Source organism: Balaenoptera physalus, assembly GCF_965194825.1.
Source record: "Balaenoptera physalus genome assembly, chromosome: 9".
Taxonomy (NCBI): Eukaryota; Metazoa; Chordata; class Mammalia; order Artiodactyla; family Balaenopteridae; genus Balaenoptera; species Balaenoptera physalus.
This window is the reverse complement of record NC_138888.1, coordinates 32,937,025-34,090,457: the sequence shown is the minus strand read 5'-3', so window position 1 is coordinate 34,090,457 and position 1,153,433 is coordinate 32,937,025. Positions and strand designations below refer to the sequence as shown.

Genomic DNA, 1,153,433 nt, shown 5'->3' with positions numbered 1-1,153,433 from the left:
CAAATGTTCACAGTAACAATATGCTGAGTGCTTTATGAAATAGAAAATTAACCGTTGTAGTTTCTCAGTGGACAAGGTTTAGATAAAGTAGAAAGTTATTCATTGAAGGATACCAAACCAAGTAGAACACTTCTCATTTGGATGTGAATATATGTGCCATCTGTTCAGTTCTGGGTATCAGGTCAGTTTGCCTTATCTCCAAATTTCACAAAATGTAAACTACGTACAGCATGGCACTAATGGATGTGGTTTAGAGAGGGGCTGCCTGAACATTGGAACATTTCTGAATGTTCAGTTTAGAGAGATTGAGAAATAGCAAGTGCCACACCTGAAACCAGTACAGAACCTGGGGGTAGGCAGTTGGTGTTGGTGGGTGATCAAAGCTTGGGATCCATCCTCAAAATTCAAAGGGGATTCAGAGATATTTTTCAAACAGAATTCTAGTTAAAGGGGGATGACAATAGGAAATAAATTGGTGGCAAGTTATTATTTTTAAATGGCAAGCTATTATTAAAAATTAGCTAGCATTAATTAGTACTTTCTATATGCCAGGGACTATACTAAGTTATTTATATATAAGCTTTTATTTAATATGTGTCAGGAGTCTTAAAAGTGTTAATTTTCTTGATCCAGTATTTCTACATCTAGGTACTTATACTATAGTAATAATCAATGATCCATGTAAAGAATTATGCACTAAGATGTTTGCTGCAGCATTTTTTATATAGCACAGAATCTAAAACAAATGTCCAAGAATAAAGAATGCTTAGGTAAAGTTACGTGATAGGGTAATATGCACTCATTGGGCTCATGTTTGCAAAGACTACCCCATAAAATTGGAAAAAGATCTCCATGCAATATTAAGCAAAAATACAAAATAGTATGCAAAATAATGTATATAAAATAACTTTAATATTACAATAAACAATAAACATGTATTTTTATAAAAAGACTTAGAGGAAATACAGCAAAACATTAATTATGGTTTTATCTGGGTGATGGGCATTATGAATAATTTTTGTAAGTCTTTTAAAATGCATACCTCTACTTTTCAAATTTTCCACAAGTTTACATTAAGTTTATAATTACAAAAACAAGCTTAGAAAAATTTCTGACAATATAATTCCTGATTTCTCTACAGGAAGATTCCTTTCATCTGGTTCCCTGACCAACTACCTTTTCAGTGGGATCTCCTGCTCATATGACAATTCCTTGCTTGGGCTAACTTTTGGATCTCCAGGTTAGAGTTACTTTCTTCTGGACTTTGAGTACTTAGTTTTTCTCCCTCTTAAGAAACCACTCCCCATGGCAGGCTGTTGATTGTGGCACCTCCCTTGGGTGAAGGGATCTTCAGGTTGAAATGGTAAACTATTCCATTCTACCTTTAGTTATTCACCGACATGCTGGCAGGCTTCATGCTTTACTGAAGGTACTCTGTTAGAACTTCTGTGGGTATAATGAGTGTCTCAAAAAGTATTTGAAATTTTGGTATGTCAGCGGGGGATATCTTGCAGTCCTCAGAGTCTTGGCCATACCTTTCTACACACCTGCCTGCCTAGTTTGAAGACTTTACTGTCAAGACAGGCTACAAGAATGTTTTCATGGAAGCCTTTATTAGGACTCCTGGGTAAATTAAGAGTAGGGGACTTTGGGATTAAAAACAGTGTCTCTCATAGACCTTGGAAACTGATGGAGACTCAAAAAATAAGTGATTAAAAAAAGGAATACAGAATACAGAGGGAGATAAAGGTAGCCTTTAATATAATAAATATTTTTATTAATCAAAAGAATAAACCTTGTTTTTCAGAGAATTGATAAAAAGTAGAGAAGACATTTGAAGGAGGTAGAGAAATCATTCTGAGGTAGGGACAGTTTAGGGACAACTGCCCCATCTGGGGACAAATATTCAAGGTTGATAAGGAAAATTAAGAGGACAATGTAGGTTGATATCATATAAATGAACATCAAGATACTTGATATCAACTCTTTAACAAGATAAATTGTGAATATTTCTTCTAAGGATCCAAAGAAGTAAAATTACTTATGGCCCAGGCCCTCTATGGCAGATATCATTGAAATATATCAAATCCTAATCTCTCAAATTTGTAAATGTTACTTTGTTTGGAAAAAAAGGTCTTTGCAGATGTGACTAAATTAAGGATATTGAGATGAGGAGATTACCGTGGCCTGTTGCCTGGGCTCTAAATACCATCACAAGTGTCCTTATAAGTTAGAGGCAGAGGGGAACTCCACATAGACACACATGTGACTGTGGAGGCAAAGATTGGAGTGATGTGTACATAAGCCAAGAAAGTGCTTGGAGCCACCAGAAGGTGGAAGAGGCAAGGAAGGATACTCCCCTAGAACCTTGGAGGGAATAAAGTTCTGCTGACACTTTGAGTTTCGACCTCTGGCCTTCAGAATATGAGGGAATAAATTCCTATTGTTTTAGTCCACTAAATTTGTAGTAATTTCTTTTTTTTAATATAAATTTATTTATTTATTTTTGGCTGCATTGGGTCTTCTTTGCTGCGTGCGGGCTTCCTCTAGTTGCGGCGAGGGGGGGCTACTCTTTGTTGTGGTGCGCGGGCTTCTCATCGTGGTGGCTTCTCTTGTTACAGAGCACAGGCTCTAGGCACGTGGGCTTCAGTAGTTGTGGCACGTGGGCTCAGTAGTTGTGGCACGTGGGCTCAGTAGTTGTGGCACGTGGGCTCAGTAGTTGTGGCACAAGGGCTTAGCTGCTCCGCGGCATGTGGGATCTTCCTGGACCAGGGCTCAAACCTGTATCCTCTGCATTGGCAAGTGGATTCTTAACCACTGTGCCACCAGGGAAGTCCTGAAGTAATTTCTTACTGCAACCCAAGAAATGAATACAGTAACTAAAATAACTCCTACCTTGGAGAACATCTTCATTGCAATTTGTTGGGGAGAAATGTGATTCTAAATGTGCTTTTAATATGGTGAAAGGTAAAATTTGAAAAGCAGGTAGGCAGTGTGGGAGATATCTAGCAGTACAGTGGCAACAATAACATTTGCTATTGTAATAGAACTGGAAAGTGAAAGGGGAGAATAAGAGGGAAAAGGGCTCTTTTTGAGTGCCCCAATCTCCCTTTTAGTTGAGATATTAAATCTAACCACCTAGATGGGATGAAGTTGTGTTAGTTACAACACTGGATGAGAATGGGTGCCAGATACTCTGTTTTTTTTCTTTTTTTTAATCCAAGTCCTGGATTATCCTTCAAAATTGCGTGGCTGAGTAAATAGGGTCTATGCTATAGTTTATCAATAAGGAAACCAATAGAAGGAAAATTGTCTGAGTCATTTTTCTGGACCTGAAGAACAGTTCTTTTTAAAGAAATGGTTTAAATCACCAGGTTAAAAAAAAAAAGGGCAAAAACAACTGCTGCTTCAAAACTCAAACTAGATCCACTCCAAAGCATTCTTTCCTCAAAATGACCTTGTGGATGCCAGACCTAGTAAATTTACATCTGACAGACAAAAGAAAAGTTTTTCATGTTACACAAAGGCAACATTATAATCTAGCTGTCAGGCTTTAGCTCCATTGATGCACAGAGATGTGGGACAGATAATTCAGGGAATCCAGCTGTAGCCCCAGTCTCAGGGAGCCTTCCCTCAGTTAGTTGAAATCCCAAACGCTTATCACAAAAGCAAGAGAAATTTGATAACGACCTGGCAGTGGCGACCAGACTTATTCTTGCTAGAACAAGAGAGTGATATTCAGAGATTGACATACCCTTAAAACGATCAAAAGGGAAATGCAAAGGTTTTCTTTTCAGAGTTCAAGTCACACTGAGTTTGGTCAGATAGTGTGAGGGGCCCAGTCAAGTCACTTGTTAGAGTATGTAAAATAAAGTTGGGAAAGAAAAGACGAAATTGAAAAGAATGGGGTATTTAGTTACTGAAAGGACCAATGAAATCAATCCCCTCTGAGTGTAAAAGGAGGAAGGGAGGGTACTCTGCTAGATATTTAACATGTGTATGCAGAGGATTACTTCTAAAAAACACTTAGTGGATATTTGCTGTGGTATGCACCAAAGATAATAGAATTCTGTTAGGCCAGTTATCACAAAATAATGGATTGAAAAATCTATAGTGATGTTTGTTTACAAAAGTACTACATATTATTAGAAAAGAAAAAAACAAGAGCTGTAATAAAGGCAGACATTCCTATGGGTGTCCACTCCTTGGAGTCAGCCACAGTTAACAGCTTGGTGTACAAAACTGTAGAATTTAGAGCTGATAAATTTGTTAGATGTCATCCAGTCCAATTCCCTTACTTCATAGTGGAGGAAAATGAGGCACAAACAAAGCTACTGAGTTGCTGAAGTTTGCACAGCTAATTAGAAAAAGTTGTTGGTTTGCTAGTACATCACCTGAGTATACAGATGCTTTTATTCACCTGATTTTTCTCTTAAACTACTAGGGAAACACATCATAGATATTCTGAACTTTCTGCTAGGCTGACTCAAACAAAGTAAGAAAGGAAATTTTAAAAAGTAGCTGAAGACAGCTAAAGAGAGCTACCTAAGGTAATTATAGGAAGAGGTAGCATATGACTGAATCATCAGTCTCTATAAATTGAAGAGGACTCCATTCTTATTTTCAAACTTGAGGAAAAAACATGATCACAATACAGTATTTACAATCTCCAGAACTTTTTTTGTTTAATGCAGGAGTATATTTTTTAGCACTTTCTCCAGAAAATCAACCTCCAGTTTCTGAATCATTTGGGCCAGTTTCTACATCCTCCTAATCTATCCTACACGTCACTTTTACTTGCTAGCTGTGTGATCTTGGGCAAGTTGCTTAGCTTCTGAACCTTACTTTCCTCATTTATAAAATTCACATGATGACTATCTTGAAGTGTTATCACCAGGATTAAATAAGATAAAGAAATAGAAGCCCTGATACAATGCCTGGCATCTAGTAGGTATCAACAAATGACAATTATTATCATTATTTTCTCATAAATAACATTACATTGTCAGAGGACTAAACAATATTGCCTAAAAATAATCAGCTCTTGTCTTTTCTCTACCGATTTCTGCCCATTAGAAAATGCTGCTTCTTTGGAGGTCATTTGCAGATTGTAGCTTTATTCAGTCTTTCTCAAACTTATATTTTCTCTTCTGCTCCATCTCTGACAGCTGTAGCTGCTCTGTTGTTATCACTTTCTGGCTCTTGTCCTGTTCATGCATTGTTTCAGATTGGATTGTAACATGTTCTGGAACCATTTCAGGTATTCTGCCCTCTGTGCAACTGCCTTAGAATCAACTTGTTCCACAACTGGTTGTCACTTGTTACATTTTTATCAGTTGACCAAAATGCTTAGTTGAACGTAGATTTGGTTGTCATGCCCCTGGAGTGCCTGGAGTTCAGAACTTTTTAATGGACACGTTTCTCTTGTCACTTGATGCTAAGAGGAATATGTCAACAGTGAAACTTATCTGGAAGCTGAATATGATGTTACTGATAGATTTAGGTGTCACATTGTATAGTAGACAGTAGTGTTGCTTCATAGAACATTGTTTGACTTCTTGCCAAAAGCTCATTGGGTTCACTGTAGCTGTTTAGCTCTTCGTACGTCAGTACATCATTTGCTAGCATGCTAAAAATGTAGCAAGAGGCCACGATTATTTTTAGTTGGAAAAGCTTCATTTAGTTCTTATAGGATAAATAGATATTTAATGAATAACGTCTTTAATTTAGCCTTGTTCTTAACACATGAAAAGTGAATAAATATTCAGTGATTTGAATGATGAGTTTTCTGTAACAATGAAATATCTAAATGCTCTTACCAGCACCATTAATCGACCATAACGTTTCTTTTGACAACCACAAGTATTTTCTATTAAATGAGAGTAATCTTTTTTAAGCTAAACGTAAAATCACAAACAGAGAGAGCTTTCATTTTGAACTTTTAATACTTAGAAGTGAGACTTTGTTCAGATTAACTTAACTGCTGCATGCTTAAAGATCTCTTCTAAATCAGCATTAGTTTTATGATTAATTTTGAAACAAACCCCCCAGTTTCAGTCACTGGCATGAAATGTTTCTTGGAGCAGGAAACTGGAATTTGTTTTCCTTGAGCACTAACTCACTCATCATTTGATGCCCTCTGATATTAAATGACATATTTTCAGTGATCTAAAATGTTGCATAATTTACAAAATACTTCAATTCTATTGTTATAACCTTAAATGTGGTAGGTTATATACAGTAATACGAGCTCACCTATAATAAATTTGCTGAGATTAACTGAAATCTGGCTGAGAGATATGCCTGTGAAGGATTATCCTGCCTTGAGAGTAAGAACCAAAAAGACGGTTCATTCCTTCGACTAAAGCTTTGAGTTCACAGTCATGTAGTGAACTACTTTTCCTCCTTTTCCCATCAAAAAATGCATAACCAGAAAAAAGTTTTTGAATAATTTCTTACAATAAATGAGGATAACAATAGCCCTTCTATTTCCCATACAAGTAGCCCTTGAGGTGGACTATTATATAGCAAAATCCCCTGATCTATGGTTTCATCAGAACTGATATCAAGGGTGGTTTTTGGTTGTAATTTGTTTCTTTTTTTCTTTTTATTTCTCAATTACTTTTTGGCCATTTCAAACTTGTGATATTTTCCTGTATTGGAAGGTTTCAGTTTAAAACGCAGGAGCCTCTCTGACTATTCAACAGGAAAGGGTTGGACACAAGAATTACAGATGTAACCATAGTTATGGCTGGTGATTGAGGGTAGGGAAGCCAAGACTCAGAGGCCAGCAGACCTAGAGTGGATTTTCAAGAGTTCCTCTGGAAGCTGTGAATCTTAAGAATCTTCAAGAAGTGGCTACTAATGTTCATGTTGCCTCAGGCACCCAAAGTGGATGATTTGGAAGCCCTCATCTCAGAATCTCATGTCTACCTATGCATATTTCTTTAACTGCTGCCAGAAAATAATGCTTCTTTTCTTTGCTACTTTCTGCATGTTATTATTGCTTGTTTGCCCTTTGCTGACTAACTTGGAACCATCTAAACGGGGTCTGGGAAATGGAGTTTCAAGTTCTTCTCCTTTAAGCAGACCAAAAGATAAAATGCTGTCTTAGTCAGTTGGGGCTGCTATAACAAAAATACCTTAGACTTGGTGACAGCAACTATTTATTTCTCACAGTTTTGGAGGCTGGTAAGTCCTAGATTAAGGTGCCAGCAGATCCAGTGTCTAGTGAGGGAGCTCTTCCTGGTTTGCAGATTGCCATCTTAACACTCTGTCCTCGCATGGCAATGAGAGAGATCTCATGTCTCTTACTCTTTTTTTTTTTAAATTTCTTTATTTTATTTATTTATTTTTGGCTGCATTGGGTCTTCGTTGCTGTGCGCGGGCTTTCTCTAGTTGCAGCAAGTGGAGGCTACTCTTCGTTGTGGTGCATGGACTTCTCATTGCAGTGGCTTCTCTTGTTGCGGAGCACAGGCTCTAGGCACGCGGGCTTCAGTAGTTGTGGCACACGGGCTCTAGAGCGCAGGCTCAGTAGTTGTGGTGCACGGGCTTAGTTGCTCCGTGGCATGTGGGATCTTCCTGGACCAGGGCTCGAACCCGTGTCCCCTGCATTGGCAGGCAGGTTCTTAACCACTGCGCCACCAGGGAAGCCCTCTTACTCTTTTTATAAAGGCTTCAGTCCCTTCATGAGGGCCCCACCCATGACCTAACCTAACCCTGATTACTTCCCAAAGGCCCCATCTCCAAATATCATCACATTGTGGATTAGGGCTTCAACATACAAATTTTAGGTGCACACAAACATTCAGTCCAGAGCAAGTGGGAACAGGACTGATGCCAAGTTGAGCACAGTCTGGCAGAGTTCACACTTTGTCAACTCAAAGTCTATAAATGCCTTTCTACTCATATTTTAACTTCAAAAACAACAACCATTCAACTTCATGCTTCTATATAATATGATATAACTCTGCTTTATATAGCCATATATACATCTGGCCACATATAGCTCACCTTTTCTCCAAAAAGGTTGACACATAATTCCACGAGTCACTGTCTATCCCTAGGTGATGTCCATTCCTTTTCTAACTTAATTCCAATTCTCCTTTGATAGCTTATAACTTACAGACTGAACTATAAGGTTAACCTCTACTAATACACTTTATATTAGATAGAAGAATAGGAAGGTTAGAAAACAAACTGATTGATATATGCAAATATGTATATCATAAGTCAGAAAAGGAAATAGGCTTAGCTTCTACCTGCCTCATTTTCACAAGTAAATAAGAGGCCATAGTCAGTGTTTATAATTTCCTTTTCTCACTACCCATTCCATTTGCCCTCAGTTAGCACCTTAGCTGGTTATGGTTCTTTACCTGATTGGGTGATGCAAAACTTCATTTTTGAATGGCTGGAGTTATTACTGGCCCTTCTTTTTTAGCTTGCTCCACTACTTTATTAAGCTATTTTTCATGGGACATATGTGTACTAAGAGACAACCCAGAGAGTCCCTTGAATCCTCTCTGCCTTAATTATGTAGCAGTAACTATATTTCTCCTTGATAATCAGCAAACCCTTCTTTGCCTATTGGCTTAGTGGCATGAAGAGTTCAAGCTTTAAACTTCAAGTTTGGTGGAATCATGTTTAGGTCTACTAGTGGAAACATTTATTCTTCAGGAATTAAGTCCTGTAAACCTGTAAAGCCAAAAGGTGGGGAATGGGAACAAAAGCTTTTGTGATTTGGTGCTAAGAATAACAGGGAGAGGAAACACTCCCATTCCCAATTCTTGGTTCCTTAATCAATATCTTCTGGCTATGAGAAAAATATCATAATATTGGTTGCTGGTTCCAAACATACACAAAATATTGTAGGCTAGCACCTAGCTGAACAAGGTATTGTTACTTGTCTTTAATAGGGTATTCCACTTTTTCTATCAAGCAAGGAAATTCGAAGTGATGTGACACATAACGAAACTGATAAATTCCATGGGTGTGAACATTTTCCTCATTTTTTTCTTTGCTGGTAAATGTGTTCTTTGGCCAGAAGCAAAGTTTTGTGGCTATCACAATAGAAAATCAGGAATTTCATTAGCTTATGGGTAGTGGTGCTTACAAAACGGTGCAGACAGGGAAGGCATATGCATATCTATCGTGTTTATTCTCATGACATGTTGCTGCCTCCTCTATGATGGGGTGACCATCCTGGCTAACTAATCCCCTTGGGTACGGTGCCACAAAAGGGGATTAGCATCAGGCTCAGCTGATGGCATGGCTCAGCTGATATTTAGCAATAATAACAGTCAGAATTGTTCTTGTTGAAGAGAAGACCATGTTTTTTAACCCATGCGTAGCCTCTATCACTGATGCCTTGAGTACTTTGTTCACGAGCCCATTCATTGGTCAAGCTGGAGTGGCTAGGGAAAGAGGGTGGCTAATATCCACAGAAAGTGTTATTTTCTCCACTTTATTATTGAGGACATTCTTTGCAGTTGGTGCCTGTTTGTGAGCACTTACTTGGGCACAAATAATTTCAAACTCTTACTCATTCCCAGAAGTTTACCACTTCTTACTCAAATCTTCTTGTTATCAATCCTTTATTTTTTTTCTTTCAAAATTCCGAGCAACGGGAAAACTGTTATCCATTTTCCATGGTGTAGGTCTGCCATCTCTTTTAAGAAGAAGTAAACAATTGATGGCATTAATTTATATACACAGAAGCATTCATTTCTGGATAATTTGATGAATTTTGGCAAATATGTACACTGTAACCTCCACAAAACCACAAATATAGAACATTTCCTTCATCCAAAAAGTACCCTTGTGCCTCTTTGCAGTCAAAACCCCCACTTACCTCCCTCCCAAACAAACACTGACTTGTTATAGATTAGTTTTGCCTATTCTAGTATTTCATATAAGTGGAATCAAGCAGTATAGAGTCTTTCATGTCTGGCTTCATTTAACTGTCTAATATATATTTTTTAAATTGAAATACAGTTGACATAAAATATTAGATTAGTTTCAGGTATAAAACATAGTGATTTGACATTTATATATATCACTGTGTAATTTTTCTGAGATCCATTACTGTTGCAGCATGTTTCAATAGTTCATTCTGTTTCACAGTATTTATTGTGTGAATATACCACAATTTGTTTACCCATCACCAATTTGTTTACCCATCATCTGAATCAAGATGGATGTTCATGGGATTTTAAATCTGGGCTCTAAAATTTAAATTGAAAATTAGGGGAGCCACTTGAATGGATAAGATGCAACGTTAGGATGCTGTAGGATGGACATCTTTGTTCACTGTATCTCTGTAACCTTCAGAGAGAGATGAATAGGTGAAGTCAGTACTCAGCAAGAAGCAGAGGGGAGGAGAAAGTTTCCAGGTTTTTGATGTGTTCCACTTTTCTAGTTCCAGCGTTTCTCAAAAGCCAGCCTACATTCCTGTCCTTAGGCATTAATGAAATGTAACTATTACCTTATAATAAATTCTTTCTTTCTCTTGCTTAACCTAGCTAAATTAGTTTATAATGCTTATAAGGCAGGAGTTCCAACTAATAAAGTATTCAACTTATTTTAGTAAAATTTTGGTATAAACCATCAGATATGTTATCCAGCATCTACCCTAAACTGTATAAACTGTATGTCATCTCCTGGGAAGCAGATGAAGTCAGTTTGCAGAAGAAAGATGCTAAGGTCAAGTCAGAGGCTGGTAATGCAGATTTATATCAGATTCTATAATTTCTAAGAAGAAGGTTAGACTTGAGCCAGTCTTAAAAAAATTCTGTGTGGGAAGTTTAAGTATCAGGTACTCTAGAGCTGGAGATGGGACTGAAGCAGGTTGGAAGGGTGATAGGAAAAGGCTGGAAGTAACATTTAGGAAAATGAGGTAATCCATGCAGAATTAATCTAGGGTGAATCTCAAGGATAAGGAGTTTAGTTATTCATTTAATTTTTTCATTGGACAGCTATAGAAGCATAAGTCACTGAACATATAACAGAAACCAAGGCAGACACTGCCCTTTCCTTATGGAATGCATATTCTTGTGGGGAGGGAAGAGGAAGATATTAAATGATTAGTTACACATTTATTTACTTCATTGTTAACTGTAATGAGTACTATTCAGGAGAACCATTAAGAGAAGGAACTTCTCTTGAACTTCTTGAACTTCTATTCAAGTCTGAATGACATGGAATGATTCTTTGAGAAACTGAAATAAAGTGTTTTTGTATATATTTTCTAAGCCAGATGTTAAAGTGGCAGACTTGTTCCAATAGGCCTGTGGAATAAAAAAAGAAAATCAGTTTATAATTACTTGTAATAAAAAAGTGGAGAAATGTAAAAGTGTATGGGTTTAAATTTCCGAGTTCTTTTTTTATGCCTTTGACATTAATTTTCTTCTTGAAATAAGTGTTAGTCTTGTGATTTAAAATGCATAGAATAATACATATTGTCTAGTTTTGTCAGTGGGATGCAGTGAATGCAAAGAATTATCCTGCCTAAGAAATCTACCATTCTAAGTGGAAAGGCTTTAACTATCAAGTAAACTTAGCTGGTTATATATATTTCCTTACACTGTTTCAGTAAGACTTGTTTTCTTTCTGCTATCCAACTCATATTGCTCAGACTTTTCTCCAGACCTTCAGTCACTGGGAGGAGAAAGAATGTAGGAGAACTTACAGATTTTAAGCATGAATTATGTGCCAGGTTGTATAGGAGGTGCTTGGGCATTTTTGGATGCTTCCTTGTCCTTAGAAACTTATTCTTTTCCTTATCAGTCTAATCATATCTAATTCTCTAACAGAACAGACCTTTTTCACCAAGCCTGTAGACACATTTGGAGTTTGTGCACAGGCTTCAGGGGGTCAGTGAACACTTAGAATTGTATTTCAGAGTCAAGATTGGACAAGAGAAGTGAGTCCATAATATTTACCAGCTTTAAGAGAAAACAATGAGTCACAATTGTAGGTAGCTGCTCAGAAATCCTGCCTTGTCCCTGAGGACTCTAGTCCACATTTGTCTCACTCTGGAAGTAGTTCTGAAAGACTTAATGTACTTAAATATAAACCGGCTCACATGCTACTTACTGGCTTGGGAAATGAATGGCTTCTCTTAGAGATCAGATAGAAAATTCCAAGAGGCATAGTTCTTTTATGACTTTTGTATCTCCCCTTCATTTCTAGCACAAAGGTTTAATCTTAAAGGTTAGTTAAAAATTTTGTTCACAAGTAACCTGTATTATTGCTTCTTAAAATTATAAAAAATTGAATTTTCTAGTGAAAATTCATCTACCATCACATATTTCTACATTTCTGTAGTTTACAATTGGATTTGATTAGTGTTCACAGAAATTCTTTTATTTGTAAAATTAATAATAAAATATGTTTAGTTTAATGAACAGTACATATACAGTTTGCTGACTTTGTTGTTATCTAATATCACTGGGTTATTTTGAAAAGGGATCTTGTAAATATCAATCTTTTCCTATTATGCCTAACTTTTTTAAATGTTATGGTTAGTAAATTAAATAATATTATTTAACTACTCAGTATGTGGTAAGCAGAAGAATGGCCCCACCCCAATGGTATCTACCTGCTAATCTTCAAATCTGTGAATAAATTAAGTTGGCATAATTTCATGGCAAGGGGGTGTTAGAATTAAGGCTACTAACCAACTGACTTTAGAATAAGGAAATTATCCTGTATTTTCGGGGTGGGTACAAAGTAACCCCAAAGGCCCTTAAATGTGGAAGAGGAAAGCAAAAGGATTAGAGTCAGAGTGATTTGATGTGAGAAACTAGCCAGACTATTACTGGCTATGAAAAGGAAAGAGGGCTATGGGCCAAGGAATGTAGGCAGCCTCTAGAAGCTGGCAAAGGCAAGAAAACAGGCTCTCCACTAGAGCCTCAGGTGTAATGCAGTCCTGCTGACACCTTGATTTTAGGCTACTGAGACCCATTTCGAACTTCTGACTTCCAGAACTCTAAGATAATAAATCAGCTTGGCTTTAAGTCACTAAATTTGTGGTAGTTTGTTACAGTGATAACAGGAAACTTAATATGACTGTCAGGTAGAAATAATAACATTAGATTACATTATTGTCCACATACTGTGCACAAAATAGTTGGTTAAATACTCTATATTCTTTTTGTTGTTGTTGTTCTCACACAACTTTATGCATTAGACTTTTACAGCAGAAGGCTGAAGGCAGTTTTGAATCAAACTCTGTCTGACTCCAAAGCCTATAGTCTTAACCACTGTGTTATGCAACCTCCTCTTTTATAAATCAGTGAATGAATAATTGAGATATGTAACACCAAGGTGGGTACATATGGAGCGTAAATGAAGTGGTCAGGAAATGCTTATGAATAATTCATATTATAATTTAAAATTGCCTTTTCTATTAGAAGCCAATTCTTAATTTTCTAAAGGGCAGCATTTTGGTCAATAGGAATATTCAGGAGGCTGGAGTTATTCTACCTCCCTGGATAGAGGTGTCAGTGGCTGGAGCAACTTAGAACTTGGCTTTTTCTATTTTAGCTGTTCATTACATCTGTCTTTTGAGAGCTACTCAAGCCTTTGAGAGTTCATTTCTTAGAATTCTGAGAATAAGAAGATACATGAACCTCCTAGCACACCCTGGTGAATCATCTTAATCTGGGTGTTTCCCTCAAGGTGTTCCAAACAGACATTTTTTATAGGATGAGAGAGTGAAAGCATATTGAACCTAAGGCCAAGTTATAGATTCCCTAAAGGTAAGCATCATATAAAACAAGTGATCCATTTTTTCTTCAACTTTCCAAACTTGTTTTTATCCATTTGCTTGAAATGTTTTCTCTCTTGCTCTATGAGTACATTAAGTATAGTGCCTGATTCTCCCTATGATATTTGCTTTCCATTAACTTCCTATTGATTTTTGGTTACGTGTACACAGTACTGCACCAACATAAACTGCAAACACCAGACTTAAAGAAGTTGTGAACTATAACTTTTATCTTGGTGACAGAGCACTACAACATGATACATGAATATTATCTGTGGCTTCTTAAAAATTGTGACAAATAGGGTCAAGTCTAACCAAGTGATAATATATATAAATTATAATGGGAAGAAATTTGGCATTTGGGGATGAAAGATGTTCAAGTAGAAAGGACAGATTAGAATGGATAAAGATGAGTTTTTGAAAATATAGCATTACAGAAGGTGAAGCAAAGTATAAATCATTATGAAAAGAAAGGTACCAAGAGATGAGAAAAGTGGGGAGGAGTGGTAAGGAAAAGACACAGCAAGTTGAGATGACACCTAAAAGGGGATGCAGTTTTTGAGACAAGTGAAATTTTAACAGTTATTTTAACTTAATGTGGTTAGTAATGCCTCTCACATTTTAAAAGCATTCAAATTTTTTATTGTTTTGCTTTAGAATCTCAAACAAAGTAGCAATACTTTGAAACTATAGAGAGTTGGATATAGATTGGACAAAATAATTTCTTTAATAGTCTCCGTTATGTCATCTGTAAAATGGAGACAATAAATATTAGCTCACAGAGTTATTGAATGGCTTTTCTACTAGTAAAGAAACTAGTAAAGTGCCTGTGTAGATTTTATATTTTTTAAAGTAATATAAGTAACTCAATATCCGTACTTATATTGAAGCTGATTGAAATGAAAAAGTAAATGTAACAGAAAAGACTAGCCACAAATAAAATGGATTGAAATAATCAAGTAAAAAGCACATATGCTTTAATTTCTTTCAATTATTTTAAAGATTTTGATTGAAGTTCCCAATGCTGATTAAATGTCTATCTCCATTAATAGCTGTTAATAGGACAGAAGAAACAAACAAGCTAAGGAGATTGATGGCAAAGGCAGGATTTTTTTAAGCCGATATGTTGTGGAAATGATCTCAAATTAAAAGAATGTAGTGAGATTCCTTTACATTATAATCTGAGCTAAAACTGAAATTGAGGGTTTTTTTTTTTCCCCGCCTATATCAAACCAGTAACAAGTAATTCTCTTGAATTTTGAGATTGGATTCCACTTTCAGACAGTATTTTTAGAAACAGAGCTAAGTTAAATTTCTTGTAAGAAAACTTTTAGCACATTTCCGAAAAACGTTTACATAAAAGACCTGTATTGCATGAAAAACATTTAAACAACATTCAAACAACATTCATCTAGTTGAACACAATGTCTCCCCTAAAGCTTCTTTCTTATCAGAAGAAGGGAATAAAAAAAGGTGTAGCTTTGGAGGAATGATAAACTGCCTGTTATGACTAGCTTTATGCATTCTTTCGTATGTATCATTTGTACAAATAAGAATTTTCTATTTTCACTAGTTAATTGCTGGCAATACTGTTTTGTTATTTTTGTTTTTACCATATTTTGTTTGAAGAGTTCAAGATTCTAAAGCAAGAAGCTTACTTACAGAATATTTTATATTGATTTTTGTTTTTTCTTTCCATCAAAAAGTTCTTACAAATATATCAAGTTCAGGGAATAACATTCTGATGTTTTTCTCCATTGGTCTGGTTGAGTTGGGCTGAGTGGATTACTGGAATATAGTGACAAATGACTTTTTCTTGCAGAATGACTTCTTGGACCATTAAGTAATTTGTAAAAAAATAATTAAATTTTCTGTAGCCCAACTACAAGCTTCAACCAAATTAAGCATTCCTTACACAAATTATTAAAAAAAAGAAAAAGAGTGCCTACTGAGTGCCTACTCTCCCATTCTCACCCTCTCCCAGGAATACCCTCCTGGTTGGTTATCTAGGTAAATTCATTTAAATTGCTGTAGTGTTAAAGGTTCCTTCTGGACCATGGTTCAGTCTTGCAGGTTGCCATGTTTCCTAACCCAGGAGGAGGAAGGCTAGACTTTTGAGTGTCTTGGAAAAGAATGGATGCACCGCCACCTGTGGTAGTCCTGTTATGTAATCAGGGTTTAGATCTTTTAAAAGGAACTTCCTTTAATATTGCTTCTCAGTGCAGCCTCCCCTGATGACTGATTTCCTTTCCCCAGTACAATTACATCAAAGAAGGACATAGAGGAATTGGGGTGAGTTTTGTGTCACTGGTAAGTTTTAAGTTGGAAGAAGGAAGAAAAAAGCAGAGATGATGCAAAAAGAATATTGAGAAAGTTAATTGCAGAGTCACAAAGTTATTTATGTTCAATAAATACTTGGAATGTTAACAATCCAAACTTCATTACTAGCTTCAAAAATTAGACTCCATTTTCTTTTATGGTAAAAAGGAGATGACACAGAGACTTGATCTCAGAGAAGGATGTTCTGGCTGTTGACCCAGAGGGCAGCATTTTATCACTGTGTCATGCATTCCTCACCATATCAGGTCTGTCCTGAAGCATTTCAGGCAAGGATGTCTGATTCATCACACATCAAGAACAGATCACTGTCTAGCAGTGAACTCACATTGAAACACATTGAAAACACACAGGAAACACACATTTTCAAACACACAGGACATGTGTATAAAATTAGACTCCTCAAGGCCACATCTGGTCAGAGTACTCATTGAAGACTCTGAAAAGCATGGAATGGCTACCCCTTAACTGTTCTTTCCCTTTTATCTGACTCTGCAGACATCATTTGTAAAGTTGGCTACACTTTCCAGCTAAGGATGTTCCTCCAGATACTCCACTTTCAACTCTCCACCTGAATTTCTTTTTCAACCTGTTTTCTCTCCTCTGGTTCTACTCTTTTGCCTCTTCTAATTCTTCCTTTTTGCTTAATCCCGTTATATTGATAGTTCAGTCAGATGTCTGATTTGACATTCTTTTCAACTTTTCCCTGAAGTGTTTCCTCTCAAATGACTTATTTTGTTTTAAAAAACTGCAGCTCAATCCCTGTACCCATCTTGGGCTCTCTGGATAGCATATCCTAGTGTGGGATGGGAAATGCAAGAACTCACTTGACTGGACAGGATAGTAAGTTATGTAATGTGATGTTCAATGGCATCTGACAAGGAGACCCTGATACATTCATCTGCACAATAGGGATATACCTACCAGAATGGGTCAGGTCACATCTTTGGCCATGATTTTCTTTCTAAACAATACCTAGATGAACACTCCCAGTATTTGTCTCTGAGACACTTCTTTTTCTAGGATTACATTCCTAACTATCCTCACTTATGATGATGACCCAAGCAGATGAAGTAGGAAATTAAAATATTAGCTAATAGTAAAAAATATTAAATAGCTTAAATCATTTGATGGCAATTGCTGGGCTGGGAATTTTTACCAAGTCCTTTTGAATGAAAGGAGGAAAAATCCCCCTTAATCTAGGTTTGTTTTCTAAGAAAAGGAAAATCAAAATCCAACAGCAATCTGAGAAAGAAATTAGTCAAGAATGAGGCTAAAAATTATTTTATAATATTGATAAGTAAAAGTGAAATCAACAGAAATTTGGCAGAAAGATGAATATAAAAATTGTAACCTTCAAGAGGAAAAAGGAAGTCTAGATCTTCATGAAGCAGTCAGTCTTAAAGGGTTAGAAAACCATTTATGTTAGAAAACCACACTAAAGCCTGAAAGCTTAGAATGTTCAGATACCTAAAGAAATAAGGATACCATCATACAGATTTTATGGGGCATTTATTTTCACAATACTTGATACTGGACGTTATTTTTTTCTCAGAGAGAATCTACCATATAACAACTAGTAAAATAGCGAGAACAACAGGTAAAATTGGGTAAAAGACTCCATCTTCTAGCGGTCCAGGATTTTACCCTGCAGTTTGTCTTTAAGTTTTTTACTTAGCCTGTTCCTGAATGTCTCATATAACAACTGATTTGTAGATTATCCTATCATTGAGTGGTTTGACCGTCCCTGAATTTATAGCCTGGGAAGCCTTATATATAGTCTGTTTTCCTGACTCCAGGCCCAATAGCATTCAAACTAACCTAAAACATCTCTCTTGGTTCTTAAAAATCTGTGAAGAAGAGGCCACAATCTTTCCTTTGTAAGTTCTGTGGAAAGCATCTAATTGGCAGGCTATTTTTAGATACATTTTCAAAGATTTTCCTTTTTCCAAGTCTCTTCTTAATATAGTACTAGCACAGGATGTCAACAGCCCATCTTATTATCATGTCATTCTAGTATCTTAACTAATAGACCCCTGGGAGGAATGAGTTTATTCTTTTGAAATTATATATATACTTCCTTTCTTAATTTTATCTAAAGTGTAAACTTGTATATAGATCTTGTCTTGTCTTTTGTATTCTACGTAGCACTCCTTTGGCTTTATACAAAGTTTAGAAGAAATAGTGATGGAAGATATTTTAAATGGTAGTAGAATTAAAGTTGGATGAAAGATACAGGCTGAGTGTGAAAGGGCTTAAGTAGGTAGTTTAATAAGAGGGAAAGATAGGACTTTGTCTTCAGAGGAGACTTCTTGGAGAGGCAGACTAGTGTCTTTGTCAGAGACAGTGTGAACTAGGAACATTAATTCATACTGGCACAAGACACTGAACAAAGCTGTGATTACTTTATTTGTAAATTGACATACTGTGTTTTTTTCCACTGTCCTTAGGAAGTTGACATTTTATTTTAAAATACTCATCTGAATATATCTACTACTGAATATCTACTTTTGCTCACCTAGAACCCATTACCTTTCTCTCTTACATTGTTTTTTTTTTTTTCACCCTGCTCCCAGTTTTAGGGTTTATATTTTGAAAGATTTGAGCACCTACCTAGACCCTTACATGGCTATGATCCAGGCCTAGACAATGACTTTATTCAATTCCTGTGCCTACAGAGCATGGTTTGCGGGGGAGGGTGGGAATCACACCTTGCAGAACAATCCTAGGGTTGAACTATTGAAAAGGAGGAGCTCTTTCCACTGTGGTTGCTGAAAGTAGAAAATGTAACCTGGAGCTGCTAGCAGCTATTTTGTTACTCCCTGGGTAAGCTTGACTGAATGAAGCCCACTCAGAGAAAAGCAGACCTGAGAGAAGAAAAGAGACCAAGTCCTTATCAATATAGTTTGAGGCACTGGATCTAGAGCCTTTTGAATGTTCAGTTTCTTAAGCCGATAGATTACCCTACCCCCTTTGTTTCCCACAAGCCACCATGACTTGCCTTTTTCTGTTACTCATAACTGAAACAGTCCTAGGTAATAAAATATGTTTTACTTCCTTACCCATAGAGGAGCTTGGGTGCTTCTATATTTCAAATACTGAGTATTCTATCCAGAATCCACTTCCTTTCTGTCTTGCTTTACCCTGAAAAGAGAGCAGTGGAGGCAGGCATGAGCGGCCAGCCAACCAGGCATGCTATACAAATAGCTGCCATGGGTCATCTCTCTTATGCTGATAGCATAATAATAGATACTTCCTTCCCTTGTTAGGGAACAAGGTGGACTTATCTTAAACTAGAATTTCTTCTGTAGTGAATAGCTATGAAAAACTGGTATTTTAAAGAGAGATCACTAACAATACACTTTAGTAGAGCCCAGGATGCTGCAAAGGGAAAGGAACAAAATCACACTTCTACTTTCTAGGCTGGAATCCTAGTGTAGAAATTGTTCCCTTATTGCCTTCTTCTTTCCATGTAGCATGGCTAGTGTTGCAGAGGATCATGGATGCTAAACACTGGTTCTTGCTAAACTTCAAAGAAGTGAATAAGAGAAACAGCCCCCAGTGAAAAGTCATGGTCTATGATATCCAAAGTTGAGTTCTGTCCCTGGAGGGGAATTTTTTATGAGATACTGGGATATTATAGTACTATTCTGGTGGTTTAAAGAAAAATAAATAGATTCATAACTGTAGACATTAATTATATTAGATGATATACATCATTTGTAATACTAGGACAGAAAGTATCATATTTTCTTTATTAATTTTCAAGTTGTTGCATCATTTTTTCTTCTCAGGACTTAACATGAAGGCCATTTCTGTACTGGCAAATAAAATGTGAAATTGAGAAGGCTCGAAGTCATTTGACAGTAGGGAAAGTGTTAGATGTTTAACTTGGTAGCAGATTTAATTTTATTATTTTTAGAAAATTTAAAAATATATATCATGTAAATTGCACAAATCATAAGTGAAAAGCTTGATGAATTCCCACAAAGTGAACATGCTGGTGTAACAAACACCCAAATCAAGAAACACAACATGACTGGCACCCCAAACTTCTCTGCTCAGTTACTGTGTACCTCCTTCCTCACCAAAGGTAACTGCCATCCGATTTCTTACACACGCTGACTGTAGATTAGTTGTTGGCAGAGATTTGGAATGGCAGAATGGCCTACTGAAATGTGAGGGAAGTTCCATGGATGGACTTAAGCCTAAAACTGCATGGATATTTTTTACAACAGTACCTATTTTTCCTCCAACCCACACAGGAACCCACCCATACCTACTCCACTGTCCCTCTAGAATATTTTTTATATTAAATTTTCAATCTTGCAGTTGGGTGATTTAAGAGACTTTGTCATAAGAGTTATACAACATTGTGTAAGGTTGCCATGGGGGAGTCTGGGTCAAGTAAACACCTGAAGCAGCCATGGGAAAAAGGGCTAAGGTGGAGGCAGCCTTGTCCTTTTCTCTCTTGCCTTGCTCCATAACTTCCATGGATTACTCTTTTGATAAGAGAACAAAGGAAAAGAAATATGTCTTTTAAAGAGTTTCATTTAAACTCTCTTGCTTCATTCTTAAACCCTGCTTAATCTCTCCTGATTTTGACTTTAAGGAGTACAGATCTCTGTTGGCATTCTCTATTTGCCTTCTGAGGCCCAGAAATTGGACACAAGTAAGGAGGGTAAGAGATAGTTCAGGAGCACTGGCCAGTGTGTGCTCTGTACAGATGGGTTAACTTGCTTTGGAAGAATAATGGTCATTCCAATGTACTGCTGGGTTCCAGAGTGTGGTATTCTGTGTCCAGATAAACTAATCTCTTGGTCATTTGTCAAAGAGAATACTGAATGTTTAACAGAACCTACTACACATGCAGGTGTATCCTCTCCAAACTAATAGATGTTACTTATCATGCTGCGATATTGGACAGATTTGACTTTTAGAAGCATAGAGAAATGATTTGGCTTAAAACTAAAGATGCTGGATTATATAATTACTCATAGCATTAAGCAAATTTAGAATTTTAAAAATATGCCTTGAAGAATATTTTACTCTTTTCAATAAACAATAATCTATGAACACTGACAGTGAGAATCTATGAATTTTGCAATTTTCAGAGCAGTTATTTCAATTGGATTTAAAGGAGATATTATATTGCTTCTCTGTCTTTTGGCTAAGATCAAGTGAAGTATCTCTTATTATCAGTTTAATAAAAGGGATATTATGCTGCATAAAACCCTCAAAATATTTTTATGTAGTAGTGCCATGGTTTATTATGTACAGCTTATTTAAAGGCACCCATGCAACATATTAAATTAGCTTCTTATAATCTTATATATTACAGGTATTTCTTCTTCCAATAAGTAATTATTGAGAAATAATGAGAACTGTTGAGAGAGTGATTTTAAGAGTTTAACAAAGAAAGTCTCTACCCTTAGAAGCTTGCAGTCTTCTTGAAGATAGGGATTCTGAGTCTGTGTGTTTTGGCTTAGTGTCATCCTTGCCTAAAATGGTGTGTGGAAAACAGCAATAATGGGAAGGAATAGAGTGTATTTGAGGAAGGAGTAGGCAGGTCAGTCCAGTTGAGTGCTATGTGTATGTGTGTGTGTGTGTGTGTGTGTGTGTGTGTGTGTGTGTGTGTTTATGAACCAGGTGTAAAATAAAGTAGGAGTCATAAAATTGGATATATTGTAGATAGTCTTACATTGTAACAGATGCAATTGTACTCAATATAAATGTTGAATGAATGAATGAAAAAGAGTCTTGAATACCTAGCAGAGGATTTGAGTCTTCACCCTGTAGGTACCAAGGAAGTATCATGAGTATAAATTGTTTCCCACTCTGTGACCAGAAATGCTAGAGTTTCTTTGATGGACAGAGCAAAGTTGCAAGTTCTTAGATGGATGAGAACTGAAACAAATTTTCAGCTTTAAAGAGAGAATCCTACTCAACATTGTGCATATTTAAATTTAGGTGAAGTTGCCCACAGGCAATGGAAGGAGTTAGCCAAATAAATGATAAAGAAACTTCAAAGCATCTTGTACTTGGATATAAATTTGGTGGTTCCGTATCCTATGGACTATAACCTATCCGTCTTTCCCGAAGCCTAATAGCACTTTTTTTCCTGTAAACGTTAAAGACTTCAAATTATACCAGCAAGTGTTGTGACAATATCAATGTTGCTAGAGTGATAAAACCAAAATGCCATCTAAAAAATATATATGTAAATATATACACCAAAATAATATATATAGCTATATATATAAGTGCTATGCACACACACTTATTAACTAGATTTTTAAAAATTCCATGAGACGAAATTTTGAAAACTTAAAAAAATTACTTCCTTAGAGTTTCTGGTTTTTTTCTTTTTTAAAAATTCAATTTATTTAAACAAAAAAAAAATTCAAAAACCGGTCACCCATTTTTTCTACCCCCAACAATCAGAGTTTCTGATAGGAATCCAGATTTTATAAGTATTTCCTTGAAGTCAGATCTATGACTTTTAAAATATAAACCAATTTATTTTATTTAGTTTCTTTTGATTTGTTTTATTTTAATTTTATTTTTAGTAATGAATTCTAACAAAATGATCCACTTGGTTGTGCTTGTGGCACAGCTGATGTCAGCATATTACTAGCCAGCTGTAGATGGCATATCTTGATATCCAGTTCTGTCACTACATTGTTCCCATCAACACTGTTACCAAACATGAGATAGTCAATGGGAGTCATTTATTTTCTGATCGTTATCATCTGCATAATTTATTTATCCCCTAGATGCCATCTTTGTAAATAGTGTTGGGTTCTGTGAACTAGAGTGGGCAGGTGGTATATTGGGAAACATTCACCAGTCTTACTTAAGTATATTACAAGTCCTGGTGTAAGAGAATTTAGATGTTTCTGTGGTCAGCATGAAATTTTGCTCACAAATTTCCAACATAATATAAAACTTAACATAAAATAGTTGAGAAAAATAAAGCTTTAGAAATGTTTTCAGCTTATTTTGGGTCATCAAATGAAAGAATCGGGTCCTCATTTCATTTGGCATCTTTGGATTATTTTAATGGATTATGTCCCAGATGGGTATTAGCATATTGGTAGGGCATGGTCAAATTTTTTAAGAAAGCAACAGCTACTGGATTGGCTCGAACTGTTTCCTTAAAATGGCAGATTAGTTTTATGAGCAGTGTTTTTTAATACAGCTTCACAGCAAAGCAGATTTGTGTAATTTGACCACCTGCTGTAAACATCGATTTTAATCAATCACATATATCTTTGCCATGATAGTTTATCAGTGGTAAAATGTATGAAGATTTTGAAATAAATTTCATGATAAAATTAAGCAGCCATCTGGAATTATACTATAGTTTTTCTCTAAATGATTTGCAAGGCATACATTTGAAATGTTGTATATAGAGAATATACACATATAAGTGCACATCTGTTTTGTCCTTGTTTATAACGCTGTTTGTGAGGACATTTTATGGTGAATAATACAGAAAATTTACCTACTTAACAAGGCCCGTAGAGCTCCAAGGGCAGAAAGATGCTTGAGCTCTGCTGGTCTAGCCTGTGCGCTTAGATAATGATCCATCTGCTCCACTCCGGGTCTCAGTGATTATGATCCAACCTTTGTAGCTTTTCAGTCAGTGTAAAATTATTGCAAAACACAAAATCTGCTTTCTGATATTTGTTTCAAGTGATGTTGCTTTAATAATGTACCCCCATACAAATATAATTTATGGGAAAAGTATGTATTTATCCTGTATATGCAAGTTAGATTTGCCTCCCCCGCCACCCCCCAATTCTCTGTGTAGAAACTTCCCAAACTGTTCATGAAAGACACATTCAAAGAATCTGCATGAAGATTATATTACAGTCTGGATCTGTGAAACCAAAAATATTGAATATTTAAATTAGTAATTCTTTCTGCTTGTAACCCTTCAGTGCACTTATTTCGGGGGCATGGCTTATTTTAGATTTTCTTACCTTGGTCTTATTTTAGGTTTAGTTATTTATTCATCGCTAGTGATAGGGGATGTAGGGGTTGGTTTCATATCCTCTGTTTTGTCCCTCTTTTTAAACTCCTTTTATTACTCATTTTAAAGTGCCACCTGTGGGGTTTCTCCTTGAAGTAACAACTATTCCTCCAGCTAAGAACATATTTTATTAGTTTTATAACTTATCATGCCTTTTATGCAAAACCACAGATTTTGAAAAAGACGGGATTCAAAATTAAAAATGTAAAATCTGAACAAAAATATGTTTAAAAAGAGACTTGAGATCACCAATGAAAGACTCATTATTAGCACTTAAAAATAAACTTTTTAAAAGTCATTAGGGATGACGTTATACTTTTAAATTCTATGACATTACTGTCAGTATATGGGATATGGAATCCCTACTTTATAGAGATTAACATTGAACATGTAAATAAACCAAGACATATAATTACCCTTGTGCTTTCTTTTTTTCTTTCATTTCATTTAAAAGTAAATTATTTTATATATTTGAAGGATATCCTTCAGTTATCAACTCATGTAGAGGAAAGTGAAAGTTTTTATCGCTTGTTTATTTAGCAAAACACATATAAAGGACTGAGTACTTACCTACATCATCTAATATAAAAACCCGGTGAGGTAACTTAGGCTGACTCTAGATGGCAAACTGTTGTCAATATACTACAATATCTCTCATGTAAACAAATAATTTAATGCATGATATAATAATTATGAATAAATGTCCATTTGGAAAACAGAGGCGAAAGCAACCCCCTCTTCCTTGAATAGTAGGTAATGATTTCACAGAGGAAATTACATTTATACTGGGCCTTGAGAGATGCATAAGAGTTTCCGAGGCAGTGAAGAGCATTCCAACAGAAAAAATGGTATGAAAGAGTATAGTGAATTAAGAGAAGCCAGAGTGATTGTGGCCTATCTAGTTGGGTAAGGGAACAAGATGGTGGAGAAGTAAAAAAAAGGGCTTAGAACTCATTTAAGGTCAAATTATTGAGTATTATTGCCATGATAAAGAATTATTCTGTAGGCATGGAGAACTAACCAGCATTTTAAAGCACAGGACTGACATGAATGGATGGATTTTTGTAAAAAAATTAAAAAGTGACAATGTGGAGGCAGTTCCAAACAGAAACAGATGCAGCAGAGCCAATTATGCAGAAATGATAGTGATACATGTTGCCTGAGAGGTCCATCAGGCTGATGAATTAACTCCATTGTAGCCCTCAAAACTGTTTGTTTTTTTTTTTAAACAGTAAATATAGGTCTCCTTTATCAATATTTTGCAGTTATCCAAGAGCATAAGGAACTGGTTTGTGTTTTGTCTCCTTTACTTGACTCTTCTTCAAAAGCAGACATAATGTAAATTATTAGATAAATATCTAATAGGTATCTGGCTAAAGAGAAAAGAAGAAGTATGTGAATAAGGAATATATCAAAAGTTTAATTCTTGTATAGTTGAAAGATGAAAAGATAATATGTCATGGGTTTTGAAAAGTAGCAACTCTTGTTGTGAAAATTATTATTGTTATTGCTATATAAGATGTCTTTTCTTAAAAAAAAAATCTACTCTCTTATTTATGCTGTTCAAAATCCCTACTATAATGGGTTATGAAATGGGATTCACATGCCTGGGATTGTTTGTCCATATCAAGTATTATTTGATGGCTTTGACTTGATTTGACAAGTCAGGTCAATCAAAATAATGAAATAAGCCTCTACATTTTATCTAGTCTAATTATACTAACACTTAGATGTTTTATAGTAGTGAAGCATATTAATTGTTTGCTTCAAGGAGTTTAGCGTCCTTAGCTGCCCTTCTAGCAATTAAAGTGTTGTTCGCTTTAGCAAATATGTAAAAAAATAGTTGGTATAAATTTTGAGCAAAGCAATTTATTTCCTTTCTTAATGCAAGACTAGTACTAATGATTCTTTTAACAATTGTCATAAAGATGATTCATATCTTCTATGTGGCTTTATAAATGCACCATCTAGCATAAGATAGAAGATTCTACTTTAATTGCTAACATTTATCTTTTTGGGTCTCATTTTCCCCCTGCAGTAATATTTTTAGAAATGATAAAAAAATAAATCATTACTTAAAAGATTGGGCTTTAAAAATGGAATTCAAGGTTATTAGATAAAGTTTTATGGGTGGGGTTGGTGGTACATGTATTATCCTTGTTTGCATTTTTTGGTCTGTTAGGCCATAGATATAATTAAAGAGTTAATTGTTATAATTGTCTTTTGGAAGTCAAAGTTTAGATTAAAAATTTAAGAGAACAAGAAATTTGCTTTAAAATTATCCTTTTAAACAATACCTTAAATGAGCAACTTTTTTTTTTTTTAATATTTATTTATTTATTTATTTGGTTGCACCAGGTCTTATTTTATTTATTTATTTTTATATTTATTTTTGGCTGTGTTGGGTCTTCGTTTCTGTGCGAGGGCTTTCTCCAGTTGCGGCAAGCGGGGGCCACTCTTCATCGCGGTGCGCGGGCCTCTTCACTATCGCGGCCTCTCCTGTTGCGGAGCACAGGCTCCAGACGCGCAGGCTCAGTAGCTGTGGCTCACGGGCCCAGTTGCTCCGCGGCATGTGGGATCTTCCCAGACCAGGGCTCGAACCCGTGTGCCCTGCATTAGCAGGCAGATTCTCAACCACTGCGCCACCAGGGAAGCCCCAAATGAGCAACTCTTTTCATGTCATTCTCCATCTCTTGCCCTCTGCCTCCCCCCCACCTCCATTACTTCTTCCTCCTAACTTCTTTTCCTTCCACAAATGTATATTGAGTGCTCACTGAGTATAAAATGTGTTAATGTAATGACAGATATGTTGCCATACAAACAAATGCATATATTTCTTAGATTAAAAGTACTGTTAAGATTAGTCTTGAGCAATATTTGAAGCAGGAAAGAACCATACTTTTTGGAGGGCTGATATCATGAGTGAGCAATGACCGTTTCAGGGCAAAATTGGCTATTTAGGACCAAGTCCAAAAGTCTAGTTATGTAGAAAGAATCTTGTAGGCACTGTAGATCTAGCAGGCAAGAGGTCATGTTCCAGCTAGCAGGGGGAGGTTCTATTAGACGATGATTCTGGTAAGGAAATTACAAACAAATTGCAGTTCCACGTGGCCTTTTAGGAGAACCTTATGAGGGAAGGTGCATGGTGCAGAAAAAGCATGGACTGTAAGGAGGAAGAAGGTACAAGTAGTGACTTGTGCTGTCAAGGAAGACAAATTCATTATAAGACAAAGCAAATCCCTTTGTCTTCATTGGTGAGCATTAGCTGGATCATGGTGGAGTTGGCCAAAACGAGTGGACCCTTGTCAAGAGTATTAATTTAAATTGATTGGCTAGCTGTTTTTTTTTCCTTTTGTTTTTTTCTTGAGGAAGAAATATGGCAATTGTAGAATCAAAATGGTTATCTAAGGAGAATATTTCAGAGAACCTAGTGACTAAGAGCATGCACTTTAGAGTCAGACTGCCTGGATTCAAATCTCAGCTTCATTACTTACAAATAATGTGGCTTTGGGCAAATTATTTAACCTCTTTGTGGCATTTTTATCTTTAAAATGAGAAAAGTAATAGTACACACCTCGTAGAATTGTAATGAGATTAATTGAAATAATACTTGTAAAGTGTTAGAATCATGACTGGCCAAAGTAAATGGTTGTTAAAATATATTTTATTAAAGTTATTTTATGAAATTAAAATAAAATATTTAAAAATCAAATAAAGGCTGTATGCATGAATAGCTCATAACAGAAATTGTAAATAATATACCATTACAGGAAAAAAAAGGCAAATATGAGGTAATTAGGGTTTGAACTAGGAGTGTGACCTGTGGTATGCAGAGGGAGGAGTGGATCTAGACTTTTTTTCCTCTAGTTTTACAAAGACAGTCCAGGTCTTGACCAGACATGCCAAGTTAGCCTGGATGTATCATAAGCTCAGTCATATAAGTATAAGAAGAATCTGAGATTTCAAATTCTTACTTGAAGGGACAAGAGCTGTTGAGACTCCCAAATTCACTCCTGAGTTAGCAAAATTTGGATCAAACTTCTCTTTCCATGTGACTTAATCATCTTCAGGGCTAGAAACCTTGGGGCTTCTGATAAAAATATCATACCACAGAGTCTACATGAATCTGCAGACTGAACAAACAGGCCAAACACAGAAGCTGAAAGGATTTTAGAGCTGGTTCAGAGGCTGTTTGTTATACCTGTCTAGCCCATTAATAAATAGCTGTTTTTTGTGATTTGCATAGTTTTTTTTCTGTGGGTAGAACCTGGAACTTTCTGACATTTGAAAGTCTCATTCCATCTTTGAATCTGTGATATATCCATTTGGAGAGTCCTAAAAATGTGAAGATATTTTGCAGAAGCTGGAGAATGACGCAGATTAAGGAATGATTAATTGTCCTGTTGAAAGGTTGATTCATATTTTCAGTTATTCTAGAGGGAGAGTTTTATTGGATGAAAAAAAATGTGAATTTCTCTCTATGTCACTTTGTTCAGTCTGTGAAGAGCAAAGGATTATTTTTTACAGTATGTTTTCTAATAATTTGTCTAAACTAATTTTGCATTCCAGAGTCACATAGTGCTCTTGGGTTATTTTTCCCCCACATTTCCCCCTAGTGGATTATTTATACTTTTAACAGAATGATGAATGGTACTTTGTATATTCGAAATGTGTTTATTTCCTCTGGAGAATCTGAGTGAAACAAGTACATTCTTGCAGAAGAATCCTAATGTGGTTACCTATTCCTTTGAAATTGGCTTTATCTTTGATTGTGAGAATTCTCTACAAATTGAATGCAGTATATTAAAAAGCTATAGTATTTCATATTTTTAATAGCAGAGGTAAGATTGCAGAAACAAGTTATAATAGAGAAGGGATTTTAGTTTCTTCTAGAGAGGATTAATTTCATAACATAAAATAACTCCATTTAGGGATTTAAAAATATTTTTTCCTGCATGTTACTATGAAATTTTTAAAGATGTGAAATTATTTTTCTCCTTCATGGAGATACTTTTTCTCTCTCTGATTCTCTTCTCTGGCCTCCATCACATTTTTGCACTTTGGCACTTAAGCATTTGACTACAGTTTTGACTTAAGGGAGGTATCCATTTGTTTTCATAATATATGTGTATGTTATATATTATGAAATATATATATGATGGTTGATTTTGGAGCAGAAAGTATAGGGCAAAGTGAAGCTATGGGGCAACAAAGGCACAAAATTCTCCAGAAAGTTGCTTTTTTTTCTTCCTATATAAACAAAGTGTTATAAAAAATATATTTAGATTTTTGGAATTTCTCAAATTGGAATAGTATTAAATGATTTTGGAGTTTTTTTTAAAGTGTAGTTATGAGCACATGCAAAAGTAATTATGCAGTAGGTAGCATAAGTAGACAATTTATGCAAGCTCAGTTGTCATTAATTCTATTACAATTGTTTATAAGATGGACTTCAATAAACTACAGATTTTTAAGTTTAAAAAAATGTTTAGCTCTAATTAAGACACTGTGGCACTTACATAAGAATGTATACATGTTCATGACATGGTCCATACTCTCCAAGGATTTATAATTTAGTTGGAGAGAAAAATGTTGACACCATGAAGATACAAGCTAGCTTGTGAGTGGCACAGGATACCAAAGGCATTTTTGACTCCTTAGGAGAATATTGGGCAGATGTGTATATTCATATTTCTCTGAAGAAAGGATTTGTACATTCCATTAGTTTCTCCTCAAACTTTAAAACCGTAATTGCTTTCATTGTTGGGGATCTTTTGGACTAATCAGTGATGGTTTCTTGGAGGAAGTAAGATAAACGTAGCACCTAAAAGTTGCATAAGATGCCTGTGGGTGGAGACACATACAGATAAAGGGAGAGCATTCTATGAGAGATCAAGAGTACAAATGATGATATAAGACAGGAAAATATAAAGTAAATTGGTTCAGAAATGATGAGTAAGCAGCCAAATTGAATTAGAGCTGAATTAAGTTGGGCCAAATCATAGAAGTCTTTGGATTCCAGTTAAGATATTATTGGTAGAATGGGGTCTTTAAATGCTTTTGAAAGTTAAAATTGATTGTGGTGTATAAAAGACTGGGAAGTGAAAAGAGATGAAGTTGGTGTAAGATTTTTTTTCTTTTTCTTTTTGCATAGCATATATAAGTTCATATAAGATTTAATATGAGGAAGAAAAAGAAGAAATTAGGATGAGAGAAAATAAGAAAAAACCCTGAAAGCTCTTTTTAACTATATGTGCATGGATATAGGAGCTATAAATACATTCACTCTCCCCAACAAAAATGACTGAGGGCCTATGCTATGAGCCAGGCACTGTTCCAGGCATTTGAAAGACATCAGTGAACAAAGCAACGTTACTACTGCTCCTAAGGTGTTTACATTCTAGGGGATGATACAGAAGTCCTAAGTGAACAGGACAGTTATGGCACCACAAAGTGCTAGTTGTGAAAGGGTAAAATGTTACAAAACTATGGAGGTATTTCTAAATTTTTGTGCCAAAATAGTAGGCAAGAAATTTGCTCCTTGGAGTCTGGAAGAGATGATATTACTTGTCATTAATATTCCATTTGAACTAAAGAATAAAGTAACTGAAGAGTATTTAAATTAAACATTTCAGAATCATCTTATACTTTATCAGTCTGAAAGTTCTACAGTGACCTGATAGAAAAGGAAAAAGAAAAGAAAAAAGAAAGATAAGGAAAAACAATTGGAAAAAAATCTGAAGTGCTTTGGATAGCTGGAGAGAGTCATTGAATCGCCTGGGTATTAAACATGTTATAAAACAAAAAGTCTTCAACATATGGCAGTTTTCATTCATGTTTGTAATAGTGAGATTTAAGTCAGAGAAGTACATTTCCCTCAAGAGTATTTCTGTCTGTGAGACTGACTAGTTATAGTCTTACTAAGCACTGAGAAAGGATTGGCAGTAAGTTACTACAAGTCACACAGGACCCCAGTCCTATAATGATACTAGAAATTTTCTTTGATTGTTTTAGATTTTTGTGAAATGCAAAATTTTAATTTAGCAAATATTTAATAAGTACCTTCTATGTTCAAGGTACTGTAAAAGGCAATGGAAATTTTATAAAAAAGAATAAAAGACAGAATTTGTCTTCAAGAAATTCACCATCTAAATAGGGAAACAAGCATGTTAAAAGTTAAAACAAACCAAAACAAAGCTATAATAAAACATGGTTAAAGGAACTTAGAAAAAGGATGTCTAATTCTGCTTGAGGTTATCTGGTAAGCTATGCCCAAAGAATGAATCTCAAGATAAGTCTCAAAGGTAGACCAAGTAGGATAGGAAACTCTACAGGCAAATGCACTGAAGAGGTGTAAAGTAGAGAATGCTGAGGAAATTGAAAACTGAATGGTAGAATATTGGTGGGGTTGTCAAAAGGCATGACATGACCCTGGACCGTGACAAAGGCCGACTGATGAAAGGCCTTGCCCACTAGCACGTGCTAGAGCATTCTGAAGTGGACTCCTTTGAACTCTGTAATGTGAGAAGAAATAATGCTGTCATTATAACCCCCAAACATACATTTGTGTCAAGCAATAACACAAATCTATGGAGTGTTGTGAAGTAGGATGGTGTAGTCTAATGCAGCAGTCCCCAACCTTTTTGGAACCAGGGACCAGTTTCGTAGAAGACAGTTTTTCGATGGACAGGGGTTGGGGGGTGGGGGGGATGGATCAGGCGGTAATGCGAGCAATGGGGAACGGCAGATGAAGCTTCCCTCGCTCCCCTGCTGCTCACCTTCTGCTCTGTGGCCCGATTCCTAACGGGCTGTGGGACGGTACCAGGGGTTGGGGACCCCTGGTCTAATGTACAGCAAGTGGTCATTTTTGCAAGATGAATCTAGATTCTCTGGGGGGAAGGAGAGTCAGACCATAAATAGATAGAGGAGGTTTAATGAGCTTCCAAAAGGCAATCTTCATCTAGTCAGACTGTAGAAGAGAGTCACAAAAAGAATAATTCTAATTTATTAATTAATCCAATAAATCCTTATTAACTGCCCATAACATATCACTGTGGGAGATGACAGTCTTGCTCTTGAGGTATTTATAAGTTACCACAAACATCACGATCTTTGAGTCTGAAGAACTAAAGTAATAGAATCTGCTGAGTGATGTTGTGGCTACTTCCTGCCCCCCAGGTATCCTGAGTGAATTATGTTGGTGATCATCAAAGATCAGGAAGGTTAATGGACAATTGCATTTCTTAATGTGCTTGTAAGTGCTTCTTTTGTGAACTGAATGTTAGCCTATTTATAAGACATGCCACAAAGTGGTCTAGTGGGAACTCTTTAAGCTGGTGCTACAAACTTGGGGTGGTGGAAAATAAAACAAGTAAGTCTGTATTTTAAGTATATAACAAAAGTAAAAGAGAAGAAATGCATGAGCAGAACAAAGAGATAGCATTAGAAACCATGACAGATAGTGTTGATTGGGGGACTACATGCAAACATTCACGGATTTTATTCATGCTCTGCCCAGGGATGTTGAGCATCAGGAGAATTTGGCTTCCTCCCCAACTCCAGGGGTGAAGCTTGATTAGTCCAAGCCAATTATGGTAATTCCATACCCCTGCCAAGTGATTCATTCTGGCATGGGCATGTGACAGAATTTTGGCAAGTGAGATGTAAAGGGAAGTCATTTGGACAGCTTCTGGGACACTTTTAGCCATTCTTATTTAAGGATGTGAAGAAGGAGAATATGTCCTCTCTTCATTCTGGCTTTTGAATATTGTTGTGTGAGGATGTAATGTTTGAAGCTACTGTAGCCATCTTGCTATCAGGAAAAGACAAGCCTAAGGATATATGTCTACATTCTGATGATGGCAGAATGGAAGAGATGGAAAGAACCTGAGTTCTTCATGGTATAATGGACTGACAAATTAACCAAGTAACCATTCCTGCCCTGCCATACCTATGAACTCCTATATGACCTAACAAACGTCTTTACTGAAGCCAATTTTGTTTTAATGGCTTTTTCCTTTCTTGCAGCCAAAAGCATTTCTGGGATGGAAAAACTTTTCCTCTTCCCTTAGGATCAAAGTTTGGGAGACTGCAAATTAAATTGACAAAAGACAGATCAATGGGAGAAAGGCATATGTTTCTTTATTGATACAAATATTTTTATGTGTATGCAGACCACACAGATAAAAAATGAAAACACAAAGAGAGAGTTAGATTTGGGGCATGTATACCATTTTAACAAAGGGTCATACATTGCAGAGAAATGATTAGACAAAGGAAAAGGGGGTTTGGGCTACTAGGGGCAGTAAATTATGGGAAGATGACTAGGAAATATATAGTAGATAAGGGTTATTGAGTGCGGTTTGTTATGCAGATAAGAGTTGTTTTCCTCTTCCTGGAGAGGGGAACACATTTACAAATGGAAATTTATGCTCTCCTTTTAGGAAAAATGGGGGAGTGCAGAAAGTTCTTCCTGTATCTGCTGCTTCTCTATTGCCTTCGGCTCAAAATAGTCCTTATGCCAAGTGACATATGTTGAAGTAGTATATTCTACTCCCCTTCAGCATTCTACATGATATAGCAATTATTTCATATTATGACTGAATGTTTTGTCCCCTCAAAATTCATGTGTTGAAACCCTACCCCCCAAAATGATGTATTAGGAGGTGGGGACTTTGGGAGGTATTTAGGATTAGATGAGCTGTCATGAGTGGGATTATTTCCCTTACAAGGGTCACAAAAGAGCTTGCTTTCCCTTTCTGCTCTCCACTATGTGACGATACAAGAAGTTGACAGTGTGCAGCCCAGGAGAGGGCTCTCATCAGAACTCAGTCATGCTGGCATGCTCACCTTGGACTTCCAGTCTCCAGAACTGTGAGAAATAAAATTTTGTTGTTTATAAGCTACTTAACTTATGGTCTTTCGTTAGTGGCCTGAGCTAACTAAGATACCCACTCTTGTATTCCCAGAGGCTCAACTGGAGCCTTTTGTTCAAGCTGATGTGTTCTCTAGGAGCTAAAGCAGATTGGAGGGGGTTTTGTTTTCATGTTAGACATATTTATAAATTATAATTTTTATGTCTATAGTAAAACCAAATCTTAAGCATCATTAGAGCAAGACTGGAGGTGATAAATAAGTTGAGAAATAAAGAACAAAATTAAAATGATTTACAAAAAAATCCACAGGCAGGTTTTAAACTAAGGCTTTAATAGTTTACAATTAAGACCCTTTTCTTATTTTTATCATTACTAAGAGTAAAAACAGAAAGACCGAAACCAAGTGATTAAGAACTAGTGATGGATCGGGCAGACAGCTATTTTTCAGGTATAAAAATAAATGCAGCTCTGTAGGGAACTTAAGCAAGTGGATGGCCTTTAGCTGTCCCTTAAAAAGACATATAAGTGAGACAAAATTTAACCGTTAAATAAAGATTGGGAATAAGGAAATTCAGAGATTTGAATCATATGATCAATAAACTGTCTCTATGTCATTGTGGATACCATTTGTGTAGGGATCTGAATGACATTTAAGAACCTCTTGCTTATATGAAATTGAATTTCAGTGAAACTAGGCTGTTATTTTGTAAAGTATCTGACTTAGCATTTTTTCTTTAGGAAGATATCATTTTAATTAGTGTATCTGAAGGTTGAGTGGATAGTTTTATCCTTTCAAAGTAGTGGTTTTCTTCACAGACTTCAGTTCTGTGTCATATATTACTGGACTTTAAAATGTCTCTGAATTACTGCTGTTTTCCCTTCTTACGTTGGGAGATCTTTATTCCTGATTGAGAAGCAAGAACTGAAAATGTCATTTCTCCCTTTGAGGTGTGAGGTGTGGACGAAATCTTTTTAAAATGTTCAGTTTTCTAGTTTCATGAAGTGCAACTTCTACTTGTATAGAATGTTAGGTCAGAATTTTTTACCACTGGGATTTCTCACATTGAAGGGTAAGGGCTTGATGCCCATGTAAAAACAAGAAAAAAATCGCCACCTGTTTTAGGGAATTCAGTCCCCAACCAAGAGCAATTACCGGCAGTATTAACATGTTAGTAAGAAATGTCAGAATTCAAATGGCCAGTCTGAATGTTCAGTTTTTACCTGCTCTCTGATACTGGCTTAAGAAGGGTTTCTTTTGAAAGAAGAAGGTGATCTCACATGGATTGACAGGCAGCAGTCATGGCTCATGTAATATGTGTCATGGCTCTAGACCAAGAGAGAATTATTCACTCACTTGGAATATGTTGTATGTCCTGAAATTCATCAAGGGCTTACTGTGTAGGTGGCTTGTCTCTAATCAGTGATCATAGCACTTAAAAAATCATTCTAGTAAACTTCCTAGACTGCATGGAGAAAAATTAAATTTTCTCAACCATTTATTGGATACCACATCAGGATGGAGACCTGTATTAGGTCTTGATGGTCATAGATAATTAAGAATCTACACTCTAGCAGAAGGAAATAGATGTATACATGCAGAGATAACCAAGTGTAACAAAAAGCTGCAAGTGATATAGTTGAAGTACAATTAGATGAAGGGACAAAGATTATGTACCATTTGATGAAAAAAAATCATGCATCCATTCATGCAACAAGTATCTATTGACCATCTCTAGTGTGCCAGGGACCATGCTTTGTGCGAGAGTTATGATGAAGAAAAAAAAAACACTTATGGAGCTTATTTTTGGAAGGTAAGATATTAATTAAAATATCTCACTAATATTTAATTACAAACTAGGTTAAGTATGTGGTTGAAATGTACAGCTGGATGGGGGTTGGGGTAAATATAGGGCAAAGAATTTAACTTTTCCATTTTCTCAATGAGCTGGGAATTGTGAGGTGTGTTCCATACTTTGATTTAGCCCTGTGACCTTTTGATGCTCTGTTTTCTTCATCTTCAAAACCAGGAGAAGTTATATTTATCTTATCTCACAGAGCAAATTAACAAAAATGAAAGAACCTTGAAAAATAAAAAGCATTATACAGATTTAAGTTGTACAGTGTTACAAGATAATAGTTAAAAGTACTAAATCCAGGAACATCCTTTGCAGAACAAGGTTGTTATATAAAATTAATTCCGGTGCGTAATTGTGACTTCTCTGTGAGCCAAATAGGCTGAAAAACCCCTAAGGCCTATGTCTGGGGTCCTTGTTGACTTAGATTTTCCTCCTTCTTCCTTTTTTAAATAGACTATTCTATATTGTTATCTACTCCTTAATGGCTTTCCTCATATTTTCCTAGTTTATGTTATCCACGCATTGTTCTTCTAAATGTAAAGATTAAATTCTGTAGATCTTGCATTTCCTTTAACCTAACTCTATGGCACACTGAGACCCGACTGGATATTGCATATTTCTGACTTTTTCCAGGTAGTCATCAGAGGTACGTGACAACAAAAGCATAACAAATCAACAGAAGAGGTAGCTCATGACTTTTTGTCATTTCTCAAGCCACTCAAAATTATAATCTATTTCAGGAAGAAAAAAAATGTCTAGAGCTCCCTGTTATCTTCCTTCATGTCTGATCAGCAAGTGCTCTGATATTCTAGGTCTTTAAGAAACATATCATTTGGAATTGGTAGGTTCTTTTGATAGAATTACAAACTCTGATATTTATTCCATGCCTACGCATCACTCTCATCAGGTCAAAAGTCATTGTATTATGAACATCTAAATTGGTTCTTTAGTAATACTTAGAGTAAGTATTAGTCCAAGAAGTAGAGTAATACTGAGAAGTAACACTTAGAGTCTATAGATACAAGGGTGATTTGGCATTGACATCTGTCAATCCATTAATCACTAAGGAAGGTTTGGCTGAATTAATTTGTTTTCTGGTTATCCTCTTTCTTCTCTACTGCTCCATTTGTGTCCTTTACCAGTTTGCAGTCTTGGACAGTTTAAAGATACCTTCCGAGATAGAGAAGGGTTTTCATCGAAGGTATGAAAATCAAGTACATAAGTGTAACATCAGTTCAGTGCAGTTTCCAACATATAAAACATCATTGGGCATAAGGAAAGCTTTTTGTACCCCTCTATAGAAGAACACTTTGAATTCATGAACATTTCCTCAGACATTTAATGACAGTTCACTCTGTGCCAGACACTCTCTATAAGGTGGGAGCTCAGGCTGGGGACTGGGGATGAGGACATGAAAGTGAACACAAAGGCAGACACTCACAAAGAAGGCACTTGGAGACCTTTTTAATTCCTTAGTATCTGACTGTATTTCTATTTAAACATGAAATATTTTTAAAATCATTTTTTTGGGGGGGCATTGGGGAGAGTGGTCTGTTACCAAATGAGTCAGGTTATTTTCTCCTTTATACTTGCAACAGTCTTCTTCCACAGTTGATACTGTCCTTGTACTCCACATGCTTGTTTCCTAATGGTTTCCCACCTGCGATAACCCTGTCTCTTTTCTGTTTTCATGACCGTTTTTCTTTTCAGGGAAAACTGGAATAAAGTAGAATAGGATAAACCTGTATTATTTTGTGCTCTTTGTTATATCTCATAATTTTTTTCTGTCTCTTTTCTGCAGTACTTAAAAAAACAAAAAACAAACTTTTGTCCATGCTTTTCTTTCTCTTTTGAATACCCCTTTTCCCCTTTCTTCTCTTTTGTCTTTCTTGTCATAGTTAACAGTACAAGTTTTTACTGAAGTTTTTCTAAAGCTCCTTTAACAGGGGCCCTATTATATTTGTAAAAGTTTCTCTTCATTCCTCTCGTCATACATCTTCCATTTGACTTCAATGTGACCTCTGCTCAAACAACTAGAATAAATATCACCATTATTTCTGCACAGCTTACACAGCATGAAAAAGACTCTGTCCTTGTACTTTTCATCTAAAAACACTTATATATATTGCAATTCATGTTTAAGTGTTCAAAAACTGTAGATGGAGCAGTATTGCTTATTTACTCAAATTCTTCCTTATTTGGGTAGAGAATCCTTCTTGTGACTTCTTTCAGGTGTGGAGACATTGGAAGAATAATTAGTCACATGTCAGCAGGGAAAAAAGTGAGGTGGCAAGTATTGACTTTTGTTTTTAATGAAAGGTGAGGATGCCAATTAGGATTTAAATGTACTGATTCATTTACACAAATACACATTTAGAAGAAAGCTCAAAAGTGAAAAATTTTGAGAAAGTGATCATATGATTAAACTTGGTACATATACAAGAGGTGAGGCAACCAAAAATTAAAGGGAAAAAAGAAAAAAAAAGAAAAATTAAATAAAGGGGGAATAGCTTTAAACTATTCCACCTCCAAACTCATTATTTGAAAGTATTTATTATATATTTACTAATCTTGATAAAATGACACCAATGTACAGTTTTACTTCAACTCTATTAATACTATCATTATCACTGTCATCTTCATCAACATTATCATCATTATCATTGAACACTCATTCCATACAAAGTAAGATACTATGTATTTGTGCGGAAACAGAAATTAGACAACAGCTCTGATCACAAGGAGTAGGGACAGTAGATATACATAGCACTGAAGGAATGCTAATCAAAATCATTAGACTTACTTGAAGAGTTCCCAGAATTTGCCCTAATTGATTGTGATGTTTCCCCTTTATGCTATTATATATAATTCCTCTAACCTTCATAATTTGATTAACATTGGATTTCAGTCTATCTAGTTGATATCAACAAAACTTGTAATTCTAAACATGGTTTGTCCACCTAACAAAACTAATCTGGTATGAACTATATTTGAGTCACTAGAACATAAATGAACCTTTAAATTATTGATACCTGTTTATGTTCATCAGTGTAACTAATGCTTTATGGAACAAATAACCTTGCAAATCTCATAATTTTAACAGGAAGTCTGATAGGGGTTTGTGTAATGGTTTTTCCTGGATTGCTCATCTCTAAGCAGTGACTCACACCTGTAGACTCCTTCAGTTCTTTAGCTCTGCCATCTTGGAGTCCATCACCCCTGCCTCAGATATAGCAGAAAGAGTGAACTATCAAATGGGACCTTTTAAGAATATATCACTTCTTCCAGTGTTCCACTGGCCTGAATCTAGTCATATGGTTTCAGTTTATAGTAAGGGAGGTTGGTAAATGTAGTCTTCTTGTGTGCACCATCCCCCTCTCTGCCAAAAAAAAATAGAATGATATGGTGAGTGCATAGCAGTATGTCTGTCACACTGTAGAAAATCCAAGTAGAGATGACAATAGGCATTTTGAAATTAGGAAGTTAGGAGACAGGACTGAATAATAAATATAGCTTTGAAGATAATGACAATTACATTGGGTTGATAAGTTGGATATTGGATAATGAAAGCCATTACCCAAAGAAAGAATATAACAAATGATTTAAAAAGTATTTAAAGAATGCTTTTAAAAATGAGGGACAAGGAGGGAACACTCTCGTGTCATGGATTTTTAATTGCCCCCTAATGTCCATTTCTTCTTTTGTGACAAAATTCTGATTTTTTGCCCAGCTAAAAGACTATTTCCTGTCTTGCTGTTGGGTGTGATCATGTGACTAACTTATTTCCATTGATATAAGTGGAAATGTTGTGTGGGATTTATGCAAAGCCTTCTTTAAAAAGAGGAAGTATGCTCTTTGTCTTCCTTTCCTCTTTTTTGAACCATGATTGACCTTTAGAATGGGAAGCATGTACTAGGATTGCAGAGTAGAAAGAGAGAAAAAGTCTGGGTCTCTGAAAGCTCTGACTGCCTTCCCCCAAAATTATTTTACATGAGAGAAAAGTATACTACTGTTTTGTTCAGGCCACTAGTAATTTTTGTTTTCTGTCTCATGCAGCTGGTCCAAATCCTAAATCCTAAATAGTATATCAAGGGATACCAACATTTAACGTAAATGACTCCATGGCACACTGAACCTAGATTTGATACTTTATATTTCTGATTCTTTCCAGATGGACATCAGAGTTTCATGATAGCAAAATCACCACAAAAAAAAAAAAATCAAAATCAATAAAAGATGTAACCTCTGACTTTCTGCCATTTTTAAACCACTCAAAATTATAATCTATTTTATCAAGAAAAAAAAATCTAGGGCTCTCTGTTATTTTCCTTTCTGTAAAATAAGTAACCTCTTTGACTTTCTGGATGTTTAAGGAACCAATATTTTTAGAAAATAACCATTCAAGAAAACAGAAAATACTCTATTTTTAGATCTTCATATCTATATGAAATATATAGATACTGTGGAAGGTGAAATAGAAAATTATGTGATCATAAAAAATTTTTAATTGATTTTGGTAAACCTGTTTTTCCTATAAGCTGTTATATATATGTCATCTTGGAAAATTTAGAGGGCACTGGGATCAATTAACAATAACATGGTCTTATAAAGGATAAATTATGTTAAGATTGACAGCTTCATGTCAAATTACAAACTTTGAGAATAGAAGAAAGATAGTAGATGCAGTATGTAGTTCCTGGAATTTAATAAACCATTAAAAGTACCTGAAGAAATATGTGAAAAATTAATTTTAATTGGCACTGTCATTGTAGCTGAAAAATGAGTGGCATTGAATGAATTGAAAACTGTCTGATGGTGATAAATACATGTTAAGATTAATGGCATTGCATTAATTTTTGGCACAGCTGTCCAGAAATAAGTCAGTGCTATGAAGGTCTCTCTTTCTTTTCTCTCTCTCTCTCTCTGTCTTTCTCAGCACATTTATATTAGTCTTATTGAAGGATCATATTATATAGTTTTATAACCAATTAATAAATAAATATTTATCACATATTGGACTGTTGTACTCCCTAAGAATTTTGATTAATTATGATTTACTGATGAATTGATCATAAATTGGTTTTGTTTAATTTTAATGTCATTGCTTTTCACAAAGCTGCATTTCATAGATACAGTGTTTGCAAGCTTCTTTTGTAGTCTCCTGATCTATATGGTTTCCTTTATTCTTAAAGTTCTTTGGAGAGGGCACAACTTTCTTCTAGAACTTTTTTCTTGCCCTATTTTCTTGAATGGTCTTCTCTCCCTCCCCCACTGTTTTCTCTTTGCCATTTTTTTTTTTTTTTGGCCCCAATGCTCTAAGATTTTAGATTTTTAAGTGTTCACTTAAGTATAAATTAGTAAAAAGGTATTAGAATTGTGAAGTACAAAAAGGTTGTTCTTCAGAATTAGATCTGGTTTAAAATTACTACTCATATTAATTGAGTAATCTTGGGCAGATTGCCTAATAGCTTTGAGCATTTTTTTATTTATAAAAATTAGTATATAAATCCATGTTATAGGCATACTGTGAGAATTAAACATGATGTATATAAAATGGTTAACAGGTGCATCTTATAGAGTAGGTAGGTAGGTAGTCAAGGAAGATTTTCTTTCTGTCCCCTTTTCTTATGTCCATCCATCTTTCCATCCCTCCCTTTTTGCCTCCATCTTTCCAAATGTTTGTACTTTAATAAAGACAACAATATCCTAATCTAAGGTTTAACATTAATATACCTCTTAAGTCACTTTTTGCTAAATTTTTATTCAATCACTGGAGACTCAGATAACTTCTGCAAGAAAACAAAGGAACAAACGAAATATTTCTGACCATAGTTTTACACTGGCATATTCCATGTGAATTTCGGGGAAATGTTAGCATTGGCTGCTTTCTGTTTCCTCTCAGGGGTATTTTCTCATTCTACTTTTGATTTCACTCACCCACACATTCTGATTAATGTCATAGTGGTGGCAAGCATGCGGATGCCTAAAAATGTATACATAGTAAGAAAAAGGCTGTTTTGGGGCAGCACTCTGAAGTGGCTGTTCTGTGGGGGGTTAGCCACGTCTCCCTCCTGCCAAGAGTTCAAGACTTCATGAGAGTTAGCAGTCAAGTCATTCCACTGGTGAAGAAATAATAGCGCTGACCATGGTTCTTCTAAAACCTCTCCTCTCTGCTACTATGGAAACTCCTAGTACTTCTCCATCACATCCCTTCCTCTCTCACCTTCCTTTACACTGAGTGGACAACCTTTATTTGAAATGTTAAGCACTGACACGTATCCTCTCACCATCCACTCTCTTGGCTTCCTTCCTTTCTTAAATGTTTCCGGCATTGCAATCCTAAACTATTAAGCAGCTAATGGATACAATTTTAAAACTGGTGAATTAGTTTGTATTTTTTTAAGAAGTGAAATTGTAGATTGACCTATTACGTACAAGTTAATATGCTCAGCAGAAGACAAGGTATGATTGTAGAAACTGGGTGTTTAGTGAGAAGCTGCTACTTAAGTGACCACTTTGGAAAAGAGGCACAGAAATGTTTAACAGTCTCAAGGAAAAGATCCATTTATGTTGACTGGGTGGATGTAGACATCATTTTGAATATATATATTTTAAGTAAGTGGTGCAAATACAAAGACGCATCCATATTCTATGGAATTAATAGGACAAGAAATTTGTTTTCCTAAATCTGTGAACATATCCTATAATGCATCTGAAACTGCAAATTCACAAACACAAAATTGACAGAAATATGCAAAACTTTTCCAACATTTTATTTCCAAAAACATTATAAAATATGACAACATAGTATATTTCATGTCATTTATTTCCCAAGGGAAGTTCTAGGTTTGTAAATCCTGGAATATCATCAGACTATGTTTTGAACTTTATTCCTCTTTGAGCTAGAATTTTTAAAAGATTACATATTTTCTTGAAGAAAATGTTCATCCAGTTACTACTAATGATGCTGAAGGAATGGAAAAGTAATTTCTAGAAATCACTTATCACTTTTTAAAATTTTATAGTTTAAACTGGAACACTGAAGGTTGAAGTTTGATTTAATATTTAGTGGAAGAGGAGAGTTTGTTATTTATATCTCTGATATTAAAAATTATTTGAGGTTTCTGTTAACAAACTTCATAAAATATATTTTGTAAAAATCATTCTTAAATCAGGTTTTAGAGTGAAAAAAAAAGGTGTGCTGAAAGGAATTAGATATTTAACACTGTAGCTGACCTAAGTAAGCTGGAGAAAGTTCTCAAACAATTTTGTTTCATTTTCCCATCAATGAAGAGAGAGATAATAATAATTATTTATTGCACAGGAGTCTTGCAATAACTAATGTCTTAGAGCATTTTGAAGATGAAAACAACTTTATAGGCCTCATCTCATTATTAAAGGTAAATTGTTATGGTAAATGTCAACCAACGAAAACCACGCACTTGGTCTCCTCAATTTCTCTTCAAATGTTTAATTTGGATCCCTATGTTAATTAGGAATCTTAAAAAAAAAACAACTATTATAAAGAGGATGTGAAATCCTGCTTTGAATTTTGATGTTTAGGCTGTGAAATCATGGATAGCTTGTTTTTCTGAATTTTGTTTTTCTCATGGTCGTAAGCCTCTTTTATATCCCAGGGAGTGAGCAAAATCGCTCCCACCTCCTTATTGTAAAAAGAAATTTGTCATACCAGAGCCTCAAAGATTCACCTTTCTCTAAAGCCCTTTACTTAATGCAAAGAGCACCCATGACTATATTATGGCAATTCTGCATATGGAAAAAGCAAAATTATTAATTTATTTAAAAAATATTTATTGAGCATATACTAAAACATACAAAAGATAAATCACCAATTACATTGAGAAATATAGAAATGTTCTCATTTTCATGGCAAGTGCATCTAATAGAAGAATTCAAGCAATTCAATTCAAGGTGGAAAGAGATAGGTTCTCTATAGAAGGTTAAAAGTCATTATTACAATGGCTGAGAAAAGGGAGATACAGTTTCAAGAAATACAAAATTTCTGTAAAGGTAGCATCTTAGAGGTGGATTTACTAGGAAGAAAAGGAGGAGTGGTATTGTAGAACAGTGGTTCTCAATGGGGGACAATCCTCCCCTTTCCTGCCTCCTCCTCCCATCCCAGGGGGACATTTAGCAATGTCTGGAGACATTTTTGATTTTTGGTCATCACAACTTGGGAAGTGCTACTGACATCTAGTGGGATGCTGCTAAACATCCTACAATGTACAGGACAGCTCCGCACAACAAAGAATAATCAGACCTTAATGTCAACAGAGAAATTCCGTTCTTGAAGAGAACACAGGGCTATCAAAGTTACCAAATGGAGAAAGTATAGGATGCTTGGAATTAGTTTGACAGGAGCAGAGAAATACAGGTAGGTAATACTGAAAATGTTATTAATACTATAATAATTTTGTATGGTGACAAATGGTTACTAGACTTATTGTGGTGATCATTTCATAATGTATTTGACTGTCAAATCACTATGTTGTACACCTGAAACTAACATAATATTGTACATCAACTATACTTGAATTTAAAAAATTTAAAAAGAAAATGTTATTAGGTGGGCCTTGAGTATTAGGTTAGACTATAGAGTTGATTCATTCTTTTCACTCACTTACTTATTCATTCAGTAAATGTATCTCAGGCAATGGGGACAGAGAGATGAGAAACATAGTTTCTGCTCTCAAGTTTACAACGTAGCTGGAGAGAGTCAGGTAAACCAGCCATTGTATTGGTAGTGAATCCTTGCATTTGATTTCTGTGAAACACCGATTCTACTAAGTGTCTTTAAAATTAGTTCAATTAAAAATGAAGTTTTGAAAAGAGTACACACTATATCCTTCCTCATGCCTTAGGATTTGGCTTTATGTTAGCCAACAGTTATTTTGCCAACATACCTTTTCTTTCCTTTTGTGTAGCTGTTAGCAACCTGTGATGTGTTGGATAGCATCCATTGTTGACCCTTCCAGATTTACTCTCTACTCTTCTTCACATTGTTCCCAGGATGCTGATGTTTATGGATTTCATGCTCGAGTGCCCCCGTGTTTGTTTTTGGTTGTGTTTAGCCTAATTGGGACACTTGTACTTTCAGAAGGTAATAGTGGGAGGAGAGAGTATTTAGGATATTTATTCCTCTTCCAAGTAACCAGGTCACCCACAGATTAGCTGCTCCCTCAGCTGAAGTCCACAACTCCTTTCAGATGGCCTTTCTCATAAAGCTACCCTCTCTTGAGTTCCTATAACTTCTCCTTCTCCTAACCCCTTTAGACCTAAGGCTGGCAGTACTCCTCACCTGTTGCAAGCCTTTTGAATTTACCCTGTCCCTCTTTATGAACCTGTCTACATGTTTATAAAAAGTCCTTTCTAAGCTTTCCTCACATTACCCATCTAGGACCTCATTTTTATGTATGGAAAACATGACTTGGGTAATGCTCATATGGTAGCTGCTTATAAAAAGAGTTCTGCAAAGGAAAGAGTCCAGAAAAGTTTAAATTTCATATTATGACCTGTGAGGATCTACTGAAGAATTTATCTGTTAGCTTATTTATTGATTTTTTTATTTTTAAGTATGACACACCTCAAATTTCCATTGTTTCACAGAACCATTTTGATATTCTCTATGTCAGTGGTCCACAACATTTTTGGCACCAGAGACCAGTTTCGTGGAAGATAGTTTTTCCACGAACTGGAGCGGGGTGGGGAGGGGATGGTTTTGGGATGATTCAAGCGCATTACATTTATTGTGCACTTTATTTCTATTATTATTATATTGTAATATATAATGAAATAATTATACAGCTCACCATAATGCAGAATCAATGGGAGCCCTGGGCTTGTTTTCCTGCAACTAGCTGGTCCCATCTGGGGGTGATGGGAGACAGTGACACGTGAAGTGTGTTGCTATGTCCAGTCTACTCCGTAATCTCGTTTTGGTTGCTGTCACTGCAGAAAACCCTGCTTCACAAGGCCGCCATCATTTGCGATCTCAAGTAACTGATCCTCTTCTAGCACGGACAAGTCGATTCACCTGGCTTATTCACAAATGGGTCGCGGATCCATTCCTTCCCAGTTCGGGGGTCTTTTGTGGTTGGGAAGTAATGCTCAAGCTCTTTTGAAAGCTGAGATGGGTGATCATGCGCCAGCTGGGAGAAAGATGGCCCTGGCTCAGTCTCTTTCAAAATCTCTGCTAATGTTTGAAACATGTCAAAAATCCCAATGTTCACTCGTCGCCCCCGTAATTCCAGTTTAGCTTTGAATGCAGCCACTTTATCTGCCGACTTGAACACAGTTGTCATTCTCCCCTGAAGCGACAGATTGAGTTGGTTGAGCAGGTTGTCACACAAGTAAGCAAGTTTTGCGACCCATTCTGTGTCACTGAAATGTGCTACCAGTGGTGAGTGTTTTTCTAAAAGAAATCTCTGGAGCGGCTCTCATAACTCAAAAACTCTGGCCAGTGATCTACCTCTAGAAAGCCATCTCACTTCTGTGTATAAGAGAAGAGGTGTGTGCTCTGCGTCCATCTCCTCACAGAGCTGCATGAGCAGATGTGAGTTAAGGGCACGTACTTTAACGTGGCTGATAATTTTAATCACATCCTGCAAAATGTTGTTAAGTTCCGGTGACATTTTTCAGCTAGCCAGCATTTCTCTGTGGATGACATAGTGCGTAGACTCACATTCAGAAGCGAGGACACAAGATGTTTATCAGATATAACTTGCATATATTTTCTCTCAGCCTGTGTCTTGTCTTTCCATTTTCTTTATGGTGTCTTTTAAAGCCTTGGATATATAACCATATGTATCCATACACATGTACATATGTTAGAGATTTTATTTGGTCTTTTGGTTTTATTAAAATAAAATCTAACTCCGCATACCTTTTAGCACTTTGATTTTCTCACTCAGCATTACCTCATGGAAATTCTTCCACTGGCTCTAATTAATTATTTTTAATGACTGCATACTATTCCATGGTGTTTATTTCCCCGTTGATGAGTGTTCAGTTTGTTTCTAGGTTTATTTTTTCCCTTCGCAACAACCAGTGAAACAACAGGCACACACATATCCATACCTATATGTTCTAAGTATTGGTGAATTTGTTTCTATAGCTTGAAGCATAGGAGTAAGATTTTTGGCTCAAAGGCTGTATTTACTTTTTACTTTGATAGATGTTGCTGGATTGCTTTCTGAAATGGATGTGATAGCTCACTTTTCTCCCAAATGTCTGAGCTTCTTTTCTCCCATATCCACACAAATCAGAGAGATGTCCATTTAAACATGCTTGCCAGTGAGGAAGGTAAAATGTGACTGGGCATGTGCATTTCTATGATGACTAGCAAATCTCGGCATTTTTCACACGTTTGGTAGTTGATTGGATTTGCTCATCTATTAACTCCCATTTAAACTTTCATACATTTTTTTCCATTGGTTATTTGCATTTTTCTTTTCAGAATATGTCTATTTGGATATTATATTATAGATGTTAGCTTTTGCAATTTGGATTGCAAATATTTCCCCCAGTCATATTGTTTGATTATTGGTTTTGCTTTTGGTATTCTTTGCTGTAAGAATTTTTTCCTAGTATTGGTTAAGAAAGTCTTCTTCATCTCCAGACTCATGTAGTTTTTTGAAATACTTGTGTTGTCTTTTTTATATATTTTTAAATTATTTTCTGTTTTTTAAGGTAGTTACTAAGTTTCTTTGTTTTTGTCTTTCTTCGTTAATAATAAGGTACTGTCATGAAAGTAGTGACATCCCACTGGCAGACACCTAGGGCACAGATCTTGGTTTCTGAATACCATTAACTTCTAAAGGAACCAAGCCTCTTTGGAGAAATGACTGAGATTACAGGTTGTGGCCAGGAAAATACAATCAAGCCAGATCATCTTGTGGTGCTAGAAATAAAGGAAGTGGTCAGAGACTAATGGGGTCATGTCAAAAGGACTCAGAGATCACATTGAAGGGTCTCTGACTGGTCTAATTTGGGAAAATTTGAACATTAAAAAAAAATAACAATGATGGTAAGTGATCACAAAAATTTGAATAAACAAACCAAAAATTCATGAGTCAACAGAGATATCCCAAAAAAGAAAAAGAGAGAGAGACTAAAAAATTATAGGAAAAAAGATACATTTAAAAAAATCACTGTTGCAGCATCAATGTTGTATCTGATTCAGGCAGGAATGTCAATGGAGGCTAAAATTTTTGGCCAATGGATTGTTGGGTAACACGATAGTCTCACAGTGATAAGTCATCAAGCAATCTATGGAGATAATTATCAGTTATGTAGGGGGAAAAAAACTCAAAAGAAGAAATTTCTGGAAGAGGACTAAAGAAGTATAAAGGTGATCATTCAGAATTGATCCACCCATTGATGGGTTAATCAAACTGTCTACACAAGACTGCAAGGTGAAGTATATATTCTTCCTGACCGTTAGTTACCTAGACACTTTCTCTAGTTAATGACAACTACAATAGGCAACAGGAAAATATCATTTAGCCAGCATACCCAGCTGGATCTTCCTTGACTTTCATGGTGAAAGCTTTGTCTATGTAGAGACTACATATTTTATCCCAGATACCTGACTGACAATAGAGATAAGACACGCAATGTGCTTTGGAGCTTGTAGTTTCCTTTTTTTTTGGTTGGTACTATGTAGATGTGGAGAGAAAAGTTTGGTGAGAGAAACATTAGTGTTAAAATATATTATGATTCAGCTGCTACCTTTTTTCTGCAAAAATAATTGTGCTTTTGAAGTATTTTCCTTTAGGTGTGATCTGTTGTACCTATAGCATCATTAGTGGTATTTAAAAGTTTCTACACCTGACAGTTTACTTGGACAAATGCAAAGAAAAATGAACACTGATTTTTAAGGAGCTAATAAGTAGTCATTTAAATAACAAATTAGCTTAATTTTAGTTTACAATAATCTAAATTTTGGAAAAATTTATTTATTTGTATATCGCAATGACATTTCTTAGCATAAATATGCTTATTTTCAGAGGCTTAAAAGGATACAATAGACATGATTCTGTTTAATATACATAACTGTGGATAGATTTAACATTGAAAGTTTAAACTCTTTCTTTTAGGATTTGGATTTTTGTTTTCACTCTCCCTAGCAAGATAACTTTGAGATAGATATGTGTGAGAAATATAGAGTGGATGGTGAAATAGAATGCTAGGATATGAAGGGAAAGTTGATAAAAGTATAATTGATTCAGAGATTTTTGTTGAACAAATGAAACCAAAGATTTTTCCCCCAACATCACAAACTAATTGCATTCTTTTTGATTTCCTTGGAGACACATGTGGAATAAAATGTAATAAATACTGTACTTGTGTGTTTGCTTACCAGAATATTCTCCTCAGAAAAAGTAATGATACCCTTTCATTGACATCATCCAAGTGATAATATACTTCTGTTTCTGTCGTTGGAGTAATAATAACCTTTCAACCATATCACTGCACAGGGCTTCTTTTATTGTACATAATGCATAAAAATAAAAAGGCTATATTATTTCTTAAGGAAAAAGGTTGTTATTTAAATAAATTCACAGACATCTGAAAACTATAGTTCCTTGTTAATGTGTACTAAAATTTCTATAGATGCTTGTAACTTTTTACAAAAATTTAATTTTAATATTCTTTCAATTGTCACATTATACTTAACTCTACAGATCTCTGCTAGTTCACATCTCAAAAATATGACTTCAAATTGGTTTTAGTTGCTTATATCACAATATAAGAAATCTTATAAAATCTAAGAAATTAGATTTTTTTTTGGCCAAATACTTCTCAGAGTCTTTCAAAGTCTGGTTTGCATAAAATATTACTGGTAGATAAATTGTTTGTTACTAAAGGGCAGATATGTCCAAGCTAATGTTGATGGGTGATTTTAATATAATTCAATAAGAGTTGACACTACTCAGAGTGAAAATTTCAACTTTTTCTTTCAAATTACTTTAATCACTTAAATATAAATGTAATATATTTAATATAAAACATTGATATGTATTTAATAGAGTCCTTTATGAATTGCTTCCTATTATAATAAATTGTAAACTGTATGAAATAAATGGTGACATTGGTCTCTTTACTTAGTATCTCTTAAGAACAGTGAAGGTAAGTCCTTTGTGTTTTTGCTTATTAAGTTTGCTTTACTTCCTCATAAATTGTAAAACTGTGTTTTTGCTGAATGAAGGAAATTCAAACAGCATCACTCTATGTAATAAGAAAAGTGAATGATATATTGAATATTTAAAATAAAGAACTAATCTTAATAGTAATAAACTAAGCATAAAGTGTCTTCATGCAGACATGAGTTCTGGGAAGTAGGCTAGAGGAGTTTTATAACAATTAATTATAAAATTTTATATCTTTTCAGTATATGTTTATTAAATAAATGTCTGTTTCTGGTCTTGTTCCATGTCACAAAGTACTTTATCAGAGATGGATAACGTCGGTTTGAAGTCACACTTACAAATGCAAGGCGGAAATGTTACTATCATTTACAGATTTCTACTACTACAAATAATCTCTAAGTTAAAGCCTAAATTGTCCATTGGATGCCTAGTTAAAGTTTTTGTTAAAAAAAATTCTTATTTATTAAGCAGAGCAAGAAAACAACTTCAAGACTAACTTTTAGTTGTTCTAAACATCATCTTTTGGTTTTCCTATTGGAAGGAGGGGGATTGTTCACCAAATTGGTAATAATAAGAGTGCTAGATGACTCTTATTTAGTTAGTGTGATTTAACAAGCCAGGTCCCTTTCCGTGAATATTAAGTGATGTGTTATTCTCAACAGCTATTGTTCTAATAAGTTTTTTGTTACAAGTGTTATTGATATATATTTCACATACCTCACAATTCACCCACTTAAAGTATACAATTCAGTGGTTTTTAATCTATTCAGAGTTATGCAAGCATTGGCACAGTTAATTTTAGAACATTTTCATGATCCCCAAAAGAAATCCCATACCCATTTACAATCACTCCCCATTTCCTCCCAATCATCCTCCTACCACCCTAACCCTAGGCAACAGCTAATTTAACTTCTGTCTTTATATAGATTTGCCTTTTCTGGACATTTCACATAACTGGAATCATGCAATATGTGGTTTTTTTATGACTGGTATCTTTCACTTAGCATAATGTTTTCAAGGCTCATCCATGTTGCAGCATGTATCAGTATGTCATAGCATTTTAATGCCAAATAATACCCTATTATATGGTATACCTCATTTTATTTATCCGTTCATTGATTGAAGGACATTGGGGTGGTTTCTATCCTTTGGCTATTATAAATAATGCTGCTATGAACATTCCTGTACACGTTTTTAAGTGGATATTTCACTTCTCTTGGGTATATGCTTAGCAGTGGAATTGTTGGATCATATGGTAACTCTATGAATAGTCATTTGAGGAATTGCTGGGCTGTTTTCTAGAGTTTGTGCCATTTTACATTCCTACCAGTGATGTATGAGGTTTTGATTTCTCTACATCCTTGCCAGCATCTGTTGTTATCTGTCTTTTTGATTATAGCCATCCTAGCGAGAATAAAGCAATATCTCATTGTGATTTTGATTTGCATTTCCCTGATGATTTTGAACATCTTTTCAGGTGCTTATTGGCCGTTTGTATATCTTCTGGGAAAAATATCTATTCCGATCCTTTGTCCATTTTAACAATTGTTATATGTCTTTCATTACTGTCATGAGTTGTTTATATATTATTTTATCAATTTTGTTTTGTGTGGTTTACTAAGATGAAAACCTAAAATGTATGTGTGTGTGTCTATAATAAATTCAATTATTAACAAAACATTAAATCAATTAAATATAAATTTTGGTCAGTCTGATATAGGGACATTAATTTGATTCAATTTTTCTTTTAATTATTCTGAAACCTACCAAACTGTGTGGATTTTAATAAGTTACCGAGGGCATAGCTTATAAAATAATAGGATGTATTGATTGGAAGTTAAGTTTAGAGAAGTAAATTATTTGTTGTGGGATTTCAGAAAGAATCCTCTTTTTAGGAAGATATAATATGAAGAAAAAAGTAAATTTTTGTTGACCAATATTTTCATTATAATGCATTTAAGTTATTTTTTAAGTGTTTAAAATTTTAGCATTAGAGCAACCATCTTTCCTTCTTTCAAATTTTTTCATAATCCTTTCCTCATACATATTATTACTTTTGGGCTATAAATTAAACCCAAAAGAACATAAATGTTTTTATATTTCAACAAAAACAATCACCTCCACTCCCCACTCCCTTACTTTCAGCTGAACAAGTGAGGGAAAGAGTAAAAATCATGGTTGGTCCTTTGATGTTGCTGGTCTGGCCCATTTTCCAAGCACAGTGGGGCAGAGGTACAAGCCTACTTTACATGGAAGAACATTTAAGAACAATCAAAACTTAGAGAGGAAATCAGCTGCCACTAAAATGCCAAAGTATTAAGTATTTCTGCATATGTAACTGAAGGAAATGGAGAAAACAGCTGAGTGTTCAGGATGAGGTCCAGGTTCACTGGCATTTGAAAGAAGTTATTAATGACCCTTCCTTTAGGTCTCTTTCTTTGGGTCAGGGATGTAGTATGAACATCTCCTTACATACACTGGACAGAAAGAATGTGCAGCTCAACACATACATGACTGCCTTTTCATGAGAAAAAGAAATTATGGGAATATAACTGAAAATTATCATACCAGTTTGCAAACTCATTGGGCAATATGAATTTTTTTTTAGGGTTCCTTATATATTTTGGTCGGACAATAAGTCTTCACCATAAAACAAAAATGAATGGACTAGAAAACCGAACAGACTAAGCTTAATTATAAATTTGAAAGTCTGGACATGTACAGGGAGTCAGCACTTAAAATATAATGCTTATTTTAAGTGATCTTTGAAGTAAAGCAGTGTATGAATGTATGGTATAACTTTAAGATAAAATAAGTTTACATATATATGAATTTATAAATATATATAAATAATTGTTTTAGAGTTCATGCAATTCTCTCAAACAGATGCAATTCTAAATATCAGCAAGTTACTACTAACAAGAAGATGCTGAATGTAAATCATGATCCAAGACCTGGACACAGTGATAACACTGCTATCTCATTTGAGTAACAGCTCCTTATACCAGGTGTCAGCAACATCATCTTCTGAGCTTCTCATTCTTATGCCTAGCCTTTATTTTAGCTCATAGGTATGTCACTGGAATTTTGCCATTTAACAACCAAGCCCTGTGACAGGATAATAGGTTAAGAACAGTTCAATAATGTGAATGCGGAGAAGAGCATGTTTTCGGCCAGGAAAGATGGAAATTGTCCATATAGAAGAAAAGAAAGTAAGAGGAAAAGAAACAATAAGAGAAATAAAACCTTAAGGGCAAGAATTAGCACTAGGTTTTGCAAGTGAGTGCCTATATTTTGTAGTCTTAGTAAATCATGGCTGCTTAACCACAAGTTTAAAGCTGTTAAATTACCAACAATCAGTCCCCCAAAACATATGCATGAAAAGATGTAAAATAAAATAAAACAATAAAGAAAATTTCCTGTTTAAAATTTAATGCTGATATGATTAAAAACATATATCAACCGCTTAAAGGCAATCAGACGTCATAATCAACGAGTAAGCTTGTTATAATAAAAAGAAGCTTCATTGTCATTTCTGGGTGCCAGATTAATTTATTATTGTTTCTTAAAAAGCTGAAAATGGTAAGAGGTGATTCATTTATTTGGATTGAAAACTACATCTGAGTCAGAGTTAACAGCCATCTGGAAGGAAAGTATCGTTTGAGAAGGCTTCGGGTTATGCCTGAAGCTTTTTACTTTTGTATCGTTTGCTAATAAGCTAGTTATCTGGAAGCTGTTAAATTAAAATATTTGATTTTGCTGAGATTAAAAAGAAATATTGGACTCATAGTTAATATTTTGTACATAAGTCTTCCATTACATTCTGTAACTTTAAAATCCAATGCTATGGCCTGTTATTTCTTCTTCCTTCCTGTCTTCCTCCTTCCCTCCTTCTTTGTGCTTTAGGAAATATTTTTCTATTTGTTGTATGTGAAATAAGTATAAGAATTGAAGTAAGATAATGTTTTGAGCTTATGTTTTACAAAGCTTCAAACTTTAGAACTATGTTTTGTTTAAAGAACTTTGTACTTAATATTTGTGCTGTATAAGCTCACTGGTTTTTACTAGTATAGGTACTAAATTCCCAAAAGCCTGTATCTGTAGGGTAATTAGTTATACTCTAAGCATTTTTCCCCTCTGACTCTCCTGAGAAAATAGGTATAGTACAGCAAAATGTGAGAAAGTTTGTGAACCACTTGGGAACAAACTAAAATTGAGAAAAAATAAAGATGAGAGAAATGTTATGACCAACATTGAACTTAATGTGTATTTGACAAATGTTATACATTTTTTTAGACTGTAATTTTTTATATTTGGTTTTCCCTCCATTAATTTTCCTGTCTCTTTTATTCTTTTCTCCTCTCCTTTCTCATTCCTTTGTTTCTTTTCTCTCCTTTTCCCACCAAATTTTTTTTCTGCCATGAACAAGAAATGGTTCCACTTTGAGGAGAATTGTAGAATGCCAGTGTCCTTACATTTAGTTCTGCAGGTTCAAGGCGTGTGTGTGTGTGTGTTGACGTTTTTCTTCTAAGAAAATTTAAAATATAAATTTGAATGTATTATCTTTCTCTTTTGCCTAACGTTTTATACAAATTCTACATAGTTTTGGAAACAAACTTCAGTAAACAGTTCAGAATCCCTGTGGTATAGACTTTCCTTAAAACTTCTTGCTTACTAGAAATGTCTATATTGACTTATTTTAACTTGAAATATAGCCACAAGTAGATCTTCCTATGATATTTTTCTCAATGTTCCAGCTATGGAACTGCAAATATGAAAACATCGTAACTAATTTCTTCAACTACTTATTAAACACAGTCTTCTGTTAAAAATCAACTTCTTTAACACAGGCAATTAATAACTAATGAATGAAATTTTAAAATTTTCACGTATAATATCGTTGTTTACAAATTTTGGAAAAATTTTCCCACTGCAGCAATATTAAGGAGTAGGACTTGGTCCAAGAATGATCCCCAAACTTGTTTGTTTATCTCATAATGAAGCTGAAGTGTAGAAATCTAGATTCTGACTTCAATGCATTGTTTGCAGGAAAAAAAAAAATGGGCTGAAGCACTCTTGATTTTCTGATTTACCAGGGTTTTGCTTTGCCTATGTAATCTGATTCTTATCCCTGGCTTCACAACTGTATAGGAAAAAAACAAAAACAAACAAAAAAAACCAAGGAATTGTTCAGCTCTTGCTCACCACAATTTCACACCAATTTTAACTGAGCTCATGCCTTCTCTTTTAAAAAAATTATCTCAATGGTTCTCTAACAAAATATTCAAAAGAGTAGCTGCTGTGGGTTTTTTTTCATCTTTCGCCTGATCTTTCCAATTCCATATTCCCTTCTTCCTCAAGTTCCATCCTTAGTCCTCATCAAATGATTATTCTTGCTATTTATTTGGAAAGATTCAGGGCACTTTCCCTCCTTCCCAGCTTGTCAATTTGTGATTCCCTTCAATTTTAAAGAAGAGATGATTATACTATAAAACCAAACTGTCTCTTTGTCCTTGACCCAGTTCTTCCTGTTTCATAAGCAGTATTATTCTCACAGATATTCTTTTCCAGACTAGAATCTCCTTCTTAACATTCACAGTTGTTCCAACATCCCCCTCTAGCTACAGTCCTCTTTCCTTCTTTTCCTCTATTGCTAAACATCTTCAATGTCCCTTTCAGGTCTATTCACATGACCTTAAATTCATGTAATTGTTTTTTCTTCTGTCTCATTCTACTGGGATTACCCTCTCAAGATCTACTCATTGTCAACTTTAGTATTCACTCTCAATCTACTTAATTCTTTTTTTAAAATTAATTAATTAATTTTTAAAAATTTATTTATTTATTTATTTATTTTTGGCTGTGTTGGGTCTTCGTTGCTGCGCGTGGGCTTTCTCTAGTTGTGGTGAGTGGGGGCTACTGTTCGTTGCCGTGCATGGGCTTCTCATTGCGGTGGCTTCTCTTGTTGCAGAGCACAGGCTCTAGGCACATGGGCTTCAATAGTTGTGGCCCACGGGCTTAGTTATTCCATGGCATGTGGGATCTTCCCGGACCAGGGCTTGATCCCATGTCTCCTGCATTGGCAGGCAGATTATTAACCACTGTGCCACCAGAGAAGTCCTCAATCTACTTAATTCTTTAATGCATTTCACTCCTTAAAATTGTGTTTCTTTGACTTCTGGGAAAGCACATTAAATTGCTCTGCAGTTCTCAAATTCTTCTCTTCCTATCTCTTAAATGCTCAGTCTTTTTCAAATATTTCTTTTCACTCCTCTGTTGTGCTCTCTATTAAATAATACACCTCAGAGATCTCATCTCCCCCAGAACTGCAACTCTCCCTTTTGTGTGAAAAATTATTTTTAAAAAATGGCTTCCCATTTTTAAAGAGTTTTTGTTTGTATGGTTATATTTAATCTTCAGTATGAACCCGTGAGGTCGATATTATTGTACTCATTTTATAGACTCCTGAATTCATATTTTTCAGTTTCCAACTATCTGGCCACTTTCCAAAAGTCAACTGGACATACATTGTACTTAGGCATTCAACATAGTGCAGTAACATATTCAGGATTAAATTTATAATCTTTTTTTTCTGTCCCATCCAGTGTCTTCTAACTTTCCTATGGGCGTTAATAATACAACTACTAGCCAAGTCATTTAGTTCAAAATCTTCACTTAAGTTTGATTTTAACCAATAGAGACTTCTAACCCGATTAACCTGGATTATCATCTCGTGGTGGCTACAATGATCTGTTTCTACCCACATCACTTCTGATATCAAGTGTGTGGGTTCTTCACACCAAGAAATTTTCCAGTTCTCTGTGGATACCAGCTGGCTTGCCTACAATTTAATTCAATTCTGATACCAACTACTGGGAGCCACAGGTTAAGGACTCAGTCCCGCAAGACTGCCCCCATTTCAGATACCAATCGCATGTAGAGGGCCCCCAGGTTATCCACACTTTTGTCCAGTTTGGCTATAAATCAGAGGTCCCCATGACCTCCTCTTTACGTTGTTACAATGACCCACAGTACTCAGGGAAACATTTCACTTGCTAATACCAATTTATTATAAAGGATATTGTAAAAGATACAAATGAACAGCCAGATGAAGAGGCACATGGATTAAGGTCTGGAAGGAAAGGAGCTTCTGTCCCCGTGGAGTGCACCACCCTCCCAGTGCAAGGATGCATTCACCAACCTGTAATCTCTCCAAACACTTTCGTTTAAGGTTTTTATGAAGGTTCCATTATGTAGGAGTAATTGATTAAGTCATTGGCCACTGTGATTATTAACTCAACCTCCAGCCCCTTCATTCCTCCTCAGAGGGAGGTTAGGGAGTGGCACTGAAAGTTCCAACCCTCTAATCACATGGTTGATTCCTCTGGCAACCATCGCCAATCCTGAAGCTATCTAAGGACCTATCAAGAATCGCCTTCTCAACATAAACTCAGATACAGTTGAAAGGGACTCACTATGAATAATAAAAGACCATACTCATCCCTATCACTCAGGAAGTTTCAAGGATTTTAGGAGCTCTGTGCCAGGAATTGGGGATGAAGAACAAATATATATTTCTTATTATATCACAATATCACAGTGGTCCTCTTCATCACCTGTCAACTCATTCTTCAGAAGCCCACTAAAATGCTATTTCACCTGATCCCAGGGTTCTTAGGAACTTTTTCACAACTCTTTGTTCCTGTGGCACTTTTTTATTCCCATCCTGATACTGCTGAATACTGTGGTTTTCAGAGCTCAGGTTCTTGGGTTAGACAGGCCTGTATTCTGATCCTCGTGCCGTCACTTAGAAGCCAGATGACTTGTTGCAAGCCACTTAACTTTTCTGAAGCTTCATTTTTCCATAGCAGTAAACAATATTAATAATGCCTAGTTTGTGGGATGCTTAAAAAGATTAAATGAGAAAATAATGCACATAGCTGGAACATAGTAAATACTCAAAAGATCACCTCCTAAAGCATAATATTGTGAAAATATACAGAACCTAGAGTTTGAATATTCAGTTCCCAGTTTCATGCCGCTTGGCTTAACAGTGCTGTGACCTGGTCATAACACCTAAACCCATAGTACTTTTATTATCTCCGCTCTACAATGGGATGGATTATAATTCAAGTGAGTATTTGTGGGATATGATGAGAAATTTTTCTATGAGATGTTCATAAACTATAAGATTTGTGGTAAAATGTAAATAATGACTAAAATCAAGTGCTTGAACAGAGGAGTCAGATTTTGTACATCTTTGCATTTTGTTCATTACATGAACAAACATGAATTACATGAACAAACATGAATAATAGAGTGGCTTATATATAAAAAGCCTGTGGTTATTTGTGGATTGAATTTACTTTGATATCACTTCTCCATTTCTCATATACAGACACTTTCCAAATCCTGTTGATTAAAAAAAAATTTCTTATCTTTATTACTTTCTTCTGTAAGCCAAAGCCACTTTCCTAATCAGGTCCCAATATCCTTTGAGAATAACTATAAGTGTCATCTACTTGGACATCTTGCCTCCAGGTTTTAGCTCTATTAATCCTTTCATTACAATGATTTAGAATAATCCTCCTTAGACACTCATTTGACCATACGATATCCTTGTTCAAGAACCTTCAATGGCTTCCTTTTTCCTAGCACAACAAAGCTAACCTTCTCCGTTGAATTTTAAAATCTCCATCTGTTCCTACTCTTCCTAGGCAATATTATTTTCCATTATTCCTTAACAAGCTTCCACTGCCCTACCAAGACAGGTATACTTTTTGTCTCTAGTAAACTAGGCCCTGAAGATACAAATTTGCGTAAAATATTCAGTAGCATGTTCCTTATTTTTCTCTCGCCTTCTATGCTTTCACACATGCTGTTTAAGTCTCCTGGAATGCCTTCTTCTCTCCCATCACTTTACATAAATCTACGGAAACTCCATGACCCAACAAATGTTTTTTATTCCCCTATCAATTTTTTCCTCTTATTCTTGTTAATCTTTCCCCTTTCTTGATGTCATTACATAGTCTTTTAAAATAGATGATTTACTTGCTTAGTATAAGATTCAGAAGGTACCATGGGACATATACAGTCTCTGTCCCTTAGCAGCTCCCCATTTAACTCCTCCCAGAGATGTTCTGTATATAAACAAATATAATATATATATTCTATCCTCATCCCTTCCCCTCTCCCCACTTTTAATACAAATAATGAAGGGAGTGATGAAGCTGTCCCTAAGGAGGTCTCATTTGAGCATTAGCCTTAATGAAGTGACTGAGCGTATCCAGTGAAGATTTGGGAAAAGAAAATTCCAGGCAAAGTAAACAGCAATTGCAAGGTCCTTTATGTGGGAACAAGCTTGTTGTACTCCAGGAAAAGCAAACTGGCCAGTGTAGACAGATTGGGAGAGTGAGGATGAAATCATAGCAGGTGAGGATGGTGTGGTATAGGGCCAAATCAAGGAGGTGACCTAAGCCATGGTAAGGAGTCTGGAATTTATTTGAAACTTGATGAACATCCATTGTAGGATTTTGAGAAGAGCATGCCATGAACTACTTATATTTTAAATATAAAATATTTAAAACATGACCGCTACAGATACTCTATTGAAATTTGACAATAGGCAAGTACAGAATAAGATATTGTGTCTTGACATTGCAAATCAACTGAAATTATAGATTACTTAGAAGTTAATGACATTACTACATATTGAAACTTAAAGGATATAGGTAGAGTGATACTGGGAGAAATTTATAACAGTAAAAGGATCTATTTAAATTGTTGAAAATAAATAAACATTTAGCTAAACAAAAGTGTAATTAAGAAAGTAAGGTAAAATAGGTGGAAAGGATGAAGAAAGCTATAAACAGGAATTGAATATAAATAAAATAAATAATATAAATAAAATAAAATAAATAAAATAAGACTAAGTTCTTACTGGTTCTTTTTTTTTTTTTTTTTTTTAAGCAAGTGATTTTGTAAATTTATTTATTTAATTTATTTATTTTTGGCTGTGTTGGGTCTTCATTTCTGTGCGAGGGCTTTCTCTAGTTGCGGCGAGTGGGGGCCACTCTTCATCGCGGTGCGTGGGCCTTTCACTGCCGCGGCCTCTCTTGTTGCCGGGCACAAGCTCCAGACACGCAGGCTCAGTAGTTGTGGTGCACGGGCCTAGTTGCTCCGCGGCATGTGGGATCTTCCCAGACCAGGGCTGGAACCCACGTCCCCTGCGTTGGCAGGCAGATTCTCAACCACTGCGCCACCAGGGAAGCCCTCTTACTGGTTCTTTGAGAAAACAAATGAAAAGGAGAAAATTGGCAAGTTGAAGAATAAGAAAAAAAAAAAGAAAACACATTAAAACCTGTTGTAGGTAACTTTTGTGAGGGTGGTACAGCTCACAATTTCAATTTCAATTCCAATCCTTTTCTAGGATTGGCCTCCAATAAATAGTGATTGATTCGTTTTTTTTTTAATTTAATTTTTATTTTATATTAGATTATAGTTGATTTGCAATGTTGTGTTGTTTCAGGTATACAGCAAAGTGATTCAGTTATACATATACATATATCCATTCTTTTTCAGATTCTTTTCCCATATAAGTTATTACATAATATTGAGTAGAAATCAACAAGGACCTACTGTATAGCGCAGTGATCGATTCTTAGTGGCCCTGTCTATAGTATGTGATCCTCTCCCAGTAGCCATCATTTGCTGAGTAAGCTGGAGAACTCACCCAAGCTGGACCAATTATGATTTGCCCCCTGAAATTTTGACATTTAAAATTGTAAGAAACCAAGATCCAGAGTGGTTAGAGCATAGAGAAGTAGACTTCATCTGGGGTTCACTGTGCTTCTGCACATATGTGCAGACTCTCTAAAAGTTACTGGAACTCATGGATAGGTTAAAGGAATCAATTTCCACAACCTTATCGTCCATTCATACTCTAGTTATGCTTTTCTCGTTTTAATTTTCACAATATCCCTTTTCTCCTTTACAAAAAAAGACATACATCTCACTCAGGCTTCTTGAATATTACAATGGTTAATTGCACCAGTATGTAAAAAACACCAGGGTGCCAAAGAAAGAATATTTGGAAATATTGATGTCAGTATTGGAGAAGCGAAGGCCTAATGACTGGGTAACAAATCCTCTTGCAAGTCAGGAGATTTCTTGTCATAGAATTAAATAAAATTTCAGGAGAACTTAATAGAATTTACATTGATTAATCATTAATAATAATTTTAAAAGAAATATCACTAAGTAATTTTTGTCATGTAAACGATAATGAGTTAAAAGAATCCAAAGCATTACCATATCAAAACTCCTTCTAGGACCAGTTATTAATTTATATGAACAAACTTTCTCAGCACTTAAATCTATGAAAATGAAAATACAGATAATATGAATGTTGAGCCCTATCTCATTCAAGCAATATTAACATTCACCAATAAATATATGAATTCATAATAAAAAATAAATGGAAAAACAGAAAATCTTTAGTCCCTTCCATTTCACTAAGAAATGCATTTTTAGTTAAAGTTTACATTTTATGATTGGTAATTGTTAAAATTTGTGAACTTGTTTAACTCAACAGAGAAAAGCTAGTAATAATAATTCAATCCAAAAGAAAAAAAATAATTTAACACTTGGAAACTTATAATCAAAGAAAATTAAACATTAAATTTATATGCATAGTTTTTTTGAAGAAAAATATTAAAGGTTAATAAATAAAAGATGCTCAAACATAAAAATATGTATCACCTTGGTATAAAGTTTTATGGGGTCAAGTGAAACATAAAAAAGGAAACAAGGAATGATGGAAATTCTTGACTTTTTAAAGCTTTTTAGAAATGGATTGTTAAAAAAAAAAAATGGATTGTGGTGGGTGTCAAATCATTATGGTATTTAGAGTCCACTGGATACATTTTAAAATGATAGAGGAGTTTCATTTTTAAAGTCATATATTTATAACATACAGAAAATTATCTTTTTGCAACTACTTAAATTTACAATACAAAATTTTAATTTTCAACTTAAAAATTCTTTACAAGTATCAAATCAATATACTGTACACCCGAAACATAAAATGTTATATGTCAATTATATCTCAATAAAAGAATTCTTATGAAGATACATAAGCAAAATGTTTGATGACCTCTGTTTTAAAGAGAAGACCAACTCCTGAAACTTGTGCTGCAGGGGTCTGGTGAAAGCTTCTTCCTTGCACAAAAATAAGTTCAATTTGCAACCTAAAGAACCTAACAATTGCCAGATTTTTATGGTGTACATGTTAAGAACATAGGGTTTGAGTTTGAACCCTTGATAGGCCACTTGCTCTCTGTATGATGTTGGATAAGTAACACTGATTTATTCCTCAATTTCTTCATTTGAAAAAATATGGTACCTGTCTCAAGAGTTGTTGTAAGAATTACATTTATACAGTGCTTGGCATACATATTAGTTATTGTTGGTATAATGAAGAAATGGGCTCTAATTAAAATATGGGAAGGAATATGAGAATATTTAAAACAAGTATTTGACAAAATAACTGTGAAAAACTGGATTAATTGAATTTATCTCTAAGAAAATATAAATTGCTAAATTCTAATCATATAAAGTAGGAAACCTGAACAGAGCAACAATTACAGAAAAAAATGGTACCTAAGAAAGGTAATAGGATTAGATGATTTTATGAACAAATTCTTCTAACTTGTGTAAGATTTTTAGGTTGTTTAAAACTGCTTCCCAAAACAGGACAAGGTGAAAATTCCTATATTTATAGTAGCATTATACTGCTAACAAAACCTGTCACATAAAGGACTCATTTATACACACACACACACACACACACACACACACACACACACACACAGAGAAACGTTAAATCTCACTTCGAAAATATGATTTAAAAGTTAAAGTTTACTCTAGGAGTATAACCTTGCTTAAACGTTAGAGAAACTATCATTATAACAGGACTAAGAAGAAAACCATACCACTTACTTATATTCAGAATTGGTGACCTGAGAAATACCAACATATAGGATGTTCTTAGATAGGAAAACTCAGCATGGAATAATATCACTTGTCCCTAAATTAATCTATAAATTGAGTGTAATTCAAATAAAAATTTTAATAGTCATGATTCTAAATTTCATCTGAATTAAATTAATCAATGTTTGCAAAGAAATGAACATATTCAGTTATGCTTGGTGGGAGTGTTATTTGCTACAGTATCTTGGGGGGCTAATATGGCATTGCATATCTAGATGAGGAATGTGCATATTCTTTGACCTAGCAATGAGGTGGATATTGATTGATTGATGAGGATATTAGTAAGGGAAAAAAGCAAGTTGAAAAACTATGTTTAATATAATTTCATTTTGCTAAAAATCCATATTTATACATTAGATATATTTGAATATATAGAGGAAAATGCTCAAAAGATGCACATCCAAATGTTAACTTATGAGGCACTGGAGACACTTTACTACTTATTGCATACAGTTCTATAACACTGGGGTTTTTTTTTAAACGACAAGAACACAATTTTTTATGATTAAAATAAAAGTCGAGTCTTAGGAAAAGTCATGAGATTGGCAGAGATATTGGATAAACATGTTGCTTAGCTTGGAATTACAGTCAGAGACATAGACTTTTGGGACAAAGTTAGGCTCAGAAAATTTCTTTCCATATAGCTTCTTCTCCATTTAATAATTTTGGGCAGATCTGTGTTAGAAACCAGATTCACTGTCACTTCATCTAAATCACACTCTCGCTTTTGCAATCAAGTTTAGATCTAAGCACAAGACCTTACATTGATCTCATTTAATCTTTTTTTGTTAATTTAGCCTATTTTCTGCACCTAATCCAAATGGTATGGGAACTTTTGAAAGACCAAAAAAACCCCATATTTTCTTCCTAGTTTTATGACATACTACACATATATCTAAATTATAGCTTAAATGTTTTTATTGTATAGAAGCAAAGAGAGGATATAAGTCTGAGTTTTAGTATCAAAAGTCTCCTTGTTTCAAGGATATAGATGGTAAAAGAAAAGTAGACTTTCACAAAACTGTGATGTCAGCTATTTATCCTTGGGATGTTCCCACATTTCTGTCTTTCCTTTTGTTACCTTGTCTCCAACCTGATCCCACCCAGAAGCATTGTATGGTCATTCTTCCCCAATTTTTCCTCATAGCCATCCCTGCTTCCCTACATAGCCCTTAAATATGGACCTCACCCTCTGTCAAATTGCTCTCCTATCTATCATCTATCTATCTATCTATCTATCTATCTATCTATCTATCTATCTATCTATCCATCTATCACTTATTTTTTTCTGTATAGGCAGCTGCCCTTGATTTTCACATGGATATGATACATACACTTTCCCTTTAACAGCTTTATTTGTTACCCCTCCCAGGAGAGTCTAAATTTGAACAGAGAACTTGACCACACGCCTTTCCATAGAAATATTCCAAATAGAAAAATAAAATCTCTATAAACCCAAAGGAGTTGGGAAAAATAGCTTAAAGCACCCAGCAAATACTAAATTTCTTTGAAGTCCCATGTTTTATCTCTATAATTCAAGTCTGGCTGAATTCCACTTCGTAATATGTTTACTTTAATATGAAATTGTGGCTTCAAATATGAGATAGAATGAATCATTTATTCCACCAAATCTTGAATAAAGTTGATTCTCCATCTCCAAGAAGATGTGTTCTTGTTAATATCATCACTCTCATGCTTCCTTGAATAGCACCTTGCCAAAGCACTGTATTTACTACTTAACTTTCATATGCATTTGGGTTTAGGAGTGTGTGTGTGTATGTGTGTGTGTGTGTGTGTGTGTGTGTGTGTTTGAATAGGGCATTATTTGGTACTATTATTTGACAAGGAAAGATTGTCTTCCCAACCTTTCTTAGGAGCTTTCTATGCTTACTGGTGGGAGTTATATATAAAAGAAAGCAAAATGTGTGCATAAGCTTTTTTCTAGGATTCTGTGCATTTTTGAAAGCTGAAATTCAGAGAAACCATTTCACTGTCTTATGAAATTAGTCACTGGAAGGAATTGATGCAGCTTTTACAAGAAACGAAAGTTCCCAGAGAGTGCTAAGTCTCTGCTAGAACGAGCATCAGTAGGCAGGTGAATCAGTCATACAAAATGAAATTATGTATGCAGCTATTAAGGGTTACCTTCTTGCTAAGTAAATGAAATTTTTTTATGAGACGTATTTCTTGTAGTTGAAAGTCCTTGGTTGTGGGTGTATAATGACAACAGAAACTTGAGGCCACCTGTTTGCATAAATTCTTTTTACAAAATATGGAAAATGCAGATTAAAAAAGGGTATTTTACTTTCTCCCAAATGTTTGAAATCAGAAACATAAAAGGAATAAAATAAATCTTTTAGTACTAAATCATCTTAGAGAGTAAAATTGTGTTTTTTGTTAATATAAATACAATTCTTTCAAAGCATTATTTTAATTTAGCATGTGTTATCTAAATAATTTACAGTTACAAGTTAGATAAAAGATGTTTATTAGGAACCATTTATGTGAAACATAAAGGTACTTCTTTCTTGATAAAGGTGAAGGGGACCTACAGAGTAAAATCAGAGGGTATAAGAGAAAAATAAAAAGAAAAATCCACTTTGAACAAAATTTAGGGACTTAAGGAAGGTTTAGATTTTAAATGACCAATAGAAATTGTTTGCTGATAGAACTGGCATTTGGAAAGGTTAAGGTCCCAGTTGTGAAGCACTCACCAAGCAAAAGGTTCTCTTTTCATGGACACATTAGAACAAAGCAAGAAAATGAATCCATATCCCAAGAACCAATGTGTTGTATGAGTAATGGGTGATGTGTCAGCAGTCATTGTTAATAGCAGAAGCTCTGCTATCCTTTTAAGTTCTACCTCCCATATTAAATCAAGAATTTCATCACCACATTCAATTTCCTTCTTATTCCTTATTTTCCCCATCAGTCTGTACTGTTCCTTGTTGATTTCATATGAGTAAAAGGAAGTAGCAGTGCTGTCCTCAGCACAAACTTTGCCTAGGCAACTCTTATGTCACTTTGGCACCTGAAATTCAAAAGGAGAGCATTAAATATCTAATTTTTGCTTAGCTCTGTGCTGGTGTCAAGTCAGCTTCAGTCAAGAACCTTAGTAAATAATGGCAATAAAACTTAATAGGAAAGAACTGCAGGACTTTCCCACATACTATAATTTTTTCTCCAGGAAGAACTCCCCTTCACATGTAAGGTTTCTCTGTCCCAGCATGTCTTCTTTTTGCCAAAGTCTCTCTTGTTGAGTGACAATGAGTTCAAAGGACGCAGTAAGTCACTTTTGACCTCTCATTTCATTTTGTCACAAGTGACAGGTGTTTAAGCTGAATTATTTTCCTTTTTCTGCAGAACTGGTGACTTTGCATTTGTTGAAGGTGAACATTTCTATGCAAAAGCTAGTAAGGAAGTAAATGATTCTCTCAAGACTTCCTTACTAAATACTTTACACAAGTCTAATGCTGTGGCTTATATAATTTGTCATCTACAGTGCAATGTGGAGTTAATGTTTGGACATTATTTTTTCCTTAGCTAGAGTTCTCTTTGCTCATTCAAGCAAATCTTGTGCCTTTTCCTCTTATTTTATTCTTTTTCAATTTGTACATTTTCAGTGAGTGAAAGGGAGTTTATGTAGGAGGAACTGTGTTGTTTGAAAGATTTTCTTTAAACATTTTAGTAATATCTTAAATAATAATGATTTATGTGTCAATAGACAATTAAGGCAAGTAAATTAGGTGTTTTGACTTGTCTTATAACGCATGCTACTGAATTTTCCCCCACATTTTTGGAGCTTTGTGGTTTTACATGAATTTGGTTTCTAAAGGCCAACACTAGGGGTCACCCTTCCTTATTTTAAAATTTTAGTCATTGCCGAGAACCCACTGACAGTCCATTAATCTCAGAAGGAAGTAAGCAACTTTGTAAAGAAAAGCAAAAGACTTTTGGCACTAAGTGCTAGTAATTTTGCTTCTTGTCCTTGTCCTGTCGTAAAGACCAAATTTGTAACAGAGTTTTATGAATGAGGGAATGTTGTTGAGCTTTCTTGGGCAAAAACTATTTTGAGAATAAAAATCAGCTTTAGTTGCTTTGAAGCAGGGCTCTTAAGACAGTAGGCATTTTAGGATATAATATATAGGGCATTACTTAAAACCATTAAATTTTAAGATGAGATTTTCAGTTAATAATTTACTTATAGATAAGATAATGATGTTGCTTAATAAAATCGTACAAATATCTTCATAAAATGAAATGGGAGGAGTTAGGTAATTAATGATTATGCATATCATAACTATGGGTTTATAAAAATTATCTTAGAATGAAATTGTAGATAAAGGATATGCTGAACTATATAATGTTGTTCACTCTCTAGTGTGTGTGTGTGTGTGTGTGTGTGTGTCTGCTTGAAAGAATATTTCTATTTGTAATAATGCAAAAAAGAAGTTGCAGACTAGCAATCATTACCTCAAGATTTATTCCACAGTTCAACTTTGAGGATAGGTTTTACAGTTTTATTAGGAAGCATGTTTCTCTCTGGAATATTTCAAACATAATGTGGCACTAAGAGAGATCACTCAGAATGCCGAAGAGTGCTCTTCTTCCAAGAATTTTGTTTAACAGTCTTAAGTTTTTTTTTCTTTCCTTTAGAAACTCTTACTTTTGGCCTCTTCTTCCTTTTTCCTTGTTTTAAATGGGTTTCCAGATAATAAAGACAATACTTTTAGTTTAAAAATGCTTATTATGTGCTAGGCATTAAGTATTCATAACATCTTCATTTTGTAGATGAAGAAACCGAAGCACAGTGGTTTATGCAGGGTGCCAGAGGTAGGGTCTGAACTGAGGCTGCCTGACTGCAGAAATCATGCTGCTAAGCTCTAGGCTATGCTAAGTTTGCCAGCTGACCACAAAATTGTATGCCAGTTACACAGCACACATGTAGAAACACCCAAAGAGACATTTAAACATTAGGTAACAAATGTAAGATCATCTGTAGCCATCTGAAGATAGTGATGCAATTTCAAAGGAGTGATTCTAATAGTGGCATTTTGGACAGTAGTGGGATTAGTAGGGCAGCTATTTAGGGACAGTGAGGATCACACAAAACCCTAAACTTTCCATACAAAGGGAGCCATGTCAACTTGGAGGGAAGAGTCTCATTCAGGTGGTTAGCAGGGCCAGCAGTTTCCATGGCAATAACCAGGCGATGCATTCCTGCTGCTTGTTCACAGTGATGTTCCAGTGTGCTGAACCGGAAGACAGGGAATGGTTAAATGGGGATTCAATTACATTTAATTGGTTCTTTAGCTATTTTTTTCCTGCATGTAGGTTTTCGTAAGTCTGGAGGAAGAACAAATTTCTCCTTTCTCTGTGCTCCTATAGCAATTTGTATATATATTTTACTATAATTTTCTCATTATCTCATAATTATGTCTTCAGTTTCCTCTTTCTGCACCTAATCTACAAATTCACTGAAGCTGAGACAATGTCTTTTTCTTTGTAGCATGCCCAATATGTATCACATTGTCAGACATATGAGAAACTAAAAAAATGGTTGTGAAGAAATGAACTCTCAATTTTTAAAGAACTCTTTGCCATATTTTTCAACATGAGACTATCATCATATTGCTCAACACCAAAAAGATAGAAATTGGGGCTGGGGTGTACAAGAATGCTTTGCTAGGCAGATACAGAAGGTGATATAGGTGATTAGGAGAAAGGGAGAGGGAGAGCAAGCCCAAATTGAACTTCCAGAAAGGGAAGGGAAGTGATGAAGTTTGTCCCATTGCTGGGCCAAGGTAGCTGTTCTGTGTTAATTTCTAGATGGCTGTCTGTATATTATACTTGAAAGGTTCATATAATCTTCTGCAAAATTGAGTTTGGTATAGGAAATTAAATTTTCCTCACTTCATTTTCAGAGTTGACTAAAACTTGGTTTGGGGGCTGAGCAAGCATCCTCTTGCAATCTAGAAGCCCACTAAGGCATCTCTTTCACTGTATCCCCACGTGCTGTTTGCTCTGCCATCAGTCAGGTCGTGAAATCTGCCAGTTTCCCATGTTTGCCGCCTCATTTTCACTCACACTCAGTATTTTTTGAGTTTAGAAACTCTAAGACTGATGAAGCCATAGACAGCATTCACCTGCCCAACTTTATATTGTCTTCTGTCTGCTCTTAGACTTTCTGTTTCCTGTTTTCTCTGAGTAAATCCTTCTTTCTCCTTCCTGTGGTCTTGCAGCTAGCTGGTGGAGAGAAAAGAAGAAGTGAGCAGGAAAGTTCTTTCTTGACCGATGTTTCCATGAGCTGGCGTTGAGCTCCCTGGGACTTGATGTTGTTTCAAACTACCCATTTCTCTTAAGGCACTTTTGCGAGTTCCTCACAGCCTCCTCTCCTTTCACCTCACATTGCTGAGAGTCTCACACCAGTTGTTTCCTCGAGGGAGAGTTCCTGTCTCACCTTCATATTTAGACATACATCACTCTCTAAATGGTTTCTTCAAAGGCCTTCTCTTTGGTTTTGACATGAAGACAAATGAACCCCTAATTCCTTTTCCTAGGGGAGAAGCTTTGCACACCAACTCTCCAAAGTTCTCCAGCCCTTTTATACACTCAGTATGGGTGGGAGTTGAAGACCCACAAAATCAGTTCCTCTCACCATTTTCTGCAAATCTCATTGGTGGTCCTGCACCTGACTTTGATATGTGGTCTCAGGGCTTTAGCAGAAAATTGAGATAAAACAGTTCAATTTTAATGTCCTGTTAACCAAGTTCTGACTTATGCCAATATGCTGAAGAAGAACTAAAGCTCCACATGGTGAAGATCCTTGCCCAGTGTCACCTATTCAGTAAATGGCAGAATCTACTTTTTTTGTTATTGTGGTAAAATATATATAACAAAAATTTACCATTTTATCATTTTAAGTGTAAAATTCAGTTGCACTGAGTACATTCACATTGTTGTGCATTGAATCTACCAAGGTCTTTCTACTTTCAGGCTGTGTGCCTGTTTTGTGACTCCGGTGATTCTCATCCTGTTTGTGGCACTCAAGGCTTCAGGAGAAGTTCACCAGGCTCTAATATGAGAACTGTGTAACAAAAAGGTCTTTTAATAAACAGTTGGGTAAATTGGTGAAAATTTTTGGAGAATTGGGCAAAATATTTTCATGCATTCACTCAAATATTCATTAAGTGCTTATAAATGTGCCAATTACTGTTTTAGGCACTGGGGTTAAAACAGTGAACATGATAGACAAAAATCTCTGACCTCACATAATTTCATCCTATCAAACTTAGTGTGTAAACTCTTTGCCCCAATAATTACACCTCTAGAAATTTATCTTAGAGCTTGCACAAGTGCACTGAAGTTTATGTAAAACAATATTCACTGTAGCACTGTTAGTCATGTGAAAAATTAGAAACAAGCTAAAAGTTCATCAGTATAGGACTAGCTGAATAAGTTATGATATTCAATGTGTAAAATCTTGAGTAGCTAGTAAAAATAGTGAGGTAAGCTTAGGTCTGTGTGTTTAGGCATAAAAGATATTTATCTGTGTATATAAGTATGTTTTCATAGGAGACATTCTGGTAGCATATACATAAAAATGGTTTCCTCTGGAGGTGAAATTATGACAGACTGTACTTTCTTTGTGTATTTTTAAGTGGTGTGAGTGTGTTTTCTAAAAGGTACATTTTGTTTGTAAAAATCAGAATTTTAAAAATGGGCAACCTTACTAGTAATCAAAGAAATTCAAATTAAAACAACATAAGACACTGTTGTTGCCTTTCAAATTAGTTTAAAAGAAAGAAAAAGAAAACAATAACGGTGTTGGCAAACGTGTGGAGAAATAGACACCGTAATACACAGATGTTCTAGCAACACCATTTTTTTCCAGAGGGCAGTACTTAGTCTGGGTCAGCTACAATTGTCAAGCTAGCTTGTGGTTTTAGGCAATACTGCCCCCTAGAGGTCATCATTCTGTGGTCATCCAAACTTTCCTCCTTGCAGGGAACTGGGAAGTAGATGCTCAGCTGGAAGTCTGTGCCTAGGGTCCATGCATGGGGCATGCTCGACCATCCACTAACCAGAAATCTGTCCATCCCCAATCATGCCTTTGTTACCTGTGAAAAAGGCCAGGGATATGAAAGGCAAGAACTGTGTCACCTGGGACCCAATGCTTGTGAAAGAGCAAGGTCTTGAAAAGGGGAGAGCTTTCTTGTTGGCTGACAAGTAAAAAAAAACACCAGTATTCTGAAGTCCAGAAAAATCCAGGGCCGCTGAGCCCCGGCTATGGAAAAGAGCAGGAAGACTGCATGATTAGAGGGCAACCACCAGCGGGGCTACAGAACTGTGATACCTCCCTCTACTCCTCTAGCCCAGCAGTTATAGGAGGAATAATTTGGAGGGTAAAGTGGAAAAACACCAAACTTCCTCCTAATTTGTGTTATCACACTGCAATAGCCACATTTGTATTTACTTTGAGGGAACCAGTGAAAAAGATCCAGATATCAAAGGCCAAAATGTGTATCTGTTGAGCTAAAAATTCCACTTCTAGTAATTCACCCTAAGGAAAAGTACTTGGCATCCCCACAGATTTATGTTCAAGAATGTTTATTACAAATAGTAGAAATAATCTCTGTTCAATAATAAGGGATTGCTGAAATATATTTATCATGTGATTGGATAATGAGTAGCCTTAAGAATCGTCTTGAAGAATACTTACTGTCAAAGGAAAATGTTATAATATTTTTATTAAGTGAAAAAATCAGGTTGCAAAACAACACATAACCAATTTTTCAAGAAACCTAAAAAGCATGTATATATTTATGTGATTGAAAGGATATATGTACCAAAATGTTAACAGTTGTTTATCCTGGATAGGTGGGATTTTTTTATGATTATTTTTTCCTTTTTTTTTTTTTTTTTTTAAAGGAATTCCTTTATTTTTATTATTTATTTATTTATTTTTGGCTGAGTTGGGTCTTCGTTTCTGTGCGAGGGCTTTCTCCAGTTGCGGCAAGTGGGGGCCACTCTTCATCGCGGTGTGCAGGTCTCTCACTATCGCGGCCTCTCTTGTTGCGGAGCACAGGCTCCAGACGCGCAGGCTCAGTAATTGTGGCTCACGGGCCCAGCTGCTCCGCAGCATGTGGGATCTTCCCAGACCAGGGCTCGAACCCGTGTCCCCTGCATTGGCAGGCAGATTCTCAACCACTGCGCCACCAGGGAAGTCCTATTTTTTCCTTTTTATACTTTTGTACATTTCCAATTAAAAAAATATTACTTTTATAATTAGAAAATATTTAATTTAGAAAAGTATTTCCTCTTGAATTGTAGGTACAATTCAAATTCTTTCTTTTGTGCCACTGTTCTCATAATAATTTCTTATTGGCTTAATTTAAGAGTCAGTGATTTTAGATAGCCGAATAATATGTGTCTTTAAGATTGTCCTCTTAGAATGATTGGTATTGGATTAAGTGGGTGACAGTTTGATTGGGTGACTTTCTTTCTCTTTCTCTTTTTTTTTTTTTGCTCTAGATGAAGGGGCCAAGAGGTTAGGAAAAATGAATAAAATGATCTGATTTACATTACTTAAAAAAAGATTGTCCTCATAATTTAATCACAAAGAACAATTATATCAATCATATGATTTTTAAAAACTGATTTTTTTTTAACTAAGGAGACTGATAGGTTGTAGGTTGGGAAATATCCTCCTCTATAAAATAGAGTTAATGTCACTATTTATTCCATTGGCTCTTGGAGAAGTAAATGAAACTGATTCATGGTAAAGACCTGGCTCATAGTAAATACTCTAGTTATTACCTATCATCTTCATCAGCAGCAAGAAACAATAATATAATAGATGTGATATTCTATATTCTACATGATATTCTAATATCATGTGTACTATATTATTGTCTCTTCCTTTGATTTCAGGTTTGAGCACTGGTCATGTATGCAGAGAGTTGCAGAGCGTTATATACTTAGCATACCTCCAAGTGGTTGGTTAGATACCGGTGAATAACATGTCCACTATTCAACCATTATCATTTCCCATCTTTCTGAGAAAAATTCTTTTTTTTTTTTTTACAAATATATTTTATTTTATTTATTTATTTTTGGCTGTGTTGGGTCTTCATTACTGCGTGTGGGCTTTCTCTAATTGCGGCGATCGGGAGCTACTCTTCGTTGAGGTGCGTGGGCTTCTCACTGCGGTGGCTTCTCTTGTTGCGGAGCACGGGCTCTAGGCACACGGGCTTCAGTAGTTGTGGCGTGCAGGCTCAGTAGTTGTGGTGCACGGGCTTAGTTGCTCCAAGGCATGTGGGATCTTCCTGGACCAGGGCTTGAACCCGTGTCCCCTGCGCTGGCAGGCGGATTCTTAACCACTGCGCCACCAGGGAAGTCCCCTGAGAAAAATTCTTAAATCTTGAGCAATCAGATCAGATCTGTTACCAAAGTGTATATGGATACAATGCTACTGAATTCTAGTTGGCTCTTCATTTGACTTCATTTTAGTTAGTAGTCAAAGGATAGTGCCGCTGTCTTGGCAAAATATTCTAAGGTCTGTTGTTTTTTTTCTTTTATAAGCTTGCTTCTTGACATATCAAACTTTGCTCAAACTTATCAACTGAGTAAACAAAGTAGAAAGCAATTCTGAATGGCTCTACATTCTACTCAGATTCACACAGTGAATAACACTGGTGAACAGATGAATTAAGGAAGAGATCAGCAAATACAAAAGACACAGATAACTATTTCATGTTCACAATGAAAGTTTTTCATACCCACACTGATACACAGGAAATTCAGAGGAAGTCTGAGTTTTAACTGTTAATAATTTTTCGTTATTTCAATATTGCAATATTTCTAAATAAATGCCATGGTGAGATTCCTATTAATTCCTTTATAATATCTTACTTCACAGAAATTAATGGAATATGAAAAGGATCTTCATAAGACATTTGGTTTTTTTTTTGTTTTTTGGATGAGTGAATTGAGATTCACAATCTTAGCTTGGAGGATGATTTTTTACATTTACTTTTTGCAACTCTTCTTCATCAATGAAAACTATTGATTGGGCAAGCCAGACATTACAATAGTACAAATGTGCAAAGTTAAATGGATTTATTAAAATGTGAAACACATACCCCTATACAATTAGTAATCTATTAAACCATAGATAGAAACAACTAATTTCAATGAAATAAATGACTAATTCTAAGTATTTTGTCATGGTAATTAGAATGACCAAATTTTCATTATATGAATTATTTATTAACAAGAAATAATTATCAAATGGTCTTTTGCTATTATTATGTTTATGAGGCCAGAATATAAAAAATAAATATTGTTGAAAGGGTCAAAAAATAGCAAGCTCAATTTAAATTTGTTTCCTCTCATGATTTCTGATCTGGCAACCTTTATTTTATTTATGTATTTATTTGTTTATTGTTTCTTTTTTTTTGTCATTCACCAATCCTTTATTGAACATCTACAACATGCAATTCTGTGAAGGTTTCCAGCAGTATGAAAAAAATGCAGAGACCCCTATAGTCTAGAAATTTAACATTCATCCTGGGCCTAAGATAAGCCCACAAGCAGCTTTACCTCAAGGCAGACTGTAAGAATAAGAACAGAAGTTCTAGAAAATTGCTATGAAGATTCAGAGACAGGAGAGATTAAATAGACTTAGAAAATTGCTCCAATTTCCATAGGAATAATAAATATGGTCAAAAACAGAAGAAAGAAAACAACGTTCACTGTTTTCTCCCTGATTAGACTGCCCACTCTATTTCAAGAAAATTCAGATTAGAAAGCCAGGCTTTACTACACACCTCAGAATGTGTACAAAATTTTAAGTTTGTCAAAATGGATGGAATATAAATTTCCAAAGACTAGATTGCCTCCAGCTCCTATTATATGAAACTAAGGATGGCAAACAGGAATATCTTATCTAGCAACTTTTAAACATCAAGAACAGGGAAATCTGGTCCTGGCTTGAACTTCAAGCTTACTGAGCTATTCAAGCAGGGTTAGTCCCTATTCTGAAGCCATGTATTAAAACTTGCTTAGTGATTTTTTTAATGCACATTTAGGCTGCTAACTGGAACTAATATAATTATCTCTAGAAATTTCACTTGGTCTAATTTATTTCAGAGTTTGATTTATAAAATTTAATGTGAGCTTTTACTGGGAACTTAAGAAAATAAAAAAGAACTAATTGATCTCAATTGTATAATACAATTTTGTTACTATTTCCAAAAATATAGTGGGTGAGATACCTTAAATGACCCTCCCAAACAAAATAATTACAATGCTTTAAAAATATGTAAATATCTTGAAATATAATGCTTAGGTGGCACAAAGGAAAGGAATTTAAAAAGGACAAACAAAATGAAAGCAGTAACCTCTGGAGATAAGGAAGAGCTGAAACTTGCTTTCACTCTGAAACATCTGAAGCTTATCTTTGGAAGGGCACATGATGCAGGGAATAGGCTATAAAGCCTAGAACTTATGCAGGATGCAGAATTTTATAGGAGACATTTGCATAAAGCTGAGACTCTTTATAAAGATGCAGAGAAAAGAACCACAATGCTGAAGTGGGCAGCAAGGGCATTTTCCTGTCTCAACTTTTGTTCTGGGAAGAAGGAAAAAAAGAATAATATGAGAATTCATATCCAAAAACCAACCCTCAAGCAGATTTGAGATCCAAATTCACACTGTGTTGATCTAGAACATTTAAATGGAGAATATAGTTTAAAATTGTCTAGGATTGTTAGTGCCTCCAGGCAATTTCCAAACACAAACACGATTCTGCTCTGGAGAAATACAACTTCAGAAAGGTCCTCAAAGAATTTCCTCACATCAAGTTCACAAAAATATGAGTGCAAAATTTTAAAAAATCTCAGTTTCTTTCTATCTCACATACACACACCCAAATAATAGACCATAGGAGAGAGTCAGATGAAACAATAGACTTCACAATAAGATTCAACACATTAGACTTTGTTACCAATGCCTTTTAAAATTGTAAGGGTGACTAAAAAAGTGTATACTGACAGAATAATTTCTAACAGGTAGAAGGAAAAATGTCATGAAGAAAACCAGTCTCAAAGAATACAAGAAATTAGTAAAAGTAAAAAAGAAAGAGGAAAATAAAATTCAGAACAATAGGAAGTACATAAAAAGTTGGTATAAATAAATTCAAACACAGCAGTAATCACAACAAATAGTGTAACCCAAATAAATGGGTTACACTCTAAGCATTTAATTTCTAAACTAACAGGAGACTGTAATGAGGAAAACAAGATTCTAGTCCAAAAGAAGACTATAAATTTATAAAAGCAAAAAGGAAACAGAAAAAATATACAGGACAATAATAAAAACACATAAGAAGGTGATACAAGTAAATCTAAACACAGCCATAATCACACTAAATATAAATGACTGAACTAAATTTCTAGTTAACACAAAAATTATCAAAACTAGAGTAAAAATCAGAATATCTGCTGCTTATATGACATGTTTAATATTACAAAGACACAAAATTAAAAAAATTGAAAAAGATAACCCTTCCCAAAAAACTAAATCAAAGAAAACTATATTATTATCATGCAACTTAGACTTTTAAGCAAAATGCATTATTAAATATGAAAAAGGTACTAAATTTGCTATAAAATGAAAACATTTAAATGATAAATGAACAAATATACTATCTGAGTAGATTTTAAAACAGAAATTGATATTTCAAGGAGACAAAATAAATAGTAAAGATGCAGCACATTAACAAGTTTGATCTGATAAAGAGAAGGATGCTCTCAAAGTATCCTGACAGACAACCACTTGGACAAACTCAGTATTGGATTTTTTATCATTCCCCACTGATTTGCATTACCTCTGTTACGTATCTTTTCCACATGTGTGGAGATCCATCTCTAGGCTGTCTATTCTCTATTTGTTTATAATTGAGGTAATAATTGCCATAATTATTATAGTTTTTATAATGGTAGGGCAGCATCTCCACTTTCCTTCTTCAAAATTTTATTTTTTATTGGTAGAATCATTGTTTTCCATATGAATTTTAGGAATATAGAATCAAGTTCCATGAAATTCTGTCAGGATTTTGTTTAGAATTGCAAAGAAACTTTAAATTACTTTTTGTTGACATTGCAAAGTGAATCTCATTTTCTATTATTTTATAATGGAAGATTACTGATAATAATTTTTTCAATGCCTCATTGTTTCTAACATTATGAGTCTAGACTGTCTTTGATTTTCTAATTAAACAACCATGTTTTATGATAATATGTCCACTTTTATCTTCTCAATTCATATTCTTGTAACTCTCTAATTTTCTTGTCTTTTTGAATTGGCTGAAGCCATCAGTATGATGTTCAGTAGGATGATGATATCAGGTCTGCTTGTTCTTGTGACTTCAATGTCAAGGATATTTCCTATGAATTTTTTAAAATGTCTTTTTCCAGGATATAGTAATTCTCTTCTAATTCTATTTTTATAATTAAGAAAAAACATGAATGCTGAATTTGGTCAAATGTATTTATCTATTGAGGTTTACCTATGGATTTACTCTTTTGATATGAGAAAATGGTATCTTACATTAACATTCAATTATCCTTATGGTAAAACCAAACTAGATGTTTGTGTGTGTGTGTGTGTGTGTGTGTATGCGTGTGTATGTATGCATATGTGTGTAAGATACTGCTGACTGTGACTTACTAATATTAGAATTTTTGCAAATATGCTTATAAAAGATATTGATATCTATTTTCCTTTTTCCTAACTGTCCTGGTCCAGTCTTAGCATCAAGACTACACTAGGCTCATAAAATTAGTTGGAAAGTATTCTATCTTGGGAACATTTTACATATGATTGAGATCTGTTCCTTGAATTTTTTATGGAAATTACCTTTTTGAGTGAAAAATAAGTAAATAAATATGTGTGAATGTATATATATACATATACACATATATATATTTACAGAATCAAGTTCGTTAATTGTAATTGGTTTATTCAGTTTTTCTACTGATTATTGAGTTTTATGGCAAAAACAATTAGTTCATGTATGCTCAGAAAAAAGTGGTAATTCTATTTTAAAGGGGGAAGAGAAGAATTAATTTGAGGAAAATTAATTGGGTGCCTGCTCCCATATGTTTAATAAATATCCTAAATAGCTCTATCAAAATCTTTTATAGTTTGTCTTATGTGTTTTATCCTTATTCTATCTATTTCTGATAGAGGTTTGTCAAAAATTGTCACCATGTTTGTGGATTTTTAAATTTCTACTTATAATTCAGGCAGATTTTTACATTTTACATTTCAGGCCTATATTGTTAAGTGCATACAATTTTATGGTTATTTTTTCTTCTCAGAAGATGATTATTTCTTTTGTGACTGTAGAGCAACCTTTATTCCTATTAATTTTTTTTGCTTAAAATTCTGTTTTCCCTTATATTACTATCAATATTGCTTCAACACCTTTGTATCTGTTTCTGTTTGTATACTGTATCTTTTTAACCTCTTTATTTTCAAACTTTCTGTGTGGTTTTGTTTGAGACATGATGCTTAAAAGTAGAATATATATATTTGTTTAAATTTTTTTTCCATATGGATTTGGCAGTTAAATATTATTGTTTTGTTTAATCCTAAATTAACATAAATGACTACAATTTTTAATTCAAATCTATAATTTTTTAGAACTTCTGTTTCTCAAACACACAACAATAAAGATCTTAGCAAGATTTGCTCATTGAACAATGTCTGAAACTGCCTCACCTTTTTATTTTAACTAAGAATTTTAATTTTCTACTTTAAAAGACAAAATTTTTATTTTTGGAGTGTAGTTAGTTGAATTTACTAGAGTATTTTTATCAATTTCAATGCTCATCATTTCCCTACCTTACCTCCTTGTTCACTTTTCTTTCCATAAAATACATGGTTCAATTTTTTTTAAGAGAATGGCTAGTGGGTAAATGATCTTAGATATTTTTATGTCTGAAACATCTTTATTTTGTCTCACTCTTGAATAATAGTTTGTTAAGTATAAATTCCATCTTGGCAGTTTTCTTTTTTTCCCATCTATCTGTCCTTGGATATAATTATTCTATAGAATTTTGAAATACTTTGTTGCAGATGAGAAGTATGTATTCTGTCTGTCATTTGTAAGTAATTTGTCTTTTTTCCTCTGCTAGTTTTCAGGAGTGTCACTTTATCCCTGATGCCCTATAGTATGTATTAGTGCACTGTGTCTATGTATAGAAGTTACCAACAAATCAGAGTGTACTTTTGATCTGAGGGCTCATGCTTTTCTTTAGTTCTGGAGAATTCTCAAGTAGTTATGTGTTCAAATGTTGCATATTTATCAGTCTCCCTATGGGACCAGCATTTTAGCTTTTCAATCCATCCTCCATATTTCTTCACTGCTTTGTCATATTTATTTTCCTTCTCTGAACTGTATTCTGGATGAGACCCTTCCTTATGCTCACCGTCCTAGCCATTCTGTATATTTGTTTCCATTTCTATGTTAATTACATATATTGTATTTTAATTTAACATTTTTCATTTTTAGTATATTTAAATGATATTTTCTATATTCTTAATTTATTTCTTAGGAATTCCAAAATTTGAAATTTTAAAGGGAACTGTTTCTCCCTTTTCCCCTGAAAGTCTTCAACATATTTATTTTTAAATCCTTGCCCCAATTTTTAACAATAAACTTAAATTAGTTAAAATGAATTTATTTTCTAATTATTGACTTTCTTGGCTGTCTCTTAACATTATATTTCTTTATGTGTATTATTTTTACTGTCCCTCTTTCTTTCTCTCCCTTTCTCTTCCCCTCCCTCCTTTACGTCCTCTCTCTCTTTCTTTCTCTCCCACTCTGTCACACTTCCCCACCCAGGATGTTGAATTTGCTTCTAGCTGGCCCTTGATCGTCTATTTCAGAAACAAGTCAAGTAATGACAATCAATACTTCCTTGCCCAGTGGTGATACTGGGAATACCAGATCTATTCACAAAGCCAGTGATCAATTTGGTTCAGCCTCCTGTCACAAGGTTGTATGTCTTTTTGTCTATTTCCTGGTCCTGAAACATCAAGCTCTCACACTGTTTTGCATTTACATTCCATTTCTGGTCAATGGAGATATTTGCTGTGAATTTCAGTATGGCTATGTCATTTTAGTTTTTCTGTTTTTATTTGTCATTACTATGAATCAAGGGAGCTTATCAAAGGGTGTGCCCTTTGTACTATTTTGACCTGTGTATATGTTTATTCATCTTAATGTTCACCCTTTCAGCATGCTTTCTTGCCCTGACCCATGTTTTGTTTTGTTTTCTTGGTACTGTGATAATTTTTGAAAGTTAGCTACAGGTTTTTTAAGCTCCTTTTAAATTTGTTTAGTATCTGGCTATTGAATTATAAGCTTTTCCACTCTCCTAAGAGTTGTTGAAGGCACTTTATGGCTGTAGTACCTTGCTTAACCTAAATGCGGTACAAACGAAAAGTACTAGAATGTTAATGCCTTTGGAAACAGTCCACAGAAAATTGGATATGACATGGTGTGTAACCATCACAGGTTCCTGCCCCTCATTTGGGATAACTCCGAAGCGTGTTCTACACCATCTACCATAGTTACTTAGTGGGCTTAGTTCCAGTTGCCCATAGTGGTAACTTGTATTACATATTTTGTTGGCTTCCTTTCCTTTCTTTTCTCTCCACTCTTTTATAGAAATTCACCTGGATCATTTCCCAAGCAAATTACTTATTCTAGCCCTTTTCTCTGGGTTTGCTTCAGGGGGATTTCAAACTCAGATACCAGCCATCTTGTCCACATACTCTAACTAGTGTTTATCCATTCCTACTTGATCTCACAGTAGATATTGGTACAGCATTTTGGCTCTCTTTTCTGAATATTTTAGTTTGCTCTTTACACTCTTGCCTGCTTTTTCTATGTGCTGACTATTTCACTACTCCATAAGAGAAGTCACCTTAATTTTGCAAAAGGTGCAAAGTTCTACCAGTGCCGTTTATAAAAATAATTCTCCCTTGCCTACTCCTAGGGCCTGACAAAGAGTCTCTCTTTGACCAAACTTTAGTCAGACTCTTTTGTTTTTGTTTTTTTGTTTTTAAAGATTTTTTTGAGGTGGACCATTTTTAAAGTCTTTATTGAATTTGTTACAATATTGCTTCTGTTTTATGTTTTGGGTTTTTGGCTGCGAGGCATGTGGGAGCTTAGCTCCCCGACCAGGGATCGAACCCGCACTCCCTGCATTGGAAGGCAAAGTCTTAACGACTGGACTGCCAGGGAAGTCCCTAGTCAGACGCCTTTGAATACTGTCCAGTGAGGCCTTGATTTTTGGACTTCTGTGTTCTTCTTTGCATTGCCCACTTTTAGCAAGAACCCTGTTAAGCTGGTTCAGCCAGAATCCCCTACTCTGGGGATCTGATCACCTTTGGTTTCCGATCAGATTCTTCATTCCTCGCCATCGCCCAGGTGTTATATGATCATCCTGGCCTACCTTCATCAAGAATCCTGTATGGGCTTCCCTGGTGGCGCAGTGGTTGAGAGTCCGCCTGCCGGGGCAGGGGACACGGGTTCGGGCCCTGGTCGGGGAGGATCCCACATGCCGCGGAGCGGCTGGGCCCCTGCACCACAACTGCTGAGGCCTGCGCGCCTGGAGCCCGTGCTCCGCGGCGGGAGAGGCCACCGCAGTTAGAGGCCCATGCACTGCAGCAGAGAGTGGCCCCCGCTTGCCGCAGCTAGAGAGACCCCGCGTGCAGCAGGGAAGACCTAACGCAGCCAAAAATAAATAATAAATAAATAAATAAATTTATATTAAAAAAAAGAAAAAAAAGAATCCTGTTATGTCAGTTTAGCTAGAATCCTCCCTTAGGTAATCTCCATGTTTCCTCTTAGTAATTTTCCACTTGCTGCCACTCCACCCCCCACCCTCAGCTCCTTGACTATAAATTCCAGTTTCTACTTGTTGGATTTGGAATTGAGACCAGTTCTTTACTGAGGTCTCTTTCCCTTTATTGCAATAGTCTTGACTAAAATGTTTTTACTCTTTACTCTCCAGCTCTGGTTTTCTTTGACATGACTCTTCCTTTAGGTTTTTTTTTTTTTTTTTCTGTTGTTCCTCTTTCAAAATATTATAAGCTAAAGAAGAAAAAAAAAAGCTAGATTCACAAGGTAGTCTTTAAAACCAATTTTGCAGTTTGGAGCAGCCATAGGCAAAGACTTTAACTTTCTCTTCCAAAACAAATTCTATGAGTTGCTTCATTTTGTACCAGCGAAGGAGGTATTGCATGGTGTGTTTAGGGGATAGAAAATTTGACCTATTTGTTAGACTTATGAGTTTAAAAGAGTAGAGTAGTAGATAGTATGGTTGAGAGCTTGGTTTATAGGAGTCAGAGGTAGTTGTGTTTTGTAGCACTACTACTTCTCTTTCTCCTCATCCTCCTCTTTTTGTATAGTGATAAGATAATTATTTAATTGGTCAAATGGTAAATCTTTGTAAATGTATTCTGGATACACAGCCAACTTATAATGTTACAAGTAGCAGGAGCTTTCTAGTTTCTTCTATTTTTTTTATAGTCTCTGTTGTTTCCATTTTTCATCAGGGAAGTCACATTGATTTCAGCTATAGAAAGAAGTCTAAAAACTCACAAACTGCTCTACAAGGCAATTTAATCTCAACAATCAGCTAGCTGAATGGATATCATTCAGGGGCAAAGGCATCACCATGCAAATTCAAGAACATTTAAACACAATTTATTTTTAATCTCTCCCCCATTGACAATAGGCAAATATTGATACTGGGTACTAAAATCTGTAGAGCAGAAGAGAATGATTTTCATGGCTTTTGAACAAAGCCACCGGAGTCACTTTGCCAGTTGTTGTTTCTTTTTATCTTTAAATTGGCTTATTGTTTCAGGCATTGTCCCTCACTCAGAGATTTCCTTTTGCATATTCTGTTGAAGAATTTGAAGCATGTTTCCTTGGAAATTTGGGTTGTCTGGAACAGTTATTTACATAAACAATGTTTTCATCAAAGATAATGTTTCCAAAGGAAGAGGAATATTAATAGTTTGCCCCAGATAAAGCATGAATTAAAACTACAATATTTTTATCTCTTTTATTATGATTGTCAAAACTTGGTTACTTTCATCAACAACATGAAATAATTACAAAAAAAACTTTCCAAAGTATGTATTAGGTTACATGTTCTATACATTATGTAACAATATCCCTTCTACTCAATTCAGGAGTGTGGTGGAAAGCTAACTGAAGTAGTTGTTTTAAGTTGAATATCAGAAACAAATATAGATACATATTTCAACATTCCACTTTAATTTTAAAAAGTCAGTTTGTATTGATTTGCCAATCTGCTGATGGAAATCCAAAACCTTTGCTTTGATGGAATGGCTGAGAGAAGTTCTACTTTTTCCTTTTTGTATAAACATATGTATAATGCACTCTGTAATTTTTGATTTTGGTTTCCTTAAAATTAGAATGAGAGCCCATGCCCTTGAAAAAAAAATATTGAGAGCAAATTCCTTCTAGATTTGTCTCCTGTCAACTTTTAACAGTTTTGTCTATACTTCATACAACAGAGAATACGTGTTAGTGACTCACAATTATGAAATCTTTCACAGCATTTAACTTACTTTACATAGCACACCCATCATCAATCACATTTCATCAATTTGCATAAAATTTAATTTAATTACATAATTGTAGTAACAAGTTCAACTGGCATAAACTGTTAGGAAATTCAACTGAATCTTGGTAAGCATACAGTTCTACTAGTGGAAGCATATCCACTTAAAAAAGTATTCACTGACTAATCAGGAGAGAAAAACTTCTTTCTGTCCTCTTAGGTTCTGTAGCTGGGCCTAAGAATTAAACAGACATAGATTAACAGGAAAAAACCATACAGGTTTTATTTAATATTTTTACATGTACATGAGAGTTTTTAAAAGAAAAATTAAGATTCAAACAAGCCATTAGGTCTTAAAACTTATATATCGGGGCTTCCCTGGTGGCGCAGTGGTTGAGAGTCTGTCTGCTACTGCGGGGGACGCGGGTTCGAGCCCTGGTCTGGGAGGATCCCACATGCCACGGAGCAACTGGGCCCGTGAGCCACACCCACTGAGCCTGTGCGTCTGGAGCCTGTGCTCCGCAACAAGAGAGGCCGCGATAGTGAGAGGCCCGTGCACCGCGATGAAGAGTGGTCCCCGCTTGCCGCAACTAGAGAAAGCCCTCGCACAGAAACGAAGACCCAACACAGCCAAAAATAAATATATAAAAATAAATAAATAAATAAAAGATTAAAAAAAAAAAACATATATCTTTAAATAAAGAATAATACATTGTAAGGATGTGACAAGACAAACGGTCTTGGGCTAGGGGCAAGTAGGACAGTGGTACAGTTATTAGGAAATATACAGGGGAAACTAATGGAAGAAAAAGGTTATTTTAGCAGTGATTCCTAGTCTCTGGTGGTAAGAATGTTATTCTCGCTATGGTACGGGAAACACATCTTTCTCATGGGAAATTTTACGACTTGCGTTTAGGTAGAAAGTGGTAGGTCAGAGACCCCTTCCTGCATCTGCTGTTTCTCAAGTGTCTTCAGCTCAAAATAATAAATATGCTAAAGTGGTATGTTCTGAACTCCTTCAGTACTTTAGTGTACCAGGCTCTGAGCTTTGTCCTGGTGATATGAGAGTAAGTAAAACAGATGAGAATCCCTGCCAGCATGGAAAGGTAGGTTAGAAAATAAATAAGTATTTATTAGTAAATAGCTATAACCTCTCTATGACAAATCAGGGATGTTCTCTACCTGAACACTTCCCCAGGTTCACAACAAGTGTATGGTCCTTCCTCTGCCTGAGGTCCTTGATGTTTAAGTTAGAAGCTATTACTATGGACCTTCCCACATTCAATGCATTCAGAGGATTTTTCGCTAGTGTTAATTCTCTGAGGTTGAAAAAGATATGTGATCTGGCTAAATATGTGACCAGTCTTTTCAGCCATCCACCACAAGTTCTTTTTTTTTACTTTGAGTAAGGTATGCATTCTGGCTGAAGATTTTCTTTAGCATGAGTTCTTTGAGCAGAAGTGTAAAGGCACTTGGATAATAGTTGGCAGCATTCAGGAATCAATGGACATTAGTCAGTATCCTTATAGTAGAAATGGAGAGAATAGCTTACTCTGTTGAGTCAGTCAAGTAGACTGAATATTCATATAAATTTGTTATTATATTATGATTTGGGGGCATAAGAATACAATTAGGTATATATATATTTTTTCTGATTGGCACGCTGAAAATGTTTTCTTTCAGAAAATATAAACGCTGCTGTTTTTATCCTATTTTGATATGTCAGTATTGTTATTATTTTATCTAAAAAGTAATATTTTAATAATAAGAAATATGCTTACTTATAACTATTTTTGTCAGTACTACAAACCAACATTTGAAAACTTTTTCTTTTCAATGACTTATTTATTAAATCTATTCAGTACTTTTCTTTAATACCATATTATGTCATATTAGTACTTTAGCAATGTCATAAGAAAATTTAGAAAAGAAACAGAGGACTATGATTCTTTTTAAGTAAACACAAACACTAAACATGTACAATGTGATAATGTGTCCATTAGAACACTCCCACTGTGTCAGTAAACAAAACACTATTTTTTTCAACTTTGCCTCCTTCCTATTTCTTTACCAAAATGAACCCAACTTAATTGTAGTTTTCTTTTTGCTGCTATTGTGATTTCTCATTCAGCAATTTTAGGCAAAGCAGAATCACTTGTATGTATGGGAATTAAGTGGTGAAACGAGCTTGGAATCCAAAAGCAATAGCTATAACATACTATGTGATGTCTCTTGATTTTTTTGGATAATACTGGACAGTTTTAAATTTTCTTCTTTTTCAGAAAATATTTTTGATAATGTCTTCAAGTTGAAGCTGAACTTTTTATTCATTCATTAACGAAGTGTTTGCTATAAACACTAAGTGGCAGGAATGATTCTAAGCATTCGGAATATATCAGTGAATCAAACAGCTAAGATTACTGCCCTCTCAGAGCTCACTCTCTAGCAGGGAAGAAAAATGCACAATGGAAAAGAAAGCAGAGGAGAGTAGGCAGATGGGAGTATTAGGGGCATGGTGGAGTCAGGGTAAGCCCCATTGGGAAGGTGATATTTGGGCAAAAACCTGAAAGAGGAAGGGAGTAAGTTGTAGGGTGGAGACAGGAAACTAGTAGAGTCCCTGAAGAGAAGTATGCCTGGGGTGATGGAGGATAGCAAGGGGGCCAAGAGGCAGGAGTGACTGAGTGAAGTGAATATTAGAAAGAGAAGTGAGAGCAGTAGAGTCATATTATCTCAAGGATCACTCTGGTTGCTGTGCTGAGACAAGGACAAAGTAGAAAGAATAGTTGGGAGGCTGTTAAAACAGATGAGAAATGATGGTGATCCAGACTCTAGATTTTGCATGGTAGGATTCTGGATATGTTTTGAAGGCAGAGCTTTAAACTTATATTATTGTGTTTTTTAAAAAAGTATTCTGTTTCTTTTCATGAGCTGGAAATATGAATTGGACAGATTCTATTATTGCTTTGTAACATTTCTAGAAATATTTTATTACTTTTCTTTACCATGAAAAAATTTTGAAAGTCTATCTGTCTTACATTCACACAGAAAACCATCATTTTTTTAGTGGGAGTGATAGGTGATTGCAGATATATTTCACAGATTGTACATGGATTAGTTTTTAAGATGAGCTTGCCTATGTTGTATGTATCATTTCTCAGTATCCTGAACATAAACATGTCTACTAATTATAGAAATACTGTAATTCATTCTAAATTTTCATTTTAAAATTTATTTTCAAAATAGGCACCATAGTTAAGAAAAATGATATATGTATACATATATCACACATATATTTTGTCTTTTTAAATTGGCCTTCTTAAACTAATAATAACTTTATTTCTTTTCTTTTATCGCCAACTGATTTGAAATGAGGAGGCTGACATTCTGAAATGTTTGCAGATGTATCTTACATTTTCTTCCTTTTCTCTAAATGCCAGTTCTGGTCAGAAATTGAAAACAAATCAAGTATCACCAACCTATTTAAAAATGTTGTCAAAATCATTTAACTTCATATATAGCTGTTCTCTAGATGTTTGACTCCCAATTATAAGAAGGTATCTAGTATTTTCTTTTTCAGTCTTTTACCCTAATCTCTATTATAACAGCTTATTTTCTTTCCAAACAATTTAAAATTATGTCATTACTAGTTTATTGCCTTCTACTGACATAAAGACATATTGAAAATTTTTAGGTTGTAAGAATTGATATGTAATGAAAAAGACTGATGGAAATGATTAAAATGAATACAGAATAGAGAGTGAATGTACTATGGTGGTAAAATCCAGTCATCTTCCTAGATAGAAATTTGAATGTTCTGAACATCTTTCACATCAAATTTAGCCTGGGCCTTACTGACAGTTGAAAAGTATATGTTGAAAGTTTCAAATTTTCTCCCATTTGAGTGCTGATAAGCTCGTTTCTTCTGGCAAAACCACATTCTTTTTATTGGAATTTAGGCAGTTATCTCAGCTCTTTATGGACAACATGGCCTTAAAATGATGACAGAAATGGAAAAAAAAATCTCACAAAAATATTCTCGACTTTCAATTGAATTCCATGCATTTAGGGGTTCTTTGTGTTTTATTTACATCAATTTCAGTGGTTAAATACCACTCACAAATTTCTCTTTCCAGCCAGATCATTCCCTTGAATATCAGACTGTATATCTACCTGCTTAAAATTAATGAATCCCAAACTGAATTCCCAATCTGGCCCCCTCTTCACCACCTCATTCTTTTCAAACTCCATAAAAGTCATCTGCATCTTGATTGATGTCATTAAATCTTTTCAGTTGTTCTGGCCCCCAAATTTGACTTCATCCTTTTTTTTTTTTAATATTTTAAAATTTATTTATTTGATTTATTTTATTTTTGGCTGTGTTGGGTCTTCGTTGCTGCGTGTGGGCTTTCTCTAGTTGCAGCGAGTGGGCTACTCTTCATTGCGGTGCGCAGGCTTCTCATTGTGGTGGCTTCTCTTTGTTGTGGAGCACAGGCTCTAGGCACCTGGGCTTCAGTAGTTGTGGCTCGTGGGCTCTAGAGCACAGGTTCAGTAGTTGTGGTGCACGGGCTTTGTTGCTCCCTGGCATGTGGGATCTTCCCAGACCAGGGCTTGAACCCATGTCCCCTGCATTGGCAGGCAGATTCTTAGCCTCTGCTCCACCAGGGAAGCACTTGAATTCATCCTTGACTCCTCTCTTTCTCCCTTATCCCACATTCTATCATCCGGAAATCCTGTTTGCAGTAAATTCAAAGTATATATAGCATCTAACTAGTACTGTTTGAACCACCACAGGTAGACAATTTCATTAGACTTCTTAATAGTCTTCCTGCCTCTTGTCTTGTTTCTTTACAGTTTATTCCCATTACAGTAACTGAGTGATGCATTAAAACACAATTAATTTTCATGTCACTTCTTTACTGAAAAGCTCCATTGGTTCCCCATTTTAATTAGTGTAAATGCCAAAGTTCATACAATGGCATGTAAGTCCCTGCATGACCTGGCCTACTGTTACCTCTCTTATACAAGAATAATGTTCAAGATCCACCAGGGAAAGAGGCACTAGTAAACACACCTGGATCTCAGATGAAAACAATGAGGGGCTCACCTTAGGAGTGAATAAAAATCAGAGGAGTCTTAACAAAACTGTAATCAGACTCTACTTAGCTTAGTCCCTGATTAGATTAAGATGATAGCTACTCCATACAACTGTATTTTCTAGGCAGAGAGAATTAAAAAAACAAAACAACAAAACAAACAAGCAAAAAGACAACTCCTTAGAGGAAGTCAATATTATCTGGAGCTACAATTTTTTACACAAAATTTGTGCTATTTCATTAACACTGGGCACGTTATGAGATAGAATCATAGGATCAGAATTAAGATATAAAATAGACAATAGAAGCAGAATCACAGGGAATCTAGTAACCAGAGTTAGCAGATAGGAACATTAACATAACTATAATTAATATGTTCAAGAAAAAAGAGGAAAATGTGTGAAAAGATGAAAAGTTAGAGAACGTTACTATAGAATTAGAAATTGAAAAAACTTTGACATTTTAGGACTAAAATTAAGAACTCTATAAAAGATTAGAAACAACAGAAGACTGGATTCAATGGAAAATATCCAATTTGAATCCTTGAAAGAGAAAGAACATCAGAGACCTATGGAAACATGGATATGATCTAGAGTTCTAGAAGGAGAGAGAAAATGTGGCAGAGGTAATATTTGAATAAATAATGGCCAAGAATTACTAACATTGATGAAAGAAGCAGTAGAATAACTAGATGAAAAACTGTGCTGGAAAACTTCTAGCAGAATACATACAAGGAAATCATACCCAGGTATACCATAGCAAAACTTTGAGAACCAAAGACAAATAGAAAATTTCAAAAGCAGCAAAAATGAAAAAGACACTTCATCTTCATAGGCTGACAGTTAATTACTCAGTGAAAATGATGGAAGCCAGAAATCAGTAGAATGCTATCTTAAAAATATTAAAGAAAAGACATGCCTGCATTAATTTTATATCAAACAAAATAATCCTCCAAAAATGTAGACAAAATAATTAATGATATTTTCAGACAAATAAAAAGTGAGAAGTCATCACCAGCAAATCTGAATGAACAGAAATACTTAGGGAATTCTTCAGGCAGAAGTAAAATAATTTCAGATAGAAATATGGAAATTCAGGAGGTCAGATAAATATGGGGGTAAATCCAAACCTAGATTGTCCATAAAAACAACAATAATAGTAATGATTTATGGTGCTTAAAATATGTGAAGATTTAAAATCCATGAAAATACAAAATATGGAGAGGATAATAACCAATTTATGCTATTAACATTCTAACTTTTTCTAACCTCTTTCCCTAGAGTTACAAGCTGGGTAACTTTCAACGTATTGATGTTTATAGTTTTACCAAATATTTTGCTATTGGATAATATAGTTATCCATCTTTTCCATTTCTAATATCAATTTCCTCACTGTCTACTGCCTAATCACTAAGCCAGTGCTACACTGCAAAATATTTCTTAAAGGAAGTATTCCACTTCAAATTACTAATATCTATATTAATTAAAATAATACCAGATGCTATAAAATTAACAAACAGCACAAACAAAAAAAATTTTGGTTTATATGACTGAAGATTATATTTTGCTCAAGTAATATCCAATATAGTTGCTCTTGGTTGATAATTTGCCTTGTATCAAGTGATTCAGGACCTCGGGCTCCTTTCATCTTGTGTTTCCACTATCCTTTAGGACCTCGAAGTCCTCTGCGTTTAGTTGGTAAATAAGAAAAGAGAGTGTAAATAAAGCAGGGCTGTTTCTCAGCCTGAGGTGACATCACTTCGATTCACATTACATCGGTGTCACTGCCTAAAGGTGGCAGTTAGACTTCAGATGGGTAGGCTTCCCACAGGAACTCTTGTATTAGTGAAGAGGGATCAGAATTTTTTTGTACAGTTAACCAGTTCTGTCACAGAGGCCTTTCTGAATGAACAAACTGAATGGTTTTAAATTCGTAAACAAAGCTTACCTCTCATCACAATAACTTTATACCCGCATTCAAATTTAAATAGAGTTGATGAGGTATCCATTGTGTGGGAATGGAAATGCTATGTATTCTGTGCCATTATGTAAAACCTTTCAGTTAAATCACTTATATAGGAGCATGTATCACTAAAATGATAGGTAAAAGCTGAAAGCAATCATGCACGCACTCTATTATATGATACATATGTTAAAAAATACATACATTTTACTTGAGAGTAATATTTGTGAATTTTAACCTATTCACAGTGAATTTAATTAAAGACACTAAAAATAAAAAGGTCTTTATGCGAGTGTTTTATGTGTGAATCTTGTATAAATCCTCATTTAATTCTACCTGCAATAGCAATAGAGTCCTGAAGTTATACAAACTTTCAAGATTTAGATTAGCCTTTCAAAACTAGCTCCTCTTAAACATGGGAGAGTATAACACAAATAAAAATGTGTATAATTAAAGATATTGTGCTGAAATGCTTAATTTCTCAAAATCACTCATACTTTAATAGTGGAAGAAACAAACGATAATTATGGTCTTCTCATTTGTGACCTAAGCCCATACTTCCAGAGAAAAGAGATGAATATTTTGACAGTATAAATTCAAACTCACAGGCTGTTTGCATATATTAGATACACACTGCAGTATCAAGCCCAATTAATTGGAGAACATATTTTGTGAGATGCAATAACAACATAACACATAAAAAAAGTCCTATAATACTAAATCTAAATTAAATATCTACTCTTGATTATTTATACTAACCATTTAATGTGGAAGCACTACTTTTTAATTAATTAATTTATTTTTGGCTGCGTTGGGTCTTCGTTGCTGCACACAGGCTTTGTCTAGTTGTGGTGAGCAGGGGCTATTCTTCGTTGCGGTGTGCGGGCTTCTTGCAGTGGCTTCTCGTTGCAGAGCACAGGCTCTAGGCGTGCAGGCTTCAGTAGTTGTGGCATGAGGGCTCAGTAGTTGTGGCTCATGGGCTCTAGAGCGCAGGCTCAGTAGTTGTGGCACAAGGGCTTAGTTGCTCCATGGCATGTGGGATCTTCCTGGACCAGGTCTCGAACCCGTGTCCCCTGCATTGGCAGGCAGATTCTTTTTTTTTTTTAAACTTATTTATTTATATTTATTTTTGGCTGTGTTGGGTCTTCGTTTCTGTGCGAGGGCTTTCTCCAGTTGCGGCAAGCGTGGGCCACTCTTCATCGCGGTGCGTGGACCTCTCACCGTCGCGGCCTCTCCCGTTGCAGAGCACAGGCTCCAGACGCGCAGGCTCAGTAGTTGTGGCGCACGGGCTTAGTCGCTCCGCGGCATGTGGGATCTTCCCAGACCAGGGCTCGAACCCGTGTCCCCTGCATTGGCAGGCAGATCCTTAACCACTGCGCCACCAGGGAAGCCCCTGCAGGCAGATTCTTAACCACTGCACCACCAGGGAAGTCCCTGGAAGCACTACTTTTTAGGTTTGAATTTATAAATAGCAACATTTAAAACAATTACATTCATCCATGGATATATTTATTTGCATCTCAGAATCAAATGAGATGGCTGTTTAGAAACTGCTCAATCTTACATACTGAGCTTATGCCTCCTATTAGTCTGCAGAACCCATTTAGATTTAATGAAAACCTCTTACTAGTTATCCATTTCCAATATCCTTATTAAATTAGTGCTGAAATATTGTGTCTATAATGCATTGAGTTCATTCATTCTAGTTGAATTCTTGTTCAAAAAGCACCTTCCAGTATGACACAGTAAAGACACCATTAAAAAGTTTTAAACAACATACTAACTGCTAATTAGATCTGATCAAATACATAGTAAATTTTTATTGTAGTTCATTTTGCTTGATTTATTATTGAGTAAGGTAGTTGCATTTTTTTTTAAACTTGATAGCAAATGAATTGATTTCAACTTTATAATCATCATTAAGAGTATAATCGACCTATTGATTTTTCTCTTGTTTAATACAGGATTTTTTTTTTTTTTTTTGATTTCACACTGGAGTTTTAAAATTTTTTATTTATTTAATTTATTTTTTATTGAAGTATAGTTGATTTACAATGTGGTGTTAATTTCTGGTGTACAGCAAAGTGATTCAGTTTATGTATATATGTATATATATATATATATATATTCTTTTTCATATTCTTTTCCATTATGGTTTATTACAGGATGTTGAACATAATTCCTTGTGCTATACAGTAGGAACTTGTTGTTTATCTATTTTATATATAATAGTTTGTATCTGCTAATCCCAGACTCCTAATTTATCCCTCCTCCACCCCCTTTCCCCTTTGGTAAGCATAAATTTGTCTTCTATGACTGTGAGTTTGTTTCTGTTTCATAAATAAGTTCATTTGTATCATATTTTAGATTCCATGTATAAGTGATATCATATGGCATTTGTCTTTTCCTTTCTGACTTACTTCACTTAGTACGATAATCTCTAGGTCCACAATGGAATTTTTTTAATAGAGAAAGTAGAGGAAGACCTACCTGTGAGGTATTTATTTTGCCTTTAGGGCCAACACTGGAAAAATTAATATGTACAGTTCATTGCTAAAATCAAGGAAATTTTGGTCTTTTGTGAATATTATAAATTACTTGAGGGCAAAAACTATGTCTTAGATATTTTTTATATCTATACTGTAGCTAAGCAGTTTTATAGCCTGCAGGGGTACTGAAGGAAGTGAGCGAAGGAGCAGGGAGAGGGAAACAGAATCTCATTCCTCACCAGCACTGGAGAGATGAATGAGAAAGCCCTTGTAGCAGCTCTCATGAAACCAGTCTCCTCCATGAAGATAGAATATCCCTGTTTGTTTTTCTTAATTTCTCTCGGATGACTTTTGTAATTTTCAGTATATAGGACAGGTATCTCTTACTTTAAATTTCTTTCCAAGTATTTTGTGTTCTTTAACGCTTACATAAATGGTATTTTTAAAAAATATTCCTTTCACAGTTGTTTCTTGCTAATAGAGACAAAACTGACTTTTAACAGATACTGACTTTGTATTCTATATGACCTTGCTGAACTCATTTATTCATTCTAGTCATTCATTTTATAGATTATTTAAGTCTATATATAATGATGCACTCTGTGAATAAACACAGTTTTACCTCTTGCTTTCATATTGTTATTATTTTAAAAAATGTCTTTTTCTTGCTTTATTGCATCTCTGAAGACTGCCGTAAAATTTTGGGCAAAAGTGTCAAGAGTAGGCATCTTTGTCTTGTTTCATATAGCAAGTGAAAGCATTTGATGTTCTACTTAAGTAGTTATAGATTTATTGCAGGTATCCTTCATTAGACTGATGATGTCTTCTATTCCTAGTTGCTATGGATTTCTATCATGAGTGGGTGCTAACGTGTATCAAATGTTTTTTTCTGCACCTACTGAAATGATTATATGACTTATGTTAATATGGTGGATTACATTGACAGATGTTCTGATATTAAACCAGCTTTGTATTTCTGTGTTAAACTCCATTTAGTCAAGATATATTATCTTTTTATATATTCCTGGATTAGGTTTGCTTATATATTAAGGATCTTTGCATCTATATTCATGATAGATATTGTTCTGTAATTTTCTTTTCCTTTAATGCCCTTTTCAGGTATGACTCTGAGGATTCATTCTCAGCAGGGCTCTGGAAACTTTGCACCCCAGAAGGCATAACACTGCATGAACTCTGTTTCGTACTCTTCTTCCATTGCCAGTGTTCACCAAAATTCAGGGAGTTTTAGGAGAAATTGTCAGGTACATTGATATCTGGGGATCTTCCAGATTTTAATCCTCTTTGCCAGTGTACACTTTTAAAAAGCTAAGCTGGTTTCTCCTCATTTCTGCAAAGTCTTTCTATGACAAGCCCACTTACTGCCCACTTGTACCCAGAAAAGGCATGCACCCCAGGCACGGAAGCTATCTTGGCTCACTACTTTTCTGTGCATGGTTCATTTCTTGCTGGGGTTTAGCTTCTCAAGGCTTCCATGAATCCATCAGCCTTTGATATTCCCATAGACTATTATGTATAGGTTTGTTATTTTTCATTTTTCTTGTGGCTACCATGAAAAGTCTGTATTTTTTGCATTTCTCTACATCCTACTCAGAAGCAGAAATTCTTTCCATTGTATTATATTGTTCTTTCTGTTCTTAAAGATACAGAATTATCCCTATTGTCTATGTTTGCTGTCAGACCAATTTTTTTCCTACTAAACCTTTTTACCTGCATGAGTCCTGTGTATAGTTATGTCCAAGATCTTGTCTCTTACTTCCATCTGTGCCTTAAAATCCAAGCCTTTAGTTTATTAAAATCAATAAATATTTCCTGAAGAATCATCCTGAGGTTTTAGCATACTATGCAGGTTGTCAGTGCTTTCTCTTTTCTTTTCTTTCTTCTCTTACTCTTTTAGCCACCATTGGGAATTTCCTCACTCTCAAATGAGATAAATTATGCTTATAAAAGCTTGTTTTCTATATTTTATCCAGCATTTCTAGGTGTTCTGTGGTTGGACAATATCTAGTGTGTCATATTCTCAGGAAACATAAGTCACTTCTTAGGCCTTCATGTAGCTTTTAACCTTTCGCTCAAACAATCTGGAAATACTTTTTTTCTTCCTCTGAAACCTTCCAGTACTTTTCAGTTCTCTTTTTATATACTTATAACATGCTCTGTGCTATTGCTATATCATTGCTAGTTTGCATGCTTCCTTGCTGTGCTACAAGAGTGTAAGTTCAGTAAAGAAAGGAATTTTTTTACATTCTGTATATCATACTGCATGCTCGGTGCAATACATTACACAAGCTATACACTCAATGGAGGAGTTGATGTATAAAGAATGTAGTAATGTGGATGAATTTCGACAGAGAAAAAGCAACATTTCTGTGGGCAAGGTAAATTTTGAAGATTTTTTTCCCTTTAGTTGTAGCTGCAAACAAGAATAAATCCAAAGGCAAGAGGACAATGGACAATGGTTGTTTTCTCAAACCACTTACCCAAAGTTGTGTTGCCTTCATACCATGGTTGCCAGACTTACTAAACAACAACAAAAATGATGATGATAATAATAATAATAATAAAAAGCATCCAGTTACATTTGAATTTTAGATAAACAAGGAATTATTTTTAAATATAAGTATGTCCCAAATTGCAATATTTGCTCAAATTTACCAAGATGTTTTGTATTTTATCTGGCAACCCTATTCACATTACAACTAGGATGAATGCCCAGAGCCCCACTGTTGAACACTTTCCAAGTTTAGCTTCATTGCACTGTATCCTGTACCCAAGACCTTCTCTCTGAATTCCACTTCTCTCATGAGGATAATTTCCTCAGCATTCTTCCTGTTTTTCAAGATGACAATTAGCAAATTGACAAAACTGAGCTGTGTTGTAAGTGAATAATAACTGGTTAATTCCCCAGTTTTCAACTCATATAACATATGCACAAGGTAATAGTGGTCTTTTGCCGTCAGTGTCATAATCCGATATAAGTGATTCTATTAATGGAAATTTCAAACCAGAGACAAGGATATTTCCAAGAAGCAACAAAGAAGTTTGTTGTCTTCGAAGCAGCCCAGTAATGTGGCTGCTGATTACACCTGTGTTAGAAGAAGCACTTCCAGCTTGTTGGGATCATTAGCACCTAGACTTCGTGATTATTTAACTATAATTGGTGGTCTTAACTATAACTGAAAATCTTTTTTTGGTGTTGCTACTTAAAAATATTTTAAAGAATTTTCTTGGAATTAAAAAAAAATTCAAATGATCACTTATACTCTTGGTTTCTAAAAATTTGGTGATAAATCATAAAAAATATTAAAAAAACAGTTATTAAACCCACAAAATTCCACACCAGTGTTTTTTCTCTCCAGATCACATATACTTACTGAATATCACAACTTTCCCATTATTAAATTAAGCAGTAAATCAGGAAATAAAATAGAAAATAATTGGAATTAAAAAGAAGTAAACTGCTACCTAAAGTATTCATCTAACTAGAAGAATTTTTACATTTGGAACTAATGGGAACTTTTTAATTTATAAATTTAGATTTAAGGTTGATTCTTCTAGAGAATATTATTATTAGAAGAGGAGATGGAAAAAGGAGTTATGAAATAGTTTCAAGTAAAATAAGAGGAATTTTATTAGTATTTTAAGTACACATTTTATTTTTTTGGAATAATAGAGATTTTAAATTATAGCAGAAACAATGGTTACATTGAATATAGGGGAATACTTGTAATTGGAGTGTATAAACAAGGAAGATAGCTACCAACTTTGGATAATTTTTAAAGGAACCCTTATAATCATCCCTCTAGGATAAATATCTTCTTGATGATTTTGTACATTCTAAAGACTTTTCTGTAGTTTATTTCTGTATAACAGATGAGATTTTAGAGCTGAAAAGAACTATTTCCCTGTGGTCCTCCACCATTTTTCTCCCTACTCAACACACTTGATGGAAACAACCAACTCCTGTAGGTAACAACTGTAGTGGTTCCCAAAAGGGTGTAAGTTCAGCCTCTTGGCGAGGGACTGGGAGGCTACATAAGGGCATGGATACTTTGATAAAATCCTCCAAATAATTCTTGTATCCTTTTCCATTCCTTTAAAAGCTTGTATCTAGTACATTTTTTTAACAAGGCAATTGAGAGTCAGTTTTGTTCAACACTGAACAAAAAATTAGGGCCAGAAAATTAGGTGAGGAGTTAGAATTAGAACCCATGTCTCCCATTTCCAAATGCAATGCTCTTTTTAATGCCTCGTGTTTTACTATACCCCTCTTAAACTTATCTTAGTGTCAGTAATGATTTTTTAATTTAATTCACAAATGGATTTAATGTACATGGATTCTTTGACCTCCTTTTTTTGTTTTAAACTGATTTCCCTTAAATTTTGTAAAGCAGAGGGTCTCTGGAAGAGATATACTCAAATATGAATTGCCTGAGTTAGTCTTAGTTTGATGCTTCCTGACAAACTCAAAGATATCAAGACAATTTTACCAGTCTTTGAACAGATTTTGTCTTCTTTTATTATTTTAGGTTTTGAAACATATTGTTAGAATCTTTAATCAAGGATGAAAAATGTCAGAGCTCTTGCCCTAATGACTAATTTTGATTAACTCATCCAGCCAATCTGGTTTGCATTCCCATACTGTGGTTTCACTAATTTCATAAGTTCAGACAGTACTATAACTAAGAGAATAATTTTAGGGGACAGCAGACAGTGGTGGTGCATATTCCTTTTCTGGCACTAAGGACAGGTGGATGAAAATAGGCATAGTTACGCACCTGGGATCTGTCAGCCCCTGCTCAAGTTACCTGCTTCTTGGGTGAATCTTCAGGAGCATAAATTCAGAAACAAACTAGTCAGATCAAAATATTTCATCATCTTTTATTCACATAGCCACTATATAAATTCATTCATGTCCTTCAATTTAATGTCTGAGCTTTGAAAGATACTCTTATTTTCTGTTGCATCTTGGGCTTTCTTTTTCTCTTAAATATGTGTGTGTATAAACTCTTATCTGGATTATATTCTTTTAGTAGAGATTTAGTCATTTGTTTAAAAAAATTCATTAAGTGCCTACTATGTGTCAGACCTTATCCTAGGTCGTGGGCACAAAGCAATCAGTAAAACAAAGTCTTTGCTCTCATGGAATTTATAATCTGCTTGGAACTTACAGTTGTATAGTCTGGTTGGTAAAGATTTTGTGTATATACACCACACATATATGTATCTCTCTCTACATACGTACGCATACACATATATGCCATGTCTACATACATTTAAATGTATATATATGTATGTGTGTTTCGTGATGCAAACTAATATGAAAAATAAAGAAAGGGACAGAGAAATTCACAGTGTTGCTATTTTAGCTAGTCAGAAAATGCCTCCCTGATGTAGTAACATTTCAGTACAGACATAGATTAAGTGAAAGTGAGACAGGACAATATCTCAGGAAAGAACAATTCAGGCCAAGGAAGAAGCTTGCTCTGTATGTTTGTGGAATTACAAAGAAGTGATGCAGTGGGAGCACTGGGACAGGAGAGTGAGAAATGAGGTCTGAGGTGTTGCCAGGAGCCAGGACACGCAGGGCTTTGTGGGCCTTAATAAGGACTTTGGAATTTTTTCTCTATAAAATGGGCATATACTGGAGGGTTTTGAGTTGAGGAAGGGCATAATCTGGCTTATGTTTTAAAAAAATGCTATGTGTGTGATGTATAAATAGACTATAGTGGAACAAATGTAGAAGCAGGCAGATACATTGGGAGGCTATTAGCATAAAACAGACAAGAAATGGTGATGCATGGGCTGATGTGGGATCTGTAGAGGGGTGAGATTCTCACTCCATTTCAAAGGCAGAACCAACAGGCTTTGCTGATGTTTGGATATGGAATGTGAGAAGAAGAAAAGCTAAGATGACTCCATGATTTTTGACTGAAAACCTGGAAAAATAGACATTACTATTTTACTGAGAGGGAAAAATAATATTAGATATTATTTCCAAAGTCTGATATTATTTCCAAAGTCTTTCCTAGGATTGTAACAGTTCTCACAGGATATAAGTAAAAACTCCTCAGAAAGACTGAATTGGTCCAGGACCTCTTTATGTTACTTTGTGAGCATTTTTCACGCTTGCTAATGAAGGTTCAGGTTGGCAGCAGGGATAAAAACGATTGGTGAAGTTATTAGGGAAATATTCACAGAGGCTAACAACTATCTTGCTTGACAGGCAGAAACAATGACTACTTAAGTGGCTTTAGGGACTGCGAGTGGCCTAAAAAATCCACTAGCTTAAAGAAATGTCAATCTTACCAGAGAGTCCCTGACTTCACCATTTATTTGCTACTATAAAAGAAATAGAGAAGTTTCCCTGCCATGGTTGGATTTTAAATCAGTACTAAATGTTTAAATGCTAAAAATTAAATTGATTTAATTCTCCTTTATAATCAGCAGGAAAAGATTTGTTGTTTTTTTTGCTCCTGGGAGTAGAAAGGAGAACTCTAGGACCACTTAGTATACTGATACCTCTTATACAGACAGAAAAATAGACAAAAGCATGATTAGGAAAAGATACTTAGTAGAAATTTTTTAGACAATATATAAAAATAATTCTTCAAATTTGTATAATGTACTGATTTTTTTCTTGATATATGCTTTTTGATATTTATGTTTACATTTCATAAAATCCAAGATAATTTATTGCATTCTCTTCTGAAGACTCTAGGAGAGAATCCATTTCTTTGCCTTTTCCAGCTACCTGCAATTCATGATCCCCTTCTTCCATCTTCAAAACTAGCAATGGAGGTTGAGTCCTTCTCAAATCCCATCATGCTGACCTCCCCTTCCCTCTCCCTCTTCTACTTTTAAGGAACCTTGTGGTTACATTGGACTCACTGGAATAATTCAGGATAATCATCTCAATATCCTTAACTTAATCACACTTGAAACATCTTTTGCCATGTAGGGTATCATATGCACAGGTTCTGGGGATTATAATGTAGAAAGCACTGGTGGGCCATTACCCTGCCTACCACACCCTTCAAGTACCCTTGTTGCCACTGGACTCATAACTATGTTTATTTATCAGCATGCTTCAGAGTGCCAGGTACAAAGTTTGAGCAGGGAGGAAATAACTCATCTACCAAAAAAATTGCAGAAAATTTCTAATGCATGTTGCAGATGCCTGAGGAATAGATGTGGGAGTGCCTTTTAAGAGTATTAGACCAAGGAGAATAGAATGTAACATTAGATTGGATCAATTTTTGAAATGTGTAAATTTACTAGCTGTGTTAGATTTTATATATTAACTTGAACAGCTGGAAAGAGCTTTAATAATTTGTTTTGTTGTTGATTGATACTTAGATTGAAAGAGGTTGATATCCGGAACTTCCCTAGCATAATGTAAAGGAAGGAATCCAAAAGTCTAAGGAAATATGAGTGTTGAAATATTTATCATGTATGACCTGTGCATTCCCTAATCTTTATATATTCTAAAGAGACCTAAAAGATCCTCACTTAACTAGGGCATTGACCACCAGTGTCCTTAAAAAGCCTAGTGGTGACTGTATTCTGTAGGCTAGTGATGAGCACAGGAGATGCTGCCAGTGAGATATATTCTCTGGCTTTATTAGGGGTGATGGGATCCAGAATGACATAACCTAAGTGTCAGTGCTTAAATAGGATCAGAGACAAGGTAGGTAAATTTACAGTAATGGGCAGCAGGAATGAAGTGGTAATCTGAATATTTTAACTCACAGGAATCTTTGGAGAAGGCTATTTTTAAAAAATGATAACATATCAAAGATGCATTTAACTCATTATTGACAGAATCAATAAAATGGTAAAGCTGATTAAAAAAAATTATAGGATAGAATTATTTATAGCCATTGAAAGAAAGAATGCTAGATTAAGATTTATAAATTACATACAAAAAATTTCAGTACCCTACAGGATATGTAAGGGTTTCTATGGCATAAAAATAATTTGCATATCTACAGGGCAAAATTAATCTGCCTTGCTATAGAAACAGGATCATCCACATCACTGTCAGTTTTATACTCACCAACACCTACCTTTACAGAGTTGCAAAATACCACAGTCAAATGTACATGCCCCTAGGAGTTAGCTAATACTTGTTAGACAAACCTGCTACAAAAGGATCTAACATGACATTGAAAGGACATGCAGTCATACATTTTCCTATTTCCAAGTTTTGAATTTTTTTTTTCTTATCCGTCCCTCCTTTTTAAACACAAATTCTCTTAAACCCTGGCCACAGGCAAATACTGATACTTTCTGTCACTATAAATAAGATTTGCCCTGCATGAAATCATACACAATATACTCTTTGTGTCTGAATCTTTTGTTAGTATAAAATTGTCTGCTAAATATTTTCTAGTATCTATCAGTAGTTCATTATTTTTGTTTTCTTGAGTTGTATTCCGTTATATGGATATACCAAAATTTATTTATACATTTGTCGACTGGTGGACTTTTTGTGTGGCTCCAGTTTTTAGCTGTTTTGAATGAAGTTGCTAAGAATCTTCATATACAAGTCTTTATGTGAACGTATGATGTTTCCATTTCAACTGGTAAATAACTATGAACGGAATTAATAAGTTGCATGGAATGTGTACACCTTTATAAAAAATCTGCCAAAAAGTTTTTCAAAGTGGTTAAATGATTTTACATTCTTACCAGTAATGTATCAGGGTTCCAGGGGTTCCCCATTTTTACAAATACTTTGTATTGTTAATCTTCTTTATTTTAGCCATACTAACGGGTGCATAGTGTGTCTTCGTTCAAGCTGCCGAAACAAAAATACTATAGACTGGGGAACCAACAAACATGTATCAATACTTCTCATAGCTCTAGAGGATAGGAAGTCCAAGATCAAGGTGCTAGTGGTAGGGCCTGTTTCCTAGCTCATAGATGACTGTTCTTGTTGCACATGACAGAAAGAGAATAAGAGAGCTCTCTGGGGTCTCTTTTATAAGGGCACTAATCCCATTCATGAAGGCTTTACCTCATGAACCAATCACTTCCCAAAGGCCCCATTTCCAAATACCATCTCATTCAGAATTAGGTTTCAACATAAGAATTTTGAGGGACACAAATATTCAGTCTACAGCATAGTGGTAACTTATTGTAGTTATAGTTTCCATTTAACTGATCACTAATCACATTGAACTGTTTTTCTTTCTTTTTTTTTTTTAGGAGGTAAAATTATTTATTTTATTTTATTTTATTTTTTTAAACATCTTTATTGAAGTATAATTGCTTCACAATGGTGTGTTAGTTTCTGCTTTATAACAAAGTGAATCAGCTACACATATACACACGTTCCCATATCTCCTCCCTCCTGCATCTCCCTCCCTCCCACCCTCCCCATCCCACCCCACAAGGCGGTCACAAAACACCGTGCTGATCTCCCTGTGCTATGTGGCTGCTTCCCACTAGCTATCTATTTTACATTTGGTAGTGTATATATGTCCATGACACTCTCTCATCCTGTCACATCTCACCCCTCCCCCTCCCCATATCCTCAAGTCCATTCTTTAGTAGGTCTGTGTCTTTATTCCCATCTTGCCACTAGATTCTTCATGACCTTTTTTTTTTTTCCTTAGATTCCATATATATGTGTTAGCATACAGTATTTGTTTTTCTCTTTCTGACTTACTTCACTCTGTATGACAGACTCTAACTCCATCCACCTCATTACAAATACCTCCATTTCATTTCTTTTTTTTTTTTTTAAACATCTTTATTGAAGTATAATTGCCTTACAATGGTGTGTTAGCTTCTGCTTTATAACAAAGTGAATCAGTTATACATATACAATATGTTCCCATTTCTCTTCCCTCTTGCATCTCCCTCCCTCCCACCCTCCCCATCCCACCCCCCAAGGCGGTCACAAAACACCGTGCTGATCTCCCTGTGCTATGTGGCTGCTTCCCACTAGCTATCTATTTTACATTTGATAGTGTATATATGTCCATGACACTCTCTTACCCTGTCACATCTCACCCCACCCCCTCCCCATATCCTCAAGTCCATTCTCTAGTAGGTCTGTGTCTTTATTCCCGTCTTGCCACTAGGTTCTTCATGGCCTTTTTTTTTTTCCCTTAGATTCCGTATATATGTATTAGCATACTGTATTTGTTTTGCTCTTTCTGACTTACTTCACTCTGTATGACAGACTCTAACGCCATCCACCTCATTACAAATACCTCCATTTCATTTCTTTTTATGGCTGAGTAATATTCCATTGTATATATGTGCCACATCTTCTTTATCCATTCATCCGATGATGGACACTTAAGTTGCTTCCATGTCGTGGCTATTGTGAATAGAGCTGCAATGAACATTTTGGTACATGACTCTTTTTGAATTATGGTTTTCTCAGGGTATATGCCCAGTAGTGGGATTGCTGGGTCGTATGGTAGTTCTATTTTTAGTTTTTTAAGGAACCTCCATACTGTTCTCCATAGTGGCTGTATCAATTTACATTCCCACCAACAGTGCAAGAGGGTTCCCTTTTCTCCACACCCTCTCCAGCATTTATTGTTTGTAGATTTTTTGATGATGGCCATTCTGACCGTTGTGAGATGGTACCTCATTGTAGTTTTGATTTGCATTTCTCTAATGATTAATGATGTTGAGCATTCTTTCATGTGTCTGTTGGCCATCTGTATATATTCTTTGGAGAAATGTCTATTTAGGTCTTCTGCCCATTTTTGGATTGGGTTGTTTGTTTTTTTGTTATTGAGCTGCATGAGCTGCTTGTAAATCTTGGAGATTAATCCTTGGTCAGTTGCTTCATTTGCAAATATTTTCTCCCATTCTGAGGGTGGTCTTTTGGTCTTGTTTATAGTTTCCTTTGCTGTGCAAAAGCTTTTAAGTTTCATTAGGTCCCATTTGTTTATTTGTGTTTTTATTTCCATTTCTCTAGGAGATGGGTCAAAAAGGATCTTGCTGTGATTTATGTCATAGAGTGTTCTGCCTATGTTTTCCTCTAAGAGTTTGATAGTGTCTGGCCTTACACTTAGGTCTTTAATCCATTTTGAGTTTATTTTTGTGTATGGTGTCAGGGAGTGTTCTAATTTCATACATTTACATGTACCTGTCCAATTTTCCCAGCACCCCTATTGAAGAGGCTGTCTTTTCTCCACTGTATATGCTTGCCTCCTTTATCAAAGATAAGGTGACCATATGTGCATGGGTTTATCTCTGGGCTTTCTATCCTGTTCCATTGATCTATATTTCTGTTTTTGTGCTAGTACCAAACTGTCTTGATTACTGTAGCTTTGTAATATAGTCTGAAGTCAGGGAGCCTGATTCCTCCAGCTCCATTTTTCGTTCTCAAGATTGCTTTGGCTATTCGGGGTCCTTTGTGTTTCCATACAAATTGTGAAATTTTTTGTTCTAGTTCTGTGAAAAATGCCAGTGGTAGTTTGATAGGGATTGCATTGAATCTGTAGATTGCTTTGGGTAGTAGAGTCATTTTCACAATGTTGATTCTTCCAATCTAAGAACATGGTATATCTCTCCATCTATTTGTATCATCTTTAATTTCTTTCATCAGTGTCCTATAATTTTCTGCATACAGGTCTTTTGTCTCCTTAGGTAGGTTTATTCCTAGATATTTTATTCTTTTTGTTGCAGTGGTAAACGGGAGTGTTTTCTTAATTTCACTTTCAGATTTTTCATCATTAGTATATAGGAATGCAAGAGATTTCTGTGCATTAATTTTGTATCCTGCTACTTTACCAAATTCATTGATTAGCTCTAGTAGTTTTCTGGTGGCAGTTTTAGGATTCTCTATGTATAGTATCATGTCATCTGCAAACAGTGACAGCTTTACTTCTTCTTTTCCGATTTGGATTCCTTTTATTTCTTTTTCTTCTCTGATTGCTGTGGCTAACACTTCCAAAACGATGTTGAATAATAGTGGTGAGAGTGGGCAACCTTGCTTTGTTCCTGATCTTAGTGGAAATGGTTTCAGTTTTTCACCATTGAGGACAATGTTGGCTGTGGGTTTGTCATATATGGCCTTTATTATGTTGAGGAAAGTTCCCTCTATGCCTACTTTCTGCAGGGCTTTTATCATAAATGGGTGTTGAATTTTGTCGAAAGCTTTCTCTGCATCTATTGAGATGATCATATGGTTTTTCTCCTTCAGTTTGTTAATATGATGTATCACGATTGATTTGCGTATATTGAAGAATCCTTGCATTCCTGGAATAAACTCCACTTGATCATGGTGTATAATCCTTTTAATGTGCTGTTGGATTCTGTTTGCTAGTATTTTGTTGAGGATTTTTGCATCTATGTTCATCAGTGATGTTGGCCTGTAGTTTTCTTTCTTTGTGACATCTTTGTCTGGTTTTGGTATCAGGGTGATGGTGGCCTCGTAGAATGAGTTGGGGAGTGTTCCTCCGTCTGCAATATTTTGGAAGAGTTTGAGAAGGATAGGTGTTAGCTCTTCTCTAAATGTTTGATAGAATTCGCCTGTGAAGCTATCTGGTCCTGGGCTTTTGTTTGTTGGAAGATTTTTAATCACACTTTCAATTTCAGTGCTTGTGATTGGTCTGTTCATATTTTCTATTTCTTCCTGGTTCAGTCTCAGTAGGTTGTGCATTTCTAAGAATCTGTCCATTTCTTCCAGGTTGTCCATTTTATTGGCATAGAGTTGCTTGTAGTAATCTCTCATGATCGTTTGTATTTCTGCAGTGTCAGTGGTTACTTCTCCTTTTTCATTTCTAATTCTATTGATTTGAGTCTTCTCCCTTTTTCTCTTGATGAGTCTGGCTAATGCTTTATCAATTTTGTTTATCTTCTCAAAGAACCAGCTTTTAGTTTCATTGATTTTTGCTATTGTTTCCTTCATTTCTTTTTCATTTATTTCTGATCTGATCTTTATGATTTCTTTCCTTCTGCTAGCTTTGGGGTTTTTTTGCTCTTCTTTCTCTAATTGCTTTAGGTGCAAGGTTAGGTTGTTTATTCGAGATGTTTCCTGTTTCTTGATGTAGGCTTGTATTGCTATAAACTTCCCTCTTAGCACTGCTTTTGCTGCATCCCATAGGTTTTGGGTCGTCGTGTCTCCATTGTCATGTATTTCTAGGTATTTTTTGATTTCCCCTTTGATTTCTTCAGTGATCTCTTCGTTATTAAGTAGTGTATTGTGTAGCCTCCATGTGTTTGTATTTTTTACAGATCTTTTCCTGTAATTGATATCTAGTCTCATAGCGTTGTGGTCGGAAAAGATACTTGATACGATTTCAATTTTCTTAAATTTACCAAGGCTTGATTTGTGACCCATGATATGATCTATCCTGGAGAATGTTCCATGATCACTTGAGAAAAATGTGTATTTTGTTGTTTTTGGGTGGAATGTCCTATAAATATCAATTAAGTCCATCTTGTTTAATGTATCATTTAAAGCTTGTGTTTCCTTATTTATTTTCATTTTGGATGATGTGTCCATTGGTGAAAGTGAGGTGTTAAAGTCCCCTACTATGATTGTGTTGCTGTTGATTTCCCCTTTTATGGCTGTTAGTATTTGCCTTATATACTGAGGTGCTCCTATGTTGGGTGCATAAATATTTACAATTGTTATATCTTCTTCTTGGATCGATCCATTGATCATTATATAGTGTCCTTCTTTCTCTCTTGTAATAGTCTTTATTTTAAAGTCTATTTTGTCTGATATGAGAATTGCTACTCCAGCTTTCTTTTGATTTCCATTTGCATGGAATATCTTTTTCCATCCCCTCACTTTCAGTCTGTATGTGTCTCTAGGTCTGAAGTGGGTCTCTTGTAGACAGCATATATATGGGTCTTGCTTTTGTATCTATTCAGCCAGTCTGTGTCTTTTGGTGGGAGCATTTAATTCATTTACATTTAAGGTAATTATTGATATGTATGTTCCTATTCCCATTTTCTTAAATATTTTATGTTTGTTATTGTAGGTGTTTTCCTTCTCTTGTGTTTCTTGCCTAGAGAAGTTCCTTTAGCATTTGTTGTAAAGCTGGTTTGGTGGTGCTGAACTCTCTCAGCTTTGCTTGCCTGTAAAGGTTTTAATTTCTCCATCACATCTGAATGAGATCCTTGCTGGGTAGAGTAATCTTGGTTGTAGGTTTTTCTCCTTCACCACTTTAAGTATATCCTGCCACTCCCTTCTGGCTTGCAGAGTTTCTGCTGAAAGATCAGCTGTTAACCTTACGGGGATTCCCTTGTGTGTTATTTGTTGTTTTTCCCTTGCTGCTTTTAATATGTTTTCTTTATATTTAATTTTTGATAGTTTGATTAATATGTGTCTTGGCGTGTTTCTCCTTGGATTTATCCTGTATGGGACTCTCTGTGCTTCCAGGACTTGATTAACTCTTTCCTTTCCCATATTAGGGAAGTTTTCAACTATAATCTCTTCAAATATTTTCTCAGTCCCTTTCTTTTTCTCTTCTTCTTCTGGGACCCCTATAATTCGAATGTTGGTGCGTTTAATGTTGTCCCAGAGGTCTCTGAGACTGTCCTCAGTTCTTTTCATTCTTTTTTCTTTATTCTGCTCTTCAGTAGTTATTTCCACCATTTTATCTTCCAGGTCACTTATCCGTTCTTCTGCCTCAGTTATTCTGCTATTGATCCCATCTAGAGTATTTTTAATTTCACTTATTGTGTTTTTCATCGTTGCTTGGTTCCTCTTTAGTTCTTCTACATCCTTGTTAATTGTTTCTTGCATTTTGTCTATTCTATTTCCATGATTTTGGATCATCTTTACTATCATTATTCTGAATTCTCTTTCAGGTAGACTGCCTATTTCCTCTTCATTTGTTAGGTCTGGTGTGTTTTGACCCTGCTCCTTCACCTGCTGTGTGGTTTTTTGTCTTCTCATTTTGCTTATCTTACTGTGTTTGGGGTCTCCTTTTCACAGGTTGCAGGTTCATAGTTCCCGTTGTTCTTGGTATCTGTCCCCAGTGGCTAAGGTTGATTCAGTGGGTTGTGTAGGCTTCCTGGTGGAGGGGACTAGTGCCTGTGTTCTGGTGGATGAGGTTGGATCTTGTCTTTCTGGTGGGCACGTCCACGTCTGGTGGTGTGTTTTGGGGTGTCTGTGGCCTTATTATGATTTTAGGCAGCCTCTCTGCTAATGGATGGGGCTGTGTTCCTGTCTTGCTAGTTGTTTGGCATAGGGTGTCCAGCACTGTAGCTTGCTGGTCGTTGAGTGAAGGTGGGTCTTGATGTTGAGATGGAGATCTCTGAGAGATTTTCGCTGTTTGGTATTACATGGAGCTGGGCGGTCTCTTGTGGACCAGTGTCCTGAAGTTGGCTCTCCCACCTCAGAGGCACAGCCCTGATGCCTGGCTGGAGCACCAAGAGCCTTTCGTCCACACGGCTCAGAATAAAAGGGAGAAAAAAATAGAAAGAAAGTAAGAAAGAGGATAAAATAAAATAAAATAAAGCTATTATAATAAAAAATAAGAAAAAAATTATTAAGAATAAATGTATTCCGAAAAAAATTTTTTTTTTAATTTTAAAGAATAGATTTATTAATTTTTTTATAGTAAAAAAGAAGAGAAAAAAATTATTAAGGAAAAAATTTATTAAGAAAAAAAAATTTTAATTTTTTAAAATAAAAAATATGCAAAAACTTATTAAAATTTTTTTTAATTTCTAAAAATAGAAAATAAGGAAAAAATTATTAAGAAAACATTTACTAGGAAAAAAAATTTTTTTGAGTAAAAAAAAAAAAAAAAAAATGGACAGACCGAACCCTAGGACTAATGGTGAAAGCAAAGCTATACAGACAAAATCTCACCCAGAAGCATTCACATATACACTCACAAAAAAAAAGGAAAAGGGGAAAAATTAATATATCCTGCTCCCAAAGTCCACCTCTTGAATTTGGGATGATTCCTTGTCTATTCAGGTATTCAACAGATGCAGGCACATCAAGTTGTTTGTGGAGCTTTAATCTGCTGCTTCTGAGGCTGCTGGGAGAGATTTCCCTTTCTCTTCTTTGTTCGCACAGCTCCTGGGTTCAGCTTTGGATTTGGACCTGCCTCTGCATGTATACAGGTTGCCTGAGGGCGTCTGTTCCCCGCCCAGACAGAATGGGGTTAAAGGAGCAGCTGCTTCGGGGGCTCTGGCTCACTCAGGACGGGGTAAGGGAGGGGCACGGATGTGGGACGAGCCTGCGGCGGCAGAGGTCGGCGTGACGTTGCAGCAGCCTGTGGGGCGCCGTGTGTTCTCCCGGGGAAGTTGTCCCTGGATCACGGGACCCTGGCAGTAGCGAGCTGCACAGGCTCCCGGGAGGGGCGGTGTGGATGTGGAGAGTGACCTGTGCTCGCACACAGGCTTCTTGGTGGTGGCGGCAGCAGCCTTAGCGTCTCCTGCCCGTCTCTGGGGTCCGTGCTGTTAGCAGTGGCTGGCTCCCGTCTCTGGAGTTCGTTTAGGCGGCGCTCTGAATCCCCTCTCCTTGTGCGCCACGAAACAAAGAGGCAAGAAAAAGTCTCTTGCCTCTTCGGCAGCTGCAGACTTTTTCCCAGACTCCCTCCCGGCTAGCACCGAAGCCCGAGCCTCAGCTCCCAGCCCCCGCCCGACCCGGCGGGTGAGCAGACAAGCCTCTCGGGCTGGTGAGTGCCACTCAGCACCGATCCTCCGTGCGGGAATCTCTCCGCTTTGCCCTCCGCACCCCTGTGGCTGTGCTCTCCTCCGTGGCTCCGAAGCTCCCCTCCTCTGCCACCCGCAGTCTCTGCCCACGAAGGGGCTTCCCAGTGTGTGGAAACCTTTCCTCCTTCACAGCTCCCTCCCACTGGTGCAGGTCCCGTCCCTATTCTTTTGTCCCTGTTATTTCTTTTTTCTTTTGCCCTACCCAAGTACGTGGGGATTTTCTTGCCTTTTGGGAGGTCTGACGTCTTCTGCCAGCGTTCAGTGGGTGTTCTGTAGGAGCAGTTCCACATATAGATGTATTTCTACTGTATTTGTGGGAAGGAAGGTGATCTCCGCGTCTTACTCTTCCGCCATCTTGCCCATCCTCCTGAACTGTTTTTCATGTAGTTGTTTACCATTAGTATGTCTTCTTTTGTGAGGTACTTAATTAGGCCTTTTGTCTACTTTGGTGGGGAGGTGCTTTGTCTTTTAAATATTTAGTTGTAAAAGTTCTTTATATGTTGATGATAAAAGTCAGTTTCCAAATATACATATTGAGGACATTTTTTTCTCAGTCTGTGGATTGCTTTTTCTATTTTCTTAGCACTGTCATTTAAAGAGCAGATGTTTTGAATTTTAATGAAATCCAGCTTGCCAATTTTTCTAAAATGGATGATGCTTTTTCCCCCTATCTTTGCCTACTCCAGAATCACAAACATTTTGTCCTATGTTTTTTAATAGATGTGCTATATTTTTAAGTCTTATGATTTTTAGGAAACCGCCATACTGTTCTCCATAGTGGCTGTATCAATTTACATTCCCACCAACAGTGCAAGAGGGTTCCCTTTTCTCCACACCCTCTCCAGCATTTATTGTTTGTAGATTTTTTGATGATGGCCATTCTGACCGGTGTGAGATGATATCTCATTGTAGTTTTGATTTGCATTTCTCTAATGATTCATGATGTTGAGCATTCTTTCATGTGTTTGTTGGCAGTATGTATATCGTCTTTGAAGAAATGTCTACTTAGGTCATCTGCCCAATTTTGGATTGGGTTGTTTGTTTTTTTGATATTGAGCTGCATGAGTTGCTTGTATGTTTTAGAGATTAATCCTTTGTCATTTGCAAATATTTTCTCCCATTCTGAGGGTTGTCTTTTCATCTTGTCCATGGTTTCCTTTGCTGTGCAAAAGCTTTGAAGTTTCATTAGGTCCCATATGTTTATTTTTGTTTTTATTTCCATTTCGCTAGGAGGTGGGTCAGAAAGGATCTTGCTGTGACTTACGTCATAGAGTGTTCTGTCTGTGTTTTCCTCTAAGAGTTGGATGGTGTCTGGCCACACATTTAGGTCTTTAATCCATTTTGAGTTTATTTTAGTGTATGGTGTTAGGGAGTGTTCTAATTTCATTCCTTTACATGGAGCTGTCCAGTTTTCCCAGTACCACTTATTGAAGAGGCTGTCTTTTCTCCACTGTATATTCTTGCCTCCTTTATCAAAGATAAGGTGACCATATGTGCGTGGGTTTATCTCTGGGCTTTCAATCCTGTTCCATTGATTTATATTTCTGTTTTTGTGCCAGTACCATACTGTCTTGATTACTGTAGCTTTGTAGTATAGTCTGAAGTCAGGGAGCCTGATTCCTCCAGCTCCGTTTTCTTTCTCAAGATTGTTTTGGCTATTCGGGGTCTTTTGTGTTTCCATACAAATTGTGAAATTTTTTGTTCTAGTTCTGTGAAAAATGCCAGTGGTAGTTTGATAGGGATTGCATTGAATCTGTAGATTGCTTTGGGTAGTATAGTCATTTTCACAATGTTGATTCTTCCAGTCCAAGAACATGGTATATCTCTCCATCTGTTTGTATCATTTTTAATTTCTTTCATCAGTGTCTTATAGTTTTCTGCATACAGGTCTTTTGTCTCCTTAGGTAGGTTTATTCCTAGGTCTTTTATTCTTTTTGTTGCAATGGTAAATGGGAGTGTTTCCTTAATTTCTCTTTCAGATTTTTCATCATTAGTGTATAGGAATGCAAGAGATTTCTGTGCATTAATTTTGTATCCTGCTACTTTACCAAATTCATTGATTAGCTCGAGTAGTTTTCTGGTAGCATCTTTAGGATTTTCTATGTATAGTGTCATGTCATCTGCAAACAGTAGCAGTTTTACTTCTTCTTTTCTGATTTGGATTCCTTTTATTTCTTTTTCTTCTCTGATTGCTGTGGCTAAAACTTCCAAAACTATGTTGAATAATAGTGGTGAGAGTGGGCAACCTTGTCTTGTTCCTGATCTTAGTGGAAATGGTTTCAGTTTTTCACCATTGAGATCGATGTTGGCCATGGGTTTGTCATATATGGCCTTTATTATGTTGAGGTATGTTCCCTCTATGCCTACTTTCTGGACAACCTAGCAGTCTTAACAACTGAAAAAAATTGTCACAAATGTTACCACAATTTTAATCAATGAGAAAAAGGATCTATAGTTTGTCCCTCTGAATTTGCTTCTTTCCCTTGGGCTTCCCTTAAACCTGAGGAAATAAAAACTTCAGCCAGTTAAGTGCTTGAGAGAAAGCAGTTCCTGGGCGAACAAGAGAGATCATGAAAAGGAGACTAAAGATATTTAAGCACAAGATCGTATTCCGAAACCATGCCTCTTGTGTGTGTACCTCAGGAGTTCAAACCAGTATTATTGCTTCACCTGCCATGTTACTCATATGGCATCTTTAACTTTGTCTTGCCCTAATCATTCACTTCCTCCTTTACCCTCATATCATCTGTGCTTCCTCCTTAGTTGAAGTGGGACTTAGGCATGCCATTCCAGAACATTTGAGAACACAGAAGAACTGTGCCCCCCAGTACTCCCCTGCACTCCTTAAAAGTAACTGCAAGAAATTCTGATTAATTCTCTGTGACAAATTCTAACTGAGGATTGCATGCAACAGAGATCACACTTACAAATTTACACATCCATCCAAGTCTTCATTACAGTATATTGCTATGCTTTTCATGAACTCATAAGCATTGGCAGAAAAAAACCAAGTAGATATCTATCGCACTGTCCTACATTAGACAGTCACTGACAGTCTGGTGCACTGGTTATTTACTTCTTGAGAAATTTTTACTTACTCTGATATTTAAATGTGTCACTCTGAAGGAACTTTACTCTCTCCTTCTCCCTCCCAAACCCCAGCATTATTATCTTTATCTTCTGGGATACAGATATCATGACCCTTCCCTATGTCCTTTCTGGTGTTGATAGAACTTATTCCTGTCCCAGGGATCTTGGAACACTCTCTTTGATCAAACCACAGTTTCTTTGTCTCTGAAACAAGCAAGTGAATAAACAATTAAAGCTCTAATGCTAGCTTCCTGGAATTTTGCCTCTTACTAGTTTCTATGTCACTGACATATGTATTCTTCATGTGAAAGACATTGTAAAGGCTCAATGCTGGTACCATGCATAAAATTTCGCCACTTTCAAATTTTAGGAGTTAATAAGTGGGAATTGACTCTAAAGGAAAAATGAGACTGATTTTTATAGAATGAATTTTTATACCTTGAGCAGCATGTCCTAAAGCAAGACTACAGAATATCCTGTGGGATGATTCATGAAGACACAAAGGGTTTTATGGTATAATATGCAGTATAATAAGCATAAACTATGTCTCATCTTGTACATTCAATGAATTTAAACATATTAGTTTCTCTCATATGTCCTATTGAAGAAATCTGCTTGGCATAATAATTCCCAAGTTTATTTGAAAAGTGGTTTAGTGCATTGGTTAGGAGCTCAAAGTCTGTAGTCAGGCAACTCAAGAGCACATTCCGACTCTGCCATTTGCCAGTTGGGTGACCTTTGGCCAATTATTTGATCTCTTTGTTCCTCAGTTTCATCATCTGTAAGGTGGGGATAATAATAATAACTGCCTCATAAGTTTCTTGTGAAGATTGAATGAGTTAATATATGTCAAGTGCTTAGAATAGTATTTGATATAAGTGCTCCCAAAAGATTATGATTATGATTTAACTTTGGTATCCTGTTTTTTAAAAAATGTAGCACCTACTAGTAGCTTGTTATTAATAACTCACTTATCATTCACTGACTAATTCACAAATGCTGGTCATATGTGAGCTATTGTTTTAGTCAGTTTGGGTTGCTCTAACAGAATATCACAGACTGAGTGGCTTAAACAAAAACATTTATTTCTCACAGTTATGAATGCTAGGATGTCCAAGATCAAGGTGCTTGCAGATCCTGTGTCGGTGAGGGCCCGCTTACTGGCTTATAGATGGCTGTCTTCTTCTTGTACCTTCACATGGTGCAGAGCAGAGAGTGAGGAAGCAAGATTCAATTTCTTTTTTTATAAGGGCACTAATCGCACTCAAAAGGGTCCAACTCTCATGAGCTAATTACTCCTCAAAGGTCTACCTCTTACCATCATCACATTAGGGATTAGAGTTTCAACATACGAATTTTAAGGGGGACACAAACATTCAGTCTGTAACAGCTGTACTACGAATATTTATTTTTATTTTAAAGATAAGCAAACAGAAACATAGATTAAATTGTTTCATTTAATCAACAAATATTCACATGGCAAAATGTATCAGACATATATTTGTAGATAAGAGGCACCCATATAGTAGAACTTTGGTCTGTCTGACTCCAAAGCTTATGCTAGCAATGGATGGGCTTAACAGTTTTATTCTGTTTATTTAAGATACTTCAGACATTGAACATGACCATCTACTACCAAGATCTCAATTGCCGAAGAATCTATTATGTTCTTGGAACTTGGCACATTTAAGAGTGCTAATAGGTTTTTCCATGGCTGATTGCATCAGAGGTAAGTTTCTGACCCAAGGATGGCTGATGAGTTGCCTGATGAGTTCTGCCAAACAGCGATAATAGGTGATTAAATGAACAATTCCAGACTTTCTCTTATGGCATTTGAATATCGGACATACTGAGAGGGAGTCATTAATCTCATGAATACTGGATGGAGAGCCAGAATGTTGATAACTCACCATAATGGTTAAGTCCTAGGCTCAAAACACTCACTTCTGATAAAACAATGAGAGTCAGGTTTGTCTGATTTTCTGCTAGAGCTACCACTATATTTCAATGTCTATGAGGTCTGGTTTGTTGCTGTTCACATTTTCCTTTCTTCCCACATATCCTTTAGGAACAGGAAATTTTTGACTAGCTAAGATAGTGCAGAGATGCTGCTGACACTTTTCTCTAGCTCTACCTGCTACAAATATCAGTATCCACATGTGTGAAGTATCTTTGTTTCCTAATTAGAAAAAGAGGGAAGAATTTTAGAGTATGGATTGTTTGAGAGCAAGAGGATAGAGAAACTGATTCAACTTTTGAGCTCTTTAAAGGGAATTAAACTCAACAACAGGGGTTGTAAAGAGATCTAATTTCCTTCATCCTTTGAAAGAACTTTGTGGTATTCAGGCAAGAGATTGTGACCAAATTTGACAGAACTCTTTGTGTAGATGTTGTACACCCAGGGGCCCTGCAGAGCAGGGTTTATTTTCACAGTCAAAGTATAGCCCAAAGTTAATAAAAGGTTATTCTTCCCACATCTGCATTGAATACAGCATCCTTCTAGTCCTTTAGAGTCCAACAACATGGGGCATTGGAGTTTTCATTACTAGAAGCAGCCACTCTTTTCCAAGGGCTTCTGCAATTGGGGGTTGTGAACTTATGTTAAACCTGAAAGGAAAGCTGAAGATGAGTATAAATGTGACATGATGACTGCAGCTGACAAGCTGTTTTTTAAGCATAATCGAAACATTCTTTGAGCACTTCCAGAAAAAGATAAAAAACCTGGAGAACAAGTTGAGGGGAGCTTATTTCTTGCTTAGGCAAGTAGGAGAGAGGTTGATGACTCATAATTAAATATCTCTCAATTAAAAAAATTCACAGTCTGTTAAGTCTTGGGAATACTGGTTATAATTAAAATAAATCCCTATCAACTGAAATAATATCAGCATATCCTAAAAGATTTCTTCCAGTCTGAAAGAGCTTACCTATTACAATTGTATGGTATACTGCCTACAAGAAGTGAGTACAGACAGCAGTATTGAGAGATTTTTTTCCTACTAAATTAATTTAAGGATTGAGAAGGCTGAGTGTTATTTTGTTATTTTTATTTTTTTGCCTTTTCAAACCAGAAGTGGTTGCAATCAAAGAAATAAACAACAAACTAAGAATCTCATGGTAGATTCTTACTTATTCATACTCTCATAGTAGTAAATAGTTGAATTAATTTGTACAATTTAACAAACTGTTAACAATTACTATTAAAAATACATGTACTTCTTTTTATTCAACTTTTTATTTATTTCACTAGAAGTTGCGAAAATAGTAGAGGGAATGCGTCCTCCAGCTTCTGTCAGTGGTGACATATTACAAAGTACATTATCCAAAACAGGATATAGATATTGGCAAATTACAATTAACTAGACCAATTCCTCAAATACTGCAAACCACCAAAACTCACTCAAGATGAAATAGATAATCTGAATACTTCTGTGAATATTAGAGAAATTGATCTTTAATTTAAAAGCTTCTGGAAAACACATTCCCAGATGGTTTCACTGGAGAATTCTACCAAGTACTTAAAGAATAGTTAAGATCAGTTTTACATAATTTCTTCCAGAAGACAAGAGAGGAGGAAACACTTCCCTTTTTTTTGAGGCTAGCATGACCCTACTATGAAAACCAGATGAAGATTGTACAAAAAAACAAACTACTTTTTCATGAACATAGACACAAAAATCAGCAAGAAAATATTAGCAAGTTGAATCTAGCAGTGTATTAAAAATGCTATGTATAATAACCAAGTGGATTTTATTCCAGTTATGCAAGGCTAGTTCAACACTTGAAAATCCATTAATGTGTCTGCATGCTAAAAACTACAGAACCATGGTAAAAGAAATATAGAAGATCTAAATAAATGGAGAGGGAAGCAATGTTCATGGATTAGAAAGTTCAACATAATAAAGATGTCAGTTCTCCACAAACTGATCTATAGATTAATCACTATTCTTATCAAATTGTCAAAAAGACCTTTTTTGTAGACTTAGACAAATATATCTTAAAATAGGTATGGAAAGGAAAAGGAATTAGAATAGCCCAAGCGGTTTTGAAAAGAAGAATAAAGCTAGAGGAATCACACTGCCTAATTTTCATACACTGTAATACATATATATATATTTACGTCTCTACTTTTAATTAATTAATTAATTTCTTCCAGTTATATTGAGATATAATGAACATACAACACTGTGTAATTTTAAGGTGTACAGCATAATGATTTTACTTACATATGTCGTGAAAATGACTATCACAAAACGTTTAGTGAACATCCAACATCTCATATAGATAAACAATTAAAGACAGAAAAAAAATTTTTGTGTGATAAGGACTCAGGATTTATCATCTTAACAACTTTCATATATAACACACAGCAATGTTAATTATATTTATCATGTTGTACATTATATTCTTAGTACTTATCATGTTATAACTGGAAGTTTGTAGTACCTTTTGACTGCCTTCATCCAATCCACTTACCCCATCCCCGGCCCCTGGTAGCCACAAATCTGATCTTTTTCTTTTCTATGAGTTTGTATGTTTGAAGTATAGTTTACCTACAACTCTTTGTTAGATCCTTTTGAACAACATAGTGATTTTTTTCCATACATTTCAAACTGATCACCACAATAAGCCTAGCTATGATATTTGACCAAAGATATTACTTAGTTGTTAACTATGTTCCCCACACTGTACATTTCATCCCATGACCCACTTATTTTGCGACTGGAAGTTTGTACCTCTTAATCTGTGTGTCCTATTTCTTTCCTTCCCCCAAACCCCCTTTGGTAACCACCTGTTTGTTCTCTGTATCTATAACTCTGTTTTTGTTTTATGGGGTTTGTTCACTTTTTTTTTTTTTAAGATTCCACATATATATGAAATCATACAGTATTTGTCTTTCTCTGTCTAACGTATTTTTCTTAGCATAATGCCCTCTAGGTCATCCATGTTGTTGCAAATGGCAAGATTTCATTCTTTTCTATGGCTGAGTAATATTCCATTTTGTGTGTGTGTGTATACACACACACACACACACACACACATATATGTATGTATATAACCACATCTTCTTTATTCATTCATCTATTGATGGGTACTTGGGTTGCTTCCATATCTTGGTTATTGTAAATAATGCTGCAGTGAACATAGGGGTACATATATCTTTCTAATTAGTGTTTGTGTTTACTTTGGATAAATACCCAGGAGTGTAATTGCTGCATCATATGGTAGTTCGGTCTTTAATTTTTTGAGTAATCTCCATACTGTTTTGCATAGTGGCTGTGCCAACTTAACATGCCCACCAACAGTGCAGGAGGGCTCTCTCTTCTCCACATTCTGGCTAACACTTGTTATTTGTGGGCTTTTGGATAAGTGCCATTCTGACAGGTGTGAGGTGATAGCTCATTGGGGTTTTGATTGCATTTCCCTGATGATTAGTGATTTTGAGCATCCTTTCATGTGCCTGTTGGCCATCTGTATGTCTTCTTTGGAAAAATTTCTATTCGGATCCTCTGCCTATTTTTAAATCAGTTTGTTTGCTTTTTTTAACTGTTGAATTGTATGAGTTCTTTGTATATTTTGGATATTAACTTCTTATCAGATATAGTGCTTGCAAGTATCTTCTCCCATTCAGTAGGTGGTATATTTGTTTTGGTAATAGTTTCCTTCACAATGCAAAAGGATTTTGTTTTGATGTAGTCCTGTTTGTTTATTTTTGCTTTTGCTTCTCTTGCCTGAAGAGACATAGCCAAAAAAAAAATTACTAAGACCAGTGTCAAAGAGAGTACTGCCTGTGTTTTCTTCTAGAAGTTTTATGGTTTCAGGTCTTACATGTGTCTTTAATCCATTTTTAATTTATTTTTGTGCATGGTGTGAGGGAGTGGTCCAGTTTGATTCTTATGTACATGGCTGTTCCATTTTCCCCATGCTATTTGTTGAAAGGCTGTCTTTTTTCATTGTATATTCTTGTCTCCTTAGTCATAGATTAATTGCCAATATAAGTGTGGGTTCATTTCTGGGGTCTCTTCTGTTCCATTGATCTATGTGTCTGTTTTTGTGCCAGTACCATACTGTTTTGATTACTGTAGCCTTGTAGTATAGTTTGAAATCAGGAAACGTGATACCTCCAGCTTTGTTTTTCTTTCTCAAAGTTGTTTTGGCTCTTCAGGGTTTTTTGTGTTTCCATAAAAATTTTAGAATTATTTTTTCTAGTTCTGTGAAAAATGCCCATGGTATTTTGATAAGGATTGAATTGCATATGTAGATTGTCTTGGGTTGTATGATCATTTTAACAATATTAATTCTTCCAGTACATGAACATGGTATACCTTTCCACCTGTGTTGCCTTTAATTTCTTTCATCCATGTCTTATATTTTTCTGAGTATAGCTCTTTTACTTCCTTAGGTAGGTTTATTCATAGGTATTTTATTCTTTTTGATGTGATGGTAAATGGGGTGTTTCCTTAATTTATTTTTCTGATAGTTCATTGTTAGTATATAGAAATGCAACAGATTTCTGCATATTAATTTTGTATCCTGCAATTTTACTGAGTTCATTGATGAGCTCTAGTAGTTTTTTGATAGTGTCTTAATTACTTTCTGTGTGTAGTATCATTTCATCTGCAAACTGACCATTTTACTTCTTTTTTTCCAGTTTAGATTCCTTTTATTCCTTTTTCTAGTCTGATTGCTCTGGCTAGGACTTCCAATACTATGCTAAAAAAATGGTATGACTGGGCAGCCTTGTCTTGTTCTGATCTTAGAGGAAATGCTTTCAGCTTTTCACTTGTTGAGTATGATGTCAGCTATAGGCTTCTCAGATATGGCCTTTATTATATTGAAGTATACCCACTTTGGAATACCCACTTTGTTGAGAGTTTTTATCATAAATGGATGTTGAAATTGGTCAAAAGCTTTTTCTGCATCTATTGAGATGATTATATGATTTTTATTCTTCAGTGTGTGACTATGGTGTATAACATTGATTGATTTGCAGATATTGAGCCATCCTTGCATCTCTGGGATAAATTCCAATTGATCATGCTATATGATCTCTATGTATCTTTTTATATGTCTCTACTTAACATGCTCAATTTTTCTAGCTTTGGAATATATAAAAAACAGTTATAATGATGAACATGTTTTCATGTTGTGTCTGCTCATCCTAACATCCATCCCAGTTCTGGGTCAGTTACAGTTGATTGGTTTTTGTCCTAACATAATTTCCTCTTCTTTGGGTGCTTGCTGATTTTTTTTAATTGAATGGCAGAAATATAAATTTTACTTCTTTGGTGCTATGTACTTTTGTATTTCTAGAAATATTCTTTATTTTTTTTTTCCTGTTTGATTTTTTTTCACACACACACACACACACACACACACTGTATTTTATTTTTACAAGAGATAAATAGACTGACACCAAGCATTGTACATGGATGACCACAACAAAAGCAACAATGATTGCAATTACCAAACATGAAACACACTCATACTATGTCATAATATTGACATTCAGTCCAGTAATCCTCCACTGTAACAGCTCCTTTACTTTGCAGTGAAAATTGATTTGTATATTCTTTGTCTCTGAGTCCTTGTGGGATTTTTTTTTTTTTAATTCAGACAGAAAGTCACAAAAATTATACTCATCCTCATCAGTTCACTCAGTCCCATGTAATTAATTTTTTTTTCATCTTCATCTTTTGTTAGCACTTTTATGAGTTCATCAGTTTTTCATTAGAGTTCTGAAAATGCTTATTCATTCAGTTCAGCAGTACAGTCAGTTACCAGAAACCTGTACTTGTCAGAGTCTCTTCCATGAATTTCTTGAAGATGAAACCCTTTTATAGGAACATATTTGCAAAAGCATCAGAGTACACCCAGAACTGTCTGTAAATGACAAAAGACTTAAAAATGACCACAGTTAAAGATTTGATGAAAGTTCATAATAATGCAGTTGACAAGAAAATTAGTTATTTCTGAGATATACATTTTAAAGTAATAACTAGGATTATTACTTATAACATTATACCAGAACATATAAGATTTTTAGAAATTTCATGTAATGTCTGAAACATTTATATTAACATACTTCCATACATATTTCCATACAAATACAAATATAAGATTTTTAGAAATTTCATGTAATGTCTGAAACATTTATATTAACGTATTTCCATACAAATAACCCAGTGAAAGTTTAGTATTAGTTGTTTTGTTTGTTTGTTTTTTTATACTGCAGGTTCTTATTAGGCATCAATTTTATACACATCAGTGTATACATGTCAATCCCAATCGCCCAATTCAGCACACCACCATCCCCACTCCACCGCAGTTTTCCCCCCTTGGTGTCCATATGTCCATTCTCTACATCTGTGTCTCAACTTCTGCCCTGCAAACTGGCTCATCTGTACCATTTTTCTAGGTTCCACATGCATGCATTAATATACGACATTTGTTTTTCTCTTTCTGACTTACTTCACTCTGTATGACAGTCTCTAGATCCATCCACGTCTCAACAAATGACTCAATTTCGTTCCCTTTTATGGCTGAGTAATATTCCATTGTATATATGTACCACATCTTCTTTATCCATTCGTCTGTTGATGGGCATTTAGGTTGCTTCCATGACCTGGCTATTGTAAATAGTGCTGCAATGAACATTCGGGTGCATGTCTCTTTTTGAATTACAGTTTTCTCTGGGTATATGCCCAGTAGTGGGATTGCTGGGTCATATGGTAATTCTATTTTTAGTTTTTTAAAAAACCTCCATACTGTTCTCCATAGTGGCTGTATCAGATTACATTCCCACCAACAGTGCAAGAGGGTTCCCTTTTCTCCACACCCTCTCCAGCATTTGTTGTTTGTAGATTTTCTGATGATGCCCATTCTAACAGGAGTGAGGTGATACCTCATTGTAGTTTTGATTTGCATTTCTCTAATAATTAGTGATGTTGAGCAGCTTTTCATGTGCTTCGTGGCCGTCTGTATGTCTTCTTTGGAGAAATGTCTATTTAGGTCTTCTGCCCATTTTTGGATTGGGGCGTTTGTTTTCTTTAATATTGAGCTGCATGAGCTGTTTATATATTTTGGAGATTAATCCTTTGTCCGTTGATTCATTTGCAAATATTTTCTCCCATTCTGAGGGTTGTCTTTTCGTCTTGTTTATGGTTTCCTTTGCTGTGCAAAAGCTTTGAAGTTTCATTAGGTCCCACTTGTTTATTTTTGTTTTTATTTCCATTACTCTAGGAGGTGGATCAAAAAAGATCTTGCTGTGATTTATGTCAAAGAGTGTTCTTTCTATGTTTTCCTCTAAGAGTTTTACAGTTTCCAGTCTTATATTTAGGTCTCTAATCCATCTTGAGTTTATTTTTGTATATGGTGTTAGGGAGTATTCTAATTTCATTCTTTTACACGTAGCTGTCCAGTTTTCCCAGCACCACTTATTGAAGAGACTGTCTTTTCTCCATTGTATATCTTTGCCTCCTTTGTCATAGATTAGTTGACCATAGGTGCGTGGGTTAATCTCTGGGCTTTCTATCTTGTTCCATTGATCTATGTTTCTGTTTTTGTGCCAGTACCATATTGTCTTGATTACTGTAGCTTTGTAGTATAGTCTGAAGTCAGGGAGTCTGATTCCTCCAGCTCCGTTTTTGTCCCTCAAGACTGCTTTGGCTATTTGGGGTCTTTTGTGTCTCCATACACACAATGCACCTTGAACTACGAGGTTTTTCCAGTCTGGCTGGTGGGAACAGGCACTATTTCTGGTTTTGGGTGAGCACCAGATACTGCTCCATTTATTTATTTAAGGTGTTTTTTTTCCCTTGGCCTTGGGTGATCTCCTCACATTAATGCACCAGTGAGTACTTGTCTATATACTAGAGGGGAACCTAGTAGTTCTCTGGGGTTCAATCTCTGTGAAGCTGTATTCTCACGGATACCCTTTCCTTTGACTCTTGTCACCTTGGTCTTTCTGGATTTTCAGCTCTGTTTTCTCTACCCAGGGAATCTGTTAGTCTCCTCCATCGTGACCCCTCCCTGCAAAGACGCCTGGAAATTGTTTTAAGGCAGTAAGCTGGGACAGTAGTAAAAGTCACCACTTTGAGTCTCATATCTCAGGAATCACTGCCCTTCATGTGATATATTGAAAATGTTTCATATATTTTCTTTTAGTTTTTCAGTTGTTTCAAGTAGGAAGGTAAATTCAGTCCCCGCTACTCCTTCTTGGCCAGATGTGTAAGTTCCACCATTCTATTTTACCTGGACATCTTTAATGTTTCCTATATCTCTCCCTTCCTTCATTTTCACTCTCTTCTAATAAATTCCTTTTGCTGCAACCAGAGTAATCCTTCTAAAATACATAGTTGATCAAGAACTCTGCTGAAACACTTCATGACTTCTCATAGCATTTGGCATGAAAAATAAAATCTAATTAAAGCTTAATATGATTTTGAGGCCTTCTGTCTAAATCTGGCCATAATCGTTTCAATCCAGTATCTTCCATTTCTTCCTTTTATACTCTATACTCCAGCCTCACTTAACCTGGAGTTCTTCAAATATATGAGAGAGTCTTGCATCTTTAGATGTTCACACGTCCTTACCCCCTTCTCCTAGGTATACTCTGTTCACCCTTCACTTCTTCATTTGAAGTATATTTTCTCTGGGTTTAACTTAAGTACTTAGCACATAACAGGAAAATAAGAAATATTTCCTTTAGCATGTTGTTATTTGGGGTTGGTGTGGGAAGGATATGTTGAAAATAGACTAATCCTGTATGTCTGTGACATTTTATTTTTAAAATTAAATGAATTCTAAATAAAATTAAGTTACTAATGTTTATATTCTCAAGATCTTTCCATTTCTACTGAAGAGTTATGAGCGTGGCTGTTTTCAACACTTGAGTTTGCAGTGGAGTTTACCCACCTGCTCCCTTTTCTCATCTTTCCTACTAAGTCATCTGGCCTTTCTCCAGGGCCCTCTGTTTAGTGCCAGATTTCACCCAATTCTAGGTTGGCATGATCATTCAATTTTATTCCAGGAAAGGCTCTTCTACTTCTTCCCCAAGCCAGCTGGCATCTTCTTAAAATCCTTTGCAATATTCGTGGCCTATCTCATGTTCCAGGTTCTTCTTGCCTTGGCTTTTTCTCATAACACATCAGATTCTCTAATGAGGCAAAGACTATTTGTCTTGACTGCTGGTGGGCAGAATTCCTAGTCTTATTACAAACCACCAAGCAGAAATTATTTAACTAGAAAGAAAATATGGCATTTAAAATTTTTAAATAATAAAGGTTGAAAATAAAGTGCAAAATTTTATTTCTACACTTTAGATAAAGATCTTCAAGAGAATATTCTCATAAAAATATGATGTTGTTAATTATTGTCATATACTTTGGAACGTGTTTCAGAGTATTTTTTATTTAAATGACTTTAAAGTATGTGTACAATGTTTTTTGGAAAATAATTATTTTTTCCTGCTTTATTTTAGGGGCTTTCTTGAGTATAGACTGGGTTAATATTTGAATCATATATCCATTTATCATAAAGTATTTATTAAGCAGAGCTATATGCAAAGCACTGTGCTTTGCTGATCCTTTGTTGATCCTTATATGGGACACCGTCTGCCGTCAGGTACAATTATGTGAATAGGTCATTAGAAGGCGAATTATTGATTTCAGGATGAACTACAAAATTTTACAACATCTGTAATGCCTAACTATGCTACATACCTATTATGTTTTTTGTACTTTGTAGAAACATACATTAATTAACATTTATCTTCTTTTGTATCTTAGTGTTTCTAAGTTTGTATCACAGGGGCACAGGATTGGACTAATATTTATCTTTATTTTACCACACACACTCATCAGTGGCTCTTGCATATCTTATTAGTTTGTTTTTATATATTAGTTTAGTTTGCAAGCAGTAGTATAACCGATACCAATTACTGTAACACCCAATTTAGAAAATAAAACATCTAATGACCTGGTTCTCACGATTTCTACCCCAACCTGAGTCTCACTACCTTCTGTCACTATTATCTTGGATCATATATGGATATTATGCTGCTTTTAAAAATATGTCTTAGTCATTGCTAAGACATATTTAACAAGTAGATTGTTGTGTTTTAATTTTTTAATTTTATAAAAATATGTTATGCAATATTTTAAGTTTTTGGACTTATTTTTCCCACTTAAATTTATTTATTTATTTATTTATTTTTCTTTTTAATTTTTGAATTTTATTTTATTTATTTTTTTATACAGCAGGTTCTTATTAGTCATCAATTTTATACACATCAGTGTATACATGTCAATCCCAATCGCCCAATTCATCACACCACCACACCCACCCCATCGCGGCTTTCCCCCCTTGGTGTCCATACGTTTGTTCTCTACATCTGTGTCTCAAATTCTACCCTGCAAACCAGTTCATCTGTACCATTTTTCTGGGTTCCACATACATGCGTTAATATACGACATTTGTTTTTCTCTTTCTGACTTACTTCACTCTGTATGACAGTCTCTAGACCCATCCACATCTCAACAAATGACCCAATTTCGTTCTTTTTTATGGCTGAGTAATATTCCATTGTATATATGTACCACATCTTCTTTATCCATTCATCTGTCTATGGGTATTTAGGTTGCTTCCATGACCTGGCTATTGTAAATAGTGCTGCAATGAACGTTGGGGTGCATGTGTCTTTTTGAATTACGGTTTTCTCTGGGTATATGCCCAGTAGTGGGATTGCTGGGTCATATGGTAATTCTATTTATAGTTTTTTAAGGAACCTCCATACTGTTCTCCATAGTGGCTGTATCAATTTACATTCCCACCAACAGTGCAAGAGGGTTTCCTTTTCTCCACACCGTTTCCAGCATTTGTTGTTTGTAGATTTTCTGATGATGCCCATTCTAACTGGTGTGAGGTGATACCTCATTGTAGTTTTGATTTACATTTCTCTAATAATTAGTGATGTTGAGCAGCTTTTCATGTGCTTCTTGGCCATCTGTATGTCTTCTTTGGAGAAATGTCTATTTAGGTCTTCTGCCCATTTTTGGATTGGTTTTTTTAATATTGAGCTGCATGAGCTGTTTATATATTTTGGAGATTAATCCTTTGTCCGTTGATTCGTTTGCAAATATTTCCTCCCATTCTGAGGGTTGTCTTTTCTTCTTGTTTTTTTGTTTTTAAATTTTATTTATTTATTTATTTTTATGGCTGTGTTGGGTCTTCGTTTCTGTGTGAGGGCTTTCTCTAGTTGTGGCAAGCGGGGGCCACTCTTCATCGCGGTGCGCGGGCCTCTCACTATCGCGGCCTCTCTTGTTGTGGAGCATAGGCTCCAGACGCGCAGGCTCAGTAATTGTTGCTCATGGGCCCAGCTGTTCCGTGGCATGTGGGATCTTCCCAGACCAGGGCTCTAACCCACGTCCCCTGCATTGGCAGGCAGACTCTCAACCACTGCGCCACCAGGGAAGCCCTCGTCTTGTTTATGGTTTCCTTTGCTGTGCAAAAGCTTTGAAGTTTCATTAGGTCCCATTTGTTTATTTTTGTTTTTATTTCCATTACTCTAGGAGGTAGATCAAAAAAGATCATTTGTTTATTTTTGTTTTTATTTCCATTACTCTAGGAGGTAGATCAAAAAAGATCTTGCTGTGATTTATGTCAAAGAGTGTTCTTCCTATGTTTTCCTCTAAGAGTTTTATAGTGTCTGGTCTTACATTTAGGTCTCTAATCCATTTTGAGTTTATTTTTGTGTATGGGGTTATGGAGTGTTCTAATTTCATTCTTTTACATGTAGCTGTCCAGTTTTCCCAACACCACTTAATGAAGAGACTGTCTTTTCTCCATTGTATATCCTTGCCTCCTTTGTTATAGATTAGTTGACCATAGGTGCATGGGTTTATCTCTGGGCTTTCTATCTTGTTCCATTGATCTATGTTTCTGTTTTTGTGCCAGTACCATATTGTCTTGATTACTGTAGCTTTATAGTATAGTCTGAAGTCAGGGAGTCTGATTCCTCCAGCTCCATTTTTTCCCTCAAGACTGCTTTGGCTATTCAGGGTCTTTTCTGTCTCCATACAAATTTTAAGATTTTTTGTTCTAGTTCTGTAAAAAATGCCGTTGGTAATTTGATAGGGATTGCATTGAATCTGTAGATTGCTTTGGGTAGTGTAGTCATTTTCACAATATTGATTCTTCCAATCCAAGAACATGGTATATCTCTCCATCTGTTGGTATCAAGTTTAATTTCTTTCATCAGTGTCTTATAGTTTTCTGCATACAAGTCTTTTGTCTCTCTAGGTAAGTTTATTCCTAGGTATTTTATTCTTTTTGTTGCAATGGTAAATGGGAGTGTTTCCTTAATTTCTCTTTCAGATTTTTCATCATTAGTGTATAGGAATGCAAGAGATTTCTGTGCATTAATTTTGTATCCTGCAACTTTACCGAATTCATTGATTAGCTCTAGTAGTTTTCTGGTGGCATCTTTAGGATTCTCTATGTATAGTATCATGTCATCCGCAAACAGTGACAGTTTTACTTCTTCTTTTCCAATTTGTATTCCTTTTATTTCTTTTTCTTCTCTTATTGCCATTTCTAGGACTTCCAAACCTATGTTGAATAATAGTGGTGAGAGGGGGCAACCTTGTCTTGTTCCTGATCTTAGAGGAAATGCTTTCAGTTTTTCACCATTGAGAATGATGTTTGCTGTGGGTTTGTCGTATATGGCCTTTATTATGTTGAGGTAGGTTGCCTTATGCCCACTTTCTGGACAGATTTTATCATAAATAGGTGTTGAATTTTGTCAATAGGTTTTTCTGCATCTATTGAGATGATCATATGGTTTTTATTCTTTAATTTGTTAATATGGTGTATCACATTGATTGATTTGCGTATATTGCAGAATCCTTGCATCCCTGTGATAAATCCCACTTGATCATGGTGTATGTTCCTTTTACCTTTGTTGGATTCTGTTTGCTAGTATTTTGTTGAGGATTTTTGCATCTATGTTCATCAGTGATATTGGTCTGTAATTTTCTTTTTTTGTGGTCTCTTTGTCTGGTTTTGGTATCAGGGAGGTGGTGGCTTCATAGAATGAGTTTGGGAGTGCTCCTTCCTCTGCAATCTTTTGGAAGAGTTTGAAAAGGATGGGTGTTAGCTCTTCTCTAACTGTTTGATAGAGTTCAGCTGTGAAGCCACCTGGTCCTAGACTTTTGTTTGTTGTAAGATTTTTAATCACAGTTTCAATTTCATTACTTGTGATTGGTCTGTTCATATTTTCTATTTCTTCCTGGTTCACCTTGGAAGGTTATACCTTTCTAAGAATTAGTCAATTTCTTCCAGGTGGTCCATTTTATTGTCATACAGTTACTTGTGGTAGTCTCTTAGGTGCTTTGTATTTCTGTGGTGTCTGTTGTAAGTTCTCCTTTTTCATTTCTAATTTTATTGATTTGAGTCCTCTCCCTCTTTTTCTTGATGAGTCTGCCTAATGGTTTAACAATTTTGTTTATCTTCTCAAAGAACCAACTTTTAGTTTTATTGATCTTTGCTATTGTTTTCTTTGTTTCTATTTCATTTATTTCTGCTCTGATCTTTATGATTTCTTTCCTTCTGCTAACTTTGGGTTTTGTTTGTTCTTCTTTCTCTAGTTCCTTTAGGTGTAAGGTTAGATTGTTTATTTGAGATTTTTGTTGTTCTTGAGGTAGGCTTGTATAGCTTTAAACTTCCCTCTTAGAACTGCTTTTGCTGCATCCCATAGGTTTTGGATCGTTGTGTTTTCATTGTCATTTGTCTCTAGGTATTTTTTGACTTCCTCTTTGATTTCTTCAGTGATCTCTTGGTTATTTAGTAACGTATTGTTTAGCCTCCATGTGTTTGTGTTTTTTACGTTTTTTTCCCTGAAATTCATTTCTAATCTCATAGCATTGTGGTCAGAAAAGATGCTTGCTATGATTTCAGTTTTCTTAAGTTTATTGAGGCTTGATTTGTGACCCAAGATGTGATCTATTCTGGAGAATGTTCTGTGCGCACTTGAGAAGAATGTGTAATCTGCTGTTTTTGGATGGAATGTCCTATAAATATCAATAAAAGATATCTGGTCTATTGTGTCATTTAAAACTTCTGTTTCCTTATTTATTTTCATTTTGGATGATCTGTCCATTGGTGTAAGTGAGGTGTTAAAGTCCCCCACTATTATTGTGTTACTGTCGATTTCCTCTTTTATAGCTGTTAGCAGTTGCCTTATGTATTGAGGTGCTCCTGTGTTGGGTGCATATATATTTATAATTGTTATATCTTCTTCTTGGATTGATCCCTTGATCATTATGTAGTGTCCTTCCTTGTCTCTTGTAACATTCTTTATTTTAAAGTCTATTTTATCTGACATGAGTATTGCTACTCCATCTTTCTTTTGATTTCCATTTTCATGGAATATCTTTTTCCATCCCCTCACTTTTGGTCCGTATGTGTCCCTAGGTCTGAAGTGAGTCTTTTGTAGACAGCATATATATGGTCTTGTTTTTGTATCCATTCAATGAGCCTGTGTCTTTTGGTTGGAGCATTTAATCCATTCACGTTTAAGGTAATTATCGATATGTATGTTCCTATGACCATTTTCTTAATTGTTTTGGGTTTGTTTTTGTAGGTCATTTTCTTCTCTTGTGTTTCCCACTTAGAGAAGTTGCTTTAGCATTTGTTGTAGAGCTGGTTTGGTGGTGCTGAATTCTCTTAGCTTTTGCTTGTCTGTAAAGCTTTTGATTTCTCCATCGAATGTGAATGAAATCCTTGCCAGGTAGAGTAACCTTGGTTGTAGGTTCTTCCCTTTCATCAGTTTAAGTATATCATGCCACTCCCTTCTGGCTTGTAGAGTTTCTGCTGAGAAATCAGCTGTTAACCTTATGGGAGTTCCCTTGTATGTTATTTGTCATTTTTCCCTTGCTGCTTTCAATAATTTTTCGTTGTCTTTAATTTTTGCCACTTTGATTACTATGTGTCTCAGCGTGTTCCTCCTTGGGTTTATCCTGTATGGGACTCTCTGCACTTCCTGGACTTGGGTGACTATTTCCTTTCCCATGTTAGGGAAGTTTTCGACTATAATCTCTTCAGATATTTTCTCTGGTCCTTTCTCTCTCTCTTCTCCTTCTGGGACCCCTATAATGCGAATTTTGTTACGTTTAATGTTGTCCCAGAGGTCTCTTAGGCTGTCTTCATTTCTTTTCATTCTTTTTTCTTTATTCTGTTCTGCAGCAGTGAATTCCACCCTTTTGTCTTCCAGGTCACTTATCCGTTCTTCTGCCTCAGTTATTCTGCTATTGATTCCTTCTAGTTTAGTTTTCATTTCAGTTATTGTATTGTTCATCTCTGTTTGTTTGTTCTTTAATTCTTCTAGGTCTTTTTAAACATTTCTTGCATCTTCTCGATCTTTGCCTCCATTCTTTTTCCGAGGTCCTGGATCATCTTCACTATCATTATTCTGAATTCTTTTTCTGAAGGTTGCCTATCTCCACTTCATTTAGTTCTTTTTCTGGGGTTTTATCCTGTTCCTTCGTCTGGTACATAGCCCTCTGCCTTTTCATCTTGTCTCTCTCTCTCTGCGTTGATAATTCTCCATCAATATAGTCAGTTCCACTCCCATAGACTAGTTACCTCACTCATGGAGACCAAGGTTATACAGCCAAGCCCTGGTCTGCACTCCCTCGCTCCTTCTCTTCCCTATCACACAACTGACCTTCCCCCACTTAAATTTAGATTGCTTACATTCATTAGTGTTATTATATGTAACATTTATTCATTTGTTATTTGACATTATTGCATTTTGTGAATATACAATAATTTAGTCATCCATTTGCCTGTTAGTGTACTTTTGATTGTTTACAAATTTTTGTTATTACAAACACTACTGATATAAATATTCAATCTATATGTCTATTTACTTTTGCATGAGATTCTCTTTAATATAAAATTATCTGAGTGAACCACAAGTTTCTTAAAAGTTATCAGGAAAAAGAGAAATGTTTTAGACTGTGTTTTGCTGTTATATAAACATAAGTATCCAGACAAATTCTATTTCTTGTGATATACACATGTTTAGAAATGTAATATTAATACTTTTTTTGAAAGTTAATTTTGTCAGAAATCTCAAATTTGCTGTCCAACCTGCAAGTATTTTTCTTTGTTGTCTTATTTTCAAAGGTGTGCACAATGCTGTTTTGCTTAATTGTTTAAAAAAGGTAAATACTATGTTTTATCTCACTTGGTATATCAGTTGATGTGAAGAAAACATCCATTTCTGTCCAGGACAAGAATTTGTGTTCAGCTAAAAAAAAAAAGCAGACAAGAGTTTTGAGTAGATTTGACAAATTGAAAGAAACTAGAAAGCACTGTCCAAATACCATTTTCTCATATGACAGAACACAGAAGTTTGAACAAGCAAATTGCAGTAAATGAATCTACTGATATTTTTTCAGTGTTGATATTATTCAACATCATTTTCAATAGCCTTTCTTACAAACTTAATTTGAGGTAATCTTTTTGTCCTAGCCTTCTTATTTAAATCATTTATCTTGTATCTCCTTTTCAAAACACAAAACTCACACTAAACCTTTTTTTTTCCACAACCACGTAGGACAATGGCTGGTGCTTTCTGAAAGTACCAAACAGATGACAGTTGCTTCTTTTACATCTGGCTTTATGCTCTGAAATTTTTAAGGTTGCATTTGTAAGTTATGACTTTACCACAAGGGTGCACTAAGAAGCACTCATAAACACAAGAATCAGCTATTTAATTTGCTGTAACTCATTTATCTAGAGCAGTAAAATATTTCTGTTGGATTCACATGGAGATGTTCATACTCAAAGAACTTTCCTACATTATTAGAGATTATGTGCATTGGAGCAAAAAATGAATTTCCCTTACAAATAAAATACAACAGATAAGAATTTATTTATAATAATTATTAAGTTTTAAATATTGTTTCATAGATTGTTTCAGGCATGGAAATGAATTTAGTCAGGTTTTTTTTTTTAAATTTCTTTGACACTTAAAAAATAGTTTTCCACTCTAAAAAGAATTTTAAATTATTTGGCAGAAATAGTGGTGAGATTTTAGCGTATATTCTAATTATGAACTATAAAACTTTAATATATTATGTTAGATTATATTAATTTTTCTTCATTACTTAGATTAAGTAAAATTATATATTGGGTTTTTATGAGCCTTACATAAATCAAGAAACACTTTATATACCTCATATACCAAGTTGGACTGTTGGAAGTGAGTTTTGTTTCACTTCACAAAACAAACAAAGGAAAAACCCACACCAACAATAATGCTTCAAACCTATTTATGTCTATATATCAGAAATATATCAGATCACCTCTGTCATCTCATTGACAAAAAGTGACAATTATTTTGCTTTCAGATGAAGTTTTGCAGTTGTTGACATGTAGATCTGCTACATCCTTTATTCTCCAGTGGACATTCATTAACTGCCTCTTTATGTCAGGTACTGTGATAGATCTTGGAGAATTAAGGTTAATTGATTGAAACCTTTGAAATTGAAACCTTTGAAATTGAAACCTTTCTTCAATATTCTTCAGTATTCACTGGAAAGTTTGCATTAGTTGCAGTCAGAATAGATTTTTTTGAAAGGGACATTATCTTATCATGTTATTAGGGTGGGTAGTGGAAGAAAAACTGGGTTGGGAGGCAGAAGTTCTGGGTTTTAGGCTCAGCTCAGTCAATAATATTGTACTTTGGGAACTTTAAAAGATCCTGTTTCCTCTTTTGTAAAATACAAGAGTTAGAGTAAATGATCTTTCAATTTTCTCTGAGTTTTAAAATGCTATGATTCTACTTATGTGACTGTATAATTAAGAGATTTGCTCTACTAAAATGCAAAAGAAACTGGATTGCAAACTGAACATTTTGTAGTAACAGGACAATAAATATATTGTGGGCTCTTGATTTTGAAGATAAAGACATTATTCTTTTTACAGTTCAGTTCAGCATTCAGCATCTTGCCAATGCAATAGGCACAAAACGACCCTGTACATACAAAATAATCCTTTAAATACCACAACATTCCAATCCACTGCTATTCATCACTGTAAATTTCTTGGTATGCTAATCGGCTTGGTGATGGAAAAATATGGAATATCATTCCAAGAAATTATATTTCATATTGAAGATTTAATATTATGGAATTTACCAAGGACTTCCTTATTTTCTTGTTTATAATCACCTTTAATTTACTTCAAAAATGTTTATTACAGAAAATGCCAAACATAAAAATTGAGAGAGAATGATATAATAAATTTCCATGTATTCATCATACAATTTTAACAGTTATCAACCTATGACCAATCTTTATTACTCTATGCTATCCACTCCTGATTACTTTCAAGGAAATTCCCGTATTGCATCATGTCATCTATAAATACAAAGACAAAGCAATCTCAACCATTTGTAAACCAAACTCAGCCTTTTTCCTATTTCTTCATTTGTTTGTATTGGACCTTCCTCCTTTCATATGACCATCAGTGTAGGTTGAGGGAGTGGCACTGGTGCAAGAATGGTGGGTGATACAGGATTATGGGATGCCTGCTTTAGTGTCTTATTAATGTGCTTTAGGTTTGTTTGAGCTTGATCCCAGATGTACCACTTCCATCTTATTATGATGGCTGGTGTGTCTACCTGACTTAATGACTTAGTGGACCTAATAGAACACAACTCATGATAGGCAGTTCCTTATGTGTGACCACTTGGTGTTCTATTGTCAAGTGTTTCATCTTTACCAGGGCCCAGTAGCCCACCAGGAACTGTTTTTCAAAAAGTGTATAATTCTCTACTGTAGATGGCATGACTTTGCTCCATCACCCCAGATGCCTGCATTGTGATTCACCTACTGGGGCTTTCCATAAATCCCTCACCATCTTTAGCTACCACTGAGACTTCCACTTTAATATAGGATCTACTAACTTGTATAGCCTAAGCAGCAGGCTCCTTACAGCATGCCTGAACCCATTTCATATCCCCTATCTGCTCCAGTCAAAGATAGTAGTATCTCATGGTATCCAGTATATGAACAAGATCAGTATTCCTCAGTGAAAAATGTGTTGCTTCAGAACCTTAAGAGGTGAATGTGTTTCCTGTGTTAGGGAGGAAGAAATATTCTTCTACCCTTCTAGGTTCTTCTGGCTGATCTAAGAATTAAATTGGCATAATACAGATTAACAGGAGAAAATCAAACAAAAGTTTAATAACACGTATACATAGGAGAGACCTAGGAAAACTGAGTAACTCACCACAAAGGCCAAAATCCTCACCTTAAATATCATTCTCAGCTGAAGACAAAAGATATTGGGGGTAGTTGTTTGGGACTACAGAGGGGAGAAGGCAATTCACATGGAGATGGAAAAGCAAATGTTTGCTGGGCCATGCAGAGACAATGGGACACAGAGTGGACTCTAGGCCCTGCTGAGTTTCCCCCACCATACTATGACTATTAATGAATGTTTCATAGGGCTACCATAACAAATTACCACAAACTTAGTGGTTTCGAACAATAAAAATTTATTCTCTCACAGTTCTGTAGGCCAGAAGTCCAAACTCAAACTGTCAGCAGGGCCAAATTCCCTCCAGAGACTTTTAGGGAAGATCACATTCCTTGCCTTTTCTAGCTTCTGGTGGCAGTTGGCATTCCTTGGCAGTCCTTTGCTGCACCACACCAATGTCTGCATCCATGGCCACATTACTTCCTTGCTCTTCTGTCTGTTCTCCTCTGTCTGTCTCATAAGGTTCTTGTCATTAGATTTAAGGCACACTCAGATAATCCAGAATGATCTCATCTCAAGGTCCTTAATTACATCTGCAAAGATTCTTTTTCTAAATAAGGTAACATTTACAGGTTCCAGGGATTTGACTTGGAAATCTTTTGGGTGCCATTTTTCTTTTTTTTTTTTTTAACTTTTATTATGAAACACTGTCATCACCCAATCATCAACATTTTGACAAACTTGCTCCATCTATCCTCCAATTATTTATACTAAAGTATTTCAAAGCAAATCGCAGAATTCATGTCGTTTCAACCTCTAAATACATCAATATGCATCTCCAAAAAGGGGAGACATTTTCTTACGTAACCACAGTGCCATTATCACATCTTACATAATTATAATTTTTATTATGATCTAATATCCAGTTCATATTCAAATGTCCCGAAATATCTAAAAAATATCTTTTTGCATTTGGTTTCAATTAGGATCCAAGCAAGGAACTCTCACTGTGCTTGGTTATTATGTTTTTTAGGTTATTTCTGACGTTGAATGGTCCTCCTTTAGTTTTTCATGCCATTGACTTGTTGAAGAACCTGGGTCAGGTGTCCTGAGGAATTCTGGGTTTGACACGTTTCTTCCTGTGGTATCATTTAACTTGTTTCACTATCTGCAGTATTACCTATAGACAGGAATTTATATGTAGAAACTTAGAATTAGGTTTAAATTACTTTGGGGTGCCATCTGTTGGACTACCTCATTTAATATCAGTTCTTGCTCCCCATACTCAGTGTAAAATAATTGTAGTGTATCTATACTTTTAGAGAATATAGTTATTTGTGACTATACTATTTTCTTTATAACCATTATTTACTTTTAGTTCTTAAAAGCTTCCTCCAGATATCTTGCTGATGACTCCCAATTTATTTAACTTGCCTGAAACTTTTTCTTTAATAGATTCCTTCAGAATGCTCATGGAAGTAATATTCTCTGGGTTCCTGATATTCCTAAGAGTTGGACGCTTTTCAGCTTGTATATGTAGTATGCTTGCACGTATGTATGGCAATTTGCCTGAATATAAAAATTATTGGCTTACATTTTCTTTCATTGTGTTTCTCAAATCTGTTTCTTCAGTTGTCTTCTGGCATAAAGTGCTGCTGTCAAAAAGTCTAACAACAATTTAATTTTCTTTTCCTTTTAGATATCTTGATGTTTTTGCCTAAATGCTCAGACTACCCCCCCCCCCGCCCCCTTTTCCTTTTTCTTAAAAATTCATTTGTTTTCCTAAATGTGACTGAATGTATCCTCTTCTGGATCATTTGTCCACATATATAATGTGCCTTACAGTATGTACTTTCAGCCTTTCTTTTTTTCAAGAAAGTATTTTTGAATTGTGTTTTTAGTATTTGTTCTGTTTTATGGTCATGGTTTTCATATGTTGGATCTTGCCTAACTTCCAGTGATCTTTATCATTTTCTTTTGAATCCCCTTTTATCTCTATTTTATTTTGATTTTCAAACATTAAGCCCTTTCCATCTTTTCTTTCTCTTAAGCCATTATTCATGCTGGTGTGTGTGTGTGTGTGTGTGTGTTTGTGTGTGTGTGTGTGCATGTGTGTGTATGTGTGTATCCCTTCTAGTTTAGTCTTCATTTCTGAAGTGATTTTTTTCTTTTATTTAGAATTATTTCTAAGTTTTTTTCAGCAATCTTTCAAATCATACTTTTGTCTAGTCATCACATTTATGAATTTGTATAATTCTTTAGTTAAGCTATTAATTCATAGTTTGTAAAAATTTCTTAAATTCTTTGGACTAATATTTAATGATTAGGTAACTGTTTTGTGGGAATATCTTTCTAGTGCACTTTCATTGTCTGTAGGGACATAAACCCAAAACATCCTTAATTTCAGTTTTGCTACAATAATTTTATCTGTGATTTGGCTGCAGTCCTTTTCATTGCTAATGCTTCAGATTAATTTTCTTGTATTCTTAGGAGAGAAAAGTGGGTACAATTGTATTTCCTAGCTTCATGGTTCTAGACCTCTCTCTTCTGTTAGTTTAATGAAGTGTTGGAGAAAATATGTCTTCATACTCTCCGAGATCTTATGTCTTTTTTCCCCTCTCCAATATTAGATGACCTTTTTCTTTCTTTGCCCCTCCCCTATTTCTCATTCTGCTCTCCAGCAGATTTTGGAAGGAGTTTTGATTGTTTTGTTTGTTTTTTAAATAGAGTTTGGAGGGTTCAGGCTACTCCAACACCATGTGATCTTACCGTGTTTTCCTATATTGTACCCACAAATTGGAAGCTGTCAAGTCCTTTTCCAAATCAGTTAATGTTCCCATATTTCCTTCCCAAGATTTTCAGAGCTTGATAATTTGAGGGTTCTCTAGTTCTTTTGGCTCTAAAAAATCCCTGTACCTTTCCTCTACTTCCTCCTGCAGAGTCACCCAACAAAACTATTTGGGTATTGTTCTTGAGGTGTGTATCATCACCTATTTTCCACAGTGTTTGATTTTGCTACCCTGAGTGTTCCATCTGGTTTTATGGGAACATTAGCAAAGATTCAAAAATGACATGTATTAGTTTGCTAAACAGTCCTAACAAAGTACTACAGACTGGGTGGCTTAAACAACAGAATGTATTGTCTTGTAGTTCTGGAGACTAGAAGTCCTAGAAGTGAGATCCAAGGCCTAGAAGGGAGAGAATGTGCATGCCTGTCCAAATTGTACAGAGAAGATTTAGAAATTACAGTAGTCCTCAAGAAGTAATCGGGAAATTATTGGATAGGGATGATGTGAACAACTTTTGGTGACCTTGAAAGTCGGGTGGTGGAGCTAGACTACCTGAGGAAAAAAATGGAAAACTGATCAAGGTTTTTGAGGCATATTGTGTGTTAAAGCAAATTTAAGGAGATTAGTCTATCTGCAATATGATTGATGGATTCAAAACAAGATTAAAATTACTAGATTAATTTACAGTTTATAAAATATGTTTACATCCATTTTCTCAATGCCAGTAGAAGATAGGAAATAAAGACTTATTTAGACTTGATAATTTCTGAGGAGACTTGCACAACTGTTATCTCATTTACTCCCTGCAAAAACACTTTGATATAGGTGTTAATGCCTATATATTACAAATGATGAAATTAAGCCAAGAGAGTTGAAGTAACTTCTTCAAAAACATATATTTCATGAGTGTTAATGTTAAGATTTGAATCTAAAAGTCTCTCTGCCTTCAAAGATCATGTTTTTTCCACCATAATGCTCTGCCTCACCGGAAGTTGCTATATTTTAGAGGTGTTGTTATAAAATGTATATTAGAGACTAAGCAATGAGAACAGAGAGGCAGGTATAGGCATGAGAGATTTTGGGAAGGAGGATGAGTTATTGAATGACCATATATTTTGCAAGGTAAGGGTTACATCTAGCTCATTTTCACATCTCCTATACTCAACACAATGTGGCAACATATTAGTCTCTTGAAAAGTTTTGATGGGAATACAATGCTAAACATCATTCTCAGTATTATGCAAGTCAAAATAGCATTCTGTAATTTTGTGTTCCCCCCATTAAAAAAAAAGGTGAAACATTAATAGTGTGTAATTAATCATTTACAGATTTAATTGTCCTACATATTAAAAGGAAACATTTCTTTAGTCGTTTTTCTTAACTTTGTGGTCAACTATGTCCTATGTATTGTGGGTCTGAGATAAGTCTACTTAATAGTTGAAAGTACCAATAAAAATTGAGGGAAGGAAAAGAGGTGCAGTAGTCACTAGTTAAGCCTCTCTTTGGGGGGAATAGAATTTAGCTCAAAAGCAGCTCATTTTACCTTCACCTTCTCCCAGGGATGATTTCTAGTCTTTTATGATTCTATACACAGAATGATTTTTGTACCTCTCTTAATTACATCAAATTTTGGCTAATGTAAGTATGTTTCTATGTTGTCTGCACAAAACAGGGAAGAGAAACAAGAGATGCTAATGGTAATAAAAACATGGACAGACCAAGGAGTTTCTTGCATATAATATTTTAAGTTATGCTTATATGGTGCTATTTTAAAATATTATGTTAAAAATTTAAAGATTATGGAATTATGTTGAAAAATAAGGAATATATATTTGCGCCTCACTAATAGTGTTGAATATTATTTTTAGAAATGCTTTTTGCTTATTATATTATAAAATTAAAAGCGTCATAAAATCAAATTTTAATTATTAAAATAAATAATAAATGTATTAAATTTATTATTATAATAAATAGTAGGGGGGACCTTCAAGATGGTAGAGGATTAAGATGTAGAGATCACCTTCCTCCCCACAAATACATCAAAAATACATCTACAGGGTAGAGGGAGGCTGTGGTGGCAGAAGAAGCTCTGTGGCTGATGGTGGTTCAGGCTCGGAAGCCTCGCTAACATTCCCGTCTGCCTGGGAGTTCCTCACTTGCCGTGTGGCTGACAGGGTCTTGGTGATCTGGCTGGGTGTCAGGCCTGAGCCTCTGAGGTGGGAGAGTCAAGTTCAGGAGTGGACCACCAGAGACCTCCCGGCCCCACGTAATATCAATCGGTGAGAGCTCTCCCAGAGATCTCTGTCTCAATGCTAAGACCCAGCTCCACTCAACGACCAGCAAGCTCCAGTGTTGGACACCCCAAACCAAACAACTGGCAAGACAGGAGCACAACCCCACCCATTAGCAGATAGGCTGCCTAAAATCATAGTAAGTTCACAGACACCCCCAAACACACGACCCGACGTGGTCCTGCCCACCAGAAACACAAGATCCAGCCTCATCCACCAGAACACGGTCACCAGTCCCCTCCACTAGGAAGCCTACACAAGCCACTGAACCAACCTTACCCACTGGGGGCAGACTTCAAAAACTACGGGGACTACAAACTTGAAGCCTGCAAAAAGGAGACCACAAACACAGTAAGTTAAGCAAAATGAGAAGACAGAGAAATATGAAGGAGCAAGGTAAAAACACACCAGACCAAACAAATGAAGAGGAAATAGGCAGTCTACCTGAAAATGAATTCAGAGTAATGATGGTAAGATGATCCAAAATCTTGGAAATAGAATGGAGAAAATACAAGAAACTTTTAACAGGGATCTAGAAGAACTAAAGAGCAAACGAACAATGATGGACAACACAATAAATGAAATAAACAATTCTCTAGAAGGAATCAATAGCAGAATAACTGAGGCAGAAAAACAGATAAGTGACCTGGAAGATAAAATAGTGGAAATAACTACTGCAGATCAGAATAAAGAAAAAAGAATGAAAATAATTGAGCACAGTCTCAGAGACCTCTGGGACAACATTAAATGCACCAACATTTGAATTATAGGGGTCCCAGAAGAAGAAGAGAAAAAGAAAGGGTCTGAGAAAATATTTGAAGAGATTATAGTTGAAAACTTCCCAAACATGGGAAAGGAAATAGTCAATCAATTGCAGGAAGCACAGAGAGTGCCATACAGAATAAGTTCAAGGAGAAACATGCCAAGTCACATATTAATCAAACTATCAAAGATTAAATACAAAGAAAAAATATTAAAAGCAGCAAGGGAAAAACAACAAATAACATTCAAGGGAATTCCCATAAGGTTAATAGCTGATCTTTCAGCAGAAACTCTGCAAGCCAGAACAGAGTGGCAGGACATATTTAAAGTGATGAAAGGGAAAAACCTACAACCAATACAACTCTACCCAGCAAGGATCTCATTCACATTTGATGGAGAAATTAAAACCTTTACAGACAAGCAAATGCTAAGAGAATTCAGCACCACCAAACCAGCTTTACAACAAATGCTAAAGGAACTTCTCTGGGCAGGAAACACAAGAGAAGGAAAAGACCTACAAAAACAAACCCAAAACAATTAAGAAATTGTAATAGGAACATACATATCGGTAATTACCTTAAATGTAAATGGGTTAAATGCTCCAACCAAAAGACATAGACTGGGTGAATGGATACAAAGACAAGACCTGAATATATGCTGTCTACAAGAGACCCACTTTAGACCTAGGGACACATACAGATTGAAAGGGAGGGGTGGAAAAAGATATTCCATGCAAATGGAAATCAAAAGAAAGCTGGAGTAGCAATTCTCATATCAGATAAAATAGACTTTAAAATAAAGACTATTAGAAGAGACAAAGAAGGACACTACATAATGATCAAGGGGTCAATCCAAGAAGATATAACAATGGTAAATATTTATGCACCAAACATAGGAGCACCTCAATACATAGGGCAAATGCTAACAGCCATAAAAGGGGAAATCGACAGTAACAAAATAATGGTAGGGCATATTAACACCCCACTTTCACCAATGGACAGATCATACAAAATGAAAATAAATAAGGAAGCACAAACATTAAATGATACATTAAACAAGATGGACTTAAATTATATTTATAGGACATTCTATCCCAAAACGACAGAATACACTTTATTCTCAAGTGCTCATGGAACATTCTCCAGGATAGATCATATCTTGGGTCACAAATGAAGCCTTGGTAAATTTAAGAAAATTGAAATTGTATCAAGTATCTTTTCCAACCACAACGTTATGAGACTAGATATCAGTTACAGGAAAAAAAGCTGAAAAAAATATACAAACACATGGAGGCTAAACAATACACTATTAAATAACCAAAAGATCATTGAAGAAATCAAAGAAGAAATAAAAAAATACCTAGAAACAAATGACAATGAAAACACGGCAGCCCAAAACCTATGGGATGCAGCAAAAGCAGTTCTAAGAGGGAAGTTATTGTAGCAATACAATCCTACCTCAAGAAACAAGAAAAATTTCAAATAAACAACCTAACCTTACCCCTAAAGCAATTAGAGAAAGAAGAACAAAATAACCCCAAAGTTAGCAAGAAGAATGAAATCATAAAGATCAGATCAGAAGTAAATGAAAAAGAAATGAAGGAAATGTTAACAAAGATCAATAAAATTAAAACCTGTTTCTTTAAGAAGATAAACAAAATTGATAAACCATTAGACAAGCTCATCAAGAAAAAATGGGAAAAGACTCAAATCAACAGAATTAGAAATGAAAAAGGATAAGTAACAACTGACACTGCAGAAATACAAAGGATCATGAGAGATTAATACAAGCAACTATATGCCAATAGAATGGACAACCTGGAAATAATGGACAAATTCTTAGAAAAGCACAACCTTCTGAGACTGAACCAGGAAGAAATAGAAAATATAAACAGACCAATCACAAGCACTGAAATTGAACCTGTGAGTAAAAATCTTCCAACAAACAAAAGCCCAAGACCAGATGGCTTCGTGGGTGAATACTATCAAACATTTAGAGAAGAGCTAACACCTATCCTTCTCAAACTCTTCCAAAGTATAGCAGAGGGAGGAACACTCCCATACCCATTCTATGAGGCCACCATCACCCTGATCCAAAACCAGACAAAGATGTCACAAAAAAGAAAACTACAGGCCAATATCACTGATGAACATAGAAGCAAAATTCCTCAACGAAATACTAGCAAACAGAATCCAACAGCACATTAAAAGGAACGTACACCATGATCAAGTGGGGTTTATCTCAGGAATGCAAGGATTCTTCAATATACGCAAATCGATCAATGTGATACGCCATATTAAGAAACTGAAGGATAAAAACCATATGATCATCTCTATAGATGGAGAAAAAGCTTTTGACAAAATACAACACCCATTTATGATAAAAATCCTCCAGAAAGTAGGCATAGAGGAAATCTACCTCAACATAATAAAGGCCATGTATGACAAAACCACAGCCAATATTGTTCTCAGTGGTGAAAAACTGAAACCATTTCCACTAAGATCAGGAACACGACAGGGTTGCCCAATCTCACCAATATTATTCAACATAGTTTTGGAAGGTTTAGCCACGGCAGTCAGAGAAGAAAAAGAAATAAAAGGAATCAGAAATGAAGAGGTAAAACTGTCACTGTTTACAGATGACATGATACTATACATAGAGAATCCTAAATATGCTACCAGAAAAGTACTATAGCTAATCAATGAATTTGGTAAAGTAGCAGGGTACAAAATCAATGCACAGAAATCTCTTGCATTCCTATAAACTAATGACGAAAAATATGAAAGAGAAATTAAGGAAACACTCCCATTCACCACTACAACAAAAAGAAAAAAATACCTAGGAATAAACCTACCTAAGGAGAAAAAAGACCTGTGTACAAAAAACTATAAGGCACTGATGAAAGAAATTAAAATGATACAAACAGATGGCGAGATGTACCATGTTCTTGGATTGGAAGAATCAACATTGTGAAAATGACTATACTACCCAAAGCAATCTACAGATTCAATGCAATCAGTATCAAACTACCAATGGCATTTTTCACAGAACTAGAACAAAAAATTTCACAATTTTTATGGAAACACAAACGACCCTGAATAGCCAAAGCAATCTTGAGAAAGAAAAACGGAGCTGGAGGAATCAGGCTCCCTGACTTCAGACTATACTACAAAGCTACAGTAATCAAGACAGTATGGTATTGGCACAAAAACAGAAATATAGATCAATGGATCAGGATAGGAAGCCCAGAGGTAAACCCACGCACATATGGTCACCGTATCTTTGATAAAGGAGGCAAGAGTATACAATGGAGAAAAGACATCCTCTTCAATAAGTGGTGCTGGGAAAACTGGACAGCTCCATGTAAAGGAATGAAATTAGAACACTCACTAACACCATACACAAAAACAAACTCAGAATGGATTAAAGACCTAAAGGTAAGGCCAGACACTATAAATCTCTTAGAGGAAAACATAGGCAGAACACTCTATGACATAAATCACAGCAAGATCCTTTTTGAGCCACCTCTAGAGAAATGGACGAAAACAAAAATAAACAAGTGGGATGTAATGAAACCTAAGAGCTTTTGCACAGCAAAGGAAACCATAAACAAGACGAAAAGTCAGCCCTCAGAATGGGAGAAAATATTTCCAAATGAAGCAACTAACAAAGGATTAATCTCCAAAATTTACAAGCAGCTCATGCAGCTCAATATCAAGAAAACAAACAACCCAATCCAAAAATGGGCAGAAGACCTAAATAGACATTTCTCCTAAGAAGACATACAGATTGCCAACAAACACATGAAAGTATGCTCAACGTCACTAACCATTAGAGAAATGCCAATCAAAACTACAATGTGATATCACCTCACACCAGTCAGAATGGCCACCATCAAAAAACCTACAAACAATAAATGCTGGAGAGGGTGTGGATAAAAGGGAACCCTCTTGCACTGTTGTTGGGAATGTAAATTGATACAGCCACTATGGAGAACAGTATGGAGGTTCCTTAAAAAACTAAAAATAGAACTACCATATGACCCAGCAATCCCACTACTGGGCATATACCCTGAGAAAACCATAATTCAAAAAGAGTCATGTACACAGTGTTCATTGCAGCTCTATTTACGATAGCCAGGACATGGATGCAACCTAAGTGTCCATCAACAGGTGAATGGATAAAGAAGATGTGGCATATATATGCAATGGAATATCGCTCAGCCATAAAAAGAAACAAAATTGAGTCATTTGTAGTAGGTGGATGCACCTAGGGACTGTCATACAGAGTGACGTAAGTCAGAAAGAGAAAAACAAATGCCATATGCTAACACAGAAATATGAAATCTAAAAACAGAAAAAAGGTTCTGATGAACCTGGGGCAGGACAGGAATAAAGACTCAGATGTAGAGAATGGACTTGAGGACATGGGGAGGGGGAATGGTAAGCTGGGACGAAGTGAGAGAGTAGCATTGACATATATACACTACCAAATGTAAATAGATAGTGGGAAGCAGGTTCATAGCACAGGGAGATCAGCTCAGTGCTTTGTGACCAACTGGAGGGGTGGGATAGGGAGGGTGGGAGGGAGACGCAAGAGGGAGGGGATATGGGGATATATGTATACATATAGCTGATTCGATTTGTTATACAGCAGAAAGTAACACAACATTGTAAAGCAATTATACTCCCATAAAATTGTTAAAAAAAAAAGAAAAGTAAATTAATATATAGAAATCATGAGGGGGGTTGCATTATGAAACTTTTTTTAACCAATAGAATACTGATTAGAGTTCACATTCCAGTAATAGTGAGTAATTTTTATGAGACTTATCCTCCTGTTGATAACTATTATAACTCTGAATTTAAAAAAAAAACATTTTAGTGACATTAAAAGCAATCAAAAGCATCAGAAAGTGTATGGGCCACAATCTTCTGAAGAAAAGAAGTAAACACTATGACATTCTTATTTAGTTGGTTTTCCCTCTAGGCCACTCCCCAGTTTCCTGAGACATACAGAATAATAGAATTCAAATAAAAATTTGCATTCTTACTGGACTGAAGAGACAGAGGTTGAAAAAGACATGAACAGATGGAAATTTAGGGAAGACCTCAGAAATGAGGAAGCAAAGAAGGAAAGGATGCCCACCCCCAAATTCTGCATACATATTTCCTTCAACTGTTTAGATGATTCCTAAAATGTGTATATGATAAACAAGACTCCAAAGAGCCAAAAGGAAAGCAGAAGCTGGGAGGTTAAAGAAATGAGAAGAGGTTTCAGTCTCTGACCATTGCTCGGGAAAAAAAGAGTTTACCATTTAAATGTTGCTAAGTTCTAGCTTCCAAAACTGTGAGACAATAAATTTCTTTTCAAACCACTTAGTCATGTACATCTTTTTGGTAGCCCTAGCAATGAGCAAATCATATGCAACAATATATAACAAAGATAATAAGTCTTGACCAAGCTCAGTTGATTCCCTGAATGCAAGGTTGGTTTAATATTTGAAGTCAATCAATGTAATTTCAACAGAACAAAATGAGAACATAAACATAGGAAAAAAATATAATCACCTCAATAGATGCAAAAATATCATTGACAAAATTCAACACTGATTCATGATTTTTAAAAAAGTTTTCCCAAAACAAGAAAACAAGGAAACTTTCCAACCTCATCGAGGACATCTGTGAAAACACTACAATTAACAGCGCATATAATGGTGAAAAACTAGAAAGTCTCCCTATGGGGAATGATAGACGCACCACTTTTATTCACCATTGAAATGAAACTTCTAGCCAGTAAAATAAAGCAAGAAGGAAAATTAGAAAAGAAGATGTAAAACTTTATTTAAGGATTACATGTGTACTTAATAAACTTTATGCATTTTACAAAAGAAAACAAAACAAAAAACAAAGCGTACTAGATCTAATGAGTTTATTTAACACTGTCAAACTCTTCTAGAAAATAGATAAATAGATAGATAGAAAATTGAAAAGGAAGGAATACTTTCCTTGAGGCCAGCTTTATTCTGACATCAAAACAAAACAGCTGCACTACAAGGAAATAAAAATATAGATTAATATCCCATATAAACACAGATGCAAAAATTATTAAAGAAATTTTAGCCAGTCAAGTACAATATATATAAATGATAAAGTATTATGACCAAGGTTCATGTGATTAATACAAGTTTGATTTAACATTTGAAAATTAAAGATATGATTCAAAAATGAAAAAATTGAAGGAGAAAAATTATGTGATCATCTCAACACATGCAGAAAAAACATTTGATAAAAATCCAACTTCTATTCCTTTTAAAAATATTCAGCAAACTAGGAATAGAGGTATATTAGTATTCTCCAGAGTAACAGAACCAGTAAGATATCTATATTTTTATCTTTCTATTTATCTATTATCTATCTATCTGTCTATCTATCTATCTACCTGGAGAAAGGGGGAGGGTTGATAAGGGAGAGAGGTTGAAGGACGGAGAGCAGGAAGGAAGAGGGAAAGGGAGAGGTAAAAGAAAATATTTATTTTAACGAATTAGCTCATGTAATTGTGGGGGCTGGAAAGTTTAGAACCTGCCGGGCAGACCCTCAGGCTATAAGCCCAGGGAGGAGTTGACGTTGCAATCTCCAGTACGAAGGCAATCTGGAGGCAGAATTCCTTCCTTTTTGAGGCATCTCAGTCTTTTATCTTAAGACTTTCAGTTGACTGGATGAGACTCACACACGTTATGGCAAGTGATCTGCTTTACTCAGTGTCTACTGATTTAAATGTTAATCACATCTAAGAAATATCTTCATAGCAAATCTAGACTGGTGTTTGATGACATAACTGGGCACCATAGCCTAGCAAAGTTGTTACATAAAATTAACCATCACAGAAGGAAACCTCCTTTAACATGATAAACGCTTTCCAAGAAAAACCTACACCAAATCTTGTAGGTGAAAATTTATGGTGAAAGATTAATGCTATCTTCCTAAGATGAGGAAAAGGCAAAGATATTCAATCTTACCACTTCTAATCAACCTTATATTGTAGATTTCAGCCAGTACAATACGGTAAGCAAAAGAAATAAAAGGAATCCAGGTTCAAAAGTCACTTCCTTTGTATAGAACATGATGATTTGTAGACTATTCCTTGGAATCCACAAAAAAGCTATTATATATAATTAATAAGTGAATATAGACATGTTGCAGGATACAAGATAAATATATAAAAATCTATTATATTTCTACATACTACCAACAAACTATAGGAAAATTAAATAAAATAATGCTACTTACAATGGCATCTAAAATATGAAAAAAGAATAAATCTGAAAAAAAAAGAGGGCAAGACCTATACAATGAAAACTACAAAACGTTCCTCAGTAAAATGATACAGCTAAATAAATGAAGAGATACACTGTGTTCATGGATCAGAAGACTAAATATTGTTAAGATGTCAGTTCTCCACAAATTGATCTATATAGCAATTGGATTACATTCATTTATATATTGTCTAAGGTTGCTTTAGCTCTGCAATAGCAGATTTGAGTAGTTGAGACAAGAGACTGCATGCAAATCCTAAAATATTTGCCACCCGGCCCTTTACAAAAAGTTTGTCAACTCTTGCTCTATTTTATTTTCCACACTAGCCCTGGGTATTTTACCACCCCCATCTCTGTCATTTCCCACTCTTGCACTCTACCCATCTTAAACTTCTTACAGATCATCTAATATGCTATGCTGTCTTTCATCTGTGGGTTTGTACGTGCTCTACTTACAATATTCTTTAACTACCCTACCTCCTATTTGACTGTGTTATCCCTTTTTTCACCCTTCAAGCCTCATTTTAAGATGCTGCTTCCTTTAGAAAGCCTCATTGAGCCCTGAAATCTTATGGAGTTGCCCTGACCGTGTGCTCTTACTGTGCTTTGTACATTTTCAACTTAAGAGTTAACACACTATAAATAATCTCTAAAAGATTGTAAGCTGTGTGAGGAAGGAATTGTGGCTAATTTTTTGGGGGGGTGGGATAGGCATATAATATTTATAAATAATTATTGAACAAATTAATAAATAAATGATAGCTTAAGACCAAGATAGCTTTGGACTTAGAAAGCATGCTCAAAAAAAGCATTTATGAATATCACAATGACGCTGACTATTGTTTTCTTCCAGAATAATTGCATGCCATTTCTCTTGGTTAGTCTGGCTTCTAATTTGAGACTCAGAGTTACAGTTCTCTTTATCATTTCAGAAAAAAAAAAAAATCATGGAAACATATTACAAAGAATTCTATAAATATTTGTGAAATTAACCTTTCTTCTGGCAGTGCATTGATAGGATTCTGCCTAGGCTATAACTGAAACCAGTCCCTTCCAGTCTTATGATTTTATCTTAAGTGAAAATAAAAATTAGTCTATTTACTGATATGCTAACATAAGAGGCAAGTTTCCTGGGCTCCTTTCCCAGACCAACAACTGACTTACTTGTGTAAAAAGTGCACCCTTTTATTTGCAGTCCAGCTTCTCCCTATTTAAAGTGGCAAGACAACTGCTTTCCCTATAATTCCTTAATATGGTTGTTGAGAGGATTGGCATCCCTGAAATATTTTAAAATAAAAATTTAGGAAAGCCTCTGAGTGTGTCTTCAGGTTACATGAAGGAAAAAAAAAGCACAGCAATACTTGGCTAGGTAAAGGAGAGGACAAGAAATTATATTTATGTCATATAAAGAAATACTGTATTGATATTCAAGGTAAATAAATGAAGTGAAGTTGCTTCAAAGTAAAAATAAAATTTGAAACTAGTGTGCAATGGAGACAACCATATGATAGTGACAAGTCAGATTAATTTGCCGATGTTTTACCAGTAAAAATTACAAATGGAATCTTGAATGCGAATTATTAGTTCAAGTAGTTAACTAGTCTAATATTTGGAGAATTTGACCCAGGACAGCTGCATTTTGACTGGTACAAGATGGCTCTAATATTAAATGTTTGGTAGTTTAGATTAAATACAGTAGGAGCAACTCTGGGAAGCTAGAAGGTACAGTGAGATGTCTAAACAATGAGAGGATGATATTTGAGAAGGAGATAAAGAATCATTATTGAGACTTTAGAAAGTAAAAGAGGTGTTAGACAGGAAGTGCTGATTTTTAGTTAAGGAATTATGTCATAACCATATACTGGAATATAAAAAAATAGTAAACATATATTGCAATATAAAGATAGTAAGTTGATGAGAAAGAATACAAAGTGACGTCAGTCATGTTGCCTCAGAAAAATAATGTCCTAAAATCTCTCTGTATATTTTGCACATTTGGCCTCCATCTGTGAGAGAGAAAAGGTGATGAGCAGAAGCCGCTGTCTTCCCCATAGAATATTTTTGACTCAGCAGCTGAAAGTGACAGCTTAAGTTATAGAAAATTGGTGGAGATACAATTGGATAAATAAAAGTCATTTTTTTCTTTCAGAAGTTAGAGTATATAAACTAAGAAACAGAAGTTTGTGAAACCTAAAGATCCAAACCTTAGAGGAGAGCTAAACAGAAACTGTTGACTTAGAGTGAAAAATAAAAAAGATAAAGAATGAACATGTTTTAGGATTACTGATGTTCTTTGTTTTCCCTCAGTCAGTTCCCAGTTTCCAGAGATGGAGGACAGATGTATTAGATAGTAAGCAAAACAATGGCAAAAGCAAAAACCCACCACCAACAGCCCCCCTCCAAACAACCAATAACAATTCAAGGTATTTATGAAGAAAAACACTTGAGAAGGAGGGCAGAATTGAAACTAATCCATAAATAAACATTAAGAAATCATTTAGCAAAAGGTTTATGATATTTATACAATTCTTGAAGTATTTTTAGAGGGAATGTATCCTTAGAAGAATAATAATAAACTCTTTGGTATTGGGCTTAGGGGATACTTTTCATCCAAATTTGGAAAATAGCAAGGGCTGTTTTTTGAAAAGCTGCGATCATAAATAATAATAATAATAATAATGTTAAAAAGCCTTTTGATATGTGAAAAGTTCAATTTATTAAACGTGATTCCATGATTCCACTGACATTGACTGATGACAATGCTCCCTTGAGTGCTGAATAGCAGAACTATTTTCCGGGTGCTTTGCTAGGCACCAGAGACCCTCAGGTGACAGTCCCAGTACTTGCTATTAAGCTTCTTATAATATAATGAGAAAGAGACAAGGAAACAAGAAAGTACATTACCATGTACTTTGGAGAGGTATGCTTGGTATATACATGAAATATTGATGAAAAAGCTCTAATGTCTCAAATTCTCAGAATTGGATGCTCAGTTTTTAAGAGCAGGGACCTTACCTGTTTTGTTCAACATTACATTTCCAGTTCCTAGAATGGTGATTGGCATAGAAGAGTACTCAGAAGTTTTTAAAAGAATAAAAAAAAAATTAAATCTGCCTTGGGAGTTAGGCTAGATTTCACAATGGAGGTAATGATTCTTTAGAAAAGGCAGGCAAACAGCATACCAATATGCCCAATGGCACAGAAGCAGCCTGATTGGTCAACAGCCAGTAGTGGCTGTCAACCTTGTAGGAAGAGATGAAGTCTCTAAAGTCTGAAGAGCCTGGAGTGGCAGGCAGCAGTCATTGCATTAGATGGATCAGAAATGTAGAGGATTTGATATGGATGTTTGCTGAGATAATGGAAGCAAAACGAAGATGGAGAAAAATGGAAGATGGAGAAAAATGGAGACTTTGGAAGAAAAAGAAATTTTCTTCTTGAAGGAAATGAGTTTCAACACTTTTAAATCTGGTTTAGACAGGTATGAATGGGTACATCAATCAGGGCAGAGACATTTCTGAGACTTGGAGGTGACAGGAGAGTTTCTGGGGGTGAGGTCTGAGATGCCTATGGACATGGGGAGGTAGGCCAGGGTAAATAGCTCCTAGGGCTTGGGCTACCCTATATCATAGTATAAGTTACTTACTGTTAAAGAATTTTCTTCCATTATCACCCAGTCTTTAGGCGGAATCACGTCCAAAGTTATAACCTGGTCCTGGTTGACTGTGGAATATTAGGGATACCATCAGGGATATCTGGAGGACACTGCAGTAAAGCCATTGATACCTAATTTGGTCAAAGTTTAATAAGACACTTAGCACATTGCTTGGGCATAGAAGTCGTGCATAAATATTAGTTTCCTTTGTCTCCTCTGCCCTATATCACTGAGTACTTCAATCATCACAAGTATTTATTTGTCTCTCACTGCTCTGTATCAGTGAACCTCTCATTTAGTGTTTGATCTTTTTCTTTTCTTTTGTATAGACAATTTTTATTTCTGTTTTCCCTGTACCCTAAAATGCTTACCCACATTCTCTCCAATAACCATGTTAATCAACTCCATTAGAAATCAGAGGATTATTTCTATCAGGATACCTAACATCAACTTAACCCTATGTGTTTATTTCCAGTGCTTGAAATTGTTTTTCCTTTAGTTTCACAAAATCATGGCCAACCCTTAAGCCTCATCACAGGCCCTACCTACTCCATGAAGATACCCCCAGCCCTACTGAGTTTGTTTGGATTCAGTCTACGATTTCCTTTAGATGAGTCCCACTCGTTAGGCCTTAATGATTTTGTGTGTTAGCTACAGCATCACAAATAGATTGTAAACTCCTCGCCTGTCAGGACTTGATGTGTATTTGAATCCCACATAGTGCAGATTGCAAGAACATGGCAGATGTTCATTAACTGCTTGTGCTTACTGACTTAAAGAAAGGTTTTGTGTGGGTGGAGGAAGGATTCTTGAACCTCTGGACAATACAAACACTTGGATCTTTCCTAACAGGGAGTGGTTAGCGGATTATTCAGTGTTGGGAAGTGCCTCTTTCACTTCTCTTCCTTGTCAGACATCTTTATGACCTTCCTTTTGTCGTTCTACTATTTTCCTTCTGCCATCAACGATTTGCTCAGCTCTGCATCTATGGGATATTTATAATTATAAAATGACATGAGGTAAGCATGGAAAGAATTTGTTGAATATCACTGAATAAGAGATGTTGCTCATCACGGGGTAACGTGATGTGGCAATCCCCTAATCACTGGAATGTTCTGTGTATATTATTGAACACAACAAAAACAGAACGGTTACACCATGCACACATGACTTTACAAATTTATTCTCAGAATTGGTGAAGCAGTAACCATAAATAGCTGCTTGTATTTTGCTCTGTTATATATAAATGTAACAACTAATTATAGACCTATCTCCAACGTCTCTGGGTTAGTCAACCGGTTATTAGATACCTACAGATTTTGCTGTTATATAAATAAAAAATGGAATAGTGCTTGGTTGAGCTTTTCTTTTTATACTCTATAAAGATAAAGAAAAAAAATCAAGAACATTAGGACATTTATGAACGATATTAACATTGCACAAAAAAAATCAGTATAGTAAATTGGACTGCTGATATAAAATTGTTATTCCTCTCAATATCCTTATTACAGAGCTTTCTGAATAATAATTTTCTAAGTTATTCTAAATAGCAAATGAGAATCATGTACACAATTAATTGGCAATTTGATTAACTGAATTATGGTAGTATTTTTCTAATGAGTAACTGATAATATTAGGAAAGGCAAGATGATATATTTTCTGCATTTTTTCTTCAGACAGAGCTGTGTTTTTACTTCTACTGACCATAACAAAAGTTTTCTCCCCGAGTTGTGACAGGGAAGGAGAGACAGTCATTTTTTCTCTAAGAATATCTGTGATTGTTATTCCCATGAGAAATTGCCTAAGGGTCCTCTTCTCCAGTTATAAGCTTTCTCAAAGACAAAAAGCAGTCTCTCGAAAGCCATGGAGAGTTGTGAGCAAATGAAGCCTTTCCCGTGGGCATTGCTACAGCTCTTCAGGTCTAATGCCTCAGCTATGCTCCCTCAATACCTTTCAGCTGATTCTTATCTTGAAATTGAATAGCGTTAGAAATTAATACTAGAAAGACTGTTTGGAAATACTTGGTGAGATCAATTTAAGAGTGACCAGTTATATGCTTCCTAAGTGTTATTTAAAGTTGATTAAATATGATAAGGTGAGGCAGAACTCTAAAAGGAAAAAGATTCAATATAATAGACATGTAGTACTGGTTTTGATTGTTGGTTTTTTGCAATGGCAAATGGGATGATGTGAGGTTTATGTCTAGACTTTTTTGTGGTGCACATACACGTGCTTTGTAACTGTTAATACTTAACTCAGTAGTTATGGATTGGTCCTTCTTTTTAATGTATAATCACATTGCCTTTCTAATGGCCAACTTCCTGTTTATGGATTCAAAGTGGCCAGAAAAGAGACTTTTTGAAAGGAGGATCACAGTCTGTGAGAAATACATTGGTGCTGATAATTTATTGTCACTATCTTTGAGTTTCTTAGTCTGTCCTCAGGAACTGGACACCAGCCTCAAGAATAAGCTAAGTCTGGAGCAAGAGTAGCAGAGGCATCAGTCTGTAAGTCCTCACCTAGCATTGTCGCAGAGTCCCTGTCACTGCTGGGTCACGTACTTATGTTTTCAATTTCCCATTCTCTGGGAGCCCTTGTAATCTTTTACTGCGGTGACTGTTTCCACTACCATTGAGAAGCTCCTGCAGGACTCTGAGTGCACATCCCTCATGTCTACCTTTAGAATATTAATTCAAACTTCTTTTTCTCACTCACTGTTTTCCTCATCTCTGAACACTGCCATAGACTGCTCTACAAGATCACAGAGTTGGTGAGATTTTCTTCATTGATTTCAGCACAAGTGACTAACAATGTATAATTATATTTCTCAATGATTACTGCATTTTAACTTCAGCTTCATATAGTCCTTCTCACTAAGGTTAGAAAAAAGAGGGGTAATCAAATATATGAATTAATTTTTTTTTAATGTACCTTTGGCAGCCATGGAGGTGGGCTGTTTGAATCTTCCTCCAAGAAAGTATCAATACATTTTGTTCAACTGTAGTTAGTACAGTGATCTCATAATCTACAGCTGGAAGAATTGCAGTCTCTGTCTTAGCCTTTGAGCCAATCCATGCTATTCCCAGCCAGCCCATAGTCATGACTGAGCCTGCTACAGGTGCTGGTCCTGGCATATCTGTTCAATACACACAGAACTCTACTATGAGACAGTCTTTGCTTCAGAGCTCCCAATTGGTTGGCTGAGATTTTGTTAGACCTACGTCACTGTTAGAATATCTCCTTGTCCAATCTTTCTTATAGCTTCCTTTTCCTTTCATAAGTGTCAGATTTTCACTATCATGACCTCAAGTCTTTCTCTGCAAGATTCTGCTTCCTCCAACTTTTATCTTTTATAGGCATTATAGCTCAACAAAGCCTTTTATTTCAGAGATGACTTCCCAGGGCACTTAACTGACATAGTATTTTAACTGCTTTGTTTAATGCTTAAAAAATTCACCATAGTTTATAATCTAATTACCCTTTTACTCCTTAAGTTCCCTATGAAGCAGAGCTTGAGACAAGAACTTATGTCCAGACAGCTTATTTTGCTAAATTATTCTAGGGAACAAGGATGGGGCAGTGGACAGAGTGAAACAGATAATCCAAAGGTAGTTGGGATGACCACTGAAAGCTACTGGGACTAAGTTCCACTAAAGACCAGTGGGGAGGCTGCAGAATTGTCTCCTGGAGAAATGGAAAAGGGGAGTAATTTTCATCAGCCCCAGTCTCTCACTGGTCAAGGGATGCCCTTGGGGTGTTAACTGCCTTACATTACCAGATTTGCCTGTGTATCAGAATGGCTGAATAGACTCCTACTGAAAACTCAACTGTGGGATAGCAGAGAATCATCCACTTGCTAGAAAGTGAGAGAGATGAGGACCAGCTGAAGTAAGATGCAGGTGTCAACCTCTGCACAGCTGGTAGCTGCAACAACAGCTGCAATAAAAAGTTGGGTCTAGTGGATGGGAGGTGTGGAAGGATGTGTTGGATGTAACCCCTCTAGGAGCTTCATTTCCTATCAAGTTAGGTTAAATTTCTTTCATCTTAAGGGCTTCTGGCAATTTTTCATCATTAAGCATCTGTTTATTAAGGAAATTCTAAAATCAACAAAATTATAATGGATGGTGTAATAGAACCCCATGGATCCAGCTTTAAAAACTAGGGATTCAATGCAATCCCTCTCAAATTACCAGTGGCATTTTTTACAGAACGAGAACAAAAAATCTTAAAATTTGTATGGAGACACAAAAGACCCTGAATAGCCAAAGCAGTCTTGAGGGACAAAAACGGAGCTGGAGGAATCAGACTCCCTGACTTCAGACTGTACTACAAAGCTACAGTAATCAAGACAATATGGTACCAGCACAAAAACAGAAATATAGATCAATGGAACAGGATTGAAAGCCCAGAGATAAACCCACAAACCTGTGGTCAACTAATCTATGATAAAGGAGGCAAGGATATACAATGGAGAAAGGACAGTCACTTGATTAAGTAGTGCTGGGAAAACTGGACAGCTACATGTAAAGGAATGAAATTAGAACACTCCCTAACACCATACACAAAAATAAACTCAAAATGGATTAGAGACCTAAATGTAAGACTGGGCACTATAAAACTCTTAGAGGAAATCATAGGAAGAACACTGTTTGACATAAATCACAGCAAGATCTTTTCTGACCCACCTCCTAGAGTAATGGAAATAAAAACAAAAATAAGCAAATGGGACCTAATGAAACGTAAAAGCTTTTGTACAGCAAAGGAAACCATAAACAAGACGAAAAGACAACCTTCAAAATGGGAGAAAATATTTGCAAACAAATCAATGGACAAAGAATTAATCTCCAAAATATATAAACAGCTCATGCAGTTCAATATTAAAAAAACAAACAACCCAATCCAAAAATGGGCAGAAGACCTAAATAGACATTTCTCCAAAGAAGACATACAGATGGCCAAGAAGCACATGAAAAGCTGCTCAACATCACTAATTATTAGAGAAATGCAAATCTAAACTACAATGAGGTATCACCTCACACCAGTTAGAATGGGCATCATCAGAAAATCTACAAACAACAAATACTGGAGAGGGTGTGGAGAAAAGGGAACCCTCTTGCACTGTTGGTGGGAATGTAAATTGATACAGCCACTATGGAGAACAGTATGGAGGTTCCTTAAAAAACTATAAATAGAATTACCATATGACCCAGCAATCCCACTACTGGGCATATACCCAGAGAAAACCATAATTCAGAAAGACACATGCACCCCAATGTTCATTGCAGCACTCTTTACAATAGACAGGTCATGGAAGCAACCTAAATGCCCATCGACAGACGAATGGATAAAGACGATGTGGTACATATATACAATGCAATATTACTCAGTCATAAAAAGGAACGAAATTGGGTCATTTGTAGAGACGTGGATGGATCTAGAGACTGTCATACAGAGTGCAGTAAGTCAGAAAGAAAAAAACAAATATCATATATTTACGCATATATGTGGAACCTAGAAAAATGGTACAGATGAACTGGTTTGCAGGGCAGAAATTGAGACACAGATGTAGAGAACAAACGTATGGACACCAAAGGGGGAAAGCAGCAGCAGGTGGGGGTGGTGGTGGGATGAATTGGGAGATTGGGATTGACATGTATACACTGATGTGCATAAAATGGATGACTAATCAGAACCTGCTCTATAGAAAAATAAATAAAATAAAATTCAAAAATTCAAAAAAAAAAAACCTACTGATATTCTGCTACTCTAATTTCATCAATACCTTTTCTCTTTTTTCTTTGTGTATTTTAAAACAAAGTCAAGGTAACAGATTAATTTTCATCCACAATAACTTCAGTATATATCTATATGAAATAAGAATTTTTAAACCTAATAATAATACCATTGTTATACTTAGCAAAATAAACTCAATTTAATACCCAGTCCACGTTCATTTTTACCTGACAGTTTCCAAATGTATTTTATAATTGGTTTATCTGAATTACAATGTTAACATTGCATTTGGTTGAATGTCCCTTAAGTTTTAAAAAAATCTGTTATATTTGTCTTTTTAAAAATCATATATACACACACACACACACACACACACACAATATTTGTTGAAGTAACTGGATGTTATGTCCTGTGGTATTTCCCATACTTTGCCTTTGACTGATGATAACTTCATGGTGTTCTGTAATACTCCTCCACACCAGAGTTCTTAACCTGAGGGTCTCAGATCCATAGAATTCAGGGATTCTATGACATGGGTTAGGAAAAAGACATCTTTATATTACAGTTGTTATAGAAACCTTGAAATATTATTTTCCTTCATGATTACTTTAAAATTTTACTGTAGTTATTAGATACTCCACTAGACTCCAATTAATCACAGTCTTCTTGTCCACAAACCTGGCTGGCCAACTAAGGGTCAAACCTGGGGCTAGTAATTTTTCAGTGATGACATAGTGACCTTAAAAAGCCACATGAGAATTCTCAATTCTCACTCTGTGTTACAAAAATACAGTAGCCTTTTGTAACACAAATGAGTGCAAAAGCTATAATTAAAGAGCGGGCAAGTTTAAAACATTTTGTCATTGAGGTAAATACAGTATTTGCTATTTAATGTAATTTATTATGACTACAAACAGATTAGGTAGTGGATTTTTCACTGGTTCTAAATTCTGTGAGTAACAAAGATATTTCTTTTGGTTTTCTTTTTTTCTGCTCCCTTTGAACACTGTATTATGAAATGAAAACATTCCCATGCTGAAAAAATAGTAGTGAAACTGATTACAGGAAGGCTGTTTACATATGTGAAAGATTCTTAGAAGTGTTTGTGTTGAAGTGGATTCTAATGTATTTCTTTTGACAAATCTAAGTCAGTTAAAAATCATTGCTTCACTTGGAGATGAAGAAAATAAAGAGCAGCAAAAGATAATACCTTTGTTAGAGATAATTCCTTTTTACTATTTTATTTGAAGATTTATAAAAGTTCTTAATTTGTTGAGAATCATTCATCAAATTACAGGTGACATGAAAACATTAGGGATTCATGTTTCGTTTAAGTCTTTCCTACCATGTAATTGTTAGGTGAGTAATACTGGATGGACTGGGAGTACTACTAATGTTTGACAAATGCTACTAATGGTACACTGTATAAGTGCGACATATTACGTTGTGTATTTTTTGAAAGACCATCATAAATATTTTAAATGTTACTTAAAATTTAGATTTTTAAGAAGTTATAATTTATTACTATATTGTCAATATTTAATATTATACTAATGAGTTCTTATTTGCAATATTACAAGATTTGGAATCCAAATAATTAACAAAACACTTTCCATTTTAATAAACATCGATTGTTATTAAAATAATATCTGGAAGAAATAATTCAATTTGTTTATAAGATAAGGAATGTTTCTCCCCACACACATTTTCAAAATCATTCATTCATTGTTGAGACACTTGGATTTATGTGGTGACAAGCAGTGGTTCTGAAACGTTAGCCTGTATCAGAATCTCTTGAAGGCCTTTAAAACTCAGATTGCAGGGCCCCAGATTTTCTGATTCAGTAAGTCTAGAGTTGGATTCAGGATTGTTCCTAAGATGTTCTTAGGTGGCATTGAAACTGATGGCCCAGGGACCACACTTTAAGAACCTCTACTGTGAAATATGATATGAATTTATTCAGTTATCAATTCAACCATTCTATAAAAATTTGAGAACTATGTGGTAAAATCTGGGAATAAAAAGGTAGAGAAGTTACATTTTCTTTACTGGAGGAAATTATCCTGAGAGTGTCCATGTTCACTTCATATTGCAAAATAATTGCCAGTGTTTAGCTTCTACTTGCAATTTCATGTTTCCACATTATGGTTACATCACTCAATGTTTTTTCTATAGGGAATGAATCAGTATTTTCTTTAACAGCTTAAGACAATTTGACCTAAAATAAAATGTGATGGATCAAACTTAAAGCCACGTCAGTAAGTCTGAAAAGCAAGGTAGCCTTGAAGATCTTATACATAGTAGATTGAGATACTAAGTTCACTAGGGCTGCCATAACAAAATACCACAGCTTAAACAACAAAAATTATTTCTCACAGTTCTGGAGGCTGGAAGTCCAAGATCAAGGTGTTAGAAAGGTTGGATTCTTATGAGTCCTCTCTTCTTGCCTTGCAGATGGCCTTCTTCACACTGCATCCTCACATGGCCTTTTCTCAGTACCTGAGCATTCCTGGTTCTTATAAAGACACCAGTCATATTGGATTAGGGTACCACCCTATAAGCCTCATTTCAACAAAACCACTTTTTTGAAGGCCTGTCTCCTAATATGGTTACATTCTGGGGTACTGGGGATTGGGAATTCAAAATATGAATTTTAGGTGGACACATTTCATCCCATAAAAGATGCTCACAGTTGTTACAAGAAAACATACCTTTGAAGATACAACTTTAAAATTGTTCTCCCTGAGTTTGTATCTAAAACGTCATCTTTTCTTTTCCCCACAATCAGCCCCTCTATAACCAAATATTAAGAGGCTTCATTTCCAGGCCTATAGTAGGAGCAAAAGGAATAAAGAAAGCTTATTTTGTCTTCAATTTTGAAGGTTATTTCTACATGTTTATTTGTAAATTTGTCTATTTGCAAATTACGATGAATAATCTTTAAGAAACAATATTTTGGCAGAAGGTCAGTTTCCTAGAAGAATTCAAAGAGTCTATTTAATCTATAATGAGGTTGAACTACTGTATAACTCAAACATAAACTAATTCCAATTTGGACTAAATATAATTTAGATTTTCTTGATGCAAGTGGTAAAATGAGGACAGTTTTAATCACAGCAGCAAGCAGGTTCTTCCTTGATCTTTAGCAGCAACTACCATCCATTCTTCAACAAACATTTACTGGACTTTGTGTTCAAGGTACTTTCTGAGAGCTTAAAATACAGGACTGAGTAAGAAAGACAAATCTGTGCTTCAGTGGAGCTTGTGGTCTAGGAGGCAATTGAAAAGTGAAAGTGCAATAGCAGAAGGAAATCAAGCTATCCATAGCAATACTGGAGAGAACTGTTTTGGAGACCAAATGGTCTTATCAGGAAACAATTTTACCCCAAATGACTAAAAAGAAGGTTCTTCTAAAAAGAACTACTTAGCCAGGTGTGCGCAAGGTTGAAGAAACAAACAAGGTCTATTGAGATTCTCAGAGCCTAGCCATTACCATCCCTAGGTCTGAAGGGTCCAAGTAAGGAATTCCTGGTACTGGAGCCCAGCAAGAAGAGAAATCATGAAGGAAGGGACACACAGTCACACGGTGGGAGCTGACAGAAACATGGCCCAAAGTAAGGAAGTAAAGAAGTGGTTAGAATAAAACATCTTAGTTTCTCTCCTGCTCTCTATTTTGATGGTGTTTTTGTTTGTCCAAATCCTACAGGAAGTCAAACAATGAGGGAGCTTGAGTGATGTAGTCTACTGGGACTAGCAGAGAAAGAGAATAGATGGGGAGAGGAGAGGTCCAGGGGAAATAGCAAATCACCAGCATAGAGGCTGCAGAGGGCCCAAGATTATAGTTAGAACAGCCATTCTAACACATTATCTACAAACAAGAATATTTGTATGTCAGCACTATTGTTATGAAATAAAGTTTATATTTTGTATTTGAAATCAAATTATGGAGAAGACTAAGTAACATATGCAAAAAGTCACAGAGCTATAAACAACAGTAAGCAATCATGAGCTAAGTAATTTACCGAAAGTGGAGGCTCAGGCAGAGAGAAAGATCACTGGGTATCACAAACTTACATTTTATCAAAAATCAATTTTGATCAATTGACCAATTTTTTTAATGGTGGCCTAATTTTTTCCTAAGCTTGTACTGAGAGTCATGGTAATTCCATAGCTGATGTAAGATTTTTTTTCAATCTGTACAGTGAATATGCCCTACTGGAATCTATTTCTTTGAGAAGGCTTTGAAGGTAAAATCCTGGCAGTATTCCTGGGGTGACAAAATCTTTCTATCTTTGGAAAGAGTTGTATAATTTCATAAACTGCTAAAGTAGCTGGATGGTACTTGGATTCAACATAATTGGATAGTATTTTTAGGACACTGTGTGAGCATGAAATGTATTAAGTGATAAGGTAGATGAGTCCTGGTAGAATGATAGGAAATCACCAAGTACTTATGAACACAAAACAACAAAAACTACAAATAGTTTTTAAAATATTTTCACATCATTTGTCAAAATAAATGGAACACTTGGAAATAAGAAATCTACTATCTGATCACTTTACACCCAACTCTGCATAGATTCTTGGCTTTCTAAAATGCAGTATATTATGACTAACAAGAAAATTCATCTTTTAAGTAGTTTCTAAAACTTCATCCCCTCAGACAAATATTTCTAGGTTTAATCTAAGTGAACATACAAACTTTGTAACTCATTATTTCCTTGGTGTATCATTTGCACAAAATATACATCACTACTGAAAATAATTACCTTTTAAAATTTCTAGATTTGTCTATTCTTTAGTTGCCTATCATCTGTCTCTTATATATTTGTACTAATTTAAAAAATTTTATGTTGCTAAACTTTAAATTGAAAAAGTTCTGATATCCTGGGAAGAATCATTCAGTGAGTAATCCCATAGGCTTGAAGTTGGATTCCATGGATTTCAGCCTTGGCTCTCTGTTTGCTAGCTGTTTACCTTGACCAGGTTATTGAACTTCTATACACCTTAGCTTCTTCATTTGTAAATAAGGAATAATAACCTCCAAGAATTATTATGAGGAATGTATGAGAATGTATTCCTGATTAAGCATCAATTTAAAAATTTAAATTATTATTGTTATTAGCACAAACAGCTCAAATTATAAACATTTAAACATATATCTATTAAAAGATTTAAGCGTTTATAAGTATCAAAACTCTTGATATTTATGTAATTTAATATTGTCAATCATGATACAATATACATTCTCATACTTTAAAATATGACATAGTTACATAATTTAATGTATGACATTCCTAAGAATAACAGTAAATTAAATATTTTAAAGATTTGATATTTATCTTTTGTAATTATTGATTTTTTTAAGTAATTTGTTATTGACTTTTGAGAAATAAGGTTTTAATATTAAGAAGTTCATCTCTTTATCAAAACACACAATAAGTTAAAAATTTGGGTGAGATTTTGGAGAAAAAAATTCCTAAATGTTAGGATTTGCCTCTAGTCAAATTCTAAAATATTTTAACATGTTAACATCTCCATCTGCTCTTTCCATCCTTAGTGAAGCAGGTGGTATATGTAATCTCCAAGGTAAAGCAAAAATCATGTGGGCTTTCAACAACTCTAATGTAAGTTTAAAAGACATTATTACTATTTCCATTTGCAGAAATATTTTAAAAATATAAGATAAGTAATTAAAGTAACTGATATTTATTTTATCTTTTATCACATAACAATGACAGAGGATTAAAGCTGTTTGTGCCTAATGCCATATTTTAAAAGTAGAACCTCCAGGAAAAGAAATTTCTGGAGATCAGCAATTCATTTCCATAGCTAATATATCTTGTCTTGTCTATACTATACTATACCACACTATATGATACTGTATTTTTGTATTTTTTTTTATGTTTCATGTAACTAAAAAAAAAAAAAAATCCCATTGAATGTGGTTTAAATATTAAAGAGGATGTATTGGCTTTCATAAATATATTAATCTGGAAGCATGCTGAATTCATTTTGATTCAGCAACTTAAAGATATCTTTAAAGACCCCAATTTTTTCCTTCTTCCTTCCATTGTCAAATTCACCTTAGAAGCTTCCTCATATTAACAAAATAGCTCCAGCAGTTCCAGTTTTTATAAACACACATCCTCCAGAAATAAGAGTGTTTCTTTCTTAGGGTTCTAAGCCAGAGTCCTAAAATTTACTTTTTAAAATTCGGTTTCTGGGACTTCTCTGGTGGTCCAGTGGTTAAGACTCCTCGCTTCCAATGCAGGGGGCACGGGTTCGATCCCTGGTCGGGAACGAAGATGCTGCATGCTGTGTGGCACAGCCAAAAAAAACAAAAAACAAAGAACAAAAACAAAAAATAAAATTCAGTTTCTGCTTGGATTGGCTAAGGTCACATATGTCTGAACCAATCACTATGCAAGAGAATGGAAATGTGCTGATTGGCTTAGGTCAGTCAAATGCTACTCTATCAAATTTAACTTTCCCCAGAACATATAGGCTGCATAGTGAAATGGTAGATACCCAAACTGAAATTAATAAAGCCTTTAGGAAAGATAAAGGAGCCAATAGATGCTGACTAGGTGACCGGCAAATCCACTGCAGGCACTTTGATCAAAGTCAGCAAAAAGAATGACAAAAGTCATAAAAACTAATCTTGGGGATTTTCTAAATATAACTATACATCTTACATTACTTGTAGAAATAAATAAAAGCACATGTAAAGAACATATCTACAGTTATTACAGTAATCCCTTAACTTTTTTTTTTCTTAAATAGAACCTCTATTCCCAGAAATTTTATTTATTTTTCTATGTAGGTTTTGCTGAAGTTTATGGATCTGGAGATCCAGGTGTCTTAAATGACTGTGCCTGTGAGTATTGAGTAATGTGTCCCAACCAAGAGCATTGTCAGATATGGGAACTGAACACTTGTTTTGAAAATATACCTCCCAGTAACTTGCTCTTGATGGCATCTGGAAGACACTTGTCATGTGGTTCCATCATGCACAGTTCAGACACTTTTTCATCTGGAAGCATGAGAAATATTGCCTTTATAGATCTGATTAAATAATGAACAATTTAAAAATGCTACATCAAAGTTGTAGATGGTTTTCTATCTCCCATTTCTCTGATGCTAGCAATAACCACACCGCCTTATTTCAAATTGACTTCCAGAACTGACAACTGTGTCCGAAGAGGGAAAAGAGTTAACATTCTTTTTTCTGTCTTTTTGGTTTTAGCAAATCACTTCAGGTGAGCTGAGGCAAAGCTCCAGTTGGAACAAACTTGAGAACACTAGGCGAATATTGCAGTACAGGTTAAGGATGGTTTGTGTTAAAAGTTGACAGATACTTTAAGTTCTCTAGGGACTGAAAAAGGCAATTCTGTTTACAGTTCAAATGAATGAGATATAAGGATTTGCTCCAGACCTTTTAAAGTTTTAGAGCCAAAATTCTTCAGTTTTTTAAAAATACATTTTAAACCACATGTAACAACTATACAGAACAAATAAACATGGATTTGTATATGACTGTCTTAGAGGAAAGAATTAGAAGGATTAGGGATATAGGAAACATCATTTAGCATAGAAAAGAGTTCTAGGAAGGACACCCCAACACTATACTATCTTCAGGCTAAAGCATGCTTAACATTTTCCAGAAAGGTATGGTTCTAACCTTTCTTAAAATCCTCCAGAAAAGCAGGCTCAGCCAACTATCCAATAGTCAAGATACTGTGTACTATATGTTAAATGAGTTACTGCCCAGTCAGGCCGTTCATTAATTTATTTACATGAAGGAGAAAGGACTTAGAGGTGGTTTGTGCCTGGCTGGGTCGTAGTGTGAAGCCATGCAGAGATAGACCTATGGACTCTTTTTATAAAATACCCCACAAACCAAGGGTGGCTCCGGCAAAGCAGTTCAGTGCTTTGGTTTAAAATGTGTCTAGAGAGGCACATCCCAGTTGTTCATTTTTTCAGAGCAACACAGCATGAAGCAGACACAGTGAAGAGTGAAGTAAATGCAGTATCATTTTGTTCTCTAGTGGTTCTGTAGCTTTATAAGCAACAAGAGAAGCTACCCTTATTCTGAAATAATACTTTCATGAAGGGCACAGACAGCAGAAGCAGCGTGAGGGGGGCCCACTCAGAGAGTCGTGGTAGACAGCAAGCTTTAGGGAAATGTTGGACTAAGACCTGAAAATTATTTGTAAGCATATATCAGACAAACAACAGGAGGTGGGCAACTGGGTGGGGATGTTGAGTATTCTTCATAGACAGATGGAATCATAATCCAGTGATATTTGAAGTATGGCTGTTAAGATTATTTTGTACTGGTAAGGGATGCAGACAATAGCCTATTTCTTAACTCTATGATCTTAAAAAACTAAACAAACAATCAAATGAACAAAACAAAGAAGATTAATGAATCTTAAGGCAAAGAATGGTATATTTTATTTACACCATGTATTTCAAGAGTTGTGTCCCTCCTACGTTGTTTCCATGGCAGTTACTTCTAACATCAGTTGTGTAAATGAAGGTCAGTTTCTTACTTTAAGTTTAGAGATTAGTTTGATTGCCTGAAATGTGAAGAATTAAATGAATAAAGGAATACTCAGAGGTCTTTTTTTTATAACGTGGGAAGATAGCATTACATTTGGAAAACTTTAGAAAGTAATTCTTCAGATTTCTTAAGGTCAATAGATTTCAGAAGTGTTCACTTATGAGAAAGACATGGAATGTCTTTGATAGGTTGGCATAAGTGACTACTATTGCCCTCGTTCTGATGTTTCTTGATGATTTTAAGTAGAAATTTTTTGGTAACATAAATTTCAAGTATATGAAAGGCTATACAATGGCCTTTCAATATTTTTTGTTCTGCTTATAACAGAAATGTTAGTTTCAGATATTGAGCCTTTCAATATATTTTTTGTTCTGCTTATAACAGAAATGTTAGTTTCAGATATTGAACCAAGAACCTTGTCTGGAACAACAGACATGAAGTAAAATGGATCTTGTTTTCTATGGAATTGCTAAAGGACACATACATTTTTAATGGTATTATTTTAGAGTATTAAACTGGATGTCAGGGTTGGACTGGTTCTTCAGGCTCTGCAATTTTTCTTTTCTCACAGTCAGTACCTCCATTAACTTTGCTCTAGTTCTGGTTTAACCATAAGGGAAGAAAGAGTAAGGATTGCTCCTTCGGTGGATTGAAGCTCAGCATCACCACCATGACCACCAATCTACCTCTCACCTTTTCATTTCTGAAAACTGGGATTCTGCTTGCTCCTGTTAAAGAACTCATTATTGTTTATGGATGCAAATGTATTCTTTCAAATTTACTATCTCAGTAACACTACTAATATGGATATCCATGTAAGAAAGTTGGGAATTGTCCTTAACTCTACCCTCTACCTCTTATCTTTCATTTAGTTGTTAATCAAGTTTCTATGCTTTTTACTGCAAAAGTTGGTCTCAACTATTCATCCCAACTCCTTTTCTCGTAATCATAGGATTTCATCATTTGTTGTCTGGTCATTTGGTATTACCTCTTATAGAGTTCTGTTGCTTTCGGGTTTCCATTTACAATTTATCTTTCAAACCATTCCCAGAAAAGTTGGAGTTAATATGTGAAGTGGCAAAGATTCTTGACCCAGCTATCAGACCACCTGAGTTAAAATCCTATATATATAAAAAAAAAAAAAAAAAAAAAAATCCTATCTATGCCTTGGCAGCCTGACCTTGGATAAGTTGCTTATCCACTCTGTGCCTCAGTTTCCTGTTCTATAAATTGGGGGAGGGGAAAGAAGAAGAAGAACAAGAACAAGAAGAAAAAGGGGAAACATTGAAATGGAGAAGAATGTTGAGAGTTCATGTTAGATGCTCTTTCTTGTTTTAATAAACTACAAGAGGAAATTAACTGTTGAGATAAAGGGGCAAGAAAACTTTAAGCTTGAATGAAGTGGAAAAGAGACTTGGAAAACCTGATAAGACTAGTGTAGATAGATAATTAGTGATGAGTCAAAGTACTGGCATTCTTCAATCAATAAACAATTAAACCTATTATGTTTCATGTCCTATATTGAGCAGGACTGAGACCATTATACCTGACAAGTAATACAAATCTATAACCTTATGTCAGTCTTTTTATTCTAATTTTTTGACCAAGCTACCTCAAAATGCATATAAACAATACCATCAATCTAAAATATAAAAATACTCATAAACAAAGACAAAATTAAGTTAAAAAATTGTTGTGAAAGTAAGTATTCCCCTATAACATATAGCTGCTATCAGTGTCAGAATCTATTATTTTGCTATTTTGTTGTCCAGTAAAGGGAAAATTACCTCTGGCAATATCACTTTCTTTATTATCTCTGCTGATGTTATCCAGAAAGCAGAATATTTACTCCTTGTACTAAAGCAGAAAAAAATGTCTGCTAAGGTCTGCTCAGAGGTTTACAATATATTCTAAAGTCTAATTTTGCAGCTAGAGATTTCTGACCCAATTTCACAATCCTAAGAAATTTTAGGCCTATGGCAACAGTCTTAATCTAATGCATCAGGTTTTAAATTCAATCACAATCTTATATTCTTCTTCTTTCATATGACTTTTCTTTAGCACCTTGTCAGTTTTCTCCAAAAATAAGCAATATTATATGTCAAAATTACAATATACTTTTGGACCTTGTGAGAAGTTTATTATTCAATTATAAACAATGTCCATAACAGCTAAGAGGGTGGATTTAGCATCTGACAGACCTGAAATAGAATTTTTTTCCTGGTACTTATTAACTGTGACTTCAGATAAGCTATTTAAACTCACTGTATTTTAGTTTCCTCTCCAAAAATGGGAAAAATGGAGTAATGTAAGAACTAAATAAATTAACAGATAGAAAACTCATAACAGTGCCTGGCAATGATAAGAACTTGATAAATGTTAACAATTTATATTGAATATTTGCCTTGCTTCTTGTTTGTTTATCATACAGACCATCTTCCTATACATAGGGAATTCCCCATCTAAAACCCCTTGGGAAGAGGGAGAGTCAACTGTCTTATATAGAAGTTTAAATGGCAAGTGTTTATGATGCTTGCATGTCTAGCCTCCTTTGTACTTAGGCTTAGAAACCTGATGCATGTAGCCAACATTTTAAATTATGAGATAATGATGCAAAGAAATGTACACAGAAGTGAATGTATTCTGTAGAAGACCAAGACAACTGTAGCAGCAACAGCCACCTTCCAGGGCAGTAGCAGGGGTCCTGCCTGACAGTGACTTCCAGAATTGTCAGTGGTGTTTCTTGTGGCTTTGAAGGTTCAGCAGTGACAATAGCGGCACAAGAAGTGGCCAGTTTCTAGGGTATGATTTGGCTGCTGCTCTGGTTGTGTGGCCTCTGAGTCTGTTCTCCAGCCCCCTTGGCATTTCTTTCAAAACATTCTTTTATCTTGAATCAGCCAGTGTCAGTGTTTGCCGCTTTCAGTGAAGATCCCTCATATAAAATTAAGACCAGAAATGTTTGCAGTCAACAAGCATAAGGGAAAATAGGGGGTAGGGTGGGAAAAGAGCACATGAACACATGCACGTTGAAACGTCTGAGATTTGTTAACTGACCTAAAGGCAGAATAATTCTAGCAAATATTAAAAGGTAAAACTCTAGTGGCCAATGGCATGTGATACCTGAACCACTAATTAAATTATCCCTTGGGGTTATCTACTATAAAATAACAATTCAAAGCAAGGCTGTGAGGCACCAGTGGCTGTTACAGTGAAGTATGAAGGGCAGTTCGATGAGTATGAGAGATTTTTTTTCCTAAATGCATGGACATCTTAAAAAAAGTGAATGGCTTACTCATTTTCAAAATTCTTGGCTTAAGGCACAGTCTGTAAATAAGAGAATCTTTATGTCTGTGTTAAAAGAAAAAAGAAACCCTATAATCTTTTGTTGCACAGAGCTAATATATTGAAAACTAAACAAGTTTGAGTCTGTGCATTGCTGAATTACATTGGGTGAATTCATTGTTCCACTGGCTTTCTTGGATGAAAGTTAGAGCACTGTTTGAAAAAAAAAGTGCCCATGAACATTGGAATTGAGATGTTTGGAAAATTCAGAGAAGCATGGGCCTCCAATGCTTTCTGAGCCTCCTTTGCCTGCAGAAAGCTACCACTCCTCTGTTTTGATGTGGTTGCCCCTCTCTTGCTTGTCTCACCTAAGAGATGAATGAAGGAAGGAGGAAGCCAATTCTACTCATGTCCCTATCCCAATAGTTCCCTCATCTTTAAATCAATCAGAAAAGTTAGATCCCAGCATGCTTTGGGGCACAATTACAAACTCAGATCTTACAAAGCTTTGTGCATACATGCATGCACACACACACACAAGCACATAAAGAGTTGTAAGATCTTGCAAATTTGTGTAGTAAAAATCTAATGAACATACGTGGGATTGTTTTCTGAGGGTCTAGATTAGAAGTGGCCTGTAGACAAAATCTGCTCAACTAACTGTGTTTATAAAGAAAATTGTATTGGAACACAACTTTGCTCTTTCAATTACGTATTGTTTATGGCTGTTTGATCATTACAATAGCAGAGTTTAATTGTCGTGATGGAGACTGTCCCACCTGAAAAGCCAAAAATCTTTACTATCTAGACCTTTCCAGAAAAAGTCTGCTGACGCCCTGTTTAAGCCAAGAGAAGAGAACAAAGTTTTGAATCAGCCTGGACTTATTGATTTGGGTTGGCCACACTGGCAATTCTGGAGCCAATGTGCTACTTGAGCTGTTGGAAGTAATCTGAATTTTTAACTTCTATTTTGCATTAGACTCAGTAGTGACAGACTCTACATTATGTTAGGTGCCAGAAATTCCTCCAGTATGATAGAGCAGAAAAAACAGTCTCAGTATTGAAGATGTTAGACATTTTGAAGTGGATTAGGGTATATGAAGCACTCACTTCCTCCCTAATCTGTCACATCCTCCACCCATGTAAATGTACAGAAGCCTGTAGTAATATTTCATTTTCTGAGGCAAAATGGGGCTGGTTACCATAAAAGGTAGTAGGACTGTCTTAGAAATTGTATTGGTCATACACACAGGTGTTGTGGTGGTGCTTTTGTTGTTGTTTTGAAGTGGCTAATTGACCATGGAATTTCTAGCACTGAAAGAGATGGACAATTCTTTAAGGCCCTACTTGATTTATATGTACCAAAAACTCTGGGTCTGAAGAACAGAGGCCCAACTTGAACTCATAAGACCTGAGTCTATTTACAGGTTGTCAGTCCCTGGATTAAGGGAGGTTAGGTCTGTGGAAGGAGGACCTCTTAGTAACAGCCCAATACACAGAATACCATTAACCAGGATAATTGTGCTCTGTGGAAAGAGGAATTTCCAAATGAATCAGGAATGATTGGACCACAGCCTGAATGAACACTGGTTTTAGGGGACTAAGTATGCTGATGAGCCACTGGGAAGAGTTAAGATTTAAGGAAGTTATTGATAAATAGAATTCTGACCCATGAATACCTCTCATTAGGCTCAGATAAATCCATCTGTATTCATTAGGATTGTGTATGCCTGCAAATAATAGAATAGCCCAATTAGTGTGGTTTAAATAAGCAAGCATTCATGTTACACTTATCCCAAGAGGTGTGGAGGTAGCAGATATCAATTGAGTTGAATAGTTCTATGGTGTCAGAGGTTATGGCTCTGTTTCCCTTTGCCATTCCCTCATGTCAAAGGACAGCCCCTGCAGTTCCTACCTCTACATTCATGTTCAAGACAAGGTCAAGGTAAGGAAAAATGGCTAATCTTCTGCCTATTTCCCCTTTTATAAAACAAATAATTTTCCAAGAAATAACATCAATCTGACTCTGCTAAGAGATCATTTCTAGGATTGTGTAGTATGTATTCACCCTGACAATAAGAAAGTATAGGAAAAACAAGGAAGGTTTGTCATGATACGTTCAGTTGGGCTGGGCTCATTGCTCCCCTGAATTAAAATGAGGACATTAGCAAGGATGAAGTGGGGCATGGATGTTGTTATCAACCAATAAATGCTGCCACAACATGCCATATTTATTTTACCAGATCTTGAGTGTATTATTAGAATACATGTATTTAATAACTAGCAACACCTCCTATTTACCCATCTGAACCATGAAATATAGGTTACTAGAGTAGGGAGGGCCAAATTAAATGCCCTGGAGCTTTCCCTTCCTAGCAAGGTAATAACTTGAAACCAACACCCTCTCCCTGGGGGGAATTAATACCATCATCAAAGATTTGAAAGGACCCCAGGAAGCCCACCAAGGCACCATGCTTCCTTTTTAATGTTGGGAGATGTAAGATACAATGATTTGTCCTGTCCTTTCAAAAGGATCTACTGGCATGTCCCCCAAATTTCACTAAGACAGAGACCCCTGAATTTTTGTAGTTTATTTCTCCCCTTTGGGAACTCATTTGTGTTATCAGCACTTCCGATTTAGTTGCCTCTTATTGCTTATGCGGCCCCTTTAGGATGCTGTCATTGATATATAGGAAAACATTATCCTGTTCTGTGGAATGTCTAGATGTTCCAGGTCCACTCAAGCTACATTGTGATAGAGCATGTGTGAGAGAATGAACATAGATGAGGGACAAGATTGCAAATGTATATGCCAAGAATCAGATCAGTGTCCTTAATTATTCTTTAGATTTGAGAGCCTGATTAATCACAGTCACCATGTGTATGTGTGTGTGCGCAAAGACAACCCCAGTATAGAAACATTTATTTCTAACAATTCCTGTATAGTTGGTTACATGGGTTTTGGATTATTCCTAAATAAAAAACATTGTATTCTTTTTTTTCTTTTTTAATATATTTTATTTAATTAACTAATTAACTAATTAATTAATTTATTTATTCAATTCTGGCTGCGTTGGGTCTCTGCTGCTGCTTGCGGGCTTTCTCTAGTTGCGGCGAGTGGGGGCTACTCTTTGTTACAGTGTGCAGGCTTCTTTTTTTTTTTACCATCTTTATTAGAGTATAATTGCTTTACAATGGTGTGTTAGTTTCTGCTTTATAACAAAGTGAATCAGTTATACATATACATATGTCCCCATATCTCTTCACTCTTGCACCTCCCTCCCTCCCACCCTCCCTATCCCACCCCTCTAGGTGGTCACAAAGCACCGAGCTGATCTCCCTGTGCTATGCGGCTGCTTCCCACTAGTATCTATTTTATGTTTGGCAGTGTACATATGTCCATGCCACTCTCTCACTTTGTCCCAGCTTACCCTTCTCCCTCCCCGTATCCTCAAGTCCATTCTCTAGTAGGTCTGCATCTTTATTCCCGTCTTGCCCTTAGGTTCTTCTGACCTTTTTGTTTTTCTTCTTTTTTTTAGATTCCATATATATGTGTTAGCATATGGTATTTGTTTTTCTGACTTACTTCACTCTGTATGACAGTCTCTAGGTCCATCAACCTCACTATAAATAACTCAGTTTTGTTCCTTTTTATGGCTGAGTAATACTCCATTGTATATATGTGCCACATCTTCTTTATCCATTCATCTGTCGATGGACACTTAGGTTGCTTCCAAGTCCTGTCTATTGTAAATAGAGCTGCAATGAACATTGTGGTACATGACTCTTTTTGAATTATGGTTTTCTCAGGGTATATGCCCAGTAGTGGGATTGCTGGGTCATATGGTAGTTCTATTTTTAGTTTTTTAAGGAACCTCCATACTGTTCTCCATAGTGGTTGTATCAATTTACATTCCCACCAACAGTGCAAGAGGGTTCCCTTTTCTGCACATCCTCTCCAGCATTTATTGTTTGTAGATTTTTTGATGATGGCCATTCTGACCGGTGTGAGATGATATCTCATTGTAGTTTTGATTTGCATTTCTCTAATGATTCATGATGTTGAGCATTCTTTCATGTGTTTGTTGGCAGTATGTATATCGTCTTTGAAGAAATGTCTACTTAGGTCATCTGCCCAATTTTGGATTGGGTTGTTTGTTTTTTTGATATTGAGCTGCATGAGTTGCTTGTATGTTTTAGAGATTAATCCTTTGTCATTTGCAAATATTTTCTCCCATTCTGAGGGTTGTCTTTTCATCTTGTCCATGGTTTCCTTTGCTGTGCAAAAGCTTTGAAGTTTCATTAGGTCCCATATGTTTATTTTTGTTTTTATTTCCATTTCGCTAGGAGGTGGGTCAGAAAGGATCTTGCTGTGACTTATGTCATAGAGTGTTCTGTCTGTGTTTTCCTCTAAGAGTTGGATGGTGTCTGGCCACACATTTAGGTCTTTAATCCCTTTTGAGTTTATTTTAGTGTATGGTGTTAGGGAGTGTTCTAATTTCATTCTTTTACATGTAGCTGTCCAGTTTTCCCAGTACCACTTATTGAAGAGGCTGTCTTTTCTCCACTGTATATTCTTGCCTCCTTTATCAAAGATAAGGTGACCATATGTGCGTGGGTTCATCTCTGGGCTTTCTATCCTGTTCCATTGATCTATATTTCTGTTTTTGTGCCAGTACCATATTCTCTTGATTACTGTAGCTTTTTTTTTTTTTCACACACACACACTGTATTTTATTTTTACAAGAGATAAATAGACTGACACCAAGCATTGTACATGGATGACCACAACAAAAGCAACAATGATTGCAATTACCAAACATGAAACACACTCATACTATGTCATAATATTGACATTCAGTCCAGTAATCCTCCACTGTAACAGCTCCTTTACTTTGCAGTGAAAGTTGATTTGTATATTCTTTGCCTCTGAGTCCTTGTTGGATTTTTTTTTTTTTTAATTCAGACAGAAAGTCACAAAAATTATACTCATCCTCATCAGTTCACTCAGTCCCATGTAATTAAATTTTTTTTTTTCATCTTGATCTTTTGTTAGCACTTTTATGAGTTCATCAGTTTTTCATTAGAGTTCTGAAAATGCTTATTCATTCAGTTCAGCAGTACAGTCAGTTACCAGAAACCTGTACTTGTCAGAGTCTTTTCCATGAATTTCTTAAAGATGAAACCCTTTTATAGGAACATATTTGCAAAAGCATCAGAGTACACACAGAACTGTCTGTAAATGACAAAAGACTTAAAAATGACCACAGTTAAAAATTTGATGAAAGTTCATAATAATGCAGTTGACAAGAAAATTAATTATTTCTGAGATATACATTTTAAGGTAATAACTAGGATTATGACTTATAACATTATACCAGAACATATAAGATTTTTAGAAATTTCATGTAATGTCTGAAACGTTTATATTAACATATTTCCATACAAATAACCCAATGAAAGTTTAGTATTAGTTGTTTTGTTTGTTCTTTTTTTATACTGCAGGTTCTTATTAGGCATCAATTTTATACACATCAGTGTATACATGTCAATCCCAATCGCCCAATTCAGCACAACACCATACCCACCCCACCGCAGTTTTCCCCCCTTGGTGTCCATATGTCCGTTCTCTACATCTGTGTCTCAACCTCTGCCCTGCAAACTGGCTCATCTGTACCATTTTTCTAGGTTCCACATACATGCGTTAATATACGATATTTGTTTTTCTCTTTCTGACTTACTTCACTCTGTATGACAGTCTCTAGATCCATCCACGTCTCAACAAATGACTCAATTTCGTTCCTTTTTATGGCTGAGTAATATTCCATTGTATATATGTCCCACAACTTCTTTATCCATTCGTCTGTTGATGGGCATTTAGGTTGCTTCCATGACCTGGCTATTGTAAATAGTGCTGCAATGAACATTCGGGTGCATGTGTCTTTTTGAATTACGGTTTTCTCTGGGTATATGCCCAGTAGTGGGATTGCTGGGTCATATGGTAATTCTATTTTTAGTTTTTTAAGGAACCTCCATATTGTTCTCCATAGTGGCTGTATCAATTTACATTCCCACCAACAGTGCAAGAGGGTTCCCTTTTCTCCACACCGTCTCCAGCATTTGTTGTTTGTAGATTTTCTGATGATGCCCATTCTAACTGGTGTGAGGTGATACCTCATTGTAGTTTTGATTTGCATTTCTCTAATAATTAGTGATGTTGAGCATCTTTTCATGTGCTTCGTGGCCGTCTGTATGTCTTCTTTGGAGAAATGTCTATTTAGGTCTTCTGCCCATTTTTGGATTGGGGTGTTTGTTTCTTTAATATTGAGCTGCATGAGCTGTTTATATATTTTGGAGATTAATCCTTTGTCCGTTGATTCGTTTGCAAATATTTTCTCCCATTCTGAGGGTTGCCTTTTCGTCTTGTTTATGGTTTCCTTTGCTGTGCAAAAGCTTTGAAGTTTCATTAGGTCCCATTTGTTTATTTTTGTTTTTATTTCCATTACTCTAGGAGGTGGATCAAAAAAGATCTTGCTGTGATTTATGTCAAAGAGTGTTCTTTCTATGTTTTCCTCTAAGAGTTTCATAGTGTCCAGTCTTACATTTAGGTCTCGAATCCATTTTGAGTTTATTTTTGTATATGGTGTTAGGGAGTGTTCTAATTTCATTCTTTTACATGTAGCTGTCCAGTTTTCCCAGCACCACTTATTGAAGAGACTGTCTTTTCTCCATTGTATATCTTTGCCTCCTTTGTCATAGATTAGTTGACCATAGGTGCGTGGGTTAATCTCTGGGCTTTCTATCTTGTTCCATTGATCTATGTTTCTGTTTTTGTGCCAGTACCATATTGTCTTGATTACTGTAGCTTTGTAGTAGAGTCTGAAGTCAGGGAGTCTGATTCCTCCAGCTCCGTTTTTTTCCCTCAAGACTGCTTTGGCTATTCGGGGTCTTTTGTGTCTCCATACAAATTTTAAGATGATTTGTTCTAGTTCCGTAAAAAATGCCATTGGTAATTTGATAGGGATTGCATTGAATCTGTAGATTGCTTTGGGTAGTATAGTCATTTTCACAATGTTGATTCTTCCAATCCAAGAACATGGTATATCTCTCCATCTGTTGGTATCATCTTTAATTTCTTTCATCAGTGTCTTATAGTTTTCTGCATACAGGTCTTTTGTCTCCCTAGGTAGGTTTATTCCTAGGTATTTTATTCTTTTTGTTGCAATGGTAAATGGGAGTGTTTCCATAATTTCTCTTTCAGATTTTTCATCATTAGTGTATAGGAATGCAAGAGATTTCTGTGCATTAATTTTGTATCCTGCAACTTTACCATATTCATTAATTAGCTCTAGCAGTTTTCTGGTGGCAGTTTTAGGATTCTCTATGTATAATATCATGTCATCCGCAAACAGTGACAGTTTTACTTCTTCTTTTCCAATTTGTATTCCTTTTATTTCTTTTTCTTCTCTTACTGTAGCTTTGTAGTATAGTCTGAAGTCAGGGAGCCTGATTCCTCCAGCTCCGTTTTTCTTTCTCAAGATTGTTTTGGCTATTCGGGGTCTTTTGTGTTTCCATACAAATTGTGAAATTTTTTGTTCTAGTTCTGTGAAAAATGTCAGTGGTAGTTTGATAGGGATTGCGTTGAATCTGTAGATTACTTTGGGTAGTAGAGTCATTTTCACAATGTTGATTCTTCCAATCCAAGAACATGGTATATCTCTCCATCTATTTGTATCATCTTTAATTTCTTTCATCAGTGTCTTGTAATTTTCTGCATACAGGTATTTTGTCTCCTTAAGTAGGTTTATTCCTAGATATTGTATTCTTTTTGTTGCAGTGGTAAATGGGAGTGTTTTCTTAATTTTACTTTCAGATTTTTCATCATTAGTGTATAGGAATCTAAGAGATCTCTGTGCATTAATTTTGTATCCTGCTACTTTACCAAATTCATTGGTTAGTTCTAGTAGTTTTCTGGTAGCATCTTTAGGATTCTCTATGTATAGTATCATGTCATCTGCAAACAGTGACAGCTTTACTTCTTCTTTTCCAATTTGGATTCCTTTTTTTTTTTTATTATTAATTAATTAATTAATTAATTTTTGACTGTGTTGGGTCTTCGTTTCTGTGCAAGGGCTTTCTCTAGTTGCAGCAAGCGGGGTCCACTCTTCATCACGGTGTGCGGGCCTCTCACTATCGCGGCCTCTCTTATTGCAGAGCACAGGCTCCAGACGCGCAAGCTCAGTAGTTGTGGCTCACGGGCCTAGTTGCTCTGCAGCGTGTGGGATCTTCCCAGACCAGGGCTCGAACCTGTGTCCCCTGCATTGGCAGGCAGATTCTCAACCACTGTGCCACCAGGGAAGCCCTGGATTCCTTTTATTTTTTTCTTCTCTGATTGCTGTGGCTAAAACCTCCAAAACTATGTTGAATAATAGTGGTGAGAGTGGGAAACCTTGTCTTGTTCCTGATCTTAGTGGAAATGGTTTCAGTTTTTCACCATTGAGGTCGATGTTGGCTGTGGGTTTGTCATATATGACCTTTATTATGTTGAGGAAAGTTCCCTCTATGCCTACTTTCTGGAGGGTTTTTATCATAAATGGGTGTTGAATTTTGTCGAAAGCTTTCTCTGCATCTATTGAGATGATCTTATGGTTTTTCTCCTTCAATTTGTTAATATGGTGTATCACATTGATTGATTTGCATATATTGAAGAATCCTTGCATTCCTGGGATAAACCCGACTTGGTCATGGTGTATGATCCTTTTAGTGTGCTGTTGAAATCTGTTTGCTAGTATTTTGTTGAGGATTTTTGCATCTATGTTTATCAGTGATATTGGCCTGTAGTTTTCTTTTTTGTGACATCTTTGGTTTTGGTATCCGAGTGATGGTGGCCTCATAGAATAAGTTTGGAAGTGTTCCTCCCTCTGCTATATTTTGGAAGAGTTTGAGAAGGATAGGTGTTAGCTCTTCTCTAAATGTTTGATAGAATTCGCCTGTGAAGCCAACTGGTCCTGGGGTTTTGTTTGTTGGAAGATTTTTAATCACAGGTTCAATTTCAGTGCTTGTGATTGGTCTGTTCGTATTTTCTATTTCTTCCTGGTTCAGTCTTGGAAGGTTGTGCATTTCTAAGAATTTGTCCATTTCTTCCAAATTGTCCATTTTTTTGGCATATAGTTGCTTGTAGTAATCTCTCATGGTCCTTTGTATTTCTGCAGTGTCAGTTGTTACTTATCCTTTTTCATTTCTAATTCTATTGATTTGAGTCTTCTCCCTTTTTTTCTTGATAAGTCTGGCTAATGGTTTATCAATTTTGTTTGTCTTCTCAAAGAACCAGCTTTTAGTTTTATTGATCTTTTCTATCGTTTCCTTCATTTCTTTTTAATTTATTTCTGATCTGATCTTTATGATTTCTTTCCTTCTGTGAACTTTGGGGTTTTTTTGTTCTTCTTTCTCTAATTGCTTTAGGTGTAAGGTTAGGTTGTTTATTTGAGATGTTTCTTGTTTCTTAAGGTAGGCTCATATAGCTATAAACTTCCCTCTTAGAACTGCTTTTGCTGCATCCCAATGGTTTTGGGTCATTGTATTTTCATTGTCATTTGTTTCTAGGTATTTTTTGATTTCCTCTTTGATTTCTTCAGGGATCTCTTGGTTATTAAGTAGTGTGTTTTTTAACCTCCATGTGTTTGTATTTCTTACAGATTTTTTCCTGTAATTGATATCTAGTCTCATAGCGTTGTGGTCGGAAAAGTTACTTGATACGATTTCAATATTCTTAAATTTACCAAGGCTTGATTTGTGACCCAACATATGATCTATCACGGAGAATATTCCCTGAGCACTTGAGAAGAATGTGTATTCTGTTGTTTTTGGATGGAATGTCCTATAAATATCAATTAAGTCCATCTTGTTTAATGTATCATTTAAAGCTTGTGTTTCCTTTTTTATTTTCATTTTGGATGATCTGTCCATTGGTGAAAGGGGGGTGTTAAAGTCCCCTACTATGATAGTGTTACTGTTGATTTCCCCTTTTACGGCTGTTAGTATTTGCCTTATGTATTGAGGTGCTCCTATGTTGGGTGCATAAATGTTTACAATTGTTATATCTTCTTCTTGGATTGATCCCTCGATCATTATGTAGTGTCCTTCTTTGTCTCTTCTAATAGTCTTTGTTTTAAAGTCTATTTTGTCTGGTATGAGAATTGCTACTCCAGCTTTCTTTTGATTTCCATTTGCATGGAATATCTTTTTCCATCCCCTCACTTTCAGTCTGTATGTGTCCCTAGGTCTAAAGTGGGTCTCTTGTAGACAGCATATATTCAGGTCTTGTTTTTGTATCCATTCACCCAGTCTCTGTCTTTTGGTTGGAGCAATTAATCCATTTACATTTAAGGTAATTATCGATATATATGTTCCTATTACCATTTCTTAATTGTTTTGGGTTTGTTTTTGTAGGTCTTTTCCTTCTCTTGTGTTTCCTGCCCAGAGGAGTTCCTTTAACATGTGTTGTAAAGCTGGTTTGGTGGTGCTGAATTCTCTTAGCGTTTGCTTGTCTGTAAAGGTTTTGATTTCTCCGTCGAATGTGAATGAGATCCTTGCTGTGTAGAGTTGTATTGGTTGTAGGTTTTTCCCTTTCATTACTTTAAATATGTCCTGCCACTCTGTTCTGGCTTGCAGAGTTTCTGCTGAAAGATCAGCTATTAACCTTATGGGAATTCCCTTGAATGTTATTTGTTGTTTTTCCCTTGCTGCTTTTAATATTTGTTCTTTGTATTTAATTTTTGATAGTTTGATTAATATGTGTCTTGCGTGTTTCTCCTTGGATTTATCCTGTATGGGACTTTCTGTGCTTCCTGGACTTGATTAACTCTTTCCTTTCCCATATTAGGGAAGTTTTCAACTATAATCTCTTCAAATATTTTCTCAGTCCCTTTCTTTTTCTCTTCTTCTTCTGGGACCCCTATAATTCGAATGTTGGTGCATTTAATGTTGTCCCAGAGGTCTCTGAGACTGTCTTAAATTCTTTTCATTCTTTTTTCTTTATTCTGATCTGCAGTAGTTATTTCCACTATTTTATCTTCCAGGTCACTTATCCGTTCTTCTGCCTCAGTTATTCTCCTGTTGATCCCTTCTAGAGAATTTTTAATTTCATTTATTGTGTTGTTCATCACTGTTTGTCTGCTCTTTAGTTCTTCTAGGTCCTTTTTAAATGTTTCTTTTTCTCCATTCTATTTCCAAGATTTTGGATCATCCTTACTATCATTATTCTGAATTCTTTTTCAGGTAGACTGACTATTTCCTCTTCATTTGTTAGGTCTGGTGGGTTTTTGCCTTGCTCCTTCATCTGCTGTGTGTTTCTCTGTCTTCTCATTTTGCTTAACTCACTGTGTTTGGAGTCTCCTTTTCTCAGGCTGCAGGTTTGTAGTTTCCTTTGTTTTTGGTGTCTGTGCCCAGTGGCTAAGGTTGGTTCAGTGTGTTGTGTAGGCTTCCTGGTGGAGGGGACTGGTGCCTGTGTTCTGGTGGATGAGGCTGGATCTTGTCTTTCTGGTGGGCAGGACTGTGTCCGGTGGTGTGTTTTGGGGTGTCTGTGGCCTTATTATGATTTTAGGCAGCCTCTGTGCTAATGGATGGGGCTGTGTTCCTGTCTTGCTAGTTGTTTGGCATGGGGCGTCCTGCACTGTAGCTTGCTCGTCATTGAGTGGAGCTGGGTTTTGCCATTGAGATGGAGATCTCTGGGAGATTTTCGCCATTTGATATTACGTGGAGCTGGGAGGTCTCTGGTGGACCAGTGTCCTGAACTTGGCTCTCCCACCTCAGTGGCACAGCCCTGATGCCTGGCTGGAGCACCAAATGCCTGTCCTCCACATGGCTTAGAATAAAAGGGAGAAAAGAAAGAAAGAAAGAAAGAAGAAGATAAAATAAAATGAAGTACAATAACATAAATTTATTAAAATTAAAAATAAAAAATAATTATTAAGAAAAAAAATTAAAAAACAAAACAAAACAAACAAAAACACCAGAGAGATAGCACCCTAGGTCAAATGGTAAAAGCAAAGCTATACAGACTAAATCACACACAGAAGCGTACACATACACACTCACAAAAAGAGAAAAAGGGAAAAAAAAATATATATCGTTGCTCCCAGAGTCTACCTCCTCAATTTGGGATGATTCGTTGTCTATTCAGGTATTCCGCAGATGCAGGGTACATCAAGATCATTGTGGAGATTTAATCCGCTGCTCCTGAGGCTGCTGGGAGAAATTTCCCTTTCTCTTCTTTGTTCGCATAGCTCCCGGGTTTCAGCTTTGGATTTGGACCCGCCTCTGTGTGTAGGTCGCCTGAGGGCGTCTGTTCTTTGCTCAGACAGGACGGGGTTAATGGAGCAGCTTCTTCGGGGGCTCTGGCTCACTCAGGCCGGGGGGAGGGAGGGGTACGGATGCAGGGCGAGCCTGCAGCGGCAGAGGCCGGCGTGACGTTGCACCAGCCTGTGGCACGCAGTGCGTTCTCCCGGGGAAGTTGTCCCTGGGTCACGGGACCCTGGCAGTGGCTGCACAGGCTCCCGGGAGGGGCGGTGTGGAGAGTGACCTGTGCTTGCACACAGGCTTCTTGGTGGCTGCAGCAGCAGCCTTAGCGTCTCATGCCCGTCTCTGGGGTCCGCGCTGATAGCTGTGGCTCGCGCCTGTCTCTGGAGCTCCTTTAAGCAGCGCTCTTAATCCCCTCTCCTTGCGCACCCCAAAACAATGGTCTCTTGCCTCTTCGGCAGCTCCAGACTTTTTCCCGGACTCCCTCCCGGCTAGCTGCGGTGCACTAGCCCCCTTCAGGCTGTGTTCACGCCGCCAACCCCAGTCCTCTCCCTGGGATCTGACCTCCGAAGCCCGAGTCTCAGCTCCCTGCCCCCGCCCGTCCCGGCGGGTGAGCAGACAAGCCTCTCGGGCTGGTGAGTGCTGCTCGGCACTGATCCTCTGTGCGGGAATCTCTCCGCTTTGCCCTCTGCACCCCTGTGGCTGTGCTCTCCTCTGTGGCTCCGAAGCTTCCCCCCTCCGCCACCTGCAGTCTCCACCCGCGAAGGGGCTTCCTAGTGTGTGGAAACCTTTCCTCCTTCACAGCTCCCTCCCACTGGTGCAGGTCCCATCCCTATTCTTTTGTCTCTGTTTTTTCTTTTTTCTTTTGCCCTACCCAGGTAGTGGGGAGTTTCTTGCCTTTTGGGAAGTCTGAGGTCTTCTGCCAGCGTTCAATAGGTGTTCTGTAGGGGTTGTTCCACATGTAGATGTATTTCTGATATATTTGTGGGGAGGAAGGTGATCTCCACGTCTAACTCTTCCACCATCTGGAAGCTCCTCCAAAAACATATTGTGTTCTTAATCATGTTAGTTACTAGGCCAGCCCACAAAGGCCAACTTAATCCCATTAGACTATAAATACAGTATGATAGTAAGATGTAGATTTGAGGTCCTGTGAAAAAACAGCCATGAAATGCAGTAGAAGGAAGAAGAGCCTTCTCCTGTCTATAGGTCTTAAAAACAAAACCAAAACAAAACAAAACAGATTTTCCCATCTTGCTTATTGATCCTTTTGTACTTTTACTTCTGTGACTGAACTTGAGTTGCTAACCTAGTTATTGAAGTGTAGCACTGACCCAACCTTACTACATGATCTAAAGGGAGCCTTGTTCCAAAATTATCTACTTTTTAAAAATTAATTTACACTAATATTTATAGCACTGTATTTGCATGCAAAAAGTGAGAAGGCATTCAATTCGCGTGGATGAAACACCATGTTGGTAGGCTGCTTTGCCTATATATTTGATCCCAAGGTTGGTTCACCAAAGCTGTTCTGCTTTCTACAGGCCCTTCTTTTTTTCATTTCTAAACACATAGATCCCTTGAAAAACTTGAAGGCTTTTCTGGAGATTCCTTTGGTGTCACAGATTGGCTTCTGAGGATGGAGGCAGTGGATAAAGGTAAGTGGTTACATTTTGAGATTTTTTGTGAATTGAGTTCTAGTTAAACTGAGACCTGTAAAATAAACATTATCTTCTCATTAGGCACTTATCATCATTAGAGAGTTTTGTTAGTTTTATTCAGGAATGCATGATGCACTAGAGGTCCAAAATGGAGTGCTGGGGACCAGTACAAGGGGAAAAGAGAGACAAGGACAGAGAACTGTTGAGGCGGCAGGGCTCCAAGTCTCTTCCCTCTTCCTTCCCATGGCAACTCCTTCTCCCCCACTCCCAATTGTATTCAGGTACTTTGATCTGGTTCTATATATTAGATTAACTTTACTTGTTCTCTATGTTCGATTTTCATCTCATATTTTATTTAAAGAAAGGATTCCATTGCACAAAGACTTTTGAGAAGCACTAGATAAGATGATGTTTTGTGTCCGTTCCAAATCTGAAACTCAATGGCTTGGTACTTAAAATCTCACCACTTATAACATCCTACCAATTATTTGAAATATGTGAAATATTTTGTTTATATTCTTGATGAATTTGAGAGAAATTAAATAAAATGTGTTTTAAGTTTGATTACAAATACAAAATTTAAATGTTAATAATAGATAGTACATTTAACTTTAGAGCAAAAATGTGTTTTTATTTCTTGCAAGGCTTGATATTTTAAAACAGCATTGAGTCCCTATTCTACCATTTCCTAGCACTGTGAACTGGATAATTGTCTTGAACTTCTTATTCTTCAATTTCCTCATCTGTAAAATGGAGATAATAGATGTATCTACTTAGTGGTTATGGCAAAATGGTAAGACATTTAAAAGCTTTAGCAGACTGACTGGAATCTAGTGAGAACACATATAAATTAGTAATTATTATGATTACTTATGTTGAAATCATGAACTCTATGTTACGTGTTTGACCACTGAAAATTCAAGTAACTAATTTATGAAACCATGAAAAAAGAAAGAGAGAAAGAAAGACAGGAAAATTAGGACATCTAGAATAGTTTGAAGTAGAAATGCAAAGAAGGAAAACAGATGGGCAATATCCAGAAAGAAAATTTTGCTCAGTACTGCCCATCTGCTACTCTTTGCCTGCGTGCTTTGCAAGTAATATACAATTTCAAACAGCCAAGCAATATAATCTTCAATCTAGTTTAATTTGTGTTTGCACCTCATTGGCTGCTGGCAAGGGAATGGTTAGATTCAGATTTGATTATAAAGCCACATAGTCCTCATGTTTATCCCATGAGAGGCAAAGCTGTAAAAAGATTAAAATTAGTAGGAAGCAATTATTCACCTTATGAATCAATTCTAGACACATTTGGCAGCTTTTCTCTTGGAACAGAGGTACTATTCAAGTAAAGGTGGTAGAGACTCTCTTCAATAATTTTTTTTTATTGAAAGTATCAAGCTCTCTTTAGTAGCATAATCTTCTTTGCCCAAGAAAGTGTTAAGATTACTGTTTTTCATTTGAAAATTGCATAATTTTCTAAAAGCACCATCATTATTTTTTCTCTTATTAATTTAAACAATGCTTATTCACAGTAAAAATAAATAGAAGTTTGTTTGATTCAGAAATTAGAGAATAATGCATTTTTCTCCTAATGGGAAAAAGTTGGTATTATTTTGTTTTCTTTTAATTTAATTTAATTCTTTTCTTTTCATTCCAGATCAGTTATCAGATGACAATTTTTTTAAAAGGCAGGACTAAAATAAACTTCTATATTTAGTAAGCAGTTACCAGTTTTTACAGAAATAAAGATGGTAAGGGATTAAGTCTATAGATTACTAGACCAAGTGATCGTTTTTCTGTTTTAATCAGTCAATTCAAGGACTTAAAGATGAATTTAAAAATGAGTGATTTTTATTTATTTTTAATCCAGAAGAGGAAAGTATACTGAAGGCTTTTTTTCTCCATTCTCTTGGATGATTCTTGGTACCTAGGGATAGGTATGCTCTAATGCAGTCAACAGCAATTCCCAACTCTCAGGGTCTTATAACAGCAAATGTTTATATCTCACTTACACTACATGTCACTTTAAAACCCAGGCTGATGGTCCTGGCTTATTTGGAGCATTGCTAGTCCTCATGAGAGAGTGGGGGAGAAGCATAGTGAAGCACAGAATGACAAATATCACATTTCCCATTTCACTGGCCAAAGCAAGTCACACAGCAAGCCTGAGTTCAACACAATGGGGAGGTGTAATCCCCCCATTGGTAAGGTCAGTATCTTTTGCAGCACTTGTCACAAATACAACTAAAAGAGGTCTTGACAAAGCCCTGTAGGCTTGCATCGAAAATATGTAAGGAGAAAAGACTTTTAGTTGTAAGTTGGTTATTTCTTTAGTGTGGAAAGAGGTAGAAAAGATCAAATAAGAAGTAAGAAAGTTAAAACTAACACAACATTGTAAAGCAATTATACTCCAATAAAGACGTTTAAAAAAAATAAAAAAAGAAGTAAGAAAGTTAAAATTGACCTTTTATCCTGAATATCACCTCTAGCCATTCCCAAATTACTCTGGTTAAGAGTGTTCTGAGACTATGTGTCCTGACAAGAACAGGGTGTCTGAATTTTGTAAGGGCATTTTGCTCACTAACTGAAAATTAAGAGTCTGTCAAATCATTTTCTTTCTGAATACCTCTTTTGATATAAGTGTTCTTTCAGTGGAAAATTTCTGTAATACTACACTAGTTATAATAAACCTACAAGTACTTTGTCATTCTTTATATATTCCTTTTTATAATTTTTGCCTTCACGTAGATCATGGAAATATTTTGCTCTCAAACTGTGATACAATGTGAGGCAAAATAGGCTGGTGAGACATTTAATCCTAAAGAACATTATTTGACATTAAAATATAAATTTCAACCCTATTTTTTCTCCTCAGAAGAATGCTGATTCAGGGATCATTCTATATTTTTGAAATTCTAAGTCAAGGTTAATGATGCATTTTATGTTTCATATAAGGGTTTTAAGTTTATCTGCAGCATAAGTTACATAAAAAACCCTGAAAGGAGCAAATTTCCTCTAAAATAGTAGAAACTGTTTTATAGTATGCTTTATAATTTACATTAATAGCCATGAGAATTATTCTTTGAAACTTTTCATCTCTTCTGTGGTAGACGTCCCCTAATTACACATTTAAATCTCTACTTTCTCTTCTAGTCTCTGTAAGAAGGGATGGGCCTTCCTTTCACTTGCCTTCTTGTTCTCCGTGAGGGATGTGGATTGACATTCCTGCCTCTCAGTCTCTTCACTCTATCTTCTCCATGGGAGGAGGAGAGAACTATCTGGTTGATAAATACGGAGTGGGAATTGGGTATGTGAAGCCTAGGCTTTCTGCTTTTGGTGTTCACCTGCCTGCTCAGGTTCTCAGCCCCATAACAAAGTTTTATTTGGGTGGACTCCATGGGGGTGCTTGTAGGTCCCCAAAGTTGACTGTCAGTAGGTGGATAAGTATCTGACTAACTTTCGGGTTGGGGCTTAAGGACTTGTGGCTACACAATTAAGCTACATTCTCCAGCAGTACTATCATGTTATACTGATTTTCCATTACTCCTCTGCCTGACTTCTTTGTCTAACTTTTAATTGATTCTGAATTCAGGCAAGGAAAAAAATTGCTGTTCTTCAAACCCTAACCATCTATCCCTCTTTTAACCACTCCTACACTTTGCTTACATCTACGGATTAACAACTTTACAATACCATGTTATTTTATCCAGCTTTCCTCTTCCTCTTTGCCAGATAGAACTGGAATTTCTGGGGGTGGAGAAGGGCATCTATATTTTCAGAAAAACACATTTTTTGATGTGCTCCTAAGTTAATGAAGATATTGACTTATATCAGTTATATCTTTTGCGTGTATTTTTCATGTTTGTGTTTATATTTTCATTTTATTTATAATTTTTGAGAAAATAAACATGAAATTTACTAATAAAGGTTATTTGTCTTTTTTTTTAACATCTTTATTGGAGTATAATTGCTTTACAATGGTGTGTTAGTTTCTGCTTTATAACAAAGTGAATCAGTTATACATATACATATGTTCCCATATCTCTTCCCTCTTGCGTCTCCCTCCCTCCCACCCTCCCTATCCCACCCCTCTAGGTGGTCACAAATCACCGAGCTGATTTCCCTGTGCTATGCGGCTGCTTCCCACTAGCTATCTATTTTACATTTGGTAGTGTATATATGTCCATGCCACTCTCTCACCCTGTCACATCTTACCCCTCCCCCTCCCCATATCCTCAAGTCCATTCTCTAGTATTTGTCTTTTTAAATCTGTTTTCATTTCTATCCTCCTCTCTCCTAAGAGCTGAACATTTTCTTGTAGATTTTTAGTGTTTGAATTTAAAGTAGGTTATTTAAGATCACTACAAAGATGATCTGTGAATATATGCATATTGTTTTAAAAAGCTTTAAATCGTACAGAGACATATTTACTAAAACTTGAAAATTCTCCATTAATAACACTTGCATCCTTATATGTAACCACTGAGAACAATTTGGTACAAGTAGATAGTTTTATATTCCTGATTTTAATGTAAAGATACATATTGCTTAGAGACTTTTTAAACACTATATCTTGGTAAAATTTCCGTGCCTTGTTTTGATAAATGCATGGGATTCTATAGAAAAGACAGATCGTAATTTATCTAACCAGTTCTCAATGAATAGACTTTAGGTTTCCAATTATGTACCATTGCAGTCACTCCTGCAATGATCATCCGTGTACTCATATTTATTTGCTCACTTGTGCAAGTGTAGGCTTTCTTCCTACAGCTATGTATGAGCTCCTAAAAACCTCATGTTCTTCAAGATAGTGCAGTTAAAATACCAGGACATAAAATAGAGTTGTGGCAGACTACTCAATACCTATGCACATTTGAAACTAGAGCACCACGAAACCAAATTGATACTTAGGAAGATCATGTGGACAGTCAGGGCAAGAGAGCTTTGTGTGCCGGGGGGCTGTCACAGTGGATATTAAAAATGTACAAAATTACTAACTTAAAATGCTGATAAGAGTAGGGCTGGTGGTGCTGAAGGTGTACAGATTAAGTGTAGCCATAAACTGGGTGGATGCCATGAAGGTGGCAATACAAATTGCCAAAGATGAAAGCGACATAAGGCTGAGGGTGAGCAATCATGGGAGAGGCCTGGGCTCAGGCACTGATTTTTAATTTTTTAAAAATAAAGCTGAATGGAGTCCTGATTCTACTGTATCAGCCCAGCTATGGGCTTTTTCCTTTTCTGCTTAAGGTTGTATTTTTACTCTTGCTTTCTCTGCTTCCTTTGCCTGGAAAAAATAATGTGTAAATCTACATAGCATCTGTGTTTTTGCATCTACTCCCTTACTTATGAATCAAGAATGAGTAATTCAAATTAGAGAAACATGGGCTGAGGTAAAAACAGACTGTGTTTATGAAATATATGTTTCTGCAAGAGGAATAATTGGGTCAAAGGCAATGTATGTTTCAAATGTGTGGATTCTGTCAAATTGTTCCTCAAAAGCATAATAAGAATTTATGACCACAGAGTATGAGGAAGTCTATTTTCCTATTATTTTCACCAGCACTAGGTAAAATTAACCTTTAAATTTTGTGATCAATTTATTTCACTTCCCTGGACAGTATATGAGCACCCCATTATCATGTTTTGTCCAACCCTTGAAAGTTTTGACTTATTTTTGCCAACCTAATGGTTGACAACTGTCATTTCATTGTTTTAATTTGTGTTTTCCTACTAACTTACAAGGATGAGTGCTTTTTTGTTTGTGTATTGCTATTCACATTTTACTTTCTGTGAATATCCTCCATATATTCTTTGCCCACTTTTCAATTTGCCTTTTTCTTGTTGAATTTATAAAGGTATTTTATATATTCTAGGTACTAAACTCTAATCTCTTATACATTACACATATTTTCTACTTGTCTGTTGTTTATCTGTTCATTTTATTTATTTTAATGTTGATACTATTTATGAATTTTGAAGTTTAGAATGTTGTCTTCCCTTTGACTGTATTTCCTTCTAATGCTTTTATGATTTTATTTTTAACAGTTTTAAAAGCTAGCTTCTTAATCCACTGGAAATTTGATTTTGTGAAAAGTGTGAAACAAGGAAATCCTGTGGGCTGTACCTTTAAAATATGTCCAAAATCTGTCACTTCTCTCCACCCCAGCTACTCCTCTGGTTCAAACCACCTTCACAAGTTCTGGATTTCTGCAGTAGCCGGCTAACTCATCGTCTTATGCATACACTTGCTCATGACAGGCTACTTTCAACAAAACAACCAGAGACATCTTTTTAAAAAGCAATATAGCAATAGCTGCCCTTTTCACTCAGAGTGAAACCAATGTCCTTAAAAAGGCTAAAATGATCTGGCCCCATCACCACCTACCTGTCTCTTACCACTTTGTCTACCCCTTCCTCTGTCCCTCACCATCTTCCACTGTGCATTGGCTTCAGTTTATACTCAACCCCTGACTTGTGCACTTTGCCTTGCTTTCTACTTAGAGTAGTGGCTTGCTGTGTCCCACAGGCCTGGAGCCAGATCGCTGCTACGGCAGCTGCTTTTGCTTTAGATTGACGCTGCCACTGTGCCAGCTGCTCCTGACCCCGCTTTAAAGTCTGGGTATAACCCGTCCTCCTTCCGTTTCTATGTTCCCTGTTGCCACTGGTTTTCAAGACATGGGCAGCAGCCCTCCGGTTCACTAAGCACCACACATGTGCTGCTTGGAAGTCTGAGGGGCTAATTCCTAAAAGATGAACTTTGACCGAAGGGGGATAGGAGTGAGTGGATCACTTCTTCTTTCTTCTTCCTCTTTTTAAAGGCAGAGTAGCTGGGTGTGATCTCTCTGAAAATGTCTTGCATGACCCAGCCATCAGTTTGCATAAAGCTGTGTCCTGATCCATAACACTCTGCCTTATTTTGTTCTATCTCATCCCCTGCTCTCCTCCATTTTCCCAGTGTTCATGCTTCCCTGGGATTGTACTTTCCAAGAAAACATTAGCAGAAATATGTTTCCTTCAGAGTTTGTTTTCTAGTAGAACATTTAGTGCAAATGTTTATTCTAAATTATTTTGTACCCTTACATTTGTTTCTAGACTAGCTATGTCTTCTAATTATTCCCTTCACACCCACTCCTCAACTTCATAGAGAAATCTATTCCCTTGAATGTGTGGTCTGTTCATGGGATGACTGTGAAATGTGATAGAAGAACTAAAAATAACCAACTGGATATCTCCAATGGCAGTTACCTCAACATTTCTAACTCACACCTGGCGGTCTTCCTGTATTTCCTATCTCAGTATTAACACTGCCAGACAGCCAGTTGCTCCAGCCTGAAACTTTAGAATGATCCTTAAATCCCCATATCCGGTTGGTTAGCACGTCTTGTTAATGCACTTGCTCAAACATCTCCAAAATATTTTCTCTTCTCCCTACTGACCCTGCATTCATCAGAGTCCTGTGCTCTGTCAGGTCTCAGCTTAAGTGTCACATCCTCAGCGAGGCTCTCCTGACACCCTCTTTAAAGTGTCTTCACTTTACAGTTACAGTTATATCACCCTGTTTATTTCCTTCATAGTGTTATAACAAATTGTAATGACTCATTTAAAACTTTTTGCTAATTATTTGTTTCTTCATTGGAATGTAAGTGCTATGATAGTAGGGCCTTGCCTATCTTGTTTTCTGTAATAGCCACAATGTCTAGTTTCTAGCTCATAGCAGGCACTTTATAAAGATTTGTTACAAGAATGAATGAATGAAGAACACAATGCTTTCTATTAGGGTCATTTGATTCCACTTTCCTTACTCATCTCTTCTAATCAACCCTCCACACTGATAGAATTGTTCATCAAAAACAGAGATCTGATCATGTTACTTCTCAGTTTAAAAACTTTCTTTACCTTCATAAGTACAAGATAGACATCAATTTCCACAGCCTATAAAAAGTGGTAAAATTACTTTTAGTTTATTTTTTTAATAGGAAAACAGCAATATTTTTCTTTTGGAATTTGGTATATCTTTTAAAATTTTTAAAAATTTTTATACAATTTTTAAAGGTTACTTTCCATTTACGGTTATTAGAAAATGTTGGCTATTATCCTCTGTGTTGTACAATATGTCCTTGTAGCCTATTTTTTATTTTAACATCTCTGTTGGAGTATAATTGCTTTACAATGTTGTGTTAGTTTCTGCTGTATAACAAAGTGAATCAGCTATGTCTCGCTCTCTATATATATATTCCCATATCCCCTCCCTCTTGTGTCTCCTTCCCACCCTCCCTATCCCATCCCTCTAGGTGGTCACAAAGCATGGAGCTGATCTCCCTGTGCTGTGCAGCTGCTTGTAGCCTATTTTATATCCAGTAGTTTGTGCCTCCCACTGCCCATTCCCCCCACCCCAAACTGGGAACCACTATTTTGTTCTCTTTATCTGTGAGTATGCTTCATTTTTTGTTATATTCACTAGTTTGTTGTATTTTTTAGATTCCACGTGTAAGTGATATTATACAGTATTTGTCTTTCTCTGTATGACATATTTCACTTAGCATAATGCCCTCCAAGTTCATCCATGTTGCTGCAAATGGCAAATTTTGTTCTTTTTTATGGCTGAGTAGTATTCCATTTTATATACATATACATATATATATATATATATATATATATATATATACTGCATCTTCTTTATCCATTCATCTCTTGATGGACAGTTAGGTTGCTTCTATATCTTGGCAATTGTAAATAATGATGCTATGAACATTGGGGTGTATGTATCTTTTTGAATTAGTGTTTTTGTTTTTTTGGGGATATATACCCAGTGGTGGAATTACTGGGTCATATGGTAGAGAAATGAAGGAAACAATCCCATTTATCATTGCATCAAAAAGAATAAAAAACCTAGGAATAAACCTACCTAAGGAGGCAAAAGACTGGTACTCTGAAAACTATAAGACACTGATGAAAGAAATTGAAGACAACACAAACAGATGGAAAGATATACCATGTTCTTGGATTGGAAGAATAAATATTATTAAAATGACCATACAACCCAAGGCAATCTGCAGATTCAATGCAATCCCTGTGAAAATAACAATGGCATTTTTCACAGAACTAGAAAAAAGTAATTTAAAATTTATATGGAAATAAGGCCCCGAATAGCCAAAACAATCTTGAGAAAGAACATAGCTGGAGGAATCATGCTCTTTGACTTCAGACTATACTACAATGCTACAATAATCAAAACAGTATGGTGCTGGCATGAAAATAGAATTAGATCAATGGAACAGGATAGAAAGCCCAGAAATAAACCCATGCACTTATGGTCAATTAATCTACGATAAAGGAGGCAAGAATATACAATGGAGAAATGACAGTCTCTTCAACAAGTGGTGCTGGGAAAACTGGATAACTACATGTAAAAGAATGAAATTAGAACATTAGAGCACCATATACAAAAATAAACTCCAAATGGATTAAAGACCTAAATGTAAGACTGGATACCATAAAACTCCTAGAGGAAAACATAGGCAGAACACTCTTTGACATAAATCACAGCAATATTTTTTTGGATCCATCTCCTAGAATAATGGAAATAAAAACAAAAATAAACAAACGGGACTTCATTAAACTTAAAAGCTTTTGCACAGCAAAGGAAACCATCAACAAAACAAAAAAGACAACCTACTGAATGGGAGAAAATATTTGCAAATGCCATGACCAATAAGGGATTAATATCCAACATATATAAACAGCTCATACAACTCAACATCAAAAAAACACAAAAAAAAAACAAACCTGATTAAAAGAATAAACAGAAGAACTGACATTTTTTCCAAAGAGGAAATGCAGAAGACAAACAGGCACATGAAAAGATGCTCAACATCACTAATCATCAGGGAGATGCAAATGAAAACCACAATGACATGTGACTTCACCCCTGTCAGAATGGCTATCATCAAAAAGACCACAAATTACAAATGTTGGTGAGGATGTGGAGAAAAGGGAACCTTTGCACACTGTTGGTGGGAATGTAGATTGGTCCAGCCACTGTGAAATACAGTATGGCGGTTTCTCAGAAAACTAAAATTAGAAGTACATTTAATGTACTTTAAATGAGGTTTTAAGTAGAATTGAATGTACAGTACTAGGTCAAAATCTTAAAATTCATATTTGGTCTTAAATTATGCATTTAAAAAACATGATTCCCTATAGTTTTGGAATTTAAAAAAGCTCATGAATTTGTATAGATTATTTTATCCTTTTTTTTTTTAACATCTTTATTGGAGTATAATTGCTTTGCAATGGTGTGTTAGTTTCTGCTGTATATCAAAGTGAATCAGCTATACATATACATATATCCCCATATCTCCTCCCTCTTGCGTCTCCTTCCCTCCCTCCCTATCCCACCCCTATCCTTTCTTCACAGATGTTTTTGACTTAATTTTTTTCATAGATTAAGTTTTATTTTTTCTCTTTTCCATACGTTTCTTTTATTTTTCTATTTCAAAATTTCAATTGTTAGCTTTTTTCTATATTTTAGAATCTTAACAGTTAAACACTATCTTTTTCTAATTAGAGCTGTAGAAATTACACATAAAATAATTGTATTTTGTGATTAGCCTGTGGGGTTGATTTGTCTTATGCCATTATCTCTTCTGCAGATTATATGTTTGTGTGTGGCAATTACTAAAAATTTACATTTTAATATCCCATCCTCTTTAAATAAAAATAATTTAAAAATCATACATAATTGACATTAAATTGTGTATTGGCCATATAATTCATTTTTAATAGTTTTCTATATCATATTTGTCCTATAATATATAGGGGATTTTTTTTTTACTACTAAATTTATTTCCATACAATTTAATGATATGATTTAATCAATTCCTTCGAAGTAAAATATAAAATAGTATTTCTATGATTTTTTGTTTGCAGAGTGTTTTAACAGTTTTATCTTGAATTATACTTTGTTCCTTTCAGATCTATGCTGTTTTTACTTACACATTTTTCTTTTTAAGTTAGTCTTTTAAATTACAGTTGACCCTTGAACAGTGTGGGGGTTAGGGGTGTCAACCCTCTATTCAGTCGAAAATCCATGTATAACTTACAATTGGCCCTCCATATTCATGGTTCCTTTACATACATGGTTCCTCTCTATCTGCATTTCTGCATCCTCAGATTCAACCAGCCGTGGATCATGTAGTACTGTATTTACTATTAAAAAAAGAATCCATGCATAATCGGACCCACACAGTTCAAACTTGTATTATCCAAGGGTCAACTGTATATAGATAAAACACTCTTCTTGAAAAAAAAAAAATTCCTACTTTGTAAATCAACTCTTTAATTTCCTGACCTTCAGTACTACTTTGTAGGGTAAAATGTTCCCACATTTATTGCCAATCCGATATTTTGTGATTAATTACTTAGAGAATATATTTTGGTAAATAAGTCTTCAGCTTATTAATAAATAGTGCTGCAACTTCCCCATTATTTAATATGGATAAATTCAACAAATAGTCTGACATAATTTTAGAGATTTGTAAGAAATGTTAATTAGGTTAACCACAATTATTTTTCCTGTTCTTGATCTTCTCATGTTTTCTTGAAGTACAGCTTGTGAGGAGCTGTTAAGTATAATTTGAAAAAAATTTTAAATACTGTGAGCCATTTCAAAGGTTGTATTATTAATATGAAGAGTAATAAAATAGTCTCAGGCTATGATCATCAAAATTGTCCTGCTCATTACATTTCTTAAATCATTAGGATGAATTATCATTATTTGTATCTAGTCTTTTTTTAAAAAATTATTTAAAGAGTGTAACTTCGAGACATTTACTCCTAGCCATGAGGGACTAATAGGTACTGAATCTTCTATATATAAACAACTAGGGAAAAATGTGAACAAATGGGGAAAATATAAACATGCTGTTTTAAGACACTAGATAATAGGCAGTGCAAATATGTATGTCTTGAGAAAAAAGAAACACACTAGATAGTGCCAGTGATTGAACCAACTTTCTGCTGGAGACAGTTTATGAACTATAGCAGTTCCACTGAATTGCAGAGATAGAGATCAGAGTTTGGGGAGGCAACTTAAATTCGTAAAGCAGAGTACTGGAGAAGAGTGATTTTGAGGGATAAAGCTCCAGGAATCTATTTGCGGGTCCCCTTGTATTTTTGACTGAATGTCAAGTTTCTCCAGCAAAAGTTGAAACTCTATGAAACCATGCAAAGAATTACAAGGGAGTTGAAGTTGAACATACAGGACTGGAAGACATGTCACTTCCAGCCAGCCACAGTGAAGAGATATTACTTAACAATTCTATAATCCAGTACTGACCTTAGAGGAGTCATGCATTAATAGGAGAGCTAAACTAGACCTAAAGTGAAGGCTACCATATTTATACCCTAAAAAAATCTTAAAAACTAACACTGAAAGGATCATGCTAATCCACAAAACACTTAATCTTAGCCAAAAGGACAATAAGCGATTAATCCACAAAACAAAAAACATTATTCTTCAAAGGAAGAAATCAAAGTCCAGACACTCAACAACATAGAATTTATAATACTTCTTCACTTTAACAGTCAGTCAATAATTACTAGACACACAAAGAAGCAGAAATATATGATCCATGGTAAAAAAAAAAAATGTTAAAAAAATACGTTGATAGAAACAGAATCAGAAATAACAGAGATGTTTGAATAAGCAGATAAGAACTTCAAAACATCCATTCTAAATATTTTCAAAAAGTTAAAATTTAAATTTGAACACAACAAGAATAGAAAAGGGAAGCATAAAATTAAAACTAACAATTTGTTTACTTAAAAAAATGCAATATAAAACAGAAAAAATGTACTGTAAATGGGCTTAAAAGCAGATTAGATGCTGAAGAAGAAAAGATAACACAGTGCTATAGACTGAATGTTTATGTCCTTTCAAAAATCTTATGATAAAACCTAATCTCTAATGTGATGGTATTTGGAGGTGGTGCTTTTGGGAGGTGATTAGGTCATGAGGGTAGAGACCTCATGAGTGAGATTAGTGCTCTTATAAGAGAGACCCTAGAGAGCTCCCTTACCCATCTGCCATGTGGTCTAGAACCAGGAAATAAACTGTCACCATACACTGAATCTGCCAGCCTCTTGATCTTGGACTTCCTAGCCTCCAGAACTCTGAGAAATAAATTTCTCTTGTTTATAAGCCACCAAGTCTATGATAATTTGTTATAGCAGCCTAAACAAAGACACATAGATACAGCAATAGAAAGTAACCAACCTAAAGCACAAAGAGAAAAAAGAATTTAAAAAAATGAATAGAAAGAGAACTGATCTCAGAAGTAGAGGGGTGGGGGTGGGAAAGGACATAAGAGATTATAGAAGAAATTACTTAAATTTTCCTAAATTTTATGAAAACTCTAAGCTCACAGTTCCAAGAAGCTCAATGATCCCTAAGCAATATAAACATCAAAGAAATCCATATCAAGGTACATAATAATAAAATTTACCAAACCAAGGATTATATAATAATCTTAAAATCAGCCTGAATAAAGAGAAACAAAAGAATAATTACAGACTCATCATCAGAAATTATGCAATCTAGAATATAATGAAACATCTCAAAGTTGCATATTGCATGCCATTTATATATACACACAATATATGTACATATATGTAGACTATTATTTATAATAATGTATATTATGATGTATAATAGTGCTATTATATCAATGTATATATGTACTAGACATATATGTGTATATATCACATATATGCACAATAGTACAATAGTGCAGATATAAATAGAATACCAAAAACATAATTATTCAAAAAGAAAGCAGAAAAAGAGAAAAAGAATAAAGAATAGATGGAGGAAATAGAAAACAAAAAATCTGGTATATTTAACCCAATCATATCAATAATTATATTAAGTGTAAAGTGTCTAAACAAGAACTGCATGATAGAACTTTCAGTTATAAAAGAAATGTTCCTTGTCCACATATAGCCTATATTGTCCACATGTGGCTTTTGAACATTTGAACTATGGCTAGGGTGAATGAAGATTGGAATTTTTTATTTATTTTATTTTAATTTATTTAAGTTTAAATTTAAACAGCCATATGTGGTTAGTGGTTACTGCATTAGACAGTGTAGGTCTAAACACTCCAATAATAAGGCAGTAGTTATCAGTCTAGATGAAAAAGCAAGATTCAATTATATATTGGCTGTAAGAGACACTCTCTATATGTGAAGATTCAGATTGAAAAGTAAAGGATGGAAAAAATATGCCAAGCAAACATTAATTATCAGAAATATGGAGTAGATATATGAGTAATAAGAAAATGGATTTTAGATGAAAAATATTAATAGAGATAAAGAGAGATTTCATAGTGATAACAGATTACATTTTGAGGAAGACATAACAATACTAGTGTGTATACACTGAGCTTCTTATTACACAAAACAAAATCTTACAGGATTGTGGTTGTTTTAAAACATACCCACAAATTTTTTGATACTCTTTCTTCAAAAGGTGGAGGCTAATTCCCCATTCCTTGAGTGTGATCTATACTTACCCTGCTTCTAATGAATAAAATTTGACAAAAGAGATGGTATGTGATTTCTGCGACTAGGTCATAAATAGCATTATAGATTCCTCCTTCCTTTCCTCACCCAAGTGAAGAAAACCACCAAATAAATGGTTCTGAATTCCTGATCCATAGTAACTTTGAGATAATAAATGTTTATTATTTTAAGCTTCTAAATGTGGGCATAATTTGTTATGAAGCAATAGATAATATAAGACTGGAAAGGTAAAATAGAAATATCAATAATTACAGTGGGAGATTTCAATATTTATCTCTTAGTAATTGATAGAACAAACAGCAAATGATTACGTATAAAAAAAACCACTATCAACCAGTTTGACCTAATTAACCTTTATAGAACTTGCCACCCCAGAACACCAGAATGCCATTGTTTTCAACTGAATATGGAACATTCATTAAGATAGACAATGTGCTAGAATTAAGAACAAGTCTCAATATATTTAAAAGTATTTAAATATAATCTCTGACCATAAGAGACTGAAACTAGAAATTAATGACAATAAAATATCTAGAAAGACCTCCAAAAATTGGACATTAACAACTGTCTTAATCCATTTCAGCTGCTATAACAAAATATCATAGACTGGGTACCTTATAAAGAACAGACATTTATTTCTCACAGTTTTGGAGACTGAGAAGTACAAGATCAAGGTGTCAGCACATTTGGTGTCTGGTGAGGACCTGCTTCCAGGTCTTTTTGTTGTGTCCTCAAATGGTGAAAGGGGGGCAAGGGAGCTCTCAAGTCTCTTTCATAAGGGTACTAATCCTATTCATGAGGCTCAATCCTCATGACCTGATCACATTCGAAGGGCCTCACCTCCTAATACAATAATATTAGGCATTAGAATTTCAACATATAAATCTTGGGGAGATAGAAACATTGAGACCATAGCAACAACACACTTCAAAATAACACATATGTCAAAGAAGAAATCACAAAAGAAATTTTAAAAAATATTTTGAATTAAAAAATTTTTAAATTCCAAATTTGTTATTTGTAGCTAAGGCTCTACTTAGAGAAAAATTCAGAGCTTTAGGAATCTTTTAATAAATATTAATATAAAGTTATAATAATGATATAAGTTATATAAGAAGAAAGGTCTATAATTAGTGATCTAAGTTTCCACCATAAGAAGCTAAAAAGAAGACTGAAGTAAACCTAAAATAAATAGAAGGAAGGAAAATTTAAAGATACAAGGGAAAATGAATGAAACAGAAAATTGACAAACAATAAAAAAAAAAAATCACTGAAACCAAAAGTTGATTCTTTGAAAGAATGAATAAAATTGACAAGCCTCTATGAAAAAAGGCTGATATAAAAAAAATAGAGGAGGGACTTCCCTGGTGGCTCAGTGGTTAAGAATCCGCCTGCCAATTCAGGGGACACAGGTTCGAGCCCTGGCCTGGGAAGATCCCACATGCCGCGGAGCAACTAAGCCCGTGTGCCACAACTACTGAGCCTGCGCTCTAGAGCCTGCAAGCCACAACTACCGAGCCCACATGCCACAACTACTAAAGGCCACCCGCCTAGAACCCATGCTCCGCAACAAGAGAAGCACCGCAATAAGAAGCCTATGCACCGCAACAAAGAGCAGCTCCCACTCGCCACAACTAGAGAAAGCCCACGTGCAGCAATGAAGACCCAATGCAGCCAAAAATAAATAAATAAATAATTAAATTTATTAAAAAAAAAAAATAGAGGAGGCGCAAATTACCAATATCGGGAAAAAGGTGTCATTTACTACAGATGCCATAGACATTAAAAAGATAATAAAGAAATATTAAGAATAATTTATGCCAATAAATTTGACAACTTAGCCAAATAGATACATTACTTAAAAGATACAAATTATCAAAACTGATTCAAGATAAAACAGAAAATTTGAATCATTCTATACCTACTTAAAACATAGAATTTGTAACAAAAAAATCTTCAAAAAAAAAGAAGTGTGGACTCAGATGGTTTCACTAGTATGTTCTATAAAACACTTAGGGAAGAAATTGTATAAATTCTACACAAACTGTTTCAGGAAGGACGATATTCCAACTAATTATATAAGGCCAGCATTACTCTGATACCAAAACCAGATATAAATATTACAAGAAAAATTACTATAGACTAATAACCCTCATGAACACAGACATAAAAATACTTATCAAATACTAGTAAATTGAAACCAGCAACATATAATAGGGATAATCTCTCATGACAAATTGGGGTTTATGCCAGGACTGTGAGTTTGATTAACATTGAACAATCAGTTACTGTAATTCACCAAACAGAGAAAAATATGTTTATTTAAATAGATGCAGAAAACCATTGCCCAAATTTAATACTCTTTTGTCACAAAAACTTTCAGTAGAAGAGTGGAATTTCCTTCAACTTCATAACAAGCACCTACTGAAAACCAATAACCATCACCATAATGGTGAATGAATGACTGCTTTCCCCTCTGATCAGAAATAAGGCAAAAAACATCCACTCTCAACACTTTATTCAACTTTTTACTGGAGGTCACATCCAGGGCAATATGGCAAGGAAAAAATATAAAAGACATACAGATTGAAAAGGAAGAAGGAAAATTGCTTTTATTTTGGAGATTCTGTACATGAGGTATTCTAAGGCATCTACATATAAGCTACTTGAAGTTATTTTAACAATTTTGCTGGATCCAATGTATATAACCAAAATCACTTGTATTACCATTAGTGTGAAAAATTAAATTTAAAAATACTGCTTATGATAGCATCCAAAAACATGAATATTTAGAGGTAAATTTTAGGAAGTATGTTGAAGACATAAATTGAAGACTAAAAAGCACTGCTTATAATACTGAAGATGTGAATAAATGGAAACATGCTATATTCATGGATTGGAAGGCACAGTATTGCTAAAATATCAATTTCCTCCCAAATTTAGCTATAGATTCCACCCAATTGCCATCAAACTCCCTACCACACTATATTTTGGGGATGGAAATTGACAAGCTGACTTTAATAATTGTATGGAAATGCAAAGGACCTAGAATAGACAAAAGAGTTTTGTTTGTAAAACAAAACTGTAGGATTTACATTACTTAACTTCGAGGTTTCTATAAAGCTACACTAATAAAGACTATGATATTGGCATAAACTATCATATATATATATTTGGATATATGAAAAGAGAGTCTAAAATTAGACCCACATTTGATCAATTGACTTCTAAAAAAAGGGCCAAGGTAATCAGATGGGAAAATAATAATTCTCTCAACAAACAGTACTAAAATGAATGGATATCTGCATTAAAAAAAAAAAAAAAAGCCCTTACCTAAGGCATTTACTTCATAGCAAACACTAATAAATCATAAACCCAAGACTATAAAATTTCTAGGGAAAAATAGAGAAAGCAAAGATTTCTGAAATGGGACACAAAAACTATTAAGCATAAATGAAAAGGCTTAATAAATGGAATTTACAATTAACTACTTCTGCTAAAGCAGTTGTAGCCTCACAAACTGGCCCCAGTACATGGAGGGCAAGAGGAGACGGAAGAGGCAAACCACTGAGGATTTGTAGGTGGCAGATTTAACAAGCAGATTTAACAAGCAAGGGAGGGTTGTCTTGTGCAGCTGCAAGGTGCATAGATCTCCATACCAGCCCGCTGGAATCTTAAAGTTTATATGGAGGCCTTAGCTGGCTTCAGCCACATATACCGTCCAGATGATCTCAACAACACATTACTGTTTCAAGGGTGTGTCCTAGAGGCACCTTCTAGTGGAGGGAAGGCAGGCAGCATTAATGCACTTTCCAAGGATAGGGAACAGGGAGAGGCGCCTCCAATTGCCCGGCTCAACTGGCTGTCACATCCTCCCGATGACCTCCTCCAACAGCAGTCGAGAAATTGAAAAGTCAAGCCACATACTGAGGACAATATGCACTACATTAAGTATATCTGACAAAAGACTTTTCTCCTGAATTTATATTTAAATCTTATCACTTAATAATAATATGGCAAATTAAACAATTAGAAAAATGAACAAAAGATCTGAATAGACATTTCACAAAAGAAAGTCATAGGAATGCCCAGTAAGCCCTGAAAACATTTTCAGCATTACCAGAGAAATGCACATGACAATGCCAGTGAGACACTAGTCACTAAAATTAAATAATTTTAATTATTGGTGTTGGCAAAAATGCAGATAATCTGGAACTCTCCTATACTACTGGAGGAATTTAAAATGATACAGCCATACTGTAAAACAGTTTCATAATTTCAATCATATACCTACCAAAACCCCCGATAATATCACTCTCAGGAATCGAGGAATATAAGCATATGTCCACACAAACACTGTATTCAAATATTCATAGCAGCTTTATATTTAATAGCTCAAAACTGGAACAATCCAAATGTACTTCAACAGGTAAATGTATAAACAAATTTTGATATACCCATACAATAGAATACTATTCAGCAATGAAAAGGAACACACTACTGACATAAAGCAACAACACAGCTATACCTCCAGAACACTGTCCTGAGTGAAAAAAACAGACACAAAAGATTATTATTTTATTATTCCATTTATATAAAATTTTTGAAGAGCTAAACTAATCTATAGTGACAGAAATCAGATCAGTGGTTGCCTGTTTCTAGGGATGCTGGTTGGGGAAATTATTGCAAAAGGGCAGAAAAGAAAACTTTGGGGGAATGATAGAAATAGGCTATATTAATTGAGTAGTTGTCAAATGGTTGTTTACATTTTTAAACATATCAAATGGATGCATTTATTTTGTGTAAACTGTACCTCAATTAGGTTTATTTGAAAAAAAATTATAGCTCTAGTAGTACTGGTTTTGTATCTTAATTTTGGTTAAATAATTTTGTATTTTTTTTCCCTGTGTTGAATCAAACAAGTAAAGTTGACAGCAGAGATCACAGTCTTATTCTCAAGGTGTGGGCCATTTTCCATTTTGCTTCTACAATAAAGAAAAATTGATTTTAAATTTTCCTAGTACTAATATTAATAAAACTCGGAAAGATGGGTAACATTGAGGGATATTCATTCACTTCAGTACCATTTGGCCAATGGGTCTCAATCAATCCTATTAGGAACAATACCTCCTTTACTTTAGTGAAAGGAAATCCATAGATAATATCACCTAACTTCAATATAATATTTAAAAAAATCAATGTAAAATCTTAAGTATAAAATAAAGGGGAAAAATTTATCTAGATAAAACAATATGTATTTCAATGTGTAAATGCTTGGGTAAAACTACCTTAGCAGGCAAAATGAAACAGAAGCGTGAACCTATTCCCAGAGTCACCATCAATGTGACAGGTGGGGTATTCATATTGTCCTGTAGTCAATACCATGAGCAGAACTGTTATCAGTTATGTGATTTTCTGAAATGGTTAAACAAATCTTGATAAAGTTAAAAAACACAGACATATTCTTTCCTCAATTTACATAATAGATGCATCCAGGAAAATAAAAACTGTGTGAAAAATTTTGCTTGAGTGCAAAACAGACTTAAATTGGGCTTCAAATATAATGCAAGGGTTTTTACCTACATGAATGTCCAGTGGCCCTTTCAGACCTGCATGGGGGACAATTTATGGTGTGGGACAACTAGCTCTCTGACCTCACTGTATACTGATGCCAGTAGTACCCCTAGTCGCTGAGTACACCAAAAGACATCCTGCAATTCTCATAAAACCCCAGTAAGGAGCTGTTCCAAACCTTATGAGAACCACAGACCATAAAAAAACAAACACACAAAGAAACAAAAAACTAGTAAGGAACTGTCATCTGAACATGGGGTGTTAGAAAAACTTGCAGACATTCTGTTGAGTTAAAGGGAAGGAATGGGGACTGGAAACATGAAATTTTGAGTCTGAAGGGAAACAAATGAAAAGACCCTTTATCCTCTTTAAATAAATGTTTCCTGACTGACCGGAAAACCTTAATTTTTACCTTTATATTGGTCATAAACACTGCAGTGGATGAAGGGGGCTTGTTTTATTTTGTCCTCCCTTTGCTGCCTTGCCAGCAGTCTACCAAGCAGTAAGTCTCCTGGCCTGATTGCAGCATCCCGAGGACCACCTTCTGCCTCCTGGTAACTTCGCAGTCAACGGGGCCTTTGGGTATTCTTACCACCAACGTGGATACCTGGATCCACAGTGCTCGCACGCAGCTTTGCCAGGCCTTTCTCAGGAGGTACATCTACTCGGCTTCGGTAAAGACCCCAGCTGTGCAGATTTCCCACAAGTAATGCCTTCCATGTGGAGGGATTTTGAAGATCACAAACTGCTCTCCTATCAATTACTTTCTTTAACTTAAAGGAAGTTCAGCTAACAGATCAAGCCAATCCCTTCTCAGAGGGAAGGACCGCCGTAGGAAAGGCCTTTTTCACGGAGGACCCTTTAAGGGCCTGGGCCGGGACGTCCGTGGGGCGAGGGCCCGGGAAGGGGGAGGGAGGGGGAGTGTCCTCTTTCTCCCCCCACCCTCCGGCGCCGGCCGAGCCGAGGCCGGCGGGGGCTGTCTCCTTCCCCTACCCAGCAGCTGCGGCTCATTCGGCTCACAAGCTCTGGCCAGGGGAGCGGGCGGCAGCGACTGCGGCTCCAGAGAAGTGGGTCTGCTCGGGGCCGCCGCAATGCCTGGAGCCGCCGGGGTCCTCCTGGTCCTGCTGCTCAGCGGAGGCCTCGGGGGCGGCCAGGCGCAGCGCCAGCAGCAGCGGCAGCAGCGGCAGCGGCGGCAGCCACCGGCGCATCAGCAAAGAGGTACAGTCGAGGCACGGGCTCCACATGACACCCTTTGCCGGGGCCCCCGGCCCCTCACAGGTCCCTTCTTCTCACAGTTGCAGGCGAGGGACCGCTTTCTTGCTTTGCCCTTGAGGAGTGCGCTCTGGGGCAAGAGCGGCTAAGCTTGATGCAAGTTCACTTTCAACTCCCTGAGTTCACCGTGTAGGGGGAACTGCCTACCTCCCCCAAAAGAACACGAAGCGCTTTTCATCTTTCATTCGTTTCTAAGCGGACTTGCTATCACTATACATCCTGCAAATTGATTTTTGAAATCTCTCCAAGAGGCAAACTTTTAACCAATTAAATGTTTTAAAAAAGTTTCTCCCAATTAGATTCCATGCCTACATAGAGAGCTTTCCCAATCTGTGGTTCGTCTTGGAACTTAAGCGAGGGCAGCTGATACATCTTTTTTTTAAGGACGTTGTTTCCAACTCTGAACGGGGTTTGTAAAGGCGTTAAGCATGTGGATTTTTTCTTTCATGGCAGTGTTGCTTCCAGCCTCACCTTTTCTTTACCCACATCCTATTTTAGGTATCCTATTTTATTATAGTGAAATGTCTCCGCTTGCTTAAATACAGATGAGACCTCTATATCATTTGTATTTTAATTAAGACCACTGTGACCAGATATACCCTTCACTGGGACTTCGGAAAACAGCTGCACTTAATGTAACTCGAATTATACTCCTCAGAGCGCCTTAATGTTAATATGCATATCATTTCTGAAACTCTTGGGAGACTTTGAAGAGTTACTTTATGATCATGAATTTTAAAAGAAGCACATGTGCAGCGTTTAAAAAAATAATTTATAATACAAAGTTTCAGAAATCTTTTCTGTAAGTTAGAAAACATGTATCAAATTTAAAAAATTAAGAAATATTTAAGGTTTGGTTTCAAATATCAAAATATTTACCCTAAGAGTACAAAATCTGGAGACTAGTGCTTTCGACAGTTTTGATGAGGCTGAATCTGCCAAAATTTTGAAATATACTTATCCCTCTTTTAGTTAACTGGAATAAAGCTATGTCTAACAGTTCTGATAGGTTTTCTGCTTGTAATCTAGCATGTCTAACATTACTATTTTATTTTAAAAGGAGTAAAAAAAGCACTCTAAGCTCCTTGCTATAATAATAACCTCTTGATTAAAATTCCTAGAATGAAAGTGATCTTATGTTCACTATAAACTTTTTTCCTTCTATTTTTGCTTTTCCTTCTTTGAGAAGTAAAATGGGGTCAATGTGTCTTAATTAATAGAATTTATGAGAGTGAGTTTGAGAATATCTTTGGCAGCTGGTTTTTAAAAATACTACTTTTAAGTATTAACTTTACTTAATTATGTGATGTTTTAACAGTACATAATACTTTAATACTGTTAGGCAGCTGGGAGTGAAGAGACCAAGATCACCAATCCCCTGTTCACTTGGAGTGGGCAGAAGCTCAAAGCATGCAGAGTAGGCATCGAGTGGGTTCCTGACCATTTTCCATAGTGTGCTCCCCATCCCCCTTTTCTCTTATTCTCTCTCCCTTCCCATCCCCCCTCCCCAGGTTTATTTGAGGTAAAATTAACTCCGATTTCTATGGTCCAGGCACAAGATGAAGTGAATTCAGAAGGGAGAATTTATACTGCCATTCTGTTGAGAGATACCTTGAACATTATACATAATAAGGAATTCTATGCAAAATAACTATAGCACAGAGTCTACTATACACTGCTATATTCTGCATTCTAACATCAATTATTGTGTATTTTATAGATTATTTGCAGTATGTTTAGAGACTGGATAAATGGTTAAAACCTGTTAATATTAAAAGTCTACATAAAATATATTTCATAATGCCTTAAATTTGTATAGTGCTTTATAATTTTAAAATGCCGTATATACGTGAGATTATTTCACCTCCAGCCATTATTTATTATTGTTGGACAAATTTAAAACCTGGGGCTTGGAGTAGCTGTCTCTTAAGTTCATGCAAATGATAATAACTTAATTTTTAACAACTAAGAGCACTTCTAGTATTGCTTTATGCTAAAGGGAACTTTATAAGGAACTTTATGCTAAAGTTCCCTTTTTATAGTACCAAAGTTTCTTTCCATTTAATTTTTGAGGCCATGTTTCCTTTTCAATGCCGTTCTGTTAAAGCAAGCTCTCAGTGAAGATCATTGAATACGAGTTTGATTGAAGAGGTGTTTTCTTGGCTGTCATCAATTTTCTCTTTTCAATTATACTAGCACTGACCTTCCTGACCAAGAATTAATTGTTTAGGATGAGTTCTGTTTTCCCTTATAGTATGGTGCCAGTTTACTAAGAATGTTGACACGAAGCAAAGTTTTTCAGATGTTGTAACTAAGTTAGAAACTTAATCAGAGTTTTAAAAAATTATTTTATTTGAAATCTTGTGTAGTTTCTAGAACACACTGAATTGTAGTGTGAATAACATTGACTCAGCAAGAAAGATATTCCAAGGAAATTCCTTAACTAAATTGAAGATTGACAAAATAGGAAAACGATGTAGTCAAAGTAGTTCTGTATTTCAGCAAGGCAGCAGAAAATATCTTTTCCTCACATCTGTGTAAATAATATGTGGAAATGGAAATATAATAGTAGGTAAATTGCCACTGATTGAAAACAGTTTTCAAAGACTATTGCATGGTGGATCACGGTCAATTCAGAAAGAAGTTTGTAGGGCTGTGATAGAGGTTTCCTTATGTTCATTTGTCTTGGTAATGGCTTGATGGAAAATAAAATTCAAGCATATGACAACTGCAGGTGGTCCAGAATTGATTCAGGTAGCTAAGCTGGTGAATATCAGATTCAGGAATCTATAAATGTCTCTATAGCCTGGTCCATGAATAGAACCTACATGGAGTTGGTTTTATTATTTGTCTCCAGATGTTAATTTCATTTTGCTCTCTTCTGGAAATTTGTTTTCTCCTTTATATGTACAGGAATGAGTACAAAGACAGGATGAGAAAGGCAGTCTGAATTGCAGCAAGTTCAATATGAACATATAGTGTGATATGGTGACAGAAAAATTAACTCACTTTTATAAAAAACTCAGAAGCAGGTAGGTTTGTTTGTTTAATATACATTTGGGTGCTTCATTGACAAACGGATGTAAATTCAGAGAAGGGAGAGTAGAATGGTTAGAAGTCTGAAAAGATTTTCAGAGGAGAATTAGCCCAAGTAAAGACTGTTAATTTGGAGAAAGAAAGACTTAGGAAATCATAAGATATGTCTTCGAATTTTTAGAAGGGTTGTTATTTGGAAGAGAGACTAAAATATTCTTTCTAAAGCCTGAACTTGGATCCATAGAAGAGTGTGACAAAGAGGAATGTTTGAGTTAAATAAAATGGGAGGAAACCTCTTCCCTCTCCTCTCCCTTCCCTATTGTGAGCTGTTCAGAAATAACTGGGTTGTGCTGGAGCACCCAGCTTCTGGAAATGTCCATGCAGTGATCAGATGTGCAGCTTGTCAGAGATGATTTAGGACTGAATGCCTCTACAGAGAGGAAGTTAAGACTCATCAAGTCTCCAGTCCTTTTTCAAGTCCAAGATTCTAGTATTACATTCTATTGTTTTCAGAATGCATACTTGTATTTGAACTTCTGAATTCTTAAAAAATGTCAAGAAAGTATTAAATGAATATAAATGTGTTTTTAAATGTCTTCTGGGATTTAAAATAAAAACATGTTTGAGACGATCCTCACTCATTTTTGGCAAGAATACTTAAAAATTTAATATGGAACTTCCATATCACCATAAATTGCACAGTTCTAAAACATCCCGTGCTATAAAATGTGAGAACACTTTATAAATTACCAGAGAACTTTTCAGGGGATTTATTGTGGCAGTAAAGCTGGAATTGATTTTTTGTTGTTGTTGTTGATATTTTCTTTTGCTACACGTGTAACTTGTTGGCTTGTTCACTACATACTGGCCTACTAGTTTGGTAAAATGATTAATAATAGATAAATGTATGGCTAAGAATAAGAACATATTCAACATCGACTATTATATTGTGGATGTGTTAGAATTTTTTTAAATGACATACATTATATATTATATTTCAAAAATCTGATATATCAATGTATGCAAATTGCTGATATATCTTATTCCTAAAATATTTTTCTTCTAAGATTCCATGCAGAGTGATGAACTGAATCTGTATCAAGAGTTGCTAGGGATTATGAAAGAACTGTGCCTGCTCTGCCGATTCTTTCTTAGTACACTTCAGTTACTGTAGCTCCTGAGAGATGGGATAACTGTCACCTCACTATAATAACTACACTCTTCACCTTCTTCAGATATAATTATTTAACAGCTCAAATAGGTATCCCAAGAGTTCTACCCAGATATGACTGCTGTAAGAAAAACATGAATTTGTTTTTTTATGGGACGGATTTATTTAAATAAGAAGAATTTCTGAAGTAGTATTTGGAATTTTGACACCTTACAATTATATTGTAATAGCTACTACTCAAAAAAGTTTACTTTTTGGTAGATTTCACATCCCAGTATTTTCTCCGTTCCCATTTATCTAAAGCAGATCATTGCCACTATTTTTCTATTCATACATTTAGTAAATACTGCTGATTCATTGACAGTGACTAATGTGCTAGACTTTTCAATGTGGACCTCTGAGACTGAATCATTGTTCTTTCTTTTAATCCAAATATATTTAGCAGTGAAATATAAAAAGAAATTCCCTTAAACTTTATATGAGGTCTCATATCTTCTTTCACAATCTGCTTTAGAATTATGGAACTACAATTGTGGGCAACAATGGAAGAGGAGGAATAGAGGTCTAGTGGGGTCCAGAATAGGGAAAACTAACTTCAACCTAGCCTATGCATAACAAGATTTGTGGGGTGGCTAGCTGTCTAAGTTGTAGAGTCCAGAGGATGTATCAATTGCACTCTTGAGTCCAGTCAGCATTAGCTATCCAGTAGGATTCTGTCATGTAGGTGGAACATGTCTGGAAGAGTTTCCAAGAGGATAATTAAAAAAAAAAAAGGTGACTCCAGGTCATCTGTCTAGTTTTCAGTAGGTCCTTATTTAGCACCTGGAGACCCAGTGGAAAAGATCAGGAAGAAAATGTTGTTAATGGCCAAATTGTTTAGTTTCTAATCTAGAAGATTGGGGTTTAGGATTTGTGTAGAGTCACAACTTTGAAATGGGTAGCTAAGCGGGAACTAAGGCAGAAGCCTAGTTGCAGTGAATGAGAAAACAAGGTAGAGGTTAGAGAAAGATGGCATCAGATTGGCACATGGTTCTCAAGACTCATGCCAGGCTCAGTGTATACCAGGCAGACAGAAAGAAGACAGATTCTGGCCTGTACCCATTGGTAAGACTGAGTTCAAAGGTCAGAATTTGAGCAGGAAATTGGTGGGGTTGGGCCTATGTGTATTCATTCATTGGTTAATGAATGAATATGTTCAATGAGTAAAAGAGAGCCAAAAACAAAACAAAACAAAAACACACATGTATCCCTCTTATGGAGTTTATATTCTAGTTGAGGAGACAGAAATATGAATATATAATGAATAAGTAATATAATGAATACCTATATTGTGTAGAATGTAGAGGGTGATGGATTCTGGACAAATACAGCAGGGTAAGAGGAGTCAGGAGTTCTAGGAGTGAAGGATGGTTGCTATTTTTAAATAGTGATAAAGGTTGACCTCATTGAGAAGGTCACACTTGAGCAAACACTTGAAACTGATGTGGGAGTGATTCATACAGATATCAGCTTGAAGGGTACTCTGGGCACAGGGAACAGGCTTACAAAGGTCTAAGGCACAATTAGAAAGGACAGAGAAGTAACGGGAGGTTAGATCATTGTAAAGATTTTGCCTTTTAATCTAAGATGGGTGGTATTGAAGAGTTTTGAGTAGAATTAAATGAACGAATGAAATAATAATTAATATTTTTCATCTCAAGCAGACTCTAATCCGTTGGACTAGACCAGTAGTACAAATGTAGGATTATTTTAAATTCATCTCCTGCTCCAAACCTTTTATTCATAGAGCATATTTAAGTGACTCCATTTCAGAGTATTCCACCTCAGCAATCTTACCATTGGGAAGCTCAGATGTGTCTTTGTAAAATTTCTTTTTCTTTTCCTTTTTTTTTGCTGTTGGCATCTCACTTTCATTCCATGATTAAAAGAATATCAATACCTCAAAACTACTCAAGTGCAAGGAATTTCTACATATCCTTTTATTTTGTCCCAGTGTTCTTAGAAATATTTCATAGGTTTCTTAGAGTATTTTTACACATTAAAACAAAAATTATCCACAGTCCCACGTGGATATGTGTGTACCTTGGAGTTCTCTTTTTTATTATTCATTTCAGTATCAGAGCTAAAGTTTAGATACTATTGTTAAAAATGACACAATGATGTATTGATCTGATGACTTCTTTTATGAAATGGACTTTGAAATGTCACCTGTTTTTACAATCAGAAACTTATTCTATGCTCTGTTTCGATTTTTATAACTTCTTTAAGGGTCTCTGTAAGTCTTGTAGTAACCTTTGGAATAAAGTAACACAATTTTGGCCTAAGTTCTGTCATTTAGAACAAACTTAAGTGAAGAAAATTGTATAGCTTTTCTCCCTCCCTTCCTCCCTTCCTTCCCTCCTCCCTCCTTCCTCTCTTTCTCTCTCTCTAATCTCTCTCCTTCTCTCTGTCCTTTCCTCCCTCATTCCTTTCTTCTCTCCCTTCCTTCTTTTCTCCTGTAGTACCCTGATTGTGATTACAATATGGTTTTCGAAGAGATGATTCTAACAAATATAACTTTTTAGAAAATATGAAAGGCAAAACTTTGCTTAAATCTTTCTTCTTATTAAAAGCCACTATAATTACTATCTAAAGATAGTTTTGAGACATAATCTAAACTTACATGGTGAGTTAAAGCTAGGGGGTTGCCTGCCAAAGTTGTATAATATGAATGAAAAATAGTGTTTTTCCAGTCATCTTGAATGTGGATTTTAATATGGGAGCTTTATCCTATTTGGCACATGACATTTAGAAAAAGATCATAGAGGGTAGTCTATTAGTGGTTTATTACTCATAACACTCGCTTTCTGTAACAGGACTAATCTAATACAAATAGCAAGTTCATCTGTGCAAATTCTGAATGATGAACACCTGAGCAACTATTTCATGCCTGGCACTTGGGAAAGGCACCTTATGCAGTGTTAACTATGTCTCTCCTTGTACGGTCCTCTCAACTGACCACTGGGCTGTGCCATTTCCCGAGGCTCTTTGTTTAACTGCATCTTGAGTGCCAGGTGCTTTAGATTGGTTGAATAGTATCTAGTGCATTGTGAGTGTTAACACATTCATTTACATAGCAAAAATTTTTAGTAGGTTAATATAATTATCCTCATTTTATAGAAGGAGAAATTTGTCAAGGACAAACACAAGTTCCAATGTTAGTTTTAGAATTAGAAATTAGAATATGTTCCTGCTCCTGATTTTATGGATCCTAAGTTGTCATCTCTTTTGGAGTTTTAGATCCTTTCTTATCTTTTATAAAATACCTCAAAAATCATATTTTCATTTCTAAGTTATGTTAGTAGTCTAATCTGAAACTGGAGATTCACTAGGTATTATGTAAGAACAAGAAAAATAAAATGTGTAGTCTTCAAAGCTCATTTTCATTTAAACACACATACACACTACTTAAAACTATGCAGAAATACATTACTGAAAACTATGCATAAATTTAAAAGTATTCATCAAATTTTAGTCTTTAAATTCTTAGGATTTGGATTATTGGGCACTAGACTGTGAGAAAGTATTAATTGATTATTGGCTTTTCTGGAGTTACAGAAATTACTTCAGCAGGCTAGAAACATAATGATATTTATTATACAAAAGATTCTTTAAAACATAGTCACTGTGTATGTCTGTGAATGAAAAGAGCAAGAATCAAATAGTTACACCTAAGAATCAGAGCAGAGTGAATCTCAAAATTCCTTCTGAAAAAGTGTAGAACACTGGCATCTTCATAAAAAGATTTAAAGAGTTCTATTTGAAGTTGAACCTCTCAGTTAAGAGAGAAAATTTTGCAAACCTCCTAGATTTTGAGAGGATGTGTATGTGTATATATGTACCATTTATAGTTTAACACTCTCACAGTACTTAATTAATATATTTAGTATATTCCAATGTGATTTGTTTTTTTAAATCATTAGATTTTAAGTTTTATAAACAAAAGTATAGAATAAGGGAATCTAAAAATTTCCAGAATTCTGAATTTGCAGAAAAGTCTAGTTGCCTTGATAAATGATTGTGGACCACAGAATAAACTGTAAATGGGATCATTATATTTTTCAGTCTGGTAGCTGTACTGTTAAAACTCTAAGGGTAATTCTTTTTAAGTTGCCTGTAACATATAAGGTCCTATTCTAAAGAGGAAATAAGGTTAGTCGAGCTTGCCACGTCAGATATATTTTTCCACAAGCCTGTATAGCTACCCCAATTTTCTGGCTTATTGCCTGCTATGCCTTTTTCAATTACTGAATAAGGCTGAAAGTATGAAGGAGAACACAAAGTCGTGCAATTGTCATTTCAGGTAGCTGCTTCATCTCATTGGTTTGTTATGAGGAGTATATAAAATATAGAGCATCTATTAGGGACTCAATCAATGTGAATTTTCAAAATGCCTCAAGAAAAATGAATTAAGTCTAAAAATTGTCATGGTGTCTTCTGGCTTAAAGCAGCACTTTTTTCCTCCATACTGTGGTATCCCAAACTCAGCTGAGGTTGTTTATGAAGGTATTTGCTCTTATACTTGAAAACCCAAATGTATGAATTCAATTTTAATTAGAATTTGTGTTGTAGTATTTCGCTATTCTGAACTTCATAGCTTAGCTTACAAAAATACTCTTATTAACATATACTTCTTTTTTTTAGTTAAAGTATAGTTGATTTACAGTGTGTGTTAATTTCTGCTGTACAGCAAAGTGCTTCAGTTATACATATATACATTCTTTTTATATTCTTTTCCATTATGGTTTATCACCAGCTATTGAATATGGCTCCCTGTGCTACACAATAGAACCTTGTTATTCATCCATTCTATATATACTAGTTTGCATCTGCTAACTCCCACTCCATCTCTCCCTCACCCCTCTCCCCCTTGGCAACCACAGGTCTGTTCTTTATAACATATATTTCTTTATGTCTTCAATTTCCATATACATTCCTCTGCTTTGAAGATAACTTTGAATAGCAGAAGAAGTATAAACTTGGGAGATGAAAAGTATTTTCTTACTGAGACCAAAAACCTGCGTCGACGGAGTTTAAATTTCCTATTAGTAAAATAGAATTAAGCTAGATAATATTTGTGAAAATACTTGGCAGTTAATCAGTAAATATTAGCTAGTTTCTTCTTATTATTTGATCACAAAGCTCAAAATGATATTTGCAGTGCAGATGACACCCCTTTAGCTTAAGAAGAGCAAAATATTCTAAAAGCTTCGTTGAGTAGACCCTAAGAGATTATAGACGGTAAACTATTTATGTCACTGCAGAGTGACTGAAGAATTCTATCAAGGTCACACAAGTCAGTAATAGAGATAAGAAGAAACACAAGGGCCTATAATTAGCTAATAGTTATGTTAGTAGCTGAATGTGAGAAGTGATTTAAACAGGCAACAGAATGGAAATTTTAGCAGTACTTTGTGGCTTTTTATATTTCAAATATGATATAATAAACTTTTTAAAGGAATTTCTCAATTCTGGACATGAATTTATTAGGGATTGATAAACTACTTTTTAAAGGCTTTTAATATATGTAACGTGTTAGAAAAATGTATGGCACATAATAAGTGCTTCGTAAAGATTAGTTATTATTTTCAGCCTGTGAAGCTTGTCTTCATTAACATCTGCTTGGGTAGAGATGACAATTCAGCATGTTTGACACACAATGGAAATTAATTTCAGGATGGTCTTCAATGGAAAGTCTAATTGGATTGTAGAAAAGCTCTCAAGATAGACCCTCTTTATTTGGACTCTCTCTATTCACTAAGGTGAAAAATAGTCTTGGAACACGTTATTTAATATCAACCTGAATAAGGAGAATTTTTAGTGTGTCTACCTATGTGTTAAGTCTAATGGTAAATTACTAAAAAAACCCAAAAACTACTTCAGGAAATCATGTAACCCCAACAGATCTCTAGGGAAACCTGCTTTTTAAACTTGGGAATATCAGATTTTCAAAATTAATTCAGACAAAACACTTCCTATAGGCCCTTTTCCTATTCAAAAAGTTTCAATCATGCTTAACATGTAATGTACAACTATTTAATTTTTCACTGTGGTAAATTGGAAAAATCACTGGATTTGTAATTGGAACTCCAGGATACGGGTTTTGTTTCCAGCTCTTCCTAAAGCTGTGACCTTAAACAACAGTTCAGTCATTTAACTATTCTGAAACTCAATTTCCATCTAAAAAAATGAGAACATAATGTTCAAATCTATCTCATGGGGTTGTTATAAGAGTTAAATAAAATGTTCCATACAAATAGTATTATTAATACTACTACTCTGTATTATAATAAATGATAGGTTTGGTCAAAGGCATTGTTGGTTTATAAAGTTTTTCTTCACTCCCTTTCTTTGATTTTTTTCCCCCTAGTAGCTCTTAATACACTTAGTTCTTCTGTATTGAAAACCGTGGCGCATCTTCCTTCTATTTCTTTTTTTTTTTTTTTTTGTGACATATCTCCCAGTAACACAGAAAAAGTAAATTGATATGGAAAGGAAATATTTAAAATGCATATCCTATCTTTATTGGTTTTGCAAATAGCTATAGATACTCTTTGTATACAGACAATGATATGTTTAAAAATTCTTCAAAATACTTTTAATTTTTATTTATTATCTTCCTCAAGCTGGTATAAAATATTTTTCACTCAACTTTCAAGAACTGATTTTATCCACAGGCTTCCTAACGTGTGCTACCTAAGACGTGCTAAGAAAGCAACACTAACCTAAAGTTCCTATCCATCTAGGATCTGAAATTTTAACTTTAGATCCTTTGGACAAAACATTGCCCTCTCAGACCATTTTCCATATTCTAGGAGATCCATACTTTTAAAAAATAATTAATTAATTAATTAGTTTATTTTTGGCTGCGTTGGGTCTTCGTTGCTGCACACGGGCTTTCTCTAGTTGCGGCGAGCGGGGGCTACTCTTCATCGCGGTGCGCGGGCTTCTCATTACGGTGGCTTCTCTTTGTTGTGCAGCACGGACTCTGGGCGCCCGGGCTTCAGTAGTTGTGGCATGTGGGCTCAGTAGTTCTAGCTTACGGGCTGTAGAGCACAGGCTCAGTAGTTGTGGCGCTCGGGCTTAGTTGCTCCGCGGCATGTGCGGTCTTCCCGGACCGTGTCCCCTGCAATGGCAAGTGGATTCTTAACCACTGCGCCACCAGGGAATTCCCCCCCCCCCTTTTTTTTTTTGAATTAACAAATGACTGCATTCAGGCTCTTCTGAACGTAATTCCATAGATTAGGTCAAAATTGGTTCATGTATATAATTAATCTGTCTTGTTTTATGATTTTTATTTTATGTAATAAGTTGAACGACCAATCCAATCTTATACAAACTTCAAGAGCTACTACTATTTCAGAAAGCTAGAAGGGCATATAATTAACTAGTTCCTCTTCCAAGATCTTCAGCTATGTGATGGTTAGAAATTAATATGTTAAGTTTCATAATAATAGGACTTTTTGTCTTGTTGTTTACTGCTCTATCTCTTGTCTCTAGTCTGGTATATAGTAGGCACACAATAAAACTTCTAAAATGAATGAAGAAGCCACTCTTTTTGGACAGACTAAAAGAGTTGCCTTTAAAAATTGTTGTACATGTATTATTTTTCCTAATGCTTTCATAGTCGAAATGAATATTTTTATAAGATATACATTTCAAAAAATACTGAAACACAGTGTGCACAGATAGAAGGTATTGCTATCAATGCCACTTAGGTGATAAGTAAAATATTTTAGAAATATTTTAGAATATTTTGCTCTTGATGCATATTTTTTTTCCCTAAGGATATTCCAGTGACAGCTGAGCAATTTTTAAGCTTTGGATGAGGAATGCATATTTCTTTGCTTAGTCAGAACTTTTCTATATGTGAGGTCTTTTTGGATGAGAATTATAATACAAAAGATTAAAATGTTTACCAGCTATCATTTTAGATATATCATAGACACTAATATTCAAAGCTCCCCACCACTTTCCTTCCTAACTCTTCCACTTTCCAAGCTTGGAAAGGATTCTTTTTTTACTTTTTCCAAATTAATCTCTTTTCACCCATTTTTTGCAAATAGGTAATTCTCACCCTCTCTGCCTTTACTAAGCTCTTTGAACCATCAAGACACCTTTCTTTTTCCTCACACACCCTGCTTTTGAACACCCTACATTCTCTTGCACTTTTAAAACGGAGTTAAAATCTCGTTTCCTCCAAGTCCTCAGGTATGAATCCACCTGTGTCTGATCACTTCTGTAACATTAGTCCCACATATCATTACGTATAGTGTAAAAATATTCATCATATTATGTATGTGAAGTTTTTCTTAGTTGTCTTGCTTCATTTATGTGTTTATGAGCTGAGAGTGTGGGAGGGGTAGGAATTTCTGTTGAAATTAGATGTGTTTTCTTCATTTTATATAATACCAATTGAAGCACTAGTGATTGAATTCTACGTGAACTCACCAGGCCAGGGCAATATTTTCAGCTGAGATTACTTAAAGGGAATAGAAAAGTGGCTTGCCACTCTAATTTTTATTCTCTTGGTGTGTATTATTCATAGATGAAGAAACAGTAAAGTGACTGAAAAGACAATATAAATCAAATAATAAAAAAATTCTGCAGTCAACTATAGAATTATTAGCATACTAGTGAATTTCTTTCAAGTTAGGTGTTCTGCTACAACTGGGAACTAATATTAAACACTTAAAAAATTTCTGTACAGTGATTAGCTAGTATAACTTTAAGATAGAGCAGATCCTATAAACTAAGTTTCTAAATTTAAGTAACTGCATAACATAGTTATCATGATTTCCATGGAGAGATAAAATCAAATCGTTTCTGATAGCCTTAATTACAGCCTCATTTTCCACCATGCTGCTATCATATGCTTTCCATTTGTATAGCATCTGGCATCTAGGATGTTTTATTGTTTCACCACCATTTCTGTGCCTCCACACAAAGCTTTTGAGTATTGTTGTATATAGCAGCGTACTCCTACAGTTGGAGTAACATTGGGGTCAATACTTAAAATGAACGACTTAGCCTGATAAGAATAAGAATGGAGATATAGAATCCCATATTTTCTAAATCCCAGACGTGCTTTTCAGTTCTATATAAATTCTTCTTTCTAGTATGGAAAGTAGCAATTTTTAAAAGGAGAAAGCTAATATGAAAATTGCAGCATTATAACAATATTTAGGGAGGGTAGGATTAAGATTTTTGAAAACTGACTCTATAGATACTCTATAACAGGTTTTTTTAATTCAGTCAAAAATGATGGTTTCTCATGCTCTCCAGAGAGAAACATCCATTCATTTTATCTGTGTGTTTAAGATAATTCTTATTCCGTCCATAACTTAATTGAAGTGTTTAATTCGTTTTTTACATTCTGTTCATAAATATGACCAGACACAACTTAGAATATGTATACTGTATTGTTTTATATTAACACACATGTATTTTCTGTCTTTCTTGGTAGACTTGTATATGGTTTCATATACTGGAGAATTATAAACTGAATTTATTATAATTCACTGAGTAAAATATTGATGTTAAAATCTAATGTTATTTTGAATATCACCTTTGAGAGATATTGGAGACATAGTGAAATCATCATTTCACTAAGATTTCTTTCTAATAAGACATTCACCATTACTGGAATTATATTTTATGCATTACATTCCATTGATGTAATTTTAAACTTCCATTCTACTTCACTATAAATGGAATTTCATTATATCTGACTCCACAATAAGTGGGTTACAGTATCGTTGACATTTAGTAGAATTACAGATCTTAGTGTCTTTGTACACTCTGCATTAAAATGCATTATGTGTGCTTTCAGTTCTGTTTCAAAGAAACTACTGTTGATTTACATAGTTGTTGTATAGAGGAATTCTGTTAAACTCCATTGCCTGATTTAATGGTGGCTTTTTTTTTCCTTTCTGAAATCATTCAAAAATATTTCTTCATGTAGTTGCAACTATTGTATAAAAATGAGATAAAACTTACGGATTATAAATATATTTGCATGAGTTTTCTCTAACAGTAGGTCTTTATAAAGCCTTTGTGGAACTTAAGCTGTAATTGTAGCTTTCTCTTGTAACTTTCTTTTATTTTATACTTTATTATGAAAACTCTTGTAGAAAATTAAGTATTTTATGTAGTGCTGAGAATGCCTTTCTCTTTTAAAGAGTGAAATTAGAATATTTCTTTTGTCTCAAGCTCAGGGGAAAAAACTTGGTGAGAATAAGATCTTTTGTCTGAATACATGTTTCTGGGATTAGATGGCAGAGCTATTGCTGTGGAGGCCGGAGAAGGAGGGAGCTGGGCTGAAGGAGGTGACAAAGACAATGGACTTTGGTTCTAAGAGGGCTGGTGTTGAGACCTCCTCATCTTCCACCCTAGAAAATCTCAGACATAGGCATCCAGCTGCAGGTAGTCCCTTTTTTTGGCTCAGAGGGGCACTTAGAGTGCCAGATACAAAGGGGAAATTGCCCTAGAATAGTCTTAAAGCCGTTAATTCTAGAATCATTTCCTCAAGGGTCCAAGACCCAGGGATTACCAAGGCTGAGGATACTTCTACTCAGTCTAGTTTGATGGGAGGAACATTTGAAATTCATCCAGGTCAAAATGACCTGCTATGTCTGTGCTTAAACCTTACCACACCTCCTCTTCTTTCTGTTCTTTCTGTGGGGACAGTTAGTAACCACCTCAAAAGACAGCTTTATATTTCATCATTATGCCACCCACAGTCTTAGGTTTCCAGCTTGGTTTGGGGGCATCGTGTTTGAAACTTAGGTAACAGATTTGTAATAGAGATGCCCTTGATGATGTTTTAATGAGCATTTAAAATTCCACAATAAAGTAATTCAGAGAATCGTGTTTCTTTGTCTCTGTCTCCCAAGATGAGAGTATATGGAGGCCAGATTTCCTGCTGAGTTCCTTAGCATTATTTCGAGGTCAGAAACTAGGCATATTACCGTGAAACATTGTTCTGCATCTGGAAGCCAGAGTCTAATAAGCATTGTTAATTTAGTTAAAGAAAAAGACAGCTGTTTAAGATTAGCCTTCTTGTGTATGTGTGGGAGTTAGCAGAATAATATCTCTTTCCCGAGATGTGTATGTTTTGCTTATTTGCAAATTTTAATTGATGAAGGAATTAATGAGCTAAATGAAATAATAAACTATTTTATAATTTTAGTTGGAAACTGGTTGACAAGTACTCATCTAAATGGTGCTATAAAGTTCTAGAAACCATATAACTTCCAATATCTTTCTATACTGTGCATTGTATTCTAGACATGGTTTCCTGTAGTACAACTATTAAGCCAGATAAAGCAACTCTATTTCCAAAACTAACCTTCATGGTAACCATTATTTAGAACCCTGGCCTAAATGACATCTTGCAGTTAAAACACTGTTGTTTTCTGATATGTATTTTGATAATTATCTATTTTAAACACATTCATGTAGATGTGTGTAATGAGGTTTCTTTGGGAAATATGTATGTTGAGTTTAAACCTATTTCCATTTAACTTTCACAAGCTTTCACTATTTTCCTGTTCTACCGAAGGGATAGTACCAATTATATGTCAGGCATTTTATTCACTTTGTCTCTACTATTTCTGAGATCCCTGAGGACTGGTTTTATGGTTACCATTCTAGAGAATCAGGCTGAGGCTCATATGACTGTAAAATATTTACAGTATGACATAAAGGCACAACCTTTATTTTTTTAAATTAAATTAAATTAATTTATTTGGCTGCATTGGGTCTTCGTTGCTGTGAGTGGGCTTTCTCTAGTTGAGGCGAGCGAGGGCTACTCTTCATTGAGGTGTGCGGGCTTCTCATTGCGGTGGCTTCTCTTGTTTGCGGAGCACGGGCTCTAGGCACGCAGGCTCAGTAGTTGTGGCACACGTGTTTAGTTGCTCCGCGGCATGTGGGATCTTCCCAGACCAGGGCTTGAACCCGTGTCCCCTACAATGGCAGGTGGATTCTTAAACACTGCGTCACTGGGGAAGCCCACAACATCTATTTTTTTAAACAACTTTTCTGTAAAAGTCATCCATATTTTTGTGTTCATCAATATTTTGTTCCTTTTAATTGCTAGGAATTAACAATGTATGAATATATCTCAATTTTAAATTTAACACCTGTTGATTTTTAGATCATTTTCAGTTTTTAGCTGTTGTGAATAAATTTGCTGTATATGAATCATGTACAAGACTTTCTATGGATATATGTTTTCACTTCTCATATTTATCTAGGAGTGGAATTCCTGGGTTGCATGGTAAATATACATTTAATTTTATAAGAAATGGGAAAATTGTTTTTCAAAGTGATTGTACTGCTTTACTTTTCCAAGACAAAGACATGACCTTAATCTAGTGATGTTTACTTACTTCAAGCACCGTAAATGTTTGGCAAGCTAAATTTTGGGATAAGGAATGATATGACAATTGACCATTTTTCTCTCTACTCCTTTCTTTCTATTTCTCTCTCTTTTTTTAGAAAATTTTTTTAAAAAAGGAAGATTTTATTTTTCAAGAGGCTTTCTGGTAAATTTAAGATTTCTTAAAATTCTACATAGGTATACAAAGCAGAATAAATATGCTTTGTTCAACTTTTAAAGTAGGTTATTGGTCATCTTATTTAACTGTTTTACATGTACTATGATCATGGGTAAAGCAATAATAATAATATTAATGGGAAAAGAAAAATATTCCAGTTTATTCATTAAACAAGAGTGTGTTGAACATGTACTATGAGTAAAAAAAAGTTTTCTATACTGTACATACAAAGATGGGAAAGACATAATTTTTTCCTGTAAGAATTGTATAAGTAGAGAAAAACATAAATGTATGTATGCAATGAAATTAATACAGGCAGTATGTATGTGGAAAGGGATTCAATGAAATTATTTAAAATGTTTTAAAATTCTTAGTGGGGTGGAAGAGTCAAGATGGCAAAGTAGGAAGACACAGAGTTCGCATCTTCTCACAATTAGGCAACTACAGGGCACTGGTAGGCGACCTCGGACACCTAAAGGGACGGGAGGAATCCCCGAATGACCGGGTAGGCTGTGGGGGGGGAGAAGGAAGGGAAGAAAAGTGGAGTTGGGATGGGACCAGCACCAACTCCGGGAGGGGCAGCTGGGGGAGGGGAGGGGTTCAGACCCCAGGTAATATTAATTGGTGTGAGGTCTCCCGGAGGTCCTTATCTTGGCACTGAGAGCCAGCTCTACCCAACTGCCTGCAAACTCCAGTACTGGATGCCTCAGGCCAAACAACCAGTAAGACAGGAAAAAAGCCCCACCCATCAAAAAAAAATGAGATGACAAAAAAATATATTACAGATGAAGGAGCAAGGTAAAAACTTACAAGACCAAATAAATGAAGAGGAAATAGGGAACCTACCTGAAAAAGAATTCGGAATAATGATAGTAAAGATGACCCCAAATCTCAGAAGTAGAATGGAGGCATGGATTGAGAAAATACAAGAAATGTTTAACAAGGACCTAGAAGAACTAAAGAACAAACAAACAGTGATGGAGAACACAATAACTGAAATAAAAAATACACTAGAAGGAATCAATAGCAGAATAACTGAAGCAGGAGAATGAATAAGTGAGCTGAAGATAGAATGGTCAAAATAATTGCTGAGGAGCAGAATAAAGAAAAAAGAATGAAAAGAAATGAGGACAGTCTCAGAGACCTCTGGGACAACATTAAATGTACCAACATATGAATTATAAGTGTCCCAGAAGAAGAAGGGAAAGAGAAAGGGTCTGAGAAAATATTTGAAGAGATTATAGTTCAAAACTTCCCTAACATGGGAAAGGAAATAGCCACCCAAGTCCAGGAAGCACAGACAGTGCCACACAGGATAAACTCTAGGTGAAACACACCAAGACACATATTAATCAAACTAACAAAAATTAAATTCAAAAAAAATTATTGAAAACAGCAAGGGAAAAGCAACAAATAACATACAAGGGAATCCTCATAAGGTTATCATCTGATTTTTCAGCAGAAACTCTGCAGGCCAGAGGGAGTGGCAGGATATATTTAAAGTGATGAAAGGGAAAAACCTACAACGAAGTTACTCTACCCGGCAAGGATCTCATTCAGATTTGATGGAGAAATCAAAAGCTTTACAGATATGCAAAAGCTAAGAGAATTCAGCACCACAAAACCAGCTTTATAGCAAATGCTAAAGGAGCTTCTCTAGGAGGGAAATACAAAAGAAGAAAGAGACCCACAAAAACAAACCCAAAACAATTAAGAAATTGGTAATAGGAAATACATATCAATAATAACCTTGAATGTAAATGGATTAAATGCTCCAACCAAAAGACACAGACTGACTGAATGGATACAAAAACAAGACCCATATATGCTGTCTACAAGACACCCACTTCAGACCTAGGGACACATATGGACTGAAAGTGAGGGGATGGAAAAAGATATTCCATGCAAATGGAAATCAAAAGAAAGCTGGAGAAGCAATACTCATATCAAATAAAATAGACTTTAAAATAAAGACTGTTACAAGAGATAAGGAAGGATGGGATCAATCCAAGAAGAAGATATAACAATCGCAAATATTTATGCACCCAACATAGGAGCACCTCAATACATAAGGCAAATGCTAACAGCCATAAAAGGGGAAATCAACAGTAACACAATAATAGTAGGAGACTTTAACACCCCACTTATACCAGTGGACAGATCATCCCAACAGAAAATAAGTAAGGACACACCAGCTTTAAATGACACAATAAAGCAGGCAGATTCAATTGATATTTATAGGACATTCCACCTGAAATTGGCAGAATACACTTTCTTCTCAAGTGCACACGGAACATTCTCCAGGACAGATCACATCTTGGGTCAAAAATCAAGCATCAGAAAATTTAAAATAATTGAAATCGTATCAATCATCTTTTCCAACCACAATGCTATGAGGTTAGAAATCAATTACAGGAAAAAAAACTGTAAAAAACACAAACATATGGAGGCTAAACAATATGCTACTAAATAACGAAGAGATCACTGAAGAAATCAAAGAGGAAATCAAAAATACATAGAAACAAATGCCAACAAAAACACGACGACCCAAAACCTATTGGATGGAGCAAAAGCAGTTCTAACAGGGAAGTTTATAACAATTCAATTTCACCTCAGGAAACCAGAAAAATCTCAAAGAAACAATTTAACCTTACACCTAAAGCAACTAGAGAAAGAAGAACAAAAAGACACTCAAAGTTAGTTGAAGGAAAAAAATAAAGATCAGAGCAGAAATAAATGAAATAGAAATGAAGGAAATAATAGCAAAGATCAATGTTGGTTCTTTAAGAAGATAAACAAAATTGATAAATCTTTAGGCAGACTCATCAAGAAAAAAAAGGAGAGGATTCAAATCAATAAAGTTAGAAATGAAAAAGGAGAGATTACAACTGACACCACAGAAATACAAAGGATCATAAGGGACTACTACAAGCAACCATATGCCAATAAAATGTACAATGGAAGAAATGGACAAATTCTTGGAAAGCTACAACTTTCCAAGACTGAACCAGGAAGAATTAGAAAATATAAACAGACCAATCACAAGTAATGAAATTGAAACTGTAATTAAAAATCTTCCAGCAAATAAAAGTCCAGGACCAGATGGCTTCACAGGTGAATTCTATCAAACATATAGAGCAGAGCTAATACCTATCCTTCTCAAACTCTTCCACGAAATTGCAGAGGGAGAAATACTCCCAAACTTGTTCTACATGGCCACCATCACCCTGATACCAAAACCAGGCAAAGAGATCGCACACAAGAAAAAATTACAGACCATATCACTGATGAACATAGAAACAAAAATCCTCAACAAAATTCTAGCAAACAGAATCCAACAACGCATTAAAAGGATCATACACCATGATCAAGTGGGATTTATACCAAGGATGGAAGGATTCTTCAGTATACACAAGTCAATCAGTGTGATATACCATATTAACCAATTAAAGAATAAAAACCATATGAGCATCTCAATAGATGCAGAAAAATCTTTCGACAAAATTCAACACCCCTTTATGATAAAAACTCTCCACAAAGTGTGCATAGAGGGAACCTACCTCAACATAATAAAGGCCATATACAACAAAACCACAGCAAACATCATTCTCAATGGTGAAAAACTGAAAACATTTCCTCTAAGATCAGGAAGAAGGCAAGGATGTCTACTTTCACCACTCTTAGTCAACATAGTTTTGGAAGTCCTAGCCATGGTAATCAGAGAAGAAAAAGAAATAAAAGGAATCCAAACTGGAAAAGAAGAAGTAAAATTGTCACTGCAGATGACAATATACTATACATAGAAAATCCTAACGATGCCACCAGAATACTACTAGAGCTAATCAATGAATCTGGTAAAGTTGCAGGATACAAAATTAATGCACAGAACTCTCTTGCATTCATATACACTAACAACTAAAGATCAGAAAGAGAAATTAAGGAAACAATCCCATTTACCATCACAACAAAAAGAATAAAATACCTAGGAATAAACCTGCCTAAGGAGGCAAAAGACCTGTGCTCAGAAAACTATAAATCACTGATGAAAGAAAACAAAGATGATACAAACAGATGGAGAGATATACCATGTTCTTGGATTAGAAAAATCAATGTGGTGAAAATGACTATACTACCCAAAGCAATCTGCACATTCAGTGCAATCCCTACCAGATTACCAGTGGCATTTTTCACATAATCAGAACAAAAAATTTTACAATTTGTATGGAAACACAAAAGACCCCGAATTGCCAAAGCAATCTTGAGAAAGAAAAACAGAGCTGGAGGAATCAGGCTCCCTGACTTCAGACTATACTACAAAGCTTCAGTAATCAAGACAGTATGGTACTGGCACAAAAACAGAAATATAGATCAGTGGTATAGGATAGAAAGCCCAGAGATAAACCCATGCACATATGGTCACCTAATCTATGACAAAGGAGGCAAGCATATACAAGGGAGAAAAGACAGTCTCTTCAATAAGTGGTGCTGGGAAAACTGGACAGCTACATGTAAAAGAATGAAATTAGAACACTCCCTAATACCATACACAAAAATAAACTCAAAATGGATTAAAGACCTAAATGTAAGACCAGACACTATCAAACTCTTAGAGGAAAACATAGGAAAAACACTCTTGGACATAAATCACAGCAAGATCTTTTTTGAACCACCTTCTAGAGTAAAGAAAATAAAAACAAAAATAAACAAATGGGACCTAATGAAACTTAAAAGCTTTTGCATAGCAAAGGAAACCATAAACAAGATGAAAAGACAACCCTCAGAATGGGAGAAAATATTTGCTAATGAAGCAACTGACAAGGCGTTAATCTCCAAAATATACAAACAGCTCATGTAGCTCAATATCAAGAAAACAGACAACCCAATCCAAAAATGGGCAGAAGCCCTAAATAGACATTTCTCCAAAGAAGACATATAGATGGCCAAGAAGCACATGAAAAGATGCTCAACATCACTAATTATTAGAGAAATGCAAATCAAAACTACAATGAGGTATCACCTCACACCAGTCAGAATGGCCATCATCAAAAAATCTACAAACAATAAATGCTGGAGAGGGTGTGGAGAAAAGGAAACCCTCTTGCACTGTTGTTGGGAATGTAAATTGATACAGCCACTATGGAGAACGGTATGGATGTTCATTAAAAAACTAAAAATAGAACTATCATATGGCCCAGCCATCCCACTACTGGGCATATATCCTGAGAAACCATAATTCAAAAATATACATGTACCCCAATATTCATTGCAGCATTATTTACAATAGCCAGGACATGGAAACAACCTAAATGTCCATCAACAGATGAATGGATAAAGAAGATGTGGTACATATATACAATGGACTATTACTCAGCCATTAAAAGGAATGAAATTGGGTCATTTGTAGAGATGTCACTGGACCTAGAGTCTCTCATACAGAGTGAAGTAAGTCAGAAAGAGAAAAACAAATATTGTATATTAACACATATGTGTGGAATCTAGAAAAATGGTACAGATGAACCTATTTGCAGGGCAGGAGTAGGGATGAAGACATAGAGAATGGAAATGTGGACATGGCGTGAAGGGGAGGGCGGGACAAATTGGGAGATGAGGATTGACATATATACACTACCATGTGTGAAATAGATAGCTAGTGGGAACCAGCTGTACAGCATAGGGAGCTCAGCTTGGTGCTCTGTGATGACCTAGATGGGTGGGATGGGGTGGGGGGTGGGAGGGAAGTCCAAGAGGGAGGGATATATGTATACATATAGCTGATTCACTTAGTTGTGCAGCAGAAACTAAAACAACATTGTAAAGCAGCTATACTCCAATAAAAAATAAAGTAAAATTCTTAGTGAAGCAGAAAGATTTCTGTCTCATAGGAGTAGAGACAGTTTCATAGAGAAGATGGAATTTGGCTGAGCCTAACAGAAGAGAAGAATTTTAATAGGCAGATCAGGAAAAGAACAGTTAAGGAAAGTGAAGGGTGGGTTGTGGGGTATGGCTGATCAGAGAGGCAGATAAGTTAAACAGAGTTGATGAACTGGGAGAACAAAGGATGAAGTTTAGGTTTATTATTTTCTAAGGAAAGAGGTTCGTTTTCAATGAGAGAAAGGAAAGCTCAAAATTAAATTTTGAAAATGTCCCCACTCAGAGAGATTATGAAAATTGAAGGTGAGATCTCCTTGTATGTTACTGAGGTGAAATGCTGCCACCAGGCATTGGCTTTGATGAAGTCTGGAAGGTGTGAGAAAGGTCATCAATCACTATGTTAGCATTTTTAAGTGGCTGGAGACTTTCAAATTTCACATTTTAAGTAACTTTTCAAATTTGATTACTCTAGCCAGAGAAAAAGACATGCCGTCATTGATTTAACCAATTATTACAATGGTTTATTTGACTGGTGTACTTTTTCTTTAAATGATACATTTTTATGAAAAAAAAAGAACAGTTTTATTCTACTCAAGCTTCTTTTCATACTGGATAAACATCTACAGGAACTTAAGCTATTTCTTTATCCCAGTTGTTTAGGTGACTTTAATAATTTGGTTTTTAACTTATTATTATTAACTAGAGGTGTTTTAATAGAAAATTCCTTTAAAAATTGTGTACTTGTATCTTATTGCAACATGCTTCTACCTCCAGAATCTGATTTGTGGTCATTGTCTACAGTACATTCTAAAGCTGCAGTAATAAAGCAATCAGAGTTAAGCTCTCAGAGAAGATTAGACATGCTTACTAACAATAAAATATAGTCAAAAGATACCAGGCATAAACATATTTTTATGTAGTGGAATTACCTCAGCACCTAGTTAATCTAAATTAAATGAGTTTATAATTGAGGTTTGTGCACAGGAAAAGGGAAAATTTATCTGTTAGATAGCCTATATATGTTTTTAATATCACAGCCAAAGTTTTAGGTATCCTCTGAGAGTAAGCGTAGGTTCTGTTAAATGTGGCTCTGCTTTTCTGCTGTGGGTACAGATATATGGCAAACCTAGACCAAAATTAGAAAAATAAAAAAGGGATTGTGGAGAAACGGAATAGAAACAAAATTAGAAGAATAGAGGAAAACTAACTTCCTCATCCTTTCTTTTCTTAAGGTTGTTGGCCCAAATAATTTCCAACCTTAATATTTACAGAAAAATGGAGATTTTACTTTTATTTAGAAAATAGCTCTGTATAGCTCAAGGTTTGTTTCCGTTGTTTAACTGTCACAGCTCCCAAAAGCCACATGTTTTGGGCATGTTGTATTAGATTCTTCAAATCAGTGGTTTGTGTTCATTGCCTTCCTGGTGTAAATAGGGAGATAAATGCTGCTTAAATAGTCTTTAGGTGCATTTGATTTTGCACTTTAGAAACTATATGCGTGTTTATTAGAAACGTGAATGTTGAAATTAGCAAACAGATGTGAAGTGAGTGACAAAGAAATACTACTGATGATAAGAGCTGACCTTTATAATTTAGCTGTGTCATTCTCCATAGCATATGTATGTAATATTTGCTTCAATTCACCATAGCTTCTGGGCCCTGTATATCCCAGTCTGGTCTCAAGCATGTCTAATTTTGAAATAGCTATGCTCACTTCAAAGGAAGAATTTGCTTTATTTTTATTTTACTTTATTTGTTTTAGTTTTAAAGATGTACCACCTAGTTAGATAACTAAGTCAGCTTTCATGGACACTTCCATTTACAAGAGTCTTAAGATAATTCTTTTACTTGAACCTTAAGGTGAAGATAGCATATTCTTTAAAACAGACTGATAATTGAACATGGGTTAGTCATTCTTGAGTTCATTACTATTGAACCTAAATATGTTTTAATTTATAATATGAAAAATGTGTTCTTAAATTTGGTGGGATATTCATATTGTTTAGTATTTTACAAATTTCTAAATTCAATAGGATATTCATAATATATGGTACTTTTGAATTTTTTTCTATTTTACTAACAACAATAAAGACATTTCCCCCCAAATGTTTTTATACTTACATTAATCAGTATACAATATACATTACTGATTTTGAGTAATAGTAAGAACACTTAAAACAAATGGCTAGATCGATTTGTGAATAGTTCTACTTGGAGCAGTTTGTTTCTAGACCCTATTAGGTGATAGAGATAAGATCAAGATGGGAGATAGTTGGTCTAATTTGAAGTACTTTGCTTTACGTGGAACTTAGCCTGAGTGCCATTGCTATGTATTCAATATTTGTCCAAGGGCTGAAGATCAGCATATATTTGCCTCCGTCAAAACATTTTGTAAACATTCCACTTGGACACTCACATGAACAAGGCAGAAAGAATAATGGAAAAAACATACTTATTTTCTTAAAAAAAAGACCACACATACATACATACTCACATAAATATTTCCCCCTTTTAATTGCTAATCTGTTTTTCAGATTAGTCTGTGGTTGACTTTGAAGAGTTATGGGAGCACAGGGTAAGAGCTAAGGAAGGCATTTTACCCGGAGCTTTTCTGATTCCCTTAGCACTTTGTGAAACAGCATGGGAGGTCTCTTCCAATTGTGTAGGATAAGTACAGCCCACTGAACACTGCTTAACTGCAGTTTACCACAAGCCAGTTACAATGTCAAAAACATCGGAACCTTTTCTCCTATATTTAAATAATGATAAATGCCTTCACGCTGTTTGAGAACTATTGAAGTGTGTTGCTCTGCAGGTAAACTTGGCAGCGTCTTATACAACTCCACTCAATGGGAGTATTACTTAAACAGTGTGAAATACATTTTCTGACAAGAGTTGTATCACAATTTGGAGTGATGTTTATGCAAGTGGATAGTCTGCCAGTTATTTGTAGTTTAAAAAATGGACCTCTGAGGCCGCAATATAAAACCCCAGTCTTTATCTGTAGTGAAAACTATAATTGTTCCTTGTGGGTAAATATTGTAAACTCAGTCATTTGGCCATAGTCCATCAAGTATATGTGATGAGAGAGAACTTCCCTGTTCTTTACTTCTAAAATAAGATGTATAATATAATTAATAAGTCACTGTTGTTTTCAAGTGTCTAAATATAATTTTGTTGAAATTGAAACATTTAATTGCATATGTACCTAATACCTGATTATCTACCTTTTGCTGCTCTTATTTATTATCTAATTGCTGTGCCATTTTTTGCTGCTGGTTGTCACCATCCATCTCCCTGGGTGATGATAGTCCTGCTTCTTAGGGCAAATTTTAGTAGTGATTTCATGGTCCTAGCTGGGCAGAATAATAGCCAGCTAACCAAAGAGTGTGTTTGCCTAATGGAGATATGGGAATGGAGGCCAAAACTTTCAAAGTCCTTGGCAAATTTTTGAAAGACTTCAATTCTATTAATTTGTATTCTATTCATTGAGTTGGTAGGCACTCCAGAATAAATGCAATGATCAGAGAGAACACTAAGTGTAGGTACCAAGTTTAGCAACTGAAATAGTTGGTATTTGAATCACTGAGTTTCTGAAATACGAATAACTCACTAGTTATGTGACTACTTGTGAAATGGTGTATGCAATGCTCTTATAATTGGGCATGGCAATTGAGCAATATAATCTGAAAAGTCTCACCACTATGATCATGCTTCAGTAAAATAACTGGCATTTTAATTCTTCCTTCCCTTGTGATTTCTTTGTCTTTATTCAACGACTGCTTTTTAAGTTAGAATCTGATTGCATACAACTCCAAGATCCATTCCTTATAAGATGGGGTTTCTCGAATAGTGTGGATATAGTTGTGTGATGTGGGGACATCACACAACTCTGAGAAGCTGTTGTGTCCTGTCAACAGTGGCTGTAAGACCAGCCCATGACTTACGGCTAGAGGTGATCCAAAGTCTTCCAGCCCAACTTCTTTTCCATCTGATCGGTCAAGTATTCCAATAAAATTGTAAACCCATTGGTCCTCAAGCTGGATCTTTTTTCTGTTTTAATAGGAATGATTTGGGTAAGTTATTGTGCAGATGATAAGAGTGGATCTGAAGGGGTGGAGATTTGGGAAGTAGAACCTGTTAAGCATTAGATTTAAGATAGGTGAGGAGTGTTGACCGCCCCTCCCTCACCCCATTATCTTTTCATTTACGTTTACTATTCCCCCTTCTCTAACTCAACCCACCTAATTCTTGTTCTTTCTTTCATTCCTGTGTTGGATTTCTTTCCATTTCCTCTATTCCTTGGTATTTCATTGCCTCTCCTTTTCTTCCCCCTTCCGCGGTGGAATATGAAATTGAAGCTCTCTCTTAAAAAAAAAATAAACCTGATAATAAAAGTAATATATGCTTATTACTCACTCATTACAATTAGAAACTGTAAGCAAAAAAGAGAAAAATTCCGTCTTTCCAAACTAGAAATGAATCAAAAGCACTGAAGAATTGTAATTACATAGAGAGAAGTATAATTTACCTAAGTTTTCTTAGCTATTTAAGAGTTTATTGTGTTCTCAGTTTAAAAATTCATTTTATCTTTTATTTTGCTTTCACCTTCCTCCTTTTCCATGCCACAAAAGCTACATTTTATTTGCTTTGTATAAGGCCTATTAACTTCAGTGGAGAAAGAGGCTCCTTTTGCTTGCTTCGGGATTTATATATTTTCGTATTTAGTTCTGGAGGTGAGGAAAATGAGAAGAAATGAGAAGAGCCTGACGTCAGCACTAGTTCTTCCCCATGGAATTTTTTTTTTTTTAACATCTTTATTGGAGTATAATTGCTTTACAATGGTGTGTTAGTTTCTGCTTTATAACAAAGTGAATAAGTTATACATACACATATGTTCCCGTATCTCTTTCCCTCTTGCATCTCCCTCCCTCCCACTCTCCCTATCCCACCCCTCTAGGTGGTCACAAACCACCAAGCTGATCTCTCTGTGCTATGCAGCTGCTTCCCACTAGCTATCGATTTTACTTTTGGTAGTGTATATATGTCCATGCCACTCTCTCACTTTGTCACAGCTTACCCTTCCCCCTCCCCATATCCTCAAGTCCGTTCTCTTGTAGGTCTGTGTCTTTATTCCCGTCTTACCCCTACGTTCTTCATGACCTTTTTTTTTTCTTAGATTCCATATATATGTGTTAGCATACGGTATTTGTTTTTCTCTTTCTGACTTACTTCACTCTGTATGACAGACTCTAGGTCCATCCACCTCACTACAAATAACTCAATTTCGTTTCTTTTTATGGCTGAGTAATATTCCATTGTATATATGTGCCACATCTTCTTTATACATTCATCTGTCGATGGACACTTAGGTTGCTTCCATGTCCTGGCTATTGTAAATAGACCTGCAATGAACATTTTACTACAAAGCTACAGTAATCAAGACAGTATGGTACTGGCACAGAAACACAAATATAGATCAATGGAACAGGATAGAAAGCCCAGAGACAAACCCATGCACATATGGTCACCTTATATTTGATAAAGGAGGCAAGAATATACAGTGGAGAAAAGACAGCCTCTTCAATAAGTGGTGCTGGGAAAACTGGACAGGTACATGTAAAAGTATGAAATTAGAACACTCCCTAACACCATACACAAAAATAAACTCAAAATGGATTAAAGACCTAAATGTAAGGCCAGACACTATCAAACTCTTAGAGGAAAACATAGGCAGAACACTCTTTGACATAAATCACAGCAAGATCCTTTTTGACCCACCTCCTAGAGAAATGGAAATAAAAACAAAAATAAACAAATGGGACCTAATGAAACTTAAAAGCTTTTGCACAGCAAAGGAAACCATAATCAAGATGAAAAGACAACCCTCAGAATGGGAGAAAATATATGCAAATGAAGCAACTGACAAAGGATTAATCTCCAAAATTTACAAGCAGCTCATGCAGCTCAATAACAAAAAAACAAACAACCCAATCCAAAAATGGGCAGAAGACCTAAACAGACATTTCTCCAAAGAAGATATACAGATTGCCAACAAACACATGAAAGAATGCTCAACATCATTAATCATTAGAGAAATGCAAATCAAAACTACAATGAGATATCATCTCACACCAATCAGAATGGCCATCATCAAAAAATCTAGAAACAGTAAATGCTGGAGAGAGTGTGGAGAAAAGGGAACCCTCTTGCACTGTTGGTAGGAATGTAAATTGATCCAGCCACTATGGAGAACAGTATGGAGGTTCCTTAAAAAACTACAAATAGAACTACCATACGACCCAGCAATCCCACTATTGGGCATATACCCTGAGAAAACCATAATTCAAAAAGAGTCATGTACCAAAATGTTCATTGCAGCTCTGTTTACAATAGCCAGGACATGGAAGCAACCCATGGAATTTTAATTCCACCACGACCCCTTTACTGAATGTGTACAATGGTGAATGTTATTTCATTTTCTTACATCTATTTTTCTCTTTATTTTATTCTATATTCTTCTATCTGTCTTCTTTTCATCTTAATATCCCTTATTTGTCCTCTTTGTTCCCTTTCATTTAACCTCATTTTTATAGAGTGGTTGAGTCAACCTAGTGTGACAGAAAGGTTAGTTTTGTTATTTTCTTGTGAATGAAAGGTTGGGAGCAAGAGTGATTCCCCCAGCTTGATGATGTTTACCAAAAAACTGGTATCGTTTCTGCAAATTTTCTGAGCTTATAATTCAGTTTAGTGAAGTAGGAATTCTGTACTTGATTTTAGAAATATTGGAAACATACACTTCGAATCTAAGTAAACTTGCTAGAATGAATGTATGTATATTTGCATTCTGGTAATGGTTGTGTTTGAAAATTTAGTATGTTTTTATCATAAAAATCTACATAATGCTGAATTATCTAAAGAGAGGTGGGAGTTAAAAAAAGAAATAGAAGAATGTTGCAAGTTAGAATTTGCACACTTATTGTCTTCTATTCCTCTTCCAGCTCTCCTACACTGAACACTAGAAAAGCACTGTCACCCAAACTGTTGTCCAACCGGAAACCTTTTGTCTTCCTAATCTTCACTTTCTTCATCCCCCCCCCCCCCATTATACCCAACATTCTCTTGTAACAGGAATAATCTTAGCAGTGCTGTGCAAAAAAAGGTAAATTTAATATTTCTAGTATAGAACTTGATTTGTAACTCTGAGCTTTCAGGGTAAGCAGTTTAATCTAGGTGTTTTCAGGTAACTTGGATTCAATCCAGTACTTTTGGGGTCACTTTTCAATTTAAAACTGACTCATTGCAAGCGTCAGCCTCCTGATCTTTGTCCTGATATAAGATCTGGGTGGGGGTGAGGGGAGCATATGTAGCATCATAGTGTCATAGTGTCAGGACAGGGAGGAGTGCATTTTGGATCCTGACTAAATGTATCAATATAGAGAGTATATTGTGATTACTTCAACTAGTGGAGCTCAGGAATCCCTCCTCATACAGATTCAGTTTTCCCATAGTAACTTCAGTATTCACTTCAACCATATATCCCATCTGGCCCACGGTTTTCTCCTAAGCTGGTCACTTTGCACTGCACCTGGTGATCTTTAGCAAATGAACTGACTCCCCTCTGTTTCCTCACTGATGGGCCCACAAGAGTGTTGGGGTTTTCTTCTCCCTCCCCCTTGAGAACCATGGAGCACTCATGGGGATTGTCCAGATTGATTTCCTGCTTGTGCCTGTTTATGCAGGAGCCATATACCATCAGCTGTTCTCCCAATATCTAGAGGTAACAATTTTGAGTGTTCTATGTTTGAAACATTAATGTACAATTGGTGTCAGTCAATCCTGATAATAGTACTCATACTACTGCTATTACTACTATAATCATGTAACAGTTGTATAGTGATTAAAATTTGCCATGTACTATTATAAGTGCTGGAAATATATTAACTCATTTAATTCTCAAAACAGTATAATGATGTAGATAGTATTGTTCTCATTTTGTAGATGAGAAATTCGGGGCATAAGGTTAAATAACTTAAGTGGCATAACCAGGTAATATGACATTAGGGTCTGCCCTGTTAATTCCCAAATTCGGTGGGGGTACACCAACATGTTTAACTTTTCTCTTCTCATCTCTGCCAATTCTTTTGTCCTCAGTGGTCCGGGGGCTGATCTAGGCCAGGGGATGGTGGTGGAGGGTTGCGGAGGAACTTGTTTAGTGGAGAGCAAATTTCATTTGCTTTCAACTATTCCACTAACTCTCACCTGAATTCTGACCTTTTAGTTTCAGGGACCACAAATTTGAGATTTTTATTTATTGTTCTTTTCCTCCTCTTGCTGCCAGTCTCTGACTCCTCTAGGAAAAGGATGCCCTTATAGTCTAAGATTCAGCCAGTATTGGTCACATGGGAGAAAAACCAGAACACATTAATGTTTCAAATTGTTAATTTATCTAGTGCACACTCACCAAAGAAGTCCAATCTAGCCTATTTCCTGCAAATCTATTAGTTGAACCTTATGAAACGGCCACTTTTGTGCATTAAAAATGGTGAGTGGCAGCAATTTCATGTGGTTCAACCTAATATTACTTCATCAATTTCCTTACAAACTCACCATCATTACAATTATTCAGGCCACTGTCATCTCACAACTAGAAGCATCACAGCGGTCTTTTAATGGATCTTCCTGCTTCTCATTTCACCCTCTCCCATTTGTTTGTTATACTTCAGCTAGAGTAAGGTTTATAAAATTTAATGGTATTGAGCCACTTCTCTGTATAAAATTCTGTAATGACATCTGATTGACCTTAGTATAAAATCCAAGCTCCGTTAATGTAGCTTGTAAGTCATGTAACCATACATCCCTGTTAGTCTCTGACAGCCCTGGTTTATCCTGCTGCCCCAGCTTAATTATTAAAGGTTCCCCTTTTAGTCTCACAAGTGGCCTGGTTTGGATGATGAAATATGATCACCTTATTTATAAGGTACCTTATGAACTGGCTTCTGCATTTCTCTCCAGCCTCATCTCTCACCACTTTTTAGATTACAATTTGAGCTGTAGCCATCCTGAACTCCTTTGAATTTATAGAACATGTCATGCCGTCTCTCAGTTCTGAGTGCAGGCCCATGATGATGTCGCTGCCTGCAATACCCCTCTGTTAGCCTAATTTGTGCCAATTTGTCATGATTGCATTTATATACTTACCACTAGAAGCACCTCCTGATCTCAAGACCAGCTTGAATTCCCCGGTTTTCTGTACTCATATTTGCTCTGTACACCCCAATCAAAACCTCGTCCCATTTAACCAGGTTTGTATCTGATTTCTGTGCTTCCTTTCAGAGTGTTAGTTCTGGCAAGACAGGGCTCTCAGTTTATTCAGTATTGTATCCCCCGGGCTTAATAAACGCTTATTGTTCATAGATGTTACTAAAAATATACTTATATGTGCTGAATGAATATATGAGACAAAACAATTTTAGGGTGACTTTGCACTTTGACACCTGCTCCTGACGTTTTATGTTATGAGAGAGATGTTGAGAGACTATACACTATAACGAGGAGAAGAAGAGAAAGGGAGACCAGAAAAGGGGCTAAGTCTTGAGTATCAAGAAAAGAACAAATGGAAGAAAAACTTAGAGGCTTTGAACTGAAAATTTGGATGGACACGTACGTTCCATTTCTGATCATCTGATCCTGTCTTTGCCCTGCTGCTCCCACTTATCTTAGTAGGGGCACTTAAAAAGCCTGAAACCCATTATATTTTGCCTGCAGTGTGCAAACTTATTAGAGCATCATATATAGTAACATAATTTTCAGTAAGTGCAGAAAGTAATTATGTTTGAATTTGAGGAAGTATTGTACTACGATAATCTCTCCTTTTAAAAGTTGGTAACAGTTATATTAAACAAAAACAAAATAATTTCTGGAATGGTGACTAAAAGTAAGGGCTGTTTAAGTCCAATTTATAACATTCACTTCCAGAAAATGAAAGTGGGAAGCTGTTTGTAAGCTATTGTTGAAAGCTATTGTTTGCAAGCTATTATTGTGGGTTGAATTGTATCCTTCAAAAAGATATGTTGAAGTTTTAATCCCTGGTACCTATGAATGTGATTTTTTTTGGAAATAGGGGCTTTGCAGATGTAATAAGTTGAGATGAGATCATACTGGGTTAGGGTGGGCCAGTTTGTGGTAATTTGTTATGACAGTACTAGGAAACTAATATAGCTATTTTAAAAAGAAAAAAAAGTATATCCAATATATTTGACATGGAAAAGATGGAGACAGAAATGGTAGAATGATCAGAGGAATACTTATTTAGGATTTAAATTATGTGCTGTGCTTTCTTATTGCTCTCAATCCCACTGCTAATTCTTTTAATAACAAAATTTCACAATGATTCATCTACTGTAGTAGTCTGATCAATGCTAGGCCATGCTGTAGGAACAAATAAACCTCAAAATCTTAATAGCTGAGCGTGACAGAGGTTTAGTTCTCAATCATGCAATGTGCAAGAGGGGTCCATCCGGTGATTCACGGTCCTGGTGCTCCTCCTCTTGTGATGTCTCCAACTCAGCAAAAGGCTCAGAGGATGAGAGGAGGGAAGAACTGGCCCTCCAGTTCTTCAGTGCTTCATCTAGGAAGTCATACACATTTTTCTGGTCTACATTTTATTATCAAGAAATAGTCACATGCCCTTCCTAACTGCAAGGGAGCTAAAAAGTATAGGGGTCACAAGGAATGTTTGGTGAGAACAACTATCTCTGCTTAATCATAATGGCAAAAGAAAATAGTTTTCAACATCTTTGAATATCACACTATCTTCTCAAAGATTCCAGCTACTCCCTAGTTTTGGTTTCTTTTTATCTTAGTAATAGTCTTTTAAAAGCTTCTTTTTACATATATACAGCTATTACACGCCCTTCCATTTCCACAGTGTTATATTTGTCTATGCCAGGACTACTGACAACACTGATAAAGTTCTTCTCTGTCCAAAATCATTCCTTATTTAAACATTCATTAATGTTCAATTCTAATATGTTTGAAATGTTTATGATGGAGGAGAAGCAGGAGCCTGAGGAAGAGGAGAAGGAAGAGGAGGAGAAGAGAAGAGAAGTAAAAATGAAGAAAAAGGAGGCGAGGAAAAGGGGGAAGGGGGAGGGGGAGGAGGAGGCATCCACTAAAGATTTTAGAGTAAAAGAAACATCCTGATATTTTACTTGCATTATTTTTCTGTCAATTGAATAATCAGTTATCAGAATTCAGGAAGAAATTTCCTCTCATAACAAACTAAAGCTTTACCCAACACTCTTCTTAGACTTATAAAAAATTTACCCTCCTCTGTTAGATATTTGTAAGAGTTCAGTGCACAGGTGTCTAGGGTGCCCACTAACTTCCCCCTAGATTTGTAGGTGCAGCTCATACCGAAGAGCTATTACCCAGCATGCAGATGCTTTATCTGACTCCACCACAAGCCAAACTACCCTTTCATATCAAGCTGGTTGCACTTACTCTTTATAGGATTACATCTGTTTTAGGGATGAGAAATAACGTTAAAAAGCCTTTTACAGAATATACATGCTTAAGTCTCTCAGCAACATTAAGATATGTGTTTGCAAAAGTAATATAAGAATATATTTTGCTTGCAAAAAGTTCAAATGTAACCTCACACACATTGAGAATGGCTACCTTAAAAAAACAAAACAAAACAAAAATTAGCGTTGGTGAGGATGTGGAGAAATTAGGACCCTTATACTCTGTTGATGGGAATATAAAATGGTGCAGCCAGTATGGAAAACATTATGGCAGTTTCTCAAAAATTTAAAAATAGAATTACCATATGACCCAGCAGTCCCACTTTATGGGTATATATCCAAAAGAATTAAAAGCAGAATGTCAAAGAGATATTTGTACACCTATATTTATAGTAGCATTATTCATAATCGATAAAAGGTAGATGCAACCCAAGTGTGCAAGTACAGATGAAAGGATCAACAAAATGTGGCATATACAAACAGTGGAATATTATTTAGCCTTAAAAAGAAAGGACATTATGAGACATGCTGTGATATAGATGGGCCTTGAGGACATTATGCTAAATGAAGTAAGCCAATCATAAAAGACACATACTGTGTGATTCCACTTATATGAGGTACCTAAAGTTATCAAATTCATAGAGATAGAAAATAGAATTGTGGTTGCCAGGGCCAGGGGGAAGGGAGAAGTTATTGTTTAATGGTACAGAGTTTTAGTTTTTCAAGGTGAGAAGGGTTTTGGAGATGGATGGTGGTGATGGTTGTACAACAATATGAATGTACTTAAAACTACTGAACTCTACACTTCAAAATGGTTAAAACAGCAAATTTTATATTATGTGTATTTTACCACAATTAAAAAAATTCACACATTCCTAGTGCTCTACCCCGAGAAAACCACTGTCTTTATTCTTCAGTTGTGAGGTTTTTCTTATGCCTTTACATAAACACATATTCTCATGTAGCAATATATAGTTTATTCTTTGATTAGTTTTGTTTTTCACATAAATACTATCTTACTGCAAATCTTGTTCTGCATGTCCAACAATGTTTAAGTCCTGTTATGAGAGGTGGCGGAAGAGAATTTCTGGGCCCAAACTGAAGTGACCTCTTATTCCCTTCTCTGCCATGTTCTCTGTGGTCTTAATTTCATTAGACTGAGACTCTCCATCAGTCCTTCACTAATGAGCCATTCTGATGGACTTTTTCATGGTCCACCAGACCTGGGATTTCTACCTTCAACTTCTACCATTTCCATATTGCTTCTCCCAAATTCCCTTTTCTACTGAAGATTATGTATCTCTATCTACCTAGATAGAATCTATCTATCTATCCATCCATCCATCTAGGGGTATGAGTGGAATGTTGAGCTTCAAAGGTGAAATCACATCTTTTTACAACTCTTCAAATAGCCTTAGCTTTGAGTCTGTTCTGAATTTATTTAAAAAACCTTTTTGGTGATGGTGACAGTATGGGTTAGAGTACAAATATTAGTTTTCCTTCAGGTCTCTAATCTTTAGATATGAGCAATTCACAATTTCAAGGTTGAGAACATATCATACCCCGAATTTATAATTCTCAGAGGTTACTCCATTATTTTATACTTCAATAATATTATTATTTGTTCTGAGTATTTAGGGTGAACCCAAGATGAAGGATTGGGAAGAAAAGTTTCAAAACCTAAATGCTTAAAAAACCAAGACAGCTTAGATCTTATTTCTTTTTTCAACATAAGGAAATTCCAAATAACAATGAGATACTCCATATCTAATCCTTATTTAATACTAATATTGTGTCTTGATTAATAAAATATATTATAGATGATATTTTGAATATTTATGCTCATTTTAAAAATTGGTCATCCTTTTCTGAGATAAGTTCAGGAAATTTGACCTTTCTTCTGAGCCCCTCACTCCTTTTGAAGTAGATAAAGACCACCTTGGCAATTAGAAATATTTAGTATAGTAGTCAAGTTAAGGGTTGATAAGGTGTTTTAGTATTCAACATATATAATGTTGTAGTATTACTGGTAAGATTGTGAAACAATTCCCAGTACACTTAAGCTCTGCTAACAAAGATGAAATGGAGAATAAGTATGTATATGCTGAGTCTGATTAAGGTTGACATCCAGTTTGAATACATTCATTCTCTAAGTTATAGTTTTGAGTATAAATCATCAACCAAGCAGAAAACGGTGAAGTTGAAAGCAGCAGAACACAAAGACCTGGTGGATTTTAAGGGACTGAGAATGTTCTATGGCTGTTGTAGTGGGATCCATAGCTTGTATTTTCCTGTAATTAATAAAGTGGCTAAAGCATTTCCTGGTTAACACACCAGTCTCCCTCCTGTCTCCTTACTCCTGTAGAGCAGTGGTCTTCAAACTCTTTTCTTGGTAAAAAAAAAAAAAATACATTTAAATTATGACCAGTTCTCTCTGTCTAACACACACACACACCCACACACACACACACACCCAGACACCCACACACACACACAATGAAAATGTCATAAAATGTCTTCAAGCGATACTTAGACTTATTAAATTCAGTGCACTCCAATATTTTAACTCGATATTCTTTATTTTAATACTAGGTTTAACTACTAACTTGATTTAAATATCCACTCACAGATCGTAAAATCAATTTGAAAAATCCTCCCTAGGGTGTTTCATTTTATATATTTGACTTCACTATGAGAGTAATTGAATGTGTGTTGACTGAGTAATGGATCACTTCATATTTACCTGCATAGACAAGTAAAATGTTTCTATGAGCTCGAAGCTTTGTTCAGGAAATTTGCTTGAAATTCTTTATAAAGGGTTTACCTTATTAGCTCTCTATTAAATGTTGATGTCTGTGCACGCTAAGGCAAAGGGAAAGGAAAGCTCTCTTTTTAAAAATTGCATAAGTGTTACAACACCATGAGGAGGATTATCTTTAAGTATGTGCTTATTAATTATCCCAGTAGAGATTAGCAGTCTTCACTTTCATTTACATGGTGACCTTCTAGGAATGAGATATAAGAGTTGTAAGATTGTATTAACAAAAGACTCCTGACAGATTTGAAATTCATAGCTATCACCAATTTTAATACTTAAAATAGTAGTGTATCTTCCTCCAGAACAACTGCAAATTCCTGTCTGCATTATTTTTATCATTGGTAGTTTATGTTCTTCAGGAATATGAAGCCAGTAAAATAAGATCAACATTCTCTCTATTGGCGCAAGAATTTGGTAAGGTCAGTCTAATGATGCAAAATTTGTAGTCTCATCTAAGCCCATAGATTTAAACATTACACATTACTTCTATGTCAGTGAGTCTAAAATCCTTATTTCCACATTTGAACTCTTCTGTGAACTCCAGCTCCTAATTTTCAACTGTCCTTTGGATATCCTTATTTACAAAGTATAAGTAAGGATATTTATTTATTAAGTTATTAAGGACTTATAACTTAACGTAGTCTAAACTTAACAACTAAGAATTCTCTCTTTGAAGTTCCCCATCCTCTATACCACTATTCACCCCTCAAATCAACTCTTTTCTCCTTATTTTCTAATATCTGCTAAGGACACCATTAGTCTTCTAGGTATAAGCCCTTAGAGTCATACTAGATCCCTTTCTTTACTCCTATATTATATCAGTCAGCAAGGCCTTGATTCTATTTCTGGAGTATTTCTTTTACTCTTCTACTTCTTTCAATTCCCATTGCTTACATCCTTATTACCTTTTATCTGAACTATGGCAGTCATCTCTTGAGGTAGTCACTGGTGCTGTTTGTGGATATTGCCCATTCTTCTCCTGGATTCATAGTAGGGTTGTACTTGCCCATCCCCTGAAGTTAGGCATAGCCATATGCAATGTGAACAGAAGTGGCATGTGTTACTCCTAGATTGAATCCTTTAAAATCCAGCGTACAATTCACCATACTATAGAGACATATGATCTTCCAGATAGATGCTTGAGTGCAGAAAATATGCATCAATGCCCCCTATGGGCCCCTACATCACATGGAGCAGGAGCAGGGAATAAGTCTCTGTTAGTTTAATCCACTGAGACTTGGGAATTTCTGTTTATACAACATCCTACCTGTCCTGAGAGATAGTATACCTTAACTGATTTCTCTACTCAGTTTCTGCCCCTTCCAGTTATTCTCTATCACTGTCAAATTAATCTTTCTAAAATATGTCTAATTATATAAATTCCTTACTAAAATCTTTCAGTATTTCCTGTTACCTTCACTCTGGTCCTCACATCACATGTATCTCAACTTCCTTTTAAACAACCCTGCTGCTTCTCTATATGCATACACACCAAACACTTTCTACCTCATTTGCTTTTCTGTTCCTCTGATCCAGGATTCCATCCCCTTCTCATGCCGTCCAAGTGCTACCTATTCTTTTTTTTTTTTTTTAACATCTTTATTGGAATATAATTGCTTTACAATGGTGTGTTAGTTTCTGCTTTATAATAAAGTGAATCAGCTATACATATACATATATCCCCATATCTCCTCCCTCTTGCATCTCCCTCCCACCCTCCCTATCCCACCCCTCAAGGTGGTCACAAAGCACCGAGCTGATCTCCCTGTGCTATGCGGCTGCTTCCCACTAGCTATCTATTTTACATTTGGTAGTGTATATATGTCCATGCCACTCTCACATCGTCCCAGCTTACCCTTCCCCCTCCCCGTGTCCTCAAGTCCATTCTCTACATCTGCTTCTTTATTCCTGTCCTGCCCCTACCTATTCTTAAGTAACAGTTCAAATGCCATCATTTCTATGAGGGCTTTTCTGGACTCTTGCATAAGAGGGGCAAGAGATAACTCCCGCATCTCCCAAAGGACTTTGAATCTCCATTATAGCTCTCACACATTGCACTTACCATTCTGAGTAGATTTCTAGTTATTTTCAGGTAGGAAATGGTCTTCTTTCACTTCCATATTATTGCAAATTCTCTTGCATGGTGCCTAGTAAATATCTTAAAATTGAATAAATGAATACATGAAATTAAGGTTACATTTGATTTAAAACTGGCACTTTGCTCTTTAGAAACTGTGTGGTATTGGCAACAACGAGACAAGTGCTGCAATGAATATTTCTTGTTAGAAAAATGTAAATTCCATGGTAGTCATTTTCTTTCAAATGATCTTCTTAAAAATATTTTTTCCTAAGGTCTACTTTGACTTTTACTCTTTTATCTGACTTATTTGACTTTCAAGCATTTCTTTGTGACTCCAGTTTTTAGACAATTTAAACAAATAAAAATTATTTTAGAGAACTGTTATTTTCAAGCTGTTACTTTCTAAATAGTGCACTTGGTCTGTTACTGTAAAATCTGTTCATATTCATTTTAGATCTATTACTTAGCTTTAAAAAGTAGCAATTGTTCATTATATTTTTTTCTCAAACTGCTTTAAATGCACCAACCATTTTTTTCTGAGTATATATGGACCTAAGCCAATGAATATTCTTTTATATTGCCCTAATTGTAATTATTAAAAGGAAAAAAAATCTAAAAATTTTTATTCTGCATAATCATACTTAAACATGCCTCTATATTATACTGTAAAAGTAATCTTCACAGTAATAAACAAAAGAACAAGATTAAGTCATTCTTCAATACAAATTCCAAGAGCTTTGCCTCTTCTCTGTGGGCCCTTTAGCAATATTCTCACAAGTGGAACTCTGTGTCATGGACTGCACTTTTGCTAATGTGAAATCTTTAGTAGTGGTGACCAGACCTTATGCAAATCTCTCCAGTTGTTGTTTCTTCCAGTAATGATGCCTTGGAGCCTGAGAATCAATCACTCAACAAGTATTTACTGAGAACTTACTGATACTCAGGCCTTAAGCTATTACTAGAGAGAATACCAAGTATGGGATATAATCCCTGCCTCAAGGGCTTATGTTCAAGACAAGACTCACATACATTACAGAGAAATGTACAAGTAAATGATTAAGTTTTAAATTGTACTGTACAGCTTATAAGTGGAAAGAACGGAGTAAAAGGAGAAATCAATATGGAGCATGAATGGTATAGGAGAGAAATCCTTCGTGGAGGCCAGGTGTCAGTAGGTGAGTACTTGCGGAAAGCTTGTGGGATCAGGCAAGGATATCCTTGGAACCTTGTGGGAACTTCAGGATCTCCTGGAGTTAAAATTTCTGACTCCAAAGCCAGGCTGCTCATGTTCAAATGACAGCTTCAGCACTTGCAACCTATATGACTTTAGGCCAATCACTAGAATTCTGTGCCTCAATTCCCTTGTCTGTAAAAATGGGATGATTGTAATAATAATAATAATAATAATATTAATACTGATAATAATGCCTGTCTCATTAAGATGTTATGAGAATCAAATGAAGTAGTAGGAAGAAAAAGTAGTTGGAACAGTGCACAGTATATATCAATAGTATTTATTATTATTACTTAAACTAATGTTTTATGAGGTCTTTACAGTGCTAGGCACTGTTTACATGGATTATTTCATTTGATCTTCACCACAATCTTATGAAGAAAGTTTTGTTGTCCCATGTTTTTGGTGAAGAAACACTTGGAGAGGTTAAGCCAGTTAGCATATGGTGGAGCTGGTATACAAACCTCAGGTGTTTTCATCCAGCACCGGAAGCTGAGCACTTCACCACCACATCTGCCTCCCGAGATGAGTGTGCATTTAGTGCCTGGATTCCATGGAAATGAGAAAGGACTAAGGCACTGGACATTAAAATTTCCAACCCAAACTTGGCAGAATATGTCCTTTTCAGAAGTATTCCTCCTCCTACCTATTTGTGTTTTGCTTGTTTTTGTTTGTCTTTATTTGTAAACATCTGTTGTGCTTTATTATATACCACAGGGAAGTCCCTGGGAGTACCAACATTTGAGAGTAAGCAAAAGAAAAAGAGCCAGCCAAAAGGATAGAATTCTCTCAGCTTGACTCCCCAGTGCACTCCATGTCCAGTGGTCTTAATCTCAGTTAATTATTCCTGCTGCCTGATTCGGAAACCTCAGAACGACCCCACTCTTTTCTCTCCATCTGCACAGCTTGTTACATCTTTACAGTCCAGACTTCAGTATTTTCTCTCTGCACTTTCACTACAGACTTTCAACTCATCTTCCTGCTGCTAGCCTTTCCTTATTTTAAGCAATCATCCACCCTACCCTAAATCCACAGTTATTTTTTAAAAAAAACAAAGGTTCTGCAACTTTTAATTTCTCCTCAATTCCCACTCAGATTTTTCACCTGCTCATCACCTGGTCTAGGGAGGCCTTCCTCCACCATTATGCTTGGGAAACTCTTTCATCTTTCAAGACCCAACAAAAATGTTGCTTTTTAATGAAAATGGACACTCTTCTATCCTCTCGATATTAACAGTTTTCTTTTTTGTTCCTGTTTCTATAATAGCCCTTAGCATAATGTGTTACAAATGTTATCTTCCTCACCAGAGGAAAGCAGCACCAAATCAGGCGTTTTCTTGTTTCACTTCTGTATCCTTATGCTTGGTACATGGTAGCTATTCAATAAATAGGTATTGAGTGAAAGCATGAAACCATTTATAACATCTTCACTTGACTTTGAGTTTTATGAGTCACAACTGCTTCTAATTCATCTAATTAGAAGAGTATCTGATACACAGTACAAAACTTAAACATATGAATAAACAAATGTTAAACGCCTAATTATTTTAGAGGAAGGCAGAAAAGAAGATTTCAGTATCCAGAAAGTTCACTCAGAGATGACAGATGGGTATCATGGTTACAGGTAGGAAAGCAGAGTCCAAAGTGTAGGGTCATAATCGAAAGCAGAGAGGAATAGGAGGATCAGCAAAAAAGAAATGGTCACTCGGGTTGAGTAGAGGCTATAATACCTATCCCTCCATTATCTTATTGACCAATTCCTACTTCTCACAAGATAATTAACTCAAGCACACCTCATCTGAGAAACAAGTGTCTCTTCTATGCAGGTTCAGCCGCCCTTCCTGATTCTCTGAATGCTCTGAGCAAGCCCCCATCATTGTTTTCTAAAAAGACTTCCCCAGTTCTTGCTCACTCCAACCTGTTCTCTTCACAGTAGCCAGAGATGTTTGTCACTCCCCTATTTTAAAGTTACAGTGATCTGCCATTGTTCCTGTAAGAAACACCAAAGAACTCTCCACCATTCTTGCCTCTAGTGGGTTTTGCCATTATTTGTCAAGTTGTGTCTGTTCATACTAGACTCTTTTGATTTATTAAATATGTTCTGTTTGCTTCGCTGAATTAAAAGTCCTTATCTCTGAGCCTTCCTACTGCTTTAGAAGATCGCCCCCACCTAGCTTATTTATTTTTCAAACTTCAGTTCAAATATCACTTCCTTAGAGAAGTCTTTTTAAGACTGCCTCCTACCTCCCAAGTAGATCATACTCCCTTATTGGGGGTGCTATCATTTCCTATGCCTTTCTGTCTTAACACTCCTCTTGGATTATAATTGTTGACTTTTTGAATGAGTTGATCAGTGTCCTGTCTTTCTCTACTGTAAACTTTAAGAGGGAAAGGACTATTTCTGTTTTCCTTACCGTCTCTCTCTCTAGTGCTTAGCACATTGTTTGGCACTGATAGACACCCGATAAATATTTGTTGGAATGAACCAATATTGAATGAGGGAATAAACAGATAATGCATTCATGAATGAATAAAGAATGTATCACATTTTTGTGGTAAATATTTTGTTTAACTCCATGGCTAAATCTAGGAGTGCCATATCCTAAAATATGACCTAGAAGCCATGGAAACACAGAGGGTATATTAGATATGCAGAATGCTATTTTAAATCTTAATGAGAGGTGTGTAGTACTTACAGGGGTACAGAACCACATATTCCATAAAGGAAAAAGTCAAGGGCAATGACATGGAATAAGACTGGGGCTTTTAAGATAAGTTGCCTGAGCAGAAGGTTTTCTTTGGGTGATGGTGGAAAATAAGGCTTGGAGTGGAGCAAGTAAATGGAAAAACTTCAGAGTCATTTAGATGGAATGAATTTATGTCAAACTTTCCATGAACACTGACTTAATGTCTACTAGTTACCAGCCATTTAATATTACGTGTTAGAGAAATGGAGGAAAGTAGAATGAGGTGGGAGAGATTTACTGTGAGCTCTTGAAAAGTAAAGTACACCATCAAAGTTTGTGTTAGGAGATTAATCTGAAAGGTTTTGAGAGACAGATTGGGGATAGAGAGGAAGTTTGTTGAATGAATGAATCAATAAATCAAATAAATAAATGAGTCATGCTTTTTGTGAATATTCTGTGCATCCTCATTCAGTTTGGTTCTCTTGACTGTAAAATTTGACTTTGTATTTCACTAATCCTTTGGGTCTCTTACATTCATTTTAAGAGATTTTTAAAATACAGTTTACAAGATTCAGAACAAACAAACAAAAAATACATGACATGCTGAACAAACAGATGAGCTCAGAACTAAAAAAAAAATATCAAACAGATGATAAATATGTAAGTGAGAAACATGATAATGAGTTTCATTAACAAGATACACCATTAAAAGCAAACATATTCTCATGTGGTAGATGGTAGTTTTATGCTCTGTGCCTAGTGTGCTGTAATCTACTGACAGTGATTTTTCAACTACACCATGTAGCTAGGGGTCATCACATAACCTATATATACCTCTGTCACTGAGAAGTTCAGAGGCAAAAGATAAAGGAGGACATTGTTGGCCTGTTAATCTTAGCTTGAAAAGATTATCGCTAGAGAACACTATCCAAATTTAGCTGTGTTTAAAGGTCTTCACCACAAAAGAGCAGCAAAAACAATCTCATTAAAACAAGCTCAGAAAACAATTCCAAGATATATGATTAAGAGCAAACCAAACAACTGAAGCACAAATAGTGTGACCTTCCCTTGACTTCCAATTTCACAGCTCCTTATCCAAGTTCTGTTTTGGACAGTAAGCTTTGTTCATAGCCATACCTTTTGTGGTTATTCACCCATCCCATCTACTATTTTTCCCCTTTGATTTTTATTGAGTTCTTTTAGGAGAAACTTGAAAAACAATCTTTATCAACAAAGGTTTTCACTTAAGTGCTTTTATTTTTTTCTCTTTTATTTTTTTTGACTTGAATAATATTTTTTTTTATACAGCAGGCTCTTATTAGTCATCAGCTTTATACACATCAGTGTATACATGTCAATCCCGATCTCCCAACTCATCACACCCCCACCCCCACCCCCCTGCCGCTTTCCCTGCTTGGTGTCCATATGTTTGTTCTCTACATCTGTGTCTCAATTTCTGCCCTGCAAACCAGTTCATCTGTACCATTTTTCTAGGTTCCACATATATGCGTTAATATACGGTATTTGTTTTTCTGTTTCTGACTTACTTCACTCTGTATGACAGTCTCTAGATCCATCCACGTCTCAACAAATGACCCAATTTCGTTCCTTTTTACGGCTGAGTAATATTCCATTGTATATATGTACCACACCTTCTTTATCCATTCATCTGTCGATGGACATTTAGGTTGCTTCCATGACCTGGCTATTGTAAATAGTGCTGCAATGAACATTGGGGTGCATGTGTATTTTTGAATTATGGTTTTCTCAGGGTATATGCCCAGTAGTGCGATTGCAAGATCATATGATAATTCTATTTTTAGATTTTTAGGGAACCTCCATACTGTTTTCCATAGTGGCTGTATCAATTTACATTCCCACCAACAGGGCAAGAGGGTTCCCTTTTCTCCACACCGTCTCCAGCATTAGTTGTTTGTAGATTTTCTGATGATGCCCATTCTAACTGGTGTGAGGTGATACCTCATTGTAGTTTAGATTTGCATTTCTCTAATAATTAGTGATGTTGAGCAGCTTTTCATGTGCTTCTTGGCCATCTGTATGTCTTCTTTGGAGAAATGTCTATTTAGGTCTTCTGCCCATTTTTGGATTGGGGTGTTTGTTTTTTTAATATTGAGCTGCATGAGCTGTTTATATATTTTGGAGATTAATCCTTTGTCCATTGATTCGTTGGCAAATATTTCCTCCCATTCTGAGGGTTGTCTTTTCATCTTGTTTATGGTTTCCTTTGCTGTGCAAAGGCTATGAAGTTTCATTAGGTCCCATTTGTTTATTTTTGTTTTTATTTCCATTACTCTAGGAGGTGAATCAAAAAAGATCTTGCTGTGATTTATGTCAAAGGGTGTTCTTCCTATGTTTTCCTCTAAGAGTTTTATAGTGTCCAGTCTTATATTTAGCTCTCTAATCCATTTTGAGTTTATTTTTGTGTATGGTATTAGGGAGTGTTCTAATTTCATTCTTTTACATGTAGCTGTCCAGTTTTCCCAGCACCACTTAATGAAGAGACTGTCTTTTCTCCATTGTATATCCTTGCCTCCTTTGTCATAGATTAGTTCACCATAGGTGTATGGGTTTATCTCTGGGCTTTCTATCTTGTTCCATTGATCTATGTTTCTGTTTTTGTGCCAGTACCATATTGTCTTGATTACTGTAGCTTTATAGTATAGTCTGAAGTCAGGGAGTCTGATTTCTCCAGCTCCGTGTTTTTCTCTCAATACTGATTTGGCTATTCAGGGTCTTTTGTGTCTCCATACAAATTTTAAGATTTTTTGTTCTAGTTCTGTAAAAAATGCAATTGGTAATTTGATAGGGATTGCATTGAATCTGTAGATTGCTTTGAGTAGTATAGTCATTTTCACAATATTGATTCTTCCAATCCAAGAGCATGGTATATCTCTCCATCTGTTGGTATCATCTTTAATTTATTTCATCAGTGTCTTGTAGTTTTCTGCATACAGGTCTTTTGTCTCCCTAGGTAGGTTTATTCCTAGGTATTTTATTCTTTTTGTTGCAGTGGTAAATGGGAGTGTTTCCTTAATTTCTCTTTCAGATTTTTCATCATTAGTGTGTAGGAATGCAAGAGATTTCTGTGCATTAATTTTGTGTCCTGCAACTTTACCAAATGCATTGATTAGCTCTAGTAGTTTTCTGGTGGCATCTTTAGGATTCTCTATGTATAGTATCATGTCATCTGCAAGCAGTGACAGTTTTACTTCTTCTTTTCCAATTTGTATTCCTTTTCTTTCTTTTTCTTCTCTGATGGCTGTGGCTGGAACTTCCAAAACTATGTTGAATAATAGTGGCAAAAGTGGACATCCTTGTCTTGTTCCTGATCTTAGAGGAAATGCTTTCAGTTTTTCACCATTGAGAATGAGGTTTGCTGTGGGTTTGTTGTATATGGCCTTTATTATGTTGAGGTAGTTTCCCTGTATGCCCACTTTCTGGAGAGTTTTTATCATAAATGGGTGTTGAATTTTGTCAAAAGCTTTTTCTGCATCTATTGAGATGATCATATGGTTTTTCTTCTTCAGTTTGTTAATATGGTGTATCACGTTGATTGATTTGCGTATATTGAAGAATCCTTGCATCCCTGGGATAAATCCCATTTGATCATGGTGTATGATTCTTTTAATGTGTTGTTGGATTCTGTTTGCTAGTATTTTGTTGAGGATTTTTGCATCTATATTCATCAGTGATATTGGTCTGTAATTTTCTTTTCTTGTAGTATCTTTGTCTGGTTTTGGTATCAGGGTGATGGTGGCCTGATAGAATGAGTTTGGGAGTGTTCCTTCCTCTGCAATTTTTTGGAAGAGTTTGAGAAGGATGGGTGTTAGCTCTTCTCTAAATGTTTGATAGAATTCGCCTGTGAAGCCATCTGGTCGTGGACTTTTGATTGTTGGAAGATTTTTAATCACAGTTTCAATTTCATTGCTTGTGATTGGTCTGTTCATATTTTCCATTTCTTCCTGGTTCAGTCTTGGAAAGTTATACCTTTCTAAGAATTTGTGCATTTCTTCCAGGTGGTCCATTTTATTGGCATAGAGTTGCTTGTAGTAGTCTCTTAGGATGCTTTGTATTTCTGCGGTGTTTGTTGTAACTTCTCCTTTTTCATTTCTAATTTTATTGATTTGAGTCCTCTCCCTCTTTTTCTTGATGTGTCTGGCTAATGGTTTATCCATTTTGTTTATCTTCTCAAAGAACCAGCTTTTAGTTTTATTGATCTTTGCTATTGTTTTGTTTGTTTCTATTTCATTTATTTCTGCTCTGATTTTTATGATTTCTTTCCTTCTGCTAACTTTGGGTTTTGTTTGTTCTTCTTTCTCTAGTTCCTTTAGGTGTAAGGTTAGATTGTTTATTTGAGATTTTTCTTGTTTCTTGAGGTAGGCTTGTATTGCTATAAACTTCCCTCTTAGAACTGCTTTTGCTGCATCCCATAGGTTTTGGGTCGTCGTGTTTTCATTGTCATTTGTCTCTAGGTATTTTTTGATTTCCTCTTTGATTTTTTCAGTGATCTCTTGGTTATTTAGTAACGTATTGTTTAGCCTCCATGTGTTTGTGTTTTTTACGTTTTTTTTTCCCTGTAATTCATTTCTAATCTCATAGCATTGTGGTCAGAAAAGATGCTTGATATGATTTCAGTTTTCTTAAATTTACTGAGGCTTGATTTGTGACCCATGATGTGATCTGTCCTGGAGAATGTTCCGTGCACACTTGAGAAGAGAGTGTAATCTGCTGTTTTTGGATGGAATGTCCTGTAAATATCAATTAAATCTATCTGGTCTACTGTGTCCTTTAAAGCTTGTGTTTCCTTCTTAATTTTCTGTTTGGATGATCTGTCCATTGGTGTAAGTGAGGTGTTAAAGTCCCCCACTATTATTGTGTTACTGTTGGTTTCCTCTTTTAGAGCTGTAAGCAGTTGCCTTATGTATTGAGGTGCTCCTATGTTGGGTGCATATATATTTATAATTGTTATATCTTCTTCTTGGATTGATCCCTTGATCATTATGTAGTGTCCTTCCTTGTCTCTTGTAACATTCTTTATTTTAAAGTCTATTTTACCTGATATGAGTATAGCTATTCCAGCTTTCTTTTGATTTCCATTTGCATGGAATATCTTTTTCCATCCCCTTACTTTCAGTCTGTATGTGTCCCTAGGTCTAAAGTGGGTCTCTTGCTTTTGTATCCATTCAGCAAGCCTGTGTCTTTTGGTTGGAGCATTTAATCCATTCACGTTTAAGGTAATTATCGATATGTATTTTCCTATGACTATTTTCTTAATTGTTTTGGGTTTGTTTTTGTAGGTCCTTTTCTTCTTTTGTGTTTCCCACTAGAGAAGTTCCTTTAGTGTTTGTCGTAGAGCTGGTTTAGTGGTGCTGAATTCCCTTAGCTTTTGCTTCTCTGTAAAACTTTTGATTCCTCCATCGAATCTGACTGAGATCCTTGCCGGATAGAGTAATCTTGGTTGTAGGTTCTTCCTTTTCATCATCTTAAGTATATCATGCCACTGCCTTCTGGCTTGTAGAGTTTCTGCTGAGCAATCAGCTGTTAACATTATGGGAGTTCCCTTGTATGTTATTTGTCGTTTTTCCCTTGCTGCTTTCAATAATTTTTCTTTGTCTTTAATTTTTGCCACTTTGATTACTGTGTGTCTTGGCGTGTTTCTCCTTGGGTTTATCCTGTATGGGACTCTCTGCGCTTCCTGGACTTGGGTGCCTATTTCCTTTCCCATGTTAGGGAAGTTTTCGATTATAATCTCTTCAAATATTTTCTCTGTTCCTTTCTCTCTCTCTTCTCCTTCTTGGACCCCTATAATGCGAATTTTGTTACGTTTAATGTTTTCCCAGTGGTCTCTTAGGCTGTGTTCATTCCTTTTTCTTTATTCTGTTCCGGAGCAGTGAATTCCACCATTCTGTCTTCCAGGTCAGTTATCCGTTCTTCTGCCTCAGTTATTCTGCTATTGATCCCTTCTAGTGTACTTTTCATTTTAGTTATTGTATTGTTCATCTCTGTTTGTTTGTTCTTTAATTCTTCTAGGTCTTTTTTAAACATTTCTTGCATCTTCTTGATCTTTGCCTCCATTCTTTTTCGTTGGTCCTGGATCATCTTCACTATCATTATTCTGAATTCTTTTTCTGGAAGGTTGCCTATCTCCACTTCATTTAGTTGTTTTTCTGGGTTTTTATCTTGTTCCTTCATCTGGTACATGGCCCTCTGCCTTTTTATCTTGTCTGTCTTTCTGTGAATGTGGTTTTTGTTCCACAGGCTTCAGGATTGTAGTTCTTCTTGCTTCTGCTGTCTGCCCTCTGGTGGATGAGGCTATCTAAGAGGCTTATGCAAGTTTCCTGATGGGAGGGACTGGTGGTGGGTAGAGCTGACTGTTGCTCTGGTGGGCAGAGCTCAGTAAAACTTTAATCCCCTTGACTGCTGATGGGTGGGGCTGGGTTCCCTCCCTGTTGGTTGTTTGGCCTGAGGCAACCCAACACTGGAGCCTACCTGGGCTCTTTGGTGGGGCTAATGGCTGACTCTGGGACAGCTCACGCCAAGGAGTACATCCCAGATCTTCTGCTGCCTATGTCCTTGTCCCCACAGTGAGCCACAGCCAGCCCCCGCTTCCGCAGGAGACCCTCCAACACTAGCAGGTATGTCTGGTTCAGTCTCCCCTGGGGTCACTGCTTCTTCCCCTGGGTCCCGATGCGCACACCACTTTGTGTGTGCCCTCCAAGAGTGGAGTCTCTGTTTCCCCCAGTTCTGTCGAAGTCCTGCAGTCAAATCCCACTAGCCTTCAAAATCTGATTCTCTAGGAATTCCTCCTCCCGTTGCCAGACCCCCAGGTTGGGAAACCTGACGTGGGGCTCAGAACCTTCACTCCAGTGGGTGGACTTCTGTGGTATAAGTGTTCTCCAGTCTGTGAGTCAGCCACCCAGCAGTTATGGGATTTGATTTTTCTGTGATTGTGCCCCTCCTACCGTCTCATTGTGGCTTCTCCTTTGTCCTTGGACGTGGGGTATCTTTTTTGGTGAGTTCCAGTGTCTTCCTGTCGATGATTGTCCAGCAGCTAGTTGTGATCCTGGTGCTCTCGCAAGAGGGAGTGAGAGCACGTCCTTCTACTCTGCCATCTTGGTTCCAAATCCTCAAGTGCTTTTAAAGTAACATACGTTTATAATATTATTTAAAAGTGTCTGTTCCATTGTCATTTAAGTTGCTGTTTACTGAAACTTCTCTGAAGACTAAAGAAATCCTTTTCTTCCAGCTCAGTTTAAAAGAAAAAGTAATAAAATATGGACAGCAGCCAGAAACATTGAATAAATTATTATGTTTTTAATTTAATTTTTAAAATTATGAATTGACTCATTTAAATGGGTTCTAAAAGATTTTGCGTGTGTCTGAACACTGTTGTCATGGAGAGTAAAAATTTTTTTTTCAGTTGTATATACTGAGAATGGCAGATTTCTTCTAGTTGATGCTTCTGTGGAATAAAAAAAAATTAGTTTCTGTAGAATCCTGTAGACTAAGCCGAGTAGGTGATCTTCTATAGAATTTTTTTAAAAGCTTAGTTAATGAAGATATGTCTTAATGGGATTCTTAATATGTAGTATTATTTGGATAACATTTTTTAAAAATCACATATTTTTTACCTGTGTATTATGGAGCTTATTGAACAAATATAGTTCCATTGGTAACTGCCTTGGTTGCAGTTAAGCCCAAGTACTTATCAGAGGGAACTCACTTGGGGTGGTAGGACTGACTGCAAGGTTGGCTGAAAGACTGTTCTAGAGACCTGTGGGCAATGTGCTTACTGGATGAGGAAGAGTGCCATTTGTGCAAGCTGCTCTATAGGGCTCTCATTGTCATGAATTTCTCTACACACGCTAATATATATTTTTTAAACACAAAGTATTTATTTATTTATTTTTAACATCTTTATTGGAGTATAATTGCTTTACAATGGTGTGTTGGTTTCTGCTTTATAACAAAGTGAATCAGCTATACATATACATATATCCCCATATCTCCTCCCTCTTGCGTCTCCCTCCCACCCTCCCTATCCCACCCGTCCAGGTGCAAACTATTTATTTTTAAGGCATAGTTTTTATTTTGGTGTGATCAGAGAATGTGTCTTGGACAATTTCTACTTTTTGGAAGTGACTATGATTTTCACTGTGGTCTTGTATATAATACATTTTTCCATATGACTAGGAAACCATGAGAGTTTCATAAGTTTTCTTCTACTCACTCACTTATCAGAGAAAATTAGTGGAAATAATATTAAATATTATTAAAATAGAAAATAGAAATAATATTAAAAAGAAATCACCAAATACTTCTCATGAATAATGTAGAAGAAAACAGTTATATGGTAAAGATAAAGAAGAGGAGGAGAAGCATATCTACCTTGTGAGAGTATGTCAAATGAGAGGCTTTTTGGATAGGACGCACCTTGTGAAGAAAGAGCCACTGACTTTAATAAAGATTTAGAGAGACAACTTACAAAATATATTTATGGTGGCAAGTTCATTAGGTACATATATGTATGATGAAATCAAGATCTTGGAAGATTGTCAAAGGTTAGAGTGATACATCTATTATGATGGACTTCTGTAGTACTATGTCAAAGCCATTGTGATTTGTCCCCTGAACTTGATAGTTTTATACTGCATGGGAACTCATATATATAATCTTAGGGGATTTAGTGAACAGGAAATTCATTAGGTGTCAGTCCTCTGATAAGATTACACAGTAGCTAATGGAATCTTATATGATTTCAAGACATAAATTTTCTCAAATAGTGGCTTATGATTCACCTGAGTCCAAATTACCAAGGGTTTGAATAAGCACATTCAAGGGACCCTACCCAGATTAAATGAAATAATCAGCATCTCTGGATTTGGGTCCAGTAATTTGCATATTTACCAAAATCCTTATACGTACCCCTAAATTTGCAGCCCACTGATTTAAAATAAGAAAAGTGATAGCTCTGATCTATCTTTTATTTGCTGAGTTAAATCTGAAGACATAAATTTCAGATGCCATACCTCAGAGGCATATAGGAAAGCAGTTTACTTTTTGAGGAAAAAGTGGATATTGGAATGAAGGCCCATACGAGTAATGCCTGGGGTGGTGGCAAGTATTTATCATATACCAGAGCAGGCTCAGAAAAGGTATACTCGTTGTCTTCAAACATTTGAGAGAATATCAGTAAGAAGAAGTATATTCATAAGTGGGCCTCACTTACCTAAAAATTTTTATTAACTGCGAGATGACTCAGAGCCTTAAAAAAAACCTAGATCCTTTCAACCTAGATCCTTTCACTGAAGACTTTAGGGAGGAGGTATGATTTTATAATGTTCACTCATTGTATTTGTGGTGAAACTGGGAATGCTCTCAATAAACACTTATGGAATAAAAAAAAATTAAAAATGCATTTTAGTAGATGTAACTGTGCCTTTTTCCTCTAATGACTGTTCAAATTTTAAATATCAAGACCTATGAAAAAATTTTTTTTTAATTAATTAATTAATTTTATTTATTTTTGGCTGTGTTGGGTCTTCGTTTCTGCGCGAGGGCTTTCTCTAGTTGCGGCGAGCGGGGGCCACTCTTCATCGCGGTGCGTGGGCCTCTCACTATCGCGGCCTCTGCTGTTGCGGAGCACAGGCTCCAGACGCGCAGGCTCAGTAGTTGTGGCTCACGGGCCTAGTTGCTCCGCGGCATGTGGGATCCTCCCAGACCAGGGCTCGAACCCGTGTCCCCTGCATTGGCAGGCAGATTCTCAACCACTGCGCCACCACGGAAGCCCGAAAAATTTTATGTCAGTAAGATACATTTGCTACAGCAAGCTTCTCCCTTCTGGACTTTTTAATCAGCATCGCTGCCATCAGACTGACCAACCATCTTGCCTGCTAATCCATTTGATCCATGTCACACTAATTCAGCAGCAAGTGGAGAAAAGCTGCTGTTATTATTTCATTTCTCCTTCTATCTGTCATAGCATCCAGGTGCTAATAACTGGGAATAGGCATATTACCAAAAAGAGTTTTTTACAATAGCTTGAACTCAAATCCCAACTCATTTCCCACAAAAGAAAAAGTTGAGTGTAAATTTCAATAGTGAGATATAGATTAACTATTTGGAGTTGGTAATTTTAAATTATGTTTTTTTAAGTGACTGGTCTGGATGTCTGAGGACTTTGTGTATATACAATCATATTTTGGGACAACTAGGTTCTTTGGTGTGGTGGGCACCAAGGTTCCCAACCTTGGGGTTTCATGTCCTGTATAATCACTTCCTCTTGAGTGTGAGTGGGACCTGTGAAGATGATGGGATATCAATTTCATAATTAAGTTCCATTTTATGACAAAGTAGAAGGGGCAATTTGAGATATACTTCAGATCTCTAACTAGATTACTTTGAATTAATCAAAAGGGGGATTATCCTAAGAGGGCCTGACCTGATCAAATTAGCTTTTAAAAGAACACCTAGAAGTCAGAGAGATTCCTGTGCTGGCCTTGAAGAAGCAAATAGCCCAGTTGTAAGAGGGTCACATGGCAGGGAACTTCGGGGGCCTCTAGGAGCTGAGAGCAGCCCCTGGTTGATAACCAGCAAGAAACCACAGCTGGATTGCAGCTTTGTGAGACCCTAAGCAGAGCACCAATCTAAGCAATGCCAACTCCTGTCCCACAGAAATTGTGTGATAGTAAATGCATGTTGTTTTAAGTCATGAGGTTTTTGGTAATTTATTATGCAGCAGTAGAAATCAAGATTAAAAAGATAATACTACAAATCAGCAATCCCGTACTCAAACACTGAACGCTTTCTTTATAATACATATAACTTCTATTTATTTTTTCTATAATTATTGATTTAAAAGAGGATTCAATGATAACAGAATGGAAAAGTTTGAATAATTATACTTCTATGTTTTTGCTTTATCTGCAAGTTATCATCCAGTTTTTTTTTTAATATATAAATTTATTTATTTATTTATTTATTTTTAGCTGTATTGGGTCTTCCTTTCTGTGCAAGGGCTTTCGCCAGTTGCAGCGAGTGGGGGTCATTCTTCATCGCGGTGCGTGGCCCTTTCACCGTCGCGGCCTCTCCCGTTGCGGAGCACAGGCTCCAGACGCGCAGGCTCAGTAATTGTGGCTCACGGGCCTAGCCGCTCCGCGGCACGTGGGATCTTCCTGGACCGGGGCACGAACCGGTGCTCCCTGCATTGGCAGGCGGATTCCTAACCACTGCGCCAGCAGGGAAGCCCCCTATCATCCAGTTTTGACATTGCCTTTTTAATTCTCAAGTTGTAAACTGCTGAAAGTTGAGATTTTCCTACTAATAATTCTGTTAACATTTGATAAACATGTCTCATTGGATACAAAAATTAAACTACTTAAGAAGGTTGAGAGATTTACTGTTTAACCATGGAAAAAAAGGAAAATAGAATGATAATTTATATTTTCCCCTACTTCATGAACATTAAATATTAATCTAATGGTCTTCACCTTCTGTGGCTTGTTAAATTGTTTGCTGTCTAGCTGGAAAATAAAACATTATACCATAGATAGTTTTTCCAAATGCAAACCCATCAACTTTGTTTATTCATTTGCTCATCAATCTTTGATTAGGTATCTATCCTGTGTTAAGGAGATGTTTATAGGTGTTGAGTTTTATAATGCAAAATCAGAGCACATCCTTTGTAAAAGAAAAAAGAATTACCCTTTTATATTAATAGTGATAATAATATTTAGCATTGTCAGATACCTTCTATGTACTGCCCTAGATTATTCATTGCTAGAATTATATAAGATAGGTAGTTTCTCTTATGTTAGTCTTCAGTTGCAGGTGATGGAAATAAAAATACAGCCTCTATTGACAACTCTTGGTATCTTGTCCAGAGAGTGCAAAGGAGACCTGACTTAACCACCTGTGGATGAGGGCTTGCAGTTGCTTCATTGGGGCTCTCCCCTCTCTCCTTTCAGCTTTCCTTTTTGTTGTCTTTAATTTCATTTGGGCTCTCCCTACAAGGTGCCTAAGTTACAGGCTTAGGTGGTCCTCAGCACTTTAAATCTCAGAAGGAGAAAGTCTTCCTACTTCTGGGCTCTGATTAACTTGCATCGTTCATGTGTCAAACCATGTGTTCATAGGGGCCAAGATACCTGGCCAGCTTAGGTCACATTTCCCTGAGTATCAGATAGGTGAAAATGCCTGATACGTATTCCAGAACTAGTCAGTATCAGCTGGGATTGGAATCCATGCGCTTTCCAAAAGATCACCCTGTCTCTGCTTAAAGTACTTTTCAATTGAGACTGCTTCCTGGTTTGTTTCTTTAATTTTGTGTGAAAACCTATTATTCTGGTTTTCATGTAAAAGCAGTAAAAATGCCCTGTAATATTTTCTTCTCACAAAGAAACTAGCTTTTACACAGAGTGGATTTAACTAGTAGATTTAACCTTTAAGGAAGAAAAGCACAGTTTTTATAAAATACTAGAATATCCTTTAATATTTAATGCCTCCTGGATTCTGACACACTTGACAGCCTGTATGATCCATTTCCCAACCTCCAAAAATGCCCCTTGTTAAAAAAACTACTCCACAACAACCTGTGTCTGTAGTATGTGTGCTTGTGCGTATGAACTGTATGCAGATGGATGTGTGTGTGTGTGTGCCAGTATGTGTGTATGCATTGTGGTATGTATGAGAGGCGCAAGGAGAAGAGAGAAAAAGTGTGATATTAGCTTATTGAGGTTCTGTGATAATTTTGTTGAATGTTTCTTTTTTCCTTTCTTCCAAGCTGATAAAAGGATGACTTGGGATGTGCTGTTTAAAGGAGATAAACTTGCTCGCCGCCACCCCACCTTTTCTGAGGACAATTTTAAAAGAAGTTCATTTCTCAGATGTTTCTAGTCAAAATGACAAACCTGCAAAGTACATTTGTATTATTCTAGGTGTATTTTATTGGTAGTATCCTTTAAATGTTGAATCCCAGCTGATTTTTCTTGATCTTCAAAAAGTTCAGGGACCAAATTATATCCTGCAGATTTTTTGTTATTGTTTTGCTAAATTTCATGTTTCATCTCTTATGCTTTAGTTCTACGGGAATGTTAGATCAAGATTGTTTGAAGTAGACTTGAATCCTGAAGTTTGTCTCCTAGACCAGTGGATTATTTCCTAGTTTTAAAAAATGTAGTATGCATGTTAAAGGAGATTTTATTTTGAGTGCCAGTGTGTTGTCATTTTTAGGAGCAGAACACATTTTTCAAAGAAAGAAATATGAACCTCATAATGATGATTTATTACTCTTGAAGGTGGCTCTTTAGCTGTTATAAAACAGGAAGAAACATCATGGAACATTAAAATATAATATCTATAGTAAGAGTTGCATACCATTAAATAAAGTGAAGACATGAATATTTAAATTAGGATGTGTTTTTTATATTATATTATTTCAGGAGGAAATTGCAAGCTCTGGAAATGCTTTGTGTCTGAGTGAAAGAAGATTCTGGTTTTTATAGCTCTTTTAAAGGAATATCTGTATCAGCAAAAGATTGCTAACAGTCATCATATTTGATTTTATTTAATATTTCTTAAACACATACCGTTGTTTTCATGAAAGGGGAGTTTGTTGGCATTTTACATTACCAATTCCTTGATGTAATTTTTACTCTCAGTGCTGACCTGTCATATGGGATAAATCTGTACCACAGCAAAGCTCTGTTGTTGTCAAGTACATAGCCAGATATGACACATTTGAATGAAAAAATTACAAAATCATATAAGGGGAAATATTTAAGAGCTTTTTAAACAATCCTTTGGTTTAAAGCACGGAAGTATTCTACCATCGAACACTGGATTGTGTGAGATGTCTATGCATGTTCCAACTTAATCTTCTGTATCTTTCTAAGTACTCTCCACATGAATTTAAATTTCAGCAGTATTAATAAGCATTCTTCAGTGTGTCAGAAGATTATGATTTATGAGCTAGATAAACCTATAAGAAACAGATGTGAGCAAGGAAAGTACTAAGAGTAAGAATCCCTCTTCACAGGGAAGTAATAAATAATAAAATTATTTAGTGCAACAATAAATGAAGCATAATCTTGGGGAGATCAGAATAAAGAGAACAGGGAATTGGAAACAGGATCCTGAGTGCTGTTAGAGCTAAGCACAGATTGCTGGAGAAATGTAGTGGTGGGGTGGCCAGTGGGCATGGGATTCAGAGAAAGTTCATGGTGAGGACCTTGCACGAGGTCACAGATCTCTTCACTGGTGACGTCCATATTCTAACTCAAGTTGTGCTAACTTCAAGGCATCCACTCAACTGCTAAGTGTCACTTTGTCATTTTGTGTCAAATGACTCTTGTCATTTTGTCACTAAGTGTGAGCTTTGGATGGAAAAATCTTCAGGTAATAGTTATTTAATCATTCATATTATAGGATCAGAGGAGGAGCTTAATTTAGATGTGTTTATACTTCAGTAAGATGTGATTATTTCATGAAAGACCTTATAGAATCCCAATGCCCAAACAGCATTATGTTTCTAAACATTATGTTTCTAATATGTATCTCAGTTCCCTTCCTGGTGACAGTGCAGGAATCTAGTGAGAATGTCTGAGAATATATTTCTTTTGATTTTTTTAATTGAAAATTTTACTTAGACAATTGTAGATTCACGTGCAGTTGTAGGTAGTAACACATAGAGAGCCCACTGGGTCTTCCCAGTTTTACAGTATATATGTATTATCAAAACATCGAGTTGTACATTTTAAATATATGCCATTTTATTTGTCAATTATACCTCAGAAGAGCTAAAAAAATTCCAAATTGATAAAATTGTCTGAGTGTATTTTGATTTTGTTTTCTTTATTTCTTCCAAGGATGTATTATAAAAGCAATATACAAAAAATATTATTGAAAAGCTTCATACAATATTTTTTCCACACAAATAAGAACTACTGTCTTTAGAAAGCTAGAAAGTTCAATCCGACAGTCAACAAAATTGTTCTGTTTTAAGTAGTGATAAACCTTGTGTTTACAGATAATTTATTAGTTTTCTCACTAACTGCTATGAGATAGGAACTATTGTTATTCCTGTTTTACAGATGAAGTCATAGAGATAGAGGTTAAATAACTTTAGTGAGGCCACACAGCTATTAAGCGCCAGATCCAGGATTTGGGCACATATAAAAAGGTAGTATAATCTGGGTTGTCAACCACTAGTCTGTGAGTTAGGACCACAGCGAGTGAGTTAGAGAGATAAGTCCTAGCTTTATCAAAACTTGAAAACAAAAGGTCAGAATATGTAGAGGCACTCAAAACTGGGAATACTTTTAAAATAGAATAAAATGAATAGAACAAAACCCACATTTAATAGTTTCATCCTTATATTACTTTTGCCACTCTAATTATGAGCATTTGGATCCTGTTTGGATTTCTAAATTTGGTTTTTATTAAAATAAATAAATCTATCATCTACCTATTGTATCACTGTATCTCTCTTTGCAAGTTTTGTCTAATCTGAGGAGCAAGAATCAAGCTACCCATACAAAGTATTAACATTAAGTAGAGCCATTAATTAATCATTTCAAAAACATTTAAAATGCCTCTATTTCTCAGATGAGAATAGGTAGTGTGGTTGATTAGTATATCTAAAAAAACTCCAGTGTGTAAAAAATTCAATAAAAAATATTTGGGGCAGAAAGGAAAAAAATAAAAGCTCATCTCAACAAAATACATGAATTCATATGAGTTAAGAATTCTTATATTATTATAAATTTCACTACCATTTTTAGAGGAAAAAATTCACACAGTTTGCAATGTGGAGAGCAGTAGCTACTAAAGATATCCATGGCATAGTGATATGCCGTGGAGTTCATAAAGCCACAGCATGAGCATGGCATGTCTTTTTGGGCCATCGATTTTATTCAAGAACAACTTTAAACATTATTTTTATTTAAAGAACATATATATGAGTAGACCAAAATTTTTTTGAATTTTTGAAAGATCCAGTCTGACTCTTCAAAAAAAATTTCAGAGTTGTGGCTGTTAAACTGGGGCTATACCACCAGACCCCAGGGTATATCCAATTTATTCTTCTCTACCTTGAGGGAAATTTTGAAAAAAAGTTTGAGAAGCACTGAGATAATGAGGCTTTCCATAGTTATTCTCTTCATAGATTGCTAGTAAATTTTTGATACTTACTGTGAAGCTGAGAGTGAAGGTGAAACACAGTGCTGGAAATTTTTATATACCTTATGTGTACTGATCGATGTTACTCAAATAGGATAGATAGATGAAGAGTTTATTTAGTGAAAGAAAATAAAGAGCAAATAATATATAATAAATACAGATTAAAGTTACATGATATTTTAAATAGCATAGGATTGAAAAGTATGTGCATTGAGTAATCTTTTTCACCTTGCAATTATTGCTTTTTTAAATAGATTTTTACTGTTATTCTCTGTAAAGATATCACAGCATGTGCTAATATTATCACCTACTGCTTCCATTTTATTTGTCATGTCATACAAATTCACTTCTCAAGTAATACTGTTTCAGGAGGCCACAATGATGGAACTTTTTTAAAATTTAAGGAACACTGAAATCGAATGATGGTGTGGCTGGATTTTATGTGTGACTGTATGTAGAATGAAGAGAAATTCAAACTAAAATGCTCTATAAGACATACTGCATGGAAAAAGCAAAGCAGTGCAGTTCTTCCATAAATTAATAGTTACCCTTTCATTCAGAAGATGGTAACCTTTTGATGGAGGCCACTCTTCTGTTTTTGATTGTGAAACCAAAAGACTTTCCAGAAAAAGAAATGATTTACCTTCATGGTGTCTATCTCATCAAATTAGGAATGTTTTCCCAAACATTCATTCAAGTTATTGAGTATTTATTATAAGTGTTTATTATGTGGCAGGCACCAGCCTAATTGCTGGTTGGATATAAAGGTATTTGGACTCTAGTACTATTCTCGAGGCTGTTTTTTTTGATGTAAGGTCATAATATTTTTTTATGGAGGTATAATTGGCAAATAACATTATATTAGTTCCAAGTCTATGATGTAACGATTTGATATTTGTATATATTGTGAAATGATCACCACAATAAGTCTAGTTAACATCCGTCACCATACATAGTTATAAAATTTTTTTTCTTGTGATAAAAACTTTAGATCTAGTCTCTTAGCAACTTTCAAATATTCAATACAATATTGTTAGCTATAGTCACTGTACGTGTACATTACATCCCCAGGACTTATTTATTTTATAAATAAAAGCTTGTACTTTTTGATCCCCTTTATCCATTTTTGTACCCCACTACCCCCATTGGCAACCATTTCAGGCTATTTTTATTTTTAGTCAGTGTCAATTTATAAACCATTAAATCCTGTAGATTTATGCATGGAATTCCTTTCTGTCTGAAATTTACCTGCCACAAAATTTAAGCGGTTATTTCAAATACACCTTGGACATATTGTGGGTTCAGTTCCAGACAACTGCAATAAAGCAAATATCACAATAAAGCATGTCACACAAATTTTTTGTTTCTCAGTGCATTTAAAAGTTACGTTTATACTGTACTGTAGTCCATTGCACACTTGTAGTGTGCAATAGCATTATGTCTAAAAAAAATCAATGTACATACCTTAATTTAACATGGTTTACTACTACAAGCAACTCTATGCCAATGGACAAAATGGACAACCTGGAAGAAATGGACAAATTCTTAGAAAGGTATAACCTTCCAAGACTGAACCAGGAAGAAATAGAAAATATGAACAGACCAGTCACAAGCAATGAAATTGAAACTGTGATTAAAAATCTTCCAACAAACAAAAGTCCAGGACCAGATGACTTCACAGATGAATTCTATCAAGCATTTAAAGAAGAGCTAACACCCATCCTTCTCAAACTCCTCCAAGAAATTGCAGAGGAAGGAACACTCCCAAACTCATTCTACGAGGCCACCATCACCCTGATACCAAAACCAGACAAAGGTACTACAAAAAAAGAAAGTGACAGACCAATATCACTGATGAAATAGACGCAAATATCCTCAATAAAATACTAGCAAACAGAATCCAACAACACATTAAAAGGATCATACATCATGATCAAGTGAGATTTATCCCAGGGATGCAAGGATTCTTCAGTATATGCAAATCAATCAATGTGATACACCATATTAACAAATTGAAGAAGAAAAACCATATGATCATCTCAATAGATGCAGAAAAAGCTTTTGACAAAATTCAACACCCATTTACGATAAACACTCCAGAAAGTGGGCATAGAGGGAACCTACCTCAACATAATAAAGGCCATATACGACAAACCCACAACAAACCTCATTCTCAATGGTGAAAAATTGAAAGCATTTCCTCTAAGATCAGGAACAAGACAAAGATGTTCACTCTCGCCACTCTTATTCAACATAGTTTTGGACGTCCTAGCCACAGCAATCAGAGGAGAAAAAGAAATAAAAGGAATACAAATTGGAAAAGAAGAAGTAAAACTGTCACTGTTTGCGGATGACCTGATACTATACATAGAGAATCCTAAAGATGCCACCAGAAAACTACTAGAGCTAATCAATGAATTCGGTAAAGTTGCAGGATACAAAATTAATGCACAGAAATCTCTTGCATTCCTATACACTAACAACAAAAGATCAGAAAGAGAAATTAAGTAAACATTCCCCTTCACCACTGCAACAAAAAGAATAAAATACCTACGAATAAACCTACCTAAGGAGGAGAAAGACTTATACTCAGAAAACTATAAGACACTGATGAAAGAAATCAAAGATGACACAAACAGATGGAGAGATATACAATGTTTTTGGATTGGAAGCATCAATATTGTGAAAATGACTATACTACCCAAAGCAATCTACAGATTGAATGCAATCCCTATCAAATTACCAGTGGCATTTTTTACAGAACTAGAATAAAAAATCTTAAAATTTGTATGGAGACACAAAAGACCCTGAATAGGCAAAGCAGTATTGAGGGAAAAAAACAGAGCTGGAGGAATCAGACTCTCTGACTTCAGACTATACTACAAAGCTACAGTAATCAAGACAATATGGTACTGGCACAAAAACAGAAATATGGATACTGGAACAGGATTGAAAGCCCAGAGATAAACCCATGCACCTATGGTGAACTAATCTATGACAAAGGAGGCAAGGATATACAATGGAGAAAAGACAGTCTCTTCATTAAGTGGTGCTGGGAAAACTGGACAGCTACATGTAAAAGAATGAAATTAGAACACTCCCTAATACCCTACACAAAAATAAACTGAAAATGGATTAGAGACTTAAATGTACAACTGAGCACTATAAAACTCTTAGAGGAAAACATAGGAAGAGCACTCTTTGACAAAAATCGCAGCAAGATCTTTTTTGATCCACCTCCTAGAGAAATGGAAATAAAAACAAAAATAAACAAATGGGACCTAATGAAACTTAAAAGCTTTTGCACAGCAAAGGAATCCATAAACAAGATGAAAAGACAACCCTCAGAATGGGAGAAAATATTTGCAAATGAAGCAACTGACAAAGGATTAATCTCCAAAATATACAAGCAGCTCATGTAGCTCAATATCAAAAAAACAAACAACCCAATCCAAAAATGGGCAGAAGACCTAAATAGACATTTCTCCAAAGAAGATATACAGATTGCCAACAAACACATGAAAGAATGCTCAACATCATGAATCATTAGAGAAATGCCAATCAAAACTACTCTGAGATGTCATCTCACACTGGTCAGAATGGCCATTATCAAAAAAGCTACAAACAATAAATGCTGGAGAGGGTGTGGAGAAAAGGAAACCCTCCTGCACTGTTGCTGAGAATGTAAATTGATACAGCCACTATGGAGAACAGTATAGAGGTTCCTTAAAAAACTAATATTAGAACTATCATACAACCCAGCAATCCCACTACTGGGCATATACCCTGAGAAAACCATAATTCAAAAAGAGTCATGTACCAAAATGTTCATTGCAGCTCTATTTACAATAGCCAGGACATGGAAGCAACCTAAGTGTCCATCAGATGAATGCATAAAGAAGATGTGGCACATATAGATAATCGAATATTACTCAGCCATAAAAAGAAATGAAACTGAGTTATTTGTAGTGAGGTGGATGTACCTAGAGTCTGTCATACAGAGTGAAGTAAGTCAGAAAGAGAAAAACAAATACTGTGTACTAACACATATATATGGAATCTAAAAAAAAAAAAAAAGGTCATGAAGAACCTAGTGGCAACACGGGAATAAAGACACAGACCTACTAGAGAATGGACTTGAGGATACAGGGAGCGGGAAGGATAAGCTGGGACAAAGTCAGAGAGTGGCATGGACATATATACACTACCAAACGTAAAATAGATACTAGTGGGAAGCAGCCGCATAGCACAGGGAGATCAGCTTGGTGGTTTGTGACCACCTAGAGGGGTGGGAGGGAGGGAGACGCAAGAGGGAAGAGATATGGGGACAGATGTATATGTATAACTGATTCACTTTGTTATAAAGCAGAAACTAACACACCATTGTAAAACAATTATGCTCCAATAAAGATGTTTAAAAAAAACACAAAAAACAAGACGAAAAGACAACCCTCAGAATGGGAGAAAATATTTGCAAACAAATCAACGGACAAAGGATTAATCTCCAAAATATATAAACAGCTCATGCAGCTCAATATTAAAAAAAACAAACAACCCAATCCAAAAATGGGCAGAAGACCTAAATAGACATTTCTCCAAAGAAGGCATACAGATGGCCAGGAAGCACATGAAAAGCTGCTCAGCATCACTAATTATCAGAGAAATGCAAATCAAAACTACAATGAGGTATTACCTCATACCAGTTAGAATGGGTATCATCAGAAAATCTACAAACAACAAATGTTGGAGAAGGTGTGGAGAAAAGGGAACCCTCTTGCCCTGTTGGTGGGAATGTAAATTGATACAGCCACTATGGAGAACAGTATGGAGGTTCCTTAAAAATCTAAAATTAGAACTACCATACCACCCAGCAATCCCACTACTGGGCATATACCCAGAGATAACCATAATTCAAAAAGACACATGCACCCCAATGTTCATTGCAGCACTATTTACAATAGCCAGGATGTGGAAGCAAGCTAAATGTCCATCGACAGATGAATGGATAAAGACCATGTGGCACATTTATACAATGGAATATTACTCAGCCATATAAAGGAACAAAACTGGGTCATTTGTAGAGGTGTGGATGGATCTACAGACTGTCATACAGAGTGAAGTAAGTCAGAAAGAAAAAAACAAATATCATATATTAACACATATATGTGAAACCTAGAAAAATGGTACAGGTGATCTGGTTTGCAGGCAAAAATAGAGACGCAGATGTTGAGCAGAAATGTATGGACACCAAGCAGGGAAAGCGGCGGGGGGTGGGGGTGGTGGTGGGGTGAACTAGGAGATTGGGATTGACATGTATACACTAATATATATAAAATAGATAAGTAATAAAAAAAATTATGTGTTTATTTAAACTGAAGTATAATTCTGGCAAAAAAATTAAAAAATTAAACATAAAATGCTTTATTACTAAAAAATCTTAACCATCACCTGGGCCTTAAGTGAGTTGTTTTTTTGCACTAGTAGCATCAAAGATCCCTGATCACAGATCCCCATAACACATAAAGTAATAATGAAAAATTTTGAACTATTAGAATTATCAAAATATGACACAAAACACCAGGTGAGCAAATGCTATTGGAAAAGTGATGCCAATGGACTTGCTCGAAGCAGGCTTGCTATAAACCTTCAATTTTGAAAAAAAAGCACACTATCTACAAAGCGAAAAAAAATGAAGTATGCCTGTACTCAGTTGGGGTTTGATATACTGTCTGTGTCTTTTGTATTTACGTCATTCTGCAGGTCTCAAATGTATATAATCTTATCTTCTAAAATCTGTTCTATAGCAGCTCCTGGATTGCAATAATTGCTTTTGTCTTTTTCTGAACCTTCCATTACGTCAATGTCCTCTCAAAGTTGTGGTTACTTATAGCTGTGTGAGGGGCACTTTTTTGGGTAACAAATGTAGAATAATACTTTTCCTTTTGTTTGTAATATCCTTCTCAAGGATGCCCGGTGTTTTATTGATCTTACTGACTGTCTCAGTGGCTTAGATCTGTTATCTTTGAGGAGCACTTGACACAGTGTGGACGAGGTCCCTGAGAGCACAGAGCTCAGTTTTCATTTAAGTAGAGTTTGAAGTATTTTTTCCTAGGGTGTACTATTTCACGCCAATTTTCTGCCTATTTTATTTACAGTTTTTCCTGAAATGTATTTCTATGTATTTGGCTATCAAGAAAAGCTGTGTCATCTGCAAATTTGAGGTTTCACTTGAAAATCCTCCTAGCCCATACAGGTGATAATTCAGCTCATCTTCAGTTGGTTCTTTTTATCCGTTCTCTGTTTCCTATTTCTAATCTATTTATTGCTTTTTAAAATTTGCCATGTATTCCTTTTCCTGATTATAATATATTGCATATTTATATTAAAATTTGGAAAATTCATAAAAGCAGAAACAAGTAGTCTCACCAATCAAAAATAATGTCTGCTAGTATTTAGCATATGTTGTAATATTTCTGTTTGCAAGTATACATTTTACATATTTGTGATCACCTGTACCTACCATGTTATATATGCATTTCTTTCTTCATGGCTTTCAATCTGTCATCTACATTTTTTTATTATCTGAATGTTACTTTTATTCCAAGATTATCAAGTGATCTTTATAAAATTACCAGGTGAATTTTTAAAAAATCTTTGTAATACTTAAAATAATTTATCAACAGATCCCCTTCCAAAATTTATTATTGGTTTTTCTCATTGTTACACAATTGTCAATAAGCTTCAGACAGATCATGCTTTTGGCATTTTCATCTTGGGTAGGTTATTTTCTTGTATTTTTATGTAAGGAATTCAAATTATTCCACACTTTAAAAATACCTAATTGTTGTGAAAAAATATCTATGCTTATTGTCAAGGCAGTGTTTTCTAATAATTAGTTATTTATATATTTTGGTTTTAATTTTTCAGTAGTTGGTCTTCTTGATCTGTAGCACACATTTTTCTGTGACTTACAGATGATACTATTAAAGTCTCTGGACTGAAAGCAAAATTCTTAAAGTTAATGTTTTTATGTTTAATACATTTTAATCTTTTTATACATTAATTTTTGAAGACAGAAAAATGATATAGCAGACCCTTGAGTACCATATGTTTATTACATTGTTGAGAAATGAGAAAGTATTACAAGTGCAGTTGAAGCCCACTGTGTACTACCATCACATCTATCCTCCTCTCCTCAAGGGAACCAGTCATAATTTATAATTTGTGATCATGAATGCCTTGAACTAATTATTATGGTATTTATGTTTATTCTGCACATTCACCCTCATCATCATCTTTACAGTAGATTTTGTAATCTGGAAATAACAGATAATATAGATGTGCTCCGATCATGACCTGCCTCTTGCCCAAGCAGATTGGATGAATTTTATTATTTTTAATTAATTAATTAATTAATTTATGGCTGTGTTGGGTCTTCATTGCTGTGCGTGGGCTTTCTCTAGTTGCGGCGAGTGGGGGCTACTCTTTGTTGCGGTGTGTGGGCTTCTCATTGTGGTGGCTTCTCTTGTTGTGGAGCACAGGCTCTAGGCACACAGGCTTCAGTGGTCGTGGCACGTGGGCTTAGTAGTTGTGGCTCGCCGGCTCTAGAACACAGGCTCAGTAGTTGTGGCGCACAGGCTTAGTTGATGCCTGGCATGTGGGATCTTCCCGGACCAGGGCTCGAACCCATGTCCCCTGCATTGGTAGGCAGATTCTTAACCACTGTGCCACCAGGGAAATCCCTGGATGAATTTTAAAAGAGGTTATATGTATTTTCATTCAGTGTAATCATATCTAAGTAAAACTAGCTAAAGCAAAAAAATAATATTGAAAATGATAATAACAAAAAATTGCAATTTGTCTATCCCTTCTTCACTCTGAGATGCATGACTGATCTATCTTAGCTGTTTCTTCTAGCATTTAACTCCAAATTTTTAAATATCTTGATTTTAAATATCTTGATTTTTAAATTTTTAGATATTATGTTTTCCTTTCATATTGTGGAAGACAAAGATTGAACTCTGTCATCCAACCTGTACACATACTTCTCCTATATTCTCCGATATATACTTATATTTTAAAATAAAGATTTACTGTTAACATCATTAAAACTATTTGAATATTACTCACAGCTGAGTTCTGTGATGCACTATGCCTATGTTTTCTTTCTTGTATATTTGTCCTAGCATTAGTAATTGCCTTGTTTTCTTTTTATATTCTTAGTTTGCTATAGACACATCCTTAATTCTAAACCATACTCTTTGATGGAATTGTAAACCTCCTCTCAGTATACTGAATAACACTTCAAAATCTATTAGTTGAAGTTTTTTTTTCTGAAACAATCATCTTGGAACTCTTTACTCTCACCTTTCTGTGGATAACACTCTCCAGTGGTTTCCTTAGAAACCTACCCTCACCCATATCCTCCACTATGTGGAGAATGGAGACTTTCTGATTTAATTTCTCTGGGGAATAAATCCCCTATATCCTGCCAGGTCAGCAGTGGGATGGTAGCTAGACTTTATGGGGTTGGTGAGGGTACTTGGTGACCTAACTAGTTTTTAAAGACAAATTTTGTAACCTCAGTTTTTACTCTTGCCTTATAAATTATATGATGCCTTACATTTCAGAGGCTTTCTGGGGATCAAACTATCCTTCTTGCTATTCCTCCCCATCCCCTACCCTTCCAGACACATCCTCACCCCAGCCTTCTCTGCTCTGAGTTAGGACCACTTACTCAATCCACTAACTTTCCATCCTCTGTGAATTTCTCTTCTGTCATCTTCTGTCTAGTTATCTAGTGACTGTATATCTTTTCATTACTTTACCTTTACTTTAGAAGGTTTTGTAGGTTAAGTAGGATTTAAATGTGTGTGTTTGTGGCCATCTTTAACCAAACTCCCAGGTATGGGTATTTTAATGGGAAGCACAAACAGAATATGCTTTTTCTATCCCATTACTTTTGAGAGTCTATGATTCTGAGCCCTAAGTTTTCAATCAAGTTACATACAAATAGTGGTAAACTGTTTGTTAATTCTATGTGCATCTCATTAATGCACAGAAGTGGATGGTGACTTAGATTTTTCAATCGCATGACTATGGTGAGGAGGATGCTAATGAGTTTTTCTTCATTGCCATAGTGACGAGGACAATGAAAATTTAGTATAACTACATGAAAAGTTTTGTTAGAAGTTAGGAAGTAGTTTTTAATTATTAGACAATGAAGGAAAATTTCTCTTTAGCCCATGTTTGTAAAGAAAAGCACGCTGAGTGATTTAGTCCAAGACTTTATCATCCATGTGATGTGGACCTCTGGTTACTGAAGATGTCTATAAATCCAAACTATGTCCAGATTTAACTTTAAAAAAATTTATATATATTTATTTAGCTGATGGCAGAAATAGAATCAATTAAAAATTATTTCAAGTTCAATGGCTCTATTTTTTAAATTTAACAACAGAATCTTCTGGAATGGCAAAGAGAAAGTTGTCATCTACATCCCTTATTAATGAAAGGGCAACAAACAAATACCCATATTTTTCCTCCTACTGAATAAGACAAACTAATGATAAGAGATTATGCTAATTATTTTAGTAGCTTTGTTGTCTTATTATTGTTATTACTTTTTCTTGGGAAAAAAAAAACAAAACCACATGGTTCTGTTGGGGGAAGAATATTGGCCTGAGAAATAGATGGCCTTTTTCAGGTATAGTTCTTTCACTAGCAGATGTATTTAGTCCCTGATGTGTGACCACAGATAACTGTAGGACTAGATGATTGGTAAAGCCCCTTTCTTTCTATTCTCCCTTGCTTTCTGTGATTTTGCCTTTCTTTTCTTTTTGATATTAAGATAAATGACTCTTGCTTTCAACTGGCTCACATTCTAGGGGTAAAAATGTTGGTGCACATCGTTGACAAACATACAAATAAATAATAGCATATGACCATATGATTACTGTAAAAAGGTATGTAGAAAATGCTGGGGTGATATGGACTATTTTTTACACAATCTTATTTCTTACCTAGTAGGCAGTTATCACTTCCAATTATGGAAATGTAATTAAAATAGTGTCTTGTATGACTGAGATCTTTCACATATGGCTATCTTTAGACCCCGTGTTATGCAAAATTCACTGAGTATTTTCCACCAAGTGCCTTGTTTACTGCCATAAGATCTTAAATTAAAATGTTGCATCAAAGGAAAACTTTCATCCAAAGAACCTCAGCGAAACCTCAAAACGACCAAACACTCTATTCATCTCTTAATGCATTAGCAAAGGCAGCATTATTATCCCAGCTTATAAGCTAACTACACTCATTACTTTGGTCCTTTCATGAATGCTTTTCCCATGGCCAAAATTCTGCAAATTACTAATAAACACTGGCGAGGAAAGAGGTTAAAAACAGACAAACCATTTCATTTTAACTGACAAAACATTTATTGAAATGTTATCTGTGTGAAGCACTGGGAAATTTATCATCTGAATAGTCTGAATCCAAGTCCCTGAAGAATGTAACCCATCTGGGGGGAAACCTTCAACATTCTTCGTCTAGGTTAATTTAAACCAACATGTAGATGTTTTATATGTTACACGCATGGTATCCCAGAAGGTTGTGTTTTTCCTTTTGAGCTTTGAATATGCTGATCACCTTTCATAAACAGTGCCATTCAATGCACTTTAAAAAAAAACTTTGTCTTTGGTGTAAGTAGTGGGAAAGAACAATCATTAAAGACTGGATTATAGAACTGTTGTTGTTTGAAAGGGTATCAAGTGAGTTGAATGCCCTGTATCTTTAAAATGGGAGTGATCTCTCTTGTTACTAAAAGAATCTGCATTTATGCGATACCTGACATCAGAAAGGAATGCCTGATGAGCAGCCAGTGATGTTGAACTTGCTGTATTTTCCAACTGACTTGTTTTCCTTATGAAGGGAGCATCTTAGTGAAATTGTGTTTGTTTTTCTTTCTGATAGGTTCTAACTGAAGTTTGAAGGTTCGTTACATAGTGTCTGGGAATATGTTGTCATATACAATTCACCTCTCCCATAATGAATGTTGGCATAATTTTATAGGACAGGGGACTGCAGAGTACTCTGCTGTCATTGTGTTTGGCTCCAATTTCCTTCATCATGGGCAGAATTTCTACAATGTTTAGAATCTCTACTTTCAAATTTCAGTACGCTGAAGCAAATATTAAAGAACAGGTTTGAATCTGAGTAGATGAACGTTGGCATTCAAACACTTGGTAAGCTAAATCATATGTCTCTTTCAATTATGTTGAAAAAAGTACAACCTTTAGTGTTTCACAGATGTATCACCTGAAATTCAAAAAACATGTACTTCATCAAAGTCATCTTCATTTAAGTTTAATAAGAAAAGTAAAAATCAAAAATGTTTGCTCTTATTACACACACATGTCTCACGTAGCAGGACATTTGTGATATTATTTGGGAAATTGAATATATGTTGGGTAGGCTTGGGTTGCTCGGTAAATGTTTGCTTTAGTGTGAGCACTGTTTTTATTAACAGATTTTATAAACTGGCTTGGTAGTTTCCAGTTCTGTGGCAAGAACAATCTGTCATAATAAACCTGTAACGTAAATGTACAGGATACATTCTTGTTTCAAGAGTCTGTAAGAGGAGTCGCCTCATGAACAGTTTATGTGAGAGTATCGTAAAATGAAGTTCAGCAATAGCACAAGCAACTGCAGTGACTAGTATGTTGTTAAGGTCCTTTAAATCATGAAAAAAAATATACTTTCAAGGATTTATTAATCTTACTCCAAATATATACATTTTTTTGTAAATATCAATTGGGAGGAAGAGTTTATATTTTTTTAGAAGTACTGAGCTGACCATATATTAGAAAACTAAATAAAGCAGGGCCGTGATCTCTGTTCTGAGTGAAATATTTTGCTCTGTTTGACATTTGGGTGTAGTGATGGCTGTGCCAGTATCATTCTGTTTTTCCCTTGCACAGGTTAGATAAAACTTCAAATATATTAGTTTGTATGTTAGAAAACACAAGCTCTGTTATATTATATTTAGAGGAAAATTGGCCTCAAGATATGGATCAAATTTAATAATGTGGTCATCAACCAAACTATAACAGATAACACTGTGAAAGAAAATTGGGATTTGTCAATTTTTATTTTACTCCTATCTTGTTTCTTATTTATTTGAATCATTCATTTATTCTTCTTTCAGCTCAGAGGGATTAAGCTCTCTAAAGGAAATGAGAAGTAATTTAAAGTGTATAGGTTTCTGAGTGTGGGTGTTTGCAAACAAACAAACAATAGCAATGGCATTATTATGGTATTTAAAAAATGTTTTTAAACAGTTTTAAAGTATCTCCTGAGTTACATTTGTTTTATAATGTTTAAAAATGAATCTTTAAAATGGCTGCCAATATTTTTCCCCTTCGGTATAGCAATATTTGAATCCATTTAAAGTCATCTATTATTCTAGTGTTTCCTTTCTTATGCGTATCGGCAATACATTAAAATAATAAACAATGGCCTATACTTCTATTCCCATAGTTCTTCATTTCTGTTGAAATATAGCTTGCTCTTTGGAAGATTAGATATATAAACCAGCTTTTAAAAAAATTCTTAGAACAGTCTAGTCTAAAACACTTCTTAGGATAGTATTAATTGTCAATAAGAAAGACTGAAATCCACAGATAAACTTATCAGGAATAGAACATTTGTTTGAATACCTTTGATATTTAAATAGTAAAAATCAGAACTAGATTTTTTATAAAGAACTTTTCAATTAGTAGGACTTCACATTGGGTTCAACCTGGTATCTGAAATGCAAGTGTTTTGATTTGCTTTTTTGCTAAACAATGGTCAGAAATTGTTCATAGATTTTAAAATGTAACTGTCATTATGTTCTCTATTAGGACGGTTGACCCTTGAACAACACTGGCTTGAATTGCATGCATCCACTTATATGTGGATTTTGTTTTCAATAAATATAGTACTTTTATTTTTGTTTTAAGGACCTTTAAGTGTGGGGAAAAGTTTGTGTTCAATTAGAGATCACAATATGTGGAATCAAACTAGGATTTGAGTCCTGATTCTATTCAAATTGTTTCAGCTTCCTGCCTTAAGGAGTCATTTATCAGTTCTTTTGTTTTTGAGGCAGAGATAGCAGTAGGCAGATTTTTGACTGCAGGGGGGCGGGGGGTGGGGGAGGGTCAGCACCCCTCTGCTCCTAACACCTGAGTTATTCAAGGCTCAGTTGTACAAGTTTATATGTTAGACCCTTGTTTAAGAGCAACTGAATATCTGAGTTAAATTCTTTTTAGGAAATACAAGTCTCCTCTGTAATTTTTACCTTCTATGGACAACTTCTGGAGATCTCTTCTGTTGTTCCTGGTTAACACATAGGTCTTTCAACTCAAATAAATAAACTAAAACAATACATGAGAACAAAGACTGAAAATAAAAGAAAACTAATTTGAACTCAAGGGATTTTATTGGACAAGGCCTCAGAGAATGTGCCAGCTCTTTTTAAGAAAGGCATCGTGTTTAAAGGCCACATTTAACTGAATAGATTGAAAAATCCTTATTATTTTGATTAATGGTTCAATTGTTGTCTCAATGCTAAATATTCATAAAAAGTATCCATTCACATTTTAAAATGAGATAAATTAAGGAAAAAGTAGGTCAGTGTGCTGAGAAATGAGCTTTTCTTTATTAAATAGTTAATTCTGTGCTCTTTAAGAAGAGTAAAGATCAGCTCAGCAAATAAGGTACTTGGGATAATGAAAGTACTGTACACAGGAAAACTGTCCTTTTGTTTTGAACCTAGAATTGATTAATTAAATTTCACTGTAGAAGTATTGCATAAAATACATTTCAAGGGCAAAATTCTTCCTCATTACCCAACTAGTGAAGGTCTAAATTTTAATGACTAACTCAAGTGTAGGTGGGAAAGTGTGCTCACAAACTTTATGCAGATTGTTAGAGAAACTTACATAATATCTTTGGGAACACGGAACAGGGATGTGTCCAGGAGTCAACAGCCTCGATTCATTCTTGCTGCTACAAAGCTTTCAGGGCTAGACTCTTTGCACTGAGACAGAAAGCAGCATCAGGGAAGCTTTCATTACCACCTGTGCCCAGTGGGGTTTGTCTGACTGACTGCTAATGAACACATAGATTGAAGCGCTCTACCATTCCCCAAAACATACTAAATCAAACATTAATAAAAATAGAAATATTAACGAAATAAATTTTAAAAGGAAAAGAAAACAAAGAAATATTTTTTAAAAGGTACCAAAGAACAACACAAAGAACAGTCAATATCAATTTTTTTTATTAAATATTCATTGAGCAAAATATCTGTGTGGGCGCTGTTAGATTGACCACACGTGCTCTGCTTGTATACACACTTGCTATATGTCAGGCTTGGAGGCGCAGTCCTCAACACTCTTCACGGTACATGTGACTCCTGTCTGATATTGTACTGAGGAGACCACCAGAATCTATACTTAGGAATACCTGATGAATATATTTGCCAGACATTTAAAAAACTATCCCTCCTGCTCAAGAGTGTAGGGGAATCCCTGCCAATCAAGAGCACAAGGTTTGCATAGGCTTCTAGGAAGAAGACCCCATTCTCTACTGAGGAAAGCAAATTTGAGTCTGAACTTTGCATCTCAGGTTGTTTCTAAGTTACTCAGTGTCTAAAGACCATTAAGATTCCAAGCCTCAGGTCCATCATTGCTAGGGTGTTGTGCTAGTTCATGGGGTGGGAGTCAATTTGACTGGGAGGTCAGGAAAGGCTCTGCTAAAAGAGGCAATGTGTTAGCTGAAGCTCAACTGAAGGCCTTTCCAGCTATGAGAGATCTAAGGTGCAGGTGGCTCTAGATGGACAGAGAGACTCAGAGATCCTAAGACGTGAATGAATGTCTCATGTGGGATGAACTTCTTATGTTTAAAGAACAGAAACAAAGCCATAAAAGCTACAGTACTGTGAGTCAGGGCAAGGGTGGTATGAGGTAAAATCAGAAGACATGCAGGGGCCAGATCGATCTTGTAGGGTCTTTTTAACTGTGGGGCTTTGTTTGAGCCTTATTATAAGTGCATGGGAAACCAATAGAAGGTTTTGAAACTGTGCTTGTTTAATACGATGATACTCTGCCTGCTCTCTGGAAAACAGATTGTAGGGAGACAAGAGTTGGAAGCAGGTGATACTTCTAGTCAAAGACTACAGGGGACACTTTGCCAAGTTCAGTTTCTATAATTCCCAAACTCTGAAGGAGACCACTAGGGCTTCTTCCTCCATTGCTCTCATTTGTTACAGGTCAAGACAACTGAGCAGGTGAAATTTGGGACCAATTACAACTGTTAGTTCTGGCTCGCACCTTGGCCGGTTGAATAGGGTTAATGCACCTATAGGGAAGATGACAAAATGAAACCTTTTTTTAAAAAAACAAACAAACTTTTCCTTTGGTCTCCACAGGATGCAATAGCACTTTAAAATAATCACATTTGTACAATTTAACAGAAGTTTTGAAATCTTAAATTATCACTGACATTCCAATTTCTAAAGGCAGTTCACATGAATTCCCAGTTCTTTGAGAATATATTTTATTTTTATATTACAATTTCCTGGGTAGTTTTAAATACTTGGGTTAATATATTTTTATTTTTAAAGCAAATTAATATTCTGCATACAGAAACCATAACAACAATGTTACTATTTGTATAGACAAGGAAAATCAAAAGTGCTGTATAAGTGGAAGATATGACATTGTTGTTCCCAGAGGTAGGCTCAGGTCTAAGGCTGTGTGAAGATCAACACCAAATACAATTACAGCTGGTGCTGCAGTTATTTTGAGGTCCAGAAAGGAATAATAAACAAGTAGAATCTGGGTTGAAAATAAGTGGAAATAATTTTTTTTCAGGATTAAATAACTCGAGTGAAGTAAAGAATTTGGCTTTTAGGGGGAAAGTATGATATCATTTTCCTTAAAATGTATAAGTTATAAGCTGCAAATCACTAGCATTATTATGCTTGCAAATTACCAAGTTTAATTCTTATGAAAATTGAAATAATCTTCTAGCCCCACATCATATTTTAGTCACAAGTCTTTTTTGCTTTTTTAATAGATCTTTGTAGGAGTATAATTGCTTCACAGTGCTGTGTTAGTTTCTGTTGTACAACAAAGTGAATCAGTCATATGCATACATATATCCCCATATCCCCTCCCACTTGAGCCTCCCTCCCACCCTCCCTATCCCATGTCTTTAGGTCATCACAAAGCATCGAGCTGATTTCCCTGTGCTATGCTGCTGCTTCCCACTCCCTGTCTGTTTTACATTTGGTAGTGTATATATGTCGATGCTACTCTCACTTTGCCCCAGCTTACCTCTGCTCCTCCCGTGTCCTCAAGTCCATTCTCTATGTCTACGTCTTTATTTCTGCCCTGCCACTAGGTTTATCAGTACTTTTTTTTTTTTTTTTTTTTTTAGATTCCATATACATGTGTTAGCATACGGTATTTGTTTTTCTCTTTCTGACTTACTTCACTCTGTATGAGAGACTCTCGGTCCATCCACCTCATTACAAATAAATCAATTTTGTTTCTTTTCATGGCTAATATTCCATTGCATATATGTGCCATATCTTCTTTTTCCATTCATCTGTCGATGGACATTTAGGTTGCTTCCATGTCCTGGCTATTGTAAATAGTGCTGCAATGAACATTGTGGTACATGACTCTTTTTGCATTATGGTTTTCTCATGGTATATGCTCAAGTGTGATTGCTGGGTCATATGGTAGTTCTTTTTTTAGTTTTTTAAGGAACCTCCATACTGTTCTCCATAGTGGCTGTATCAATTTACATTCCCACCAACCGTGCAGGAGGGTTCCTTTTTCGCTACAGCCTTTCCGGCATTTATTGTTTCTAGATTTTTTGATAATGGCCATTCTGACTGATGTGAGGTGTTATCTCATTGTAGTTTTGATTTGCATTTCTCTAATAATTAGTGATATTGAGCATGTTTTCATGTGCCTCTTGGCCATCTGTATGTCTTCTTTGGTGAAATGTCTATTTAGGTCTTCCGCCCATTTTTTAATTGAATTGTTTCTTTTTTTGATATTGAGCTTCATGAGCTGTTTATATATTTTGGAGATTAATCCTTTGTCTGTTGTTTCATTTGCAAATATTTTCTCCCATTCTGAGGGTTGTCATTTCATCTTGTTTATGGTTTCCTTTGCTGTGCAAAAGCTTTCAAATTTAATTAGTTCCCATTTGTTTATTTTTGTTTTTATTTCCATTACTCTAAGAGGTGGGTCAAAAAAGATCCTGCTGTGATTTATGTCAAAGAGTGTTTTTCCTATGTTTTCCTCTAAGAGTTTTATAGTATCTGGTCTTACATTTAGGTCTTTAATCCATTTTGAGATTTTTTTGTGTAGGGTATGAGGTAGTGTTCTAATTTCATTCTTTTACATGTAGCTGTCTAGTTTTCCCAGCACCACTTATTGAAGAGACTGTCTTTTCTCCATTGTATATGCTTGCATCCTTTGTCATAGATTAGGTGACCATAGGTGTGTGGGTTTATCTCTAGGCTTTCTATCTTGTACCATTGATCTATATTCTGTTTTTGTGTCAGTACCATACTGTCTTGATTACTGTAGCTTTGTAGTATAGTTTGAAGTAGGGGAGCCTGTTTCCTCCGGCTCTGTTTTTCTTTCTCAAGATTGCTTTAGCTATTCGGAGTCTTCTGTGTTTCCATATGAATTGTAAAGTTTTTTTCCTAATTCTGTGAAGAATGCCATTGGTAGCTTGATAGGGATTGCACTGAATCTGTAGATTGCTTTGGGTAGTATAGGCATTTTCCAAACATTGATTCTTCCACTCCAAGAACATGGTATATTTCTCCATCTGTTTATGTCATCTTTGATTTCTTTGATTTCTTTCATCCATGTTTTATAGTCTTCTGAGTACAAGTCTTTTGCCTCCTTAGGTAGGTTTATTCCTAGGTATTTTATTCTTTTTGTTGTGATGGTAAATGGGATTGTTTCCTTAACTTCTCTTTCTGATTTTTTGTTGTTAGTGTATAGGAATGCAAGAGATTTCTGTGCATTAGTTTTGTACTCTGCAACCTTGCCAAATTCATTGATTAGCTCTAGTAGTTTTCTGGTGGCATCTTTAGGATTTTTTTTTTTTTTTTTTTTGTCCATACGTTTGTTCTGTACATCTGTCTCAACTTCTGCCCTGTAAACCAGTTCATCTGTACCATTTTTCTAGGTTCCACATACATGTGTTAATATACGATATTTGTGTTTCTTTTTCTGACTTCACTCTGTATGACAGTCTCTAGATCCATCCACGTCTCAACAAATAACACAGTTTCGTTCCTTTTTATGGCTGAGTAATATTCCATTGTATATATGTACCACTTCTTCTTTATCCATTCATCTGTTGATGGGCATTTAGGTTGCTTCCATGACCTGGCTATTGTAAAGAGTGCTGCAATGAACATTGGGGTGCATGTGTCTTTTTGAATTATGATTTTCTCTGGGTATATGCCCAGTAATGGGATTGCTGGATCATATGGTAATTCTATTTTTAGTGTTTTAAAGAACCTCCATACTGTTCTCCATAGTGGCTGTATCAATTTACATTCCCACCTACAGTGCAAGAGGGTTCCGTTTTCTCCACACCCTCTCCAGCATTTGTTGTTTGTAGATTTTCTGATGATGCCCATTCTAACTGGTGTGAAGTGATACTTCATTGTAGTTTTGATTTGCATTTCTCTAACTATTAGTGATGTTGAACAGCTTTTCATGTGCTTCTTGGCCATCTATATATCTTCTTTGGAGAAATGTCTATTTAGGTCTTCTGCCCATTTTGGATTGGGTTGTTTGTTTTTTTAATATTGAGCTGCATGAGCTGTTTATATATTTTGGAGATTAATCCTTTGTCCGTTGATTCGTTTGCAAATATTTTCTCCCATTCTGAGGGTTGTCTTTTCATCTTGTTTATGGTTTCCTTTGCTGTGCAAAAGCTTTGAAGTTTCATTAGGTCCCATTTGTTTATTTTTGTTTTTATTTCCAGTACCCTAGGAGGTGGATCAGAAAAGATCTTGCTGTGATTTATGTCAAAGGGTGTTCTTGCTATGTTTTCCTCTAAGAGTTTTATAGTGTCCGGTCTTACATTTAGGTCTTGAATCCATTTTGAGTTTATTTTTGTGTATGGTGTTAGGGAGTGTTCTAATTTCATTCTTTTACATGTAGCTGTCCAGTTTTCCCAGCACCACTTATTGAAGAGGCTGTCTTTACTTCATTGTATATTCTCCCCTCCTTTATCAAAGATAAGGTGACCATAGGTGCATGGGTTTATCTCTGGGCTTTCTGTCCTGTTCAATTGATCTATATTTCCGTTTTTGTGCCAGTACCATACTGTCTTGATTACTGTAGCTTTATAGTATAGTCTGAAGTCAGGGAGTCTGATTCCTCCAGCTCCGTTTTTCTTTCTCATGATTACTTTTGCTATTCAGGGTCTTTTGTGTTTCCATACAAATTGTAAAATATTTTGTTCTAGTTCTGTAAAAAATGCCATTGGTAATTTGATAAGGATTGCATTGAATCTGTAGATTGCTTTGGGTAGTATAGTCATTTTCACAATATTGATTCTTCCAGTCCAAGAACATGGTATATCTCTCCATCTATATGTATCATTTTAAATTTCTTTCATCAGTGTCTTATAGTTTTCTGCATACAGGTCTTTTGTCTCCCTAGGTACGTTTATTCCTAGGTATTTTATTCTTTTTGTTGCAATGGTAAATGGGAGTGTTTCCTTAATTTCTCTTTCAGATTTTTCATCATTAGTGTATAGGAATGCAAGAGATTTGTGTGCATTAATTTTGTATCCTGCAACTGTACCAAATTCATTGGTTAGCTCTAGTAGTTTTCTGGTGACATTTTTAGGATTCTCTATGTATAGCATCATGTCATCTGCAAACAGTGACAGTTTTACTTCTTCTTTTCCAATTTGTATTCCTTTTATTTATTTTTCTTCTCTGATTGTCGTGGCAGTCTTCTCTGATTGCCAAGACTACGTTGAATAATAGTGGTGAGAGTAGACATCCTTGTCTTGTTCATGATCTTAGAGGAAATGCTTTCAGTTTTTCACCATTGAGAATGAGGTTTGCTGTGGGTTTGTCGTATATGGCCTTTATTATGTTGAGGTAGGTTCCCTCTATGCCCACTTTCTGGAGAGTGTTTATCGTAAATGGGTGTTGAATTTTGTCAAAAGCTTTTTCTGCATCTATTGAGATGATCATATGGTTTTTCTTCTTCAATATGTTAATATGGTGTATCACATTGATTGATTTGCGTATATTGAAGAATCCTTGCATCCCTGGGATAAATCCCACTTGATCATGGTGTATGATCCTTTTAATGTGTTGTTGGATTCTGTTTGCTAGTATTTTGTTGAGGATATTTGCATCTATATTCATCAGTGATATTGGTCTGTAATTTTCTTTTTTTGTAGTATCTTTGTCTGGTTTTGGTATCAGGGTGATGGTGGCCTTGTAGAATGAGTTTGGGAGTGTTCCTTCCTCTGCAATTTTTTGGAAGAGTTTGAGAAGGATGGGTGTTAGCTCTTCTCTAACTGTTTGATAGAATTCACCTGTGAAGCCATCTGGTCGTGGACTTTTGATTGTTGGAAGATTTTTAATCACAGTTTCAATTTCATTGCTTGTGATTGGTCTGTTCATATTTTCTATTTCTTCCTGGTTCAGTCTTGGAAGGTTATACCTTTCTAAGAATTTGTCCATTTCTTCCAGGTTGCCCATTTTATTGGCATAGAGTTGCTTGTAGTAGTCTCTTAGGATGCTTTGTATTTTTGTGGTTTCTGTTTTAACTTCTCCTTTTTCCTTTCTAATTTTATCAATTTGAGTCCTCTCCCTCTTTTTCTTGATGAGTCTGGCTAATGGCTTATCAATTTTATTTATCTTCTCAAAGAACCATCTTTTAGTTTTATTGATCTTTGCTATTGTTTTTTTTTCATTTCTGTTTCATTTGTTTCTGCTGTGATCTTTATGATTTCTTCTACTGACTTTGGGTTTTGTTTGATAGGTGTAGGGTTAGATTGTTTATTTGAGATATTTCTTGTTTCTTGAGGTAGATTGAATTGATATAAACTTCCCTCTTAGAATTGCTTTTGCTACGTCCCATAGGTTTTAGGTCATTGTGTCTTCATTGTCATTTGTTTGTGTATTTTTTAAATTTCTTCTTTGACTGCTTCAGTGATCTCTTGGTTATTTAGTAGTACACTGTTTAGCCTCAATGTATTTGTGGTTTTTACAGTTTTTTTCCTGTAATTGATTTCCAATCTCATAGCATTGTGGTCAGAAGAGATGGTTGATACTATTTCAATTTTCTAAAATTTTTCTGAGGCTTGATGTGACCCAAGATGTGATCTGTCCTGGGGAATGTTCCATGTGCACTTGAGAAGAAAGTGTATTCTGCCACTTTTGGGTGGAATGTTCTATAAATATCAATTAAACCTATTTGGTCTATTGTGTCATTTAAAGCTTGTGTTTCCTTATTTATTTTCATTTTGGATGATATTCCCATTGGTGTAAGTGTGGTGTTAAAGTCCCCTACTATTATTGTGTTACTGTCGATTTCCCCTTTCATGGTTGTTAGCATTTGCCTTAGGTATTGAGGTGCTCCTGTGTTGTATGCATAAACATTTGTAATTGTTATACCTTCTTCTTGGATTGATCCCTTGATCATTATGTAGTGTCTTTCCTTATCTCCTGTAACAGTCTTTATTTTAAAGTCTGTTTTATCTGATATGAGTATTTCTACTCCAGCTTTGTTTTGATTTCCATTTGCATGGAATATCTTTTTCCATCCCTTCACTTTCAGTCTCCATGTGTCCCTAGGTCTGAAATGGGTCTCTTGTAGATAGCATATATATGGGTCTTGTTTTTGTATCCATTCAACCATTCTGTGTCTTTTGGTTGGGACATTTAATCCATTTACATTCAAGGTTATTATTGATATGTAGTTCCTATTACCATTTTCTTAATTGTTCTGGGTTTGTTTTTGTGAGTCTTTTTCTTTTCTTTTGTTTCCCACCTAGAGAAGTTTCTTTAGCATTGGTTGTAAAGCTGGGTTGGTGGTGCTGGATTCTCTTAGCTTTTGCTTGTCTGAAAAGCTTTTGATTTCTCTGTAGAATATGAATGAGATCCTTGCCAGGTCGAGTAATCTTGGTTGTAAGTTTTTCTCTTTAAATATATCATGCAACTCCCTTCTGGCCTGCAGAGTTTCTGCTAAAAATCAGCTGATAATCTTATGGGGATTCCTTTGTATGTTATTTTTTGTTTTTCCCTTGTTGCTTTTAATACTTTTTCTTTGAATTTAATTTTTGTTAGTTTGATTAATATGTGTCTTGGTATGTTTCTCCTAGGGTGTATGGGACTCTCTGTGCTTTCTGGACTTGGGTGACTATTTCCTTTCCCATGTTAAGGAATTTTCCACTATTATCTCTTCAGATATTTTTCAGACCCTTTCTTTTTCTCTTTTTCTTCTGGGACTCTTATAATGCGAATGTTGGTGCATTTAGTGTTGTCCCAGAGGTCTCTGAGATAGTCTTCAATTCTTTTCATTCTTTCTTCTTTATTCTGCTGCTTGGCAAATATTTCCACCATTTTGTCTTCCAGCTCATTTATTCGTTCTTCTGCCTCAGTTATTCTGTTATTGATTCCTTCTAGTGTATTTTTCATTTCAGTTATTGTGTTGTTTATCTCTGTTCTTTAGTTCTTCTATATCTTTGTTAAACATTCCTTGCATTTTCTCACTCTGTGCCTCCATTCTGTTTCTGACATTCTGGATCATCTTTACTATCATTACTCTGAATTTTTTTTCAGGTAGATTCCCTATTTCCTCTTCATTTATTTGGTCTTGTAGCTTTTAACCTTGCTCCTTCATTGTGACATATTTCATTGCCATCTCATTTTTTTTTCCTTTTTTTTATGAGTGGAATTGTGTTCCTGCCTTACTGGTTGTTTGGCCTGAGGCTTCCAACACTGCAGTTTGTAGGCTGTTAGTAGATCTGGGTCTTGGTGCTGAGTGGAGGACCTCTGGGAGACCTCACTCCTATGAATATTCCCCGGAGTCTGAGGTTCTCTGTTAGTTCAGTGGTTCGGACTTGGAGCTCCCACCGCAGGAGCTTTGGCGTGATCCCCGGCTTGTGAACCAAGATCTGGCAAGCTGTGCGGGGTGGGGAGGAAAAAAAAAAGGACAATGACAAAGTAAAAAATAAAATTAGACTAGAAAACTAACAGCTATGTTAGAAAAAATATTTTAAAAAATATAGATGAAACAACAACCAGAAGGTAAAACAGAACCACAATAGTAAAAAAGAGGAGGAGAAAAAAAAAAAGGTGGAAAAGGCCTTGGCTGTGGAGGGTAGGGCCTAAGCAGGGGTGAGGTTTGGGTGGTGTGCAGGACCTGTGCTTAGTACCCACAGGGATGGAAAGGGCTGGGGTGTGTGGGGGGTGGGGCTTAGGCTCAACAGAGCAGAAGGGGCCCAGGGGTGCCTCCTACCTCTGGTCTCAGAGGGTGGGGGACCCCACCTGGGAGCCTAGCAGGCTTCCTGGGCTTGAATGGAAGGGGCAAGTGCCCTCTGCTCCTCTCCTCCTCCTGTCCTGGAGGGCCCCTCCTGTGTGCCTCTCCTGATCTCCCCAACCTCCCTTCCATGCCCCCAGGGCCCATGCAGCCTGGAGTGGGCTTTGGAGAGCGGGAGAATGGCCTGGGAGCTTAGCAGGCTCCCCGGGCCCTGGTGGGCGGAGCAAATGCCCTCTGCTGCTCCTCTGGTCCTGGAGGGCCCTTCCCGCCTGCCTCTCCTGTTCTCTCCTGGTCTCCCTTCTACACCCCCAGGACTAACCCAGCCCGGAGGGGGCCTCTGAGGGTGTAGGACCGGGCCCAAGAGCCAGGCAGACTTCCCTGGCTGATTGGGCAGGGGAAATGCTGGGCCTGCTCCCTCCTGATCTGAGCCCCCGAAGGTCCCTCCAGGCGTGGGAACCCCTCCCCCGCTCTCAGCCACCCCTCAGGGGCACTGGTCTTGTCCGACCTCCACTTCTCCTCCCCCTCTCAGTACCCCCACGTCCTACTGGTTCGCTTGGGGGTTTTTCCCGTCTCCTTGGGCATCAGGGTTCCCCACCAGCGTCCGGCAGGAGCCCTAGTTGTGCGGAGATGCTAACTCTGCATCTTCCCACACGGCCATCTTGACTCCTCCCCTCATCACAAGTCTTTTTGTTTTGTTTAATAATCAGTTCTTGAAAGAATGCAAACTTATGGTGACTTTTATTATGCTACAAGTTATTTTTAAAAATTTCTGGATGGATAGAATATTGTAGAGTTTGAATTCAAGAAATAAAGGTGGAAATTAAAGTGTGATGAGCCTTCAAATATACTGTCACTTTAAATAGTTCTCTTCTATATTACATGACCTACTGTGTTAAGAGTCTGAGTTTTTGCAGCTGCTTTTGATTTTACCAACCCCCTGTGGGTACGGTTAAGAAGATGGCTTATTTGGGTCTTATAACTGAAATTGGATAAGGTTCAAAGGTTCAACAGACATAAACACACTTTAATTAAGAAAAGCAGTCTATTAAAAATTTGCTCAAACAGCTTTTTTCTAAAATTTATTCCTGAACATCAATAAATAAACTTTCATTTCATGATAGAAAATTCAGTTGTTAGAAATTGTATTCTTATTCTGATAATTTATTTCTCTTAACTTGTTAGGATACTTGTTTTTAAAATGTGTTTGATGATTAATGATAGAATTATCATCACTAAGCTGATCATTCCCCATTGTTTTGTCTATACTAGCGAGCTGTCTTTTGGTGCAATGAATTAAGTTGTAATTTAGAATGACTGTAGCCTGCAGCTGTGAACCTTGGTAGCTAAACGTGTCTCTGGTGAGAGGTGCTAGCTTTCTTTTGCATGTCCCTTGAAGCAGGATTCATTTGCTGAAGGGCTGGTTTTATTAGTGACTGTGTGGGAAGGTAAGAATAGGAGCCCAAACTACTCCTCTCATTTCCTGGCAATGGTATCCTCTTTTCTTGCTCTGACCAGTCTTTCAGTTGACTCAGGAGGGTTTGGGTGCCCAAGGCTTTTGCAGTCGCAAGAGCCCATCTCCTTTGCTCTCCTTCACCTGGCACTGGAAAGGCACAGTGAAGACTAAAGGAAAAATTCTTATATGGAGAAAGCATTTTAAAGCATTTTGTTACCTATATTTATAATTTAACATGATACCTCTATTGATAACTGAAAATTAAACACGTTCTTTTAGCAGGCAATTATTAATATATTTTTATGTGCTTAGTGTTGTTGTAGGTATAAATGAAGTAGGTTACCTGCCCTCAAGAAAGCATACTGTTGATTCTTGAATGACATGGGTTTGAGCTATGCGGGTCCACTTACACGTGCATTTTTTTCAATAAGCACATACTGAAGTTGATCCTTGAACAATGGGTTGTGCGGGTTAGGGGCACAGATCTCCAAATAGTTGAAAATCCACATACAACTTATAGTTCACCCTCCTTATCTGAGGGTCCTCCACATCCTCGGCTTCAACCAACCATGGACTTTGTAGTACTCTAGTATTTACTGCTGAAAAAAATCCTCCTATAAGTGGACCCTCACAGTTCAAACGCCTGTGTTCAAGGGTCAATTGTATAGTACTGCATGATCCTCATGGATTTTTGGCACCCCTAACTGTGGTGTTGTTCAAGCTTCAACTGCATAATTATATTATGGATTGGAAAAGAAATGAGTGTTCACAGAAAAAAAAATTATAATTAAACTCTAACACAGATAAATTAGGCAAATATGTATCTGAGAATATAGAGGAGGATGAGAATCACTGCCAGGTGAGTAAACAGAGAGCGTTCTAGGAGAGGTGTACTTGTGCTGGGACTTGGAGGATGTGTTGGGATTAAATAAGAGAAAGGTTAGAGAGAGAAGAGCGGCAGGTCTTCCGAGCAGATTATCTAGAAACAGAGCCCGAGGCAGGAACTGTAGTGTGAGTAACTACTGAGGGAGTGCTCTCAGAGGGAATCCGTGAGAGAGAGGGAAGCAGTAAAGGGATGGGGGAGAAATTGGACAGATGTTATTTCAGGAGAAGCGGAGCCTCAGCCTGACCCACGGTGTGGTCTAGAGAGAGAAGTTCATCACAGAAAGGGTTTCCTCATTAAGGAATGAGGTATCAGTCAGCCACTGGCTGCAGGCCAGGGGTGGGGCTAATGCAAGTGATGTAACTTGCTGGGTGTCGCAGGCCAGGTGGCTCTCGTCCACATAGGGCAGGTCTCTGGAATGGCGCAGCTGCAAGCCATTAACAGCCAGCCCTGGCTGCAACTGAGAGAGGGGTACTCAGGCCTGGTGAAGGGTTCTGGGCATGGCGTCAGCAGAATGTCCTATGCTGGGGAAATTAATGTTGGGAGCATAGCGTGTTAGGTGTGGCAAATGAGACCAGCCTACTGGGCAGTATCCATTAATGCAGATTTGTCAAGACTTCTAATTGGTAATACTGTGTTAAACTTCAGCTATTGCTCCTTTATGCATTTTGAAGAAATGACAGTTTTAAAAAAGCTCACTTAGTAAAAGATCCATATCATTCCCTTCCTTACAGGTAGGAAGGTTTATTGATTAAGAGCACTTGATTTCAATCGAGTGAGACAGACCTGGACTTAGACCCTGGCTTTGTCCCTTGCTATATACATGGTTTTGTGTGAGTTACTGAACCATGCTGAACCTCAGATTCCATCTGTAGTATGTGGTAATCATGTCTGCCTCAAGCTTGTTGTATTAAAGCAGTAATCCATGTGAAGCATTCAACAGAGTGCCTGGTGCATAGTAAATGTTCAACGAATGGCATTTATTGCTTTACTAAGTGAGTAAAACTTTACTCTTTCAATACAGGGTATTTGGGGCCATAGTTGATTCTTTCTGGGGGATTATTGACAAAGACTGTGACCAGGATGAGGGAATGAGATGCCTTGGGCATCTGCCATCTTAAATTTTGTGTCATAGGGCACCTCCCTGACCTCATCATTGAAAAGTAAATCTTTATGCTGAATTAGAAAAAAAAATGATATTGAAAAGGCTGGTTTATTGATATGTTAGAGCATCCATAAAATTCATTGCAAAGGAAAATATATTAATAATGAGATGATTTTAGTAATACCTCGAGAATAGCTCTGATTCCAAATGATCTCTATGTCTCTTTTAATGGCTTTCCAATATTCTATGAAAAGTATTGGCATTGTTTTAGTTCTGATATCAGTATTTCAGTTTAGTATTAATATCCTTTTGTTGTTGAGATATAAAATTTCAACTGAGTGCAAGAGTTGAGAATACATAGGAAAATAATGGACTACAATGTAATCAACTTGCTTATTAATTTAAAAGTAGTTACCAGTAAGTTACTATATTGCAGTGGAAAAATAAGACTGGTAATTCAACAATTGCTGCCCTAATAGGTGAAGTCATTTTTATGTGGGGCAATCCTAAATCAAAGTCCTTGTAAGATGTTACAGACCTCTTAATAGCTTGGCTCGGGTGCTAATGAGCCTAGGACGTTAGAGCTCATTTGAGAGCAAGATTCATGATTTCTTTACTGTGCAGTACTCCTACCTCTGGCTTTGTCTCAAAGACATAGCCATACAGAGAAGGACACTGATAATAATAGAGTTTGACATTTTTATAATTTTTCCTCTGCCAGCATCACTTTCTAATTCTTGAATCAAAAATAACAAGGAAATTATTTAAAAATAGAAGCTTAATTTAAAATATAGTATTTTCTGCCTTTTTCTTTCCTTCAGAACACCCTTAAAAATTCTACTGATGATTAAAAATATTGAAGCCATAACAGTATTTATGGCATGATTTTAAAATCCTCCTTCTCACTATATACTTCTCTAGCTAAATGACTCAATATTTGGTTTAATCATCTCTAGACATATTAATGATAAGAGTTTGCTGGCTTGCTTCATGGGAATTTGCAGTTGAAGGAGGGAAAATGAAGGGGTGGGTGGAAGAAGAACAGAAACTCCCTTTTTGAACACAGCTTCAAATTGCAAGAAGAGGTGAAAGAGTCACTGAGACAAAGGACCCTTTAAGTATAGGGTTAACCCTATTTCTTTACCTGTCCCACGAATAAGTAACTAAGGGACTCACTACAAATGGTCAGCCACCATGGGAGTGGATGGAGTTCTTGCTTTGTGGGGACAGTGCTGTGGGATCTTATAGCTGGTGCCCCTTTCCATAAACAGTTCTGGGAACTGCCTTCTAGCACGAATGCAGACTTACATTTCAAGTAGATGCATTTCCCTCCTCAATTGTTTTTTAAGTCTGCATATTAACACTGACCTAATGCACCATTTAAAAGGCCTGAATATATCACACAGTGGCTAGTTCAATCAAAGTAAGTAGTCAGACACCAGCATGCTGTGCACGGTATGTCCTCTGGCTGGCCTTTCCTGTAATTCAGGGTAATTTATGCCCAGTTAACCAGTTGACCCTCTAGTTGCTTTATCAAGCATAGACTAGACTGTCAAAGAGGTCACAATGGGACAAAAAGTATCCTGGCATTCTACAGAAATTGTTGCTTGAAATCACAGAATATTTGCTATTATTTGCTAACATCCAGTCTTCACTAGAAGACATGCCTTCATGACTTGTGGAAAAATCAATCCTGGAGGTAGACAGGGTCTTAAACGCAAATACTCGTATCTACTGGGGTATGTAGCAGCATGCCAGCAGATAACCAAAACTACAGCATGAACATGGTACTAGCATCTTGTGGAATATAAATTTTACCTAAAGATTTTGTTGAGGTATGGGGTAAGAATTGAGTGATACAAAAGAATCTGATCATGAACCACTTTATGAGCCTTGATAAAGAGTTTCAGGAAATCCCTTTGATGGCAGCGAGGAGGAAAATGAATCAGAGGGGTCAGGACAGGACAGTTCATTAGGACGTTACTGAGGTAATTGAAGGGATTGGTGATAATGACCCGAACTACAATGGTGGCAGTGGAGTAGGACGGGCATGAATGGACTGGCAGAATTTTTTTCTTAGTGGTCTGACTCAAAAAGACTTGGTAACTGATTAGATGTAGAGTGGGAAGAAGAAGGGGTTAGGCATGACCCTCAGATGTCTAAGTTGGTTAAAAGAAACCCAGAAAGATTTCAAAAGGAAACAAGAGTTTCCACTTGGATTTTTTTTTTTTTCCTTTTTATTTCCCGTGCCTGATAGATACTCACAGGCAAGTATCTAAGTGTCAGTTAAACAGAGTCAAATCTCACAGGAGAACCCTAGCTGGTGATAATGATTTGGGAAATTTCAGCATATAAATAGTCATTGGAACCCAGGGGAATGGGAGATGCTGTCTAGGACAAGTTTGTAGGGTGAAAAGGAGTGATAGGAACACTGTGAAAGACATCAACATGGGAGAGGAAGATGCTTTGCTTGACGGTGTACTCTACATTTTGATTTTTCTCTTTGAGAGAAGCATCATAACAAAAGAAATTATTTTTTCCATATTTCAGATTATTGTACAGTGGTATCTCACTAATGAAGAGCGTATGATGTGAATGCTGTCAGCATTCATGAGGAATGTGTCTTGGGACCTTCAAATCTGTAAATGTCATTTTAGTACATATGAATACAAAGAAATTCTGAGAGGTTAAGTTTCATGGTTGTGTTGCAAGATATTCTTCAAATACAGCACTTATGAAACTGATCCATACAGTAGCCTTGTGACCCAATGCCAATATATGGGCATAAGTTATTATTCTTATAACCCCCAATTGGGGTTCCTAGTATAATATAGCAAAACACTATGTGCTACCAATAGAAGACATATTTGGTTATTTCTCCTCTTCAGATATGTTCACAGATGCATTTTATTCTGGTGATATCTGTGATGAATGCCTTTCCTGGTCTATAACCTTTTTATCTATGATCACCTTTGGTTAGGAAGAACTTCACAAGGCTGTGTGATCACCTTTCAGCCTCTCATCTTAATTTTTTTTTTTTTGAAAGAGAAAGATTCTTAAACTATGCAAACCAAATTTTACTTATGATAAATGCTGGTTCATTAGCTTCAATACTGCTTTCAGCCTCTTTTGCTTCAGAGGAATGATTATATATACTTTACATTTCACCTGATTTAGGTTTCTGTTGAGACGAGTATTTTCTGAATATGTCCTCACTTCACAAAGTTAATTTATTTTCAACCTCTATCTAGTTTTACCACTATTTTGATAAGTAGTTTTATAGCAGAGGAAATCATATGGAAACAATTTCAAGACTTTGAAAATTTTTTCTTGTTTGCCTCAGAGAATATGTTTGATTCATTCCCTCTCCAGATTGGAAATACTGCAAAATCAATGTTTTACTTTTACATGAATCCCAAATGTATATATTCTAATTAACAACCTTCAGCATGGGACTTCCCTGGTGGCGCAGTGGTTAAGAATCTGCCTGCCAATTCAGGGGACACGGGTTCGAGCCCTGGTCTGGGAAGATCCCACATGCCGTGGAGCAACTAAGCCTGTGCGCCACAACTAAGCCTGTGCTCTAGTGCCCACGAGCCACTACTGCTGAGCCTGCGTGCCACGACTACCGAAGCCCACGTGCCTAGAGACTGTGCTCCGCAACAAGAGAAGCCACCACAGTGAGAAGTCTGTACACTGCAACGAAGAGTAATCCCCGCTCGCTGCAACTAGAGAAAGCCCGTGCGCAGCAACGAAGACCCAACACAGCCAAAAATAAATAAAAACAAAAACAAACAAAAAAGGACTTTCAGCACTGTCAGTTGACTTTCTTTTAAGGAGAACTTCTTTTATAAAAAGAAACCGTTAAAAAAATTATTTCCTGATTTACCCTATGAGAGAAGATGAGTGTGGAGTAGCAAGCCTGCGATAAAATAAGTATCCTGGGTGCCAGCAGCTTCACTGACTAGCTAATGAACTCACACATTAACCAAACAATTGTGAGATTCAAAGCAGGACCTGAGGGGAACTACCCATGAATATTTGTAATAAATTATTGGAACTGTATGTGCATAGTTGAAACTTAAAATATTAAGTCTGTGTATCCCAAGAATCCAAGTATTCTTTCAGCAATTATTTTTCTGAACACCTACTCTGTGTCTTAAGCACAGACACTGAACAAAAACCAGACCTCTCGTTTCTTTAAAGACCTTTGCAGCCTATGGGAGAAACAGACTATAATCAAATAATCAAGCTAAGAGAACATGAGGTAAGATAAGGAATGGTGTTCTCGAAGGTGTGTCACCAAAGAACGTGATTTTCAGGTCAGGCAGCAGTCATGAGCCACTTCTCTGAGCAAGTGACTCTTGGAGTATGAGTAGGAGCTGGACAGGCAAATTGGGGCAGCGGGTTGGGGAAGGTGTTTAGAGAGAAAGGCTTTAAAGGTTACGTTAAGTATTTGGTACATTATCCTAATTAAATAATATTGACCATTTAGGTTAGGGGTAGACAAACTTACGTTGTGTAGGGCCAGATAATAAACATATGGTGGCAGCTCTTCAACTCTGCTGTTGTAAGGAAGAAGCAGCCATAGACAACACGTGCATGAGTGGGTGTGGCTGTGTTTCAATAAAACATTATTTACAAAAAAAATCAAGGGCAGTATCTTGCATACTCCCTAATTAGGTAAATCCTAAAGTTCCTGCCTTCTTTCCAAATTTCTCCACTGGAAGTGGCACAGGGATATTTGGGGGACGTTAACCGTGCATAGTCAGCAAGCATCAGTGTACTTTATACATTGAAAATTGGGTTCAGAAAAAGAAAATTGGACTTCTCTGATTTTCCTTTGAACTCATGTCATGAGAAGAAAGCAACAGCCTGGTTCATCTGCCAAGAGAAAGAGCATAAAAGACAAAACGAAATGCCAGCAACTGGATTACTAGAGGGAATGAGTGCTAAGAAAATGTTAAAAAGGTTTCTTGAAAAGCACAAATCGCTTGGGAGGTGAACTTGTTCAAAGCATGCATTAACTTGCCTCTTGCTAGAACAAACTGTATTACAAGGCTGTGCTCCAGCTTGTCTGATATACAGCACCTGTGGTCTCCATAGACAACAGACTCTATACTTGAGAAGTACTGAGTTTAGTGCTCATGCTGTAGAGAATGATGTACTGTCATAAAAGTGTTCAGATGAAATCTGGAAAAGCTAAAAAGACTTTAAAAATGTGGGTTTCACTTCCCCTTATAATTATGGTACTAACTTCTTAGAGTAATTTTATAAAACTTTTTTATGCTCAAGTGACCAGTTCATAAAATCCTTGTCAAAATTACATAGCATAGTTAAAATATTTTGGAATTATAACACTAGGCACAATTTAGAAGAAATTTATTACTCAGGATGGGCTAGGTTATGCTGCAGAGACAAACAACCCCAAAATCTCAGTGGCTGTAAGCAACCAACTTTTTTGTCGCTCACAGTGTATGTTCATTGTAGTCAGCACAGGGCTCTACTAATCTTAGTCACTAATGGAGCAGTCATCATCTCAGTGTTGCTGGTGGCCATGATGGAAGGAAAGAGATAGCTCTGGAGCAATTAAATATTTAGCCCAGAAGTGACTCATATTACTTTTTCTCACAGTGCATTGGCCAGAAGTAGTTAAATGGCCCCCACTCACCCATAGTGGGCCAGGGTATACAGCCTTACCATCTGTATGCCCAGAAAGTGGAAAGCTGGGAGTATTTGGCAAACAGCACTCAAGACTATCACACACAGTTTTATATTTGCTTGTATAATTGTTGTATTAATGCTTCTCTCTTCAACTTGGTAGGGAGCATCATAAGAGCAGGGACTGTGATTGATTTTGTTCAGTTTCCTCCATTCAGTGTCTTAAAACAGTGCCTGGCACGCTGAGGGGCTCAAAAAATATTTAAGTGAATGAAGACTTGTCTAGTCTAGCCCTTTGATAATAGATCTTGCAAGATAATGTGCTCTTTCTTGTCATCAAAGTCTTCAGAAGTGTGAGTTCTGTGTAATATAATCGTCGAAGTAGATGTAAAATCACTATTGAAAATTATAGCCCTAAAGTTTCTCTTTAAAACAGGTACTATTTAGAAGGAACTGAGGATAATTTTTTTAAATATCCACCTTTTCCCCACAAGAGCGGGAGACAGTTGAGATGGTGGCACATTTGACCTTGGGGAGTGTACTCTATTGGTTCATACTAATCAAGATTATTCTGCTATAATAAGCAACCCCTCAGTTTTGGTGGCTTAATACAACAAGGTTTTTTCTTCTCTCTCACATTACTTGTCCAACTTGGATTACTAGGGAGGTAGAAAGAGGAGCTCTGCTCAAATAGCCACATTAGGACTGAAACTACTGGGTGCTCCACTGTATGGACAATTGCGGGGCACCTTGACTGATGTAGGGACACCTGGAGAATCCCATGCATCTCCTCCTTTCTTGGCCAGGATGACAAGCACCACTTATACCTGTAGGTCACTGGCCAGAACCCCATCACACGGCCTCACCTAATGCAAGGTATCTGAGTGACGTGGAAGAGCAGATGGGATGTTTGGAGGGCACCACTTTTTCTACCACAGATAATCTCGACAGAGGTAGTTAAAAAGTCTAAATATTTATATGTGGATATGTAGAGGATCCCCTTTGGAACCATGGGGGTTTTATCCTGGATATGGAACCCCCTAGAAAGTAAACTCGTGTTGACACCATGGGGGATAGAGTAGCTCAGTCATGGCTTGCAAAAGCTATCAGTGTAACTGATATGATAAAATGATAGGAAGAGTATCAAATAGGAAATGGATTGGATTTTTAGTGTCATGTCTGGTCTCAATAAATGTAGGCTGTCACTGCTGTTATGGTACAAAACAATGAAAGGTCTGTCTGCTATTAGGAGAAACATTTTATGAATTGTTGTCAACAGTCATTTCTGATATCATATATTAGAACAGTGTAAGGGAAAAAATGGTTATTTTACTTTTCTAGATTGGTGTCATACACAGTAACATTTGTTGTACCTTTTAAAATATTTTGTTGGTTGTCCTGTAGATCCCCGGACTTCCTGCACTATAGCCCACTTGAAATGACACTTCACATATATGAATAACATGCCAGGTTCTGGATTTTCATATTGATTAAAGAGGTTCTCTTTGGTATTTAATTTTCTTTGTAACCAAAAAAGTCCATTCTCTTTTTTTTTTGAGGGACATTTCTCATGGAACAATGGGTCATATTAGGTTAAGTTTAGGAAACTTGTGTTTATCAAGCTGTCTACATATCTGTTAAAAGAATTTCACATCTATAAATAAATAAGCTTATTTTTCCATGGTGCCAGAGAGATAGTGAAACTTTTGTATAAAAATATTTCTACCAGCTGAAATATCATGATTGTTATTCTAATATTCCCTCCACAAATACTTAGTGAACTATGTGTCTGTTTTAGAAAGTTAGGGTAGATATTTTATTTTTTTCTTGCTTCTTGAGAACTTCAATAACAACAAAAGTAGATTTGATTTTAATATGTATATCTTAAGATTTCTTTGAACCAGTACTAATAACATGAAAATAAATTTGGGATACCAATCACTGAACAAATGTAGGATTAGACAAAAGATAGTATTTAGAAAGTCTTAGTTCTTATCCTTCCAGTTTCCCCAAACCAAGCTACATGCTCTTTCCCATATTTCCCTATTTGATGAACGGCATCCCATTCATCCAGATGGCTAAGCCAGAGCCTGGCTTCGTCTTATTCTTTCTGCTCCTCATAGTCACATGTAATTAAGTTTGTCCTGTAGTTTTTAGTCCCTAAATACTTCTTGATTCCCCTCCCTCTGTCCTATTGTTTCTCTGCCAGTGCAGGTCATGTTCAATCTCCCTGCAGTGATCTTTCTGTTATCTACACCTGGTATTATCATTCCCCTGATTAAGTCTTTGGTGGTTTCCCATCCATCAGGATAGAGTTCAAAGTCCTGAGAGTTGGAAATACTTCTTTTCAGGATCTCACCCTTGCCTGCCTTTCTGGCCTCAATTCTCATTACCTGTCTGTACACCATCTGAACCCAAGGCGTTAAAAATGAACTTCCAGTTCCTCCAGAATATCCTATTCTCTCTTGCTGCCTTTCCATTGTAAATGCTGTTCTTACTGCCTTCAACACAAAAACACAATCCCCAATTCCCAGTTCCTCAACTTCTACTCATCTCTTAATTGGCAGTGACTCCTTCTGGAAGCCATCCTGTAATTCCTGGTCAGTTAGGCAGCCCACCCTCTCTGCTTTCACAGCACAGTCTAGCCCTCTAACAGCATGTCACACATTATCAGAATTGTGGTTTTCCTTGCTTGTCTTCTTCACTGCTTTGCTCTTTGAGGATATTAACTGTGTTTTCTTTGTTTATTCATTTTTTATACTGAGAAAATTAAAAAACACAGAAAAAAGAAATACCCACAGTCCTGTCTCTTAAAATAACAACTTTTGACATGTCGTGTTTTCTTTTTCTCACCAAAGAAATAAAACAAAATACAACTAACCTCTATCTCTACCCTAAGTCCTACTCCTCTTCTGCCTCTCTTATAGGAAAGCACCATCATGGGTTTGTGGCCGTTTTCCTTTCCACTAAAAATACTTTTACATATGTATTATATATACATAGTCAATATTGACATTTATGTTTTTACAATTTTTAAAATGGTGTGTACATTCCATAAACTACTATTTGCAATTTTATTTCAATATTATGCCCATATGTATAGGTCTCAAAAACATAATATTGAGTGAATATGTCAAGATGTAGAATGTTAAATAAATTTTAATTTTTGGCAATTTTATGAGTGAAAATGATATATCATTGTGGTCTTCATTTACCTTTTTGATTAATAATGGATTGAGCTTTTTCCCATTGGTCCGTCAGATGCTGCTGACTCTGAATTTCCTGTAAATTCATGTTTTTCACCCCCCAGAGAATGAAAAAGTGAATGTTCACAGGCTTGAGGAAGTGGGAGTATTCTATTATGCATAGGCAGGCAGTGTGGTCAGTAAACATTGTGTTGTGAAAGAATGATAGAAGGAGAGGACGGTGAGGAAGATGCAAGAACACGCTGCTGAGAAGCTTGGATTTGATCATCTGTGGATGGAAATTTATTGATGGACTCTAACTTGAAGAGCAACAGCTTCAGAGCTGGTTTTTAGAAAGTGAGCTTTGAAGGATGCTTTGGAGGTCAAGGCAGTAGGGAAGCAAGAAAAGGGCTTAAAAAATATTGCAGTGGACCAGACAAGAAATGGTAATGGTCTGAAATGAGCAGAGGGAGTGGAGAGAAATGGCTGCACTTGCCATTTATTTAGGAAATTGAATTTCAGGGATTTGGGTCAAGTACACAGGTAAGTATTTTGTGCACATAATACAAATATTAATTGTGACATTTACTTAATATGCACCACTGATAGTTATTTTTCCTTCATTAAACTGAAAATTAAGGTAATCAAACCCAATTAAATATTGTCCTATGTTCATCATTTTATATCCAGTGCTAATACATAAAAAAGTGTACAGTGAATAAATGTAATAGACACATGCACGACTACCTGAATTTTGCAGTGTGGTTATTCTTGCCAATCCCACCTTTTCCTTTCCTGTCTTTCAGTCCTTCTCATTTCCCCGTGCCCCGATATGGTTGACCACCACATCATTCTTCTTTGTTTTATTTTGTTTTCTGCTGTGATGCTGGGACAATTCAGAACTACTAGCAAATTCTCATGTTTAGTCGGACATGATCTTTCTCTGTTCATCAGCTGCTCACATTCTTGCTGTGCTGTAGTCACTATGTATAACTGATTTGACTAATGCCTCCTCATTCCTGGCAGATGTCTGAAAACTTACTTCTCTCATTAAGGACCCATTCACATGTATTTAAACGTGAAGATCATTAGAAACAAGTATCTGGATGTGAACTCCCTCTGCTACTCTCCTTTTCTCTAAACTTCTCATTTTCTCTGTTCAAAACATGGCTGTCTTTCAACTTTCTGTACACCTCTAAAGGAAAAATGCTGTGCCTACAAATTCTGCAGGATCAAATTACAAATTTCTCAGAGTAAAAAGCATTTTTCTATGGATGAAACAAAGTTTCTTTGTAGAGATGAAAAATTTAATGAAGTTTTTGCAATGGGAAAGAGAGACGTTTCTCACGAATCTTACTGGGGTTTCCATCTGAATTTCTATGTAATTTAATCTTGATAGTCAGTTTAGATGGCGAGAGACATGGTTTAGTTAAATTTTATTTGATTCCTTAGTTTTCGGGGGTGGAGTACTTAGGGGGATAGTTTTCAGGGGGCTGTGTTTGTATTACAAAACAACATAAGTTGCCTATATGCACCTTGGGAATCACTTGACTGCATTGAATCGGGATGGAAAATAAAGATTCATGAATATTTCAAAGTTTACTAGAAACTATCATTTTCTTGCTCTTCTGTGTAGATCTTCTACAAATTAATTAGTCAGTAGGTCTGAAGTACATGATTTTTATTATGCATTCAAAGACTGTATCACTTTTTATTCATTTGATATAAATCATAATGTAGTGTCTTGTAAGTACAGCTTTTAAAAAACTCTTGTTCATAGCCTGCCTCATTCTTTTTAGATTTATGTCCATGATGTTCATGGTCCTGAATGTGGACTGGGTCTCTCTGAAGGAAAGTGGGTCAGATGGTTGCTTGTGCAGATTGAGGAGAAACTGATAGCTTCCTGGGCTTTTTTGAAGGGTGCTGTTATATAATACGGATTAGTCAAGGTTTACAGTGCTGTTACCAGCCTGAACACTTCAAACCACTATGCAATTTTAAACTATTCAGTACTTATGGCAAAATTCTGGTCTTTTGATGTTGGGGCAGGAGTAGACATTTTATTGGAAAGTGAGGCAAAAATAAAGACAAAAACATTGGATGATTGTGGGGAAGGGATTGACTTCAATAAGAAATTTTGACTCAAGATCTAGAGGTGTCAACAAAATGGCACACAAAAACAAAGTAAAACTTCGGTTTGGAGCCCACTGGAGAATCTGATATTAATACTCCAATATTTAAAAAATGTTTTATTATGGAAAATTTCAAACATAAAAAATAGAGAATATAGTATAAAAAATTCCAAGTACACATTAGTCACTTCAATAAGCACTACTTATCACCTAGTCTTTTTTTTTTTAAACATCTTTATTGGAGTATAATTGCTTTACAATGGTGTTTTAGTTTCTGCTGTATAACAAAGTGAATCAGCTGTACGTATACATACATCCCCATATCTCCTCCCTCTTGCGTCTCCCTCCCACCCTCCCTATCCCACCCCTCTAGGTGGTCACAAAGCACCGAGCTGATCTCCCTGTGCTATGTGGCTGCTTCCCACTAGCTATCTCTTTTACATTTGGTAGTGTATGTATGTCCATGCCACTCTCTCACTTCGTCCCAGCTTACCCTTCTAGTCTTTTTTTTTTATCTGAAACCCTACTGACTATCCTCTTTCCTCACTGTATTCTTTTGAAGCAAATCCTGGATATCTTATCATATAATCTGTAATCTGCAAATATGTAAGAATGCATCTCTAAAAGACAAAGATTATTTTTAAAAACATAATCCCAATATCATTATACACTAAAAAGTAAACAATAATTATGTTTTATCATCAGTCAATGATAATCTAACATTCCTTTTTTTAAAAATTAATTAATTAATTAATTTATTTATTTATTTATGGCTGTGTTGGGTCTTCGTTTCTGTGTGAGGGCTTTCTCTAGTTGTGGCGAGCAGGGGCCACTCTTCATCGTGGTGCGCGGGCCTCTCACTGTCGCGGCCTCTCTTGTTGCGGAGCACAGGCTCCAGACGCGCAGGCTCAGCAATTGTAGCTCACAGGCCTAGTCGCTCCGCGGCATGTAGGATCCTCCCAGACCAGGGCTCGAACCCGTGTCCCCTGCACCGACAGGCAGACTCTCAACTGCGCCACCAGGGAAGCCCCTAACATTCTTTTTTAATATGTTTGCTGGAATACTTATATAAAGAAAAGCTTTCCATCATTAACTATTTTTTTTAACCCCAGGTAGAGTTCACACAGGAAAACAGATTAAATACTTGATATTTTCCCTTTACTTCCAAGTTTTTGGAAAAATCAGTTAGTTCATTAATCACCTTTAATGGTGACTAGTTGGCTTTTTGCATCTTTTAAAAAAAATTTTTATTGGAGTATAGTTGGTTTATAATGTTGTGTTAGTTTCAGGTGTACAGCAAAGTGAATCCATTATACATATACATATATCCACTCTTTTTTGGATTATTTTCCCATGTAGGCCATTACAGAGTGTTAAGTAGAGTTCCCTGTGCTATACAGTAGTTCCTTATTAGTTATCTATTTTTATATAGTAGTGGGTGTACGTCAATCCCAGTCTTCCAATTTATCCCTCCCTGCCCCTTATCCCCTGGTAACCATGTTTGTTTTCTACATCTGTAACTCTATTTCCATTTTGTAAATAAGTTCATTTGTACCTTTTTTGTAGAGTCCACGTATCTTTTTGAACTCATGGATTTTGAACATATTTGATATCCTTCAATTCATTGTAGTTATCCCTGTCATTGCTTAAATTGCCCCACCTTTGTCTGGTGGGAGTGTTTTCAACTTGGCTTTTTAGTCTTTACAGCTCAATTTTCTTTGCTATTTTCTGTGCTGTCTGGCATATGAAGATGTTGCAGGATTGTCTTGCTTGTGTCTTACTCTTAGAAACAGTCATTTCACACAGGAACTCTGGTCCTTGTAGTGGGAAATGATATTTCTAGGCCACATCTAGGCCTGTAGGGCAATTCACTGTTAATATGTCGGTAGTTTTTAGGTCTTGCAGTGGCTCATGTGGGAAATATGTATTTTTTGATAGTGAAAATACATCATGAGTTCATGCTGGTATGTCCATTTAGGATAATGGGGCTATGTTTAATTTTTTATATTTTATATTGTATCTATTTTCTCATCTACTGAAAGCTTTTATTCCTAATAACTTTTTTGCTCTGTCATGGTATCTCTCTGTCTGTATATGTACTTTTAGAATAATACCAATATTATCATATACAACATAGTTTTTGAAATTATTTTAAAAGAATTCCTAGTCATTATTTTGTACTTCTGAAACATCCCACTAGGCATGTGCAGTCAAATTACCTTTTTTAAAAAAAAATTCACCTGAAAAAATTTTTCTGTGGTTAAGCTACCAACTCTAATCACAGCTTCATTTGTTTTATGTGATTTTTTGCTTTAAGGCATTCCAATTTTTTTTTTTTTTTTTTTTTTTTTTTGGCTGCGTTGGGTCTTCATTGCTGCGCATGGGCTTTCTCTAGTTGTGGTGAGCGGGGGCTACTCTTTGTTGTGGTGCGTGGGCTTCTCACTGCGGTGGCTTCTCTTGTTGCGGAGCACGGGCTCTAGGCGCACGGGCTTCGGTAGCTGCGGCAGGTGGGCTTAGTAGTTGCAGTGCACAGGCTCTAGGGCTCGGGTTCAGTAGTTGTGGCGCACGGGCTTAGTTGCTCCATGGCATGTGGGATCTTCCCGGACTGAGGATTGAATCTGTGTCTCCTGCATTGGCAGGTGAATTCTTAACCACTGTGCCACCAGGGAAGTCCTGGCATTACAATTTTTAAAGTTTTGTTTTTTTTCATAAAAATGTAAAACTTTTTCATAGTTCCAAAGTCAAATCTATGAAATAAAGATATGTTCAGGGAAAACTAGACTCTGTCTCTGTCTATCCATCCTGTTTATTCTCTCCCTTATGTGTCACCATTTTCTTTAGTTTTGGATTATCTTTACATTTTGAGGGGAATATCTCAAAATAGTTTATACAAAGAATCCACTTAAGGGTATTTTTTCCAGTCTTTTGCTACTACAAGTAGACCGAAGGCAATTGTTTTGTGTATGTCTCTTTTATATGTTTTTCACTATGTATTTAAATAGATTCCTAAAAGTGTGATTACTCAGTCAAAGGGTGAACGTGAATATAAATTAGTTAGATATTTTCAAATTCCTCTCGGTGTGGGTATGACCATTTTCCAATCTCAAGACCAGTATATGATAGTGTATTTTTCCCTGCAGATTATCTAACAAATCATGTGTCTAAACTTTATGTTCCAAAGCCTCTGAGGGTATGTCTGATGGTTAGGGAAGAGGAAAAAGGGAAAACTCAGTTTGAAGGGAACAGTCCTGGACTTGAAGTTAAAAGATCCAGGTTCAATTCCTGGCCTGTCAATGACTACGTTTTTGACTTTAGATGGGTTAGTTAACTTTTTTCTTTTGTTCCATAAATCTGTGGTGAAGATTGTGTCAACTGAAAAAAAATGCACAACTTGAGAGTTGTGAGTTAAGTTTTATTTGGGGCAAAATGAGGACTATAGCCCGGGGGATAGCATTTCAGATAGCTCTGAGAAACAGCTCCAAAGAGGCAGGTGGGAAGGTCAGTATATATGTGATTTTTGTGAAAGGGGAGTACATGCAATCAAGCACACATTTTTGCAGAAGGTTGCTGCTACTGTCGTGAAGATTACTGCTAGTCACGAAGAGCAGACGTCACCATGAAGGATTTTAGTGCTTTTCTAGGTTCAAGGAGATGCAAGAATTTGGCTTATAAAATCTTCTCCTGAATATATCTAACTATCTGAAGACCTGTTCTGCCAGTTTTTCCCAGAGAACAGAGGGCCTCACTCCTCATCTCCACCCTGAATTCCTTTCAGGGGGTGTTGAAGGTCAGCAGCTGCAGCGGCTCATAGTTTAATCCTTTTAGAGGTAGATGGCAAGTTCCAGTTTGTACCTGACAGTTGAATGAGGTGATATTATGAAATATATGATAGAATACCTTATCATAGTAGTTACTCAGCCTGCAGTTTTCAAATGTAAAGCAATTGAGATTTTTTAACTATTCGGAAATTTCTAACAGTGTTTTGATGAGAACAGAAAAGGGGATATCTATTACTGACCAATGATTTTAGGATCACCACTATCCTAGATGTTATGATAATCTCTAGTGCCCCCTCCAAAGGCCAAAGTCCATGTTGAACAATAATTATAATAATAATAAGTATGTATTACATTTAAAACTTATATGCCAAACACTTTTCCTGAATTAAAAATTATATAATTATAATTATCACAAAACTCTGTAATATAGAGATTAACCCCATTTGACAGATAAATAAACTGGGTAAGAAAGGCTTAGTGATTGCACAAGTTCATGTAGCTACTATGGTTGAATCAACTTTTGAAATCGACAGTCTGCAAGTGTACGTGCATGAGTGTGTGTGTGTGTGTGTGTGTGTGTGTGTGTGTGTATTTGGATGTTTGGGTTTGAGGGAAGAAAAAGTTCAGTTCAACAAATCAAAACCAGTTCAGTGCCTTATAGATAGTATGACTACATATCCTTGTTTGCCCAGGACCATGCCGGTTTACACTTCATATCCTGATACAACTGCTAGTAGCACCAACTTTCATTCTTAGAAGTTACCCTACTTAGGAGTAAAAAGAAGCTATAACCCTGTAGGCAATTTGTGAAGTGGCTTAATGTTATAGTTGTTCAAAGAGTTTAGTGGAAGAATCTTCTCTCCTAAATTAAAGAAAGACCATTGAAAACATCACCCTCCCGGTGGGTGGTCTGCTAACTTCTTTATAGTACCTGGGGGTTAATTCAGCCTGCAAAGGTGATAAACATCCCCTTAGAGTTTAGGTCTCTACTGGAGCTCAGTCTGAAGTTGTAGAGAAGAAAAAGAGCACGCTGCTCTCCATGCTGGTCACTGATTCCTCACATTTTAACAATGTATGTATTCCCAGGGCTTAGATTAGTGCTTGGCACAAACTGATCACTTAATGTTTTTTGAATAAATGAATGACCCTTAACTGGTCTCTTGCTACTGTGATGGAAATAAAGTTAGCTTAACCAGAGTACTCACTTAAGTTGAATACTCACCTAAATATTTACATTCATATTAATTCACCTTCTTTTTTCAGAGAAAAATGTCACCAACTTGAACTGGAAATGCCTTTTTCAAATTATGTCACTATATTTGTTTTTTTAAAGGAAAATCAGGAACCAGGGTAACTCTGTCAGCCAAAGTCATAGTTTGTTTTTTTTTTTTAATTCATTTTATTCAAGTATAGTTGATTTACAATGTTGTGTTAATTTCTTCTGTACAGCAAAGTTATTCAGTTATACATATATATATTCTTTTTCATATTCTTTTCCATTATGGTTTATCACAGGATATTGAGTATAGTTCCCTCTGTTATACAGTAGAACCTTGTTGTTTAGTCATAGCTTGGTTTTATTTTGCTTATTTACTTTATTATTTTTATTTGTGCAAGTACTGCTCAACATTTGATCTGATAATCAGCACGTGAAATGTTAGTCTATTTAGAGAGTGCACCATGGTAGGACAAGTGAAGGAGTTTTAAAAGGGGGCATGACAGTGCAAATTTAGTGGAAAAAAAAATAAAGTGTCCACTTGTTAATGAAATAGGCTTGCTAGTGCCAAACCAATGCACAGGCTATGAAAATGTGATCCTGGGCAAGTAACATTTTATTTTCTCCATCAAATGCATTTTTCAATAAAAAATAAACACATTAGGTATGGACAAATGTTTTACTAAAGGAGTTTTAGGTATTAAACAAAACCTGCTAGGCCAGCCTAAGACTAAGGCACTAGAATAATGTACATTACATATGCTACCATGGGCATGAGAAGGGATCAGGAGGCACGGAGCCCAATACTGCGTAAGCATTGCCTGGACAATTAAATAGTGATTGGTATTCTCATAAGTTCTCAGAATTTAGAATAAATTAGAAATATTTTTTTTTCTTTAAGTCTTTGAAATCATAGGACTAAGAGAAATTTGGTTCTCCACATTTTTTTTCTATGTTGATGGAGATTAAGTTTCATCTGAATTGAGCCAAATAAATTAAAACTGAAGCATTTGATTTAGAAAACTCAGAAATTTCTTCATGCTAAAGTTGTTCATTTATCAAGTCTATTAGATTCACTTCAAATTAATAGGATATGGAATAAAAATGAAATTATCCTTTCCTAGTCAATTAAATGAAAAACAGGACAAAATTGTTCTATAAAGTAATATTGAGTTTCTAGAAGCCAAAGGATTGTCTTCACAAAAACATTTTATAAAGAATGGCAGTGGTGGTGATGTGTGGGTGTAGGCTGCTTAAAAATAATGATTATCTAGAAGATATTATGACTATGTGGGTCTGGCTTCTTGAATTCTGTAATATTTAGTTAAACAAGTTTGTTGATACTTTATATATATATATATATATATTTTTTAATTACTGAAATAGGGCTCCATCCTTCAAAATTTTGACAACTGAATTGTAGTAAAGCATATACATGTGAAACATTTGTTCTAAAATTTAAAAACTGTAAAAATTAAATATAAATTATGAGGATGGAGTAATGCAGAGAAGAATCATGTGAACTTAATTTCTTTTGAGTGAGTGAAATCATGCATGGTGCTCAAATATGCTCCGTTTATAAAACATCAGTTTACAAAATAGGATTCAAATAGCCTGCATGGGCTATGTAAGAATAGACCTTTGAATCTGTGTTGAAATTCTTGATGTACCTTTTCTAGCTGGCTACTAGAAAGCAAGACATTTTCCTCTCCTGCCTCAGGTACTCTGCCTATTAAATCTCTGCCTCACAGAGCTGTCCTAAGAATTACAGATAATACATACAAGGACCTGGCACATAATAAGAGCTTATAAAATGTAACTTACTATTTTTCACTTCACATCAAACTTCATTGATATTTATAAAAGCCAGTTTTCTAGATAATTTGCTAAATAGAACTAAGAGTAGTTATAAATGTTTATTATTTTTAAATGCTTTCTATTTATTATGGCCACTGCTGAAATATTACTAAACTCAAAGCTCTAGCACAAGCCAGGATATCTCATATAGCTTTGTTTCAGAGAAGTGTTTATCAGGCTTCTGCAGCACACAATATGTAGTTAGCTTTTTTTGTTTTTCAGCTCTTCCTCGGCCTGTGCTTTTCAGAAAAAATATTATTCTCTTTTGTATTTCCTGTTGGTTCCCTGAAGGGTGTAATTATTCTAATTATTGATTATTTATGGTTTAATTGGGGACAATTTTATTGTAACTCATGGGAATAAAACAACAACAAATGAGATGCATGTGAAACATCTCAGAAATGTGTATCTAACAAAGAAAACATATATCTTCAAATATGAACATGCATTTAGAGCCTGGCTGGCTGCCCGAGCTCCTAATAAGTTGTTCTGTGCTTCAACTTCCTATTATAATAGATCCTGCTAATGGAAGCTCTGGGTCCACAGCTAGAGGTAATAACACCCGATAGAGTTTTGTGTCTGGGAAGAAGTGGACTTCTTTGTGATGAGCTTATTAAATATTTATTGGTTTGCCTTAAGCCAAGTACATGGTAAAAGACTAGTTTGTATTTTTGTTTTGTTTTCAAGCAGGCCACTTTGACTCTTATTTATCTTGCCTTAATCAGAGAGTTCATTGTTGAAAGCTTTAATCTGAAATACTTTCATTGTGTGTTGTTTGTTACCTAAAACAAATGAGCTAAAATTAGTTTTTAATTGAGCTGTGAGGACTTGTCAGTACATAAATCACACAATATTATATGTTTCTATATATGCATAAAGAGGATATTTTAATCAGCATGGGTTCCTGTATTTAAAGGTTGAAAGAACTACTCTACACATCTAAGAATGTAGGTATTAAAAATGCTTTTTAATCATTATAAAGGGGACAATTTCAATGTTATTTCTTTAATGTTGGGTAGAAGATTGTGATTCAATCAGTTTAAACAAGTATAAACATAGAGATGATCATTTAGGTTGAATTTTGGTTCAAAGAATAAATTCTTGGGATTTAGGGTATTGTACAATCTGTCCCATACAAAGGGTAAAATCACCTTCTTGTGATTTTTGTTTATTTTTTTTCCTGAGAGCAGCATCCTGCTGGGAAGCTTACTTTATTCTCCTAGGTTTGCTTCCTCCTACTTTTTTTTTCCCCTAACAATGATGACTGGTTTACAAACAGAAATTTGTATCAATTGATATAGTCCTTTTTCCTTCTGCTGTCCTGAAATATGAAACACTCTATTGTTATATTTTGGTAAAACTAGTGCTCCCCAAAATGTAAATGGATGAAAACGCTACAATCTATTATGGAAGCAAAAACTTCTTCATATGTGCTTTACAAATTTTTCAAAGTAAAATACAGTCATGTTTGTATAATCACATAAAAATTCATTTTAGAATTCTTCACAGTAAATTGAAGAAGGTAAAGCAATCTGCTTCTCATATTAAATAGTGAAGCAAAAAGCACGATTTTAAGAAACTCTTCCTGTTTTGTTAGGATACAAAAGTCTGTGACAGTTGCTGACTTCTTTAAGAAATCTTTCAGGAGAAACTTATGGTTGGCTATGAAATCTATTTTAAGATAAAATAAAATGATATTGGAATTACATACCTAATTCATTGGTGAAATATTTGAGCAAACTGACCATTTGAGTTTTAATTTTCAAAAGTATTTCCTGTGTACTCTTGATATCTGTACATCTGTTTAATTTCCAGCGAAAGCAAAACCCTGGAATTAGGCTCATTTGAGTATTAACTTGAGAAATGCATTCGTGGTCTAGTAATTTTCTTTTATGTCCACATTATTTTAAATCACAGCATGAATTTGCCACTGTATTCTATGGCCAGAGCACATTTATTGTGGATTATTTAACCCTTTTTATATTATAGCATATATATTATAGCATATATATTATAATATAGCATATATTATAGCATATATATTATAGCATATATTATAGCATATATATTATAGCATATATATTATAATATAGCATATATTATAGCATATAGTATAGAATATAGTAGAATATATATATATAGTATAATATATATATAGCATATAGTATAGAATATTATAGAATAATTGAATAATTTAAAAATTTTAATGCAGTGATAGAGCCTTGGCATTTATAGATTTACCCTTTATAGTTACAAATCTTTCAGTTTCAGATATTTGTGAGAAATCTACAAGGTGTGTAATACACTATGAAATTTTTAAGGACAGTCATTTTTGCTCTGACTTCAGTTATTGGCAGCCAGTAAGTGAGTCCAGCTGACTACACAGTACCAACATTGCAGTGTGGTTGTCAGTTAATTAACACCTTATATTAACTTTTAAAAAGTAATAAAAACTTTGTTTCATAGCAGGAAGTGGTACCTAAAAAGAAGTTCAACTTCTAGTCATTTAAATTTTTTATGCATTATGAGATTTGTGATCCAAAGATATATCCCTCAAGAATGTTATGGTCTTACTGAAGTTAGAGACATTTCTTATTCTATGATCAGGTTATTTCAGGAGTTGGGATGTAGCCCTCCATTAAATGAGAAATGTTGCAAATTAGAAATAGTTTGCAACTATAAGGCATTCAAATAATTATCATCTTTGATAAAAATCTTTTTTTTTTTTTTTTTTTTTTTGCAATTTAGGGTATCTGGATATGAGACCCAGGAATTGGCATTTAAGGAGAACTACACACACACACACACACACACACACACATACATACACATATCATGCTTTCACATTTAAATTTAAATAAAACGTCTATATTCTGCAGTATCCAATTACATTTATGTTTAGTGAAGAGTAGGAAGAGTGTAATTCCTGACTAGCTAGGTTAGGGTAGGAAGAAACCAATTGTATATTTTGTGCAGTAACATTTCAGTGTTTCCACATGGCTTTTGTCCTTTTTGTCTTCACTGTTTATTGACAGTTTTGTTGTAGATACTTCATGTGCATCACCTCATTGAATCTACTGCTGTGAAGAGAAAACTATAACTAAAGTTGGGACAATGTCAAAGTAAGGTCCAATTCTCAGTTATATACTAGGCTATCCAAAAGGAGAATGGAAATTTCATTTAAGATAGCAGAATGTTTTGTTTTAAATAAAAATATTTTGGGTTTCATATGCCAGATACATCGCTGGTACTTCTTAATTTCTCTACCTGTCAATGAGAACCATCCCTGAGATACACTGCAAAATCTTTCTGCGGATGAAATCACTGAACCCCAGCAGTGAGTGCCATGGATTATTTATTTTAAATGACAACAGCCACATTTTTATGCACGTATATCGATCGTGCCAAAAACATCCTGACTGGAAAGCTGAAGAGAAAATGAAAAAGTACTCTCTTTTTCGTATGAAAACATTACTAGCAGCAGAAACTGGAAAATGATCCACCAAGAGTTTAGATATAATGTACATGGAGCCTGACTTAACAATGAGTGAACAGTTACTTCTCACAAATTTCAGTAACATTGTCTTGACAGTGGTTCTGGGTGCCTTCGTGTTGCTAGGCAACTCAAAAGGGGATGGGAAATTTACACTCAAATTTATTTATATGTTAGATTTTATACATATTATATTGAGAATATATTACACACATCATTACAGGCTAGTTGTACATTTCTGTTCTCTTTTGTGTGAGCTTTTCAGCATATACATGAAAGACACTCTTACCTGCATCCTTGCTCCCCCCTTTTTTTGAAAATTAACATAGCCCTAATATACATATTGTTATGGTTGACTATTCTGGCTACATGAAAGAAAATTTGTAGCTTTTTTATGCAGAAGTAATAGTTTTTTAAAAAACATAAACTTTACAATGTGTGTGTGTGTTCGTGCGGGGAGGGAGAGGCAGTGTTTTTTAAACAAGAAATCTATGAAAGAAAGGAGTAGTGTCTTTGTTCCACATGTTCCTTTCATTTAATTACTATGATTAATAGACTCAGAGAAAAATTAATAGAAAGTTTAAATCCAGTGAGATATTAAGGGTCCAAACTGTGGCTATTTTAATTAAAGACTAATCAGCTTGGGCTTTTTGAGCAATACTCTGTGGTGTTTAATAAACTGGTAGGCTAATTTCAAGTGGGAGTATTATACTTGAGGACTGGAGTGGTTTTGTGAATCAAATTTTAAGAGTTAATGCTATGTCAATGCTAAGAACCAGAGAATTAGATATTTATGACAGAAGAGCTTTAAGGAATGGTGCATAATGGATTGTGACAGCTGGAACTGCTGAAAATTGGTGGTCCAAATCAAAAGGATAGATTAGGAATCTCTGTCGTATGATTACACACCTGTAACTGTGAGAAGGACAGGTGAGAAAAGCAAGGAATACCAAGGATTTTTATTTCAAGGAAGACTCCCAGGATTTGGGGTATCCGTTATCTTATTAGTTTACTCAGTTTGCAACTAGCTGAATGGTCCAAATTTGTGAATGAAGATGTTTTTAGTGTATCACACCAAGGTTATGGAACCATTCCGGGACAGTAGGCCAGAGTTTATAATACCTATGCTAAAGGAATACTAAAGGGATGGAATCTGATCTATTTAGAGTCTGATACACTTTGAGTTTCTTATGGTAGTTTGAATCAATATTTAGCTGAGTGCTTTTTGTTTATTTATTTGTGTTGTTACCATTTGATCGAACCTATGTAGTTTTATCTTTGAAACTGAAGATTAAATTGGATGTAAGTTCCACTGTATATTTTACCAAGATTACTTTTAAAAATAACACTTATTATACAAATCCTGATCACATATCTAATACAATCTTCTACCCCATAGAAGTTTAGAGATAGTTAAAAAGTATCCTCATGGGTATAGTTTTATGGGCAGAGAAAATAAAGAACATGTAAAAGTTTATCACATTGAATTATATATAGTCAATAGAAATTATTTTCTGAGTGAAAATTCTCATAGATATTATGTCAGATAATATATGTGTTTAACATAATTCTATTATACTTAGCATAATACTGTATTTACCTGGATAGTTAAAGAAGGTTTCATAGGATGAAGTTGAGAGGGTTGATAAGAACCTGATATTTGGTAGAGAAATCCCATGATTCGTTAGATTTGTGACTCATCAATGACATATTCAATTACTTAATATTTGTGAATTTCAGAATTTATGGTAAATATTATGACTTAGCATATCTTTGTTATTTCATGATTTGAATCTGATTCTCTTATAGATGAATTTCTGGGTTCTATCTATCTATATTTTTCATGCTACTTTCATTTTAATTTTCAAAAATTGAATTCAGATATCATTTTCCTTATTATATGCTATCAAACAACCCACTTGACTGATTTTTCTTTTTTTGATTAGTGAATTTTTATGTTAGTTATTACCAGTTTTTGCATAAAAATACATTTATATGGCTTAATTTCTCTTAGTTATATTGACCAAAAAAGAGTATAATTACTAGACTTGGTGTATACTGATTTTTTTTTTGTATAGATGGCTAAGGAAATATTGAACTCTTTTTTTTTTTTTTTTTTTTACTATTTTTCTTTAGTTTTTCCTTTCTAAATCAATTTTTATTTGTTCATTTATTTTTCTTCCTTTATATTGAGATTTAATGGATATATAGCACTGTATAATTTTAAGGTGTACAGCATAATAATTTGACTCACATACATCATGAAATTATTATAACAATAAATTTAGTGAACATCCATCATCTCATATAAGTACAAAATTAAATAAGTAGAAAAAAATTTTTTGTGTGTGATGAGAACTATTAGGATTTATTCTCTTAACAATTTTTGCATTTAACATACAGCAGTGTTAATTATATTTATCATGTTTACATTCCTAGTACTTATGTATCTTATAACTGGAAGTTTTAGCACCTTTTGATGGCCTTCATCCAATTCCACACGCCCCCTTTTTTTTTTAATACTATTTTTAGATTTTTGACATGTATATAGTCAAACCTTACTCTCCTATTACTTCCCTTTTATTCATTCTATTAATTTGTGTATGAATTTAATATTTGCTAATATGTAATATAAAAGTGAACAAAACAGATAAGGGCTTTGTCCTTATGGCGCTTATAAGTCTAATGCAGGAGATAGCCAGTAAGTAATTAAACAATATAACTATATATACAGTTAGTTCTAAGAAGGAAATAAACAAGACAATGTAATAGAAAGTCATTGTGTCAAGTTATTTTAGATGAAATGGCCAGAGAAGACTATATGTGGAGGTGACATTACAACTGAGAGAAGAAGGATGAGAAAGAGGCTGGCAAGTCAAGAGTTGGGGAGATAAGCTCATAAGGCAGAATGATGAAAAAGTGGATAGGCATAATAGTAAGAAAGAGTTTGGTGGGTTCAAGAAATGGCCAGTGCGACTAGGGTAAAGTAAGGGAGGGGAAGAATAATGTGAGTCAAGGTTGAAACTGTAGGTACAAGCTGGCTATTCAAGAGTTCATACCTGTGATAAGATGTTCAAATTTTCCAGTGAATTTTAAGTAAAAGAATGAAGCAGCTTTCTTAAAAGAGAAATGGAGTTGAGGAGGTTTGTTATGCAGTGATTTTAATGATGGATCATGGAATCATTAAGCCAGGGAGGAGGGAATGATGGCAGGAAAGAGAGGATGGATAAGAGAAAGGACCATGATTGTTGTAATGGGGTACAAGAGTGAGTGAGCTGAAAGGATAAGGTGGTGTGGTGAATGCCAGGTCTAGGGAGGAGCCCTGAGGGTGGGTACTGGAGATGGAGAGGCATAAAAGAGGTTGATGAGGAAGTCAAGGACCTGAACACTGGGTGAGTCACATGTGTTGATTTTGCAGTTACACAAGGAGAGGTGGGAAGGAAGATGAACCAGAAACTATGTCTTTAAAATGCCTAGAAGGTGGTTTTATGAAAGCAGTGGGGGATGTAGTAGGTGGTATAGCTTGATGATAGAAGCTTCAAATAAGCTGAAATTTCTGGAGGGAAAGAGGAAACTGATTTGGTAGTAGCAGCAAAGAGGAGCAAGGTGGACATGTAAACTACTGCTATGTCTTGAAACATTTTAGAAAAATAAGTTTCCAAATCAGAGGTACGATGATGGTGGTTATTTTCAGTCAAATACAGTCGTGTCTCAATACTCACTGATTTACACGCATATGTATTTCTGAACAATTTAGCAAGGATGTATTTCTGTGAGAGCAGGGATCATGTTTGTTTTGTGGACTGTTGAATCATCGGAGCCTAGCATATTGTCCTCTTAGTAAATACAGTTTGACTGAAATTCATTTACTAAATTGTAAACTAAGTTTCTTGTTTTTCTTACTTTGATTTTAATTTGCAAATTAAGAACAATGTACTTTTCTTATTTTCTGGCTTTATTTATAATTCTTTTTCTTATATTCTATTATAGTATATGCACATATTTTGACATGTTCTAATTATTGTCAAATTATAAACACAATATCTTTTTGATGCTTCATAATATTCTATTATATGGAATTTAACACATTTCCCACTAAACTCATTTCAGGACGTATTTATAGTTAGTGCCTGTTGACACAATTTCACCCTGGTTTCAATTTATGTGATCCAAATGTTCAAGTGAAACCTTAAGGAATTATCAGATTCCTCAATAACATTCAAAACTTCTATAAAATATCTACTGAGTTGTCAGAAATTTATTTTGGAAAGAAAAAATATACTGGAAAGAAAATTCTACTTTAATGTGTGTTATTTTGGATAAATACTTCTATAAGTTATGATTTACTATCCTTTTTGTGTAAAAATGCTAAGGTTTCTTTCCCAGAGTTTATTCTCAGTGTTTATGTTGGCCGCTGAGGTTAGGCTTGTGTAAGGCAGTGAGTTTAAGTTCTCCCTCGTTTTTCTCTCCATCCCCCCTTCCTTCTTTCTTTGTTTTCTTCCTTCTTCATTAATTTTTATAGATAACACACCTCACATTTTTCTTGGAGGAGGAGGAGGGGATAATGATTGCTCCATTCTTAGCCCACTCAAATATCTCAGCCTTGAAATAAAAAAAAAATGATTTACTAACGTTATCTATTGTGGGTTTTTTTTTTTTTTTTTTAAATGGCTAAAACAGCAGCATTTTCCTGTCTGTCCTGATTTTTTTTTTTTAATTAATTAATTTATTTTTGGCTGCATTGGGTCTTTGTTGCTGTGCCAGGGTTTCTCTAGTTGTGGCGAGCAGGGGCTATTCTTTCGTTGCGGTGCTCGGGCTTCTCATTGCAGTGCTTTTCTTGTTGCAGAGCACGGGCTCTAGGCGCGCGGGTTTCAGTAGTTGCAGCCCATGGGCTAAGTAGTTGTGGATCGCGGGCTTTAGAGTGCAAGCTCAGTAGTTGTGGCGCACGGGCTTAGTTGCTTCGCGGCATGTGGGATCTTCCCAGACCAGCGCTTGAACCTGTGTCCCCTGCATTGGCAGGCAGATTCTTAACCACTGTGCCAGCAGGGAAGCCCTATTGTGCTTTATATAATAAGATAATATAAAGAAAACTTGCTTTTTTAGCATTTTATTTGTAAATTTTTAAATTAATTTTTATTGCCTTTACAATGTTGTGTTCATTTCTTGCTGTACAGCAAAGTGAATCAGTCATAAGTATACATATATCCACTATTTTTTAGATTTCCTTCCCATTTAGGTCACCACAGAGCATTGAGTAGAGTTCCCTGACTATACAGTAGGTTCTCATTAGTTATCTATTTTATACATAGTAGTGTATATATGTTAGTCTCAATCTCCCAATTCATCCCATCGCCCCCTTCCCCCCCTTGGTAACTGTAAGTTTGTTCTCTACATCTGTGACTCTGTTTCTGCTTTGCAAATAAGTTCATCTGTACCATTTTTCTAGATTCCACATATATGTGATATGGTACGATATTTGTTCTTCTCTTTCTGACCTACTTCACTCTGTATCTGCCCTCCAAAAGGAGGAACAGGTGAGGATTATCCTACCTGATGATTTTTTTTAGCATTTTAATACTGGTATTTTACTAAATTTTTGAGTAATTGATAACTTGTCGACTTCTCATTACTTTAAAATATTTCCAATAATTTAATAGTAATTGTACAATTTAAATTAACTCCAGTTCCTATGCTAAATACACAGAGACTAATAAATTGTTGTTGAAGGAATAGTTACAATAGTTTCATTCTAGAAAAGTTTTCCAATTATTCTATAGCTCTGTAGATTGACCCAAAGATGCCTCAACTCAAGGGAAAGAATATATCTATATTATATATAATTTTATATATATATATATATATAATTTTTGTGTTTCTGTCCCTTTTTATATTTATTTATCTACCCATTAGCTCCATATTTCTAGTTTTTGTTAGGGGAGATCCTACTTTCAAGTGTTTCCTATTCTCATGCTTTTTCTTCAGAACTATCTGTTTGAGATTTATTGTATTTTTAAAGAAAAGATATGTAAGTGTGATATAATTATTCTTATGTTTTGGTTAAAAAAAAAAGAAGAACCTAAGATTGAAAAGTGCCCATCAGTGTCTCTGATGGCAAAGCCTAATGTTAGGCATTTATCATAAATGCCTAATGATCAGTATTTAATCAGTCTATAATTAAATATATAATATTGGCAGCAGATATCACAGGCTAGGTGAGAACCAACTTGTAAAGTGTTTAAAATGTGATCTTCGATTATTGAAACCCAGAGACGTCATTTATGGTTATGATCATATATAGGAAATTGTATTGCTCTCTGCATAACACTTTTGTAGAATTTTAATGTGAAATTTTAAAGTGCTTTTTGCTAAGAGTTTAGTGTCTTTTTACTACTTGTGTCAACAGATTTCTTTTAGGAAGAAATGGGTGATAATCTTATTTTGTTTTAGCTGCCTTAAACCTACTTGTTTCGATCATAGCGGCTGGGCACTAGTCATTGTGACCTCTCATTTCTTCCTCTATATTCCTGATCTTGATGAAGAGCCCCATTCACCCATTATCCACACCACAAGCCATACCATGGAGGCCACTTTTACAGTTGCCATCCACTCAGCCACCAAGTGCTGTGGGTATTGCCTCTGACATCTTTCTAAAAGCCTTCTGCTTCTTTCCAGTCCTACAGCCACTACCTTCATCCAGAATCTAAATATTTCTTCCTTTAATTTCTGAACAGCCTCTTAAGTTAGTCATCTGCCACCCTCTCTTCCTTCTCCCATTCGCACATCTCTGTTGCTTAATATTCTCGTAAGGATGCCATAGTCTCCAATTTAAAGTTTATATTGGAACTTTTAATAAGACAGGCATCCCCTTTATAATCTGGTCCCTGTTCATCAGCCCAACCTAATCTTTGACACGCCTTGCATTGACGCACTGTGCTCTTGTCATGCTGAGTGCTTCGTAGTTATTGCACAGTGAACCTGCATACACTTTCTCAAAGGTTGCCCCTTCTGCCTCCCTTCTCCTAAACTTCCTATTATTTGCATGGGCAACATGTCCTCACCTTTTAAGAATTTCCTGAAATAATCCCCTGATGTCCTAATCTTTTAACAGTCACCACTCTGAGCTACAGAGGTCTTTGTATTTATATTATTTATCACATGATATTGCCACTGAAGGTTTGTGCCTGTTTCCCAACATGGGCTTAGGTAGCTCTGTGGAGAGCTCAGGGGAAGCAATCTTGGAAGGGGGGCCGAGGAGACTTGTCTCTAAGATGCAGTGGCAGCGCAGTGTTTTACTTAGATTGTATTGATTCGAGAAGGTTTTAGGGAAGCTCACAGAGATTACCAAGGAAAGGCGAAGTATGAGGGATGCTAAGCAACTCTTGGTGCCACCGCTGCTGTTTCTTCCACAGTGGAGTGAGCTCCTGGAAAACAGGGGCTATGTCTGTGATCTGTGTGTCCCCTGAGCACCACATGGTGTTTGGCAAACAGATTGTCTGCTGGTACATAGTAGGTTCTTAAATGTTAAGTGAATTGGGGATCCTAGATGCTATTCATGGAACCATATTAAATTGCTTTCAAAAAGTAATTTCTCTGTGGCATTGGAATCTATTTAAAATACATCCTTTTTTTTCCAAATGAAATGTCTGACCATGCTATTTGATTAAGATATGTGGGCTCAGACAGGATTACCAAAGTGTTGCCACGTGTATGTAAATCACACACGAATAACTAGTCTAACATTCTATTCACTAAGGGAGATTTAGTGAAAGGAATCACTTTGGCCAGTGCTTTTCTTTTTTTTTTTTTTAAACATCTTTATTGGAGTATAATTGCTTTACAATGGTGTGTTAGTTTCTGCTTTATAGCAAAGTGAATCAGTTATACATACACATATGTTCCCATATCTCTTGCCTCTTGCATCTACCTCCCTCCCACCCTCCCTATCCCATCCCTCTAGGTGGTCACAAAGCACCGAGCTGATCTCCCTGTGCTATGCGCCTGCTTCCCACTAGCTATCTATTTTACATTTGGTAGTGTATATATGTTCATGCCACTCTCTCACTTTGTCACAGCTTACCCTTCCCCCTCCCCATATCCTCAAGTCCATTCTCTAGTAGGTCTGTGTCTTTATTCCCATCTTGCCCCTAGGTTCTTCATGACCCTTTTTTTTCCCCCTTAGATTCCATATATATGTGTTAGCATACTGTATTTGTTTTTCTCTTTCTGACTTACTTCACTCTGTATGACAGACTCTAACTCCATCCACCTCACTACAAGTAACTCCATTTCATTTCTTTTTATGGCTGAGTAATATTCCATTGTATATATGTGCCACATCTTCTTTATCCATTCATCCGATGATGGACATTTAGGTTGCTTCCATGTCCTGGCTATTGTAAATAGAGCTGCAATGAACATTTTGGTACATGACTCTTTTTTAACTATGGTTTTCTCAGGGTATATGCCCAGTAGTGGGATTGCTGGGTCGTATGGTAGTTCTATTTTTAGTTTTTTAAGGAACCTCCATACTGTTCTCCATAGTGACTGTATCAATTTACATTCCCACCAAGTGCAAGAGGGTTCCCTTTTCTCCACACCCTCTCCAGCATTTATTGTTTATAGATTTTTTGATGATGGCCATTCTGACTGGTGTGAGATGATATCTCATTGTAGTTTTGATTTGCATTTCTCTAATGATTCATGATGTTGAGCATTCTTTCATGTGTTTGTTGGCAATCTGTATATCTTCTTTGAAGAAATGTCTACTTAGGTCATCTGCCCATTTTTGGATTGGGTTGTTTGTTTTTTTGATATTGAGCTGCATGAGTTGTTTGTACGTTTTGGTCCATTGATCTATGTTTCTGTTTTTGTGCCAGTACCATACTGTCTTGATTACTGTAGCTTTGTAGTATAGTCTGAAGTCAGGGAGCCTGATTCCTTTTGCTCCATTTTTCATTCTCAAGATTGCTTTGGCTATTCGGGGTCTTTTGTGATTCCATAAAATTGTGAAATTTTTTGTTCTAGTTCTGTGAAAAATGCCAGTGGTAGTTTGATAGGGATTACATTGAATCTGTAGATTGCTTTGGGTAGTAGAGTCATTTTCACAATGTTGATTCTTGCAATCCAAGAACATGGTATATCTCTCCATCTATTTGTATCATCTTTAATTTCTTTCATCACAATCTTATAATTTTCTGCATACAGGTCTTTTGTCTCCTTAGGTAGGTTTATTCCTAGCTTTTTATTCTTTTGGTTGCAATGTTAATGGGAGTGTTTTCTTAATTTCACTTTCAGATTTTTCATCATTAGTGTATAGGAATGCAAGAGATTTCTGTGCATTAATTTTGTATCCTGCTACTTTACCAAATTCATTGATTAGCTCTAGTAGTTTTCTGGGAGCATCTTCAGGATTCTCTATGTATAGTATCATGTCATCTGCAAACAGTGACAGCTCTACTTTTCTTTTCCGATTTGGATTCCTTTTATTTCTTTTTCTTCTCTGATTGCTGTGGCTAACACTTCCAAAACTATGTCGATTAATAGTGGTGAGAGTGGGCAGCCTTGTCTTGTTCCTGATCTTAGTGGAAATGGTTTCAGTTTTTCACCATTGAGGACGATGTTGGCTGTGGGTTTGTCATATATGGCCTTTATTATGTTGAGGAAAGTTCCCTCTATGCCTACTTTCTGCAGGGCTTTTATCATAAATGGGTGTTGAATTTTGTTGAAAGCTTTCTCTGCATCTGTTGAGATGATCATATGGTTTTTCTCCTTCAATTTGTTAACATGGTGTATCACGTTGATTGATTTGCGTATATTGAAGAATCCTTGCATTCCTGGGATAAACCCCACTTGATCATGGTGTATAGTCCTTTTAATGTGCTGTTGGATTCTGTCTGCTAGTATTTTGTTGAGGATTTTTGCATCTATGTTCATCAGTGATATTGGTCTGTAGTTTTCTTTCTTTGGAACATCTTTGTCTGGTTTTGGTATCAGGGTGATGGTAGCCTTGTAGAATGAGTTTGGGAGTGTTCCTCCCTCTGCTATATTTTGGAAGAGTTTGAGAAGGATAGGTGTTAGCTCTTCTTTAAATGTTTGATAGAATTCGCCTGTGAAGCCATCTGGTCCTGGACTTTTGTTTGTTGGACGATTTTTAAATATTTATTTATTTATTTTAATTTTGGCTGTGTTGGGTCTTCTGTGCGAGTTGGGTTTCTGTGCGAGGGCTTTCTCTAGTTGTGGCAAGCGGGGGCCACTCTTCATCGCGGTGCACGGGCCTCTCACTATCGTGGCCTCTCGTTGCGGAGCACAGGCTCCAGACGCGCAGGCTCAGTAGTCGTGGCTCACGGACCTAGTTGCTCCGCGGCATGTGGGATCTTCCCAGACCAGGGCTCGAACCCGTGTCCTCCGCATCGGCAGGCGGACTCTCAACCACTGCGCCACCAGGGAAGCCCAAGTTGGACGATTTTTAATCACAGTTTCAATTTCAGTGCTTGTGATTGGTCTGTTCATATTTTCTATTTCTTCCTGGTTCAGTCTCGGCAGTTTGTGCATTTCTAAGAATCTGTCCATTTCTTCCAGGTTGTCCATTTTATTGGCATAGAGTTGCTTGTAGTAATCTCTCATGATCTTTTGTATTTCTGCAGTGTCAGTGGTTACTTCTCCTTTTTCATTTCTAATTCTATTGATCTGAGTCTTCTCCCTTTTTCTCTTGATGAGTCTGGCTAATGGTTTATCAATTTTGTTTATCTTCTCAAAGAACCAGCTTTTAGTTTCATTGATCTTTGCTATTGTTTCCTTCATTTCTTTTTCATTTATTTCTGACCTGATCTTTATAATTTCTTTCCTTCTGCTGGCTTTGGGGTTTTTTTGTTCTTCTTTCTCTAATTGCTTTAGGTGCAAGGTTAGGTTGTTTATTCGAGATGTTTCCTGTTTCTTGAGGTAGGCTTGTATTGCTATAAACTTCCCTCTTAGCACTGCTTTTGCTGCGTCCCATAGGTTTTGGGTCGTCGTATCTCCATTGTCATTTGTTTCTAGGTATTTTTTGATTTCCCCTTTGATTTCTTCAGTGATCACTTCGTTATTAAGTAATGTATTGTGTAGCCTCCATGTGTTTGTATTTTTTACAGGTCTTTTCCTGTAATTGATATCTAGTCTCATAGCGTTGTGGTCGGAAAAGATACTTGATACGATTTCAATTTTCTTAAATTTACCAAGGCTTGATTTGTGACCCAAGATATGATCTATCCTGGAGAATGTTCCATGAGCACTTGAGAAAAATGTGTATTCTGTTGTTTTTGGATGGAATGTCCTATAAATATCAATTAAGTCTATCTTGTTTAATGTATCATTTAAAGCTTGTGTTTCCTTATTTATTTTCATTTTGGATGATCTGTCCATTGGTGAGAGTGGGGTGTTAAAGTCCCCTACTATGATTGTGTTGCTGTCGATTTCCCCTTTTATGGCTGTTAGTATTTGCCTTATGTATTGAGGTGCTCCTATGTTGGGTGCATAAATATTTACAATTGTTATACCTTCCTCTTGTATCGATCCCTTGATCATTATATAGTGTCCTTCTTTGTCTCTTGTAATAGTCTTTATTTTAAAGTCTATTTTGTCTGATATGAGAATTGCTACTCCAGCTTTCTTTTGATTTCCATTTGCATGGAATATCTTTTTCCATCCCCTCACTTTCAGTCTGTATGTGTCTCTAGGTCTGAAGTGGGTCTCTTGTAGACAGCATATATATGGGTCTTGTTTTTGTATCCATTCAGCCAGCCTGTGTCTTTTGGTGGGAGCATTTAATCCATTTACATTCAAGGTAATTATCGATATGTATGTTCCTATTCCCATTTTCTTAAATGTTTTGGGTTTGTTATTGTAGGTGTTTTCCTTCTCTTGTGTTTCTTGCCTAGAGAAGTTCCTTTAGCATTTGTTGTAAAGCTGGTTTGGTGGTGCTGAACTCTCTCAGCTTTTGCTTGTCTGTAAAGGTTTTAATTTCTCCATCGAATCTGAATGAGATACTTGCTGGGTAGTGTAATCTTGGTTGCAGGTTTTTCTCCTTCATCACTTTAAGTATATCCTGCCACTCCCTTCTGGCTTGCAGAGTTTCTGCTGAAAGATCAGATGTTAACCTTATGGGGATTCCCTTGTGTGTTATTTGTTTTTTTTCCCTTGCTGCCTTTAATATGTTTTCCTTATATTTAATTTTTGACAGTTTGATTAATATGTGTCTTGGTGTGTTTCTCCTTGGGGTTATCCTGTATGGGACTCTCTGTGCTTCCAGGACTTGATTAACTATTTCCTTTCCCATATTAGGGAAGTTTTCAACTATAATCTCTTCAAATATCTTCTCAGTCCCTTTCTTTTTCTCTTCTTCTTCTGGGACCCCTATAATTCGAATGTTGGCGCGTTTAATGTTGTCCCAGAGGTCTCTGAGACTGTCCTCAGTTCTTTTCATTCTTTTTTCTTTATCCTGCTCTGCAGTAGTTATTTCCACCATTTTATCTTCCAGGTCACTTATCCTTTCTTCTGCCTCACTTATTCTGCTATTGATCCCATCTAGAGTATTTTTAATTTCATTTATTGTGGTTTTCATCATTGCTTGGTTCCTCTTTAGTTCTTCTACGTCCTTGTTAAATGTTTCTTGCATTTTGTCTATTCTATTTCCAAGATTTTGGATCATCCTTACTATCATTATTCTGAATTCTTTTTCAGGTAGACTACCTATTTCCTCTTCATTTGTTAAGTCTGGTATGTTCTGACCCTGCTCCTTCATCTGCTGTGTGTTTTTCTGTCGTCTCATTTTGCTTATCTTACTGTGTTTGGGGTCTCCTTTTCACAGGCTGCAGGTTCGTAGTTCCTGTTGTTTTTGGTATCTGTCCCCAGTGGCTAAGGTTGGTTCAGTGGGTTGTGTAGGCTTCCTGGTGGAGGGAACTAGTGCCTGAGCTCTGGTGGATGAGGTTGGATCTTGTCTTTCTGGTGGGCACGTCCACGTCTGGTGGTGTATTTTGGGGTGTCTGTGGCCTTATTATGATTTTAGGCAGCCTCTCTGCTAATGGATGGGGCTGTGTTCCTGTCTTGCTAGTTGTTTGGCATAGGGTGTCCAGCACTGTAGCTTGTTGGTCGTTGAGTGAAGCTGGGTCTTGATGTTGAGATGGAGATCTCTGAGAGATTTTTGCCGTTTGGTATTACGTGAAGCTGGGAGGTCTCTTGTGGACCCGTGTCCTGAAGTTGGCTCTCCCACCTCAGAGGCACGGCCCTGATGCCTGGCTGGAGCACCAAGAGCCTTTCGTCCACACGGCTCAGAGTAAAAGGGAGAAAAAATAGAAAGAAAGAAAGAAAGAGGCTATAATATAGTGAAGTAAAATAAAGCTATTGTAAAGCAAAGCTATACAGACAAAATCGCACCCAGAAGCATATACATATACACTCACAAATAAAGGAAAAGGGGAAAAATTAATATATCCTGCTCCCAAAGTCCACCTCCTGAATTTGGGATGATTCGTTGTCTATTCAGGTATTCACCAGATGCAGGCACATCAAGTTGTTTGTGGAGTTTTAATCCGCTGCTTCTAAGGTTGCTGGGAGAGATTTCCCCTTATCTTCCCTGTTCGCACAGTTCCTGGGGTTCAGCTTTGGATTTGGACCCGCCTCTGCGTGTAGGTCGCCTGAGGGCGTCTATTCCCCGCACAGACAGGACGGGGTTAAAGGAGCAGCTGCTTCGGGGGCTCTGGCTCACTCAGGCCGCGGGGAGGGAGGTGTACAGAGGAGGCGGGGTGAGCCTGCGGCGGCCGAGGCCGGCGTGACGTTGCACCAGCCTGAGGCGGGCAGTGCGTTCTCCCGGGGAACTTGTCCCCGGATCACGGGACCCTGGCAGTGGCGGGCTGCACAGGCTCCCGGGAGGGGCGATGTGGAGAGTGACCTGTGCTCACACACAGGCTTTTTGGAGGCGGCAGCAGCAGCCCCAGCGTCTCACGCCCGTCTCTGGGGTCCGTGCTGATCGCCGCGGCTCACGCCTTTCTCTGGAGTTCGTTTAGGCGGCACTCTGAATCCCCTCTCCTTGCGCGCCGCGAAACAAAGAGGCAAGAAAAAGTCTCTTGCCTCTTCGGCAGCTGCAGACTTTTTCCCGGACTCCCTACCAGCCAGCTGTGGTGCGCTAACCCCTTCAGGCTGTGTTCACGCCGCCAGCCCCAGTCCTCTCCCTGCGATCCAACCGAAACTGAAACCCGAGCCTCAGCTCCCAGCCCCGCCCGCCGAGCAGACAAGCCTCTCGGGCTGGTGAGTGCTGCTCCGCGCCGAGCCTCTGTGCGGGAGTCTCTCCGTTTTTTTCCTCTGCGCCCCTGTTGCTGTGGGGTCTGCGGTGATCGCCGCGGCTTGCGCCCTTCTCTGGAGTTCGTTTAGGCGGCGCTCTGAATCCCCTCTCCTTGCGCGCCGCGAAACAAAGAGGCAAGAAAAAGTCTCTTGCCTCTTCGGCAGCTGCAGACTTTTTCCCGGACTCCCTCTCGGCTAGCTGTGGTGCACTAACCCCTTCAGGCTGTGTTCACGCCGCCAACCCCAGTCCTCTCCCTGCGATCCAACCGAAGCCCGAGCCTCAGCTCCCAGCCCCGCCCGCCCCGGCGGGTGAGCAGACAAGCCTCTCGGGCTGGAGAGTGCTGCTCGGCGCCGAGCCTCCGTGCGGGAACCTCTCCGCTTTGCCCTCCGCACCCCTGTGGCTGCGCTCTCCTCCGTGGCTCCGAAGCTTCCCCCCTCTGCCACCCGCAGTCTCCGCCCGCTAAGGGGCTTCCTAGTGCGTGGAAATCTTTCCTCCTTCACGGCTCCCTCCCACTGGTGCAGGTGCCGTCCCTATTCTTTTGTCTCTGTTATTTCTTTTTTCTTTTGCCCTACCCAAGTACGGGGGGAGTTTCTTGCCTTTTTGGAGGTCGGACGTTTTCTGCCAGCGTTCAGTGGGTGTTCTGTAGGAGCAGTTCCACGTGTAGATGTATTTCTACTGTATCTGTGGGAAGGAAGGTGATCTCCGCGTCTTACTCTTCCGCCATCTTCCCGAGAAAAAGTCGCCAGTGCTTTTCTGATGGAGGAATATATCAGAAATATTAACAGCCAGCTTTCTCCATTTTAGGCTGCCATTTTTTCCTAATAGCTGCTACACATCAAGTATACCCAAATTGCCTCTCTGAAATACGGGAACACAAGTGTACTGTCAGTAAAATGGTCTGTGTTGATTAGTTTGTCTTTGGGGTACAGTTGAGTCGTCAGGTGATGGAGATGCTGCTGGCGTTTCACGCAGCCTGCCGTGGTGTGCTGGCTTTTTTGGCTTCCTAGCAGCGACACTGACACAAATTGTCAGATTTTATGGGCAGTTTTAAACCTAATGAAATACATCCTCAAGAAACTTCCCTCACCATTTTAGTAGCTGTACAGTTTGAAAGGAAAGAACCAAGGTACACAACACATGATAGTTCAGGACTGAAATCATGGAAGACGGTGACAACATGCTTATTTTGTTCTTGCACATGGTGTCATTACCTGCACGATGGGATACTGATGCTGTCTCAGAGGCTGGCATTAATCTTTGTACCAAAGCTTGCAGAAACCCTTCATGCATTCACTGATGCATGTGTTGCTGTCCATCTTCTTGATCTTAAGATTACTCCTTTGGGATATAAGGTAATATAAGGCTGCCAAACTGTAAAAAAAAAATCAAAGTTAGTGAAGGTAAGAGATGTTCATTTTCTTCCAGTACTGAAAATTAACTACAAAGCCACATAAGAATTTACATCCATCATCCTATTTCATCATAACCCTGGGAGAGTGGAAATATAGTTAGTCCTATTATACCAATGAGAACTAAAAGTTTTGCTCGTATTTGGTCCCAGGTCACAAGAATCCAAAGATGTAGCTTTAATTAGTACTATATAGAGTCTCCTAACAAAGCAGTTGTTTTACTAAAATCTTGCTGTTTGTTAAATCTAGATTCAAAAAAATTCTATTTCCACGTGTAAAGAAATGCTGAGAAAAATATACATTCAAAGATAGCTTATTTTTTCATTTTTTCTACCTCTTGAAGTATTCCCTAAATAGTGATAGAGTCAAGATCTGTATATTGCCAGGACCTTTGGCAGGGAAAGATGACTTTTTGGATAGAATCACTTGTAGGAATTTTCCAAATGATTCACACAGAATCAACTTAATCTTCTGGAAAACATTGTAGGGACCGCAAATACATATTGTACCCAGGATGTAGAGTGCTTACTGCAGTGTGGTCTGTGATTTTTTTTTTTTTTTTTTGGTATGCATAACCCAAATACCTAGATAGAAATGGCTAATTTTAGCACTTCTACTATAAAACAGTTTCCTACAAGAGAATATCTTCATTCATATTAAACATACCAGTATCTCTACCAACTACCATTAATTAAGAAACACATGCCATTGAAATCTCACCTGGTGGTGATGAGGAAACAATCCTCTCTACTGGGTGTCTTTGGAGAGTATAGAAGTTAACTCTTTAGTAAAATAAAGACTCATTTAGTATAAAAATTACCTATAAAATGCTTGAGCCAATGTAGAAATAAGTTAATTATCTTCCCACCCAGACCACAATCTCTCAACTATTAGGAATTCTCTCTCTTTTTGCTTCCAAGCACTTTGGAGTTATGGCTGAAATTTTTTAAAATACTAAAACGGGAATTTATTTTTAAAAATAGGGTATAGAAGGATTCTTCACTTGTCAGACGGATTCATCTTACAGTTTCTTATTGATTTTTTTTCTCCAACTATATTCAGAGCTTGTAATTTTATTTTCCCAACTTCGGTTCACACAGATTTTCAAGGGTACCACAACTGCAGAAGATAAAGCATGCTGGTGTTATTTATGTGTCATAGATAGTAAAATTGAGTCACAATGTCTTGCCAAGAATGACAAAAACTCAATACTAGAGTCAAGGTTACGGCTCAGATTCTTTAAAAACTGCGTTGTGACTAGTTTTTCAAAAACCTCAAAATTTTGCCAGATATTCCACAACTTCTAATTGGGATAGTTATTTTAAAAAATCACAACGTGCTTAATCCAAAAATCCAGGCTGGAGACAGACATTAGAGTGAGTCTTCAGAAAAATGAAGAAATAATTTTTTTGAAAAGCATAGAGTCATTAATTAAATATTTGACCTTTTGTGGCTTCTCAAATGTCCATTTTCAAAAAGAAGCAGTTAGAAGGAAAAGATATGAATGTAAATTCGGGGCCAGAGGACAAAAATAGTTTAAATTGCCTTGATATATGTTCACAGATTGCAAATGAGCACTTCTTAAAATTTAAACCCTTGAATGTGATATCTCAGGCACTGAGTTTTTTATGTATACAATGTGATTCTTACTGCCTTCCAGCTGTGTTCTGATTTCAGAAGATGACCTTCCCTATAAGTTTTATATGTAACTCATAAAATGCACGACTCTGGAGAACAATTATCATGACAGGGAGTGTGCTTTCTTGATTATGCAGTGGGGTCCTGTTTCCCACCTCTGTTTTTGAAGGATATTAAAGGTAAGACTAAAAATGCTCCAGTCGTTCTGCTTGCTTGATTGTAACAGTGAAGGAGACAAAATTGATTCTAGCTTATGGCTCAGTGTTTCAATGTTATTCGGCAGCACCTGTTGGCCAGCAGCTGTTGGGGATTATTGCAGGTTTCTTTGTCAGGAACAATGTGGCAACAGTAATAAATCAGATTTAAACTGGTTACTGAATTGGTTTAAAAGGTTTAAAAGTCTTTTTATAATCAAAGATGTTAATTCTAAGTGGTGAACCCGAATGAAACTGTATATATCTTGGGACCAAGTTATACTTTCTAAATCTGGCTAATGACCATACATGTACTGAAACCAGGACAATTTTCTCCCAGAAATACAGCAACATTGAAAGTATCCCTACCAAACATGCCTGAAAAGATGGGAAAGCTACAATATTCCTTTAATTTTTTTTCCATTGGTTCAGGTGAAATGGAGGATACAGCTCTGATAATTAGAATTTCATATGGCAGGTGCTCACAGACATAGTGGATTTGAGGAAATCAATTTTCACTAATCTAGAAAATTCTCTCCTCGAGAGAGAAGGGATTTAAAAACTTTCATGATCTATTTAAATTCAACATATCTTTCTCCTATTCTGAATAGGGAAAAGTGACTCTAAGGTCATAATGTGGAATTGACTTCTCCCTTCCTAGTATATTATGACATTTCACATTAAGGCAAAATAGGGAGAAACATTCACGGGTGAAGAGGAAGGAGAGAAATGTAGTTTTTTACTTTATTAGTTTTCATGACAGTACATACTTTATACAGTCCATCATTCCTGGTTGTCTAAATATGTGTTTTCCCTAAGGTAAAGTCTCAAAAATTTCAGAAGATGTTTTAGGAGTTCTGTCAGAGAGGTGAATGGTCTAGAATTAAAGCAAATGTAATATGACTTTTTATTTAATATATTTGTTTCCTATATCTATGCCTTTATCTATGCATACATGTACATCCATATGCCAAAAATTCGTGTTCGTTTTTTCATATTCAAATTTTATTAGTGAGAATAACAGACTTATACGTAATCTCATTTATTTATGTGGAGACTAGCCCACCTTGCTCATTTTTTTTTTTAATTGGTGAGTGTCTATCTATCTATCTATCTATCTATCTATCTATCTATTTATTTATTTATTTATGGCTGTGTTGGGTCTTCGTTTCTGTGCAAGGGCTTTCTCTAGTTGCGGCGAGCGGGGGCCACTCTTCATTGCGGTGCGCGGGCCTCTCACTGTCGCGGCCTCTCTTGTTGCGGAGCACAGGCTCCAGACGCGCAGGCTCAGTAGTTGTGGCTCACGGGCCTAGCTGCTCCACGGCACGTGGAATCTTCCCAGACCAGGGATCGAACCCGTGTCCCCTGCATTCGCAGGCAGATTCTCAGCCACCGAGCCACCAGGGAAGCCCCTTGCTCATTTTACTTTGTAAACCCACTCACTATTCTTCTTACCCCTTCTTCTCTTTCTTTTCATCCTTCACTAATAAAGCCTTCAGCTACTAAGGCAAGACATGCAGACCACTTTCTGATGAGTAACTTAAACACATACATCATTTTGGTGGCAAACCTGACAGTCACCAGTCTTTTATAAAATCAGGTCCCTGCTCTTTTGGTAACAGGGTTAAGAAATGCTACACCAGCTCCTTGTGTGGAGAAAAGAGATCTGCTGATTGTTCTATTTGGAAGCCTTGAGCCCACCCCCATGTCTTTGCACATTTATGAAATTACTGTGACTTGTCTTTTATATCTCTTTGAGCGTTTATGTAATTAGGTTAGGCTCTACCTAATGGAGAGGAGTTGTGCTTATTCTGTGCCTAGTGGTTCATCCATCTCTGAGTCTTTCCGAGCATGAAAGGTGGCAGTAGTGTGCCCGGCATCAAGACTGAGCAAAGAAAAGATCTTCAGAGATTACTCTTGAAATCTGTTCTGAGAACACATGGTTTTCCTAGAGCTGTTTACTTCAGGACTTTCGGAGTCAGGAGGAAAGCTTTTCAACAAATCTGGTTCCTTTTCAAAGGAAATTACCAAACTACTTTTGGTAATTTTTTTACATGTGCCTGGTAATTCATTTTAAGTGGTGAAGGGAGGGAGATAATGAGTAGATAGAATTCTACATGCACTAAGGCTCTTTTATGATTCTGTTTTTTTTTCATAAATTTTATCTGGTAGCATACAAAAATTGTAAAAATGAGTAGGTTTAATGTTGCTGAATACAGAAAATTTATTGAAAGAGGGCAGATGCAGCCCTAGGCTCCTGAACCATGGCTTATATTGTCCCTTTGCTTCCTCCAACCCAGGGCCCAACTGTAGACTTTCAGGATTAATTTTAGTCATTTCACACAATTCCATACTGTACCTTGTCTTTCTGCAAAGCAAAGGTAATGTTGTAGTTCAAAACTCGGCCATCCATGACCCTTAGGATATATGTTTTTATTATTTCTGGCAGGGACATTTAAAATTTCTTTACCTACATTTTGCACTTATTTGCATTCTTAAACACAGAATGTAGATGATAAATTTACTGATTTTTGTAACTCATTCACTATTACTGTAATTATAGTTCTGATTTAAATACAGTGATAACATTATACACTGTAAATTTATTTAGAACTGTTTATCTCTATCTGCAAATAACCCCAGACTCCAGTACTGCTACCACCCTTAATTTGTTTCCTTAAAACGGCTGTAATTTGGAATTAAAATTGTTAAAGTTGTTGTAATTATTTATGAAAAAAAGGATTTATCCATTCTCCTATGGATAAAATGCACACTTATTTTGGATATTAAGAAGACTTTGTTCATTTTTGGAATACTTCCTTCTTCTTGGCTATTCACTGGAAATAGCCAGTTATCATTTTTACATGTCTCTCAAAATTATTGCAGTTTCATTAAAGATAATGGGGTTTTGTCCTAGTGGAAAGATACTATGAAAATAATGCTTGCTCACCGAAGGACAAGAATAATACTGTATTGTTTTTCTGGTTCATCAAGGTGATGGTTCATAAAGAATAAATAACGTTCCATTGACAATGTTAGTTATGTATTCTAGTTTATTAAATGAATTCAAGCACAATAAAAAGAAAATCATTTTCAAACCTGCTGCGCTTGGCCCAAAAACTGATTATGTTTTTGTCTATGGTATATACATCTTAAAGGCTTTATTTAGAGTCAGTGACAAATGTGCCATCTATATGTGATAAGATATAAAATGTTTACCTTAATAGGAAGGTGCTGTAATGTCCCCTTCTCATTCAACATAATCATATTACAAATTCCCATCTCTTCTTGAAGTCTTATCTATGGCTATCAGACTATGATATGAAACTCACTTTTAAAAATAAAGCAAGTATAGCCAAATATCATTAGTCTTTCAACTTTTTTGTATATTGATATTTATTCATTTTTTTGAATAAATAGGCTAATATGATAACAAATAACCAAATAGTTATTAAGATGGTCAGGGAAGACCTAGTAAAATAATCCAGAGTTGCACATTATAGGAACCAAAAGAGTGACTGGAGCATAGAAGGTATGGGTTAGAGAAATAGAATGTTCCTATTCTAGAAAGAAATGTCAGAGAGGTAGACAGGACCAGAACATGTAGGGCTTTGTAAGTCAGGAGAAACATTTGCATTTTATTCTAAATAGATTGTAAGTAGAGATGTGTATTACTTCTGACATATTTTAGAAAGATTTATGTGGCTACCATATGGAGAATTTATTATTGGGATGCAAGAGCTGAAGTAGGGAGACGAACTAAGAGGCTGTAGGAACCCAGGTGTGAGGGCGGCCTGTATAGGGTGGATTTCATGGAAATGAGAAAAAAGGTGTGTATGGGATTTTTGGCAGGCAGAATAAATACTACTTTCTGCTGAATTGGATGTAGGTGATAAGGAAAAAAGGAGAAAGTTTAATTAAGGTAGTTAGGAAAGGAAAATCAAGGATAGATCCTAGATTTTGGTCTTGAGCAGTTACGTGGATGCTGATGTCATTGAAAGTGCTGGAATAGATGAGGAGGAGAGCAAGATTTTTAGGGAGGAAAGGCTGGGGAATAAAGAGTTTAATTTGAGACATCTTTTAGACATCAAAATAGAGCAAGGTCCTTGAGAAAGTGGGAGAGGTTGTAATACAGACTTTATAGACCACGTGTGGAGAGCTTGGTCTTTGATAAGAGTGTCGTTTCCTCTATGCCAACAGTGATGTGAACATGAGAAGGTTTCTGTCTCATTGCTTCTAATTTCTTAAAGGGGTATGAGACAAGACCAACATTGGAAAATAAGGCAGAGGAGGATGGAGTCTAGTACACTTGAAGAGCAAGAAGATATGGGTACCTCAGCTATGCCTTTTCTGGTCATCTTACGTTTGGATCCTGTGTACTTTTTACATTGGTCTGGGCTACCTAGCAAAACCTGGAGCTGGGTTTGTCCCCTTTGCACTTTTATCTCTTCAGTGGGCCGTTCTGGTTTTAGGTTCTACATCTTACAGTCAGTATTCATTCATGCACAAGTATTTATTGAGTTTCAACTTATCGAGTACAAGACACTGCATTTAATCATTCCAACTTTAAGTTTTTCATCATTCCATCATCTAGATTTAAGCTGCATCAGAAGAATCCATATAAAACCTGCCTTCAGATGGCTCGTTAGTTTTATAAAGATTCTCTAAAGTTGTGTTTTCTGAGTACAAAACAGAAGAAAAATACCATTCAAACTGTGCACACTTTCTAGATGTTTGACTATGGTAGAATTATTTAACCTACCATCTTTAAAACAAGGAATATAAAATCCAGCTAACAGAGCAGAACATAAATATGAACAAGTAAGGACATAAGGATTATGAACTAATAAGTGTTCAATATTGTCATTAGACTCTAACCAAGCATGAGTATATCCAGTATTATATTCTGTCAGGGAGAATTATCAAGCCTTAATGCTTTGAAATAGAACTAAGGAATCTCTTCAAATAAGAAATTAAATAGAATTTACTCCAGGGTAACTAATTAACACTTTTCAAAATAGCTGAGAACACTCTTGTCTGAAATTGAACTCAATATAGATCATTTATCATTAAAAATGTAAACATACTAACTAAATGATACCAATTTAGAGTTTAAAAGCTGCTGTAATCTTATTTGGAGATACAAATCAAGAATAGATATTAAGGAGAAGTTATCTTAATTAATCATATCAAATCTCCAGGGTTTCCCCACTTCCCTTAAAAACACATGTATAAGTTTAGGCTGATTGTCTTTGCTGTGAGATCATCACAGTCATGTGTTTAATCTGAGAAGCACTGGTGACAAATGAGAGCCAGAAAAGGGGGCCTCACTTGTGAACCCCTAAGGAAAAGGAAATATGCAGCATCTCAGCCACTTTTGCTTCTCCCTACAGTTTATCTGTATTATGGATTGTAGAGGTATTTTTTAACAATATTGTTCTTAGTGTAATAATATTCACAAATATTTCACCATGAAAAGCACTAAACATTTTAAGTATACAATATTAAATGTACCATCTTTGATAATTATTTTTATTGACCATATTCTTGTCAACTCTAACTTTATTAAGAAATTTAATACCCTAACACTCCAGAATTTTAAACTTGTTCAGGTCTTTAAAGTTTTCCTATGACTGTCAAAGGAAGGTATTTCTTTAAATAAATATAGTATTCCTCATTGTTCCTAATCGAAAGATCTCTTTTGTGTAGTCTGCACAAGAAAATGGAAATGATGCACAAAAATACAGCTTTTTATCTTGCAAGTTGTTTATGCATCTTGGGTTTGCTTATTTTTGCAATCGTGTGCATTTTAAAATTGCCATTTGTATTTTGTATTCTAGCTTTTGACTGTAGTGGAAATTTGGATTGAAGACAATAGGAACTGTGATGTACAATATATAAGCTTGCATCCAGCTGAGAAAAACCACCACTCTTGTCTGTGCTTCAATCAATAGGAGATTTTCTTTCAGTTTGTTTAGAAGAACCAGGTCCTGTCATTTGCATAGAATACAATATTTGCCAGAAAGATTTTTCTTTTGCCCTTTGTGGCTTAAATGCTGAATGCCACAAAAACTTCTGTCTAGCTGAAGAACAGTTTAAGGTATCCTCTATGATGATGGGTAACAATAAAACCAAACACAATTTTAAATTACTATGCATTGTAGACCAAGAACCATTATCTGAATACCAAACAGAGCCAAAAAATTCTCTAAGATCCAGATTAGACATAAAAACATTTTAAAAACAGGTATGCAGGTAGGTAGTATAAACTATTTTGGAAAACTCCTTGGCATTATTTACTGAAGTTAATAAATGCATACTCTGTGAAGCTGCAATTCAACTAGTCGGCATGTATTCAAAAGAAATGTGTGCACCAAACACACATCCAAAAATGCTTGTAACAGCACTATTAATAATATCTAAAGCTGGAACTAACCTATGACATAAATATAAGCGTGGATAAATATTTTTGGGCATAGTCATGTAAGGGATACTATAAAGCAGTAAAAATGAACCTATACCTGACAGCATGGGTAAATCCTCAAACATAATGTTGAGCAAAAGAAATTAGACATAAAAGGCTATATACTGCATGCTTCTATTTATACAACATTCAAAAATAGATACAACTGAACTATCGTGTTAGAACTTAGGAGAGTAGTTATCTTTAAGGAGGGTGGATACAGGGATTGCGAGGGTAGATTCAGGGATAATCGTTATATAGGTTTTTAGTTATGATAGTACATTGATAATATTAGTATAAGACATTAAGATTTTACATTTAAATTATGAAAAGATAATACATGTGTACATTTTTATATTGGTACATATATATATAAAATACATGGTATTTATAATATATAATATGTTGGTATGTAGCATGTACCAATTTTAAAAATGCTTTAAAAAGAAGAAAAAAATTTCAGGATATAAAAAATACTTCATTTCCTTTTCGCTAGAGATAATTCAATTATGTACAAGTCGTGAATGCATATATACGTTAAAATATGCTAAATAAGCAATTCAACAACTCCATTTAGGCTTCTGATGGGTCACAAAACAGAACTAAGTTTAGTTACATTTCATTTAGCCACTTAAAAAATTAAAGTGAAAACTGTTTATCTTTCTTAACAATCTTCAAGTATTTTAACTATAAGCAAACTTAACATGATTTAATGTTAAAGTTTTTGTAACTCAGAGTCTGTTGAATTCATCTTGATTTTCATCAAGTTCAATAATTCATTTCAATTTTAAGTTAAAACATTTATTTTGCTCCTACTCTATGGGAGACACTATGGTTTTTATATAATAAATGTTCCTATTGTGGCATCCCAGTTAGAAAATTTTGTACATAAGAGTACTATTGATTTCAGCAAGTGAGTACATATGTGAATCTCTGGATTAGTTATCGACTGCTCAAAAAATGCACTATGAAAGGTAGAAGATCTGTGTAAACATGCCTGGCATCTGGCAGCTGAACTTGGTAATATAAAGTCTAGCAAAACTTTATTATTCAGATATATAATGTATTACTTAAAAAAACTACTTTTCATAATCTCTTGGGATGCGTTATCTAAGAGGATGATAAAGGTGATACTAAGCTGCTATTTCCCAGGCATATGTCATGTGCTGGGCACTTAGTGCTATGGCCGATAATACATATGATACCTATATTTCCAGAGAGAGTTAATTTAAACAAGGAATTTTTTTCTGCCTTAAAATTGGTGAAGTGATTTTCCTAAAATCATTATTTCACTTATACTATTGAAGAGAAAATTGACCATTTTTAAAGAAGAATGCCATCATTTGATGGCTATCATCCAGGATACTTAAAGATTCTTTAAAAAATTTAGGGAAAGCAAATGCAATTATCCTACCTTAGATCTTGTAGATCTAAATATATGCACAGAAATACCTAATATCCTGAAACCAGCAGTTTCGTTACTGATTACATCTTTTTCCATTACATGATCTGAAAAATTTAAAGGGATTTTCCAGTCTACTTTGCATGGAAAAAAAATAGAATGAGAATATTTCTTTTTCAAATCTAGTTGCCTTGGAACAAGAGTGAATGACTGTGTTGGATGTTGTAAAGTGTTTTTGCTATTTCAAGTTAGAATTGGTTGTGAAATAATAGCATCATGCTGAATAAAAGATTTTCTTTTAAGAAACAAAAATTAAGTATTTTAGAAAAGGATCTACTAAAAGAAAGGACATGATGATCTTTTATGTTGCTTTAAGAAGCATATGCAGTAACTCTAAGAGGGTTGAACATGTCAGGAAATTAATCTGAAGGCAAACTTGCATAGATGAGAAAAATCAGAAATGATGACTAGGGTCTTAAAAGGAAGAATTGATGGGATATGTTAAAAGTGGTATAAAATTCAAAAGAAGATTGATGGGATCTATTATTATAAAATTTTGAGTTTTTTAAAATAAAAAATATGAGTACAAAAAAGTTAAGTAATATTAACAAGCTTGAGAGAAATCAAAACACATTTATCCATCCCTCTCCTGTTATTTTCCTCTTAGGTGTCTAAAGTTAACAATTTCTGGCAATTTCATCTCATATTTTTTGATAGACTTCTATTCATATTTCTCAATTTGTCAATTTTATATACTATCAATTGACATTCTGTTTTTATAAATCACAACTTAGCTTTCTTGCACACCATCTTTCTTGCCTGTCTTGAGAGTTATTTTTTATTTGTTTATGTTTCCTGGATTTCTAATTCTTCTTGTACTTCTTGTACTATTTGCTATTATATTGTTTCCCCTCTCAAAAATATTTCAGTACATTAGTTTTTTCTAAACAGTCCCACTTTTCTTTAGATCTCTTTGCCCAAAGTCCTCTGTGTTTTGCCTGAACTTGGATTCATTGTTCCCTAGGTTTACTGTAATGTTTTCCTACATTGAATCCACCTTGTCTAGGAATTCACACCTTCCTCTTTTTTGGTTTACTTTCTCATTTTGCTGGAGTACATCCTCAAATAGTTTCTTAAGAAATGTTGCATGGGCACTAAACTTTTTGAGTCTTTTTAATAAAATTTAAGTCATTGTATTATATAAAATTTTTTCAAGTTTGGGTAATTTCTCTTTTTTTTTTAGTAGAAATTCTTCTATCTAGTTTCTCTATTTTATTTTTTGAAGCTCCTTTTCTTCAAATTTGGCCTTTTTCATCTTTCCTCTCCTATTTTTAATGTTTTCCTTTTGTTTCTCTTTTATAGGCAATGTCTTTAACTCTATCTTCAAAAGTTGTACTGAAACTTTATTATAGATAAATAATTGTAATATTACTTTTTCATGTTACTGTATTCTTTTTCTCTTCTCAAATCTCTCCAGGAATATTAATTAGAAATTTCTTTCTTTCAAAAATGGTATTATCAGTCCTTTGTATAATCTTCTGTCATCCAGTTTTTTTCACTGTTTAATCTTGGTTCTTCTTTTCTATGAGGTACTCTTTACTAAAAAAACTGCCTATCTTTATTCCCTATTAATATTATGCTGTGAGGTCTTAAGATGATCTGCTTGAGGAGCTGATTGAGAGGACTGAGGGCCCAGGGTGTGAGGGCAGGACAGCAGGGTGATTAGGCAGGGAGCTAGCTCTTCTGCGGAGGCAGCATCAAATACAAGAATATGTTTTTTTTCCTCTGGAATCTTATTTCTCCAGAGAGGTAACCTTCATTCTTTTTCCTGGGGGAGAAGTAGCTACGAGTATTTGGGGCCACAGCTGTTCTTGGCCACAAGTAGAAGTGTTCACCTATAGAGAAAAGTTTCCATTACTTTTGTCAAATTACACCTCTTACGAGAATCACATTTTATGAATAACTTTTTTCTCCCCCCTCCCCCCCCGGGTAATTAACTCTTCAGTAGGCAGGTTAGTGCCCCAGTAAGATTTTCTTTTTTTTAACGTCTTTATTGGAGTATAATTGCATTACAATGGTGTGTTAGTTTCTACTTTATAACAAAGTGAATCAGCTATACATATACATATATCCCCGTATCTCCTCTCTTTTGCGTCTCCCTCCCACCCTCCCTATCCCACCCCTCTAGGTGGTCACACAGCACCGAGCTGATCTACCTGTGCTATGCGGCTTCCCACTAGCTATCTATTTTACATTTGGTAGTATATACAAGTCCATGCCACTCTCTCACTTCATCCCAGCTTACCCTTCCCCCTCCCCATGTCCTCAAGTCCATTCTCTACGTCTGTGTCTTTATTCCTGTACTGCCCCTAGGTTCTTCAGAACCTTTTTTTTTTTTTTTTAGATTCCATGTATATGTGTTAGCATATGGTATTTGTTTTTCTCTTTCTGACTTACTTCACTCTGTATGACAGACTCTAGTTCCATCCACCTCACTACAAATAACTCAATTTCATTTCTTTTTATGGTTGAGTAATATTCCATCGTATATATGTGCCACATCTTCTTTATCCAGTCATCTGTTGATGGACACTTGGGTTGCTTCCATGTCCTGGCTATTGTAAATAGAGCTGCAATGAACATTGTGGTACCTTATGAATAACTTTTATTTCACATAACTGATTCGTTGAAGAAAACTTCGTAACTTTAATTCCCCAGTAACTCTTTGAAGTTTTTCCTTTTTGGATTCACATTTCAGTGTATAGTAGGCTTAAATCTTAGTGTTTGAGAAAAATCCCAGCTTTTGAATTATAGTCCACTTAATTATGTGGAGCCCTGGTTGCTAAATTATAGTATCTCATGCATCGAGCAAAATATTGAGTTGTTTAGCACATTGTATCACTTATTTATTCCAAAATATTTCATCTGTGAATTGACTGCTCTTTTATGTTGGCTTTTCTTTATATAAAAGTTAAAATAATGTTAGAAAGGCAAATTATTCAGATGCTGAAATTACATTTTCCTCAATTTCAAGTAACTTATAAACTGGGAGAATTAGTATATGTTTTATGTAACATAGCTTATTTCTTAAAATTATACAGAAAATGCACATAATTCTGGAAATAAAAATGTTCAGCTGCTAAATAGCTCTCCCTGTTACTTTGCTATTTTTCTTCCATTTGCTACACACATACACACACACACACACACACACAGACTCACACATATATATAGTGTATTTAATTCTGTAGCCACAAGAATTAGCAGCAGTTTTGGAGAGAAAAGGTAGGAGAAAGAATGCCCTGAGCATCCCTTTGGATAGCTCAGGCAAGAACAGGTGTTATTATCCCAGGAGGAAACTGTAAGTGACTTTTTTGTAGTTGGAAGTGTGTCCTGCCCTGATAACAACTTGTGGGTAAGGAAACAAGAGACTCGTAAATAGCCAAAGGGAAGAAAGCCAGAAAAGCTTGCTGTGCTCCTCCACTTAAATATACGTCATTTCTTTAGGGACTACAGGTTTTACAGAAAGATGAGGGCTAATTTGGGATGCTACTTACCTTTGTTTCCAAAAGAAAAAGACTCCTCTAGAATGTGATTTTAAGTAGGCCATGGACCAAAACTAGGCCATAAGGCCTGCCAGGCAGCTTTATGAACTTCAAGGTTCTAGGATATTTCATCCATTGGAGAGTTCCCCAGTGCTTTAAACAGTATTAGAAAGAAAACAGCAGCAAAAAGTCAACCATGCTAATAAACATCTCTCCTGCAAGAAATTATTGGGTGGTAGAACCTAAGTAGTTTTGTTGCTGCTTTGTTGTTGTTTTGTTGACTGGATGGTTTGTTCTGGATATTTGCTTACTTCTTGGCTTGTTGATTTTCAGTATATAAATAAAACTTCGCAATGCCGAGAAAAGAAACAAAAAGAAAAGAAAAGAAATCTTTCAGGAGTCTTTAAGATAATATCATACATTTTTGAGGTTTTTAAGACTGAGATTCAATTTTGCTTTACCTAAAAGGAATGTTATAATGCTGCACATTTTTGCTTTTTCTACATTTTTGCTTATTCTTGAAACTCAGAAGAAATTCTGCCCACTGACAAGCTCTCATTGTGTATTAATCACCACATGAAACCCTCACTTTCTCTCAAATTAAGTGTTCAGTGCTATGCATGTTATAAATTCATTCTCAGTGGCAAAATTTTCTTGGGGCTTAAGAAATTGTACTTTAATCGCTTTTAGCCAAAAAGATTAGCAAAAATAGTACTTTGACATATAATGTCAGCATGTTCTTAGATTTTGCTAAATGTGGACAAAATCGATAGATGGATACATGAGGAGTGCCCACATAAAATCATCATACTTCAAAAGCTTTTCCTAGCGTAACTCACAACTGTAGACTTTTCCTTTCAATGATAAGAAGCAACAGTGTTGATAACTATAAAGCATCTAGCCAGCTTTCTATTCAAAGAGGACTTTTTTGAAATAATAATAATAATTCAACAAAACAAAAAGAATCACTAACTTCAAAATACTCTCATACTCAAAAGTAATGTGAGTTTTAAAATTGTTTAGTGCTTCCAGTTTAGATATTTGGGAACACTCTTTGCATCTACATGCCAACATTGATTGACTCCTTGAATTTGAATATTCCACATAATCAGATCCCACTCCATCCATTTTTTCTTCACTCTCAGTTATACTTTTAATACACCACCCTATTATTTCTTTCCATTCAGCATTTTGTTCTCGTATTTTTTTCCGCTTTTTAAATGTGAAACAAAAAAAATTTTATATGCTACCCCCTGCGTCCATGTCCATACCTGCTGTCTCATATCCATCCACTCTTCGACTGGTGAGTCTGCATTTTTTCCATCTCTCTATAAAGCAGTTCTCATTAAATTCATCCATAAGCCCTTGATTTCTGAATCCAGTGAGGATTTATTTTTCTATCTTCCCTGAATTCTTTGTGGCATTTAACATGTCTGAGCACTCCCTCTTTCTTTGAGAACCCTCTTCCCTTGACTTCTGAGATGACACTCTGTGGGTTCCTCTGCATAATGCTTATATACAGATGTTCTGCATTTTTTCAGCTCCGCAGAGTTTCTCTGTGTATCTGCAAACATTTCCTTGGCATCCATTCCAAGTGTATATCAGAGACTTTCAGGTCTATACCGTCAACCGGATCTCTTGTTCTCTCTGTATACCATCGCAGGGTGCCAGCAAAGAAACTTGGGGATCACCCTTGAGCCCTCCTTCTTTCCTACCACTGCGTTTAAGGAATTACCAATCTCACTGATTTTGCTTTCTTAATATCTCTTCAATTGTTGCTTTTTTCTCAGTACCCTATTGTCAGTACCCTTCAGACAGGGTTATATCCCACCTGCATTGCTAGAATAGCACTCCAATTTGCTATCTTGTATCTAGTCTTGCCAACCCCATTCAGCCCACTCCTCACGTCTTCCTCTCTTTTAACATTTATCATATCACATCAATTTTTATTATATATTTGATTTTACTTATTCACTTATAAGTCATGCTCTTTGTTAGCTCATTAGGTACCAATTCTATATATTTTTTAACATCTTTATTAGAGTATAATTGCTTTACATTGTTGTGTTAGTTGCTGCTGTATAACAAAGTGAATCAGCTATACATATACATATATCCCCATATCCCCTCCCTCTTGCATCTCCCTCCCACCCTCCGTATCTCACCCCTCTAGGTGGTCACAAAGCACCGAGCTGATCTACCTGTGCTATGTGGCTGCTTCACACTAGCTATTTATTTTACATTTGGTAGTGTACATATGTCCATGCCACTCTGTCTCTTCGTCCCAGCTTACCCTTCCCCCTCCCTGTGTCCTCTAGTCCATTCTCTACGTCTGCGTCTTTATTCCTGTCCTGCTTATTCCTGACTTACTTCACTCTGTATGACAGACTCTAGGTCCATCCACCTCACTACAAATAACTCAGTTTCGTTTCTTTTTATGGCTGAGTAATATTCCATTGCATATATGTGCCACATCTTCTTTATCCTTTCATCTGTCGAAGGACACTTAGGTTGCTTCCATGTCCTGGCTATTGTAAATAGTGCTGCAGTGAACATATGTACCAATTCTGTATTAATATTATTTTTGTCTTTGTCATTCATTCCATATCATAGTACTTGTTATAAGTACTTAATAACTGGTTTCTTTGGTAAATAGATATGTGAATAAATACCGTCTACTCCAAAGCCAGTTGATAATGACTGAGTGAGTAGTGAGGCATGGATAAGAGCTAGTCACTGAAATTGGAAGCATCATTCAGCAGCTGTTTCAGCAACAGTCTGGGAGAAGTTTTCTATTTCTTCCTTGCATTTGTGAAAGTTGACTGTATTAAAAGCAGGGTTATTCATACATTTAATATAGAATTTAAATACAATGCTGAGTCTACTTAAGTATTTATTATATAGAGAGTACATGAGATAAGTAAGTCAAATTATGTGAAAAAATTTAGGAAGTATGAAAAACTTATTTTCTAATTTCTATGATAATATGCCCAAGGAATAGATTCAACCAAAATATTGTATAGTTGTAGATCTGTCTAACCAAATTCACATTATGTCATGATGTTAATGGTATGTCCAAATATCTTTCCAGTTCTTGATTAGGGAGAAGTGTACTTAAGGTCAGTCAAAATAAAAGGTCAAGTGCCACAAGAAATAATTTCTTTTAACTTTTGAAAATTTAAAAATTAATTTAGTACTAAATAGTTTTGGGGTTCACAGTGTATAGAAAATAATTTTGCAATGACAAAAATTACACATAGTAAATGTCCATATCTGAGTGAATTTATTGAGGAGTGTAATTTAGTTTGAGTCATTGGGAAAAGAGAGAACTGAGGTATTATAAAATGTGAAAAATTAAATGAAATGTATATTTCTGCTATTTTTGCATAAGTTAGACCTTTTACTTCCAATTATGAAAAAAAGTCTTTTTTACCTCCCCTCTCTCTGGGTAGTTTGTTATCTGTAGCAAGTAAATTTCTAAGAAAAGTGCAAATATTCAAATACATTGTCTTAACATTTAAAAGAAAAGAATACATATTCAGACAATGCTACCATTTAAAAAAATTAAAGCTTAAATCATGAATTTTGTTTTATTAAAGATTTTTTTAAAATAGTGGTCTGACAACAGTTATTGCTCTTTACTGTAAAGGTAGAAATATATCATTTTGCTTTAATATAGCCACGATTACTCTTTTCATCAGTAGCTTTGCTAGTAGGTCAAGGAGAAATCATACCTAAGAAGAAGGGTCCATGGAGAAAAAGATGAACCGTATCAGAACTAAAATTAAATAGAAAAAATTTAAATCAAGGAAACGATTTTTACTTCTTTCAGTATGATGTGCAAATTCATGCATTTTAAATGGGAAATGGGAAATTTCATAGCTGCTGAGCAGGAGTGATATGAGCTCTGTGGTCAGGGTGGATGCAGGGTACAGTAAACCTGTGGCAGCTTTTGCTCATTTAAAGAAATTACATTTGAAATGTTCTGAGTACATTATGGAGCCATAAGAAAACTTACAGTGATTTCTTTTTAGTGGAACAAAGTACTTGCTCTTTTTCACCTCAGAATCATTTTCTAATTTTGCTACGCTTAAAGGGGAGTGCAAATTCAGTCATAGATGTACTTGCTGTGCACATGCCTGCAGAAACGCTCACACGTGTCAAAGTTTACCAGCTGTCTATATATTTATTTGTGTGTGTCAAACTTAGCCATCAACTAGAACTTATGTTTTACTTAGAATATTAATTTATCTCATCAGTAAAATGCTCTTTACTTACTCTCTCTCTCTAGGCTGTTTTATCTAAGATGTATTTGTGATTTTTATTTAATATAATATGCAGTAGAATGAAAGGTTGTGTGAAATTAAAATCATGGTAACAATTATCTTTCTATCATGCAGAAGGAAATAGGTACTTTGACTAGATATAAAAAGTATCTGTGATAATTAAATACATTCATACTGTAGCAACTGAATTTGTAGAATATTGATTTCTCTGTTAAGTTATATAACTTTTCACTGGGCTACTTGCAACTTGATAATACACTGTTTTAAAACAAATATATTATCAAGTTGCAAGCAGCCCAGTGGCAAAATATTTTGCATTAAGACAGTCGCATAAATGTGCACTAACATTGAATCTAACAGCAAGGATGAAGGTAGTGGTGACACATTTAGAAAGAAACTCCAAGAATAAAGCTGTTTAGAAGCCATTAGTATACATGTGCTTTGAGAGTAGGGATGCAGTAATTCTTTCAGACATAAGAATTCTATTTTCCAAGTAACTTCATTCATGTAAGCAATACGCTTCATATAAGACAGGTTTCAGCTTCCAGCTGTTTTCTGATGTTGGAAAGTGAAACACTAGGGCTTGAAAGTGAAACACTAGAGCTTGAAAGTGAAACACTAGAGTAAGGATGCAGTAATTCCTTCAGACATAAGAATTCTATTTCCCAAGTAACTCCATTCATGTAAGCAATACACTTCATATAAGACAGGTTTCAGCTTCCAGCTGTTTTCTGATGTTGGAAAGTGAAACACTAGGGCTTGAAATGGTTCTGGGGACACAGCCTTTCCTGTCAGGGATTCTAGCAGATGCTGATATAATTTAATATTCGTGGAAGACGGACCAAATATAGAATAGCATCAAATTGATTTTGCAGAGTTTTCAAGCCAGCTGTCCCTTGGTATTTACATGGAAGAAGTCTACAGTGTACCGAGTTGCATATTTTTGTGTGCAAGTTCTCAGCCATGGTATGTAGTCATTGGTGTTTTGACAGCCATCTGCTCAGGCCTTACTTTCTCTATTCAGCCACAGCTAAAACTGAACATTTTTCAAAGTGGAAAATTCCAGGTAGTTTTGACTATAAGAGAACATAAAACTAGCACTCAATATTAAAAATAAAAGCAATATATATTTTTTGCTTAGTAATAACCCGTATATTAAGGTGAATGTCTTATAAATAGCTCTGAAAAATAAATAAGCTCCTTTAGAACAGAGACCGTATCTTCTTATTGATTGAGTTTCGTTTAATTGTGTGTAAGGCTCTAGCTAGACACAGAGGGAGTTACAGAAATGAATAACTCGACAGTGACTTAACCAAAGGCTGACCTTGTCTTGTATACAGCAAGACCTCCGTAAATATTTGCTGAATGAATGAATGAATGAACAAGTTAGTATCCATACGTAATAACCTGTTTATTTGTAGAAATTTTCACCCAGAAACTTATAGGTTTTAATACATGGAGATGCATGCACGCACACACGTGTGTGTGTGTGATAAGTATGTTTATATACTGTTAAGTGAATGAAAGAAAGTTTGATGAGAACTTTTGAGCACTGACTATGCACTTCCTGATATGATAGGCATTCTGGTGATTTAAACAAGTATGTAACATTTTTTTTTTCTCTTCTCATAAGTACATTTGCATTAAAAGAATAAACTAAAGAACATTTGTTTAAAACGATAAATTGTTTAATAAAGATTAATTGACTTTTTTAATGCAAAAGATTAGAAAAGGATGGATAATTTTTTTTAAATCAAGATTTTGAGGGAAATATTATATTTAGACCCATGGAGAATAATTCAGGTAGGGAAATTAACACAACCTAGGTGAGGTGGGTAATGAGATAGTGTTTTCAGAGTAAGATAAGGAAATTACTTGAGCATGGAATTTTAATTGAGAATAATAGAAGATAATTTTAGAGGAATTTAGATAGGAAAGGTGGATTAGAGTGAGATTATGGAATACTTGAAATATCTAGATGAAACAATTAGAGTCAAGTGACAGTTATTATAGGATCTGGAGTGATGCAGGAACTTGAAGAAAGTGGACTTCTGTGGAGCTTATTTTAACAATGATGCACAGGAATCTAACACATTATTATAATCTCTGCTTTTAACAAAAATGGGATTTAGGCTGCATCAGTACTGATGGAAGATAATGTAAATTTTGAGTATATTTTGAAAAATAAGTATATAATTTGATGATTCAAAGATGAAAGAGAAGAATTTGTCTTAGATCACTTTAAAACAATGCAAATACAGACACACAATCAAATTTAAATTGTAAATTATTTGTATTGTTCTCTGCAGTGTAAGTTTAATTCATATTGTAAACCAGCCTTTTATGTGGAATTCATGGATTAAATGATTTATTTATCAAATACTTTTTGAATATTTTCTTGGGTCCAGCATTACATTAAGCAGATATTGGGGTGGCCAAAAAGTTCGTCTGGGTTTTCCATACGAGTCCATGGAAAAACCGAACGAACTTTTTGGCCAACCCAATATATTGTTAAACAAGTCTTCAATTTAGTTTAGAAGAATGGAGACAATATAAAAATATTATCATGAATGCCTGGAAATCTTAAGTCCCCAAATCCATCTGTCAGTTTCATGAGCATGATTTACAAGCCTGCTTCATTACTGACAAGGTAGACAAAATATATATCTCTAAAGAATAACATTTTACTGGGCATGTTTGTTGTAGCCAAGCAAATATATAGTGTTCTGAAAGTGTTGTTTAAATCTCTTGTTTCAACATGCTTGGGACCAGTTAATGTTTACAGTTTTGTGAGTGAATAAATCTATAAACTGAAAACATTTCATTCAATAAGTTGACCTTCTTGAGTTTTGAATAAATTTTGGAACCTTAAGTTTAATCTTCTATGTGTGTCTAAGTTTAATCTCTTTGTATTATCAACTCTTTATTATTATTTTAATATTTTGAGTAAAATAATTACCTTTTGGGATATTTTACTCTGACCACTAACTTCTAGCCGTAAGCCAATCTGGTGGCAATTGTGAGATTCGGTATCAACAAGAAAAAAATAACCAACCCTTGGCTGTCTTGACATGACTGAATTCACCAAATATATATATATATATATACACACACACACACATATATATATATATATCTCACTTCCAAAGTGATTCAGGACATATTATCTAGATATGATTTTAGATGATGTAGTATATTATTAAATTAACCAGTAGTGTAAAAATAGATTAAATATTATTAAAGATACAAGGAGAGAAGTTAGAGAAATGGGCAGACAGAAATCATAAGTTTCTTATATAAAACTGAAGAGCAATTTACTTTGTAAGCAAAAATCTCATGACACTAAAACAAGATGACGAAGAAATTACACTGTGTGCAAGTGTGGAGAAAAAAATAGCTTGTGATACCATAGTGATCTGAGAGCTCATTATACATCAGCAATGAAGAGCTCTAACTACCATGCAATTAAAATACTAGAGAGTATAAATAAGAGTGTATCATGTGTGGTGGCATATAAAAATTTAGAAGTGGATGGAATTTTAGTAGAGTGATACACTTGAAAAAGGAGACTGATTAGGAATATTTAATTAGAGAACAGTTACACAGACAACTTCTGTAATATCTTTCAAGCAAGAATGTCTCATTTTGGATATCATACTTATAGTAAGAACGATACGCCAAAGATGCAGCAACATCCCTGTATGCTGATTGGGATGTTCTCTTTCATGGCCAATAGTATATATCCTATACTCCATTAACGTCCCTCTGTCAACTTGACTGCCAAGCAAGATTGAGAACTGAATAAGTTTCAGCGTGGATAACTAGTAACCACTGCAAGTTATAAAGAGTCCTATTTGTCTCTTCTCTGTGTCCTAAATTCATTGATTCTAGTGATGATAAAACGCTTTTTGGACAGCTACATGTAAAAGAATGAAATTAGAACACTCCCTAACACCACACACAAAAATAAACTCAAAATGGATTAAAGACCTAAGTGTAACGCCAGACACTATCAAACTCTTAGAGGAAAACATAGGCAGAACACTCTATGACATAAATCACAGCAAGATCTTTTTGACCCACCTCCTAGAGAAATGGAAATAAAAACAAAAATAAACAAATGGGATCTAATGAAACTTAAAAGCTTTTGCACAACAAAGGAAACCATAAACAAGGCAGCAAGACAACCCTCAGAATGGGAGAAAATATTTGCAAATGAAGCAACTGACAAAGGATTAATCTCCAAAATTTACAAGCAGCTCATGCAGCTCAATATCAAAAAAACAAGCAACCCAATCCACAAATGGGCAGAAGACCTAAATAGACATTTCTCCAAAGAAGATATACAGATTGCCAACAAACACATGAAAGAATGCTCAACATCATTAATCATTGGAGAAATGCAAATCAAAACTACAATGAGATATCATCTTACGCCAGTCAGAATGGCCATCATCAAAAAATCTACAAACAATAAATGCTGGAGAGGGTGTGGAGAAAAGGGAACCCTCTTGCACTGCACTGTTGGTGGGAATGTAAATTGATACAGCCACTTTGGAGAACAGTATGGAGGTTCCTTAAAAAACTAAAATTAGAACTACCATATGGCCCAGCAATCCCACTACTGAGCATATACCCTGAGAAAACCATAAATCAAAAAGAGTCATGTACCACAATGTTCATTGCAGCTCTATTTACAATAGCCAGGACATGGAAGCAACCTAAGTATCCATCATCGGATGAATGGATAAAGAAGATGTGACACATATATACAATGGAATATTACTCAGCCATAAAAAGAAACGAAATTGAGTTATTTGTAGTGAGGTGGATGGACCTAGAGTCTGTCATACAGAGTGAAGTAAGTCAGAAAGAGAAAAACAAATACCGTATGCTAACACATATATATGGAATCTAAAAAAAAAAAAAATGGTCACGAAGAACCAGGGGCAAGACGGGAATAAAGACGCAGACCTACTAGAGAATGGACTTGAGGACACGGGGAGGGGGAAGGGTAAGCTGGGACGAAGTGAGAGAGTGGCATGGACATATATACACTACCAAACGTAAAACAGATAGCTAGTGGGAAGCATCTGCATAGCACAGGGAGATCAGCTTGGTGCTTTGTGACCACCTAGAGGGGTGGGATAGGGAGGGTGGGAGGGAGGGAGATGCAAGAGAGAAGAGATATGGGGATATATGTATATGTATAACTGATTCACTTTATTATAAAGAAGAAACTAACACACCATTGTAAAGCAATTATACTCCAATTAAGATGTTCAAAAAAAAAACAAAACGCTTTTTGAAGATATTTGAAATACTTGCAGTGGTATTTATTCGGGAGGAACTCTACAGAAAATTAGAACATTTAAAGTGACTCAGGTTATTAAAGGACATAAAGTTGGTGGTGATGCGTTATTTTCTTAATGTCTACTAATAATTGGAGAAAAAAGACATGCTTCCAAATAATCATGAGACGAACTAGGAAAAAGCCCCCACAAGACCAAAGGACATTTTTGAAAATGTTTCTAGCCTGCAATAGTAAACTATTTGGGGTCACATTTTGACAGTAGTTTTTCAGAAATTTTCAAATTTTGAAAATCGTAAGTGGAGTTTTTAGGAATGGCATGGTTGCTTTTTTCCTCAGATCTCTAGGGCAACTAATTGTAGAGCCTTCTTGCCTTTACCCATTGCAAAGGCTACCTCTGCCTTTAGGTTAGAATACAGAGGTTTTCCCTTTGAAAGCAGCTGACTCAGAATCAGACCCTTTCTCAAAGATCCATAGCTTTAATTTCTGCATCTCCAAACTTAGGTTTCAAGTTCTTGCCTAGGTATTTAAGGTGAAGATTAGTTGAATCTGGTTTCTTTGGGCTTATAGCCATATTTACCTTAGGACACCCTCTGGGCTTGACCTCTGGCCAGACTTACTTTGAGTATCTTCGAAATTCTCTCCTTGCTGCCTGCTGTCACCCCCTACTTCCAATCCTTCATTTATTGTTTCTAATACAATTTATGCAAAAATTCTATTATATAATTCTCTGGCACTAGTTTGAAGCTCTGTGAAGGTGGAAGGTTTGCCTGTGTTGTTCATTCTTGTATGAATTCGCTGCCTAGCTGAGTGCCTGGAGATTTGGAGGAACTCAATGAATTTGTTACATGTAGTAGAAGAAAAACTGGGATTGGATTTGAAAAACACAAGTTCTATATTTAGGAAATGGTCTATCATTATTGATGTTCTATTATTTCATCTATATAATCGAGTGAATAATGCCTATACCATCTATCTTATAGTTTTGTTGTGAGAGTCAAGTGATAAATGAAAATCTTTGTAAAATTCAGTGGTACTCTTTTATTATGATCAATGAATTGCATTACTCAAACAAACGTTAACAGTATGTACCATGCGACAAAGGAAAGTTCATGGTTCTTGGTTTTGTTTTTGTTTGGTTTAGTTCAAACTAGAACAAATATACTTACTCCAGAATTTTAAAAAAGAAGTTAGAACTGATGTGATGAAATCAATTCACCGAATCTCATTCACTTTTGATATTCATTAATATTATGAATATTAACTGAGCATCTATTTGATGTGAGTGACTCTAGTTGTCTCAGAATAAAAAGATTCACGAATTATGGTCTCTGCCCTCAAGGAACTTAGAGTTTAGTGGTCAAAGAATGTTGGTAAAAAGGCAAAAGCAAAACTGACAAAAACCTCATTATATATGAGAGTTTATATGTGCTTGGTAAATGAAAAGTATTATTAGCAACACTGTGCTAAATGACTGTAAAATGCTGATTTTTTGCTTCAAGTATTTACAAGAGCAAACAGAATATTTGTGAGTTTTCTTGCATATTTATATGTGTGTTCAAACAGCTGCTGGAGAACAAAGTGTTTTGCTATAAACACTGTCAAATCTCACTTTGAAAAAAATTTGTCCATAAAACAAGTATTTCCATAGATATACTAAAGCTGCATAGAATTTGCTTTTAAAGCATAAACTAGAATTAGATGCTTGAGTCAGCTGTGAAGTATTTTTTCATACAACTCTCATTCTAATTCTTCAGCCTATGGATCAGGCTAAGACCTGGTACAATTTGAAAGGGATGATACAATATAAAGTTCCAGTGGTGAGCATAACTTTAACATTGTATTTATTAGAACCATACATTTATATATTTATATCTTCCAAATTTTTTTTTTTTGTAGGGGGGCTTTGGGATGAGGATGGACATAGACCAGAGTATGGGGAAATACATCAATCAATAAATCTAACTTCTGATTTATCAACCAAACCAATCTAATCCCAGAAAGAATTCAAAGTTGATCACATAAAACACAAAAGACAGTTTGTTTATTTTCTAAGACAGAAGATAAGAAACTATCCAGAGCTTAGGGACTTGGGTTTAAGAAGACAATTAACACAATAAACTTTAATAAAATAATGGTTTTAGCCCTGGAGACTAACATTATCTGTGTTGTCAAGTCACTAAAACAGTAAAAGAGATGTATCTGTGGGGGTTTTTTGTGTGTGTTGGTTTTGTTGTGTTTTGCTTTTTTCATGTTTTATTCTTTTATATTTTGACAAAAGGAAGTTTTCCACTTCTTCAAACTAGGCATACAATTATACCCTAAGTTCTAAGATGAATTTCTCCTTAGAGAATATTTTGAGCACCTTTGTGTGTCCAGCCCTCGCTAGGCCCTGAGAATACAGTGGAACAAAGTAAATAAAATAAACATGGTTTCTTCCGTCATGGAGTTTCTGTTCCAGTATGGGAGATAGAGCTTGGATAAGTAATCATTAAATAAAATTACACATGGGCAAAGTATGGCATATTTAGGGATTAAAATGGGGGATTGTTTAGAAAGGGTTAGGAAAGATCTCAGAGGAATTAAGGTATTAAAGAAAAAAGATTTGTGAAAGATAGGAAGGTATAAAGAGTGGAGGAAAGTTAAGAGGCAGGGATTTCTAGGCAAAATCCTGAGGAAGGAAAAAACAGAGCCTTGTTCTAGAAACTGACTAGAAGTAGTATTCTTTGAATGTGATGAGAGAATGTTATATAAAATAGGATAATAATTTTAAATTTTAACCTAGGTGCAATGATACTCCCTTGAAAGATGTTAAGAGTGACTTGATCAGATTTGCATCTTAAGAAAATCCATTTTGTTAAAAATGGATTGAAGAAAGGCAAAGGGTAATCAGGAGTCGATTTAAGAAGCTATTGCAAAAATCCAGATGTTAAAAATGCCTGTGACTCGGCCTTGGTGCTGGGGAGAAGCGTATGGATCTGAAATTAATTTTAGAGTTAGAAAAGTTTTTGTTGATGGAATGCACCAACAATGACTCCTAGCTTTCTGTATGAGACACTGGGTGGGTAAAATAAAATGTGTTGATAACTCAGGAGTAGTTAATTCAGGGTGGTCGTGTGGGGATGGTGGTGGTGCCTGAGCACTGGAAATCACAAGCTCTGCTTTGTGTAGATTAAGTTTGAGATGCTGATGAGACATCTAACTGGAGGTAGTATGGTATTTGGATAATTAAACCAGGAGCTTCAGAAAAATATCTGGCCTGGGGATATAACTCCACATTGACTATGCAGATGGTATGTAAATGGTTTAGAAGTAAATGAGATTATTGGGGATTATTTGGAGATTATTTGGGGATGAGAATGAAATAAAAGGATCTAGGATCAAGCCCTGAGGAAGTCTAATACTTACTGATAAAAACAAATGAAAAAGAGCATAGTAAATGAATGTGACTTTTCTTTTTCCTTTTGTCTAGAACTTTTAAGCCAGAGGAAGCACAATGTAGAATAGTGTTTTTTGTTTTGTTTTAAAAAATATCTGTTTCATCATTAGAAATAAGAAATTGTCTAGCAGTCCTTAAAGAGCAGGGCCCATGGGGAACAGCATCTTTCCTGCTGCCATTATATGCACCAAAGCTTACATGAGTCCCTTCTGATATTTTTGTTTGAGGGCCGTAAATATAAGCTCATGCTCTTTGCAGAGCAATTAATTTAGAGCTTTCTTATATTTTTGTACTTTGGATTGTCAACAGCAGACACAGACACAAAGCTTTTATTTTGTTTTCTATATTACAAACACCTCTGTCGTGGGGTAATTGCCAATTTAAGGCTCTAAATTTCGTTTTCAGTGACTTAAAATTGTTTCGCATTTCCTCTCCTTTGCCTTTTTTACTTCTCATTTTAAGTTTGCAGACAGACCTGCCAAAGAGACATCTAGTTTATAGGCTTGGTTTTGGAAGCCAAGCAGGAGAGAAGAGAGCAGATACTGAACATATGCTCTGCTGATATGGATGAAGTGAGATTGCAGGAAGCTGGGAAACAGTCTATTTCTCCCTAACTGTCACCCCCTCAATGAATATTTTGGGTACCCTTATGTTAGAATATTCTAAATAAGTGCCCCAGCTATAATAATTATTTTTTATCATATGATTTTGAAAACGTCTAGGATGATTCAGGATTGTTCTACAAGTGGAACATAAAAAAAATAAAAAAATAAAAACAAAGCAGTTTGTAGATACTAATTTTAAATGGATAGTGGGTGAGATTTCCACACAAATTGAAAGGAATGGAAATTTTGTGACCAGGGCAGTGTCCACCAGGTCCTCAACAAATAATGGAAGTGGGAGTAGTGAGGATCTGTATTTTGGGGATATAAATTTGAAGTTTGAAAAAGAATCTATTCAATCTAGCCCTAGAGATTTAGCTCTGCTAAATTTTATTTATTTATTTATCCATTTTAAGAAGTCTTTATTGATCAGATGTAGTGTGGTCAACTTCAGTTTAATGAGCATACGGTAGTTAGAGAGTTGGTTTAAAAAATATATATTTTGAGGAGTTTGAGGAACTTTGAGTACAAATGCCTTATTTTGAGTCATTGTCATAGAGATATATTGTCATGTCCTTCCTGGTGTATCTGTTAGTGTTCTTACCAGAAATCCATGTCATAATGACAGTTATTTTCTCATATATATCGTTTTAGGTTATTGAAAATCCATGATGTGATCCTGTCTTAGTAAGATTAATGATATGCTTTTTCAGAAATTTAATACAATCCTATAGCGCTCGGTTGGGTCAAGTGGCTAAGATGGCATTGGAGTTCATTATGGCCCTTGTAGTCCTTATTTTAGTCAGAATATCTGTACATAGAGTTGATATTCCATAAGCAAAACTTGCTTAAGACCCTTTGGAATATGTGTGTTTGCATCTGGTTTATTTTGTTTCTGATGATAATAAAAATACTTAAATTTTCATCTTTGTTTAGAATAAACAAAGTAAGCAATTTTTAACATGTACTAAGTAGAAATTGTACTACTTTTTCTGATTAGAAAAGAAGAAAGGAGACCAAATCAACCCTTAAGCCTCCAAAAATATCCTTTTATTTTGGAAGCTGAAAAGAGGAGAACTGAGCGACAGTACAAGACATACTTGAAAGGCCTGTTAGGATGAGAATACATGCCCTCCTTTTTTTTTCTTCTGAACAGCTGGATTCAGCATTATTTTTTTCCAGCTTACAAACATTGTTGTGTCTGGATGGCTAGTAGTTCAAATTGGACTGATTTTCTAGTTCTATAAAACTCTTCATCTGCATCATGGATCAGGAGCATTAAGTTACTTCCTGCAGTGCACAGCTGGAAATCATTCTCTTCGGCAACATGTTGTTTTGTCCCATTTTTGTTTTATACCAATGTGTTCCTACACACCCACATAGCTCAGGATTTCAGACAAGTATCTCCTTTTCTTCCTTGACACGTCTTAGAACATTTTAAATGGGCATGTTCTCTTTTGTCTTTCAAATGCTGAATTACTTGCAAACAGCTCTGTTTGCCTGCATGAGAATTTTTAAAAATGCTCCACAGACCTAGAGACTGAAATGGAAAGTCAGAAACATTCAAACAGACAGTTTCCTCTTATTCATTTGAGAGGGGAGAGACGCTTGGCATAAGCGAGCAAGAGAAATATTGTGTATCAAGACTAGGATGACAGAAGGAGGGGGGGAGAAATGTGTATTGTATTATTGTAAAAAATATGTGATGATTTTTAAAAGTTATTTAACAATTGAATATATTGGAGAGAATTCATTGACTGGATGACTTTCCCATAGCAAGTCTCCAAGTACTGTCTGTTATCAATTATGTTAATGATAGTCTTTGTGAGTTGGACTGTAGATGTTAACAAGAAACATTATTTGAGAAATTAAAATACATATACTGATATTTAACATGTTTATCAATATCTCTGAATGTTAATTTAAAAGTATTATAGTATGCTAGGCACAGGTAGTGAAGACAGCTACTCGACAGTATTCATTTATTTTAATATTTTAACTGATGAAAACAAAATATATTTAGTAATTCTTTTTGCCAAACTACATTAGGAAGATTTTCTTTTAAGATATGAGTTATATCACTGTCATTTTAAAATGGTGGTTCACCAAACGTCACACAGTTAAATATAATCAAGATAAAGAGCACGATAGAAACAAATGAAATAAGCTAGAAGGAAACTTTCATCATGAAACATAATTTAAAAAAATTTTTTTTAACATCTTTATTGGAGTATAATTGCTTTGCAATGGTGTGTTAGTTTCTGCTGTATAACAAAGTGAGTCAGCTTTACATATACATACATCCCCATACCTCCTCCCTCTTGCGTCTCCCTCCCACCCTCCCTATCCCACCCCTCTAGGTGGACACAAAGCACCGAGCTGATCTCCCTGTGCTATGTGGCTGCTTCCCACTAGCTATCTATTTTACATTTGGTAGTATATATAAGTCCATGTCCATTCTCTCACTTCGTCCCAGCTTACCCTTCCCCCTCCCCGTGTCCTCAAGTCCATTCTCTACGTCTGCGTCTTTATTCCTGTCCTGCCCCTAGGTTCTTGAGAACCATTTTTTTCTTTTTTCTAGATTCCATATATAGAAACATAATTTTAAAGTGACACTGTGGCCACGTTTGGACAGGACCATATAATAAGGCTTGGGTCTTTGTGTAAACAGTTGTGATTGTTGTCACTACTATTGTTCCTTCACATTTTATCCTAAAGATGTTTAAGTGAAGCAACTATATATATGTGTGTGTGTGTGTGTATACACATATATACCCCTTTTGTCACTTTTACTAAAGTTGTTTTCTCTTGATCTTCCTATCTTCACTGTGTGTGGGGTGGGGGAGGATGTGTAAACATAATATATGATCTTTATATCCCTCTGGCTTCTTGATCACAAGCAACAGAAACCACCAAAACTGTTTAACTTAAGCAGAAATGTATTTGAAATATATCACAGAACTTGCACAATTGTTGGAAAGATTTGAAAACCAGGCTTAGGAGATGACAGACATCAAGGCCATGCCTGGGTTTCACTGCCTGAAAAGTCTAGTCAGGGTCCCTTTTCAGACATTGCTGTCACCACTTCTCCCACTTGCATTGGTACTATTATGTCTGTCGCTGTCATGATCTTATTTTCCTTATCTCCCCAACTCTATATTCCACGTGCTCTGGAGTCAGAGCCCTAGGCCAAAGTCATGTGCACAAATTGCCCAAACTGCTAAAGGGAGGGGAAAAGAAAGATCTCCTCGACTTCCATTTCCTTGTAGGTGGTAGGGAACTGCGTACCCTCTGTACTAAATGCAATGCCAATTACCCAAGAACAGAAATAGAGGCTGGGTGTTGGACAGCCAAGCAATGATAAAGGTCCTACTACATTTTTCAAATAGCTTGGGTTTCTTTGAATTATTTCACTGAGCTAGGGTACCAAAATAGTGTTCTGTGTTTCTACTAAATCAAGGGTCTGATTAGTTTAATGGCTATATTTGCCAGATTTCTGTCCAGAAAGATTATACAAGTGCATGAATTTATTCTCATTCAATAAATTTAAATTTGAGTGCTATTATAGGCTAGCTAGTATTATCCCCATACTCAATAATGTTATAGACTGGAGATCCACTGTAAAAGATATTAAAGTTTCAGTGTGATAAGGGTTATTATAAAATATAAACTAAGTACTATGTAGACACCAAGAAAGTAATAACCAATTCTGTGTTTCAGAGTCGAGGAAACACTTTCACAGAGATGTGGATATTTGAGCTGGGTCATGAAAGATGAATAGATGACCATGTAAGCAAAAAAGGAAAATGTTCTATGGACAAGATAATGTCATGACAAAGAATTTTCTAAGCACCTGATATATTTGTAAACAGTAAGATATCAGTACTCTGGATGTGTAGGAAGGCATGAAAGAGGATGGAAACAGATGAGTTTAGAGAGGTAGATAGGGACCTGATTATAAATGTTCAGATTACCAAGAAATTTGGCTGCTATGTTATAGGCAACAGACAGCTCACAGAGGTTTTAAACAAGAAAGTGATATGATCAGACTTAATTTTTAGGAAGATAATTTCTCCAGCAGTTTGGAAGATGAATGGAAGTGGAGTCATGAAAGAAGACTAGTATGGGTGCTGTTGCATTAGATTTAAGATCAGATAGGATACATTTACCTGTAAGTATAGATAGATAGATAGATAGATAGATGATAGATAGATAGATAGATAGATAGATAGATAGATAGCATTAAGCTGGAGACAAAACAATTAATTGGAAGCAGAAATCTTAGAATTAAGATTAGAAGTAAGACATATTTGTCCTTAAAGTACTTTTTTTTAACATTTTCTGGTTTCTGTGGAATAACATTTTATTAATGCTGGTTTATGTTCACCTATTTAGTAAGAATGACAGAGATCTGGGGGATGAAGATTACTGTGAATCAGTTACCAATATTTTTGTAGATGGTCTTCATGAAGTCAGTCAACGGAGATGAGCACTTGGAAAGGTTGGATGACTTGGCATTTTTAAGAAGTTATGAGTGCCAATGAGAGGAACTGATTTGTAAGTAGCATTTAGAAGCCAGAAGGAGGCTATTTTTCCTTTCCCAGTGCTTCTAGGGATCCACTGGGGAGATCTATGAAGTGTCATTGTCAGAGGAAATCAAAGCTTCAATTATAATAAGCAGGTTGAAGGAGTGCTTTCTTAAAAAGGAAAATTTGGAAATAAATTATAGGACTTGTAAAAATACGATGGAAGTTGGCCTGTGGGTGTGCATATAGAAGGGAAAAGGAGAACTAGATGACACAGAACTCAGGAATGATGTAGGAGGTGAAAAGGATTTTCATTTAGAGCAGGAAGAGGAGTGAGGCAGGGTGGATCTTTAATGACAAAATTAATTCTAATTTATTTGGGATTACAGTAATTGTGTTTGAAAACCAGCTGTGCCATTTAGGTTCTGGGAGTTATTTTCCTCATTTGTAAAACTCAAATTCGAAATAGTCTTCTTTTTCCTACTGGATAACAACCCTCTGGCTCATCACCTAGAGAAACATTGCCTAAATCCTAAGGAACGAGTCTGAATTGTGCCACACAGTGTATCACTTATACGTAAAATGCATTTCTCTGTGACTCACTTGTAGTTATTCAAAAGACAAACATGTATTAAGTATGATGCTAAGTCAAAGTTCTTCATTTTTATAAACTAAAAGCTGGAAGAGCTGGAAAGCTGTACAGGAAAATAAATTCACCTGCTGTTTGCTGGCCAGCAGGTGTCTTGGAAAGATGTTCAGCTGTTTTGCTAATTCAGGGCTTTCTTTCTCTCCATTCTTCTGATTCTGAACAGGATTGAAAACACGGTTTCCCTTTGTAGTATCTAACCAGTTTTTCCACATTTGATTTGACAAATGTCACATTAAAATTCTATTGTTACTGGTATTGATAATTTATAAAAGCCAAAGAATGACATGAATCATATATACATGTATGTACATATATGTGTATGTGCATATATGTGTATGCATGGTTATACACACAGATGTATACTTATACATATATATTATTTCTTTTTTTTCTTTTGTTTTTTTTTTTTTTTTTCTTTTTGGCTGCATTGGGTCTTCATTGCTGAGCACGGGCTTTCTCTAGTTACGGCGAGTGGGGGGCTACTCTTCGTTGTGGTGCGTGGGCGTCTCATTGCGGTGGCTTCTCTTGTTGCGGAGCACGGGCTCTAGGTGCACAAGCTTCAGTAGCTATAGCAAGAGGGCTCAGTAGTTGTGGCTCATGGGCTCTAGAGCGCAGGCTCAGTAGTTGTGGCACACTGGCTTAGCTGCTCCACGGCATGTGGAATCTTCCTGGACTGGGGGTCGAACCCGTGTCCCCTGCATTGGCAGGTGGATTCTTAACCACTGCGCCAACAGGGAAGTCCTCCAATTTTTTACTGATCTCATGTAATATTTATTTTTTATTCTAGATATTGCATTTTTCAGTTCTAGAATGTATATTTCATATTTTTTGTAGTTTCTATTCTCTATTTTTTATTATAAGCATTTTTGTGTGTGTGTGTCTTTGATCATAGTTATGAAAGCTGCTTAAAATTATTTGTGTACTAATTCCAACATCTGGTTGATATCAGTGTTTGTCTCCATTCACTGCTTTTCTTCTAAGTACTGGTGGCATTTTATTGTTTCCTTGTAAGTCTATCTAATATTTTTTTGTAAAATTGCATTCTGGATGTTGTGAACAATCCATGGTAGAAAACTTAGGATTCTGATATGTTCTGAAGAATAGTTATCCATCTTATAGTTTTGTGTTATACTGGTTAACTTATCTGGACTCAAACACTCTTGTCTTTCCTATGGAATGCAGCAACTATGATCACTGTTTTGTTCTTTTAGTCCAATCTGGGGTACTTGGAGTCTGCCTAGGGCATGTGTATATCTGTTATCGATGAGAGATTTGGGAAGAGTTTATACACATATTTTGAGGTTCCCTGTCTGTGGCTTTCTTTTTTCCAGTATTTCTTCCTCACTTTACAGCAGCTGTGATCGTTCTTGGTTCTGTTTTCTGATTTTTCAAGACAGTAAAGTAAAAAAAAAAAAAAAAAAAAAAAAAAAAGACAGTGAAATTGTGGGTTTCTACTTGAGTTTTAGCCACCTTGCATGGGCAGTCTGAGGCACATCCATTATCTTCCTTCTAAGAATACAAATCCTCCTGGTTTAATTGTTTTGGGTTGTTCTTCAATGTCTTCAAGTATTTGAGATTTTTTAAAATATATTTTATTTAGAATTCATAGCTGTTATCTGTGAGTGACCTAATTTAATAGGAGCTACTCCACAATTACTGAAACTAGAACCTCCATATGCAGGTTTTATAGATGCTTCTGCCATTTAAAACCAAAATGTGGGGTTTTAAGGCAGATCATCAAAATCATGCAAAACTGTATGAATAGAGCACAGTATGTGAGTAAGCAAATATAGTCTAAAAACATTCAAATAAAAACAGTGAAAATTTGGTGAATTTTTAAATGTTTGCCATATTGTAGCAAAATTTCTATTTTTCCCATGATGTAAATTTTTCTAGACTATTTACTAAATGTATATATTATAGAACAGAATTTATTATATTATTCTCTATATAGTATACATATTCTAATCTCCAATAAAATATATAGTATAGGGAGAATAAATATTATTTGTTTTTTGTTTAGACTTTGTTCTCTAAGCCACAAATCCAACTAAATTTACTTAGTCTAGATACTATTCAGAAAAAAAAATGTCAGACACAATTGTATGGGTAACGATGACTGGCTTTTATGTCATTAACATTACATGACCTCAAATTAAGAATTTAATTAAGAGGTTGTAAGTCAATACTCTATAAAGGTTCACCATCTATTTGTAGTTCATTTACACTTGCAGTGTTTATATAATCTTAACCAAGTAACCAATATTGAATATAGCAATAAATATTGCTCTGTTGCTTTTGAATGGGAATAAATAGGTACAGTCTAATAGATTTAACTTATAATGAAAATGGGCTGCAATCTATAATACAACCTGCTGAAAATTCAGTAGAAGCTCAGATATTGAATGACTCTTCAAATTGGTCGTTAGAAACTACTTGGGGAACTTCCCTGACCAATACACTTTACTGATTTTTTAAAATAAACAACAAAATTGCTAATAAAATTTCAAAAGGCACCTGTTCCCTGATCACAAAGCAAGGCAATTAAATTATGAAAAGGTTAATTTTGAGCACATGATCAATAAATGTAACAGAAACAAATCAATGGAAAGAACTGAAAGAAAATAAATGTAAATTATATTAACATCTTTAGTTTATGATTGGAAAACTCTATGAAACAACAAAGGGGTGGTGACTGGGTAAGTTATTTCTTTTATTAAGTATGTAAACTGATAAGCTCTGCCAAGGACCAGGTTTTTTCTTCATGCCCTGATGAGAATTAGCCTTCTGAGTTAAAGAGCTGAGTTCAAATCTTAGTTATTGATCTTGGTAATTCATAACTTTGTGCATATTGTTTGTCTTCTCTGAGCTGCATTTTCTTCACTTGTAAAATGGGACTAATAAAATCTACATAATGGGGTTACTGGTGATTAAATCATATTACATAATGAATATGAAATAGCTTCTTAATCAATGTTACTTCTATACCCATAATCCTTTTATAACCATGTCATTTTGCTCACATTTTATTCATTTAATGCTGTGGGTAATTTGGGATGTAATCCAATTCTATGTTTTGGAACATACGACATACAGGAAAATAATTTTCACCAGCCATCTTCCCATCTCGGCTCCCTCCCATGATTCCTCAGATCTGAGAAAGTCCAGGCCTACCCAACTCCAGTTAGGTCTCACAGGGCTGTACCAAAGCAGGGCATGGGGAATCTCACCCATACCTACAAAACAGAACCCAAAGTCAGGGTCAAGGTCAAGACTAGCCAGAGACGAGGGAGACAAAGATCACAGAGTAAAACTGACAATGTCCTGGGGCAGTTTTAGAGATACTGGCTCCTGCCTGAGATGGGTTTTGTGTAAGTAAAGTGGCTTTTGTTTGAAGAAGCTATAAGGGGCTTAACTATCTAACTTCATCCTTCTGACCAGCAAGGTGTTTTGACCTCTTAAGAACAGGATTCCCAGCATATTTCTTCCTTCCTACTACCTATTTTTTTAATACTATAAATTATAATTTTAAAGACCTGGAAGAAAATCCCACTGAAATTACTAACAATGACAAACAGGTAATAGTTTGGGTTGATATACATGTGAAACATTGTGTATACTCTGTATAATCTGTAGGTAGCTATACTATATCTGTATCTAAATCCATATCTGTATCTATATATGATCACATGATCTAACAGGTTAGAACAGTTACAAATTCAGTCCTCTTGTCAGTCACTCAGCATCCACATAAACTTTCCGAATAAAGTCCATACTCATATAATATTCCCTCTGCCTGGTATGTTTGTTTTTTTCTTCATTTTCTGTATCAAATACATTTCTATTTCTCCTCCAAGATTCAGATCAGGATCACTTCCCACAATAAGCCCATCTTAATAGTATTTTCATTCCCAAACCCCCAAACCTTTTATGGTATCTGGCATAGTATGTGCTCAACATGTTTTTTTTTTTTTTTTAACATCTTTATTGGAGTATAATTGCTTTACAATGGTGTGTTAGTTTCTGCTTTATAACAAAATGAATCAGTTATAATATACATATATCCCCATATCTCTTCCCTCTTGCGTCTCCCTCCCTCCCACCCTCCCTATCCCACCCCTCTAGGTGGTCACAAAGCACCGAGCTGATCTCCCTGTGCTATGTGGCTGCTTCCCACTAGCTATCTATTTTACATTTGGTAGTGTATATATGTCCATGCCACTCTCTCACTTTGTCCCAGCTTACCCTTCCCCCTTCCCATATCCTCAAGTCCATTCTCTAGTAGGTCTGCGTCTTTATTCCCAACTTGCCCCTAGGTTCTTCGTGACCTTTTTTTTTCCCTTAGATTCCATATATATGTGTTAGCATACAGTATTTGTTTTTCTCTTTCTGACTTACTTCACTCTGTATGACAGACTCTAGGTCCATCCACCTCACTACAAATAATTCAATTTTGTTTCTTTGTATGGCTGAGTAATATTCCATTGTATATATGTGCCACATCTTTATCCATTCATCTGTTGATGGATACTTAGGTTGCTTCCATGTCCTGGCTATTGTAAATAGAGCTGCAATGAACATTGTGGTACATGACTCTTTTTGAATTATGGTTTTCTCAGGGTATATGCCCAGTAGTGGGATTGCTGGGTCATATGGTAGTTCTATTTTTAGTTTTTTAAGGAACCTCCATACTGTTCTCCATAGTGGCTGTATCAATATACATTCCCACCAACAGTGCAAGAGGGTTCCCTTTTCTGCACACCCTCTCCAGCATTTATTGTTTGTAGATTTTTTGATGATGGCCATTCTGACTGGTGTGAGATGATATCTCATTGTAGTTTTGATTTGCATTTCTCTAATGATTCATGATGTTGAGCATTCTTTCATGTGTTTGTTGGCAACCTGTGTATCTTCTTTGGAGAAATGTCTGTTTAGGTCTTCTGCCCATTTTTGGATTGGGTTGGCTCAACATGTATTTTACGAAATAATAATTGTACAGCTAAATGCAAAATAATGATGCATGACAGAAGAGAAACCTTATTTATTTACTAATAAATCATTTACCAACCTAGAGAAAACAGTGTCTAAAGGCAGAGAGGTAATGTTCTGGGGTTGATTGAATTATTTTAAAATTTGTAACCTGACAAATTTCACAAAATGGCTGAAATGCAGAATGGAGAGTTCAGTAAGACTTGTGTCAATAACATGAAGAGAACAGAAGACTTTTTTAAAAGTATGTTTTAGAGACAAGATTTTCTAATTATGTATTAGAGGTTAAAAATTAAGAAGATAGCTTTAGAGTTCATATTTAAGACCCAGAAAGAAAAAAAATGTTCACTTGATAACACATGCTACTTATGTAGTGTACTTAATTAAGTCAGATATTTAATTATAACTGATTATTCCATTTTCATTTAATTTAATGCTCTGGAAAACATCCTATCTTAATTTCATTTTTAAATGCAGCAAAATCATCCCACACACTTTCATTTGTTCATCTTTTTTAGGTTTATTCCCTGCTGTCCTGAATCTTGCTTCCAATGCTCTCATCACCACAAATGCAACATGTGGAGAAAAAGGACCTGAAATGTATTGCAAATTGGTAGAGCACGTCCCTGGGCAGCCCGTGAGGAACCCTCAATGTCGGATCTGCCATCAAAACAGCAGCAATCCACACCGTACGTATTTTAGGATGAATTTGTGTGGCACTGGGTAGGAGCTGTAATTGATGATGTTGAGGCCAGAGTGCATTAAAGTCAAAGGGTTTGTGGTCCCCCAAATTTCTAGAACTTTTCTTCCACTGTGAACCTTACAGCCCCTCTCTGTCACTTAACAAACGTTATTGGAGTTCCTTATGTGTAGTGGGTGTGGTGCTTGAGGAGAGATTTCTAGCTGAAGACTTGTGGCAGTCCTTAAGTTTATCACTTGCAGAAGATTATCTGAAGATGTGGTTATTAATTCATGTTTTAGTCATTCAGTGGTCACTTATATGCCAGGTACTGTGCTGGGGATCCAACAGGAATAAGATGTGGCCCCTGGCTCAGTTGAAGAAGTGGCAAAAAGCAGATTATTGCTGTGTAATGTGGTAGGTACCAAGGAAAGAATGAGCATAGGGGCTTTAGGGAGAAAGAGGAGGGTTACAAATTCAGTCCTGGTGTAGATGAAGGCTTGTCAGAAGTGACATCTAAACTGAGACCCAAGGACAAATATGAGCTGAGTAGGTAAAGGGGAGACAGAGGGAAGAGAAGGAATGCCAGGAAGAGGTTTCAGAATAAGGCGGAAAACAGTACTTGCTCAGGGAACTACAGGTAGTTAGGAATGGCTGCAACTGAAAGTGTCAGAGGGCAGAGGGTAGGGATGAGTCTGGTGCAGGGCTGGAATCAGACTATACGGTTCTTAAACACCACAGGAAGAGTGTTTCAAGGAGAGGTGTCATACAAAGCCCTCTTGGGTGGCCTCTAGGAACCACACTGATATCTCAGACTCATTCATACGTTTATTCAGCAAGCATTTGAACACTGGCTACCAGAAATGCATTCTACTGGAGCAGAGTGTTGAATCATACATAGTCCTTGACTTAAAGGACTTAGAGGGGGGAATAGGGGAAACAAAACTAAATTGAGTGCTAAGGGAACATCTAGAGATTCCTGGGAGAAAGTGACCATGTACGGAGAAAATAAGAGTTAGTAAGATGAAAAGGGGAAAAGTATAATATATAAAAAAAGAATACATAAATCTTGAAGGCATGAAACAGCATGATCTATTCAGAGAACTATAAGTAATTAGGTTTAATGAGTAAAGAATTTATGTGGAGAAGGGGAGAATGGTGTGAGATAATTCTAGAGATGGGGGTTGATTTATAGATATATTGATACATTGGGAAATCATCAAATATTGGGGAGATTAATAAAGTGAATAATGTCAATGAGGTGCTTTATAATAAAGTTTCACAATTATACTATTTTAAAATTTACGTAGTTTTTCTTCTCTTTTTAAAAAAAGTTGTAATGCTCATAAAATGAAGAAAGCTTTCTCTCACGGTTTATATCTTTTAATCTCAAAAGAAAGTCGGGAGGCACTGTGCATTCTTTCTTGGAGCTGGTTAAAGGGAAGAATGCATAGTCCCTTCTCTATTATACAATTTAGAGATACTGAAAACGTTAATATGTTTGGAGAACTGGGACTTTTGTGAATACAGTAGCTGGCCTTGTATATCACAGACTGTTAAAAAAAAAAAGTTAAGAAACCAAAGATGGCAAGCATTAGAAACCTTCCTTGCCTGTTAAATGACTCTGGTTATTTTCTATGGTGTAGATTGTTATGGGTGTAGGAGTCGGGAATATTGGAACACATCCTATCTGTTTGCTGTTCTTGTACAGAACGTTTAGGGCAAAAGACCTAGGTCAGAGCCCTGGGGAAACATCAAAAACAAGAAAATCGAGGTAAATAAGTGAAAATAAAATGAATTAAAAAATAAATGAATTGATGGACTATGAGCTTTAGGTTTGTTAGAGAAGAAGATGAAGCCTGATAGGGAGAAATTGCCATTGTTGCAAGAATTGGTAGCCTTGATGATTTCACAGAGAATGTGAGAAAGCCTGGAGGCATGGAATGACTGGGAGGGAATGATGGGGGTGGTTGGGAGTGTGTAGATGTGTGTTTAGGATGGGCTGGGCAGAGGAAGAGAGTTAGAGAGATAAAGTACGAAAATCATATATATGTGTGTTTGTGTGTGTGTGTGTGCATATATACATGTATATGTATGTGTATATATGTATGGTTATCTATATATACATGTGCATAAAATATAAATATTTATAGTTCCTGTCTACAAGTACAATGTTAGGGTAAATAAGACTTGGATATAGAAGACAATTAAACAGATATTCTAAACAGTAAACTCAGGGCTATACCTTAGGGTACATATTATCAATGATGTAGAATTTCTAAGAAGGAAAACATCAGTGGGAACTGAAGTAGCAAGAGAAAGTTCCAAGAAGGTGGTCAGACTCAGAAGGGCTCTAAAAACCTGAATTACCCGAGATAAGAGGGAAAAAGCATTCCAGGAAAGGAGAAAAAGATGGAAATGTGTAAATAGAGACAGGATGGAAGGAAGGTGCAGTGATTCAGGTAGAAAATAATTGAGTGGACACTCTTGGTAGCAAAATCAGTGAGATGTATTCACCAAATTAAGTCTATGAGTGACTGTCACTCCCTTCTTCAGAGTTCCATATTCAGGGTCTTTCAGTAGAAGACATCTGTATTTAGGCAATCCCACCCCATATTTTCACTTTGGGACAAAAAAGTGAATAAATTGTTTTAGTAAAGGCACATATGAGGTATGTTTTTGTATTTCCCATTTTATTTAGTTGTGGTAAGTTTTTAAAACTTATCACAGCCTACATTTACTTTGATTAATTTAATTTCAAATTACCAGCTTCATTACATTTCAAAATCCTGTTGTGGAACCAGAAATTTAGAAAGAATAATACCCCACAAGAATAAAAAATCTAGCAATAATCAACATGGATATATTTTAGTAAAAGTTGAAGCAACAGATGATAAAATTCCACAAATTCACTGAACAGCTAGAATTAATCTGGAAGGTTGGTACTTAAGTACCATACAAAGAAAAGGAAATCTGAACCTCCTGACTGTTAATAGATTGTGCTTTCCAATTAAAATAGCAGTTTGAAAGGTTTACTTCATCAATGATTCCCTCGCCAATTTTCAGATGCAGTTAGCCTTTGGATTGACTTGAGTCACTATCCCTGTTGAGGATGTTATAAGTTTCTATCTCTTTTTAAATAAGGGAAGTATGCCAACAATTAATCAGTATTTTCAAATTAATTATGATTAAAGTTTCATAATGGGGATTATGGTTAATTGTTGATTCATCTCCCAGTCTTCCTTTTCATGACTAATTCTCGTATCAATTTGACCTGAGGTGACAGATATCAAAATTTCCAATTAGATAGCTCCTCTCACAACTACCTTATGAGCCACAAGTGTGATTTGGAAGTGTGGTTGTGTGTGTGTTTTTCTATCACATGTTAAACCCACAATCTGTGAAGAAGATTCAGGAGGATGTTTAAGGAATGTTTGCTGTGATATTTATTTTTCTTCAGAAGCAATGCCAGTAATATTTCATTTATGGTTCTGATTCCTAATGTGCCAATTTCAGCACCCACTCATACCACCAAGGACATTTATTTGATATTTAGTTATGCTTCTTGTATTTGTTGATGTTGTAAAGACCTAACACTTTCCCTAGCTTCAGCAGAACAAGTTAACTAGTGCTAATTACTAAATTTAGTCAGCAATTTTACTTTTCATTAATGAGATGAGGTGCCTCATCTCAGTGGACTGCTAATGTGATAAGACTTGGTACAAAACAAAGTCCATCCAGATGTTCAGCTGAATTAAGTAATTTACCAATAAAAGTAGATTATTTTTGTCCTGTCTTATATACTCATGTTACCATAAGTAAATCAAAGATATAAGCCTTTATATTTTCAGTTAAACAGGTTATAGCAGACTACGTTAATAAAATTAATATGTAATAAAAATGTTCACAATCTGAAAATGGCAAATTTAATGAATATTTAGTTTTTGTAAATTTTTTGAAGATGATTTTTCTTTACTATCAGACACCTATTGCATTGAGGACTTCTTTTTGCTTGGTTTTTACTTCAAAAATGTTATTAAATGTAATTTGTCCCCAGTAAAGATTCAGAATCCTGCATATTTTGAACAGATGTATAATTAATTCTATGTATGTGCATAATAATGGCTAGAATATTAATGGTTTTAATGTTCCTCTGGTAACCCTGTGAGTTGAGAGTTCCCATCCAATTACTGGTCCATGGCAAAATGAGAAAATGAAAGCAAAATTCCAAATTTTTTATGAAGATAAAATGAATACCTTTTAAAGAATTATCCTTCATTTTAATATTGTGTTATTTTAAAACTTTTGTTGTTTTTAAATGTCCTCCATTTTATGAAATAAGTGATATTTTAAATGATAGCAAGAGTAGGCTGAACGCTACTATTACTTTGAGAAATAAAGAGCTAGAACTCCTGTATCAAGTCCACAAATCTCTTTCACATACATTTAATTTTTTTTTTCCTACTTTTTTCTGAAAGTTAAGATTCTGGGTACCTGTGCTATGAGTGGAGTTATGTTATCCTCACTTCAAGAATGACACAGAGTTTAAGTGACTTGCCCATGGTCAGTTAAGTGCTAACTGGTGGATCCAGATAGACTGTCCAGCTCCTTATACTCCAGCACTTCATGGTTCAAATCTTATGCTCTTTCATCACCATTATCATTAAAACACCTGGCTAGATTACTACATTACGTCCACAGATCGAAAGTCCATGATTGTTCCTCATAGTGATATGGCTTGTTTATTATTTGAAATATTCCTTCAATTTGCAAAAAAAGATTATGTTATAATAAAAGGGTATTCTTAGGCCATTCATTTGAAACATCTTCCCAAGGAATTAGTGTTATAAAAGTTCTCACGACTGACACTCCAAAGCATAATTAATCAGAGTAGCCGGGAAGCTAACCTCTACTTTGTTTACATTTCTATGGGCAAATAGGCTGACTTCCAAGTGAGATGTTAGGAAGTTAAGAACTCTTACTGCAGCCCTAGGAATAGAAATAGGAACATCCTCAGCAAACTGCCCTCCTGCCATCCTCACCCGTGCCTGAGCTGGGCCGGATCAGAGGAGGAACAAGTTCTGTTCCTCCTTACTTGGGAAATGAGAAGCACAGATTGCAGGTAAGAACCAATGACTGCATCCAAAAAGGAACAAGAGCTTTGACACTCCAGAGGTAACGGTTGCTGTTGTGAGATGCATGGAACTAAGTGGGAGGAGATGAGGAATCTGTGAGTTTTGAGGATTGTAAGAAGGAACTGTGGGGGGAGGTGGCAACGATTGTCCACACCTCCTGTTTTTTATTGCCAATCTCCTTTTTAATTTTCACAATACGTCCTGTTCTCATGTATCTGGAGTAAAGACAAGGGGAGATCCATGTTTAGTTAGTAGGATGGAGTTTCATGTGCCAAGCTCTCTCTGCTTGCTTTTATTGTCCAGACCCCTCCACTGAGTGAGTGATTATGGGGACAGGCACCGCTGGATGGGAGATTTGGAGTATCTTTCATTATGTTTTTAAATAGTGGTTTAAATAGAAAGTTGGCAGATTGAGGACTGACTGCAAAAAGCCTCATAGGATGGATTTGACAGCATTTTCTATTAAAACCAGATACATATTGAATTGCCCAAGTCCTGGCAATAATGTATGTGTCAGAAGGGCAAATCTTCAAGTACCTTTCAACCACAATTCAGGATTTTATGTTTCTGTTCAAAAAGTTGATGTCATACTAGAGCTGCCTCAAACAGTAGAGTTTTTGCTTCTTTGAATGACTGACACATCAATTAGACTTCAATATCATTTCGTCACACTTAATTTCTGTAGTTATCTTTAAAGTTGCCCGTTTTAGTTGATGGCCAGAGTGCTGAACAGCTTCTTCTCTTATAGTCTTTAACCATTTCACACTACCTTGCGGAGCGCTGTGAAAAAGTCGACAGTAACCAAATTCTGTTAAAGATATGAATTGCTCTCTCTTTATGTTATTTTAATGTTTGACCTTCACATGATGATGGTTTTAACTTAGTTTTACTTTTTACTTTAAAAAAACAGCTATAAATTCTTCATATGATCTTTTCTCCTTTCACATGCTGCTGCTGATTCAATAGTGAGACACCCGATTACAAATGCTATTGATGGAAAGAACACTTGGTGGCAGAGTCCCAGTATTAAGAATGGAATCGAATACCATTATGTGACAATTACACTGGATTTACAGCAGGTATTATGCCTTCTTTTACTTTTCATTTTATTTTTTATCATTTTCCACTTTGAAATTGGATCTTGGATTTGCTATTTGTGTAGTTAGCAGTTCTTGGGTGAAAGGATACTCTTTCTTATTACCCTCCATTGTTTTCTTGATACAGTGAACAAAGGGGCTATTCATTTAGTAAATTGCTATTTTAAAATATTTGGCATTTATTTCTAAAGCACAACTATTTGGGCTGGCCCAGAAGTTCATTCGGTTTTTTCCATAACATCTTACGGACAAACCCAAACTCACTTTTGGGCCAGCCCAATAAAATGAATTCGCATGAGATGTTTAGAACTGAATTAGGAGCTGACTCTGTTTTGACCAATGAAAGATAATGATAAAAATGTTGATCAATGAAATCTTACATAAAGAAAATATAATAGTGCCATTTTTAAACTTTTAAAATAATAGAGTGCTCCCACTCTGCTCATGGTGGGTGTATGAAAAGGTTCTTGGATAACAGGACTCTTGAGTACATTGCCTCTCATTCCTGGGAGTTGAGCAAGATGTGACGGTTGATTCTTAAGGTTGGGCCAGTAATGAGGTAACAAGCCTTGTAGTTGTATAAAATTGATGTTGGAAGTTGTTAGAGTTTGTGGTACATAGGTCTAGGTGCCTTCTACCTTAATTTTTTTCTTCTTTCTGTTTACAATATTCAGGTCAGGTGGAAAGTATTCATCAAGAATTATTTAGGCTTGCAAATAAGATGGAGTCTGGAAAAATGTTCCCATATTTTACTGTTATTACAAATACAAAAGTTTATTTGATTGACTGAAGGCTGAGACTGGAAATGTTGAACTTAGATGACTTTTTTAACGCAACCTGTTTCTCTCTCACTCTCTGGGATAGCATAGGAAAGATACTTAGGCATTCCTCCCTGACCCAGTAGAGGCAGAGCAGCAAAGGGGCTTGGGGTTAGTGGAGAGGATATGGCTAAAATAGTTAATGACAGATACCATAACTGCAGAGCTTGTGTTTCCACATGTGATCACAGAGGAGGAAAGCACTAGCCAGTGGGAGTTTGTCACATTCTCAGGATGCCAGATAGGCACCAGGCATTTCCCTAATGGATGCTGTTTGTCATCAATAGGATACGAACTACCCACTTCAGGTTTGGGGCCCATTTTGGCCAGGGTGCACATATTCAGGAATTGCGAAGGGCCAGTTGGTGGGTCTCATAGCAGATACTCTTTCCACCCATTTGGAACTCCTCAGGACTTGAGCAACAGGGTAGCAGCAGGGCTCAGTGCTGCAGCTAAATTGCCAACTGGCATGTATTTATTTCTACCCATACCGGCAGCTGAATGTCAGCCTTGAGTTAACAGTATTTCTCAGGAAATCTCAGAGCACAATCAGGGAACGTAGGCAAACTACTACATTGATCAATTATGCTTTAGTTCAATGAAGTCTTATGCATGAATTCCCTGAAAATCCTAGCCTCAAAATGGACTTTATCCCTCTCTGGATAAAGACAACTTGGTCCTTTGCCAGTCACAGCAGTTGTCCCCCGTCATGTGGTCGTTGAAAGTTGCAATGCAACTTTCCAATCAGGAGTGAGTCTGCTGTCTATTGCCTTGGGTCATCTCCTGGGATAGGGAATCAATAAATAGTGATGGTTCATTGCTCTGGTTTACTCTCTGCCTATTCTTTTAAATCACACATGGAGCAGGAGACTCAATTGTTAATATAATTTGCACAAGTCACTTATACTACTCTTTGAGCTCAACCACAGTAGCATTGGGCTGGCCAAAATGTTCATTTGGGTTTTTCTGTAACATCTTATAGAAAAACCTGAACGAACTTTTTGGCCAACCCTATGTTAAGAGGCACACCTCGTTTTACTATGCTTTGTTTTATTACACTTTGCAGATATTGCATTTTTTTTTTACAGATTGAAGGTTTGTGGCAATTCTGTGGCCAGCAAGTCTATTGGCACCATTTTTCCAACTGATTTGCTCACTTTGTGTCTCTGTGTCACATTTTGGTAATTCTTGCAATATTTCAAACTTTTTCATTATTATTATATTTGTTATGATAATCTGTGATCAGTGAGCTTTGATGTTGCTATTATAATTGTTTTGGGGTCCACGAACCATACCCATACAAGAAGGTGAACTTAATAACTGTTGCATGTGTTCTGACTGCTCACCAACCAGTCATTTCCCCATCTCTCTCCCTCTCCTTGGGCCTTCCTATTCCCTGAGACACACAACATTGAAATTATTAACCCTACAATTAATAACCCTACAATGGCCTCTAAGTGTTCAGGTGAAAGGAAGAGTTGCACGTCTCTCACTTTAAATCAAAAGCTAGAAATAATTAAGCTTATTGAGGAAGGCATGTCAAAAGCTGAGATAGGCGAAAAGCTAGACCTCTTGCACCAGTTAGCCAAGTTGTCAATGCAAATGAAAAGTTCTTGAAGGAAACTAAAAGTGTTGCTCCAATGAACACACAAATGATAAGAAACCAGAATAACATTATTGCTGACATGGAGAAAGTTTTAGTGGTCTGGAAAGAAGATCAAACCAGCCACAACCTTCCCTTAATGCAAAGCCTAATCCAGAGCTAGGCCCTAACTCTCTTCAATTTTACAAAGGCTGAGAGAGGTGAGGAAGCTACAGAAGAAAAGTTTGAAGCCAGCAGAGATTAGTTCATGGAGTTTAAGGAAAGAAACTGTCTTCATAACATATAAGTGCCAGGTAAAGCAGCAAGTACTGATGCAGATCAGATGCAAGCTGCAGCAAGTTATCCAGAAGGTCTAACTAAGATAATTCATGAAGGTAGGGACACTAAACAACAGATTTTCAGTATAGATGAAACAGGCTTCTATTGGAAGAAGATGACATCTAGTACTTTTATAGCTAGAGAGGAGAAGTCAATGCCTGGCTTCAAATCTTCAAAGGACAGGCTGACTCTCTTGTTAGGGGCTAATGCAGCTGGTGACTTGACGTTAAGGCCAATGCTCATTTACCATTCCCAAAATCCCAGGGCCCTTAAGAATTATGCTAAATTTACTCTGCCTGTGCTGTGGAACAGCAAAGCCTGGATGACAGCACATCTGTTTACAAGATGCTTTATTGAATATTTTAAGCCCACTGTTGAGAACTATTGCTCAAAAAAAAAAAGATTCCTTTCAAAATATTACTGCTCATTGACAGTGCAGCTGGTCACCCAAGAGCTCTGATGGAGATGTACAAGAAGATTCATGTTGTTTTCATGCCCGCTAACACAAGATCCATTATGCAGTCCATGGATCAAGGAGTAATTTCAACTTCTGAGTATTATTATTTAAGAAATACATTTTGTAAGGCTACAGGTGTCATAGATAGTGATTCTTCTGATGGACCGGGGCAAAGTAAATTGAAAACCTTTTGGAAAGGATTCACCATTCTAAATGGCATTAGGAACATTCGTGATTCATGGGAAGAGGTCAAAATATCAACATTAACGGGAGTTTGGAAGAAGTTGATTCCAACCCTAATGGATGGTTTGGAGGGGTTCAAGACTTTAGTGGAGGAAGTAACTACAGATGAGGTGGAAATAGCAAAAGAACTGGAATTAGAATGGAGCCTGAAGATGTGACAGACTTGCTGCAATCTCACGATTAACAGACAGGGAGTTGCTTCTCATGGATGAGCAAAGAAAGTGGTTCCCTGAGATGGAATGTACTCCTGGTGACAGTGCTATAAAGACTGTTGAAATGACAACAAAGGATTTAGAATATTACATAACCTTAGCTGACAAAGCAGCAGCAGGTTTGAAAGGATTGACTCCAATTTTGAAAGCATTTGGGTAAAATGCTATTGAACAGTATTGCATACTACAGAGAAATTGTTCATGAAAGGAAGAGTAAATCAATGCAACAATGTTGTCTTATTTTAAGAGGTTGCCGTAGCCACCCCAGCCTTCAGCAACCACCACCCTGATCATTCAGCAGCCATCAACTTCCAGGCAAGACCCTCCACCAGCAAAACGATTTTGACTGGCTGAAGGCTCAGATGATTTTTAGCATTTTTTAGCAATAAAGTATTTTAAAAATTAAGATATGTACATTGTGTTTTTAGACACAATGTTGCACACTTAATAGGCTATAGTATAGTGTAAACAAAACTCTTATATGCACTGGGAAACCAAACATATTCATGAGACTCACTTTATTGCGATATTTGCCTTATTGCAGTGGTCTGGAATCGAGCCCGCAGTGTCTCTAAGGTATGCCTGCATTTGTTATTAAACATAGCAGCATTTTTTCCTTCTAATTTACAACTGGATGATACAATCACAGGTTTTTACTAAATCATTTTTACTCAATATACCTATCATTATTAATTCCACAGGTCAAAGAGTGCATCTGAAAACCCATTTTTCAATGAAGCCATTTACATTTTCCCATTTGCTTTGCATCCCCACTCATCCATTCCCCATGGTATCTTTGTTTTCCTGTTCTCTCTTCTTCCCTTTTAGTTTAATGGCATTCAGAGGTGTGAATACTCAAGACATCTTTTATAGTTCAGTCTTCATAACAAGTGGCAGGAATCTGTTAATAAGATCAGTTTACCTGTCTCCAGAGTCTGGAGTACACCTCATGGAAGTGGCACAGACATGTGTCCTTGTATGGTCTCATATCCCAGAATGGCACCCACCCCTGCCCTTATTCACTTCAGCCCTCTCTTACCTCCTGTAAATCAACTCATCATGTGTTTAAGAGAAGCAGAACACAACCTATAAAATAAAACAAATCCTTATTTCTACTTGTCTCAAGATTTTAATTTAGTCAATGATTTAATAATGTAAAAAGCTAAGCAGATTTTGTAATCAGATTTTATAAGGGAATTCCACAGACAGAAAGGGGATTTAGACCTCTTATTTAGCCTCAGCCTTTGGAGGAACAAACTGTGGAACAGGTTCTTAAACCTATTCAATTAAGGGGCAAAGCTGCAGGAAGGCATGTTACAATGCATTGGCAACAGAGAAAATGTGTACATCCTTATTATATCATTTACTTCTTACAATTAGCTGATAAGGCAGCTAGTATTATTACCCCTCTTTAATAGGTGAAGAACACTAAGACTTAGAAAAATTAAGTTACTTGGGCTTCCTACTAAAGTCTATTACGGACAGGGCTGGGATTTCATCCGGAGTTGTCTGAATCCAGACCCCAAACTATGCCAGTATTTCCTAAACTGGGATTGGAAGACCTAACTTAGGGAGAACTTATGGTATATAATTTCAAGGGGTCTGTACATTGTTTGGGTTTAAGGAATACTGGCTTATCATCTCCTGGCTTACACAGGAGAATATAGCCAAAGTCTGTTTTGTCATAAAACAAGGACTAGATCTCTTATTTTCTATTACACTTTAGCATATCTCTAAAACAGCATAACTTCAGTCTTTTTCACCTACAGCATGAAGGATTAATAGGCTTTTCATCATAATATGAGCTATTATTCAGCTGGGAGGCAAGGGCAGTAGTTTCATAATGAATAGGTAAATATCACTAAATGTTTGTCATTGTTTCAGCAAGAGGTTTGACCATTTATTAGTTCTCCTTTTTATTTTGAGATGCATGAATTTCAACAAGTGCCAGTTTTTTGTTGTTGATAATATACTTGGCTCCTCCGTGGAATACTTTTAATAAGTTACTATTTTAAATAAAGGTCACCATTGGATTTCCTTGATTGAATCATTATAGATTATACTGGGAAATTTCTTTTACATTTTATCATTTAAGATGAGCCCTAGAAAAATATAACACTTATTGAGAAGAAAGTAGGTACTTATTTTATAGATTGTTTTTAGATTTTTATTACTAAGGGATTATTAACTTTTCCCAATACTACTATTTACTCACAGCATATCTTGAGCAAATAATTTAATCATGCTGTGCCCCAAGTTCTAGATTAGCAAAATAAATGTTATAATATCATGGCAAGAAATTGAAATAACGATAATAGCAATACAACAACTAAATTACCTCTGACAATTACAGTTATCATAAAGACCTACTATCAGCATAATCTCAAAGAGAAGCTTAGCTGTTCCAATGATGTGTATGCAAAACCCCAGTATAATGGTAAAGAAAACTATACATAAATTTAGAAGACAGTAATAGGAAATTGAAGGTTAATAGGATGTCCAAAATATTCCATTTTAGTCCCTTTCCAACCGGATTTTCACGACAATATATATTATAATATCTGATCTCATTTTATGGTTTTTTTTTTTTCCTTTGAATTTGTATATAAATTTAATTTTTTGGCTTTTTTAATGACATACAGTTGACTTACTATATTATATTAGTTTCAGGTATACAACATAGTGATTAGATATTTTTATAGACTAGACTCCAAAAAAAGGTACTACAATATACTGACTATATACCCTGTACTGTACATTACATATTTTTTTTTCACACACACACACTGTTGATCTCATTTTATGACTTTTAAAAATCTGGCCATTTTCTTAGGCCTGCCCTTTGATTTGTTTAGGAAGAAAGTTGATTGGCAAGTGGGTTAAAATTCAGAGGGGCAGCTTTTTAATAGACCTTTAAAAAACGGACATTGAGTCATATTCATTCCTAGATAATCCAGGTACGCCATGGAATTAGTTATGCTCATGTGTAGGAATCTCCTTTATCTCAATACATAATTCCCTTCTCTTCCTGGTTTATCCCCCAAAACTAAAAATGCATTTATCAAGAAAAATTGTCTTACAGCTACAGAGATCAAGTTCCACATGTTCTTGACCTAAATGTTTTATTCATTGACCTTATAGAGACATATCTAGTGAGATAGGTTAACAGTTTAAAATGAGAGTTATGTTTTGGAGGAGGATGAATTAATATTTCTATACAAATATTGCTATACTTTTGGAATGTGTGTGAATAGCATAGAGCCATTTTTTCTTGAACTGTTAATGTAATAATTAATCCCTTATGTAATAATAAACCATGAAAAAAGTGAGATAGATACAATTAATTATTAAATATTCAACAATATTCAACAGGGAGAAAGGAGTATAAATGACATTCCTACATTTAATATCCCATTATCTAAATAAGGAAGATACACATGATATATTAAAAAGTGAGACAAGATTTACATAGCTCTGGTTGAATATGGTTCTGTTCAATACAGTCTATTTGATCTGTCTCCTGGAGACAGATCTCTATGAAGGATTTAGCCCATGGAATGATGATTAGGTGTATTCCCCTGTTGTCCTTCTAGATTGAGCATTCTTGAAAGCAGAATTCTCAGGCTGTTTCTACCCACCATGGCACTCAGCATCTAGCAGAAACTCAGCAGATTTGACGAAAGAATGGTTCATGGTTGCTCTTCAAATCACTGAATTTTTTCTTGGTATTATTTGGGTCACTGCTAAATTGATGAATATAAAACTAACTATAGTGGAGATTATAATCTACACGTTCAAAATGTCCTACATGATACATTTTGTTTAATATAGCAGAATATAATTAAATTCACAGTTCTTTACCTGCTTTAGTTTTTTTTTTAAGATCATTGATTCAATGTCACAAGTAGGATCTGTGGTTAATTAGAAAGTGTAATCTCTCTCACTAAATGAATTTGTGCTGATCTTTTAATCACTAATAAAAGTGACGACTAGCTTTAGTGTCTATATTGTGCAGAGCATTAGTTCTAATTTTCTCCCCTTCAGTCTACTTTCAATGCTGCACTCACATTGATTTTAGTACCAAATTGGATCAGATCACTCCTTCCACTAAAACCCTCTAATGGCACTCAATGGAAAAAGCACAATTACCCATAAGGATTAACCTCACTCCCTTTCATCTCTGGCCTCAGTCTCCCCTCTTCAGTTGCCCCACTGACTACTTCACTGAGTCTTGAAGTCCTTTGCACTTGCTGTTCCTTGTGTTGGAATTATTTTCCCTAATTTCCATATAGTCTGTTTCATTTCCTTTGGATTTTTATTCAAGTGTCATGTTCATAGCAAGGACCTCCTTGATAATCCTATTGAAAATTACTAATCCCGCCCTACTTTATTTTTCTCCATAAAGTACATGGCTGTCTAACTTACTACATATATTTTACTACAGCTCTTCCTCGACTTATGATGGAATCACATCCCAATAAACCGATCGCAAATTGAAAATATTGTAAGTTAAAAATGCATTTGATACACCTAACCAAACATCATAGCTCAGCCTAGCCTACCTTAAACATGCTCAGAACACTTACATTAGCCTACAACTGGGCAAAACCACCTAACACAGGCATACTTTATAATAAAGTGTTAAATATTTCACCAGTAATTTATTGAATGCTGTACTAAAAATGAAAAACAGAATGGGTGTGTGGGTACAAAGTGGTTGAAAGTGTATCAGTTGCTTACCTTCCTGATCCCGTGGCTGACTGTGTCTTTCTGCTCACGGCCACTGCCCAGCATCACAAGAGAGCATCCTACCACATATTGCTAGCCTGGAAAAGATACAAATTCAAAATTTGAAGTGAAACATAGTAAGTCCAAGACCATTTGTATTTGTATTGAATGTTGTTTATCTCCCCTTTTAAAATGCAATTTTCATGAGAGTGGAGATATTCGTTTGTTGTTTTTTTGAATTGCTGCATTCTAAGCACTTGGAATAGTACACAGCATATAAGAGGTACTCTATAGATTTATATTAAATGAATAAATGATTGAATGAATAAACAAAACACCAATTCATAGTGTAAGAATCATATTAAAGCTGAAAATTAAACAAAGGAAGAAATATTCTTACTGTATTTCTTATGATAAAATATGCTATGCATTTTCAAATTTATGATTTCTCCTTTAAGTCTCCAGTTAAATAGCATGAAGTAAATTTTCTCACTAGTCCTTTTACTAAACATGTTCTAAACTTCGGTCATATTTGTCACTCTCTGTGTGACTTTACCACATTTATAGCTTTATTTGGGAAAAGCAGATTTTAATCAATTTAACTATTCCTTTATAACAGAGAAGTCTAGAACTGTAATTTTTTAATTGATATTTTAAAATTTCCCAGTTGAAAAAAAGTAGAAGTATAAAAGGGGGAAAATGCCACCAGAATGCTGTTTAAACAAGATTCTAGACAAAAGATATTATGTATTTTGATATAAATAGCTAATAAACCAAATTCTAGCAACATCATGAAAATGTAAATGTTTTGGAGATGCAGATCCTATTTCAAATAGTGTCAAGATGACTACCCTGGAAAATGATTCTTGAAACCAGGGAATAAATACAAGAATTTTTTTAAAAAATAGAAATAATAATACAAAATGAAAAGATCTGTTAAAAATTTTAAATCATACTGATTCTGTTATGCAAAGTCTGAAGAGGACTGCTTAAAATAGACTGAATGTGGGCAATTTTTCACAGCTGTCTGATGACTTCCACACATGAAACACAACTGTATTTCCTCATGTTGGTGGAATATTGTGTATTCTCCCATTTTATTCTTGAAGACTAAGTTTTTACTTATTATATTTATATATGCTTATATATATAATTATACTTATATATAGTTATATATCATATGCACATATAGAGTTTTTTCCTAGAAGTTGACTGTATATTTAAGTTATGTGATAGCATGTGTGTTTTAGTTTGTAGATAATACATGTTTTCACTATGACCCTGAGTCTTAAAAATACTAAAATGGCAAGAAGGATGAGCAAGAGGCTAAGGAGAAAGGAGGAGATATAATTTTGCCCACTTCCATTTCCTGACCTATCACTTATCAGCTCATTTACCTTAGGTAAATTGTCCTACTTTTATACTCCTCAATACGGTCGTATGGAAAATGGAATCAATAGCACCACTTCTTTCTTAAGAAGATTGTTATAAGGGTAAAGTGATGTAATATGGGCAAATAGCCAAGCACACTGCTACACAGTAGTTAATACTCAGTAAGTAATAGTTCCTGGCCTTCTACACTGATAGTAATGCTGAGCAGAGAACAAATGGGCCAGAGTTGTAATGAGAGTGACTTAAAAAAGCAAAACAAGGGGACTTCTCTGGCAGTCCAGTGGTAAAGACTTCGCCTTCCAATGCAGAGGGTGCGGGTTCGATCCCAGGTCGGGGAGCTAAGATCCCGCATGCCTTGCAGCCAAAAAACCAAAACATAAAACCAAAGTAGTGTTGTAACAAAATCAATAGAGAGCTGCCTGGCTTGTGGCCTCCCAAGAGCAAGGTTCTTGGTGCTCTGACCGGGAGTCAGGCCTGAGCCTCTGAGGTGGGAGAGCTGACTTCAGGACTTTGGACCACCAGAAACCTCCCAGCCCCACATGATATCAATCAGCGAGAGCTCTCCCAGAGATCTCTGTCTCAACACTAAGACCCAGCTCCACTCAACGACGAGCAAGCTCCAGTGCTGCACACCCCATGTCAAACAACTAGCAAGACAGGAAAACAACCCCACCCATTAGCAGAGAGGGTGTCTAAAATCATACTAACTTCACAGACACCCGAAAACATACCACTGGACTCGGTCCTGCCCACCAGAAAGACAGGAGCCAGCCTCATCCACCAGAATACAGACACGAGTCCCATCCAACAGGAAGCCTACACAACCCATTGAACCAACCTTAGCCACTGGGGGCAGACACCAAAAACAACGGGAACTACGAACCTGCAGCCTGAGAAAAGGAGATGCCAAACACAGTAAGTTAAGCAAAATGAGAAGACAGAGAAATACGCAGCACATGAAGGAGCAAAGTAAAAACCCAACAGACCAAACAAATGAAGAGGAAATAGGCAATCTACCTGAAAAAGAATTCGGAGTAATGATAGTAAAGATGATCCAAAATCTTGGAAACAGAATGGAGAAAATACAAGAAAAGTTTGACAACGACATAGAGGAACTAAAGAGAAAACAAACAATGATGAACAACACAATAAATGAAATTAGAAATTCACTATAAGGAATCATGATGAACAACACAATAAATGGATTTTAAAATTCTCTATAAGGAATCAATAGCAGAATAACTGAAGCAGAAGAACAGATAAGTGACTTGGAAGATAAAATAATGGAAATAACTACCACAGAGCAGAATAAAGAAAAAAGAATGAAAAGAATGGAGGACTTTCTCAGAGGCCTCTGGGACAACATTAAATGCACCAACATTTGAATTATAGGGGTCCCAGAAGAAGAAGAGAAAAAGAAAGGGACTGAGAAAATATTTGAAGAGATTATAGTTGAAAACTTCCCTAATATGGGAAAGGAAATAGTCAGTCAAGTCCAAGAAGCACAGAGAGTCCCATACAGGATAAATCCAAGGAGAAACACGCCAAGACACATACTAATCAACCCATCAGAAATTAAATACAAAGAAAAATATTAAAAGCAGCAAGGGAAAAGCAACAAATAACATACAAGGGAATCCCCGTAAGGTTAACAGCTGATCTTTCAGCAGAAACTCTGCAAGCCAGAAGGGAGTGACAGGACATATTTAAGGTGATGAAAGGGAAAAACCTACCACCAAGATTACTCTACCCAGCAAGGATCTCATTCAGATTTGATGCAGAAATTAAAACCTTTACAGACAAGCAGAAGCTAAGAGAATTCAGCACCACCAAACCAGCTTTACAACAGATGCTAGAGGAACTTCTCTAGGCAGGAAACACAAGAGAAGGAAAAGACCTACAATAACAAACCCAAAACAATTAAGAAAATGGTAATAGGAACATACATATCAATAATTACCTTAAATGTATTGGATTAAATGCTCCAACCAAAAGACATAGACTGGATGAATGGATACAAAAACAAGACCCATATATATGCTGTCTACAAGAGACCCACTTCAGACCTAGGGACACATACAGACTGAAAGTGAGGGGATGGAAAAAGATATTCCATGCAAATGGAAATCAAAAGAAAACTGGAGTAGCAATTCTCATATCAGACAAAATAGACGTTAAAATAAAGACTATTAAAAGAGACAAAGAAGGACACTACATAATGATCAAGGGATCAATCCAAGAAGAAGATAATAACAATTGTAAGTATTTATGCACCAAACATAGGAGCACCTCAGTACATAAGGGAAATGCTAACAGCCATAAAAGGGGAAATCGACAGTAACACAATAATAGTAGGGGACTTTAACATCCCACTTTCACCAATGGACAGATCATCCAAAATGAAAATAAATAAGGAAACACAAGCTTCAAATGACACATTAAACAAGATGGACGTAATTGATATTTATAGGACATTCCATCCAAAAGCAACAGAATACACTTTCTTCTTAAGTGTTCATGGAACTTTCTCCAGGATAGACCAGATCTTAGGTCACAAATGAAGCCTTGGTAAATGTAAGAAAATTGAAATCATATCAAGTATCACTTCTGACAACAATGCTATGAGACTAGATATCAATTACCGGAAAAAAACTGTAAAAAATACAAACACATGGAGGCTAAAAAATACGCTACTAAATAACCCAGAGATAACAGACGAAATCAAAGAGGAAATCAAAAAGTACCTAGAAACAAATGACAGTGAAAACACGGCAACCCAAACCTATGGGATGCAGCAAAAGCAGTTCTAACAGGGAAGTTTATAGCAATACAATCCTACCTCAAGAAAAAACAAACATCTCAAATAAACGACCTAACCTAAAGCAATTAGAGAAAGAAGAACAGAAAAACCCCAAAGTTAGCAGAAGGAAAGAAATCATAAAGATCAGATCAGAAATAAATGAAAAAGATATGAAGAAAATTATAGCAAAGATCAATAAACCTAAAAGCTGGTTCTTTGAGAAGATAAACAAAATTGATAACCCATTAGCCAGACTCATCAAGAAAAAAAGGGAAAAGCCTGAAATCAACAGACTTTGAAATGAAAAAGGAGAACTAACAACTGACACTGCAGAAATACAAAGGATCATGAGAGATTACTACAAGCAAGTATATGCCAATAAAATGGACAACCTGGAAGAAATGGACACTTTCTTAGAAAAGCACAACCTCTGAGACTCAACCAGGAAGAAATAGAAAATATCAACAGACCAATCACAAGCACTGAAATTGAACCTGTGATTAAAAATCTTCCAACAAACAAAAGCCCAGGACCAGATGGCTTCACAGGCGAATTCTATCAAACATTTAAAGAAGAGCTAACACATATCCTTCTCAAACTCTTCCAAAATATAGCAGAGGGAGGAACACTCCCGAAGTCATTCTACAAGGCCACCACCATCCTGATACCAAAACCAGGCAAAGATGTCACAAAGAAAGAAAACTACAGGCCAATATCACTGATGAACATAGATGCAAAATTCCTGAACAAAATACTAGCAAACAGACTCCAACAGCACATTAAAAGGATCATACACCATGATCAAGTGGGGTTTATCCCAGGAATGCAAGGATTCTTTAATATACGCAAATCAATCAATGTGATACACCATATTAACAAATTGAAGGAGAAAAACCATATGATCATCTCAATAGATGCAGAAAAAGCTTTTGACAAACTTCAACACCCATTTATGATAAAAACCCTCCAGAAAGGAGGCACAGAGGGAACTTACCTCAACATAATAAAGTCCATATATGACAAACCCACAGCCAACATCATTCTCAGTGGTGAAAAACTGAAACCATTTCCACTAAGATCAGGAACAAGACAAGATTGTCCACTCTCACCATTATTATTCAACATAGTTTTGGAAGTTTTAGCCAGAGCAATCAGAGAAGAAACAGAAATAAAAGGAATCCAAATCAGAAAAGAAGTAAAACTGTCCCTGTTTGCAGATGACATGGTACTATACATAGAGAATCCTAAAGATGCTAACAGAAAACTACTAGAGCTCATCAATGAATTTAGTAAAGTAGCAGGATACAAAATCAATGCACAGAAATCTCTTGCATTCCTACACACTAAATGATGAAAAATCTGAAAGAGAAATTAAGAAAACACTCCCATTTAACAGTGCAAAGAAAAGAATAAAATACCTAGGAATAAACCTAACTAAGGAGTCAAAAGACCTGTATGCAGAAAACTATAAGACACTGATGAAAGAAATTAAAGATGATAGAAACAGATGGAGAGATATACCATGTTCTTGGATTGGAAGAATCAACGCTGTGAAATTGACTATACTACCCAAAGCAATATACAGATTCAATGCAATCCCTGTCAAACTATCAATGGCATTTGTCACAGAACTAGAATAAAAAATTTCACAATCTGTATGGAAACACAAAAGACCCCGAGTAGCCAAAGCAATCTTGAGAAAGAAAAGCAGAGCTGGAGGAATCAGGCTGCCTGACTTCAGACTATGCTACAAAGCTACAGTAATCTAGACAGTATGGTACTGGCACTAAAACAGAAATGTAGGTCAGTGTATCAGGATAGAAAGCCCAGAGATAAACCCACGCACATATGGTCACCTTATCTTTGATAAAGGAGGCAAGAATATACAGTGGAGAAAAGACTGCCTCTTCAATAAGTGGTGCTGGGAAAACTGGACAGCTACATGTAAGGGAATGAAATTAGAACACTCCCTAACACCATACACAAAAGTAAACTCAAAATGGATTAAAGACCTAAATATAAGGCCAGAAACTCTAAAACTCTTAGAGGAAAACATAGGCAGAACACTCTATGACATAAATCACAGCAAGATCCTTTTTGACTCACCTCCTAGAGAAATGGAAATAAAATCAAAAATAAACAAATGGGACCTAATGAAACTTAAAAGCTTTTGCACAGCAAAGGAAACCATAAACAAGGCGACAAGACAACCCTCAGAATGGGAGAAAATATATGCAAATGAAGCAACTGACAAAGGATTAATCTCCAAAACATACAAACAGCTTATGCAGCTCAACAGCAAGAAAGCAAACAACCCAATCCAAAAATGGGCAGAAGACCTAAACAGACATTTCTCCAAAGAATATATGCAGATTGCCAACAAACACATGAAAGAATGCTCAACATCACTAATCACGAGAGAAATGCAAATCAAAACTACAATGAGGTGTCACCTCACACCAGTCAGAATGGCCATCATCAAAAAATCTACAAACAATAAATGCTGGAGAGGGTGTGGAAAAAAGGGATCCCTCTTGCACTGTTGGTGGGAATGTATATTGATACAGCCACTATGGAGAACAGTATGGAGGTTCCTTAAAAAACTAAAACTAGAACTACCATACGACCCAGCAATCGCACTACTGGGCATATACCCTGAGAAAACCATAATTCAAAAAGAGTCATGTACCACAATGTTCATTGCAGCTCTATTTACAATAGCCAGGACATGGAAGCAACCTAAGGGTCCACTGACAGATGAATGGATAAAGAAGATGTGGCACATATATACAATGGAATATTACTCAGCCATAAAGAGAAACAACACTGAGTTATTTGTAGTGAGGTGGATGGCCCTGGAGTCTGTCATACAGAGTGAAGTAAGTCAGAAAGAGAAGAACAAATACTGTATGCTAACACATATATATGGAATCTAAAAAAAAATGTTTCTGAAGAACCTAAGGGTAGGACAGGAATAAAGACACAGACACAGAGAACGGACTTGAGGACACGGGGAGGGGGAAGGGTAAGCTGGGAGAAAGTGAGAGCGTGACATTGACACATATACACTACCAAATGTAAAATAGATAGCTAGTGGGAAGCATCGCACAGCACAGGGAGATTAGCTCCGTGTTTGTGACCACCCAGAGGGGTGGGATAGGGAGTGTTGGAGGGAGACGTAAGAGGAAAGGGATATGGCTATATAGCCATATAGTAATTTTTTAAAGTAATTCTATCTTTAATATATGTATACGTATAGCTGATTCACTTTGTTTTACAGCAGAAGCTAACACAACATTGTAAAGCAATTATACTCCAATAAAGATGTTAAAAAAATAAATAAATAAAGAGTAAAAAAATGGTCCACGTCAAAAAATCTCCAGAAAAAAAGGGAAGCAAAACTAAAGCTGGTTTAACAGTTCTAAAACAGCTTAATTACTGACATATTTGAAGGTTACCTATAAGTTTCATTTGGCCTATAACTTAAAGAATGTATTGATTCAATATATATTCAGTATTTTATGAAAATTAATATTTACATAGAGAAGCCCCAAAAGGGTCACTTGGGCGTTGAAACTTTTTTTAACACCTTCTGTACTATTTTGTTGTTGTTATTATATCCTCCTGATTACTTGAATTTTTAATCATTAAGAAGTAAACTTATTCATTACTAGTATGTTCTTAAAAGCTTTTTCCTCCTGGTATTATTTCATTTACATCCCCTTTATTTTGTTATCATTTGCATGTTTATTTTTTTCTGTCTTTTTATTAATTTCAACTTTTCTGCCACCTTCCATTTTAAATATGTTTCTCATAGACAGCATGTAGTTGAGTTTTGTTGTTTTAACTAGACTATGTTTTTATTTTAAAAAGAAACATTTTCCATGTATATGTGTATTTCTAACATTTTTATTGAAGGGAAGCATGTACATGCAAAAGTTGATAAATCATAAGTGAAAAGCTTGATGAATTTTCACAAAGTGAACCTACCTAAGTAACCACTACCCACATCAAGATAACCAGCAATCCAGACGCTACCCTGGGGCCCTCTCGGAGCCATTCTCTCCCCTCTCCCTGTAAAGATAATCAGTATTCTAACTTCTATTCAGTGCTGAAAGCCTTTGGCCTCAGGCATTTTCTCTGTGGATAGGGTTTTAGTTATAGATCAATATCTATAATAAATATGGGACTCTTAAAGAGTTTTTATTTCTTATTTTGTCTGGTTAGTTGAGTCAGGCTTTTCAAAAAATTCATCCATTTCCTCTCCATTTTCAAATACACTGGCATGAAGTTGTTAATGATATACCATTATTAACTTTTTAATATATAAGTGATCTGTGGTGGTGCCTCGTTTTTTTTCATTCCAAATACTGTTTGTGCAACCTGTTTTTAAAGCTTCAACAGGTTTTTTATAATTTTATTACTTTTTGAATAGTCAATATTTGGCTTGGTTGTTTTTCTCTCCTGTTAGATTACTGCATTGCATTGAATTCTGTGTTTATGTGTCTTGTTTCTTACTCCCTTTCTAATTTTTTTAATTTTAGTTTACTTTTTTTTCTACCTTCTTGAATGGATACTTAAATTATTAATATTTCAGTCTTTCTTTTCTCCAAATGTATTTATTTAAGGGTACATATTTGTCTCTATACATGGCTTAGGTGCATATTATAAATTAGAAAATTTGCATTTTGCATTATCATTTATTTAAAAGTATTTTCTAATTTCCATTATAATTTCCCATAATATATGGATTATTTGGAAGTGAAGTACTTCATTCCCAAACTATTGAGTGTTTTTCTCATCTTTTTGCTTTTGTTATTTTTTCTTACTTAATTTCACTGTGATCATTATATTTTCAATTCTTTGAAATTCAACTTCTTGAAACTCATTTTCATTTAACATTTGGTCACTGATATTTGTGCACTTAGGAGGAATGTGGATTCTGTAGTCATTGGCTGCAGTTTTATGAATATATCAGTGAGTAAGTTTTTGTTTATATATATTGAAGCTATTTTATTAGGGGCATACAAATTTAGGATTTGAGCTGTATTAACCCTTCTTTTTAATACTACCATTGCTAGCAGTAATTCTATCTTTAAGATTTACTTTTGTAGCTTCACTAGCTTCCTTTTTGTTACTGTTTACATAATATTGCTTTTTCTGTTTATTTTGGGGTCTTTATATTTAAGGAGTACCTGTTTTGAGCAGTATGTAGTTGAATTGTTTATTTAACCAGTCTGCTGATCATTGTCTTTAAATTGGTTATTTAATTATTTGCGTTTAGTATCACTATTAGTATTTGGGTTCAAAGTGACATATTCCCTTTTGTTTTCTATTTGTCTTATTTTTTGTTATATTTTTTCCTCTGACTTCAGTTCTTTTGGATATTAAAGATCTTTCCCCATTTAATTATTCTATTTCTCCTTTCATTGATGTGTGTCTGGGCAGTCTTTTATTACTTGTATTAATTATAACATTATAGCATAAATATTATAGCATGTATTTTTGATTTCAGAACTTGCTATAAATTGGTACTTTCATCACTTCCCAGACAAGGCAAAAGACCTCATAACATTTTAACTCTATACTCTCCACCCACTCCCTGCTCTCCCCAGTCCCAGTCAGATTTTCACCCATAGTTCCGGTGTGTTTAATTCTATGTATATACTAAGCTCCATAAGAAGTATTACCATCATAAACAGGCCATATTCATTTAATTTTAAACACGTTTTACTTTTTCTGTTGCTTTTTGTTAATTCTTTTATTAGTTACTTCTGTATAAGGTCATTTCCCTTCTGACTTTTTTTTTAAATGACAATTTGCTGGTGACAAATTCTCTCAATTTTTTTCCTGAAAGTGTTTATTCTTCCTTTATTTTTTGATTTACATATTTCATTAGGAATAAAATTCTAATTTGGAAGTTTTTCCAACACTTTAACAATTTCATTTCATTATTGCCTGGCTTTCATAATTTATGTGAGGTCAGTGAAAGACTTATTGCTCCTCCTTTGAAAGTAAGGTGTCTTTTTTGCCTTTGAAGATTTTATTTCTTTGTCTTTGGTGTTCAGAGATTTACTACCCTGTGTCTAGGAGTGATTTTATTTGTATAAATACTGGTTGGGATTCAAAAGCTTCTGGATTCTATGGATTAATGTATTTCACTGGTTTTGGAAAATTCCCAGCCAGTATTTCCTCAAATGTTCCTATCTACTTTCTCTCTTCTATTTCTGGGACTCCAGTTACATATTTTATGCTTTTCCTTATTTTCTTCTTTTCTCTCTCTCTTTCCCTATACTTTTTTGGGTGACCTATTTTTCAGTATATTAATGCTTTCTTTTGTTGGATCTAATCTTCTATTAAACACATTTACTCAACTCTTAATTTTAATAATTCTATTTTTCAGTTCTAGAATTTTCATTTGATACTTTTTAAAAATAGATTCCAGACTACTTCTTTATTTAGTCATCTGGAACACATTAATCACAGTTTTTTAAAATTATATGCCTGATAACTAACATTTGAAACACCCGTGAGTCTGTTTCTATTTTCTTTTTCCCCTTTCTTGGTTTACTGATTCATGGAAAGCTTGGTAGTTTTTTTTTTTAATTAAATAATATACATTGTATCTGAAAACTTGTAAAAATTCTCTTAAATGAATTTATTTTCATTCTGGCAAGAGTTAGAGTAGGACCAGATTGCCTTGATTGAATCAGCTATTTAGATTTTTGTGGCTTGATCAGGGATTCTGATGGCTATTTCTGGTTTGCCCTTGTTTCTAGGGGTAGACCTTCAGGGTTCATAATTGAAAGTCTTTTCTTTCTTTCTTGGCAGACTCTAAGCTTTAAATTTTGTCTTCTCAGCTCTGTGAGACTTACCAAAGATCTGCTTAGCTTTTCACTTCTTATGAGTTAATTTTTGCATGGTGTTTATCTTCTGGCTCCTTCACCACTTAATTTGGCAAATCTCTTGAAGTCAAAAGCTGAGCAGAACGTAGGATTCATTTCTCTGTGGCTCATGGCCCTTCACATCCTAGCTGACTTCATAGCCATGAACTTCAGTGTTCATCGTCTCCCTGAGAGACTGATGAAAGCTCTAGGATGTAGCTTCCTGTAAGAATACCCTGAGAGGAAAATGGCCAGCTCATCTTTATTTGTATCTCTTAAATCAAGTCTGGCTGCTTTGCTTGCTCTCTGATGCCTTCAAACAGCTGTTTTTAGTATTTTATTCATCTTTTATAGTTCTTCTATTTGAAAGAAAATGTGTATTTGTTTTGTTTATAGTTTAAAAATCAGAGAATATTATCTGATAAGAATTTTGGGGGGTTCTTTTGGTGAATTTAAGGAACAGTTTCAATTATTGCTTCAATATTAAAATATACTAAATATTGGAATATTTTGATGGGTTATGAAGAAAGCAAGAAAGCATAGTTAAAACTGGGATCATCCTGAAAAATCTGAGATGCATGAAATTGTCATCTAAAGCAATACTAACCAAAGTAGGGATACGATCCTCAGTAGGAAGCACCATGCCCCTTATGGTATATGCCCTGAATAATACATAAAGAAAATCATTTAACAATAATACACTTGAAAAATATTTATTGAGTAACTACTACTTGATGGGCACTGTTCTAAGCCTGAAAGTCTGGCCATGAAGGAGACAGAAGTCCTTGTTTTCCAAGATTTTACATTCTAATTGCAGGGGTAGAGAGGGTTGCTACAGAGAGAGAAGGGGCATGGAAAATTAAATAAATAATTTAAAATAATGAAAATGTCATGGAAAAAACAAAACAGGATAATATGATAGAGAGTAATAAAAGGGGCTACTTTATTTGTATGGTTTATCTATGTTTTTAAAGAATATTTATTTATTTATTTTTGGCTGCATTGGGTCTTAGTTGCGGCATGAGGGATCTTTCACTGTGGCGCTTGGGCTCCTCCCTAGTTGTGGCACATGGGCTTAGTTGCCCTACAGCATGTGGGATCTTAGTTCCCCGACCAGGGATTGAACCCGCATCCCCTGCATTGGAAGGCAGATTCTTAACCACTGGACCACCAGGGAAGTCTCTATGTATTTTCAAGAAAGTGATATCTGAGCTGAGAATTGAATAACAGAAAGTGCCAATCATGAAAAATGCTAAGTAAATTTTATACCAGGCAGGAATAAACTTGGTAGGCTGAGGAATTAAAAGAAGGTCATTGTGGCTAGAGTGCAGTGATGAAGAGTAAAGGTTTTATGAGATGATGTCTGGGGCATATCCAGGTCTACTTACAGTAGGAGGGAGTTGTCAATCACCATAAGGAGCTAGATTTAATTCTGAGTGTAATGAGAGACCTACGGTGGAATTTAAGAAAGGAATAATATGATTTCATGTATTTTGTTAGAAATTTTATTGTGCCTGCTAAATGGAGAATGATTGTAGTGAAAAAAGAGTAAAAACTAGGTGGCAGTTAGGAAACCATTGAAATACTCTAGCCAAGAGATGATGTTGGCTTGGACTATGGTGGTAGGAGCACAGATGGACAGAAGTGGTAGGTTGGGATTTACTGTGGAGGATGATGTGACTAGATCTGATGGTGGAATGGAGAAAGAGAGTGAGGCAAAGATGTTGACTCCTAGGATTTTGGCCTGAAGAAATTTATTTTACTGAGACAGTTATAGACTCAAGAAAGAACAGGATGGGGATACTAGGTGGTAAATAAGACCTCTGTTTTAACATGTTATGTTTGAAAAGCATAGTAACCATCCAACTGGAAACATTAAAGACACGATTGGATTTTTGAACACTGTATGTAATACTAAGGCCCTGTTTAAGATCACCTAGAAAGAAAGTATAGAGTTAAAAGGAGGTCCTGAAATTGAATCCTAGGCACTTCAAATTTAGTGGTGAGTGGAGTAAGGAGGAGAGAAAGGTGAAATCAGAGAAGCCAAGATAAAATATATCAAGAAAGAGGGAACGATAAACTGTGGCAATGTAGCTGCTAAGAGGGACGAGTTAAACCACTCAGGTAGTGGAAATATCAGAATATAGAAAAAAAGCACCATATTAAACTTCAGTGAGTGACAGACAGTACTTTTTATTAGAGAAACTTTAATACAGGGTTAATGGCTCCAAACACCAAGATTTAATTTGCAAGCTTTCACCACAGCAACACCTATCAGTGTTCAGTTTGTTTATTTAAACATGCACGTGTTGATTGTATAATTTTCAAATTAAGGTGATCGCTAATAAAACAGTACAGAAAAAAAATAGATTTTAGCATCCTTTACTTATTAACCAGGTTGGGTCTAAATATTAAATGTAATATGTTTCCTGTGAAAATACTCAGTTTTGTTTGTTTTTACAAATATTTTAATGTGGTATTTCAGCCAGGTTTGCTGTTGAAGGTCATGGTAGATTAATCTCAAATTAGCTGAAACAGTGAACTCAACTTAAAGAAAAATCAGCATCATAATGTAGTATAACCAAGGAAATCAGTCCAAACCCTAATGAGCAGTTGCCTCTCTGCATTGGGTCATTATGATTATATTAATTTAACAAGCCAGGTTGGGAAGCACAGATGAATACTCTTCCAATTGCAGAGTAAATACTTAATTTAGCAGTCTGCCATCATAGTATTTACTATCTCTGTGATAAAATCTTGCAGTAGTGGGCTGGAATATGTCATCTTCTCAGTAATAATATTTAAATACAGTTTCCATGTTTGCTTCATTATTATCCTTACTGCCACCTCCCTCAATTAATTCATTTCAAATTATAAGCTTTTCCATCCATCAGTGTTGAGAATAATTTCTTTAATTAATGATTCTGGAAGTATGGCTTTGGTTGCTTCCATCTTTTGGCTATTACTAACAATGCTTATAAAACATAGATGTACAAAAATCTTTTTGAATTCCTGCTTTTGTTTCTTTTTTGGGTATATACCCAGAAGTGGAATTGCTAGATCATACACTAATTCTATTTTTAACTTTTTGAGGAGCTATCATAGTTTTCTGTAGCAGCTACACCATTTTACATTCCCACCAACAGTGCATGAAGTTTCCCAGTTTGCATACCCTTGCCCACCCTTGTTATTTTCTGCATTTTTTTTTTTTGATAGTTGCCATCGTAATGGTTGTGAAGTGGTAGTGGTTCAGATTTTCTTTCACAGTTTTTAATCTTTCTTGAGATAACTAGGGATAAATCATTCAGAGAGATATATAATAACTTTTAGACCATATGCTGTTGGAAAGAATAGCAGTAAAGAGTGCCCATGTGAAATGTGAGAATCTTGAAACATGACAGATAAAAGAATTATATGAAAGGAAGTTAAATCCTGGACAATTTTGCTCAGCTTGAGGAAATGTGTCATCAGAAAGAGGCCTGTGATAACTCTGAGTCAGTTAGGAAATCAACCATTTTGCTTATCATAATTTATTTGTATAAATTATGTTTTTTATAATATAAATAATTTGATAATATAAATATAATATATAGAGTACTTGTGTTAAGAAATACAGCAGAGGTACTTTTATCTCTAGGGAGTTTTAACTGGCACTTTTTGTAAACCTATTTTTTCCCAGACACGGGGCAAAATGTTTTACATGAATCATCTTATGGAGTTTTTTCAGCTCTATTAGAAAGATGAGAGATTTAGCAACTTGATCAAAATTTCACAACTGGCAAGCAATAGAGCCAGAGTCCAAACCCAGTTCTCTCTGATTTCAGAGCCTGCCCTCTCTACTCCCAATAGACATTCATGCAACGTATAATTCCTTACCTGAATCTTAGAGTAATTAATAGCATAGGACTTCTCTGTATACCGTATACATATGCATGTATAATGGCATGTGTACATGCCAATAATTGTGATAATCTCACTAAAAGCAAGAATAGATGAATATGAAAGAGTATTAAATTTTAAAACTCTACCTCAAATTTAAGATTTACCAGGAATACTACTAACCTCTAACATGTAATATATGTATAGATATAACTTGAAATATTCAGTTGGCTATTTAAGTGCATATCTGTGTCCTTGGTCTTTTCAAAATGTTTTGAAGACAGTTATTGCGTTATTAAATGCTATTCATTGCTCAGTTTAAGTACGTTTCTTTTAAGGAATCATGCAGAATTTGTGGGCCTCTATAAGAAAATTCTTTGGACAGTTACAATGGCAATAAACTAAACACTGTGCTAGAAGGTTTGAGAAAAATTATCATTAATCCAATTTGGTTAAAATGATTTCCAGAAGTTTAAATCCTTATTTCTTCATTTTTAGTGTTATTCATTGATTTTCCTAAGGAAGGGCTTTTAAACTTCTCTTCAGTAGTCACAATGAAAGCCTGCCTGAATATTTACATATCAACATAGCTTTTAAAGTTCTTAGTACTTATAGACATTAAATAGAGTTCCATACTCTAAATTTTACAAAAAGAAGCATTTCTGAAGATACAGAAAATAAGTAGAATTTTTTTAAACACAAAAAATTACATGCTTTTTAATATCATTGTCAAATGTAGAAAATGAAGGTTAAGGTGCTAAAACAACTTGATAGGAAACAATGATTTATTATAAACTTGCTGAATCTGTATGTCAAATAGCTGGGGTTTTTAAAAGTCATATATCTCAATCAAAATATTTCTAAAAACATGGTGATACCTTTGACAAAATAATATTTTATACTTGAAGTAAAATTTATACTGTACGATTGGATTAAAAGCTGTAATTGCATATGATACTATTTAGATGTAGAAATATGTAAGAGTTCTTGGTAACTCCTTTACAGATTTTCATTACTTTTCTAGCATCAGTGGCTACTGGTGACGACATATAATAGGTGCCCAAAAAATAGCTGTTGAATAAATGGATAGTTTTGCTGAATCTTCTTGTCTCTGAACTTTCTTCTTTGTGTTGCTATGGCATTACTTTCTAATTATATTATATCACTCCGTTATAATACGATTATATAAATTATTCCTTGCTCCAGAATAGCATAAATTGCTAATCCAATCTCTTAGTCTTAACACACTTTTTCAGTTATCTAAGTCTTTTAAACATGCAATAAAGTTAGGATATAATGTGACTTCTCTAGAAGGTGCCTACTTTCAAGTTTCCAAAAGAGTTCAGTTTCAACAAGAAACACTTGTATCTATTGATTATGTAATGTGGGGATTCTGTTTTGGGAACAAACTTAAAGTAGATGATACTGTAAATTATAAAAAATAGGACTCATATACAGTCCTTTCTAATTTAGGCTATATTGTCAATTTCCTAGGAATAATCTTTATTCCCTATCTGAGTACTGACTGTATTTTTTTTTTTTTTTTTTACTTATTTTTGGCTGTGTTGGGTCTTCGTTTCTGTGCGAGGGCTTTCTCTAGTTGTGGCAAGCGGGGGCCACTCTTCATCGCAGTGCGCGGGCCTCTCACTATCGCGGCCTCTCTTGTTGCGGAGCACAGGCTCCAGACGCACAGGCTCAGTAGTTGTGGCTCACGGGCCCAGTTGCTCCGCGGCATGTGGGATCCTCCCAGACCAGGGCTCGAACCCATGTCCCCTGCATTAGCAGGCAGACTCTCAACCACTGCGCCACCAAGGAAGCCCGTACTGACTGTATTGACTATCTTTAATTCTTTTGATTTTCATTAAAACTTTGAATTCCAAATTAATTTGTAAACTACATGCTCATATAAAAGTACACTTCATCAAACATCTTTTCCTTTATCTCTTTAAAATCATTTCATTTTAGTATTTCCAGTATGTTTTTTAAAAATTTTTATTGGAGTATAGTTGATTTACAATGTTGTGTTAGTTTCAGGTGTACAGCAAAGTGAATCAGTTATACATAGATATCTACTCTTTTTTTAGATTCTTTTCCTTATAGGTCATTACAGAGTATTGAGTAGAGTTCCTTGTGCTATACAGTAGGTTCTTTTTAGTTATCTATTTTATATATAGTAGTGTGTATATGTCAGTCCCAATCTCCCAATCCAGTATGGTTTAAAATGAGTACTTTAAACTTTTATTCTTGAAACATTTTCTTTTTCTATAAGTACTTTCCTATTGATTGTTTCTCCCTTATCTATCTTGAGATTTTTTTTACCTAGGTTTCATAACAAGCATAGCTATATTTACAGATTTTCTTTTTCTCATGAACTAACTTTTTGATATATATTCTGCTTTATTGAATTATAAAAAGTTAGTTAATAGCAATAACATTTGGTTTTATTTTCTTTTACTTCTACACACACACGCCAATGCATATGTGCACACACAAATACATATGAATTTTAAATTGGTAGCATACTGTACATAAAGTTTTATCTTCTTTTCAACTGTGTTTTGTCAACTGGATATTATATTATGAACATCTTCCTCATATAATTACATAGTCTTTGAAATTTCGTATTTAAAAATTAAATTGCAAATATATGGTCTCATAGACTATGTTCCTGCTTCCAGACCTCCTAGAAGTTGTGGAATCCCTGAAATGCAAGGGTGATGTAAGTGAGACAGAACACCTAGCCAGATCTCAGGAAAACCATAAACTTTATGCTACCTGCAATATCATTGGAGCAAATAATATGACCTTTCAAAACAAATAATAAATCTCAATAATAAAATAAATTTTAAAATGTATTCTGCCATTGCATTATTTACAATCCCTTTTCTTCATTTTCTGTTCATTACGATAGTAAAACCAAAGCAAGAAAAAACAAAACAGTAACAACCAAAACCCAAATGCCCATTGGCATGTGAATTATAAGGATAGATAGGAATAAAGGCTAAGGTAGACTTTGCTTCCTCTTAGAAGATCTTTATTGACTAATCTAATTTCTCTTTGTCTCTGTCTCAGTTAAAAGTTTTAAAATAGATCTAGATTTTTTTTGCCAACTCTATATGCAAGTTTCTTTGCCTTTCAAAGTTATCTAAAAAGTATAACAACTTAGAGCCTATGTGTCAGCTATGAAATGGATGAAAGCATTGCTAACTAATATTTAATGAGTGTATAATATGGGCTGGACAGTGCTGTAGCACTTTATGTGTATTATGTTTTATAATCCTCACAACTTTATGATGGAAATGTGCTATTATTCCCATTGTCCAGATGGAAAAAAATGAGGCACTGAAAGGTTATGAAACTTTCCCAAGTGGCAATAGCCCATTTAACACTACCCTGCCTCTGTCTATCAACCAGCAACTCCACTTGAATGTCTAATGAAGCATCACATATTTTATAGTTCAAAACAGAGGTCTTGATGATTTACTTTATCCAAACGTGTACCTTCTCAGGAAGAGTACCACTCTTAATTCAGTTTTCCAGGCAAATAGATAAACACAAACAAAAACCTTGGGAATTATATTTGATTATTCTTTTCCCTTCATACCCCTTATCCAAGTTCTGAAAACTTGACCTACAGAAAGTATCCTGAATTTGGCCACTTCTTATCTGCTCCATTCCAACCCTAATCTAAGCCACATCTCTCATCTAGACTACTAGCATAGCTCCCTGTCTAGTCGCTCTGATTTCCCATCCCCTATTCATAACCTACTCACCAAACAGCAGCCACAGTACTCTTTTAAAAATATCTGTTGGATCTATCACCTCATTGCTCAGAATTCTACAGTGATTTCCTAACATACAGAAGCCAAAATCTTCTTGCCACATCCTGTAGAACCTGCAAGACCAGGCCCTTGTGTGCTTCTCCAAAATCATAGCTGACAACAGTCTGTAGCTGCTGTTTTATTCTAGCCACATTGGCCTTCTTGAGATGAACCAAGTTCATTCCTGCAACAGGCCCTTTACATTTGCTATTTCCTTTGACTTAAATGTTCTTTCGCCAGATCTTGACATGGCTTCCTCTGTCATGTCACTGAAGTCTCTGCTCAAATAAAAATTCTTCCCTGATTACCATCTATTATAGAAACCCCTACCTAAAACTGCATTATTTATTCATTTGTCTTGTCTGTTGCAGTGGAGTCCTGGCAGATGTTTAACAGTTGATTCTCTGGGGGTGCAAGAAAAGTCCTGATTTGTAGTGTTAGCCAATTTCCGTGGTGTAAATATTCACATCAGGACTGATTTCAAGCTACCAACATGATGTCACTGAACAAGGAATTGGGAAGAGATAAACACAATTGGCTTTTTAAAAAATTGAAATATATTTGATATACAACATTGTATAAATTTGATATGTACATGTTAATTTCATATATTTATATAATGTAATATGATTGCCATTATAGCAATAATTAATACCTCTATCATATTAATAGCTATCATTTGTTTTTAATGGTTGTAATAATTAGTTCTAGTCTCTTGGCAAGTTTTATGATTATAATACTATATTGTCTGCGTTCACTATACTGTGCATTAGATCTCTAGGACATATTTGCCACTCGTTGCAATTTTGTACCCTTAAACCACATCTGTCCTATTCCCTTCCTCCCCATCCCCTAGTAACCACCATTGTACTCTCTGTTTTCACCAGTTTGGCTTTTTTAGATTCTACATATAAGTGATGTCATACAGTACTTGTCTTTCTCTGTATGACTTTTCTAACTTAGCATAATATATGTGTTCAAGGTCATCCATGTTGTTGCAAATGGCAGGATGTCCTTCTTTCTCATGGTGAAATAATATTCCATTGTATGTATTATATATATATATATATATATATATATATATATATATATATATATATATATATATATATATATATATATAAAACCTCTTTTTTATGCATTTATCCATTGATGGGCACTTAGGTTGTTTCTATATCTTGACTATTGTGAATAATTCTGCAATAAACATGGGAGTGTATATATCTCTTCAATATCCTATTTTCAGTTCCTTTGGGTGTATACCCAGAAGTGGAATTGCTAGATCATATGCTAGATCTATTTTTAATTTTTTGAGGAACCTCCATGTTGTTTTTCTTAATGGCTGTGCCAATTTACATTTCCACCAACAGAGTACAAGTATTCTCTTTTCTCCACATCCATGCCAAAATTGGCTTTTGAAAGTCAGTGCAAGCTGGCTCCTACAGACTACTGGTGTGTTCTCTGTTTTTCTAGAATATGATCTCCGTGAAAGAGCAATTTTATTATCCTCACTGCTGTATTTCAACACTTAGGTTAAGGGCTGGCACAATAAATAATCTGTTGTTCAATAATATTTGAAGAATAAATGAATAAATGAACTAATTAATATATTACTATGTGAGCCTTTAAAATATGTATGGAAGTACAGAATTTTAGAATCCATAATAGGAATCTTGGAACAAAAAGGTGAGAGTAACACTAGCTCAAGCGAATTTGACTGCAGGTATAACTGTCTTTCCCATCCTTCTTAATCAAGGAGTTGTTCCAATTCCCATTTGAATATATTCTTTTAAACCTCCCTAAATAGATTACTGAGAATATAGACATTTAAATTTATTCTGTTCATATTTAAATAATTTCATTTATGTTTAGTCTGGAAAAATTAATCTGAAGTTATTCCAGTATGTTGTCTTCTTTAAGCACTTGATGTATGTCTAAAATGTTGTTCGTGTCAAGAATATCTACAATTCAAATCATGACCTTCTTTTGGTTTGTACTATCATTTTAAAGTGACATAGAGACAAAAAGGATTAGACTAAAAAATGTTAATAGTCATACGGCTATTCTTTTGTCTGTGATGATACTTGGTAATGTATTATGCTGAACAGGCAAGCAATGGCAAAAAGGTCTCCTTCACACAAAATGTGGTAAAGTCTGCTTTCAATAAGTGACTTTATTTACTACTTGCTTTTCATGGTCACTATTTGTAATACTATATTTATACCCACTGCAGACATGAAACCTGGAACAAGAAAAAGTTAAGCTTTCATCCTTCATATCTCTCATAACACTTTACTAATAGCTGCAGTTATTTTGCAACAATCCACAGTATGTTTAGGTTTAACAGAATCTTGGCTTAGTAATGAAGCACTTCACTAAAGTGTTGTTTATAGTGTTTCTATTCACAACTATCCCTCCATATATGCTTATGGTAGAGTTGTGAGAGTTGTGTGGATGTTCTGCTGTCATGCATGCTGTTTAGACAGATTCTATTTATAGTGTCGGATTTTACTCTTGATGATTTTGCAGCTTTATTATTTGATGTTGAGTAATTGTAGTCAATCAAACTGTTCAAGAAGCCCTATGGATTCTGTTTTATGCCTTGGGTATCATAAATGAGATAGAGCTTGATTCCATATTGATGAAATACTACTTATGTTTCCCAAAGATATATTGTTCTTTACAATTTGTTTCTAGACATTGTGATCAAATGTTCTATTGGATAGCAATTTCAGAATCAGAGTACAATGACATTTTGTCATAATTTAAATGGAAATGTGTGAAGGGTTTTTCTAGTGAAGGCTTTTACATAAATTAATTATGTTCAGGGCTGATAGAATGTTCACAGCAGGACATGTAGTACTACAGAAAATGTCCAAAAACATTTGCTCTTTTTCAGGACAACTATAACCATGACTTTTTGTGACGTTCATAACCTGCTTAACTGGATGAATTTCAGTGTCAGATAATTGTTTACGAAGTCACTTTTTAAGCTTTTTTTCCCCCTTCCTGTGCTGAGTCCTAATTTGATTAGCCTTGATTTTCCTCTAAGGGTGAGGGTTTAAAAAAAAACTTTTGCTTTGGTGCAACCAATTAATTAGTCCTGCATGGAGAGGTTTGGAAAATCCACGAGCAGTCAAACTTGCTGACAGAGTAAAACACCATTTTGTGAAGGCAGCATAGAGGAGACAGTAAAATTCCGTAAGTGTTATCTGTGTGCCATGGATCCTTTTGGAGCTTCAGAAATCCAGCTCAGCACTTCATAAATCATTTTGACTTGACATCACCAAAGTTCTATGATGATTTGGTGTGTTTTGAACTCATAAAAAAAATCAGGAGAAATCTAGGCAGAATACAAAGATCAAAGAATTTGTAGGGTGGTTTTGTAAGAACTTTATCCTATGTCCTCTTGAAATGGTCACCTTTCAGGCATATTTGTCATAACTGTTGGCACTCAGTCTTTAGAAAGTGTCTATACAGTTATATGAGTGCCATCTCCTATCCTTATTTTAAAATCTTAGCCAGAATGATAGCAGGCTCTGCAGTTTTCTCATTTTTCATTTCATTTACACTCTTCACACTTCACTGGCAAGTGAAGTCACCTCTTTAAAATTTGGGGTAAAGGCCAACTTTACAAACCTTGTCAGAATTCTCTTTTTTGCAGACTTTCATTTCAGAGGAAGACTATGTGATTTAGACATATTTAAGATTGTTATCTTGGTAAAAATTCCCAAGGAAATTAGAAATGATGAGGGATGTGTCACCTGTACTTATTAATGTTGAATGGTGGCTAGGTAGGTTCACACTTTAGGTGCTTGTAGAAATTACTTCTGAGGTTCCTTAAATTGTTTCAGAGGTGGCATTCCAGTTTTGATCACCTATTCCATTGAATTTTAAAAAATAATTGATAATTATGTATAAGGCATTACAAAACATCTATAGAGTATTCTACAGTTTCTACTGCTAGTAACTTATATCAGTTTTGGTGGTAAAACGAGGGCAAAATTAATTTTTAACAAAGCAAAATTAAATTGTCATAGAGATGTTCAGTTGTTAGTTTGAAATATAAAATGGGACATGAGAATGTGGTTAGGTTAGAAATTGAGATATGGGACATATCTGTATAAAGGAGTTAGTTGAAATAGTCATAGACATGGAAGGTATTATGCAGAAAGCAAAATTAAACAAAACTGGATCTATAGACTTGCTCCATAATTTACTAGTCATGTGAAGTGGAACAAGTTACCTACTGTACTAGTTTTCCATTGCTGTCGTAACAGATTACCACAGATTTAGTGGCTTAAAACAACACAAATTTATTATCTTACATTTTAATAGGTTAGAAGTCTGACATGAGCCTCACTGGCCTAAATCCAGGTGTGGGCAAGGTTGCATTCCCTTCTGAAGGTTCTTGAGGGGAATTCATTTCCTTGATTTTTCCAGCTTCTGGAGATTACCTATGTTCCTTGGCTTGTGGTCTTTTCTTCCATCTTCAAAGCCAGAAATGGGTTGAAGCTTTCTCATGTTCCATCACTCTGACGTCCTCTTTTGCTTCCCTCTTCTACTTTTAAGGATCCTTGTGATTATATTGGACCCGTTCATACAATCCAGAATTATCATTCCATCTCAAGGTCTTTAACTTAATCATATCTGCAAAACCCCTTTTGACATATAAGAGAATGTATTCAAAGGTTCCAAGGGTTAAGATATAGGCATCTTTGAGGAGCCATTATTCTTTCTACCACACAAATTAGCGTAACTCTCTCATTTCAATTTCTAATCAGTTCCTACCTATCTCATAGGGTTCTTGTTAACAGAAACAAACTTCTGCATGCTGAAGTGCCTGGCAAAAACTAAGCACTAAATAAAATGCTACTTTCCCCAAGAAAAGATTATTAGGACATAGAACATTGGGACACACCTTTGTTAAAGAAATTCGAATTAAAAAATACCCACAGCAGGCGTACCCCACACAGTGCTCTCTTCTGAGTATTCCTTTTGTCTTCACTCCCTTCTCTCCTATTGTTTACCTTCCATTTTAGGTAAAAAGCCATACTAGGAAAACATGTTTTTCTTTTTTTAAAAAAATCCCTAAATTATAAATAAATATCATTTTTCCAAAGATAAAGAGAGTTTCAGATGGGGGCGGGGGGAACAGTATAGTCAAAAGCTGTAGAGAACTCAAAGAAGATGAGGATGGAGGAAAAAACCATGAATTTTCCAAATGGGTTGCTGTAACTCTTCTGAAAGTGATTCAGGTAGGGTGGTGAGTGTTGCATGGACTGCAGAGGGTTAAATAGAGAGGAGGTGTTAAGGTAATAAACAAAAGAGGGTACAAACTACTCTTAAGAAAGTCCCTAGAGAAGGACAAGGAAGTGGGGCAATATATAAGCATGAAAATAGCTGATGCTATTTCATTTGTAATGGCTAAAATTGAATGTGTTAAGTGGCTCTGATCTGTTGAAAGAATCCATGAACCAAGATCAGAAAGTTTCATCTGTCTTTGATTTGTTATTCTCCACTGTTAACATGGTATTTCTAACTCTTCTCATCACTACAAATCTTTGCTATTATTCCCCAAATGCTTTGAACTAGAGTGATTCATTCATGTCTGCAATGTCATAAATTTGAGAAGGTATAGGTTCTTCTTACCCTGATAACTATAGAAGCACAAAAACAAAGGCAATCCTGGGTATTTCTCCAGGGTGGATAATTTTTCGAAGGCAAACTTTAAACTGTCACATTTCTGATTGTCTGTGATTCACACCAATATTGTCCTCTGTGATGGCTTCATTGAAAGGACTGTCATGTTCTATGGGGGACTCAGCCTACCTGCTCTTTTACCAGTAGCTGTTGTGAAAGCCATGCTGTGCCAATGGCTCATTCACAGGAGGCAGGTCAATGTTTTGAAACCATAGATTGTTTCAGATAAGAGAGAAATATGTGAGGAGAGAACAGATGTCAAGGGCAGTGCTAAAGAGAAGGAAAATGCTTGTCTGAATTTTACCTGCAGCTAACATTGTTAAAAATGATAGCAACTTAATGAAGCATAGAGTACTAAATGCATTAGTAAGCTGAGGGAGGACCTTACTCATTGCCATTTGGATTCCATTTATTCATGTTCCTAGTTTTCTTAAGATGGGACTAACATTTTGGACCAGCAATGCCCTTTAGAGTTGATAATTAATTTGAAAGAATTAAGATATATTTCTTGAGCTCAGAATGCAATGTCTTCGCAGCATGAAGCAGAGTTAATCATTTATCAAGATAATAAAGAAAATGCATTAAATATTTGCTTTTTAAGAGCAAGCACTGAATTACCAAGTGTTAAAATCATTATGTAAAAGAGAATCATTTGTTTATTAAAATGAGATGTATTAGTAATCTTTTTAAAAATTCTGATTATGAAAATGTCCCAACATACACAAAAGTATGGAGAAGAATATCCTAGACCCACATGTAACCAACACCCACCTGTAAGAATTAACTTGTGGCCCTTCTTGTTTCAATTCTACATTTATCATACCCCACCCCACCCCCCAGATTATTTGGAGGCAAATTCCACACATATTACTTCCTCTATAATTCAGTATGTATCTCTGAAGGATACAGCTCTTTTGTAAACAAAAGCATTGTCACACCTAAAAATTAATACTGTTACTACTACTTCTTTAATACTAGCAAATATTCAGTCAGTATTAAAATTCATCACATTTGCCTCCAAATTTTTTAAACAGCTGATTGAATCAGGATGCACCTGAAGTTACATACTGCATTTATTTGATATCTCTTAAGCTTTCTTAATCTATAACCTCATTATTTTTTATTTTCTTGCCATTTATTTTTGGAATAAGCCATATGGTTTGTCTAGTAAATGTTCTCCCATTCTGGATTTTGCTAATTGTATTCCTGTGGTGCTGTTTTCATGCTCCTTGGATACCTCGTTTCCTGTAAACTGATAGTTAAAAATGTAGAGACCCACTCTGATTTGGGTTCACTTTTCTGGCACGATTACTTTATAGATGGTGCTGTGTTCTCTCTTTTGGGGACGTTAGTGGCCATGATGACCATTAGTCCCACCACAGATGCATCATTTCAAAAAAGGCCCTCTTAGTAAACAGCAGCATCCAGTATAACTGAATATTCTCTACGTTGATTATTTTTCATTTAATAATACATCCCTGCATCTGTTTTTCTTTCATTTCAGGTTCTCTTGGCTATTCTTTCTTGTTAATTTTTCCAAATCAACTTTATAATCAACTTGTCCAGCTTTAGCGGGAAAATAAACCTAATATTTTAATAAGAAATTAAATTGCTCTAGATTTATGTATTAACTTAAGAGAGAGCAGAAAAAGTAACTCTTGTTACTTTTCAGAACTAGAAGTTGAGATTTTCTTCCTTGCATAGTGAGGTGGAGCAGTCCTTCAAATACTTTCCTATAAGTAGTTCGACATTGATTAAAACCCTTTAAAAATTTTTTCAACAAACAATTGAACATTTTATCTTCAAAGGATTATCATTAGTCATCCAGATAGATTATTATTTCTTAGAAATTCTGGAGTGGTAGAGTAATTCATTTTCAAATGTGTAAACTTTACATGAGTTTAATGTGAGTATAAAAAATCTGTTTTAATTGCGGGCAGAGTGTTTCTGTTCCTCTGGCGACTCGGGAGCCACTTACCCTGAGGTGAAATGGCACATTTGCCTCCCTGCAACTCGCTAAATTCACACTCAGCAATTATAGTATACACTTGGGGGGAGGAGAATAAATGGGCTGCACATTATAACTGAGTGACAATCACAAATCACTTCCATCTTTGAAATCATTGTAAATGAATTTGTCTGAAAGCACAGGCAGGCAAGGAGCTATCCTTCTGGACTCCCCACCACATTATTCTAGGTTTATTGAAGTAAGTGTAAATTTACAAGGGACATAAAACTCACTCAAAAAGTAATAATTAGAGTTATTTGTAGGTTAATTTTTTTAAGTTTAAAGCATCATTTAAAAGCTTCTATTGTTGGAACTTGATCCAATAAGTCCAGTAATAATATTTTCAAAATCTGTATAATAATCTCTTCAGATAATTTTTAAGATTATAATGAGCCACTTGTTTTCTGTGATTGCTCAGAAATTTTTGCTGGGGAGTAAGAATTTGGTTACATGTGCTTGGGTGGGGCGCATCTTTGAGTGAGGCCTCTGTTAAACTCAGAATTTCCATGAATTTCCTACATTCAGCCCTGCTTCTCATCCCTGCTTCTGGTCAGACCTGCCTTTGTGAGTTTCTGCTGGACTTGACCCAGGGCAAGTACTGAGTACTTTAGGCCATGATCTCTCCTCTCCCTCCTCAGCTGACTGTCATGGACCTTCCAGAAAAATACTGAACCCTCCTCATCCTCTTATCTTTGTTGTTATTGGTTTCTTATTTATTTATTTATCCTCTTTTTAGGTCTCAGGTGAAAGATCAGGTAACCACATGAACTCCATCTATCAACTCCAACACAGAGACATGCACACATTTCTATAAGGCTTCCCCGATTATTCTAGTGGGTACTAAGCTTGAAACTCATGATTCCAAGGATCCTTTCAGGTTCTGATATTGTATAACTCTCATTGCTTTCTGAAAGCCAACATACCTATATGAATAAATAAGAGTATTTGACAAACATATACTAGAACTAAGAATACACAGGAGTGTTCAAAACATATTAGAGATGACATCACAGCTTGTGGAAATGTTTAAATCCATAACATTGGCAAGAGCAGGTAGTAGAATATTGCAAAGCCTCTTTCACAATTAAGCAATTTTGTTATGTGGACAACTATTTGCTATAGGAAGTTCACAGACAGATAGCAACGGGGGGAGGGAGGCAGAGCTTATCAGTGGGCAGAAGTTAGATGGCCATGTGTTTTTTTCTTGACAAATTAGGAAACAAGAAATGGAAGAGAGTAATTCAGGTCAAGTTCTATGAGAAAGATGAAGTACCATCTTCCACAGAGAGTGGCCTTCATTAATAGTTTTATGGCTTTCATGGGGGATCAGCCTATAGGAAATGGAGGTCCTCTGTCCTTATTACATCATTAAGGAGTCCTTCTTTGGCCTGGCTCTCTTAACTGTGTGCCAGTGACACTCAAAAGTATCACTAAAATCTCCAAAACATAATACTCTTTGGTAGCATTTTCCTAGATCCATGATTCTTCTGAGGACAAAAGAACTGGGATAAAGTAGGTTCCTGAGAGTCATAGCAGAGAATATTTTTCAAAAATTCAGACCCAGCAATGCATGTGCAAGAAATTAGTTCTGGAGGTCAGACTTACCCACATGGATTACAGGTGAGCTAATGTATATCCTGTCCTAGGACAGTATCTAGAGTGGCCAAAGTTCCTAGGCTGTTCACTTCAGGCTGTGAGGTCTCCTCCTATAATGTGAAAAAGATGGGAAAGCATCAGTGCATATGATGGTCATTGCATGTTACTTGTTACTTTGAGACTGAAGGATTCTTCAGAAAGACTGTATTCTTCATTTCCACCCTAAATGAGATCAGGTTCTTAATACTCTAGGAACATCTAATTTAATGCTACATCAGTGACATATGTTTATAATTACATGATATTTTATTAGGTGATGCACAAATGGAATATGTAATAGAAAGTTCTCTTTGTTACAGTAAAATGTCAAACATTTGGTATTATTTCAAAAATTATTTGGGATTTTTTTTTTTAGCCACCAACTTTGTAAAACGTGCCCTCCAAAAATTTGGGTATTGTGTATTGAGATCTACGGTTTATAGAAGCCTAGCCATCATAGCATTTTTGTACTTATAATGAGGTGTTTGCTTTCCTTGTTGCACCCCATACAGATTGGGGTTTTTTCCATCTGGAAATAAGGTTTTATAACTACTGATTTTGAAGAGGCTTTATACTGAAAACACAAGACAGAGTTAATAAAAGTAGCATGAGTACATTAGAGAATTATTCTATTCAAGTCATTAAAATTTTGGCATACTTAGAAAATCACTATTAGAATTTTCACAGTCTTCGCCTGACGCCTTCAAAGAATACTTCTATTCATTGTGTTTTCCAATAATGCTGTCTACCACATTTTTAAAAGTTTATTCAAAATACTACATGCTAACTAATTTAATTAATTTTGCATGAAATGTGAAAGAATCCATAGAAAATAAATGAAAGAAGGATATTGTTTTGAAATGGGGTGACATATTCTCGAAGGCAATGACTGCTTTTCCATGTCACTTAATGTAGGCTGTTATGTTGAATTATAGAAAGAGTCTGTGTGGTTTCTAGTATAACTTCTTTTCATGGATTTCATCTATTATTCCAAAGCCAGCACAGAAGCTCCTAAGTCATAAATCCATGTTGTAGCTCCAAGACAATTTGGCCTTTTCCTATATTTACTTGCTGAGTTGTTTCTAAACAAAGTACTTTCCTTATCCATGCATCAGTGTATCTTTATTTTTCTCATTTGTACCTGTGATCTCTAATTATGCTTTGATATTTCTCTTTTGGTTTTCCACTAAGAAAATATCTGTGCATTCTTTTTTCTGGATAGAAATTTGCTAATTTAAAATATTTATATAGATTCTTTTTTCCAAAGACCACACAGTATTTTATATTCATTATCTTTCCATGGTTTTGACTTTGGAAAAGAAACACTGGGAAACAGAGGGTAAAAGAGTTTAAGAAATTTTTTCAACTCATAGAGATGTAATAGGACGAACATACAAGCAATGTATGTCTTAGTTCCTACAAGTGCCAAAATATGCTGGTTGACTGAAATTCAAGCTCTAACAAACAGAAAAGAAAGTGTTAAACTAGTAGAAGTAACATGGAAGCATGTTACAATGATTTTGGTTATTCAGTTAAAACTAATAAATATTGAATGCACACTATTTCAAAAGAATTATAATAAGGATTGTAGCATCTCTGCCCTTTAGGAGCTCACAATTTATTTATTCATATTCTTTATCATTTTATAGACTTCGTCACGAATAATTTAGGATTACCAGAAATTAGGACCAGGGTATTTCAGATTTTTAATAGAATCAAATATCTCTCTGTTCTATCAGATTAATCAATAGGTTTGTCCTTCAGTGAATTCCTTTTAAAAGAGGTTCCATGTGTATGAGTTATTGAATACAGAGTGTCTAAGAGAAATAATTTCTTATGAATAACACCTAAAAAAATGCAGAAGTAGCAAATACTTTAGATTATGATTGCTAGAGTATATTCCATTTTACTCCTACTCTTGTCCTTTCTTCAATACTTTTAAAAATATTTCTTTATTTTAAAAATAATTTTATTAAAAACCAAGACATTTATGTTAATGCAATTAATATAGCAGGTTATTAGATGAAATTTAAAAGCTCTTCTTATCTCTTTGACTCCTGATTGCCAAACCCCATAGGTCACAGCTTTAAGATGTCCATATCTACACTTCCCCAAAATGTCTAAGTGTATTCCAATAATTATAGACACATATGCGTATATGTGTGTATATCTGCAATTACACTTATCTATATACCTTTGTAAATATAAATTCATGATATTTCCCATCTGGAGTGATAGTCAATAAAGTAGAATTAGTCAAAGCCCAGACTAATCAGAGACGATGTCTTGGCTGTTCCTTGCTATCCCAAGGTTAACCAGATGATCTCAGGAGAGAGGAGGCATTTGGTAGGCTTGGGCAGCAGTGATTTACCAACTACAGAAGTATTTCAGTATTTTAATTACCAGTATTTACACAACTGTGCCTAAGACGCAAATACCATCCCTACTTTCAGTCATATGATGGCTCGTGATTCTCCCCTTAGTGCACACAGATAGAAATGCTCAGATCCTAGTAAAGATCTCAAAAGACCAGCATCAGAGCCACCTGTCTTATGTTTTTTTTTAACATCTTTATTGGAATATAATTGCCTTACAATAGTATGTTAATTTCTGCTTTATAACAAAGTGAATCAGCTATACATATACATATATCCCCATCTCTCCTCCCTCTTGTATCTCCCTCCCACTCTCCCTATCTCACCCCTCTAGGTGGTCACAAAGCACCAACCTGATCTCCATGTGCTAGGTGGCTACTTCCCACTAGCTATCTATTTTACATTTGGTAGTATATATGTGTCCATGCCACTCTCTCACTTCATCCCAGCTTACCCTTCGCCCTCCCTGTGTTCTCAAGTCCATTCTCTACACCTGCATCTTTATTTCTGTTCTGCCACTAGGTTCTTCATAACCATTTTTTTTTTTTTAGATTCCATATGGTATTTATTTTTCTCTTTCTGACTTACTTCACTCTGTATGACAGTCTCTAGCTCCATCCACCTCACTACAAATAACTCAGTTTCGTTTCTTTTTATGGCTGAGTAATATTCCATTGTATATATGTGCCACGTCTTCTTTATCCATTCATCTGTCGATGGACATGTAGGTTGCTTCCATGTCCTGGCTATTGTAAATAGAGCTGAAATGAACATTGTGATACATGACTCTTTTTGAATTATGGTTTTCTCAGGGTATATGCCCAGTAGTGGGATTACTGGGTCGTATGGTAGTTCTATTTTTAGTTTTTTAAGGAACCTCCATACTGTTCTCCATAGTGGCTGTATCAGTTTACATTCCCACCAACAGTGCAAGAGGGTTCCCTTTTTTCCACACCCTCTCCAGCATTTATTGTTTGTAGATTTTTTGATGATGGCCTTTCTGACTGGTGTGAGGTGATACCTCATTGTAGTTTTGATTTGCATTTCTCTAATGATTAGTGATGTTGAGCGTCCTTTCATGTGTTTGTTGGCAATCTGTATATCTTCTTTGGAGAAATGTCTATTTAGGTCTTCTGCCCATTTTTGGATTGGGTTGTTTGTTTTTTTGATATAGAGCTGCATGAGCTGCTTGTAAATTTTAGAGATTAATCCTTTGTCAGTTGCTTCATTGCAAATATTTTCTCCCATTCTGAGGGTTGTCTTTTTGTCTTGTTTATGGTATCCTTTGCTGTGCAAAAGCTTTTAAGTCTCATTAGGTCCCATTTGTTAATTTTTGTTTATTTCCATTTCTCTAGGAGGTGGGTAAAAAAGGATCTTGCCGTGGTTTATGTCATAGAATATTCTACCTATGTTTTCCTCTAAGAGTTTGATAGTGTCTGGCCTTACATTTAGGTCTTTAATCCATTTTGAGTTTGCTTTTGTGTATGGTGTTAGGAAGTGTTCTAATTTCATTCTTTTACATGTAGCTGTCCAGTTTTCCTAGCACCACTTATTGAAGAGGCTGTCTTTTCTCCACTGTATCTTCTTACCTCCTTTACCGAAAATAAGGTGACCATATGTGCGTGGGTTTATCTCTGTGATTTCTATCCTGTTCCATTGATCGATATTTCTGTTTTTGTGCCAGTACCATACTGTCTTGATTACTGTAGCTTTGTAGTATACTCTGAAGTCCAGGAACTTGATTCCTCCAGCTCCATTTCTTTTCTCAAGATTGCTTTGGCTATTAGGGGCTTTTGTGTTTCCATACAAATTGTGAAATTTTTTGTTCTGGTTCTGTGAAAAATGCCATTGGTAGTTTGATAGGGATTGCATTAAGTCTGTAGATTGCTTTGGGTAGTATAGTCATTTTCACAATGTTGATTCTTCCAATCCAAGAACATGGTATATCTCTCCATCTGTTTCTATCATCTGTAATTTCTTTCATCAGTGTCTTATAGTTTTCTGCATACAGGTCTTTTGTCTCCTTAGGTAGGTTTATTCCTAGGTATTTTATTCGTTGTGTTACAATGGTAAAATGGAGTGTTTCCTTAATTTCTCTTTCAGATTTTTCATCATTAGTGTATAGGAATGCAAGAGATTTCTGTGCATTAATTTTGTATCCTGCTACTTTACCAAATTCATTGATTAGCTCTAGTAGTTTTCTTGTAGCATCTTTAGGATTCTCTATGTATAGTATCATGTCAACTGCAAACAGTGACAGCTTTACTTCTTCTTTTCTGATTTGGATTCCTTTTATTTATTTTTCTTCTCTGATTGCTGTGGCTAAAATTACCAAAACTCTGTTGAATAATAGTGGTGAGAGTGGACAACCTTGTTTTATTCTTGATCTTTGAGGAAATGGTTTCAGTTTTTCACCATTGAGAACGATGTTGGCTGTGGGTTTGTCATATATGGCCTTTCTTATGTTGAGGTAACTTCCCTCTGTGCCTACTTTCTGGAGGGTTTTTATCATAAATTGGTGTTGAATTTTGTCGAAAGCTTTTTCTGCATCTATTGAGATGATCATACGGGTTTTCTCCTTCAGTTTGTTAATATGGTGTATCACATTGTTTGATTTGCATATATTGAAGAATCCTTGCATTCCTTTCCTGGGATAAACCCCAATTGATCGTGGTGTTTGATCCTTTTAATGTGCTGTTGGAGTCTGTTTGCTAGTATTTTGTTGAGGATTTTTGCATCTATATTCATCAGTGATATTGGTCTGTAGTTTTCTTTCTTTGTGACATCTTTGCCTGGTTTTGGTATCAGGGTGATGGCGGCCTCGTAGAATGAGTTTGGGAGTGTTCTTCCCTCTGCTATATTTTGGAAGTGTTTCAGAAAGATAGGTGTTAGCTCCTCTCTAAATGTTTGATAGAATTCGCCTGTGAAGCCATCTGGTCCTGGGCTTTTGTTTGTTGGAAGATTTTTAATCCCAGTTTCAATTTCAGTGCTTGTGCTTGGTCTGTTGGTATTTTCTATTTCTTCCTGGTTCAGTTTTGGGAGGTTGTGCTTTTCTAAGAATTTGTCCATTTCTTCCAGGTTGTCCATTTTATTGGCATATAGTTGCTTGTAGTAATTTCTCATGATCCTTTGTATTTCTGCAGTGTCAGTTGTTACTTCTCCTTTTTTATTTCTAATTCTATTGATTTGAGTCTTGAATTCTATTGTTTTAGGTTTGTTTTTGTAGGTCTTTTCCTTCTCTTGTGTTTCCTGCCTAGAGAAGTTCCTTTAGCATTTGTTATAAAGCTGGTTTGCTGCTGCTGAAGTCTCTTAGCTTTTTCTTGTCTGTAAAGGTTTTAATTTCTCCGTCGAATCTGAATGAGATCCTTGCTGGGTAGAATAATCTTGGTTGTAGGTTTTTCCCTTTCATCACTTTAAATATGTCCTGTCACTCTTCTGGCTTGCAGAGTTTCTGCTGAAAGATCAGCTGTTAACCTTATGGGGATTCTCTTGTATGTTATTTGTTGCTTTTCCCTTGCTGGTTTTAATATTTTTTCTTTGTATTTATTTTTAATAGGTTGATTACTATGTGTGTTGACGTGTTTCTCCTTGGATTTATCCTGTATGGGATCTCTGTGCTTCTTGGACTTGATTGACTATTTCCTTTCCCATATTAGGGAAGTTTTCAAGTAAAATCTCTTCACATATTTTCTCAGTCCCTTTCTTTTTCTCTTCTTCTTCTGGGACCCCTATAATTCGAATGTTGGTGGGTTTAGTGTTGTCCCAGAGGTCTCTACAACTGTCCCCATTTCTTTTCATTCTTTTTGCTTTATTCTGCTCTTCAGTAGTTATTTGCACTATTTTATCTTCCAGGTCAGTTATCTGTTCTTCTGCCTCAGTTATTCTGCTATTGATTCCTTCTAGAGAATTTTTCATTTCATTTATTGTGTTGTTCATCATTGTTTGTTTGCTCTTTAGTTCTTCTAGATCCTTGTTAAACGTTTCTTGTATATTCTCCATTTTATTTCCAAGATTTTGGATCATCTTTACTATCATTACTCTGAATTCTTTTTCAGGTAGACTGCCTATTTCCTCTTCATTAGTTTGGTCTGGTGGGTTTTTACCTTACTCCTTCATCTGCTGTGTGTTTCTCTGTCTTCTCATTTTGCTTAACTTACTATGTTTGATGTCTCCTTTTTGCAGGCTGCAGGTTCGTAGTTCCTGTTGTTTTTGGTATCTGCCCCCAGTGGCTAAGGTTGTTTCAGTGGGTTTGTAGGCTTCCTCGTAGAAGGGACTAGTGCCTTTGTTCTGGTGGATGCAGCTGGGTCTTGTCTTTGTGGTGGGCAGGACTGTGTCCAGTGGTGTGTTTTGGGGTGTTTGTGATCTTAAAATGATTTTAGGCAGCCTTTCTGCCAATGGGTGGGGTTGTGTTCCTGTCTTTCTAGTTTTTTGGCATAGGGTGTCCAGAACTGTCACTTGCTGGTCGTTGATTGGAGCTGGGTCTTTTTTTTTTTTTTTAATTTATTTTTGGCTACATTGGGTCTTCATTGCTGTGCTCAGGCTCTCTCTAGTTGTGGAGAGTGGGGGCTACTCTTCATTGTGGTGCACGTTCTTCTCATTGTGGTGGCTTCTCTTGTTGCAGAGCATGGGCTCTAGGCACACGGGCTTCAGTAGTTGTGGTATGCAGGCTCAGTAGTTGTGGCTTGCGGGCTCTAGAGCACAGGCTCATTAGTTGTGACACATCGGCTTAGTTGCTCCTCAGCATGTGGGATCTTCCCAGACCAGATCTCGAACCTGTGTCCCCTGCATCGGCAGGCGGATTCTTAACCACTGCACCACCAGGGAAGTCCGGAGCTGGGTCTTAGTGTTGAGATGGAGATCTCTGGGAGTGCTTTTGCTGTTTGATATTACATGGAGCTGGGAGGTCTCTGGTGGACCCATGTCCTGAACTCAGCTCTTCCACCTCAGAGGCACATGCCTGACACCCAGCCGGAGCACCAGGACCCTGTCAGCCACACAGCTCAGAAGAAAAGGGAGAAGAAAGAAGGAAAGAAAGAGAGAGAGAAAGAGAGAGAGAGAGAGAGAGGAGAGGGAGGGAGGGAGAAAATAAAAGAAAAAAAGTTATGAAATAAAAGAATTTTTTTAATTATTAAAAATTTAAAAAATTAAAATGTAATTTAAAAAAAAGAAAAAAGAAAGAGAGCAACCAAACCAAAAAACAAATCCACCAATGATAACAAGCACTAAAAACTATACTAAACAAAACAAAACAAAACAAAAAAAAGGACAGGCAGAACCCTAGGACAAATGGTAAAAGCAAATTATACAGACAAAATCACACAAAGAAGCATACACATACACATTCACATAAAGATAAAAAGGAAAAACATATATATATCTATACATTAAAAAATAAGGAAGAGAGCAACCAAATCAATAAACAAATCTACTAATGATAATAAACTCTAAACACTACACTAAATAAACATAAAGCCAGAAACCAGTCTGTCGCATATAGCAAACCCCAAGTCTACAGTTGCTCCAAAGGCAACCGCCTCAATTTTGGGATGATTTGTTGTCTGTTCAGGTATTCCAGAGATGCAGGGTACATCAAGTTGATTGTGGATATTTAATCCGCTGCTCCTGAGGCTGCTGGGAGAAATTTCCCTTTCTCTTCTTTGTTCGGACATCTCCTGGGTTCAGCTTTGGATTTGGCCCTGCTTCTGTGTGTAGGTCTCCTGAGGGCCTCTGTTTCCACCCAGACAGGACGGGGTTAAAAGAGCAGCTGATTAGGGGGCTCTGGTTCACTCAGGCCAGGGGGAGGGAAGGGTACGGAGTGCGGGGTGAGCCTACAGTGGCAGATGCCGGCATGATGTTGCAACAGCGTGAAGTGTGCCGTGTGTTCTCCCAGGGAAGTTGTCCCTGGATCATGGGACCCTGCCAGTGGCGGGCTGCACAGGCTCCCAGGAGGGGAGGTGTGGATAGTGACCTGTGCTTGCACACAGGCTTCTTCGTGGCTGCAGCAGCAGCCTTAGCGTTTCATTCCAGGCTCTGGTGTCCATGCTGATAGCCGCGGCTTGTGCCCGTCTCGAGCTCGTTTAAGTGGTTCTCTCAATCCACTCTCCTCATGCACCCCGAAACAATGGTCTCTTGTCTCTTAGGCAGTTCCAGACTTTTTCGTGGACTCTGTCCCAGCTAGCTGTGGCACACTAGCCCCCTTCAGGCTGTGTTCACACAGCCAACCCGAGTCCTCTCCCTGGGATCTGACCTCTGAAGCCCGAGCCTCAGCTCCCAGCCCACACCTGCCCCGGCGGGTGAGCAGACAAGCCTCTCAGGCTGGTGAGTGCTGGTCGGCACCGGTCCTCTGCGCGGGAATCTCTCCACTTTGCCCTCTGCACCCCTGTAGCTGTGCTCTCCTTCGTGGCTCCAAAGTTACCCACCCCGCCCTGCCACCCCCCGTCTCTGCCAGTGAAGGCGTTTCCTAGCGTGTGGAAACTTTTCCTCTTTCACAGCTCCCTCCCCGAGGTTCAGGTCCCATCCCTATTCTTTTTTTTTTTTTTTTTTTAAGAATTTGTTTTTATTTATTTATTTATGGCTGTGTTGGGTCTTCGTTTCTGTGCAAGGGCTTTCTCTAGTTGTGGCAAGCGGGGGCCACTCTTCATCGTGGTGCGTGGGCCTCTCACTATCGCGGCCTCTCTTGTTGCGGAGCACAGGCTCCAGACGTGCAGGCTCAGTAATTGTGGCTCATGGGCCCAGCCGCTCCGCAGCATGTGGGATCTTCCCAGACCAGGGCTCGAACCCATGTCCCCTGCATTGGAAGGCAGACTCTCAACCACTGCACCACCAGGGAAGCCCCCATCCCTATTCTTTTGTCTCTTTTTTTTCTTTTTTCTTTTGCCCTACCCAGGTACGTGGGGAGCTTCTTGACTTTTGGGAAGTCTGAGGTCTTCTGCCAGCGTTCAGTAGGTGTTCTGTAGGAGTTGTTCCACATGTAGATGTATTTCTGATGTATTTGTGGGGAGGAAGGTGATCTCCACGTCTTACTCCTCCGCCATCTTGAAGGTCTCCTGTTTTACATCTTATATATCAACCTTTCGTATTTTTAAATTCAGTCCCTTAAAGTTTACCATAGACAGTGTAGATGTATTCCTGAAAGTCTCATGTCAAAACTATGTAGCAAATAAGGTTTATTTTCAGAACATTCCTTTCAAGCTCCCTTCTAAGCAGACCCTTTAATCACATTTTAGCAGATTTGTCCTCCAGTTGTATCCTTTCAATGACCCCAATCACCCAGAGCTTAGGGTTGACAAGCTCCCTGTACCTCACTGAATTTACTAAAAAGAACATATACCACTGCTTTATTATTAGTGTACTCATTATATATATCATTATTACAATATATTATCAATTCATAGACGGTGGGACAATAACTTAAACTAGCTTGTATCTACCTTTCTACCCAGGACATTGCAAATAAATGTCATTTGGTAATGTTTGTGCATTGTTCTTTTGGACTTTTGGATTGAATTGGTAAAGACACACATGGACCATCACAAAATATCCAGAATATTTATTTTTTACCTCTTCAAATATTATGTAGATTTGAACATAGAGGATTGCCATATTCCCCTCAGTTGTCACTCTGTTGACTTACAGTCACTTGATGCCTTTATTTTCCTTTTCTTTAACACATGTTTACCTCTTATACAGAAGGTACAGAAGCCCTTCATTGAATATGTTCCAGTTTCAAACAGTTGTCTGCATGTACTAGAATTTCCTCTCTGTTATTTTCTATTTGGGGATGTAAAGGAAATGACATTTATTGAGTATTTATAGCCAAGCCTTTTGCTAGGTATTTTGTATATGTTATCTCATTTAATCTAAATTGTCTCTCAGTAGTGTACTTAATGTACTTATTATTGACCCTAATTTGCAGAAAAGGGAGCTAGGAGTTGACAAAGTAAAATAATCTGCCCAAGGTCACAGAAATGCTGGGTCCACAATTTGAATACAAGATTGTGCCTCTGAATCACTGTGTTGTTTTTGCTGTACCACAGTAATGGATGGTACTTGTCTGAGGATTAGGTGACATAAGTAACTGTTTTCTAATCTATCAAGCACTATCCACACATGGAATTTCTAACTCATATATTATAATTTCCAACAGAGTAAGGTGGGTAAATTGGTATGTAATAAATGCTTTAACTGATTGTGATTATAATAGAACTTCAAAAATTACGTGAAATGATGTTAATGAGTTATTAGAGAACTAAAATCCACAAAATAGAACATCTCATCTTAGCCAAAAGGTATGAAATATGAATATGTAACAGTAAAAATATTTTTAGAGAATAAAATAGGGTTATGGAAAATAATATCTGAATAAAATCTATTGTAACCTTAGGTAGGCCTTATATTTGATATGTAATAGTGAGAACCCTTTGGAATTCAGAGTTACATGTTGTTGTTGTCACTCTTCCCCAGGTGTTCCAGATTGCGTATGTGATTGTGAAAGCAGCTAATTCCCCTCGGCCTGGAAACTGGATTTTGGAACGCTCACTTGATGATGTTGATTATAAGCCCTGGCAGTATCATGCTGTGACGGACACAGAGTGCCTAACCCTCTACAATATTTATCCCCGCACTGGACCACCATCATACGCCAAAGACGATGAGGTCATCTGCACTTCATTTTATTCCAAGATACACCCCTTAGAAAACGGAGAGGTAAGATGAGAAAACTCACCCTCAGTACGTTTAAGGTGGCCAAATAGGCCTGTCAGAAAAACTTGAATATATCAGTCATTAATGTCAGGGAGATTTTAAAATAGGATTTAGCAGAAGTACATTTTAAATAACTTATTAAATAAAAAGGAAAAACTGAAAGTGATTAGAATTTTAACTGCCTTCCTCTAGTTTGTTATCTCCCGTTTCCAATAAAGATCAGAGAAGAGGAAATGGGCTTAAGTTGGAAAGTCAGTGATTAATTTTAAATATAAAGAGACTTTTCTAACACTGTGGTTTGCTAATTATTGGAGGAGGATTGAGACCTTAAAAGAAGGCTTAGATCTGTGTGTACTCTGGTCTGAAGATGGGGACAAAAGAGGTAAATTTGGGAAGAAATATAATTCACCTGAAGGACCTAAAGAGAAGGAAATTTTGTCAGTTTTTGTATGTTTTTTTGCTGTCATCACATAGTGCTGCAGTGGGGTTTCTTTCCTTTGTTCAGGCTTTGCTTATTATATGCTTAATTCAAAAGTGTTCAATTTCTCCATAGCATTTTTTTCCTATGGGTAAGATTTTAGATTCATTCATTGCTTTTCAGCCACAGAGTCAAACCATGACTTCACCTCTACCAGCTGTGTGATCTTGAATCAGTGCCTTAAATTCTCTGTGCCTTAGTTTCATCTCCCATAAATTGGAAACAATAACAATAGTTCTTATTTCTTATGATTGTCAAGAAGATTAAATGAATTATTATGTTTAAAACATTAGAACAGTGCTGACAGATGTATACACTATTGCTTTGTAAACATTAACTATTTTTGTTGCTGTTGTTATAATAATAACAACAACAACTGTTGAGATTGTTGTTTTTGTTGGTAGTCGTAGTCGTAGTAGTAGTAGCCTCCTCTCAAATACCCAAACCTAGACTTAGTGACTCTTTTGGATTCTCTAGTTATATTTCCCTAATCAGTCTCCCTTCAGTATATACGGCCTAGCTCTTTTTTTCCTACCTGTTTGTATACATCTCTATTTATATTCATGTCTGATATTCTCTCCTCACCAGTTCACACACCTGAAGCTGGTATCATTTTTTATATTCACAGTTTCAGAAAATCCATATTCATGCACTATCATGCCCACCTCAACCAATCTAGGGTTATCTCTTTAAACACTTCTGGGGGCAAGTTAGAGTTTTGACATAAATCTATCACACTCTCTTTTGGCACTATTATTCTATGAATGTGTACCAGTGCCTCGCTATATTTCAATTTCATGTTCAAAAATATCAGTTTTGGGTGAAAAAAATTCCAAATGGTGCTCTCAGCAGAGATTCCAATCTGCCAAACGACAAGGAGTCAAAAGCAGTGAGTCAAACAGCTGTTCAACCTGCTTTGTGCCCAGAGGCATCCAAAGTCCTGGCCAGATTGGCCTGAGGATATGGGAGTAGGGAGGAGTGCAGAGAGACTATATTCGAGTTGAATTTGTATTATTTTTCTCCTGGATCCAGTGTTTACCCAGAACCAATAATTATCTAATATTTATAAAGCTATTCTTTACCTTTAAAAAAATGGTCTAATTCAGGAATTTGTTGAACAATGTAAAATGTACCCAGATAGGTATGTAACATACAAGTTACATGTATATCCCCGAAGCATGCTCTCCCTACAATGATGGTGGTTCTCCATCCTTTAGACCGTGTCAACTTGCCAAAATGGAACAAACAGACATTCTATTTGTTTGTGTTTAACTGGCTATGCTGTATTAGACATTCACTAAAAACTAATCATTGATGGTGACTTTTAAGAACAACTTATTCAACTTTCACTGCGACATGCTTTTTTAAGTCTATTTTTCTCTCATTGGAAAGTGGATGAGGTGAGGAACAGAAAGTAAATTAAAAATATTTGATGCAGAATGATAGTATTTAAGGATATGAATTAAATTCAGACCTCTCCTAGAATATCTGCTTCATTTTATATTTCATGCTGTGAAACGTATTACTTTTTGCAATGAACAGGTCCAGCAAAGGTAGGTGATACTCTCCCAAGACTCCCAGATCCACTGGTGACAAAGCTGAGATAAGAATCCAGGTCCCCTGACTCCTAGGTTAGTGCTTCTTTCAGACTGAAGACTGGAAGTCGATTTTTTTAAAAAGTTGGTAATAGCTAAACTCAAAAAATGATTTAGAAGAGATATAGAGATAGATATGCTGGATCCATAAAAGTAGAAAGATTCTTAATCCTGAGATATCATGATATAGAAGAATGTACATGGGACTGGAAGACTGGGTCTGCTTCTGGCTCTAGTTTTTGTGGGATGTTGGGCAGGTCACTTAATCTCTGAGTTTGAATTTCTTTAATACATGAATTAGTTTTATATATAAATTGTCCTAAGGTATCTTTCAGTTCTAAAGTAATAGTTTTGGATATCAACTACAATATAGCATGTGGGAATATTTTAAATTTTTGGATGCTTGTCTCCAGTATTTCCCAGACAAGTGACTATGAAATAAATCTTACTATCATTAAATTTTAGTTTTAAAATGATTCACTTTTGAGTACCATCTGAAATCTAATTACTAGGTGCTTATGTTCAAAACTTCCCAGAGAAGTGACATTCAAGTAAGAAAACCAAACGTGTAAACCAGTAAATGCAAAATGATAGTATAAATGCCACAGCAGAAGTGTGTATAGAAAGTGGTAACGTCCCTCTGGGTGAGCCAAAGGAGCCACATTGAGAAGATGAATTCTCAGAGTACAGGGAAACAGAAACAAAAGTTTCTTAATATCTCAAAAGTTTCAAAGGCAATATGCAAATTCATCTCCAATATGCCCTATGAGTTAAACTAGGCATATAACAAGAGTTCACCTCCATTGTTGAAGGATATTTTTATTGGGTATAGAATTGTAGGTTTCTTATTGTTTTTTGGCATATTTTATTGTCTTCTGGTTTCCATTGTTTATGTGGAAAAGGTAACTATTTAATAATTGTCCTTTGTAAAGTCTTTTATTTCTTTAAAGATTTTTATCTTTGTTTTTCACTAGTTTTACTATGATGCTCCAGATCTGCACTGCCCAATACAATCTTTATTAGACATATGTGGTTATTAAATTTATATTTCAATTAATTCAAATGAAATTAAAATTCAGTTTCTCAGTTGCACAGCCACACTTCAAGTGCTCAATAGCCACATGTGACTAGCAGCTACCACACTGGATTGCACAGAATAGATCATTTCTGTCATTGCCTAAAGTTCTATTGGGCAGTGCTGCTATAGGTGATAGCTTTCTATTTTCTGGATTGGGATTTATTTGGTTGGTATATCTGCAGAGTGATGTCTTTCATCAGTTCAAGAACTAATTCAGCCATTAACTCTCCAAATATTGCTCCTTCCCCATTATCTCTCTTCTATAAATACGATTTAGAATAATTTAGAACTTCTCACAGTATACACTATGCATCTTACACTCTCTTTTATTTGTAGTCATCCTTTTGGCTTTCTGTCCTTCATTCTAGATATTTTCTTCTTGCTTACTTCCAGTTCATGATGTCTCTCTTCAGCTATGTAAAAACTACTGTTGAAACCAATCATAAGATTCTTAATTTCATGTATTATATTTTTCAGTTCTAGAATTTCTCTTTGGTTCATTTAAAATAGTTTAGTATCTAGTTTTATATCAAAATGTTATATATCTATTGAATTTTTAATAATAAAATTATATTCAAATTTTCAATATTCTATTTTTATCTCCTTGAGCATAAAGTAACAATTATTTGAGTTCTTATTTTATAATTCTAATATCTGGCCTTTGTGAATATATTTTATTTCTGTTTAATTTGCTGATTCTTTCTTAGGCTGTCTTATATCCTCACATTCTTGATTATTTTTGCATATCAGAAGTTGTATTTGAAAAAAGTATGTGTAGAAATAATTTAGGCCTAAAAAATTATCTTTACCTTCTGAGGATTTTCTGATACTTCTGCCAGGCAATGGCAATATGGATCATCTTAATCCAATTTCTGGGATACTTAGATGCCTCAAAGCTGTGCTGAACTCCCATGACAGCTGATTTAATTCTAGTTTATCTCCATTCTAGGCTTCCTGTCTTTGAAGTCCAAACTAAAGTGTGTGGAATTTACCCAAGTCTCACCCATACAAATTCCGGAATCCAACTTTTGTCCTCTTAGTACAGCAAGACTGTCAAAGCACTGCTCAGTCTCTGAGCCATGTCTTCTGAACAGGGAAATGCCCACAGGACAAAAGCTGTCACAATACACTAATTATCTCTATACACATCAGTCTTCTCCTTGATATTGAGAAGTTGATTCTTTATCTTCTTGATAGCTGTCATATGGCTTTACATAAATGTTTTTATATATTTTGTCCAGTTGGTCTAGTTGTTATCATTGACAGTGTTAGCACTAATTATATAATTTGCTATAAACGGAAGCATAGTCTCATATGCACTGTTTAAAACCTTTTTATTCTGGAATCATTTTAAATTTACATAAATGTAAGAAGAGGACAGAGAATCCACATGTCCCTTTTACCCAGCTCCCACTAAGGATAATATTTTACATAATTACCATTCATTTGTCAAAATAAGAAATTAACATTGATACTCTATTACCTAAACCACAGATTTATTCAGATTTTATTAATGTTATCATTAATGTCTTTTTTTCTCTCTTCTGGGATCCAAGTTGGGATACTACATTGCATTTATTGCATCATTGTGTCCCCTTAGTCTCTTCTAATCCATGACAATTTCTTAATCTTCTCTTGTTTTCCTTGGCCTTGATCACTTTTAAGAGTACTGGTCAAGTTTTTTGTAACATGTTAGTCATTTTGAGTCATGATTAGACTGGGCTACTGGGTTTAGGGGAAGAATACCACAGAGGTGAAACAACTTTCTTATTGCATCACTCATATTTATTTTTATATGCACATCTCCTGTCTATTTCCTCTTTATTGGTTTATAAGTTTTACTGTCTTCTAGATAGGATTTTATTTTAGACAACAGTATCTAAATATTCACCATGATTTGAAACGTATATTTTTGACTAAGCATTGAATGATCATTTGCTTCCAGATCTTCACAATACCCTTTAAATATAAATTTAAGTCAGAGAATAAGAAAAATAAGAGCAGAGTATTTTCAAGACTCACCTGTGCAGCAAGGCATTATGAAATAAACATGTCTCAATTATAACACACTAATTAAGTAATAATGTTTATGTTATAGGTATAGAACATTAATAGAAAATAGTCTTCTGTGACTAACATCAAATCTATTGAGTCTAAGGTTTATTACATTGTCACTTGTCTGTAGAGTTTTGGAGACATGTGCCATAACTTTTGGAACATTCCAAAATATCATATTTTAGGTGAAAAGTACATCATTTTAGAGCTGAAAGATACCTTAGGTGAATACCTTAGGAATTCAAGGATATCATAGCCTTGACTTTGGCATCTATATCCAAACTTCAGCACTCTCCTCTGTCCATATTATCACTGGAGACCATTTAGCCTTTCCTTCTGACCTCTTGAGTCTTAACAGCATCATCTCTGCTTATTTCTTCAGTTTTATTTGTTGCTACAGCCACCCCCACTTTTTGGCCTCCACCCTCTAGCTTGGTCCATTCTCTGTCCTCCACCTCACACTGCCTGCAAGAGATCAACAAATGTTACTCATATGGATTCACCAGAAGGGTAGTATAGGGCACATACCCAGTCCCCCAGATGACTGGGTTCAACTGCATCCAAGAAGGAGAGTAGTCTTGCAGGCTAGCATCCTGGGCTTGCACCCAAAGGGAGAAGAGAAATTTACTGAGCTATGAGATAATCAAGTCTCAGGACTGGCAGAGGAAAAATAATAGAGGGCAATGGAGGCAATGGTCATAATAGTATGGCCTAGTATGTTGTTATCCAGGGTGTAAACAGAAGGAGACTTTGAGCAAAACTTTCCAAGAGTGTCATTTTAGAAAGTCGATTTTGTGTCAGCAGTGCCAAGAGAGGGCTCAGCAGGAACCCTGCTTGCCTTGCCTTGAGAGAATGATCCTAAGCTCCAGAATAGTTGTGTAGTATGAAGTAACAGACCGCAGGGGGCCTCCATTACTTTGAGGGCAGCCAAAGACAAAAACTTTGGTGGGTACGGCTGCATACATGTACCTCTCCAGCAGTGCCACAGGGAGCCAACTCCAACCAGAGTTGCTATCAGCCCAAATGCTGCCTCTGCTGAAAGCACTTGCCCCTGGATGCTATTTAGAACTGCTAACAAGAACCGCCAGTTGGAGGCACCACTGTGAACTATGATTGCAACCATGGCTCCTCCCAAACTTGGCTTTACTTGCAAATCACTGGGGACATTTGAAAGATACCTATTTCTGGGACCAGGGTTTTTAATTCAGTAGGTTTGGGAAAGGCTCAGGAAACTCTATGTATATGTTAAACAAGTACTCCTGGTGATTTTGATGACCCTCCTTTTGGCTCATTGTTCAGATATTTCCAGCTTTCCCAAACCCTGGAGAAGAACAGATCATTAGTTATTTAGGGAAAGCGTATCAGACATTCTAACTCCTTCTAACTGAAGAAAGAGACTTACTTTTCTGACAGGAAACATGATTGGCTTTGGTGGACCGAATCTGTGGGTGAGTTTGAGTTTAGCAAATAAACTTTGAGCTGTCACTAAATTATAGATGGTTAAAGGAGCAGCTGGGAGAGGAGAATCACATTGATAATATTGACAAGAATGGGGCTGTATAGATGGCACTGCTTTAGGGTTCCTAGAATTAAAATTGTAGTAAATGTGTTTCTGTTATATGAGACTCTCCCCTTTCTGTGACTGGGATTATTGCTTTTAATTTCTTTGGATTGTCACTAGACTGCTAAATAATATTCATAGTTACCATAGTAATTTTTGCTTCAGTTTCCTCATACAGAGACGTTTAAGTTATTCACATATGATTTCCTCTTTTTTTTTTTTACTAAAACGCTTCCCAGCTCTTCAGGACTGCAACTCAGTTGGAACTTAGGTTCACTTTGATTCTGCTTTTGAAACATGGCAGGCTTGTATAAATTCCCTGGAGCAGCCATCATTAATGCTTGAAGACACCTTTTTTTCCTTTAAACTGTGTGTAGAGCTTTGACATTATTTTCATTTCCTATGTGACAGAATTTTATATATACAGACAGAATTTTTTCTCCCTCTTTATATCACCTGACATTATGGTGATCCTTAGAATTGCAAATACCGGAGAATGAAGAAACAAACCCAACACTGTGTAAAAAAACTGTTTCTGAGAACCTTCTTTGATGTGATATTGTTCACAGTATGGCATGATTGCATGTGTGAGTTTGTGTGGAAATGCAGGGATGGAAATGAGGAACGAGCCTTTCTCAATTACCCTTGGAGTTGCTCCCTTAAGGAAAAGCATCAGGGTATCACTAATTTGTATTGGTTTTGAATAGAGATTTAGGGAAATAATTTATGGGGGTTTCAGATTTCCTTCCTCTAAAAATAGTTCTTGCATTGACCAACATGGAGCCAGTTAGTACCTGGAGCAACAAGGTGAACGTGCCTCAATACAATGAGGTTTATGTGGCTTCCTCCAAAAAATCCCCAGCTTATTTCAACTCCAGTTGGAATATACAGAGCACTTGAAATATATTGGAATTACACACACATAAAATCCATAATTCATTTTTTTCCTTATTTGGATCACTTTTTTTTAACATCTTTATTGGAGTATAATTGTTTTACAATGGTGTGTTAGTTTCTGCTTTATAACAAAGTGAATCAGCTATACATATACATATATCCCCATATCTCCTCCCTCTTGCGTCTCCCTCCCACCCTCTCTATCCTACCCCTCTAGGTGGTCACAAAGCACCGAGCTGATCTCCCTGTGCCATGCAGCCGCTTCCCACTAGCTATCTATTTTAAATTTGGCAGTGTATACATCTCAGTGCTACTCTCTTACTTCGTCCCAGCTTACCCTTGCCCCTCCCCGTATCCTCAAATCCATTCTCTACGTCTATGTCTTTATTCCTGTCCTGCTCCTAGGTTCATCAGAATCTTGTTTTTTCTTTTTTAGATTCCATATATATGTGTTAGCATACAGTATTTGTTTTTCTCTTTCTGACTTACTTCACTCTGAATGACAGACTCTAGGTCCATCCACCTCACTACAAATAACTCAGTTTCGTTTCCTTTTATGGCTGAGTAATATTCCATTGTATACATGTGCCACATCTTCTTTATCCATTCATCTATCGATGGACACGTAGGTTGCTTCCATGTTCTGGCTATTGTAAATAGTGCTGCAATGAACATTGTGGTACATGACTCTTTTTGAATTATGGTTGTCTCAGGGTATATGCCCAGTAGTGGGATTGCTGGGTCATATGGTAGTTCTATTTTTAGTTTCTTAAAGAACCTCCATACTGTTCTCCATAGTGGCTGTATCAAATTACATTCCCAGCAACAGTGCAAGAGGGTTCCCTTTTCTCCACACCCTCTCCAGCGTTTATTGTTTGTAGATTTTTTGATGATGGCCATTCTGATTGGTGTGAGGTGATACCTCATTGTAGTTTTGATTTGCATTTCTCTAATGATTAGTGATGTTGAGCATCCTTTCATGTGTTTGTTGGCAATCTGTGTATCTTCTTTGGAGAAATGTCTATTTAGGTCTACCACCAATTTCTGGATTGGGTTGTTTGTTTTTTTGATGTTGAGCTGCATGAGCTGCTTGTATGTTTTGGAGATTAATCCTTTGACAGTTGCTCCATTTGCAAATATTTTCTCCCATTCTGAGGGTTGTCTTTTCGTCTGGTTTATGGTTTCCTTTGCTGTGCAAAAGCTTTTAGGTTCCATTAGGTCCCATTTGTTTATTTTTGTTTTTATTTCCATTTCTCTAGGAGCTGGGTCAAAAAGGATCTTGCTGTGATTTATGTCATAGAGTGTTCTGCCTATATTTTCCTCTAAGAGTTTGATAGTGTCTGGCCTTACATTTAGGTCTTTAATCCATTTTGAGTTTATTTTTGTGTATGGTGTCAGGGAGTGTTCTAATTTCATACTTTTACATGTACCTGTCCAATTTTCCCAGCACCACTTATTGAAGAGGCTGTCTTTTCTCCACTGTATATGCTTGCCTCCTTTATCAAAGATAAGGTGACCATATGTGCGTGGGTTTATCTCTGGGCTTTCTATCCTGTTCCATTGATCTATATTTCTGTTTTTGTGCCAGTACCAAACTATCTTGATTACTGTAGCTTTGTCATATAGTCTGAAGTCAGGGAGCCTGATTCCTCCAGCTCCATTTTTCGTTCTCAAGATTGCTTTGACTATTCAGGGTCTTTTGTGTTTCCATACGAATTGTAAAATTTTTGTTCCAGTTCTGTAAAAAATGCCATTGGTAGTTTGATAGGGATTGCATTGAATCTGTAGATGGCTTTGGGTAGTATAGTCATTTTCACAATGCTGATTCTTCCAATCCAAGAACATGGTATATCTCTCCATCTGTTTCTATCATCTTTAATTTATTTCATCGCTGTCTTACAGTTTTCTGCATACAGGTCTTTTGTCTCCTTAGGTAGGTTTATTCCTAGGTATTTTATTCTTTGTGTTGCAATGGTAAAATGGAGTGTTTCCTTAATTTCTCTTTCAGATTTTTTGTCGTTAGTGTATAGGAATGCAAGAGATTTCTGTGCATTAATTTTGTATCCTGCTACTTTACCAAATTCATTGATTAGCTCAAGTAGTTTTCTGGTAGCATCTTTAGGATTCTCTATGTATAGTATCATGTCATCTGCAAACAGTGACAGCTTTACCTCTTCTTTTCTGATTTGGATTCCTTTTATTTCTTTTTCTTCTCTGATTGCTGTGGCTAAAACTTCCAAAACTATGTTGAATAATAGTGCTGAGAGTGGACAACCTTGTCTTGTGCCTGATCTTAAAGGAAATGGTTTCAGTTTTTAAGCATTGAGAACGATGTTGGCTGTGGGTATGTCATATATGGCCTTTATTATGTTGAGGTAAGTTCCCTCTATGCCTACTTTCTGGAGGGATTTTATCATAAATGGGTGTTGGATTTTGTCGAAAGCTTTTTCTGCATCTATTGAGATGATCATATGGTTTTTCTCCTTCAGTTTGTTAATATAGTGTATCACATTGATTTGCATATGTTGAAGAATCCTTGCATTCCTGGGATAAACGCCACTTGATTATGGTGTATGATCCTTTTAATGTGCTGTTGCAGTCTGTTTGCTAGTATTTTGTTGAGGATTTTTGCATCTATGTTCATCAGTGATATTGGCCTGTAGTTTTCTTTTTTGTGACATCTTTGCCTGGTGTTGGTATCAGGGTGATGGTGGCCTCGTAGAATGAGTTTGGGAGTGTTCCTCCCTCTGCTATATTTTGGAAGAGTTTGAGAAGGAAAGGTGTTAGCTCTTCTCTAAATGTTTGATAGAATTCACCTGTGAAGCCATCTGGTCCTGGACTTTTGTTTGTGGGAAGATTTTTAATCACTGTTTCAATTTCAGTGCTTGTGATTGGTCTGTTGATATTTTCTATTTCTTCCTGGTTCAGTCATAGAAGGTTGTGCTTTTCTAAGAATTTGTCCATTTCTTCCACATTGTCCATTTTATTGGCACATAGTTGCTTGTAGTAATCTGTCATGTTCCTTTGTATTTCTGCAGTGTCAGTTGTTACTTCTTTTTCCTTTCGAAGTCTGTTGATTTGAGTCTTTTCCCTTTTTTTCTTGATGAGTCTGGCTAATGGTTTATCAGTTTTGTTTATCTTCTCAAAGAACCAGCTTTTAGTTTTATTGATCTTTTCTGTTATTTCCTTCATTTTTTTTCCCATTTATTTCTGATATGATCTTTATGATTTCTTTCCTTCTGCTAACTTTGGGGGTTTTTTGTTCTTCTTTCTCTAATTGCTTTAGGTGTAAGTTTAGGTTGTTTATTTGAGATGTTCCTTGTTTCTTGAGGTAGGATTATATTGCTATAAACTTCCCTGTTAGAACTGCTTTTGCTGCCTCCTCTAGGTTTTGGGCCATCATGTTTTCATTGTCTTTTGTTTCTAGGTATTTTTTGATTTCCTCTTTGATTTCTTCCATGATCTCTTGGTTATTCAGTAGTGTATTGTTTAGCCTCCATGTGTTCATAGTTTTTACAGTTTTTTTCCTGTAATTGATATCTAGTCTCATAGCGTTGTGGTTGAAAAAGATACTTGATATGATTTCAATTTTCTTAAATACCGAGGCTTGATTTGTGACCCAGGATATTGTCTATCCTAGAGAATGTTCCATGAGCACTTGAGAAGAAAGTGTATTCTGTTGTTTCTGGATGGAATGTCCTATAAATATCAATTACATCCATCTTGTTTCATGTGTCATTTAACGCTTGTGCTTCCTTATTTATTTTCATCTTGGTTGATCTGTCCATTGGTGAAAGTGGGGTGTTAAAGTTCCCTACTATTATTGTGTTACTGTCGATTTCCCCTTTTATGGCTGTTAGCATTTGCCTTATGTGTTGACGTGCTCCTATGTTGGGTGCATAAATATTTACAATTGTTATATCTTCTTCTTGGATTGACCCCTTGATCATTATGTAGTGTCCTTCTTTGTGTCTTATAATAGTCTTTATTTTAAAGTCTATTTTGTCTGATATAAGAATTGCTACTCCAGCTTTCTTTTGATTTCCATTTGCATGGAATTTCTTTTTCCATACCCTCACTTTCAATCTGTATGTGCCCCTAGGTCTGAAGTGGGTCTCTGTAGACAACATATGTATGGGTCTTGTTTTTGTATCCATTCAGCCAGTCTGTGTCTTTTGGTTGGAGCATTTAATCCATTTACATTTAAGGTAATTATCAATATGTGTGTTCCTATTACCATTTTCTGAATTGTTTTGTGTTTGTTATTGTAGGTGTTTTCCTTCTCTTGTGTTTCTTGCCTAGAGAAGTTCCTTTAGCATTTGTTGTAAAGCTGATTTGGTGGTGTCGAAATCTCTTAACTTCTGCTTATCTGTAAAGGTTTTAATTTCTCTGTCGAATGTGAATGAGATCCTTGCCGGGTAGAGTAACTTGGTTGTAGGTTTTTCCCTTTCATCTCTTTAAAAATGTCTTGCCACTCCCTTCTTGCTTGCAGAATTTCTGCTGAAAGATCAGCTGTTAACCTTATGGGGATTCTGTTGTATGTTGTTTGTTGCTTTTCCCTTTCTGCTTTCAATATTTTTTCTTTGTATTTAATTTTTGATAGTTTGATTAATATGTCTTGGCGTGTTTCTCTTTGGGTTTATCCTGTATGGTGCTCTCTGTGCTTCCTGGACTTGATTGACTATTTCCTTTCCCATGTTGGGGAAGTTTTAGACTATAATCTCTTCAAGTATTTTCTCAGACCCTTTCTTTTTCTCTTCTTCTTCTGGGACCCCTATAATTCTAATGTTGTTGCATTTAATGTTGTCCCAGAGCTCTCTGAAACTGTCCTCAATTCTTTGCATTCTTTTTTCTTTATTCTGCTCCTGGTAGTTATTTCCACCATTTTATCTTCCAGCTCATTTATCCGTTCTTCTGCCTCAGTTATTGTTATTGATTCCTTCTAGAGCATTTTTAATTTCAGTAATTGTGTTGTTCATCACTGTTTGTTTGCTCTTTAGTTCTTCTAGATCCTTATTAAATGTTGCTTGTATTTTCTCCATTCTGTTTCCAAGATTTTGGGTCATCTTTACTATCATTACTCTGACTCCTTTTTCAGGTAGGTTGCCTATTTTGCCTTCATTTATTTGGTCTTGTAGGTTTTACCTTTCTCCTTCATCTCTACGAAGTTTTTTTGTCGTTTCATTTTTTTTTTTTTTTTTTGAAGGGTGGTGCTGTATTCCTGTCTGGCCTGAGACGTCCAGCACTGGAGTTTTCAGGCAGCTGGATAGAGCTGGGTCTTGGTGCTAAGATGAGGACCTCCGGGGAGCCTCACTCTGATATTCCCTGGGGTCTGAGGTTGTCTGTTAGTCCAGCAGTTTGGACTCGGAGCTCCCACCTCAGAAGCTTGGGCCCAATCTCTGGCCTGGGAACCAAGATCCCGTAACCTTCGTGGCGCAGTTTAAAAAAAAAAAGGAAGAAAGAAAGAAAAAAAGCAGTACAATATCAAAGAATAAAAAACAAAAAAAATTAGAAAGATAAAAAATATATTAGAAAAAATTAAACTATAAGTGAAACAACTACAACTAGGTAAAACAAAACCACAACAGAAAAAAGAAAAGAAAAAGAAAGGGGGGGTTGGGAGCAAGCCAAAAGGAGAGATCACTAAAGAGTATAAAGAATAAAATAAAATTAGAAAAATAAAAGATTTATTAGAAAAAATAAAAATATAAAGGAATCAACAACAATGAATCAACAAGGTAAAACAGAACCCCAATCTAAAAGAGGAAAAAAGAAAAGAAAAAAAAAAAAAAGCCTTGGCTATGGTAGCAGAATTTAGGTAGGGGGTGGAACTTCAGCAGGGGTGGGTTTTTGGGTGGGGCGGGACCTGGGGGGGGGACTTTTGAGCATGGGGCGGGGCCTAGGCAGGGCAACGTTCAAGCATGGAGCAGGGCGTCTGCTTAGGACATGCACAGAAGGGGAGAGGCGGCATGTCAAAAGGTGGGCCTTTGGAGTGTGGAGTTCTGGAGTTTGGAGGTAGGGCCCTGAGTGAGGGTGTGTGGGTGGGGTTTAGGCCCAGCCCGGTGGGCGGGGGTCTTCGAATGTAGAGGTGGGGCCCTGGGTGGGGGTGTAGGGGCGGGGCTTGGGTTCTTTGGAGCAGGAGGGAGGCTCCGAGGGTAGAGGATTAGGCCTGGGAGCCCAGCAGTCTCCCTGGTGCCTAAGTGGACAGGGAAAGCACTGGCCCCGTTCCCTTGTGTTCCTTCGCACCCCTCTCCCACCATCTCCCCCAGGGTCTCCCCTGTCCCCGCTGGACCCCTAGTGGGTGGGTCCCGCTGGGTGTAGGAACTCTTTCCCTCCCCCAGCCACCCCTCAGGGTGCTGTCCGGGAGGTCCAGCCTTTACTTTTGCTCCCCCTTCCCTACCTCCCACTCCCTCAGGACCCCCGAGGCTGGAGGGGGCCTCTGTGGGCAGAGGATCAGACCTGGGATCTCAACAGGTTCCTGAGGGTCCAAGTGCGCAGGGGAAACCTGGCCACGCTCCCTTTTGATCCTCTGCCCTCTCATCGGTTCCCCAATTTCCCCCTGCGGGCATGGGATCCCTTCCCCTCCCCCAGCCGCCCCTCAGGGACGCCAGTCCAGGCCCTCCTCCACTTCTCTCCCTTCACTCCCCCAAGCCCCACGTCCTACCCATCGCTGGGGGTTCCTCCTGTCTCCTTGGGTGTCCGTGGTCCCCCACCAGTGCCTGGTAGGTGCCCTAGTTGTGAGGAGATGCAAATTCCACATCCTCCTAGTATGCCATCTTGACTCCACCCCCCAAAATCCATAATACATTTAAGGTATTTGCATTGTATTTTAAAAACATGCCTGTGAAATTAAAGATAAAATTAAGAATATTATATTCCTCTGTTCTGTTCGTCATTTTATAGACTCCTCCCAACAATATGGTGCCTAGAAAATATCAGTAAATCCTTGTTAAATTAATACAATGTTGTTGAAAAATCATGAAGGCCACAGAAACTGAACTAGAATGGAATCTTGAGATAAGCAATTTTTAAGACCTGGTTTTCTCAGCATTGTAGAATAGGATCTTTCAGTATTCACTAAAATGGAACAGAAGAGTAGGCTTCTGTTAAGCTGGGAAGGGAAGTGCAGGGTTGTGGTAGAAGGCACAAAGGCACAGCTTACTCTCTTTTAGGGTGTTCACTAGATATGGCTCTCAGATATAGCTCTGTCACTGATTAACCATGGGGCTTGGACGGATGAGTCAACAACCCAATCCATGCCCCAGCCAGTCCACATAAATATAATAAAGATCAAATTAAGTCATTTATGGTAATGCCTCCTTGTAACCTGTATAATAGGATAGTAAATACTCTAGTTTAGTAGGTAACATTGGCTTAAGCTCCCCTCTAAATGTGAGATGACTGGTCAGTGCTAACCTCACTATTATATAAGGAAATTTGCAAAGGATGAAATATGATTTAATATTATATATGCAGTCTTAACTTATACATCCAATAATGCTATTTTTCCATATAAATATTGTAGAGACAAGTACACAAGCTTTAAGTTATGCGAGCACCTTGTAGAGGAATTTCAAGAAAGCTGGGTGAACCAAGTTCCATTTGTTGTACTCATTGCAACTTGTAATAGAAAAACTTACGTTAAAATTCTCTGAAAGTGTTGTCAGTATTTTGAGACCCAACTCTAAAGCGTATTGAAATTACAAAATTATGAAACAGGAATTGTATTTGTTGTGTACAGAAAGAGGAAAAAAAGAACTATTAAATGCACTGGACATTATAAGAAGCATTTGAGACCATTGAAACTCACCTGTGGCTTTTAAAATCAAGTCTGAAGTCCTGAGCAAACATTCCATGAGAGAATGGCAGGTCATACTATACTTAATGGTGTCAGCATTTTTTTTCACGTTACCAAAGTAGGGACTAAGTCTTCAGTTAAAATGTAAATCCCATGGGAAGGAAGAGGATTCATGGGTACTGTTGTTATTGTTATCAATAATGTTGGCAATGACCATTTTGGATATAGTGCTTCATTGATTACAAATCACTTGTCATACACTCTTCCATCTGATCTTTATCAAAGCCTTGGAGACACTTGAAGCCAAAATATTTATCATTCTCATTTTACTGATGGAGGTTAAATAACTTGTTTGTGGTCACATAATGGTAAATTTTCAACATTAATCTCTGGTCCAGGTCCAGTTCAAATCTTCTGATGGCAAATCTCATAATCTTTCTACTTCATAAACTGAACCCTTAGGTCCAATCAGCCATCTTCTAAATGTGCATTTACCATTGGTCACAAGGGCTGTGTGACACTGTGTGGTATTTAAATGCTATCCTCCTCCGTCTCTACTGGGAAAAACCTGAGGACCTGAGAGTGTGTCAGTTAATCAGTCTCACAGAGGAAAAATAATATACTATTATCTGTATTGCAGAAGTATACTTGAAAATACAACAAAGGATCTTGAAACTATTAAAATAAGCTTCTGATCCTTGGGGAAACTATTTCAATACTAGAGCTATCATCAAAAGTCCTTGAGACAAGTAACTCAGGAGTGGAATAGTTATGATTACACTTTACAGGCAAACTTAAAAAGATATCAGGAACTGCTTTACCAGGTCTCCTGCTATGAAATAAAAACTGGAGAAAAATCTACTACAAAGCATTCTAGCCTGAGGATGTGTACTATTTTGCACTGTGGCAGACTGACTGCAGCCAGATATTTTCATTGAAAATACCTAAATGAGTAACTGCTGAATTCTGCTACCTGGGAATCATATCAGACATACAATTTAAATTCTAATCATGGGTAGCAAAAATCCCATGATACTCATTTTGCAAAGGAGAATGACAACCTGGCAGGATTACAAGTTAGAAGAAAATATATTGCCCTTGGGTAAATTTGTTCTTCAGGTTCATTCAGTAATAAGAACTATTTATTTTCTTACTCGGCAGATAAGTGTCTTCTAAAACCAAGCTTACTCTTAGGTTGAGCCATATGAAATTGCCAATATTTGACTAGTTTTAGACAATAAATATGCAGTTTCATATGGTTTTAACTAATATACGCCAAAGCATGAATAGAAACATTTGCAGAAATTTAAATTGTCCTCAGCATAACCTCACTTGTACACATTATTTTAGCAAAAGCATTAAAAAGAAATCAAGTCCCTTCACTGAAACGATAATTTATAAGTATAATAATTTATAATAGTTTGTGAAGTTTTTTTTTTTTTTTTTTACTGTGTTAGTTATATGGTAAATATTAAGCTAAAATGAGTTGTATTGCATTTGTTTCTTAATTTTTGGTGGATGGGAGAATAGCAAATAGCACTTTCATATGAATAATCAGGCATTACATCGGGTACCATGGAGAACCACGTGGGAGTTGAAGGTGTATTGGTTACTGGGAATAAGTTTGGGAGCTGAGTAGTTTTGGTTCATAGAATGTAAAGCATATCTGTGTTTTTACACACACACATTCCAGTGCCCATATACGTGCAGCATAATCATGTAAATAGATGTTAGTTGTATCAGGAGTGACGGCTGCCACCTTCTTAGAGGCATTTCAAATATTTTAAAAACTGGCATCCATCTTATAGCAGTTATCCACCCTTCTCTTCAGTATGAATTACCTTATTGTAAGATTATTGGTGAAAATTCTTGAAGATTATGTTAAAGGGAAAAGAAACACTTTATTGTTTTTAAAGGGAAAAAAATCATAGCAATGTTTCCGTTTTGCTTTCTTTCTTATCTCTACACTTGTTCTTTTTATCAGCAGATGAAAAAACATTTTGTTCTTCCTTTTTATAATTTGTTATGTTGCATCCATTAATCTTATAACAAGATAAAATTTGGTGTTGAATTAGCTGCAGTAGAGCAGCTCACACATTATTCACTACAAAGCCAACGCATTACCAAAAAAGATAGGACATAATAAATATGGCCAAGATACAGTTTCAGTTCAACCACCAAATGATTTGATATTATGAATAAATGTTATGGGTTTATATAGCCAGTGAGTAGTCCTCAACATTTAGCTATTTTTTTCCATTAACAAATACTGATCACCATCTATGTTGCAAACACTCTCTTAGGTGCAGGGGATAAAGGACATTATATTTTGGGTGAGGGTAAGATAACAGATTCAATAAATCAGGGAAAACACCTTGGAGGCTTGGACAAGGTGGTAAAGGCATACGTAGCACAGAAAAGTCTTGGTTACAGAGAGAGAGAGAGAGAGAGAGAGAGAGAGAGAGAGAGAGAGAGAATGAATAGCAGTGACCTGTCTAGGGAACTGAATGGTGCCACATAGAAAATGTGGGAGGGGATAATGGGAAACAGGCTGTGCTCATAGCAGTTGCTTTGACGCACTGTGATTATTTCAGCTACTGCATATCTGAATAAATTGAATAGAAAGGCTGCCTGTATTGAGCTGTAAAACAGTTTCAGAATGAAAAAATTCGATTTTAAACCCACACCCAGAAAAAAACCAAACACCCGCCTTGCCGAAACATATCACAGAAACGGATTTTAGGGGAGCAGAATTCTTCCCTGTACAATAATTATGGCTAAGTGCTTGCTAAATTCCAAAAAAATAAGGATGTTATCAGCCTAAGGAATGAAAGCATTTGACTTTTTTGCTTTAGTTTATAAAATGTATCCTGTTTTGTAATTCTTTTCCAGTAAGGCTTATGTAATGTGGGGTTCGCCCTTTAGCATGAGGGACCTTTTACTCGAGTTGCAATGTTTTAGTCCTTCATTTTTTCTCAGTGTTCTGATCAGCCTTTCCATCGGGAGGTAACTTTTTAATAATTTCCTGAAACAAGCACAGAGTAATGTTTAACCTCTAACTTACCGTCACAGATGAAGCAGGCCAGTTGGTAGAATATGGATGTACTCATCGTTAGCAGGGCTCCACACTAAGGAAAGTGTCTACATGTTTCTTGAGACAATGGCTAGCTGAAAGCATCATAGAACTGATAGAAAGATAGAACTAATAGAACTGTAGGGAAAAAAGCCAAAAGCAATGTACTATAATCGGCACTCCATATCCATGGGTTCTGACTGTGCTGTGCCATTTTATAAAAGGGAGGTGAGCATCTGCTGATTTTGGTATCGGGGATGGGGGTGGTCCTGGAACCAGTGCCCTGCAGACATGAGGGACCACTGTAACACATTTTGTCAGCACTTACATCTTACATTGTGTTGTTTGGGTGCTGTGACATAGTATCTCCTAGTTAATTCCATTAGGCCTCTGATGTTTACTGAATACTAACACAGATGATGTTAAATGTAGGCAAACAAACAAACAAAAACACACCTCTTTATATGGTCACAACTCTCTGTGACCATAAAAAGAGTATCGAAACTTGGACTGAGGATTTGCAAACGGTGTTCTCAGGAAACCAAATCATTAGGGCAGTAGCAAAATGAGGGGAAATGGTATCCAGGGCATGTAACGTGTTTATACCCATCTTCTTACCCTCAGAGCCACTCTGCTGAAGTTTGCCAAGGCTCTCTAGTGTCTTCAAGGCTCCCCAGGGAGGGGAGTCCAGGATATCAGTCACCCTCAGCCTTGCCCTGGTTAAGGCTCCGCATTAGTACTGAGAGGAGAGATGGTTTGGGGCATTTTATCTCTATCACTGGAAAAACAGCACAGCTGGTTGCCTAACTTTCATTTCTGAAAATAGCACAGGTGACTTTTCAGCCAAATGAGATTTTTATCAAAAGAGGAAACAAAGGCAGAATGTGGAGAGAAGCTGATATCAGCTTAGAATATACAAATATTTGTTTTACAATAATAAAAGAAACAGTATCTCCAGGTACTTTAGACTCTAAAATTGGAAGCAGATCAAATAATGACAAATAGGATATTCATCCATTAAAAAGAGGGGACTTGTAAAGCATAAGATAAATGCAAATCAAGGTTGAAAAGATATAAAATAATTAGGTCAAGAGCAATCAGTAAAATATATGCCAACCAAACAATACTTTGATATTCTGGTCTGGAATGAGGATTTGGGGTTATTTTGAAAAAAATGTCACTACAACTCTGTCCAGAACTCACAGCTGCAGAAACAGAAGTAAACAAGTCATCCTATTAGAAGACTGGAAGGTTAAAGAACAACCAAAGACTCAAAACTCAACAAAATTCGTCTTAGTTCTCAGTGATATGGTTACCTCGTATACAATTCCCTAAAGGAAAACTACAAAAGGATGTTTCTAGAGATAGGAATACAAATATCATTTGCTCATCTGTTTGTTTTTAAGTCAGATAACAAGAATGAAGATGAGGTAAAAAATGTTTTCTGTATTTGCTTTTAAAAAGTATCTCTGTAGTTTATATCTGATCATTTAACATAAAATCTTTTCCTACTGTCATAGATCATTAAGTAGTTCAAAGATACTGCTGTTTTCCGAGCATTGCTAAAAGCTATTGAATTCCATGAGAGAGAGGAATATGACTTATCCCTTTTTGCATTTTCCCACTCCACAGTTTACATCATGTAGACATATGTGTAAGGTCTTCCATACCAACAGCCAAATCGGATCATTCTTGCCTGGGAGTAGAAAGTGGGACTTGACTTATCTAGTTTGACTGTCTTGACCAGTGAACCACATAACTTTCAAAAGTGTGGCAGGAAAGTAACACTTTAGAATTGTGTAGTATTTGCATGTGTCATTCTTTTATGTGCTAGAGCAACACCGAACTCCCAGGAAAATCAAGAACAAAAAGATAATCAATTATTCTTGATTCAAATTTAAACATTCACATAGGAATATTAATAGGTAAAATATATTTGTATGACAATTTTTATTTTGTGTATCGTATCTCTTGGGGGTACCTAAGAGAGCTATACTTTTTCAATCCAAAAGTAACACATAAGCAAAATGCTACAGAGGCCCCAGAATGTTATCTCGAAGACTGTGCATTAATTACTCAAGTCAGTAAACTTAATTTTGCAACCCTATTCCATCATTTAAGAGAGTAATTTCTAAAAAGCAGAGAAATAACCAGTCTCCTGTAACTTAGCACAAAACCAAATTGGTGTCTCCACTTTGATTTCTATTTTGAAATTAATTTCCACTTCGGTTTTCTTTTGCCTCTGGTGTTCTGGATGATCATTTTGTAGCATCTGGATAAATTTATGTTAACATCTGGGATTGAGGGTCTTTTTTTTTTTTTCTTTACTTGTCTGATGCATATAGAATACTTCTGTAAGAAATGTATTTTCCCAGCTGCTGTTTATTCATTCCAGAAAGACATGGTTAAGTGAGTGTAACAGCCTCTGAAATTCCTGAGGAAACACAAAGCATGTTTAATACAAAGTCCTGACAGTTGACTGTCTCTCCTACCAGCTTTTCCCATGGGAGAAATGGTTGAGATCTGTATAGAAGGAAGAGTTTTGAATGGTAACAGGTGGTGTCCTTGAGCACATGGGATTTGAAATCAGGTCTGGTTTGGAATCTTGGTCTGGCAGCCAAGAGCTATGTATCCTTGGGCAACTCTTTGAAGTTCCATTTCCTTATCTCAAAATGGAGAAGTATAAATACATGTCTTCTAATACTGGTTGTATTAAATGAGACAATTTATATAGATTATCTGGCCCAAGCTGGGGACTCAATAAATGGGAGCTGTTATTACCATTTATTTGTGTGTATTACAGAATGCAAGTTAGAATTTCTTCTTTTTCTGACCTCCTAGGGCTTTTATGTATATAATCAGCAGTTTGGTAATTTGTACAGGTTTTTGAGAACTGTGATGAAATCTTTTCAAGTTGCTCTTTTGAGTGGAAAGAAAAGGACAGAATCAAGCTAGCTAAAGGCATTATTGAGGAAACCAGAGAACACTTCCTTTCTGAGCTTCTGTAGCACAGGCTATGATGTGTGCTTCCAAAGTAACTTGAATTTTTAAGCAATGCTTTGGAATTCACATACCAAAATAAAATCTATTAAGTCCAAACTATTATGGTAAGAGGTAAAAATAGTTTTACATTCATAATCGTGAGTGAAATGTTATTCAAAATGTTTTGGAACTCTTCTTGGAGTCTATTATTTTTATATTGATGACTGCATTAACCACTTTGACTCTAAATGACATTTCTTCATGCCCACCCCCCCATTATTCACCTTCAAAGATAAAATTTTGTAATATCAAGTTAGTCAAAGGAATGTACTGAAGGTTCTGAACACAGCTCTAAAGAGTTCAAAAAATCTCTTGAGTGTTGTTGGGATATGTGTAGAACCAAGGCAATTAATGTAAAGTGTTTTTCATTCATTTAGTTGTAAGATTTTTTGATCTCTTTGTTAAAAAATTAGCAGCTTCATTTTACATTCACAGATTAGAAGGCAGGTTTCAAAGGAGCATGAGTTAACAGAGGTTCAGAGAAATGATTTTAATAACATGGGTTTCACACGTTGATCTGAAAACCCAATAATTTTCTTAAATATTTCCTTCCTCATGCTTTTATGCTACAGGTTTACAGACTAATTTTTCATTCTTTCCTAGATACTTGGCAGGGTTGGTGCTCAATAATACTGGATAATACTAGATGAGCAAATGAATGAACAGATGATAAAATAAATGAATATATTACCATTGTTTTTAAAGACATATTCCTTTTTGTACCTCCACTTACTTCCAAGAAAAGTGTCAAGGTGGCATACATAACAAAACACAATTTTAAACTGACAAAAAAAGAGAAAATTTAACTGAACCAGAAAAATATTAAAGTGCACATTTATTGTTCATCTGGAATGAGTTAGTTATTGCAGTTGAACACTTAATTCAGAGTTTTCAGATAATTAGGCAAAAAAAAAAAAAGAGAATATGTTAAATTATACAGATTCCTTGTCTAACAAAGGGCAGCTTCCAAATTTTCAAGACAAACATTTTCTTGGCAATGAATTCTCAGAGAACATTTTAATGCAATCCTTATGTAAAGACTTCAGATAGCAGAAAGTGTAAGATCTGCAAGCATAACTAGTACTATTACTTGTTTATTTCTTCCACATTAAGGATACAGACCGAAAATTTTCACTCCATAATGATATGTGGAGGAGTGAGTGCACAGGCATGAGTGGAGACAGGTGTGAGGGCTGTGCTGCTGAGATGATGGAGCTCCTGGAAGATCCCCATCCTGAGGAAGGGAACTTGGAGAATGAATTGGTCCCCATATTGTGACACTTCCAGCAGGGGAGCAGTGCACAGACAACCGTGAGGCTGACAGGGTCTTGGTGCTCCAGCTGGGTGTCAAGCTTGAGCCTCCGAGGTGGGAGAGCTGAGTCCAGGACATTGGACCACCAGAGACCTCCTGGCTCCACGTAGCATCAACTGGCAAGAGCTCTCGCAGAGATCTCCGTCTCAACGCTAAGACACAGCTCCACCCAGCGGCCAGCAAGCTCTAGTGCTGGATGCCCCATACCAAACAACTAGCAAGACAGGAACACAACCCCACCCATTAGGCTGCCTAAAATCATACTAAGTTCATAGACACCCCAAAACACACCACCGGACGCAGGCCTGCCCACCAGAAAGGCAAGATACAGTCCCACCCACCAGAACACAGGCACCAGTTCCCTCCACCGGGAAGCCTACACAAGCCACTGAACCAACCTTAGCCACTGGGGGCAGACACCAAAAACAACTGGAGCTACGAAACTGCAGCCTACGAAAAGGAGACCCCAAAACAGTAAGTTAAACAAAATGAGAAGACAGAGAAATATGCAGCAGATGAAGGAGCAAGATAAAAACCCATCAGACCAAACAAATGAAGAGGAACTAGGCAACCTACCTGAAAAAGAATTCAGAGTAATGATAGTAAAGATGATCCAAAATCTTGGAAATACAATGGAGAAAATACAAGAAACGTTTAACGAGGACCTAGAAGAACTAAAGAGCAAACAATGATGAACAACACAATAAATGAAATTAAAAATTCTTCAGAAGGAATCAGTAGCAGAATAACTGAGGCAGAAGAATGGATAAGTGACCTGGAAGATAAAATAGTGGAAATAACTACTACAGAACAGAATAAAGAAAAAGAATGCAAAGAATTGAGGACAGTCTCACAGACCTCAGGGACAACATTAAACAGACCAACATTCGAATTACAGGGGTCACAGAAGAAGAAGAGAAAAAGAAAGTGTCTGAGGAAATATTTGAAGAGATTACAGTTGAAAACTTCCTTAACATGGGAAAGGATATAGTCAATCAAGTCCAGGAAATGCAGAGAGTCTATACAGGATAAATCCAAGGAGAAACATGCCAAGACACATATTAATCAAACTATCAAAAATTAAATGCAAAGAAAAAATATTAAAAGCAGCAAGGGAAAAGCAACAAATAACATTCAAGGGAATCCCCATAAGATTAACAACTGATCTTTCAGCAGAAACTCTGCAAGCCAGAAGAGAGTGGCACAACATATTTAAAGTGATGAAAGGGGAAAACATAAAACCAAGATTACTCTACCCAGCAAGGATATCATTTAGATTAGATGGAGAAATTAAAACCTTTACAGACAAGCAAAAGTTAAGAGAATTCAGCACCACCAAATCAGCTTTACAGCAAATGCTAAAGGAACTTTTCTAGGCAGGAAACACAAGAGAAGGAAAACACCTACAATAACAAAAACAATTCAGAAAATGGTAATAGGAACACACATATTGATAATTACCTTAAATGTAAATGGATTAAATGCTCCAACCAAAAGACATAGACTGGATGAATGGATACAAAAACAAGACCTGTACATATGTTGTCTACAAGAGACCCACTTCAGACCTAGGGACACATACAGATTGAAAGTGAGGGGATGGAAAAAGATATTCCATGCAAATGGAAATCAAAAGAAAGCTGGAATAGCAATTCTCATATCAAACAAAATAGACTTTAAAATAAAGACTATTACAAGATACAAAGAAGGACACTACGTAACAATCAAGAGATGAGTTCAAGAAGAACATATAACAATTGTAAATATTTAAGCACCCAACATAGGAACACCTCAATACATAAGGCAAATGCTAATAGCCATGAAAGGGGAAATTGACAGTAACACAATCATAGTAGGGGACTTTAACACCCCACTTTCTCCAATGGACAGATCATCCAAAATGAAAATAAATAAGGAAACACAAGCTTTTTTTTTTCTTTTAATTTAATATTTTTATTTATTTAATTTTTGGCTGCATTGGGTCTTTTTGTTGCTGCTCATGGGCTATCTCTAGTTGTGGCAAGCAGGGGCTACTCTTCATTGTGGTGTGCAAGCGTCTCATTGTGGTGGCTTCTCTTGTTGCAGAGCACAGACTCTAGGCATGCGGGCCTCAGTAGTTTTGGCTCGCGGGCTCTAGAGCGCAGGCTCAGTAGTTGTGGCGCACAGACTTAGTTGCTCCACGGCATGTGGGATCTTCCCGGACCAGGTCTCGAACCCGTGTCCCCTGCATTTGCAGGCGGATGCTCAACCACTGCACCATCAGGGAAGCCCCTGAAACACAAGCTTTAAATGACACAATAAACAAGATGGATGTAATTGATATTTATAGGACATTCCATCCAACAACAACAGAGTACACTTTCTTCTCAAGTGCTCATGGAACATTCTCCAGGATAGATCATATCTTGGGTCACAAATCAAGCCTTGGTAAATTTAAGAAAATTGAAATTGTATCAAATATCTTTCCCAACCACAATGCTATGAGACTAGATATAAATTTCAGGAAAAAAACTAAAAAATATGAACACATGGAGGGTAAACAATACACTGCTGAATAACCAAGAGATCACTGAAGAAATCAAAGGGGAAATCAAAAAATACCTAGAAACAAATGACAATGAAAACACAGTGGCCCAAAACCTATGGGATGCGGCAAAAGCAGTTCTAACAGGGAAGTTTATAGCAATACAATCCTACCTCAACAAACAAGGAACATCTCAAATAAGCAACCTAACCTTACACCTAAAGCAATTAGAGAAAGAAGAACAAAAAAACCCCAAAGTTAGCAGAAGGAAAGAAATCATAAAGATCAGATCAAAAATAAATGAAAAAGAAATGAAGGAAATAATAGCAAAGATCAATAAAACTAAAAGCTGGTTCATTGAGAAGATAAACAAAATTAATAACCCATTAGCCAGACTCATCAAGAAAAAAAGGGAAAAGACTGAAATCAACAGACTTCGAGATAAAAAAGAAGTAACAACACTGCAGAAAAACAAATGATCATGAGAGATTACTGCAAGAAACTATATGCCAATAAAATGGACAACCTGGAAGAAGTGGACAAATTCTTAGAAAAGCACAACCTTCCGAGACTGAACCAGGAAGAAATAGAAACTATCAACAGACCAATCACGAGCACTGAAATTCAAACTGTGATTAAAAATCTTCCAACAAACTAAAGCCCAGAACCAGATAGCTTCACAAATGAATTCTATCAAACATTTAGGAAGAGCTAACACCTGTCCTTCTCAAACTCTTCCAAAATATAACAGAGGGAGGAACACTCCCAAACTCCTTCTACAAGGCCACCATCACCCTGATACCAAAACCAGACAAAGATGTCACAAGAAAAGGAAACTACAGGCCAATATCACTGATGAACATAGATACAAAAATCCTCAACAAAATACTAGCAGACAGAATCCAACAGCACATTAAAAGGACCATACACCATGATCAAGTGGGGTTTATCCCAGGAATGCAAGTATTCTTCAACATATGCAAATCAATCAATGTGATATACCATTTTAACAAATTAAAGGAGAAGAACCATTATGATCATCTCAATAGATGCAGAAAAAGCTTTTGACAAAATTCAACACCCATTTATGATAAAAACCCTCCAGAAAGTAGGCATAGAGGGAATTTACCTCAACATAATAAAGGCCATATATGACATACCCACAGCCAACATCATTCTCAATGCTGAAAAACTGAAACCATTTCCACTAAGATGAGGCACAAGACAAGGTTGTCCACTCTCACCACTATTATTCAACATAGTTTTGTAAGTTTTAGCCACAGGAAACAGAGAACGAAAAGAAATAAAAGGAATCCAAATAGGAAAAGAAGAAATAAAGTTGTCATTGTTTGCAGATGACATGATACTATACATAGAAAATCCTAAAGATGTTACCAGAAAACTACTTGAGCTAATCAATGAATTTGGTAAAGTAGCCGGATACAAAATTCATGCACAGAAATCTCTTGCATTCCTATACACTAATGATGAAAAATCTGAAAGTGAAATTAAGGAAACAATCCCATTTACCATGGCAACAAAAAGAATAAAATATCTAGGAATAAGCCTACCTAAGGAGACAAAAGACCTGTATGCAGAAAACTATAAGACACTGATGAAAGAAATTAAAGATGATAGAAACAGATGGAGAGATATACCATGTTCTTGGATTGGAAGAACCAACATTGTGAAAATGACTATATTACCCAAAGCAATCTACAGATTCAATGCAATCCCTTTCAAACTACCAATGGCATTTTTCACAGAGCTAGAACAAAAAATTTCACAATTTGTATGGAAACACAAAAGACCCCGAATAGCCAAAACAATCTTGAGAAAGAAAAACGGAGCTGGAGGAATCAGGCTCTCTGACTTCAGATTATACTACAAAGCTACAGTAATCAAGACAGTATGGTACTGGAGCAAAAACAGAAATATAGATCAATGGAACAGGATAGAAGGCCAGAGATAAACCCACGCATTTATGGTCACCTCATTTTTGATAAAGGAGGCAAGAATATACAATGGAGAAAAGACAGCCTCTTCAATAAGTGGTGCTGGGAAAACTGGACAGCTACATGTAAAAGAATGAAATTAGAACATTTCCTAACACCATACACAAAAATAAACTCAAAATGGATTAAAGAGCTAAGTGTAAGGCCAGACACTATAAAACTCTTAGAGGAAAACCTAGGCAGATCTCTGTGACATAAATCACAGCAAGATCCTTTTTGACTCACCTCCTAGAGAAATGGAAATAAAAACAAAAATAAACAAATGGGACCTAATGGAACCTAAAAGCTTTTTCACAACAAAGGAAACCATAAACAAGATGACAAGACAACCCTCAGAATGGGAGAAAATATTTGCAAATGAAGCAACTGACAAAGGATTAATCTCCAGAATATACAAGCAGCTCATGAAGCGCAACATCAAAAAAACAAACAGCCCAATCCAAAAATGGGCAGAGGACCTAAACAGACATTTCTCCAAAAAAGATATACAGATTGCCAACAAACACATGAAAGAATGCTCAACATCACTAATCATTAGAGAAAGGCAAATCAAAACTACAATGAAGTATCACCTCACACTGGTCAGAATGGCCATCATCAAACTATCTACAAACAATAATGCTGGAGAGGGTGTGGAGAAAAGGGAACCCTCTTACACTGTTGGTGAGAATGTAATTTGATACAGCCACTATGGAGAACAGTATGGAGGGTCTTTAAAAAACGAAAAATAGAACTACCATATGACCCAGCAATTGCACTACTGGGCATATACCCTGAGAAAATCATAATTCAAAAAGAGTCATGTACCACAGTGTTCATTGCAGCACTATTTACAATAGCCAGGACCTGGAAGCAACCTAAGTGTCCATTGACAGATGAATGGATAAAGAAGATTGGCACGTATACACAATGGAATATTACTTAGCCATAAAAAGAAACAAAATTGAATTATTTGTAGTGAGGTGGATGGACCTAGTGTTTGTCATACAGAGTGAGTTAAGTCAGAAAGACAAAAACAAATACCGTATGCTAACATCTATATATGGAATTTAAAAAAAAAAAAAAGGTTCTGAAGAACCTAGCGGCAGGACAGGAATAAAGATGCAGACGTAGAGAATGGACTTGAGGACACGGGGAGTGGGAAGTGTAAGCTGGGATGAAGTGAGAGAGTGGCATGGACATATATACACTACCAAATGTAAAATAGATAGCTAGTAGGAAGCAGCTGCATAGCACAGGGAAATCAGCTCGGTGCTTTGTGACCACCTAGAGGGGTGGGGTAGGGAGGGTGGGAGGGAGGCACAAGAGCGAGGGGATATGGGGATATATGTATGTATATAGCAGATTCACTTTGTTTTACAGCAAAAACTAAGAAAACATTGTAAAGCAATTATATTCGAATAAAGATGTTAAAAGAAATTTAAAAAATGAAATGTCTCTGAAGAATTAAGTTAATATGATAAATTTCATAACTTTCTGACAGTCTAACTTAACCCAGGAAGGATCGCAGGGGATGGTTGGGTGCTGTATCCATCTTGATGTCAGTCTCAAATGTCAAATGCACAGGCATATCTACAGAGTTGAAATATTTGACAGAGACTTAGGCATCAATGTTCTTTGTTGCTGGCTAGTCTTCTGGGTGGTTAACATAAAGAATGTACTCCTAGCACAATGGAGAGCCAGCTCAGTGCCCCACAGAAGTGCATTGTCAGGTGGCCTGTGGTTAGAACCAATATATTTTACCGAACATACATTTTGAGTGAGAGTAGCTAACATTTATTTATTACTTGACACATGCCAGATACCATTCTAAGTGCTTTGCATCCTTTAACTCCTCAAGCTTCCAGTGTAACCTCATGCCAGTGCCGTCGATATTGTCATTGCTACCACTTTATGAATGAGGAAATTGATGGCAGTATCACCTTGTCCAAGGTTATACAGCTAATAAAGGGCAGAGCCGGGATTTGAACCCAGGATGATATTACAGCCTGTGTGCTTAACCATAGTCATGAACTTAACGTCAACCTACTTATGAAGTTATGTTAGCACGCGGACTGGACAGAAGGGATATTTTAGATTCTTTCATGTAATATAGAAGGAATATTGACACGATCAGTGAGTGATAAAGGGAGTAATAACTAAAATTTTCTTGCCTGAGCCATGGAAGAACATCATTGTGACTCCCTGTCCAGTGTCTGATTACGAAGAGAATTGCATTGTTATCAGCAGGCTGAGATGAAGAAAGTAAGAAACGTACCCTGAAATAGCCAAATGAATGGATCAACCTATTGCATGGCCTCAGGCTCAAAAAGAGTGCTCATCTTATGGAAATGGTTGTGGTCTAATGGGCACTCCACTGGATTTGAAGTGGAAACCAAAAATAAAGAGTTTAATTTCCAGTTCTACCACTCATGGTCTCTGTAATCTCCTAGTCTTTACTTTTCCTGGGGCCTTTGATGTGCCTTCTTAGAAGCGCAATTTTCTTATCCGTAAATTGGATAAAGATTCCTGCTCCCTCTACTTTCCAGCTTTGTTGTGATACCAAATAAAATACTGTATATGCATACCTCTGTGGATTCTAAAGCAATCTACAAGTGTACAACATTCAAACGTACTTGCCATAGGTGAGAGGCATGCATCCAAGTAATGTTCAGCTGTACCAAGTTATTTTAGTTCAATTAAAAAGACAAGCAGCTTATCTATAGGCCAATTTCATGGCATTTAAAGTTGGAATTTCATCTGTTGTAAATTTGTTCTTAACTACTCTGCTTCTGTCTTTGAGGAAACTTTAATAGACTGGAATATATGCCAAAAGTACATAGAGTCAGAATCTCTCTAAGAATCAAAAGCTGACAAGAGACTTCCCAGAACTGTGAAAAGCATGTTATTGTTTTGCGCTACTTCCCCCAAGAATGGAAGAAGTGAAGCCAGGACTAGTAGTGGTGCTGATGTGTTCCTTATGGGTGATGCGTAAGACTGAGGGATCCAGCCTAAAAATTCCTTAAGGGGTCAAAAAGTTTTATAGCATACATAAAGTTTTGTTTTAATGCTTTTTAAATGCCAATTTAAAAATAAACAGTACAAAATTATATAATGTAATTATATGAGGAGAATTGCACTGTGATCAATAGGCCAAGATGAAGGAGAGAGTCCTCGCTTCCCCCACGGTTCTTTCCTCTGCTAACAACTATTAATGGTTTGGTATGTATCCTTCCTAGACATTATTTTTAATGCATATATGAAAACATGTGTAAAATATATTATGTGTTCTTGCTTTTTTCACAAGTGGAATTATCCTCTGCATGGTATTTGTGATTTGCTTTTTCACTTATGATGTTGTAGACATTTTTTTTCCATTTCAGTACTGGTAGATTTACATTGTTTATTTATTTTAATTGTGATGCAGTACTTCATTGGAAAGTAGGTACCCTACAATCTATTTAATCATATCCTCACTGATGGTTCTTTATTTCCAACTTTTAATGATTATAAACAATGCTGTAGTGGACATCTTGTACAAAGATGTTTATATTCATCCACAAATATTTCTGTAAATAAATCTAGTAAGATGAATCACTAGTCAAAGGATATACACATTTTATTTTGATATGCACTGGCACAGAATTGAGTGAATAACCAATAAAAAGATATTTCTAGGGGATATAGAAGTTATATTAGCTTATAATAGCTAATTATTAATAGTATTATTTCACATATTAGCTCTAATTGTATCTGTGATATGACCAACTTAAGAAACTTTAAAATATAATTTCCAGTACTCGTATATTAATGTCATAAAGAAGTTCTATTTGTAACCAGAAACTTCTAGGTCCACAGGAAAGTCAAATATGTCAAGAGCCTTTTTAAAGTTGTCAGAGCAGATTTCAGCATGTCTCAGCCTGAGTCTCTCAGATACATATTTTTGTACATTCAAAAAAATCAAAAGAAATTATTTAAATATCCAAAATTCCATTCTCTCCCTTTCTCCTTCTCTCTTAAGAGAGTCAACACTGACACAGTAATGTAAAGCTAAAAATTGAGTTTTAAATGTTTTGGGATTTCTGAACCCAATTAGTGAAAATCCATAAATGGATGACCATTTTTAAAGTTTTAAAAGCTTATTATCCAAAAAAGGAGAAAAAAATCTCAACTGATCTAAAACAATAAGCTTTGTGCCATGAAACATCATCACACATAAAAACCGATATGATTAGACTAATAAAATTTTGAACTGACAAGATTTTATGAGAATCATACTGAGTAAAAATGTATAATTATTTTGTAAATAAAACCAATTATGGGATTTCAGATTCAAAAATCAGGAAAAGTGAAACAGTTTTACAGTGTTTACTAAAAGATAACGAAAAGATAACATCTGGATTTTAGATATTTATATGACCTTCAAAGTCAGACCTTTCTCCACAGATGACTTCACTTTTGTCTCTAGTGCTATTTTATTTAAAGGCTTATTTATCCTCCATCAAGTGATCTTTCTAAGGCTTTCAGCATGTCTTTTCCAATTGGTTGAGAAATCTTCTTCAAGGAAATTAGTATTCTCAAGTGTCTCCACAGTCTTTGGCTATTGCATTTGCTGTGACTTAGAATAAAGGCAAAATATACAGGGAAATGTAGAAGTGAGCACTCTAGAAGAATCCAAATGCACCTAACATCTTCTCATGCTGCTGCCTTATTGCCTTTAATAAAAAATAGCTTCTGAATTGCAAGGATATTTTTCAGCCATGTGAATCAGTATGCTCCTTTAGCTGGACTTTTCAAGGAGACTTTTTGAATGCTGAAATGATTAACAATATCTGAAGTGAAATTGCACAAACTGTGCTGTGGTAATCGTGGGTGTGTATACGTATTAGTCTAGAGGCCCCCTGCTGAGTGCAAGATGAAAACCTCCTTCCCCATTGTCCCTCACCAATGGTGGGCCTTGGATTTCAGAAATAATTACTTACAGAGCGCTTATAAAAACAAATGACTCAACCTCTTCACAGTGCTTGTTCCCTTTTGGGAAATTTGTCTACCAGGCTGTTAAATTGGGAGATTTGCCAATTTAATAAAAATATTTGCTATCTTTTTGAAGACCTCAGAGTCTTCTGCAAATATACTTTCAATTTTTTATTACAAACCTCCTTAATACTGTTGTTTTCCATGTATTTTTACTTACTTTGGATATTTTAATTTAGCCTGAGTCATTCCTATAGAGTAACAACTTTCTATCCTAGCTCTATCTAGCAGTATCTTCTTTGTGTTTTCAATGGTGTGTCTGCTATTCCAAAGATCTCCCTGAACTTTACACATTAGACCTGGCAGAGCCTCATGACACCTGGAGTAAAAGCTGAAAGCTCTGGAAGGAGGTGCTAACAAATATCCTCAAATCCGGAAATTGTATGCTTTAGAAAAATAAAATCATCTTGTTAGTGAAGCTCTAGATTAAATCTTCTAAAAACCATTATAAATCAGTTTTAAGAAAATTATATCTGGAGCCTCTGAAAACTATGGAAAAAGATGTGGATCAAAGAAATTAGAAGGCAGTAGCAAATTGTAAATAATATATTTTGAAATTATAATTAAAATTAACCAGGGTCAATTTTCTGAGGCCTTGAGCCATTGAAGATTTATAAATTACCTAAAATCTCAAATCTTTCTGAGGTAATCGCTTCAGTTGAGATAAAGGAAAGATATCTTATTTGCTGCTTCACTGCTTAGACTAGCATGAAAAAAATCAAATTTGTGATTATTACTGATTCCTATGTTTATTGCAAAATTATGGTTAACTCAACATTGTGTGAAAAAAGATTACTAAACATTGTTTTGGTCTCTCCTCAACACATAAACATAACTTACAAGTTTCCTAAACCAGTTAATCTCTACTTGAATATGCAGCTAAATGCACTATGAAAATTTAGGCTTAACTCTATGCAATACTTTCATCATATCAACTGATAATTTATATATGATTAACAGAATATTGAAGGAAATGTTATTTTTCTCCTAATCACATTTATACAATCAACATTTATAATGTGGTTTTGAAAAAATCTTATATCAGAATTGCTTCCCTATTTGTCAGATGTTCCTTCCTGAGGTCGTACCAATACAGACTTCTGTGTTTCCCCTAGGCAACGGGATTTCATTCCCTGGTGCGTCAGTGGGAAAACGTGCTCATTATTGCAAACACATCCTTATTAATACTTGTGGTCCAAGGTGAAAATTCAAGAAAATGGGACTCAGAATGCCTTCATGCTATACTTTGCTTCATGCCTTTGGAAATCTTTGGGAGGCCCAATAGCACTAGGCAGAACGTTGGAAAGCAAAATTATATGAGGTTTACAACCTGATTTTTCCAAGTGGTGCTTATGTGAACATTTGTAACTTGTGTTTTTGTGGGTGTTGAACGATCTCTGGATTTGCAGGACAGGAGTTGTGCAGAGGAGTTGTTGTGGCAGGTGCATTCAGCTTGGGTTACCTGCTCCAGCTCACCCACACAGCCCCACCACACACATTCACTGTCAGACTGTCCCAGCTCTGTCACTTCCAACCTGTTTGCCCTTGGGCAAGTTCTTTAACCTCTCTGAGCCTGTTTCCTCATCTGCAAAAATGAGGAACATAGTAATTCCTTCCTAACCCTGAGAATTAAAAGAGATAAACTTAAATGATAAAATCAGCATATAAATGCCCGTTTTTAAATTATTGCAGCTTAAAACCTTCCAATTCATGTGGTATTTTCTTGAAATAATAGTTATATTTTGGTTAATAGTTGAGATTTAAAAGCTTATGCCTAAATTCAGATGACACACTTTGATAAATTGGTTATAAATTTTGAAACCGGCAGCATTGATCATTTTTGTTCCGGGCTATCTTTTCAAGGCTATTTATAGACTGAACAGCCTTGGAAAGTAGTGATAGTGTCTCCCTGTGAATCCAAGGACAAGTTTGCTTATAGCCTTGAAAGATATGGGTGGTATCTCCCCCCAGAGTAAAAGATTTGGGTTCCTTACCCTCAGAGTTCTCCATCTGTAACACAGCCCACTGGAGCGCCAGTATCAGCTGGTCCTCATTGTATGTCTTTGTGTGGCAAAGTGAGGCTCAGGGACTGGCATCAATATGCTGATGCTCATGCTGCCTCCTGTACTCGGAGCGATAAAGGCCCTTTTTCCTGTTGTTGGAGTCTCATATGTTCCACCAGCATCCAGGAAACTGTGTCAGTCTAACTTGTTACCTTGCAAATAAGGTAAAAATCGAAAATCTCAGATCCTTCACGGTTTATACTAACAGCTTTATTAAGATATAATTCACATACCACAAAATTCAAAAATTTAAAATGTACACGTCAGTTGTGTTTAGTATCTTCACAGAGTTGTGCAACCATCATGAGAATCTAATTGTAGAACATTCTCAACACCTCAAAAAGAAACCTAACACACATCAACAGTCATTCCCCGTTCCTGTCCTTCTCCCCCTCTCCCCGGCTGTGTTGGGTTGGTTAACACGTGAGGGGGAGGGTAGAAGCAGGAGAGCAGTTAAGAGACTTTTGCGGTGCTCCAGGGGATAAATGATAGTGGCTTAGAGCATGCTGGCAGCAGCGAAGGTGGTGAAAATTGTCTGAATAGAAGATACATTTTTAAAGTCGTGCCAATAGGATTTCCTGACCAATTGGATATGCCAAGGAGGATTTGCTGATGGTTTTTCCATTAGGTGTGAGAAAATGAGATGAGTAAAGGATGAGTCTACAGTTTTTGGCATGAGCGACTGGAAGGGCTGAGTTGCAGTTAAGCGAGTTAGGGAGGACCCGTGGGTATATCAGGTTTTGATGAGGAGGAACAGGCGTTCAGTTTTGAGTATGTTAAACTTGAAATGTCTATTAGACATTATGGCAAGGTTGAATAGGCAGTATATATTCAATAGTATTCTAGAGTTCAGATGAGAAATACTGCCGAAATGTCTGAATTTGAGGATTTAAAGCTGTGAGACTGCACGAGATCACCCAGGAAGTACATGAAGACCAAGAAGAGAAACAGCTGTAGAACTGAGCCCTGAGGCATTTCCACCTTTAGAGGTCAGAGAAATGAGGTAGAACCAGCAGAATCAAAGAGCAAACACACAGTTTTGGACAGAGAGTTTTCTCCCAGGAATATTGCAAGCATTACATTTTCTCTTTGTTGCAGGATGTAAAAATAATCTTTTGGGAAATGTGCACTCAGACCTTGGTGTGATTTATATAATAAACAATGGACTATTTGCTAATTCCATTTGACTACTATTAAAACTAAAATGTTATTTGTTATTAAAAAAACAATATCAGGGGAAGGGGCTCCAGGCTCATAAAGGAGAACTTGATTAGGGTTTTCCAGGAAAGGTGTGGAAAAGCCCAAGCGTTGCTATACATTAAACAAAAGCAAACAAACTAGTGTATACTCTTATGTCCTTCAAGCTCCACATTCCAAATTGTCATATCAGATCTTATATACCATATATTCAAAGATGTCTCACAGTGGTACATTCTTGAAATAAGATCTAAAGGATAAACGCTGAATTTAGAGACTTGCTTTGAAAAAATTTTATGATATAAATTATTTAATTATTTTTTCATTCTGGCTTTTGGCTGCATTGGTAAAACTTTGAAAGACATTTATTTATTTATTTTTGGCTGTGTTGGGTCTTCATTGCTGTGCACGGGCTTTCTCTAGTTGCGTCGAGCCGGGGCTATTCTTCGTTGAGATGCGCAGCCTTCTCATTGCGGTGGCTTCTCTTGTTGTGGAGCACGGGCTCTAGGCGTGCGGGCTTCAGTAGTTGTGGCGCATGGGCTCATCAGTTGTGGCTCGCGGGCTCTAGAGCTCAGGTTCAGTAGTTGTGGCGCACGGGCTTAGTTGCTCCACTGCATGTGAGATCTTCCCAGACCAGGTCTCGAACCCATGTCCCCTGCGTTGGCAGGCGGGTTCTTAACCACTACGCCATCAGGGAAGCCCCAAGACATTTATTTTAAAGTACAGTTTCATTTCTGTATCTTACAAGCCTTGCCAGTCAAATTTTACATATTGAGAAAAAAAAAAAAAAAAGCACCCGCCACGTCATTCATATTAGTTCCCCTCCACCATAATGTGCCAGGATTCAAGAAATTATTTTTTTTTGTACTACTAAGTTTGGTGATGCCGGACATCTGGGTGAAACGGAAAAATATTGTTAGTCATCAATGTTTATTACTACCTTGATATTTGGTGTCATGGAAATGATAAATCATAATTAGCATTACAATTTGTCAAACAGATGTTCATTGAAATACAAACACACCTCATTCTACAAGCTGGAAGGACATTTTAGATGACCCATAATTGTTCGTTTTCTTCTCAGAATTAAAGAGAAAAACACTATTAACATAATCCATCCAATGATGTATAAAGATAAGGTATATTATTTTATAAAAGAATTTACACTAAAAAGATAATGTGTTGAAATTAATTTAACCTGTTGTGTTTTAATGATATTAATGACTGAAAACAGCAGCAGGCAGAATTATAAATTACATTTAAGGTTCAAGCAGTGTATATTTTTGTCAGGTTTTCTTCTTTTAACTCTATAAGTTTTTTTTTTTTAATAAGTGTCATTGACATAGTAAAATCCTTTCCATCATGAATGATTATTTGTCTTCAGTGGGCTACAAGTATTTGATTTGACAAGTGAAAAGATTTCTCAAGTAAACTATCTTTGGTTGCCAGTTTCTTTCTTAAATGTTTAATATTTCCCAACAGCCTTTGTTGTTAAGTCTTCAGGAATGCTAGAGCTTTAAGGAGCCCTGTAATTCTGGGTGGTGGAGGAAAAATGTGGATAGGCTTTGCTAGCTGAACCTTTCTCTATTTCAAATTTTAATTTTTTAATTTCTATCCTGACCTTTAATTTTTGTGACTTATTTTTCTTTTCCTCAATAACCTTTGTTTTTGAAATAGTTTTCCTCCTACCACTTAAAGAAAAACTTCAGGAATAAAGAAAAACACAAGGACTATTAAAATGATTAAGGAGAAGGCACTATTGTTGTAAATAGAACACTCCAAAATAGGTATTTGGAAAGAGCAGCATTCATTTGAATGTATGAACTCTGGAATACTTATTTTAAAATTATTCACTAGTTTGTTGACCTACATACATATTGTATTTTTATTTGAAGAATAAATGGTATTGCTGGTGGTATATGTACACTTCTGTAGACATTGTATAAATTGATAATGATATTTATAAGAGAATGTTTTCCTTTCTCTTTGTCAGTGCCATCATTTCTTAAGTATACTACTGGTAGGAAAATAGGGATTTATAATTGTGCAGGAAGAGATTCAGGTAAAAACAAGGTGGTAAATTAAAATTGAAAATTAGTTCAATTTTATTTAAAATATGACATACTTTTGAGACCCAGTAAAGGGACTTTAAAGAAGCTGGGGTATAGATGCAGCAGTTAAGAGGAAGGACTATTTCTCCTAAAGTAAATTACTGGAGGATGGAAAGGTCATGAGATAAACCAGTGAAAGAGCTTAATTATGATAGAGAAGAAAGAGAAACAGAAAAGAAGGTAGATTATCAGGAGAGAAGGGAATGAATATTGATCAGATTTTCAGAAAAATCTACAAATAAACTCCAGTCCATACTAATGCAGTCATAGGCCCCATATTTTTTCAAAACCAGCTCTAGTGCATTGTGAATAAAGGTGGGCTTTGGAGCATGGCCGTTGTGGTCCCTGGGCCTGGGCAATGGAGTGAGATGACTGGGATAGGAAAAGTCTGTACGTCATCTTTCCACATAGGTAATCAGCCCAACGGGGATGCCTATAAATAGGATTTCAGAGATTCTTACTGGTGTCTCTCAAAAGACTGCCATACCTAGGCAACTAATAAGGAATGACATCTCCTATTAATGAGTCTATGTCTTTAATAAGCACTTGATCAGACAGAAGATGGCAGGGATGCTGATAGTGTCAGGGTACGGGAGGCCTAGAGAAAAGATACAGGGAAGTCTGTGATGAGAGAGAAAAGGTAATTTTGGAAATGGAGAGACTGGAAGCATTGCATTCTGGTCAGTGAATATTCACTGGACTTACAGTGTACTTTTATTTCAAGGAATGAAGTTCACAGCTGTTAGAACTACAAAAGCAACATATCAATAGATAATCATGACATATGCTTATTTTTAATATTTTATAGGTATCATTATTATAAACTATCTGAGAAAAGATTAATGGTAGCTTTTTATTTTGGAAATAAACATAGAGGAAAAAAGAAATGAAACAGTCTGGTTGCCATTTCTCATTGGAGAAACAAACAAAAAATTCTTAAGCCCAACAGTGACATTCATAACAATTTTCTTAATTTAACTCCTTTTCTTTTTTGCTAAGGAGGAACAGTTGTATTTTTCTCATTAATAGAAAGGGGGGCAGTGCCTAAACAGCCTATTATAAATTCTTCTAGGAAAGTGTATTACAAATAATTGAAAACAAACTTGATTCTGTGAACTTGGCAGCAAATGTGTAACAGAAAGCAATTCAGCCCTGGCCCCTAGATGATTGATTAAATTTTTTATTCCCTTTACCTTTCATTCACGCCATGTTTGTCAGAGGAGAGAGAAAAGGGAGTGTTGCAAAACAAAATCCACTTTAAACAAATAACAGGATAATGATCAGTGACCTCGAAGCAGCCCTTTATTCATTTTTCTCAAGTTTGAATGTTTCTGAATATTCGCTATTCTGCATGGGTTCCTGCAGAAAATGAGACCCTGAATTTCAGCACACCCCCACCCCCGCCAGCTAACCGCAACACGAGCTGTATTTGAGCTTCTTTGAGGGCACGGCCCTGCGGCTTCCTGTGGTCAGTTATTAGTATGAGTCCAGCAAAGGAACAAGAACGCTGTGTACTTGGTGAATCTACAGAAAACTTCATCTTCTGTTTGTGTGGGAGGAGAGGTCCCTTGGTGCATTCTGTTTCTTTGAAGGGACTAGAGATCTGTTGGTGCTGTACAGATGTCAGGGGTGCGAGGAGCCAACATCTTATAAACCTAGTAAATAAATGATTATGATCCAGTTCTGTACAGAATAATGGTAAGAACCTGCACTCAGGCTACTGTTGACATGGATCGTATTTGTTCTTGTTGTTCAATAAAGCATGTAAAATTAACACCTAACCTCTTAAATGAAAAACTTCCTTAAAACCTTGATATTTTCAAATGATATCTAGTCATCTGTGCACATCACAGTGCTGTGTTGCAAACCTGGTGACTCCCAACGAAATTTTAAGTATGACTGCACATTTATAGAGAATCCCTTCCTGTGACATATCCTTTCCCTTTTCATCTTTCTCTTCTCACAAACTACTGCCCAGATGTTGGTAATTCTACAGCCTCCTCTTCCCGCAGTCCTTGTGTTGGCACTTGGTCACCTACTCTGTCCTCAGGCCCAAAGGTTGTCATGTCAGGGGGTGGGAATATAAGCCATCCCCAAAGCAACAGTCCCAGCATGGAGCTGGAGGGTGTTTGCGCTAGAAAGTCCTCTGATCATTCTTTCTCTTAATTGCTTGTGTGAAATTGGATATGAACAAGGAGGCCAAATGCAGGAAGAGGTCCTGCTCTTTCTTCTTGACACATAATCTCCCGTTAAAGTCCAACATTCTTAGTATTTCCAGATTCACCTCTCCATTGTGGGTGGGAACTTTGTCACTACTACTTCCATTGTTCTGAGGCTGTCCAGGTTGCTGATAGGTAAAGAGGGCAGCATATTCTGCTTAGCAAAGAGACACACAACTGTTTGTGTTATTTTTCTTACTCTTTCAAGAGTAACAACAATTAACACTTAATAGTTTTTCCTGTATGCCAGGCATTTTCTATTCAGGTTGCATGAATTATCTTTTTTAATCTAGCAGCAGCATAATAAGTAGTTATTATTATTATTACTTGCCTTTTACAGAGGAAACTGAGGCACAGAGATATTAAGTCAGTTGCCTAAATTCACACAAGTAGTAAGTGGCAGAGCCAGACTTTGATCCCAGGCAGTCTGCTTCAACATATATGGTCTTCAACTGTCATTAACTATCTGAACACACACAACACACATCCACACATACTATCATACAAAGCACCAGAAACGGTATTAGCCCAAATTAGAAAAGCATATATGTACAAACACTTTTTAGTCTTACATACAGACTCATTGGTACTCAGATTTACAAGCCCACTGAAATAAAAAGCCCTCAGTTATCTAAGTATAAAATTTTGTTCCACAAAAAAACCAACTTATTTTATTAATTTTTTTACTCTGCGCAATGAAAAATCTTAGGATTAAAGAGGTAAAACCTGTAGTTTCTTCGTACAAAGCTAGGCTAGAGGCCATATTTAAAGTAACTGAACACATGTTTTCACTTGAAAGCATAGAAACTTGATCAACTGTGGATGGACAGTTTCACTCTAAAGATGAAATAAAATGAAGCAGGGCAAGAATAAAAACCATAAGAGGTGAGTGGAGAATAAGCAAAGATATGAAGAAGACACCAAAAAATTAATAATGTGAAAGCAAAAAAAGAAGAGAGAGAAAGGTGGCAAAAGAAGGGAACATTCAAAGAATGAGCCTGTCCTTGTATTGGTGCAAGAGGGCGGTCGGGGGACACATATCAGAGGGTGGGGGACGCGGCAGTCAGCTTGCACACACATAGGTCAGGGATATCGGAAATATGCCGAGCCTAGAGGGCATGCTCAATCTTGAGGACCTTGTGCTATGTTCAGACCCCTCTCTAAGTATATATTAGTATGTCTCGATCATTTAAAATCTCTGACATGTCGTTTTAAGTTGAACCTTTCTGAATGTTAAATTAGTTGAGATTGCCAATGACCATCCCCAAACGCTTTTCTATATAAATGAGAAAAATCAAATTAATGTGTTTTTACAGCTTTCATTTAAATACTTGCAGCACGCACACACACACACACACACACACACACCCTTCTCTCTGAGGAACTCTTGAGTCAGAGAATGAGAATGAGAGACTGCATTTCTTTTTCTAGTACACATCTAGGTTTTGTTCCAATCGAATGACACAGGATCTGGCACTGTATTTAGACCTCTTGCTCCAAGATTTTATTTTAATTTTAAACAAGTGTTCCCACACAGGGACTGAAAACAAAACAGGAAAATGTTGCTTAAGTTTTCCTTTGTGTTGTTATTAAATGTCCTTCAAGTGTACTGATTGTTCTATCCTACTAATGTAGGTCATTGTACCCTCAGTTGCTTTTTTTCTATTCGGAAATGTCTCTAACAGCTCTCCACATAAGGAAGAACATGTTAGTTTCACAGATATTTATTTTTGGTATTAGCACATTATTTTCCCCTTCTCTCTATAACTTGAGATTTTAGTACTTCCTACTTAGTAGAATTTGCCATAAAGTTTAAATTAATTTTTTGCATGCCAGCTTGTGGTTTTCACTTACTAAAATGCTTAAGTACTAAACCTGTCATAACTAATTTCATTTATTATGATGTTAGTAAGACCTTAGGGGTTGGTTCTTTTCAGAACGATTGGTGCTTTAGCCTTCGATTCTTGGACAGGTTCTGGTTCTGATTTTGATTAATGTAGAGCTTTGCTTCCATTTACCAGGAGGTTCTCTACTGATATGGATCAATGCCAGGAGATGCTGATGAGGTCTGCGGCTATCCCTTGCCTTGGTGATCCTCTGTGCTTTAATATACTTCATTCTTGCCCCTTTGCAGGAGGCCTGGACACCATCTGACCTGGGGGTGGGTCCTGAGTGGTGACCTGGGGCATGGTAAACAGTTTACCCAAGGAAGTCTAGAACAGATAAAACTAGTGGGATAAACCTGACACAAATTCATGAAGAAAAGCCAAGAGGTGGGGAAATTGAACAAGCTAGATAATTCCAGAGGAACAAGAGCAGGATAATAGAGAGAAAATGAAGTTAAAATACTGGTGTCAGTCACAGACAGGTTTGGAATGGAAGTAAGGCAAATAAATAATGGAGAGCGTGTATGGAGAAGATTGTCTCACCAGTGGTGAGCTTAATGTTGCTAGAAGTCTTCAAATAGAGCCTAGATGACCAGCTATTATTCACTCAACAAATGCTTACTAAACCCCTATTCTTTGAGGTAGTGAAATGGTGAGCTGAGGAACTCAGCCAAAGAAGTCAGACTAGAATCAGAACACATCTTGGCTATATGAACTTAGTCATCCTTGTTAAAATTTCAACGTCTATTTTCTCTTCTTAAAAAAGGAGATAATAATTGCACCAATTTCATGAGGTGGTTGTAAGCATTAAGTGAGTTAATACTATTTGAGTTAGTACATACAGATTATATGCAAGAATGTCTGGTATCCAGTAAGTACGGAATCATAATCACTATTGTTTTTATGAGTAAGCTCCTGTATATTGCAGAGAAATTTCTAAAATAGCTATGAGGTTGGAATAGGTAACTAATGATTTATTCTCTTAATCTATCTTTGGTTGAGACACACCCAGAACAAAATTTGGAGCAATGCAAATGTTTGAGGAGAGTTGAAATAATTTTTCTTCTGGTGATTTTTCCCTCATGGTAGGCTCTGAAGCGACTCCTCTTAGATTCTTTTCTTGCTGTGAATTTCAGATGATATCTATATCCCTATATAGTCTTAGCTGGACAACACAAAGATTTAGTAATGACACCTGCATTTGATAAAATTTAAATGATACGCTCCTAAAAGGGATTGAGAAAACCTATTTTGACAACCCTTCTTTTATCCATGCAAATATTGTATACTTTAATGGGAGGAAGAAAAACATAAATGGTAAATGAAAAATTCACAACTTGGAGTACTTTTAAAAATTATTATTTGAAAATAATTATAAATTTTTAGATAGATGTAAAATGAGGTCATGTGTCAAGGTCCTTTTTGAGGGAAAAAAGATATTTACATTTAGTAATTATTTCCTTTTTTTGAAAATTTCAGGAACTTAATTGTCATTGTTTCTTTCATACATCATGACCAGTGGGCTCTTCTATTCAATTATGATGGATTACATGTCACTCATCTGGACATGTTTCAGATGAAACTAATCTAAGATCAAAGGGCTTAGAATTAAATGCTTTGCTGGATTGCTTTGACTTGTACAAAGCAAGAACACCAGCAGAAGCTTTTTGAAAGAAGGACCATATCAATTTTGAAACTTTGAGAAAATTGGAACTCCTAAAGCAGCTAAGACTTTGCTTCTATTTTTAATCTTTCCAAACCACTTAGCCTTTCTGTATGTTAATTCCATAGGATTTAGAAAGCACTGCCACATGAAATCTGGTATTCGTACAAAAAAATAAATAACTCTGAATAACTCTGATATGGAGAGTTAGAGACAGAGAGAGAGAGAGAGGTTCTCTTCTTTGACCAAGAGAGAAGCTACGCAACCTTTGGAGCACAATATTTTAACTAGTTTCACTAAGAGAGGAGAAAAATAAAAACATAAGATGACAGATACTCATTGAAGAAAACTGATTTTCTTATTCTACTGCAGTTTATTAATGACCATTGCTTTGGCAGTGATGAATCTGTGTAAATATTTCATGGAAGGAAAAGCTTTCATCCAGGAATAACAAATTCAAGAATTGTAATTCTAAAGAACAGGAGGAAAGCAATCTAAGTTTCAGGGGCAATTGGAGCCAAGTAGGTGTCAGAAAGGAGATATCTTACAGGAGTCTGAAAGACCTGTTAAGACTAAGCTCAGGGTACAGGTGTCAGTGATACAGTCATATTTGTTAAATAGTTCATTAAGCTGACATTTCCTTATATTCTTGGAATAGATTTGTTAAGGAAGTTAATGTCATTCACAGTCTTTGACATTTTATATGTTAAAATATTACTTTTCCAGCAGCACAGTAGTCATCAACCATGGAAGTATAGTAGTTGTTTTGGTTGGGCTTATAAACTTCTGATGATAGTGTGATGTTTATTAAGGACCTTCCAAGATAATTCAGTACACTACACTCTGCATGAAAAGAAAATCTTTCCAGTTCTGTTAAGTAGGAATACTGAGGCACCTAAGGATATACAAGTATATTGTATTACTTTTATATTCAAAAATGGCTCTATTAGTGACTTAAATAATTTTTGGATGATTTATCCAAATGTTGGGGCTACAGGAATCCGCCTGTAATGTTTTTTAGGTACTTGAATTATTACACCTCTAGTGAGATTTATTGAATTATGGCAAATAAAATTTATGCTAAAATTCTTGATGTACATCCAATAAATGCAATTAAAAATATAGGTGAAATACATACAAAGTCAAAATGTAAATGACATACACAATTCAAAAATTGTGAATGAAGAAAGAGTTAATTCATTGGAAATTCTATCACAGTCTATAATATTTGGGCACTGTTAATGATTTACTCATTCAACAAATAATTATTGAATCTACTCTATGCTACTCACTGTATTAATCACTAAGACTATATTGTAAATAAGACAAAGTTCCTACTCTCATTGAGCTTACAGTCTAGTAGCAGATACAAGCAAGTAAATAGGCAGTGATCACAGTGGAGCTCAGAGAATTCATAGGAAGAGCTCCTAGACAGGACATGGAAGTGTTCATGGAAGGAAGGAATTGACATCTTAGCTGAGACCTGAAAGGTATAAAGTATATCTGTGCTAATGGGAGCAGTAGGGAGACATAAAACATGTTTGACAAAAGGCCCAAAGATGAGATAGATCATGACACAGAAGGGAAAGTGAAAATGATTCAGTGACCTGGAATGTAGTAAGCATCCAATAAATATTTTTGAATGAATGAGAGACTGACTGACTAAATGAATGAATGAGAAATATTGAAGCATGAAGAGGTGATCTAGAGATAAAGCTTTGTAAGCATGTGTTTTAAGCCCTCAAAGTATTTCATTTTCTGGATGTACAAATGAACAGTATTTGAATTAATAAAAATAATCATAAAACAACAGTCATTAGGTGGAGGAAATAACCAAATGTGAGGAAAACAAAAATGAAAAGCGGACTTCAATAAACTGTGCCTGATATAACTGGAAATAATGGACTAGAAAAAGATTCATTTTATAATACCCCACTTTCTCATTAAGAACCTAAAGTTTCCTGATAGGGAAATCTCTAGTCTGAAATGTTTAAATATTTTATTAACTTGTATTATAAATGACATATTAGGTAAGTTTTATTATTTATCAAGTGTATTTTTATTACCCATGAACTAATTTTCATATATTCATGTATTTTCATATTTTTAAGACTTTAAAAATATTGCATTGATTTGGAAAGGTTTTAAAAGCTGCAGTTAAACTTTTCTGATAAGGTAAGAAAGGTTATTTTTCAATAATTATTCAGTTATATATAATGAAACTAATGACAATCCATAAAGATGATAATACATTTAGTAAAAACTTTTCTTGTAGAAGCAAGGTACTCCGTAATTGTTAATTAACTTTATTGATAGTTATTGCATGCCCATAGTGTTTAAGGAATATATTCTATAATTTAAATATACTCTATTGTGTTTTCATGGAGTCTTGTGTGACTAATAGCGCATCTAATTTATTGGTTGGATTATGAAATAGTCAGAATATGATTGAAGGAACTAACCAATGGGTAAGGTCCACTTTTCTCCGGTTGAAACTAAGTTGAATAGTTCTTAAGTTGAAACACAATGTCTTATGACATTTCTATGTCCTTATCAGCTGAAAATAGGCTGTCAAAATGAAACTTAAAGTTAACTAATGTTTAACTAATATTAACAAATGTAGGAGACCTAGATATAAGGAAATTGTGGATCAAAGCTGTTAATGCCTAATTTTCTGTAAATCAACTTAACCCAGAATGCTTGGGTAGAAAGTGATATGAAGGATTACTGACTTTAATTTCATTCTGTGGAAATACCATACTCAAAGATTTACTCATATAATAACAGAAAAATCTGATTAATTATTCTATGAAATTGCTTTACAGGTAGGAAGCTAGTTGAATATGCTAAATATTTAGCATTTACATAAGTTTCTTTATTCAAAAATTTTTACTTAGCACTCAGTTAGTTTTAGATATCATCCTGTGTTCTGGGGATTATGTCGGTTAACAAAAAAGATTAAAAAAATCACTGAACCCTTGGGACTTAGGTTCTAGAGAGTGGAGAGGAATAATCAACAAAGCAAATAAATCATATTCACAGTATGTTAGAAGAAAAGTACTGTGGAGAAAAATGAAGCAAATAGAGGAAATTGTGAGTGCCAGGATGAAGTTCGCACTGTAATTAGATAGTCATGGAAGGACTCACTGAGAAGGCCTCGTCTAAGCAAGGTTTGAAAGAAATGAGAAAGTGAGCATTGTAATATCTGGGAGAATAACATTCCAGGCAAGGGATCCCAAGTTTAAAAGCCTTGAGGTAAGATCCTATCTCACATGCCCAAACAAAGATGGCAGCCTGGCTGGAGCAGTGTGGATCAGGGAGAAAGTAGGAAAAGAACTCCAAAAAGTAATTGTTTTCTCCTTTGGCAGTATTAAGGGGTAGGAGTGGGGTGGTGACATTGCAGATAGTATAGGATCTCATAATTCATTGTAAAAATTTTGGCTTTTATTGGTAGTGCAATAGAGAAGCATTGGAAGGTCTTAAGGAAAAGCATGACATGACCAGAGTTATATTTTTCAAGGAATATTTAGAGAGCTCCCTGAAACATGCTATCCTTGACAAAATTTGCAAGCCAGTTTTTGAGGCACCAAATTATGAGGATAGAATAAAAGCTTTTGCTCACCTTCAGGAAATAATGACTTTTGTATAGTTTTCTAATGCTGAATGTGATTATGGTATGGGGTTTGAGATGGGAATGGACCTCTTTTGCTATGGTTTACACTATTTTCATAAAGTTGATGACCAGCTTTTACCTCTTGCGTGTAACCTATTGAAGAGGAATCTCTTGGCAGAAATTATTGAAGATCATCTGGCAAACAGAAGTAAAGAAAACACCGACCAACTTGCAGCATGAGTGAGAGTTGGCTTTGTTTGGTCCATAATATTTTAAATTATTAATATTAAAGTTATAATTTTTGTTTTTAAGGAATACAGAGAATAAATTGATGGAAACATTTACTAAAAACTTAAAAAACAAAAACAAAAAAACAGCTGCTATGTTGCAAATAGACCCTAAGGAGGTGAGAGTTGTAGCAGGAAGACCTGTTCAGATCCTTGTTGCAGTGCACAGGTGCAAGATGATGAAAGCTCTTGGACCAAGATGGTTTTAGTAGAGGTGGTGAGAAGTGTTTGGATGCTGTATATATTTTGAAGGTAAAGCCAACAAGATTTGCAGAAAAATTGGATGTAGGAAGAAGGAAAACAAAAGCAGGCAAGCATGACTCCAAGTTGTTGGTCCTGGGTAATTGAAAGGATAAAATTATTTAATGAGATTGGGAACACTGGGGATGAAGAAAGGGAACTCAGTTTGAGATATAAGTTTGAGGTACCTATTAGACAGTCACATAAATGGATCAAGAAGGCAGTTGGATTCTGCATGTGGACCTTAGGAGAGATCAAGCCTGGAGATATAAGTGTGGGAGGCGTCAATATAGATGGTATTTAAATCTGTGAGCTTTGGTGGGATCGCTAAGTGAGCATGGATAGAACAGAAGACAAGACCAAGGACTGGGCACCATGGTACTCCAATATTAGAAAGTTAGGGAGGAGAGAAGGTAATAAGTAGAGAGGGAGACTGGGAATGGGTAGCTGGAGGCAAAGACAGTGTGGTGTCCTGGAAATCAATGGAGTAATCAATTGTTTCAAATGCTGTTAATAGATCAAGTAGGGTGGAGACTGAAAATTGATCATTTAGAGGCTCCTGTTGACCACCCAGAGCCAGAGTCAGAGCCTTTGTTTGCGCTGTGCTAGAAACACAGTGGCAAATTGTTGCACTGTCACCTTTTCCTAAGCTTCATACAGATCACCCCCTTTCTCCAAAAGTATGCTTTCTTTCTTTTTTTTTCCCATGCTGGGTAAAATACAAGTGATTAGTTTCATTTTTCAAAGTTATCTTTGTGATCTTATTCTCCCTCCCTGAATTAATATCACATTAATCATGATTAGATTTAAGAGGTTCCACAAGTCTCAACCACTCATTTACATACATGCTCTTTGACCACACCTGTAGATAGCTGATCTCATCCTACACATATGAAAATTATTGTTCTATCTCCTGGTGTCACCTTACTTTCAAATTGTTATACCAATTTCATTGACACACTTAGAGATTGATAAAGGGGATTTTAAAATGTTCGTCAAGTTGTCAACTCCATCCACTTCCACTACTCATTTCAAAGTTTCTTATCCTTATTAATGATCCTTAATTAGCCTTCATTCTCCCATCCATCCCATCCATACACTCAATAAACTTCTATCATTGGGGAGGCTGTTAGGAATATAGCTTTTCCAGTAATCTAAAGCAGATGTAGTAATATAAATAGAAAAACATAATAATAAGGGGCCATTATCCATACTAGAATTTTGATTATTTGCTGCATAAAACGTCTTTAAATTATATTCTAATTATCAAAGTAAAAATGCCATAGAGGCCCTCAAATCTTATCCATCTGCAAGGGAAACATGATTTATATAGTACCCTTACACTAATAAAAATAATTTATTTGGATGGGTAGAGTGTAATATTGATTTAGTCGTTTGGTCGTAAAAAGAGATGATCTCTCATGAGTTTTTTTTTTTTTTCTCTCTTTATCTGTGAAAGCTAATTTCAAAGAAGAGTGTAATTTTAAAATCTAAAAAACCAGTGGTTAATCAGGCTGATATTTTCAGTTGGAATAAATTCCTTTGACAGCATGAACATGTATCCACAAACATGTCTGTAATGGAAATCATTTCAGAAGACACTAGACTGCCACAGACTTCCCACAGCCTCGCGGCAAGACAGTGGTGGTCTTGAGGAATGATACTTTTCATCTTTTTGAAGATAGACACCCTCCAGTTGTCACCCCACAGGAAATCAGGAAGTATGCTAAACTATCCAGTGGAGTTGGAATTACACAGCGAGGTTCCAGTGGAAATATCCTATCCAATATTATGATTTATTTTGAAGGAGAGTTTTTTTAAAAAGGAAAAAAAAAATGATGGAAATAAGCTGCACAAAACATGGCCAAACAGCTGTCTGGTTTTCTATCTCAGAAACAGCTTGGGACTAACTATACTCACAAGATCTCTTGGCGGAGTAGCTTGATGAAAATACGAAAGCTGTGAGGAGAAGTGTTCCTTTGCTGAAGGCTTTCTTTAGCTATCATGGTTTATTAACGTAAATGAGAACATGTGTACCATTTTTTAAAGTTCCTGTATGTTTAAGTGAGGCACTTAGTGATTCCATGTACAGCACAAATACAGTTCACCATAGTATTAACACCAAATAAACCTTAATAATTTTTGGAAAACTTAATTCTAGACATGGTCTGATTCTCTCCCTTCAAATAGCATTTTTAGGAGCAGTCAAGTAAGAGCTTGATAAGACAGAAATTTAAGCATGAATGCAAGGGCACTGGTGAATTTTTGGATGTCAAAATTAATCTGTAAGGGGAATTCATTTTAATTGCTTCATACATCTATTTATTCATTCTTTACCGTTTAATGGATACCTTCTTAAATAATAGAGACAACTTGATTTTAAAGACATTTCTGGCTCACCTGCTAGATGTCAGAATGGTGGAATATACAAGATCTGTCTTACTCTTAAAATTTTCTACATCAGAGGGGGAGGATATTCAGTATTTGGAGATTTATTATTTTAGGAGACCTTGTATTTTATCACCCTCAAAAGTTGATTTAAGTGAATTTATTCTTTACTAAGTATCCAAGGTAGGTTCAATTAGCTGGGACATTTCATATTTTTATCATGAGGCATTTTGAGTCTATTCTTTGTGACATCAGAATTAGTTTCTCATCTCAGAGTTTGCTGTATTTATTCCTCTAGTGACTCAGTAGTTTATTGGCAGTCAGTTTGTAAAATTCTCTCAGGGATTATCTAAATGCAGAATGTTAGGAATGGAGACACATATTGCCTCTCCTGTCAAAAAATGTAATTAACACAAATGATATATTGTCTTGCAAAAGTGGATGAAAATTCCAGTGGGTGACCTCAAGTCACAGTTCCCAGTGCACTTAAAGACTGTTGTGTTCCTTAATAGCTCCCAGCCCAGCACAGGACTCCTTTCTTCTTTTTCTTATTTTATTTTTAACATCTTTATTGGAAGATAATTGCTTTACAATGGTGTGTTAGTTTCTGCTTTATAACAAAGTGAATCAGCTATACATAGACATATATCCCCATATCCCCTCCCTCTTGTATCTCCCTCCGACCCTTCCTATCCCACCCCTCGAGGTGGTCACAAAGCACAGAGCTGATCTCCCTGTGCTATGTGGCTGCTTCCCACTAGCTATCTGTTTTACGTTTGGTAGTGTATATATGTCCATGCCACTCTCTCACTTCATCCCAGCTTACCCTTCCCCCTCCCCGTGTCCTCAAGTCCATTCTTTACGTCTGCATCTTTATTCCTGTCCTACCCCTAGGTTTTTCAGAACCTTTTTTTTTTTCAGATTCCATATATAGGTGTTCCATACTGTATTTGTTTTTCTCTTTCTGACTTACTTCACTCTGTATGACAGTCTCTAGGTCCATCCACCTCACTACAAATAACTAAATTTTGTTTCTTTTTATGGCTGAGTAATATTCCATTGTATATATGTGCCACAACTTCTTTATCCATTTATCTGTCAGTGGACACTTAGGTTGCTTCCATGTCCTGGCTATTGTAAATAGAGCTGCAATGAACATTGTGGTACATGACTCTTTTTGAATTATGGTTTTCTCAGGGTATATGCCCAGTAGTGGGACTGCTGGGTCCTATGGTAGTTCTATTTTTAGGTTTTTAAAAAACCTCCATACTGTTCTCCATAGTGGCTGTATCAGATTACATTCCCACCAACAGTGCAAGAAGGTTCCCTTTTCTCCACACCCTCTCCAGCGTTTATCGTTTGTAGAATTTTTGATGATGGCCATTCTGACTGGTGTGAGGTGATACCTCATTGTAGTTTTGATTTGCATTTCTCTAATGGTTAGTGACGTTGAGCATCCTTTCATGTGTTTGTTGGCAATCTGTATATCTTCTTTGGAGAAATGTCTATTTAGGTCTTCTGCCCATTTTTGGATTGGGTTGTTTGTTTTTTTGATGTTGAGCTGCGTGAGCTGCTTGTATGTCTTGGAAATTAATCCTTTGTCAGTTGCTCCGTTTGCATATATTTTCTCCCATTCTGAGGGATGTCTTTTCGTCCTTTTTATGGCTTTGCTGTGCAAAAGCTTTTAAGTTTCATTAGGTCCCATTTGTTTATTTTGGTTTTTATTTCCATTTCTCTAGAAGGAGGGTCAAAAAGGATCTTGCCATGATTTATGTCATAGAGTGTTCTGCCTATGTTTTCCTCTAAGAGTTTGATAGTGTCTGGCCTTACATTTAGGTCTTTAATCCATTTTGAGTTTGTTTTTGTGTATGGTGATAGGAAGTGTTCTAATTTCATTCTTTTACATGCAGTTGTCCAGTTTTCCCAGCACCACTTATTGAAGAGGCTGTCTTTTCTCCATTGTATATTCTTGCCTCTCTTATCAAAGATAAGGTTATGACATATGCCTGGGTTTATCTCTGGGCTTTCTATCCTGTTCCATTGACCTATATTTCTGTTTATGTGCCAGTGCCATGTTGTCTTGATTAATGTAGCTTTGTAGTATAGTGTGAAGTCCAGGAGCCTGATTCCTCCAGCTCCCTTTTTCTTTCTCAAGATTGCTTTGTCTATTCGGGCTCTTTCATGTTTCCATGCAAATTGTGAGATTTTTTTGTTCTAATTCTGTGAAAAATGCCATTGGTAGATTGGTAGGGATTGAATTGAATCTGTAGATTGCTTTGGATAGTATAGTCATTTTCACAGTGTTGATTCTTCCAATCCAAGAACATGATATATCTCTCCATCTGTTTGTATCATCTTTAATTTCTTTCATCAGTGTCTTACAGTTTTCTGCACACAGGTCTTTTGTCTCCTTAGGTAGGTTTATTCCTAGGTATTTTATTCTTTTTGTTGCAGGGGTAAATGGGAGTCTTTCCTTAATTTCTCTTTCAGATTTTTCATCATTAGTGTATAGGAATGCAAGAGATTTCTGTGCATTACTTTTGTATCCTGCTACTTTACCAAATTCATTGATCAGCTCTAGTAGTTTTCTGGTAGCATCTTTAGGTTTCTCTATGTATAGTGTCATGTCATCTGCAAACAGTGACAGCTTTACTTCTTTTCCGATTTGGATTCCTTTTATTTCTTTTTCTTCTCTGATTGCAGTGGCTAAAACTTCCAAAACTATGTTGAATAATTAGTGGTGAGAGTGGGCAACCTTGTCTTGTTCATGATCTTAAAGGAAATGGTTTCAGTTTTTCACCATTGAGAACGATGTTGGCTGTGGGTGTGTCATGTATGGCCTTTATTATGTTGAGGTAGTTTCCCTGTATGCCCACTTTCTGGAGAGTTTTTATCATAAATGGGTTTTGAATTTTGTTGAAAGCTTTTTCTGCATCTATTGAGATGATCATATCGTTTCTGTCCTTCCATTTGTTGATATGGTGTATCACATTGATTGATTTGTGTATATTGAAGAATCCTTGCATTTCTGGGATAAACCCCACTTGATCATGGTGTATGATCCTTTTAATGTGCTGTTGGAGTCTGTTTGCTAGAATTTTGTTAAGGATTTTTGCATCTATGTTCATCAGTGATACTGGCCTGTAGTTTCCTTTTTTTGCGACATCTTTGTCTGGTTTTGGTATCAGGGTGATGGTGCCCTCATAGAATGAGTTTGAGAGTGTTCCTCCCTCTGCTATATTTTGGAAGAGTTTGAGAAGGATAGGTGTTAGCCCTTCTCTGAATGTTTGATAGAATTCACCTGGGAAGCCATCTGGTCCTGGGCTTTTGTTTGTTGGAAGATTTTTAATCACAGTCTCAATTTCAGTGCTCGTGATTGGTCTGTTGATATTTTCTATTTCTTCCTGGTTCAGTCTCGGAATGTTGTGCTTTTCTAAGAATTTGTCCACTTCTTCCACGTTATCCATTTTATTGACATATAGTTGCTTGCAGTAATCTCTCATGATCCTTTGTATTTCTGCAGTGTCAATTGTTACTTCTCCTTTTTCATTTAGAAGTCTGTTGATTTGAGTCTTTTCCTTTTTTTTCTTGATGAGTCTGGCTAATGGTTTATCAATTTTTGTTTATCTTCTCAAAGAACCAGCTTTTAGTTTTATTGATCTTTGCTATTGTTTCCTTCATTTCTTTTTTATTTATTTTTGATCTGCTCTTTATGATTTCTTTCCTTCTGCTAACTTTGGGGGTTTTTTCTTCTTTCTCTAATTGCTTTAGGTGTAAGGTTAGGTTGTTTATTTGAGATGTTTCTTGTGTCTTGAGGTAGGATTGTATTTCTATAAACTTCCCTGTTAGAACTGCTGCATCCCATAGGTTTTGGGTCATCATGTTTTCATTGTCATTTGTTTCTAGGTATTTTTTGATTTCCTCTTTGATTTCTTCAGTGCTCTCTCGGTTATTTAGTAGCATATTGTTTAGCCTCCATCTGTTTGTATTTTTTACAGTTTTTTTCTTGCAATTGATATCTAGTCTCATAGCGTTGTGGTCAGAAAAGATATGTGATACAATTTCAATTTTCTTAAATTTACCAAGGCTTGATTTGTGACCCAAGATATGGCCTGTCCTGGAGAAAGTTCCATGAGCACTTGAGAAGAAAGTGTATTCTGTTGTTTTTTGATAGAATGTCCTATAAATATCAATTAAGTCCATCTTGTTTAAGTGTCATTTAAATCTTGTGTTTTCTTATTTATTTTCATTTCGGATGATCTGTCCATTGGTGTAAGTGGAGTGTTAAAGTCCCGTACTATGATTATGTTACTGTCAATTTCCCCTTTTATGACTGTTAACATTTGCCTTATGTATTGAGGTGCTCCTATGTTGGGTGCATAAATATTTACAACTGTTAAATCTTCTTCTTGGATTGATCCCTTGATCATTATGTAGTGTCCTTCTTTGTCTCTTGTAATAGTCTTTATTTTAAAGTCTATTTTGTCTGATGTGAGAATTGCTACTCCAGCTTTCTTTTGATTTCCATTTGCATGGAAGGTCTTTTTCCATCCCCTCACTTTCAGTCTGTATGTGTCCCTATGTCTGAAGTGGGTCTCTTGTAGACAGCATATGTACAGGTGTTGTTTTTGTATCCATTCAGCCAGTCTGTGTCTTCTGGTTGGAGCATTTAATCCATTTACATTTAAGGTAGTTATCGATATGTATGTTCCTATTACCATTTTGGGTAATGTTATTGTAGGTCTTTTCCTTCTCTTGAGTTTCCTGCCTAGAGAAGTTCCTTTAGCATTTGTTGTAAAGCTGGTTTGGTGGTGCTGAATTCTCTTAGCTTTTGCTTGTCTGTAAAGGTTTTAATTTCTCCGTCGAATCTGAATGAGATCCTTGCTGGGTAGAGTAATCTTGGTTGTAGGTTTTTCCCTTTCATCACTAAATATGTCCTGCCACTCCTTTCTGGCTTGCAGAGTTTCTGCTGAAAAATCAGCTGTTGACCTTATGGGAGTTCCTTTGTAAGTTATTTGTTGTTTTTCCCTTGCTGCTTTTAATATTTGTTCTTTGTATTTAATTTTTGATAGTTTGATTAATATGTGTCTTGTCGTGTTTCTCCTTGGATTTATCCTGTATGGGACTCTCTGAACTTCCTAGACTTGATTGACTATTTGCTTTCCCATATTGGGGAAGTTTTCAACTGTAATCTCTTCAAATATTTTCTCAGTCCCTTTCTTTTTCTCTTCTTCTTGTGGGACCCCTATAATTTGAATGTTGGTGCATTTAATTTTGTCCCAGAGGCCTCTGAGACTGTCCTCAATTCTTTTCATTCTTTTTTCTTTATTCTGCTTTGTGGTAGTTATTTCCACTATTTTATCTTCCAGGTCACTTATCCGTTCTTCTGCCTCAGTTATTCTGCTATTGTTTCCTTCTAGAGAATTTTTAAGTTCATTTATTTTGTTGTTCATCATTGTTTGTTTGCTCTTTAGTTCTTTTATGTCCTTGTTAAACGTTTCTTGTATTTTCTCCATTCTATTTCCAAGATTTTGGATCATGTTTACTGTCATTACTCTGAATTATTTTTCAAGTAGACTGCCTATTTCCTCTTCATTAATTTGGTCTGGTGGGTTTTTACCTTGCTCCTTCATCTGCTGTGTGTTTCTCTGTCTTCTCATTTTGCTTAACATACTATGTTTGGGATGTCCTTTTCGCAGGCTGCAGGTTCGTAGTTCCCATTGTTTTTGGTGTCTGCCCTCAGTGGCTAAGGTTGGTTCAGTTGGTTGTGTAGGCTTCCTGGTGGAGGGGACTGGTGCCTGTGTTCTGGTGGATGAGGCTGGATCTTGTCTTTCTGGTGGGCAGGACTGCATCCGTGGTTTGTTTTGGGGTGTCTGTGAACTTAGTATGATTCTAGGCAGCCTCTCTGCTATGGGTGGGATTGTGTTCCTGTCTTGCTAGTTGTTTGGCATGGGGTGTCCAGCACTGTAGCTTGCTGGTTTTTGAGTGGAGCTGGGTCTTCGTGCTGAGTTGGAGCTCTCTCGGAGAGCTTTTGCCATTTGATATTATATGGAGCCGGGAGGTCTCTGGTGGACCAATGTCCTGAACTCGGCTCTCCCACCTCAGAGGCACAGGCCTGACACCGGGCCAGAGCAGCAAGACCCTGTCAGCCACATGGCTCAGAAGAAAAGGGAGAAAAAAAGGAAGAAAGAAAGAAAGAAAGAGAGAAAGAAAGAAAGAAAAAATAAATAAAAAATTTATTAAAATAAAAAATAAAAATATTGTTAAAATTTAAAAAATTAAAAAGTAATAAAAAAAGAAAAGAAAGGAATAGAGGCAACCAAACTAAAAAACAAATCCACCAATGATAACCAGCACTAAAAACTATACAAAAAAACAAAACAAGACAGAACAATAAGACAAATGGTAAAAGCAAAGCTGTACAGACAAAATCACACAAAGAAGCATACACATACACCGTCACCAAAAGAAAAAAAGTAAAAAAAAATATATATCTATATATTAAAAAAAAGAAGGAAGAGAGCAACCAAATCAATAAACAAATCTACCAATGAAAATAAACTCTAAATACTAAACTAAGATAAACAGAAAACCAAAAACAAATTAGATACAGAAAGCAAAACCCCAAGTCTACAGTTGCTCCCAAAGTCCACTGCCTCAATTTTTGGATGATTCGTTGTCTATTCAGGTATTCCAGAAATGCAGGGTACATCCAGTTGATCGTGGGGATTTAATCTGCTGCTCCTGAGGCTGCTGGGAGAGATTTCCCTTTCTCTTCTTTGTTCGCACAGCTCCTGGGGTTCAGCTTTGGATTTGGCCCCGCCTATGCGTGTAGGTAGCCTGGGGACATCTTTTGGGAAGTCTGAGGTCTTCTGCCAGCATTCAGTAGGTGTTCTGTAGGAGTTGTTCCACATGTAGATGTATTTTTGATGTATTTCTGGGGAGGAAGGTGATCTCCACGTCTTACTCTTCTGTCATCTTGAAGGTCTCTCCTTTTTTTTTTTTAATTTATTTTTTTCCTGAAGTATAATTGATTTACTGTATTATATTAGTTTCAAGGGTACATCGTAGTGATTCAGTATTTTTATAGATTATATTCCATTTAAAGTTTTTACAAAATAATGACCATATTTCCCCTGTGCAGTACAATATATCCTTGTAGCTTATTTATTTTATACATAGTATTTTGTATCTTTTTTTAAATTCGGGTATAGTTGTTTTACAGTATGGTGTTAGTTTCTACTGTACAATGAAGTGAAGTAAAGTTTCCTGTGCTATACAGCAGGTTCTCATTAGTTATGTATTTTATACATATTAGTGTATATATGTCGATCCCAATCTCCCAATTCATCCCACACTCCTTTTCCCCCTTGGGGTCCATACATTAGTTCTCTATGTCTCTGTCTGTATTTCTGCCTTACAAACAGGTTCATCTGTACCATTTGTCTAGATCCCACATATATGCATTAATATACGATATTTATTTTTCTCTTTCCGACTTACTTCACTCTGTGTGACAGTCTCTAGGTCCATCCACATCTCTACAAATGATCCAATTTCATTCCTTTTTATGGCTATTATTCCATTGTATATATTATATGTACCACACCTTTATCCATTTGTCTGTCAGTGGGCATTTAGTTTGCTTCCATGACCTGGCTATGGTAAATAGAGCTGCAATGAACATTGTGGTACATGACTCTTTTTGAATTATGGCTTTCTCTGAGTATATGCCCAGTAGTGGGGTAGCTGGGTCATATGGTGATTCTGTTTTTAGTTTTTTTAGGAACCTCCATACTGTTCTCCATAGTGGCTGTATCAATTTACATTCCTACCAACAGTGCAAGAGGGTTCCCTTTTCTCCACACCCTCTCCAGAATTTATTGTTTGTAGATTTTTTTTTTTGATGATGGCCATTCTGACAGGTGTGAGATGATACCTCATTGTAGTTTTGATTTGCATTTCTCTAATAATTAGTGATGTTGAGCATCTTTTCATGTGCCTCTTGGCCTTCTGTATGTCTTCTTTGGAGAAATGTCTATTTAGGTCTTCCACCCATTTTTTAATATTGACCTGCATAAGCTGTTTTTATATTTTGGAGATTAATCCTTTGTCTGTTGATTCATTTGCAAACATTTTCTCCCATTCTGGGGATTGTCTTTCATCTTGTTTATGGTTTCCTTTGCTCTTTAGCCTCCTGTGTGTGCATGCACATGCTGTGTGTGTGTGTGTGTGTGTGTGTGTGTTCAGTCCAAAACTTACCACTCAATTTCAATTCCTTTAACAATTTTAATCTCATTTGATTTATTGCATAGGTAATAATGCATTTACAAAGTAAAAAAAGTGAAAGTAGTTCTTCCTGTCATTTTATTGAGAGTTTCCTTATTCTTTTGTAAGGTACATATAATTCACTGTGTAGATGTATAATTTATTTAACCAGTCTCACATTGATGGATATTAGATTGTTTCCAGTCTTCTGCTATTACCAAAAAATGTGGTGGGAATTCAATATAGTTTTACATTTCATTAATTACATGTTAATTAGTGATCTATCTATCTATCTATCTATCTATCTGTAGGGTAATTTCCCAGAAGTGGAATTTCTAAGTAAAATATTCTGTGCATTTGTAATTTTGACAGTTATTGCTAAATTTACCTTCATAAGGGCCTGTGTCATTTTACACTCACACCTGTAAGTATGTGAGAATTGCTGTACCTCTTTAGTCTTGCCATCAGGGAGTATTATCAATATTTTAGGATTCTGACAACCTGAAAAAATGGAAAAGGTTTTTAGAGTGGTTTTAATTAATGGTTCTGTTATGAGTGAAGTTCACTATCTTATCAAAAGTTTAATAGCCATTTATATTTCCCTTTCTTTGAATAGTCCTCTTACATCTTTTGTCTATTTTTGTGTTGTTGGTATTTTTTCTTGTTGATTTATAGGAGTTCTTTAGGCATTAGAAAAGTAAGTCCTTTATCTGTGATAGAAATACTTCTTATTTTATCAAATGATTTATTCCCCATTAGAATTCTCTGCTCTCATGAAATCCCTGTTAGAACATGTGGGCCTCATGCCTCCAAATTACCTTTGGAGGGTAATTTCTTGACCATTTCTCCATTTTTTACCTGGAAAATGGCATGGTTAGATTTGATTTCTTCTGGTGTCAGTTGTGCTAAATTATTTTCCTGAAAAAATTGCCATCCTGTCCAGGTTTTAATATATTTTCATAGAGTGTATTTTTCATAGAATGTGTTATATCCTTGGTAAATTTTTTGCCTTCTTGATCTATCAATTACTAAAAAACAAACAACAACAACAAAAAAAACCCAGCTTATTGAAATTTCTCACTGTGCTTGGAGATTTGTGTAGTTTTTCTTGTAATGTGTCCATTTTTGCTCTCTATATTTTAAGGCTATATAATTAGATACTTTCAATTTAGAATAAAAAAAATTAAGCTCCTGATGGTTTCTTGTTTTTGTCTGATGTTTTGTAACTTTTTTATACCAAGTTTTCTGTTTTCCCACTATATACTACAGTCTTAAATAATGTTAGGGCACAATAATTTTCAGAAAAAGAATGACTTCAGAATTTATAGAAATCCTAGGAAAGTCAAGTAGATGCACTGCCTTGGAACAGAGAAATATGGGTAATTGCAGTATATACAACACACCTGAAATATAAGCAAATAAATTGCATGTATATGTACTAAAGCAGTCATAAAATTCCTCAATTACTTCACTGCATTCCAGTAAATAAATATGAACCTGTATCTGCCTGACTAACTGGGAGAAAGGGAGCTTAACTTTATTTTTCTAAGAAAAATTAAACAAAACCAGATATTTAATTTTTGGTAACTTTAATTGTCAAATGATTTCCCACATTGTGTAGATTCACATCTCTTTGATCAATGGGAGACCGAGTGCTGATGATCCGTCTCCTGAACTGCTAGAATTTACCTCCGCCCGCTACATTCGCCTGAGATTTCAGAGGATCCGCACCTTGAATGCCGATTTGATGATGTTTGCTCACAAAGACCCAAGAGAAATTGACCCCATTGTCACACGAAGAGTAAGTTACAATGAATCATACTGGAACTTGTGAATGATATTGCGCCCATCGTTTTAATTGTCTGTTAAATAGTTTTAAAAGATATTTTTCAGTGAAGGAGTGAAAGACTTTGAAATTCCACAGACCTTCCTTTGTTTAAATCTAAGCTCTGCCACTTATTAGATGTGTAACATTTATCAAACTTTTTAACATTTCTAAAGTTCAATTTCCTCTTTGGTACAATGGAGATCATAATGCCTAGATCATTATCTTAATTTTGAGGCCTAAGTTAGTTTTTCGACACTTTGGGTAATCCATACTACTATTATAATTGGCTTTTGTGGGGGGTTACTACAGGAAGGGAATGGGCTTTGAAACATTTTTGGTTGCAACCCACACTAAGAAATACATTTTATATCATGACTTAGTACACACACACACATTACATGACATCTTGATAACCTTTAATGTGCATAGATCAGCTGGTGATGTGGAAATGCAGATTCGGATTCAGTAGGTCTAGGGCAGAACTGAGAAACTGCAATTCTAATAAATTCCCAGGTGATATGGATGTCACTGTTCTTTGGACCATTTTGTCTAATTAAATAATTTAGTTTTATGCTTCATTAATGAATCACAAGGCACTGCTAGTTCAAAAGAGTGCTGCTATAGGAAAAAAGTGATTATATATACTATTTTATTTTCCTTTATGAATTGAATATCAGGCAAAAATGGTCATAGCATCCTTTCAACAGATCATTGAAAGTAGGAGCTAACAAGTGTTGTTTTCCAGTGTTAAACAAGAATTTGAGAGATTATGACATAGACGATCAGCCCAAGTTGCTATGTGTGATAACTGTTCTTTCTCCTATCCACGCCTCACTGTATTCACTGGTTTACTCATCTCCTTTATATGCTGCTACACAGCCAAGGCACTATTACCAAGAGAGTCAATTCGGCAGTAAATCCATAGAACAAATATATGCTAACAGCGGAGGAGAAAAGAGGATTGTAGGGATTGTGAGAAAAAGCATTGCTCTAGAATGACCCTACTAAGGTTAGACGGTTGCCACCAATTACCAAATTGCTGAACCGTCAGGCTGAATATTGAAGGGTGGTACTTTTCACAATTCCTGAGTACCCCTCACATATTTTCTCTTCTCATTACTTAACTTACTCACACCTAACCTCTCCATCATTACAAAATAACTTTTAAAGTTTTATTGTCCCCATGCAACACATGTTGGATGTTTTAGTGCCCTGTATTTCCAAACCTGAAATAATTTTACCTTGTCTTATATTTCAGTATATTGTAACTTGTCTTATGCAAAAGTAATCATTATTTTTCACCAATGTTTAGATTCTTCACTTGTTAAAAAAAAGATTTTTAATTATAATTTTGGCATGACTTAAAAATACACACCAAGGAAGACTGAATGATTTTGAAGTGAAATTTAATCTTTCCTGACAGTATATCTATCAAAGAAAAAAAATCAATGGAAATAAATGTGTTCCTTTTACCATCTTTTGCAGAAGGCAGAGAGGGGTTTAGGGTGCACATCTATTATTTATAACTTCATTGTACATGAGCCTTTAAAATAGTGCAGTAAAATTCAACATATAAATACGTTTTTTGAAAGTACTCAAGTTCTGTAAACACTACATATAAATTTAAATATATAAAAATAGTATATTGAATTTTAGCTCCTCTTCATGACGCAGAAATGAAGCATTGCACATTTATATTTAAAGCAAATTTCCCAATTTTAAAAACATCTACAAAACTACTGTATCAGCTTTCTGAGCAACTATTCCTGTTTGTGTCTGTATTATAAGGTGATGAAGTTAGTGAAAAGCAGACTTTTTTATGTCTAAACTAAACCTAAACTTCCTTGCAAGTTACAATAGTGTGAGGTCTAAGTATATCAAGTAAGATAAAGTAACAAAAATATTATAAAAGATACTATACGTAAACAGCAAAAACAAACAAAAAGAATTTTAAAAAGAAGCAAAGAAAAGAAATAAATTGGAAAAGGGAATTTGTAGTCAGGGAACTTCGTGTTCACCTACTTATTCTCACTAAATGTGTGGGGTTTTTTTTTTTAGTGTAAATAATTGGAATAATAGAACTATCTACCATAAGTTGGTTATTTGGATTCCGTAGGTAATATGAAGTACTCTCACAACTATAAAATGCTATATACAAATTAAGTAAAATTTTAAAATAGTCCTGTTCTGTAATTACAAATAATCTTTTAAAAATAGCTGAGTAGATGAAAATAATTAGAAACAGTCCTGTTAACTCAGATAGGAAAGTAATTGCATGGACATTTTAACATAATAATGAAAAAAAAGTGTTCTGCACATCTAGTTTACTACTCACATTATGTTAAATCAATCTTATAATTAATTTTCATTTTCTTCTTGATATGGTTAAGAAATGTGTTGTTATGAGCACTATTTCGCTAAATTTGTTGATTCTTTTCAAATCCATCAAGTAAAACAGTCTGCGTATGATTCATGAACACCGATGTTCCTATAATGATAATAAAAGAGGTTTTCTTTCTTTCAACTTTTATGAAGAATTAATGCCCTTGTCCCCCGCCCCATAACAGTTTGCTCTCAATAGTAAATACTCCAGCATGGACTATTTGTACTGTGCAGTCCTTTGTACTGTCTGTAAGAAAGAAATTTCTAAAATGCCCACCTAACGTAAATTAGAGGCTTTCTGTCCCTGGGCTATGATTTCAATGTGAGGAGTTACTGGATATTTTTGTGAACCTTCTGTTGTTCTCTAGTGCTTCAAACTGAGGATACAAGCAGAAGGCCAAGTTTTTAACTGAATGTTCCCTTTTGTTGCTTTCACCTTGCAGTAGTCTTAATAGGATTTCTCTCTGGATTGCTTTTTTGCAGTATTACTACTCGGTCAAGGATATTTCGGTTGGAGGGATGTGCATCTGCTATGGTCATGCCAGGGCTTGTCCACTTGATCCAGTGACAAATGTATGTATATTTATAGGATGCTTAGGTAAAATGGAGCTCTGAACTGTAAAATGCTTCATGAGAAGCTTTGCTGACAGGGACGCTGTGAACGGGTATCAGGTCCCCACTTAACAGAAAGCCATGCCAGGGTGAAATAGAGCTGGCAAGTAGGATGATAGACTTTGAAGGCAGCCATCACAGTATCAGAAAAGAGATTAGTTTTCTTCCAAAAAGGCTCCAAACTGGTCTATATATTTTGAAACCTTTCTAGCTATGACAGCCTGCTGTATGATTTAGCTTTAGAGAATGCCTGTCATTAATCAACCTGACCGTTTCTTTTAAGAATTTTCATCAAAAAAATTAATGCAAACAAATGAAAAATGTACATGGAAGTAAATCTAAATGGCCATGGAACCGGAGGCTGAGGTAGGACAGGGGCAGTAAGGAGTAGGGTGGAAGAGAGTATTCAATAGAGTTTGAAACCGCCAGGTCAGAAAATGCTGGAATGGTTTTGGGTTGAATTTTTCATTAATGACAATGGACTAAATGAACATAACCTAAAAAAGAAGATGAATGAGCATCTGTTTTTCTCAGTCATAAATAAACTGGTGAAATAGAAAATCATCCACTTTATAGTGTATGGAAGAAATATATTCAATAGTAAGATCAGTGAATGTAGCTACCTATGTAAAGATTTTTTTCCTACTAAAACTGTAATGCAAATGGTATTTCTCAAATAGTATTAGTTTTCTGACTAATGCATCATAGTATTACCTCCTCGGGAAGATTCAAACCCCTGGCATATTTTTCTGGGCAAGGCTGTGGTCCTGCTTTCTTCAGGGTGTGGGCACTGTCTATCAGGGGTATTGATAGGGGTATTGAGCAGTATTTCCCAAGCTTTGAGAGCCCACACAGCAGCTTTGGAGGGCCAGTTCCATGTGATGAAATAAGACTGTACTCAGAACACACACAGACAGGAGATTCAGGCTTGGGGTATTAGATTTCTATTCTATCCATGCCCCTCCATGCCTAGGAATCTACTCTTTCCCCTCTTCCTACACCAAATGTTGATTGTACTTTGAGGGAATCCTTAAAATGGATACATCCCACCCAGAAGACCTGTGGATCTCAGGAATCAGAGAAGGGATTCTAGTCTTCTAGACTACTCCCAGCTGGGCCTCTTCTCTCTTCTGTGTCTGAGCCCAGTGATTCCAGAGCCAGCCTGGATCTCCCTCCCTAAGCTGATGTCGATCAAATATACCCACTCCCAAGGCTGGCACCTCTTCCTTCCCAGACTGATGGGAGTTTTAGATTTTGGTACATAGTCTTGATGTTTTCTTTTCTCTTCAGTCTACCTTTCAGGGGAAGTCCCTCATTTATGGTTCCAAAGAATGCTAAAAGTATGCTTTTTCCCCATTTTTTGACTAGAAATCCCGCTGTGAATGTGAGCATAACACGTGTGGTGATAGCTGCGATCAGTGCTGTCCTGGATTTCATCAGAAACCGTGGAGAGCAGGCACTTTTCTGACCAAAACTGAATGTGAAGGTATGTTCCTGAAAAGCCAGCACCACGGGTAATTCTTCCTTTCCTGGGGCACAGGTGATATAAACATGTGCACATATTTCCAGTTCATATGTTTTATCCAAGACAGTAGCTGGTAAGCTCTTTTACCCTCCTGTTTTAGAGTTTTCAAGGTTTTTTTTTTTAATTTGACAAATATTTACCAAGCACCCACGAATTTACCACTGTGTGAAAATAATGAAAAATAGATAAAAGCATAGTATATACTTACTGTCATCAGGGGTGAATCTGAAGCTTATAGCATAATATATATATAGAAATGTAAGTAAACATTCAGTAAAACCTACAGGGTATAGAGATTACCCTTCTAAACACGTATGTTTATAAAATGGTTCTGAAACCAGTATAGCTCCAGATCCTTCAGCCTGTTCCCTTTGTAGTTCCTCCCCTAAATAGCTTAGGTAAATAGTAAATAGCTTTTGAATACCCATCATCTAATAAATGGAGAAAAACCAGAGGGGAGAGATCATACCCTACAGGTTAGAGTCAGTTTATTATCTGGGAAAGAAAGGACTCTGATTCATTAGTTATACTTATTAAAGGGTAGTGTTTGGGGGCAGTAGCTGGGAAGAATAGGAGAGTAAAACGTAACAGAGAGAAGGCAGAAAATCAAATTTGTGCAGAAAGAATATTTATTTTAATAATAAGCATTAATATTTTAAATGTGTGGTTTCACATTAATAACAGTATAAAATGCTACTATTAGAAATGGTATCAGTGACAATCAGTAGCATAAACTATGCTATAGTAATTATTGGGCAGTGACAACCAAGAAAAAGCCAGTAATGAAAAATCGTAAAACAACTGGCTATGCAAACATTTGCCAACAAATACTCATTTATACTTTAATATTATCCCTTTTGAAGTTTCTCCTGAAGGGAAATACCCAAGAAAGGTAGCGGATGGCTTTGTAGCCTAATATTGCCTACTGTCCCAACACAGTGACAGGGAAGCTAGAGAAACGTCTGTTTCTGGAGATCTGTTCAGGCCAAGACGAGACCTAAAAACAAAGACTTCTGCTGAACTATAAATCCGCACTAGCCAGAAAGCCCAATTCAGTTGAATTCAAATATTAATATTTTAGTGAATCAGTCCTGATCACATTTTTTCGGTTCAATAGGTGTATGTGGTCACCAAAACAGGTTTGGTAGACATTTTAAACCAATACCAACCTTATATATTTATTGAATAAAAATATTTATCATGTATCATGTGTCAGACAAGATAGGTCCTTAAAATTATTGAATTGTAACAGACTTTAATCATAAAATATTCCCCAAACATAAAATACATTTTCTTTTCAGTTTAAGATTCTGCCTATCCTATCAATGTCTTGAGTCCCTTCATTTTCTGCACATATCTCTTTTGCTTTTTGATTTGTGTCTGCGTGTTTGTGAAGATATTTTGGTTTAGAAATCACTCATTGTGACTGAGATGTATCTGAGAGAATGGGCCACCACTACCCAGTGTTGTAAGGGGGGGTATCAGATGCCTAGCCCTTGTTTTTTGTCATCTACCCCCAACCCCATTCCTGACGATCCCTCAGGATCTCCACAGCTTCTCCCAACAAGAGTAGACATTCATTCCTAAGACTGAATTTAAGTTAAATGACACCATGAATATCTCTTCTCAAACTTCCTTAAGTTTGATTAATTTCTCTTCTGCTTGTGGAATATCAGCAGTCACACGTGGAACTTTTGAGCATTTGAGGGTAGGGATTCTTCCTGTTGTCTCTGAAATTCTATCACAAAGTTATCATGATGTAACGTTAAGTGGATCTGCAGAATCCTTTACCGCTCTCCGCTTGTGTATATGTGTTTAAACAAGGAAACAGAAAGGATGGATCAGACTTATTAGCAACAGGGATGGACAAAGCAACACAGAAGGAAATTTCCACTTGCTGCTATATACATTTTTATAAAATAGTGTTATTATAAAACAGTTTTATCCTTCTTTGTGGAAGAGATGGGAGGTTGTATTTCCAAACTGAAAAAATAATTTTTTTTTTGAAATCCACAAATTAAAGATAGGGGTCTTAACCATAAAACCTTGTATAAATATTGTGCTTTTGGCAATGTATACATTCATAAAAGCTTATATGAAAATTTTATTTTCCAAGTTGAATTGTGTTCCAATCACCTCTTAATATTTAGAAAAATCCTTCTGCAACATGACAAATCCCTTTATATAATGAACAACTGCCTTCTAATTCATTTGAATTTAATTTCGACTTTTATCAATCTAGCTTGTTTGAGGCAGATTATATCTCTAAAGTGCAAAGGATATGTATTCCATTGCTAAGCCTGTACTAACAGACAGTTTCTATCATGTGTCTTGAACATTCTGTGAAATAACAAACTGCTGATGACAGAGTGAAAAATGGCTCTTTGTGAGTAGATACTATCCATGTCCTCTAAGGCTATAGATGAAAGCTGTGCAGGCCCAGGACCTTTAAACAGCAGCCAAGGCTGTAGGAAAGGGCCCTCATACATGGAGTGTGAAAAGGACTGCTCCTCAGGCATCAGTCTTTACCTGCATTAGCTATGGTTATAAGTGCAGTCAGCAATACTAGTTCTAAATAATGTGAGAATAAATTTGTATTCCTCTGTATTTCCCTCTAGTTGTACTTGTAGCAGAAATCTTGACTATTTCTTGCAATATATTTTTACAAGATTTTTGAGAATTCTTGCACATTGTCCTAAAGATATAAAACTGCTTATGATCCCTAGTGATTTATATTTGTGACTACATGTCCCCTAGAATACATTTTGAAAACTCTCCATTAATATAGCAAGAGTACTATATCTTAAATCAAAAGCCAAGAAGCTGAAGAAGATATTTGCAACAAACAAGAAAAGGAGATAATATCCTTACTGTATGAAGAGATCTTCCATAGCAATAAGAAAAAAATTCAAAAAAACCTGTTAAAAATGAGCAAAGATCAAAACAGACATTTCTCAGGAAAAAAATGACATAACCATATAAAGAAATTATCCCACTTATTTATAATTAAGGAAGTATCCATTAAAACAATAAAAGTACTTTTTTTTTAACTTACCAAAGTGTTCATTCATTCACTCAACATATGTTTGAATGCTCACCGAATGGAAAATGTTGGTAATACACAGTTTTGGTGAGGCCATGGGGAAACAGTTTTATGCTATCTATCGGAGGGAGAGTAATCTGACATAGCATTTGCAGAGGGAATTTTTTCAAGTTAATTAAAATTAGAATTTCCCATGCCCCTTGACTAGAAATTGCACTTGCAGGAATTTAATCTGTAGATGGACTTGGATAGCTGTACAGGACATTTTATGATCCTTGTCTTTAGTACCCAGTTGCTAATACCACTGCTACTGACATTTACAGGGCTGAGTATTTGCTGTCTCAGGCGTTCTGCTAGATGATCTGCATTCTCACCACAACCTAAGAGTTAAGTACTAAAATGACGCTAAGGCTTGAACTGTCTCCTCAAAGCCACTCAGCTGGCAAGTGGGGAGCCGTCTAACACCAGACCCCCACTCCTACCCCCACCTCCATTGTCCTCCTGGTAGGTACTCAGTGTTATAAAGGAGGAATCTGGAAACAATGTAACTGCCCACTATTAGGCATCTAATTAATCAAGAAGTCCCCAGTGTAGCCTTAGGGAAAACATAATACTAATAAAGAAGGAGCCATGCTATTTACTGTTAGTAGAAAAGATAGTTCAGAACAGTATATAAGTGTCCCCTTTTGTGGAATTAAAAAAAAGATTGAGCTGTGTGCCGCCCACAGGCCCGTGCACGTGCATACACATGCACACATACGCACACACATATAGATGTGGAAATCAGTGCAAGGACACTAAGAAACTCAACATCTGAGGAAGGACACTGCACAGTATATTTTTTGCCTAGTTCCCATCCTAAAATAAATTCTACCCATTTTTCTAAGCCTTACCCAATTCTTCCTGGGGAAGTAATTTTTTATTCCTCTGAACTCCTGTAATGTGATATGAAAAAGAAAAGGAGGAGAAGAGGAGAAGGGGGCTATGAAAACATAGAGGATGAAGATGAGAGGAAGTGGAACAGGGAAAATCAATTGGGAACTTATTTATAACGCATTATGCTAATGATTTTACATACATTTTAAATTTTCCTACCTAGTAATTACTACTGACCGCTTCATGTTTTATATGGAAACTGAGCCTTAGTAAATGAAGTTCCCTACCTCACAGGACTACTAAGGAGTGAAGAGGGCACTCAGATCCAAGACTGGCACAAAATAGCGTGATCTCACCACTGAGCAAACCAGCTCTCATCTTGTCCTGATACCTTGGCACTTATCGGACAGCTTTTTCTTATCAGATAACTTGAAGAGATTGTGGTAGTGGTTAGCCCTGCAGACTCTGGAGCCTGACTTCAGAGTTTGGCTTACAATACTGATTTGGTGAACTTTTACTAGTTACTTCACTTCTCTTTGCTTGAGGTTCCTAATATATGAAAAGAGGTTAATGGAGTCCGTAAGTCACAAAGCTATTTGAGAATTAAAATCAGTGGTAATAAATATAAAACATTTAGAACAGAATGTGGCATATAAAAAAAATCCGTAAGTTTTAGTTATGATTAGTAGTAAAAGAAAGGAATAACATTTGACTCTTGAACAACATGGATCTGAACTGCAGGGGTCCACTTATAGGCGGATTTCTTTCACTAAATGCAGACAACAGTGCTACAGTACTACACAATCCGTGGTTGGTTGAATTGGGGGATGAGAAACCAAGGAAAGAGAGGGCTGACTGCAAAGTTATACTCTTATTTTCCATTGCGCAGAGGATTGGTGCCCTTAACTCCTGCATTATTCAAGGGTCAAATGTTTATACTAAGCATCCTTTTTACCTGTAGTATCTAACACAGAGGTTCACATAGAATAATTATTCATTACAGATTACATGGATGTTAATCATTCAGTACCATACTTCAGTAATTTGTTTGTCATAATAGGAAATTGTAGGGTGAATTATATGAAATATCAGTTTTATAAGATAAAATCAGTCAAATATTGGCAATTTCATATGCTTCAGCTTAATTTATGTTTTAACTATTTCAAGTTCCATTAAAACATGCAAATTTATTAATATCTCTAATAAATCCAAGTACTTTCTAGATACCTTTGTATTGATTATATATATATATATATATATATATATATAATATAATATAATTTTCCATATGGTATAAAAATCTCTTATGTAACAAAATATTACTTTTAAATATATCTGAAATCTGAAATTAATGTTTATAAATTTATTTTTCCCTAATGCAGCCTGCAATTGTCATGGGAAAGCTGAAGAATGCTATTATGATGAAAATGTTGCCAGAAGAAATCTGAGTTTAAATATACATGGAAAGTACATTGGAGGGGGTGTGTGCATTAATTGTACTCGAAACACTGCTGGTATAAATTGTGAGACATGCATTGATGGTTTCTTCAGACCCAAAGGGGTAAAGTATGCTTTTTCTTTCATTAAGTGTTATTTTGGCTTTTTCAGACAGAGATGTATTATAGGGAAAAATAATTTTGATAGCTTCTCTAAATAGTTGGACTTCAAATTCTCAAAGGTGACTAGAAATATTTCATAGTAGAAACTGTATAAATCTTTCAGGATGTGATATAAAATATTTCCATCTCTCCAGAAAGTCCCATTGTGCCTCATTCCAGTCAATCACCACCCCTAGGCAAACTCTGTTCTGATTTTTAGAGCATAAATTAGTTTTGCCTCTTAGTGAATTTCCTAAAAATGAAATCATAAAGTACATAAAATTTTTGGTCTTCCTTTCACTCAATTTAACATGTTAAAATTTATTCATGTTGTACACATCAGTAGTTATTTCTTTTTAAAAAAATATTGCTAAGGAGTAGTCCTTTGCATGAACATATCTTAATTTTTAATCCATTCTCCTGTTGGTGGATATTTGGGTCATTTCCAGTTTTTGGTTAGCTCCTATAAAACAATTTTATATGAGTCTTTTTGTGGGCATGTGTTATTAACCTTGTGTAAATACCTAGGAGTAGAGTACTTGTTTCATAGGATAGATACATGTTTGACTTTATAAGATACTGCCAACATTTTGTCAAGTTAGTAATACTGTTTTACATGTTCACCAGAAATGTATGTAAATTCTAGTTCTTCCATATTATCTCTATTATTTGGTCTTGACTATCTTTTTGAATTAGCCATTCTAGTGGATGTGGGTGTAGTAGGTATGGCAAGTGGGTACTAGGCAATCAGTAAGTCGTTCCCATCAATGCTTAGTGCTACAGCAGATCTTCTATTATGAATTTACAGCAGATCCCATGGATTAAATTCTTATTTTAAGTGTTTATTGGCTATTCCTATATTTTCTCTTGTGAAGTATTTCTTCAAGTCAAGAAATTGTTCTTTTTTACTCTAGAAATGTTATAATTTTAACTTTTAGGGCTATGGCCCATCTCAAGTTAATCTTTGTGTAGGGTATGAAATAATGATTGAGATCTATGTGGTTCATCTGTTGTTCCAGCACCATTTTTGGAAAAATACTTTCTTTTTCTCTTTTAAATTGTTTTGAGGCATTTTTTGAAAATCAGTTGATCTTTTGGGTCAACATCTGGAGCCCCAGTTCTGTTCCATGGACTTATTTGTCCATCTTTGTGGTAATGGCACACTATCTTGATGACTTTAGCTTTAATAAAACTAGAATTCAGAGACATATGTGCACTAACTTTATTCTTCCTTTTGAAGATTGTTTTGGCTATAGTAGTTTCTTTACATTTCCATACAAATTTTAGAATCAACTTCTCAATGACAGAAATATTAGTTGGGATTGTTGTATAGAATCTAAATGCAAATATGGAGAGAACTAACACTTTAACAATACTGAGTCTTCCAGTCAATGAATATAGTATGTCTCTTCACTTATTTCTATCTTCTTTAATTATTCATATCAGTGTTTTCAGTGTAGAGATCTTGCATGTCTTTTGTTAATTTTGTATAATTTCCTTCTGCCTGAAGAACTTCCTGTAGCTTTTTTTTTTAATAGGGCAAGAATTGATGGTGACAGTTTCTCTCAGGTTTATTTCATCTGAAAATGTCTTTATTCTACCCTTATTACTGAAGTATATTTTTATTACATGGAGAGCGATGTTTGTTTTTCTTTCAGTACTTTAAAGATATGGTATTTTCTTGGGCTTCCCTGGTGGCGCAGTGGTTAAGAATCTGCCTGCCAATGCAGGGGACACGGGTTTGAGCCCTGGGCTGGGAAGATCCCACAGGCCTCGGAGCTACTAAGCCCGTGAGCCACAACTACTGAAGCCCACATGCCTAGAGCCCGTGCTCTGCAAGAAGAGAAGCCACCGCAATGAGAAGCCTACGCACCACAAGGAAGAGTAGCCCCTGCTCACCACGACTAGAGAAAAGCCTGCATGCAGCAATGGAGACCCAACACAAACAAAAATAAAATAAATAAATAAATTTATTAAAAAAATAAAGCTAGGTATTTTCTGGATTTCACTTATTCTAATGAGAAGGCAGCCATCATTTGCATTTTTTTTCTTCTATATATAATGTGTCTTTAATTCTCTGACTGGTTTCAAAATATCCTCTTTTTATTTGCCTTTTAGCAGCCAAAACATGTATTGGCAAACTATGACCTCTAGATCAAATTTGGCCCATGGCCTATATCTATATGGCCTGCAAACAAATAATTTTTGTTTTACATTTGTAAAAGTTTGTTAAAAGAAAAAAAAGAAAGAGGCGGAGGAGAAGGAGGGGAGGAGAAAAAGGAGAGGAAGGGAAAGGAGATGGAACGAAAATGAAAAGAACAACAAAAAAATTAAGAAAAAGAAAAAGAAGAACAAGATGAACAAGAACTAGGTGAAAGAGGAGGAGGAGAGAAGGAGGAGGAAGAGAAGAAGCAAACCTTATGTGCCTTACAAAGCCTACAATTTTATTTACAGAAAAAATTTTCCAATCTCAGAATTGGACCACGTGTGTCTAAATGTGGCTCGTCATTGGAATCATAAATCATATTTATAAGAGCTAAGAATTTATCCTAAGGAAATTTATTGCTGTATGCACACAGAGAGTTTTGTTTTGTTTTTTTTCATCTCTTGGTTAGAAAGCCCTTCTCCCAATTCCACTCTCAAATTGCTACTCATACTTCAAGCTCCAGTCTAAACGTCCCTTTTTCTGTGAAGCATTGCTTGACTTCATTGTGTTATTACTCTCTCTTCTTTTGCCCCAGAACGCTCTGCTTGTGTGTCTGTTTAATCACTTTGCACATTCTATTTAATCAATATCTTTCAAGTCTGCTATTCCTGTAAGCTTCTTTAAGGCAGAAATCAGGCCTTATCTGTGCTTTGCACAGTCCTTACTTCATAATAGGAAGTGAATGAATGGGTCTTAAACAAATGATGATTTTGAAACTGATCTGTGGATATAGTTGATTGAATTCTATCAGACATGTAAATATTTCTCTACTTGTGAAACTCTGACTTATATTCACGAACAGGTTTTCATTTATCAATTAAACCTGGATATATACATATATAAAACTGTATTTTATGGGAGAAACATATATATATACTTATATACACAATTTTTTATATATATTCAGAGTATTTTAGTATTTCCTAGGCAAAGAATTTGTTTTTTTTTTGTTCTTATCCTATTGCATCTTGAAAATAAATGTTGTATATTTGGTACATTAGCCCGGTCTAGGTGTGTTTAATTAAAATATTCTAACATTAAAAACTACTAGTTGTACTGTGTATTTAATGTATGTGAGGAATCTTATGAGATGCTTTATATGTTATTCCTCTTAATTTTAATTTAATAACATCACTAAAGTTTCTACTATTATCCTCATATTATCAGGAAGTAAATAAATTGCAGGAGGCCACATAGCCAGTAAGTGGACACAGTGGGATATGAGCTCAAGCCTTCCTAATTACAGAGCCTACATTGTTTCCCCCCAGATTATGCTGCCTCATGAGAAAGTCAAATTTTTAACGTAAATATTTAACATCTTTTTCAAGCACCAAATATAAATTTCTATTTAATTAGCTATATCACGATCAATGTAAAAATTTTTGAAAAATTAATTTGGGGAAAAATTACTAATTTTGAACTACGTTGTAATAGAATAGTAAGCAAGATTTTATTATGGAATGTATATTTCTCTGATATTCTAATGTTCTCTATATAAGCAAACATTGTTCTTTTTGTTTGTAATAATAATGATAGTGTGATTATAAAAGAAAGAGATGCATACTGAAATGTGTAGGGATTAAAAGACTCTTTATTTGGGATTTTCTTTAAAAACTTCAGCAAAGAATAAAACGTGATGAATCATATAGCAAAATCTTGATAATTGTTGAATCTAGGTAACAAATATTTAGTAGTTTATTATACTATCCTCTTTATTTCTGTGTATCCACTTAGATGAAACGGATTTTAGAAAATGCAAACATATAATAAAGAAAATTTCTTATATTATCATTTTCTAAATATAATTTATTATTATTTATTATTAAAATTTGCTTTAAAGGCTTGCTGATTGAAAAATTTAGTGTTTTTAAAACAGAATTTTAATATTTTTGTTAGATATCTCCAAATTATCCAAGACCATGCCAGCCATGCCATTGTGACCCAGTTGGTTCCTTAAATGAAGTCTGTGTCAAGGATGAAAAACGTGCTCAACGAGGTGAGAGCTATAGTAGAAGGCCGTTGTTCTGATGAAAGGACAACTAAAGCCAAGTGTGATTATTTTCAGAAGAACATGTTGCAGTAAATTTCATTCATGTAATAAATTTTTTCTTTTTTTTTTTTTTTTTTTTTTTGGCTACGTTGGGTCTTTGTTGCTGCCTGCGGGCTTTTTTCTCTAGTTGCAGTGAGTGGGGCTATTTGTTGTGGTGCACAGGCTTCTCATTGCGGTGGCTTCTGTTGCAGAGCACAGGCTCTAGGTGCGCGGGCTTCAGTAGTTGAAGCATCCAGGCTCAGTAGTTGTGGCACGTGGGCCCCAGAGCACGTGGGCTCAGTGTAAATTTATTCTTATAGCTATCAATGTCCCCTACAGGAAGTAGTTTTTAATTCATCTCAATAATTATGTTTATGTTTAATTATACTTTAAAAGCAAGAAGAGTTGAATCATTTGTTTTGCATTAGTATACATGTATATATATATACACATATATACATATTTACATATCTATCTATATATATCTTCTAGTCAATTATAAATCTGTGGTGTATGTAATTTTTTGATGTCTTGTTATTTATTATATTGCTTTGTAGCATGTATGATCTCTAGGGTGAAATGACAGTGTTCATTGAGGGATGTGTGTGCTACAATGGGAAGAGCAAATAGATGAGATCACAGACTGAGATGTAGTTAATAATACAGAAAGCAAGAAGTCTACATAAAGGGCTGTAAAAGGCAGTAGGAATGAGTTAATGAAGGGAAAGAGGCTGACGTTAATTTAAGACAAAACCTTCTTTGAGGATTGAAATTCATGATGAACTCCAAATGTTAAGGAATCAAATGCCAAATTAACTCTTTGATGTAAAATGTTTAGGAGCTACTTCCAGGAAAGTTGCTTGCCAAAGTAGAAAATTCATAGAATATATCTGGAACTGTTTCTTTATATTTCTAAGACTGGATTCTTCTCTTCTGTGGAAAGACTAAAATAAATCATGGCTATGCTATAGGCTTTTTCCCCGAAAGACCTTCTATTTAAAAGACTGGCAATATTTCTTTGGCACAGTTTAGCTTACCTGCTATCTTTACAAAACTATTTGATTATCTGTTTAAGCCTTACAGTCTTAAATCTTAAAAGATTAAAAAATGATTATTTAAAAACTCAAATGGTGAATTATTGATGTCACTTTTCATTTTATGGTCCCTTATCTTTTTATGGTAGCAACTAAATCACATTATTTTGAGCAATGTAATTTAATTTTATCCCCTGAGTTTAAAATGGTAGGTATTTTGTTGTTGAAAAAAGTGATTGAAAAAATAGAAAAGTAGAAAAATCAGTATTCAATGCAGTGGTAATTCAGCATAGTACTATTATTAACATTTGTGTGTTAACTTTACATGATGAATTTTTCCCCATATCCATTCATTTCTCTGAAATCTGGTTTTAGCTCCTGAATACAGTACTCAACTTTGAATAGATATTAAGATTGTTTCTAAATTTTGTATATTTTAACCAATGCTTTAATGAAGATTTCTGGATATAAATATTTTTCAATTATTTTTTTCCTCTGTGCTCTGTCTAAATTCTTTTTTCCAAATTGTGGTATAGTTGATGTACAATATTATATGTTACAATTGTACAAAATAGTGATTTTTCAATTATTATAAAAACAACACATGGTCAAATAAAATTTTAACAGTAGGGAAGGGAATAAAATAAACAGCAAAGTGTCCTCTTCAACTTATTCACCCCTAGTCTCATTTCCAAATTTAATCACACTGATCCTTTCTTCCTATTAAGTTCTTTTGGAAGAACTTATCTTTCAAACGATATCTGAATAATATTCTTAGTATTTTTCATCACCATTAAATATTGACTATTGACTGTCCATCTTGGAACACAAACATTTCATTCATATCACCTTCTTCCTTCTTTCTACCATTCATATCTTTTTATCATTTTTTTCTTCTATGGTATTTTTAGCATGTTAAATAAAAAGTTTAAATTCCTATTTTTTGATTTATTAAAGTTGGACTTTATCCCTTGAGGTCATACTACACAAACTGAGAAAAAGACCATCCTTACATGCTCCCCTGATCTTCAACCTACTTGACAAAGTCTGTCAATTGCATCTTCACCTTTTCAAAAATTGTTTAGAGATATTTGGTTCCAGGCCAATAATTAATTTTTCTAATTTTAAATTGAAAGCAATAATCAATATTTGTAATATTATAATCAGATCTATTTTATTCAATATGGGCTTGAGTTGAATAATTAGACATATAACCGTGCTACATTTTTCTCTTCCTGTTTAGTCTGATGATCTCTTTAGGAAACAGTCTCAGATGTAGTCTAATGATTTGGATTTCTTAGTCAGAATGAATAACCAGATCGTGAGAAATGATGTTCACTATCTCATTGGCATTAACCTGATTACTAGAGAAAACCAAATATTTTGTGTGTGAATTTTCTGTTTCCTTAATTTTCTTTTTGGTGTAAGGTGGGTTTTTTTCCTCCATAGATTTGTAAGAGCTCTAATAGTATGTCATATTTGTTATGAACAGTTTCTAGATTTTGTGTCTCATTATTATAGATAAGAATTTTTAATGTATATAATTTAAAAATTTTTATATAATCTATGAAAATTCAGAAAACCCACTTTAGCTATAATAATGACATTATGCTAAGATTATTATGCATAGTAATATTTTTCTATTGCATTTCTTACATGCCTTTATAATCCTAAAATTCTTATCTACTCCAAGTTTAGATAAATTGTTTATTTCTTTAGTTTTTATTTCCTTTTATTCTTCCAGTTTTATTGAAATATAATTGACATACAATACTGTTTAAGGTGTTCAGTATAATGATTTGACTTTCATACTTCATGAAATGATGACCACAATAAGTTTAGTGAACGTTCATCATCTCGTATAGATACAAAATAAAAGAAAAAGGAAAAAATTTTTCCTTGTGATGAGAACTCTTAGGATCTACTCTGTTAACAACTTTCATGTATAACATACAGCAGAGTTCATTATATTAATCATGTTGTACATTACATCCCTTGTACTTATTTATCTTATAACTGGAAGTTTGTACCTTTGACCACTTTCATCTTGACCACTTGATTTCTTTTTATGATACTTAATTCTTTAATCCATCTGAAATTTATTCTGGTATATTTTATAAGAAAAGTTTCTAACTGCATTTTGTTTTTCTAATAGTCTCTTTTAATTCACCTATATTTAATATTATTTTTGTTTCTGTAAACATATTAAATACAGTCCCCCCTTATCCCTGGGGGTATGTTTCAAGATTCCCAGTGGATGCCTGAAACTGCAGATGGTACCAAACCCTGCATATACTATGTTTTTTTCCTATACAGACATACCTGTGATAAAGTTTAATTTATAAATTAGACACAGCAAGAGTAACAACAAATAATAATAAAATAAAACAGTTATAGCAATATACTATAATAAAGTTATGTGAATGTGGTCTTTCTCTCTCAAAATATCTTTTTGTACAAATTCCATGCCATTTTCATCTTAACCAAACACTTATCATGCCCTGTGGTCAAAACTTTTACAATTTGAGGTGCAACAGCAAAACTATCACAAATTTCTTTTTCCTTCTTCACAATTTCATAGATAGAAGATTTGTTCTTATGGTAGACCTTAACAACCTCAGCATACAGTTTGTCTTTCTTAAGTTGAAAAATTTCACCTTTTCACTTCAAGGAAGCATTTCATGGCTTCTCTTTGGCATATCTGAATTGCCAGTATCACTACTCATATTTTGGGGCCATTATTAAGTAAAATAAGGGTTACTTGAACGCAGGCACTGCAAAACCTTGACAGTCAATCTGAAAACCAATATGGCTACTAAGTGACCAGTGGGATGAGATATGCTGCAAAAAGGGATGATTCACATCCTGGGCAGGATAGAGTGGGAGGGTGCAAGATTTCATCACTGTACTCAGAATGGTACTTGATGTTAAACTAATGAATTGTCTCTTTCTGGAATTTTCCATTTAATGTTTTTCGACTGTGTTTGACCACAGGTTAACTGAAACCATAGAAAGTGAAACCGCAGATAAGATAGGACAGCTCTATGTTTATTTTATAATTTGTATCTGTTACTAGTATTCTCTGCTATCTATTTGATTCTGCAGTTTGAGTTTTCTGCTAAGTCTTTATCAGGGCCTTGTTTTCTTGTGTGTTTCATGATTGTGTGTGTGTGTGTGTGTGTGTGTGTGTGTGTGTCTGTGTGTCTGTGTGTCTGTGTGTGCACATACCTGTGTATTTTCTAGTTTACCCTTTCAGAAGTCTTGAGTTTATATGTAAAGTTCTCTGATATGTCCTCCTAACTTGAGTAGTACCTAGAATTTGTCTTTTGTTCCATAAAACCATGCTCCATGCTCTAGACTAGTTAATCAGAATTAGTCAACTTCAGGAAAGACACTGGTTTAAGGACAGGCTTACCACTCTAGAAAGTAATTTTTTTAGTTTCTGATCTCCAAGGGGTTTCTCTATTTCATAACAGCACAACCATTTTATATATATCTCTCTCTGCTAACTGTCTATCTTTAATTTCATCTTGCATAGTCAAGTGTTCTGAACAAGGAAGTCTTTATGGACATTTACTTCATAATATTTCCAGAAACAAACATTAATAGACATTGTTTATTACTTGCAGTATTTCTGCATTTGGTCTCAAGGTCTGGAGATTTTAACATCAGAAACAAATATTAATTTGGGGGAATGCTTCTGCAACCTTTATTGAACGGCTTTTCCATTTGACTTATACATACGATTTAAAAAAATAAATATATTAATGTTAAACGATACAGGCATACCTCAGAGATATTGCAAGTTCAGTTCCAGACCACTGTAATAAAGCAAGTCAGTCACACTAATTTTTGGTTACCCAGTGCATATAAAAGTTATGTTTACACTATACTGTAGTCTCTTAAGTGTGTAATAGCATTATGTTTAAAAACACAGTATCTTAATTAAAAAAATACTTCCTTGCTAAAAAATGCTAACCATCATCTGAGCCTGTAGTGAGTTGCAATTTTTTGCTGGTGGAGGGTCTTGCCTTGATGTCAATGGCGGCTGACAGATCAGGGTGGTGGCTGCTGAGGGCTGGGATGGCTGCGGCAATTTCTTGATATAAGACACCAGTGAAGTTTGCCACGTCGATTGATTCTTCCTTTCATGAACGATTTCTCTGTAGCATGTAATGCTATCTGATAGTATTTTACGCACAGTAGAACTTCTTTCAAACTTGGAGTCAATCTTCTTAAACCCTGTGGCTGCTTTATCAACTAAGTTTATGTAATATTTTAAATTCTTTGTTGTCAGTTCAATAGTCTTCACAGCATCTTCACCAGGAGTAGAATCCATCTCAAGGAATCACTTCCTTTGCTCATCCAGAAGAGGCAACTCCTCATTCATTAAAATATAACATGAGATTGTGGCAATCCAGTTCCCTCTTCAGGCTCCACTTCTAATTCTATTTCTCTTGCTGTTTCCACCACATCTGCAGTGACTTTCTGCACTGAAGTGTTGAACCCTTCAAAGTTATCCTTGAGGGTTGGAATCAACTCCTTTCCAACTCCTGTTAATGTTGATATTTTGGCCTCTTCCCATGAATCTCAAATGTTCTTAATGGCATCTAGAATGCTGAATCCTTTCCAGAAGGTTTTCAATTGACTTTGCCCAGATCCATCAGCAGAATCACTGTCTATGGCAGCTGTAGCCTTAGGAAATACATATTTTTAATGATAAGACTTGAAAGTCAAAATTACTTCTTGATCCATGGGCTACAGAATAGATGTTGTGTTAGCAGGTCGGGAAACAACATGAATTTCATTATACATCTCCATCAGAGCTCTTGGGTGACCAGGTTCATTGTCAAGATGATCAGTAATATTTTGAAATGAGTCTTTTTTTTGAGCAATAGTTCTCAACAGTGGGCTTAAAATATTCAGTAAACCATCTTGTAAACAGTTGTGCTATCATCCAAGTAGAGTAGATTTAGTATAATTCTTAAGGACCCTGGGATTTTTGGAATGGTAAATGAGCATTGACTTCAACTTAAAGTCATCAGCTGCGTTAGCTCCTAATAAGAGAGTCAGCCTGTCCTTTGAAGATTTGAAGCCAGGTGTTGACTTCTCCTCTCTAGCTATAAAAGTCCTAGATGGCATCTTCTTCCAATAGGTGCCTGTTTCATCTAAACTGAAAATCTGTTGTTCAGTGTCCTCACCTTCACGAATTATCTTAGTTAGATCTTCTGGATAACTTGCTGCACTTGCTGCCTCACCTGACACACTTATGTTATGGAGACGGCTTCTTTCCTTAAGCCTCATGAAACCACTTCTGCTAGCTTCAAACTTCTCTGTAGCTTCCTCACCTCCCTCAGCCTTTATAGAATTGAAGACAGTTAGGGCCTCGCTTTGGATTAGGCTTTGGCTTAAGGGAAGGTTGTGGCTGGTTTGATCTATCCAGACCAATAAAACTTTCTCCATATCAGCAATAAGGCTGTTTCACTTTCTTAACATTTGTGTGTTCACTGGAGTAGCACTTCTAGTTTCTTTCAAGAACTTTTCCTTTGCATTCACAACTTGGCTAACTGGTGAAAGAGGATTAGCTTTAGACCTTATTTCGGCTTTTGACATGCCTTTCTCACTAAGCTTAATTATTTCTAGCTTTTGATTTAAAGTGAGAGACATGCAACTCTTCCTTTCACTTGAGCACTTAGAGTCCATTGTAGAGTTATTAATTGGCCTAATTTAAATATTGTGTTTGAGGGAACAGGGAGGCCTGAGGAGAGGGAGAGAGATGGGAAATGGCCAGTCTGTGAGCAGTCAGAACACACACAACATTTATAGATTGTTTGCTGTTTTATGTGTGTGTGGTTAGTGGTGCCCCAAAACAATTATAATAGTAACATCAAAGCTCTGATCGCAGATCACCATAACAAATATAATAATAATGAAAAAGTTTGAAATATTGGGAGGATTATCCAAATGTGGCACAGAGACACAAAGTAAGCAGATGCTGTGGGAAAAATTGTGCCAATAAATGTGCTCAATGCAGGGTTGCCACAAACCATCAATGTGTAAAAAACAAAATATCTGCAGAGCACAATAAAACAAAGTGAAATAAAATGAGGTATTTATATTACCAAAATAAATTCTACTAGGTCATCATGGAAGGTCCTTTTAATTTACAGTACTTTAGGGTTCAGCTTGGTGATTATTTTATTTAGGATTTTCTCATCTGGATTCATATGTTAACTTGTTCCTGGCTCTGACACACCTGCCAGCTGTGCTACCTTGGCAAATCACTAAATTTCTCTGTGTCTTAATTTCCTCATCTGTAAAGCGGGGAAGATAATAGGGTCTACCTCATATTGTTATTTTGAATGTTAACTCAATTAGCATATGTGTAGTGTGTAAGCAAAGTGTAATGCCTAGCATAAAATAAATGCTATTTAAATATTAGTCGTTATTTTTATTTTGGATTATCTTTGTTAGATTTTTATATCATGTATTCACTAGCTTAATAAACTGAATTACATACCTCTCTGTTTTTTATATGTTCCATAAGAGTTTCAAACTTTGAAAACACTGTAAAAATTAACTGGTACTGAAATATTTTTGTGGGAATTCTTTCATCATTTGTCCTCTTTTGATATCCTTAATTAGCTTTGTCTAAGTTTCCTCTTTTTGCTTCCTTTTCTTTTTGTTTATGTTTCAAATCTACCTTCTTTCCCAGGGTGTTCATTTTGTTTTTTTAAATTTTTTTATAATTACATGAATTAAGTTTTAATTTATTTACATTTTTAAAAATAATGGAATATTTAAGCCTAAAAGTTTGGCTTCAGGTTTTCAACATCCAATGAACATTGCTAAGTTCCTTTCTTACTGCTGTTATATTCTATTTAAAAAACTATTTGATCTGCATTTGAAGTCTTGATTTTCTTTTTAACCTAAGAGTTATTAGGAAGGAATATTTATTAATTTTTAGAGTGGCTGAGTTTTGCATAAAATTCTATCTTCATGTTTGATATTCATAATTAATTTAATCCTAATTTAATGTGGCATTTGTTACAAATATAGAAGTAGCAATTTATGTTAAGAAAATAAGCCTTAAATAATTTCTGCTTTGAGAAATTGAACATTTTTGTGGATTAGTTAATGATAAGCTACAATAAATATTTATATGGCATTTAATATATAATTCAACATTATTAGATTATTCAAATTTTTGTGTTTTGCTTTTTACTAATTTATGTGTAAATATTTAAAGTTGGTAGGTTAATGTCATTCTCAGCCATTGATTTTGGGGCAGTTTTTCTTTGATTTCCAATATCTTTCATTGTCTATATTTTTTTGTACTTCTAATTAGTGCTTATTTGGAGCATAAATATAATAACTTAAATTATGTTTTTATTGTACCTTTAATAATGTAAACAGAGGGCTTGTTCTATTGAATTTATTTTAATTGAATTCTACTTTGGCCCTCATTAATATTACTACAACTGTTTTTAATTTTCTATATGCTTTCCTAATGTATATTTACCTTCTTTTATTTTTAATATTTCTTGTCATTTTGTCTATTTCTTGTGAACATTACATGCACATATTTTTAATCGAAAGAGTAAGACTAACTCACTTATGTATTGTTAGTATGTATGTTTGGCACACTTTCTGTCATTGTTTTATGTTTTCTCACCATAATGTTTCCTTGCTTTTTTCTCCCTTCTTTTGTTTTTTGAGTGGACTATATTTTACTGATTTGCTCTTATATTTTTCCAGATTTTGAAGGTCAATAACTTGTATTCATTCATGTGTTTTTTTTCTATTTTTCTAATCAAAGACAAGAATAAAAATTGTCTTTTGCATTTCTCTATTTTTTTTTTGTCATTAATTTTTTTATTGATTCCTCCTATTTATTTATTTATTTATTTATTTATTTTTTAACATCTTTATTGAAGTATAATTGCCTTACAATGGTGTGTTAGCTTCTGCTTTATAACAAAGTGAATCAGTTATACATATACAATATGTTCCCAATTCTCTTCCCTCTTGCATCTCCCTCCCTCCCACCCTCCCCATCCCATCCCTCTAGGTGGTCACAAAGCACCGAGCTGATCTCCCTGTGCTATGCGGCTGCTTCCCACTAGTTATCTATTTTACATTTGGTAGTGTATATATGTCCATGACACTCTCTTACCCTGTCACATCTCACCCCACCCCCTCCCCATATCCTCAAGTCCATTCTCTAGTAGGTCTATGTCTTTATTCCCGTCTTGCCACTAGGTTCTTCATGGCCTTTTTTTTTTTTTCCCTTAGATTCCGTATATATGTGTTAGCATACTGTATTTGTTTTTCTCTTTCTGACTTACTTCACTCTGTATGACAGACTCTAACTCCATCCACCTCATTACAAATACCTCCATTTCATTTCTTTTTATGGCTGAGTAATATTCCATTGTATATCTGTGCCACATCTTCTTTATCCATTCATCTGTCGATGGACATTTAGATTGCTTCCATGTCCTGGCTATTGTAAATAGAGCTGCAATGAACATTTTGGTACATGACTCTTTTTGACCTATGGTTTTCTCAGGGTATATGCCCAGTAGTGGGATTGCTGGGTCGTATGGTAGTTCTATTTGTAGTTTTTTAAGGAACCTCCATACTGTTCTCCATAGTGGCTGTATCAATTTACATTCCCACCAACAGTGCAAGAGTGTTCCCTTTCCTCCACACCCTCTCCAGCATTTATTGTTTCTAGATTTTTTGATGATGGCCATTCTGACCGGTGTGAGATGATATCTCATTGTAGTTTTGATTTGCATTTCTCTAATGATTAATGATGTTGAGCATTCTTTCATGTGTCTGTAGGCCATCTGTATATCTTCTTTGGAGAAATGTCTATTTAGGTCTTCGGCCCATTTTTGGATTGGGTTGTTCGTTTTTTTGTTATTGAGCTGCATGAGCTGCTTGTAAATCTTGGAGATTAATCCTTTGTCAGTTGCTTCATTTGCAAATATTTTCTCCCATTCTGATGGTTGTCTTTTGGTCTTGTTTATGGTTTCCTTTGCTGTGCAAAAGCTTTTAAGTTTCATTAGGTCCCATTTGTTTATTTGTGTTCTTATTTCCATTTCTCTGGGAGCTGGGTCAAAAAGAATCTTGCTGTGATGTATGTCATAGAGTGTTCTGCCTATGTTTTCCTCTAAGAGTTTGATAGTGTCTGCCCTTACACTTAGGTCTTTAATCCATTTTGAGTTTATTTTTGTGCATGGTGTCAGGGAGTGTTCTAATTTCATACTTTTACATGTACCTGTCCAATTTTCCCAGCACCACTTATTGAAGAGGCTGTCTTTTCTCCACTGTATATGCTTGCCTCCTTTATTAAAAATAAGGTGCCCATATGTGTGTGGGTTTATCTCTGGGCTTTCTATCCTGTTCCATTGATCTATATTTCTGTTTTTGTGCCAGTACCAAACTGTCTTGATTACTGAAGCTTTGTAATATAGTCTGAAGTCAGGGAGCCTGATTCCCCCAGCTCCATTTTTCGTTCTCAAGATTGCTTTGGCTATTCGGGGTCTTTTGTGTTTCCATACAAATTGTGAAATTTTTTGTTCTAGTTCTGTGAAGAATGCCAGTGGTAGTTTCATAGGGATTGCATTGAATCTGTAGATTGCTTTGGGTAGTAGAGTCATTTTCACAATGTTGATTCTTCCAATCCAGGAACATGGTATATCTCTCCATCTATTTGTATCATCTTTAATTTCTTTCATCAGTGTCTTATAATTTTCTGCATACAGGTCTTTTGTCTCCTTAGGTAGGTTTATTCCTAGATATTTTATTCTTTTTGTTGCAATGGTAAATGGGAGTGTTTTCTTAATTTCACTTTCAGATTTTTCGTCATTAGTGTATAGAAATGCAAGAGATTTCTGTGCATTAATTTTGTATCCTGCTACTTTACCAAATTCATTGGTTAGCTCTAGGAGTTTTCTGGTAGCATCTTTAGGATTCTCTATGTATAGTATCATGTCATCTGCAAATAGTGACAGCTTTACTTCTTCTTTTCCGATTTGGATTCCTTTTATTTCTTTGTCTTCTCTGATTGCTGTGGCTAACACTTCCAAAACTATGTTGAATAATAGTGGTGAGAGTGGGCAACCTTGTCTTGTTCCTGATCTTAGTGGAAATGGTTTCAGTTTTTCACCATTGAGGACAATGTTGGCTGTGGTTTTGTCATATATGGCCTTTATTATGTTGAGGAAAGTTCCCTCTATGCCTACTTTCTGCAGGGCTTTTATCATAAATGGGTGTTGAATTTTGTCGAAAGCTTTCTCTGCATCTATTGAGATGATCATATGGTTTTTCTCCTTCAGTTTGTTAATATGATGTATCACATTGATTGATTTGCGTATATTGAAGAATCCTTGCATTCCTGGGATAAACCCCACTTGATCATGGTGTATGATCCTTTTAATGTGCTGTTGGATTCTGTTTGCTAGTATTTTGTTGAGGATTTTTGCATCTATGTTCATCAGTGATATTGGCCTGTAGTTTTCTTTCTTTGTGACATCTTTGTCTGGTTTTGGTATCAGGGTGATGGTGGCCTCGTAGAATGAGTTTGAGAGTGTTCCTCCCTCTGCAATATTTTGGAAGAGTTTGAGAAGGATAGGTGTTAGCTCTTCTCTAAATGTTTGATAGAATTCACCTGTGAAGCCATCTGGTCCTGGGCTTTTGTTTGTTGGAAGGTTTTTAATCACAGTTTCAATTTCAGTGCTTGTGATTGGTCTGTTCATATTTTCTATTTCTTCCTGGTTCAGTCTCGGCAGTTTGTGCATTTCTAAGAATCTGTCCATTTCTTCCAGGTTGTCCATTTTATTGGCATAGAGTTGCTTGTAGTAATCTCTCATGATCGTTTGTATTTCTGCAGTGTCAGTGGTTACTTCTCCTTTTTCATTTCTAATTCTATTGATCTGAGTCTTCTCCCTTTTTCTCTTGATGAGTCTGGCTAATGGTTTATCAATTTTGTTTATCTTCTCAAAGAACCAGCTTTTAGTTTCATTGATTTTTGCTATTGTTTCCTTCATTTCTTTTCCATTTATTTCTGACCTGATCTTTATAATTTCTTTCCTTCTGCTGGCTTTGGGGTTTTTTTGTTCTTCTTTCTCTAATTGCTTTAGGTGCAAGGTTAGGTTGTTTATTCGAGATGTTTCCTGTTTCTTGAGGTAGGCTTGTATTGCTATAAACTTCCCTCTTAGCACTGCTTTTGCTGCGTCCCATAGGTTTTGGGTCGTCGTATCTCCATTGTCATTTGTTTCTAGGTATTTTTTGATTTCCCCTTTGATTTCTTCAGTGATCACTTCGTTATTAAGTAATGTATTGTGTAGCCTCCATGTTTTTGTATTTTTTACAGATCTTTTCCTGTAATTGATATCTAGTCTCATAGCGTTGTGGTCGTAAAAGATACTTGATACAATTTCAATTTTCTTAAATTTACCAAGGCTTGATTTGTGACCCAAAATATGATCTATCCTGGAGAATGTTCCATGAGCACTTGAGAAAAATGTGTATTTTGTTGTTTTTGGGTGGAATGTCCTATAAATATTAATTAAGTCCATCTTGTTTAATGTATCATTTAAAGCTTGTGTTTCCTTATTTATTTTCATTTTGGATGATCTGTCCATTGGTGAGAGTGGGGTGTTAAAGTCCCCTACTATGATTGTGTTGCTGTCGATTTCCCCTTTTATGGCTGTTAGTATTTGCCTTATGTATTGAGGTGCTCCTATGTTGGGTGCATAAATATTTACAATTGTTATACCTTCCTCTTGGATCGATCCCTTGATCATTATGTAGTGTCCTTCTTTGTCTCTTTTAATAGTCTTTATTTTAACGTCTATTTTGTCTGATATGAGAATTGCTACTCCAGCTTTCTTTTGATTTCCATTTGCATGGAATATCTTTTTCCATCCCCTCACTTTCAGTCTGTATGTGTCTCTAGGTCTGAAGTGGGTCTCTTGTAGACAGCATATATATGAGTCTTGTTTTTGTATCCATTCAGCCAGCCTGTGTCTTTTGGTGGGAGCATTTAATCCATTTACATTCAAGGTAATTATCGATATGTATGTTCCTATTCCCATTTTCTTAAATGTTTTGGGTTTGTTATTGTAGGTGTTTTCCTTCTCTTGTGTTTCTTGCCTAGAGAAGTTCCTTTAGCATTTGTTGTAAAGCTGGTTTGGTGGTGCTGAACTCTCTCAGCTTTTGCTTGTCTGTAAAGGTTTTAATTTCTCCATCGAATCTGAATGAGATCCTTGCTGGGTAGTGTAATCTTGGTTGTAGGTTTTTCTCCTTCATCACTTTAAGTATATCCTGCCACTCCCTTCTGGCTTGCAGAGTTTCTGCTGAAAGATCAGATGTTAACCTTATGGGGATTCCCTTGTGTGTTATTTGTTTTTTTTCCCTTGCTGCCTTTAATATGTTTTCCTTATATTTAATTTTTGACAGTTTGATTAATATGTGTCTTGGTGTGTTTCTCCTTGGGTTTATCCTGTATGGGACTCTCTGTGCTTCCAGGACTTGATTAACTATTTCCTTTCCCATATTAGGGAAGTTTTCAACTATAATCTCTTCAAATATCTTCTCAGTCCCTTTCTTTTTCTCTTCTTCTTCTGGGACCCTGCATTTCTCTATTTAAAATGAAAAAGCAAATTTAAACGGCTATTATTTCCCTCCTCTATTCCTTTTTATCCCCCAAATATGTATTCCCATGAACACCCTCGATCTCTTTTAAAAATTTACTTTATTGAAGTATAGTTGATTTACAATGTTGTGTAAATCACAGCCAAGTGATTCAGTTATAGATATATATACATTCCTTTTCATGTTCCTTTATATTATGGTTTATCACAGGATATTAAATATAGTTCCCTGTGCTATGCAGTAGGACCTTGTTGTTTATCCATTCTCTATATAAATAATTTGCATCTGCTAATCCCAAACTCCCATTCCATCCTTCCCCCAACCCTCTGTTGCTTGGCAACCACAAATCTGTTCTCTAGGCCTGTGAGTCTGTTTCTGTTTGGTAGATAAATTCATTTATGTCATATTTTAGATTCCACATATACGTGATATCATATGATATTTGTCTTTCTCTTTCTGACTTACTTCACTTAGTATGATAATCTCTAGTTGTACCCATGCTGTTGCAGATGGCATTATTTCATTCTTTTTTATGGCTGAGTAATATTCCATTGTATGTATGTACCACATCTTCTTTATCCATTCATCTGTCGATGGACATTTAGGTTGAACACCCTTAGTCTTTTTCTTTGTTGTACTTAGTGATTTTGTACTTAGATGATTGTTGTTAGGTTTTTTTTTCAAGTAGTTTATTTTTACGCCCAAGGCACTTTCCCATCTTGTGATAGTCTGAGGGGGGTTATGAGTCAGTTAGAAAATATTGATATGTGTCTCATCTACCATTAGGTCTGGCACCTGGGTCCTGTCATTGCAAACCTGGCTTCAGAGGGGTGAGCTGTGATCGGTGTGCCAGGGGCTACACTGGCTACCCAGACTGCAAACCCTGTAACTGCAGTGGTGCAGGGAGCACAAATGAGGACCCTTGTTTTGGATCCTGTAACTGCAAGGTACGTTGTTTATTCTAGTAATGTCCCGTTGTTTAGAGCAAAGGCCATTTTTCTTGGTTTCTCTCGTATATCTGCAGGCATTAAGCAATTGGAACTTCTGTAAATCTCCATTCTCTATTCTATTGGTGGCATTCCTGTAAGTGTCTTTAGAACCAGGTTCACTGCAGCAAGACACATGCCATTTGTCTAAAAACCTACAAATACAGACGATAAGTCACCTTAGGAATGTGTTATTTTATAACAAAAACACGTTTCCCCCACTACCTATCTAGTCTGTTAATTTTAAAATACACAACACTAAAACTAGCAATCCTTTAAATCTACTGTACACTCAAAACTACTTTAGCTTTGTATCTAATTCTGAAAATAATTCTGTCAAGGGTTTTATTCTAGATTTTTAAATAATCTTCTGAATTTGAACCCAGATAGGTCTGAAAATACCATGTTCAAAATCCTCTGTTTAATTACCAAATAATGTGAGAAACCCTAGTGGAATTGATTAAATGCTCAATATTTCCTCCCAAGAGTACTTTCAGAAATACAACTTTATTTGTTGTATACACTCAGATAATAGCTCATCGTGTTAACACCAAGGGATATATTACACCTGCAGCTTATACACATAGGGGAAACATAGAGGCAAGCCCAAGTCTAAAATGATAAAACTGATTTCCTTTAGCTATAGTAATCGGTTCCAAAACGTTCAGATCAGACAGTGTTAGCTATATTAGCTGAGAGAATAAACGCTCCATTGAAAAAGTTAGCATTCCATACTGATGTAAAAATAAATGTTACTTCTTTTTTTCTTTGTTCTCAAACATAAGTGGAATCTTATTAAGAATCTTTCCTTTATTAATTCATTAGTCTTATCTAGGCAGCTATAAATTATATGCTGATAGTTGTTATATGAGTGTGCATATGTATACAAACGTTAGACCATAAAATAAGAAGTAAATATTAGTATTGATGTTGAGTGTTCATTTATTGGGACAGGAATGTCTGAAATATGAAGCTAAATACTATAATAGTTATATAATAAGTATATGTTTTATCAAGGATAATTTAGGTACCTATCTTGGACCACTGAAACAATAAAACTCCTGTCTATATAAACAGGCAGAAAGTCTACAGTCCATGGTAAAGAGTTGCCATGTACTGAAATATAGTAAATTAACTAGACTTAGTACCTTTTATTCTAATATTATCAGAAATGAAGACTTACACTTGTAGATCAAGACTGGGGTGGTCTGTGGGTGATCACTTTTTAAAGGACACCACCTGTCTTCATCCTGTATGTCTTTTGGGGCAATCCTAGAGGCTCTTAATGCACCTTCTCTAATATTTACCAAATATGTTTCCTGTGTGTGATTTATTCCTTTTCCAAAACTCCACAGAAATCTCTAACCTTTATCACTTGCTCAAATAAAGGACAGACACAGCTGTGCTTAAAATGGAAGAGAAACCTCCTGAGTCTCTAGAATATAGGAAAACAAACTGGAAAAAAAAGAAAGGGAGCTTCCCTGGTGGCACAGTGGTTAAAAATCCACCTGCCAATGCAGGGGACACGGGTTCGAGCCCTGGTCCGGGAAGATCCCACATGCTGTGGTGCAACTAAGCCTGTGCACCACAACTACTGAGCCTGCACTCTAGAACCTACGGGCCACAATTACTGAGCCCACGTGCCACAACTAATGAAGCCCATGCGCCTAGAGCCCATGCTCCGCAACAAGAGAAGCCACTGCAATGAGAAGCCCGCACACCGCAACGAAGAGTAGCCCCCGCTCGCCCCAACTAGAGGAAACCTGCGCGCAGCAATGAAGACCCAAAGCAGCCAAAAATGAATTTTAAAAAAAAATTTATAAGAAAAAAGAGAAAGGGAATATTGTTACACACATACTATTTATAGAAGGGAGACACCCAGTATTTGGGAGGAAAGAGTAACAAACACATAAAGGAGGCAGACCGCATTCATTTTCCTTGAAAAATATATAGAGAGAGGCTAGAACAGGAGAGTTGTCGCCATTAGCAGAGATCTGAGGGATAGTTCCTCGAGCCACCACCTGCTCTCTGCCTGCCTCAATATTGCACTGAGAGTGATTATAATCCTAATAAGAAAAATGCCTTCTACAAAGTCACTTGAAGCTCTACATAGACAATTAAAACACAACAATAAGTAGCAATTAAGAAATCACAAAAGAGAATGAAAAATTAAGTAACTAGCATCATGAAAAGAGTTACCCTTCAAATATGTGATATTTTAAATAGGTGACTATAAGTTCTTATAAACTAAATGTTTTTTGGGATAAAAACTTGCAGAAAGCAAGTCTCAGTAGATATCTACATAATTTTAAGAGTCATGAATTATATACATGTTTAACAAAAATATGATTTGACATAGGATTGTCAGCTGATTATTCAAAACAACATATATCAAATGCTACTTAACAAGTAAAACATTATTGAGAAGCTAAGATACTAGAGACTTAAATTCAGGTAAAGTGATATCTATAAAAGCGTTCATCTCCAAAATGTGTATTAACCAGTAAATATTTGCACATTTATTCTTTTTCACTATAATATATAACAGTTTTCCATAATTTTCATTAGAAAAAAATATTTACTGAAGTTTGTAGACATTTTAAGAAAGTACTTTGTCATAAAGTCTTGGGCCTAAATCTATTTCTATTGTAAATTTTAAATGACTCACGTTCTATTAAAATGCAGTACTGAGAAAAGTTGACACCGCTTTTCCCATTTCTGCCATTTCAAATACAAGTATTCTGGATAAAACAGAGCAAATAAATTTGCAATCACATAGATTCAGGAAAGAAAAGGAATTTCTTAGATGTTAAACCAAAGAGGGAAGTCTAAGTTAAGCATAAACTCAAGCAAAACTGTGCAGTTAAGGTCATGGGAGATGGTGGGGGGTGGGAGACTGGTCATAGCCCTAAGATGGGGGTTAAAGTTTAGAGTTTTAATGGCTTTTCTGAGACTTGACACTAGGATTTGGACTCACTGAGGGAAATTGGAACTGAATTCACTTAAGCTTAGACTCTAGAAATGTCCCCTGGCAGTGAAACAAACAGGCATGAGAAAATTGCACCTGCAAGCTAGGAGTGGCAACTAGAAAACATTCTCTTTCCTTTGGGGCTCTAGGTGGGTAAAAATAGTGCATTGTCAAACCCTCAAACCTGTGTGCCACATGGGAATGGGGTCAGTTTTATTCTCCCTGTCTGTGCTAGAATTCTTCAACAAGTCAAGCAAATGGTATTCCCACAGGAAAGAAAGTATAGCCTTAACTGACAGTGAGCTCACTGGAAAGCAGTATACTGCACAAAAGGAAGATAACTACCAAAGTGAATCAGAAGCCATAAAATTCAGAATATTTGTACACTAAAAACTGAAAAAAATAGGATAGTCTAAAAAAATTATATAAACATAAAATATGTAATCATAATTTTATAATATAAACAATAGAATAAAGTATGTAGAAAATGTACAGTCATCAAAATATGACTAGAAAATAAAAGAACAAAGAAAGAAAAAATAGGAAAAAGCAACACAAAATAAGGCACCTATATTAAAAGAATAAGCAGGTGTGGAAAAAAGTTACTGTAATTTACTTCTAGAAATAAAAATACATGTAGTCATTGAAATTTAAAATTCAGTGAATGGGTTGAACAAGAGATTAGAAACTGCTGGATAGAGAATCAGAAATACAGAACGGAGGAAATTACTTATAAATTGTCATAGGGAGGTAAAGAAATAAAAATATGAGATGCTAAGTGGCATGGCTGCTAGAATGATTAAAAAAACAACATAAAATTTAGCAGGACTGGCCAAAGAAGAGATTAGATGAAATTGGGGAGAAACAATATTCAAGAAATAATGAAGGAGTAAAGAATTATGTAGAATTAAAGAAAATTATACATCCTTTGAAGAAGATTAAACAAAAAAAAAAGGCCACCAGCAGGGCTTATAGTAGAAACCCTGCCCACTAGTCAAGACAAAGAGAAAAACATTAAAACTAGAGACAAATATCACATTATTGTGTTTCCCACTAATAGTTCAACTTCACTGAAAAAACTTCTCAGAATATATTTACTTTAGTCAAAGAATTTTGAACCCAGAAGAGTTTCACTGGATTGCAGAATACAAGAATCAGTCTATAAAAAGCAGTAGCATTTCTATACACTAGTGATAACCAATTAGGAAATGTAATAAAAATATTTAGAATAGTAACAAAACTATGTGGTGCTTAGAAATAAATGTTCTCAAGTACAGGTATTTTTTAAGAGATTATTGAAGACCATAAAGTAATATTTAAAATGGGGAGATAGCTGCTAATATCAAGTGCTGGTGAAAATCTGGAGAAATGGAAATGCTGTTATTAGGATGAGTTAGTACCACTACTTAGGAGGCCAATATGGTATTATCTAGTATCATTAAAGATATTAAAAACCTGTCAGCCAGCAACTCAATATCTAGATGTTTACCCCAAAAGAATCTTATATAACATGTATAAAGGGGCATATAAAAGCATGTAAAAGATGTTCAATATAGACCTACTTGTTACAATGAAAATTAGGAAAAATCTAAATATCCCTAAAGAAGAAAAATAAATTATAATATATTCATGTAATCTGGTATAAGAAACAACTCGAGTGAGTGAAATAGGTCTTATGTGTAAGAACACTGATAAATTTCAGGTGAAGTGAAGGGAAAAAATGCCATTATGTTATCATTTATGTTGTAAAGTTGTAAAACATAAAACATTCTATGAGCACACAAATGTAAATTTTAAAAATTTAAATACATTGATATGATGTGTACTAATTTCAGAATAATAGTTAACTCTAGAGAAAGAGGGAAAGGAATAGGATAGAAGTGCAGTGAGAGAAGTGAGATTCAAATGTGCTTAAGTTTTATTTCTTTAAAAATATAGCTGAAGCACACTTGGGAAAATATTCATATTTTTTACCTCTAGGTTGTGGGTAGTGGATAATTATATATTATATGTACTTTTCTAATGCTTTAAAATAATTCCAGATTTAAACTTTCTCTAATTGAAGGGAAAAAAAGGATTTCCTGATTTAAAAAGAGGTAAACAAAATTTCTCAATACACTGTCAAATACTATTACCTCTACACATAAGATTTTCTGTTATATCCTTCTTCTGATAGTGATATTACTGAGCACCCCATCCTAATTATATTTCAAAATATGAAAACAATGCAACACAAAAATATTTACTAATTGTTATGCATTATTAAAATTTTAAAAATTCTTCTCTCTTCTGGTATATTACAAGAGATAAGACAATCTCAGATATATGACAAATCAAGTAAATGTAAATGCTGTTCTGACTCTTGGTATTTGTTCATTTTAAGTACTACATTCTAAAAATTGGCTCTTTTGAAGTTTGGTATCATATTATGTATCCAAGGTCAGTTGGATTGCAGGCTCTGATAAATAATAGAAATAGACCTTGATCTAGGTAGGAACATGTGCTTTTATTTTTATCAAAGTCATAATGGAAAGATAAATAGTGAAGTAAAAGACTAGAAATCAAAATCTGCATTTTCATCTTGTTTTGCTTTGGGTTTTTTATTGCACTTTACATTAAGTTCTTACTGACGCACAAAATGATGTGATCCGACCTTGGTTTACCTCGCCAGAATATTCTTGAGCTTCAGCCGCTGTCTTCCAGCCTTGCTTAAATTTCTTGAGTCATCAACCTCTGTCTAACTCTGGAATTTTACAGATTCTATTCAGACTGCTGGGAAAACCTCACTCTGACCTTTCCCTTAGCTTACCTAGGCATTTTTCAAGGCTCAGTTCCACTTCTCAGCAAAGCTATCCTTTATCCCCCGGTATAAATCATTCTCCTGCCATAGTCACTTGTCACCTTTTTCTTTTCCTTTATGATCTTTTCACAATTTGCAATCCATTTAATGTCTATTGCACCTCTGTGATGACATCAAGTCTGTATATTTTCTTCGTCATTGAAGAATAAGAAGATAACACAGTGGCTCATACATAAAAAAGAAGGAAAGGAGAAAAACTAAAAAAAGTGTGAAGCTTTGACAATTGCTTAAACTGTCTGATTCATATTTCTTAATTCATAAAATGATATTAAATCTTTCTTGCCCAACTCTCAATAGGTGTAATTATAACATTGAAGCCCTGTGCAAATATAAAGTATAATCATAAATACCTGCTGGATTAATTTTTTGATTATTTATATTGCTTTTTACAAGTAGAGATAAGTTTCCATTCTTTTCCCCAATGGGATTTTTATGGTGTGTGCTAATATTTTTATTAGTTTAAGTTTCCCTCCTCTTTTCCGTTTATGTACAGGAATGATTACCTCATTAGCCTGTTAGGCTTGAACCCAGGGCATTTTTACAAGAGGCATTTGATTTATATATTTGATCCCAAATCTAAATTACAGATGTAAAATTTTTAGCATAAAAGGTACATGCCAGAATTTGTCTCTTGCAACAGTTACAGTTCAAAAATATTGTTTTTTCTAATATTAACAATTAAGGTTGTAAACAGTGAGAACTAAATTTTCATTTATTTTCTTCTCTCTCTCTTTCTAACCCACCAAGTATTTATTATTTAGCTTTGGAACAATATATGTAAAGAGTAAACACTCAAGAAATAATGCTAATTATCTAATTATCCTTCTTTTGTTAACTTCTTTTAACACTAGGGTGCATTAGAATGAAGGCCATAAAAGGAAAATCTGTAATTGACTACAAACACCCCAATAAACAAGCATGACTGCAAAATTTCTGAAGCAATTATCACAGAAAGTAACTTAAATGTCACTGGAGATATTCCTGGTAACTTTGTCAATAGAATTCACAGTTGGCTAACAATCACAGATAAACATGTACTGTTGAAGTTGTTCCTAATTTATAAGAAGGTGGCTTCATGAGAAAGAATACAGGGAAACTATTGTGACTATATTTCTCAAGAGAGAAACTGTGCTAAGGAAACTATAGCAAAAAGAAAATTGATGTCAACCCAACAGTATCTCACTTCAAGAAAAAAGAACCTAGTCAGATTTTTCTAATTCCACTTTGTTTTTAGGAAAAAAAAAAAAGTACTAAAGACAAAAAGGACACTTATTACATATATTTTTTGTAGGGTAGGCCACAAAATATCTAATTAGATACTCAGCTAAATATGTTCAACAGAAATATGTATATAAAGCACATAGTTCTCTCTAACGGGATGAAAATTTGTTCTTGAGGGGCAAAAATATCATATCCATTTTATGTATAAGGCAAACATATTCACACAGTGCATCAGCACATGCAGTATATCTGTAGAATTAAAATTTCATGGTGGGAATGATTATGAAAAAAATGACTAAAGAGGCTCCTTAGGGATAAGATACTAAAAACTAGGTTGAGAACCACTGGTCTGAAGTGACACTTTTTATTATCACAATACGTAAGAGAATAAAAATATTTATTATGTGGATTAATATTTGACAATGAAAAAATAATTAACTCTCATTAGTTCCTGTTTAATTTTTGTTAATATAACCAACTGGAATAATGGTTTAGAAATGAAAAAAACTAGAATATTTGTTTTTAGGAAAATATGGTTGTATAAGGGAATGTTAATCTCTAGAGTGGAAGTCTGAGCATTCTGGAAATTAAGTCTGGAGCATCCTGGAAATTACCTATTTCATAGGTTTAGGTATAAAAATAGCATTAAATTTGCAAATTAGAAAGAGTCACTATTGAACTCTAAATAAATAAAATATTAAAATAAATTTACTGGATTGACAAGAGCTACCCATTTGAAATGCTGAGAGAGAGAGAGTAGATTAGACCCCATTTTGTTTAGATAAACAGTTAAAATGACTTTTAAATTTTGTATTAAATTACATGTTAACAATTCTTTTTAAAGTTGATCAGTACAAAGAAGTGATAGAATAATAGCTAAAGGAGAGAGAAGTCTCATAATGACTAAAATAGTATTTGGGCTAGAAGTCACAGACTCTCACCATCATTATTAGGTATTCAGGATCAATTGTTTTCACATCCGTGCTTTAGCGACTGAGTTGGATGGTGACACATTATAAGGTATTTGCCTTTGAAGATCTTAGTAATATAAGTGGCAAGAAAAGAACAAAAACGATGGTTTTACTGTTTGGATTGATTGATTGATTTAAAAGCCCTACAATAGACATTCTTACATCTGTGAACATTCTAATTAAAGAGAACAGTGCTGCAATAGCCTATTTTACTCCTATCATGCAAACCTTGGGATACACCTTTTTCTTTCAGCCTTATGGCTTTTCTGTCTTATTCTTCCTTCAGGGGGTTGGAGAACTTTGGTCATAAATCTGGTGTCAGATCCAGAGCATGTACTCAATACTCCTCTTAGGGCAGTAACTCCCTTGTGCCTTATATTATACTTATTTGTCCACGTTCTTACTTCCTTTGCTATAATTGTCTTGAGGGCATTTTTTATATTCCCTCTGGCATTTCATATAATGCCTTATATGTAGTAGCTCAGCTATGATTTGATGAATGAATAATAACAGAGAATAAAGAAACAGTGAGAAGTGATATACAGAACATTTATTAATAATGTGATATTGATAACAAAGGAAATTAAAATGCTTAATGAACTTACCCATAAAGCAGACGGTTCATTCTCAAGCTGAAAATAAATTAGGAATACAATCAGGGGTTGCTTCGTGGATGACAGTTGTTGATGAGTCATAAAGAAGTTTTGAAAAAGCAGTTATGCACCTGGGAACCCATAAAAAGAATTGGAACCCAAGCTTCCAAGATCACATGTATTAGCAAACTACTAGAAAGTGGGGAACCTCTGTCTCTATGAAGGTGCAATAAAAGTCCTGGAACACCATGCTTCTGTGTTTGAATTGTGCCACTCTAAAAATCTAAAATTTATTAAATATCAAACTGTAATGTCCTCTAGTAATCACTGTTTTAAAACTAGTATCTTTTTAAAGAAAACTCTGGAGACACAATCCTTAAATAAGAAATTACTTAGATATATACTCTCTCAAGGGAGATTAGAAAACTAAAAAGGAAGTAGAACTTGATATAACTAATTAATTCTATACATGTCCAGAAAGCAGAGTGCTAGGGAGCTAAAAAGATGTTCTCCCTGATTCTTCATTTTCCTACCAGCTTCAAGAGGCTCTTTAACCAGTCCATAAGGACACACATATAAGTAGGTACTATATCCACCATATTTACTATTTAGTGTTGGCTTAATATTCAACTGTAGTAGAGCTAGAGAAAAATCAGAACCAAGAACTTCTCAATTGAATGAATCTAGCTCAATCTGATTAGGAGCTAGAGAAAGTATGAAATAAAGAAAAAGTATGGTATAGACTCAGTACTGAAAAAGTAGAAGTCTAGAATCTTAAAGTGGTGGCTTCAAGCTGGGGTGCTATGCAATATTATATAACGGGATGCTATAATATTATATAAGATATATAAGGATGGGATACTATACAATATTATATAATTTAGATAGTTTTTAATATTTTAGATATATTTAGATATATATATTTTATATATTTTATACAAGCAATTATCAACTCATAAATTTGCAAAATATTTTAGATCCTGCCACAGGTCCTCAAGCTAATCCTATACTCAATTCACTTCAACCCTCTTCACAAGAAATTATCAACTCATAAATTTGCCATACAATATTATAAAATATATATATTTTATAATATTGCTTTATGGATAAGTTATCTTTTTTTAAAATATTTTCCAACTTTGCTTTTTTTAAAAATATTTTTTAATTAATTAATTAATTAATTAATTTATGGCTGTGTTGGGTCTTCATTTCTGTGCAAGGGATTTCTCTAGTTGCGGCAAGCGGGGGCCACTCTTCATCACGGTGCGCGGGCCTCTCACTATCGCGGCCTCTCGTTGGGAGCACAGGCTCTAGACGCGCAGGCTCAGTAGTTGTGGCTCACGGGCCTAGTTGCTCCGCGGCATGTGGGATCTTCCCAGACCAGAGCTCGAACCCATGTCCCCTGCATTAGCAGGCAGATTCTCAACCACTGCGCCACCAGGGAAGCCCCTGGGTAAGTTATCTTATATAAGATATATATATATATATCTTATATAAGATATATAAGGATGCTTAAATATTATATAAGATATTATAAAATATCTAAAATAGTTTGCAAATTTATGAGTTGATAATTGCTTGTGAAGAGGGTTGAAGTGAATTGAGTATAGGATTAACTTGAGGACCTGTAGCAGGATCTAACATATTTTGCCCCAAAGATTTGTCACAATAAACAAAGTAAAACTACCAGTTGGCTAACCTGTTTTTATAGGTGTAGACATCCTATTATCTTTACCATGGTGTGTTGGGGGACCCAAGACAACATTCGTTTTCAATGATTCACTAGAAGGATTCAGAACTCTGAAAAGCTGTTTTACTTGTGGTTTATTAAAGTGAAAAGGATACAGATTAAAATCAGCAAAGACAAAAGGTGCATAGGGAAGAATCAAGGAGAGACCAAGCACAAACTTCCAGTTATCCTCTCCCAGTAAAATCATACAGAGAGTGGTTAATTCTCCCAGCAACAGCATGTAACAACACATATGAGGTATTACCAACCAGGAGAACTCACCCAAGTCTTGGTGTCCAGGGTTTTTATTGGGGGTCAATTAAGTAGATATGGAGTCCTCATATAACTGGCCTTATTTACTCAGTCTCCAGTATCCCCAGAAGTCAAACTGATACAACAAGGCCAGGGTCCCAGGTAAACAAAACTAGGCATTCACCATAAATCACATCATTAGCATAAAATATCTGGTGTGACTCCTTGTTTCAGGTATACAAAGACATTCTTAGGACTTCCCTGGTGGTGCAGTGGTTAAGAATCCACCTGCCAACAGGAATAGAGACACAGATGTAGAGAATGAACTTGAGGACACGGGGAGGGGGAAGGGTAAGCTGGGATGAAGTGAGAGAGTGGCATGGACATATATACACTACCAAATGTAAAATAGATAGCTAGTGGGAAGCAGCCGCATAGCACAGGGAGATCAGCTCAGTGCTTTGTGACCACCTAGAGGGGTGGGATAGGGAGGGTGGGAGGGAGACACAAGAGGGAGGAGATATGGGGATATATGTATATGTATAGCTGATTCACTTTGTTATAAAGCAGAAACTAACACACCATGCAAAGCAATTATACTCCAATAAAGATGTTAAAAAAAAAAAAAAGAATCTTCCTGCCAATGCAGGGGACACGGGTTCGAGCCCTGGGCCAGGAAGATCCCACATGCTGCGGAGCAACTAAGCCCGTGCGCCACAACTACTGAAGCCCGCGGGCCTAGAGGTCGTACTCCACAACAAGAAAAGCCACCGCAATGAGAAGCCTGCACAATGCCAACCAAGAGTAGCCCCTGCTCACACGCAACTAGAGAAAGCCCACGAGCAGCAACAAAGACCCAACACAGCCAAATAAATAAATGAATAAATAAATAAGTTTATTAAAAAAAAAAAAAAGGACATTCTTAGCAGGCAAGATATTCTAAGAGTTTATAAGTTATCTCCCAGGAGCTATTCAAGGGACAGTCTTTTCAGTTTAGAAAGTGCAGGGTTTGAGTACTCCAAGCCCATTGAATTAATCCTTTGCTGCACCAATATAGTATTGAAAGATTTCTTTGTTCCAGTGTCTCACGTTTCATGGACATTTTACTTGCTATGGCCAACTTAGGTGCCTCAAGTATAGTTCTGTTGATTTATCTCCTGCTGAATAACTTTTAATGACTTTTCACCAATTCCTGTGAGACAAGACCCATATCTCTTAGGGTAACCTTAAAGGTTTTTTACATGAAATCAGGGGCCCTGGAACCCAAGTACCAAATTAAGTTCCTAGCATATAAGAAATATTCGATACATTTTTTTAAAGAGTAAATACTGAATGAATCTTCTAAGCTTTGAATTATTTCTTATTCCTAATATCTTTACTAACATAGGCCTCTGTTCTGTCCCCTCCAACAGGTTGAATTTTTAAACCATGCTCCAAAGTTTAAGTCAAATTCCACTCCTGTCATAAATCCTCCTCAAGCCTTCATAGCAGAAACTAGCCCCTCCTCGTCTGTGTTGCCATAATTTAATTTATTTCTGAGATGCCCTTTTCATATTCCACCTTGCCTTAAGGTTGATGGTAAATGTATCTTTTTACCCAACTCTAGATGCTGGCTTGTAAAAACAGAGACCTTGACTCGCCCATCGTTATAGTCCCTAGAATGTCTACCCTAATGTGATGCTTTGGTTTATTAAAGTAAATTGAATATTGCTATTATTTAATCATTACTTTTCAAGGTCATATTGCCAGGCGAAAATGTAGGTACAGAAAATGTAACTAATGTCTGAAAGTTTCTAATTGTTGAACTCAGTCTGAATCTCAGAAAAGTGGTATTCCAAGCTTTCAAATTAGAGTGAATGAAAGTAGATTAGACCAACCACATAAGAACACAGTGTACAGAACAGCTGTACTGTGTCTTCAACAGGATAAGCTAAATTATAATTATAGATATGTTTCATCTTTCCTGCCTGTGTACTCTTCTGAAGATGCTCTCAACTTCAGGGTTTTGGGGATTTATTTGTCACCTTAGGTCTGAAATTAGTTTGATTAGTTTTGTTGACATCTACCATCTCAAAAAATCTGAAATTTACCTTAGAAACAAAAACTAGCAAGAATATCAGTGCAGTCATTAAATCTGTGTACATATTGGGAAGCTAAAGTTTGACACATGAAACGGGCCTAGAGATAGCTCTTTGTTTAGGCTCCCGGCAATGTAGAAATGGTTGAGGTGGTAAATAGCTCATAGAAATTGAGCCCAAAAGTTACTTTCAAATAAAGTATTCTCTTGGATACAAGGAGAACTTCTTTGTTTATTTTTTATAAATTTGTCTATTTTTCTCTCTATTGTTCTTCCCTCTTCTGTCTTTCCCCCATGTTCTCAGATTTTATTATCCTATCTTCTGACCAATCTTGCTTTATTCGAAAATGTTTTTATGAAACATCTACTAGGTGAAAAATATGACCACCGAGAGACTTATTTACACAATAAAGTTTTATTAAGCTAGTGCTCAGTGTTGTACCAGGAACATTGCCATTTTCTGGTACTATAGAGGTAAGTAAGACAGGGTTCTACCTCTGAACGGATTATGGTATGTAGCTGGAGAGAATAATCTTAGAAGATACAGCAGTACATTTTTGTGGTTAGAATAGAGCAATGCGTAAAGGGCATTGGGAACACATTTGAGAGAGAAGTTAGTTCTCTAAGGAAAAGGAAAGCTTCAGAATTGAAGTAATAAGGGAATTCAAGGAAGAGGGAAAATGTGGAGCAAATTCATGTGTGGGGAATATTGAGAATCTGTTTCCTGGAAAACAGGGAACTTTCATTGAGAAGACATTAGTCAAGATTAACCATTCTTTAAATTGAGAGATTACACCCTTCCCAGTTTTTCATCATATAGTCAGCTTTCCCTGGCTTGAATCCCACCTATAAACAAATAATTTTTCAGTGTACTGGGCCTAGGATTAATGAAACCAATCTGGAGAGCAGTCACTGAATGAGAATTATTTTTTCCCATAATGTTACTATATGATTAACTGGCTATACCAACGTGTTAAAGGAAACACTGAAAATTAACTGGGGAAAATTTTCCTCCCTTCCTACTGGATCTCATCAGGGAAATAGTATAACTATCTGCCCCAGTTTCTCTACTTGTCAGATTCTTATGCTTGCTTCAAATATATGTATTTTTAATATGTGGTGTGAGAAGTATTTTACCATCTGTATAATTTCATTGTTCTATTCTACATCCATGTATTAGCTTAATGTCTTTTATTTTTATCATATATCATGTGTTCTTAAGAGGAAGTACTTCAACAACATAGAACGGTAAATAGTAAACCAAATGTCTAACTTATTGCTGTATTTATCATGACATTTACTCCATACCCTTGACAGAGATGAAGATCAAATTGTAACTTACTGCAGCAGACTAGAATCCAAATTATTTCCCATCAGTGTGGTTAGGACAGCATATAACTTAATAAGAAGCTTTTGAGAAGATTTTTTAAAATATCATTATACTTTAAATAAGGCTTAGAGGTAAAATGAAGAATAGAAAGCTTACATTTTGCTTAAACAGAAATAGAGACAATGCTCCATTTTGAAGGGCACCTCTGTTGCTAACTCACCTCTCTATTTATAGGAAAACGTCGAAGGAGGAGACTGTAGTCGCTGCAAATTCGGCTTCTTCAATTTGCAAGAGGATAATCCTAAAGGTTGTGATGAGTGTTTCTGTTCAGGGGTTTCAGACAGATGTCAGAGCTCCTACTGGACCTATGGCAATGTAAGCAACAGCCTTTGAATCCTATGTGCTGCTCCACGGGGCTTCTTGCTATTGTTGTTGTTTTCCTTCTATAAGAAATTAAGTTTTTTTCTTGTAGTGAGCTTCTACTTAAACTTATCATGAAGAAGTGATGGAATTTTCTTTCAAATGCTAGTTGTGCCTCTTTGACCAAAGCCTTTAAGATTTTATTTGTACCGATGTGTAGACTGGAACCTCTTAGAATAAGCCAACACTAGCCTTTCCGGTGTCCATGATCATTATGTGAAGCAGTAACGGAATTAATGTTGCTTTAGCCTCAAGGGCAGGTGATTCAACAGAGAAAACATCAGATTGTGCTATGAAGGATTATGTACTTCACTCACCAGTATTTTTGGTATACCCATTAATAAAAACTCCTTTAATAACTATATACATGGTACATATTACCCACCAGCCTTTAGTTGTGATTTGATGTTGCCAGGGCCCTTTCTTCGTTAAAAGGAGACACTGAATTTGAACAATACCTTCATTCTTAATTGATTTGAAAAAGTTCAAATTATTACCTGTTTAGTAGTTACTGGGATATTCTTCCTCTACCATAAACATAAACATGTTTCCCTTCCCACCTTCATTGCTCATCATACTCCCATTGCCTTTTCAACCCTTCACAGACAGCGATTGTCTCCTTATAAAAGAGGACCTTTGGGAATTTCAAATAGCCTATGTGGCAGCACTTAGGAGTACACAGTAACAGGAAACAGGCTGGGGAAAGAAAGAGAAACCTACAGAGTGAATGAGAAACTATACCATATAGGGCTGAGTTTACTGAGAAGTTGAGTTCTTAGCCTTGGAGAGTCACTGGAGGATTTTAGCAGGAGACTGTTATGATTAGGGTTGGGTTTTACAAAGATCACTATTTTAATAAAACTGTCTTCCAAACACTACTCTTGCCTTTTAACTTCAGTCAGCTAACTAATCCTTAACACAACTATGAAAATTTTCTCTGCCTGTATTGCTTTTAAAGTCTGAAACATTATGAGTAGTTTCTGATTGTACTCTCATACCTAAATTTGAACCTATATATACTTTATCAAATGCATAGCTTTTGGAGCAGATTATATAGAACCAACAACACGTGAACATCTGGTCTAACTTCTTTCTTTTGTTTGTAGAGTGACACCTCACCCTCTAGACTGTTCCATTAATGTACTAAAGTTTTATGGTTAGCAGAGGAACAGAGGTAGAACTCAGCCTTGTTCTTCAGAAACTAGGTCCATTGATATTTCCATTTCAGTAGGTCTTCTGGAAAGAACTTTCTCTGAATCTCACTGGGCTGTCTTAGAATGTCTGATGATGATGTTGGAAAGGGAAGAGAAGGAAGTAATATGTATCTTGCAGTGTGGCTATCCCATAAGCTTTTACTTAATCTCTCTTTCTTTGACCAGGGCAGTCCCAGCAATTCCACAGCTTTGGGAGATGCAGAATCAAATGACCTCTACATGAAGAAATTTTAAAAATATTTCATCCACATATTATCACCATTACCATTCTGCTCCCCATCACCTACAACACCAAGCAGCTCACACACATCTAGTGGGCCCCTGGTAGCCACAGACCCCAGTATCCAGTGTTTTGTCCTGACGAGGTTGGATGGTTTTGAATTGTAGCTGTGTGCCCACCCATGGCTGGAGTATAAACATGGAAAAGCAAATCATCATGTATTCCCTAATTCCTCCTTAAAGGTTCCTTCCTTCTCTGGGCCAAGGATCTAGGCTAGGAGTTCCTACAACACTTCCAACCTCATGGGAAGGAATAGGTACAGTATTGTGAGCTGGTAGATTCATATGCCCTTGAGCCTCAAAGTTTAAATTTAAATATGTGAAAAGGAAGGAAATATTAAATGAAAAGCTACCTTTCATATCTTTTTTCTTCCTCTGCTTTACAAACACATACGTAACACCTTTTGAAATAATTTTTTCTATAAGAAACAGGAAATTACTAGTGGAGTGAAAAACATGAAAATCAAAGCTCAACTATTTGATAATTTATATAACATTACGTGTGATTTTGAATGAGTTTCTATTTTTAAGAAAGAAGTATTTGTAATCATGATTTTAAAAAAGCACATTGGATCAATAAAAGCAGGTTACAATATCGTACCATCCAAACTCTTAGAAACATCAAGCAGAAAAATAATTGGTACCTAAAGTTGAGAACATCTGATAAGTTTAATGATATTCACAACTCTCATATTTTTCTAAACTTTCATAGTTTTTGCATCTTTAATTTTCAAAAAATGAACACTACAGGAATATGAAAGAGAAAAGAAGTGGGTGGTTTTTTTTTTTTCCTAAGTAACGATGGTTGTGTGTTTTCTTTAAGATACAAGACATGAGTGGCTGGTATCTGACTGACATCTCTGGCCACATTCGAGTGACTCCGCAGCAGGATGACTTAGATCCACATCAGCAGATCAGCATCAGCAGCGTGGAGGCCCGACGAGCCCTGCCCCAGAGCTACTACTGGAGTGCGCCAGCTCTGTATCTGGGAAACAAAGTAAGTCCAGATAGTGCTTGCTTCTTGCTACTTTGCTTCAACTGATCAATAAGATTAATAGGTTTTATTTAGTCTTTCTTTAAAGAAAGATAAAATCAAATATATACTGTATTGAATTGCTGGAAACAGCTGAATCAGATTAAGTTGGACATTTCTGCCCTGCCTGGTGGGCCACAGCATCCCTACTTCACAACTCTACGTAGTTGCTGTTCTGTGTCAACATTTTGAATCTACAAATAAATTAATGAAACCTCTACGATATTTTTTTGCAAAACAAATTATAGATATTGGAAGAGACGGTGTTATGTTTACCTGAAATAGCTGTTCTTCTAGAGTTGTCGATGGTGCAATACTTACTGAAGTTTTTCTCATCCGTTTCTATTTCATTTCAAAACTGATATTCAAGAGAGCTACTTTTTCTACCTTGTCTGAATGTTAACTGGAAATGAAATTTATTACACAACTAATTTAATGCTTGCCATGAAGCTTATATAAACACCATATTTCCTGGAGCTCAGGAAGAGAACTACCCTAAGAGAAGTGCCAGACTGAAAGCACATGTTTGTTTCCAAGCCCACTCACACACATATAAAAACACACACAGATAAACAAATGTAGCAATCTCAGAAATGCAGGTGCTTTCCCCCCCACCCCCCGCCTGTTGTGGATTAACTTTATCTAGATAGGTTCCTTGGCTTTTATCATTTTATTTTATTTTATTTTGCTTAACAATTTGTTGGAAACAAAATTTGATATAATAATTCTAAGTGGGAATATTTGCTTGGTCTGTGGAACTTAATACCTTTTCAGCTAATAGTTAAGTCACCTAATCACACCAGAAATTGTGAGAGTTCGAGAAAAATTCGTTTGCAAATTGATGCTATTTAAGCCTAGTTTTCACCTATAAGAATATAGCATTACTTTTGCAGAAATCTTCATTGATTAAATAAATAAAAATTTATTAATAGTTAGTGGCGTGTGAGTATTGAGATAGAAAACCTTACTAGTTCATATGAATGGGAACTAGTGGTTTTAGCTGACTGAAAACATTTTAATTCATGGCCTGTTTCTTATTTTTACAAGCTTCTGAATACTATTATGAAAAATGTGTAAATGAATAAAACACATTTTCATTGAATATGTATTTTTAAAGAGACAGTGTATATTACATAAAATTTTCTATCTGTAGTAAAATCCAATTAAACTTTTACTTCAAAGCCCTTTCCAACAAGAAGTCCTTCTATCCTATTCTATTTAGGAACTTCCTGAATCCCCGACAAGAATAAAATAGCACATACGACTTGAATGTCTATAGCTTAAAATTGCCAAAAAAAAAAAATACATACATAAACTGTCTTTTTTCTAACTGCTCTGAGGAGTTTAGAGAAGAGCCATTGGATGAGTTTCAGAGGTCTTACTTTTCTTACAATGGGGAAATTTACTTACAGATAGTTTTTAAATAGAATATTCTTTACCATATTTTCCATCATTTCTTCTTTGGTCATATGCTTTTTCTTTCTGTTGGCTGAAAATCAAACTGACAGAAGGAAAGCAAGCAAATGCGATATTAAATAGCATCAGAGCAAAGGATTTGGACATCCTGTTCGTAGTTGTTGGTTCCCAAAGATAACTTCCCTTATCCTGGCTGAACTGCTTCTTATATCCACCCACAATGAAGTACTTCATGTCCCCCACAGATCATTTTCACATCAAAAAGCTGTGCTTGCCTGTGCTTCAGTTTCCATTCAGTGAACAAAATAATCGTAACAGGGTGTGCAAATTGTTTGAATATGGAAGACATTTTTTAATGTAATGTGAAATCCCTCTGTGGTTTACGGTCAGATATCTCAGTATGAATGAAACAATTTGCCTTAATAACTGAACCATATAAATTTTTGATACTACAATAATACTGCCAGCTCTCACAGATTACCACAGTACATCTTAACTGTCATGTCATATCACATAAATTACAGTCATGATGACATGCTTAGCTTGGTTGATTTAATATCTTGCTAAGGAAATGGAAAATTGTAAGGCCTTGTTTGTAAATCCAGTAAAGCCACTTTTCTAAATAGTTGAGGCTAAGTTCTTTACCAGTAATTGCTGTAGGAATCAGAGCCATTGCCAGAATCTGACAGAAATAGTATATCAGGAAACTAGTATATCTGCTTAGATACTGAATTTCATTTACATCCATGACCAGGGGGCTGTGGGTACATAATCCCTTCTCTGCCTTTTTATTGTTAATTCCTAAGTCAAAAAATGTATATATTTATGAGACGCTATTAGCTTTTCCTAAATATTTATATAACCAATTTTCAAACATTTTCCAAGTTACTTGGTTATAAGTCCACTTATAACAGAAGGGAGATGTGTTGTACATATTGTTATAGTGAAGGTGCCACATGCCAGTCTTCCTTTTTTTTGGTAACCTAACCCCAAATAATAAAACTACTCTCACTTGGGATACACTTTGCTAACATAGAAACCTGCCTGATCATAATTAAACTGAAGAGCACTAGCCAATTTAGCAAAGGAATACTTTTCACCTTAAGAAACATTTTTATTGACTACAGTTCCTCTTTGGACTAATGAGGAGTACATAAGTGAATGTAGTTATGTATGTGGATAGTGGATGAGGCCTAGAAAAAGGTAGCACATTTTTATACTACCCATTTAAAAATTTTCCATGATCTTTTTGTCAATGGCAAGTTTTTGTGCCCAACACACAGTGGAGCCAAACAAACCAAAACATCAGAGTTTGGAGCTGAGAAAGGTTTATTGCAGGGCCAAGCAAGGAGAATGGGGTGGCTCATGCTTAAAAGACCCAAAATCCTGGAAGTGATTTTAAAGGCAAAGTGATGGAGGGGAGTTGCCTGGTGTGTGATCAGCCTGTGCACAGTTCTCTGATTGGTTGATGGCGAGATAACAGGGCAGTGTCACAGGGCTTAACATTATCAATCTTCAGGTTCAATAGGTCTGGGGGCTATGTGCTTATGGTCATTAAGTAGTTAACTTCTTCCATTTGGTGGGGGTTTTAGCATCTGTAAAACAACTCAGGAAATGTGCATCAGATACAGTTATCTAGGTGCTTCAGGGAGGAACTAAAGATTCTGTGACTGTCATATGGCTGATTTATTGTTTAAATTCTTACCAGTTCTCCTGGCCCAACTGCTATTTTTGTCACTACATGTTCACATCCTTTCAATCATTAATTCTTGAGCCAGGCTTTTGTGACTCAGGGGAGGCCTGGGAGACTACAGGTTTTCTACAAACAAGAGGCCAGCAGAGGACATGGGGGAAGGGGTCTGTCCTGAGAAGGCCCCAGAGGGTCTTGCTGGGTTACAGTCTCAACTATGAGTTAGTTCCTCAACAGCAATCTTGAAAATGTCTTTTTTCTCATATGTGAGTGAGTATTTAGCACAATTGTCACAATCGAGTGTTAATTTCCTGCCCCCCTCCATTCTAGATATTCAAAGAGAATTAAGTCAGGCACCCACAGGGCTCTACTAGGCAGCAGCTTATTTTCAAAATGCTTGGCCCATGTTAATGCTTGGTTTTAGGGCAGTTGTTTAAGCATGAAACTAGGCAGGAATGGAAAGAGCTAGAGGACAAAGAGTCCTGCTGATTTGCTACAGGCTACAGCTATTGAGAAACAGTTTGGGTATTTCAGAGTTGGAATAATTTACTGCTTTAGTAAACTAAGTGCTATTGGAACATTGAAATGGTCATTTACTTAAGGTTACCCTAGTGGTCTGAAATAGATAGTGCAGCTTCCAAAAGCAATTCTCTTCCCATCCGTAAAGTTCCCTGAGAATCTGGCTTGGCCTATCTACTGTTCCCACATTACCATTAAGGTTTGAAAATCTCTCTCTGAGTGTTATTAAATTAATCTTGTGTGATTGGGTTTTTACAAAAAAATGCTTATTTTCTACAACATTATACTATCTTTTTCTGTTTCTAGCTTAGAAAAACTTTTAAATTGTTTCATGTAGTTGCCAAGAATACCTATAGTTAAGCTTAAGATGCACATTATGAGTCTGCTGACAAAATAACATCTGGTTCTAAAAGTAATCTCTGGTATTTCTTTGCTGTGTTTGCTTGACTTTCAGTTCTACCTCTCAGATCCCTAATTAAAGCTGTGGATTTGAAGGAGATTGATGTTTGAGATTTACAGGACAGGGTAGTCCTTGTTACATAAAAGGAACTTCACAAATATTTTGTGATCAACGCTACATTTTTAACAGCAACAGAGTAGTTTTCATTAGATTGCTCAGAAATGACTCTTGAGTTGGGATTTAAGTTAGAATTGAAAGATGATTTCAATCTTGGTTAAAAATAACTAAAAACTTACTAATAAGCATGATCCACTCTCCTTTTATTAGCATAATTTGTATTTCTGATTTCTTTGCTCCACATTCCTCAAAATTATTCAGAAGTAAAGGTCAAACTCTCTCCCTCATCCTTAATATCCTCCAATTTAAGTCTTAGATTAAATGGATTAGTTAAGAAAGTATTATGTATGTGGTGAATGGTAGGGCCATAAAAGTAAATAGGATAAATCAACTGTGATTGAATTTTTATTCCATAAATGAGATCATATAAAAAATGATTTGGTGATGGAGTAGTACTAGAAGAAGATCTGTTGTCCAGAATAAACCAAATGAATTGTTAGGGGCAAATGAGGAAACATATTTATTAAAAAGCAAACAAAAGAACTCAAGAACTCATTTATTGCCCATAGTTCTGGTAATGTCTACTATGCAAAATTAGCCCACCTATGAGGACTCAAAGTCAAATTTCTAGAATAATGAAAATTAATAAAACTGACTCAAGCGGAAAAATGTGAAAAGTGATATGAGTATTAAAGCAATTGAACCAGCAGCCAAAAAGTTCTTCCCATAAAGAAAACAAGTAGTTTGTTTACTTCTGTTTATTTTGTTCAATCACATTTCAAACCTTAAAAAATTTTTTCAATCTTACAAGGTTTCCAGAGAACAGAACAGTGAGGACTACTCCTCAAGCAATTTTATGTGGCTTAGTATGCTGGATATCAGGGAGGTATGAAAAAGGAAATCCCTGTCCAAACTCATTCATGAAAATAGATGCAAACATCCTAACCAAAGCATGAACAATCAGAATCCATAATGTATAAAAATGGTAAAACTAAATTGGCCAGGTTACTTTTATCATAGGAGTTCAATGTTGGTTTAATATCAAAAAATCAGTGTAAGTAATTGACAATATTGACTGATTAGAGGAAAGGGAAAAAGTATTTCGATAGAGGTAGAAAAAGAAATAGTTAAAATTAAATAATGATTCATGATGTTTCAAAAAATTTGCAAACTAGGATTGGAAAGGCACTTCATCTGATGAAGAGTATCTACACAAAAATGAATAGCATCTATGTTGAAAGAATTCTTTAAGATCGCAAACAATTTTCACTGTGACCACTTTTATTTAATATTGTACTAGAAGATTTGGACAGTGCAGTAAGATAAAAATTAAAAGATACAGAGATCGAAAAGGAAGAAATAATAATTTTCTATTCTAGACTTTGTTGTAAAGATTACTGCTTTGATATGATCACTTAAATGCCTCAATTCTATAAGCTAAAAATGGTTGTCATGCTTAATTAATCACAAGGATTCCAGTAGCACTCTTATCTTACCAGGTAGTTTCAGGAAATTCTGTTATTGTCAGCAGGGCATATGGGGGAAGCATAAAGCTTACATTTATATTACTGAGGTCTTCTCGTCACTTCCAACAGTAGTAGTTGAGTAAAGCAGACACTCTCTCACCTTACTTTTTCTGAAGCTCTCCCTCTGTTACCTAGGTCGGAGATTCTAAGTAGTTAAAATTCAACATTTGCCACATGGAAAAAGGAGCTATGTGATAAGATCCCAATCTGAAATGTGATGAATTATTGAACAGGTAGTTTGTTGGGTGATTGAAAATTACCTGTGAAAGAGTGCTTATCTCCTTGAGTCACGTCGAAAGCTGACGGAATTGAGCCAATTAGACTGACTGTCTCTTCAATGAGTTGTGACCTCTCGATGGTAATAGCTTATTATGATGATAAATGAACCCATCTCTTCAACTGAAGCCTGAGTACACACTTCAGCAGTTTCCTTGAATCATGAGGCCATTACCTCTCAAGTTCAGATCGACAGCAGTGACAGCCACGGGAGCAGAGAGCATGCATGACTAGACACAGATGATTGTTTTACTCAGATGAATATATTTACAGCTATTTCCAAAGAAACGGGACCTCCTTGTGCCTTGTGTGTTCACACCTGAAATATTTACCATGTGACGTTTCCTTTATCGGGAAGAAAGCTACATCATTCTGAGATAACTAGGTTTTTTTCCGGTTTTGTTTTTTGTCTTAGTTTTTGTTTGTTGTTTTCGGTGTTTAAATTGCCCAGTCTTGGTCTCCTGATTAGGTAAAATTTCAGAATAACAATATTTTTTTTACATTAAAGAAGTTTGTAATATACAAACAACTGTTTTTTAAAAATTAATTATTTTAATCCTCACAATTTAAATATCACAATTGATATTTGATGTGAGTTAGGGAAACTAGTCAGAGACTTTTTTTTTGTAGAGAACTTTTGTAAAGCTCTTTGCTTTAAGAATCACACAAGCATAAATACTTTAGTCTTTGGATTTCTATTTTAAGGAAATGTCAAAAATTCTTTAAGTAGTTACTGAAGGTTGATATCAATTTCCTTATTCTGCTGTAGTGATATCTCTGGTTTGAGAAGAATTAGAGGAGAACAGGTTATTTATTATGTCTATAACAAAATACAGTCTTCTAATTCCTAATAATTATTAGACAGCTGTCAGTTGCCAACCTCCCAAATATATCCTGAAAAAACCTATTCACCAAGCAAAACGAAGTTTATGAAGTTACTGCAGTAAGGGAAAACGCCAGCCACCTTGAGAAAGTCTTAGTTGTGTCTCAGAAGGAAAGGAAAGATCAGAGGAGGATACTCGTGGGCAGTATCCCAGTAGGGGAAAGGTTGGGTGACTTCAAGGTGCATCTTGCATTGCAGGCAAGTGGGCAGAATTTATGATACCATAGCTTTGGATTTGTCTCAAGAGTCTTGAAGTGTTGAAGAGTATGCTATTAGTATATAAGTAGGCTGGTTGAGACAGATCACAATCCAGGAACCAGGTTTTCTTGGAGCTTGTTTACAGAATTATTTATGTATTTATTTAGTTTCCCATATATTTTAATCTTTTTATAATAAAATGTTTCAAGTATATACAAGGTAGTGAGACTAGTATAATGAACCTACCATCCAGCTTCAACAATTATCTACTCATGGACGATCTTATTTCAACTATAATCACACCTATTCCCCTACACCTCCCTCCCTCCACCACACTGAAGCAGGTCCCAGAGCTCTTATCATAAATATTTCAGCAATAGGGGTTGGAAATTATGCTTGCTCCCAGACTTAACATAGGAATAGGGAATTATGTTGACTTTAGTTCTTACAGACAGTAGCTGTGGGATCATATAATATAGTTACTTAGTTTTTTTGTGCCACTGCTTCCTCATGTGTAAAGTGGAGATAATACTAATACACATTTCAACAGAGTTATTTTGAGGATTTAATACATATACAGCACTTAAGACATTGCTTGATAAATAATAAGCACTCAGTATTAGCTATTATTATTAATTCCATCTGGGCCTATTTTGAGGTCAGACATTATTCATTGAAATTTTAGAAAAACTACCCATAACGAAAGGAAGGAAAGGAAAGGACAGGAGAGGAAAGGAAGGGAGGGAGGAAGGAAAGGAGGGAGGAAGGAAGGACGGGAAGGGAAGGGAAGGGAAGGAAGGAAGGAAGGAAGGAAGGAAGGAAGGAAGAAATAGAGCAGAAAAGGAAAAGAAGAATCTGCTCATATATATTTCATTTTTTAGGGTGTTTTGATTTAAAAAGTAACTATCTATTAGGACCTCTCTCTTCTAGTCCAAATCTATCAAGAGGTGGTTTGGTCTTTGAGTAAATACCCTTTTTTCCAGTTTTCTTCTGAGGCTGGGTTTGACATGATTATCAGCCCCAGTGTCCTTGAAGTAAGTCCTTTATAATGAAATGGAGCTGGAAATAACCCACAAGCACAAAGTTTGGCAGGCCATTGAAGGTCTCTGAGGCCATTTACTGCCTTAAGCTTATTTTTACTTATCATCACCGGGGAAAAAAAATGAATAGGGACATTGTCTTATATCAAATTATTTTAAATTAAGATGTGATGGTTTTGTATAAAAGTCAAAATGCTTTTGCTTTTCTTTCAAAACACATGTAGAGATAAAATTTGATTATGTTAATGTCTAATCTTAATTCTGCTCTTGATGAGAAACTCTTTTGAAACTTTTACACAGGAAACAACACAGCAGTTTAATGGATCTCACTGTCTAGCAGATATTTGGAGGATGAAGGATAGAGTAAGTGTTTGGAACAAGAAATAACTTTCTGTTGTGCCAAACACATGAACTTTGTGTCTGGTGAAAGATATTTAGGCTAAAAAAAATATAAACTGTGCTGGGAATGAACCCTATGACCACTTGATCCTGTAAGACTTAGCAGGGATGGGGTTTGGTTCCGTGTCCCTGACTCGTGTGGTACAATAATTTTACTTAAAAGAGACAAGCCAGGTTAAAGGGTTCAGCAAAACCATTTACATCAACCCCTTTTTAAAATCTAGTTAGAGCTACATCAGTCTCTCAAGTGTAGTGTTCAGGCCCACATCAGAGTCACCTGGGGTCTTTATTGAAAGTGGACATTACTGACCCCTATCTTAGATTCACTCAGTCAGGAGATCTGGGGGAAATGTGTGGAAATCTACATTTTTAAACAACCTCCCCAAGTGATTCTTTATGCATAAAATTTTGAGAGCCACTCTTTTATGATTACTTTAAAAAATTACTGCTGATGAATTAAGTATCTGTAGATGATTCCAGAGAGTGAAACGTCCCAAAGCTTAAAAAAAAAAGAATCCTGCCGCATGCTTTACTCTGAATTCAGAGGTTGACTTTTTTACCAAATAGTAATAGTTTAGCCTGTGCAATGGAACCCTATTATAATATTTTCTTAGCTACCACAAAATGTGTAAATCCAAATCTATATATCCATCTCATTACAAACAGAAACACCCACACACAATACGCACAGACATACATATTCACATGGGAAGAAAATGCCTCTTAGAAATAAGCTGTGTTCTTTTTTAACAGGAAGTCTAAAATGCCCTGCCATTAATATCTGGAATGAGGAAACTTGGCAATATCAGAATATGACTTGGGGATTAGGGACAGTTTCAGATTCTAGAAGAGGTTCCAACTCTTCCTGAATGTGTTAACAGTTTTGCTACTTGAGCTCTGCTGCTCACTAGCTAAGTATAAACACAAGCAAGGCCCTTAACTTCATTGTGTTTGAATTTTTTATTGGTGAAGTTAGGGAGAGGTTATAACTTTAGCAACAGATCCTGTTTTGCAAACAAAATCTTAATTAGAACACACAAAATCAAGAAAAATCGTTCAAGTGGGTGACAGGGCTGGTGCTGGTTACCAGGGGAGACAGGAATGGTGCTGGTCACGATGACTGGCAGGGCCTGTCCTGATTATACTGGTTGACAAGGCCAGGAGCTCTGTCTGCATTTTATTCTATAGCCTCATCTGTGGTTTCCCCAAAAGAAAACTAGGTTTTGGAGAAACATGGTATGAAAACAAACGGACCAAATGAATTAGAAAGTCTCTTGCAGATTTAAAATTTTATGATTCTAACACCAAACAGAATAATACAATCATCTGACTACTAACAATGAGATAATAACTCTACAAAGTATGGTAAAGAGGCTACTTGATACCAATTGAAAAAACAAGTGTTTCTCAGCTGAACTATTGTCCATACCCAGATGCCTTGGTGATACATACACCCAGCCATAGAAAATGTGGGAGGTTTCAGAGCAAAGCAGCTAAAATGATTTAAGACACTGAATAGTCAGTGTTGAGCCCACATCATTTCTTACCTAAATTACAGAAAAAGCCATCTAACTTTCTACCTCCAGCCTTCCCATTCTAATACTTTATTCACATACCTGATGGAGGAAGATCTTGATAAAACTCAAACTTGATTGCCTCAGTCCACCGCACTGTCTTAACGATACAGTGAGGTCTCTGAGACAATTCTGGTCTTGTACTCAGGAAGGAACTCTGTGGTCCAGCCATTCAAATGCGCATATGTATTCCATGCTCTCTCATTCTTTCCTATCTCACATTTTCCTTTTGTCTGAGATTCTCTTGTACCATTTTCCTGAGTGACTAACTTGTATTCATCCTTCAGAATGCAGTTCAAGCATTGATTTCTATAGGAAAATCTTCTGACCCCATCTCCCAGGACAGGCTGAGTTAGGCCTTCCTTTGTGCTCTTTCCCTGAGACTTCCCACCACCCAGCATACAAAAATATTCCTCCCTAAACTGTGAGTTCCTGGATGCAACTGGGTTCTGTTCACCTTTGTACTTCTAGGACTTAGGAGATTGCTTAGTGTTGTTTAGGAGCTTAATAATCCCCTGTAGAGTGAATAAATAGATGCTCTATGTGCATAGTTATTATTTCTGTTTCCATAGAAGATGAACAGAGGAAATATAGGTAGAATTCTCCTAAATAAAAAAGTTTTGAAGTGTAGAAAAAGAACTTGGTTGGGATTTCTTCAGAAGTGCCTGTCTGGATTTTCTAAATGTTGTAAAAAATAATTCTGGGATCATTTAAGGCCACATCCATTCAGAGCCAGGCAGATGACCTGAATAGTCTGCCAAATTCTTTTCCAGCCCTCAAATTGTATGAGCCTGAGCAGCATTGTTTGAGTAAAAGTCTTGTTCTCTGTGAATCAGGAGGGAGTTATGCTGTTTTGACTATTTACACAGAAACAAAGAATTGCAGAACTGGAAATCATTTGAGCCATATTCTATTAAATGGTTTTCACACTGTGATCTGTGTGGTCTTCCCGTGCTGGGACAGCAGGCATGGAGCAGACAGGGAGCCCCTTTCCTTCTTAGACCAGGTGTATTTATCTATTTTGCACGTTGAGAGTACATGGAATGGAAGCTGAGGCTGTGAGAGATGAAGTCACTTGAACAAAGATACACAGCTTCTCCAGAGACCAGGCTGACGTTAGAGTTATGACCCCCTGACTTCCGTGCAGGTCTCTTTCCATTTTTCTATGCAACACATGAAAAAGGGCAGGTTGTTTACATAATGGTCAAGGTAAGTTAAAATTGTGACATTTGTTTTGAAACATCAGTTTTGAGTTCATGCCATCAAATTAGAGAAGTTTGTTAACTAAGTTTAATTTGCTTTCACGTAGGAAGCAGCTGTCTTTCAAGATAATAAAATAAACAGATACAATAATATTTAGTCAGCTGTGGCTTTTAATTTAAATGTTTGACTTAGTGCTGTTTAGTCTGCTGATTTCCAAAATATTCTCGTGGAGAGAGGTGTACGCATTTTAAAGCATTTTTAATGTTTATTATGATGTCCTAGGTCTGGCTGTCTTTCTCTCTCTCTACATCCCCTGAATAGACATGACACTGCTTTGGCAGCACCTATTTGACAATATACGTGTTACTTTCATAATCTGTATTTTTTAGAAGAAGCGGCAAAGATGCCATAGGCCATTTTCTTCTTTACTGTCTCCATAGTTTTGTCTTTCAGAATGTCATGTAGTTGGAATCATAAGTATGTAGCCTTTCCTGGTGGGTTTCTTTCAATTAATAAGATATATTTAAGGTTTCTTCATTTCTTTTGGTGAATTGATAGTTCATTGCTTTTTAGCGCTGAGAAATACTCCATTTTGGGGCTACACTACAATTTATTTATCTATTCACTTACTAAAGGAAATCTTGGTTGCTTCCACGTTTTGGCAAAAATGAATAAAGCTGCTGCAATCATCCACAGGTAGGTTTTACTGTGGATATAGAATTTTTTGTGGGTTTAAGTTTTCAATCTCTTTAGGTTATTGGAAGAGAATGTTTACTTTTATATGTAACTGCCAGTGTCTTTCCAATTTAGCTGTATTGTTTTGCATTCCCACCAACAATGGAAGAGAGTTCCTGTTGTTCCACATTGTTGCCGGTATTTGGTGGTGTCAGGTTATAGGTATTAGGCATTCTAATTGGTGTGTGGTGGTATCTCATTGTTTTAATTCTTGATTCTCTAATGATGTATGATGCTGAGTATCATTTCATATGCTTTCTTGCTATCTGTATAAAATCTTTGGTGAGTAGTCTGTTCATATTTTTGCCCATTTTTTAAACTGGATTGTTGATATTTTTATTGCTGAGATGTAAACGTTCTTTGTATGTTTTGTAATAAGTTCTCTATCAGATACGTCTTTTGAAAATATTTTCTCCCAAACTGTGACTTGCTTCTCATTCTCTTGACAGTGTCTTTTGCAGAGCAGATCATTTTTTTTAAAATCAGTCATCAGTTTTATACACATCACTGTATACATGTCAATCCCAATCGCACAGATCATTTTTAATTTTAATAAAGTCCCACTTATTTATTTTTCTTTCATAACTATAGTATTATATTTAAAAACTCATTACCAAACCTAAGATCATCTAGATTGTCTCCTGTGTTATCTTTCAGGAGGTAAAAGACTGAATAGGACCCCAAGGGATTATCCAAATTAGAGGTTTTTATTCCCAATAGATTCATAAAGGGTTATGTACAGTATGCTAGCTGCAAATGTAACCCAATATCAAAGCTTCTGATTTAGACCACTCCCCCATATCCATAAGTCTTTTTTTTCCTCAGTAAGAAGTAACTAGAAATACCGTTTTGCCACTCCATGCCACAGTAATGCATTTCTGGAGAATGCTAGGGTACCCAGCGCATATATATTTCTCAAGGTTGTATAGTATAGTAGCAAAAATGATGGAGTCAAACAGACCTGATTTTGTTTTTTAAACCTAACATTTACTAGCTGTGAGATTTTAGAAAAATTCTTTCACTTCATATCCTTCATCACTTTAGTTATAAAATGGAGATTGTAAATGCTACCTCATAGAATTATCATGATGATTTCATTTAATAATACATAAAACATCTGGTATGTAATAGGAACTGGATTATTATTTATCCCTTTGGTTTCCCTTGATATTCCCATAAAAATAATTTGATTTAACATGCAAAATTATATGATAGATTCCAGTTGACTAACTGAATCTGGAGGAAGAGGCTTATCACTTATTTTTCTCTTTGGTTTTTAAAAAGTATCTAGAGAAGAAACAGAATCAGTGACCATAAACAAATTGCTGCCTACTGATTCAGGATGAACAAGGACAATAATGGTTGTCGATGCCCTACTGTGCAGAGCAAAAATGAGCTCAGTATATGACAGAAATCATGAATCAGTAAGCAAATTCTGTTTTACAAATGATGGATAACCACAAATCAGCTAGCAAATGGAGTCTCTAGTTGTACAACTACAGTAACCTGCAGCTACATTCTATGGAATAAACACCATTGTAGAGCTAGAAACTTTATTGTTTATAATTTATGAAAACTGTTCTTCTTTGTTTTCATGGCAGTTTGAGGATAGGAGAATGTCCTTTAGGGCAATACATGCCTTTCATACATTAGGGCTGCCTTGAGCATATTCTGGCACATTATATAAATATTAAGTAATCCCTGTAATTAAAATGATGTTCCTTGAAATGATGATGGAGACACATGGTTATCTGAATAGCCTTGAGGTAGTTTTGCAATAAGTAGACTTTTGCTTCTCTGGAATGTGTAATGAATAATGCTATGTTACAAGTAGGTATTAATTAATGGTTGAAATACAAAAGACATTTTCTTCAGATTATATAATAATCTACATTACAACCACAGGTATTAACATGATAAATGCTAGTTAGTATTGAATTATGGAGGGATATAAGAGATCCATTTTCACTCTTAATGGAAATTATTATTTCATTTTATTAATACACTGAGTATTAACTTAATAAAGAATGAAAGAACAGTAATATAAAGTGCCATTCTTAATATTCTATTTATGATGCATGATTTTTGTCACAAAATTTTAAAATACTTTAAAGTTATTGAGAATACTTTGTGTAGATTGTACTTATTGGAAACACAAATTGTACCTAAACATGGGTTAAGGCCTTTGTTTTGAAATTAGATTTTGGAGCAGGAAAATAAGCTGTATAATTATGTTCTTAAAATGTAGATAAATACAAAGAGTGTGTTTTGAATAAAAAATACATATTTTTAGAATCTTAAATCAGTTAGTTACTTCTTTTCATATACAAGTCCCAACATCTGGTTTCTATAATCAGTTTATGTCTATTAGGTTTGTAATTATGTAAATGCACGTGCATATCAAATCATTTGGTCAATCAGAAATCTTTTTGGCAATTGTCTACTCTCCTTGGAGTTGAATTCAGCCTTCCCTTTAAACTAGAGAAAAGAATGTTAACAGACTACCTTCAGTAAGACTACCATAGTAATATGGAGAACTATAACTCAACAGTCTTTCTCCTGTAAACGTTTCCATCGCGTTTTCCATGGAGATCATCTGTTACCAAGTTGTGAATAAATTCAAACCTTTCCTCTTTTAAAATAATCTGTTCATATTAAAACATGAGATGTTTCCTACTTTGAAATAAGATTGTTAAAAAGATCTGGTTGATAGCCTTTTCATAGAGAAAAAAAATGAAGACAAGTTTAAACAAATGTCAGAGTTTCTGAAAACTCCAGGAAGTAAACTATTCTAGACTGTCATTCACAGACGAAGACAGCTTCCTATTTATGGGCTTGGTGCAGTTCAGCCTCTATAACTTGAAGAGTTGGTTCTGAAGCTCAGATGCAAAGAGATATTGTCACATTTCAAAAAATGTTTCTAAAAATCCCTTGAGAAAAATAAATTTGGGTCAGTAACCAGTAGTTTGTGTTCCAGAAGACTCTGTGTAAACCTAGTAAAGTCAAGAAGTGGTAAACCTAGTAAAGTGAAAAGTGTCTTTCTCTCTTTACTTCTTAGAAATGCACAGAGGAGTAGATAATTGTCACTTGTATGCCAACCAGCACAATCCCAATGCCAAAAGCTCTTGGCTCACATCACCAAAATTCACCAGCGTTCATAGTTTGTTTTTTTTTTTCAAATATTAGAAACATCAAATTTTCTTTGCCATAGGGTTCATGACATATAAAAAGAGAGTGTACAGATACATGTATGTATTGCATTGGTCAAAAAAGTTCATTTGGGATTTTCGTAAAATGTTATGGAAGACACAAAAGAACTTTTTGGCCAACCCAGTACATATGCATGTATATATGTACTCTTATATATATGTGTATATATACCCTAAAAAGCATTTTTGTTGCTAAAATTGTAAAACCAATTCTGGCGACCCCTGCTCTAGGTAACTGAGTAGTGCAGTAAATCCAGCCCTAAGAAAAATCTGTGGAATAGATGAAGTCTGTCTTTCATACACAGTTAATTTCTTTCCAACTGTGGCCCCCATTCTCCTGATGGTTATCTAGGATTCTTCTATTCCTCTTAATTATACTATTACTTGGATCTAAGTACTCAAGACAGACACTTAAGAGAATTATCATTGCAAATTACCATTTGATGACCAATGTATATATTCATTTATCAGGAACTTTCTAGTCTCTGAGCAGTGAATACAACAGAAAAAACCCTGCCCTCCTAGAGCTTATTTCTAGTTAGAAAAGAGAAAATTGATTAAGTACATAAAATACAGTATGTTAGGTGGTTATAAATGCTAAGGAGAGGGCTTCCCTGGTGGTGCAGTGGTTAAGAATCTGCCTGCTAATGCAGGGGACACGGGTTTGAGCCCTGGTCCAGGAAGATCCCACATGCTGCGGAGCGATGAAGCCCATGCACCACAACTACTGGAGCCCATGCACCTAGAGCCCGTGCTCTGCAACAAGAGAAGCCACCGCCATGAGAAGCCTGTGTACTGCAATGAAGAGTAGCCCCCGCTCACCACAACTAGAGAAAGCCCACGCACAGCAATGAAGACCCAATGCAGCCAAAAATAAATAAAAATAAAATAAATTAATTTTTAAAATGCTAAGGAGAGAAATAGATAAAGGAAGAGGATAGGAAGAGTGATGGTAGGTTGATGATGCTATAATTTTAGATAGAATATTTATTCAAAGAACTCAAGATGATATAGGGGCAAACTATGTGGATATCTTGGGCAAGAGGGTCTTAAGGCAAGAGTAAAGCAATTGTAAATGCCCTAAAACATGAATATGCCTGGAATGTTAAAAAAATCATTCAGTATGTGGTGACTGAGAGGGAATGTAGAAGGGGATGGGGGTAATGTTGTAGGCCTTTAGGTCATTATAATGTCTTTGGATTTTTCTCACAATGAAATAGGAAGCCTTTGGAGCGCTTTGAGCACAGAAGTGTAATTATCTGAACTATTTTAATAGGGTCAATATGATTGTTACATTGAGAATAGAATGAAGAGGACAGGACAGAAATAGGGAGACCAGAGGCTTTGTAATCATCGGATCAGTAGATATGATGGCTTGGACCAGAGTGGTAGCAGTGGAGGTAATGAAAAGTGATTTGATTATAGATTATTTTGAAGGTAAAGCCAAAAAGATGTGTTGAGAGTTTGGTTTTGGAACATTTTAGAGAAAGAGGAGAGTTGAGGATGACTTCAAAGTTATGAATCTGAACACCTGAAAGAATAGAGTTACCGTTTACTTCAGTGAGGAAGACAGGGAAGAGCATATTTTGGGAGGAAGATCAGGAGCTCAGCCTAGCTGGTTCTATTAAGTTAGAAATGCCTTTTAGATATCCAAGGAGAGATGTTAAGATGATAATTTTCATACAAGTCTGAAGTTCAGTGTGTGTGTGTGTGTGTGTGTGTGTGTGTGTCTGTGTAGGGAAGGGAGGGCATCTAGACTAAATTTCTAAAAAATGTTTTAATCTTCAATACAGATGTCAGTTAAGCTAGGAGACTAGATATGATAACCACAAAGATGAGAAAAGAGAGAAAGAGAGGTAAGAGAAGAAATCTGAGGATTGAGTCCTGGGACACTCCAACGCTTAGACGTTAAGAAAGTGAGGAGAAACCAGAAAGCAGACTAAGAAGGAATAGCCAGAAAGATAGAAGGAAAATCAGGAGAGGGGGGTATTGAAAGCCAATTGAGTTAATCAAGAGTGCACAACTCTGTCAAATACTACTGATGGATCAAATAAGGTACAGAATGAGAATTGACCATTGGATTTAGCAATGGGTGCTACTGGTGACCTTGGAAAGTGCACTTTCAGTAGAGTGATGGGTATAAAAATTTGACTGGAGTGGATTTATGAGAGAATGAGGAGAAATGATTTGGAGACAGCAATGATAGACCTCTCTTTCTAGGAAAAAAATACAGACACATATGCTTGGACATGAATTGAAGTGGTGGGAAGGGTTGAAGTTTTCTTCTATTGGCTTTTATGTTCTTAGAAAAATAGAAAATGGTTGAGCATAAGGATATGGGAGGAGGATTTTGGAATTTTAAGAAGAAAGGAGAAAATATGAAATAGCAACCAAGAACATAGGAGGAAAAATGGACCAGGAAGTACTAAGGAGTCACATGAGTTTAGTGATCATGAATTTGAAGTGAGGTCAGTCAACAAGGTGTTATGTGTTTCTTCAAATACATCCAGCTCAACAGTTGTAGATACAAAGAAGGTAGAGAGTTGGATTTAACTAGGGTGTGTTTAGCCAAGGGAGTACAATGAAACTAGAGAAGGGCAAGGGAATTGAGATTTATGGAAGGGAGAGATTAAAATTTTTTACCACAGAGTTCAAGATGGTGATGGTAAAGTCTCAGGTCATAACATTTTCTCATTTTCCCCTCCTTCTAAAATGCTATTGGGGGCTTCCCTGGTGACACAGTGGTTAAGAATCCGCCTGCCAATGCAGGGGACATGGGTTCAAGCCCTGGTCCGGGAAGATCCCACATGCTGCGAAGCAACTAAGCCTGTGTGCCACAACTACTGAGCCCACACTCTAGAGCCCGAGAGCCACAACTACTGAGCTCGTGCACCTAGAGCCCGTGCTCTGCAACAAGAGAAGCCACCGCAGTGAGAAGCATGTGCACTGCAACGAAGAGTAGCCCCCGCTCGCTGCAACTAGAGAAAGCCTGCGCACAGCAATGAAGACCCAACACAGCAAAAAATAAATAAATAATTTTAAAAAAAGAATTTAAAATGCTATTGGTATTTTAGGTAAAATAAGTCTTTGTTTTATGGGACTATTCAAGGCATTATAAAATATTTGATATCCTTGACCCCCCAGACAGTAAATATCAGTAGCACTTCACCAAAATTAAGGGAACAGTAATCATGAACAGTTTTTTAACCTCAGTGCCTTTTCTTCTTGTTTGAAATGGGCCTTTTTCTACATGCCCCCCAAAACAAAGCTAGTTTATATAATATTAAAATACTTATGCAAAGACAAAAAACAAGCCAATCATCTATTTGTTATATCCAGTACAAAATATGGCAACAAGGAAAATAGAGGTTAATGTCTTGAAATAACACTTTGCTATACACACAAGAATGTTTACCAATTATTTAACCAATTGTCATATTTCATAATTATATTAACAATAGCAATAACTGAAATATATTGAGTAATTTTGTGTATATCTGAAATACTTTGTGTTCACATGTGTACATGGCACAGTGCCAATTGTTTTACCTACATTATCTGATTTGACCTTCACACAGTGCTCTGAAGTATCTATTATCATTATTCTTATTATATAGCAAACAATTTTAAAATGTGCTTATTACTGGGGGAACGGAGGAATGTTTTGCAATATTATGTATGGTTGTTCACTTTTCATTCGTATGTGTTGACACTGAATAGTTTCAGGCTGCTAAGGCAGCACTGTAGAGTACACCCGTTCTTCTAGGCATAAACACACTTTATTCTTTGTCCTTTAGTTCCTCAAACTGCCCATGCACTTCCTTCCTCTTTCTTTTTACACTGATGATTAAAATGGATGAGCTTAAATTTTTTTAAACAAAAAGAAACCAATGGAACATATGCCCTCCAAAATATTGTTTAGAGCATCTTAAGCATAAAATGACTCAGCTGCTTAAAGAAAATGTTCAGCTTCTGGAGTGGCATGTCATTAGATATTAGTGACGTTTACTTGTAAATGAATACATGTCCTCTGCCTCAATGTAGTTACCATTGCTATATCAACACAATATATATAGACTTCCAAATACATTGCAGAAAAATGATATAGAAATAATAGTGGTCACTAAGGTGCCCTTGATTGAAACTGCATTATACAATGTTCTTTCTTTTTAGCTCAATACACTGAAAAATATAGCTGTCTATTTAAAGAAGACATTTTCATGTTTGTCAGAATATTGTCATCACACAGTTTATGTACAATATGGTCCTAATTTGTGTCTATATGTGCTAGGCTTAGAAAAGTCACTTTAAGTTTTACTTAATTTATTTTGGAGTTTAACTCTTACTTTTGACATGATTTATATTCTAAGGAGATCTCAGCTTCTTCCTGCTTGAAACTCAGCAAAATGTCATTAGATACATAGGGAAAGTATATGGTCTTATTATAGCTGTGTCTGCAAGGGCTGCAGTCCTGTTAGAAACCTGTCAGAATTTTCAATGTAAGCCTTCCTTTTCTTGGTGTTATGATTTAATCTGTTAACTCCTATTGCTCCCTGGAAATTGTGCAGCCATTCTGTATCTTAGAACAAAATCTATAATTGCAAGTCCCTTTTTCTTTCTCCATATTTCCCCTCCCCCACGTTTTATTTTTACTATTTCAATATCACAGCACTTGATTCCAAATTGGAATTCTGGATCTGTTTACAGAGCTGGTGACTAGTGACCCCTCAAGAATTTCCTTATATTGACTGATATATGTGGTAGGTTGAATAATGACCCCTCCAAATATATCCACATCCTAATCCCCAGAACCTATAAAATTTTCTTTACATGACAGAAAAGTTCTTTGCAAATGTGCTTAAATTTAAGGACCTTGAGATGGGGAGATTATCCTGGATTATCTAGGTGGGCTCAGTCTAATCACCTGAGGCCTTAAAGTTAGAAGTGGAAGGCAGAAAAGAAGGTCAGAGTGATGTGACAGTGGAGGAAGAGGAAGGAGAGATTCTAAGCATGAAAGAGATTCTGTCCATTATTGCTGGCTTTGAAGATGGACGGGCCCATGAGCCAAGGAACGTGGGTGACCTCTAGAAGCTGAGAATGGGCATTGGCTGACAGCCAGTAAGGAAATGGGAACCTTAGTTCTATAACCACCGAACTGAATTCTGCCAATACTCTGATGAGCAAGCACATGGATTCTCCCCTAGAACCTCTGGAAATGAATGCAGTCCTGCTGACACCATGATTTAGCCATTTTAGCCCAGTGAGACCCGTGTTGGAATTCTCACCTACAGAGCTGTGACATAATAATTTTGTGTTGCTTCCAGATGCTAAGTTTGTTCTGACAGCAATTGGAAACTAATATAATATATATGGATGCTTGTATCTTTGGTCAGAAGGAGGTGAGAGTTATTTTGTGCAAAAGACCAGGAGGAAATAATGGGATGAAAAAAATCAATAGGGAAGATGTCACAGTTTTTGTCCCTTTTTCTCCTCTCATCTTCTTGGGGGGCCGTGAGAAACTGGTATTTGAATCCTCATTACAGTAGAGAAAAAGGTGGAGGACTGAAAATGAGGAAGATATTTTTGTGAAAATTTCGTGAGACCAACTGTGAAACACAGCAGAGGAAAAGCCCATTTTCCCCACATCTAACCAAGAGCAGATTTGATATCCTGAGAGTTAAGAGCGGCTTTGCACGAAGCTGGGTTCCTGCTATGGGCACCTGCAGCCACCTAATGAAGAGGTGTCTTGATGAGCGACTAGAACAGATTTCCTTTGGAAATGAAAGGGGTCTAAGACTATCTTTATTGGACACCAATGTCAGTGAGACCTCATTTCTACCCATACGTTTGTGAGGTCTGGGAATATGGGCATCATGTAAAACAGACTATATTTATCATTAGAAAAACCTGAAGTAATTAATGTCCAAATATTCAGCCATTTTAAATGATGTATAATGCCACATAGTTAGGTTAAAACCCCAAAAGTGAATCATTTATCATAATAATTCTACCAATCCAGCTGTTTGTTATTACGTAGAAGCTCCTCAGAGCTCACCTATTGCTGACATTTGTGGTTTTCACTTATATCACAGAGTCAGGAGGTTCAAAGTATAACAAAAATGGGAGGTAAATTAAAGAAAGAATGTAATAATGGTATTTCTGCTCCATACACATGTTGTACTGGAACTATTTTCTTAAATTAATTAATTAATTAATTTATGGCCACATTGGGTCTTTGTTGCTGTGCACGGGCTTTCTCTAGTTGCGGCAAGCGGGGGCTACTCTTTGTTGTGGTGCGTGGGCTTCTCAATGACGTGGCTTCTCTTGTTGTGGAGCACGGGCTTAAGGCACGCGGGCTTCAGTAGTTGCGGCACGTGGGCTCAGTAGTTGTGGCTTGCGGGCTCTAGAGCGCAGGCTCAGTAGTTGTGGCACATGGGCTTAGTTGCTCTGCAGCATGTGGGATCTTCCTGGACCAAGGCTTGAACCCATGTCCCCTGCATCGGCAGGCGGATTCTTAACGCCTGCACCACCAGGGAAGTTGGAGCTATTTTTGTGATAAGAAATCCATTAACATGAATATAGTTTAAATTGAATGCGTAAATTTTATTAAAGCAAAAGTTTATTTGGGAGGGTACACTTATGAACAGTTGAAAAATCAAAACTGCATTATTAAAATTAAGCCATATTGATGTGAATAAATCAGTTAATATGCTCATTATTAATTGTGTATATACTTTCATGCAATTTAGAAAATCAGTTACATGGAATGTGTTTTAAGTATTCAAATGTTAACCTAGGCAAATACTAGGAGGCATAAAACTGATCATTGACTCTAGGTCTTTATGAAACTATATTAAAAAAAAGAGAAATTTGTCAATGGACTCAAGTGAGTTCATCTCATTAACCTACTACAAATTGTGGCCTGTGTGCTTGAGTGAATGAAATGCAGTACATTAAGTTAATCTTATCTTATTCTAGTTTATTTTAGACAAAATGTATGATTTAAAAGCTGGAAGTAAAATTTTAAACACATTTCTGAAATATTAAAAAGATTATTTCGTAATTCCAGCCTTTACACGAGCATATTGACTCATCTGAGCATGTTTTATACTCAGAATTGAATGCTCACATTGGCATGATTGACAAGCAAGAAAATTCCAGGGACTAGGAAGCTTAGAACCAATTGAACTGGAAGAAAACAAACATTATTTATTTCAGTGTATAGAGTTTGTGGACAAAAAAAAAGGGTTCTTCTCAATTATTATGCTCCTAGAGTATCCACACTTTGGATTTGTTTTGTTTTGCTCTTATCAAGCCATGGTGAGGAACCAATGAGCTTTAACAAGATGACTCAAAGACCCCTGGTGCTCTTGCTTTCTCCCCTCACATGCTGTGCATAATCAGTACTACTCCAAAAGAGCAAAGTTTGCTTCACCCCACCTTTTTCATCCATTGACACAGCTACCAGGCTTTTCTGTCTTTCTAACTTGATATTAAAAAAGATTCACATTTTGTAAATTGAACCAAAATAGAAATGCATGATTCTTTTTGCTATATCCTTAGATTTATACATACTTTTGCATAAGGCCAAGCTTAATACCAAGCCATATGTAAAAATATGCTTATTGAATTACCTAATAATAACTAAAATTATAACAATTTTATTTGGTCCAGAAAAATGATCAAATTTTCTTGAATGTCAGATGTATAAAATAAGATAGAAAAAGTTAATAAAATGATGAATGTGCTTGCCTGATGATTATGATACACATTAACATTTCTTCAATTCTCATTAGCTAAATATAATGTAACTCTAAACATGTCTATTATGGCATTAATTTGTTAAAAATTTATTATGCAAATTACCTTGCATAAAAAATATTTTGCCTGGATGTTCTTTTTCCTCTCATTTTTGAACTTCTTAATGCATTCAAAGTATATTGTCAGATTTGGTAACATTTTTAGAAATAGTGAAATTTATTGTTTATGTTTAATTATTTGATTCTTAATTTACAATTTTAAATAAATAAATTATATGGTTAGTATATTTTCTAGAATTACTTGCTAGTTAGAAATGCTCCAAATGTTGTCTTATAGATATGAAACTATACGTATCATTAGTTTACCCCAGGCTTTCTTTGTTAGAATTAAAACTGTGCCAGTATATCATGAATTTCTTCTTATGTTTGAAGAACACTCACTGCATATTCCTTGACACTTTTTTATTGATATGCAAGCAAACAGTTGTCGTAGTGATAGACTTTAATACATGACTCAATCTTTGAAAGGTAAGGAGAGAGGATGTAAACACTGATAAATCTTACTGAAGATTAAAAAATAAATAATAGCACTTTGTTAATTTTATATTCATAAACAGGGCCTATACTGATGGAATATTTTAAAAATGAGTCTCATGACAGGCTACACAGGCATACTCAAGTACACACACACTTTTCAGAAATTCTAAAACCAGAAAATGTTTAGTTTTCAGTCTCTGATCATGGTGTGGTCAAATATAAATTAAAAGTAATAAATTAATTAAAATCTTGAAACATGCTATAAAATAACTATCCTGCAAAAAGAAATTTAAATTGCAATTATATATAATCTAGAAAACAGTGTATGATAAAGCAAAAACTCAGATGATGCAAAAGCAGTATTCAGGGTAAATCTAAAGTCCTAAATGCTTTCATTATAAAATAAAAAGAGGAGGAAGAGGAAAATAAGGACAAAAAAATCAAACAGCAGCTCTCTCTCCCCACACTCTCTGGAGAACAATTATTTTATTCTGTTCATCTCTGTATCTTTGAAATCTATTAATTTTTAAAATATAGATTATATATTCAATACATGTTTAGTGAATGAAATTTAAAAAAGAAATTTAACCAAAAAAAAAAAATGCTATTCTATGCTTATAAAAATAATATGCAAAAGGATGGCAGAATTATAGCTCTAAAGAAAGGTCATTTAAGAAAAGCTAAGCTATAGAACACTATACCTTTTGACTGGCAATAGCTAAATGTATCAAACTAGCCAGCGTGCTTAACCCATATGGGAGAAAACTAAGATCTAAGAGTTTTCCAGTTATCTATTGCTGAGTGACAAACCACCTCAAAATTAGTAGTGTAAGACAGCTATTTTAATATGTTCACAAATTTTGCAGGTAAGGAATTTGAACAGAGTATTGTGGGGATGGCTACTCTTTGCTCAATAATATCTTGGGGCTCAGGCGGGCAGACTTGAATGGTTGTGAGTGCATTGAACCATTGGAAGCTTCTTCACATACATGGCTATTGCCTGGAATGCAATAGCTCAAAGGCTGAACTCATCTGAGACAGACCAGGCATCCCACACATGACCAATATATGTAGTTTGGGCTTCCTCAAAGCATGGTGGCCTTAGGGTAGTAGGAACCTTCATGGCAGCTCAGAGTTCCAATAGAATATGTACCCAGAAAATAAGGCAAAAGCTTAATGATGATTTATGACCTTACCTCAGAAATCACACACGATATTCCATTGGTCAAAGCCATCACAAACCCATTCAGATTCAAGAGAGAGGACAGATATCCCCATTGACTCTCACTGGGATGGGTGTCAAAGAATTTGTGACAGTATTTTAAAACAATTATAACAAAATAAAATAGAACAGAAAACATGTTGTCCTAAGCAAATAGTATCTATGAACACATGTAGAGACGCAGAACTGAAACCAAGTCCCAGAATCTCTGCCATTATTTACACTTTGGCTTTGGGCAGATCACATATCTTCTCTGGTACGATGTTTTCCTTATGATAAAATAAGTGTTTGGGGGCTAAAAAGCATAAAAGGTCCTTTTATAGGTGAGGAAATAAATGAAGTCAGTTGATTTGTCATCAACTTCTTCATACATGATTACTTTCAGAAATACTGCTGTAGACTCTAAAACGATGGGAAGTTCTTCATGTTCTCACACTTCTGCTTATTTATCATTGAATAAATGAGTGCTAAAATCAGACAGTGATGCATATAGGTTTTCTTTATTACCTACTTTTAGTGAATTTCTAAGAAATATCTAATATTTTAAAATTAAATCTATCACTTCCAAGAATTACGAGTGGCCTAACTGATTTGATTTAAGAGAGAGATAAAGGTCCATATTTTTATGTCTCAGCACTTAGGGGATGGATTAATTCAAAGAGGTGTTTTCCTTCTTCTCCCTCAGTGGGAAGGGAAGTTGCTGTTAAATGGACCAGAAAGCTGATGAAGTTTTGCTGTTGCCATTTACAAAGTATATGAGGTACTACACATTTAATTGGAAATGTTTTATATTAGTCATTAATAGCTGGAGATAGCCTTCTGTTTTAACTGATAATACAAGTCCCATGCTTTTCCACATACCAAAATATAAATGGTAGCTCAATGAGAAAAACTGATGAGGAGCCTAAAAATTAATGAGACATAAAAGCTTTGACTCTGACCTTGAGATGCAATTTGGTATTTATGATGTTAAATCACTTGCCTTCTTTTAAATAGAGAAACAGCTGGTCTGTGTGGGAGGGATGTTCAGTTATGACTGAGAAGAAAGAGAAATAACAGAGCTGTTGAAAGCTTTAGAAATAGTATATAAAATAAAGTATGTACTACAAAATTCAGTGCAATATGCTAAAGTTCAAAGACTGCATAAATGTTCCCCCCCCCGCAAAAAAGTATACAATTGCTATGCTGATGTGAAAGTGCATGAAGAAAATAAGTGTCCAAAGCTGCGTAAATATTTGCACCCCTGTGAGAGTGTGAGAAAGTGTGTGTTTCATGTTGTGATTGATGGGGCTGCTTTTACGCGTCTTTTTGAACTCTTAGCAAAATGGAGTGTCCTAAGGGTCTGTCTGCCTTTGTATGGCAGAAACTCTGTTTTCTTAGAAAATAGTAAGGAACACTATTTGTACTCCCTTTGTTATAAAAGCGTACCTACAGTTTATGGGAATTGGGGGACTTAGTAGAAAAATCACAAATTTTCTCCTATATCTTACAAGAAATACTAAGCTTTATCTTAAAATTTTGGCTATTGTTCTTCCCTGACTTCTGGGTTTTTGTTTTTTGTTTTTGTTTTGAGTTAAGGAGTCCATAGTCTGACGTACTTTTAATATATGAGTGATGAAATTTGTAGATTCAGGTAGGGATATTTTAGTTTAATGATTTATCTACTTAAAATGCAAAGAAATGAGGGCAAGGCATATCTAAAATACTGTGTAATATATTTACTTGAATGCAATCATTTCTGCATATTAGAGTTTCACTATTGAAGCAAGAAGTCTGATGTATCAGATTTCTATTGTCATTTAGTCAGAGAATTTTAGAACTAAAGGTATCAAATAATAAAAATGTACATATATGTAGTCTCCAAAATATACTAATATTACTTCTTAGAAATCTCAAAATAATACAGTAAAATAGCAGGAAAGTCATTGAAATTTGCACAGTAAAGATGATGGTTTTAAAGCTCTTTTCAGATAAATATGTCGTATAAGTATGACAGAAGTCATACTTCTGTGAAATACTCATGAGCTGAGACATCATGTCAGCTCTTTTCACTTCCATATTCAGAGTCTGGTTTTGGTTTTGTTCTTCAGAAACAAATATTTTTTAAATTACACATCTGGTTTGAGCAGGGCTAGCTAACACTCAGGTCTCCTGACTCCCTTTTCTTTGTATTTCCTCAGTATCACTATTCCAGAAACCCCTCTAAATATATTTGCAAAGCATTCTTTATAAAATGCACTTTCTCCCTGGTTACCAGGGCCATTTTGCAGGTGCTTAAATCACAAATATTTGACCTTACTCAGATATCCCAGCTAGTGATGCTGATTCTATTAGCTATTTCATCTGATAAATTAAGAATAAATAATGTCAAAATAGTAACTGCCATGTATTTTGGGGTTAACTCTTATTTTCCCTATTTCTACATTACTTTTTATATATATATATATTATATATGCATATATATAATTTTTCTCATTTTATGTAAATGGTAGTATGACATACATATTATAAAAGCACATTATAGTTTTTATTTAATGTGATGAAAATAATTCCATATTAAGGGATAAAGATTTTTCTCCTCCATGTATAGAAATATATATATATACTTATATTTATAACTTTTGGTTAACTTTATTTTGTTGAATAGATGCACCCAAATTCATTCAGCAGTCATAAAAGAGGTTAAACTTTGACTCTAGTGCTAGATCGTGAGGTTCAAGTCCTGGTTTCACCACCTACCAACTTTATAACCTTGAGCAAGTTATGTAATCACTCAATGCTTCAGTTTTCTCATCTTTAAAATAAATGTAACAATGATAACAGTATGCCTATCTCATAAGGCTGTATGAATATTATTTTGAGGGTTAAATGACTTAATATATGTACAGCCACATTGCAGAATATTTGCCATCTCCATTATTATCATTATTAATATGTCTAATAATGATCACTATTGATGGACATGGGTCTATTTTCAATGCTTTTCTAGTACAAACATTGTTGCAATGAATAATCACGTGCTTAGCTATATCTTACATGTACAAGTATAACTGTTGGATAAACTTCCAGAAGTAAAATTGCCATATCAAAGTGTATATGCATTTGTACTTCAGATATTACCAAATCGATCCCATAGATTTTATACATACACCACCAATGCATGAAAGTGCTTGTTTCCCTAAGCCCTTCACCAATAGAGTATGTTATCAAACTTTTGGATCTTTACCAATTCAGTGAGTGAGCAATGGTATTTTAGTGAAGTTTTACTTTGTTTTCTTCTCATTATTAATGAAGATAATATATTTTCATGTTTAAGAAACAACAGTATTTTCTTTTCTACACAAACACTTAGACTCAAATTAACAAACTTATTTTAAGCTTGCTCAATTCCCAGAATAATTATAAAAGAAAATGAAACTATGTTTGAATAAATTCCATATGCCTGGTATAGAACATGAAGAATAGGTTTTACATAGTTTCTCTCATGAATTATTTTACAAAGACCCTTCAAGGTAGGTATTTTCATTCTCTTTTAGACATAACACTATGTATACTATGGAATTAAATTAATTTGTCCAAAGTCACACAGTAAATGTAATGGAGAGTGAGTCAGTCTTATTCTGGAGCACAGGATCTTTGCATTATAGATACCATTCACACTGTGTGTGTGTGTGTGTGTGAGAGAGAGAGAGAGAGAGAGAAGGAGGGAGAGATACAGAGTCTTGAATTTAAAAAGGTAAACGTAAATCACGGCTGCATCTCGATATCACTAAAGTAAAAGTGTGACCTTGAACAATTTAACCTTTTGGAACCTTAATTTCCCCCTGTATATGATATGATTTAATAATAATAATACTTATAAGATTTTTCAAGAGTAAACAAAATGATGCCAAAAGTGCTATTGAAATTCTAAAGTTTCATATAAATGTTTGCTTGATTATATAAGGCTCAGTAATTGAGTCCCTTAATTTTTGAGACCTACTGTAATTTTATGTTATGCATATATTGCTTAAAAATGTGACCAATGTTTGTTTTCAAACTTAAAAATACCCAGATCATACTGATTTGTTACAATGATGTGGTAATCAGAGAATCTTGCTCTGGATGGTTACAAACTTTTGGAGATTGTTTTACATAATAGCAACAAGAACAATGATAGCAGCTAACCTTTATTCAACACTTGTAAAGTGTCAAGCACTATTCTAGATTATGCAATTGAATTCTCACAACAACCCTATAAAGCATTTACTGTTGTATCATATCCATGTTTCAGATGAAGATTTGAGACAAAGAGATATTAAGTAATTTACTCTAGTCATAAGCAATTAATAAGTGGCAGAGCTGACTATTTCTTCCCCACAAGTCTAGCTCCAGAACATGTTCTTTTTCCCACTATGCCATTCTGTCTTTGTGTATACAAGTAGTGTTCTCTTAATAAAATGTATTGCTCTTTCCTATAAATTCTTTATCTCCAAAATCACAGAGCAGAAAGCAGATGTATATAAAACGGATACTATCCTGGGGCTCTACAATAGAAATTGCAGAGGGTTACCCTGATATTTAGTCACCAACTATAATAAAGTAGTTGTAAAACTTAGCATGGTGGAATTTCAAGTTGGCCAGTGATTTCAGATCTAGTCCAACCTTTCAGCTGATATAGGCATTCCTCCTCCATCATCCTGGACAGATGAAGCTCTCTTCATATATCTTCAGGGATATGGATACCCTACAAGGTAGTTCATTCCATTTTCAACAGTTCTAGATATTAGAAGTTAATTTTTCCACATGACCAAACAATACTCCTTCTCCCCACTTCCTTATATAGGCTCAATTTGTGTGCTACAAACAGAGCACGTTTTTTTCCTGTTATACATGCTAGAGCCTCAGACATTCGAGAAAACAATCATGTTTTCCCTAAGTTTTTTCTTTTTTAAGATTAAAGATTCCCATTACCTTTCTAAACCTTTTGCTCAGTTTTTAGAGCCATCAACATCCTGGTCATTCCTCTTTGAATGAACTCTAATTTGTCAACTACTCTCTTAAACGGTGATATCAAGAATGTGCTCTTGCTGGCTGTGATTGCAGTTGGATTATTGCTTCCTTTAATCTGTATGCTAGATATCTTCTTAATACAGAGAGTACATTGTTTGCCAATGTATCAGAACATATTGAAAATATGCATATGACTTATAAAATATGTATTAGTGGGTGCTGGAAATTGCGCTATTATCCTAGCATATAGAAGCTGGTGAAAAGTAATGGCATATAGTTGCTTCATGTGTGTAAATGTCTAAATGACTTAAATATTGATTTTTTTTCCTTCAACTTCAGATCAAACTTCCCAGTGCTAAAGGTTCCTTATTTTAAAACAAATGCATTTATAGTTTGCCAGTCAGCAGTACAGTAAGTTCCTGTGGTAAGCTCAAATCACCAAAAAGCTCAAATAGACATGTCTAGTTTGGTTTGTTTTTAGGACTGATAAAGATAATAATAGAGAGACCAATAAAGACCTACTCTAATAACAACTGCAAGTTATCTCATGGAGTAGTACAAATTTTCCAAGTTTTTTTAATGCCTTCTCCATCTATTCAGTATCATATATTGACATGATATATGGTGTTGAATTTGATTAAAATTCAGCAGACATTTATGTACCATCTACTATCTGTGAGATACTTATGCAGAGTACCAGAGGGAAACATTAAAACGTGAATAAGATCTGAATCCTGCCATCACTGTGACTCTTCCAGAAAACCTAAGATTTTAAAGTGCATTTAGAATCATGAAATAAAAATTATTATGATTAGATTTTTGTGTGAAGTATGTATATATTTAATTTTGAAAATATATTAAAACAGTATAACTTACAATATTTTTTACTTATATACTGTATGCTAGGTGCCAGGTGAGGAATTTACCTTGTATTTTCTCATTTCATCCTCAGAACAAAATTCTGAGGTAGGTGTAATTCAGCTCATTTTAGTGAAAATTAACTGAGACTCTGAAGGCATAAATAACTTTCCCAAGGGCCATACAGCAATTTAAAGGCAGAACCAGGATCCGAAATTAGGTCCGGAAAATCTCCAGGAATGGGTTTGATCTTTGGTGTGATTTATATCTGACCCCTATATTAATAGACATGAGATAACTAACACAGCCCTTTATCTGTTCATTCTGGAAGATGATACTTAAATGTATTTTATTAGCCTGTTGATTCTCCTCTAGGGTGTGACTTAGTTTCCATTGCACATTTGGGAGTGTTTTCTTCTAAAATTCATAATCAGCTTCTACTGCTGTAATAAAGAATCACCTGCAGAGTTCACAAATGAGGAAAGAAAGAAAAGAGAATAGTGGTAGATCAATTTAGTATCAAATCAGAATAGTATTCCAAGATGTGTTCTGGCTTCTGCTTTTGAGGGAGATAAGTTGACTGCTGTTTCAAAATAACCTCTATTTAAATAATGTAACCTAAAATTAATTGAGCTTATTTAAACATACAGCAGTTCCAACCATATTTAGTGTTGCTAAAGATATAAACTGTTAGAATTGCCTATGGGCAAGAGGAAAGCTCTGTTTATTACACTCTTGTTGCTACTTTTGCAATGTGAGGGGAAAAGGCTATACACTAGCCATATACTATCCAAAGTAATGAATATACTTATAAGACAAAATACTTAAGCAGTAAGAGAAAGGTTAACTAAAATTCTCATTCACATAGAAAGTAGCAATGCTGATAACTCTTTTTTACAGTGTTTTCATAAATTTCCCACAAGGATTGTATATTTTGTTTTCATTCCTCATTTATGTGAAAATAGTAAGTCTGTTTCTATTTAACTTACTGGAACTTGGATTAAAATGGGTCCTGTTATTTTAATCAGATCAATGTTGTATATCATGAGGATATAGTTTTCTGTTTTCTTGGCAGAGAACTTAAAGAAAAAAATTAAGCCCTAGTCAGTACGAAACTTATGTATATATAAAACCATAATTTATGGTTTATTTGATTAGATCAATGTTTAATAATATACTACATGTATTTTTTGTACTGAATATTTACTCATAAATTAATCCAACCCAAAGAAAGAGTACTAATGGAAGCTTCCTCCAAACATAAAAAGTAAACAGAAGACAAACAGCTGTTGCAAAAATCCTATTTTTGAGTCTGGGCTTGATAACAAAAAACAGTTTGGAGAATTTGGCTGCTACCATTTACTCGCATCTGTTGAGACTGTACTATTTCAACTCAGTATTTGATCAGTGCATGTCACAAGGTAGCAAGTAGTTCTCTAAGTCAGAGAACTTAGAGAAAACACTAAATACTAATTTATGTATGGGATGTTGTACTTCTAAGTGCTTTGTCTTCTATGTAAAGTTTAGCAAATCTATTCATGAGATGTTTATATTTTTAAGTGCCCCCAGAAGGATCTAGGTGTTTGTAGAAAATACATGAAATAGAAAAAAATTAACCCATTCATTGTAATTTTTAAAAATTTGATCTGTCTACCTTTGGACTTCTTGTTATACGAGAACCGCTAATTGTCTGGTTTTCAGTTGCAACCAGAAACATTCTTACCTGATCAAACCTTTATAATTCCATTTGCTTTGAATCATAACTGAGTATAGGGAAAGTATAATTGGGCCTCACTTTGTTACGCAGGAGACAGAAAGCTTATGCTGGAGATAGGTTGGCATTACTCAAGTGAATAAACAACTAATTTAACAGAAATTCATATGGGAATCTCATACTGACTTCTTAATTCCTCTGGATGTATCTCTCACAATTACTTTGTTTTCCCTCTGCCAACCAAAACCCTGTAATGAATATCTCTTGGCATTATTAATAAGAAACATTGTATATGAATACTAGCTAGGAGGTAGGTTGTGAGAATTTGGAAAAACATGGTGAAAGTTGGGAAGAATAAATATGCGTGAGTAGTTCCATAAGCAATTGGAGGATTAGGCTGCAAGGACACTGATTGATTGATCAGTTCCTGAGTGTTACACTGAGGGAGTGTCCCTGGTGGGCTTGGCCCTGATGCATTCATGATTTTAATCACTGCTTTAGATACATATGAACTTTAGATGATACAAAGTACAGAGGGATGCAAAATTATCTTATCTGGTTGGAAGTGGCCAAGTCTAAAAGGAAAAAAAAATCAGAAGAAAGAGGAGAGAAGGAGATGGTGGGAGTGGGGGTAGGGTACAAGGAAGGAAAGAAGGCAGGAAAAGCAAGCAGAGAGGAAGAAAAGAAAGGGAGTAAGGCAGGCAGAAAGTAAAATTCCTCGAGTTTTTTCTTTGTATCTCCTGGACTGCATAAAGTAGCCTCTTGCCTTCCAAAGCAACATTTCTAGAATGTATTGTCCCCGTTTGACACCCACAACTCCAAGTCCATTTTCTGTGCGTTAAAGATGATGTAACTTTAAGATCGCCCGTGTAAATTCTGCCTGTTCTCTAATTCAACATCCCCTTGCATCGGTTCTATTCTAATTACCAAGTTTTGAAAGGAGAGAAACATGCACTTATCTCAATGTTATAAATGTACAAAAGAGCATAACAAAACCTGTAGTGGAATACTTTTTCTGTTTTGAAAAAGAGCTTCATGAATAGACACATTAATAAACACTTAAATGGGAGGATACCTTTTCAGAGTTTAATACTCTGGGGCTTTGGAATCTAGAAGGATGAATCGCCTGCCCTCTTTGTGATACTAAATTGAAATTGACAGCTCTGTTTCACTTATCCTGCTCAATATTACAAAGCCTTTTCCTCATTTGATTTTAGTATATCCCTTCTGAAATATTTGCTCTGGTAAGAAAAGCAAATATTAGGTTTCACACCCCATTTTGTGGAATAAGAGTGATGGTGTTCTGACATCAGAGGACCAAATATCCCAGGCTTATTTTTCTGAGAAAAATTTCCTTGCAGATATATTGTCCTCCATAGATCATCCACCCTTCATCTCTCAATCCATACTTCTTAAATTGGGGGGGGGGGCGGGGAAAGAGAGGCTAGAACACGCAAAACCTAATACTAAATGCTTTTGTAAAGCTTAGTTTTATGAATTAACTTTAGCCTTTTCCACTCATGAGGAAAAACTTTCCTGCCTCATTAGATCTTTAATGCAATGTGCTGCATGCACACTACATTGTTAAGTGTGACATTAGGTTATATATTGCATAGTAACTATAATGTTACTTGCAATCAAGCTGTTCCTTTCCCCTGAAGGTAGAATTAGAACAGGTATTCATGGGAAACAGCTACTCGCATTGCTCTTTTCTTACTGGGGTGAGTTTGAGGATCAGGAGAGTGAAGGGCTTAGCACTGAACCATCTCCAGGAATGGATGGGTGCTTTGTCTTGCAGTGCCTTCGCAATTTGATATCTGAATCTCCCCAAAGAGAATTTTGCTTAATAGACAAGGGGAAAGATAAAAGGCTAGGTCTTTGGGGACTCTTATGGAATGAAATATTTTCATTAAATTCACTTTCTCTTTGTATTGAAAAGGAATATAATTTTCATCTCTGGTAGATATAGTCTAATCCATCCAGTAAATATAAGAAAGGCCCTAAAGCAAACTGGAATTGCACTTACTTCTACCTGTGGAAAAGCATATTTCTCTAGCCCATAGAACGATGACCGTTTAGTTCCTAAATAGCAGGAGAAAATGAAATGTTCTATTGGCTGTACATGCAGTGCTCTGTAAAATTAGAGAAATCAATATTGTCCCCAAAAAGGACTAATATGAAAACCTCAAATATAAAATTAATAGAGTCTACAAAGTCCAAAATTGTGGAAAGTTAAAGTTATGCACAGTACACATAACTTACCAATGTCATGTGATGTATGGTTAGAATTCTTTAATGTTATTGGATGAGTTGGTTTATACAGAGCTCTACCTGTTCTTCAATCCTTTAGCTCTTTTACTAGTTGTGGTTGCCACTGACTTCTCAGTAGACTTTAAGAATATCACTGAAAGAACTTTTTTCCCTCAGTCTTCTGTCCAGCGGGACATAAGCCAGGCAAAGAAAGAAAAGCAGCATTTGAATGGTCAGAGAGTTGTAGGAATGAGAATTTCAGCAGGAAAATTACTTTAAGCACATACAAGTAGCAGAATGGATAGATACGGAGGCTAGATTGGGAGTTCTGAAACTTTTTCTATTTGTGGTATTCTTAGTGTCTCCATATTTTTCTCACAATGCCTTCTAGATCAACTGAAATATGCTGCAGTAGTTAGGGCTAAACAACTTAATAAATATTTGTAATTTAACAACTTAGCAATCATTAAAAAATAATGCACATAAATTTAGACAATATAATATTTCTTTTCTTCATAAATTACCACAATCACTTACTAATGGGATCTTTCGTGCTGAATAATATTCAAGTTCTCAAAACCGAGAATCAGATCAGACATTGCTGCCTTTATTTTCTGTTTCACATTGATTTTTGTACAATGCTTGTTTTTGTTTTTGTTTTTATCACAGCATCCACTGAAAACTTTGCTTAACAAAGATATGACATGGTTGAAAATGCAAGTAAACAAAAACATAGCTCAAAATTTTGAGAACATCCTCTAGAGGAATATAGCATTATCTGTTAAAATTGTGAACTACCTAGAGCTAGTTGTTTGTGTGGAGTCCAACCATTATATAGTATTGCTGTATTTCCTTCAAACATTTACAACATCCTCCAGTGCCTTTGTGAGTTTACTGAAGTGCCCTGGGACATCTCTGCACAGATTTTGTGAACAGGGGGCTAGATAGATCCTACAGAGTATTGAAACTGCACAGAAACTTGAATGACATCATAGATCCCAGGGCCACTAGAGGTTCTTCATTAGGTAAGTGCAACAACAGAATTGATTGTTGATAACACTTTCCCCTAAAAAGAAGACTGAAGTCAGGGAATTGAATTCAAATGCTTGATGAGGACCTAGTGAGTGTGATGTAGCAATGGGAAGAGAAAGTTAGACAAGAAGCATTTCAAGGAATAGGATTGAGGCACTAATCTGATACAGAAAATAAAGTGAAAACAATATTATGTTGTACCTATGGTTTCCAAATTACAGTAGAGAAACAAAGCAATTGGCTTGACCTATGCTTCATGGAAGTTAAGAAAATAGTTGTTTCCTGGGACGACCCAGATAATAAGATTAACTTTGGGTATGTTGAGTGTGTGATACATTACTGAACAATCATTCAGTACAGAACTTTTACAGGCTGAATTGTTCCCCAAAATTGTATGTTGAAGTCCTAACTCCCAGAACCTCAAAATGTGACTGTATTTGGAGAAAGGATCTTTTATTCCAATTAATTAATTAAGTTAAAATGGGGCTCTTAGTGTGGTCCCTAATCCACTATGACCGTTGTCCTTATAAGAAGAGGAAATTAGGACAGAGACAAACACTGAAGGAAGACCATGGAAGAACACAGGAGAAAGATGACCATCTATAATACAAGCCAAGGTGAGAGGCCTAAGAAAAACCAACCCTGCTGACATCTTGATCTCAGATTTCTGTTGTTTACCCAGTCACTGGTCCTTTGTTATGACACCAGGAGCAAATTAATACAGGGACATGGGACAGGATAGAAGATACGGATTGAGAAACCAGGTATGAACATAGTTCAATCCATGAGAGAGGAATGGAAAGTCAATAAGAAAGGATAACCAAAAGAGAGTAAGAGTCTTGGAGACATCCATACACTGAGTATAGAATAGAAGAAAAATGTATCTATCACAGAGACAGAGGTATGACCTCTGTCGTACTCCAGGGGAAGAAGTATCAGAAAAGTTTAATATAGTAGAAGACCAAGGAGTCAAGAATCTTAAGAATTATCACATGACACATAGAACTGGACAAAAGCCCATTAGTGGTTGCTAGATAAAGCTGATAAATGACCTTTCAAGAAACACTTTTAGTGAAGTACTAAGGGTGGAAAGCAGGCTGCAGCTTGATAAAATAAAAAAAGGGTGGATGGGTAGAAATAAAGAAAATGAGTGTAATACCGCATATCTTAGAGTTTGACAGCAAAACTAACAAATAACCAGAGATAATAGCTAGAGGACACAACGAAGTTAATTGATGACTTGCAGCCCTGTGCACATTTGATTTGATGGAGAGAGTGAAGATTGGGATACTGAAGGAATTATAGGAGAGTGGAGAAGCAAGCATGTGGAGGAGCCAAGTAAAAATGGCATTTGGAATATGGAGCAGTACATTGATGGAGAAGAGACAGAATTCTTCATCCAAGCCATATATGAAAGGACAACTTGTATTCTGAGTATTCGCGAAGCTTTTTCCCCCAAAAAGCAATGTTCCTCAGAAAAGAAGGTGTTATCTTATAATTGAATCATTACAAAGACCCTACAATGGTATGTACTCTTTGGGGAAGACACATTAGCTGGAAACACCACCAGGAAGTGCTTGGTCTTATTGCTTATGAAGAGATTACTTTATGGAGTTGAAGGAAAAATAGAGGCAAATGAGTTTAACAGAGAATAAGTAATTATTCCTAGGAAGTACATCTCTAAATTGAAGGATGATATCTTAAACAGTCTTTTAAAAAATTACCTAAGTACTTGACTAAGTAGTTTTATAGAGGTAATCATAAATACACACCTTAGGGTGAATGAAGTAGACAATGATTTTAATATTATAGAAATGAACACTTGTGGTTTGGGGAAAAAACATCTGGTAACAGTATCATGCATCTATTTAAAATTTCCTGTTTTTCACAACTTAGGTGGAAGCAAAATAGATTCACTCATGAAAATTGTTAGATGATTCAAAAACTGGTTCTAATGTTGCCAAAGCATGGGTATCAAATATGCATGAAAGAGTTTGGAAAAAAGTTGTTTTATGAAATGTGAATGAGAAACCAATTTTTCATTATTATGATTACTACTATTGTTATAAGCCCTCAGGAAAATAGGTTGAATTAATTCTACTCCTTAGTTCATGTTTTGTATTATCATTGACCCGCAAAAGGCCCCTCTCTTTTTCTATGTAGTTATTTGTTCCTTTTTCCCTGTTTCCACCCTCATTACTCTCCCATATTATATTATCTCATATACTATATGACTTGATTATAAGCAGGTATGGAAAGTACATTGACAAATCAAATATTGTAACAGATCAAACATTTTTCTATTTCATCTTAAGTCTTAACATGTGGGATACTCAAATTACACACACTTTGGCTCTTTTTATTGGCAAAGTGGGAATTACCTTTAATTCTAAGTTTCTCAAATTGATTTAAGAAATTAAGAGTTAATTTACATTGGTCTTTTTATTTTTTAGAGAAACATATTCCAGAAGAATAATAACATGTAATCCAAATTTTAAACAATCAAAATACATTTGGAAGCTCAAAAGTTTGCAACATTATGGATCTATGTCCCAATGTCCTTCCCAAACTCAATCCCTACCTCCTACTAAATATTTTTATTAATTTAGGAAATTCTGAATAGTTAAGTCCTCTTTGAAATATATGAAACATTCTTTCTGCTGCCTTTCTAGACTCCTGTCATTGAGAAAATGTCTGGCTGATTTTGAACAAGCATGCTATGTGAAATTTTGGAAGCTTATCTTAATAGAACCAAAAACCTTTTACATAGATTCACCCCTCATTACTCACAATAATGCCAAGGGCTATAGTCCAGAGAGATATTTATTATTTTATATATGAAAAGACATTAGAATAGGGCTATTTCTCAGTGGAGCAGGGGAATAAAAGTTTTCTGAATTTTAGTTCCTTATAGAGCTCCCTGTAATGAGCTCGTAGAAGACATTAAGGAGCTGCAATTTAAAAACCCTGTTTAATCAGCCATGGCGAGCTATGTTCCATTCCCTGTGGAACAACTCTGAGAGGAATCCGGGTTCCTCCTCCTCAATCCAGAACATCATCGGGAATTGCTTTGTGGTCAGGGTCTGCTGTGAGAGGCCACAAAGAGCCTAGGGCTGCGAAGCTGGGTCTGTTTGTCAGCATGGAGGAAACTGCAGAATACAAATCATCAGCTTTGTTTTATGAGCGTCTATTTACAATGCTGGGATGGAATTTTTTAAAAAGCACTGCAGCATTTGCATCGAGTCTGTCACTCAAGCTCCAATGTTGATTCCTGTCCTGTAAATGATCTTGCTTTCCTATTTTTTTATCCTTTCTGCAAGGTTACTGTCAATGTCAGAGGATGTAAACCTCAAGCATACATTGTATGGGGCTCGGCATGCAAGTTGGAAGGAAAGAAGTTTGCTTAACGAAAAGGGATAACAGCATTCATTCAAACTAAGCATATTTGATTGCACAGGGGAAAGTGTATCTTCTTTGGGAGTTTTGATTGAATTTTATCATGATATACAATTTGCTGCTACACTTCTTTTTCTTTGACCAACAACATTTCCCAGCTTAGTTTATAGTCTAGGTAAAGTGCCTGTGAAATGGAGTGATGTCTTTGCTGAAAGCATTCAGACCCACAGAAAGTGAGTGACCCTCAGGGATGGGTAGAAATCTCCCAATTTTAACAAAGATCCTTCTCTGTTTGGGAATTTTAAAGCTCAAGCTACACACTAGGAGAATGACAGGAGGGGCTGTGTTTGGTTCCCTGGAACTTAACCTATTTCAGCAAACCTGCAATACCAGGGAAAATAATACATGAATTTATATTTGTGTCAGGCTTGCTGTTGATGGGTAAGGTTCGTATAAAGGTTACTCCTAAAGAAATGTCTGTCATTCTCAGTCTGCACGCTCATGATTTCTGCTTCTTCCAAATCCTGCCCTCTAGAACAATGTAATAATTTTAAAATAATAAGTAAAACATGATTTAATGACCCATCTCCAGTCCTGTAATGATTACGCATCTCCTCTCTTGTAGCTCACAGCAGTTGGAGGACAATTGACATTTACTATATCATACGACCTCGAAGAAGAGGAGGAAGATACAGAACACATACTCCAGCTTATGATTATCTTAGAGGTAGAGTATGGAAAGTGTCATTTATATTTAACTGCTTTACACTCTTATGTTATTTGAGGTTATTCCTTACTTGGCTAGTTTAACATTAATTTACATACTACTAGAGAAAAATATCATATTTTGGGAATTTTCTTATGCCAGTCTTATGTTTCACTCTGAGACATAGCTAAAAGAAGACTGAGCATAGGCATTGGGTTCCAATGGTAAATGGGAGTTTTAGAGCAGATTTGGAATTTAAATTTAAAACTTAATGACCATTTTCCCAAGAATATAAGGATACTGAAAGTATTTAGGCAAATGGCTGATTTACATAGTTGTACTCTTTCCATCTCTCCTTGCTTCCAAGTAGATTTTATTGTTTATTTCTTTGTTTATATTAGGTAGAAGTAAATGGAAAAGGAAACATTTATTTAGGTACAGTTAAAGCGAATTCAAAACTCCTAATTTAGGTAAGAAAAATATAGGAGAAACTGCTTTCGGGATTTGGAGGGCCATAGGCAGTTCCCAAATGCTAGAAGCCTAAAGTTATCACAAAGGCTGTCTTCCATCCTTTCTCATACTCTTCCTTTCACATAATACATGCCCTCCTCCCCTCAACTCACACAAAAACACACATTTCATGCATATTTATGAGTCCAAATGGATCTATGTTGATTTAGCACGAGGCTCTGTTGTTTTTTGTCTTGAAACTTTCAGGCATGAGAATCAATAAAAAAAATTCTTTCCCCAAAATGAATGTTCCCAGTATTCGATGAAGTGATCTGGGTGATATATATCATTACATATGTATGTGTATGAAACTAGAAGTATGTCATGGAATTCCTTTGAGATAAAAGGGATTCTCTAAATGTAAAATGTTGAGAAGTTAAATATTATTAATACGAATGAACTAAGATAAAATGTTAACCCAAATGGTAATGATGCCATTATCCTATTGTGAACATTAAACTGCAGGGTTTTTTCTTGTTTGTTTGTGTTTTTTTCCCCAGATAGAAGAGTCCTTTAAAACAATAGCTTCATACACTGTTCTAAGTTTTCTTCCCTATTTTCCTATACAACCCACATTCACCATAAAACAGTATATTTGAAATATGCAACTTTTGTACACTTCTGTAAAACTGAGACATTTGTAATCACATATATCTATGAGTTAGTTGCCAGGTATTTATTATTTTAGTTAATGGGGGAAGCAAAGTCATGCATAGCCGGGAAGCTTATACTTTGTGATGCATCTGGTTAAGGCTAATATTTAAATTGTTTTCTCTGTCTTTTATACATACTAGAAATATGCTGACTGACAGAGGAAGCTAACCTGAAATTAAAAACCTACTGAGGATAATCCACAGAGAAGAGAATCCCTTTTTTTCACAGTTTTACCCTTTTATACTTTCTTTTTCTCTTTAGGGAAATGACTTGAGAATCAGCACAGCCCACGATGAGGTATATCTGCAACCATCTGAAGAACATATTAATGTGTTGTCACTTAAAGAAGATTTATTTACCATACATGGCACAAATTTCCCAGTCAGTAGGAAAGAGTTTATGACCGTGCTTGCGAATTTAAAGAGAGTCCTTATACAAATCACATACAGCCTTGGGATGGATGCCATCTTCAGGTAAACTCAAGAACTGCACCTCCCAGTGTTCACACATTTACCTTGGGGCAAACACGCATGTGCTGAGTGACTGAAGATCCCTAAGGTTTGCTGTCTTCAAATAGTAGATAAGAACGGAGCACTGGTTTTCTGAAAAGCATTTCTATTAAGCTTTAAAATTTTACGTACCCAAGATAAATTTGTCTTAGTCCTTTTTTAGTATTGATGATTCTTTCTCAATTCTGCCAGAGCATGCAATAAGAATGATTCCCATACCAAGAAATGCTATACTGCAAAAGAGTCTCCTTTATGATGACTCAGATAGTGGAAAACTAAAGTGATACAATTCCAGGATACCCGTATTCAGAAAGTGGTTTGTAAAATATTTTCTTCCGTTAATTAATTCAGTCGTCTCTGACTTAATAGTATATAGTTTATGATGAGAAATATAAGCACCTTCATTTAAGTAACTACAAGTTTTTTAAAAAAAATACTGTAATGGCTGCATGATATAAAGGAAAGTATGAGCTTTGGAGGTAACCTGACTAGGAATTAAATTAGCTGTATTGCTTATTATATGTGTGACCTTTGGCAAGTGGTTGGTCCTTGTGGAAACTTGATTTCTTCAAATGTGAAGTGGAGAAAATAGTGCCTACCTTTAGGGTCGTTGTGAAAATTATATGTGATAATTATGTAAAGTGCTCTTTACCTAGAACACTTTCAAAGGATTATTCCTTTCTGTTCTCCATTTTTTTTACTTAAAGAGAGAGCTCCCTGACTTGAACCAAACATCCATAAGGGGCTGACTGTAGGCTGCTGTGCTTTCCATTTTTAAAACAATGATGTATTTTTCTGACAAAATTTTAGCTTTGTGTCTGAATGAGCTCTTTTCCTTTCTCCTTTTCTACTCTAATAGTAAATAACACAAGCTCTCGTGGCAATTTTGTCCTAAATCAGGTTAAGTTAGATGACCAAATGTGACCCCAAACCGACAACTTGGCATACCCATAATCAAAGCAATATCTCCAATACTGATTTATCTGCAAAAGGGTTTTTTTTTATTACTGATGCTCCCCTACCTCCTTCATTTGCTTGCATGGCCTAGTTTGTCTTTCATTTGTAGTATTTTAACTAAGTGTAATCATCATTACCATCTCCCAAAGGAGAGTATCGCAGATTCATAAACAGAACCACTGCCAAACAATGTACCTCTTCTGCATAGTCAATTCTGCTAGAAGCTGGGTTAAAATGCCATGAAGATGAGGAGCAGCACTTAGGAATTAATTATGTCTTTTCACATTTAGTAAATAGAGATTGCCACGATGTTTAAAGAGTACAACGAGATGAGTCCTCTGGATTTCAAAATAAATGACAAACAAATTGGCAAAAAGTGGCTGGGGGACTTATTTATTTTTGCCAGCATTGTTTCTCAGACTAGTTAACCCAAAGACATGAATCCCCCTGATTCATGTCAGATAATTTTAGTGTCTGCCCATCTTAAAATCACTAGTTTCATTTGAGCCTGCTGAGGTTTTCCCATACACGAACAACGTGTTCACAGAGTGTGGCTCTGGGATCTGACACAGGAACTAATCCAAGCAGGTGATGCTTTCTGCAGCCTACATTTTGTAAGGCACTGTGGTTCAAGAAGTGAAAGCCATATCATATTTGAAACTCCTACCCACTTCAGGTGAGCTGAAAGTCAGCATGAATCCCGAGTCAGTACGCTTGTTATATTTTATTTCTCTCTGATCTACTAGTAGATTGAGTCATATTTGTAAAACATCATTTGAATTGATTTCAACTTGTCTTGCACAGTAGGCTTCCAACTTGGTATACAGCTTGTGTGCAAGCACAAGTAAATTGAAGCTATCTCAACAGAAATTCATGTTTAGAATTACTTAAGGAAGATTTATTTCCAGGGTAGTTCTCTCAGCAAATGGGCTTACGTTCCTCCCGTTATGGAGGAACTGGAATTGAATAGTGGAGGGAGAAGTGGGCTGCAGGTCAGGATTTTGACTTCTGTTTTCAACTTAGCTATTTAATAGTTGTAAACATAAGTGTTATTTTGACCTCTTTGGATTCAATCACCTCATCTGTAAAATAAGGATGAGGACAATTGCTTGCCAACGTCAGAAAGTCACTATGAGAATGGAATTAGAGGACTGCAAAAGCATTTTGCTAATGACAAATCAGCACACAAATCCGAAGCATTTCTATCTGACCTGCATTATTCCAGGGAATACCATTTTTTCCAAGTACCGTTAAGACTTGGAGACATCTAGAATAAAGCATGGACTGATATTTCTAAAATTGAGACCATTTTTGCTGTCATTCTTTTCAACAATGCTGAGAGGCCCATACGATAAAATTAATTGATTTCCTTCTCATTGTCCTCATTGATAAGATGAAGATAAAAATGGAAAATTTTTCATTCTTCCTTTAAGAATGTAAGAGAAATCAACTTAACCTAACTGTGTATCTTTCTCCTTTAAATTCACCAAACCTTAGTTTTAGTAGCATCCTTGATATTTAACTTGATATTTTTTCTTATACCCTACAGTAGACATTAGTACAGTTCATCAAATTTTTAATCTCCTCCTTTTGGAATATTGCATTTCCTTTGAGGGTAGATGTGGTCATAGGACTTGGTTTGGCCAATGAAATGTGAGCTGAAATGACGTATTAGTCCTCTCCTCCTCCCCCCAAACCCTGGAAAAGCACTGAATTGCCAGTTTGAGACTCTATGGAGCTTACTTAGCTGCCAGAAGATCAAAACAGCCTGAAATATTGACAGCACACATAGGTCAGCTACCCGGAATAGTTACCCAGACCTGTAGAGGATTTCACATGAGTAAATTTTGTTTTCTGTTAAGCCACTGAGAATTTGGAGTTGTCTGTTACCACAGCATAACTGAGCCCATTATGACTTTATTGTGATACAACCCATGTGTCTTTATTGCTTGAAAAGAAATACGAAATTTCTCCAAGGCAAGATGTTTTCACATGACTTTTAATAGTAAATTTTTTGGTGTGGGTATCAAAAATATTACGCAGAATTTATGTAATAAATAATCTAGAAAAATCCTTAGAAACAAAGGAGTGTTTTGAGGCTTGTAGAAATAGTGTTGATAGTATACTTCTACCTTTTGAAATTAATGATACAGGTAATCGCATTTTGAAGAAATTATTATGACGAGGGCTCTCAGGCTTTTAAAAAGATTTATGTAAGTTGCTCTTGGGAAGAGGTTCAGCCAGGGTTTATGCCCACATGTGTTTTCTCCCCATTATCTTTGACTACCTCCCAAATCTATTCTGTAACATTGGATTCATTCAGTCTGCCAGCATTTACTGAGTGCCTTCCCTGTGTATTTGAGTCGCAGCTCTCTCTTCTGTAAAATGGCAAAAAGAATACCTAACTTTCAAGATTGAATGCTAAGGTGAGAAAATGATGTATCCAAAACATCTGACCTGCTATCTAGTATATGTTGGGAGACAATGTCAAGTAACAGGCTAACCATTGGGTTTGGGTTTGAGTCTGTGCTGCACCACTTGCTAATGGTATTATAGTGACAAGGCACTTTACTTCTCTGAGCTTCAGGTTCTGCCTTTGTAAATGTGGACAAAAACATGATTACCACATTAGTTTCATTGATATTTAAAGGAGCTATGTCTCAGGTTCCCATGATAGTGCACAGAAGACACTCAGTACACAGTAATTATTATGTGATAGTTCTAGGCTAAGGAAAGAGGATACAAAGATGGATAAAGGATCATTGAATTCAAAGAAGGCATAGTCGAGTATGAAAGGCAGACATGTAGTAACGTTTATGGTAGTATAATAAAGAGTGCAGTGGAAGTGTGCATAGAGCATCGTGGTGGAACTAGGGAGGAAGAGATGAATTCTTATATTAGCATTTAATATATTTTTGATGAATGGCTGCAACAATAGCAGATTCTGTCAGTTATTTTCCTTACTTGGTAAGGGATTGAAAATGTTTGGAGAAAATGTCTAGCTCGTTCCCAGATGGCCCACTCAGACATTGAATGAACCAGTGAATGATTCTGTTGCATTTTTAGGAATGAGGTAAAAATGATCAGCCTTCACTAATTGAGTAGTACTTTGTGGAACTTCCACAGGACAGAGGCTAAAGGAAGTTCTAAGTCATCATCTTATGTTTTGTCAAAAATGAAATAGAACAAAGCACCTGAACAGCGATAAAATCTTTATCTATGGTGACCAACCTGAAGTAACATTTGTTTAAGTAGAATTAAATAGATATCTTCTATATAAAAAAGGTGAATTAAAAATAATTATTTAAACGAGTTTTAAGATCAAATGTCCTGTTGTTTAAAGAATAGTTTGGGTTTTATTCTTTTTTGTGTGTGAAGCATGACATAGCTAACTCTGGTGGAAAATATAGGAAAACAAAAATATTAAGAACAATCTTTAAGACAGTTCCAGGACAGTGTTTCTTATATGATTCCAATATTTTCAATACTAGCTTATATAATTATGTCTTTTCTCTTCATCCATCACCTTATCTGTATTTCCCACTCATAATAATAAAGAGAAATAGCCAGCTAAAACATTTGATTTAGTTGACAAATCTTTGACAGTTCATGCATCTCCAAACTTTAGTACTTTATTACTACCAGCATTATGTATTTAAATGAATGCAGCCTGTATCAAGAAAATAAAATGACCATATTGAAGGGAGAAAAAGAATAAACTTCAGCCTTCTTCATGAGTAACACTAAAAACTGTTAAACACATTAAAATCCCATTTAACAAATAGAACCTAATGAACACTGGGACTGCTCAGTGAATACTAATGTGGAATATTGCTGGGAAAGATGTTTGAGTGTTGAAATTTCTCAGAGCTCAAAATGGTTACATAGATTAAGGAGAGGAACATCTGTTATTTCAAAAGACAAATGAAGGTTGGCAGTTCATTGAAAATATTAAGTTTTTGTTTTGTTCTATTTTAAATTGTTTCTTAAAGCAATCAATTACTCATTTTTCTATTTTAAAACATTCCAGTACTCTTTCTTTATGTTTTGCTCATTAATTTTATATTGAAAATCCTGGGATTATATCTATATACAATTGACCAGGCTGCTGTTTAGTAAGTTGTGATAGTCTTTTGTATGATAATCAACTAGTAAGTAATCATGAACTCTTCTAATTCTGAAATTAAAGTGATCAGAAATACAAGTTTGTCATGTGACAGTCCATTAATTGCAGGCAATTAGATGTCACAGTAAATTCAGATGAGTTCTGGCCTCTGACCTCAAGTCCTAATGCTAGCAGTTTTCAATTTATTTTCTTTGTTAGATAAAACAAGTAAGTTTTCTTCTACTTATCTGATTGTATTCATCTGAAATGTGGATCCTGGCTTCAGTGTATCATTTGTTATGGAGTATGTTACACATTGTTTGTAATATAACTACATTCCTTTCATCTATCCATTTATTTATTCATTTATGTATGTATTTGGTCTTGTATCCATCCATTTATCCATCTATCTGTTCATCTACCCACTATCTGTCTATCCTTCTATCCATCCAGAGATTCATCCATCCAACAAAAATGTGTTGAGCATGTATTGACGTGATCAGGCTAGGTAGAGAGATGACACAACAGAGTCTCTGTTCTTAAGGAGTACTCATAAACTCATGTTAGCATAAACAAGTACTATCCTTATTTTAGAAACACTTCCAAACCATTTGTTGTGTTAAAAATTGCCAGATCTAGGAATTTCAATCCTAGCTATATACCCCAAAGAATTAAAAACAGGCACTCAAAAATAGTTGTATACAAATGTTTGTAGCAATATATTTACAATAGCCAAAAAGTAGAAATAGCCAACCATCCATGAACAGATGAATGGAATAAGAAAATGTGGTATATTCATGCAATAGAATATTACTCATCCATAAAAATGAATGAAATACTGATATGTGTTATAACATGGATGAACCTTGAAAACATTATGCTAACAGAGAGAAGCCAGACACAAAAGGTCATGTATTATATATGTCCATTTGTATGAAATATCCAGAATAGGTAAATCCATGGAAACAGAAGCAGATTCTCAGTTGCCAGAGGCTGGGGGAACAGTGGACTAGAGTGTGACTGCTTGATAGATACAGGGTTTTTTTTGTGGAGGGGGCAGGGGGCTAATGAAAGTGTTTGGAACTAGATAGAGATGGTGATTGTACAACACTGTGAATGTATTAAATGACACTTTAAAGTTGTTAGTTTATGTTATGTGAATTTCACTTCAATTTAAAAAATATTGCCAGTGACACTTCATATACAAGTTTATTTGGTGGAAAAAATTACCATTTGAAAATTTTTTTCAATCTCTATGTAACCTGAACACTGTAAAACAGTGATTTTTAATGCTTGTAGGATTAAGAAAATCGGGGTAAAAACAATAAAGATTTTAGAAACTTGTTGCTGAAAAGCTTAGGACTTGGTTAAAGGTTGTCACTTCTGAAGATACATTTAATGAGCTGATTAACTTTGTTCTCTGGCTTGATTACAATATAGATTCTCAAACTGGCAAGCTCTTTGGTAATTGTGAATCGCCAAACAATAAAAATCTACCACCACTCTTAAGAAAGCAACTAAAAATGCATACCCTAGCAAGAATCAGTTACATCTTTTTTATGGTTAAATAATGGCATATTATGTATTATGGAGATCTGTCAATCATTTTAAAAAAACAATTATTATTATGAATCAATAGCAGTCATTTAATTTTGTGCTCTTAGAGTTTATTTAAAATTTATTTTAATACATTAAAATGACAAAAATCTAGTTTTGGGGATGGAAATAATATTTCTTGTACTACTCATGTAGTCATTTTGATCCTGTTGCAAGAGTAAATATATGTTAATAAAATGCCTAACATTTTATAACCACGTATATGAGTTATATACTATATCAAGAACTTTACATTCATTATTTCATTTAATCCTTTAATCAATCTCATCATGTATGGACTCTTGTTTTATCTCCATTACATAGATGATGATATTGAGGCCGAGAGATGTTAAGTAATTTTTCCTAGGCTACGGGACTGGTAAATGTCAGAGACAGGATATGAATCTTGATCTGTCTGACTTCTGAGTTTGTGTTCTTAACAATGAACATTTTACATTTTATTTTTTTTAATGGGAAAAAGCCAATAAGACACTAATGACATTTATTTAAATTGTGAATATATATTGGTTGCATATTTGGAAAGAAATACATACACACACTATACATATATACCACTTATGTAACAGCATTTTTCAATTTGGCCAAGCCAGCTTTTCCTAGGAATAAGGAATGATACCAAATCTCTGTGCTAAAATCACCAGATTGTACAGAAGTACCAATAAAATGAAGCCCGTAAGTACAGAAAACAGTGAATTTAATTTAGGCCCAAAACAATTTAGGAAAATAGTTCTAATTCAACTGAGCATTTGAAAAAGTTTCACTTTTGCCTACCAACATGAAGATGTATCTCTGAGAAAAAGCAACCAAAATAATTTCCATCTTTCTTTTCTTTCTTTTTCTTTTTTTTGCTTCCATTTTTCTTTAAATTTAAGAGGTTGGACTGAATATTAATAATGTCCTTCTGCTTTTCTAGTTTAAATATTAAAAATAAGTCAGTCATATGAATGTTTTCTGTTTTAAAAATTCCTTCAACTATGTTTTGTTTTTTTTTTTTTGGCTGCGTTGAGTCTTCATTGCTGTGCACGGGCTTTCTCTAGTTGTGGCAAGTGGGGGCTACTCTTTGTTGCGGTGTGTGGGCTCCTCATTGCGGTGGCTTCTCTTGTTGGGAAGCACGGGCTCTAGGTGCACGGGCTTCAGTAGTTGCAGCACGCGGGCTCAGTGGTTGCGGCGTGCACGGGCTCTAGGGTGCGCAGATTCAGTAGTTGTGGCTCGCAGGCTCTAGAGCGCAGGCTCAGTAGTTGTGGCACATGGCCTTAGTTGCTCCGCGGCATGTAGGATCTTCCTGGACCAGGGATCGAATCCATGTCCCCTGCATTGGCAGGCGGATTCTTAACCACTTCACCACCAGGGAAGCCCCTTCAACTATGATTTTAAACTCTGTATCTCAAAAAAAAAAAGGGGGGGGTAATCAAAACACATAGCCAAAAACCAAGAAATGAGTAAGAATAGTCATATCTTTTCAACATTTGATTGTGGTACTGGTTGTGAGCACTTTTAACTGGGCTGACTTTGCCTAATATGATGAATGACCACAGCATCAAGTTATGGATATTCATTTGCCTTCTTTTTCAACATAAAAATTTGCTTATATTTACATCGTTGTTTCTATACTATTCCTCAAGAGATGTAACACCTAGGAGTTTGTTGCTTATTTACCATTTATTTTTCCTTCTGCTCCAGGCTGAGCTCTGTTGGCCTTGAATCTGCTGTCCCCTATCCTACTGACAGAAGCATTGCAGCAGCTGTGGAAGTTTGTCAATGTCCATCAGGGTATACTGGCTCCTCCTGTGAAGTAAGTTTGCAAGAATATAGCTTCAGTGCATTCTAAGTTCCTTCAGCATTATTTTCCATAAACTATTCTAAAATAAGCTTAGTTTTTTCATCAAGGATTGCACAAATGATAGTGTATTATTAGTTAAAGAAGAAACTCCAACGTCTGCGAAAAAGTCATGACTTTCAAATAGTGTTACTCATATAATGCCATCTTGAGATTAGGTTTCTTGTAGAGGTATTTTGCCTTATGGCATATAGCTAAAAATCTGATTTTTTTTAAGTGTTTGTTTTCAATTTAATCTGTTGATAAAATAGGATAAATCATGGTGGAATAATATTTCAATATATTTCTCTTTCATTTCCACCTGAGTACTTATGAGGAATTTAGCACCATTTCTTTTCTTTTTCACCCTTTCCACATTTTTTAATCCTATGTACCACATTCTTTCTCTACTTTATTCCTAAGAATACAACCAAATCACAGTCATCTGAAGGACTCAATCTTTAAAATGTCCAGAACATAATATATGGAAGAAATACCTTAATCTAGAAAATTTCCTACAGGTCTTTGATTTGTTTAGCACCTAAAGTTTGAGATATTTATTGCTGTCTCAATATTCTAGATTTATAATAAGATTAATGTTCCTTACTTAATATCACAGTGTGTCATTCTAAGGTGATAATTTTTATTTACTTTTATGTATTTTCTTTAGGTAGTTTGAAAATTGATTTTACTTGAAATCTGGTCAAAAAAATATAAACACCATTTCCCTGATAGAGGGCATGGCTTGCGGATAAATGGGAACTTAAATTCTTTAAAAATGGTGCCTTTAAGGAATCATCTGACTGTACCAAGATGTTCCACTTCAGCACACTACCCCATTATGCCATTTACAGAAATACCCTAGGCCTTGCTTTGTCGTTTCTCTTGTACTTTAAAATAATGCATGCTACGAGAGGATACTCAGGGCTTAGAGTCATACTGGTGACAAATGTGTTTTCTTTAACTGGGCTCAGATTCACCTATCCGGAAATAAAACTAAATGTAATTCACTGTCACTTTTCCAAAATTCAAATAGAGAAGAGAAAAATAATCATGGAAATGAATTAGCTCTCTCAACCCAAATTTGATTTTACATGTAAAATAAATACTGTACTTGATGAAAAGTATTTTTTTATTAAGAGCCTAGCAGTTTTTATTTCAAACCAGAAAGCTCTCTTTGAACCTTTATGTTCTTATTTCAACTGAAATAATAAATACCTTGATTCTATTCTTGGTTTAACACTTATTCCCACATTGTTTACTCTCAGTGCTCTTCATCATCTTTTATACAAATTTCAAATACCCATTGAATCTAAAATTGTCCAAATATTAGAATTATTTAATTGGTTATGCATTTTGTTTCTTCTTTTCTTTCTTCAAAAGTATTTATTAAGAATCTTTGGTAAATTCTGCCCTAGATGCTGAGGGGATTATCAGGAAGATTACATCACAACCCCTGTTCTTAAAGAGCTAACAGTCTGTTTAGGGAGACAGAACAAATACCTATGAAAAATTGGATCACAGCCCTATATAATTAAGGCTCCAGTAACCGGTAGAGAACTTAAGTGCAATAATCTTTCAAAGAGGTGAGCAATTCCAGTGGAGAGAGACGTCACAGAAAGTATCCTAGGGTGGAAAAACCTCAAATTGGATGCTAAATAATGGTAACAATTAGGTAGGAAGAGAGAGAAGCAAGCGAGTGTGGAAGAGTCAGAACAAAGAAGCAGAGTAGGGATAAGAAAACCTTCCTGTGCCTCTCACATGAGAATTGATAAATAAAGTTACTTTGGAATCCATAAAAGAATTTAGTTGAATCAGAAGACAATGAACTCTGGAGTTTCTCTCTGGCTTCTTAGTTTTTTCTACTCTAATAATTCCTTCTTTTCCTTATTGAAACTTCCTATTCTTAAACTCACTATTAACTATTCCTATCCTTTCCTAAATTCATTTGCTTTTTTATTGAGTTCCTAAGGCCAGGCACTCTAGTTTTGTTATCACTAATATCACTGGATCCTTTAAAAGCTGAGTAAACTCCAAAGACTATTAATGTCTTAATTCTAGCTTACCAAAAACACATTCTGTAACTCCATTATAAAATCATTCTCTTCTGTTTTGTTTGGGTCCACTGTGTTGATTCAGAATCCTTTTTTTCTCATTTCTACTTCTTATAAATCCCCCCACAGTTCATCTTTCAAATATTTTCATACTTTCCTAGTATCATCATAATTCATTTCACTTGACAAGTGGAACAGGTGAGGAAGTGAAAGCAAAGTTTGGTACTAAAAAAAGGTATTTTAATTCAAATCTCAGTTCCCTCTTCTATATGATGCCACAAAGAAAATTTAGATAAATATGATAAATTCCATGAAGAAAATAAACAGGGTGCCTTGACAGAGGTACTGAGAATGGGTATAGGAAGATTAGATGGGAGGGACTACTTTATGAGAGGTTGTCAGGAAGGTTTTCTGAGGCGGTAGCATCTAAACTGAGTTTAGGGTCAGCTTAGGTAAAAGGAGCTGAGGAGGAAGTGAAACAGAGTTTGGAGTCAGCAAGGAACTGAGTGGGGGCAGGTATGGCTGGAGCTTAGTAAGCAAGTAAGAGAGTGGCACAAGGTATGATTGAAGGAGGCTGACCATTCAGAGCTTTGCATGCATGATAAGAACTTGTGGTTTTATTCTAAATGCAATGGAAAGAAGGCTTTAAGCTGGGTGATGCCATGATCTGAGTTATATTTTTTTGAAAAAGTCATTATAACTACAGTGTGTAGAACATATTGTACATGGCAGGAATGGTAGGAAGGAAAATGGTTAATATGCTACTGTGGTAGAATGCAATGATGATAGTGGTTTGTTAGTATAATGACAGAGGATGTAGAAAGACATGTGTTTATTCTAAATATATTTTGGTAGTAGAACCAATAGGACTTACTGATAGACATGCCATGGGAGAGTTGAAAAAACTGAAGATTTTAAAAATGAGTCAGATGATGAGCTTGAGCAATTGGATGTGGTGGCATTTACTGAGCTGAGGAAAACTGGGAGAGGAACAGTTGTGATGGGGAGGATGGAATCAGCAATCCATTTTGGAAATATTAGGTTTGGAAGAGCTATGAAGTGTACTGTCAATGTCCAATGTAGGTCCTGAACTCAGAATATCTGTCTGGTCTAGAGATACGTATTTAGAAGGAATCATCAACTAGGGGACTAAATAAAATGACCTGGGAGAACCCGTGGAAAGAAAAAGAAAGTGACTAAGCCCCCAGGAGCTCCTGACAATGAGAAGTGGGTTGAAGCAGAGGAGACAGCAAAGAAATGGGGTGGAAACTTTGGGACTGTAATATCATGGAAGTTTCGAGAAGAGGACTTTTGAGGGAGATAGGAATCAACTAAACCATATCTTGATGAGAGAGCAATAAAGTGTTGATTGTAGAATTGTTCATTGGATTTGGCTCCCTGGAATTTGGTGACATGGACAAGAGCAGTTTTAATCAAGTGGTGATAGCACAAGACTGATTAGGATGGAATGAAGCATAAAAGGGAAGTGAGGAAGAAAAGACATTTTATTTTTTTAAATTTTTTTCTTTTTTTAAACTTCTATTGGAGTATAGTTGATTTACAATGTTGTGGAAGTTTCAGGTGTACAGCAAAGTGAATCAGTTACACATATATATATATATATCCATTCTTTTTAATGCAGTCTTACTGAAAAGAAAAACAGGTAGGTAACTGAAAGTTATAGGATATTAAGGAAGTAATTTTGTCTTGTTTTTCTGTTAGCTGATTTTTGATGGAGATACTAGATCATATTTTCAAGCTGATAGTAATGATCCAACAGAAAGGAAAGCTATTACTGATGCAGCACAGAGAGGAAATATTGGGAAGACAATAGATAATGGAATACAGATTACAAGTGCAGTGATATTCCTTTGAGAGGATGAGGAATCCTGCATACCTGTTCCAGAGGGGAATATGACAAATGGAAATATACACTTATGCTTGTGGACTTGGTAGTGGAAATTTGGCTTCCAATGGCTTTAATTTTCTCTGTGACTAATGAGATGAAATTACTGGCTAAGAGAGAGGTGTAAAGAGTTGGGAAGTTTGAAGAAAGAAGATGGGGTATGAGCAGTACATTTGCAGATATATATATATATATCACTTATTAATGACAATTCCATGAATATTTGTCCTGAAAAGAGTAAATCAGTTCTCTCCTTGTTATCAACACCCTTAATTTCTACCCCCTTCTGGATATGTAGCTTCACTAGTTTTTAGAAATATATATTACATTACAAAATCTCTTCTATAATGAGTCTAGGGTGACAACATTTTTAATGAGGAGAAATTATTAGAAGAGGTTAGAAAATTGACACCTTTTCTGTACTGTGCAAATTAAGAGGAAAGTTGTTTTGTTTTCCTTTCAGATATGAAGTATCAGCTCATCCTTTTTTTTTATGTGTTTGCTATCGATGTTCACATTTAAGAGTCCTCATATCCTGAGGCAGTAGGAACATTTCCAACAATACACAACACAATTCTGTATTCTTTATTACTTCAGTGGTTTCTCTCGTTTCCACTTTCAACTGGGAAAAAAAGGCCTTTTCATGATATATTATGTCATAGTTAACCATCCAGAAATATGGTAAATAACCCACAAAATGCAATTTTAACTTGATGGAGATCATAACCTCCTAGAGGGCAGTGAAGTTTGTCCCCTTATTTTGCATCCCATCCAATTTATAGTGACCCCAACGGAAGAGAAACTTAAACATGACGGTGAACTGAAAGCGAGCACAGACACACAGATACTGTATGGCCCAAATACCCTTTTTCTAATCAGAATTCTATTTTTGGATGGTAAAGTGTTTCACACTTAAAAAGGAAATGATAGATATAAGTAGAGTTCTAGTAGAATAATGCCATAAAATAAAATATCAAGGGAATAAATATATGGTAAATAAATCATAAACTATTTTGTGTAGATTTGAGAAAGCATAATAGGATGGAGGAAGTTGAGAATGAGAGGTATAAATTATATATGTGTGTGATCAAATGTAAAAGCAGATGCTACCTTTCTTCCAAATGACTGCAAAGATTTTCTGAAAGTGACAGAGTTATGGGCAGTTTGTACGTGGGAAAGGGAGGTCACTCCAGAGAATCTACATTCCTTGGAATGACATTAGGTGCTCTCTTAGGCTAAGGTTCTGAAGAGTCCATTTCTGTCGGCTGCTTTTTTTCAGTACTTTTTCTTCCATTTTCTTATCTGTGCTTTTTACTTTGAGACTGTCATGTTTCAGTTCTTTATATCTCTGCTTTATTTTGCTATTTCAGAAGAGACATCAAGCTAATGCTTCTTCTAATCTCATACCTGCCAATAATACTAAGGTTAGTACGAAGCTCCCATGTCAGGAGGAATAGCTCTGTAGCAATATTTCCATAATGGCAATGCTTTGACAAGCACATTTTCTGGGTTTGCTACCTAAATATTTTCCTTTATCCAATAAAGACAAAAAGCAAACTTTTAAAAAATCCCTGAGACTAACTTGAAGCCTTATCTTCCTTTCAGTCTTGTTGGCCTAGGCACAGACGAGTTAACGGCACTATTTTTGGTGGCATCTGTGAACCCTGTCAGTGCTTTGGTCACGCGGAATCCTGTGATGATATCACTGGAGAATGCCTGGTAAGTGCTTTCTCCTTTGGAGATGCTGATTGACAGGGCTGAAATCAGCTCAATAGGCCCTGCAATTCAATTACTACCTTTGGGACCTTAAATACTTGAGTCAGGAAGTGATTTGATGGCACTCTTTATATTGCACTGAGTTGGAAGCTGAGAACATTCTTTCATATGTGGTCTCCCTGACTAACAAGCATTAGAAAGTGTTTATTCATATTAGTCTAAGAATTGAATTAAGATCAGATACATCATAGTAAAGCATAACTAATGACTGGTATACCTATCTACCACAAATATATATGGTTTCAATCCCTTCCATAAATCTACCAAAAAATAGACTGTATTTCTGTAGCAGAAAATAATTTATATCCCCATAATATGAAAAGTATAAAATATAACCTCTGTAATAGGCATAATTCAGTTTTTTTCACTTTGAAAATGAGGGAATACTACACTTTTTTTTATTTTCAAATGTCAGCATTTAACTAAATACAAAGCATCATATATAGATTAAAAAATAATAAATATATGCAATACATATTCACCAGAGCTGCTTACTCCTTCTACAATTAAGTCTATACTTTAACCAGAAAAAAAGCTCTGCAAAAGGCAAAGTACTTTCCATCCTGCTAAGAAGCTTTTGGATTAGAGAATTACACTGAATAGACCATTCTGATTAACTCAAGGGCATGTTAGTTTTATATTGTCTGACATGGCATGAAGCTTGAAACAACACTTCTCATTTCATTAGTCTTGCAGAAACACAATTTGAAATGGTGCCAGTTTAGGAAGATATCATACTCTCATTTCCCTGTAGAATTTAAGGCAGACTCTGTTATCTGTATTTCTTAATGTTCTCTCTTTCTCTTGCTCATTCTTCCCCCCACCCTTTTTCTTCTACTTAAAAGCTTCTGGGAAAAATCCGAAATGAAAATTCAGGGCTTTTGTTTCAATGTGATTTGGCATTTAGGTTTACTGATGCTCTTTCTGTTTTCTCTATAGAAGATTTTGTTTAATTGCATTGCAGTATAAAGCGTGATAGCCTTAATTTGTGGATCAGTAGATTTTTCAAATGGCATTGTTATGAATAGAAAGACTAAGTGATTTTCATTTTAATTATACAATAAGTCTTTTAAAATGTACCTTGGAAAAAATACTGAGTTACCTTTAAACACTTTACTAACATGCAATAGGAAATATTCAGCCCAAACCAGATATAGATTTGCTTTACTGAAACCTAGAAAGACAAAAATAAATATTTCATGATACCAGACTTTTAATGTTCCTAATAGTAATATTTCATGTGGCATTCATTAAGTCTAAAATCATGCTGTTAGTTCATTTGGTTATGTAATATTTCTAAGAATGAAAGCCCATTGTTTTAGAATAAAATAGTTTCATCCAGCATAATTTTGGGAGGAAGAAGGGAGAGGATCAATGATTATGTGAGGCCTTCTACTAATGAAGCCTAGTTTACTGACTTTGTTTCATGGACAGGGAGATAGGAGGCTACTTCAAATAACACAATGAATCTTAGGGAAACAACAGAGGTCTTGATGATAGAGACAGAATCTGGGGTGTTTTCTGAGATTTCCACTGTAGCTGGTAAATAGGTGATCATGTAACATATTTCTGGAGACTTTCAAATGCTCTTTATCTGAAATGGTATTGATAACTAAATGCTGATGTTCCATTTTGAGTATATTCATTCTAATGTGATCCACAAAGAGAAAAATATTTAAATGTTGCACATCAAAGGCATTCTTACTGTTTGGTTGACCCGCATTTTAGCTTCCTTTTCTTTTATTATTTATGCTTCCCCCCACCAGCATTAGACAGAAAATTTACAAAACTTACAGATAAACTGCTTTTTAGTTTGGCTTTGAAATCTAATTAGAAATTAACTGAAATATTTTTTGATATCAGATCAAAATCCAGACCTCTGTTATAGGGCGGACTTATTATATATTAAAAGGTCATTTTGACTCAGAGTACTTTTGAAGTGACCTAGGAAACTCTCAAGCCACATGGGAAGATTGGATACTTGTTCCTTGTCATTGTTCTTGTGATAAGCGATGTGAATAGACATTTGGAAAGTACTTTTGTAGCAGGACACCTGTAAAAATAACCAGCCCATCACAGTGAACCTTTCGTCTTTTTCAGTTTGGGTTTTCCATTGTATTGTTGTCTAATATTGTTTTATGGTTTCAACTGCAGAAACACTTGAGTTTTAAGATTAATTTTATTTACATTAACTGAAATATGACATTAGGAAATGTAAGAAACTTCTACATGTTATTTTTCTTTCATATCAGTAAAGAAAAGCAGGGTCTCTGGGTTGTGCAAGATTTTCAGTTGAGTTTTAGAAATACCATTTGCAACATGGTTAAAACATAATCAGTTTTATAATCTTATTTTTTAAAACCCCTAAGTCTTTGAAGATATAATTTTGATTGTGTCAATCTGACAATATGCAAAGAATATTGCAAAAAACATACTTTTTTTTAGTAAGAGACAACTTTAAACTTAAAAACTGCAAGGAACTAATATGAAGATGAAATCAAAGAGGAAAGCCTTTCATCAAATTGATCCATGTTTTGCACCTTCCATCCCAATGTGCTGTTATTTAGACAAATGTGGATAATAAAGTTAACACCTTTGCTACTTTGATAGAGGGTTGCTAAACAAATTTGAGAATTTTAAATACCTTAAAGAAAAACCTATTTTCAAGTATCACCAGATACTAAAGAATTACCTACTCACTGTCATGAAACTGTCATGAGATTTCAGAGCTTGAAAACTTCATATATTATGAGCTTAACTCCCACATTTACAGAATGTAAGCAAGTGGATTATTGGATTTTCATTTAACATTGTCTACAATAAAGAATCTGTCCCTCTCCCCAAGGAATTCAACAAGCTATGTTCAGAAGTGTTTATTTATGGGTTTTTAAAATTAAATCCACTTACTAAGTGTAATTAAAATTGAGCTTCTTAAAAATATACTAAAAGAAATAATAATTCAGAATTTTCATTGAATCAAACTGGCTATCTCATTGGTCAATCAGATTAATAAATTTTTACTTTATGCTTAAAGTGAATTTATATTTTGTCTATTAGCCATTTCCTCTACCTGTTTAGTTATTGATGATAAAATTAAAGGTTTTGCACTCCAAGCTCTGATGAATTCTTTTGAAATGAGAAAAAAATAGCATTTTATATGCTTGTAAAATTAAAAATGTATTTCTGTCATAATAAATCCATATCGTATGATAGGTAATAGGCATTAGATACATTTTATTGTATCATTGGAGACTGAAGAAGTTATGTTTACATGATGCCAAAACATCATTAAAACTTATCAATGCTTTATAGACAATTTCATTTGTTGATTATCTGATTGCTCACCTTTACCAGTCTTGATCAATTTTGTGAACACAAAGTGGGTTTATGAATATACTTTAATTAATTTGAAGAAATCAAGATATAAATTACTTTATTTTGATTTTTTTTATTTTTGAAAAGAACGTGGTTTCAAAAAATACTAATTGACAGAAAAATACCATTTCAATTTTAAAAAACAGTGTGTGTATGCAGAAAATTATAAGACACTGATGAAAGAAATTAAAGATGATACAGATAGATGGAGAGATATACCATGTTCTTGGATTGGAAGACTCAACATTGTGAAAATGACTCTACTACCCAAAGCAATATACAGATTCAATGCAATCCCTATCAAACTACCACTGGCATTTTTCACAGAACTACAACAGAAAACTTCACAATTTGTATGGAAACACAAAAGACCCCAAATAGCCAAAGCAATCTTGAGAAAGAAAAACGGAGCTGGAGGAATCAGGCTCCCTGACTTCAGACTACACTACAAAGCTACAGTAATCAAGACAGTATGGTACTGGCACAAAAACAGAAATATAGATCAATGTAACAGGACAGACAGCCCAGAGATAAACCCATGCACATATGGTCACCTTATCTTTGATAAAGGAGGCAAGAATATACAGTGGAGGAAAGACAGCCTCTTCAGTAAGTGGTGCTGGGAACACTGGACAGCTACATGTAAAAGAATGAAATTAGAACACTCCCTAGCACCATACACAAAAATAAACTCAAAATGGATTAAAGACCTAAGTGTAAGAACAGACACTATAAAACTCTTAGAGGAAAACATAGGCAGAACACTATGACATAAATCACAGCAAGATCCTTTTTGACCCACCTCCTAGAGAAATGGAAATAAAAACACAAATAAACAAATGGGACCTAATGAAACTTAAAAGCTTTTGCACAGCAAAGGAAACCATAAAAAAGACCAAAAGACAACCCTCAGAAAGGGAGAAAATATTTGCAAATGAAGCAACTGACAAAGGATTAATCTCCAAAACATACAAGCAACTCATGAAGCTCAATATCAAAGAAACAAACAACCCAATCCAAAAATGGGCAGAAGACCTAAATAGGCATTTCTCCAAAGAAGATATACAGATTGCCAACAAACACATGAAAGAATGCTCAACATCATTAATCATTAGAGAAATGCCAATCAAAACTACAATGAGATATCATCTCACACTGGTCAGAATGGCCATCATCAAAAAATCTACAAACAATAAATGCTGGAGAGGGTGTGGAGAAAAGGGAACCCTCTTGCACTGTTGGTGGGCATGTAAACTGATACAGCCACTATGGAGAACAGTATGGAGGTTCCTTAAAAAACTAAAAATAGAACTACCATACGACCCAGCAATCCCACTACTGGGCATATACCCTGAGAAAACCATAATTCAAAAAGAGTCATGTACCACAGTGTTCATTGCAGCTCTATTTACAATAGCCAGGACATGGAAGCAACCTAAGTGTCCATCAACAGATGAATGGATAAAGAAGATGTGGCACATATATACAATGGAATATTACTCAGCCATAAAAAGGAACAAAACTGAGTTATTTGTAGTGAGGTGGATGGACCTAGAGACTGTCACACAGAGTGAAGTAAGTCAGAAAGACAAAAACAAATACCATATGCTAACACATATATATGGAATCTAAAAAACAAAAGAAAATGGTCAGAAGAACCTAGGGGCAAGACAGGAATAAAGATGCAGACCTACTAGAGAATGGACTTGAGGATATGGGGAGGGGGAAGGGTAAGCTGTGACAAAGTGAGAGAGTGGCATGGACGTATATACACTACCAAACATAAAATAGATAGCTAGTGGGAAGCAGCCGCATAGCACAGGGAGATCAGCTCGGTGCTTTGTGACCACCTAGAGGGGTGGGATAGGGAGGGTGGGAGGGAGGGAGATGCAAGAGGGAAGAGATATGGGGACATATGTTTATGTATAACTGGTTCACTTTGTTATAAAGCAGAAACTGACACACCATTGTAAAGCAACTATACTCTAATAAAGATGTTAAAAAAAAATAAAAAAATAAAAAATAAAAAACAGTGTGTTAGGGAAATTGTTATGTGCCTTGTGGTTTTATTATTTATTGGTATACATTTTTAAATTTTTCAATATTCTCATTTTTAAATTATGAGTGAAGCAAGGCCCTCGCAGCTGTAATACATTAGTGCATTGTCCACATCATCAGAGCCTACTGAGGTCCAAATTAATCTCTGATGTAAAAGGCCATAGTGTCAGAGGATTTGTAGGATTAGCCATAGTTCTCATTGAATCAGCAGTTTTAAGCTGAACAATTGATTTTTACCTAAATCAGGTACAATTTCCATTAAACATATATTATTAAGACTCTATAACTATACACACATACACACACTCACAATCACTTGTATTTACTTAAAAAAAAAAAAAACCAAAGAAAAAAAGGAAATACTATTTGCATAATGAAAAAAATTTATAATGAATTTCAGTCATCTTTTTGTAAGTATTCATATGCTGAAACTAGTGTGTAGTTTATAAGCTAGATATTAAATTAACTTTCAGTGCTCTTTCCCAGCTGTAAAATTGACCATTTAATGTGGAAAATTATTCTTGCTGGCGGGGAATAGACTAATGATTCTGTAGATCTATTTTTGGTAACATGTTGATGCTTGATACTGAAATAATAAACTCTGATGTGCATTTCTTCCTCAGAACTGTAAGGATCACACTGGTGGCCTGTATTGCAATAAATGTCTTCCTGGTTTCTATGGTGATGCTACTAAAGGAACCTCTGATGACTGTCAGCCCTGTGCCTGTCCACTCAATATCCCATCCAATAAGTGAGTAACAAACTTAACCTCTCTCATGAGCTGGGAATCCAGTTCTGCATGTGTATTTTTGATATAGGATTTACCCTTTCTCTTGTCACACATAAAAAAATAATAAATTTATGCATGAATTTCTCAAGAAGATACTGTGAGTTTTTCTAAATATAAAACATTTAAAGTTATGGCTATTTATTCCACAGAATTTTTAGTATTTTAGCTCTAGTTTGGGGGATTTAATATCTAAGAGACAGAACTCAAATAGGTTTTCTAAACCAACTCCAAAGAACAGAAGACATATATTATACAAATGTAGACATGTGCCCACAGGCAAGCACTTGCACACACACACACACACACACACACACACACACACACACACATCTTCATACTGTAATAAAAAGACTACTAATATAAATGCTGCTCATTTGGGTCCCAGTCACACAATATTTGTAACTCTTAGGCAAGTCATAAACCCCTCAAAAAGGTAAAATAAAAAATCAGTTAGTTGACCTTTAAGCACCAGTTCTGTCCCTTAGCGCAGGGTTTATCATATTATCATATATCATATTATGTATATATATATGTTTATCTTATTGAAATAGTTATACTGGTATTATATGATAAATTATATGAATATTGAAATATGGGTGATAATTTACATCTTATTTTACATAAACTACATCTTGAAAAAGTTTAATGCAAACTTCATACAATTTCTCTACTCATCCAGGTTTCTTTCTGTCTTTTTTTAAAATTTTCTGTTTGTTCACCTAAAATAATAACCTTTTGTAACAGATTTTGATTTTTGTTTGTTTTTGTTTTGTTTTGCTTTGTTTTATCAATTTTTATTGGAATATAGTTGCTTTACAATGCTGTATTAGTTTCCTGCTGTACAGCAAAGTGAATCAGTCATACATATACATATGTCTACTCTTTTTTAGATTTCCTTCCCATTTAGGTCACCACAGAACACTGAGTAGAGTTCCCTGTGCTATACAGCAGGTTCTCATTAGTTATCTATTTTATACATAGTAGTGTATATATGTCAATCCCAATCTCCCAATTCATCAACCCCCCTTCCCCCCTTGGTAATCATAAGTTTGTTCTCTACATCTGTGACTCTGTTTCTCCTTTGCAAATAAATTCATCTGTACCATTTTTCTAGATTCCACATATAAGGGATATTATACTATACTTGTTTTTCTCTTTCTGTACCAGACTTTTAAAAGTATATATTTTGTCTGCTCTTCCTTTTACCTTTTAGGGGAACGCTGTATTTCAGCTGCTCTAATTCACTTTCCCCTTAGAGCAGCCATCCCTTAAGCAAATACGTAAGCAAGACCCTGAAACCAAAAATGTTTTTTATTTTAATGGGGCATATTATGTTGAACAATAATCAACACTTTTTACTAGTAAAAATTATAAATAACTATAGTTTTAAATCAAAGAAATTGTAAAAATTGTTCTTAAAGGCAAGCTTAGTGCTTAATAAAATTCATATTATTTTATGTACTGTCCACCTGTTTCTAAATGCTGTATTAATGCTTGCAGAGCAAAAGTTTTTAATGATTTTTAATGAAATCTGTCAGTTACAATTTTTTAATGTGAAGGTGTTATCAAGTTGGTCATACTCTGAGGTCTTACCCAAGATATTCCTAATGGAAATGGTCTTTTGTTACTAGAGTCCATAAATACTACAAGCTAAAGACTTTGAGAATAATTCTGTCATTAAATTTAAAAGTCCTCGTAGGAACTATGCTTCCTACACTTCATCTCACATGAAATCCTTGTCCTCTTTCCTGACAACCTTCCTCCCTCAGAATTTTCCATCTTAGTCACTGGAAAAGAAGAGAAAGAACTAAGATTTAATGAAAGCAGCCTACTACATTCTAGGCATAGGCTCAAGCACTATATTTGGCATTATTTTACCTTCAAAAACTATTCAATAAGTGGGTATTATTACTGTTATTTTATAGATTAAGAAAAGAGTTTCCGAGTGGGAAAAGAGCATTATAGTGCCAATTCTCAGAGAATTCCTTGATTTAAATGCTGAGTTTCATACTTTCTAGCTGTGTGACTCTGGGAAAGTTACTTAAACTCTCTGTGCCTCAATTCTCTTGTCATTAGTTGTGATAACAGGACCCTCTCATAGGGTTCTTGTGAGAATTACATAAATTAAAATACACAAAGCACCTAAAGCAATGACTGAACATGGTGAGCCTAATATAAGGACTGACCATTATTAAGTAATTTGCTCAGAGTCATAAAATATTAAAGTATCAGAGTTGGAATTTTAAGTTTAAAGTCCAATGTGCTTTCAATCCCTCTACAGTTTTACATTGAGGGCTTCTTTAAAAAACACACTGCATTTTAAGTGATAACATTAAGAGACTTAAATGGGAAATGGGGTAACTATATATTAGTGATCAGAACATTTTCAGAATTTAGGGCATGAGCCTGGATGGTTACAAAACTGAAGATCCTTTGGTAACCAGGGATGTCAGAGAAGAGGAAGAAGGCAAAAGGAAAATAATGAATATGTTGGTCATAACATGACACAAACCTTGCTCTCTGGTGTACTTGTGAAGGGTCAGATCAAGCAATGGAGAACCTACTCACTCACGTAGCTGAATGGAATTCTCCAGAACCATCCAACGTATACAAAACTTTCACTGAGGTGAGGAAAACAAAGGGATAGCATCTGGCCACTCATCTGCATTGCACTCCTTCTCAGCCCAAATGTCAATGGCATTCAGCACAGCTGACCATTCATAGTACCATGGGAATCCTAGCCTAATACATTTGCAGAATTATGTAATTTAGTGAATATGTAGACCTTATGAATTTATCCTCAAATTAGACCAACATTACTATAAATGCAGAAGAGCCATTAGGGAGAGAACTTTGCTTGGGTAATTATAGGCATTCATGACCCATTCTTCTCTGTTTACTGTGCCTCTACTTTAAAATGGATTCTAATTGTGTTCCTGAAAGGAGAAAGTCAGTAAGCGTTAAAATACCATCCATCAGTGCTAAAAAGGATTGAGGTCCCAGTGTCCAGTGATAATGTTCTTAAGTATTGTATTACAGTTTGGTATATTATGCAGATCTTGCTTCTTTAAAATAAAGACAACTCAATAATAACAATGTAAGTTACACCAAATATTTAAGGATTCTTAATTTCAGGTGCTTTCATTTACATTAAATAATTATTAAATTATTAAGTAATAATTTTAACCTTAGAAGTAGAATTGGCAATAGAGGGCAAAAACCAATTTTAAATGCCAGCTTTAAATGTGACATTTTTACCGGGAATTATACCCAGTATCTTGTAATAACCTATAGTGGAATATAATCTGTAAAAAACCTGAATCACTGTGCTGTACATCTGAAACTAACAATATTGTAAATCAACTATACTTAAATAAAAAAGTGGCATTTTTATAAGTAGAAAGAGGGAACAGTGATGATCCACTTTGTTTAAAAATTTGTTTTCAGAGGTATTACGTCTTTTAAATTTAAAACAACTTTGAAAATTAACATAGTTTAGCTGCACAATAGTGATGAGAAAAATTCATTTTAATCTAATAACCTGAATTTTTTTATTCACTAAATAATGGGGACACTTAATGACTTAGAGAAACTCCTCTTTTAAAAAAGTTTTTAAAAAGTCATTACACTTATAATCTGAGTTAGAAACTCTGAGGAATAACTTGACTAGTTACATATTATTCAGAAGATGGGATTTGAATGTTCATAAGTTATTCAGAAAAAAAAAAATTGAACTAAATGTTGCTGCAACCTTCATCTAAAATTGTAAGGCTTAGTGATAGTTTTGCCTTGGTGATTTATCTGTTTAATCCCCAGTCATGAATCTTATAGCTCATAAGCATTTTGGCTCCAAATTTCTTAGATAATATTGCAAAATAAATCAAATGTGTAGGGAGATAGAGATAGATCAGTATAATTATTATGATGTATGAATACAGACAAGCATATAATATTTAAATTATATATATATATATATATATATCACTTCATCAACTATTTACAGTGTCCACTGTTTGCTTAGCCATCTCATCTTGGTGATGTATATATTCTAGCTATAGATTGTAACTAGGTAGTGAAATTTATCTCTAGAGAAGCAAATAAAAATGTAAATATTTCAAATGTTTATATTAATTAATTTCTGGCATCACACAGCTTATAGATTAAATATGATATGAAAGAGACACATGACTGCCCTTGAACACTTAGAATGTGTCTGAATAAATAATATGATTGAAATCATTGTAGATTTTCATCAGTTATATAATAAAATTGGAGATAATCTTGGCACAAAGCTGAACAGAGAGTAGGCTCTTAATAAGTTCTGTCTACTAATATCATTGTGAATACTACTTCTTTATGCACATCAGAAATGCTAAACTTTAAATTTTTGAAAGGATGGACCACTTCTAGAGCTGACTTTTGGACTCACTCAAGGGGCCACATTGAATTGTTGTTAAAATTAGTACTTATAACAGAGAAATATAAATATTCTAAGACAAAATTTAAATTTAAGGACATGTTCATTTCAACAACTTTATTTAGAAATTTTAGGGTGTGCTAGGTATTTTAGAGCACTTTCCCACATATAGTTTTATGTACACACAGGTGATTATCGTGTATCTTACTAGTCCCATATACCAGAGGGAAAACTAAACTCCAGAGAAATTAAGTGCCTGGATCATGATCATACAGCTTGCTTGTGGCAGAACCAATATTAGAACCAGTATATTCTGATTCACCTCTCTGTGCTTCTTCCAATGGCACTATAGAAATAGAAACAATTACAGAGACATTGAAGAGAAGCAAAAAAAAAAACATTAATAGAACTTAGTGTTAGACAAACTATGAATGTCCATTGTAAAAAATGACTCTAGTGTTTGGCAACAGCTATGCTAACTCAAATGTAAGGAGCTAGACAGGATGAAAAACTGCAGGTTTAATTACTTAATTTATTGTGGCACTATGCTAAGTATTTGCTTTCATAATTTATCAGCATGAAGTCTTTACTCAGATCATATCCCTATTCTGCTAAATGAGAAACTCGTGTTTAGAGAAACACAGAAAATAACCCAATTCTAATTACAAAATCCAATTATGGACATTACATCAGATTTCACATTATTTAGAGATAATTAAAGAAATATGTTTGCTAAATGGGCCTCCTGAGAATAAAGAGAACAGATATCATTGAACTGAAAGAAGAAAAAACTTATGGAGAAATTTCAAAAATTCATGTGACCCAAACCACAGTCATGAAGTAAGATGAGTTTGCCCTTCATTTTTTTCCTCTTTCTCTCAGTCCTCTGCTCCTTCAGCAGTTATTCGTGGACAGTCACACCATCTTAGCCCTAGCTTCCTCACTCACTGACACTTTGCAGCATCTTATCCCTTCTGGTCTGTCTTCCCCTACCCAAGTGTTCCAGGTAACAGTTAGTTAAAAGCAGTCCTGCTCTCCTATTTTATATGCAAACGTAGACCATGTCCTGATTGTCTAACCCCTAATGATGGAAAATTTATGCCAGTGATGAAAAAATTCATTATTTCCTGTCACATCACAGAAACCAAGAGGCAATTCAGTTCCCTCTTGCACTGGCTGTGAGAAAGTTCAAAGTCATATGTTGATCTGCCACTATCCAATGAACATATTGTACAATATATACATATACACATATATACTCATTTTTTACAATACGCATTCTGCACTCTAAATATACCCCTGATTTTATCTTATTTTTTAGTTTTTTTCTCTTTAATCGTATTGCATCATTTTATCTTAATGTACATATTTTGATAGGTAAGATTAAATGCATTCTGGAACAAAGCTAATTGTATCTGTATTTATACATTCACATACCTAAATACATACACATATGCTCACATACATATTCATTTGTATGTACATATATACACTTACTTATAAATGGATTATTATAAATATAAAAATTTACATTCAGCCATTTAAAAAGACTCTTTCTATGTTTAGAGCCTTACTGTTTATTCCAGCAATAGCTTCTCTTCCTCCCCCTGTTTGTGGAAAAAGCCTGCTATTCTTGATCTCTTGTGTCTTCTGTGGCATGGAGTGGATAATCCAGGGAGCCGAATATTGCCTCTGCTGGTGTAGAGCGAGCCAACTAGAGTTAGATGACATAATCTTGGAATCACTTGAAGTCAACAAAGATCTTACAGTTCCCTCTTTCTATCACAGAACAGTTAGCTTCATGTATTTGCCAAAATCAGTGTCAAGTTGCTGTATTTGCCAATCCAAATTCTATAGACATTTTTTGTTGTACATGTTTATTTCTCATTCTAATTTTATGTTTGTAGCTGAATACCATCTTCTCCATACTTATAACTGCAGTTACAGCAGTAAGGGAATGAACCCTCAGTTTATGTTGTTGAAGGAGTATTGAAGCACAAATACAAATATATTTTATGAGGAGCTTTTATTTAGACTCATCATGTCAAATAGTTATATTACTAGAAGTTTAAATTCTCTTAATTCTGAATACTGGATGGTTATAGGGAAAAGAGAGCATCAAGTTAGAAATCAAAAGTTTTGGATCCCGTGCTAAATTCTCCTGGAAATTAGCATATGACTTTGAGCAAGAAAAATTATGCCCGCCCCAACCAGCTCATAGGATTTTGTGAAAATGTGATAGAATTATTCATAAAAGCACTCTAAAAATGTAAAGAGCTAGTCAAATCTGATATATTGTTATTGCTTAATTTTTTTCTGAAAAAGCATTGATTTCTGTCAGTGAGTGTGTTTTATTTTACTTCTGTCAGCCTTAACTGAGGCACGAGTATATTTAAGAATTTGAAATCTATTTTATAAATAGTTTTAAAGTATCAGAAGCCTTATCAAGAACCTTTGACGTGACTTATGGTAAACTAATTTAGGATCAGTAAACAATTGGTATGGTTTTCTTTCAATCATTGTAGTCCCACATGGGTGGGAAACCTAGGGCTTCTAGTTAAGAGTCACTTTCTCTGTAGATGATGAGGTAGTTAAAGAATGCCAGTTTTAAAAGAAAACATACGTGCATTCCAGAGGTTTGTCAAAATCCAGTCCTCCGTTTATGTCTGAAAACAATAGCAAATCACAGCATGAGGAGGAAACAACAATTGTTTCTTTCCATTTTTACGTGTGCCTCTTCTCTTCAGTGCAATCATACTCCTGCCAAGAAAATCACCCTTGGCGAGCTCCCTTTGGGTCATGGGTGTCAAGCCACAGGCTGCTCTCTGAAAGATGGGTCCCCTCTCACAGACCATGGGCTGGGTGTAACTTGCTTCTGCTGCTCGTGGCAGCCACCAGAACCCCTTAACGTGAAATCTTTTATCTGAGTAAGATTTGTAAACTCAAGATAACGCCAGACCAGGCTTTTCCCCACTTACCTCAACAGATTCATTTAAATGTTCCACTGACTTGAAATTTTTTAAAAGATAGAACTACTTGGTTCTAATAGCTTGCTACTATCAAAAAATAAAAATTATTAAATCTTTAAAAACAAACAACCCAATCAAAAAATGGGCAGAAGACCTAAATAGACATTTCTCCAAAGAAGACATACAGATGGTCAATAGGCACATGAAAAGAGGCTCAACATCGCTAACTGTTAGAGTAATGTAAATCAAAACCACAATGAGGTATCACCTCACACTGGTCAGAATGGCTATCATCAAAAAGCGTACAAATAATAAATGCTGGAGAGGGTACACTGTTGGTGGGAATCTAAATTGGTGCATCCACTATGGAAAACAGTATGGAGGTTCCTTACAACACTAAAAATAGAGCTACCATGTGATCCAGCAATCCCACTCTTGGGCATATATCCAGAAAAGATGAAAGCTCTTAATTTGAAAAGATACGTGCACCCCAATGTTCATAGCAGCACTGTTTACAATAGCCAAGACATAGAAACAACCCAAGTGCCCATCAATAGAAGACTGTTTAAGAAGATGTGGTATATATATAAACAGAATATTACTCAGCCACAGAAAGAATAAAATAATGTCATTTGCAAGAACATGAATGGACCTAGAGAATATCATACTAAGTGAAGTAAGTCAGACAGAGAAAGACAAATAATGTATGATATCACTTATATGTGGAATCCAAAAAATAATACAAATGAATCTGTATACAGTAGAGGTCCCCAACACCCGGGCCATGTACCGGTAGTGGTCCACGGCCGGTAAGGGACCAGGCCACACAGTAGGAGGTGAGCAGCGAGTGAAGCTTCATCTGCCGCTCCCCATCGCTCGCATTACCGCCTGAACTATCCCCTCCGCCACCGGCCCATAGAAAAATTGTCTTCCACGAAATTGGTCCCTGGTGCCAAAAAGGGTGGGGATCGCTGATATACAGAACAGAAACAGACTCACAGACATAGAAAACAAACTTACGGTTAACGAAGGGGAAAGGGAGTGGGAGAGGGATAAATTAGGAATACGGGATTAACAGATACAAACTACTATACATAAAATAGGTAAGCAACAAGGATTTACTAAATAACACAGGAAACTCTATTCAATATCTTGTAATAACCTATCGTGGAAAATAATTTTTAAAAATATATGTATATATATATAAAAAACGGAATCACTTGCTGTGCACCCGAAACTAACACAATCTTGTAAATCAACTATACTTCAGTTAAAAATAAATAAGTAAAAGAATTATTAACTATTTACAGGACTACTATGAGTTAAGCCAAAGGGATATTATTTTAAAAATAGTACGCATGATCGGATCTGCACAAAAGTTAAGAAAGTATTCCAAAGTCACACAAGTGTCAGGAGCAAAATGAGCTCAGTGCTTAATTTGTTGTTCTCTCTTTAATTCATTTAGCCATCAAGCAAACCTCTACTGAATTGTCCTGTCATATATAATAGAAAATAAATCTGTTTAGGGAAAACATAGTGAGAGAAAGAGTAATTGGGGGCATTTCCTTTGAAAACGGCAGAGGAGCAGAACTCACAGAATTCAGAACAGTTGATGGCTCTTCAGAGAGCCACTGTGTCACTTCGGAGGTAACGGTCCATGCATGAAGGGTGTCTCTCACGAGGCAAAGAAGTATGGCCAGAGTCGAACAGGTTGACGAAGGCTAAAGCTAGCACGTAATTACTCTGCTAGCTCCTGACTTGGGGTTCAACTCCGTGACTTCAGACCCAGGATGGAAATATGTACAAAGAGAGAGGTAAACTTTGGAACATGCCAGAAGATATGAAATGGCAAGGTTGTTTTGGTTTGTTTCGTTTTATTATAAATTTAGGCAGAATATGCCTGCTTGATCTCATCTGAAAGCTTTTCTGAGGGTTCCGTCTGTGTAAACAGTGTAACCCTGAGTACCCAGGGGCAGCAACCTGCACACACACACACACACACACACACACACACACACACACACACCCCGACACCCATGACGGAAGTACTGGACAGAGGAACCCCATCACCACCACCACCACTACCACAGCTGCCACTACCACATACTGAGTTTTCCAAAATCTCTAACAGGTTTCTCTGGGTTGCTTCAAATTCATCAGGATTTGGCTAGAGAGAAAGTATGTGAGACTGTATTTTGCCAGGCCCAGGGAATCCCTCAAGAGCAGCTATACAGTCCCACTTGTTACTGATGATCAGGGACCCAGAACAGTCAAAAATCAGTTAATAGCATGTCACAGGGATACCGTTTTCCGTTGGACTGTGTTCACGTCTACAGAAATAGCAATGTCATTTTATCCCGGATTGGCCAGATCCTACTCTCCGTCTGTGAGACGAGAATGACCAGCCTGTACCCTTTTGTCACAGCAACATTGGAAGAAGAGAAATGAAAATATGCTGCTAATGACTTTGTGTATCTGCTTCTTCCTTGTCCCCGTTGTTCCCCAATGACATCAACATAGCTTTAGCCCGACGTGCCATTTGGACCGAAGTCTTGGCTTGATCTGTGATGAATGCCCTGTCGGGTACACAGGACCACACTGTGAGAGGTAAGCACATACTACACTGTCTTTCAATGTGATTTCCACCTTGGGAGTTATAAACCCACAGGCATTGTCACCCTTCGCACTACGCCAGAAAAGCCGCCACACTCAGGTGAAATAGTTTCTCACCACACTTGTCAAACAAATGCAGTATATTTTTATAGTTTATTTATTCTCTAGAAATTGCTCTATAAATCTCCATTCACTCAGAGAGTGTTTGATTCATGTTTTAATCTTAAAGGTTAAGCATTAACCTGCAATCTTTCTAGAAAGTATTGTTCAAGTGGAAAGTCATGCACTTTCAGATTTATCTTACTGTCTACGTTGGCAACATTTATTTTTCATAATTAGCTTTTTGTCCTTAAAATGTAGCTTAAATGTGTAGTTCATAGTTCAGCAAGTGGTCCATAATTTACCTTAAATATATTTGAAAATCGAAACAAAATGTAATTTATTATCATGATTTATATTCTCATCTAATTACTTCTAAGCCAGTACTTTAATTCCCATTGATTTTACTAGGTTGTTTTGCAGTGGAGCCAGGGATATTATTTTATGTAATTTGTGTGATTATTTTTCCTCCTAAAATCTTTTGGAGGAAAAGGTTCTTCCGTATTTCAGTCTCACTGAAAATGGTACAAAATTCTCCCATAATGTCATTGACAAACACAACAGCATCTTCTGGGTGTAGCACTGAAAATAGTCCCTTTTGTTGCCATCACTAGAGGGTGGGTGGGGGTCAAGGTAGGGGGAGAGGCAGAGAAAGTAACCTGCTTTCACCCAGCATCACCAAGGCTAACACCACAGAGGGCTATTTCTGCCTATCCTTTCCTGTCCCCTTGGCAGCCATCAACCCTATTTCAACCAGGCTGCATAAAGTTAATGAAGCAAGATCCAATCACCCAGAGAGAATTTAGCCAGCAGCTAGCAGTCTGTGGACACAGTGCCAGTGACAGCTCCTAGCGGCAGCAAGTACTATTTGTGAGTATGGCAACATCTGGAAATTAGTAATGGAGGAACAGAACTGAAATAAGGAGGGTTTATTTGCAGTTGAGAAACTAGAAGTCTTTGATTGTGTTTTTTTAAAAAAAGGAGGACACATGCATATTACTTACTGTAATAGGAGAACATATCATTGCCAAGACAGATTTACATCAAATGCCTAATCCCTCTGGCTCACTACAGGCAACCTTTTTTTTTAGCAACTGGAAAATGACAGCTGCTCTGTCATACAAGGCCATTCAATCCATTTATCTAGGTGGGCTTAGTCTCTGATGTATTTATACTGCTTTGCTCCATGATATGTATTTTCTGTATACGTTAGACAATGGTTTCTGAACCATCTACAATTTAAAATCCTACATTTTATTTAAGAAACATTTGTTTAGCAACTACCATGTGCTGTGCATGGGGCTAGACATAGGCTATAAACAGATGTATCCTACCATCCTTGCCCTCAAGCAGCTCACATTTTTAATGTGGGTGAGAATATTTGAACATATTCTGGAGAACATTCTGGTCTGAATAATAAAATTCACCTAGGAAAGAAATACCTGACAGAAAGGATGACTTCCTGTCTAAAACCTTTATTAATCTGATCAAAAAGAAGAGAGAAACATGCATCAAATGGCATATCTTACCTCTAATTTAAGTTTTTCAGTCAAAAATAACCTTAATCCATTATTATATGGAAGATGTGATATTATATTTTTCTAGCCGGAATACAGATTAGGGTTTTACAGGAATATTTAAAGTCTATCATTTCTCTGTGTTTGTAGGAGCTAAGAAGTCCATTAGATGGATCCAAAATATTAGGAGAAACATTTTTGGGGATGTGCAGGCTGAAGTAGACCAGGGTGTGAGGGAGAATAAGGGTCAGGGGAGGAAGGAGATACGGGTTGTACTGAAAATCTTGTAATCAAAACTATTCTGTGAGTGATTGGTGTAATCAGTTATGCACATCATCTACACAAAATCAGCATTGAAAAACTGAAGCCGTGTTTTCCAAGCTGTAGATGTTCTTGGAATAGAGTTCTATGATCACTTACGTTTGGGAAGCATCTATTAGCATGTGAAAGGTTCTGACCAGTCCTGGAGTGAAAAAAATCTCTTCAATTTGTTTAACTCATCATTTTCTAATCTTACGTGATCATAAATCCCCTACTTTTATTATATAACAAGAATGCATCTCAGACTCAGATAGATGGGAATTATAACTTTATATTTTTATCTCAGTTTAATTTCTACTTTGAGATCAAATTCTTTATATGTAGGAGCTGTGAGGGCAGGGACACATAATCTCAGTCAAGTACACTTTAAACTTACCCAGTGTTATATGTCAATTATGTTCCAGTTTTTAAAATTTGTTTTAACGTTTTTTCTCTTCTCCCCACTTTCCACCTCTAGCTTTGGTTAGAACCAAAGTTCTAACAAGCTTACTTATGGTACCAAGAGCCTTGAATGCTTGAATGTGTGTGTGTGTGTGTGTGTGTGTGTGTGTGTGTGACTGTGTTTTGGGTAGTGCACATATGGTAGGGCCAACCTGTTCTGAGTAATTCATCCAAATGCATTTCTGCTCACCTCTTCCTGTTTCCTGTCCCCCTGATTACCTTTCCCTTCAGGTCTAATAACTCTCCCCACTACTTTCCTACCACTCGTGGGCACACAGGACGCATGCTGCTGTCTTCTTTCCAAACTGGGATCCACCAACATCCCTACTCTCATCATTTCTCCTCCATCTGCCTTTCTAACTCCATCCCATTTCCTGTTTGGGGATGAATTGCAGGAGGAGGTGCCACATTCATAGAAAGGGTGACCTTTAAAGCCAAAGTCCAAAAGATTCCTGTGTTTCTGCTTTCCTTCCTGTCAGATCCCTTAACTCAGTCAAGCAGCACAGATGGTCTTGCTGCTTAAATTGAGGGAATGGAGAAAAATTGTGAACAAGAGGATGGCAAAACAAGATATGACAAAATATGGACTGATAGTCTGTCACACATAGGACACTGGTTACAGTTTTCAGAAACTTTTGCTTGGGGCCAGGGCACTCATACTTTGAGATATTACTGCTTTCCTCTGACTAGGAACTGTTTTAAACAAAATGAAAAGAAGAGAACCAGCGGTGAGGGAACTGGGTATTCATCATGGCACTCTGCTAAGATTCTAGGCTTTTATTATCTGGACAAGAAGAGAAAAATATAGAAAAACAAGGAGACAGTATTTTGAAGGGCAAAAAGGGATGAGTGCTGGAGCATCAAGAGAAATTAAAAAGAACATGGAGAAAAAAGGTGAGCTAAATGCTGATGACATCTGTCTACTGGACACTAAGCTACTTTCTGAATAAGTTTGTAACCTCAGCAACATATCACACTTCATGGAGACAGACATTTTAAGAGATTGTGACAAGTTCATCCAATGAGATCCATAGGACCACAAGAAACTTAATGAGCTATGTGGACCCCTTAAACCCTGTCCCCTCCTGAGCTGGGCAATTTTTTATGTCCCCCCTAAGTAAGGAGAGAGAGGTCAAAGTTAACTTTAATTTCACAATTGCCACTGAGAATGCAGAAGGTATTTGAATTCAATTGCTTAGTATTTGGAAAATTTACCTACAGTTTTATCCACATGATTTATATTCAGTGTCAGAGAAGCCCCTTTTTGTTTGTTTGTTTTTTTAATTTCAATTCCAAAATCCAGTTTAGATATTCTCTGCTTCAGAAATGTCTTGACTCTGAACCAAGTCTAATTGTCATCTGATCACTATGCTGGTGAGAATTTCTACTCATGGCTGAGCCTCCTTGATCCCTGAGTCCTGTATGCAGAGCATGGGGTTACAGAAATTAGAGACGAGAGACAGTTATGCTTACTCGATAGTGCCATTAGGAAAATTGTGACTGGAAGTGAGGTTTCAAAAGGCTGGTCATCTGTGGTTGTGCAGTTCGTACACTGCACAAAAGTACTCAGCCAAGGGGGAGACTGGGGGCTCGAATCCAGCGTGCCCTCTTCTTGCCAATACACTAGCTGTGCTGTGCTTGGGTACCCAGACATGTCTACTGTCTGTTCATTTTTCTGCATCTGCCCAGAGAGAATCTTTTTTTTTAATTTGCAGAAAGGCACCATATAAGCAGGCACACTTCCTCAGTCTTCAGCTGATTCAGTCAAGTAGGAGGTAGTAAGAATACAGTGCAGTTCCACAACCATTCCCATTTAAACTCCAGCCACCCTCCCCTGTGCCTTTGCCAATACTGCTTCCTCTGCCTGGAAGACTGCAACCCTTCCCCCACCTCTGCCTGAGAGCAGCTCTGCTCCCTCTTAAAATTCAGCTCTGTCATCCTGAAAGGGTCCTTGATGAATCCTAGTTCGAGTTGGTTGACCTTTTCTATACTTCTTTAACAGTATTTGCATATCTCTAATAGTTCACTGCTACATTTTTAAGTATAGATGACCCTAGAAAAACATGGAAGTTAGGGGCATCGACCCCTGTGCGGTTGAAAACAGTGTATAACTTTAGAGTTGGCCCTCTGTATCCACAGTGTGGTATCCGCACATTAAACCAACCTCAGACCACATAGTACTGTAGTATTTACTGACTAAAATCTGTGTAGAAGTGGACTCACGCAGTTCAAACCCATGTTGTTCAAGGTTTAACTCTATATCTTTCTTCTCCATGGACTGTAGTATAAAGACTGTTCCTTATTTATATTAGTATCATGTGAAAGTGCTCAATAGATGTTAAAGGAAGAGTGGGAGGGGAAAAAAAGCAAGAGCTTTTCTAACTTGCTTAGAGAGATTGAAGTATTGTTTTCAGTCTATAGATAGGAAGAACGTAGACCAAAGATTTTAGCCAGAAGTTGTTGAAAAATAATGGAGCAGAATGAAATAGAGAAAAGTCTCACCAATTTCTTTTCTTCTTTTCATTATTGTTTCTCTCCACTGCCATTTCCTCTCTCTCTCTCTCTCTCTCTCTCTCTCTGCCACTCTCGCTCTTGCTCTCACTTAGATAGACAGACATAGATATATATAGATATATATATATATACCTTCCTTTAATATTGTTCCTAAGTCATCTTACATAACTGCATGTGTTATCTACATTTAAAGAATCTCTTTCTGAAATATTGCAATTCGATTTGAAAAAAAGTTAGCAAATGTGCAAAGGAACAGGGACTTTGTCATGTTAAGGTCCATCTCTAGCAAAACAAAATCCAATAAACTCTCTGTCTACAAATGTCTTCCTTCTGCCTTTCATATGAAAATGAGAGGACTTTAGATTTCAACTAACAATTTGTTTTGGTAGAGTGAAAGTCCGAGAAGCTGGAAAGGTCTAAAGGCCTGTGATTTACACTAATGTTAATTAGATGAATCCAACTTGATCAGATTATAAAGCACTATTATTAATACAAGTTATATGATTAGCAGTATTGTATTCACTGACCCGAGAATTACCTTTTAATTTCTATTGATGGGACTTCCCTGGTGGTCCAGTGGTAAAGAATCCGCCTTACAATGCAGGGGATGGGGATTCTCTCCTTGGTCAGGGAACCAAGATCCCACATGCTGCAGGGCAACTAAGCCCGCATGCCATAACTACTTAGCTTGCGCGCCTCAGCTAGAGCCCATGTGCCACAAACTGCAGAGCCCACGTGCTCTGGAGCCTGTGTGCCACAATTAGAGAAGAGAAAAGCTGCACGCCACAACTAGAGAGAAACCCACACACCACAACGAAGAGCCCGCATGCCTCAGTGAAGATCCCGTGTGCCACAACTAAGACCTGATGCAGCCAAAAAGTAAAAAAATTTTAAAATAAATAAATAATAAATTAATTTTTAAAATTTCTATGGAAACATTTCTGTAAGTCTCTAAGAATACTGTTCTATGTATAGAAACACACACACACCTGCACACCCCTAATAAAATCTGAATGCTTACTTTCAGTGAAGTGCCGTATGAATGATGTATCATATATATTCAGTAAGTCTCCTTACATGTCCTACAACAAAAAGTAAAAAACAGATGCCTCTTCAGTTATTCTACTTAATTGTAATTATTTTCTCATGGATTGAGTTGGTTTTTAAAATTATTGTTGTGGGAGAATTTGGGACTTATTAATTGGTATCTACGTTTAAAAAAAAATTACCAGATTTTGTTATATAACGCCATCTCTCCTGCGGGCAGTAAGTCATTTTGAGGAAAATGAGCTGAAAATAATGGGGGTTTGTTATCTGTGATAATGATCATTGTATATTGTTATTCTAGTGGAGCAAAGTCACTCTCTTAATGGTAAACAAAATGAGATGTGAATATATGTGGATGTGATCATGAGCTCTGAATATCAAGTAAGGCAAGAAGAATCGGATTAAAATTCAAAAAGATTTTCTTCTTTATTGACTACCACTCCTGAAGGGATTGTGGGGGAATTTTATGCACTAAAATATTAGTTCATTTTTACAATAGAGAATTAATAATTAACATTTGTGGGTGGCAGTATTCTTCCAAGCAATATTTATACAATGACTTTCACAATTTATAAAAGATTTTGTTAAAATTAAAACTAGTAATCTCATTAAAAATTATGATAAAAGGTTAATTCTACAAGATTATTTTGGCACCTATAAATGTTCTAGAAAACTTAGACTAATCAATGTATCTTACCAAATTAATGACTTTGCCCCATAATCATGATATTATTAAAGTATCCTTATATGATGTACTGTATTTAAACCATGTCTCTTTCTAGAGTAGAGAGCATTTTTCTCTACGTATCTGTAAGTAGATGAGCATAAACATAATGTACTTTTGAGATATATTCCCCTTCAATTTTGACCCTTGCTGTAAAGGACTTTCTATTTTGCTAAGATGGCACAGAAAACAGAGCTAGCCTGACCGTAAGACTTCAGATGTACTGTTTCATTTCTCCTTTGGCAAGTGGAGCTTAATATGAAGCATAAGCAAAGGTAACTGAAAGAGAAGACAGAGTAGAATATAAATAAGTGCTTCCTATAAAGGTGTATCTGTGCATCTGTAACATTAAGTAGCATTGTAAAACATAACAGTGTGGTTAAAGGGAAATTTGATACTATAATTGAAAAAAATCTCTCCCATGCCTCATAAATAAATGAACTTTTGTTTTTCCAATAATATGTATAATAGTGTTTAGTCCTTTAAAAAAAAAAATAAGAACTAGAGTTTGCTAATAAGAGTTCTGGGCATCATTAAGCCTCGCCTTATGTCATGTTACCATAATATGCAGCAGGCCTGCTACTCCGTGAAGACTCTTCAGTGGAAACCTGCCTCCATATGGATGTGCAAATGTATAAAAGCCTATTAGTAAGGCAGACATACGGCCCTCACACAAATGATGAGGCTCTTTCGATTTTCTATTTAATAAACTCTGAATTCTCACTACTGAGTTGCCTTGTGAGCCTGCTTCCCCACAACAAGCTCTTGGTGCAGCAACAGAAACGTGTGACCCTTACATATGTGTACAGGAAACAACCAGCTGCGTACATATGATGTGTTGTACTTCAAAGGCTTTCCAACGTGGACCTGGATCCCGCCGCAGTGCCAGCGGCAGATTTCTTATTATGCTTTGGTCTCGTCTTCAGTACCAGTGACAAGATTTTTTTTTTCTGGCTGAAATCAAATTACTAGTGGGGCTGGCAGGATTTCATCTTGTATCTACACTGCAGTAACAGGAAAACATTCTTTTAATCACCTTGCATTTGAGAAAAGGAGCGCTTAAAGGGAAAGCATATCCTGGGAGAGGGATAGAATGAAAATATATATAAACATTGCCCCCAAAGGGTTTCATGAGTTCCTCCCAAATACTCACTGATGAAACTTTTCACCTTAGGTGTGCAGAAGGCTATTTTGGACAACCTTCTCTACCTGGAGGATCATGTCAGCCATGCCAATGCAATGACAACCTTGACTTCTCCATCCCTGGCAGCTGTGACAGCTTCTCTGGCTCCTGTCTGATATGTAAGCCAGGTACAACAGGCCGGTATTGTGAGCTTTGTGCTGATGGATATTTTGGAGACGCAGTTGATGCAAAGAACTGTCAGCGTAAGTCCTGAACTATTGATGCCCCTGACAGAATTGATGCATTGCACCTCAAAGTAACTGATGAGTTCTTGAGTGGGGATTGGAGGGTAGCAAATTATGTGTAATACATGTAAGATAGATAGATACACAGCCTATACACAGGGTCTGAATATTCTAATACATTTCTTTGTGCTAATAGATTAAATCCTTTCAAAACTGCTGCATTGTTGAAGTATCATTTTTCAAATGATACACATATCTCTGTTTACACGTGGGATGAAGATTTTTAAATAAATTTCTGTCTATGGCAGGAAAGAAGAATTTGAAAATTAGGTAGCCCCTATTTATGCTTATTGTTTATTACATTTCTAATCATTTTCTTGAACTAAATTTATCAGTCCGTATTATTTCATTAGTACCTGTCAGTAGGCATTAATCTGTTATGCTTTCATATGTAAACTTTACATTCTTGCATTTCACAGTAGGTGTAAAATTCTGCCAATATTCTTACACACTGGCATTTGTAACTGTTGAGGTATTAAACTTAGGACTACTCACAGAATGCTATTTCTGTGTTTTACTTCCACAAATTAGCTATTGTAGGACTTCATCCATATTAGTCAGTACATTCCTACCCTCATCTTGATCTCTTCAGCTGTATTTTTTGGTGTTGCATAAAATTTACAAACGCTTTATATTAGTGGTAATATATTATGCAAGAGAGATCTCATTGTGGAGAATTAAATGGAATGAGCATCCTTGTTAGTCTATGTTAGTGCTGGACGCTGCCATCATCAACTTCACCTGCTGTGATCATCTTTAGGCAGAGCAGGTTATGATACCAGCTCAACAGTTCACTTCTGCAGACTTCATTATCTAAGAAGGGACTCTTCCAATCATTCAGTTGGGTCCCAGGACCTGCAACAATACAGAAACCACTGGAAATGTTGTGCCTGTTAGTATCTCTGCTGTAAACACCGAGGACCTGCTAGCGTCCCCCATTTCAATAAGAAATGTGTCTTTCTCCTCACAGGTTTGGAAGATAAGTGCCAGCTTTTTGTCATTTAAAAATGACAATTTGTTGAATCAAAAACAAACCACTCTCTGGAACAGTCAGCAGCTATTAATATCATGTGTAAATTGTCAATTGTTTTTAAAGCAAAATTTCCAACAGGCTCAGAAGCACCTTTAAACACTGTGGGTTTATGGCATCTGTGTAAAATCATAAGGAACTTAAGAAATTCTCCAGTTCAAACTCATCATCTAGGATCTACACTTTCTACCTATTTGATGCTGGGCAAGACATTTGACCTCACTGAGATTCAGTTTCCTCATTTACATAAAGGGTCCTAATTTTCAATGGGGATTAAAGGATCTAGCACGTGAGAGTATCTAGTGAGCTGCCCGGGGCATGGGATACTCACACATGGTGGCTCCTTTTGTAGAGATGCTCACTAATTCTGAGGCTGTGTTACTCCCTGAATGACCTCATTTTCTATCTTCCAATAACCCCCTCCATAAAGTTGAAGAGACAGTTCCACTCTTTTTATTGTGGTAAATTCAGGATCTGTGGCATGAAGTCTTAACACATAGAAGAATATGGTATAAAAACATCTTTGAACCATCACCAATTTTTATATCACTTGCCATGAAGTATAGACATAATTATGTTTTTAATGCTCTTTAACATATAAAAATACCAAAACACATTCATTATCTATTTTTAACTTTTCATAGATATAATGGCTCTTCTATGCATAGTTAGTAAACCTTTACAAAAAGAAAATTCATAATAAACTATTATTTTAGTTGCCTCTGGATCTGTTCATGAAAAGTATACCACTACTAAGAAATATATTTTGCTTTTTAAATTTATATACATATTTTTGTGTCATTTCATTTAAAAATGCCACTTAAAAATTCTATATTGCTTTTGTTATTTTTAAGATGACTTTATAGTAAATTTAATCTTGTATTCCCCACTCTAAGAAAAAGTGGCTTTTAATTTATAAATTATTTGAGATTTTTTAAATCGATGTATGATATATATATGTATGAAATATATAAAGAAATCAAAAGTATATATAACAATTCTAGTAGCCAAATGAAATGGATATTTAAAGAAAATATTTTCTTCAACCTCTTCTCACACGCCAGCTATAGACTATCCGTAGGCTATTACCTGAGTAAGCTAACTGGCTGGGACCAGTTTTTAAATGGCCACCCAACAAGTATCATGTTAGCAGACACTGAAGACCAAACCATTGGAAGAAAAATCAAGCAGTTTTTAGGAAAGCAGTAAAACTAAGTAGCGCTTCCAGCCCCATGAACAGAAAAATAGTGCAGGCTGATGGACTAGCTATTTATAATGTATTTACAAGTTGTGCTCAAATCAAAGTATTCAGAGGCATGAAATATTGTACAAAATTTACAAAAACCATCTACGAATAGTCTAAATTCCCATGTCATCTCCCCCTCACATTTTTATTCTGGTATCAATGCAATTATATGTACCATTAAAAATACACTTGTAGGGTACAGAGTGAACCATTAATTACTGTTCTATTTGTGAAAAAGCTTCTTAATTTTTAGACTGATTTATTATATGTTTCAGAATAACATCAGACAACTTTGTAACATAAAAATGACAAAAGGTTACTTAAACCAAATACATTTTCTATCTTTGGAGATAGTATATAATATATACTATCATAGTATATAAAGTTTATAATATATAAACTGAGGATAGTATATATCTTCCTCAGTTTAAAAATTATAATGCTGTACTCCTAATACACTTGAAAAAGTTGTTTTTATCTTATATACATTTTATTGAATATGTTTGACATATAACATTGTGTAAATTTAAGGTGTACAATGTGTTACTTTAATAAATTTATATATTGTAACATGGTTGCCATTATAGCGATATTTATCCTGTTACATAATTTGCAGTACAATATTGTTGTCTATATTCATTATACTGTGCATTAGATCACTATAGCTTATTAACTACTTGTTACAATTTTTTACCCTTAAACAGCATTAATTTTATCCCCCCATTCTCCATCCTATGGTAACGATCATTTTACTGTTTTTTTTTTTATGAGTTTGACTTATCTGACTATATCTGACTTTGACTTTGACTATATCTGACTTATCTCACTTAGCATAATGTGCTCAAGGTCCATCCAAATGGCAGGATACCCTCCTTCCTCATGGCTGAGTAATATTTCACTGTGTATATACATCACATCTTTTTATCCCTTCACCCACTGATGGGCAGTTAGGATGTCTCCATATCTTGGCTATTGTGAATAATGCTGCAGTAAATATGGGAGTGCATATATCTCTTCAAAATACTGTTTTCATTTACTTTGGGTATATGTCCAGAAATGGGATTGCTGGATTGTATGGTGGATCTGTTTTTAACATTTTGAGGAAATTCCATATTGTTTTCCATAGTGGTTGGACCAGTTTACACTCCCACCAACAGTGTATAAGGTTCCCTTTTCATCACATTCCCACCACCACTTGTTGTCTCTTGTCTTCTTGATGGCAGCCATTTTAACAAGTGTGAGGTGATACCTCATTGTGGTTTTGATTTACATTTCCCTGATGATTAGTGATGTTGAGCATCTTTTCATGTGCTGTTGGCCACTTTGATATCCTCTTTAGAAAAATGTCTACTTGGTTCTACGGTCTTACATACTTTTCTAATCTTAAAGGTATGTATATATTTCCCCTCAAGCTCATTTTTTGAGCTTAACACAGAAACTGGCATATTGTAAATAATCATTAAATTGGAAAAAATTAATTAATTTTGCTTCATTAATTGTAGAATTAATATTATGCCATGGGTGCTATTAATTTTGATAATTTCTCAAAATTATTTCAGCTCTAGAGTCAGTATGCATTACTTATATTGAGATTATATTTTAGGTGCTACCCCAGTGTATCTATCAAGAAGCAAAACAGCTGGAGGACTGATGGAAAGAACATTTTACCTGAAGTCAACTATATCACCTACTAATCATGTGGCCTTGTTTGAGTTATGGCTACGTGGAAATTCAGTGTCTTCATTCTCAGAATTTGAATAGTGATGGTGACATTAGTATTTTCACAGCATATGAATGTGCCAGGAACTGTGCTGTTGCTTTACATAAATGTCTCTACAGCTTCTAGAGTGGGTGTAAACATCAAAGAATATAATGCTTAACAGAACCCCTAGCAATCAGAAAACATTCTATTCTAAAACTTCGAGGCCAGTGTTACCACCTGGAGGATATTACTATTTAACAAACCTATTAAGACTATTAGAACATTTTTCCCAATCACAGATCTCTCTTCTCTTTGCAGCTTGCCACTGTAATGCCAACGGCTCCTTCTCTGAGGTTTGCCATGCTCAGACGGGGCAGTGTGAATGCAAACCTAACGTGCAGGGGCGGCAGTGTGATGAATGTAAGGTAAGAAGTAGGAGCTGACCATGATTACTTCTTCCTTCAAACTTCTCGTTGGCTTTCACTGACATACTCCTGAGCATACTGAAAGACAAGTTCAGTAATATCTCATTGTACATATAAAATTACTGTGATCATTGAAATGTTTTTTTCAAAATAGAACGAAATTTACCATGCACTAGCATTTGACCCTCAACCTATATTTCCTTGGTAGTGAATTTGTGTAATATTTACTGTAATTCAGATGCTTCTGAAACAACATACAAATTTAATCCCAGTCTATGGCGAGTCATGTATTCTTTCTTTTGCTTTTATGTTTCTGGCAGAAAAAAAAAAGTGTCACACCCTTTGCTTTTATCAAACACTTTGTACTAGTTCCATCAATTAAAAGTTCCAGCGAGCATTCTACTCAACAAAAGTTTTCAGTAGAGAAGTAAATCAAAATACTTTTTAGATACCATTTTGCTAAAATGAAACAAAAATCAAAATATGTTGCTCTCTGTTCCTGCACGTATTGCCCTGCCTTCAGTATGGTGAGCACCTGAGATTCCTCCATAAGAGGACATGGATTTGCACTATCTCTTTCACATATATATGCAAGTTTTTGGTGATAAACACTGTTAAGCAGAACCAAGCATTTCTCAGGTGTCAAACTGGCCGTTCTGTAGGAAGTTTGGAAATATCATTTGCTTCTATCTCTTGAATAACATGATATGCTCTTTTTCTGTTGTTTTTGTTTTATTTTTCTGTTGGCTTTTAAAGCCCACTATGTGGTGGGACCCAGAGAAGCGATTCTGTGTGTCCTGTGGCTGCAATCCCATTGGCTCTGTGACAGCACAGTGTGATATCACAGGAAGATGTGTCTGTAAATCAGGCTTCGTAGGGAAACAGTGCAACCTCAGCAGGCAGGTGCACCGACAGAAGGAGCAGCCGCAGAGAGCGCAGCCGGTGCTGGGGTCTCCCCAGAGGTGGGGAGTCAGCAGCTCCAGCGGATGTCCTCGGGGAGCCTATCGACCCGCAGCTCCGGTAATCCCAGAGGCGCTGCACAGCTCGTGCCTCAGCATGTTGTGTTCCATGTGCTGCTGCTGACCTGCTCTGGTGCCATTTTACCAAATAACGGTTGCTAAGTGTGCAAATTGCAAATGCGAAAACTAGGCAATTCCTGATGGAAGTCTTGCCTTTTAAAAATAGCTATCAATATCTTTTTTAAAGCCTATTCAAGTTCATATGTTCATAAAAGTTTCAATTGATCATGGATATGTAGAAAACAAAGAAAAATTTATCAGTAGGAACCTATAATCTTAGAAGGGGAAGGAACCTTGGGCATCATTTGGAGCAAATGAAGGGAACACACGAATGAATAAATGAAGGAAAATCTAGCAAAGGTGAGATCTAGCCAAGAAAATCTAGCCCATGGATCTGACATTTGGCTGACCTTTCATCATAATTAATGATTTTGTTACATTTCCACATTACAATTTTGTTCACGTATACAACAAACAGAAGAAACGCACTTTGACACACTATAAATGTACAACATACACAAAGTAAGTTAGCATGTCTTCTACTACAAAAGTTTGGTCCCCCTTCTCACAGGGCAAAACAAAACAAATGTTGGGAGGAAGGAAGTTAGGAAGGGAGAGGGGAGAAAGGAAGAGAGGAGGAAGGAGGGAAGAATAGGTCCAAGGCCAAGTTGCAAAGTACCAGGAGACAGGACTTGCCAGTGTAGAATCAGAGCTTAGGAGAACTAAGGGTAGGGGATAGAAAAAGGAGATGGAGAAGGAGGAGGAAAAGAAGAGGAGGAAGAAGAAGGAGGAGGGGGGAGGAGAAGGAGGAAGGCAGGGAGGAAGAAGAACAAATTTATGGTTTTATTTCTTGGCTCTTTATTGACATTTTTAAAAAACTACTTTTGATATCAGACTGCCTCAGATCAAATCCCAACTCCAACACTGCCTGTAAACTGTAAAAGAGTTTCTTAAATCTTTCTGTAATTCAGCTTTTTCATCTATAGTAGGACCTACTTCATAGGGTCTGTGTTGGCTCAGATCCTCCAAGGAGCAAATGCCAAGAGATTTACTGGGGGAAACTGCAGTGAAGGATGATGGAGGAGAGAGCAGTATGCAGGGAGCCTTCTACTGAAATGCAGGTCTGACCATGTGAAAGGAGAGAGGGAAGGAAATATTGAGTAGGAAAGTCTCATTGGGTGCATTCTGCCCAAATCTCAAATTCTTAACCTGGCCAGTAGGGAGTGCCCCAGCAAAATTTGCCCATTGGAGGAATCTTGGATTGGGCAGGAAGATTCTAGTACTTCAGTGTACCAGTCATTGACTTCGAGAAGCATGACTTGCTATGAGCTTCTCCACTAGATCCAAAAGAGTGGAAACTGGGGCTTGTCAATCAGCGACACTCCCACTGCAGGCTGTCTTGCAGGGAGATCTATCCAGGCACCTCCATGGCTGTTTCCAGGTGTCATGAGAAGACTGCATAAGACACACATCTGAAGAGTTCTCAGTAAATGTTAGGTATTATTACTGTTATTATTACTATTGTTATTAAATGGAGAAATCTTTAAAAGAGTTTATGTTTTTCAGAAATAAATGCATACACTTAAAGTGAAAGAAAAGGACAATAACTGATCAGTATGTCTCCAAAATATAAATTTAGCAGAATTTTAATCCTGATACATGCCCTTTTCCTACATATCCTACAGCACTGATATATGATGGAGTGGTGTTTTGTCCTGAGACCATTTTTCCTTTGAGGCAGTATGTGTGAGAGTTAAGAGCACAGACTCTGAAGCCAGTCTGGTTGATTTGGCTGACTCCACAATTGGTTAGCTGGTAACCAAATTACTTGACCTTTCTATGCCTCAGTTTCACCACTCTGTAAAAAGTTGATGCTAATAACTATCTTCCAGGATTGCCTTGAGATTTTGAATGAATTCATATTTTTAAAGGGCTTTAGAGCAGTGCTTGGCACATAGCAAGCACAATACGTAAGTGATAGTTTTTATTATTACCCCAAATGAGAATAATTTATGGGAGCTCATCAAACTTCCTGCTGAGACTAGGCAGGCACTTTCTTCCATATATGTTTTACCTCGTTAATCTCAATTACTGACTAAGAATATTTGTTCCTTAAATTTGTTTACTACAGGGTTTTCCCTGGTCTGTGAAATAAATTTTTGATCACCAATTTATTAAAATTTTATTACTGAAATTTGGTAGTATTTGTTTTGGTATAACCTAAGCTTTAAAATTACGTTAGTTAAATATTAGAAAAGTATGATAGGGACATTACTTCTCATATATTTCTTCATACAGTCAACTTTGGAATTTTTAAAATAACTAATGATTTGAAAGTTTACTTAATATTTTATTGATTTATCCATTAAAGATAGATAGATAGATAGATACGCTAAGTAAAGCAAATTAGGAAATAAAGATGAATGTAAAGTACTATCTCTACAATTCACATTCTAAGTCAAGAAAATTTAGGAAATAAGGACAAATGCGAAGTACAACTTTTAAAAAAATTTTAATATATAATGTTCTAGTCTTATTTCTATGTATATATGTTTCTATTAGTGTGTGTCTGAGTGGTATGTGTGTCTTTACGGATATGTAATTAGAATTATAGTGTATATAATTTTGTATTCTGCTTTTTAAAATTTTACTTAACGCTATATTCTACGTATATTCATATCATTAAAACTGCTTCAAAACAGGATTTTAATGATTGCATATATTTCATGACATGAATGTATCACAATTTAATTTATTCAACTCTTTCTCTAACATTGAATATTTAAGTGCCTCTACAGTTACTCACTATGATAAATAATATTGTAATGGGCATGCTTGTACTTTAACCATTTTCTTAATTTCTGATTACTTATTGGAAGGATACATTGAATTGCTTTTTATGAATAAAAATACTATATGTTTTCATTTTTTCTTATAACTGAATTTAACTTCAAAATCAAGTGTTAGGTCATTTGTTAGAAGTGATGGACACTTCCTTCTTTAATTATATAGTGAAAGCTGAAATAGAACTAAAAATAAAGTCAGCAGGAAATATAAAGATTAAAATGATTATCAAACATAACCTATTTTAGATTTAAAAAACAAAACTATTCTTAGCAACAGTCATTTTAAGAGACTAATTTTCAGTGTGATTTTGTTTTCTAGGACTTATTTTTAATATTGTTAACAGTAATGGCAAAAATACATAATGAGTCTTCTTCATTTCTCTTTGGGTGGCTCACATTAAATAGCAAGATTTATTTTTTCCAAGAAGTAATTTTTAAGTCTAATTTTCCAAAGTAGGAATTAGTTTTACAAAGAAGTAATTACTGAGACTAATTTTCCAGATAAAAATATCATAATAGTGTGACAAACTTCTGTTTAAAAGACAGCCCTGACATACTTTAAGTAGGATATGTGCTTTTCATTTTTCTGCTAGGAGTGATTTTTAATCCATCAGCATTTTCTAACATAGTCACTCTAGGTCTGATAACATGTACTTCCAGAAAGTCAGCCAAAGCTAGTAATGCTTGACCATGGAAGGTTATTTATTATAAATAGATAAGAGATATGCATATGAATCACTCATCAGAGGTGAAAGTTTCCCTTTTTCTACCTAATCTGGTGCTTTGATATGTGATCTCACAAATCAGTTTAGATTGTTAGAATGAAACCCAACAAACTAGATATCAGTCAAACCACTTATTTTGTCAGTATAGGCATAACCTAAGAGTTATATTTATAATGTGAGCCCTATAGTGATGATTAGAAGTATTTATGGATATACAACAAAAATTACATCAAATATAAGAGGGAAAAAAAGATTTATTTTAACTTTAGGCTGCTGGCCAGTAATACTGAAAACATTTTTACCAAGTAAAAGGACTTAATAAGATCTGAAAATAATCAATTCAGATTACTAGGAATGAAACAAGAAAAATTTTTAATTAAATAGAAATGCCACCCTTGCTTATTTCCACATTGCCATTAGAATCTTGAGAGGTGTAGGGAAACGCTGGTGAAAATATAACAGACTGAATAATAGTGCCCTAATTCTTCCAATAATCTCGATAGAATTTCAAAGTAATTGAACTTTTCTCTTGGACATTGTAGAAAAGGTCCATTAGATTAAATGACAGCCCAGTTGTCATAACATCACTGAAGAACCTGGATAACCCCAGGCTCCTCTTTTCCCACCTGATCTTACCATGCATCTTGTGCCATTGTGAATTAATTGATTTAAATGTAATTTTTCTCTTTCCTCTTCTATGCCAGCCTGAAACCTTTGGCCTCCAATCAGCAAGGGGGTGTATTCCCTGCAACTGCAATTCCTTTGGGTCTAAATCATTTGACTGCGAAGAGAGTGGTCAATGTTGGTGCCAGCCCGGAGTAACAGGAAAGAAATGTGATCGCTGTGCCCACGGCTATTTCAACTTTCAAGAAGGAGGATGCACAGGTCTGTAAATGAGACTAAGCTCCATGAATTCATTATCTGCTTTTGGTGTTTAAGCATCTGTAACAGTTGGTTCTACAAGGTTCCCCGAAGTTAAGGGAAATACACTTTGACAACAAGCAAGTATTGATATGTAATGCAAATAATATTTAACCTAACATATATATATATTTTTTTTTTTTTTAATAGATGAAATACATTGCAATTTGAAACACTGCCCTATAAATAACTGTGCTTGCAATAAACATCCATCAGCAGGTCCCAGTTCTGCTGTCTCCCTCCCTTTCTGTGACCTCTATTCAGCCAGTCACTCAAAGGCTACTGCAGCTTAAAAGTCAGATGTTCAGTTTTTCTGGTGCCAATGTTACCTTAGTTTAAACTTTACTCGCAAGCTAATACAGTTCAACTTTTCCATTTCCTATTGCAAAATTGGTACAAGGATCAGGGAAGTTAATATCTTTCTCTGGTACAAAAAAAAAAAAAATGTTTTCATCTACTTCCAGGTGCCTTGAAAACTGTGATGTTCTGAGAGAGAAATAGATTGGCTCTAGATATTTGTCAGTTCCTGAGAAATTGCAAGCCAGGTTTTCTAACCAGGGCTCCCTCAAGCAGTGTTCTCCTATGTCCAGCCACAGCCTTCCTACAGATCCTGAATGAAGAAAATAGGAATTAGCACACTACAGATGAAAGTAAAGATTGAACATTTGCCTTGATTTTATGCCACTAAGTTGGAATTGACCCCTATTCCAACAGTAACTAGGTTGAATATTACCCTTGTTTACTAAACTCACTGATGCAACATTGATGATACTCTTACACTCACAGCACCATGATAAATACATGGCCAAGATTTTAAGATACTGTTATTGACTACTGTAGCAAATTTATGTGAGAAGTGGCAGGAATAATATTTAAAATTCTTTTAAAAGCCAATACCTTTCAGATATTCTCAACCACTTCTGATGTATACAGGTTTTATCATAAATTCAGCCATTATAAGTTATTCTGAATATTATAATTACACATCCTCTAAGAATCTATGTATGATCTCTAAGCCAATATCTGTATATACTAAAAAATTTAGAGCTGCATTTTAAAATATACTCTGTTCTTTATAAACACAACTCTCACTAACATTTTTCACTGAATCTGAATTGATGAAAAAGTACTACACATTCAAATATATCCACTACCAGAAATTATAAATACCAAAAAAATTATTTAAAATTATGAAACAGTGATAACATTTTCAAAATGCAAACTTAGTAGCATTTGAACCCGGAGAAGCAGAACTGAAAAAAAAATAGCACAGGACAGGCAGGGTAGCATTATGGTTGAGAGCGTGACTCTCACCAAAGAGCTTGGATTTGTTTAGTGACTCCACCAGCAACTAGTTATATGACCTTGACTGAGTGACCTGGCCTCACTGTCCCTCTGCAAAATTCATCTATTAAGTCAGGAAAATAATAGTATCTACCTCACTGGGGTTTTGTAAGAATTAGTTGAGTTAATGGCTATAAAAGATTCAGAGTGATGCCTGGCACTAAAAGTGCTATGTAAGTGTCTATCATCATCATCATCATTATCATTTTTGTTTATTAGTATTATCAATTGTGATAAACATTCTGTTTTGGTAGGGAAAACTAGCTAATTACTCAAGTCTTCCTATTCAGTGTTGTGCTTCCATTGAAGAACCACTTAGAGAATTTCTACTTGCAAGTAGATTGTAACTGTCCCAAGACATTCTTTAGCACATAAGTTTAAACATAATGTAAAATATTTTTCTTCTTAATAAATGGTATATATAAAATAAATCCTTTGGCTTAAAATTAGCAAGAACAACAATAATAAAAACAACAGCTAACATTTATGTCAAGCATCGTGCTAAACATTTTTCACAGCAGGATAGAATGCTGTGAGCAATGATAATTGTGATCCCTTGAAAAGCGAACTTAATCAAATAAACTAAATGTATTTTTAAAAAGATTTAATCATCATATAACTAATTAAAGATTTCTCATAACATTAGTCTTCTATTTGAATCTGAGTATTTGATGGTATTTTTCTCTTTCACTTTTTTGATTTGAAATGCTGCACTAAAGTATACTCAGCAACTGAGTCAACTATAGCTAATAAGTGGCATGCGTTCCTTGTCTTGAATGGCTTTGAAGATCTTCTCAAATCTTTTTTTTTTTTCCTTCAGATCTTATTTTTGCATTCTTCGAGAAAGTGCAATGGATAGGGATGTTTGCACTCTTCATATATCATATCATAGCTAGGAAAACGAAAAATCCATTGAAAAGAAATAAGGCAGGTGGTAAATGAAACTCAAAAAATATTTTTATATGTAAATATATTTCTATAGTTCAACTATTTAAAAATATTTGCAAAACTGAAATATCCTGATGTCATTTTAATTAAATGTATGATATATTGAATTTAGGAAGCTTATTAAGCTTACTGTTTTTATTGCAAATCTGAGTCATCAACAGGAAGGAAATATTAATCTATGTAGCACAGAAACATCAGTTATGAACTTAAAATAAATATAGAAACAGAATTGTAACCTTGATAGTATCTAGATATAAGGGAATACAGTTAACAGGGAATCTGATAACATCGGTTCTTTTTATCCTTAATCGAAAAGCAAAAATGTTTTACCCTTTAAAATTATTAAATGAAATTCAGTATATATTTATTGAACAACGCCTCTGAAATGCACTGTACTATAATAGAAAAGATGAATGAGGTGAGTCATTTTCAAGGATCTTTAACCAAATAAGACAACACAAATCACAAAAAAAACAACACAAACATTTTATATCAAATTATTTTTTTCTTTTTTATCCTTTCACCTGTGAAGCTTGTGACTGTTCCCATCTGGGTAATAATTGTGACCCAAAGACTGGTCGATGCATTTGCCCACCCAATACCATTGGAGAGAAATGTTCTAAATGTGTGCCTAATACCTGGGGCCACAGCATTACCACTGGTTGTAAGGTGAGTGAATTGCTTTATTTCATCTCATAATGTCTTTTAAGGATTTCTATTTTGGTAGACCTCAGTAGTCTGGCATTTCAAAAGTCAATATTATATTACAAAACAATACAGAACTATCACTATAGCATGCTTGCAGGTATTGATCAGTATCTTACATTTTACTTGTGGGAAAGATGACAAAGTAAATATACATTTATGCAGCTTCATCCATGATATTTACAAAAAAAAAAGGAGGAAAAAGAACCAAAAATTCTAAAATAAAACCGGAAACATCTATAACTTCATACCTACACACAATGAATGTATCTGCAAAGTACAAGGAAATTAAGAACGAATTAAAAGAATTTGCCAAAAATCCATAAGAATTTCCCCCAACTTATAACTAGGTGTCAGTTTTCAGGAAGTAGTTGAGAGGATTCTGAAGAGTCATATAAACAACCTTTAGCTTACAAAACTACACATTTTTTTTCCATGAGTGGACCATAGAAAGTGGTGTGACCAGACTCACATTTAGAGAAATCTATACAGCTTCAGGGTAGAAGGCTGCTTGTAAGGCCTTTGCAGAAATGTTGGTGAGAGTTGACAGAGGTTTGGCCCCAGTCAATTATCCACTAGCATTTAGGGGGCAAGCTAAGTTATAGAATTCCTAGACTGATATGGCCTGCTGAACTCATGTATTTAGGGGGTGAGAAAGAGAAGGAGTAGGGATGCCTGCCAGGTTTTGTTTTGCAACAGGTGATTGTATCATTTACTGCTAGAGGGATTATAGGAGGAGATGCAAGTTCAAAAAGGAAAGGTGATGAGTTCGGGGTTTTTTGTCAACTTTTTGTGAGACTTTAATTAAATAAAATACAATTCACCTATTTAAAGTGATGAGTTTTGATTAATGATTACAGTTGTATAACCAACCCTTGTGCTCCATTGCAGTCTACTTCCCCTACCCCGCCCCCCGCCCCCAATCAGCACCAGGAAACTACTCTTTTCATTCTATCACTATAGTTGTGCCATTTCTACAAATTCACATAAATATAGTCATATTCCATGTTGTTGTTTGGAGGGTTTTTTTGTTTGTTTTGGGGGATTATTTTTAGTTTGGCTTCCTCTACTTAGTATAGTGCTTTTGTAATTCATCCATCTGTTATATTTTATCAGTAGTTCTTTTTAATTGTTTAATAATTTTTCATTGTATGATATGCTATGACTTGGGTCATTTCCAGTTTGGTCCTATTATGAATAATTTTGCTGTGACCATTAGTATATAAATGTCAAAAGCAAGTGTGTAGACACATTTTCATTCCTCTTCACAAGAACACTCCACATCCCTGCCTGTACTCAAGATTCCAAGTCGTTTTTTAAATTTTAAACATTCAATTGGGTGTGTATTCATGTATTTGCATTTCTTTTTTTTTTTGTCCAATGATATTAGGAATAATTTTGGTTTTTTGTCAGTTATATATCTTCTGTGTGCCTATTTAAATCTTTTGCCTATTTTTATTTGGGGTTGTTTGTTTACTTAGTAATAAGTTGAAAGAATTCTTTATATATTCAGGATACTAGCCCTTTAATACATCTAGTTCTGCAACTGTTTTCTCCTAGTATATGACTTGCTTTTCAATTCCTCTAAGTATCTTTAATTTTTATAAAAATTAGTTTATTATCTTTTTCTTTCATGGTTCATGCTTTTTATGGTCCATCTAGGAAGTAAATTTATATTTCTTAAAGGTCTAAAGTATCTCTCCTGTGTTTTCTTCAAGAAGTTTCACAGTTTTATGTCTTAAATTTGGGTCCATGTTCAATTTTCAATATTAATTTTTATATACGGTGTGAAGTAAAGGTCAAAATTCACTTTTTTTCTGGATGTCCAATTTTTCCAACACCAATTGTTGAAAAGGCTATCTTATTTTCCCCATTGAATTACTTTGATTCTTTTGTCAAAATAAACTGACCATATATGCGTTCACACATTTCTGGACTCTATTCTGTTGCATTGATTTATGTCTATCCTTATGCTGACAGCACACTGTCTTGATCACTGTAGCTTTCTAGCAAGGAATGAAATTAGGTGGTATAAACTCTCCAACCTTGTTCATCATTTCCCAAACCGTTTGGTTACATTGAATCCTTTGCATTTCCATATAAATTGACAACCCAGTTTGCCAATTTCTTTCTAAAAAACCTGCTAAGATTTGATTGGGATTATGTTAAATCTACAGGTCAACTTGGGAAAAATTGACATTTTAAGAACATCAGATCTTCCAGTGTATGAACATGGCATAACTTTCCATTTAGTTAAGTCTTTATCATTTTCCTCAACAATGTTTTATAGGTTTTGGTGTGCAAGACTTGCACATGCATTATTAAATTTACTGTTATATTTCATATTTTTGATGCAAATGCTATTATTTGTTCCATTTCTGTTTCCAATTGTTTGTTACTAGAATAGAAAAATACAATTATTTTTATATATTAACCTTCTATACTGCAATCTTCCTAAGCTTATTAGTTTTACTTGCTTTTTGGTAGATTCATTAGGATTTTTTATCTAGACAATAGCGTCATCTGCAAATTGAGTTTTTCTTCTCCCTCTCCAATCCCTGTAAGTTTTATTTCATTTTCTTGACCTACTGCAGTAAATTGTTGACTAGAAGAAGTTGGAGCAAACATCTTTGTCTCATTCCTTATGTTAAGTAGAAAGCATTCAGTCTTTTATAATTAAAACATAATTAAGAATGATGTTAGCTATATTTTACTTATAGATGCTCTTTATCAGTTTTAGGATGTCTCTCATGTTCCTAGGTTGCTAAGAACTTTTATCAGGAATGTGTGTTCAATTTTGTCAAATGAATTTCTTCAGCTATTGAGATATCATATGATTTTTCTTTTTAAGCTGTTAATATGGTGAATCATATTGATTGATTTTCAAATGTTGATCCAGCTTTGTAATCCTCAGATAAACCCTGCTTGATCATGGGAGATTATTCTTTTAGAATTATTTTAGATTATGTGTGCTAGCATTTTGTAAATGGTTTTTGGATCTACATTCATAAGGAATATTGGTTTATATTTTTCGTAGTGTTGTTTTCCAGTTTTGGTATTGGGGTACTGCTAGCCTCATGAAATAGATTGGGAAGTATTCCCATCACATAATTTCTAAAGAGTTTACATAATCAATGAAATAGAAAACAAAAATACTCTAGAAAAAAGTCAGTGAAGCCCAAAACTGATTCTTTGGAAAGATTAATAAAGTTGACAATACTCTAAGAAGATAGATCAAGAAAAAAAGAGAGAAGAAACAATCATGAGTAAAGAAGGGGACATAACTATAGATCCTATAGACATTAAAAGAATAATATGGGAATAATCTGAACAACTTAAAACAATAAATTTTATAACATATTAAATGAACTGAATGGAGGAATGTTTTCAAAGGTTTATTTTAACGTCCCTTTTTTTTTTCTTACTTTGAAGTTAACTTGCCCTTGCGTTTCATGTTTCTTAAGGTGAAAACTTAGATTATCGGCTTGAGATCTTTCTTCTTTACTAATATAAGCACTTCATATTATAAGTTTCCTTCCAGGCACTACTTTAATTGTATCCCATACATGTTGATATGTTGTGTCTCAATTTTCATTGTTTAAAATATTCTTACTTATTTTATTTTTAATCCAATGATTATTTAAAAGTATGTTCTTTATTTTGCAAATATTTGGGAGTTTTCAAGATCTCTTTCTGTTATTGTCATCTAGTTCTGTATTGGTCTGAAAACATAATTTGTATTTTTTAGTCCTTTTGAATATATAGAGATTTGTTTTTTGTCTTAGAATCGTGTCCATTTTGATTAACATGTATCCTTGAAAACAAGGTGTGTTATGTTCTGGCGTCGTTGGATAAAATCTTCTATAAAAGTCAGTTATCTTTAATGATTTTTATGTCTGTGTGTTTTCTCAATACCTGAGGGTGTTGAGCTATACCTGTGATCTATTTCTTCTTTCACTTCTCTCGGGTTTTGATTCATGTATTTTGTAGCAGTGATATTAGGTGTATGCTCATTTAAGATGAATCTATCTTTTTGAAAAGTTGATGCCTTTATCATTATGAAGCATCCCTGTTTATCCATGATAATGTTCCTTGTTCTGAAGTGTTCTTTTTTCTGATATTCATATAGCTATTCTGTCTTTCTTCTGATTGGTGTTTTTGCGGTCGTATACATTTTTAAACATTATCATTTATTCCATCTCTTTTTAAAAATAGTTTTATGTGTTTCTTTTAGGTAACATATATCTAAATCTGTTGTTTATCTTACCTTAATGCTTCAGCCTCTTAATTCAAGTATTTAAATCATTTCCATTTAATGTAATTATCAGTCTGAATGGGTTAAGTCTACATTTTGCTATTTGCTTTATATTTGCCCTATCTGCTCTTACCATCATTTTTCTTCTTTTTCTACCTTTGGACTGAGTAATTTTTTATAATTACATTTTATATTCACTTTGACTTCTTAGCTCTACTTATTTATTTTATATTTTTGTCTTTGTCTAGGGATATACATCTTTAACTTTTCATAATGTACCTTAAAATAATGTTTTACCATTTTACATTTAACATAAGAAACTTGCAAGGGTAAACCTCTAATTTTCTTTCTTATCTTTATGCTATTGTTGTCATATATTTTACTTCTACATATTATATATCCCACAATATAATCTTATGATTTTGATTTAAATAATCGATTATTTTTTCAAAAGGAGAAAAAACTTATTTTCTGTTTTTCTATATAAATATCAATTCCAGTGCTCTTTATTCCTTTGGGTACATCCAAATTTCTATTATTATTATATTATTATTATTATTATTATTATTATTATTATTATTATTATTTCTAGTATTTCAGGTCTGCTGACAATGATTCTTTCAATTTTTGTTACCAAAAGTCTATTTTTCCTTCATTTTTCAAAGTTATTGTTTCTGAGTATATAATCCTAAATCCTGTTTTTCAGCAATTTGATTATGTTTTCTTTTTGTAGTCACCTTATATTCATTTCTCAGGGGGTTAGTTGGACTTAGATCTGTGGGATTGCAGATTTCATCAAAGTTGGAAATTTTCCAGCCATTATATCTTTAAATTTTTGTTTGTTTGTTTTTCATCCCCATTGTCTCCTTCTGGAACTCATTATGTATGTGTTGGACCACTTGATATTTTCCCACAGCTCACTGAAATTCTGCTTATTCTTTCATTCTTCTTTTTTCTATATTCTTCATTTTTGTTAGTATCTATTGTTAGGTGTTCAAATTCACTGATTTTTTTTTTCTTCTGTAGTATCTAATCTGTTGTTAATCTAGTTGCTAGTCTTTTTTCATTTCAAATATGTATCTTTCATCTTTAAATTTCCTTTTGGATCTTTTTATATCTTTCACATCTCTCCTCCTTATATTCACATTTTTCATTTATCCTTGAGAATATTTATTTATAATATTTATAAATATTGGTTTTTGTAAGGTAGTTTTCTGCTAATTCCATCATTTGTTTTATTTCAAGATCATGCTTACTGGTTGATTTTTTTTCCTGGTTATGAACTATATTTTCTTGCTTCTTTGCGTGACTGTTGATTTTTATTTGGATGCCAGATGTTGTACATTTTTTCATTGTTGCACATTAGATTTTTGTTGTATTCCTTTAAGGAGAGTTGAACTTTATCCTGGCTATCAGGTTAGTTATTCATCGATCACTTGAATCCTTTTGATGCTTGCTTTTAAATTTTATTAGGGAAGGTCCAGAGCAGCCTTTAATCTAGGAATCACTTAACCCTACTACTAAGGGGCTAAATACATTGAGAACACTACCCAGTACATTACTATCTGTTCACTCTGGCTATTGGGAATATGAATTATTCCAAGCTTTCTGTGGACTCTAGGAATTTTTCAGCCTCAGGCTTTCCAATTATTTTTTTCTCCAACCATGTAGAATTTCATTCCATGCATGCACAGATCAGTACTTAACCAACAACTCAAGGGAACCCTTCTGCATATCTCTGGAATTTTCTCTCTAACTTCCTTCTTTTTGGACATGTATTCTACTTGTCTTCCATAAATTCTAATTGCCTCAGCTTCTCCAAACTCTATGCTGTTTCTCAACAGCATAGTTTTGGGTGTTATTTGGGTTTCCCCTCTTTGGGTTGCAGACTAGACTCTGCATGTTCCAACTCATTTGTTTTCTAACTCATTTGTTTTCCTTCTCTCAAAAATCACAGTCCTTCGCTTCCTGTTATCCAATGTTTGAAAACAGTTATTTCTTGGTTTTTATTTGTGTATGTGTTTTGTTTTTACTTTTGTAGTTTAACAGATTAAAATAGAGGAGATAAACCATGTAAGTGCTCTAAAAACTAAGAGACTGTTTAAAAAGAAGGAATATTCTTTAGTGCCTAGTGCAACACAAAGGTCAAGTAAGATTAGGGCTGAACTGTGTCCATTAAATTTAAGAGCATTAAATAAAGGCATTTTTGATGTTAGTGAGAGCCATTCCAGTTGATCACATTGGACTGAGAAATACTGGAACATAATGACCAAATGTGGCCTGTTTGACTCCATGGTAGTACTCTACAGAGATGTAAACTATTATTTTCTACTGAGTTATCACACATGTAGACTGTAACCATTCTTACATATATGATAAAATATCTGAATACATTCGTCTAGAATACACTGATCTAGAGGAAAACAAGAGTATTGGTGACTGTTCAAGGAAGCGCAGATACATGACTTCAGTTAGACATGTGGTTAAATTAAAAACTGGACAGGACGCTCATTTTTCTATTGCCAACAGCACTATTAAGTTTGAAGGTCCATAGAGCTACATTTTTGGAAACAAAACAAAAATTTCTCAAGAGTTCCAAAGATTTTTGATGAGTATGAACAATGTTTTAAGTTTCTGTGACTGACATTTTGCATTTTCAACCTCAAATCCAAGCATCTGCCCCATCGCTTGACTCATGAACAAGTTGTACATAAACTTAAGAGGGTTCCATGTTATCTACAAAATCCTATGATGTGACCAAACTCTAGTGAAACTCCCGAAATTGAAGCTGATGCTTAATGTTCAGGATGTAAATCAGTGTAGAATGTAGACCAAGTTTTTTTTTAAGCATTTGTATGTTTGATACCATTATATTTACTGATCATTGAATAAACATTATATTGACTGAGGTCAATCGAAATATTTTGATTACTTTGAACCACTGTTAAAAATCTCAATTTCTAAATAGCTAGACACTTCATCATTATGAATAATTACAAAAAAATTCATACAGCCCTCACAAATATTTATAAGCAAGTATCCTACTATTTAAAAATCTTGGATGAGTATAATCTAAATGAACAGTGATTTGAGATTTATAGCTTTCGTTTCTTTGTGTCATGGATAATTTCTCTGTGCTGAGGTATGAGCACACATATCATCTGAGCTTTTATTGAACTAGAATACAAAGCCTGCCATCTTTCACTAGCAGGGGAATAGTGCATAAATCCTCTATTGCTAAACAAACATTACATCTAATTATGATTTAAGTTTCATGTTGGCTATAGTACTATCTAAACATATGGTTAATGGTCTCTTTTATTCTCTACTATAACTTCCTGAATAAACTCCCTGATTTGGAAAGGTCCCAATGTCTATCTGTACTGTTGACTAGTCTTTAAGAATTAATGCTTTCGTTTTATAAATTTGTAGCAGACATTTCATATTTTAGTTAAAGTCTAAAGACAGTTATTTTAGTTAATAAAGTCTAAGACATCTATTTTAGTTAAGTATCTCATAAAACAATTTTTAAAGTTATTATATGATTATAGTTTCCATAACATATCATAATTTTTCTCTTTCTGATTATGGTCAGTTTTGTTTAAATGAGTCAAGGAAAAATTATTTAAAGGAATAAGTCAGTCATCCTTATTTTGAATTCTCATTCTACATCTGATGTTCTATAAGGATGACTTACTTGGGGAGATAGCAATTGTTTGTTCTATGCTTTGGAAACTATGGCCATGTTTGTAGTATAATAAATAATCACACTTTAGATCTTTGAGTTTAAAATACCTTTTAGGAGCATCCCCTACTGCAGGCCTTTTTACTGGATAGCAATGAAGACAGAAAAATACTGAACCAGAAAGACACAAAAAATAAGACCAGGTGATATTTTAATATCAGAATCTGGGAAAATATTTCACCAAACATTTCGACAGGGAAGAGATAATAGATGGGAAGCTGGTGATTGTACATCCCATCCTGGAAAGTGTTGTCCCATAAATAAACTGCTGGCAGGAGCAGAAGCAGGAATAGCCCTAGTAGTTGTGGGTATAAGAAGTAAGCTGAGCAAGGAAAGTGTGAGAAGTGCAAAGCGAGATCCAGCCAGACTTGGATCTGGAAATTTGGCAAGTTGTTATGCATATGAGTATGCCACAGAGCTGTAGATCTGAGAAGGATAATTAACGGAAAATCACCAGAAAGAGGTCATAGACTAAGTACAAAGCCTGTATGGTGGCAAACTCAGACACAGAGACAGGTGGTACTCACTTGGGAGACAGAAACCACATTAGTTGTTTAAACAGGGAAAGTAGAATATAAAGAATTGTTAACCGGTAAAAGGATAAAAGAGGGATATAAAATGTCCTGAAGTAGTAGGTACAGAAGAGTAGCTACTACTTCCAGGGTGAGGGGTGGTGGACAGTAAAGGAACCAAGGGCTAGGGGAGGGCATCCCGCTGCCCTCCACTCCCAACAAGGCTTAGGTTCAGACATAGTTGAAAAGAATGTGGCTACCACAGGAATGCATAGCCTGCTGGTGGTAAAACACAAACAATAATAGTAATACACAAAACTTGCCAGAGTTTGTGGGCAAGTGTTGGTCTATAGACGCTACCCATCATTGCTGGAGGATATGGGTATGCTGGAGCTACTTAGAAGCAGCCTGTTGTGGTCAGAGTTTGTGTGCAGACCTAAGCAGCCTAAGGGAGAGAGTGGCCTGATGGCATAGCTGGAATTCTTTCTGGGCCTCTGGGCTCCCATGCTAAATAATTAAATAATAATGATGGCAATATTAATGAAGAACCAGAACCCAGACAGAAATGTCTTTCCATCACTATGGCCTTCTAATGAATAAGCCTAACGTTCTGCTACCTGGCCAGGGAGAAATGTCCACAGGGTCTAACTGCAGTATCACAAAGCAGGGCAAGGAGGAGTGAGTTTAGAGCTCAGAAACAGCAGAGTAATCACTGGCACAGCTGATCTGTGAAAATGATGTATTCCAAGACCTTAAATAACATTTAGAAATCCAGTTGAATTTTAATTAAAATGCAAGGAACTATGAGGTCTAAATCAGAAACAGAGAGCCTTAAGCAATAGGAGACGAAGAGACATGTGGATGAGCAGCAATTGAAGATTGCTGCTGAGATGAGATAAAGGAATTATTGAAAAGAAGCTAAAGATGCAGCAGTGTAATTAAAATAAGTATTGGTGGTATATACATACAAGAGAATTTTCATGGTGTAGAATGGAAAGGACAAAATGGAGAACAAATTTGAGAGGCAAATAGGGAAACGACTACAGAAAATAGTAGTATATTATTGATTTGGCAGACAGACAAAAATGATGTACTTTAAGAATTATAAGTGATCCTGAAGAAGAATATTGATAAATTAGAACAGAAGTAAAAATCAAAAACAAATTTGAAGAAATAGCACTGAATTAAAGAACAATTTTATTCTCAAACTGAAAGAACTCACCATGTTCCAGTAAATTAATTTTTAAAAAGACTCAAGCTTTTAAAAATTCTAGCAAAACTTGGCATTTTATTTTATTTTTAAAATTTTTTATGTTTTTAGTATTTTTTTAACATCTTTTTTGGAATATAATTGCTTTACAATGGTGTGTTAGTTTCTGCTGTATAACAAAGTGAGTCAGCTATACGTATACATATAACCCCATATCTCTTCCCTCTTAAAAAAAAAAAAAAAAGTAGCTGCTTAAACATGAATATCAGAAGGAAAATAAAAAGATATCTTGAATTAGTAGCTTGATCCCCTTCTGTGCTAGTTTCCTTTTCCCAGAAATACACTTTGTACTGTTTTGTTAGTTGAGTTTTAAGTGTCTCAAGAGGTGGTGGATCTGGCACTTCCTTGGCAGCATATTTCACAGTCTAATAATCTTAATAACTTCAGTACTCTGGAATGTGTTTAATCCAGTCTTATTTGTTTGTATAGGTTAAAATTTTCCAAGGGCCTCTCATCACCCTAGCAATAGGAATTTTTTAATGGTCTCATCACTTTTTAATTGCTTAAACTTTTACTTTTTTTTTTTTTTTTTAGTGTTTGAAATAAAAGGTTTGGAATGAGCATTAAAAAATAAATTCTAGCAAAATTTCAAATTACATATATAAAGAGAAAATCCTATGCATATCTAGGAAGAAGAAAAAAGATTACCAGCAAAGCACCTCAGATTGGGCTTTTCTGCAAACCTAACTCTAAAACACAACATCTTAGATATCACTTCTCTAAATTCTCCCTGGCTTCCCCACATCTGGTTTGGTGCTTTTTATACATTCTCATAGCATTTTGCATTTTCCCTATTATACCATGCTTATTCCACTGTGTTATATTTATGTATTTACTTCTCTCCCTACATTAGACTGTAAGGTATGTCTCTATACAATAAATGCTATAAAAATGAAATGATAAGGTAAAATGGCTTTGTCTAAAGTTCAATCTTTGAAGTAAGAAGTATTTGAAGGGCTTCCCTGGTGGCGCGGCGATTGAGAATCTGCCTGCTAATGCAGGAGACATGGGTTTGAGCCCCGGTCTGGGAAGATCCCACATGCCGCAGAGCAGCTGGGCCCGTGAGCCACAATTACTGAGCCTGCGCGTCTGGAGCCTGTGCTCCGCAACAAGAGAGGCCGCGATAGTGAGAGGCCCGTGCACCACGATGGAGAGTGGCCCCCACTTGCCACAACTAGAGAAAGCCCTCGCACAGAAACGAAGACCCAACACAGCCATAAAAATAAAAAAAAAATTTTTTTAATTATAAAAAAAAAAAAAGAAGAAGTATTTGAAGAAAACCTATACCTAACTTCTGCTCACCACAAAGACAGAGAAAACAGTTTCTTTCTTATTCAGTAGCTTTATGGTTTCTGGGCACTCATATATTTTAGTAAATGCAGAAAGCAATTTTAACATTATGTTCACTGATGTTTCCCAAGCGACTAAACTAGAACACTACAAAGCATATAACAGACACATGATTAATATGTGCTTAATGGAAGCATAGAAACATTAGAATTAAAATTTAAAGATATTGCCCAAGAAATGGTGTTAATCATTGCTGTTTTTATCTCCTCCATAGCCTTGTAACTGCAGCTCGGTGGGATCCTTGGATTTCCAATGCAATATAAACACGGGGCAATGCAACTGTCGCCCCAAATTCTCTGGTGCAAAATGTACAGAGTGCAATCAAGGCCAGTGGAACTACCCTCACTGCAATCCCTGTGACTGCTTCCTGCCAGGGACTGATGACTCAACCTGTGATTTAGAGACTAAAAAATGCTCCTGTATCGATAAGACTGGGCAGTGTACTTGTAAGGTATGTGCTGCCAAAATTCAGTAAGGAAAAACCTTACTCAATTCTATTTCCATTGCTCAGTTTTAACTTCATTCAGTTATTTATTCCTGCATCATTAGGCCAAACAGACAGACAAATGAAAATTCATTGCCAGACACAGGTTTTTTCTAGCATACAGATAAGCACTGATTTTTAAGAACTGATTTTCAACCAAAACCCAGCGTATTTTTCTAGCTCATATAAATGATATATTTTTGACAGTAGAGTTCAGTTTGTCTTTACATATTCACTTTGCTTCAACAAGAATAATGTGGGAGAGAAAAAAAAGACAGTTATCTTAAGCATCATCAGAGAAAATCACAGCTAAATGATAAGGATTATTTTAAAAAAAAATTTCTCCTCAAATTAATCCGCAATCACTCTACACTGAAAAATATATTTACTGCTGTGGAAGTTCAGTAAAATTTCATCACGTATAAGCACTGACATTACAAACAGTAACTATATGCAAATTTCAGTCCTCATTAATATTGTTAAATGACGTAGGAAAACAGCCAATTAAAAAGGGTAAGAAGGGCTTCCCTGGTGGTGCAGTGGTTAAGAATCCGCCTGCCAACACAGGGGACATGGGTTCGAGCCCTGGTCCGGGAAGATCCCACATGCCGCGGAGCAACTAAGCCCGTGTGCCACAACTACTGAGCCTGCGCTCTAGAACCCATGAGCCACAACTACTGAAGCCCACGAGCCTAGAGCCCATGCTCTGCAACAAGAGAAGCCACCACAATGAGAAGCCAGCGCACCACAACGAAGAGTAGCCCCCACTCGCTGCAACTAGAGAAAGTCCGCGTGCAGCAACAAAGACCCAACGCAGCCAAAAGTAAATAAAAATAAAATAAATTTTTTAAAAAAAGAGTAAGAAGGATTTTTTTCTCCCTTAGATATTTCTGGAAAATCAATCCCAGGATAAATGCAGTAAAGACTGTATCAGAAGTATCTTTTCAAGAAAAAGTCTATGCAAAGAGAGTCAGAGGAAACAGAAAGATGAAATCTAGGGAGTGATTGTTGAGTCTTGAGAATTTAGGAAAATGGAAGGTTCTGCCATTAAAAGTCCTAGACAAAGCACAAAGTATGATGCTGCATTATTACATATTATGATTATACATTATACTTAATACATGCTGTATGTGTGTATATACAGTATTCAGTAATAATTATGTAAATCTATATTTTAACATCCTGCCTGTTTTTTACAGCTTTGCATCACACCACTGTCTAGGAATCAATGTTTTTATTTTGCTTTCAAAATTCTCATGACTCTTTCATATTCCTCACAGTGGAATAATGGGAAATGTACTGCTTAAATTTAAAAAACAATATACAATATCCTTAGTAATGCACGTATTTATAAATAAAGCATTTTTTTAGACCCATGCCATGCTAACAAAGAGATTAACTACGTATGCTATTTGAGATGTGAGTCTGATATTCAGCATACTTTTTTGTTTCATTGTCTTTAAAATGTGCTCCTGTTATTCATTCTTGAGTTTATTTCTCTCACATGTCACCGTATGGACCCTGAGGATCTCTCATCTTTCTTCAGGTGAATGTGGAAGGCGTCCGCTGTGACAGGTGCCGGCCTGGCAAATTCGGACTTGAGGCCAAGAACCCACTTGGCTGCAGCAGCTGCTATTGCTTCGGTGCCACTACTCAGTGCTCTGAAGCAAAAGGCCTGATCCACACGTGGGTGAGTAAGGAACTGCTGAGCCATGTAATGGTATAATGTTAGTTCCTGCTGGCGTCTTTAGCCAGGCACTGAGGGGTAGGAGGAAATGGCAAAACATTTAAGTAACCTTTTCCCCTGCGCACGTTTAGAACTGGTAGAGGGGCCATGTGCCATTAGACATTTGGAGTAAATGTCGTTTTTATCCTGCCTTTAAAAGAGTTCATTTATTGCGGATAAGGAAATAGATGCTGAGTGAAAGAGGAAAACATTATAAGGGAAATGTTATGTTTGGGGATGGGAAGAAGCTGCCTTCTGAAGAGCAAGGGCACCAGAGCGGGAAGATAGATGTGTGTTCACGCGGTAATGAAAACCAGAACTTGCACATTTAGTCCAACCAAGCTTTGAGAATTGTCACTCTTTAGGGTGGAAAAAAGTTCAGTTTGCCTTAATTTTCCTTTAACTCTTCCTACTTTTAAACTCTATTTATTGTTAGTGTAAAAGACTGGTTTTCACAGATGTTGTGGATTTCACTATGCAAACAAGCCAGAAGGGTTTATCCCCTCTCCTACCTGTTCATTGTGCACGAGTTCTGTTTCTCATGAGAACACTTCATCAGAAGGGGATGGGGCTGCAGATAGACATGCAGTCTATCACTCTTTTTTTTTTTAACATCTTTATTGGAGTATAATTGCTTTACAATGGTGTGTCAGTTTCTGCTGTATAACAAAGTGAATCAGCCATACATATACATATATCCCCATATCTCCTCCCTCTTGCGTCTCCCTCCCACCCGCCCTATCCCACCCCTCCAGGTGGTCACAAAGCACCGAGCTGATCTCCCTGTGCTCTGCGGCTGCTTCCCACTAGCTATCTATTTTATGTTTGGTAGTGTATATATGTCCATGCCACGCTCTCACTTCATCCCAGCTTCCCCGTCCCCTTCCCCGTCTTCTCAAGTCCATTCTCTACGTCTGTGTCTTTATTCCTGTCCTGCCCCTAGGTTCTTCAGAACCACTTTTTTTTTTTTTTTTAGATTCCATATATATGTGTTAGCATTCAGTATTTGTTTTTGTCTTTCTGACTTACTTTACTCTGTGTGACAGACTCTAGGTCCATCCACGTCACTACAAATAACTCAATTTCGTTTCTTTTTATGGCTGAATAATATTCCATTGTATATATGTGCCACATCTTCTTTATCCATTCATCTGTCGATGGACACCTAGGTTGCTTCCATGTCCTGCCTATTGTAAATAGAGCTGCAATGAACATTGTGGTACATGACTCTTTTTGAATTATGGTTTTCTCAGGATATATGCCCAGTAGTGGGATTGCTGGGTCGTATGGTACTTCTATTTTTAGTTTTTTAAGGAACCTCCATACTGTTCTCCATAGTGGCTGTATCAATTTACATTCCCACCAACAGCGCAAGAGGGTTCCCTTTTCTGCACACCCTCTCCAGCATTTATTGTTTGTAGATTTTTTGATGATGGCCATTCTGACTGGTGTGAGGTAATATCTCATTGTAGTTTTGATTTGCATTTCTCTAATGATTAGTGATGTTGAGCATTGTTTCATGTGTTTGTTGGCAAGCTGTGTATCTTCTTTGGAGAAATGTCTATTTAGGTCTTCTGCCCATTTTTGGATTGGGTTGTTTGTTTTTCTGATATTGAGTTTCATGAGCTGCTTGTAAATTTTGGAGGTTAAGTTTAAAGGAGGCCTCCAAAGACTTAAACTCAGCCCCCTGCTGTGTTTTGATCCCATGCAGGTGACTCTGAAGCCTGAGCAGACCATTCTGCCCCTGGTGGATGAGGCGCTGCAGCACACAACTACCAGAGGCATCATTTTTCAACATCCAGAGATTGTTGCAAACATGGATCTGGTGAGACAAGATCTCCATTTGGAACCTTTTTATTGGAAACTTCCAGAACAATTTGAAGGAAAGAAGGTAAGGATGAGAACTTTGAAGTCACATGAGAACAAAATAAAATATGTTTTTAGAATAATGCTATTTGGAGATTTATCTAACTCATCATTCCTCATTCTGTTTTATCAGTTGATGGCCTATGGTGGCAAACTCAAGTACACAATCTATTTTGAGGCCCGGGAAGAGACAGGTTTCTCTACATATAACCCACAAGTTATCATTCGAGGTGGGACTCCTAGTCATGTGAGAATTATCATCAGGCATATGGCTGCTCCTCTAATTGGCCAGTTGACAAGGCATGAAATTGAAATGACAGAGGTAAGGTGGTTAGTTTTTGGGTGCCAGGATGCCAATGGATTTGCAGTCGGTTTTGGCAAAGTGGTTTCTTTTCTTGTTAACAGAAAAAATGGAAATATTATGGTGATGATCCTCGAATTAGTAGAACTGTGACCCGTGAAGACTTCTTGGATGTACTATATGATATCCATTATATTCTTATCAAGGCTACCTATGGAAATATCATGAGACAAAGCAGGTAAACTATAATGAATATCCAAGTTAATTTCTTATTCTAGAGTCTATAAGAGAGATCAGTAAGACATCAGACAAAAAAGATTTAAAAGTTTGGTTTGGGAGTGTGATGATAGAAGACTAGTCAAGGATGGCGTCCAGGTCATCTGGTGGAAATTACTGCCATTCCCCCCAAAAGGGAAACAGAATCAGAAGCAAGATTAAGGGGAAAAATATTGAATTGATCTTTGACATGGTGAATCTTAGATGTCAGGCAGAAATTCAGGAGAAGATGCCCTGCAGGGTAGAGAGAATTCACTGCTGTGCTATAAATAGGTTGCAAGATTGCTGAGAAGGTATCCTCCTTCAACCATCAGGGGAACCAGGCAGGGCCAAGTTGGTCCTGTCTCTCCCAACCATATGCATTCTCATCTGTTCACCCCAGTGTGCCATACTATATTGCCATTTTCCCTGTGCCTTATGATGAGAAAAGACTGGGAATCACATTGACTAGGAAAGTACACGGAAGAAGAACAAGAATGAATGTCATGAAAGCCAAAGGATGAGAATACTATAAGGGAGTAGGTATGGTTTTTCGTATGACCCAAAGAGGACAATTAAAAGGAGGCTCTTTGAAACTGACACTTAGGATCACACTGGTGACATTCATAATACCAGTTTTAGTGAAGTCCTGGGGCAGAAATAGTCTCAAGGTTTTGAGGAATGAATGGGACGCAATGACCCTAATATTATGAATGTAGACTATTGTTATCCATGAACAAAATCATAAAAGGGAGGAATGAGGACATGTCAAAGGTCAAGGGAGGATTGTTTAATGGGAGAGAGAAGTAAGCATGTTTATATACCATGGGGCTGGGGAAGGAGAGGAATTAGTAGCAAAATATAAATTAAAAAATGATAGAATAAAGAGAAAATAAATAATGGAGAAGCCAGGATACTTCAACATCATGAGTATACATGAGTATACTTGAGGTCATGTGCCTCAAGTATAAGGGAAAACTTATCTAATGAGATAAAATGAGGAACTGCACAGATGTAGCTAAATGTATGCCATGGAGGTAGAAAGTTGAGTTGAGTCCATACACATAGTCTCAACTTCTCTGGCATATTAGCTTCTCTGTTGTGTCTATAAGAATATGAAATCAATAGGTATTAAAAATAATCTTATATAACAAAATAGTAGATCAGTGCAGGAAAACAAAAGAAAACAAAATTATGAACCCTCTCATTGACAAACCAATGAATATAAAAATACCATGTTTCACTTCGTCCCAGCATGGACTTACATATACTACCATGGACTTATATATACTACTATGTAAAATACATAGCTAGTGGGAAGCAGCCACATAGCACAGGGAGATCAGCTCCGTGTTTTGTGACCACCTAGAGGGGTGGGGTAGGGAGGGTGGGAGGGAGATACAAGAGGGAGGAGATATGGGGATATATGTATAGCTGATTCACTTTATTATAAAGCAGAAAAGCAGAAAAGCACCATTGTAAAGCAATTATACTCCAATAAAGATGTTAAAAACAATAAAATAAAAAATTAAAAAATAAAGAAAGAAAATAAAATACCTTAAAAAAATACCATGTTTCAAATGTTTACACTGTTAAACATGTAGCAGAAAATCCTTTCTTTGTTGTAGAAGGTCCATATTGCTCTTCTGATTGTACCAAAAGTAGGGACCAAATCAAGGACCAAAATTTACTTTTAAGTCTATATTGTTTTGATTTTTTTCATGTTTCTCATTTCTAACAGGAGATTCTTTTTTGTTTTGTTTTGTTTTGTTTTTTACAGTAGGTCCTTGTTGGTTATCTATTTTAAATATAGCAGTGTGTACATGTCAGTCCCAAACAGGAGATTCTTTTATATGAAATAATTTAAAAAAACATATACCAAAATATCTTGTCAGTTATATTGTTAATTATTTTAGAATTTCAAATGTAAATTAGGTGACAGAAGCCAAAGCAGGTTTGCATGTCCTAGAAGACTGCAGGTGACTTTGTGAGTGTGAAAATATGTTATTTTGAAATTGTTCCGTGCTTCAGTAAAAAAGTTTGGTAGTAGAGAGAACATTTTGTTAGTGGATCTGGTAGAAACAATGTTGTCATGCATTTTTTATTACGCTTTCTTTGCCTCTCTCACACCGATTCCACCCTTCTTCGCTGTAAGGTTGCTTTTTTCCCCATAAGTCTCTTTCTCTTATCACTTTATTTCATATACCTCACGAAATAATATCCTTTGGCTTAGGAGTTCCTTTTTTTAAACACTAGAGTAAGTAAACACTTCACTTTTTCTAGGCTCAATAAAAACTAGAGTGAACATCTAGTAACGATAAAAACAAATAAAGCAGTGGATCAGCACTTGATTTTGTAAGACAGTGGAATTTTGACAAAGGTCAGAGATATGTTTGAGTCTTCCTCTCAAAGTAGTTAACGCATAACCCTGCATCTTTATTCAGTTACAAATTTAAATAGTCTCAGAAGCAGAGAGTTTGTTATACATGTGGTTTGAGGTTCTGACTTTGTACATATTGCAATGCTGAAATTTTCTTTTTTCTTTGCTTTTGTCCTCTCTTACATTTATTTGAAGAACTTAACGACTTTGTTTTTCAGTATTCATTTAAATAGATGCCTGAGTTTGGCCAAATCCCTGATTCAAGCAAAACAATTCCTCTCTGATTCCCTGAGGAAAAATAATGATGTGTTGCAGAAATGTCTGTTGCTAACACCATTCAGGTTTCACTTGGTTTTTAAATACTCACTAGTCTGTTGTGTGCATGCATGTGCCAGAGAAAGGAAGGTGATGCTAGAAACTCCTCAGGTTATAAAATGCCATGAGATACTAGCAGAGATGACTTTGCAACAAACACCGAGTTACCTTCCTACTCCCTCAGAGAACCCAGAGTCTTTCTTGTAAGACTGGAGTGGTTCATTTACAGATCACAGCTGCTGTGCGTCCTATAATGAGGGGAGCATGAAATCTGAATTTTAACTGAACATGTGTTTCATAAAGGCTGGCTGGTCTTCAGATTGTAGATTATAATGGGAGCCAAGTCAGAATGCACATTCATAATTCAGTGTCAGTAAAACCTACCTATTCTCATTATAAAGTTTATGATTCAAGCTCCTTAAGCTATTAGAGGTGCGTTTTATTGAAGCACAACTATTCATTGTCTCATTTAAAAGTTTATTTGCAGAACATTTCATGTTACCAGTTAGTCATGAAACAGTCTGAGTTTATGGACTGTGTATTTTTTTTTTTTTTTTTTTTTTTTTGTGGCTGTGTTGGGTCTTCGTTTCTGTGCGAGGGCTTTCTCTAGTTGCGGCGAGCGGGGGCCACTCTTCATCGCGTTGTGCGGGCCTCTCACTATCGTGGCCTCTCTTGTTGCGGAACACAGGCTCCAGACGTGCAGGCTCAGTAGTTGTGGCTCACGGGCCTAGTTGCTCCGCGGCATGTGGGGTCTTCCCAGACCAGGGCTCGAACCCGTGTCCCCTGCATTAGCAGGCAGATTCTCAACTACTGCGCCACCAGGGAAGCCCGGACTGTGTATATTTTTTAATGTATAATTTCAAATTATTACAAAGGATATCAGCATTTTTATTGTGAATAATTTTTTTTCAATTATAAGGACCTTTCCACCAATAGGAAGGGTGGGTTAAGTTACTTGAAGGATTTATTCAGTAAAGTTAACAAAAGACTAATTTGAGAGGTTCTTTATCCTCAGAAAGATATCAGTATTACTAGCTTATGCTCAGTCGTTTCCTAGATGGTTTTCTAAAGTTCTTGAAAGGACGTTCAGAGATTCAAGAGCAAGAAATTGGGACCGGTTGCAAATTAAAAGCAATTTCACTAGTAATGACTGGCGATTTTCCAACAGGGAATGACCTTGGGTGGTCTGTTTGAAAGAATGAAAATGTCTAACTAATTGGCCATGTCTACCTGAAGCCACTCATATTTTTAAAAGTGGGAGGAAAACTCTTTATAATAACTTCTCAATAGGACATCAGACATCTAATTTCCTAAACGCTTTATGGTTTATGTGAATATTTTGCTAATGTGTAATCTCACCCTTTGAGGAAGCAAAGATGCTGGAATAAGATGTGGCACACGGAGCCCCTTCAAAACAATAGAACAAGTTTGTGGTTGTTGACAAAACCTTGAGAAGACCCTTCTTTCAGGATTGAGTGTTTGCTAGGTAAGCTTAATTTACTGGTACCCCCATCTAAGTATTTGCTCGCTGTTCCAGGATTTCTGAAATCTCAATGGAGGTAGCTGAACAAGGACGCATCACAGCAATGACTCCTCCAGCTCACTTGATAGAAAGATGTGATTGTCCCGCAGGCTATTCTGGCTTGTCCTGTGAGGTAAGCTGGCTCCAACTAACCTTCTTAAGCCCCACTCAACCAGCCAAATGGAAATACTCCCAGGACCACCTTTACTGCAATCAGTTTTACTTTCAGGCATACCCTCAACCTATTTTATCTGATCTTCCACTCACAATTGAGACGCAGTAAGAAGACCATGATGTCATTGCTCCCTAGAAGTAGGAATCACAACTCAAGGGAAATATCTAATAAAAATGAAAAGATTTGTAAAAATATGAAACAGTCAGGAAATAAGAATGTTTTCTAAAGGCCCCTTTATTGTAGCTGATCTGTTTTCTTGGCACCTTTTCTGAACAGAGACATTTAAACTGCAGTGATTATGAGACAAGATTATATTGGGATTTGAAAGATTGTTTTTATATAGAACATGACAAAACTTAGGCAATAAATATCAGACTGTTCCCTTTAACACAGGCTTCTCAGAAGGACATAAATTGTTCCAATAGTGCCACTGTCACTCAGTCATTATATTTTTAAAACTGCATTTTTTACTTTCTAGGATATTCCTTTGACTATCTTCAGAATTGGTCAATTTTCTAGATCTTCATTTTGTGGAACCAATTTAATTTTTACAAATATTAAATCTTCATAGGAAGAGTATGATCTAGGGAGAGGTGGAATTGCTGAAAAAGTGGCCTGGATTTGAATCTCTACTTCATCATATACTAAGACTGAGACCGTGTGCAGCTTGTAAACCTGCTTAAGCTTCAGCTGGTAAATCTCCAAGCCCCTGAGTAACTGCCACCACACTCACCCCTTCTCCTGTAGACCCTATAGTCCTCTCCACAGTGCAACAAATAAAGGCTGGCCTGGGAGGGGCCTCCAGGACCTGCTCCAGCCCTACAGCGTGGATTCTTTCCCCTTAGTCAGATTGGTTGGTGGCCACTATGTACTAGTTAGATATTTTTAATATCTCCCGTACCTACAGCCCAAGAATCACATGAAGGCTAAATGAACTAGAACTTAAGCACTTATCACAGTGCCCGGTAGTAGTCATAATAATAATAATAATAAACTCAATATGGTTAATAATGTTATTAATGGAATAAGTAGTTATAGATCTAATGATTGATTTATTTATAAATACAGTTGGCCCTTGAACAACATGGGTTTGAACTGCCTGGGTCCACTTATGTATGAATTTTTTTCAGTAAATATACAATGGACCCTCCACGGGTTTCCAGGCCACAGATCCAACCAACTGCAGATCAGAAATTCCATCCGTGGTTGGTTGAATCCACTAACGCCGTACCAGCAGATACGAGAGAGCCGACTCTGGGACTTAAGCATCGACAGAGACTCATGGAACTAATCTCCTGGCAGATAGTGAGGGAGGACTGTAATTTTGTATATCTTTTGTAAATAGGATTTGAGAAGTTTTATTAAGTATGGCTCAGAAGGCAGGTGAAGTACACTTAAAAACAACGGATATAACTCTCTTGAGAGGTGGCATGGTATAATGAAAAGAAAAAAGGAGTTTGGTCTCGGTGAATCCTCCCTTCTCTACTTGAACAGGACATTTGCTCTTTGTTGCTGAACTTTGGGGTTTTCGTACCCATAGAATCATCATGAGGATTAATTTAAATGAAATCATACATATAAAAGCTCCTTTGTAAATTGAAACGTCATTCAACTTAGTTGCCATTGTATGAATTCCACACAGGTCAGAAAAAAATTTCATAAGAATAACTGCAAATATCTGTGAAATATCCTTGGAAGAATTTTATAGTTTTGTGACTGCTCTGAACAGCAATATTTATTTGAGTGTGCCTATTTTGATCTAATAAATGACCAAATAATCCATCTCATTATTAAATCATAACTCGTACATACACATGTATACATTTATACATACACCAGTAAGTATATATATTGTACCTATATGCACAACCCAATATGTGTGAAATATATATATGCACGCACATTGTAGATGTGAAAAATGAGGCAGTGACAGAGGCACGTACAAAATATGCTACCTTTCCAATGAGCATGAAAACGATAAAAGATAGAATTTGAGATTTTTCTAGACAAGAGGTGGAATTTTATTTATCCCAGGGAGTGTTTGGCTGTACTGCTGTTTCACTGTGTAACCTTGGTCAATGCCTTAATTGCTATAGGCCTTAGTTATTATATAGTTATCCAATCTATAAAATTACAGGTTGGGTTTTGAAGTTCTAACATTCTCTAATTCTGCAATGTTATTTTGCTATACAAGATATTAAGTAGTCGATTGACCTTAGCTATCTTGAAGAGAAAGTTACTATAGCTATATTTTTCTGCATTTATTTAAAGAATACTCTTCACTTATGAACAAAAATATTAGCAGAGTAGCAAATTATTTTAATGCAATCTACCTTCCATTCCAGATTTGAAATGTTACAATTCATCTTATTATGATCAGCAGGCTTTTTAAATAGTATATTCTAAAACATACTTTCCCATTAATTTTAGTAATTTTCCATCATTATATGAAAATATAAATTAGCCAATACAAATACAAATAAAGCCAATGATACATGAAGAAAATCAAGAAAAACTAGAAACACATATAAACTATTATCTGCATTGGTGGCTTCACCTATGTCCTGTGAATTTCACTTAAGCTCCTGTTGACAGACAATAATTACAGTAATATCTTAGAGGAGAGATTAGGGAATAAAGACCTATCTCTTATAATAAGCTACCTGAGGTTTTCTCCACAACCCATTGCCTCTAATCCATTATACATCTTATTTATAATTCATCTTGAATCTAAAGTGTAATTACTCAGGCATAAAATCTAATCATCAAAGCAAGAACTAAGGACAGTTTTGAAATAATACATCCCATTCTAGTAACATATGCTTTGGGTCATGAATACACGAAGCAATTCCTTTACAATATTTTCACCAAATGTAAGGTATTCTAGAGACATTTGCATTTACAAGCTACTCATTTCATGTTTTTATCCAGAAATGTGGTTGCAAGGAAACAAAATTAAGTGTTGGTTACCATTGTAAATATAGCCAGTTGTGAAGACACTTAGCCTTGCCTGTTACCTGTAGGGTTATAACACTGTAGCCCTGTTCATTAAAAATGTCAGTTCTAGAAATGCCTACTTATTATAATTTATGATTTGAAGTAGAGACTAGGTTACCTTTAGAAGTCAAATAAAGAACACAATTTCCTCACCACATTTGTTGGTGTGGGAGCCGTTGAGTTTACTGTACTTTACCTAAGCTACTCCTCACTGTTGTCTCGGTTAACATTGTTGCCTAAACTGACCTAAACTCAGGTTAGGTTGTATGTAGAAATGGAAACTATTCAATGCTGAATATGTGGTTCTCTGCAATAAGATCATGGAAGTCAGAAATTCACAGGTGATCTGCTAATGATATTTTGCTCATTTCATCTTGTTTCCCCTTTCCATCATGTTTTAATAGGGCTTCTGGCTCACAGTTGAATGGCTAGTGTGTACTGGATCACCACTCACAAGCTGTCAATTGGCTATCAACAATAATTTTTTAAATCCTCAAACAAAAATCCTCAAACAGTACCTATTATCAACTCATAAAACTCAAAAGACAAAATAGTGAGACTAGACTTTTTTTCTTACACATGCACATTTCTAGGGATGCTCTTTACCACTTCAGTTGCACATGGAAGACCCAAAGACTCTTTTCATATACATTAAAATATTAAAGAACGTGGTATGGGTAAGTGGCATACATTGTAATTTTGTTTCCCAATGCAGTGTAGAACAATCACTGTTGCCTTTGTTTTCAGTGTATTCTCGATGACTGTATCTAAAAAATCATCTGGAATAGAGGCACCCATATTGATTTATTGTATTTCAAGCACTACACACACATCATCTCATTTAATCCTCACAACAACCCTATTAAAAAAACACACAAAACTGACCATTTATTGAGTGCCTACTGTATCCTGCACAATGTCAAGTGCATTCCCTAATACACTTACACCAACATCATTGAGCACATTATAATTCCCATTTTATGGGTGAGGAAATGGAAGCTCAGGCAGGTTAGGAAACCTGCCCTTTATCACACAGTTGGAAAACAGCAAAACAGCAATCTGAACCTACCTAAGTCTGTTAAAAAACCTAGCTACATTAATACTCAACTAGTAAGTTATACAACATCCTTAAATTGCATGTGAGGAAGCTTCAGCCCACAGCATTTAAAACCTGCGTAAGTCATATGTAGTAAGTGGTGAAACAGGAATTAAACCTAGGATTGTCTGATTGCAAAACCCATGTAAAGATACAAGATAGTGTTTTTACTGGCCACAGCACAAGTATCTATTTTTATTGTTAAACTCTGCGTTATGTAACCCGGCACCTGGAGCCCGTTGGCTCTGTACTCTCTTTGTCTCCCATTCCCTTCTTTCCTCCCTCCCACATTTTTGTGCAATTTGATTCTAACATTATGATGGGATACCATATTATGAAAACAAATTAAAGATGGAAGGAGAGCAGAAGAAAATTGAGCTCTGAATAATTTCAGCACAAGGCAAGAAGAGAACTTTGGAAAAGTTTGAGTTAGGAAAAAAAAAAAAAGGATAAGATTAGGACAGTGTTTATGTACTTGCTTTTCTGTAATTCTTTATTTTGTTCCAGAAAGAATTTTAGATGGGACTTTAAAAAGTAGCTATTATCTTTCCTCTTTTTTTCCCAACTCAAATATAATCATTCTCATGAATTTTGCCCCAGTTGACTGACAAGAAAAACGTCTGATTTTGAAAAACATCCTCAAATATTTGAAAAATGGAAAAAATAAATACAAACAGCGTCCACGAAAGGAGGAGATTAAAGAGAAATAAATATGTCTCATTCCTTTACAAAGTGTGTTTGAAGTTTCTAATTCTTGTGTGGCAGAATAGTCTCTCTCTCTCTCTTTTTTTTTTTTTTTTTCTCCTAACTCAGAAGTTTAATCTATAAGGACACAAAATTAATCTAGAGTGTTAGAACTGTAGAAACTTCAGAAATCAACTGAGTTAATACATCTGCTCATTTGTGGGATGAGGAAACCACATCGCAACGACACCAAACGACTTGCCTGTATCCCTCAGGCAAAATGAACTAGTAAAATCAAGGCTTCCATATTCATTGATGTTGCAGTACCAGAGTGTGTACGCCCTTCAAAGACACACATTCCCAGCAGGGAATGAGGAATGTGCCAGTGACTCTCAATCCTGGCTGCTTATTAGACCCTCCTGGGAGTTTTACAACAAACCCTGGCCCTAGTCTCCACTAATTCTATTAGAATCTCTGGGGGCAGAGCCAAGTATCCGTATTTAAAGCTCCTCAGACGATTCTATGTGCAGCCAGGGTTGAGAATCACATAGACAGGCCTAAAAGCTTCCACACAGGGCTTGACTTGGAGCCCGGACTTTTACCCGCACTGGAGTGCTTTTCTACTTTGTCCTACTCTTTCCAGAGAAGAGCCATAGTAATAAGAGAAACTGGGTGTAAACTTCACCTGCAGTGCTCACCTTCTTCGGATTTCAGTCCATAACATTGAATTTCATATGATTCCTCAATGAAAAGTACCGTTTCTTAATGTTATTCTTCTTCTAAGACTTTTTTTTAAACTTTTGTTTGATACGAAAAGTAGAGCTAGGAACTCTCAATTTGTGTGATTTTTAAAGACACACACACACCCCCCAAGCAAATACACCAGTAAAATAACAATAATTATATGAGTATCCAAGGGTGAAATCTATATAAAGCAAATCCAATTCTATTCTACGGTCAGCACACACCAGAACTGGTACAACTCATACTATGTAACATTTTTAAACACGCCTTGGATTGTTTCTTCACTTACGCTTAAATGAATTCCTCAGCCATAATTTCCAGACCTTATTTGGTAACAATGGCAAAAATGAACCTTGATTTTCAAGAATATGAATAAACTTATTAAAATATCTTAGGTCCACTATAAGACAAAAAGGACTCAAAATATTTTGAATACTATTCCCAGTTTTATCAGCTTGCTCAAATCCAGGATATTATTAAATCTCATTAGAATTTCTTATACACTGAGATAAAAGCAGAGAGACTCTTAAATGCTTAGTTGAAGTACTCTCACATTATCCAAATCAAAACAAACAAGGAGAGTGCTGACTATTGATCGTTTTTATTCTAAGGAGCCTCTACATACTCCACTCTGGATGTCCTAGTCCTGAACCAAAAGGATGCAAAGGCATTAAGAAGTTCTTAATTCACTATTTTTTCCCCTGCTTATTCAGCAATCACTTTTCTCATCAATGGGAGCAAAATATCCTGTGAAAAAATTTTTACATTGCTAATATCCCTTTATAATCTTCAGTGGAATCTGGAAAACTAACTCCTATCCCTTACTCGTAAATCAAACAATGGCTAATAAATGCAGCAGCTTTGCACACTAAGAGATCTGAGCCCAAAACACAAGACTGTTCTCATTCCCTCTTCAGAACTATGGGCTTTCTTCCAAAGAGCCAGAGATGTTTCTTGATACATTTACATAATAAACCCGAATGAAGATGGAAGTCTTGATTTTGCATATGTCAGCTTTGCTAGCAGTTTCCTGTTTGCTCTCAGATTTTTATTGCAAAATGAAAAAACTAGATCAAGGAAAGATACATTTTACTGGTGGCCTAATATTCCCAAGACATGTAGAGCTTTTATTATTTTGAATTTCTTACTTTTATAGTCTTCAAAATATACCGATATAAATAACACGACCGTGACACTTTTTTATTTATTTAATTTTTTTCTGAGTCTCATTGGACATTTCCTAGTTACCCATCAAGCACAGTGGAAGCAGATTTTAGGTTGTCAAGGACATTGGAATTCTCTCTTTAGTCCATATGACAATTTTATTTAAAAACAAACTTCTTTTTCAAGAAAAAGAAGACTATTTGAAGTTTGTCCAGGCTGAGTGGTATTTGCAAATGACAGCTTTCTTTGCTAAAGTCTGATGACACAGATGCTGCTTGTATACTCTATGGACCAGGCAGAATACACATTAGGAATCAAAAGTGACATTCATTGTTTCTAAGTGGTGTTGCCTTTACCGCTGATGGGGGGAAAGAAATCCTTCTTTTTAACTACTGAAGAACCCAAGTGTTCCTAAAGAAAGATTTCCAAGTTGGCTGTCCTAATTGGCTTCGTTTTCTTTCAGGCATGCATGCCAGGATTTTATCGACTGCGTTCCGAGCCAGGTGGCCGTACCCCTGGACCAGCCCTGGGCACCTGTGTTCCATGTCAGTGTCATGGACACAGCAGCATGTGTGACCCTGAAACCTCCATATGCCAGGTATTCATCTGAGCCTTTCTTGAACAAAGCCCATGTGCTCATTTCTCTTTACACATATTCATATACTGAGTTCAGAGGTCAGCTAACCTGCAGGGGACTTAACTGAATGTGTGTGTGTGTGTGAAACAGAACGTGGGAAAAAAATACACTTACCATATTATGCATTTTTTAAAGTAATTAAAAAGTTATAACTGGAAGAACCACTGCTCATGTCAAGAAATAGTATATTATTATCAACAGCATCATAGTCAAATATCAGACAACACAACGATTTATTTAAAAATCACATGAGGGTATTTTTCTGATTATAAATAAAAATAAGCTCTTTGTAAGAAATTTGGAAATCATAGAAAAGTGTTAAGGAAAAAAAAGTCACCCAAAATTCAACATAAGATAAACATTTAATATTTTATGTGTTTCCCACCAATTTTATGTATGTGTTTATAAAGAAGATTTATATAACACCATAGGTGTAGTTTTATGTTCTGCATTTTAAGAAATGTACATATCATGAGCATATTATGTTGTTAAATACTCTCTAAAATCTTTACTATCTTTGATTTGATATCCCATAATTTAACCATTTCTTTAAAAAATTTGACTGCTTTTATTTTTTTGTTGTTATTGCGTTCCTGCTAACACCTTGCTCTGTCACCCCTGGAACAATTAGGACTGTGGAGAAATTCAGGTTCCCTGTGTCACCACTTAGGGTCCCCAGACTCTAGTCCCCACGCAACTCTGGGTGTCTCCTCTGCTGAACTCATTTCCCACCTCTCCTCATCTCCTGAAACTCTTTCATGGAGCCTTGTGGAACTCATGACCAGACATCAGCAAAATCCCCTACGTAATCTCCCTCTTCTTTTGAGGTCCTCTTTATTTGCTCAAACTGAAACCTGGTTTCCCAACACACTACTCCCCTGGCAGTGCTCTCAAGTGGAAGCCACTGTTTTTTCTCACACTCTTCATTCCCCTGAGCCTGAGGGTGGGGCAGTGGCCCTGCTCCTCATTGCCACTTTCAGGTCATCCTTGTTTTCTCTTCTGTAACAACACCTAGCTTTGAATCTCAGGTCTCCATCCATTTGCCCACTACTCCTGCTTGTTGAAGCTATTTACTAACCCTCAGGTCACCCACCTCATTCCTTGAAGATTTTTCCTTTGTATCATTGCCGTCCACTCTAGCACCACTCCTATCATAATTCCTGGTGATTTTGATGCCCATAAAATGGACTCTTCCCATGTCTTGTCCTCACTCCATGAGCCTGTCTGAGAACTTGTCATTACCAGGAACTGAGTGCCTCTATAGTCTCAATGCCAACTATCCTCTCCTTTGACCACCGTTTCTTTTCTTTCCAGTTCACTTCTTCTTAGTACTTCAATGTCAACATTTTGTCTCATCATCGACGCTCACATCTTTATCATTCCTTATGTTTCTCATGCCCTCACTTTCTTAACCAGCTTAATATTCATGACCCTTTTTTTTTTTTTTTTGGCTGTGTTGGATCTTCGTTGCTGTGCACAGACTTTCTCTAGTTGCGGCGAGTGCAGGCTTCTCATTGCGGTGGCTTCTCTCGTTGCAGAGCACGGGCTCCAGGCGCGTGGGCTTCAGTAGTTGCAGCACACAGGCTCAGTAGTTGTGGCTTGTGGGCTCTAGAGCACAGGCTCAGTAGTTGTGGTGCATGGGCTTAGTTGCTCTGCATCATGTGGGATCTTCCTGGACCAGGGATCGAACCCATGTCCCCTGCATTGGCAGGCGGATTCTTAAGCACTGCACCACCAGGGAAGTCCCAAGACCCTTCTTTAAGATCACTGCTTTGTAATGTTCATTTCTCTTATTACCACTCCTTTACTTATGTTTACTCAGTGAATTCCAACTCCGGTTAAATCCTACTCCTCCAATACCTATGCCTTCTAATCTGAATGCGGCTGTGGAAAATAGTCGACTCTGCTGACTAGTCTCACCGTATGTTCACTATCACTCACTTCAAAGGGAACCTTTGTGCTGCTCTTCCATCATGCCACGTTTCTCCAGTCCAGTGCCTCTCTCACATTCCTGCGTGGTAATTTCATACCTTCTCATCCCTCTTCAAATCCCAAACCCTTCCCAGACCCATTTCCATCCTTACTTTCAGTTGATGGCCTTGTTTCTTCTTGTTTCACTGAGAAGTTAAAAACAATCAGAAGAGAACTAACCCAAGCTCCCACTAACACATGCAGCTGCCTTTCTGCATCTGTGTGCAATTACTCTGGTTTTTCCACCAATTTGGATGAACTGTTCTTGTTTGTAGAAAAGACCAACTCTGCCACCTATGCTCTAGATCCCAGCCCGCCCTCCCACTCAAGGACATCACTCTGATTCAAGGACATCACTCTGGCCATGCCTATTCTCCCCTCCCTTCTGAATCACTTTTTGGTACTTCTTCTATCTTAAAAAACATAAATAAACAAACAAATAAATAAATCTCTCTTGACTCCACTTCCCCTCTTGATTTTTACCACTTCATTCCTCTCCTTTCACATAGAGAAGCGTTTATACCCTTGTCTACAATTTCTCTCCTACCATTCTCCCTTGAACTACTAAAATCAGGCTTTTCCTCCACCATTGTATGCATACCAACTACTAGTGTTCAGCTCTTCGTTGTACTTGATTTATCAGCAGCATTTGCTCCTCTGAATCAGCCATTCCTCTCGAAGCTTTTGTTCAGTTTGCTTTTCTGGACATGATATTCTAGGGTTTTTCAAGCTAGATGGCTGCTCCTTCTCAGTCCTCTTTGCTGTTTTCTCCTCATTACCTGAAATCAATATACTGGTATTCCTAGGATTCAATCCTTGGAGCAATTTGCTTGTCTGACTACACTCATTCTCATGGAGATCTCACCCAGGCAATGACTTTCAATATCTATACTGAGATCTCACAATATTTACCATTATTTCTATGATTAAATTTTAGAGCCAACTCTTTAATCTTTCCAAAATTTATTATAATGTGGGGAGATAATTTTTCCTCAGTATGTTACTTTAAAGAAACATTTATTTGTTAATATTTCCTTTTCTCCTTGACACATCATGGTATCTGAATATATACACATTTGTTTTGTTCATTTTAAGATATGTTTAAAGGATCATCTATTCTTTTCTGCTTACCTTTTATTTCCTATTATAATGTTCTGATTACCTTCATTTTATAGTACGTTATAAATTCTGGTAAAGCAAGACCCTTTACTACTCTTCTTTTCCAAATTTTCTTAACTTGATGTACTTATATATTCTTCCAAATGACATTTTGATTCACTATTTTAATCTCTTCCCAAAAAAACATTACTGGAATTTTTATTGAAAATGCATTAAACCTGTTTGTAAAGAATTGCTATCTTTACACTATTCAGCTATTCTCCCTAAACCCAGGAATGATACTCTTCTCTATTCAAACATTTTATGTCTCACAGTTTTTAATATTATCTATATGGGCTATGCATTTGTTATGTTAAAATTATTGCCATTTATCTTACATTTTCTTTTTAATGGTGAGCATTACATTTTTTTGTTTCAGTGTATTTATTATCTGGTCATTACTGGTAAATATTGACAAAATATATTTTTTACATGTGTTTGATATCCAGCCACTTTTTTTCTAGTTCTAGAAGTTTCTTGCTTGATTCTTTCAGTTGTTTTTATATTTACAACAATAATATTTGCAATAACTATAATTGTGTCTTCCTTGCCAGAGCTATGTCTAGTATAATAATTTCATTTTTTGCATTGATTAAATCTCCCAAAAAATGTTAAATAGGAGGGTAGCCAGCTTCCTATCTTATTCCTGATTTTAATACGAAAGCCTCAGGTCTTTCACCACAAAGTATGATGCTGGTGATTAGTTTAAGGTAAATATTTTTTATCGTGTTAAGAAAACTTCTTTTTATTCCTGACTTCTTAAAGATATCTTCTTTCAATCAAGACAGAATATGGAAATTTATCATATGCTTATTTGTGAGGACTGGAGTGGAGGTGAAGGTCTTACCCATCCTTGAATTCTTGAAACAATCATGATTTGGTTTAAGTGTAGCATTTTTTTCACCAATCTACTGGCTTGTAAAATTGAATAGATAATTTCAAGGAGGTGGTTAACTTATGCATTCTTAAGTGAGAATTAAATGCATTTTTCTTTCTTATGCAGTCATTGCTGGAATTTTTAATAGTAATGTCACTCCATATGAATAATTTAGAAGCATTCACAAAATATACAGTTTAATTTCATTTTTATTTAGGATAAAAAGTTGCTGTCATTATATTGTCCTGTTTTGACCAATAGGCTATTATATCTATTTTTGTGCCTTAAGGATCCTTATTAGAGGTTTATTTTCTGAGATATCCCTAGATGAAGTAAAAAATAAATACATAGGTGCATCAAACATGCACAGCTAGTATAAATTGCTGTGCTCTGAATTTTTATATTTTCCTTCAGGGAACTTATAACTTCTGAATTTAGACAACTTTGTTTATCTTTGAAACAGCCCCATGAGGCAAATAGAAAATAGCTATTATTACTCCGATGCTATAACTGAGGCAACTGAAGCATACTGATTTCTTTACTATTTGTACTGTGTTTCCCAGTTTAATATCATATCCACTACACAGTGCAATGCCCTCTGTGTCGGTATAGTGGTTATAAGCATGACTCTGGTCAAACTGCCTTGATTCAAATCCTGGCTTCATCCATTTCGGGCTGTGTGGGCCTAGTCAATTTATTTAGCCTCAGTGGTGTCTTAATTTCCTCATTTATAAAATGAGGATAAGAATAGTACCTACTCATAGAGTTTTTCTATGGATTCAGTGAAATACTAGATAAAAGGCTTAGAACATTAATTAGCACATGATAAGCTCTATAGTAGAAGTGATAGCTATGATGATTGATGATGATAAAGATGATCATTACCATATATGTTGGCCACTATTTGTAGTCTAAGAACCAATCAGATGATAAATAATCAAAAATTGATGTAAAAAACCACTGTTATATCCAGCGCTATACTAGATTTTCTCACTTTTTTTTCTTTATTCCTTTCTTCAAAAATAAGGGGTAGAGAAGAAACAAAACTATAGAAAACTTCACAGGCTAGGCATTTCAACTGTTAAATAAAACCCACATCATTTTGTAAGTATTCTCTTCATAATTCCTCATGACACTTACAAGAGAGCTGTTGCTTCTTTGTAGGTGCTAATAAATCCTACACTTAGGCATGTTATTACCAATAGCTCAGTGACCATTACCCCTTAAGGAAAATTTTCTTCAGAATGGAGGAGTAAAACCTACATGATATTGAACCCCAAGCCAGAAGGGGGAGAAGAGGTAGGTGAATTAATACTAATCAGTACACACACACACACACACACACACACACACACACACACACACACAATCACATAGATAGATAGATAGAATTTTCATAGTTTATATAACACACACATCTATGCCTATATTTATTTATAAACATATATATTCTCATTTATCACTATAGCTCTATAGTCAATATTATTTCTCCTATATTTTATGTGGGAAAATTGAAGTCCCAGCTAGTGCAAATAACTTCTCAAGACCAAATAGTTTGTGAAAATATTATTTTCACTCTATCACAATTCTTATTTTAAAATGAAAAGGATAAAATAAATCTCTATCATTGATCTGCCCTGTTGTCTGTAACACTGTCAGTATCTGTGGTTAATCAATTAGCTATATCCTCAGTAAATAATCTCATAACTGTAATCTACTGTATTTAAGGTGTTTTATAAACCTTATCTTATTTAATCTATCTGACCTCTTACCAAGATAGGAATTATTAACATTTCATTATAACTGAAAATTAATCCTAAAAAAATTTAACTTACAGAGCCTTGGCTAAAAAGCATTAGACTCGGGTTTCAAATCCACTGCAGAATGGTACCTGGAGATTGTGAGAGAGAGTAATCACACTTTTAGCTGATTAAATGAGTTTGATTTGAAGGTCCAGGTGAATTATACCCTAGAATACTGATAGAATCTGCAGTGTGATTAAGAGCCATCTATGAAAAATATTTTCAAAATCATGAAAATATGAAATTTGTCACAGGATGGAAAGCAGTGAAATGTCATTCCAGGTTTTATAAAGGAAAGTATTGTAGAATATAAGAAACAGATTGATTTCAATCTCCAGTGAAGCATAAACAGTGCTTATTAGGAATCAGAATAGGTTCCCTCAAAATAAAACATATCAAACTAATTGCTAGAGTTACTATGTATATAATATCTGAGAATCTAGGTCCCTGAATCTCAGTATAATTTCAAATTCATCAGACAGTGTGATAAATCATATGTCAAATTTAGTAAAAATGGTAACAGCTACCATGTGTCCAACCTTATATATGTACCAGAACCAGGGCTTGCCACTGTAGATAGATCTTTTCTCATTTATTCTTACAGTAAATTTATGAGACAGACAGGATTATTCCTTCTAATACAGTTGATGAACTGATGCTGAGAGAAATTATATAATTTGCTTAAGTCATAAGCCTATAAGGGTTAGATCTATGGTTCAAACTCTGGTTTGTTTAAATAGGCATTTGATAGAATGTTTCATTATATCCTCACAAACATGGTTGAAAATATGGGCCAAGTGGTAATCAGGTAACAGAAGTTAGAAGTTGCTGAACAGCATGACCTCGAATAAGTTCTAGAGATGTCTCCAATGATGAGGCATAGGGTTTGTGCTTGACCCTGTCATGTTCAAAATCTTTATCAGTGATTTGGATGAGATCTATCAAATATTCAGATGACGTAAAGCTAGAAGTTTTACCTACTGTGTTGAATGGTGGTCAAGAATCAAAAAGAGCCTGGCAGGTGGAACTATGAGCTACAATTAACGAGATGAAATTAATAGAATAGGTTTTGAACTTAGGTAGGCTCACTTGTTTATTCATCCTTGAGGCATTTGTTAATAAGTATTTCCAAAGTTCAGGCACTGTGGTGGGTGCTGGGAGAATAATGATGAGGAATGTGTGAACTTTGCCCTCTAGGAGTTTATATTCTAGTGTTTAAGGGAAAGAACAAAGGAAATGACACATAGTAGCAACTTCTGTGAAATAGGAGTTCTTACTTGACTACAGATTCATTTGTACAAGATCAAGATCAAGGAAGGAAGTACGTTAAATATATTTGCAAAATTAATAATCTCTATTTTAAGAGAAATTCTGAGTAACCAGAGCTGTTAGCTGTTTAGCTTGGGAAAAAAAGGTATTTAGATTGAAAAAAGATTTAGGAAATAATAGTGTTCTTTAGATATTTGAGGACTTTCCCCAGGAAATGGGAATTAGACTTAATCTGCATAGCTTCAGAAGGCAGAATTTGGATCACTGACTAAAAATTAGAGTGAAACAAGTTTTCATTTAGCATAAGGAAAAACTTTATAGCTTGTAGTTATACAAGATGAAAAGGGCTGCCTTATAAGAATCCGTGCATTTAATAATACGTCAAGGAATGTGTAGAGGCATCCCTATAAGGAAAGAAGGTTAAGTAACTTCTCACCTTAGTTTTAAGATACCAAATATAAATATAATATCCATTTGATCTAGTGGAAAGAATATATACCACCAGTTTTCCCATGTACAAAAAACAAAAACAAAAACAAATGCCATATATTCTAATCTACTATTGAAAAGATAGTAGCACATATTAATCTTGAGATCATTAAACTTCTCATTAGGCATCTAAAAATATAAAAATTTTTCCTAAAGATTAATTTCTATACAAGGAAATATTATGTCCACTATTTCAGAGCAGACAGGAAAGTCATACGAAAGGTCGATGTCAAAAAGTTTCAAAAATAGCATCATGATTTATGTGCTGTGTTTGTGGACCTAACAGGGACATTTGATTCCGTTAACCAAGTTTAGTATGTCAGCAACCCTGTGAAAGATTGACTGTCCAAAGAAAGTTAAAATATTTGCTTTCTCTGTGAAGAAATTATACAGAGTTGTAGGTATAAAAGAGGCAAACCATATTTTTCAATCTCTGTATTTTTAGTAATGATTAGCATTATTTTGTTTTGATTCAGTTATCGATGTTATAGGAGGTTACATAAAATAACTCATGCAGTTAGTTTTTTTACAAAGGCAAAAGCTGACAATTATTGTTCTAGATTCCATGTATTTTGGGGCACATGTTCATTTCTATAACTATAAAGTATGTTCTTAAAACACTCCCCAGTTGATACTTATTAATCATTTGGCACCTTGCTGAATGATTTGAGACTGCAATTCATAGATAATTATTTTATCTTGGAACCATTATCACTCACCATGCTACTGTTAAATATGGAATGGCTACTTTATTGCTAAAATACAGTGGTTCCTTTGGATGATTGAATGAGAGAGGATTATGGTACTTAAATCAATATCCAAATACGACAAACCCTCTTTCCCTGCTAACCACCTTTCTGCAAAGTCATCAGACTTGAAGCTTGGCCTTTTTCATCTTAAGAAGCCTGACCAGTTTCCTCTATAATACCTAGAACATGCATTCATTTATTCAGTCGTTCAAAATAGTCATTGAATGTCAACATATTTCAGTCACTGTGTTGAGCTAGACGGAGCATTTAGCCCAGACTTGGGGCATCAGGGAATGTTTATTAGAGAAAACAACAGTGAAAATGAGAGCTGAATGAATAGGTGTTAGCCAGGTAAGAGGAGGAAAAACATTCCAGAGCAAGGGATTTGCATATGAAAAGTCCTAGAGGTAAGAGAGAGCACTGCATAATTTGAGAATTCCAGATGGTCGCATATGGGTTTAGCATAGAGTGCAAAGTTTGCAGTGGCTAGACAGAAGGCTGGAGGGGTAAACAGAAGCCAGATTATAAAGGTCTTCCTTGCCATGCCAGAGAGATGATAGGGACCACAAATGAAATGGGAAATGCAGGAGTATTAGCAGGTTTTAAAAGAGATGAGCTTGATTTTTGACATCTCAAATTCAAATGCTTTTGCATTATGCAATAAGACCTAGCTAAGAAGCAATTAGAAACATAAGTCTGGAACTCATTAGAGATAGATATCTAGGCAGAATATATAAAATTTAGAGTTTGGGGTACATAGAAGATAGCTGAAGTTCTAGTAATGGTTAAAATCACCAAGGTAGAAAATGTAGGAAAGAAAAGAGATAGGAGCCAAAATTAGAATCAAGGACCCCAATCTTACTCAACAGAAAGGGGAAGAAGAATCCGTGAAGGAGGGTTAGAAAGAGTAGCCATAGAGGTAGGAAAACGATCAACATACTGTACTATTAAAGAACCCATAGGAAGAGAAAATTTCAAAGAAAGAGTGGCCAGGAATATCAGCTGCTGCAGATAATTCATATATCATGAAGAGTGATTATTGTCAGTAAATTTTGATTTAGCAACAAAGATCTTATGCATGAGTCTGGACTTATCTTTCAATGGTGACATCAGAAGCCTGTTTGGGGGAGGGGAAGAGATAAGTTAGGAGTCTGGAATTAAAATGTACACACTACTATATATAAAATAGATAAACAACAAGGACCTACTGTATAGCACAGGGAACTATACTCAATATCTTGTAACAACCTATAATGGAAAAGAATATATATATACATTTATATATATATATATATAGAGAGAGAGAGAGAGAGAGAGAGAGAGCCTGTTTAAAGAATGAAGAGGTGAAAGGGAGATGAGGATGTAGAGACCAGCAATGTAAACAATGCTTTTAGAAAGCCTATCAAACATAGGATGGAAGTTGTCCAGAAACCCCAGAAATTTTTTTAAGATAAGAAAAGCTTGACCAACCTCAACTGTCAATGGAAATAAGCCATCAAAGAAGGAGAAAATGCAGGTGCTGGAGGAAATGGGAGACAGGAGGGCCTTCTTCCTAAACCAGAGTTTAGGAAGAGAGCAGCTTTAGACAGAGAACAACACACCACTTCTTGTGAACAGAACTAAATGTCGAAGGGATGGAAAGTAATGCAGACAAGACGGTGTGTTGTTTGGCAGGAAGCTAAGGGAACACCCAATAAGGACTTCCTTTTCCCTGAAAATAGAGGGCTAACATCTGCTGAGAGTGAGGTGGGGAATTAGAAGATTTGAGATTTGCATCCTATCATATAGAAAACTGGATCCATTTAAGAGTGAATTATAAAATCTATCTGTAAGTAACACAATGTATTTTCAAATATAGCACCAAAGAATGAAAAAAAAAAAACCACAGTATTCTAAAATTCATTGTGATAATGGCATGGTTTCTCCCCAGAGAGTAACATAAACATAAAAAGAGTCAGAGGAAGAGACTTCAGTTATTGTTTGTGGTGAATGACCACACATACCATACCAAACACTGGCCATTAGACGACACATGAAAAATAAATATGTTCTTCTAGATTAATTGAATAAAGCAGAGAGCCCAGCATATGGGCAATTTACTGTAGAGCCCACAGGTGGCTATGTGGTTCCAGCTGAGCTGATCAGGAGATGGGTTCACTAGCATATATATACCTTTATTTTGTTACTGACATTTTTGCTTCTTAACCTTTTAAAAAATACTATTTATAAGAAATTACCCTTCTGACCATTCCAAATGTGGTTTTACAAAATCAAGCTAAAATCCAACTCTAAATTCCTTCTATTTCTTCCTTTTTCTCAACTCCTAAAGTCAACTGTCCCATTTCCACTAAATTCCACATTTCTTATTTGCCATGTTTCTTATTTGCCATTTTAAAAAATTTTTCTAAAAGTGGAAATAAATTCTTATAGGTTAGAATATTATTTTACCTTTTCCCTCATTTGATTCCTCCCGGTGCCTTTCTCAGTACCTGGCTTGTAGCTCTTCCTAAGTCCGTATTGCGTGAGTAATTGCTAAATATATTGTTAAATAAAATTCCACTTTATGAGAATTTTAATTTCAAAACTGTTTACACAATATTCTGAAACTGTTCTCATTTTCTTATAGAAGTGTCTTAAAGCATATTACCCAAGTGCCTCTTACTATGCAAACATAAAAAGAAAATATTGACTTGAGATCCCTGGTTTTAGGTTGGGTCCTCTCTATCTATAAAGAATGATCAACATTTGGCAAGAATTAGATGAATAACGTTCTTAATGTGGTAACTAGGCTGACTTTTTTTTTTTTTTTTGCTATTTCTTCCTCTTAAAATATTTATGTTTTCCACCTTGGTTTGGTTTCAAAAAGTCCACTGATGGGTATGCACCAAGACCCCAGGACTTTTAGCACTTTTTTTAACACCTTGTAGAGAAGAAACATAAATAGCCAGATGATACGATAAATTTTAGAAATTTGTGAAGTCTATTCCCCAGATTAGAGTAAGAGAAAAATTAATGCAGAGATTGATGTAGGGAAAAGAGAACAGAAACTCTTGTCAGTATAGCTACAACAGCCCAGTATTCGTTTCTCAAATCAGAGAGCTTCTTTAAAAATATGTATCAATATGTTTAAGAACTGAGTTCTCGCTCAATGATGTGTGTGTGCACATGCGCATGTGTGTTCACAGGAGCACACAAACTCGTAGGTGGGGAGCTGTATGATAAATTACATTCCTTCATTAATTTAAAAACAAACATCCCTCTTCCTTTACAGAATTGTCAACATCACACTGCTGGTGACTTCTGTGAACTATGTGTTCTTGGATATTATGGCATTGTCAAGGGATTGCCAGATGACTGTCAGCAATGTGCTTGCCCTCTGATTTCTTCCAGCAACAAGTAAGATTGTGAAATATTACCATGTTTCCCAATCAGTAACACCATCTGTGTAGCACATGGGCTTTCTATGACTTGGCTATTCTTTTCATGTAGACAAAAATCTCAATTTAAGATAGATTTTTTAAACAACATAAAAACATGACAAAAGTGAGCACATAATACTCTATGGTTCATTTTTCTTTTAAAACTCTGTCCCAAATAAATAATGCTTATTAATTAAAATGTAAATACCAATATTAACTTATATTTATGAAATAAATAATATATGTACAAATGTGCATAATTTTATAAATTTTTAGAAAGGTCTAGTGTTTGCATATAGTTCTGCCATAAATTCAGCTATGAAGGATTGTTTGATGCATCTTATATAAATTTTTTAGCTGTTTCCATTCATTTTATGTGTTTAATTCATGATTGGTAAAGAATTATCAAGGAAATAATTGAAAAATAATGTTGTTAAAGAGGGTGACTTATTGTTATGCTCCAGAGTAAGTCAGTATCTCCCAGAATCACAACCCCCTTTCTGTTAAGATAGTCTGAGCTTGGTACCATGGAAACACAGCCATAAGGGGAAACAAACGCTGGCATATTTTATTTTAGTGCTGTCAGAACATTCTGCACTGTTTATGTATTGATGAAAACCCCTAGGTGTTTTCACCTACCTTTTTGCTAAGGCTATCTATACTTTCTGCTAAGTGATTTATAGACATCAATCTCCACATTGTAGGGCATATTTTCTCTAAGAATTTGCTTTTGAAAAGAATGTAGGGCACTTTGTTCAGAATTAGAATCCTGGACACCTTATCTTCAGTGTATAAGAAGCACAAAGCAACTCAGATGAAGAGCTATTTCCACCTATACTCACTAAGTTTCTTTTTCCATCTCTGGCTTTGTTTACATTTTGAAAACATTTGCACGTAATTGTCTCCCTTTCTTCTGTAAGCACCTCTTTTCGGTTGAACAGAGTCACAAGTTTTGCATAGGGTCTCAAATGTAAATTTTTAGGTAAGTGGGATATTGATGAGGATAAAATACATGATCTTATTGTTCATCCAAGCACCAAGTGGTAGGTGTATGAAAAATATCATTTTCCTTTCCCTAATCTACCTCTGATGACCAGATTTTGAACAAGAGAATGCTGTTTATTGTTTATTAAAATGTAAATGATCTGGATTAGAAAAATTCAATAATTAATTGATAATTTCCTGTTGGGCGGACTATAGCAAAAGCTCCAGGAGATATAAAAAAGAAGCATAACATCTCTTGGAGAGGCTCACGGTAAAATGGGTGTCTTCAGAGAGGTCAACTGAGATATAAAGAGAATTCAAGGCACAAAGTGCCACAGTTGGCTGTGGAAACTTTAAGAACATATTTAAAGAAGTAGGAGTATTTATAATTAATTTTAGATGTATTTAAATTATTAAATTTACAGTGGATTGAAGGGTTTTTACTGGTAGAGATAGTAGAAAATTTAAGGAGCAGAAGCTTAGCAGCAGAAAACACAAGTCATGTTTAAGAACTGTTAAGAGTTTGGAGCATGGGTTCAAATAGAATTTCATAATTACAGAAGACAATGAATGAGAGAATGGAGGCCATACTGTAGAAATCTGTGAATACCAGTCTAAGAAATTGCTATGTAATTTTCTGTGTAATGAGGAAACACTACAAATCTTTATTAAAAAAAAAATTAATGTGCTGAGAGCCACACTTTAGGAAGACTATTATGATGGAATTGAGTATAATGAATTGAAACAGGAAAATAAGAAAAGCAAAGAGACTGATTAAAAAGCTATTGCACTAGCTTAGGCAAAAGATAATTAGAACCTGAAAGTAGGTAATAGCAACAAAAATAGAGACAAGGGGATGGATGTGAGAAAATTGTTGAATGCAGCTCTACAGGGTTGATAACTAATTAGATATGACAGGTTTAGGCAAAGCAGGATTTGAAGCCAGGGATTTGTAGCCAGGTTGACCCCTAAAATGGTGGGGTCATTAACTGAAATAGAAACCAGGAGAGAGCTGCTATAGAAGAAAGACAATTTATGTTTCAGATGAGTTAAATTGATATGAAAGGTCTGTCTGAATGGAAATATGCAAATAGCCACAAGAAATTAAAACCTGAAAATTGGGAGGGCAGATGAAGGAAGAGATACGTTAGTAAATGAATTATAGATAAGATTCCCCAGGGTCATGTTACTCAACGGGAGCACATGGAAAGAAGGAAAGACAAGACTACGTACACTAGAGAAGTCAGAAGAGAAAGAAGAGCCAAGACAAGAGCTGTGAGGGAGGCAACGGAACTGAGGCCACACTGCCACTGACACAGTGAGAGAAAGGAGCAGCAACGAATGAGCATTGGATGCTGCTCTCCCAAGGGAGACTAAGTACATACAGTGGCAATTAACTGTGCAGGTCCCTGATGGATTTTGACAATCAATAGTGGAAGCAGACATTAGGTCACATGGGTGTGACTGTACAGCTCTAAGAAATTTGAAGAAGGGAAAGAAAGAGTACTACCTTGATTGATTAGCAGGATCAACAAAATGTGTTTTCATATTTGTTTCATTTTTGTTTTATATGATTTATGTAATTTAAGTATATTTTTATGCAAAGGACACTGTAAGAATCAGGTATGAAATCAAAGTGGCTAGTTCAATGGTTTTCAAACTTTATTGATTGCAACCACTGTAAGAAAACCTTTTTTTAATCATAAGCTAGAACACAAAAAATGTGTGTGTGGATATCTATCTATCTGGCCAGCTAGCTAGCTAGCTAGCTAGCTATACATATATAATATATACTGTAACTTTTATTCAATTTTATTTTCTTGCATTATTAGAAGAAACTTTAGTCAAAACCCACTAAAGTGATTTCATGACCCCCTAAGGTCATCACATAAAGTTTGGAACATTAATTAACAAAGTAAAGACCTATGTATGATGAGAAGAGAAGCACTTCTCCCTGAGATAAGAAAAAAAGATTCTGAAACATAGATGGCGGAGGCTGAGATATCCCTCTTCATAGATGGGGGATGGTGAGTAAGTGGTTACTAACTCACCTACATATTAGTTCAAGTCTCCAATATCTCTTACCAAAACAAATACAATAAACTTTTAACCATTGTGACAGCACAGCGTTGCTCACATACCCTCAAGGGTTTTCCACTGCCTACCAAGGAAAGCTCAGATATTTTAGCAGAGTATTAGAAACCCTCTGCAATCTGACCCCTCTTTCCAGGCTCAATGCCCTCTCCTCCCTTCTACAATGAGGCCAAGTTTGAGTTTTTCGGAGTTTTTTTTCTCCAAATGTGTTCAGCAGTTTCTTCCAGACAGAGAAAGAAAAAGCTGCACGGTTTCACTTATGGGTGTAATCTAAAAACGAACAAACTCATGGAAACAGTGTACAGCGGTCGTTGCCAGGGAGCAGGGAACGGGAGAGATTGGGAGAGGGTGGTAAAAGGGTGCAAACTTTCAGTTATAAAATGAATAAGGTCTAAGGATCTAATATATAACATAGTGACCACAGTTGATAAAACATTATTGTATAATGGATACTTACTAGGAGAGTAGAACTTGTGAATTCTCACACAAAAAAAGGTAAATATATGAAGTGATAGATGTGTTAATTATCTAGATGGTGGGAATCCTTTCACACCATACACGTATATCAAATCATCACGTGTACACTTTAAATATATTACAATTTTATTTGCCAGTTATACTTTAATAAAGCTGAAAAAACACAAATAGATATATAATGTAGTATCAGATAGTGAAAGTGCCACCAGGAAAAAATACGGCAGCCTCAGTGAATTTGGAGTGAATGGGGTACCCTTTTAGTTAGGGTGCTTGATGAAGATCTTCACAAACACAAACAGATGAGGCTTGTTCAGAGCCTTGAATGAAGTAATGGAGAGAGTCACCTGACTATCTGGAGGAAGAGCAGCCCAGCCAGAGGAAAAAGTAAGTGCACTGGCCTGGAGACAGGCCACGTGTAGTAGACAGCAAGGATCCAGGGCAGCTGGAGCAGAGTGAATGGGGACAGGGGAAGGGTGACAGGAGGTGGAGTCAGGGAAGCTCCAGTGAGTAACTAAATGTCCTGAAGGCTAAAAATCTGTCAATGGCAAGAGGTGGCTTAGAACAGGATAATGCAATGAATTAATTATGGTAACACCAGCAGCATTTGCAGATAGAATACCTGTGGAATGTGAGAGAAGGGTGACAAAGGTGACTCTGTGGTTTATGGCAGAGCAAATGGAAGCAAAGTAAGCAAAGTATGGCCATTGACAGAGACAGGGAAAATGATAGAATGGTTAGCGGTATTTTTTGGAGGATGGGAGCTCAGCTTTAGATCTGTTAGGATAGACGCAATATTTAGAGCCTTTTAATACTGAATGAGATCATTTAGGGGAGAAAGGACAGGACAGGATAGGAGAAACCTGAAGACTGAACTGTGAAGCATATTAAGAGGTCAAGGACATGATGTAGATCCAGCAAAGGAGACTGAAAAGGAACAGTCAGTGAACTGGGATAAGGGGGTGGGATCCCGGAAGCCAATTCATTTCAGTAGACTCCACAGGGGATGACACAGAGTAGCAGACTCTAAATCTCAGAAATTCTGTTGAAGCAACCTTGGAATTAACAAATCTAAGGGAATGTAAAAGATGGCCTTCAAGAGGAAAAACAGATTTCTGAGTGGTCCTGCAGACAGTATGAAAATTGAGAGGAGATGAGGAATTTGGGAACGTAAAGAATAAACTCTAACCTCAAGTAAGGTGTAACTCCTACTTCCTCTTTCATAAATCCTTATATGTGATGTAAGGAAAAATTTTAGTCCACCGTAATGTCATAATTCAAAAAAGTTTATATCTACTATCTAAGGAGAATTACAACATTCCTGCATAGTAATTGAGACAGATATGTTACTATAAAGGAATATAATTTAATTATGTTGGCTCTGTAGAATTTCACTTGAATGTCTAAAAATCTGTTTCCAAGTGCCTATATATGTATATGAGTTTGTGTGTGCATGTGTGTGTGTGCTCACGCAGATGAACTCAGCATCAAGCTGAGTTAAAAGAGCTAGAAGCTTGCAAGAATGTGTCAATTATGTATTTGTGGGTCTATTTTTGTGAAGGCAAAAAAAATAATTTGTTGAATAATGAGGTTGTGAGTAGTTGATCAATTTGTTCACATATTTTGCAAAGGTTAGAGTTTATTACTTATTCATGTACTATTGATTGAATGCATTAGAAGGCAATTGAAATAGTGTCCTAATGGCACCTGACCAATAGGAGTTGCAGCTCTGGTCTATATACTTTATTCCTTTTTCAGCATCAACTGCTTTTGCAGACCAACAAAAAGGAAAATGGTGTTTGCAGCATTACCATTTTGCAACAAATACATGTGTCTTTTCTTCCTAAATTTCCAGTGCACCATGCATTTTGTCCAGTGGGAATGAAGCACTACTTGTATTTGAGAGAAGTTTGTAACAATACAAAACTATGTTTTAGCATAGTTCAGTTTTCAAGTCTTGTCTAGTATTTCTTTTGTGGGGTAAGGTGATAAAGAGTCCTGGAGCAAGGCTGACTGGCCGTGGTCTATCAGTGTTGTAGTGAAAACAGGGCATATTATATGAGACCTACTTACTAGGAGAGATTATAAAATTGTCAGAAAATCGTATTCATTTTCAAGATTTCCATTCTTCTTTCCTCACGCTAGATCACATTATTTTGTGCTTAAAGTAAAATGTGGTTTGAAATCTGTATATAAATTAGAAAAGGCACTCTTTTATTTTAAGTGAAACATCTATTCACACATCATGCATTGAAATGCCAGTGGCAATTTGGGCTTTTTAGAAAAAAAATTATATAGCTTTTATGTCCCCATTTTTTTAACCCAAAAGATATTCAATAATACTTATTCTACTATCTGACATATATGCAGGAATTCTCATCGTGTTTTTCTTTTGATTCATGAAAAATAGTACACTTTTTCTGGGTGTTTAATATTTTCCTGGTTGTCGCATAATTATTAAAATTTCAAAGTTTTAACATGGTCGGTGAGATGCATTGTTAATTCATCAAAAAACAACCATCTTTATTTGTTGACTATTATTAGTAGTACTTAGTTGTGATAGCCTACCCTTGAATAGAAACTTATAAATATGCCATTTCTAACCATCAAAAAATAGTTCCAATCATCTAGTTAATAGATAGAATTACTTAAATTTATAAAATAAGTAAGTCAAAAGATTTTTTGCAATCTTTCTTTTCTGATTCAGTTTCAGCCCTTCTTGTGTCACGGAAGGCCTGGATGATTACCGCTGCACAGCTTGCCCACGAGAATACGAAGGCCAGTACTGCGAACGGTAGGAACAGTCATGATATATGGAGAGCAATGATATGCATAGAGCTCATATAATAAAAGATCATAGTAGAAAAGTATTCATTATTTTTATGTCATTATTTTCATATTCTCTAGTAGCTTATATGCTTTCAAAAGTATTTTTATATCTTTAGAGTTTATCCAAAGGAAGTTGTTTACTTCCATCTATTTAGACTTTTTCTAAGATTCCAAATTATTTCACAATTATCTAATTTATATTTTAGCATATATATATGTATATACTCCAACATAGATTAGAGAGGGAGAGAGAGACAGAGGGAGGGAGCATTTACAAGAACAAATAAATCAATTTCCAAAAGCTTATCTGTGGTTAACAGTAATAAAAAGCTGGCCACACATAATTCTCATTTTAATTCACTGGAAATTGTTGGCTAGCACTAACTGCATGCACATCACTGTTCTGAGCACTCTGGCACTACATCAGCAAGTATACACATAATTCAGAATATAAATGGTATCAGGAATTCTTAATTAAAGCAACCAAACATTAAAGTGTTATTTGGTTCTCCTTTTCAACACGCAAACAATAGTATTTAAATGCCTCCTCTCACCATATTTTTTACAAATTCTGATAATGCATGTATGTAGTTATTAAATTGAATGCTAAGATGTAATACAAATGGTAAGTTCAGAAACAGAATTCCAGACTGACTGTCTAGGAAGGTTGTAATTTATATTTTTCTGGATGCATATTTTCTGTAAGATCAGTATCTTGGATACTCAAGCTTATCACCACCATTTTTAGTAGGTTTTTATTCTTTCTAAGGTAACAGAGAGCAACTGATATTAACTATTAACATTAAACACACATGATAATTTTAGTATAATTGATAACAGTATAAAGTTCTATAAAGACCCATGGACATAGCTGAGCTCCACAAACTTTGCTGGGTCTCATTTTTCTCACTTATAACATCAGAATAGCTGATACTCTACCTACTTTCCACTGACATTACGAAGATCAGGTAAATAGAGGATACCCTGCCTGAGTACCTACATAGAAGTCTCCTCTCCCATAGGAGAGGCAAAAAAGCCTGAGAATTTCCCCCCCACGCCTTCCTCCAGTGGCCCAGACCTAATGGCTCGCTAGTGTGGGAGTACAAAAGTCCAGCTCCTTTGCCCGAAAGCTGAACAGATCTTGAGATGTTATTTATGCTCCAGAGCTTTCCATAGACTTAGGCTAAGACTGGGACCTCACCTGGAATCACACCATCGCCTGGATCCTTTCTTTTCCATTTCCTGCTTCACCCACTCCTTTGCTGGATTCTTCTAGGAGCACTTCCTTAAATCACGAATCTCTTTGCAAATATAAACCAATATTAATTTTATCATCATCAATTTAAGAATCTTCTTTTAATATAACCAGCAATGGTTGTGTTAATAATGGAAATAAATAGGTAACTAAATAATTAAACATGTTTTATAAATTCCAATTCTGTTTCGATAAGTTTGCAAAATATATTTCTAAATAATTCTGTATGTGGTAACTTTAAACACAATATCCACTGCTTGCATATATATATATATATATAAAACAGTACATTCACAATTTCCATGCCAACAGAGATTTGTAACAATTAGGTAACTAAAAGCAGTACGAAATCCAAAAACATTTCCGTTTGTTGTGGAGATATATACATCATTTGAATATGTATATTTTAATGTCAGCCAGTGTGCTTTAGTGTTCATGCTTAGGCTAATATTCATTTCATGCCCTTGTAAACACCAGTAGGATGACGACTAAAACATCCCTGGACACCAAGGGGATTAGCTGCCATAATTTATGAAAAAATGTTTGATACTATAGCTACATTTGTAAATTGGAGTTTCTACTATCTATAAAAGCGTATATATAGAAAAGACTGGAAGGGTACACTGAAATGACAATTATTGGCATAAGGCAGAGTGATTATAGAAAAATTACTTTTTTAATATCCATAAATGTTTAATCAATAAGAGGTGACAGTTTATGTAGCATAGAGATGAGCAGGGTCATACACTATCAAATGGGAATGGCTTGAATTGTTTTTGCAGTTCTCAAATGTTGTTACAGCTCCACATTCATCATCTCTAACATATAAATGATCAGGTTATAGTTTCCTGAAAAATTGCTTTTATTCAGCTAAATTAATCCAAAGGTCTTGCTTAAATTTTTATTGTAACCTTCCAAATAAATTTGTTTCACTTCTGAGAGCTTCTTAAATCATTTAAATCACCTTATGACCTGCCCAAACTCATCAGCTCAGGTCTAAAACTGCTTAAATGTCTTGAGTGTCGCTGTATTGTAGAACCCCCTACCCATGCTTTGTCTTCATTACTCTTGTAAAACTCTTTGAACATTTAATCACTCTGAACCTGCTTAGAATTGAATTCTTTCACCTGAAAATGTTAAGAAACAATTTTTAATAGTACATAGGAAATAAAATATTAAAACCATAAATGTATGAAAACCTAATGTTACAGGTAATTTTCTTCTTGCTTTGCTTTTTCTAACCAGCACGGGATGAACTAACTTTCACAATCAGCCTGCAAATTTCTACAATCCCAGGCCACTAAAGATGGTCCAGGATTATTTGGCTAGTGTTTACAACTTTTGGCTTCAATCTCCTATTGTCTCTCAGCTTCCTCCCATATTTTCCTCTTGAACAAAAATTCTTACTGTTGATTATATTTAGGCTGACTATGTGTATAATTTATTTTCCAATCCAGGATACTCTAGGGAAAGACAGAATATGTTTTTAATACTTAAGCCAGGACAACAGGCAAACTGGGACCATTCTGGGTAAACCAGAGCATATGGTTTTGCCAGCATCTTGTAAAGTTATCAGACTTCCAGTAACGTAACCGACAGTGGTATATACTTAGATGAATGGTTGCACAGACGGGTAGAAGAGAGTGGATGGCAATTTGGCTTCATCCAGTTGGATTTCCTTTCTAATTTCTCAAGTCGGTATTACATATTTTATTTGCATAACATTACCCCACTTCCAGAGATACACAATGAAAAATCCATCTTGAGCAAGATGTGGTAGGAAGGAAAGACCAGTTGAATTAAATAGAAAATGTAGTAGTTTATCGCCTCTTGCTTCTTTTTGCTCATTAGTAAAATTAATGGGTTGAATTCCTTGGTCATTTTGATCTCTAAAATGTGTGTATCTAGGAAAGCCCAGGAGTAAATAGAAAATTTTACTCATTTCTAATTTAAAAATGAAACCTTCAAAAAAAAGTTTATGATCTATAGCAGTAGTGGGCAGAGTATGGACCACAAAATTTGGCCCATTGCCTAATCCTGCATGGCACTCAAGCTGGGAATGGCGGTTATGGGCAAACTTCGATGACAGAGAGCACTAAATTTGAGCCCTAGTTAAGTAAATTTGAGCCCTACTTAAGTAAATTTGATACCTCAACAAGAATCCCATTCTTCTCATTATTAGTTTGGTTTTCCATTAGTAGATTATTATTATAAAACAATTTATATTCTGTTATTATATTTTGAATTCCATCAACCAACAGTGTTTGAAAATTTCTTTCTCTTTCACTGCACGAGTTTGATTTTGCCTCTTGACCTGCAAAGCCTAAAATATTTACTATCTGGTTCTTTACAGGAAAAGTTTGCTAATCCCTGATCTATTGACTTTTGGTATCAATTTTGTTTCATTCAAACAATACACGCACACACAACAACAATTTCGAGACATGACTTATTATTAATCTCCTTTGCTTTGTCACTGTTTAAATTCAGGTGTGCCCCTGGCTATACCGGCAGCCCAAGCAGCCCCGGAGGCTCCTGCCAAGAATGTGAGTGTGACCCCCATGGCTCACTGCCTGTCCCCTGTGACCCTGTCACAGGGATCTGCACGTGCCGACCCGGAGCCACAGGACAGAAGTGTGACGGCTGCAAACACTGGCATGCGCGCGAGGGCATGGAGTGTGTTTGTACGTATACTAACTTAGCTATTAGTTCTGGGGGCCTTGGTTCCATTTCTATCTCATTTCCAATGAGAAAGACTGACTTTTCTTACTCTGCAATAGCTAGTGCTACTCTTCATTCTCTCTGACACTATCTATCCACCTTCTGCTTGCCTGCTGTTTTAGTCTCCATCCCGCTGAGCCAAGAACAGCTGAGAAAATCTTCAGCATGCTTTAGTCAGTTCATTGAAGACCTACAGCAAAGCTCCCGGAGGCAGGTTTTATTTTATTTTGCCCATCTCAGAGTTTGCAGTTTTACCTGAAGCTGACATTGCCTTTGTGACAGATTAAAGGTCTGGGTTTATTAAATTCTTTTAGAATCCTCCTGAATTTGTAATCAGCTGGACAGACACTGTAAGGCTTGAATTACAACTGACTTTTCATTTCCGAGTTTTTACAGAAATCCATGGGCATCCTGCTTCGTAACTTTCTCTTGCCCTACAGAACCTGGAAGCAGTGACAATGAACTCAAGTGTTTTTACTCATATGTTTTGTTTTGTTTTAATAACTGCTTCTGGATTCAGTAATGCCATACTGAACATACATCGAATATCAGTAGTTAAATAGAATTTTTGGATCTTATATAAATTCTAATCTAAAACAGTTATTTATAAATTTAGAGAAGACAGTTATATTATGGTATTCTTTTCCTTGAGGGAATTTACATTAGTGGTCTTAATTCTTTCTAACAAATAGAAATGGAAATTATTTAAGTATCTTTTATATCAATATTTATTTATTTTAATGTATTTACACATGCCAGTATTTCTGGTTTTAACATCTTATGTGTGTCTAAAGCTTAACATTTTAACTAGAATTTTTGTTTGTGCTCTAGTTTGATGAGTTACCTCAAAAGCTAAGGCTGGCTTTTTAGATATGCCAAAAGGTAAAGGCTAGGTATGTTTGGGAATATAACTTTTTAAACTTTTTTTCTATGTATTTCAACAGTCTTTGATGAAAGTGTATTGCATTTAAAATAAAAATAAGTGTCATGGTTGATGGGAGGGGAGAGATGAAGTGTAATATGTAATATACATTTACATTATCATATTCAGTTATTGGTATATACATATTCACTCTTCTCAAGTAAAATGGCATATTTTAATGGTAATTGAAATGGACTTCCAATGTAATCCAACTAGCTTTAATATTATTATTAAAACTAAATTATTAATAAGGAAATATTTAACTAAATAATATATAGATATTACTAACCTAAATGCTAATCTAACAGACCTTGAACTTTAAAGTAATTAATTTTCTAGAGGTGAGATCAGAAAAATCTGATCTCTTTTTCTATGAGTTTGTTGGTTTCTTTGCTCTCTATCCTGTTCCATTGATCTATATGTGTATTTTTGTGCCAGTACCATACTGTTTTGATAACTGTAGCTTTGTAGTAGAGTCTGAAGTCAGGGAGCGTGATTCCTCCAGCTCTGCTCTTCTTTCTCAAGATTGTTTTGGTTCTTTTGTGTATTTTGTTTTTCCGTACAAATTTTAGAATCATTTGTTCTCGTTCTGTGGAAAATACCATTGTATTTTGATAGAGATTGCATCAAATCTGTAGATTGCTTTAGGTAGTATGGTCATTTAAACAATACGTACTCTTCCAATCTATAAGCATGGTATATCCTTCCATTTGTTTGTGCTGTCTTCAATTTCTTTAACCAGTTTCTTACAGTTTTACAAGTATAGGTCTTTTACCTCCTTAGTTAGATTTATACCTAGGTATTTTATTCTTTTTGATGCAATTGTAAGTGGGATTGTTTTCTTAATTTCTCTTTCTGATAGTTTGTTGTTAGTGTATAAAAATACACCAGATTTCTGTATATTAATTTTGTGTCCTGCCACTTTACTGAATTCAATGATGAGTTCAAATAGTTTTTGGGCAGTGCCTTTAGGGTTTTCTGTATATAGCATCATGTCATCTGCAAATGGTGACAGTTTTACTTCTTCTTTTCCTTCTATTTTTCTATATCCTTAAGCTAACTTAGAGCAAGAAACCAAAGAATGGATTGACCCAGCACATTTGATCTGCAGGGCCTGTTTTGTCACGTGTGCCTATAGTAGAACTTTATAATGCCCATGAGTGGGAGTGAATGAAAGTAGACTGGTTCTGGCAAGAGAATATTTATGTAGTAAGAGAAATGTCTTCTGAGAAAAGCTTCTTTGGAGCCTGGAGCATGTATTGTACAGTTAATTCTTCTCTCTTTGGTTCATTCTCTAGAAAACACAGTTTAATTTGGCCTACATCATGGATATGTATACCCAAAAATAATGTAGGATAAATAACGTAGGCATGATCATTGCAGTATCTCAGATGAGCTGCATATTGGTGGAAGGAGTCTCCCTGTATAATTAGTTTATGCTTTTAATTTATTTAACAAATAATTTTAAATTGTGCTGTAGAGGACACAGAGAAAATGCAGAAAGCATGAAAGAACTTTTCTTGACCACCTACATTTCTAAAAGAAACTAATAGCTGCCACGGACAATTGCCAGAGAGCAAGCTAGGGTTTTATGGGATCCAAAATAGTGAATTTCTTGCAGGACACAGGCTTTTTATACGTGGGCATTCCATTACTATCATGAAGAATTTACACAAATAGTCTGTGCCCTTAGTAGGAAATATTTAGATACAAGAGTCTCTCATAGTTAGCCAAATTCAACCCACCAACGTTATCAACCCCGCCAAGCCAACTCAGTGCCTGGGCACACCTGACCAACGTATCTGCTTTCAATCCCAGGCATCCCCTACAGCCCCTTCTGCCACACAGGGTTCATCACAGTAGTAATTCTTTAAAGGTTCACCCGTGTTGAGAGCCTACCATTTGTCAGAAATGATGTTAAGCGCTTTATATGCTGTTCTTTTCATTCTTGCCACGTCCCCATACATTATTATGTCCACAGTGTGATTTAAAAAAAAAAAACAAAACTGAAATCAACTATACCCCAACAAAAATTTTTACATTTGAAATAAATAAATTAAAAAAACTGAATTTAGGTGATTTAAGTCACCTTTCCAAGGTTCACCCTGACTTTTCAACAGAGTTGTGATTTGAACCTAGATCTGTCTGGAAAATCTTACTTTCTTAACCTCTATGTTGACTGTTAATGCAAGACACGAAAAGCAAACGTGGTTTTACCAACATACTCAACATTAATTATTTCAGTTCTTAATTCATTTACTTCTTCTGGGCTTAGAGCCCATCTTACCTCTATGAAGAAGAAAGATAAAATGGGCTTAAAAAAATGAAAAAATTTTAATGTGTATAATGTCAGTAGGTACATACATTTTTTTTTTTCTCTGTTAACCATTAAGACTCTTTCCTCTAAGTTTTAAAGCATTGTGTTAGTTATCAGGAGTTCCCTGGTGGTCTAGTGGTTAGGATTCAGAGCTTTCACTGCTGTGGCCCAGGTTCAGTCCCTGGTCGGGAAACTGAGATCCCATGAGCCACATGGTGTGGCCAAAAAACATTATGGTAGTTATGGTAGATTCTTATTCATCAGAGATGGTCAAGTGGAGTCCTGTCCTCTGTGCAGATGAGAAGACACACTAACTGGGTGCTCAGATTTCCTCCAAAGCCTTTTCATTTTTTTCTTGTGGCAATAATTGGAGAGAGCTCTGCAATGCATTCTTTCTTTACAGATGTTGATGAGTTCTGAGTAGATATTTTATTGGATTTCCCAAATCAGGACTTCTTAGTAAGTTAGGTTAATACAAATCCAACTTCTTCTTCCAACCCTCATTCATAATTTACACGTCATTTTATAAAGTGAGAACAACCACCTGCCTTTCTGAAATCTGAGACTCGGCAAGAAAAGCATTATTTATTTAATAGTAAAGTTTTGTATTGGGAAGCACAAAACTTGGATTATTTCATGTCCTATTTTCTACAGACTAGGAATTAACACTGAACAACTTGTACAATGTTTAAAATAGGTTATGAGTGGTGTAGTAAAATATATTATTCTCCTAAAGAACAGAATTTAAAATTAGTAGCTGTTGGCAGGATGTCATTCCATAAAGAGTGCCTGAAATATCATTTGATAAATATCATATTGATGCTATATCTATTTTTATTCAAAGCATATGAAATATTAGGTATATATCAGCTTTATTATTTATAGTCACAATTTATCTAGAATATAACATTTAAGAAGATGCTTTGCTTGCTAATGTTGCAAAAGCAATCATGAACTGTGTTTTTTTTTTACCTGTAACCTAAGGTAAGCCTAACTAAATGTGGTGACGCACTAACTCTGTAAAATGTGCACTTTCTAGACACTTGGTACAACCCCAGGTTTGAAGTTTTACCCTGACTTGATACTGACCTGCAGAGACACAGTCTAGATTGTTGTTTTTATTTTTATTTTTTAAATTTTATTGAACCCTAGTTGATTTACAGTGTCTTGTTAGTTTCAGGTATACAGCACAGTGATTCCGTTTTATATATGTATATTTTTTTTCAGATTTTTTTTCCCTTATAGGTTATTACAAAATATTGAGTATAGTTCCCTGTGCTATACTGTAGGTCCTTGTTAGTTATCTATTTTATATAGATTATTGTTTTTAATAGCCAGTTGCCAGCAAGGATCTATCACAGTAATGCAGAGGCCCTTATATACTATCACTAGAACGCTGCAGTACTCTGATAATCAAAGGTGATTACTAATGGCAGTTTTTGTCCCCTATATATGAGAGCAGGAACAAAATAGCGGAATGTGGTTGATTACTGTAAAGAAAATGGGACTTTCTATAATAAAAGATGATGAAAAACATCAGTTGACCTCCATTTGCTATTTAATGAGTGAGGCTCTGTTGGACATGTGATCACACTCCATCCTAGCCTCTTAAACACCATCCTCTCTCTGTCCCCATTTAATCCCCAAGTACTAGTTCCTATTCAAAGCCCAGTATGTCTATTATAGTTTTCTACAACTCTAAACTGGGGCATGTTGTTCAAATCCAGGCATCAGGATAGCTATAAAAGTAACTTCTGTTCACCCTCCTTACACCTTTTTCACATCTATTTTATTAGTGAAAGATGCTTTGAGTTTCTTGTTGACAACGTTCTCGGCCTTGGTCCAGGCTAGCAATGCTGTAGGACAGCAACTATCACTCTGATTCCAGGTAATTTTCGTATTGGCCATCAGTCTCAGTGGTTTGTATATCACATTGAGAAAGCCGTTCCATTAGTAGATTAAGGAGTTGTGCTGTTGAACTGTTGTATAGAAGAGGCTGATCACTGTTTCTTTTCTTTTCAGTCAGGCTTTATTTTGAGAGTAAACTCTACTTGATTGCAATTTGCACTCTGCAGAATCCAGGAAGTTTATTAACCTTGAAGAAAAATAGATCACATCATCTTAAAGTTGGAAGTCTTATAAATGAGGTAGTCTAATCATCTTCTATTCGGTGGTGTCCCTGAAACAGACCATCTCCTAATGCAAGGAAGCATGCTATAGTGAAGAGGCTATAGAAGCTTTGAATTCTGGCTGGCCACATAAAAGTTGTGTGACATTCGATTAGTTAACTTTTCTAAACCTCATTTTATTATCCGTAAAGTGGAAATGAAATCCTATGTACATTAGGTGGTGTCTAAGCATAATAGATGTTCAATAAATTTTAGCTGTTCTTATCATCATGGTTATTATTTGATCATTTTTTTCAAAAGCATGATGCTTTGTGCAGCTCCTCAGTTTTTGATGAGATAGTTAGGTCAGGCTAAATTCTGTTTTTTTTTTTATAATTCTAGGCTTTTCAAGTCACTGAAAACCGCTTTTATGGTGACCTTACATTTTTCTCTTCTCTTAAAGTTCTTCAAATACATTATTTATAGATTCATAAACACTATGATTGTAACTCTTTTTCTCATCTTTAAAATTAGGGTATTTATAGTACTTACCTCATAGAATTGCTGTAAACATTAGATGAGATAATGAAGGCAAGACACAACATATTGTCTTCAATGTAGTGAATACTGTGTAGATAAAAGCTACTGTCCCATTGTTATTTATAATACTTTCAAAGCTTCCATTTGTTTTTTGAAGAGCTATACCATACTTGAACCATATCGAACTTATTTTTAATATATATTTATATACATAATTTTGTTTAATATTTATATATGTATATATATCACAACTACTTGGTATATGAAATAAATTCATCAGCCTCATCCTAAACCTACAGAAAGTCTTTCCCTCTATTCAAAGAACTAACAGGCAAAAAAAAAAAGTCTTTTTAATGGGTCTGAGACCACATTTTTATTTTAGAAGATATTTATCTATAAATAATATGGAATAACTGAATCCATTTTAATAAGCCTTAAATAAATGCTAATCTAAAACTTTCTTCTTGAAGAAGAAAGAGGAAAGAGAAATATACAATCCATACCCAAGGAATTATCAATGGCCTTAATGTAGAAGAATTAAATTAAAACACACACATTAACACACAAATTTTATCTTTTGTTAGAAATGTATATTTACTCATTTTATCCCTTTTTGATCAGAGCAGACAATTTATGTATCTTTACCTAAAATTGGTTAATAGGTTTGGCCTTTTTAAAAATGTGCAATGCACTCGTTTCAGCTTTGGCTTCTTTGGTTTGGATGCAGTGTGTGAATTTTTTGTGACAGTAAGCCAGTAGTTATTATGCATGGGGGACTCTGGTAGAAATGCAGTATTTTGTACTAATTGCTAACGGAAAGATCTGTAATATCAGCTGCATGATTCGCCCCTTACATGTGCCCAGCTATAACAACCTGAATGTAGTATTGCATTTGCTAGTATTAGACACAAATTTATCCTGACACTTTTATAAGCAAAGCCTCAAAAACATTTAGTCATGTAAAATATAATCATAGTCTTGAAATATTTGCTTTTGCTCCCATGCATTTCAGGCAGAATCTCATTTTATAGCCTTATCTCTATTGCTGAAGAGGAGAATGGTTTAGAGAGGTTCCTTGGGGGTCTTGATTATAAGATAGGTGTTAATTTACACTGAGCAGTTACTGCACCCTTATCAAAGAACAATTGTTTATATAATGTGAATATTCCTTGTCTCTATGCACTCTTCAGATCTTCCCTATCATAGTGAATTAAACGTGGTTTTAATTTGCATCCCATTTCCAGTGTTTGTTGCCAGACATTTCAGACTTTTTGAGGACAAATTAAAGTAGCTTGTGGGGTAAGTTAAATATTTTGTGTCAGGATAAAATAGCAAACCATTATGTAAAGGGCACATTTCCCCATGTGTTTATCTTATAACTGCATGAACTAGACTTGTACAGAAGCTTTGAAAAAATCCCATGGCTGTCGAATTCATAAGTCTTTCTGACCCATTTGGACAGATGTTAGTATATTACTTGGAACATACTATAAAACTTACCTTTCATCTATGGAAATGTGCTTGTACTTTGTTCCCCCAAAAGCAGATACAGAGACCATAAGACATGGGATAATAATAGACCTTTGGACACAGAGACATAAAATGGAACTATGAGTCCTTGAAAGAGCAATTAAGTACATTTTCATTTCAACAACTGAAGATGAGGAACCAAAACAGATGGGCAGGGGGTAGAATAAATGACAGAAAAATCCGTATCCATCATGCCTCTTGGCATTCTAGCTCACCAGTTTACTCTGTAGTGTGTTACAGTAAATCAGATCTAGTTCTGCATTCCAGACCCTGATTTCTGCTTGTCTGAAGTGAAAACTGAGAATACTGAGAAAACTTTTCCCTGAAAATTTCTGGAACCATCAGTAAGGAGCCTCTAGCCATACCATTATCAATGAGCTGACTCAATTCCTCTTAGAAATGGGTAGGTTATGAATTATAGATAAATTAGAGAAAGAGCTAGCAAAGTATTTCTGAAGCATTCAGTACCCTAAAAAGCATAGTGAGATGTCATATTATCAAGTATCTTTCAAGATCTTGAAAGTGAAAAAAGAGCACAATGCTTTGAATGGAACTTTTGAAGTAGTGATGAACTTGGATTCAGTGGGAAAGGAATCTTCACATTCTTAACTTTGAATAAAATTAAGAACTGTTGTTAATACTTTTTAACCTATGAATTGCAACTTGAAGTCTCTAAGCTGAATTCACATTCTAAATCACACATGCGAAACTTGAGAAAGTTTATCAGTTATCTATTGCTACTACTCCAGAATTTAATAGTTGTTGATAATATACAGCAACTATATATATCCTCACTATTCTGTAGGTTGGCAATTTGAACAGGGTCCCCTTGGATAGTTGTTTTGTTATCATGCGGTGGGGTGGGTTCCTAGATGGCCTTATTCACCTGGTAGGACCTCAGCTAGAATGGTTGGATCTGCCTTTCTGTTGCACATGTTGCCTCTCTTCCTCAAGAAGGCTAGCCTGGGATTTTTCACAAGGCAGCAGGATTCCAGAAGTGTGGAAGCAGAAACTGCGAAACTCCTTGAAGCTAAGGCTCAGTGTCCCTCTGAAGCATTCTGATGGTCAGAGTTTGTCATAAAGCCAACCCAGATTCAAAGGGGGATGTGCGGGGGAATAGACTCCACCTCTTAATGGGAGGAGCAGCAAAGAAATGGTAAACACTTTTAACCCTCCCTCCTCCCCAGAAAGGAGCATCATCTTTATCTGGCCAGTAACCCAACTGTGTCCTTTCTTTTATTAACGTTTTGTATATCTTTTCTTCCCCTCCATTCCTCCATTCCAATACCTTTCCTGTGTCAATATTACCTCATGCAGGTATCATAGCAATCATCTCCTTGACATCAGTCAGTTTCTGCCTCTCCAATCACAAGACAATTTTCTCTCTCTGGCCGTTGTTTTTATACTATTCTGTTCCTCACATATCTGTGTGATTCTTCATTTCGTATCACATATAGTGTTCTCACATTCAGACATTTCCTATTTGGCCAATATTTTTATCTCTATTTCTCTATCTCTTTCTCTCCCTCTCTCTATTCTTCTCTCAGTCCTCTCCTTGTAACTCCCTGATCTTCTCCAAAATATTTTTTGCTCTCCTTTCACAAAGATAGTAGTAAGCACATATTTATTGATTATTTACTATGTGCAAGACACTTCCTTAGGCACTGTGACCAAAGTTGATTAAGGTCCCTCTCTGAGGAGAGAGAAACAATATATAAACACATAAAATGAAAAGATAGCCTATACATGCATGAGTGTTAAGATAAAAAGACGAAGGGAATACAGTAGTGGTTGGTGGGGACAGTAATTTCAGAGTCATCAGGGCCTTCTCCTCCGAGGAAGTAACACTTGAGCACTTGACCTAGATCTCCAGGAGTCACATGGGTGAAGGTGAAGAAAGAAGTGTTCTCGGCAGAGGAGACAGCAAGTGAAATGACCTCTTCCAAATCCTTGCTCCCTTTAGGATAGAACATCCCTAAAGTTTGTTATCTGGCCCAGTGGTTCTAAATTCTGGCTATATGATGGGATCATCTGGAATCTCTTAAATATACTGATGCCTGGGCCTCACCACAGACCCATCAAATCAGATTCTCTGGAGGTGGGTAGGGGAAACACCTAGATACCTGTATTTTGTAAATCGCCATGATTTGTATGCAGCCAAGATGGAGAACCACTGACCTACAGTAGTGCTTTTCAAACATTAACATGCATAGGTCACATGGGAATCTTTCTTAAATACAGATTCTGGTTCACTAGATCTAGGATAGAGCCCAAGATTATGTATTTCTAACAAGCTCCCAGGTCATGCCATTGCTGTTGATCTAGTAGTTATTCAAAGTGTGGTGCTCAGACCAGAGTATTAGTGGTCACCTGGGAGTTTGTTAGAGAAGCACATGCTCAGTCAGAGAATCAGAAACCAGGTGATTCAGTCACCTCGTGAATCAGAAGTGCTAGGGGTATGGCCCAGCCTCCTGTGATTTAAGAAAGCCCTCACATGATTCTGAAACCCACTCAAGTGTGAGAATCAGACTGGGTCTTGGTATTTCGACATAGTCAATTTGGTACCTAATTGTGTTCCAGGTTGTGTTTTCTACAGTTGCTTCATGTCAAGAGGTCTGTTGAAGCTTCTCAAGCACTTGCATTGAACTGAGGGTTTGAAGCCACAGCATTCTCTTCCTTTTACTTAGTTTCCCTGCAGAGCAAATTCTCTTTCGTTCTGGCTAGAAGAGGAAGAGATCCAGCTCTAGTTTCAGATTTCACCTCCAGCTCCCCAAGCCTCTTTGTTCACTCAGCTTGAAAGACATCAGGAGCTTACAGCGCCCCTGCAGGTGACAGTCAACACTTACAGGTGTCACCTGCAAGGAGCTGATTTATTAAAAGCCCTGCTGGGGCAGTTTAATCCCTGTGAAGGGATATTGTAAGTCACTTCTAACTGCTGTCCCATCACAGAATCACTCTCTGTACTACTTCTCTTTGTTTACAAGCTTCAGTTAATGGTTTTCTCTCCATTAGGCAGCTCAAGGGAGTCCTGTTTAGAGAACTAATTGAATTCTTGCCAGTTTGGGGCATGATCCAAAGCTGCTCCAAGTCTCAGTATTTTTCATGTTATATATTTTCCTCTCTTCTAACGCGTATAGTTTTTATACCTCTATCTGCAGAATGTAAGCTAGAAATCGTAACTGTATGCATGAACGCATATCATAAATATGGTAGCACGTGCTTCTTGGCATGGAGAAGCTACATCTCGTTACTCTGATGCAAAGAGTGAAAAAAAAATTTTGAACTAAAAATCCAAACTGAATAGGTATATTTTATAAAGCCTCCAAAAGAATCAATATCTTTTAATTTTAGAAATTGTACTATTTATGAGATTCATGTGATAATGGTGAAGAAACCATTGTTTCTCTCCACCACCCTACTACCATCCATCCCCCTTCCACCACCCCTAAATTTGAATAGTCCCTCTTTCTAATCATTGAAAAAATATAGGTAGAACACTAGCACTCTTGGCTACTTCAAGAATAAAGTTTTCCTGGCTTTTGGCAATTATTTATCCACAAGACAGGATTAGGTTGATCATCAAAGTAGGAATTTGTGGGACTGCATCTAATCATGAGTGATAATGTGCTGAATAGTTAAAGAGGAAGAGTTGGCAAATGCATAAGTAAGTAAGTGAACAAGTAAGTAATAAATAAATACATTTCATCATGAGAAAAAATAAATTGTAAAAAGAAGAGTTCTTTTGACTTTTAAAAATATTCTTCTCAATAGATGTCAAGCTAAAGAGTCATATGGTTTTTGAATATGTAATACCTGAAGCATGTGGAGACCCAATTGCTATAGACACTCCACATTGCAATCTAATGGGGCAATGTATACATTTTTAGATTCCAAAGCATATTTTATTGCCAATTACAGATTTCCTCTAGATTGTTCGTGTGTGACTCTCTGGGGCATTTATAATGTTATAGTCCGTGTTTTACCTCTCCTTTAGTACTTAGGCGATACACTCGTTTACCCTCAAAATCCATTTGCTCCTCCTCTTTGGTTCCTCAGTTTATATCATCGTCCATATTTCAGGTTCTGGGCAACAGGCATGTCTGCTCTTTTGTTGTTCTTTTCATCTTTTATCAACCATCATCCATTCGAAAGCATTAATTATCTGAGATGAGAAACATCATCTTTCACAGAACAATACTTAGGCCATAAAATATTTCATAGCTGAAATCTTTGCACATTTGCCTGGGATGCTTAGCAGAAGTAAATATCCTTTGCTGTTTCCCTTTCACAGTTTGTGGAGATGAATGCACCGGCCTTCTTCTTGGTGACTTGGCCCGCCTGGAGCAGATGGCCACGGGCATCAACCTCACTGGCCCACTGCCCGCTCCTTATAAAATTCTGTACGGTCTTGAAAATAGGACTCAGGAACTCAAGGTAGGTTGGAGCGGTAACAGCAAGAGCCAGGGAAAAAAATGACAGAAGCTTCCAAAGGGGTAATTGCTGTAATTGGTAAATGCTCTTCCCATTGTCCCAAATCAAGGCAGGCAGCCGTTAGGGAAATTCAGAGACTTTCTAAACCAGTGTTTTTCAAACTTGAGAACTATAATTTACTGATTGCTCTTATGGAAAAAGAGGCTCATGTACCCCCAGTGTTTGGCCTAAATCAATTTTATTATGTTCCTTAAATATGTGCAAACATAAAATCAGATATGAACTCCTTATACTTAATAGCTCTATAAAATCAAAACAAATTCATCTTTACAAAAGCCTAAAAAAAATAAAATTCAAATTAAAAACATTAATATAAAATAACAGATGATTTTTGCTGAAAGCAAATTGCTACTTGCAACAAGAATATCATACTGACTACTTCCACATAGGTTCTTTCATCAGCATGTGACATGTGGTAACTCAGTTCTCCTACCTTTCCACAATTTGAACTAGAGAACTCTTTGTGAGGGGTCCTGAAATGACATTTGGCATCACTTGACAAGTTCTCATGATTTATGTGCTCAATCTGCCATATGATCAAACAGGCATGCAAATGTAGGTGCTAAGATCAAGTGGCTCTGTGCATCTCTCAGGTGCCCAGCCTGGGTTCCAGAAATGCTTACATTAACATTTAAGTTTACTGTCAAAATGAAAACGCAAGGTGAAAATTTTGTACTAGAGAATGAGGAGACTTTTGAAAGTACTTCAACAAGAACTAATTTTGTTGTAAGAGAAACACTATTCTAAGACATCGTTAAAGCTTTCAGTAGTTAATGGGATAAAGAGGAAATGTTAAGGAAATTGGAGTTGTTTCACCTGATTAAAAAAAAGATGAAAAGTGACTCCTTATACGCTATCAGTCAATTACTGGATATTTATTAAGAGACTCTGGAATGCCCCAGTATTGCACTTGGTTCCCCAGGGGTTTCATGACCCCTATAATGCAGTCACTACCCTTAGGAAGCTTAGAGTCTATGTGGTTTAAAAATAGTTAAACAATAATTAAACAATTAGCAAAAATACATAATTACCACGTGCTTTATAGAAATTTGACATACAGTAGAGTTCAAAGATTGGAGAAATAGATGAGATCCAGAGTAACCAGGGAATACATCATTAATGAAAGTATAATTTGTGTTAGAACTTGAAGGATAGAAACAATTTCAATAGGCAGAGAATTATTGGTGAAGACTGGAGAAAGAAATCTAAGATTTATTCACTAGGCACTGGCGGACATTCTTCTAGGGAATATATTCTTTAATTTAGACCACAACCTTCAAGGTAAGTATTATTATCCTTATTTACCAGAAGAAGAAACCAATCATAATGATAGCAAGAATAACATTTATTGATGAGTATCTCTGTGCTAGACAATTGACTAAAGTCTTATGTGAATTATCATACATAGATTTTACAGAAACTCCAAGAAGTAGGAAAGGAGTACTGTATTAGCTATGTTTGTCTCAGATAGCCGGGTAGGGACACTGAGACACCGAGACAAGGTCACATGGCTACTAGGTACAGAGCTGGGACTTGGAAGGAGGTAGTTTAACTTTAGGGCCTGTGAGAATGAAACTACCTTCACACAGCTCAAAGAGAGAAGGGCTCAGTCCGCCAGTAGTGAGGTCTCCTTGACCCGCAGCCCATCCATACTCTTGCCACTGAATCTAGGAGAGCCACATGCGCAGAGGCAGAGGTATGGATGAGCGAGGCCTGTCCAGACATTAGAAGTCAGGCCTGCTAGTGAAAGATAAGGCTGGAGACTTCAGTGGGGCTGGGTAATATGAAGGACAATCATGAAAGCCAGGCAGAGGAATCTGAGTTTACTTTGTAGACCCAGCATTCAGGAGTGCAAAGAGTTCTAATAACTGGTCTAATGCTGACCAGTTATCATGTATGGAAGGAATACAAAGAAAGAAAATTAAAGTAGAGAAGCAAATACTTCGGTAGGACATAAAAAAATTGTAAAGTAATAACTTAAGCAATGGATGAAGTACTGAAGGGCCCTCTGAAAGAGGTTCCAATCTGTGGACATCAAGCCTGGGGTTCAGTGACCTATTTCCTTATGGCTGGGTATTGGTCAGGATGACCTTGATTTTCCTTAAATTCCAGTCTTTCTTGATTCTGTTTGTGTTCTTCTTCCATAATTTGTTTAATATCTGGATATTTGGAATCCCATTTTGATATTCTAAATCCTTAAGCAAGTTATGTGCCCTCTTCTTTCAGTTCCTTTAACTGTGTCAATGCTCCCTGGGTACCAGCCAGAGATGACCAGAAACACACATGTGATAGAACAAAGTTGGGTTTACTAATTTGTTGCAACAAGCGGCACTGCACAGTGTGGGGAATTGGGGCTGTCTCAATAACAGGGCATTAGGAATCACTTAGAGTAGTGGGGGCTTGTGCTATGGAATTTGGGGGCACATTCAAGGAAGCAGGGGTTTGTGTTGGACTGGGTACTACTAGGAAGTGGGAGTAGTTCCATAATTAAGTAATCTAATGAATCTTATCTAGAAGGAGGGAAGAAAAAGGGAGGCTAAAGCTACAGTTAGTAAGGAGGCAGTGGTCACTCATATTAGCCAGAAAATAGGATTTGAGGTACTTCTGTGGTCTGTACAGAGACCATGATTTCGTCTGCATTTAGATAAGATTATGGAGTGGTCTCATCTTTTGCTTCATTCATCACTCTCACGGAGTGATCCTGTCTACTGTTAGTGTTTGGTGAGATTGATTATGTTCAATAGGAGAGGAAAATGGCCCATCTGTGAGTGCCAGGCCAGCTCCTACAACATTGATGGCATGCAGTTAGTTAGTGTCTGGCCAGGTCCTTCTGTCAGAGCTCCTGTCCTCAAAGAAAGAGGTAATAAACCTGTAAACTGTATCTCTGTTGATTAGAATGGGAGCCTTAAAGACTCAGACAAGGTTCTTCTTGACTCTACCCCTTACTGGCTGTGCAATCTTGTATAAATTTTTAAGTCTCTTTAAGCCACAGTTTTCTATATACAAAATAAAATAGCATTTATCTCATAGAACTGTTGTAAGAGCTAAATGAAAAACAAAACAAAAAGACCTGGAACATAGTAATGTCTCAATAAATTGCAGCAGTTTGTATTATTTGCCAGATTATTCTGCACGGTGCTTTGTAAGTGCCCAACTGAAATAGTTTCTTTCTCTCTTCTCTGAAGGTGAGAAGGCTAAGTTCTTTCTATATAAAGAAAAAATGTGTTCTGTTAAATGTTCAACCCATGATCGCTGCAAGACCATTTACTAAAAAACATATGCAATGAAATCTTTTTCAGCATTTGCTCTCACCTCAGCGGGCCCCAGAGAGGCTCATTCAGTTGGCAGAAGGCAATCTGAACACGCTGGTGACAGAAATGAATGAACTTCTGACCAGGGTAAGCTGGCAAAATCATGCTTCTTCTTAAAGCAGATAGATTATGTATAATTAAGGAAAATTACTTCAAATTTCTGAAATGCAAATCTTGTTCTTCCTAAATCCCAATTTGGTGCATGAAATAGATGTATTTTTGACTTGCTACTTCTGCCACAGATAAAATCTGAGAACCCAGTAGCACAAGAAAAGATTGGGATACATACTTGGGAAGTGTCAAGGACAATGGTTAAAAATATCAGAATGAGAGTATATTTTGAGTACTCTATCCAGTAGCTTCCATGGTAAAGTTTTTATCGATTCTGGATTCCCAAAGCCCTGGCTCTGACTATGTAAGGAAAAAGAAAAACAAATGAAAATACTTGTAGTCTCTTTGATCTCATCATAAGATTTTTGTGTTTGTATAGAAATACAGCCTAAATCATTATCCCCCCACAAAAGAGGAAATCTTCTTTATCATGAAAATCCAAAGCATTCAAGACACTTTTTAGAGTCAGAGTGTAAAGTCCATGTTGCGTTTATCAGACTTTTTAAGATATTGGGAGTTTTACATTTTCAAAACTGCAAGAGGGTTAAGGTTCCTTTCCCTGATACAGAATGAAGAAAACAGCATAAAGTCTGCCATCTTGTGGTGAGAAAAATGCATGAACTGGAAAATTGGCCCGGAATTTAGGGATCCAGTTTGATTATCAAAGAACTTTAAATGACAAAAAATATTGGAGCTAGAAGGTTCTTACAGATTATCTAGTCCATTTTTTTAAGAAGAAATCCCTCAGGCCATGATAGTGAAATGAATTAGCAATGGCCATGTACTTCACCAAATTCAAGGACCTAAGTAGGACCCAGATACCAGATTCCCACTGGCCCAGTACCATTTCCACCTAACCTGCTGCTGGCTTAGGAGAATTTCCACAGGGAAATCAAATGGGATTCTGAGCACATAATGCTAAACAATGGCCCTGATGTTACAAGTAGCATACTAAACACTTTTTCAGAATCTCCTTCCAGCAATGTGGAATGTACAAATAAGAACAGAGTTTCTTGCCAAATGTAGTTAGATATTAATCAGATTAATGAGTACAGATTGTCTCATATCAATTCAATAATTAACAATTTTGTATTGGTTATATGAATACACTAAATAAGAATTTTTAAACGGATCATGCCAAAGTAATCTCAATTCAACAGCGCATATGAATGTTCACCACATACAAAGCCCAAGCGCTAAGTGTTGGCAGATGAAAGATAAAAATGAGGCTCAGTCTGTCTTCAAGGAGGTTGCAATCTCGAGTGTGTGTGTGTGTGTGGGGGGGCTATATAAGCATTTAGGTATGTGGAGGGTAATATGGGACAAGTGCAAGTAAATATGTAACACAGCATGAAATAAAATAAAGGAATGTACCTGAGAAATACACACAAATGGATTAATTTAATATTAATTTAATGTTAAGGGTAACTAGGGAAAATTCCATGGAACAGAGGCCTTTTATTCATTCATTCATTTAATTAATCCTTACTAAGGGTCAAATATGCTGTAGACACTATAACAGAATGACAGACACTGGGAAAAGAGGTATAAGCAAAACTGACACTGTTGATTACAGCCAAATGATCTGAGCCTTTAATATTATTATTATTATTACTTTATTACTTCTTAACCGACATCCTTTCATCTTTCCAGCAGACTCTCACATACTAAATTTTTTTAAATGGACTTTGCATTTTTGAGAAGTTTAAAGCAAAATTGATTGGAAAATACCGAGATTTCCCATATGCCCCCTGCCCCAAGGCAAGCACAGCCTCCCGCATTATCAACACCCTCCACCAGCGTGATACGTTTGTTCCAATAGATGAAGCTACACTGACGAATCATCACCCCTCAAAGCCTATAGTTTACTTTAGGGTTCACTCTTGGTATTGTACATTCTATAGATTTTGACAAATGTTTAATGACATGTCTCCACCTTTATAGGATCATTTAAAGTGGTTTCACTGCCCTGAAAGTCCTCCATGGTCTGCCTAGTCACCTCTCCCTGTTCCTTAACCCCTGGCAACCACTGATCTTTTTACTGTCTCTATATATCATATATCATATAGTTGGAGTCATACAGTATGTAACCTTTTCAGATTGGCTTTTTTCACTTAGTAATATACATTTAAGTTTCCTCAATGTCTTTTGATGGCTTGAGAGCTCATTTCTTTTTAGTGCTGAGTAGTATTCCATTTTCTGGATGTACCAAGTTTATTTATCCATTCACCTACTGAAGGACACCTTGTTTGCTTTTAAGCTTTGGCAATATGAATAAAGCTGCTATAAACATCCAAGTATATAAGTTTTCAATTCATTTGTGTGAAAACCAAAGAGTGCAATTGCTGGGTCACATGGGAAGAGTGTGTTTAGTTTTGTAAGAAATCTCCAAACTGTCTTCCAAAGTGGCTGTACCATTTTGCATTCCCAGCAGCAATGAGTAAGAGTTCCTATTGCTCCAAATCCTCACCAGCATTTGGTGTTGTCAGTGTTCTGAATTTTGGCCATTCTAGTAGGTATATAGTAGTATCTCATTCTAGTTTTCATTTACAATTCCCTCATGACATACTATGTTGAGCATTTTTATATGCTTATTTGCCATCTGTATATCTTCTTCGGTGAGATGTCTGTTCAGGTCTTGCTATGGAATGAATATGTGTGTGTGTCCTCTCCAAAATTCCTATGTTGAAATCCTAACCCCCAAGGTGATGATATTAGGAGGTGAGGCCTTTGGGAGGTGATTAGGTCATAAAGGCAGAGCCTTCATGAATGGAATTAGTGCCCTTATAATAGGGACCCCAGAGAGATCCTTTGTCCCTTTTTGCCATGTAAGCACAAAGTGAAAAGACACTACCTATGAACCAGGAAGCAGGCCCTCAACAGACACCTGGGATGCCTGGGATGTGATTTTGTACTTCCCAATCTCCAGAACTGTGAGAAATAAATTCCTGTCATTTATCAGCCACCTAGTGTGTGGTATTTTGCTATAGCAGCCTGAATGAACTAAGACTTTTCTCATTTTTTAATCGAGTTGTTTTTTAAATTATTATTAAGTGTCCTTTGTAACAGTTTTTTATTAGCTATGTCTTGCAAATATTTTCCCCCAATCTGTGACTTGCCTTCTCATTCTCTTGACAGTGTCTGTCACAATGCAGAGTTTTTAACTTTAATGAAGCCCAGCTTATCAATTATTCCTTTCATGAATTGCTTTGGTGTCGTAACTAAAAAGTCATCACCATACCCAAAGTCATCTACATTTTATACTATGTTATCTTGGAATTTTATAATTTGCATTTTATATTTAGGTCTATTATCCCATTTGAGTTCATTCCAATACTATTTTTTAATAAACTTTTTTATTTTAAAATAGTTTTAGATTTACAGAAAAGTTGTTGCAAAGATAGTACAGAGATTTCCCATACACTCCATACCCACTTTCCCCTACTGTTAATATCTTGGTATGATATATCTATCACAACTAATGCACTAATATTGATGATTATTATTAACTAAAGACTCAGCTTTTTCTTCAGTTTTACTTAATGTCCTTTTATTGTTTCAGGATCCTATCCAGGATATTACATTAAGTCATCATGTCTTCTTAGGCTATGGCTTCTAGAATGTGACAGTTTCTTAGACTTTCCTTGTTTTTGATGATTTTGACAGTTTTGACAAGTTCATGTATTTTGTAGGATGTCCCTCAGTTGGGGTTTGCCTCTTGTTTTTCTCATGATTAGAATAGACATATAGGTTTTTGCGGGGAAGACCACAGAGATAATGTATCATTTTATCACGTCATGTTAAGAACCCATGTAATCAATATGTCTTATTACTGTTGATGTTGATCTTGATCACCTGACTGAGGTAGCATTTGCCAGATTTCTCCACTGGAAAATTACTTTTTCCCCCTTTCCACACTTCAGTACCATTTTTATCTGCCCATTCTTCAGATTTTGTAACATAAAAAGCCTAGAAATAAGACTTCTAAAAGTAAATATCTCCTTGATAAAGTGAGGATGGGGAGGAAATAGAAATCCTCACCTATTTATTAACCTTGTCCCCACCAGAAACAGGACTGTCATGGAGACCTTCAATATTCAAGTCAAAATGATCAATTCTTTCTTTGCCTGTGGTCAATCAGCGTGATAATCAAAAGGTGTATTGATACACATGTAATCATAACTAGAGGGCTAGAGGACATAAATATCCACTAATATTGGCTGAGACCCCCAGTACCTTTATCTCACAGCCATGAATGATTCAGCAGTTGGGCCCAGAGTATAAGTGCAGGGGCCATGACTTCCTATTATCCATGGCTACGTTAGAGGAGATAGTGCCTAAACTAGGAGTGCACATTAGAGTTACATGGTGCCCAGTCTCACCCCCAAAGGTTGTGAAGTATTTGGTCTGAGGCACAGTATGAGTACTGGGACTTTCAAGAGCTTCCAGATGATTCTGATGTCAGCCAAGATTGAAAACTACGGTGAGCCTAGAGGTACCCGGTGCTTCCAGCTCCCTTTCCTCTGGAAAGTGCTTTCACTGCTACAGCCAATCTTTTTGAGAATCCTTTTCTCTACTTTGTTAGCTGGCGAGTCACTTTATGACTAATACATTCTTTATGTTTGTTAAAACATCTGGTGAGTCTGATCCTGCATAGCTGGTGTGAGCTGCCTTCTGTCCTGCAAGTGCTTGTATATTTTGTGCTTATCTTTTTCATGAAGCAATTTAGCTCTCTAATAGCCCTTGGTAAAGAGAATAATATTCCTCCCCCAGATTAACATTTTAAACATTTATTTTATATAATTTAATGTCAAATATTACATAAGCAAAATGTTGCATAATCATGTATCTTTTTCAATGTATTTTAATTTATTGTCATTCCATTTCCCCCTTGGAATATAAGTTTTTTGAATACGGCAATCATATGTTACATATTCATACTGTCAGACACTATGATTAGTGTGGACTATTGAGATGCTTTTTGATGACAACTCCATATACCTCTGTAGCTACTGTCCTTACCTCCCTCTTTCATTTCACAGCCAAATTTTTTCAAAGACTTGGTCTGCTTTCACTTCACACTCCACTGTAGTCTAGATTTCCACTCCCAGCCTGCTACTAAAACTATTTCAACAAGGTAATCAGTGACAAGCTGGTCACTAAATCCAGTGGAAACTTTATTTTACTTGGACTTCCTACAGCAATTGCCACTTTTGACCCTATCTTCCTTCTTAACATACTCTCCTCTCTGCTTTTATCTTAATTCTCAGACCTTTCATTTTCAAGCTCTTCCTCTGCCCATCCCTCAAAAGTCGATTATCTTGGGGTCGAGTCCTCAGTCCACACCTCTTCTCACTTGTAAACCCTCTCTTTTGGCTTCGATCTCCACATATATGTTTATGATTAATAAGTCCATATTCTCAAGACAGACTTCATTCTCCTGTTTCAGTCCTATGTACCTAACTATCAACTGGACATCTCAAATTAAACTCACCATCTTCCTCTTAAAACCCATACTTTCTTCTATTTAGAACACCTCAATGATTTATCCTCCAATATTTACCAGTCTCCCAAAATAGAACTAAACGGTTGCTCTTCATTTTACCCCAACCCAATTCAGAGGTCTTCTATTACCTCTCTTCCTAAGTTTTATCTAACTCCAAACAATTATTATTCCTATGGCAGAGTGAACTTTCTAAATCACAGATCTGATCACATCACTCTCCTCCTTCAAATTCTCCATTTTGTTCATTGACATGTGATGCTCTTTCCTCGTGATCTTAATTCCTCAGCCTCATCTCTTCCCCAACTCATGCTCTGGTTATCTGGACCCTGATGCATTGAACATATAAGCCAGAAACCTAGAAATCTTCTTTGATGCCACTTTCTTCCTTCTCATCCTCCCACTTATTTAACCCTTTACGAAATACAGTGGGTTCCACTTCTGTGTATAGATCTCATCTTCACTACCCTACTCTCATCCAGCCCTTAGTTTGGGATTACCACATTAGCTTTCTAGCTGGTCCAGCTTTTATTCTTATTTTCCTTCTGATTGTTCTCCAAGGTATAGCCAGAATGCACTTTTGCTATCCCAAGTTTGAACATGTCACTTAAACTAGTCACTAGTGCTTAAACATGTGCTTAAACTAGTGCTTAAACATGTCACTAGTGCTTAAACTCGTCCCCCTGGCTTCTCATTGCTCTTCAGATAAAGGCCAAAGTCTCACTTTGGCCACATCTCACACCACTTTGACCCTGGCCATCTGTACTCCAGCCATGGTATCCTTCAGTCACTTTGTCCCGCAGAGCCTTTCCGGACATGTTTTCTTTAGCCTTGACGTAAATCACTTCCTCCTACATCTTGTTAACTTCTGTTAATTCCAATTCACTTTCTAAACCTCAGCTCCTCGAAGTCTACTGCAAGTCTTCTGTGATATTCCAGGTGTGATGTGATTCCTCTTATAATTGTGTTGTACCACCGTGCTTTTTCTTCAGTTTGTGGTTATAATTTATTTTCATGATCATTAAACAAATACCTCTCTATCCCACTAGACTATAAACTCCAAAAGAGCAGGAAGTGTGGGGTTTTTTTCCCCTTACCACAATATCACCAATATCATGTATATAGTAAGTGTTCAGTCAATATTTGTTTAATTAATTAATTAACTAATTGTGAATAATTTTAAAAATAGCATAAAAATAAATGAAAGGTATAGAAACCCACAATAAGCATTAATTTTGAATTTCTCTAAAACGCACTGAAATCAGGCATATAATTATATTGAGTTGAATATTTTGCTTTCTTTGATAAACATCTCTTAACTGTTTATATTTCATAAGGGGTGAATGTAATGTAATAGACTGAACTATATAAAATATCAAAATTTAGCTTTATCTACCTTGTCTCTTACTGTTTATTGAAAATCAAATTTAAATGAAGATGAGGCATTTCCAAAATGATGAAACTAGTTTTTAAATGATTTAAGTGCCTACTATATATATATAAACACACATATATATATATTTACAATACCTTATTTATAGTTTTAAAAGGTTTAAGTTGCCAACAATGTTTTTCATTTCCGCTGTTATATTTTAAAAGAGAGAGAGAATTTGTAGAGACGTGGATAGACCTAGAGACTGTCATACAGAGTGAAGTAAGTCAGAAAGAGAAAAACAAATATCGTATATTAAGGCATATATGTGGAATCTAGAAAAATGGTACATATGAACTGTTTTGCAAGGCAGAAATAGACACACAGATGTAGAGAACAAATGTATGTACACCAAGGGGGGAAAGTGGAGGTGGTGGTGGTGGTGGGATGAATTGGGAGATTGGGATTGACATGTATACACTAATATGTATAGAATAGATAATAAGAAGTTGCTGTATAAAAAATAAGTAAATAAAATAAAATTTTTTAAAAAGAGAGAGGGATAATGTATAACAAATCACACTTGTTTATTTGGAACTTTCAAAACTGACCCCTGAAATATTTAAGGAGAAATTTCACATAGAACTGACTTATTATCATTCCCCAGGGTCAGTTGATTGTCACTCTCCTTGTGTGCTGTCTGTCCTAGTAGCTTGTCCTAGTACTTCACTGACCCTAGTACTTCAAAAATATATAGAACCGGTAGTGTTTGAAGATGACCCTAAAGAATATCATGTAAATGATTAGATCTCAAATTTAAATTTAGCAGAAAACCTCTGCAAATGCAAAGGTGGATGGCATCTAAGCAATGTTGTCTACTCAGTAGTTAGATTTGCTCCATTAGATTCTAGTTTTAACATAAAGAAGGCAGAAAATGAAAGACACTAGTAATATCCAACCAAGAAAATTTTGTGCAGATTTCAAGAGGCACAGTGAGAACTGCTTGAGCTAAAGTAAGAAAGTAACAGCTACATTGTTCAGAAGTAAATGAATGTGTGCCTAATGGTAATGCGTGCTGCCTAGATATAAATACTCAAAAAAACCCACAAAGAAAATAAAAGGAAAAAATACCTAGTTGAGTGAACTTGAATGGAAAAAAAGATAATCAAAGGTAAGAGAGATACATGCAAAGCAGTGTGTGAGCTATCATTTACAAAGGAACACTGGAAATATGTAGAACAGAGGTAAGAGAAAGTGAAAATAAGAAAATCTAAGAGAATGAAAGGAAGATTGTACAACATATTAGGATAAATGAGAAGACATTTGTCAAATACTCAAAGGACAAGATAATAGTGAGTTAGAAGGAAGCTGACTAAGGGATGGGGATGGCAATTTAATAAAATACAGGAAGAGCCAAACTGAATCAGGCAGACAGCTCCTATCATGTACTATTTAGCCTTCATCTGTAACATTATCAATAGCCTGTCCTGGATGAAACTGATTTTTGTAAATTTCACATTTTACAATCTATCACCACTCCCCATAGGTGATAGTGTATTTGTAATTGCCTTCCTTTATGGAGTCTCTCCTGGGTGGTTTTGACAAGGTGACTCTTCAACTTCATTACTGTGTAATGAGACAGGATTTTTTTTTTTTTTTTTTTTACCACGCCGCACGGCATGTGGGATCCTAGTTCCCCGACCAGGGATCAAACCTGCACCCCCTGCATTGGAAGGCAGAGTCTTAACCACTGGACCACGAGGGAAGTCCTGAGACATGATTTTTTTTTAATGTATCTATATGATGTTCTGATATGGATTTTTAAATACGTTTACTAAAACCTAAAGCTTATGCACTTAAAATACATAAAAGCTGGAGCCATGTCCCTCCTCCCACCCAGAATGCTTAACTTTTTCAAGTATCTTCCTAGTCCTCCTGAATGTTAGCCAAACATAAGTTAATGTTTAATACAGACAGCATACAAGGCTGTGAGACAGAAAATTTGTGTCTTGTCCCCTATTTCCTATATGTGTGAGTTCAGATAAGTCACTTAACCTCTTCATACCTTCATCCTCACCAGTGTGAAAATAGGGATCATGCCCTCTATGTATCTCTAAAGGCAGGAAGAGTAAACAAAACACAAGAGTATTGTTAGCCCTCTGAACACGCATATCAATCTGGGGTACAGCTGAGCCTGACAGTGTAACCCGCTTCTTAGAGTGCTAATATCATAAGTCAATGCCTTTTGGTCCAGGAATCTCACATCTCCTCCTCTCCTGGAGTGCAGCCAAGAGAAGAAGCTCTTTTTTTCTGTGCAGAAGGAAGGCTATCTTCTCCCTTAATAAGTACTGTGCTGGCCATAAAGATTTCTGCCCACCCCCAGCCCCTACCTCCACTCACCCCCATCAGCGTGGTACTTGGTGTGCAATCGCAGGCTAGTTTTGAATTACCAGAAGGCCAGTGGCTAGAATGCAGCGTGGTTGGGACCAGAGGCGCTCAGGTCTGCTCTCCTCCTAAGCACTCAGCTGTAGCCCTTCAGCAGCAGCTTCCTATAAGGCTCTGAAAAATGTCCAGAAAATATTCCCAGCCATCCACATTCACTGGTAGCGAAACACCAGGCATATGGCCAGTTTGAACGGTATCAGAAAGGCATATGGAAAGAGATTTTTCTTTCTCCAACAGGCTTTAGAACTTCAAAGGGATAGTTTGTTGGATTATTATTACATCAGTCAATCACCCAACATCCTTGACCCCCTACAGTTTGCCAGGCACTGTGCCTGGCACTCGGAGGAATAAAAAAGAGATAAGACATAACCCTAGCCCCCAAGGATTGCGATTCAATAGATATGACGAAACACCTAAAAAAATAATTACCCACAACAGTCACGAATAGTGGTAATGATAGTTGTTTTTGAAAATCTAAGAAAGGAGCGTATGGGTCAAAATCATTGGGGATGCCTTCATAGAGAAGGTGAAGTTGGAAGCGAATCATCTTGGGGGCTGGATTTATTTTGGATAATTGGAGAGGAGTTAGGGAGCAATAGTATGAACAAAGCTTTTTCTGGGAATGTTCCTGGAAAGGTAGGCAATAAGTAGGCAATAAGAATGGCAATAATGTTGACAAGATTAGTTAGGAAATTGTTTGGTCATATATTTAACAACATTCATTCAATATTTGCTGTAAGTGAGACATCATACTAGAAGCTGGATATAAAGTGATGAGCAAACAGACCAAGTTTTTGTCCTCTTAGAGCTTACTTTTTAGTCAGGTAGCCGTTACGTAGGTATGCCAGCACGTAAATAGTAATTCTAAAATGCATGGAGCTATGAAGGAAATATTCTTCTGCAGGAAGTTGAGAAACCTAGATAGGTGCCCTGGGGATGGCCACACCAAGAAGAGATACTTATTAAACTGAAAGCTGATGGATGACAAAGATCCAACCACTAAAGTGTTGAGCAGAAGCTCATTCAAGGCAAAGACAACAGAATATGAGAAGACCCTAAGAAGGGAAGAGATTGGCATATTACATATAAAAGGAAGCCAGGGAAGCTGATTGCATAGGGTCTTAATTATAACATTTTTGACTTATTTCTTATCATGGGTCATGTAGAATTCTTCACATCTTAATATTGGAGTACTCATGTTATTGGTACTGAGTGTGTTAACAATGACTCTTACACATTTTTGTATAAATTAATTTGATAAGTAGAAGTCAAGGCAATGAATATTATCTTGATCATCCAGAATTTTAAAAGGAGAGTGTATCAGTATACATTTATTTTCAAGAGATTAGATGCTTTGAGCATACAAGAGTTGGAAAGCTCGAATGTATGAGTATTTATGGGAATTATTACCTTTTAGTAATGTAAATAAGATACTGATGAAGCAAGAAATAAATTTTAGTTCAAATTATAATGTATATTTTCTGTATAGTAACTGATACTAGTGCTGGTGGTATATTAATTCTTAAGATATTGAAAGATGATAATAATGTAGATCAAATCCCTTATAGTATTCTGTGATATGTGAAAATAGTAGAGATATTATAGAACACAGTAAAATCCAGACTAGACAAACATCTAAAGCAGTTTAGATGACCAACATCTTAAGCAGCTGACCTGAGTAATTCAAAAGCAACATTTAAAAAATTATGTGAGCATACATTTGTGTGGTATGTATGTGTAAAGAGTTTCTTGACCCAACTGGACCTCGAATTTAAAAGTGAAAATAATTCCAATATTAATGTTTTGGAAGAGTTAATCCAGAGCATTCTAATATATTGATTAACACACGCCAAATCATTTTGTATATATACTGAAACTATAAAGAGGAATTTTTAAAACTTCCATTGGATTCTTTTCCTTTCTTTCTTTTATTTGTGGTGATAACATTTGAAGGTTGAGAAATTAGATGATAATGGTTAGACTTTATATTCTACCTTTTATTTAAAACCTTGAAAACTTTCATGAATTAAACCTCTTATTGCCCCCTGGGAAATCAGAAAATGCACTATAATTCCTGCAGCACCTCCTACCATGTTCTGTGCTGGCCAGACATTTAGTTCTATCTTAAGTTCTATTTAAAATCCGTTTATGTATAAAACAATTTAGATTCTCTGGGCATGTCTAAAATGCAAGCACTCTGGTACAAGATTGTGGAGTATTAATACTCTGCCAGCTTGAACCTTTATTTAAATTGTATTGAGGCAGTTTGTGATTTTTTGATTCATTTTCTGCAGTTAGATTATCCCTATTTTTTAGGAGAGGAAGTCATATTTATTAGCATATGCATACACATTAAAAAACGAAGTATAAACCTATTACAAGGTGCTCTAAGCCTTGTAGTATCTGAAACTTGTAATGTTACACATGCCATTTGATTACATATGGTATATCTTAACTATGAACACATTAAATGGAGTCCATTGTGTCAAATGATATTTTCAATGTGAATAAGGGTGAAACAATATGAGGATGATCTTTGGGAGGTGGGGCTGTTGTAGAGTTCTGTTCTATTTTGTTGACAGTAATATATGGTCCTGTGATTACTGGAATCCTTTTTGGTGATGTCATATGGGGAAAGTTAACATTTATTCTTCTTTAACATTTTACTAGATCTTTACATTGTTATAAAACAAGCATTTACTACTTAGTAGCTAAGCATTCCCTTTCTTTGTTTCTTTAATTAATGTATTGATCTAAACCGAATCTATAGGATCAAGCTGATTGAGACAGGTTGTCTGTGCCTCTTTTGAGAGATCATTGCTACACTCCACACTTTTTCAGTAAATAAAATATGGGCAAAACTGCAACATGTGCAAGCTGAAGAATCCATTAAAGACTTTTGGCAATAGTACCTTAAAAATATTTCAAAAATAATTCTGCTTTATGGCTTCTTCTGTGCCATTGCGTACAACGAGGGTTTTAAAAAGACCAAATACAGCTCTCTGATTTCCATTTAATGGAAGAAGTAATAAAGTTTGATTGTATATTTGAGCACGGGGCATCATTTCCAGTACATCTGATCAATAATTCATCAATTTCCTTTGGCTCAAAGTAATATTTGAAAGAAGATGCAGCCGGTGAGAGCTTATCTAGCTGTAGCTTCATCATCTCTATTAATTATGCTTTTCCCGAATTTGGTTCATTAGGCTACCAAAGTGACAGCAGATGGCGAGCAAACTGGGCAGGATGCAGAGAGGACCAACACGAGAGCAGACTCCTTAGGAGAATTCATTAAGGACCTGGCCCAGCATGCAGAAGGTATTAGAAAAGTCACAATTTAATCATTATTTCTCCTAACAGGAAAAGAAAAAAAGGATTGCACGGGACTGGAATTTCTCTAGTAAGAGATGACATTTCTAAATTTGAGGGTTGGATTTTTAAAAAGTTTTTTGATCAAGATATTCAAGGGCATTATCAACTGAGAGTCTACAGCCTACAGGGTTAAATTTGTGACAGAAGTCAGTGAATTAGGAATTATGAGTACAAAATAGCAGTAAATTGAATGCATTCCTTTATGAATGCTCTGATCCTTGAGGAATGGCTATTGTGATCAAATATGATTAAATTAGTTAATGGGCAACTTATCCTCTGCTATGGTGCTGTTTTTGTATTCAGAACTATTTAAAAGATCCTTGATTTTTTTTAAAAAAAGTTAATTTTATCATTCTGCTCAGTACCTTAAAGCAGCACTTTAATTTCTCAAAATGGCTTTTAAATACTTGGTACCGGTTTTTAATGAACATCTGTTGCTTGGGATTTGGATGTGCTACCTTACCAGAAGCTCTACTGCATTTAGTCCACAATTCTCAAGGAGTTAGTTCTTGGCATCTGCCAATCTGATTTGAGAATCAAAGTGGAAGCCATTTTTAGGCAAAAGCCCAGATTAAGAAACTCAAAGAAAACAGATAATGCAAAAAGAAAAAAGAAAAAAAAAAACCCTCAAAAAAAAAAACAACAACAAAATATTAGTTCTTAAATATCTACTAATATATAATAAGCATGCATGCGTGTTGAGAAAATAGGAAAAAATGTTTTCTTTTTGCTTTAAAAATAAAACATTTTTATTGCTCTATAATGTTATACATTTTAGATACTTTGCTTTCTAATATAGCCAAATAAATCAGGACGTGAGAACCTTCAAGGCATATCCTGACAGGTCAGTCTTAGGAATCACTGGCCAAGAAGAGACAGAAACTTCCAAAGATTCCCCACAGCAAGAAACAACAGAGTTTTAATCTGAGGCATAATCTCAGGCAAGACATGTCAGGATCCAAAACAGAAGTTACTCCTACCAAAAAAATCTCAGTTAATTCGTTGTGGTTTCTCCTCTGCTAGATGAAGTTGTCGTCCTTTCCCTGTTTTTATTTTCCAGTAATGTTATTTGAAAGTATCCACCCTCCCTTCCTCCCACCAAAAAAATCCCATTGCAGATAGAGCAGATTCACTCTACCTGGATCCCTGAAGACATTAGTCAGTACTCCAGGGACTTTCCTTTTCCTTCCAACTCAGTCTCAAACACTAACACCCAGCAGCCTATCCTAGGAACTAATCTTGATCATTTCAATCAAACGTTGCTACATAAGAATAAATCCTAATACACGTTTCCGATAGACTCCAGTACCAGCACTGCCTACTTGATCTACATCTTTGTGCGTGCCACAAAGGCACCAGCAGGGGGCAGAGTGGAGATGATATTTAACCCAGGCTTGGCTCACCATCCACAATCTATCAATCAAAGAAAGGGGTTATGTCATCAAAGGTGTCTCCCATTTCCTACATTGTACATCAGTCAGGTGGTCTGGCTGTGTCTGTCCAAATGGGGCACCTTTTCCTAATTCGTGTGAAGTTCCATGTGGATAGCTGTGATCCTATACCCGAGGACAATGTGAATACTACTCTCTTCTTCCACCAGGTACTAACGTAAATGATAACAAAAATGGTAACCACAGCTCTTTGTAAAAGAACTTTGACAGAATTAATCTAACTATTAAAATTTCATGAAAATTCAAATTTGAATATGCCAGAGTTAAATCGTAAAGGGTTTACATATATATAACAAGGCTTGGATGTCTAGGGGATTTTTTTAAAAAAAGAAAACTCGAGGGTCCTCGGGAAGATGGCGGAAGAGTAAGACGCGGAGATCACCTTCCTTCCCACAGATACAGTAGAAATACATCTACACGTGGAACTGCTCCCACAGAACACCCACTGAACGCTGGCAGAAAACGTCCGATCTCCAAAAAGGCAAGAAACTCCCCCCGTACTTGGGTAGGGCAAAAGAAAAAAGAAATAACAGAGACAAAAGAATAGGGACGGCACCTGCACCAGTGGGAGGGAGCCGTGAAGGAGGAAAGATTTCCACGCACTAGGAAGCCCCTTAGCGGGCGGAGACTGCAGGTGGCAGAGGGGGGAAGCTTCGGAGCCACGGAGGAGAGCGCAGCCACAGGGGTGCGGAGGGCAAAGCGGAGAGATTCCCGCACGGAGGCTCGGCGCCGAGCAGCACTCTCCAGCCCGAGAGGCTTGTCTGCTCACCCGCCGGGGCGGGCGGGGCTGGGAGCTGAGGCTCGGGCTTCGGTCGGATCGCAGGGAGAGGACTGGGGTTGGCGGCGTGAACACAGCCTGAAGGGGTTAGTGCACCACAGCTAGCCGAGAGGGAGTCCGGGAAAAAGTCTGCAGCTGCCGAAGAGGCAAGAGACTTTTTCTTCCCTCTTTGTTTCCTGGTGCGCGAGGAGAGGGGATTCAGAGCGCTGCCTAAACGAACTTCAGAGACGGGCGCGAGCCGCAGCTACCAACGCGGATCCCACAGCAACAGGGGCGCAGAGGGAAAAACGGAGAGATTCCCGCACAGAGGCTCGGCGCCGAGCAGCACTCTCCAGCCCGAGAGGCTTGTCTGCTCCCCCGCCGGGGCGGGCGGGGCTGGGAGCTGAGGCTCCGGTTTCGGTTTCGGTTGGATCGCAGGGAGAGGACTGGGGCTGGCAGCGTGAACACAGCCTGAAGGGATTAGCGCACAACAGCTGGCTGGGAGGGAGACCGGGAAAAAGTCTGCAGCTGCCGAAGAGGCAAGGGACTTTTTCTTGCCTCTTTGTTTCGTGGCGCGCAAGGAGAGGGGATTCAGAGCGCCGCCTAAACGAACTCCAGAGAAGGGCGCGAGCCGCGGCGATCACCGCAGACCCCACAGCAACAGGGGCGCAGAGGAAAAAAACGGAGAGACTCCCGCACAGAGGCTCGGCGCCGAGCAGCACTCACCAGCCCGAGAGGCTTGTCTGCTCGGCGGGCGGGGCTGGGAGCTGAGGCTCGGGTTTCGGTTTCGGTTGGATCGCAGGGAGAGGACTGGGGCTGGCGGCGTGAACACAGCCTGAAGGGGTTAGCGCACCACAGCTGGCTGGTAGGGAGTCCGGGAAAAGGTCTGCAGCTGCCGAAGAGGCAAGAGACTTTTTCTTGCCTCTTTGTTTCGCGGCGCGCAAGGAGAGGGGATTCAGAGTGCCGCCTAAACGAACTCCAGAGAAAGGCGTGAGCCGCGGCGATCAGCACGGACCCCAGAGACGGGCGTGAGACGCTGGGGCTGCTGCTGCCGCCTCCAAAAAGCCTGTGTGTGAGCACAAGTCACTCTCCACATCGCCCCTCCCGGGAGCCTGTGCAGCCCGCCACTGCCAGGGTCCCGTGATCCGGGGACAAGTTCCCCGGGAGAACGCACTGCCCGCCTCAGGCTGGTGCAACGTCACGCCGGCCTCGGCCGCCGCAGGCTCACCCCGGCTCCTCTGTACACCTCCCTACCCGCGGCCTGAGTGAGCCAGAGCCCCCGAAGCAGCTGCTCCTTTAACCCCGTCCTGTCTGTGCGGGGAATAGACGCCCTCAGGCGACCTACACGCAGAGGCGGGTCCAAATCCAAAGCTGAACCCCAGGAACTGTGCGAACAGGGAAGATAAGGGGAAATCTCTCCCAGCAACCTTAGAAGCAGCGGATTAAAACTCCACAAACAACTTGATGTGCCTGCATCTGGTGAATACCTGAATAGACAACGAATCATCCCAAATTCAGGAGGTGGACTTTGGGAGCAGGATATATTAATTTTTCCCCTTTTCCTTTATTTGTGAGTGTATATGTATATGCTTCTGGGTGCGATTTTGTCTGTATAGCTTTGCTTTACAATAGCTTTATTTTACTTCACTATATTATAGCCTCTTTCTTTCTTTCTTTCTTTCTTTCTATTTTTTCTCCCTTCTACTCTGAGCCGTGTGGACGAAAGGCTCTTGGTGCTCCAGCCAGGCATCAGGGCCGTGCCTCTGAGGTGGGAGAGCCAACTTCAGGACACTGGTCCACAAGAGACCTCCCAGCTTCACGTAATACCAAAAGGCAAAAATCTCTCAGAGATCTCCATCTCAACATCAAGACCCAGCTTCACTCAACGACCAACAAGCTACAGTGCTGGACACCCTATGCCAAACAACTAGCAAGACAGGAACACAGCCCCATCCATTAGCAGAGAGGCTGCCTAAAATCATAATAAGGCCACAGACACCCCAAAATACACCACCAGACGTGGACGTGCCCACCAGAAAGACAAGAGCCAACCTCATCCACCAGAGCTCAGGCACTAGTTCCCTCCACCAGGAAGCCTACACAACCCACTGAACCAACCTTAGCCACTGGGGACAGATACCAAAAACAACAGGAACTACGAACCTGCAGCCTGTGAAAAGGAGACCCCAAACACAGTAAGATAAGCAAAATGAGACGACAGAAAAACACACAGCAGATGAAGGAGCAGGGTCAGAACATACCAGACTTAACAAATGAAGAGGAAATAGGTAGTCTACCTGAAAAAGAATTCAGAATAATGATAGTAAGGATGATCCAAAATCTTGGAAATAGAATAGACAAAATGCAAGAAACATTTAACAAGGACGTAGAAGAACTAAAGAGGAACCAAGCAATGATGAAAACCACAATAAATGAAATTAAAAATACTCTAGATGGGATCAATAGCAGAATAACTGAGGCAGAAGAAAGGATAAGTGACCTGGAAGATAAAATGGTGGAAATAACTACTGCAGAGCAGGATAAAGAAAAAAGAATGAAAAGAACTGAGGACAGTCTCAGAGACCTCTGGGACAACATTAAACGTGCCAACATTCGAATTATAGGGGTCCCAGAAGAAGAAGAGAAAAAGAAAGGGACTGAGAAGATATTTGAAGAGATTATAGTTGAAAACTTCCCTAATATGGGAAAGGAAATAGTTAATCAAGTCCTGGAAGCACAGAGAGTCCCATACAGGATAAACCCAAGGAGAAACACACCAAGACACATATTAATCAAACTGTCAAAAATTAAATATAAGGAAAACATATTAAAGGCAGCAAGGGAAAAAAAACAAATAACACACAAGGGAATCCCCATAAGGTTAACATCTGATCTTTCAGCAGAAACTCTGCAAGCCAGAAGGGAGTGGCAGGATATACTTAAAGTGATGAAGGAGAAAAACCTGCAACCAAGATTACACTACCCAGCAAGGATCTCATTCAGATTCGATGGAGAAATTAAAACCTTTACAGACAAGCAAAAGCTGAGAGAGTTCAGCACCACCAAACCAGCTTTACAACAAATGCTAAAGGAACTTCTCTAGGCAAGAAACACAAGAGAAGGAAAACACCTACAATAACAAACCCAAAACATTTAAGAAAATGGGAATAGGAACATACATATCGATAATTACCTTGAATGTAAATGGATTAAATGCTCCCACCAAAAGACACAGGCTGGCTGAATGGATACAAAAACAAGACCCATCTATATGCTGTCTACAAGAGACCCACTTCAGACCTAGAGACACATATAGACTGAAAGTGAGGGGATGGAAAAAGATATTCCATGCAAATGGAAATCAAAAGAAAGCTGGAGTAGCAATTCTCATATCAGACAAAATAGACTTTAAAATAAAGACTATTACAAGAGACAAAGAAGGACACTATATAATGATCAAGGGATCGATACAAGAGGAAGGTATAACAATTGTAAATATTTATGCACCCAACATAGGAGCACCTCAATACATAAGGCAAATACTAACAGCCATAAAAGGGGACATCGACAGCAACACAATCATAGTAGGGGACTTTAACACCCCACTCTCACCAATGGACAGATCATCCAAAATGAAAATAAATAAGGAAACACAAGCTTTAAATGATACATTAAACAAGATAGACTTAATTGATATTTATAGGACATTCCATCCAAAAACAACAGAATACACATTTTTCTCAAGTGCTCATGGAACATTCTCCAGGATAGATCATATCTTGGGTCACAAATCAAGCCTTGGTAAATTTAAGAAAATTGAAATAGTATCAAGTATCTTCTCCGACCACAACGCTATGAGACTAGATATCAATTACAGGAAAAGACCTGTAAAAAATACAAACACATGGAGGCTACACAATACATTACTTAATAACGAAGTGATCACTGAAGAAATCAAAGGGGAAATCAAAAAATACCTAGAAACAAATGACAATGGAGATACGACGACCCAAAACCTATGGGACGCAGCAAAAGCAGTGCTAAGAGGGAAGTTTATAGCAATACAAGCCTACCTCAAGAAACAGGAAACATCTCGAATAAACAACCTAACCTTGCACCTAAAGCAATTAGAGAAAGAAGAACAAAAAAACCCCAAAGCCAGCAGAAGGAAAGAAATTATAAAGATCAGGTCAGAAATAAATGAAAAAGAAATGAAGGAAACAATAGCAAAAATCAATGAAACTAAAAGCTGGTTCTTTGAGAAGATAAACAAAATTGATAAACCATTAGCCAGACTCATCAAGAGAAAAAGGGAGAAGACTCAGATCAATAGAATTAGAAATGAAAAAGGAGAAGTAACCACTGACACTGCAGAAATACAAAAGATCATGAGAGATTACTACAAGCAACTCTATGCCAATAAAATGGACAACCTGGAAGAAATGGACAGATTCTTAGAAAGGCACAAACTGCCGAGACTGAACCAGGAAGAAATAGAAAATATGAACAGACCAATCACAAGCACTGAAATTGAAACTGTGATTAAAAACCTTCCAACAAACAAAAGCCCAGGACCAGATGGCTTCACAGGTGAATTCTATCAAACATTTAGAGAAGAGCTAACACCTATCCTTCTCAAACTCTTCCAAAATATTGCAGAGGGAGGAACACTCCCAAACTCATTCTACGAGGCCACCATCACCCTGATACCAAAACCAGACAAAGATGTCACAAAGAAAGAAAACTACAGGCCAATATCACTGATGAACATAGATGCAAAAATCCTCAACAAAATACTAGCAAACAGAATCCAACAGCACATTAAAAGGATCATACACCATGATCAAGTGGGGTTTATCCCAGGAATGCAAGGATTCTTCAATATACGCAAATCAATCAATGTGATACATCATATTAACAAACTGAAGGAGAAAAACCATATGATCATCTCAATAGATGCAGAGAAAGCTTTCGACAAAATTCAACACCCATTTATGATAAAAGCCCTGCAGAAAGTAGGCATAGAGGGAACTTTCCTCAACATAATAAAGGCCATATATGACAAACCCACAGCCAACATTGTCCTCAATGGTGAAAAACTGAAACCATTTCCACTAAGATCAGGAACAAGACAAGGTTGCCCACTCTCACCACTATTATTCAACATAGTTTTGGAAGTGTTAGCCACAGCAATCAGAGAAGACAAAGAAATAAAAGGAATCCAAATCGGAAAAGAAGAAGTAAAGCTGTCACTATTTGCAGATGACATGATACTATACATAGAGAATCCTAAAGATGCTACCAGAAAACTCCTAGAGCTAATCAATGAATTTGGTAAAGTAGCAGGATACAAAATTAATGCACAGAAATCTCTTGCATTTCTATACACTAATGACGAAAAATCTGAAAGTGAAATTAAGAAAACACTCCCATTTACCATTGCAACAAAAAGAATAAAATATCTAGGAATAAACCTACCTAAGGAGACAAAAGACCTGTATGCAGAAAATTATAAGACACTGATGAAAGAAATTAAAGATGATACAAATAGATGGAGAGATATACCATGTTCCTGGATTGGAAGAATCAACATTGTGAAAATGACTCTACTACCCAAAGCAATCTACAGATTCAATGCAATCCCTATCAAACTACCACTGGCATTTTTCACAGAACTAGAACAAAAAATTTCACAATTTGTATGGAAACACAAAAGACCCCGAATAGCCAAAGCAATCTTGAGAACGAAAAATGGAGCTGGGGGAATCAGGCTCCCTGACTTCAGACTATATTACAAAGCTTCAGTAATCAAGACAGTTTGGTACTGGCACAAAAACAGAAATATAGATCAATGGAACAGGATAGAAAGCCCAGAGATAAACCCACACACATATGGGCACCTTATTTTTGATAAAGGAGGCAAGCATATACAGTGGAGAAAAGACAGCCTCTTCAATAAGTGGTGCTGGGAAAATTGGACAGGTACATGTAAAAGTATGAAAATAGAACACTCCCTGACACCATGCACAAAAATAAACTCAAAATGGATTAAAGACCTAAGTGTAAGGGCAGACACTATCAAACTCTTAGAGGAAAACATAGGCAGAACACTCTATGACATACATCACAGCAAGATTCTTTTTGACCCAGCTCCCAGAGAAATGGAAATAAGAACACAAATAAACAAATGGGACCTAATGAAACTTAAAAGCTTTTGCACAGCAAAGGAAACCATAAACAAGACCAAAAGACAACCATCAGAATGGGAGAAAATATTTGCAAATGAAGCAACTGACAAAGGATTAATCTCCAAGATTTACAAGCAGCTCATGCAGCTCAATAACAAAAAAACGAACAACCCAATCCAAAAATGGGCCGAAGACCTAAATAGACATTTCTCCAAAGAAGATATACAGATGGCCTACAGACACATGAAAGAATGCTCAACATCATTAATCATTAGAGAAATGCAAATCAAAACTACAATGAGATATCATCTCACACCGGTCAGAATGGCCATCATCAAAAAATCTAGAAACAATAAATGCTGGAGAGGGTGTGGAGGAAAGGGAACACTCTTGCACTGTTGGTGGGAATGTAAATTGATACAGCCACTATGGAGAACAGTATGGAGGTTCCTTAAAAAACTACAAATAGAACTACCATACGACCCAGCAATCCCACTACTGGGCATATACCCTGAGAAAACCATAGGTCAAAAAGAGTCATGTACCAAAATGTTCATTGCAGCTCTATTTACAATAGCCAGGACATGGAAGCAATCTAAATGTCCATCGACAGATGAATGGATAAAGAAGATGTGGCACATATATACAATGGAATATTACTCAGCCATAAAAAGAAATGAAATGGAGGTATTTGTAATGAGGTGGATGGAGTTAGAGTCTGTCATACAGAGTGAAGTAAGTCAGAAAGAGAAAAACAAATACAGTATGCTAACACATATATACGGAATCTAAGGGGAAAAAAAAAAAAAAAGGCCATGAAGAACCTAGTGGCAAGACGGGAATAAAGACACAGACCTACTAGAGAATGGACTTGAGGATATGGGGAGGGGGTGGGGTGAGATGTGACAGGGTAAGAGAGTGTCATGGACATATATACACTACCAAATGTAAAATAGATAACTAGTGGGAAGCAGCCGCATAGCACAGGGAGATCAGCTCGGTGCTTTGTGACCATCTAGAGGGATGGGATGGGGAGGGTGGGAGGGAGGGAGATGCAAGAGGGAAGAGAAATGGGAACATATTGTATATGTATAACTGATTCACTTTGTTATAAAGCAGAAGCTAACACACCATTGTAAGGCAATTATACTTCAATAAAGATGTTAAAAAAAAAAAAAAAAAAAAAAAAAAAAAAAAAAAAAAAAAAAGAAAACTCACTAAAAACTTTGAGTTATACAACATACCTATACTTTTTTTTCCCCTCTCGAAACTATAATAATGGTGGATAATCATCAGTGTTTTTGTTTTTATTAGTGGTAATAAATTGCTGTGGGAAAAGTGCATGCTTCAGCCTGGCATTTGTCTATTTCAGTTTACTTTTTAGATAGATGAAATACCTTACTCACACTATATTCCATTATAAGTCATAGCCGCTATATAGAAATCAACTTCTATTAATCTAAGGCGTTCTTATCTCACTATAATTTTATAAAGTCTATTGTGCTATGACTCCTGATTCGATCATGAATAAACTATATTTTATTCCACACACTATTAGAATTAATGAGTGAATGTATATAAACCCATTAGCATATGTTCTGATATATAATAGGACTTAAGAAATGCTGGACACCCTTCTTTTCTGTTCTTCAGGTCACAATAGTATTAGTCATTCATGATAAATTTACCCATTATAGGATATTTTTCTCAGGTTCAGCATGAAAAACAGCTTTGCTTCTCCTGAGGAATTTATTTATTTAGTTTGTATGTTATAGATACTGTATACCTCTTAAAATACTCCTTTTTATCCTGATGCGTTGGCTACTGAGATACTTAACACTAGATTTAGGATCCACTGACCTGGACGTTACAGCATGCCTGTCTGTCTAGTAACTCTTTGCCTGATTTACATTAATTTTTTTTATCTTTGCCCCATTTCCTTTATATTTATTTTATCTTGTTTTAAAGATATTTTAAAATGACTTTAAATTCCCTTTGTAATAAGTTAGAAAGAAAAGATAATTAAATTTAAAAGATGTGTTTATGTTGCAAGTATTTTTAATACTGTTGAAAACATACTGAAGTGATAGTGTATATCTTGGGGTAATAGACTACATAACACATTTATCTTTAGTTTAAAAGTACTCAGAGAAGTTCCAAATTCCATGTATAGAAGCAAAGGAGCAGTCAGACCTCTTCTATTAAAATAATGCTGCTTTCTTAATATAGCATCATTTTGCTAAAGCAGTTTTTGTGTACCCTAATAATTTCTTCTGGTTGCTTACGTATTGCTTTAATTTAAAAGAAATGATGCAATCCATCTTTTCCTTTTCTCACGCCATCATTCTTTTTCCACCAAATTCTTCTCTGTAGAAATTTAGCTGTGAGATTAGACCACAAAAGAAATAGTGAAGCTGCATCTCACATTCCTTCCTTCCTCAATACCACCTAGGCCCAGGACCTAAATTCCATCAAATTTCCAAAAACGTCTTTAAGCAAAGTTCATTTATGTATTCATTTAATAATGAAAAAACATACAGCTTTGTCAGGTTGGAAAGTGGGGCTTATCCCTTTCATTTAAAAAAAAATGTGAAGACAAATGATGTCATTGGTTACTTACATGCTACAATTTGTTAAAATCAGCTGTACAGATAGGCATGCACTCAAACCAAAGGATGGAGCTGTATCATCAGTAGAGCCAAATCTACTACTACCTTTCTTGAAATCTAAAAAGTAGAAACCTTCTTACATTTAATCATTAACATTCTAACATGGCTTCCCCATAGTCTGCTGGACCAAGGAGCTTTCCAATCAATAGCGCATGGTCACCATGTTTCCTTAGCAAGAATGACATGGCCTAGGTGATATCTTACTAATCATAGTGGTGGAATCTTAAGAAGGTTCTTTGGTATATGTCAAGGGATGACTATGAAGTAGTCAGCCAGAAAGTTGGCACCCTCACCTACTTCTAAGAATAGCACCTGAGCAATAATTTCTACCACAGGGCTAAGAATGGCCATATTTGTTCTTTAAAAGACCTGATTAGATTGTTCTGCAGATTAAACTATGGCTATCAGAAATAACAAGTTGACTGCAGCAATTTTCTAAGCAAAGACATTTATCATTAAAAAAGAATTAGAGGGGCTTCCCTGGTGGCGCAGTGGTTGCGAATCTGCCTGCCAATGCAGGGGACACGGGTTCGAGCCCTGGTCTGGGAAGATCCCACATGCCGCGGAGCAACTAGGCCCGTGAGCCACAATTACTGAGCCTGCGCGTCTGGAGCCTGTGCTCCGCAACAAGAGAGGCCGTGATAATGAGAGGCCTGTGCATCGCAATGAAGAGTGGCCCCCACTTGCTGCAACTAGAGAAAGCCCTCGCACAGAAACGAAGACCCAACACAGCCATTAATTAATTAATTAATTAATTAATTAATTAATTAATTAAAAAAAAAGAATTAGAAAGATACATTTTTGAAAGGGTAGAATTAGAGATTGAAACTTAATTTCTTCTACTAACCCAATATTCTCAAACTCTAGGTGCATCAGAAGATCCTGGAGGGCTTGTTAAAAACACAAATTGCTGGTCCACACCCCAGACTTTTTGACTCAATAGGTCTGTGATGGGACCTGAGAATATATATTTCTAACAAGTTCCCAGGTGATCTGATGTTGCTAATTTGGGGAACACATTTCAGAACCACTGTACCAACCCACCATGCCACATCCCCATGGCTGGTCTACTTTGCCTAACTGTGTGCACTTTTCTCAGGAGCTCTGTTCATACGACCCTTGGAACAGCTCCCACCAGTGTTAATCAGAAAAGTTTCTCCAAGAATAGAAATGAGTTTTGAAAATTCTTTAGGTCTTAAAGAGGTCTTAGGATACAGCTTTGAATGGTAGAAAATGTCTCTTGGCCAACCCATAGCCTTTATTCTGGGGATTTTCATAGGTAATATTATATAATAGAAATAGGGTTCAGAAGACAAAAGAATTCAGAAAAACACCTCTCTTCATCTTGCTAAATTAATGCTCCACAGAACACACTTCAGGAAAAGTTGGTCTAAAACTAAGGTAGAACTGTGTACATGTTTCAGTTCACCAATTTTTCAAACTATTATTTGACATAGAATTCTTTTGTCAAATGAAATCTTGCCCAGAACACCAACCTATAAAACAGATTCTTGGCAGAATAGATATCATTTGTAGAATACCTGAAGCGCCTGGAGAATCCTAAGATTCCAAAGAGCACAGTTTGAAAACCTATTTAGTGCCTAATAAACACAGACTCTTAGGATGGCTGTTATTGCTGGAAGGTATCTGTGAGCCCTAATGCATAATGCCTGTCCGTAGATGGGGGCTCCTTTCCTCATTCCTTTACGCAGATCAAGACAGAACTGTGTGGAAGTACAAGGGCAGGTTCGTTTTGAGAGATCTCATCACTGATAGTGTTTCTATACTCAGGGTTTTAAAATTGAATATGATTGTGTCTTATCAGCAATGCAGACCTTGCATTTTCAGCTTCCAAGTGTTATGCTACCTGTCTCATTTTTTACCTCTTACCTGAAGAAGGTTTGAGCTATTTGTTTACTTTATTTCTTCCTTTTGGGGTAGAAACACTGTTTTAATTACTGTGTCCCCCTAAAAGCAATATAATATGAAGAAATATGGCACACTTCCTTGTTTGTTATGGATCGTTATAGCAACTGCCTCTCTGTCTCCCAGCAGGAACACCCATGACAAACAACATTTCTCTTGGAGATGGTGGAGAAGAGCAGATGCTGGGTGCCATTTTTGCATGTGGCGTTTAGTTTACTAATTGGCAAAATTTGTTTTACCCCCTGCAGCTGTAAGTGAAAAAGCTGTAAAACTAAATGAAACTCTAGGAATTCAAGACAAGGCCTTTGAGAGAAATTTGCAAGAGCTTCAGAATGAAGTTGATAAGATGATGACAGAACTGAGGAGGAAAAATCTAGACACACAAAAGGAAGTTGCTGAAGATGAGTTGGTGTGAGTAGAAGCTCTGTTACTTTTTCATTTGATAAACTGAGCTTTCCAAATTGTTGTTTAGAGATTTCTAAATTTTCCATCACATATCAGTAGGAGATACTTTGTTCTTTATTTATTTTTCACCTACTTAGTTATAATTTGTCTTGCTCTAAAACGGATCAAAGGCATGTGTATACCTATATATAAATAATCAAGTAAATGATCTTTTTTTGGTGCTGTCCCTTCTGCAATTAGGCTAATGGTCTTGCTTTATTAATTTCCATTATTAGGGCCTTTAAAACTATTAATTGTTTTTGTTTTAATAAAAATATCTTTGGATAAATAAAGTTATGAATTTAACAGGCCATCCTATACATTTTGTCATCTTAGGAAATACTGAACAGAAGAATTGTCAAATAATACATGCCTAATGCAATGAAATAAAGTTTGGGAATTTGAGGTTGTGACTAATGATAGTGATTTTACTAATGCCAATGAATTCCTGTGACCGTACACTCAATAAAAAAAATACATTTTTACATTCATAGTCAGCTAACTTCAAAGTGATGGTGTTATTAATAATCAAATAGTATATACTAAATCAGCAACATTAGCAACACCTGAGAACTTGTTAGAAATACAAATTATCAAACCCCACCCTAGAACTACTGAATCAGAAACTTTTGGGATGGGGCCCAGCAATCTGTTTTGACAAGTTCTTCAGGGAATTATGATGCCTTTTAGTTTGAGATCTACTGTTCTTCAAATATTTAGCCTTCCTTGAAGGGCTCAGATATTATCCCTTTAGGAAAACCATTAAGTTGAATCCAGGAAACTCCCAGAACACTCAGTTCAAAGGAAAAGAAAAGTAGGTCAAAATTATATCATACTAGCATGTCAACAGCATGGCGCTATAGTCACAGTTTCTAACCAAACATATCAATATTCATATCTTATATTCAAAGTAACAGAGAAAATATCTCATGGTTAATCAGGTAGATTTTATTTTTGGTGTGTGAAGTAAATCATAAAACTGATTTCATCAGCCAGATTATGAGAATAACATGAGATCCTTTCCAAATGAAAATGTTATCAATTTAAAATGTGTGGATTTTTTTGTTCTTTAGTTTTAATTATAAATGCTATTGCCACTTTTCAGCTATCAGTTTTCAACTTGGTTTAGCACACAATCTGCCTTAAATATTGTTTCTAATTTTTCCACACTTTTAATGTTAGCATTTCTTTGTAACACTGTTTAATACCAATAAACCCTGAGGCAGTGGCAAGGGCTCATTGTCTCTTATTGGGCTGGGGTGTTTATAGAGCTGCAGAAGGCCTTCTGAAGAAAGTGAAGAAGCTGTTTGGAGAATCCCGAGGGAAAAATGAAGAAATGGAGAAGGACCTCCGGGAGAAACTGGCAGACTACAAAAGCAAGGTTGATGATGCTTGGGACCTGTTGAGAGAAGCCACAGAGAAAATCAGAGAAACTAATCTCTTATCTGCAGAAAACCAGAAAAACATGACTGCTTTGGAGGTGAGTCTTAGAGGCTCTTTCATCTGAATCTGGGAGCACGGGGTGGGAGTTTGACCATGGCAGAGTAAGTCAAGTTGATGCAAGTTGATGCACACGTACGAAATCAAGTGTGACAACTCTGAAAGGAGACTTCTCAGAAGCAGAACAGGGAATGATACTTCTTTTTTTTTTTTTTTTATAAATTTATTTATTTATTTTTATTTTTGGCTGTGTTGGGTCCCCGTTCTGTGCGCGGGCTTTCTCTAGTTGCAGCGAGTGGTGCGCAGGCTTCTCACTGTCGTGGCCTCTCTTGTTGCAGAGCGCAGGCTCAGTAGTTGTGGCACACGGGCCCAGCTGCTCCGCGGCATGTGGGAATCCTCCCGGGCCAGGGATCGAACCCGTGTCCCCTGCATTGGCAGGCAGATTCCCACCCACTGCGCCACCAGGGAAGCCCCTTCTTTTTGTTTTTTAATGAATGATCATTGCCCATATAATCAAATAAAATTTAGATAACTTAAACTATTTAAGATTTTTAAGGGCAGAATGGTACAGTGGAATGAGATCTTTACTGGGAGTCAGGGGTCCTTGGTCTTAACGACAACTATGCCACTAACTAGAAGTACTAGTGTGAACAAGTCAGTTAAAGTCTCAGAGCATCGGTCTCTCAACTATACAATGAGTGCATTATACTAGGGCGTATCCAGAGTTTCTTCAAATGCTAATACCATATGATTGTACAGTCCACCCAACCTGATCCACAAACCATGGTTTAGACATCCGGCCGCCATAAGTCACAGAAGTGCCAAGGATTTTCTAATGGAATTGGGGCACAGAAGAAACAGCTCACTGAGAGACCAGAGCCTGGGAAAATTTTGGTTCTCTTCTTCTTTGCAACATGTTCTATGAAAATGATATTTTACAATGGACTAACATGAGCAGATCAAGTCTGAGTTATTTTTTGTCTCCTTTTCCTCAGACAAGAGATAGTTCTCTCCTCAAGCAATGATAGGCAGCTTCTGCCTTTTTTAGAGTGCTAATGAAGCTAGAACTAAAACAGATCCTTCCATCCAGTCCTTCCTTTCTCCCTTCCTTCCTACTTCCCTTCTTTCCTTCTCTCCTTCCTTTCTCTCCCTCTCTTTCTTTCTCTCTCTCTCTCGTTTCTTTCTTAATATTTAACATGGCAAACTGATCACTTTTCCCTACAGTGAATTCAGCACATATGATGGCACAAACCTGTATTTAGCATTAAAAGAAAAAAACTTCCTCACCAGAAACAAACTTACCTTTGTTCTTTTCAAAGTATTTGACCCCAACAGATCTGAAAACAGTGGCAGACCTTTCTCTCTTCTAACATAAAATTTTACCTGCAACTATAACTGAACACTCTCTGGCATATATTATGCTCTCAAAACTGTTCATGGAATGACAGTTGAATAAAAAGAATCTGGATTTTTTTATCCATTCATTTCTTTCCATTTTCCTTTGGATTAAGAAGTAAAAGGATGAATTAATTTTTTAAAAGAATTGTTTTCTGGATCCCTCTCCTGGGACTTAGCCTTGTCATTTTGATAGAGGATTGAGAAGACTCACTGATGTATCTAATCTTAACCAATTTGGAATCTACTGACATGCTGGCAATATTAAAGAAAAAGCACTGTCTTGTTAAGCAGGATGCTAGGCTGCCTTCATATCACAGGCTTCCGCATGATTCATCTTGCTCGGTGATACACCAGTGGTGTAACTTACCCGGAGGTGCACCACTCCATTTTATGGCAACAGTTTAAGAAATTAAAATTACCTGTGTAGAAAGTATAATAAGCATCTGGGAAGTATTTCAAGAAGAGTTGTAGTGGCACACTAAATGGTGCTTTTAGCTATTCCTTCATTTTAGTGATGTTTAAAACCAAGAGCCATCATTCTTGGGTACCCCTAGAGAAGCCTGGAGCTTATGTAGTCAGTATTGAAGTGTAAGTTGTCCTTCTTGTATTTTCATTTTACACGTGATGCTTAACTAAAGGCTTGTTTAAAACTTACTAGAATAAATAGATAAACTGACTAAATTAATATGAATAAGGCAGAGCTTATTTAAGGTTGCTTGCCAAGGCCGATTAAGGTTGATTGCCAAGGTTGATGCTAGACCGGCCAATAAAGCATCACCTGTTTAGAGTTTGCTAAACAGACGCATCCCCTGGGCTCCCACCCAGAATCTGAGGTAGCTGGTCTGAGGTGTGGTCCAGGGTCCATGTTCTAAAACATCCCCTGGGTTAATCTGATGTACATATAGATTTTAAAAGAACTGATAATGTTGTATCCATTTGATTGAGTAATTAGTTGTACTTTAAATAAATGACTTCATTGAGCCTGTGCCCACAAAAAGGTGATATAATTAAGACCCAACGCATTTTTTTTTAATTTAAGGAAGTAAGCATGTAATTTTTATTACTAAAAACATTTATCAAGCCCCTACTAAGTTCAGGAAATGTACTAAACAAAAACTGAGTATATCAAACACTGGTCCTCATGGTGTGGTCCTTGGAACAGCAGCATTAGCATCACCTAGACACTTGTTAATAATGCAGATTCTCAGGTTCCCCCCAAACCTATCAACTCAGAAACTGGGAGTGGAGCCCAGCAACCTGTGTTTTTAAAATCCTACCCATGATTCAGATGCAGCCTTAAGCTTTAAAGACACTGATATTGATATAAGAAATAAAACACCACCTCTGATGACTTCAGGTGACTTGTATTTAGTGGGAGGCTCACACAAGTAAACTAGTCTGTACACTACAGGAGTTATCATGGAGGTATGCAAAGGAAGGGCATCGAAATCACCCCTGGATTTAGGAAGGGCTTCATAGAGGACTTGACACATATGCTAAGTCCTGAAGGGTAAGCTCTAATGATTCAAAGTAGAAGAGGAAGAACATTCCAGAAATAGGAAAAAAAAAATAACATGCAAACATATAGACATTTTGGAGAAATGTCATTGATTTGATAGGATTGGAATAAAGACTGCCTGTGAACTGGTGAGGGGATAGAAAGCCAACGAAGACAGAGAGGGTCCAGACCTTGAGTTATAAGAGAACTACATTCTGAGAGCTAAGCTGAGGAATTTGGTTTTATCCTGAAATCTATCAGAAGCAATTGAAATATTGGAGTCATGGATTAAAATTATATTTTGGGGACTTTCTGGGTGGTTCATGTAAACTCGAGGATTGGTTTTGTATCGGAAAATAGTGGGATATAAGGCTAGGAAAGCAGGCAGGAATAATATGCAAATGTCTGTTAGACACCTACCATTATCAAGATGCTATTGGTAACCAGGGTGTTAGAGGCTGAATAGGAATGATCTCTGGCCTCAGAGAACTTACGATTTCCTGAAAATTCAGGCATTTTAACCTTTCATTATATGTAACACTGTGATTAATATGGGCTGGGAGAATCAAACACCAAAATGATGGCATCATAGAAGTTGATAGAAATGATGGAACAGCATGAGCGGAAACACAGAGCTCTGAATGTATGATCTTAGGAAATGTCGAATAGAGCAGTGACGCTTGTTCGTAAGCTACATAAGTCTGTAGCAGAAGATGGCTCTGAAAATGGGCCTTTGGAGCCAGATCACAGAAGGCTTTGAATGCAACTTTCTAGAACAGGACAGGGTTAGAATGCCATTTCCAGCAATGGAGAAAAGACAGGAAACCGTGGGCGGAGGGGCAAAGAGAAGATGAGCAATTCAATTAAGCAAAGTAATGTGTTTTGAGCAGTCTGTCCCCAAATTTACCGTTATGACCTTGAACAGGAAGGAGTTGGAAGAAAGGGAAGAATGAGTTGCTAGATAAAGTTAGACAGGAAGATAACTTTTGTAAGTTCTTAATCCACCCCCCAGTAACCCCCCTCAACAACAACAAAAAAAAACAGGTGTTAAACTTACAAAGCTCTGGAATGAATTAAGATCTAATCAGAAGTTAAAAGTAGAAATGCAACAACTTTGGTGTCTAATCAGAATCACTTAACAATTATGCTTGTGGTATACACTTGGAGAATAATTCTCCCTAAACATGAGCCCCCCTTTTTCTCCTCAAATCTCAAAGCTTCCTATCTTTAAGTATTTTATATCCTACATCCTTCTCTATCCATTCCCTGTCTTTATTTTTATAGCACTCATCATTAAAAATATATTATACATTAATTCATTCAATTTTTAATTATACATTAAATTCATTCAATTTTTTTCCCTCCAGAAAGCCATGAGAAACATGTCTTCTGGCCCACTGTATCTCCAGGGCAGAGAATAGTACCTGGCACAAAGACAGAACAGAAATGTTCTTTCTCAATGAAGAAAGTACTATAAAGCAAACACAAATAAGTGTTATATCGATGCTTTTATCAATATTTAGGAGCTCCAAATCTTCATCTTTCCTTGGTTCAAAGCTAGATTTCATTAGTGTCTAAACTGAAATTAGCCACCACTGAAATCTCTTTAATCCCTAGATCGTTTCTGCTTCAGTGTGATAAAAAAAAAAGCACATTTTGATCTTTGCATAACAATGGGTTCCTTAAAGTGACTCAAAGAGAGCTTTTATAAAGAGTCTAACTCGCTGCTTAATTGAAACCAAAATGAATGTAGCTCTTCACCTCACATACGGGTGGAAATATTCTCCCTCCTACTGATACAGCATTTTGTTACCTTGATTTATAAATACAAACAAGCCATGCTGAAGAAAGTTTCTTGAATGTCTGTCCAGGGTCACTTTTAAGTCACTTCATACAAAAGCTAAGGGCTATAACTGATAGTTATATAAGAGTGTCAGACCTTTGGAAAATAAGATATGCCTTATAACCAGGAACATCAGGACTACCTCTACGTTTGCTGTTCGTGAAGGGAGAATGAAATTTCTCTCATTTAGCCAGGCATGGGAGTAGCTGAATGAACCGAGAGTCACCAGTGCAGACAGAACTATTTATTGAGGAAACTCTTCTAGGTACTGGAGATAAAGTGATACAAAGACTGTTTTATGGAACTTATATTATAGTGAGAAAGATAGTCACTAAACCAATAAATAAGAATATAATATGACCATAAAGTCTGCAGCATGGGCTAATATGCATAATAAGTGACTTGTTCTCAGTATATTGCCTGATGAATTAAATGTTATCCTTCGTCCACCAGGTCCAGCTCAATGGGCTGTACATTTCCTCTCCTCCCTATGCATGCATCTTGTGATGAATTGGTGTCTGATTATCATTAAATAGCCTGTGCTTTTAGCAACTCTTAGAAGAAGCAATCAAGATGGTTCAATCTATACAAAAATAAAATTGTATTATCTATGTTTCTATAATCGACGGCCACCCTATAAAATATAGTTCAGATAAATGAGTTCTAGGAAAAAGAAAATAAAGTAATTATAATAGTTAACAATTCTGTAGTGTTCACTGTGTGCCAGGCTGTGTTCTAAACCAATTTCTCTCAAATTTTATTGTGTATATGAATCACTTAGGGTTCTTGTTAAATGCAGATCCTGAGTTGGTAGTTTCCAAAAAGGCATTGAGATTGTGCATTTCTAAGAAGCTTCCCAGTGATGCCAATACTGCTGATCAATGGGCCATATTTTGAGTATTGAGGGAGAAAGCATTTTACATGAAGCTAAATGGAGGAGGAAACAAGGCAAGGAACTGGGGAAGGGCACATGGTGAAGGCAACTGCAACTGTAAAGGCTCAGAGGCAGGAGTAAGATATGTGTACTGGCAGCAGATTGAAGTGGTTGGTGAAGAGGTAGGGAAAGTAGGGTGTGAAATTAGCACTATCCAATGCAAATAAGAAGTGTGATTTCCACAATTGGAAAGTCAGTGCTTTCACAGCTCAAGACGGAAGCTCTATCATTAGGTAGACTGGGATTCAAATCTTAACTACACTGTACTAACTGTGTGACCTTGGGTAAATCACTTACTTTGTTCAATTTTCTATTCATTTAAAAGGTGATAAACACAGGACGTGTGTTAGTATAGAATTAAATGAGGAAAGCTTATAAACTACCTGGCACATACTGAAATCTAAATGAATATATAAACTAGCATTGTTATTTATATAAAAAGTGTAAATGGCAAAGGCTTAAAATTATAATTGATGCAGTTAAATCCACAGGTAAAAAGGTGATAGAAAGAATGAGTCAGAAATAGAAAGAAAAAAAAAGGCAAAGTTATGTTCCAAACAGAGAAATAACACTATTTCTTTCTCATTGATTTTACTCTTCTAGACTAGGAGTGAGTTTCATGTGGTTTGAGACAAGCTATCAGTTTCAAAGAAAAATTAGAGTCTGCTCTCTATTTTTTTTTAAAGGATTTATATGTATTTCAAAGAAGTGAGGAAGTGCTTACAATGATAAGTTTTTTTGTTTTGTTTTTAACTTTTGGGTTTATTTATTTATTTATTTATGGCTGTGTTGGGTCTTCGTTTCTGTGCGAGGGCTTTCTCTAGTTGAGGCAAGCGGGGGCCACTCTTCATCGCGGTGCGCGGGCCTCTCATTATCGCGGCCTCTCTTGCTGCGGAGCACAGGCTCCAGATGCGCAGGCTCAGTAATTGTGGCTCACGGGCCTAGTTGCTCCGCGGCATGTGGGATCTTCCCAGACCAGGGCTTGAACCCGTGTCCCCTGCATTGGCAGGCAGATTCTCAACCACTGCGCCACCAGGGAAGCCCTGCTTGCTTGTTTATGGAACAGTCCATTAAGTTTATTCTTCCATGTGAGAGTTTCTCTTTTTTTTGAAAAGTACTTCCCCTGTTTCCTTTGAAATCCCACTTCTGGGCTTCCCTGGTGGCACAGTGGTTAAGAATACGCCTGCCAAGGCAGGGGACACGGGTTCAAGCTCTGGTCCAGGAAGCTCCCACATGCCACAGAGCAACTAAGCCCGTGCACTACAACTACTGAAGCCTGTGCGCCTAGAGCCCATGTTCTGCAACAAGAGAAGCCACCGCAACGAGAAGCCCGCACACCGCAACGGAGAGTAGTGCCTGCTCGCCGCAACTAAAGAGAGCCCACGCGCAGCAACGAAGACCCAACGCAGCCAAAAATAAAATTAATTACTTAATTAATTTTAAAAAATAAAAAATAAAAAAAATAAAATCTCACTTCTTCCAATTTTTACAGAACTCCCATAGAATAAATCTGCTTACGTTTATGCTCACAAAATATTCATTTGGACATAGATTCTGGAATTTAATGTCTCGTTCCAATGTAATTCAGTGTACTACCACATGCTCAGCAATGCATATTCAGTACTTACATTTCAGTTAAAATGGATGTCCATCTCACTTTAAAAATATTTTTTAATTCCTCAGGTACCATCACATAACTTTTCTTATCTTGCATGACTTTCTCACAATAGGAGAAAGAAAGTACCTGTACAGGTATTTAAATAAAGTAACTCTTGGAGGGCTGGCTGGGTAGTCTATATCACTCTCATGTAGTCTCACAGTCAACATGACATATCTTGTTTGCAAAGCCTTGTTTAGACAGCGTAGGAAAGCCAGGAATACAGGGCTGGATAGGGTTTTCCCCAAAGGGCATTTTGATGTTTTGTTTATACTGTCCTACAGAAAAAGAAGGAGGCTATTGAAAGTGGCAAACGACAAACTGAGGACACTTTAAAGGAAGGCACTGACATACTTGATGAAGCCAACCGTCTTGCAGATGAAATCAGCTCAGTCATAGACGTGAGTATTTGGTGAAACCCAAAGTTAAAAGAAAGGTGATAATGACACAAGCTCTCATAAATGGGAATCAATGAGAAATCTCAGTAGTAAAAGCAAATACTGTTATTTTCTTGTGGGTATAAAGTTGTTTTTGCCTTATTCTATTGTGACCGTGCTCACCCATTGGTAACAGTTAGAACTTCACATTATTCTCTCAGTAGACATGAATGTCTGGTGAGGGTACCCACACACTCACACCAACCTGTATTTTTTTCACAGTGATGAAGGGCATTTCTTGTTCCTAGGACAGCACTTACAATCTGCTTCAATATTCACAGAATATTAGTTAAAAGAGAAATGTAAAGCTACAAACAGACTTTTAACATACTGTCTAATGCAGTAGATACTGATATATGGTGATGCATGGTAATAGAAATGCAAATAGTGTAAAAGATCCCAATGACTATCATTTATGCATTTAGACCTACAAAGTAGCATTTTTTAAAAAAGATTGTCAGGTTCTTCTTGGTATAAATTGCCTTCATATATTTCCTAATCTCTATCATTAAATAATAGCTTTTATTTTCTATTCTTTTTTGCTAGGTTAGTAAATTTAAAGTTTCATAAAAACCTAAGCGTGTATAATTAGATCTCCAAGAGAAATTAGTAAATGAGAGGAGGCTTGGATTCACTTACTTAAAATGCCTTCTTTTCTCTACATATCAGTATGTTGAAGACATTCAAACTAAATTGCCACCCCTGTCTGAAGATCTGAAAGATAAAATAGATGACCTCTCCCAAGAAATAAAGGACAGGAAGCTTGCTGAGAAGGTGTCCCAGGCTGAGAGCCATGCGGCTCAGTTAAATGATTCATCTGCTGTCCTTGATAGGTATGTCATTTGTTGTTGGAAATGTCTATGTACCTTGACACTTGTCCAAAAGTTTTGACTAGCAGAAATGGTAGAGAGTTGCTTTCAAATCTTGATTTTTGTAATTATGCACATACGAGCTAGAGGGCCTTTCTGTGGAAAAGCCTAATTAGAAGGGTCTGGGCAAAACTCGACTGGAGCAACATCAAAAGTCTGAGTTAAAAGTGGATTCAAATATGGCATGGTGGGAAGTGAACATTGCCTTAGGCTACACTTAGAAAAAATATTTTCTGTTCTTTATTGGAGAGCACAGCAGTTTCCTTATTAGCATTTTAAATAGTAATGTATAAACGCACATTCTGCTTCAAATTTCAGTTTTATATTTTTAATGAAATCAAACTATTTATTGTTAAAAGGGTGGCTTTTGGAAATGTGGCTCCATACATAGCCTTTAAGTCTTGTTTTTTTCTTTCAAATTCCATGGAGACACTACATATTGCCCTGTGAAATAACAGCTCATTATAACTGGGATTCTTATACGGGTCAGTGAGGGAGGGGCAACTGGTGGGGTGTGTTTGACTAGTAAACAGCCTTCTAGGTATAACTGGTGTGCTTCCCCTACAGTTTCAGTGTTGTCATAACAAAATAGGTGTATTAGCCCCAAGAATAATTTTCCTAAATGAATCTGTATTTAATATACTCCATGTGTAAGGTTCTGTTTCAATACTTAATACTCTTGATACAAAGGAAAATATTAATGTTTGAAGACCCTGGGGAAAAATTTACATACAATTCATTTTATAACAATTTTACAACATTTTTTAACATTTTGCTAATTTATCATGAAGGGTGGTAAATGGAGCAGTAAGCTAGAAGTCAACAGAGGCAGGCTCTAAGTCCTTAATTAGCTAATTAGTGACATGTTGGTCATGTGACCTGAGACAAGCAATATAACCGAGACTCATTTGTCCTCATCTGAGAAATGCACCTACTCTAAAGAGATTTTGTGAAGTTCATTCCAATAATATAGAACAAGTGCTCTGAAACCTGTGCGTGCTTCACAAATAACATAAAGAATCGTCTCACTGCTCATACTTGCATGGTGCTCATGGTTGCAGAAACTTCTGGAGGATGCTATGGGTACTTAAAAATATGTTGGTAGTATTTCATTGCTTAATTATTTAGGAATATGAGTTTAAACTGAAAACTACAATATAATACAATTAGTAGACACCTCACTATGGTTTGGAATTAACATAATTATACTGACCATGATCATTTGGAAGCCATATTTGTTATAAGTAAGATGTTCTTCAGTTGAGTACCAACTGCTCTGATGTTCTTTTTTGGGGGCAATCCCAACAGAATCCTTGATGAGGCCAAAAACATCTCCTTCAATGCCACTGCAGCCTTCAAAGCTTACAGCAATATTAAGGACTATATTGATGAAGCTGAGAAAATTGCCAAAGAAGCCAAAGTTCTTGCACATGAAGCCACAGAACTGGTAAGAAACAAATAGCGTTATGTACTGAGAATGGAGGTCAATCTGTTTGAATAAGTACCTAAACTAAATTTCTCAAATTTCTCAAAGCTCTGGAAAATGCTAGTAAATTAGAATATTTGTTTTGTATTATTTTCAAAGGCTCCTTTTAAATTTTATCCAAAATAAATTCTGTCATAGCAGAACTCTTTTCTCAGTCACCTACTACTTTCCACTATTAATAAGGGTCTTGAAATTATCGCAGATGCCAAATAGGTTTGTGCCACCAACTCGCAAAGGGAAAACAGTCAAACATAAGACTCTGAACTGGGAAATTTATCACTATTATTCCATATGTCTTCAGTAAGAAAGTGCCTTGGAAATTAGCACCAGAGCTTATAGTCACATACAAATTGATCCTATGTAAAGTTTGATTATAAGGCGCACATTTTACAAACACGCCAGTTCATATATTTCTAAACTATTATAATATTTTTATCAGTTGAAATGTTTACCTTCAAAGCTACTTTTGGCTGCTGTCATTGTTCAAAATAAATTTGCAATTAATATTTTAGAGTTTTCGGGTTCTAAGTATAGCACATTATCTGAGTATCTTCAATAGTAACAAATCTTTTTCCTTTACATGTAGAGCAACATTTTGTAACCAAGTTATGTGATAAACCTTGGTAATACTATTTTAGGTCAAATTTCATTTCATAGGAAGCAGATGGTGAGTTAAAATGTTCAGAACCATCACTTACTCCTTTGGCTTCACACAGAATCCCCCAAATACATCAGAATTTCAAGAGAAAAAAAGTTTGATTGGACACTTGACTGTGAATGAAATATGCATAAATAGTGGGTGTTGAAGAAACAGATCCGTATTTTCTTTGCTTTGGTATTGAGCACAAATGCTTTCATGGATTTCAGGGATATTGGAGGTATTTGCCACACTCTTCGCAGGTTTATTTTATGGTCATGGTGAATGATGCATCATATTCCATCAGCAGTTACTACTGTTTCGGTTTCTCTGGAATGAGTTCTACCAATACCATATGTTCTGTTTATTTCTTATTCAAAATCATGACACAATTATTACAGAAACTTCCCTATGTTCAATTATCCTTTCAAAATGAACCATTTTTCAAATCTATTTGAAGATCCTAGTCTTCAAGTTCACCATTTTCATCTGACCCATGTTTTGTTGGATCACCATTTTCAGCATTTAGCACAGTACCTGACAGAGAGTAGACACTCGTGAGTAAATGAATGAATGTCATTCTAATTGACATTTTTCATGCCTATTTACAACATTTTGTACCAATGAAATCCTCACTATTGTCATTGCTTCATTTTTATAAACTTGTAACATTTTATGTTAAAGACCTGTTTATTTTCACCCAAATTTAATACTATCACTTTATACTCAGGAGACTCTCATATTCATGCCAACATGAAATATTCACGTTTCCTCAACACTGATGCTTATACATGATAGGCTTGCCAAACTCAAACAGAGCTAGGACAAGTTTTTTGTTGTTGTTTTTTGTTTTAACTAGGACAAGTTTTACTGCATTACAGCATGTCCCCTTGTTATTGTTATTCCTTCTCTATAAGCCATGTAAAAATAATTAAATGTCTGAAAAATTACAAAGTAAAAGCTAAAGAGAATCACTGATTTATTAAGTGGCTATCAACAAACACACAGAAGACTGATTTGGCCAGAAAGTTTGTTGGACCGTGTTTCAAGAACAGAATAAATAAAGTTTTAATTTTAATAATTCATTATAATATAGTTCTATTATACTGGAAAAGAAATATATTTGCCATTAAATTGAGCAATTACCTAAATAGTACTAGCATTCCATAAATGTTAGAGCTGTTATTATTGCTAGAGCTATAGATAAACACAGAAGAGTAAGATTAAGTTTATTATTTATGTATGAAAGAGTCATTTGAGTCTAGTCCTGCAAAGAAGGAAGAATGTTTTCAATGAATTAGAAACAAAGGACAAAGAAACAAAGCAGGAATTTATACAAGGAGAAAAAGGACATATTAGACAAGCAATAAAGCAATCAATTACTACTGTGAAGAAGATGGATGTAAGATAATGTGAGAAGAAAAAAAGCGTTGAAAATACCATAGGAAAAGAAACAAATGAATATGGAATAGTCTCAAAGCATAATTGACAGCATTTGTAAAGCCACTTCACTTTTAAAAATCTGCTTAAGTCTACCTATTTGTAGTGCACACATAATCAACAATGGAATTGAAAGGAAAATATGAGTGAGAAAAAAGTTGATCCTTTATTTTAACTAAATAATAAGCAGGTAGAGGTTATAAACAATTCAAGTTGTAGTATAGTTCCTATGTAAAGAGTAACAGCCCCTTATCTTGTATATATAATTTATTTAAATACCATAATGAAATATTATTATTTTTTCATTCTTTTTTATTTTTATTTTATTTTTGTTAACATCTTTATTGGAGTATAATTGCTTTACAATGGTGTGTTAGTTTCTGCTTTATAACAAAGTGAATCAGTTATACATATACATATGTTTCCATATCTCTTCCCTCTTGCATCTCCCTCCCTCCCACCCTCCCTATCCCACCCCTCTAGCTGGTCACAAAGCACCGAGCTGATCTCCCTGAGCTATGTGGTTGCTTCCCACTAGCTATCTATTTTACGTTTGGTAGTGTATATATGTCCATGCCACTCTCTCATTTTGTCACAGCTTACCCTTCCCCCACCCCATATCCTCAAGTCCATTCTCTAGTAGGTCTGTGTCTTTATTCCCATCTTACCACTAGGTTCTTCATGACCTTTTTTTTTTTTTTCCTTAGATTCCATATATATGTGTTAGGATACTGTGTTTGTTTTTCTCTTTCTGACTTACTTCACTCTGTATGACAGACTCTAACTCCATCCACCTCACTACAAATAACTCAATTTCGTTTCTTTTTATGGCTGAGTAATATTCCATTGTATATATGTGCCACATCTTCTTTATCCATTCATCCAATGATGGACACTTAGGTTGCTTCCATGTCCTGGCTATTGTAAATAGAGCTGCAATGAACATTTTGGTACAAAATGAAATATTATTTTAGGAACAGACATTATGAAAAACACACTATATTTCTATTAGTGCTAGGCAGAAAAATACTATTATTATATTATTGGTACAAAAGATTGTTTTCCCTACACATGATCGCCAAGGTAACATCTCATTTTGTACCTCTCATTGGTGGGCAGAAGGAGAAAGAGAAGGAAATATGTCACTGTTTAGAAAATAGAATATGAAGATCCAGTAGTTTTTTTCTAATCTTTATTGCTTTGATGCTGTAAAAAGTCCTCAGACTCTAAAATAACAGAGAATTAAACCTTTAAAAAATTTTTCCGGATCATAGGTGAACTTAAAACCTATGTTATCAAGCAGATCAGATTTTACAAGTAGATGAAAAGTAGATTTCATATGCTGCTGGATCCTTGGGATGACCACCAGAGGCAATAGGCACTGGGAGATGAGACCCTCTGCCCTTTTCACTGGGAAGTTCTTAGATGCTGTGCACTTGAATCTGGTATATCCAAACAGCAAACAACGACAAAAAGGAAGTCTAATGTAGAATGGATTCCTTAGATCTGGTTCTTTAAGATCCTGAAGAATCATCACACAACAATAATCACACAATCCCCATCTATTCTGAAATGTTGTCCTCCTTCCTTCCTTTCTTTCTTTTCTCCCTCTCTCCCTTTCTCAAAGTGAATGGAATGTGCTCTGTGATATATACTTCAGTGTAGAAAATGTAGGCAGTCCTCACCTTACCTAGGTATCTTCCATTAAAAAAAAAAGAATCACTTTTTCACTTCCACAGCAACTGAATATTTCTTTGTTCTTCTATACCCTCTTCTTTACACTGCAGTCATTGTTACTGTCTGAAACTCTCCCTCTCTCTCTCTCTCTCTCTCCCCCACACACGCACACCAACAAAATTCCTTAATACCCTCGAGTCCAGAATCCTCCTTCTCAATTAGTCTCAGTCTCAGTGTTTAGTCTGGTCTTCACTAAGAATCAGCATTAGAAATTGAGAAGAATTTATACTTGCTTTCAACACCAGTACACAATGTGGTCTTCCTCTTTATTCTCCAAATTCAAGTTCTGTCACTTGCTACAGTTACCCATCACTCCTGGGAGCCATAAGTCTAAATATATTCGGCATGATCTTTCTCAGGCACATCTAGGAAAAAATAATATAAAATACAGAAGAACATGAGCACAATTTGTAAGTAATGCATTTTCTCATAGAAACAATAATAGTGGGACAGTTAGTAAAGAACAGTGCTGTGTAAGTGATATGTAGGCTTTAGATGAACTAAAGAGAGGGGGGAAATTCTGAAAAAAATATTATACAGGAGGAAAATATACCTAAAATTAAGTAAGTTTAAAGCCTTAGACACCTGATCCTAAAAATACGTGAACTGCTGTTGTAAGTTGATTCCTTAGTTGATTCCTTAGTATGAGGAGAGTAAAAATCCATAGAAACTCAAAGTTTTTTCTTCAAAAAACTTGAAACTTGAAGGAGTTTTTTCTTGCTTTAGGGTCGAGTCTACAGAATAAATTGGATTTTTGTAAATTCACTCTTATGTGACAGATCAGTGGGGAGAAGAACCCTGGTAGAAAATAAGGATACTAGAAAGCAAAGTCAGGGAGCTCTGATAACATGGCAGTCTGAGTTAATTCAGATCCATCCTAATGTGAGAAATTCACAGAAATGCTAGGTAAATTCTAACTCCCCAAAATTTAACACATACTTTATTTTATAAAGAGGAAACAAAAGAAAATCTAAAAATAAAAACGAGAGTAAAACAGAATAGCACATTCTAGAGCTGGCAGCTTGGTGACTCAATGAATTTGGAACATAAATATAGATCATATGTCTAGGGACTGGGATTTTAAAGCCCGGGCAGGGAGAGAAGACATCACAGACATCATCCTAAACCTACAAAAGAAGGAGTCTTTTTTTTTTTTTTTAACTTTTAGGTTTATTTATTTATTTATTCATTCATTTATGGCTGTGTTGGGTCTTCATTTCTGTGCGAGGGCTTTCTCTAGTTGCAGCAAGAGGGGACCACTCTTCATCGCGGTGCGCGGGCCTCTCACTATCGCGGCCTCTCTTGTTGCGGAGCACAGGCTCCAGACGCGCAGGCTCAGTAATTGCGGCTCACGGGCCTAGTTGCTCCACAGCATGTGGGATCTTCCCAGACCAGGGCTCGAACCCGCGTCCCCTGCATTGGCAGGCAGATTCTCAACCACTGCGCCACCAGGGAAGCCCCAAGGAGTCTTTTTTGACTAATCGAAAGTATTTAAAACCGTGAGACTTGGAAACAATTGTTCTCATCAACAAACACTCCTTCTAGCCCAGAACATGCCAAGGAGCGTTGTTACTTTTCGTGCCTCCAGTTGTGAAAAATGTCTCTCATAAGTTGCTAAAACCATAAGCCTGTGGATTGAAGTCCAAATTTATACCGTATATATTTATATATGGATTAAAGTCCATATGGTACAAGACTTTCCAAGCTAAAAATTTAATGGGGAGAGGAGGGGAACTGATCCTGGCTCTTGCAACCTCTAGAGCATCTAGAAGGACACAGAAAAGTGGTCTGTTTAGATACACTATAAATAATCAAGTAGGAAAGAGGGTAGGCAGGCAAACATGTAACATGATCCTGAAGTTATTCAAAAATCTGAAAGAGAATATACATAAAAGTGTTTAAAAGTATTGAAATGTTAAAAAGAATAGAAAAGAGTGATAAAAAGAAAAAATACAGAAGATTACGGAAATTTATAACAGAAGCAAATAAAATTTCTAAAAATAAAATATATAGGAAAAGAGGATGAGTTAATAGAGTTGAATACACTACCCAGAATGCAACAAGTAAGGTAAAACATAAAAGGAGTGTAAGAAACAAGGAATATAGATTGTAAAAATGAAATGCAAATCTATTAGGAGTTCCAGAAGTTGAAAAGGGTGAGAATGGGGAATAGTAATGGTAAAAGAGATACTGAAAATTTTCAAGTGCTGGTGAAGGATATGATATGATTTCTCAAGTTAAGGAAGCCTATCACAATAAATAAAATAAGTCCACACCTGGAAAGATCATTGTTATACTACAGAAACTAAAGAGAAAAAGAAAACAAAGTCTTAAAATAATTAGGGAGAAAAGGCTTTGGGTCAGACGCCAACTGCACAGCCGCAGCATCCGGGGCTTTGAAAGATGTTGCATCTCTGCCTGCTTTCTACTCTGGGCATTCTGCTCCCATGGCCTGCTGCCACCGTTTCACAGCTTAGTGACTGTGGTGTTTTCTTATTCCTACTTCCTTTTACCAGAAAATAATGTCTCCAGAATTAAAATTTAAGCTGAAAATAGACCTCGAGGGGACAGAAGCATGAATAACTCCATGAGAATTTCATTTGCACTATTTCACAAGTAATATCCCATGATTTTCATATAGGTAGTACTTGGTATATAGCAGCTGATCACTAAATGTAAATTGCCCCCTCCCATCTCCAAACATTGATACTAGGAATCTAGAAAGGTTAGGATGCTCCAGATTTTCAGAATGAACAAGATACATATACTGCCAAGAGAGATAGGAAAGTTGAATAGAGAAGAAAATTTCAAAGAAAAAATAAAATTACTTTCTTTCCCTACTTAGTTTGAGATCATCTGTGAATATTTATTTGAATGTAGATGCCTTGTAGGATTTTTCTATTGATTAGAATTAGGTTCAAGTGGTGTGCCAGAATTTCCTAATCAGGCTGTGGAAAGAAGATAGCAGGTCAGAATTTGAGGATTAGAAGATCTGCCTCCAAGTTGAGTGCATATTGTCCATGTACTGAGCTGTGTCAGCTAAAGTAATAGCTTTTTAAGAAACTTTGTGCAGTCTATTCGGATCCCTCTCTTGGCTTAATGCCGATAGTTAATATCGTCCCCAAAGCTTAAAACTTATTTTTTTTTAAATTTTATTTATTTATTTATTTATTTATTTATTTATTTATGGCTGTGTTGGGTCTTCGTTTCTTTGCGAGGGCTTTCTCTAGTTGCGGCAAGTGGGGGCCACTCATCATCGCGGTGCGCGGGCCTCTCTTGTTGCGGAGCACAGGCTCCAGACGCGCAGGCTCAGCAATTATGGCTCATGGGCGTAGTTGCTCAGCGGCATGTGGGATCTTCCCAGACCAGGGCTCGAACCCGTGTCCCCTGCATTGGCAGGCAGATTCTCAACCACTGCGCCACCAGGGAAGCCCAAAACTTATTTTTTAATCTGGTTTAATATTCAGTCTCCAGCTATCCTTCCTTGATGCAGTTGTGGTGCTTATAAGAGGTGCTTCTGAACTATTTATTGACATGAGGTATTAAGCATGTTCACATTTTCAATTTTTTCTATAAATTTTTTAAAACCTTTTTTTAAAACACATATTTATTGTACTTAATATATAATAGCATTATGAAATGCACAGGAATAAAGATAAATAGAATTCTTGCCTGTCCTCAAACCAGCAATAATCATTTAAGTTTTTATTATTTGTCATGCTAATAAAAATAATACTTTCCAACTTTTACTTTCATAATTTATTCTTTTCCATTATTGTAATTTTTCCATTCCTTATTATTATTTTCTTTACTGTTATTTCTTTTAATACTAGTAGTATTATTCCAAATAATTTCTTCTCTTTTATTAATTTTTGAGTCCATATGTAGCCAGATTTTTTTTTTTTTTCGCCATGATCCACTGGGATTTATTACATGGATGCAAGGATGGTTCAAAACCTGCAAACCAACCAATGTGATACACCACACCAACAAATTGAAGAACAAAATACACATGATCATCCCAGTAAATGCAGAAAAAGCCTTTTTTTCTTTTCTTCTTTTTTTTTATTCTTTTGGGCCTGACTTCCTTCATTCAATATTATGGGGTTTTTTCAAATTTTTTTTTTAATATTTGAATTTTATTTGATTTTTTTTTTTATACAGCAGTTCCTTATTAGTCATCAATTTTATACACATCAGTGTATACATCTCAACCCCAATCACCCAATTCAGCACACCACCATCCCCAACCCCAGCCACTTTCCCCCATTGGTGTCCGTACGTTTGTCCTCTACATCTGTGTCTCAGTTTCTGCCCTGCAAACCGGTTCATCTGTACCATTTTTCTAGGTTCCACATATATGCGTTAATATACGATATTTGTTTTGCTCTTTCTGACTTACTTCACTCTGTATGACAGTCTCTAGATCCATCCACGTCTCAGCAAATGACCCAATTTCGTTCCTTTTTATGGCTGAGTAATATTCCATTGTATATATGTACCACTTCCTCTTTATCCATTCATCTGTCGATGGGCATTTAGGTTGCTTCCATGACCTGGCTATTATAAGCAGTGCTGCAATGAACATTTGGGTGCATGTGTCTTTTTGAATTATGGTTTTCTCTGGGTATATGCCCAGTAGTGGGATTGCTGGGTCATATGGTAATTCTATTTATAGTTTTTTGAGGAACCTCCATACTGTTCTCCATAGTGGCTGTATCAATTTACATTCCCACCAACAGTACAAGAGGGTTCCCTTTTCTCCACACCCTCTGCAGCATTTGTTGTTTATAGATTTTCTGATGATGCCCATTCTAACTGGTGTGAAGTGATACCTCATTGCAGTTTTGATTTGCATTTCTCTAATAATTAGTGCTGTGTAGCAGCTATTCATGTGCTTCTTGGCCATCTGTATGTCTTCTTTGGAGAAATGTCTATTTAGGTCTTCTGCCCATTTTTGTATTGGATTGTTTGTTTTTTTAATATTGAGCTGCATGAGCTGTTTATATATTTTGGAGATTAATCCTTTGTCCATTGATTCATTTGCAAATATTTACTCCCATTCTGAGGGTTGTCTTTTCATCTTGTTTATGGTTCCCTTTGCTGTGCAAAAGCTTTGAAGTTTCATTAGGTCCCATTTGTTTATTTATGTTTTTATTTCCATTACTCTAGGAGGTGGATCAGAAAAGATCTTGCTGTGATTTATGTCAAAGAGTGTTCTTCCTATGTTTTCCTCTAAGAGTTTTATAGTGTCTGGTCTTACATTTAGGTATCTAATCCATTTTGAGTTTAGTATTGTGTATGGTGTTAAGGAGTGTTCTAATTTCATTCTTTTATATGTAGCTGTCCAGTTTTCCCAGCACCACTTATTGAAGAGACTGTCTTTTCTCCATTGTATATCCTTGCCTCCTTTGTCATAGATTAGTTGACCATAGGTACGTGGGTTTATCTCTGGGCTCTCTATGTTGTTCCATTGATCTATGTTTCTGTTTTTGTGCCAGTACCATGTTGTCTTGATTACTGTAGCTTTGTAGTATAGTCCAAAGTCAGAGAGTCTGATTCCTCCAGCTCCGTTTTGTTACCTCAAGACTGCTTTGGCTATTCGGGGTCTTTTGTGTCTCCATACAAATTTTAAGATTTTTTGTTCTAGTTCTGTAAAAAACGCCCTTGGTAATTTGATAGGAATTGCATTGAATCTGTAGATTGCTTTGGGTAGTATAGTCATTTTCACAATATCGATTCTTCCAATCCAAGAACATGGTATATCTCTCCATCTGTTGGTATCGTCTTTAATTTCTTTCAGCAGTGTCTTATAGTTTTCTGCATATAGGTCTTCTGTCTCCCTAGGTAGGTTTATTCCTAGGTATTTTATTCTTTTTGTTGCAGTGGTAAATGGGAGTGTTTCCATAATTTCTCTTTCAGATTTTTCATCATTGGTGTATAGGAATGCAAGAGATTTCTGTGCATTAATTTTCTGTCCTGCAACTTTACCAAATTCATTGATTAGCTCTAGTAGTTTTCTGGTGACATTTTTAGGATTCTCTATGTATAGTATCATGTCATCTGCAAATACTGACACTTTTACTTCTTCTTTTCCAATTTGTATTCCTTTTATTTCTTTTTCTTCTCTGATTGCTGTGAGTAGGACGTCCAAAACTATGTTGAATAACAGTGGTGAGGGTGGACATCCTTGTCGTGTTCCTCATCTTAGAGGAAATGCTTTCAGTTTTTCACCATTGAGAATGATGTTTGCTGTGGGTTTGTCGTATATGGCCTTTATTATGTTGAGGTAGGTTCCCTCTATGCCCACTTTCTGGAGAGTTTTTATCATAAATGGGTGTTGAATTTTGTCAAAAGCTTTTTCTGCATCTATTGAGATGATCATACGGTTTCTATTTTTCAATTTGTCAATATGGTCCACCACATTGATTGATCTACGTATACTGAAGAATCCTTGCATCCCTGGGATAAATCCCACTTGATCATGGTGTATGATCCTTTTAATGTGTTGTTGGATTCTGTTTGCTAGTATTTTGTTGAGGATTTTTGCATCTATATTCATCAGTGATATTGGTCTGTAATTTTCTTTTTTTGTAGTATCTTTGTCTGGTTTTGGTATCAGGGTGATGGTGGCCTCATAGAATGAGTTTGGGAGTGTTCCTTCCTCTGCAATTTTTTGGAAGAGTTTGAGAAGGATGGGTGTTAGCTCTTCTCTAAATGTTTGATAGAATTCACCTGTGAAGCCATCTGGTCCTGGGCTTTTGTTTGTTGGAAGATTTTTAATCACAGTTTCAATTTCATTACTTGTGATTGGTCTGTTCATATCTTCTGTTTCTTCCTGGTTCAGTCTTGGAAGGTTATACCTTTCTCAGAATTTGTCCATTTATTCCAGGTTGTCCAATTTATTGGCATAGAGTTGCTTGTAGTAGTCTCTTAGGATGCTTTGTATTTCTGTGGTGTCTGTTGTCACTTCTCCTTTTTCATTTCTAATTTTATTGATTTGAGTCCTCTCCCTCTTTTTCTTGATGACTCTGGCTAATGTTTTATCAATTTTGTTTATCTTCTCAAAGAACCAGCTTTTAGTTTTGTTGATCTTTGCTATTGTTTTTTTTGTCTGTATTTCATTTATTTCTGCTCTGATCTTTATGATTTCGTTCCTTCTGCTAACTTTGGGTTTTGTTTGTTCTTCTTTCTCTAGTTCCTTTAGGTGTAAGGTTAGATTGTTTATTTGAGTTTTTTCTTGTTTCTTGAGGTAGGCTTGTCTAGCTATAAACTTCCCTCTTAGAACTGCTTTTGCTGCATCCCATAGGTTTTGGGTCATTGTGTTTTCATTGTCATTTGTCTCTAGGTATTTTTTGATTTCCTTTTTCATTTCTTCAGCAATCTCTTGGTTATTTTGTAACGTACTGTTTAGCCTCCATGTGTTTGTGTTTTTTACGTTTTTTTTCCCTGTAATTGATTTCTAATCTCATAGTGTTGGGTCAGAAAAGATGCTTGATATGATTTCAATTTTCATAAATTTACTGAGGCTTGATTTGTGCCCCAAGATGTGATCTATCCTGGAGAATGTTCGGCGCGCACTTGAGAAGAAAGTGTAATCTGCTGTTTCTGGATGGAATGTCCTATAAATATCAATTAAATCTATCTGGTCTTTTGTGTCATTTAAAGCTTCTGTTTCCTCATTTGTTTTCATTTTGCATGATCTGTCCATTGGTGTAAGTGAGGTGTTCAAGTCCCCCACTATTATTGTGTTACTGTCTATTACCTCTTTTATAGCTGTTAGCAGTTGCCTTATGTATTGAGGTCCTCCTATGTTGGGTGCATATATATTTATAATTGTTATATCTTCTTCTTGGATTTATCCCTTGGTCATTATGTGGTGTCCTTCCTTGTCTCTTGTAACATTCTTTATTTTAAAGTCTATTTTATCTGATATGAGTATTGCTACTCCAGCTTTCTTTTGATTTCCATTTGCATGGAATATCTTTTCCCATCCCCTCACTTTCAGTCTGTATGTGTCCCTAGGTCTGAAGTGGGTCTCTTGTAGGCAACATATAGATAGGTCTTGTTTTTGTATCCATTCAGCAAGCCTGTGTGTTTTGGTTGGAGCATTTAATCCATTCACGTTTAAGGTAATTATCGATATGTATGTTCCTATGACCATTTTCTTAATTGTTTTGGGTTTGTTTTTGTAGGTCCTTTTCTTCTCTTGTGTTTCCCACTTAGACAAGTTCCTTTAGTATTGGTTGTAGAGCTGGTTTGGTGGTGCTGAATTCTCTTAGCTTTTGCTTGTCTGTAAAGCTTTTGATTTCTTCATCAAACCTGAATGAGATCCGTGACGGGTAGAGTTATCTTGGTTGTAGGTTCTTCCCTTTCATCACTTTAAGTATATCATGCCACTCCCTTCTGGCTTGTAGAGTTTCTGCTGAGAAATCAGCTGTTAACCTTATGGGAGTTCCCTTGTATGTTATTTGTCATTTTCCCCTTGCTGCTCTCAGTAATTTTTGTTTGTCTTTAATTTTTGCCAGTTTGATTACTATGTGTCTCAGTGTGTTTCTCCTTGGATTTATCCTGTATGGGACTCTCTGCACTTCCTGGACTTGGGTGGCTATTTCCTTTCCCGTGGTAGGGAAGTTTTCGACTATAATCTCTTCAAATATTTTCTATGGTCCTTTCTCTCTCTCTTCTCCTTCTGGGACCCCTATAATGCGAATGTTGTTGCATGTAATGTTGTCCCAGAGGTCTCTTAGGCTGTCTTCATTTCTTTTCATTCTTTTTTCTTTATTCTGTTCCTCAGCAGTGAATTCCACCATTCTGTCTTCCAGGTCACTTATCCGTTCTTCTGCCTCAGTTATTCTGCTATTGATTCCTTCTGGTTTAGTTTTCATTTCATTTATTGTATTATTCATCTCTGTTTGTTTGTTCTTTAATTCTTCTAGGTCTTTGTTAAACATTTCTTGCATCTTCTCGATCTTTGCCTCTATTCTTTTTCCAAGGTCCTGGATCATCTTCACTATCATTAGTCTGAATTCTTTTTCTGGAAGGTTACCTATCTCCACTTCAGTTAGTTGTTTTTCTGGGGTTTTATCTTGTTCCTTCATCTGGTACATAGCCCTCTGCCTTTTCATCTTATCTGTCTTTTTGTGAATGTGGGTTTTGTTCCACAGGCTGCAGGATTGTAGTTCTTCTTGCTTCTGCTGTCTGCCCTTTGGTGGATGAGGCTATCTAAGAGGCTTGTGCAAGTTTCCTGATGGGAGGGACTGGTGGTGGGTACAGCTGACTGTTGCTCTTGTGGGCAGAGCTCAGTAAAGCTTTAATCTGTTTGTCTGCTGATGGGTGGGACTGGGTTCCCTCCCTGTTGGTTCTTTGGCCTGAGGCGACCCAGCACTGGAGCCTACCTGGGCTCTTTGGTGGGGCTAATGGCAGACTCTGGGAGGGGTCACGCCAAGGAGTACTTCCCAGAACTTCTGATGCCAGTGTCCTTGTCCCCACGGTGAAACAGAGCCACCCCCCGCCTCTGCAGGAGACCCTCCAACACTAGCAGGTAGGTCTGGTTCAGTCTCCCCTGGGGTCACTGCTCCTTCCCCTGGGTCCCAGTGTGCACACTACTCTGTGTATGCCCTCCAAGAGTGGAGTCTCTGTTTCCCCCAGTCCTGTCGAAGTCCTGCAATCAAATCCCACTATCCTTCTAAGTCTGATTCTCTAGGAATTCCTCTCCCATTGCCGGACCCCCAGGTTGGGAACCTGACGTGGGGCTCAGAACCTTCACTCCAGTGGGTGGACTTCTGTGGTATAAGTGTTCTCCAGTCTGTGAGTCACCCACCCACCAGTTATGGGATTTGATTTTACTGTGATTGTGCCCCTCCTACCACCTCATCGTGGCTTCTCCTTTGTCTTTGGATGTGGGGTATCTTTTTTGGTGAGTTCCAGTGTCTTCCTGTCGATGACTGTCCAGCAGCTAGTTGTGATTCTGGTGTTCTCACAAGAAGGAGTGAGAACACGTCCTTCTAGTCCGCCATCTTGGTTCCTAATCTGTAGCCAGAGTCTTTTGATATCACTGCTATTGGTCAATACATCACATAGTTAAACACTGTGAATCTTACAATAGGATTAAACATTAAGGTATTTCTAATGAGTATCTATTTAAAATGTGGTCATATCGTCTTTTCAGTCTGTCTTATTTAATATTTGCTTTGTGTAATTGGATGAATCAAAATACATAAAGAATACTTGCAAGGTCATTTTGAGTTTTTATTTCCTACATAAAGAAGTGTGCAAATATTGGCAGAATACACATTGCATTCAAAAGGCCCAATATAATATAGTGTCAGTCAAGTTTTAAACTTTAACTCGCATATACCTTGTATTTTATTCTGCCAGTGATTACTTAGGAGTCATTCAAACAGTAATTTTGACTTCTTATTAATATCTATAATCATCGGGATTTAAAGTTTGTACCAGTGTAGTGTTAATGGAAAAATAGTATAATCCATAATAGGTATGACAATTGAATCTGTCAATAAAACTGGTGAGCCTTTTTTCTCTGTCAGCAATTCAGCAACTTATCTAAGAACTGATTCACACAAGAGCAAATACGAAAAAGTCAGTGAGGATCTAAGTTACATAGAAAAATATTGAATCTGTGTGTGAAAACGGTATTCATCAAGCCAGCTGACTTTAGTGATTTTCTTTGTACATGATACACTCATTTGCGTCAATAACTTCAAGAAAATCTATTGGAAGCAGAATAACAAACTTCTATTTAATTACCCAGAATTTGGCCTATTTAAAAATTGAGGGCATAAAGTGTTAAAAATGAAATCAAAGAGTTTGTTACATCAGTCAGCAACACAGAAACTCTTTGGGGTGATGCTATAATGCAATATAAATTTAAACTAATTTTATTCAAGGCAGCAATGCTCTCAGACCTGGTATTTGAGATTTCCACCAGTAGGAATAAATACAGTAATAAATATATGAATAATCAAGAAGTGAAATTGCCATGTTGAGTTTGATTCTGGACATTAAATGGAAAGAAAGCAATAAGCCCTCTGAGGAGGTTTTCTAACTCAATAGACCTGTCTCCATTGTCTGTACTCAAAATCAAGACTCTGTGTGGTACCCACCCATCCTACCCTCAACAGCTTGTCAGCAGCAAGCCAGTGGCACCCAAGGGTGATGGAGCAATGGCTCTCATGCTGTGACTGGTGAAAACCTGTTCTCAATTAGTTATATACTTTTAAATCCTCTCTCGATTGTCTTTCTTGGTGTTCTCAAGGTGCAAATTCGCAGTCATGAATTCTAAATTCTCATGAGTAGTTTTGGAGATTTTCTATTTCATCCCTTGGTCTCCTTTGTGTGCTCAGTTGCTTCCAGTCCTCCAGAGACTCATCGAACCCCTGTCCCATTTTAGGACATTATGCAATGCTAGGATCTACAGCCTTTCTTTCACCAGATTTCTGACCAAAGTCATTCTTTGGGTTGTTCCTGAACTCATTTTTGATTCACAATTTCATTTTAGTATCCTGTCGATTTTTAAAATATGGGTTATATTAAAACACCTTTAAAATCAATACACAGTGATTTCCTTTTTTTAAAATTGTGAATGATCTTTTTAATTATTACAAAAGCAGTTCATGTCCATTATTTAAAAAAAAATAGGAAATACAGACAAGCAAGAGGGAGAAAATCTAAAATGTGTGTAATCTCACCAACCACAAATAATGACTTTTATAATGTTGTTTATCTGTCCATACCTTTTCCTGTGCAAACAGCTTTTGTACAAATGGGTAATTTTTACATAACTGTTTTGTAGTTTAATATATCTAGTAACATCACTTGCACATTTTTCAGTGTTCTCAAAAGTTTTGTCTTTTAAAATGTATATAGGGCTAGATTCCACCATTTCTTCTACGAGTTTATTTTATTATAGTAAGAAATTTTTCCCCAATTTTTAACAACAGTCTAACATGCCCAAATATAAATTTCTTCTGATAAATATTTTACATAAACACACTGCAGCTAATTATCAGCCCTTATATACACCTCTGCACATTTTGAACACTTTTCTTTATTAAAAAGATTTTGAATTTAAAATAATCTAAGTCACATATTATCTTGACACATTATCCCCTTTGGAAATGTGCAAGACTTGTCTTCTAAAATAAATTATTTCATGAAGAGGAAGTAATGGAATAGGCTATAAACCACGCTGATGAATTTTCAGCTAGTACTTTCTTTAGAAAACAAAAACAATTATGCATCTCTCCTTAGCACCAACTTTTTCAATGAATTCAGAAAATTTATCTCTAATAAAGAAGTTAGTAGAGGAACATTTAGAAAAATAATAAAAATATAATATAGAAAGAAATATAAACAATAACTTTTAAATTTGCTTATTTAAATAATACATCAGTGGGGTGTGGGTATACCATCCTGATAAACTTAACTTTAGGTCTCACCTGCACATCTCCTCCCTCTAAGAGAGCCTCCTCTAACAACAAAACACTTAGATATTTCCATACTCCATTATGGCAGTCATCATTTTCTTTATAAGGATTTTTTGGTTTATCTCTCCACTCCACTTCAGTTCCATTAGAGAAGGCAGAGTCTTTCGATCTTTGAATAATCAGAGCTTATTCTGGTGCTTGAGAGAGCTAAAAACTTTTATTGGGTAAATCAGTCAATTCATTCATCTATTAATCAATGACATGGTGCCTAAACAAGTCACTATGAATACTTAACAAATAGTAGGAAGAAGAAAACTAACATGTATTAAAAGCCAATTAAGTGCCAAGCCTCTGTTAAATCTTTGTAGACTTTATCATTTTATTTTTTCCTGTATCTTTCCTTCTCTGATGTTTTAAATTATCTCACATTTTCTATAAATGATTATTAGCTAATAAAACATATAGCAACCTACATGTAATAATAGATCCTATTTTGTGTGATATATTATAATAAAAGGTTTTAGATAATTTATAAATGCATATATGTACATATACACAGAGAAGAACTTATTGTTTATAAAAATACAATCTCTAAAAAGCAAGTAACAAAATATCTTGCAAGTCTAAGGACCTCATTTATATTTCACATATGCTGCAGACACAGCCCAGAAACTCAGATGTGATGCTTATAAATATGCATGAAGTATAATTAGCTTGGAAAATGCTGCTTCATCACCTGTCCTGATATTGCTGATGTGCTTCAGTGACTTACTAAGCAATGTTGGAAAATGAACTCTCCAAATTCCAATGAATTGAAACAGTTCTGTTCATCCATAACGTGTTAGTGTTTTCCATTCTGTTATCGTATGAGAGACTTGTCTTTTAAACCTGGATTGTTAGTACACTGCTTATAGCTGACAATTGTACTCCATCAGCTCTTTACTTTAATATTTTAAAGTGCTTCTTGAAACATTGAAACGTGTCTTATTCCTCCACATCTCTTGAACCCAAACCTCTCATTTCCAACGCCCTTGCCTAAGGTTACAACTCTATTTTCTCTGGCTCATACTATTACAATAGCCAACTGATATCTCCTTTTCCTCCCACACAGCTGCCCAATTCCTCTTCCTGGACTCTTGCTCTGAGCATACATTCCTACTCAGAAACTTTTAACGGCTCCATATTGCTTATTGCCCAGTTTCCTTAGTCTAACATTCAAACTTTCCAGAAACTGACTCCAAACTACCTAACAGCCTTACTTCTTAACACTACCCTTCATAAAATCTACAGTCCTTTGCAACCAAAATACTTGCTCTCTCATCCACACATCAAAATTCCCTGTCTCCTTGTCTTTCCTTACCTTGTTGCTACAATATCTCCTACGCCCCCACATATACCACCCATCTCCTTACATCTGAGCAAGGAGTAGTTGACTAAGAATCCAGGAAGAAATCACTGGCTTCCTGAAAAACAGGAAAGACAAGATGTCTGGAAGCAAAAGGCAGGCAACACTTATAAATGCAAGATAAGAAATTGGCAGCAGGGAAGTTTATCAGCAGATGAACTTCAGTCAGGATTCAGTCGTGTTGCTGGATGATGGTGCAAAGGTCCAATGGAAGATCATTGAACTGATAATCATCTAGTCAGACTCATCAGAAAAATTGAGAAAGGCCACCAATATCCAATATCAGGAATAAAAGAGGTGAAATCACAGCAACTTCTGCATACAGTAAAGGATAATAAGAGAAAATTATGAACAACTTTATGCCAAAAATTAGATATTTTGAATGAAATGGGCAAATTTTTGAAAATCACAAACTACTGAAACTCATCCATAAATAAATAACTTGAATAGCCCTATATTCATTAAGGAATTAAATTTGTATTTTAAAACCCTCACATACATGCACACACGTGCACGCACACACACACACACAATTCAGTTCCAAATGACTTCACTGGTGAATTCTACCAAATATTTAAGAAAGAAATAATAAATTCTTCAGAGAATTGAAGAGGAGAAAATATGTCCCACCTCATTCTAAGAGGCCAGTATTACTATGATACAAACCAGACAAAGACATTACCAAAAAAATGAGAAAATTATAGACCAATATCCCTCATGAACATAGATGCAAAAATTATGGACAATGTTAAAACAAATCGAATCCAACCATTTATTAAGATAAGGTACAAACTAGAAGAATATATTTGCAAATTACATATCTGATGAAGGATTTGTATTCATATTATGCATAAATATCTTTCAAAACTCGATAAGAACAAAAAACCCAGTTAAAACTTGGACAAAAAGTTTGAACACTTAGCCAAAGAATAAATAAATAAGCATATGAAAAGATGCTCAACATTATTAGTCACAAGGAAAATGCAAATTAAAACCAAATGATGTACACACCTATTAGAATGTCTAAAATGTTAAAAGACTGACTATATCAAGTAGTGACAAGGATGTAGGCAAACGTAACTCTCATACACTGCTGGTGAGATTTAAAATAGTACAAATAATTTAGAAAACATGTTGATAGTTTCTAAAAAATGTAAACATACATCTGCCAGATAATCTAGCCACTCCACTTAGAGGTTTCCACTCCAAGAGAAATCAGCATATGTTCATACAGAGATGTGTACACAAATGTTCATAGCAACTCTATTTAGAATAGCCAAAGCTGGAAATAATCCAAATGTCCATCAAGAGATGAATGAATAAATAGATTGGGGCATATCCATGTAAATAAAAAAGGGATCACATGTTGATACACACACAACATGGATAAACATCAAAATAATTACACTGAATGAAAGAAGCCAAACAAAAAGAAGAGTACATACTGGATGATTCTATTTGTATAAAATTCTATAAAATGCAAACTAATAGTGATGGAAAGCAGATCAGTGTTTGTGTGGAGAGGGGGGAAGACAAGGAGGGGTGGAAGGGAGGGATTGAAAAGAAACGATGGGTATGTTCTCTACCTTGATTGTTTTGGCAGTTTCATGGGTGTATAAATGTCAAAACGTATCAAATTGTAAATTTTAAATATGTGAAGTTTATTTATACCTCAATAAGACTGCTGAAAAGTGTAAGAAAGTAGAAAAAAATAAATATTGCCCATCACTGTTCCTAATCCCTCCACAATTTCCACGGCTCAGACTTTAGCCTCTTTGCATGTTGTCTGGCCCTTCTCTTCTCTCTTACCTCATTTCTTTAATTTTCTTATGGACAGCAAGTCAACTCTCTCTCCCTCCTTTACTCCCATGCCTCACTTTGCATATCCAAGATTAGCTGTAAAATGTTGGTTGTTAGATACTCACCAGATTATGTTCTAGTAGAGAGGAATTCACACGTTAAGGCTATGGGGAAAGCTTGCTTTGTCTGGCTTCATCTGGTACTATGAATGACCCGTGTTATCCTGATGGCTCAGGATCATCATTACCAACATTAGTTATTTTACTACAATAATATTGGCATCTATTGAAACCTATTTCATCCTTATCGATTTGGATTTCTGAGATTTAAAAACTCTTCTCTCTAGTTGTTGGTTTTCTCTTTCCTCATTGTCAGACAGATTGTCAGCTGTCACTTCAGCTGTTTTCATGTGCCTATTTAGAGAATCTTCATCCTTCTTTCTTTGTAATTTCCTTTCTCTAATCTGTTTTGATTCAGGAAACCTATAACCAAGGGAGTAAGAATGGCATATAAATTTGGAACAAATATAGAACCTGAGTGGGTAATGGAGGCTTATTTTTTTTGAGTAAGGTACATTGGATTTGTGCCATTTATATTGACACTGTTCCTTTTTTTTCAAAATAAATTACACTTATGTGGTGTCACTGTACCTAATTTCCCACAGGAAACTGCAGGACTAAGAATTTCTGTGTTCGCCATTGAAGAGAGTGTCCATTTCCCATAGAATAATTTGTCAGGGTTGTCAGACAGCTCTTTTTGCAAGTGCTAGATATAAATGCACAATGTCTCTTTTTGTTTATGTAGATGTTTCCAATATGTCCCTTTGTAGATGTCATAGTATTATATAATCAATCTGTTCTATGAACAATAGATTATTTTAAACTGTTGGAGTAACACCGTCAAATAAATTTTGCCACTACAGTAGCAAGTTCTGTAATCTCTCCTAGTTTAATGTTTAAGTCATATGACTGATAAAAAATGTTATTAAGGCACTGGAGATGTATTTGAAGATTATTATGTCTGGGCTAACCTGAGTTCAGATCTATAACTTCAACAGTAAGTATTTAGCATTCTCTAGCTCTTCTTGCACCCTGAAATACTCTTCCAATTTAAAATTTACAGGTAAGATCCTATTTGATTTATCTTTTGGTATTAATGTACTGTGTAATGATTCTTGAAGAGCAAACACTATTAAAATGGATAACTAAATGTTCAATTTAAATGATCCTTTTCCCATATCACTCTATTATCTTTGTGTCACCTCTTTTAGTCCAAGGCTCAACAAATCCATCTTTGCTAGGAGATGATTGTGGCTCAGAGATTGTCATTTAGAAGATTTTGTTTTGCCCTAGTACTCTGAGATGAGTTTCAAAAAAGGAGCAGTGTTCTTCCTCATTTCAACACCTAGGGGACAGAAAATGCTCCCCCACTTACCCCACAACTTGAATGAAATGTGCTTAGGGATAAAGTCAAGGATGTGCTTAGTTCTTAATTTGCTTGACCATTCGACAGCACTTGATAGTACTGACCAGTTTTGACCCTGCAACATAGCCAGTCATCATACTCTGAGCCACTTCTGTATCTCTTGATTTCCATAATATCATGCTCTCCTAGGTTCTCTTTGTCCTTTCGGGAATCTCAATCACCTTGCCAGCCCAGTTTTCTGTACCTGCCTTTAAATGTTGGGATTCCTAAGGGTTCTATTCTAGGCTTTCGTCTCATCTCCCAATAAACAGTCTCCTGGCTTTAATCACAAATACGTGCTGATAATTTATTATTCTGCATATGTAGCCCAGAATGCTTTCCTGAAGGTAAACTCTGTGTACCAATTGCCTGCTAGATATCTCTACTCCATAATTCTTTTGTTTTAGATATGTGACACTTCTTTTTCTGTCCACAGGCAAAAGGTCCTCAGGGTTCATTACAGGAAGGTGCCAAAGGCTCTCTTCAGAAAAGCTTCGGGTTTCTTAATGAAGCCAAGAAGTTAGCAAATGATGTAAAAGGTTAGTGTGACCACTTTTTATTATTATTTTCAGTTTAATTGTAGTTGTAATTGGTAGGATATTTTATCACATTATTGGAAAAGTGTAATTGTTGCAGCATAATTTTTATGATTATTTTTACTATCTAGATTTAGTGCAAGTAAACTCTCTCATCAGTTTTACAGTATTTTGCCTTCACACCTCATTTTGCACTGGGCAATACTTCATAATTTTTAAACCTAATTTCTATAGTATCATTTCATCTGTATCTAGAGTATAGGAACTTTTAAAGTATGATAAATTTTAAAGAGCACCAAACCCCACCTTTTTTTTTGACTTTAGAAATTATAGTCACAAAGGAATGAATCTGGCAGATGTAGTATAAATATCCTTGTGAAACTTTCGATTTAGTGGGGCACGTCTCGAAAAGTTTTCACCTTTTAAATACATTTTTATGTATTTTATTCCTAATTCAAGGATCAAAGTGCATAATATATCTACCCTGATGTATTATGGGTTTTGCATTAAAAATGTATTATTCAATACAGCCACACTCTAGATAAGCTATTATATTTTTATTTCATTCAAATATCTCCTGTTCTCATTTAATTGCCTCCTGTTTCTATCTTCAGTCTCACTCCTCACCCTTTTTTGGCTTGCATCCAGCTCTGCAACCTTACTGAAACATTCATGTCCTCTGAAAACATGCTACCATTTCAAGCCTCCACATTCCACAGTGTTCATTCTTCTCTTTGGAACTTCTCACCATCCTTCTTTCTTTTTCATCCAACTGCCTTCTACCAGACCTTCAAGATTTAGCTCAAATGTCGTCTTCTCTGGGAAACCTAGCACATCTGAATTACATGCCTCTTCTCTGTGCATCCCTTTCTCATAGACTTATCAAATCACTGCAGCCATGGACTTGGCTTCCATCTTCTTGAGGACAGTCACAGGGTCTTCTTTTTAACTTTGTATTTCTGGTGTATAGTATCACAATGACTATCTCAAATCAGGAAATAAGCATATTTTTTAAATAAAAGAATGGTGTTGGTCTTTACTAACCTTAGAAAGAAAAGAGGTTTTATCATCATTTATACTTGTCATGCTTTAAACGAATAGTCTCCAATAGAGGCTGGTATGGAATTACATGTTCTTTCTCCATTATAGATGGCACTCTGATAGTAAATGCTTTGGATTATGTATCACAGGTGAAATACAACCCCTTATATATATATATAAAATCCTATGCAGGAGATTGCACTTATTACAACCTGAACATCGACTATAGAGTCAACCCTATTATCCTATTGGGCAAGTTGAGTTGATCTCATTACTTTGCCATCACTCCTTTGTCTCCAATGTCCTTGCCCAGAGCTGGGGTCAGGGTGAGGTGAGAGAGGTTGAGCCATGCAAGTGCAGAGTTAGATCCTGTTTTTATTTTAAATGTTAATATTTGCTCATCATTGATCTTTTTGATTTTTTAAAAAATACTGCATTAAAACATTTTTACCTTGATCACTGAGTATTTTGGTGCCCCTTTGACTTTCACACCTGAGGTGAATGCCTGAGTCACCTCACCCTACTCCCAGCCCTGCCCTTGCCTCTATTTCCCCACAAATACTGATGTTATAAAAATGAAAAAAGAATCCTATTTTTAAGAATTTTTTTCCAAGGGAAAAAGAAATCTAAGGACAGGCATGGTAGAAAGGGTTAGGTGACAGAAATGTTCATTAGTTTAAATGTCTTTTTTTGTACTTCAGGTAGTACATTATTTAAAGTAATGAAAACCCACAAACTACTCAAGTAATAATTCCTCCAGAAATCCAAGCCAAGGCTCTGACGGAGATGGGAATGTTTTCTTGCTACATTATGACATTCCCCTGATTTGTGGCCAATTACACAAGTTATAAAATGGCTGTTAATCAGGGAAATGCCATATATTACCACCAGGAACTGCTGAAATAGGCCCTACAGAGCAAAATACTTTACAGCAGCTATTAAAGTAGAGATTTAGTCATTTCTCTCTCTATGGTGCCTGGACTTAGAAGGAATAAAAATGGTGAGGCCAGTATACACTCCATATTTCTAAGTTGTTCCTTGGTTTGATTCAGTACAATCCAGTTAGTTCATGAGCTTTAGTCATGAATGACTTAGAGCTTCTCCCTGCCATTTTTATGCTGTCCTTGCCTTGAGGGAACCTGAACTTGCCAGGAGCAATTTGTTTTGCTTTTTAATTTTTGAATATACATTTGTTAAAAGTAAATTTGCCCTTCTGTGCATTTGAGACTTGAAGCCATTCTACACTGAATTGATTGAACGTCCATGGAGACAAAAATTGTTTTGTTGATGGATATGGGGCTTGGTACAAATTGATGATTGAAAGAGTTAGAAGATAAATTAATGCCACTGGGTGAATTAATACTACTTTGTAGATTGACAAAAGATATTTGTCAATAAAATGGCTAGTTGAGGTTCTCATGGAATGTGTACAGGGCAAGGAATGAAGCTGAGGATGGTACATTAGAAGTCTGAAAATACTAAGATTCTATAATTATATACCTTATATAGAGTAACTTTTCAACTTTATTTTACTTCTTAATTTATCCCTACTTTTCATCTTTGCCCAAAATAAGTGAAATTATTTAATTACTTATGAACAAATAGATAACATTTCTGTAAAATGGACGACACGCATATGGAATAAAAAGATCTATTTCCAAGCCCAAGACTACGGAGTCAGTGAATTGTATGACATGTGATGCTGTCCAAAATATAGAACAGTGCCAGAATTATTCCAAACATTTACTTTAATCAGATTAATCCATACTTTTCTTCTGTACTGTGATCCTCCAGACACTGAGTCATTAAGTCCAGACAAGTGTATCAGAATGGTTTTGCGATCATGAATATAATAACAACACTTGCAATTACTAACCTGTTAAGAATCTATGTTATTATCTCAGATTAGAAAAAAGAGAATAAACAGGAATATTGCAGTGATGTTAAGCCAAAGTATGACTCAGGAGTTAAATATTGTGGGACACTAGTCTTCTCAGTCTGCTGGCTTTCCAAATAAAGTCGCTATCCCTTGTCCCCCCAAAAAAATAAATAAAATAATCATTTTTAGATTATTAAAAATATACTCCTTTTGGGAATTCCCTGGGATCCAATGGTTAGGGCTTCATGCTTTCAGCGCCAAGGGTGCGGGTTCAATCCCTGGTCGGGGAACTATATCCCAGAAGCCGTGCGGCGCAGCCAAAAATATACATATATATACTCCTTTTGAATTTGCATACTACCATTTGCCAGAATCAGCCTTCCCATAGGTAGGCATATGAAAGACAAACAAAATCCATTCCATTGACAAAAAATAATTTTGGACTAAATGGACAAAACCAAACCTGGATCCCCTAGCCTACAGTAGTCTGAAAAACAAAGCAATCTTTTCCTGTGGAAATTGCTGATTCCTCATACAGAGTTTTTGTTCCTCCTTAACCTTGTGAATAGAGAAGATTGAGAAATTAAAACTGAGTTGGGCTCGGTTTAGGAGTTAAAAGGAAAAGGGGCAAAATAGTGGCCAAACATAGAAGGGCAGGAACTATTAGAACCAGAGAGTTGGCCACCTTTGATATTTAAAGCAAAATCATTTAAGTCGAAGAAATACTAACAGATTGAATAAACTTCATAAATATAGTGGAGCCAACAATTTAACTAGCCCAAGTTAGGCTCCATAGCTGATGCTTTTAACCACTGCTGGACAAAAATGCTGGGCTTTTGCCATGGTGCAGAGGTGACACATTAAAACTCATGGCCCTAACAAATGTTTGATAGAGAATGAGTGAATGGAAGAGAGTAGCAGGAATCTCTCATTACCAGAAAGGTCAAAATCAAGGTTTCCACCTGACTTCATACAGATCCCTTACCTATTCCAAACTTTCTGCTTCGGAACTGCAGATAGAAGCACTGCAGAGATTAACCTGTTCTCTAATTCAGAAGGAGCCTCTAGAACAAAAGATGAAACAGACTTGTAGCCTTGTAAAATTTTTTTACAAAGAAATCTTAAAGAGAAGATATTTCTCCATTTTTTGGTAAAGGATCAAGTCAGAAGTGATATTGAGTACAAGTAGTAGCTCATAAGACAAATGTCATGGTAATGAAAATTTTGCTTGCAAAATGTTATCTATATGGTAATTTGGCAGTAGATTCCATTTAACTAGATTCCTTCAAAATTAAAAACATTTCTACAAACTTCACCCTTGTGAATGAGGGATTCTCTCAAGGTATTTATTTGTGCTTTGTTCATATTAATAAAAAATTAAAAATTGCATTTGAGGAACTTAACTAGATGAGTGTGAACAGTCAAAATAGAACATTCCCATTAAAATCTATAAAAATCATTCTTATATTTAGTTGAAAATGAGAGCTATATACATATATTAAAAAAGTATAATAGGAAAATTAACAACTTTAGTTTCTGGATGATGCGGTTTAAACAAAGAAGAAAGCAAATCATAAATAATATTATTGAAAACTGGCAAATGTACCAGGGCAATTATCAGACCAATGTAAATTATCAAACCAATATGAATTATTTGTTACTATTTAGTAACTGCCCGTGATAAATCCAGTACTTTCTCATACATCCTTCAATTGATTTCTCATATCAGTCATATGAAGGAAGTTGTTATCTTCATTTTAAACATGTAAAAAGGGATAGAAATGACATTTGAACCCACATCTTCCAGCTCCAAGTCCTGTAATAATTTCATTGCACCACACTACTTTCTCTAATGGCTAGAATTTGTAAAAGAATGCATTATTAATGATCAAAGAAATACTTGTAATAGCTTTTTAAAATTTTTTTTTTAATTTTTATTGAAATATAGTTGATTTACAATGTTGTGTTAGTTTCTGCTGTATAACTGATTTACTTGTAATAGCTTTATTTTGAGATATTACATAGCATAGTTCAGTATTAGCAGTTCCAAGTAAACTAAACTCTAATATATTTAGCACAGTACCAGGAATGAGGTCAACATAAGTAAATGCATATTATTAATGAAAGTAACATACAACTCTGTCTAGTGATTTTCATTCTGAATATGTCTACCTGGTTCAATGTCAGTGGTTATGCAACAAAGGGGAATGATATTGTCAGGCATGTTCACAGCCTACCCTGGCTGTTCTGCTTCTTTCCCTCAATTCATGAGCTCTGTCTCTGACGAACCCATTCCTGGACATTTGTCTTCTGATGTGTGAGGAGAGGATGAGAAAGGGAGAGCCAAAGCTGGAGCGTGTGTGCAGCCTTTGAGGTTCGTTGGGTGTAATATCTAGAGAGAAGATAAATGACTTGGCTACAGCTAATGAGTATGAATACTGAAGAAATAAGGAGAGGAAAATGCACTATGATTATAATTTGGATCCTTTTCTTGTTCTCCAAAAATTACAAGTAAAGAATTGGGTTGGATATTTTTTTTAACTACCAATAATTCTGTTTCTTTGGCCATGTTACCATTCTAACTGGACCACATGCATTCTTCCTTACATTTTGATTATAGATACCTCTGCCTCATATATCTTTGCATTTAAAGCCAGCCTTGGAGTGCTTATTTTTCTAGGTTTTCATGGCTAATATTTTGTAAGTTTTCCATTTTAAAATCTGTAATTCTTTTCTGCATACAACTTCTATTCATCTAAAGAATTAGACTGGGGCTTCCCCGGTGGTGCAGTGGTTGAGAATCTGCCTGCTAATGCAGGGGACACGGGTTCGAGCCCTCGTCTGGGAGGATCCCACATGCCACGGAGCAACTAGGCCCGTGAGCCACAACTACTGAGCCTGCGGGTCTGGAGCCTGTGCTCCACAACAAGAGAGGCCACGATAGTGAGAGGCCCGTGCACCGCGATGAAGCGTGGCCCCCGCTTGCCGCAACTAGAGAAAGCCCTTGCACAGAAACGAAGACCCAACAGAGCCAAAAATAAATAAATAAATAAATAAATAAATTTTTAAAAAAAAGAAAAGAAAGAAAAACTCATAGCTAACATCTTAGAAAAAAAAAAAAAAAAAAGAATGAGACTGACAAAGCTATAAAGTGTTTAGACTTGGTTTGAGAAATTCCAAAAAGTACTTCAGAAAAAAATGATCAGAGTGTAAGAAAGGATAAATTAACAAGAAAATAGAGTCAAATAGCTGAAACAAAGAAATCAGAACAGGCTCAGAATATTCACATCTTGACTTTCTAGTACAGAAAGCAGAGGAACAAAATCACTGCTTTGAAACTTGAGGGACGGCAGTAACAATGTTCTTCAGATCAGTCGTTCTTCTGAATAATTGGCCTAATTATTCTGCCAGTATTTGCTATCAGAATTCATAAAATAGTGTAAACCAAGTGATGCCCTTTAAATTAATGACTTTTGCAACTGTACATGTATATCTTGCTTGCCAGAACATTTTAAATGTTTCATTATTTAAAAAGTCAAATACAATCAAGAAACTAAGAAATGAAATTTGTACCGTTCTATTTCCTTAATTGATGAAGACTTCTAAATTAATATCAAAAGAGCAGCCTTTAACTATTCTCAGAGAATTCATATAGGTATCACAGTCATAATCAGACTCTCTTTATTTCAGAAAGTATTCTTTCCATAACCTAGTCAAAGATTTTACTTTAGTACAGTGAAAGTAACAGAAGTATTAAAAGAAAAGTGAATTGTGATTGACAGAGGAGAAAATCTAATTACTTGGAAAGTCTATGTTGAAGGACTAGAATTGAAAATAATAATATCTTAGTGACTGAAATGGACATATTGATATTTTAGAGCCATGTTTTGCTGGAATACTTTATGCTTTGTTTTTCAGTGATGTTAGGTCTTTGACTTGGAACCTAAAAGCAGATGCCTCAGACAATATTATGTACTTATATTACTGTAGTATAAAAGTGGTGTAATTTGTCCGCCTATAAAACCCTGATATGAAATGGAGTGGATTGTTAATTAATATGTTCAGTACTCTTTTTCACACCCAGTACACTGACAGTTAAGAATCCTCCATCTATATTCCCTTCCCTTTGCTATTCTTCCCAGATGAAGGCCAATAAAGGCAAGCATTGTTCCCTAGCTGCCAGTGGCTTGTTTGGTTCCTGCAAGAAGCCAGATGCACTACCTCTACAAGGGTGGACACACAATCAAATCAAGACTGTTCTGGCTCTGTTCTGTGAGATGTAGTCTCTCCTGGTCTGCCCACTCTGGGTACTAGGAAAGTGACGAAAACAACAGTCTTGGTGTTGGCAAATAACGGTCTTCCCCAGTCCAAGTTGCTTATTTATTTAACTGTTTTAAATAAAAAAGCAAAAATATTTGCACAGAGAAAACGATTTAACCAGCACAACCAGGTATAAAATGAAAGGTTTTAGTACACTGTCGCTCACACCATCATTAACTGCCTTACTTGTTCCATTGCTAGTTTTTATATGCTATAAAATACAATATTATATACAAACTAACTTAAAATTCAGACATGTTAAAAATTAGTGGAGAGAAGCTGGAAATTTTACACTAGTAATATTATATTAGTAATGGTGAATAATATATTTTAATTTTAAAGGAAGCGTGCTAAAGTAGCAAGAAAAAACCTATATAAAGCCTACTTGAAGTAATTTGTAAAATATTATTTTCTCTATAAAAAATTGGAAATGTGCTAGAAGCTATTTATTCATTCTTTTGATTATTGTTTTTTTCAAATAAATATTAATAAGTGATGTTTAGTAAAGTTGGGAGATTCTGCTTAACAGTCATATCTAGTTGAGATTTTTAAAAGCTAATTCAGTAATTCCTTTTGGTAATAAAATTTTTAAAATAATGACATTAATGGGAGTGATGTCAAGAGGGCATCATTATAAATGCATAAAAGACCAAATCTGTCAAAGTTTTTTCTCCATAGAAAACCATCAAATTAAGTCAAATAAAGATCAGATACCAAGAAGAAAATGTAATTGTTGAACATGTTGAAGTGTCAAATGGTCATATAAACACATATTTTATATTCTGATCTGAAATATATTTATGGATAGATGCCAATAAAGTAAATCAATTTCTTGCTTTTAACTAACATTTTATTAAAATAACCTGAAATTTTATATCCATGTATCAGTTCAGAGATGATTAAAATTATTTCATCCTTTTTTGTTTTTTGTTCACAGAAAATGATGACCATCTGAATGGCTTGACAATCAGATTAGACAATGCCAATGTCAGAAACAGGGATCTCCTGAGAGCTTTGAATGACACTTTGGAAAAGTTATCAGCCATTCCAAATGGTAAGCATTCAGGACACTGCAAACCGTGCCAGTGGATATGAACTCTTAAAGAATGTTCTAACTTCTGCCTTTTTTCCCTAACACTTTATTTGTACCATTGTCAGGCTATTCGATAACAGTTTTCTTACTTATGAATTCTTCTTTGTGAGAATGAGAAACTAAATCCTACTTTACACTGTGATATTTATCATTTGTTACCCTAGCTGACATTCTTTGGAATAAATTACAAAAAGGAAAATACAGACATCTTATTATTGTATTGTCCTTCCATGTTTCGGCCCAGGAAATCTTATATTGGTGGGAAAAATAAAATCATACAGACACTATTCTCTACAATGTTGATGTACACAATTGCAGCTTATTACAGTACCTACAATAATAGGTAGAGCCAACTGCCTTTCAGCATATCTTTATTGGCAAAGTTCTGTTACTTAAATGTTTTAGCTTTCAAAAACATTAAGACATTAAGAATTGAACCATGTCTGTAATATCTTTCTACCTATTACACGTACTTGGAGTTAATGTTTGGTATTAGTTCCTGAAAGCACTATTCTTTTAGGGATACTATTTTTATATTTTAGTAGCATGATATAACAATAACAAGGGTTGCTAACATTTTTGAGTGCTTATTCAATATGCTTATGTTAAGTGTATGTAATCCTCATACTAATCCTACAAGGTAAACAGCATTATTATCTCCAGTTTATAGGGGACAAACTTAGGGATACTAAGGGCCATTGTTAAAAGAGGCATATATGATTTGAACCTCGCAGTTTAACTTCAGAGGCTGTGGTCTTAACCACTAATCTACAACATACTACTAGGCACATATATATGTTTTTTATACAAATTATGGTGAAGGAAACACATAAATCTATACAAAACAGGAAATATTAAAACCTTAATGATTTTTACTTTTTTAACATTAAAAATCCTAAGTAACTTTTCCGATTTTCATGTCACCTCTTCAGTAGTAAAGATGTACATAGAAAATTTCCAATGCTGAAAACAAATATAAATGCACAAACACAAGGTCTAATATATCTGAAAAAGTCTCTTTATACTAAAATTGAAACACATTCATTCCCTCCCCCCCACCTCAGAAATGCAGATTAAATCTTAAACCTACTTTTGATGAAGCTGTTTGACTCATGTGGATAAACTTCTCTCTTTAATATGTTCAGCAGCAAATCACAATATACCCTTACACAATGAACATTTAGAACAATCACATTGCTATTTTAAGAGCTAATCAGGTATTCATAGCAAAGGTCCCTGAGAAAATTCAATTTAGCTAAAAATGTACTTCATTTGCTATGACTGAATGAGACAAAGTTCAGCCTTTCCCTCTGTGCCTGTGTCCCTGAGGTCAGCCAGCCACAGCCTCGCTTTGACAAGCATGGATTAAGCCACTAACTCCAGACCCTTTGTTTTGTTTCTCATACCATCTTCTGCTGACAGACACAGCCGCTAAACTGCAAGCTGTTAAGGACAAAGCAAGACAAGCCAACGACACAGCTAAAGATGTACTGGCACAGATTAAAGATCTCCACCAGAATCTTGATGGCCTGAAGAAAAATTATAATCAACTGGCAGACAGTGTAGCCAAAACAAATGCCGTGATAAAAGATCCTTCAAAGAACAGTAAGATGTGCTTTTTCACTTTGATTATGTCATTTATTTCTTCACACTATAAAAGTATCCTAGACTCATAACTGTTAGAGCAGGAAGGGACCCTCGTAGTGGTGTAGTCTGCCCTCCTCCCTTCATAGACTGGGCTCAGGAATTGAGCGCGTGCAGCTCCAGAAACAGAATCCAAGACTCCCAGCTCTGCACTAGAGCTTATCTTATTCAAATTTCGTCCAGTTGAGAGGAAATTAGGAATTCTCAAATCTACATGATATTTGGTATAGGGATGCCAAATATTTTTAAATCCTTTAGTGTAATTGAAAATACAGTTATACTTGGGAAATTATATCCTCGGAGTTGGTGAAATTCCATAGAACCTAGAGGTCAAGGAGCAGTCTTATTAGCAGGCCTGTTAGAACAGGATATTAAATGGGATCAACTTGAAATGCATTCAAATTGGAAAATATTAATATTTTATTACTTAGATTCTGGTTAGTTAACATTATCAGGAAATTAAAATTTTTATCTAGTTTATCAAGAAGAATATTTCTTCACATCTTTTGTACATTGCATTAAACTATATTGAGTTAACAAGGATTTACAAGAAAATGTGAGAGAACTAAATATAATAATTTAAGTTATTAATTTTACTCAATAAACATTATGATTTTTAATATTTTTTATTCTTTCAAGTGATAAAATGTTATTTTAGTATGTGATTTCACCAAAGGAGATGCTTGATTCTTTGTACTTGTCAGTCTCAAGAGATTAGCCCTCTTTATATAGCACCAATATATTTATTGGGAATTAAAATATTTGTAGAGTGTAATAACAAAAACACAGTTATTGACGTTATACGCTGTATAATCCAGATGCTGTTCGACAGGGGAGTGGAGCCTGATTTTTCAGCACCTTTGCCTCATATCAAAGGCTAATGATGCTATGAAATAATAGATACAACTAGCATGACTCCTTCCTGAGCAAGGAAGAGTACAAACACAGCTGACATGCACTTCAGAGCTAGGGAGAAGGATTTCACTCCTCATCATTTCTTCAGGGAAGAAAAAGAAGAGATATATAGTTTTAAATTTATTTCTTATGTAAGCCCAGAGTTAGCTTACCCCTGTAGTTCAAAGATACCATCTGAATAATTGGTTCAGAGTCATGCCAAATTACAATATTTCCCCCCAAGAAATGAATGAAAATAAGTTTTAAAGTAAATGTCACTCTCTCTTTTATTCTGTAAGTTAAGGTATCATTTCATTCATTTTCAGATTGATTCTCAGCTGAGAGTGGCCTTTTTATAATATTTATCTCACTTTTATGATTCTATCATCTATCAAAAGAAATAGTTAATATCTATAAACACTAATTAAACTGGGTCTGTTTCTATCTTATTAGAACATTATAATAAAGCTCCTTTTAATATGAACAATGGCTGCTAAATGCCACGTTTTTGTGGACTTTTACTTGACAACGCTAGTATGACTTAAAATGGGGTGAATTTGTAATTAGCACCTGTTGTGAAAAGTTCTATTTTTTTGATAATCACTACTTTATAATACCTATTAAAAATATTTTCTCATGAATTTTCTATTTTTCTGTTTTACTTCCATATGAAATTACCTGAAGAAATCAGTATGTATATGTTTACTTGCATACCTTTTAGTAATTTTTATGCTTGGTTGCCTATTGCAAGAAGCTTCAGCTTTGCATGTTTCCATGTTTTAGTATTGCTTTAAACATTGGATAGCTATTCTTTTCAGTGTCACAGGGTTAATGCTGGATTAATAAAGGAATCTTCCCTTACAAAAAGTTAGTATGTGAATATATTTGACATAAATATTTTAATTGTGTGTTTGAAAAGTTAGTGAAATATCTGTTATCCATATAAAAGTAGAAAATTGAATTCTCCCACAGATTCAACTAAATTATGATGCTTCTGATAACATATATGCAGCCACTGAAGTCCAAATGACTTCTTTCTAGCAGGATTTAAATCGATTAAAATCTACATTGCTGTTGTTGCTGTTCCCCCCGAAGCTCACTCCCCCCCTTACAAGTAATTATTCTCAACTTCAAGAGCATTATATTTGGAAATGCATAAAACAAAATTAATAAAATCAGATCTTAACAAGTGAGCAATCACTGGGATATAAAAATATTCTGTCTTAAACAATTTCATAGTTTAAATTCCAAGTCAAAAATAAAACTGCAAAATAGAAAATAGTAATAATAAAATCCAGCATATCAAAACCTGAGAAATACGATGAAGGCGGTCCTCAGTGGAAAATGAACACAATTTCATTACTAAAAAGCATTGAAATAAACAGTTTAAGCAATCAACTCTATAAGTCAGACAAAATAAAATTAACTAAAAGAAAGAAGATAAAAAAGAGTTAATGAATTAGAAGACCGAAAATAATAGATGTGATAAATTCAAGCAGTATATCTTTAGGAATAAAAAGATAAAAAATTTTAGAGGCCTGACAGGCTTAATCAAGAAAAATAAAGCACAAATAGGCAAAGTTCTGAAGGACATATAACAAGATAAGGGAAGAAATTTAGCAGGTAAGAGACTTGGCAAAGCTCTATGCTAATAAATTGTAAAGCCTAAAAGAGATAGATAATTTTCTAGTAAAACATTGTTATTAAAATCTATCTTCAGCAATGATTTTAAAATCCACACAAATAATTATGGAAGAAAGTGAGAAGTTTTCAAAAACTACTGCACAAGAGAGCATCAGACTCAATATCACAGGTTATTTATTTTTAAAACCTCAAGAAGATAATTTCCTTATGACTTCTACTGCTACAGAAGAATAGAGGGGAAAAAAAAAAGTAGGGGATTGGGGGACCTCCAGGTTCCATTTTGAAACATTTGATAAAAGCTTCTGGGAGCTTTAGAAGAAAAGGATCCATTACTTGTCTAAGTAGTCCCTGCATAGCCCTTTTTTCATTCTCATGAATCTAAATCTAAGTCACTTTTTCTCACTTCTAGAATAACTTTTAGAATATCAGAGTAATATTGGGGAATTAAAGGAAGGGAGAAAATGGATAAATGGTTTATTTAAGTGGAAAAACAGAGGGGTAACTGTCTTTATGTTGAATACCTATACAGTTATGTAACAAGAGCTTTGACCTCAATAACCCGCATTTCAGAAGAGTCAGTTCTTGATCTAGCAACTCTATTAGTTGAAGTTAATGATAGACCATGGGCCTTCCCTGGTGGGGCAGTAGTTAAGAATCCGCCTGCCAATGCGGGGGACACAGGTTCGAGCCCTGGTCCAGGAGGATCCCACATGCCGCAGAGCAACTAGGCCCCTGCACCACAACTACTGAGCCCGCGCACCTAGAGCCCGTGCTCCGCAACAAGAGAATCCACCGCAATGAGAAGCCCACACACTGCAATGAAGAGTAGCTCCCGCTCGCTGCAACTAGAGAAAGCCCGCGTGCGGCAACGAAGACCCAGTGCAGTCTAAAATAAATAAATTTATAAAAATAAAATAAAATAATAGACCAAGTTCTTTTTAAACATCACTAACAATATAACTCATATTTATGAGCATGAGTTCAAAATACTTACTTCAAAACCTAGTTTTAAAATAACTTACTTCCTTTCAAGCACATCTGATTCATTCCTAAGGATTAATTCCCAGATCGTTCATAGTTCATCAGGGCCAAAAGCCTTGGACCTTAAGCAGTTTCTCTTTTTCATCAGGGTCGCAATGACAGAAAACAGAACAATACACGCTCGATCAGATAATTAATGACGTGGTTTGGATAAGACTGCCAGCATCCTAGGGACAGAATAATTGATTTTCTGTGTGTCATTTGCCCTCCTATGAAAAGCACAAGCCGGACGTCTAAGGATCAGTGATAACCTTCAATTATTTTAGGGTTAAACCCCTTTTAAAATTGTCAATATTCAACCTTCTTTAAATTTTAACTGCAAAAGTGACAGTTTAATGTGGTTCAACCTAACGTGAAGAGCAGGAGAATCAACTATTCTTCAAAATGAAAATGAACTGCAGCATGAAAGATTTAATTAAAGTATAACACAGGCCTTCAGTCGAAGGATTGTTCAACATTGAGATGTTTTTCAGAAGACATTTTTATAGCTTTTCTCGTTAAGATATACAAAGAAAGCCAGTGAGAAAAAGAAGGAAAACCAGTTTTGTGTGAGAATCCTGATTTAAATACAGTTCTGGCTTGGACAGACTAGGTGACATTTTAAAGATGCCTTTCCAATTCCTTGATTCTATGACTATAGTTCTATGCTATAAAGGTTAGCTTTGGGGCTGAAGCTAGAAATTAAGCATTGCATTAAGTTCATCATATTCTCAATCTTCAGTGCAAACTTTCACCTTAATCACAAAACCAAAGTGTTGGCCTTCTTTCTCTAACATCTCCTCCTCTGGTCTGCTTGAGTCCCAACTAAAATACTTCCATTTGCCATCACAAACTGCTTCAACTGTCATGGCCTTGCTTTTGTCGTGTGGATGAGGTGAAATCTTTTCCATTATTTACTTAAGCATACTGCTATTTTCATTTCTGTGTATGTGTGTCTGTGTGTGCATGCATGTGCATGTGTGTCTGTGTCTCTCTGTGTGTGTGTGTGTATGCGTGTGAGTGCATGGTATGCACTAATCTTGTTCTATGCAGTTGCAGATGCAGATGCCACTGTAAAAAATCTAGAACAAGAAGCTGATCGACTGATAGATAAACTCAAACCCATCAAGGAACTTGAGGATAACCTGAAGAAAAACATCTCTGAGATAAAAGAACTGATAAACCAAGCCCGGAAGCAGGCCAATTCTGTAAGCTCTTTCTGCTTTCAGTTATCAGTAAATGATTGTAATTTTTGGTATTATTCCCAGAAGGAATACCTTCCTTCAGTGTATCCTGCTGAATGATCACTGGTTCTTTTCCTTTAATTTGAAGCTATTTGCAGGTGAGGTGGGGAATGGAAGATTAGATATTTTTCCCATAAATTTCAAAAGACACTTCTTGAGAAGAATAATCACTACTTACTGTTTTAGAAATGAAAGTTCTGATCTATTTTATTATTGTTTGAATAGAGTTAATACAAACTGTAAGAATGAAAGCCTGAGTTTCGTGTACTAAAAAGGCATGGATGAGAGTGCCTTGCTCTTAATGAAAGCGAAACAGGCCAACCAGTGAGGCTGTAGAAGGAATGAACGGACAAGGTTATAAGGAATAATAGCGTAGAGGAACTAGTATTTTCTATATATTCTTTTGTCTGAGTACAAGCAACCAAAAATTATTTTGCTTACAATTTCTACAATTTTTTGGAGCAAGGATAGGAAACATTTCACTTGTCTCAAAATTTTGCTCTTTATTAACCCAGTTAGAAGACTATAAGGATAGAGGCAAAACTTTCTAGAAGGTAGCATCTTAATGAACCAGGACAGAACTGTAAATGCCAATATGAAACTTCAGCCTTGTGAAGTCATCTTATGATCTTTTTAGAAATAGAATGAAAAAAAATAACAGTTTTCATGTTATCAGGCTTAAACTGAAATCTTTTTAGATACCCAAGCCTTCCATCTCAAAAATTCCATTTTTTGATACAAATGAACTTATTTACAAAACAGAAACAGACTCACAATCATAGAAAACAAACTTAATGGTTACCAAAGGGGAAAAGGGGGGATAAATTAGGAGCTTGGGATTAACAGATATACATGATTTTATGTATTATAGATAAACAACAGGATCCTACTGTATAGCACAGGGAACTATATTCAATATCTGGTAATAACCTATTATGGAAAAGGATCTGAAAAAGAATATATATATGTGTATATATGTGTATATATATATACATGTATATAACTGAATCACTTTGCTGTACATCAGAAACTAATACAACATTGTAAATCAACTGTACTTCAATTTTAAAAATTCCATTTTTAAAATTTATTTAATTATTTATTTATTTTTATTGACATATAGTTGATTGGCAGTATTATATTAGTTTCAGGTGTACAACATTGTGATTCAATATTTTTATAGACTATACTCCATTTAAAGTTATTACAAATAATGACTATATTTCCCTGGGCTGTATAATATATCCTTGTAGCTTATTTATTTTATGCATAGTAGTTTGTATCCCTTAATCCCATACCCCTATCTTGCCCCTTCCCCTTTCTTCTTCCCACTGGTAACCATTAGTTTGTTTTCTATATCTGTGAGTCTGTTTCTGTTTTGTTATATACATTCATTTGTTTTAGTTTTTAGATTCCACGTATAAGTGATAACATGGAGTATTTGTCTTTTTCTGTCTGATTTCACAAAGTATAATATTCTCTAGGTCCAGCCACATTGTTGCAAATGGCAGAATTTCATTTGTTTTTATGGCTGAGTAGTGATCCATTGAATATATATACCACGTCTTCTTTACACGTAGGTTGCTTCCAAATCTTGGCTATTGTAAATAATGCTGCTCTGAACACTGGGGTGCATGTATCTTTTCAAATTAATGTTTTCATTTTCTTCGGAAATATACCCAGGAGTGGAATTGCTGTATCATATGGTAGTTCTAAAAAATCCTATTTTTAAACAACTGTGAAGCTAAAATGACCAGAAATAACCTTTCTTAATCCATAAACTTATTTTTTTAGTAAGTGGCCAAGAATATGATGCCCAAGTGACAGTATATTCTTCTCCCTCCTTATACATACCTGATATCTTTAAACCAGGTCAAGACAATAAGTTCAGGGTGAACCTTGAAAAGGAATTCATGACTAATTGAAGAGAAACCTAGAAAATGACAGAAAGATTAGTGAAGATGAAGTACATAAACTCAGAGTAAAAGAAGCAGATAGGGTTGAGAAGACATACATTGAACTACAATATGAAAACCTTGCAGGCAGTAAGAATGACAGGTGAGCACTGTATATGTGAAGCACGAGGTGAAAAGAAATCCGATGTTACTCCAAGGTTTGGATTTTTATTTAAGATTTAACCAACGCAGAAAAAGCATCTCCTATGCACAAGGTTACATGCTGTGAGGCGTGTTCTTCCACTCGAACAGTTTACAACACCGTAGAAGAAATAAGATATATACACAAATAACTCTAAGATAATGCAGGATATTGTGCTACATTCCATGAGCGCTGGGAAGTGCTATTAAGTTTCTGAAAGGAAAGATCACCTCTAGTCGGGGCGGGAAGATTTCCTGAAGGGAAGGATTTGAGCCAGGCTCTGAAATGGAATAGTGCTGGACATGGGATGAGAAGGTGAAGAAGAACATTCTGAGGAGAGGGAATGACTTCAGCCAAGGCAGCGAGAAAAGGAGGTTTCAGGGTCATTTCATGACAGAACAGTCTAATTCGCCAAGACTATTGTTAGAGTGAACATTAAACTAGAAAATTCAACGGAGGCCAGGTTTTCTCAGGCCTTGAATGGTAAGTTAAACAGTTTCTTTTAGCCACAATTGTACCTGAGATAAACCTCATTGGTGAGGAGAAGCTGAAAGTTCTTGAACATGAAATGCAATATAATCAGAACAGTGTGTTTTGAATATGAATCCAGAAGTAGTTTGTGGGATAGATGAGAGAAACTAGAAAGAAGGAAGCAAATTTAATAAGAGACCCAACTGTAGCAGTGGCATTGGCAAGAGAAAGAAAGAGATTGATGTATCCCTCCTGTATTTTGCCATGTTAAGTTTGAAGAAGCAGTAATAGTAACTGTTCTCCTGTGAATCCCACACTTAGCCACATTTTCTGACTTAGTTACCAAGCAGGGAAATCTGTACATTTTCATTATTTCTTCATTGTAAAGAAATCCAAAAATATGCCTATATATTCATCAGTTATAAATGCTTTTTCATCCCACCCCCACCACCCTGGAAAGAAAGATAAAATTCTGGCATGTAAATATATAAAATCTGTCTCAAAATACAAAATGAAAGAAAGGTATAAAAGTCATGCTTGAAAAAACAATCATTGTCTGTGCCTTTTAAGGAAATTTGTAACTACCTTTGGAAATGGAAGTTCAACAAAGTGCTTTGTTTTTTGTAAGATGTTAGAAATTTGTAAGCAGGCAACGTTTTTTGCAAATGGGTTTTGTACTAATTGAAGATTACATTTGCCCGATTTTAGAAATATATTTGTAATCTGGCATGAGTGTCTAGATGTGGCCCTAACACATATTCAATATGATCAAGAAATTAAAGACATTTATTTTAAAGTAGATTTCTCTTGGTTTGTTGACTCTGAAATTGAGTGGCTGATACTCTTTTTAAGTGAATGACCTAGTTAACTGGATGAAAAAATGCAGTGAAAATTCAATAGATATAATAATGAGATCCTCAATAATGTTTGAGTTCATGATGACGAATTGGTAAATAATGTTGTATGAGAAATGCCTCAGAGAGACCTACTTCTTAGTGATTTTTGTTTAGAAGTCTTACTAAGGGTTCACATTAGAAATAACAATAATTAGTGGTGGGGGGGTGGTGTGATGAATAGGGAGATAGGGATTGACATATATACACTAATATGTATATAATGGATAACTAATAAGAACCTGCTGTATAAAAAAATAAATAAAATAAAATGCAAAAATTCACACATAAAAAAGAAATAACAATAATTGATAGCAACAAATATCTTAAGAGGATGTTTGTATTTCAGAAATCTCTCCCCTCTTATGAGAGGGATATATGTCAGAGATTTCTCCTAGAGAAATTTATCAATATTGTCCTTTGATTTACTTGTCTTAAGGTATATTAAAAAATATCTATAATTGGAAAACAAAACACAAGGTATTTAAACAGAGAGATTAGTAGCTATTGACTGGTTACCGATAGTTTGGGCCGCCTGAATATTTCAGATACTGAGGATATATTCAAAACTGTAAGCCAGAGAACAGAAAATCCAGAGGATTTTTATAAAAACGTGTAAGAGTTGAGCAATAGGTTACTTTACAAGATTAATTCCTGGCGTATTGGGTATAACAATGCCATGTTGTTAAGAGATCCATATATTTTTGATATGTAAAGTAGGCCATAAGGCAGATTAATTTTAACTCCTAGAGATGTTAAACACCCTTAGTTCTAAAATGGCTACTCAGACTTTCAGTCCTGCAGTGGAGTCTCATCAGTTGAATTAGGCTTCAGTACTGGTGCTCTGTCTACAACGCTTTGAGAACCCCGCTTTCAACACTCCAGCCATGTAACCCCCTACCATTTTTACCAGGTGTACCCAAGCAAGGACAGAAACTCACCCTGATCAGTCGTGCATTCCACCCATATTCAGTCATTTCTTCTCTAAACAGTAACCGAGGAGTATTACTACACTGTGTTCTTTATAACACATACGAGTTATTTGTAATAACAAGAGAAATAACCAAAATAACATATAATGGCTAGTTTAATCACAGATAACAAAAATGAGTTATACCTTTCCCGGTTCTGTTTCTCTGCAAGTCATTTTTTTTTTCCTGTTAAAAATAAATAAGTAAATTTTATTAAGGCAGTTTGATCTTTTTTAAAATCTCTAACAAATTGTACAGTGTGACATTTTAACCATTATCAGTTCTCTTTTGAGATTATTCCTTCTAATAAAATTCATTAAGACTAGGGGAAGAAAATCCTTGATAAAAATCTGTTGTCAAGGCTTCTGGACTTGATCTGTGTTCTTTTTGGATGACTGCAAGTCATTTTGATTCATCTACTCTTAGCATTTCATGTAGAAGGGAAATCCTTTCTTATCTTTGTGGAACAAAGAGCTACCTTCTTAACTGAAAACCAGGCAAGCAGGAAGACTAACTCTCCAGGACAGAGAGCAAACACTCTGGTGACCAGTACTGTGCTCCTCAGTTGACAGTCTGGGTCCCCCTTAGAGGGAAGGAAGGGGCAGGGAGAGCAGTCTAAGCCGCAGTCTCCCTAGATTATTCCAGCCCCAGCCCCACACAGAACTCCATGAGGGTGAGCCCCTGTTCCTTTCCAGCACACTGTTTTCTTTGCTTGGAAATGCAATTTGGATAGCAGATTAGGTGAGGAAACAGTACAAGTATATGACTTACACAGGATCCGCAGGAGATTCAACAGATCTGCTGTATCCCCGGGAGTTCTCAAACATAGATGAATTTACATATTTGTCAGAACCAAAAATCGCTCCTTAGCTTTCTCTTTTGAATTCAACCAATTTTAAATCCAGCACCTCCTCTGTGTAGTCTGTACCACCCTTGGAGAGGGGTACTGGTGCTGCCTAACACCTACTCTCTCATTAGAGTCGTCAAGACACCTCCTTGTCTCATCATAAGATGGAGATGGGTTTGGTGTCCTAGGCTATCTTGTTTGGAGTTTGCACAGCCCTTTTATGGAGGTAACAATAATGACCCTTGGCTTTCTCCAAAGTGTGCAAAGTGCTATAAGTGATGAGAAAATGGCAATTCACCCCTAGTGAGGGCCAAGAGGCCTCCTGAAGCCTGAAGCTGGGAATTTGAATCAGTGACAGAGAGAAGTTTTGTATGTGTCTCCACCTCCTACTTTGAGCACTGTCACTAACAAAGTAACAGAATCTCTCTGAGTCCAAACAACAACATTGCTGTCCTGAAAGTACCTTTTTGATAGTACACATGAACCAAAGAAAATTAAATGGAATAATCAACTAGTGTTACTTGTGATTGAAGAAAGGCTCCCTAAATGTAAGTAAAAATTGGTACAAACAGTGTCAGCTCTAGTCACATAGGAATTTCTATCTTAGCAATTTATAGTAATTTTTAAAGTACTAGTCAAAAGAAAAAGGAGCTGTTAAATACATTAGTAATGATAGCCACTGGAAATTGTTTCCGTTCCTTTTCCTGGCAACTTAATAAAAAGGTATAATTTATTCTGAAATGTATGTTCTGAGTAGAATGATTACTATTCTTCTTATTGTTAGAACATCTGGAACAAAATCTAGTTGGCCTCTTTCAACTGTAAGAACATGGCAGGGTAGGTAATCTCCTCTCAAAAACTAAAAGAAAAATGGTTTCCTACTTTCAATGATACCAAAATCACTGAAATTTGAATTGTAAAATTTCATTAAACAACCTGAATGAAGATCTATACCATTAGCTTCATATAAAATCACCTCTTGAGAATGTTCCCCTATTCATAAAGGAGTAAGTTTTGAAGGCAAGAATTTGTTAGTTGCATGCTTCAAAAAGTAGTGACATGCTAACAAGCCATGGGGCTGTGAACAGCTCATTGTCAAAATACTGGTGGAAAGGTGCTCTTCTGTGCCCTCATTAATGAGTATAATGGGGTCTGCATATGGGCATTTAATGATACCATTTGCTGATGGAAAAATAACTTCAAAGAAGAGATGATGATGGCTTTGTGATTGGGAGCTACTTCAAACTTTCTGAGAGATTTAGTCTTGGTTCTTTGTACCTCGTTTTTCTTGAAGATCAAAGTATCTGTGTCTTCGGGAGGTGACTGCATTCGAACATACAAGCCAGAAATCAAGAAAGGAAGCTACAATAATATCATTGTCAACGTAAAGACGGCTGTCGCCGACAACCTCCTTTTTTATCTTGGAAGTGCCAAATTTGTAAGTCTAACATTCAGCCTTTCTTTGGCCTACTGTGTATGTGTATAGTCAGAGGTTAATCCTGGTAGTGTGCGAAATGTGTACAGTCTAATAACATGGTCCCAAAATTGAATAAAGTAGCCTTTCAGATTCGAAAACCTCAGAATCTTAACTCACCGAGTTCTGAAGTGTCAAATTAAGTTAGAAGGCAAATGAAATGAAAACTCTTTACAGTGTTTAGACATATCTGCTTTCATTTGTGAGTATACCAGCATTTATTTTTGAATTATATTTTCAGATCCAGCTATTTAAGAAGAAAGATTAATAGGAATGAGGCTTTTTAAAAATTTTTCTCTAACTAAGAAATTACAATGAACTTTCATGTGAAATGAAACTGAAAATTGTGTACTGTTTCTTACCAATGAAAACTCTTCTGATTCATGTTGAATTAATGACTCAAACTGAAATAACAGAAATTGTATCCGAAAGAGCTCACCTCAAACTTTTAATTCCTTTCATTTGACCCATTTGACTTTATATGCATGGAGACCTTCCAAAATGAATAAGACTTTTCAACAGACCATTTATCACATAAATCAATACTTGGAAATCAGGTGAGAAATTTTGGATCACCTTGGGTGAAAAAGCATACCTGGCCCCTCAAAAACGTCAATGCCCATGGTGAAAACAATGAATTCTGAACCCAAATATTTGCTTTTATCTCTACCACAAGTATCAGTGCAAGAAAAGACATTTGTCTCAATGTTAGACCTAATTAGAATTGGTTGAATTAACACATTTGCCTCAGCACTATGAACATGTGTATGGACATTGTATTGTAAAGATACAATAATAAAGTACTATTTAATCATAGAAATAATAGATCATATTATTTGGGAATCTTTATTGTGAGGCTTCTAATTATTTCATATATCTGTAAATGGCACCTGTTGAAAAGACTCGGCTGGCTTCCTCTTTCAGGGTGCCTTATATCTGATATCTATTGTTTTTGTGTTTCTCTGCACTAGACTGACTTTCTGGCTATAGAAATGCGTAAAGGCAAAGTAAGCTTCCTCTGGGATGTTGGATCCGGAGTTGGACGTGTCGAGTATCCAGATTTGACTATTGATGACTCATATTGGTACCGTATTGAGGCATCAAGGTAACTAACTCAATAGAGATTAAGATCATTGACAGAATTTTGAAGTAGTTTCCTAGTTTATAAGAAAATTTTTTTTTCTGTTTCAAGAAGGTAGCTACGTAGGTATGCACACATGTATACGAATGTTATATATTATATACATGTATAAGTGTGTGTGAATGGTACCTTTGTAGAACATGTTAGGAATTGACAAACCTTCAAGGTATTGAACAGAATGACCAGTCCTTTTTGGCCTCCTCATCTGGTTGTCCTGTTGAAACTTTGAGGTTAAGTTGTTTTCTGTTGCCCTTATTCAGTACGATCCAGAGCATAAGAGGTGCCATTGGTATCTGTCTTTGGTGCAAAGCGCCTCTTCTAGTCTACACAGCAGTCTTGGCTACAGGTGGGTGCAGTATCTAAATGCTGGCATGAATATAAAATATGTCAGGTCCACACTACTTGTGAGAAGGAATAGGAAATTGATTAATTCTATCCTTGATGCTTTAATTTAATTAACTTCTAACAGTGTACAGATTACTTGTAGAATCCATTCTTGTCCTCAATACTTCCTCTTCATTTTCTCTTCTTCTTTTTCTAATTCCGAACTACCTACTAAACACAAAGCAGCTAACAGTCAAGAGGTTTTGTTAAAGGCCAAGGGAAGTTGATCAGAGATGGGTAAAGAAGACTTGAAAATCTGGTGATTGTTGAATCTAGGTGATAGATACATAGAGTTTCATTCTATGTGTGTATATGTTTAATTTTTTCACAATTAAAAGTTTAAAAGAAACTTAATGAAAAGAAATATCTTCAATTCCTTTTTGAGATCTTAAATAAAAGTGTGTGTGTGTGTGTGTGTGTGTGTGTGTGTGTGTGTGTGTGTGTGTGAGGGAGAGAGAGGAGAAAGCAACAGATAAAATGCTTACATGTGTGATGGTGGGGGAGGGATTAAGTACTTTACTGGGCTTAAGAATACTTATATTTGCAAAGTACAGTTCTTCTATTAGAAGAGATGTATTCTGTTAAAGAAGAACCTTATTTGATAAATTCATTCTATTGTTTCTACATATTTCAGTTAATACTGCACCCTCAAAGATAAAAAGATTACCAAAATGAGACAGTAGGGAGAGAAATATGACAAAGTTTTGTTATGACTGCTTGTCTCAGGAAAAAGATCAGATTTTCATGTTTAACAACTCATGGGAACCAATCACTTAAAAAAAGAAAATGAAATACAATAATAATAGCTTCCAAAAGTCTATTAATTGAATCTAAATGTGAAGTTCTTCTGTACAATTTGTATACACAACTCTGTAGCCTGGATGTTATAGTGTACACATTAAGATGGTGTGCCAAACAATAAATACTGCATGATTCCAGGAAGACTACTTCAGCAAATTTGGATCCAAGATATAATCAGGGATTTTAGGAGAAATTATGCAGCTTACAATGCAGAAGGGTGGCTTATTTGGGGTTCACTTGCTGAATTAAATTAGACAAAATGCTGAATGAAGTAATATAAACTTGTTTAAATAGTCCATGTAGGTAAATAGCACATTGTTTTGTAAAGCAAGAGGAAAAAGACTTTCCATTTAACCAATAGCAATTCCATCAGCTAATTGTTGCTGTGTCATTTCCTATCACTGGACACATTCAGAATCAGGGTAGATTGCTTAGTGGTCCTGGTTGAATCTGATGGTAAACGTATAGCAGAGAGCAGATTCTGGGTTTTGATTTGCAGTTTAATGAATCTGGAATGTTTGAAGCTAAACACCCAGCTGTCTCTTAAATATTCCAAAACAAATCTCTACATTTTATATCTTTTAAATCTGAAGTGACCAGAAATGTGATACATACTTCATTTTCTGTATTTTCTTTCATTTCATTTCAACACGTACCCTGGAAGAACTGGGAGAAATGGAACAATTTCCGTGAGAGCTCTGGATGGACCCAAAGCCAGCATTATGCCCAGTACATACCATTCAGCGTCACCTCCAGGGTACACTATTCTAGATGTGGACGCAAACGCAATGCTGTTTGTTGGTGGCTTGACTGGGCAATTGAAGGTAATGTGTTCTTCCCCATCCTGTTTATTTAATCTCTGCAGACAATTCCTGGCATGATGACTTTGGGCAAAGACATGATAAAGCGCTGCAAAAACTTGACCACTTTTTAGTTAATTTGTTTTTATGAAAACATGAATATATTTTAAGAATTTTCTTCCTTGAATATCCAATCTGGAAGCACAGTCTTTTTAAACCTATGTGTATTTACTTAAACAGTTGTTGTTTTGCCCTAATCTGTGGCATCAATTTTTTGATATTTTAGTTGCCTCAAGAGCAAAGTGTTTTTTAAAGACACCTCATTTTCTGAATCAATTTATGATTTATTGATATAAAGTGCTATAAAGTTCAAACTCACATCTAATTAAAAGATTTATGAATACCTTGGGAAATATCACAGGAGCCATAAGCCTTCAGATCATGATCTGATTTTTAAAGTTTTCAAGTTGCTCTTCTCATTCTTATCGAGTAATGCACTTAATATTCATAATTGCTTTGTGACAGGTCCTTGTGCATTTCAGATTGCAAAGTGCCTGCATTTTAAAGAAGCTCGTGTTGATTAAATGGAGTTAGGTGTTGGAAAACGACCTGTGGGTGAGATGTAAGAGCACAACCAAATACAATGCGTAATCCTGGGCTTGGCAGAATCATCCTGGGATGAGATTAGTCAGAAAATGTGAAAAGCCAGGGTGACCCCAAATTTATGAGAACTCAACCTTCATATAGAGTGAGGTTGTTTTATTTGCTCTGTGTATGAGATGTGACTCTAAAGTATTGGAATAGATTCCACAGCTACACACTAAAATCATCCTCATTTCTTAGAGCTGCATATAAATATATATGGTACATAGTAATATATAGTCATATTGCCAACATTCTCTCCTCCTCAGAAAGATAAATATAGGGATAGCACCGAGTAATACAAAAAAACATGAATTTTGAAATTAAATCCAGGTTGAATTCCCTGCTCTATCACTTACTAAAATATGACCTTAGGCAAGTCACTTAACCTCTTGGGCTTCAGTTTCCTTAACTAGAAAGGGAGATAAAAATATCTACTTTGCTTGCATATTGTAGGATACAATAATAAACTTTTATAACATTTATATAACCCTTACTATTTGCTAAGTAATGTTCTAAGTAATTTACATGAATTAACAATTTTCATAACAACCCCAAAATGTAGATAATATCCTCCTCATTTTATAGTTAAGGAATCTAAGTAAGAGAGAAGTTAAATGATTCACCCAAGATCACATAGCCATCAGTGGTGGAACTGGGACTTGAACACTCGTTACCAGGCACAAGAATCTCTACTCTTAATCACCACCCTTTACTACCTCAATGAATAGTGAGATTACATGCCTAAGATATGGTAGTCACACCTTAAATTGCACCTTAAATAATCCTTCTTATTATTCAGATGTCACTAGACATAAAGAAACTTATTTATGCCAGTCTGAGGGGGGAAAAAAAACACAAGCAAATGAAATCTGTAGAAAATCTTCATCATTTTGACCAAGAGTTTCAAGGCTTCTGCCATACCAGAATATGAACCAAAAAACTGAAAACAAGTAATTAAATCAACATGCTAATGAAAATTCAAAGGAGCAGGAAAATATCCCAAGTATAGTTTTTATGATACAAGAAGGAAAAGCAAAAAGCAAGTACAATTCACAAGTAGGATAATCAACCTCTGGAAAATTAAGAGATGCTTCCACAGATGACAGAGAATTCCAAGGACTGCTTCTGACTTGTATATGTCAGTGTCTGACAACATTCCTTCTCCATGGCGGTGCCCCACTTGATCGTAATGGTAGGAAGATGTATGTGTTGATGAGTTTAACCTAAAATTATAACTACAAATGTTTAACTACTCAGTGACTATCTTCTATTTTTTCTAAAATCCAAGCATATCAATTCACTTTTTCCTTCCATGTTATTCAGATAAATGTGGATTCGCTTTGGCAAAGTGCTTCTAAAATTGTAGAATTGTAATATATTGACTCTAAAAGGAACAGTTGTTTAAATTATAGCAAGGTTCTCTAGAGTGGATCGGATCATTCCCCTCCTTCTTGACTGCTAAATACCTAGAATTGACATGTACACACTGCTATATTTAAAATAGATAACCAACAAGGACCTACTGTATAACACAGGGAACACTGCTCAATATTCTGTAATAACCTAAATGGGAAAAAATTTGAAAAGGAATAAATGTATATGTATAACTGAATCACTTTGCTGTACACCTGAAACTAACACAACATTGTTAATCAACTATGCTCCAATATAAAATAAAAATTTATAATAGACCTTTCCTTTTGAGAATGACACCAGAGTTGTCATTCAACAAATATTTATTGTGCCCCTATTAGATGTCGGGCTGTGTGCTGTATATGCCCGCAAACAACAACAACAGGGTCCCTTCTCTTACAAATTTACTCTGTCCCTTCATTCTCCTGCCCTAGAAACCTACTTGGGTGTAAAAGGAAATGAAAAATTGGGGACAGCAGTATCATAGGGTAATCAATATGCAAGCTTTTTTCCCCTTTGTGTAGTCAGTATGCACCCTTTCTCGTAAATCTCCTTAGTGGATAGGAGCACTTACTTTTATTAAACACCTTCTCTGTGCCAGGCACTGAATGTGGTACCATAAATGAATTCTCTTAGTTAATTCTCCTAATAATCTCATGTTACGGACCAATAAAAAAAAATAGAATCTCAGAATAAGCAGTTTACCTAAGGTTGGAAGCTTGGAGTGTTTATTTACTAATGGTGATAAACTGGTAAAGCACAGAATAACCAGGATCCATGAGGCTATTATATGGTTAAAAGATGGATACGTACACAACTAAGACTTTCACAAAGAGTGGATAAAAACTACTCCAGATTCTGCTGTTCATATAATAACTCTCATGGGTACTCTTAATTTTTTTGTGAAATTCTAAATTCTAACAAATATGTTTCTCTCTTCAGAAGGCTGATGCTGTACGTGTGATTACATTCACTGGCTGTATGGGAGAAGCATACTTTGACAGCAAACCTATAGGGTTGTGGAATTTCCGAGAAATAGAAGGTGACTGCAAAGGATGTACCGTCAGGTTAGTTGAGAGGAGGACTCTTCCAAGGTCTATCTGGCCTGTGTATCACAAAAGCTTTAATTTTATTGCGCAGTGTTCTATTATCATGTAGATGATATACAAGAAGTTTGAAGTGATTGTGTTCAGAGGTGGATTTACCAGGAAGCTAAGAAACTTTAAGTCCCCTCCCTCACTTGTGCAGGCACTTTCCAAGGATTTGGGAAGTATCCTAGTACTTTGACATGGTCATATGTTTTTGTAAAATTTGCAAAGGTAAGATATTCTAGCCTCAATCAGTTAAGACTACTGTCTCCTTCCACTCCAGCTTACCTTCATGTTCAGGAGGTGTTGCGTGTCTGTGGCTATTCTGTAGTCATCATTTATTTTTACTTAAGGAAAGGTCTCCCTAAACTGATTAAGCTTCAGGCCTCTCAGAGCCTGGATTCACTCTGCTTGTGTTTACAACAAAATATAGAATGATACTGCAGGTTTTATCTCCTACAGGATTTTTCAAATGACACATAGTATCATGTAAGAGTTTCAAGTGGAAACCCATGGGACTTGAAGATTCTGCTTAAAAAGCAGAGGTCAAGATAAGCCAGGAGAAAGTTTCATAATAAACATCATTAATTATAAGATAGAGGTTAGAATGTTGGAATTCAAAAATATTTAAAAAACATATAAAGCATATATAAATACTCTTATATAAACCTGAATAGAGGATGTAAGACAATTAAGAAGAAATAGAGGATTTCTCTGCATAAAAAACATAAAGCCCACTGATCATCTGAGCCTACAGCAATTTTAATTATACTTAGTTAAAGCTATAAAATTTAAATTAAATACCTGGAAGCTTAATATATATACATAGTAACTCTAACATCATTAGGTGCTAAGGAGTTTATGTTTTTTACTTCCAGTATAAAGGGAACGTGTACATTGTTAGGACCTAAATTCTCCATTAATGTAGCAGAGTATACTTCACATTTTCTTCTCAACATCTCTAGAGTTTTGTAGAAGAAAGTAGCCCAAAAATATTCCCTCCCCAAAAGTTTTAACTTTCATCTTTCTACTTTTTTTTGTCATCATGGACTTTTCAGTATGGCACTGAGGACAGTTTGAAAGCCTGATCCATTCATAGTTTAAAGTGGTTTTGTTAATAATCTTCCATAACATCTAATATAGAATGTTGTCTGTAAAATTCTTTCAATACAAGGACAATGAGGTCTACATTAATATTCTGCTACTCACAAATCAACACCAACTTTTCCGTAAACATTTCTTTGGTAAATTTCTAAGTAGGCTTTTCCAAAGCTTATTATCAAACAAACGTCTAAAGCATTTAAATGTCCTTTCAGCAGTGCATATTATGTGTTAAGACTGTAGCATCACTAGTTATCAATTCTGCAAAGATCTTAGGCCTTCATTATATAAAGTATTATATGAATTAATATAATTATAATAGGCTAAAGTTCTACATTTACTGAAATAATTCCTTATTTTTAAAATTCCTAATATACCTTTTTGAATTATACTAATATTTTGATCAAGAATGTTACTGTTTTTGTGAGTGCTCTGATTACAAAGTCACATAAGTTTTGAGTGGCTTGCCCTAGCCCTATTTTTCCATAAGCCTTGGTAATTTTAGGAAAAATATTTTAGAACTCCTGGTGTTTGTTTTCTTTTCAGGAGAACATATAACACATTTTAACATAAAATTAATGGTTGCACTTTTAGAGCAGAAATGATAAAATGGGGGAGATGAAATAGACAAGGGTGCAAGACATAGACTAAGAACATTTTGTAGAAGATCTTGGAATGTCAGTTTTAGAAATTTGCATTTATTCAGTAGTCAGTAGAAAGGATATAATTTTTGTAATGTTTTAGAAAGGATTATCTGTCAGGGCTATAAAAAAGTGTATCTTATTTTTCTTAAACTTCTGAAAAATCACATTAAGATTAAAATAGGGAAAAAAACTGCTACTCGTAAAATGTATTTAGCTGAACACTGAAACAATGATGAAATATTAATATACTAAACTTCCATATTCATCTAGTTCTGTGGTTAACAAGTTTTACATGGAAGAGCATGGCTGTCCCAAATAGCAGAATTAATCTTTACTAACTTGACCAGAAATCCAGGTTCAAAAGAGAAACAAAAGGCAAGTTAAGAAGCTTAGCATTTATTAATTAGAAAAGAATAGTCACTCTTCCTGGTAAATGTATTGAAAATGAGTAGGAAAACTCTAATATAATGTTAGATGTTGAAATATTGAGTCTATACCTGGAAAGATTCATTTTTCCCCCAACTCAAAGTCAACAATTTGAAGCCAGATTTACCGGTTTTGGCTAATGAATTAAATGAAGTAGGCTGATTTACATCTGTATGTTTTGCTATTCCTGTACAAAACCTCTTGCTCGCAGATTTGCCTGTTGCTTGAATAGAAGAAGCTCTTATAGGGTTGGAGTAGGAATAGGCCTTAGAAATCGTTCATTGATCTAACCCTTTCGTCTCAGAGTGGAGACACTGAAACCTGAGGTGTTAAAGTGACTTCTGAGATTCCACGTCAGACTCCAGGGTACCTGCCATCTACTCTGCTATTTTTTCCATTGTGTGTTGAGGAAATTAATAGATTAAGGGCATAAGAACACCAGGATACAAATATCCCAGGGTTTCCGTACAAGGAAAATAAAATGTGATATATATTTTTTTATTCCAGTGCCTATCCTGACATTATATATGAAGTATTGTGTTTTTTTCTCTTCAAGTTGTGAGTAGCAATGCACTGGGCCAAAGCACTCGGGAAAGTGTCAGTGGTGACTCCCGCACCCTATTGTCACTGGTAGCATGGCAGTATATAATGCAAAATCCTAGGATTTGAGAACCTCATGGAGCTTCCCCTTCGTAGATGCTACATTACATTTTCTTATCTCAAATGTGGTGCTCTAGATTTTAATGGATTTGTTATAATGATGAAGGAAGGCCAAAATTATTCAGCTGATTTATTCACATAAATTATATAGTTAATAGGCTGATTTAGTCCCTCAAACTTTCAGTGAACACTTTTCATGAATATTGAAAAAGCATCTTTTAAGTGTACATTAGAAAAAAATATATATGGCATCATCTGATCTTATACCTATTTAGATATATCTTAAATTTACAAAAACCTGACTGTGAAACGCATAGTTAAGACTCTTCCCTTCCTTTTGTCTTCAGTTTTATTTCTCCTTTTCCAGAAACAGAGAGAAAGCCAACTTGTCTAAAATGTGTAACAGTTCCTCCTCCTCGAGGCCATTAATGTTTATACCCTATTATTTTTCTCATTAGCCAAGATTGCATACAAATACTATTCTAACCTCTTGTTATTTTATGAGATTACTATAATATTTCTCATATCTCCTCTCTTTTCTCAAGTGAATACAATACTCCAACTTCACAGATTCAAATATAAGCTAATACGCAGATATTTAAAGATTAAAAATATCTCCACAATCAAAACTTACTCTGTTAACATCAATTAGATAAGATAGATAGATGATAACTTTTCATTTGAAAAAAATCTTTTTAAATGTTATATTTATAAGACTTATCTTAGATATTCATTAATTATTCAACCAATATTGATTGAACATATATTCTCTGTGAGGCAATTTGCTTTACTAATATTCCTTTCATTCCACAAATATCTACCAGATTCTGCTATTAGCCAAGTACCACACTAGATGCTGAGTTTGTGCCTGGCATGGAGGCTGGCCCATAATCTCTACTTGGTTTCATAGAGCTTACATCCTGGTGAAGAAGACAGATCAACAAACACACATAGTTAGAGGAACCCTTCATTATCTGAATCTAATCTGTCCCAGAAAAACCTACTGCATAGCAAGAGTTCAGAGAATAGAAGCCTATATCCTGGTACGGCTTTTTTTTTCTTACAACTTTAAGTTAGTACCTTTCAACCACCTTCACTCTTCAGCCAACCCCTACCCCCTATTATGTTATGTATTTGGGAAATGTAATAATGCATTCTCAGCCCATTCCAAAATCCCACTAGTTCACACCACTAAAATACACTTAAACACTAATATAACTAGCCACCAAGCACTTCAGCAAAAGCATATAAAACATCAATGACCTAGTTATTGAACACCTAATGAAGTCAGGTGAGAGATGGTGGTTACTTGGTCTGATGGTGGCAGTGGAGCTGGAGAGAAGGGGAAGGATGGAAGATATATCTGGGATGGTTTCTGCCCTACAACAGCCTACAGTCCAGTCTCAGAAGACAGTGTGATGTATTGAATACTGATGGACCAAGTAGACATCGTCTGATTCATGTGAAATGTCTCTCTTCAGTCCGCAGGTAGAAGATAGTGAGGGGACTATTCAGTTTGATGGAGAAGGCTATGCATTAGTCAGCCGCCCCATTCGTTGGTACCCCAACATCTCTACTGTCATGTTCAAGTTCAGGACATTTTCTTCAAATGCTCTCCTGATGTACCTTGCCACACGAGACCTGGTAAAGATTTGCACAGCTGATCTTTCATGACTGAAAATATGTTTGCTTCTTTTTTGTAAGGTTCCAATGCAGTTATCAGTTTTGTTGAATTATCAGTTATTGTTCAAAGGAGTCTGGGATGGCTGTGTAATAGCCAAGAGTGGTGCATAGTGTTTATATATTTCCATCAGTAACTTTAATTACAGACACAATTTAATTTTTATTTATTTTCAGTATAACTCCCTTATAATCCTTTAAGAGAAGCACCCAGTAAAGAGTCCCCCGGTATGGAAACGTGCAGCAGAAAAACTACTTCCTTAGTCTTCTTCTAGAGACCTAAGTCAAAAGGTGGTTCTAAATAGCCACATTATTTTTTCCAGGTCAATATTTCTTAGTAAATTCTTTCAGGAAATGTACTTTTTATTTTGCTTAATATGTTTTCAAAGAAACCCACTTTTACTCCTGTTATAAAAGGATACATCCTAGTAATTTGGTTGTGACCATTTGCACCATAATATCACACCCACAAACATTCACAAAATAGTAACAACAATTCTGTATCCAAAAATGGATTTCAATTACAGATCAACACATTCAGTAATTTAGCCATAAAGCCCTATTATAAACTCCACAAAGAAAATGAATACCCATATATTTCTCTGTGTATCTAATCACTGGTGTATTTTTACTCTATTAATAGAAAGATTTCATGAGTGTAGAGCTCACTGATGGGCACATAAAAGTCAGCTATGATCTGGGTTCAGGAATGGCTTCCGTTGTCAGCAATCAAAACCATAATGATGGGAAATGGAAATCATTCACCTTGTCAAGAATTCAAAAACAAGGTGAGTTTCTATAGTAATAATGCACTCAGAGCCTTAATCATGCTATCCAAAGCTCCCACGTACCTAATCATGAGGAAGACCCTGTCTGTTATTTTAGGTACTCACAAATTCTGTGAAAAATTGATACAGTCATTTCTTTGGCTTAGCTTATAGGTGGTTTGGGTTAGACATGACTGATTGAAGAGCCAAATGGTTCTCTGTCATTTTCTTTTGAAACTGAGAGCTTAATTTGAAAGCATAAAACTGTCTTACAACTTGTAAAATTATATCCTGTAGTAGATTTGAAAACCTTGTGTGCTTTCCTTTTCTTCCCGCTTTGCCAAGATGTTGCCTTTAGAGTGGCCCACAGGTAGAATTTGTAGGGGTGATAGAGCACAGCTACCAGTTCTTTACTTTTTGAAAATGCCAAAAATTTGTATGTGTGCAAGTTAATAATTAATAATAATGTAACATTTTTATGATTCCAGGACATTTTCAAAACACTTTCACAAACATTATTTCATTTGCTCATGAAGCAGGTATTTTGTTCTGGTTTACAGAAAGGAAAGTGTAGACTCCAACTTATATGTGGTCCCAGACATATATACATAAGATCTCACAACCAAGACGGAAATCCAAGCCTATTAGGTCTCTGTGGGCTGCTATTTTTATCTTAGTATAATTCCGCTAATTCTATGTACTATGGCATTACCAATATCTGCAAATGAAACTTAGATTCTTCTGTTTATATAATTAGACTTAATTCATTTTGAACATGCCAGTGTGACATTTCATGAAAATTTAGGTATAACTTTGCACCATCTTTCATTCCTGCACTTAACAAATATCTGCCAAGAACCAAGTAAATACTCTGCAAGAACTAAGTGAAGTCTATGATAAGTCCTTGTCTTTATGGAACTTGCAGTCTAATGGGGGAGATAGACAACTCAATCAACGGTTAGAGAGCAGAAATCTAATTGCCATGTAGAGATCTGTATAGCAGGCTAGGAATCTCAGAAGAGAGAAACGTCAAAGACAAACCCAGAGGTCAGCCCCCAAGGGAGCGCCCTGAGGCATGAACAGGAGCTGAGGAGTACTCTGGGTGAAAAGCCCCTTTGGGCAATTCAAAGAGGTGAACGTTGTATGAAAGCCTCAAGGCGTCAGTGAGCATAATACATCATCGTACATCGTTTTCCAGCTGCTTTTCCTTGGAACAGGAAACCCTGGAGAAACGCCTCAGTTTGGACAAAAACTGGTTTTGCACTCATAAAATAAATTGGAATACTGTTGTCTGTATACATTGTTCCCAAGTAACTCACATTTGCGTGTTAGAGGCTCGGCACAGTAGTTAAGAAGAATGTTTAACTCTGTTTGATCGAACACTTCCCAAACTTCTTTGATCACCAGAATCCTTCCATGCCATACTAGCATTTGGCTGAACACACTTGGGGAAATGCTTCAGGAACTACAAGTCAATCCATAGGCTAACAGGATGAATGTTGGCAGAAAATTATCAGATGAAGCTGGAGAGAATACAGAGTCAGTTTATAAAGGGCCTCATGAGCTAAACTAGTGAGTGTCAACTCTTCCTGAAATCATTAGGGAACTACTAAGAGTTTTAATCAAGAATGTGACACCATCAGATTTGTGTTTTAGTAGAGTTTCTTTAGCAGCAACCTGGAGGGTAGACGGTGACAATTTCAGATGCTCCTGCAGTCTGCAGGAAAACCAAGGGAGGAGCAAGGAGAAGGGAACCATGAGAATGGATAGGAAAAAATGGAGTTGAAAGATGTTAAGCATTTTAAAATTGAGCTTTATGACATGCTCAATGCAGAGAGTAAGATTTTTTTAAAAAGATCAAAAATGATTCCTTTTTTTTTTTCTTAAAATAACAAAGAATATGTCAGTGCCATTTACCAAGCTCTTGGATACAGGAAAAATGCAGCATACTTTTTTAGAAAAGATGCTGAGTTCTATTTTGGACATGCTGTGTTAAAGGTACTCTTAGTATCCTTAGCAACCTAGGGAAGCTGTGTAATTGACAGGCAATTAGTTATGCGTATCTGAGGATTAGCAGAGTTGTGGGGCAGAGATGGATAGCTACAAAGCATCCTCATGTTTTAAATCATTGTACCTTAATAGAGATGAGAAAAACAAAACAGTCATATCCAGAATAAGGTGATCCAAAGCCCTTGAGCAAACAGCAATATTGAAGCAGTATAGTAAAGGAAGAGCCCACAAAGGGAGCTATAAGGAAATAATCAGAGAAAGGAGAAATAAGGAATGTAAATTTTCAGATTAAACTGGAAGCAGGGTGACCAATTAGGTACAATAGTAGTTCAGACAGATGAATGATGGCTTGAAATAAGAGTTGCAGTGGGATTTGACAGTAAGGAAATGCAAAATGAATCCACAATGTGATACCACTATACAGTTACTAGAATGTCTAAAATTAAAAAGACTGAACAGGTCTTCCCTGGTGGCGCAGTGGTTGAGAATCTGCCTGCCAATGCAGGGGACACGGTTTCGAGCCCTGGTCTGGGAAGATCCCACATGCCGCGGAGCAACTAGGCCCGTGAGCCACAACTACTGATCCTGCGCGTCTGGAGCCTGTGCTCCGCAACAAGAGAGGCCGCGATAGTGAGAGGCCCGCGCACCGCGATGAAGAGTGGCCCCCACTCGCCGCAACTAGAGAAAGCCCTCGCACAGAAACGAAGACCCAACACAGCCAAAAATAAATAAATAAATAATTAATTAAAAAAAAAAAAAAAAAAAAAAGACTGAACATACCCAGGGCTGCCAAGGATGTCAAGCAAGTGGAATTCTTATACACTGCTGACGAGGATGTAAAATGGTACAGCCACATTGGAAAACAGGTTGGCAGTTTCTTAAAAAGTTTAATATAGACCTGTCATATGAAACAACCATTCCACTCCTAAGTATTCACCTAAGATATGTGAAAGCATATATCCATACAGAGACTTGTACCAGAAGGTTCATAGCACCTTTATTTGTGATACTCAAAAAACAAAAAATAAACATCCATCAGCAGGTGAATGGATATACAAATTGTTGTACATCCACACAATGGAATAGTATTTAGTGGTTTAAAAAAATGAACTATTAATTTGCACACAAAATGGATTAATAACAAAATAATTTTTCTGAGTAAAAGAAGGCAGACAAAAAAGTGCGTTTATGTGAAATTATATAGAAAACACAAACTAACATATGGTCACAGAAAGCCGATAGAGGATATTTGTTGATTGGGTTTTGTGGGGAGGGACTGGAAGGAAGGATGACAAAGAGGCAAAAGGAAACGTTTGGGGTGACGGATGTGTTCATTTCTTGACTGTGATCATTTCATGGATGTATAGACATCTCAAAACTTGTCAAATTGTACATTTTAAATATGGGCAAATTATGCTATGTCAATTTTACTTCGATAAAAGTGTTTTTTAAAAAAAAGGACAGAGGGAGTTCCCTGGTGACCTAGTGGTTAGGATTCCAGGCTTTCACTGCCGTGGCTGGGTTCGATCCCTGGTTGGGGAACTGAGATCTTTCAAGCCATGCAGCGTGGCCAAAAATAAAATAAAAATTAAAGATTAGAAAAAATAAATTTAAAAAAATTTAAAAAGGACAGATATTAGAGTTATTTAGGAGATGAGATTAGTAGGGCTGTTGATTGGTAAGATGTGGAATGGTGAGGAGAAAGGATGACTCTAATTTAGGAGATTGGGTGGGAGTCTTAGTGCCACCAAATAAAATAAATAATACAGATCTGGGAGGAAAAAGAGAACCGTTTTAATTTGGAATATCAACTGGGGAGGTATATAGTGACTCACCTGTTGAATGTGGATGTTTAGGCAAAAATCAGGTCCAGGCATATATATTTCTAAGTTGTCAACATATGGTAAGTAAATGTAAACTTGAGCTACCCAGAGAGCTGAAACCTGACAAGTGGCCAAATGAAAGCACATTAGGGAACATCAACAACATTTCAGAAGTGTTCAAAGAAATAGGTCCTGGGGAAGGAGACTGAGAATGAGGTTGGAAAGGCAAGAGAAGCTTGGAGAAGTTGGCATTATGGAAGTCAAAGAGGAAAATTCTAGAAGGATGGAAATTTTAACCTCACATACTGCATAGATATGGATTAAGATAAGGATCAAAGGACCCCATTGGGTTTGGATGTAGGGAGGGCACTGTGGATTTTAGCATTAAGATCAGCATCCATGGAACAGTGGGATAGGAATTTGAGTAAGACCATTGCTCCTTTTCAGATACCAGATTAGTTGCTTTATTCTCAGCTAGTTTGTAAAAGCACTGTCCCTTGAAATTCAAATACACTCCTTCAGGAGGGATTCCCCACCTTCCCTGAGAGACAGTTAGTGGAACCACAGTCACTAATAGAAGTGCTCCCTATCCCCCCAAGTGCATTGATATGGATGCAAGATTGATCATTTAGATTTTCAATGGACTAAGAGAGAAAAGACAAGAATTACCAAAGTAAAAACAATTCCTTTATAACAACTCCTTTATAGCATTGATTATAAAATACTTGTTAAGCCCCTACTCTGTGTCTAGTATTTAATAAAACCCTTATTTCCCTGCTTACCCATAAATGATGTCTGAACTCATCAACTCTAAAATTTTATGTTAATGGCTATTCTATAAGGGAAGAAATAATTTCTAGGGCAAGAAATAAAAGCAAGTGTTAGCATTCCATAGCAGAACCCACTTCATTGCTATCACTCATAAAGGATAGGGTAGAGTCCTTCCTTTAAATCAGTAAAAATATGCCATTCTCTGTCTCTCTATCGAAGCTAACACTTGGGCCAGTGAGTTTCAGTTCAATTGTGTTTCTGCTTTTTAATCAGTTTTTCTTAGAATGATTTCTAAAAATGCATATATTCACTCAGGGATAAGAAGGAAAGCTACCTCCAGTCTCTGGCTTGCCTGTGATAGAGAAAGAATCTCATTTTCACAGACACCATTAAAATATATACCAGGTCTGTAGAAAAAAAGGCTATTTTCATGTTCCAGTCAACAGCCCTATATGAAAACTTCTTTGCTGATCTGGATAAAAAAGAATATGTATGGAAAAGTTTGGAAAACAGTTTCATAAATCTTTTTTATTTCAGCCACCAGTCTGGTCAAAAAGATATGTGTGTATGAAATTAATATGTGCTAGAAAGTAATTCATTTTTTAAATCTTAGCTTGCTGAATATTTTTTTAATTGGGAACTTATTTTTGAGGTATTTTTTGTTTGTTTATTTTTACAAAATTCTGCTTTGAGGATTTGAGGTGTTAATAGGTTTAGGTATTTTATTTTGGACATTTTTTATAAGGCAATTATGTTTGGTTTTATTGAAAATACTTCTTTTGAAATTGAAGGACTACAGATTACAATGGAATTTTCAGGTTTGATAGTTCTTTTATTTTTCAAAGAACACTCTTCTAAAAGATGATGAGTTGAGAGAAAATAATAATGTTCCAAGGTCAAACAAATTTGGGAAATACTTCGTGCTCTGTGTCCCTCTTTTGGAGCATCACATTACATATTAGCATGTTGAAAGATATGGGCAGCTATAAAATTAAGACATATGTTTAATTTTGCTTAACCCAGTGATTGTCATATTTACTTGACCCAGGAACATCCAAGAAACTAGTGTTCCAAAGAATAAACATTTAGAAATGCCCTTATAATCCATTGGTTCAAGTGGCCATTTTTAGACCCTTGCTAATTCAGATCTTACATCAGGCAAAGATTTAGAGGCCAAATTTGTCATGTTAATGAACCAATTCCTCAATATGCATCAAGTATCCAGAATATATTTAGCAGTTAAAGGCTGGGCCTAGACAAATATTATGGTGAGAAAGCACATAATTCAGAAGGAGCCTAGCTTGACTTTTAAGAATGAAGAGGGTAAAATCAATGAGATAAAGTGTTCCCATCTGCTCTCTGAACAAAGCAGTTTAAACAGAGAAGAGCCTCTCTTTTTTCCTTTTTCCTTTCTATTTCTGAATTCTTAGCCTCATCATACTGGAAGAACCTTTAGAGACCTGAGAGAGAGCAATAAGGCATGAAGACTGTACCTCTCTCAAAACACTGAGCAGCCCCCAACTAAAATGTAACTTACAATGGATGTGGTTCCCATCATCTTGCAAAACAAACATTCCCATCTCTCCACTTCTATGCACAGCCATCTCATCCACATCACTTTGTGGATGAGCTTAAACCCCAGTACTTCTGTGGATACTGAAATTTACAGAAGGAACCACAAATTCTGTATATTTCTAATTAATAATCTAATTTCTAATTAGATATTTATCTTAGCATTAGTTAATTATCTTACTCTATTTTCTAACTATCTATATTCTGGAAAACTATGTCAACTGGTTCTCTGCTGTCCATCTACACTTCTTTCTTTCATCTTGATTAGTTTGCCTTCACTGGTGTTCAGGCTATTATTTTCATGCTTTCTTTGTGGATCGTTTAACAAGGTATTTATTGATGTTATTGTTGTTTCTGCATTATTAAATAGCTGTATATAGTATATGTGCTTGAGAAAGTCAATGTTAATTTGAGAATTAAAGTAAATTTATCCTGAAGGAACAGTGATGATATAGATGTGGTTGGTATTGCGCAAATAAAAAGTGAAACTTTCTCTTTCTTTGCAGCCAACATATCAATTGTAGATATAGATACTAACCAGGAGGAGAACATAGCAACTTCATCTCCTGGAAACAACTTCGGTCTTGACTTGAAAGCAGATGACAAAATATATTTTGGTGGTCTGCCAACACTGAGAAATTTGAGGTAATTTGGTGTATATTTAGAGCTAAGGATTAAGTTTTAATTTAATGGCCACTATGCTCACTAGAGTTCTGAAGTTTAATTACAACAGGAATGTCATAACCTTTAGTTGCAGAAAGGCCTAATCTAAAAATTCATGTTGCATGTTACAATAACACCAGGATTTAAAAACTAAAGATTAATTTGATATCTTTGTTGAAGAGATGGATGGGAATTACTGTTTCCCTTACAGTCACCGGATGAAAAGAATTATATAAGTTATTAAAGGTGGAAACTGGAGTTGAATGTAATTGCCTTTCTCCTTGCACATTCATTGGAGATAATGGTGCACTGACATTGCTTAGTGTTCTGAAAATTAGTCAGTGTTCCAGGACACTGTGAGTATAACCTATTTTATGGCTAAGCACAAGCATGATAATAGTACTGGAACTTTTCCATATGCCTGATGCTAAAGTGGTATTAGTTATTCTCGTGCCCATGTCAACATTTTTTAAAATTTCACGTATGTTTTTTAGAGAGCAGATAGGGAGATATATTTAGCTCGCTGTTTAACTAGTTCAAAAAATTAATAGAAGTAACTAAAAAGTGTCAGAAAATATTTCATGTGGTATTTAATTAGTTTGCTTCTTGTTATAAAACAACTTATAAGAAATACAAATTATAGAGTATTTGGTGCTCAATAAATGTTAATTAAATCTAATCAGAATGGGATAAATTGATTTGGCTAACCCGTAAGAGTTTACTATAAATACAGACCACCATGTTTTTAATTTTTGTTTTATTTAGTTTGTTAGCTTTTGATGGTTGCAAAAGTCCTGTCTAGGTGTTTCTAATCTAAAAAGACACATTACGATAGGAAGGGTCTCAGAATAACTGAAAAGTACGGTGGTCAATTATTTTCATATTTCTCAAATGAGCAGTGGAAATTCAGTCTCATTTTATGATAGTGAGTATGCAGACTGAGGTTTGCTCCTCTCTGTATCTAAACTCGTAAACCAGGCACCTGTCCAGTTACCAGTCTATCAAGGGTATAAGTTGATAAGCTTTAATGGTGCAGATAAACTGGCTCTGCATTCGTCTACATGATATTGCATATTTATTTAAAGTGTCTGGTCAGAAAAATCATTGCAGATTAAATGTATTTGAATAGTGGCATAGTTATTACTCCAAAATCCATTTATCCATTCAACAGGTGTTTGATGAGCATCTATCAATACTATGTTTCAGGTACTATTTAAATACTAGGGATCCAGCAAATTGTTCAAGGCTAAGATTTACTTTGCAGGATCACTAACTAAATTCTCTAGGAGTGAATTAAATGTAGCCAAAATAAGGCTATCCAAAGGTGGCTTCATTTATTCTTGTGATAATGTAGCTTTAATTACCATAAAGTGATTTTTAGGAATTATCTACAAAAGTGTATATGTTAACTTCATTGAGATGTGTTTATGTATTAGTTTGCAGACTACATACCTGATGAGTCTTTACTGCCAAGATATTTTTACTCTCACAGTACAGCATTTCATAATTATAATATTTCTATGGCATGGCACATTATTTCAAAATAGTCTTTAGACATATATTTGTGACTAGTCAAGGAGCCATGCATTCATAGTTAGCTGTAATTTTGCCTACAAGCAGGATCTTAATATGATAAAGTGCAAAAGATGTGATGAACATGAATTATTTTTATGTACATTAAGTTTAAATTAAGTTCAAAGAGGCAATAAGCTCTCCTTACAGGCTACTCATGAACACTACAGCATAGCAACACTTGTGCATTTTCCCATTTGTAAGAATGATAAATATGAGTGCTTTAAATTCAATTCCAAAATTAAAATTTTCCAAGAGAATAGTGTGAGAGATGGTCACCGTTGGACTCTATTTTCACTGTAGTCAAGGGTATATGTCTGTTTTCTTTCCTGTTGGTGTTTTATATTCCTTTCCTTTGTAGCTCTCTATGAAATGCTTTCTTTTTTAAAAGATTTATGATTAAAGTCTGTTGTTTTACTAAATGAAAATGCAATTATAAGTAAATCATTTTTTTTCTCTTCCCTTTGACCTAGTATGAAAGCAAGGTAAAATTTAAATTTATGCATGCCTTCTTCAAGTGCATGGGTTGGGTAAATGTGGCTTCTTAGATAAAGCAGTGATGCAGAAGCGGAGTGACACCTATGCAGCTTTATTCACAGTACATTTCACGAACAAGTAATGCATTCTGAGATAGTTCTCATGCTGCCCTTTGCTTACAAAAATGCTGCTGCTTACCCACCATCACTGCAATTTGACTTGTTCACCAGCCGTGATGACAAAGTCGCTCTGCTTATTTGTTCAACCGCCCACGCACAGCGCCGCCAGGTGCACACATGCAGCAGCACACGCTAAGGGCAGCTGGCCAGGTTTATGGGCGAAATCTAGTTCTGGGGAACAAACTGGTCTCTTGGGTTGAACCTCAGACTCTGGTCTCCCAGGTACCGTACTGTCTGCCCAACAATCAACCTGTGCTCCCAAATGCGTACTACCTCCTGGTTGCTTTTTGCAAGGCTGCAAATATGCAAGCGTTAACATGGCCCTTGCACCTCTTGACAAAGCTGCTGCTTTCTTGCCATGTTTATTTAGAGTTTAGCTATGGAGTCAGTATTTCTCTGGAAATACTATATGTAAAACAAGTGTTTGCATGAATGACGAGGAAGCTTGCAGACAGTCATCCTAGCTTCTCAGGAGCATTTCAGTTCCTATTTGTAGGCAGGAGGTTTTAGCGTGGAAGTTGTAAGCAGCAGGCCTCTGTAAGTGGCTGATCAAACTCTGGCTAGAGCTACAGCTGAGTGTTTTGGTATTTCAAAACCTAATGGTGCCAAATTTCCCGAAAGGACATAATGAAGCTGAGCTGATACAAGAAATTTTTAAAGCAAAGTCTAGACTTTTAATACCAGAAACTAGACTATATAGAAATGAAAGTGTGAAAAAAACAATCCAAGTTGTTTAATCACAATACAGTTATAAGACCAATCAAGTGCTGTTTGCTGAGATGGCTAAAAAGCAGAGGCTGGCTTTCAGTGAAAATATATGCTAATAAAACTCTGGGATGACATTGTGTAGCTTTGTAATTTTGCCTCTGAGGCAAACAGAGGAAACAGTGGCCTGTGGTTTTCATTAGGAATCTGATCACCATATGTGATTACTTATACCCTCTGATTTACATAATGTCGAGCTTGCTAAATCATTGTGTTTTGAAATGATTCTTTGTATTTCCCTGAAACAATGAAGTGCATAACTTGTAGGAGTGATTTATTTTATTGATAAGACCTCTGAGAAACTTGTGATAAATCAGTCTTCCTCTAAGCGAACATGGAAGCAAATGAACACTGAGAATGAAGTTCACCCATTTCCTTCACTTTATACAAGAAGAATATAAGCAAGATTCTCACTCTCTAGTTGGCATGTTTTTTGTGATGACCAGCTGACTGAACAGAAGGGGAAGACCTTTGGAACAAGTGGAAATGATCAAAGAAAATAAAACAGTCCCAGAGAGAGAGAAACAAATAGAGCAAATACCCAGCATGACATAAATCACCTGATACAAACTCCCAGGGTCTGATTTGCTTTCCTACCTGTTTGTCCTCATGTCACGTGTTTTTTATTAAGACAAAAAAAGGAATCCTGCCACCATGGGACAGTGAGGAGAGAATTAATCATTATCCAAATAAATATAATATCTTGGTGTTGATTGGACAGTTTTTAGAGTTGCTTATTAGCATCAAAAAACAGTATTACTTTTTCTATTGTTGTTGACCTGCATTACTCAATATGGTAACCACTAGCCACAGTGGCTATTTAAATTTAAAGAAAATTTTTTTAAAAATGGAACTTTCCTGGTGGTCCAGTGGTTAAGACTCCATACTCCCAATGCAAGGAGCACGGGTTTGATCCAGGGTCGGGGAACTAAGATCCTGTATGCCGCATGGTGCCGCCAAATAAATAAATAAATAAATAAATAACAATAAAAATTCAGTTTCTCATTGGCACAAACTACTTTTCAAGTGCCAGCAGCCATATATGGCTACTAATTACTGATTTGGACAGTGCAGAAAAGAATATTTCCATCATCACAGAAAGTTCTACTGGACAGTGCTGCTATAGATGAAAGAGGTGTCATCACCATTAACATCCTGCTAGCTTATGTTTATTGAGCACTTACTACGTGCTAGCATGTTTATCCCTCTTTAAGAAGTAGTGAGCAAAAAGTAAACATTCAAGTGTCATTTGGGTATTGAAGCCACTTTCAACCTTATTGGAAAAATTAAATGTATGTTTCGTGACTTTGGTTGCTTTATTTTGTTACTGCTGCCATACAGGATAAGGACTTTAGGGTCAATCTATAAACTTAGTCTTAAAGTATCTTTTTTTTAGACTATGTAATCCAAAAGAATGTTTCTCAGGTTTTATTTGACTTAAAATCTTTAAAGAGAAATATGACATTATCTTATTCTTCAGCTAACCAGCCCCCAAAAAACAGTCTCAATGAAAATATTATCTTTTCATAATCAATGTTTGCAGATATTTTTTTAATTTTGAGCAAAATTTTATTTAACTTTGTCGGTATGTAGTTTGATTATGCTGTCCCATACAAGTTCTGCCCTTTGCTGGAAAAAAAGAAACACATTTCATTATGCATATGAAGCACTTCATAAGAAGTCAGTTCATTCCTGTACCTTGTATTTAAATGCAATAGGTGAGATTATTTTTTTAAAGGAGAGGAAGAAGAACTACATAAAGACTCCTTGTGCAGGATGGTGCTCATATCCACTTATCCAACCAGGAGCTAATGGAAGCGTAGTTTGCTGGGTGCGTGCGTGTGTGTGTGCACAGTCTGAGAGACGTGCCTGCCTGTGCAGCAATTCGGGAAGCATAGTTTGCTGGGTACCTGTGTGCGCGTGTGCACAGTCTGAGAGACATGCCTGCCTGTGCAGCACTTTGCTCCATATGGCTTTCATCCACTAGGCACACACACTATACCGCCATTGCCCTAATGATATTGCTTTTGTTTTCCATTTAACTTTTCAACAGGCCGGAAGTAAATTTGAAGAAATATTCTGGCTGCCTCAAAGATATTGAAATTTCAAGAACTCCGTATAATATACTTAGCAGCCCTGATTATGTTGGTGTTACCAAAGGATGTTCACTGGAGGTTGGTCTCTTCTTAATGACTTCCTAAATACATTCACATCAGATTTCACTTACTTAGGTTGGGTCTATTACGGGGACCAGTGCTTGTTAATATATTTTAAATTCCTACTGACCCTAGTCTTAGCTATGCATAAATAATAAAGCAAGATTGAAGTACTTCTGTAAGTTTTCATGATCAACTGAACTTAGGAGAACAGTATTATAGAGACCCCCAAATTGTGAACCGGTTTCCCACATGTACAGCACTTAATAGCATGTATTTTTAATATTAATGTCTTTTCTGGTTCCTTCTTCCTTTCCCACACTACTTTTCTCTTTTCCTCATTTTTGTCATCTATATTAGATTTAGTTTACCTTCATGTATTTTATATAGCTTTATTAGCAGCCTTAAATTATTTTTCTGAAATGTGTTAGGAGTTTACACAAATAGCAAGTAATAGTTTACACCATGATCATTAGTGCATAGAATCTTGTTCACAGCTTAGAAGTCAAACCTCCTTTTCTTTGAAAATGGCACATAGTGGGAACCATCTACAAAGACTTGGCTTTGACGGGACTGCAAAGTCCCCTGTTACCAGGTATCTTCAGTATCTTTTCTTTATTGCCAAAGCAGCCCAGAAGCTTCCTGATACCACTTGACTATTTTGCACTGACTCTTCAGTAGAGGCTGACCCATAGGAGAGAGGAACACAGGTCACAGCTTTGCTCTCTTATTATATCTGTAAACAAGATACAACAGTCATCAGCAAATATTAGTAAAAGTTTTATGGGAATTCTAAAAGTGATGAGTTTTTTTAAAAAGAAAATGTTAAATATATCATACTTACAAATTTTTAATTACCCTGATGTGACACAACTATTCATTTTAGCTGCTTCCTCCAATTAAGATTATGTTAAAGCATTGTGATAGGAGATGAAAGGATTTGGGGAAAAAGAAAAAGTAAATCGCCATGAGGTTTAAAGACTGAAACAGAACTTTCAGGGTCTTCACTGTGCCTAGTTATACAGTCTCCAAGTTGGAATTAGCCATAGACATCCACCCCGAGAAGCTTGGGAATGAAGAAAAAGGAAGTACATACAGAATCGAATCTCTAAGAATCCATACTAGCCTCCTTTTACTCAGAGTTTTAATCTTCCAAAGTCTAACTCTCATCCACATGCAAAAGATATATACATGAGGATGGAAAACTGTCCAGAAAATGAATAGCCTGTATGTGTGGAAATGATGATTCTGTAAAGGCACTTTTCAATAACTGGGAATTATTTGCAACTAAAATATGCAGAAAGTTCAATATTTGATAAATATTGAAAAGTCTGCACAGTAGTTTTATTTGAAGTATCCAAAATTCTATGATTTGAAAATTAGAATCAAAAACAGATTATACATTTTACAACACATTTAACTGGGCCTGAAACACTGTGGAGGAAAATAACCTGCATTAAAGGATTCCTTGTTTTCACTCCAGCCAAATCCAGGGCTTTTTAAATGAATGTTTTAAGCACTCTAAATGCCCAACTCCGTGGGTGTGCTTAAGTAAGTCCTAGCACAGTCATACAATGGAATAACCTCCTGCTATTAAAAGTGATGATGAGATCTGTGTTTACTGACAGAGAGATGTCCTCCACATGTGAAGTGAGAAAGAGAAGTTACAAATGAACGTGCCTGTCATGATTCCGTTTAAATATAGACAGGAGGAGAGAGGAAGAGGGCAAGGTGTAAAAGATAAAATGAGTGAATGAAAACATGCATGCATGAATGGATTAGAAAAAGCTATATGCTTCTACACAGCTTTGGAATGGGGGTGATTTTTACTTTCTCCCTTTTGCACTTTGTTGCCATTTAAAATGTTACTGTTTTAATTTTATTATCAGCAAGGACAATGATACTACTTTCATTTTGAGAAGAAACCTAGACTAAGAAATATTTGGTTTATTTATTTTTAAGATATAGATTGTATCTGATTTTTTTAAAATTCCGCTAGAGTGTCTTTATATACTTGAGAGCAGCAGCCATCTTTACCTTGGGCTCTTCACTGAGAAAGAATGCAGCCAGAGACCATGGTCAGACTCAGCTGTAAAACATAAGCAATTAGTTGGTAGATGGTATTCCAGGGATCCATTAGAGAGTTTTCAAGGGAGACTTAGCAAGACAGATTTAAACCAGAAGAAAATGTTACCTGTCAGTGATAATCTTTTATATTTCAAATCAAAAGTTCTAGAATAAAAGCAGAGGCCCCAATTTTTATTTTAATTCAAACTGCTCAGAAAATTCAGTTACAGCTAGAAATAATATTTCTTTAGTTGCTCTTAAGCTCTCCATGTAACTGTGGGTTTTTATGTGTTCTAAAATGACACTGTATTTCATAGTAACGTTGAGTGCATTGAGGAGGGTGAGTGAGATGGAGAAATTAATTTAAATGTTCATTTCTAATGCTTTCTTCCCTTCTTTCCTTTTACCCAAAGAACGTTTACACAGTTAGCTTCCCGAAGCCTGGTTTTGTAGAGCTGTCCCCTGTGCCTATTGATGTAGGAACAGAAATCAACCTGTCCTTCAGCACCAAGAATGAGTCTGGTATTATTCTCTTGGGAAGTGGAGGGACACCAGCGCCACCTAGGAGAAAACGAAGGCAAACTGGACAGGTACCCTCACACCTAGCTAATAATGCATTTTTCCCTAATGCTTATATAAAATAATTATTTTATAGAGACTCAGGTGAATCATTTACAGTTTATAAATTGTTTTTATATTTTTTGATTTGCATCATTTATTTCCACTATCATCTTCTTAGGACAATTGTCTCTACTAGGATTTTCCTGTTGGTCAGTTCTAGGTGCAGACACACTTGTATTTACATCCATATTTCATATGGGTTTTGCATATATAAAGAGAGAAAGCATAAAATACATTCACATTGTGTTAATCTTCTAAGTCCAATTTCCTACCAGATCTGTAGATAACCAGATGGAGTCCCTTACATTTAAATTTAAATTTAAATTTTTTTAGGATCAGTTTCCCATTTTCACTAGCTAATGTGATGCAGTCTGTTGGAGCCTAACCTGCTTCACCCTCTCTAAACAGAGAGAAGGCAGAGAATGGACCTGGGCAGGAGAAGGTGCAGAGAACACAACCAACACAGGCATGGACACTAGCGACATTAAAATAAAGCCTGCACAGTGTCTGCTTTGTAGGGTCGTGAGCTTTAGTTTTCATACCCCCTAGCCGTTTGATTCTGTTAAAAGCTGTCTCTTAGTTGTCCTGATCTAGGCACCATATCTCTTTACTGCATGGATATTCCTCCAATACTTTCAATCACATTTTTAAAGATATACATTTTTCCATTTAATCTCATTTTTCTCAGTGAAGGGGTGCTTAGGAATTACCAGTATGCCATGGCCAAAGCACAGAGTGCCTTACAAATATAGCCTTAACTATGCATGCATTCTTGTAAATCAGGTTGTGTTGTTTGTGATTATATGTTTTTTAAAATCACTTTTAGCATTTAAAATTTAGTAATGGGAGTCATATAATAATACTATTTTCTTCCCCCACAAAAAAAATAAACACTAAACAAAATATGGTTGACCCTTGAACAACACAGGTTTGAAGTGCACAGGTCCAGATATACACGGGTTTTATTCAATAGTAAATACAACAGTACCACACGATCCAAGGTTGGTTGAAACTGAGAATGCAGAACATCTGATACGGAGGAACTGCGTATAGGGAGGGCTGACTATAATTTATACTCAGATTTTTGACTGTGCAGAGGGTCAGCGCCCCGTGTTGTTCAAAGGTCAGCTGTATTGGCAAATAAAATCCAAAGATGCATTACCATGAGTAATTTGCAATATCTCAGGAATACAAAGGTGGCTTGATATTAGAAAATCTAAAATCATATAATCATTTTGATAAATGCAGAGAAAACTTTTGGTAAAACTTAACAACCATTCCTGATTAAAAACAACAACAAAAAAAGACTTGGTAAACTAAGAACAGGATGGGGCTTCTTGATAGGAAAACATTATAAACATTTTCTATGAAATCAAGCCCAAGAAAAGATGAATATTATCACTATATCGGTCTTAGCCAATACGATAACAAAAGAACAAGTAAATATAATACAAGAACAAGTATATAATTTAAGAATAAATATAACAAAACAAATGTAAGACCTATGTGGAAAAAATTTAAAAACTTACTGAAAAATTACATCAGACTACTTATTAAAGTCAACATGTTAATGGAAAGACTCAGTGTTAAAAATATATCCGTTCTCCACAAGGTGATATGTAGATTCACCTTCAATGAAAATACCACCTTATCTTTTTGTAAATCAGGACAAGCTAATTCTAAAATTTATATCAAAGATCGGAAGCCCAAGAAACTCCTGAAATAGAAGAATAAGTTGGTGGACTGTCCTAGCAGATATCAGCACATTAGAAGCTAGAGTTTTGAATCATGGGAGTATGGTATTAATTCATGGATAACTCTGTGTCAGTGGAACAGAATAGAGAGCCAAGTATAGATGGAAACAACATTTGGCAATAGGTGGCATTGCACATCATTAGGGAAAAAGTGGCCCTTTCAGTGAATGATTCTGGGGCAACTGGTTATCCATATAGAAAAAAATGAACTAATTTCTACTTCATGCCAGACAGAAAAATAAATTCCCAATGAATTAAAACCTTACATATGAAAGGAAAAAAGTTTTAAAAGTTTAGAAGAAAATATAAAAGGATAACCTTTGACCTTAGGGAAGAAAAGGATTTCTTTGGGAAGAAAAAAAACCAAAAAATATTTTTTGAAGAGTAGAGGGAGAAAAAGTGGTATTTTATCTCATTTTTTACTATGCATAAGCACTGAATAAATATAAAATATAACTGTTCTCTTAAAGCCTTTATCTTTTAATCATAAAAATAAAATTATTTTCTCACTGCTACAAATGATAAGCTAGTTATAATAAGAGGGCCAGATCAAACATTCTGAAATAGGTTTCACTAAAGGATATGTGTTTCCTAGGTCACAGTCAAATAGTTAAGCACCACCCATCGTTTTCAGATTTCTCCTCATCAGAACTAAATAAATGGACTTGAGTCATCAGACTTCAGGATAGTTCTTAAAATAAAACATGTTCCCATTAAAACAATTAAAATGAGAAAATATTAAGCACTATAGTACAAAGTAAATTAGAATTAACATGTTAATGTTTCAATATTTTAATGATAATGAGTATCTAGTTTTTAAGATCTCATTGTCAATGCTATCTGAAAGAGGAAACAATGTTAAATAGTTCATGTCTGTTGTAGAATCAATACTGGTTAAATGACATACTTTATTTTTCAAAGCTACCAGTTTTGATACCCATAGGGTCATTTGTGATTATGTTCTGCTAAAGGGGTTTGAGAACTCAGCCAGCTAAAACAATTTTAATTGAGTAGATGGCAGTTGCCCCTTTTGATGAATGGCAAGCACTAATCCAGATCCTCTGGCCATCTTGTGTTGGACACGCCGCGGCATAGACGATTTCGTAAGTTATTGGAGACGTTATGATGTTTGAATGAAACCATCTCCACTACCTCAGGTGACTCGCAGAGGACCAAGTGATCACTGTGTATCAGGTGCCACCCCCCTGCTCCACAAGAAAGGCAGCAAGCGTAGCGTCAGCTTTGGGGAGAAGGACTGCGTTCAAGCTCCCTGGGGTTCATAAACTGATCTCAAAAGCATACTGTTTCTATAGTAACAGTAGCAAAAAGAAAGCAGTCCTGTTTGTGGATGAAAAATTGTCTTCCTTCTTTCTGAATGTGGGAGACAAGTTGCATGTTGATAGCAATCTATCCACCAGCCCCGAGAACGAATTGAAATCGAAACACTCAAAATGCCGTGAGGTTGGGAGTCAGACCTCATTTCCAGAAGCTAGCAGTCCGTTTGTGAATACAAGGGAGAGGGATTTTATTGACACCCTTTATTTCCTGATGGGTTTTGTGAGTTAGAAGCCCAGTGCCAGCACAACTGTTCCTTTCAGCATTGCAAATCTGCTTTGCAGAGACTGCTATGTTACTATCTCCACTTTCCACATCATCTAACAAGCAAAAATGGTAAATGATTAAAAAGCTATTTCCAGCTGCTTTAAATACTCTTTTTAAGAAAATACTGAGTCTTAACTTCTCAGGTAAGATCTCAGAGCGGATGAATACGCAGCTCTGTCAGGGAACTAAGCTAAGTCATAGATGAGACTCCTCTTTAATCTTCAATGACCATTTGCTATTGCAGGCCTATTATGCGATATTCCTGAACAAGGGTCGTCTGGAAGTGCATCTCTCCACAGGGGCACGAACAATGAGGAAAATTGCCGTCAAACCAGAGCCGAGTCTGTTTCACGACGGGAGAGAACATTCTGTTCATGTAGAGAGAGCTAGAGGGTAACAATAGTCCTAACGACTGACTGTACTGTCATAACTAACGCGAACTCCTTTGCTTGCCTTAGTCCTTTACTGGACCTTTGTGTGCATGGACATACGATGCATTGCAAAACTATCAAGTAGTTTAATTTCATCTTCTTTATATGTCATACTTCGGGAACCTCATTTCCCTTGACCCTTAGGAGTCTTGTTCTTAACGTTTTTATGCTAGGTGGCTCTCCTCTCCACCTTTGGAAAAACCAGATGCATCCTCTGAAGCGTAGATAAGAAAACTCTCTCCGTCCTCACCTCTCAGATACTCTCTTCTCAAGTAGGGCATACCAGCCTTTGGCAGCTGCTGTTTCATTCAGGTTCCAAAGCAGTTATGGCAGCTGCTTAAAAATCCGTCACAGATACAAGCACGGCCGCGGCTGCAGGACCCACGGAGCACGGTTCTGCGCATGCCTCGTCCCCGGCCCTCACCCCCCACCCCCCACCCCCCGCCAAGGTGTGCTGGGTCCCTGCGGGGCGGCTCCGTGAGGGAACAGAGTTGAGAGAGGGAAGGGAGAAGGCTGCCGTCTTGCCATCCGTGCACGGAGGCTGCCTTTCTGCAGATCCACCAGAGCACCTGCTTCCCAGCCCTGAGTCAGGGAATTGCTTATTAGTGTTATAAGCTGATTTCTCATTTCTTCAGAATGCTACAGTACTTCATACTTACTTTATTGGGGAAGTCATTTGGTTTTTTTTTCATCAAAATGTTGTATGACAACTCAGAGAGGTAATGAACTTAGACGAACAATTAGAGAAAAAGAAAACAGAAACCCAGAGACTTCAGACCTCCAGACCCGCAATCCATTTATTAGACTGAAGACATAGAAGAGACCTGGAAATCAAATCTGATGAAACCTCAAAACACAGAGAATACTTTTAAACACAACAACAGTATGAATGTGTAGCAAAAGTTCAAGTAAGCAGATGTTATTCTGTACTTAAAGACCTCCGTTTTCTAATCATCCTCTTGTGTGGATAACAGTTTAAATAAGTAATAAGAATGCCTTGTCTTCTAAGTAAGTGACGAAGCTCTCCTTGGTTCATGTTTTTCTATTACACAGAGCATTAGGTTGTGGGATGAATTGATACTAAGCCTTCTTGCAGAGTATCTTCTAACTGAGATGTTTAGAAACCATGATTAAGACAAATGAGGGATCAATATTTGGACAAACTAAGAACTTTTACTAATCTTATAGGCACATATTGCAGTCATGGTCTCTGAAGAGAAATGCAAACTGAATTTTCTCATTTGAATCTTAGGGAATGCTCTAGAATACTGATTTTACATGTCTTCTAGACTAGATTTCAGGTCCTTTGCCAAATGTTAGTCCTTCTCATTGTAGGAAAGACTTTCTAAAGTCTTTAAATTTTAAATAACTTCAAGAAGCAAATGCAGATCTGACAAATATAGTTGACCAAAAAAATCATCCAAATATGTTATTTTGTAAAGAAAGGATTCTGACATTCTCAAGTGCATTATGATGTTATGCTAAGGTGTCCTTTTAACAGGTGTCTCTTCAAGAAGGGTATTTTATTATGCCAGCTCCACAGCTGTTGGCCATCAATCCAACCTTTATTTGATTAAGCCCAGTGTATAGTACATCCCCTGAAAACTGGTCGTTCAGTTAATTGGCCATATAAACAAACAGTTTTACTATTCGCTGTTAATTAAAGGATAATGTATTGGACATATTAGTGGGTTGTCACTGCAGTCTGTGGCAAAGCAAGAACTCATTTGCACCATAATGTCTCATTCAGCACTCTGAGGTCAAAAAACAATCATCACCTATCCTTTAGGCGAGCACCTCAATTAACTGATTAACTAGAGATCACTAATGACCCTAAGAACATCTCCCAGAAACATATTTTAATGCTTCATTTCAATTCTATGGCATGCTCTGTGTCAAATACTAAACAAAGATTATGTCCTTGAGTCATTCTAAATGTGTGTGAGATCTGTATTAATATCCTTTCATCACAGATGAGGATATATTAACTAATTTGCCCAAAATCACATAGCTAGTAAATAACAGAGGCAGGATTTAAACCCAGATATACTTGACTTTAACACCCCCATCTGTGCTCACCCGCTATTTAGTCTTACCCTTTTTGTGACCTCAGAGATTTGTATTACTTCATGTTGATTATGATACTCCTATTAACTTGGAAATATTTGCTTTCTTCCAACACTATTTAGACCATAAATGTCAATTGTTATTTCTTTTCTTAAAACTCTGGATAAGATGGCAATTTTAATACCATTAATACCACCTCATAAAATCAATAGATTTTTACCAAATAGAGAGGCAAACTTTTCAATATTACTCTTGCCCTTTTTCTCTCCCTCTCTGCCTCTCTTTACCCCTCCTCCCACATTCTCTCTCCTTTTCTACCCCTTCCTCTGCAAAAATTTCACTCCCTTCACTTTGGTGTCTAATTTCCTAGTTCTCCAGTGACCTCTGCCTTTTATAACTGCTTGGCCCTCTGACCTTCCACCTGGAGTCCACCTCAGTGGCCAGTAGTTCTAACTGGACGAAAACAGTAAACCCTAAGAGCCTGGAGTAGACGTTCAGGCAAGTAGGTATTCTCCTACGTGAAAGCATTCTTCACACAGGTACAGAATTAGGTTAAAGACCACAAAGTTGTAGCAAATATTTCAGGAGTAATTTGAGGTTTCCAGAAAGGGACCATGGTTTGGACACTGCAATCCAAATATTTCTTTCTTACCATCAATTTAAAAAATTTCAGATTTTGTTTCTCATGTAAATTGCAAATATCAGGGCACTTCTCAATATCTTTTACCATGTACGCAGTTCATTTGGTGGTGGTTTGAAAAAAATCTTTGATCAATATTCCATACAAATTAAGAAATAGAATTTAAGTAATAAAATATTTAATTATAAAACTTCAAGAATCAACTATTGAAATCTTAAGGAAATTCAGCTGACCTATCACAATACTAATAGTAATGTAATGATTCTTATAATGCTTTTTGCACATAGTAGGTCCACAGTAAAGAGTTTTTGAATAAATACTTTTTAAAAAGGAAATGTACCAGAATCAGAGAGGACATGTAGGTAATATCCCTATTTACAAAGAACTACATAAATGACCTAGATTTGATGCTCCTAGGATGTAAAATGGAAACTGGATTCAGCTATAGTCTTCTAGCAATGCCCTTATTAAGTAATACAGACTCAGTGCAATGCCTTAGTTAACACTTTCCATGGTTCGAAATAGGTGTTCTTATCCTTTTATAAATGAATGAAATGAGACTGAGCAAGATTAAATAACTGGCCCAAGGTCACACAGCTAGTAAGCTTCCATACTAGTGCTTAATTCCAGTCTGTTCCTTCTGAAAGCTCAGGCTCATTCTATATCTCCACCCTATGATCCAGTAAGAAAGGACCACTGCTATGGTCCTTGGCCCAGAGTCTGGCAAAACATCAATGTATCATTTCCCCTATTTTGCCTTTGAAACTAAACCCAACCTGCTCCCTCTACACCTCCTGAATAATCACATTTTGAGCCACAACAATATCTATTCTTTGTCTTATTCTCTTACATTTGAATTGTCCCAAAGTGGGCCAGTTGTTCAGTGCCATTTCAGAGCATCTTTGCCCTAGTTTATTGTTTCTAATTCTACATGTGGTTTTTCTTCTTTCTAAATCAAGTAAAATGGCATTTTAGAACTGAGTTTTCCACCTAAGTGCTTAGGGTTTTCTCACCAGAGGTGAAATAAGTTTTCAGTAATCCACTCATGATCCTCGGGCTATTGACTAACACTTATGACTAAGAGCCCCATGCTGACTATTGGGACTAAAGTTTAAAACCTGCTTCTAGAACAAAAGAGAAAATGCTTTTGGTCATTTTCATCAGCAGAACTCTTTGTCTCCTGATTCTTTGCCCCAGGATCCACGGAGTGAATAAGTAGCATGAAGTGCTCAATTAGTAATGTGTGAGTTATCTCTCATAAGCAAATTAGGGAAATTAATGAAACCGCCACTAAGGAAAATCATTGCCGAGAACAGTTAGCATGGTATTCTGGCCTGCCTCTTCTATTCAAAAGCCAGCAGCTACATTCTTTATAAAACATCCTGTAAGTGTTTGCTGTTGATTCCTGCAATCTAAGCTCTCAGGAGTACAGTTTGTTCCCTAGCAAGAAGATAACAGCTAGCACAAAGCAAGAAATAAAGAGCTACACAAAACGTGACCCCATGCTGTGCTAAACCGACTGAGCCTCCTGCGATTAGACATTACTGCCCCTTACAGAAGCCTCTGCTCCACAGGGTCACGTGTAAGGCCGCTGTTGTCAACCACCACCAGAGGCTAGTGTTGCAGCTGCACCATTGCCTTGTTTCCGGAAACTCTCAAGGAAAGTTTACAAGGGAGGCAGAGGGACGAGATCCTGAGAAACAGTACTGTTGTTTGCTTAGTGTCGAATCCCTAATCGTCAAACTTGGCTCTCTTAAAAGCTTCAGGAAGGAGGGGTACGGGGTGGCAGGAAAGAGTTGGATTTCCGGTTGTGTTGGACGTTGTGTGTTTTATACTTGTTTATTTTCAATATTTTATCAGCATCTTTACTGTTCAAGTTGATGAAGACAGAAGGCATGTGCAAAATCTGACAATAGAACAGGCGATAGAAGTTAAGAAGCTTTTCGTCGGGGGTGCTCCAACTGAATTTCAACCTTCCCCACTCAGAAATATTCCTCCTTTTGAAGGCTGTATATGGAACCTTGTTATAAACTCTGTGTAAGTGAATCTCCTTGTTACTAATTTTTTTTTTTTTTTTTGGTATGAGCATCACTGTTGCATCTACACTTTCCAAAACCATAGGGGCAAGGAAACAGTGAAGGTCTTCAAGTTAGATTTTTTTTTTTTTTAATTGCACTGATGACCTTTAAAATGGGAAAGGGGAAATTTGATGTCATGGTAAGGAAGCAGGACAATGAAAAATAGGAGAAAGTATTGAATTTTAATTATATTCCCTTAGCCCTATGGACTTTGCACAGCCTGTATCCTTCAAAAATGCAGACATCGGTCGCTGTGCCCATGAGAAACCACCTGAGGATGAAGATGGAGCAATTCCAGCTGAAACAGTTATCCAGCCAGAGCCAGTTCCCACCCCAGCCGTACCTGCACCCACCCCAGTTCTGGCACATGTAAGTGTTTATATCCCATCGCTTTCTCATTTTAACCCTGTGTTTTTAGTCATTTTCAGAACAAAGGTTATTCAGGATATCTAGTATACTCTACTGCTAGAATTAGAGGAAGGGTCACCTGTCGATGAAAACCTTTTCTCCTTACATCTTCCTTGGATTACTTTCTTTTATATATCTGTTCTCCTTTAATTTTCCTGTTTATAAAATGGCACGTGTTTTCAGTTGAAAAGTTAGCACAGAAATGTCTACAGAATCAAGAATAAAACCCACCTACCATAGCACCACACACAGGCAACCATATTGATTTTCAGCCCCTTTTATTTGCATTGTACATAGTAGATCTCATACCATGCATACAATTTGGTATTCTGTTTTTTAAAACCAGTAACACGTAATTAAAATTGTTTCTAAACATCATGCAAATGTGCATGTCTAATATGATTACATGTGTATGTGCATATGTGTTTGTGTGACAGAGAGACACACACAAAATATTTCATAGCACGGGAGGTAGTATGTCCTTGATTAGAGCGTGGGTTCCAGAGTCAGACTGCCTGGGTTCAAATCCCAGCACTCTAACCTACCATCTGTATGAATGTGGGAAAGCTACTTGGCTAATCTATTCCCCTCAGTTTCCTCATCTGTACAGTGAGTATACTAACGACACGTATATCACAGAGTCATTATGAGGATTTAAAAAAATCTTTGTTAAACCCCTAGCATATACTAAGCATTTAATAAATGGCGTGATTACTATACAGTAATGATCATAATGACTGCTTTTTAACAATTTCCATTCAATATTATTGTCATTTTCCTAACAGCTGTGTAAAATATATACCTATATACCATCATCCCATTTTTAGTTGAGTTAATAAGAATTAGCTAGCCTAAGTAATACACCCAGACACGGCCAGTAAGTGAAAGGATAGGAATTTTGATCCAGTGGGTCTGATTATACAATCTGGTTCCTTATCACTGCAACACTCTGTGAAGACAAATAATCATCTTTTAGGCAAACTGGTCATTTATTCCAAGCATCATTTCCTTCTCTGTAAAATGTGGATATTACACCTACTTTGCCTGCCGATGGGATTATTGTAAGAATCAAATGAGGTAATGTATGTGGAAGTTCTTTGAAAAGTGGAAGAAGCACACACACATAGATACTGTGAGGAATCCCTGCATTTACTAAGTAACTATATAGTATGTGGCCAGTATTCTGCCGGGCACTATATATCCATTATTTCATTTGATTCTCACAAGCTATTAAGTGTTTTATTTATGTTTATTTATATCATTGGAAGTATTATTAGCCCCAGTTCACAGAAGAAAACACCTGCAATCACACAGCACAGCTAGCAAGTGAAAGGCTGTCAGTCATGTGGGGATTAGTTCAAGGAGTTGATTTTCTCCTAAGACCTCACTGAGATCTGCCACATGGATTTTAGAATGTTTCCTTAGCTCTTTCATAATGCGGCCTTATGCTCGATTTCCCCCAGCAAAGGGAATGCTAATGATCCTCCCTCCCTTCTGCCTCATGTACTGTTCTCTAGACTGTTGTTATCCCTCATATCCGTTCCCTGGACTCAGGAAAGTGTTTTCAACTGAAGAATTTAAAAACACCATGGTTAAAATAAACGTTTTTGACCTCGGATCCAAATGTCCATTTGGATTCTATAGGAAAGTGGATCCTAAATTCTGAACAACTGACTTAGAATTATAAATTGTAATTAGCAGAAGCCCTAGAGACCAGCTGGTCCAATCGCCATCTTAATACATGAATCTTTTTATATGATACTTGATGTGGACTTACAGCCTTTGCTTGAACATTCCATTGACAAGGATTTTCCAGTGTTATGATGAGGCAGGCTCTAGTTGTTAGAAAGCCACTGGTTATAATGAAGTAAAACTGCATCCCTATAACCTCTACGTAATGATTGTGTTTCTGTAGCCAAACACATTATATCTTCTCTAACACCCCTTCAAGCATTTGAAAACAGCTAAGTGTTCTCCTTTCCCAGGCTGAATATTCCATTATCGCAAGCATTCTTCTTAATTCTTAATTTCTAATTCCCATATTCACACTGATAATATTCTTACATTTGAAATATCTCTTTCAAAATATGGCACCTAGAATAGACCATACTACTCAAAATGGAGTGCCCAGTTCAGAGAACAGCAGAGTTCCTCCTTTCACTGGTCTGTCATCATATTCTACTAATACACCTGGGAATGTTTTAATGTTTTACACGGACGGATCATGCCATTAGTTCATCATTAGGTACCATATTCGGTCAACCAAAACCTTGAGGGCCTTTGTATCACTTGAACTTCTCTTGAATCAGGTCCCTCAGCCAGTCCACATTGAATTGGTCTGGTATATTGGTGAAAAACCCTGCTGGTCCTCAGTCATCACCTTTCTTTTCTTAGTTGTGTTTCTAAAACACAAACTTTGTTTCATAGGAGGTCTCAAGCATATCCTTCTGTGGTTTCTAGAGATCACATTTTTTCCCTTTTTCTGAAAACAAAGGTACTTTCCCATCTGGACTGGAGATTTTAACTCATTTAAGTTTTCTTATAACCTTCTGTTCTTATTCCAGTTTCCATTTTCTCTCAGCAGTGTATGTTTTAACTTCTCCAAAAAAGAGCATTCCACTTAGTAGATAAGACAAAAGCAAAAGAGAGGTTGAGTAGCAGTCCCGTGCATTGGTACAGAAAGACTCATAGAACATCAGATCTTGCACATTATAATTATTTATGACTATGTGGCCAAAATTACGTATTTTAGAATTTTTCATCTCTATTGGGCTGTACTGTATTTTCAGAGTTTCAGATCATGAAACCATACATATCTCCTCTTTTAATCTGATTTCTTTCCCTTATCTATCTTCATTCTTTATTTTTTGTGTGTGTGGAGAGAAGTGTCTGCTTTTTAAAGGTTACTTAAAGGTTTGACAATTTATTTCATGACAAATATTTATTAAAAGGCTACTAAATGCAAAGATGAATAAGACATTTATGACAAATATTTATGAAGAGCCTACCAGAGACAGAGAAACTGACTGAGAGACATATTTGAGAAAGTAGACATTAACAAACATAAATAACACAGTAAGCAAATATGTGTAGAGGTCAGTCAGGATAAATGCCAATATGGGCTGCAAACACAACCTGCTAGCTTCCAAGACTGAAAATTAGAAGCATGGCAGGGGACACCATTAAACTCCATCCAAACAAAATGGGTAGTGGTACCTAGAAGTGTGAGAACAGGTCCATAAAATGCAAATTTTAATATGCCACCATACTCTACTCTTATACTTAAAATCTTTCAATTGAAACAATATAAATTGAGGATGACATACTTATGACATTATGTTAAGTGGGGAAAACAAACAGGATATAAAACTCTGTATACTACATTATCATGTCTATATCAATAGCTAGAAAAATGCATAAGAAAAACCTTTCCAAGAAATGCATCAGATACTAACAGCAGAGGTATATGGTCCAGAGATGATTTTCAACATTTCAAAAAACATTCTTCTTAAACGTGTTTTGCTTTCATAAATGTTTAAAAAGATAAATTAAAAGCAGCAGTCTTTCAACCTTGATTCCTCCACAACATCCAGTTATATAGCTGATTTCTTCACTGGGGAAGAGGGACGTGGTGCGTGATCCCCTCTCAGCTCCTTTGCGTTGAGAGTCACTGAGGGAATAAACTGGGTCTTTAATCCAAGTTATCCATGATACGGGTCTGCCTGCCTGTCTTGGTATAACCCACCTACCTTTACTCAGTGAACTCAGGGGGGCTCACTGAATAACTTACTGTCCTCTCTAAATGTAAGTAAACTCACTGAAAAATGAGAATAATATCTACCCTGAGGATTATCATGGACTAAATTATACATTGTATGCAAAGCACCCAGCACCATGCCTGGCTCACAGTAACACTCCATCATTCTTCTAAGGGAACTAGTTCGTTTAACCTTTCACACTGTTAGGGTGAGATCCAGCGCTAGGAAAAGGAGGGCGAGCATTCCTTTTTAAACAAACTCCAACACGATATGGTTATTCTCTCTCAAGTCTCCTATCATTTTCAATTCTCACCATTTTCTTTTCTTTTTTTAAAATCAGAATTCAGAATTTTAAGAATCTAAGAATTAAGACTTACACATTAATTCCAGAAGTGGGAACTACCTATCATCTATATGTTTCTTATTTGTTCTAGCACAGTTGACAGAAACCCTCTCCTATTGTCAGTTCCTTTCGTTTTCTTCTTCATGCCATCGTACCCCTCCCCACCAGCAACTTACAGCAACAGGACGACATTCACTCTCCTCCAGGGCAATTTAAGAGCATCTTGAGAAAGGCTGTGAAATGGATTATGTCAATCCTATTATTAATACATGCCAGAACATCATAGATCAGAGAGCATATTTTATGCGTATTATCTCATTTGATAGTGTGGTAGCCTGTCTTCTCTTTATACTTTTATTCTTCAGCCCATTTAGAGCTGGATAAAACATTTCTACATGTTATATTTGTGGCTATTTCTCGTGGAGGACGGGAGAGATTAAGAGTGTGGACTTCTAGTATTACAGAAAATTGTCAAAATGTGACTGACAGGTTCTCAGCAGGTATATACGGCGTTTATACCAAGTCTTTACAACCAGCATGGCCTGTGTGGATTTGTATACAGTGAGCTGGCTGCATGTTTTTGGGGTTTTTTTACTTGACGTTTATTGGAAAGTTGAACTTTGAACTTCAAATTTTAAAACGTGAATAACTAAGAAAAGCAGCATAAACAGCCATGAAGAGTCCCTGTGCTGTTTGGGGTTCCTGGGGAGTTGGGGGAAAGAAGTGAGCAGAGAAGGAAAGAACAGAGCAAAAGAAAGCTCTTCCTCCAGCAGATTGAATGCTGTGACTTTAAAAGCTAAGTACAGTCCCGGCCAAAGGATAAATCAGTTGGATACTGATATGTATTTAAAGGGGAAACATACATTTTCCATACTGCAAAGAATTACTGTTCAGGCATTAGTGTGTAAATAAATAGTACCGCAAATGCCCACTACTTAGCAAAAAAGCTTATATGCAGGGAGTTAGCAAATGCCCACTACTTAGGAAAAAAGCTTATGTGCAGGGAGTTAACATACCTCAGTTTCTCAGTAAACAGCTTGAATAGGGATTTTGTATTTCGGAATATTAAAGTCAGTGCCGTAAAAAGTATCTTCCGCTTAGTACTCATGCCGAAAGAAGAGCATCACAAAGAAGCACCCAGCTTCGCAGATGTCATTTTAGCCCACATTTGTTAGAGGATTTTTGACTCATGAAAGAAGAAAATGATGCTATTTTAAATTAATTTTGTATTGAAGTATAGTTGAGTTACAATATTACATTATTTTCAGGTGTACAGCATAGTGAATCAGTATTTTTGCAGATTATACTCCAATGATGCAATTTTTATATCATTCATCATTTGGTGCTTTCAAGAACAGAGATGCCAGTTTTGATCAATGCAGCTTAAGTCTCTACTCTGCACCAATCTAGAGTCAAGGAATGCTTATCCACCAATCGTATGCCATCCTGAATCCAATAACTCATTTCCAAATGTCAGCCAAGAATCAGCAGTCGGAAATGACCATGCTCTATTCTGATCTGAAATTAATTAACAGTATGAAGGTGAAAACGCTAAGCTCCATTACTAACCTGCGGCTCTACCCACTTGCCTAAACATGGCTATGGGCGGCATAGCTTCCTTCAGAATCCTCTCCAGCTGTGTCCTTGTTCTCACCAACAGGTGCAGGGCCACATTTAGACTCCCCTCTCGTCTGCCCACATCTTGTCACCTGCCAAGCAGAGACAAATAAGGAGCAAGCACATCCCGTCCTCTCCTGTTTTCCCCCATATGTACTTTAAAGAGTCCCCACAAGGTGGCAGGATTGTAACATGCTGAGATTGATGAGCCGCTGCTATTTGTATTATTGTTTTAACACATTTCAGAGATCAGTGTTTCCAAAATAACACAGGTCACGTATCACATCCATAAAGACGATGCCTCCCCCTCGAGCTCACACTGGCTTGGAGGAGGACGATTCATCTTTCAACAGCCATTCTTTAAAGGTTCCTTAAAATTACCTCATTAGAAGACCCTCCCTCTTAGCTCAGATTTCTATGGGAAGCAGGGTTGAAAATGTCCTTAATGACAAGATCATTTTATTCTCGTGCAAACCTTGGGGCATTTTGTATTCCATCTCACGTGGTCCCTCTTTAAAATGCTATTAGAAGGAAAAGAGCTGCTTGAGTGGCCAGGTGAGGCGGTCCACCCTCTGAGGGGTGTGAGGGACGAGGAAGAGGAGGCACAACAGGCAAACCTGCTGGGAATGTCGGGCCTGGTTTCGGATCCACCCATGGGAAAGTGATGCAAAGCAGACACAATCCATCCCGCCTCCCCTTAACCAAGTGAGAGGAGACATCTAGGCTTACACCAAAAACATTACCAGATTATAGACACTGTTGGAGAATTGTCTTCCCATTTAAATCCTAAAGTAGATAGATGATACACAGAAAATCCTCTTACACTGGAACCTCTCTGTCCTCTTTCAACTGCCAGTTTTATAAAGGAAGGTGATTGATTGATAGACAGTTTATTTAAACTGTTTCCATAATATCCATCCCACTGCAAATTGATGACAGTAAATGTCAACTCGGATGTCCTTAAAGAACAATGAACTTACATAACAGCGTTATACTTTGAGTTTACCTAATAGAGTGATGCATTTGTTATCACTCTCTTCTATAAAACAGGCCAATCTGAGAACACGGTTTTATTAGCCACTGTTTCCACCTGCTTCTCAGGATCCACCTGCTGTAAAAGTGAAGCAGAAGCCTCTCCGGGTAGCACTGCTCTTCCTAAATTTCAAGTGGGTGTACCATGTAACGCTTCTAAACAAACAGGACCCTTACAAAGTCAAAGGTTTTTCTAAAACAATGTAAGCAGGGCCTCTTTCATCTAGAAAATCTGATAACATGTAGCAGAGCTGCTCAGCTCAAGACCAGTGTTGGAAATCACGTGTCCAGTCTACCAGCAAGCAAGGTTAGCATGGCGTTCAGGCCACAATGCCCAAAACACGTAAAGACAAAGGGTCTCCACGACAAATAGCTGCTACCAATAAAAGACCTACTCTTAACAATAACCACTTTGATAATTTTAAAAATTACATTAGAAAAGTTGTTTTATATTAACGTATATATGTAGCCACTAGACAGTGTTAACAGTAACACGGAAATAACCTGCTGGTGGTTTCCTTTTAGGCTACACATTATAGTTCCCTAATTCCTCCACATCCAGTGACCTTTTCCATCCCTCAGTTTTCAGAGCTGAGGGTTTAGAGATATTTTAGCTAAATTCTGCCCCTGATGGACTCCCAGCAGGTTGGATTCTCTTCGAGATTTCTGAGGAGGACTACAGGCTACTTACGTGTGTTGTGATGGTCCTCTCTACAGGAAATATCGTGAGAGGTTGATAAACGATCCCAGTTCTATTAATAGCATCATTGAAGGCTGAGACATTAAGCTACCAAGGCCTTTCCATTTGGGCTCTTTTTGCAGTCAGGGTAATAAGAAAGGTGCCACATGTTGATTCCAAGAGAGGCCCATTCAGCTGCGTGAATAAGTAGCATGTTCCTGTTCTACCCGCTGGGTTTTTGCATATCTCTGTGAATTTCAGCCACAGTCTGCTCTTTGTAACTGACCATCTCCTGGGAAGCAAGAAGGGAAATACTTCCATAAAGCCCAATTTTACAGCATTTCAAAACACTTAAAGCTTTTTACCTGCTGTGGCAGAGTGCTCCATTTGACTAAGCTCAAGAGAAAAGAGGGCAGGGCTTTTCCTCATCAAGTAAAAATTTCCTGTGCGCTGATGAGTCACCTCCAAGGTACACCCTGGGAAGAGCAGGCTGCATCAAAAGCCTGCCTTGGGCTGTTTGGGAACCTCTGCTGAGTCAGCGCGCACTGGGCCAGTGGCCCATCCAGAGCTATTAAGTGCAGATCTTTAAAAACAGATGTGTTGTTGAGAGCAGGCAGGTTATTTATTTTCTCATGTACTTTGTGTTTTAAAAGACTTCTTAAGCAGCTTGTACTTGGAGCTATTTTGTGAAAATAGAGACCAAGGAAAGGAATTGTGGTTTTGGTAATTTGAGGAGCCTTGATTAACTATTGAGCTGAGCGTTACAGTAGCCAAGTAAGGTCCACCCAGTCAGGTCTGGCTACGTAACTGGCAGGGCCCAGAGCCAAGTGAAAATGCAGGGCACCTTGTTCAAAAATTATTAAGAATTTCAAAATGGTGACAGCAGAGCATTAAGCTCAGTGACTACACAGGAAGCCTGCCTCTGAAGCTAGCCCCGCAGCGAGCTCTACCTTGTAAGCACCCTAGGAAGTTGATCTTTGAACAGTGGCAGTTGAAATGGTGTATGGCAGGTTACATTAAAAAGTGTGCTGGGTTGCCTAGCAACGGGCTAAGCCTGAATGGGCTGACTTGCAAGTTGAGATACACCAGCTTGAAAGTCTAAATTCATGGAAACCTTCTAGCACCGATAATTTTCAAGAAAAAGTAAGACGGTGGGAGAGAGAAATGGGGAGGACAAGAAGGACACATTTTTCTACTCCTGTAACCCAGTGGCAAGCTTGTCATTGTCCCTGTTCAATCTTCTAACGATATAACTCTTCATAAATGAAGTAAAAGTGAGGAAATTCCAGTTTTCTCAGAAATATGAATAATAGATTTCCTTAAAGGATAATGAAAACATGAATTAATCAATGAATATTTTTGAGCACCATTCCTTTGGCAATGCAAAGGTGCAGTATAAATAGTAAGTACCTACTATGTAGTAGAGTACAGAGATGAATAAGAGACAGCTTTCATTTCTAAGGAACTTAAACGAGATTTTGTGAGAACATTAAACTAAAATATAAGAAACCATTAGACAGCAGCATTACATTTTTAAAGAATGGAGTCCAAAATCTCTGCTCCTTCTCTCCTTGGTATTTTACAGGGTCCTTGTGCTGCAGAATCGGAACCAGCTCTCCTGATAGGGAGCAAACAGTTTGGCCTTTCGAGAAACAGTCACATTGCAATTGCATTTGATGACGCCAAAGTTAAAAACCGGTATGATTTATTCTGAGATATTAGACAAGAACCGATAAATGGAAGTACTAAGTATTTGTGTATTCAAGCTTAATTAACTATATTTATTAATAAATGAGGTGAGCTTTTTTAGTTCACTGAGTACTGTAAAGAGTAGAATTATATCAATATTTGTCTGAGCCTGAGAAGCCAGTTTAGGAACTCAGCAGACCTGGATAGTCCTCACCTTGGAAAAGGTTTTGCTATCCTTTATGAAAAAGCACCATGATCAGATGCCACTCTATCCTAGAATAAGAACGTTCTTATTCTTCTGTTTTACTTCGCATACTTTTATTTCACAGTCTCACCATTGAATTTGAAGTGCGAACCGAAGCTGAATCAGGCTTGCTCTTTTACATGGCCCGGATCAATCATGCTGATTTTGCTACAGTTCAGCTGCGAAATGGATTACCCTACTTCAGTTATGACTTGGGAAGTGGTGACACCAACACCATGATCCCCACCAAAATCAATGATGGCCATTGGCACAAGGTAATAGTCCCCAGGATGTTGGCAGTTCCCTACGAGGGGGTTACTGGGTGGCAGCCATCGGCATTCCCCTGGTGCCAGTATTATCTTGCCAGTGCAGACACTGACTCTGGCGCTACTGGAATGTGGCCGAGGCTAAAAATAAAGTAAGTGCCATATACGACTGCCCAACCTTGGAAAATGTGATCAAACCTGGGTAGGTTTATAGTTGACCACTTACCTGCCTCATCATGGTACTATAAGATTCCATCATTGCTGTACATCTGTGGTTCCCAAACATCTGTCCACAAACTAGGGCCAGGCAATTGAAGACATTTCCAATACTCTAAGTAAGTATTATTATTATTATGGGGCAATGGAGTGTGTTAATCATAAAGCTCTATGTATTCAATTTAAAGGAATAATATTTATTCTAAGATTATATTTTCCTATTTTTAAAGTGCTAAAATAACCTCTCTTTATGAAATAATATTTGACCAACTTAAAAGCTGGCAACACTAAAATGGGCCCTATGGCTGCCTTCCCCCCCCCCCCCCATAGTGGTCTGAGCACACCAAGAGTCTGAGAATCTGCTACCTCATGTTTAAAGGCCTCTGGGGTATCATTTCCACCAACAGTCATTTGGAACAACTTTTTAAATGTTGGCCTTACACCCAGAAGCTGGTACTATTATGGGCACAGAAGGCTCACCTGCCAGCTGACTGTCCTCTTTGGCATGACTGCAAGTAGATAATATGCTGCCTGATTAAAACGAAAACTTGGAATTTGTCTCTGCACCTGTGGTAGCCTATCAAATAAAGCTTCCCTAGGTGGACCAATTAAATGTTTAATTCTTAGAGTAAGATATTATTAGATATTGGATTTTATATATTAACATACTTGGACTTGTCGTATCATATAGAAAGCCAAGGAACCTGAAAAAATATAATATAAACGCAAAGTCAACTAATTTGTTATCTAGAAATAAGAAATTTTCTAGGGAGCTTATGACTAGCAAATACTTTATGCAGGAGCTCTCATCAAGGTTTATTCTCATCTCTGGCTAATAGCATAATAAATATGATACTTGAGAAAAAGACATATTGTTGGGCCACAATGAGGCTGGGATTACGCTAAGTAGCCAAATTAAGGAGGGATTTTTATCCTTGCAGGTTGTTAGAAAATTATTTCCGAAACCAGAATAGATCAGTGTAAAATAAGGTCTTAAGTTACTCTAATCCTGATGTAGATTCGTTTTTAAACCATTATTGTACTCCAGCATTTCACAGGGTTACATGCTCCTTTTCCTAAATTCAGACTCAAGGATTTTATGCTCAAGCTAGTCTCCACACTTTTTATTTCACTCTGCCCCAGAAAATAATTCAATCCACTGCTGTCATTTCAGCCCAGTCAGCCTTCCATCTTCCTCCCTGACTTTGTACTAATCAGCTGCTGCAGAAATGGCAGTGCAGCCCGGATGCACTGCATTCCTGCAATTCTGCACGAGAAGTGCCTCTTAAGCAGAGAGATGTAGCATCTCTGAAATTGTGCTGGGAAGACCAGGCTTTGCTCAATCAAACCAATGAACTTTTGAAATTGGACATGAAATTTGCAGCCCACTTAATTCATGACAGGGCTATCAATCTGCAAGTTTCCTTACAACAAGCATACCTCTTGATACAGATACTCACTTGGCAACTATAGAAGAGTCTTCAATCTAAAACTAACCCAGGAAGATTTTCTCCTCTTTTGGAGATGGTACTAATGGAAAAGACAGACTTTGAGACAATCTGTAAACAGATTTAATTTCACTTATATTATGGGTTTAGCAAATACTAGGCACTCAGTAAGTTGTTTCACTTTTTCCTAAGGAATATCCTAAAAGTTCTTATGTTTTATACTCTGCATATTTGAAATTTATCTATGATTGGTGTTAATGACTCCTCTTCTTTTGGTAGATTAAGATTATTCGAATTAAGCAAGAAGGAATTATTTATGTAGACGGTGCCTCCAACAGAACCATCAGTCCCAAGAAAGCTGATATTCTGGATGTTGTGGGAATGCTATATATTGGCGGGCTACCCATTAACTACACTACCCGAAGAATTGGTCCAGTAAGTGTCTAATTTGTTTCTTTGTGGCCTAAATAGCTGCCTGAGTCATGAATGTATTTTGAATTATTAGGTCACATTGGCCCATGACCAATTATAGATGAATAGGAAATCATCTTTTCTGAGAAGTGACAAATTTTCTAGACAGATCTGACTATGAGAGGCAATATTACAAAACAGAGTGTGGACCCTGGAGCCAGACTCCCTTGGTTTGAATACGTGCTTAACTGTTAAGTAGCTGTGTGATCTTGAGCAAGTTACTTAATTTTTCTTTGACAAAGTTCCCTTTTGTAAAATAGTTTAATAATAATACCAAACAAGCAAGGTTGCTAGAAAGATTAAATGAGGTAACATATTTAAAGTGCTTGGAAAAATACCAAGTATATAGAAAGCACTGTTTTTGAACCAAGATGGCAGAATAGAAGGACGTGCTCTCACTCCCTCTTGCGAGAACACCAGAATCACAACTAGCTGCTGGACAGTCATCGACAGGAAGACACTGGAACTCACCAAAAAAGATACCCCACATCCAAAGACAAAGGAGAAGCCACAATGAGACAGTAGGAGTGGTGCAATCAGAGTAAAATCAAATCCCATAACTGGTGGGTGGGTGACTCACAGACTGGCGAACACTTATACCACAGAAGTCCACCCACTGGAGTGAAGGTACTGAGCCCCAAGTCAGGCTCCCCAACCTGGGGGTCTGGCAACGAGAGGAGGAATTCATAGAGAATCAGACTTTGAAGCCTAGTGGGAATTGATTGCAGGACTTCAACAGGACTGGGGGAAACAGAGACCCCACTCTTGGAGGGCGCACACAAAATAGTGTGTGCATAGGGACCCAGGGGAAGGAGCAGTGACCCCGGGGGAGACTGAACCAGACCTACCTGCTAGCGTTGGAAGGTCTCCTGCAGAGGCGGGGGGTGGCTCTGTTTCACGGTGGGGACAAGGACACTGACAGCAGAAGTTCTAGGAAGTACTCCTTGGCGTGAGCGCTCCCAGAGTCTGTCATTAGCCCCACCAACGAGCCCAGGTAGGCTCCGGTGTTGGGTTGCCTCAGGCAAAACAACCAACAGGGAGGGAACACAGCCCCACCCATCAACAGTCAAGCAGATTAAAGTTTTACTGAGCTCTGCCCACGAGAGCAACAGTCAGCTCTACCCACCACCAGTCCCTCCCATCAAGCCTCTTAGATAGCCTCATCCACCAGAGGGCAGACAGCAGAAGCAAGAAGAACTACAATCCTGCAGCCTGTGGAACAAAAACCACATTCACAGAAAGACAGACGAGAGGAAAAGGCAGAGGGCTATATACCAGATGAAGGAACAAGATAAAACCCCAGAAAAACAATTAAATGAAGTGGAGATAGGCAACCTTCCAGAAAAAGAATTCAGAATAATGATAGTGAAGATGATCCAGGACCTCGGAATAAGAATGGAGGCAAAGATCGAGAAGATGCAAGAAATGATTAACAAAGACCTAGAAGAATTAAAGAACAAACAAACAGAGATGAACAATACAATAACTGAAATGAAAACTACATTAGAAGGAATCAATAGCAGAATAACTGACGCAAAAGATCGGATAAGTGACTTGGAAGACAGAATGATGGAATTCACTGCTGCGGAACAGACTGAAGAAAAAAGAATGAAAAGAAATGAAGACGGCCTAAGAGACCTCTGGGACAACATTAAACGCAACAACATTCGCATTATAGGGGTCCCAGAAGGAGAAGAGAGAGAGAAAGGACCCGAGAAAATATTTGAAGAGATTATAGTCGAAAACTTCCCTAACATGGGAAAGGAAATAGCCACCCAAGTCCAGGAAGCGCAGAGAGTCCCATACAGGATAAACCCAAGGAGAAACAAGCCGAGACACATAGTAATCAAATGGGCAAAAATTAAAGACAAAGGAAAACTATTGAAAGCAGCAAGGGAAAAACGACAAATAACATACAAGGGAACTCCCATAAGTTTAACAGCTGATTTCTCAGCAGAAACTCTACAAGCCAGAAGGGAGTGGCATGATATACTTAAAGTGATGAAAGGGAAGAACCTACAACCAAGATTACTGTACCCGGCAAGGATCTCATTTAGATTTGATGGAGAAACCAAAAGCTTTACAGACAAGCAAAAGCTAAGAGAATTCAGCACCACAAAACCAGCTCTACAACAAATGCTAAAGGAACTTTTCTAAGTGGGAAACACAAGAGAAGAAAAGGACCTACAAAAACAAACCCAAAACAATTAAGAAAATGGTCATAGGAACATACATATCGATAATTACCTTAAACGTGAATGGATTAAATGCTCCAACCAAGAGACACAGGCTTGCTGAATGGATACAACAACAAGACCCATATATATACTGTCTGCAAGAGACCCACTTCAGACCTAGGGACACGTTCAGACTGAAAGTCAGGGGATGGAAAAAGATATTCCATGCAAATGGAAATCAAAAGAAAGCTGGAGTAGCTATACTCATATCAGATAAAAGAGACTTTAAAATAAAGAATGTTACAAGAGACAACGAAGGACACTACATAATGATCAAGGGATCAATCCAAGAAGAAGATATAACAATTATAAATATATATGCACCCAACATAGGAGCACCTCAATACATAAGGCAACTGCTAACAGCTATAAAAGAGGAAATCGACAGTAACACAGTAATAGTGGGGGACTTTAACACCTCACTTACACCAATGGACAGATCATCCAAAATGAAAATAAATAAGGAAACAGACGTTTTAAATGACACAATAGACCAGATAGATTTAATTGATATTTATAGGACATTCCATCCAAAAACAGCAGATTACACTTTCTTCTCAAGTGCGCACGGAACATTCTCCAGGATAGATCACATCTTGGGTCACAACTCAAGCCTCAGTAAATTTAAGAAAACTGAAATCATATCAAGCATCTTTTCTGACCACAACGCTATGAGATTAGAAATGAATTACAGGGAAAAAAACATAAAAATCACAAACACATGGAGGCTAAACAATACATTACTAAATAACCAAGAGAGCACTGAAGAAATCAAAGAGGAAATCAAAAAATACCTTGAGACAAATGACAATGAAAACACGACGATCCAAAACCTATGGGATGCAGCAAAAGCAGTTCTAAGAGGGAAGTTTATAGCTATACGAGCCTACCTCAAGAAAGAAGAAAAATCTCAAGTAAACAATCTAACCTTACACCTAAAGGAACTAGAGAAAGAAGAACAAACAAAACCCAAAGTTAGCAGAACGAAAGAAATCATAAAGATCAGAGTAAAAATAAATGAAATAGAAACAAAGAAAACAATAGCAAAGATCAATAAAACAAAAAGCTGGTTCTTTGAGAAGATAAACAAAATTGATAAGCCATTAGCCAGACTCATCAAGAAAAAGAGGGAGAGGACTCAAATCAATAAAATTAGAAATGAAAAAGGAGAAGTTACAACAGACACAGCAGAAATACAACGCATCCTAAGAGACTACTACAAGCAACTCTATGCCAATAAAATGGACAACCTCGAAGAAATGGACAAATTCTGAGAAAGGTATAACCTTCCAAGACTGAACCAGGAAGAAACAGAAAATATGAACAGACCAATCACAAGTAATGAAATTGAAACTGTGATTAAAAATCTTCCAACAATCAAAAGTCCAGGACCAGATGGCTTCACAGGTGAATTCTATCAAACATTTAGAGAAGAGCTAACACCCATCCTTCTCAAACTCTTCCAAAAAACTGCAGAGGAAGGAACACTCCCAAACTCATTCTATCAGGCCACCATCACCCTGATACCAAAACCAGACAAAGATACTACAAAAAAAGAAAATTACAGACCAATATCACTGATGAATATAGATGCAAAAATCCTCAACAAAATACTAGCAAACAGAATCCAGCAACACATTAAAAGGATCATACACCACAATCAAGTGGGATTTATCCCAGGGATGGAAGGATTCTTCAATATACGCAAATCAATCAATGTGATACACCATATTAACAAATTGAAGAATAAAAACCATATGATCATCTCAATAGATGTAGAAAAAGCTTTTGACAAAATTCAACACCCATTTATGATAAAAACTCTCCAGAAAGTGGGCATAGAGGGAACCTACCTCAATATAATAAAGGCCATGTACGACAAACCCACAGCAAACATCATTCTCAATGGTGAAAACCTGAAAGCATTTCCTCTAAGATCAGGAACAAGACAAGGATGTCCACTCTCACCACTATTATTCAACATAGTTTTGGAAGTCCTAGCCATGGCAATCAGAGAAGAAAAAGAACTAAAAGGAATCCAAATCGGAAAAGAAGAAGTAAAACTGTCACTGTTTGCAGATGACATGATACTATACATAGAAAATCCTAAAACTGTCACTGTTTGCAGATGACATGATACTATACATAGAGAATCCTAAAACTGCCACCAGAAAACTACTAGAACTAATCAATGAATTTGGTAAAGTTGCAGGACACAAAATTAATGCACAGAAATCTCTTGCATTCTTATACACTAATGGTGAAAAATCTGAAAGAGAAATTATGGAAACACTCCCATTTACCATTGCAACAAAAAGAATAAAATACCTAGGAATAAACCTACCTAGGGAGACAAAAGACCTGTATGCAGAAAACTATAAGACACTGCTGAAAGAAATTAAAGATGATACCAACAGATGGAGAGTTATACCATGTTCTTGGATTGTAAGAATCAATATTGTGAAGATGACTGTACTACCCAAAGCAATCTACAGATTCAATGCAATCCCTATCAAATTACCAATGGCATTTTTTACAGAATTAGAACAAATCATCTTAAAATTTCTATGGAGACACAAAAGACCCCGAATAGCCAAAGCAGTCTTGAGGGAAAAAATGGAGCTGGAGGAATCAGACTCCCTGACTTCAGACTCTACTACAAAGCTACAGTAATCAAGACAATATGGTACTGGCACAAAAACAGAAACATAGATCAATGGAACAAGATAGAAAGCCCAGAGATAAACCCATGCACCTATGGTCAACTAATCTATGACAAAGGAGGCAAAGATATACAATGGAGAAGACAGTCTCTTCAATAAGTGGTGCTGGGAAAACTGGACAGCTACATTTAAAAGAATGAAATTAGAATACTCCCTAACACCATACACAAAAATAAACTCAAAATGGATTCAAGACCTAAATGTAAGACTGGACACTATAAAACTCTTAGAGGAAAACATAGGAAGAACACTCTTTGACATAAATCACAGCAAGATCTTTTTTGATTCACCTCCTAGAGTAATGGAAATAAAAACAAAAATAAACAAATGGGACCTAATGAAACTTCAAAGCTTTTGCACAGAAAAGGAAACCATAAACAAGACGAAAAGACAACCCTCAGAATGGGAGAAAATATTTGCAAATGAATCAATGGACAAAGGATTAATCTTCAAAATATATAAACAGCTCATTCAGCTCAATATTAAAGAAACAAACAACCCAATCCAAAAATGGCCAGAAGACCTAAATAGACATTTCTCCAAAGAAGATATACAGATTGCCAAGAAGCACATGAAAAGCTGCTCAACATCACTAATTATTAGAGAAATGCAAATCAAAACTACAATGAGGTATCACCTCACACCAGTTAGAATGGGCATCATCAGAAAATCTACAAACAACAAATGCTGGAGAGGCTGTGGAGAAAAGGGAACCCTCTTGCACTCTTGATGGGAATGTAAATTGATACAGCCACTATGGAGAACAATATGGTGGTTCCTTAAAAAACTAAAAATAGAATTACCATATGATCCAGCAATCCCACTACTGGGCATATATCCAGAGAAAACCGTAATTCAAAAAGACACATGCACCCCAATATTCATTGCAGCACTATTTACAATAGCCAGGTCATGGAAGCAACCTAAATGCCCATCGACAGACAAATGGATAAAGAAGTTGTGGTACATATACACAGTGGAATATTACTCAGCCATAAAAAGGAACGAAATTGAGTCATTAGTTGAGACGTGGATGGATCTAGAGACTGTCATACAGAGTGAAGTAAGTCAGAAAGAGAAAAACAAATATCGTATATTAACACATGTATGTGGAACCTAGAAAAATGGTACAGATGAACCAGTTTGCAGGGCAGAAGTTGAGACACAGATGTAGAGAACAAACGTATGGACACCAAGGGGGGAAAACTGCGGTGGGGTGGGGATGGTGGTGTGCTGAATTAGGCGATTGGGATTGACATGTATACAGTGATGATTAAAATATAATAATCAATCAATCAATAAATAAATAAAAACAAGTTACTACTGTACAGCACAGGGCACTATATTCAGTATCCTGTAATACACCATCATGGAAAAGAATATGAAAAAGAATGTATATATATGTATAACTGAATCACTTTGCTGTCCAGCAAAAATTAACACATTGTAAATCAACTATACTTCAATTAAAAAAAAAAAAAATTGTCTCAAAAAAAAAAAAAAAAGAAAGCACTAAGACAACAAGGAAGATGATAATGATGATATTGATGGTATTGTTTCAGGACTAGAGATTTAGCAAATATTGAGAGATGCAGTATCTAGAGCAGTGATCCCCAACCTTTTTGGCACCAGGGACCTGTTTTGTGGAAGACAGTTTTCCCACAGACCCGGGGCAGGGAGGTGGAGTGGCACAGGGATGGTTTCGGGATGATTCAAGAGCATTACATTTATTGTGCACTTTATTTCTATTATTATTACACTGTAATATATAATGAAATAATTATACAACTCACCGTTATGCAGAATCAGTGGGAGCCCTGAGCTTGTTTTCCTGCAACTAGATGGTCCCATCTGGGGGTGATGGGAGACAGTGACACCCGAAGTGTGTTGCTTATGTCCAGTCTACTCCGTAAGATGCAGCTTCATTGTCACTTGCCACTCACTGATAGGGCTTTGATATGAGTCTGCAAGCAACTGATTTATTATGGTCTCTGTGCATTCAAACCTCTCTGCTAATGATAACCTGTATTTGCAGCCGCTCCCCAGTGCTAGCGTCACCGCCTCAGCTCCACCTCAGATCATCAGGCATTAGATTCTCATATGGAGCGTGCAACCCAGATCCCCTGCATGTGCAGTTCGGTAGGGTTCACACTCCTATGAGAATCTAATGCCGCCACTGATTTGACAGGAGGCGGAGCTCAGGCAGAAATGCAAGCGATGGGGAGCGGCTGTAAATACAGATGAAGCTTCACTCACTCTCCCACCCCTCACCTCCTGCTGTGCAGCCCAGTTCCTAACAGGCCACGGACCAGTACCGTGGGGATTGGGGATCCCTGATCTAGAGTACTGTTATCCACTACTGGAGTCAGAATTTAAAGTCCTCACAAATTTTGTAAATCAGTATTCACAAAATAATTTTTTGTCAGACCATGTGTCCTGGTTGGCTTTGGAAAGCATTCTTTTAAGGAGCACAGGGGATTAGTGTTTTTAGAAAATGCACTACACACAAGTGTGATTCATTTCTATGCTCAAATTAGAACACGTGATGATGTAGAGTTGTTCTTCATCAAAGACAATTGTTCATGATGGTTACAATTCACAGTATTTGGCTCCTCTTGTGGAGTATTACTTCCCCTTCATAGCTATTGGCTATGCTACGCAGGTCAATCAAAATGAGAGTCTCTGAACAGAGAGTGGCAAGAGTGATTAACTTGCATGCCTTAACCCAGATGAAATATAATGAAGCAGAGTATGACTGATTTATTTCTAAAGTCCCTAAACTTTGAATGTTTCATGCAAGCTTTCAAGTTTCATGTGTATGTGCATTTTCTTAGGAAAGTATCCACTGCTTTCCTTAGATTTTCATAAGGAAGAAGCACTGAACCAAACCTAATTATCTTTTCAAGTAGAATTTGAACATAGATTGCAAAAAAAATGTATATATAGTAAGGTTAATAAACTGTTACTAGAAACATGAAATAGAAGCATAAGAGACTAATTAAATGTTATAATTTCCATAGGGGGCCCAAGAGTTCTGTCAAACCAGTGGTCCCACTAGAGACGTAGTGTGCAGTATTTAGAATATCAAAACAATCATATTCCAGGCTAGATACATCCTAGTTCAGTGGTCCCCAACCTTTTTGGCACCAGGGACCAGTCTCGTGGAAGACAATTTTTCCACGGACCGTGGGGCAGGGGAGATGGTTTGGGGGTGATTCAAGCGCATTACATTTATTGTGCACTTTATTTCTATTATTATTACATTGTAATATATAATGAAATAATTATACAACTCACCATAATGCTGACAGGAGGCGGAGCTCAGGTGGTAATGCGAGCGATGTGGAACAGCTGTAAATACAGATGAAGCTTCACTCGTTCACCCGCCCCTCATCTCCTGCTGGGCGGCCCGGTTCCTAACAGGCCAGTCCACCGCCCGGGGGATGGGGACCACTGTCTTAGCTGCGAAGCACAACACCGGATTCTCTGCACCTGTGCTCTGAAGCCTGGGGTGATGGTGCCGATCCGGGCAGTTCTGGAGGTGGCCTAGGACAATCAGCAGATGTTTATACACACAGAACACCCTACCAGTGATTGCATTCCACATAAAGGCAAACTTCTGGTAAAACCCGATATGTGTTTCTTCTGACCTGAATATTTAGGTGACCTACAGCATTGATGGCTGCATCAGGAATCTTCAGATGGCAGAAGCCCCTGCTGATCTTGAACAGCCAACCTCCAGCTACCGTGTCGGGACGTGTTTTGCAAATGCTCAGAAAGGAACATATTTTGATGGAACGGGTTTTGCCAAAGCAGGTGAGGTGCTTCCCTGTCCTTTCTGTTGAATATTAACTAGGTCCAAATATTGACTTCTTGTTTGTGTGGGAAAATAAAAGTCCCTGGGGTCTGAAACTAGCATCCTTTGTTTAAACCAGAAATAAAAACTTTTAGAAGTAATAAAAAATGCCTCTTAAAGATTAATGTGTCCGATTCTGATAAGAACTCATAGAAGAAATAAAGTAAAAGGCTATTTGGCGAGTTTATTCCATCTCCTTCCCTGGAGATCGATAATAGCAAAATAAATGTAATTCTGCAAGAAGGTTCATAGTTTAGATTATGTAATGTATCTACTTTCCATATTTCCCCATCTACCGTTCTTTCTGGAGATGAGATAGCATTTTCCTTTCTTCCTCTGTTCAATTCCTTGCAAGTTTCCATTTCATACTCTCCACTCACACACACAATGCACACATACTGGTGCCCATTTCTTGCTGATGGTAATGATGACTGGCACCTTTCCCTGACTTTCTTTAAGTATCTCCCCCGTTCCAGTGAGCATTTTCAGTGCAGGTCTGGATCACTGACAGTGAATGTACAATTTGGAAAGAAAAATATGAAATAACTTGTACATAATAACAAAAAAATCTGACATTAACATACTATAAGATAGAATCAGTCCTATGGTTACCATAGGAACATGCATTTGCTCGTTAGAAAAAAATTAATGAGTACATAATATGTAGACGTTAACATGGGAAACAGAAGTAAATAAGATGTCATCTCCTTCCTTCAAGAACATGCTATCGATAGATAAGATTCTTTATGCTCAGAAATCACAAGAAGACAAGTAAAAAATAACTAGAAACTGTAGAAGACACACAAACAAGGTTCTGTGGATATTTTAAGGAAACATTAATTTGGGGAAATCAGGAAGGGTTTTATGGAGGAACTGACATTTGAGGTAGGTTTAAAAGATGAGTTGAACACACATGCAAAGGTTGGAGACGGAAGAGCAGGGCCCTCCAACAGGGGATACGTGGGAAATTTCCCCTGTGCAGAAGCAGAAAACAGAGAAACACAGGATATGTTAAATATTGAAATGTTGGAGGTTATGTTGAACCCCAAATTCCATGTTCTGTGAAAGCCCAAAGCTTTTCTCAAGTTTTCTGCAAATTCAGATAGCTGCCATTAGCTTCGTCAAATTGATGGCAAGCTTCAGCTTCAACTTCTGCAGTTAACAGATTAACTTACCATCCTGCCTGGGCTCTTTTGGTTCGAGATCAAACTGGACCAGAAAATTAGCCACTTCCCCAGTTTCCAATAACTCCTGCCATCACCTCAACACACAGTGTAATACAATCTATGTAAGACTTGGGTGGTCAGAGGAGGTTACATTACTGGAAAATATACAACTTCAATTTGAACCTTTGACACCTTTGTCCTTAAAAGCTTTCCAGCTACCCAGTTTCTGGGGGTTTAATAGCTTCTTCACTCCCCCTATCCTCTGCTGAATGGCTTCATGTTATTTCTCTCTTTTCTTTATCCTCCTTTCAGGAACAGAAACAAAATCATTGTTTTATTTTGCAGAAAACTCCAGCTTCTTCTACCCTTTATTCTTAAAATCTGCCCTAAGCCCGTCTTTGTCCATTCAAACTCATCAAGGTTCTCAGTAGAAAAAAAAAAGTCTTTCACATAACAGCTGCCTCCCTTCATTGGAGATAGTTGTGGTTACACATAGCATTTAGTTCTTAATAAATAGGAGACCTGGAAAAAATTTCTATGAGTTTTCCTCTAATATTTCATGCAGGTCTAGACTAGCCTGATCTTAATGGAGCACTTTGTTTCTAAGAAGCATGTCTTAAATACTTGCTATAAGATTAAGTAAACCAATGAATCAAATATGGAAAATTATAGAGAAAAGACTTAACTTGATGAACTAGAAAAGTCTATTTATATCCCAGAACCTTATCCTTCAAAATTGTATTTGTAATTCCTTTCTTTATAAATAAAATGTTTGGGGATATTTGAGCCCTTTCAGATCATCGTGGTACCATTTAGACTGCCCCAGTAAAATTTTACTGAATAATCATTGAAATGCTTGACTTCATCCAGCAGCAAGACTTCTGACAAGCACACCTGGCTGTGAGATTCTTTGAGTCAATCTTAGTCTGTGTTCATTCATTCATTCATTCATTCATTCAACAAATATATATTCAACCTCCACCATGTGTCAGATACTTTGGTAAGCCCAAGAATAAAACGGTGAGCAACATAGACAAAGTCCTTGCCCTCACAGAATTTATATTCTAGGAAAGAAGGCAGCCAAGAAAATAAGCAATAACTATAAATGGTGGAGGTGTAGGCCATATGAAAGTCTGGAACTTATAGTTGTCTAACACATGAATTGAAAGCTAATAAAACCATTGCATTGTACAAATTTGAATTAACAATTCCTAAACTCTAATCCACAATTTTTTAAAAATGTTTTCATTTTACAGTTGATGGGTTCAAAGTAGGATTGGACCTTCTTGTAGAATTTGAATTCCGCACAACTAGAACCACTGGAGTTCTTCTGGGAATCAGCAGCCAGAAAATGGATGGAATGGGTATTGAAATGATTGCTGAAAAGGTGGGCATCAGCTGTCTAAATATTTCTGCTCTCTTCACGATATTGTCGTTTCCATGTAGAAAGCTCTATTTTTTTTTTAACATCTTTATTGGAGTATAATTGCTTTACAATGTTGTGTTAGTTTCTGCTTTATAACAAAGTGAATCAGCTATATGTATACATATATCCCCATATCTCCTCCCTCTTGCGTCTCTCTCCCACTCTCCCTATCCCACCCCTCTAGGTGGTCACAAAGCACCGAGCTGATCTCCCTGTGCTATGCGGCTGCTTCCCACTAGCTATCTATCTTACATTTGGCAGTGTATACATGTCAGTGCTACTCTCACTTCGTCCCAGCTTACCCTTCCCCCTCCCCGTGTCCTCAAGTCCATTCTCTACGTCTGCTCTGTTTTGAAGCCTTGCTCTTGTCTTTGTTGGGAGAAAGCTAGATTGTATCTTTTCATCCTTCTGGATTATCTCAATTCTTGTGTGTTTTCAACACACTTATTCGTAGACCAGTGTAAACTTTAAATGTGCTAATTCTACGGTAAGCCAACTGTGCTAATAATGGCCTAAAGTGGTTTTGGATCTCAAGCTAGTTACTATGTGGCTAAAAGTAAAGTTATTCTCCTCTTTATGAATCCATGCTCTATGAAACTATCAATTCCAGTGGGAAAAAAAGGGCTTAGGTTGTCTAAAATCAGTCTTTGCCTCTTATAACAGGGTAAGCACCTCTCAGAAATGAAGATGTCTAGCTGACATATTGATTTCTCAATTTATTTAAAAGCATCCACATACCATTGCACAATAGAACAAATTTATAATAAAGTTATATTAGTAGAATATAAAGTATTGTGCCAGTTTGCTCACAATGGATAATCTAATTCTAACTGCCTTTTCTGTCCCTACTTGCTTATGAGCGGCAACCAGCAGTGAGATAACCAGTTTTCATGTACTTTGTACTATAGGGCACAGGTAAAAAGAGGAAGGCAAAGCAAGAAATTTCACAAGTTTCCTATCTGCCTTTTCAACAGGAATCATACTTCAGCTCTGTTCACATTTCCACTCCTAGGGTGCCGTTGCCTCCCAAGAAGAAAAACCACACACTGACCTACAATACGCTTTCCTTATCCTCTTCCCTCCTTCCTCTCAGTCTTCAAACCATCCTCAAAGGCAGTAAAGCAAAAAGATCCAGGAGCACAGAGACAAAAAGGGGGAATAAGCAACACTTAAGAGTTTTGCCAGATTTTCAACACACAGTTTCACCGCATCTTGTCAGTGTAGCTCGTCACCTGATTATAAGCACAGTTCCCTGCAACTTGTCAGGGTGTCAGTTTCCATCACAGTGCATATGGATTTCTCACCAAGCTCTTCTTATATGCCAAATTCCCTTGTTACAGATTTCACCGAATATAGTACAATCTTAACTAATATTTACATCACTGTATAGTTTACAAACTTTTCACCTATTTACTTGCACTTTTAATCTTCTTTTTTAAACCCCTATTTCTTTTCTTTTACCTTGTCAAATGTTTTGCCAAATTGACTGTTTTTAATGTTTCAGTATGTTTCTTTTCTTCATCAGCTTCAAAAGAATTCTGCAATCTCAAGTTTCAGGGCCCATTCTGCGTTACTAAAAACAGATTTTTCTCATTTAGACAAGAACTCCTAGTCTAAGTTCTTCATTGTTAAGAACTGAACTGGCCTTCTGGCTCAAAGGCTTTGGTAACTGTGACATGAAACTTGCCCCAAAATGTACTCTCAATCCTATATATAAAATAGATTCCGTGAAGGAAAAAATATACAATTAAAACATCAAAATCTTAAATTAAAAAAAAAAATTATCCTTTCAAATGAATTTGTAAACCAGATTCCTAAGAACTCCCACACTCTGAAAAGATCTGTGGTAGAATTTTTCCCAGTGTATACTACATCCTTTTTTGTCACCTGGCCTCAAATTGTATTTCACATTTTCTGAAAGCAGAGTTAGTTATTACCAGCCTCATACGTCTTGCCTATTGCTCCCAACAATGTCCGAAAGTAAAGAGCATAATTTGTGACTCCTGGTTATTAAATCTGCATTTTAATTTCTGTCAAGTTTTTTTTTTAATTTAATATGCCTAAGTTACATTCATTTTAAACTATTTCAGCTAATGACTTTCCTAGAGATAATTTTTACTTTGTGAACCACCATGACACCCTTCCAATGAAACCATCTGTGGCTGTTCAATTTCCTGCTTTCTAGCTTATGTTTCATGTGGACAATGGCGCCGGCCGATTCACTGCTGTCTATGATGCTGGGATCCCAGGGTATCTGTGTGATGGACAGTGGCATAAAGTCACGGCCAACAAGGTCAAGCACCGAATCGAGCTGACAGTAGATGGGAACCAGGTGGAAGCCCAGAGCCCAAATCTAGCATCTACATCCGCTGATACAAATGACCCCGTGTTTGTTGGAGGGTTCCCAGGTGAGTGTTGCCTACCCCATCAAGAATATCTTTGCTCTGTTTTGTTAGTGATTTTGAACACATTTATATTCTATAAATACGTCCAAGAATGTGTGCTTAAGTATACTTGCTTCCTAGCTTTAGAATCTGCTCCAATAAATAATACATTATCTGACATTTCTAGTGTGTAAAATGAGCATTTTACTTATATAAACCTCATGGGACTGAACTTTTCATGATTGCCTCCAAAATTTCATTCGTGGGGAGATGGAGGCTAGAGGAAATGAATTTGGCTTATAAAAGATTTGAGGCATTTAACAGCAATCAGGGCCAGAATTGGTGTTCTTTCTCATTTTTTAAAAATTAATATACCAGAGGAATCATAAAATGTTATGGAACTTATTTCCTCAAGTTCTGGAAATCATTGGGTTAAACATAGCTAATTTCCCCCTTAGGCTATTATAGAGTTTATATTACAAAGAAACCCAAGCAATAAATCTGCATTCAAAAATACCTCTCCAGCACATTAAATATAGCATGTGAACCACAGAGAGTTACCTAAAGTGCCTATAAACAAGAGTGCCCAACTTGATAAGAAGTAAGCCAAGAGCCTCTTAATAAATACTGTAATAACGCAGACTCCTGGAATGGTCTTTCAGTATTTTGGCAAGAGAAACCTTTGTCCCCATTTATATAGAGCTCGTCTCCTTAACAAAACAAGCAAAATGTATATTCAGCAGCAGTTGATGATGGAAAAGATATAGAAGTCATGGGGACCAATTCTGAGTTCCTCTTTCCAAAATTGCTCCTGGGTTTTTGAAAATATCTCCTTCTGGGAATTCCCTGGCCGTCCAGTGGTTAGGACTCCGTGCTTCCACTGTAGAGGGCATGGATTCGATCCCTGGTGGGTCGGAGAACTAAGATCCTGCATGCCTCATGGCGCAGCCAAAAAAATATATATATTTTTTTTCGGGGACAAAAAAAAAAAAAAAGAAAATATCTCCTTCTGCTTCAATCAGGATAAACCCCAAGGTATTATGAAGGAGATAATATACTTCGCCATTTACAGTCTGTCTACGAAATGGGATCTTAGCACCTAGTAGGCCTGCTAAAAGAAGGGCTCTCTCCCTTAAGAGAGAGAAAGATCTCTTCTCCTTAAGAAGAGAAAGATTTTGTGTGCGTTCACAACAAACTTAACCATTTGGGATTTATCTTTCCAAAGGAAGAAAGTAATAAAGTCACCATTAAAAGTCCATGTCCTAATTCAGTACTTAAAGTATTTGATCAGTCACTTTGGTTCATTAAATAAAATTTAATAATTTTAATTCACAACTGTAAACTTGTCCCTTCCAAACCAAATTCTTTGATGTCTTCAAATGTGTAATTGTAGATGTCTCCATATTTCATAATACATAACTATAAAGAAGTTGATGTTTCTCTACCAGTTTAACTGTTAGTAAAGCTAAGAACAAAATCACTAACTTTACATAAAATAGCATTCCAATTGCATCTTAAGCTAACAGCTGACTTTGAAGCATGCCCTTAACATAGTAGCTGAATTTCAAAACTGAGCCCTCCTTGCTTGGTTTTTCAGAGGGCCTCAACCAGTTTGGCCTGACAACCAACATTCGTTTCCGAGGTTGCATCCGATCCCTAAGGCTCACCAAAGGCACGGGAAAGCCATTGGAGGTGAATTTTGCCAAGGCCCTGGAACTAAGGAGTGTTCAACCTGTATCATGCCCAGCCAACTAATAAAAATAAGTTCAACACCAAGAAGGTCCTCCAAAACAACCGTATCAAGTAAAACAAATGTATTTTACTTATGTATGTTATTAAAACTAATTTGTGCATGCATATTAAATTCCTTCTATATTCTGATGGTGCTAATTCAGATCCCAGACTGAATTTTAATTCAAGTTCTTTCTCAAGTCCATAAATATTAAACCATTTACTGCATTCTAAAAAATTGCTTGTTTTGCGTGATTTTAAGGATAAAAGGCAACTGATCATAAATTGTTGAATTTGCAACATGCCCTGGAGTCATCTCAAGCAGAGCTCAGATGTGATTTGTGAAGGCAACACTTTTCTTACTAACTCCTGTTAATACTTCTGTCATTCTTTTTCCATGTATGTCAGCTTTGGCTTTCTGTCGTGGCCACTGAAAACACAGTGGGTTTGGGGTGTGTGATGGGAGGAAATGAGCTCCCTTTCCCCGTGTTTGTGAAAAGCATTAGCAAATCATTTCCCTGATCCAGATTCATTATTGGAGGATTTAACTAGCCACATGAATGGATACCTTTTTAGGCTTAAGGTGGAAAGTATAGATCAGATTCAGGCCAGAGAGCTTAATTACTTGATTTGCTTGTTTGATGATGATTTATAGGCTTTGGGGAGACACCAGAACCAAGCTCCAGAATGACAATTTAGCACACATTTGATACTACAGTATTGAGGCTCTGGACTCTTTAAGTTTCCAGTGACCATCACAATTTACAGAGGAAAATCACAGAGGAATAATGCTGAAATGCAGTTTTTACCTATCAGGAAACAACAAAGCTGAAACTTAAAAGGCATACACCATTGGGTCTTTTTGAGTTGCAATTTAACCTAACAAATTAATTTCCTAAAAACTTGCTGTGTTTTGTCCTTCTTTTACCCACTATTTCAATCATCTTCAAAGGGATCTGTGAGAAGACAGGCCTAGATTTTATTCATCAGCTTAAGGAAACGTTTCATTTGCCACCTTCAGTAGAAATAGTTGTAGTCTAATAATGCTGAACATTTAAAGGAATAGATTTTCCTCACAGTGGTAATTTTAGCAAAAGAAGAATAATCATCTCTGACAGTGTTATCCACAGGGGAAAAGGAGGTGCTCTTTCTAATCAAGGAGATGGCTAACACACTCTTAGCATTTCATCACTGGCCAGTTGCTTGACCCAATTTGTCCACACAACTTCATTCTAGAGCAAGCAGTTCTCAGCCCTGGCTCCATTTTGTAATTACCAGGCAAGCTTTCAAAGAACTGGTGCCTGGTCCAGCAATTCTGATAGCCTAAGCATGAAGATTTTTAAAAAGCTTCCCAGGCGATTCTGAAGTGCCATCAGGATTGAGACCCACTGTTCTAAAGAGAAAAGTTATCCACTATGGCAACAAAGAGTTATGGAGTCGTCATTTGAAAAATCTGCTGTTAACTTTGTCTTGGCCATTTTCACACACAGAAAAAAATAATATAATATTGTATCTAGTTAATGCCTTTTGACCAACCTCTAAGCAATAAAATTCTTTGAAAACCAATGTGTTTTGAAAGTGAAGATATTACTTCTGCACTGAACAATGACATGACTTTTGGGCTTATTCTGGATAATGAATGGATAAGCAGGAATAAAGATGCTAGGCTACTAAATTAAAAGCTAATGCCATTCTTTCCTGAATCTTGAAACAAAAGATACATAAATTTGAAAGCAAAGGTACTTAATCAGCACTCCTATCAGAGTCAAACCCTGCTGGAGTCAACTTGTACATCAGTGCCTTAGAAAAGGTGTAGTTGGAAGGATTCTTAGAGATCAATAAATACAGTGATTCTTAAGTCTAGCTAGACATTAAAATTGCCTTGGGTACTTAAAAAGAAAAAATCTTACATCTGAGTATCACCTAGACCTTAAAATATAATTTCTGGGTAAGGCCCTAGCATTGGCATTTTCGAAACATTTCCACTTGATTCTAATGTGATTCTAAGGCTGAGAACTCCTGGGCTTCTACTGCCTCCACATTTTATGGGGAGGAACTAGAAGGAACCCAGAGAGATTTAATGGTGTGCTCAAAATCCCACATTAGTTAAGTTTACCAAAGTAGTCCCAAGAAATGGCTCTGGACCCAAGCAGCTTTCACTAAATCAGGTAATTGGCTAAAGCTGTCCATACAAAATCCACATTCGAAAGTGGCTCATGAATTTGTATGGACAAAGCTTGTCCAAATTCTAAGATGAGAAATAAAGAAATGTTATGAAAGGGAAAAGTTTCTCTAACATATTTTAAACTAATTTTATACCTCAAAAAAACAAATTTTTATTTCAAAACAAGGTAAAATGTGTTTTTCATCCAACTTTATCCCCTGTATAATGTCCTCACCTCCTGCCACCTACAGCAATCATGAAGAAAGCAGAATACTTTTCATTTGATTTTTTCCAAACACCCATTCCTACCAGGTTGTTGGCCTTCTTTAAAAAGGTGCTTTGCACTCTAGAAGAAAAACATTTGTGAGGGGAGTTTTATTGAGGTTGCCATGGTGAACACTGCTGACAAAGGAAAGTAAGGAACAGAGCAGATTTCAGCCCCAAATCACCAGAACACTGGCAGACACTTAAAGCTTCAGTGGTTTTAAAAATCATAACTATTTTCTCCTTCTTTGATTTAGCCTATTGTCTCCAACTACAGAACTCTTCTAGATTTTCTGCTTAACAACAGAGAAAAAGACTTTGACAAATTTTAAAATCCCTTGATTTTATGTGAGTTATTTAGTGAATTATTTTGTATATAAAATTGGTATCTACAATTAATGTGAAAACAAAACACAATACTCAGTCTTCGTAAGTACAGAAGGTAGTCTTCTTTTCCACTACCATTTGCAAAGAATATGACTTGTTACTGATGCAACTTTTTTATCTCTGTTTTTCAATCTTTTCATCTGTGTTGAGTCAAGAGAGAGATACAATCAAATATACTGTACTCATTTGCTGGACCTGAGATTAGTAGATACCTCAAACCAAAGGGTACACGAAGGTAAGGGATGCCCCAGGCTGGGCCCTGGATTCCATTATTTTGGAATCTTGACACGCAAGCTGGTGACTCAGATCTCAGATCACTCTTTTGCATTTGTGCCAGTTATCTAAGTGAACATGACATCTCTGTCCATTACTGAAGTGAAAGTGTGGCATGAATTATCTCCCTCCAAAATTCATGTGTTGAAGTTCTAACCCCCAGTACCTCAGAATGTGACTGTATTTCGAAATGGGTTCTTTCAAGAGGTAATTAAGGTAAGATGAAGTCAAATGGGTGGGCCACAATCCAACATGACTGATGTCCTTATAAGGAGGGATTAGGACACAGACAGGACTAGAGAGAAGACCATGTGAAGACACAGAGAAAAGAGGGCCATCTACAAGCCAAGGAGAGAGGCCTCTAGGGACAAAACAGACCTGCTGACATCTTGAACTGAGACTTCTAGCCTCTAGAATTGTGAGAAAATTAATGTCTGTTGTCTAAGCCAGCCAGTCTGTGGTACTTTGCTATGGTAGTCCCAGAAAGTTATCACAGAGCCTTTCTGCATAGATACACAAGTACATACCTAAAGCATCAGCACATTTCAGGTTCCGTGAAGAGTGACATGTACATCAGAGAAATCAATTGTTTTGAACAGTGACTATCATCACTTATGTAAGTGAATAGAAAAAAAAAATCGAGACTGAAAAAAAAAAATAAAAGAATTTTCACAACATACTTAAATAGAGGAAGTTGGTTTATACATGCTTGGGTATATTAGGAATAGCTAGATAGCAATTATAAATCAAAGAAATAATGTTCTACTCAATAACACCACTTACTGAACTTCTCAGGAGAACAGGTTTTCTGGAGAGCCAGTTTGTATATTCAGGTTTAGAGAACTATTCATTTACCCTTGAACAAATCAAAGCTCTGCTTTATTTGGGAAAGTTGTCTCCCTGGAGCTCAGCCCTTCTGCAGGGACATACCTAATGATATATGAGGTGGTGGCGGTGGAGGTGGTGAGAAGTAGATTCTGATGTATTTTGAAGGTGGATTGGTATTTTCCGAAGGATTGCCTATAGAATGTGAGAAAATAAGGTACTGATAACTTCTGCTTATCTGAAAGGATACAGTAGCCAATACTGGGGGATAGGGGATATAGGTGTAATAGCCTTTTTATAGAAAGGAAAACCAGGAGTTTAGTTTTAGATGTGTTGAATTTAAGCTGTCCATTAGATATCTAAGAGCACTGTACTATAGGCAGTTGAATATACAGGTCTGGAGTTGAGGAAAGAGGTCTAAATATTTATACTTAGATATAACTGTGGAAGTCATCTGAATGTTTATATAATTTATAACCACAAGACTGACTGAGATCACTAAGGGAGTGAGTATAGACAGAGGATTATGGACACTCCAACATTAAAAATATTGAGGGAATAGGTGTCAGAAAAATTATTCAGAACTTGAAAATAGGCAAAAGAAATTGCTAAGTGTTCTTTCAGTGCAGAACCGGGCTTGACTTTCTTTTGACTGGCCTATTTTACAACTCTATAGGGTCAAAGATTTCTTGCAGATTTTTGTCTAGTAGAGATGTAAATAATTTGTTTTGTTTGGTGGCAGAGATAACCCCAAAGGTAACAATTTTGTATCTAACTGAAAAATCTTATCCTAATATTCCTTTGCTTATGTGGGTGTTTGTAGGTTCTCAAATGCTCTTTAGACCAGTTTTAACATCTTATTGGTTTCCTCGTTAATTAATGAATTAAATAAAATCTTTGACATAGGTTCACATTATATTTGCCTGAGGGTCATGAATATTTAACCTTTTGAAAACTATACTGTAGCAGGGGAGGAGGAACCAGCTTAATTTTAAAAATCCAGGTCACACAATTTGTTCGTTTATAATTGAATTTTCTTAATTCCCTAACCCTATGTTTCCATTGCTACACTTCTTGTGAAATAACAAATGTTGGCAAGGATGTGGAGAAAAGGAAACCCTTGCACACTCTTGGTAGGAATGTAAATTAACTGTGGAAAACAGCATGGAATTTTCTCAAAAAACTAAAAATAGAACTACCATATGACCCAGCAATTCCACTCCTGGGTATATATCCAAAAAAACCAAAAACACTAATTTGAAAAGATACATACACCCCAATGTTCATAGCAGCATTATATTCAACACAATAGCCAAGATATGGAAACAACCTAAATATCCATCAACAGATGAGTGGATAAAGATGTAGTATATATATATACAGGAGAATACTACTCAGCCACAAAAAAGAATGAAGTTTTGCCATTTGCAACAACTTGGATGGACTTGGAGTGTATTATGCTAAGTGAAATAAGTCAGACAGGGAAAGACAGATACTGTATGATATAACTTATATGTGGAATCTAAAAAATACAACAACCTAGTGAACAAAAAAGAAACAAAAAAATAAATAAGTATATAAGTAACAGCAAATTTGTTGATAAATTCCTTTTGTTTGGTCTCAATATACAGAATGCACACAAATACTTTGAAATTTTAGTAATATGTTACAGCATCAAAAATGGGTCAAAACTATGATCTGATGTTTGCAATCTTATATTTTTATGTTTTAAAATATCAATTAGTTAATTTTTATATTTTTTATTTTTTGTTTCTCAATGACAATCAAAAGAGGAATTTTTACACTACTCCATGCAGGCACTTCTCAAAAATAACACATTGTTACTGTGAACAGTTTAGTCCCAGTAAATAAAAAATAAACGATATAATTTAGTAATTTATTTTCACTCATCAACTGGTTTCTAATATATTAGAGACAATTACAATGCATCATATAAAAATTTTTATCAGATGAATATAAATCATGCATCTGATGATGCAAATTTGCCAAAATTAACTTCATAACAGTCAAAACATCAAGGTACCCAGAATTGCTCTGTTGGGTAGTAAACCAACTGTGTAACTGAATCATTATAATGTTTATCTGATTTTCATTTACTGGCATGTACTGTCACTTGATGTGCTCCAGTGGGCTTTCAACTGTGTAGTTAAGGGAAACATTTCAATAATTATTTTATTTTGTATAATGCCCTTTTAAGTGGAAATAGAAATATTTGCTATTTTGCCTTTATGAGACAAAATTCCTTTGAGTACAATCATAAAAACTGTGGGGTAAAAATCTCCCAGTGAGGAAGTACTACTTTAGCAATAATTTTCAAGTTATATTGTTGAGACACATCAGTGGATCATGAGGTCAAATAACAGGATTATAAAGGAGCAACTTATATAATAAAGTTGAATAGAATAGAACAGAACAGAATAGACAACATCAAGTTGCATTGTGCGGGTAAGTATTGTTTTGTAAAACTTGTTTTACATATGTATGTGTGAATATGTATATATGTTGGGTCATAATGTAAAGTATATGTAAAATGTATTTATTTCTGTAGGTTACAAGTTTAAAAATTTGAAGTAGAGATGATCAGAAACAATAAAATAGGAGGATAAAATGGGAAAAGAAGAATGGGGATAAGGAAAGTTTTTTCAGGGAGATTAGAATAACAGATTTGTAAAAATTAGGTACTAATCCAAATTATATCAGTTTAAGCCAATGTAATGTACACTATTAAACTGAATTCTTAAACTAAATTAGAATATTTAAAAGTGTAGCTTAATAAATAGCTTCCCAGATGTGATTGCTCTGACTCTACCAGATACCAAGAGGTTCAGTTGTATCCAGAAGCTCATCTCTGAAAAGATGTGGTAACAAAAAGGAAGAGTCATGGGAGAACAAAGTGCTTGAAGGAATAATTGAACAGGAATATAACAGGAACCAAAGACATTAGGATCCAGCACATTAATATGAAAAGAGTTATTATTTTTTAATTAAAACACTGCAAAAATCCCATTTCCTTAGAAGACTCTGAAAAGTAGAAATCCTATCAAAATTTTTAAAAAGGCCAAATAATAAGTTGTTCAGATCAACCTTTCAATTAAGAATAAAATATTTCTTAGGATGCCTTTCTAAAAACCACACTGAGATACAAACTAATGAAAGTTACACAATTGTGAGAACTCATACAAAATAAAATATTGGGGAAGATAATATGGTCTATTTTGTGCAGGTTTTTAAAATCTTTTTGAAGGTGAAAAAAAAAAATAAGGTACATTTACTGAATGTGCTGAGTTGTAGAAGACATCTGCCTCAAATCTATCCCTCTTACTTTTGAGGACCTACCCTTCCCACTATCCCTACTGAAGAAATAGGTGCTAGTTTTGGGTGATTTGGAATAAACCTACGTAAGGAGACAAAAGACCTGTATGCAGAAAATTATAAGACACTGATGAAAGAAATTAAAGATGATACAAATAGATGGAGAGATATACCATGTTCTTGGATTGGAAGAATCAACATTGTGAAAATGACTCTACTACCCAAAGCAATCTACAGATTGAATGCAATCCCTATCAAACTACCACTGGCATTTTTCACAGAACTAGAACAAAAAATTTCACAATTTGTATGGAAACACAAAAGACCCCGAATAGCCAAAGCAATCTTGAGAAAGAAAACCAGAGCTGGAAGAATCAGACTCCCTGACTTCAGACTATATTACAAAGCTACAGTAATCAAGACAGTATGGTATTGGCACAGAAACAGAAATATAGGTCAATGGAACAGGATAGAAATCCCACACATAAACCCACGTCCCTATGGTTGCCTTATTTTTGATAAAGGAGGCAAGCATATACAATGGAGAAAAGACAGCATCTTCAATAAGTGGTGCTGGGAAAACTGGACAGCTACATGTAAAAGAATGAAATTAGAATACTCCCTAACACCATACACAAAAATAAACTCAAAATGGATTAAAAACCTAAATATAAAGCCATACACTCTAAAACTCTTAGAGGAAAACATAGGCAGAACACTCTATAACACAAATCACAGCAAGATCCTTTTTGACCCAGCTCCTAGAGAAATGGAAATAAAAACAAAAATAAACAAATGGGACCTAATGAAACTTAAAAGCTTTTGCACAGCAAAGGAAACCATAAACAAGACGAAAAGACAACCCTCAGAATGGGAGAAAATATTTGCAAATGAAGCAACTGACAAAGGATTAATCTCCAAAATTTACAAGCAGCTCATGCAGCTCAATAACAAAAAAACAAACAACCCAATCCAAAAATGGGCAGAAGACCTAAATAGACATTTCTCCAAAGAAGATATACAGATTGCCAACAAACACATGAAAGAATGCTCAACATCATGAATCATTAGAGAAATGCAACTCAAAACTACAATGAGATATCATCTCACACCAGTCAGAATGGCCATCATCAAAAAATCTAGAAACAATAAATGCTGGAGAGGGTGTGAAGGAAAGGGAACCCTCTTGCACTGTTGGTGGGAATGTAAATTGATACAGCCACTATGGAGAACAGTATGGAGGTTCCTTAAAAAACTAAAAATGGAACTACCATATGACCCAGCAATCCCACTACTGGGCATATACCCTGAGAAAACCATAATTCAAAAAGAGTCATGTACCAAAATGTTCATTGCAGCTCTATTTTCAATAGCCAGGACATGGAAGCAACCTAAGTGTTTATCATCGGATGAATGGATAAAGAAGATGTGGCACATATATACAATGGAATATTACTCAGCCATAAAAAGGAACGAAATTGAGTCATTTGTTGAGATGTGGATGGATCTAGAGACTGTCGTACAGAGTGAAGTAAGTCAGAAAGAGAAAAACAAATATAGTATGCTAACACATATATACGGAATCTAAGGAAAAAAAAAAAAAGGTCATGAAGAACCTAGGGGCAAGACAGGAATAAAGACACAGACCTACTAGAGAATGGACTTGAGGATATGGGGAGGGGGAAGGGTAAGCTGTGACAAAGTGACAGAGTGGCATGGACATATATACACTACCAAATGTAAAGTAGATAGCTAGTGGGAAGCAGCCGCATAGCACAGGGAGATCAGCTCGGTGCTTTGTGACCACCTAGAGGGGTGGGAGAGGGAGGGTGGGAGGGAGGGAAATGCAAGAGGGAAGAGATATGGCAACATATGTATATGTATAACTGATTCACTTTGTTATAAAGCAGAAACTAACACACCATTGTAAAGCAATTATACTCCAATATATATGTTATTAAAAAAAAAAAAGAAAAGGTACATTTACTGAATGTGCTGAGTTGTAGAAGACATCTGCCTCAAATCTATCCCTCTTACTTTTGAGGACCTACCCTTCCCACTATCCCTACTGAAGAAATAGGTGCTAGTTTTGGGTGATTCATCAGTGAATCGCATCCCATTCTCCTGCTTACATTGACTGGGATGATAAGAAATCCAGTGAGAATCAATGAGTTTTCTGTTAGGCCCATTTGAAAATATACAACCTCTCTCTTGAGCTAAGGCATAGTGTGCACAAGGCTGTGATAGCTGGGACTGTTGCATCCAATTTGCTAACATGAGAGGAGAGCCCAGATCTGCCAAGGGACCACAGGATGGAATCTGAGGATGGGACTGGTATTGCAAAAAAGGAGAGTGGAGAAACGATATCGTCAGTGAGTAAAACCTCATCTGAAGGTTGTCATAACTCTGGTCTTTTCAACTACGTGTGGCATGATAGTTTTCTGTTGTTAAAGCCAATTATCAGAGTTTTCTCTCACTTGGAACAATCGGTTCTAACAGACATGTCATCTACGTGCTGGGCACAACACAATCTCCAAATTAGTCTTCTCAGCAGCCCTTCATGGCAGTGCTGTCATCATCCCCGTTTTAGATATGAAAAAGACAGAGGCTTAAAATAATTCAGTGACGTCCAAAGTCATCCAGCCAGGAAGTCCTGGAACCACTGATTTTAAATTGAAAATATTCATATTAGGTTCAATACTTTCTGAAAGTAAAGTCCTAGATTATTATTTTCTTACACTTATATTACCTTTTAAAAAATAGAACTTGCCGAATTAAGTTGAAAAGTAGTTATTGTGAGCCTAGGGGTGTTCTCATTGAGAAGAGAGAGAAAAGTTATCATTCCAGATCTTTCTTTCCACAAAAACTTTTAACTCCTAAAATATACAGGCACTGTTGAGATGAGAAGCATATATCTTATCCAAGTTTCTTTAGCGTGTAAGTAAATCCATTAAACCAGCCAAAGCAACACAAGGGTGTGTATTATCAGAATATCAGGGGTTTTCGTGGAACCCAAGGAAGCAACAGAAGCCTGACCCCTCATAAGGATGTGTGGTCAAGGACTGAAAACCCTCAGGTTCCCCAGCAGCTACTCTGCCTCCATCTCTGCTTCCCACTGGGTCGCTGCTTCACTCTTCCCTCTTTCCAGACGGGATACCCTGCTACAGCTGCCTGTAAATAGACAACTTCTGATTACAAAAGTCATTTTCAAGGACCCCACAGAGAAGGACTAGATGCTCTTGATCCAAATGTTAAATTCCCTTAACAGAAAGCATTTTTGGCTGAGCATGAATTCAGTGTTGACCGTTTATGATCAAATCAGTGTGGCCATGGGAAGAATCAGACAGGACAAATATACCTGTTTATAACCCTCCCCAGTGGCTGAGCAGCGGGAGTGATCCCAGAGAATAGGAAGATTGACTACATAGAAACTCAAAAAACTGTTCAACTATCACACAGCAGCAAGACAAAGTCAGTGCTAAATTTAGAGTACACAGAAGTTCAGGGGAGAAGGGGTTCTGTGGGGCTGCTAGGAGAGGCTTTGAGTCCCTGGTGGAATTCTCACTCTGATCCAACTTCTGGTCACCAACTTCGACTCAGCACCCGATTCCAATGTGTGGGTTTCTTTCCCCATATCGCCAGCTGGGTGTCCTACAATTTAACTCAGTTCTAACACTATCTATCTAGAGATAGTGTCAGATCCCACAGGTTAAAGGTTCAGCCTCGCAAAACTACCCCAATCCCCTTCAAATGGCAATCGCAATTCCAGGCTGTCACCTGTGATTCAGAGGTTCCAACCACCTCTTCCTTGGGTTCAATTAATTTGCTAGAGCAACTCACAGAACTCAGAGAAATCTTTTACTTACTAGATTATCAGTTTATTATAAAAGGATATAACTCAGGAACAGACGGATGGAAGAGATGTATAGGGCAAGGTATGGGGTAAGAGGTATGCAGCCTCCATACTCTCTGATCATGCCACTCTCCCCAAATCTCCAAGAGTTCATCAGCCTGGAAGCTCTCTGAACCCCATCATCTTAGGTTTTGATAGAAGCTTCATCACATAGTCATGATTGATTAAATCGCTGGCCATTGGCCAATGATACAACCTCATCTCCTCTCTCCAACCCAGAGGTGGGGGGTGAGGATGGTGGATATGGGACTGGAACTTTCAACCCTCAGATCACATGTTTGTTTCTCTGGGCAACCAGCCCCCATCCCTAGGTGCTTTCCAAAAGTCACCTCATTAACATAACAAAAGACAATTTTATTGCTCTCACAACTGGGAAATTACAAGGGTTTTAGGAGCTCTGTGCCAGAAATGGACAAAGAACAAATATGTAAATATTGGTAAATCACTTTATCACAGACTTGAACTTGGCCTTAAGGGATTTTCAGAGAAGGAAAGATAATCCAAACAGGGAGATCTGAAACCTGGACTCCTACAGAATGTGATCTGATGAATAAAAGGATCATATTTTGATAAAATATGTAACAACAGAAACAGACATTGAAAAAAAAGAACTGGCATGTTAAAACTACCGCTTTTTCGATATTCCCAAAGAGATTATAAGATATATGCCACGTCTCATAGAATCCTTCCAAAAAACAGATGATAAATGAAAGAAATGAAAGTTTTATCACCACAACCAAAAAAATTTAGTCATTGATTAAATGATAATGAGTTTTTAAAATCCTATCTCCCCCTGCTTTTAAAGAACCTCACCTGCCAAATAAATCTATCTAAATTGCTCCATAATTTAAAGGTTTACTCAAAATGCTTGGTTTGTGTTTATTGCAGTCCACATAGTGCAAATATGAAAAAAAAAATCTAATTTACTTAATAGAACGCCTATAATTGACTCAATCTAATGTATTTCTGAAAAATTAATAAAGCTACTTTTCCTCATGGCAATAAGACAGATATTAAATAAAAACATCTCTCAAGAGTGAAGAGTAGGGACTTCCCTGGTGGCACAGTGGTTAAGAATCCGCCTGCCAATGCAGGGGGCACAGGTTCAAGCCCTGGTCCGGGAAGATCCCACATGCCGTGGAGCAACTAAGCCCGTGCACCAGAACTACTGAGGTGCGCTCTAGAGACCGCGAGCCACAACTACTGAGCCCACATGCCTAGAGCCCATGCTCTGCAACAAGAGAAGCCACTGCAAATGAGAAGGCCACACACCACAACAAAGAGTAGCCCCCGCTCGCCTCAATTAGAGAAAGCCCGTGCGCAGCAAAGAAGACCCAGCCAGCCAAAAATAAATAAATAAAAAAAAAAAAAAAAAAAAAAAAGAGTGAAGAGTAACCCAGTAACCTCTTTCTCATTATCAGCAAACATTTTATGAACACATACAAGTGGATATGGTCACTGGACCCACAGTCATCTCTACTTAATTAAAGTAGATTGTTTTCCAAAATGGAATAAAAATTGTAAAACTCATATAACAACCTTCATTTATGCTTTCTAGACCAAACATTCTAAAATGAGGTGGTAATATTCATAGTGTGATAAATTATTAAATGCTTCTTCCACCCTTTTCTCTTTCTCTGATTCTCCCACTTTCTCTGCCTTTCCACTATGTCACCCTTTCATTTAAAAAATCTAATCTTGGTGAATGCCAAATTAAGATCAATGGACACGGGGGGAGGAACCAACATGGTGGAGTAGAAGGACATGCTCTAACTCCCTCTTGGGAGAGCATCAGAATCACAACTAGCTGCTGGACAATCATCGACAGGAAGACACTGGAATTCACCAAAAAAGATACCCCACATCCAAAGACAAAGGAGAAGCCACAATAAGATGGTAGGAGGGGTGCAATCACAGTAAAATCAAATCCCGTAACTGGTGGGTGGGTGACTCACAGACTAGAAAACACTTAAAGCACAGAAGTCCACCCACTGGAGTGAAGGTTCTGAGCCCCATGTCAGGCTTCCCAACCTGGAGGTCCAGCAAAGGGACAAGGAATTCCTAGAGAATCAGACTTTGAAGCCTAGTGGGAATTGATTGCAGGACTTCAACAGGACTGCGGGAAACAGAGACTCCATGCTTGGAGGGCACACACAAAGTAGTGTGCGCATCGGGACCCAGGGGAAGGAGCAGTGACCCCAGGCGAGACTGAACCAGACCTACCTGCTAGTGTTGGAGGGTCTCCTGCAGAGGCGGTGGGGGGGGGGACTGTGGCTCACCATGGGGACAAGGACACGGGCAGCAGAAGTTCTGGGAAGTACTCCTTGGTGTGAGCCCTCCCAGAGTCTGTCATTAGGCCCAACAAAGAGCCCAGGTAGGCTACAGTGTTGGGTTGCCTCAGGCCAAACAACCAACAGGGAGGGAACACAGTCCCACCCATCAACAGTCAAGCAGATTAAAGTTTTACTGAGCTCTACCCACGAGAGCAACAGTCAGCTCTACCCACCACCAGTCCCTCCCATCAAGCCTCTTAGATAACCTCATCCACCAGAGGGCAGACAGCAGAAGCAAGAAGAACTACAATCCTGCACCCTGTGGAACAAAAACCACATTCACAGAAAGACAGACAAGAGGAGAAGGCAGAGGGGTATGTACCAGATGAAGGAACAACATAAAACCCCAGAAAAACAACTAAATGAAGTGGAGATAGGCAACCTTCCAGAAAAAGAATTCAGAATAATGATAGTGAAGATGATCCAGGACCCCGGAAAAAGAATAGAGGCGAAGATCAAAAAGAGGCAAGAAATGTTTAACAAAGACCTAGAAGAATTAAAGAACAAACAGAGATGAACAATACAATAACTGAAATGAAAACTACACTAGAAGGAATCAATAGCAGAACAACTGAGGCAGAAGAACGGATAAGTGACCTGGAAGACAGAATGGTGGAATTCACTGCTGCAGAACAGAATGAAGAAAAAAGAATGAAAAGAAATGAAGACAGCCTAAGAGACCACTGGGACAACATTAAACGCAACAATATTCGCATTATAGGGTTCCCAGAAGGAGAAGAGAGAGAGAAAGGACCCGAGAAAATATTTGAAGAGATTATAGTCGAAAACTTCCCTAACATGGGAAAGGAAATAGCCACCCAAGTCCAGGAAGCGCAGAGAGTCCCATACAGGATAAATCCAAGGAGAAACACGCCGAGACACATAGTAATCAAACTGGCAAAAATTAAAGACAAAGAAAAATTATTGAAAGCAGCAAGGGAAAAATGACAAATAACATACAAGGGAACTCCCATAAGGATAACAGCTGATTTCTCAGCAGAAACTCTACAAGCCAGAAGAGAGTGGCATGATATACTTAAAGTGATGAAAGGGAAGAACCTACAATCAAGATTACTCTACCCGGCAAGGATCTCATTCAGATTCGATGGAGAAATCAAAACTTTACAGACAAGCAAAAGCTAAGAGAATTCTGCACCACAAAACCAGCTCTACAACAAATGCTAAAGGAACTTTTCTAAGTGGGAAACACAAGAGAAGAAAAGGACCTACAAAAAACAAACCCAAAACAACTCAGAAAATGGTCACAGGAACATACATATTGGTAATTACCTTAAATGTGAATGGATTAAATGCTCCAACCAAAAGAAACAGGCTTGCTGAATGGATACAAAAACAAGACCCATATATATGCTGTCTACAAGAGACCCACTTCAGACCTAGGGACATATACAGACTGAAAGTGAGAAGATGGAAAAATATATTCCATGCAAATGGAAATCAAAAGAAAGCTGGAGTAGCTATACTCATATCAGATAAAAGAGACTTTAAAATAAAGAATGTTACAAGAGACAAGGAAGGACACTACATAATGATCAAGGGATCAATCCAAGAAGAAGATATAACAATTATAAATATATATGCACCCAACATAGGAGCACCTCAATACATAAGGCGACTGTTAACAGCTATAAAAGAGGAAATCGACAGTAACACAATAATAGTGGGGGACATTAACACCTCACTTACACCAATGGACAGATCATCCAAAAGGAAAGTAAATAAGGAAACAGAAGCTTTAAATGACACAATAGACCAGATAGATTTAATTGATATTTATAGGATATTCCATTCAAAAACAGCAGATCAGGGCTTCCCTGGTGGCGCAGTGGTTGAGAGTCCGCCTGCCAATGCAGGGGACACGGGTTCGAGCCCTGGTCTGGGAAGATCCCACATGCCGCGGAGCAACTGGGCCCGTGAGCCACAGCTGCTGAGCCTGCGCGTCTGGAGCCTGTGCTCCACAACAAGAGAGGCCGCGATAGTCAGAGGCCTGTGCACCGCGATGAGGAGTGGCCCCCGCTTGCCGCAGCTGGAGGAAGCCCTTGCACAGAAGCGAGGACCCAACACAGCCAAAAATAAATAAATAAATAATAAAAATAAAGGAATTGCTTAAAAAAAAAAAGCCTATGTCACTTATAAAAAAAAAAAAAAAAAACAGCAGATCACACTTTCTTCTCAAGTGCGCATGGAACATTCTCCAGGATAGATCACATCTTGGGGCACAAATCAAGCCTCAGTAAATTTAAGAAAATTGAAATCGTATCAAGCATCTTTTCTGACCACAATGCTACGAGAATAGAAATGAATTACAGGGAAAAAAACGTTAAAAACACAAACACATGGAGGCTAAACAGTACGTTACTAAATAACCAAGAAATCACTGAAGAAATCAAAGAGGAAATCAAAAAATACCTAGACACAAATGACAATGAAAACACGATGATCCAAAACCTATGGGATGCAGCAAAAGCAATTCTATGAGGGAAGTTTATAGCTATACAAGCCTACCTCAAGAAACAAGAAAAATCTCAAATAAACAATCTAACCTTACATCTAAAGGAACTAGAGAAAGAAGAACAAACAAAACCCAAAGTTAGCAGAAGGAAAGAAATCATAAAGATCAGAGCGGAAATAAATGAAATAGAAACAAAGAAAACAATACCAAAGATCAATAAAACTAAAAGCTGGTTCTTTGAGAAGATAAACAAAATTGATAAACCATTAGCCAGACTCATCAAGAAAAAGAGGGAGAGGACTCAAATCAATAAAATTAGAAATGAAAAAGGAGAAGTTACAACAGACACCACAGAAATACAAAGCATCCTAAGAGACTACTACAAGCAACTCTATGCCAATAAAATGGAAAACCTGGAAGAAATGCACAAATGCTTAGAAAGGTATAACCTTCCAAGACTGAACCAGGAAGAAACAGAAAATATGAACAGACCAATCACAAGGAATGAAATTGAAACTGTGATAAAAATCTTCCAACAAACAGAAGTCCAGGACCAGATGGCTTCACAGGTGAATTCCATCAAACATTTAGAGAAGAGCTAACACCCATTCTTCTCAAACTGTTCCAAAAAACTACAGAGGAAGGAACACTCCCAAACTCATTCTATCAGGCCACCATCACCCTGATACCAAAACCAGACAAACATACTACAAAAAAAGAAAATTAGAGACCAATATCACTGATGAATATAGATGCAAAAATCCTCAACAAAATACTAGCAAACAGAATCCAACAACACATTAAAAGGATCATACACCATGATCAAGTGGGATTTATCCCAGGGATGCAAGGATTCTTCAATATACAGAAATCAATCAATGTGATACACCATATTAACAAATTGAAGAATAAAAACCATATGATCATCTCAATAGATGCAGAAAAAGCTTTTGACAAAATTCAACACCATTTATGATAAAAACTCTCCAGAAAGTGGGCATAGAGGGAACCTATCTCAACATAATAAAGGCCATATATGACAAACCCACAGCAAACATCATTCTCAATGGTGAAAACCTGAAAGCATTTCCTCTAAGATCAGGAACAAGACAAGGATGTCCACTCTCACCACTATTATTCAACATAGTTTTGGAAGTCCTAGCCACGGCAGTCAGAGAAGAAAAAGAAATAAAAGGAATCCAAGTCAGAAAAGAAGAAGTAAAACTGTCACTGTTTGCAGATGACATGATACTATACATAGAGAATCCTAAAGATGCCACCAGAAAACTACTAGAGCTAATCAATGAATTTGGTAAAGTTGCAGGATACACAATTAATGCATAGAAATCTCTTGCATTCTTATACACTAATGATGAAAAATCTGAAAGAGAAATTATGGAAACACTCCCATTTACCACTGCAACAAAAAGAATAAAATACCTAGGAATAAACCTACCTAGGGAGACAGAAGACCTGTATGCAGAAAACTATAAGACACTGATGAAAGAAATTAAAGATGATACAAACAGATGGAGAGACATACCATGTTCTTGGATTGGAAGAATCAATATTGTGAAAATGACTATACTAACCAAAGCAATCTACAGATTCAAAGCAATCCCTATCAAATTACCAATGGCATTTTTTTACAGAACTAGAACAAATCATCTTAAAATTTGTATGGAGACACAAAAGACCCCGAATAGCCAAAGCAGTCTTGAGGGAAAAAACGGAGCTGGAGGAATCAGACTCCCTGACTTCAGACTATACTACAAAGCTACAGTAATCAAGACAATATGGTACTGGCACAAAAACAGAAACACAGATGAATGGAACAACCTAGAAAGCCCAGAGATAAACCCACGCACCTATGGTCAACTAATCTATGACAAAGGAGGCAAAGATATACAATGGAGAAAAGACAGTCTCTTCAATATGTGATGCTGGGAAAACTGGACAGCTACATGTAAAAGAATGAAATTAGAACACTCCCTAACACCATACACAAGAATAAACTCAAAATGGATTCGAGACCTAAATGTAAGACCAGACACTATAAAACTCTTAGAAGAAAACATAGGAAGAACACTCTTTGACATAAATCACAGCAAGATCTTTTTTGATCCACCTCCTAGAGTAATGGAAATAAAAACAAAAATAAACAAATGGGACCTAATGAAACTTCAAAGCTTTTGCATAGCAGAGGAAACCATAAACAAGACGAAAAGACAATGCTCAGAATGGGAGAAAATATTTGCACATGAATCAACATACAGAGGATTAATCTCCAAAATATATAAATAGCTCATGCAGCTCAATATTAAAGAAACAAACAACCCAATCCAAAAATGGGCAGAAGACCTAAATAGACATTTCTCCAAAGAAGACATACAGACGGTCATGAAGCACATGAAAAGATGCTCAACATCACTAATTATTAGAGAAATGCAAATCAAAACTACAATGAGGTATCACCTCACACCAGTTAGAATGGGCATCATCAGAAAATCTACAAAGAACAAATGCTGTAGAGGGTGTGGAGAAAAGGGAACCCTCTTGCACTGTTGGTGGGAATGTAAATTGATACAGCCACTATGGAGAACAGTATGGAGGTTCTTTAAAAAACTAAAAATAGAATTACCATATGACCCATAATCCCACTACTGGGCATATACCCAGAGAAAACCATAATTCAAAAAGACACATGCACCCCAATGTGCATTGCAGCACTATTTACAATAGCCAGGTCATGGAAGCAACCTAACTGCCCATCAACAGACGAATGGATAAAGAATTTGTGGTATATATATACAATGGAATATTACTCAGCCATAAAAAGGAACGAAATTGAGTCATTTGTTGAAACGTGGATGGATCTAGAGACTGTCATACAGAGTGAAGTAAGTCAGAAAGAGAAAAACAAATATCGTATATTAACGCATGTATGTGGAACCTAGAGAAATGGTACAGATGAACTGGTTTGCAGGGCAGAAGTTAAGACACAGATGTAGAGAACAGACATACGGACACCAAGGGGGGAAAACCGCGGTGGGGTGGGGATGGTGGTGTGCTGAACTGGGCGATTGGGATTGACATATATACACTGATGTGTATAAAATTGATGACTAATAAGAACCTACAGTATAAAAAAACAAACAAACCAAAAAAACAACTAATACTAAACTTTCTTTGGGTTAATTGTATGGAAATATGTTAATATAGATGTTTCAGACATTACATGAAATTTCTAAAAATCTTATATGTTCTGGTATAATCTTATAAGTCAAAATTCTAGTTATTACTTTAAAATGTATATCTCAGAAATAACTAAATTTCCTTGTCAATTGCATTATTATGAACTTTCATCAAATCTTTAACCATGGTTATTTTTAAGTTTTTTGTCATTTACACACAGTTCTGGGTGTACTCTGATGCTTCTGCAAAAATGTTCCTATAAAAGGGTTTCATCTTCAAGGAATTCATGGAAAAGACTCTGACAAGTACAGGTTTCTGGTAACTGACTATACTGCTGAACTGAATGAATAGGCATTTTCAGAACTCTAATGGAAAACTGATGAATTCATAAAAGTGCTAACAAAAGATCAAGAGGAAAAAAAAATTAATTACATGGGACTGACTGAACTGATAAGGATGATTATAATTTTTGTGACTTTGTTTGAAAAAAAAAATCCCACAAGGACTCAGAGGCAAAAAATATACAATTCAATTTTCACTGCAAAGTAAAGGAGCTGTTACAGTGGAGGATTACTGGACTGAATGTCAATATTATGACACAGTATGAGTGTGTTTCGTGTTTGGTAATTGCAATCATTGTTGCTTTTGTTGTGGCCTTCCATTTACAATGCTTGGTGTCAGTTTATCTCTTGTAAAAAATAAAATACAGTGTGTGCGTGTGAAAAAAAGAAGAGATCAATGGACATGACTATTAAAAATAAGAAAAAGTAAAGTTTATCGCTCCTCTTTCATCTAGCACCTACTACTGAGTGCCTCCTATATGTAACACATTGGCTAGGTGCTGGAGACCCTATGTTGAATAAGATGGATGGAATCCCTTGTCTCTTTCATTCTTTGGGGAGAAAGAGGTAAGTAATGCAATAAAATAAAATAAATGACATTATGCATTGGTCAAAGCCAACACAAATATAAACATTAATATAACCTATGTACTTCAGTTAATAATCATTTATTAATATCATTTCATCAATTGTTACAAGTGTACCACTCCAATGCAAGATGTGCATCACAGGGGAAATTGTGTGGCGGTATGGGGTGAGGAGGGTGGGAGCATGGGAAGAAGATATATGGGAATTCTCTGTACTTCCTTCTCAATCTTGCTATAAACCTAAAATTGCTCTAAAAATTGTCCATTAAAATAAAATCAGCGTTCTGCCAGTAGGAAATATAAGACAGAGATGTATGGGTGGCTAACACTATCTATAATGGGTGAGGAAAATAACTATGTTCCTTTATGAACATGTTGAATTTGAGAAATGAAGCATCACATGAATATGTCAGATTGGCAGTTAGATGTGTGAATCTTACACTTAAAAAAAAAGATCTGGGCAAGATATATGAATTTGAAAGGCAAGGACTCAAGGATCTATGGAGATTAGTAAGCTCTCCTAGGCAGAGAGCAGAGAGAGAGAGAGAGAGAGAGAAACAGAGACAGAGAGATACTCAGGACCAGGCTTGAAGAACCAACACATTTAGAGGCTGGACACAGAAATGGTGATGTCAACAAAGTAGAATGAGAAGGAGCAGAAAAAGATTTCAGGAAAATGTGGTATCAGAGGGAACCCCCTGGTGGTCCAGTGCTTAGGACTCCATTCTCTCACTGCCGAAGACCTGGGTTCAATCCCTGGTTGGGGAACTAAGATCCCACAAGCCACGTGGCGTGGCCAAAAAAATAAAAATTAAAGAAAAATGGGACTTCCCTGGTGGCACAGTGGTTAAGAATCCACCTGCCAATGCAGGGAAGACGGGTTCGATCCCTGGTCCGGGAAGATCTCACGTGCCACAGAGCAACTAAACCCGTGAGCCACAACTACTGAAGCCCGTGCACCTAGAGCCCGTGCTCCGCAACAAGAGAAGCCACCACAATGAGGAGCCCGCGCACCACAACGAAGAGTGGCCCCCGCTCGCCGCGACTAGAGAAAGCCCACGCGCAGCAACGAAGACCCAACGCAGACAAATTAATTAATTAATTAATTAATTTTAAAAATGCGATGTCAGAAAAGACAAGAGAGGAGAGTGTTTCGAGATGTGCTGAACGTGTTTTTTGAAAGATAAAGAAGACAGTCTTTTGGTAGACAACGTGATGACCTCAACAAAAGCTATTTCTGTAGATTGGTGAAGGAAGAAGTGGTTTGAACAGTGAAGGAGAAACAAAGAATTAAAGAGAGCGTTTATAGACATTAAGTATTTCCTATTTTTCTGTAAAGGGATTATTTTGTGTCAGCCCAATGGCTTGCATATAAATTTGCCTCACTCACACCAAAGGAGTAGAATGGAAGAACATTAAACTATTTGAACACATGTGTGCACACACAATTTCAATAAAAGATACTGGTCCATTAAACAAGCTTATATGACTCCAAAAAAGGCACTGGTTCTCAGAGAGATGCAGCTCCAGTAACTGAGAGATCACTAACAAATCAGATCACATACGCCCTCTGACCCAAGTACTCTTAGCCAGGTTGCAATTTGGGAATTGAAAGAAAGCAGCATGTTTCCAGATTTCTAGAGCTTAAATAATTCACGTAAAATAAATCACTCTCCAGCCGTCAATAAGTAATAAAACTTAATACATGTAATAGAGTAGAATAAAAGCAAGCAAGATAAAATCTCAAAGTAAAAGATAAAAATATAGATAATGTAATAGAATCTAGCAGACAAAAGGAGCAAGTTGAATAAGGCGCAAACACCAGCACTGCTAACCAGAGCCTCCCGCCACCTCTCCCCTCTCCCCCTCACACCACAGACACAAAGGTGAGCAGCGAGCGCCCTTTAAGACCAGGTGGCTGCAGAAAGGGGAAAGGCCACTGACACTGTTTTGCAAGCTGAGCTTCTACTGGAAAGAACACCTGACAGTTGACTTCTGGGGGGGCTCTATTCTTAGGAAACTCCAACATGACCATAAAATCCAACAAAAATTTCTTTGGGTAAACCCAAAAAGCATAAATAAAATTGACTTTATAAGCAAAGGCCTTACTTGACATCATTTCAATTCCTCCTTGTTTTGCTTCAATGGTAAGGTAATTTACTAAGGTCAGGAGATGAGAGTTGTTGTATTTGGGGCAGGTTAGGATACAGGGACAATCGACAAATTTCCTGCTTCGTGTGCAGCATTCAGAAGGCTGTGTCAACCAAAACCAACAAGTGTGAGATGAGATGATTGGGTGGAAAGAAAATATTTGATGGAAACATTTGCTCTGAGGGCTATTTTGGAAGTAGTCAAATATAACCATGTGTCAGAGATATTACAGAGTGTGTTCCTCTTAGAAGTGAAGGAGAGACATAGCTTAGTGAGATAGAATTGTAATCTACCTAAAAGGCAGAAGATGAGAGTCTGGTTTCCACCACTTAGGTGTCTGATATTAGATGAATCATTTAAACTCTTTGAGCCTCATTTGTCTCATTTCTAAATAAAAATAATACCTTCTGCTTACCTGACCCACAGACTTTGGTTTTGCATCTTTCCCTCCTTTTTTTCCTGCATTATGTTGAATAAATAATTCTCTTATTTCCTACTGGTTTTGCAATTATACTTTCTAATTTATTTTCTTAATTTTTAAAATGTAAGGTTAATTCTTTAACCTTAAAATATTCAACTCAAAATCTAATTTTAATTTAGAAAAAAAAGCAGTCTAAAAGAACTTGGAATGTTCCATCTTCATCTTTTCCACGTTTTTGTTACTTTTGTATAGTGTTTTACTTCCATTTTGCTTTTAAGCCCATCAAAATTGGTTGTTGCTGTTTTTCTATTGTTGTTTTGGGTTTTTTTTTTTAATAAATATGTTAGTTTAAAAACTTTTGTTTACCATTTCTTCGTGGCTTTCACCTCTTCATTCTGGATTCTTTTGTTTGTTTTTCTTGCTGAGGAATATTATTTAAGTAGCTCAGTGAAAGTAAACCTCTTCGTTTTTAAATGTCTGGAAATGTTTTTCTTTCACTCTTAATACTGAATGATAGTTTGGGGTACAGAATTCTGGGTTAACATTTTCCCTTAGCACTTTGAAGATACAATTTCATTGTCCTTCTGTATCAATTATCACTGATGGGAAGTCTTTTTATGCTGATTGACATCTTTGTAAGTTTTCTTTCTGTTCTGATAGTTTTATTATTATTATTTATTTATTTATTTATTTATGGCTGTGTTGGGTCTTCGTTGCTGTGCACGGGCTTTCTCTAGTTGCAGCGAGCGGGGGCTACTCTTCATTGCGGTGCACAGGCTTCTCATTATTGTGGCTTCTCTTGCTGTGGAGCACAGGATCTAGGAGCATGGGCTTCAGTAGTTGTGGCACGTGGGCTCAGTAGTTGTGGCTCATGGGCTCTAGGGCGCAGGTTCAATAGTTGTGGCGCAAGGGCTTAGTTGCTCCACAGCATGTAGGATCTTCCCGGACCAGAGCTCGACCCAGTGTCCCCTGCATTGGCAGGCGGATTCTTAACCACTGCACCACCAAGGAAGTACCCCTCTCTGATAGTTTTAAAGATATTCTGTAGTTTCACTGTAATGTACTTAGGTAAAGATTTGGTTTCTTCGTGCTGTTCAGAACTTAATGTACCTTTTAATACAAGACTTAAGTTTTCTTGCAATTTGAGGAAATTCACCAACATATCTCTTTAAATATTATCTCTTCCAAATTCTCCTATTCTCTCCATTTGAATCCCACTTAAATTGGAATTCCTCATTTTCTCTTCCACAGCTCAACCAGTCTTTCATACTTACACGGACAGATCCAGGTTTTGGGGACCTGCAATTTCCACAATCTGGGAGTCTTTTTTTAAAAAAGAATACAAAGTATGAATAGAAAATTAAACATGAAGTGAATATTTCTTTATAATGAAAAAAATCACACAAATTATAAATCAAAACAAAGCAGACAAATACTACAAACATAATAAACTCTAGAAAAATATAATTTGTATATTAACTGCTGGAATACCTCCATAATAATTTTTTCTCCTTCATTTTTGGTTGCATATTCTTTTATGACAATGATTATGTGATATCTTTTTCAGTTGAAGGAATAGAAGGATATTTTGGTCTGTTGTTCTCTAGTTTGATTCTTATTGTTGATAATTTGTTTTTAAGAAGTTTTCTTGTAGTGCCACCACTCATCATTAGTAGTATCTGTGTCTAGGATTGTTGTCACATATGGGGAAAACTGCTAGCACGTTTCTTTCGTATATAAACTGGAAGACCACCTTCTGACTCCATATATATCAAATACTGTTTCTTCTTAATTATCCTTACTGTCCCAGTGCCAGGGGCTAGAGGCCATTTTTCTATCGTGAAATCTTCTCTGGCCCTGTTTTTCAGTGAGACGATGCTAGGTATTTTGGCACAGTGGTGGCAGAAGTAATCCTGGAACTAGGAATGCCTGCAGTAACTCAGCTACACAGAGAAATTGCTGCAAACTACGCGAGTGTATCCCACCAAAAACAAACCAAATATTCCCAAGTCAACTTTCCCAAAATGTACATAACTACTCTAATGCTACCCAACACGAGGAAAGTGTGACAGAGGCTAATTGGAATGGAAAGATATAGCAGTATTAACCAATTGCAGTTTAAAATCTCACTTTTGCAAACTTTATACAAACATATACTAAAATGAACACATTGCTAAAGAGGGGCGTATTGTTGGAAGGGGCAAGTGAAGGGCCTAGAGATAAGTATCATTACTTCCTTATAAATCTGGTAAATGTGTCTCTACCTTTCCCATTTCTTTATTTCTTTCCACTGTATTCTGATTCCTTCAGCTTCTATTTTGTGTTTCATGAATTTTCTTTTCAGTGAAGTTAGTCTACCATTTATCCCATCTGTTGATTTTTCATTTCAATGCCTTTTTATTTCTGAAATTTTTATTTTGTTGTTTATCACATCTTCCTGTAATTTAAAAAAAATAATATCCTCTTCTTGTTTTATGTATTCAACTTCTTCTGAATCTCTAAGCATTTTAAAGACACATATTTTAATTTATTCTAAGTTTCTCTATTATCTATAATTCCTTGAGAGGAATGCTCCCAATTTATGTGCCAGCTAACAATCTCAGGGTGGTAAAGTGCCTTGAGTGTTTTGTAGTTTTTGATTGAGTGCTTATCATGGTGAGAGTCTTATGTGCCCTGGTTTAGGAAGGCGTCCCCATGGGGCAGTTTCCCATTTACCTTTATGAACAGAGCCCAGGTCTGGCACCCTGCCACGCAGGGTGCCTGCAGCCTCAACACCATCTCTGCTCCTGGTATTAAAACCCCATCCCATTGTTGCAAAAAGATGTGGGTCAATTTGATCATTCAGCAAATAGCAGATTTGGGGGGTAAATGTTATCCTCCTGTGGCTTGAGGTAGGTAGCAGCTGATACCACACATAAGCACATATACCACACAGATATAACCTCAATAACAGATGGTGTATCACAAAGAAAGCAAGTCATGAGTCAAATGCTGCTCACCAGTCTCCCACAGAAGAGAAGGCAAACATTTATTAGCAAGAACTTTCTAACTGCATGCTGCGGTCTTTGACTCACAGCACCTTGCAGGAAAACCTTGCTCCAGTACAGAAACAACATTCTCATGGCAGAACTACATAGACTTATCGCCAGTTCAGGTGGCTGGGTTCCTCATGAACTGGAGGAACATAGGTCCAATGGTGCTGCAGAACTCAAGCACAACAGTAATTGCAGAAGTCTTCTGAGATACCTGGACTTCTGTACCTTGAACCTGTATGTACAATGTTCCTAGCCAAACATCTATCTTGAACATGACGCATTTCACCAAGAAAGTGTTTCCAATGGCCCTTAAACTAATAACAATCTCTCAGATGAAGAGTTTGATAATATTGGAAATGCTAAGCATCCACCTGTAACAGTGTGGATTCCTGATGAAGGTACTTCAAAGACTGACTAACCATATCTGTCTCTATATTTATCAGCTTTAGTCTTCCATATTGCAGAAAAGTATCTCCATAAACTGGAAAGATAGCCACCAAGAGCTCCCAGTATCACATTCCAACAGCTTTCTGACCAATTTCAGCTTGAGAATTCCTGTGTACAATGCTCCTCTTAAATGTGGTTTCAGAACCAAATGGCCTGATGTAAATCAAACATCACTGAGGAAAACATGACTCTTAAACCACTGAGATAGAGATTCTAATTCTGTTTACATGATCACAGAGCTTTTTAACAGCTATTTGAGTGATGTCGAGTTTTTAATCACCTGTTATTTATACATGCACGTATTTGCTCAAGGTAGGGTGTTCCATACTGTAACTGTATGATTAATTTTTACACCTAAATTTAGGGTATATATACATATATCCCTTTTACATTTAATCTTACAACTTTCCTTCCATAATGGCCAAGGTTTTTTTTAGACTATTTATTCTGCCATCTGGGTGAACAGATGGATGGATGGATAAAAGATCTAACATTACTCCACTCAGTAGACCATGTTTTACAGTCAGCAATGCTGTCCTAAAGCTATTTCAAGCTCTGGATCCTGCTTCTATTATTTCCCTATCATTGCCCCACTTTCTCTCTTTTTTGGATATTGCAAGCAGTCACCACTAGCAGCCCCGGAAATTGCAACCAAAGAGAAAAGCTTACCATGAAGAAATAGTAATTTATGAAGTAGTGCCCTGGTGGTCTGGATTATTACAGGCTCCCAATGAGTCTAACTGCCTTTGGGGGAACAGCTTTTGCAGTAGGGGAAGCTGATTCCACACATTTCTGATTCAACACATTTATGATTATGCCTTCTCTCCTAGTACTGAGTATGCTATAACCAACTCTGCTAAGTGATCAAGTTTCATGGCACACGTAATGATAGCACAGCAGGACTTTAGCAAAACAACAAAAATTAGAGGCGGCTAGGGAAAAAGCAAACAATTATGGAAAAGTTAAGGATCAGAGAGAGGCAGCTCCCAAGGCAGAAAATTCTTCCTATTTCAGGCTTGAGGCTAGGGAAACATAAATATGGTGGTCTATTGTACAACTGTTCAACAGTAATGGGCTTTGGTCATTACCAGCCTGGGAGTGTTTGTACCAAGCAATCTTAAAAGTAATTCAGTTGATTATTAGTTCCTGAAGCAGTCCAGTCATTCTATGCCAAATAATAATAGTAATAATAATAATTATTATTATTATAAAAGTCTTATATACAATGAGCTTTTAAAAATCAGCACACTCTAATTCCTAGCAAAATAAGACGTGATAAGAGATATAGTATCAGATTACTCATCTCTCAAAAGCTCTTGAAGGATGTTATCCAGGTGGCTATCTGAGACGATAGTATCTATTAAATGAATTATCTCCCTAGAGATGAGCTTAATGGGTGCTAAAGACTTGATTCTTTTATTCAATGACTCAAAATGTTACACACAGGTCTCCTGTGTGTATATATAAATTCTAGAATTTGTTGTATTCCCCTTTATATAATTGCCTTAAAGAAAAAAATGGCTGTAAAACCTATCAGACTTCTCTTTTGGTTGTCTTCACTCTTGCGATGTCCCTTTCATGTCTCCAAAACCTCCCTCATTCCAAACTTTCATTTTATTTTCACTTTATATTCATTTATTCATATAAGGAAAATCTGTTTCTTAGTTTCTGGGTGGTGTCTAATCCATACTTTCTCTTAATAAAGTGAATATTTAGAATGAGAAGAGAAATCATTACAGATTAAAGATGCTGACAAGACCACAAACACCACAAACTCCAGAAAAATAACATTATTATTAACTGCCTGGAAATCACTTTTTTTTTTCTTTTAGCTGCCTACATTTTGATTGCTTTTTTTTTGTAAAATATATATAACATCAAATTTACCATTCTTTTAGTTGCTAAAGACTACCATTGCTACGTGCTGATTATTTTGAACAGCTCCCTTATGGGTCCTATTTCATGTTTGAAAGATGCTAGCCAAATTCCCTTCTAAACAAAGAGGAAATTGCTTCTTCTGCCTTCATTCTGGATTATCTTCTTCATCCTCTTCAGGAGTAGTGAAAGCAAGGGGTGTGGACAAATCAATCATTGTGTGTAGACCAGAGAATCCCAATGCATGTGGAACTATGATCTCCAGCTCTGACTGCCTCCTTGCTATCCTTTCTGGGCACTGAACTACACAGTGCCTGAACTCTGTCTGCTTGTGCAGGTTTCTTATCAGGGTAGTTACTATGATAGCTGTACTGCTTTGTGGGCATGTGTGTTGGAACAGGGTGCAGAGAGGGGGAATCTTTAGCTCAGAATATAACAAACCAGCAAATCTACCAATTCTGCCAAAGAAGTAATCTCTTTCCCAAGTAGATGAAGAAGTGTAGGTTCTGGTTTGATTTCAATCGCCTAGAATCCTATTTTAAAAACTAGATTTCAGCTTTTCTGTGTTAAGACTAAGCGTCTTTTCTTTCATGTTGTTTGTTAAGAAATATACACAGAAAATAAATACGAAAACTATGCTGACCTAAATAACTATTCTCCTTGTCTTCTACAGATGTAATTTGAAGGAGCTGATAAAGAAACTAGAGGTCCTTAGAGGCCTCCATGTAATTACAAAGAAAACACTCCAGAAAACTAAAATGGCAAATATATTTAAGGTAATTCCCTGTGAATAGACTTTGGCTGCCACCATCCATTTTATTATTGCTTTTCTAAATTGCTTTCTTGCTGTTCTCTACCAGAGCCTCAGCTCAACCTCTAGGTGTTGTTGTGAGGGCTTGTCCAAAGTAATGATACCTGGCACAGAGCTGGAACTGTTTTATGTTCAGGGCATGTTATGCTGTGCACTAAGTCTTTTTCTTCATTAAGAGACTTTGAATCTCATAGTAGGCTTTAAGCACTATGAGAGGCACCTTGCAGCAAATGTTTTCATTTAAATAGAATTTCCTCAGAAAGCAAAGAGCACAGGGCCGCCCTCATTCAGGGAATGAGAGGTGGTGGGGAGATAGCTAGAGTGCAGTGTTAGTTATCGATTTATTACCTCTCGGCTCCAAATTCACTTTTCCTGCCATGCTCTGCAATATCAGAGCTGAATTCTGCAGATCTCTCTCCATTGCCGGCTGGCCTGGTGTTCAACTCTGTCAGGAGAGGAGGAGGAGGTTTCTCTGCCTGGTCCGCCACGTCCAGCTTGTTGCGCTCCTGCAGAGTGTGTGATTTTTTTTCAGCAATGCCTAGCAGCCAGCAGCAAGTGACCCCTATCTGTGGCAGCTTCCCCAGCATACGGCCTTCAGGAGACGTCCCAGCTGAGGGTCCAGGATGGTGTGTCTGAGCCATCATCTCTGAGGCTGGCTTCTCAGCACACCAAGCCCCCACCACTGAGAGCTTCCTAGGGGAGGGCCACTGTTTAGCACCTTTCCGTGAAGAGTTGGTGGGCCTGGCATCTCCTCTTTTACGGCATCCCAGGCCCCCGCAGCCTGCAGACTTCCGAGACCCAGCACCTCCTAGGGTGTCCCATCTCAGCACCAGGGGCAATGTCTGCTACTGTTATCTGCTATTCTTGCATTTGTTAGCGTTCTCGTGGCTTGAATTAGTCAATGCCTCATTCCCAAAAGCCCCTGGTAATTCTTTATATTAAACTTCCTCTATTCAATTTTTTGGTGTGTTTTCTGTCTGCTGTTGGACCAATCCCTGACACAGCCCCTCGGCGGGAAGGAAGAGAGAGAGGTTCTCAGAGCTTCACATAAACAAGAGCTGCTTCTTCCCTGACTTTTCTGCCTCACATGGCCATCTTCCTAACAACACTCTTGCCGCCACTGGCTGCTCTCTGCATATGGTGATTGTTGGCTTAAACCCACTGAATGCTGGCCCTTTAAAGGCTCCACCTCCCTCACTCCCAGAGTTTCCCCAAATCTCTGGCCATCTTAGACACCTCTAAGGGGGGTAAGTAAAAAGAATCACTTTAATTTCTATATAAAGTGTACTGCGGTAAAAGCTGTACCTTGACCTTTAAAAAAAATTCACAAGTTGATATTTTATAGCAGATACTTGAATAGAACTCTAACTTGATCAATCCTTTAAATTGCCAAATTAGTGAAAGTCCCGGAAAATCATGCTGAGAAACAGCAAAAATTAGTTCATCACGTGAAGGTCAATCAGGAATTTGTGAATTGCATTGGACAGTATCACAACCAAAATCAGTGGCCTGATTTTGACACTATAATCCACCTCCACCACGGCACATAGAAAATCAGTGTTCATTATATAATTTTCCACTGCATGACCAGAGTGGTGACAAATTGACTTCCCATGATGACTACAAATAAAGGAAATTCAGTTTAAGACTCTAGTCTAGTGTAGTAGCCTATAGATGGGTTAGACATTAAAGTTAGAGGATCTGGAATGAGCACTAGTTATTTCTTTGATCTGATTTTTCTACTGACCTTTAACCTCTTGGCCCCAATAGAAACAGGCTCCAATTATTCCTCTAGTTGTAGGTAACTTTAATCTCAGCAAAAAGAGTGATTCATCTGAAAAATTAAAATCTGAACCTAAAATATGAATAATGGATTCTTGTTGAATAGCAGAAATGCATGGCCAGATTCTGTTCCACAAGCACGCTGCAAAAGGTGCAAAGCCGCGTTTTTATATTTGAGATGCATTCATTTCATAAGAGTATGGCATAAAATGCAGTTTCTGAAGTTAGTACAGATATTGTACTGAGGCTCAGCCTTGGCAGTGCTTGGAAATACAAGTTTTGTTTTTATTGTCCCTTGTATTCTCGTCGATCCCCGATTCAGTTTATCTTAGCTCAGCCGGTCCCTCGTGTAGCCTCGTCTGCCCAAGGGCTCACAGTGCGCCATCCCACCTGACACAACTGCAAAGTACACCGTTCACAGAGGACACACGACTGCCGTGGAGTTGCAGAGACACTATGGTAGTCTCACAGAGGGGATGATGGTAACTGAAGGCAAAAGGGACAAGCTGGAAATGACTCGGATTTTAGGCTAGGACCTGAGAGGGAGGAACTGCTGTTGCCTGCGATGGGACATAACAGGGGGAAGCAGCTGTTGCTGAGAAAGGTAAGGTGGGAGGAGGTTCTGCTCTGGTTCCTCATGTAAATTCACTTAAAAAATGCAGACTGGGGCTTCCCTGGTGGCGCAGTGATTGAGAATCTGCCTGCCAATGCAGGGGACACGGGTTCGAGCCCTTGTCTGGGAAGATCCCACATGCCGCGGAGCAACTAGGCCCGTGAGCCACAATTACTGAGCCTGCGCGTCTGGAGCCTGTGCTTCGCAACAAGAGAGGCCGCGATAATGAGAGGCCCGCGCACCGCAATGAAGAGTGGCCCCCGCTTGCCGCAACCAGAGAAAGCCCTCGCACAGAAACGAAGACCCAACACAGTCATAAATAAACAAATAAATAAACCCAAAGTTTAAAAAAAAAAAAAAAGATGTAACACTCAAGATTTCAGCTTTAAAAAAAAAAAATGCAGACTGGATATTCCCCTATTTTTTGGCCCTCTGAATAATCTCATTCAGACTCAGATTTCCAATGGACGGCTATATGTTCCTCCTCCTGTTAATCACCCAGTTTTCTACACCCAAGACTCCCTTTCCACAAGAGCCTTTGAACCGCGTTGTTTGGTGAGCTCGTCTAAGCCCCTCCCCCTTCCAGGCAGAGTCGTGAGAAGCAGCCACACCACGGTCCTCTCTCGGTGGGTGACCTTTCTCCCAGCATGGGGAGTGGGATGTGGTGGGAAAAGGTACAGCAGCTCACCAAGATCACAGCCTCTGAGCAAAGGGGCACTTCTTCCTGAGGCCTGGTTGGTTCTTTCCTGCTTTTCTCAAAAATTTACTCTCTCGTATCACAACATCCCAGTTCTCTGGTGCAGCTGACCTAACATCTGTACCCATTAAATAATAATTCCACATTTCTCCCTTCCCCCAGTCCCTGGCAACCACCATTCTACTTTCTGTCTCTATGAATTCGACGATTCTAGGGCTATTTGACTATTCTAGATTCCACCTCATTTAAGTGGAATCATACGGTATTTGTCTTTGCAACTGGCTTGTTCCACTTACCTCGGTATCCTCAGGCTCATCCATGTTGTAGCACATGTCAGAATGTCCTTCCTTGTTAAGGCTGAATAATACTCCACTGTATGTATACATCCTATTTTATTTATCCAGTTATCTGTCCAAGGACACTTGGGTTGCTTCTCCCTTTTGGCTTTGTGAATAACGCCACTATGAACATGGGTGTACAAATCTCTCTTCAAGACTCCGCTTTCTATTCTTTTGGGTATATATCTAGAAGTACAACTGGTGAATTATATTGTTTGATGTACTCTTTGGCAAAACTATAACTCCCATCAAATCTCAATCTCTTTCTCTCTCCCTAATTTAACCTGCACTCATGCAGCTGTTCATAGCTGCCGAAAAACAACCAACCACATCAACTTCTCTCAGTTCGTGACTAAGAAACAGTTTGACCAACCACCCTGGTTTGCCCAGGACTACCCCAGTTTTAGCATTGAATCCAGGTCCCAGAAAACCCCTGAAACCAGGGCAAACTGGAACAACTGGTCATCTTAGCAGAAACGGGCTCTTGATAGGACCCTGTGACCACCCTGTATTTCCCTAGTCCCTTCGCTCTCTACTCCCCTGAATGACTTTTTCACACTGACTCACTTCTTAAACCTCCTACACTTCCTCCTCACCCTCATTCTCAACTGATGACCCAATTCCTACTTCACTGAGAAAATGGAAGCATCCAGAAAAGAACTTCCCAGCTTCCTACCACCACCTACAGTTGCCAGCATCTGCACTCACATCCGTGGACGTCCCTCCTAGGACTACAGAGGAACGAACCCCTGTTCTTCTACCCACACGCACACCCACGTACCTCTCAAAAGCCAGTTCTTTATTTTGTGAACTACATCCCATCCCTTCTGTTAAAAGATACTCCAAGGCCTATTAACATTTTTAGGAGTTTATTTGGGCAAACATTGATTCCAATCGGGCAGCACCAAACTGGAAGTGGTTAGGACCATTCCTGACAGGAGCTAGGGGCAAGGTTTTTATAGAGAAGACAAGGAAGCAAAACAAGAAAATTATTCGACTGGCTGTAGCTTAAGAGGTTGCACAACATGGGAAAGCCCAGTTGGCTGTTTGTAATTGGTTGTCCTTCTTAACCTTGAAGCATTTCCAGGAGTTGACTCTGGCTTAGGTGTTGGTTTGCTCACCTAAGCTACCAAAGCATTACAGCCCCCTCAGTCTAATGTGCTCCTTGTTTGATTACTTTAACACATCTCATCTCACTGCTGGAGAATATGTCTCCAGCCATTCTCCCCTTCCCTGCGACATCAATTTCCCCTTTACTGGATCACTTCCATTCTGAAATTTCTCCCATGTTTAAAAAACAAAAGGAAAACAACCTTCCCTTGACGCCACTTCTCCTGTCAGCTATTACCCCAGGTCTCTGCTCTTCTTTATAAGCAAAACTCTTTGAAAGTGTTTTCATGTATTTTCTCCAATTCTCCTCCCCATCTCTCTTAAACCCTCTTCAACCCTACTTTCCCCCTGCCATTCTATCAAATCCGCTCTCCTCAAGATCACCAGTGAAATCTATGCTGCTAAATTCCATGATCAACTGCCAGCCCTCCTCTTACTTGTTAACAACATTTGATAGTTTCTGATAGGGTGATACAGCTGGTGGTTCCCTCCTACCTGATACACTTTTTCACTTGGCTTTTGGATGCCACACTCTGGGTTTCCCTCCTATCTCTTGGTTCCATTTTCCTCTTTTCCTTGACTTCTTAAAAGCTGGAGCGCACTGGGTCTGTTTCTGGCTCCCCTCTCTTCTAAATCCACGCTCATACTTCTTGTGATCACACGCAGTCTTCTGCCTATAAAGATGGTGTAACTCTCAAGTTAAAACTCCAACCCAGACCTCTCTCCTGAACTTCTGATGTGCTTGTCTTAACTGCCTAACGTCTCCCCTTGGAAGCCAGTAGACATCTCAAATCTAACATATCCCAAAGTGAAACATATGATCTCTACCACTCTCTATTCCCAACCTTCTCTCCCCTGAAGTCTTCCCCATCTTAAATGGTGGCAAACATATCCTTCTAGATTCTCAAGCCAAAATCTTTGGAAGCATTCTTGAATCTTATATTTCCCTCACACTTCATATCCAATCCATCAGAAAATCCTATTTGTTCTACCTTCAAAATACACCCAGAGTTGCATTTTGCCTGTGAATTTCTGCCGTTGTGTACGTGGCAGCTGTGATGTTTGCCTGGCGCTTCCTCCTGGCAGTTTCTCTCCTTCAGCGTGAGTATTTTCAAAATAACAGAAAAAGAGAGAGAGCTAATGAATAAAAGGGCATGACGTGGGCGTGAAACTCTAATTGCTTTTTAGGATGTCTTTGTTTTCAAGGAAGTTATGCTTAGAAACACAGACACTTAACAGGAAGAAAAATTAGAAACAAAGATCTCATGTGATGGTTTAACATTATGTTCTGAACACGATCTATCACATTCAATGCTTAATGAAGGCTCATTGACACAAATACTACTACCTTATATTTACACAGAGGTTCACCATTCACACAGTGTTATATGCATCTCATTAACCCTATTTACTCTTTACAACAATCCTATCATTCAGAGGATCCTGAAGTCCTTGTGGGCAGAGACTGCTTTGCATCCGCAAAGGCTAACACGGGGCCTGGCACACACTGCTTGCCCAGGAGATGTTTGTTGAACAGGCTGACTCACTGACACAGGCTTATTATCCTCATTTCACTGATAACAAAAGTAAGACTCAATGATTTGGTCAATATCATCAAACTAATAATTGGGAATAAGCTGTCTTCTAATTGCTAAGTCAGTGTTCTCCCAAATATTAGATCTAAAGCTTAAGATTTGGTTTCCTGTTTCTTATAATTGAACAAATTTTTATGGAAATTTTAATTGCTACCATTATCTTCTTCCACTATCTTTCAACTTAACCTAAGTATAATAAATATCAGTTTTCCATTATTTTCAGTCATAGATAAACCTAGGAAACATAGTAAAATAGGTGTAGGCTCCTTGATGACTATAAGTGCCATGGAATGCCCACTTAATTATTTCAGGAATATCCTACTTTATTTCAGTTGGGCATATTGGTTACACTAAACCAACGATATTCTCCAAAACCATAAATACTTTGTATACAACTTTACACAGTTGGGGAGTGGAAGTTGGGATAGGAAGTTGACAATATTCAATTTAACTCTCTCTGAGTTTCTAAATGTTCCCCCTCCACCAGCCCATTTTTATCAAATTGTTCTCTGTAATGGTTATTCCTGAGTCATGCCGTCACCAAACTCTCTTGACATCTCATTTCTTTTACATGGAAGCATCTAACTAAATATACTCAGATGTTGTCATTTGGGATATATTGTTTCATCTCCACTTACATGTGTACCTTATTAATAAATGTATCATTTCCATATCCCCACCTCCTTCTGGAGTCATCCTTTAATGTTTTCCACATACAGTGTCCCCAACCATCAGGACTAGCTTTATCTATCCTGTCCCTTTTGCTCCCCAAAGCCTCTCCCTTTTTTTCAGTACTCTAAATTAGTCCCACACTTCTTCCTCATGAAGCCAAACTTCTCATCCATGGCAGCAAATAATCAAGTTGGAAACCTGCCCTCATGGCAACTTGTTTATAACAATAATGGTATCACTCACTTCTGGTACTGTTCTCTCTCCTTATCTACTGTTCTCTCTCCTTATCAGCAATACTCAGAAAATGTATCCAAGAATTCTTAAGATATTGCTTTTTAATTCTCTGTGAGGAATTCACACAGTACAGACTTTAGCAAACATAAGAGATAAGAGGGATGGAAACTTCTGGACAAAATGGAGACCATTAGCAAGCCCCATTTCAGTGAACTGGGGCACACACCTAGTCTTCTTCACTGGCTTCTTTCTTCTTCTTTCATGATGTATTCCAATTTCGACCAATCTCAAGGCAGCTTGGGAACAGTCAAGGAAAAGTTATGTCCTATATGCTAACTAATCTGTGCAAGAGAGAAGCACACAAGAACTAAGAGAGAGTAATTTCCTAGAAGAAATTTATAATAGCTTAATTATCTTTAGATTACATTTTATACAACCTCACATAGTTTTTTAATGGCTAGTAGAACCCATTTCTAACAAGCCCAGAAAATGTCCTTTGCCCTCTTTCTTACTCTGAACTGAAATTTTTTAAAAAGCTAATAAATTGAAAGATTCTCGTGTATCTTAATGAAGTAGGAAAAGAACTGGTGGTTCTAAGTTTGAGTCAAGTCCAAAATTTGCTCAATGACCTTGGGTAAATTGCTTTGCCTCTCTGAGCCTAAGTTTCCTCATCTCTAAATGAGAATAGTATTATCCTCTTCCTAAGACTGTTGGGAGGAATAAATGAGAGTATACATGAAAAACTTTCATAATATATAAAATGCCAAACACAAGTTAAGTGCTATCATCCAATTCCAGCAAAAGAGCAGAGTAGAACAACCTGTCGGACGACGAGGGAGACTACAAAATGTGCACTTAGGAATTCCATTCCCTGAACCACAAAATTATCCTTGTTTCAAGTCACTGTACTGATTTTTCACTTCTTAATGAATAGACATCTTCAAATACAATGTGTGGAGATTTATGGGGCTCTGGAAAATGATATTACTGCCGTAAGCATAAGAAATGCAAATACTGATACCTAAGTGGACTCCTTATGTTGCATTTGGTAGAGTTAATCAGAAAAGGGACCAAAAGATTTGATGCAAAACTGTGTTTTTTTCTCATAGAGAATCAATAGCTCCCTCTATGTGAAAACAGACAACTAATTTTCCTAAGGTAATATAGACAGATTTTCCCCAACACACATTGCAATCATTTCTAATTCACACTTCCCAGTTACTCTTTGTTTCTTGTACTCCAATCCCTATGGTGAGGCCTCTGCATATCCCTTATCCTGCCTCCATCTCCTAGGACTCTCTTTTGCTTCATCATTTAAAATGCCATCCACATGCTGTCAACTCCCAAACAAATATCTCCAGCCCATACCTCTCCTGATGGACAGATTTTAATATCCAACTGCCACTCATCAGCTCCACTTAGATGTTAACATGACTCAAAATGAACATGCCCCAAACTGAACTCCCAATCTTTGCTCTCAATATTGCTGTACACATAGTTTTCCCCATCTTTGTTAATGACTATTCCATTCTCCCTCTGATTAGACCAAAAATCTTGTAGTTGCATTTCCACATCCACTCTATCAGGAAATCTCATTGGCCCTACCTTTCAAAATACGTCCAGAATCTGACCAATTCTCACTGATCCCATGCTACCATTTTGGTCTGAGCCAATAGTATCTCTTGCCTAGGTTATTTCAACAGCCTTCTCACTGATCTTTGTTTTCATTCTTGTTATCCCCATCCTTACCCCCCAGCTCTGAATTTATTTTCAAAACAGCAACAGAGTGATTCTTTTAAAACCTACATCAATGCATCTTATGGCTCTGTTCAAAACTCTCCAAGACTAATGCATATTATTCAAGGAAAAGCCTTACATGAACTGGCTCCACTATTATCTCTCTGACCTCATCATCCCACAACTCTACTCTGGCTCACTCTGCCTCAGCCATACTGGCTTTTTTTACCCATCCACGCACATGCCAAGAGCATTCCCTTCTAGTGGCCTTTGTACTGTTTTGTCTATCTGCCTGGGGAATGCCCTTGCCTAAGTCCAAATATCTAACTCCTTCACATCACTCATTTTCTCAGTGAGGACCACACTGACCACGTTATTTAAAATTGCGCTCTCCTGTTCTTTTTTTTTCTCTCTAAATACATAGCACTTATCACTTCAATGTGATATTTATTCTTTGTTTTCTGTCTCCCTCTATTAGAATATAAAGACCACAAGGACATTAGCCTAGTTAAGAGTGCCTGGCACTGAATGGATGTTTGTTGAGTGAATAATTTCAGTCTCTCAGTTATGCAGAATCTTGAAATTTGGGTTACGTGGTGTGTTAGTTTTCTGTTGCTACTTTAACAAATTACCACAAACTTAGTGGCACAACACAAACTGATTCGCTTATAGTTCTGGAGGTCAGAAGTCTAAAATCAAGGTGTCAGCAGGGTGTGTTCTTTCTGGAGGCTTCAGGGAGAATTTGTTTCCTTGCCTGTTTTAGCCTTTAGAGGTTGTCTACTTTCCTTGGCTCACAGCCCCTTCCTCTCATTACTCCAAACTCCTGCTTCTCTCGTCACATCTACTACTTGCTTCAATCTCCTGCCTCCTCTTGTGAAGACCCTTGTGATTACATCAGGGCAACCCAGATAAACCAGGACAATCTTCCCATCTCAAGATCCTTCACTTAATCACATCTGGAAAGTCCCTTTTGCTATATAAACTGACATTCACAGGTCCTGGGGATTAGGACACAGACATCTTTGGGAGGCCATAATTCAGCCTACCTCATGCGGAAAACAGTTTTGTGGGTTGAGTATGTGAAGCATAGCACAACTAGGCAACAATTGAAGAGATGAAACTACTGTATTTGCCAGTATGTCAATAGGAGATCAAGCTTTGTTCAGATAACTTGGGAGACAGACATACAACTTCTGTTAAATAGGCACATACTGGAGATGGAATAAAAACCAGTAGTATTGGGTCAGATAAGCTTTGAGCAAAGAGGTGCGTATGAGGCTGAGAACTTGGTCAGGGGTGAGACATGGAAATTCTCTTAAGCCACATTAAGGATTTCGGACTGGATTCTAAGGGAAATTGGAGACCACTGAGGGGACTTACATAGGGAAGTGGCCTGATCAGATTTATAATTTTAAAACATAATGTGGGGAAAAAATGGGAGAGCAAGAGGATATGTGAAAAGACAAGTTGGGAAAATGATGCTGTAATCTAGGTGATAGTGGCTTGCTATTATACTGAGTCTTAGTTTCTTCTCTGTAAAATGAAGCTCATAATTGTTATCAACCTCACCTGGCTATTGCAATGAATCAATGAGAATACACATAAAGCACTGCAATGAGCATATAAACTGTGCCGGTTACTGGTGTTGTAACTCTGAATCAGATTTTAGCTATCCAGTCCTAACACAAAATTACACTGATGCTACTTAAAAGGAAGTAAGGTTTTGATTACATCTAACACAAGGTATTTAAAAACCAATAAAACATTGACATAATCATACTGGGATAAGGAGCTGGCCTCTGCACTGCCTGATTAGGTAAAGAAAACATGTCTGTAAATACCTCCTGGTAGGAAGTAAGAGATGACCATGAGCTTGGAGAGAACTTGGATCCCAGATTTCAATAACAGTAAAATAAGGAGAAGCAAAATCACCACTGGGAATTTTGGCTGCCAAAGACTAAATATTATGAAAATGAACAATGTTGAGGGTTCTCAGAAATGATTTCGTATCACCAAGCAATGAGTTATAATAGTATTGTGTATAGAAGTATAGACTTGGGCAGGACAAGTAGATTCAAGTCCTGGCTTTGTCACTTACTAGGTTTATCATTAGAAAAGTCACTTAAACTCTCTGAGTCTCAGCTACTCTTTCTGAAAATCGAGATAATTATAGAAATACCTCACTTGTGAGCCTTAGTCAGAATTTAATGAGACAATGTTTACAAAGTGCTAACACAGTTCACGGCACAGATTAAATACCCAAATGGTTGTTATTGTTATTATTAATGCTATTAATTGTTACAGCCTTTTTTCCTTATATGTTTATCAGTTCAATAACTTTCAAGGAATTGCAAATAGCATCTTAAAAGGTGAGGGAAGCAGGAAAGAGGCCAGCAAGGAAACAGTACAGGGAATGTTAGGGTCAATACCAAGTAATCTTAATCAAGCAAGGGTTGAAGTATGTTTACAATGAGCAGGCTAAGAGCAGGCAAGGGAAGAAGTAGGTAGGAGCCAAGGGGAGAGAGAATGACAGTACCTATGTGCCAGGAGAAGCTCATCTCCCAGAGTGCTGGGCTCACTCTCATCAGAAATCTGAAAGCGCACTAGGAGGAGGAGGATAAATGAGAACACCGGCCGTACTCTCTGGGCTGCAGCTGCCCTCTCTGCGAAAACATAGGCATATTAACCCTCTTTATATGAAAGGTGGTAAGAAGCTGTTTGCAACCTTCTCCAGAAGGCATTGTCAGTGTATGAAAAAGAACCACTTAAAAGTAACAAGACTGCTGTTGTCAACAATAAAACTCTGAAGACAATCTCAGATATTATCAAGACTAAGAGAGCCCATGTTGTTGAGCTTTCCAATGGATTTGGACAGCCACGGTTTGTAAGTTGCATATGGTCAAGAAAAAAAGAAATAATATAATTTTCCGAAAGCCAAGGGGTAAGTCCAGGTCCAGGATAAGCAAATGAAGAGGTGTTTAAATGACTGAGTCTTTTCAGAAGGGAGGGAAGTAGGAGAGTCACGTGGCTGTCATTCTTCCCTTTGGGTGCCCCATGAACTCAGGCTGAGTTCCTGTGGAAAAGAAGTACTTAGGTTTCATCTCAGCAAAGTACGCTAGAGCAGGCCCTTGGAATAGCTTTAACACAGTGAATTTAGCAATTTTCAGAACTAAGAAGTATTAGATGTCTCTGGCAGACTAGATGATTGATTACAGGTCATTCTCAAATAAAAAAGATCTCAGCAGCTCTCTACTGCCTACCAATTACATACTCTTCGCCTGATTTTGGAAAACCTTCCTTTTCTCTGCTCAGTCCCCATGATGGGATAAGGAAACTCCGAATGTCCCAGATGCAATCCCACCTGGATGTGGAGACTAACAAGAGAACGCTCAGTCTAAATTCTAAATTCCCAGGAAAACTGATTGTCCATCTCAAGTGTCCACCCTTGGTCCAATTAGACATGACAGGTCATACATTACAAACATGCCAGAAGTGTGTCCAGTCTGCCTTGCCCCTCTCTTCATTTTCTGTGCCCTAGACTCAGACACATTAATCAGTTTGCCATTTCTTCCACATCCTTCCTCTGGGTTTCCTTGTGATTTTCCTCAGGGTAGAATGCCCTTTTTCTAGAGATCTGCCGGTTAGAAAAAGAAATCAAACACAACCTTCAAGGACTGGGTTTGGGGACTGTTCAGAATTCACGCTGATTCATAGGTCTTAAACAAATTATATTTTACTATGGTAAGTTTAAAGGGCATGGGTCTTAGTAAAGGTTACAAGATGACATCAAGTTGGGGATATTCAGACTCTGGTATGTGCTCATTCCTTACCAGGGAACATGTATGAATGTTGGCATATGTCACAGAAGCCTGGTACTGTGATATTTTGAGTCTCTTTCAACCTCAGCCAGTCACTTTGAAATCATAGCATTATTGCCTTAAAAAGATCACCAGTACTATTATTATTCTAACTCCAGTTCCAATGTGTAGGTTTTCCAATACCACTGTGCAATTCTCTGCAGCTGGGTGTCCTACAATTCAGTTTACTTCTGACACTGCCTACCTGGAGACAGCATCAGATCCCACAGTTAAGGGCTCAGTCCTACAAGACTGCTCCCCACTCCTACTTCAGATGCCAACTGCAAGTTCTGGTTGTTACCTATGCTTTTGACCAACTGGCTATAAATTAGAGGTTCCTAAGACCCCCTCCTTGGGTTTGATTAACTTGCTAGAGTGAAACCACGAAAGCAGTTTACTGACTGGATTACCTGATTATTACAAAGGATATTAAAGAGTACAAATCAACAGCCAGATGAAGAGACTCATAGGGTGAGGTCCTGAACAAAGGGGATTCTATTCTGTCCCCATGGAATTTGGGGCCTGTCACAGTGGCACAGGAAAGCCTTCCAGTTCACCAACCTGGAAGCTCTCCAAACCACCTCCTTTTGGGTTTTCATGGAGGATTCATTACATAGGTATGATTGATAAAATCATTGGCCATTGGTGATTGAACTGAATCCCTAGCCCCTCTCCCCTCCCTGGAGGCTGGGGGTGGGACTGAAAGTTCCAAACCTCTAATTAGGATTGGTTCCCTTAGCTACCAGCACCCTCCCTTGCTGCTTTCCAATTCACCTCATTAACATAACAAAAGACACCTTTATGGCTCTCATCATTAGGGAATTCCAAGGTTTTTAGGAGTTCTGTGCCAGAAATGGGAATGAAGACCAAATGTATATTTCTTATCATAAATCACAACATCACAGCTATATTGTTAAATTAATCCCAGTTGACGTATCAACTAAGCCTCATGCATGTAGTCGCAGAAAGGCAAGTAGTCATGAGTGATCACTTATCTGCAGAGCTACAGGGCCTGCAGATACTGAGCATGACAGGCTTTGCCTCGCCACTGACCCAACTCAGCGCCATCTCATGAGGAATCTTTCTTACCCTTTCAGGTAATGTAATATATCCCTCTCTCTCATCCCCAGAGCATTTGGTTTCATCTCCTGGATCAGGCTGTAAACGGTTTGCACACTGTGAGTGATATGTGCTTTGTGGTCAGTTTGAAGCGTTGTACAGCCACTTAATTGACCTGGTGGAGAAGGTTCCTCACTGGTAAAATAGGCGATAAAAATATCACCCCCTTTTAGGTGTGGTGTGAAAATTAGATTGCACTGTATATAAAACAGATAATATATTGCTGGGTACAAAGTAACTACCCAATAAAGGCTAATAACATCACTATTATTTCTTGAGGAAACAGACTGTATCTTACATACTTGAGTACATTGCTTATATCTAAGAACAATAAATAAATTAAATAGAAAATGGCCACTCCAGGACAATGCCTCCAGCCACCAGGTCCAGAGTCCTGTCAAATGCCTAATGGGATGACATGGACATCTTCACCAACAACAACTTGAAACGTGACAAAGATACCAGCATCTTTTAGTTAATTATGCCTCTGCCATTGGCTAAACTTGCCTGCCTTCTTTGAATCCTTTTAGAATTCTCCTATATTACATACGTGTAATCTCTAAGTGTTTGTTAGTCATGTAAAAATTAATAAACAAAACCTCAATTAAAATAGAGTAAGGCCACCAGAAGGGGGAGCTCTCACACCCAAGGACAATAGAAGAGCCCAACAGGAAGAAGAAAGATTTCCTCTTGCTGGCAAGAGCTCAGCCAATGAGAAACTGTCACAACTCAGCCAATAAAAAGCCACTGTACCTCCAAACCTCAATTCCTCAATGCACTCTGTTTGCTGTAACTCTCCCAACTTATTTCTCCCCTCTTTAAAAGAGTTCTCCTTTCCATTTTCATTAGGAACTTGCATGGGGCTCACCATGATTGCAAACCCTGAATTACAATTCTTTGTTGACCCCGAATAAACCCATTTTTGCTGGAGAAATAACTGGCAGTCTTTTGGTTTTAGATCAACAATCATGAACATTCACTGGGCACCTACCATGTGTGAATTACTACATTAAACACTGCAGATAACCAGTTTAGAAAATACTCTGTTCTCAATGTGTAGACAATCTCATTCCTGGACACATTATCTACTTTAACACTTAGTTTGATGCTCACTTCATGTTCACAAATCCACAATTTATACAACTTTATGATTTATAATGATTTCACTTCTCAGTCTACGCATTCACACTGGAGAATCATAATCTTTTCCAACTGACAGCATCCCATAGGCCATCACTGCGAGTCCTACTCTGGACTGGCTCTGGTTCCATTAAAACAGCATCATCACCATTGCCATCATCATAACTAATATTCACAAAATGATGGGTACACTTTAAAGAGTTTGTTCCTATAACTTACCTCATTTACTGTATCCAGACTTCTCATACAGGTTAGTTTACTAAAGCTCCATAGGGTGTAGTCTGTTGTTCTTTAGCATCTCTTTTGATAAGTCTAAATGCTCAGTATGCTTTTTGGTCACAACAGGTCACTAGGTCTTTGTCTTCATGGAACAACCTACAAAATGTCTACCAAGCTTCTACTATAGGTTCAGACCTAGAGTAGTACTTTTTAGTAATATATTTTATGGCTTAAATTTGAATTTAATGTTTCTCCCAAATCCTTGGCTTTGTACTTACCATCCTTGAAAGTTATCTGCCACCTTCGCACCCATTCAGAAATTTGCAAGTCCTTCTTACAGTCTGAGGTCAGATGCCAAAGGATCCTTCTAGGCTGACAGTATGTTGTCCTGGGACTGAAAGATTTGGAGTTTTTTTTTTTTACTAACCATATATCTCTGGAACCTTAGTCATTGCATTTCTCTACCTAGATAAGTTAATTTTTCTTATTCTTTATTATTGTCTTCATATGTAGTTTCCTAGCCAAATGACTGACAGTTCCATAAAAATTACACTTAGATATATCTTGTACTTACATATATTTGGTGTAAAAGTTTGAGAAACCCCTTTTACATCTCAAATACATATACAAGTTTACTTCTACCCAAATGCCTCTTCATCCTCACTTTGACAATATGTGCAACAAGAGCTTTAAATATTCTTATACTCTTTGATTCAGTAATAATTTTTCTGGCATATTTCTCAGAAATTGACAGAATGAATTACCAAAACAGCTGGGTAACAAATCCATACACAAGTCAGATTATCTCAAATTGTTTGTTTTCAATAAATATAAAGAAGGACCTATTAGCTGGTAGATCATTACAAATAATTTTGCTGATAGATCGCTATGATTTTTGGCATGTGATAAACTTTTAAAGGAGTTAAAAAACTGTCACTGCTATAACTAATTTTTTTAATTCCAATTTACATTTGTATGTAAACAAGTTTCTCAGTGTGCATATATATATATATATATATATATTTGAAAAATAGAAGATGCTAAATTTATTAGGAATAAGTAATATCTATTCATGGATAATTAAACAGAAAAAAACTAAAAATCCTTTTCTCATTAAGAACCCCATTTTCAATAAAACTTAAATTTTGTATTTATTAACTACTGAAATTTGTGATATATTTTTGTTGTTTGATCAACTATAACTTCAATATATATATACTTTTTTGTTGCAGAGAAATGGAATTAATCTGTACCACTGAATAGGTTACTTTAGGATAAATTTATAAGGAGAAAGTACAATGGAAATAGAAGTTCAAGGAAAAAAACAGAACAATTTAAAATATCTTACTATTAATGTAGAGCTTTAATCATTTTTTAAAATAGATAACAGGGTATCAAGTCACTATGGTATTAAAATTCCACTTGAAACATTTAAAAATATTAGAATGTCCTTTGCAATTATTTAAACTTATGATGAAAATGTTTGGATTTCAATTTAAAAATATGCAAGGTGATACACAGTTGGTAAAAATTATTTTAGAGAGTGTGCAAATGAAAAAATTTGAAGAAGAGAATTAGGAGCACTTCAATGCATGCTGTTTACCTCTCAGTAATTAGAATTTGGAAACAAAGCTTGTAACACTTTTCCTAAATCTTGTTTTACAAAGTAACGTATTTTCCAATGTATCTAATATATGTCCCTCAGGTTTTGCTAGATAGATTATAGTGGGCAGAGCAATGACTCTTTTATATGTGGCAATGCAGAAAGGCAGGAAGAGACACAGCGACATCTCCCAACCAAGGGTATTTTTAAAAAATATTTATTTATTATTTTTTTATTATTTTTGGCTGCATTGGGTCTTCGTTGCTGCGCGGGCTTTCTCTAGTTGTAGTGAGCAGGGGCTACTCTTCGTTGCGGTGCGGGGGCCTCTCATTGTCGTGGCTTCTCTTGTTGTGGAGCACGGGCTCTAGGTGCATGGGCTTCAGTAGTTGTGGCTCGCGGGCTCCAGAGCGCAGACTCAGTAGTTGTGACGCACAGACTTACTTGCTCCGCGGCATGTGGGATCTTCCCGGACCAGAGATCGAACCCGTGTCCCCTGCATTGGCAGGCGGATTCTTAACCACTGTGCCACCAGGGAAGCCCTCAAGGGTACTTTTGACAGAGCTGTTAATGTGGAACAAGCTTTAATATATCAGAGTTATCAGCCCCTTTAACAAGAGCTTCCAAACATGCTTACTTTAACATCATTTGATTTTAAACTTGGGAAAGAGTCTTAAATTTAAAAATCATCAAAATTAAATAAAAATAATCTCTCCCAAGGACTGGCAAAGTCCTTGGGGAATTTTCCACCTTTAGTACAGTTTTCTTCAAAAGTTATTCAATTACTTGAGCAATATTTTAGATAACAAGGACCAAGAAGCTTTTGAATTAACTAAGTATAGAAATACAGATAATATCAGATATTAGAAAATTATGTGTGAAAACTATTTTATGATCTGCAAAATATTAAAGGAGAAAAAAAGAAACTTTGATAAAATGTCTTCCTTTTTCCCTTCCCCTCAACAACCCCAACTAAACTCATAGCTTCCAAGTCCTATTTACATCTTGGTCTACTCCAGTAGGCTTCTGTTCCCATCACTTCAAAACTACCTGCCCTCTAGAAGGTCAGCCTTGAACCTGTAAACTTCAGCTCCAATCTTCGTCTCTAATCAATCTTCATCTGGTTTACTTCTCTCAATTATTTGACATAGTTGACCATTTCCTCCTTGTTAGACCTGTTGTTTTCCCTGATGCCAATGATCTTCCTCTTCTGACACTACTACTACGGTTTGAACTGCTCCTTCCAAAGCATCTCTTCCTTTACGATCCTTTAAGTGGAAGGATATATACCCCAAAGTTGTTCTTAGCCCTCTCTTGGCCCTATGCCCTCAGGATTGTACACCCCAATGGCTTGAACTATCATCTTGATGCACACATTTTCTAAATATACACCTTTTTAAAGACATCTTACCTAAAAGACGTTTCATTTCCAACTGTTTAGGCTCTTCACACACCTCAACATATCCTCATTTTCTCTCCCTTCTACACCCATAATACACACCTCTCTCTTGTCCCAATCCCTTGATCCCAAACCAGTACTTACCTTCTTCTAGGACTCAATGCAAAGCACCACCATTTCCTCCTAGGTGTCTTTTTTTTTTTTTTTTTTTTAATTGGAGTATAGTTGCTTTACAATGTTGTGTTAGTTTGTCTGTACAGCAAAGTTAATCAACTATATGTATACATATATCCCCTCCTTTTTGGATTTCCTTCCTGTTTAGGTCACCACAGAGCACTGAGTAGAGTTCCATGTGCTATACAGTAGTTTCTCATTAGTTATCTATTTTATACATAGTAGTGTATATGTCAATCCCAATCTCCCAATTCATCGCACCCTCCCCTTCCCACCTTAGTGTCCATACATTTGTTCTCTACATCTGTGTCTCTATTTCTCCTTTGCAAATAGGTTCATCAGTACCATTTTTCTAGATTCCACATACATGCGTTAACATACCATATTTGTTTCTCTTTCTGACTTACTTCACTCTGTATGACAGTCTCTAGATCCATCCACGTCTCAGCAAATGACCCAATTTCATTCCTTTTTATGGCTGAGTAATATTCCATTGTATATATGTACCACAACTTCTTTATCCATTCATCTGTCAATGTGCATTTAGGTTGCTTCCATGTCCTGGCTATTGTAAATAGTGCTGCAATGAACACTGGGGTGCATGTACCTTTTGGAATTATGGTTTTCTCTGGGTATATGCCCAGGAGTGGGATTGCTGGGTCATATGGTAGTTCTATTTTTAGTTTTTTAAGGAACCTCCATACTGTTCTCCATAGTGGTTGTATCAATTTACATTCCCACCAACAGTGTAAGAGGGTTCCCTTTTCTCTACACCCTCTCCAGCATTTACTGTTTGTAGATTTTTTGATGATGGCCATTCTGACTGGTGTGAGGTGATACGTCATTGTAGTTTTGACTTGCGTTTCTCTACTAATTAGTAATTTTATGTGCCTCTTGGCCATCTGTATGTCTTCTTTGGAGAAATGTCTATTTAGGTCTTCTGCCCATTTTTTGATTGGGTTTTTTTTTGATATTAAGCTGCATGAGCTGTTTGTATATTTTGGAGGTTAATCCCTTGTCAGCTGCTTCATTTGCAAATATTTTTTCCCATTCTGAGGGTTTTTTTCATCTTGTTCATGGTTTCCTTTGCTGTGTAAAAGCTTTTAAGTTTCATTAGGTCCCGCTTGTTTATTTTTGTTTTTATTTTCATTACCCTAGGAGCTGGGTCAAAAAAGATCTTGCTGTGATTTACATCAAAGAGTGTTCTGCCTATGTTTTCCTCTAAGAGTTTTATAGTGTCCGGCCTTATATTTAGGTCTTTAATCCATTTTGAGTTTATTTTTGTGTATGATGTATCCCATTTACCATTGCAACAAAAGAATAAAATACCTAGGAATAAACCTACCTAAGGAGGCAAAAGACCTGTACTCAGAAAACTTTAAGATACTGATGAAAAAAATCAAAGATGACACAAACAGATGGAGAGATATACCATGTTCCTGGATTGGAAGAATCAATATTGTGAAAATGACTATACTACCCAAAGCAATCTACAGGTTCAATGCAATCCCTATCAAATTACCAATGGCATTTTTCACAGAATTAGGACAAAAAAATTTTATAATTTGTATGGAAACACAAAAGACCCCGAATAGCCAAAGCAATATTGAGAAAGAAAAACGGAGCTGGAGGAATCAGGCTCCTTGGCTTCAGACTATACTACAAACTACAGTAATCAGGACAGTATGGTAATGGCACAAAAACAGAAATATAGATCAATGGAACAGGATAGAAAGCCCAGAGATAAAGCTATGCACCTATGGTCATCTAATCTATGACAAAGGAGGCAAGACTATACTATGGAGAAAAGACAGCCTCTTCAATAAGTGGTGCTGGGAAAACTGGACAGCTACACGTAAAAGAATGATATTAGAACACTCCTAGGGTTCTTTAGGAGACCTATCTCCTCCCCATCCAATTGAATCATCCAGTTCTCTTGACCCCAACTCTGCAACATCAATATAACCCATTCTCACCCATTTTCATTACCATAGGCCTAATTCTGAATCTCATCCTTTCAGGCCTGGTCTAGTCCTTGGTATCCTAACTGGGCTTCCAGCTTAAATACCATGACCTCCATTAACAATTACCCAATTAACGGCGCCCTTTCTCTATGCTCCCCAGTATATTTTACCTATAAATAAAATATATAGTTAGTTGCATCCATTTCTGCCTCCCTCAGATCAGAGATTCATTTGCTGAGAATACCTTCCCTATCACCAGCTTATATCAATGTTCCCCACAAATCTAAACGTAATCTCCTGTGAAAATGCATCATACCGTGTGATTGGTTTTCACATTACCACAATATAAACCACAGTGCAGCAAGAGCAAACACTAAAATGCTTGGAAAGCAAAGGAAAGGAGAAGAAAGAGGAACAAATAGATAGTTACATTTCTTTCTGAAACTTTAAAGTATTCCTTATCATAATAACATCTTCTAATGAACTCATAGTATGCTTTAAGGTATTACCTAGTAATGTCTAATAATTTCTTAATGATGAAGAATGTGAATTCCTTCCCTCGCCTTAACATGAAGACAAGAATGAGGATGAATGATGCATGTCCCTAGAATGTGTTTCAAGATTCTTGGACAAAAGTGATGCACAATCTCTCAATAGTTAATTAATTCTTCTTGTTCTCAGTAGAATTCTCAGTAGAATTGCTGAATACAAACTGGGTGATACAGCAACCAAAGCTAAGATGCCCCAAGATTTCTCCCATTGAAATGAGCATTTTAAAGGAACAAGTAATGATTAAATCACTTCCTTTTTTTTTTTTTTTTTTAAATTTGTGACAAGGCGACTGTCAGATGAAAGAGAGAAAATTTTAACTGACTATTCAGAATTGGGCCACTCTCTGTGAGTCTCCTTATGAACTTCCCTTCCTGGGAAATGCCTTGATCACTTTGGCCCTGGCTGGAGGGGGTAGTGACTTAAGGCAGAGATTACATGAAAGCCATAATTTTGTAAAGGTTATAGGAGATGCAACAGGAGACAGAACTGAGCTGCCTCGGTGCAACAAGGGGTGAACATTAAAAGAGAAGTAAAGATGGAAGAGAGTGGGGCTGCTTTCTCTGAAGCTTATCTGAACTCCTTTGGTTGAGAAATCAAGACTGGAAATCTCAGGATAAAAAGCTTGCTTGTGACAAAGCCAGTGCACATTGGCTTTAGTCGGAAAGATCATGGAAGAAGCTTTTCTTGCAGCCAATCTGCTTCTCTTATACAGTACGCAGCTACGTGCGAAAGCAGCCCATGGAAACTTTCAAAGACATCTTAAGGAGTTTAAGAAATGATTACATGGAGGGAGGGGGTTCTAGTGTTTCATATGAAACCCTTTCTAGCAGAGCCAAGTTACCCCATGCAATACTTTAGGCCAGAAGTGGAAAAAACAAAACAAAACAAACCAACTAGATGCCAAATCCAGATTCTAAGATGTGAGGCCAACTGGAATGGAAGGAAAATTCTTATTGCTATATTTATTAAATATGAAATTTGAGAAATCACAGACCCAGAAAAGCCAAGAAAATGTAGCAGGACCTCTGTTTGCAGGAGCAGTGAACACCAACTGAAGATGCCCAGGACCATCCCAGGAGTGAAAAAAGGTATCAAGTATGGAAAATAAACCAGTTAAGGGTCTGTTTTCTTCCTGGGCATCTAGGTCTCAGATGCAGGGAGAGAACTCTGTCCCTTATGCCAGTTTATTTACCTTAAATGAAACAAATCATATTTAAAATGGAGCTGAACTCACTTCAAGTAGAGAAAAGATGTTCTGGAATTATTTCTGTGCCCTTTACAGTGCCCTATATACCCTGAGGAAGAGTTACTGCCAGGGATTTCCAGGTGGAAAACTTTTATGACATTGGAACCAATAACCCCAAATGAGACTGACAGCTGATCATATTGATCTTAATACCACTAATAAAAATACAAGTTTATTGAATACTGACTATCAGGCAAAAATACACTGCTGAGCCCTTTTATGTGGACTGACTTATGCTAGTAAGCTTCTAAGAAGTAAACGTTCCTTTTATTCTCATTATACAAAGTACAAAATGAGGCATAAGGAAGGAGCTTGTCTTACTTAGGTCACATTCGTTAACCCAGGTAGGCTGGCTCCAGTATCTATGTCACCTCTTCAAATAGTATTTAACTGTCTAAATTCCCCCAAACCATTTAGCCCAGCATTCGAGGCCCTCTCTATACCACCTCTTACTTCGTCTGCTTGCTAGTATCTCATTTGCTTGTTTCTATGTAGCAGACTCCTTGTAAGAACTGCCCATCCTCACAGGCTTTGATTCTTCTGCTGCTGCTTTCTCTTAACCCCACTTTAATCAGTCTTTCATCCTTATCACTTTACCTAAACAGCACAGCAAGGTCAACAATGACCTTCACATAGGTTAAGTCCAGGAGTCTCTTCCCAGCTTTTATTGCATCTAAGCCATAAGTAGCCTCTGACATCACCATCACCCCCTTTCCTCAATAGCTTTTCTTCACTTGGCTGCTGGCACATCACAATCTCTTGGTTATCTCAACGGTCTCTTCTCTTCAGTCTTTTTCCTGGTTCCTTCTCCTTTTTCTCACCTCTAATGTTGGGTAGCTCCAAGGCTCCGCTCCTGGTTATTTCTTCTACCATATGCACACTCATTCCCTTGGTGATCTCACGCATGCTCATGGTTCAAGTCCATTTACAAGCCAGTAACTCCAGCCCAGACCTCTCTGTTGAGTTTCTGCGCAGATAACTGCCTACTTGACATTGCCGCTTGAATGTCCAATAGGCACCTCAAATTCAATACATCCACGATGAACTCCTGAATCCCTCTTCCCTCAGAACACCTGATTTACCCTCTTCTTCCCTATTTCTGTTGTTGGAAACTCCATCCTTCCAACTGCTCGTGTCAAAAATCTTGTGGTTATTCTCGATTGAAAATGCCTCCTCCTTCTCTCCTACTAGAAACCCGGCAGGTTCTACCTTCAAAAATATATGCAGAATCTGATCACTTCTCATCACTCCACAGCTACGGCCCTCACCAACAGTGCCCTGTTTCACTCTCAAAAATGTTTTGATTTGAATAAATTATGGTTGCCCTGATACAAGGCCCTCCATGGTCTCACGCCCACGCTCACCCCAGTGTTCCCTCTCTGACCTCATCCATGACTTTCACAGGCTCTCACTCCACTCCGGCCACGACGGCATCCTTGCTAACATTTGGTGAGCCAGGCACACTTCTGCCTTTGGGTTCTTGTTCTGGTTATTCCCTGTCTGGAATGCTTTCTTCCAGATATCCATGTGGCAAGTTCCTTACTTCCTTCAAGTCTTTGGCTCAGTTTTTAGATGTTCAGTGAGACCCCCTGTTTACTACTGGAATGAGCCTATCCCTCCATTATTTGTCCCATTCCCTGCTCATCCTTTTTCTGTCTCCACTGTATTTCCATCCTTTCAACATACCATATAATTTTATTTACAGTCATCCTTTCGTATCAGCAGGGGATTGGTTCCAGGACCCTGGCAGATACCAAAACCCATGGATGCTCAAGTCCCTTATATAAAATGGTGCAGTATTGGCATATAACCTGTGCACATTCTCCCATATACTTGGAACCATCTCCAGATTACTTAAAATGCCTACTACAATAAAAATGCTATGTAAATAGTTGCCAGAGTGTGCAAATGTATTTTGCTTTTTGGAACTTCTGGATTCTTTTTTTTCCAAATACATATTTTTTTAATACTGAAAGATTTATTGTAGATATTTTTGTTACACAGTTATGTTACATATTATGATACAAATACATTTGCAACATTAACATATATGGGGACTGTTAAATCATTTACTATTTCTTTTGCAAAAAGATAATTTCTTGAGGCTTTCATACCTGTAATAACTGAATCTGTTCTCATTTGGATCAGCTGAATGAGTCTACACTTGCCCATTAACCTTGCTTGGAGTGTTTTATGTATGGAATATCTGAGCCTTTACTACTAAACTGTTTTATTACTAAGCCAGGACACGCCCTCTGCCTTACTGAGTAATTTCCCTCTGCAGCTGCAGTCCTCAGATGCTGAATAAAAAAAGGGCAGATTTCTCGTAGTTGCCTCCCTGCCTTCTCCTGACTCAAACATCTAGAGGATTCATGAAAACATCCGAATATTTTTGATCCTTGAAACCTCTGGATATGGAGGGCTGACTGTACTTATTAATTCATTGTATTTAATTATTTGTCTCCCTCCACTGGAATGTAAGAGCAGAGCTCGTTTCCTCACTGATGTACCTCAAGGGTAGAGCCTGCCTGGCACATACATGTAGGTACCCAATAAATATTTGTTGAATGAAGAAACAAGCACATACACACTAAAGAGAGAGGTTATTATGTCCTCTTAGACATCTCTCTTTTTAATTTCCTGGTTCACTGTCTTCCTCTTATCATGATCCTTCTGCTTGAAATAGACATTGCCAAAACATGTAATTGTGTGGGACCTCCCTGGTGGTGCAGTGGTTAAGAATCTGCCTGCCAATGCAGGGGACACAGGTTTGAGCCCTGGTCCGGGAAGATCCCACATGCCGCAGAGCAACTAAGCCCGTGCACCACAACTGAGCCTGCGCTCTAGAGCCCGCAAGCCACAACTACTGAGCCCACGCTCCACAACTATTGAAGCCCGTGTGCCTAGAGCCGTTGATCCGCAACAAGAGAAGCCACTGTAATGAGAAGCCCGTGCACCGCAACGAAGAGTAACCTCCGCTCGCTGCAACTAGAGAAAGCCTGTGCACAGCAACGAAGACCCAATGTAGCCAAAAATAAATAAATTATTAATTAATTTTAAAAAACATTTAATTGTGACTCAGAAAACCCTCCTCCCACCCTCCCTTTCCACTCAACAAGTTAAGGATAAAAGCAGACTAACAGACTGAACATAGAAACCTTGGAATTATCATTTACAATTTTCACAATCAGGGATCTGAGAGAGAGATCCAGGCTGTTCTTACCTAATTGTCTTGCAGATGCCTGGCACTGAGTCTTAACCGCATACTCTGAACTCAGGTTCACTTTCAAAACTTCCAAGTTTAGCTGCGAAGGAATTCCTGACCAACAGTGCCACCTACTGATCAAAAGGTGAGAAATCAGGACAGTGAGGAAGAAAGTACAAACCAGTCTAATCTGAAAAGTAGGAAAAGATAGTAATGAAAAATCCCATAAAGTCAGTAAAATAAACTGCTTTTCCCAAAGAGTGCTAGCAAGGAGTTTACACTGAATTCTATAGCAGCAGTAAGCAAATATTGTGCAATTGTAAAGACTCATAATAACCTCCTTCAGAAAAGAGGAAGCACTTCCAAAACATTAACAGGGCAACCAGTTTTCTATAAATACCAGCTCTCTGTGTTTCACCAGCAACTTAAGAATTAGGATATTTGAGAGGCAAAGCAAATATATTTGTTGTTTTTATTTTCCCTCACATACAAACGAATAAAAACTAATCTACCCAGAGATTTAAAATTCACTAGAAGAAAAGAAAATTACAGAAAAGGCATTTGGGAAAATGCAAGGGCATTTATATTTGAGACTATACACTTTAAAGTTTCTCCTCTTTTATAAGTGTAGACAGATGTTTTTCTCGGTTATTTAAATGCAGTACTTACTGTTCAATGTCAATGAACGCAGGTCATGAGTTCTAAGAAGGACTCAAATAAAATGGCATTTTCATGTTTATTTACCAAGATCTGCTACTTCTTCATTATCAAAAGCCTCTTGTGTCTCCCCACTCCCTGCCGTGAGTAGTAAATGTGGTGACAATTAGTTGACACATGCTTTAGGCATTTATCTAAATCATATTCACCCCTGTCTTTTATTTAAGTTGGGCACCCCTAAAATGCTTTAAGCACTTGATTCTGCTTTTATATTGTTAACTGTCTTCATTAAATGAAAATATTAATAAAACATTTTACCAGCTGAGAAATTAATATATACTGTCAAAATCAGAAATAGAATACAGTGTGTTTTGAAAAATCCTAAAGAATAGAAATTTGCATAAGGAAAAAAAAAAGAAAGGAAACAAGTTTAAATCTCCCACGTGTCTTCCCACTTTAAAAATTACACAGGAACAATAAATAGGAACAGTAAAAGAGTAGAAATGGCTTTTAACAAAAACAAAAATAGTCCATTATTATACTCATGAACGGATAGGGTTAAAAGTAATAATTCCAAGAGAAGATAATTTAGAAAAATGCATTTAATTATAAAAATTTTTTAAATAAAAAAGCAATGGCACAAATCACCACAAAGATATTTAAGTGATCATATCCACAGGCTGCTCTTGTAATTAAAATTTGCGACTGTTCTCATTAGCAGCATTTTTCCCTCCTAATTAGAGTGACATCAAGAGCTTCTGAGAATGTGCAATTTTTCCTAAAGTCCTAATAAAAGTATCATAAACACAGTTGTGCAACATTTATTTACATCACCTTTTATTTACTACACTCTAAACTCAAAAAATATTGAACATTTCTCTCTCACTTCATTCCTCTTATTTACAGTACAGAGGCTCATCTCTTTTCACAATATGGTTTGTGCATTAAAATCCCTGGGAATAGTCCTTTCCACCGCATTTTAATAAATCTGCTCTGATTATTTAAAATAAGGACACAAACAAAAGCTTGTTCATATGACTGTGTCATACCCAGGAGAATAACTCTTACTGTTGACTTATTTATGAGTAAAAAAAAAAAAAAAAAAATCCCTCTTTCAGCAGAATACATTCTCAACAATTACTGGATCATACAATCATGCATATTTGTACTGTTAATATGACAACAGGTAAAGCCAGCTATGACTTTTTAAGTTTCATTTAGAAGAGTACAGCATACGTGAAGTGATCTGGCTTTCACTCTCTTGTTATCCATAATCCAGTTATTCCACATGGATATTTTTTATTTATTCTGAGTATGTAAGTCTTAAATGGTGCAGTAATAATTGGCAGTTTCTGACAGTTCTATTTTCTTGATAGTGGATACAGTTCTGTGCACATATGTCAGATGAACTGAAAAAAAATGCAAATCACTTCATGTGATACAGCGGGAAGAAGTGGGATGCTATTGCTTGAACAAATGATTCAAAGAGATAAATATTAACATTCAATAGAGACAGGAATACTGTTGAATTCAGTCTGGTTTAAGAGGTACTGTCTTTACAAATTGCCATACCTGGTATTTGTTACCTTTTTGGTTGAAAAGTAAACCCATTTGGGGGAAGGCAGATGTCAGGAGGAGAGAAAGGTGAAAAAGCATATATTACTGTATGTATTATTTTAGGAGAAAAAAAGAGAGGGAAGAGAGTATATTTTCACATTAAAAAAAAATGATGTCACTTCTGGACACATTCCACAGAGTGTATGAAAATAGCCTCCAAGCTAAATAAGCCCCTTTCTTCTCACTCCAGAGATGTTTTCTAATAATAATATGAATAATAATAATTAACATAATCTGGCAGCAGCACAAATCTATAACTTTTTAAAGCTTGAGTGTGTCACTATTCAAGAGTCAGGTACATCTGAATAATAAAAGTGTCCCACTGTTTCTTTTAATTACACTCTTGACCCAGCAAATATGACTAAGGGAGTCCTTGCGGTTATTTGCAGCGTAAGACTTCTATGATGGCTTTGACTTTATAACCCATTCAGCGTTGGGGTTGAGCTGATATAAATCCTTCATGTAAGTGTCGTCATCGAGGCAGCGTTCCCCTAGTAAAGAGATGTTGCATCAGTTTAATACAGTGGGGAGATAGGGATGCAATTTTAACTTTAAGCCTAGTGGTTTAACTCTGAAGTCTTACGCTTCGAAATAGTTCTCATTTTTTCCTGTCTCCCATAATATTAGAAGGCTTGGCCAAATATTGGAAAAGTCGACTGAGTAGTTCTTCTCTAAATGTGCAGGTTTCAAATTAATTTAGGAAGTTGAAAATTCTGTGATGGGCTTTTAAATGGTTCCTTAAAAGCTTATTCACCTTTATTAAGAGTGGCAACAGTTTTGAATTGACCTAAGTAAGAAACCATGCTTAATTCCCAATATCTAATAGCAAAATGCAAAATCAAATATACTAATACTTAATCTTTTTTTTTTCTAACACTTAATCTTGATTAATAGAGTTAACAATACAGAGTTCTAGGGGAGTTGTGGTTTATTTAAATTTTTAGGAGTCTTCACATTCTTGTATTCAACTTTCAATGTTTACTAAAAATTTTAAGTCCTAGAAAAAATTTCTAAAAACTTATCTTAAAATATTTTCAATTACTATTTTGAATTAAACACCATTTCATTTATTTGTTGACAATTTCACTCTTACCTTTTTAAAGGTCAAAATAAGAGAAAAAGCTTATTTTGAATTTTAATAAGAAGATGAGTACAACCCATTGATAATTCCACGTGGGAAAATAAAATATGAGACATGGTCAAAACTAATCCATTTATCTTATTTCTATTCCATAAGCTAACAATATGTTTATGTATGCATATATATATTATTTAGTAGGCAATCAACAATGGCAAAAATAACTTCTGCTTTCACTAAATATATCTAGTACTGTACCATAATAAAAGTGTCATCTTGGTCTTAAATGAGCTCAATTACTTCCTTTATTAAGATGTGCCATCAGTGTATAAAAAAGAAAAAAGTTTTGAAAAACTGCATTAACCATTTTAGAAGTTATTCCTATTTTAGGGAAACTGCCTTTGGCTCAGGTTCCACATAGATGGGCATCTGTACAAAGAAGCTCTAAAGAGCCAGAACAAAAAGGTGAGATCACTAAAAAAAAACCCACAATATTCATCAACTATCTACAGTTTGCTATATTTTACTTCTAATTTCTTTTTCTCTCCCAAAGATATAAATAATAACCATTGGCAATGTCAAATCTGCATATGGAATGCAAGATTTAAAAAATGTGCTTACCGGGACTTCCCTGGTGGTGCAGTGGTTAATAATCCACTTGCCAGTGCAGGGGACACAGGTTCAATCCCTGGTCCAGGAAGATCCCACGTGCCGCAGAGCAACTAAGCCCGTGCACCACAGCTACTGAAGCCCGTGCGCTTTAGGGCCTGCGTGCGGCAACTACTGAGCCCGCATGCTGCAACTACCGAAGCCCAGGCACCTAGAGCGCATGCTCCACAACAAGAGAAGCCACTGCAATGGGAAGCCGGCGCACCGCAACGAAGAGTAGCCCCTGCTCGCCGCAACTAGAGAAAGCCCGCGCACAGCAACGAAGACCCAATGCAGCCAAAAATAAATAAAATAATAAATAAATAGCAACAACAAAAAAGCGCTTACCAATATTTCCTCCAATTTCATACAAAAAAACTTCCCCATTCTTGAGAGTCTGGGCAACCCCACTACTAGGGATAAAACAAACTGATTAGTTGCATCATCAGACAGCTTGCAAGTAAATCACTTTAATGTCCTTGGGGAATTCTAGCTTGCATGGAAAATTCATAACTTAGACATACAGTAATTATCTACACGTTTGTATTTTCCCATCTGTTAAATGTGCTGAATAGGTAATAAAAATGTCACGCCTGTAGATTAAAATAAACAAATGGAATTGTACATCTGAAGGTGAAATAATAAATCAGTATCTAAATTGGTAAAGTTAAAAAGAAAAGTAACAACATTTTAGCTGCCAATAAAATTATTAATATGGTCATCTATTTTGCATAGGGGCCAAAAAGGTCCTCATAAAACTCTAAGAAGTAACGTTTCCACCTTAGTTCTCACATTGTATTTATTCAATAGGTATTTATCACGGGTTTGCTGTGCTGACCGCTCTAATAGTCCGCAAGATGAATATAAAGACTAGGACGTGGTTCATAAACCTCCCTGTGCTGACCGTCCAAATACGGGAGGTACACACACTCAACACAGAAGCAAATACTCATTATGAAGACTTTACAAGTAGGATGCACGTACAGGTTTATACTCCGCAAAGAATAAACTCTCCAGAACATTAGGTTCAAACAATAAAAATGGGTACAATTCAGTGGTTTACAAAAATCTCTATATCTGGGAAACCTGCTAAAAATCAGATCCAGGGCTCTAGAAACTCTGATTTAATATGTCTCCATGAAGCCCGAGAATGTGGTTTTTAAATGCTCTCTAGTGAGACTCTGATGCACAGAAAGATTTGTGAACCACTGACAGAAGACCCTGAGGACACACTCCCTGGAACTGAGAAGAGAAAACCAGGTCTGACTTTTATCCAAACCGTTAGGAAAACAAAGTACGTAGAGGCTTTCCTAACCAACCATTTAATGGCTCATCTGGTTATCCAGCTCCATCTACTCTGCTGTCCATGACACACTGACTGCTCAGGGCTATGGGCGCCCTCATGCTTAAGAGCCGCCCTGCTAAGCTGTATCCTGACCAAGAGGCAATTCACTTCGTGTTCAAACTGGCGTATGCTTATTCTTGAAAATAAATAATGTAATAATTATATTTTCATTTTTAATATAGTACATAACCCGATAAACTAAGAGTATAAAAAGAGTCATTATTTCATGAAAACCAAGTGGAATGTTTTGGCAGACTAAAAAATAATTCTAGTCAGATATTGTTCTCAGATTGCTTCTTGAGTATCTATGTTCTTATTCCACTTTAAAGGAACCTGAACTGGATTTCCTGGTATACATGAGCTTTCGCTTCATACTAATCAACAAATCCATGGAGAAAAGACAACAGTCGTTATCAAAGACTGGTGAACGCATGGGGCATTTATTTTATGTCATTCATGTGTTCTTGGCTTCAGTAGAGAAAGAAGGGGAAGAAAAGGATGGAGGGAAGTAGGGTTTCCCACTGTCCCTATACAAGTGGAATGCAAATGGGAGGCGGGGAAAGTGGTGAAAGAAGATACATATAAACACTTACAGAGAATTTCACTTATTAGATGGCCCAGACAGATAATGCTATGTGTTTCACGGTCATTTTCCCAGTTAATTATCACAAGGCTATAATGTAGGCCCACTTTTACTATGAGGAATCTGAGACTTATAGAGATTATAAAAACTAGCCTAAGATGATTCAGGAAAAGCTGGTATTTGGATCCAGATCGTCTGCTTCCGGCATCCCCAAGCATAAGGGAAAGGGCTGAGGACTGGGGGGGAAAGGGCAAACGGACCAAGATGCTTATCAGACTGCCCTCTGGGTGGAGCAGGATGGCAAGAAGGGGGGAGGTAGAAGAAGGGATTCCACTTAAGGGGGTAGCAAAGCACCACAAACAGAAAATCCAAATATGCAAATGGCAATTGTCACAAAACTGGTGCTTTCTTATAAGAATATGCCTACTATTATCCTACTCTACCCTAAATATTGAAATCAGAGTGGAATATATCCTACAACTTCAGAGTCACACCTTGTATCATCTACAAGTAGAGGAACACAAGTACAGATTAAATTGAGCACTTGGGTCCTGCAAGTAAACGTTGTGTAAATTAAACCATGTCTAGCCTGGAAGAGCTGCTTATATCTGAAGTCTGGCCAGATCTTCAAGTACACCCTTTGGGAGAGGGTGGGAAGTCATCCCCGGTGGGAAGAATGGCATCTACTTGGTCACCACAGGGAGTAGAGAGGAAGTGGACTGACTCCCTTGAAGTGGAGAGAACTTTTAGGGAGCAAAGACATCCAAGAAATTCCAACTGCTCCCAGAACTTAATCCCCCAAAATTCCAACTGGCCCAGGACTTTAATCCCCCCAAAATCCATCTAGTCCCAGACTCTGCACCAATAGCCCCCAGATTCATGATAGCCTCTAGGCGCTCGAGCCAGTATGGAGAGGGGTTAAAGGACCTCCTTGGGGGACAGAAGCCACAGATTTAGAACTCAGCTCTACTCCACCACCTATGTAACGCATGACCTTGCAAAGTCTTGGTTTTCTTATCAGTATAACAGAAGTAAGATAATACTTCCTTCAGAGCATGGTTGAGAGGGAAGTTTATGCTGGCTTACTGAAAGCCCAGAATTAGCAATAAGACACTCTTTTATTTCATCACCATCTGTTAACTGCATGGGCTCATCTCTTCTCCCAATTTACAAACCCTGAGGGAAGACAATTTAAAATATTTTTTATAACCCTTCCAACATCTAGCAGAGAGCCGTAGACAGAGCAGACACGTATTAAATACATGTAGTTCTGTATTAAAATTGGAGAAGTTCTGGCAGAAAAGTTGAATGTTAGACTGAGGAGATGAAATTCTATGGGAGACAGAGTATACAGAAGATAAGAGGCCAACGTCCCTGATGTCCCTGTCTTTAAAAGAAAAAAAAAATTAGATTTGTTTATTTCAATGAGTGGAAACGAGGGGAGGAAGCATTAAAATATAATTTTAGCTAAAAATAAGAATTTGAACACTGAAATGCCTATACCCTGTTCAAACCCCTAAAATTCAAGAAAAGATATCGCAAAATGTCTCTGAAAGTGTACATGGGAGGGATGCCAATGACCTTCAAAGGACTCCTCCTGCCCCACCAGCTGCACACAGAGGGGCAGGCTTGGTCGTTCCTACTGAGGATAGTGTGCTTTGTCCTGGTGGCTTCAGAGCTCCAGGGACCGGTTGTCCCCTCTCGATTCTTCATACCTTCTGTTTTAAAATTTAAGCATTTCTTTGTATTCATTATATTTCCTAGAAGAAGTTGTACCTTTTGTTTATTTTAATCCCACTGTATCCTAATTAGTGATTTTCCTAACAGCCTACACACACTAATTAACCTCCAATCACCACATTCTGGAGAGAATATTGAGTGGCGTCATGTACCAAGCCCACAGCAGGCACAGTGAAGGAGTGCGCAGACCTCCTGCTTGAAATAGGCTCCGCTTGAACACAAACTACACCCGATGAACTCAACTCATTCCAACAGTCTAATTGTTAAGTCTGCTTTTGTTTTCTGCCGGGAAGACAACATTTTTAAGCCCTCACACCAGCCATAGTTTAAAAAAAAAAAAAAAAAAAGAGGGGAGGGAAAGAGAGAGCAAGTGAATTATACCATGGAATAATTAAAACAAAACAGGCCTCTACCTTTCTTGGCTGAGAAACCTGGCAAGTACATCACTGGCTCTGAGTTCTTCAGTTAGCTGTATTGCCATGGAAACTTTCGAAAGATGGGGAGCTTGCACTCGAATCACTCCCTGAGGAACGTCAGCCTGCAAAGCAATAATGACACTGGAACAAAGCTGGCAGCAGCTGGAACATGTAACTCTGTACAATGCATTATACGGTAAGTGTGCTTAACTACTACGCATTTTACTTCACTACATAAAAACCTTAACTACTATATAATGTAATTTGCTAAATTACATCAAACCTCAAATATCCTCTTAATGGTGATAGGGGAACTTCATAATGCCTGTGCAGTAATGCTTAATTATTTTTAAAGATGTAAAGAATGACAGCAATAACCATTACTGCCATATTAAGTGCTGATTTCTGAGTGTTATCTACTAGAGGGTGCTTCTTCATGTAGCAATTTATGAAATTGAATCAGAAAGAAGTTACTTTGCATGCTATTGCAATGTATGCATTTTAAAAAATATTTCTGCACATTCACAAAATTTCACAAAAATTTTTGTCCCTGAGAGTATTAAAATAAATGAAACACACTTTTCTAATACACTTTTATTATGTCTGCCCCTCACTTGGCTGATGAGCACACACTGTGACCGCATGCTTTGAACGTGACATGACCCATTCTAAATCCTTTGCCCACAGACGTTAAGAACATTTTATGTATTTGGAAGGTTATCAGAGAAAGATTTTGAGGATTGTAATATCAAAATATCAACTATGGCATTCAAAATATTAGGCTTAATTAACTCCTAACGGTTCTGCTAAAATAAATACTAATTTATTATTTATAACCATATGTTCTTGAACAGATCTTAGACCAAACAGCATGCACAAATTATGTTTAAACATAATGCTTTAAACACTACAAACACCCTGTTTAATTCAACCAAAATTTACTAAGCATCTACTAAGTACCAGGCATTGTGCTAAGTCTACTTACCTAGTAAATAAATAAGACACAAGTCCTTTGCTGCACAATATTATTTTTGTGCTCATATTATCATTTTTAAATGTATATGGTCTTGAATTTTTTTTTTTTAAACGAAGTATAAATATACCACAGATGGAATTAACGTGATTCTTTTCAACGTTTAACAAAAATAAGATGATTTTTAGATCGGGCTGCATAAAAACGCAGGTGCCCCCAAAAGATATAAGACTGCTTCTCAGTAACATCTGAGATGTAGTGCGGGAAGAACAAAGAAAAGCGATACTGCATAGGACTATCAAGGGAGAAAAGGACTGCATACGACAATGGCTTCGTTCCCTGAAGGCTACAAACACATGCTCAACCTGTAGACACAGCCTGCGCCCTCACCTGACCACTCGGCGAAGCCCCAAAGGGTGCACTCACTCCAAGCCAGACAAAGACAAAGCACGTGGTGCTGCCCGCTCACCATCCTGCTAGACTAGACGAGGGACTGCAGTCCTAGCAGCCTTGTACGACTCCTCTCCCTGGGGATACTGAGCTCAATCCAATCCCTAAAGGACGTCCTGATCCCAAGCTGTGCCCAGACCCCTCACCTCCTGCTCCATCTCTCCCATCCAGCCTGGACCCTTGGGTTGGTTTGTTGACTTCCAGTTTCTGGGGCTTGTAGTTTGGCCTGATACCTTATCTAGTCTCTGACCTCCACCTCGCCTCTAGTTTACAGGTCTAATTTGCCTTTTTCCTTGATTCTAAGACAGATTTTATTTTCATTTGTAACATTTTGAAAAATGAGCTGCTTCTTACAATGGATGGGGCATTTCACGTGGTAGTGTTGTTACCTTTTTCCAAAGCAGTTATTCAATCAATGAAGTATCTTATAACTCAGGGATTACGCTACACGCACTTCTCCCTTGGGGTTCATCTCTAGCTTATATCCTGCTGTGGCCATTCTGCCTGCTGTCCTGGCCTCAACTGTTTCCTCATAGGAGGTGAAAAACAATAAGCTGGGCCTGACAACTCGAATGTTGGAGCGAAAACTGTAATAGCAACAGTTGAAGCACTGAGTCTGTGTTCACAAAATCCAATCCACCTTGTCTACTCAGGGAAACAAGTATCGGTATTTTGGATTCTGTTAGTCTATTGTTATTATTATACTATAGGAGGGTCCTAAACAGCAGGTTGGGGTTTGCAGATCGACATCTACTTTATGCTGATTTAAAAGTTAGGAAATTCTGCTCAAGTCATAGTGCCAAATATCCTTACATAGAGGCTTTCTTTGGTGAAAGTAATAGCAGCAAAAACTGTTTCCATAATTACATCTTATACAACCCTAGAATATCAAAAAAGGCAGGCAAACGTATGCTGACATTTAAAGTGAAGTAAGTTGATATGATTAAGTTTTTATATATAGAAGGTCTACAATAAATGAGTTATACAAGCAAAATGATCCAGAAAAATAATATGTTGCCATAAAGAGTTCAGGAATATAGCAACCTTCCTCTGCTCCCTGCCTCCCCCACTATTCCTTGTGGCATATTCCATTCTTTGGATAAAAAAGGACAGTCAAAATTCACTACAAACACCATGCCTTCCTATCTTTACATATGTTCTCCTCTCCTTCTGAAATATCCCCTGCTACCTATCCATTTTTCAAGGCCCAACTCACACACCTCAAACCGCATGAAACACTCCGTGGAGGGTTTCTGACTCCATAGAATCAAGAGGAATTTCCTCTTTCCACTGAATCCCTTTTATGATGGAGATCCTAATATATGACACCTGTATTGTAGTTACATGCCACATATCTGAGTCACATCTGTAGCCATCTATCAATGTTTACTGATTACACGAGTCACTCAAAAATATTTCTCACTGGGGACTTCCCTGGCGGTCCAGTGGTTAAGACTCTGCACTCCCAATGCAGGGGGCACGGGTTCAATCCCAGGTTGGGGAACTAGATCCCGCATGCTGCACGGCGCAGCAAAAAAAACAAAAGAAAACAAAAACAAACAAACAAAATATATATATATATAATTTCTCTCTAAAAATAGTATGCTAATAAAAGTAAAATTTCTCCAGAATAAAATAAACTATACCAATGAGTATTTTCCTTAATAGCAGAAAATAGTCTTAGGAATACTGTCTGAAAGAAACAAGTTAAGTTGCTTCTATCTACCACATGGTACTACTACTCCCCTTGCTACTGGGAAAAGACAGGGAGGGAAAGAGAATAGAAGAAAGGAATTAAAGATGCTACAAGGGATAATTCAGTCATTTGGTCCTGCAGAGAGTAACCAACATTAGCATGCACCTGCTTGGGGATGCAGCCACTTTTCCCCCAAGGCATCTCATGAACAACTAAAGACCCCTAACAATATGACCATGGCCTATACTTTGTAAATGAGGTCAGGGATCATATTTTGGAGAGTATGGCCATGCTTTCTTGTAAAACACAGCATTGAAATCAGGGTGGTGTCAGGGGATGTACCCGATAGCACCACATCTGACACAGGAATCCGGAGTCTCTCTGATTGTTAGTTTAGAAGGAAGAGGCCCAGGTACCAGCTTCTGAGGGCACTTGAGAGTTCTCATGCGTATGTGAAAAGTCAGGTAATTGTTGTATTTTGGCTTTTGCCAGCATATGGGGAGTGGCGTGTGTACAGGTTTTTTATGGCTATGAAATTAAACATTTCCCACACCCTTCCCCTCAGTGCATGTGTATATGTTTGTGTTTGTGTGTGTGTGTGTGAGATAGTAACAATTCTCAGAGTGTTAATTTCTGTGGTAATACATCCCATCTAAATTCTCACAACAATAAAAAGATTAACAGCCTGACTCAACTTGAATCTACCCTGCCCTTTGCTGTTGGAGGAGAAATTAGTTTAACTGGTAATGTGTAATGGTTAAAGATGAAGTGTTTAAAAGTTGTTTCTGGGGGCTTCCCAGGTGGCGCAGTGGTTGAGAATCTGCCTGCCAATGCAGGGGACACGGGTTCGAGCCCTGGTCTGGGAGGATCCCACATGCCGCGGAGCAACTAGGCCCGTGAGCCACAATTACTGAGCCTGCGCGTCTGGAGCCTGTGCTCCGCAACAAGAGAGGCCGCGATAGTGAGAGGCCCGCGCACCGCGATGAAGAGTGGCCCCCGCTTGCCGCAACTAGAGAAAGCCCTCGCACAGAAACGAAGACCCAACACAGCCATAAATAAATAAAAATTTAAAGTTGTTTCTGGAAAGTTTTCCCTGGATTTCTTTTTTTTTTTTTTTTTAATAAATTTATTTATTTATTTTTGGCTGTGTTGGGTCTTCGCCTCTGTGCGAGGGCTCTCTCTAGTTGCGGCAAGCGGGGGCCACTCTTCATCGCGGTGCGCGGGCCTCTCACTATCGCGGCCTCTCTTGTTGCGGAGCACAGGCTCCAGACGCGCAGGCTCAGCAATTGTGGCTCACGGGCCTAGTTGCTCCGCGGCATGTGGGATCTTCCCAGACCAGGGCTCGAACCCGTGTCCCCTGCATTGGCAGGCAGATTCCCAACCACTGCACCACCAGGGAAGCCCTTCCCTGGATTTCTTGACAAGGGTGGCCAAATGATATTTACTAAAGATGATAAACAATAAATGATGTCAAAGCTCTCATTTAAATAGTGTATGACAACTACTATTAAGCTCCAGGATCATGGTGTATCAAATACTAAAGCTATTAGTATGCTAATTACACTGAGCTGCCAAGCTTTGAATAGACACAACATGCCTGATCATTAAGCCAAACCGTCTGTTCTTAGCTTGAGCCATAAAAATAACTAAGTCTGTGAGTAGTATAGTCTTTGTAACCTTCCTATTTCACTTTTTTTTTTTTTTTTTTTTTTTTGCCTTAACAGCTGTGACTCTGTCCCTTACTTTTAAATTTCTTTGGTGTGCTTGTGAGCTGAAGTTTTATGATGTACAGCAGGACTGGAGAAGAGCAGTATTTGACTAACATGCCATTAAAAATTAGTCACAAAGGATCTTACAACTTACAAAATGTTAGTTAATTTCTTATGCATGCAAAGACTGTTAAAATAGAGAAAATGATCTCATACGGCCCTCACATGTTTTACACATTGAACTAAAGTATATTTTTAAAAATAGGATTTTAGTTCTTACTATCTGGTAAAATAAACAATGATTTTAGTATTTTCTCAAAAGGTGTAGATAAATACTGTGTTGCTCATATTTTTACACTCTAGAGATCATAAATTTAATGTCAAACCCTTAGGAGAAATGTTAATTTCTTCTTTTAAATTAAAAGCTAATTTAAATGTAAAGCTGACATTTTTAATACTACAAAAAAACCTTTTATCTTCAAAAGGGCAAATTGGACATATAACTTTCTCAAATAAAGGCCAGATATAACACACATTTTAGAAAATTTAACAAGGACACTTTAGCAGGGTATCTTAAACTAAAATGGCATATTCATCACTTGGAGGTGGAGATACAGAAGTCGTTCTCTGTTGTCTTGAACTGTCTGTTCTGATTATAACTGGGCTTTTGTTATCCAAATGCTTAAACTTTTATCCAACTTACAGATTCAGAGAATTTGAAAGAAGGGTCTGAAGTAACTTCTATAATTAATAATCACTTAACTGACAATGAAATAAGTTCTGATATTTTTCTCTTTTAATATGGTATTTTTTAAGTACTATAAAAAAAATCAGAGAATGTCTAAAAAAGAAACAAGATTTTGTGCTTGATATTGTAATTTGATTTTCCACATGGGTCTCCAAGTAGATCCAGACACTGTTTCCAGACCTAAAGCAGATGCTTGAAACTGTACCTGCGACAATGCTCTGGGTCAGAGCTGTTAAGTGAAACCAGAGATGGAATTCTAAACAGAGCTGTGACTAGACACACAACCTCGGCCACAAACGACCCAGAGTCTACACCGCACTGCTGCCAACTCCAGGATTCTTCTGGAGAATGGCAGAAGATGAGAGAAACAGATTTCTTTTCCATGTCCAAAACCCTAAAAATGTTACCAGATCATTTTGGAACTTTTAGCGAGTCATGTAAGCTCTCTAAAGCTCAAGCTCTCAACTGTTAATTAAGGGTGTGACCAGCAGATCATCCCGAGTTAACACTGAAGCCCACCTTAGGAAGAGAGAACTTTTGTTCCCTCTACAATGAGGGCAGATGTGGTGAGCAGCTTGGCTTATTTCACAGAATCTCACAGAGCCCCACTTTGTGCTCACGCTCTCTCATAAATGTACAGCTTCCTTTTACTTTCAGAGGTAAGCTTAAATGACAGAAGAAAAATCACACAGATCTAAGTCCACAGTGGACTTGAAACCTGCATGATTCAGCAATTCATAACCAGATGCTCATCAAAGCTGCCCTAGATCCTTTTTAGACAGAGATGCAGTCTGAGGTAATTACGGGTGAAATGATGAAAGGTCTGTGATTTCCTTAAAAATACTAAAAGGAAAAAAGGTGTGGAAGACAAGATGGGACAGGATTAAAAAAATATGTGTGATTATTGGTGATGGGTTTATGGAGGTTCATATTCTATCTTTGTGTATGTTAGAAAAATTCCATAATAAAATTAAATATGTGTGCACACAAACACATATACAGCAAATGGGGGAAAAATTACCCTGACAGTTTTTATACAATACACATGTGCAGGTACTGCTCTGGGAGATCCTGATTCAGTGGGTCTGGGAAGCAGCCCAGGCATGGTTTTTTGCTTTTTGTTTTTTAAAAGAATACCACAGAAGCCCCTATTATATACTTCTGGTTAAACACTATTAATCTGGTCTTACTCTCATTTTATAGAAGAAACTGAGACCCAGAGAGAGAAAATGATTTGCCATTAATGTCTCGTTAATGGCAAAGCTAGGGCTATATCAAGCCAAATGACTCCTGGTGTTTGATGTCGTGTGTGTGTGTGTGTGTGTGTGCGTGCGTGCGTGCGCGCGCGTGTGCGTGTGCGTGTGAGATATCATTCCCAACTACAAGTTGAAGGCTATCAGAAAATGGTTATTTTCAAATAGTCTACAATTATGTTATTTTTCACCAAGTGTTTCCTCTTGCTGTAATTAATAGATAAGTCTCATTAGTACTTAAGAAATACACATTTGTACCAAACAATTAATATGCTGCAGTCATTATAAACATTGGTCTTGTTAAGTAGATTGAGTGTGTCCCTTACAACCTGATTCAAACTATTAATTTACCTAGTCAAGCATGTCTTAATAACATGAATGCCCAATTATATATAGTTAGCATTAATAGCATACAGAGTGCTTTAAAAAAATATTACCTTGATGAATTCTCATGATCTATAATCTCTTGTCTTTCACATTTCAATCCCTAGAAACTATGGTTTCTTCCATCAACGTCACAGACAATGCTTTGGAGAAAGTCACAACTAACCTTTCAAATGCAAAATCTAGAGGACCTCTTATCCAAGGCTAACCTTACTCAACCTCTCTGTAGCATTTGGTACTACTGATCAAGCTCCATTACTTTACTCTTCTCCCGGGGGGCTAAGACACTACAATCTTCAACTTCCTCTTACTTCCTATTATTTCTTGGCCTCTTCTGCCAGTTCCGTTTCCATGGCCCACTTCTTAAATATTGGTGTTTTTGCCCTTTTGATTTCTTACCCCATATATCCACTTGTGTAACAGGAACCAGTCTGTGCCTTCAACTACAATCTCTATGTTGGTCCCAAATGCACACCTCCAGCTCTGGCCACCCTCTGAGCTTCAGGCCCACGTAGCCAACTTTCACAAAGGCATGTCAACCCCAAATGCCAAAAACTGACTATCTCATCAAAGTCTGTTCCTTTTGTTGGATGTTTTATCTTGATGATAAAATCACCCAAGGTAAAATCAGCAAGTCATTCTAGATTCCTTCTTCTTGCACATTCCTTACATCTAATCAGTTTCACCATCTCACTGATATGGGTCTTACTGGCTCACATTCAACACTTCTTTCCATTCCCATTGCTGGGCCTTAGCTCAACCCAGAACTGTTTTTAAAGCTATATATTAAACATATCTAATCATGGCAGTAATACATGTTCAATTTTATTACTATACATAAGCCCAGGATTTGGGGATGGAGTTTTTCTGTGCTCTATGGGGAAAGAGAGGATAACAGTAGAGAGACCTGGATTTAAAGTCACATACACTTGGTTTCAAATTCCAGCTCCACCACTTCCTATCTAGATAACCTTAAGTAAGTTACTTAACATTGCTGAGACTCACTTTCCTGATCTGTAAAAAAAAATGAGACTATTTTAATAATAAACTCCAACTAAACTACTATGAATATTAAATAAAATGTTGGTAAAATGTTTAGCAGCATACCTGACCTCTGGTGAGCATTCAAAATAACGATAATTATTACCCCTTACAAATACAGCGATGAACTATTCACTGATTTGTAACTTCTTCTTTCAACATATTACAAATATATTCCAATGCCAATATATACACTTGTCCATTTTCATGGTATTTCATTACATAGGTATGCCATAACATATTTAACTAACCACCTCTATCCTTTTGGATTATTTCTAATTTTGGCCAGTATACAGAAAATGGCAATGAGCTTAAGCATAACTATTTGCATGCCCATCTGATTATCCCCTCTGAAGGAATTTCTAAGTCCAATGAGGAGCATGGTTTTCAAGATTTTGCCACATGCCAACTGCTCTCCAGAGGGATTCTACCAATTTATATATTCCCATCAACAATGAAATTAGCTGGCGTCTCCTACCAAACCTCCTCTCTCACACTCCTCCAATGTATCCCTCACCTGCCATCATAACAGCTGTTCCAAAATGCAAATATAATCATGTAACTGCTGGGGTCACAGCTTTCAGCAGTTCCCTGCCGCATACAGAATAGAAGCCTGGCTCCCCGCTGAGCCCCATTCCCGCCTTCCTTCTGCCCCTGCCCCTCCATGTACCTCACTGGCCAGGATGACCGAATTTTCTCTCCAAACACCCTCAGTCCTCCCCACTTAGATATCCAACACACACGTCACACTCAACAGGCCCTAGGTTGAAATTATGATCTTCCCTATCTAAGTGTCAATTCCACACATCAAAGAGTCGTTTAACAAATAAAAAACATGCCAGTTTCATTCAAATGATTTGTGGGGAGAGTCAAGAAACACAAACCAACAAGAAAAATGTGGGGACAGTGTGGGAGGGGACAGTTTATCGAAACGTAGATGGCTCACGTTCCACCCAAAGGCAAGAGCTGCTACTTGGATCCAGGCAATCGTTACCCCGCACGAAACAGGTCCCCTACGGCAAGGGGACATGAGGACGCTCCCACCTCCAAACTGTCAAGTCAAGATGGAAGTCCAGACTTTCATGCTAAATCTTTTCGAGTTAACATTCTGGCAACTGATGGAAGCCTATGTAGAAAACTGATTAGTTGTATTTGTATTACCATAGTATTTGACATTATCTTCTACTTTCTTTGTTGTTCTGTAATTGTTTCCTGGGTATATTTTTTCTCCCTAAGAAAATGATAGCAGCTTGGAAAAAACCTCTGGCAATTGATGAAACTTTTTCAACCGAAATGACGAGCTACATGACCTCCACTGTGGGCCACCATCACCGATGGTGACCACTCTACAGGAAGCGCCTCTGCTAGGGAGACTTAACACCTGACATGTGTTTCTCACACCTCCGCTCCACTCTCTGGTGAAGCCCCTCTGATGCCCACTTCCTGTCTGATAGCCCAGGGTCCCCAGGTCAGTCTCCATCACATACCTCTAGCACTTCTGAGCTCAACCCTCCTACATCCCTCTCTGGCTCCCTGCAGGGGAGCAGCAGCCCCATCTCCTCTGAAGACCTAACAGGAAGTGGGGCTTCAGCACCAAGGAGGCTCTTACTAGTATTTTGTCAGAATAATCGCTGAATTTCTCAGCAGGGAACACCAAAACTCGGAGATTAAGTGACACCTAATACATGATGAAACTGAGAGTTAAATCCAGGCTTAAATCCCAAGCCTTAAACTGACAATACAACTTCTAACTAGTCCAGACATAATTCTCAGACCAGCTCTCCTCTATTTAACACAAAGTACAAACTAAAGAAATCCAAGTTAATGCTATTTTTCTATAAATGACAAAATTATTTAAACGTTCCATCTCCAAAAAAAGTAACATTTAAATTTTTGTCTAAGGACTTATTATTAAAAAGGTACAGCACAAATTTTGTTTTCTGAGATACACACTGTTCCGCAGAATATCACATTATAATGGTCTTATTAAATAGACAAGGATATAAAGTCACCTAAGTTAATGTGAATAATCAGGGCTACAAAAGAGAAGAGGTTCACGTATTCATAATGTCTTTAGAGGTAATAAATAGAACATTCTCAGTTAAACAAGAATGATATCTCAAAAACCCTTTCTAACCTGTATAGCATTTCTCAAAAAATATAAACACTATGTACAATTCCCACTTATTAAATTTTATGCTTTTAAAGATACTTTGAAATTGACCAAAAAAAGTTTAATGCTAGGAAAATGCTATTTTGTAAGAGTGAGAGCTATAAATAAATAAAGGAGAAAAAAATTTTGTGTGTGATTACTGGATCCCTAAGTAGGCCAAAGCAGAAAAATCAAAGGCTGATAATTGCATTTCCACATTATTCCACAAGATGTCAGCATGTAACTGAGGAACCTCTATGGTGGTGCTGGTGGTGGAGGGGTGTCTTCACCATAAATAGAACAATAGAAACCCTTGCATTTCATGATCTTAAGTTAGAGCTTTGGTAACTCACTTCTTCTGAATGTGTTTTCATGTATATTTCATTATTTTAAACCCAGTTCTCACTATACTCTTACAGAAGTTTATGAATACTAAGAGTTAAGTATCCCTTTTTTGAAATATTTTAATTTTCTGCATTCCAACATAACGTTCTCCAAATTCTTAAGTTCCAATTAAGACACTTTAAGGACTTACTGAAGTCTAGGAAAGATCTCAGGCACTACACCAATACTGACCTATTTGTTTATCTGGGTTAGTTTTTTCCCCCATTTTACAGATGAGAAAATTGAAGGAAAAAAGGTCAATGGTTCACACACGGGACTCTTTAATTACTAAACATTACACATTTAGTGGGCAACTGGAATCTCCACAGAGTCCTCTGTGTGTTTATGTGTGGGTGGGTGTGTGCTGAGACATTCCTGTCTTCTTATCTTCCTTTGTTCCTTAACAACAGCTCACATGCTGAGTCACCAAGACCTGTGCAACTATCCGTATTGATCATTAGTACTAATAGGAGCAGAGCTACCATTATTGATGCCTTTAACTTATATATAGTACCAGAGCCTACTAAGTGTGCAGAAATTCATCCTACAAAAACATTCAAAATCCTTTGTTGTATATAAGATATTAAAAACAGTACTGCAATCTGTATAAAAACATATATCTTCAAGTTTTTCTTACATCATTTGCACTCTTATCTTGCTTTTCATATTTTTCCCGGTCATAAGCCATTTTCTTCAGCAATTTCTTCATGGCTTTTTTATCTTTTCTATGATTTTCAGTGTTTTGTTTCCTCACTTGGTTGACAATAAACTTGGGAATCTATGGAGAAAAGAAATTAAGTTTGGGGAGGAAAAAGAAGTAGTACAATTTTAAACTATAGAAATAATTATCTTTATTTCTTATATTTGGAGAGAAGTAAAGGCTCTGTCTATTTGATAAGACTATGCCATTCATTAAACCTGTGGGAAAAAAACTCATCATATTACCTACCATGTGTACAGAGCATCCAGGTGATGAAAATTACCACCCACCGTGTAAAGTTCAAAAAGAAGCTTGGGGACTTCCCTGGTGGTGCAGTGGTTAAGAATCCGCCTGCCAATGCAGGGAACACAGGTTCGAGCCCTGGTCCGGGAAGATCTCACATGCCACAGAGCAGCTAAGCCCGTGCACCACAGCTACTGAGCCTGCGCCCTAGAGCCCGCGAGCCACAACTACGGAGCCTGTGTGCTGCAGCTACTGAAGCCCGTGCACCTAGAGCCCGTGCTCTGCAACAAGAGAAGCCTGTGCACCACAATGAAGAGTAGCCCCTGCTCGCTGCAATTAGAGAAAGCCCGCACGCAGCAACGAAGACCCAACGCAGCCAAAATATTAATTAATTAATTAATTTTTTAAAAGAGGTTTGGTGAAGTTCAAGGACATAGTGACCATCTTCTACGCCAGGACTGGAGACTGTCTGGGGTGACAGGCATTAGGCACCACGAACTCAGCAGTTGGTCCCTTTAGCAGCCACCTATCTACAACCTAGCCTCCAACTAACCTATAGACCCTTCTAATAACCAGCTAGCCTCTCCTGTCAAAAAAGAAAGAAAAACTCACCAATAAACAAGAGCTGACAGGTACCTAGCAATAATCCAGGAAAAAATAATCCTCAGAAATTCCATTAGCAAAAATAAAATATTTTAGAAGTTACCAAATTGAAACACTTAATCATGTAGGCATTTTAAAAACTGAGATATTTAAAAGTAGACATCAATTTTTTTAACTGCATTTGAAATCACCTATATTGGTTACCTTTTTATAGAGACTATAACAATAAAAAGACTTCAGAATCTAGATATCATCACTCATTAACAGAACTTGAAAATATATACTTACTGTCCACAGAAGTTTTTGATACTTAATCAATAAGTGCATGATATGAGCTATCCCAGCTGCCATTACAAATTCTCGCTGTTCACTGGACTTCAAACCCAGTGTATGATACATGAAGAGATTCGGGGCCATGACCATTGCTACGTTCATGACCGTCATCTTATTTTTCTCTTTATTGTCCACGACTCTTTGGAGAAATTCAAGCAGGGCCTGAAACAGAAGTAACGCTTTGAGATCTGTGTTATACATGAATATAAGAGATTAAGGCACTGCAGCATATGGGATTTTTATTTATTAAAAAAAATAAATAAGTTGTGCATAACCACAGTCAGCCAGCCACATCCAGTGGGCCTTGTCCTCAAAGCTGCTCCACTGGTTAACACACCCGGAGCTGGTGCTGTGTTTCCGCTGTGGACTATGGCCCTGGGGAATGAGGCAAGAGGACACACATCTGAGCTGGGCGGTGGGTGGGGAGAGGGATGGGGAAGGGTCAGACCGCCTGCCTATCAAAGCCATGGAGCACTGAAAAACAGTTTAAAATATCAAACGAGTATTCACTTGCTGCAGGAAGTGCTGTACTTTTATCTCTAAATATTAAAAAAAAAAAAATCCATTAAAAAGGCTCGTTCAATCTCAGTTGTGTTTGTTTTAAGGGACTCAGTAGCTGGCTGACTTGAAATCCAAAAAGAATGGAGACTGGGATGGGGAGGAGGGGAAATAGAGACAAAGAGAAGAGAATTTTTTTCAAAAAAATGAATGAACGAAAAGGAGCTTTTCACCAGAACAGGCTAGTTTATGCTCAGTTTGATGCCCCCCACTTCCCACCTCTATGGACAACACTTATGTGTCCTCTGAGCGCCCCTCCACAAAAGCCACGGCAGCTTAGATCACCTTCCTTCTGCTAGGGCATAAAGCTTTAAGTTCTTCTTTTGCCTTCTTTCTTGAATCAATTTTGGTCCAAAACATTAACAACAATAACTGCACAGATATTCAATGACCTCTACAGGCGAGACACTGTTTTAAGAACTTCATAGAGATCACCTCACTTAATCCTGACTGGAAATAGATGCCGTAATGATCCCCATCATACAGAGAAAACAGCGTCTAAGAGAATGGATGTAACTTACCAGAGGTCACAGAGCAAGCACATGGTGGAGAAGGAATTTAACTGCCTGTCTATCTGGCTTTGTTTCTGAACTCTTAACTAGTAAAAGAAGCAGGTTATCATACTTAGCTTAAAATTCCTACCTGAAAAAGTTCAAATAAACTACGCCAAAATGGAAAAACAAAAACAAAAGAACTGTGTTCATCTCTCACAGGATTTCAGGGGGAAAAAAATTCCTATAAGCTCTAACAGCTTGATCTTGAGTCCAGTTTAGCTACTATATAGACCCCTAAAAGTTTGAAACAAACTAAAGGCATAGCCTTACTATCTAACAATGAGATTTATGTATCTAATTTCTGGTCCAGTGCTCACAAAGTTAAACTGTAATCCAAGCATAAGGTTATATAGAAACAATACCTTCTCAAATGAGGACAAAAGATTAATTGGTAAGGTTTGGAAAAAATATTTAATTTTGTTCCAGAGATCAGAATAATTATTCAGGGACCAGTGTATCTCTTTCGTTACAAGCATAAATTGCAGAGATTAGGTAATAAACAACTTAAATGTGGTGTAATGCAATAAAGTTATTTAAATATTACTATCAGGATATTAGAATATGTGTGTGTATATGTAGATATGAAACTAATAAAATGTTAACCTAGCCTTTGCTGAAAGAACTTCATCTTCGGATATATTGTCTCTTCATCTGATCTATAAGAACTGTCCTTTCTTAAAAGTATCTATCACCAGGACTTCCCTGGTGGTCCAGTGGTTAAGACTCTGTGCTTCCAATGCAGGTGGCACGGGTTTGATCCCTGGTCGGGGAACTAAGATCCCACGTGCCACGAGGTGTGGCAAAAAAAAAAAAAAAATGTATCTATCACCAGTCTGGTGTTATATAAGTATCACTGGACCCAGTCTCTGAAAACTCAGTTTGAGTCTTAGCACAGTTACTTATTAGCTACGTGTGATCTTAGGATAAACCTTTTGGCATGCCTGTTCTTTAAAGTCTTCTCATTCATAAAATGGGAATATTAATCTCCTAGCCTGCCAGGATTAAGCAAGAAAATGTATACATGTATACAATGAACTTCCTAAAACTACAAAAAGGATAAACACATGCCAATAATTATATTAACATGAATTTCCCACTGATATCTTAACATTAGTCTTTGTTATTCCTCCAAGTCAAAGGTAGGTATGATCATTGGTCCAAATGCACGATAACCCAAGGTTAAAAAAAAATCTTGGTCAAGCAACTTGCCTAAAGACACCTGTTGCTCTAGACTTAAACCAGGACATGGGATTTAACATGGTCCCTCCAAACCCTTAGATATGCTGTAGAAATAGTCTACACAAATCAGGCACATGATCCCGTCCCTCCAAATGGCAACGGAAAAAGCGGCAATAGGACTGGAAAAATTGAGGAAGTTCACATTAAGTTTCCTGAAATTACCTTGTGATGAAGTTTCCCTTCTCTTTTAGAGAACTAAATTTAGATGGTTTATTCTCTTATATATGGTATAGTTGTTTTGGTGTTTCTGTTATTAGAAATTTTGTTTGAAACCTTCACCAGAGCTGGCTAATTAAGCTACTAAAGCTTAGGTAAATTAGTAAAATTACTTGTTTGGCATTTTCCAATTTTTTACCCCAAGAAACTATTTTCCACCTTATTTATACAATTGTGCTCCCAGTAACCTTACATGCTAAAATTAAAACTACTTTAAAATTTTAAAAAGTACACTTTTAAACAGATTTTGTCTTAAAAGAATGTGCCTGGGACTTTAAAGGCAAAATCCAAGAATGAGTTCTAGACCAACTTCGCCCAATAGTAACCATATCGAAATAAGCGTTTCCTCCCAAAATTATCTGAACTCATTTGAATGCAGGCATATTTTAAGTAAATCATGTCTTTCAATTTCTACCTTATATTGGTCATTCACAGGGCCATCACACAGACAGGCACCTTTATGTGAAAAAGAAAAAGATGGATTAAATTCCTCTTTCTAGGTAGTTGATGCCCTGTGTCAAGGGCACGGCTGGCAAGCAGAGAACAGACTGAAAATCGGTCCCCGCTTCATCCCGGGCCACATGTCCTTATTTCAGCCACAGTCTACACACCCATACCCAGCAGCCCTGGTCACACAGTGTTTGAATGCAACCCTTTCTGGAGTTGGCCTCTGTCTCCAAAACCAAACCAAACCAAACCAAACATAACCTGCCTTCTCAGTTATTCATTCAGTTAATCAGTGAAGCGAAAGATTATTTTCTGACTTAGTAAAGGGACTAACTAACTCTTTGGAAGTTCTCCTGCAGCAATGCAGTGTTTTTATTCCAGCAATCCTCATCAACTGCTTCAGCCAGAAAAGTTGAGTATTAACATTCATTCCACGGGCATGGAATTCGCTCACCTAGCTTCAGTTCAGGGAGTCTTAATGAGGTACAGAAAGACATTTCCAAGATTTACCAACTGGTGGTTTTGTTTTCTTGACAGGAAATTTTTTGACATGATTTTTTTTGTTTTAAATAGAAAGAACCATAGGGGGTAAATGGGCAAGGGTTTCACCCTTACCTGTATAAAAACAATTTTTTTAAGGCAACAACAAAACATAAGGGAGATGCTCTTTCTAAATTATATTTTTAAAATTTCTCTTTTTCTTTTATAAAAGTTTATAATTAAACCTTTTCTAACTACTCTATAAATGGTTGCATTAAGGAAAATTAATCAATGTGGAACAATCCATTGATTATTATGAAAGCCTCTGACAATACATAGTAAATGGTATTTAATCATATGAATATCAGACCAAATCACTTTGAAATGATGATATAAATCAGAAACTCAGGGTAATCCATTAGAGAAATAACTAGAATTTATTTGAGTTGGTCTATCTTTTGGCTAACCAAACATTTCAAAATCATCATTATAACATTTCAAACTCTACTGCTTGGAACTACAAACAAATGTAACCTTTTTAGGCAACAGTGGGCTATATTTGATGAGCCTTAGGATTTTCTTTTTAAACATTCAATTTTCACCTTACTAGTATATGCTCACCAGATAAAATCTGGAAAATGCAGGAAAATAGAAAGAAGAAAAAACCAAAATGCACCCATGTTTTTATTAACAAATGAACCTCAATCACCTGTTTTGGTAGAAGAAATGTTATAATTGAAAAAAAATCCAAAAAAATCAAAAAAACGCCTAATGATACCATTAACATGACTAAGCTGGTTAATAAATTAATAAAGAGTTAAAGACTTTCACCATCTTCCCTTAAAAATAGGTCTTTTCCTTATAGACAACTACTAACACCTCCACGATAACATCATTTTGTTTTGCCACAAATAACGAAAAATTACTCTGTTTAGTTCTGAGGGATATTTAACATAAATGAATCCAGCTGACCTTGAGCGTGTCTCTGTTTGCATCGGGCAAGAGGATGACGAGAAGGTTCAAAGCCTGTAGTTGTTGCTTCTTGGTTGGAAGATCTGCAGACAGATTAAATGCATCTGAACGCTTGTCTTTACCAAAACATTTCTCTTTACTTTCTTTTTCCGTTTTGTAAGAAAAAAGTTTTTCGGCATAAACATCACTGTGAGATGTGAGACACAATGCCTGAGCCGCAAGCCTTGTTGGGAGCGTGTCTGGGGGAGATCAGGAGAAGCAGCTGTTGCTATAGAGCTTTCTCTCTCTCAGAATGCTCACTTCCAACTATGAGTGTATGACGGGCAGCCTTATGTTTGCAGACGCACAATAGTGCTTTGGAAATAATTTTAACTTCCGCGTGATAATTATTCCCCAGTGTAAAGACATAGGAGATCAGACCTTCTATGATATGGTGTCAGGGTGGACCCGCAACAGTGAAGTTTGTTTGGTATAATGGTGAGTGAACAAATTACGTGGTGTACGTGGTAAGAGTCCATCGATTCCAGCAGGAATATGTAAAACAGAGCCTGGAACACAATAGGTGTTCAATAAATGTTTGTGGAATGAATTAGAAGACCAACCAGCAATGAAAGAGTTGAAGAGGTACATTATTTTCATTGATACTTCTTACTTTCAGTAGCCCTTACCCCATTAGGTAATACGCATGGATATCTGCAATCATTCCGGCATTTGTTTTTCAGGTATAAATTTGGTCCTTTGATCCACATCCAAGGAATATATATGCAAAATAGCACAACTTAACCATTAAAAAAAATATTTTAAACAGATGATTTCAGTCACGTTTCCCTAAAAATTCTGAATAAATGCTATGATATGAGATAACCCATGGGAAACATCTCAATATGACATGCTTTAAGAATAGCCTGGAACATAATGGAATAACATTCAGCCATTTAAAAAAAATGAAATCTTGCCATCTGCAACAACATGGATGAAACTTGAGTGGATTATGCTAAGAGAAATAAGATGGAGAAAGACAAATACCCTATGATCTCACTTATATGTGGAATGTAAAACAAAAACAAAGACAAAAACAAAACAGCTCCTAGATACAGAGAATAGATTGGTGGAACAACCTGAACCACCATAGGTAATGGGGATCAGGGGAAATGGGTGAAGGGAGTCAAAAGGTACAAACTTCCAGTTATAAAATAAATAAGTCCTGGGGAAATAATGTACAGCATGGCAACTATAGTTAATAACACTATATTGCATATTTGAAAGTTACTAAGAGTAGATGTTAAAAGTTCTCATCACAAGCAAAAATTTTTCTGTAATTATGTATGGTGACAGATGTTAAGTAGACATATTATGATGATCATTTTGCAATATATACAAATATCGAATCATTACATTGTACGTATGAAACTAATATTGTATGTCAATTATACCTCAATTAAAAATAAAAGAATAGCCTGGAACAGTTCTGGTTGACACTTTAGTTCAGCATAATCATTAATAGTGCCTCCCTTTCACTCTCAAAAGTGGTCCAATTTGGAACTTAAAGTATGGTTTGGTCACTAGAATGTGGTGACAGCATTCTTCCTTTTTTGATGGTCTCTATGACTAAAAGGTATAATTATGCCAGTATAAGTACCTCATCAGCTCTCTCCGTTCACTGGAAAGAAACTGAGAACTACTCGAGACATTAATTTGGAGCTTGCCTAAGACCACAAAATGGAAAGTCGCCCCCTAACCAATGAAGCAGCCAAATGATTTGTTCCATGTTTCTGCATGACAATTTCAGAAGTTAATTTTTCAGGAAATAATCACAGACTCTGCCGTATCTCCTTGTGCTTTTAGGATAACTGTTAATCCACAGCTTCTCCAGTAAGTGTTGCTTTTAACACTTGGAAAGAAAAATGTATCACAGAGCTTACGTGATTCATCCTATTAAAAAAGAAGTGTGAAGTTTCCAGGTTTTAACACAAAAATATGTATATTGTATTGCTTAAAGGGCATGCAATTAATCCGTACCCAAAGAGAACATTCTATTATCTATTTACTCAGAGATGTATATTTATAAAAGTAAAGGAAAACATCATGTGCCATCTGAGTACTCGCTGACATCAGTGAGTAAAGATGTCTATCCAAATATATCTTTGCGATGCAAAATATCATTACAGCAATTAATATGGATGGCACCAGCACAAGGACTGCTTCAGAGAGGGATGGCACTTACTCTGGACAGCCTGAAAGGCTTTGAGATATTCTACACTGAGCAGTGGCTGGGGCAGCTCCCGGATGAAGAGCTTCAGCAGGCTGGCGGCATCATGCTGCTTAACACTTTCCCAATTAAAAGTCCCTTCATAAAACTTTGCTTCCAGTTCTTGGCAAAGATTCTGAAAGGCAGAAGAGAGAGAGAAAAAAAAACTACCAGTAAGTGCATGTTTTTTTTTTCCTGCTGAGACTGATATACTTCCCACTTTATAAGAGGTTCTACTCTTTTGAAAAGACATCTGAAAATACTAAAGGCCAACACTTCTCTATTACTCAGAAAAATACTACTCCTCCCACCCCAAGTGTACTTCACCAATGAAAATGATACCTAAGGCCCCAAATTCTGAAACTTTACACATTTTCCTAGACATGCAACAAACCTTAAGCAGTAAAGGCTGAATTAAAAGATTAGTTAAAATAGCCTTTACATTAAGGGGCTTTACTTAGATACTATACTTTTTCACCAACTTTTAAAAAATCATTAAGAAAACAAGTCTTGGGCTTCCCTGGTGGCGCAGTGGTTGAGAATCTGCCTGCCAATGCAGGCGACACGGGTTCGAGCCCTGGTCTGGGAAGATCCCACATGCCATGGAGCAACTAGGCCCGTGAGCCACAATTACTGAGCCTGCGCGTCTGGAGCCTGTGCTCCGCAACGAGAGAGGCCACAATAGTGAGAGGCCCGCGCACCGCGATGAAGAGTGGCCCCCGCTTGCCACAACTAGAGAAGGCCCTCGCACAGAAACGAAGACCCAACACAGCCATAAATAAATAAATAAATAAATAATTAACTTAGTTTAAAAAAAAAAGAAAGCATTCCTCACAATTCCAGCCCTCACACATTATTCTCTCTAAAAAAAAAAAAAAAAAGGAAACAAGTCTATGTTTTAAATTATTTAGAAGTACATTACATAACAAAATACATAATCAATCTCTGGACCTAAAGCAGAAGGCCACCTCTGATGAGTCACCTCTGGGAAATGGAAAACCAAATTCTATAGCAAATGAGGCACGAAAATACATCAGTATACCTGTCTTAAATGCACAGGCTGTCAGTGACCCAGCCATGCTGCTGCCAGCTGCCAAAAGCAGCTGGAGTCCTTGCAGAATTAGAAATACCTAGTTCATTTACCTCAAGGACTCTACAAAATTTGCCAAATTATTAATAATAAATCATTTTAGTTTCATAATTACTATCTTCTATATGCTTTTTCACTGTGGCATAACTCCTATTATGTTAGAAATCCTTCCAAGTTTCTGTCACTTCCTTCTAATATTTGAAACTGTTCTCCCAAGGAACATTCTTTGTTTTTCCTGTAAGGTAAATTTATTACGCTTTCCCTTCCCAACACAATTCCATCCTCTACCCCAATTACTTTTGTAATTGGTGAAATACAAAAGGTGAACCCAGAAATTGGGGGTAGGGGAAAGAAAGTTGGAAGGAGAGAGGGATGCGAGAAGGTGCGGGGGGAGGGAGTGAAGGAAGAAAGGAAAGGAGAGAAGGCCTGAGGAAGAGGGAGAAGGGGAAACGGGGAGAGAGAAGGAAGGAGAGGGAAAAGAGGAAAGAGAAGGGAAGGGGAAGGAGAGGAGGACAGAGGCGGAGGGGAGAGGGGGAGGGAGAGAGGAGAGTCCAAGAAATGTGGTGGGGAGGGGAGAAGAAAGACAACCCAAAATTTTGCACATTATCTTTAAATTATTTATAACAGACCAGCTGCTGCATCATTCAGTCTGTGACAAGAGGCTGTGTTGAAGAGTTGAGCCAGATGAATCCACTTAATCGACTTTCTAAGAAAGTACATGTAGTTGAACTCATCCCTCTGCCAGCTATCTGGTCAAAATGTAAAATCCGCATCATATCCACTCTTGTATGGCAAAGTAAACGTGCTTATGACTCTTGTGAGTTGGCCGTCGCATTCTGCTAATGTGGGCCGTGAATAGTGACCTGAGAGGCGGTATTCTTGCTGAGATGGATAATATGAAGTCACATTACTGGTTTCTGAGGGACTCTTGCTCTGTAAGAGAATGTACTTCTCAACAGAACTCGTCTCCCAATCACACACAACGTCCCTGATAGACTGGTGGTGAAACTGCCGCAGGTATCAGCAAATGAAGTGAGACAGTGGCCATGTATAAAACTTACAAGAGCACCAAAACAGTTTCAGGGACCTCTGTGCACCAGGACAGCAGACCCAGGGGACACAAGCTGAATGACATTTGTGAGCAGGGTATATATCAGGTTACTCAAATCCTATTAAACTGAGATCACTAGGTAGTAAGAGGCAAGTAGGCTGAAACTGTCCGCCTAAATTGAGGAAGCTTATTGAAATCAGCAGGTGATGCAAACTGTGGAACCTATGACCAGTAATCCAGTCCTGGACGCATCACAGCCACAGTCACAGGCAAGGAGAGTGTACAACCACCAAGAGTCATTTCTTCCCGATCCAGCTCTAAAGATGTCATACCCAATATATCTTAAGGAAATCAACAGAGAATATCTCTTCCCCCATCCTATTTCTTCTTGGATTTACAAATTCAGGACGACGAAATATTGGATGTGGGCAGCAATGAGTGTTATCTTTTTAGAGCTGGAGCTGAATTTGGAGGATAAGGGTAAAGGAGGTTGTTAATGACCGCTGACCAAAAATTCTCCCTGGATAAATTTTCCAGATAGAGCTACAATTCCAAGTATGCGGCCCCTGTACAATGCAAAACCCAGGGGAGGCATACGAAGTGTGCATCATCTGTAGGGTAATTCTACTTGTACCATGCATTCACTGGATACTTTATTCCCTAGCACAGGAGCTGGGGAGCAGAGAAAGGAGGAAGGTATACCGCATCCATGGACAGTGGGAAGGAAATGTCATCTTGAGAGAAAAGAAAGCAGGGGAGGGAGATAGGGGACTCCAATTGGGAAGGCTGGGAATCCCCCTGCCTCTTTCACAAGCCAGACCCAGGCTACCCTTGGATCCAGTGAGCCAAAGAACTGTAACAGTCAGAAGAGTGGTTTAGACAGTCTCATTTTGCCAGCTCACTAAGACTGATAATGCAGGGGGACTAATGTCAAGTCTCCTACTCTGCTCACCTGGTGGAGTTTATCATCCTGCCCTTTTAAAAAAAAAAAAACAATTCAATTGCTGTTACTCATGCTGACTAAAGCTGTCACCAGCCCACTCTGAATATTTTGACTCACCATGTTCTCTTTTCATCAGAAGGACAGAACTACCCTTGTCTTTTGCTTGTTTACTTTAGTTCCTATTTTACGTCTGCACAGTAGAGAGATTAAAATCATTTGTCTCTTTATTTATCACAGTAATATTACAGGTAATAGCGTGATTTTGAAAAAAAAAATCAAAACTTACAAAAATCAGAAGAGCCTGTAGAAAAACTAAATATAAACTGAATGTTAAGAGGGTTTTGGTCTATTTTGTCTTCTAAAATGGGAAGAAGGGGCAGGGAGGACAAGTTGGCTTTTAAAATACAAAAATATAATTAAACAAACAAGTTTTAGATGAGTAGAACCAAGAAATTACCTTGATTCGAATGGCAGCTCCAGGTATCCTTAAGAGGCCTTCGGTTTCCAAACCTCCCTCTTCAATGCGAGAAATCAGCTGTGTATAAACAGAAGAACGTTCTGAGTTTGGCATTCTTAACAGGTACAATTCCAAATTTAACATCTATTTCATATATAAATAAAGGAAAACTGATTACAGTGACATGTAAACTGGATTTCACGAAGTTTTGAATGCTATTGCACTACCACTACCCATCCTTTAAGCCAATGCATCCCAACACTTTAGTCGTAATTTAGAAAAAGCTGGGTCCTTTGGAAGAAAAGTGTATAATTTCACACAACAGCTGTGCTATCCCAAACAGACACTGACCCACGTTCATTGTTTCAAAGCAACTAAGACCATGCATTTCTTCTGCTTTTTCAGAAACACACGTTCTGCAATCAAATAAATCTAATGAAATTCTAGTATTTGCCTATTTACATCCCTTTTTTAGTTTGTTCAAAGAAAGAATTATTTATGAATGAAGGAAAAAACTGCTTGCAAATATTCCTTTTTAGGCTTTAAGCTTTTGGTGGTACACTTAAATTAAAAAAACAGTTCTTGTATAGGGCTTCTAAATCATAGCCGATGCCTGATGAATACATATAGATCTCTCTATCTCCAGAGCCCCATTAAAATAACAAAGGTTGTTTGTTTGTTTGTTTTAAAATAAAGCAGAAACACACAAGAAGAGGCAAATGGAGAAACTACAATGACATAACACTGGACGCCAGGAAGATAATAAAAGAAGTGGTCAGTTTCTTGGCAGACTTCCAACTGGAACGTGCATTCCCTGGGCAGTACACAAAGGCTTTTTAGGGGGCACTCTGCTATTTTAAAGAAATCAATTTCTTTGTCCTCAGTTTAAATATAGCATTTCCTAGCATCATATAGGTTTTCCTTCCTATCACCCATTCCCCTCCTTTCACAATTGCCTTCTTCAGAAAGACAAACCTACTCTTCACTCAGCCCTAAGCTTACTATAATACTCTCTGCATAGTCTAAGGCATAAAATCTTCCAGATTGCCAAAATAATGTAAAATTTTAATTTTTTTTTTTTTTTCAGGAAAACCTCCTTTAATGATTTACCAAGGCTCTTCCAGCACGTAGGCACTGGAAGACAGGGCAATTTTTCTTTAATGACCCCACCTCTTCTATCCCTGGATTATGGCCAAAAAATGCAATGATCTTGAGGGAGTCAGGTAAGAATAAAGCAAAGGGTAGTCTCAAAATTCTCCCAAAGATTTATTATTAACTGAAAGAAGAAGCATCTTTGACCAAAGCAGCACATGATTTTAAAATATTCAATTGGAGTGATTTCTAAGACATTTTTCAAGTTACACTGGATAAAAACCCACAGCAAAAATCTTTACATAAATTATTTTAGATTAAATGAGCATTATTTAATAAAGTATTTAAAACCAAATTTATCAAAAAATACAAAGCAACATTTATTCAGTGTACATGTAATTTTTGTTTTATTTCATCTTATAAAATGTTCTATTAACAAAAAATAAAATTGTATGCTAGCTAGTAGCTGGACCAAATTAGTTTTTAGCAGTATATGAATTTTGCTTTTATTAAATACACAGGAAAATTTGATGATTTCTAAATAACTGAATGAGAGTAATTTCTGCATTCTTATATTTGAATTCTTTTTATTAGTCTCTAATGCTGAATACCAGCACTCAATAAATATATATATATACATTGTCTGAAGGAATGCCAGGTGTTTTCTCATATTTCTCACTTTGAAAATAACATATTTTTTGCTACCACATTATATTGCCATTGTTAAAATATAAATAATGCTTTACAGCTTTCCTTTTATTTTCAAGACTTAAAAATGGAGAATAATGATCTATATATTTTAATATAATGATCTATATATTTTAATCATGCTGCTTTTAGTAATTTATCTTATAAGATACACTGTAAAATTTATCAGTAATGTTCATAGGTTTTCCCCAAATAGATAATACATACTTATATGAATTTATGAACTAATGAATATGAAGTCAGACATTTTTGATACAAAGTATCTTTGATTTGGCTGATTAGTTTGATGGTGAAAATAGGATTTGCTAATTTGGCAGAATTTTGCCACAGATAAAAATTAAGAATATTTCTATTTCCCCAACCCTTTCTGAGAATATGGTTTAAACAATGTGCCTCTAAGTAGGGAAAAAAAGAAACAGATACAATTTACAGATATTAGTTAAGCTTTGTTAAAGCCCTTTTGAGATATATTTCTCAATAACTGAGAAAATGTAATCCTCTAAAGAATGGTAATAAGAATTTTTGCAAATCAGTGGTTTCCAATTCTTTCCTTTCTACAAAATTAACGGAATACCTAATTGAGTTGTCAGCTGATAAATCAAAAAATATTTTTCATGATAGATCACTGATTCTTTTGCTTATAATTCAGAGGGAATGCCAACAGATGAGTGTTATCTAATAGAAAACTCTGTATGTTCCCTTTTATTTTTTATATGAACCAAAAACCTTTAAGGCTCTTATCCAATGACTTCAAACTGGTGGGCAGTCTGAGTCTCCAGAATGTTGAAGCGACCAAAAATGTAAAATAACTAACTAAATAAATAAATACGAAAACAATTTCAAGAGAAAATGATAAGGGGCTGGATGCAATCTTGGGCCTGATCAGGAGGCAACACTGACTTCTGTTAAGACCAAAGCTTATTCTTCGCTGATGTGACAGTGAATCTGATGTGTCAACTTGGCTGGGCTACAGTGCCCGGTTGTCGAATACCAGTCAAACACCAGTCTAGATGTTGCTGTGAAGGTATTTTTAGATGTGATTAACATTTAATCAGTAGACTTTGAGTAAAGCAAACTACTTTCCATAACGTGGGTGGGCCTCACCCAGTCAGCTGAAGACTGTAAGAACACAGACTGAGGTTCCCCAAAGAAGAAGCAATTCTGCCTCAAGACTGTAACACAGAAACCCTGCAGGAGTCTCCAGCCTGCAGGTTCTGGACTCGACACTGAAACATTAACCCTTGCCCGTGTTTCCAGCCTGCTGGCCTGCTCTACATAATTCAGACTTGCCACGTCCCACAACTACACAACTCAATTCTGTAAGATAAATCTCTCTAGACAGACAGACAGACAGACAGACAGACAGATAGATAGATAGATAGATAGAGATAAAATCTCCTATTAGTTCTGTTTCTCTGGAGAACCCAAATACACTTGGAAAGGATCCCGCTGAGATCCCTGCTTTGTCCATGTGTATAAGTAACTCGCACCCTTTACTGCCATTAAAAGAATTTGAATATATGGCCTACGTTTGTTAGCATCTCTCTGTTTTCACAGACACCGCTGACAGCTATCCACACAGACACAGGTTCTGCAGGCAATGACTGGCAGAAGCCGGTGAGTAGAACAAGCTGTGTAGAACAAAGTCCATCAGGAGAAACACTGAGACACAGGTTTGGATGTAATGGTGAATATGAGGAATGAAGAAGTCAGAGCTTAGTAGGTAAGACAGTAAATGACTGGCTTGGAATAATGGAAGAATTAGCGCCAGGTAGATTGAGCTTGAGTATTGAATGAGTTTGTTGAGCCAAACAACTGTGAAAGTTCCCACTGCCATTCTTGCTACCCCAGAACTTTCAGGAACTGTGAGATGTCTGGGCTGTTGCAAAAATCCGCATCTTGGGTAGCCCATAACTGATTTGACCTACCTTCCTCATGGGCATTCTCTGTCTTTTATCAAATGTAATCTGTGTTTCTAAACAGTGATGGCTCAGAGGTTAGACTGAAGTTTCTATATTGTCATAGATAACTGTCTTATGAATAACTGAGTGTTGACTACACAAGTGAATTCATAGTTTAGCAATCATTTTCTAATTCTACTTTATGGTTTCTTTGCCTACTTTTGAAGTAGGCACTAGTAAATTAAATTGGACATCCTCATTGTAAATAGGAAAGCTTAGAAAATACATACAGGCGTGAAATATTCATGAGGATTCAATTCCCTAGAAATTTACTAGCAGTTCCCACTCCTATGTATTATAGAACTGAAATCTCAATTATACAAAGCCAGCTAATATAAAACAGAAAAATGATGCCAGGTAATCACAGTTACAAGTAATAACACTGAAATCATCACCATGAAATAAAAATTATAAACCCTTGAAACAAATTTGTTTCCTGAATAGAAAAATCAAAGTATAAAATAAAAGAGCATATCAACTGGAAAACTATATTATAATAGTATGAATGCAAAAAGAAAAAAACCAAAAAACACTATTAGCTCAAGTATGTTCTCGCTATGCTGACCCATTCAGGCCTACTTACTTTCTGAAATATCAAGGGTATTCGAGTTCCTGGTACTTTCTTCTGATCTTGTTCTAACAGTACTGTCAATGGAACACAAAAAAGGCCAGAATCTGCAATAGAAAAATAAAATTTCTTCATTTTCATCAACCTATAAAATATTAATGCAAAAATGTTAAGGCTTCAGATTCCTGATATTGTCACTCGATCCAACAGCTATTTATTGAGCACCTAAGTGAATGACTGAGTGACACTGTCTACCAATTAGGTGAACACAACCTAATTGGAAAATTCTGGCCCTGCCTTATAAAGAAATCTAGCAAGTAAAGACCACTAAACAAATGATTACAAATCATCACCAAAATAATTAGAAAAGTATAAACTGTTACATATGAGAAATAGAGTGCTGTGGGAATATGCAAAATATGCAAATAATTTACTAAATGTAATCAAATTAAAAGTTCTGGCTTAAAACAAATATCACTCATCTCTGACATTCAACATTCTATTGAATACAATACAGCAAAATATAAATATTTGCTTTTTGAGAAATCAGCCAACATTATGAGCTTGTTCTACAAATGTTTTCCTTTAGAAAATATAGTAGATACTTGGTCTTTGTGAATTTAAATTTGTAGTTTTATATATTTGGGAATAACTCCAGAAGAAATGACAGGTAATAAGTTATAATTTTTCTAAATTAAAATCATATGCCTTCAGTCTGATGTGAGCATAGCTTCTCCCCAGAACCTCCTACCCCACGCCCATCACTGAGTGAATAGTTAGCTCAGAAGTGTAACACACATTATCAGGGGAGATATAAATCATTTGTGAACACGGAACAGGGGATTATCCTGTGATGTGAAAACAGACATTGGAAACCGTGACACTCAATAGAGATGACCTTCAGCAGAATGCTAGTAACCCAGTAAACAACTTTTAGTTTAGGAACTAAGAAAAGTGTGACCTTTAAGAATGTCAAAAGTCTAGTTTATAAGATAAATATCTTAGATAAAATACAAAAATATAAAAAAGATGGAAAGAAAATCTATTATATTAATAGTGATACTTTTAATGAGAATGGCTTAATATTTCTCTCTCTGCTAGGAGGCAATTCTAAAACATAAAATTAAAAGACCTCTTTAAGCCACTTTTAAAGTCTTGAACACTGAGTCACAACTATTTAAATTATATTTCTATTTTGTATCTGGAGAAGACTTTGTGATGAGCTTCTGAAAAAGCATCTGAAGTCTTCATTATCTATAATGGACTTGTGGAAAACCAGAAGAACTGTTTGACTCAGAAATTCACCATCCCAAGCCTTAAGCTAAAATACTCACTCAAAGGAACAGAACACAGAATGAGGTCTTCTGGGGCCCAGCATGGGAGAGAGGACCTGAAGGGAAGGTACACTTCAATCCTACAGAGGAATTGCCTCTAAAACTTAAATCAGGTGAATCCTTGTCTTTGCTATCGTTACCATAGCAACTCAATAATCTCCATTCTTGGTTTCTCTGTAAGAGATACCTTTAAAGTTAAATGAGATGTCAGAGATTCCTAAACAGAAAAGCTTTGTCAATAGAAAATTATCTGGATTTCCAGACAAATAAAATCTTGGAAAAAACAGAAACTGAGGAGGTGTCTGTTCTCTATCATATTATAAAAAATAAAGTCTATTTACATAATGGGTAAAGCAAGCTGCTTACAAAGGAATAAAGAACTACACATACCTGTGAGAAGCACAATTTAGCGATATTGTGTGCCACAGTCGCATTATTTTCTTAAGAGGGAAGAATATTTTTTGCAGAATAGTTAAAAGTAGAATGCAAATGAACAAAGGGACAGACTACTAACTGCCTATGTATTTGCCATCAAATAAGTAAGCAAAAGTAATTGATCAGGATTAACCATCTTAAAGTCATTTTTCAAGATCCAGTTTTAGAAATAAGTAAGTGTATGTACCAGATGTTTTTAAATACAGTTTTCAAAGGAGAGAGCATTTGAGTTAAGAATCCTTGATTCAGAATTTCCTTCTATGATAATTAAATATTTGATTATGTCTTTATTTTCTATAATCAAGGAGACAGTGTATTTTTATCAAGTTACAAAAATTTTGAAGGGAATGTTTTAGAATCTGAACTTTAGATGTATTCATGTGTTGGTTTATTTTGTAGGTGTTTCCCACTCCCCAGAAGAATACTTCTAAAAAGCCAAGCTCATTCTTACTACTTTAGGAGTAAATCCAACTGTTTTTCATTTCAAAATTACCTTTTGTTTTGATTTTCACAGCTTTTAGTTGTTTCAGTTCAACACCCAATACATCATAGAGGGCGGTCAGCTCAATTAAGGCTAAATGGCAAACTTTCTTCATGTCCTGGGGCGCCAGGTCGCCAATCTTGGTGGTGCCTGTTTTGTCTTTTGGCAATCTGAAACTCTAATAAAATAAATACCATTAATATAGGAAGGATTTATAGTATCTAACCCCTTTTTTAATGAAACACAACAAAACTGTAACTATAGAAAGAAGTTATTCTCAGAGTGGTGACAATGAAATTGGCAGAATTTCTCCAGTCAGAAGGAAGAACAATCCTGTTGTAATGATGATCCCAAACCTGCAGGGAGTCAATATGTGAAGTCTGACAGACAAGGAACCAGATCATGTACTAGGAGTGTGAATACCACTGGCCAAGAGAACAAGAGACAATAAAAACCAAAGCAGAAAAAAAAAACTCGAGTTAACTGACCTTCAAGAGCCAAGAAAGATTAGAAGTCAAGACAAACCACGTTTGGTTAAAAGCAGGTGGGAGATGAGAAAGAGTAGGAGCAACCACTAGTGTGTGCCAGGTACCCTTTACATATATTATTATTCATTGTTATATACATAATATATGGCATTATATATACAATATTATATATGCAGATATATGATATATATAGTAATATTGTCATAAAAATCCAAATAAGGCAGGTACCGAAGAAGGGTTGTATAGCACTGGGGAGAGGGGGAGAGCAGAGGGGAGACTAAAAGCAGAACTTTAGAGCCAGGATGCCCACCGGTCATCTAGCTACTGCTTAGCTGTGTGTGACTTCTGGCAATTCTTTAACCATCCTTTCTGTAAAATGGGAGGAAGAAATGGGTAGGGGGCTGGGGGAGGGGGAGGAGAAAGAGAGAAGGAGGAAATGGAAGGAGAAGGGGAAGGGGAAAGAGGAAGGGGAGGGAAAGGCGAGAGGGTAAGAGGGGAAGGAAGGGGGGAGGGGGAGGGGGAGGGCCACCTAATTCAGAGGGCTGTTGTGAGGTTTAAATGCCTGGAACTTCCCAAACACTTTTACGTGGTTGCTGCTACTATTACTTTCACCACTGAATAAATAAACTGAGACTTAGATATACCACTATCACAGGCAAATAAGTGGTGTTTTTGTTGTTTGGTGCCTTTCTCAAATATTATCTACTACCTATTCAGCCTCTTTTAATTTTAAATATATTAAAATAAGAAAAAAAACAAAATAAGAACATGAATTTCTCTAACGTATTTACTACAAATGACAGCCCCATTGTATTTACCAATGACTAAAACAATGATCATTCTCTAATAGTTTGATAAAAATCTTATTATGAAGGTTATATCTCTTGGGTTTGCCCTTGACTTCCTAATTTAATGGCCAAGGATATTCAACTGATTCCCTTTTATTCCCTTTACTTTGCTCATTTTTGTGCCATATCATTAATACTTCATAGTCTAAAAACTATTGCAAAAGACGTGTCCTAAAGTAGCAGTTCTCAAGGTGTGCTCCAGGGAGCCAGAGAGGTGCCCAACACTTTTTTCAAGGAGTCTAAGAGGTCAACACTATTTTAATAATTAATACTAAGACATTATTTGCCTTTTTCACTCTCATTCTCTTATGATGTACAGTGGAGTTTTCCAGAGTTTTTACAAGACATGTTATTGCCAACAGACTGAACGCAGAAATAGATATGAGGGGCTTCCCTGGTGGCACAGTGGTTGAGAGTCTGCCTGCCAATGCAGGCAACACGGGTTCGAGCCCTGGTCTGGGAAGATCCCACATGCCACAGAGCAACTAGGCCCGTGAGCCACAACTACTGAGCCTGCGCGTCTGGAGCCTGTGCTCCGCAACAAGAGAGGCCGCGACAGTGAGAGGCCCGCGCACCGCGATGAAGAGTGGCCCCCACTTGCTGCAACTAGAGAAAGCCCTCGCACAGAAACGAAGACCCAACACAGCCAAAAATAAAGAAAGAAAGAAAGAAGCTTTCATTTAAAAAAAAAAAAGTAGATATTAGAATCCAACTAACGTCAACTCAAGCCAGACATTAGAGAGTTGCTAAAATGAAAAACCATGGCACACTTCTTAATAATTTGTTTTAGAAAATACGCCTATTTTGCATTAAAATGTTATTTATGTTCACCATAATACTAATATATTTTAAATGGGTTAATAGTTTAAAATTTTTTCAATTTTAATTTCTAATATGGTAAATATCCATAGGTATAACTGACATAAAGAAAAGCTCTCCCCCCTCACATACACAGTATTTTTAATTATTTATCAAAAGAAACTTTTCCTTAGCCTACTTATTCATGTTTCATAGCTCAGGAACACAGGTCAGTGACCAACTTCCATGGAACTCAATCCAAAGAAATTCTTTACATTCCAAAATCACTTTGTACCAGCCTTCTTCGTCTCCTCAAAATCTTCCATGGGATCATAGCTTCCGTAGAAATCTGTGTATGCCTTCTTTCTTGGGTCAACCAGAGCAAACACAGACAGCTGCAGTCCCCAGGGAGACAGCGAATGCTCCAACAGTATGAAATCACAGATTCTTGGCCAGAAGGCCATGCGTCTGAGGTTTCAGCAGAGCACTGGAAGCTGTGGTAGTTATTCTCCTCAACACCAACATCCTTCCTGACTGATAAGACAAAAGCCTCTTGAGGGCCTCAATAATTTTTAAGAGCCTAAAGGGGTTATAGGACCAAAATGTTTGAGTGTCACTGTCCTAGAGCATTTCCTAAAACCTACAACTTTTGGCAGATGTGCAGCTAATTCCTTTCAAGCAAACTCAGCTCCAAGAGAGAATCTTCTATAGTTCTCCACAGAACCTCCTACAGAACCTTCTTTGGAATCTGCTATAGTCTCAAGAGAGTCCACTATAGGAGAAAAGAAATCCTTCTTAACGTTTTGTAATACATTTTTCCCTATGAGAATATTAAAAGAACAGCAGTAGCTATCATTAATATGCAGCCAAAGTGAATTTCCAGCAGAATTTCCAGCATTAATGGTACAGTGCATAGGAGTTGAGAATGAGAACGTGCAGCCAGATATCACAGTTTTGACTTTTAACTATTACTGCAAGGTAAGACAAAAATACTACTCATCTTTGATAAATGGTTTGTCACTCCATTCTGCAAAAGTTCCAACAGGATAAAAATTATTACAGCATATTCTAGGGTGGGAAACTGATGTTCCTTAAGAGACTAAAAATGTCCAAATAGCCAGTGATAGAAGAAGGCAAATTCAGACCTTCTAAATCCTAAATTCAGTGGCCATTCTGCTCTGCTCCATTTTCCCTGCCCCCCACAGCAGGCAGGGAGGAATCTAGGTTGATCAGTGTCGATGTAGAACTGTGAACCCCGCAAGGACAGGAGCCATGTCTTAATCACCTCTGTATCCCTGCTATACCACAGTCCCGACACACTGCGGGTGTTCTGTCCCAGTGTATTCAATGAATGAAGACACGCACCAGACCGGGAGCAAAGCACAGAATCAAGCTCAGTGAGGTACAGGGTTACTGACTTGATGCTTCCCCAATTTTTTGTGATTTGTACTGAGCTTCACGTGTAAAATCACACAAAACTCTTCCCATTTTTTTCTCGCCTGGCCCCAGAGTTCTGCTAATTGCTTTGTTTTCTGAAGGGCTGAACCAATCCCATTTACCAGCCATTTATTAATTTTAAAAAAGCCCTAAATGTTTCATTAAAATCAGTTGCTTTTGTTGTAATAAACCAAATACACGTAATATAATTATTTAAAGCATTACCCAAAGTAAATGTGTAAAGAAACCTGAAATATTATTAGTTCAAACATTGGATTTACCTAGCAATATGTCATGAGCTTTATTTATTTATTTATTTATTTAACATTGTGCTTAATGAAAGGAGTTAGTTCTTTATCCCAATGTTTAATTCATAGCAGCAGCTTTAAATATTTATGAAGTTTCACGTCGTTTTTGTTGAGTTAATAGACTGGATGGTTCAGTTCGTTGGCTGAGAGAAGGCAATGCGACTTCAGCAAAAGAAAAGCTCTTCACCTTTTGAAAAATGTGCTTTAAAAAAGGAATGAAATAAAAGTTTTCAAAAAATATAAGGTCCTTGGCTCCCATGCATTACCATAAATTAATCAGGCAGCTCACCCAGGCTGCACCCCTCTTCTGTAGGCCTTGAGGTATGAGAGGCCCGTTAGACACTTGATCAGTAATGACGGACTTGACTTTTTTCACTCATCAAGTCACTCGAGCTTCAATTCAGAAAGCAAGAGAATCTCCTCTTACTTGGTCAATTTCCACAGATGACTTCTTGTCATCTGCTAGGAAATTCATTTCTTATCTAAGATTCTTCCATGTGTAAAAATGTGATTTTATTACAGTGTTTCAGTCATTGTCATCCTAGGGAATGAATACTTTTCTAGATAAATGAAGTTTTAGAAAACTTCAAATTTACAGTTTTTAAAATTTCTTTATTTTTTTAAATGGAGAACAAAAATTATAATTTAAACTTTTCATGACAATTTGGGATCATGATCCTATACACCTATTTTTGCCTTGTGTACAAATGTGTGTCTGCCTTCGGTTTCCAGTCTCCTCACCCTATCCCGAACTAACATTTCTTTTACTGTCCTTCTGCTTCCTCCAGAGATGTTCCATTTTCTAACAAACTCCCAACTTGAGCCTCCATGCAAGTTTTTAGCCTTCAGTATGCACTGAGCTTTGTTACCAGACGACCAAAGTTGCCATAAAACATAAATTTACTTGAATTAAACATAATTCAGTAAGAATCCAAAAGACACTAAATAAAGACTTAAGAAAATATAGGCATGCATCTAGAATATAGGCTTCATCATAGTTATCATTTCAAAGCTATGACCTTAAAAATTGCTAAATAAAGCCTTACTGTTTTTAGTCTCCCAAGATAGGATAAAGGAGTGCTATTAAATTTCTATTGTATATGAAGCACTCAACAAACAAGAATCTTATTTGTATAACATCCCAAGCTATCCTGAAGAAGTTGTCAGTAGCACCAATACAAGGACACTTAAACTCACATCTAAATTAAATGCACATATACCTTGCGGGCACATGTCATCGTGACCTTCCAGAAAAAACTCCAGCTTCAAAAGCTTAATCACTGAAGCCAAGCCTTAGCATGCCATGTAATCTCTCTAACCTGTTTTTTTGTATGAAAAAAATCATAATATCTACCTCATAGAGATCACTTGATAAATGAAAGAAATAATTACAGAGCATACTTTCTAAGATATCATGGGTACACAAAACACAATAAGTAACAGCTAAATTTTCATCTTAACACACATTAAAGGTTATAAAACCTGATCTCCAAATTTAAGAGGAGAAATTTGAATCTGCTGTGAGAGATCATAAAGAATTAACAAAGATTGCTCAATGCCATAAGAAAAAGGAAGTGAATGTAAAATGAGGTCAACAGAGAACAATATATTACATAAAGCCTATTGCTTATTTACAGAAGCAGGAGAGCATGGAGTAGAAATGGAATTTGAGGTTTTATCTGCTTAGACTCTCACCTCAGAGTGACGAACATAAATATTTACTTCACCAATCATGCTGATGACCTGTAGAAAGCTTACAGTACGTGCATGCCTTCTAGAAGACATACAAATAAATAAATGGTTGTATAGATGAACTGAAGCATATATGCATAAATAAATACATGGAGGGGCTTCCCTGGTGGTGCAGTGGTTAAGAATCCGCCTGCCAATGCAAGGGACATGGGTTCAAGCCCTGGTCCGGGAAGATCCTACATGCCGCGGAGCAACTAAGCCCGTGCACCACAACTACTGAGCCGGCGCGCCACAACTACTAAAGCCCGCACGCCTAGAGCCTGTGCTCCGCAACAAGAGAAGCCACCGCAATGAGAAGCCTGCACACCACAACGAAGAGTAGCCCCCGCTTGCCACAACTAGAGAAAGCCCGCACACAGCAACAAAGACCCAACACAGCCAAAAATAAATAAATAAAAACTAAATTTAAAAAAAATTAAAACAAATAAATAAATACATGGATACATTGACAATAATTATCAAAAGCATGGCATCTTAACAGTTTAAAGAATGATTTTATAAATTTTATCTAATGTAAGTTCACAAACAGGAAAGCGCTAACAGTAAAGCTAGATACTGAGCTAGACCCCAAAGGATGGTATAAGGCTTCCTTGATAAACACGGAACAACAGAGGGGTAGAAATGGGAAGGTCATTTTAAGCTTGGGGCACAACGTGAATAAAATCTAGAAAGTAGGTGAGCAAAAATCAGTTTGTTAGAGAATAAAATGAGAGAGGAAGTTTTGTCTTTAAGTTTCTGAACTAAATTCCTAGTTTATTCCACTGTTTGAATCAACAACTTAGAAGTCAACAAAGTCTTCATCTTGTTTAATTAGACTCTACCATCCTTCACTTAAACCCCCTTCCATCTGTTGAGATATAGAAGACCATCACTTTTAAAAGATACTTTTGCTAAGGATGGTCTGGAGCCTGGATCATCTCTTTAGGCCACATGATGCATGCATACTCCTTTACTTTTCCCACTAGGCGTAAAAATAGATTCTTAAAAATATATGATAAAGCCTGGAAACAACCTAGATGTCCACCACCAGGTGGCTGGTTAAATAAATTGTGATACATCCTCACAACAGGGTACAATGTATAAATAAAAAAGAATAAGAAATATTTCTCTCTACTACTATGGAGTGATCTCCAAGACATACTTGCTAAGTCAAATATAAATAAATAAATAATCAAGTGTGTATAGTGGGCTACCATTTATCTAAGAATGGAAGGATAAACCATAGTAAAATTAAAAGAAATTTACCTGTAAGGTAAATTTACCTGTAAAGGGCTGGGAGAGAAGAGGGTGATGGCTCAAGTATAGAAGTGATACTTCTTATACACCTTGCTTTTAATTCTGACTTTTGGACCACTTAAATAATTTACATGTTTACAAAATAAAATTAAGTTTCAAAACAGCAATCCCTAAACATTGAATATGAAATGAAACTAATTAACCCAACCAGGTATGCAGTTGGTGGCATAACCATATGAAGAATCACTATCCCAAACAACCTAAAGCAGAGTAATTTGATTATTACAGTCCTTTTGGGATGTACCCCAAGGATACAACCAACTGAGGAAAAGAAAAACAAGTTTAAACTGTTTTTTAGTAATCACATTGTTGATATGCTGTGCATTAACAGCGGATAAAACACATAAATAATTATGTGATATTCTAATTATATTATCTGCTGTATCCTGAAAACCACTATTCTCAGCATGGAAGAAAGAAGACACAGATGTACTTCTGTCCTCTGAAAAGGCTTTAAGCAATGACCAACTCAGAGAAAGGAACATTCCTAGTGTCCTGAACATAGTCACAAAAGTATATTTCTACTAAATGGAATCAGAGTTTCTTGCAGAAATAGACAATTCTAGGTCTGAAGCAGAAAATATACCAGAAACATATGAGAAATTTTCTCTAGGGTCATGTCATATATGTCTACATCCATGAGTTAAGAAACTATTTTTATAAGAAAATTAAAACAACACTAATTGGTCACTAATGAAAGATGCTAAGGAACAAAAAAAAAAAATTGAAAACTGGTAAATGAAAGTAAGAAGTAACCCATTTGAGAACATTTTTCTTAATAGAAGTATTCAAATTAATAAAGGAAAAAACGAAATTAGAACATCATTTTGTAACCATTAATAAACAAATGGATCCAAGCATTGATCAGCAGCAGCTGCTAATTTCACAAAAGAGAAAGACAACCAGATATTTTTAATCTCTTGATACATGATCACATATGAAGTAGCCTTGACCAAAAAATGAGCCTGAGTCTGATCAATCTAGAGTCAACCAATTTACAAGAAGCAGAAGAACATGGGGACAGAACAAGAAACTTAATAGCCAGGTTTCTTCAACAAACACATTTTGAGGGAGGGAGAAAGGGAGAAATGGAAGAAAGGATAAGGAAAAAGAGGGAGAGTAATGAAATAAGGGAGAGAGGGAAGGGAAGGAGGAAGAGAAAGAGAGAGACACACACAGAGACAGAAGGAGGGAGGGAGGAAGGGATTACGAGCCTTGAAAGGCATTATCAACCAAGTGCAACGTATGAACCTTATCTGGATCCTGATGGAAACAAACTGTAAAAAAAAAAAAAAAAAAAAAATCATGAAATTTGTGATTCAATTTGAAATTTGAACACTGATTAGATATTTGAAATTAAGAAATATTAGCAATTTTTAAGGTACAATAATAGTAATATGGATATGTATTTCTTTGTGGGTTTTTTTTCATTTATTTTATTTATTTATTTTTGGCTGTGTTGGGTCTTTGTTGCTGCACACAGGCTTTCTCTAGTTGCAGCGAGCGGGGGCTACTCTTCGTTGCGGTGCACGGGCTTCTCATTGCGGTGGCTTCTCTTGTTGAGGAGCACGGGCTCTAGGCGCACGGGCTTTGGTAGTTGTGGCACACAGGCTCAGTAGTTGTGGCTCGCAGGCTCAGTAGCTGTGGTTCGCGGGCTCCAGAGCACAGGCTCAGTAGTTGTGGCGCACGAGCTTATTTGCTCCGCGGCAGGTGGCGTCTTCCCGGACCAGGGCTCGAACCCGTGTCCCCTGCATTTGCAGGCGGATTCTTAACCACTGAGCCACCAGGGAAGCCCTGGATATGTGTTTTTTAAAAAACCCTCTTTATCTTTTTGAAACACATACTGAAATATTTATAGATGGCAAAATATAATTCAGAGATGTGTTTCAAAATAACACAGAGTAGGGAACTGGTTGGGGGTATGTATAGGACAGGACTAGTCATGGGAAAATGAATGTTGGGGCTAGGTGGTGAGTACTGGGGAGTTCATTATACTATGCTTTTTAACTTTTGTGTGGTGAAATCCTACAAAGTAAGTAAATGTATTTTTTTTTCTTATTAGTCATCCATTTTATACACATCAGTGTATACATGTCAATCCCAATCGCCCAATTCATCCCACCACCACCCCCTCCCCCACCGCTTTCCCCCCGTGGTGTCCATACGTTTGTTCTCTACATCTGTGTCTCAATTTCTGCCCTGCAAACCGGTTCATCTGTACCAGTAAATGTATTTTTTAAAAATATAAGACATTCGGTAGCAATGAGAACACTCAGTACACAGAGGTTGGTTTCTAAATACAATCTGCTACTGAAAAAACAAGGTCTACTTGAAGAAATAGATTCCTTCTAATCTGAGGGGAGAAAAGTACAAGGTGAGCCTGGAACACCTTGTACTAGAAAGCAAAGGAGTAAGAGAATGAGGACATGTTAAAATGGCATAGGAACCAGCTTGAAGGGCCCCCTTTTGTCAAATCTGGGTAAATTTAAATGTCAAAGAAAAACAATAATGAGTTATAAAACACTGAATAAAAAAAAGGAAGTTTTTGAATAGTGATATTCAAAAACCAAAAGAGAAAAGGGAGGAAAAGCACTATTATGGAAGGTTGCCAGCCAATCAATATAGAAGAAATAATAGAATGAGAAAATCACCATTTCTCAAACACTAGTCTAATTATTGTTTCAGGCAAGGATTACAAATGCATGGTGAAGCCACTGGGTGGTAGGTTATTACTGACAGACAGGATATTCCCCTCGGTCTCAAGGATCACAAATTAGTATTAATTGTACATAGGAAAAGGTATCTTTATGACGGGGAGATCCGGTGAACATCTCCTTAACCAAGTGGTCAAAATTCCATCTCCAGTAAAGAGACCATCTGATGTCATGCCCCTCTTCTGATGATGCAATGAGAGGCATAAACATCATCTAGGCAGTGGTGTGACCAAAAATGTTTAATGTGAATTCAGTCACCAAGAACAGACAAAATCAGAAATTTGATTTGGACTCTTCAAAATATTAAAGAAAAATCAAGGGATCTGATCTAGATTTAAGAAACCAAAAAAATATGACATTAAATGCAACACATGACCCTCGTTTGAATCCCAGGCGGGAGTAAGGGAGAAGCTATTGATATTAAGGACAACATTGTGACAATTGGGAACATTTTAATATGATCATAGATTAAAATATAATTATTGTTTTAATGTTCAATTTCTTAAGCATTATAACTGTGTTTTGTTTTGTATGCCCTTGTTAGGCTAAAAAAAAAAAAATGTGAGTATGTGTCTATAGTATAACCTATACATAGATAGATAGATATATGTAGAAAGAAAGTAAAGGTTGTACTATGTTAAATGGATCTACAGGAAGGCTGTAGGAGTGTATGCTATACTATTCTTTAAACTTTTCTAAGGACCTAAAATTTTCCAAATAAAAAGCTGATGAAAAATATACTCTGATAATGACATCTGAATAGTGTATTACGTACAGGTAACAGGGCGTCGTCCCCTTTGCTCCTCTGGATTTTCTCTCTGGAGCTCTCTTTCTGATTGACAGCTTGCTCTGCAAACGATACCTCCAGGTTGATGTCTGTTTCAGAGGCAGGTGCCTCTTCAGGCACCAGTGGGGTCAGCTCCTTTTCGCCAACAACCAGGCTAGATGCCTGATCTGGGAAAAAGACAAAAGATTCAATTCATGTGCTTTGGCTACTTCTTTTTTTAACTTCTAATACATCAACTATCTAAACCTTTGGGAAAAGTACTATTTACTATAAGCAATAATTAACAGTTATTTTAATAGTAAAAAATATACTCAAGGAATTCTACCAATGGTGCATGGGGGCGTAGAGGAGGGAAGGTGGTGACTAGAAAGTCAGAGTTGAATTGTGGAATCTTTCTCTGAGGTCACAATTCTTAGACTGAGTCCAGTTCCAAAACACTGATGGGTGATCTCAAGCTCTGAATGAAAAACCCCACAAAAATTTAGTAGACTTAATCATTGCTTTATTTTATACTGGGAGAGTAAAAGCAAAAAAAAGAAGAGAAGGAGGTTAGTTTTGCTCTCTCTTAAAACTATGATATACCATTTAATTTCCTCACAGTGGAACAGATTCCTGAAAAAGATTTCTTCCATGCCCTGCATGTCCTTTCTGGAATGTTACCTACCTATCATAGTAAAAATTCCCAAACAAAAGTTAGCACCGACAATGTGCACTGTGGGAGTCAGGTCTGGAGGTACCCGGTACCAGAACCAACAGGTTTTGCACCAGATTATTACAAAGATTATAACAGCTCCCTTACAACTATAAATCTAGTGAAATAAGTTCCATGTATTTACATCAACAGTTTATAATAAATTTAACATTTTTTTCTTGGTTTGTTTGTTGTTAATCCTCCAGGAAAAAAATGAACACCTGAAAACTTCTTTGCTGAAAACGTCAGCTTTAAGCTTGGAAGAACATACTTCCAAATTTGGCTATTTGATAAGTTTTTGGTTTTTAACACAACTCACACTAGAAAAAAACCTGGAATCAATGACAGGATTACTGTTATTTTCTCATTGCAGACCTTTAATTCATGGTGGGCAGCTCTGGATTACATCAATAAGCTTACATAGTACATTCAAATGCTTATATACTAACACAGCAAGGTGATGGAGGGTAAAGTTAATTTTAAAATTTAATAAATATGTCATATACACATATATTATTAGAAGTCTGATGCCTTCAGAAAATGTATTTGTATTATCTTCTACATATTTTCTATATTTATAGTCATTTAAATCAAAAACACACAGAAAAATTGTTTTACTCAAAAGAAAATACGGATAAATCTAAATCTAGCCTTTTTCACTCTCATTCAATAAGCAGTGCGGGCTTCGTGGTTTCAGGACTTGGGTAGTGCTCGGTGGGGCCCCAAGCTGGGTTTAATGCTCTACTGTTGCCGTTTCGCAATTTGAACAAGAAACCCTACATTTTCAGTTTTCACTGGGCCTTGCAAATTACATAGCTGGCCCTGGTCACATCTCACAGTTAAGAAAGTAAGTAAAAATGGACCCATGTGAATTCCAAAAATAAGAGAAAATTTAAAGCTCTTTGATTGTATTTATCTGCTGCCATCTATGCCACATTATGCTTTTCCAACAGCCTGTGACAATTTTTTTTTTTTTAATTAGGATAACTAGACCTCTCTCCAATTAATTTTTAAAGTATTAACGTAAATGTCAAAGCACAATTTGAGTTTTATATTCCCACTGGTTTACACTGCTTTATGTTTTACTGTGAATATGTATGTTGGTTTCCTAGGAAACCATTCTAAGAGGAAAAAACTGATTAGCCATTTTCTTAAATTAGAAGCTACCTTTCTAAAAGCTGAGTGTTTATGGACAAGAATGTTAAAACGACTCCCTTTTCTCCTTAACAGCCCCATGTCAGAGCTACAATAAACACCACCTCCCCCCACACACAAACAAATGTTCTGTGCTGAACTCAAAACTGAGGAGAAGAATTATAATTAAGTTAGAATACATTTAAAACATATGAATTTCCTCCAAAAATTGGCAAAAATAAAAAACACAATATAGAAAAGGCTTAAGGATCAAATGGTGACTCCAGTTAAGGCAGATAGCAGGAAAAACAGTTTCAGGGGTGATAAAGGAGCACAGCTAAAAGAAAAAGATAGTTAACCGATTACTAAAAGTATCTATGAATCAATTATCTACTCTCAAAGAGAAACGTTAACAGAGAATGCTGAGATAAACCTTTTGGCTCTTAAAGCCCAAAAGTGTAAATAATATAATTTATTTAATCTATTCTCCTTTGGTTTTTAAGTAGACAATAGCACTGAGTTACAAATATTTTACAAAACTCAAAGTTTTTCAATTGTCCAAAATAATCCGTATCTTTATTTTAAAAAATCATTTCCCCTCCTCCTTGGAACTCGGAAAAGAAAATATACATAACACGAAAGTTTTAAAAATGATTTGGGCACTATTAGTATTTCTAAATGTATGTATTAAACACTGGCCTTTCCTATACACAGAGCTGTATAATTTGATGAAAAGTTAAGATTGATACTTAGCAGTAGATTAATTAATTTGAAATGCAACAATGCTTGCAACATTAAAATTTTATTTTTCATTTAGAGTAAGTAACTTTGATTGAACATGCATAAAAGCCTAAGTGTAGGGAAAACATTTAAAATAGACTACGTAGCTCACACTTACAGATTTCAAATGGAAAGAGCTCCACTTTTGAACTCCAGACAATATTTTCCATGCATTTCATTCAGAACCTTTCAATGTTTGCATAACACTGGTTAATTCACTGGCTAGCAAAAGAGCATGGCATTGCCCAGAACAGGTGCAGTAGTAAATACTCAGTGACTTGGATGGCGTTATACACATTCTCTTATTATTCTGACTGGAGGCTCTATGCCCACTTCATAGCATTCCAGCAAAAGCAGATGTAAATCAGGCAGCAAGTTTGTCACATTCCACTCGGCTGCCACAAGCTAGGCTGGAAGGGACTGCTATAATGAACTTGTCTTCCAGAACTTCTGTTTATATAGCCTACATCACCATCTCTGGCAAAGGAGGAAAACACCAAGAAAGGACAATGTTTTCCTCAGTATTCATTTAGCAATTGCCAGTCGCTCTTCCCCAAAGCCCAAAGCATATTGATATTGGCACAAAAGGTTCATCTGTCTCTCTTAACGACCCAGCTCTCTAGCCTGCCTGCACTGGCTATTCCAGCCTGCTTGCCACTTCAGTGTCTACTGGCACACAGACTTAGGGAAACACCCAGTAATTTCATTCTGATATAAAACATGTAACTAAAGAAATCTCCACAGAATAGTAAAAAGCAAGTGCTTTTATAGACATAAATAAATAGACACGTATGTGTCTATACACACACATGCACACACTTATATATGCACATACGTGTGTGTGTATATATTTTAAGGCAGGGGCACAGGAGAGAAGTTCTAAGAAAACTATGGAAGGAAGGATAAAGATACTAGATGCTCCAAGACTCCAAAATGTCCCGTATACAGTAATTTTGGACCAACCTTTGATTTTTATAGGAAGGTTGGGAACACTTCCCAGGCCTTCACAGTCTACCTGATACTCTCCCTCCACTACTTCCAATCCAAACACAACACTAGTAATGCTATGAACACTCCAGGTGCCAGGTCTTAAGGACATAAACAAAACAAAAGTCCCAAGTGGGACTCAGGCAGCCACCAACAACCTTTGCTACAGTTTTAAAGTAACAGCACACTGAGGATTAAATCTGTGACCTTAATTTAGAAACTCTTCCTTTTTGTAAATCCATGAAATAGCTTTAAATTCTTTCTTGGTAAGTACTAATAAAGTCTTACTATTTATTTTCATCCATGCCTTGAATTTCTAATCCATTTCTGAAATAACAGATACAGAAAAAAGAATGAAAGGGAGAGTTGTAATCAATGTCCCCCCCCCAAAAAAATCTTAACTTAAAAAAGTTTTTCTAAACTTTCTGAAAAGCAATCCATTTATGAGCTAAGAACTTCAGATCTGAAAACGAGGTTCCAAATTCACTGGCTCCCCTTACTAGCTGTGTGGCCTTGGGAAAGTAACTTTACATCTCTAAACCTCCCTTCTCTCATTTGTAGGATGGGTTAAGCACAATATTTACTACATAGAGTTCCTGAGTATATTAAATTAGGTAAATATCTCTGCATAGTACCTAGCACATGGTAAGCATTTGGGAAAACTGACTATGTACAGAGATGTTAGAACAGATAGAGATAGACAAGTATTTTTAAAAAATCAAAGGCCAACTATATGCTCAGTCTTATGTAATTACCTATTTGGGTACTTTATATGAGTATTTGAGTAGAATTTGCTTACCAGAATTGAAGACGAATGTTTTAAAAGGTCTTATCTGTTTGTTATACTAATAAATGAGAAAATACAAGAGAACGGGTCCAACTTACCATCTTTTCCTTGGTATTTGTTTTCGTCTGTTCTGACCGATTGTGATTCTCTACCATCTGGAGGCTAAAGATAGAACATGGGCCATTTAGTCATCTCCACCTCACAACCAGAGAAACGGTACTGTAAAATAACTCTATTACTAACCTTCAGAGTACAAGAAATGCACTCAGAATTATATCAATCACAGAAAAAAAGGACTACAGGTATAATCAACAAGCAAGCATCCAATAAACATGTGATCACCCACAACTTGTAAGACACACTACTAAGCCCTGTGGGGAATAAGGGCAACATCAAGAGTGTCCCTGCCATCAAGAATGCCACTATTAATTGAAGGGAAAAGAAAAGATCTCAAAAAGTTAACAATATCCATTAACAGATGAGTAGATAAACAAAATGTGAGCTACCCACAAAATGAAATATTATTCTGCAATAAAAGGAAACAAAGTACAGGTACATGCTACAACACGGACGAACATTGAAAACATTATACTAAGTCAAAGGAATCAGTCACAAGGACCACATATTGTGTGGTTTCATTTCTACGAAATCTTCAGAATAGGAAAGTCATACAGACAGAAAGTAGATTAGTGGTTGCCTAGGGGGTAAGGAGAGGAATATGAGGAATGACTGCTAATGGGTATGGGGTTTCTTTTGGAGATGATGAAAAGGTGCTACAATGGATTGTGAGGATGGTTGCGAATCTGTGACTACACAAAAAAACCTCTGAATTGTACACTTTAAGTGGGCGACTTGGTGAATTCTCTCTCAATAACGCTGTCATAAAATAAAATTATAAGTTGGCATCTAGGTAATAAAACAGAATTCTTCATATTTTTTTAAAAAGCTAGTAATAAATGTGAGATCAACTAAAACTAAATTACCAAGCAGGATAATAAGAGCTTAGATATTCAAAGAAACTCCTTTTTCGAGGGGTTGGGGGATTGACACCTGAAGAATGCAGCCCTCCAAGGGTTTACGGACACAGGAAAACATGGCTGGCTCCTCTCACCAGTAAGTGTGTCCAGGCCGTACTTCCTCCTTTCCAAGTAAGGCTTCAGGAGGAATTCAGGAATCAGGAAGGGGAGTCTAGGTCAATCATACACAGAGGTCTATTTGAATGAACTGTCTTTAAAATACTCGTTCCATTGGCTTTTCATCTCTATACAAAAGAAGATAGCCTTTGTAGTCCCCTCCCCACATACTTCAACTCAGGTGTTAGCAGAGGAGAACTCCCCTCTCCACCTGCAGTCCAAGAAGAGTCTAGAGAAGCACCGGGGCAGGTACACAGAGGTGCTCTACTTAGAGATTAGAGGTACCCAGGTCAGTGTAGAGCGACTACCAATCACAGAAGTGGTAGGAGAGTCGTGGCACTACTTCAGTCCCCCTCAGGCAGAGCAATACCATCCTCCTCCCTCCGCCCATGAGCCTGCAGAAGGCCAGCACTCCATGGCACAGGGCACACAGTGAGTAATTCTAATCTTACATATGAACACATATTTTGGAGCATGTGGTTGGAATTGTTTTCCTAAGCGATTGAAGATAACAGTGCAGATGGTATTCATTTCTGTATTATATTTCCCAGTGTCAGCGAGGGCTTCATGAGGAAGCATTTGAAACGGAAGAGCGGAATATGGACAGTCATCTCTCCGTATCTGTGAGAGACTGGTTCCAGGACACCCCCCACCCCTGCCCTTGCAGACACCAACACTGGGGCATGCTCAAGTCCCTTATAAAAAATGGCATCGTACAGTCGGCCCTCCGTATCCACAGGTGCAGAACCCAGGGATATGGAGGGCCCACTGTACTTATTTGAGAATAGAAGAACTGCAAGTAAAGATAGCTGGCCCATGTTTGCTTGAGGGATGGGGGACATATTTCTAATGGGTGGCAGTGTTTCGATTAAAGGCATAAAGTGTAAGCAAGTTAACCTTATTTTAATTTACTTGTGCTATTTCTCTCTTATTGACTCCATCAGATGATACAACTCACCAATTACCTTGAACTCAAACCATGTGGTTTAGACATTACCAAGAATTTGCAGGAAAATGTTGCTTGAAGCATTGAGTAGCAACATCCTCTTAGAGATTGGCAGGAATCCCACAGTATATGGTTTGCTTAGGCTCAGCTCTCTGCCCCTTCCCCCCTTTTTGTTTCCTCTTAACTCCCTCAGGGAGGGCTCTTTAATTGGGAAGGAAGTGTCATAATACTGTATTTCCTTACTATTCATTTTTCTACAGCTAGAAACCAAGTCCAGTCCTTCAACCCCAGTGGATGTCCCAAATAACGAATGGGTGGTATGCAAGCGCGTAACTGCCCCAGAGACCTACCTGGAGCAATCCAGTCACCCCTAAACTCCTATAAAATGGACTGGATTTGATCTACAATTGACCATGCAAAGAGAGTAGGAACCTGCAGCTATAAAGGATTTCTTGGAAGAACGAAACATCCACAAAAAGCAAAAAACCTCTATATGACAGAAAGATACCTTAAATATAAGTCCATTTAGTCCCTCATTTTTTAAAAAGATTTTTGTTACCCTTTATTTACAGTGTAAATACATCTCATGTGTTTACTGAGACTACTTAATATCAGAATCATATATGTAAACCCAAACGTAGCAGGATGCATCGTGGTTAAAGCACTTATTTAGAGTCTGACAAATTTGGGTTTACTATCTACAGGACCACTGAGCAAGTGACTTAAAGTCTAGAATGGAAACGATGATACCTCACTCACAGGACAGCTCTAAGGATGAAATGGGATATGGCACGGAAAGTAGTCGGCACAGTAAGTGTTCAGTAGCGGTAGCAGCAAATATAACTGCTATTATTATCACTGCAATCATCGTTCAACATCCGTTCTGTTTGTTCTCACTCCAACCAACCAACTGGGTCTTCCAGACCAGAGCTATTCCAACTTCATCTGAGAACAGTCCAGAGTGTAGATCAACTTTGACCCTAAGGACATCATTAAGTTCAGCTGACCTTTTTTTTTTTTCTCTTTGTAGCAAGACTGTCTTGTTGAAGGAGCAGATGATATTAATTTACATTTTGTGCAAGCTCTTGAGGTCCTCCTGGACAAGCCACAAGCAGCCTACCAACTGGCTGTACTGAGCAGCGCTGTTCCACGTCATACCGATCTCCTGCTTGTACCATGCCTTCCCTGAGAGCCATCAGCCCCAGAGTCTCTACCAGGCTCCAACAGCTTCCACTAATCAATTCATCATCTTAGCAAATATCTACTCAAATCTTCTACGTGCTAGGCACCGTGCTAGGTGCTAGATGCAAAGGGGAAGTTATTTCATGTTCAGGGTTCCTGTTTTATAATTCAGCTACAATTAGCTCCCTCACATTCCACTTCCATTCATCCCCACATGAGTCTAGAAAAAAAACAAATTTTCCTACAAGAGTTAATATAGAAGGAAGAATCCTCTACCTCTGACTTTCCTGTAAGTAACAATTAGCAGTCACATTGTCTAGGGGGTTGGGGCCATTCCTAAAGCTCCAAGGACACCTAACGCAGAGATTGTCACAGAGAAATGTAACTTGTTTCATTTTCTGCCCCATCAGTATAACTTCTAGAAGGACAGGTATCAAGTCCCTCTTGATCATGGCCAGCATGGAGCTTTAGCACCTTGCATATACACGCCCATTAAGTTTTTAATGATCTGAATTAAACTGGATGGGTTCAATTGATTCTAAGCAATTATTCCTTTGCTTTATCAAAAAAGAAAACCTACCTCCCTTTCTTTTGACCCTCTCTGTTGAGCAAATATGTCTCTGACGTCAGGAACCTGGTACTGTTTGTTTTTTTTCCTCAAGGTCTGGGAGACAGTCTCTACTCGTTTCTGAACAGCTGCCGCCTGCGTCCGGGTCAGTGTTGATAAAAACACCATGCTTTCTTGGGGATCTCCAGCAGCCTCTCCAAAGAGATTGGACAAACCGGCCTCCTTAAGCCACTCTTCTTCCAGTTCTCCCTCTAAGACAACAGAGAAAAATGGTATTTAAATCACAAAATATGAGAACTTTTACATTTTCTTAAGCTGTTTAAAAACTCTTACTGAAACTCTTATATCACAACCAAACTGCAGTGCTAAGAATCATTATCTGAAACTTGGACAACTGCCATAAACTCCAGCCATAAAGATATCAAATTTTAGATCCATTTCATATATACTCAATTAAAATTTTTAAATGACTTCACATGTGATTAACCTCTATAACTTCCCTGCAGATTAACTATGGGAAGATAATGCTGTTCCCTTTCCAGAGATGAGCAAGCCATGAAAAGATAACTTACTTCCATCAAGTTATAGAAGGAAGTCGATGCTGGGGATGGCCATTAAAGCCCTGTTTCTTGGCTTAAATTCAGCACTACCCCAGAGTTCAACCCTAACTGATGGAAAGGCTTGTTTTCTCTGCTCGCTGTAGCTGACAGGGAGTGTGGCAAAGAAGTAAAGAGCATCTGGACATCAGGAACTAATCAATTTCAAATTAATTTTTTTAACCCCCCAGGTCAGCACATCAAAGTCATGTTTTGTACAATTTTTTTTTTAAAAGCACACTATTTTCACCAAAAAGACCAAAACGGCTTATTATAGGAAACTAATTAAACAACTGAATCCATTCAAAACACTGAAAGGAAGTAAACAGTAAAGCAAATGTTGTATACAATCTACTGACGATTCGGGTCTTCCCTGGCAGTCCAGTGGTTAAGACTCCGCGCTCCCACTGCAGGGGCACGGGTTCGATCCCTGGTCAGGGAACTAAGATCCCATATGCCAGGTGGCGTGGCCAAAAAAAAAAAAGGAAGATCTGTTGATGATTAACAGGAAAACTGAATGATAACTAGAATAGATTCACTCCAAGCTGATGTTTATAGAGGAAATTGAAAGACCAAGGACTTGAGACACAAAAGACCTGTGTCCATACCCCATTTCTGCACCTTGATGGCCATGTCACTTTGGCCGAGTCACTTAGCCTCAAGCTGACTCTGTTTTCTCATCTGTAAACTAAACCACAGCTGCCCTGGCTGCCTCATAACCAAATGTGAGAATGTCACATGGGAAGAATTTTGCAGAGCTCTATTATAGTCCATATCACATGATGGAGCACTGACTGGTGTGCCCATCTATCCTTCTCTACTATCTAAACTCCATGAGGGCAGAAATAAAGTATTAATAGCCTTGGCTTCAAGAAACATAAGGCAGTGCCAGGCATTCTGCATGCCAGGCAACAAAAACTGTTTACTGACATAAAAAGTCAGCCATGATTATTAAGGCTGTTAAGGTAGAACTCAGTATAAGTGTATAAAACCAAATGGCCAGAAAAAAGCTGATATTGCCATGATAAGGGAAGTAAACAAGATTACAATACAGATTCACTTGTTCCATTAAAAAGTAGAGGTAAAATTCAAACAATTTAAAGTCAAAGAAAAGGCATGGGTGTATGGAAACAGTCCCAATTCTTCCTGATAATCACATCATGAACAACACTCTACGAATCCATTTTAGTCTTGGAGAATTATGAAATAGCTAAGGACACATGGTTATGTATCAGGCTTGAGTGCTGCTTTCTGCAGAATGTTTTCTCCTTACTCAGCAGGCCACTGGTATGGTGTTGCCATCTTGAAACATTGAGACAGAAAGGTTGGGAGACACTATTACCACAAAAAAGCTCAACTGGATTGGTAAAGTAAGAAAGAATGAGAGTAAAATGAAAGAGAACCCAAATAAAAGAATGAGTTGGTTATAATTTTCTTTTACAAATCAGTGTTAAATTAAGGAAAATCTCTAACGTTTCTTTTTCAAGTATTATTGGTTGCTTTTTTCCAACAAATGCTATGGCAAAGGAGAAAAGCCTATTTATGTATTGATAGATTTCAGTACTAAACAACTTGATGCTAAGTCATTTAGCATCATTAAGAAGTCTTCTGTTGAGAGCCTCCCTGGTGGCGCAGTGGTTAAGAATCCGCCTGCCAATGCAGGGGACCGGGGTTCGAGCCCTGGTCTGGCTCGAACACATGCCACGGAGCAACTAAGCCTGTGCTCCACAACTACTGAACCTGTGCTCTAGAGCCCACGAGCCACAACTACTGAAGCCCACGCGCCTAGAGCCCATGCTCCACAACAAGAGAAGCCACGCAATGAGAAGCCCACACACCGCAACGAAGAATAGTCCCCACTCCCGCAACTAGAGAAAGCCCGCATGCAGCAACAAAGACCCAACACAGTCAAAAATAAATAAACTTATATATAAAAAAAAGAAGTCTTCTGTTGAAAAACAGGTCACTACTAGCAGTGGGTCCCAAGGTACTAACTGTGGCTCTTACTTTCTTGGCATTTGTATCAACTTATACACCAAAGACTTACTTACAAACTTATAGATGGCACAAGGCATAGAAAGAATGCTAATATAATAGATGCCAGAGTTGTGCATCAGAAACCTAGTGTCTACTTTAAGAGATTAGCCAAAAAAAAAAAAAAGCATGAAATTTAAGAGGAAAATAAAAAGTGAAGTTTTACATGTTTCTTCCAGAATATCAAATACAGTAGTGGAGACTGTGGGAAACACGGCTAGAAAGAGACTTGAGAGAAATTATGAACCAAATACAAGAAGTAAATATGGAGGTTAAGAATGCTAATACCATCTTCCACTGTCCAAATCTGTACCCTGAGCTTAGCTGGCTAAACTGTGGCACTGCTGCCAATCCGGAGGATGATGCTTTGAAAGATAAGATGACCAGGACTGGGATAGGTCTGCGAATCACCAACAAGGATTGATTTATGTGAATCTTTCCTTCTAGAAAAAGTTACTTGGCTAGTAACAAGATAACTATCCTCAACCATTTGAAAGGGTATCATGCAAAAAATAAAACAGACTTGTTCTGCTCTTCCAGAAGGCAGATCTACAATAAGTGAGTAAAAGGTAGTGTAGAGCAGACTGTAAATCAATAAAATAAAGAACATCGAAACAGCTCAAGCTGATGGGAAAGCATCAGCACCATCAGCATCTATACTCACTAGAGGCCAAATGGCCATGTGGCTAGGATACCACAGAAGGAATTTAAATAAAGCTTAGATGATTTCAAAATTCAAGTCTAACTCTAAGAGTCTATGATACAGCAAGCTTAGCCAACAAGATTCTAGCCACATCCAAAACTAAGTGAATTTACTTATGCCACTTATATTTGTCAGTTGCCTCTATAAATCTGCCACAATTAAGTCATTTTCAAGTTGAAAGGCAGCTACCATTTATCTTTTTCTGGTTTTCCTAGCTTTAATTTTTTTTCCTCCTCTTCCTTTCCATGTCTTCATTTCCCACCAATACATATTAAAAAAGAGAGAGAGAAAAAAAGAAAAAAAGAAAAAAAAGTTTTATTAATTTCATTATTACCATCAGGCTCTTTGACAACCACCACCTCTTGATCTTCTTGTCTGTTCTCACTAGATTTCTTGATATTTTCTAGTTCGGTCCAATAATCTTCCATAGATAGTTCATCCAAAGAATCCTGGGAACTTGATCGATCAAATGGAGGCCTTTCTATAACTTTGGTGATTTCCTGGTTCATAGTATACTGGCCATATCTGCGACTATAAATTCAAAAGAAAACACGGTTCATCTTAGTACATGAAGAAGTAGTACAATTTCTAAAATATCATAGTACTGAGCTGGAGAATTTGGAAACTCAAGTTCTCCTTAACAAAACCAAAGAGATGTGTATTTTGAAACTGTTTACCTTGAGAGGCTACTGATTATAATACTCTTGTAGAATGAACAGTTTTATCCTCTATGGAAAAGCATGGCAAAGAACAAACAGCAATGCGATAAATATTTTTCCATTTCCATTTCATTTAAATTATTTTAAGTCTCCTTTAAAACTGAAAATTTGTTCTTAGAAAGCAACAGGTTAAATCTTGATTAGAGGTTAATTAAATTGGGATTGAATTTCACACAGTATTTCATATTTATCATTGATACCTATAAATCAAACTCAATCAACCCTTACATAGCAAATATCCGCAATCAATGAATGAGGTACCATTTGAATTTTCATTTTGTTTTTTTGGAACCGAAACATGAATAGAAGGATGGTATATTAAGTTTGCTGATACACTCTATTTTAGAAAGCAACTTTTAATATTTACACTTATAAATGTACCTATTATTACATATATTTTAAAACATGGTAAAAAATGTATTTATTGGCAATTCTGAATAAGTAGTTAGGAACTACCTTGTAAACATTTGGTTAAATATAATCTATGAAGTAAAGGATAAGTGAATAAATTTTTTAATGACTTCAACTATATTTTTTTCTTCATAAGTCATATCCTGCCTACTACTAACATTGAATTAAAGGGCCTAATAATAAAAAACCCATATAGAATAGAAATATTAAATTGTTTCATTATTGCTTATATTGAGATAGAGAGGGAAAAGCCTTATTACTTGAAGGAGGAAATTTTTCAGCTATGGTTTTTCCCCTTTATATTCAATAATTTTTCAGAAATACAGTTTGAGTAGAGACAATAACTGGTGAATGAGTGTTTTGTTATTCTAATATCAAATTGCTTTTTTATCTCCCAAGAAGACATTAGGAAGTAATACTCTGCTAGACTGGTTTTACTTACCGCACATAGAGAAAATAAAAAGAAATGCGACTAAACAAAATTCTTTAATAGTGTGTGAACATTTTCACATTTAAACTGGCCTTTCCCATAGTTATTTAAAATAGTAGGATTTAATACAGCATAAGGAAGAAGGTCACTAAACTCTGGTCGAATCTACCCAGCAGTTTAATCCCAACTGACTTCTTAGAAAAAGTCAAAGAACTTAATTACCTATTGCTGCAAATAAATGCAATATAACTGACTGCTTAACTGTAATGCGCTAATCGGCCAGTTTTATCCCTTTAAAGATGGTTGTCTCTGCCTTGATTACATACTTCATTAATGCTGGTTGCATGAATGATGGAACAATCCCTATAATCTCACCCCAGCAGCAACCCTGGCGTGGTGATGGGTGGGCGTTAGAATGAGGGCCAACAGGAGGAAGTCTAGACATGTTTGTGTGAATCTCTTTCCTCTAGCCTCCATTGTCCATTGTTTGCCGCCCTCCATCCCTTAATTCAAAGGACGCTTCCTCCCTCCCTGCCCCAACTCCTGTTTACATCCTTGTATCCCACCCTGTGGCCATGATACCATTGGTATTCTCAGTTTAGGGTTTACACTCCTGATTCTTAAATTACAATGTGAATGAGAAAGCTCTCTTTTCTCTTAAAAATGAAAAGTAAATTCTATTTTTTATTTCTGTGATCACCAGCTCAACTGATCTCTGGTTCATATTCCTTAATCCTGCTTTATCAGGATAGCTAAAGCTAATTTACAGTGTTTGCTGGATTCATTTTTGGTTTATTTCATGTCAAATATATAGACGCCCTTCCTTGCTTTTATTTTACCTCTCATTAGAATGTAAGATTGTCTACTTTATTGCTATTTTCGACAACCCTTAGCCCCACGGGAGATCATGATGAGAACTGTGGAATGTGTGAAGTATAATGACTAATGCCAAATAATTTGGTTTATCTTCTCACAGGAAAGTGGTGCCGTTGAACGAAAAGTACATTAAGCCTTTCACTCCTGAAGGAATGTGTTTATTCTGGCAAGAATTTTCCAGTAAATTTCCATTAAGATAAGAGCATGTGCAGAAAAATGCAAGGGCATCGGAGCAACAGCGTTGTTACGTAAATATACTTTCTATAGCAAGCCCTGCTTTCAAAACACGCATAAAGCGAAAATCTAATCGCTTAGTGCTGATGAATCCACTCAATATTTTGACTTTAATAAGATTCAAAAGCTGAACAGGTTTGTTGTTAACAACCTGAAGATACTGAGTCATGAGAAGGAGGATTTTTCTTTTTCTTTTTTTTGGATCACTGGCAAATGTTGCAAGAAAACAATTTTTTTTAAATATTAGGGGATGGAGTGTAGGGAGGAGGCAACCGTCCAGTGATAGTTCCCTCCTTAGTCAGCTGCCGAATAGTTTATATTTTCTCTAAAAATGTGACTGAACATTCTTTATTCACAGTTTACATCAATAAACATGTCATGACACTGCTTTTCTTCTTAGAATAGTCTCACTTTTGTACTCCAGACAGGCCACAGCTAAAAGCCTGGCCCTTCTTAAAACTGTCCTGGTAAGAGGCCAGTTAACTAGTTTCCTCTCTTCTGTTTTTAGGAGTATGTTTTACGACACCATGTTCATTCTGCAAATTGGGCTCAAAAACATGAAAGCAACATCTGCTAGACATAATGAAGTATGGAGCAGAAATATTCTGTATTTCCAAAAGATCCCAGGCAACACATGGTACTCAAATCAGAGAAACACACGCTTTGCCCCACAGGCAACTACCAATTACCTCTGCCTGACTTACCGGCAAATGATGGTTCTCTGTTTGCTTTTCCTCACTCCCCATCCAGAATCCCATGTGCTACACATCCATGACCACTCTTCCAAAACTCCCCCATTTCTCACCTTTTACAACTATAACTACAGAACCAGACACTGTCCTCTAAGAGAAGATGCTTCCTAGTCCACTGTACAAGTCTTGCTCTAATACATCACAGTATTATCACTTGGGCTTTTTTTCCCATGGGCGCTATAACATCACCAGCAAAGACTCAACTTTACAGACCCCATGGGACTTCACGGTGTGTTATCTTGCTGGCATGTCCTCGTGCTGTGTTGATAAAAACTGGAGTTTTGTTTCCTTATATTTTCCCCAGGTATATTTTATCCCATTTTTCTGTAATATTTTTTCCACCTGGCCAGTGAATTTCAAATGTACTGATATCATCAGGGTGTTAGTGATACCTGTTATTTTTTTTGTCGTAGAGGATCTTAAAGTGATCTGACACAAGCTGTCCTCCACAAGGAGTTAAGAGTTTGCCATGCGCCATGCTGTGGTCCACTAGAAGAAAATTGCTTGATTCGTCCTAGTACCAATGCAGTCAGTGAAACAACGGGGAAACATATAGGACTAGGATTCGTAAGTACCAAATGGTTCCAGCTCAACTTTTTTTCATGATCCTTGGAAAATCACTTCTCTGATTCTAACATTTTCCTATCTATAAAATGCAAAGAATGCCAACAGCCTTGACTGCTTTGTTTGTTGTGAGGTATCAAATAAGAATTCCTATTAAAGTGTCTCAGAGGTAGCCAAGAAGAAGGCACTCGTTAGTATCATTGCTAACATTTGTGTAACTGCTAACTACAGATAAATGCCACTCCCATAGTTTAGTAAGGTCACCTTTGCCCTCTTCTGAGGTTCAGAGAAATTACTTATCCTCTAGGGACAGTCATTCTTAAACCTTTGGTCTCAGACCTCCTTTACACACTTAAAAATTTTCAAGGGCTTCCAGAGTGTTTTTGAGATAGATTATATCCACTGATACGGACACTATTAGATATTAAAAACAAAAAAAATTCAAACACTAATTAATTTAAGAATAAGAAGAATAAATATCTTAAATAACATTTGGGGCAGGGGGGAAGCCCTATATTTTCCAAACCAAGAAAAAAAAATAGTGAGATAAGTAGCATTGTTTTACATTTTTGAAACTGTCTTTAATGTCTGGCTTAATAGAAGACATCTGGATTCTCACATCTGCCTCTGCATTTACTCTTCTGAGATATTGTAAGTCATGTAGTTTCTGGGAAACTCCGCTGTATTCTCAGGAGAGAATGAGAATGAAAAAGGCCAGTAACATCTTGGTGTTATTATGAAAATAGTTCTGATCTCCCAGACCCCTGAAAGGGTCTCAAGAGCATCAGGTGTTCCACGACTACACTTTGAAAACACTGCTCCAGGATTTCTCAAAAACACCGAATGGATCTGAAAAAGCACTTTTCAATTCTGTGGGCAACACTCCAGAAAGCCTTACTGAAAGAAACAGATATGCTCTCCTAGTGACCTTTGACCTACTTTTTTGTTTATTTTAGTTTAGTTTTACAGCCTTTCATCAAGACTGGGAATTATTCCAATGATATATCCATATTTAATTCATACTACAATGACAAAGAATAAAAGCATTATTTAAAAACCCCTACCTTGTCAATGTCTTCCATCATTTGCTTTTTTTTTTTTTAATAAATTTATTTATTTTATTTATTTATTTTTGGCTGCGTTGGGTCTTTGTTGCTGCATGCAGGCTTTCCCTAGTTGCGGCGAGAGGGGGCTAGTCTTTGTTGCGGTGCGCGGGCTTCCCACTGCAGTGGCTTCTCTTGTTGCGGAGCATGGGCTCTAGGTGCCCAGGCTTCAGTAGTTGTGGCACATGGGCTCAATAGTTGTGGCGCACGGGTTTAGTTGCTCTGCAGCATGTGGGATCTTCCCAGACCAGGGCTCGAACCTGTGTCTCCTGCATTGGCAGGCAGATTCTTAACCACTGCACCACCAGGGAAGTCCCCCATCATTTGCTTTTATCCGCCATGTACAATGGGCAGAAATCCTCTCTAAGCTTCCCCTTTTGCCCGGTGTATTTGAAGATGTGTATTTTCTTTAATGCTCCTTTGTCATCCATCTGTACCTCTTCCTACAATTATCTCGAGGTATTTATTTGGAACTAGGACATTTCTTTGAACTCATATTTAACTATCTGATCCAATCTCTACTTTTTGTACCCTACCCCATCAAGAATCATATTGCTACACTTCATATTCAGTCTGTCTCCTGGTCCTGCTCCTTCCAGGGCATTTTTGTGGCCCAAAGTCTGCTTTCTTGAAGTCCTTTGATGCTAGGACTTGGTTTTGTTTTCTTTTCTTACAAGATCCTTTCTAAAAGAGGTATACTCTCTTTCATGCTCCTTATTCGACTTTTACTTCCAACACAGGAAAAGAAGTGACTGGGTTGAGAGATATAAGAGAATAAGGTTATTTTTGTTCTGTTTTTTTGTTCTGTTTTTAATGTGCCAAAAAAAAAGTTCTTGAGATCATGATTTATCATCAACCATAATGACCAAGTATATTTTAGATAAAGCCATATTTATTGAAGTGTAGACTTTAGAATGGTATTGCACCTTAGAGATTTAAACCTATCCCATTCATTTTCTAGATGAGGTAATGAGGTGCCAGGGTTAAGTCTTCTTCAAAATCTCAGCAAAGTGATGGTTGAACCAAAATTAGTGTCCCCATTTCTTCTTCAGTCTATTATACCAAATAGACTAGAAAGGGTAGAATTTACTTTTTTCACATCTGATGCTCCAGTCGTTGTGAGTTTATATTGCACATAGCAAAACCAAAAGTGATCTTGTTCACACAGTCTATAATTAACATTTTTAAATGACCACTACACTTATCTGGAGAAAAATACATTTAACAAACAAATCATACCTCTTTAAAATGCATGAGAATTCTTTTCCAATGCATTTTATAAACAGTGGTTTGTGCCATGCTGGGGCACGACTTCAAATATACCCATTTTTTAAAAAGCTTTGTTTTGAAGATGTTTAAAATTTTTTTAAATGTTTTAAAAATTCACTCTGTCTCTCCAGCTACATTATCTCTAGGCTGGGGGTAAAAAAGTGTTTCTGATGTATAGATCGTTCTCTTTTATTTTGTCAGTGATATTAAAGAAGTAGTCACTGCCATCATGAGATGGTGAAGCTATTAATACTCGTAATGGCCTTGTCCATAAGACTACACTGAACTTGAGTGACTATGAAGAGCTGCAGCCTATGAATGACCCAAGTCATTTTTCCCTGGGAAGTGAATGCCTACTATTGTTTAGCTGAAAGCAGTAATTATTAGAAGTGGCTCTGACACCAGAAAGAAAGAACACTGACAGTGCCTTAAGGCAGTAAGAAGTTGATTGGAAAGCAATCCCACACTGGCCTCTCCCCACTCCCAGGCAGCCTTCAGAGCCCAGGGAAAGGATTCCTCACATCTTCTACCTGACCCAATTGCTATTATTTTTAAAATATATGTTAGTTTTCACATTTCAAGTAAACTTACTTTTACCCTTTGCATATTTTACCCCTTTCATGTGGGGGAAGAATAAAACCCATTATTTCTTTCAGCTTTCTTTTTCTTTAAAAATAAACGTCACTTAACATATGTCTAGCACATTGCTGTAGTCGGCACAGAGCGTCCACCCAAGTTTGACCCACAGCAAAACAATGAGCAAATGAACTGATGATGCTCTATTTACTTAGCTTTGCCTGAGTAAAGCTGAGAAGAGAAGCCCATTAGTGACGCTGCTGAGAGAGAGCTTTGAAAACGTGGCTTTCTCACTTTTACAGAAAACTATGGTAGAACCAATTCATACGTGAACATCACTAAAAGAACAGGGGTACAGGCAGCAGTGACTACCACCAAGTCTAGTAGAAAGAAAGGAGAAAAGGCACAAGACAGAAGGGCATGTGGGAGAGTCATGAGGCAGCCAAAGCAAATTGGAAAAACTCCCTTCCCTTTTAAGTATAGACGAAGAGTATGTAAAGGGGAAGTTATGGGCTAACACCGGCCACCAGACATAGGTCTTTCTTATTTTTGAGCGTTGGTTCTGGGTAGAAGTGAGATCCACTTTGTTTTGAGCTCCCCCAATCTCTCTCAGGAGGCAGTTTTTCCTCCTCCATTGGCAACAAGACTCAACAACAAGTAGCCAAATGGTAGCCAGGAATCTGAACGTCTAAGTCATTTTCCAAGACGAGGGTAAAGAGGTCAGCAGTGGGACTTGACATGAAATATCAAGCTCTTGGAAGACTGGTTCAAAGCATATCGAACTGAGTTTGCATATGCACTCCACTCAATTCTCCATCACCAGGACTTGTATCTACCTGACACTTGGATGTACCTGACACAGCTCTTCTCCAGAACTCTCTCCTTTCCTTGTTCTGGTTAGTTTCAAGCCATCTGGAGATTCAACACCAGCAGCCGCTTTGCATTCGGCGTATAGGCTCTCCAGCTGGAAATGTTTTCCAGTTGTCATTACTCAATTTCATATCTTGGTGTCTTTCTCCATGGGGGTTGGAGTAAAGAAAGACATTTCCACGCTCCTTCAGTCTCCCCACAATCCTGACCACATCCTGCACTGGGGTACTCATGCTTGTATCTCTAACCACTACACTGTATGTTCCTTGCTGCAAGGATCTGCAGAGTTTTTTGTTTGTTTGTTTGGGGGTTTTTGTTTGTTTGTCTTTCATCTGGGTATCCCTGGGTTTAGCCATCCATTTGCCAGAGCAGATGCTTGGGAACTGTTCAATTATTAATTACTGATTTATGGCTGCTTCTGAAACAACAACATCCTTTTAATTTCTAAGGTGTTTCTCACTTAATTGCACAAAACTACAAAGGAATAAAACAGGGACATGAAAAGTAGACAGTAAAGAAATCAGTCATCAGGAAACTCTAAAAGGTAATTAATAGGTAATTGTTCTATGCCTCTGTAACTCTTGTGTGTTTAATTTGAAAGCAGCCTTCCTTATGAGGGAATAAAAACATACAAAAGAAAGGGCCAATTTCATACCATACTGTACCTAATATTAAGTCACAAACAAGCACTGGCATACAGTTTGTTAAGCACACATTCCCTGGTTTCATCCTGTCAACTTAATCTCTAAAATAAATTTTAAAATATTTGTTGAATGCCTGGTGTACGTTGGGCACCTTATCAGAGATGTCTGTTCAACCAACCTCCTCAAGCCTTTATCTTGAAAGAGATTATAAATGACACTGAAACTAGGCATGCGTGGAATCTTCCAGGTCCTCACTGAACCAGCAGCCCAGACAACTCTCCAGCATGGGCCTCTGGGTCATGACCTATGCTTTAGCATTGTCTCTAACACTCTTCAGGCCCTGCTGTGGTTCACCACTCCTTCCTCAGAAAGAATTTCCCTTCCTCTCTAACTGTCACTACCCACTCACCTCCAGCTCACCCTCCGCCCAAACAACGATTTCCATAGATTAAGCTCAACAATTTGAGGTTACCTCCACAGCCCAGCCTGGGATCCCTCCTTCTCCCCGTGACTTTGCCACAGTCCTCCTGGATTTGTCTGCAGCTCACTCACTGGTCCATAATTGAGGCTGTTCTTTCCTGAGATGGAGTCTAGCTTTCTCACCACAATCGTCTAAAGCCCGGTTCTTGTTTCACAATAGTCATGAGGCTTCAAAGGTAGCTAGCAGCACCCAAAATTGTCATCAACCTTTTATCCTTTTTTTTTTGCTTTTGACAAATCAAATTTTTGTCTTTTTGGTTTCAGGGCTGTGCTTTTTTCTTTCTGAGGAATCCATCAAGTTCTCAACACATTTTCAGAGGTGAAATGAACAAAGGGATTCACTAATGAAGACCAAAAGTCTTCCCATCTTCTCTAATACGCTTGAACTCGTCATTCAAAAGTCCCCATCATGCCTTCTATTAGCTTAGAATCTTAGCATTGCAGTTCACCAATATGCCTTAAAAATACATTAATACAAACAGATAAATTTTCATCAATGTGCAACTCTCTCACATACAAGACATAACAATATACTTCAGGATCTGGGATCCAGGATAGATGTTTAACTGTTGGCCAGGAATCTCATTCTGGGCGCTGACTGACTGAAGATTGACAAATTACAGTTTTCTGATATCCCCCTCCAATTCATAAAGTAGGTTGCTATTGATTCATAATACCTACCATCATATAGGTACTAACAAAATATCTGTCGATAAAACACAAAACTATGAACATTAATATTTTTAAAATTTAATATTGGAATAGTGTTGAATAAAATATTGGTTTCATTTATTTCTATGGGCCAACCTCTTGCCCTTCTGTAAGATTTTATATACACAGTAACATCAATTTTCCTATGTCAATAAAAACGTGGACACAAGGCAAAGTTGGATTTTAAAAAAAACCTTTTGATAATAACTGAAGCTAAATGCATGGGCATATACTTTGGAAAAGATGCGGGCATTATTATTAAACTCTTTTTGGTTCTTTGTGATTATTTGTTACAATAAGGTAGAGAAATCATCTATCTCAGTTGGGCTACAGGGGCATGAAACCAAGCTTCCACCAGACAGCATAAGGAACGCTATAGGCAAACAATGGAAAAAAATGTTAAAAGTGAAAGGATGTCTGTGTTTATGTTACACAATGAAAAGGGAGAGGATACACACTTCTGCATCATTTCAAAGTAATGCTGGTGAGTAGTAATAGCAGAACAATTTAAAACAGCAGCAACAGTGTGGCAGATACCTGGTTAGGAAAAAAGAAAGCTGCTTCACTTAGGCTGCAAAGTGTAATTTTATGGATAGCTCCAAATGACCTTCAAAGACTATAATGCTCCACCGATAAGTACTGAAGGTCAGGAAGTATTTTTATAAGCCAGGTCCTAAAAGTCAGCTGTACTGAGGAGATGGAGGCGGGTGGTGAAGAAATAATTTCCGGCTTTTCAAATAATTTAGCCAAGCTTAGAAACAATCCATCCGTAACATTTTCCACTAAATGTCTTCGGAAGTCAGTTACAAAGTAGACTATGTGAATATTACAGGATAAATTTTCCTTTTTAAATGAGATTATCTGAGACCTCTTTTTTCTTAGTACGCTTTAGAATCTGAGCTGACCCAACACAAGTCAGCTGTGAACGCAAGTAGCCTAAAAGAGACATGAAATATAAAATAAAACATGGGAAACTAAAGGCAATTTCCAACGGTAGAATACTGCCCGGGGGTGGGGGCTTTAACCTTAACTTTTGAAGGAAAAACAAAACAAAACAAAAATCCCACAAAAACAAGTGTTTTCACTCAAAGCCACCGAGGTCTGTTTGGAGGACAGGAACAGGTCTCAGAGGGCAGAGAGACCTAAGGTGACCATGAGGGATGGGCAAGGGCTTTATGGGAAGGAATTATGGGAACATACAGGCAATGAGGGGAGGAAATGCAGAAGGGAAAGAAAAAATATTAATAAGAAAACATAACTAATGCTATTCCTTAGCATTACCACATCATCTGGCATAGTTACGGGCACACCGAGCTCTGGTAAATGCCACCCACAGGACATCAAATTCTGGGAGGATTAAATCCTCCAAACTGGAAGTTTATGAACCTGTCCTAGTTGAATTCCTATCTTGGTCCTCTTAGGAAGCTCCTCAGTCTCCAGCTTATCACCAGGCTTATGCCAGCCTACTACTGACCTGTTACTTACATGGGGCAGCAATATTAGCACTTAGCCAAAAGCAATATGGCATCCAGTTCCAAAATGCCATTCCATGTGGGAATTTGAAACAAGCTAAGAAGTCCACAAGAAGCCAGTGTCCCTGAGAGTTCCCTCCCTAGCCACGACCCAGGCTGTTGGCTCTCTATAAAAAGCTGATGCTAAATCAAGGTCCAGCTCAAGGACGTCCACCTCCAGTTTTCCACTGCCATCCCTCTTGCTCTCTACTCCCCACTGCTCTACATGGATTCTCCTTTCTGCCCAGTCCCAACAAAGAAACAATCCAGACAGAGTGATATCTAATTCTTTCCCAAAAGTCACCTGCTGAGTTGCCTTCCTGAGTCCCACATTCTGAACTGGCCAAGGCTCCCAGGAACTCACATCCCAGCCAAGTGTGTTACCCATGCCCTTCCTTGCCGGGAAAGAAGAGGTGGAAGAAAGAGTTGTTGTCTCAGGAAGCTAACACTGCAGAAGAGATTAGCCATTGGGCCACTGACTAGAGAACAGAGCCTCTTGAGACCAGAACAGAATCTGAGTAAGTTTTACAAGGAGAAGATGAAAGGACTAAGAGAATGTAGTGCCCCTAAGGTAGAAGGTGGTATTTGTGCAGGGCACCAAGGGCATGGCAGCCAGGCAGGATGATGGGATGAAAGATGAACTTCCTTTATTTGCTATACAGCAGAAACTAACACAACAATGTAAAGCAATTATACTCCAATAAAGATGTTTTAATAAAATAAAATAATAAAACATTTTTTTAAAAAAGATGAACTTCCTTTACTATCTTGTCAGGGTAAGTTGTCAGAAAGACCTAGGTTGTCAGATACTCCACAGTAAAGATCCAAGACCTAGAACTTTTTCTTGTTCTTTGTTTTTCTTTTTCAACTCAGGTGTTTGAGGGCCAACTTTTAAGGGTTCCCACCTCATAAAGGACTTTGGTTTTGCTGAAGCTGGTTCTATAAAGTAAAATAAACAGCTTTTATTAGAAATATTGTGAAACTCTAAGCATATACCAACCAATCTAATACAGGAATATAAATTCCTTAATCCAATAGCTTTGTGAATAGAAAGTTTCACTGAACAACAATGCCTACATTTAATCCTCAGTCTTCATTATGATATTGGGCAGAATTTCCTACTTAAATTTTATTTTTTAAAAAATCATTGTGGTTGGGCTTCCCTGGTGGCTCAGTGGTTGAGAATCCGCCTGCCAATGCAGGAGACACAGGTTCGAGCCCTGGTCTGGGAAGATCCCACATGTCGCGGAGCAACTAAGTCCGTGCGCCACAACTACTGAGCCTGCGCTCTAGAGCCCACAAGCCACAACTACTGAGCCTGTGTGCCACAACTACTGAAGCCCGTGCACCTAGAGCCCGTGCTCTGCAACAAGAGAAGCCACCGCAATGAGAAGCCCAAGCATCACAATGAAGAGTAGCCCCCACTCGCCGCAACTAGAGAAAGCCCGCGGGCAGCAACGAAGACCCAACACAGCCAAAAATAAAAACAAATAAATAAATTAATTAAAAAAAAAAATCATTGTGGTTATAGTCAATGAAATTAACCTACATAATGAAGTATATTTTCCATTTCAAGTAATGAAATGGACACTGGAAAAAACAGTGGAATTGGGATGAAGTCAACATTTCAGTGTTTTGGTGGAATGATGCTACAGAGCTTGGGTTCCTGCTTGATAATAATAAACAGATAACCAAGCTGTGATTCATACATTCATTCAATAAATACTGGCTCCTCATTAATTGCAAGGTACTATACATGTTGGTATCCAAAGCAGCACAGGGCCTCAACTCTGATCCCTGAGAGTTTACATGGTATGAGAAGAGATAAAACACGTAGGAAAACAACAATCTAGGGCAGCACTGGCTCCATGCAAATGACTGGTGCAGACAGCAGGTGCTGTAGTGCTCACTCCAGTTAGACACAGTTGCCAGAAAGTGTACAAAATGTTTGTAACACAGTAAGAGGAGGTAAGAAGGGAGATTCCAGGCTCTTGCTATACCTCATTCTAATTTTATAAAGCTCTCCCCAGAGCCAACAATGTCTTCCTGTTATTGGATTCAACTTTACTTCCCTCTAATTTAAGCCCATTTCCTCTGAGCAAAGAAGGAATTAATCAGTGTCCTCTTTATATTAACCCCTTTGCTGGGAATAGTTTTAAGTCGGTCCTTTACCATATCTTGAATTGGCCAATGAGTAACATGCATTTACTTTTTCCTCCTATATTTTAAAAAGCAGTGTCTTAGAAATATACCCTATAGTACACATTCTTAATGGCATCTGAATCATAATACAGGTAACTGTGTATCACCTTTGTTCTGAAATTTTCCCTTTGGGCTTTTTCCAATTGGTTCTTGCTCTGCAAGTGAAACCTCCAAGGTGATGCTGATTTTAGACGCAAGTACCTGTTTGGGCTGCGGTGGGTGGCCCTTGGCACAGATACCGAAGTTAGAAACCTAATCATAAATGTTTCTTCTTCCTCACTGAGGACTTAAACACTGTTGCTTTACATGTGAATTGCTTCCCATGGATGGTTCTGCTTTCTTTTTTAAAAAGCCTTTGCTAATGATTTGCATTAATATTATGCTAATAAAAGTAAGGGGATGCTAACTAATTCAGTCTCTTCGGTAGTAACTAAGGATCAGAAAAAGAGAGGTAATTTGCATATTTTCATGAACAGAGTGAACTGGCATTTAAATACTCGCCACCATTTCCAAAGAAAAATAATAATACGTGTTGGGCCAGCCTGGGCAGAAGTAGTTCCTCCAGTGGAAGTATCTCAAACCCAAGTATTTCAAGAGACGTTTGGCTTCTAAGCATGAATCTCAGATGACAAGGATAAGCATTCAAACACAGGGCAACCTTCTGCATCATAAATACATTTCAGTTCCTCTCTGCAGAAGGAATTCATTTACTGTTGAAGCCCATTCACTTCCACTTCTGAGTGCTTATTCCTCAAAAAGCTTCCAAGTGTTGTGGGAACAATGATTAAAAGAGGATCTTTCCATCTGTGCTGCATTAGGCTGCAAGACAGTCCCTCCTGCAGAAACAGCTTTTGCATAATTCATTGCGCCATTTTAAACACTAATCAGTGAATTGCAAGAAGCTATGGAATGAGTACAGAGGGAAGAGAGACTGACATTTACTGGCTACCTCCTAAGCGGTCACCTAATTCTCACTTTGGGCTACCGCTCCATGAATCATGGTATATATATGCCCTCACTTCATCTCCAACAGGTTCCTACCCTCCACCTCAGGTGCTATCATCACTGTTTGGCCATACTAATGTCCCAGGAATGAGTATTTCTTAGGTTATTATCGCAGGGTAGCATAGAAAAGAAGATTCTATTGGAAGACAGAAGAAGTTGGCCTATCTCCAGCTCTACTGTTCACTGTGTAAGCATCACATAAAATTCACCCTATAACAAGAAGAATACCTCAAGTCTCTTCCAATTCTAAAAATTACATAATTTTAATCTATTCATCTGTTCACACTGATTTTTCATGCATAATGTCTTAATTTAGCCAGCCACTTTGCCTTGGAGTTGCCTTTTTGTTTGTTTGGTTTTTTTTGGCCACACCTTGCAGCTTGCGGGATCTCAGTTTGCTGACCAGGGATTGAACCCGAGTGAAAGCGCCAAATCCTAACCACTAGACCACCAGGGAACTCCCAGAGTTGCATTTTTTTAAAGAAGGAGAAACTAAGGTGATGGAAAAGGGCCTCTCTGGGTTCCCCACTTACCCCTCCCCTCAACCACAGAAACTTTGATAAATACCTTATTTGGAGATCCATTTAAGAATGTACTGGAAAAGGATTCTATGGCTACAGAAAATTAGAAAAAACAAGTGCTTTAGGCATCTCAAGTTTAAAAAAAAACTTTTATGGAATCCTTAAGCTTTAAACACTGAAAAATTAATTAAGCAGAAGGTTTTTATGATGGTGAGGGATGTATGTGATTTTGAACCAGCAAAAGTATTGAGAAACTATGCAGGCAGTAGGGTTAAAGACGTGGATTACAAATTTTATAATAAACTTTCTCATTTTCCATTTCTTATTACTCCATAGGTCATGGTAAATAAATAAATAAACATTCTGAGTTTTTATTGATTGGTGACATTAACATAGGTGGGATATGGTAAAGTTCCTGAGGTTTAGTTTAGTAGCTCAGTAAGAATCAAAAGAATCATCTCAAAAGACACTACAACTTGGAAAACTGAACTCAGTGGTAGTAGTTTCATAAAAATGATTTTATTTTTAAATCAATAACTCATAATTGAAAACTTAACCATAAACATTAAATACTTGACAGAATATTAAAAAGCACAGGGCTTCCCTGGTGGCGCAGTGGTTGAGAATCTGCCTGCCAATGCAGGGGACACGGGTTCGAGCCCTGGTCTGGGAAGATCCCATATGCCGCGGAGCAACTGGGCCCGTGAGCCACAACTACTGAGCCTGCCCATCTGGAGCCTGTGCTCCGCAACAAGAGAGGCCGCGACAGTGAGAGGCCCGCGCACCGCAATGAAGAGTGGCCCCCGCTTGCCACAAGTAGAGAAAGCCCTCGCGCAGCAACGAAGACCCAACACAGCCAAAAATAAATACAAGGAAAAAAAAAATTCCTTTAAAAAAAAAAAAGAATATTAAAAAAGCACACTTGATAGGGAAGGTGGGAGGGAGACGCAAGAGGGAGGAGATATGGGGATATATGTATATGTATAGCTGATTCACTTTGTTATAAAGCAGAAACTAACACACCATTGTAAAGCAATTATACTCCAATAAAGATGTTTAAAAAAAAATAAAAAATAAAAAGCACAATCAGGGGGAGGGGGTGGCAGGAAACCTTCCTGAGTTGTTTTGAATGTGACAATAGATAGTTATTTTACAACAGTGCTAACTAATTGAAATAAAAGGCAAGCCACAGTGGTAATTTAAATTTTTCTAGTGGCCACATTAAAAAAGCAAAAAGAAACTGGTAAAAATAATTTTAATGGTATACTTTATTTAACCCAATATACCCAAAACATTATCATTGCAACATGTATTCAACATAAAAACTGTTAATGAGATCTTTTGCTTTTTTTTCATTCTAAGTCTTCAAAATCCTGTAACTTACGCCTGTATCACAGCTCAGTTTGGACCAACCACATTTCAAGTGCTCAGTCGCCACAGATGGCTGGTGGCCACTGTACTGAGAGCGCAGCGACAGAAGAATGAGGCAGTAGGCAGGTTCTCCCCAAACAGCCCAATATGTATGAGTGATGCAATTCCCTCCTACTTCCAACATGCAAAATGTCATGTCTGTCTACAGGATATTTGCTTTTTCAGCAAACATTTAGGGAAAACCTACTTTATTCCACACTATGCTAAACTATGGAATGTGGATGTATTTCAGACAAGGTAGGCCTAGGACTTAGTAGGCAACAAAGACCTGTGCAATGAACTCCAAAACAATATTGCACGTGGTAACTGCTATGCAAGCAGAGATTAGAAAAGTCACAAGCTCTAAGGAGGAGACTTGGTCAAGACTTCATAGAAGAGTGGTTAAGAGCTGGAGCTTGAAGGCTGAGCAGGATTCTGCTAGGTAGAACGTGAGGAGAAAGGCATTCAAGGCAGTGGCAACCATATGAGCAAAGATACACGGCGCGCCTGGGGAACTATGAGTGGATTGATATAGACAGATTATATTGACTTCCAGGGAACTGCAGCCAGCTGGGGGCGGGGGGAGATGGGTGTTAGGCATTGCAGGGAGCCAAACTGTGCTGGACCTTGCCTGTCATGTTGAGACACTTGGAATGTGACAGGGGAAGGTTTTTCAACAAGCAAATGTCACTCCAAATTAGTGTTTGAGAAACATACTTTTAAGAAGAATAAATAGTGGGACAGCCTGGAGCTGTGATGGTCTGGAGTGAGGGGATTCCCGGGAGATGATGAGGATCTGAATCCAGGGGGCGTTGATAGAAACAGAAGCGAAAGGGCAGATGTAGGAAGCTTTTCTCAAGTAGACTCAAATGACCCTGGTGACCAGTCAGATAAAGAGGATGGAGGACACAGAAGAAACCAAGATGATTCCACAGTTTGTTCTTGGATGGACAGATGACAATCATTAACTGAGAGAGGGAATATAGAACACAGAGCAGGTTGGACAGAGAATGTGATAAGTTCAGTTTGGACCTGCTGAATTTGAAATATGTCAGAGACCCTTGGGTGACACTGTATACCTAGAGCTCACACCGACCTTATTATACAAGATGCACTTGTCTTTACCTCTGTGCCTTAATCAATGACCCTTTGGGTATAAAGTATGTTCCTGGGGCTAGCAGCAGTGGCATCAAGCTTGTCCGAAAGGCAGAATCTCAGACCCTACCCCAGGCCTGCTGAATCCCAATGCGCATTTTACCAGGATTCCCAGGTGACCCTTTTGCACATTCAAATCAGAAAGTCAGAAAGAGAAAAACAAATACAGTATGCTAACACATATATATGGAATCTAAGGAAAAAAAAAAAAAAGGTCATGAAGAACCTAGGGGCAAGACGGGAATAAAGACACAGACCTACTAGAGCATGGGCTTGAGGATATGGGGAGGGGGAAGGGTAAGATGTGACAAAGTGAGAGAGTGGCATGGACATATATACACTACCAAATGTAAAATAGATAGCTAGTGGGAAGCAGCCGCATAGCACAGGGAGATCAGCTTGGTGCTTTGTGACCACCTAGAGGGGTGGGATAGGGAGGGTGGGAGGGAGGGAGACGCAAGAGGGAAGAGATATGGGAACATATGTATATGTATAACTGATTCACTTTGTTATAAAGCAGAAACTAACACACCATTGTAAAGCAATTATACTCCAATAAAGATGTTAAAAAAAAAAAAAAAAGAACTGCTGAAAGTATTTGAAAATCTAGATTAGTAGCTCATGAAAGAGGTTCTGACTGAAGGCAGGATAATTTTAGAAGTCATCAGCATATAGATGAGAGTTAAGACTATGGGAGTGAAAGAGAGCTTACTCTCAGAAAACAAAGAACTTTAAACAGGAAAGAGTCTTGTGTGGTGAGGAGGAGGTTGTACGTTTGGAATTATAAAGAATTATCATAAAGGTAAACAATGGTTCTCTCTTGTTAAGTACATTAAATAAAAACTGAACCTTCAAGAAGAGGAAGAAGAGAAAAAGGAAACAAAACCTTTAAAAACAACGAAAGATCCACAATGGTGAATCCACAGTCAAGCTATAAAGAACTTCTATTTATGATTCAGATAAATTCGCACTGACGTTCCTTAATATTCAGGGGTGCTGAAAAACAAATTTGACGTGAGTGGAAGCAGAATTCACTGGAAACTTCAAGGCCACTGCTTGCTGGGGCAGAGGTAAGCAGAACCTGGGACAGAAGCAGAAGGCCTGGATTCTAGGCTGGCCTCACACCAGGCAGGGCATCTCCCCTCTACTTGCCACGGTCTCCTCAGCTGTGTCATGAGGGGGCTTGAGAATAAGATACTCTCTTCCAAGGAGATTTCCAGCTGTGACTGGCTAAGTAGGCAGGTGAGATTCATTTGTTGCTTCCAAACACTCCCTGACAACAGCATGAGGAATGCTCCCTTCCCCACCCTCCGCCCATCCCAACTGCCTCATCCCACCAGCTCACCCAGCAGACAAGTTTCCTGAAGTTCTGTTCAGAATCCAACAGCTGTTTAGAGCTGATTTCAAGTCCACCACGCGGTCTGTTGTGTCCCCTGTTTCCCAGGCGACGCTGACGTCGCTGCCCGGTGTTGCCACATACAGGACCAGCGCAGCCAGGCCCGCAACCAAGACAGTCCCTCTCAAACCCAGTGCAGGCTGCTGCTACCTGAGGCGGAAATCCCTCTGAAGGCTTCTTGCCAGATGCCAAACGATTAAAAACCAGGGTGCGTAACTACCATTCCACGTAAAAGCCTTACAATATATATATGTTTTTCATCTGGTTTTACCGCAGGTCACAGAAGCAAAGCCGGGAGTAACGAGCTGTGCTTTTACGTGGGGGACTGTGCACATGAATACAAACACGGCAGAAGATGAAAGTGCAGCAGACGAGGACAGGCGGCTCTTTCAGTAGCCGGGGCAGCCCGATATGAAGGACCGTCAGGGCACAATGCCTGCTTCTTGGCTCCTCGGGACAAATACTCAGTGTAAACCCGCACTCTCCTTCTGAAGTAGAGGCAATTTGTCTATTGTCATCTTCTTGCCTTAATTACGCTCCAGTATGGATCTCGAGAGGTGTATTTGTTCTTCCGGTGCAGAGGCCCTTCACATTAGCACGTGAAAGCTACTAAAACATCTTCTCCTGTAATAAACTCATCCCTTCGCTGCAAAGTTGCATCAGGTGATCTCCTTTGAGGTGGATACCAAATCCACATGTGCAAGCCTTCTTTCTGTTTCACCGTGCAAGGGGGCCACAGGCACGTCTACCCAGCCACACATCCAAAAGTTAACTCTTTTGTTAACATCAGGACCTACACCCGTCTTATACAAGATTCATTCATCTTCACCTCTGCGCCTTAATCAACTGGTACCAATCGAATACCGAGAGCTCATACCCACACTGCCCTCATATCAAGGTTCAAATAACCTTGCCAACTTTTAATTCCAACACATCTCAGTTTCTACCAAGAAATTTAAAAGCCCTAAATCTGCTGGGAGAAGGGGGAAATTCTGATGCTTTATTTCAAATGTAAATGTTCATTAAATTTGATTTTTATTATCTACACCATACAGTTGCTCCATGGTAAGAATAAAAGGAGCATTTGATAATTTGCCAGAACAATGATCACAACAGCAAGACTATGAGGCAGTCACCATTATTATCCCCATTTTAAGGATGAGGAAACTGAGGCTTAGAGAAATTGCAACCTAGGCCATGTGGCTCCAGAACCCATGCTCTACATGGTAGAAGCCTTTGAAACCTGTCCTCAGGAACATTAATTCAAGTTATGATGCAGTTTGGAGCTGAAATGACCCTACAGATCACCAAGTCAAATCATTTTCAACTTGTTTGAGCTTCACAGCTGGCAAGGAAGAGGAACCACAGCAAATTCCCTGCTATTATCAGTGTGCTTAAAGACATAAGTGATAAATACAAACCACCAATCCCTATCTCTCTTGCCTCTCTTCTCTCTGACAACACTGCTTTTTGTTGCTGTTGTTGTTGTTTGTTTGTTTTAGAGACAAAGATAAAGAACTGGGTTTAAGTCCTGCATGAAATCTTCTGAATTCTTTGTTTCCTAGGCCTTATAAAGTCCAGCCCTTAATTATTCAGACATGAATACTGAATAGAAAAAGTAGAAAATTGGGTGATCTGCCCAGTGACATACAGGTACTAGTTCACAGCCCTGCCAAATCACTAAATCAGAAGATTTCCTGATTCTCAATCAGTAAATAGCATAACCAAGTACCTTCCATTAGGACAGATGGTATTATGACAGAGAAAACACATTACTCTTCAACTTTATCACCAGGGTAATAAAGACGGGCAATAACTACTCCTTTATTGATAATTATTTTCCCTCTGTGAACTTTGACGGCCCAACCCATTGATCCTTTGGCTAGGCTAAAGAACAATTAACCACAGTGACACCACTTCACATATTCTCCGACATCGCCCCACTTACTGAAACTTAACTCCTTTGGAAAGAAAAGAGCTGTTAACACTAAAACTTCAGCAGTCACAAACCGGGAGCCTGCAGGCTAGATCTGGCTGCAGAAATGTTTTGTTTGGCCAGCAGGGTGTTTCAAACATTTTTAGACTGGTTTACCACCTTTTTCTCTTGTAACATGTTTCTCTGGGCAGGCAGTTTGCCACAGTTCTCACCGGTCCCACTTGACTGCTATGCTGTCTGCTGGTCCCTGTGGGCATCTGGTTTGCAGTCTCTGCTTTACTGCGTTAATATTATGGCATTAAATTAACATGACCCACTATTTCACTCCCATCACCAATGAATGATATCTGAATTCTGCATCAAAATAGGGCTCACTTTATCAAGAAGAAAGTGAATGCTGTAGGCGGGTGTAGGGGGATAGGACTGAACTAGGAGATTGGGTATCTTGATTCTGGTCCTTTCTCCATCAGTAAATAGTAGAATTACTTTGATCATGTCACCAATTCTCAATGGATCATGGTCATTTCTTCACTTGTAAAACAGGAAAGTTGGCTAGCTACTTCTTAAGATTTTCTTTGCTAACTAAAAAATCCTGTGCAATGTCTCTTTCCTCAATCATGTACAAATATAGGCATCTTCCCAGATTAGCAGAAGTCACTAGCAAACAAAGGAACATGAGGGATTTCAGGAGTCACACAGACTAGAATTTAGTACACGGTTCCATCATTTTCCATGAGATCTTAGGCCAGTTATATAAAACTCCCAAAGCCTCAGTTTCCTCACATTCATTCATTTACTCAAAATGATTTATTGAGCACCTACTATATGTCAGGTACCTTCTAAATTCTGGAGATCCAGCAGTGAGCAAAACAAAGACCCTGCTCTCATGGAGCTTACATTTTAGCAGTTAGGAGAGAGAAAATAAAAATATGTGTAATCTGTCAGGTGATGAGAAGTGCTATGAAAATAAATTAAGTGGGTTAAGAGGATGAGGGAGGGGAGGTCAGATTATTAGAGATGGGAGGAGAAGATCTCTCTGATAAGACACTTGAACAGAGACCTGAAATAAGTGGGGGGTAGTGGAGGTTTAGCCATGTAGATATCTGGGTATAGGTTGTTCCAGGCAGAATATCCAGCAGTTATAAAAATTTAAAGATGTGACAAGCAGAACTCCTAACAGAGTCTTTGCGATGATCTTCTTTCCCCTCCACCCCTTCCCTCCCCGTGTCCCTCCTCCAAACACGAGTGCTCTTCGGGATCTACTGTCTGCCCTCTGCCCTGATATCAGTACCAAATATCTCAAAGCAAAGCAGACCAAGGGTGAGAAAACCTCACTTCTAATCCCATGTTCTAACCAATTACAATCCATACCTGTCAAATCCTATTTTTGATACTCAGGTAAGAGAGACAAATCCTTCCTCAACTGTGCTTTGAGGAAAATCTTTTCATAACAGAGTACTCCAAAATACATACAGGTAGTTAATGGTTATGATCTGCTTTCCTCAGAGGGTGGGAGACAGATCACAAAGGTTAAGATCTGTCTCTGTGTCAGAAAAGCCTGGATCACATCCCCAGCTCTCTGCTTGTTACCTTGACTTGTGACCTTGGTCAAGTTACTTAGCCTCTCTGAATCTCAAGTTTTTCGGCTATAATTGGGGACCAACATTATCTCCTTCCAGAGTTGTGGTGAGACTTGAATGTCCATAAAACACATGAAACTCTCTTGGCACAAAGGGAAGTGCCCAATGATGCGTGCATATTTCTATCTGGGCTTCTTGATTGCAAGTTACAGACATCAACTCTGACAAAGAAGAAGAGAATTTTATTAAAAGTCACCCAGTAGGTGGCTCCCAGAATGACCAACAGCCAGGAATAATGCCCCAAATCATGCCGTGGAGTGGCCCAGGGACACTGTGCTAGAGCAGACCACGCAGCTCACACCACCAAGGCCTGCAGCACTAGGCACTGCCCTATTTTTCAGCGAGAGGAGGGCTCTGCCTCCAAGCAAAGCTCAGAAAGCAAAGCATTTCCCAAACCAGACAGGAACTCAGATGCCAGGCAGCCAGAAGAATGACAGGTGTCCAACCGCACCACTACTACTGTACAGTTGACCCTTGAACAACAGCAGGGGTTAGGGCTGCCGATCCTCCGTGCAATCAAAAATCTGTGTATAGCTTATAGTCAGCGCTCCATATCTGTGGTTCCTCCGTAACCATGGCTCTGTTTCTTTGGATTCAACCAACTGCAGATCAGGTAGTATTTACCACTGAAAAAATCCACCCACACAATTCAAACGTGTGTTGTTCAAGGGTCACCTGTATATATATCCGTTGGAGCATCTACTAGTTTGCTCATGTGTCTTCCCTCACCAAGAAGGCCCCAGCCCTCTCCAGGCAGTTCAGCCCCATCCTGGAGGCTCCCTGCTCTGCGAAGCCTTCCCCCCCTGACTCCAGTGCCTGCTTCCTCCCTTCTCCCGCTAATTCTCTTACAAGGCACCTCATTACAAATTGATTTACACACTGGCTATACATACTCATATACAAACAGACACAAATCCTTTGGGGGAATCCACAGGGTAGAGATTAAAAACAAATGCATATACGGTTATAAATAACACTGCCTGGTTCACTAATCATTTCATGTGTGTGTATCTCAACCCATAAATGGGGTTATAATTCCTTGTTGACAGGGAACACCATCCTTTTCTCCCATACCTGTTAGAAGCCTATTTCCTGTTCTTTGCCGATGCTGAATACCTTTGCTGAATACCTTTTCCCGTAAATCTGGGATGACACATAGTTGTTTTTTTTTTTTTTTTTTTTTTAGAGATTAGAAGTGGTCCCTGATCAGATTCAGGGCCAGTTGCTTCTCGGAATGTTTGGTGATATTCTTTTTAAAGTTTAATATTTATTTATTTATTTATTTATGGCTGTGTTGGGTGGGTCTTCGTTTCTGTGCGAGGGCTTTCTCTAGTTGTGGCAAGCAGGGGCCACTCTTCATCGCGGTGCGCAGGCCTCTCACTATCGCGGCCTCTCTTGTTGCGGAGCACAGGCTCCAGACGCGCAGGCTCAGTAACTGTGGCTCACGGGCCTAGTTGCTCTGTGGCATGTGGGATCTTCCCAGACCAGGGCTCGAACCCGTGTCCCCTGCATTGGCAGGCAGATTCTCAACCACTGCGCCACCAGGGAAGCTGATACCTAGTTTTTATATTGTGGGTCTAATACCTAATTCATCTACAAATATTCCTTTGTTAAGAAAAACAGATTCAAACTCCATATAGAATGGGGAAAGTTACCAGTGCCAACAAGTTTCACAAAATATTGAAGCACTTACAAATTAAAATAATCATCTTATAGAATCATTATTGTTCCTTATTTTCAGATTAAAAAAAAAAACAACACTATCTTCCTATTTCGAAAAGTGGGGAATCCCACACTACCCCAATTTTACCAAGAAAAAAAAAAAGCTGGTTCCCACACCCCCCCCCCCATAGAATAACATCCCCATCTTGTGGGCACTACTGCTCAATGTTTTCAAAACCCATGGTGATGTTTTCAGAACTCTGATATCTCCTTTTTTTTTTTTCTTAATTTATTTTATTTATTTATTCTTGACTGCGTTGGGTCTTCTTTGCTGCGCACAGGCTTTCTCTAGTCGTGGTGAGCAGGGGCTACTCTTCATTGTGGTGCGCGGGCTTCTCACTGCGGTGGCTTCTCTTGTTGCGGAGCACAGGCTCTAGGCACACGGGCTTCAGTGGTTACAGCATGTGGGCTCAGTAGTTGTGGCTCGCGGGCTCTAGAGCGCAGGCTCAGTAGTTGTGGCGCACGGGCTTAGTTGCTCCGCAGCATGTGGGATCTTTGTGGACCAGGGCTCGAACCCATGTCCCCTGCATTGGCAGGTGGATTCTTAACCACTGCGCCACCAGGGAAGTCCAGAACTCTGATGTCTCTTAATACTGTTCAGGGATAGACAGAATTGAACTACAACCCTATTTGGCCCATAAGCCGAAAGTTTTAATATGTCTTTAATAAATGCTTTCTGCACAGGATACTTGTAAATTTAAAATAATTATAAGCCTACAATATTGAGTCAGGCATCAACCAGGTCTACAGAAAAAAGAAAGAAAAAAATATACATATATAGATACTTTTTTGAATCCAGAGATACCTAAAGAGGAAGTCCTCCCATGAAGGGTTCTCTTCTCCCAGTGAGTAATGAACTCCTTCAGGAAACAGTTATTGAGATCCAGAGTATCTAGCACGGTATAGGCTATTATCCCCTGGTCAGGATCAGCCAAGCGGAAGGCAATACATATGTGAAGGGCAAGAGAAGCTGACAAGAACCTCAGTGGTTCCCGGCAGGCTCCTGGCGAAGCCGGGGTGGCTGATAATGCTGCCTGGGCTCTCAGCCAAGAGAAGGAAGGTTAGCAGGCAGTCAGAAATATGCGAGTGTGAACGAGTTGGAAACAAGAAGGGAGAGGAGGGTGGTGAGACGATAGAACAATGGAAACAATGGAAAAGCAAGAGGAGGAAGAGCGTCAGGGGTATCCTTTTTATCAAAAAGAAGGAAGGGCATGCACATCTATCAAAAAGAAGTAAAAATGAAATATGACGAAAGAGGCTCAGAACAGTGCCCGTCTCTTTTCTCCAATGTACTTCATATGCACCTTGGGAATTCAAGCAAGTCCGCAACTTACGAATACCACAGATATTTAAAGTTTCCTTGTCACTACCTTCCTTCTTTTTGGAATTATCATCGTGTGACAAGCTTATTTGGTTTTGCTTCTATTCATTTTCCCTCATTCAAATAGTCTTTTACTAGAAACAGAGAATCGTGCTTCCCAAGCCGGGACGTGGTATCAACCCACTGTTTTCAGCGGTCATTTATTTCAGAACCACCTTTTTTATTGAAGAAGGTTATCACTGCACATGCAAGTGTAAATGTAGCAGCACCTTTAACCGTTAGTCCCCAACCATCAGTTTATCCAAATATTCACCAAAACATATACAAAAACCTTCTGTGAATTCAACAGGTCTCAACATCTCCAAATTCTCCTTTAAATCTCTTTGTAAACCATAAAATCAGTCAGCACAGGAGCAACCTGGTTCATTAGGTCCCCAGGCCCTCCAGGCTGTCACTCAAGACCCTCTGAGCTCTGCCCCAGGTGTCTTCCCCACCTGGCCTCAGGCCCATCTCCCACTTCTGTCATCAAGGACCCAACCCATCCGAACAGTACTGGCTTGCCAAGCCCACTTCAAACCAGGCACCTTTCCCGCCAGAACAGCCTCATCTGCATAGCCTCCACCCAACCTCACACCCTCCCCACCTCCCCTAAGGCCCACCAGCAAATGATGCAGTCCTCAATTCTGATGGGACCCCTGTCCTGAGAGTCTGGCGCTGCAGGGACAAATGAAGGATTTGAGTCTAAACCCTGCCACTCACTGCATGTAGAGCCTTGGCCAAACCACCTAACCTTTTGGAACATCCCTTTCCTTACCTGTAAAATGAAATAACAATACCTACCTTGCAGGACTATTATAAGGATTGGAAATAACTCACATAAAGGGCCGAATACTACAGAGTAGATACTCAAGAAACGATGACTATGATTCCACAAATAGCAACACCACCACCACCACCACCACTGCGAGTGTCTCAAGTCCAGAGAAATAAAGCAATCACACGAGGGGCTGCAGTACAAGCTGTGGGCTCCTGGAGAGCAGGGTCCAATCCTTCCTCTCCCCCCGGAGCCCATCTACTGGGCTTCATGTTTAACTGGCAGTTTATAAAGAGCAATAAAAAAAAAAAACGACTAAAATAATATGCACCAAAAAGTTAACGTAATTATCTTCAGGCACTGGTTTCAAAGGCAATTTATTGGGCTTTTTTATTTGTGCTTTCCAATATTAACCAAATTTTCTAGACTGAACAAATATTATTAAAGTTATGCCAAATGTATGCAGTATCTCACCAAAATTTTAGTCTCAATCCCCATTACGCACCACAAATAGAAGTTACATTAACAACTTGATTTTACATCTCTCTTTCAAACTTTGTCTAATTTTTCTCCTTAAGCAATAATGCTTCCAATAAAGCACCTTTTTCTAGGCTGAAACAAGGGCAGTTTTTATTAAAATTCCCCTTCAGTGTGACTCCAAAATATGCCCTCAGATTTTCATTTGTGACCATAGCGAGCATTAATATTGGATGTTAAGTTCAAACTTTCTCTGGTCTAAAACCAACTTTAAAAAAAAATTAAAAAATATGTAAACCTAAGAAATCCCACATTACATTTTAAAGGATGTCTCATTATTTTGACATTCATATTTTCTCATATGGCAGATGTCTATAATCACTTCAGTTTTAATATTTTCAATATGCTTTAATATATTAGACAAGCTTACAAGTGGAAGATAGAGCTACACTCCAATTAAAAACTGAAGCGGCAACAGTGCACCTATTGAAATAAAAAGGAAGGTCGTGCATCATGGGTCAATTTTTCTTGTATTCTGATAGAGGACCTTCACACGAATGATGGGTGATGGCACTGTGTCATAATTTTATAACAAAATAAACTTCTAGAAGAGAGGGACACATTGGTGGGTAGCTAAATTGTTTGAAAAGCCTCCTATACCACCTACTTCCCATCAAAAGGAGGATCATCCAGATGCAGCTAAGAACAATGAGTGTGAAGTTATAATTTCTACTTTTTCATGCCCTTCCCCCACTGCTCCGCTCTGCTGTGGACTACTAAGCCACTCACCCTTCTAAGATAAGCAGAGATGAGACTTTTTTACATGACATCCTTCAGAAACGCCAACTGGGTCATTCTAAAGGAATGACGGACACCACATAATTCCTCATTTGGCAGGACTGTCCTGAAACTGTATGATGTCTGACACAACTGGAACCTGCCCCACAAACAATGAGACAACATAAAACACCCTCACAAATTTCCAAAACGCCCTTAAGAGGGCAATACTGCCCCCACATAGAAGTACTGACACAGTTCTACTGTTCCCCCTCATTTTGCCTTTGACAATACAGAGGCCCTGAGAGGTTAAGTGATTACACTCCCAGCAGGTTACTGACAATGACACAGCTGGTTTCAGAAATGAGACTCACCAGCAGAAGCAAGAAGAACTACAATCCTGCAGCCTGTGGAACAAAAACCACATTCACAGAAAGACAGACAAGAGGAAAAGGCAGAGGGCTGTATACCAGATGAAGGAACAAGATAAAACCCCAGAAAAACAACTAAATGAAATGGAGATAGGCAATTTTCCAGAAAAATAATTCAGAATAATGATAGTGAAGATGATCCAGGACCTCGGAAAAATAATGGAGGCAAAGATCGAGAAGATGCAAGAAATGTTTAACAAAGATCTAGAAGAATTAAAGAACAAACAGAGATGAACAATACAATAACTGAAATGAAAAATACACTACAAGGAATCAATAGCAGAATAACTGAGGCAGAAGAACAGATAAGTGACCTGGAAGACAGAATGGTGGAATTCACTGCTGCGGAACAGAATAAAGAAAAAAGAATGAAAAGAAATGAAGACAGCCTAAGAGACCTCTGGGACAACATTAAACGCAACAACATTCGCATTATAGGGGTCCCAGAAGGAGACGAGAGAGAGAAAGGACCCAAGAAAATATTTGAAGACATTATAGTCGAAAACTTCCCTAACATGGGAAAGGAAATAGCCACCCAAGTCCAGGAAGCGCAGAGAGTCCCATACAGGATACACCCAAGGAGAAAAACGCCAAGACACAAAGTAATCAAATTGGCAAAAATTAAAGCCGAAGAAAAATTATTGAAAGCAGCAATGGAAAAATGACAAATAACATACAAGGGAACTCCCATAAGGTTAACAGCTAATTTCTCAGCAGAAACTCTACAAGCCAGAAGGGAGTGGCATGATATACTTAAATTGATGAAAGGGAAGAACCTACAACCAAGATTACTCTACCCAGCAAGGATCTCATTCAGATTCAATGGAGAAATCAAAAGCTTTACAGACAAGCAAAAGCTAAGAGAATTCAGCACCACCAAACCAGCTCTAAAACAAATGCTAAAGGAACTTCTCTAAGTGGGAAACACAAGAGAAGAAACGGACCTACAAAAACAAACCCAAAACAATTAAGAAAATGGTCATAGGAACATACATAACGATAATTACCTTAAACATGAATGGATTAAATACTCCAACCAAAAGACACAGGTGTGCTGAATGGATACAAAAAGAAGACCAATATACGTGCTGTCTACAAGAGACCCACTTCAGACCTAGGGACACATTCAGACTGAAAGTCAGGGGATGGAAAAAGATACTCCATGCAAATAGAAATCAAAAGAAAGCTGCAGTAGCAATACTCATATCAGATAAAAGAGACTTTAAAATAAAGAATGTTACACGAGACAAGGAAGGACATTATGTACTGATCAAGGGATGAATCCAAGAAGATATAACAATTACAAATATATATGCACCCAACATAGGAGCACCTCAATACATAAGGCAACTGCTAACAGCTGTAAAAGAGGAAATCAACAGTAACACAATAATAGTGGGGGACTTTAACACCTCACTTACACCAATGGACAGATCATCCAAACAGAAAATTAAGAAGGAAACACAAGCTTTAAATGACACAGTAGACCAGACAGATTTAATTGATATTTATAGGACAGTCCATCCAAAAACAGCAGATTACACTTTCTTCTCAAGTGTGCATGGAACATTCTCCAGGATAGATCACATCTTGGGTCACAAATCAAGCCTCAGTAAATTTAAGAAAACTGAAATCATACCAAGCATCTTTTCCAACCACAACGCTATGAGATTAGAAATCAATTACAGGGAAAAACCGTAAAACACACAAACACATGGAGGCTAAAAAATACGTTACTAAATAACCAAGAGATCACTGAAGAAATCAAAGAGGAAATCAAAAAATACCTAGAGACAAATGACAATGAAAACACGATGACCCAAAACCTATGGGATGCAGCAAAAGCAGTTCTAAGAGGGAAGTTTATAGCTATACAAGCCTACCTCAAGAAACAAGAAAAATCTCAAATAAACAATCTAACCTTACACCTAAAGGAACTAGAGAAAAAAGAACAAACAAAACCCAAAGTTAGCAGAAGGAAAGAAATCATAAAGATCAGAGCAGAAATAGATGAAATAGAAACAAAGAAAACAATAGCAAAGATCAATAAAACTAAAAGCTGGTCCTTTGAGAAGATAAACAAAATTGATAAACCATTAGCCAGACTCCTCAAGAAAAAGAGGGAGAGAACTCAAATCAATAAAATTAGAAATGAAAAAGGAGAAGTTACAACAGACACCGCAGAAATACAAAGCATCCTAAGAGACTACTACAAGCAACTCTATGCCAATAAAATGGACAACCTGGAAGAAATGGACAAATTCTTAGAAAGGTATAAACTTCCAAGACTGAACCAGGAAGAAACAGAAAATATGAACAGACCAATCACAAGGAATGAAATTGAAACTGTGATTAAAAATCTTCCAACAAACAAAAGTCCAGGACCAGATGGCTTCACAGGGGAATTCTAACAAACATTTAGAGAAGAGCTAACACCCATCCTTCTCAAACTCTTCCAAAAAACTGCAGAGGAAGGAACACTCCCAAACTCATTCTATGAGGCCACCATCACCCTGATACCAAAACCAGACAAATATACTACAAAAAAAGAAAATTACAGACCAATATCACTGATGAATACAGATGCAAATATCCTCAACAAAATACTAGCAAACAGAATCCAACAGCACATTAAAAGGATCATACACCACGATCAAGTGGGATTTATCCCAGAAATGCACGGATTCTTCAATATACCCAAATCAATCAATGTGATACACCATATTAACAAATGGAAGAATATAAACCATGTGATCACCTCAATAGATGCAGAAAAAGCTTTTGACAAAATTCAACACCCATTTATGATAAAAACTCTCCAGAAAGTGGGCATAGAGGGAACCTACTTCAACATAATAAAGGCCATATACGACAAACCCACAGCAAACATCATTCTCAATGGTGAAAAACTGAAAGCATTTCCTCTAAGATCAGGAACGAGACAAGGATGTCCACTCTCACCACTATTATTCAACATAGTTCTGGAAGTCCTAGCCACGGCAATCAGAGAAGAAAAAGAAATAAAAGGAATACAAATTGGAAAAGAAGAAGTAAAGCTGTCACTGTTTGCAGATGACACGATACTATACCTACAGAATCCTAAAGATGACACCAGAAAACTACTAAGAGCTAGTCAATGAATGTGGTAAAGCTGCAGGATACAAAATTAATGCACAGAAATCTCTTGCATTCCTATACACTAATGATGAAAAATCTGAAAGAGAAACTAGGGAAACACTCCCATTTACCACTGTAACAAAAAGAATAAAATATCGAGGAATAAACCTACCTAGGGAGACAAAAGACCTGTATGCAGAAAACTATAAGACACTGATGAAAGAAATTAAAGATGATACCAACAGATGGAGAGATATACCATGTTCTTGGATTGGAAGAATCAATATTGTGAAAATGACAATACTACCCAAAGCAATCTACAGATTCAATGCAATCCCTATCAAATTACCAATCGCATTTTTTACAGAACTAGAACAAATCATCTTAAAATTTGTATGGAGACACAAAAGACCCAGAAGAGCCAAAGCAGTCATGAGGGAAAAAAACGGAGCTGGAGGAACCAGACTCCCTGACTTCAGACTATACTACAAAGCTACAGTAATCAAGACAATATGGTACTGGCACAGAAACAGAAATATAGATCAATGGAAGAGGACAGAAAGCCCAGAGATAAATCCATGCACCTATGGTCAACTAATCTATGACAAAGGAGGGAAGGATATACAATGGAGAAAAGACAGTCTCTTCAATAAATGGTGCTGGGAAAACTGGACAGCTACACTCCCTAACACCATACAGAAAAATAAACTCAAAATGGATTAGAGACCTAAATGTAAGACCAGACACTATAAAACTCTTAGAGGAAAACATAGGAAGAACACTCTTTGACATAAATCACAGCAAGATCTTTTTTCATCCACCTTCTAGAGTAATGGAAATAAAAACAAAAATTAAAAAAATGGGACCTAATGAAACTTAAAAGCTTTTGCACAGCAAAGGAAACCATAAACAAGACGAAAAGACAACCCTCAGAATGGGAGAAAATATTTGCAAATGAATCATCGGACAAAGGGTTAATCTCCAAAATATATAAACAGCTCATGCTGCTCAATATTAAAAAAACAAACAACCCAATCCAAAAATGGGCAGAAGACCTAAACAGACATTTCTCCAAAGACATACAGATGGCCAAGAAGCACATGAAAAGCTTCTCAACAGCACTAATTATTAGAGAAATGCAAATCAAAACTACAATGAGGTATCACCTCACACCAGTTCGAATGGGCATCATCAGAAAATCTACAAACAACGAATGCTGGAGAGGGTGTAGAGAAAAGGGAACCCTCTTGCACTGCTGGTGGGAATGTAAATTGATACAGCCACTATGGAGAACAGTATGGAGGTTCCTTAAAGAACTAAAAATAGAATTACCATATGACCCAGCAATCCCACTACTGGGCATATAGCCAGAGAAAACCATAATTCAAAAAGACACATGCACCCCAATGTTCATTGCAGCACTATTTACAATAGCCAGGACATGGAAGCAACCTAAATGCCCATAGACAGACGAATGGATAAAGAAGATGTGGTATATATATACCATGGAATATTACTCAGTCATAAAAAGGAACAAACTTGGGTCATTTGTAGAGACGTGGATGGACCTACAGACTGTCATACAGAGTGAAGTAAGTCAGAAAGAGAAAAACAAATATCGTACATTAACGCACATATGTGGAACCTAGAAAATGGTACAGATGAACCGGTTTGCAGGGCAGAAATAGAGACACAGATGTAGAGAACAAATGTATGGACACCAAGGGGGGGAAAGCAGCAGGGGGTGGGGGTGTGATGAATTGGGCAATTGGGACTGACATGTATACACTGATGTGTATAAAATGGATGACTAATAAGAAAAAATAAATAAATTTAAACAAAAAAGAAATGAGACTCATAATCAGCGCGCGCACACACACACACACACACACACACACACACACACACACACAAAGCCCCTGCCCCTGCCACTCCTAGCTCAGATTTTTCACCCCTGCCCTGTGCAATCATCACCCTTAGAATTGAAACATCTGTGTTACTCTGACCCCACACCTCTTGCATTCTTCCTAAATCGTGTATGCTGACTTTTTCCCATTGCACATCAAGTCTCATTAGCATGGTCACAGTCTGAGCCTTATTAACTCACATCACAAGGAACACGCTCAGTGCTCCCCTTCTTGGACCATAACCAACCTCCTGACTGTCTTTGGGACCTTCCAGTTCCCAACCAGCCCATTATGTCAGTCCCTCCGTCCACACACCTCATTCTCTCAGCAACCAGAACACTTTCGACACTGCTCCCTCAGCACTGCCTATCATACATCTGTTAAGTCTTGGTTTAATGCCCCACTGTCAGCTTTTTCCTTAATCCTTGCTGCACAGAAGTGTAAGTATGTTAAATTCCATATCTAAGCAGACCTGTGTTATTTCATATTCATCAGCTACAATATAATTCTATTCAATGTAGTTTCTCCTAGCTGCTTAAAAAAGTTCTTTCAATGGTTGCTCCAAATCTGCTGAGTCAATCCCTGATTCAATCCACCTATTCTGCTTTTATAATAATCAGGCAGTAAATTATGACGATGCCCCTTCCAATCACGTCTCTGTTCATGCTGTATGTCCAAGTGGACTGTCCTCTTTCTGAAAAACCAAGTTTTATCTTTCCTCCAAAATCTGGTTCCTGTTAATATCCTCAACAAAGCTTTCAAGCTCTTGGCCCATATTGATCTTTGAATTCTCAAATTATTAACAATGATAGATTTACAGAAATGAAAGAAATCTTTAGATGACCTAGCCAAATCATTTTACTTTACAGATGAAGGAACTGAAATTCAGAGAAGCAAGGAAAGAGTCTCTGGTCATATAACTGGTTACAGACAAGGCTGCAACTCAGGTCTCTCCCTTCCTGCCCAGTGAGTAATTTGATAATATTTACAAACATGCTTTTGATAATATTGAAAAGCATGCTTTTGGACAAATGTTAGAAGGATAATTCTACTGTGCTTCATATTGTCATTCATTCAGTACTTAAAAATGGAAATGTTTTATTTGCAACATATTTTCATACTAAATGGAAATTTAATGCAAATATCCAGTTCCTAGTTCCCTTGTTCACTTCAGGTTTTTTTCAGTCAATAACCATCTGCAGTTTGCTTTCTAGCCTTGCCAAAAAGCCTTAAATGGGGCCACCAAATAAACATCTCAAATGAAGCTTTTTAAGTTTTATAGCATTTCGGTTTCAAATCAGGTTTACTTTACAAGTGGTTTTCATTTTTATTTTATGACTATATAAAAGGATAGAGTAACTAAAAATCACAATATTTAATTTGAAATCATTTCTTACACTTCTGAAGTGTGCCTTACATGCCTTAACTATTGTTAATGAGTCAGCAATGATTCACACAGTCTTTAAGCTCATGTTATCTGTCGTCTTGCAATTTCTCAGTCCTCAATCATTTAGGTTGTAAATTCACTTTTGGGTGGTAAATGTCTTAAATCACCAGATTAGATTATTTACATTCTTTTCATGCACTTATATTTACTATCTGCTTCATTTACATTAATGTACCACCAGCTGACTCTTTTTAATGTTATCTTTGACTCTTTTTAATGGTATCTGAAGGGAAGACCAGAGTCAGAATCCAGAATACCAACTCATTTCACACCTGCAGGTACACACTACTGTACTGAATGCACTTCACCAGCCTTGAAAATCTGATGTTTCTATCCTTTGAAAAACTTCTCTCTTTTGAAGTTACTTTATACTCTATTTTAAACACGATCAAAATGTGGAAAAAGGAAGCAGATATTCTCCCAAAGCCATTCACCTGAATGACAAAATAGGGAAAGGTTTCAAAGATACTGGCTCAGTATCTTAATCTCTAGACCCACAGAGTAATTCACACACACACACACACACACACACACACACACACACACAGAGACACTCCTCTCTTTGAAAAAGCTGTTAGTCACTGGTCTGTTTTTAGTTTGTTCCCAACTCTGCCTCAAGCTTTTAATCTCTCCTTCATCAATAAGGAAATATACCTTATTGAAGTATTTTATAAACTGTCTAAAAATTTCAATTAACTATTTTTATCTCCATGAAAAGTGTTCAGTAAAATTCTCATTATTACAACCATCCAATATTGAAGCAGTGTAAGATATTAGCTAGGCAAGTGATACACATGAAGATCTGTAACACATGTCTATGACTTAAAGGAGAGAGGCCAGAAACTGCCTGCCTGCCTGCCTGTATTATTAACTACGTAATCTTGAATATGGCACTTCTGTCTCTGGCCTACTCCCTTCCTTGTAAATCAAGGGAGTAGACAATGCGAACAAAGTATCTGTTTAAGTTTTTAAGTTTTATGGTTCTAGGAAATTACAAAAGAATATATTGACATTTTTCTATAATATGCCTAAATGAAGAAAATACGTTTTTCTTAAATATATGTATTTATATATGTATACATACACATACATACATATATGTGTGTATATGTATACACATATATGTGTGTATACATACATATATATATGTGTATATATATATATATATATATATATATACACATATATATATATATATCCCTCAATAGAGGCACTGCCTAAGACCTAAACTATGAATCCCTTTTGTTTATAACATCGGCTCATTATCATATATTATGTGTGGCCAACTGAATCTATAAATAATTCATAAGTTTTATTTTCATAAGATGTCGCTTCTACTTTTTGTTTTTAAAATGGTGACAAAATTGCTAGTAAGAGAGTCCAATAGCCAATAAGGAATAACAGTAACAACAATCCCAGTAGCTCGCACTCACTGAGCCATCACCATCAGCCAGGAACTTGTTTAAACATCTGCACAGGTGTTTGTGCATCTATTCCTCACAACAACCTTAGCTGCTGATTTGTCAGTTGAGAAACAGAGGGACAAAGCAGTTAAGTAACTTGACAAGATGACACCACAGGTTGGCGAGCTGGACCTGGATGCCAGGCAACCCACCTTCAGCTCACTCAAGTGGCTAACGCCGTCTTCACCTCACAACCTCTAATTAAGAGGCTGAGTGGCAATATGAAGGTTAGTTCAGTCTGACACTAACCAGATACATTCCTCTGGAACTCACTTTCCACACCTACCATGAGAATGGCTGTTCGAGCAGCTTTGGCATTCCGATATCTGGTGTTATAACCTAGAAAATCCACACAAGTATTTACACAGACATCTAAAAAGACTGGCATTTCTCTCTGGAGCATCTCTTATAGCACAGTCACCTGCCCTCTATCCTACTTCTCAGAAATCAATCTATAACCAAGGAAGCAGCCTTGGTTCAAAGCCGTAAGAGATATGAGAAAGTATTTCAGAAAGAATTAAGAAACAGAGACTCAATTGCTTTTCCCCACCCCCTGTTCCTTGGACGAGGCAGGTAATCAATTCCCCTCCCTCTGTCCCTTGCCTACTGTGCTGCCAATCAAACAGCTCTCAATTCCAGACCAACTCCCACTCCACCTTCAACCAAGAGCCACCTCACACCGCCCTACTCCACCCCACTCTGCTCATGCCTGCCCACAACCAGAGGAGCAACTGTATCCCGTGGAAGGACTGACCAATAAGTGGCCAGGGATCATTTTAAATGCCAGCTCTTATTTCTGCAGAAAATGTAAAGCAGAGCCACTGAAAAAACCCTGGTTAGTGTCACTAGGATCAGGCACTTGACCTAGAACATCAAGTACTCAGCTCTGACTCTTTCCTGGCTATCTTCCAGAAGAGACTACAGAATGGTGAGAAAAGTGCGAGAGAATGGGGAGAGCAGATGTGGCCAAGCGTCCTCACATCTGACGCAGTTGCTCAGTGTCCCGGTAGTAGACAGGAAAGTAATAAATCTGTGGCAAACGCAGTCAATGTCTTCTTACAGGTGAAAGTGGTAAGGACTGTTACTTTTGCTTTCTGACCACTCATAAAGGTTAAATGACCCCCATGAACTGCAGAGGGGGCAACAGGTCAAATAACACCATAGCACCTACATCACTGGGTAATCCGTTAAATACAGCTAAAGGTATTAATCATTGAATTTTCACAAGTATATGAAACCACCAAACTATCCAAAACCAACCAATGACCCTCTAAGAAGGAGTGTGTGTGCCATGCACACTGCGTGGTTTAAGAGCTTCCATACCCTTAGCATCTCTACTGTTAGAGCTCACGCTAAAAACTTTCCTTTTTCCTTTCCTTTCCTTTCCTTCCCATCCTTCATGAAGATGGAATGAAAACATTCTACCCATCCATATATAAATACTACAATATAAATGCTACACTTTGTAGAACTTCAATATTAGATTGTTGCAATAATACTCTTTCAAACGCATGGAAAACAAAGTGCTTGCAGCAGGCACTTAACAAAGTTCATCAGGGATTCCAGGCTCTGTTCCTTCCACCACCAGCTGGAAACCGTCAGCATCCACTAAACATCCATCAGTGATTCTAGGTTCTGTTCTTGGTTCCATCACCAGCTGGCTGTAGGTTTACCTCTCCTGACCTCCATCTCCTCATGTGTAAAAACAGAGTTTAGACCAAATGACACTTGAATTCCCTTAAACACAAAAATCTGTGATTACAAGGTAAAAGTATTATTCTTGACAATTATCTAAGAATTAGTGATTTATCTGAAAACAGATGAAGAGTTGCTTATATATTTTTCCAAAAAAAAAGGAAAACAGGATATTCAGAGAGAATAACACCATTGAATTTTTATATCGTTGAACCTAAATAAGTAAATCACAAGGCCAGATCTAAAACTGCAAATTAAGGGACTTCCCTGGCGGTCCAGTGATTAAGACTACATACTTCCACTGCAGGGGGCGTGGGTTCGATCCATGGTCAGGGAACTAAGATTCCCACATGCTGCAAGTTGTGGCCAAAAAATAAAATAAAATGAAATAAAATTGCAAATTAAGAGAGTGTCAGGGTCCTAGTGCCAAACGTCAAGTTTAAATAAAAAGTTACTTTTGTTGACATACAGTCTTCACTGCTTTTTTGGTGTTGTTCATAAAAATCATACTTGCTTATGATTATGAGCAGCTAGTTTTAGGCAGTTTGGTGAACTCTTACCTTCATGAAGCATGACAACTTAGAATTCTGGCTCTAAAAGAAATAAGGTACCATTTTCAAGCCAGTTAGATTTTACCTCTTGGTTAGATTAGACTTTGGTGTGCTATTTGTCAAACTCCCAGAGCTGTCCTAAAATTGAACGTTGATGCTTGGGGAATACTCCATGGCAAAATAACAATGGTTAAAATATTTCTTAGAATTTTGTTACCAGTAGGAGTACGTTAAAAAGTTCACTGGCTTTTTCCCTGGACACACATCCCCGATCTTCTTGTCTGTTATTAATGTCATTCACAAGTAGCTTCTTCCAAGTATCATCATGTTTTCCTTGTCCTTGCAAAAACCTATGCTTCCAAATTTCACCACTTTTACCATCAGCCAGAATTTAAGCTTCTCACACAGTAATACTACCACCATCAAACCTATGAGTAATTTTAATGTGTGAAGGGAAAAGAGAATGCAAGATAGCAATAGCTGAAAGGTCAAAAATAAAACTTGTATACTGAGTGCCTTTCATGTTTTCTTTACCATGTTTGCTTCAAGTTTTCACAAAGATGAATTAAACCCATTGGTACAGGAAAAAAAGAAAGAAAGAAAGAAAGAAAGAAAGAAAGAAAGAAAGAAAGAAAGAAAGAAAGAAAGAAAGAAAGAAAGAAAGAAAGAAAGAAAGAAAGAAAGAAAGAAAGAAAGAAGGAAGGAAGGAAGGAAGGAAGGAAGGAAGGAAGGAAGGAAGGAAGGAAGGAAGGAAGGAAGGAAAGAAAGAAAGAAAAAGAAAGAAAGAAAGAAAGAAAGAAAGAAAGAAAGAAAGGAAGGAAGGAAGGAAGGAAGGAAGGAAGGAAGGAAGGAAGGAAGGAAGGGAGAAAGAAAGAAAGAAAGAAAGAAAGAAAGAAAGAAAGAAAGAAAGAAAGAAAGAAAGAAAGAAAGAAAGAAAGAAAGAAAGAAAGAAAGGAAGGAAGGAAGGAAGGAAAGAAGGAAGGAAGAAAGAAAGAAAGAAAGAAAGAAAGGTGATTATGTGCATACAAGAATATGAACTCACCCTGAGGGAGGGGCAGCTGGGGTTTTTTTCAAACTGTGCCCCACTGAACCCCAGGCACCCAGATGGGTCCATTAATCTTTTTCTAAATCCAGTGTGACACATTTTTGCTCAAGCAAAACCAGACAGGTAAAGACATCACTCCGTCATATACAACACACTCAACGGATGCCCAGCCAAACACAGGAGCCATGGATTAAGCTCATGCAATCTACAAATATTTCTCAATGACCTATTCTGCCCAATCTTTCTTCCAGGCACTGGGGATACAATGAACAGAACAGACAAAAATTCCTGTCCTTGCCAGAGACACTGCAACCAAATACATCATAGTTTAGAAACAAAAACAGCTATACAAGGCATCAGGGAAACACTGTGGAAACCTTAATATAGATCATATATTAGACTATAATTATCTTACAGTAGTTTTCAAACTTGTCTGCACATTGGAATCACCCGGGAGCTTAAAAAAAAAAAAAAATTATTGACGTCTCTGAGCCATCCAGGGATTGAGATATAATTAGTCTGGAGTGTGGCCTGAGCTTTGGAATTTTAAACTTTTTTAAATTAAAACTTTGAATCCGGATGTAAGATTTACATGTATCCATCATCCATTTTAAAACAGTTCTAAGTGCTTAAATTTTTTGCAATAAAATTTGAGGAAACAAAATCAATCATCTAGTCCACTTGATCGTCTTAGACAGGATGTGGTCCTGAGTATGAAATTCAACAATTTATAAGCAGAAAACTACTTTCAGATGATGGGCAATGTTTCAGAATTCACCAAGTGAATTTTTAATTTCAACTCAGTACAACAGTTTTACTCTAAACCTTTGTTTCAACGTTTATTTTTAAATGTTTTAAAACCATCCTATCTTTGAAAGAACAGTGCCTCACTGACATTATTCTGAACATTCATTGCTTATGCAGAATGCTGCAGGCATAGGATACATGGGGTTTTATCTACACTGGTCCTAAAAACATACTTTAAAGTATATTTTAAAAATAAATCCTTAATATACATTTGATTTGTCCTAATTTGCCTCCTTCTCCTAAAGATGAAACAAAACGTTCCAATTAATATTGTACAGTCTATTCCAGTGCCATCTGTCATCTGGACAGTTATTATTCATAAGGGAAACTGTAGTTTATTCATTATTTATATCTCCCCAACTTGCTTTTTTTTTTTCCTGGTAAGAACACACACAACACACACACACACACACACACACACATACAGAGAGAGAGAGAGAGGAGAGAGGGAGGGAGGGGGAGAAATATAGCTGGAAAAGCAGATTGGAGCCCTAATTAGAAAGATACTCATACTTAAGCATGTACTCATTTGGAAAATATTTACTAAGAAACTACTATGTGTCAAGCAATGTGGAAATAATTATGAACAAGCCAAACAGGATCCCAAATTGATAGTCATGTTGGGAATACAGACAAGCAAGCATGACACAATTAGAGCACTGCTTTTGCAAAGCTAATCTGATGAGCAGGATTCAAATAAACTAGACCAGGTTTGCATTCAAAGTGTATATTATGCATAAGTAATAAAAGGGGATCCTTTCTAAAAATTAAATTTGATGGTATAGTCCTGACCGAGTTGCTTTCCATTTCATTTATATGTCCTTTCCCCTACTGTATTAGTTTCCTGTGGCTGCTAATTACTACAAACTTGGTGGCTTAAAGTAATAGCAATTTACTCTCTCATAATTCTAGAGGCTAGAAGTTCAAAATCAGGATCACTGGTGTCAATGGAGACGAACTCCCACCAGAGCCTCTAGGGGATCCATTCCTCCCCTCTTCCAGCATCTGTTGGGACAAGCATTCCTTTGCTCGTGGCCTTGTTGACTCCAATCTCTGCCTCCATTTTCACATGGGTGTGTGTGTGTGTGTGTGTGCGTGTGCGTGTGCGCGCGCGCGCGCGCGTGTGCATGAAATCTCCCTCTGTCTTTCACAAGGATGATTGTGATTGCATTTGGGGCCCAACTGAATAATCTGGGATAATCTCCCATCTCAAGATCCTTCACTTAATTGCATCTCCAAAGACCCTTTTCCTAAATAAGATTCACAGATTAAGATTCACAGATTCCTGGGACTTCCCTGGTGGCACAGTGGTTAAGACTCCACACTCCCAATGCAGGGGGCCCGGGTTCAATCCCTGGTCAGGGAACTAGATCCCACATGCATGCCACAACTAAGGAGCCCACGTGCTGCAACTAAGGAGCCCACCTGCCACAACTAAGACCTGGTGCAACCAAATAAATAAATAAATATTTTTTTAAAAAAATCACAGATTCCAGGAATTAAGACCATAAATCTTTGGGAGCCATTATCAGACTACCACACCTATCTAGAAAGCCTAAGAGTGAAAAAGCACAACAAGAAAAAAAGCCAACTTGACTAAACCAGAGCATTTACAGATCTGCTCCAAACACATCTAGATAACAAGTTTACCTGCTTCTGTGCAGGTCCCTAAATGAAGATGGTTTACTCTTCTATGTATGTGTGTATGGTGAGAATTTAATTAAATGAGATTAGAAAGCACCATACAAATTGAAAGTAATACTAGGTTTTTTTTTCCTCTCTTCTGCCTCCTCAGCCATAACCTCAAATATCCTTACAAAACAGCTCCTGTACCTTTCACTTACCCATTTCAGGACCTGGCTTGATTTTTCACTACACTGAGTATGGGAAGAAAGAGCCCAAAAAAGTTCAGTAAGGCAACCCAACACAGGGCCGCTTCTCAGGAGTCTGTAGGACCAGAGGTGAACCTGGGCAAAGCCAAAACCTGGTCTGGTGGAATTCTGGAGCTGGAACCTTTCTAGTCTCTAGAATGGGAAAAGTGGCACGGCAATTCACTCTGGGGACAATCCACTTAGTTACTTTTCCCTAATTACAAAAGTAAGTCTTGACTAGAGACGCTGAGACGTCTAAGGCCAAAACTGTATGGACCAGAAGAATGGTCCAGAGAAACTGAAGATTTCCAGTCAAATCACTGAGGAACCTTTCTGCCTTTTGCACTTCAGCACTTGCAATAACAGAGGACAGGCCACATCACTGCTTTCCTGACCAAGCTATTTGAGTAGAACCATATCATAGACCATCATAATTCTGACTTGTCTCATTCTCTAGTGACCTGGATATGGAGAATTTCTACTCTTCCAGAGTCCACTAAGCAGTGATATTCTGACTTGTCTCATTCTCTAGTGACCTGGATATGGAGAATTTCTACTCTTCCAGAGTCCACTAAGCAGTGATCCTTAGCTAAAATTCTTACTCAGAAGTATTTCTGTTTGTTTTTATATTTTCTGTTTTGCTTTGTTTTGTTATTTTTTTCCTTCAGAAGTATTTCTTAATACTGTTAATAAATAAGGGTGGCCTCTAAAAATGAAAACATCCTAATGTAGAAAATTTAACATGAACCACAATTGCTTATATAAAAGCTCCACTTACTTGCTTCTCACTCCAGATCTGCACTGGTGTATAAATACAATCCTTAGCCTCTGGAGCAAAAATAAAAACACCACCTTATATGCTATGATGCCATTACCAACATATTTTCATTTTATTTGAGCTATTAACATTGTTTGCTTTTATAAACAGAATAAATAAAACAATTCATTTCATTGTTGCATTGGCTTAAAATACAGCAACATGAAAGCAAATGTAAAATGAATAACAAACTAAAACACACAGGATATTTATTAGTCAAGTGTTGTCTGATGCAGGGCAATCACTGTGGGACAATCCAAAGACATAAAACACTGAATTTCACTTTCTTGCTTTCCAAGAGCATAGTGGGCAAGCCCATGGGTTGGCAATCTGTCATCCTTCCTCATTTACTGGCTTGCCTTCAGGAAGTAGATGTTCCAGGCAGCTACATAATACATCTATTGTTTCTTCTCCACTGTCTTATCATACAATCTCCTTCCACTACAGTGAAAAACCTATATTCTCTTATAGAAATCACTTTAACTTATTAAATGTATAATGCAACAATTGTACCAATAGAGCACACCATAATTATATAATCGTAGAATGTTTAAAAGAAAGGGTCACTGAAGATCCAGGATTTGAAAGCAGACATTGCCTCAACCCCCAACATACTTTCTAAACAAAAGTCCTTCCACCCGTCTCCCCACTTCCCCAGTTTTGGCTGAACCAAGGAAAGGACAATATTGGTGTCTATGTGTATGAAGGCATGCCAGGGACACAGAAGAGAGAGCTCCAGCTTTGGAATATAAAGCCACCAATGCAATTTCTCTTTGCCAAGCCAGCATACTGACATGGCCGCTGAAGCACATTTCATGTGGTCTCAGGCTAGCTCCCTTTTTAGCCCAGTTCCCAAAAAATGAGGTCTTAGGACTTCCCTGGTGGCGCAGCGGTTAAGAATCTGCCTGCTAATGCAGGGGACACGGGTTCGAGCCCTGGTCTGGGAAGATCCCACATGCCGCGGAGCAACTAGGCCCGTGAGCCACAACTACTGAGCCTGCACGTCTGGAGCCTGTGCTCCACAACAAGAGAGGCCGCGATAGTGAGAGGCCCGCGCACCACGATGAAGAGTGGCCCCCGCTTGCCACAACTAGAGAAAGCCCTTGCACAGAAACGAAGACCCAACACAGCCAAAAATAAATAAATTAATTAATTAATTCAAAAGAACTGACAACCATCTCTTCTCTGACTCCACTCTTTCTGTACTTATATATAAAAAAAAAAAAAAAAAAAAAAGATGAGGTCTTGAAGCCAAGTATCAGAACAAGAGGAATCAACACCTAGCTGCGCCAGTACGGGTTGCAAATGAAATCTCCTCGTGAACAACTGGGTGCCATTTTCTGTAGGTAGTTGCTGAAACACGGATTTCTGATACGGGTGTTACAGAGTCAAATCCTTTCGTTCTGTTGGGTAAAAATAAACTAAAACACTGGAGATACAAAGAAAGATTATTTTGTCCCAAAACACTGTCGTATAATCAGCAACCATTTATTGACTGTACACAGAATACCTGGCCTTAACTAGACGTTTATATTCAGGGATAAAGAAAACAACAGGCTCAATGCTGTTATGGTTATTATTCTAAGATGGATACAATAAATATACACATGTAGCTGAGAAGAAAGAAAGGACCATTGTAAAGCAATTATACTCCAATAAAGATGTTTAAAAAAAAAAGAAAGAAATGAAGGACTACACAATAAAACACAAAGAGAATGTGTTTTATTTTAATTAGCACACATCATGCATTTTTATCAAAGAAAAACATACTCATAGTAATGCACTTTTATCAAAGGACATAGCTTGCTAATATTATTATCTCTTACTGGCTGTCTTATTTCTTTATCTCTCCCCCTTCTGCTTTTCTTTTTTACTGCTATAGCTTAAAGTAGTTATTCCCAGACTTGTATACTAGAAAAAAAAAATTTTTTTTAATTTGGGGTGGAGAGTATCAACACAGAGTTGCAAACTTTTTATTAGCCAAGTACATTTTTTTAATAAACTATACCCACTTGCACTAGCTTTATTTCATTAAAGACACTTGATCACATAAAAGAATATGTGATCACATTCATTCAAGTATCAACCACCAATATCAGATCCTTTCATATCTGACTAGAAGTGTGAATTATAGAACAAGAAGAAAAACCAAAAGACAAATAGGAGGACAGAAAAACCTTTATGGGTCAGAAATGTAATGGAGAATAGAGGTTGGAGATGGCGAAGACTTTGCTTATTTCACAATTTTCACTAGGGCCAGCACAGTCTACCTTGAACAATGCAATAACACAGGACCAAGGTGAGTCTTTGCCTGGCGTGCAGTGGATGAGGTGAAGGAGGATGTCACCGAGAATCTGAAAACGATGTAGAGACAACCAGAAAGTAATAGAGAGGTGTTATCATGGGGGAGTTTTGCTAAGAACAGGATGCTGAGAAAACAGTTATGAGAAAATTACTTTTTAAAGTCTGGATTGAAAAGAGAAGCAGCTTGAGGCCTAGAAACAGGCACTGGACAGCGTTGAGACGGCTGGCTGGGGGGCAGCAGTTGAAAAATAAAGTACAGATCTGAGAAATTTCAAGGAGAAGAAAAATAACCAAGGTCAATAACAGGCTCCATGAGGAAGCCTGGGGAGAGGGATGTCAGTGGTGACTCAGATGTCACGAGTGGAGAACAGACAGACCAGCAGCAGGACGGCCAGTGACACTGAGGAAGTACCAGAGGAAATGATGCATGAGATAGCTAAGAAACACTATAAATAGTCACATAGCTGTGGTTTCTCCAGCAAAAATGCATGTGCGAAACATCCTGTGTTCTACACCTTGGTTAAAATGTAACTGGGAGAATAACAACGCATTAATGGCCCAAACTGTTGCTTTAAGAGAGCATGTCTAGGAATGCATGTGTAGGAAAAAAAAAAAAAAAGAGGGAAAGTAAATTTCAATAGTGGCTGGCTCTGGAGTAGTTGTATAAGTGACCTTCATTTCCTTCTTTGCGCTCTTATTTATCTTTCCAAGTTTCCTCTAAGGAGAATGCTATTTTGTTGGAAGAATTTTTGAGGTTTCGTAACTGAGCATGTTAGCATGCTGTGTTACTTTATAAGCTTCATGGACACATATGCAACACACACAAAACGTGTCCACCTACTTGAAGCATTATGGAGGTTCTAGCATACTAGGGGAACTCCAAATTATCACTCATACACCCATCATACTCACATACCCAACGGTGGGTCATCCTGCCATCTGGTGACTTTCACATTTAACGTACATCACATAGATCGGTCTCACTTCAGCCAAAGCTCATCATGAAAGCCAAGAAATGTCAGCCTAATATTCAACCTAATGCCTGCCAATGCTAAGAGCTACTATTGCGAGGCATTTTTCACTGAGATCTGTAAAGAGTACTTCTTAGACGTACAGAGGATATCAGCACTAAGATTTTCTAGTATTAAATAAGGCACTTTATGGTCATAAAGAAGTAGAATGGGTACTTCCAAAGTAAACTGGGCAAATCCAGTATGCAAGGGACTAGTCATTATTCCTGCCTCAAACTCAGTCTGTGGACAGTTGGACATCGTGCAATCACTAAGAGAACAAACTCTGGAAACCAGACAGCCAGGATGTTTTGAACCCAGCTCAGCTCTACTACTTTCCTAGCGTGTCATCTCGAGCAAGTTTCTGAGCCTCTGTGCCTCAGCTTCTTCCACTGTAAAATAGAGACAAAATTATACTGACCCTCACAGTACTGTGAAGTACAGAGGAGTCAACATTCACATATAGGATACTGTAAAGTAGATAGGACAGCACTAGGCAAACACAGGGCACCATGGGAAGGTTAGTTATTATTTATTTTTCATAATAAATATTACTGAAATATGTTGAAAAAGCTCAGCCTTCTCAAGAATTATACTTATATGCAACCATAAACTGTGCTAATCATGTTGGTGATCCTTTGATACAGTTAGGCCATATTCAAAAATGCAAAGTTGCTTTTTTCCTTACCACTTCCTCTCATTCCCTCCCTGACCTATATACAAAGATTAATGGAGCCCATACTAGAGTTCCTCAAAAATAACAGTAACCCAAGAGTGAGAGGCCAAGATGTTTTCTTCCCCACTGGGTCATGCTCTTCCCTGCTCAAGCCTTTCCCTAGGAAACCAAGGAAACGTCTTTGACTCAACAATCCAGTATGCTGGCAACAACTTTCAAAATGAAAAACAAGTTGACTCACTGTTTAAAAAAAAAAAAAAGTGTGTGCTAAAGGAAAATTAAGTAAACATATATTTTACAAAAAGCTATAATAACTAGCTCTCCTGCAGAGCAATGCAGCCTCTCAGAATTCAACTCTTGAATATTTCTTCAAGTCACCTCTCTAGATAATGAATCTTTTCCCAGCAGGACTGTCCATTTGTGTATTAAGTGCCATCACAAACTGAAATACTAACTCCCACTAGAGCCAAACCCCACTACCAGTGGTTGGTTCTGTCTGTCATTTGCACTTGCCCTCTGCAGCCTGGCCTGTTCATCTCCTAGTGAGCTTGTCTCTTCTCAGCCATTCACACAAGGCTCCCTGAGCAGTCCACACGTGATTATCAGGGAGCCCTAGAAAGCCCACCCCACCCCAAAATCTGGCCAATGACAGTAGCTTCTAGCCTGGCACTCCACCAATAAGACGCCAGGCCAAAGGTTCCCTGTCAGGTAAGCTGACAAGTGCCAGATGCTTATGCAGAATTCCCTTGGCTCCTCACAGGGAGCTAGTGTCTTCCAATCTCAGCCTCTTCCCTGGGATACTACGAAAGCCAACCACCTGGATATGAGCTGAACGCTTCCAAAATCCTCAGAATTGCAACCGTAGAAATATTTATACAGACTTCTGGCTTTCTCCATATTCACATTTCTTTCAGAAGTCAGGGGAGTCACCATGTCAACTTTCACTAAACTGTCTCCCTAAAAAACTACTCTTTATAAGCACACAGCTTCATCACTTCAGGACAATTGGCTGCAGGTGCCGGGCAGGTAGTCCCTGCTCTTGTTAGAGCCTGGCTTCTACACACCATACCTTCAGGACTTGCAACTCCGGTTCATGGATCTCAGAGAAACTCTGAACAACCACAGTTTCCAACCGTCCAAGTTACTGCAAGCGACAGACACTACAAATGTTAGTTCTGGAAATACTAGGGGTCTGAGGACCTACTGACAGAGCTTGTAGCTGAGACCTTATCCCACAGTCAAGAAAGTGTTTTCTGATTGTCTAGGGCTGACAAGCCATAACCTCTATCTTCTCCTCAGGCACCAAGGAGGACCCACCAGGACATTCGAGCTCAGGCTCAAAGCCCACCAAAGCAGTCCTAGCCTGAGGATACTTCTTTCATTCTCTTCCCTGAATATGGGAAGGAGATAGGCAAGCATCTCTGTTCTAGGAAGTCAGACTTCACTACAGGAAATGAACCTAAAGGTAACTACTTATAGTTCATACAAAATGCCATACTTTCTTCTTACCTACATCTTACCTGTGTTGACCATTTCCCCATCTCGTCATCATATTTTGTCTCTCTCTGGATTCACTGACAGACTTATTGCGAGCTATGCTCAATAGGACAGACAGGGGAGGAGACTGTCTAAGATGCCATAAGAGGTTCAGTAGCGACCAAACTTTTTCTTTTATTTTTTTTTCCCAGTTATGTGCAATGGGTCTGTGTGTTTTCTGTGGTTTACCTCATCTAATGCTCATACCACCACTGAAACACAGCGAGGTTTAGTTAACTTGCCCAAGGTCACATAATTAGTAAGTGATGGGTTCAAGGTATGAAACTATGCTGTCTCACAATCCAGAGCTCCCTCTTTTCGCCACAATGCCATTCCGTTACATCTGCCCCAGTTCAAGGGAACCAAGGGTCCATATTGGAGCAGTTGGCTATTCTGAAAAGTGGGCAGGTTACACACGCAGCCACTGACTGAAAGTAATCCCAACTCCCCAGTCAAGGTTGACCTTTAAGGCTTGCCACAAATTGGCCTCAACCTCCCCTTCTTGCCCTTCCTTCCACGTCCTGTCCTCTAGCCAAACTAGAATCCTCATAGAACTAACGCCCATCTGAACCTCCCTCTCCTCATAATATATTTACTTTCTTTCCCCAAAGCCAAATCCTACCCAACCACTCCAAGATGAAACCTGAAACTCTCTTGGATCCTTAGTTGAATGTAAGATGTCCTTCCTCTGCAGACATCCATAGCAGGGTTATTGGTTGGTTGGTTTGTTTTAACCTCTATTATAGTGATTGTAACTTCCTATAGTGATTGTAACATGTGACACAGCTCGTCATCCTTAGCAGAAATCTGAAAACTCCGCAACAGGGGTTTATCTCTGAATAGCACAGTGTACCCAGCATAGGACAGAACACAGTACCTGCTCAACAAACTTCATAGAAGAGTTAACATAGTACGGATTTTTGTTTTTGTTTTTAAAGATGTCTCATCATTGACAGCTGCTACACTGGGTAATGAAAACAAATAGAACTGCTACCAGTGACAATGATTCCATCTTTTGGAGATTCAGGAAACTGATTCTAAGTGTGCTGCATCTAAGTACTGTCTAATATAAAAATTGCTATTTTCCTTCTATCTCCTTGAGGATCTCAATGCCACAAGGCCAAGAAGATGCAGATTCTAAGTAATTCTTCAACATCCAAAAATGTATTTGCTGTTACCCTTCTTTGTCTAAAATTTATTGAACAAACACAACCAAGGGGGCTAATTTTAAATTTCTAGAGGAATTAATAGTTGTTATCACTAATGATGGCTCCCCAGCCAGACCTCTGAGGCCTTATCAGCAGCTTAGGACAAATTTATCAATCTCTAGCCTGACAGACAAGGAGAAACCTGGCAGTGAGAGGCAACAAGTCTCCTCTCAGATGAAGATAAGAGCTTCCTCCCAGGAAGGAGAAATGGGCAGCTATTGTTTTTGCATTTGAAACGTTCACCAGAGTACTTCCATGAAAGATACAGGAATGATAATCCACTTACACATTATTTTGCATTAAGATGTCCTTTTGGAGTAACTTCAGAAATCAGTGCAAGTGTGAAGGCAAAATATATACATACAGACATCTTTCTATTCCTCTTTTTCTTCACTTGGAAAAAGCATACATTTTTCCATTTGCTTTTCGTGAGGACCTGAGAAAACAGCGTCCCTGGAAAAACAATTCTTTTTCTACCGCCCTCACTCCTGTCATCCCAGCCTTCACATTTTCATTCTGAATTCTGAAACTACGAAGAAGTTTTGACCATTTACGTCAACTTGCCATTTAATTTTAAAAGGGGGCCAGTTAATTTCTATTTTTAAAATAATTTCATAAATTTAAATTATGCATCTAATGCTAATAAGCAAACATACCAGACCGCTTTGGCTAAACAGTCCAATTAATAACATTTAATTTAATTAATTAATTTATTTATAAGAAATTGTATGTATGTATGTATTTATTTATTTATTTTTGGTTGCATTGGGTCTTCGTTGCTGTCCACGGGTTTTCTCTAGTTGCAGTGAGCGGGGGCTATTCTTCATTAAGGTGCGCGGGCTTCTCACTGCAGTGGCTTCTCTTGTTGTGGAACACGGGCTCTAGGCACGCGGGCTTCAGTAGTTGTGGCTCGCGGGCTCAGTAGTTGTGGGTTGCGGGCTCTAGAGCGCAGGCTCAGTAGTTGTGGCCACGGGCTTAGTTGCTCCGCTGCATGTGGGATCTTCCCGGACCAGGGCTCAAACCTGTGTCCCCTGCATTGGCAGGAGGTTTCTTAACCACTGCGCCACCAGGGAAGTCCCTAATAACATTTTATTAATCACAAAATCAATACAAATTTCCTGCCCACGTAAACCCATGTGTATGCGTGTATGTGAAATGACTGATATGGAAATTATAAGTAAAAAATAACCAAATGACTAATTCATGAAGCACTAATATTATCTTCATATACGTGCAATGTCTAAAGTGGTACATGCCATTAAAATGCATAAAATCACTGCTGAACTAATAAATACATGCTTATCAGATATATTCCTGTAAATGTTATACTTAAAATGGAAAACTCTTAAATATCTGCCGTGGATTGAGCAAAAGTGGTAGATTTTACCCTCGGCTCAAATCACCTGTCATTACATACAACATATAAAATTCTCCAAGTGTAAAAGAATTCATGTTCTAAATATAATAAAATGATGATAATTCAGATAGTAAAGAAACAGTTGATTGTTTACATTACTCAAGTATAATTTTAGAATCTATAGATAAGGTTTGCTTTCAAACAAATAATTAATATAGTCCTTATTTACATTTTATCCAAGATGTAATGCAAATAAAATATTAAATAGTATAAACACTTTAAAATGCTCATGCATAGGGACTTCCCTGGTGGCGCAGTGGTTAAGAATCTGCCTGCCAGCACAGGGGACACGGGTTCAAGCCCTGGCCTGGGAAGATCCCACATGTCATGGAGCAACTAAGCCTGTGCACCGCAACTACTGAGCCTGCACTCTAGAGCCCACGAGCCACAACTACTGAGCTCGCATGCCTACAGCCCGTGCTCTGCAACAAGAGAAGCCACTGCAATAAGAAGCCCACGCACTGCAACAAAGAGTAGCCCCCGCTCGCCGCAACTAGAGAAAGCCCACAAGCAGCAACAAAGACCCAACGCAGCCAAAAATAAATAAATAAGTCTATATATTAAAAAAATGTTCATGCATAGAGAAGAGGATATATATCTTTTTTTTCTTTTCTTTTTTTTTTTTTTGGCCACGCCACACACCATGTGGGATCTTAGTTCCCCGACCAGGGATCAAACCCACGTCCCTGCAATGGAAGCTCGGAGTCTTAACCCCAGAACCCCAGGGAAGTCCCAGGAGATATATCAATAACACAGCATTATGTAGATTTGTAGCATTTAATATTCCTCTGAAAAAGAAGGTAAACTTTGCATGCTATGATTTCATGAGCTTAAAAACATATGTCACAAGTTAGAAGATTCATGAGAGATCAAATAAATCTTATATGCTTCACAATATTTGGACATTTTCTTAAAATCTCTGAAATTTTAAATTCACTTCAATGCTATCATCATTTTTGCAATACAAATTACTTGAATGACTGAAAAAAGATGCTAGTGGTACACAAAAACGCAGTGTAACAATTGCATTACATTTGGTCATTTATAGATGGGGCTCAGTTTAAGCTGTCCTTTGATGAGTAACATAAGGCATGTTACAGCAGTGCACAAAATCCTCACAATTGAACAGGTTATTTAATCCTTAATTTAGTTCATTAATAAAAATGAGATGAGGAAAGAAGTAGCGAGCGTGTGAGGGAGAGAGGAGGGAGTGAATGACCCAGAAGTGGTCACCTGCAACACAAATACACTAAAACTTTCCCTAAACCAGCCCTTGACAAAGGACTACATCCTTAAAGAGACGTGGGCCACATCTCTTATCAGCATGGGGTCCTTAGAAGCCTGGGGAACTCCCCTTAAAGAGCAAGCAGAGAGGGATGCGAGCAGGGCGGGGAGACACAGTCAGGCAGATCTTGGCTTTAGCCATCTCCATGGAAAGACCTATCTAACCTTCAATGAATTTTGTGCATTTTAACATTTTGCTCAGGAAGCTAGTTTTTCCTAATGAAATTCACTCTTTCGATCACTTCTTCAAGATGCTTGGACTATTAGGATCTCAGGTGGAAATTTAAAGACCAACTCTCTCCAAGCTTTAAGACGGAACTGGCTAACGTGTCACAGAACAAAATGTTTCGAGATCGTTTAAAATTTCAGTACTATCAATTAAAATAAAAGGTATACCTGAAGAGACGCTTCCCTGGCCACGTCCCCAGGAAGCATAATTGAGGAGATGTGAATTACCCTACAAAGGCACAAATAAAGAGTCTCTGGTGAATACCTGGCCCATGTCACTGCAGGAATCTTCTCCTGCCCATAGTCTGTTTTCTGCCCAAGAGGCTGCATACACACTTCCCTGTGGCCAAGAGCCCTGCTAACTGCTCTGCCCACCAGCCTAACGCTCCCACTCCTGGTCAGCCCACGGTGGCCTTCTGGGTTCTTGGCGGCTCCTGCAGGCCAACTCTATTGCCAGCCAGCACCTCTGTAAGGCCACAGGAGCTATCGCCCCTTACTTCCATAACTGCTCTCCTCCTCTTCCAGGCCTAGGCCCAGTTTTCTGTTCTTGACCCTGAAGCCCAGGGCACCCCTCCTTCCCTAGCCTGAGGCCTCTGGACCCACTAGCCTGAGACAAGGGCTGGGCAGCCTGGGCTTCTCTGTCAAATTTTCACACTGTGAAATGGTTTACTCTTTTCAAAATGCGTGCTTCCTTCCTTCCTTCCTTCCTTCTCCCCAAAGAGGCAGGTTGCCCATGGAGCTAAGCTTGCCTGAGCAGGCCCCTTTCTCAAGACTATCCCATCATGCTTGGTTTCCTCAGCAGCACAGGGTTCATATTTTCCTTCCCCCTTCCCTCTCCTCCCTGCACTGGGTCTGCAGACTTGGCTGCTTTGGAAGATCGCTCCATGCAAACCACTTGCCTGGGTACAGAGAAAGGATATAATGTCAAGGATTGACAGCTTTAAAAGGCAGAGAATCTTAGGAGACAAATCAATTTCTTTGGGTGACGTGTGCATGCTTTCCTATGTGGTAAAGCAGCACTGGGATGGCATCCTAGGAAAGCTCTGAGTGGACAAAGAATTCTATTTTTGCTAAGATTAGCAATTTGTGGCAACAGGACATTTATGGGGACATGTCATGCAGGGACAGCTTGGCCTGGAAATCAACTATTTATAGAACAGGTCTAGGTTTAGGACCAAGAATAAGGTAATCCCCAACCTTTGGCTTTCGGACAAGTTTCACATTACTTTGCCTAAACGTGGGGAAGCTCCAGAAAGAGCTGTGGTTGAGTTGATCACTTGGTTAGTAGTTATAAACTAAGAAAATCTATTTGCTACGAAAAATATCCATGGCTAAAAGATAGTTCTAAGTATATGCTGTCCAGTCAGCCAGCCCTCACCACCTTATTTTCAGTAATTTAATCAAAAGCGCTTTTGACACACCAAATAGGTCATTTTATTTTGAGACTTTTGGGTCTGTGGTAGGCCAAGACTTTAATGTCCTTGCAGCCCCCTGAAGTGTTTGGATGACTTTACTAAGTGAAAAGGAGCTGTTCATTAGCAACTGCGACATTTCCACACTTTCCCAGCTAAAGAAAATGGCTCGTTTGGATTTCAGTGGAAAATTCTCATGTGACAGAAAGAGTATTGAGACCACCTAGATTGTTGGGGAAGACCTGGAGACAATGTAGCCTCACAGCTGTCTTACTGTCTTACTTTTCTAGCACTAAGGAAAATCTGATTATTGAGCCCTTATAGAAAACTACAACCACCTAATAGCAATGACAGTGGTGATGGTGGCAGTATTTTATTAATTTATTTATTTTTAATTTTACTTATTTATTTATTTTTGGCTGCGTTGGGTCTTCGTTGCTGCACGCGGGCTTTCTCTAGTTGCAGCGAGCCGGGGGCTACTCTTCGTTGCGGTGTGCGGACTTCTCATTGCGGTGGATTCTGTTGTGGAGCATGGGCTCTAGGCACACGGGCTCAGTAGTTGTGGCTCACAGGCTCTAAATCGCAGGCTCAGTAGTTGCGGCACAAGGGCTTAGTTGCTCCGTGGCATGTGGGATCTTCCCGGACCAGGGCTCGAACCCGTGTCCCCTGCATTGGCAGGCGGATTCTTAACCACTGCGCCGCCAAGGAAGTCTTGGTGGCAGTATTTTAAAGGTACATCTTATTACTGTGTCATGCTGGTGCCGAGAGATTTTCAATGCATGTGAAGAAAGTCTCCAGTTTACAAATGCCTACTGATGGAGAGAGAAGAGAGGTCCCGGCCTGGGGCTTTCTCCTTTACTTCCCCATGGCTCCTGCGGCCCCCAATGCAGCATGGCATGTCCAGACTGCTGCTCTGAAAGACCCAGATCAGGGCCTGCCACAGAACACATCCTGCCCTTGAACTGAGGCCCCACTGTCATTCAGACACATGTGCTTGGAAGGGAGAAAAATGATAATGGCCCTTATTCTATACCAGTCAGTAGGATGAAAATGACCAAGGTTCAAATCAGAATTGATCTATATACAAGCTGTACGTCTCAGACCAGTTATTCTGTGTACATGAGCTTTCTCTTTCTTAAGATGTGGATGGTAATTCTCACCTTATGAAGATTAAACAAAGTCTATTTTAAAGGGCTTTGAACACAGAGAGTAGTCAATAAATATTTGTTTTTCTTTTCCTCTGTGATACCATTTGCCCCAGTTACATGAATAGCTGACCACAAAATGCCAGGAGATATCTCAAGGCCACACAAAATTATTTGCTTAAATGGCAGAATTTAGTAAAACTATTTACTACTTCATTGCAGTAAATGGTATCTTGGGGTTTGAAAGTAGTTAAGGTTATCTCCCAAAATGCCTATTTTACTACTAAGTGAATTGCTGAGAATCCAGATTCACATAAGCTTCTCTCAACATGAAGAGAGCAGAGTTTTATTATATAAATATATATAAACACACACACGAACTACCAGACAACCAAACATTCTGTTGTAATTTAACTTGCTCTGCATATACTTCTAGAAACCATATTCAGCTTACAAAAGTTGGAAACAAATAATTTCTATGAACAGCACCGTGGTGAAGACCCTGATAGCAGATTGCCCAGGTTCAAATCCCAGTCCTGTCACTTAGGACCTCAAGTGAGGTTCTCTACCACTCCCCACCTCCATTTCTCCATTTGTAAACTGGGCGTAATATCACCTACCTGCTTGGGTTGTTAAATAAGTTAAGACAGCCTCTCTAATTTAGTGGCAGCAATCCTTCCCTGAAAAAAACACTGGCGTCGTCCCCTTCTTTCAAGTAGAAAAAATAACATAGAACGCATCTACCCCAGACCCTCAACCCGTTTTCCAAAACAAAACACACAGCAATACTCCAATACACAATTAACAAACTATCATGTTGAATGTAAAATGCTTAAGTGCTGTTTACTGAAGATCAAACCATTAGTAAGATTAAGTGTTGTTTCCAGGCAGTGACATGGCATATATCCTCTTGATTGACACTGGGCATGTTTTTCAAGATGTCCCCATTATACTAAAAATGTAACTCGAGCTATTTCCCCCACATGTGTGTTTAAAATGTCGTTATTGGGTTTGGAGGCATATGTATAAATTTTCCCTATAAAAACATGAGTTAAAAAATGTTGTATTAAAAGATGTATATTCTATAAAGCTTGGGTATTAAAAAGCAATAAACATTCTTACTGTGGAAATATGTTCACCAAGGGGAGATTTTTACAGATATGCTTGTATCAATAAAACAGATAGTGGCCACAGAAGAAGGGTAACTTTTAAAAACCTATTACTACCACTACTACCACCACAACAGAAAAAGCCCAAAATATGTCCCTAACTCCAAAGTATACAATTTTTGAACATTTTTCCACTTATAAAGAAACAGCAATATTTTGGGATTTCATAAATTGTGTTCCCTGGAACATTGGTAACAAGTGTTATTAAAAAATAAAAAAGGCTCCTAGGTCAAATAACTTTAGAACATTTAAAATATGCTTCTTGCCACCAATTTTTTTTTAGCAATTCATAAATACTAGATAAAATATTATATGCTACAAGGCGTCTTGCAGTAAACTTTATTTACACTAAAATATTAGACCACAAAACTCCTTTTCAACAGAACACCTAGTAACAATATTCCACACACAATTTGGGAAACAGAGCTCTATTCCTTTGACTTATTTATTAAAGAAATTTTGCTTTAAGCAGATTAACAAAGTATTAGTCTCTCCTGAAATGTATAAAAAGCTATTAGAACAAGCCTTTCATTTTAAAGACACATAGCCTGGCCCTGGCTTTCAAGCTTCAAGCTTCAAACTAAGCTCAAAAGGGATTAGTCTCTTTCCTTTACCTGCAAAATGGAGATGATATGATTTCCTATCAAGAGTATAGGGACGGGAAAATTGGTGTAAATGTGTTTCTTAAATGACCTTAAAATCTTAGGAATTAAGTGATCTGACGAATAAAACATGACCATCATTGCTATAGACAAATAACTAAAATGTATGCAGCAGGTTCTCACAAAAACAGTGGCAGCTCTAAGCTGGAGATACCAAGTATTTTTAAAGAAATAGATACATATTCTAATCTTCAAGTACTATTTTTAAAAAATTTCCCTCCTTTAAGGGAATATCACTCCCCCCGCCTCCACCCAGAGTTCAGAGGGTGTTCTAGCCACTTATTTTCCTCTTTGCTTTGAAGGAAGTGTGGCAAGAGACAAATCCATTTAAGTAATTGGTATAGTAAAGCAATGTCTCTGAACAAGAAAGAAAGGATATCCTACAGTGATGCTATTTAGGTATGCTAAGGCGCAATGATAAGAATTATTGGACGACTGTTAAATTAAACTAACGTTCTGGGAGTAGAAAAAGCAAGCAACTCAAATACTGGCAATTAATTTTTATATAGCCTCTGGGATATTTTCTGTATGTACTATGTGATCTCAAAAATATTACGTACTCCAAAATACTACATCTGTGTCCAATAGTCCCTTAGAGTAAATATCACTGGATGTAAACAAACAAGGGCCTTTGGCAACTCTGCTGCTTTCAAATAGAGGGAACATGTTCTATACAAGGAAGATCTCATTTCTCAGGACTCTATTCTTTCCAAATTCAAATTTACTTGTGCCTAAAATCAAATTCAAATTTAGCACTTTTGTGAAAAACGTTTTTGAGAATCAAGGTTTTTTTTGTTTTGTTTTTTGTTTCTGGTGGAAAGAAAAAAAAGGCTCTATACTAGATTGTCCTGCAAACATAAAACCCAACCGTTCCAAAATATAAAATATCCATCAATGCACAAATATAGTTGAATTCCTGTTATATACAGGGTACTGAATCCATCTAGTGCTTAGGTTTAAAAAAAAAAAATCAAGCCCACCCTTAAGGCATTTATGTTCTTGGTAAATAGAAAATTTTCTGCAATATAAACTTGCCTAATAAAGCAAGGCGGAAGGATAAACGCACATAGGATGTGTACATACTAGCGGAGAATTTTAAAGTCAAGCTCCAGGGAAGAGAGGTTTCTGTCTAAGAGGAGTTGGCAATAAGACCAGAAAAGGCAGGTAATGCCAGATACAGAGAGACTGGAAATGATAACTGAGTAGCTTATTGCCAAAGATGACCTCTTTACCAAGCTGTGTAAGCCGTTCCCTCACTGAGGGGTGAAGCCTATTCCTCCATGCTCTTGAATTTGAGCTGGGCTATGATTAATTGGCCAACAGAATATGGCCAAGTGGCATTGAGTAACGTCTGAGGCCAAGCCCCAAGAAGCCTGGCAGGTTCCACCTAGACTTCTTAGAATGCTCACTCTGGGGTAAGCCAGCAAGAATGTAGGAAGTCTGACTACTCTGATTCTGCCATGCTATGAGGAAGCCCAAGCTAGTCATGTGGCGACACCGCACAAGGAGAAAGATGACCCACCAGCCCAGGTGTCAAACCTGTGCACGAAGAAGCCTCTGATGATCCCCATGCCTCAGCCCATCTTGCTTGACGGACCCCAAGAAAGAACTTGATTGTGATCCTCCAGAATCAAGAGAGAAAATTGTTATTTTAAGTCACTAAGTTTTGGGTGGTATGTTACACAGCAACAGCCGACTGAAACAGTCACCTTGACCTTCAGGATAGGGGTCACAAATGGTGGTACCTGGGCCAGATCGAACCTGCAGACAGGATTTTGGGGTGCTTACTCAGTATTTTTAAAATTCTAGCTAACATTTTCTAACAAAACCCACATTCTTCTGAGGCCTGCACTTTCCAATCATCCACTTCACTTATTATATAACCTGCCAGGCCCCTATTGATCCTTAAGTATAGAAACCTTTCTCTAAAAAATGGGAGCAAGGGATTAATACACTTATACAATTACCTAAATATATCCAGTCTGATGACATTATATAGTTATACTATAATCCAGAATGATTCAAAAATGCCATAAATCAAAAGAATTTTAGCCTGGATATACTGAAGCATATATATCCCCATTTTCAATAATAAATTTTAAAAATAACAATCAATGATTTACTTAAAAATAAATAAAGACATCATACAAATTTACTTCTACCTTGATCTAAATAACTTCTATCAAGATGACGGGCCATAGCTTTGACAGTATTATTTGGACCAGAGAGAAATGAAAAGACACACACTTAGTAACTCTAGTCAAAACATTAATTATAGAATAAGCTGATCGAGTTACATGTTTCTAGACCACCTATAAATAGCCAAAGTTCCTTTCAACTTTCAGTTGCCAGCTCACCTTTTCTTACTCAAACCAAATCTTAATTATTCAATAACAAATTATTTTAAAGTTTTATACCTCAAAAGAGGGAACCATGCCATGGCTTCCTAAATATGATACTGTAAACACTGTTTCAGAATCCATCTGTATTATAATACAAGCTCCTTCAGGGCAGGGATTCTTACATTTATTTTATTCTAGGCTTATCATATACACCCAGCAAAAATCTTCACGGTTGTTTATTAAAATACATATTAGGATTCTTTTAAATAATTTAAATTTTAAGACATTCTACATTTACATATTTTTAATGCCTTTCTGAGTTACCCAAATCTCGTTCTGGGTAGGATTTCAATTTTATGCTGCTCATCAACAATAAATAATTCTTACTCTTTTTCTCAAAATATAGATGATATCTGACAGACGTTAGCATTCAGAGATAAACCAGATCTCTACAGCCAACCCACCCAAACTTCAAAAATTCTTGTTAGTGTGAATTCCAGTATTTTTCTACACAGCTTCAGTTTCACAGCAGCATGATGTTAAAGCATTTCCCAGTTTATTAAGTTAATTACATTTTACAGTTCTAATCTGATTCAACTAGTGTCACAAGAACATGTATCAATTTCCATGTTCCTAAATCTTCCAAATAAATGACAAACTTAGACAAGTGCATACCCCCTAATGGAAGACAGGCACAGGTTCAGGAGCTGTGGAAAGACATATCGTATCGGCATGTGCAGTGCTCGCATGTACCTTGAGAAGGACACCGTACTAGAGTAAGACGAAACTAAAGGCAGCAGAAAAAAGCATCACTGTCACGTCTCAATGCACAAAGATCCTAAGAGGCAACAGAGAACAGTCACCCCCAAGTTACTTGAAACTTTTATTTAGGTTTGAAAAATGTATTTCAAAACCTGTTGTTGGGAACTCAGGACACATTCTCCCATAGCAACAATGCCACAAATATATGGTGCTTTGAGTTTTCCAGCAGGTGAAAAGAACTCTGCGAATCCAGAAAATGGCACGACTGGAGAATTTACAGCTCTCTGGGATTTGATTACCATGTGTGCTGTTTTTCCCTCTATGGAAAACGGCTTCTGCATTACTCACTGGCATACATCTCCCTCCTCCCTCCAGGTCACTATCTCTTTCTTTCCTCCAGTTACTCCCACTCCCACCAAAAAAGTCCCCAGTCTCTTAGAGGTGGAAGCAAAACAGCCTGCTCCTGTGAGCCATTCGTAAGCAGGAGCTACTGAGCTAATAGCAATTTGAAAGGCACGTATGAGAGGGATTTGAGAAGAACTGGCTAAGGGGACAGAGTTTCCTAGCCTAGGCCCAGTGCACAGTAGGCATTTAAAGTTAATGTATTATGTATAATAAAGATGAAGAGAAAAACCAGTATAGTCTTTAAACGTGTGCACTAAATGAGAAAGGGGATGGGGCTCAGGGGGCACTGGGTGGTGATCTGGACCATGGATATCACACCCTCAGCTTAGCTCTGCTCCATGAAGCATCACTTTTAGGTTATAAGATCAAGAGATGTTCAGGGACTTCCCTGGTTGTCCAGTGGTTAGGACTCCACGCTTCCACTGCAGGGGGCAGTTTCCCAACAAGTTTCAATCCCTGGTCAGGGAACTAAGATCCCAAAAGCCGCAGGGCGTGGTCAAAAAAAAAAGAGAGAGTTGTTCAGAAAGTACACAAATATATTTCAAGGGAGAAAAAGCGTAAAAATTATCGTGTCTTCAAAAACTTTAGGTATGGTGATATACTAGTACTTTTACCTACAAGTATTCATATAACCTAAAGTCAATTCGGTCTTTGAGGAACATGAGCAAATAACTTTTCCTTGCTCTAAACAAGATGATTTTCCATCTTATTAAGAGTAACAAACGATTTAGAAATTTATATCCACCCAAACTACAAAAAGCTGTTTAAAACAGTCACCTGTGCCTAACAGGGGTTCAGTACCTTTAAGCCCTTTTTAAGATACTGTTTTGGTATTCTTAGTAGTTATTAACATTAATATAATCTGAGATATTTTTATAAATATCTTAAACTTATTCCACAAATATTATTTTTCAAATTAAGAAGTTATACTACATATGTATTAAAGCAAGCATTCTTTTCCCGAACCACTTACAAATCAATTTTAAAAAAATGCTTTCTAACAGTATTTCCAAATTAATTCACCCACAGGTCTTTGACTGCCCTGCGTCATCATAGACAATCACAGTGCTTTATGTCAAGCACTCTTTTAAGTACGTTACATATACTAAGTCATTCAATCCTCATAATAACTCTTGAGTTAGGTATTACTATGCCCAGTTTGCAGAAGGAAGAGCAAAAACTGAGGCTCTATAACATTAAATAACTTGCCCAAGATCACACAGCTATTAAATGACAGAACCAGGACTCTGACCCAGACAGTCTAGTTCCAAAGTGATCACACAAAGTAGGTGTAATCACTGCACGCTACTCCCTCTCACACTCATTCATTCAAACTTTTATTACCTGCCTAGAGTAGGTCAAGCACTTTGCTAAACCCAGGTAAAGAGACAAAATAAGGCAAGATCTCCATCCTCAAGGAACTTACATTTTAATGCGCAGCAAAAAAGGAAAGTGCAAATTAAACCCAAAAGTTCGATGTGACAATTCTGGTTCAGCAAAACGTCCAGGGAAAAGATAAGATATTGTATTGAAAAGGATTTAGTAGTAATGTTCCTGATGTGCACATTTTTTTTTGAATACTTTCAAAAGCTACACATTTGATCTTTAAAATTAACCTTGTGAAGCCGAGCATTATTACACTCATTTCATAGATGAGGAATCAAATAAAGTTCTGAACCGCTTAGCAAAGACGCCACATTGCCTTTGGAGGGAAACTGCCCCGCCTACAGAATCTGCTTCTCTAAAAAGACCCCAAATGGTCAAATCATAGGCTTCCTGGGACAGTTCAAAAAAATTAACTGGGCAAACCTGATCCCCTTTCAAAAATCTGAAATTAGTCCGTCCGTTTGCTATGAGATGTAAGATGATAGAGGGCAACAAGGGTGGGGCATCCGTTGAGAGCCAAACTCAAGCTCGAAATAAGGAGATTATAAAGCCAGTGGACAGAAAAGAATAGAGTCCCAAAAAGAGAGCAACATGCCATGTGACCAGTCCTGAGGGAAGAAGACAGGGGATATGGTCTTTTCCTTATGACCCAGATGCCTGCAATAAACCTCATTTTCCCTAAAGACACAAGTGTTCTTTGCAAAAGCAACTACCGAAAGAGCATGTGTCAAGGGGATGACGTTTCACAATTTTTTCCGACACAAAAATTCAGATACTTAGTGGGCTTGAGTAGAGAAAAGACTCCAGATGCAGTAACTGGCCACACAGATCTCCATGGTTTCTGTTTACTTCTTGCAAAAAAAGGGATAAACTTGGCCAGCTCACAGCAACGAGCACAGAAGTCAAAAGAATGTGTCTTCAGACTTATCCAGACATCATCCCTTTGGCTCCCTCTGCCCTAATCCACCCCCAACACCTTTACTTATCCCCACTCTCCTCAAATAAGAAAACTTCTTATTTTCTGTCTCCTCTTATCAAAAGTAAAACAAAGTCATTAAAGATCAATACTGACTAAAACTTTGACAACAGACCATTTCATCTCGGAGTATTTGTATGAAATGAAAGGTTTAGGTCAGGACGGTAATCACCTAAAGGAGAGAGTTCAGGAAACGACTGGCATCACACTCGGACTAGCACACCCTCTTCCCCAAACCAAGCTTGGAGACCACGCTGCTATCTCCGCCCACGCCCAGCCTCTACCCCATCACCACCCAAGCAACAGCCTGGAGGCCTCAAGTTTCTGCTGTTCCAAGCCCTCTCACAGGGACACCACTAGGGTGACAAGCAGAGAGGCTTCTCAGGACCTTTGGGCAGCACTCAAATCAATAAGATGTAGGAGAGCAAAGGCCACCAAAGGGAGTGAGGCCTCACAGATCTGTGACCATGGAGCACAGGGAACTTCCAGTTGACACAAGTGTGGCCTTGGCCTCTAGGATGCTGGGTCCTTTTTCTAACCTGTAAATGATACTCAGGTGTACAGATAATGAGGAATTTGAAAACAAGAGAAAAAAATAATTCATTTTGGTGGGCCAATTATTAAAAACTCTTTAGGCCTAATTACCAGGCAATCCAGAAGCCATCATGTGCGTTGTTAAACGCATCAATTTTTGTGAGTTCGTTATGCTGCAACACTCTCAAAAACAAGACAGATACTAAGAACTTAAACACCAAAAGAGCAATCATAAACTTTCAAATAAGCACTAGCCCCCGTTAGAAAAGAAAAACAAAGGTGGACGATGAAAGAAGTAAGGGGACCGTGGAAGGCAAGGAAAGTTTTCAGCAGGTTTTTTTGTTTTTTTTTTTTAAGGTGGGTTCTTGAGATTTATAAATCCTTATATTTGAAAAGGCATACACCTAATATATGTCCCATGAAGATAACTTTAAACAGGCCCACAAAAATCACATGCCTCACAGATGAGGGCAGTTAAAAGGCAAATATCACATAACTCTAAATAAAGGTAAGACCTGCCCAGTTAGAATACTGGGTGTGTCTTTTAACAATTCAAGAGAAAATTATGAATAGGGCTTCTAAACGACACAGTAAAGAAAATCAGTTTTTAGAAAGTACTCTTATGCCAGCACATGGAGGACTAGATTGATCTAGAAAACAATTATCCATATGGACAGGTTAAAAATGCATTTGGTCACTAACTCCTGCGAAATTAGAATGAGGAATCATGCCTTCAATGATAAGACTAGGAAAAATAAAAAGAAACAGTCGTTCACTTATGACATAATTGCAATATAACAACTCTTCGCCACCCTACCTTCACCAAAAATATATATAATTTCAGATAACACACAAATTCAGAAGGAAAGAACTCACGATACAGTACATAAGTTTTTTTAAATGCTGTAAATTCACGTAAATGAAAGACACGAGAAGATGGCAGCCCTCTTCCAGGCCTGAACTTTTACATAATGGTTAATTTTCAGTTATGCCATTTTTAGTTAAGCATAAGGATCATGCCCATGTTTCTTAACACGTGACAAAACGGTATTTGTGAAAATGCTTCTGAAATGAGGAAAAATATGTTACATGCCACAAAGCTCGATAAGTTCTTTCCTTTTCTGTATCTAGTGTGAAAGCAAGCAGCAGCTAGCTATAAACCAGGCACTGTTCTACAGCTTTACATAGATCATCCCACTTAATCCTCTCAGTGAAGTGAACACTAATATGAAGTTCAACTTACAGGTAGACATTTAAATAACCCTTCCAAGGCCACACTGAGAATGAGTGGGAGAGTCAATCGGGATGTGACCCCACGCAGCCTGGCCCCCGAACCCAGATTTTCAGGTTTTATGTCATCATGACCTAGTGCCTCTTGGTTCTGCTTGCCCAACACCAATGGCAAATGGGGTCAACAAAACAAGATCTTACATGATGAATGCTATACATTTACTCATAGAAGACATAAAAATATCTCAGACGAAACTAGAGTTAAAAGGTTTAATAAGAAGAAAAATACCATTTGACATTAATATTTATCAAATATTAGCAAAAACTGATACGAAGCAAGCAGAATAGTTTTTCTTAAAATGATGGGAAAGTCAAGGGAAAACAGTAAGAATAGACAAAATGCAGTATTCTTTGAAAAACTGCTTTGCAAAAGTAAACATTAAGAAACCTACTTGAAAATTAACAAGTAAATAAAGTCTTATAAATATAGCTACTCATAAAAAGTGGTTTCTTCTGGAAACATTTGACTATGCACAAGTCAGTCAGAACAACTAATGTTAGCATATTTCTTCAAATCCTAATGTTTTCAAGAAGAAATATAACAAAAAAAATTGAAAACAGAATTCTGTAAATATTTGAGAGGGTCTAACTATGAGTAGGAAGAATTCCTTAATCAGGTATCCAATGAATGTGTCCTGATAAAGAGGGATAATGGAATGGAATGGAATGGAATGGAATGGAATGGGATGGAATGGAATGGAATGGAATGGAGGGAATTTTAGACTAACAGATAACTTACAAAAATATTAATTCCCTACTATCCCAGCTTCCCCAAAGACCAAAACAACAATAAAAAAAAAAAGGACCTGGTAACATAGGGCTAAAACTCAAATGCTTTCTATAAATATCCTAAATCATATACATAATCATTTATACTTATCAAATGGCATATACATGAGCTCATCTTACTGAACTAAACATTTGATTAAGTAGTTCATCAAAGTGCATATTATTTAGGAGACAAAGTCTTGCAATAAGCCAAATTAGACTTCTGTGCTCCCTTCAACAACTGCTAAATATGTGGATGGGAACACAAGAGTCTAACTTTTGTCTCTTTTTCACAGTTTGTTTGTTTGTTTTGGTTTGGTTTTGACTTTTGAAGAGCTTTTTAAAATAGGCATCAACCACCAAACTTGCACGTCGGGGCAGCTTGCCAGTGCTTCAAGTACAAGCCGACAACCTCGGGCCAGAGCCGAAGCCCTGTGCCCCGCTCCCTCACCACCATCTTTAAAGGATGGCTGCTGATCCCATCCCACCCTCAAATCCCTCCTCCCACCACCACCCCCCTTCCGCCCCAATAGCAATATCTCAACCTCTCCAGGCTACAGAAGGTGCCTCCCAAAGACACTAAGCTTATCTGATAAATGATTCCATGCTTAAGGGTAAAAGCCAATAAGGACTGTCCCTTTTCTCTCCTTCCCCCCCCAGCCCTCAAACCAAGGCTCCCATCTTCTCCAGCCTAGGACTCTAATTCAGTGGTAGGAATTTGGGGCCAGTATGGGCAAGCAATATGGCAGCCAGTGGGGGAGGCACTTGGGAACAGGTCTGGCGCTACCACTCCCTGGAGTGCGCTTGCCGTATGAGCAGCTGCCCACCCTACACCCTCTCGATTTTGCGCTAGCCTAGGTTGAGAATGATTCTGCTCTGGACAAGGTTGAGAATGCCCTGTTCCTCTCTTTTGTTCTCTCAACCCACTCAAGTATAGGCCACCCACAACAGGCTGCAAAACTGCAAACATCGGATAAAGGCTCTATGTCTCAATATGCAGCCCCAGGCAAAGCCCCACGACAAGAGACCTTGCAGCAGTCTAATCCCTGGGTTTAAGTCCTCAAGGTAAAAATGAGAGGTCAGGACTCAAAGTCCCTAAGGTTCTTTTCACTCTCACAATCAAGATCCAAAATTCAGCTCAGATCCTCAGGCCATCCCAGAGTAAAGTCTCTGGAGAATGTGCTAAGTCTGCACAGTTTCTGGCAGTTTTGACCGTCAAGTGGAGTCCAAGTTACAGACAGTAAGGGGTTGGCGTTGCAGTCTGCTTACTGCTGAAAGGTTACTATCTCGTTAGTGTGCTACAGAAAAAATGGATGAAAACACTTTATGACCTCTCACACAAAATAAAATGATAACACATCCAAAGCACAAGCAGCAAATCCCTTTTATCTTTGGAAATGAATTAAGTCAATGGAATACATATGGTGGTTGCAATGTGAGGAAAAATTCTGGTCAGCCTGGGAATCTAGCGCAGAGTATTACAGCCATTCCTTTGATTTTTATTCCCCTCCTCCACATCTGGGGATTTTAAAACAAATGAAAGAAGGCATTATTCCAGCTTAAGGCATAAGCATAAGTCACAAAAGAACAAAGAAAGTTTTATTATCACATTAAACATCAAGGAGGAAATGTGCTTACTGATAACTAATTTAGTATCCTACCCTATTAGGTTAGCATTTGCTGTTTGCAAGTTTCTAGGCCAATATTTACAATTTACATCTAAGACAGGAGGTAAAAATGTTCAGCCAGTGAGAAGGTCATTAAGGAAAGGAAGGGGGGGTGGTGGTAAAGGCTTGGAAAAACAGAACAAAGTACACAGATAGACGGTACTCTTTGCGCCTCAGTGGTCTATAGAACATTCGCCCTGTCTGCCTATAAAGTGATTTAACATTAACCACAGGTCACTCTAGCAGCAGAGTACTACTTCCTGACAAAACCTTTTTGAAAGCTCCCCCACCAACAAAACAATCTACATACGCCGAAGAATGTGAAATCTACTGCCCCAGGCCAGTGTCTTGGGCTTTCTGCCTAAGAAGTTTGCTTTCAGCCAGAAGAAGGGGGAAAAGAATCACAATGTAACAACAGCAGATTGTAGAATACAGCGAACAGCCCTCCTGCTTGTTGGCGCCGTTCCCAAGCAGCAGTTCCAGTGGCTGGGCCTTGAGCCCATTCAAGAATTCCAACTCACAGGAAGTGTTTCAAATATAGTTATTTGATCTTTCAGCATTTGCAAATGCACCTGCTGAGCAAGGAGCCTGACAGCCATCGCCCCAGTTCCTTCCTATCCGTCTTCACCAGTCATCGCAGAGGCGGTTTCAGGATTAGGTGAGGTGCAAAGTACAGAAAACCCCAGCCAAAGATTTCTGCTGCTGCACGAGGTTAGGCGCGACCTGTGGCTTTTGGTTCCTTTCTCCCCACACTGACTTCCCTGTCACTTTTTTCCCCGGAGCAGGTAAGAGGGCTTTGTTTTGTTCTCTAGCTTTCGGGTGCCCGGGCTTACCTCGTGGTGGCTTCCTCCCCTCCCTTGCCATGGTTCCCCCCCAGGGCCTGGTCCTTGCCGCTGGGGTGGTAGGCAGTGAGAACAACTCCCTGGGAACTGGAGAGCCAGCTCATGGTGAGAGAAGGGGCATAATTTCTGCGATTCTGACACAGAGGAGGGGAAAGAAGTTCCTGGCTCTCCCGGCAACTCGGCTCATTAGCATCGGCCGGCTCCTCCCACCAAGGCCAGCGATTCACAAGTGAGGGGCGGGGCCTCTCCGGCGCTGGGCCGCTGACTCTCCAAGGGGGAGACGGGTGACTCAGAGCGTGGCCGCAGCCTGGGGACAACCCCAGTCCGAGAGGCTGCAGTTAAGGGGTGGGGGGTGGCGGGGGTACTAGTTGCTCCCACTCCCGCGTTATTCTGATCTGATTAAACGGCCACGTTGTAGCCGCCTCTCAACGTTGTAAGCACAAGCCGTCTTGGTTAGGAAACAATGAATTACTGCAGAGTCTTTTTTTCCCTTCGTAATTCCTGTTTCCATCTGATAATTTCTGCTACTTCATGCAACGGGAGTAAGGGCTCTTCTTAGCCCCTTCAAGGTCAGCGTTAAAATTAACCATAGCAAAACCCAATCAACATGCCCAGCAAAACTGTGCCATACAGGTGACAAGAAAGGTTTCCTGGGGACTTCCCTGGCGGTCCAGTGGTTAGGACCCCGAGCTCCCAAGGCCGGGGGCCCAGGTTCAATCCCTGGTCAGGGAACTAAGATCCCACATACCACAACTAAGCCCGCTCTCCCCAAGGAAGGAAGACCCGGCACAGCCTAAATAAATAACTATTTTTTTAAAAAAAGAGAGAGAAAGGCTACCTGTTGTGTCGAGTCTAAAATGTCTTCATAAAAAAGATGTGTACCTAGAATACCATCTTCTTTCACATAGCCAATGCCAAGTTTACCTTTTGTTTTAACAAAATACCCTTCAGTACCAAAAAGAGACCCATCTACCAAAACTGTTAAATGGCACTGCAGAGAATTAAAAAAAAAAAAAGTACTTACTATTATTTGTTGAGCACTTACTATATGCCAGGCTCTCTTTGTGACAGGTGTTTTACATGTATTATCTCATTCAATTCAGTTCAGTTCTCTCTCTCTCTCTCTTCCTCCCTCCCTCTTCCTCCTCCTTCCTCTCCCCCTCCCCCCTCTGTCTGTTTCTCTCACACACAAACACACCTTATAACATGGGTATCATTCTCATCTGCAGGAAAGTGAGGCTGAGGGGCAGATTAAGTACCTTGTCTAAGATAACACAATTGTTCTGTGCCAGAAGCTAGATTTGCCCAGAATTCTAGGCTAAATTCCATTCTTTTTAACCACCATCCTGTTCTTTGTCCTGCAGATAAGGAAACAAGCGCAAAACTTATGAAAAATATAAGAGATGTTTCTGTCCTTTCTCCTCTAAAAAATTCTACGCTCCTCTATATATCTAGTAGCCTGAATGGAAGTGGTTTTTGTGGTTGGTTTTTACGGTCTATCAGTATTTGTATCTAAACTTCCTCATAAATAAGTTTTCAACTTCATCATTCCATAAATATACTGTTTGTACTTCTTTTATTATTTAAAATGATCATGAGAGATAAATACTTTATTCATACTTACACACTCTTAAAGTATCAAAAAATTATTATTATTTTTTAAAATCCTCTTTGGTATCTGCTGTGAACTCCCATTTACAAGTCTTCCTAAAAAAGAGTTTATTACAGCTTCCTCCCTCCCCACTCCACAAGTAGTTGGTCAACCTTTGCATATCAACTAATACCTCCACTGGGCTCTACCCATTGTCTCCTTTCTGTCCCCACTACCTAAATCCTCTCTGTACCCTGTAATTAAATCTTAACTCCAATCTTACAACAATGCTTTAACTCATTTTCTTGCTTCCTCCTCTAAATTACATGGCACATTATTAGCACAGCCAAGCACAGCCCTACTGATGTCTCCCCACAAAACTTCCACTGGTTCCCCATTGCTAACAGAACCAGTTCCAAACCTTTGTGTACAGTACTGAACATTCTTGCTCCCTTACCCACACAAGTCTCTCCATCTCTTCTGCCAGACACCATTCCCTCTGGCCCCCCTGTCATTCCTTTCTGGGCCTTCCACATCTAACTTACCTTCCACATAGCGGATGTTCAGTGAATGCTGATTGGTAAAGAACTGAATGAATTTAATGTGTCCTTAGAAAGTACAGTAATTTTTTTTTTTAGTTAAATTGGTAATATCAGACAAGTGATCCTCACGGACCTACCAGTATGATCCTATGATGCGATGTTTACCAGTTCAGGCAAGATGAAAAGCACAGGAAGAGAGGCAAAAGGTAAGTTGACTGGAGTGTATGATTTCTTTTTAATGTCTTTATGTGGAAAAATGATTAATGCTCCCACATTCACCCTTCTTTTTTACGTAGCTGCTCTGAGATTTAAAAAACAAAAACAAAAACCAAGAATCACTACCTTCTACAATTATTGGTAGGCCATACACTCTAGCTTTTAAAAACTCTTTACTTCTCTGTTTTTCTCTTCATCCCACACCATCCTTTCCCTTACTTCCCTGGACCTCCTTTTTATCTTCTTTATTTTTCTATTTTTTCTTCTTCCTTTGCTATATCCTCAGTCAGTGTCACACATGCCCATTGACAGCCATGAGCGCTGCCAGCTCTCATGAAACAATTTATGATACAGGGAGCTTTTGTCCAGTCTTAGCCAAAATGATGATTAAGTTATATTTTTGCCTGACTATAGTCTCTCCATTTGTTTAATAACAAATAAATCACAATGTATAAATCAAAATGAAACTATTTTACTAGCTCAAAGTAGTATTTGGGTTCATAGTAGCCAAGCTTTTTAATTTTTGTGAGGCATAAAATAAAATGTGGCACAAATTGATTTACATAGCTTGGTACATAAAATTTGAATCCTGCTAATTTAACTTTCAGGTACATGGAAATCCTCTGGACTCCTCCTCCTTTCCTCCTAATAAGCCCAGTTGTTACTGGTCTGAGAATGTTGCCTGCCACAGGGAGACAGCTGTCAGGCTTGTATCCTGGTGTACTTAGCTTCAAATATAGGCTCAAGTATTCAATAGATGAAAAACCACTTTCAGAATTTTCTTATGACCATCACGGACGCAAACCTTACTACCATAATGCTTTCTTGAGGGGCTTCCCTGGTGGCGCAGTGGTTAAGAGTCCACCTGCCAATGCAGGGGACATGGGTTCGAGCCCTGGTCCGGAAGGATCCCACATGCCACGGTGCAACTAAGTCCGTGCGCCACAACTACTGAGCCTGCGCTCTAGAGCCCACGAGTCACAACTACTGAGCCCGCGCACCACAACTACTGAAGCCCGTGCGCCTAGAGCCCACGCTCCGCAACAAGAGAAGCCACTGCAATGAGAAGCCTGTGCACTGCAACGAAGAGCAGCCCCCGCTTGCTGCAACTAGATAAAGCCCACGCGCAGTGACAAAAACCCAATGCAGCCACAAATAAATTAAATATATAAATTTATTTTTTTTTAAAATGGTTTCTTGAAAGGCTACTCCTGTTTCAAACCTAAAACCCTACCAAGAATTAGCTAGTCTGTCCCTCATACCCTTCCTCATAGAGATACATTTTAGGAAAAAAACAAAAAAAAAAGGTATTATTTTACTCTCTCCTGCAACCACTTTAAACAAACACTGAGAACCTAACGTCCTTGAAGATGTTAATATTCCAATCTACTCACTGCATGCCAAAGACTTTCCTGTTATGAAACATCTCACAAAGTAATTAACAACATCAAGACAGTTTAAACATTCATTTCATTCATTCCCTTCAAATGGGACTAACTGGATGACCTAGGGAGGAAAAAGGAAGCTGTAATTTACATACCCAAATCCGTTGTTAAAAATAGGGTGGAGATAGCACTGCAGCCTCAGATAATTTGACAGCCATGTTCAAAAATAATGAAAAAAAAAAATTCTTAGCCTCAGAGCTAGTAGTATTAAAGAATGTATTAACTGGTTTTCATATTTTGATTTAGGAGCCTACTTACTAGTATGGAATTATATTTGCAGGGTACAAAAACTGCAACAGATGAACATATTTATCTAATATTTTCTTAATTGGTTTCTGTCACTTTAAATGGAATTAACTAAGGAGAATGTTTATACTCAAACACTGTAAGATCATTGGAAGCCTGTATAGGGACACAGTGCAATGTGAAAACTGACCTTTCAATCGGCAAAGCTAAACTCAACTTACAATAGTATAACAAGAACTTGAATAACTTAATCATCAACTGTGAAGTTAAAGTTTTACATAGGTGATAAAACCTATCATACAGCAGCATTAACTAATGAAGAGGGAGTGTTCTAATACCTCCTACCTGATGTTATATCAAGCTTTTGTAGGAATAATTCTGTGAGCTTGCAAGTAAGCCAATTCTGTAATAAGGAGCTGTGACGGAGAATTATTCTGTACACAGAATGTAAACTTACTCCCTTGGAAATTGCCTTCATTATTACTAATTCTGTCTCTGCAGCAACAAGGAAAAAGCCTTTTCCGTCTCTCTGGACAGCTCTAAAAATTTCTGCATTATTCTCAAAGTTATTTTCTTAACTATTCCTCCAGGGAGAAAATACTAGCCATGCCTGGAATGATTTCTAACTGCTATTGCCAGAGGCTAATTTAGGCTTCTTGGCAAACATCTGGAAAAGATCCTACAGTTAAGAGTTTACTACCAATAAATAATACTACCTAACGTTCGAATGCTTGCTCTTTGCTAGACGTGGTACACAGAGTCTCTCATTTAATTGTCACAACAAGCCTGAGAGAGAAATATTAGAATTCTGCCCACTTTAGAGATGAGGAATGTGAGGTCACCCCACTAGCAGGTGGCAGAACTAGGACGTGTAAACCTGAGTTTATATGACCATTGAGACTGTGCGCTTAAACACTGTAAAGGTCACAGGTGTCCTGGAACTGACTCTATTTTGTTTATGAAAAAGTCCACATGGCTAATTTAATCAGGTAAAATAATCTACAGCACATGTGAAGTGTTTAACCAAATGGAATACTGATGTAAATGCAATGCTGTGGCGATGAACATTCACGCAGACTCAAACATATTAGTTTTTTCCTGGTACTTTGAAACTTCTTTTTTATGTCAAATTACTAGAGGACTGAGACACAGTATACATCCTACTGTACAAGGTCATCACCATTATGCTATATCTAAAATTGTTTCCGCTGATAGAAAGTCCTCTGGCCATTATGATTGTAAACATCATTTATCTTTTAATTAAATAATTTTTTTAAGGCAAAGACAGATCTAGGTTTATAGGCCCTAAAGTCATAGAATTTCTTAGACACGGGGCTTTGGAAGGGGGTTTGCAAGAACAAGACTGGAGGTTTAACTTCATTTAGCTTCATGGTAAATCCACCTCACGTCAAAACTAGCCTCAATTGGAAATTAGCCACGATAAGTAAAAGCAATGACCCTAAACTTTCCTTTGGTTTTCTCTTCATTGCTGAATACAATGGGGCCCGTGTTGTGAACACTTGCATTTAGGAGCACCAAGTCAAGAAGAGTGAAGTGTATTCTGGAGGTAGGTACATTCTGGAAACGTAGTATTTTGCTTATTAACAAGACAATTTGAAATATCTAGAAGTATAGCAGTACTTAGACTTGCCCCAGTACAAAAGCCTTGTACTGAAGTAGATTACAAAGAATGTTTATCTCCTTGTCAAGTAAAAGAAGTCATAATGATTGGGGAAGACTTAGGGAAGCTGAATATCTAAGGAAAGCACTATAGTTCTATTGAAGTTTTAGTTTTTATTAACTAAAATTACGAAGTTTTAATTTTATTTCTTAAAGTTTTAGAGTAGGTCGTGGAGTAGTTATATTCTCTTTATTGACCAAAATACTTGCTAAAACTGCACAGACAGATGCTATCAAAGAAGAAGTTTCTATTTTGTAAGCCCTTTGGGAAATTTCTAAGGTTAGAAATATCTCCAAAAATGGTAAAGCATAATTTTACTGGAAAAAAAAGTCCTACTGATCAGTTTACAGAAGGAGCACATAGAATGTTGGGCAACACCCCTGGTTTTGCTTTCTGGGGTGAAGAAATTAGATTCATATGTCAATGTGGATTAGTGCTCTCTACATGTGCACACACTGGTGGCAAAAACTATTCTAGAACCATGTAAATTGTCCACATCACCAGAGCGTGGACATTGCCCACTAACTTTTCAAAAGGTGGTGTCAAGAAATAATAGAAAAATATTACCATCCTTTTGATTACACAGGGCTTCACTAGTTTTCCAAACAATGTCTAGATATGTTATGTTTGACTGTATTTCATGGGGAAGTTTTTCTTTGTTTTGTTTTGTTTTTAAGAAAACCCTCAAGATAATCTCATAGAGGAATTTAATCAGGGAGTTTGGCTCATTTAAAAGTAATTACTTCTGGTCAGTTGAATAGCAAATATTTTCATTTTTCAAGCTGTAGAACAAGCAGAGCTGTTTTAGACAAGTAGCTACCATGTCCACAGAGTCAGAAATTGAAATACTAGACAAATTTTTGAATGCCATAATTGAATGCTGATATAGAGAAGGACAACAACTTCTCAATTTCTCTACAAGCAAAAATCTCAGGAGAACTCTTTTTCAAGTTGCTTCTACTCAGATGAATCACAGAGTTAACAATTCTTCACTTTCTAACACGACTTCAACTCAGGGTCTCAGAGAATTCTTGATAGGCCTGTATTGACACAGGCCTGTGTCCAGCAAAGCAAGTTATATGAATTCTGATTTTCTATGCTGCTACCACATGTCTTTGAGAACCGGAGTTTTCAGGAATTGTTATCAAAATAAAATCAAAGGAATTATATATAAAAGAAATTATGTACATTACTTTGTAGAAAAACAGCTTTTTTATTAAAATTTATTTTGGGAAGAATTTGCTTTGTTTCTTGTTTGACCAGTTGCAATTTTGTTTTTGCTTTTTGGAAATAACCATTAATTTTTTTTTCAAATAAGTGAGTCATAGTTCCTGGTTAAAAAAAGTTTAGACCATATTCCCTCAATTTTAAGAAACAGATTTTAACATTTTAAAAATTAGTATTACCTTGAAATCAGACTTTTTATATGGTGACATTTATTTCCAAAAAAAAAAACTATTAACATGATTTGTTTTACACTTAATGCAATCTAGAATCATTGAAATAAAGCATTCTGTCTCTGCAAAATTATGGTATAATATACTGACTTCACTGGGTTTAATGAATTTGCTTTGTTGGTTATAATTTGCTTCTTTCATTGGAAATTTATTTTGCTGTGAAAGAATAAATTTCCAATGAAATAAGTAAATTATTTAAAACAACTGTAGTATAATTGTGTATACTGATTTTTTTTTTTTTGGAACCAGAGTCCATATGCCTCCAGAATTCTCAATATGCCTCCAGAAAAGATGAAGAACCACTGCTCTAGACATTACTATAAATGATTTTCATCCAAATGCTAATTGAGAAAACGCTACTCACATAATATCCTAGCCCCAAATTGTTTGTGCTCCTGAAATATGCTCTGAAAATATCTAAGAGAGTTATTTGCCTTCATTCTATTTAATAATTTGGCTAGCTGACTTGTTACAAAGGCTCAAAGAACATAGCTATAATCATGGGGATTTGGGCTTTCTGAAATTTTAAAACAGACTAAAAATTACAGTGTTGAGGTTGTCCAGAGGTTATCTATAGCTACTACAAACTACTTCTGTTATAAAAGCAGCTGCTATGGAACAAAAGGTTAGGCAAAAGCTGTCAGGCAGATGGTTACAGACTCAGGACTCTAACAATTGAGGAAAACGCCATATCCTGCCACCAGAATATGTACTTTCTTACAGTGTAAACTGCTCAAGTTCAGACACTGCCTCAACACACAGTTCCTGGCTCAATCAAAATGTCGATTATAAGAACTGACATCTGGTTCTTGTGAATCACTCCTAAATAATGTCTTTAAAATTTCTATCCCACCTGCCCACCCCTCAAAATCCAGAAGGTTCTCTACAATTCAAATAGTGAAAAAATTTGAATTCCACTACATAAAGTAGAAAATACATTATTTTCCATCATCAACCTGTCTTCCTGCTAACTATATTTCATTTTTGTATTTTCCTTTAAAAGTATGTACGATACATATTCTTTCTTTCCCGATAGTGAAATTATATGTTTAATATTAGATATGTCACATTCCTGCAGGTATGGATTAATAAGTAACAATAAATATAATAAAATTCCCTCCAGTCATCACCCCTCCAAGTATGTCACAATACATTTTACATATACATCAAATGCCCACAAACACTGTAGACTGCATATATTCATGAAGAACAGCTTTTATCACAAATTCGCATGCCAGAAGAAACGCAGGAAGAGAGTGTGACAAAGGTAGGTTATTCTTTTTTTTTTTTTTTTTGCACAAAGTGTAAAGGTTTTTTTTTAATTATGTGTAACACAAAGTTATTTAAGTCAATAAATTTTAAAGGAATTTCACATGTTCTGATTCTTTCCACTGCCAATCATCTTAGTTCCTCCAAACTCATAATCTTCAAGATAAAATAGCCCTTTCAAAAAGAAGTTATCGTGTGAGTCAGCCCACAATTCTTTTAGTTAGGCTTCTTTGATCTCCAATGAAATATGGACACACTTCAAAATTCCCCACCTGTAATCTTTGGGATCCAATTTCCTCAAGCGATTTACTTTAGGACCATGTTTAGGGTCAGGCGATGGATCTGCCTGGTTCTGAATTTGACACCCTCTAAAAATGTATTAGGTTCAAATCATATTCACTCCTAAGTCATCACACCCTAGAAACAGTACAGATCATTGGGATATGCCAATACCTAAGATAAAAAGTTTGTTAGGTTTTTCATAGTTTCCATAGTTTGGCAGCTCTGTCTTGTAGTTCTTTCCCACAGATCTAACACATAAGTTCTATGAGTAAAGGAAACCACACAGTTAATCTATGAGGCGTTTCCAACGATGTAGGTTTACAGAAAAGGTTATTCTTTCTAACACACCCTATATCACACTGCCTCTTCCTCTTAAACAGAAGTAATTTTTTTTAATTTTTCCAGAAGCTGAATATAACCTTCCAAGACTTGAGTTTAAATCACACTCTGTGATGTTCTTGAAATTTCTACCACTGTAAGTTATCAAGCACTCAAGTCGAGGCAACAGAGTCACATTTTGGTAACAAAAATGAGACATGTATCAGAATTCTCCTTACTGCCAGTCTGCCCCTCTCAAAAGTAATACTTGCAAAGATCATCAAAATAAAGCTGTGGTGAACAAGTAAACACTTAGAGAAAACAAAGCGAAATGGTTAGAGCCCTCTAGGAGTTGTCTTCTTTCAAGAGAGACTGCCATGCAGTCTGTTATAAGCATTCATATATTAGAGGATAATAAAAAGAAACTTGATAGAGGTTCCATCAAACACTTAAAAAGACTTTTTCAAACGTTTTAGTCCAGAGCAGACATTCTACCACCTCCATGTGAACTAGAGGCACAAAATGAGCCCAACAGAGACTCCTCAAATGTCCCAAGAGCAGGTACTAGACACCAGCAATGGCCTGCTGGGGTACTTTGAAGAAGACTAGCAGGCCTGCCTCTAAAAGAAATATAATTCTGCAACAGCCCATGGTTTCACCACTAAAGTTACATGCAGGGTTATATTGCATAGCCACTGGCTGCCTTCAAATAGATAACCTAAGAGAGGTATAAATGAGTCAGATACAGCCCAGCCCCCAGGAGTTCATTTTTAGCTAGGATGGACAAATGTGTACTGTATAGTAAATGCAAAAATAAAGCATACCCAAATGCTAAGGGAACAACTCATAGGAGGTAAATAATTCCAAGATCTATTAAGGTTTCAAAGAAGAGGGCACAACTAATGTGCACATGTAATTTTCCCCCAAGCTTTCTGTATTAAACATTGATTATTTTACAATCAAAGAAAATAGTATTAAACACACATCAAGTAATAACAACCCATTAGGTCTTGAATTAGGGTGGGTTAAAACATGGCTTTTTACAAGGAGAGAGAACAAAAGAGGCGAAGGCACAGGTCCTGGATGACTGCTTGTACAAAGTAAAGGTGTGTTCATAGCCAAAGTGCTGTGAAGAATGCAAATGGGAAAAGGGAGACAGGATAGGAAGACTAAACATAAAAAAATATAAATTCCTACCAGATGTTTAGGGACTTCCAGTACCTTGCAACTAGTTAGTCTATATCCCATAGGCAGTGGGGATTAATCAAAGGTTACTGAGAGAGTAATGAAATCACCTATACTAGAAGGAAGAACATTATGGTAGCTGTAAATAGCAGGGATGGGAGGAAAAAGATGGAGAGAGAGACCCACTAGGTCATTATATTAGAGCTTATCAGTTAGGAGGGTGCTGTAGTATTACAGCAGTGGCAGACCTATCTGTTCTTCATCTTCTTTCTTAACCCGTGCCACCTATAGCAGTGGCAATGCACAGACACTGCTGCAGTAGAATCAGGAACCGGTGGATACGTGGAAGTGGGAATGGAAGAGGAAGGGGTCCCAAATTACCCTATGGGTTCTAATCTAGATGAATGGAGACTAGATGTTAGATACAAATGGTTAAAAACAAAGTTGTTTAGAGGACAGGTCTGACATGTCCCCACAGCAGGAAGGCCTTGGGCAACATGCGATTATGAAGTACCTGGCGGCAGCTGGGAGGTGAGGAAAAGTTTTGGTCTCTAGCCAGCTCTCCCGCAAAAGAACTGGTTGCCCAAAGGGTTTTTCCTGTGCCTGCCTCATTGGTGAGTAGCAGCATTTACCCATTTCTCAAGGATGCCCAACTTCCACAATGGGAGTCCACTTAGATGCGTTAAACTTCAAAACTGTTTCAGACAATGAAAGTTTTCAATCAAGAGTGAGGGATTAAAAAGGAAGAGAAGAAGAAAGATGGGAAAGGTGAATTTTCTGAGCAACTATCAAGTTTCAGGTACTTGTTAGGCCCTTTCAGATATGTTCTCTCTTAATCTGCCATCTTATACACAGGGGCACTAAAGGTTTAAGATGCATCAGAGCTGTGTCCCAAGTCACAGAGCTAGTCCTTGGTAGAGTCTGGAAGCAGGCTAGGCTCACTCAGAAACCTGACTGCAATTTCAAACAAAAGGCACTCACAACATTCTTTCCATTTAGGTCTGATAACATTTTATCACTGAACTAAGTCAATTTCCTTGTTATTTGATCCATTTGCAGTGTAATTAAAAATGTGATTACCAAACAGAAAAAGAAATGCTGAGGCTAAAAAAAAAAATCTTATAATTGAAATTTTTCAGACCAAACTGAGAAAATATAAAAGCAATTTCCACAGCACCTACCAGTGATTCCACCCTGGATCTTTAAGGCCTGAAGGTCTAATATCCATTGGCTATTAGTCTATTGGTCTATCGTAGTACAGTCCTGATAACTTGCTTTGGGTTTTACACCAAGCCCTGAGGTTCTAGTACTGATCTTTAATTTCAATCTATCCTCATAGATTTGCTCTATCCAAACAAAAGAATAGTGTGAATTAATTTATGAATCAGAATTTTTGCATATGTGGTTTATACCATCTTGAACCAATTTTCTGTGAACAATGAGATGAGGAAAACATCTGGCTCAAAAATTGCTAGGCCAGGTGATATAATATCCTTTTCCCTCTTCCTTTTCCTCTTCTTTAAATAGAGGCCCATCCTTGTTTACAGGATGAGGGCAAGAGGTAAAATCCTTTCCAAAAAGGAAGTAGTGTGTGATATTGTTATTAAGGTATTGTGTAAAACTGTTACACAGGCTGTCTAAGGAAATTTATCAAAAAAGTAGCTAAGCTCTCACCTATGTGGATAGTCACCTGTGAGAAGTCTGATGGAGCACTGAGGGATAGTGGGAAATCAAAGGCTCCAGGGAGGTCTTTCTTTTAACTCACTCACGCTGCTAAGCCTGTGTCTCTGAACAAGTTAAATGGAAGTTACATGTTCCTACCTGACAGGGATGTTCTAAAGCACAAATAAGCTGGTGGAGGAGGTTGAGAGAAAAAAGGAAAAATTTGCTGAATTTGCTCATTGAATATATATTTAGCACAGAACCCTAATATGAATGCATTACTCCCATCGCACAGATGAGAACACTGCAACTCAAAGATTAATGTCAGGGCAAACTCTTTGCTCAGATTTTTAAAAAAGGCAAAGCCAGGATTCACAATAAAATTCCTTTGACATAAAATCCATGCTCTTCCCATTTTTCCATTATTCTATCTTGAGCATATGGCAGCACATGCATTATTAAGATGAGTTTATATATTATTTTTATAGTTTACCGAATCTAAGAAACATATTCTTTTTTAGATTCATCATTCATTATTTTGCAAGCCACTAGTAAAGAAAAATACTGCCAATAATATTACGAAAACCACCAATTGTAAGTTGCATCAGAATTTCAGAGATGTTCAAATGTGAATGAAATGAAACAAATATACAGCTTAGAATAAAGTACAGAAATAGAACAACCAAGTAGAACCATTTTTCTTTTTTTTTTTTTTTAATCCCACCACTGCCCCCTCCACCACCGACCCCCTGCCCCCGGCCCACTTTCCCCTCTTGGTGTCCATACATTTGTTCTCTACATCTGTGTGTCTATTTCTGCCTTGTAAACCGGTTCATCTGTACCATTTTTCTAGATTCCACATATATGCGTTAATATACGATATTTGTTTTTCTCTTTCTGGCTTACTTCGCTCTGTATGACAGTCTCTAGGTCCATCCACATCTTTACAAATGACCCAATTTCATAGAACCATTTTTTAAATTTCACCAAAAAGGTCACAAATTTGATTCTTTTAAGATTTGCCAAGTATTTCAAAACTTTAATGATACTGATACATTTATTCAGTCAATAAATTACATATTCATTTAACTACTATGTGCTTAACACTGCCGCAACTCTCAAGGCCATGTTATCAAAAACTAACAATCAAGTCACCAAACGTTTTACCAGAAAATATCAATGTTAACAACAACAACAAAAATATCAATCAAGTAAGTGCTCTGGGTATGAGGACAGAAGACTGCAAAGGCAGGAGGTAACACAAAGCAGGGAGTAGCCAGTTCTTCCAGAGACAAGTCCTCAGTTTCTTCTGCAGAACACAAAGGCTGGTTAGTTGCAGTGGTTACCTCTTGTCTCTCTTACAAATGACTGACTTCAAATGCAAAGCTCCCAACTTTAATATGAAAACCAAATAAAGAAATTAGAGTCAGAGTTATCTGTTTATCCTTCTTCATCTTTTAAAAGAAGACCTGTGGCCTTTCAGAGTGGCACAGAAGTCCTTGCAATGGGGCATGGTTTAACTGGAACCTGCCCCAGCCTGCCCTGGAGTCTTCCAGACTTTGCATGTCACCTCCTACACCTATCATGTTCCTGGTTTGGTTTTTGGGCTCCTGGAAAGGCTCTGGGATCGCCTTTTGGTTGACCCACGCCCCAGCATTGTCACTGAGTCAGTCCTGTTGGAACAAGGTTCCATGTTCTCTAGGAGTGTGAATGAACCCCCAGGGAAGTCCTGGCAACCACATGATGTGCCCTGGGTAATATAGCAAGGACATGGCTTACTTCTTTTTTTTTTTTTTGGCTGCACTGTGCGGCTTGCAAATCGTAGTTCCCCAACCAGGGATTGAACCCAGGCCACCACAGTGAAAGGGCTGAGTGCTAACCACTGGACCGCCAGGGAAGTCCCAGACACGGTTTACTTCCTTTCAGATTTCTGTTTCATACCAGCCAGTGAACTTATTGTAGCCTGACAGATTTTGGGTAGAAACACAGTCATTCCCTTCTTAACACCAAAGCCAATTACCTGTCCTGTTAATTGACACAGCAAACTTTAAATTAATTAATATAAGAAGAAAATTCCTAACTACCTTTTTTTAAATTGAAGTATAGTTGACTTACAATATTATATTACTTTCAGGTATACAACATAGTGATTCAATATTTTGATAGATTACACACCAAAGTTATGATAAAATATTGGCTATATTTCTTGTGCTGTACATTACAACCTTGTGACTCATCTATTTTATAACTAGTAGTTTGTTCCTCTTAATCCCCTTCACCTATTTCATCACCCCTCCCTCTACCCCCTCTCTCCTCTGACAACCACTATTTTGTTCTCTGTATCTGTGAGCCTATTTCTGTTTCGTTATATATGTTTGTTTTGTTTCTTAGATGTTGTCATAAAAATGATAACATACAGTATTGGTCTTTCTCTGTCTGACTTATTTCACTTAGAATAATGCCCTCCAGGTTCATCCATGTTGTTGCAAATGGAAAGATTTCATTTTTTTTTAATCTAACTAACTACCTTTTGATAGTTGTGGAATTCTCTCTTAACTATTCACTTCCTGAATTAATGTGAGGGTCCCTATATTGGCCCTAAAAGATCACTCATGGCACAGTCCTGCAGACTGTGGAACAAAAACCACATTCACAGAAAGACAGACAAGATGAAAAGGCAGAGGGTTATGTACCAGATGAAGGAAAAAGATAAAACCCCAGAAAAACAACTAAATGAAGTGGAGATAGGCAACCTTCCAGAAAAATAATTCAGAATAATGATAGTGACGATGATGCAGGACCTCGGAAAAAGAATGGAGGCAAAGATCAAGAAGATGCAAGAAATGTTTAACAAAGACCTAGAAGAATTAAAGAACAAACAAACAGAGAGGAACAATACAATAACTGAAATGAAAACTACACTAGAAGGAATCAATAGCAGGATAACTGAGGCAGAAGAACAGATAAGTGACCTGGAAGACAGAAGGGTGGAATTCACTGCTGCAGAACAGACTAAAGAAAAAAGAATGAAAAGAAATGAAGACAGCCTAAGAGAGCTCTGGGACAACATTAAACGCAACAACATTCACATTATAGGGGTCCCAGAAGGAGAAGAGAGAGAGAAAGGACCAGAGAAACTATTTGAAGAGATTATAGTCAAAAACTTCCCTAACGTGGGAAAGGAAATAGCCACACAAGTCCAGGAAGCCCAGCAAGTCGCATACAGGATACACCCAAGGAGAAACACGCCAAGACACATATTAATCAAATAGGCAAAAATTAAAGACAAAGAAAATTTATTGAAAGCAGCAATGGAAAAATGACAAATAACATACAAGGGAACTCACATAAGGTTAACAGCTGATTTCTCAGCAGAAACTCTACAAGCCAGAAGGGAGTGGCATGATATACATAAAGTGGTGAAAGGGAAGAACCTACAACCAAGATTTCTCTACCCAGCAACGATCTCATTCAGATTCAATGGAGAAATCAAAAGCTTTACAGACAAGCAAAAGCTAAGAGAATTCAGCACCACCAAACCAGCTCTACAACAAATGCTAAAGGAACTTCTCTAAGTGGGAAACACAAGAGAAGAAAAGGACCTACAAAAACAAACCCCAAACAATTCAGAAAATGGTCACAGGAACATACATATAGATAATTACCTTAAACGTCAATGGATTAAATGCTCCAACCAAAAGAAACAGGCTTGCTGAATGGATACAAAAACAAGACCCATATATATGCTGTCTACAAGAGACCCACTTCAGACCGAGGGACACATACAGACTGAAAGTGAGGGGATGGAAAAAGATATTCCATGCAAATGGAAATCAAAAGAAAGCTGGAGTAGCTATACTCATATCAGATAAAATAGACTTTAAAACAAAGAATGTTACAAAAGACAAGGAAGGACACTACATAATGATCAAGGGATCAATCCAAGAAGAAGATATAACAATTATAAATATATATGCACCCAACATAGGAGCACCTCAATACATAAGGCAACTGCTAACAGCTATAAAAGAGGAAATCGACAGTAACACAATAATAGTGGGGGACTTTAACACCTCACTTACACCAATGGACAGATCATCCAAAATGAAAATAAATAAGGAAACAGAAGCTTTCAATGACACAACAGACCAGACAGATTTAATTGATATTTATAGGACATTCCATCCAAAAACAGCAGATTACACTTTCTTCTCAAGTGTGCAGGGAACATTCTCCAGGATAGATCACATCTTGGGTCACAAATCAAGCCTCAGTAAATTTAAGAAAACTGAAATCATACCAAGCATCTTTTCCAACCACAACGCTATGAGATTAGAAATCAATTACAGGGAAAAACCGTAAAACACACAAACACATGGAGGCTAAAAAATACGTTACTAAATAACCAAGAGATCACTGAAGAAATCGAAGAGGAAATCAAAAAATACCTAGAGACAAATGACAATGAAAACACGATGACCCAAAACCTATGGGATGCAGCAAAAGCAGTTCTAAGAGGGAAGTTTATAGCTATACAAGCCTACCTCAAGAAACAAGAAAAATCTCAAATAAACAATCTAACCTTACACCTAAAGGAACTAGAGAAAAAAGAACAAACAAAACCCAAAGTTAGCAGAAGGAAAGAAATCATAAAGATCAGAGCAAAAATAGATGAAATAGAAACAAAGAAAACAATAGCAAAGGTCAATAAAACTAAAAGCTGGTCCTTTGAGAAGATAAACAAAATTGATAAACCATTAGCCAGACACATCAAGCAAAAGAGGGAGAGGACTCAAATCAATAAAATTAGAAATGAAAAAGGAGAAGTTACAACAGACACCGCAGAAATACAAAGCATCCTAAGAGACTACTACAAGCAACTCTATGCCAATAAAATGGACAACCTGGAAGAAATGGACAAATTCTTAGAAAGGTATAACCTTCCAAGACTGAACCAGGAAGAAACAGAAAATATGAACAGACCAATCACAAGGAATGAAATTGAAACTGTGATTAAAAATCTTCCAACAAACAAAAGTCCAGGACCAGATGGCTTCACAGGGGAATTCTAACAAACATTTAGAGAAGAGCTAACACCCATCCTTCTCAAACTCTTCCAAAAAATTGCAGAGGAAGGAACACTCCCAAACTCATTCTATGAGGCCACCATCACCCTGATACCAAAACCAGGCAAAGATACTACAGAAAAAGAATATTACAGACCAATATCGCTGATGAATATAGATGCAAAAATCCTCAACAAAATACTAGCAAACAGAATCCAACAACACATTAAAAGGATCATACAACATGATCAAGTGGGATTTATCCCAGAAATGCACAGTCTTCAGTATACACAAATCAATCAATGTGATACACCATATTAACAAATTGAAGAATAAAAACCATATGATCATCTCAATAGATGCAGAAAAAGCTTTTGACAAAAGTCAACACCCGTTTATGATAAAAACTCTCCAGAAAGTGAGCATAGAGGGAACCTACCTCAACATAATAAATGCCATATACGACAAACCCACAGCAAACATCATTCTCAATGGTGAAAACCTGAAAGCATTTCCTCTAAGATCAGGAACGAGACAAGGATGTCCACTCTCTCCACTATTGTTCAACATAGTTTTGGAAGTCCTAGCCACAGCAATCAGAGAAGAAAAAGAAATAAAAGGAATCCAAATTGGAAAAGAAGGAGTAAAGCTGTCACTCTTTGCAGATGACATGATACTATACATAGAGAATCCTAAAAATGCCACCAGAAAACTACTAGAGCTAGTCAATGAATTTGGTAAAGTTGCAGGATACACAATTAATGCATAGAAATCTCTCGCATTCCTATACACTAATGATGAAAAATCTGAAAGAGAAATTATGGAAACACTCCCATTTACCATTGCAACAAAAAGAATAACATACCTAGGAATATACCTACCTAGGGAGATAAAAGACCTGTATGCAGAAAACTATAAGACACTGATGAAAGAAATTAAAGATGATACCAACAGATGGAGAGATATACCATGTTCTTGGATTGGAAGAATCAATATTGTGAAAATGACTATACTACCCAAAGCAATCTACAGATTCAATGCAATCCCTATCAAATTACCAATGGCATTTTTTACAGAACTAGAACATATCATCTTAAAATTTGTATGGAGACACAAAAGACCCCGAATAGCCAAAGCAGTCTTGAGGGAAAAAAATGGAGCTGGAGGAATCAGACTCCCTGACTTCAGACTATACTACAAAGCTACAGTAATCAAGACAATATGGTACTGGCACAAAAACAGAAATATAGATCAATGGAACAAGATAGAAAGCCCAGAGATAAACCCACGCACCTATGGTCAACTAATCTACGACAAAGGAGGCAAAGATAGACAACGGAGAAAAGACAGTCTCTTCAATAAGTGATGCTGGGAAAACTGGACAGCTACATGTAAAAGAATGAAATTAGAACACTCCCTAACACCATACACAAAAATAAACTCAAAATGGATTCGAGACCTAAATATAAGACTGGACACTATAAAACTCTTAGAGGAAAACATAGGAAGAACACTCTTTGACATAAATCACAGCAAGATCTTTTTTGATCCACCTCTTAGAGCAATGGAAATAAAAACAAAAATAAACAAATGGGACCTAATGAAACTTCAAAGCTTTTGCACAGCAAAGGAAACCATAAACAAGACGAGAAGACAACCCTCAGAATGGGAGAAAATATTTGCAAACGAATCAACGGACAAAGGATTAATCTCCAAAACATATAAACAGCTCATGCAGCTCAATATTAAAGAAACAAACAACCCAATCCAAAAATGGGCAGAAAACCTAATTAGACATTTTTCCAAAGAAGACATACAGATGGCCAAGAAGCACATGAAAAGCTGCTCAACATCACTAATTATTAGAGAAAATGCAAATCAAAACTACAATGAGGTATCACCTCACACCAGTTAGAATGGGCATCATCAGAAAATCTACAAAGAACAAATGCTGTAGAGGGTGTGGAGAAAAGGGAACCCTTTTGCACTGTTGGTGGGAATGTAAATTGATACAACCACTACGGAGGACAGTATGGAGGTTCCTTAAAAAACTAAAAATAGAATTACCATATGATCTAGCAATCCCACTACTGGGCATATACTCTGAGAAAACCATCATTCAAAAAGGCACATGCACCCCAATGTTCATTGCAGCACTATTTACAATAGCCAGGTCATGGAAGCAACCTAAATGCCCATCGACAGACGAATGGATTAAGAAGTTGTGGTACATATATAGAATGGAATATTACTCAGCCATAAAAAGGAATGAAATTGGGTCATTTGTTGAGACGTGGATGGATCTGAGACTGTCATACAGAGTGAAGTAAGTCAGAAAGAGAAAAACAAATATCGTATATTAACGCATGTATGTGGAACCTAGAAAAATGGTACAGATGAACCAGTTTGCAGGGCAGAAGTTGAGACACAGATGTAGAGAACAAACGTATGGACACCAAGGGTGGAAAACTGCGGTGGGGTGGGGATGGGAAAAAAAAAAAAAAGATCACTCATGGCATAATTATTGTCAGTTCACTGGTTTATTTTTCTGTGAGACTATGTTAATTGGATACTCATCAGTTTATTCATCTGGCAAATACTTTTGCCATGAACTTAACTAGTGCAAGGCACTGTATTAGTTGATGGTAATAAATTGATAAATAAGAATGAAATAAGGAATTTACAAAAAGCTAGTGGGGCAGATTCTTAGATTCCCTCAGCTGAAAAAAAAATGCATTTGTTAAATGCCAATTATATGCTGCTCTGTGCTATTTTACTCCTTCTCAATTAATCCTCATTTCTTTGCCTCTGTTTGACAAATGAGGAAACTTAAAGATTAGTTAGAAAGAGTAAGGAATTTACAAGAGCAAGAGCCAGCAGGGTTCACATTTGAACCCATGTCTCCTGACTTTAAATCAATCATACAGTCTTTTTGTATACTAAGGCATATTGCTCATGGCATCTGTCAAAAGGAATATCATGGTGCAGTTAGAAGTTCCAATCTCCAGCAGATTTGTGTTGTGTCAGTTTGAGCATTGTTGTGTCATTAATGGAAACTTGGAGCACAAGTTACTAGCAGCTGAGCATAGTACCAGTGCTATAGTCCTCTGAACACTATTATGTCTTACAATTAAATAGACAAGACGCCCTCACATTTATTTTCATTGGAAAGAGAAATATCATGGTCCCATATTTCATCATACAAGTACTGTACACATTCCCTCTGTAGTGAGCAAGTCTTATTCTTTCCAGGGAAAAGTTAAGCTACTAATATTTCTCAGCCTTTGTATGTGTTAAAGTTATAATATAGTCATTGGAATCTTATTATAATGAATTCTAGGTTCATAACAAAGGATTGTTCCAAAGGTGACTTACTCTTACACTGAGATAATACTTGGTGCCAAAAACTAAATCCCCCTGGATCAGAGTCAGCTATGTAGCAAAGCATTTGCCCTACTTGCTTACTTTCCTTTTCTCTCTGTACCCTGTCCCACTATAAGAGGGATTTGAGGCTGATTTTTCAGGCATTTTAGTTAAATGTGTACCATTAAGACACATACTTGCCTAGCATTTTAAAGAGTGAAAGACTTTATTTCTCACAAGGGAGTTCTAGGCATTAACTTAGATCTCCCTTGGACAGTCTAAAGAAAGGCTGAATTACTGAAGTATGAACAACACTTCAACATGTGATAATTTCACCAATAACATGTTCCCATAGAATATGCTTGGTCCTCTATTCTACCTCTCATCCTGTTATACTGAAGTTATTTCTGGTAACTCCCCCTTCCCCCCCACTCCCAACACACACACACACACACACACACACATGTAACACACACACGCAACACACACGAAGACTCTATAAGATTATATGGTCCTTGAGGGCAAAAAGTTCTAACCATCTCTATACTTTCAATATAATGTCTGTACACAGCCACTCCTCAGTATTTATTGACTGAATATGCCAAAGTACCCATGTCAAAGCCACTGGTCCGGCTAAGGACACAAAAGCCTCAAGAGTCCTGCTTCCCCACAGATGAGGATGGATAGGTCAGTGCAAACCCTGAGAATGGCATAATTGAGAAATGCAGTAGACATGGATCCCTGCTAGAACAGCTTCTTGGCTGATAAGATAAATGCTGTGGTAAGAATAAGCTATTCTACTGAATCAATCATTGTTAATACAACCCTGTATCACCTGTGAAGCAGTGTCAACTATGCATTCTGAAATAGGAAGGAAAAATAATCATTTTCACTCTGTTCTTTCACCTCCCCTTTCCTAAAGAAACCAGAATCACTATCATACTAGAACTGACTAATTTGTCAACAGTCTCAATCTGTCTTTATCTTACTGAGCATCAGGATACGTGAGAAAAACGCATCCAGAGAAGAGCACAAAGTCTGTCATTCCCCCACAGCACTGAACTACCACTGGCATCACTAATCAACAACTATAATTAAGCCTAATTATAAATTACAAGTATCTAATTTTAGAAGACCTTTGCTTTATAAAGCCTAGACATTAGAGATGTTGTTAACTTAGCTATTTCAAATTATTCCCGAGCCAGAATCATCCTTCATGCATTCTTGCCTCATGAATCTGGCCAAAAACACTACAGTAGTCAGCCTCCTCTCCTCAGGTCTATAGGGTTCAGGGGCAGCAATCCATCTGGTATTCTGAGTTGAGCATCTCTGAGAAGGTAACTGTATGCTACCCACCCAAATCGTTCTTCTACTGATAACTGTAACATCCCCATGGGTTTCAGATTTTCTTTTACTTGTTCCCCTGTGGTCTTGGTGTAATTTTTGATATGAACAGTCTCAGGAAATGTGGTAAATCCAAGCTCTGTCAGTTTAACAAAGACCTGAGTGAGGGACAGCCCTGAAATGGGAAAAGTGTCAGGGAAAAGGAAGAAACAAGTCCACTACAGAATATGTACAAGCGCACGACAGAGTACTTAAGCCCCTTACTGCCAGCTTTGAAGCACCATCATTTATGTTTTGGTTGGGTTTTGAACATCTCCAACTAGATTTAAGATGCCCAAAGTATTATCTTTGCCAGGTATAAGGACTGGTGGAAAAAAACAAGGAAGGAGAAACAATTGCAGTCATTCTGGATGTGACAGCCCAGTGAAGTCCTGCTGAATTTTCTGATTTAGAAAACGAAGGGCTGCATGGCACGTGGGGACCTCTGTGCTCCCTCCAGCCCTGACACGATTGGTCTAGGGTACATCATGTCGTGAACGTCCCTGACAGTGTGACGGATCACACTTCCCACATTGGCAGGTTATACAGATACGATGGTGACAGCTACCAACTGATTCAAGGCACAGTGTCCCCAAATCCCTGACCTCTAGAGATACTAGATGGCTAAGAGTGGTGAGCAGCGAGCTAAATAAGGGGGCGGATGTTTGCCCCTCTGGCTACTGCTTGAAAGGCCTTTTACAGGAAACTGCAAATCATTAAGGGGAGCCATAGGATAGCAGCTTTAGCCACAGGTGTCACTAACTCTTTTTCCTGGAACACAGGTGGTGGTGGTGACACTTAGCCATTCCTGACAATCCCAGGATGCTGAACATGCATCAAAGACAATGGCCAGTAGGTCTGGTCTTCCTGTTGAGAGAAAGCAGGCACAGCAGGGACTTGCTTTGGAAAAGGAAGCTGGTATTAGGGCTTTATCTTACTGTTTAGAGTCGCCTTTATCTCAAAGGATAGCAGCAGCATGTATCACGTGACAGTGCTTTGATCATGACCTCTCTTCTAAAGGCAGTCCATCACAGCCTCTGCCACGCCCATTACCCTGCCCACAATCCCTAGAAAAGAAGTAGCTAATCCTAGACAGCCATTCTCTACAGCATCCATGTCCAGCCGGAACGAGCTAATGACTCACCTAGCGATCAGTGTTAAAAACAGTGCCTTCAGGAGATCTGGTTTCCAGAACTGATGTTAATGCTAATTATCTCTGTGACTTTGTGCATGGTACCTTTTCTATGCCTCAGTTTCCTCACCGTATAAAGAAAAGGTTAGTTAGATCACAGGGGGCCTCAGATCCCTTCTACCTTTAGTGATTCTGTGATAATGACATAAATCATCTATATAGTACCCTTTTTTTGGCCACGCTTCGAGGTTTGCGGGATCTTAGTTCCCCGACCAGGGATCGAACCTGGGCCCCTGCAGTGAAAGCACCAAGTCCTAACCACTGGACCACCAGGGAATTCCCAGTAGTACCATTTATTATGCTTGCTTACTGTGTGCCATGCACCCTACTAAGTGCTTTTCATACATCCTCTACTTTAATCCTTCCAACAATATGTGATGACAATTTTACCCCCACTTTATAGGTAAAACAAAACAAAACAAAGACTCAAAGACAGGATTTACAAAGGGTTCTATCCTGCTTATACCTTTTCATGTCTTTTTAGTCAAAAGGTGTGCTTTATTTAAAAATCACACACACACACAAAAATCACACAAATTCACAGTGGGCAAGCCCCCCAAAATTCACATAAAACTAGATTAAAACTAAAATGAAATAGACTTTTTACAACCACTCTATTTTATCAATTGATGGCTTTGCTTTTTACTCTGCTTTTTAAACTGCCAAATCGAGTGAACAGATTCATTATTTTCAACACAGTATTGCATAAATCTAGATGATTCCCCTGACAAGCCTCTGAGGAGATGTATGACCATAGTACTCTGGTACTCAAATCAAAAGCAGGCTTAAGAAAACGATTCTTCTAGATCTGGGGCCTCGCGTTAAAAATGCCTTCACCAGGAGTGACTCCAGAGCCAAATGTTTTCCATCCACATGTCATTTCCATTAAGCATTAATATGAAGAGGCAATATTCTTACCAGTTACCAAAATGAGGTGAACTTTTAGCTTTAATTTGGTTGCCACCTGCTGGCTAAAAGACAAAAATCTTCCCTCTGCAGCACAGGAAGCTTGGAAGCACAGAAGGACAAACGGAAACAAGTGAATTCTTTATCATCAGCAAAGCAAGTTTGGGTGACATCAGGTTAATTTCTAAAGCAGAAGGGAAATAGTATTTAATGTGTCTATTTTTTGCCAGGTACTGCGTTAGGTACTTCATATATACTATTACATTTAATCAGCCCCAAACAATGTGACTGGCCTAAATATCAGTAACACCACTTTAACTGGCTTCAGACTCCACAACCAAGAAGTGGCCACGAATTCAAAACCAGGTCTCACCCAGACCTGGTTCAGCATCATCAATGCATACTCTTTCCATTACTCCATGATTCTTCTCAACCATGGTATGCCCGAGTAATCTTACACTGCACAGAAGAGACTGCTGGGTTGAGGCTTAGGAGCAGAGCTACAACTCACCACGGAGAGTCACAAAGCCTTCCTGGTAGTTCACAAGTTAGGCAGAGACAAGCCAGATAAATACTTCATAAACTTGGCAAGAAGAGCATCAGTGATTAGTCAAAATAAGGGAAAATGAGACTACCGTGACAGCCATCAGTAAAAGCAATTTCAGGGGTTCAGAAAAAATAATACATTTTACATTAAAATTTCAAACATTCAGCCCTTCAGCAAAAAAAATTTGGAAAAAGGAGGGTTGGGTATTTGGTCCATTTAGGAAACGCTCACCTGTGCACCCATCTCTTCACGGCCACAAGTGTACTGGGTGCCCATGTGGCACAGACACAGCCCAGCTCCTGGGCTCAAGGAGCCCGCAATCTAGTTGGCCAGACACCAATATAAAAGCAAAAGCTTCAGTACTCAAAGCCCCTTTCTCATCTATCATCTTCTTTTGTCTCTGAGAGGCACTACCATTGAAAAGAACAATGGCTAGTGTTTGAGTGATAACTGTGTACCAGACACTGTTCTAAGTTAGTTAATATATGTAAAGTGCTTAATCTTCATATAATGGTATGAGATAACTGGTCTCTTTTATCTCCCTTTTATCCATCATGCAAGGGTAAACAATTTGCCTAAAACCACACAGCTCTCTTAAGTGATTAAACTGGTAGTGTTCAAACCCACGCACTTTGCTCCACAGTTCAGATATTTAAAGACCAGGCTTGTGCAGCCTCTAAGAGAAGTATGATTGCTCTCATTTCAAAGAAGAGCAGAAACAGAAAGGTCAGTTAACTTATCAGATGTTGCACAGTCAAGTAGCCAGAAGTGGAACTTGCTCTCTAACCAGTAGTCCAGTTCTCAACTACTACCATCATGTTGCTTCTGAAAATAACAATGATGATACGACATCAAGCATACAGAATACAACAAGCATAAAGAATATTCATCCGTGTCACCCAAGGAAGTTCAAGGTCAGGTTACTGGGAACAGAACCCGTAGCAGCGATGACTACAGAGCGGGCGTATTCCAAGTGAGGCTGCTTAGAGGCTCTGAGTTACTTCCAGACCCGTCCATCTGTGAACTAACTCCTCTTCTGTCTTGGATGCCCAGCCTCCAAGAGAGGCCTGACACAAAGTACCAATTCTGTAGGTGAGGAGAGTGACTAACTAGACATCTCAGCCTCTATGCTCTGAAGAAGCATGTGAACTCCCATTTACAGGATGTGCATGGTTTATCAAATTAGAATGATCATCAATTTCTGGGGCAAATTCAAAGGGCAGTTTTACATTCTGGAGTCGATTGGAAAGATACACGAGTTACAATCCACTCCATACATCCTGTGGAATTAACACCTACACAAAATCATTATCCTCAGATGAAGTTTTACCTAGAAGTTTTAGGAGGAATCACCATTATTATTTAATAAGCACATCTCACATTCATCTAAAACAGCCATAATTGGAAAATATAACTAGTATCTACCACTAATCAAACAAAATATTGACACTGAGGTAGTGGGAATAATGAGATAGACAGATCTGGAAATTACCCTGGCCAGAATGAGAAAGACACAAAATCATGGCTAATGGTCACCCAAGAATAGACCTAAAAAATTTTGACAAATTTTTTTTCTTTGATTCTTTTTACTCCATTTCTCAGGACATTAATACTTGTATGGCTCCATGTTTTTCTTTTTCTTTCTTTCTTTTTTTTTTAACCAGAGCATGATGTGTTTGTTTTCCTTTATTAGGACTATGAAAAGAAGAAAAAGAAAAATGCAAGTGGAGAAAGGAAAAGCATGCACTGGGAAATGTAGGTGACTCCACAGAGAATTTTACAAGTGAGTTATAATTTTCATTGTTCTAAAATACTTTATAATCATTGCCAGTAGCTTAAAGACTTAAAGATAGATACATCATGCTCTGTCCCTGAGCTAAATAAACTGTATTTGTTTTAAGCTCTAATATCACATTTCAAGAAAAATGTGTATCTAGAGAGGACTGGGATGGTATGAAATTCCCAAAATAGATCATACGAGAAAACGTGGAAGGAAATAGGGATGCTTGTCCTCAGAAGGACAAAAACATCCAGAAATAGCAGTCATTACGCTGTACACCTTAAACTTCCACAATGCTATATGTCAATTATATCTCAGTAGAACAAAAAAATAATAATGGCATTTACCAAATGTGTATTACACACCAGGCATTGTGCTAAATAATTTATGTGCATTATCTCATTTAATCTTTACAACCACCACTTGAGGTAAGTAATATTATATTTTACAGACAAAGAAACCAAAGACTGGAAATACTCACCCAAGATTATTAGTTGACAATGGGGAAGGTAAAACCATTCTGCAGGTCTGCCTTACATTTAAAGCCTAACACCTTATTCAGTCTGCTACAATGGCCTCCGTGTAAGAGACTACAGCCCAGCCTCTATTGTAGAGGCTGGGGTTCTGGCAGCAGTTGGCTGTCACCACCTGAGAATATGATTTTAGGTAAAATATCATCTCAGTGTATCACTCTCCAGTCATCTGCAAAACAAGAGTTGGGATGACCACTAAATTTTCTTATAGCTCAAATTACATAACTCCAAATATTTGAAAGTTTATTGAACAGAGAATGAATTTTGTGTTGCTCTAGATGACAGAACTAGAATGAATGTGATTACTGAGAGACTGTCTATAATATATGGATTTTTCGGGCACTGCTCAAGAATAAAATGGAGATTTGCAGAATAAGAGAATATGTGAATGAAAACATAGATCTCAAACTCACTCATTCAATGTTGAATACATCTACATTTTAGCTGTATTTTGATATACTACTACTAATGGTAGAGTAGGGCCAAAAGTAGACTCATAATTCAACTTTTATAATAAAATAAAATTCTAAAATTATACTCTGTACCTTCGGTTCTTCCCCCCCCCCCATATTCAAGGCAGTGTCTTTCAAAAGAACTAGTAAAATTCTGAGTCCCCTAAACACTAAAATAATTTTAGTGATTTGAAATAGTTTACACTATAATGTGACAGTGCTAATGAAAAATGTTTTAAAACATCCATAACCAACAAAAAATTTCATGGTAACAATATTAGAATAATCCATTCTCAAATATAAAAGTTTTAGATGGCAAATTGTTTTTCTGTCAAACTAAGATTATGATTTTCAAAAGTTAAAGACACTGATAGAAAATCCATGTTGTAGCCATTCTACTCTAAAAATTAAATCATCACTTCTGTAGAGATGACATGCAGTCTTGATTTCTAGTCTCAATTTCTCTCCATTTTAATAGGCCAGTCTTGCATTCTGCCTACTGCTGGATATCTATCTCTTTTGGGCATCTCTTCAACATCTTAACTCCATGTGCCAATGCTATCAGTCTGTGAAGATTACAGGAAGGTGTCTCAAAGGACTTTAAAAAATGACAGCAACAAGCAGTCTTCAGTCTGCTGATCCAAAGTAACCTCAGGACAGCAGGACCCTGCCAGTGGGACAAATTTATAATCCTATTAACATATGTAAAGAATGATCAAAGGAGTGAGAGAGGAGAGGCTTGAGCAAAGCAGGTGGAGCAGACAGATGCATAGGAAATGGCAGTTTCCATCCAAATGATATTCAGGGGGCCTAGAGCCTGACCAACTGACCATGGAGACTGGCTAGACCTCGTCACATAGAGAGACATCCCGAGCCTACTGCTTCTAGCACCCCTTGTTTTTGCTGACGAACCTTTTCACATGGCTTCACATGTTGGTCTGCCCAGGAGATACTGTGTTAATCAGACTTTCAAGAACTTCCTATTTCTGTGTCACTGATCCCTAATAACGTGCCAGTTAAATGGTTTCTGAGTTGACTTTACAGAGTATGAATTGATCATGTCTACTAAAAACTCCAGTTCCTGTAACAAGTCAAATATAATACACAAGAAGAAAAATATACTCAATTGAAATGTGTTCACAAGTGAACGAGGAGACATACAAGAATATCCGTAGACATTATTTGTATGGGTAAAAATTGAAAACAGCCCTAACTTCTATTTACAGTAGAGTGGATAAATTATGTTTCTCCATAATATGGAACACTATACATCAATGAAAATGAATAAACTACACTTATTTGAACAATGTGGATGAATCTGGTGAGCATAAATTATAAGCAAAAAAAAAAAAAAAGCTAGGCAGTACGGAATACATATTGCATCTTTACATTCATAGAAAGTTCAGAAGAAAAGGTAAAACTGTACCATGGTTTTAAGGATGTGTGCTTAGATGGCAGTTCTACCAAAAAAAGCGCAATGAATTGGTTATCATGTAAGTTTAGAAAGTAGGGGGTGGTGAGTGAGAAGCAAAGGGCTCAGGTTTTCTGGGGGCTGGCAGTATCCTATTTATTAACTGCGGTAGTGGTTACTTGAATGTTTGCATTGTGATAAATCGCAGAGGAATAGATTTTTGTTTTGTATATTTTTCTGGGTCACGGACATGCATATCTTCAACTGAGATAATGTCAAACAAACAGTTCACCAAAGGTCTTCTACCTCTACCTTCCCTCAGCAGTACAGGTGAGTTCCCACTGTTCCACACTATTGTCAACACTTGGTATGGTCAGTCATCTGGACTCTGCTAGGTGAAAAAAACTTTTAAAATCATAGAGTTGAGTTTTATCAAATATAGACAATCAAATAATTTTTCTCCTTTGTTCTGTTAATGTAGTAAGTTATAATGATTGACTGTTTTTAAATGGTAAACCAATGTTACATCTCTAGAGTAAGCCCAACTTGATTGTTACACATTATTCTTTTCATATGTTGCCAGACTTGGTGTGCTAGCATTTTTGTCAAGGACGTTTGTATCGAGTGTCATAAATCAGATAAGAATGTATGTGGTGGTGGGTAGAAGAATGTCCTCCTCCTAAAAAGTCTGTGTCCTAATCCTTGGAATCTGGGAATATGTTACATTACACGGCAAAGGGAAATTAAGGCTGCAGATGGAATTAAACTTGCTAATCAGCTGACCTTCAAATAGGGAGAATATCCTTGATTATCTAGGTAGGCCCACTGGAGCCACAAAGGTCCTTAAAAGTGGAAGAAGGAGGCATAAGAGGAGGTCAGAATGACACAGTGGATAACGGTTCTATTGCTGTTGTTGACCGGCTTTGGAGGAGCAGGAACAGGGCCAAGAGCTTAGGAATGCTGACAGCCTCTAGAAGCCGGAAAAGACAGTTTCTCCCCTAGAGCTTGGGAAAGCAATGTAGCCACTAACACATCGATTGTAACCTAGTGAGACCTGTATTGGATTTCTAACCTACAGAACTGTAAGATAATAAATTTGTATTGTTTTAAGCCACTAAACTCATTGTAATTAGTTACAGTCACAGTAGAAAACTCTCACGTGTGCTTAGGTGGCAATTCTACAAAGCAAAGCAAAGAAATTATCATATCAATTTCTTGTAATAAACTTCTCAGCATTTGATATCAAGGTAATTCTGATCTAATAAAAAATGTCAAGTGTTCCCTCCTTTTCTACTGTCTCAAGAGTTAGAAAAATTCTCGTGTAATTTTTTTTATTAAGTGTTTTGTAGAATTCATCAATGAAGCTATCTGGGCTAAAGGTATACTTTGTGTAAAGGTTTTAGTTGCAAATTCAACTTATTTAAAAATTATAGGATGATGACAATATCCTATTTCTTTTGTGAAGTTACATTTACTAGGAATATGTTAATTTCAACTAAATTTTCAAATTTGTATAATTTTCAATTTGTTTAATGTTATTCACGATATCCCCTTATATTTATAACACCTTTAAGATTTATAGTTATGTCATGTTTTCTTTGATATTGATTATCTGTGCCTTCTCTTTTCTTAATCTTAGACTCACCAAGAGGTTAGCCATTTCATTTGTCCTTTAAAGAATCTGCTTTAGGATATATGATTTTTCTTTACTGTATTTTTATATTTTATGTCATTAATTTCTGTTACCCTCTATTTTTTCTTCTATGTTTTTAGGCTAAATTTGCTAGTCTTTTTCCAGTATCTCACATGGGGTGCTTAGCTCATTGAAATTCAGACTTTCTTCTATTCTAACATATGCATACCAAGCCATATGTTTCCTTCTAAACAGGCCTTAGGTTTAACTGCATCTCACAAATAGTAATACGCAGTATTTTTATTATTATCCAGTACAAAGTATTACCTGATTCTAGATTAGATCCAAGAATTACTTAGAAGTGTATTTATTTCCAACCATAGGGATTTTTCTAGTTTTTTTAAAAATTTTATTTATTTTTTTATATAGCAGGTTCTTACTAGTCATCCATTTTATACACATCAGTGTATACATGTCAATCCCAATCTCCCAATTCATCACACCACCACCACCACCTTCTGCTGCTTTCCCCCCCTGCTTTCCATACGTTTGTTCTCTACATCTGTGTCTCAATTTCTGCCCTGCAAACCGGTTCATCTGTACCATTTTTCTAGGTTCCACATACATGCGTTAATATACGATATTTGTTTTTCTCTTTCTGACTTACTTCACTCTGTATGACAGTCTCTAGATTCATCCACGTCTCTACAAATGACCCAATTCTGTTCCTTTTTATGGCTGAGTAATATTCTATTGTATATATGTACCACATCTTCTTTATCAATTCATCTGTCGATGGGCATTTAGGTTGCTTCCATGACCTGGCTATTGTAAATAGTGCTGCAGTGAACATTGGGGTGCATGTGTCTTTTTGAATTATGGTTTTCTCTGGGTATATGCCCAGTAGTGGGGTTGCTGGGCCATATGGTAGTTCCAGTTTTAGCTTTTTAAGGAACCTCCATACTGTTCTCCATAGTGGCTATATCAATTTATATTCCCACCAACAGTGTAAGAGGGTTCCCTTTTTTGTTGTTAATTTCTAGCTTATTTGAATCGTGATCAGAGAACTTACTCTGTAGGATTTCAATCCTTTGAAATTTGTTGAAACGTCTCCTTTACCCAGTATATGGTCAGTTTTAACAAATGTTTTGCATATGCTGAGAAGAAGGTGTATGCTGTTGTTGCTGGGCGCCACATATGCTTGTTCAGGCAGGTTTGCTAATCATGCTGTTCAAAGTCTCTACATTTTTACTCGGTTTTCTGGTTTGTTTTTTGTTTTTTCTCTCTCTGCTTATTCTATTAGTTACCCAGAGAGATACGTTAAAATCTCCCACAATGGTTGTAGATTTGTGCATTTCTCCTTGTAACCCTGTAAATTTTACATGGTAGTTATCCCTTATTGCAAATTAATGAACTGGCATTCTGATCTTTACTTCAGTCTTCCATGAGTGTCATTTAGAGTAAATTGGGCTCTGAAAGTACAATGGCCCCTAAGTACCCACAAGGAAAGGTCTCTGAATCAGAGGTCCTCAAACTTTGTACCCTTGAACCCCTCTGTCAGTATGATGAAATCTCTGGATACTGTCTCAGAATAATCTTTTTAAATACATAAAATAAACAGGATAACAAATGAAATCAATCCCTTTAAAATATCATTATCAAAATGTTAAAAACAATTGTGATATTGTAACAATTGTTTCTTTACCAGTACATTCATTAACAAGATCTAATGATGATTCTTACAATCCCCATAATTTAAAAGTAATGATAAGCACAAAAAGCTTTAAGATATTTGCAACGGTTATGTGATATGAAAATACCTGCCATATCTACTGGTGACAAAATAACAGGTTCTACTAACACTACTATAATTTATTACTTCCATTCTTAATTAAAAGAATCATTCGGACTTCCCTGGTGGCGCAGTGGTTAAGAATCCGCCTGCCAATGCAGGAGACACGGGTTTGAGCCCTGGTCCGGGAAGATCCCACATGCCGCGGAGCAACTAAGCCTGTGTGCCATAACTACTGAGCCTGTGCTCTGGAGCCCGCGAGCCACAACTACTGAGCCTGTACGCCACAACTACTGAAGCCCACATGCCTAGAGCCCGTGCTCCGCAACAAGAGAAGCCACCACAATGAAAAGCCCGCGCACCGCAACAAAGAGTAGCCCCCGCTCACCGCAACTAGAGAAACCCCCTGCGCAGCAATGAAGACCCAACACAGCCAAAAATAAAAAATATAAAGTAATAAATAAATTAAAAAATAAAAAGAATCATTCAATTTCAGTGAGACGTTAGTGAAAATAAATTTGTAATTTTTTCTGTCCATGTTCACAGACACACTGAATTCCATCCATTAAAGGGTTCAGGTTTCTGGACCATATGCTAAGAACCTCTGCTTCAGATAGTCCAATCAGAGATCAACCTTTCAGAAGGTGCTACGATGCTATCCTCACCGCTAGCTCACTAACTCCTGTTTACTCAATTCTTATTCTTATGTTTTCTTCTCCCCCCGCCTCACTCTTGCTCTTTCTCACTCTATTTTATAATAAAAACAAATTAATAATCTTCTCTCTATTCTCCATTTTCCCCCAACTTCACTATCTTAGTAAATGATATAACCATTTTCTTAAGAAATATGACTGTTTCCTTCTCTAAATCCTTAACGGAATATGTTTCTTTTATTGCATTTATCATGCGTTTTACATTATGGATGTTTGGTATACTAGCCTTATTTATATTACACAATAAATTTGTATAAAGTTTTCATGCAGTATGAAAATAGTTTCTCAAAAAATATTTGTTGAAATTATATAATTCACTTTGTATCCAAAAAACTTTACCCTCTAAAACTACATTCATCCTTGAGAAATCAGCTGAGTGAATGAAAAAATTTTTGCCTCTGATATTTCCTTTTGATTGTCTCTTTTCTTTCTTGAATAAATCTAGATGAGACCCTCATTTTATTTATATCAGCCGAAACCTGGAAACCATCCAAATGCCCATTTACAGAAAAATGGACAAACTGTGGTATTTCCATACGATGAACAGTAAAAAAAAAAAAAAAATTTAGCTATTGATACATGAAACAATACAGGTGAATCTCAAAAGCAACATATACTAGCCAGATACAAAAAACAAAATAGCCAGATACAAAAAACAAGCCAGACACAAAAGCATACATGTATTTCATTTTAAATAAAGTTTAATAATAGACAAAAATAATTTATGGTGATAGAAGTCAGAATAGCGGGGATATAGGACCAGGATCTGAAAAGGGCACAGGGGAACTTTCTGGGATGATGGGTATATACTTTATCTTGATCCAGATTGATAGGTACACAGGTGTATGTATACATGTGTATACGTTCATCAAGCTGTGCACTTAACACACTTACATTTTGCCATAGATAAATTATGCCTCAAAAAGTTAAAGGAAAAAACCTACAGCATTTTCGTAAGGAAGTCTACTATCAGGTACTGAAGATAAAGCAGTAAATAAAACACTGTGTGGTAAAGAGTAAAATGAGGGCTTCCCTGGTGGCGCAGTGGTTAAGAGTCTGCCTGCCAATGCGGGGAACACGGTTTCGAGCCCTGGTCTGGAAAGATCCCACATGCCGCGGAGCAACTAAGCCCGTGCGCCACAACTACTGAGCCTGCGCGTCTGGAGCCTGTGCTCTGCAACAAGAGAGGCCGCGATAGTGAGGCCCGCGCACCGCGATGAAGAGTGGCCCCCGCTTGCCGCAGCTGGAGAAAGCCCTCGCACAGAAACGAAGACCCAACACAGCCAAAAATAAATAAATAAATTTATTTTAAAAAAAAAAGAGTAAAATGAATAACATGCTGTGATTGCAAACTTCTTTTGACCAAAGTAAAATATATGGCTAGTGACATAATTTGAATGGCAACCTTGCAGAAACACTCCTTGTTGACTTCCAGTTTTTATTACAGCTTAATGTGTATTAATACACATGTAGTAACTGTTCATTGTAGAAAATGTAGAAATTCCAAATAAGCACAAAAAAAATAATTATCCATAATCCAACCACAGAGAATATTTTCTTTTTATATTGGCTAAATAACTTATTTGTTCTACTATTGAGCTCTGTCCAACTTAACAAGGAGTTTCTAAGCATAAATTCTAGGATCACTTTAACATAGAAAATATTCCATTCTAATCGATTCATCTTTCATTAAAAAACAAAATGAACAATAAAACAAGAAACTCAACTGAGACACATTTTTTTGATGACTTTTTTCAAGAAATAAAGGGAATATGGATCTGTGCAACAATTATAAAGTACATTTCAATCACATTGAAAAATATAACTAAGTCTGATGGGGGTGTTTAGCCTTGAGCATCCCTGATTTGGTTTTTGGAAACAGTCAATACATAAAGGATCCATAGCTTTACAGAGAAACTGGGGTGGAAACAGATTCAGTCTAAATAATGAAGTGTTCTAATGGGTCCCCAAGGACTACAGCAGCATTTCCCAATGAAGGGTTGGGGAGAGGTCAGTTGTTCTATGGTCCGTGTATTTAGGAAACAGGCCATGCCATTTCTTACCCTAGGAAAATCAGAATTCACATAGTAAAGTAATGCTCTAAGTCCTAAAATGGAAAACAAAAACCTTGTTTTTTACTGAACATTTCCCAAACTGATCTGGCTATCTAAGCCCCTCTCCTTCTACTCCCAACTCAAGTAACAACTAAGAACATCTCAAACTAAGACCACTCTTTGGAAACACCAGCAGATCGGCTGATCAGCGCCCTTCATGACGGTCCCCATCAGCCCTCTAACCCTGCCTCTACGTTCTGCCACAGACACACCTGTCTGCCACCACAGCAAGCCCACTGCCATCCCCGTAGACGCCCTGGTGGCTCGCGGGCTCCACGCTGTGGCACATGCTGTTTCCTCAGCATAAATACCCTGCTGTCTTTGGCCTCCCTAGCTGGTCAGTGCCTACTCATCCTTTACGTTAGAGTAAAACCTGCTCTGCTGGGGAAGCTTGAGCAAACCTGCCTCTAGGGCTTCCATTTACATTCCAGTCTTCTCCATTCTAGACATTTCCTCAATATATTACGATTGTCTTCTGTGACTCCCTACACACAGGTCTAAGTGAGATCTCTGGAGGGTAGGACTTTTTCCTTTTGGTCTTGCACTAAGGTAGACTGGCAGATGGGAGATTCTTAACAAATAATGGTTAAATGAATGAATAAATAATATAAGCACTTCTCAGGGAGGTGAGCCAAAACGGAATAGCCATTAAATTAAGATACCTATTTTCTTATTTTATCCACAAATCTATGGTATTAGAATTCTTACTAAAAGTGTATTTCTAAATGACTCCAGATTTCCCCATTTGTTACCAGGTGAAAAAGCAAGTGGACTTAATGCCCCTGAATTGTACACTTAAAAATGTTTAAAATGATAAATTTTATATTATGTATATTTTGCCACAATTTTTAAAAAGCAAATGGAAACGAGAAACATTTAGAAGGTTTTTTGGTTTTTTTGATTTTTTCTGATTGCTGGGGGGTGGGGGGAGGCACAGTAGAGTAATACAGTACCTACAATAGTTTTTAACCAATTTCTTTGAACAGACCAGCAATTTTAAAATGTGCTGAGCTGAAACTGAAAACTGAGCATAAAAAAAAGTAAACAGGTGAAAAAAGTTATAAAAGACACTTGTTTTTATTATGAAATTGAAACACAAAGAGCCCCTTAATTAGAGATAATAGAGAAGCATTGCTGCAAATTACATCCCCATTAGTACCACTTAAATTGCAAGGGACAGCTCACAGCTCACAAGTGACTATAAAGTTAGTTAACTGGTTTTACAATAAAACACATTCTCATACCACATAAGAACTGTCTGTGAGAGAGATTTTTATGTCGCTCATAAGCCTATTCCTAAAGATATCACAGTAGAGGGGTTCCTAGTGGACTTTGATCCATGAGAGATGCTTGTAACAACAGATCCCTAAGGCGTTTACTCCTCATAAATTTTCTTCAAAGGGGGACAACATTTCTGGTTTGTTTTAGAATAATCTGTAGTCGTAACTTTATAGGCAAGCTGCTTCTTTATTCTAGATCCTCAATCAAAACCTCTGGTATTTACAAGATATGCAGAAAAACCAACTACATTTATTTATTTATTTATTTAGGCTGTGTTGGGTCTTCGTTTCTGTGCGAGGGCTTTCTCTAGTTGTGGCAAGCGGGAGCCACTCTTCAGCGCGGTGCACGGGCCTCTCACTATCGCGGCCTCTCTTGTTGCGGAGCACAGGCTCCAGACACGCAGGCTCAGTAGTTGTGGCTCACGGGCCTAGTTGCTCCGCGGCATGTGGGATCTTCCCAGACCAGGGTTCGAACCCGTGTCCCCTGCATTAGCAGGCAGATTCTCAACCACTGTGCCACCAGGGAAGCCCCCAACTACATTTAAACTTGATCCATCATTCACATGATTTATAAATACATGGACCAGTACATTCTGGTACTTTTATCTTTGTCACCCTTAAAATTAAAGCATTTTTTAAATTGGCTTAACCAAGATTTTCCAGGTTTCCCTTGTAAGTAAGGTAGCATGTAACTATGATGAAAAATGATCAAAGAAGAAGAAATTAATACCTAAAACAGAAAAGATACTTTCCTAGAAACAGGTACAGCATAGCAGGTAAACAGCATTAATAACAACTTTCTAAAACAAACACAAAAAAATCCTCCTACAATTTTCTCTGTTCGTATCTTATAGCTATTGCTTTTGTTAATCAAATGTGAAAAAGATAACGAGAAAAGTATTATCCATTTACTATCATGATTTGGCAGGAGACAATAAATGTATTTTCTATCACCTTATTTTTATTGAAACTAAGGCCAGGAATTTTTGTACTTTTAAACTTTACCCCACGATCTGTTATAGGCTACACCGAGATAATGGATCTATTTTTTTCCCCTTACTTTTTGTAGACAGATAATCCAGGATCATAAATTAGAAGAAGCCAGTTCATCTAGAATGAGCGAGTGGAGCTGAGCAGCCATCAGCTGCTTCCTCTTTATCCCACTGAGCAATTACTCAACAGTCGAGCTACAGAGACATTAACTGACATCAACACACCTCTCACTTCCGTTTCTTGCTTCCTCTTCCTGTAAAGATTTGGACCAAATAGATAAATTCTGCTGGTACCTAAATGACTAAGGAGAGGAGTATAAAGTAAAATCTATTTAAACAATTCTGCATGACTTGCCATGCCCTGTCATTCATTATGAGGGCATAATTTTCTCCAAATGAATAAAGTACCAAATGCCATTATTTCGCTGCTACTTGATTTACTACTAAGGCCGAGTGTTTAGATTCTGACAAAATGGACTCATTAAAATGATCTTCTAGCTTCCTCACTGTGCTGTTTTCTTTGCCTGGGTCCATGACTGTCCCTCCCCAGGATTCTAAACTCGAATTTCTGACTCATCCTTCTGTTGATTTCTTCGAGTTGACAGTGCCCTAGCCTATCCCTCACAACTTAGCCCAATTCCCCCAAACTTCACTTCTGACATGCCAGATTCAGATACCAACCAGCCTACCTTCTAGCTGACCCAATTCCAGACACTGGCACCCCTGGCCTGCCACTTTACTTGTAAATTCTAGACTGGATAATCCACAAAATAATGGGTATGAAGTTACTTTGCAGTAATGCTTCAAGTTATTTTGGGAGGTAGGAGAAGAGACCCATTTGCCATAGCCAAAGACTCAGACTAGATCATAAGGACTCTGATTCAGTGAGTGACATTAGAAAGATTAGAGCTTAGGGAAAGATTAGATCTTGTTAGCAAATTATGAAACATGCAAGAGATTCAATAGAACTATAATATATGATCCACTGAATAAGGTTTATCATCAAAACATAAGTGAAGAGAAATTAGTCACTGGTATCAGATCATTATATATTATTTAAAGAACACTGTATATTATGTAAAGTATGCGAAAATAGTAAATAGAGTGTGTTTGGTCGTTCTCAACAAATCTTGTTCATATAATCACAAATTTAAAAGAACCTCTGGATAATACCACAGGGGTGAGGGTTAGGGGGGAGACACAGAATAGCATGTATGGTCTCTTGTCATTTCAGCAAAAGCCAAACATGTTGGGAGAATAGGAGTTCTCCCAGGTCTATGTAAAACCCACTGGTAGAAGCAGAATGTTTGAAACTTGTAGGCTTCTGTCTGTGCTGATGGAGCTCTTCTCTCACCATTTGAATGATACATGTTTACTAAGAATAAGGAAGCTATTCAGGCTAATTGGACCTATTATATTAAGTAATTTCGCTATATATTATTCAAACTGACAAAATATGAGTTCAAAAATAATTGTTTCTATGAAAACTAAGTTGAATGCCTTGGGAATCTTTTATAAAGGCAAATTGCCAAGAAAAATGCTGTTGAATTGGGTGCAAGTGAGGCAACTATAAAAAATTAGAGAGAAATGTATAAAAATCTAGCATTCTACACTCATGTCTGGAGAGGTTTTAAGCTCTAGGATTACAAGATTTTTATTTTTTCTAAAACAATACACTTCAAAATACATTATGCCCATTATTTTTCTATATGATTAGATGAGCATGAAGACAGATATGGAAAGGTACACAGCAGGTTGTAAATATGGGTTTCCTGTTTTTGTATTATTTTGTTTCGAAAGCAGTTACGGCTTGGGGGAGAGGTGAGGGAAAAAAGATTGTCCATGAGAAAAAAGTTACACAACAAATAACATCAGATATAAAGAGAATCATGAAAGGATGGTCATTCAAAGAGTAATGGTGGTTATCTTGAAACAATTTTAGCTTTCATACATTTCTTTATGTTTGAATATTTTACAATGAGCAGTATTTTACATAATCACAAGAAAAATGAAACTAGTTTTTTCTATTTACTTTTTGGATTTTTTTACTATTAAAAAAAGAGAGAAAAGAGACCATGGGACTAATTTTAGGGAAAAAATCAATGACTAGACAGTGCATGAAAATGACTTTTGATCCTTGATGACATGCTCTTACACAACAGGGGAGAGACTGCAGTGAACCACACGTGCTCCACCCAATTTCTATAACCAAAAGTTTCATTCTTCAGGGAGTCAAAGGATCTGCTGTTTTCAAACCTCATACTCTCAGTTGGCAACACTTGGCCTTATTTCCATATTTTCTTCTCCATCTTTGTCTGCACTGTTTTAATAGAAAATTAGCATCACCTTTTATATATCTATGTCCCGTAGACCTACTTATAATTCCTAGTCAGCCTGCATCTCTAGGACTTACTTATCTTATACCCGGAAGTTAGTACCTTTTGACCCACTTCACCCATTTCCCTCACCTCCGGCAACCACAAATCTGGTCTGTTTCTATGAGTTCCATCTTTTTTTAGATTCCACATAAAAGTGAGATCATACAGACGCCATAAAGAACTGAGGAAGCAGGAGAGATGGAGTACTCCCAACTTCTCTGTGAAATGAAATTTGTGGTTGTTTGACACTGTTGACAGAGGATGTTATTAGACTGTTCAGAATTACAAATGAAGTTAGAAGGACTGTTAGATATTAAGCAGATTCTATTTCACAATAATTAACAAGGATAGAAGACTACACATGCTAAATCATGTCAGAAATTTCCTTCGGCTCTTTCAGGCATGCCAGGAAGAATTTGAGTCACTTTTATTGCTTATCCTATTCCTGTGCCCCTAAAGGGGAAGGAGAGCGGGAGGAAGAGCGTTAGTCATCTGCAATTAATTACTCATTGAATTTGCTAAACCATGATAATTTTTCCTTTTGAGCTTTCATCTAAGTATCTCTAAGAACTTCTGAATATTAATTACAACAACACTGTCCTGAAATAATTTGGGGCTTTGATTAAAATCGCGTGCCCTACTTTTGATTACTCTCTTCAGGTGTGGAGCCTAAAAAAATCCTAGAAGGTTAGAGCTTAGAAAGATGTTAAGCGCATCAAACCCCACACCTCACCTTTTACAGATGAGGCTCTGAGACTACAGAGGTTAAGAGACTTGCATGATCTCACCCAGCTAATCTCAAAGCAGATTTAGCATACAATGAACCACATCCTGTTCTCCGAGGCCTCCCTTGAGCTTGTGCCAAAATAACATATTTCATAATAATCTTCTACCCATTCACCCCCTAAGTTACTAAAAAACTTTAATTTATGGATAACTTTCTTAGACACAAGGCCAGCATGTTGGTGGGCATGCCTCTGCTGCCATATCATGGGTGATCTGGAAGCCTAAGCAAAATATATTTTCCTTCCTGAGATTTTTTATATTTATGTCATCCTCTCAAAATTAGGGTAATCAAGATTAGGTTAATCACCAATACATGAGAGTTGCATACAGTTTTGGAGTTGAATAAAATGAACAGTGTGGGCTTCCCTGCTGGCACAGTGGTTAAGAATCCGCCTGCCAATGCAGGGGACACGGGTTCGAGCCCTGATCGGGAAGATCCCACAGGCCGCAGAGCAAGTAAGCCCGTGACCCACAACTGCTGAGCCCGCGAGCCACAACTACTGAAGCCCGCGTGCCCTAGAGCCCGTGCTCCTCAACAAGAGAAGCCACCGCAATGAGAGGCCCGCGAACCACCGCAATGAAGAGTAGCCCCCACTTGCTGCAGCTAGAGAAAGCCTGCACGCAGCAACGAAGACCCAACACGGCCAAAAATAAATAAAATAAATAATAAAATAAAATAAATCTTTCATTTAAAATAAATGAAATAAAATGAACTGTGTTCAAATCCAAGAAAGCAACCCCTAAACATCAAAAGGAAGTTCACTTTATCTGGCTAGTAACATTAGAACCTGAGTTCAAGCATCATGTTACCTGCAAGGGATCACAATCACTGGTGAAATAGCTTTTAAGTGACCCATGGTGCCTAAGCTTCTTTAGGTAACAGTGGGCCTGTGCCGGGGCGGGGGGTGGGGGGGGGCGTGGGGATGGTGAAGACACCGGAGTATGACTGAGAAAGAAGAGACCAAGGAGAGGATATCTAAAGAATATTTCAATTAATTCACAATATGGCATAAGTCTGGCTCTCATGCCACACTTTTCTCAAGGGAAGACCATACTAACGTGTTTAGATGGTATATTAGCAGCATGCAATAATTACATCATAAGTTCTCAAGCAGAGGCAGTCTATTGCAAGGACTTCCTTTGCTGCCAGTTACCATAGGCTGTTTTAAGTTAGAAACTGAATAGCAACACTGAATACTGTAGAAATGCACTTTGCTCAGTAATACGTGAGTTGTTACAATAGTTGATTATCCATTTGGTTGTTACAGAAAAATTCTTAACTGTAATTGATGGTTGTTGCTGTAGTAGTTTATTGCCTGTATTTCTACCTCTAGTAATGGGCTTTATGTGCTAGATTTTAATATCTTTGAGCCTGGGCAAGTGCACAAGTCTTTTTAAAAGAAACATGCTTTATTTGCACAAAACTGATCAGGTTTTTTTTGCATGATTCAATTTATATGAAGTTCAAGAACAGACAAAACTAAACTATGGTTACAGAAATCATCATATTCGTTGCCTAATGTGGGGTGGGGTGGGGTAGGGGTTGCCTGGAAATGGATATGAGGGAACTTTCTATGTTGGGAGAAATGGTCTACATCTTGATACAAGCAGTAGTTACACTGGTGTATATATTTAACAAAACTCACTGAATTGTACACTTAATATCCGTGCATTACACTCTATGTAAATTTTGTCTCTATTAAAAAAAGAGAGAGCATCCAGACAAAAAAGACAGATTACATATAAAGGAAAGACAATTTGACTGACCCTGACTTCTCAACTACAAGAATGGAAAGGCAGAAGACAGAGGAACAATACATTCAAAGTGGTGAAATAAATAATTCTTAGTTTAGAATATATATTGAGAAAATCGTCTTTCAAGAACAAGAGTGAACTAAAAGACAATTCCATATAAACAAACAAACAAAAGAGTTTACTACCAGCAGACTCTTATTAAAGGAACTTCTAAAAGATGTTTTTTTGAAGAAAAGGTACTACTGTCTCTATTTTACATTTCTATTTTAGGTACAGAGAGCCTACATAACCTGACTTCAAGTTCACGTAGTCTGACTCTAGAGTCCATTCTCTTAATCGCTACACTATACAGCCTCTCAATGTAAGAATGAACTATAAGGCAAACATATAGTTATATTTAAACAAATACTGACTACATAAAATAATAATAATGATTAAAAACTGATCAGTTTTGAGAGATCGTAAATGCCCTTGAAGTGTGAGTGTGAAACAAATGGTGAGAATTTGAATTGGTCCCTCTCATTACAGTATTGAAATTAAGTCTACTTAATTTATCAAGTCATGATCATGCCCTGATTTTATATACTTGTATCTATCTTTTTATATGTATATAAATTTATTTATTTTGTTTATTTAGTTTTGGCTGCATTGGGTCTTCCTTGCTGCGCACGGGCTTTCTCTAGTTGCGGTGAGTGGGGGCTACTCTTGGTTGTGGTGCGCGGGCTTCTCATTGCAGTGACTCCTCTTGTTGCGGAGCACGGGCTCTAGGCGCACTGGCTTCAGTAGTTGCGGCACGCAGGCTCAGTAGTTGTGGCTTGCAGGCTCTAGAGCGCAGGCTCAGTAGTTGTGGCGCATGGGCTTAGTTGCTCCACAGCACATGGGATCTTCCCGGACCAGGGATCGAACTGGTGTCCCCTGCATTGGCAGGCGGATTCTTAACCACTGCGCCACCAGGGAAGCGCAAAGTTGGACCTTAAGAATCAGACAGACCAGGTTCCTCCCATCAGTAGCCACAAGACCCTGGGCTTATTACCTTACCCCCTTAAACCTCAGTCTTTTCATCCACAAAGTGAGGATAATAAATGAATCCCCCCTCAAAGAACTGTTGGGAAAATTAAATGAGATAATACAAATAAACAGCAGCAAATGTTAAGCACACAGTAAGCACTCAATCAATTAACTCTTAAACTTGCTTCAAAACAACTGACCTGTCTTTACATCAGCTGGTTAGCTCTTAATGGTTTATGCAGTTGTGAAGAGCAAAGATACTCATGAGGCATTTCCTTAAGGATGCTATTTTCTTCTCTCCTGGAAAGCTGTTTTTAAAAATTAACATAGGCTAGTGTGTCGCTTTCAATTTTTTTTTTTTTTAATTTGAAAGTATTGGGCTTAAACGAACACATCTATCCACCATTATTTTTTATTTTTTCAGAGACATTCAGAAAATGATGTGAAATTGTATTGACCTGGGTTGCATTAGAGCTTCTCATCTGAATACTGAATCCTTTGTCTCCACCCTTGTAGTTTCTTTCCTTTGTTTTCTACCTTTTGCTTTACTCTGTCTCACTAGGCTCTGTAACTCCTCAAAGAAAGCACAAATGACCAGAAAAAGAAATAAAAAAAAAAATTATGAGTAATAGTTGAAAACAAATAAATTGAGTTAATAGAGCCCAAAGTACGGAAGTTTCACGACCTAAAAACAAATACCTCTAGAGAATAAATGTGTACCCTTTTTGGCTATTTTCTTTGTGTCTTGCATTATGTCACAAGCCTGCATTCCTGGTAACATACATTGCAATGTCCAAGAAAGCATAAAAATTCATTTTATAGAGCTCATAGGAATAATCCTTGACTGTATCATCTCTTTCAGATATTCAATTTACTTTAATTTTGCTATGGTAGGGCCAGAATTACTTTATAGAAATAATGCCAGGAGATCTGTTTGGTTAATGTTCTGCTGAAAATGAAGAATTGGCTTTCTGCTTAGATTTATCAAAGTTCTACTCCAAATTGTAGACGAGGTAGAGTGTTATACTGGCAGAATATCAGGTCAGGTGTTCCTTACGGTAGGTATTGGTAGACTGAAATCATCAATGATTCACTTCAGAAAATAAATTCTGTTCTATTTCAAAATAAGGATTACATGCATCCTATAAATGGCTCCCAACTCTTTTGTTCTCATGCGCCGTCTAGTGTTACTTAAGGGAATATTTAGCTAAATTCTCATCCTGGCTGGGAAGATGAAAGGCTTACTCTGGAAAGAGATCATCTACTCCAAAGCCCTGCCCTCATGTTTCATATGAAGCTGACTCGTTGCTTTCTGGAGGTAACACAGATAATTACTGAATATCCTTAGATATGGGATTATATATTATTCTGGGATAGTGGGAGACATTCTCGATAACACCCTGTTGACTTACTCTATTTACTGTTCATAATCATCATCATTTACTAGCAGTTTCAGGGACATAGAACTGAGGTATACACAATATTCATCATGGAAATTTAAGTATTACAGTGGCTTTGGAGTGAGACAAATAGCTGTGATTTGGAGAAAGTTATATACTTCACTCAGACTCTGTTTCATCATCTGTAAAATGGGCATCATCACATGTATCATCATCATATCTATCTCAGGGGGCTGTTATGGATTTAAAAAAAAAGAAATATGTAAAGTCCTTATTACAGTTTATGATCTGTGTAAGCAGTCAATTAATGGCAGCCACTTTTAACATTGTATGAGTATCCCCACAGAATGGAGTTCTCAGAAGCCAATACTTGGTTGGATAAGAACCCACCTGGGCAAATCAAACACAGATTTGTACAATAACTGGAGTACCCTTGCTTTCTCCTTACTAGCAATCCTCCTCCTGTGATGCGCTCACAGTGTGATGGGTGAGAGTAGTGACTCGTGCCAATAGGTGGGGCTCAAACCCCAGCTTCTCCACACAGAGCCCAGTGACCCCAGACTTCCTGCTTGACTTCTCTGTGGTGAAGTTTCAACATCTGTCACATAGGGATCATGATAATTACCTATCTCACTGGGTTTTTTTTGTGGGGATTAAATATGTTGATATATGTACCTGGCACATAGCAAATGCTATATAATTTATCTGTTATTTAAGTATTAGCTGTAATTTAAAGCAAAAGTCCACCACTTGGCCTAAGTACTAATAACACTTGTAGATCTACTAACTGATATTCAAATAAACCTAAATTTTCAAGAAAAAGATTGCCACAATATAACAGTTGATTTCCTTAATCAGAAAGAACTAGGAAAACGTCTATATTTTAGGTGTTTCTAATATATATTGTTTAAAAATGTCACCTTTCGGAAAGATCCTTTTTGATAGAAGTATTTCTGTTTTAGTTTAACCAATAACAACAATTTCCCCTGATTTCTTTCTCTAAGCCCCATACCGTGCTGTGTGCTTGTGGTCATTCTGTCATCTAATCCCAAGGAAGGAGGGCATGCCCCGTTTTTCCCAACTATACAGATGAGGAACTGAAGCCTTAGAGAAATTAAGTAACTTACCCAAGTTCACAGAGCTAGCATGTATGAAAAAACAAAAACAATAACCAGAATCCCAATCCAGGAATGTTTATAACTACTATATTAAATGGCCTCTCCACTTACAAATGGTTGAAACCATGTCCTGTAAACACTTCAAAGTGAAATAGTCCCCAGATCCTAAATTGTTTAACCTAAGTCTCAGCTTTCCTTACATATAAAATGAGAGTGATCAGATCAGATCAGATGATCCAAGATACTAAAACTCTAGAATTTAAAACAAATATTTCCACTTCATAAATTTTGTTGGTAAATCTAGGGATTTTAAAAAAATTTAAAATACATCTACTCATGATTTTTCTGTTGGATTCTCTAATTATTTAGTGTTCTAAAAATTATAAATATCCATATCATCTATAATTTTTAAAATTATAAATAAATCATCTACATATAAACAAAAGTTTGCTTTGGTATTATCTAATTCTCTATTCAAGAGCTATAAAAAATATCTCTTCTTATGTACATATTAATTCTATTTGGTCATTTTAATGATGCTTAAATTTTCTACAAGTCTAGAGTAAAGAAAAAAAATCATCCCACGGGGTCTAACTTCTCAATAAAAGTATACAATGCTTTAAATCTATAACAAAAATAGCCAATATTATAAAACTCGCTTGTTGATTAATTCTACATATTCTTCTCTTAGCCTATAATATTTAAATATTTAATGTTAAAAATGTCATCACTTTAACCATTTACTCATTGGCCAGTCTCAATTTCTGTATTTCAGTAAATATAAAACAAGAGAGAAATCTGCCAAAAGTCAACCTAAATATTAGCAGACGAAAACATCACCTGCTTGGCATTTTGTTTTTATTTTCCTCAAGTCAGCCAGACATATTTATTAAAAAAAGGAAGACAGTAATATTAGTTCACTTGTTCATTTTTAGCACTCAATTAACACACATCCAACAACTGGAAAGGTACTTGTTATTATAGTACTGACATGATAGACAGCACCAAAGTCAGTCTAAGCCCCCATAAATCATCCTGTACAACCAAACTGTTCAATGGCCTGGCCACTGAAGGTGAATTCTGTCTTAGTTCCTAAGATAAGGGAACTGAGCTCTTGATAAGTTAACACATTAGTGTAGCAACTACATTTGGCATGGAAGGAAGAGGAGGACACACCCACATCCCTGCCCACCCATCATGAGGTCCATAATCTTCCACTCACACCATTCACATTCTCTTCACAGCACTCATAACGCTGACATGTTTAGTATCTGTCTCTCTTACCCCATCAAAATTCAGGTTCCATGATATCAAGAATTAACCCTTCTTCTCACTCCTGTATCCTAGTGCCTGGAATAGTATCTGACAGAAAATAGGTGCTGGGAAAATATATTTACTAAGTAATAAAAATAAATTACGCAGGTAGTTGAAAAATGACTTTCTCTTTCTGGATAATTTTATCCCTAATCCTTTGCTGTTAGTTGTTGTCTCGTCCACCGCTCCACCCCCTATAACCAATCTCCTCCTGCCTCGGGTAACAAGGATCTCTTAATCTGAAAACTCTTCATAGTCAAGGGCAGACAGGGACGGTTTGACATTGAGCTGTTAATGGTCTCCCCTGAGTTCTGAGGATGCTTGCTCTTAAAGGGCACCACTTTCCTCCTGGGCAGGAGACACTTCACCTTTTACCTCTCCTCTCGAAACTTCGTTCTTAGGAGTTTTTTCATAGACTAGATGCTCTCATTCAGCAACATGAGCTTTGTACATCTCCATCACGTCTGGAGTTACAAGGTTCTTTATGTATTGAGAGACTTGTGTCTTGTAAGCAACTTCATCTTTCATTACGAGATGCACATCATCTGCCCCATTCTAAATTTATTTATTTATTTATTTTTGGCTGCGTTGGGTCTTCGTTGCTGCGCGCGGGCTTTTCTCTAATTGTGGTGAGCGGGGGCTATTCTTTGTTGCGGTGCGTGGGCTTCTCATTGCGGTGGCTTCTCTTGTTGTGGAGCACCGGCTCTAGGCGCACGGGCTCAGTAGCTGTGGCTCGCGGGCTCTAGAGCACAGGCTCAGTAGTTGTGGAGCACGGGCTTAGTTACTCTGCAGCATGTGGGATCTTCCCGGACCAGGGCTCGAACCCGTGTCCCCTGCATTGGCAGGCGGATTCTTAACCACGGCGCCACCAGGGAAGCCCATCTGCCCCATTCTGATCACGACATCCACAAGATGCACTCTTGCACTGAAGCCTTGCCTTCTAAATAAAAACCTGGGAATCATTTAATACTGTGAGGGATAGACAAGCCTACATCCACAGCTCCCTTTAGACACCCTCTGCTCCACCCCTACAACCCCTTCCCCAAATCTACAGTAGCTCTGCGCCAGGCCCACGTCCAAATTGCACATGAAGGCACTAGACTGACCATTACTTTGGCCTTTCCATACTGCATTCACCCCTGGTTACCTCTACTTGGAAGTAGATCTCATCTTGCCAAACCTGAGAGAAGGCCAGCAGGCTGTAGCAGGCTGGTCCTTTACGCTAGGGCATGGTTTGTAATGCCAACCTTCAGCTCATGCTTTGGGAGCTGGTGAGCATACACCGCACAGACTCTCATACCCCTTCCAATGGGGGCATAAGCAATGGGACAAATGGTAGCCCTGCTGCTGTCACACAGTAGCATCCTGAGCTTGGGTGTGCTGTGCTAATTCTTAGCCTGGTTTATCCTCCACTGTCTCCTAAATTGTATTGATACTTGATGTCACTTGAAACAGGCCTTTTTCTTGACAGCCTTGGCAAACCAGAAACCCACATCCGCAACTGGGCACAGACCTGCAGGCCTTGCAGAGCCTTTGGAGAAGACCACAGTCCGTGCCAGGTATGAGAGGACCTGAGGAGTTTTTTTTTTTTTTTTTTAATTATTATTAATTAATTAATTTATTTATTTTATTTTTTGGCTGTGTTGGGTTTTTTCGTTTCTGTGCAAGGGCTTTCTCCAGTTGCGGCAAGCGGGGGCCACTCTTCATCGCGGTGCGCGGGCCTCTCACTATTGTGGCCTCTCTTGTTGCGGAGCACAGGCTCCAGACGCGCAGGCTCAGTAGTTGTGGCTCACGGGCCTAGTTGCTCCGTGGCATGTGGGATCTTCCCAGACCAGGGCTCGAACCCATGTGCCCTGCATCAGCAGGCAGATTCTCAACCACTGCGCCACCAGCGAAGCCCCTGAGGAGTTTTTAAATGCACAGATTCCTGGCCTTTATTCTCAGGAAATTTTGATTCAGGAAGATGAAGAGTGAGGCCAGAGAATCTGTATTCTTTAAAAGTTTATTCACTACTGCCACTTCTGCCAACCCCTCAGCCATCCACCTCACAACGTCTGAAGCAGATTCACTTTGGGAACCGACTTACCTAAACCACATTCCTATCAGCAGTGCAAAAAGAAACAAGAACTACTTTGTTTTCCTCTCAGAACAAAGGGAGCACTCATTCATTCATTCATTTACTCATCTGTGCATCCAGCACAATGCTGAAAATCTGCAGGGAAATAAAAGATGAATAAGATACAGTTCCTGTTGCCAGGACTGACTACGTTAGTTATGGGATCCAGTGCAAAATAAAAACATGGGGCCCCTTGCTCAGAAAATATTAAACACTTCAAGACGGTGACAGCAGAGCATTAAACCAAGCACAGGGCCCTTCTAAGCGTGGGCAAAGCATGTTCATTTTGGGAGCCGACTGACCTAAACAACATTCCTATGAACAAGAACAAAAGGCAACAAGAAGTACTTTGTTTTGCTCTCAAAACAAGGAGAGCCCTCAGCTACGCCCATGACAGTGGCCCTGCTTATGTATAAAGCAGGAATCTAGAACATTTCCACTTGAGAAATGAAGTTCAAAAAGGCAAAAAGTAATGAGGTAATAAAAAAGTTATTATCATTAAGAAAAGTTATTATCATTAAGAGTCTCTATTTCAATCAATTTTTCTAGTTGAATAACTAGCCCTTGCTCTTCCAATGACTGTGCTTGAATAAGAACAACACAGAATAATGAATTAACATTCTTCATTACTTTGGGGTTTTCCTGGATACTATTGCCTTCTAGAGGCTGTAACAATGAGTCCTTACAAATAAAAGCCCGCTTTGTAGAGCTGATTGAGGCATAAGCAAGTGACATCCATGGGTTCATGAAAAGGAAAGAATAAAAGTTCTTCATTTCTACGTAACTCACAATGGCTCCTAAGTATCCTAATCTACTAATGAAATAAAAAAAGTGTGAAAATTTTCACTTAAGACAGCTGACTTCAAACTTGAATTAATCCAAATGCCCTTAATAAATGAGCTCTTCCATACCTCAGAACATGATTCTTGCTAAGCCATTTGTCAAATTCACATTCTGACACTTCATGTTAGTAATCAGCATGATTCCATAATATAGAATTATGTAATTTAGGAAGTTGATTGCACCCAGACAAAACTATAATTCAAAAAGATACATGCGTCCCTATGTTCATAGCAGCACTCTTCACAACAGCCAAAACATGGAAACAACCTAAATGTCCATCAACAGAAAAAAATTATTTATCCATTCATCGACAGATGAATGGATAAAGAAGATGTGGGGTATATATATATATATATATATATATATATATATATATATATACAATGGAATACCACTCAGCCATAAAAAAGAAGGAAATAATGCCATTTGCAGCAACATGGATGCAACTAGAGATTATCATACTAAGTGAAGTAAGTCAGAAAGACAAATACCATATGATATCACTTATATGTGGAATCTAAAATATGGCACAAATGAACCTACCTACAAAACAGAAACAAACTCATAGACATAGAGATCAGACTTGTGGTTGCCAAGGGGGCGAGTGGGGAGAGGGATGGACAGGGAGTTGGGGGTTGGTCGATGCAAACTATTACATTTAGAATGGATAAACAACAAGGTCCTAATGTATAGCACTGGGAAATGTATTCAGTATCCTGTGATAAACCGTAATGGAAAAGAATGCAAAAAAAGAATGTATATATGTGTATAACTGAGTCAATTTGCTGTACAGCAGAGATTGGTACAACACTGTGAATCAACTATACTTCAATTAAAAAAAAAAAGAAGTTGATGGCTATTTTGTTGTATGTATTTGGGGATCTATAAATCCGAATCTTGGTATTTATTCCTATCCTTTTAAGGCCAAAGAATTTTTTTTTTTTTTTAAGTGCAGACCAAAAGCGTGACTGAAATGCTCGCCCTTCCTAAACACAGGGCTTAAGAGTTCTTTGTGTGGCTCCTGATTGTTGAGGCTACTACATTAGCAGCCAAAGTGCCAAAGATGTGGTTCTTAGACATTTACTATGTCATGGTTGTTTTGCCTTATTTGTATTCTGACATAATACTCAGCTTCAGAACACTGCAAATAGCAATCAACAAAATTAAAATGAACACAGCTCTAGAGTATGTGGAAATGGCAGTAGAGGGGAATCGAAATCTCTAAACAAAAGCATTTACAGAGCAACAGGGCTTTATTTTGTTTAAAAGATACCTACCTAGATGGTAAGGGATGTTTTCTCTCTGAAGACAGAGGAGGAAAAGCCAGGAAAGGAGACCTCTCTTGTGCTATTTCTAGCCATTTTTAGAAGGTGCTTGAACATTCAAATTTGCTACAGTGAAACCATGGAAGAAATGGCAGAATGTGAGCTGTTCAGGACTCCCCACCCAAAATTGAAGTATAGTTGATTTAAAATGTTGTGTTAGTTTCAGGTGTACAGCAAAGTGATTCAGTTTTATATACAAAGTGTTCTATATATATATATATATATATATATATATATATATATGTTCTTTTTCAGATTCTTTTCCCATAGGTTATTAAAATATTAAGTATAGTTCTCTGTGCTATACAGTAGGTCCTTGTTGGTTATCCCCGCTCACTTTTAAAAAAAGTGAAAAGGGAGATTATCAAGTATAGAATTACAATTAATTTTACACAGTGAAAAAACAAAATTTACAAATACTCTCCAAATTTACTAAGAAAAAAAGAATTTTGCTGAATTTAGTGTACATTTTGGACTACAGTTTTTCTGCAGTCCACTGACAAATGTAATACATATACAACATTCCAGTTTATGGTTTTACTTAAAACTAAGAATGTAACATCTATATCTAACTGCCGTTTTAAACTTACTGTCAAATAAGTTTATGTTATTATCAAAACACCTCATGTACACCTTAACCAGCAAAGCCCATATGACAGTTCTAAAAGAAAGACGATTAAGTAGTGTTCAGAATTATTCTTTTTGAAATACAGACCAGCTCTGGAAATTCTGAGTTGGTAAGTCTGGGGTGAGGCCCAAGCATGTTTTATTTTTAAGATAAAAATCTCTAAACTCCCTAGGTGGTTCTGAGATGCAACTAAGGCTCAGAACCATATTGCCCTAAACTAATGGTTCTCCAAGTATGGTCCCCAGACCAGCAGCATTAGCAACATCTGGGCACCTGTTTCATCACAGTTTCTGGAACATCACCCAAACCTACTGAATTAGGAATTCACGGGGGGAGGGGAAACACTCTGCAGTTTAACAAGCCCTCCAGGTGATTTTGATTCATGTTAAAGTTTAAGGATAGCTGTTTAATCCAAAAATTGCTTAGGTCAAAACCATCCATCTTGTGATTACTAAAAGCTACCAGACCTATCACCAGACTTTTTTTTAAAAAGTTTCTACCTTCAACACACAAGTCGAAATAAATCTCAGGAACATATTACTCCATATTAGGATCTAACAGCTGATACTTTGGAAAAGTTCCTACAAGCAATCACTTTTGCCACCCTGATCTCAGACACCAGCTCCTTCCCGGGTGAGCGCAGAGGTCAGAGAACTTTTGCTATAAAGGCCAGATAGTAAATGTTTTTTGCACAGCAAGTCAAATGGTCTCTGTCTCAACCACTCCTCTGCCATTCACAATACACAAATGAATGGGTGTGGCTGGGTTCCAATAAAACTTTATTTACAAAAATGGGTGTCAGGCCAGATTTGGCCCAAGAGCTGTACTTTGCTGACTGCTGGGTTTAAGAAGTGATGGCAGACTAGGTGTGAAAAAACAGAATGAAATGCACTCTCTCCCACGAGCACAAACTTATCCAGTCTGGAAGCTGCTTCCAGGTGAAGGACAGACATGAGGAAAAGGAGAGAAAGAGGAAAGTGTTGTGCCTATCACTTATTCACACAGTAACCATTAATTAGGTGCATACTATGTGCCTGGAACCAAACATCAAAGCCCTCGCCCCCAGAGACTCAAGTCCAACAGAAGAAAAGAATAAAAATAATTAGAAAGAAACAATGCACTATGGTACAGCCAGACAATGGAATATTATTCATCACTAAAAAGAATGAGCTGTTAGGTCATGAAAAGACAATGGGAAACAAATGCATATTACTAAATGAAAGAAGCCAATCTGAAAAGACTACATGCTATATGATTCCAACTATATGACATTCTGGAAGAGGCAAAATTCTGGAGACAGTAAAAGCATCAGTGGTTGCCAGGGGTTGGTGGGAGGGAAGAAAGGGATGAATAAGCAGAGCACAGAGTACTTTTAGGGCAGCGAAAATACTCTGAATGATATCATAATGATAGATATGTGTCATTATACATTGTCCAAACCCATAGAAAGTAGAACACCAAGAGTGAACCCTATGGTAAAGTATGGACTCTGGGTGATTATGATGTATCAATGTAGGTTCATCAATTGTAACAAATGTATCACTCTGATGGGGGATGTTGATAATGGGAGAGGCTGTGTATGTACCAGGGCAGGAAGTACATGGGAAATAAATGGCTGTATCATCATCTCAATTTTGCTATGAACCTAAAAGTACTCTAAAAGAAAGTCTATTAAAACAAACAAACAAAAACAGTATTCCCTATGCAGGTAATGAGAAAAGAGATCTGATAGGACTATTGGTTGAGCAATCTTAGAATGTAAAAATAATGTCAGTGAGACATCTGATACTGTATTGTTGTTCCAATCATGATGGTTCTATTCCAACAAGTCACACCATCTGGCCCTTTAATTCATGGACCTCTGCAAATAGTTTCAGGATTAAGTGGACTAATTGCCTACAGGGCTGAAGAAAGAAGCCTGGTCTAAAGAAGGACCAAACTCTGTAATAACAATAGTAATAACGACCCCAAACAGCATCCTGCTTTGACCCTGTCGAGTCTCTCACTTTGGAGGTGTCTTGCCATTAGACTGCACATTCATGGAGAGCAAGTCCATATCTTTTTTCATTCCTGTATCTTCAAGAACTAATGTAGTATCTGGCAAGGGGAAGGCACACAATATATATTATGTATTAACACAAAATGAATAAACTACCATTAATTGAGTGGCTACTGAAAAAAAAAGAAACAGCTTTAATATTAATCAGATTGTTTCAGGAGAAGCTAAGATGTTTCAGGAGAAGCTAAGAAACAGATAAATTAGGTCTGGATCTTCAGGAATGAATAGAATACACCACTTGGAGAGGAAGGAGAAAGATACTGAAGTAGAGGACACAGCAGGTGCAAGGTATAAGGCTCAAGATTAACACATTAAAGAAACAAAGAAAATATCAACATAGCTAGACCATGGGGTAAAACAATGAGAAAGCGAAGGAGACAAACTTAGAAAATGAAGGCAAACTGAGATGTAACTTGTATGTCTGAGAAATTCACAGATGATCCGGATATGTAGCACTGTATCGTACAATCTGGAAACCATCATGGTCAAACATCTAAATTTTTAAAAAGCCCCAATAGATCACTCTGGCTGCAGCACAGAGGACCAAAGAGGGGAGTATTACAGGAGAATGCTTAACAGACCCAGGGAAAGACGGAAGGAGTTGATTGAACCAAAACAGAGACCAGTAGAATGGATGGGAGGAAAAGATTTGAGAGGCTTTTCTGAACTTGCATAGACATTATTTCCGATCAGATGGAGAAGAAAGAGCTAAAGGAGATTCTCCCCTTTCTCATTTGGGAGACTTTAGACCAGATAAAGTCGGAATTACAGCAGGAGAAGCAAGCTTGGAATGCAAAGATAAAGGTTAGTCTGTTGCGTCTATGTTGAATTTCAGGTGTTTGGGATAAGATAAAGAAGTATAGTTCTCAAATGTTTACTTAATAGAGTAACCTATGTGATAGCACTCTGAAAGTTTGAAAATACAATGCAAACAAAAAGTACTAATAGTTTTAATAACCGAGGTATGACACACCTATAAAATGTATTCTGAAACCAGAGTAAGAGGTGCAATGAGCACATTCTCAGGGATTCATTGGAGACCACTGCAAGATCTCTCCCTTTCATGTTTCTGGTGTCCACTGCCTGGAGGAAGCCCAGTTCTTCCCTTACTGATGAGTCCCTCTGTAAAGTTGAAGGCCTAAGGGCAAAACCCAGAAAAAATAAATGTTTGGTCCTCCCAGCCCCAGGATTTCTCTAGGTCCTCTCCAGGCCAGGGCAAGCCTATCAGTTTTAGCCTTTCACTGGGCTACCCTTAGTGAAAGACTCCAAAAATGACACAAGAGAGATCTAGTACCCAAGTCTTTGTAAAAGCAGGTATAGTGAACAATACAACGCACATATTAAGTCAGAGGGTCAAATGCAGCCTTGCTAACCCCAAGGAATGTAGTGGTACACATGTGGGATATGGGAGGGGACAGTTTATTCAGAGAGCATACACCACAGGTCATAAAGCCCCAGCCCCTGATGTGCAGGAAAATATTTAATGAATTAATAAGGTGACCCTGTGGCACATGAACTTGTTTTTCCATTCAGACTTAAAGCAGACATTTTCTGGTTGATTAAAGCCTAAAGAGATGTTTTTGCCAGCATATCCAGAATAAACTAGTTTTCTAAAAATAATATATTGGCTTCAAAAAGAGTTTGTAGGATACCAAAAATATTATCTGTAAATTTAAGTGATAAGATTATGGAATATTTTATTTTTTCTGGGGACAGGTCCCTGTATTTTCTAAGTTTTCTATTGGACAAATACAAAAATATTAAAGTGATTAAGTTTGGTGGTGGGATTATGATTTACTATCTTTGGGGACATGAGTATCACATGAGTATCCTGAGTATCACTCATCATATAGGTGATCTTCTCCCTTTCGTAAGGGAGAAGGAAAAAAGTTATCAGCTGGAAAGCTTTTATCTGAATATTGCCTTCAAGTTTATTTTATAATGTGCTTGAGGAAGTGATTAAGATTGTGCATTTTCCTTCTCATCATGCCATGGCATCACCACTGCCAGTTTGTGTGATATATGGTAGTAGAAGCAGAAAATGGGGATTTAGTTACATCTCTTCTTTTGAATGTCTTTACTGGGTGACTTCTTAGAACTGAAAGTTTCTAAGAGATTCATCAGGTTAACTCTGCAACAGCTTACAACTTTTTAAAAATTGATAAAAGCAAGACATTCAAACACAATAATATAAGCAACTTAAAGTTGTAGGAGGAGGGAGTGGAAAATAGACTGATTTGATCTAAGAAATGCAGATATTCAGAGGCCAACCAGGCTTGCACCTTTGAAAAGATATCAGCAGAGACTCTCCCCTTACCTCCTCCCTGCCCGTCCTCCCCCCACATTGCTGAGCAATTCTGCAGAAAATATGTCACAGAGAAACAATACTACCCTCAAACCTTAGGAGGTACCGATGTTCCCAAATTGAATTTCTAGAAGTGACAATCTGAAAGTTGCTGGCTGGGCTGAAAACTAACTATGCCCTTGAAGACGACACAGAATCCCTGGAATTTTGGACACAAATATATCAACTCCAGAAGTTTGATATTTCTGGCTTCTTGCCCAGACTCCAGTTAATGTTTGAGTATTTCTAGTTTTGAATAGGTATAATTTTCCTCTCCTTAAGATGCTAAAACGAAAGCTAAGAGTCATCCTAATTAATGGAATTCATTTATTAAATCAGAAGTAACCAGTGACCAGGACTAACACCTTTTATGCTATACAAGATAGTTGATTAGCTCTTTTTAGACTGCCACAAAAAATCTGATGGGGGATAGATGGAAAAGTTCTATATTATTATTAAAATAAAACATTTCTGATCATGTAGTCCCTCTATTGAAAAATACGTGGGGTATATACTGAGCCAGGCTTTGAGAATGAACTACAGCTGAGCCATGCTCTAATCCTAAACACTAGTTGAGTCTACCTCAAAAACAGTGGTAGAAACAGAAGCAGACATATGTTCTTCCTTAATAAAGGAAAAGACAAGGAAACATACGTATTAGGACTGAAGTTCTAGAACTATTCAACTGTTAAAAGGGAAAATGAAATTTATTCTATTTCAAGCATTTGCTTCACAGACCAACTCACTCTAAGGCGGTTTGTAAAACTCACATTTTGTTTTCTATCTCATATGAAGAGACACCAGCGGTGGATAGTGGGGCTGGGACAGGATAGTGACAGACACAGAGGATGCCATGGCCCCAGCACCATCCTCACTTTGCACTGGAGGAGAGTTTTACTCCTTATTGTGTGTCATAATTGGATGTGAGGGGAGATAAGTGGAGAAAGGAACAGAACTGTCTCCTTATTCCTCAAAATCCAAATGTTGGAATGACTTTTCTCCTGTTTTCTTCTTCTTCAAACTGTTCGATCATTAAGGCATCATTCTAGGCAGCTGCTGATTGGGGTTCTTAGCATTAGAACAAACTTAATGTCTAACTAGACCAGGAATAATCACTGCTGATAATGGGGGAGGGGGGGGACTTCCCAGAAACCATCCATTGAAAGAGACCAAGAACAGCGGCAGGCCTCAGGAGACAGTTTTTCTCAGTAAAATCCTGGGTCCTTGGGAGCTTCTAAAAATGGTGCTTCTTATGTTAATTCCACCGAGGGACCCCTGGGGTGAGGATCTGCAAACTCAGCTAGCGTGAACAGCTAAAGGTCAGAAACCAGACTATTACCATCAGAGTTCCCAGGTAGATTATGTCTTGTCACAGGTCAGCTGAGAGCTCAGAACTTGGGGTGCTAGGAATGCATACAGTCAGGATATTCACACCAAAATGGGAGGAAGGAATGGATTTCTCCCAGCTCCCAGGCTAATAACGAGACTTTAAAGAACCTGGTTCCATCTGTAGAACAAAGTCTGTTGACTGAATGCAGCTGGGTTCCTGTCCCTCCAGAATAAACTAGAAATAGAAATTTTTAGCTCTGCCCAAGCCTGAATCCTCACCCTTTCTTCCTAGAGGCTGCTTACTTGTTCAAAGCTAAATGGGCCCACAAGGGAATGCATCACAAACGCTAAGCTATGTTAAAAAGAAGACTTTATAAGCAATAATCTGTCCAGAGATTCCAACTATTTTTCAGTTAAGCATTTACCACTCAATATCAAGTATTTCCTTGTCTTTTCTTCCTCTTTATCACTGCAAGATTTGTAATTTGGGGGTTTTAGTTTTGATACGAAAAAGTCCTTTGATGTCTTAGAAAAATAGCATATACTGTTTTAAATGAATTGTTATTAATAAGTTTATCTTTAGATTAAGCAGGAAATAAAGAAATCTGACACCAGATTATAAAGAAAACATTCTTCTGCCCCATTTGATTATAATTGCTAAATGTTAGGCAATACTTGTAGACCTACTATTAACTTATTAATTTGGGATTGACTTGGAAAAGTGATCCTTTCTCTCAAAACCTCCAGCTAAATTAACATAAATTGAAACTAGCTGTTATTACATGGCATTTTGATAGTTTTTCTTTGGTAGCACTGAGTTAAATACATTTATTTGAATGTTTTGGGTTTACATCTGAAAACCTCTATTTTTTCTTTATATGAAGAGCCATCTGAAGATGTTGGCTCCACAGTTTCCAGCAAAAATGTTAATTTGCAACCACAAAGCTACACTTTGAAAATGTTTCTTTACTTTTGAACTGACGATTCTGTAGAGACGCTCTCCTGCTCAACACTCAAAGAATAGGAGGGGTGCTAATTTTTTGTTTTTCTTCAAATTTGTGGGCTTCTATTTATTTCTCAAGCGTAAACCCCAAACACTTGTTTTGTTTTTACAAATAACCAGGTAACTGTGCATAGTATGAATATTTCCTCTAGTCAGCTTAAGTTCAATGCTGATCAAAGTTGATGCTCAATTTTAATATTATTAATTATTCCCTCTTGGCTGTAATTGAAATCATAATCATCCCGAAAAGTCTACCAATTAAAATATCCGTTTGCCTATATGGAAAGTACCCTTCCCTAGAATATCCCAGGCATCTTTGAAAGGAAAAAAAAAGTACCCTTAACCTCATCTTGCAAATAGAGGCTTAAATTTTACCAACAGGTCAGGGACAGGGTCAAGAATAACAGAGGCAAGAAAGAACACTAATGCTTATTTTCAACCTCAACCCGAAAGGATTTTTTAAATCACACAAAAACTCTTTTTTCCCAGACTTCGTTAGAAACAAACTTGTAACGTGAGAACAACGCTAGTAGTTAACAGACCTTTCCCAGCTGTGGGTTTCGGAGCTAATACTAAATGCAGTGGAAAGAGAAAAGCACTCAAAGCTGCTCTCCTTACCTGAGATGAAAGCAGTGCACCAGCTTCGTTACTATTATAACCATCTTTCCCAGGTCAAGAGCACGGAACGCCTGGATGACAAGAAGTGTAGAAGGAAGCGATGATGTTGAGCCGCGGCGAGAATCTTCCCAGGGCGCTGGTGCCCTGACACACCTCCTCTCTCTGGCTCCGAAGAGAAGCAGCTCTCCCTCTCCCTTCACGGTGAACCACAGCCTGTCATTTCTGCTCAACCAACCATCCAGCAGCTGCTAGAAGCATCGGGCTGAAGCGCGGGCACGAGGACTGGGAGCACGAGACCAGCGCTGCTGAGCCGGCAGAGCGGCTGCGGCGGGGACTCCCAGGGACCCCGCGGCTGCACGGCCGCAGCTGAGGCTCGGACAGCCGCACGTTACTGGGCAGAGAAGGTCAGCTTTCCAGGAGCAAGGATCGGCTGCCGCAAGAGCCTCCACGCTTCCCCCAGCCCAGCGCGAGCCAAACGCGGCTGTGAGCGCAGAGCGGTCCCAGCTACTGAGCATGCTCGGCTGCCGAGGCTCCGACTAGGGCCTTGCACCTGGGAACTTATTTTCCTGATCTGAGAAAGGGAGAACCGAGAGGTGGGCCGAGGGTGAGATTGAGTGGAGGTAATTTCTAGAACAGGGGGATGACCTCCTCCCCACCTTCCCCCTTCCAAAAAAAAGAAAAACACATAGCACTGCACTTAGCAAATATTTTTGATTGATAGGTTGATGGAGATGTTTGGATGCTATCAGTAACGTTTAGTCTTTAACTCTCTCCCTGCACGATTAAGTTGACTCTGGGGTCAAGTATGTGGTCTAGGTAGTAAAAGGGTTTTAATCTCAGCAAATCGCTGCAGCTCAAAAATTAGGCATGGATTTGCCAATATTTGAAAGTCTAGGCAAAGTGCTATGAATTAATTGATCTCTACACAAGTGAAATTTGCCTAGAGATAATTACTTTAAGAAAAACAAGTCTTTTATAAAACTGTGGAATTTTTGAAATTTAAATGTTAACCTATACTATAATAACATTTTGAAATTTAAATCTTTCAGATGGCAAGCTCAGTGAAAGCACGAACGTTGCTTATTCGTGAATTGTAAAGCCAAATCCTTTTTCCTGGGCTTGGTGAATGGCAAGCGCTCATAAATGCTCGTGTGACAGTGAATTGTGGGTTTGTTAGTTAATCTGTAAATGACATTTACAGGAAGGCTGAAGTTCTTGAATTTTGATATGAACCTTAATTCTAACTTGACCTCAGCTTTGCATTTTGGGCCCAATGACACTAATTTTTTGTCTTAAGTGTCTAGTGCGTAAGCAAATTGGCTTTTAAATAGGATTTTCATTTTTGTGTGCTGTGTGTGTGTCCATCCCCTTTTCCTCTCTTGCAGCCCTCCTAAGACGCTCTTTGCCAAGGTGAGCCAAATCCAGAGCATGCTACTGTTGAAATCAGGGACATTGACTCTCCATGGTTTGCAGATAACACAGTTATTTCGCTTTGAAAAACTTCTAGCAAGTCAATTCTGCCAAGTCTGTGGAAGATGAATCCAAGAGAATTTCATGGCTGAAATGGAGCTATAGCCTGAAAGCTGGGCCTGTGAGAGTCCGGACAGGAAACATGGGTGAGCTAGGAGTCAGGCGTTTCTTGAATCCTTACCAGGTGCCACCTTGGCCCGTTGATCCAATCCCTTAGGTCAGGAAAGTTCTTTCTCTCCCCACCACCCCATATCTGTCTCTCTCACTGTCTCTCTCCCTCTTTCCCTTCCTCTCCCTCTCCCTCTCTTCCTCCATCCTCTGACTACCCTCCACACTCCCTTGAAGACTCAGGTGCTGCTGGAATCCAGAGCCCTTCCTGGCTCCCCTCCCCCATGCCTCTCCAGAGCATACTTTAATCATTACACTTTCTGGATTGTCTTTAACTAAATCAGGTCCCACCTACCACCAGCTGTGAATTCCTTAAGCATAGAGACAACACTGGCTATACAATTGTATACATCTGCACAATTACTGGTTTTCACTTGTTTTCAGTTTAGATTAAGGCACAGGTGGGAGTCCTAATTGGGGTGACCAATTAGAAAATTGGTGGAGTTAATTTAGGGGCATTTCCTAGGGGAAGTGATTCCAGATGGAAAAATAAAATTTTCAATATAACCAAATCAAATATTTCATAACTGGAAAGGAAGATGCAGACCTTTTTGTACAAACCTGATAAGTATAAATAAGTACAAATAAGTACAAATAATCAGGGTGGAGCAAACAGATGGCCTTTAATCCCTGCATCTCTGTCCCGAATAGAAATAGAAACAGAAAAGGAAGCACATCTGCCCTTGCCATGGGCCCTTTGGACCCACTCATTTTATTTCATAGCAGAGATTCCTTATACCATCGCCCTCATTCACCTCCTACAAATTTTTGCTATTCATTAATTGCAGTAAAGCTGGTTCTCAAAGGTTACTCAGGATGTCCAAATCATCAAAGCCAAGAATTTCTGTTTTGGTGACAAGATCATAGCTATCATTTCTTTGGCACCTTATTCTCTGCCAGGCACAGCTAAATTCTTTACAAACACTGCATTTCATTGCCACAAGAAGCATCTTTTAATAGCACTTATCACAATTTTATACTTTGAATTTACAATGTATAATATGTTTGCTGACGTCAAAAGAAAACAGGCACAAACAATAATTGGTCATGGATATGGATAGAATATTATCATGTCTGATGATGAAACCAAGGCTTTGAGAGCTCAACATAATAGAGCTAATAGGTGGAGCTAGGTTTGAAGTCTGACTGTCAAGTGTCAAAGTTCATCAGTGCTTCACCAGTGGAGATTGCAGCCACTCCTCCGGAGCCCTCATGCCCTGTTAAGATAGCAGAGCCCAACAGGAAGCAGAAAGACTCCACCTTGAGAAGATCAGCCTTTTAAAGAAGCCAACGTTGTACAAAGAGCGGAGATGGAAAACCTGGGTCTTTGGTGAGTATCATTGAATTGACGCATTTACCCAGATGCCTACCTTACCTCACTTTTTGGAATGTGAGCTAATGAAATCTGATTAAAGTCACTTTAAATTGAGTTTTCCTGGGACTTCCCTGGTGACACAGTGGTTAAGAATCCACCTGCCAATGCAGGGGACATGGTTTCAATCCCTGGTCTGGGAAGATCCCACATGCCGTGAAGCAGCTAAGCCTATGTGCCACAAATACTGAGCCTGCGCTCTACAGCCCGTGCTCTGCAACAAGAGAAGCCACCACAATAAGAAGCCCGAGCACCGCAACGAAAAGTAGTCGCCGCTCGCCACAGCTAGAGAAAGCCCGTGTGCAGCAACGAAGACCCAATGCAGCAAATAAATAAATAAATAGGGTTTCCTTTGCAGTCAAAAGCCTCCTGAGATAAGCTTTTTTCACTTTCTTAATCAAAATGTTAAAATGATTAAGAATTAACTAAATTTCTTTTTTTTATAAATTTATTTTTTATTTTATTTTTGGCTGCATTGGGTCTTCATTGCCGCACGCGGGCTTTCTCTAGTTGCGGTGAGCGGGGACTACTCTTCGTTGTGGTGTGTGGGCTTCTCACTGCGGTGGCTTCTCTTGTTGCAGAGCATGGGCTCTAGGCACGCGGGCTTCAGTAATTGTGGCACCTGGGCTTAGTAGTTGTGGCTCATGGGCTCTAGAGCGCAGGCTCAGTAGTTGTGGTGCACGGGCTTAGATGCTCCGCGGCATGTGGGATCTTCCCGGACCAGGGATTGAACCTGTGTCTCCTGCATTGGCAGGCCGATTCTTTAACCACTGTGCCACCAGGGAAGTCCATGAATTAACTCAATTTCTTAGCATAGCACTTGAGAACTTTCTCCTGACCCATTTGTGTTTGTACCTTTGCCCCCCATTATACTCTGCCATGCATTTTACGTTCTGGCTGAGCTGGACTCCTTGCTCTAACTATATCCTTTGCTATCCCACAGTCCACTCTGCCTTCATCCTGCATTTTCTCCTAAGTTCTGTTTGTCATATACGTGAGTCTCTTCCTTACTGATAATAAATTCCTTAAAGGCAGGAATTGGATTCGTCTTTGTGTCCCACTGTATGTTTCACATTGTAGGATCCAAGTGGAGATTTTCTGTGTTACTGAGCTGAATTCTGGAATGTGTGACCTCAGACTTTTGTATTAGTAACTCCTTACAGAAGTAATAGGGATAATGTCCTCCTCAATTCCATGAGAACTTGCTTCTGGAAGATGTAAAGTGCTATTCCATGATTCATATTTTTTAAAGAATTTTTTAAAAATAATTTTAAAAAGAATTAATTCTGTCTCACTCCTGTGGGCCTGTGTGTTTCCACACAGAAGTTCTATTCTGAAACTTCAGTGTCCAGTGTCAGGCAGTAAAGTTGAGCATTGGCTGTTTAATACTCCATTTTCCACAAACTTAATCCCCAAGGCCAGTGGATTATCGAGCTTTTGAGTTAAATTTATAATGTACTTCAGTTCTTGACAGGGAAAATAATTTTCTCTTGCATGATACACTATTTTCTCAGCATTCATTTTCAGGTGATATGTGTTGACCTAAAACAAATGGACTGCCATATATTTTTCCAGCAAAGATGAGCTTTGTTCAGTATCAGCAAGAATTGCTATGTATCACTGTTAGAGTCAATCAGTGTATTTATCGGTAAGATATAATAAAAGTGTTTATAAGTCAGAGCCCGGCAAGGAGAAGGAAACCCCAGAGCAATTTGAAAAGAGATGGCTTAATATGAAGAATTATTAACTATTTTCAGAATTATTAACTACCAAAAGGGAATAAAGAGAACTCTAAAGAATACCCCAAGGCTGAAGAAGTATCCAAGGAAGGAGGCTCTCCCCAGGGCTGGGACTCAGCCCTCTTTCAAGTGGTTGCTGCCCACTGGATGGTGGAGAAGTTTACAGCGCTGGTCCACAGTCAGCAAGCTGAGGCTTGCAGGCATGGACTGTGGGGGGCTGTGACTCACAAGGCGGAAGGCTTCTGCAGCGATGCTAGTGGGCTGAGGCTAGTCGGTAGGACATTGCCTGCTGGGGTGCTGATGAGATTTGCTGGGAGGCTGCCTGTGGAAGCCACTGTTGAACTGGCTGGGAAGCTGGCTGGATACTGGCAGGACTCGCCAAAAAAACTGCCAGGGAGTCACGTGCAAGAGGTATTGTTGAAAGCATCTAAAAAAGAGTGGATATATGTATTTGTATAACAGATTCACTTTGCTGTACAACTGAAACCAACACAACAATGTAAATCAATTATACCCCAATACAATTTTTTTTTTTAAAAAGAGGTTTTGTTGAACTCTCTGGGCACCCACAGAACCCAGCTGAATCCAGCCATGAGGATGTGTCTCTGAACTTACTGATGTGAAGCTGGAGTGACTGTAGAACTCTCCAGATGCTGCTGCCTGGAGATGGGAAGATGCGTGAACTCAGCTAAGATGACTCCAGAACTCACCTGCAAACTGCCTTGGGAGGTACTGCTGCACTTACTGCTGGAAATCCTATTGGGGCACTTTTGGAACTCACTGAAAAGACTTCTACAGGGGTGTGGCTGAAACTCACTGAAGGTGAGCTCCACTGAACATCCTGCATGTTAGCCCAGCATTGCAGGAGCAAGAATGCTGGAATGCACACAGGAACCAGGAAGAGGCATCCCTACCTCCTGCAGTGTCCCTCCAGCGCCCTCTACTGACGAAGCTTAACATCATGCCATCTGGAAAGAAAGATTTCAGTATCACAAGCAGGCAAAGAACGATGGATTCGGAGCTGAGACACAATAAATTAATAACTGACAGTCACAGTGCTTTTGTCAAACTCACTACTTTATATTAAAATTATCTCTTTACTCATTCGTCTTTTCCACTAGCAGATGATATGTAAGTGTTTCAAAGGTAAGGATAATCTTTATATTTTATGTGTAGCATATTGTTTGGCTCATACTATGTATTTAACAAACATTTATCAAAATGTGGTACTGCATGTACATAAATATTGCATCCTGCACTGAAAGAACTCACTTGGTCTGCAAGCCCTAGGTGTGCCCAAATTTAGTTGGCATAAAGGGAGTTATTTCTGTTATTTTCATCATTTGCACAAAGAAGGAAAATTGCAACAGTGGCAATTGACACATTGTACATCTGTAGAGTCACTGTTTTCTAAAAATGAACTGTTTGTAGTCCCTTGGAATTTTGCTTGGGGTTGACTGACTGGAAATCCTCCATGAATCACTAGGGCAAAAAACCCTTCCTTCTTTTGAGAGGAAGAATATTCTACTCAGAAATACATTGAGGAAAAAAGCAATTATCCTAGTAAGCTGAATGATGCCCATTTCACATAGATTTTAGTAAAATGAAAAACAAAACAAAATACAAACGACTCAGATATATAACAGGAGGTGTGTGCTTCACTATGCGTCCACAAGATCCATTTCTGTGACATTCTGACAAAGACTGAATTTCATCTCTTGGTGAAGGTATTATCTGCGCTGAATGAGTTTGGGAGTTGAATAAAGAGATGAATTTAGTCGATATCAAGTATCAAATCAATACTTCATGAAGAAGAGAAATCAAAGTATAAAGTATAGGCTTAGCTACACAACAGTAAGACCCCAAAATACAGTGGCTCAAAAAAGATATAAATCGATTTCTTTCTCATGTTACATCTGTGAGGTAGGCTCTGCTTCATAAAGTATTCCGGGGACTCAGGTTTCTGCTTTCTTGTTGCTTGGGCATTCCTTAGGGTGTCATCTTGTCCCCACGGTAGAAGACAGCTCACTGGCAAAATTTAGCCCAAACTCTGCTGTAGTACTGGCTTAGGGATAAGGGGAAGAAACGGCAGCTTTGGTCATGAGTTTGTCTGAAGCTGTAAATCATCTGTCCAAAGTGACTGGTTTTTTTTGTTTGTTTGTTTGTTTGTTTGTTTTTTAAAATTTATTTATTTATTTATTTACGGCTGTGTTGGGTCTTCGTTTCTCTGCAAGGGCTTTCTCTAGTTGTGGCAAGCGGGGGCCACTCTTCATCGCCGTGCACGGGCCTCTCACTGTCGCGGCCTCTCTTGTTGCGGAGCACAGGCTCCAGACGCGCAGGCTCAGTAATTGTGGCTCACGGGCTCAGTTGCTCCGTGGCATGTGGGATCCTCCCAGACCAGGGCTCGAACCTGTGTCCCCTGCATTGGCAGGCAGATTCTCAACCACTGTGCCACCAGGGAAGCCCCAAAGTGACTGTTTTAATCAAATCCAATGGTAAAGCAAGGACATCTTTATCTTCCTGGAGTGGTCATCTTTTTAAATTTCAACAAAGACACTCTATGCTAGTTTTGCCTTGAGCAGCACCTCTCAGTTCCAGCCCACATAAAAAAAGGAAGAAAGCAGAGGGTAAGTAATTCCCTTTGCAGGAAATGATGTTGAGGTTGCACTTCCACTCAATCCCATTGGCTAGAACATAGTCACGTGGGCACAACTTACTGCAAGTTAAAATGGGAAATGTAGCCTCTAACTGATAGGGTTTTTTATTATTAAAAAAAGAGGAAGAAGAGATACTGAGGGAAAGTTAGCAGTCTCTACTACACAAAGATTCTCTAATCTGAGATATTTAATACTAAGCAAAAATTTTAATTATTTTTTATTTAGGAATATGCTGAATATTCTATAATAATAATATTGATTAACATTGACTATAAAATAGTGTTAACTATTCTGAATATGTTAAGTGGTTAGACAGAGGATCAAGGTCAGCCTTCACAGGTTCTATTACCTTGTTTTATTAAATTAATATATAGGCTGCTAAAAAGATGAAAACCATTCACTTTAAAAAACAAATTGGTAGCTAATATGCCAAGAAACAAACACACACATTAAAAAAAATGGGGAAAAAAATGAAGGAAACAAAAGAAATTTCTGGAGAAATATGGCTGAGTAGGAACAGAGGTACAAAACTTAATTTGAAACACAAAAATTATTAAACAATAGCAAAAAGTATACCAACAGCCTTGGAGGAAGGACAGTAACATTAATGTTTGAAAGATGTCATCTGGGGTAAACCAAAGATATGAAAAGCAGGAACAGAGATGCAAGTTGAAATTATTTAGAAATCACACTGTGATACACTCATTTTGAAGGGGTAAAGTAATGACAGAAATAACCACAATTGAAAAGAAAGCATAAGATATTATACGACAATATTTTCCATAACTATGCAAACGAATTGGAAAACCTGAGTGAAATAGATGATTTTACAGAAATTTAAAAATAATTGACTCCAGAAGAGATATAAAACCTAAACAGATGAACAGCCACATAAGAAACCCCAGAAGTAATCAGAGAAACCCCAAATAAAAAGTGGGTTTTTGGGTGATTTTTTTTCAAATTTTCAGAATACAGAGAATTTCAATGTAATTTAAATTGTTTCAGAGCATAGAGAAAGAAGGAAGGCATCTGTATCAGTCAGGGTTCTCCAGAGAAACAGAAACAATAGGATGTGTATATTAGTCAGCTCATACTGCCATAATAAAATACCATAGACTGGATGGCTTAACTAACAGGAGGCTAGAAGGCAGAGATCAGGGTGCCAGCATGGTCAGGTTTTGGTGAGGGCTCTCATCCTAGCTTGCAGATGGCCACCTTCTCACTGTGTTCTCACATGATAGAGAGAGCAAGTTCTCTGGTGTCTCTTGTTATAAGGGCACTAATCTCATCATGAGGGCCCCACCTTAATTACTTTCCAAAGGCCTCATCTTCAAATACCATCATATTGAGAGTTGGTGCTTAGACATATGAATTTTGGGGGTGCATTTTCAATCCATAGCAATTTGTGTGTGTATATTGAGAGAGACAAAATATTAATGCAAAAATCCTAAAGAAAATATTAACATGTAGAATTTAACAGTATTAATGCTATAAAATACTATGACCAGGTAGAGTTCATTGGATGAATACAAAAATAGGTCAATATTAGGAAATATTTTTAATTCCAATAATAGGTCAAAGGACAAAAAGATAAAACAAACATGTGATTGTCTTGGTAGAAGCCTAGTAGAGCCATATTTTCTGGCCAAAGGAACTGAGAGAGGGGGACCTTAGGAGCCTGAGAATATGGGAGAAATCCCTGAAATGAGAGAGCTGGGGAAGGGGACTCCCTAATTATATGTGTGACCTGACACAAACCAAGCTTACACCTGATCTGTGCATGTACAGAACAGGAAAAAGAAGCACGGCAAAGACTTTGAGAACTTAACTATAATATAAAACAGTACACAATTCCCAGATTGGCCCATGAGAGGGGTATGTGCAGTTCAGACACAACACAGCATAGCAAAGCTTTGAAAATTGAACTGACAATGCAACCACAGTCAACTGATTGCAAGATAGAACTTTCCGTTTGAATGTTGACTGATTGCTAACATCAGTCAACATTCTCCACAGGGTTTTAACGGACCCAAATTCTCACAACATAATATTCAAAATGCCAATGGTACATTTGAATTTACAAAAAATACCAGAAAAATATGACCAATACTTAACGGAAAAGGTAATCAGCAGATGCCAACCCTGAGTCAACCAGATGTTGGCATTATCAAAACTACTACTCAGGAATAAAAAAGACTGGAAGAATGATGTATGCAACAATGTGGATGAATCTCAATTGTATATGTTACATATGCAATAGGGTACATTCTCTGTGATTCCATTTATATGGAAGTCTGGAAGGGGCAAAACTACAGGGATGGTGAACAGATCTATGGTTGCCAGTGGTTAGGAGTATGGGGAAGAATGGACTACAAAGGAGGGGCATCATGGAATTTTTTGAGAAACGGAACTCTTCTGTTCCATCTTGATGGTAGTTTGGCTGCATGACTCCGTGTGTTTTTCAAAACTCATACAGCAAATAGAGTGAATTTGTTGTGTAAATTAAAAATAAATATTAAAAATACCTTTAAAACTTATTCTTTCCTCCTTCTGAAGAATGATTTAACTACAACAATCCACCTCATAGCTTACACGCTAATATTGCCCAGTATATTCGTTATCACCTTGGTTTTATAGCTATGAATTGGTCATCATATTTCTTATTCTTTTTTATATTCAATCTCCACTTTTTAAGATTTACCAATATATAAAAAAGTTTTTTTCCTTCTTGCCTCTCATTTCTTTCTGCAATTACTGTTCTCCCTGTAGTACTTTCCTTAATAGTTCATTCAGCAGTATTTGTTAACTAAATTTCCTCTTGATTATCCTAATAGACCTATATTTTGACCTCATATTTAAATGATAGTTTATCTGGGTATAAAATCTAGATTCTCAATTATTTTTTCTGAACATTTTGACTACATTATTCCATTGTCTTCTTGCTGTTATCGATGCTATTTATAAGTCTGGGGTTTTTTGTGCCCCATTGCTTAATATCTTCTTTTTATTTCTGAGATTCAGTAGTTTAAGTATGTAGTTTTGTTATCCTCCTGATTACTTGCTTTGACTTGAATCTTAGATTCCTACCTTTATTAAATTCTAAAGAGTTCTATGTTCATATCATTTACAAAATTTGCCTCTCTTCTATTCTAATGTCTTCCCATGGTGTACCAGTTACACATATGTTGAACCTCCTCATTCTATCCTTCATGTCTGTTCATTTCTCTTTCACATTATTTTTTATCGTGTTGCTCTCAGGATAGTTTTCTTATTAAAACCTACCAATTCACTAACACTCTATGTTCATATAATCTTATGTTTAATATAGTCAATAACTATTAAATTCTAGTGACTATATATTTCTTTTCTACAAATTTATTTTTTCTTTTTAAAATTTGCTTGGCAATTTTCATAGTAACACATCTTTCTCATGTTCTTGTTTGTTTAGTTTATACTACTTTAATCATTTAACATGTTTATTTTACTCTTGTGTCTGATAATCCTGTTCTTGGGGGTGGGGTCTAGTCATATATTTTTTCTCTGCTGATCTTCTTCATGGTAGACTTTTTGCATGTGTGTCTTATAATTTTAAAATGTGAGCTTATCTTCCCAGGATTTATGTATGGCAAACATATGTGATTTGATTTCAGGTATCCTAGGATTATAACAAGTCTAAGAGCATATTTATGTTAATTTATTGATATGTAGTTCCCAGACTACAGAGATGATGTCAATTTAAACCTCAAAATTGTGTGATCAGGTCCATGATTATAAATTTACAAGGAATTATTAACTATTTTCAATGAGAGCCTTGGCCAAGTCCAAAAATTTTCATTGTCACCTACCTATGTTAGGGACAGATAACTTTTAGTCTACCCTTTCCCATATGTGTATATAATTTCTAACTTCTTATCTTTTTGTAGGCTCAATTCCCTACATGCTATATCAGCATGGATTTATGCTCAGTTAATTTCCAAGCCTCTGGTTCATCAGGATTCACATACCTCTCTAAGAAAGCTGAAGTTATCAACTTACATTCTTTTTGTATTGTTTCCTTCCTTTCCTTTTGGTCATCTGGAGACTTCCCTCACTTTCTTGTGGGTATAGCTGTGTATGTTAAAATGATGTTTGCTATCTTTTATTTATCATTTCTATAATTTTGTATCAAAAAGATTTTCAGTTACTGCCCTATTTTCAGAAAACCTTTTCTTTTTTAAGATGATATTAAAACACATTAATTTGTCCACATCTTTGCAAACTCTTTAAAAATATTTTGATATTAATCTTGAAGGTATTTTAAAAGCTTCAGATCAGGACAAAATTATACAATGTTCATGTGAAAAGACTAAAATGGCCAATAAATGGTTCATGTGAAAAGACTAAAAACCTGAGAAAAGGTTAATAAACAATGTAGTAATCTAGAATTTTTGCAAATGGTTTCTTTTAAAGAAAACAGTGAATACAGAAATGGTCAGAGTGGTATAATTGTGTAAATAACTTGAATTCTTCTCAAGCAAAATCCTTTATTAAGAGATCTTAATTCCAACAAGAAAACTGGCATAGAAATTTGAAGGTCTAGTATGCAAATTAATGGTTTTGGATGTTTGCTGTTCATCAGTTCTTAGAGACATAAAAATGATTTAGCTCAATGTTGGCAGGGCTGCAAGGAAAAGGGTAAATGCTTTTATGGCTGATGGTAATGTAAATGGGTGCCATTTTTCTAACGAACAAGAAGGAAATATGTAACAAGATCTTAAAAATACATTTATATCGTTTGAAAAAAGAATGCTATTCCTGATTATATAGCTTTCTTCTGTTTTCATAGAAGGGGTCAGTGGTGTCTGGGTGTAAAAATCAGAAATGTATAATAAATGCATTAAAAACTCATAAAATTCAGTAGAACCCAATTATTTTTATTAATAAAATTGATTTAAGTTTTAAAAGAGAACTTAGATATAGATGACAACAATTGCAGCTAAAGTCGAGAATGGAGATAGTGTACTGGCCCTCAGCACCATCATGACCTGGCATTTTTCCTTTTTTTAAAAAAAAAACATGTAATTTGATTGCTGTGATTTGTTGTTTGGCTGAAATAGCGTAAGTATTATAACTGATTTATAGAACACTTACAAAATTAGCACATTTCTCTATTCATTAACAGGTGTTTAAATAAAGTTCTCTGAAGTAGGTGAAATGAGATAATTATTTATTAAGGCATTATGTGCTAAATGGTAAACAAGGCATTGGCTTGTCATGCTAAAGTAATATAGTAAAAGAAAATAGCAACCGACGTTTTATGGCTGAGTCCAAAGACAAATTGCCCTCAAACTGAGGTGACGTAAGGTCCTATGTGAAGAATTTCCCTGCGCCTACAGGTGAGAGTTTTCTGGTGCCTTAGGAAACCATTTAGGGTGTCCTTCCCATCTAATGTCATGTGTAACATCAGGGAAGGAGAGTGAATTTCACACAGACATTTCCTTCAGGCCCTTGAGAACTATTATCTAGAATATGACTTGCAAATAAAGCACAGAAACACTGGCTTGAGATGACTCAGAGTTTCTAGTAGTAATTAAGAGAATTCCCATCTAAAAGAAAACACAGTTGTAGCACTTTTTTTTTTACACATTTCACTGATGTTACATTTTTAGGTGTGAATCCATGTATGCATATTATGATTACTATTACTCTTATTTTTGTTGTTGTTCTTCTGCTTATTATTATTTGGGGAACTACCTTTTTTGGTGGGCACTGAAACCCAAACTATCTAGCCTTCCCTGCCTGGGGTTTGAATCTGCAGTGGAGACACAACACATAGGAAAAGAAGCACCATGATTCATTTCAGATACAGATGTCCATGAGTTCCCACTAAAATGTATTATTAGTATCTGTTTCCAGGAGCACATATCTCCCTTCATAAATACTTTCCAGATGTGTTCCTCTTGGTTGTAATATAAAAATATGCTCATTTCCAAAAACAAATATGAATAGGGTAACATCTTAACTAAAAATGATATAATACTACAATTTATTAAAAACCCCAAATGCAAAACAGGCTGTAGACACGATCTATAACTATCACACACTCCTCCAAAGTAGATATATGACCCTTCTTGCAGCAGAATGCAAATACTTAACCCATTCCGCGTCTTGAGTCTTAGGACATTCTCTCTCCCCATCTGACAAACTTGCTATTCATCCTGTAACTTTGTCCCTGTGTTTCTCAATCAGTTTCATCTCTCCTGACTCAGAACTTTGGCACACCTTTATATTTTGCTGTCATAACTTTGTCTTGATTTATTGTGTTCTCCTCAGGGTTACCCCTCCCAGTTCAGGCTAGCCCTTTGCTGTACTTTCCCTAACTGCAAGTGGCATTTGTTCCTTCAGTAAACTGAAGGACTAGTCTAACATCTATTTAAGAAGCCGTCAAATCCACTCCTCCATTTCACGTAGCTGGGCAACTGTTTCTCACCCACCCAGGAAAAGACTACAGGCTTGTTCTCTGGAGAGAAGTTTTCTGACTGGGAGACACCCAGGTGTGGGTGTCTGGAAGAAGGCCTGACCTACAAAAAATGGGCCAATTAGAAGATGTAGGCAGACTGGATACTGAAACCTGGAGACTTTATTCTCCGCTCCTAGGATGCTGAAAGCCAGGCCTGCCTTTCTTCCTAAGGCAGGAAAGCAGAATGGTTTCCTTTGGGAAAATTCCCAGGCCCAGGGGAAAGTCCTAAAAATACCAACATCAGTGACTCCACAATTAAATGGCCCACTCAGATCACCTGACAGTGAATCTCACAGATAACAAGCCCCACTCACGGACCCAGAGCTTCCAATCATCCCTCCCTTTTCAATACGCATGGAGAAGCAGGCATTAACAGGCATCTCAGAAGAGCCTCTAATATGAAAGATAGAGACCCCCCTAAAAAAAGAAAGAAAAGAAAAAAGAAAAGCAGAAAGAAACCACTTAGGAAAGACCTATATTAAGTAGGAAGAAGAAAAAAAACCCTATCATTAATATCTTCAGCTGTGAATAGTTTTATATAGTTTTAATAATGTACAACATTGAATGTCAATCCAACATATCAAGCCAAAATTATGATACAACTTTACTGGAAAAAAGGGGGATGACACAGGCACATACATTTATATATATATATATATATATATATATATATATATATATATATATATATATATATATATATATATGTATAGAGAGAGAGAGAAGAGAGGGAGAGAGAGAAGGAAAGAAAGTCCTCACCGTTTCCAGGGGAAAGTCAATAGGAAACGCCTAAAATTGAAAACATCGAAAAGTAGCAATACAGCTTATTATTTAGTAGGTAAATACCTAAATGATCAGCTAAAATTGTTGATGCTTGCTCCCTCTAGGGAAATGAAGGAAGGATGAGTAGGGGACTAGTGTTGTTTTTCATAACAAATTTTGTGAAATCTTTTGCTACTTTATGTACATGTATAACTTCAACATTTTTTAAATTTAAAAAGGGGGGGGGGTAAAAATGAGCCAAAAATGGCATATCATTTAGAAAACTTTTTTGAAGTCTATGCAAAAATGATGATGTCTTGAATTAGGATCGTGGTAGAGGAAATGGAAAGAACTGGACAGATGAACTGTTTAATTGATTTCTGCCATTGTGGTCAGAAAAGATGCTTGGATATGATTTCAACACATAAACTATCTAAGTCACAGCATCTGAAAGTAAGTTAGATATGGATATCCAGCTGGAGAGCGTGAGGCATCCAGGATGAACACTAGGTATCTGGCTTGAGCAGGTGGATAGATGGTGGTGCCATTTGCTGAAGGAGAGGATTGAGGGGGAGGAGCAAGTTTTAGGGGAGAAAACACTGAGTTCACTTTTAGAACTGTTTCATTTAATTTGCCTATACATTTCCCCAAAAGAGGTAGGCCTGAGAGGTTGTTGGGTGTGAAGTTCTAGAGCTCAAGACCCATAATTAAGCTAGGAATTATAGACCAAAAAATTGATAAAAAGTGATAAATAAGGCCATGGATATGTATTTTGTTTCCTTGCCCAATAACTCCTTCCCTTCCTCAGAGTTCCTGTGAGGACACTCATGTGTCTTGGCTGGGACTCACTCTGCTCTACTGCCACTGTAAGGATGGGACCCCGATTGACCCTCTAAATACCCCTTCACTATGGCCACAGTGCTTGGTTCAGGATGAACATGTAAACTGAGGTGAGTTTATCAGACGCCTTTTAGAAAAAGTGGGAATACGAGAAGAATGTTCATCTTTTTCCTTCTAGAATAAATTCTGGGCCAGGAAAGCCTGGAGCTGCCTGTGGCTCTCTTGGCTGTTCAGGGAGAGAGCCTGGCTTAGAATGAATTCAACACGGTGTAAAGCAGGGCTAAGGGACAGAGAAAACAGGACAGATTCTTACTATGATTAGTCACCTTCCTGGATTGAGCCAAGTTTCATTCTCTGAATTCCCCACTTATGTGAGCCAATAATTTCCCTTCCTAAGATGGTCTGGATTGCCCCTGACAGTGTTCTGTCTTGCGAGTGGAAGTGGATAAGTTTGCCATGTCAGAGTGTGAGGGGTAAATAGAGAAAGTATCTAGAAGAGTACCTTACATGCCTCACAACTGTGAGCAGAGGAGGAGCCAGCAGGGGAGACAGAGAAGAAACTGTTGGGTATATAGAGAAAAAAAAAAAAAAAAAGGAAAGGAAAAGCCATGACAGACATGAGAAGACTGTGTTCCCAGAAGCAGAAAGGAATCCACAATATAAACGCTGCCCAAGGTCAATCAACACCTTGAAAAGTTGGCTGACCTTGAAGATGTTAGTAAGAGCAGTTTTAGTGAAGTAAAACCTGGTAGAAATGGCTTGGAAAATGTGTGGGAGTTGGAGAAACTGAGACAATAAATGGAGACAAATCATTCAAGAAGTAGAGTTTGTAGAAGAGGAGAGATCACATAGAAGCTACCAGGGCACGGGTCTAGGGAAAGTTTCTTTTTCTTTTTTCAGTTTTAAGAAAAGAGAAGCATGAGTATAATTAAATACTGATGAAAAGGACCTAGTGAAAAGGGAGAAATTGAAGTAGAGAAGTCTAATAATTTATCATGGGAAATCCACGAGGTACTGAGGGAAATGGGATCAGGAGCACAGTGGAGGAATGCCCTTACATAGGAAGAGAGAAGGTGGCCGTGTCGATGGACACAGTGAAATTGACTTTATAGGCTTGGTTGAGAGACTTCCTATCTTACGAATTTATTTTCACTGTTAAATAAGAAGCAGGGTCATCTGCTGAGAATAAGGAGATGTGGAACATTTGAGTGAGGCAGGCAAGACCTGAAATAGTCACTGGGCCAGCACGTGAAATAACACTGGATTGTTCGGTGGGGTTGAGGGCCTAGATCAGGTTGTGTCCAGGAATTTAAAGGGGTGTACCCTGCAGAGTTGAAGGAGTTGCTCAAGCAGTGAGGGGATAGCATGGGTGCAGGCAGGGAGGAAAGGCTGAGTTTGTCTAGGATTGACATAGAATGGCAGTCACTGTTTCCTACAGAGTTGGGAGAAACAGAGTGACATTTTTGGGCATGGGATTTCTTTCTTTAGAAAACAACCCATCTAGTTTTCTTATCCGAGGGTATTTCAGGGAGAATTGATGGAGTTTATTGGTTGAACAGTGGGGTGGAGAGAGGAGGGATACATTCTATATTGGGAGTAATACAAATAGGTATTTATGAGGCAATGGACAATTTATTATTCATCAACGAATCTAATCTTCACAACAACTCTAGGAAGTAGTTTTACTGAACTGATTTTATAGCTGAGGAAACCAAGACTGGAGCATTACTAACTTGTCCGAGGTCTCTCAGCAGGAAACAGCAGACAGACTGTTACCATAATAGAAAAAGCATGATTTCTGGTGTGTCAGAGACACATGTAACCCCAGTCAAGCCCTTTTCACTATGAAAGAGCTACTCATGTCATCGCGTCTGGTCCTAAACACTTTCTACGTGATGATTGGTGTATCTCTGGGGGCAGCAGCCCTGACAAAGGCCCTAGGGACACAGTGATGGTTGGGTCAGACCATGGGCACAGGATTCCTAGCCATCCTCCCCTAGGACTTGGGCAAGAAAGGCCTCGGCCTGGCACTTCACAAACTTCTGTGAACGAGCGCATGGGCACTTCTGTCACTTGCCATCTGTGCAGCACTCAGTGCTGACATGGTAGAATCCATAATCCTAAACATCTGCTCCTGGAAGTAACACTTTTCATCCTCGGAGAAACACTGCACATTTCTTTTCCTATATCCTCTAGACAAATGCTGGCTACCACTGAATGCTCTCAAGGTTTGTGGGTCGTGTCGCTGACACTGCTTCTGAGTGCGGGGAGGATTTTGGATGTGGAAGCAGGTAGAAAATAGAAAAGGCAAATTAACCAATTTGTTAAATCCTTCCTCTCCAATAAGATTATTGCATTAGACTCTTGCAGAATGAAATAGCCCTTCCCAGTGGTATCAAGCATCCATGCTCTTGCTTTCCTCATCTTCTACATTCGCTATTGCATGTGGCACCCAGGGAACATTTTGCAGTATTAAACAGTCTATATCACTCTTATATTTGTTTGTGTACATATCTATATCTACATATACATAAGTCTAGACAGAACATGAGTAAAGCATAATCTAAGTTTTTAAAATGATGACTAGATGAACATTAAAAGCTGCAGTTGCAAATAGTTAGGTTTTCGTGAAACTATTAAATGCAATTTTATTAATTTTCCCCCAAATAAATAATTTCAGGCTCATTTAAATAATTTTATACTAAACTTTGTATTAATCATTATAATTTTATATTGCATTTTAGTTTTTATATGCCATTTTGAATACTTGAGAACATAACATTTTTGAAAACATATAGACAAAATTTTAATTTCCACTTTTAATGAAAACACGTCAAGCTGAGTTTAGTTTGAATATAATGACATTTTATTTCTTAATCCTTTAGGCTAGAGAGAATGAGTTTATGTTTCTAGTATGCTAGAAATAGAAAATACAAAAGTAGAACTTAGGGAGAAAAAGGTGAAAAGCATAAAGAAATAGAAAATGTTCAGGGACTTCCCTGGTGGTGCAGTGGTTAAAAATCTGCCTGCCAATTCAGGGGACACGGTTCGAGCCCTGGTCTGGGGAGATCCCACATGCCGCAGAGCAACTAAGCCCATGCACCACAAATACTGAGCCTGCGCTCTAGAGCCCGTGAGCCACAACTACTGAGCCCACACTCCACAACTACGGAAGCCCACGTGCCTAGAGCCCATGCTCCGCAACAAGAGAAGCCACTGCAATGAGAAGCCCGCGCACTGCAATGAAGAGTAGTCCTTGCTCACCGCAACTAGAGAAAGTCTCTGTGCAGCAATGAAGACCCAATGCAGCCAAAAATAAATTTAAAAATAAATACATTTTAAAAATAAAATAATAAAAAAAAAGAAAATGTTCAAAGAGGCAGCTTGCTTAAGTTTTTAAAAACTCAAAATAAAAGTGAGATTTTTATTGACAATGACCCACAGAAAATTTGCAAACAGGACATTATAAATTCTTTACTAAATAAAGATTTAATTACTGACCAAAACGTTGAAAACGAAATAAAATTATTTTTATTAGATTTACTTTGAACAAATCAAATAAAATCTCAGCAATTATATATAAATTAAGATTTAATGAAAATATTACTATAAGAGATGGTGAAAGTCATTGCATAAGTTATATGATGAAAATGAAATATTTCATAAAATTTTCTTTAATAATGTTTAAATTTTGTAATATTTTTGTTTCATTCCTAAGTATGTATATTGTAAATTTTATTAATTTTTTTTTTTTGCTATTTTTCAGCTGGGTAGTTTCTCCAAATTTAAATTAATTAAATGTAGTCATGGAACTGTAGTGACTCAATTTGACATTACTGTTAATAGAGCACAAATTGTAAGAAAATCCTGATTTTAACAACATAATTGGCATTTTTCTTCCTGAAATAAAGACATGAAAAATAAATTGTATGGAATAATTATATAATAATTTATAATTATGGAGCATCTCCATTTTATTACTCACTGAAACATCACCAGCTCCATCAATGAAGCACCCAAACTTGTACAATAATAATAAAATTACATTTTCTTGAAATCTTGTTCTCTTCAGGTATCTAAAAACCATGTTTTACATGTTTGTAAAAATCTTATTGTTAAGATATTTTTGTCCAGATGGGGGATAAACATATTTTATTTAACAGTTTGGTAGATTTTATTGTTGAAATGTTGAGTTACATGGTATATGGGTCACCATTTGTTTTCTTCCCACAGACTGTTTAGTAGTTAACCATGGACTAGAGACTAGCCAACAATTGTTAAATCAGAACCCATTAACTTAACCACCCGTAGACTTAATTTAACCAAGGGATTCCGGAGAACTACCTGATAACCACCCTTAAAACCCCGCTGGGATCATTTGGAAAGCAACAATGCAAGCAAATTAACCTAAGAGATTCAGCCAGGGTAGAAGAAATCAGAAAGGAAGGGCACATGTAAGTAAAATGATCTCTAAACACTGGCTCACGCTGGAAACTTCATGAAACATTGAATAGAGTGGGCAGAGATAGTTAAAAATTTCACCTGGAAAAGGTTTGGGCAAATTATTTTTGATTATATGCAAATCTGGAGTGGTAATGAGTTGCTTATTTATTTTCGTTATTATTTTCCCTAAAAAGTGATAGCGGTGCTGGTGGGTGGAAGCAATTGCAATAAAGCATGCTGTATACGACTTAGCGGCATCATCTTCTCATTGGAAAACACCCCAACCTCATTCCGTCTGTAATGGAAATAGAGTATTTCTTTAGTGCATATAATGGAAAAAAATTACAGCTGTCAGAAATGATAGCCTAGACTACTTTTATAACGCATTTCCTTAAAGCTGTAAATCACCAGTGTTAGTACAATCTCTTAAATTTTCTTCTCATTCTTTTTCTATTCTTCTCCCTGTTTACATTTCTCCTCCTCTTTATTTCTTTGTATTGTCCTTCTTATAAGTGTTTATCCATGTTGTCATTTTGAGTAATGCTTCTCATTAAAAATTTTCAAATATTTTTCACATTTTGAACATAATTAAGCCTCAAAAATCTGGGGTCTTCGTGATACAGTGATTTCTGTTTTGATGTCCAACATGTTAGGGAAAAGGATAGTTTTTATTTTGACATTTGACAAAGTTTTTACCTGTGTTAAAACATATGTGATAATACTTAATAGGATTTTTATTTAAACATGAAAAAATATAAGCAAGAAAGTGAAAACAGGGGCAACAGTTGAGAGCACTGGTTTACGTCGTATACACCTCAGTTCAGTCTGAGCTCTCCCTTTACTAGCTGTGTGACATTGAACAATTTTCTTAATCTGCATGAGCGTGAATTTCCTCATCTGCCACGTGGGTATAATAATGGTTCCTATCTCATAGAGGTGTGAGAATTAAATAAAATGATCTGTGTATGGTGCTTATAACTGTGTGAAGCACATAGACAAGCTTGACAACATTATTACTGATTCCACTGTTATTATCATTTATTAGTATTAACTGCCTCTGACCTTCTTTTATGAAATAAAGTAATACATACCCACAAAAGAACATTTAGTTGGTGGAGAAGCATAAATTGAAGAGCCTTCTTTCCTTGCCTCTGCCATCCCCCCTCTCTATTAATGGTTTCTCTTGTGTTCTGTCCCCAAATTAGTTTGGGAACCAGCATATATACAATCCTTTCTGAAACTACACAGACAGATCAGACTTTGCACCCTGTCTTGCTCTTTTGTCATTTAACTTATCTTGAGTGTCTTTCTCTATGCACACCTATATATCACCCTCATTCTTTATAATAACTGTGTCATGTCTCATTGTATAAATGTACTATGAGTCATATAACTGATCTTCTTTTGCAGTTTTTGGTTTTACTATTATGTCTGTAAGAAAAAGTCCTAGCAGTAGAATTTCTGAATTGAAGTATACATGTGTTTTCTTCTTTGATACTTTTTTCCAAATTACCTTCCCAAAAGTTTACACTGATTTACTCTAGTAGTATTCATGCATTCGGATATGGTCCTGAAAAACGTGTATGTAAATAAGTTATTTGAAATAGATTCTTTAAGTTAAATTCACTAGAGATGTGACTTATGTTTTAGCAGGGCCCATGACTTTCCTTGATAATTTTTGAAAGATGTAGACTTTCATCTTTCTGACAATGTACAGTCCAGAAGATGCATGTGTGCATATCCATTTAGAGGAAGTCCATCTATGACAGACTGAACAGTGGCCCTCCAAAGATGTCCAGTGAGACTCATCTCAGACTTCTCACCTCCAGAACCAAGATAATGAATTTGTCTTGTTTTAAACCACTAAGTTTGTGGGAATTTGTTACAGCAGTAACAGGAAACTAATACATCAACCACGCATCCCAAATGAGGATTCAGCTAGATGGGCACATACCCTGTATTGGAATATATGAGAGCACAGCTTTAGAAAACCAAAAATCCTTTAGTACACAAAGCAGTAAAAAGTTGAGCTGGCCACTCCACCTCCCCTTTTCTCCCACTGTCATAGTCCTTAAGCGTCTTCATGGACCCCTCAGTGTTCCAAGAAGTAAATTGAAAACTACTGCTTTAGAAAATTAAATAAACTTTCCTCTGTGATTTGAGAATGTGTTCATAAATTGGACCTTTAAAAAATGTATTTTTCAATTAGTAGTAATTATCAGTACCTATTTAAGGTCACTACTGTACTAGACTCCAGAACACAGCTATAAACAAGGCAGACTTATTCCTGCCCTCACAGGTTATAGAATGGTAAGGAAAATAGCCACTACCAATGGAATGTGACAGATGCTCTGATGGCAAAAGACTAGGGAACTGTGTGGATACACAGAAGGGATACTGTCAGTGATCTGATATGAGGAAGGCATAACAGAAATCTTTCTGAAGGAACATCCAAGCTCAGACCAAGCAGAGGAAGGAGAAGCCTTCGTAGCTGCCTAGGAAGGGGTGGGGTAAAGATAAGAGGCATGGCTTGTTGAGAATCATCCTGGTAGAAGGAACATCATTTCTAAAGACCTAGAAGTGAGACATTAGGATACATTTGGGAAACTACCATGGATAAAGCACAAAATGCTAAGGAAAAATGGAAGGAAATGAGGCTGAAGGTCTTAAGGGGTATTGCTGTTCCTAGGAAGGCATTTCCTCTTTATTCTCCTGTCCAGGCAGAGACACCCCAGTATGTCTGGGGTGAAGCCCCATTCACATTTACAAGAATTGCTCTGTACAGAAAGTGGAGGACCAATGAGAAGAAACAACATTGGAGGCTATTGCAGGAATCAAAGCTAGAGCCATCGTGGTGGAATGGCCTGACAAGATGTTTAGCTCCCATGCTTGATAGGGCTGGTGATGAGTGGATCTGTGGGGCAGGGGATGGCAAGGAGAGAGAGGAATCCAGAATGACACCTGGATTCCCGGCTTGACAAGGAACACAGGAGGCTTCCATCCTGCAAGTGTTGAGTTTGAGCACTCGTAGAGTGTTCTCTTGGAGAGGTCTAAAAAATAGGTGCATAAATAGATCTGGAGCCCCAGAAAGTAATTTGGAAGAGAGATAGAGATTCATGAGTCATTAGCTTATACTCATTAAGTGAAGCAAAGTGAGGCAAGAGAATAAAATCCCCCAGGGAGAGAGTGTAGAGTGGGAAGAGGGTTTAGGACAGGACCCTGAAGAAGTCAATACTTATGCAAGGAATAAAAGAAGAGGTGCCCACCATGAGGCTGAAGAGGAGCTGCTGGGGAAGGAACAGGAAAGGCAGCCAAGTGTGAGGACGTGGTCAGCAGCGCCTCTGCCATACCATGCCATGCCATGCCGTGGAGGGCTGAAATAAAACCATCGCTAAAAATGTCTCTTGAGTATATGACTGAAGGAGGTCTTCAGTTTCCCTAGAATAGTTTCAAGAGTGTGATGCGGGTGGAAGTGTGACCTGAATAGGCTGAAAAGTAACTGGGAATTGAGTCCAGTGGGAAGGGATGAAATTCAGAGCACAAGTGGAAGGGTGAACCGCAGAGGTGGGAAAGGAAACTTGCTCCATTGCAAGAGAAGGAAAGGAGGAAAGGATGGATACATTTATGTTTTCATAAAGAGAAAATTTAGGCTCATCTTCAGCTATTAGAGAATGATTTTCTGATATCTAAATTATAAGAAAGAGCAATTAGAATTCTTGAGTTGTCTCAAAGGACAGAAACAGGACCAATGAGGAAACTAGAGGAAGATTAAGTTTGGCTTGACTTTAGGAGGAATTTGTTAATGATGACAGCTCCTCAGAATGGAATGCTGTGTCAGTAAATTGTGAGATCCCTGTCATAGGTATGACTGAAATGAACACAACAGCTATTGCAAGGGAGAGTAAAAAATAACATGGTGGGAGGAATGGAGGAGGAAAGGACTGACCATATGTTTTGGAAAATCCCCTCCTGTCCGTCACATTCAACTCTGCAAACTACAGCAATCCTATTATATATTGAGTAGTGTCCCTCAATTCCTTTTTCTTGGAGCTCTGCCCAACTACTGGTGGTAAAAATTTCATCCTCTAGACACTCAGCTTCCAGATTCAGAGGCAGTTACAAATATATCACACCCAGGAACTGCATCACCTCCAGAGTGGGGACTGGAATTAGTCTTCTGCCCTATGCCTAGTTTCAAAGGTGTCTGAGTTGAGATCCACAGATCCCTAAATGCCCATGATGCTAATCACCACAACTCCCATTATAACTGAACATCTTCTTGTTTATTGCTGAGCACCTACTATGTTCCAGGTACTGTTCTAGGTGCTGAATATGTGATGTTGAAAGTACATTTCATAAGGATGCAGATTTTTGTCTAAAAATTGTTCACTGATGTATTATTCCCAGCACCGAAAACAGTGCCTGGCACAGTGCAGGTCTCAAAAGATTTTTGTCCAATGAATGACACAGACTCTGCCTTTAAGTTGCTTGAATTGTGTGTACAAGACAAGCATATACACTGACACCTGTGGTGCAATGTGGCAAGTACAATTATGAGAAATTGCACAGGAATCACAGCAGGGGGACACCTTCCTCAGCCTGGGGTTCTTGGTTTGTATTCTGGTTCCCAAATAGCACTGGGGCCCAGGCTGGGCTCAAACTGCCTGCCAATCTCTCAATCTTTGCTATTCCTCTCTACCTACAGATGAACCATGTCATTCTACCCCAAACCATTATCTGGAACTCCTCTTCAATCAAGGCACTGCCACTATCGTGACCATGAGTGGATATTGCTCCTGATCAGAGGTAGGTACTTCTAGCAGATCAGAGTTCTTAGAGAAAAGAATGACAGTCCAACTGTTCCTTATTAGACATCATGTCTTGGACAGCTAGACAAGTTCTTAGAGGCCAAGGCATGCTGCCAAGACAGTGTCTCTAGTACAGGCCACTCTACTGCCTCCTGTGCTGGTTGCCTTAGAATCCCAGCATGACTCTTAGAAGTGTTCAAGAAAGTTCTCTAGGAATCATTCCATTCCCTCTTCTAAACGTGCATTACTACAATGCGAAAAAGTTGTCACGGAGAGAGGGAGGTGTGGTGAAAACAGCAGGAGTTTGAACCCCAGACACCTTCTTTGCCTCTTTTGTATGGACAAGTCACTTAAATTCTCGGATTCTCCATCTCTCTCTCTCTTTTTTTAAAAATAATTTTTCTCTATTTTGACATATCAGACTTATAGAAAAATGGCTAGCTGTGGGTCACTGTGGTGCCGGGACTGGTGCCCACCCACTGGTGGGTGAAGCTGAGTCCTGGGGCTACTGTCAGCCTACTGGTCAGTGGACCTTGGTCCTGGGGTCTCTGGTTGCAGGGTCTGGGGTTCCCAGGGCTGGCATCAGCCTGATGGTGGGTAGGGCTGGGTCCAAAAAGCTGGCAGCAGGATCCCAGGGCTAATGCCAGCCCACTGGTAGGTGGGGCTGGGTCCTGGGCCCCATGGTTGGTGAGGCCACGTCCTGGGGTGGCTGGGGGCTCAGGAGATGACAGGGCAGCTGGTCTGCTGATGGGTGGTCCCTGTCCAGCTAGCTACTTTAGCTGCTTGGTCTGGGGTATCCCAAAACTGTTGCCAAGTGGCTAGTGGGCAGGGCCAGATCCTGGCACTAATAAGCTAGAGGGAGGATTCCAGAATGACACTTACCAGCATCGGCGTCCTTGTGGTAGAACAAGTTCCCCAGAATGGCTGCCACCATTGTCTGTATCCCCAGGGTGAGTTCCAATTGCCTCCTGCCTCTCCGGGTGGGTGTCCCACATCAGCAAGTGGGTCTGACCCAGGCTCCTTTTAAATTACTGCATCTGCCCGAGGTCTTAGAGTGTGTGAGATTTTGTGTGAGCCCTTTCAAAGTGGAGTCTCCATTTCCTACATCCCTCTGGTTCTCCTGAAAGTAAGCCCCACTGCCTTCAAAGCCAAACGCTCTGGGGGCTCATCTTTCCAGTGCAGGACCCCAAGGCTGAGGAACCTGATGCGGGGCTCAGACCCCTTGTTCCTTGGGGAGAACCTCTGCGATTGTAATTGTCCTCCCATTTGTGGGTCACCCACCCGGGGCCGTGGGTCTTGACTATACCGCATCTCTGCTCCTCATACCCATCTCACTGGAGTTCCTTCTTTCTATCCTTAGTTGCAGAGGGTGTTTGCGGCTAGTCTTCAGGTTGTTCTCATCACTAGTCGCTCTGTAAATAGTTGCAGTTTTGGCGCGCCTGTGGGAGGAGGGGAGCTCAGGGTCTTCCTACTCCAACAGCTTGGCCACTCCCGGTACTTTATCTTCTTTGTTGCTAATGTAAATGGGGTTTTTTATACCACTGTGTTCTCTGTTATCATTTTGTAACTAACTGCTATTGATTTCTACATGTTAGTTTTAAGGCCTGCTACAATACTTATTGTTTGATTGTTTGAGTTTTATCACTGATTCTCTAGGGTTTTCCAAGTATAAGATCATAATGTCTGCAAATAGAGATAATTCTCTTTCTTCTTTTCCAGTTCCTATGCCTCTGATTTCTTTTGTCTAATTGCTTGGTTGACATTGCCAGTACAATGTTGATGGTAATGGAAACAATAGCCAACTTTTGCTTTGTTCCTCTTCTTTAGTGTCTTGCCATTAAGTAAGATATTGGCTTTAGAACGAAGGAATGTACATTTTGTCATGTTAAGAAAGTATCAGTTATTATAATCTTAAGCATTTTTATCAGGAAAGGGTGTTGACTTTTTTCAAGAGCATTTTTTCTCAGCATTTATGGAGATAATCATGTATACAATTTTTCTTCTTACAGTTTTTAACATGGCATATTATAGTAATTAATTTTTCTACTTTTGAAGTAACCTTGCATTCCTGAAATAAATCTTACTCGGTCATGCTGTACTTTATAAAAAGTGGAATAGATTCTTTTGCTAATATTTACCACTTTTGTATCAATATTCATAAGTGACATTGAGTTGCAATTTTCTCTTTTTGTACAGTCTATAACAGGGTTAAGTATTGTTATACTTGCTTCATAAACCATTAGGATGTTTTCCTTCATTTTCAGTGCTCTGTAACATGTTTTAACAATGGAGCATTGGGACCGTGTGATATCTTAAGTTTTGATAGTGATTTTCAGCTCTTTAGCATAAAATGAGAACAGTTACAATATGTCCTTCCCAGGAAGTTGTGAGATCAATTGAGTTGATGGACTTGGAAATGCTTTACAAATAGCACTAGTTACATGTTAATTATTACAATTTAGGTAAGAACAAAATGTGTGGCAGAATGGGTAAATAAATCTGCCTCAATTGGAAAAGGGACAGATACCTAAGAAGGTTTCATAGAAATTATCCTTTAGTAAAGTTTCAAATAAGGAATAGGATTTTACTGAACTAAGAAGTAAATATTCCAGGTAAAGGAAAGAGCATACGTAAAGATTTAAAGCTCATGATTTTAAAATTTACTAATTTCATGATATACAGTAGTGATATACACTTGACACTTTTACGTATATGAATTAATTTCATTTTAGGGAATACAGGGAATTCCCTATATATATATATATAGGGAATATAGATTGGTGTTATTTGCATCTTAAGGTCAGAGAGGGCAGTGACTTCACAAGTAGGTAACAGAGCCCAGCACAGAACTGGGAACAGCTGATATATATTCGGGGGAATTCTGGTGATACAAAGCCACAATCAATTTTTGTTTCTTTTGCACTTCCTTTTGTTCCTCTATTATTTTTGTGTATATAATTAAATAATTATTACCAATGTGTAGTGTTGTTTTGTATAATACCATATTGTCCATTAGTTGTTTCATTTATGTTTTTCTTTACAAATAAACAGTAGCTCCTTTTTTTATAATTTAAGGATTTGTTATTAAAAAATTTTAAAATTTCGATCTGAATATTTTTTAATACATCTTTTTTGGAGTATAATTGCTTCACAATGCTGTGTTAGTTTCTGTTGTACAACAAAGTGAATCAGCCATATGCATACACATGTCCCCATATCCCCTCCCTCTAGAGCCTCCCTCCCATCCTCCCTATCCCTCCCCTCTAGGTCATCACAAAGCACCGAGCTGATCTCCCTGTGCTATGTGGCTGCTTCCCACTAGCTAGCTATTTTACATTTGGTAGTGTATACATGTCGATGCTACTCTCACTTTGCCCCAGCTTCCCCCTCCCCCACCCCCGCCCCGTGTCCTCAAGTCCATTCTCTACATCTTCGTCTTTATTCCTGCCCTGCCACAAGGTTCATCAGTACCTTTTCTTTTTTCTTTTTTTTTAGATTCCATATATATGTGTTAGCATATGGTATTTGTTTTTCTCTTTCTGACTTACTTCACTCTGTATGACAGACTCTAGGTCCATCCACCTCACTACAAATAACTCAATTTCATTTCTTTTTATGGCTGAGTAATATTCCATTGTATATATGTGCCACATCTTTATCCATTCATCTGATGACAGATATTTAGGTTGCTTCCATGCCCTGGCTATTGTAAATAGTGCTGCAATGAACATTGGGGTGCATGTCTCTTTTTGAATTATGGTTTTCTCAGGGTATATGTCCAGTAGTGGGATTGCTGGGTCATATGGTAGTTCTATTTTTAGTTTTTTAAGGAACCTCCATACTGTTCTCCATAGTGGTTGTATCAATTTACATTCCCACCAACAGTGCAGGAGGGTTCTCTTTTCACCACATCCTTTCCAGCATTTATTGTTTCTAGATTTTTAGATAATGGTCATTCTGACCAGTGTGAGGTGATACCTCATTGTAGTTTTGATTTGCATTTCTCTAATAATTATTGATGTTGAGCATCTTTTCATGTGCCTCTTGGCCATCTGTATGTGTTCTTTGGTGAAATATCTATTTAGCTCTTCTGCCCATTTTTTAATTGGGTTGTTTGTTTTTTTTGATATTGAGCTCCATGAGCTGTTTGTATATTTTGGAGATTAATCATTTGTCTGTTGTTTCACATGCAAATATTTCCCCCCATTCTGAGGGTTGTCTTTTCATCTTGTTTATGGTTTCCTCTGCTATGCAAAAGCTTTGAAGTTTCATTAGGTCCCATTTGTTTATTTTTGTTTTTATTTTCATTACTCTAGGAGGTGGGTCAAAAAAGATCTTGCTGTGGTTTATGTCAAAGAGTGTTTTTCCTATGTTTTCCTCTAAGAGTTTTACAGTGTCTGGTCTTACATTTAGGTCTTCAATCCATTTAGAGTATATTTTTATGCATGGTGTTAGGTAGTGTTCTAATTTCATTCTTTTACATGTAGCTGTCCAGTTTTCCCAGCACCACTATTGAAACAGTAGCTCCTTTTGATAGGTAGAGTACACATTTGCTGTTTAGACTTCTTACTGACAGAAACCCAATTTTTATTCTTATGTTCTACTTCCTTCAAGTAGCTCATGAGTTTCAAGGGAAGCTGGCAATCTCTTCCACCCTCCTACCCTCCAGAAAGGGAGAGCTCAGATTGTCTCAGGCCAATCAGTACATCCCATTGCTCTGGCAACCGTGATTGGCTCAGGGCCCAGAGTGAGCTAATAAGACTGGAGGCTTCTGGGAAAGAGACATCCTTGCTTTTTCCCACTGGACCTAACAAGGAACATGAGCAACCAAACAGAAAACACAAATGGTGAAACCTGCTGGAAATGAACCTATACAAGGGAGCAGATTGGAAAATAGAAACAAACCAAATCTTGAGCTGTCATTTTATACCTCACTTGAAACCAACATAGCTCTGGATTTTTCAAACACATAAGTCAATAAATGCCTTTATTCCTAAGATCAGTTTCTGTCATTTTCAATCAAAGGTCCTAACTGATATAATTTAGGTAGTGCTATATATATCTGATGTACCTCATTGGTAGTAAAGAGGTGGGCTAAAAAATTATTAATTGAGCTTTTATGAAAAATATAAACATAGTACAACGTATCCATTCATTTATTCATTCAGTACACACTTACTGAGCATCTACAATGCCACTGATACATAGTTATTCATACAGAAAAACTACAGAACTGAACTACCATTAATATGGTTTTGGATTTATTTTTCTAGTAATCTTCTACAAATGACAATTTATTCATTCACTAAACTCAAAAAATCTTTTTTGAGCATCAACTACGTGCTAGTCCAATATTTCTCAGAGACCATTTCCCTTGTGACTAGCAGGACTCATTTGTAGGTAAAACATCAGTTAATAACTACAAAAATGAATTCACATTACCAGTCCAAATGACAAAATCAAAACTCTGCACCACTTGCTGTCCTTTTCACTATACAAATGAAAGCACAAAAAAGAAAAATGAACACAGTGAGTTCAACTTTCATATAATTATCAAATCAGATTGTTTGGATTTTATAAGTGGTAAGAAAAATAGCTGAGCTTAAAAATTATTACACCTTCTTATTATACAAAAATATCCTGTAAAAATTGGAAGTGTGTTTAAGATTGACTTTATAGAAAAAAGTACACTGGTCAACAGCACATTAATCCTCACAGCAAAAAAGAATCACGTGATGATGTTCGCACTTCAGAAAATGAATCTCACCTATGTTTATTTTAAACAATATTATATATAATTTATCTTATTTGTACTACATATTTTCTACATTTGGAACTGAAATTCCTAAGAATTAGAATCTTCAATGAATTTATAACCCTAGTAAGTTTTCAAATTATGATAGACATCTGCAAATTGTCTTTTTATTATAATAGTTTGATCACTCATTAACTTTAGGTTCACAGACATGTTAGAAGTGCTCTTTGGAATAGGCTGCCTGAGACTTAGTTTCATATGTCTTAGTTTCATATGTCCAACTTCCAAATGGATATTTCTGCTTGAAAATCCTATTTTTAGCTCAAAATTAACATGCCCAATACTTAAACTAATCTTTCTCTCTGTGTTCCATTCCTAGACACCATAACCCTATGTCCAGGTAACTGGTATCCTGAATTTGATGTGAATCACTACATCATTCCTGTCATATATATATGCACCCATATATAATATGTAGTAATATTTATGTGCATGTTAAAAATCTATACAAGGGAATCAACATGTATTTTTATTATTTTCACAAACTTTTTTTTTTAATCTTTTTTTTTTTTTTAATGGTAATTATTTATTTATGGCTGTGTTGGGTCTTCATTTCTGTGCAAGGGCTTTCTCTAGTTGCGGCAAGTGGGGGCCACTCTTCATCGCGGTATGCGGGCCTCTCACTATCGCGGCCTCTCTTGCTGCGGAGCACAGGTTCCAGACGCACAGGCTCAGTAGTTGTGGCTCACAGGCCTAGTTGCTCCGCGGCATGTGGGATCTTCCCAGACCAGGGCTCGAACCGGTGTCCCCTGCATTGGCAGGCAGATTCTCAATCACTGCGCCACCAGGGAAGCCCCACAAACATTTTTGAGATCTATCATGTTCACTTATCAAACTCTTATTAGTTGGTTTAAAGGGCTACATAGTATTTCACCATTTAATAATTTTAAAAAAAATCAATACTCATTGATGGACATTTATGTTTCTTCTACTTTATTATAAACAATGTTGCAGTGTATAATTTAGTACACTTGTTCTTGTGCATGAGTTTCTCTAGGTATCGACATGCAAGTTAACTTGCTAGGTTATTGGATCTCACACAGGCACACTTCTTAGATATTGCTTCCCAAAGAGGTTGTGCCTATTTAATTCCTATCAGTAGTGTTTGAGCAATCTCTTTCCACCACATCCTTGACAACGTTTAGTATTGTCACCTGCACTTTCAACTTGAAATTTTCTAATCTCAAGCCATCTTTGACAAGTCCCCCAAATAGTATCTGCAATATAATTTGTTATGCCACTAATTGCCTCAGTATTCTTCTATTAGCTAATTTCTATTAAAACCCTACACTGTGAGACACCTTCATGACTCATGGTCCATTTTAATGAATTAAATATTCTAATCCCATATCCAACTACTAAGTACCCTCTCAGAGTCCCATGAGCAAAATTTTGGCTAGGTTTCAAGATTAAAAATTTCTTTTTTCTTTTCTTTTTTTTTTTACAGCATGACTAGCACATTTTCACATTTAAGATCTGTTGATACTAGACACTCATGAAGGGAAGATAAATCAAGTTTCAGTCATAGCTCTAAGATAGAAGTTACATTTTTTTATGTGAAAAAAATAAAGACACCAACACATTGTGCATGACTAGACAATGTACACACAGCCTTTATGCATCATGGCCGGGATGACAATCTCTGGGTTTTCTATGCACTTTTTCCTTTCCTTGAGGGTGGATCTTTTTGCACTAAGTAACTCAGCCTCGAACTCAGCCTGATGGGCTGAATTATAATATCTGCAGGTGGTACCATTTTTCCCTGGTAAATGAGGAGATCCTCCCCTATTGTCCAATACAGTAGCTGCTAGTTTTAAATTTAAATTAATTAACGTTAAATTAAAATTCAGTTCCTCAATCATGGTAGCCACATTTCAAGAGCTCAATAACCACATATAGCTAGTGGCTACTGTATCAGACAGCACAGATACAAAACACTTTCATCATTGCAGAAAGTTCTATTGGAGAGAAATGCTCTAGAACATACAAAAAGTTATTTCCATTCCAGTGGCAAAATTTAGCTCTGAGAAGAGACTAGATCTCTTTTGATGAGGTAAATATTTTTGGAAAGTCATTTGGGATAAGTTAGGGTGATACCCTGAAGGGACATAATTGGAGAACAAAGAATGGGTGTCCTTCAGGCAATGTAAGGATTTTGTTTAGATTACTATTATAATATTAGCTGTGGTCAGAATCTGATTCGCTGGGAACACATAGGGTATTTTTAGAGGCTGTATGGAGAGAAAGTGAGGAAGAGAACAGAGACCCGGCTGTTGGCAGCAGCTAGAGAAGAAAGCCAGGATGCCTAGTGAGGAGATAAGGAGATTAAGTGTGCTGTGGTGAGTGCAATGCAACCCTCTCCTCCATCTCCTCTAAAAATCTTGTGTAAAATATGCATTACTCACCAGTGCTTTGGGAGTTGAAAATGTTTTTGCTGAGTCCGCTCTCAATATGAGTATGATGAAGGTACAGTGTGTCCAAGTATATTCAGCTTAACATTTTACTCCCTTGTTACTGGGTATCCTCTTTCTCCAGGGGCAATCTATGCTTCCTCTTTTCCTTATGATACTAAAGACGTTGGTTGGATCAGTACAACAATCAATCCCTTTCCAGGTGTGCCAGGGGAGTCTTCCAATGTGCAACTAATTTGAAGGAGTGTAGCCAACTGCTTTGAAGCAAGAAAAAAAAAATGTATTTGCTTTTCCTCCTCATTTAATTGTGCATCTGATATGTCTGATACAACCCAGACACTGTTCTAGGAGCTGGTTATATAGCATTGAACAAAACCATATCCCTGCTTTCAAATAGCTTAAATCCCTTACCCTTTAATGCCCTACCCAACAACATCTACCCAACAACAGCTAGTTAGAGATGAAACAACTACTAGGTATGATGCTTTACCTGTGTTACACTTGAACATTTCTAGTGCCTAGGAGTTGATATGCGCTATAAAATTATCATTTTAATAGATGCATATTAATAGTGTAAAAATGATAGTTCTTAGTGTTGGAGGGTATGGTAAAATGGGTACTCTCATACTTTTGTTGGGTGAATACTTTGGGTCAAACATTGTAGACAGCAATTTGGAAATATTTTTAAATAATTAAAAGATATTGATACCATATGGCCTAATAATTTCACTTCTAGTGATCCATTTTATCTGAGAATTTGAAGAGCTATCTAATGTCTACCTACTTAATGTGAGAAAAAATTATACAAAACTTAAGCATCAATAAAAGGAAATGGTTAAATAAGTTGTAATGCATTTATATTATAGAGATATATACAGCCATTAACAACATGTTTAAACATATTATTGTGATAGTCAACCAAATACGATACCAGCTTTGAAAATACTGGCTAGATTAATAAACCGATATTTTGTGCAGTTGTCATTTAAGATAGTTATTGGAATAATATTTTCTTCCTGTTTGAAGTATTAAGCATATGGGGAAGGGTGAATATTCTTCACCAAGAAGAATGTCAGATGGTAATTATCTCTGATTTTAAAGAAGATTTGGTTAGAGATAGTTTTACTAAACTATCAGGAACATTTAAATAGAATAAAGGAAAATCGAAACGAAAGAGCTAACATAAGTTAAGGCATAGTACTTGGAAAAGTTATAACTGTATTGTCCTCTATTAAAAATGTGGAATATTCCCAAATGTTACATCTTTTATGAGACCTTTTTCTGCAGTAGAAATCTATAGAAGAATACATTATCTTCATATGAACCAAACTGTATTTCCTCTCTTTTCTGATAATTTTTACAAAAAGCATCTATGGATGCTTTTGTTATAGATTTATTTACCTGGCAATTCAGTTATATAAAGTTTATGAAGCAACAACTTTAGGAAGTGCCCTTATTTTACCTTACGATGTTTGTTATAAAATTCTCTATCATACAGTATATGTGTTCTCACTTCTATAGGATAATCTCTGCAGCTTTACAGTGATACCGAACAGCTTTTGAATTTATCAGTTCAGCTACTAAGGTAAATCAGTTGAACAAAACCCATAAAATTTTAGATAGGAGTTTAATCTTTAGACTGCAGATGTGAAACTAGTCCTCATATATATTTTGGGATCACTGTCAGCAAAAGTAAAGATAGTTTCATTCATTTAAGAAATAATTCTTTAAAGTAAAACATTATTTTAAAATATGTGAATTAATTTATAAGATATCACCATGGTATAATAACTTTAGATCATATTTATGAAAATGTTATAAGAAAACATTGTATTGAAAATATGAAAATAGTATCAGTCTTGCCTGAAAAATATGCATCAAAATATAAGATAGGATTCTACCAACTTATGATTCTATGTGGAACACTGGAGAAGTAAATGAGCATGACTCTTGACCTTTGAGAAATTTATTTATAGTATAAAGCAATAAAAACTAAAGTGAATATTTAGTTGATATGTCAGATGCATAGTATTTTTAACTAAAATATGCATCCTAATTGTATTTTTAATTTTTGTGTGTTAAGTGGTGTTGTCAAATAGATAATGAGAATCATTTTAATGAGTAAAAGAAGAAAACCACAGATTATTCTTGTGATCAGGAGAAAAAAAAGAGAGAAAGATTAACATAATAGTAATTACCTGAGCAGACGGATTCCTAATCCTAGAAATAAACATGCTAATTAAGCTACACTACAGAATGACGAGATATTAAGGTCCTCTGAATCTGGAGACATTCTTATTCTAATTTACTAGTGTAACTTAATTCTCATTATATTAAAAAGTGCTTAATCAACCAAATCATTTTTAATTATCAAATTTACTGAGACAGTTTTAATGTTTTTGTAAATTTCTTCCAAGTGTGAGTTAATATGGGGCAGTCTTTTTCATCAGTGTATTTATGGTTTATTCGATACTTGCATTTTTCACAGAGCAAGATTCAGTTTTTTGTATCACTAACAAGACACTCTTTCTTTGTGCTTGTCGATGGGGTTTTAATCGGGGAATCAAATATCATAATGCTGACCATTTCCTAGCTACCCTATCCTGCCTTCCTTTAAAGACGAAAAAAATCATTACTGGTAATTGAAATTTACGGTCCCTTGGCTGATTTAAATGAGTTACAGATTTTGATACTTCTATAACCAAACATTTTGAAGGAAATTAACAGGAAGAATGGGAATAATGGATGGAAAACAAAAGTTTGTGTGAATAAGTAAAGGTGAGACAGAAGCAAGCACCATTATTTTCATACTTACATGTGCACAAGAAGCTTAAATTATCTAACCAGTAACTGATCAACACAAAGTAGTTTTTGGAAGGTTACCTGGAATACATACAATTAGCATAACATTTCTTAGTGGTTGAATGCATGTCTTTATGGAGAAATAGACTTTTAGGATAAAAAGATTCATTTTGGAAAAAATTCTAGAGATAGTTTCTAACCGTTTCCCAAAATATTTGTGTGGGAGCGTGTGTGTGTTGTGGGTAGGGTGGGAGGGGAGGGGAGAGTTGCACTTTCCTGTCGTTTTTCCTATACTTATATTTTAGTTGTAACCATGCTGTGCATTTCTTTTATATCTGGAGATATTTTAACTATACTAAAAAGTGGGAAATACTTAAGACAGTTATATAAATTTAACTCACCTCAGTTTTAACACCGTTCAACAGGCATTTATTGAATAACCATGATATAAAAAACATAGGACTGGCAGTACAGAGCTATACAACCTTAAAAAATATATCACTCCAACCACTTAGACCTTGCTACTTAAAGTGTGGTCCGTGGACCAGCAGCACAGGCATTTCCCAGGAATTGTTAGAAATACATCATTTCAGGCTCCACTCCAGCCCTTCTAAACCAAAATCCACATTGTAACAAAATCCCCAGGTGATTCGAGTGCACATTAAATTTTGAGAAATACTATGTCAAAACACCATAATATAAGGAAAGACAGAGACACTAATATTTTTTAAAAGGCAATAATTTCATAAGAAATGCTCTAACAAATACTCTGGGACAATAATAAAATCTAATTCTGGTTACAGGGATTTGCAGTAGTTTTGAATCTGCCCTTTTCTATGTTATAGTTTCCACACGATACATCCATTTTCTAAAGTGTGTCTCTGGTCAAATATGTTTTGAGAAACAGCGCACAAGGTATACTACTGCTCAGAGGTGACACGTGCACAATAGTATGTTAAAGATTCTAAGAAGTCCTAAATAAATAAGTCTGTTTTACTAAAATACTTAGACATGTAACTTCTAGTTTCTTTACATGGCACTACCAACATTGTTTAGAACTAGGGTTCTATGGAACACACTTTGGGATACACTGTATTTTATGACTTTGCTCATGAATTCTTTACTAGGATTCTTCTGCTCTCCATTAATTCCTCTTGTTTCTTTTTAGAGTTAAAAAGTATCCAGAATAAATTCAACCTTGAATATAGGTATGAACAAAAAATACAATTTAGCTTGGATACAATGTATGTAATAACATAGACAGAATCAGCTGTTCTGTTAAAAATCATCCAGATCTGCATAGATAAGATTATCTTTGAACAAACAGTATGCTAAAGTCTGGCCTCCACATATCATTGAAATTAAGCCAAACCCTGCAAGTAATGAAAGGGAAGTTTTGGTTAACTACTAATAATGAATAATTCATTGGTGAGATTATGAATAAGAACAATCGTCATGACTAAAATAATGTTCCTGAAACTGACATAGCATTTGAAATAGAGGAGTTTATAGATTCAGCTAAAAGAGAGTAGGTATATATTCTGAGCTGGTAAATTATTGAAATTCAAAACTTCCTTCGGGAATAGGTGCATGGTTCTCTCAAATTAATAGTAAGGAGCTCTTAAAACTCAGAAATTCAAAGGCAAGGAGTCAAAGCACATGCCAAGGAATTTACAATTTTCAATTCTTTTAGCTCCTGAGACCTGCCATTTGTTTGTGTTGTTGCTATTTTAAAATATTCTTTAAAAGGTATTTCCCCCCTCTAATTATAAAAGGAAAACATGCTTGCTAATGTGGAAAATATTTTTGAGTATCGAAAAGATTTTGAAAACAAGAATTCCACCTACCTGAGCTATTTGGTTTTATAAAAATGCCTTTAGCTCTGATTTCATTGGCCCAATGATTCTTGTTTGTTTTAAAATATTAGTCAGGCCTTAACAGGGCTTCCATAAATCGGTTGCTCCTTGCATGGTAGTAACTGCATAACTCCCATGAAAGATAAAAGTCCCTGAGGTAAGAGCCCTTAGTGAATCAGACCTGACAGGACCACAGAACTTCCTCACACAAAGACGCACATCCAATGTGAGACCACAAGATAGAATTTCCAAGATGTTTAGCCACTATTCTCTTATTTTTAAATTGTTAACTCAAAAGAAAAATCAAAGGCGGCTACCTCAGATATCATTTGGCAACTGTCCCCTGAGGAATCCAAACTTGATTATTGAAACTGAAATTGTTACCCAACTATTTTAGCAAATTCTATTAGCGATTTCATTATGCCAAAGTTAACTCGCCTTGTCATCAGGGTTGCATTTGATATGTGACTTAGTTGGCTAGGCCTCAATAAATTTTGTGGTATTGTAAATAAAACCCAAAAGAGAGAAGTTCTTGTTTTTCATAGAGAAAAGATGATTTCCACTTGGGCTCATAAAGCATTTCTTTAGTACCATTTTTCTGATTTATTAAAAATCAACATCTTGGGAAGAAGGCTTATGAAAAATAAAACATCTGCTTTCACAAGTGTTTTCTGTATGCACTAAACAATATTGGAGAATTATGGATATGCAAGGTAAGTGGAGAATTAAACTTGAGTGAAGGAGGCTAGTAATATAAATAATACTGGTACTAAAAACAGATAACTCGACTTTAGGAAAACAATGTGGTAAAGTGCTGCATTTCCATTTCTCATCACTAAGCATGACAATAATTAGATAAAAACTACTGCCAAGTTTACTGAAAAGAGGAAATCTAAAAATATTTTGTGGTCAGTGTCTGGCTTAATCTAAAGAAAAAGCTTTAGAAAAGCCTACTTTCACTTGCTTAATTTTCTTACTACATATGTGATTGATGAATTCAGTTATTCAACTGGTGGACAGAAAAGAATTAATGAAATAAAATAGTCTCCCTTCTTCTTGTACTACTATAAAGACAGTAATACTATTCATGTAGAAAGAGAACCAAAAGAATATGTCACAAATATATATCCAGTGTTTTATTCCCTATAATTTTAGAATGATAAAACCTTTGAGTAGTCTTCTGGCCCAATTATCTGACCCACATAAAAATCTTTTTATGCCCCCAGTTTATATATAAATATATATTTATATTAAATAAGTATCATATATACATATATAACACATATGGATATCATATACATATATATATATATATATATATACACCTAAAGCAGCCCACCAATGTGATGTCAAAGGGAATGCCAACATAACTGCAATAGCAAAAAAAAAAAGGTCTTGTTCACTTTCGAAACATATATTACTGTTTTACTCATGAAGAAATACTTATGTTTGGTCAAATCATATCTCCATAACAAAGAGAAATCTTACCCATATTCATGAAATCAAGTAGCTCCAAAGTTGTACCTAAGTCATTGTCTAGAAAGGTCATTTGTTAAGTCAGGTATTTGAAACTCCTCTCCTAGGAATGAGGTCAAGAATTGTCAGGTTCTCAGACCAGCTCACAAAGTCGACTTGAAGTAATATGCAGCAGGAATAATCCTAACACCGCCCTGAATCCTCAGTGCCTGGCTCTCTTCGGAGTTCTCAGCGACTTCACTCTGATATCAGATCTATTGAGCAATATTTGTTAAGCATTTCCCATGTGCCAGGTGTTAGACAATCAACTTGTAACTTTTCTGGATCCAGAAAACCTACTGCCTATCTTGACCTTGAAGACTGAGCCACAGTAGGCTCCCAAACCTTTTTGCAAATATCCCATGGCTGTCTTCCAGGAATACTGAAGCCCCAAAGTAAAATAGAGAATTTGAGATGGGGTTAAGTCGTTCTCCAAGTTACTAGGAGTGTTTGCGTCTGAGGAAATTGATGCCAGGAGATTGATACACCAGCATTTTCTAATAGCATTGATGTTGAGACGTGGCAATTCATTTGAAAACTGTGTGTTCTTAAGTTGGAGACTGATTATACCCATCAGTAGATCAAGGCACTGAAAATATGCGTGATATTTAAGTAGTTAATAAATAATAACTTTGAATTATAACTTGTGCTTGATTACTACCTATAGTTTGACTAGTATTTTTTTTTTAATAATGGAATTCAGTAAGAGAGAAAAAGTTACAATAGAAGGGTAAATTTTGAATAAATGGATGAAGGAATGGATGAAACTACCTGTTAGTCAGTAATTATTACAGGCTAGACACCGTGTCAGACACTTTCTGTCACTGAAACTTCACTAGGTATGTCTCAGTTTGTAGAGGAGGTAACTAATGGAAGGGATGCTGTGCCTTGCCTTAGACTACACACCTGATAAAAAGTTAGGACTGCAATTTGAATCCATTTTATTCTGACTCCAAAGATCACAAGTAGAAACAAAAACGCTTTAGTCTTAGAACCTTATATTCTTGTTAAAATAGTTGTTGGGAAGTTTGCAAGCCTGTAAATACACGTTTCCTCAGGTCCCAGTTCCCAGTCTTTGGCCAATTTCTGCCTCAAGAAAGGATTTGGAGGGAAAGTATTCTAACAGAGGCAAACCCTGTACAACTGATGATGAGTTGAATGAGAAAGGAGAATAGTAAACTGCTACATTTCAGTACCCTTTTGAATTGGAAGATGTAGCTAATTAAAACCTCTCTGAGGAAATGGTAGAAGAACTTGGTGGGGGAGAAGGAGTGAGGGGAGTAGGTGAAGAACTTTCATCTTTCGTTTTTATTACTTAGCCATCAGAGGACACTATGCATACAACAAAGTTCTACTCTTATGAATCGATTTAGGTACAACATCCAGATTGAGTACATGCATGCAACAAAGTTCTACTCTTATGAATCGATTTAGGTATAACATCCAGATTGAATATTTTGTTTCCTTTATTTTATTTTGCTCACCAGTTGAAGTGATGGCAACATGAAGAATAGTTACTGAAATACCATACTCCCTAACCCATTCTTTTACCACCAGAACAAAAAGCAATCCGCAAACAAAGTAGGTGACCTCTGATGAGACCAAAAGAAGTGCAATAAAAGGAACAATAGAATTATTTGGGATTAGAGCAACTAATAATTCTGAAAACAATTAATAACAGAACCACTACAACCTATTCTGCAAAAATATTTTCGTAAGAAAATTTTAATGTTCCATCTCTTAACATTCCTCATATTTGAATAAGAACTTTTAAAATATTCCATCTCTAAATAATTTTTGAACTTATAGAAAAATAACTATATAATTTGTTTTATATTTTTTATGCTTAGCATTTTAGAAGGTAAAATACAATAAAGAAAAGTTACAATGTAATCAATGCACGCTGATCTGTAACTAGATTGCAAATCTCATTTGAAGATATATTAAAAACTAATGAAAAATTCAGCTCTGGGTTTTCAGAAAAAAATGTTAAGAGCTTATTGAACAATAACGTTTCTTTGGTACCAGCTATTGCCTAACTTGGAAATGAGTTCCTTTGTGCCTTTGTAATAAAGTGGTATGTTCAGATAGTCATCTGGGAAACATAACGGATAACCATGGATGAAAGAACGTCTCATAAATGACTCATGAGAATGGAGGTACCCTTCTAAATCCACCAGTTGTTTCAGAGTGCTGTCCCTGAACATGTATAAAGAGTTAGTTATTTACAGGTCAGTACCACAGATCTCTAAGAGCCTTGAACATGTGAAGAGTCATGTACTTTGATATGGATCTTTAAGACTATGGTGGTTCCAAAGATGAGATCCATCAAACTTTAAAATGACAAATATATGTGATATACCACCAAGGTCCCTTTATAATGATATCACTTTCCATAAAAATTACCTTTCTTTCCTTTTAAAACACAGCAAATGATTGGTATGTTCGTATAATTTAGGAATTGATCAATCTAGGCAGGCAAACTCCATATTTTTCAACGCAAAAAGTAAAAGTCACATTATGTTTTATTGTGCATAAGTAATTTATGAATGGCATGCCAGCAATTGCCTAGTGGGTGAGCAAGACATGAAGCAAGTAAGCAAGCCTCAGGTGCCAGCCTTATAAAAGACCTCACACTTATTCCTCTTCAATTCTATTTAATTCAACTCAACAGGTTTCAAAAGTTGAATGGAGAACTCATACTAGCTCCTTTTCTACCGTATGGAAATACAATTTCAGTATGTCCACCCTCTAAAATCAAGGCTGTGGAAGGAATTATATGGTGGTATCATATCGACACCAGCTCTTCCCCTCACATTTCCACTCCTGCTTCCGCCAGTGGTTCACAGAACTTCCATGTTATTATAGGGAAATAGAGATGCCTCTTTTACCAGTATTTACAGATTGTATAGGTTAACTTGCAGCTGCTTAGAGATAGCGAACAAGTCTTGAACAAGCTGTATTTGCATATATTGATAGAGAAGCATTATGCTTTGTCTATGATATGAGAGACAGCATGATTTAAAGGACGTAGTATAAAATTTGAAGTCAGGATACCAGTGTTCTAGTCTCACCTTATAGCTTAAGAGTGATATGACCTTGAGCAGGATTTTAACCTTTGGGTTAGTCTGATTCTTCCTCTATAAATTGGGAAATGGAGTACTATCTCATCTACCTCAAAAAATTGTTGAGAGGATTTTATTTTAAGATGAAAACAGTTTTTAATCTATTCTCTGTGATGCACGGGAAAGATATTACTAGTCAAATGTCTTAACTGGACTCATACTTTCCAGTGTCCTTGCTAAGCCTGATCTCCTGGGTAACAAAATTGTTGAAACAGACAAGAGCGCTGACCCTCAATACATGCCCAAGGCTCTGAGATTACTCTTACATTTTATCTCCAAGATTAAACAAGTCTGGATTCTCAAAGTAATAACTTTGAAGAGTTATAGCACTTATCTCTTCAAGCCCCAAACTAAAGATCTAATAGGCTAAGAGTTTATTGATATCTTTGTACAAATGTTAGTTGTTTTGAGAGAGGAAAGAACGACATAAACTGCGCCAGGCATCCTGAGGATCTTCACTAATCTCTGCTATGTCAAAACACAGCTTTCTCCAGTAAGCCTGTGTCATTGTCCTATCTTTCATTGACTGACTCAAAGGCAAGAGTTAAATAATAACAGTTGGATTTTAAATCTGTCCCCCTACCCCAAACACACACACAACCCATACTTAACTCTTTCCTGTGACTATTTCTTTATCATTTGTGAATAGGCTTGAAAGAAAAAAGTTAATTCAATCTTCAATAGGGAAATGCATGAAGAGGAATTTAAGATAGAATGTTAGAACTCTTGTATCTCATTAGAATGAAAGTTTCTTGTCCTAACATGCTCTTCGTCTATCCCAAATTGAGTCAATAATGGCACAAAACAGGGTTACCCATTTGAGGAGGCTATTCTGAAGCTTTTTATTTAAATTCAGTAGTTTTAGCTGAGCAAGTTTCCTATCCAAGTCACATTTGGCTTCAGGCAATTTTTGTATATTTGCATTCTTGTTCCAAAAAATGATGCCCAGTGGTTTTCTAAAGAATTGCACGGTTTGAAGAATCCACAATTCATTTTTAAAAAGGTGGGAAGAAATTTAACGGAATGTTAAGAATAATTATTTCTTCAACAAAAAATGGTAAATTTAAAAGAGATTAATTTTTTCCTAGTATATTCTTTCTGATCATTTTTCCTTTGCAACAAGTTTTATACTATTTTGGGGAAAGAAAAAAAATCAAACTAAGCAGAAATGTACAAAGCAGAAAATGAAAGTCCTCTGTCATTCCAGCTGGGAGATAACAGTTTGTTGCATAATTCTCCAGATTTCTTACCACTGACATGATGTATTTTACTCTACTCTACAAAAATGAATAATTATACTATACGAACTGTCTTGTAGTCTTCATTTTCCATTTCATATCTCACAAATATCTTTCTACGTCAGTATATTAAGCCATTCTTCCTCCTTTCCTTTGAAAAATATTTAATGCACCAAAAATTTCCCCATAATATCACCAAATAAAAATTCATATAGTAAAACTATCCACCTATTTCATCCTATTCCATCTTTTAGGAATAGTCACTTAAAAAATTTTGATGGCACGTTTCCACATTTTTGGAGTCAGATATAGGATACAGATGGCTGAGAAGAAGGCCTGATATTTTTAAAATTTTTATAAAACAAAAACTATTTTGATTTTTGGAGGCATTTAGTTCACTAACTAACAAAGATGGAAAACTAAAACCAATTACCTTTATAATTTGTGTTGAACCATGAGGGATTTGTTTTGAAATCAGATGGTGCCAGGACATCCAACTCATACACCCTGAAGATGTTACAAATGAACATAGTTTACTCTGGAGGAGGCAGTTCATAACTTTGCACGTCAAGGTTTTGCACGTCGAGTCTTCCCACACAAGGGTAAGTCATCAGCTTTAATCACTTTGTGGCACATTTGAAAACTGGCCGACCTGAATGGCAGCCAAATAACCTCTTTATCCACATTGTCTTCTTTGTCCAATTAAGTCTGCTTTGTTCTCCAAGTGGACTTCATTGTATTTGAGGTCTCAGCTGTAGTCTTGGAGGGACCTTCTATCAAATGTGGGAGAAAAAACTGATACTGTGATGAGGGCATAGACTGGGAAGCAACAGGACCCGGGTTCTAATCCTGACCGTGCTGTTAACTATGAACTTGGGAAGGTTGCTTAACCTCTCTGGGCTTCAGTTTCTTATCTATAACTTGAAGCAATTAATCTCTGAGATCCCTTCCTGTTCTAAAATCTGAGTCTACAGAGACATAGAAAACAAATTTATAGTTGCCAAAGGGGAAAGTGTAGGGGAGGGATAGATTAGGAGCTTGGGATTAGCAGATACACACACTATATATAAAATAAACAACAAGGGCCTACTGTATAGCACAGGGAACTATATTCAATATCTTGTAATAACCTATATTGGAAAAGTATTTGAAAAAAATATATATATCTGGATCACTTTGCTGTACACAAGAAGCTAACACAACATTGTGAATCAACTTTATATACTTCAATAAAAAAATAAATAAAACGATTTCAGAATGGAGGAAAATGCAAATTAAATCTGAATCTGTAAACTACACATCTCCTACCTTGCCCGAGTTTGTAGTTGCGTGCAGCTGGTCAGTCAGCTGCCTCCTGGAGCTTTAAGGTCCGATTACTTCAAATTCCTCACCTCTGATTCCCATTAACTACAAACCCTTGAAATCCCATGTTCAGAGAACCCTGAATATTCTCAGCCCCTCCCTGCTCCGGGTACTGTCTTCGCCATCTCCAGTCCCAGGCAATAGCTGAAACTGTGGGTGAAAACCGGACTCCTCCTCAGTGGGTTTGCCTGCAAGCAAGCTTCTTAACATTATTCCCATTGCGAAAGTCAGTATCATCATTTCTGGGCCCTGATTTGAACATTGAAATGGAAAGGCCCCAATTCCCTGCTTACACAATAAAATTCAATTGTATAAACAATCGACTTCTAGGAAACTCTTTGTAGCTATACATAATGTATTTCAAGGAAATCAACATATTGGCAAGCTAAATTTGTAAAGATAAAATTCAACCATAGCAAGACAAGAAAAATTACCTGTAAACATGCCTCACACTTACATAAAAATATCTTTAAAAATACATGTATTACTTTGTCCTCATGATAACCCTCTTTTGGATTATTAACCTCCATTTGACAAATGAAGATAACTGAAGTAAGAGAAGCTCTCTGGCTTAGTCATGATAATCCAGGAAATTAGTAAGAACCTGGGCCGGAATGCAGATCTCTTGACTCTCAGTCCAAAGCTATTTCCAATATATATCAGAAAATATTTAAATTGGATGTAGATTATCTCTAAATTCCCTTCTGGTTCAAACGTGCTCTGATTCAACATCAGCCCAGGGAGTAATAGCTTCACTTTCTTTCTGTGATCATCCTCCAGAGGTTAAGAGGAACGATCCTGCCTGGTTCTATTCACTCCATTTCATGATTGTTACTCTTACCATTTTCAAAGGTGACACATTTGCTTATTTTTACTTTAAAAAAAAATTAAGAAAATACACCATTAAAAAAATTTGCATCATTTATTCTATAAAGACATGTTGAGTATTCAGCATGAACTCCTTTCATATTGGATCTGAACTTCTGAATTGCTTGAAGGCGATGTGCTACTTACTTGAGCATCACGCAGTACATGCCCAGAGCCACGTAGTACACAGTGTAGAAGAGGATGACACATATGAGAAGTTTCTGCAAAACAACCTGAAGAGAACACAGGGGTGAGCTCCAAGAGCCTGGGCTTTTTCACACGGTTGTTGGTAATGAGTCTGACAAACAAAAGACGATGAATGACTGCTAGATAGCGTTGGCTAGGCTTGTTTTGCTTGGAGACCCATGGGGTGGGAAGGACTTCAAAGTACACAATGAAAGTGTTGCTGACGGGAGAGGCTGGCATAGTACATATTTGTAGCAAGGATTAATGCAGTACGTAAATCCACACCACCTGCTCTCCATCTACCACAACAAAGTTCCTAAGTGCCAATACTTATATTTTTACTTGACCAAATGATTCTAAATCTCAGCTGCCATGATAGTAAAAATATGAGAACGGCTAAGAAATTTTGAAAAGTATAAACATAAAATTACACAGCAACAGTTAAACTCCTGTGCAAGAATTTACAGAGCAATTGGCTAAAACACAATAGATGGTCCTGAAATGGATCTTACCACATATGAGACTTAAGAAGGAGACATCGCAGATGAATGGGGAACAGAGGAATTATTCAACAAATAGTGTTGTGAATATTGTCTAACTTCCAGAGAGAAAAATCCCATTAGATTCCAGTCTTGCATGAGACACCAAAATAAACCTCAAATGAATTTAAGGCCTAAATGCCAAGAAACAGAACAGGGGAAAATATCTGCAACATACATCACAGGCAAAGGATTGATATCTATTCAATACCATATATAAACACACACGAATATAAAAAGGACAGACAAACCAATGAAAAAAGTGACAAAGTATATAAATAGGCAGTTCATGTGAATAAACATTTTAAAAGTCAATGAGCAATTGAAAATGTGCTGGACCTCACTATTACTCTTTTAAAATACAGTCTTGTGAATATAATAAATATGTTGGCATTTCACATCAGAATTTTTCAGTTTACTCTTTTTCCTTTTGAATCTTTTAAAAAGTCATCTTGTTTAGTCAACACTTTACGATTATTTTCTCTGAATAACCAATTCACCAACTTTACCAAGTCTTTTAATTGGTCGGGGTACAGAAGGAGCCCTCCACTAAAGCCCAGAAGAGAAGAAAGTTAGCACAGAGTACACCACAACCGACTGGCTGAATGGACTAAATTTACAGATTTACCAAGAACTCACTTCTTCCAACTATCTAAAAATGGGTTGTCTCTTAGGCCTAAGAGGGCCGTAAGAAACCCAGACTCCAGGGTTCTGAGACCTTCAGAATCCCACTCCCACTCTCCCCATCCCCACGTCATTCTTAGCCCCTCCTACCCTTTGCCTGTAGACTCCCCTTTGCTCAGCAAGTCCCTTCTCTCTCTGTCCATCATTCTCATCCTCCCTTTGCTCTTTAGTATTTCCCACTCCTTGTCCCTATTCCTTCCTCCCTCATGATCCTTAGTCTCCTCTTATTCTCATTCTTTCCTTTTAAAATTTACTATTATTTTTCTTGAAATATATTTGACATTTAACCATGTGCACATTTAAGGTGTATACGTGTTGATTTGATACATTTACATACTGTAATGTGATTGCCATTGTCGTGATAATTAGCACCTCTACCATGTTAGATAATTATCAGTTCTGTGTGTGTAGTTGGAATAATTAATATCTGGTCTCTTTTCAAGTATGACAATTATAATATAATATGATTCTATGTTCACTATCCTGCGCTTTAGATCTCTAGGACTTATTTACTATTAGCTGTAAATGTGTACCCTTAAACAATAACTCATTTATTTTTTAAGACCTGTATAGCCTTGTGGTTTCATGATAGCTGACACAATGCTTTTTAAGGGAAGAAGTAAAAGAATGAGTGTAAAGGAGACCTTCTTCCCACAGCTGTCTTTCATTAGAGGATAAAAAATCTTTCCTAGAAGCCCCCATCAAATGTTCCATGATGTCTCAGTGACCTCCACTTCGTCATGTGCTCACTTCCTGAACTACCACAGGCAGAGGGAAAAGCAGTTTACCACGATAGGCTTCGAACATGGGAACTTTGCTCTCAGAGATAGGCACCTACTGCCTTAATACAATAAAAATTAGTTCTTTTAGCAAAGAAGAAGAAAGAAGAGAGGGGTCTGTTGTGGGGTGGGCAACTAACAGTGTCCTCCAGGCAGAGGAATCAAAATGGAAATAACAAAAAGCCCTCACTTGTAGAGAAGATGATTTAGAGGTCAAGAGAAAATATGAAAGCTTTACCTGAGTTGAAAGTCCAGATACTGTGCCCTTATTTAAGTTGGATGAATTCCTGCCCAATTATTGAGATGAGAATCTGCTGAAGGAATATGGTATTATGACAGGGAGCAACCCTGGGGCTTTTGCAGCCTTATAATTTTCTGGAGGGTCACACGTCTTTGGTTTGCTTTACTCTTTATTCTGTACATTAATATCAATTTGTTTTTCTTTTAATTTGGGCATTAATAGCCTCTAGTTGAAATATTTCTAGATGATTGCTTACTGCATTTCCATGCAAAATGAGATAAATAATACATAATCTCTATACTAATATATGGTCAAACAAACATGAAACTATTCTTATTTCTATGTTAATACTGAAATTTAAATAACATTTTAATTTTAAAATATACTCACTTGCTATAGAATTTTGCTTTCATAATCCAAGCAGAGGATTGTGCTACATACTTTGAAAACCCACAAATACTAAATATGTGTAAGATATTTGGAACTATTTTTTTTAATGAAATCATAATTTGTGGGAGAACGTATTTATTGACAAATTTAACATATAGATATACCTACTTTTCCCAACAAATTTATAAAACACTACATATAAATAGAATGATATAATAATGCATTTTAAAACTGTTTTTAAAGGAATATTTTGAAAAAACAAGGCACTCTTTTTGTAAATAATTATTTTTTCTGCCTGAATAATAAATCTAGATTTTCAAATCATGATTTTCCTATATGCAAATTCAATTGCCTCTGGTTACTTCTGCCTATAATCTGTACTCTGCACAGCCTACAAGAGTAACTTTCTAAAAGGCAATCAGACCATGACATTCCCCTGCTGGCTATCCTTCGATGGCTCCAGCCTGTCATCAAGATTCATTCATCCATTTTTTCATTTGACAAATAGTCACTGGACTGAGTGGCAATGTAAGATGAATTGGATGTGGTCCTAGGCATACACACCCAGTGTAGCAGTGGTTTTCAAATGTATAAATATCAGACTCACCTTGAGGGCCTGTTAAAACAGATTTCTGGGCCCTAGCCCCAGAGTTTCTGAGTCGGTAGTTCTGGGGTGGGCTCCAGGAATTTGCATGTCTAACAACTTCCCAGGGGATGCTAGCGCTGCTGCGTCTAAGATGAAGCTTTGAGGACCGCTGATCTAGAGGCAAGAACGGTGAACAGCTACAGCACTGAGGGAAAAGTTGGGGGTGAGGAGTGTACAGAGTACTGTGGAAACCCCAGGGAGAGACTAGTATGTGTGGAGCCGGGGTGGCAAGGAATACTTCTCCAGGAGAAAATGTTCAGCAGTAATGTTTCATTGAGGGCTTGCTATGTGCCTGGCACCATCTATGCATTCTCATGTAATCCTCATAAAAATTCTGGAAGGCAAATCTATTCATTTAGTTCAAGTCTATTATTATTATTATTTTTTTAGAGAGAAGAATCATGAGGCTCAGAGAGGTCTAGTTACTTTTTCAAAGTTTGTCAGTAAATTGCAGAACTGGGATTCAAAGCCTGCTCTCTAACTCTTCACAATTATGCTGGGATGAGGGTGAAGGGTTTTGCTTGAGGCAGGAGAAGTACCTGCAAAGAGGTGGCGGTGGGGAGGGTAGTGAGAGAGTTTAAAGAGTTGGGGTCAGCTCATGAAGGGAATTTTACGCTGTGATGAGGAACTTCCAATGTCTCTGAAGGCCAAGGGGAGACTGTGAAAGATTAAAGAAGGAGCAGTATAGACTGGAGAGGGGCCATTAAGCACTGAAAGAAATGATAACTTTGTGACATGATAGAGGTGTTAGCTAATGCTCTGGTGGTAATCATATTGCAGTATATAAATATATCAAATCAACTTGTTGTGCCCCTTAAACTAACACAGTGTTGTATGCCAATTATATCTCGATTAAAAATGCAAAACATAAAACAAAGTAAATGGGTTTGTAATACTCTAAGCCAGTGGTGGAGATGGAGAAGAAGACAAATGTGCGAGCTAGTGAGGAAACAGAATCAACAAGTTGTGGAGGTTAAGGGAGAGGGGAAGTCGATCTAGCCCCATTCTGTCCAACAGATTTCTATAAATAAATCATACATATTCCATAAATAAATAGATATTTATAATGCAAGCCACATGTATGTCATTTAAAATTTTCTATTAGCCACTTTCATAAAAGTAAAAAAAAACGGATGGAACTAATCTCAATAACATTTTATTTAACCCGATATATCCAACATATAATTTCAACATATTTTAAATATTAAAAGTTATTATTGAGATATTTGTTTGTTCACAGTACGTCTTAGAATCCCGGAGTGGATTTTACTTACAACACATCTCAACTTGAACTAGTCACTTTTCAAGTGCTCCATAGCGATGTGTAGCCAGTTGGTACTGTATTAAACAATGTGGCTCTAACCATTGCCTTTCCTTCCAGCCTTATCCCCTCAACCCTGCCCCAAACACTTGAGGGTCTAACTACACTTACTATTTATTGTGGGATTATTATGTGCCAAGCACTGTACCCATATTTTCTCATTTTATCCACCCCTCCCCCTACCCCACCATTATGGATTTGGGTGACTATCATCTGTATTTCACAGATTTAGAAACTGAGGCAAAGAGAGGTTAAATTTATCCCAGCTCATGTAGCCTGTATGTGTCAGGGCTCCAGTCCAGATTTTCTGGATATCAGAACTCTCTTCACCCTGGGGTGTCCTGCCTTCCACATGGTAGGCTTGAAATAAAAGCATGTTGAATAATCAATTCTAGTTCAACACTTTCTTTTTAAAATTATGGAAACTGAGACTTGGATAGGTTGAATGAATGGCCCAAGGTCATACCATTATTTAGTGCCAGAGGTGGGTTAGGGAAAAAAGTGGTATTGAATTACCAAAGGAAAGGCACTTAATAGTGCTGCCCAAATGACTGAATACATAACTTCATTCTGATACAAATATTATTAGTGCACTTTAGGAAAATCCAATATATAAGAACCAGAATTTGTAGCAGTCTCAATATATAGCTAGTGCCAAAATTTTTATTTATTCTTTTAAAGTATATATTTGGATCCTGAATCAAACTATTAAAAATATATTTATGTGACTTTTGGCTATTTGAAGTTGACGGGATATTTGATAATGTTAAAGAATTCTTGTTAATATTTTAAGGTGTTATCATGGTATTGTGATTATTTTTTGAGTCCTTATTTTTAGAGGTATATACAGAAATACTTGCAGATGAAATAATATGATTTCCGAGTTAGCCTCAAAGTAAAAGATGGGAGAATAGGTGGGGATGTAGATGTAACGAGACTGAATTTGGTTGATAATTGTGAAGCTAGGTGATGGATAAATGGAATTCATTCTATTTTTACATTTGCATGAATACACTTATTTGTTCATAATAATTTTGTAAAAAGTTCTCAATAAATTTATTTAACCAGTGAACATCCATACAGACTTTTAAAATATGATTTTATTAATTAAAAAATTGAGGAACATCCCTATTCCCTAGGAGATGGTGTAGGGGGTCACCCTTGTTTAATACCTATATGTGCCAGGAGCTGAGCTAGCGGCTTTGCAAACCTCATTTCCTCTAATCCTCACAACAACACTGCCCAATAGGAAGTCTTATCCATAATTTATGGTAAGAAAAAAAATGCTGGCACTTTGCCTTGTGTGCCCCTCTGGGGTCAAGGACACCACGGTTTCAGGGGGTTTATGAGTATGTACTCTGGACCATTGAGACGTGGGGAAGAGGGTCACTGGGCAGTTGCACAGACTCAGCAAAGTCCCAGGGACTGGAGGGCATGTCGTTCTGTTGGATTCTCCAAGGCAATGAGGAGGCATTTAGCTAAACGTTGTATCTTCCTTTTGGTTGCATTTCTGCTACAGCAAACCTAATTCTTCAGTTTCAAACACACACACACACACACACATACACACACACACATTTCTCAATATTGTCTTGTACCTTTGTGAAGGTCACTCTTAGGTACTGCTGTTTCCTGTGTGTTCACCTCCTCTTTGGCACTCTAGCCATACTTAAGTACCGATACTTTCTGTTCCTAGGGAAGTCCAATGATATCCCCTTGTCTAAAATTAACTCCTCCTCTCTTTGGAAAGCTAACTCCCACTCATCTTGTCAGGCCTCAGCTGAGACCTCACTTCCTCCAAAAAGCTTTCTCTGGTTTATTATTCTTTGTCGGGTGGTCTCTAACACTCTTTTGGCCCTAACATAGCCCTCATTAGTGTGAATATGGGTAGCAATTGATTGTAACTGGAGATTTATCAGAGGAAAAGTCGTATTCATTTGAGGTTTCAGAATCCTCCCAGACCAGGACCAGTGTCTTTGTAAGGACTAGACTGGGACCAGGCAGAGTATGAGTATGTGCAGGTGGCTCCCTGAGGACTCAGAACTTTAGTGGAGCCTGAGTGCTCTAACTGCAGAACTCACTCAACTGTCTTGCCAGATCCTATACTGGTTTGACTGGGAATAATTCAAAAAGGAAAACCTACTCATTCCATCCTTCCGATTGATAGCTACCTTTCACTCTTCTCTCCATTTGTCTCTTAAATTTCTCTTATTGTCCATTTGATAACACTCTGATGGGATGTCTTCCACATGCTGTTTTATGGAATTTCTTCAAGGAATTGCTAAAAGATACGATACCTAATTGCTCTACGATACCCCATTTCATCTAGGAGGGATTGGGAGGGAAGGCATGTGTCCATTATGCTCACTAATGTATTTTTAGTGTTTGCCATGGTTCCTGGCACATAGTAGGTACTCAATGAAATGAATTGAATGACTCATTACGGTCTTAGGGTTAATAGAAGCATGGCTGACTTTCAGTCTGCACACGAGTTGTTTAAGGAGTATCCATTATTATTAGTCAGAGCCCAGACCGCAAAGAACACCACCTCGTATAAAAGCAATCTTTGAGTACAACGAGATAGTAATCAATCAGCAGATAATTATCAAGTGTTGATATTGTGCCCAAAGCTGTTTCAGACATTCTGGCATTACAAAGGAAGCGAGGCAGACAAAATTATCATACAGTAGACAACTAGAACAAGCAAATATATCCAACATTTATATGACCCTTTAAAGTATACTTGTACTGTATAGATTAGCTCACCCTTCAAAATAAACACATGAGGTAGGATTATAATCACCTCTTTATAGATAAAGAGAGGTTCAGAGAAATTAAGGATATTCACAAAGCTGGTCACTCGTAGAGTTGCGATTTTATACCAAGTTTATTAACTCTGAGGCAGAAATTAAACTTCATGGTTATGATCATAAGGGCAAAACTACCTCACAGAAGAGAGATGACCTAGGTTTCATAAAGATATAGACTGTAAGAATCATAATGGTCCACACTCTTCATATTTAATATCAGCCTACCTGTCCTTTAAGTGGTCCTCAAATTTTATTGTTCTTAAGAAATACAAAGTGTTTGCATGTGAAAAGTACAAATTCCTCATACCCCATACCTTATATATTCGGATTCTGTAGATAGTGGATAGGACCCAGGTGTTTGCATTTTAACAAATCTCTCAGATGATCCCAATGCAAAGATCTACTGAGGACATAGAAACGCGTCCAGGTGATAAATAGAAACCTAGCTTTCTCCTGTAGTTTCCTCCTGAGGCAGGATTTCTTAATGGGAATTGGATGGACAGCTAAGAAAACTGGGTTCCTGCGGTAAATGGACAAGATGGGCGAGAGACAAATTTCCAATGGAAATAAAAAAATAAAAGCTTTTACTTCACTAACAATAAAGAAATGCACACTAAAACAATGAGACGATACTGAGCTCCCACCAAGTCAGCCAAAGTAGTTTTCTTTTTTGAAAAAGAATAACTTGTTCTGGTGAATAAAATCTTCACTGTTCTAGACTGCTGATGTGAGTGGAATTTAGTGCAAGTCTATTAGAAAGCAACATATCAATACGTATTTTCAAAACACATACTGTGATTCTGAACCCAAATATATATTTCTGGTAAGAAATAAAAAGTCTGAATGGTGTTTGTCTTTACATGGTCAAAGCATTTCTTCTTTTTTTACTGTATTTTATAAATGTTTAATGAAAGAATGAAAGAAACCTAGTCTCTAGCAGTTACAGATTGCTAGATTGTGGCAAATTACTCAGAGTGATATTTTTATCTGTAAAATTAGGCGGTGGTGTTTTTAACCCTTTTGCACTCATTACCTTGTTGAAGAGCTAATGTAAACTATGGACTATGCAGAAAAATAGATATGCTCACATATACACAAAAAATGTGTGCAAATTCAGTGTTGTTAGGAACCTCAGAAGCCCACTGTGGATCCCAGATTAAGAATTCCTAATCTTGAAGGATAATTCTAACTCTAACTATACAGGCGTCATTTAAGTGCATTTAAAATTCTGTAGGGGAGAGATCATCCCCATCCCCACTGGAGAACTAAAGAAAGCATCTACCTGCTCATCATACCAACAACTATGGCAGATGCTGCAAACTATATAAATATTATTTGTAGGACTAGTATTTTAAATTATATATCAAATTTCTATATGTTCATTAGGCTCTTTCTCTAGCTGTAGGGAACAGAAAGAGCATGCCCTCTTAATGGTGATAATTGAAAAAATTTCAGAATCAATTGAGAAAACTTTTAGTAGCTGCTCAACTATACTTTGCCACCATTCAGGACCTATAGCAACTCAGAAGATAAGCACACAGTGGCACTGGAGACCCAATACATGCTTAGGACTAAACTCTTCTGGTCTCTGTTTCTCTCTGTGTTTTTCCTTTTAACTCTTCTCTCAACTAATCAACTCCCTCTCATGGAAATACAAAAAAAAAAAAAGAGAGAGAGAGAGAGTCTGACTAGATAAACCAATCACTATCTGATATATGGCACCCTGGTTGGATTGAGCGTTATCAGCAGGTGCTGACGGATAGTGGGTAGTTGGCTGGGCTGTGGATGGGGCTGTCTTTGAGTCAAATGAACTTCTCTAAAGCAAACAGGCGTGTCCAATTATAGAGTTCACGTCATACGAAGCATGGCAACCTATGTAAAAGGTACCCCACAAATGGGGACAGTACCTAGAATACTTCCCAGCAATCGGCAGGGTAACCAGCAGGCCTCTCATGTATTTGCTGCTGTTAAACTATTAGTAAGACAAACATCTGGAAAACAAGGTTAGATATAGACTTTTTAAACACTATATGATAGTGTTGGTTATCAAGATTGAGGTAGTTCTGGGGGTAGGGGAAGATGAAGTAAATTCTCTTGTTTTCATGTACTGGTTAGCAGTTTTCAGTCAATTCAGGCCTTCGCAATTTCTCTCCTAGCTTCTCAAGTTCAAAAAGTTCTAAAATACTAAAGAGGCCCCAGCTGCCTCTTTGATTTTCTAAATTCTAGCGATTATTTAAATAATATACATTCATTAATTCAGTCCCCAAAGTATTTGGTAAAAATATAAAAATATAAACAAATCTGACTGTCAACCTAAGAGTCACTGTGGAAAATTTGGAAAACAATAACATGAAGCAAAAAAACAAAAAAACAAAAAACCCCCCATAATTCATGATTCAAACAAATCTAGGTTAAACTGCTATTCAACAATAAATTGCTATCAACTCCTTTGGTCAACATCTGTAGCTTACAGTGATTGGAAGTCAGTGGAGGCTTTAGGCCCCTCTCCCATATCCTCATTTCAGTATCTAAAAACTATAAATCTGATAGGAAACGTGAATGTCTTAATGGTGTTTGTCTTTAGATGTGGAAATCATGGGTATTCCCTTCTCCCTTTTCTGTATTTCATAAATTTCCAGTGAAAGAAAAAAACCAGATTTCTGTATGTTACAATAATAGCAAGTCCTTCTTAAAACTGCCAAATATACTGGCATTCATTAGCAAACAAACAAAAAATATTTATGCAACCTGTTTTGAAAACTTGGGGAAGTTCCACTCTCTGTCTCTTTGACAAACACCTTGGGTTTGTCGGGTTTACTCTGAGGCAGTCACAGTGACATCTTGAAGCCAGAATACCTACCCTGGCCAGATCAGTTGACAGATTCCTGCAGGAAGTAGGGGTACAATGCAAGAACATGGAGCTCTAGATCTTGGTGCTTCTCTGATGGTATTTAGGTTACTGAGCTTCCCAGATTCCATTACCTTGTTCAGGTAAGGATAGCAAGGCCTGCTCAATTTTGCATATTTTGACAACACTCATTTCACCAGTGGAAAAAAATAACTTGTTCTTATGTTCATTAACAAAGTCTTTGGGATAGGTTTTAATAGTAATTTTTGAACTGCCTGATAACCTCTTCAAGTGCAGATTCCTGATAGGGATATTTCAGATGCTAAACAATAGATACTGGGGTGTAGCGCAACATTCATCTATGTACACAGATCTCAAACTATATTATACCAAGGTATTTTGTGTTTGACACAAAAATATATTTTCAAAATAAATCTTTTTTTATATTAATATTCATATTTTCCCCTTTAAATGGCTCAAAACTTAACTACAGCCTTTGTAAAAAAGATGACTAGGTCTAATATGCAAGGGTAAAGTGAAATTGAAACATTTATTTCTCAATGGTAAAAACTAAAAATAAAATTTTCAAAGAATTTAAGTATTTTTTTCCCAAACTCTCAGATGAGCAAGGACATTTCCTATATAGCCACAAAACTATTATCATACACAGGAAATTTTACATGGATACAAAATATGATTCATATAGAGTCCACATTGAACCTTCTCCAATTGTCCTCAAAATCTGAAGAACCTAGAATCAATTAAATTTTCACATGTTACATTTGGTTGCCATAGCTCTTTAGTGTCATATTCTGAATTTGTCTGATAATTTCCTCATGATTAGAGTCTCTGGGGAAGAATTCTACACAGGTAACATTGTGTATTTCCCAAGTGTCTCATGAGGAGATACATAATATCACTTTGTCTCATTATTAGTGGTGGTCAATTTGACCACTTGGTAAAGGTGATGTCTGCCAGATCTCCCTATTTTAATTGTACAGTTAATCTTTTGCAGTTGATAAGTAATCTGTAAGGCCGCACTTGAGACTATGTGAATGCCCTGCTTCTTCAAAACTTTTTACCCATTAGTTTTTCACATCCATTGATAGACCTTGTCTGAATCAATTATTTACACTGGTGTTGTAAAATGGTGATTTTCTCATTTTATTTTTTCCTCTACATATTAGTGCACACTCGTCTATAATTTCCCTTCTTACCCTTGAACTTATGTATTTATTATTCACCTATTTTTGGTAACATGTTCTTTTTTATATTTTCAGTATGTTAAAATGCATTAATACCATGATTTTTGTTGATGCTAAAATTGTCCCAAATTTGACCACTTTGAGCACCTATATCTCCAGTGTTCATTTTATGTATCCCTATCATTTTCTTTGTACTTGTTTTCTTTCCCTCACAATCTGACATTCCAATGAGATACTGACTTTTTCATTACTATATTTCCATGTGATTTTTCATCTACCTGTGAGCTTTCTACTCTTTCCCATTACTTTCTGTCTTTCTATCTATTCAAGGATCAATATCACAGTTTTAATTACAGAAGCTTATAGTATGTTTTAATAAAGTCATCCCTCATTGTTCATTTTTTAGGGTTCTCATGGCTATTTTAATGTTTATTTTTCCATATAAACTTCAAAAATCTACTTGAATAGCTACATAAAGTAATCTTTTGTTTTTCTTATTACGATCATGCTAGATTTATGAATAAGGTGGGAATAAATGATAGTTTTATAATGTTTACTCATGTTATCCAAAAACAAGAAAAATCCCCAAATTTATGCAAATTCTTTTATATTTTTCAAAAGTATTTTAATTTTTCCTCACATAGATTTTACACATTTTCTATTAAGTTATTCTTAAATGAGTTCTCTTTTTGCTACTAATGTAAACTGAAGCTTTATCTTCTGTTACATCACCTAATCAGCTATTGTTTGTGTATAAAAAGGCTTATGATGTTTGTTTTTAGTTTAATATTCTGTTACTTTTACTGAATTTCTAAAAATTATATTAGTGTTTTCAGTCTTGTATTTTTCCAAATATACTGCAATATCATCTGTAAATAGAGATAGTTTCACTTCTATTCCAATTCTCCTGGCTCTATTGTTTATTTGAGTCTGATTGCATTGACTAGTGCCTCTACTACACTGTTATTTATTTACTGATATAAAATTTTAATGAATACAAAAAATAGTAATTACAGGATTATAGTCCTAATTAATACAGGTGAAAAAATTCTTAACAAAATATATAGCAAATTAAATCCAGAAAAAAGTAAAAATAATAAAATATGCATCACTGAATTTTGTTAGAGGAAAAAATGGCTGAGTGCACAGTAGGGAAACAATTAGCTCTCACTCCCACAGTCTGTTTTCCTCTGTGCAGCCAGAGAGAGCCTGTAAAGACCTGAGTTGGGCCACCTCCCTCCTCAGTAATAAACTTTCTATGGCTCCCACCCCCTTCAGTAAGGCCCAGCTCCTCAGGTGCCATTCCACAGCTGATGCCCGCCCACCTGCTCTCTGGTCCCAAGAGACACAGTTAGACTTGCGGTTTCAAGAACTTTCCCAGTTCAGTGTCACACCCAAGCATAGGCACATGCTAGTTCTTGGGCCTGGAAACCCCTCCTTACCTCATCCTACTGTAGGGTTCCATAAATTAGAAGCGCTCCACACAATCCCTGGTCTCGATTAAGGAGGACCATGGGCCAAGAATGACTCACCTCTCGGTACCCCAAACTCTACGGCAGAGAGAGCGGAAGGCGAAAAGTCCTAGGACGACAGCATCCTCTACATCCGGGCCCAGAGGCTAGTAGGGCGAGGGTCCCAGTGGCTGGCAGCCCGAAGCCCACCCACTCACCAGCTTCCAGCTCACAGCCCGCCCACCCTGTGAACTGGGCGGGACCGGGGCGGGGCCTTCAAGCTTAGTGGACTCCCCATTCGTTTGGCCCTGGTCGGGGCGTGACCTCGGCTGACCTGCGCTCCGAGCCTCTGTTTACCGCGTGTAAAAGGCACGCAAGGCCCCGGGCGCCGCCTTCAGGCACCTGGAGGAAGGAGGGTCGGTGCGGAGCCGGAAGAGCACGCAGCCAGGCGGAGTCGCGGCTCTTACAAAGGCGCAGAGGTTGGTCCTATTCTCTTCCTCCTCCTTCCTTGCTGGACGCCTAAGAGCCTCCTGGGAAGCAGCCCGACCCAGGGCTCGGGTGTCCACCGACGCGGTGCACTGATTCCCCGCCCCCGCCATACACACACACACACCAGCCACCTCTAATATATATATATATTTTTTTTATAAATTTATTTATATATTTATTTATTTTTGGCTGTGCTGGGTCTTCGTTTCTGTGCGAGGGCTTTCTCTAGTTGTGGCAAGCGGGGGCCACTCTTCATCGCGGTGCGCGGGCCTCTCACTATCGCGGCCTCTCTTGTTGCGGAGCACAGGCTCCAGACGCGCAGGCTCAGTAGTTGTGGCTCACGGGCCTAGCTGCGCCGCGGCATGTGGGAGCTTCCCGGACCGGGGCTCGAACCCGTGTTCCCTGCATTGGCAGGCGGATTCCTAACCACTGCGCCACCAGGGAAGCCCTCTAATATATTTTTAAATAGTAGTGGAGTTAGTGGGTATGCATGCCTTGTTTTTGGCCTTAATGTGAATGCCTCTAGTCTTCGCTAGTAAGTAACATACTGACTTTAGGACTGCATTTTGTGTGTGTGTGTGTGTGTGTAGTTATAATCATATATTAACACTAAAGAAGAAATTGTTCGGCTCCTATTCAACATTTTGTTCAATGTTTTGATAATCAGGAATGGTTGTTAATTTTTGTCAAAGGTCAGTTTAACATCTGTGAAGATGATCATATGATTTTCCTCTTAGATTTTTGGAATAATATCACTTGGTCAAGCTATTTAGTTTTTATGATGAATTCTTGGATTCTATTTGCTCATATGTTATTTAGATTTTTACTTCCATACTCATAAGTGAGACTGATCTATAGTTTATTTTTTGTGCTATCTTTATAAGGTTTAGATGACAATATAATTCTTGTTTCATAAAAATATCTTGTGGCTTTTCTTCTTTTTCTATACTCAGAAATAATTTAAGTTGAGAGTATACTATCTTTGCAGATTTAGGAGGATTCCCTTGTGAAAACTGGGCCTAGTCCTCTTATAATAACCTTCCCCATTTGTTCTATGGAAACTGGAAGACATTATGTGATTCTGCAAAGCAGAATGTTCCAACCAACTAACAGCTTTACAGAGCAAATGTCTTATGTATTCTTCAAGGTCTCACTCATATATCATATTCACACTCCACCCTTCACTCAAGGACAGAATCAATCCCTCCTTATTTCTTTTATTTATTTATTTATTTATTTATTTATTATTTTTGCCTGCGTTGGGTCTTCGTTGCTGCACGCGGGCTTTCTCCAGTTGCGGTGAGCAGGGGCTACTCTTTGTTGCGGTGCTTGGGCTTCTCATTGTGGTGGCTTCTCTTGTCGCAGAGAACGGGCTCTAGGGGCACGGGCTTCAGTAGTTGTGGCTTGTGGGTTCCAGAGCGCAGGCTCAGTAGCTGTGGCGCACGGGCTTAGTTGCTCTGCGGTATGTGGGATCTTCCTGGACCAGGGATCAAACCCGTGTCCCCTGCATTGGCAGGCGGGTTCATAACCACGGCGCCACCAGGGAAGTCCCCTCCTTATTTCTTTTACATCCATAGCATTATGCATATGTCTTACAGATTTGATCACGTGTTGCAGCATACTTATTTATGGAGGTGACCATGTCTCTAGACTCTCAAAGACAGAGACACTAATTATGTTTGATCCTTCAGCCACAAAATATTGCTTAGCCCTTGGTAAGTGTTCAAGAAATATATTTTGAAGAATAATGAATGAAGAAAAGGAAAAAAAAAAAACCAATGAAAGCCCACTTCAATGGGAAGCAGTAGACTCTAGGATCAAATACACCTGGGCTCTTTTCCAGTTTCTCACTGGCACGTATGTTACATGGGCCAGTTACTCTCTGTTTTGTTCTGCTTATCTGTGAAATATAGGTAAAATCTCATAGGGGTTTTGTATTCAGGACACAAGTAAGATTCCTAGCATTAAGTACTATATGTGTTCAACAGGTAATAACTTGTCCCCATGTGAAAGCCTGCTGCTTGGTTCTTTGGAAAATTCCTAGAGAAATCTTGAGATTTCTCTCTTGCCTATAGTATCAAAGCACAGTATCCAGCCCACTGACGGTAGTTCACTCTGAAAATGTCTGTAAGGATGAAATTCTCCAATTGAGGTCAACAACCATAAGGAAATGCAGGCATGTGTTGTGCCTCAGATTTTTTACGTGCAACATTTGTTTTAGAATTGTAGTTTTACATTCACTGAATATAGTTTTGAAATGTGTCTTCCACTGGAGTCCTGAAAAACAATGTGTTGTATCCTGAACAACAACTTAGCAGTTCTCATACCTGGGCTTTCTTCCCAGTTCCTGTGCTATTTCCCCAGACAACAAATTAATTAAATGGCCTTTGGCCATAACTCTTTCCCTTGAGTCAGCTTTTCTCTCATTTAAAGTGTAGAGATAGGAGGGATTTAATTAGCCCAATGCTTGGCACATTGCACGCACTCCATAAATGTCTGTTGAGATTTGGAATTCTCTTTAGACGAAGGTCACTTTTGCTATTACTATTAATTTATGAGCATATCAGTAATTCCTGTGCTGATAATATTGACAGTGAACAAGGACTTAAGAAAAGTTAACTCATAATTTACAGGAATCTATCATGAGAATTTCAACAACTCTTCCATTTTGAACATATTCACTATTGGTTTAATGTTCTAAGGCCGTGATTCTACGTATAAAGCTCTGGGATTCTAAAAGAGTGAAGAACTGCAGCAATTACCTGGATATTTCCACTAGAAAGAGAGAGTGTGTGTGTGTGTGTGTAAGCCCAGACTAAATGTAGAGTCTTCATTCTTTATGTAAGCTACTTAAGGGAAAGGATATTGTCTTAATTTTTATCTCTACAGCAAAGTTATTATTGCTAGTTCAAATCCAAAACTATGCATAAATTATGAACAGTTTAAAATCCTCTTAAAAATAAGTTTTTAAAAAATACTTTGCCTAAAATATTGTTTTTACTGACGTAGAAAATTTTTCCTAGCTGTTGCCACACTTAACATTTCTTACTGATGATCTATGTTGTGATGATGGCAGTAAGCAGAAAAAGCTTAAGGAAATACACACAGCGCTGATATTTTACTAAAATGAATGTAGCACTAATTCATAATCATAATTCAATTTTTAAGTAAAAATCAGACTTTCCAGAGTGTCATTCCCTTAAGGCTGAATGTTTATAGGCCCAAAGCCTATGTGAATTTACACAGCTGTTTTGAGGCTTTGCATATTTCCTTGTTTTAGGTGCTTTGATTTTTTTTAAAGGGGCATTTTTATACTGAAATAAAACACAACTATTAATACCAGCCTCAAGGGAAAAAGAAACTAACAAACCTACAGCTTAAAATGTTTCAATATTTTGCCTTTAAAATCTTGTACATCCTTTAGAAGTTGGAAAAGTAAAAGCCACCCCCTGCCAAAAAAAGACTGAGGACAAACTGTCATGATTTCAGAAAATGATAGCAGAAGTGCAGGTGTTAATACTAGAAAGTTTGCCTGTGAGTAAAATGGTACCTCCGAAACAGCCCCTATTTAAATGTTTTTGAATCTTTTCTTGGGCACGGGTGCCTCTATATTGCCACCATTACCACACAATGCGAGCAGTACTGCAGAAAGTTTTCTGCATGGTACCCAGCCAAAAGTGAAACAAGTTGCCTACAGACAGAGAGGCCATTTATAGAACATATTTGCTTATACCAGTGCTAAGCAGTAACTCAAAGGCAATGCAAAGAAGTCATTTCTCTTTACCTTGCTGGGTGCCACTCTGACCTGGAGAGCCATGTACACATTCTATGTCAAAGAGGTGGTGAAAGCCACACTCCTTATATCGACGACATCTGGAAGAAGAGACAGTTGTCACGGTGAGCTTTGCAATTACTCCTGAAGACTGTGAGACGCAGTAGTTCAGGATGATTGGATAACACAAAAAATGAGACAGAAGCCATCTGTGAGCCACGCATAAGCTGCTGAGTGCCAAAATGAACATCTTTATTAGGCGACTGAGTTCTCATACCATTTGTAGTTTGGTCAAGTTTGAAAGGTGAGTCGATTGTTTTTAGACAGTGCTGCAAATAGGTAGGGACTTGAAATTCTCCCTGGCTGTGAGAGTAATTACTGTCTCATACTTAAATTAGAGACATGGCTTTTCACTTAGGAAGTCCTGAGGTTGACTCCAGAGGAGGCTGCTGCCATCCATGTTAAAGCATGACCTGTCCTCTCTGTTTCATTTGCAAAGATCAGAGACTGATGGAGAAAGAAATCATTACTCCCTTTCACATCATGACAAAGCAGTATAAAAATTCTGACTTTCTGTTGGGAGCAGAAGGATTTTTATGCTCCAAAATAATGGCTTTTATAAAGTCAGTGAAATGTTTTTAAGAACTGCCAAGATGCAGTCAGTACTGGAATTCCATGTCTCTCTGTGCCCCAAAGCTCCAGAACCAGTCCTGCATTTACCACGTTTCATCCCCCCATCTTTTGATTGGCGCTCACTTGTAGATGGGCATTCAGCTGCGTTCTGTAGTTCTTTTCCCATTACAGTATCTTCTTAACCTCTGTATAGATCACATTATGCAATACATATCCCCATACATAAAAGTATGGCTCTGGTAAAGGTGAAAACAGTATCTTTAGCAAGCCCAGTACTTGATATTTTTCTTCTGGAAATGTTTTAAGTTTGACTCTCATAATGCATATTACTAACACTATCAGTGCTCTCTTATCAGTATGCCTTAGATAATTCCTTTAATATGTGGCTGCCCTGCATCTCTACTTACATTGTGAGTTCTTGCAGAGAAAGGCTCTTCTGCCTGCTGGTAACTTTGTAACAGCTCCCAGTGTCTGCTTCAGATTTTGACAAATGGTGGACCTTCAGTAAATGTTGATTCACTGTTTGAATCCAGAGCTTTGCTCTGTAACAGCACCCGGCTAGCCTTTCTCCCTAAAGAGGGCAGGGAGTCATAACCCAGTGCAGAGCAAAGGTCCTGTGCTCACTTGCTCTACTCCCAACACATTCAGAATGTTTTGTGTACAACTCATACTCCATCGGAATCATTTAGTTCGGTAGTATCCACCCCAAACCTATCCCCTCAGGAAGTTAGCACTATACATTGGGAGCCAATACTAATTTTATTATAACCATCCCACTGGATAAAATATTGAAAAGTACTAATTTTTTACAACTATACTAGAAAAATTAAGTGACCAATAGAGTACATTGTATGGAAAGTGTATGTGTGTGTGTGTGTGTGTGTGTGTGGTTGCATTTGCAACAATAAATATCTTTTATTTGAACTACTGATATGATCTATTGTGAGAATATGGCATTATATAGACGCACATACGCACACATTTAATAGCCCTAATTCTGTTTTTCAAGTTTGCCATTAGATTTATAAAATATGCATGTGTACCTATTGTATGTGTATATGTATATGTATGTGTGTATATATGTACATGTGCGTATGTATATTTCTTTTCATTCAGCACACCCATATGGAAGTTAAGAAATAAAATATGGAAAACTCTTTACACTCTTGGGTTCTAAATTGTGCCCCTTGACATTTGATCTTGTTTTAAAGTGTTTTTAGTCCCTTTGTATAACTTGTATCCAGAGTTCTTCTTTGTTAAAACCTAATTTAGCTACTTCCTTCCTAGCAGAGACTTTAAAAAAAAACCAAGGTATTAAAGAGATATTCTCAAGATAATAGTAAATAATTTAAAACTTCTTCCTGAGAAAATCAGAGGAGAAATTCAGAAGAGAAAATTAGTTCAGGTCCACAATCACCAATCCTAAGTCTCTGGGGCCAGATATGTTTCCAAATTTAGAAAAATTTGAATTTTAGGCAGATAATAGTATCCATATAATATATTACATCACACTCCCAAGAGGACTGGAACTTCACTCTGTATTCAAATGCATTGTTTGAGCAGCAAAATGTATGAATATTCACTTCAAGTGGGATAAATGAAAAGAGTAAATAATTTTATGTCAGTTCAGGTAAGGTTTTGCCACCAAATTAATTCAGGTCAGGTAATTTTCTACCACCATAAGAGTTGGAAAAATAATTAGCTTTCAGAACTTTTTAGATTTTTGGATCTATAGCTAACAAACTGTGGAGATGTACAAATTTAATCATAAGAATCTGAAGATTGGTGTTGATGATAGAACTCCAAATAAAATTTTAAATGATATGATGAAGATAAAGGTGTGCTTTAACAAAGTCAAATTATCTGTAAGAAGTAAAAAAGTAAAATTCTTTGCCTCTTGTGCCAGGGTTGAATGAAACCAGTTCCCACTAATGCTTTCTGTTCCTCTTATTATAGTTGGCTTTGCTTTGGAAGCCCAGTGCCGTATATTTTTAGTTTTGACTGCTTCTTTTAACCCATTTCTCCCTTTCACGGCCTTCTACCACATCTGTTGTTCACTGCCTTTTTGAAATTAAAATATAGTACTCTACAGGATATCACTAAATCATAAAAAATATTAAGAACAAACAGGCTCTATTTTATTTCAGGGAGCCGTGGAAATACCAATCAAAACTGAGGTGAATTTTTTCTGTTTATAGCCTTAATGGAGTTTCCTTTAGGCTTGGGTGCATGTTGAAGAGAAAATATATGTCTACACATATAAGTACACACTGATTTCATTGTTTCAGATTTATGGAGTAATAAATTGTGTCTTGAAAGATAAAGTCACAATAAGGGACAGTACATCTAAACAGTAATGGCACAGAATCAGAAGCATTTGGCACGGGCACTTAGTTATGAATATTGAAACCCTTATTAGATGGTAACTTTCATGGTCCCTCCCATGAACCTAAGCCAGGGCTACTAATAACTGCAAATGTGGACACTTGAGTTTTAGTATCTCACTTTACCTACTTTTAATCCAGTTAGCCACAGTTCTGGGCCTGAAATGGGCAGTACAGGGTGGAAAAACATGAAGAGGTTATAGAAAAGAGCTGTATATACATCATACCAATTTGAAGCAATGCCTGGGAAAGAAACATACAAGTTAGGGCAAATTTAATACAATGATCACAGAGTAAAAATAAATACCGAATGATAAAGTTAGAGTCCTGTTTCAAAGCATGCAAATTGGATTTCCAATATGAACAGAACAGAGAGTGGTGGGAAAGAGAGGGAGAACATTCCAGATAAGAGAAATGTAAAGCATAAGGGAAGTGAGAACAAGCCAGTGAGATCCGCTTTGCTAGAAACTGAGGAATGAGACTAAGGTAGTGGAGGACCGCTTATTGGTGGAGGCCTCAAAAGACAGACAAGAGAATTGTATTTTGGTTCAAAATAAAATAGCCGTGTTCTTGAGCAGTGATGTGACAGATGAAATCATCATATGAGGAAAATTATTTTAATAGCAGTATAGAATAAAAGACCACAGAGAGGATGTTGGTTAGCTTGTTGGAGAAGGTTGGGATTTGATTTTTGTGGGCCTAGAATAAGTGAGAAGGAATAGATTTTTAAAAACACCTTGGGTACAGAAGTGGGCCATCTTCATGATAGAGGGCTAGAAAAGAAGGCAAAATGAAAAAGTAAAAATGACTTCAAGATTTTGATGGCAACAAATTGAGGTGATTGGGATACTATTGATAAAAATGGTGAGGTTAAGGAAATAGGAAATGAGAAGCAAACTGTTGGATTCAACACCTTAAGTTTCAGGGCCAGTTCAAACTTCAGCAAGCATCAGAATCACATAGAAGTCTTGCTAATAAAACACAGATTGCCGGGACCCACTCCCAGAGTTTCTGATTCCACAGGTTGGGGATGAACCCAGTGTTTGTGTTTCTGGGTACTGCACTCTGAGAACCACTTATGTAAGTCTATGAGGATAGACAATGAACGATGATGGAGGTAAGGGTGGAGGTCTGAGGCCAACAATATAAGTATGGGAATTATCCATACCCAGGTCATTGTTGAAACTATGTTGTGGAAATTTCTGATTTATAGCACTTTCCATCATTTTTATACCCTCTATCATCTGTTTCCTTAATTATATTGCTGACATTAAAGTGAAATAAATGTTCAGTCTCTGGCAGTTGGGGAAAAGGGACTGATAGCTTAAGAAATAAAAACACTGATTCTGAAAATAGACAATGAGTGTATAAGGGAAGATCAGAGCAGGGCTTTTGAAGGATGCAACAGAAAGAGATGTAGGAGCAAATTGCCATCAGGCATTATGTGGTGGTAGGAAAAAGGACCTCCAGGTACTTGACAGACTACTCTAGAAATTTCCTTTCACTCTCCCCGAAGAAGCAAAAAGGTAGAAAGTTAAAAGGAAAAGTTAATAAGTCTACTTTGTATTTTAATTATTGTCAAGTACCCAGGTGCTTCAGTGAAGAGTTTCATGTACATATAAATTACTTCTGTGCCCTGGCATATTTGCAGAAATCTAAATGAGATGTTGTTCCATTTAAAATTTAAATAACTCCCTTGAGAAAATGCCAACCAGATTGCTTCAACTAGAAGCCAATGCATAAACATGTATTTGTTATTTACTTGTTAATGTGTTCAGCATTTTGGTGTTTTTGCATGAAACCTAAAGTCCTCTGTAGTGTGATTTGATGACCCTAAAATGGTGTGTAAAAAAGTAAACAAACAATACTGTGGTAGATGCAGAGTACGTGATTTATAGAAAGACTTTTTCCCCCTTCCAGAGATAATGGTTACCAAGTGTGATACTCCATTGTTCCAAAAGGGTTCAGACGTGCCTAAGCTCGCACTCTTTACAAAATGGCAGGTTCAGATCCACAAGTGCAACTCTTTAAGGGGTGACTCAGCAGAGGGAAGTTCGCCTGAGACTTAAGGGGTGAACTTGGCTTTGTTCAGCAGGCTCTGGCTGATTGAGTCAGCCTCGGTTCTGGCAAGGCAGCTGCTGGCAGAAATGTGCAGTCATTTCACATTCTCCATATTCTGATTGCAACTTACCTCTTACAAGAATAATTTGAAGTTAAAATGGGGGTGGAGGGAAGTTCAAGTTCAATACTTAATACTTGAAAATACACAACTTCCATGCTCCAATTGGGGAGAAATTTGACTAAAAACAGATTATATATAAAAAAAAAAAAAATGCCCCTAGAGTTTCTTGGACATAAAATTGTTTTTTGAAAACAACAATATGATGAGTTAAGAGTGAATGAATCAGAAACATACGGATTAAATTTTCCCTGAAATTTGCATGGATTTGGAAGTCATGGAGAAAAGGGCACTTGGCAAGATACATTTGAGATTTTATCCAACCAAAAACATTCGAGAAATAATCTGAGGTGCTTTGGTAGACACAAAACAGTGCCAAATTCTTTCATTTTTATAAACTGCACTACAATAAAAAAAAAAGAAAGAAAAGAAAATGACCTAACTGTAATTTAACGAAGACATGGGATACTGCTTGTACAGCAACTAGCAAGCTCTGCAGATAAGCACCAGCTTTTTAAGAGATCAGGCTACGGGTGTTTAAGAACAAATCAAAATCAAACAGGAGCAATAGTTCTGCGGACTACAAATGCTCTAGGCCCACAGATACAGCCAGAGCACAAGGAGAGGCTGTGGGGGGAATGTATTATTTACTGGCCATTTTTCTCACTCACCTAAAGGAAATTAAGATCAACAGCAACAATGACTAAAATATTATTTGAAGAAAAACACGCAGTAATGCCTGTTTGTATGCATTACTAGCTTTTTGTTTATTTGGTTTTTTTGGTTTTTTCTTACACAGCATGTCGGTAAACTGATACTCTGTGGCTGAGATCGCTGTTAAGAGCTTTCTGGCACTTCTAATATCAGGTAAGACAGAGCCAGATTTATATAAACTTTGGCACTTTAACAAGTCAAAATAAGCTTCAAGTTGCTTTATAAGCATTTAAAGTCATCAACAAAATGATTTACGAGGAAAATACATTAAAAAAATCTCAGTTCTGTTGTTTTCATTGTATCAAATATTTTTCAGCCTTATCAAAGTTCTTAGTGTAACATTTTTTTCCCCATGCCTTTTTCTGGAGGATCAAATCCTAACATTCCATTCATACAGGACTCATACAAGATCCTATTCAATAACTACATTCATATAATAGCTTAGGAAGTAACTACTATATAAAGAGAGACGTTTTCTAAATATTCAATGTTTAGTTGTAAAGAGAGGTAAAGAAGAGGAATAGAATGCATAGTGAGAGCTTTTATGGATATGGAGACCAGAAAGGATGATAATCTTTGTAGTATTTAATCCACGGACCTAAAATTTAAACTTAACGCTATGGAAACAAGCAAGGAGATTAGAAACCTTCACTTCCTCCAGATTTGCTCTTGACCCCGGGTAAGTACACTCCCTTTTTCTTACTTTGCAGATGGGTTCTAACTCCCCAGAAGGAAGGCTCCTGTGAGCATAATAAAATCTATCATAAGCTCTTCATTTTCTGACTAATAAGCTAGTAATAAGGGCAGCTTTTAAGTGAGATCCAACGTGAACTGGGGAGTCATTTACAGAGCAGATCCTGCTGGGTGTGTACATTATTACGTAGGCAAACTAAATTAGTTGTATAAATAACATTTGAAATATTTGAAAGTCAGTCCCTCTGGCTTCTCAGCTCTAGTAATATCATATCATATGCAGGGAAGGGGAACTTGGAGATGACAAACAATGCAAAAGTACGTAGATTCACTCAGAAGATGGAAGAGAGACCGAAGATGCAAATGCTGGGTTTCAATAAGTCTTTCTTTAGGGAAAATAGCATGTCCAGTTGAAGGGGATAAAGGCCTTTTGGTTCCAAGGAGGAGAGCCTGAGCCCTCTGTGAATGTCAAAATTTGCAAATTCTACCATAATATACTATTTTCCCACAAAACTAAAACAAACCCACAAGTGAACATCTATGTACCTTTTCAGACACATAGTGATTTATCTCTCTCACTTGATAAGTACATTTTACTGTTTCTGGTACTTTCTGAATCTGTTTTACAGTCTGCTTTTATGTGTTTCCATGTAGAGCTCAACAGGGAACTCAGTTGCCTTGTAGAGCAGAGCCATTGTGAACCCCAATATACCACTTTTCAATATAGCAGAGATTTCTCTGTCTTGGCTAAAAGCCATGAATTTCTTATACCAGTTTGCTTCATCTGCACCTCCATCTTTGGCCTTGACAATTGACTTTCTTTCCAGGGCCTGTTTTTAAAAATAAATACAGGTTTTGTCTCTTTACCATGTTAGAAGGGTCTAACATGATTTCCTGCATGTGCCATGTTAGGGGAAGAAAAGATGCTACATTGAGTTGTGGCTGCTGAATGAATGGCTGGACTCATTCTTAAGGAGGTGACCAGTTCTTACTGATGAGAACTGGGGTTTCAGCCTGGAGGTCACCTCTAGGGGGATTTTCCAATACTGTCTCCTACCCCAAGTTGCCCACCTTCTTAGTTTGTGCTTCTACCTGTGTTCCTACGGCAACCTGAACATTGCCCATCATGGCTCTTGTCACTTTCCACTGTGATTGCCTGTTTACTTATTTTTATATCCTATAGATTATAAGCCCCATGAAGGCAAGGACTGTGTTTGATCTCGTTTATTCATTTCTATAACTGAAGTACATAGAAAAGTGCCCAGGACAAGGCAGAAACTCAGTATGTTTTAATACATGAATAAATGTATTTGGGTAACACTCAATATATATAGTCTTTTACTAGGATGTGATATTTACTAAAGGGCTATATAAATTTGAAAGCATGAAAACATGAATGCTATCAAGAATGTACAAATATGGGGGCTTCCCTGGTGGTGCAGTGGTTGAGAATCTGCCTGCTAATGCAGGGGACACGGGTTCGAGCCCTGGTCTGGGAAGATCCCACATGCCGCGGAGCAACTAAGCCCGTGAGCCACAACTACTGAGCCTGCGCGTCTGGAGCCTGTGCTCCGCAACAAGAGAGGCCGCGATAGTGAGAGGCCCGCGCACCACGATGAAGAGTGGCCCCCGCTTGCCGCAACTAGAGAAAGCCCTTGCACAGAAACGAAGACCCAACACAGCCATAAATAAATAAATAAATAAATTTATTAAAAAAAAAAAAAAAGAATGTACAAATATTGAGCAATAGACTTAAACATGAGAGGTCAAAAAAGTACAAGTGTACCTTTTCTTTTGGAAACAATTTTCAACAATACATTAATCCACTTCATACAATCTTTAATTTTTTTTGTATTCCTCAACGTTGAATACACTGTTGACTGCTTTAGGTTTCATTGAGAAACCAGTTGAGTAAAACTTGTTGCTGTCAGCATGCCTAATGATATCCATTTGGTCTTGAGATATCACATTAAAGAGATGCATGCTTTTTATCACTAATACCAACATTTTTCATTTTTTCCAATTTTTATTTTATAAAATAATAAGGGAAAGGTCAGTGAAGCTTTAAATGATTGTACAAACAGTGCTGTAGAGGCCAGAAAGGTGACGGTGCCAAAACAGCTGAGGTTTGGCAGACAGCAATAGACCCCCACATGCAATCCATCAGCTAGTTCCTCGGAATCTTCTTCCAAAGCATGCCTCGCATAGATCAACTTCTTTTCCTCCGCGTTACAGCCTCCACGGTCAAGCCACCATCATCCCTCCTGATCCTGCTGTACGAGTCTCCTAACAACCCCTGCTTTGATTTTTGCCCGCCCCCGCAGAGTATCCCATTTACCACAGAGCAGCCAGAAGGATATTTGAGAAATATGTCATTGGCTTAAAAGTCCTCATTGGCTTTTCATTGTTTTTAGAAAAAAGATTCTGATTTCTTATTCTGTTGCACAAAGGCCTCCCTGACTGGGCCAGTCTACCTCTCTGACCTCACACCATCCTTGTGCACTCTTCTCTTTCCTGTTGGTCTTCATTTTGTCCCCAATATGCCAAGCTCTTTCCTACCTTGTGGCCTTAATGCTGTGCTCCTTCTGCCTGTAATGTTTTCTTTTCCCCTTTTTTTCTCGGAAAGAATTTTCAACAGTACATTAATCCATTTTATACAATCTTTAATTTTCTTGTATTCTCAATGTTGAATACACCGTTGACCGCTTTAGATTTCATTGAGAAACCACTGAGGCTAAAACTTGTTGCTTTCAGCATGCCTAATTATATCCACCTTTGTCTCGAGATATCACTTTAAAGAGATCCATGCTTTTTGTCACCAATGCCAACATTTTTTTTCAGATCTCAGGCTATCCGTCCTCTAACGCAGCCATCTCTCTTCTTTTGCATCTCTGTATGGAAGTCATTGCTCTGTACTAATTTTCCTTTTGGTTGTTGATTGTCAGTCTCCTCATAAGCATGAAGCTCTTTGAGAGAAGGAGCCTGTGTCTCTTGGGGAAGTGGAAGCTATTGGTTAATGGGTAGTTCTCAGATTTTCTTTCCACAAACCAAAAGCTGATTACATCCTTAAAAAGAAAATCATGTCAGGGAGATTCTAAATTCTAACAAACTCCCTTTGTCCATGAGAGTCCTTTTTGTTCCCTGAATACATTGGATTATTGGAAAGGTAAAGTTCATGTGAAATACTGCAAAAATGACTGCACATATACAAAAAGGTAATGGAAGTGGAAACAGGGAACATAATGTGTGAAACATTTAACACAGTACCTGACACATATTAGGAACCCAAATCTGCTCATTGGTTTATATATTATCACCCATTATCCACTTATCCGTTTATTCATTCAGTCAGTAGATGTAGTTCATCAAACCCAAGGGCGCCAATAGATATTGATGGAGAAAGGGGCATGTCTTCAGAGAGGGATAAGACATAAGTCCACCAAAGCAGTTAAAGGTTAGAAAAGCCCATCCAGGAACTTAAATGGTCCAGAATTGAATACATTTCCTGTAGAAACTTTTCTAAGAAGAGAAATTTGATAGAAGATTGTTGAAAGATTAAAGTGTGTGCTTGATCTTGGAATTTCTATTGATTTTCTATACTCTTAAAAGTGAGAATTAAATCTATAAATTTGCTGAATATGTATACATTTAAATATTGTTCCAGTTACTATGACAGTATAACAGATTACCACAAAAGTTAATGGCATAAAATAATGATTTATTATGCTCACAAATTCTAGGTCAGTAATTCAAGAAAGGCACTGTTGGTTAGATCTCACTTAGAGCTCTTTTGTAACTGGAGTCAGATTGGGGCAACAGTCATCTGAAGGCTTGACTGTGGCTTGAGGACCTACTTCCAAGGTGGCTCCCTCACAGGTGTGACAAGTTGATCAAGTACTTTAGTTCCTCTCCATATGGGCCTCTCCACAGGGCTGCTTTGGTGTCCTCATAATATGTGGCTAGCTTCCCCCAGAGTGAGTGATCCAAGAGATCAGACAACCTTGAGAGTTATACACTGTCACTTCTGAGCTCTGTTGGTGATACAGGGCCAGCCTGGATTCATTGTAAGAGAAGAAGACCCAAGGATGTGAATACCAGGGGATGTGGATGATTGTGGGCCATTTTGGAGGCTTGCTAATGCAAATATCATTAAATATTAGCATTTTGGGTAGATAATATGCTTAGAGGATGCCCAAGGACCAAAAAAAAATTTTTCCATGACTAAAGTTAAGGAAAATGAATCACTTGTAGCAATCAATAATATAATTTGAAAAATATTTTGTATAATTTTTTAAAATTTTAAATAAAATTTTATTTTTAAAATGAAAATGTCTAATTATATACAAGAATACAAAATTGTACTAATCATAACAAATTCCAAGTATCTTTTTAGACAAGATCATTCATTCATTTAGCCAAGCATTCATTTTACTAAACTTTCTTGAATAACTGCTATATACATAGTACTGCAAAAGCAGCTGTGAAAAAATGATTTTTGTCATCCTCTTTTCAAAAGTAACTTAGGCCAGTAAAGGTATTGGTGCTTTGACCAAGAAATTACAGAAAGGAATGACTCTGCATAGATTGCTGCCTTAAAAAATAGTTCCAAAAAAACTTCTGGAACATTTAGACCCATTTCCTGACAGTTTTCCACTGTTCCTTCCAGGGCAAACCCAGAGTTAGTAAGGAAGGTGGGATAGGAGCCTTAAAACTTGATTTGAGTAATCACTAGTTTTAATGTATAGTTTGCTTTTGATTTAAAGACACATCCTCTCATGTATACGCACACACACACACACACACACACCCACATGCATATGCACAACCCTGTAAAGCACTGGGTTGACCATAAGTTGTGCAGCTGAATTTTGATCTCCAGGTTCTTCTCTGAAAATCAAGTCCAGATGACTCTGAAACAAGCTGACGGTAGGAATGAGAGAACAGGTTTGACCAAATTTAGGCCCATTCAAAGCCTCATGGAATCTAAGTTTGGAATAAAGCAAACTTTCCAGATCTCTCCAGATTTTGCTTTGCCTAGCACTGGGGAGAACATCTTTCCAGTAATTTCAAAGAAAGAGAGGAGGAGAAACAGCAACAGCAGTTTGAGAAATAAGTTCTGCAGCTTCTTAGAAGTTAAATAGTGCAGATAAAACAACACCCTGATAACTTGATTACAAATTTAGCAAGTGTCTGTAGAAAGATTCAGTTACCCTTCGAGGTAAGAGTATTTCCAGATGGGTGGGAGTAGGGGATGTTTGGTGATGTTCTTTTGAGTTTTACCAAATTTGAAGCATTTGAAAACTACCTGGAAATAAATGAGCCCAAACTACTACTGGATTTATAATAGATACTATCTTACAGAATTGAGCATATTCAAAATTTATGAAAAGGACCATTCAATAATACTGTTGGAGACAGCCACGTTGCAGACAGGTGTTCCATAAATAAGTCCACAAGTTCTGTATTTGCATTTCCAGCCTGGTGTTCTTATGAAATTCAATCATAATAGCTCTTGAGCACAGTTGAATATATACAAATTTACATAGAAAGTTTTGTGCCAACACAGGACATTTGTTTGCACATAGCAATGACATTCCTGGACGATCTGAAGTTCTGCATAAAAACCCCAGGTGTGATCAGGTCTGATATGTTAATTAAATTAGGCTAGCTTGAACAAATTGCTATGATATAAACTGACATAGTTTTTTCATCATGGGTTAAAAAATAACAATCTCTTACAGGAAGTGAAACCTGATTGCATGAAACTGAACCCATGCAAAACTGAAGCTATTCAGATAAACAGTTTCCTCCAAGAGAGCTCTCCTGTACCCTTCTCTAAGACATTAAATGTTTAGTATATGTGAGACTTAAAATTATCAGTCAGAAACTTTACAAATGGATATTTGTCTTGTAAGAAGCTTTTTGTCCCTTCTTGCAATTACAAGGTCACAATTTGTTGTTTATGCTTGCTTAGTTTGGGGAGCACATTTATTATGTAAGAAGGAGACTTTGGAGAAAGTCATCATACACACCACTTTCTTTTTTTTTTTTTAATTTTAATATTCTCTCTACAGCTTTAGTGTGTGTGTGTGTGTGTTTAATTCTTTTTTTCTTTTTTTTTTTAATTTTTACTTATTTATTTATTTATTTTTGGCTGTGTTGGGTCTTCGTTTCTGTGCGAGGGCTTTCTCTAGCTGCGGCGAGCGGGGGCCACTCTTCATCACGGTGCGCGGGCCTCTCACTGTCGTGGCCTCTCCTGTTGTGGAGCACAAGCTCCAGACGCGCAGGCTCAGTAGTTGTGGCTCACGGGCCCAGTTGCTCCGCGGCATGTGGGATCTTCCCAGACCAGGGCTCGAACCCGTGTCCCCTGCATTGGCAAGCAGACTCTCAACCACTGCGCCACCAGGGAAGCCCTACACACCACTTTCTTTGTCAATGTTTATATAAATATTCATTCACAGGCCTGATCATCCCTGTGACATGATGTACTCTGACATACATAATGTTAGTAATATTGATTGAGAAAGATTTCTCCTGTTTTCTGTTACTCCAAAGTTTTGCTTTTGATAAATTATTAATCACTTAACTCACAGTGGTGAGTAAGATGCTCAAGAGTTACTGAAAGGAAAAAAGGTTTCAATCAGGCCTTCCCGTTGACCTTACCAAGAGAACATTGACAAAACAATGGCAACCAAAACCAAACCCAAACAAAACAGGCCAAACTGAGACCAGGAAAGAGCGATGGGTCACCATTACCTATTACAGATGTCATGGCAGTAGCACCTGGCCAGGATGGGAATCTAGACAAGAAATGAACCGAATTTCGTGGTAACTCAGTTAGTACTTAGAGGTAAGAGTGGGAAATATGTCAAATTCATTTAGGAAAATTAAGGGAATATGGAAATTCACAAAGAAGGAAGTAAAATCTACCAATAATTTTACCCCTCAACTATAATCTTCATTAAATTTCAGAGTATTAATATAACATTTTTAAAAATAGAGATGATATTTTGTGAACTATTTATTGCCATTTTCATGTGCCAACAACTATTCTATATTTAAAATGGCTATAAAATACTGCATAGTATGGAAGTATCATTTTACTTAAATCCTTTATTGCTAGACTTTTACCATATACAGATTTGGTTGGAATTGTTGCTCTTGTACAATTTTAAGTGGTGCTGTGATTTGAAATCTTTTATGATTGTGAATAAATCTTTGTATATGGTGACTTACTAAAAGTGGAATTGCTAGGCCTATGGGTTTGCACATTTAACTCTAGATCATAATCATATAATCATAGAAAGATTATGTGACTGATAACCAGCAGTGTAGCAAGGTGGGTCTTTTTTCAAGGTCTCAGCCCCATTCTTTGTAATTGTGCCTCACTGGGTCTTAAAGGGACAGTACCCAAGGCCTAGAATTTGGGGTGGAAAGGGGAAAGCCCAGCTAGACTTGTGTGCAATCATGCTTCCTCAGATTTCTCTGCTTATCCCATATCATCTGATAAGGGGAACACATTACACACAGGAGAACTGTTGGGCAGTGCTAAGTGACAGAAAGCAGGATGAAATTAAGCTTCATAATTTTTATCTTTAGACCGGGAGAGATTTATTGACTTTCTGAAGGTTATATAAGCAACTCAAGCCATGATCTGAGAATAAAACACAAGCCAGTGACTATTCAGATAATTACCAAACCAATTTTTCTTTCTAATAAAAGCAACTAACTTTAATTTCTAGGTTAATTTAAAATTAATAAAAGATGTCAGATGAATAGCTCAGAAGGCTCTTCCTACCTTCTTAATCTATGATCCAAACAATAACACGCTTCTAATAAAATCATTCACGAATGAGCTGCAACTGTGTCCGCTCCATGGCCATAACTCAGGACTGTGGCAGAATTACACATGTCTAAGAAATTCAGTCAGATCAGTATCTTGAGACTTTTAAAAATGCCCTGATGAATAGAAAACCGGGGTGCGGATTGGGGGGGCATGGGGAAGCACCCAGGCAAGCAATGTAAAGTGAAACGATTGAATCACTTCGGTGATGTTTAATTATTCTGTGGTCATTTTTACAGATTATCTTTCTAAATTTACTTTCTGGCTTTCTTCACATATCATATAACTGGGAGGCAGCACAGTTTTGAGGAACACACTGAACAGGGAAACCAGGACGCTTGGCTTTGCTACTAACTAATCAAAAGACTTGGGATGATTCCCTTAACCTTTCTGGTCCACAGTTACTTAGTTTGTCATGTAGTCACTTATGTTTACAGCAAGCAAATACCACTAATTAATATCGATAGGAGCCAGGTTAGCCTATATGGTGATTAAGATATTTGACGACGATGCCTGATTACAGGTTCAAATCCTGGCTGTATACCACTTAATAACCACATGACTTTGGGAAATCTGCTTACCCTCTCTGTATGTCAGTCTCCTCACCCGTAAAACATGAATATAGTAGCATCTACCTCCTAGAGTTTATGTGAGAATTCAATGATACGGTTCTTGTGTGTCATCTGGCAAGCACCCACTAACCGTTAGCTGTCAATAGTATATACTCATCATAGTGCGGTACAAATTTATTATATAAGACCGTTCAATTCATCTAGTTTAGGAATTATTTGGACTAATGTTTTTATTGCATGTATTTGAGCGCTATTTAGTCTAGCTTGGTATCTTTACTAGCAGTAATGATTTGTTTATGTCTCGTTAAATTTGCTTCATTTTCTAACATTTTCTACGTAGAGAGGACTTCATTTCATCTTTGTTTTGTTTCAGAGCTGCTTTCAGAAAAACACTGAAAAAGTTGCTTGTATTAATGATATAACTATTCAATTAGCTTTTAAAATATGCTTCAAATTGCATGAGAGCCTAAAATTTGTACCTTAGTTTTAAAAAATTACTTTGATTCATATCAGACATTTTGTTAATAACAATTTAGACTACACAGTGTACTACAGTGAAATTTAACATTGTGTGACTACATTTGGGTCAGCCTCCAAGGGAGGTTAGTTGTCAGAAAGGCAGAGAAGCCTCATTACAACATGATTCACCCTGAAGGGGTCCCTCAGCTGTTCTCAGAGGGCACTTGGACTAAGAAGCAAGGCTTTAGTGTAAAAAGAAATTTTATTAATGTAAAAAGAATTTGTATTAGTATCCAAAATTTAATGCCACATCTTAAATTACTTCAGTTCTCATATGATAAAAGTCAAATTAAATAACAAGCTGTCAATATAAATTCAGATATGGCCCTGCACAGGTTATAGTATTTTGATGGTGGAATAGTCTTCCACGTCAAGAGGAAATATTTTAAAACAATACAAGGCACTAACAAACCTAATAAGTATTTACTAGGTGTAGTACATTGTTGTAACTTTCTTTCTGCATCTTAGAGAGCAGATTAAAGACCTATTTGGAAAAAAAGAAAACCATAATATAAGGCGTTAAAAGGCTCCATTATTCGAGTTGATGAAAGAGTGGCAACTAATAAAATAGATACAAAAGAAATCTATTTTTTCTTTCTCCTTTCTTTCTTTCTTTCTTTCTGTCTGTCTATCTTTCTTTCTTTCTGTCTTTCATCTTTCTTTCACCTCTATATATCTATCTATCTTCTATCATTATGTATCTAATTATACCAGAGATAAAAAGATAAATCTGTCACTCTCCCAAATTTGCGGTATTTTCGGAAGTTGTGGTTTTTCTTGGATTTATATCAACAAGAGAAAGAAATAAAACCATTCCTGGAAAAAAATCAATCCTCCCTGCCCCCACTTGGTTAGGGAAGAATAGATTTTTCTTCAAAATATTGTAATGTTCATTATTGAGGTGCATTACTGAAGTAGCTGTAATTTATGATTATTTGCTTCAAACTGAAAGTAAAAAGGGGTGATTCTGTGTATTTTTAACTCCCTTCTTATCATATCTAAGTAAACTTGGGGATTATTTTAAATTTCAGATTTAAAACACACAATGTAGGGAAATCAGAGCAATAACTAAATTTTAACATCAAACATCTGATGAGGACAGCATCTCATCAATTTGAAGTGTTTTCTAAATATGCAAAGTGATTAAAAGACATAAGTTACAGGAACATTTCAATCCCAATTTTTGATAGTAAAGCGTTTCTGAATTTCATGCAATAAAAGGACCTTACCTGTAACATTTTCTCATAAAGCTTTATGTGATTCAAACCGTCAAATTGATTCCTTCCAAACTAAATTTAAAAATAAACTGTTTGAAATTCATATATCGACAGCTAACGATGAAAAGGAATATATATATGATGCTGGATCAAAGCAGTTAGTGAGATATAAATTGCTGAATGTATTATGTGTGGTATAACAAAACAAAAATAGAAAATATAATTTTGTTCTCAAGATAATTCATACATATATGAAATTTATGGTTCAAGCCAATATCTCAAGAGTAGAAAGATGAAAGCATTATGGTGAAGGAGTTGCAATATGCTAATTACGTGGGTTTCTTTGAAGGACAAGCAATGTCTCCATGTCACTATATAGTCTAATTCAAATCATTTCTGACCATCCAAAAGCCATGTTCTTGGGCCATGCTATTTTATTGACTTACAAAATTGTCTTAACTGGGTTTTGTTGTTACTTTGCTTTTCACTGAGAGACATTTCAAGAAATACTAGTATGAACTGCCATTTCTGAAAATAGTGACTGCTTTATCTCCTACTGCCTCTTCAACTGGGAGAAGTTCCCCAGGGAACTTTTTTTTTTCTCCTCTAAAGACAATAAAATCTTTTTTTTCTTTTTTTGCTTTGTCTTCTTGGAAGCTCAGAGCCAAAACTGTTCTCAAAATATAACAGCTCTGTTGGATCTTAGGACATAGTTACATGTATTTTTCATTGTATTCTCTTTTTTCCTCCCCTGGACCTGTTTTCAGTTTAGAATTTAATAAATTATTTGTAGACAAAGGTCATGGCTGGAGAGGCAGCTAGCTAGCAAGATATGATTGATAAATCTGAGGAACATGGTAGGAATCAGAGTTGATTGAGGTCAATAAACAAAGTCTACTGGGAGGGAAAAGGTTATTAAAAGTAATATTTTATGCAGATGATAAAAGTATATGTTTATTCATTAATGAAAATGCAGACAAGTTAAAAAAAGAAAATGGAATTCCCACAATCCCACTAGCCGGAGACACCTGCTGTTAACCTTTTGGTGTCATTCTCCTTAATATCTTGTCTCCATGAAGAATATGCATCAGATGGACCTCTTGGCCTCCCCTGCTGCCATCTGCCGTCCTTTACTGAGTACTCCCAAGGTACAGGCCCTGACCTGGGCAGTTCCCATACACTATCACATCATCTTCACATCTAGGGGTGGGAACTACCCTCCGCCCACCAACCACGAGTGAAGAAACTGAGACACAGAGAGACTATATAACTGGCCCAGAGCTAATAATATTTAAGCTCTTGTTTCAGTCTAGGCAGACTGACTTGAAAGTATGTGTCTTGCCACTGCTCTGTGCTACCATTGAGAACAAGTTTCACATTTATTAGAAACCCTTCTAGGTTCAGTGTACTTAAACCTCTTTCAATATACTTGATTAGTTGGAAGCTCAATCTTTTCCTGAGATGAACCTCTGACATAGCCCCTCTGGGAACTTCTGGGAGGGTTGGGCATGAAGCCTTGCTGCACATATTCAGCTCTGCACTTTTTACATGCTGGGGGCCACTTCTTCATCATGTGTTACTGCCCATCTTGATGCCATGTTGCTGGAAGTGTTCAAACTACTGATTCCACAATGTTCATTTGGCTGACATTGATTTCCTCCAACCTGGGTAAATATATATGCACTATGTATGACAGACAAAGGCTAATAGCCTTCAAAAACAAAAAGCAGTTGATACTCAATAAGAAAAGAACTTACTGGAGAAATTGGCAAAGGGTAAAATGCATAAAAGGCAGTTCATAGAAATAAAAATATTATCTGTTCAATAAACATACAAAATATGCCCAGCTCACTTGTAATTTTTAAAATGCAAGTACAAATAGTGAGAAACCAATCTCAGCTTCCACCCTTCCTTGTTGATAAACTGGCAACCAAAGCATTTGGGTGTGAAGAAAATAAGCATTCTCATGGACTTTTTTTTTTTTTAATAAATTTATTTATTTATTTTTGGCTGTGTTGGGTTTTCGTTGCTGCACGCGGGCTTTCTCTAGTTGCGTCACGTGGGGACTACTCTTCGTTGCGGTGCGGTGGCTTCTCTTTGTTGCAGAGCACAGGCTCTAGGCATGCGGGCTTCAGTAGTTGTGGCACACGGGCTGAGTAGTTGTGGCTCTCAAGCTCTAGAGCGCAGGCTCAGTAGTTGTGGTGCACGGGCTTAGTTACTTCACAGCATGTGGGATCTTCCTGGACCAGGGCTCAAACCCGTGTCCCCCGCATTGGCAGGCGGATTCTTAACCACCGCGCCACCAGGGAAGTCCCTCATAGACTGTTAATAAGAGAAAGATTGATAACAAATTTTTCTGAAATAATTTGGCATTATTTATCAAATGTTTAAACAATTTGCCTTTTGATTTTGCAACATCACTGCCAACGATTTATCCTGAGGCTGTGTTGCATGTTTATACAGAGATAGATGATAAATGCAACGATTTTTTGGTAACACTTTTTATAATAATAAAAATCTGAAAACAACTCAAGTACTTATAAATAGGAGATTAGATTTATAGATTGTGGTTGTTCATGCAATGAAATATCACCCAGTTGTTAAGAAGGATGACGTCTATATATACACCAAGATTTATATACACTGTGCATACCAAACAGAGGCTTAGCTTAGTGATTAGAAATAGATTCTGGAGCCTCAGTGCAGACTCTGGAACCATACCTGGGTTTGAAACCTGGCCCCACCACTTACAGCTGAAGTTATCTATAGCAGGTATCATAATCTCTATATGTCTCACTTTGCTTGTCTGTGAAATGGACACAAGAACAGTACCCATCTCATAGGTTGTTTTGAGGATTAAATGATTCAATGTTTGCAAAGTGCTTAGGTGACGGCTTGGCACATAGAAAGCATTATATAAATTTTTGTGAAATAAAACAAATACTGATATGAAAAATTAAAGTCCATGAGTCCATGGAGTAGAAAGTAAAATGATGCAGAACAGTATAATTCCATATATCTAAAAAAAATGATAGGGGTGGGATCCATACTTGCATGAGGATACATTTCTGGAAGCCACCCCAAGAAATGTTGAGTTTACCTCTGGGATATGGAAAGGAGGTAGATGGTCTCAGAGCCCTTTAATCTTCACCCATCTGTACAGTTTCGAGTTCTTTTATTTCTATTTCATCAGCAACAGCTCCTGGAAGATTTCATGACAGGCAGAAGACTGGTTTGCCCTGAACTCACAGAGGACTTCTGCCAGGTGGTGGTGTGTGGAACACTGCAAGCCAAGCTCACATCGTCTCATCTCTGACTCAGCCAAAATACTAACACTCACACACACACACGTTCACACACACTCACATGCCCAGACACACATGTGCACACACATGCACATGTTACAAAATTACGATCATGTGGTAAACACAATTTTTTGTTTCTATTCTTCTCAGTTAATGATATAATTAGGAGTGTTCTATCATTTCATTAAATTTTCTTTGAAAATATGATTTTAACAACTGCACAATGTTCTACCAAGTACACACACCACATCCTTTCCCGAAATGTTTTATGGGACTACACAGGCCTAGTTGAGCAGAGAATCAAGTCAGGGTGTCCTTTGAGGCAGACCTGTACAGTGTTTCCACAACCTTCCTTTTCATTTTTTACTGGCCTGTGGCATTCCTTTCTTGTCATTATAAAAATGCAGGCAAGGATCTGGCAAGCTAATTCACTTTAAGGCACAAATTACTGATACGGTGGGAAAAAAAAATAGATACTGATGTGGGAAAAAATGTCTGCATTTTAACAAGGAGCTAACCATTAATCCAAAGTTTAAATTTCCAGTGGTAGATTTTCAGTAATCAGGAAGAAGAGTAAGGGGAGCATTGAGTAGAATGGAGGAAACAATGAGAGTTAACATTTGCTGTTTGGGCTCAGGAAATGTTGGTTGAATTGAAATATTTGGAGGTTGGCACAGATAGGCCTTCAATTTATCTTCCCTGGATTGTTGCAAATCGCTACAGCATACAAACCATAGGAAGTCAAACAAGTCACAACAATAACAGGAAGCCACAGAGAGTTCTGGAATATAAAATACCGGCTTTCCAATTTTATCCACTCATGCTTTCCAACTTTGTTATAACCTCGGGCAAGTTAACTTGACTTCTGTGTGCCTCGCTTTTATCATCTACACAATATGATCTACCCCCAAAGATGTTGTGAGATGTCAAGGCTCAAAATGCTCCTTGCTTTCATCCTCTCCTCGCCTCTCCTCACAGGGAAGGCTGAATGTCAGAGTATACAGCACAGAAGACCCTCGACAGTAAACACGAATTCAAGTCTTGACTTCAACACAGACCATCTAATTGGGCAACCGATCTTAGCTTCACTTTGCTAATCAATAAAAATAGGCCAAAATATATAAATTCATGGTTTAACTTAATTGAATGTCAATGCCTAGTTCCTAACACTTTCATTGTCATTGAGAAGAAAAGCAGGAGGATAGAAATACCTCTAACATTTGAGAGCATAGTATGGTTCTTTGGTTGATTACCTGCTTTAATCCTCAAAATGGCTGTTTTAAGGTAGATACTTTACACAGAGAGAGATGAAAGCTTAGCACTTACCCAAATGCACATACTTCAGAAGTAGTATAGCTGGAATTAAAATTCAAAAGCCTCTATTTGCTGTTCCACATTGCCTAGGTGATTTTTAGAGGTCTGTAGAGGCACATACAAATTAAGCATTACTGTTATCATATTACTCAAAAGGTTATAAAACCAAAGTAGCATGAGTCACCAATGTGGGAAATCTTCCCTCAATATGGAAGGGACTAATTTATGATGAAGTGTTTCATAAAATAAAACCATGATATGTCAATGACTATAACTGTATATACTAGTTAGAGCTAGATTTTTCTACACAGATGATTAAGCTTCTTAGAGGCCTATAAAGTATATTTTATATAGATGTTTACATATAGATATTTATATATAGTTATTACATTTGTAAGATAAAATGTATATGCATATGTATTTGTATGTGTATATGTGTACAAATGCATGTATGTATATGTATATATAAAGGGTATATGGTTGCACTTTTACTTTATACCTGACCTGTTGATGGCTAACATTGAGTAAAACATTTGAAAATAGACAAATTCAGTTATTTTTCTTTCACTTTGTAAAGTGAGCTGCACACGTTCTAGCTTCTTTCCTGGAGAATCATCTTAGCATTATGTCCATTCCTATCATTTTGCCTTTCCCATTCATGTCATTCCCATGGAAACCAAGGAAGCGCATCTCACACACCTGTTTCCCCTCCCCCCTTGAATGTGGCCAGGTGTCTTACCGTCCATTCAACAATCATTTCTGAGCCCCTGCCCTTGTGCCACTCACTGTGCCAAGCCGAGCAAGGTGAAGCACTGCACCTTCGTGCAGAAAGTAGGTCGCTCTTTCCGCTCTCCAGGAACTCACCGTTGAACGAGATGAAGATGCTTAGGGGCCGTGGCGACGGTGCAGCTGAGAGAGCGCCACGCGGTGGGAAGCTGAAGAAGGGAAAGTCCCCTCCTGAAGCTAGAGGGCCGGTGACTATTTTTTGCGGAAGGGTGAGAAAGCTGGTGAGGGAGTGTAGAGAAGACACTGGAAGAACGTGAGTTTCAAGCCACATGGTTTTGTAGCATTCTTCAGCTGGCTTTGGAAGGAAAGAGATTAGAAAACCACCTCTAGGTGCAGGAAAAGAGGCATCGAGGCATTTTTCCCACCTTGATATTAACACCCCTCACCCGCCTCTCGTGTGCGGTCCTGAGTCGTGGCGCCAGCCCCTCCCCACCAAGTAGGAGCAGTCAAAGCCTCTCTCCCCTGGTGTATGTGCTGAGCTACGCGGTAATAAGTGGGGTCCTGCCTGCTCAAGCCGGACAGACTCGGGAGTCACCTCTGCCTGCCATTTGCTAGCTCACGACCTCCACCAACTTGCTTGAATTTTCGAATCCTTGGTTTCCTCACAGGTATAATGGAGATATTAATACCTATCTCACAAGATGTGGTTGAGGGGGGAGTGCTGAAGATTGAAGAAAAAATATATATGTAAAGCACCTAGCCTAGTACCTGGTATATTGCAAATATTCAAAAACTATATTTAATGTTGTTTTGCTTCTCTACATGTATCATTTTCCTCCCTGGTCTACTCCTAATATCCATGGCTTCTCATTTCACTGCCTTTTTCACAGCTTTACCTTCCCCCCCTCTCCTGTTTAAAGCTGCCTCGTGACTCTCTCTCGCTGTCTGGGGCCACATGTCCCTTAGCCTGATGCAGCTTTCGCCGGGTCCCGACCCTAAAGGGCTATCTGTGTGAGCTGGGTTTGCCCCGTTTCCCCGTCCTGGTACTAAAACCTGCCCTCGGGGCGTTTACATCCCTACTCTGGAATATTCTGTGGCTGTTAAAAAAGCACAAAATACGTGGTGTGAATATACTGACAAGGATCTACTACTGAACGGAAAAAGGGAAATGCAGCTCCGGATGTATGGTATGAGCTCATTTTTGAGACAAAATCTACTTCTCTATTGTTTAAAATTTTTCAATAAGCATGTACTTTTACCATTGTGCGTGTGTATTTTTAAGGAAACCGGTATAAGTTATAAGCATTACAAAGACTGGTGAAATGGAAAATATAGGTTAAAATGAAGGGATAGTGGTAGGGAGTTCGCTTAAGCTAGTGTTTTCCCAAGTGGCCATGAAAGGCACATTTGGCAGATGTTAATGGCTTTCTTTCGTAGAAACAGAGATGACTTAGTCAAGTAGGTCTGAGAAGCACTAAGTTAGGTGAAGTCAACAGGTTTATTTGTTTAACACAGGATATCTTTGCAGCTTTAATGTGCTCCTGTTCCCTGTGAGTCTGCAAAGCGGAGAGTAAATGTAGTTCTGACAACACCATCTTTTTCTATAGAGCGAGCCCAGCATTGGTTTTCCACTTGAGAGAGGACTCTCAAATTTTGAGAAATGCTGACTTAAACTATTTCTCTCCTTAAATATCTCTATTTTTTTTTTATCTCTGTTCCCTTTTATTCTCTTCCCACTATACCCCACCAAGTGTTTGTATCAGACTGTTACCCTTAAGCTCAAAACTTTGTTCGTTTAATAACTATATTCAAAATCTCGATGCCCAGTGAACTTAAAATATAAATAGCTTCAGG

The 1,153,433-nt window shown here is 36.7% G+C and overlaps 3 protein-coding genes and 3 long non-coding RNA genes across 8 annotated transcripts; 2 read left to right on the top strand and 4 right to left on the bottom strand.

The window, feature by feature from the left end:
* Nucleotides 1-164,738: 164,738 nt before the first annotated feature.
* Nucleotides 164,739-166,196, bottom strand: LOC309667000. Its single transcript, XR_014267463.1, has 2 exons — nt 165,820-166,196; nt 164,739-165,764 (listed from the first exon to the last, which is right to left on the bottom strand). It is a non-coding gene; the product is annotated as an uncharacterized lncRNA (long non-coding RNA).
* A 37,582-nt stretch (nt 166,197-203,778) lies between these two features.
* Nucleotides 203,779-826,196, top strand: LAMA2 (laminin subunit alpha 2). Of its 2 annotated transcripts, XM_082475048.1 has the most exons (64): nt 203,779-204,089; nt 365,016-365,186; nt 371,278-371,390; nt 418,748-418,990; nt 478,985-479,164; nt 482,057-482,146; nt 483,554-483,671; nt 489,012-489,190; nt 493,330-493,429; nt 507,952-508,112; nt 522,387-522,527; nt 524,889-525,062; nt 564,670-564,771; nt 566,176-566,387; nt 574,783-574,894; nt 580,484-580,597; nt 586,711-586,838; nt 596,784-596,870; nt 604,714-604,925; nt 609,264-609,370; nt 614,665-614,845; nt 617,706-617,842; nt 629,225-629,461; nt 631,041-631,184; nt 632,932-633,111; nt 633,220-633,408; nt 633,492-633,625; nt 637,875-637,992; nt 645,183-645,317; nt 656,943-657,067; nt 663,350-663,436; nt 667,217-667,410; nt 679,156-679,298; nt 682,655-682,753; nt 695,304-695,415; nt 708,709-708,871; nt 710,174-710,384; nt 717,959-718,075; nt 718,781-718,944; nt 720,289-720,427; nt 741,835-741,937; nt 750,112-750,228; nt 751,690-751,872; nt 756,523-756,677; nt 763,287-763,430; nt 764,438-764,571; nt 766,457-766,616; nt 769,593-769,717; nt 774,051-774,213; nt 774,893-775,037; nt 781,699-781,837; nt 783,901-783,912; nt 786,902-787,022; nt 789,485-789,661; nt 793,293-793,441; nt 798,047-798,223; nt 798,465-798,633; nt 807,687-807,799; nt 808,120-808,309; nt 810,244-810,399; nt 819,058-819,211; nt 821,674-821,804; nt 824,029-824,251; nt 825,825-826,196. In XM_082475048.1, the coding sequence occupies exons 1-64, from the start codon at nt 203,963-203,965 to the stop codon at nt 825,980-825,982; spliced, it is 9,378 nt and encodes a 3,125-aa protein (XP_082331174.1). In that variant the 5' UTR covers nt 203,779-203,962; the 3' UTR covers nt 825,983-826,196. The 2 variants fall into 2 exon arrangements, with proteins under 2 accessions (XP_082331174.1, XP_082331175.1); XM_082475049.1 differs by lacking the exon at nt 783,901-783,912.
* Nucleotides 293,975-310,229, bottom strand: LOC309666718. The gene is made up of 2 exons (XR_014267259.1): nt 306,402-310,229; nt 293,975-305,876 (listed from the first exon to the last, which is right to left on the bottom strand). It is a non-coding gene; the product is annotated as an uncharacterized lncRNA (long non-coding RNA).
* A 55,084-nt stretch (nt 826,197-881,280) lies between the features above and the next one.
* ARHGAP18 (Rho GTPase activating protein 18) lies at nt 881,281-1,007,481 on the bottom strand. Of its 2 annotated transcripts, none has more exons than XM_082474664.1 (15): nt 1,007,287-1,007,481; nt 939,930-940,126; nt 936,275-936,513; nt 932,532-932,595; nt 928,043-928,221; nt 917,639-917,804; nt 915,392-915,483; nt 911,048-911,125; nt 907,483-907,642; nt 905,259-905,341; nt 900,748-900,954; nt 899,551-899,691; nt 888,121-888,245; nt 884,388-884,452; nt 881,281-882,804 (listed from the first exon to the last, which is right to left on the bottom strand). In XM_082474664.1, exons 1-15 carry the CDS (start codon nt 1,007,397-1,007,399, stop codon nt 882,713-882,715), a joined length of 2,001 nt encoding a protein of 666 aa, XP_082330790.1. In that variant the 5' UTR covers nt 1,007,400-1,007,481; the 3' UTR covers nt 881,281-882,712. The 2 variants fall into 2 exon arrangements, with proteins under 2 accessions (XP_082330790.1, XP_082330791.1); XM_082474665.1 differs by having other exon boundaries at nt 884,388-884,449; nt 1,007,287-1,007,445.
* Nucleotides 1,007,028-1,020,658, top strand: LOC309666939. Its single transcript, XR_014267379.1, has 3 exons — nt 1,007,028-1,007,238; nt 1,009,525-1,009,634; nt 1,010,253-1,020,658. It is a non-coding gene; the product is annotated as an uncharacterized lncRNA (long non-coding RNA).
* Nucleotides 1,020,659-1,102,447: 81,789 nt separating this feature from the next.
* TMEM244 (transmembrane protein 244) lies at nt 1,102,448-1,125,818 on the bottom strand (the record flags this gene model as incomplete). The annotated part of the gene is made up of 6 exons (XM_082474036.1): nt 1,102,448-1,103,529; nt 1,105,338-1,105,382; nt 1,107,012-1,107,137; nt 1,110,324-1,110,397; nt 1,112,267-1,112,389; nt 1,125,577-1,125,818. The coding sequence occupies 6 exons, from the start codon at nt 1,125,816-1,125,818 to the stop codon at nt 1,103,435-1,103,437; spliced, it is 705 nt and encodes a 234-aa protein (XP_082330162.1). The 3' UTR covers nt 1,102,448-1,103,434.
* Nucleotides 1,125,819-1,153,433: the final 27,615 nt, after the last annotated feature.

Bases quoted from the DNA above. Each gene is read 5' to 3' on its own strand.
- LAMA2 (XM_082475048.1), top strand. From the start codon at position 203,963: ATGCCTGGAGCCGCCGGGGTCCTCCTGGTCCTGCTGCTCAGCGGAGGC. The intron at 574,895-580,483 runs GTAAGTTTGCAA...TCTTCCTTTCAG, and splicing joins ATACTGGCTCCTCCTGTGAA to TCTTGTTGGCCTAGGCACAG. The intron at 769,718-774,050 runs GTTAGTTGAGAG...GTCTCTCTTCAG, and splicing joins TGCAAAGGATGTACCGTCAG to TCCGCAGGTAGAAGATAGTG.
- ARHGAP18 (XM_082474664.1), bottom strand. From the start codon at position 1,007,399: ATGAGCTGGCTCTCCAGTTCCCAGGGAGTTGTTCTCACTGCCTACCAC. The intron at 936,514-939,929 runs GTAATAATGAAA...CTGTTGTCTTAG, and splicing joins GGTTGTCAAAGAGCCTGATG to AGGGAGAACTGGAAGAAGAG. The intron at 911,126-915,391 runs GTAAGTAGGCCT...GTTTATACACAG, and splicing joins TACCCTTGATATTTCAGAAA to CTGATTTCTCGCATTGAAGA.